The sequence below is a fragment of the Lissotriton vulgaris genome, chromosome 2_2, assembly GCF_964263255.1.
Source record: "Lissotriton vulgaris chromosome 2_2, aLisVul1.2, whole genome shotgun sequence".
NCBI classification, from domain to species: Eukaryota; Metazoa; Chordata; class Amphibia; order Caudata; family Salamandridae; genus Lissotriton; species Lissotriton vulgaris.
This window is the reverse complement of record NC_141688.1, coordinates 289,795,053-290,948,485: the sequence shown is the minus strand read 5'-3', so window position 1 is coordinate 290,948,485 and position 1,153,433 is coordinate 289,795,053. Positions and strand designations below refer to the sequence as shown.

At 47.0% G+C, this 1,153,433-nt stretch overlaps 2 protein-coding genes across 3 annotated transcripts; one reads left to right on the top strand and one right to left on the bottom strand.

The window, feature by feature from the left end:
- Positions 1-254,943: 254,943 nt before the first annotated feature.
- TP53I11 (tumor protein p53 inducible protein 11) lies at positions 254,944-743,082 on the top strand. Its single transcript, XM_086959614.1, has 8 exons — positions 254,944-255,080; positions 502,022-502,084; positions 587,248-587,415; positions 689,372-689,430; positions 695,406-695,454; positions 703,745-703,841; positions 707,347-707,448; positions 739,476-743,082. Exons 3-8 carry the CDS (start codon positions 587,287-587,289, stop codon positions 739,607-739,609), a joined length of 570 nt encoding a protein of 189 aa, XP_086815740.1. The 5' UTR covers positions 254,944-255,080; positions 502,022-502,084; positions 587,248-587,286; the 3' UTR covers positions 739,610-743,082.
- Positions 743,083-807,573: 64,491 nt separating this feature from the next.
- TSPAN18 (tetraspanin 18) lies at positions 807,574-1,153,182 on the bottom strand. Of its 2 annotated transcripts, XM_086959612.1 has the most exons (12): positions 1,152,853-1,153,182; positions 1,049,441-1,049,574; positions 993,858-993,953; positions 935,286-935,414; positions 865,713-865,803; positions 831,385-831,485; positions 830,218-830,412; positions 829,553-829,627; positions 828,029-828,127; positions 824,875-825,054; positions 822,705-822,788; positions 807,574-810,997 (listed from the first exon to the last, which is right to left on the bottom strand). In XM_086959612.1, the coding sequence occupies exons 6-12, from the start codon at positions 831,445-831,447 to the stop codon at positions 810,950-810,952; spliced, it is 744 nt and encodes a 247-aa protein (XP_086815738.1). In that variant the 5' UTR covers positions 831,448-831,485; positions 865,713-865,803; positions 935,286-935,414; positions 993,858-993,953; positions 1,049,441-1,049,574; positions 1,152,853-1,153,182; the 3' UTR covers positions 807,574-810,949. The 2 variants fall into 2 exon arrangements, with proteins under 2 accessions (XP_086815738.1, XP_086815739.1); XM_086959613.1 differs by lacking the exon at positions 993,858-993,953 and having other exon boundaries at positions 1,152,853-1,153,093.
- Between the last annotated feature and the right edge of the window lie 251 nt (positions 1,153,183-1,153,433).

Below are 1,153,433 nucleotides of genomic sequence, written 5' to 3'. Positions count from 1 at the left end.
TGAAGCCAGCCCAAATGGCATCCTGGCAAACTTGTAGCACCCGAAAGGCGTGATAAATGACGTGAGGTGACTGCATGATGGATGGAGCATCACCTGGTGGTAGGCTGACGACAGGTCTATAGTGGAGAACCCTACGTTTTGGCCAACATTTCATTGATGCGGGGAAGGGGAAACTTGTCGACCAGGATATTTTTGTTGAGTTCCCTGAGGTCGACACACAGCCTCACTTTTCCATTTGGGTTTTGGGCCACCACTAAGGGCGAAAGCCACTCCGCACTCTCGATGGCTTGTATCACTCCACTTCTCTCCAGTCTGTCAAGTTCCGCCTGTACCGCTTCCCTGCATCGAAACGGAATGTTCCTTACTTTGTGAATGACTGGCTTGGCTCCCTCCTTCAGCCTGATAAGGTGTTTGTACTTGGCCAACTCGCCTATCTGTCCATTAAATACCTTGGGGTATTCCCTGTGCCACACCACATCATCATCTCTTCTTTCCATGTCCATCAACAACTCCTTTTCTATGCCTCCCGGGTTCAGTTGTATTCCTAACGCTCCTTGGTCCTTCCAACTGAGTACTGAAGGCCCCTTTTCCGCTATGTAAAGTTTGCAATTAGCCTGCCGTCCTCTGAACTCAAAGAGCAATGGGCAGTAACCTAGCATTGGTATTTTCTGCCCCGTGTACGTGACAGGACGTAGATCCATGGGGCGCAGCCCCTCCCTCATTTTCGTCCTGAATTTCTCTTCTCACACTTGCCTCTGTATTATGGTGATGGGGGCTCCACTGTCTGCGATTATTTCAATGGGCACACCTCCAATGTGAATATTTAGCATTGGTTTGTCTGACACTCCATGCAGCCCACATCCAATACCTGGGCATCAATGTAGAGGACTTACTCCAGATCATCCTTCTCCGTCGGGTTCTCTTCCTCTTCTTGATGTTCTTGATCTATGAACCTGACCATGGCTCCTTTGGATTTTCGGCGGCATACCTTTTCGTAATGACCGAAGACTCTGCAATAAGCACATTTTGCCCTGAACGCCGGGCACACCTTGTCGTTTCCCAAGTCGGACGTGCTTCCGCATCTGTAGCAACTGGGTCGACCACCCCTGTCCATTTTATTTGCAGACGCACCTACTTGTGCGTTCTGTCTATTATCCTGGCTTCTTGGCGGTTCCTTCTGCTTGGCCTTCTCACTCTTGCCGCGCGTCATTATCCTGCAGACCGTCTGTGTCCCACCGGCATCCTTCCGAGCTGCCTGGGCGCACCGCTTGGACATCTCCGCTTTCTTTACTAGGGCCCAAACCTCCTTCAGGGGGGCTTCTCCATTCACCCACAGTTTTTCTTGTACATTGTGCTGGACGTGTGCATTATGATCTGGTCTCTTATCAGGTCATCATGCAGCGTGCCAAATTTGCATGAAATGGCCAACTTTTGCAGGGCCGCCACATACTCATTGATCGTCTCTCCGCCCTCCTGTTTCCTCTTGAAGAAGTTATGCCTGTCGATGGCTACGCACACCACCGGCCTGTAGTGTGCGTCAATGTCCTCAATAGCGTGGCTAAACACGTCCGTGTCTGTCGCCTCCCTCGCGCCTTTGACGATTGTGTCATACACCCTGAGCCCCTCCGGGCCTAGATTGTGCAGCAATATCTTCTTCCTTCTCGGGCTTGAGTACGCTGCACCATTCTCTTCCTCCAACGCGTCCAGATAATTCAAGAAATACTAATTGGGTTAGGGATGTGGACTGTGCCGCCATTTTGTCGTTTCCTCTAGGGCCTGCCTGTGATGGGATGGGCCGGCTGGATGGGCTGCCTGGCGCCTGTCTCTCGTCCCTGTCCTCCTCACTGTGCTCACTGCCAGCTGGACTACCTCCAGTAGCGCCTTCAGTATCTGGGAGCTCTTGTGTACTGTCTCCTATTGTTGCGCCGTCTGCTCTCGATCCACCCCCTCTTTCTTGTTGTGCCGCCAGGGTGCTTCGTGGGTGCCACTAGGTAGTGGGGGGGGGGGCTTCACGAGACGGGTGGAAGAGTCATTAAACTCCTAGTGCCTCCCCTCTGTGCACAGTGCTGCCTTCCGTCCCTTCACTCTCACCGTGATTCCTGGTGCCGGACGGTGGTTCTGTCACTTCTGGCTGCGTGATTGCGCCGATAGTGGTGGAAGCACCTTCTACTTTGTTCCCGGGGTTCTCCCCTCATCCGCTGCCGCGCTCCGGGATCGGTGTTTGCGCCGATTCTTTTCCTCCGTATTTTTTTTTCTTTCTTGCACTCGTGGAGATGAGTGTGTTAGATCCCGTGCCTCGTCGCCATTGTGAAGATGGGGGTTGTAATAAAGCGCTGAGGCAAAGTGTGTTTAACGTGAATTTATTCCCCGGAGCGCCGGAACAACTGCTTGCAACTCTTGCGGTTGGCGCCTCTACAAGATGGTCGCCTTCCGCTTCAACCCTTCCTGTTCCTGTGGCGGAACACTAGACCGCTACCACATTATGGTTCTAGATCAGCATCAGGCATGGTTGTAAACTGGAAGCTGCGGTCCATCTCTTCTTTAGTGACACTCCATTCCAAGATGTCCGCAAAACAGGCTTCTTATTTACTTAGCAACTTTACTTCATTGATTGGACTTTTAACTTCTCGTAGAACGGACGTGCTCTTCTATCTGTTTCTGAAATTGAACGTATAACTGTAAATCTTGTCTTTATTGTGGTCAGCAAGGACATATGATTTCTCTATGTGCTATAAGGCACCTCTAAACGTCCATAGAACATGTTGGGTGACACCATGTGAATGTTACTGGTGCTTCCACTCAACTTCTTCTGTGTGTCTGTTCAGGTGGATTCTGTGTGCTGACTGCAAGTGCCAGAGTTGTGCAGTCAGAAGCTACTGGAATTTATATCGACCAGACTTAGGTGAAACAGCAGCTTATCTCTACTATCAGAAAGGAACAAAATAGACTTTACACAGACAGTGGGTGGGAAAATATTGGCCTCGTGCCCGTCAAATGTCAGAACAAAGAGTCTAAGTGTATGCTGTGGAAACCACGAGGAATTATTTTGTTTGACGTAATTGTCAATCATTCCATCATTAAAAGTTTGATGTGGATTGCACGCCACAACCCGTACTAATAGGATGTCTGAGACCATAGTTTATAAGTTCCACCTTTTGCCCTGAGCATTGTAGGTTGTCGTCTGGTTATTGGACCCTACATGGATATACTGAAGAATAAGAAGGCAGTTTTTGTGTATAAAACATACTTACGGCTGTATTTATCCATATTTAGTTTTTGCAACTTTTATCTGTATTTATCCATATTTATTTGGGGGTTTGTGAAAAAATAAAGCTGAAATTAGTAGGTTTCCACATTTATTTAATGGATAAATATGCACTCATGCTTGGACTCCTGGCTGGTTTTAATTATATGAACACACATAGAAGATAAATCAATGCAATTATATTAAAACATGCAAATTTCAGTACCAACTTTGTTTATATCTACTGTTGTTTGAGCCTCTTTACTAAAATAATGTGTTTAACCCCCTTACATATCAATCCACACAACTATTTGCCTGACAGTCATGGCAGACAGTATTTAGAATCACTCAAAAAAGCAACCCAATTTCCGTTTTTATCCATATTAAAATAAATACAGACAAGAAAATAACTGTATTCTGTCTGTATTCATCTGTAAAAAATCTGTAAAAACGGAAAACAGGGAGCCTTATTTGTAACTCGCACACCACTGTCTCGCCAAGTGTTGGAAGTGGGCTTTTGCATAGGGGTCACTTCATTTCACTTTTATGCACGCTTTGGAAAGAGTAATGTGGTTAATGTTGTAACAAACTACTGTACTGGTCTAGAACCTATGAAATATTTTTATAGGTATCAAAACATTTACAGCAATTTTTCCTTTCCATTAAATTATTATAAGCATGAGTTCTGTGTGAACCCCTGTTCCTTAAATTATTATTACCCAGGTTCATGCGGACATTTGGACTTCTTTCTTGATATCAGCAATGAAGCGACAGTCCATTGCCCATTTATCTCTCCAGCATCTGACCAGGTCTGTGGACCGACAGGTTGGTAGAACAGAACCAATCCAGGTAGTCATCTGATCCAGTCTACTGGCAGACAGTCCCTGTAATCCCTGATTCTAATCATTAGCAGGAAACTTGGTGCTCCGAAGGGGAACATACTGCTATGGTTCTGGCATAGCCGGGGGCGTGGCTGTAAACGGGAAGCTACAGTCCAAGAGCCTGATTTAGATCTTGGCGAACGGTGACTCTGTGACAACGATGATGGATATCCCGTCCGCTGAAATATAGATTCCATTGTATCCTATGGGATTTATATTTTGGTAGACAAGATTTATGTCACCATTGTGATGAAGTAACCCGTCCTTCGAGGCCTAAGTCTCCTTTAGTGAGACTCCATTTAAAGATCAAATCCAAACATCAACACTATTCTAGTATGTCAATTACTAACCGCTTCCTGATAGAGGTTACCTGAGAGCCTCCAGGTGGTTCCTGTTCTACCCTTATTTAAAGAGCTTCTGATCAGTGTACCATTGCACCATAACTCCTCCAGTGTGTTTCTGCTTTGTGATTCTTCACTCCTGCACTGCTGTTGTCCAGATGAAGCTCTGTTACAGGCCTGCAAATGGCCCTTGTTTAGATCCTGCACAAGCTCCTGCACCAGATACTGCACCAGCTCCTACTCCAACATCTGCACAATCTCCTGCACCAGCCCCGCTCCAGCTCCTGCATCAGCTCTTGTACCAGCTCCTGCTCCAGCATCTGCTCCAGCTCCAGCTCCTGCACCAGCTCCTGCTCCAGCTCCTGCACCAGTACCTGCTCCATCTCCTGCACTAGCACCTGCACCAGCTCCTGCTCCAGATCCTGCACCAGTACCTGCTCCATCTCCTGCACTAGCACCTGCACCAGCTCCTGCTCCAGATCCTGCACCAGTCCTGCACCAGTCCTGCACCAGTACCTGCTCCAGTCCTGCCCCAGTACCTGCTCCAGTCCTGCACCATCTCCTTCTCCAGCTCAGGCACCAGAACCTGATCCAGGTCGTGATCCAGCTCCTGAACCAGCTGTTGCACCAGTACCTGCTCCAGCTCCTGCACCAGTACCTGCTCCTGCACCAGCTCCTACACCAGTAAATGTTCCAGCTCCTGCATCAGCTCCTGTTCCAGCTCCTGCACCAGTACCTACTTCAGCTCCTGTACCAGCTCCTGCACCAGTACCTGCTGCAGTCCTGCACCAGCTCCTTCTCCAACTCATGCACCAGCACCTGCTACAGTCCTGTACCAGCTCCTTCTCCAGCTCATGCACCAGCACCTGCTCCAGTACTGCACCAGATCCTGCTCCAGCTCCTGCACCAGCTCCTGCACCAGTACCTGCTCCATTCCTGCACCAGCTCCTTCTCCAGCCATGCACCAGCATCTGCTCCAGGTCTTGATCCAGCTCCAGCTCCTGCACCAGCTCGTACACCAGTACCTGCTCCAGCACCTGCTCCAGCTCCTCCAGCAGCTCCTGCTCCAGTCCTACACCAGCTCCTGCACCAGCTCTCGCTCCAGCTCCAGCTCTTGCACCAGTTTGCATTGAGAGAGTAGGAAGTGGTGGACAAACCCAATAGGAAAAACAACCCCTGAAATGGTGTAGGGAGACCTAAACCAAAGGGAAGAAGAACAAATCCTGCGCACACGCAAGTGTAGTATGTAGTCCTAGTGTAAGGACTAGAAATTCTCCTGAGAGAAAATTATTGCTTCACAGTTCAAAAGAACGTCGGATACAAAGGTTCATGTGAATAAAGTTTTTCTATAAGTCAAGTAATGGTCAGTACAGAAAAATAGTAGCCAGCCGACACGTGTTTCGTCACACCGTGAAGGAGATGTGACTCATCAGGGCTAGGGAAAGGCACAAAGGGAAGGACAATAGGGAGGAACAAATGTCAAAACGAAACGCAGACAGGTTAATAAGAGAGTCTGAGTATGGGATATATGGAAAAGGTGTATTCTACCGCTGTCCTAAAAGGGGAAGAAAATTAAAGAAAAAGAGAATACACCTTTTCCTTATATCCCATACTCAGACTCTCTTATTAACCTGTCCGCGTTCTCCTACCATAGTGCTGCAACTCCCAGCGCTTGTACATTTTGCGACGTTTGATTTTCTTTTTCGTCTTCTTTTAGACGACTCTGGAGTACACATCCAGGACGCTACACACAGACAGATCTGAGCACCCGTTCCTCAGATTTCCATGGCCTCGCCCGTGGTTTTGAATGCATCACTGTGCACTTCATTTTGGGTTCTCCGTTATCTGGTGTCATTTCACAACATGTGTTTTATATGCACCATAGGGTCTCCACGATCACCTAGTATTTTCTCTCCCACAACTTGCCACCATTCATTTGTTAAATGAATATTCATTTACCTGGATGGTTTTTATGCCCCTTTCTTTTCAAAAATAAGTCATTTCATTTTGTTTTCCTTTTTTTTCCTCCCTATTGTCCTTCCCTTTGTGCCTTTCCCTAGCCCTGATGAGTCACATCTCCTTCACGGTGTGACGAAACACGTGTCGGCTGGCTACTATTTTTCTGTACTGACCATTACTTTACTTATAATAAAAAAACTTTATTCACATGAACCTTTGTATCCGACGTTCTTTTGAACTGTGAAGCAATAATTTTCTCTCAGGAGAATTTCTAGTCCTCACACTAGGACTACATAATACACTTGCATGTGCACAGGATTTGTTCTTCTTCCCAGCTCCTGCACCAGTACCAGCTCCAGCTCCTGCACCAGCTCCTGCACCTGTACCTGCTACAGGTCCTGTCCCAGCTCCAGCTCATGCACCAGCTCCTTCTCCAGCTCCAGTACCAGCTATTTCACCAGTACCTGCTCCAGCTCCTGCACCAGTCCTGCACCAGTACCTGCTCCAGCTCCAGCTCCAGTTCCTGCTCTAGTCCTGCACAAGTACCTGCTCCAGCTCCTGCTCCAGCTCCTGCTCTAGTCCTGCACAAGTACCTGCTCCAGCTCCTGCTCCTGCTCCTGTACCAGCTCCTGTACCACCTCCTGCTCTAATCCTGCAGCAGCTCCTGCACCAGCTCCTGCTTCAGCTCCTACTCCCACTCCTGCACCAGCTCCTGCTCCTGCTCCAGCTCTAGCTCCTGCACCAGGACCTGCTACAGTTGCTGCACCAGCTGCTACTCCAGTTCCTACTCCTGCTCCAGCTCCTGCACCAGCTCCTGCACCAGTACCTGCTACAGTTCCTACTCCCATTTCTGCTCCAGCTCCTGCACCAGTCCTGCACCAGTACCTGCTCCAGCTCCTGCTCCAGCTCCTGCTCTAGTCCTGCACAAGTACCTGCTCCAGCTCCTGCTCCAGCTCCTGTACCAGCTCCTGTACCACCTCCTGCTCTAATCCTGCAGCAGCTCCTGCACCAGCTCCTGCTTCAGCTCATACTCCCACTCCTGCACCAGCTCCTGCTCCTGCTCCAGCTCCTGCACCAGGACCTGCTACAGTTGCTGCACCAGCTGCTACTCCAGTTCCTACTCCTGCTCCAGCTCCTGCACCAGCTCCTGCACCAGTACCTGCTACAGTTCCTACTCCCACTTCTGCTCCAGCTCCTACACCAGTCCTGCACCAGTACCTGCTCCAGCTCCTGCTCCAGCTCCTGCTCTAGTCCTGCACAAGTACCTGCTCCAGCTCCTGCTCCAGCTCCTGTACCAGCTCCTGTACCACCTCCTGCTCTAATCCTGCAGCAGCTCCTGCACCAGCTCCTGCTTCAGCTCCTACTCCCACTCCTGCACCAGCTCCTGCTCCTGCTCCAGCTCCTGCACCAGGACCTGCTACAGTTGCTGCACCAGCTGCTACTCCAGTTCCTACTCCTGCTCCAGCTCCTGCACCAGCTCCTGCACCAGTACCTGCTACAGTTCCTACTCCCACTTCTGCTCCAGCTCCTACACCAGTCCTGCACCAATACCTGCTCCAGCTCCTGCTCCAGCTCCTGCTCTAGTCCTGCACAAGTACCTGCTCCAGCTCCTGCTCCAGCTCCTGTACCACCTCCTGCTCCAATCCTGCAGCAGCTCCTGCAGCAGCTCCTCCTCCAGCTCCTACTCCCACTCCTGCACCAGCTTCTGCTCCAGCTCCTGCACCAGCTCCTGCACCAGGACCTGCTACGGTTGCTGCACCAGCTGCTGCTCCAGTTCCTACTCATGCTCCGGCTCCTGCACCAGAACCTGCTACAGTTCCTACTCCCACTCCTGCACCAGCTCCTGCACCAGTAACTGCTACAGTTCCTGCACCAGCTGCTGCTCCATCTCCTACTCCAGCTCCTGCATCCGCTCCAGCTTCTGCACCAGCACCAGCTCCTGCACCAGTACGTACTCCAGCTCCTGCACCCGCTCCTGCTCCAGCTTCTGCACCCGCTCCTGCTCCAGCTTCTGCACCCGCTCCTGCTCCAGCTCCTACTCCAGCTCCTACTTCAGGTGTAGAGGGACCACTTCACATCAGGCTTTAATTGTCATTGCCTCCGGTCCTACACTTTTCTATCTACAAATCCTTATTTGTGGGTGATTTGGACTCATTAGTACAATGGCAGTACGTTAACACTACAATACCCATGATGTCAATATGTGATTACACAAATGTTGATTGATAAGCTTTTATTCGATATGCAAGATATCTTGTAAGCGTACACAGAATACAGCCATTTACAAATCTACATAAAACATCATTTTAAAAAAAAGCAATATTAAATGCACATTTAAAAAGATAAAAGGACATGTGATGCCAAAGATAAATTAGCTAAAAGTGAATTAAACCGCTACTGACAGTCTCTTGCATCGAATCAACCAAAACTGTTTTAAAAATTTGGCTATACCACATACAATAGGGGGGGAAGTATCCGTCATTAGGATGCGCAGGGCTACTAGATAACTACGTGTGCCCATATTGCGGCAAAGGGGTTTAAGCCAAAAGCTCCTGGGCTTTTTATAGTCCGGACATTTGAATAGGATATGCGTAATGGTCTCTATCCTAGTGGGACAACATGCACAATAAGGGGACGTGTGAGCACCTGATTTCCACTTTGATACCAGAGCCCCAAGTGGAAGGGAGCCCACTCTAAATTTAAAATACAGTGCTCGGTCAACTGGAAGAGTAATTAGGTCCAGATAAGGCTCGAAAACTACTGCATCTTTTACTATTAAAAAGGCAGCTGTGGACTTGCAATGATCCGGGTTTATAACTAGCTGTTCCGCAACCCAATTCCAGTATTGTCTCTTCAACACCTCTTTTTTTTTGGTGGAGCCGATCTTGATAACCAACAGTCCCCCAGTCCGATTTCCTCCAGAAGTTTTTTAGTATCTCTCAGCCATCTAATTTTTGCCCAACCGCCCAGGCTCATTATCTCCGCCAACCCATCAGCATACGATTTTAACTCTTCACCCCTCTAGATACGTGTCCATGGAAGGAGTGGGCGAAGCCGGGCTTGGTTTTTAATGTTCTTACAGCCTGTGTCCAACAGCACAGGTACTGATGGGGTGCTCAGAGGGATGGCGATTATGGATTTTAGGAGCTTACTCTCTACTGTTGCCAAGGCGTCCAGACAGCAATGCCCCCACAGTTCGGCCCCATACAAGGCTGATGTTACTACCTTAGCCTTGTAAATGTCAATTACTGGGGTAAGCGACCTCCTCGGTGATGACCGGAATTCCCGCAGGAGGGCTCCTCCTACTCTCTTGTGGTCGAGGACCATCTTAGCAATGTGAGGTGACCAGTTCATGCTATCCGTAATCCGAATTCCAAGGTAGTCAAATTCGGATACTTTCTCCAAGGCAACAGAATTAAGAATAGGTGGGCGGCCCAGTTTCCTTGGAGGATTTAGGACTAAGAACTTAGTTTTGTCCACGTTGATTACTAGTCCCTTTGCAACACAGAAATTCTGGAAACGGGTTAACAGTTTCTGGAGGCCTTGCGGAGTCTTAGAGATCAAGAGCGTGTCGTCCGCAAAAAGCAGGGTGGGGATCCGCACTCCTCCGAGACAGGGGGCGTCGGCTGGTTCTTGCTGGAGATATTCCACCACCCCATTCACATATAATGAGAAAAGGGTGGGCGCCAGAACGCATCCCTGCCTCACACCCCTAGACACTGGTATTTTCTCTGTTAGCTCTCCATTTCTTCCCCAGCGGACCTGAGCAAAGGTATGGGAGTGGAGGCTAATGAGGAGGGACAAGATGTAAGGAGGCAATCCCAGCCCATAAAGCACCCTCCATAACTCCTCCCGGGGGACTAGGTCAAAGGCAGTCCTCAGGTCTATAAAGGCCAGATATAGACTGCCCTTGCCTAGCTCCACCACCTTCCACCCCAGAAGTGCCAACCTAAACACCTGCTCTATCGTCCCCATTCCTGCCCGAAAACCTGCCTGGAAGTCTGATAATATTTTATTTTCCTCCACCCAATGGAGAATCCTACCAAGTATAGCTTTTCCTGCTATCTTTTGGGTGGAGTCTATCAGGCTTATTGGGCGGTAGTTCCCCGGGGTTTCTCTGCATCCTTTTTTATAGATCAGGACCACCACCGCCCCCTTCCAGGAATCGGGCACTGGCCCTCCCATCATAATGTCATTAAGGAGAGCTGCAATAACCCTTCCCCACTCCACTGGGTGTGCCTGCATGAGATCGCCCGGTAGGCCATCTGGACCTGCTGCCTTGCGGGGGCTACCCACCCAATTACCTTTTCGATCTCTAAAGGTGTAAAGAGATTATAGGTATGGGGTTCGGATACTAGTGGGGAGGTCACCCTACCATTTAGTTCCCCATCTGCCGGGAGGTATAAAGCCCCAAAGTGTTTTACCCAGCTTTGTGGGGGATATTACAGGGTCTCGTGGTTTCCTCGGGCCTGTTCCGGGAGCCTACAAGGTTCCAGAAGGCCCTTGAGTCTTTACTTTTGCCACTGGTCCTCCCAAAATTTCTCTTCCCACTCCATCCTGGCAGTTTTAAGGGATCTATTGTAGGCCTTCCTGGCTTCCAGTATACCGCTATGGGATTTATGCTTCACTGCCTCAACAAGCCTTGTTTTATGTAACCTACATGTTTGAGTATACCAACCATCACCTAGCTTTTTACGTCGGTTATTTCCTGGCTTGCTAGAAGGGATGGTAAAGACATTTGTCAAAGCCTCTACTAGAGAGACAAAGAGCCCACTCACCCTACCCACCCCTTCCGAGAGAGACCCCAGAGTTGTCACTGCTTGGTTTAAGAGGGTTGAGATTTCTCCCACCCTTTCCTCAGAGAGGACCAATTTAGCCCATTTTAGGCGTCTTCCACAGAGAGAGACTACAGACTCATCGGGGGGGAGCTAATACGGGGTTAATAGGACCCTTTTTTGCAAGGCACCACCACTGGGCCATGGTTAAGGAAAGTGGGTTGTGGTCACTTTCAATCGTCGGGACCACAACCATGTCCCTCACATGGTTCCAGAGACATACATCTAGTAAGATATAGTCTATTCTAGAGGTGTGCCCTGGTCTATTATAAGTGTGGGCCCCCCCCCTGTCCGAAATTGTCCTTCCATTCACTGCCCTTACGTTTAGTTCAAGGCTCAGGGAGTATAGCTGTAACGCCACTTCTGACCATCTCCTAATGGGTGGAATCTCTAATACAGGGATCCCTATCCTAGTGTCCTCCTCGTCCTGGTCAAGAGCAACGTCCGAGCCCAATGGCTCGAACGTACAATTCATGTCACCCGCGACCAGGATACATGACTTGTGTGGAGTTTTATTCAAAAGGGTCTCTAGGAGAGATAATACAGAGGACTTCCTCCCGCCCTTAGTCCCTCTGGCGTAGACGTTATAGACATTTAATACTATTCTTCCCCTTTGGTCTCTTAAAATAATATTTTGGATATCCGGACAGCCTGTCTGTGGCTCCTCTATTCTGCAGTCTAGGGAGGCTGCTACCCATATGAGCAGGCCGCCCGAGGGGCGTCCTCTCCCTGTTTCCGAGGTTAGCGCAGGTACAGAGTAGGAGGAGAATCCCACCCTGTGTACCGACTCCAAGCTCCAGGTCTCTTGGAAGATGCATAAGGAGTGCTCATCAACCAAAGCATTCCAATCTGGGAGGGCCAACTTTTTTGCGATCCCTGCGACATTCCAGCTGAAAACCTTAAAAACTAGGTCCGTCACAGCTGATGTGTCACTGGTCGCGAGAACACTACTGTCTGTTGGCCTCACAGAAGGAACTTGCAAATAACCATCTAGGGGAATGGGCAGAGAGGCTACGAACCCACTAGCGCTTACAGTTGAGGGTGAGGTAGTTCGGGATGGTGATGCTACCATTGGGTCTATTCTGTTCACAATTGCTTTAACTGCAACTGCATCTGTAAATTCCCTTGAATCGCGCTCCTCCAGTCAGCCGCTCCCTGGCACCCACGGAGGGTGCAGCCCGTTGCCCCCAAGGCCCCCAGCCCAGCGTGTATCCCAGTTTTGGCAAAAACCAGGGGTACTGGGACCCTCCCATGGCGACATAACAATTTGCCTTGGGTAGAAATAGGATAGGTCCACTACTTTAACCCCTGCTGAATCCATGTTTTTTATAGGACTACAGATGGAGCTCACTACTCTGGGGTCTTGAAAGTTTATTATTATACAGTCCCCCTCCTGAGTTTTTTTCCCCTGTCCTACCCACCCTACTCTGCAAACACTTAGAATAAGCCCGTCCACACCAGTTGGAATTGGCTTGTTTGACTTTAGCCAGTGGATGCACTTATTCTTAAGAGATTGGTGGCTCTCCAACTGGCCTTCCTTCAGAGGGGGAACATTTACCAAAACAGCAACAAATGGTTGGCAGTCTGGCGGGAGGTTTACAGGGGGAATCCGGCGTGTGAAATTTCGAGGGGCCACTGTGGTAACAGCTGGGGCTATAGATTGGGGAGCAGTTTTGGTGACCTTCCCTGTCGCTGTTCCCTGAGCTTTATCTTGTAAGCCAGGTATTTGGCTAGCTTTTGCTTTACCTTTGCTTGCCTGGGGCTGCACTTGTGGAAGTGGCTTAGGTGTAGTTTTGGCAGCCTCTATGGGTGTTGGCATTCCCTTGGGGTGGGGCACTACTTTAGGTGGGGAAGGAATTCTAGATGCTAGAGCTTGCACTCTACTAGTTTCAACCTTTTTTGACCTTTTTGGGGGATTGGAATCTACCTGTGGTGGTAAGGAAGCTGCTGGGGGCGCACTCCCCTTTGGTACCATGTCCTGGTTATCACTCACTCTTTTTAGCTGTTTAAATGTAGTTTTAAGTGAGTAGAACCCGTCGAGGGTTGATTGCTCTAGTTTATCTATTCTAGCCCCCAGGTCCTTAACCTGAGTCAGTAAGGGCATCAAGAGACTATTTACCCTCTCCAAAATGGTATCAATAGGAACGGAATCGATAAACTTGGGGACATTATCAGTACTATTTCAAGTAGGTGGGCAGTTATTTAAACCCATATGAGAGACCACAGCATCCCCCTCTTCCTCGGCCTTATCCTCTGGGAGCAGGCCCTTTGCGTCTTTCCCGCTTTGGCCAAGGGGCTTTCTTGTTCTTTTGTAGAGTGCGGCCTGTCTCACCAACCTGCCCTTTTTAAGGTTACCTGCCTTTTTGCTTTTAGCCCTTTTATTCTGCCTACTTGCATCAATTACAGGTACAGAAGGCACCCCGTCTGAATTTACTGTAGTGGGGGTGGGCGGTATTGACAGTAGTGGCTGAGTTACACAAATGTAAAGGACGTGCGCTCCTCTGGGTTGATCCAAGATGTGATTGAAAGAACAGTTGAGGGAGGAGCAGACCCAAATAAGCCACTGGTTGAAGGCGGCTGAAGCAAAGCTAATCCTTTGTACAATGTAAACATTAGGTCTTTCAGGCAGACATGCTGCTCGGCTAGACATAAAAAGATACTTTCAGTAGTGTGTCAGTGAAGCTGTCAATTCATCATCGGAACTGGCAGGAAAGGATTGCTTGACCCACTGGGGCACCGGCAGCCATCTCTGCATCCGTGTGAAAACCTGCTGCCAGGCAAGGTCCTTTGGCTCCAGACAGACCTGCTCAGGCAGCCCCCCACCTCCTCCCCCCCCCCCCCCCCCCGATAAGACCCCAAGACACCTGCTGCAGGGTGCTTCATCTTGTACAAGCCCAATCATGTCTCTGAAGATAACATTGCGAAAATAATCAAAAGTCTTAAACCCTTTGCAGCTTCAGCGATTCCTGCAATGAGAAAACCATCAGACTGTGCCAGACAGCCATCACACTAATCATTTCGAGATTTGTCAATACAACCTTCACCTCCTGGTGGCTCCTCAAGAACGAAATCAGACTTTTTGCTGCAAAGAAGCAGAGGACCCAGAAATCCTGTCAAACTACCCTAGAGCTCTGATTTACTGTTGCTTTGAAAATATGTTTAAATCGGCAGGTAGTATGCAATTGTTTGAACACGCGTCTGAAAATGAATGAATGTAGAGTTATAAAGTGTGCAAGACTTATAACAGGAGACTTCATGGCGCTATCTTCTCAAGGTGACTCAGCAAAAGAGCTGGGACTTGAGTGCTTTACGAAATGATTCAATTTGACGCAGAGATAGAGGTGGAGCAGTACAAACTGAGAGCGTAGCCGCAGAGAAGGCGGAAAGTCCTCCTCTACTTCCTTTTGTAGTTTGGAACAACCAACAGTTAGTGAACCTGAGTGTAGGGGACAGTAAGGGGAGAAATGTATCTCACGGCACACATTTTGTAAAAAGAAAAGAGCCAGTTCCACAAGTGGCTCTATGTGTCAGGATCAGCGACTCGACTCGGATATGGTGGGAAATTGATAACCAAAGAGGGCTACAAAGGACCTGAGAGACCCTATTGAAGGTTCTGAAGGGGAGGATGTGCTGGACTGCCATAGGCTACGCACCTCCTGTGAACAGAGGAAGCCAGAGGGCTCCCGTAGCAGACATCGATATACTCAAGATAAGCTAGTCTTCCAGAGATAATGAGCCTTGTTCCACACAACTGATGTGATCTGGGCTGGGATGAAAGGGACGATGATCATTATGAAGGTAATAGGATGAGACTACTGAGTTGGGCTAAGGGGATAGATAAAGTTCTTTGTCCTGTCAGAAACCCAGGATTGTGATCAAATTGTCAGCTGGCGACGGCACATCCCCCACACAGGTAGGCTACATTTCCCAGGACCCAAGGGATTTCAGTCTAAGCGTCATCATTTCCATTTTGCTTGGATGAGGCTAAAGGATTATGAAATTCATCCAGTGATGGATGATGGCTAGACAAACATCCCTCCATTAGAGGAAAACATCCCCAGCTGGTTCATTGTATCTCAGAATGATCTGAGTATCTTTCAGTACAGGAAACTAGGGACCTAATGTCCAATGACCCCTCTCCAAAGCAGCATATGCAAATTTGCACCCAACTGGTTTGCGAGTGGGGTTGCAATTTATGATGTGACGTTGTACTGATCAATCACATCAACAAATGCACATTTGCTGCATAAATATTGGACAGGTCACAATTTGCAAAACCATGTGAAGGGCTGTGAATGCGAGGATAGTGGCCTAGAAAGGACAGCAGACGACCATCTTTGCATTTCCTTTCTAGAACAGGAAGCATTTTTTGGAGCTTGGAGCAACCCATGTCCATCAAAGTGACGTGGGCTGCCCTAAAAATGATTCTTATTTAAGAACACATTAGATAGGGCAGCAGGCAGTTTTTCTCCACACAACTGTCAGCTTCCCTGCTATCTTATGTTATGGTATGTTATGTTATTTTATATATGAGATGTATTTTTAAAGCGCACTGTCATCCTGGTGCTGAGCAGGTGTGTGTGCCTGGCCCTGCCTAGAGTAAGTTGAATACTTGAAAATCCAGGTCTTCAGCTTCTGACGTAAATCAAGAAGAGAGGAAGAGGCTCCGAGTGGGAGGTTGTTCCATGCTTTAGGAGTGATGCAAGAGAACGCTTGTCCCCCTGATCTGGCTCTGTTTAGGCGTGGGATAAAATTCCTCTGGAGCGGAGGTCTCTGGGTGGTCGATTGAAGAAGATGTGACTGTCTAGGTAGGTGGGGCCTAAGTTGTCTAGTGCCTTGAAAGTGTGAATTAGGAGTTTGAAATTAGTGCATTTGCGTATTGGGAGCCAGTGTAGCTCCCTGAGGTGTGTTGTGATGTGAGGTCTGTGTAGGAGATTGAGGATGAGTCTGGCTGCCGAGTTTTGGATGGATTGTAGTCTTCTAGTGAGATGCTTGGTAATCCCGGTGTAGAGGGTGTTTCCATCGTCCAACTTGCTGGTGACTAGGGCTTGAGTGAGCATTTTTGTTGTGCTACATGGGAGGCATTTGAAGGTCTTCCTCAGCAACTACAGGGCCTGGAAGCAGGATACAGTGGCGGCATTGACTTGTGCAGTCATGTCCAGTTTGCTGTTGATGATTATTCTGAGGTTCCTGTGCTGGGCAGTGCTGGATGTGGGTTACGGTCTGAGTTAGGCTGCCCACTACTTAAAGGCCCATGCTGAGGTGTTCTTGTCGAAGATCACTACTTCTGTCTTATCAGTGTTGAGCTCGGAACAGTTGGCTTTCATCCAGTTAGTGACTTCGATCATACAGGCGGTAAACTAATTTTTGGTGTTGTGAGTCATGTCCGAGTGGGAGAGTAGGACTTGAGTGTTCTCAACAAAGGAGCGTATGTTGATGTCATGTGCGTAGATTGCTTTGGCCAGATGGATCATGTATGCATTAGAGAGAGTGGGGCTGAGGGATGTACCTCGAGGCAGTCCGCAGATCATTTTGCAGATGCCCAAGGAGTACGGAGCCAGGCTGACAGCTTATGTTCTATACATTAAAAAGGAGCAGATCCAGTGGAGAGCGGTCCTTCGATGTTAATCTCATGCATGCACCTGATGAGGATCAGGTGTGAGACCTTTAGGCTGCCAGACGTGATTCGGGACAGTCTATCTAGAACAGCATCCCCTTTCACATCAGTTATCACCTCTTCGAGGTATTGATAACTTTCCAATCATTTGAAAACTCAGTTACTATTGCAAAGCATCAATACTTTATTTCAATCAGAATCTTATAAAGCGCGCCTACTTGCCCGTGAGAGTCTCAAGAGCTGCTGGGGCTGGGTCTGCGGTTCAGTCAAAAAGCCAGGCCCTGAGGTTCTTCCTGAATTGCGGTAGTGATGGTGAGTGTCTGAGGTACAGAGGCAGGAAGGTCCTGATCTTCGCAGCGAGGTATGCGAAGGAACTTGCTCCAGTCTGCATAAACAGGAGTGAATATAGGCAACACATCAGCTTAAGTCGGATATGTTAGGTATTTTATTTACCTTTGTTTTCAAAGCTTTTCATCAAAAAATCATAACTTCTCATGGCAGAGAAGGAACACTACACATATAACAAATAAATACATTAACAACAATACAGTATTTACAACGTGAACAAAATCACAAAGTGAATCATACAAAACAACTGTACCAATTTCAGGATGTTCAAAAAAAGGTGCAAGATAAATTTTTGAATATCCTGAAATTGGTACAGTTGTTTTGTATGATTCACTTTGTGATTTTGTTCACGTTGTAAATACTGTATTGTTGTTAATGTATTTATTTGTTATATGTGTAGTGTTCCTTCTCTGCCATGAGAAGTTATGATTTTTTGATGAAAAGATTTGAAAACAAAGGTAAATAAAATACCTAACATATCCGACTTAAGCTGATGTGTTGCCTATAATCAAGGGCTAATGGAATGAGTGGGGTGGCAATTTTTGTTGCATAAAACTATTCACAAGGTCCAGCCTTCCCCATTGTACAAGGACCTAACTCCTTCCTTCTTTAAAAATAAACAGGAGTTAAAGCATGAGTGGGAATGTTATGAGCAACTTGTAATCAGGACATAGTAGCTATACCACTGAATATATCACTACTTACGCACTGAAGGATTCCAAATTCAATTTTATTGGTGTATTAATTACTACTTAGTGTATTTAGGCAAATCTGATTCTTCTGTACTGATTTATTTCCCTACCACACTAGGTCTATCTCAAATAATTTAATAGACCACCCATAAATAAGGGTGAGTATTTAATTACTAATTTGCTTTTCATGAACTTGGATCCACCTTCAATTTTATGATGAACAGGTGATTTTGCAGTACAGTTTTTTTCCCTGTCTTTGACCAAATCTGCTTCTCTTTGAACCAACCTACTCCTAAAATCGTCTTTGGTCTATAATTTGGCAATCTAAACAAACTGTAAAAAGAACTCCAAAAAAGAATGAAAATGGTGTAATACACATCCTTTCAAAGTGAAAAATGTGTACAAAATGACTTCAAAATATAATCGTAGTACCAACCGATGTTCTCATAGAGAGCTTGTGAAAAAAAATACTGTGGCTCAGCATTCCGTTTGGTAAATATTTTAATATATGTATGTTTGTAATTGGTTTTGTATAGCGCATAAATCACCTATAGGTCTCATAGCGCTGCAGAGAGATCAGATAGAGAGGAAGAAGAGAGGTGTGAAACATCTTGGTCAGAATAGCCACGTTTTCAGGTTTTTCCTAAATGATTTATGATTCGGATCACATCTGATGGATAGAGAAAGTGTGTTCCAGGTGGCGGTGCCGATTTTAGAGAAACTTCTGTCTCCATTTCTGACTGTACGGACCGTAGGGATTTTTAAAAGATGTTTATTGGATGATCTAGGAGTTCTTCCTGGACAATAACCTCTGAGCTTTTGCATCAGGTACTCTGGACCTTGTCCATGCAGAGATTTGTGGACCAGGCAGCAGACTTTAAATTTAATACGTTTTCTGATTGGCAGCCAATGTAGTTTTGTCAGGCATGGGGCTGAATGGGTGCGGGGTGGAAGATCAAGGATCAGCCTGGCTGCGCATTCTGAAGAGTCTGAAGCTTGGTTAAGGAGCTTTCATTAACATCCGCCAATAATAAATTACCATAATCCAAGCGACTGATTATTAGCCCCTGTGCAAGGGGTTTGCGTGATGCCAGCGGTATCCATTTGAAGACCTTTCTAAGGCTGCGCATCAGTCCAATGCTTGTGTGCACGGTTTTATTTATGTGGCAGGCCTTGGACAGTTAATCGTCAATGGTTATACCTAGGTTTCTGATGGTGTTTTTTGGTGCCGGGCAAGAGCCTAGAGACGTGGGCCACCATTCATCTGTCCAGATTTTGTTTACCATACCAAATAAGATGATTTCAGTTTTTCCGGCATTTAGCATGAGGTAGTTATTTGTCATCCATTCTTTAACTGACATCATGCACTGTTGAAATCTGTGTTTAGTGTCTATGGGCCCGATTCACAGAATTAACTTAAGACTCAATCCTAAACTTACTACTATTTTGATATTCACAGAATGCACTTACTACTTTTGGCAGTCATAGAATGAACTTACTACTTTTGGTATTCACAGAAGTTAGGATTTTGTCTTAAGTTTGTTTTAAGACTAACTAAAGACAGACTTAAGACAAACTTAAGACAGACTTAAGACAGACTTAAGTTAGGATTTTGTCTTAAGTCTGTCTTAAGTCTGTCTTAAGTTTGTCTTAAGTCTGGCTTTAGTCTGTCTTAAGTCTGTCTTAAGTTTGTCTTAACACCTTAGCTGCTTTGGAACGTCCAGCTCCAGTGCTGAACGTTCCATTGCGCAGGTGCAGTTGGAACGTCCAATGGCCGACGGCAGCACTCCCGAGGTAGTGGTGCCGTCGGTCGCTGGGGTTAAGAGGGGTTAAGACAAACTTAAGACAAAATCCTAACTTCTGTGAGTACCAAAAGTAGTAAGTTCATTCTGTGAGTACCAAAAGTAGTAAGTTCATTCTGTGAATGGCAAAAGTAGTAAGTGCATTATGTGAATACCAAAATAGTAGTAAGTTTAGGATTGAGTCTTAAGTGCATTCTGTGAATCGGGCCCTATGGGATTAGGGCCGAGAGTGATTAGAATCTGGGTATGATACTGTGTCGAACCCATGATCTTTTATTATCTTGGTCAGTGGAGACAGGTAGATATTGAATAATGTTGGGATTAATATAGAGCCCTGCGGGACGCCTTTGTCGTTTTCGACATGGTCAGATGAAAAAGGACCTATTTTAACCCTAGATTTTCTTCCCGAGAGGTAGCTCTGGATACACCTGTGGGCTAGACCCTCGACACCAAACTCACCCAGCCGTTCCTAAAGAATGCTGTGTGAGATTGTGTCGAAGGCCGCCGACAGGTCCAGCAAGATCAAAATGGCTGATTGGTTTGCATCCAGTGCCATGCGGATGTTGTCTACTACCTCCAGGACGGCAGTTAAAGACTTTATGAACCCTAAAGCTATGATGTTAACATGTGCACCTACATAGGAGATTTCTATCAATCTATCTATTTTTTATAAGAATTTTGCCAAGAAATAGCCCCAGGAGAATTGTCTTGAAACCCTCATTCCATTTACTCAAGCGGATATTTTTTCCATATTGACCATCAATAAACCTAGATCTCCATAAGAATCCTGCCCACCCTGTTTCTTCTAAATGGCATTCCAGATCTTAGGGCCGATTTAGACTTTGGAGGAGAAGGTACTCCACTGCAATGGCAACGGAGTACCCTCTGTGCCAAAGCGAAGTTCCAGGGCCGGCTTTAGCGCTGGTGGGGCCCAGTGCGACAATCTTTGTATGCGCCCCCACCCCATGACCAGGGCCGGACTGTGAATAGAAACCAGCCCTGGCAAACTGCTCAGCCGCACCCCCTCCTCTCCTCTCCCCTCCCCTCCCCTCCCCTCCCCTCCCCTCCTGGGGTTAGGGGGAGTGCAGCCGAGCAGTTTGTGTGGGCCAGTTTTGGCCGATTTTGTTACAGGGGGGCGATACTGCCGACCTCTGGTAACAAAAAAATGGCCCCCCAGGGGCCCAAAACCGGCACCCACCCTAGCGACCTACCGGGGAAATGCCCAGCGCCCGCTATGGTCAGTCCGGCCCGGCCCATGACCTTCTCAGATTTTCGTACTACCACGGAGCAAAAGTGCCCCTCATCTCTGCAATCATAAGTTAATGCTAAACAGAGCACCCCCCCTGAGGTCGGCGCCCCCATCCGCAGGTCAGTACCCTGTGCGGCTGCACCTGTCGCACTGCCCTAAAGCTGGCCCTGGGAAGTAATGCCCACTTTATATGGAGTTGAGTGGCAATTCATTATGTAGACGGCAGAGACTGCTACCTCTTCTCCTCCTACACACACCTCTAACAACCCAACACAGTAAGGGCCGTCAGAGGTCCGGCCGTTTGTTTAGCTGTCCTACTAAGAGTGGGTGCACACATGGGCAGTTTTCACTGTCTGCCACCACCAGGTAAAAGAACAGAACGACCCATGGCCCTGCGCCCGAGTCACATGACAGGTGTATGCAGCTAACGAAAGAGAGGATGGCCAATGGGAGGCTGACTCCTGACAGCACCACTGGATCAACGAGGCCGCCGCCCCTCAGATGGTGGTCGCAGTGCATAGGGCGGCAAGGAGGGGCGAGTCTTTCTTCACTCTTCTTCCCTGAATCCCGAGTCCTTGGGCTCCGAGGCACCTGCAGACATTTTCTTTCCCTGCACTTCCCGAAGGCAAGACGCCGATCAGAGCGAGCCTGCAGTGAGGAGCGGAGGATGGAGATGACATCTCCGGCTGGCGGATAGAAGAAGATGCAGACCATCAAACATCAGCTGACCAATGGTAAGTGTATTGCTGTGGAGCTTAGAACCCGGCCGAACCCCAAGGGAGAGCCCTGAAGCCTGTGCTCTTTCTTTACACTCGGTTTACAAGTATGACATGGCTGCATTTAGGGCAATGAATTTAAAAGTGCAGTAGGAAGCATCTCTGCAAGCAGATTTACTATTTTAGCATTCTGGTACTTAGGTGATGGTTTAAAAGTGAGACATCCAGCAAAACAGCATATAGGTTTATGTTTGCGACCTTACTCCGCCTGCTCGCGGAATTCTGTAGAATTTGGCGGACGGAACCTCCGCGAGCTCCACCCAGGCTTACCTGTAACTACAGAGGCAACTTGGTTCCAACCTTCCCTCGTTAAGAAAGTGAAGCAGTTTCTTTATGGAAGATGATTTTAGAACAATTGTTCAAGCCGTAGTCCTCTTCCATCTGGACGGAGGCAGGTGTCTCCCAGTTCCCACTGCAGCATCCAAGGAAGGTATGCTGCACTCAGCAGCAGGGCTTAGCAAGGCTCAGATGATATCACCACATTAATCTCTACTGTGGTTCCCCTTCCTGCCAGATAATCTACATGATGCATAGCAGCCAAGTTTTTAGTCTGCTTATGCGTGACATGTCAATGCATTCAGTGTACTTCTGTGCAACATTTCAATGTCTCTTGTGTAGCACTTTATTGTGGGTTGTGCAAAGCAGTCAAGTTTGCATAATGAGACACTGTTCAGATATTACTGCCTCTTGTTCAATATTATGGTCTAAGTAAGACATTGAATCTGTGGCAAGGCTGCTGTAGTTCTTATGCAAGGTTACTAAACTATGGGCAGCACTTATATCATTTAGGTATACGGCAACACAGCAAGGCTCCTTGCTGTGCTGCCTTACGCCAAAGTGAAAGGGCAGGGATGCACTGTATTTAAGCAATAGTGTGCATTTATGTTTATTCTGCCTGCACTGGCCCATTTTTGCAGCCTAGTGCCAACTTGGGCACCCTCGCACTATGGTGCACGGTTGCCTCTGTTGCACGCAGGATTGTTTTTGTGCAGAAAGGGGTACCTTCCCGCCTAAAAACAATCCTGGGAGGTGTTTTCCTCTTTCTATGTGGGCTGCCAATGCAGCCCACATGGAAAGAGGAGAAATCGAGGAGAAATAAAGATATTTCTCCTCATTAGGCCTCACCTCGAATTTGACACTTCCCCCGGGTTGACATCACTTTGTATATCTGGGACAGCATCAAAGTCCATGGCTGCTGGGAACCCACTACAACGCCCATAGAGCGCACTCATAACGCAGAGTAAGGTGACTCAGCGATTTGCACTGCTTCCCCTGACTCATGATTCATGAGGCCACTCAAAGCTCCACACAGGGCGGCGCGTGTGGCTTCAGAAATCTGTATGACAGCCCCGGGTACCGAATTTACAACTTTACCTGATGCAAAAGTGACGCAGGCTCTCATAAATAAGCCCCTAGGTCTCTTTTTTTCTCATGAGCATCCCTTTTGCATTCTGGGAGTGTTGAACCCATTCTCTATCACATAATGGGAAAAGTTTGAGGTGGTTTGAGATGGCAGGAGCACCCAAAACACATATGGTTCTTAGCTAAAAGGCAGGGTGGGCCAAAGCTGTCAGATATCAAGCCACGCCCATATGGCAGCTATTTCATGGGCCTATCACACCAGTGCCTGGCTGCCAGCTCCTGCTTTTAATGATTTGTATAGATAAATACAGAGAGAACTAATGTATTCCCTGTCTGTATTCATTGTTAAAAGTTCACAAATACCGAAAATTGGGCTTTTGGGAGGGACTGCCCGTGCTCTCTTTCATGACTTCCAGGACAACAGCGAATAGCTGGGCAGATAGAGAGCATGAGGAATTAAAAACACAGGGTAAGATTTTCTTACGTACATACATATGTTAGCATACATGTGTAGTATAAAGCTAATATTGACCAGTGGGTGTATTGTTATGTTACATTTGTCTGCTTCATTTACTAAAATACAACAGGAATCAAAGTAGAAGTACATGTTTATCAGTTTACTAAATATAGAAATATACAACTTTACGACTTCATTTATTTTAAAAATTCTAAATAAATATGGATGCATACCAATAAGATGGCCCAAAAATAAGTATGGATATATACTTTAGGAAATGTTAAATTAATAAATAGAATAAACTGGAAGCCCTATTTACACTCAAATATTTTAAATGAAATGTGTTCCTCATCTGTACATCAAAGTGATAGTCTTTTTGTATTTACCTGATTTTTGACAATCATTTGGCCTTGCAAAGTGCAATGGACCATACAACTGTCAAAAAATGTTTTTCGTGTTAGCACGAGACCAACACGTCAGCACACATAGGATTCTCCTGTTCTGTAAGGAACAGAAATGGTCTCTGACATTTGCTGCAACCTGGCTGGCACCATTAAGTCATGACAAGTTACCAGTTGTCCTGCCCAGCTTCCAAAAGTAACCCAATCATATGTGACACCTCCAACTAGTCACAGCGTTTTAACCACAGCATGCTGCATTCCAAGACATGCAGTTTTCTCTTTGTGTAAGGGCAGTTAAAAAGCCTAAACTTGTTGAACATGTTATAGCCAACCCTTTAGGCTATGCTTCCTGAATTTTCAAGAACATTACTTTAAGGACAAGCTACAGAGGGTTCTGTTGAAGCAAAACATTTTATTGAGGTATATAAATTAGCTTGCATAACAATTTGAAATCTTAAAAGACTATTTCTAGCCTTTGTGGTGAAAGTTGCAAGCAGCTATGAAATGCAGAGCTGCTCGAGTCTCTCCCCAAGGCCATCACCAAGTTGGGGCAAGTTCATGGCTGCAACATAGCTTTTCGAATGCTACAAGAAACCCACAGGCCAGGTGGGCTGATACCAGAATCTTATGCCAGCAAAGGCCCAGCTCTAATATATTGCAAAATAATTGGGAAAATGTAATCCATGATGCACAGCTATGCAAATGAGTTAATATAGATTTATCCACTGCCATAGCAGGTTATACCAACAATTAAAGACCTGCTCCACCGTTAAAGGCCCAAGCCAAAGGCAAGGGCCTTTAACAAGGGAGTGGGCCTTTAATGGCCAGTATAGCCCAGCCACGACGGGCACAGCTACGAGGGTAGAATGTTCTATATGCACAACTAAATGGCCTTTTGGAACCCAACGGGGTTGAAATCCCCCTCAGGTACGAACCCTCTGTTTCACTGCATTTGCTGTTAATGTTCTACAGCTAACAGTGCATGCAGGGCCACAGCTGCTGGCTGTTGAACATTCACAGCAAGAGCTAGAGGGCGGAATGTTCTAATTTATGAAACAAAGGTCTCATGGAGCTCGAGGGGGTTAACATCCCCTCAAGCTCTGTGAGTCCTCTGGAATGTTGATGCTCCAGACTTTTACCGGCCTTTAGAAGCCCAGAGCACTCTATTGCTTTCAATGGAGCGCTCAACATTCCAATGCTCTAATATAGCCGTATAGCCCGCCGTAGCGGGCTATACCGGTTATTAAAGGCACGCTGAATCCTTAAAGGCCTGAGCCGAAGGCGAGGGACTTTAACTTGACAGCGGGACTTTAATTGCCGATATAGCCCTGCTAGGAAAGGCTATAAGGCTATTAGAACATTCTGCGACTAGAGGGCAGAATGTTCTAACAAATTAAACAAAGGGTTCTCGAAGCTCCCTCGAGCTTCGAGAAGCCTTTGTAAAACATTAGAATGTTGCTCTGCGGGCCTTTACCGGCCCGTAGAAGCAGGAAGCACTCCATTGTCTGCAATGGAGCACTCAACATTCCAATGCTCTAATATTTCATAATGCAATTGTCATTGTGAATTATAAAGAGAAAGCATGCAGCCTAATGTGGGGTGTCTGCAGATGTTGCATTGGGTGTGTCTCCCCTTACTCCCACAGCTCCTACACTGCCAGGATCAGGCTTCTAAGCCTCGTGGGCAGCTCCAATCAGTGCTTCTGTCTGCAGGCTGCACATTGTTACCTCTGAACAGACTGAGGTGTGACAAAGCATACCGCCTGCTGCCAAGCTGCGTTTCGCACTAACACGTGGGTACGATGGTACCTAATATGAGGATAGACTTAGAGCTCTTTTATCGCGTGCCTGCACCATGTGGAGGGGGGCTACTGTCAGCTCACAGATCACCTCTCTGGTTACTTCTGCAATTAGGTGCCTTGCCGCAGTTGTGGTTTATCATTTTCACCTAGCCACACACCCCCTTGCGACACTGACCACATGATTCGCTCAGAGAGACTGAGACCCATTTTTATTAATTCTCTACCTTTTTATCTTACTACTGCCTTTTTAACTTACTACTGTAAAAAGAAAAAAACAACACAGACGCCGGTGCTCATCCCTCCCAGCCCGGCTCAAGTACGTGAGTCATAAGCTCTGGCCAGTAAGTTTAAAGTGATGGAATGTTATGTTGTTAACTAATTTGACCTTTTTCCTTAACAGATAAAAGAGCAAAGGAAAAGTTTGTGCACTTGTTGTCACGTTTGTTACCTATGACTAACGAAGAAATAGGTAATTGCTGGAGATGACAAAGGTTTGTATCTGAACCAGACACAAATTCCTGAAAAGGGCTAGAAAAAAGAGAAAAAAACTCTGGACAGCAGTACCAGCCTGGGCCCAGCCGGAACAAACCTATTTAAGGAGCGTGCTGGCTTTTTTTGGTAATTGCAGCAGCTTCTGGGGTGACTCACACTTTGGTGGTCCAATGGCAGCTATTATTACATGACTAATGTGTTTTAGTTTGGTGATGTGGACACCAGCACTTTAGTGCATTAGTCTAACCCCTGATGTGTTGTACTTGGCTGGGCTAAAGGTGACCTTTTAAAGTCCTCAACAACAAGACAGCAGCTCACCTCAGAAACACATTAGCCATCTCCGGGGGCCAGAACCAGGCCAGGAGCTTTCATATTCCTAGATTGGAGACAAGGGGTCTCCTTTATGAACATTTTAGCACCGTCAGAACATCACTTTATTAGTGTTCCGGTGGTGAAATGTGCCCTGGCATATTTACCAGGCCACTTACAGCCACTTTAAGTGGCTTTTTACTGCCTTTTAAATGTGTGCCCCTTTCACACAGAACACTGCTTGAAATGGGCGTTCCATGGGTGTTGCTGTGGGAGTGCCCACACAACATCTGTAGAATCTGAAGCATTCCTAGATTTATAAGAAATTGTAAACCAGGGAATGCATCAGAATCTAACTCAACCCCAGAGGTGGCGTTAGGGAGGAGAAATGTTTTCATTTCTCCCAGTTTTCCCTTTTTAGGTTTTTCCTGGCGAAAACGCTGCGAAAGCAGCGTTTCGCTAGGCGAAAACCTATTGAGTATAGTATGGGAGGCATGGACGTCCCCAGTCTTCCATTGGCTAGCTCCATAAATGGAGGCTAGCCATTGGAAGACGGGCCTGCCCGTCAATGCCGGACCAGATTCGGGGGCGTTCACGAGAATTTTTGGCTTTTGGCTACGTCAGTCTCGGGAATGCCCCCGAATCTGGTCTGGCATTGAAGGCACCCGCCTTCCTGCTCGGGCCGCGCTTTGAACGGGTGCGCAACGTTTTGCTGTGTCCCTGAGGCTAGTACGACTCCTAGTGTGTTGGACAATGTGTGCATCGTAGTCCTTATTGGTAAGAAGCTGAAGCGAGTGCACTAAGAACTGTACGTTGGGATGAGGAGAACTGGGCGCTTCGTATTCTGCATCCGAGCACCTGGGACACAGCCACACCCCTCCTGCATCTAAAGCCAGCCGGACGCGTCACCAGGTACGCCTCGCCCCCTTTGCTCTGGCCAGCGAGACTGTGCGCACCTTACCAGCCAGTAAGAGGCATATGCTGCAACCGCGCACTGAGAACAGTGCGCTTCTGATACGGTTGCTGGTACGCCTCATACCTGCCTTCCACAGTGTTCGCGTCGTACGCCGGCTCACGCGAGAAGCGTGAGCTTTAGTAGGGCACCTCCGTTGAAGCCGTACGGGACGTACGAGAGCGCTGCTTAGTGCACCAAGACCAGAGTACTGCACAATGGAACGAAACCTTGCCTTTTTTAAGACCTACAAGTACCTGTTAAGACCTGAACAACGGGATCAGGGAGATTAGCTGGTGTGAATGCTTTGTCCGGGCCCATTGTCCAAGAGTTTCACAAAATGTGCACCGTGCATGTATTGCATTTAAGTGCGTGGCTAATGCATTTTTTTCACTTGGTCTCGGTCCTATAGTTTCACACAATGTGCACCGTGCATGTATTACATTTAAGCTCATGGCTAATGCATTTTTTTCACTTGGTCTCGGGTTCTCATGGGGATACGCATGAGCCTGAGGGTTCAAACCTGTCAGCTGGCTTGATTTACTCTTCTTGCAGGTCCTTTTTAAACAACTAATTCATCACTCTACATTTTAGAAGCACGATTTTCCAATTCTAGCTCAGTATTGTGGACACCATTGTTTTAGCCCAAAATGGATGCAGTTTTGCTCAAGGAACAGTTTAATTCCCCCGCCCCTCTTCAAAACCCCCCCCGTTGCTATGATGAGGATTATTTTGCTAGAGCATTCTGGGACTGCAGATGTAGACTGCGGCAAAAATGTTGGTATGCACCTGGAAAAATTATTTCCCGGTCTCCTGCCTAAAATAAGATATAGTATTGTAGCAAATCAGTTAAACACCTTAAAATATAACAAAAACAAAAGCCTTCTTGAATATAATGATCCTCTTTTTGGTCATTTTGTAAATAATGGGCATTTTAAAATAGCCTCGTACCCCAAGCAGGCATCACCATGAAATCGATGATTTTTGATCTTCTGGTTAGCAAGCAACCTGGTGAGCTATTGCGGCAGCAGCAGACATGTTCCTGTCAGCTGAAAACGTACACATTGTTTTTGAGTCTGTCAAGATCCTATAAGCAGGTCATCTGATTTGAACATCTGCTCTGTAGATATTTAGCAGTGTTTCCCTCCATTACAATCACCCCCCCCTTGTTTTTGTGTCCTTCTGCCCTCTGTCTGCCTCGTGTTTTCTGCCAATCTGCCCTCCGTTACAATCATCCCCCCCTCGTTTTTGTGTCCTTCTTCCCTCTGTCTGCCTGGTGTTTTGTGCCGTTCTGCCCTCCGTTACAATCATCCCCCCCTCGTTTTTGTGTCCTTCTGCCCTCTGTCTGCCTAGTGTTTTGTGCCGTTCTGCCCACCCTTAGAATCACCCCCCCTCATTTTTGTGTCCTTCTGCCCTCTGTCTGCCTCGTGATTTGTGCCGTTCTGCCCTCCGTTAGAAACATCCCCCTCTCGTTTTTGTGTCCTCCTTCCCTATGTCTGCCTGGTGTTTTATGCCGTTCTGCCCTCATTTACAATCATCCCCTCCTCGTTTTTGTGTCCTTCTGCCTTCTGTCTGCCTCGTGATTTGTGCCGTTCTGCCCTCCGTTAGAATCACCCCCTCGTTTTTGTGTCCTTCTTCCCTCTGTCTGCCTGGTGTTTTGTGCCGTTCTGCCCTCTGTTACAATCATCCCCTCCTCGTTTTTGTGTCCTTCTGCCCTCTGTCTGCCTCGTGATTTGTGCCGTTCTGCCCTCCGTTAGAATCACCCCCTTGTTTTTGTGTCCTTCTTCCCTCTATCTGCCTGTTTTTTTGTGCCAATCTGCCCTCAGTTATAATTGTTTCCCCTCATTTTTGTGTCCTTCTGCCCTCTGTCTGCCTGATGTTTTGTGACGTTCCTCCACCTGAACTGAGCCCTTTAAAATAAGGCCATGCTCCAAAAAGTACCGCAGCCCCCTGCCCTGAACCATAAAAAACTGCCCCCTACCTCCGTGAAGTACTCTGACTCTGCTCCCTACCCTCCCTTGGCTCCTAAAACTGTCCCCTGCCATGCACCCTACAAAGCCTCGACTTAGTAAACTGTCCCTTCTCTGTGTGCTTCGAGGCTGTAAAATGTAAGCCTAGGCACAAATGGATGGTTGTATTTGTGGGGTAAAGTTTTATTTAATGTGATTTTATGTAGCGCAAACTTTACCCGAAGGTGTCAGAGCGCTTTACATAAGAACCAGTTGCCAAACCTAAGGACTTTGATTTACATGCGTTAAGTAAAAGATACAAACAGGAAAACAATTGAAATGTACTAGATGTAGTCACACAAAGAAGAGACTGTTGATTCTCGTTATATTTCTATATACATATAGAAGGGATATGAATAGATGTACTGCAAGAGTCACATAGGAATGTTAGAGTAGAAAGGTCTACTGCATATACTAGTGAATACAGTCATCTCTATATACAGAAATAATTAGTTATATTTAGAGGGGTCGGAGTGGGACACAGTGGGTGGATGGATGCATGATTGATGTATGCATGATGCATGGATGTATGGGTGGATGCATGGATGGGTTGTTGGTTGGATGGGTTGGTCGATTGCATAAATTGTTGAGGGATTGGCTGTATATATGCATCTATCCATCCACCCATCCATGCATCTATCCATACACCCATCCATGCATGCACCCATCCATGCATCCACCAACTCATCCATGCAAGCATTACAACAAGAGCCCGCAGCTCTCCTTCGTCTCTCCTCGCCCCCCTTCCCTGAGCCCGCAGCTCTCCTTCGTCTCTCCTCGCCCCCCCCTTCCCTGAGCCCGCAGCTCTCCTTCGTCTCTCCTCGCCCCCCCCCTTCCCTGTGCCCTGCCCTGCTATTGTAAATGACAATGCCATTTATTTATGTTAAAAAAAACTAAATAAAAATAATGTCAAGAGCAATGCCAATAGCTCTAACTTTAACAAAGGCAAAACCATTGCATTGTAAATGCTTGTTTATGTGTGCTGCAGAGAAAGAGGTAATCACCAGAATTGATTGATTTTTTGCAGGAAGGTGTGCGTTCCTGAATACAATCAATCAGCCCTGCAATGCAGGTTCTCTGGCACCATGGTGCACAGATACCTGCATTGGCGAATGGCAGCCCATTGTGCCACAGCACAGGGAAAATGAGAGGAATGCACTGTGCCTATAGATACAGCGTATCGTTGCCTTTTTGTTTTGACGTATGGCAGCATGGCAAGATTCCTTGCAGCGCTGCCTTAAGTCAAAACCTCATAAATGAGGCCCAAAACAAGAAATAAAAAAGGCATGCTTTCTCTGTTCATGCTGCCAGGGTCTGAACCTACCAACAGATCAGCAGCAACTTTCCTACAATTCAGAAAATAAGCTGAAAACACTCTATGCTTAACCTACCCCAGTGACAGTATCTTCCCAGGGGCTATGCCCCCTTTTAAGTGCCCTGTTGCTCTTGAGCTCGGGTCGAGCTATACAAATACATATATATAACATACAGCTGCGAACACAGCATAATTCCCATATCAATGTTTTAATAGAAAATGAGTGTTCTCAAGGTTTGGTAATGGTACAGCTTTGGAGACATTGAAGCACATTCTGTAAATGTAAATATAAATGTAAAGGACACTTTTATAGCGCACCTATCACTCCAAGGAGTATCTTGGCGCTCAAACAACCAGATGACAAGGTTGAGGGAAAGAGATCAACTCGATGGAGAATGCTTTACACTTTACACCAACGCTCTGCAGGCCACATCTGTAAGAGAAAACACCCAGGTTTTTAAAGCTTTCCTAAACTGAGTTTCGTGGGACAATCACCTAAGGTAAGATGGAAGCTTATTCCAAGCCCTAGCTAATTCTGAACTTATCTTCTTTTCAATGAATCATGGGAACAGCTATAGGAGGAACCGTGGTCTGGTGACCAAGCTGCTGACGTTGTCATGTGGCGACCTGGGTGTGAATCGAGCCGCAGCACTTAACTGAAAAGCATGCAATTCCGGACTATCACTTACTGTTTGGTGACTAAACTTTTACTACGTGAGATGCAAGTGTAAATGTATGTAATTCAGAGATGTAAATTCCCCAGCAGATGTACACAATTTTGCATCTTCTCCCACAACTAGCTGCCACCGTAATGTACAGTGTACAGTTCCTCACCAACTAGGCTGGCCCTGGCGCTACAACTACCAATATATGGAGGTTTTTAAATTGTGGACACGTATTCTACCAATGCTCCAGGGGTGTCATTCTCCCTGTGCATTCTTGGCGAGCCATCTCGGTTTGCAACAGCCTCCTAGAAGCCCTGCTACCATTTTTTTATCCCAGTGCATGCTACACGCCTTTAGGGTTATATATAGGACCCAATTGGCATTGCTCTTGCACCACTTAACGAGGTTCAAGAGTGACGCATACATTAAGTCAGATTTTTGAAGCCATGCAAAGCCATTTAGCGTAGGTTTCAGTGGCTCTAAAAATATGTAGAGATGCAGCACAAATCGCTGTATTGCATTAGTCTACCCTGGGTAGGCGTTCCATGGGCTATGCACACCCCCCGAGTCCCGCCCCTACTTAGGAGAGCCGATTGGAATCTACCCTTGGCATTCGCAGGCTGACGACCCTGTGGCAGGGGGTCTCCGCCTGTAGCTAAGGAAGTAGCAGCAGCATTCACAATACGGAAAGTGACATTGCAGGATCATTTTATCAGCACTTCGCCGCATCAAGCGCAGAGGAGCGCTTTTTAAATTCAGGAACTATTTCATGATCCTAGTCTCTCCCCCGGACTCCAGGACACCTACCTGATCACTCCTCCTGAGTGCACCGGCGGTCGGCTGAGCGCTGATCGCTTCAGCGGGCTCTCAGCGGCCGGGGCCGCCATCTTGGGCCGGGTTGCTCGGGTGAGGTGGTAGGCGAGGCCAGTGACATCACCGCCACAACCCGAGTTCCGCCCCTACTTAAACGGTCCATATGTGTCAGCGCAGCGGACGAGCGCAGCGGGCGCGACGAAGGCGCGCCGGAGTTGCGCCTGAGTTAAGTCCGTCTGCGCCCATCCGCGGCCGACCGGGACCCGGGCCCACCCCCCCTGGCCATTTTCTGAGGTATTCCTCTTCTGATTTACTATCATTGCAAGCTAGCTTCCCCTCTGGAATAGCCCTCCCTACACTCACCTTGCACACCTGCTCACGTATCCAAAGACTGGGGCTCTCTCGCCTTCCCCTACCGGCCGATGATATTCAGTCTACTCCATCATTGACGACTGAACCTCGATCGGCTCCTTCATTAATACATAACCTGCGATGCTACTACCTCAACACAAGGTCCCTAATAAAGAACCAGGTCAATATCTTACTTTTCCTGATGGAGGAAAAACCAGATCTTCTGCTGTTGACTGAAACGTGGACCAATCCTCATTCCCTGCCGGACATTCTTGCATCACTTCCCTCAGACTACTATATTCTGACTGCCAACCGTGCACAAGGGAAGGCCGGAGGTGGGGTAGTAGCAATCATTTTGAAATCTTTTCATTTCCGGGAATTACCTTCTCTCACTCTCCCTAACACCGAAAACTTGGTAATCACATTAGACTCAGTGAGTGGGGCTCTTACTCTAATTCTGCTATACCGCCCTCCCCAATACATGGCCAATTATCCAGTACTTTTGGCAGAACAACTGGCCTCTCATGTAATTAAGTACTCTAAAACTGTCCTAGTGGGGGATTTAAATTATTGGTTCGACAGAACAGACACAGACATTCAAGCTGGAGAACTGAGGGATCTGCTTACAGATCTAAACTTGGTCCAACACATCCACTTACCCACTCACCAGAAGGGCCACAGCCTGGACCAAATTTGGACACATAATCTACCACCATTCTCTCCCATTATAAGTCCTTGTATTTGGTCAGACCATTATTTCATCCAGTTCCCGCTAGAAATTCAAGGGCAGCTTAAGGCCAAACCTTCTATGGGAAAAGAGTTCCGTAAATGGAAATCTATGGACCACTCTGGGTTCATGGACACGTTGAACAACACCCTTCCCCTATCAGGCGAAGACCTGGAGGTTGACGAGAGGGCACTGTCCTCCTGGCTCCTCCACGCAGCAGATCTGTTCGCCCCCTCTGTATACTTGTCTAACATTAGAGGTAATGATGCCCACAAATGGTTCACCCAGGAACTTAGAGCACTTAAATTAGGGGTACGACAGAAAGAAAGACAGTGGAGAGCCACTTATTCCTCACAGGATAGGGAAATTTTCTGCGTCACTAGGAAAAAATATCAAAAAATTTTAAGCCAATACAAACTTAACTACTTTTCCACAAAAATTTTATCTTCATCTAATAAGTCCAAAGACATTTTTAATATAGTCAATGAACTCTGTGACAACGACAGGACAGCCCCCTCAATAGCTCCCACGCAGAAGCTATGTGATTCCCTGAATAACTTTTTCAGAGAAAAAATTGTCACTATTAAATCGAGCATTGCTAGTTCCCCAACGTCACCTCCTCTGGATGACGCCTTTTATAATCCCTCTGTACTAGATGCCTTCCCGGCCATCGATGGTAAAACTTTTTCTTCACTTTTGGCGAGGGTAAAGTCTGGATCCCCAAACGATATCTGCCCCCTCCCACATCTTCTCTGAAATCGGTCAGACTATCCCTCAGGGTATCCTACCCCTACTAAACAAATCATTGGCCCAGGACAGGGTACCTACTGGTTTCAAACACGCCCTGCTAATCCCTCTGATAAAAAAACCAGGTCTGGACCCCCGGGACTCATCAAATTATCGTCCCATATCCCTGTTGCCGTTTTTATCCAAGATATTGGAGGCTCATGTCTCCAATTGTCTTTCCAACTTTGTAGAAACCACTGGGTTTCTGGAGCCCAATCAAGCTGGGTTCCGTCCAGGCCATTCGACCGAGACGGTAACCCTGGCAGTCCAGAACACACTTCGGTGTAACGCAGACAGGGACGTCCACCAGGCACTGGTACTCCTTGACCTGTCTGCTGCATTCGACACGGTCGCCCACACCATTTTGGTCGGCCGTGTCGGGCAGGCAGGCCTCAGAGGTGCTGCCCTGAGCTGGGTAGAATCATTTTTGTCTGACCGGACTCAAGCAGTGAGACTGGGCACCTTCACAGCCCCTAGAATTAAGAACGACTGCGGCGTCCCTCAGGGCTCTTCCCTGTCCCCCCTTTTATTTAATTTATATTTGCGTCCCCTCTTGTACTCCTTGAGGAAATTCAAAGTGTGGATCTTTAACTACGCAGATGATCTGCAATTGATTTTCCCCCTAGGCTCGCCTGACGCTGTTACTGAGTTTAGGGAGGTCATGGCTCACATCCAGAGGTGGATGGGCCTTAACCACCTAAAACTCAACCCAGGCAAGACTGAACTGATCTTGCCTGGGAAGAGTGAACTCAGCTGGGGACCTCAATTTTGGCCTCCGGAGATGGGAAATCCCCCTTCCAAATCCCGCACGGTCAAGAGGCTTGGAGTCACCTTTAGTGAAGACCTCTCTTTGAAAAGTCAGGTAGGGACAGTAGTCTCCGCATGCTTTTTTCAGCTGCGCAAGATTAGAAAGATTGCCCATCTCCTAACCCATTCTGCCCTGATACAGGTGACCATCGCCCTTGTGCTGTCTAGGCTGGACTACTCAAATAGTTCATATTTGGGTCTTCCAGCCGGGCAGCTCAAGAGGGTGCAGTTAGTTCAAAATCAGGCGTCCAGGCTGATCTGTGGGCTTCCTAAATGGCAGTCCATCAGGCCAGGCCTGGCAGATCTGCATTGGCTGCCGATAGCCCAGAGGGCGGCTTTTAAAACCGGCTGCATTATCTTCAGGGCACTACAAGGCAAGGGCCCCAAATTTATCATCAACTTGCTTGCCAGATATGTCCCCTCTCGCAACCTTCGTTCCAGTCACAAAAGCCTGCTCACGGTGCCTGTTGTTAGGAAACAACGTCAGGGCGGCAGCTCCTTTCACTTTCTTGCTGCCTCCCTCTGGAACTCCCTGCCAGCTTCTTTAAGGTCACACAAGGATATTCTGGCCTTTAGACAAGCCTTTAAGACCTGGCTCTTTAGGGAAGCCTATCCTTAGATGTTCCAAGCTGTCCTCCTGTTGTTGTGTTGTGTTTCTGAAAACTTCCTACAGCGCCATGAAGCCTACGGGCGTACGTGCGGTCTACAAGTCAAATTTAACATAACATAACATAACATAACATAACATGGGTGTTCCCATGACACTCCTGTGGTTTTTAATGCATTCCTAGATTTATAAGACCTTGTAAACATCGAAATGCGCCAAAAAGATTTCTATGTGTGCCATAAAGGAAAAAGCCTCTCAGGATTGTTTTTGCACAAGAAGGTGACCCTTCCTGCACAAAAACAATCCTGCGTACAACACTAGATAAATGCAGCGCATTCCGGCCCTATTCCTGTGACAGAGGGTGTCACGTGGCCCATAGGGACATTGTCGTCTTCACTAAGTCAGCATGAGCACGTTGCAGCCTGCCAGTGGCGTAACGAAACTTGAGGGGGCCCCCCTGCAAACTACATGGAGGAGGCCCCCCTCCCATCCTCCGTGCCAGTCTAGAGCTCTCAGGCCAGCGACCCGCCATCCTGCAGGGGATGCGGGCGATTGTTACGCCACTCACCCGTTATAAGTAACACTGAATGGTGGAGTTAACCCCTTCCACGTTGATGACGAGCTGGGCTCATCATGGCGTAGCCTCCTCGCACGCTGATGACGAGCCCAGCTCGTCACGTAACATGCATTTTGAAAAATCTCAGCGTGCGAGCGGCATTCCGCTAGCGCGCATGAGGTTAAAGGTTGGGCTTAGTCTGCCAGCAGGCTATCATAGGTGGTGGTTCATTCATTACAGGGTCCCTGCCATCAGTAGGCCGGGGAAGTTTGCCCAATTTTAGGTGGGTTTCCTGATGCAGACTCCTGTCATGATATACAACATCGGGCCCACTCATCGCTCAGTTTTGAAAAAAGTGCATCCACTGCTCCTTCTGATTTCTGTTTTAAATCATTAAACAAAGCGACAATGCAGTATTTTAAAAGTAGATGTAACTACAAAGAGCACATTTTGATAATACATTTTTATTAGTAGACAATAGCAATCTTAAGAGGCATTGCATAGCTTCATACACACTGTGACCCCAATTCCATCACAGTCTCTCTCTCTATCTCTCTCTCTCTCGCTCAGTCAGTCAGTCTCTCTCTTTCAGTTAGTCAGTCTCTCTCTCTCAGTCAGTCAGTGTATCTCTCTCTGTCATTCAGTCCCTCTCTGTCAGTCTGTCCGTCAGTCGGTCTCTCTCTCTCTCTGTCAGTCTCTCTATCTCTCTCTTTCTGTCAGTCTGTCAGTCAGTCAGTCTCTCTCTGTCAGTCAGTCAGTCTCTCTCTCTCTCAGTAAGTCACTCTATCTCTCTCTGTCATTCAGTCTCTCTCAGTCAGTCAGTCTCTGTCAGTCAGTCAGTATGTCAGTCAGTCCGTCTCTCTCTCTCTATCAGTCTGTCAGTCAGTCGGTCTCTCTCTCTCTCTCTCTCTCTCTCTCTCTCTCTCTCTCTCTCTCTCTCTCTCTCTCTCTGTCAGTCTCTCTCAGTCAGTCCCGCTCTCTGTCAGTCTTTCTCTAAGTCTCTCTCTCAGTCTCTCTCCCTGTCAGTCCCTCTGTCTGTCAGTCTCTCTGTCAGTCTCTCTCTCTCTCTGTCAGTCTCTCCATCTCTCTCTTTCTGTCAGTCCCTCTCAGTGAGTCAGTCTCTCTCTCAGTCAGTCTCTCTGTCTGTCAGTCTCTTTCTTAGTCTCTCTCTCTCAGTCAGCCATTCTTCCAGACAGTCTCTCTCTCCCTCTGTCAGTCTCTCTGAGTTGGGCATTCTCTCTCTCGCAGTCAGCCAGTCTCTCTAAGGCAGTCTATCTCTCCCTTAGTCAGTAACTCTCTCTGTCAGTCTCTCTCTGTGTCAGTCAGTCTCTCTGTCAGTCAGTCTCTCTCTGTGAGTTTCTCTCAGTCAGTCTCTCTCTGTCAGTCAGTCTCTCTCTCTGTCAGTCAGTCTCTCTTTCTCTGTCAGTCTCTGTCTCTCTCTCTGTCAGTCTCAGTCAGTCTATCTCTCTCTCAGTCAGTCTCTCTCTCTGTCAGTCTCTCTCTCTCTGCCAGTAAGTCTCACAGTCTCTCTCTCTCTCTTAGTCTCTCTCTCTGTCAGCCAGTCTCGCTCTCTCCTAGTAAGTCTCTCTCTCTCCCAGTCAGTCAGTCTCTCTCAGTCAGTCATTCTCTCTCTACCTCAGTCAGTCTCTTTCTCTCTCCCTGTCAGTCCCCCTCTCAGTCTGTCTCCCTCTCTCTCTCTGTCAGTCTCTCTCTCAGTCAGTCAGTCTCTCTCAGTCAGTCAGTCTCTCTCGCAGTCAATCAGTCTATCTCTCTCAGTCAGTCAGTCTCTGCGTCTCTCTCTGTCTCGCTCTCTCTCTGTCAGTCAGTATCTCTCTACCTCAGTCAGTCAGTATCTCTCTACCTCAGTCAGTCTCTCTCGCTGCCAGTCAGTCTCACTCTCAATCAGTCAGTCTCTGCGTCTCTGTCTCTCTCTCTGTCAGTCAGTATCTCTCTACCTCAGTCAGTCAGTATCTCTGTACCTCAGTCAGTTTCTCTCGCTGCCAGTCAGTCTCACTCTCAATCAGTCTCTCTCTCTCTGTTAGTCAGTCAGTCACTCTCTTAGTCAGCCAGTCTCGCTCTCTCTCTCTGTCAGTTTCTCAGCCAGTCAGTCTCTCGGTCAGTCAGTATTCAGTCTCTGAGTCAGTCAGTCAGTCTCTACTCTCTCTCCATTCTCTCTCTCAACTCTGTCCACTCCATCTCCACTGTCTCTCCACTCTCTCTCCACTGTCTCTCTCTCCATTTTCTCTCTCTCTACTCTCTCTCTCTCCACTCTCTCTCCACTGTCTCCCTCCACAGTCTCCCTCCACTCTCGCTACTCTCTCAACACTCTCTCTCCACTCTCTCTCCACTCTCTCCCCACTCTCTCTCCACTCTCTCCACCCTCTCTCCCTTCACACTCTCTCTCTACTTTCTCTCCACTGTCTCTCTCCACTCTCTCACTCTCTCTCTCCACTCTCTCACTCTACTCTCTCACTTTGTCTCACTCTCTCTCTCACTCTGTCTCATTCTCTCTCCACCCTCTCCACCCTCTTTCTACTCTCTCTCCACTCCCTCTCCACTCTCTCTCCACTCTCTCTCTGCACTGTCTCCTCCACTGTCTCCCTCCACTCTCTCCCTCCACTCTCCCTCCACGCTCTCTCCACTCTCTCTCCACTCTCTCTCCTCTCTCTCTCCTCTCTCTCTTTTCTCTCTCTCTACTCTCGCTCTCTCTCTCTCCACTCTCTCTCTTCTCTCTCTCTCTCCACTGTCTCCTCCACTGTCTCCTTCCACTCTCTCTCCACTCTCTCCATTCTCTCTCTCCTCTCGCTCTCTCTCCACTCTCTCTCTCTGTCTCCACTCTCTCTCTTCTCTCTCTCTCTTTCTCTCTCTCCACTCTCTCTCTCCACTCTCCACTCTCTCTCCACTGTCTCTCTCTCCACTTTCTCTCTCTCTCTCCACTGTCCAGCTCCACTCTCTCTCCGCTCTCTCTCTCTCTCTCTCCACTCTCTCTCCACTCTCTCTCTCCACTCTCTCTCTCCACTGTCTCTCTCACCACTTTCTCCCTCTCTCTCCACTCTCTATCCACTGTCTAGCTCCACTTTCTCTCTACTCTCTCTCTCTACTCTCTCTCCACTCTCTCTCTCTACTCTCTCTCCATTCTCTCTCTCCACTCTCTCTCCCTCCACTCTCTCTCCCTCCACTCTCTCTCTCCACTCTCCACTCTCTCTCTCCACTGTCTCTCTCTCCACTTTCTCTCTCTCTCTCTACTCTCTCTCCACTGTCCAGCTCCACTCTCTCTCCTCTCTCTCTCTCTCTCTCTCTCTCTCTTCATTCTCTCTCTCAACTCTGTCCACTCCATCTCCACTGTCTCTCCACTCTCTCTCCACTGTCTCTCTCTCCACTTTCTCTCTCTCTACTCTCTCTCCACTCTCTCTCCACTGTCTCCCTCCACTGTCTCCCTCCACTCTCTCTACTCTCTCAACACTCTCTTTCCACTCTCTCTCCACTCTCTCCACCCTGTCTCCCTTCACACTCTCTCTCTACTTTCTATCCACACTCTATTTCTCTCCACTGTCTCTCTCCACTCTCTCACTCTCTCACTCTCTCTCTCTACTCTCTCACTCTACTCTCTCACTCTCTCTCACTCTCTCTCTCACTCTGTCTCATTCTCTCTTCACCCTCTCTCCACCCTCTATCTACTCTCTCTCCACCCTCTTTCTACTCTCTCTCCACTCCCTCTCCACTCTCTCTCCACTCTCTCTCCACTCTCTCTCTGCACTGTCTCCTCCACTGTCTCCCTCCACTGTCTCCCTCCTCTCTCTCTCCACTCTCTCTCCCCTCTCTCTTCTCTCTCTCTCTACTCTCTCTCTCTCTCCACTTTCTCTCTCTTCTCTCTCTCTCTCTCTCTCTCCCCACTGTCTCCTCCACTGTCTCCCTCCACTCTCTCTCCACACTCTCTACACTCTCTCTCTCCTCTCTCTCTCTCTCCACTCTCTCTCTCTCTCCACTCTCTCTCTTCTCTCTCTCTCTCCACTCTCTCTCTCAACTCTCCACTCTCTCTCTCCATTGTCTCTCTCTCCACTTTCTCTCTCTCTCTCTCCACTCTCTCTCCACTCTCTCTCCACTGTCCAGCTCCACTCTCTCTCCACTCTCTCTCTCCACTCTCTCTCTCTCCACTCTCTCTCTCCACTCTCTCTCTCCACTGTCTCTCTCACCACTTCTCCCTCTCTTTCCACTCTCTATCTACTGTTTAGCTCCACTTTCTCTCCACTCTCTCTCTCTACTCTCTCTCCACTCTCTCTCTCTACTCTCTCTCCACTCTCTCTCTCTCTCCACTCTCTCTCCCTCCACTCTCTCTCCCTCCACTCTCTCTCTCTCCACTCTCCACTCTCTCTCTCCACTGACTCTCTCTCCACTATCTCTCTCTCTCTCCACTCTCTCTCTCTCTCTCTCTCTCTCTCTCTCTCCACTCTTTCTCTCCACTCTCACTCTCCACTCTCTCTCCCTCCACTCTCTCTCCCTCCACTCTCTTGCTCACTCTCTCCACTGTCTCTATGCTCTCTCCACTCTCTCTCTCTACTCTCTCTCCACTCTCTCTCTCTCTACTCTCTCTCCACGCTCTCCCTCCACTCTCTCCACCCTCTCTCCCTCCACTCTCTCTCTCCACTCTCTCTACTCCCCCTCCACTCTCTCTCTCCACTCTCTCTCTACTCTCTCTCCACTGTCTTTCTCTCCACTCTCTCTACTCTCACTCCACTCTCTCTCCACTGTCTCTCTCTCTCTACTCTCTCGCTACTCTCTCTCCACTGCCTCACTCCACTCTATCTCCACTCTCTCTCCACTCTCTCTCCACTCTCTCTCTCCACCCTCTCTCTCCACCCTCACTCTCTCTCCACTCTCTCTCTCCACTCTCTCTCTCTCTCCTCTCTCTCTCTCCACTCTCTCTCTCCACTCTCTCTCTCTCCTCTCTCTCTCCACTCTCTCTACTCTCTCCCACTCTCTCTCAAAAAGTAGTGTGCGTTCCATGGGCATCCACAGAAATGTTTCCGGGGGGGGCACATTTTTAACTTCATCTCCATCCCCCTTGCACCCTTCTCGCCTCTGCCTTGCACCCTTCTCGCCTCAGCCTTGCACCCTTCTCCCCTCTGCCTTGCTCCCTTCTCCACCTCTGCCTTGCACCCTTTTCTACCTTGCACCATTCTCCCCTCTGCCTTGCACCCTTCTCCCCTCTGCCTTGCATCCTTCTCCCCTCTGCCTTGCATCCCTTCTCCACCTCTGCCTTGCACCCTTTTCTACCTTGCACCATTCTCCCCTCTGCCTTGCACCCTTCTCCCCTCTGCCTTGCACCCTTCTCCACCTCTGCCTTGCACCCTTTTCTACCTTGCACCATTCTCCCCTCTGCCTTGCACCCTTCTCCCCTCTGGCTTGCACCGTTCTCCCCTCTGCCTTGCACCCTTCTCCCCCTCCGCCTTTGCACCCTTCTCCCCTCTGCCTTGCACCATTCTCCTCTCTGCCTTGCGCCCTTCTCTTCTCTGCCCTGCACCCTTCTCCTCTCTGCCTTGCAATCTTCTACCCTCTGCCTTGCAACCTTCTCTACCGTGCACCCTTCTCCTCTCTGCCTTGCACCCTCCTCCCCTCCCCATGGCACCCTTCTCCCCTCTGCCTTGCACCCTTCTCCACCCTTCTCCTCTCTGCCGTGCACCCTTTCCACCCTTCTCCTCTCTGCCTTGCACCCTTCTCCCCTCTGTCTCGCACCCTTCTCCCCTCCGCCTTGCACCCTTCTCTACAGTGCACCCTTCTCCTCTCTGCCTTGCGCCCTTCTCCACCCTTCTCCTCTCTGCCTTGCACCCTTCTCCCCTCTGCCTTGCACCCTTCTCCTCTCTGCCTTGCACCCTTCTCCTCTCTGCCTTGCACCCTTCTCCCCTCTGCCTTGCACCCCTCTCCTCTCTGCCTTGCACCCTTCTCCTCTCTGCCTTGCACCCTTCTCCCCTCTGCCTTGCACCCTTCTCCTCTCTGCCTTGCACCCTTCTCCCCCTCCGCCTGGATTCCAAAATGGAAGCTGATCCCTTTCTTCAAACAAAATCATTTTGACCTAATAGACAAGCTTTTTATTTTATTTTTAGTAAATGCATGGCAGGTGCTCTACTATCAGTTTGCAGTTTTCATCCAGTATCCACATGTACTCTGGCCATACAAGGAAAGTGCCACCATCCCAAGCCAAGGATACACACTAAATACTAAGAACTACCAACAATATATCACCCAAATAAGGGTGGGCAGAGAGCACATCACCCTCACATGCATTCATGTTTTAATGAGGATGCTTTTCTCTCACAATAAAATTAATGTTTGTACAAATGCCATTTTGACACCTCTGTGTGCTGTACATAACGATTGTCACTGTAACTCAGCTTACCGAACTCAGAGGGAAGGTTGACTTGGTACACCGAGAGAATAACAAATTACTTGGAGGACTTACACAGATGTCAGGGTGAGCGTGAAACTGACTACGATAAAGCAAGCAATTCAAATTGTATTTTGTTTAAAAGAACCAGGACTTGTCGGAAAACACAATTTCCATTATGTATAAAAGTTCTTAAAAATGTCACAGTGATTACCAACTATATTACACAGGCACGTATGTTGGAGAAAGGACCTACAGGCTGTCTGAACAGAGATCAGATAATCTTCCCTTACTTGCAGGCTCGTTATCCCATTCCACCGGGACCTCTGTTTCACCTTTCAACAATAAAAATAAACGTACTCACTGTCTCGTTCCTTGTCCCAAACTTGGTGGCTGAGGAAGTGCTTCTGCATCTGGAGCGTTCTTTCTAATAATTATAATTCACCATGGGCCAACCTGTGCACAAGCACATAGCAGAACACTGCGTCTTCGCCACATGCCAGCATGCCAGCTCTCCATATTTACCGAGGCCCACTCAAGAGGGGTGTGCAAATCGCTTTCACTTTCGCATGTTAGACATGCGCAGTCGAACCGGCTGTAATCATCCAGAAAAGGTGAGCATGCTTTTAAATTGCTGATGTGGAAACACAGAGCTTCAACGTTGTCATTGTGTCTTTAGATAACTTGTAGGGGGGAGGCAGGAAGCAGTTTTTTGAAGGGTGCCACAATCACATTAAGAGGTCCCCACCAGCCCATGTAGGCCCACAAACCCTGACAACCCCCGCCCTCCCCCACCCCTCACAGCCCTGTCCTCCTCCCTTCTCAAAGGAATAGTGCCCTGAGGAGAATGCACTATCTCAGGGCCCCCACCCCCTCCCCGTTCCGGGCCTGGCTCGTGGCTTTGACTGAAGAGAAACATGGAAGTTGATACTTTTGTTTCTCTTCAGTCAAAGGTCAGCAGGGCGAGGAGCGAGGAGCTCCTAGGAGCAGGCTGCAGGCAGCAGCAGATGCTTTAGAGAGAGACAGACACAGCTCTCTACCGGAGAGCTCAGCTGAGGGGCCCCCTTCAACCACTGGAGACTGGGGGCCCCCCCGCACTGCGGGGGCTGCAGGGGTGTTTTTTACGCCCCTGCAGCCTGCCTGCTGCTTTGCGCATGTTACTATATCTCTTTATTTTTTGTAAAAATTTCTATGGCTGTTTTCACATGAGAACTCATCGCTGTGTTCACTCTCTGCATGTTCTTGAAATTTTGAGTGAACATTATGTGAAAGGTCGAACAACAATGCCCCATGTAATTTGGTCTGGCCAGATATTAGCCCTTAGACAAAACATACGGATGCAGCTGTTGTTGGGACAATATACTTTGGTCTTATTAGAATACACAAATAGGTAGCACATATTTGGATAGGGACCTTTCCACGGAGAAGAGCAAGGCAGCACCTATGATGTAGGTCTACCATCTATAGGCTAAGGTATGGGGTCTGCTGAAAGAAGCCCAGAGATCTTCTAATATATAATAATACTGCTTCTTAGCAAGAGGAGAGAAGTTAGGCTCTAGGTCTTTCTATGATGACATCTCCCTTCATGATTTATGGACTAGCTGCTATGCTGACTCTATTTGTACTATGCATTTTCCTGCTTGTTGTGGCACGTATACTGCACATTAGGGCACGTTAGTTAAAATAAATATTTTAAACTGTTTTGTGTCTCTGTCAGATCTTACTGTGGACAAATACAAGAGTGCGAGCGAAAGGGTGTGTCTTGTTACCACGATTCTTAGGAGAACTGGGAGTGTTGTGTTCTGGGGTGTCCAATCATTTGTTTCTCTGTGAGTGAGTGGGAGAGAAAGTGAGACACTATTACTAGTCGATTCTGGGTTCGTGGGTACTAAGGTGGTAGGAAGACCCCGTCCCTATATACCAAGGTCCCATAATCCTGCGCACAGTCCTGTGTTTGTGCAGAATCCCTACAACATGGCGCCACCAACGTTTGGTCTGGTACTTATTCACAGGACCCCTGAGTAGCGAAAGTGCTTGTCCTCAATCCCCTCTCACTGGTTTTCGGAGATGTCCGTGGTGGGGACGTATTCTCCTATGTTTGTTTCTTTATTGGTTTTTCAAGCTTGAATTTTAAAAGGTTTTTCTTTGCCCTATTTTGTGCTACCATTTTTCCAGTTTCTTTGTCCCATTTCTAAAATGCTACTGGATTCAAGCTAGCCCGGTTGAAAAAGGCTAACATACCTTGAAACTGGTCCCAGGATGCTTGTTTCCGGTCCAGGGAGGACCTGGCCTGGCAGTTCGGTCAGGACTGTTCCCATGAGGCAGAGGGTCAAGTCTGATTTGCATATGGCTGGCTCCAAACTGGGGCAAAAGTGTAGTGGGCAAAAGAACGATGGATTTAACCCAGATCATCTGACTGGGGGAGAATGTTTACATTGTTAGCATTCCGTCCATCATTTGTTTGCTGTAACACTTTTTGCCCTCAGTGAGACAGGTATGCCCAGACGTGGGTCCCTTGCTCACTGTGCCACTGGATTCAAGCTAGCCTGGCTGAAGAAGGGTGACATACCCTGAAAACGGTCCCAGGATGCTTGTTTCCTGTCCAGGAAGGACCTGGCCTGGCAGTACGGTCTGTACTGTTCCCATGAGGCACGGCGGCAAGACTGATTTGCATAAGGCTGGGTCCAAACTGGGCTGGCGTAGTGGGCAAAAGAACGATGGATTTAACCCAGATCTTTTGACTGGGGGAGAATGTTTTCATTGTCATCATTCGTCTATCAATTGTTTGCTGTAACCATTTCTAATATGGCACAACCGGTCGCTATTGCGGCACATAACCGCGCAGAGGTAACATCTTTCTTGACTCAACATGGAGTCCCCATGGCAGGGGCTAATATTATTTTTGTTATTGAAGGGGACCCTGCTTTTCACTTCGAGGTCTTTTATTCTTGGGTTACATTCCCCGCGGTGGATCGGAATGATAATTTGTTTCATGAATACATTGGGGCTGCGGCTCCACTTGCTTATCATCCTTATGCATTACTTGAAGTTCCGTTGACAGCCCTTCCTTACCCTATTACTGCTGTTCGAATCGGCCCCTTTTCTATTGACGCTTCCACATGGCCAGTTTTGGCTGGGTATCCATCACATGCAAACTATCTAAATGTTACACTCGCATAGCTGCGTCAGTTACAAACATCTTTGGTTCTCATACACGGAATTGTCATACAGTCTATGTCACGTGCTTTTCATTTGGCTCCGGCTGGTGGTGGTGGTCTTTTCATTAGTCCTGTTATGATTAATCAGTTGATGGGAAAACGTCCACAAAATCATGATGACTTGCCATTTTGGCTTGCATTAAACTGTGAACAACTGGAAGCTGTTTTTCCACATATGACTCCTGCAGAAAAACAAAGGATCCTTACAATGAGTTTGCCGAGTGGTCTGATTCCCACTTTAGTTCACTGCACCACCTGGGGGACGGTGTTTAGTTCAGTGTATGCACTATGCTTTGGCACCCCCTCCATGAGCGTTCTGCCAAGCGTATTAAAGAATGCACAAGATGAACACAGGGCTGGTCCTGCCCTGGATTTGGAGATTGAATTAGTGGGGATGTTCCCTATTGTCTCTTATATGATTCTGGCCAATTTTAAAGGTGACACAGTTTGCTTACAAGTATGGCAATGCCTAGTGGCAGTGCCAAAGGTGGATGGGCAACGTCAGTTGGCGATTATCAATGCGGATGTGTATACATCTTAGGTGCACAATAGCTTGTGGATTCAGCCATTTTCCCAACCACAGTCTAAACTCCCTCCTGAACAGGAGGGTTGTCCGGTCTTTCCTAAAAAGACATGGAACAAGAATCAGAGGAAGCAACAACAAAAGCCTGGTTCACGTGCTGGTTCGCACCCCCTGACGCTTTTGAACATAGATATGATTTGAGTGACTGCTCTAAAATTAAGACACCTGAGAGGTTCCAGGTTCCTGATCCTCGTTCTCCTCATTCCTTTCAGGAATCATCAGATCAACAGTTCAAGCTAGACTTGACCCGCAGCACCAGTTTGATGTAAAAGTCAAGCAGGAGGAACCACCTCAATATTGACTGCAGTTTCAGAAGAAAAAGGTTACCGCTTTGACTGCAAAGTATGCTTCAGAAGGTAAGAACCCTGCTCCACGACGGGAGTTTGGTGGTAACCCTCCTCGACAGTGCCGCAGAGGTAACCATATTGCTGCAGACACTCTACCAGCGCCTGAAAGCAAAAGCAGCTGATACTTGCATTACTGTAGAAACAGCTGACACTCGAGTTGCCCCTCCTGATAGGCTTTATGAAGTAATTCTGTCCATCAACTGTTGTTTTTGCATTGGTCACCCCGAGTGGGACGGGTATGCTCAGACTTGAGTCCTGTGCTCTCCACACCACTGGAGTCAAGCTATCCTGGCTGAAGACGGGTGGCCAGAAACCGGTCCTAGGATGCTTGATTCCGGTCCAGGGAAGACATGGCTTGGCAGTTCGGGCTGGACTGTTCCCATGAGGCACAGGGTCAAGGCTGATTTGCATATGGCCATGTCTGAACTGGGGTGGTGTGGTGAGCAAAAAAACGATGGATTTAGGGCCAGATCTCTGTACTGGGTGATGCATGACATTGTTCTGCATTCTGTCCATCAACTGTTGTTTTTGCATTTGTCACCCCGAGTGGGACGGATATGCTCAGACGTGAGTCCCGTGCTCTCCACACCACTGGAGTCAAGCTATCCTGGCTGAAGACGGCTGATAGCCAGAAACCCTTCCTAGGATGCTTGATTCCGGTCCAGGGAAGACATGGCTTGGCAGTTCGGGCTGGACTGTTCCCATGAGGCACAGGGTCAAGGCTGATTTGTATGCCTGTATTTGAATACCTGTATTTGCATGCCTGTATTTGCATGACTGTAATTGCATGCTTGTATTTGCATGACCGTATTTGTATGTCCGTATTTGCATACCCGTATTGGCATGCCTGTATTTGCATGCCATATTTGCATGCCTGTATTTGCATGCCCCTATTTGCATACCCATATTAGCATGCTCCATTTGCTTTCCTGAATTTGAATGTCCGTATTTGCAAGCCAGTATTTGCATGCCATTATTTGCATGCCTGTATTTCCATACCTGTATTTGCAGGACCATATTTGAATGACCATATTTGCATACCCATATTTGCATGCCCATATTTGCATGTCTGTATTTGCATGCCCCTATTTCCATGCCTATATTTGCATGCCTATATTTGCATGTCTGTATTTGCATGCCCCTATTTCCATGCCTATATTTGTATGCCCATATTTTCATGTCTGTAATTGCATGCCCTTATTTCCATGCCTATATTTGCATGCCTATATTTGCATGTCTGTATTTGCATGCCCCTATTTCCATGCCTATATTTGTATGCCCATATTTGCATGTCTGTATTTGCATGCCCCTATTTCCATGCCTATATTTGCATGCTTTTATTTGCATGTCTGTATTTGCATGCCCCTATTTGCATGCCTGTTTTTGCATGCCTATATTTCCATGTCTATATTTGCATGCCTATATTTGCATGCCTCTATTTGCATGCCCGTATTTGCATGCCCGTATTTGCATGTCCGTATTTGCATGTCTATATTTGCATGCCTACATCTGCATGCCTCTATTTGCATGCCCCTATTTGCACGCCTGTTTTTGTATGCCCATATTTGCATGTCTATATTTGCATGCCTATATTTGCAATCCTATATTTGCATGCCCCTATTTGCATGCCTGTTTTTGCATGCCCCTATTTGCTTGCCTGTTTTTACATGCCCATATTTGCATGTCTGTATTTGCATGCCCCTATTTCCATGCCTATATTTGCATGTCTGTATTTGCATGCCCCTATTTCCATGCCTATATTTGCATGCCCATATTTGCATGTCTGTATTTACATGCCCCTATTTCCATGCCTATATTTGCATGCCTATATTTGCATGTCTGTATTTGCATGCCCCTATTTGCATGCCTGTTTATGCATACCCACATTGCATGTCTGTATTTGCATGCCTCTATTTGCATGCCTCTATGTGCATGCTTATATTTGCATGCCCCTATTTGCATGCCTGTTTTTGCATGCCCATATATGCATGTCTATATTTGCATGCCTATATTTGCATGCCTCTATTTGCATGCCCGTATTTGCATGGCTTTATTTGCATGCCACAATTTTAAAGTGAGGAGAATACTCATAGGAAATAACAGAAAGACAAAATGGCCAGCTCAGGCACCACCTCAAGCAACGTAAAGACCAAAGTGACATACATCAAAAGAGGAAATGAACACAAATGTCTGCAGAGAGAAAAATCAATGAAGCGTCATCCTCCCACCTGAGAGCTCTTGAAGAATCCGCATTGAGTCGCAGGAACGGCATGGGACCCGGATGGGCTCAGTGCCTGGATGATTTGATGGCTTCATCGAGGTCACTGGGGAAATAAATGAAACCCAGAAGGTGCTAATGCCGAGGAACATAGCTGGGTGAGAGATGCGCAGAATAATGAAAGCACAGCCAGGCTCCCAGGCAGACATTCATGAAAAGGTATCAGATGCTCCAAAGGCGCAATATCCACTGGAAGAGAGCACTGGCTGTCGGCGCTACATTCAAGGAACAGGCGCCACCAGGGGCCCCTTCATCTCACACCCCTGTGCCTGGACCACTGCTGCGAGTTTTACAAGTTCTTGGCAGTTCAACTTTGGATTCTTGAAGGATGCTACCCGAGTCTCCTCGCAGCCTGCTGAGGAAAGGCTGCGGGCTGGAAGGAACTGAAAACAGGGCACAGCTGCACCAGCAAGCAGAAGCCAAAGCAAATAGATTGAGCTGGAAAGACTGAACGTGTGAACAAACCCACAGGCAGCACAAACAGCCAGCAAAAAACACCAAAACAATGCTGGGCACTCACGGCGAACCCGCAAGCATGAAAAAACAAGAGGCTTTTACAGATGTGGATAAGGACACCCACATAAGGACACCTTGTCTATCACAGGACAAAGATGCAGGAAATGTGTCAAAGGAAACCAGGATGGGAAGATGAGCAAAGGTTCTGTCAAGTGAGATGCCTGGAATCCAGGAAAAGACAACATACGCACCACGCGTGCACCCCAGCAGCACACCCCACACTCAGCCAAGGAAGTACCTACAGTTAGTCCCCACAGCGGGGAGCCACCCGGGGTGATGCAGACGAGATGGCGACGAGTCATTGAACTGCATCTGTGTCACTCACGGATTACAAACGAATGAAGCCCACAGACACACTCCACGACGCAGCTGTCCAAGAACACACCTGGATGGCTCAAGAACCTAGAACCCGCAGGCAAAGTCAGATGCTTAGCATATGCTGTCATGCACAAAAACGGATGGACCCACAACAGCGCACTGTGCAGTTAAGCTCCACAGCTGAACAATTAACATGACATAGAACACTCTACCCTGCACACGATCGATGAAAAACCACAGAGAGCAAAACAACACCCGAAAATGATGTAGTGGGCCACGCAAGATGAAAGACTTGGAAGGGCAGAAGCATGCAATGGAGTACAGAAGCCTGTAGGACTGTTCCATTTCATCTGCGAGGGGCAGTAGAAGAGTAACAGACCTCATTTGGGGAGTAATCAGGCCCGTAATCAAGGCAGGTAATCAGGCCTGTAATTAAAGCAAGTAATCATGTTTGTAATCAAGGCGAGGTATCAGGCTTGTAATCCACACACTTAGCTACAGAGATGCTATTCTAGTATTCACAGCCTCAATGGAGGAGTGTGGCAGAGCTCTGCATAAAGTATGCCAAGAACTTCAAAATGCTAATTTGACAATAAACTCTGAAAAGTGTGAATTTCACAAAGACGTCTTAAAATTCTTTGGACTTATTTCTCCGGCTGGACGTCCGAGCCTGGATTCTGAAAAATTCCAAGCCATGAGCATATCTCTGGTGCTCACTGATGTCTGCAAGGCCTGCAATTGTTCCTGGACATGGTCAGCTGTTGTTCAAAATGCATCAGAGACAGTGTTCCCAGTCGCCGCGCCCTTCAAGAGGATGGCTAGTTTGAATAGTCCAATAAGTATGAACAGACATTGCAAACAATGGCAACCAGTCAGTACTGCTTGCAATATGGCCTATTTCTATCTGACCCTTTGCAGCAATGTCATTGTGGCTGCCTGGCCTGTGTGCTTAGGAGCCATCCTGGTGCAACGCCGGAAGGGAGATGACCAGCAACACAGCATCTCTTGCACCAGCCTGTATCAATCAGACACAGAGTGAGCGTACGCGCAACCAGAGAAAGAGAGCCTTGCAGTTATGCGTCAGAAGACTATCACGTTTTCATCTGCAACAAACACTACTACATAATAACCGTCCATGAGCTCTTTTTGGAATCTAATAATATACGTACATAAGAGGTGAGGTACTGGGTTTTCTCGGAACCGATACTATTAGAATAACCCAGCGGTGTCAGGGCAACACCCAAAGACCCCGGATTCCCCTGTCTTGGCAAACAGAGACACGGGATACTTCTTGATGACGTCAAAGACCAAAGTTTAATGGTTGCAACCAGGGACAAAGGTCTACGAAGTACACACGGTTAGTTCGAAAGAGACTGCACCATCTCAATGAACGAAACTCGGTCTTTTATGCCGAAAATTACGCTTCTGGCAACATCACAATTTACATTCGGTGCATACAAAACTAACCAATGAGCAAGTAGCATTTCAAAAAGTAGCGAATCACGACAGTCAAAGTTAATCCCACTTTCCGTTGTCCAGCCCACCAAAACGATCGCACATATGCTAGTTTCCTGTTCGATCAGGCCGGACAAACCCATCATAAAACCTTCAACCCAGATCGATGAACATGTCGTAAAGGAAAGGCAGAAACAGATGGAAAGGAGCTAGAGGAGTGGGAACGGTGGGCCATAAAATCGGACCACGTCCTGTTCTTTGATCTTTATCAGTGCAGCTGCTAACCAAGGAACTGGCTCAGCAGGATTCGCCCCAGGCGAGGAGTCAGTTCGGCCAGGTCAACCAGAAGTTAGCTAAGGCGTACGTGTCAAGGACTCGTTCGGCCACAATCATAGGGCCTATGTTAGGGCAACCATACAAGATGGCTGCCATTTTACAAAATGGAGCCCGAGGGTTCAAACTAAATCCTCAAAAGCAGAGTGTTCTCCTATATCGATTCATACAAAAACACTCAGACACGTTAGACTCGTCATTTGCGGTCTGCCAACACCAAGATCGTCCATTTCCCACAATCTTTATAAATCTTTATAAATCGGGTTTCCGAACTATCGAACCCAATTCGGGACCACGGAACCACAGAGGGCTTTCAGCCACCTCTCTTCACCTATTGGTCTTCCCATTTTGATTCTGCCTGCTGTAGCATACGGAATAGGACAACAGGTCAGCCTATGGCTAACACTCCATTCAGTGACTGCATTTTGCTCTTTTCCATGGTGGACATCCACACACAAGCTAGTGCCCTTTTCTGACAATACTGCCTGATCTGATACTAGGAAACATTTGGAGTAAGCGCAGGGCACATTCCAGCTATTTCATTTTCTGTCTCATACCAAGGCTTTTGAAAATTCCTTTTGAAGTGAACAGCTGCTATTTCACAATAAACAATGTAGTGTTCCTGGACACGGCTTCACCAATTGTACTTTAAGAAACTTTGCCCAGGAAGAAAACCCAACTTTATTGTGTTTATTTTGCAACACACTTGTAACAGCTTTATTTAAACATAGGTGGGATGTAATTTGGGTTTTAATATTCAATATTATATACTGTGAACCCTCTTTCCTTCCTTCCTTCCATCCATCTTCTTTCATTCTTTTGTTCTTTCTTTCTTTCCTGTATTCTTTCCGCCTTCTCTTTTTTCTTTCCTTCTTACTATCCTTTCCTATTACATTCTTTTTCCTCTTATCATTCTTTTTCTTTTTCTTTTTGCCTTCTTATATTGTTCCTTATTTCGTTCTTTCTTTCTTGCCTTTAATTTTTTCTTTCCTTCTTTTTTGCCTTTTTCAATTTTTCTTTCCTTCTTTCTTTCCTATTTACCTTATTTTCTTTCCTTTCTTTTTTGACCTCTAATCTACTTTCTTTCGTTTTTGTCTTCTTTCCTTTTTTCTTTCCTTCAATACGTTCTTCTTCTTTCCTTCTCTATCCTCCTTTCATTAGGTTTTCCGTCTTTCTCCCTTTTGCCTTCTTTCATTCTTTCTTTCCTTTTAGACTATTTACCGTCTTTCTTTCCATCTTTGTTTCTTCTTTCTCTCTTTCTTTTTAACCAACTTTCCTTCTTTCTTTCCTTCCTTCGGTCATTCCTTCTTTTTTTTTGCTTTTTTCTGTTTCTTCTTTCCTTTCTTTTCTTTTCTGTACTTCTCTTTTCTCTTCTTTCCTTTCCTTTCCTTCTTTACTACTTTCATTAATTTATTTTTGTTTTGTATCTTTATTTCTTGCCTTTTTTACTTTTTTCTTTCCTTTTTCTAACTTTCTTTCTTTTTTCTTCTTTTCTTCTTTTCTTCATACTTTCTTTCTTTTTGCCTTCTTTCTTTCTTTTTATATTATTTCCTTTTCCCTCCTTCTTTCTGTTTGCCTTCTTTCCTTTTTTCTTTGTTTTTTCTATGTTGCTTTCTATTCATTCTTCTCTCCTTTTTTCATTCCGTATTTCTGTCTGTTTTGACTTCTTTCCTACATTATTTACTTCTTGCTATCTTTCTTTTTTCCTTATTTCCTTTGTTTCTTTGTTATTTCCTTCATTCTTTTGCCTTCTTTCTTTTTTGTTTCTTTAATTTTTGCCTTTCCTTCTTTCTTTTTTGCTTTTTCCCTTTCTTTTTTTCTTCCACACACACACTCCAGCATGCATAAATGGGCAATGTTAGCCTACGTGTACCATTGACTGACTTCACTATAAGTTTGGGCATTCTTTCCTTTCATAAGAAGAACACCCACACACAAGACAGTTCCCTTCAGTGCCAGGTGTACTATGGTAATATGTACTTTTTTTGAAAGTAGTAAAATATTTTTGCCTTTAGTCCTTTTTGCTTTTGAATCACGGAGGGCCTGGCAGCTTTCCAATATGAGTGGGTGATTAATTCCGCTCCGTCAGCAGGGCTTGATGATTTTTGCCAACTCTGTGTTACGCTTATAACGCACTAGAGGACGCTTGGCTAATGCAATTTCAGAATCTAGGATACCACCTGGCTAGATTTTGTCAAAGGCAAGTAGTAGTGGGCAGTCGTGACTGTTTGCAGTGATAATGAAAATCTACTCAAGCAGCAGCAAAGAAGCAGCGCCCTCTGGCGAGTCGCGATGTGCTGTTCGTGCTGATTTTGAAGTGCAGAACAAGCTCCTGGTGCTAAATATCTGCGCAAGCAGCACAGCGTGCTGATTGCGCCCGCTCGCAGAACTCAGCAGAATCTTGTAAGTTTTCATGTAAATCTATGGAATTCCACGGAGCGAAACTCTGCGAGTTCTGCTCACCACTACTTCTTGAACAATAAAGTTTTGCAAAAATCCTTACAAAATAAAACAAGGATTACAAAAAGTCTGGTGCTAACGTTTGTTTTTTTATGGTAGCATATACCGCAAAAATGTAAGAAGTAGGGGAAAAAAAGATGCTTCCGCTTAACGTGGCAATCATATGTATGCAATAACATTTTTACAGTTAACTATGTTGCAAAACGCCAAGAATTAACAATCTTATGCATTTCATTGTACGGCACCCCACTCTGATTAAGTGTGCACTACTTATTTTTTTTTATTACATTATTTATTACTGTAAAACACCTTTCTGCAATTTTTATATCAAAAATATCACAAAAAACACAGCTCTCAAAATATTTGCATAATAGTGGTGATGTATCGCTGTGGGAGAGTGTTCACTGCAAGGTTAGCAATGTATAAATATATTAACAGTTGTCCATTTAAGGGGGGGCGTAATTGTACACCCCCCCTCCCCAGCACCCTGATAAAAGATTGTCCTACATGTGCACCTCTGACATCCAATCCTCTCCGGGGACACATTAGAGAATGTGGCGCGGATGAGAGGGGACACCAAACCTCTCTCTGAACGGGGTGAATGCTCAGAATATCAGAATAGGAGGTAGACAGTTCTGTCTACAGCAGTGACACTCAAAGTACGGCCCGGGGGGCGCTTGCGGCCATCTTGACTTTTACCTGTGGCCCTCAAGGTGAACAGCAGCATGATCTGCTGTTTAGTTGCTGAGAACTAAGATTCAGAAAAACATTTTAAACAAACAGGCAAGCATTTATAAACCTGCAAATAAATGCTTGCCCATTTATTTAGACCTCCTTACACAATTCTTGACCCACCCAGACTCCCTACGGCCAGCCTGCTGGCATCAGTGCGGCCCTCGGCCACACCACAGATCGTACCTTGTGGCCCCTGGGCAAATGTTTGCGAGTACCTAAGGTACCTATGGTCTACATAGTGGGCGAACAAGTAGAGAGTGTATTGAGAACGCCATTATGTGCGAGATTTTCACAGGTCACACGCGTGCTCATGAAGGGAAACTGATAAATAACTTCACCTTTCCAAGTACTGTGATCGACGTATTAATAGTGATTTACTTTAGTTTAAAATGCACAGTTTCAGTGCTGACGTATTTTTGAAGTACACTATTACTGATAGTGACAATAGTCACTATTACCTCGGGGTCTCCATTGACCATTAAACGCATAACTGTTTACAGACAGCATTTTTTACAGTGCTTAATTTGAGCCATGGTTACCGGTGGGGGGCACCCGCACTTATTTTTGGGGCCGGGGCAGGGAGTACCTGGCAGTGCATGTAAGAGGCCCTCAGTGGATTTAAGGCAACGCAGCCTTGGCACTCGGCGCGCTGACATTTAAAGGCACCGACCACGGGGTTCTGAGCAGCGCTTTGGGTACCGGCACTCGTTATTTTACAAATTAAGCACTGGCATCGGTGACACCTGTAAAAGATTTATTTGGTTTTTCTTTGAAACATTGAAACTTAACAGCTGAGAGCACGGAATGAACCATAACAAATTCAATTGTAGAGTCAGAAAATAAAGAAAAACAAACTATGACAGACATGTAAAGGATCTGAATTTTCAAAAGCCAGCTTTGGTTGCTTTTTGTTTTTTTAATATAACTGAACTTTCCATCTTTTAGCAGGAATCCAGCGCCGACGCTTTAACAAGGTTTTTATTGCTAGGCAGGTCTATGATGGCAAAACAGAGATGGAATGTAGCAGGAAACGTTGCTACAAAGGCCGTATATTGCATCACCTGAATAACAAGCAGTCATCTGAGGATTCTAGGGCTTGTGGGTGCCAGAAGTGTGTTTAGTAACACACTGCATTGATGCTGTGGTCATAAAAGTACAAATGACGGCTCCTAAACAAGGTATTATAAAAGGGTGCACAGAAAGGACTGACCATAACATTATAGAGCCTATGTTAATATGGTGACTGGGGTGATCTTTGAGTTGTACCTGAAGTGATCACTGTATTTTCCATCATCCATCTGCAGAGGAAGTGACATTATTGGATTCCCCATCATCCATCTGGACAGGAAGTGACATTACTGGAATTCCCATTTCCAAGGACCTATTTAATGGCAGCCGCAGTATGGAAACGCATGACGGGTGCTTTGCTATCATGACGAAGGCGCTCTAAAGGCAAGCTTGTCGGTGCCAGCACCAGGAACCCTAGGTCTCCCTCCTCCCACTGCGACCCTCCACACCCCCAGCCCTGGTCGCTGCTCTGTATGCTGCTGCCTCGCCTCACAGCACAACACCAAGGGAGGGTTCCCCTGCACTGCCTGCAAGTTTTCATGCGCTTACTCAAACCCTACACCATACTCTCTCACACTCACACAGTCCAGCAATCACCCATAAAACTCTTTGTACTAGCATGCATACTCCTCGGTACCTACTCACTCATCAAACACTTCACAGAGATCTGGGAGCTGCTGAATGACAATAACCCAAACCTACTTTTCCTCATATTAACATGGATGAAGCCCATGTCATCGCCGCTGCTATTGCCCCCACTCAGCTACAAGTTTATCAGGCTAGACAGATATCACAGCCAACTACACCCTAAGTGGCACTCTCATGTCCTGACCAATTGTACCCCACACCAACTTCACAGTCACCATCACGGAATTCGTCCCAGCACTCGCCCTTAGAGCTAGCAATTGCATTCTATTCGGAGACCAGAATGTCCCCAAGTAGAGAGTGCGTTGACCGACACGCCAAAAGAATCCAAATACGCACACTTCGATGGATCCGCTCCTTCCTAATTGGTAGAACAGCGCTCTCAGGATGCTGCGGGACTCAATCATTATTCTGCAGCACATGATACACATACCCAAATAGATTATTGGCTTATATCCAGGAGCCTTCTTTCATTTGTTGCTGCCTGTTACTCCCTCCCAAGGAAGAGTGTGTTACAGTCTTTCAGGTCCTACTGGAAATTAATCCAGTATCACTCTCCTGTCCTACTGGATATTAATCTCCATACTGGGAAAGCCACACCATTCCTCTGGAGGTTCCCAGCTTATTCTCTGATTGACCCAGTTTTTAGAGCAGACATGACTACGTCGATAGAAATGTACTTAAAAGAAATATTGGCTCTGTACATAGTTTTGCCACAGTCTGGGAGGCCTTCAAGGCCCATATCAGAGGTATGGTAATTTCAAAGCATGCAGTGGTACTTTGGGCATTTGGAGACAGGCTTACAAGTTAGAAAAAGAGATAGCTCAATTTGAAGAAGCTCATGAGCACTCTGAGAATACAAAGCAACGTGAAGATATTAAAGGGCTCTCGAGGAGTATCATGACACTGCTTATACGGAGGTTAAACATCTGGGTAAATATGTTACTGCTAGGGTATATGGTGAGAGGGAGCGCACTGGGGCTCTACACTAGCAGCTCTATTATGCCCTAAAGAGAGGCAGCGACGATTTTGGAAGTACATGATGAGCAATGTCATTTGCTTAATGATCCTAATGTGATCGCTGAAAGGATTCGTAAATATTACTCGAATTATATAATACTCAGATACCTCCAAATAATGAGCCAATCCAGCACTATTTGGAGAATATACACATGACGTGGCTTACCAACACACATAGGGAACACCTCATGGCTCCTCCTCCCAACACTAGCAAAATTTGGAGGGCCATTAAGACAATGCGGACCTGTAGCGCACCTGTAATAGATGGCCTCACAATCACATTTTACAAAGCTTTTCAGTAACTGCTTATCCTTCACCTAGTGTGTCTGTATGAGGAAATGGTCAAGATGGGAGAGATGCCTCCATCTGTGAGAGAAGCCCTAACAGTCATGCTCTGGAAACCAGGGATGCTCCCGGAGGTCTGCTCTTCCTTTAGACCCCTATTGATATTGAATTTAGATACCAGGATTTTTGCAAAGATTTTAGCCAATCGCCTAGCCCCACTGATACCTTTGGTTGTTCATCCAGAGCAAGCTGTATTTGTTCCCGGTTGGAGCATTACTTGTAATCTTAGAACTATATTTAGAACCTTTCAAAGGATTGACCCAGATGTCAGAGCTGCAGCAGTATTCTTGGACGCCGAAAAGGCGTTCAACTCTGTTGCATGGGCATTCATGAAGGGAGTACCTAGATGAATATGGATTGTTGAGATATTTCTCTGTTTAGCCACGGTGTTATATACTACATCACTGGCAAAGGTATGAGTGGGCAATATTGTAATGCGCCCAGTAGTTATCACTAGAGAGCCCACCAAGGGTGTTCACTATCCCCGCTTCTATATGCTTTAGTGGCAGAACCCCTCATCAGCGCCTTGAGGGAATATCTGGGCTCAGGGGATTCCGATGCCCTTTTTTTTTGTTCTTTTTTTGGGGGGGGGGGATTACGAATCCCTAAGTACCAATTAATAGTCATGGCCTCTTCAGACCCTGACAAGCATCTTAACACTATCCTCACCGAAGTAGTCCAATTCGGGCAGATGTCGGGTCTCAGGGTTAATTGGTCAAAATCTATAATTTTTCCGCTAACGCCATCCACGACTCAGATAAAGCTGGATTTCTCCATGCAGAGTTCTACTGATTCAATACGTTACCTAGGAATACAAATTCACACAGACACCTGGAGTAGTGCTGGCGGACAATTTTGGGAAGGCTATTTCTAAGCTTGAGGACGACATAGCCCAATTCTCCACAGTCACGCCGCGGAAATCTAGGACCTCTTAGTCAGCGCCACTCCTGATGTAGCCTTCCTCACCGATACCTGGAGAAATGCCAACTCAGGACCAAACATCACGATCACCATCCCTGAAGGATACAAAATTACCCGAAAGGACCGCCCCAACTTACTGCGAAGATGCATCATCATCGCCCACAAGGTCAACCTTCACCTGAGCTCCTACGCCGACTGGCCCACAGATCTGATGGAACCCCTCCTCTTCATGATACAGACCAACCACCACCCTCCCTGGTACCCATCTCTACAGACCCCCAGGACCCTGAGAACTTTCTCAGACTCCATCACCAACATCATCAACCCACATGCCTTCACCACAAATGACTACACCCTGCTAGAGACCTCAACTTCCACCTCAACAACTGCCAAGACCCCAACTCCACCTCGCTCCTGTACAACCTCCTCAACATCTGACTCAAAAAGATCATACCAGAAACAATGCACTCAGCAGGACACACCCTCGACCCCATCTTCACAGCAGGGAACTCCATCACCTACAGTCACACCTCCGAACTCCCATGGGCAATGAACAGTCTCCAGAACGCGAATCATCACATAATAAAACATTAGGGGATCGCTTCGGACTAATAAGACTCTGGTGAAAACACGTTCTTTTTTTTTCACATTCGAATTATATATTACAGTTTGGTCTAATCCCAGACGCAAGCTGTCTTGACATAGCCAGTACCGGCAAAACAAGTGACTTACTCTATTATTATGCTATGCTCAGCCTGAAAGAAGCATATATTTTTATATTAACTAACATATCTGTTTAATACAATGTCATTCTCATTTTATATATATATATCTTTTTTAACAGTATTTAACTAATGTATTATATGTCAAAATTTGCAATGGTTTTAACTAACTGAGCAATAAAGATTACTTACTACTTACTTACTTACCCATGGACCAACCACCACTGCGTACACTTCACATTCAAAATTAACATCTCCCACAGATGTCCACACCAGTCCCAATGCAGAAATTGTTCCAGGATCTCTGACAACTATATCACCGCCACAGATGATAGCCCTACCACCGCTGCCTACACCCTACACAACTGGATCACTGACTTCACCAACACCATCGCCCCCCTCAAGAAAGTATCCAACCCTCACGCCAACAAAGCCAGGTGGTTCTCCACCAAACTCGAGGAATCTAGATGCACCTGCAGATGCTTCGAAAAGCTATAGAGGAACACCAAATCCCCAGCCAACCTCGACAAGGGAAACAACCCTAAGAAAGCGGGCATCACATCCCAATGCCATTACAACAAGGTTGTTTCAAGAACCGCATTGTTACCACGCAATGCCATTACTACGCAAGTCGTAACATTGACTAGTAGTAGACGGCGTGCTTTCATTAGAAATAGTACATTTTACTATTGCAACACCTTCCCTACTGTGACCTAGACTGGAGTTGTAATATTAAATTATACATTTTTAATGCCACCACGCCATCTAGTGCAAGACGATGTAATGACTTGCGTAGTAATGGCTTTGCGTGGTAACAACGTGGTAGTTGTAATGACTGTGTTGTACAGGAACGCAGAGTAATGTCTCATGGTATAATGAGTCATCTTCCTCAACAACTTAAAAACAGCCACCTCAGCCAACCACAAACTCAAAAGACACTCAAGGAAAAAAGGACTCCAGGATGGTATCTCCACCCATGCACTCAACAGAAAAGAACTCAGTGGCATCATCAAACATTTTGCCCAACCCAACAGCAAGACTACAGACATCGCACCCTACCAGGACCTCTGCAACAGACTCAGCACCTTCTTCCACCTCAAAATCAAGACCATCTATGATAACTTCGACAACAACAATGTCCATGCGGAACCCTCTCCCACCATCCCCAACCACACGCAGCCGACACTAGATAGCTGAACCGCCCTTAGCGCTTTAGACACCATAAAGATTATCAAGCCCACCAACTTTGGAGGCCCCATGGACCCCTGCCCCACCACATCTACCACAAAGACATCATCGCCCCAAGCTTCAACAAATCATCAACCTCTTCTTCAAGACCACCCCTCCTTCCCCAATGACTGGAAAGACGCCAAAATTAACCATCTCCTGAAAAAACCCTCGGCGGACCCCACCAAACCTAAAACCTTCAGACCGATATCCTGACTCCCGTACCCAGTGAAAGTCTGGGAAAAGGCCATCACCTACCAACTCCCACCTTCATAGAAGATAGCAACATCCTCGACTCCTCCCAATCAGGCTTCAGTAAGAACCATAGCACCGAAACCACCCTTCTTGCTGAGACAGAAGATATCCGCTCCCTCCTCGCCAGAGGAGAGACTGTGGCCTTCATCCTCCGAGACCTCTCCGCGGCCTTCAATACAGTCTCTGTATGGATTAATTTTATGTTAATTACATTTTGCGTTTAGTTCTGTATCAGGTTGTGGGTTTATAGGGGTCTAGGGTGAGAAGTAATTTAATTATAATAAATTAATGGCATTTTATTACTTACTAGCTTACCCGGCGCGCGTTGCGGCGATCTCAGAAGAAAGGAAATTCAAGGAAACTTGTTATGATAACATTAAATTTACATTGTGTCATTGTTATTGAAACTTATTCATTTTATTTTTGAAAACATTTCTAAGTGTGGCTTGAGCAGTGCGTCCTCGATTGGCTTCCAATTTTGATTCTGGTTGCTCTCCTGTTTCATTTGAGCGGGCTTGAGCACTGCGTAATTGATCGTTTTCCAATCTTGATTCTCGTTTCTCTCCTATTTCATTCGAGCGGGCATGAGCAGTGCGTAATTGATCTGTTTCCAATCTTTATTCTCGTTGTTTGTTTGTTTGAGAAGAACGGGCTTGAGCAGTGCATACTCGATCGGCTTCCAATCTTGATTCTCTTTGCTCGTTCGTTTGAGAATTACGGGCTTGAGCAGTTTGTATTCGAACAGCTTCTAATCTTGCTTCCCGTTGCTCGTCTGTTTCTGAAGCTCGTAATGCCTTTTTCTTTCGTGCTTCTGCTGTAGATTGACCAACCGATTTCCGTTTGGGGGTCATAACTGTCGACGATGCTCGCAAATTCGCTGTCTATTTCAGTATTCGAAAGATTTTGAGGGCCCTGGGGGGGCCGATTTTAAAATAGAATTTTTGACAGAAACCTTCGTGTGAGTATACTCAACAACTTCCCAAGGTTTCATGGCGATCGGATGAATGGTGTAGTAATGCATAAAGGACAAACAGACAGACAGACATACTTTCGTTTTTATATATATAGATTAGTATTTATTTAATTTCGATTTTATGGTGTCAATTGTGGGAATGCATTTATTATTAATTAATTATTAATTGGTTGTTAATTTGTGTTAATTAATTAAATGGTAATTATGTTAATTATGTTATTTTTTTTAGGAGTGGGTTGTGGGTTTATTGGGGAATAGGGTGTAAAGTAATTAAATTATAATAAATTAATTGCATTTATTTACTTATTAGTATTTATTTAATTTAGATTTTATAGTATCAATTGTAAGAATTTATTTAATATTAATTCATTATTAATTGGTTGTTAATTTTTAGGGGGATAGGGCGGGAAGTAATTTAATTATAATAAATAATTTAATATTTTTTACACATTAGTATTTGTTTAATTTATATTGAATTCAATGGGTGCCTGTTTTCCGAACACAGGCTACCATTGAAGAAAGGAGTAGGTAGGAAACATCATGCACCCTGTTAGCAGGCACCCTACACTATGCATGGTTGTAAAGAGAGGTCCTATGGTTACCCCATTGGTCCCCATTCGGCAGGCTTCCGGTGAAGGGGGGCCTACTATGGGCCCTCAAAGTTGGATTTTTACATCCTCCGTGTCAGAACAACCAATTCAAAAAGGCTGTCTGAATATAAAATTGTGATACGTCGGTCAGAAACGCGTTCCATTGACCTGTACGAGTTGGCTCCGAACGACTAGATTACTCTGAATGCCGTTGGAACCAAGTCGGAAAGTCCGAGCACTTTCCGACCATCATAATCGGTCAGTCGGAAGGTTTCCCAAATCAGATTGGGATTGCCTGAATGCCATTCGGAGCCTTTCTGACTGACATTGTAATCTACCCCTTAGTGGGAAAGAAAACGCAGGAACCCGAAGGTGAAAATGTGAATGATTACATAAAAAGCAGTTTGTTAATATATGTATCCAGGGGTCTGGTGGTACTATTAATGTTGACACCAACATGCAGGGGTCCTCTTCCAGCTTATGACTGGGAATGCTAACCATGAGTGGGTAGCCTGATCAATTGTCTGAACCATCATTTTACGAGTACCATGATATGTATGAGCACCATGTTCTGTGCACAGTCGACATTGAACCAAGCGTATCCAGACAAAATGATAATATAACTGTACTGTATGTTGTGTTATTGATCATAACAGGAAAATCAATCCAAAAAATGTAGACTGATGTTAGGTCCCGGTTTTACAACAAAGGCATCAGAAGATTGTGAACCAGACTCCAACTAAGTCCAATTATTAAACTACATTGGTGGGATTGATATTACCCTAAAGCAGTGCTTAATTTGTAAACACTTAAGTGCCAGGCCCTTCTCAGAAGGCCACTGAAGCCTAAATCACCCATACCATGCCAGCGCGGCCAAAGGAAATACTAACATGACTCCAGAACTGTAACTAGTTTTGGTGATGACAATTAAGTGCCAGTGCTCAGCACCGTAAACCGCTGGCACAAATTAAGCACTGCCCTAAAGTTAGATCAGGCTAAACATCATAGTTAATTTATGAAAGGGCTGTTAGTCTCTTTCTCGGTAGTACTATGTAAGAATACCATCTGTTGGTGAGTTAAGAATTTTTAGAAGAAAATAATAGTTTTGTAAATCTGCAATTCCTTCACAATTTGTTTTCCATTTATTAATTTATTCCTTTGTTATTATCATTTACAATCACATTTGTAACTGTATTTCAACTCATGCCAATCAGTGATTTTCTGTTTGTACATCTATTTTCCTGCTTTTCCTTGAAAATTCAATACAAATTATCTGAAATAATAGACATAGACAGTGGAGCAAAAATACTGCCATCACCAAATAAAAATAAATAAATAGATCTGGTATTTGTAAAGTGCAAACTACTCATGCCTAATGATCTCAAGGCCCTGGTAGATTAAGTGAGCCACGTGGTAATGATCTGCCGTCAGGAATCGAACCAGGAGCCCTGTGCTCTGGAGTCAGCCACCCAGGCTGAAGTGCCACACATCTGCCGAGAGAAAAAGATGCTTACACCAGCTTGAGTTGGTCTTAATATACTATTTTTATAGACAATGTGCCAATTGTGCACAAGTAGAATGAGGCCACAGTCAGGGGTGCCAATGGCTGAAGAGGGCTTACTGCTTACTGCCCGCCCACGCTGTCTGCTCTGATTGGCGGAAGCAAAGAGTGAATGACGATTGAACAGACCAATGTATGAAAAGAGTTCACAAAAAGTCCCTGTATGGATGTATAATTGCTAATAAATATATATGTCTTAAATAGTAGACTTGTAAGACAGTGAAAGCTGTCTCAAAGGCCTGACAAGAAAACAGCCAGAAGGTGGGTTCCTTTTTACACAGCCTACAAGGGATAAGGCCTGCACTATGTCCAACATTGGCTCACGGCTCAAGGATTAGTAGTATCTTGACATGATTGGCTCTTGCACAGTCATAGGCCGGCACTCCAAACTCATCTGTTTCGGGCAGTATCAGTTGATGCACAGAAAGCATTTAACCTAGTGCCATAGGTTTATTCATCTGTGTCTCTCATCAATAATTAATAAATCAAAGATCCATTCAATATAATGAAAGGTACCAGACCAAGTGCCTGATTTAGATCTTGGCAGACAGGTTACGCTGTCTCAACGGTGACGGATATCCCATCCTCTGAAATATAAATCCGATTATATCCAATGGGATTTATCATTCGGTGGACAGGACATCTGTCACCATTGAGACGGCGTAACCCGTCCGCCAAGATCTAAATCAACCCCAAAGATATCCATTATGTTCTCATCTCCAGTAAATATTTCTAGAACCATTAGGTGAAAAGATGGAGATCTGAATTGAGGACCACGGGTTCCAATATGCTAATTATAAAGTCATAATCTAGGTAGATAATGTATCCATGTTGGCAGGCTCATTACCACAGTTAACTCAACGTATAACTTCATTTGGCAAGTTTACTGGTAAACAGCTGGACAAAGGTCTTGATCTTGGAGACATAGGGAAAACTGCTTTTAAGTAAATCTATACTTTCCTGTGTATACTTACCTTGTAGATACTTTGGCAGTTGATATGTTGTCCACGATGCTCTGCAATGGATATTAGGTTGGATTACCGGCTCTATAGCAACAGCCAAGACAGAGGTTTTGATGCCCAGGCCAGATATACTTGCTCCATTTGAATTATTAGGCTGCTTTAATCTGAGTTATTAGAAAATAGAGTCAGATGTTAAACCCTCACTGCATCATCATTAACATCTCACATGGCGCGTATTTGCAAAGCACACGCTCTCCTAGAAGGGTACGTTGGACACAAATAATATTTGTTTATTGTTACCAAACTCAATGGTACATTTTTTATTGGCCTGAGAAAGATGAAAGTCTGAGTTGACCTACTAGGATTTCAAATCTATGACCATGAAGTCAAATGCAGATTCCTCCACTGAATGCGTAAGTCCACGGAGACACCAAACCTTTCTATATCTTAAATTCTATCTCTTAAATTGGTAGTATCAGTTATATAAAGATGTCCAATTTCCCCACACTGCTTTTCATTTTCAGTGTGTTCCAGTCTATATTTCACATTTAGATTTTAGAAAATTAGAGAATGAGATAGATTGCCTCATCTGAAACCAAAAGAATTATCTTATTTTAAGAAAAAAGATATGCCAATTTACCAAACTCTGGTTTTGGCATATACTATTTGTAAGACATATTACATATCAAATCACTCGGGATCACTGTAATTTCATTTTTCTTTTAGAACGTATGGGCCACTTATCCCATTTTCATTTAATCAAAATATTTAAACATCAAATTAAAGGGGGGCACATAGTTTTGATTCTCTCAGCCATGAGGGAACCATTTCTGATGAGAATTGTATTTGCAAATTAACACGAATCAATTGCAATTGAAACAAAAGCATTGATATGTTCATAAATATATTTTTCTGGCCTAAGCTTAAGTAGGCCTCACCTAGGCCTCATCTCCATTTAGGTGAAGATAGCTGCTATTTCATAATAATCATCGCCTGTCTATATTTTTCTCATGTTGACACCACACACAGCACAATGTGCACTCTTGGTTTTGTAATGATATGCTGTTCTTGAAGAGCTCTAGAGGAAGCCTCTGCTGTATTCAAGCCTCTTCCTGCTTGCAAGCTCTAGACACAACATTTATGAGTCTTCCCATTGTTTGTTCTAACACATTAGCTCAGTAGCCTCTGTTGACAGTAGGTCAGCAAGAGTTTAATACGTCATATCAGTAGATAGTACTAACATGGTGTGTCTATAGCAGGGGTCTCCAACTCTCTCTATAACAAGAGCTATTTATGTTCAATGAAACTCATTGAGAGCTACTATCAGTGGCGGCCGCCACAAACAAATGGTGGTGGGGTGGGTGGAGGGAGCATGGTAGGAGGAGCGTGAGGTGCGGGGTAGCACGGGAGGGGTAGTGCAGAGTGGTTAATATAATAACTATTTTTTAAACAGCACTTACCTTAAGCTGCAGGCCGCCTCCCGCGGGACCCCTCATTGTTCTTCCTGGTCCCAGCAGACACTGGGACAGACTCCCTGTGCAATACCACGCTGCTCTCATGTTATGAGACCAGCACAGTGATTGCTCTGAGCGGGCTGAAAAGACGCTCGCTCAGGACAGGGAACAGGTTGTGTTTCTCCAGCCCGCCTGTTCAATAAAGCCGGGCTGGAGAAACGAAAGTGCGCAAGTGTGTTTCGCCCGCCTGAGACAGCCGGCCAAACAAACATGCACTCTTAGAAGTGGACATAGCTCTCCTCCTCACACCTCCAATGACCTGGCTGCCCCTTCCCCTCCCCCACACGCGCTGGTTCAAAGCCGGCAAATGAAAAATAAAACGATGATAGAATATCGTTTTATTTTTCACCGGCTGGCTCTGAGCCAGTGGGGCGACACTCCTCCGTCACTGTGGAGGAACCACCCCTGGCTACTATGTGCTTTAATGGTGACTACATCTGACAAAATTACATTAATGGTCACTATAGGCAAGATTACGGCCAGCAGTGATCACCTCAGTTTATCATGCGTGGCTGCCAAGCGTAATGTAAAAAAGGTTTGCCTGAGTATGGGTAATACATATCAGCCATAGTACCAATGCCCCTGGTACCAAGGTGCTAACATTTGTAGAAAGTCTCCTCAATGCCACATGATTGATCACTCAAATATCACACTTAAATACATTTTGGAAACTCAGCAATTTTTCTTCAAATACCAGGTTATGAGTTCTGTTAATAAGCATATTTTCGTCTCACATATACACTCGCAATTTTGCTACACGTATATTAATTCAACCAAGCAAAAGCTTCTATTTGAGTAGGCTTGCCTGCACAGAGGAGAGCGACTCACAGGTAGCAGGAGAGCGACAAGTAACACATGAGCTACTCATTGGAGAAACCTGGTCTATATGATGTTTGATAATGCTGAACTTTGATTTACTGTTAAACAAAATACCTTTACTCATTTGATGCTGACTGAGCAATTCTTGATGGATTTCTATGATAGAGCATGCTATAAAAATCCTTCAAATTTAGTGGTGATCCAGACCATTCTTGATTCATTTGTGTCTCTACTAAGGATGCTGTCCCATTTCTTGTCGATTTGCTGCTCTTCAGGTGTTTTTTTTATTTTGCTCAATATTGCTTCTATTTCAAATATTGATAGTTGTGGCAATTGTTTTTCTATGTTCTATGTTGATTTATTTATCAGAGCAACATTTTGCATTCTGCATGCTGCTTTAATAGTTTAATCAACCTTTATGGTTCTCTCTAAATTACTCATTCTGAACTCCCTTTTTATTTCTTCCCTTTCTTTTTGTATTAGCTTTTTTTTTGCTTTTGCAATGCTGTTTGAATCTTGCCTTTATGGACATATTGCCATATCTATTTTTTGGGGTAAACACCCACCCTGTATTCAGGCACCACTATCAAGCAGATTTTCTAAGCGATAAGTGCACCCAGACCATTGCATCTTTCACCAGTCTTCTGGGCCTTCTAGGCATGATCACAAGGGGACAGGAATGGCTCTTTGGATGGTGGTGGCAGTGGATGGGTGGCTGAAGGAGTCATGTAGCCTGCCTCACCTGGCTGCTCTGTCGGTAATATGGACAGAGCTCTCTCACCGACAGCACTGCATGGAAGCACTGCGCCCTCAACCCGTAGATGAGCCTGGTGACATAAAAAAATCAAATTTAAAATATTTCACAGTACTCCTCACATGTGGCAAAGCATTAGCAAGATTGTTCTACGAAGTAAACACAAGAGGGACACCAATGTATTTGGAAATTCTAATTTACTAGCATTAACCATCAAAAACATTCCAGGAGATACCAATCATTCTGAGAAGGCTGGTGGCTTCTTAATTACATCTGTTAATCACAAGGACTTTTCAGTCCCACACATGGAATATTATAGCCTTATAGCCCGCCATAGCGGGCTATACAGGCTATTATGTGGAGAAGTGTGGCCCACTGATTAGAGCGGCAGACTCTGAAGCAGAGATCAGGCCCAAGACCAGGTTTCAATTACTGACACGGCAGGGTCTTGGGCTCAATGTCCGCGGACTCGATAATTCTCGCCTCGGCACCTACTCTAATCATGGGTCCCACGCTGCAACTCTGGGCAATAGCTTGCTTAATCTCCACAACGGCCCCAACAACACTGGGATGCCTGGCTTCACCTTGGTGGTGACCAAGAGGGGCATCTCACAGGGAGAGCCAGAAAGGGTTCCACTGCGTTATACAGCGCCGGGACGCCCCGTTGCTGGGGCAGCTGTGCGCTTTACAAGTATACTACATTTACATTTACATTAAAGTCCCTCTTCAGCATACGGCTCGATCCTTAAACAAGGGAGAGGGACTTTAATAGCCAGTATAGCCCAACTACAAAGGGCTATAAGGCTATTAGAACATTCTGCCACTAGAGGGTAGCATGTTCTAATAAATAAGACAAAGCCTTAAGGGAGCGCAAGGGTATTGCAATCCCCTCAGGCTTCCTGTAGCCTTTGTTCACAGCCAATGTTTCTTTGCTGTGAACAAAGAAACATTGGAATGTTGGAGCTCCAGGCTTATACCAGCTATTATAAGTCTGGAGCTCCTGCATTGTTTTCAGTGGAGCTCCCAACATTCCAGTGTTATAATAGAACTTATCTTCTATTTTCAATTGAAGTCAGCATTCATAGAACATGCAATTTAGTGTAGTGAGAAACTTCATATTTTCTTTAACTTTTCTGAATTTAGATGCGCACACTGTTCAAATAATGTCATCATTTTGTACACAGTTGAACAAAAACCAGTGGACTTAGACCATATCATATTTGGTAAATGACGAAAAGATGGGAAAAAAGATTATAGAGGGATACCTTGAAAAGAAACAACCCTTGGCAAAGCTAATAGGTAGGATGATCTCATACTTACATTAGCAAAAGAAATGATAAGATGATGCAGTCCAAGATAATTTAGAACTGAATGTGTGATGACAGGTAACCCTCATGCACACACATGGAAGTGAAATGACACATCAAAACAATGGAAGAAGATGGGGCTAAAATGCTCCTGTGGCCTAATGCAAGAAATGACTAACAATGTCTTAAGATGAAGGCTTCTGAGCCAAAGAAGCAACTATTCAAGGAGGCTGAACCAAAGCCACTTTTAAGTATGTATAGTATGGTTGTAGTCCTGAATATTGACAAGAAATATTGATCTATCAATCAATCAATCAATCAAGGTATTTATAGAGAGCGCTACTCACCCGTAAGGGTCTAAAGGCGCTGAGGGAGAGGGGGTAGCTGCTACTGCTCGAACAGCCAAGTCTTGAGTAGCCTCCCGAAGGTCAGGAGGTCTTCAGTCTGCCTTAGGAGGATGGGGAGGTCGTTCCAGTACTTGGCGGCGAGGTCGGAGAACGATCTGCCGCCGGTGGTTGTTCTTAGGATGCGGGGGACAGAGGCAAGGGCAAGGTCGTCGGAGTGGAGCTGCCGGTTCGGGGTGTAGAAGATGAGTCATTTGTTGAGGTATGTTGGTCCGGTGTTGTGGAGTGCCTTGTGTGCGTGGGTGAGTAGTTTGAAGGTGAACCTCTTGTTGACGGGAAGCCAGTGCAGTTCTCTCAGGTGGGATATAATGCAGCTGTGGCGAGGGATGTCGAGGATCAGGCCTGCAGAGGTGTTTTGTATGCGTTGCAGTCTATTCAGCAGTTTGACCGGGGCTCCCGCGTAGAGGGCGTTTCCGTAGTTCTGCTGCTGATGAGGGCCTGGGTGACGGTTCTTCTTGTGTCTGTGGGGATCCACCTGAAGATCTTTCCGCTAATGCGGAGAGTGTTGAAGCAGGAGGTTGAGACGGCGTTGACTTGCTTGGAATTGGAGAGGGTTGAGTTGAGGATAACTCCCAGGTTGCATGCGTGGGCGGTGGGTGCTGGGGCTGCACCCAGGGCAGTTGGCCACCAGGAGTCATCCCATGCTGAAGGGGTGGAGCTGAGGATGAGGACCTCCATCTTCTCTGAGTTTAGTTTCAGACGGCTGTTCTTAATCCACTCGGTGACAGTTTTCATTCCTTCTTGGAGGTTGGTTTCGGCGGTGCGAGGGTCTTTGGTGAGGGAGAGGAACAGCTGTGTGTCGTCGGCGTAGTAGATGATGTTGAGGTTGTGCAGTCTTGCGACGCAGGCGAGAGGGGCCATGTAAATGTTGAACAGGGTTGTGCTGTGGAATGATCCTTGGGGTACACTGCAGATGATCTTGGAGGCTTCGGATCCGAAGGGGGGTAGTCGGATGCTCTGCGTTCTGTCGTAGAGGAAGGAGGAGGTCCATTCCAGTGCTTTGCCGTGGATTCCTGCGTCGTTGAGGTGGGTTCATAGGGTGTGATGGCATACCTTGACGAAAGCAGCTGAGAGGTCCAGGAGGATGAGGTCTGCGGTCTCGCCGTTGTCCAGCAGGGCCCTGATGTCATCAGTGGCGGCGATGAGGGCCGTTTCGGTGCTGTAGTTGCTGCGGAAGTCAGACTGGGACGGGTCCAGGACGTTATACTCTTCGTGGTAGTGGGTCAGCGGTTTGTTGACGGTCTTCCTAATGACCTTTGCCGGGAGCAGGTAGATGGGCTGGAAGTTCATGTGGTCCCTCGGCTCTGCCTTGGGTTTCTTGAGCAGTGCGTTGATTTCGGCATGCTTCCAGCTATCCGGGAAAGTCCGGTTTCGCAGGAGATGTTGATGGCCTTGCAGAGTATGTATGTATGTATGTGTGTTCTTATATAGCACTCGACTTACCCTAGGGCATCTCGACGCTTGCATTGGGAACCGTCTTGGCTTTTCCCTGTGAGATAACCTATACTGGGCATCCCCAAGGTGAAAGCCAGGCATCCCGCCGCGGGGGGGGGGCATTGTGGAGATTAAGAAAGCTATTGCCCGGAGTTGCAGAGTGTGAGCCCGTGATTCGAGCAGGCACCGAAGGGAGAATTATCGAGTCTGTGGACAATTGGGCTCAGGATACCTGCCATGTCGGGAATTGAACCCTGGTCCCGGGTCTGACCTCTGCTTCAGGGTATGCCTTCTCTAACCAGTGAGCCACACTTCTCCACAGAGGTGGGTGCAATGGAGGCACTGGCTTTGTTGAAGATGTGGTGGGGCATAGGCCCAACGGGGAGCCGGAGTGGATGGTGCTCATGATTTTGATGATGTCATCGTCGTTGATGTTAGTCCATGTGAGCAGTGGGTTGGTGTGGGTGGTGGCCGTGAGGTCCGGGGGGTGTTGGTTGCCGTGGTGGTCTGGTTGTTGAAGTTGTCGTGGATGTCTGCGATCTTGCGGAGGTAGAAGGAAGCAAGGACGTTACACAGGTCGTGCGAAGGCGTGATGTCATTGGTGTTGGTGTTGGAGCTGGGGTTGGAGAGTTCCTACACAATGTTGCAGAGCTCTTTGCTGTTGTGAGGGTTGTTGTCGAGGCGGTACTTGTACAAGGTATTTTTGGCGGTTCTGATGAGGTGATGATGTTTACGTAGGCCGTCCTAGTGGGCTGGTAGTTTCTCTGGTGTCTGTTCATGGCGCCACTTCTTCTCCAGTTTTCAGCAGTGTTGCTTGGAGGTCTGGAGGTCCTCGGTAAACCAGATGGTGTTCCTGTTGGTGCGTCTGTTGGAGGGATTTTTGACTGGTGCAAGGGTGTTGGAGCAGGCATTGATCCAGCGTCTGAGGTTGCTGGTGGCGGCGACAGGGTCTGTGGGGTCGGTGGGAGGGCTACGGACGAAGGTGGTGGTGAGCTGGTCTTCGATGACTTTGCTCCAGCAGTGGCGGGGGATCTGTTGGGTGCAGTGGTGCGTGGTGGGTTTCCGGAAGGTGAAGTGGATGTAGCGATGGTCGGTCCAGTGGAGTTCAGAGGTATGGCTGAAGGAGACGTGGGTGCTTGCAGAGAAGATAGGGTCCCGCGTGTGGCCGGCAGAGTGGGTTGATGTTGTTACGAGCTGTCTGAGTCCGAGGTTGGCGAGGTTGTCAATCAGGGTGGAGGAGTTGGTGTTGTTGTTGTTCTCGAGGTGGAAGTTGAGGTCTCCTGTGAGGATGTAGTCCATGGATGATAGGGCGTGGGTGCTTACGAAGTTGGCGATGGAGTCGCTGAACTGTGGTTGGAGTCTGGGGGGTCTGTAGTTCAGGGTTACTCTGAGGGTGGTGTTGGGGTCGGTGTAAATCTGGAAGTGCAGGTGTTCTGCAGTGTTGAGCGTGTCGCTGGAGTTGGTCGAGACTTTGAGGGTGGACTTGCGGACAATGGCGATTCCTCCTCCGATTCCAATGGCTCGGTCTCTGTGGGTGATCTTGTAGCCATCCGGCATGGCTTTGGCGATGTCTGGTGCCGAGGAGTCATTCAGCCAGGTCTCTGTCAGGAATGCGACGTCCAGGGAGGAAGTGTCGAGCAGGTCCCAGAGTTCGACGGCGTGTTTGCATGCAGAGCGAGTGTTTAGGAGAATGCATCTGAGGTGGTTGCGTTCTGTCCTGGTGGGTGGATTGGTGGATCGGATGGTGGTGAATCTGCAGCTCCGGCAGGAGAAGGGTCCTTGGGTGCGCCTTGGGGCCGCCTGGAAGCAGGTGTGTCCTCGTCCGTTGTTGAGTGCGTGGAGGGTGCTGGCGTCGTAGCTGATTCAGGCGTTGTGGCTTTCATGGGGGCCAGGGGTTCTGGTGCTGGGCGCGGTCCAGGCACAGACGGGCTTGCCTTAGGCGCGCAGAGGCCACCATAAGAAGGGGAGGTGGGAGGGAGGAGCAGGTGGGAGGTGGAATTAGATGAATGTGCGAGCGGGGGGCGGGCTGCAGGGGACGCAGCGGCGGGAAAACAGGAGGTGGAGACGGCGAAGGGAACAGAAGGCAAAAGGCACAGAAAGCAAAAGCAGATCACAGAAAAACAAATAAGCAATACGGTGCAGAGGCAAAAAACAACCACAGAAAAACAAATAAGCAATACAGTGGAGAGGCAAAACATTATCACAGTACAACATATAATCAATACAGTGCAGTGGTAAAAAAACGCTCACAGAACAGCAAATAAGCAATACAGGGCAGAAGCAGATACCAGTTAACAAAAAACAGTGCAGATACTGGATGCAAATAACAACGGCCTACCACTGGCCACCAGGGATGAGGCGCAGGTGTAGCCTGCGGGTGGAGGCGGGCCTCGAACTCCTTCAGCAGCAGTGGCAGCTGGGCAGAGACATGGGCAGGTGGAGCTGCATGGCGTTGGGAGCGACCTGACTGGAGACAGGGTCAGGGTCAAATTATTGAGGTCAAAATATTGACCAGCAAAATATTGTTATAATAAAATTGGCAAAATATCATGGAAAATTACTAGTTATAAAAATGTCTACCACAAAAATATAGATTCCAATAATGTTGACTTTTAAAATTAACATCAGCATTACAAAAAGTATAAAAAACAAAAATGCCATGTAAACAATCAACAATATACAAATTACAATTCATTTAAAAATTATTTTAAACAATGAAATAATTTTCAATAGTATATTTTACATATTTAAAATGATTGTGTTTTGTAATTATTCTATAAAGAATATTTTAAATCACAAAAATTAATATAACATTTTTGCATTACAATATTTGATTTAAAACAGATAGGTCAACTACAAAAATGTAAAAAATATTGCAAATATCTATTCATCTAAAAGTTTAAATGAGATTAAATATTTCACAAATTCTATTATTTTTCAATATTTAGAAATGTAGGAATGTATAAAACATTCGAATACATTTTAATTTGTAATGAATGTGCATGAACTCACAAACAGATACCTGAAAGAAACATGGATAAATAAATGGCTCTAAAATAACTAAAAACATTATTAATTAAAGAGAAAACCCAAATATAACTAAATATATCAAAAAACAACAAAAAGGTCAACAGTAAACAAAAAAAATACATAATACAAAATCATTCACTAAAATAAAAAAAATGTTAAAGTGTAAAACAAATCTACACAAGCTGAAATAAAATGTATTATTCTAACGCTATAGCACTGGAGAAACATGCAGATTTATTTTTCTAATTCCAGTCCACATAACAATGAGGAAAGTGTAAATAATTGGTGGATTGTAACTTTAGTTCAACAAAAAAGTGGGATTAGTGCTGGTGGGCAAATACGCATATTTGCTATTGTAGTTCAAGTCCAGCAAACATTGGGGTAGGCGCATATAACACAGGGTAAGAGCACAATTACTATTGTAATTTTAATTGAACATGGCTTATTTGTCTCACTCACTTCCCTCGGACTAACTACTATTTAGACCATCACTTGTGAAGTCCAGAATTGTGCAGTTATAGTCTCATAGGTTATGTGTGTTCTGCTCCAAGCAAGCTTTGTATTATTTTAATGTGATGTCCTTTGATACTCCCTCTGTCACTGTTCCTTGCATGCACTCTAAAATGACATTGGTTTGAATCCCTTTCTTATTTACGACACTCCAAATTCTAAAGCGCTGTGATACCCACCTGGGTCTTGTTCATGCTATACAAAATGTTATAAATAAATAAACAAATTAAATAAATTCCAGTCCAATCCAATTCAACAAATTTCGGGGTAAGTACATACAATCCGAGGTGTCATCATTACAAATAAAAATAAATTACCATGAACACCACTCATTTAAAACCTAATTCAAAAATGCTACTTTAAAAATTACAAATCTAACCCTAAACGCATTATTTTTTATGTTATTTTAAAAAATGGCAGCCACATATAAAAATATATTAAATACTACTCCTATTATATTTATGTTTGGTTAGACAACCATTCTACCAGCAGTGGGCTTTGTTGCCTTAGTAGCAGAGCCACTCACCAGACTTCAGTCAGAAAAATCTAAGTTTTCCCTCAATGCATTGAATTTTAGATCTGTAAATTTAGAAGATACAGAGTTCTTGGCAGGTGTTCCGAGACCGTGGAGAATTTCTCCAACCTTCTGCCACTACATTGTTAATATAGTTCTATGCAAGTGGACTATTTCCCCAGAAGACTTTTGGTTGCAATAAACTTCACATTACACTCAGACCCAGTTTTATCTACGACTTCATCTGTGTTTGCAGTGGAATATGCTGATCCTTCATCAGACCTTTGGTTGCTGAAGTTTGCTACCCTTAGAGGACATATTTTGAGTGATAGTTCATTCACCCACCAGTAGAGGTACCCCTGCGTGACTTGAAATTCAGTTGCCCCATACCTGGTTTCCCCTTAAACTGTAACCCAGTAAATATACCAAGTGGTGCACTGCTGGCAGCCCAGCTATGCACAGTCCTGACTCCTGAGCTGACCATTGCTATTCAAGAACTTCCCCATCAACTTGGGAAGCCAAGAACCCAGTCCAGATGGCCCGGGGTGTCGTTCTAGACAGCTGTGCAGCATGAGCTCCATAGTTGGGTTCGGGTGTCATATATGCTTATGTGCTGTAGTAAGGCCCATGTAGCAATGCTGCACATTTTCTTTCATTATCCTCTTTCTGTGCAATAACGTTTTATGATAACCTTTTGCAAATATTTGCGTGCATGACAATGTTGAATTAGTTTCTCTGAAACCGGCTTGTTTTATTTTCATCCATGGGGCAACAGAGCTCACTGTAAACCAATGACAATATTATGCTGGATAAAAACACATAAGAATACTCTATATAATAAACAACTAAGCATTTCCAGGGGTTATCCAGAAGAAACATTTCTGCTGACACCAAGAGGTCACGGCATGCTGATGCTTTGCCAAGCTGCTGCCTACCATCTCCATGAGGGGTGACCGGTTCATGACCATGAGGGCGTACTAGGTTCTGCCCCACCTGGTAATGGGATTGGGTTATCCCATGGGGTATCCTTGGCTATGCAGCCACATACACACTCTAGGCGCACATAGAGTAGGGATTGCATGGTGGGAGTGCACCTGCTACTTACCTCATTTTAAATGCATGCATATATACACTGTTCTTAGCACCATGGTTGACCTCTATCTGCTATTTACTATTTTGGTGCTTGTTGTCACCTTCATATGCTGCTGTCTATTGATCATCTCAGCACATGTGCTCTATAACAGAATAACGTTGGTTCAATACATATATTTATGAACGTACTTTTGTGTATTCTCTGTATATTTCTCTGAGAACCAGAGTGCACGAGTGGCTGAGCGAGAGGGTTCCAGATCCGTTACCACGATCCCTGAGGGGGCAGGAGTGTCATGATCAGTGGCTGCCAGAAACCGTTAGCTCCCTGTTTGGGTTAGGGGGGCTAATGGTGGCACTGTGAGCTGGCTGGCCTCTGGGCCAACATATACTATGGAGGTGCATGGAATCTGTGTAGGCACATCACAACACTCAGGCCCTATTGATTAGTGGGAACTAGGCAACAATATTAGTCCAAGAAAGTCATGACAGCTACAGTTTTTTTTGTGTGCATTATTAGTTTAGCCCCCATTACTTTCCTTTGGGTAAGCAAAGTCATGTTCTTCTTCAGCGTTTACCGTCCTGTCTGGACATGAACCCTCTTTAGCGTGAATGTGATGCGCAAGACTGATGGTACATATGAGGTATTACCTCCTGGAACAACCAAGGAGAGTGAAGTGTACTAATACTCGATGCTCTGAAACATCAGTGGTAACCATAGATACCGACCAATAACCACACACTGCCCCAAGGCAGCAGAAAAAGTCTGACAGCTGCTAGTAGACTAGTAAGCACCTGGATACCCTCACAGGTAATTAGTTGTGTTGTACAAACTCTGATTGATTTGATTGAGTAAATTCCTACCTCCACTGTACACAGCCACTTCTCAAACAGAGTGTGTACAATATAGGGGTTGCCTTTAATGCTAACATCTTTTAGACTTTTATTTAATGCAGTGGTAAGGCGGGTCGTTGCTGGTGATGGAACAACACACTCTTTCATCTGCCACCCATGATCTCACTAGCCCTTACAGCAAAAATGCCTCGCTGGAGGTACTGCAGTGGAATCTGACTGGGCATCCTGCCAACATAGTCAACACTCCACAGGCAACTTACAACCTTGCAATTCACATAACCTTTGTCTTTAGAGGCGCTGATTGGCTACGATGGATCTTTCATGGTCTCTTGAGAAACATCCTATCCACTCCACGCTTGTCTGCCTTGTCAGCCTCCTAACAGCAGAGCACCAATCACCAGCCACCTTAGAATAAAGCTGGGAGATCTCTGAATTTGACTCCTCCACTGATTGATTGATTGATTGATTGATTGACTCCTCCATTGTCCCAAACTCCATTCTCTGCAGGCAATGATGATGTCCCCCGTTGCCATGACCCTGTCGGCTTAGCTGTCAGCCAGTCTGACATCCATCTTCCGTCTCACTGATCCACCTGTCTTAGGAGTGGTGAGCTGGTGGCCTGGGTGCACACAGCACAACAGCCTATTTGTATGTAGAGGTAATTTGTATAGTGCAGATCAACATCCAAAGAAACAGATGCTGTACAAAAGAGAGAGTACTAAAGGGAAGTGCACAACAAGCCCCTTATCAGACAGCATTAGAGGGAAGAGGCAGGGCCGGCCTTAGGCATGTGCAAGCGATGCGCCTGCACAGGGCCGCCAAACCCCCGGGGCCTCCACGCCAATATATATCCTTAATATAATAATCCTTTGAGGATGGATACATATTTGTGTGGCGGCCCCTGGCAGGGATTTGGCAGCCTCCTTCTCTGTTCCACTACCAAAAACCCTGACCCCCCTCTTCACTGGCCTCCGCGCTCCGCCCGGACCCCCTCTTCTTGGGCCCCCTAGCTACGCTCCTTGCCCAGGGTCGCCATGACCGTGGAGCCGCCCCTGGAAGAGGGGAAGACAGAAGGGGCTTACAGCCTCTTAGAGGGGTATAGTCCTTCACCAGACGTAAATGCTGTAAGTCCAAAAAGACTCCAGGTGCCACACATACGACATACGAGTTGTCCACTTTAATAATGATCACATTAAGGCTGATAGGACTTGGCGGAAGGGCACAATATGTGTTCTCAGGGAGGAAGAATTATGTTGGAAGCGCTCCAAACTCTGGAGATTGGTCAATAACAGCCATTTGCACTTCTTAAAATCCTTACAGGTAATGGCCGTACCAGCCTCTAAGCAATTTTCAGATATTTAAGTAGCAGTTTGATGTCCAGGTGCTTACCGCCTATAAGCACGACTGCACAGGCTTGACTGCTGGGCTGACATTTCACAAATAGCCTGCTACGCTGGCGACTTCGTCAAAAGCGGCGTGCTGGCCAAAGCCAAATAATGGCCCGTGGCGTTCTATGACACATCATTTATATTTTGTAAAAGGCTCAAATGGTTCGGTCTGGACACAGTGTCCTTTGCGAGAATGTAATTGTAACCTTTGGGTCTAATTCACTAAGGTTAATGTGACATATACCTTTGTGTAAGTTTACATTTGCTATTCACAAACTGCAAGTTAATGATAATTTTATGACTGCGGAGACTGCACAGTCGGGACATTTTAATACGATAGGCCTATCCCAGCAATACCAGTGTTGGGGCTCACCTCAATGACAGTGGGGTCCCCTTCAATTACTCCTTCCTAAGTCTCCTCCATTTCCCCAACGTAAAAAAAGATGATACGGGCCAGCAGAGTTCCCATAAAGGTAGTGGGGTCAGTCTATGTAGAGATGTAGGGGCATATTCTCAGGTATGGCATTATAATTATCGCCGCTTTAGCGGCAGAAAACTGCAGCTAAAGCGTCGATAGTGGGCTTGATAATACGCTGTAGAGAATTCCAATAGAAGCCCAGGTTCCCACTAGAACATGGGCTTCTATGGGAATTCTCAAGGGCATATTATCAAGCCCATTATCACCGCTTTGCCGCTAACGCCGCAATAATTTTAACGCCGTTCCATGATAATATGCCCCCTAGTCTTCGAGTAGCTGTCCACTCCCACTTTTATTAGAGTCATTTCTACTGGTGCGCCTTCCCTCTTACCAAACCTTTCTGCAACACCACAAGGGCAGAAATATGTTCCAAGCAACACTATCTGAGAAGGGCCCCAATCACTCTCTTCTCTACAATATTAAGACTTTCTACACGTTGGTGTTCAGTCTGGCCCAGTTGTTTGCAAGTGTCACACATTTCTGCAGTATTTTATCAGTTTTCCTTCTAGGTGTTTGAATCTCGTGTTTTGATCCACCGAATTCAATGTTGCTAATTATATGTGGGATCCACATCTTGTTCGTTTGATGGGACGCCTGCATTTTAGAATCTCAGTGTGAATTGTTCTTCTTGGAGCTTGAAATCTCTCACTGACTCTGAGTTTGACGCCTTGCTCTACGATGTCACTAGCGGGCAGTGAGTCCAACACAGTGGGGCACAATCTCACTGAAATGGTGGGAATACCAGACTTTGGAGAGGTCTCACACACTGGGTGACTCTTGCTGCATAGAGCACGGTGTCCCTTCTGGACTTTCTCACTGGGCCCATTGACTTTGAGAGAATCTTGTCCACCAGTGATTTTTCTGCAAAATCCCTCCAGTCTTACTCCTAAGCAACCCACTGTGGAAATGAGAATCTGGATAGCCAGAACTATGAGGCACAGTGCTTCACCATGTACTCACTCAATAGTAATTCAAATATTGGGTATCAATTAGATTATTAGAAATGATTAATGTCAAACCAAAAGTAGAAAGCGATCCTCTATTTGTGCAAAATCATGTTTAATTATATATCATGCACTGTGACCTCACAATGACAGAACAGCATGACAGAAAATAGCGCCCAGTGTCCCCAGTGACCATACAAAGAGATACAATTGAAAATGTGAATACAAGGTTGTATGTATAATAAATATATGACGACGAAAGACAGTTGTACTGAACATAACAAATTATAACAAATCAGAGCTCATTCCATAAATTGAAGTGGGGAGATCCAGTCTGAATATTGTGATGACGACAATGTTTCAACCTCAAATGTTACTTAGCCAGCTCATCATCAGGACCCGAACAGAGTAGGGCACTGGCTGAGGGTGAAACAAATGAAAGGAGTCAAGAGAAGGGACTATGGGTGTAATTTGGGTAAAATGAATTTTAAAACACTTATGGTATGAGGTGGAAAAGTAGGCGCATGAACAGTTTTGCTTTCTACTGCCGGATATGGCGGTGGCCAGCGGCAGCACATGTTGACTTGGGTATGCAGGAAGAGGCAGGGACAGTCTGGGGGGGAACGATGCATGGGGTGAATTGTTACAGAAGAAGACGGGTAGTGACATGGGGCACATCTTGTAAACACAATATGCCCCCATGCCAATACCAAAAAAAGATTACTTGTAGAAAGGTATAGAGTGGGAAATAACCTCTGTGAAAAGAAGGAACCCCAAAGACTGCACCTAGTAAACAGAGGTCTGATGTAGCACCATGACTGCGGTTCCTCTACACACCTGTTGCCATGTCACTAGGGAGAGCGGGAAGTGGGGCTGTTACCGAACACAAGAAGCAGGGTAAGCACTGTAGGCTTCTAGTACAACTCTATATGAACACTTGCCAAAAAAAATGAATACAGACAACATACAGTGGCGGCTGGTGACATTTAAAAGTGGTGGGTGTAAAAATCGGGATGAGTGCCGTGTGGCTAGCTAAGTAGCGTTGAGCCCGACTGTCATAAGGTTTGTTCTGCGGGGGGGTTTTCCCCCCAGGAAAACTTTGAAAAAAGAGTGGTCAAATGGTGCACTTTGGAGCAAATTTCAGAAAGCAAGAAGGTCGATAAAGCAATTGTAGTTAGGACATCTTTAGGGCACAAACGCGTGGAAGCCTGTAATGCATGACACAGGCTGATGCACCTTTATCATGGAGCTTCTGGTTGTCTTTTCATAAAAACACTGAGGCATGTTGGCTTGAAATACCATTGGCTTTGCATACTTCAGTGGAAGGTATAAAGCACAACCCTGCCCTCATTTCTACCTCAGCTACAGCTCAGTTGTATTTGTACATAGAGCTCAGTGTGGACTGACTCATTTACTGCTCAGAGTATTCAGTACAGGAAATGGCACACTTTGGAGTGGCACTGTTCTTACCTGGGTGCAGCAGGGAGGTGTTAGGTTGCTCGATATTATGTTATGTTCTGTTGGATACGTTGGTATTGGTTTTATGCTGTGTGATTTGTCTGTTGTCTAATGTTTCCTTCTTTATATTACTGCTATTTCTAAAATGCCTAATTCGCCTCTAGTTTTGTTTTGTAACACGGGGTGACCTTGACTTGCCCAGTTTGAGGCAGTTTACATTATCGCTCACAATTTGGCAGACGTCTGTGTCATCCAGGGGGAGAGAGAACTTTACAAGCTGTTGAACATTCTGAGTCAGTTGTATCAATGGTTGTCCCTGTTTTTTATAGAATGACTATAACAAACCACTCAGCAGGCCAGAAACTACTCGGCGACTCGAAGTCTCACGTGCCTTACTAAGAGTTACATCCATAAGACGGACAAAGGCCAAACAAAAGGCCACTTTATTGCATTGTGTGGCTCACAAATTGCAGCATATGGTGAGCTGACGCTTACCTGCCCCAGTGGTGAAATTGACTACTAAATGAAAAGGTAAAAATACAGAAAATCTCAGGAAATAATGTTACACAACTGTGTCCTTTTACCTAATATGTTCATGGAATCACTTGCCACTCGCTTGGGGCTGGATTCCAGCCCCCTTGTCTGCATTTTGCCACTACACTGACCACCCTTATGATAATCAGCCCTGGTACTGGTTCAATAGGCAGAGTCCAGTCCAACCTGCTAGGCCAAGTCCATCCTAAAAGCAACGCGGGACTGGTTCTGGCCTTTATGGTCTTCGTCAGTGAGGTGCAGCTCAAACCCTGTGATACTGCGAGTGCAGGCAAACCTGTTGGACTCAGTGTGTCTGACTGACAAGAAGAAAAGAAAAGTGGTGGCCGTTCTGCTTCAGTGATCCCACCCACTAGCAGTCTCTTGGGGTGCATGGTTGTGTCTCATCATCAGATAGGCTGAGTGCAGAATCCCATCATATACGGTGGGTTTATCGAGGACCTTCAATTCTACAGCTGTGTCTGTTTACTTAGGGCAAGTCTTAGCCATAGCTGTCAAAGTACCAAAGCACCCTCATCACACTGCTATGGAGTCAATTAATACAAATGACACAGTAGATGGTGGTTTTTTTGGTAAGTGTAGTAAATCCATATTTATGTGGCCCTGAGCCCCCAGAAAAGTACAGTCTTCTTCAAGAAATATAGTTTAGTTGTAGCAAGATGCTCTTCAGTACAATGCACACACCTAAGTGTTTCTGGATAGTGCATAGATGAGCACAGCAATGTGGACATGTGAAGATCAGAGGTTTCAGTAGGGAAAGAAAGTGAAGCTTCAATGGTTCAGAAGAGTATTTGTGTAATGTATACAGCTTGAAAATGGTGATAGTGAAAACATAATCACTCTATAAAGCAGAGTTTTCAAAAAATGTAGAATTTGTATTTGTAGGGAATTGGGTTACTGGTCGAGGGGGTAAAATCCTATTACAACATCTACCACAATTCTTATTAGGGTGAAACACAAGCTAAAATTTCGCTCCACCCTCTGGAAGCTTAGCACAAAAGCAGTCTGGCCTAACTTAGAGGCTAAAAACATTTATGCGTTACAGCAAACAAATGATGGACGGAATGCTGACAATGTAAACATTCTCCCCCAGTCAAAAGATCTGGGTTAAATCCATCGTTCTTTTGCCCACTGCGCCACCCCAGCCATATGCAAATCAGTCTTGAACCTGTGCCCCATGGGAATTGTTCAGACCAAACAACAAGGCCAGGTCCTCCCTGGAACAGAAACAGGCATCCTGGGACCAGTTTCAGAGTAAATACCCCTTCTTTACCCAGGCTAGCTTGAATCCAGTGTGAGCAAAGGGCCCATGTCTGGGCATACCCATTCTAGTTAGGGCGAATCCATTGTTTGCTATAGAAGTATTCACCCTATGAAGTCAGAGATGGCCCATCCTGCCAATGCCTAATTTGCCCTTTGTCTCACTGCCTGGGAGTAAAACACAAAGACCACCTGCCAGCTACTCCTAGTTGTATGACCCAGCACACAGGCACCAAATAGTTGGGAAAGAAATGCCAACTTTCTCAAAGTAAAAAACACAAGATGATGGACGGAATGTTGCACTATGGCAAAACATTCACCCTCAGTCACAGATCTGAGTTTAATCCATCGTTATTTTGCTCACCAAGCCACCTCAGTTTCAGACATGGCTATATGCAAATCAGTCTTGACCCTGTGCCTCATGGGAACAGTCCAGCTCGTACTGCCAAGCCATGTTTTTCCTGGACCGAAATCAAGCATCCTAGGACCGATTTCTGGCTATCAGCCGTCTTCAGCCAGGATACCTTGACTCCAGTGGCTTAGTGAGCACGGGACCCACGTCTGGGCATACCCTTCCCACATAGGGTGAACAGTAAAACACACAAGATGGCCCATCCTGCCAATACCTAATTTGCCCTTTGTCTCACTGCCTGGGAGTAAAACACAAAGACCACCTGCCAGCTACTCCTAGTTGTATGACCCAGCACACAGGCACCAAATAGTTGGGAAAGAAATGCCAACTATCTCAAAGTAAAACACACAAGATGATGGACGGAATGTTGCACAATGGCAAAACATTCACCTCAGTCACAGATCTGGGTTTAATCCATCGTTATTTTGCTCACCAAGCCACGCCAGTTCAGACATGGCCATATGCAAATTAGTCTTGACCCTGTTCCTCATGGGAACAGTCCAGCCCGATCTGCCAAGCCATGTCTTTGCTGGACTGGAATCAAGCATCCTAGGACCGGTTTCTGGCTATCAGCCGTCTTCATCCAGGTTAGCAAGGGAGAGCAAGGCACCCATGCCTGGGCATACCCTTCCCACATAGAGTGAACAGCAAAACTCACAAGATGATGGACGGAATGTTGCACAATGGCAAAATATTTACCCCCAGTCACAGATCTGGGTTTTATCCATTATTATTTTGCTCACAAAACCACCCCATTCAGACATGGCCATATGCAAATCAGTCTTGACCCTGTGCCTCATGGGAACAGCCCAGCCCGATCTGCCAAGCCATGTCTCTCCTGGGCCGGAATCAAGCATCCTAGGACCAGTTTCTGGCTATCAGCCGTCTTCAGCCAGGATAGCTTGACTCCAGTGGCTTAGTGAGCAAGGGACCCACGTCTGGTCATACCCTTCCCACATAGGGTGTACGGCAAAACACACAAGATGATAGACGGAATGTTGCACAATGGCAAAACATTCACCCCAGTCACAGATCTGGATTTAATCCATTGTTATTTTGCTCTCCAAGCCACCCCAGTTCAGACATGGCCATATGCAAATCAGTCTTGACCCTGTGCCTCGTGGGAACAGTCCAGCCCAAACTGCCAAGCCATGCCTTTCCTGGACCGGAATAAAGTATCCTAGGACCGGTTTCTGGCTATCTGCCTTCTTCAGCCAGGATAGCTTGACTCCAGTGGCTTATTGAGCACGGGACCCAGGTCTAGGCATACCCTTCCCACATAGGGTTTTATGATATGATATGATAAGCATTTGTATAGCGCGCTATCACTCCAAGGAGCATCTTGGCGCTTGGATTCATATGCTAAGGATGGTAAGTATTTGTTGTTCTCAGTCATCAGATAGAAGATTTAAACAAGATTTTAACAAGTGTTTTACAGACTGAGTCCGCCAGGCTGTAAGTCCATGTTTTAAGGAGTTTCCTAAACTCTAGTTCGGAATTGGATGCGCGAAGTTGATGGGGTAGTTATTCCACGCCCTAGCCCCATAACTGCCAGGGATTTTCCTCCTTTTGTTGCCAATCTGAATTTTGGGACAATCATCAGATTGGCTGTTGCAGATCTGAGTGCTCGGGTGGGAAAGTATTGATTGAAGTTTTTATACAAATACTGTGGACCATGCTTATGAAAGGTTCTAAACGTGAGCGTTAGAACCTTAAATAGGATACTTTTCTGAATAGGGAGCCAGTGGAGGGCATCCAATGCAGCAGAGGCCGATGATTTTCCTGGCCATCTGAGAACCAGTTTCGCTGCCGCGTTCTGGACCATCTGCAGTCTATGCAGGGCAGATTTATTTGCCCCCGCGTATACGCTGTTACAATAGTCCAGTCTGGATGTAATCAACGCCACTGCAACAGTGCGTCTGGCTGATGAGGGCAGGAGATCAAAAAATTTCCTGAGGCCCTTAATGATGTTAAAGCATGAGCCAGCCACTTCTCTTGCCTGTCGTTTAAAAGAGAGGGACTCATCAAATTTAATTCCTAGATTTCTCGGTACCTCAATGGTATTTGGGGGGGCTTCTACCTCATTTGGCCAACATGTACCAGGAGAGAAGCGATTATTTTGACCAAACGGCAGGATTTCTGTTTTGGCAGTATTGCATTTAAGATGGTTGTTGTTCATCCAGGCAAAGGCCACCGTCAGACACTGATTTAGATTCTGTTCTGCTTTTCCAGGATCTTCATCCAGTACTAGAACTAGTTGAGTGTCGTCGGCGTACGCTATTGTACTTATGTTGAAGGAGAAGATAAGGTCAATCAGGGGGACCATATATAGGTTGAATAAAATAGGGCTCAAGCTGGAGCCCTGGGGTACCCCTGACCGCACTATCTTCTCTTCAGAACAGTACTGGCTCAGCATAGTAACAGCAAAACACACAAGATGATGGACGGAATGTTGCACAATGCCAAAACATTTAAACATTCACCCCCAGTTATAGATCTGGGTTTAATCCATCATTATTTTGCTCACCAAGCCACCCCAGTTCAGACATGGCCATATGCAAATTAGTCTTGACCCTGTGCCTCATGGGAACAGTCCAGCCCGAACTGTCAAGCCATGTCTTTCCTGGAATGGAATCAAGCATCCTAGGACCGGTTTCTGACTATCAGCCGTCATCAGCTAGGATGAAGGCTTATAGCCAGAAACCGGTCCTAAGATGCTTGATTCCAGTCCAGGAAGACATGGTTTGGCAGTTAGGGCTGGACTGTACCCATGAGACACAGGGTCAAGGCTGATTTACATATGGCCATGTCTGAACTGGGGTGGTGTGGAGTGCAAAGAGATAATGGATTTAGGCCCAGATCTCTGTACTGGGGTGAGTGTATGAAATTGTTCTGCATTCTGTCCATCAACAGTTGTTTTTGCATTTGTCACCCCGAGTGGGATGGGTATGCTCAGACGTGAGTCCCATGCTCTCCACACCACTGGAGTCAAGCTATCCTGGCTGATGATGGCTGATAGCCAGAAACCGGTCCTAGGATGCTTGATTCCGGTCCAGGAAAGACATGGTTTGGCAGTTCGGGCTGGACTGTACCCATGAGGCACAGGGTCAAGGCTGATTTGCATATGGCCATGTCTGAACTGGGGTGGTGTGGAGTGCATAAAACGATGCATTTAGGTTTAGATCTCTGTACTGGGGTGAATGTATGACATTGTTCTGCATTCTGTCCATCAACTGTTGCTTTTGCAATTCTTACACCGAGTGGTATGGGTATGCTCAGACGTGAGTCCCATGCTCTCCACACCACTGGAGTCAAGCTATCCTGGCTGTTGGGGGCTGATAGCCAGAAACCGGTCCTAGGATGCTTGATTCCGGTCCAGGAAAGACATGGTTTGGCAGTTCGGGCTGGACTGTACCCATGAGGCACAGGGGCAAGACTGATTTGCATATGGCGATTACTAAACTGGGGTTGCTTGGTGAACAAAATAACGATGGATTTAGGCCCAGATCTCTGTACTGGGGTGAATGTATGACATTGTTCTTCATTCTGTCCATCAACTGTTGTTTTTGGATTAGTCACCCAGAGTGGGATGGGTATGCTCAGACGTGAGTCCCATGCTCTCCACACCACTGGAGTCACGCTATCCTGGCTGATGACGGCTGATAGCCAGAAACCGGTCCTAGGATGCTTGATTTTGGTCCAGAAAAGACATGGTTTTTCAGTTCGGGCTGGACTGTACCCATGAGGCACAGGGTTTAGGCTGATTTGCATATGGCCATGTCTGAACTGGGGTGGTGTGGAGTGCAAAAAAACGATGGATTTAGGCCCAGATCTCTGTACTGAGGTGAATGTATGACATTGTTCTGCATTCTGTCCATCAACTGTTGTTTTTGCAACTTTCAAAAAGTGGCATTTCAGAATTGTGACTAAAAATCCAACTTTACTATTAAAGAGAGTTTTAAATTACAATTCTAACTTTCAATTAGGAGCAGGTAGGAATGTTGAGTTTGAACTCAACATTCCAACCTGCTCCTAATTGAAAGTTATCACTTATTAAATGTAATAAGATAACCAAATAGTATCCAATAGGGGGGCAGGCCTTGTATTAGTGAAAAACGAATGAAAGAGCTTTTCACTACCAGGACATGTAAAAGTTAAAAGTACATGTCCAACTTTTTATTTACAGGCTATTTTAGTGCCTAACCTAAATGTATTCGTTAGGAAGGATTAGGCCTGGCAAAAGGTATATAGTGCTGTGTCAAAATAGCAGTTTAAAACTGCACATATAGCCTGCAGTGCAGGCCTCAGCCTCGTGTAAGGGCTACTAAAGTGGGTGGTACAATCAGTGCTGAAGCCCCACTAATAGCATCTACTTTACAGGTCCTGGGTATATGTAGTGCCACTTTACTAGGTACGTAAATAAATTAAATGTGCCAATTAGTTGTAAGCAAATTGTAACATGTTTAAAGGAGACAGCACCAGCAGTTTAGCACTGGTTATCAGTTGTAAAGTACACACAGAGTCCTAAAGGATAACAAGAGCAGGTGCAGATACAAGGAAGGTGAAGGCAAAATAATTAGGGATGACTCGGCAGAGAGTCTAAGTCCAACAGGATTTCTAATACTTTATATAAATAAGGTGTTTTTAAATATTTTTAACTATGCATTGATAGCATTAAAATAGCATATTACAATGTAATTTTCGGAAAACAGCAAGGACAAAGTGTTTAGGAACAACAAAAACAGAATATGAGGCACTCATAAAGTTACTTCAGTATTTACGAATACATAGAAATAAATGCTATAAGGTTATAGATTAGAATAATAAAGCGTAGCCATTACCAATACTGAAAGCTAAAGCACATGTTGATTATTAAAATAGTTTATTAAGATGCCATCAATTCATAGCATGTTCTATTAGAAATTCTGAGAGCACAATAATATCCCACTGTCTTTTGTATCACCTGCCTAATGCCGTCATGCTGGTTTACAAAACGGTCTGAAAAACGTGTTACCATTGCCTCAGTGGAACTCAATTTAGTGCCTCAGCAGGATGAAGTGCTTAGTCTGCGAGGTGGAACTCTACCATCTTGAGGCAAGTCTCTGCAGCAGGTGCAACAACCCTCTGAGCTACCCAGTGAGATAGAAGATGCTTCTGCTATGCTGCCCAGAGTTCATCTTTTCACAGAAAAACTGGACACAGAAGGAGAAACATGGCTGCCAGAAATATTATTTTGAAGCCCTGGGTGTGCACCAGCAGTAGGGACATGTAAAGATGGAATGAGCGGCCGCAGGCACGCATAGAAGGGTCTTTCTAGAGTGCAGACATAGCTCCACAGTAGCAGCATGCTGAATAAGGCAGGAGCCCTGAGTTACAATTCAAAGTTTCTAATTATAAAGCAGGGTGATTAATCCCATTCATGGGTGATGAATCCTATTGTGTGGAGATGATGGGGCAGGTTTTCAGAGAAGTCGCGCCATGCAGCTCAGCCAAAAATGCTTCGCTGTGCTGCGTGACAAAGATGGAGGAGGAGAGCGCCATTTCGACCGCGATTTGCTTCTCTCCTCCCTGCTCCCTAGCGCTGGCGCTGATTTCAGCTGCCGCGCGTGCCAGAGTGCGTGCCTGAGCCTAGCATAGGTTTTGTACAGGAAGTCAAGTCAAGTCAAGTCAGGAAATTTATATAGCGCGCTACATACCCATAGGGTCTCAAGGCGCTAGAGGGAGGGTGGGGAATTATTTGTCGAATATCCAAGTTTTAAGTTGCTTTCTGAATGCTAGGTGGTTCTGAGTAAGGCGAAGGTGAGTGGGAAGTGAGTTCCAGGTTTTAGCTGCCAGGTAGGAGAAGGATCTACCTCCCATAGTGGTTTTGTTGATGCGAGGTACAGTGGCAAGGGCTTGGTTGGAGGATCGCAGCTGACGGGAGGGGGTGTAGAAGGACAATCGTGTGTTGAGGCATTCGGGCCCAAGTTCGTAAAGTGCTTTGTGTGCGTGGGTTAGGAGGCGGAAAGTAATCCTCTTATTTACGGGGAGCCAGTGGAGGTTTTTCAGGTGACCAGAGATGTGTTCTTTACGCGGGATGTCTAGTATGAGCCTGGCTGAAGCGTTCTGGATGCGTTGGAGTTTATTCTGGAGTTTTGCGGTAGTACCGGCGTATAGTGTGTTTCCGTAGTCCAGGCGGCTCGTGACCAGTGCGTGGGTGACCGTTCTTCTAGTTTCGGTGGAGATCCAGCGAAATGTTTTTTCGAGCATGCGAAGAATGTTGAAGCAAGATGATGAAACGGCGTTGACTTGTCTGGTCATCGAGAGTGAGGAGTCCAGGATGACGCCCAGGTTCCGTGCGTGGTCCGTCGGGATGGGGGCTTTTCCAAGGGCTTCTGGCCACCAAGAGTCATCCCAGGCGGAGGGGGAGGTGCCTAAGATGAGGACTTCTGTTTTGTCTGAGTTCAGTTTCAGACGGCTGTGCTTCATCCACTTGGCTACTTCTTTCATTCCTTCGTGTAAGTTGGTTTTGGCGGTGTTAGAGTCTTTGGTGAGTGAGAGGATCAGTTGAGTGTCATCCGCGTAGGAGATGATGTTGAGATTGTGTTGGCGAGCGATGGCCGCAAGGGGGCTCATGTATACGTTGAAGAGGGTGGGGCTGAGTGACGATCCTTGTGGCACGCCGCAGATGACTTCAGAGGACTTTGACTTGAATGGTGGGAGGCGGACTCTCTGTGTTCTTCCGGTGAGGAACGAGGTGATCCATTCCAGTGCTTTTCCTTGGAATCCTACGTCTCTGAGGCGCTGTAGAAGGGTGCTGTGACAGACTGTGTTGAAGGCAGCGGAGAGGTCGAGGAGGATGAGGGCGACTGTGTCTCCATTGTCCAGTAGATTTCGAATGTCATCTATTGCTGCGATGAGGGCGGTCTCAGTGCTGTGTTTGGCTCGGAAGCCGGACTGTGAGGAGTCAAGGGATTTGTTGGTTTCGAGGAAGGCGGCGAGCTGGTTGTTGACAGCTTTCTCAATGACTTTGGCCGGGAACGGAAGAAGCGAGATGGGGCAGTAGTTTTTGAGTTCGGTGGGGTCAGCTGTGGGTTTTTTCAGAAGGGCGCTGAGTTCTACGTGTTTCCAGCTTTCCGGGAAGGTGGCGGAGTTGAGGGAGCAGTTGATGACATCTCGGAGGTGTGGTGCTATGATGGAGTCTGCTTTGTTGAAGATGTGGTGAGGGCATGGGTCAGTTGGGGATCCTGAGTGGATGGAGTTCATCAGGCGGATGGTGTCCTCAGTGGAGATTGGGTTCCAGTCATTAAGGATGTTCAGGGGGGGTGAGGGTCCTGCAGAAGATTGGGTGGGTTGGTCTTCGGGTCGGTTGTCGAAGCTGTTGTGGATGTCTGTGATTTTGTTGTGGAAGAAGGAAGCTAGGGAGTCGCAGAGGGCTTGGGAGGGGGTGATGTCGTTGGAGTTGGCTGATGGGTTGGTAAATTCTTTGACGATGTTGAATAATTCCTTGCTGTTGTGGGCGTTGTTATCTAGACGGTCTTTGAATGCGGCTTTCTTGGCAGACCGGATTAGTTGGTGGTGTATGCGGGTGGCGTTTTTGAAGGCGTCCCTGGTGCTGGTGTTAGGATCTTTTTTCCAGGCCTTTTCGAGGGAGCGACAGTGTTTCTTCGATTTCTTAAGATCATCGTTGAACCAGGATGCGTTTTTGCTGCCTAGCTTGATTTGGTGTTTTTTCAACGGTGCTAGGATGTCGGCGCTGTTGGATAGCCATTGGGTGAGGTTGATGGCTGCTTGGTCGGGGTTTGAGGTGTGGGCGGGGGGGTTTAGTAGAAGCGATGATTAGATCTGGTCGCTGGTGATTTTGTTCCAGTTTCTTCGCAAGGTGGGTTGAGGATGGTTGTGGATTGTGGTCTTATTGTAGGTGAAGTGAACGCAGCTGTGGTCCGTCCAGTGATGAGCTGTGGTGTGGCTGAATGAGACATGTTTGCTGGAGGTAAAGATAGGGTCGAGAGTGTGCCCTGCAATGTGGGTGGGGGTAGTGACGAGTTGTTTGAGTCCGAGGTTGGCGAGATTTTCCAGAAGGGTGGTGGCGTTGCTGTCGTTGTTCTTTTCCAGGTGAAAGTTGAGATCTCCCAAAAGAATGTATTCCTTGGAGGGGAGGGCGTGTGGGGTGATAAAGTCAGTGATGTCGTCACTGAATTGTGTACGGGGTCCTGGAGGCCGGTAGAGGAGGGTGCCTCTGAGTGTGGTCTTGGGGTCGGTGTGGATCTGGAAGTGAAGGTGTTCGGCGCTAGCGAGGTTGACGTCTGAGCTGGTTGAGATGCGGATGGAGTTCTTATGGACGATAGCAATGCCTCCTCCTGTATGCTTGATGCGGTCCTTTCGGATGATCTTGTATCCTTCCGGATTGGCAATGGTGATGTCTGGGGCAGAAGAAGCATTCATCCATGTTTCTGTTAGGAAGGCTACGTCCGGTGAAAAGGTGTCTAGTAGATTCCAGAGGTCGATGGCGTGCCTGTGGACCGAGCGGGTGTTGAGCAGGATGATTTTAAGGTGGTTGGTGTCAGATATCTGGTTGGTGTTAGTGGATGAGGAGTTGTTCTTGGTGCCGTCGAACTTGCAGGAGTTGCAAGAGAAGGGGCCATGGGTGTGTCCAGGAGCGGCTTGGACGCAGTTGGGGGAGCGGCTGGGGTTAAGGGCTAGGAGGGTGGTGGCATCGTAAGTGATGCGAGTGGGCTGGGCATTACGGGGACCAGGGGGTCTGGCGCTGGGCGCGGTCCAGGCACGGACGGGCGTAGACGGGCTTACCTTTGGCGCACCTTCGGCGCAACTGGGGCGCGGCCGCTGCGCGTGAATGCTGTGCGCGGGGGCAATGGTCATAAATGGATGGTGGAGGGAGCGGAGCGTGGGAGGGGCAGCAGCTGGGAGGCGGTAGCGGGGAGGAGGGGCGGCCCAGGGAGCACAAACACAAACAAAATGGAGGGTCAAAGTGAAAGTGAGGCAGGGGCAGCAAATGGAATCAAAGCGCCTACCACAATGCGGAGCGGAGCGAGCAGCGCCAAAGGCCAATCCAGGTCAGTTAAAGTCTCTTTAAAACGAGCCACAATGTGATGCAAAACACTGCGCCACCACAGACAACACACAGCGCTACACAGAGCGAGTTAGGATTGAAATGCACACACAGCGCTATCACAGTAATACACAGCGCTATACAGAGCAAGCTAGGATGAAATGCACACACAGCGCTATCACAGTAATACACAGCGCTAGCAACGATACCCAAATGCGGTCAGTAGCAGTCTCAAAGCGTGGGACCAGGGAGTGGGAGAGGGAGCGACCGTTCTGGAGCAAGTCCGGGCGGTCACAGTTGGTCAGAAGAGGTGGAGAGCCCTCTATTCGTGTGTGGGAGGGGCAGCAGCTGGGAGGCGGTAGCGGGGAGGAGGGGCGGCCCAGGGAGCACAAACACAAACAAAATGGAGGGTCAAAGTGAAAGTGAGGCAGGGGCAGCAAATGGAATCAAAGCGCCTACCACAATGCGGAGCGGAGCGAGCAGCGCCAAAGGCCAATCCAGGTCAGTTAAAGTCTCTTTAAAACGAGCCACAATGTGATGCAAAACACTGCGCCACCACAGACAACACACAGCGCTACACAGAGCGAGTTAGGATTGAAATGCACACACAGCGCTACACAGAGCGAGTTAGGATTGAAATGCACAGATAGCGCTATCACAGTAATACACAGCGCTATACAGAGCAAGCTAGGATGAAATGCACACACAGCGCTATCACAGTAATACACAGCGCTAGCAACGATACCCAAATGCGGTCAGTAGCAGTCTCACAGCGTGGGACCAGGGAGTGGGAGAGGGAGCGACCGTTCTGGAGCAAGTCCGGGACAAGTTCAAACACTTTTCCCACTCTGTATCTGTGATGCACAGTGCAACACGCAAGGAAAATAGGAAAAGAAAGGAGAAATGAAAACATTTCTTCTCTTAACGCCTCCTTTCAGATAGCATTACCTTTTGGTGGCAAACCCTGTCTACAACTGTTTGTAGAGTAATTTCCAGTGCAAATCAAGTTTTGAGCTGGAAAGCAAATTGGTAATAAACATGTTTTTGTGGTTGGCGTCACTTTGTGATGCTAACCCACCACCAAATGTTTGAAAACCTACCGGAAATGTTCTCTGAAGGGGTCCTACTGATCTTTGGAGAAGGGTTGCACAGTTTTGAAGATGATGTAGGTGTTGACTCAGATCCTGGCAGGATCGGTGAGTAAGGCTTGATTTCTGGTATTCTCATGTTTGCACATTGATGCTTCTAGTCTGGTGATGTCTTGCTTGTGGTGTGGGGAAGTCCATCTGAAGTAGCTTATCTGTCTGCTGCATATGCAGGGCTAGAAGTTTAGGTGCCCTGTGGTGGTGCAGTTTATCTCGAAGAAGACGCAGGTCTGAGGTGGGGGGGCACTGCATTTCCACCCACACTGAAAATAAAAGCACCGCCAGTTTCCTAAAAGCAGTTCATTAAAAGCATGATTTACAATTAGGGTTTCCACCCTTTTTAGTAGCCCGGACTTAAAAATTTAAGCCAGGCTGTAGTGTATTGTATTCTTGGTTATTCTATTCTCGTGCTAATTATCCTTATCTCGTGTGCACATGCTTGAGCATGTGCACGGAATGTATACATGTATTCTTTTGAATGTGGAGACGCTTTCAGAAGCCAGGTGTCCGTTGTGCTTGTGCAGTTGCTGCTTGGACTCCTGGCTGATGAGGCGCTCCTCCTGTGATTGGAAACCTACCAATAAACTTCATTTGGATTATATTCCTCTTCTGGAATCTTTTTTAAGACTATTAGTCTTCTACATATTGGCGACGATCGGGATTGTTTCCATCACCGACCCACGCAAAAGGATTTTTGACGAATTGTTCATTTTTTTTTAATTCCGTCAAATTTGGATTTATTCAAGCGATTCTTTGATGACCTCTTCACGCCATACTGGTTTATTTGGTCAAGCGGATCGTTGGATTATTTGGTCCAGATTTACACTGCGGAGGAGCGAGTTTGAATTTGATTCGTCAACACTTCTGTTTGTCTAAGTGTCGTCGATGTTTTAACCAGAGGCGGAAGACTGCGAACAGAGTCTTAGGACTGTGATCGGAGACTTAAGACTGTCTTCGGGTTTGTCGAGGGGATTGAAAGTAAGCCCGTCTCTGTTTGCATTTTGAATTACGCGCTTACCGGTCTCCCTGGAACGCTGGCATCGCGTCTTCAGAACATCGCACAGTCTTCGCCTGGAACTCTGGAATACGCGTGGAATTCTGGGATTCACGCCTACGACGCTACGCACGGACGACGCTACGCACGTACGACTCTACGCACGTCGGCCATTTTTGTAAAGTTAGAAGCTTCATCTATTGGCGCTTCTGTTTTATCGACGATTCACACGTCTTATTTTGTTATCTGCGTGTGACCTCGGCGATTCACACGCCTCACGGACAAGACAAGCATTAACAACAACAGTCATTGAAGCAGTATTTCGAGCCATTAATGAAACCGTTTTCTTTCCAGCAGATTGTGTTATTCAGGTTTTATATTTTGCCTATGTAATAAGTTTTACACGTTTATTCTCTCGTTTTATTGCATTTTACTGGTGTGAGATAAGCCTTACTAATTTTATTATTGCACGTTTTAGCTTTTACTGTTTAATATTTGTAACATGGCTTCTGTTAGGGAGGTCACTCAACCCCCTCCTTTCCTTGAGAAACCTGGAAAGCCTACTTTGTTATGGTCTGAGTGGTTTGGCTTGTTTGAAAATCACATTTTGGCAATTGATGCATCTGACTATTCTCCTCCTAGGAAGTTTGCTCTTCTTTTTGGCAGTCTTGGGTTAGCGGCACAACGCATTTTTAAGAGCCTGGTACCCATTTCACCTCCAACTGCTGATTCAGGTGATAGTGAATGGAATATTTATATAGAGGCTATTGCCAGATTAAAGAAACAGTTTGAAGAATCTCCTAACATCATGCTGGAGAGGCACAATTTCTATAAAAGAAAACAAAAGGAGGATGAAAAAATTGATGAATATATTTCGGCATTAAGGGTGTTAGCTATTACCTGCGATTTTGGCCCTTTACTTGATAATTATATTCGTGACCAATTTGTATTCAATTGTTCATCTACCAAGGTGAAAGAAAGAATTCTTAGTTGTAAGAATCCATCATTGTCTGAAGTTATTGACCTTAGCCTTAGTATCGAAAGATCAATAACTTCTACCAAAGCCATGTCAGTTGATACCACCACTAAAGTTAATTTTATTTCAGATGATGCGTCTGAAGAAGGTCTATATGCTATCTCTAGTAAAGAAACTAAAGAAAAGTGGCAAAGTAAAACTAATGGCAATATGAATAAACAAAACTTTTGTTTTAGATGTGGATCCAAATTCCACATCGGGAATTTTAAAGGGTGTCCCGCCATGAACAAACGTTGTGTTTTGTGCAAAAAAGTGGGACATTTCCAAAAGGTTTGCAGATTCCAAAAGAAATCTGTCAAGGTCAACTATGTGGACATGGATGAATGTAATGACAATTTTGACAATCTGATGTTGATGGTGGAGTGTGATGATTCCGAACCTATTAAGAGACCTTTGTGTGAAGCCATAATTGACAATGTTAAGCTACAAGTAATGGCTGACTCTGGAGCTCCCATTACTATCCTCAGGGACTCTACATTTTTTGATAAATGGGGAAATGATATGAAACTAAACCAATCAGATGTTAATTCAAAAGCTTTCGGTGAGAAAGATATTGACATGTTAGGTTTTTTTCTTAGCTAGTGTTGAGGTCCTAGGTAGATCCATTATTACAAAGGTCTACGTGGCGATTAAGGGAAAAGATATTGTAGGTTGGAAGGACCTCGCTAAAATGGGTCTATATCTCGTACCGGGGGATGAAAATCCAATCAAAGTACGAGACTTTCCTATCTGTTTTGTAGAGGATGCAAAAATTGATAGAGCTGATCTTCTAAATGAGTTTAATAATGTGTTTAGCAACAAAATTGGCCTTGTGAGTGGGGCGGAACACAAGATTAGACTCATTCCGGGGGCATCTCCTGTTTTCCATAAGGTTCGCTCTGTTCCTCTTAGTGTCAGGGCGGAACTTAAAAAGATGCTTGAGGATTTGGTTAAAGACAGAATTATAGAACCTTCTGAATCCTCTCAATGGGTTGCGCCCATCGTCGTAGCACGTAAGAAAAATAATGAGATCAGGCTATGTGCGGACCTCAGGGGTCTCAATAAAAACATTAAAATTGACTGTCATCCCCTCCCTAAAATTCAAGAGCTGTTAGCAAATCTAGGCGGAGCTAGGTGGTTTTCTTTGTTGGTCTTAAAGTCCGCTTACCATCAGATTCCCTTGTCTAAAGATTCTCAAGAGTTAACAACCTTTGTGACCCCATTCGGAGCTTTTAAGTTTCTGAGACTTCCATTCGGGTTAGCTTCAGCAGCTAGCGTTTTTCAAAGGTTAATGGACTCTTTGTTTGGGGATCTGGTGGGGGTACAAGCATATTTGGATGACATTTTGATTTTCGCAAAGACAATGGAGGAACATAATGTTCTACTGAAAAAAGTTTTGTCCATTCTAGGAAGTAGGGGTATGACTGTCAGGGAAGACAAATGCAAGTTTGGGGTGTCTGAATTGGAGTACTTGGGTCATTCAATCTCGAAATCTGGCATCAGACCTAAGTTTTCTGTGGTTAGGGCTCTGATGGAAGCTAAACCTCCAAGCGATAAGTATGCGCTGCGTTCTTTTCTGGGCCTAGCCGAGTACTATGCCAGGTTCGTGGAAGGGTACGCTCAGGTGGTGGAGCCACTGAGGTTACTCCTTAAGAAAGGCCAAAAGTTTGTTTGGACAAAAGATTTAGATGAGACTTTTGCTAAAGTCAAGGATTTGATTGTCTCTGCGCGTTCCCTACAGGCGTTTAGGGATGATTCCATGTGCATTATTGCCGTAGACGCAAGCATGAAAGGGCTTGGAGCTGTGCTATGTCAACAGGTGGAGGGCAAGGAACACACTGTAGCCTTTGCCTCTAGATCTTTGAAGGATTTTGAAAAGCACTACAGCACAATTGAGAGGGAGGCGTTGGCCTGCGTGTGGGCGGCTCAAAAGTTTAAGATGTACATCTGGGGCCGCAAGTTTGTGATGCTATCTGACCACAAACCCCTTTCATTTATTTTTAGCAAGGTTTCTGGTACTAATAGTCTTTCTCCTAGGCTGACTAGATTGATCTCTAAACTTCAGGAATTCAATTTTGAGTTAAGGCACATTACTGGGGGCAAAAACTTCAGAGCAGATTGCTTGTCCAGGATGTTGATGGACAAGGATGATGAGGATGACTTGGTTGAGGAAGATGTGGAGTGTGTGTCAGTGGTGGACGCTGTTGAGGAGTGGAATTCGGTCATTTCTGAAAAGGATTGGAAGGAAGCTAGTGAAATGGATGGTATTTTGTCCCAGGCTTTGGAGTTTTCAGCTAAGATTTGGCCAGAGGTTAGAAACCTATCTGGGGACCTAAAGAATTTCGCTCAGGTGGCAGAGGAACTCTCGGTCAAGGATGGAGTTTTATTGAGAGGCGATAAGTTCGTTCCCCCCAGTGGTTTAAGAAACTCTATTATCAAGTTAGCCCACGAGGGTCACCTTGGTGTGACCAAGACTTGTATGAGAATCAAAGCTCATTATTGGTGGCCGGGTATTGACTCACAGGTAAGGACTACTGTAGACAATTGCGAAGAATGTTTATTGTCTGATAAACATTGGAAGACTCATCAGGCCCCGTTACAACCTTCTCAATTCCCGGGGATGGCTTGGGAGAAGGTTGCTTTAGATTTCTCCGGTCCATATAAAGTTCTTCCGGAAGGGAAGAGGTACCTTATCTTAGCAATCGATTATTTCTCAAAGTGGATGTATTATAGGTTTGTAGAGGCTCCGGATTCAGATAATACCATTGCTTTCCTTGAAAGATTGTTCCTGTTGGAAGGAGCCCCTCGAATCTTAGTAACTGACAATGGGACCCATTTTGTCTCTGACAAGATGTGTAAATTTTTGAAAACGCACGATGTGAAACAGTTGAAGGTGGCACTTTATTCGCCCTCATCTAATGGTCTAGTTGAACGTGGCAATAAAGTTTTGAAAGAAGGAATACAAACGGCCCTAGCATCTGGTGTGGATGTTTTTAAATTTTTGGAAAAGAAAATTTGGAATTATAATGTCTCGCCCCATTGTACGACTCAAGTGTCCCCTTTTCAATTGTTGCGGGGAAAGGAATTCCATTCTCCTTTATTTCCTGCTTGGTTAAGGAAAGTGGAGGGCAATCAATTTCCTTCTGTTAGGGATAACATTTACTTTTCAGTCAAACAGAAACAGGCAGTAATGAAAGAGAATTATGACAGATCAAAAAGCGTGAAAGACATTCAAATGTTGGTGGGGGATTGGGTTATGATCAAGAAACCCTATAAAGTTGCGAAAGGTTTGTCTATGTTTTCAAGTCCTGTCCAAATCCTTAAAGTCAGTAAAAATGCTGTTTTTCTGGGGGACAAAGGTTGGTGGAACGTGAGACAATTGGCAAAGTTGACTGCAGATCAAGCTGCCCTCATTTCTAGGAGGAAAAATGTATCCACTCAGGAGGGTTGTGATTGGTCACATTGGCTTCAACCAAAAATAATTCAATCTAGCAAAGGTTTGTCTCCTACGTCACCTACCCCATCTAAAGATTCCTCCCCTGCACAAGATACTGTAGTTTCCCTTGCAGTTCCGTCTTGCAGTCGCAGTGGTGTTATTAGAAGACCCCCTGCAAGATATAACGAGTTTATATCTTTCTAGTTGTTGTAATTATTCTATTGTTTCTCTTTTCTGTATATTTGCATAAGGGGGAAGGTGATGTAGTGTATTGTATTCTTGGCTATTCTATTCTCGTGCTAATTATCCTTATCTCGTGTGCACATGCTTGAGCATGTGCACGGAATGTATACATGTATTCTTTTGAATGTGGAGACGCTTTCAGAAGCCAGGTGTCCGTTGTGCTTGTGCAGTTGCTGCTTGGACTCCTGGCTGATGAGGCGCTCCTCCTGTGATTGGAAACCTACCAATAAACTTCATTTGGATTATATTCCTCTTCTGGAATCTTTTTTAAGACTATTAGTCTTCTACACAGGCTGGTATTAAAAGGCCCAGTAGGCAACCCTACTTACAATTTATAATTGTGTGTCAACACTGTTTCCCACACGTAATTAAAAGCATGGATACCATATGATTGCACAGTGTAGAGCTGTCAAAGTACAAGCAGCACAAAAAGATGATGGATGGAATGCTGAACATTGTTAAACATTCACCCCCAGTAACAGATCTGGGTTAAATCCATCGCTTTGTTGCTCGCAGTGCAACCCCATTTTGGACCCAGCCATATGCAACTCAGTCTTGTCCCTGTTTCCCATGGGAACAGTCCAGCCGAACTGCCAGGCCAGGTCCTCCCTGTTATGAAAAATAAACATCCTGGGAGTGGTTTCAGGGTATCACCCCTCATCACAGAGGCTAGCCAAGTCCTTACTATGCAAATAAAAAAGTTCCTAGACTCTAGTCAGAAGGCCACTGCAGCTTGCACCTCCCATTTCCCCTGCCAGCGCTACGAATGATAGTAACAACACAACTACTCACCATCGCACTCCTACAAGTGTGACAACTTGGACTATTTCAGGCTCCCAAAGGAATTTTTTGGGTGGCAGCTAATAGTCATTTCTAAATTTTATTGAATTAATATTTAATTGCTGTAGTCATCTGAATTAGCCAGACATCACCACCTTGTGGCAGACTGTCACAAGCGCCGGTGCTGACAATTAACTGGTGGTGCCGAGTACCAGAAACCACTGGCTTAAATTAACCACTGGCATAGCTTGAATCCAATGGCACAGCGAGCAAGGGAGCCACATCTGGGCACAGTACAAGCAGATCATACATTGCTTCACAAAAAGACTATGAAAAACATGAGTTACAATAATATGCAAGTCAAATCTTGTGCTTTGTCTGCACACAGGCAGAAGAGAGCTTTTTTAACTGAAATTAATTGGAAGCTCTGAACATAAGCGATAGCCGACATTCCCCACAGATGCAAGCAAACAAGAGCAGTGCTCTGGAGATCAAAGAAAAGAGGCCTTTGAATTGGAAGGAATGGGTGTGCATGTCTCTTTGAGATAATAAAACTCCATCAGAATTGACTTGCAGCGCATAAAAAAATAACGCAGCAAGACTGAAAAAAGGAGAGTTGTGCAAGTGAAAAATAACTCATTCCTACTTGAAAATGAAAGGTATGTGCATTCTGTTTACTATTTGTGAAATGTTACTGTGAAGTAAAATCATTGTTTATTTTGTATGCACCATTTTATGCATACAATAATGCCACATATTGTCCGTACTTATTTAAAATCTACTTGTAGTAAGCCTTTGGTTATAATATAGTCTCAGAGCCTGAGGTTGCTCTGCCATTAAAGGCCCACTCCAGCTTTAGATGCTCGAGCCGAAGGTGAGGGTCTTTAACCAGGGAGTGGGCCTTTTATGGCCGGCAGAGGCCCTCTACGATGGGCTCTAAGGCTATTAGTACATTCTGCTCCTTGAGGGCAGACATTTTTAATTTGTAAAACAAAGGCCTCACAAAGCGATTGTGGGTTGAAATCCCCTCGGGCTCCTTGAGGCCTATTGTTCACAGCAACAGCTGTGAAAGGAAAACATTGGAATGTTGCTCTCCGACCCTCTACTAGTAGCTCAGAGCACTCCATTGCCTCAACAGAGCCTCAACATTCCAATGCTCTAATTCAGGATATTTTAATTTTAGAGATGGTGGTCTAGTGTTAAAGATGGTGCTATATTCATTAAATAGTCCTGCATCATGCTGAACACAAGGCACCTCATGCATTGCACTGTAAACACCACCAGGGGACAGAAGAATATACACACCAATCAATGTCATTAAAATGAGAAAGGAATATTCATCTGGGTTGTTCTAAGATGTGACTGACACAGTCACAAAGCAATGGCTGATGGGGTCTGATGCAAAGCCCACCCTCTTTGTGCTGTACACAATCGGCCGGCTTCGCCAGACCCAAAGAGGCTCTGGCAGATGGTTTGCAAAAATTGTATGAGGGCGACTATCTATGCAATCAGAAGATACGTGTTTGCTCCCAAAAAGTTGCCTTTTTAATAAGTGAAGATAGAACTTCCATTCTCCAGTATTAGGGGTGTCTTTCATAGATTCACATGCCTGAATCATTCCCCGTCGTCGGAGTGGGAGTCCCACGGTACATAAAAAAGCAATAAAATGCTATAAATATATAGTAATACCAATAGAAAAGAACCAGGAAGTAACACAGCCAATGGTACAGTAGGCAAAAACTTCCCATCTATGACTATCATAGTCATTTTGTATGGTCCAAACTACAGCCAATCAGGCGCTAGCACCCACCAGAATGTTCTCCCCAGAGGCTCAGGCTCTCAGATTTTCTACCGCACGTCGTGTGAAGGGAGTCTCCCTGAGCTCTGCTCAGTTTTTTCAATTCCTACTTCATCTGTGTCTTCTCTTCAGGATGTCTTCAAAGAAATCTCTCTTCAGAACCTGTGACTGCTGTGGTAAGCCTCGGCTTTTTGAGAAGGATCCACACAATAAGTGTATTTATTGTCTCTACCCAGACCACCAGGCCTCTGATTGTAAAATCTGCAGAAAAATGCCTCAGAAGACTCTCAGAGATAGAGAGGGTCGTTTACTGCTGTGGTTGAAGAGGCTAAAGGATTCTCCAAATCCTGTTTCAGAAGTAGGCAGTGTCACATCTGCTTCCACTTCAGCCTCCAGGAAGAGATCCGCGCCTGAGGAAATGTCATCTCCCAGGGCTAAGCTGTCTAAAAAACAACCACCTGCTAAGGGACTGGATCAGCCTTCCACTTCTCAGGCTGTCCCCACCTCCAGGGGCATGGAAGGCGCTTCTGCTTCCTCAAAGGGGAAGAAACTCAAGCTTCCCTTATCTTCTGACAGGATTTTACCACAGAATCCATCTCCGTCTCCTGTGAAGTCTTCTTCAGCTTCCTCGTCGACGAGGACGACGACCTCAGTGACATCTACGGTAACATTTTCGTCTCCTAAACCTAGTATGGTTATGTCCTCGTCTACGGCATCTCCAACGATGGTTTTTGTTTCTGTGAGGCCTATCTCGTCGACGTCCGTCGTCGACGCCTCGTCGTCGACGTCTTTAAAGGCTTTACCGCCGACGAAAAAGACTCCGTCGACGAGCTCTTCATCAGGCTCTACGCCGTCGACGAAAATACCGCCGTCGACGAGGAGTGACTCGACCACGAAGACGGTCCCGTCGACGAAAGGTGTCCCGTCGACGAAGAGTGCCCCGTCGACGAAGAATGTTCCGTCGACGAAGAGTGTCCCGTCGACGAAGACTGTCCCGTCGACGAAGAGTATCCCGTCGGCGAGGAGTGTCCCGTCGACGAAGAGTGTCCCGTCGACGAAAGGTGTCCCGTCGACGAAGAGTGTCCCGTCGACGACGAGTGTTCCGTCGACGACGAGTGTTCCGTCGACGACGGGTATCCCGTCGACGACGACTATTTCGTTGCCGAAAAGTGTCCCGTCGACGAGAGGTGATCAGTCGGCGACAAATCCATCGACACCGCAGTTATCCTCATGCACGGCACTACAGGTGTGGTCTCCGTCGACGGTGTTCTTAACACCACGCCAAGCAGCAGAACAGCTGCGCAACACTGTAATGAGCCTTTCACCCCTGCGTGTTTCACCTCACAAGGTGTCCTCTGAAGTCCCAGACCAACTACTGGATTCTGACAGTGACAATGAGATGGCCCAGAATACTTTTGGACAGGCCACTAGTCCATCGGAGTTACATATTAAACTTCAAGATGATGAATATGAGGATCCTCACACTCCTGCTGAGGTATCGATGCCTGTCACTACCCCGGTTGGTCAAGTGCCTTTGGATTTAATATCCAATTTACAACTTATGCTGGACGATTACTATCGGAGGTTTCCACCTTCGGAATCGGCAGGTTCTGGACAAGCAACTCCAATTTCGGAAGCGCCTCCACCCGTGCTCCCATCGGTGGTCCCACCTTCACACCCACAACCTGCTCACGAAGAGGACCCGCAATCCTCGGAAGATGACGACCAACGGGAGGAAGGAGAAGTGGATGATTTATCGGAGTGGGAGGACTATCAGGTCCAATCTCCTTCTACATCTCCTCAGACTGCGTCGGCCTCCCCTCCTGTTGATGTAGCAAATTTCCACTTGCTGATGGAGCGTGCAACTGCACGTTTTCATATGAAGATGGAGCATACTCAACAAGAATGTTTCCTTTACGATTTTAAAGATCAACCCAGACGACAAATTAAAACAATACCCATTGTGGAATTCATCTGGAAGGAAGGCGTTAAGGTGATGTCAACACCGGCTTCCATTCCCCCAGTTTTGCCAAGAATTGATAAGAAATATAAAGCTCCAGACAAGACGCCTGCCTGTCTCATTGGACAAGCAAAACTTGACTCGGTAATTGTCCAGGCGGCTCAGAAAAGGGCCAGAAATCCGTCCTCTGCAGTTACGGCACCACCGGATAGAGATGGCAGACGCCTAGACTCAATAGGAAAACGAGTTTCCACCATGGCTGCAACAACTGTCCGTGCTGCTAACGCACTAGCCATCTTAGGTCGTTACGACTGTCAAATGTGGTCCGACATCTCACCATTTATCGACCTACTCCCTGAGCCATCCAAGGCAGAAGCACTCCAGATTCTCCATGAAGGTCAAAGGACCTCTGAAGAGATAATTGATTCAGCTGTTGATGTGGCATCTACAGGTTTTCGCCAATTAGCAGGGGCTGCGGTTCTCCGTAGACAAGGATGGTTACGTTCCACGGCCTTTAGACAGGAAGTGCAAAACCGAGTTCTAGACATGCCATTTGATGGCGAATATTTATTCGGCCCCGAGGTAGAAGAGGCCTTACAGACTATCAAAAAGGATACCGAAACGGCCAAATCCTTAGGCACTCTACAATTTCACAAACCGCCCTTTCGAGGAGCGAGAGGACGAGGAACGTCCTTCAATAGAGGTGGATACCAGCAACAACATCAACAATCCTCATACCGTCAGGGTAATCAGCGCTACCAAAATCAGCGCTACCAGTCTTATGGGCAGAAAAAATCTCAATACACCCCAAACAGGGGTAGGACAACATACCGCGGCAAGGACAAGCGACAATGATACTCTTCACCTGCCACCACCGTCCTTTCACCCTCTCAAAAGACTTGGCGGAAGAATCTCCAAATTTTACTCCAATTGGCAGTCGATAACAACGGACAAATGGGTCCTGGATATTGTCGCCAGGGGCCATGCCCTAGAATTCGAAAAATTTCCCCCAAATGTACCGCCAAAGGGCCCGCCTCCAGCTCACCTGAAGGAGCTGCTTACCCAAATCAAAATGATGATACAAAAAGGAGCTATCGAGAGCGTTCCTCAGAGGATGAGAGGACTAGGATTTTACTCCAGGTTCTTCCTGATCAGAAAGAAGAACGGGGAGTGGCGCCCGATCCTCGACCTTCGAGCATTAATCAAATACCTAAGGAAATTAACTTTCCGGATGCTCTCTCTTCAAGAAATTTTGCATCTTTTATCACCGGGAGATTGCATGGTCACCCTAGACCTCCAGGATGCATATTTCCACATCCCCATCCTACCTCGCCACAGGAAATTCCTTCGCTTCAGGGTGGCTGGCAGGGACTACCAATTCAAAGTCCTTCCTTTTGGACTACGGTCAGCTCCAAGAGTTTTTACGAAGGTTTTAGCTCTAGTAGCTGCGCACCTCCGGCTGGAGGGAATACAAATTTTCCCATATCTGGACGATTGCCTTATAAAGGCCAATTCTCATGGCACCGTTCAACGTCACCTTCACCAGTGTCTCTACCTGTTTCAGTCTCTAGGCCTGACGATAAATTTCTCCAAATCCCAAATGCAATCGTCTCAAAGAATAGCATTCTTAGGAGCAATGTTGGACACTCACAAATGCAAAGCCTTCGTCTCCAAGGAGAGACAAATGAAAATAATTCGGCTAGCACAAGATCTCATGCAAAGAAAGTCAGCTTCTGTCCGACTATACAAATCCTTTCTGGGGATGGCATCGGCTTGTATTCCATTGCTTCCAAATTGCAGACTTCAAATGAGGCCGCTCCAGGAGGAACTAGTACTGCAGTGGCAACAGGTTTCAGGCACTTTCGAGGACCTCATTCAAATCACAACACTCATGAAAGAGTCTCTCCTGTGGTGGACACAGAAATGTCATCTCAGTCAGGGTCATGCGTTCCTTCAAGAACCACCAAGTCTCACCATCACTACAGATGCATCCCTCGAGGGCTGGGGGGCTCATCTGCAAGGCTTCACGATCAGTGGCAAATGGACTGTACAACAGAAACGGTGGCACATCAATCGTTTGGAACTGAGAGCCATTTTCCTTGCCCTCAAGGCGTTCTGTGCCATCATTCAGAACACCAATGTGTTGATAAGAACAGACAACACAACAAGTATGCACTACGTCAACAAGCAGGGAGGAACTCGATCTCTTCTCCTGTCTCAAGAGGCGCAGGAATTATGGACATGGGCTCTTCACCACAATGTACAGTTACATGCGGTGCATGTTCCGGGAACGGAAAACGTCCTTGCGGATGCACTCAGCAGGACCACAATCACCAACCACGAATGGGAGCTCCACCAGAACACAGTGGACCACATCTTTCATCAGTGGGGTTGGCCAGACCTAGACCTATTTGCGACAAGTACCAACAGCAAATGCCTGAGCTTCGCCAGCTGGCACCCCCACAAGAGTTCTCTGGGGAATGCATTCTCCCTCGATTGGTCCCTGAGGTTTGCGTACGCTTTCCCACCGATTCCATTAGTCCCCAAGGTTCTGAGGAAGATGAGGAAGGAACCTTGCCGACTGATCCTGATCGCGCCCAGATGGCCGCGCCAGTATTGGTTTACAGAGCTCCTCCTACTATCAGAGAGCAAACCAATTCAGTTACATCCAATCCCGAACTTGCTCAGTATTCAGGAAGGTCAAGTCTTTCATCCGGACCCAGCATCGCTGAGATTAGCAGCTTGGCTCCTGAACACCATGAGTTTGCACACTTGAACATCCCAGCAGACTGTAAAGAGGTGTTGGCCAAAGCTAGAGCACCAGCAACCATCAAGACTTACAGTCTCAAATGGAAACGCTTCTGTATCTGGTGCCGTTCAGCAGGTGTTCACCCTTTTTTGGCAAAACCTGAGGAAATTCTTCCTTTTTTCTTGCAGTTGGCACGAACAGGTCTGTCCCATGCTACTTTGAAAGTATTTCTAGCTGCAATATCCAGATATCGACAGGATGGGTCCAATTCTCTGTATTCATCAAGAATTATTCAACAGTTTCTTTAAGGGTCTCTTTAGAATGTTCCCTCCAGTACGTCGTCCACCTCCTTTATGGCATCTGAATGTGGTTCTGGGTCAACTCATGCGTCACCCATTTGAGCCCATCCATCGAGCTGACTTGAAGTATCTTTCATGGAAAGTATCACTGCTTTTAGCCTTAACATCCGCCAAGAGAGTTAGTGATATCCAAGCTTTCACTGTTCATCATCCTTTCCTCCAATTCACTAGCGATTCTGTAATACTTCGCACCAATCCCAAATACATTCCGAAAGTGCCTTCGGATTTTCATTTGAACGAACCTATTGTTCTTAAATCATTTTTTCCAGACCCGCAAACTCCTGCGGAAAGAGCTTTACACTCGCTTGACATTAGAAGATGTCTCAAATTCTATCTACAAAGAACTTCTGCTGTACGCACCTCCGACCAGTTGTTCATTACCTACGGTGCGATTCGTAAAGGGCAGGCAGTATCTAAACAGACTATTGCAAGATGGATATCTGCTGCCATTGCCTTTTGCCATGCACAGGCTGGGAGACCGTTACCATCTGCGCCCAGAGCGCACTCTACAAGAGCAGTCTCCTCATCTACGGCCTTATTTGCTGGAGTCCCACTTCAGCAGATCTGCAAGGCGGCGACTTGGGCAAGCCGCCATACCTTTACCAGACATTACTGTCTAGAGTCCATCAGCGAGGCTGATACTTCTGTGGGTCGAGCTGTTCTACGGAACCTGTTTCATTAAGGTGAGCCTCTGTTTTCCCACCTCCTTATTTCTGCTGTCAGACGCTTCTTATGTTATGTTTTCACATATTTTCTTGATTGCATTATGTTATGCTTTATATGATATGTGTTTATTCACTTCGCATTGTTATTTACATTACTAGCGGACAAGCTAGGTGTTATGAGCGTCTGTTCAGCAAAGATATGTACTGCTAGCTACTCTGATTCAGGCATGTGAATCTATGAAAGACACCCCTAATACTGGAGAAGAACAATAGTTACTTACCTGTAATCTGTGGTTCTCCAGTATTGGTGTCTTTCATAGATTCACATGCAACCCGCCCACCTCCCCTCAGAGGCTTTTAGGCTATTATGGTTACCTTCACTCCTTGCGAGAAAATCTGAGAGCCTGAGCCTCTGGGGAGAACATTCTGGTGGGTGCTAGCGCCTGATTGGCTGTAGTTTGGACCATACAAAATGACTATGATAGTCATAGATGGGAAGTTTTTGCCTACTGTACCATTGGCTGTGTTACTTCCTGGTTCTTTTCTATTGGTATTACTATATATTTATAGCATTTTATTGCTTTTTTATGTACCGTGGGACTCCCACTCCGACGACGGGGAATGATTCAGGCATGTGAATCTATGAAAGACACCAATACTGGAGAACCACAGATTACAGGTAAGTAACTATTGTTCATCTCCAGAATTCAGATATGATATTGACAGTACATGCAGCTTGCACCACCAGGAGGAAGGCCCAGGCCAGCCCTGCAGAGCCATCAGCAGCTGGGACCCTAAAGGGTTTTATATCCTGGACAGGGACACCTGAGGAGCCATTTCTGGCTGGATTCCACAATCTATGGCAGAACATACAACAGCAGTTCAGCAGCTGGCTCTAAAAGAGACCAGATGTTGAACCCTTCCCTTTCTTTCCTCTGAGATTAAACCATTTCCTTGTGAATTTTGCTTTTTCAGGAACGGAATCCCTCGTGGTTGTGATATTCACTTAATTTTCAAGATGTGACCCTTTAGGCCCGCGGGCCGTACTATGAGTACCCCTGCTTTAGAGGAAAGGAACCTTCCTTAAGGGTCCATAAATCCCTCGCGGTGAGTCTACCCCAGCCCAGTTCTACGGAATATAGGTCAGACTAATCTGATTGGGCCTCAGCTCTCAATAAAAAAGGCTCGACCTGTTCTTTTTCTAATTAGGAGCTCTGGCCTTCAGTGAAGAAAGAGTAAAGAGCTAAAGTGCTTTTTGCATCCTCAGCTCTTCCGGTTATTGAATGAAGGACGCGTTCTTCTCAAGTAGTATTGTGTGAGCAGAGGCTCGAGAGAGTCGACTCGAAAAGCCTGAAAGCTGCTTTAGAGCGATGAACGGTGTCTCTTCCCTCGACACTCCTTCGCCTGTGTTCACACGAGTCCGCGCGCCTCCGCGGCTCCTGCTCTCGGCAACTTTAATTGAAGAAACTCTCTCTCGGATACTAAGCAAATAGATATTACTTTTCCCTACAGCTCCTGTGACTAATGCAAGCAGCGCGCGGATCTCTGCTGCCAGCCACATGCTACTGCATGGAATCCAATGTCCCAGAGTATGGCTGCGCTTGACAAAACAAGCACTGTCAAATCCAATCTATCTGTCTATCCATCCCTCCCTCCCCCATCGAAACATCCATCCATCCATCCATCCACCCATCCATCCATCCATCCATCCATCCATCCATCCATCTATCCATCCATCCATCTATCTATCCATCCATCCATCCATGCATCTCTCCCTCCCCCATCGAAATATCTATCTATCTACTAATCTATCTATCTGTCTATCTAGCAACCCAACCCTTCCTGGCTCCCTCCCTCCCCATCCACCCTTCCCTGCCTCCCTCATCCATCCATCCATCCCTCATCCAACCATCTATCTGTCTATCTATCTATCTGTCTATCTATCTATATATCTATCTACTAATCTATCTATCTGTCTATCTAGCCACCCATCCCTTCCTGGCTCCCTCCCTCCCCATCCATCCATACACCCTTCCCTGCCTCCCTCATCCATCCATCCATCCATCCATCCATCCATCCATTCCTCATCCAATCATCTATCTATCTATCTATCTATCTATCTATCTATCTATCTATCTATCTATCTATCTATCTATCTATCTATCTATCTATCTATCTATCTATCTATCTATCTATCTATCTATCTATCTCTCCATCCATCCATCAATCCATCTATCTTTCTATCCATCCATCCATCATCCATCCAACCATTCATCCATCTATCTATCTGTCTATCCATCCCTCCCTCCCCCATCGAAACATCCATCCATCCCTCCCACCACCATCCAACTATCTATCTATCTATCTATCTATCTATCTATCTATCTATCTATCTATCTATCTATCTATCTATCTATCTATCTATCTATCTATCTATCTATCTATCCATCTATCTGGGTATCTGTCTTACTATCTATCCATCCCTCCGTGCATCCCTTCCTCCCCATCTATCCATCATCCCTGCCTCCCTCCCTCTCCCATCCATCCACCCATCCCTCATCCAACCATCCGTCTATCTATCTATCTATCTATCTATCTATCTATCTATCTATCTATCTATCTATCTATCTATCTATCTATCTGTCTCTCTGTCCATCTATCTATCTATCCATCCATTCATCCCTCCCTGCCTTCCTCCCTTCCCCACCCATCCATCCATTCATCGCCATCCAACCATACATCCATCTATCTATCTCTCCGTCTGTCTGCCTGTCTATCTATTCATCCCTCCCTGCCTCCCTCCCTCTCCCATCCATCCATCCATCCATCCATCCATCATCCATCCCCATCCAACCATCCGACCATCTGTCTGTCTATCTATCTCTCTGTCTGCCTGTCTGTCTAGCTATCTATCATGGTTATGCTCGTGTTTGTATACATACATATATATCTATATATGCACAAAACGTGTGTATGTTGAGTAAAAAGTGTAATATGCTGTTTGTTGTTATAATTGCTATTTTTACTTTTGTTTAGTGTTAGGAAGAGTAATGAGTAGTGAGAAGAAATGTTTCAAGTTTTTTTTTACCACAAATATATATTTTTAATATAAGGAAGCAATAGAAGAAATGTGTTAGTATGTTTAAATCAGATTGAAGAGGCCTTATGACTATGAGGACAGTTGATTTTCCATGTGAACTAACTGCACGCACTGAAGCTAACCTTAATGTGGAAAGAATGTTACATTTTGAGTTGATTTGAACATGCCTATGTTGGGTGTGATTTTAATGGTGACAATACATAAAGGCGCAGTAGAAGACATTTAATATCACGAGGAGTCGGGGTGAGATGTGGTTTAGCATCTAGAGTTTGGCCGACTTTTGAACTGAGAAATCAGATCGAATCCCAGCCTCACCTCAATAGCATGTGATTCTGGGCAAATCACTTAATCTCCACACAGGACCAGACACACTTCGGGATTGTGTTGCCTTGCTTGTCCTTTATATATAGAGCAGTTTTTATTGCACTAAAAAGATCTGCCAAAATGCTCCAGAATTCTTGTGTAAGACATTCACCTCTTAAACCGTAGATTGTGCCTTTGTTTACCTTTAATCAGTAGACACATCACTCCATAAATGTGCAAGTCAACAACGTTTGCTCGTTACGTGGCACTATGTGATAAACAAATGATTACAGAAAATATTATTTGCGGGACCGGAGACCCTATTCCCTGGGTCACGGCCATAATTGAATGGGGGAGGACCGCTTCCCTGAGATTTTTTGGGCCCAGAGACCCAACCCCCCAGGGCCCAGCCACTATACTGTTGGGAGGGGGGCTGCAGATCCCCACTCACTTGGCTGCTTTAGGGGCCAGGGACCGCATCCACCAGGGCCTCAACCTTTTTTTTTTTTATTAAGGGAGGTGGGCCAGGCCACCCCTTCCCCAGGCCAATTGTAGCCCCAGGGACCCCATTCCCTAGAACTCGGCCTCTTTATTCTGGGTGCCACCTCCACTGGGGCTCACAGGGGGAGCCTCTAGGCCCTGTGGATGCCTGCCGGCTGCCTGCCTCCTGCAGGAGCCAACACTGCTCTGACAGAAAGGGGGCTATGGAAAGGTAGTACACTGTCAGTAGGGGCAATGTTTCCACCTGTGTCTTGCACACATATTTGTGTGCAGGGAAACAGATGAAAACTCTGCTTTCTGTAAACCGGAGCTGTTCGACAGCTCTGGCTTGCAGAAAGCAGAGTTGTGTCTGCTTTTGCTTGGTGAAAGTTGCAAACAGAGGTCACCAAAAATGAGTGCCGTGGGCCCTACTTAAAACCACCGGCTCAGTTAAGACTGACACCAACACAAGGAGTATAGTAAAAAGCATTTACCAGGGAAACAATACTGATGTCATTCTCAAGGGTCAAGAGGATCTAGAAAATATGTGTATACAAGTACAAGAACCAAATAAGTTAGTGAGTCTGGTGAGTGGGAAGCATTGCCCCTTCAACATAACTCTCAGAGGGAGACGAAGGTTGGAGGAACCTGTTGGACGAAGGTTGCTTACACATTGTAATAAACTACATTTCATTTTTTGACGTGGATGACACAAGATGGCCACAAATCTCAAATACATTCACCTGAAGTTTCAAGATCAGAATCTAAGGTTCTATCACTGAGAAATTTAAAAGGAGACTCATAATTTAATGACAGTTGAGGCCCTCAAGCTTGAAAACAGCCTGGCATTTTGAAAATGGGTTGGTAAACCCATTTCAGAAGGCAAGCATAAATCTCTCTGATTTCTTTTGTACTAATGCCATATCAGAATGTGAGACTGCTAAATAAGAGGTTGCATGTCACAAGACCCGATGGACTATTGCCTCAGCAAACACAACGGCTGGCTGAATGAGTTGGCCATGCCATGGGATTAGTGGTAACGCTGACTCCGTATGGGGTCTTTGGCAAGCAGCCAGATCAGATTTCTCCACAGTTGCTCCAAATAATAGAAAATTCAGTACCCCACATCATGAGGTTGCTGAACATGAGCTCGGGCACTATAGAGTGTGAGTCCAGCCGTAGAAATATACTGCAATATGCTACTGATACACAACAACCCATTCCCCCAACAGCCTTGTAGATGGTCAACAAGGCATTGAATTGTAACCTTGGGGTCAACCATCACCAATGGAACTAGGCTATTTCTAGGGAGACATGATTTCAAAGTTTTAACATGTATATCCCAATTGGTGCTTGTAGGAAGGTGGCTACCTGACTATGGTTACCCCAGATATTTTGCCTTGTGTTTAGCTGGTTTTCGACTTAGTTGACCTGGTTCCCTGCTAATCAGGGCCCCAGCTTTCTGCTCTCTCTGTAAAATGGATTCCATGTACTCTAGGTGCATAACTAAATTGGCTTGGGTCACCTTATCAGCCCCTGTACAGTGCACTATAGGTGCCCAGGGCATAGGTGCACCCAAGGCCTACCAGGGGCTGCAGCATATCTTTTGCCACCCCTGGCTGGCTATCCAAAATTGACACAACTGGCTGATCACTCAGCTGGGGCAAGGTGGTGTAATCACCCCTTGCTTAGATATAGTATGCCTATATCTAAACCTATCTGGACACATATATACCTATCAGTCACTCCTATGGCAGGCCTTAACAATCCTGGAGGCAGAGTGCTTGGTTTTATGTGAGATGGTGCTCTAGCATGAGCTGATTCAAAAAGGGGGTGGTGATGAACAGAGTGTCTGAATTAAGCAGACGACTCTTACCCAGTCAAGAGATCAGGGCTTGATCCATCACCGTTATTTAGCTCACTGCATCACCCCAGTTCAGAACCTGGCTATATGCAAATTAGTCTGACCCAGTGCCTCATGGGAACAGGGCAGACCAAACTACCAAGCCAATTCTTCACCGGAAAGGAGACAAGCTTCCGGGGACCGGTTTCTGGCATTTCAGCCACCTGTCTGCAGCTGTCGGGACCAATTCCCTAAGCTGTTCCGGGATAATGCCATACCATATACTCTTAAGTGCCTTATAATCCTCGCGGTTATATAGCAACTTTGGTTTGGCTTTATCAAAACATGTCGTGTAAGGTGTCATACGATTTGGAATACTACCCCCTTGCCAGTCCTGGCGACGGGGGTAGCATTCCATCCCTCTAGAGGGAGACGACATGTTACTTTGCTAAAACGCGGTTGATTTTAAAAGAACCTCATATCCACAAAATGGATGCTTCTGCCACAGACACAAGTCTGACCTCCTGCTGCCGACCGAAACTCAGCAGAGGAGGCCTGGACAAAGGCTTTCCTGTCGCAGGGAGGTGTTACACCACCCCAGACAGGAGATAGTGGATTGTAGCAGGGAGGTTTGAATGAAACCAGACACGGCCTGAGGAGCACAAGGCTTCCCCTTGCATAATCCGGCCAAACCGGTTCTGGGGCAGGGCAGACCAGCCCCAGTCCCAGCGCGGCCTGGATCAGGGGTGTATCGACCCCCTTCCTGGGTCCCACCCATAGGAGGGGACCTAGCAGGTAATACAGCCCCCGAGATTGGTATAAGAATGGGAGCAGTGCCAACGCACTCAGATTATCCTGATGAAACATAAGTAACAAAACTCTGGACCCTTCGACATCCTACTCAACGTAGAAGACTGAAGAATCTCCCTTGTGGTCAAGGAGTGACCACCCTGTGCAAACAGGCACCATCCAGCACCTCGATGTCTGCTTTGTTGCAGTTCCCGCCTGAACTCGAGCGACAGGAGCCCCTGCTCTGACCCTCCTGGTCCGAGTGAGAAGCAATCTTCCAGTCCTGCGGGGATTGCTCTTGCCAAGTGTTGTTAACTCCGATCTTGAAGCCGACAGCGCCCCCTGCTCTGACCCTCCTGGTCCGAGTGAGAAGCAATCTTCCAGTCCTGCGGGGATTGCTCTTGCCAAGTGTTGTTAACTCCGATCTTGAAGCCGACAGCGCCGACGGTGAGAGCCTGCGTGGGACAGCTCGTGACCCACTCTTGGACATCGCAGATGCCCCAGAGCCCACATGGCAGCGGAGAGAAGCTCCTCGACAACCACCTGATTGCGCCCGACATTGCCTGGTTCTGTCCTGGTTCCACCCTGGTCACTGCTGAGTGACCCAGACTCTGTCCCCTCTGCTTTCAGGTACTTTTCTACTCTGATCCACCCTTGGATCACACCGGACACTTCTCCTTCACATCGCCTGCAGCATCTTCAGCTTCAAGCACCAAGAACCTGCATGACGAAACCCGACGCCACTTTGACCCTATGCACCCGCTTCCTGTGGGTGAGGTAACATTGCAACGCCGGTGTTCCCACACTGGTACACACCTCTAGGGCCTGTGTCTAAAGTTTTGTCCTTCTAGGTTCAGCGGAAGTATCCTAAAACTCTATTTTTTTAAAACTTTTACGCACCATTGACTTTGCATTGGTACATGCGTGTACTTTCAGCACTGCACCCGAATCCGGCGGGCTTTTCCCGACTTCAGAATTGCTTGTCCCGACTGCTCCCAGCGATTCCCTAGGCCCTAGGCCTAACCACTGTTCGATTGGTATCTCTTATACCACTTTCTTAATATATGGTTTGAGTGGCCACCCGCCCTCATCTATAATTGTGCAACTTTGTATGTTATACTGTGCTTTTGATTTAACGCTTGTGCCCCTCTGCTCATAAAGAGTACTGGGGATTATTTTAGAAATAAACACATATATTTTTATAATATATACTTGTGTGGTGTCCTTTCATTTGATATTACAGGATTGTATGTGGTAAAACAGCTCGCTTAACACGACCTCTTGAGTTTAGCCTGTAAGGCTGCTTAGTCCATGCTACCCCTAGGATAGCTTGTCTATAAGGTTGACTTACAACCAGACACCATAAGGGAGTGTTTGGACTGATACAAGGTGGTTCCAGAATTGGAAACATCACATATCAGGCCAACTTTTCACAGTGCTCAATTTAGTTCTCATTGAATGGGGTTGTTAGTATATGCGCGATCTGCTGTATGTAAGGAACTACTCAAGCCCATCACAGTACAAGTACTAGCACGGTTTAAGACATTTCTGGCCTGGCCGATGGGAGATGGAGGTGGCATGTTTTCACTACTTAAGTAACATGCCTATCCAGAGACAGAATTGGGAAGGAAAGTGCTGCTCGGCCAAGGAGGTGGTCAACTGGAAGGGACTTTTCACCCACTACCAGCACCTCCATATCTGTCCTCTTCAGGTCAAAATACTTTGAAGCGTCCAAACACTGAGGACCTCCAAGGACCCAGTAATAGTTTATTCATTGCTGTCGCTACCTACACGACCAACCATGTATTGCCAACATACATTAGATTACAAACATACATACATGCATGCATGCATACATACAAACATACATACATACATACATACATACATACATACATACATACATACATACATACATACATACATTCATGCATACATACCTTTAATCCAGGCAGTGGCAACATGTAAATTATAGGTAGTAGCTGGGGGATGGTTGGTCCATGGGAGACCTTGGAAGGTTCTTCAATTGGGGTCGAGAATAAGTGAATAAGATACAGGGTTTAACAAACCTGGACGCAGGAATTGAGAGTAATTTTTTAATGGGCCATATGAAATGAGGAGCTTTCAGGACAGGATCCATTTTGAATTAGTCAAAATAGGGACACATGACAGAAGGGGGGGGGGGGCAATGCAACATAGTTTTTAATAGAGCTATATGAAGCTTGAGGTACACTCAAGGACCTTTCACTCACTGTTAATGGCAGCTGTCTAGCATCTCCAGATCTCTGCCCCATATCCAGCCACAAACAATATTTTTCCCTGTGACAGACAGCTGGGACTGGAGTGAGCGTTCTCCTCAATACTGACTGTAAGGGTCTAAAACCCCTGTACTGACTGAGACTTGCATGACACAGACATTACCTTCAGGTAAGTCCATGATAGAGTTGGACTAAAACCCATATTTCAGTACATGGGACCCCCTCCCAGATTTCAGCATACATATGTGGATGCAGATTGCAGGTACTACAACTTGTGACTAAAAAAGAGGCTATCCTCTGTAGGCAACAAGACTACAATGTCTGAAAATATGTGACTTCAACTTCTGGAGGCGTCAACTCTAGTCAGGTCTGCTCTTGTAGCCTTAATGCACTGGGACAGGAACAGACTAATTTGCATACAGCCAGGTTCTGAAACTGGGATGGTGCAGTGAGCTAAAAAACGGTGTTGGATCTAGCCCTGATCTCTTGACTGGGTGAGAGTATTCTGTTTAATTCAGAGACTCTGTCCCTCACCACCCCTTGTTGTAAATACTTGTAGCCTTAAGAGCAGCAGCTCTTACATTGAGCCACATGTTTAACAGGAGGCGCCTCTAGAAAACCCTACTGCTTAACAAGCATTGGCATAGCCAATAGGCCTCTCCTATGTGAAAGATATTGGCTTTGCCAATCGATGTCTTTTAGCCATATTGTAGAACAGCCTGGTGCTGTGCAGCATTGCTGCAAGTTAGGAAGTGATGGCTCATTATAGCTTTTTTACTTATGGCTGGTGGGATAGGTCAATGCAGACAATATGACGAAGGGTAGGAGGCTATGGAACAGTAAAGATAAAGCAATGGTGCGTCCAGCGATGGCTGCATGATAGCGTTAGTTTTTTCATTATGGGTTGGGGGACAACACAGACAAGAAGAGAGCGGGTGGGAGGGAAGAAACAATACGTACAACCGGAGGACTGGGGTTGCAAAATAAGAAGCAATACAGAGACCGCAAGGGTGGAAAGAAAGAAGCAACATAGAAAAGGGGGGATGGAAGGGGAAGAAGCAACACAGACAATGGGAGGGTGGGTGGGAGGCATGGGAAGAGTTAACAGAAGATAAAGCTATGATACGTCTAGAGATGGCTGCGGAATAATCATTTTTAGGTCTAGCTCGACCTGCATTCAATGCAAAGCATTGATTGCTATCTGCTCGGCAACTATTGTCAGCCGTTTCTGGGAATGAAGACACGAGTCAGACGCGCGCTTTTCCAGTCTCAGTTTTGACTGCGGGAGCGCGCCTCTGAAACGCGCTTGCGCAGACGCACACACAGCCCCTGCTTTCGCTTGGCTTGCATGCAAACACGGCGCACACACACACATAGCCAGCTCCCACCCCCTGCACGCACACACGCACAGGCACGTGCACACATACACACGCTGCCACCCCCCAACTCCCCCTGTACACACACACACACATACAGACAAGCACACACACAGACACGCACGCATACACCCGCCGCAGCCCCCTACCCCCCTGCACACACACACACAGACACACACAGACACACACCCCCGCCCCCCTTACAACTAAGCCCCACTCACCGCATCGCCGCCACTCCTGACTTCGGCAGCCACCGCGGGGCTCTCCCTCAGGCATGGGAGCCCCGCCCGCGTCACCAATGCTGCTCTCTGGCACTCCGTGGATGCGGGCTACATGCAGAAGGCGGAAGTCCCGCCCCACGACCGGCTTCAAGCTTCCGATCTTCCGGTTGCTAGGTTTTGTTTTTGGATTTCTTCTAACGGGGATTGGACTTGATGTCTCGTCTTCCAAATGCTACTTTTTCTGTGATGGTTTCACTCTGCTACTCAGGAAGTTGCTTTGTCGCACTCCAACACCTCCTCCTGCCAGGCTCTGGTGCCCTTCGTGGTCTGTGGGTTATCAGCCCGCAGTCGATTCGTCGGGGTGTGGCTCTATTTAAACAACCACAAGATAGAGCTACCCTGCAACCGTGCCTCTCCGCCAGTCTTCGGACTCATGCCTAATCAAGGTGCCTGTTTTCACTCAGCTGTCCGTGAGCCCCAGCTCTGCTCAACTCGCAGGAAAATAAATTACATGCATCCCCAGACACATGTAAATAAAAAAATAGATATTTCTAATTTGCAGCTGCTGCCTTCAAACTCTGTCGCTGAGCTTGAGAAGGGCCCGCAGCTGGGTCGTCACGTGTGGCTCTTTAATAAATCGCGAGAGAGTGACCGCAGCAGCCGCGCCTCCCCATGTGTCTTTGGACTCATGCCTAATGAAGATGCTTGTTTTCACTCCGCTGTCATTAAGCCCACAGCGCGGCTTGTTTCCTCTTGTAACGTATCGTTTGCTACCTCTTGTATTTTGTTTGCTCTTGATACATGCACATTTGCCACTATTGCCTTATGTAACGTAACGTTTGCTTTTGTAACATGCTGACTTGTAATTTTTCCTTATGTTTCACTACTATTGTGAAGCACTGTGACACCTTTGGGTAAAGTCCGCGCTATAAAAAATCTGCATAAAATAAATAAATAAATAAATTAAATAATACCCCTCCCATTGTTCCTTAACCGACTGGATGTCCCTACCGCGAGGGTGCCCACTGGTCGCCCCCTGCACGGGACAGGAGTACTGCCCCAAGGCCCCCCACTGCTACTGTCCCGGCGCAGGAGCTTGTGGTGGAGTCTGTCAGACCCTCCCCACTCCAGCGGTGGCTCCATCCAGATGTGCACGGCAGTAGTCCACAGCTGCAGGCCTGTCCCCTGCCTCTGGTGCCTCCTGGGGGGTGAGGCTCTGATGGGGCTGGGGCGCACTGGCGACTTCCTGGGGGCGATGCTGCAGCTGACGATTAGGCGCCCGGGTAAAGCAAAGCCGAAAGGGCGGAAGGGCACTCCTCTGCTTAGGTTTGTTTCAGATTACAGCCCATGTTTTGATGCTTCTGAGCCTCCCACGTACATTTCCAGTAAGGTGAGGAGAAACCTGGAAAGATAGACAGGAAGCTCGGTGTGCAAGTGCACCTACTGCTGAGAGCTGCGGGAGACTCATCCAGCGGCCCCTCATTCCAAGGTATAAAACAAGGAAAGAGGGCCGCGGAGCTGGGAAGCGCCTCTCTGAGAACACTATTTAATGCAGGCGTCTAAATCCAAAACAATGGGAAGCAAGCAGGCTGCCAACTGAAAATTTTACAAAGTATGCTGAGCTGCTTTAAGGCCACGAGGCTGAGCTCCCAGACAGTCCTTTCTCTCTAGCCTCTTAGAAAAATCACCCTACCTGATAAACATATACTTTCAAATTCCTTACCTCAAAATTCCCCAATGAAGTAAAGTCTCTCGTTTTAATTTTTTTTTTTCACAACACCAACTTTCCACTACCTTTCTTATAAAGTGGTCGTATTATAATAGCACACCATCTGACCAGACCCATTACAAATCGTATTAATTATTAATTTTATGACCATCATTTACAACAGACTGATAGACTGCCCCCTTAAATTAGATAGGTGGCATACTAAAGCACTGTCCTTGCTTGCTACCAACAAGCATTGCCATAGTTAGTAGGACTCGCATTAGGAAAGTGTAAGCTATTGGCTTTGTGAATAACAATGCTATTAATTTATATATTTTCAAAGCCAACACATATTTAAAAAATGTGTCATTTACAATACCAATAGCTCACACTTTCCTTATGCGAGACCTATTGCATTGCAAATGCTTGTTTCTTATTGTGGGTTGGGGACAACACAGACAAGAAGAGGGCGGGCTGGTAGGAAAGACACAAAACATGAAAGGGAAGGGGTGGGGTTGCGAAATCAGAAGCAACATGTAACGCAAGGGTGAAGGGGAAGAAGCACCACAAACAATGGCGGGCTGTGAGTAGGGGAAGCAACATGGACAAGGGTTGAGGTGAGCTAGGTAAGAACAGTGGAGTAGCTAGGCACTTTGGGTTCTGGTGATAATTTCTGCGTTTGCCGACCCCCGCAGCAAACTAATTCAAGAGCGGGGGCGGGGAGGGCAGCTGACCCCAAAACCGGTGCCCCCTGGGTCGGGGAAGTTCTGCAGCTACTGGGTCTCTTGGACCAAGCCAGAGTAACCAAGGCAAATAATCCAGATGAGAAGAAATTGAAAGCAGAGAGGACAGAGTCCAAACCACCTGGAGGTGACCAGGAGGCACAGGAGAACAATACCCGCCCTGGTTAAAGGTTCTTGCTGAGATGCGATGAGGGCAAAATAGTAGCTGTGGGGACCAGGCGACTTTGTAAAAAACAAGAAGCCGCTAACGAGCTGTTCCACAACGATTGACGAGTGGAGAAGGGTCAGTGGACGGCAAGACAACCAACAAGCCTTAGCAACCACAAACAACGGTTCATGGGTGAAGATGCAAGTATGCATACCAGCAAGGTTTTGAGGGGCCCTTAGCACGATGGAGAACCAGAAGGTATCAGTGAAGTACCTTTAAAGACCCTCTGGCAGCAGGCACAGGAAGTCACAAGTAAGCCCCAGCAGCACACAGAAGAAGCCCCACGAGGCAAGGGATGCAGGCAGGAAGACATGCTTGGAGCTGTGCAGTGCTCGAGGCAGGGGCTGCTTGGAGCTTGTAGATCTTCAGTGAAGAGAGCCAATAAGCCTTGGCAATGATGAACAGATGCGGGTTCACAGTGAGCCGGTCATTGTTGGCTGGAGAGGTATTACAGTCTCTCAAGTTGCAGGGAGAACTGGTCAGGCCTGTTGAGGGCCAACAAACCACCACCTGTGTTGCAGAGCCAAACGATGTCTATGGGACAGGAGAATCAGCAAATCCGTTGTCATCATCAAGGCACCTTCTGATGCAGGGAAATGACTCCTTCACTTCAAGGGAGTTACCTTCTGGCTGGGATGCAGCGATTAACAGGATGACACCATAGGTGCCCCCTCGGCCACCAACTAGAGGCCACAAGGGTAAGGGGCCATGTCGGAAAGGCCAACATGGAAACCCTGCCGGAAACCTTGCATCGAATACGGACGGCATAGACTGCCGTCCAATTGGACTACTTCCCAGTTCTGACTGAGCCCGTCGGAAGACAGCCGGAAAGACGAGCCGGTTTCAATTCCGACCGTCTGAATCAAAATCAGCCGGTCTAAATTGAAACCGACAATGTCGGTCGTAAGCCTCCTACCTGAGGTCGGAGGCCTTACGACCGACAATGTAATAGGCCCCATAATTTCTTTCCCTGTCCCTGCCAGGCCACAGTAACGTGAGGCCAGTATCTTGGGCACTCCCCTGCCATGCTGTAAACTGAGTCTGGGGTCCAGGTGTTGCTTTGGCCTTTGGGGCATTCTCACCTCAGCTCCCTGCCCAGTTTCGCGTTCCCTGCCAGAAACAACATTATCCCCCGCTGGGCCTTAGCCCTGGTGGGTGTGGCTAGGGTCAAAGTATGCAGGGGACTCGCTGGGGGAGGTATGTGAATTTGCACCATTAGGCCATTCTAACATAAGTCTCCCTCGAGTAGCACGAGCAGTGTGCTCTGCTTGACCCCTTCCCTGCCAGGTCATCGCCCTGGGGCTATAGTCAGCTGTGAAGGGGGCAAGTAAGAGAAGTAGCCTCTGTAGGGGCCAAGTGTTGTCACCTCAGCCCCAGTGTCTTTTAGGCCTTGTTGGGGAACGGAGAGGGAGGTTGCATAAAATTGGATGTGGCATTGTGGTTAGAGCTGCCAACGTTGTAACCAGGTTTGAGTCCCAGCGTCAATTCAACATCCTGTGATTTGTGTAGTGTAGGTGGTGCTCCGGTACAGTGCTCCAATGCCATATGGCCTAGTTCACACTACATAAAACTACAAAAAATGGATTAACAAAAAATAACCAGCCAGAGTCCAATGAGACTAAGGGATGGTGATCCATGAAAGGGACGATCTGCAAATGTGGGCCATTTTTTAGGGAGTGCTTGGGCCTGATTCTGATCCCAATCCGACCCTGCTCATCAGGGAGGATAGGTGTTAAACAAAAGACGCAACAGGGCTGTACACATCTTTGTGCTATTTTTTTCTGGTGGAGGGGTGGGGAAGGGGTTTGAAAATGGGAGGGACAGGGCAAGCAACAACGGTGGAGGGTTGGGAGAGATTTGAAGCGCATGAGAAAGGACAAGACAAACAACACAACACAGGGCTGTTTTTGTGGGTATGCCTTCTTCCTAAAGGATACCAATTAAATATTGAATGCATTACAAGAGCTAATTGTTGACTCACTGGACAAAAATAATAATTTATTTTGATGTAGCATCCCTCTACACTGGTATCCCCAAACAGCAACCCAACAGGTAACTGAATATCTCCTTCACTTTTGTTATGGAATCTTCCATCCTTGTACTCATTGGGAATCTGAAAAGGAATGTTTTATGCAGCTAGCCGGCACAGGTGTGGGTTGTTTCTGTGCTCCCCATATGACACATTTTTATATCTATGAAATTGAGAGACAAACAATATAAACCAATATCAATCCCTACAAAGACCACATAAAAATGTAGCTTTGCTACACTGACAAAGTTTTGATCATTTTGATTAACACCGAAAGGAAGCACAAAGGTTCCAGCAATGGCTAAATGACAGAGATCCACCGCTACATGATGAATAGAGAAAGAATCACCTTCTTGGATCTACTGTTAACCTTCAAAGAAGGCCCATTTCACACAGAAACTAATAGCTTATACACAACACTGGCTGCCTACGGCCAATCGCATAGAGTTTAAGGCTCTATGTATGGTGTTCAAGGCATGGAAACTAGCCTCACCCGAGATTTTGTCAGATCTGGTTCATCCCTATGTCCCTGGATGCCACCTTCGTTCCTGTGGTCAAAATCTATTGGTTGTCCGCGGGTGAAGAAAACTAGGGCAGGAGGAAGATCATTCAGAAATAAAGCCACAAGACTGTGGAACACTCTGCCAGTTAATATCCGTGGTATGACTGGCTACTTGGGGTTTAGGAAGAGGACTAAGACCTTTCTCTTTCCTATGGTCTAGTCTAGTCCTGTAGTGTGTCATCAGTAGCCAAATCTCCAGTCTCCACTCAGTAGCGCCGGGACGCTCCTTTGTTGGGGCGAAAATTGCAACAACACAGTTGATAGACAGAATGCAGAACAATGTCTTACATTCAACCCAGTACGAAGATCTGGGCCTAAATCCATTGTTTATTTGCACTCCACACCACCCTAGGTCAGACACTGGCTATATGCAAATCAGCCTTGACTCTGTGCCTCATGGGAACAGTCCAGCCCGAACTACCAAGCCATGTCTTTCCTAGACCGGAATCAAGCATCCAAGGACTGGTTTCTGGCTATCAGCTGGACTGTTCCCATGAGGCACAGGGTCAGACTGATTTGCATATAGCCATGTCTGAACTGGGGTGGCAGAGTGGGCTAAAGAACGGTGATGGATTAAACCCAGATCTTTTGACTGGGTGTGAGTGTTTGATTTATTCAGATGCTCCGTCCATCACCACCCCCTTTTGTACCCCTTTGTTGGGGCAGCTGTCTCGCTTTAGAAATGCCTTTAACATAACATAACATAACAACCAGATGGTGGAAATGCTCTATCAAACTTTGAGAGCCACCACCCAAGATCCTTGAGAGAGAACTTACCAGTAGGTCTTTACCTATGAGTACGAAGCATCAGCGTGGATCTTTACACCTAGAGTCACAAAGCAACGAATTTGCCCAAAGCTGTCATTAAGACATTATCCTGAAAGACTGATGCGAAAAGCGATCAAAGTGTCCTTAATAATAACAGTAACTGTCACTCGTGGATGATTATGATCAAAGTGGCAGATTAACATGTGTAACTACATATTCCACATTGTCAGAGTAAAAAAAGATCACGATGACCGGACTACCCTAAACATGAGTGCATTGTACCTGGAAGAAATTGAAAACATGGCACTTCCGTCTCCCTCGGGGAGGGATAAAGTGGTAAGGTGCCATCTTGTATGGATGCCTGCGTTCTCTGGTTAAGCAGCCTGGGAGGGTTGCAGGGGTCCAGCTACGTCCTAGCATTGGGACACTCCAGTTGGAGTAACCATTTCGCACCATAAGCTTACTAATAAGAATAATATTATAACAACCCATTGTTGCATTATGCAAGGACCAGTGGTGTAACAAAGACCCCCGAGGCCCCCACGGTGTGGAGGGGCCCCGATCTCCAGGGGGTGGGATGCCCACAGCACAGTACCCTGGCCTGAGAGTTCCTGAGTGAGTCCGGAGTAGGAGTCTCAATGTACCTGGCAGGGAGGCCCCTCAACTTTCTTTACACCACTGACGAGGCCGCAGTGTACGAGACAAATTGACCAATGGTCTCACTCATCAACAATTCCCAGCACACTCCAAGTGATGTGCTACCAGTCACTTGACATTTTCATTGTGGCACTTGCAGAGTGTGTAAATAAAACAAGCATTGGAAATGCAATAGGTCTCGCATTAGGAAAGTTTGAGCTATTGTTATTGTAAATGACACTTTTTTAATGTATGTGTTGGTTTTGAAAGTAGCAAAATTAATAGCTTTGTCAGTTACAATGTCAATAGTTTTAACTTTTGCAAATGTGACACCTATAGCATTTGTAATGCAATGTGTGTTGTATTTACGTGACTTAGATGTATTGATATTACAAATAACAATGGCTTTTAATTTTGTAAATAATTAATACTTAAATAAAAGTTATTGTAATTTATAATGGCAATAGCTTAAACGTTTGTAAATAACTTTTGTGAAGATTATGTTCAGTGTATGTTATTGTGACGAAAATCCAAGAACATTGCATTTGCACCTACAAACACACAGAGCCACACACATATAGATGTGGTGGTGGGGGATCTGGAGCATATGGTGGTGGTGGAGATGGTGGATGTGGTGGTGATGGTGGTGGATGTGGGGGTGGATGTGGTGGTGGATGTGTTGGTGGTGTTGGTGGTGGTGGAGGTGGTGGATGTGGTGGTGATGTGGTGGTGGTGGATGTGGCGGTTGTGGATGTGGTGGTGGTGGTGGATGTGGTGGTGGTGGTGAATGTGGTGTTGGTGGATGCTGTGGTGGTGCTGGATGTGGTGGTGGATGCGGTGGTGGTGGATGCGGTGGTGGTGGAAGTGGTGTTGGATGTGTTGGATGTGGTGGTGGATGTGGTGGTGGATGTGGTGGTGGGTGTGGATGTGGTGGTGGATGTGGTGGTGGTGGATGCGGTGGTGGATGCGGTGGTGGTGGAAGTGTTGGATGTGGTGGTGGATGTGGTGGTGGTGGTGGATGTGGTGGATGCGGTGGATGTGGATGTGGTGGATGTGGTGGTGGTGGATGCGGTGTATGTGGATGTAGTGGTGAATGTGGGGGTGGATGTCATGGTGGATGTGGAGGTGGTGGTGATGGTGGATGTGGTGGTGGATGCGGTGGATGTGGTGGTGGAGGATGTGGTGGTGGTGGATGCGGTGGTGGTGGATGCAGTGGATGTGGTGGATGTGGTGGTGGATGTGGCGGTGGATGTCATGGTGGATGTGCAGGTGATGGTGGATGTGGTGGTGGATGTGGTGGATGTGGTGGTGGTGGATGCGGTGGTGATGGTGGATGCAGTGGTGGTGGATGGGGTGGTGGATGTAGTGGTGGTGGGTGTGGTGGATGTGGTGGTGGTGGGTGTGGTTAAAGTGTTGGTGGATGTGGTGGTGGATGTGGTGGTGGATGTGGTGGTGGATGTGGTGGTGGTGGATGCGGTGGTGGATGTGGTGGTGGTGGTGGATGTGGTGTTGGTGGATGCGGTGGTGGTGGTGGATGTGGTGGTGGTGGAGCTAGAGGGAGTAAGATAGAGAGAGAGGGAGCTAGAGGGAGCAAGCGAGAGAGACTATTGGCATTGCAAATGTAGACCTCTAACCACTTATCAATAATGTAGGACAGTGGAACTACACAATTAAAGCCCACTAAGATCAGAAACCGCTAGGAAATATGCTAAAATTAACAGCGCGTGTTGAAATAATAGGAACATTGGAATATTTATCTTCACGAGTATCACTACAACTGATGGTATTCACGTTGCTAACACGTCATGGCCAGTATCAGAAGAACACTGATTAATAAATGCATCCTTATGCTGCAATAGATCAATAGGTTGTTTGCATACTGGAGTTATGTTGTCAGTCGAGTTATTAAGAAAGGTGAAGCTAGACACATTTGCACTTTTTTTTTTTAATTAAGTGCTTTTAGGAGGAATAAGACGAGTGGGATGGAGGTGTAAAGGCGCAACATTTATTTTGAACATTCTACACAGAAGTCATCAAAGTCCGTTTGTGAAGGGAACGTGTGCCAGCAGCGTGGTTTCTTTGCACTGACAAACTCATTTTAAACCGTCCTCAAGAGATCTTGTTTACAGTGACAAAATCCCGAGTGTTGGGAATAATGCTATGAGTATAGGACAATCATTTAACAAGTCAGACATAATGAGAAAGGGGCAAGGAGAGGAAAAGGATATACACGGCTGCAGCCTTCCTACCACAAGCTTCTCCCAGCGTGCGCTCTGTAGCAGGCCATGCAGTGAATAATTAGGGGAGGAGATGTGCCGGCCTGAGTCAGAGCGCACGCTGAGATGCGTGTAGAACCGGTTTGGTGAAAACAAGAGAAATCTGTGGGCAAGAAACTTGTGTGTGCCTATTTGTACGTTTAAATTTCAAGTCACTTCTGTGGTATTTTTAATAGATCTTGCCGTGTGTATTTGATAAACAACAGAGGACAGACGTACATAAAAAACCTTAGATGTTCTCTAGAAGTCTGACAAGTTGCTAATTTTGTGTTAATTGAACTTAGTTGATCGACTTGGCCCACTGTTATTCATGATTGTTTCTCCATTTGCTTAAAAACAGATCACAAGTCAGTAATGTACTTTTCAATTATTTCATCGGAAAATGTAAGTCCGCATGAATGTAGTATTAGAACGTTTAATGGTCTGTGTGCCAAAGGATTAACTAAAGAATTGTTAACGGAAAGAAGCCTGTTTTCAAAGTGCCAACTTTTTTCGTACTGAGTTATTTCAGATTTTTCCATTTAGAAGCACTAACATATTGTGGAACTGCTACACAATTGAATTGTTTCTCAATAGCTCAGAAGGTCGAAAGCTGAGTTGGCCTTTCCAGGTTTTGAATATGTGGTCCGCAGCATGCACACACGTCAGCAGTGAGCATGTTACTAAGCTAATTTCCCTGCATAAATCATCCATATGCATTTCTTAAGCAGATGTTACCCTGCAGCTTTATTCCTCATGTTAGGACCCTGTTTTTAAAAAGGTGAAGCAACAATTGCCTACATTGACAAAATCCTGAGTGTTGGGAATAATGCCATGAATGTGTGAGAGGTGTGGGAGGGAAGGCAGAGAAGGGGAGGGGGGAGGAGAAATGCGACACGGCAAGCAGGGGAGGGGGCGGAGCGGGGAGAGGGTGTGAAAGCAGCAGGGGCCTGGAGTGCGGCTGAGGGAACAGACGGCGATTTGGTGATGTGCACGCGCATTTTAGGTCAATGCGCTTGCGCATTGACCTAAAAGCCACGGGCACAGCACCAAATCGCCCAGTTAGTTAAAGTTTGTTTAAAGCCCTATATCCTCGCAAGCTCGATGCGTGCGCATCGAATAGCGAGACCTAAAAATTAAAGCACATTGCAGATGCAACACGGAAAATGTCAGGTGACTGGTGCCATATCCTATAGAGCGTACTGTGAATTGTTGTAAGAAACGGATGATCCTGTGATATTAGAGGGGCCCGATTCACAGAATGAACTTAAGACTCAATCCTAAACTTACTACTATTTTGGTATTCACAGAATGCAATTACTACTTTTGGCATTCACAGAATGCACTTACTACTTTTGGTATTCACAGAATGAACTTACTACTTTTGGTAGTCACAGAAGTTAGGATTTTGTCTTAAGTTTGTCTTAAGACAAACTTAAGACAGACTTAAGTTAGGATTTTGTCTTAAGTCTGTCTTAAGTTTGTCTTAAATTTATCTTAAGTCTGCCTTAAGTCTGTCTTAAGTTTGTCTTAAGACAAACTTAAGACAAAATCCTAACTTTGTAAACACCAAAAGTCGTAAGTTCATTCTGTGAATGCCAAAAGTAGTAAGTGCAATCTGTGAATACCAAAATAGTAGTAAGTTTAGGATTGAGTCTTAAGTTCATTCTGTGATGTTTATTTATTACTCCATAGATTTTAGAACATATTCATTAAGCTTTACTGGATTGGCAAAGGCGATAGATTTGCCATTGCGAATTTAAGTAAAGTGAATGAACAAGAGCGTAACAGAAGATAATCTGTTTCAGAGCGGATCTCTATGCTAGAAACTCTTTCGAGATACAATTGCTCTTGGTAGATCTTGGTAGTTGCATAAGTTGGCAGCAGACTGGGCAAGGATATTTTTCCTGTTTTGCCTTCTTAATTACCTGTGGAAAGGAAATGTATTTAAGGACAGTTCAATAATACTCTGGCTTTATCACACTTGGATGCCTTCAACAATATCATATAGTCCAGAGCATTTAAAAATCTGATATGATTCTCTCTAATGCTTTACAGAAAATCTCTGTTACCAAAAATGTGCTGTCTGGGGCTTCAGATCTAATTCTGGGTCTGCTTGATAACAGGATCTACTCCCGCCACAGATGTGTCATGTTCACCTCAGAACTACTAATAGAGTTAACCATAAATATGACTGCTCTGCACCCAGCTAGGGATCAGCTTTATGTTTCTCTATGATTTAATGAAGACACCGATAATTCTGAAGCCAAGTTAACTTTGTCTCAAGATAGACGCTTCACAGGGAGAGGAAAGTATTGCTGGATACTGAATGATATGCCATTTCTTTTCTTTCCCTCATCCCACACACAGTAATTGACCTGGATGCCTCTATCTTGAAGAATATAAGGATAGGCTGACATGTTATCAGTAGGATACTGGACTTGAACAGTAGAAAGAGTTGGCCTCATCGGAATGACCACCCTTTGGACTTCTCAGGTAACAACAGGCGTTTTGAATCTGGACTTTTACTTCCAACTGCTGGAGCGGTACTGAGTAAGAGTGGCATCAACCTACAGGGTAGGTCACATAATGCTTGCTCCATATACATCTCAGGAGGACAACAATAATAGCATGACCAATTAATTTGGAAAACTAATACGTATCATCAAATGGGGACCCTCAGTGATCCCTACTCAATCAACAGCAAGTGTATTGAAAACAGTTTTAAGACAATTCATCGAACAGAGATTGAATATCACATTAAACCAGTTCAAATATATTTCATGCATCCCTGATAATCAATCATCTTCACTACTTCTCATCTGAAGTATGGAGACCAGTAACCGAGAAGGAAAACAAGATGGCAGCAGTGGTTGAGAAAGACATTGGTGATGTATCCCTAATATGTCAAATCTATGACCTTGAACAATTGCTGAAGGTGATACAGAAACCTATAACGGATGGGACTGCAGGGCCAAATACCTTAACCCAGGCCTTTTTCAAAGTCAACTCTGAGTTTTGGGAAGTCAAACTTTGTCAGGTGTCCGAGGCAGTTGTGAGTGGGGGAGAAGTTTCAGACACCAAGAAAAGGTCAACCATACTCCCTATTTTCAAAGGAGGAGATCAAAGCAGGCTGGATAGTTATCATCTCATTGCCCTCCTGGATAATGAGGCCAAATATTGCGCAAGTTATACAAAAGTGGGTGAGTGACCATCAGAAGGTTTCTTGGAATCAAACAGGCTTTCTTTCAGATCCGGTACACTGTTAAAACTTGCAGCATCTCTCTGAGCATAGGAAAGACCTATATGACCAAAGCCTGTTTATAAGCATGGTTTGTTGATTTTAAAGTAGCCTGCGGCAGTGTCCCTAGAGAGATCCTTTGGTGGAAGTTAGCAAACTGGGGTGTTCTCAGGAAATTCCTGGGGCGATTCAAATTTTGTATGCCAGCACATGGATTCAGGTAGCACTCGGCAATAAATCTACGTTATCCTGGAAAATGCATACTTCATCTGGTCTGAAGCAAGGGTGCATCTTGATGCCCCTTCTTTTTAATGTATTTATTGCAGATCTTTCAAGGAGACTGGATCAGGTGATTGGACACCCACACAAAAAGGGCAGTAAAATTGTCTTGAACCATATTGTTAGATTTGGGGGTCTCTAATTGGCACAGGTAGGTACTTGTAACAATTAGGGACCCTTGCCTCAAGTCAGGGTAAGGGGGTACACTCCTAAAATAACCCCTGCTCACCCCCATGGTAGTTTGGCATGAGCAGACAGGCTTATCTCAGCGGCAGTGTGTAAAGCATTTGTGACCACATACAGTGATAACACTACAGATGGACACCACACAGGTGTTATATACAAAAATAAGTATGTTTTATAGTTTTACCACAAGACCATAAATGACAAAAATCCACAGTACTGTACTTAAAATGGTAGTTTTAGCTTAGTTCTGTTCAGTTCTTAAAATGCAACACTTTGAGTCATTGGACCTTATGATGGGTTACGCTTCTACAACAAAAGTGTTGCAGCGATGGAAAAGCGGCAAAGTTCCGGTGCAAATAAATAAAGACGCGAAGATCTTCCAGATGCCGCACGCTTCTCCGATGATGCGAGAAGTCTTGATTCGATGCTTCAGCTGCGACACCCTTGTTCCGCGATGCAACGACGACAGCTTCAGCTGAACACTCTTCTCCGACTTTGCGAGACGCTACCGCACAGTGAAGCAACTACAGCGGCGACATCCAAGACGCGAAGACGCGAAGACAGCAGCTCTGGCTGTGGTACGCTTCTCCGTGGATGAGAGGTGCTGTTCTTGATGCAGTACAATACGACAGCTACAGCAGCGACATCCAAGATGTACCGGCAGCAGCAGCGACGGCGACACGCTTCCTCTTCGTTTCGAGACGCTTCTCTTGATGCTGTGCAATATGACAGCTACAGCGGCGACATCTAGGATGCGATGGCAGCAGCAGCGATGGTGACACGCTTCTTCCTCTTCCAGCTTCTTACGACACCCAGTCCCAAGGCCCAAAACAGCAGCAGGCACTTCCCAAGGATCTCCGGGGAGCTGGGGGTTGAAGTCTGTTGTCCCTGAGACTTCAGCAGGAGGCAAGCACTGTTCCAAGCCCTTGGATATACTTATGAAAGTATACAATGTCCCTTTCTCCTCTCTTTGGCAGTCAGGCAACCACTGTAGGCAATTCCCCAAGTAGCACTTCAGTTTAGGGTAGTCTCTCCTCAGTTTCTTCTGGTTCCACTCCTCAGCAAAGGTTTTTTCTTGTTTGTCCAAAAGTGATCTAAATTCTCGGGATTAGGGTCCCAATATTTATACCTCAAAATCCTTTGTCCTCTAAGGGCAGAGGGTCCTTTGCCAAGTTCAAACCAGTTCTGGAGAACTCTGTTTACATGACTCCTTCTTTCCTTTCACAGTGCAGGGCAGAAACATCAGACGCCCCACAGGAGGTGGAGGCAGCATTGTGGAGGAAAGGCAGAGTCCTGGAGCACTCTGTTGACATGACTCCTCCTCTCCTTTCACAGCGCAGGGCAGAGCCATCAGATGCCCCACAGAAGGTGGAGCCAGCATTGTGGAGGGAAGGCACAGCCCTGGAGCACTCTGTTGACATGACTCCTTCTATCCTTTCACTGTGCAGTGCAGAGACATCAGACACACCACAGGGGGTAAAGCCGGCATTGTGGAAGGCAGGCACAGCCCTATTCAGGTCCCACGTGCAACTCCTCCCATCCATCTAGATGCAGATCTCTCTATTCACCACTGGGCGGCCTCACCCTGTGTTCTGGAATCCCCAATCCCGGTCACTCAAACTCCAGACAAGGAATACACAACCTAGCAGTGGCAGGCTTGGATAGTTAGACAAGAAAATACCTACTTTCTAAAAGTGGTATTTTCAAACACAGAATGTTAAAATCACCTCCACTTAAATATGTATTTTATCATTCTGAGTTTAGCCATACTAAACTCGAATTTCTACCATGTACCCTGAGTCAGTTAGGATTATAAAATGGAATAATCTAACTGCCCGTTCAGGCTTATGGAGAACAGGTAGCCTTGCAATAGTGAAAAAACGAAAATGGCTGTAATTCACTATTAGGACATGCCACACACATCAGGGCTTGTCCTACCTTATACTTACAATGCACCCTGCCCTTGGGTCTACCATAGAGGTGGCTGATAAGAAGAAAAGGGAAGGTTTAGGGACTGGCAAGTGGGTGCACCTCTCCAGTCAGCATGGCAGTACCAGACTGCACGCAGGTTCTGCAATGGCAGACCTGAGACACATTTTACAAGGCTGCCACTGTGGGTGGCACAACCAGTGCTGCAAACTCACTAGCAGAATTTGTATTTACAAGCCCTGGGCACACTCGGTGCACTGTAGTAGGGTCTGACAAGTAAACCAAATAAGCCAATCATGGAATCACTAATCCAAATATCCATTTACAATAGGGGGAGCATATGCACTGTAGCACTGATCAGCAGTGGTAAAGTGCCCAGAGTCATACAACCAACAAAAATAGATCAGACAAAAACAGGAGGAAGGCAAAAAGTTCAGGGATGATCCTGCAGAAAGGGCCAAGTCCAACGCATATGCTAATGACTTAGGCATAGATTCATCAAGCGAAATTGCGATCGCAATTGCTGCGAAACTGCGATTGCGATTTCCGTTCCCGCAATTCATCAAGTACAAAAGCAGCAAATAGCGAATTCGCAAAACAGAGAATCGCAAAACCATTTGGTAGCCCCATTACGATTCCTTAACCGCGATTACCCACATTTTCTGAGAAATAAATTGTGAATTTGCAAATAAAGTGCAAAATTGCTAATAAATCGCTATTCCTATTCATCATAAATTGCAAATAGCGAAAATACCACAAATCGGTAAAAACTAGTCGCAATTTAAGGAGAAGCAAAACCAGGTGGTAACCTTGAAGACCAATTGGTGAAAAAAAAATAATTTGGCAAACAGGAAACAGGTGTTGGGGAAATCAAACACACTTAAGGAGACTCAGTAGTAGCATGAGGAAAGACACAATGCCAGTTCTCTACATCGTGGCAAGGTGGCTGAGGCTCCAGGCTGCAGCCCAGAACCGACGCCGGATCCAGCAGCGCATCTTCCGGCTGCGGGTTACACTCCTGGGCCACACTGAAGAGGAGATATACTCCAAATACAGGCTCAATGGGGGTATGATAAAGAAGCTCATCAGAGACCTTGACGCCCTGATGCAGCACCCAACATGGAGGACCAATGCTGTGCCCAGCCATGTCCATGTCCTGTGCTGCCTGCCCCTCCTGGCCTCCAGCAGCTTCCAGGGGATGGTCGCAGTTCCAGGGGGAATATCACAGAGCACAATGTCACGCTGCCTACAGACTTTCCTGGACGCCATGCTGAGCCGGATATACCACTATATCACCTTCCCAACAACCCAACAGGACTTAATGCAAACAAAACAGGACTTTATTCACACTGCCCATTTCCCCCATGTAATTGGATGCATCGACTGCACCCACATTCACATCTGTCCACCTGCAGAGACCGAATACATGTGCCGGAACCGCAAGTCATACCACTCCCTTTCCTTCCAGATGGTCTGCAATGCGAAGACCATCATCACAGACAATGTGGCACCCGGGGAGTACGCATGATTCGTTCATCTTCCGGCACAGCGGCATACACACCCACTTGACCAGGGGTGAATTTGGCGAAGGACATATCCTAGGTAAGTACACATGCCCACATACAGTATGTCAAGATCATGTTGCTGCGCATAACAGGCACTGACCCACTGCTCCTACCTTCAGGTGACAGTGCCTATGGCCTCCGTGAATACCTCCTCACCCCATACCAAAACCCTGCTGCACCACAGGAACGGCGGCACAATGCTGCGCACATACACACCAGAAATGTTATAGAGCGGACATTTGATATGTTAAAGAGTCGGTTCCGCATCCTCCACAAGACTGGCGGGCCCTCAAATACCGGCCTGAGGTCTGCTGCTGCCTCGTGGCCGTGTGCGCCATACTCCACAATATTGCCACCAAGTGGAGGATACCTGTGGAGGTGTCTGGTAGTGAGGGGGACGACCTGCCACCTGCACATGTGCATCATGTGCAGCGGCGCCTTTCAGGTAACACCGGCACAGACAGGCTGCTCAGCCCCCCCCCCTTGCATGGCCATGCCCGGACCCCTGTTGGTTCTCCACAGCGGTGGTGACCTGCTACAGGGCCCTTGCAACATCTTGGCAGCATTGTACCATCTGAATCTGCATGGCCAGTGACCTGCGCGACAACTGGGAAGTGGCGTTACCAATGAGGTGGTTTGAGTGGGTGTAGGCAGACAGCCGTGTCAGCAGCTGGCGGTGGTGTCTGCTTGTGATGTCCTGATGCGCCACCATCAGTTGGTTGCTCTCTTTGATAGCTGCAGTTAGCTCCTGCACACTCTCAGTTAATTGGTTTATGTTGCGTGCATTTTTGTACAGCTGCAGCTGCATAGCTGCCATGTGCTGTGCCTGCTTGCGGTGCACAGCAAGCATCCAAGCTTCTATTCTAAGGCCTAGATTATGTGCCTGTTGCTCCATTTCTGCTGGTGTGGCCACAGAGCGCTGCTGCCTCGACCTGCTGCTTGACTGGGACCGCACCTTGGCTGTGCGGCTTGTCTGCCTCCTGGGTGGTGGTAGCGTCTGCTCCACTGCCATGCGTGAGGACTGGTGAGGTTGTTCTCCTCCTATGGCTGCAGGGGTGGCCCTGTGTGTTTGGGAAGGTGCTGGTCCAGGTGCAGTTGCAGGTTCTGGTTCGTGTGCTGATCCAGGTGCTGGTGCTGATTGGCTCTCTCCCTTCGTCTCATCAGGAGTCTCCACAATGTGGAGTGCCTCGCTATCACACGTCTCAGCATCTGCAGCACAGTGGCGTAACAATACTTGAGGGGGCCCCCCTGCAATGTACATGGAGGGGGCCCCCCACACTCCGGACCAAGACCCTCAGACCCCAGGCCTAGCCCCACCCTGACCCTCACTGGACTCAGACCCCTCATCCCTCAGACCCCAGGCCTAGCCCTGCCCTGACCCTCACTGGACTCAGACCCCTCATCCCTCAGACCCTAGGCCTAGCCCCGCCCTGACCCTCACTGGACTCAGACCCTCATCCCTCAGCTAGACCCCTGGCCTAGCCCCACCCTGACCCTCAATTGACTCAGACCTCTCATGCCTCAGACCGCAGGCCGAGCCCCACCCTGACCCTCACTGGACCCAGACCCTCATCCCTCAGCCAGACCCCTGGCCTAGCCCCACCCTGACCCTCACTGGACTCAGACCTCTCATCCCTCAGACCCCAGGCCTATCCCCGCCTTGACCCTCACTGGACTCAGACCCTCATCCCTCAGCCAGACCCCCGGCCTAGCCCCACCCTGACCCTCATGGACTCGGAATCTCTCATCCCTCAGACCCCAGGCCTAGCCCCGCCCTAACCCTCACTGGACTCAGACCCTCATCCCTCACCAGACCCCAAGCCCCGCCCTAACCCTCACTGGACTCAGACCCTCATCCCTCACCAGACCCCAAGCCCCGCCCTGACCCTCACTGGACTCCGACCCTCATCCCTCAGCCAGACCCCAGGCCTAGCCCTGCCCTGACCCTCACTGGACTCAGACCCCTCATCTCTAAGACCCCAGGCCTAGCCCCGCCCTGACCCTCACTGGACTCAGACCCTCATCCCTCAGCCAGACCCCCGGCCTAGCCCCACCCTGACCCTCACTGGACTCAGACCTCTCATCCCTCAGACCCCAGGCCTAGCCCCACCCTGACCCTCACTGGACTCAGACCCTCATCCCTCAGCAAGACCTTGCCCCACCCTGACCCTCACTGGACTCAGAGCCCTCATCCCTCAGCCAGACCCCAAGCCCCGCCCTGACCCTCACTGGACTCAGACCCTCATCCCTCAGCTAGACCCCAGGCCTAGCCCTGCCCTGACCCTCACTGCACTCAGACCCCTCATCCCTCAGACCCCAGGCCTAGCCCCGCCCTGACCCTCACTGGACTCAGACCCTCATCCCTCAGCTAGACCCCTGGCCTAGCCCCACCCTGACCCTCACTTGACTCAGACCTCTCATGCCTCAGACCGCAGGCCGAGCCCCACCCTGACCCTCACTGGACCCAGACCCTAATCCCTCAGCCAGACCCCTGGCCTAGCCCCACCCTGACCCTCACTGGACTCCGACCTCTCATCCCTCAGACCCCAGGCCTAGCCCCGCCTTGACCCTCACTGGACTCAGACCCTCATCCCTCAGCCAGACCCCTGGCCTAGCTCCACCCTGACCCTCACTGGACTCGGAACCTCTCATCCCTCAGACCCCAGGCCTAGCCCCGCCCTAACCCTCACTGGACTCAGACCCTCATCCCTCACCAGACCCCAAGCCCCGCCCTGACCCTCACTGGACTCCGACCCTCATCCCTCAGCCAGACCCCAGGCCTAGCCCTGCCCTGACCCTCACTGGACTCAGACCCCTCATCCCTAAGACCCCAGGCCTAGCCCCGCCCTGACCCTCACTGGACTCAGACCCTCATCCCTCAGCCAGACCCCCGGCCTAGCCCCATCCTGACCCTCACTGGACTCAGACCTCTCATCCCTCAGACCCCAGGCCTAGCCCTGCCCTGACCCTCACTGGACTCAGACCCTCATCCCTCAGCCTGACCCCCGGCCTAGCCCCGCCCTGACCCTCACTGGACTCTGACATCTCATCCTTCAGCCAGACCCCCGGCCTAGCCCCACCCTGACCCTCACTGGACTCAGACCTCTCATCCCTCAGACCCCAGACCTAGCCCCACCCTGACCCTCACTGGACTCAGAGCCCTCATCCCTCAGCCAGACCCCAAGCCCCGCCCTGACCCTCACTGGACTCAGACCCTCATCCCTCAGCTAGACCCCAGGCCTAGCCCTGTCCTGACCCTCACTGGACTCAGACCCCTCATCCCTCAGACCCCAGGCCTAGCCCCGCCCTGACCCTCACTGGACTCAGACCCTCATCCCTCAGCCTGACCCCGAGCCCCACCCTGACCCTCACTGGACTCAGACCCTCATCCCTCAGCCAGACCCCAGGCCAAGCCCCGCCCTGAACCTCACTGGACTCAGACCCTCATCCCTCAGCCAGACCCCCGGCCTAGCCCCACCCTGACCCTCACTGGACTCAGACCCCTCATCCTGACCCCAAGCCCCGCCCTGACCCTCTCTGGACACAGACCCCTCATCCAGACCCCAAGCCCCGCCCTGACCCTCACTGGACTCAGACCCTCATCCCACAGACCCCAGGCCCCGCCCAGACCCTCACTGGACTCAGACCCTCATCCCTCAGCCTGACCCCGAGCCCCACCCTGACCCTCACTGGACTCAGACCCTCATCCCTCAGCCAGACCCCAGGCCAAGCCCCGCCCTGACCCTCACTGGACTCAGACCCTCATCCCTCAGCCAGACCCCGGCCTAGCCCCACCCTGACCCTCTCTGGACTCAGACCCCTCATCCTGACCCCAAGCCCCGCCCTGACCCTCTCTGGACTCAGACCCCTCATCCAGACCCCAAGCCCCGCCCTGACCCTCACTGGACTCAGACCCTCATCCCTCAGACCCTGCCCTGACCCTCACTGGACTCAGACCCTCATCCCTCAGACCCCAGGCCCCGCCCAGACCCTCACTGGACTCAGACCCTCATCCCTCAGCCTGACCCCAAGCCCCACCCTGACCCTCACTGGACTCCGACCCCAGGCCTAGCCCCACCCTGACCCTCTCTGGACTCAGACCCCTCATCCAGACCCCAAGCCCCGCCCTGACCCTCACTGGACTCAGACCCTCATCCCTCAGACCCTGCCCTGACCCTCACTGGACTCAGACCCTCATCCCTCAGACCCCAGGCCCCGCCCAGACCCTCACTGGACTCAGACCCTCATCCCTCAGCCTGACCCCAAGCCCCACCCTGACCCTCACTGGACTCCGACCCCAGGCCTAGCCCCGCCCTGACCCTCTCTGGACTCAGACCCCTCATCCAGACCCCAAGCCCCGCCCTGACCCTCACTGGACTCAGACCCTCATCCCTCAGACCCCAGGCCCCGCCCAGACCCTCACCGGACTCAGACCCTCATCCCTCAGCCTCACCCCAAGCCCCACCCTGACCCTCACTGGACTCCGACCCCAGGCCTAGCCCCACCCTGACCTCACTGGGCTCAGACCCTCATCCCTCAGACCCCAGGCCCCGCCCTGACATGCTAAGAGACTGCAATTATCTGTTTAAACTATCTGTACAAACACGAAAACAAAACACAACAGAAATCTTTTTTTTTTTAAAACGGCTATAATTTGCCACGTTCTCTTGATTTAACTTCTCACCCATTCCCGGTATTCGGTGTAATGTACAAGGAGGGCAAGAGGTGTGTAACCTGATGTACTGGGCAATATATAAAAACAACTTACTTGTAACATCAGTCTGAAAGTCGACAAACTTCTTCGGAGAAGGCACCTGGGCAAGGCTAAATTATGCCCGCCGACCCACAGTGATCAGTACGGAGTCTCTGGCTGGTCGGGTCCTGGGATGCCTCGAAAGTCACGCTGCACAAGCAATTTTAATTGAGCTGCTCAATGCGCAGGCATTGGTCACAAGGCCCCCACCAGAATGCCCGGCCCACCCTGAAGAAAATGCAGACGTGCCTGCAGAGACAACTGCGCGCCACCGCTCACTATTTCATTATGAAGAGGCCCGGCTGGGGCCCGGTGGTGCGCATGCGCACCAAGCAGACTTGGAGAGTTTTGTGCAGACTTGGAGAGTTTTGTTTGCTGGCTCGCTGAGAGGCCCCCTGGAGGCCAGGGGCCCCCGCTTCAGGCTAGAGCGCGGCCCCCCCGCACCGTAGTGGCTGTGGGGGCCTGTGTTACGCCCCAGGTCGTGTGCAGTGCCAGTGTGCAGTGCACCAAATAATTTATTAAGAGGTGAGGCCGGGCGTGTTTTAAATCTTCTTCTTTATGAAGTGGGGGGCCCGAGGGGCCCCCTGGAGGACGAGGCCCCCCCGCAATGCGGGGTCTGCGGGGGCCTGCGTTACGCCCCTGCTGCAGCACCTGTGATGTGAATGAGGGCATGATTAATGATTTGATTCAGGCACCTTTCCCATCCCTCCATCCCCCAACCTCGAGCTCAAAGTGAGCTACCTCAACACCCGTTCTCTTGCGAAACACCAGACGAAAATCTATCATCTCCTTAAGACCGACCGTCCCGACATACTGTTTATAACCGAAACCTGGCTGCATGATGGTTCCTCTCCTGACATCTTGGCAGCCATCCCGCCTGGCTACTACATCTTTCAAGCCAACAGGGCCTCGGGCAAACCCGGAGGGGGAGTAGCAGCCATCATCAAGCTCCCAAACAGATTCTCCCTCCTTACCATACCCTCTATCCCTCTGGTCGACTGCTTAGCACTTAGACTGGAATCCTCAGTGTCACCGCTTATTTGCGTTTTAGTCTATCGCCCTCCTCAGTCCATGCCTGATTACCCGACTATGTTTGGAGACTTACTGTCCCAGATAGTTATCAACAAATCTAAAATCCTAGTCCTCGGTGACTTCAACTACTGGCCTCTGGACAAGAAGGAGAGTGCCTGCTCTGCGGCCTTCTCTGACCTGCTAAGCGGTCTAAACTGCTGTCAACATATCAGCACAGCCACGCACACGAAAGGCCACATATTGGATCAGGTGTGGACCTCCAACTTAGAGATCTCGGCCCCCGTTATACTGCCCTGTGCATGGTCTGACCATTCTCTCATCTCTTTTACCCTCACAACCTCTACCTGCCCCACTAGACCTATGGAGGCTAACTTCTTTGCCCGCAACTGGAATAGAGCTGATATCAGCCAATTCATTGACCTACTCAGCGCCTCCACGCCCCTTGAATCCGACTCAATCGAAACTCAAGCCTCTAATCTAACTCGCTGGCTTGAATCGGCCAGCAATATGGTCGCCCCCCTCAAACGGGTCAAACTCAGGCGCCCTCATGATGCCCAGAAATGGTTCACCGAGGACCTGAAAGCACTAAAACTTGGTCTTAGGCAAGCCGAGCGCCGTTGGCGCCAAAACTATGCCCCTGAAGCTAGGCTAGAGTTCTTAACCCTACTTAAAGGGTATAAGTCTTCCTTTGTGCGAGCTAAAACCCTACACTTTTCCAATAAAATTTTGGAGTCGGCCAATAAAGCAAAAGACATCTTCTCGATCGTGGAGGAGCTATCTCATCCCAACAGGGTCTCCATCAAACCCCTCCCTTCACAGGAACTTTGCGACTCTCTCAATCACTTCTTCATTGAGAAAATCGGAAAAATCAAAAACAGCATCCCGGTACCACCCTCATCTGACTCTTCTGAGTCCCCTATTAACCCCCTCGCTGACCCTTCTAACGCCTGCTCTCTCACTCAGATTCCTCTTATCCCTGAAGCGGACTTCTCTGTTCTTCTAAACAAAGGCACCTCAGGGTCTTCAACTGACTGTTGTCCCCCTAAGATTCTTCGCGAGGCCTTCACTGCCTGCCCAGCTCCCCCACTGGCACTCCTGAACAATTCCCTCACTCTTGGCCTATTCCCCAGTACCTTTAAGACAGCCGAGGTTGTACCCATCTTAAAGAAACCTACAGCTGATCCCACGATCATGAGCTACTTCCGTCTCATCTCCCTGCTCCCCTACCTCAGCAAGGTGCTCGAGTCCCACGTTACCAACATCTTGAGCTCGTTTGTTGAGCAGTCCCATTTTCTCGACTCCCAGCAGGCCGGGTTTAGGCCCGCCCACTCTACAGAGATGGTCATACTCTCTGTCATGGAAGAACTACGCAGGGGGGCCGACTCTAACATCAGTCAGGCCCTAGTGCTCCTGGATCTCTCTGCCGCCTTCGACACGGTCGACCATGCCATTCTGGTCGGCCGTGTCGGACAGGCTGGGATCGGGGGCACTGCCCTGGACTGGGTCCGCTCGTTTCTTACCAGCCGCCAACAAGCGGTCCGACTTTCCCAGTTTTCCGCTGACAAAGTGGGGCTGACCTGCGGCATGCCGCAGGGCTCTTCTTTGTCCCCGCAATTAACCTGTGCTCCCCCCCTGGTCCATCTTCTTTCTCTCTGTCCATGTTACGACTCTGTTCTTCCTGCACTGTCCAGGCAGTTGTCTTTAGTCCTTATGCTCCAGCGCCAAGAAACTGTATTGTGTACATCGCGCTTTATAAATGCCTTTCACTTCACTTCACTTCACTTCACCTGGGTTGTAGCAACATGCATGCAGGCTAGCATTCCCTGACTGGCTTTAGGGGTATGTTTCACTTGACAATTCTGGCTGTGTGTGGCTATCAGGGCACATTGTCACACTACAGTCCCACAATGCAATTGGGCGGTTGGGAGGGGCAGGGATTGCATTACTGGGGTTAGCAATATGGCTTGCTCTGGGGGCATGGGCATTGTTAGGGGACGGGGTCCCAGTGGAATGGCTCTTACCTTGTGATTGGTGTGTGGCACAGGAGGTGTCCAGCTGAGTGACCCCCACACAGGCTGCAGGGTTGATGGTGTCCTCCACTAAGTCCTCCAGTGGTGTGTTTGCAGGAACTGTGGAGTCTCCTCCTGACGTGGCCAGTTTCTTCTCCAGTCTCTCTGCAATGCCCTCCTAGGCAGGCCTCTGAGGTCGTACCACCTCTTTTTGAGGTCATCGATTGACTGGTGTGTCACTCCAACGGCGTTGACCTTGGCCCTGATGCTCAGCCAGATGCGCCTGTTGGTAGCCTCGGGCACCTTCCGGTACAGCATCCCAAACAGCTGGTCATGGTCCCTGCTGACTCCCTCTATCAAATAATCCAGCTCTTGTTCAGAGAACTTGATTTTGCGCTTCCTGGATGTTTCACTGGATCCTGAAGCTTCCTGGAACATTCTGTAATAAAGTGTGTCCTGTATAGGGACTGCAGGGCGTGTCTCTTGGAGCTCAGTGCTGTGCCTCCTCCTCTGTCCAGCTCTGTGATCCAAATGAAGCATGGAGCAGTCTACTTCCTGGTAGTGATGTCATCATTGTTGTCAAAATGCGACTTCCCATTTTTGCGATCTCGCAATGTGCGCAATCGCTCACTTGCGAATTCGGTAGTTGCAAATTCGCAATTTGGGGTAGGGAAACAGCCGATTCTGCTATTTTATAGCGATTTTGGGAAATTCGCATACCGCTATTGCGGCCGGTTACGAATCTCATTTATTTAGCGATTATGATGATGCATCGCATTCTGCGAATTCTGGATAGCGATTCAGTATTTTTCGCTATTTAGGATTCACAGAGTGGGTGCTTGATGCATCTGGGGGTTAGTGCTGTTGAGCAAGATGAGTGTTGGGCTGCAAAGATTGGTGAAAAAACTGGATGCCTACACAAACACCAATAAGTTGGCTACATTTGAACAAAAATAAGGTGTTAAAAATAGGTAGGAAGATTAACAAACCTGACATCTGGAGCATAAACTGGAAACCCCTACCTAATGACGCTGTGTATAAATATCTCGAGGTCACTGTCGACTCAAGGGGCGCCGATAAAATTCATAAGCTTCAAGTAAAGGCCAAATTCGGGTCCCTACCTTTCCATTTGGTCTTCTCTCCAAGTCAATGTAAGACCCAACCTATGGTCTTATAGTGAATACTCTTAATGCCAGACTGATCCCCACCATCAGGAACAGGAGTGTAATAATGAGAGGGAAGGATTGTGATCTTCTTTAGACAGGCTTGTAGTGTCGTTCCTATTTTCCCTATAGGCCCTGCGCATTGGAATAACATAAACAGCAGTGTAGACGTAGAAGTGCGGTCTTCCAGGTCTCTACTGACTATGTTAGACTTAATTGGGTTTGTACCAACTAGCTCAGAGGTCACTGGAAACTTTCTTGACAGAATAGGAAGTGATCAGCATCCCTGGCTCAGACAAGAAGGGATTCAGTTTTCCAACAACAGCATAAACATGACAACTTTGCTCCTTAGAATTAAGAGTCAATCTCTAGAGTCGTGTGAAACAATAGACAGCTATTTCACTCAGTCAGTTGTGCAAGAATGACTTTCACCAGGATGCAGAGAATAGAGAGCCGGGCGTTTTCAATAAAAGGTATTATTTATTGAACAGTCTTTCTTCTCATGCAAGAGAAATGAATTGCCACAATTGCAAGACTTGTTATTATAAAAAGTGCGTACAGTAAAAGGAGTATTGCGAAATAAAACTGTAAAAGCATTGATATGGTTTCTTAGCCATACGATAGTTAAAATGAATAAAATATATACATTCATATATACATTTGGCTAACGTCCTCAACTAGTGCTTCTAACTACGCCTACCCCGGTGTACCTGACCTAAGCCTAATACACGGGAGGTAGTAAATAAGTAGCAGTTTAAGTTCAGTTAAGTTTTGCCAAGGGTTTGCTTCAAGAATTCTCTCTAAGGGTTTAGTCAACACCATACCTCTGGAATAGAATGTTGGAGGTCTGGTATCTCCTCTCAGGACTCGATATTCCAGTCACCCGCAAGGGTAGGCTGGAAACGCCGAAGCTGAATTTTCTCGGCAGGATAAAAGACTGTGTCTTTCTCAGCGCGTCAAGGAGGAGGAGGGGCAGCGTCCGTGGGCTTCTCGCATCTGCTGGGCTCTGCAAGGGACAGCCGTTCTGCTCCTGTACTCACCACCACCATCGCGCTTGCTTAAGGCAATGTTGGTATTATTTATACCTGAAAGGTGCCATGTTTGACGTACGTTTTTGGACATAGGACATTAATAAAGATGTCACTAAGAACTGGTCGTACTAACAGTGCTCATTAGAGTTCTATTACTAATGAAAACAAAGCAAGCGGGGCTTTCCCAGGTTGCTGGGGGTTTTATCTGTCGAAAGAACTCGGTGTGTAATCTAGGAATCTAAGATAGTGGCTTCTGCTGTGTCATGTACTGTAATGAGCTGCAGAGACGAGTTTCTGAAATATGGCTCTGATCGTTTATGCCAAATAAAGGGGTATGAATTGAATATAGCCGTATAGGGGCATAAGGTCACAATATTGATCGCGGTCCTAGATAAAACACAACACCCACTCCACGAATCTATGTCCATCAAATTACTAAAAACTAAGAGCAATAAGATGCGCGTGTATTCCTACCCACCCCAAAATACATATTGCATTTGAAATGGCGTATTTGAAATACATCAGAGTTTAGGTACTGTACGTTTTTAAGCATAGGAATCATTAAAAATTATTGCATATGTAATCAGTTGAACGATTTAGCGAAAAATATACACATGAAATGTCTCTTAATACAGAAAAGAAGGGCAAGACTATTTCATCACATATAAAAGCAAATGCTGTAATTGCACTGGAGGCCGAGGTAAAGTTATTTTGTCTCTAGATGTACTAAAAATAGAAGTTCTGTTCTTTATGAATAGTTCTACTTTAAGCAAAAGTATTTGTGCCAATAAAAAGGTAAATATTTTGAAAAAATGTCCGATTCAAAAATATTTCATGGTGAACGGGGGAATAGAGTTCCAAACGCTTTGCAGTAGTTTTTGTTGATCAAAACTGAAGGCCGAATACAGAGTTCATGGGAACGCTGTGCGCTTTAATGCTTTTCAAAAAATCACTGTTTTTGTTCAAGGGAGAACATCATAACAGACAAGCTCTCAAAGAATAGGTCTACATATTCAGGTGACAGTTCGACCAAGTTCGATAACGCTGAAACTTGGCAGGTGTGAGAATGATTGCTATCATCGGTGACTGGATCAGCAATGCTCACAGAAGGCCGTACCTGGGTGATGTTGCTTTTATGCACCTCTTTACTGTCGCCACCTACTCATAGCGCAGGAGTTTCCACGAATGCCGTCATCAGGCTCGGTAGCCGCTGGGGACAACACGATGCATGAGCTGTTACAGGACTTAGCAAAGTATCGATATCCATTGGTACTGCTGATGGTAGTGCAAGACAGGTGTCTAACACGCATTCTTCTCCGCATAGCATACATCGTAGCACAGGTAAGATGCAGGTCTGCCATATAGGTCTGAGTGAAAGAACCCAGGTCATGTTCAGATCTCTCAGCCTGGCCAATCCAAGGACTCTAGTTATGTGGTCCCGGTAGCGTACTGCAAGTCCCAAAATCAAGGGTATGCCGCCAAAGACTGAATGGACAAAATTAGGAATAATTCCCAGGATTGCTTTGAATGGTGTTAACAGTCCCGAAAAAATGGTCTTTAATACGTTTGAGATACCTACGGCATCCGACATATTTAGAATTTGGCTAAGCATTTCTGTGAAATGCATGGGGCATTTTGTTGATAAAAGGTCATGTATCTCTGATGTTGTCCTTGCAACTTGGAGATCATACGTCTCTTTAGATGACGTGATGGGCACTGTTGTCTGTAAAAGCACAGACTTCATTCTGCTTAAAGTATTAATTCGTATAGAAGAGACATTCAAACGAGGCCAAATGGGAGTCTCGGAATCTCCAGGGCCGTTTGGAAACAATGCTTGCATACAGCAAGTGACCATGGAAGTTACGCTTACGAGATATGCTTTCCCTGGCACCAAGCCACAACAGCTGTGATCCATTATTAGAATGTAACTCCCGTTAGAAAGCTGCCTAAAGAAGGGCTCTATCTGTGTTGCAGGTGTGACATGTTGGTGGCATGAAAGGTTGTTTGTAGTCCCCTCACAGGCCCCATGTAAATTAATACCCTGGCACAAAAGTATACCGCTTAGTGAATGTTTACAATTTTCACCACTAAGAAATACATTTTTGTTGTTGTCACTCCAGCACGTGTGTGTATATGGTAATTTCCATGATGACTTAATGTACCCTTTACCCAATCGTTCATACTGGCCAGTAGGTATATACTCAAGGCAATTTCTAAATCGGAAAGTTGTTATCGGAATTGTGATAATCCCGTGTATTATCCATTCAATGACAGGTCTTTCTGACATTGTCAATGGTAATCTCTCAAGTTTTTCGTTGCTCAGGATTGTATAGTCTGCTCCTTTCTGTGCCAAGCTGATTTGTTTATCAGTTAGGTTAAAGATGGAAAACAATGACGTTGTGTTGATAAAACGCCATGGCACATAGCCTGCACGAAGATTTTGCAGCGTCCAGCCTAGCTGTGCAATAGAACGCAATTGCGACTGGCCATGTTGTAACATTAACAAGTCTTTATCTATTATATCGATGGATATAATACTGTCCAGTGAATATATTCTGGAGGACAGAGTCATTAACACATTGTCCACAACAGAGAGTGATTTTTCCAAATTAATACGATCAATTTCTCGTATTTTTTCAGCTGTTTCAATTTGCATTACTTTCCATGCCTCGTTGTATGCCGCATATACACTTGCCGCTATGAAACATTTTTAACGCTGTTTGCGTGGTCCCAAAATGAAATTGCGCAAATCAGCCCCATCTTTAAGTAAAGATAAGTATTGCTTAATTTGTGCCAGTGTGGATGTTTCTAGCCATTCAAGGCACAGTTTCCCTACACTGTATGTTGTTACTATCCATGGATGTTGTCTCTGGGAGTATCTAGGGTCTAGTCTGGTCATTTTTAACCCCTGTGTTTTGTTCAGGAATCTATCTTGACAGTTATTCGTGTCAGTAGGCCAGATTAACCACTTTTTCCAATCAGGATGCGTTCTGTTGAAATGTAAAATTTTTGATACGTCTATTTCAATATCTGTGGTTACATTATCAGGTATTGGCTTTGGAATAGACGGTTTGTTAAGGTCTTTAGTCTTAGCTAGGCCAAGACAGGATGTTTGGTGAATTGTGTCATTTTAGAACATTATTTGTTCTGGGATCATGCAGGCTCGAAATAATGCTTCTAGACCTTGTACCTGCCAATCTTTTGTACCCCAGATGGTTTTTGTTTCAATATTGTTTTTACAGAAATCAAAACCAAATGTCAACATTTTTTCATAAAATGCTTCTGAATATATCAATTTAGTATTTGTCAGCATTGTTTTCGTCCCTGTTTTATCCAACAGTTTAGAATAAAAAGTTTCTGCATCACTGATGTTAAACCCTGAGAAGTATTGGAATTTCTCATAGAATGTTTTCAAACTACTTTTAGGTGGAGTAGCACAATGTTCCCATTGGTTATATTTAAAAACATTTCTAGGTTGTGCAGATTTATGTAAGTAGTGGTCCGCGAAATGTGAAAAGCAATACATCTGTTCACAATTAGACGAACCTTGTAAATAATCATGTTCTGTAAATTTTGCTGACAACACTAAATCTGACATCATATTATTTATACTTTCAAAATCCCAATCATCAGAGAATGTACTTGGTTTTACAGAGTCACTTAACGAAACCTTGAACTGGTGAGGATATTTCAAGATCTCGACCGGGCCATATACTTCATAGTCAGTCTTGTCCCATACTACCCCGCCGGGTATTGAATGGCTGTGACGTTTACTGATGATAGTTCTCTTTTCTCGATGTGGGATGACTTGTATGGTTTCAGAACTAAGTTGATGTTCTGACTTGCTGTGTCCATTGAACTGTATTTCCCTTCAATTAATTTTCCCAAACAAAGTACCATGATTAGCCAAAGTAGGAGGAAAAATACCCCTAACCCAAACCAAGACTCTAACCATGGGGAAATAAGATAAGTATCCTTGAGTTGATGAAAGAGTTCTGTTGCCTTTTCTTTAAGAGTCTTTGTTTCTGGCTTTTCTTCTGGTTCGCTTGGACCTACAGAAAAGTTATCGAAATTGATGAAGTAGCCAGATGCAGTTGTGTCGATTGTTGGAATTGCTTTTTCGTTTGCACATTCTGATGCTACTTTGTCGTAGACTGGTGTTTCTTGATGAACTGTTTCAATCTGTGTTTCAAGAGGCACGAGTTCCATGGCATTATTGCATAGTCCTTCTCTGTGCACTGCAGGTTTATCAAATGTGATTAGTCTTTCAGTTTGAACCTCTTGGATTGTTGCAAATTTGGGTATTCTGTTATTTCTTGGGAGTCCACTTGGCCTGCTGTTGATTATAGGCCACATGATTGTGGTTTTACCAGGTCGATTTATACAACTCTGTTCTCCTTTTTACCAGCAAGGGGCGGTAGTACTACTGATCTTGTTCCGTTGATTGCAAAGACAGGTACTGCTTTTCTGTAAGAAGGCCCAAATTCCTTCTTCACCGCTATTTTCTCCCTGACCAGATCCCTAATCTTTGGAATCCAGACAGGTCTTGCTGGGGCTGGTGGTGTGTCTTCAGTGGTAGTTGGCTGTCGCTTTATTGTTATGTTGCTTAAGGATTTTCTTGTTTCATTCAAGTCCTGTAAAACAGCCAAACGATCTTTGATGTCAAAGTCTTTATTTTTATCTTTTTCCACTGAAGCCTGACTATCAAGATCCTGAATATGCATTCTAGTTCCGAACAATAGTTCGTACGGGCTGAAACCTTTTAGAGAATTTCTTGGCAAATTATTTAGACTACGTTGGACACTTATTAAATGTTTGACCCACCCATCACCCGAACCTAATACCTTCGCCGTTATAGATTGCTTTATGTCTCGGTTTTTTCTTTCCACTACACTGTTCCCCTCAGGGTGGAATGGACAAGAGAATCGCAACCCAACGCCCATACTGGCCATGGCCTCCTTATAAGCTCGAGAGCTGAAAGCAGGACCCTGGTCAGAATGGAACATGGCAATTGCGTATGTGCCGATAAAGACTCGCAGATCTTTTATAACAGTTTTGGCGTCAGCCGAGCGCTGGGGCCACATTTTTATAGTGAAAGTAGTCTTAAATGATTAATAGGACGCTGGATTTTACGTATAGGTAGCTTCATGCTAACTTATACGTTTGGCCATTGCATTACTCCGGAAGATTCATTGCTGCGATCTCTGTCGCAGTCCGGACAGTTTTTTACAAATTTGTAATGTTGTATGCTCATTCCTGGCCACCAGTACTCTGATTGTAATTCTTTCAGAGAATTTTTCATCTGGTTGTGCCTTGCACCTTCTCCAAAGTGTGCGTCTACTATTAATAGCTTTCTCCGGTTCGTGTTTGGAATTACCCTATCCCCCACGAGCAAAAGGAACGGAGTTTGCATCAATTATGTATGTATAATTGAGTGGATAGTTCACGGGCAGTGCTGCACAGTTGCCTTTTAAAGAAGTTTTTACTGCTAGCATGGTTTCCCCGTCTATGTATTTTTCTGAACGCTTTTTTGTGGCTACGGAAGCCGGTTTAGTTGCGTCCGCTATGGCTGTATTAGCCAATTGATTCCCTGCAATGTGAACGCCATCACGTTGATGACTCAGAGTGTGTTTCACGTGAGTCTTTTGTAGTTCTTTCTGTAAAAGAACTACTTGTTTCCAAAGCATTTTATGCTTGATTGTGGCACCTGTGTCATCTTTGTAATCATTTTGAACCCAGCTTTGCAACTCATTATTGTAAGAGTTGACTCAAAAATGCGAATCGGACACGATTAGTGTCGGGAATTCACGTTCTGCATTTTCAAGCGCCATCTTTAAAGATCTGATTTCAGCTCGCTGAGCCAAACATTTTCTCAGTGATTCAGTTTTTGTTATTTTTGGTCTGTATTTACCGCAGAGCCAGCGACCTTTAACAATCGCGCAGGCTGCATCGTAGGATTTATTTTCTACATTGTAGTGCTGTACAAATCTGTCTGTATATATTATACAGGAGTACTGTTGTTGAGGAAGAATTTCGATTGGCAGAGGATATTCTTTTTCATAAGTTAAATCATTCAGTTTTTTCATGAGCGGGCCGAAATAGTATTTCACGTCTTCCGCGGCAAGAGAATTTTCCCACTGTATCCATTTCGGATCCAGTGACACTGTAGGCAGGTTTACTGGGCTGAATAGTGCCTCGAAGGCGGATTCTGCTGTGACAACAATCATCCTTTTGCCTTGTGCTAGTTCTCGTATTTTCGCTATAGCAGTTTGCCCTGCTTTTACAGTATTTTCTGTGAGACTGAATGTTTTTTCTGCTTGTGTGTACAAATGAGATTTGTAAGCTAATGGTACCGTTTCTCCCTCATTAGAGGTCAGGTACGTGAATCCGCATCTTCCTGGGATGACTCGGATTACAAGGTTGCGTGTATTGTCACGTGTGTCTAATTTTGTTTTTGCTAACATGTCTGTTTGCAGTGATCTCAAAATTTCTGTGTGTTTTTGAGTCCAATTGATTGGTTTAAAATCAGGTTTAATTAATTCGTAGAGAGGTTTAACCCTCTCTGCACAGTTTAGAATGTAAGTTCTACTGAAATTCAGGAAGCCTAGAATCGATTGTAAGTTCTTCAGCGTTTTAGGTGCTTGGAGTACAGCGCACTTCTCTAAGAAGTTGTCCGCTAGGCTTTTCCCTTCACTTGATAATTTGTATCCTAAAAATAATACTGTCAGATGGGCAATTCTTGACTTTTTAAAGTTGAATTTGTAACCCTCTGCAGCGAACCCAAGTATTATGGTGTTCACCCTTTTCAAGTGAGTATCCAAGTCGTCGTCTGTTAGATAGATGTCATCGACATAAGATAATGCCTCATCATCATATATTTGTAGTAACTCTGTTACTCTGGCTGAGAATAGTCCTGGGCTGTTCTTGAATCCTTGTGGGAGCCTACAGAAATTTTTCTGTGACCCCATTATTGAGAAATCGGTCAAGTACCTACTTTCTGTGGCAATATTTTGGCAAAAGAACCCATTAGATATGTCTAATGTCGTTTTGTATTTTTTTCGAACTATGTTATTCATTAGTGCTATGCGAATTTTGTACTGCAAATGTTTTGCAACATGAGTTAAGGTGTCTGTAGTCCAAGACTAGACTATACGAATCGTCCGGTTTGGAGACAGGAAACAAAGGATTGTTCATTTGAGAGGTGCATGTTTCAATCACCCCCTGGTATTCAAGTTGATCTAAAATCTCCTTGACCTGTTTTTTAGCTTCTTGCTTAATTGGGTACTGCCTTTGTGCAGCCGGTTGACTTTTTAACTGGATCTTGTGAGGAGGAGAGTCCTCATCCCATCCTACAAGATTCTTGTATAATGCTGGTGCCTGGGCTACTGCCCATTTCCTCGCATATACATATTTAGTGTAAATTGGAATGTGATTTGAGAAGGCAGGCATAATCATTTCTTCGCCATGAGGGCACTCCCTGACAAACTCCGGGGGCCAATCTTTCTCCGCTAACAGGATGTCATAGCCTTTTGAGAGGTTATCCCAAAATAGACCCCTTATTTTCCTAGTATTATCTCCCTCCATATGCAGTGTTATTTCGTATATCTTATGAGGTTCGCTAACTCTGGTGTCGGCAGTTTCCACTTGAATGTATTCATTCGTGTCCACTGTCTCCAGATGATTTATCAGGATCTTGCGAGCTGATTTCGGCTGCACTGTCTAGCATTGTCTGTGCCCACTCCCCGTTTTTCAGCCGTGTCCTCATTATTCTCAGCATGGTTGATTACTCTAATACTGGCTACCTTCTTTTTTGGAAATTGTAATTTTTTACTTTGAGCAGGTTCCTTGTCTTTGGACTTGGTGTGCTCTCCTGGGTCTGACCGTCCTCTTGTCTCCGATTTCTGCGAAAAAGATCGAGAGGGACATGTATCAATACTTTGATATCTATCAGGCTTTTTCAAGCTATCCCTATTTCTAAGGTTATATCTTTTCTCAGAGGGCTCCATCTGGGGAGACTGGTGTTCTCGAGTCGGAGTATTTTCCCTCCGTCGAGGAGACCTGCCTCTGGACTGGAAAACTTTTTCTTTGGGAGTGGATTGTTTATTTCCATCCCAGCTCTTTTTAGGAGTGTTTGTATTATTTTTAATAAATAATTTTTCAGGATTTTCGAGTAGTTGGAGTTTTACTGGTTTCCCACCCAAACTGTCTCTACCTAATTCTTCATAGGATTTTTCTATAATTCTGGCAAGCTCAATATCTGTTTCCTTCAATTTCTGGCGGATCGCCACGGATGCTGCTTCTCCTTTTATATTGGCTAGTAATATAGCTGAGACCTGCTTGAAGTCTTTCAGTAATTTCATACCAAGATTAAAAGCAGATTCTGGACAGTATTCATTCTGAATCTGTTTTAGCACATCTGGTATTACCGCCAGAGACGGAACACCATGTGGTTTTGTGTAAATGGAAGCAAAAACTGTACCCCAAGTGTCACAGTCCTCCATATGTGGTGCAACCCCCATTGGAAGGCAGAAGGTCAGAATTCTGTGTTTTTATCAATAGGGGTAGTATTCGGAAACACTGCCTCTATTCGAGTAATTTTCTGCGCTAACCAGAAAGGAATTTGTTCCCGTTTTATGGGTGTTTTACCAAGACATGATTGTATATTCTGTGGTGTAATTTTATTTGTGTTCCCCTGTTGAGGGGTCAGCTGTGGAACATTAACAGCTGTTTGGACTGTTGCAGTCCACATTACATATTGGACTAGTTGTCTATATATTTTAATTAATGTTTTTAGCTGTGCTAAAAGTACTTCTTTTGACATTTTTGCAATGTTCGGATGTGGTGTATAGCTGGCTAGAACCGCCCACGTTGCTCCTGGTCTACCTAGTGGACCGAGCCTGGTGATATGATCATTGTGTTTTAGGGCGCCTTTAAACCAGAGCAGGTGCTCTTGGTATTTTAATGGGATTTCAATCTCCTCGGAAGGAGCGTACTCATCCGGTGTATCCTCTATTTTGTAATAGTGGAACTTGTTTGTTGCAGCGTTTGCTGCTGGAAATTTTATCCAAGAATAGAATACCTCTGTCTGACGATATTCGTGTGCCTCTATCATGAATACGACTGTGCCACCTTCTGTGGTCAGTCCATTTTCTATAAGTTTTAATGTTATAGTTTTTCTTATGTTGACCGGGATAATTATTGCACCCGGTTCATTAATTCCTGTAACATCGGGACCCTGCTGAGTCGCATTTACTGCGGCGTCAGCGGTTCCGTTGTCTTCTACTGACATTGTATAATGAAAGTTTATGCAGAGCAGATCTCCAAGGAAACAAAGATTAGGTGCACAATATTTTGGAACACTGTATCCTTCAACGTTGAATAAACCAGAAGCTTTACATAGGAATCTCTTCCTACTAAGTTCGGGCGGATTTTAACCTTTCACCCACTCCAGACGTCTATTGGAGTATTAACGGGAGAAAAGGGTCTGTGTGAAAAAGCACGACTGAGTTACTCTAACGTCTTGCGTTAGTTTTATCGCCTTACCAAACGTTGGGCGCCATGTAGTGTAGTTCCTATTTTCCCTATAGGCCCTGCGCATTGGAATAACATAAACAGCAGTGTAGACTTAGAAGTGCGGTCTTCCAGGTCTCTACTGACTATATTAGACTTAATTGGGTTTGTACCAACTAGCTCAGAGGTCACTGGAAACTTTCTTGACTGAATAGGAAGTGATCAGCTTCCCTGGCTCAGACAAGAAGGGATTCAGTTTTCCAGCAACCGCATAAACATGACAACTTTGCTCCTTAGAATTAAGAGTCAATCTCTAGAGTTGTGTGAAACAATAGACAGCTATTTCACTCAGTCAGTTGTGCAAGAATTACTTTCACCAGGATGCAGAGAATAGAGAGACGGGCGTTTTCAATAAAAGGTATTATTTATTGAACAGTCTTTCTTCTCATGCAAGAGAAATGAATTGCCACAATTGCAAGACTTGTTATTATAAAAAGTGCGTACAGTAAAAGGAGTATTGCGAAATAATACTGTAAAAGCATTGATATGGTTTCTTAGCCATACAATAGTTAAAATGAATAAAATATATACATTCATATATAAATGTGGCTAACGTCCTCAACTGGTGCTTCTAACTACGCCTACCCCGGTGTACCTGACCTAAGCCTAATACATGGGAGGGAGTAAATAAGTAGCAGTTTAAGTTAAGTTAAGTTTTGCCAAGGGTTTGCTTCAAGAACTCTCTCTAAGGGTTTAGTCAACACCATACCTCTGGAATAGAATGTTGGAGGTCTGGTATCTCCTCTCAGGACTCGATATTCCAGTCACCCGCAAGGACAGGCTGGAAACGCCGGAGCTGGATTTTCTCGGCAGGAGAAAAGACAGCGTCTTTCTCAGCGCGTCAAGGAGGAGGAGGGGCAGCGTCCGTGGGCTTCTCGCATCTGCTGGGCTCTGCAAAGGACAGCTGTTCTGCTCCTGTATTCACCACCACCATTGCGCTTGCTTAAGGCAACGTTGGTATTATTTATACCTGAAAGGTGCCTTGTTTGTGGACATAGGACGTCATTAAAGATGTCACTAAGAACTGGTCGTTCTTACTAATGAAAACAAAGCAAGCGGGGCTTTCCCAGGTTGCTGGGGGTTTTATCTGTCGAAAGAACTCGGTGTGTAATCTAGGAATCTAAGATAGTGGCTTCTGCTGTGTCATGTACTGTAATGAGCTGCAGAGACGAGTTTCTGAAATATGGCTCTGATCGTTTATGCCATTATAGGGGTATGAATTGATTATAGCCGTATAGGGGCATAAGGTCACAATATTGATCGGGGTCCTAGATAAAACACAACAGGCTGATGGCCAAAACGTATCGACTGACATTTTTTCTTCCAACATTTACTCTTCAGTCACAATTGCGTTTGGAGTGTGGCCTTGTAAACAATGCTTGGCCAGGCCTGGGGCATTCCTCAGAGTCTGCCACCTATTGAAAAAGATGGGCAGCTGGGACTCTGGATAATTCACTCTGGCAAGAGTAAAGCGCCTTTGTGGGTCCTTCTGCCTCTTGAGATCCCAAGGTATCCTCCCTCCTCCTGCTACAAGCTTCGTATTGGTTGGCTGCGCTGCGCACTGGAATTGTATTAAAGGGGTTCATAAACAAGGAAATCCGTGTATTATCGAGGATGAAAGGGACGATGCTAAGTGCACAAATTTTTCCCTGTTAGCCTTATTTCACTGAGTGCTAATCACAGTTTTTAAAGGAAAGTTTTTACAATATTGTTTCAGCGCTTTGCTAACTCTGGACAGACTGCTGCCATGGTACAAGACGCCTGACAAGTTGGTGTGCAGACTTTGTTGGAAGCCCCACAACACATCAATGCACATTGTATGTACCTGTCCGAACCTCCTGGTGGCACCAAGGTGGCACGAAGGTGGCATGTCAGGGGGCCCCTCATTGACCTTCGGGTACGTACCTGTAGGCCCGCAGTCACTGAGTGCTTCAAATCCCCTCCTATATGACTAAATGTCGGTTCATAGCAATTCTATCCCTGTTTTCAAAACAGGCCTAGGGTCGACAAGATAATAGATAAGTGGCAGATCCCACCTGGACATCTTGTCTTCCGGAAGTGACGCCTGTCGTAAGACTTGGTTGACTACTGTGTCCGCGAGACTCATTAATTAATACTTTATGCACTTTATAACCTTCACTCAGTGTAGCGTGGTACCAGCTCTACACTACGACTCATGTGTGATAACGTGATAAGCCTATGTACATTGGCACGAGTGGGAAGAGGAGGACGTTGCATGAGTTGTTAAAAAGGCAGTGCTTAATTTGTTATAAATTAAGTGCCGGGGCCCTACCCAGGAGTCCACTACCGGTGGCATCGCCCACTGGCGCTGTCTGCTCTAATAGTTACAGTAACACATAGCTAATGAGCATCACACTCCTTTGTGTGTGACAATACTGACTCCTCGATGTCCCTAAAGCTAAAAGAGTGGCTTTGGCACAGGAATTAGACATAGTTCCATTATCGGTGCAAGATGATCCCCACCCGCACCAAAGTAGAAAAGGCATGCATAAATAAATACACAACACACTTTTTGATCTGGAGAAAATATGGCTCCAGGTTTATTTCATATAACAGTATGTAAATTATTGTGGGGTTATTTTACGGGCAATCCAAGGGCAGGTGGCCGTACTAACCTAAGCCACCCTCCCTGCCTGATGAGCCAAGCACTGTGGAAATCCAATCAGCGCTACCCTTATAGGGGTGATCCCCTTACTGGATCTTGTGACACATTGGTCCCTTATTACTCACGCCCCTTTCAGGGCGGAGCGTAGCAAGGCAAGCCCCCGGTTGTTCAGGCCCACAACCGCCCTAAAGGACTAACGGGGCGCCGACGTCATTGTTCCAGGACCCTCGCCTGAGGCTCCTGAGATTTGGCTCTGGCACCCCTATTGTGCATTTGCAGAGGTATCCTTCTCTACCTAAGTGCCACTAAGGGATTTTAAATATATATTGCAGGTTTAAACAACTTTAGAGCCTGAATTGGCAGCAGAGTTATTAGCCCTTTGGGAGATGAGGAGCAGAGCGAATTTAATCGAAAACTGCTCCCCTGGTTCTCAAGTACCTGCTTTGATTGGTTTATATCTTTGTCCGGCTTAAGTTGACTGCATCTTACAGGCTGTTTGTTTGTTTATTTTTGCTTGTTTTTTTTAGTGAACATGTAATGGTTTCAATTAATTATGCATGGTAAATAAATATATTAAATATTAAACTCTGGATAATACTCATTTCATTCCTGAGATGAGTGACGCAGAACACAAAGGGTTCTAATGCTCAAGGGATCTTTACTGTAAGAATTGACGTCACGTGTGTCATGGAAGCCCGGCTGGCGTTAGAACTCGTGGCCTTTACAACTGCCACAAAGTAGTAAAGTACCTGTGGCTCCCCTCTAAATGATATGAAGTACTTTGTAAGTATTAATTAGAATATATGCCCATTGTAAAAAGCACCTAAACTGCACCTAACCTACATGGAATTGTGGTTGGGTCCATAAAAAGCAGGACAAAAAGCTGTGCCTCATGTACAATATGCAAAAAAATTGTGGGGCACATTAGTAAGGGCCATTTTGCCGCTTTGGCAGCACTGTTTGCTGCTAAAGCGGCGATATTTTTATCGCCCTATCAGCAAGCTGTCGCTAACAGCAGTTAGCGACAGCTTACAGGCGGTAGCGACCGGTTTGGGGCCCGCTTTGCATGTCAGCGATATCTAGTGACATGCAAAGTGTACGTACCAAAACTGTTAGAGAATGAAAGCAGTCGCTAACACAGCTATCGCCTATTAGCAAGGCAGACGAAGGGTATACACCTGTTACAACGCAACTTTTACAACTACCTACTATTATAACGCAACTTTTACAATGCATACCATTACAACGCATTGCGCTGGGGGGGCGCTCTAGGATAGGGAATAAGTTTAATTTACTATCCAACACCTTCCCTAGTGTCCACGGGGACTGGAGTTGGAATAGTAAATTATACTTACCACTACCCAGCACCTCTAAGCGCTATGCGTTGTAATGGTATGCGTTGTAATGGTAGCGTTGTAATAGTAGGTAGTTGTAATGGTATGCGTTGTAACATGGTACATCCCAGACAAAGCAATAAGAAAAATCTCGCTATAATCTAATGCATGCTAAAAACATGACTTACCTGTTTATCCAATGGGAGGTAGATTGTCAGGTTAAGTACCCATTGGCATTAATGTGTGAATATCGCTGGATTTCCAGCGATATTCACGCATTTCGCCGCTATCGCTGGAAATTTTAGCACAATAGAGAAAAATGTTGCTAATAGCATGTTTTCTCCGCTAACATATCCAGCGATAGGCAGCGATAAAAATAAACGAGTTAAGCGTGTTTTGCGATAAATATCGCTACTCCTTGCTAATATGCCCCAGTGTCTTTCCTGCTGTTCATTTAAAATTTCTATTTATTCTACACACGTCAATCAATAGCAAATAGTGACGGAATCACTATCAGAGTGTTTTCATCTTTCTATAGTTTTGTCTTTGTAAAGTTATCCACACAGCACGTTATGAGAGCACAGACAGCCTTTAAGTGACCGAATGTTTACATCAAGACACATCAGAAGACGAATCACACCAGATAGTCTTTGATGTTCCAAGTGTGACTGTATGACAACCATCACCAGTGAAAGCGTGGTGAGTGACAGATGCAAATTAAAAGGGATCATTTTTAAAGGGACCGGATATTGGGCTGTGCATGCTTGTAACAAATGATTGTTGCTCGGTCCTTGCAAACACTACACATATTTACAGCCCAGTGATCCGTGCAGTCCATTGAACAGTGAAGATATGTAATAACTTCAAGGACGGAGCAATAACTAGTCCAGAATTCATACCAGCCCAGTCGGATGGTAGACGGGATTGTTTTAGGTGTGGCACACCGGCCAGAGAGGCTGACTCCGAGGCGCAGGGCTCACGGTATGATCCCCGGCGGCACCACAGCTCAGCATGTGACTCTGAGAATTAACTTACTGAATCTCCCCTACGGCCCTCTGAAGAACCAGGTTTTAAACCCATCGGCACCAGGGGCACGCCCAAAGTCTTCCGATTCACCTGTCTTGGTATACAGAGACACAGAATACTTCTGGGTGGCGTCAAAGACCAAATTTATTAGCTGCAGCTAGTAACAGTAATCCCAGCAATACAACACTGTGTACAACTCAGGAAACTGTTCAATTTTTGTAAGGTGAAACATCCTTTTTTATACCCAATATTCACATTATAAATGGACACCTACTGCACAAAATTCTAGCCAATAAGGTACATTTTCAAACAAAGTATCACATGACAGAAAACTCAGTTTGCAGTATCCCAACCCAAAGTTAATTATTAGTAATGTCCCAAATCCAATCTCCACAAGCCGGACAAACCCTTAATTGACAGCACAATGCATGTAATGAAGAAACATAGAAAGGAAACAATGACAGACAATGAGCAAGATAAGGCATGTGTGAAGAAACTAAAAGTTAATGATGTGCTGAACATTGATTGGCAATCTCAGAGAACAATCAACCAAGGAAATTGGCTTAGCGAGGTCAGTTTCAGGTGAAGGAGTCAGTTCCTTAGAGTTCAAGAAGAACCTATTTAATGTATACCGATACAAGAAGGCCAGGTCGCTTTATTCGTTCGACCACATACATCGGCCTACGTGATGGCAAAACAAAATAGAGGCACAGACAAAATGGAACCTATATTCGAGACAAAGTCTCTGAATACTTAATGAACTCGCTAGTTAACGTGATGAATTCACTCCATATTAGCTGTACTTACTAAATACGGTACAACATCACCAAAATCGTGACGGAACCATAACCTCACAGGACAAAACAGAATTTACAGAACCTCACCTCCAGTGCCTGGATACCCTTAGGGGCCGGGCGTTAAGTGGGCTGGGTCCCACCGGGTCTGAGCACCAGCAGTTTTTTAAGTAGGCCTCGATACAGGTCTCTATCGGGCTCTGTTTTATGCCTTGACACAGGCAGTCAGTTTTTTTCCGAGCGTTATAGAGGAAAGAAAATCCTTTAAAGAGAGTCATTTTCTCTCTGGATTTCTCTTCTCTTTTCGGAACTCAGGAGTAGCAGCATTGTCGTGGTGTCACCAGGGCTATTTGTGGAAGCTTTTTCAATATTATATACAAGCCACAGTTGCTGCCTATTTATGTTTTGCAACTAACAACCATTGACAAAGCCAATAGTCTTGACTTGTTGTAGGTATAATGTGACTTGTTGTATCATATATCTGGATGCAATGACAGAAACAGCAAAATTCCAGTAGTGCCGCACACTATGCTGAGCACAAATTTTAAACTTACCTGTTTTAAGCCACGCCCTTAATTTCATTGGCCACGCCCCCTTGAGAAACCCCCTCAGTTTTTTCATCCCACTTATAGCCCTGCTAGTGGTGATTGGTTTGTGTTTTACAAATGTGGTATTTTTTAAGAGTGCTCATAGGTCCCACTATGAAACTCATCCCAAGGCCCTGGGCGTTATTGGCTTCAAGAACCTTTTGTACGATTTGCGTGAGTTCGATGTCCGCAGAGCTTCTTCTCCAGCTATTCTTAGTTGTCCTTTTCCCCCTTACAAATTACTGTTTTGAAAGTACACCTTTCCAAAGATAAAACCATATAAAGATTAAAGCAATTGATGTTTATTTTTTACTCTGTGCAGTAGTAGGATGATGTGTGTTTCATAAAAAGGATTTTGTAGGGAACAGCAGGAAAGGCAGTTTTTCTTTTGCATATTAAGCTGCACCTACAGCATGAGAAGTCAATCTATGTGAGCATCCATGTGTATTAACACCACCCACACGTATGATAACAATATATGTCTGCCGGAAGCACCACTGGGCTGCAGCTGGGCTGCAGTTTAAATACAATGCAGTAACACATGGCAGGGAAAATTCCTTTGTCATGTGTGAAAAGCCTATATTTAAATATTTATGTCACCCAATAAATCTGCTTTGTAAGCCCACAGGATATATAGAAATGGAGCACATTTTATATTCAACTAAGTGTGTGTTTACAGTGAGATAAAACCCAAAAACCATTTCTTTGTGTATGGCTTGATGGACCGTTCCCTAGCAGTATTACAATTTTAAATCCTTATTTCCATTTAGGAAAAGCTACAAAAGTGCTTCAAAGTTATCCTTTGCTTAGTTGTAAACATATTATTTAGAGGTGAAATGAGATTTTGGATCTCTTAAGCCGAAAAGTAACTGTATTAATGTATATGTTAGGCTGAGAAAGAACTGGCTCAAAACCAGTTTTGACATTTATCCCACCTACAGAGGTGGAATACATATCCTTGGCTTTGAAAATTAACAGCCCAGCCTCACGGGACAAATGTCTGCCTCTGAGCCCAAGAAAGGGCAATGGGTACTTACCATGATTGCGTAAAATGGATCAGCTATCTGGGAGAGGACAAGAATAGGTGACAGAACAAAGGACAGTTGTTCTGCTACCACTATGAACTTGGAGATGTCAAGGAAAACTTCAATTAATTGCCAGTACCGTCCCAGATGGTAAAGGTTTTACTGACACGGTGAGTGCACAGGATATATCTAGATAAATCTTGTAGCTTCATTAGCACCTCCTCAGAACATTCCTGGACTTGGGAACACTGAAATCTGAAGAAGAAGAAAAGCCTGCTGGAACTAGACTACTGATTCCTGCTGGAAGAAGTGGACTCTACCAAGGACGCCTGCTGGCGCCCACAGACTAGAACTGCGCACTGTGGATCCTACATGGATAAGTGATGGTACATGGTCCATAGGCAAATGGAATAGTAGGAGATTTCAGTTTTTTTGGCCCCATTTTCCTGGTCCTCGGATCCACACCTGCACACCGACACTGGGGCCTGTTATGGACGCTCCATCTCTCTCGGTACCCCGTATAGGAATCTCTTTACCATTTGAGCTTTCTATTAACAATGTAATACCACTCCTCTAGGTAAATGTACAGGTGTAGTTCTTCCCTATGTAGGCAAACTGTGCACAGCCTTAAAGGAAAAGAGCCATAGGGCCAGCCCACTACTTTTAATTCGTCCTGATGAGGATCCTGCAACCCATGTAGTGGTTGAAACGCCATGGAACTTGTTTCATACAGTGCATAAAGAGGTTAGTTGCCTTGATCACTATTTCCTCTCTATATGTTTAATTTATTTTAGCACTAGCACCATTGACCACCTTCACATTTGAGGACTCTTTTTTCATGATAGGTTAGCATGACTAGACCTAGGTGAAATTTATATTATGTGGTGTAATTCATGTAATTTTGGAATTTGCACCTTATGCATGTTACACATAAATCCTGAAATTATGCCATTACTGAAAAATGGATCGTGAGTGGCTGTTGTTTCTTGTGCTTTTATTTTCAGAATTTTTTTTAAAGTGTGAACTACGTTTGAGAGTAAAAAAAAGGAGTTATATTATGTTAAAATATAGCATGAAATGGTGGATTTACTTTTCACAACATTTGGGGTAAATTTGTCAGACGTTTGAATATTTATATGAAAATAAATTACCAGAATTTAGCACTCCCCTATATTATAGCCTGTATTATGCTCAATTCTGTATATAAAATAATATAATAATTTTCTACTGTACATATGGTCTAATTCCAATCATTTTTCTTCACAGTATATTTCTAGGATGGATTTACTCTACCTTTACCTTAAAATGAGAGTGCTTTGGTACATCTTACCTATTTGGACCTTGTAATTTCATATATTACACAACCCTGTCCAACTCCTGCTCTACCGTGTGCTCTTGTGGTTCTCATACATTTTGGCTAATCAGGCACCTGGCTCTTTGGCTACTTTCTACAACTACCTTGTTTTTGCTTGGTACATAAGGCCTTCTAGGAACCTATCGCTGCTTGTCACACGTACGCTCAGAAACACCCAGCAGCTCACTTGTTATCGAGGTCCCATGGATAGGACATTTAAGATGCTGTCGCGGGTCACTTAGGCTTTTGGGGCCATGGCTTTGGAACAGCCAACTCCTACAACATCATTCAATGTCTTCTGACTTCACTTTTAGAAATGTTTTTAACCCTTTCTTTCCAGCTGTGCTCTGGTGGAAACCGCTTTCTTATTTTCTGCTGGTAGTGTAGGGTTTTGATTCTAAACTCATAGTTAACTGTTAAACTTTATAAGATTCAACATCAAATCATTCCCACTGATTCTAATATGGGAGCATTTTGTTTTTAGAAGATATTGTCCATCTTTAGTGTCAGTGGAGACCTTGGCAGAGAGCATCTAAAACCCCATAAGAAAGGGAAGTCAGACATGTAGTGTCTGGCTTAGCAGAAATACACAGACACTGGGTTATGGGTCAGACCTCCTTTATTACGGTGCTTCCTCGTCGTGGGCTAACCGCTAACTGCCGTTCCTGGTCCCCGACTCCTCCCTTTCCGCCCTCCCTCGTCCCACTTCGGGCAGGTCCTAGTGACTGCCATGTGTGGGCATCACTACATCTCCCCCCTCTGTACACAAAAGAAAAGCAAAAGAACACGGCACTATATTCACACACAGTAACTGTTTACAGTTCTTCAATGAGGCGAGACGGTTTTGTGATGACCCGTCTTGGGCGTGATTCGGGTTCAGGATTGTTCACGTTCTGGTTCGTCAGGGGTCCCCCTGAGTGCCTGACTGTGACTGGTCAATGTCTCTGGTTCTCTTCTCTCTGCTTCATGTTCCGTCAATTGTTCTTTGACCTCAGGACTGCATCTTTTGAAGTACGTCGTTTTCCTGGTCATGCGTTTTCCATCGTTTTCCGCCGTGATCATTGTTCCTTTTTGTTGTATCACCTTCAGTGGCGTCTCGTGATATCTGCAGTCAGACTTTCGGCGTTGTTCTTGTCGCGCCAGTACCCAGTCACCTTCGCGGATTTGGGCGGGGATGGCATGTCGTCGTTCATCCGCATAGTCCTTCATTTTCCCTTTCTTTATTTTGTCCGTTATGTAAAATGTTATGTAAAAGCTTTTGTAAAGTGCAGCTAAAACCTGACGGTTTCTTGGCACTGTGAGCAAGGGGGAGCATATAGCAGCAGATCAGGGGGGGACTCAGTTTTGTGCTTTACGAAACAGATGAGTTTTAAGAAGAGACCTAAAGTGAGTGTAGGAAACAGTAAGCCTAAATTCTGGGGGGAGTGCATTCCAGAAGGACGGGGCAAGGAAGGAAAATCTGAGCCCTCCGTGTTTCCTGCGTTTAAAAATAGGAATTTTAAGTAGGGCTAAGTGGGAGGAACGAAGATTACGGGAGGGGGCATAATGGTGAAGTAAAGAAGAGATGAATAACGGCCAAGGCCAGCTAGGGCTTTAAGATGGTGCAGCCTAGTTTAAAATAGCAGCGTTCCGCTACAGGGAGCCAGTGGAGGGTCTTCAACAGGGGACGCACATGCTGGTGCCTGGGCTGGTGGAAAATTAACCATGCAGCCTGATTCTGGACTAACTGTAGTCGATTCAGATGATAGGAAGGAATACCAACATAAAGGGAGTTGGCGTAGTCTATTCTAGAAATGACCTAGGCCAATAGAGTCAAGGTAAGGGCATCTGTAGTAAGGAAACGGGCAATTTTACGGATTTTACGTAAATGAAAAAAACTGGAAGAAACTACAGCATTAATCTGGGGCTTCATCGAAAGGTCGTTACTGATGATCACCCCAAGGCTTTTAGCTGAATTAGTAGGGAGAGGGGGAAGACCCAAACTTGTCGGCCAAAAATTAGACCTCCACGGGTTAGTTGCACCCCCGATAAGAACCAGCTTGGTCTTATCGGGGTTAAGTTTGAGGTGGTTTGCCCCCATCCAGTCACTGATGTGACACAGGGTAGACTGCAAATTATAGATAGATTGGCCCGATGAGTCGATGTCAAATGACCAGCTGAATGTCATCCGCATAATTAAATGCGGTGACCTTCCTGCTTCGTAAAGACCGGATGAGGGGGGTAAGATACAAATTAAAAAGAAGAGGGGAAAGGGAAGAGCCCTGTGGGACACCACATGGCATCCCAACTTTCTCAGCAGAGAACTGGGAGAGACGGACAGCCTGGTGACGGTTGCTCAAAAAGGAGCAAACCCAATTAAGGGCAGATCCCTGGATGCCGGCCTCCCTAACACGGCCGACCAAAACATCATGGTCGACCTTGCCAAAGGCGGCCGACAAATCCAGGAGCACCTAGGCCTAACTGATGTTAAGGTCTGCTCCCCTCCGCAGCTCCTCCATCACTGAGAGGATGTCCGACTCAGTTGAATGGGCGGGTCTAAAACCGGCCTGTTGGGAGTCAAGAAACTATGAACGCTCGATAAAGGAGCTCAGACAGTTGGTGACGTGGGACTCAAGGACTTTACTAAGATAGGGAAGTAAGGAGATGGGGCGGAAATTACTCATAACAGACGGGTCAGCATTGGACTTTTTAAGGATAGGCACCACCACGGCGACTTTGAAAGAGTGGGGAACCAGACCCATTTTAAGTGAGTTATTCAGGAGTGTCAAAGGTGGCGAAGGGCAAGCGGCAAAGGCCTCACGCTGGATGTGGTGGGAGCAACAGTCAGTAGGGGAGCCAGAAGAAACCTTGTTCAGCAGAGCCAGGAACTCATCCTGTGAGATCGGGGGATCTGAGTGATCAGCTGAGGGTTGGGAGTAACCGGAGTAACAGCAAGAACGATAGGGTCGGGGATAGCACAAGAGCATATACTGTTTTTAATTTTTATTACTTTGTCGATAAAAAACTGATTAAGGGAATCACAGAGCTCCCGGGAGTGAAGGGGTTTAATAGTAACCCTATCTGGGTGTGACAGTTCCTCAACAATGAAGAAGATATCTTTGGCTTTAGAGGATGAGTCTACAATCTTCTTCTTGGAGAAATAAGAGGTTTTAGCTTGCAGAATGGCTAACTTATACACTTTGAGTTGAGTCGAAGTGGCCACTATCTCTTCATGGTCTGCGGTGATCATCATCGGTAGCTTTGTGTGCACTGGTCGCCTCAGCATGAGGGTGGCGGGGCATTTGCTTGTGGTTGAGTGGGGCGTGTTTCGGTAGGCCCTTAGCACTTCGTTTAGTGCTGTCTGGATGTCCTTTCGGATGAGCTCCGCTTGCTAAATGGCTTCCTTGATTGTGGTCATGAAACGTTCGATCATTCTGTTCTCCTGGGGCCAGAGTGGCGTGATCTTCCGGTGTTTGAAATTGAGGTGTCGAGCGAACTCGGTGAAGTCATGGCTGTTGAATGGGGGCCCGTTGTCGGACTTCACCACTTGAGGAATGCCACATGCGCCGAATACCTCCTCTAGGATCGGTATGGGGCTGGATGCTTTCTTGGATGTGCACAGATGTGCGATGGGGAATCTGGAGTATTCGTCCATGAGGACGAAGAAATATTGGCCTGATTTGACTGGCCCATAGAAGTCGAGGGCGATTTGTTGCCAGACGCCCTCCGGTAGTGGAGACATTTGTAGCGGAGCAGGTGGATCTGGGCGGCTTACCAGTTGGCATTGTGGGCAGTCTTTTAATGTCGTTTCGACCATCAGGTCCAGCGTTGGGAACCAGACTCTTTCGCGGAGTGCTCTTTTAGTGGCTACTATGCCCCAATGTCCTTCGTGTGCTAGGTTTATGACTCCTTGTCTGAGTTCTCGTGGTACAACAATTCTGGTGTTTCGTAGGATGAGTCCATTGGTCGCTATTGATAGTACGTCATGGACGTGCTTGAATGCTGTCAGGTCTTGGTCTTGTGGTCTACTGGCTTGTGGGTGTCGCCAACTGTTCGTTTGGATCCGACTTTTTACTTCTTGTAGTGTGACATCAGCTTTAATCGCTTTGCAGATGGCCTCCAACGGAACGGCTGGGGGTCTTGCTTGATCTAAGACAAAGTGAATGTATTCGTCTGTGATCGATTGCTCTGAGTGGCTGGATTTGGTGGGGTGTCTGGACATGTAGTCTGCAGGATTTGAGGCTTTTCCTGGCTTGTGTATGATGGTATAAGTATACTCTTGTAGCCTGAGACCCCATCGCTCTATCCTCGGTGGCATTTTCGCTTGAGGGTTTCCAAAGATCGTGGTTAGTGCTTGATGGTCGGTCACTAAGGTGAAGTGTTTTCCAAAGATAAATATGTGGAAGTGTTTGCACGCCCATACTATGGCCAGGCTTTCTTTTTCTGGCTGGGAGTGTGCTCTCTCTGTGTCTGTGAGACTCCTGCTGGCGTATGCCACTATGTGTCGTTGGTCTTCTTCTCTGTCGTATTGTGCCAGGATGGCTCCTAGTCCTACGGGGCTAGCATCCACTGTTATTTCCGTTTTCTTCTTCGGATTGAAATAAGCCAGATTTTTGACTGACTCTACCGATCTCTTGATCTCTCTGAATGCTTCTTCACAGTCAGGGGACCACTGAAAGGGCTGTCCTTGTTTGGGGAGTGTTCTCAGTGGGTGACTTATTGTGGCATAGTCAGGTATGTAGCGGGACCAGTAGCTGGCCATGCCTAGGAACGAGTGGACGTCACCAACATCATCTGGGCTCGGCGTGTCGTTCAGCGCTGCTACCTTTTCAGGGTCTGGTTTCATGCCATTTCCAGAGAATATGTGACCAAAAAATGTCAGCGTTGGCTTGTGAAACTCACATTTTGCCTGGTTGAGTGTGAGGTTGGCTTTCATCAGGGCATGACAGACCTGATCCAGTGCTCTTTCGTGTTCTTGAGTGGTTGCTCCATAGACTAGGATGTCGTCACTGTAGTTTAATACATGAGGGATGTGATGAATTGTTCTTCTGATGGCTTCTTGGAATTTTTCTGCTGCTGAGGACACCCCAAAGCTTAGTCTTTTATATCTAAATAGCCCCAGATGTGTCGAGAAAGTTGTGATGTATCTTGACCGTTCGTGAAGTTCAAGCTGCTGGTATCCTTTGTTGAGGTCTAGTTTTAAAAACATTTTCGCTCCATTGAGTGACGTGATCATGTCACTGATGTGAGGGCCTGGATGTCTCTCCCTCTCTATGGCTGTGTTGGGACCTCTCGTGTCCACACATAGACGGACTCGGCTAGTGTCTCCTTTCTTTGAGACTACCATCCGTCCTTTCTATGATGTCAGCTTCTAGAAGTGCGTGTAGCTCTTTTTCCACGGCTTCTTGCAGGTGAAAGGGGATCTTCCTGTGGTTCTGGGCCACCGGTGGGGTTCGTTCATTGATATGCAGTCTTATTTGGCAGTTCTTCATTTTTCCGAGGCCTTGGAAGAGCTTGGGGAACTGTTGGATGACGATTGGTTTGTTCTCCACTTGGAACAAGACGTCAACCAGTTTTAGTCGCTCGGCAGTGGCCAGACTTAGGAGGCAGTCTGCCTCGGGCCCTTCGATGACGTGGATGTAGGCCTGTATAGTGCGATCTTGGTACGACAGCTCAGTTGCAAACTTCCCCAGACACGGTAGTGGTTTTTTGAACATCCATGTATATACTCGTACGTGAGCGTCGACTAATTCGGGAGGTGGTCTCATGCGTTGGTACTTCAGTGACGCCCCACTGTCCAGCACGAACTTGGTAGGATGAGAACCTACTCTGATGTCTAGCCGCTGATATTCCTTCAGCCGGTCAGGGTCTGCCACACAGTAGACGTATTTGTTTCGGACTCTTGGGATGGGAGAGACAGATCTGGACTCCCTGGATGATGATCGTCATGACTGATATGTTCGGCAGGAGTGACCGCTGGATTGTGACGACCCAGTGGATGAGTCTCGTCTATCCTGGACTGCTCGAACGTGATGACGACTGCTTGAGAGATGGTGTTGTCGCGGTGGTCCTCGCGGGTCTCTTTTGTGCACTGTTCTGCACACACTTTCAAAGTGATCATCCCGGCCCCACGTCTGGCATCGTTGTCCTACTGCTGGGCAGGCGTCCGCATGCGGGAAGTCATAACCGCACCTATAGCATTTGAGTTGTTTGTCTGAGTGTCTTTTGTTGTGGCTCGTGCTGGTGTGTCTCTTGGATGATTGTGAGTAGTGTTTCTTCGATCTGTAAGACCGCCCTTGAGGCGGCGAACGTCCATGCGCTGGTCGAGATTGCGTCCTAAATGCTTGTTCTCGTTTCTCTGGTTCTCGTTTCTCCCCTCTCCCGGCTTCCATTTTCTTTGCATGTTCATCGGCTTGCTCTTCTATTCTCGTCATTTCTTCAATTTCCTCCAGCGAGTAGCTCTTCTTGAGCAGCTTGCGTCTCAGTGTCTCTGAAGTACAGCCTTCTATGATTCGCGCCAAGATTCCGCACACGTAACTTTTTGAGTCATAAGTCCCTTTGTGAATCGGACCCTCAGTGTTTCTTCGTTAAAAGGTTACCTTAATAAAACTTGTGTTTTATGTCTGGCCTAGAGTCAGGTTTAGTGGTCTCACCAGCCTAAAAAAATTATATGAGAAAAACGTACATTTTTACATACATACAACGGCTTATCAGTCAACCCTCTTTATACACTGATCTGTTTCTATGTCATTGCATTGTGCTTCCACCCACAACAGCACATAGCTCAATACAGTGGATCAGCCGCCTTCTACCACTGATTTTATTCTCCATGAGTGATGGTGCTTTGCCTGATTATCAGTGCACCGCTGCCTGAAAAGGAGTGCACTTTAGTGCCAAGGCCAATGTGTCTGGGCTGCTGGGCCTCTCATTTATATTTATATATTTTATTTGTTTGCCAAAAATTACAACAACAAAAAACATTGCAATCTTGCAAAGGCTAGACTTATTTGCTTTGCCAATATATGTTTCTTTGGGAAGATGCAGTACTACTGAAGTAACAGCCCTTCAGATACAATACTTGTTTAATGTTGCGCTCTTTAGGACTCGTTCAGGCTCTAGCCAAATGAGGACTGTGACATGTGTGGAAGACACCCTAATGAGGATTCCACACTCCAGCTGAGAACTTGGTGGCGAACCATCATGTTTGCGCCAAAATGCATGTAGTTAGTGCTAAAAGGCCAGTTTTTTGTAACATCGCATCAATTCAGGATGATTGAACACCCCCCAACTGAAAAAACTAAAACTCACTTCAAATTAAAAGAGCCTACTGCTTTTGAGGAATTCTGGACAGGGGCGGCTTCTCCCCCTAACCCCACCGCTAAAAGCAAGCAGAGACAACAACAAAAAATCAAAATGGTAATAAACATTGTTATTCTCATTTTACTTACTGTCCTAAGCTGAGGGAGGGGTGGGCTATTCATCCTGGTGCCGCAGCTCCAGCACCAGGGAGGATGGGGGATTGGTGGCACCCTCAAGCGGGCATGACGGTATGGCCGAGTTGGCATGACGGTTTGGAGCCGGTCAAACCATCATGCACACTTAGCCTTTCTCCACCTAGCTATGTTGTTCAGCTGGGTGGGGAAACCAAAGCACGCTCCAAGTCTATGTCTGAGCTCCAAACCAAGACGCTCAGACCAATCCCAGCGCTGCTCATATGCTGGGGTTAGCATTCCCAGCATGTATGCAGTGCTGGAATTGGGAGCTGGGAACCTGCGCAGTGTGCAGCAGTTCCTGGACGTCCGGGAGGCGAGGGTCAAGTGTAATTTTTATATATTTAAAATGATCTTTTCTTTAGTTTGAATTTCCCCTCCCCGCCCCACCATTTCACAATACCAGTGACCGCTATTGACTTCGAAGTTTAAATTCTTATGGATTATTGTCATACCTTCATTAGAGATTATGTGGAATTCAGGGGCTCTTAATTAAGTTCTGAAGAAAAGAGTAATGTAAAAAAATTGCATTACTAGTTGAGGGGTGGAAGGTAATTACCACTAAAGACACTAATTAAACCTAAGCTCAACCACCTGGTAACTAAGGAACAGAGCAGACAGGCTAAACATAGAGGCGGATCACTGACAAAATATCGACCTACAAAATATCGACCTACAGGAATATCGAGTCAAAAATATAGAGGGCAAGAATATGGACATCCTATCTACAACATGGTAAGTACAAAAATATCGAAAAATAATATAGATGTTAAAAATATCGATGTTAAAAATATCGTTTTTTTTCTTTTAAAATATTAATGTAAAATAAAGTAAAAAACACTAATAAATAAAATCTACATAGTTAAAAATATCTAATAATGTTTAAAATTAATAAATAATACATATATATTAATAATATATTAATTAAATATATACAGTAAATATATATTATATATGTACTGAACAATAAGTTGTAATAAATATTGTACTAATTTATAAATTAATAAAATATATTCTAAATTACTAATACATTTACAAACATAAAACAATAACATAGATAAAATGTAAAAAATAAAAAAATTAAATATACTTTTAATATTTTTAAAATTAATTATATAAAACGTTGGATAGCAGAAGGGTAAAAAATACTATTCCCACTCCAGAGAGTGCAACAGTAGGGAAAGCGTTGGATAGCGTAAGAGTGAAAATTACTATTCCGACTCCACAGAGTGCAACAGTAGGGAAAGCGTTGGATAGCGTAGGAGTAAAAATTACTATTCCCACTCCAGAGAGTGCAACAGTAGGGAAAGCTTTGGATAGCGTAGGGGTAAAAATTACTATTCCCACTCCAGAGAGTGCAACAGTAGGGAAAGCGTTGGATAGCGGAGGAGTATAAATTACTATTCCCACTCCAGAGAGTGCAACAGTAGGGAAAGCGTTGGCTAGCGTAGGAGTAAAAATTACTATTTCCACTCCAGAGAGTGCAACAGTAGAGAAAGCGTTGGATAGCGTAGGAGTAAAAATTACTATTCCCACTCCAGAGAGTGCAACAATAGGGAAAGAGTTGGATAGCGTAGGAGTAAAAATTACTATTCCCACTCCAGAGAGTGCAACAGTAGGTAAAGCTTTGGATAGCGTAGGGGTAAAAATTACTATTCCCACTCCAGAGAGTGCAACAGTAGGGAAAGCGTTGGATAGCGGAGGAGTATAAATTACTATTCCCACTCCAGAGAGTGCAACAGTAGGGAAAGCGTTGGCTAGCGTAGGAGTAAAAATTACTATTTCCACTCCAGAGAGTGCAACAGTAGAGAAAGCGTTGGATAGCGTAGGAGTAAAAATTTCTATTCCCACTCCAGAGAGTGCAACAGTAGGGAAAGAGTTGGATAGCGTAGGAGTAAAAATTACTATTCCCACTCCAGAGAGTGCAACAGTAGAGAAAGCGTTGGATAGCGCAGGAGAAAAAAAATTATTCCCACTCCAGAGAGTGCAACAGTAGGGAAAGCGTTTGATAGCGTAAGAGTAAAAATTACTATTCTCACTCCACAGAGTGCAACAATAGGGAAAGCGTTGGATAGCGTAGGATTAAAAATTACTATTCCCACTCCAGAGAGTGCAACAGTAGGGAAAGCGTTGGATTGCGTAGTCTTAAAAATTACTATTCCCACTCCAGAGAGTGCAACAGTAGGGAAAGCGTTGGATAGCGTAGGAGTAAAAATTACTATTCCCACTCCAGAGAGTGCAACAGTAGGGAAAGAGTTGGATAGCGTAGGGGTAAAAATTACTATTTCCACTCCAGAGAGTGCAACAGTAGGAAAAGCGTTGGAAAGCGTAGGAGTAAAAATTACTATTGCCACTCCAGAGAGTGCAACAGTAGAGAAAGCGTTGGATAGCGTAGGAGTAAAAATTACTATTCCCACTCCAGAGAGTGCAACAGTAGGGAAAGCGTTTGATAGCGTAAGAGTAAAAATTACTATTCTCACTCCACAGAGTGCAACAGTAGGGAAAGCGTTGGATAGCGTAGGATTAAAAATTACTATTCCCACTCCAGAGAGTGCAACAGTAGGGAAAGCGTTGGATAGCGTAGTCTTAAAAATTACTATTCCCACTCCAGAGAGTGCAACAGTAGGGAAAGCGTTGGATAGTGTAGGAGTAAAAATTACTATTCCCACTCAAGAGAGTGCAACAGTACGGAAAGCGTTGGATAGCGTAAGAGTAAAAATTACTATTCCGACTCCACAGAGTGCAACAGTAGGGAAAGCGTTGGATATCGTAGGAGTAAAAATTACTATTCCCACTCCAGAGAGTGCAACAGTAGGGAAAGAGTTGGATAGCGTAGGGGTAGAAATTACTATTTCCACTCCAGAGAGTGCAACAGTAGGGAAAGCGTTGGATAGCGTAGGAGTAAAAATTACTATTCCCACTCCAGAGAGTGCAACAGTAGAGAAAGCGTTGGACATCGTAGGAGTAAAAATTACTTTTCCCACTCCAGAGAGTGCAACAGTAGGGAAAGCGTTGGATAGCGCAGGGGTAAAAATTACTATTCCCACTCCAGAGAGTGCAACAGTAGGGAAAGCGTTGGATAGCGTACGAGTACAAATTACTATTCCCACTTCAGAGAGTGCAACAGTAGGTAAAGCGCTGGATAGCGTAGGGGTAAAAATTACTATTCCCACTCCAGAGAGTGCAACAGTAGGGAAAGCGTTGGATAGCGTAGGGGTAATAATTACTATTCCCACTTCAGAGAGTGCAACAGTAGGGAAAGTGTTGGATAGCGTAGAGGTAAAAATTACTATTCCCACTCCAGAGAGTGCAACAGTAGGGAAAGCGTTGGATAGCGTAGGGGTAATAATTACTATTCCCACTTCAGAGAGTGCAACAGTAGGGAAAGCGTTGGATAGCGTAGGGGTAAAAATTACTATTCCCACTCCAGAGAGTGCAACAGTAGGGAAAGCGTTGGATAGCGTAGGGGTAATAATTACTATTCCCACTTCAGAGAGTGCAACAGTAGGGAAAGTGTTGGATAGCGTAGAGGTAAAAATTACTATTCCCACTCCAGAGAGTGCAACAGTAGGGAAAGCGTTGGATAGCGTAGGGGTAATAATTACTATTCCCACTTCAGAGAGTGCAACAGTAGGGAAAGTGTTGGATAGCGTAGGGGTAAATATTACTATTCCCACTCCAGAGAGTGCAACAGTAGGGTAAGTGTTGGATAGCGTAGGGGTTAAAATAACATACTTATAAATAAAAGATTTTTTCAATAATAAAAATATAAACTATTAAATAAATATAAACCATATACAATACGTATACATAATTATAAAAAACATGATTAGCTAAATATATTTAACCAAAAATAAATATTAAAAAATACCATTTTAGAATATTTAATTACCAATTAATAATCAATTAACAATGATATTAATAACAAAACAATTAATTTAAAAACATTATTACTTAATTACATTTAAATTACTTCCCACCACATTCCCCCATAAACCCACTACCCGCAACAGAACACATTTATCTATTTATGAATTGATTAAAATTATTTACCAATTAATTAAAATTAATTACCAATTAATTAAAAATTAATTACCAATTAATTATAATTAATTTATAATTCCTACTAATTAATAATCAATTAAACATAATTAAATTACTTCCCACCCTATTCCCCTTTAAACCCACAACCTGCTACAGAACATATATATCAATTAATCAATTAATTAAAATGAAATACCAATTAATTACATTTCTTTACCAATTATTTAAAATTATTTAATAATAACTACTAATTAATAATTAATTTAACATAATTAAATTACTTCCCACCCTATTAACCCACAACTCGCTACAGAACATATTTATCAATTAATCAATTAATTAAAATGAATTCCCAATTAATTAAATTTAATTACCAATTATTTAAAATTAATTAAAAATAACTACTAATTATTAATTCATTTAACCTAATTATATTACTTCCCACCCTATTTCCCTATAAACCCATAACCTGCTACAGAACATATTTATCAATTAATCAATTAATTACAATTATTTTCCAATTAATAAAAAATAACTACCAATTAATTACAATTTATTAATAAATCCTACTAATTAATAATCAATTTAACATAATTAAATTACTTCCCACCCTATTCCCCTATAAACCCACAACTCGCTCCGGTACTAAAACATAAAATGTGCTTATAAATACATTTGTTAATATATAAAATTAATACACATATAATATTAATTATTTTAAATACTTAAGTAAAACATATAACACATACATAATGAAAAACAAAAAAATAATACAAATATCGATATTAGTGTCATCGAAATTAGTGACATCGTTATATATGCTATCGATATTACTAACTTTGATATTACTTACATCGATATAAAGAATTTCGATATTACTTGCCTTAGGGTCGATATTCTGTCCAACAATATTCTTGACATCGATATTCTGCACCTTCGAAATTTCAAACACGATATTTTGGTAGGTCAATATTTAATACTCAATATTTTGACTGTGTACCCATAGAGGCAATGTGTAAAGAATTTATGTTGGACCAAAACAGTTATGAAGTCAAATTTCAATACTAGATAAATCCCAAACCAATTTAGGAAACATAGAGCAAATCTCAATAAAGTATATGATCCCTAAACGTTAAAAAATCCAGTAAGGGGAACCAGGATTTAAAGTAAGAAAAATTAAATAGAAACAGTGCCAAAAAGTGGTATTTACCAACCGCGATTAAGTGGTTGCGGTAGACCTGAACCTATGTTCGACCTGGTCTAATGTTTTACATTAGGAATACTGATTAGGAAATCGATATTCCTAAGGTAGAAAACTCACTGCGTTTCACTTAGGAATTCCTTGCGGGTCGCAAAAGAACCTATTTCATGAATATTAATCAGGTAATTTGCAGTTTGTGACCCATTAGAAATAACAGTCATCACAGGGATGGTGGCCTGCTGAGGTCAGCAGACCACCATGTCTGTGACTGCTTTTTAATAAAGCAATCGTTTTTTTTTTATTGTTGCCTGTTTTCCTTAAAGGAAAACAGATACATTTAAAAAGAAAAAAAATGAAACCTTGAAGTTAAATTTTTTAAGAGTAGGTAGAGGTCTATGGGGACACTGCCTGCTCTTAAAAATATTATTATTTACATTCTCCAAGGGGAAGGAGTCTATTGGGGACCCCATTGCCTTTGCGAACGAGTTACTACCAATCTTAAACTGGTGGTAAAGTATTAGTGTGTTGCGAACGGAATTCAGTAGGAAAGCAATAATACACATCATACCAATTCAATAGTACCTTCGAAATACCTAATTACAAATGCAAAATGCAATTTTCCTTTGGTACATTTCAAAAGGCATGTTTCCATTGCTTTGTTCATCTGACCCTTAGTCTAAAAAATGGAAGGCAAAACCTTCACATGAGGTCCTGGTGAAGCCAAAGGTTTCTGAAGGGAAAGTACGAAGTGGGAGCCATTTTAATTTCATTCCCAAGGAAGGTCCCTTGCCATCCAGATATTCTTGACATCTTCATATGGTCAAGATTTCATTGCTCTCACCTAGTCACTTTTTGGAGCTTGAATCCCTCCATCGGAGAAAGGCTGCAGGCTGTGGCTGAAGAGGGCTTCATGAAAAGATCCTGTATAGTACAATTTGCTGCTCTTGGGAAGCTCAGAGTGGAAGAAACTTGAATCTCTCGCCCAGCGGTAATGCACCGTGCTGAGATCAGTTTGGCAGGTTTTTCCCAGTTACCTGGAGGTCTTCGGAGCCAAAACTATAGTCCCATCAGGACTACAGCACCCCCTGCCCCAACATACCCAACATCCCGCAAATAACACACAGACACCAGTGTTAGATTGGGAAAAGTTGCTGCAGGTTTATTTTATTACATACAACATTATGTAATCACGGTGGGTTATCTTACGGGCGATCCAAGGGCAGGCCGCATTCCTGCCACCTGCCCGCCTGATGAGCCAAGCAGCATAGTGGCGAACCACCCATCTGCTGCGTCATTATGGTAATAACTCTACTCACGCCCCTTGCGGGGCGTATCTAGGCAAACCCCCGGTTGCACAGGCACACAACCGCCCGAAGGACTACTGGGGCGCCGACACGGGTTCCCGGCCTCCCATGAGGTTCCAGGTAGGCTCTGGCACCCCTATGTGCCCGCTGAAGTACAGTGCTGCACCTCTCTGCTTCCGGATCGCCCCGTAACTCCGCCTGCAACGAAAAAGAACACATTAAAGTTCCCACAGGAACCCCCCCCCCTTAGCGGACACTCAGGGTAAGAGGTAGGGAGGGAAAAGAGTGTCCCGTGACCCGACGCTCGACGTCCGGAGCGACAAAGAGGCTGATAAAATGGCGAGGGGAAAATATAAACCCCTCGCCTGCCTGCCGCCACGGACGTGTGTCACTGGCCCGCCCACGGTCCAACCGAGCACCACCTGCCCGGGGAGGAGTGGCTTACCCAAGTATGGGGGGGGCGGGGGCAGTCCTCTGGGACTAAGGGCCCGCCCTCCTGATGGCCATAGGGTGGCCTCGGGCAGCCGCATTTCCCAGGTTTTAAGGAGTGGTAGGTGAAGTTCAACCAGATACAGCCAAGGGCTCCAGGAGCTCACGCACAGAACTTGGAATTCAGGACTCACTCCAGCAGAGGCCACTGCCAGATCCAGGGCAGGCCAAGTTGGTACTGGTCAGCAAGGCATTTTCAAGAATGCCCTCTTGCACCTTGCAGTGCCCCTACGGCTTGAACATGGGTTAAGCCTAAGTACCCTCGGAGTCCTGGGTGCAAGAAAGAGCAGGTCCAATCTTTAAGGACTCTTCTCAGGGCACCGACCGCAGGTTCAATCCTCTTTTGATTTTCCTCGTTTGAGGTAAGCAGCGGCGGCTCGCCTACATGAGAGTCGGGGCTCCGCTACCTTAATTTTCCTACACAATTAAAAAATATCTTCATGTTTAAAAAAAAGAACTTAAAAAATAATTACGCAAGTTCAAACATGCTGGCTGAAGGCTGCCCTCGCCCTTAGCCACGCTTGCTTTCATGTGAACATTGGGCTCTGTAATGCACAGAAGTGCATGTGTATTAACCCAGCTGCAATACATTTGCCGGGCTGTGGCTGCACCCAGCCCTTAGTCCTGTGATGTCATCAGCCAAGCAAAGCCATTGCCTCGTGGGCTGAACTCCCCTGAGCCGTATGCAATGCAGTCAGCCCCGGGCGCTTCGGCCAGACGCCCTGCAGAGCCAAGGGCTTTGCGTCAATCAGGCAATGGAATTTCTTCCATGCCACCCTTTCACAGCACGTTACAAGGTGGAGTGGAGTCACTCCACTGCCCCCACTCTGCCCTGTGGTGAGTTGTGTTGGTGTGGTGAAGGCAGGACGTTGAGCACTGGAGACTGTGCGTAGTGTGCACGCATAGGTTTCTAGGCACTCTGAACACACTCAGTGCCAGCTTCACACCAGGTGCCTCAAGTAAGCTGTCATTTCCTGGGGCGACCAATTTCCAAATTGGGCCAATCCATGCTATAGATGAGTGCCTACCGCGAAATTAAGCCAAGCAGGTGAGCAATCTGAGGCCAGGCACTCGAATATTCAATTTTCTGTTGTGTATAATTTGAGTGGTGCTCTCCAGAGTGGGCTCTGTTTGTTTTTGCACAGCTGCTGTCTTTCAGGCCTCACGTGCACTGGATTTCTTGCTGTGTCCTGAGAACGCCCCTATCTGGAACAGGCGCCACTTTAATAATAGAAACTTAGAAGAGGACAGAAATGGGCAAAGGAAAAAAAACACTCATATCGAACTAGCAACATGAATGTTCTAAAAGTTATTGATTAAAAGTACCTGCTTGAATAACCGTCCAGTTTCTGCAATTAAAAATCAATTCACATCACATGGTTACTATTGTTACCAACAGCAAGTGGTGTTTCACAAAAGAGAAATCACTTTCCATGTAGTCTTTATGGATGAAATTAGGAATGTTGATTTTCTTTATCCTGCTTTGAAAAAAAAGCAACAGGAATGAAAGAAAGAAAGAAGCTGAGCAAGTGGCACAGAGATGTTTTTTTTAACACTGTTTTCTTTTTGTGGCTTTGCTGTTTTTTAGGAGTAAAAAAATAATGTTTGAAAGGGCAGAATGCAAAGAATCATTTTGAGAGCCATAAACAGCACTGATCACCACGACCTCTCGAGAGCCCCCTCATTATTTTACTCACTTATCATTCAAAGGGCAGCCTGTATCCCTCGTCCAATAGAATTGTGTTTTTAGGAGTTGAATGCAAAGAAAAAAACCAGCCATCCTTCCACAACTCTGTTTATTTCCTGCTTTGCACATGTGGGGGCAGATTTAAAATCCCCACGTGCCGCCGCTGCATCACTTTGCGCAGCCTGCTAAGGGATATTTACAAGCACAGGTAAAGTCACCCTGCGTGACTTAACCTGTGCTTGTAAATAACGCCCCTGTTCACGCAGCACTTTGCGTGTTAGGGGCAGGACATGGGTGTTGCTGTGGGTGTTCCCACGCAACACCCATGTCCACTGATGCATTTCCAGATTTACGAGAAATCGTAAACCAGGAAATGCGTCAGAATGCTACGCCACCATAGGGGTGGCGTAGCCAAGCGAAACGAGGAGAAATGTTTTCATTTCTGCACGTTTTTTTCCTCTTTCAATGCGTGCTGCATTCTACAGCACGCATTGGAAGAGGAAAATGCCTGCAGTGATTGCTTTTGTGCAGGAAGGGGCCCCTTTCTTCATAAAAGCAATCTCCCCATGGCGCAGGCCTCCTTGCACCACGGTGCAATGGTGCCTGCGCCGTCGTATGGCAGCTGTTTCTGCGCCAGCACGGGGGCGAGCACAGAAATGCGACATATCATTGTAGATATGTCACATTCCTGTGCTCTGAAAGTGCTGCTGCGTGGCGCAGCCAAAGGGCTTGCACTGCCGCGCTGTGACACTTTCTTGTAGATCTGCCCTGTTATGTTTTTCTTTTAATTATGGTGGCACGCTTTCAATGACGGGTCACGATGCTTTTTCTGTTCGCCTGTAACTAAGCTCTTAATGCGTTTGTGGTGCTGCATCTCGACACCAAGGCTGGCAGCACTATGAGGCATGCAGTTCCTTTCAGTGAGCCCTGCACGACAAACACAGGACACCAACCCAACATACATTTTAAAGGGGACGCATATTCTATAAACAGAGTTTACGACATTTCACAGCAGTTTTGTCTGCTAAGAGCTGTAAATGAAATAGTTATCTTTGTTGTCATACTCCCTACATTGGGCCTCCTTCAAAGGGTGATGGCTCTGTAATAGAAAGGTTAAATAAGGTAATATTTGTATATGTACAACAAGCAATTCATGCACGAAAGTGATCAAATGCTTGCCTCCTTTGCTCATACTCAAGACCGCACTATGTTGATGCTTGCACTTTATGGAAAGGGCTTGCTGGCCACTGCAATGTATTCAACTGTCTCCTGAGATGTCGTATCTGAGCGCCCATTTCCTTTTTCAAAATATACTCATTATCATCAGTAGCTGGGATCTCTGCTTGAGAACCAACCTCATGTTATGAACGCATTATGAAACACATCAAGATGTTCTAATGCAGTGCTGATTCATAGCTTTGTAGTCTTTCAGACCACTAAAAGCATAAACATTGTGGCATGAATTTAAAACAAGTAATGTATCACTCACTATCTTCACTCTGTCAATATTTATGGTCTTAAAATAAATTCCCTTATCTCATCACAGCATTATAGTCTGCTACCAAGGGCTATATCGGTTACAGCCGGTCTACATGAGTTATATGCACGGCCAACAGGTTCTTGGTAATTTTATTAAGGAAGTTATGCTGGAAAATGTACCAGTTCAGCTCTTTATTTATTTTTTTAAATCATAGGGGGGAACAACTTTCCTTAACCTTCTGACACGATCTTCGCACAGTCATGTTCACTCCCTGCTCTCACACAGACACATACATGCCTTCACTTGACACCTCCTCACTTTCAAACTCTACTAGACACCACTGGAGGTAAGTGTTCTGAGAAGGTTACTAAAGATTTCGCATTTATGCCTGGCACCAGCCTGTGGTGAAGATAACTCCTGGCTCCTCCCCAGCCTATGTGGTAAATGTTCCCAGGGGTCCCAGTCCCCAGGCGGTATTTGGAGTCAAAACAGTTCTAAGTCCCAGGTTTTGCCCTTTCTAAGTCATAGGTTTACCAACTTTTGCAACATTTCCTGTGTGCCCTAATGCAAGCAATCCCACAGTGCCCCTCACTGTGAAACCCTTCTCTCCATTGCACAGAGCTTGTGTGCCCTCCCCAGAGGTGTGGGCAGGGCAATGAGCACCCCTCCTCTGTAGTTACTTTAAACCAGCCCGGAGGCAGTTGCCACCTCACTGGAAATTTGAGACTGGCCCACTGGGCGAGCAAAGGAAGTGGCCTGCCCAGTGTAATCTGACATCTGCTTTCAATAGGGAGGCCTCTTTGAAGTTAATAAAGTTCCTAGGCACTGTCCAAATGGTCATCATGCCAAAAGAACAGAAATATTTCCGCAAACCTAACCCCTTTGACTATGCTCTGAGAGCAGTTTTCATAACTCATTCAGGGCTACCACTAGAGGCTTATGCAAGTGGCTTTAGATAGGTAAAATGTAACTTTCTAAAAAATACCTTTTCCTCAATATTTAATAGAATTGTGGCTTTCACCAGTGAATAGGGCTTTTAACCCATCCCATGCACATGATAAACTTACCTCGTCATGAGCCACGGTGGCCGTGTGCTCATGACGAGCTGAGTCCGTCATAACGGCCGCAACGCTCGCACGTGAGGCTAATTTCCATGCTGTGCTGAACGTTCTAAGGAAACGGGTGTGGATGTGAGGAGTTCAGCTCATCATGAGCACAGCACCACCGTGCTGCGTGACGAGCTCGTCACGAGCACCGGGGTGCTGTGCACACCCCCGCCCCCATGACAGCGGGGAATTAGCTCCACAGGCAAGGGGTTAATAAATATTACAAAGATTACAAGAATAAATACATTTCTATATGTCCTATTTTAAAAAGCATGCACCCCGCCTTCTGTGCTCTAATGTCTTCTTAGGAGTGACTTCCTAATATTTAAAAGGAAGGTTTAGACCTATCAACAGGGATTATTTTGACAGGTTGAATTGCAGTTTTAAAACTGCTCCAGTGAGGCTACAATGTTAGACCTGAAGCAATGATTTACACTGATACTGTAGTGGATGGCTCAATAGGTGCTGCCGGCCATTAATGGTATTTAACTTACAGACACTGGGTACACTTTCTACCATATTTTGATAAATGTCAGACTTATAGGTATGTTAAATATGCCAATTAGAGTTATGACTTTTCAACCATGTTTAGATGGAGAGCATAGGAACTTTGCTAGTTGTTAGCAGGGATAAAGTGTACAGAGTTCTACAGCCAACAAAAACAGATAGAGTACAATCTGGGATGAACCACACAAAGGATTGTCAGTTCCTACAGTGGTGAGCAGAAGACTAGGCTTCAACCTAAAAAGGGCAAACAAACCAAGAAATTTGTCATGAAATGGTGAAGTGATGATCTCAAAATGAACATTGAGATCTCCAAGTACAATCACCTGTGAATTAAAACCAACTCCTTGGGCGATGGCTGAGGCTTGCCAGTCATATGATGGTGCGTCAACTGAAGGACAAAAATAAGCGATCAAAACAAATCAATGCAATCTTCGAATTTGATTGTAAAGGTCTCCAGGCAAGGTTACAACTAACTTTTTAAGCATTTCCAAGCGTTTTTAACAAGGAAGGTAAAATAAATATTGGAGGCAGGTAAGGAGTAAAGAGGAGTTTTATTAAGTATGATCATAATGGGAGAGAGTCTGCCAGGGTGAGACACAGGGGAGGACACTAGCTTTGGTGCAGCACCGCTTGCCTGGGCAGAGGTACGACAACACCCACGATCTTTTATGTCAACAGGCACGAAGAAGAATTGTGACTGGGTGTAGTGCATGGACGCCAATTAGTGGTTGCCAGGAGTCACAACTGCACCCCTAGGCCACCCATTACAACCCCTGCCACTTTGCTGGCAACCCCTTGGCCAACGTAATCACCACTGTCATCTCACTCTTATTTCCATCCTCCCGGGCACAGCCAGTGCTAACGTGGATTAAATGGTTATTATTAAAAACTGAAAAAAATTATAATACCACGTGGCCACCCCTTTGTGGTGTGTTTGCACACCACGGGACCACCCCAGTGGTGTGGTTGCTCATGATCTGTCAATCTGTAGGAGTGCCTAAAAGCATTACCAATAACAGCCCTTGTATAATATCACACCAATCAGATCACTTTGCCCTGCCCCGCACTCTCCGCCCACCCTCCCTCACCTCGTCACACACCCCAGCCTCTCCTCCTTCGGAGTCGTTAGAAGACCTCATAGTGATGCTCTCTCTCGGAGTCTGTGCAATGCAGGTGCATTGTGCCGTCGGCCCCCGCCCAGGGAAGCCATCGAGCCAAGCCTTGGCCCAGGGAGAATCCGAAAGCAACCAACAGCCAGTGGTAGGAAATGATGGCCCTAGCTGCCTGGCATAATTATTTGTTCTGCCTCGCCTGGCCCCACGCTTCTGTCACTCTACTCCTGCGGTAGTTACCTTCACTTTGGCAAACATCAAATGTCAGATGAACAGTGTTGAGTCATAGTACAGCACTAATTAATAATGTAGTTCGCAAAAAATACAAAACTACATTGGACATTTTAAATGGATTTTTCAGCCACAATTTGGCTCCTGAAAGCTGAGATTGCACCGCATTTAGCACCCTCGGTTTTCAAATGCGATATATTAGTTTACTAATGGGTTATAAGTGTAGCCCAGGTATATTTGCTGTCTTACGTAGACGATATCTGCTAAATAGATGATTAATTAAATCCCCACTTAGCCAGAGTAGATCGCATAATATTGGGATTTGCTGAACTTAAGGGCATCTTTATGAACTGAATTTTTAGTTGCAAACAGTGCGTATCGCAAAAAAGCAGCGTTTACGACTACAAATTCGGAAAATAGGATGTATTAGAAAAATCGCATCTCAAAATTAAGGAATCGCAAAATTTGCAATTCCTTAATTTTGAGTTTTCTCCTTAAGAAATTGCAAATTACCACCAACTTAAAGTTGGTAATAATTTGCGATTTCTTTCACAAATGCACTTTTTGGCATTTGTGAAGGTGCCATGTGGCGCACATACATGCCCCTAGGGCATGTATGTGCGCCATATGCGCACACATGTCATTTCAGGGTTGCAACAGGGTGTCCTTAGGACACCCTTGCACCCTTGAAATTATTCTCAATTTGTGATTCTCAAATTTCGAATCGCAAATTGAAAATGACTTTCCATTCATTCCAAGGGCCTCCTGGCCCATAGGAATGAATGGGAAGGTATTCCTTAATTGCGATTTCGCAATTTGCTAATCGCAATTAAGGAATATTAAGAATTCGCAAAAGAATTGTGATTTATTACATACATCCTGTTTTGCAATTCTCTAATAGCGTTTCTCAAAAAATCGCTATTTGAGAATCGCAAACAGGGATTTTCATACATATGCCCCTTGGTTACAAGTTCAACTTTAAAAAATATAATATAGCTTTCCAGAGTTTCCTTTTCTTAGGAGAAGAACTCACGCTTGAGGGAAAGAAAATGAAGCTCTCATAGCTATATGAACCAATACATACTGATTTTTCCACAGCATGCTGGACATCAGTACACACAGATACACTCAGGTCACTACAATCTAACTTGCTTGAAACACGCCACTCGCATACCACAAACCTGGTCATTTGTAATTTTGCCAGGTGCAATTAGATTTACATACATTACTTTTAATAAGAGTGAAACAATTCCAATTGCATACAAATCGCATTTATATTCCAATGCAGAAATACATTTTGCTTCCACTGAAAAAATACTGACTGCAGTGCAGATGGCTATCCTTAATAAACGGTCACTTGCACAAGGGAAAAGCATTATTGTTGTTACTCCTGGGCCAGCCTTAGAGGCTGTTACAAAGGCTAGCGTGCCAAACGTAAAGCCCTCCATCCTAGATGGATACTATGGCCACATCCTTAATTGCTGTAGACTTTGGCTTTGACCCTTCTTTACAGACCCAAGAAGTGTTCCTGTATGACCATGTTTATCCAATGCCCTCATTTATTTTGCCTCTCGATCAGTATAAATGTAAAATTTACACTGATGGTTCAGCTCAACCTGCTAAAGGTTCTAAACAATGATATGGCATTCACTATTGTAATTGGTGTTATGTTGGATGGCGATTTCCAACCTTATAAAAACTTGCATGCACCACCTCAAAGGGGCAAGATGGTGACTAAGCAGTCAGCTGTGTAAAGCTCTCCACCCGTTCGGCCATATTGTTGTTTATCTGCTTTGTCTTATCCTTGAATGACCCACTATATGACCTCAGAATGATCCAACATGGTTTGGACCACTCAAACTGTCATTTGTCGATGACATTGTTTTCATTTTGTCTACTCACCTGGTGCCTCCCCTGCAGTACTCCGTACACGTCTTATATGCCAGACAGTTTTCCCAGTAGCTCTCATGCCTCCAGAGACCGCGAGAGGAGCCAAGACTCGAGACTCAGCGTACCTCTCCATCACAATGAATATCGAAAGCATATTGCAGTGTGCTGGAGTAACCACTGTAAACAAAGATGAGCACACCTCTGAGAAAACACGTGGTACTGGTGACTGGGAAAAGTCTATCCCAGCGACCCTTTTTGCTGTCAAACCTTCAGCTAAACAGCTCACTGTAATGGAAAATGAAAGTGTCACACACATGCTAAGTGGAACCGGCCGGTAGAGGACTCTGCATTTCCGGTCTGAGCATTGAGGCGAATCAACCCACTGGGGCTATTTTAAGTAATGTGGTAGGGTATCCAGGGGCTATGGAGGAGGCTACGGAGGGGGCATTAACTGGTGCATTACAGAGCCAGTCTATCTCCTTGTAGCAACACATGAAACAGATGTGATTGATGAAGGGGAAAACTCAGACTCTGATAGAATTAATGCTGCACCTCTAAGCTCAATATGTGTATAAACGGGGCTCAGGGGTAGAATCACCAGGGAGTGGATGGAGCGAATCAGCAGTCTAAAGTTGGAGGAAGAAGACTCTGACAGTAAAAATGTTAAATCAGGCACTCTACAGAAAAAGGACCTGCCCGATACAGTGGAGCAAAGGGAAAATACAGTTGTTATTTTATGGGACTATTCATTCTCTCCTGTACTTAGTGCTGATTGGACGGGCCCCCTGAGACATTGCAGATTACTCTTGCTGTTCATGAGAGCTCAGTAGAAGTATAGCTTACTGTAATTTACCACAGCATCATGGCACATAGGGAAGAGACTAGGGCAAGGAGCCATAGAACTTAAACGGCGTGACGCAAAATGTAGAGTTCCATTCGTCGTGTTGCCAAGTCATGCTCGGCATTTGCAGAATGGGTCAGTGAAGCCAAGATCTGAATTTCAACTCAAGAAAATGAGCTAACAGCTCAGAAAACTCTAACAGATACATTAAGATCTCAGAAGGGTGACACTCAATGGGAATTGGCAGATTTGGAGAATTGTCTCTGATGAAACAACCTTAGGGTTCTCGGAATTACGGAGGGAGCTGAAGGCTCAGATGCCTGGAAGTTTACAGCCGTACTGTTCACAGTAGCTTTTCCTGAGCTAATACAATAGTCCTGGGACTCTGAAGAACAGAGAGCTCAACGGTTCCCATTTAAACAATATGACCGTCCAGGACAAGCAGCCCTCAAACACATGGCTATTTTAATTTGTTTGAATAGCTTTTTAGCATGACAAGCTTCGTCTGATCTGACGAGTACAGACAGGAAAAGTTCTGGGAAGGGAAATTATTTCTTTGTCAGCCCAGATTACTGCCAAATGACAGTCAAAAACAGTTGGCTGTTCAAGCAATTTATTCCAATATTTTAGAGTAAAGGTGCACAGGTTTTTCTTCTCAACCCCACAAAGCTTTAAGTTATATATAAAGAGAAAGCGCATCTTTTTACCTCAAACTACAAGCAAAGGAATATTTGCACACCACTGTAATGTCTAAATGCTGAGTTATTCAAGGTTAAGTAGGGGCAAAGAGATTGACATGGCTGTTTTGTGGGAGGGCAAGAATATCATTCTATCATGTTGCTTTCATGTTTTTGTATATTTCCAGCTCACCCTCCTCCCTTTCTTTTATTTTAATTTTGTAAGGTTTTATATAGCGCGAACCAGACCCCAGAGGGTATCAGAGCGCTTTACTTTTTTTATCGTTGCATTACAGTTACAACAGTTATGAGAACATATTATGGTACAGTAAACAAAGCAATGTTGCTGGCATTTGTAGGAGGGAGGGGAGGAAGGAGCCATAGCAAGGAGACGAGGAGGTACTTTGTCCAATGTCCGGCTGGGTAGGTGATGGTCGAGGGGAAAACCAGGGCTAATCTCCTCTATAGCTGTCTAGCATCTCCACCGGGCTTCAGCCATGTTGCTCAGATCTCAGCGATCATGGAAAGCAGTTTAGAATAGATACATGAGCTACAGTTGCATAGTCAGGTAGCAGAAGTACATGTTCCCACTAGGGGCAGAGGTAAAAACGAATGGGGGGAGTAATCCAGAGAGGGAGCTGGGGCTGCAACTTAGGTTGCCGAGGGAGCGAAGGCAGATGCGGCCACCATGTTAAAGTCAGGCACAACGTGTCCATGCCTCTGTAGAACCCTGTGTAGGCCATGGTGTGCCCAAGACATTCAAGGAGCACACTCCTTAAGGGGGGCAAAGTGAGAGATAGCGAGTGTGGTGCTTCATGTACCAGTCATTCAGGGAGCACACTTCTTAAGGGGGGCAACGTTAGATATGGGTAGAGGTTAAACAGGGCTTCCGGAGATCTCCGACGGCATACAAACAGCCTCCTGATGATAGAGATGGCTGAAGATGAGACGACCAGGTGTCGCCATTTTGTGGTGGCTAAACCAGAAAGGCAGCTAAGGGGACGAGGACAAGCAGCTGGTCCAGCTGGTACCAAGGAAAAGACAGTTTGAACCACACTTAAAACGGATTGGGGGGCAGAAACGGAAGAGTTTGCTACTCGAAGTTCAGCAGGGGAGTAAGTGGGCTTGACTCTCCAAGGCCCGTCAATTGGATCAGAGCTGGAAAAGCTGTTGCAGGGTGAGCCCACCCCAAGTAGAAACAGGCTTGCAGTTCTGAGGCCCACACAGCATTGGATAGTTCACACAGGGAGTTAGCGCACCCGCAGGTCTGGGAGCGAAGTCCAGGAGGCTCCGACCTGCAGGGGAGAAGCATATTCCTGGGGTTCAGACATGTATGGGTGCCATGAGTTACTAGGGCTCGGACCTGCAGGGGAGCAGCGGAGTTCCTGGGTGCTCGGACCTGCAGCGGAGCAGAGCAGTTCATGAGGGCTCGGACCTGCAGGGGCGTAGCACAGTTCCTGCGGGCTCATACCTGCAGGAGAGCAGCACGGTTCAGAGGCATCCATTGCCCGGGCGCTTCACCGTTTAGTAATCAGGAGGCTCCCGGAGTACATCTACACAGGTATACCCAGCATCTTGAGGATAGGGGTGGAGGGGATGTTGTACATACTGCAAAAGAAGGCGAGCGGCCCGCTGGCTTAAGCAGTCAGGCAAAAAGTCAGGCAAACTGCAGGCAGGTGCCAGCCTGGACAAGCCCACAACGGGCAGCCAGACTCTGGGCAAGAAGCAAAGGACTCCACAGCAGCGAAGGAAGCAGCAAGGAAAAAGAGAAGCGCTGGTGATCTGGAGGCACTTGCAGCCTCTGGGCAGGTCGGAGGGGCAGCCAGGCCAGAGGCTGCAAAATGGCACCAGAAACAAACGGTGTTGGCATACATACTTGCCCTGCTGTATAAGGCGAGATGACGCTCCTCCGAGGGCGGAGCAGGAGGACAAACCATCCAGGTCCCGGCCAACGGCTCTAGTGAGGATCTCAGGGACACAGATCAACGGCAGCAGGCAGGGACTCGTCACTGGCTCTTCTGGTACTCGGGAGAAAATGTCGGGTTCCTGCAAATGCGGCTGCCCGAGGCCACCCGGTGGCCATCAGGAGGGCGGCACCGTAGTTACAGAGGGCCTCCCCCCCGACCTTCGTCTTTGCTTGGCCACTCACTCCTCTTGGGGCAGGAGGAGTCCCGGCAGGAATGGGGCTGGGCCAGTGACGTGCGTCCGGGGCGTTAGGCAGGGCGAGGTGTATTTAAGTTCCCCTCGCCATCTTAGGTGCCTCTTTGCCACCCCGGGCGCCTCTAGACGATACCAGGACGCTCTTTTGAACATTTATTTTCGGTGAGTGAGGGCCTAGCTGGCCGGTACCCCCCCTCTGCCTAGTCCCTCTTTGTGGAGGTTGAGCGGGGCTAGGCGGCCTGCTTAGAAAGCAGGCCGCTGTGGAGGTGGGGTGCCAAACTTCACAGAGTCCGCACAAGGGGTCCTTGGAGGCAGTGGTTGCGGGCGGGGTAGGCTGGCCCCCCCCCCCTTTGTGCGCTTCACTGTCTGGCAGCAGGGGGCTCATCGGGGTGGGCACGCCTTTTCGCGGCCCGGTACCCCGGGAGTGGCCTGCGTCGTTGTGAGGTTTGCCTCCAGCAGGGGGTCGGGTGGTTGGTCCCCGGCACCCGCCTCCCCCAATAATGCACCCACGCCCCCGCTACTCAGCAGTACGGCCGTCGCAGTTCTACCTTGGTGCGTGCGTGACCCGATGTGTGGGGGTGCCAAACTTCACTGAGTCCGCACAAGGGGTCCTTTACCCCGGGCGTGGCCTGCACCTCGTGGGGTGCACATCTAGGCGTGCATTTCCCCCACCTCCCCTGGAGGAGGGAGAGAGGTCGCTCTCGGTTGCCCGACAGTTCAAGCCGCTGCCCTCCCCCATCATTCATAGGCCCATTACACCTTGTGGCCAGCACAGCTGAAGCTTCAAAATGGCGGATGCCAACATGGTGGCTGACATTGGTGCCTATGTCGCCACTGCTCCTTGTGTTGCCACTGCTCCTTGTGTCGAGGGGGGGGGTTGCAAGGCCGTGATGTTGTCCGCGGTGAATGGAGAACAGGTGGGGCGAGTCACTGTCGTCTTGATGCGCCGCAATTGCTGGCTGTTGGGGGACCGCGCATCTGCCACGGGCCTGGCATCCGCGAGGAGCGGTCGCCTAGCTTCTGGAGCGCTGGCGGGCTGCTGCGGGACTCGTGCCTTGGGCTGGCTTGTTGTGCGGTGCTCCCCCGCTTGCTCCCGCTTTCATGCTGCCACTCGCATTCTAGGGGAGGGGGTGTAGGTTTCAGCACTGGCCGCACCATACACGTCCCCCCCCCCCCAAAAAAAATGCAACAGTCACGGGTCCGGCTCCGTGCTGGGGGCGCCCAGGCGTCCGTGTTGCTGGCCCTTTGGGCGGCCATTGTGTGTGGGCGAGCATCCCAGGACCCGGATGCCTTGTCGCGGTGGAGAATGCTTTGCCCACAGACCTCTCCTCTTCAGCGGGCCGCACTTTGCTAGCCCCAGGGCCCCGGCTCTGCATCTCGTATAGGGGGGTGGCGGCCTCACATCCCATGCTCGCGGTGTTGCCTGGCACGGGTTGATGGTTGGGGTATAGGAGGCGAGGGGTGCCCCGGCGTCGGCCAGATGAGTCAGTTGTTAGCGGCAACATGCGGGCTACAGCGAGCTTTATGCATGCCCCCCCCTCTCCGTCGCCTCGGCAATCCTGTCGGTGCTATGTACACGGCACTCCCGGTAGTGCCTTAGAATGATACCGGGGCAACCGGGATCAAGGAAAGTTTCGAGTTGTGCGGACGATCGCCGCTTTTCCCCCATGTTACGGCAAACGACAAGTCATTGGAAGCAATCGGCAGTTGCAGGCAAATTCAATGAAGGGAGCGGGGCGCCAACCTACAGGGTGGAAAGGGCCAGTCTGTATGGGACATGCAATGTTAATTATAGCTTGGAAATTGGTTGTGTGTGCTCATGGTCTCCTCTGTTTCAGGTTTAGAAGGAGGCGACGTGCTGGGCGTGCAGGGACACACAGTGCTTAACAAGGTTCAGGTAATGCTGGGGAAGTTGAGCCAAGGTTGTTGTTTGCAAAGAGGCCCTCAGGTGGCACCCAGTTACCTACCCCGCGAAACTGTTTGTATAGGGTGCATCCAGCAGGCCATGGCCGATTGCACAGTGGCACACCAGGTCTCAAGGTTGTATTCATGGATCCTTTTTACTTTCAGACCCTCCTCGTACCGAATCATTTGCATATGCACCCGCACAGCATTTTCGTGAGATACATTTTCAGAGGTATGTATCATTGCTCACGGGGCTAGCTCAAGGCGGCAGGAGAAGGGAGGGGTAGGGGTGATACACATTGGGGGGGGGGGTAGGCCTGTGGCTTGTGCCAGCAGCGAGGGGTAGTCCTTGCCCCAGGCCACACATCGCTATCCCTGTATCACTCTCACAGAGCCTTTCTTTTTCAGGATCCGAACTTGAAGTGACGAAATGGATAGCCAGGGATCCCTCGTTTTTCTCCCAGATGTCCCAAGTTGACGATTCTCAACCAGGACCTTCCCACAATGCACAAATGAAGGCACTCATGGACCTGATAAAGGCCAAAGGGGTGGCTTGGGCCAGGGAGCGGTTGAGTGCCAATGGTCTCGGGGATTCCGGGGTTGTCATGTCGCCACCAGCGGCGGAACCTGAGATAACAGAGGACACGGGGACCACGAGGTCCAAGAGATTGAAGAGGCCCACATGCAAGGACTTTACTGCGGAACCGGCTCCTGCCAAAAGCCGCACAACAGAGCCAGCCAGGAATGTGATAGTCCATGCAGCCGCATCCCCTCCCACCGTGGTCAGGGCTTCCCCCCCCAGGGCAGCGGTGGCCCCACCTACGAACTTTGCTACACATGAGAAGTTGGGTAAGCTCACCAACACCCTCACAGACTTTATGGCTGAGATTAGAGCAGGACTAAAGACAGCTGGTCAGCCAGCAGGCGGCGAAAATATGATTGCTGGGGGCGGGATAGGGGCACCAGCACCTGCTCCTTTGACCTCAGCAGAGGCAACTTTTACACAAGTGTGGGGCAGCCAAAATTCACAGGAAGGAACCGGCAGAAGCAGCGCTGCGGTTTCCCAGCTAGCAGTCCTACCGGCCCCTCCGGCCCCTGGCGAGCAGCAAAGCGTAGCGCGAGCACCTCTCACCACAGCATTGCCCCTCTGCCCCCGCCGTCCAGGCACCCCCGCGCTGCCTGCAGCGTCCACCCCGGTTTCAAGCACATCATCACCCGCCGTGTCCTCAGCGCCACAAATGTCCATGGCTCCCATGCTTTCAGGGAAGTGCTCTTTAGCTTGGCAGGTGCCCCAGGTGGCAAAGGAAGGCATTTGGCATAGGGAGTTTATTAATATTTTCTCCCTTCTCATGCTCTGGGCCGAAGGGGTGGACATCAGGAAGATGGGGGCTAAGGATGAGGAGAAGAAGGTACATTATCAGGCCTGGCCTGAGAAATCCATCAACACCTGGAGGCAGGCATTCTCTATCTTAGCCGCAGTCATTACAGAGCGTTTTCCAGAGCAAGCGCAGGGCCTGTTTCAGTACGCAAGCGTCATCACTGAGGAGGCAGAGTCATGCGGGTGCATGGGTTGGTACAGGTACGACTGCGAATTTAGGAAAAAGATGGCTGTTTGTCCCGAATTAGACTGGGATCAAATGGAGGTTAGGCTCTGGATGCAGCACATGGGCAAGGGTAAGGCGGAAGTCACTGCTAAAGCCAGCTCCGGTGATAAGAAATTGGAGGCAGGGAAGGGCCAGAGCCAGGAGAAAACAGGTCAGTTCAAACAGTCCTTTCGGGGGGGGCGAGGAGGAGGTGGCTCTAACAGGGGGGGCAAAAGTGGCTTTTTTGGAACCTGCAGGTTGTTCAATGCTGGGAACTGTATGTGGGGCAAGGCATGTAGATTCTCTCACACATGCAGCAAGTGCAGCGGCACCCATCCTGCCTCGTCATGCGACAAGCGGGATTCAGCTGGGGGCCAGCAGAGATAAGAAAAGTAACAGTCCCGACATTTCCTTTTCAGCCAATTTTCCATTGCCACCCGACCCGTCTCCTGCACCTCCACATGACCCTTTGTTTCAACTTAACATGGCCGCTACTACATCTGTTTGTTCCCTCCAATCAAAAGACCCTTCCCCAATTGTTATTCCCAACCTCCTGCCTCTCCTGAGGGTATATCCCAATGTGAAAGACAGGCAACATTGGCTGAAGGTTTTTTAGAAGGTTTTAAAATCCCTTACCTGGGGCCAAGGGTCAGTAGGGACGCTGAGAATTTGAAATCAGCTAGGGACCTCCCCGAGGTAGTGTCTGAGAAGATCCGAAAGGAATTGACTTTGGGGAGGGTCGCAGGCCCGTTCCACCTCCCCCCCCTCCCGGATTTAGTGGTATCTCCCTTGTGAGTGGTCCCTAAAAAAGAGCAGGGTGCGTTCAGGCACATCCATCACCTATCCTTCCCAGAGGGGGACTCTGTCAACTCTTGGATGGCGGAAGGGGCATGCTCTACCAGTATTTCTTTGACAAGTGGATGCCCATGGGTCAGGGCGGTGACTCACTACCTTGATGATTTCTTATTCATTGGGAGGGAAGGTACTGAGGAAGGCAGCGATGGGCTTTCATGCTTCATGGATCTGGCGAGACACCTGGGGGTGCCTTTGGCTCCAGACAAGACCGAGGGCCCAGCACAGGTTCTCACGTTTCTGGCCATCGAGCTAGCCACGGTTAATGGGGTATCAAGACTCCCTGCAGGGAAGGTGCAGGACCTGCAACGGGACATCCGGGATCTGCTGGGGAGGGACAAGGCACCGCTAGGGGTCATCCAGAGCCTCCTTGGCAAACTCAATTTCGCGGCACATGTCATTCCTGCGGGCCGTGTTTTTGCTAGGCTATTAGCTAGGGCAACAGCCAAAGTAGTCAAACGCCACCACTTCGTGAAATTGTCAGCAGGCTTGAAGCAGGATTTGAAAATGTGGGAGGAGTTCTTGGATGACTTCAATGGCACGGTCATTTGGAGGGCGCCTTGGGCTGACAGTCCTGAACTCAGCATGTTTACTGATGCTTCAGGCAGGGAGGGCTTTGGGGCAATTATGGGTGAACAATGGTGTGCGCAGGAATGGCCCAACGCCTGGCGCAAGCGTGACATCACCGCCAACATCACAGTGTTAGAGCTCTTTCCAATTGTCATTGCTCTGCACCTCTGGCCCGGCCCCCTGTCTGACAGAAAGGCCCTCTTTTGGTCGGACAACATGGCGGTCGTCCAAGCTATCAACGGACAAACAGCCAATTGCCCGTTGGTCCTCTGCCTGCTGAGGGAGCTAGCCAGAAGGAGCCTGCGCTGCAACATTGAGTTCAGGGTGCGACACATTCCTGGGGTCATTAACGTTGCAGCTGATGCTCTTTCTCGGTTCCAGTGGGACCGTTTCCGGGCGGCCTGCCCGCGAGCGAGAAAGGAGATGACCCCCTTCCCACCGGCACTCTGGCGCATCTTGGAATGGAGCAGGAACTGAGAGCAATGGGGGAGAGAGCATTGGCGCCAGGTACTAGGAAGCGTTATGGGAGGCACCTGGCAAATTTCCACGAGGCAGTCATAGGCATGGGCTTGGCGGGAGTACCTCTTGAAGACAGAGTACAGGCTTTCATTGTCTGGGCAAAGAACCAGGGCAAATCTCACTCTTGGGTTTGTGGCCATTTAGCCGCTGTTAGCAATGATGCCAAGCTGAAGGGTATGAGGGATCCAGCCCAGTCCTTTATCATCAGAGCAGCCCTGAAGGGTGGGCAAGGGACGAACCGAGGACACCGGACAATAGAGCCCCCATTGATTGTTGCACTCTGCAGTCCATGCTGGTTGCGTTACAAGCCGTGGCACATTCTCATTTCGAATCCTCTTTGTTTGCGGCAGCTTTCTGCCTAGCCTTCTTCAGAGCTTTTCATAGTAGCGAGCTGGTGGCACGTTCCAAGAGTGACATTTCAGGGATGCTCTGGGCCTGGATGACATCAGTGTAGACACAAACCTGACTATCACGCTCAGGAAGTCAAAGACGGATCAGGCAAGGAAAGGGTTTGTAATTGTGCTGGCTCCACTAGGGGACCAGATAGGTTGTCCAGTCTCAGCAGTCCGTGCCTACCTCGCACTTCGACCAACAGTGGCGGGTTACCTCCTCATGCATGCGGATCTAAGCCCGCTCACCTGGTACCAAATGGACAAAATTATGTTGGCATGTCTCTCCAGAGCAGGTTTTGCGAATAAGGGAAAGAAGTTCTCCAGCCATTCTTTTCTAATAGGGGCGGCCACTGCGGCTTCCTGTGCTGGCATGCCAGCGGCAAGCATACGAAAGGTTGGGTGCTGGGAATCCCTTTGTTATAAGCGTTACATCCGCCCATGAGGTACGGGTCGATGACAAGTTTGCAGTGATGATCTAAGTGATATATTTGTGTGCAGTGTTTGCTGTGTTGTACCATATGTGTTAGTAAAAGAACAAAAAGTGAATTGTGTCCTTTGTTTTGACAGGTTCAAGAGTGTGTGTTTTGGGGCATTCAACCGTCGCAAGGTTAGGCCGATGGGCAGCGATCAGGAACTAGATGCGCGGTTTCTCCAACACGAAGTGCGTGTGGCTGGGTTTCCCGGGCATGCGCTGGAACGGCCTTTTGCCTAGGCTCAAGGACTCCCTAACTGCAAGGGGTGCACCTCCCCATCATCTGGTCATCCACCTGGGGGGCAATGACATCACCAACCTGGGAAGGTCAGCGCTGCCCTTGGATCGCCCGTCAGATAACCCATCATGATTACATAATGTTGTATGTAATAAACCTGCAGCAAGTTTTTCCCAACATAACACTGGTGACTTGTGTGTTATTTGCGGGTTGGTTGGTATGTTGTGGGGAGGGGTGGTCCTGTTGCCATGATGTAACTATGCGGCTGCCCGAGGCCACCCGGTGGCCATCAGGAGGGCGGCACCGTAGTTATAGAGGGCCTCCCCCCTTCCCGCCCTCCGTCTTTGCTTGGCCACTCACTCCTCTTGGGGCAGGAGGAGTCCCGGCAGGAATGGGGCTGTGTCTTGTGTGTTATTTGCAGGTTGGTTGGTATGCTGTGGGGCGGGGGGGTCCTGTTGCCATGATGTAACTATGGCGCCTGCAGACGGGTCACCCACTATCTACCGGCGACCTCAATCCTCCGGCAGGCACTATGTCGGAGGAGCCAACAGCATCAAAAACCAAGGGTCATTACAGAGGGTAGCTGACTACAGCAGCAGCCTGGTCATTCAGCAGGAGATCAGCCGATCAGTGCTGGAGTCCAGGCAGTGTAGGTGCAGATTGGAGCAGAAGCAGTCATCGATCCAGGGGGTAAGTTGGATGTCCCTTTCAGCTTCAGCGGTATGCTTCGGTATGGCTGTGCAGTCCGGTCCAGAGGCAGGTGGGGGGAAAGGCTGTTGAGGCAGTTTTAACAGGGATAACAACCAAGTAGGTAATCCTTAAACCGGGAGCTCCTTAGGAGGGTCCTGCTTTGCGGACTGCTATTTAACAGCTAGTCATTATGGTCTATACAGGACTAAGGCCTGACCGGGGGCGTTAGAGGGCTATCCATCATGGTCCTAATGACGCAAAGGCTGGGCTTAGGGTGGGTGGCCCCACAGAAGGGGAAAGGAAGTGGTGGGGTCAGGGGGGTGCAAGTTCGGTTGGGGGGTTCGTGGGGCTTGGGGAGTTGGTGTTCTCAGTGAGCAAAATAAGCAATGTTATTATAAGGATGAAGCAAGACAATCCTTTCTGAGCTCATATACTCATACATATAGAAAATCAGATAAACACCAGTTTGGATGGGTGTCTTTAATCTCATATCCTAAATGTATTTGAAGGGACAGTCCTTGTTTTGTTAAGCTGGTAACTAAATGATGTTGAATAGGCTCCGTATACGCTCCATTAATATCTGTGGTCTTAATAACAGGGACAAAAGACATCGAGTAGCTCAGGAGTTAAAAGTAATGCAGCCTGATGTGGTCTGTATTCAAGAGACTCACATCACATAGGGGAAGCACAGAGTACTCCCAGAATTAGGCTACACCTTGCTAGCTTTCACACAGTAAACTACATTAACTGGAGGTGTGGCTATCCTCACAAAGCATAGTATGTACCACTAGCAGGACACTCGTTGATAAGTATGGGTGTTGAGTCATCGCGGAACGTGCTGTTGACGCAACCAGATTTGCAGTGTGCTCAGTATACGGCTCCAATATTGATGAAGCACAGATTTTGGATTTCCTAAATGTAGAACTTGCATCTTGGCCAATGCCTCTGGTTCTATATGGGAACTTTAATATTCATTTAGATTGGTCACTTACACAAATGAAGGGGAGCAGGTACATAGAGAGGAAACCCAAGGTATTAAGAGTTTGGCAGCGACTCTTATTGGACCATGAACTAATAGATGTCTGGATAAAATCAAGCCATCCTGACCCCACTTTTATTAATTATTCCTTTCCATACAATAAACTTGTTAGATTAGATCATTTTTTATATCCATGACTCATGAAGCTGAGGCATCGATAGAGACTTATGCTGGAGTCTCCTCTGACTATATTCCATTGATGTTAGAAATTTCATTAAGTGGACTCACTCCGCTGCTCCGATCCCTTTCTTTTGATAGAAAACTACTGCTGGATGTTGCATTTATAAACCACCTTAGACAATGGATAGTACAGTTTTTGCAGATCAGTTGTAATTCAGCTGCTAATGAGATTGTATGGGATGCCTTAAAGGCAGGCATCGGGGGGAAGTCCTCAATTTCAGTCTATATACAAAGAAGCAGCATATCCACGTGATACAGGGAATATATGAGGAACTTGGGAAGACTGAGCAGAAACTCGCACACTGTCTTCAAAAGAATCAGGAAATAACTCTGATACAAACAGAGGCTGCTTGCTGCGAGGCCAGAATTAATTTGTATTGGTAATAACCAGAAAGTTGGTAGTGGTGCTTCCCAAAAGGGAAAACCGCACATACACTAGCTATATTCAAGTATTCAGTAATACTGGGTTTACAATGTAAGATAAAGCATCTAATAGAGACGGAGTGCTACATAGACCACTGACTCTCACTACCAAGGGTGACTCTTGCCAATCAAAGAGCGGCAAATCTATACATGCAAAAAAAGGGGTCAAGAAGAGCACAATCCTAAGAACAAGTAGAAATAAGTGACTTGTTAATCACTGCAATTTAAATAGCAAATAGTAGCATATGTCTAATTCCAAGTGCCATGGAGTCTTCATGCTTGGACAGGATAACAGAACAAAAAGTTCATATTGTCAGTTCATTTATTCACAATTCTGTCATGAAAATAATTAATTCTTTAGAAATGAAAACGAGAAATCGAAAAATTGAAAGGGCCCCAAGAGGGGGAGGGGGGTGTGCTCAAAGGCTGTGTGAAAGATTATAAAGATAGTACACAGACTTAAACATACTGTACATATACACAATCAACAAGGAAATGCAAGTTATTCCAAAAAACCAAAACGGCCTACATCAATTAAGGCAAGTGTTGGGCAAATGTTTCAAAAGCGGCGGGGCATTCCACGGTCACATGTACAAATCAATCAAGTACTGGGAATGTGCCGGATGCCCCAGAGTGAGGAGGTGTCGACGTTTCGACCCCTATTTGTAGGATCAATTTAGTCCTTTGCCGGGGTCTTCATCAGGACCGTTGTAGTTGGGGAAGGGACGAGGAGGGGCCGTCCTATCTGAAAAATGAAAACCCATGTCAGGGGATGGAATATAAATTATTAAAAATTCTTGAATCAACAATCCCCAAGGTTGGCAACCATTTACACCTTGCCAAAGGTCCACAAAAACCTTGACCGCCCCCCTGGGCGACCAATAGTATCCGGGTGCGGCTCAATATTAGAGCCGCTATGTAAATACATAGACTTTTTTCTGAAGCCACTTGCCTTGAATACAAGAACCTACTTACGTGACACAACCCAAGTCATCCAACTAATTGATGAGAGACCTTTTGATCCTAACACTATGCTTTTGGTCACATGTGATATTATATCACTTTACACTAGCATCCCTCAACAAGAGGCCCTAGACGTAATGGAGGTTGCACTAAATCACAGATCAGCTCCCTTCCAGGTCCCAACGGAATTTATCATCGATCTACTGAATATAGCTATGAAGAAAAACTTCTTCATTTTCCAAGAGAAATTCTACATACAATCCAAGGGCGTAGCCATGGGCGCAACATTTGCACCCAACTTGGCCATAATCTATATGGATCACTTTGAGCAGGAATACGTTTTCTCATTGAATAACCCCTTTTCATCCATGCTGACCCTCTGGGTCAGATACATCGATGATGTCCTGTGCATATGGCAAGGAAACAGCGAGCAATTGAAGGAGTACCATATTTGGTTGAACCAACGGAACACCAATATCCAATTCACGCTTGAGTCGAGCAATAAATCAATACCTTTCCTTGACATCTCCATCTATGCCGAAAATGGACAGCTTCTTACAACTCTGTACAGGAAACCCACTGAAAGAAACTCTCTATTACAATATGGTAGCCACCATCCTAGAGGCCTCAGAGACAATCTTCCTGTGGGACAATTCCTGAAAATTAGAAGAAACTGTTCCTCTCGTACTGACTATCTTAAGGAATCAGAGATCCTCAAGGATCGCCTTGTGTCACGGGGGTATCCAACACGCATGGTGAGACGCGCGAGAAAACGAGCCTGGTATAATCCGAGGGAGAATTTGTTGAATCCTGAGGGTCGCATAGATCCTGAGATGAACCGGATGATTTGCGTCACCACCTTTACCACAAGGAGCAATGATGTCAAAAAAGTGATTAATAAGAATTGGTCTTTGATAGCTCAGGAAATTGATCAACCACAGCTACCTCTCCACTCTTTTAAACGATCTAGAAACATTCGAGACATGGTGGTCCATTCATACCTGGAACCGGAGAGCCCTCCGACACTCACTAGCCTATGGAGCTTACCACCTGTAATAGGTCACTTTAGATGCGGGACCTGTATCGCCTGCGAGACGACTATCCAGACCAAGACCTTCATCCATGGACAACAGACTTTCAGACTAAAACATCACACTAATTGCAACACCGACGGTGTGATTTACATAATAACATGCCCATGTAGTAAAGTATATGTGGGGCAAACCCAGCAGAAAATCAAATCTCGGATTTCTGCGCATTGCAGCAGATTACGTTGCAAGGTTCCAGGCGCCCCCCTGGTAGACCACTGGCAGACTGCTGGGCACTCCGTGAAAGATCTACGGTGGCTGGTAATCGAGAAAGTATCCTTAGGGAGGAGAGGCGGAAATCTAGCTGTGGCACTTAACGTACGAGAATGCAAATGGATGTCCCTCCTGGACTCCATCAAAAATGGCTTAAATGAACAGGACGGCAGCTTGGCACAGCTGGCCGCTCTGAGATGACAGACTAACTCACTGCCATATATAGGCCATACTGACAATCTCCACACACCCTATGGGTTTTCCCCACTCATTTAACTATTTGATACATGCAGGTAACTCGCCTACACCATCCTGCGAGACAGGTGCACGAGTAATTTCCTAAAAGGGTACGCAGCATATCAAGTGTTGACATGGAGTGTTTATACAATGTGATCTCATTCATTTTTCTTCAAAATTCCTACTGAATTGACATCTTTTTAATAAGTAATGATCCTGGTGCCCGCTCGCCTTCACTCCCTTGCATGGGCTGTGCGCGAGTCTTATTCCTCTGATAACTTCCTATATCTAAATGTGTAATTTCACCTTTATCCGCCCACATGGGTTGCATGCGAGCGCAATTTCTCTGAAAGATTTCTGTAAATATACGTGTGAGCTAAATATGTTAACTCGTTGTGAAAGGGCTGTTTTCTAGATTCCACATGTAATCGCTATTGTAAGCCACTGAGGGTGCCCACCACATCTGAGTCTTTCCTCTATTGTTTCAGTTTCACGCTACACCGTTAGCCCCGCCCCCCAAACTCCGCGTAGTGACTTGCGGAGTTGGTCTCTTAACGCGAGAAGCCCAGCTGCTTCGCGTAGCGGTGAACAGTGCTCGGTGACACGAATGCAGCAAGACGCTCTGCTGCCTCGCGCCCTGATTTTTGAGTAAGTGGGGAACCCTTAGGTCCCGCTCCTCTTTGCTTTTTGAGGACTCAATACCCAGTTACTTACGATCCCTTATGACTATTTTAGGATCCGATTGTGACCATACGGAGCCGATCGGCCGACCCAGCACTCAGCTCTCCAGTCCGTTAGGCACTGTACGGACCCCTTTAAGGTATGGACATTCGCGAATGTGGAGTCTGCTGGTCAGACTTTCGCGTTGCGCCTATGTTTTAATCAATGTGTCTATATTTTATATACACAGTTAATTGAACACAGCACAGCGCTTACGCCCTCCTGCAACTTTGCAGCCTAATATACTGAGGTACCCTTTTTGAACCGTTTTTAACTTAAATTAACTAAAATCAGCTCCCTCTGAGGCAACTCTGACTAACGTGAACTCCGTGGTTTTATTTAGACTTGCCCAGCAGTATAATTGTTTGAAACTGGCAGGCCTCACAGTTGATTTTTTCAGAGTGTGTTTTATTCCACCTCAGGTAATCGCTCATAGTTTCCTTTATTTGTCTACCTGCCCTTGCACTAAATTAACACATTTAGACCCCCCTCTGGATTCAAGAGCTCTGAGCCCAATATCACTATACGTACTGCTAATGGGCCCCCCTTTCTGAGCGGACACCATTAATCCATGGCTAATGTGCCCCTGATGTATTGTACTAATTAATTTACAAGCATGTTTATGGATTAATTACATATTCTGCTTCTGGTCCCCTTGTCCAGAGGTCCTACGACCCGGACTCCATGGCTTCAGTCTGTCTTCAACTAAGCCACCCCCCTGGTGTACAGTACTAAGACTGTTTGAATTTTTAATAATTTATATTCCATCCCCTGACATGGGTTTTCATTTTTCAGATAGGACGGCCCCTCCTCGTCCCTTCCCCAACTACAACGGTCCTGATGAAGACCCCGGCAAAGGACTAAATTGATCCTACAAATAGGGGTCGAAACGTCGACACCTCCTCACTCTGGGGCATCCGGCACATTCCCAGTACTTGATTGATTTGTACATGTGACCGTGGAATGCCCAGCCGCTTTTGAAACATTTGCCCAACACTTGCCTTAATTGATGTAGGCCGTTTTGGTTTTTTGGAATAACTTGCATTTCCTTGTTGATTGTGTATATGTACAGTATGTTTAAGTCTGTGTACTATCTTTATAATCTTTCACACAGCCTTTGAGCACACCCCCCCTCCCCCCTCCCCCTCTTGGGGCCCTTTCAATTTTTCGATTTCTCGTTTTCATTTCTAAATAATTGCAAACATTGCTTGAAATTGTTATCCTGTGTTGTTGAATAAATGACAACATCTTTTTCATTTGAGTACCATCTTAGTTCCCCTTGAATTTTTTATTGTTTGTGCATAAATTATTTTCCCTCCCACGGGGACCCCTCTATACATTTACTACTTGACGCCCAGGTCCCCGCGATTGCATGGGTTCTACCCCCCCTTTTATAATGAAAATAATTAAAGCATCAAACAGAAACAGCCAACACGTGTTCCGTCGGTACCACCAATCAGTACCATGACTTTCTCAAGGCTAAGCAGATGATAGTGACCGTAATGAGTCGAGGCTTTACGTGCAGAATACAATTATGACATGTAGTGTCATAGACCAAATTGTATGTAGTAGAGATGAGCACCGGAACACTGTCTCCTAAGAGTAGTCAGACCTCGGACACAATTGTCTTGAAGATGAAAGTCCTACCCCGTCTGATGTACCCAACTAAATTGAACATGTGGACTGGTGATAATCCACGCAATAAAATATAATTGAAGTAGCAAAATTGATATGTGATGTTATGAACTTGAGAAATGATAAGACAAGAGCCCCGACAAGGAATAAGAAGGACAGCAGCCACAAATAAGGAGCTGATGTCAGTCTGAGAATTTGAAATAGACAAGCCACAGGGTATCTACGGACTGATGCAAAGCCACAGAATATCTATAAGCTATAAATAAGCAAGAGGGTTCGCATGATAACGCGACCAAGAAATCCATCGCTCCGATCCCTTTCTTTTGATAGAAAACTACTGCTGGATGTTGCATTTATAAACCACATTAGACAATAGTTAGTATCGCTTTTGTAGATCAATCATAATTCAGCTGCTAATGCGATTATATGGGATGCCTTAAAGGCAGGTATCGGCGGGAAGTCCTCAATTTCAGTCTATATACACAGAAGCAGCATATCCACGTGATACAGGGAATATATGAGAAATTTTAGGAAGACTGAGAGAAACTCGCCCACTGTCTTCAAAAGAATCAGGAAACAACTTTGATGCAACCAAAGGCTGCTTGCTGCGAGGCCAGAAATAATTTGTATTGGTCTAAGGACATCTCCCGAAAATATCATTTGTACAAAAAGGAATGTTATGAATATGGCAAGGCCACAGGCAAATGTCTGGCAAGACGGATTAGGTGTGAAGAGTTTGAACGGGGGGATAGCCGAAATTAAGGATCCTCAGTTGTTGGACCCGGCCCTTTGGGCAGGTTCACCCCGAGACTTATTGCTTTTTCCTAGCCTGTTTCTGGAACCTGGTGGTGGTGATTTTAGGTCTCTGCGCACTTTTTCACTGTGGTACAGTGTAAAGTGCTTGAGCTCTCTGTGTACGTGTGGTGAGTGACCTGCCCTCCCAAAGGAATGAATGGGGAATATGTATGCCCATGGTAGTTCCTGATGTGTGGGGAGTGCAGGGGCGAGTTTGGTATGAGAGAACTCGTGAGACTGAATGCTGCGAAATGGTATATGCGGCATGAGTGTGTCTAGTCTAGAAGTGCCACTTTTAGAGGCTGGTGTGAGAAGTTGGCCCGATATGCAACGTTCGCTATTCTAGCGACCGCTATGTATCGTTCCAACGACCCTTATGGTGTTTGGTTGTAAGTCAACCTATAGACCAGCTATCCTAGTAGCGTGGATACGAGCAGTCTAAGGCTAAAGACTCGAGAGGGCGCGTTAAGCCAGCTGTTTACCACACATGTACCCCTTGAACACCCAGTGAAAGGACACCACACAAGTGTTATGAAAATAAACAGGATATTTATTAAGATTCACAACAGCCCTGGACTCTTTATGAGGACAGGGTACTAAGCACAAACCAAATCTTTTAGGAAAATACTTCAAGTGCACAATTAAAACAAGTGTCCGAGGACACGGAAAGTTTAAGGTCTCGGGCGGACCCGATAAGGCAAGTCGGAAGCGAGGGACTCGGGACCCTAGAGTAAAGAGGCTATGCAGGCACCGAAATGCCGAGTTACCTAGCCACGAGGGCTGCGGCTGCACAAGTCTTACAGGCGTCGGGGTCTTCGCTGACGAGCCAGGAGCCGGAAGAACAGGAGTTGCTGGCCGGCGACCAGTGATGAATAGTTCGTAGAGATCCAAGCCTGGATCAGAGATTGTTGATACCTGAAAGCAGAGGGGACCAAGTTCGTACTACTAGCCAGTAGTCAGAGGGTACCAGGATGGCACCGGTTGGCCGTCACCTCGACCAGGTGAGTGGGCGACGCTAGGCTCTGCAGTCTCACGGACCAGGAGGCGTTGTCGGCGACCACGGCGGAGGTGCGAGCTGTCCCACGAAGGATGATGCTGTCGGCGTCGCTGGGCCCAGGATGGGGCAACAAGCCTTGGCAGATCTCAGGGCCACGTGGTGGGCCTAAGATGGCGTCTTGAGTGGACCAGGAGGGTCCGGGGTGCTTCTCGCAAGGATGGAAGCAAGGGCCAGTCTGGAGCAACCAGACCAGCAGTGTTGATTGTCGGATGTCGTCACAGAAGGGCACAAGCCAGCGGCGAGTGACCAGACAACGTGCTGAGCAGCGAGCAGAAGGGCCCCACGCAGATCGTGGAGATGCTGGGAGACTGCACTTCGGTGCTAGAGCGGCTCAGGGTCGGGGCTTCTCGGACCCCAGAGCACTCACCAGGGAATCGCTTCGATGGTCGTGCTGGTTTAAGAGCGTGCAGGTTCTGATGATGGCCGGTCCCTCGAGGTTTCGTCGCACCCACAGATCACAGCTGAGCTGATGACGTGGGTAGAGGTCAGAGGTGCCAGGGAAGCCGGTTCTCGTCGAGCTGGGCCGTCGGATCCTTGAGGAAGGACTTGCAGCAAACCGCAGAGTTCTTAGATGGTGCCCGCTGATGCAGGGTGACTACTCCTTAGTCACAAGGGAGAAATCTTGAGAAGAGTCTTGAGTGTCCTTTCGTAGAAAGTAGTTCTTGATTCAAAGATGATCTGATTTGGAAGGGTCCCCGCTCCGGCCTTTATTCTAAAGAAAGGGGTGGGTACATGACTATGTCCGGCCCTAAGGGTGGGACCAGGAAGGGGGGTAGTTACACCCCTCTCCCCTGCCGGACTTTCCCCAGGCCAGGGCTGGCGCCCCTGGAACTGGTTCTGACCGGCAGATGCGTAGTGAGCACCGGGGTGCCACTCCGCAGTCACCTTCTCGCAAAAGCCCTACCTACCCAGAATACACAAACCCTGTCTGGGACGGTGCGAACACCGCCCTTGACAGGAAACCCTTTGTCCAAGCTCCCCTCACTGGAAGGACTCCCAGCAGCAGGAGGTCAGACTCGTGTCTGTGGTGGCAGCATCCATTTTGTGGAGCTGAGGCTTTAGTTAACTTTAACCGGGGTTCACAGTTACGTACATGTCGTGTCCCTCTAGAAGGGCGGAATGCTAACCTCGCCGCCAGAATTGGTGAGGGGGCAGCATCCCGATTCGTATGACACCTTACTCGACATGTCTTGATAACGCGACACCGAAATTACCGATGTGGGACGCGTTATCATGGAACAGCCATTGGGTCTTTGTTCCGCAAGCTGCAACCGGGCTCGGCTCGGGCCAGAACCTAGTTCACACGAGCCCACGCACTCTGCCTTCAGGATTGTCAAGGCCTGCCATAGGAGTGACTGATAGGAACTCGGGTGTCCATTGTATGGTTAGATATAGGGCTACTATATCTAAAGCAAAGTGTGATTACACGACTTCGCCCCAGCTGTCATGCAGCCAGTTGTGTCAAATTTAGGAGGCCAGCCAGGGGTGGCATAATACATGCTGCAGCCCCTGGCGGCCCTGGGTACACCTATGCCCTGCGTTACGGGGTCTGATAAGGTGGCCCAGTACCAATTGGTAAATGCACCTAGGGTACATATCGTAATTTAGAAAGAGAACAGCCAGGCTGTGGGTCTGATTGGCAGGCCCACAGCCAGAGAAAGTCGTAAACCAGTGAAACAAAAGCAAAAAATCTGGGTGATCATAGGATTGCAGACCCTACTCTCCTACATGACCCCCCCCCAAACGTCGGAACAATAAGCTAACCTTGACCAGGTGAGTCTTCTTGTTCTAAGTGGAAATATCTGGAGAGCCCATCGGCATTGCCATGATCAGTACCAGGTCTATGTTCCACTGTAAAGTCCATCCCCTGTAGGGAAATGGACCACCTAAGCAGTTTGGGGTTTTCACCCTTCATCTGATTTAGCCACAAGAGGGGCTTATGGTCGGTCTGAATCTTGAAGTGAGTGCCAAACAAGTATGGCCTCAGCTTCTTCAGGGCCCAAACCACAGCAAAGGCCTCCCTCTCAATAGCTGACCAATTCTTCTCTCTAGGGGTCAGCCTTCTGCTTATAAAAGCAATGGGCTGGTCTTGACCATCGAAATTCAGTTGAGAAAGAACAGCTCCCACACCCAACTCAGAAGCATCTGTTTGGACAATGAATGGCTTGGAGTAGTCCGGACTCTTGAGGATAGGCGCCGTGCACATGGCCTGCTTTAGGTCATCGAATGCTTTTTGACAGCTCGCTGTCCACTGAACCTTTTTTGGCATTTTCTTGCTTGTCAGTTCGTTTAATGGTGTCACGATGGAACCATAGTTCCTGACAACTTCCGGTAGTATCCAGTCAGGCCCAAGAAAGCTCGAACCTGAGTCTGGGTGGTTGGAGGAGCCCAGTCCCTGATTGACTGTATTTTGCTCTCCAGTGGCTGAACCTGGCCTCCACCTACAAGGTGGCCCAGGTATACAACCTGTGTCTGCCCTATCTGGCACTTGGTGGCCTTGATAGTGAGGCCTGCTGCTTGCAGAGCCTCTAACGCTTTCCGCAGGTGGACCAGGTGATCCTCCCAGGTGGAGCTAAAGACAGCGATATCGTCAAGATACGCCGCACAGAAGTCATCCAGCCCAGTAAGGACTTGATTCACCAACCTTTGGAAGGTGGCAGGTGCATTTTTCAGACCAAAGGGCATTACCACGAACTGATAATGCCCACGAGGGGTTGAAAATGCGGTTTTAGGCTTGGCGTCCTCAGCTAACCTGATTTGCCAATACCCAGCTGTCAGGTCAAACGTACTTAAGTAGTTGGCCGAAGCCAATCTATCGATAAGCTCGTCTGCCCTTGGTATTGGGTGGGCGTCAGTCTTAGTGACTGCATTGAGACCCCTGTAGTCTACGCAAAACCTCATCTCTCTCTTACCACCCTGGGTGTGAGGTTTCGGCACTAGCACTACGGGACTAGCCCAAGGGCTATTGAGGGTTCAATGACTCCCAGCTCCAACATTTTCTGCACTTCACTCTTGATGCAGTCTCTAACGTGATCAGGCTGCCGGTAGATTTTACTCTTAACGGGCAAGCTGTCGCCAGTGTCAACCTCATGGGTGCACCAATCGGTCTGGCTGGGTGTTAGAGAAAACATATGTCTGAAAGACTGAAGAACCTGTTTACAGTCTCTCTGTTGATGTTCGGAGAGGCTGCCACAAAAGACAACACCATCTACCGATCCATCGTCAGGATTCTGAGTGAGCAGGTCGGGGAGAGGGTCACTCTCCTCCTCCTGTCCCTCATCTAGGGCCATGAGCAAACTCATGTCCTTCCTGTCGACATATGCCTTGAGCCTGTTGACATGAAGCACCCTGTGGGGGCTCCGGGGAGTTCCCAGGTCGACCAGGTAGGTGACCTCTCCCTTTTTCTCCAGGATGGTGTAGGGCCCGGACCATTTGTCCTTGAGTGCTGCTGGGGCCACTGGCTCCAACACCCACACCTTCTGTCCGGGCTGGTAAACAGTCAAGACAGCCTTTTGGTCATGCCAAGCTTTCTGGAGTTCTTGGCTGGCCTTAAGGTTTTCAGATGCCTTCTCCATGTATTCAGCCATCCGCGAGCGGAGGCCAAGCACATAGTCCACTATGTTGGCTGCAGGCTTTTTGAGAGGTCTCTCCCATCCTTCCTTCACCAAACACAGGGGTCCTCTTACAGGATGCCCGTACAAAAGTTCAAAAGGGCTGTAGCCAACCCCTTTCTGTGGGACTTCTCTGTAGGCGAACAAGAGGCAGGGGATCAGGACGTCCCATCTACGCCGAAGCTTTTCAGGTAGTCCATGAATCATCCCTTTAAGGGTCCTGTTGAATCTCTCAACAAGCCCATTGCATTGTGGATGATAGGGTGTAGTGAACTTGTAGTTGACACCACATTCCTTCCACATAGCAGTTAAGTAGCTCGACATAAAGTTTGCACCTCTGTCGGAGACGACCTCCTTAGGGAAGCCCACTCTGGAGAATACTCCAACTAGGGCTCTTGCCACAACAGGTGCTGTAGTGGTCCTAAGGGGAATAGCTTCAGGATACCTGGTGGCATGATCCACTACCACCAGTATAAACTTGTGCCCTGAGGCTGTTGGTGGTTCCATGGGACCGACGATGTCGATCCCCACCCGTTCAAAGGGCACCCCCACCACAGGCATTGGTATAAGGGGGGCCTTTGTCGTGCCACCTGACTTACCACTGGCTTGGCAAGTGACACAGGAGCGGCAAAACTCCTTGGTATCTTCGTTCATATGAGGCCAGTGAAAGTGTGAGACAAGCCTGCCCCACGTTTTCGTCTGGCCTAAGTGACCTGCTAAGGGAATCTCGTGGGCCAAGGTAAGTAGGAAACCACGCTGAGACAAGGGTACAACCAGCCTCCTGGTCATGCCAGGCTTGGGGTCTCTTGACTCAGTGTACAGGAGTCCGTCTTCCCAGTATACCTTGTGGGTACCTGTGGCGTTCCCAGCAGCCTCAGCAGCAGCCTGCTGTCTGAGGGGTTCAAGAGAAGGGCAGTCTAACTGGTCCTTCCCTAGGTCTTCCCTTGAGGGTCCCCCTGAACCCAAGAATTCAACTTGATCAAGTTCGAACTCCCTAGGCTCAGTTTCCCTCAATTCTTGTAGGTCAGCCTCCTCTGAGACTTGATCCACGACCTGGGGTAAGGGGGAAGGCGCAGCCTTAACCCTACTGCTCTTTTTCTTGGGAGGTGTCTGGTCCATTGTTCCAGGATCCAGCACCTGTTCAGTGGGGCATTTCCTGACCTGTGACCTGGTCACAGCGAACACATGTGCTGGCAAACCTAACATTTCCATGTGAGTCCGGTGCTCCACTTCTGACCATTGTGATGACTCCAAATCATTGCCCAACAAACAATCCACTGGGAGGTCTGGACTAACTACAACCTTCTTTTTGCCAGTTACCCCTCCCCAGGAGAAAGCTACAATTGCCATACTGTGATTGGTAGTGACATTGCTTGCATTGGTCACCAGGAATTCTGTACCTGGCATGATCTGTCCAGGGTCCACAAAGTTAGGCGTCACCATGGTGACGCTGGCACAAGTGTCCCTATAGGCCTGAGCCATCTTTCCATTTATGAAAGGCGTCTGTCTGTATTTGCCCAAGGTATTGGGACTTATGTCAGGGGACACGTCCGCGTCCCCTGTACTGACAAGGACAGCCTGAGTGAGTGTGCCAACTAAGTTGTCACGCCCCTCAGAACCCAGGGTTAACCCTACTAAACCCTTGGGAGGCGCACTACCACTGCTGACTGTACTAGGGGGCACAGGTGCCTTAGGGGCTGCAGTGGCAGGAGTCTGCCCTCCTCCTTTCTTGGTGCACTCACTAAACCAGTGAGATTTACTTTTACAGTACTGGCACCATCTTTTGGATTGGCCTTCTTTCTTCTTTTGGGGAGCCTGACCCCCCCCCTCTTTGGGTTGTTGGGGACCTGTCGAAGACTTCTGGTCATTTTGTTCCCCCTTAGAATCTTTACCCTTTTGGTCTGCTTTCTTCTGACCACCTTGATTCTGGCCCTGGTTCTGTTTAACTCTCGTGCGAACCCATCTGTCTGCCTTCTTTCCCAATTCTTGGGGAGAGGTCAGATCCGAGTCGACAAGATGCTGATGCAACAACTGGTTCTGACAATTGTTTAAAATTTGTTCTCTCATCATCAAATTATACAATCCTTTGTAATCAGTAACCTTACTGCCCAGCAACCAGCCCTCAAAAGCCTTAGTGGCACAATCGACAAAGTCAGACCAGTCTTGAGACTGCGTTTTCTGGGTATCCCTGAACAGCACCCTGTACTGCTCAGTGGTTAGGCCGAACCCTTCAACGAGTGTATTTTTCAAGACTTGGTAATCGTTCGCATCCTCCACCCTTGTGGTGAGGAGCTTGTCTCTTCCTTTACCTTCAAAGGAGAGCCACAAGATAGCTGCCCACTGACTCTGGGGAACACCTTGCACAGTGCAGGCCCTCTCCAAAGCAGTAATCCATTTGTGGATGTCGTCCCCTTGTTTAAAGGGGGGCACTATCTTACCAAGGTGTTTCGTATCGAAACTCTTTTCCCTATTGCTGGGTACATTGCTGCCACCAGTGGGGACTACCCCACTTAACTGTTGCTCTCTCGCAAAGGCAAGCCTTTCTTTGGCCAGGGCAAGTTCTTCCCTTTCGATCCTCAGATTAGCTGCCCTTTCCTTAGCTTTGTACACTCTCCGCTGAGGGGACGTCATCCCTCTCTGAGAAGAGTTGCGAGAGCCATTGGTTTGAAGGGATCTGCCCGAGTCTCTTGACAGAGATCGGGCTCGTCCATTCCCAATGTTAAGCTGACCTGATAGTGGCCCCAGGGGTCCCCCAGTACCGCTATCATGTTTGCTTAAGTTGGACCAGCTTAGTCTGACGACTTCTACCTGTCCCTTATCTGCCTCATCCCCAGAGGGATCCTCATCCTCATCCTCCTCCACATTCTCATTCTCGGTTGAGAGGAGGATTAGGTCAGGGTCACCTCTGGTTCCCTCGAGGGGAGGCATGTCTCCTTCTGGATTAGAATGGCTAAGAAGCTTCTCAGCCTTTCTGGCATCATAAGTCTCGAGGAGACCAATCAGAAAGGAGGTGGTGGGGTTAGCCCCTTGCTTAATCTTCCTAGAGGTACATACTTGTCGTAACTCATGGAAGTTAAGCGCAGTATATCTTGAAGGGATGACCTGTGGAGGGTCAACTGACACAAGGGGAGACTCAGAGTTTCCTCCTTTGTCCGACATACTGCTTCTAGTGTGGTGTAAGTGATGCACCTACCTACACTATGTGTTTACCTACTGTTCCCTTGCTAAGAGTTGCAGCCAAGGTGTGCTAGGCCTTGAGGAGCTGCAACAGCTGGTTCAGTAGAACTCAGAGTATTCTAAGCTTTAGTTATATGTACTAACAGTACTTATGCGATCTTTCAACAAGATATTCTTAGGATACGTGTGGTAAAACAACAGCAAGCTCAAATCCCACCGCTGCCACCAATGTGAGAAGTTGGCCCGATATGCAACGTTCGCTATTCTAGCGACCGCTATGTATCGTTCCAACGACCCTTATGGTGTTTGGTTGTAAGTCAACCTATAGACCAGCTATCCTAGTAGCGTGGATACGAGCAGTCTAAGGCTAAAGACTCGAGAGGGCGCGTTAAGCCAGCTGTTTACCACACATGTACCCCTTGAACACCCAGTGAAAGGACATCACACAAGTGTTATGAAAATAAACAGGATATTTATTAAGATTCACAACAGCCCTGGACTCTTTATGAGGACAGGGTACTAAGCACAAACCAAATCTTTTAGGAAAATACTTCAAGTGCACAATTAAAACAAGTGTCCGAGGACACGGAAAGTTTAAGGTCTCGGGCGGACCCGATAAGGCAAGTCGGAAGCGAGGGACTCGGGACCCTAGAGTAAAGAGGCTATGCAGGCACCGAAATGCCGAGTTACCTAGCCACGAGGGCTGCGGCTGCACAAGTCTTACAGGCGTCGGGGTCTTCGCTGACGAGCCAGGAGCCGGAAGAACAGGAGTTGCTGGCCGGCGACCAGTGATGAATAGTTCGTAGAGATCCAAGCCTGGATCAGAGATTGTTGATACCTGAAAGCAGAGGGGACCAAGTTCGTACTACTAGCCAGTAGTCAGAGGGTACCAGGATGGCACCGGTTGGCCGTCACCTCGACCAGGTGAGTGGGCGACGCTAGGCTCTGCAGTCTCACGGACCAGGAGGCGTTGTCGGCGACCACGGCGGAGGTGCGAGCTGTCCCACGAAGGATGATGCTGTCGGCGTCGCTGGGCCCAGGATGGGGCAACAAGCCTTGGCAGATCTCAGGGCCACGTGGTGGGCCTAAGATGGCGTCTTGAGTGGACCAGGAGGGTCCGGGGTGCTTCTCGCAAGGATGGAAGCAAGGGCCAGTCTGGAGCAACCAGACCAGCAGTGTTGATTGTCGGATGTCGTCACAGAAGGGCACAAGCCAGCGGCGAGTGACCAGACAACGTGCTGAGCAGCGAGCAGAAGGGCCCCACGCAGATCGTGGAGATGCTGGGAGACTGCACTTCGGTGCTAGAGCGGCTCAGGGTCGGGGCTTCTCGGACCCCAGAGCACTCACCAGGGAATCGCTTCGATGGTCGTGCTGGTTTAAGAGCGTGCAGGTTCTGATGATGGCCGGTCCCTCGAGGTCTCGTCACAGCTGAGCTGATGACGTGGGTAGAGGTCAGAGGTGCCAGGGAAGCCGGTTCTCGTCGAGCTGGGCCGTCGGTTCCTTGAGGAAGGACTTGCAGCAAACCGCAGAGTTCTTAGATGGTGCCCGCTGATGCAGGGTGACTACTCCTTAGTCACAAGGGAGAAATCTTGAGAAGAGTCTTGAGTGTCCTTTCGTAGAAAGTAGTTCTTGATTCAAAGATGATCTGATTTGGAAGGGTCCCCGCTCCGGCCTTTATTCTAAAGAAAGGGGTGGGTACATGACTAGGTCCGGCCCTAAGGGTGGGACCAGGAAGGGGGGTAGTAACACCCCTCTCCCCTGCCGGACTTTCCCCAGGCCAGGGCTGGCGCCCCTGGAACTGGTTCTGACCGGCAGATGCGTAGTGAGCACCGGGGTGCCACTTCGCAGTCACCTTCTCGCAAAAGCCCTACCTACCCAGAATACACAAACCCTGTCTGGGACGGTGCGAACACCGCCCTTGACAGGAAACCCTTTGTCCAAGCTCCCCTCACTGGAAGGACTCCCAGCAGCAGGAGGTCAGACTCGTGTCTGTGGTGGCAGCATCCATTTTGTGGAGCTGAGGCTTTAGTTAACTTTAACCGGGGTTCACAGTTACGTACATGTCGTGTCCCTCTAGAAGGGCGGAATGCTAACCTCGTCGCCAGAATTGGTGAGGGGGCAGCATCCCGATTCGTATGACACCTTACTCGACATGTCTTGATAACGCGACACCGAAATTACCGATGTGGGACGCGTTATCATGGAACAGCCATTGGGTCTTTGTTCCGCAAGCTGCAACCGGGCTCGGCTCGGGCCAGAACCTAGTTCACACGAGCCCACGCACTCTGCCTTCAGGATTGTCAAGGCCTGCCATAGGAGTGACTGATAGGAACTCGGGTGTCCATTGTATGGTTAGATATAGGGCTACTATATCTAAAGCAAAGTGTGATTACACGACTTCGCCCCAGCTGTCATGCAGCCAGTTGTGTCAAATTTAGGAGGCCAGCCAGGGGTGGCATAATACATGCTGCAGCCCCTGGCGGCCCTGGGTACACCTATGCCCTGCGTTACGGGGTCTGATAAGGTGGCCCAGTACCAATTGGTAAATGCACCTAGGGTACATATCGTAATTTAGAAAGAGAACAGCCAGGCTGTGGGTCTGATTGGCAGGCCCACAGCCAGAGAAAGTCGTAAACCAGTGAAACAAAAGCAAAAAATCTGGGTGATCATAGGATTGCAGACCCTACTCTCCTACAGCTGGCATATTTGTGTAATTGGTGTCTGGTCGTGTGATTGGCTGGTGAGCCTGGTCCAGGAGTGTCTGGGCCTGCTTGTGGATTGACTGTCTGGTTTGAGGATGACAGGGGCTGGGGAGCCCCAGGAGGTTGTCTGAGTCAGCCCGTGGATGAAAGGCAGCATCTGCTGCCAGGGAAGTGGGAGGAGATTGCACCTGATAGTGAAGGGCTGTTCCTGCCTGACCACAATGCTGGCTCCACCTCCCGCTGGGCGACTGTCACCTCTGTCCCTGATACTGACAGGACTTCCCTATAACCAGTTCTAGCTGGTTCTCACACTCCCTACACAAAGACTTCAAAGGTTTTTCTGTGTATAAGAAGGGGCTGTGTCCCCTTCCAAAATGTTCTTGTTTCTAACTTGAATCTGCCAGGGGCATACTGCTGCTGGGGCTCAGGGGAATCCCTGAGCCCTGCCCAGCCCCTGGACTCCTGATGGACTTTCCTTCTCTGGGAGCTGCTGTGCTCCACTTATGTCCTGGACTATTGAAGTCCTGGATCCCTGAAGGACTTGGCTGGATTCATGGGCCTAGCGCTGGGGAAGCACTTTATCCTGCTTGTAGCGCTGAGAGCGCTCTATTTTCACTTGTAGCGCTGGGAGCGCTTTCTGTCTGACCTAGTGCTGGGAGCGCTGGAATTCTGACCTAGCTCCTGGGAGCGCTGTTTGTTTACAGCCGGAGCCCACCCGGCATTGGCCCCCAGATCGCTGTTCGGGCGAGTGCCTACCTCGCTGCATATTTAAATTGGAGAGGGAGCCCTCCCCTCGTGTGCCCTCACCTCACCGCCGCTGCCCGGGGCCAGGAATATCCCTAAAAGTTGCCGAAAGCGGAGGCTGCAGAGCCGAAAATCGGAGCCGCCGCGCTCTCATTGGCTGAGAGAGCCGAGCCCCCTCACCAACGCCGCGACGGGATAGGCCCGTGCGGCGCAGCGTCATGGCCCTTGTTGTGCCGTGATTGGAGGAAGAGAGGAGGCTTGTCATCGGAGCCGCGACGGGATTGGCTGGTCGAGGCCGGCCCGGGGAAGGAGGAAGAGTGATGCGGCTGGTCTGCAGGGCTCCCGTGAGCGGAGGGAGCCCTGCAGCGAGAGGAGCGGCCTGCAGAGATGAGCGGAGGGGGCGCGAGGCACATTGCCGGTGCCTGCCCCCACATTGAGGCTCCCCGACTGGAGGGAGAGCCCCGAGGAGGAGAACCGGCGATCGTCTGACTGACCGGGGAGTGGGGCAGGAGAAAGGGAGGGGCGCCGGAACACATTGTCGGTGTCCGCCCCCCCCCCCCCCAGTAGCACGAGCTCGCGGTCCGTGTCAGAGGGAAGCCATGAGGGCTTCAAGGGCGGCCCCAGTTGGCAGTGGGTCGCCCCAACGTGAGTCAAGCCATGAGGGCTTCAAGGGTGGCCCCGGTTGGCAGTGGGTCGCCCCAACGTGTGTAGAGCCATGAGAGGCACAGGGCCCACATCGTTATTTAGAGCCCAGTGAGGCTCTTGAGGGCAGTGGTATTTACGAGCCCAGCGAGGCTCGAGGGGCCATGTTTTCAGAGCCTGTGTGGCTCCGTGTGGCGCAGTTGTTGTTCAAGGGCTACTGAGAGCCCATGCCACAGATTTGACTTCTCAGCTGCCCAGCAATTAGTGGGCAGCTGCACCGTTTAGGCGCAATTTCAGGAGAGAGTCCCTGTGTGGGACAGAGAAGGCACAGTGGTGCCAGGCCTTCACAGCTGCGCAGCACTTAGTGCCAGCTGCTACATTTAGGCTTTCTTTTCTTGAGACTGGCGCTGCATGGCATGGCTCCCCGACTGGAGGGAGAGCCCCGAGGAGGAGAACCGGCGATCGTCTGACCGACCGGTGAGTGGGGCAGGAGAAAGGGAGGGGCGCCGGAACACATTGTCGGTGTCCGCCCCTCCCCCCCAGTAGCACAAGCTCGCGGTCCGTGTCAGAGGGAAGCCATGAGGGCTTCAAGGGCGGCCCCAGTTGGCAGTGGGTCGCCCCAACGTGAGTCAAGCCATGAGGGCTTCAAGGGTGGCCCCGGTTGGCAGTGGGTCGCCCCAACGTGTGTAGAGCCATGAGAGGCTCAGGGCCCACATCGTTATTTAGAGCCCAGTGAGGCTCTTGAGGGCAGTGGTATTTACGAGCCCAGCGAGGCTCGAGGGGCCATGTTTTCAGAGCCTGTGTGGCTCCGTGTGGCGCAGTTGATGTTCAAGGGCTACTGAGAGCCCATGCCACAGATTTGACTTCTCAGCTGCCCAGCAATTAGTGGGCAGCTGCACCGTTTAGGCGCAATTTCAGGAGAGAGTCCCTGTGTGGGACAGAGAAGGCACAGTGGTGCCAGGCCTTCACACCTGCGCAGCACTTAGTACCAGCTGCTACATTTAGGCTTTCTTTTCTTGAGACTGGCGCTGCATGGCAGCGCACCCTGACATTGAGACCCAGGGCGTCTGAGCCCCAACAAGGCCAGTTGGCCTAGGGACTGACACATGTGGTGGCTTATGTAAGTTATGCGCAATGTGATTTCTATGTTTTTAATAGTAATTGCCTACTGTGTGTTTTTGCGCTATTGTGCTGTTCTGGCACCTCTGAATGTTTTTAGGCATCATGTGTCTTTCTTTCCATGCGCTGCACCTCTGAATGTTTTAGGCATCACGTGTCTTCTTGCGCTGCACCCCTGAATGTATTTTATTGCATCATGTGCTTTATTCTCAACACCTCTGAATGTTTTAGGCATTATGTGTTTCTCTTTATTACTCCTCTGAATGTGTTTCATGCATCATGGGTAATGTGTTCTGTTATACCCCTAAATGTATGTTATTCTTAGGTGGTTGTACTTTTTAGTACAGGTGGTCCTAGTAAGGTCCTGGTTCCTGTTACCAGTGGATACTGGTTGTGATCTTTTTGATTACCATTTTATGTTTATTATTCCTTATTCTAAAAGTGCTATATCTGATTCTGACAGTGGCCCATGTGGCCCTGTCTTGTAAATAATCCCTTATGAATGTTGCCCGTGCCAGTTGGCACAATGTACATGTGTGATTTTTATCTGATATGTGTTTTGACAATACAAACGTTATTTTATAATAACCTTGTGTGGAGTTCCTTTTGTAGTGTGCCTAGTATGTTGTTGCGTTTGTGCGCTGGCGCAAATGCTTTACACATCTCCTCCGAGTTTAGCCTTACTGCTTGTGCCAAGCTACCAAGGGGGTGAGCAGGGGTTATCTTGGCGTGTGACTACCTTGCCCTGACTAGAATGGTGGTTTCTGCCTGGCTTTGGCGTCAGCCTTAGCCTACCAGAAATAGCCAGTTCTAACATCAGTTAGATTAGTTGAGACACCTTCCGAGATCCTCAGTTTTCAGGCCATTCAATGCAGAATTGTATACAGAGGGATCAGTAAATGGTAACTCTGGCTATGATCTATTGTTACAAGACCTATATATAATGAGGCTTAGCAGCGAGGATCGCGTCCTCCTTGATGCTCCTTCTACCCAGGAGGAGCTTTTGGACTCTGTCAACTCACTATCAATGGGTAAGGCTGCCGGTCCTGACAAGCTCTCTGTAGAGTTTTATAAAACCTTATTCCAGGAATTAAGCAAAGATATGATGATAACTTTCCAGGAGGCACCAGAGGGCCAGGCTCCATTATCTTGGGATTTGGCTAATATTGTCATCTCTAGAAAGAGGAATAAACCATCTATATTACCGGGGTCACATAGACACATCTCCCTACTGAATTACAATGGTAAAATTCTATACAAAGATTCTGTCTATGCGCCTAAATAGGGTCATTACGCCTCTTGTTTCACACTGGCAGTATGGCATTATCACTGGAAGAGGCAAGGTCAATCATATAAGTAGGGTTGTTATGTTATTTGATTTGGCTAATGTACATCAAGCTCCAATGGGATCAATTTAACTTGATGCTGAAAAAGCATTTGACTGTGTCTCCTGGGAGTTTTTATGGGCAATCATGTGCTGACAAAGTTTTGTAACTGGTTTTATAACAACAATAAGGACTATGTATTAAGCATGGGCAGAAAATCTGTTCCGCTCGCGGATTTTGCGGATTTTCGTTAATTCTCAATCCGCGAGATTCGCGAATTTCCCGCAAAATCCGCGAGCGGAACGGATTGGGTCAAAAGTTCAAGCTGACTTTTGTAACTCTTTTAGAATGGCGCCGGGAAGCTGCCAGAGCCATTCTAAAATAGTTACAAAAGTCAGCTTCAACAGGAAGCTCTAATAGATAAAGTAAAGCAGGTGCTCGAGTTGAAGCTCAAATTCAGTTACACAATCATTAATCACCCCAAACTTGGGGTGATTAATGATTGTGTAACTTAATTTGACCTTCAAGCACCTGCTTTACTTTATCTATTAGTGCTTCCTGTTGAAGCTTTTTGTAGCTATTTTAAAATGGCGCTGGCAGCTTGCCGGCGCCATTCTAAGTGGGGCTGAGGGCAGAAGGGCACAAAAGTGGGACAGAGGGCAGAAGGGGACAAAAAATGAGTGGGTGGCAGTGATTAACCAGGCAAAAAAAAACCCTGCGAACACGCAAAGCGCCCCGCGAACACCCGCGAACACGCAAAGCGCCCCACGAACACCAGCGAACACGCAAAAATATAAAAATCCGCAAATTTGCACGAATTCGCAAATTTTGCGGATCGCGAATTTGCAAATCCACAAATTCGCGGATCGCAAATTCGCCCATGCATACTATGTATAGAACACCTTCTGCCATAATTTGTGCAATGGGCTTAGAATCAAATATAGTATCCATTCTCAGGGTGACAAGAAAGGTTGTCATGTTTGCTTTGCATATCTCAACCCATTTTTACCCATGCTGGAACGCAGTTCTACTATTAAATATGTTCGATGAGACATGAGGAATATCGTGTGCTAGTTTATGCTGATGATGTGGCCATTGTCACTCCAGAAGAGGCATTGGCAGTGTTGGAAATTGAGCGGTTCGATCATCAGTTTGGACAATTCTCCAGGTATAAATAAATATACCCAAAGCCCAGATTATTTGCATCAACCAAGCTCTTTTTGATGATCAAATGATTACTGAGGAAGCAGTAAATTTAGGGATTAAAGTCAGAGCTTGCTTGGAACAAATGGTAGCTTCTAATTGGTCTTCTCTCCTTGATAAAATAAAAAGCGAGCTTGATAGAATTGAAAGTTTGTATCTCTTGCTGGTCGGAAGATGCAATGTTTTAAAAATGATGGTCTTGCCTAAAGTACTCTATTTCTTTAGGTCAGTACCTTTGGAGCTCGGTACAGTCCAGCTGTAGGAATTACAATCGATTTGTGCTATTTTTATTTGGAGCCAGAAGAAACCTCAAAGAGCAATGAAATACATGCCTTTACCCAGAAAATAGGGGAATGTATAATTCCTAACTTCAAATTTTATTACTGGACCTGTGTCCTACAGCAAATACAGATTTTACTTGCAGAAGCTCCATCTATATACCAAATGCTAGAAATGGGGAGAAGATTATAATTTCAATTATTCTGAGGGCACAACATTAAGAAACTATCTTCAATCTGTATTATACCCCAGCAAAAACATTTAAATGGAGAGGGTCAACTGATGGCACATGTACTCATAGTGGGGCTGAACAAGTGGAAATCCTTCATATATTCTTCATGTGTCCTAAGTTAAGACAGCTAATTGGGGAATGGAAGCTTTCGTAGCCGATATAATTGGTACTATAATCACCATTACACCCTTAATGATGCTCTAGCTCTGCTTGATGAGTCACTGACTAACCGGGCAGTGAGGCAAGGCAGGTATCTGATCTTTAAGCAACTGCTGTGGCCCGGTTATGCATTGCCTCACTTACACTGCAGAGAGAGCCTCCGTCCTATGAAATACAGAGAGCTAGACTCTTTGCCATTTGTAACCTCAAGTGAAGCCCCTACTCCCTCAAGGGGCCCATGAAGCGCAAACTCAGAGAAAATGTCAGGGGACTTTGCGGTAATTGTCTCGGATCTTCTTCACCTCCATATGTTAGCACTCTTTTCTAGCCTGAGATTGGGATTAGATACATTGTTATACATTGCTTTTTTTTAGATTTGGTCACCGGCTCATCGGCTCTCTTTCTTCTCTAATAAAATCAGGTGGTATACTGCCACTTCCAACTAAGAGGGTTGAGATTTAAGAGCTTTTTAGCATTTTTACTGTATACTTTGTTAAGCCACTAACACTTTAATTCATTATTGTAAAATTGCCAAGGCCTATGCTGTTTGAATGGGATCTATATCTTTTTTTTTACTCCCCACTCTTCTTTCCGGATTTCCTACTGCATGAATGAGTAAGATTTGCTGTTCTAATTTAAATGTATATATTAGGTTATTTTAGTCTTACTTCATGTTGAAGTCTTTGTATAACTTTGTTGCTAATTAGCTCAAATACAAATTGTATTAAAAAAAACGTGCATGCAGTCTTTTGGTGACTGCACTGCGATATCGACTGAACTGAATGCTTTGCTTCTTGCACTAGAACATACGGAGTCTGAATTTCCCACACTTATCGCGTGTGATTCGAATTACTGAATACAGTATTTTAATGATAAATTTAAATTATTGGCAACAAAACGGATTCAAAGATTGTAAACGTAACACGATCAAGCATAAGGCGCTTTGAATAAAAGTGGCAGACCTCAAAGGCTGCTTTCAACAGACTCATGCAATACATAGGTTGAGTGACCAGCATGTGGGGGCCCATGCTTTATGTACTTCTTTGGTTGATGAAACAGCCAACTCTGCAGTCGCCACAGTTGCAGTAACAGCAATTACTCGTTCTAAAAATAGAAAAGATAGTGATATATTGGCTGCCTTTACTGCAAATAAAAATGACACACCTTTACGTAAGGGATTTCCTTCTAAATATTCTTATCACTTGAATGAACAGAACAACACTTTTGTTACACTTCCAGGGATTGGCGATCGTTTGATTCCCAACCAAGATTGAAGACTTGCTTTAGTTATAGCAGCACATGAGGGTGATTCTTTGACCCATGCTGGGGTGGTGGCCTCAATCTTGCTGCTACAACAGCATTTTTGGTGGCACAACTTATATCAACAGGCCAAGAAATAGTTCCAGTGTTGCTATCAACAAATTAAAGCTTCCACCATGGCTTGCCCACGGCAGAGGCATCTGTTGATCTACAATAACCTTTTCGGCCAAATATTTGGATCACTGTGGTGCATTAATTTCAGACACTGTGTTCAAATTTATTTTGGTTGCAGTGTAGTCTTGCTCTAGGTTCTTCTGGGTTTGGCCACAGTGCTCTGCTGACGCTCTAATTGTTATTTAAGGTCTGCAAGTTTTCGTCGGAACACATGAATACAGTACATTGCACTCAGACCGGGCCCAGCGTTCGTGTCAAAAGCGTACCAGGATTCTATGGTATCCCTAGCTATACAGGTGCAATATTCATCTACATATAGGCCAGAGGGCAATTCTGTAGTAGAAAGAAAGAACTGTGACTTAAAGAAGTCCTTAACAGCTAGAGTATTAGGCACTGGGCGTAGTTTGAGCCATAACCAATACGGGTTTCAAGGAGCAGTAAATAACCTATCAAAAAGATCTCCGGGTTGGTGGACCCCATATGAAGTACTTTTTGGCATCCGATCCCGGCCTTGATGGTCCATATATTGTGATGGCTGCCACAACCTTTGATGTAGATATTCGTTGTGCTAGTATTTATAGGTAAGATGGACCCCCCGAATATATGAATATAATAATTCCAAGGTCAGGGAAAAACACTTTATGAAAGATAACAACCTAGGCAATTCAAAGCTTAAGGCACATGGAACAGTGACAAAGGAGAAAAAATTACTAAATAAATCCAAAAGGAATCAGTGACTTAAATTTTATTAACAAGATAGATAAAAACTATTAAAAAGTTGGTTCTCAAATGTTATTAGCCAACTACAAATTAATTAAACCATCAATACATGAAATCACAATATAATTAAAAAATCACAATTAAAATTGAAAGAATGAAAAGAGAAAAGAAGAGGTTGAAAAGGAAAAGATAGAAGTGGCAAAAAGGATTTTCTTGACGCGCGTTTCGGCGACAAACGCCTTCTTCTGGAGTAGCCAGAGGTGATTGCCTTTGCAATATTCCAAAGGTAGCGATTATATTTGATGAATACAGAAATAAAGTGTATTAAAAGTTTAGATAATTTTAGCCAGATTATTTTAGATAGGCTTCAGTCTGACGAAAACAATGCTTCGTATCCGGGAACTTTTTTTCCCCTCTGGAGGATCCTTTCTTCAAGATAGAATCTTCTAGTGATATGGATAGTCGAAGAACTCCAGGTCGCAAAAGGTGTATAATAGGATAAAGTGTTCTGTTTTAAAATTGGTCAAGACGTCGTGAGGAAGGCTAGCCTCCGAATATGAGGTACAATTTTCGGCTTCACACGATTTTTAGAATATAGCCGAGCAGACCAGGAGTGATGCAACCGCGAGCTGACTCGTAGCCGTGATTGTAGAAAGCCAACCAATCACCGCTACGAGTCAGCATACTCGAAGGCTTGACCAATTTTAAGACAGAACACTTTATCCTATTATACCTTTTGCGACCAGGAGTTCTTCGACTATCCATATCACTAGAAGAATCTATCTTGAAGAAAGGATCCTCCAGAGGGGAAAAAAAAAGAAGGCGCTGGTCGCCGAAACTCGCGTCAAGAAAATCCTTTTTGCCACTTCTATCTTTTCCTTTTCACCCTCTTCTTTTCTCTTTTCATTCATTCAATTTTAATTGTGATTTTTTAATTATATTGTGATTTCATGTATTGATGGTTTGATTAATTTGTAGTTGGCTAATAACATTTGAGAACCAACTTTTTAATAGTTTTTTATCTATCTTGTTAATAAAATTTAAGTCACTGATTTCTTTTGGATTTATTTAGTAATTTTTTCTCCTTTGTCACTGTTCCATGAGCCTTAAGCATTGAATTGCCTAGGTTGTTATCTTTCATAAAAAGATATTCGTTGTGCTGTCTTACAGGATCTACAAAAATTCTATGACACTCAATCAAGTGAACACTTGAAAACATTTCCCTCTTTGAGTATGGCTGTGAAACCTGGACTTTCCGGCTAGATTCCAAAAATTGGTGATCTCGTTAGAGAAAATATGGCAATTTAAAAGGAATGTGGGCTATCATACTGAGCACCTGTGCCTGACCTTGGCATCCAAGGCTCAAGAACTGTGTTCCTGCCTCCCTTCAAGGTACTAAAGACAACACTTTGGGGCCCATTAGGATGGCGGGCAGATGGCCCCCCCAGGCTGGCGGTAGCCACCGCCAGCCTGGCGGGGTAAATCCGCCCGCCATCCTCACCTAATTGACCCTCCGCCATATTAGGATGGTGGGGGGACCGCGGTGGACGGAAAGACCGACCGCCGCTTTTCTGCCCCGGTCGGGTGTCTATTGGACACCGCCATCCATATTAACATGGGCCACTTTAGATGCCTTTCCGTGGCTGCATGCAGTCTTCACATTGGGGGCCGCCTGTGGGCCCCAAGAGTGAAGGAGGGGTGGGGGGTGCACACGGGGGGTACCTGTGGTACACCCCTGCATTTTCTAAAACAAAGCAGCAGGCACCATGCAGTGCCTGCCACTTTGTGTATGCAAAGCCTATTTGCAGTTTTAGCATTGTGGTGGGCAGTGCTGAGAGCACCGCCCACCACAATGCTAGAAATGCAGGATGCGCCCGCCATCCTAATGACCCCCTTTGTCTCCATTGAACATGTCAAACTATACCATACAGCATATTCTACATAGTAGGCCATGAGTGGTCTGTGCTATTACACAGACTTTCCTCCGAAGCTAGTAAATACCACCAAAGCTGTTCCTCCCCAGCTGGAGGGGAGCAGGGGGAGAATGAGTCCATTACCAGCAACATAACAGAAGTGAGTACTGTTCTTACTATTGGGTCTTCTGAAGCTGATGTGGTTTAAACGGATCTACCATCTGTGGATTTACCACTTTAGGATTTTTCAAATCCTGCTACAGAACAGAAACCTCCTGGTTTTCAACTTAGTGATTCTGGGTATTATGTTGATCAAGATGACTTTTCTTCAGACAGTTCTTCTCTTTGAACTACTCACAACTTGTGTTTTCATTTCATGGTTGAAATGCATTAATCTGGTACCACCTTGGATATATGTTTACATCACATTTCCATTCGTTTTTCTCTTTATGTGGATTGGATTTGTGACTTTTTTTCCAGTTGACTAATGGCCAATACCTCCCAGAACGTTCTACCCCAGAACGTTCTGCCCCAGAACTGATGATCGATGGGTTGTTGGCCCCACATTTTTCTTCCCATAAACTGAAAAGAGACTTGTCCCTTGTGAACATTTCAGTCATTCCAGTAACTTATGAAATTGTGTAGAATAAAGTTCACGACATATTTGGGACTGCGGAGATCTTGCAGATTCTATATGTGTTCAAAGTTTCTATGAGGAATGTAATTACACTTGGGTTACATCCAGATGATTGGGATGTTGAAACTGTAAATTCTATGCTCTTAGAGCTGGATTATTAAACTGTTTTCGAATCAGAAGATTGTAACTCAATTCTGCTAATTACCTGTTCTGTTATCACCATTACAGCCATCATTTCCTGGTTAGTGTTCAACGTACAACTTTTAATTATATACAGTTGGAATATCGTCTGACTCCCCCAAAACGGAGCTTCAAAACGTATAAAGATAAATTCAAATATTTTACAGGATATGACACTTCAGATCCTACTTCATACTTTTTTAAATAAGTTCCTACCCCACTAAAAAATATTTGCTTACACAAACTAAGCTAATATACCCAGCTTCATTTGTCAACCAGTGAGCCCTTAAAGGCTATGATTATTGCAAGGACACAAATGAACCAAAATCGATTTGGGGAACTAAACCATGGCAACTTCAGGGGACAGAAACCTTGCTTCGAGCATGTTTAATCCCAACACAAATGATGTTCCTCAATGACACCGTAGAGCAGACTACATGTCTGGGACTGGCAAAAATCAAAGACATTGCCTGTTTTGATAATTGTCAGAGTTTGACAAATTATGCTGAGGAACAACTTAATAGTATGGTACAGAATGGTACATTTAATTCCAGAGTTTCAGGGCCTCATGGGTGGTTAATGGGGCCCGAAGACATGAATGTTTGCCATGATTGCTTCTTGAATTCCTCAACTGGGTTTAAATCCAGCAGATTTAACCTCCAATATTGTAATTTACTACATTGAGGCCATGTCACCAGCTATTCAGTGAGAAAATTGTGTCAACAATGGCTGGTACATTCCACACTATCTGCAAAAACAACATCTTTCTCTCCCGTCCAAGGACATGGACTTTTACATTTTTTTATTAGGTTCTCAAACCCCAGGTTCTAAAAGATTTATTTATGCTACATATAATGAAATCTGGAAATTGTCCCAGATGGAAGCTGCCCCACATTGAAGAGTGCTTGTGGATAATAGTATTAATACGCTTCTTTATAATTTGAATTACATTGTGTAGTCTGTTATTGATATTATGCAAAGTTACATATCAGCATTATATCATGAGCAGAGTCATCCTAGATCTATCATGCAGTTTAGCTGGACACTTCAAACACTTAAAAATGGGCACGTACCATTGCATTATCTGAATTCCAGTACATTATTTTTGCCAACAACTGATGGCAATGAGAGATGCAACGCATACAATGCTGCACCCAGAGAAGTTAGAACAACTCCAATTTACCACAGCCGAAACATTTTCAGCAGTATAACAGAAAGACGGTGTAATATCTTTGCCTCTGTCGACATTTCTATTCAAAGCTTGCATCAAACATTTCCCTGTCCGTAGAACTGAACCTCTAGGAGGCAGCTTTATTCATTAATTATGGTCACTTCTGTTTGCCTATCATTGTGAATGCGCTGGCTAGGTAGTATTCCTTAATGAAAAGCAATGCAACTCCTCGGTCAGACACTCACTTTTATGCAAGTAAGTTATTGTGCATGGTGCCTATAACACTTCTTACCAAATTTGGCCTGTTTTTTAAAAGGAATGTCAGCCCCGGCAATTCAATGGTAGTTGTTTAATGCTTAACGATCAACACTGCTGTTGTAATGCCGTCAGGAATTACATATATTGTATGGGTTTCTCACCCAGCCGCATGTAATAATGTCCTGTTTCTCCCATGCATGGAGTTATTCAGAACCCACTATGTCCTTCTATTCCAACTTTACAGGCAGACTCTAATAAGCTAAGCAGACTCTGAGCACTATTGTTTCAAAAAGAAGTATCTCTCACATCTACCCATGAGACCTTCAAGTTGAGGGTGGTCAGTACATCCAGTGAGATACAGGCACTGTTAAACACGTACCTTCCACTATATTTTGGTGAATTAATTATTCAAATCTTAATCGCATCTAACACTGTCCATTTTACGCATTTCTTTTAGATTATGGGCTCTGACTTGGTCACATCATTCCAAACAATATCTGGAGTAATACTGGCTTTAATTCATTTTCTTTTTTCTAGTTGGTCAGGGGACTCCTGTTGCTGTTATTACTCATTTGTGGCATTTTGATCCTATTATTTTTTCTGCAATTGATGTCCCTTTTGCAAGCCCACTGGAACTACCAATGTTCCAGCAGTGTTGTGAGCGTATGCATCGATACTTCAAGTACTTGACCTTGGCTGGTCGCTACTATTTTGACCTACCTGTTTTACCTGCATGCAACCTCTTTTCCACTGCCTCTGGTGCCCCTTCAAATGGACACTAAATATTTGCCTGGCTTTGCAGATGCCTACTCCCATGGACATGGAACTGCTGCTGGATACTATATCGACTCATTACCAAAGTTGTCCTTTGGGTTTGCAGCTTCTCCATCAAGCGAGGTATGAGCCACTCCTTTTTGAGGAGATGCGTGCGACGGCACCTGGATCACTAAACACTGGCACTACTAACACAGATGCAGGTATATGTCTCAACATCTGCTGAGATGGAGAATCATGTCTGTTCTCTGGAACGTGCGACCTCTGTGGAGAATGACTAGATCCTGGAGTCCCTGGACTTTGAATTTGTGAGTGACATCACCAAGTCCTCTGGCTCGCTATAATTTGGATACCTTTTCCAAATTGAAATATTGGATTTTTTTATTTTTTGATTTCATAGTATGATCATGGTTAGTGCACATATTTAGAGTTTGCTTATTTTGTGTTTGCAATAATTCTTTTTTAGTCATTTATCATGCTATTGTACTTAAGAGAGGGAGGGTGTTGTGTGTTTCTTGCATGGTCATTGTTGTTTTCCCTATGTAAGCATAACTATGCACATTGTAGGCCACTTCTGCTTGTGCTTAAGCACACGCTTGCGTTTGTGTCACATTGCATTTCCACATATATTTAGCAAGCATTTTTGCCCTTTTCCTGGAATTTAGATTGTCAAGCCTAGGCAAGGTGAAACAAACCTGTATTTTGTTATTCTCTGTAGTCAGACACCTGCACATTGACATAATAGAGACATCCAGCTGCTGTTTTTGAAAACAAATGTTTTGCCATTTAACTCCGGACATGTCGTTCAAAAACACACACAGAGTGGAGACTAACAGACAGTGCCAAGGTCTTGAGATAAGAGAGCTGCGTCAGCTGGGATGTAGATCAATTATTTATGAATGCTAAGCTATGGGTTCCACTGCCAAGATCAGAGAGCTATATTCTATAATCATTTAGCTTTCCTATTGATGGTGGGTTTAGGCAAGTCTTTAGATAATATGAGAGGATTCTTTATTGTATACGGTCTTAAAGCTATGCTAATGGCTTTACTGACCTGTATTTTGTTTGCTAGTTGTGGCGCAACAAATGCACATTAGAGCACAATAGTTTAAATAAACATTATAAACTTTCCTCGTGTCTCTTTTCCATTTATTGTGGAGAAGTATGAGGGAAAGAACGAAAGGGGTTGACCTGCTACCGCGATCTTGAGAGGGTCGGGAGTGTGGTGTTCTGGGGTGCCAAATCATTTGTCTCTTTGGCAAGGTTCAGAGGGCAAGTGAGCCAATATTGCTAGTCGAGCTCAATCTCATAGTTACTGATCTGGTATGGTGACAGAGTGCCCTACATGCTGATGTACTGTGGTCTCAGGCATAGTTCTGTTACTGGGCAGAAACCCTGCAACACAAGCAGCACAGTATTTTCGAATGTCAGAAACAAACTCCAGGCCAGTAAAATCTCCTTTACAAATATTCCTCAGTCGTCTCACGGGCATAGTGACCTCCCACTATCTGGCAATCAGCAATATGTAGTACTTGTTTGTGAAAAGGGAGTGGGTCAAAGAGTTGCAGGTGTTTTTGCCATCCTCAAAAACTCTCCTATAAAGCAAACCTTTGTTTAAACAACAAAATATGGCCCTGCTTTCTCACCGTCATCTTCTGTCGCCAGCACTAAATTGGGATCCTCTTTTTGTGCTGCATGGAAGCTGCATTGATGGTCCTAATTATTATCTGGAAGGGAGTGCCTGAAACAGGGTGAGCAGAATAGACCAGCACATAGATTTGATTGTAGATGCACTTTTCGGATGTATACTGTTTTATTTTCTCCTTACCCGTGACTACTTCCTCACTAAAGGATGGTGCTTCCTGTAAGCCCTTAGTGCCCACCGGTTCATTCCTAGCTTCCATCACCATTTTTTGGAAATTCTTGTGATGTATCCCAATAATCATCTCTTCCTCTAGATGGGGTAACATAGCTGCCTCCATGTTAACCACACTATCCTTCCATTGTAAAAGCACCTTGGTCATTGGGTATGGCTTGCTGCCTCCATGAACACAAGTGATAGAGACTGCTCTTGGGGTGCTTCCCTCTTGCAGTACAACTAGACCTTGCTGAACTACTGAATACTAGCATCCAGAGTCCACCATAGCAATGTCAGTGCGCCCACTAAGGGTCACTTGCATCCGATAGGTCAGACAGGGTCTCACTTCTATGTAGAGGACTGGTCTCTAGGAACACCCAATTTTCTTAGGTGCGGTTGCTGGGGACTTTTGGGGACAGAGTCCTCCCTATACGGCCCCACTCCCCACATCAAAAACATTGATCCTCTTGTCCTATCTCTTTGCCTGCAATTTTCAATTAAGGTTTGCTATCAGGCAAGGGGTGGGTTATAGGTTTTATGTGGTTTTTCCAGGTAAGTGGGGTGAGGGAGATTCTGGAGTCTCGTGCTACAGCCCTTGAAGTCTGGGGATCAATGGAAGGCACAGGCTAAGTCAACAGCCAAAGGCGTTGTGACATTGGGTGTTGCCTTATCCAAGCTCTGGTAATAGAGGGAAGAGCCACTAAAAATTGTTCCAAGTACATTTTCTCAACTATCTCATCTTTGATGGAAGTGTTAGGCTTTAACCATCGTCTACCGATGTCTTGGATGTGGAAGAACACTACTCTTGGCTTGTCAATTGAAGACCACTTTTCTTTCTGAAACTTGCCCCTGTAATATTCTGCATCACAGCCAAGACGATCCAGGTAAACCCTTTTTATTTACTTCTTCATATGAGGTTGTGAAGAAGTGCTAGGGTCAGTAGATATATTTATAATCTTTTTGAATCCTTTTATTGAACCCAGTATATTTCGAGATCAAGACTCTTTCTTCTTCAAAAGGCATAGTACGAATAAAGAACAAGAGATTTATAACAGCCGCCAAAACATGTTTCACTGCCAAAAGCTGGCTTTTCAGCCTTTTCAAGGGGGTAGGTTAATCTTAAATTGCTAGTTTTAAAATGTTCAAGATGTGTCCCAAAAGGAGACGTTCTTTTTCATGCACAAATGGTGAAGATATTCTGTCGTCTTTTCCAAGGAAAGTTTTCTGCTGGCGCGGCCCTAACTTTAGTAGTTGTCAATTTTATTTTAATTTAATTTTTAAAGTTTTATTTCTGTAGCGCGTTGTGTGTTTATAGGGTAATAAGGCAGGAAGTAAATTTTATTATAATACATTATTGATTTTTTTATTTATTAATATTTATTTAATTGATATTTTAATGTGTTAACTATGGAGGGTAATTTATTTTTAATTATTACATTTTTGTTAATGGATATTAATTAATTGAAAATTATATATGGAAATTGTGTAATTAATTTTAGGTGCGGGTTGTGAGATATATCGGGGTAAAGGGTGGGAAGTAATTTATTTTTTACTGACTAATAATTCATTGTTATTCATTATTAATCAATTAATTGAAAATTAAATATCGAAATTGTGTAATTATTTTTAGGTGCAGCTTGTGTGAAATCAGACGAAACCGATGTACATAGACAGCATTCATTTCCCTTCCTCTCCCACTCCTCTCCCTGTGGGCTCCATAGATACTGTAAATTATTGATCGTATCACCCTGTCGGTAAGAACTTATGCATATGTACAGCCGTTCCAGGCACCATGGCCTTCCTACCCACTGGAATCCCCAGCTTCCCTCCTGCGCGTATCTTGCACTCTCTCTCTCTCATGTATAGACCACGAAACCCTTTCCCTTTGCACGATCCTGATGTGAAAAGGTAACCCTCCTGCTCGACCCAGGCCTTCCTCATTTCCCTCTCGAAGAAGCATCCTTCGCCTCAGCTGACATAGCCCCCCCACCCCCCAGTTGTATCTGACTGCCCCTGTTCTCTCATGTACAGGTCATAAGATCTCTCTCTCTCTCTCTCTGCGCGACTCTGGCCCTGCATGCACCCTGACCCCCCCCCTCCTTCTCCTCATATGAGCAAGTCATAAACCCTCTTCTTCCGCAAAGCCCTGTCCTTGAGAGTCTCGGCCGCGCCTGACCAGCACCCCCTTCCCTTCCATGAATGCCCCTCTATTGACGAGCCCTCCCTCCGCGCTCGATTGTCCACGTAGGCATGAATACCACTCCTTTGATGACCCCTTCCCCCGAGTTCGGCTGACCACACATGTCCGAGGCCATCGCCTAAGCCAGGAGATACCATTTACTGCCCTTATTGTATGCCTAGCCACCCCACCCCCTGGGCCATGATCAGGCGCACACATCCTACGACACACTCAGCTGCACGATCGCCCTCCCCTCTTATCAGCAGGTCAAGGGTCCCCATTGTGAACGTATATGGAGTAGGATCATCACGAGGATTATAGGAATGTTTTCCTTTTGCGACATACTGACCTGATTGTATCATCAAATGTTCTGCACTGTATAAAAGCAAGAGTCTCAAGCTCACTTGTTAGAGCACCTCCCGATGGCACCTTGTTTCGTGTCTGACATGACAGGCTCTTCTCATGAGAATTAAACTCTGTTCTTGATTCCTGCTTCCAGCGCCCGTCTCTTTTTTTGGTAATTATTCAACATGGGAAATAAGAGGCGGTTTGCGCCAGCGGCCTGGGCATCGATAGCAATGCGGGCTCATTTTCCACAATTGGCGTCCCAACGCGGGGTCCATCAGTGACATAAGGTTCGGTAAGAGAGATCCAGACGAAGAAGTGAACATCTAAATGATCGGGGTATGCCTGCCTTGAGAGGGCCCTCGCCCGGCTGCCGATCGACAGAACTTCACCAATTCTGAACGGACCTCTCTTGAGTGACCTATTGTCCTGACTGGAATCCCACAGGAATGCTACATGGAGTAAGAGAACGATCGGGCGCTGGAAGGAGGAAGGCGAAGAACTGCCCACACGGTCCGGTCCGGGTAAGGTCGCGTAAATGCGACAAATTGTGAAATGATTGTTTGTTGGATAATACTAGTATTACGCTTTGTTGAAACCCTCTGGAGATTCACCGTCTGCAAACGGAGAAAACAACAGGCTCTCTCTTTGCAAGCAGTGAAGGATAGGTAACGCAGACTTTTGTCCCCATTGTAATCCGTCGTGCCTATCTTCCTCCCCCACTGTTTCCCGAACTGTCGTTCGTGGATTATTGTCTGGAGATTCTTTGTCTGCAAACAGGGAAGAACAAGGTCTCGCTTTGCAGGTAGAGAAAGAGTGGGTAGCGATAACTTTTCGTGCCCACTTATTCTCCCCACTGAATTGTTTGATTGGCCGATTATTCGGTATTGGTTCGTTTGAGGTATTCACCGCCGCCAAACAACGGAGAATAGAAATATTCTGCCTAGTCTTTGCCCGCTGTGATAAGATAGGTAATGCAGACTTTTGTCCCCGTTGTAATCCGTCATGCCTATCTTCTCCCCACTGGTTGGTAGCCTGTTTAGCCCGGACCGCTTATTAGAGTTGAACTATCCAGCTCCACTGGAGGGCACACCTAATAAAGACCTGCTCATTAAGTGTGGACTAGTCGCTATGGCTTAAATAGGTTATGGCATAAAAATGCAAGAAAAGGAGTTGGGCGAAATCAGTAGGCCACTGATGAGTTATCAACTTCGCTAAAAATAAAATAAAAAACGTTAGAAATAACTAGCAATAAGAAACATAAAAAAAATGGCGAGGGAAGACAAGCCTGACACCAAGGCAGCCACGAGGTAGCTAGGTTCCGTTGCCTATTTCTGCCCTAAACATGTCTGCCTCATTGCCCACCACGCCCAAATAACGGTCACATGAAATAGAAACAATTCAATAGGTACCTACCCCCATTCCGGAAGCTCCCGAAGTGCAACAGGTTCGCGGTTACGCCCATCCGGAAGGCGAGGCCTCGAGGCACGAGGGGCTCGCCTGGCCACGGTCAGGAGGAGATGATGTTGGGCAGGCGGTCCAAAGAATGGCAGAGACCTCTCCTTCTCTCCTCTCCTGCTGCCCTGCAGGCCACGGGGGGGGCTGTCTTGCCTCAGCCACCGACCACCCCCCCCTTCTGTCTCTCGCCTGGTCCGACCCACGAAGAAGGCCGAAGCCGGGGGCGAGAACGGCGGCAAATCAAGTAGTCCCGCCACATGCCAAATTCGCCATCGCCTGCATAGTTACAGGTAGTTCTGCCACATTTCAAATCCCTGGAGAGTTGGAGGTAGTCCCGCCACATGTTAAAAAGGGAGGGGGGGGCTGTCTTGCCTCAGCCGCCGACCACCCCCCCCATCTTCAATGGCTGGCACGGCCAAATATCGAAGCGACGGAGCCGAGGAGCGGCGCGGGGTCGCTGGAAGGGGGAGGCGGCGCGAACGACCCTCCCCCACCTCCCTCCAGGTGGAGGCTTCCAGCGACACCCCAACACTCTTTGCTTAAAGAGGGTCAACATCAAAAAGAGGTCTTCTGCCCAGGACGGGCACTCGCTCCATATCGCCTCTCCTCGACCTTGAAGATTCTATAAGAGCCGGGGGGCCCCCGACCCCCTGCATGGGTGCCCCCGTCCCCTTCACTGGGAACCACGACAGCGGTGCTGCTCCTGCCGGCATCAGACTCGGATCGGAAATGGCTAAAATGCCGCCACGGCACAGGCTTGTTCAGTTCCGGAGGAACACCAGAATGACCCGGTAGGAAAATTGTTGCCGCCCTTCCCATTCTTTGACTCGTGGTCCATATTGTTAGACTGTTAACCTCATTGCACGAGACTTTCTGAACTGCCAATGGAAAGTTCTGGGCCAACCATGCGAGACTAGAGATACTCTGACTATGCTGGAACTTGCCTGACCCCACCCAAAATGGCGCCGACACAAAATGAGACGTTTTTAATGAACTTTGTTGTACCCTGATTGCGCAAGCTTTTTACCCCAAGATATATATAACGTTTGGATAATGAAAGTAGATATGAAGGATATTGAGTATGTGCTTGGACGATGAATTGACTTAAGGGTGGGTACCGATTATGAGTTGGAAAATGAATTTGTGTAATTTAAGGTAATGAATGAACATTGGATAAGGTATTTATGAATTTATTGAAGATGAATTACTGACATACTTCATGCTTGCTCTGTAGGGGAGTTTTCATACGATTTTATTGCACTGCCGCACTTTATGCAATGAACTGCCACCAGCTTCTGTTCTCCTTATGTACAGTTCCAATCTGCTCCGTGGCTAGTCCACTGGGTTGTAGGCCTGTATTTATGTGTCAACACTTTTTATTAAAAGTATTTTGAAAACGAAAGCATAGTTGTAGCGGTTGCAATTAATGAGTCTTGAATGTATTACTACTGTGAGCAACGAGAAAGTATGATGAAGGTAAAAGGTTAAAAGGGACCCGATATTTAGCAGCCACACTATGTTTCACAGGCAGCCGGAAAGGAGCTTTAGAAGCCCTAAAACGACACCACAGAAATGCCACCTGACCGCCACCCTTGTACCCGATCGAAAGGGGTTACGACCAAGTAACTCATGTAGATACACGGATCATCAATGACTATCTGTCTGACCTTCCTGGTCCATTAGGGCTTAAACGCCGTAATGGTAGGGAAATGCACTACGTGGAAATAGGTCGAGTATGTGGTAGGTAAAAACATTTCCGGATTACTGCATGCTGATGAGGTTTGAATATTGCCTCCCCCACCCCTTCTTTCTCCTCCCTTCTGCAGGTCACGTCAGGACACTGGCTGATGTCTAGATGGACGACGACCGAACCGCCGATGAGAAGGGGAAGAAAGGAATATGAGCATGGTCCTTATGACAAATAAAAGTTTTTAAAGACGTAGACTTAAACATGACTGTTCCTCCTTAGAACATAGCAACTGGGAGGATGGACTGACATAGAAACTGGACAGGTACTGAATGACGGGAAAAAGAAAAAAAAATTTGACTAGAAACGACGCGTTGAATAATATAACTGGACGTTTTTACTAGGTAGGGAGAGGACAAAGAAAAATATACGGGTAAGGGTTGCCACGGCACCACCCGCCTAGGGAGTTAGAAATGTTGCCGATGTTCAAAATGCACTGCCCCCTTTCTCACACTCTTGCAGATATAGCCAAGCTGTCCGACTGTTTTCCCGATCAATATTTGCCGTTGCCTCAGCCCGGAGAACTTCCCACCACTGGAGGGAACAGAAAAATGGTTTAAGATCCAACCATGGGTAACTAGCGCAACCAGGTTAATTTCTGATCGACCAACCGAGGTGTGAGTATTGGTAATTGGGAACGCTCGCAGGCATGACAAGCGAGAAGGGAAAGGGGGGAAGGGCAGAAAGAGCTAAGCACGTAGATAAATAGGATAGTAACAGGGGCGTAACGCAGGCCCCCGCAGACCCCGCATTGCGGGGGGGCCTCGTCCTCCAGGGGGCCCCTCGGGCCCCCCACTTCATAAAGAAGAAGATTTAAAACACGCCCGGCCTCACCTCTTAATAAATTATTTGGTGCACTGCACACTGGCACTGCACACGACCTGGGGCGTAACACAGGCCCCCACAGCCACTACGGTGCGGGGGGGCCGCGCTCTAGCCTGAAGCGGGGGCCCCTGGCCTCCAGGGGGCCTCTCAGCGAGCCAGCAAACAAAACTCTCCAAGTCTGCTTGGTGCGCATGCGCACCACCGGGCCCCAGCCGGGCCTCTTCATAATGAAATAGTGAGCGGTGGCGCGCAGTTGTCTCTGCAGGCACGTCTGCATTTTCTTCAGGGTGGGCCGGGCATTCTGGTGGGGGCCTTGTGACCAATGCCTGCGCATTGAGCAGCTCAATTAAAATTACTTGTGCAGCGTGACTTTCGAGGCATCCCAGGACCCGACCAGCCAGAGACTCCGTACTGATCACTGTGGGTTGGCGGGCATAATTTAGCCTTGCCCAGGTGCCTACTCCGAAGAAGTTTGTCGACTTTCAGACTGATGTTACAAGTAAGTTGTTTTTATATATTGCCCAGTACATCAGGTTACACACCTCTTGCCCTCCTTGTACATTACACCGAATACCGGGAATGGGTGAGAAGTTAAATCAAGAGAACTTGGCAAATTATAGCCGTTTAAAAAAAAAAAAGATTTCTGTTGTGTTTTGTTTTCGTGTTTGTACAGATAGTTTAAACAGATAATTGCAGTCTCTTAGCATGTCAGGGCGGGGCCTGGGGTCTGAGGGATGAGGGACTGAGCCCAGTGAGGTCAGGGTGGGGCTAGGCCTGGGGTCGGAGTCCAGTGAGGGTCAGGGTGGGGCTTGGGGTGAGGCTGAGGGATGAGGGTCTGAGTCCAGTGAGGGTCTGGGCGGGGCCTGGGGTCTGAGGGATGAGGGTCTGAGTCCAGTGAGGGTCAGGGCAGGGTCTGAGGGATGAGGGTCTGAGTCCAGTGAGGGTCAGGGCGGGGCTTGGGGTCTGGATGAGGGGTCTGAGTCCAGAGAGGGTCAGGGTGGGGCTAGGCCTGGGGTCGGAGTCCAGTGAGGGTCAGGGTGGGGCTTGGGGTCAGGCTGAGGGATAAGGGTCTGAGTCCAGTGAGGGTCTGGGCGGGGCCTGGGTTCTGAGGGATGAGGGTCTGAGTCCAGTGAGGGTCAGGGCAGGGTCTGAGGGATGAGGGTCTGAGTCCAGTGAGGGTCAGGGCGGGGTCTGAGGGATGAGGGTCTGAGTCCAGAGAGGGTCAGGGTGGGGCTAGGCCGGGGTCTGGCTGAGGGATGAGGGTCTGAGTCCAGTGAGGGTCAGGGCGGGGCTTGGCCTGGGGTCTGGCTGAGGGATGAGGGTCTGAGTCCAGTGAGGGTCAGGGTGGGGCTCGGGGTCAGGCTGAGGGATGAGGGTCTGAGTCCAGTGAGGGTCTGGGCGGGGCCTGGGGTCTGAGGGATGAGGGTCTGAGTCCAGTGAGGGTCAGGGCGGGGCTTGGGGTCTGGATGAGGGGTCTGTGTCCAGAGAGGGTCAGGGCGGGGCTTGGGGTCAGGATGAGGGGTCTGAGTCCAGTGAGGGTCAGGGTGGGGCTAGGCTGGGGGTCTGGCTGAGGGATGAGGGTCTGAGTCCAGTGAGGTTCAGGGCGGGGCTTGGCCTGGGGTCTGGCTGAGGGATGAGGGTCTGAGTCCAGTGAGGGTCAGGGTGGGGCTCGGGGTCAGGCTGAGGGATGAGGGTCTGAGTCCAGTGAGGGTCAGGGCGGGGCTAGGCCTGGGGTCTGAGGGATGAGGGGTCTGAGTCCAGTGAGGGTCAGGACAGGGCTAGGCCTGGGGTCTAGCTGAGGGATGAGGGTCTGAGTCCAGTGAGGGTCAGGGCGGGGCTTGGGGTCTGGCTGAGGGATGAGGGCTCTGAGTCCAGTGAGGGTCAGGGTGGGGCTAGGTCTTGCTGAGGGATGAGGGTCTGAGTCCAGTGAGGATCAGGGTGGGGCTAGGCCTGGGGTCTGAGGGATGAGAGGTCTGAGTCCAGTGAGGGTCAGGGTGGGGCTAGGCCGGGGGTCTGGCTGAAGGATGAGATGTCAGAGTCCAGTGAGGGTCAGGGCGGGGCTAGGCCGGGGGTCAGGCTGAGGGATGAGGGTCTGAGTCCAGTGAGGGTCAGGGCAGGGCTAGGCCTGGGGTCTGAGGGATGAGAGGTCTGAGTCCAGTGAGGGTCAGGATGGGGCTAGGCCGGGGGTCTGGCTGAGGGATGAGGGTCTGAGTCCAGTGAGGGTCAGGGCGGGGCTAGGCCTGGGGTCTTAGGGATGAGGGGTCTGAGTCCAGTGAGGGTCAGGGCAGGGCTAGGCCTGGGGTCTGGCTGAGGGATGAGGGTCGGAGTCCAGTGAGGGTCAGGGCGGGGCTTGGGGTCTGGTGAGGGATGAGGGTCTGAGTCCAGTGAGGGTTAGGGCGGGGCTAGGCCTGGGGTCTGAGGGATGAGAGGTTCCGAGTCCAGTGAGGGTCAGGGTGGAGCTAGGCCAGGGGTCTGGCTGAGGGATGAGGGTCTGAGTCCAGTGAGGGTCAAGGCGGGGCTAGGCCTGGGGTCTGAGGGATGAGAGGTCGGAGTCCAGTGAGGGTCAGGGTGGGGCTAGGCCAGGGGTCTGGCTGAGGGATGAGGGTCTGGGTCCAGTGAGGGTCAGGGTGGGGCTCGGCCTGCGGTCTGAGGCATGAGAGGTCTGAGTCAAGTGAGGGTCAGGTTGGGGCTAGGCCAGGGGTCTAGCTGAGGGATGAGGGTCTGAGTCCAGTGAGGGTCAGGGCGGGGCTAGGCCTGGGGTCTGAGGGATGAGGGGTCTGAGTCCAGTGAGGGTCAGGGCAGGGCTAGGCCTGGGGTCTAGCTGAGGGATGAGGGTCTGAGTCCAGTGAGGGTCAGGGCGGGGCTTGGGGTCTGGCTGAGGGATGAGGGCTCTGAGTCCAGTGAGGGTCAGGGTGGGGCAAGGTCTTGCTGAGGGATGAGGGTCTGAGTCCAGTGAGGGTCAGGGTGGGGCTAGGCCTGGGGTCTGAGGGATGAGAGGTCTGAGTCCAGTGAGGGTCAGGGTGGGGCTAGGCCGGGGGTCTGGCTGAAGGATGAGATGTCAGAGTCCAGTGAGGGTCAGGGCGGGGCTAGGCCGGGGGTCTGGCTGAGGGATGAGGGTCTGAGTCCAGTGAGGGTCAGGGCGGGGCTTGGGGTCTGGCTGAGGGATGAGGGCTCTGAGTCCAGTGAGGGTCAGGGCGGGGCTTGGGGTCTGGCTGAGGGATGAGGGCTCTGAGTCCAGTGAGGGTCAGGGTGGGGCAAGGTCTTGCTGAGGGATGAGGGTCTGAGTCCAGTGAGGGTCAGGGCGGGGCTAGGCCTGGGGTCTTAGAGATGAGGGGTCTGAGTCCAGTGAGGGTCAGGGCAGGGCTAGGCCTGGGGTCTGGCTGAGGGATGAGGGTCGGAGTCCAGTGAGGGTCAGGGCGGGGCTTGGGGTCTGGTGAGGGATGAGGGTCTGAGTCCAGTGAGGGTTAGGGCGGGGCTTGGGGTCTGGTGAGGGATGAGGGTTTGAGTCCAGTGAGGGTTAGGGCGGGGCTAGGCCTGGGGTCTGAGGGATGAGAGATTCCGAGTCCAGTGAGGGTCAGGGTGGGGCTAGGCCGGGGGTCTGGCTGAGGGATGAGGGTCTGAGTCCAGTGAGGGTCAAGGAGGGGATAGGCCTGGGGTCTGAGGGATGAGAGGTCTGAGTCCAGTGAGGGTCAGGGTGGGGCTAGGCCAGGGGTCTGGCTGAGGGATGAGGGTCTGGGTCCAGTGAGGGTCAGGGTGGGGCTCGGCCTGCGGTCTGAGGCATGAGAGGTCTGAGTCAAGTGAGGGTCAGGGTGGGGCTAGGCCAGGGGTCTAGCTGAGGGATGAGGGTCTGAGTCCAGTGAGGGTCAGGGCGGGGCTAGGCCTAGGGTCTGAGGGATGAGGGGTCTGAGTCCAGTGAGGGTCAGGGCAGGGCTAGGCCTGGGGCCTGAGGGATGAGGGGTCTGAGTCCAGTGAGGGTCAGGGCGGGGCTAGGCCTGGGGTCTGAGGGATGAGGGGTCTGAGTCCAGTGAGGGTCAGGGTGGGGCTAGGCCTGGGGTCTGAGGGTCTTGGTCCGGAGTGTGGGGGCCCCCTCCATGTACATTGCAGGGGGGCCCCCTCAAGTATTGTTACGCCACTGGATAGTAACGATATGTAGAAAACATAAAAACAGATCTTGTAGACTAACAATTGTTTCCTGTCTTGTCGTGAATGTCTCGTACATGCGTAATATATGTGCTGTCTTCCCTGTCTGAGTTTGTGTGCATGTAACGTACAAATTTATGTCTCCCCTCTGTCTGTATCCATAGGTCACCTGACCTTTGCCGTTCTGTGTTGTGAGCGCACTAAATGACCTATTTTCGTACACGTCTCTCTCTCTCTCTCCCTATCTCTCTCTCTCTCTCTCTCCGCTCCTTTTTCTCTCTTTTTCTATCTCTCTCTGTCTCTCCTTACATGTCATACGTGTACCAAATGGCTCGTTTAGATTGCGGACGACTCTCGCTCTCTATGAGAGTCTCCCTATTTGTTTATCCCTCTTTTGGTAAAATTGTGCCCCACCGGCACCAGTCTGATTTGATACATATTTGAACGCAAAGGTGTTCAGCGAAATTGACCGAAACTAAAATGAACATCTCTCGCCATGTTACTGCCTCTCCTTTCTGTAAAATGAATGAACTTGAATTGGCCGAGATAGAAAGGACAGGTAAGACGACTAAAGTCCCCCAAATCTGGCCATTTATAGGGGAACTGTATGTCAATGGCATCCTATGTCTGTTCTTCAGAAACGAGCGCCAACGTCTAGACTGACACCCAATACCCAGATTGTCCCACCCCCCCTTTGCACCCAAGCGCAAGCGCCCGAAGCATCCCTGCCCCATTTTTGATAGAACAACTTCTGCTGTCCCGGGTATAAACATAATGCCCATGAGTAGCTGTTGACCCTTGAGGAAATGTTGTTTTGCCCGACTCTCGATGATAGCACCCCCGCCCTGTCTGAACATATGATTGTTCCTGAAAGGAAATGCTCTGTAATATTGAATATGATGTGACGCACAGTTGATGGAAATGTCATTTATCCTCATGTGAGTTATAAATAGGACAATGAATAAACCTGCCATAAACTCAGTAGGAATGCTGATACATGCACTACTTGGTAATAGACCTCTGACTGTGACCGATGAGCATAAGAACTCAAATGCGGAGGATTGAGGGAGGAATTCATATGCGTAGATGTCTTCTTCTGCCATTTCTCTAAAACGTTGTCTTGTACCCATTCAAAGATTCACGATCACCGGAGGAGATGGGTCAGATGTGACGTTCAGCCTGACTGCAGACCTTGGGACACGTATGACATCGACCAGAAGTGGAGCTGCAGAGCGACAAGGCACGGGACGAGACCGCAATTTCAACGTGGAAAATGAAAAATGACGGGCCGCCTCGAAGCCCTCCGACTGCTAACCCACGTGTGCCTGGAGTCTCCGTCTGCCTTCTTTGGGCCCGATTGATGGGCCTGCCTGCTTGTTATCCTTTGCTCCCTTGGTCCCTTTTGTGTGTCCCAGGAACTCTGACCCAACTCCGCTCGCTCTTTCTCCTATTGACTATTTGAACCACATCCACCCACCTTCCCACGTGACTTTCTGCCAAAGGAAAAAGCTGCAATTATATGGGAAGAGGGTGTTGCCACAGAACTATAGGTGCCGAGCATAAGGAGCCGCCAACGGACTGTTTAGGGAACAGGACTGTGGTCTAACAGCAGAGGACTGACCGCACCCTGCAACACGTAAGGATCGAACCGAGCTGGACCTATAGCTCCACCGCCGGTGCTCAACAGTGCCAACGAAAGTACCCGGATTAGAGCCTACCAGTGATGGCTCGCTGATAAAAGACACTGTGACGAAGAGATCTTGTGTATTGAACTGAATTCCGCTCTCAACTATCTGGTCAAACCTGTTCATTGGTCACATTTCTTAAGTCAGAAAAGATTTATGCTATGTAGTGCGTTTAATTGCCCGGAATACATCGAAAAAGTAATTTCCTATGTACTGTATTCTTCCCATCACCTTGACTGTCTATGATTGTACGTCACATGTTAGTATCGACAAAGTGCTAATTCGTCAACGATGCTTGTCTACCTGTAATGCTATCAGCTGCGAAAATGATTGCTGCTATGTAAAAAGGGGCGACTGTGAAATCAGACGAAACCGATGTACATAGACAGCATTCATTTCCCTTCCTCTCCCACTCCTCTCCCTGTGGGCTCCATAGATACTGTAAATTATTGATCGTATCACCCTGTCAGTAAGAACCCGTACCCTTATGCATATGTACAGCCGTTCCAGGCACCATGGCCTTCCTACCCACTGGAATCCCCAGCTTCCCTCCTGCGCGTATCTTGCACTCTCTCTCTCTCATGTATAGACCACGAAACCCTTTCCCTTTGCACGATCCTGATGTGAAAAGGTAACCCTCCTGCTCGACCCAGGCCTTCCTCATTTCCCTCTCGAAGAAGCATCCTTCGCCTCAGCTGACATAGCCCCCCCCCCCCAGTTGTATCTGACTGCCCCTGTTCTCTCATGTACAGGTCATAAGATCTCTCTCTCTCTCTCTCTCTCTGCGCGACTCTGGCCCTGCATGCACCCTGACCCCCCCCCTCCTTCTCCTCATATGAGCAAGTCATAAACCCTCTTCTTCCGCAAAGCCCTGTCCTTGAGAGTCTCGGCCGCGCCTGACCAGCACCCCCTTCCCTTCCATGAATGCCCCTCTATTGACGAGCCCTCCCCTCCGCACTCGATTGTCCACGTAGGCATGAATACCACTCCTTTGATGACCCCTTCCCCCGAGTTCGGCTGACCACACATGTCCGAGGCCATCGCCTAAGCCAGGAGATACCATTTACTGCCCTTATTGTATGCCTAGCCACCCCACCCCCTGGGCCATGATCAGGCGCACACATCCTACGACACACTCAGCTGCACGATCGCCCTCCCCTCTTATCAGCAGGTCAAGGGTCCCCATTGTGAACGTATGTGGAGTAGGATCATCACGAGGATTATAGGAATGTTTTCCTTTTGCGACATACTGACCTGATTGTATCATCAAATGTTCTGCACTGTATAAAAGCAAGAGTCTCAAGCTCACTTGTTAGAGCACCTCCCGATGGCACCTTGTTTCGTGTCTGACATGACAGGCTCTCCTCATGAGAATTAAACTCTGTTCTTGATTCCTGCTTCCAGCGCCCGTCTCTTTTTTTGGTAATTATTCAACATGGGAACTAAGAGGCGGTTTGCGCCAGCGGCCTGGGCATCGATAGCAATGCGGGCTCATTTTCCACACTTGTGGAATTTATAGGGCTAAAGGGTGGGAAGTGATTTATGTTTTATTAATTAATAATTCTTTTTTAATAATATTTAATTTATTGAAAATTAAATGTGGGAATTTTTAAATTAATTTTAGGTGTGGGTTGTGAGGTTTATAGGGGTAAAGAATGAGAGGTTAATTAATGTGTATGTGTTTTGATTTGTTTTTATTATTAATATTTATTTTATTGATAATTAATTATGTTAATTGTGAAAGTAGATTTTATTTTTAATTTATATGTGGGTTGCAAATTGTGTGGTGTTATAGGGTAAGTTGTAAATAAAATGAATGTATGTAATGATGTTTTTGTTTATAAATAATTTGTAACAAAAAATATTTCTTTGTTTAAAAAATATTTTTATATGTTATTTAGCATAATATTTGTAGGTAATAGCGATATGTATTTAACATTATATGTTTTAATTTTTTTAATTTATAATATTACATTTATTTGTATTTTAATTTTTTACATATTTATATATTTTTCAATTTGTTTTGTTTTCAAATATCTTTTGGTGTTGATATTTTGTTTGTTTTTCATTTTGAATTGACAGTAGTGAAAATAGTCATTTTTCTCCCTCTGCAATCTATCACTTTCCCTAACCCCTCCTCTATCCAAAACTTTCCCTACTGCTGCACTTATTGGAGCTGGAATAGTAATTTTTACCCCTCCGCTATCCAACACTATCCCTACTGTTGTTATACTCCCTGGAATGGAAATAGTATATGTTATCCGTCTGAAATCCAACACTTTCTCTACTATTGAACTGACTGGAACGGGAATAGTAATTTTAACCCCTCTGCTATCCAACACTTTCCCTACTGTTGCACTGACTGGAGTGTTGATAGTAAATTGTACCCCTTCATCATCCAACACTTTCCCTACTGTTGCACTCACTGTAGTAGGAATAGCAATTTTACCCCTCCTCTAGCCAACACTTTCCCTACTGTTGCATTGATGAGAGTGGGAAATTTAAGTTTAAATATTTTTTTTAATAGTTTAATGCTTTAGTTAATAATCTTTTTAACATACATTTTATGTAACTTGTATATATATACATACATATATATATATATATATATATATATATATATATATATATATATTACCTACTGGCGGTCGCCAGTAGGTAGTTATAGTTAGGATTATTTTGTATAGGGAAATCGCAACATTCTATTGGGAATAACTTTGTCGCCGATTGAGGGATCGGCCTGTAATTTTCCTGAAATTTGCCTCACTGCGCTCCGCTCCTTCCCTGAAAGTTTGGGGGGGGGGATTCGTCACGCGGGGGCCGAGATAAAAGGGGGGTCCCAAAACGTGTTTTCCCCATGTTAATTTCCATAGGGCGGTTGGACTCACTTTTAGCCCGAACGGCTGAATGGATTTACGCCAAACTTGGCAAAATTGTAGGGACTGGTAGCCCGATGTGACTTTGCTATGTCTCATGATATGTACTCCAGTGGATTTTGAGTAATTTAGGTTCCAAAAAATATATATATCTATAAGCGCGCCCCGGTACGTGCACCGGGGCGCGCAACGCGAGTTCGGGAACGGAAAGCTGATTGGCTCTCAGGTGTCTGTCAACATTCCAAACAGTCCGGAGCGGCCGCCATCTTGTGTCTCGGTAGGATCGCGACACAAGAGGTGGCAAAAACAAAGGGGGAAATGACAAAAAGGGGGCAGGCTAGACCTCCCCTGACCCCCTAGGTTTGATGAGGGGGCCATAAAAGGGCCCCGCGGGGCAACATTTTTTTTTCCCGATTTGCGCGGGGGAGTGCCCGGTATGCGCACCGGGGAGCGTACCATGGGGACAAAAGAATGACAGATTTTTTTTAAAAAGAAGCATTTTTTTATAAATTGGAGGTAGTTCTAAAAAGAACTGTTTTTTTATTCTTTTTGTTGTTTTATTTTTTTTATTGTTTTTTGGAACATTTTTTACTTTTTTTGGCTTTTATGAACAATTTTATATTTTTTTGTTATTTTTATGGGGACAAACAGAAAGCAGTGAATTGTAAACGGCTCAACAGGAGCAAAAAAAACCAGAAAAAAATTAAGGTTTTTTTGGGCACTTGTGGTTGTCGCCAGCACGGTTGGTGAGTTTAATGCTTTGCTCACATTAGCTAATTGTCCCTCCACAAAATATGCAAACGATTTTAAATTCTCCAAACTTGGGTTGGATGTTTGGGATCATCTCCCTTGTCTCTGGACCCGATGGAGTGGGTTGTTTACTTTGGGAGGTGCTGGGAGAAGATTGGGGAGGGTTTCTGGCCAGTTCCCTGACCTCTGCCCTAGCATAGTTGTTAGGGTGCCGGGGTTGCATGTGGCGAATCATGGTGTTGTTGCCAAAAGAGTACTTTTTGTTAGGGTTCCCCCTTGAAAGTTCAATGCCACAGATTAGACAAGTCACCTTTGGCGCATTTACTTTCTTCTGGTCCTTTGGGATTGAAAAAAACTCCCAGATAATGTGCTCCTTTGGCTTATATGGGGTAGTATCTTCAGGCAGGAACCTCCTCCTCTCCTCCTCCTCCTCCTCTTCTTCATCTCCACCACTGTGGTGTTGTGGTGGTCCTTGTGGTGGTGGTGGTAGTGGTGGCTGAGATGCTCCTGCTGCTGCTGCTACTGTTGCCATTTTTAAGTCCAAATAGGTACAGAGAGGTCTTTCAACAGGTCTTCCTCACTCAAAGTACAAAGTGAGAATGAGGAAAATAGGTGGGGGCTTTCATCATTCGGAAAACAAAACTGTCCTGAACCAATGAAAAGTGTTATTTTCAGGTCACATGACTCGGGCCTTCATCATTTGGAAACCAAAACTTTCTGAACCAATGAAAAGTGTTATTTTCAGGTCACATGACCCGACGGGCTAACGCTACGCGACCCGGGGCGCTTACGTAGCGCGTTCGTATGCACGTGGCTGCTTCCGGGTGCGATTACGCCGTGTGTATCACGCGGACACGACTACGCGATACGTCACAATGATGTTTTCGTTCGCGGCAAAAGCGCTAATGGGACGCTCACCGGTACGCGCACCGGGGCGCGCCGCAAGACTGCGCTCACCGGTACGCGCACCGGGAGCACTCCAGGGCAAAAAAATTTTTTACAAAAATTAAGAATATACATATAAAAAATAGTATTACATAAATATACAATATAGGATTCATTAAAAAGATATTATATTTGATAGCAATAGAAATTTGCTATTAAAAAACCTATGAAATTCACTGAAAAAACCATAGGTTTCACAACAGTTATAGTTAGGAATTAGCATTTAAAAAACTTATGAAATTCACTGAAAAAACCATAGGTTTCACAACAGTTATAGTTAGGAATTAGCATTTAAAAAAACCTATGAAATTCACTGAAAAACCATAGGTTTGACACCAGTTATAGTTAGGAATTAGCATTTAAAAAACCTATGAAATTCACTGAAAAAACCATAGGTTTCACACCAGTTATAGTTAGGAATTATCATTTAAAAAATCTATTAAATTCACTGAAAAAACATAGGTTTGACACCAGTTAAAGTTAGCTGGAAATTTTACTGACATGGTTAGCTGGAAATTTTACTGACATAAAACCATTGAAATTCCCACGTTATAGTTAGTTGGACTCACTATAACTTGCGCGCCTGCAATGCACTGCTGATGACGTCACATATTACATCAGTCATGATACCCCCACTGCTTCTTTCTCACTTCGTGGCTCCCCGCTGTGACCTTCTGCCCCCCTCCTTCTTTCTCACTTCTTGGCTCCTTGCTGTGATCTTCTGCCCCACCCCCACCACTTCCTGGCTCCCTACTGTGAGCTCTATTCACCCCGTCTCTACTGCACTCCACCCCACCCCCCTGCAGTGAGCATCTCCCCCCTGCTTCCTTCTCACTTCCTGGCTCCCCGCTGTGACCTTCTGCCCCCCCTGCTTCCTACTCACTTCTTGGCGCCCTGCTATGACCTTCTGCCCCCCCCTGCTTCCTTCTCATTTCCTTGCTACCCGCTGAGACCTTCTGCCCCCCCTGCTTCTTTCTCACTTCTTGGCTGCTTGCTGTGACTTTCTGCCCCCCCACCACTTCCTTCTCACTTCCTGGCTCCTGGCTATGAGCTCATACTCAGATCAGCCCCGCTCTGTCTACATGAGGTCCTCTCCTCGTCAGCGCCACACAGGGCCCGATGTAGGTCATCCCAGATTACCGATTCTTAAATACTGAATCATACCGATTCGGTATTTAAGATCTGGCAATCGGGATGTAGGTAATTTTACCAATTTAATTACCGAATCGGTATGATTCGGAAAATTACCGAATCGGTATTTACCGATTCGGTAATTGCCATTCAAAGCTCAACCCTGGAAAGCCTGAGCTGCTCCTCCCTGGCTCGAGTGCTGCATACTGGGGCCCGCAGTTCTGGCCCCTCGATCTTGGTCCCCCCCCCACACCAGTCAAGGCAGTTAAGAGCTTGGGGGTGACGATCGACGCGGAGCTGTCACTTAAAGCTCAAGTGGGTGCCACGGTCTCTTCGTGCATGTTCCAGCTCCGAAAGATCCGGAAGATCAGGCACTTACTTCCACATGCGGCTCTGTGCCAGGTCGTCATGTCCCTTGTTCTCTCTCGCCTCGACTTTTCTAACTCTCTCTATCACGCACTCCCCGATGTCTTCTGTGTCGTCTCCAGGTCATGCAGAATCAGGCGGCCCGTCTTATCTTTTAGATCCCTAGGTGGCAATCTGCGAAGCCCTTGCTCCGCAAGCTCCACTGGCTTCCAGTTGAGGAGAGGGCAGCCTTTAAGACGGGCTGCATGGTTTTCAAATCTCTTAACTGCCCCTGCCCCGCTTTTCTTAACTCCCTGATCACTCTGTATCGACCTGCACGTTCCCTCCGTTCAGTTCATCATCACCTACTTGTCACTCCCAAATGCAAAACCAATAAATTTGGGGGCCGTAGTTTTTCTCTCCTTGCCCCTAAATTCTGGAACCCCCTTCCCCAGGCCATCAAGTCCAGTGGTTCCCTTTTTCAGTTCAGGAAACTTCTCATAACTTTTCTGTTCACTCTCTCTGCGTAATCTCTCCTTGTTACTCTACACATGCTCTGTCAGCAAGTGCCAGGAAACCTCCGGGTGTCATTGCGCTCACAAAGTGCCATTTAACATAACATAACATAACATAACATTCCTATGGGCCTTGAGGCCCATAGGAATGAATGTCAATTACTGAATCGGTAAATACCCGATTCGGTAATTGGGGGAAACATAGAAGGGTGGCAGGGTGTCACTTTGACACCCTGTTGCACCCCTCAATTGTGCATGGGTGCACATGTTGCAGACATACATGCCCTTAGGGCATGCATGTCTGCAACATGACACTGTTTTAAAAGCAAAAAAAATGCTTTTTAAAGGGTTTTCAATATTTACCACCAACTTCTAGTTGGTGGTAATTAACGAATTCTTAAACCCCTGTAGCACTGATTACAGTGCTACCTACATGTCAAAATACAGATTCTGTAAATGTACCGAATTGTTTTTTTAACGAATCGGTAAAATTACCGAATCTGTATTTTAACATGCCCCTACATCCCAAACTCCAAATACCGGTCGGTAACGGCCGAAATCGGCCGTTACCGACCGGTATTTGCCTCCCTACATCTGGCCTACAGTGAGCCAATGCCCGCCCCCACTGCTGCCTTTTCACTTCCTGGATCCCCGCAGTTAGCTCCTTTTCACCCCGTCTCCGACGTCCCCCGCCCCTCTTCGGTGAGCTCCCGCCCCTCTTCAGTGAGCTCCTGCCCCTCTTCAGTGAGCTCCCGCCCCTCTTCAGTGAGCTCCTGCCCCTCTTCAGTGAGCTCCCGCCCCTCTTCAGTGAGCTCCCGCCCCTCTTCAGTGAGCTCCCGCCCCTCTTCAGTGAGCTCCCGCCCCTCTTCAGTGAGCTCCCGCCCCTCTTCAGTGAGCTCCTGCCCCTCTTCTGTGAGCTCACGCCCCTCTTCAGTGAGCTCCTGCCCCTGTACAGTGAGCTCCCGCCCCTCTTCAGTGAGCTCCCGCCCCTCTTCAGTGACCTCCCGCCCCTCTTCAGTGACCTCCCGCCCCTCTTCAGTGAGCTCCTGCTCCGTTTGCGCTCTTCTCCCTAGTGCCAGCCACAGGGAGAAGCTTTCCCGCTCTCTGCTTCTTTCCCACTTCTTGGCTTCCCACTTCAGCTTCTGCTCTCCCCATTCTCACCACCTCATTTGTTATCCCTTCAAGCTACTGCCCTCCTGCTCAGCTCGCCTCCTCTCTGCCCCATTAAGTGAGTATTCGCTCGCCTCCCCCATGCCCCACTCAGCAGAATGCTTGTATACAGGCTAGAAGAAATGATCACATCACACCCATACTGTTGTCTCTTTGCTGGCTTCCTATCGAAGCAAGGTCAATTACCAAGACTGCCTGTATCACCCACAAATCCTTGCACACTTCTACCCCTCCCTCTCTGGAGAATAAACTCAAACTCTCAGGAGGCTCTAGACCTGCACACAATGCACAACACTTACTGCCTGAACCTACTACCTTCAAAAGGGAAATATTTACTGCTCAATCCTTCTCAGGTGATGCGGCCAGAATCTATCATTCATTTCCTCCAACCTTCCGAACTACCGCCTCTTTCCAGACTTTCAAAACAGATCCTAAAATGATTCTCCTCCAAAGGCAACTCCTGGAATAATTCAACCCATTCCTTGATCCTTATGGCCACCTGGCACTCACAGGAGGTCAACTTTGTAAATATGTATCATCCAGTGAGCTCCTCCTCAGCTCACCTCCTCTCTCTGCCCCTCATCTAGTGAGCTCCACCTCAGCTCACCTCCTCTCTGGTCCCCTCATCCAGTGAGCTCCTCCTCAGCACACCTCCTCTCTGGTCCCCTCATCCAGTGAGCTCCTCCTCAGCACACCTCCTCTCCCTGCCCCTCATCCAGTGAGCTCCTCCTCAGCTCACCTCCCCTCTCTGCCCCCTCATCCAGTGAGCTCCTCCTCAGCTCACCTCTTCTCTCTGCCCCTCATACAGTGAGCTCCTCCTCAGCACACCTCCTCTCTCTGCCCCTCATCCAGTGAGCTCCTCCTCAGCTCTCCTCCTCCTGCCCCCTCATCCAGTGAGCTCCTCCTCAGCTCACCTCCCCTCTCTGCCCCCTCATCCAGTGAGCTCCTCCTCAGCTCACCTCCTCTCTCTGCCCCCTCATCCAGTGAGCTCCTCCTCAGCACACCTCCTCTCTGCCCCTCATCCAGTGAGCTCCTCCTCAGCACACCTCCTCTCTCTGACCCTCATCCAGTGAGCTCCACCTCAGCTCACCTCCCCTCTCTGACCCTCATCCAGTGAGCTCCTCCTCAGCTCACCTCCTCTCTGGTCCCCTCATACAGTGAGCTCCTCCTCAGCTCACCTCTTCTCTCTGCCCCTCATCCAGTGAGCTCCTCCTCAGCTCACCTCCTCTCTGGTCCCCTCATCCAGTGAGCTCCTCCTCAGCTCACCTCTTCTCTCTGCCCCTCATCCAGTGAGCTCCTCCTCAGCTCACCTCCTCTCTCTGCCCCTCATCCAGTGAGCTCCTCCTCAGCTCACCTCTTCTCTGTCCCCTCATCCAGTGAGCTCTTCCTCAGCTCACCTCCTCTCTGGTCCCCTCATCCAGTGAGCTCCTCCTCAGCTCACCTCCTCTCTGGTCCCCTCATCCAGTGAGCTCCTCCTCAGCACACCTCCTCTCTCTGCCCCTCATCCAGTGAGCTCCTCCTCAGCTCACCTCCCCTCTGGTCCCCTCATCCAGTGAGCTCCTCCTCAGCACACCTCCTCTCTGGTCCCCTCATCCAGTGAGCTCCTCCTCAGCACACCTCCTCTCTGGTCCCCTCATCCAGTGTGCTCCTCCTCAGCTCACCTCCCCTCTGGTCCCCTCATCCAGTGAGCTCCTCCTCAGCACACCTCCTCTCTGGTCCCCTCATCCAGTGAGCTCCTCCTCAGCACACCTCCTCTCTCTGCCCCTCATCCAGTGAGCTCCTCCTCAGCTCACCTCCTCTCTGGTCCCCTCATCCAGTGAGCTCCTCCTCAGCTCACCTCCTCTCTGGTCCCCTCATCCAGTGAGCTCCTCCTCAGCACACCTCCTCTCTCTGCCCCTCATCCAGTGAGCTCCTCCTCAGCTCACCTCCTCTCTCTGCCCCTCATCCAGTGAGCTCCTCCTCAGCTCACCTCCTCTCTCTGCCCCTCATCCAGTGAGCTCCTCCTCAGCTCACCTCCTCTCTGGTCCCCTCATCCAGTGAGCTCCTCCTCAGCTCACCTCCTCTCTGGTCCCCTCATCCAGTGAGCTCCTCCTCAGCACACCTCCTCTCTCTGCCCCTCATCCAGTGAGCTCCTCCTCAGCTCACCTCCTCTCTCTGCCCCTCATCCAGTGAGCTCCTCCTCAGCTCACCTCCTCTCTCTGCCCCTCATCCAGTGAGCTCCTCCTCAGCTCACCTCCTCTCTGGTCCCCTCATCCAGTGAGCTCCTCCTCAGCTCACCTCCTCTCTGGTCCCCTCATCCAGTGAGCTCCTCCTCAGCTCACCTCCTCTCTGGTCCCCTCAACCAGTGAGCTCCTCCTCAGCTCACCTCCCCTCTGGTCCCCTCATCCAGTGAGCTCCTCATCTCACCTCCTCTCTGCCCCCTCATCCAGTGAGCTCCTCCTCAGCTCACCTCCTCTCTGGTCCCCTCATCCAGTGAGCGCCTCCTCAGCTCACCTCCTCTCTCTGCCCCCAGTGAGCTCTTCCTCAGCTCACCTCCTCTCTGGTCCCCTCATCCAGTGAGCTCCTCCTCAGCTCTCCTCCTCCCTGCCCCCTCATCCAGTGAGCTCCTCCTCAGCTCACCTCCCCTCTGGTCCCCTCATCCAGTGAGCTCCTCCTCAGCTCACCTCCTCCCTACCCCCTCATCCAGTGAGCTCCTCCTCAGCTCACCTCCCCTCTGGTCCCCTCATCCAGTGAGCTCCTCCTCAGCTCACCTCTTCTCTCTGCCCCTCATCCAGTGAGCTCCTCCTTAGCTCACCTCTTCTCTCTGCCCCTCATCCAGTGAGCTCCTCCTCAGCTCACCTCCTCTCTCTGCCCCCTCATCCAGTGAGCTCCTGCTCAGCTCACCTCTTCTCTCTGCCCCTCATCCAGTGAGCTCCTCCTCAGCTCACCTCCTCCCTGCCCCCTCATCCAGTGAGCTCCTCCTCAGCTCACCTCCCCTCTGGTCCCCTCATCCAGTGAGCTCCTCCTCAGCTCACCTCTTCTCTCTGCCCCTCATCCAGTGAGCTCCTCCTTAGCTCACCTCTTCTCTCTGCCCCTCATCCAGTGAGCTCCTCCTCAGCTCACCTCCCCTCTGGTCCCCTCATCCAGTGAGCTCCTCCTCAGCACACCTCCTCTCTCTGCCCCTCATCCAGTGAGCTCCTCCTCAGCTCTCCTCCTCCTGCCCCCTCATCCAGTGAGCTCCTCCTCAGCTCACCTCCCCTCTCTGCCCCCTCATCCAGTGAGCTCCTCCTCAGCTCACCTCCCCTCTCTGCCCCCTCATCCAGTGAGCTCCTCCTCAGCTCACCTCCTCTCTGACCCTCATCCAGTGAGCTCCACAGCTCACCTCCTCTCTGCCCCTCATCCAGTGAGCTCCTCTTCAGCTCACCTCCTCTCTCTGCCCCCTCATCCAGTGAGCTCCTCCTCAGCTCTCCTCCTGCCCCCTCATCCAGTGAGCTCCTCCTCAGCTCACCTCCTCTCTGCCCCTCATCCAGTGAGCTCCTCCTCAGCTCACCTCCTCTCTGTTCCTCATCCAGTGAGCTCCTCCTCAGCTCACCTCCTCTCTCTGCCCCCTCATCCAGTGAGCTCCTCCTCAGCTCACCTCCTCTCTGCCCCTCATCCAGTGAGCTCCTCCTCAGCTCACCTCCTCTCTCTGCCCCCTCATCCAGTGAGCTCCTCCTCAGCACACCTCCTCTCTGCCCCTCATCCAGTGAGCTCCTCCTCAGCACACCTCCTCTCTCTGGTCCCCTCATCCAGTGAGCTCCTCAGCTCACCTCCTCTCTCTGCCCCTCATCCAGTGAGCTCCTCCTCAGCTCTCCTCCTCTCTCTGCCCCCTCATCCAGTGCGCTCCTGCTCAGCTCACCTCCTCTCTGCCCCTCATACAGTGAGCTCCTCCTCAGCACACCTCCTCTCTCTGCCCCTCATCCAGTGAGCGCCTCAGCTCACCTCCTCTCTCTGCCCCTCATCCAGTGAGCTCCTCCTCGGCTCACCTCCTCTCTGCCCCTCATCCAGTGAGCTCCTCCTCGGCTCACCTCCTCTCTGCCCCTCATCCAGTGAGCTCCTCCTCAGATCACCTCCTCTCTCTGCCCCCTCATCCAGTGAGCTCCTCCTCAGCACACCTCCACTCTCTGCCCCTCATCCAGTGAGCTCCTCAGCTCACCTCCCCTCTCTGCCCCCTCATCCAGTGAGCTCCTCTTCAGCTCACCTCCCCTCTCTGCCCCCTCATCCAGTGAGCTCCTCCTCAGCTCTCCTCCTCCTGCCCCCTCATCCAGTGAGCTCCTCAGCTCACCTCCTCTCTCTCTGCCCCCTCTTCCTGTGAGCTCCTCAGCTCACCTCCTATCTGCCCCTCATCCAGTGAGCTCCTCCTCAGCTCTCCTCCTCCTGCCCCCTCTTCCTGTGAGCTCCTCAGCTCACCTCCTCTCTCTGCCCCTCATCCAGTGAGCTCCTCAGCTCACCTCCCCTCTCTGCCCCCTCATCCAGTGAGCTCCTCCTGAGCTCACCTCCCCTCTCTGCCCCTCACCCAGTGAGCTCCTCCTCAGCTCACGTCTTCTCGCCCCCCATCCAGTGAGCTCCTCCTCAGCTCACCTCCCCTCTCTGCCCCCTCACCCAGTGAGCTCCTCCTCAGCTCACCTCCCCTCTCTGCCCCTCACCCAGTGAGCTCCTCCTCAGCTCTCCTCCTCTCTGCCCCCTCATCCAGTGGGCTCCTCTTCAGCACACCTCCTCTCTCTGCCCCTCATCCAGTGAGCTCCTCCTCAGTTCACCTCCTCTCTGCCCCTCACCCAGTGAGCTCCTCCTCAGCTCTCCTCCTCTCTGCCCCCTCATCCAGTGAGCTCCTCCTCAGCTCACCTCCTCTCTCTGCCCCCTCATCCAGTGAGATCCTCCTCAGCTCACGTCTTCTCTGCCCCCCATCCAGTGAGCTCCTCCTCAGCTCACCTCCTCTCTCTGCCCCTCATCCAGTGAGCTCCTCCTCAGCTCACCTCTTCTCTCTGCCCCTCATCCAGTGAGCTCCTCAGCTCACCTCCCCTCTCTGCCCCCTCATCCAGTGAGCTCCTCCTCAGCTCACCTCCTCTCTCTGCCCCCCATCCAGTGAGCTCCTCCTCAGCTCACCTCCTCTCTCTGCCCCCCATCCAGTGAGCTCCTCCTCAGCTCACCTCCCCTCTCTGCCCCCTCATCCAGTGAGCTCCTCCTCAGCTCACCTCCCCTCTCTGCCCCTCACCCAGTGAGCTCCTCCTCAGCTCTCCTCCTCTCTCTGCCCCCTCATCCAGTGAGATCCTCCTCAGCTCACGTCTTCTCTGCCCCCCATCCAGTGAGCTCCTCCTCACCACACCTCCTCTCTCTGCCCCTCATCCAGTGAGCTCCTCGGCTCACCTCCTCTCTGTCCCCCTCATCCAGTGAGCTCCTCGGCTCACCTCCTCTCTGTCCCCTCATCCAGTGAGCTCCTCCTCAGCTCTCCTCTTCTCTCTGCCCCTCATCCAGTGAGCTCCTCAGCTCACCTCTGACCCCTCATCCAGTGAGCTCCTCAGCTCACCTTCTCCTGCCCCTCATCCAGTGAGCTCCTGGGCTCACCTCCTGCACCCTCATCCAGTGAGCTCCTCAGCTCTCCTCCTGCCCCCTCATCCAGTGAGCTCCTCCTCAGCTCTCCTCCTCCTGCCCCCTCACCCAGTGAGCTCCTCGGCTCTCCTCTTGCACCCTCATCCAGGGAGCTCCTCCTCAGCTCACCTCCTCTCTGCTCCTCATCCAGTGAGCTCCTCAGCTCACCTCCTCTCTGCCCATCGCCCAGTGAGCTCCTCCTCAGCTCACCTCCCCCTCCAAGCACGCCCCCCGCCTCCCAGCAGTGTGTTTTGTGTGTGTGGGAGGCGCCGCTGCCTCTCGGCTCCAGCTGAGGCGCTGCGTCGCTCCAGCATTACGGTAGAGGATCTGAGGGGCGCCCTGCAGTCGGTTCATTACGGTAATATAAGTCTGTGGTGAGAGCGGTGGATGCAGAGCTCCGGACGATTCTTGTGGAAGTGACCCGCAGGATGTGAGAGTCTCCAGCCCGGGACCGACGGCTGAGGCGGACCAGCGGTGCGGGAGAGAGGTCAGCTCGGCAGTGTGCGGGGAGAGAGGTCAGCACCTCAGTGCGGGAGAGAGGTCCGTCCAGTGCGGGAGAGAGGTCCGTCCAGTGCGGGAGAGAGGTCCATCCAGTGCGGGAGAGAGGTCCATCCAGTGCTGGAGAGAGTCAGCCCCGCAGCAGTGGCAGTGCGGGAGAGAGGTCAGCCCCGCAGCTCCATGCCAGCAGCGCGGTGAGTACCCTCCACCTTTCAATCACCTGTCAGTGTTTCTCTGGCCACAGGCACTGCGAGTCCCTCCTTTTCTCGCCTGTAAGTCTGGAGGGGGCGTTAGGAGCTGTTTCTTCCAGCCGGAGTGACTCCCTTCCTCCTTTCACCCCAAAGTCTGGAGTTTGGGAGGGGATGGGGTGGCTTCCTTGCACCTGTGAGTCTGGGGCGGGGTCCTCCTTTCAGCAGCACTGTGAGTACCTGCCACCTCTCACCTGTGAGTCTGGGACGGGGTACTCATTTCAGCAGCACTGTGAGTACCTTCCACCTGTGAGTCTGGGGCGGGGTCCTCCTTTCAGCAGCACTGCGAGTACCTTCCACCTCTCTCTCACCTGTGAGTCTGGGGCTCACACTGCTGGGAGGCAGGATGTGGGTGCGTGGGCAGCAGCGCGCTGCGGGGGAAGTGGGAGGTGAGCACTGTGAGTACCTTCCACCTCGCACCTGTGAGTCTTGGGTAGGGGGCTCTTCTCTATCCAGCATCACGTGGAGACGCTCCACCCCCCACCTGTAGGTGCAGCGCACCTGCCTCCTGATATAAGTCTGGGAGGTAAGTTCTCTGCCAGCTGCCCTGCTCTCCTCGGGCACTCCCCCTGCCACCCAGACCTCCACACCCCGTGCACCTTGTCAGCTGCGGGCATGGGCTGGCAAGGAGACCCCTGTCTGCACATCCGTGCTGAAGCTACACAGACAGGTGTGACATGCTATCCCGGGATAGGACAGGCTCGCTATCCCGGGATAGGACAGGCTCGCTATCCCGGGATAGGACAGGCTCGCTATCTGGGGTCGGGGCAGGTTCTGTAGCTCGGGATGGGACAGGGCAGGTTTATTAGCTCGGAACAGGACAGGTTCTGTCCTGTCAGCACGTCTGCAGTCCTGGGTTCTGTGTGTCGCTGCGAAGCGTTGTCATATTTGACTCAGTGCCTCGTTCTGCGCCAGTGTGCCTGGCTGCGCTCTCTTGCTGCGCTCTCTTGCTGTGCTCCGTTGTGACTGTCCACCTTGTAGTCTGCTGTGCTGTGATGCTGAGTCGTGTGTCCTGCAGTGCAGCCGCATGCTGTCCTCCGCTCACCCGTGTTCTGTTGACGTTTTTACTGTCTCATCTTGTGTTACGTTGTGTTGTCTTTTCACAGGGCCTGCCCAGCCTTGCAGTCGGCGGTTCGCCTTTTGTGCTGTTGTTAGTCCTTGCTTTTCCATTGCAAAGCTGGACCTGTCCGTGCGTCTCCAGCATTCAGTTATGTGCTCGGTTTACAAGATGCGATGTTTGTTTATAAACAACGGCACGTTGTGTTGAGCGACGGCTTCTTCCTCAGAGGACCTTTTTTTCCCTAGTGGCTTGTAAGACACCGGAAGTCGTTTTCTTTGGCACATGTGTGAGTTTCCCTTCTTTGTAGCTATTCATGTCTAAATGTAGCAGAGACAAGGTCTACACTGCAGCCAGAGTTCGGGCGAGACTTTGTATTCCAATCCTGGCTTCACCTCCACTCAACCTAGTGTGATCCTGAACAAGTCGTTCGATCTAACTATGTCCAGGCATTGCCGAGTCCCCGCCCCAAGCTGACATCCATTCTCAAACCACCCCACCCCATGGGTACCACCAGGGCTTTAAGTGGCTTTAAACAACGGGTGCTGCTCCCAGTTTCAAAAAGAGAAGGGAAATTCAGAGAGAAAATGACTCTTTAAAGGATTTCCCTTCCCCCACAACGCTCACCTGGCACGAGTTCACACCCTAACTACTCCACTAGTGAGAAGTGAGCACTCTCAGTGTGCACACATCGATGTGCCTGCTGTCACTGCAGTGTGAAAAAAAAACGACTGCCTGTGAAAATGGACTCCAAAACTACTGATTATACTTGTAAAAAAACAGCCAGGTGGCAACCTCAGCTGTGTCTGAGGCGAGCTGCAGTTGGGCAGTGTGTTGGGGGACTGGAGGGATTAGGGCTTTACCTTCCAATGATACAGCAGGTGCAGTGGCACCAGGGACCCTGGCTGTGTGTGGCCATCTGCACCCTCAGTTTTGTCTGTTTCTGTGTGGGGCTTTCTGTGTTTTAGCCTCTGTGCCTAGCTCACAGTCCTATACTGTCCTATACTGAACGGTGGTTATGCCAGTCAGATAGTGGCCGTGCATACCTCACTGAATGAGCGCCAACCAGGGAATCGAATGCCTGCCCACTACCTAATAATTAGGGCCTGATTTAGCATTCAGGGGACGGTTACTCCATCACAAATGTGACAGATATCCACCCGCCGTGCTACAAGTGCCATTGGATATACTGCACTTGTAATGTGACAGATATCCACCCGCCGTGCTACAAGTGCCATTGGATATACTGCACTTGTAATGTGACAGATATCCCACCCGCCGTGCTACAAGTGCCATTGGATATACTGCACTTGTAATGTGACTGATATCCCACCCGCCGTGCTACAAGTGCCATTGGATATACTGCACTTGTAATGCGACAGATATCCACCCGCCGTGATACAAGTGCCATTGGATATACTGCACTTGTAATGTGAAAGATATCCACCCGCCGTGCTACAAGTGCCATTGGATATACTGCACTTGTAATGCGACAGATATCCCACCCGCCGTGCTACAAGTGTCGTTGGATATACTGCACTTGTAATGCGACAGATATCCACCCGCCGTGCTACAAGTGCCATTGGATATACTGCACTTGTAATGTGACAGATATCCACCCCCCGTGATACAAGTGCCATTGGATATACTGCACTTGTAATGTGACAGATCCCACCCGCCGTGCTACAAGTGCCATTGGATATACTGCACTTGTAATGCGACAGATATCCACCCGCCGATCTACAAGTGCCATTGGATATACTGCACTTGTAATGTGACAGATATCCACCCGCCGAGCTACAAGTGCCATTGGATATAGTGCACTTGTAATGTGACAGAATTCCACCACTGTGATACAAGTGTCATTGGATATACTGCACTTGTAATGCGACAGATATCCACCCGCCGTGCTACAAGTGCCATTGGATATACTGCACTTGTAATGTGACAGATATCCACCCGCCGTGCTACAAGTGCCATTGGATATACTGCACTTGTAATGTGACAGATATCCACCCGCCGTGCTACAAGTGCCATTAGAAATACTGCACTTGTAATGTGATGGATATCCCACCCGCCGTGCTACAAGTGCCCTTGGATATAGTGCACTTGTAATATAACAGATATCCCACCCGCCGTGCTACAAGTGCCATTGGATATAGTGCACTTGTAATATGACAGATATCCCACCCGCCGTGATACAAGTGCCATTGGATATACTGCACTTGTAATGCGACAGATATCCACCCGCCGTGCTACAAGTGCCATTAGATATACTGCACTTGTAATGTGACAGATATCCACCCGCCGTGCTACAAGTGCAATTGGATATACTGCACTTGTAATGTGACTGATATCCACCCGCCGTGCTACAAGTGCCATTGGATATACTGCACTTGTAATGCGACAGATATCCACCCGCCGTGTTACAAGTGCCATTAGAAATACTGCACTTGTAATGTGACAGATATCCCACCCGCCGTGCTACAAGTGCCATTGGATATAAACGCACATGTAATGTGACAGATATCCACCCGCCGTGCTACATGTGCCATTGGATATAGTGCACTTGTAGTGTGACAGATATCCCAACCGCCGTGCTACAAGTGCCATTGGATATAAACGCACATGTAATGTGACAGATATCCACCCGCCGGGCTACATGTGCCATTGGATATAGTGCACTTGTAATGTGACAGATATCCACCCGCCGTGCTACATGTGCCATTGGATATAGTGCACTTGTAATGCGACAGATATCCACCCGCCGTGCTACAAGTGCCATTGGATATACTGCACTTGTAATGTGACTGATATCCACCCGCCGTGCTACAAGTGCCATTGGATATACTGCACTTGTAATGCGACAGATATCCACCCGCCGTGCTACAAGTGCCATTAGAAATACTGCACTTGTAATGTGACAGATATCCCACCCGCCGTGCTACAAGTGCCATTGGATATAAACGCACATGTAATGTGACAGATATCCACCCGCCGTGCTACATGTGCCATTGGATATACTGCACTTGTAATGTGACAGATATCCACCGCTGTGATACAAGTGCCATTGCATATACTGCACTTGTAATGCGACAGATATCCACCCGCCATGCTACAGGTGCCATTGGATATACTGCACTTGTAATGTAACAGATATCCACCCGCCGTGCTACAAGTGCCATTAGAAATACTGCACTTGTAATGTGACAGATATCCCACCCGCCGTACTATAAGTGCCATTGGATATACTGCACTTGTAATGTGACAGATATCCACCCGCCGAGCTACAAGTGCCATTGGATATAGTGCACTTGTAACGTGACAGATATCCACCCGCCGTGCTACAAGTGCCATTGGATATACTGCACTTGTAATGTGGCAGATATCCACCCGCCGTGCTACAAGTGCCATTGGATATACTGCACTTGTAATGTGGCAGATATCCACCCGCCGTGCTACAAGTGCCATTGGATATACTGCACTTGTAATGTGACAGATATCCCACCCGCCGTGCTACAAGTGCCATTGGATATACTGCACTTGTAATGTGACAGATATCCACCCCCTGTGATACAAGTGCCATTGGATATACTGCACTTGTAATGCGACAGATATCCACCCGCCGAGCTACAAGTGCCATTGGATATACTGCACTTGTAATGTGACAGATATCCACCCGCCGAGCTACAAGTGCCATTGGATATAGTGCACTTGTAATGTGACAGATATCCACCACTGTGATACAAGTGTCATTGGATATACTGCACTTGTAATGCGACAGATATCCACCCGCCGTGCTACAAGTGCCATTGGATATACTGCACTTGTAATGTGACAGATATCCACCCGCCGTGCTACAAGTGCCATTGGATATACTGCACTTGTAATGTGACAGATATCCACCCGCCGTGCTACAAGTGCCATTGGATATACTGCACTTGTAATGTGACAGATATCCACCTGCCGTGCTACAAGTGTCATTAGAAATACTGCACTTGTAATGTGATGGATATCCCACCCGCCGTGCTACAAGTGCCATTGGATATAGTGCACTTGTAATATGACAGATATCCCACCCGCCGTGCTACAAGTGCCATTGGATATACTGCACTTGTAATATGACAGATACCCCATCCTTCAGGTTTGTGGAGGAGTACCCGGCCATCTGAGCTCTAAATCTGCCCTTAATATGGAGTCGCGATGCCTCCTAGAGGGTGCGTCTGCCTGTAAATTACCACGTCATCTCGTGTCAGATTTTGAGCCGTAGGTCACGGTGACCAGTATGAGCCTTTCATAGCCTGATCTCTTGTTCCAGTACATTCCCAGGTTACGGTCAGGTCCACTGAAATTGTGCAATTTTGCGTCTCTGGTGTTTTCCATATATTTATGAATTTGCCGCAATTGGCCTAGAATAATCCATCATCTGATGCATAATCTGCAGTTTTAAAAATGTGTTTCTAGCTCAAACTGTTCAAAAGTTACTAAAAATACGACGACATGTGTTGAGGCACAGTAGAAGGCCCATCCCAAAGGCGGGCTGATCATATGGCAGTTGATTATTGCTCTCATGGGGTGCTAAGCTGGTACTAATGAGGTGTAGCCTATGCCCAGTGTTAAGTGTACAGTAGAAGGCAAAAAATGCAGAATTAATACTGTCACAACATCATGTGCCGTATTTTGCAGCATAAGTCATCTTTTGTTTCCTCATATTTAGTCCACCCTGCCGCCTAAATTTGTCTTCCCTTGCTGCATAATTTCTGTGGCCCTTGTTATGCTGATCTTACGCTGTCTAATTATATGTACTCACAATGGGACCAATCATAATTTGGTTCAATAAAGGGCTACCACGGGCTCTGCAGATGAATGTTGGATGGAGTCCAACTGCCTGAAACTGAGCATCGACAAGGCCGAAGTAATGTTCTTTGGGGAGACCTGCTCTCCATATGACTCTACCTGGTGGCCGACAGGGCCAACGGGAACCTCCGCTGAACCTCGGATGGTCATCGGCTGCACACCTGACAGTGCAGCCCAAGTCATCACGCCCTGACGCTTCCACACCCTGAAGATGCTGAGCAAGATTTTCAAATGGCTCCCTGTCAACACCCAGAAAACCATCACCCATACTCTCGCCCCAGCAACCTAGAGTACAAAAATACCCTCAATGCTGGGAGCAACAAGCATCATCAGGGGGCTGCAGAACACCCAGAAAGCGGTGGCCAGAATCACTCTCAACCTCGAGGAAATAACTGTTGTGTAAATTCCAAGGAATGAATGGCCATTCTTCCCAGTCTGAAGATGCCACGGCTGTGGTACCAGGGACCTGCTGATGCCTGCACTACTGTTGCATTGTGCTTGGTGTCCAGGTGCTTGAGTTGAAGCCTGGTCGCCTGGAGATGCCAAGGCTGTGGTACCAGGGACCTTCTGACGCCTGCACTACTGTTGCATTGTGCTTGGGGTCCAGGTGCTTGTGTTGAAGCCTGGTCGCCTGGAAATTATGAGGGTTGAGTATGGACATCAGCAATTATACTCAAATAACTATTTAATTGTTTGTATGCCTGTTAAAAAGATGTGATCTAAATGTAGGGCTTGTAAACTGCTTCCAGAATTGACCAACATTGGGCCCACATTGGCACACCCGAACATGCTTCGCCCATCCAGACAAAAACTCCTGGAACCGGGGCTGGGTACCGAGAGGCACATATACAGTTTTGTATACAAGTAAGAAAGTCACCTATGCATTCCGTGGGCATGAAGACTCGGCCTCCTGCGGTTTGATGCTCAGGCAGAGGTATGTCTGGCTGGCGACAGCTTGACTTCAATGACCTTAGGAATAGATCAACGGTCTCGCTGGCGGGGGGGGGGGGGGGGGGGGGAGGGAGATTGAGGTACTCCCTGGGTGTGCCCAGGAGACATGTATTCCTTTTATGTTTGTGATTGTATATAGCGCGGAAATGGCCCAGAAGCATAGGAGCGCTATACAAAAGAACAGTTACTAAAGTCAGCAGGGATACTGTGCAGTTATCATCCAGGAAGGATGAAAAGCCGGTCAGTGAGAGAAAGTGGGTGATAAGACGAACAGGAGTCCAGTTCACAAGCCGTCAGCGTAGGTGATACATGAGATATAGCATGGAAAGATGAAAGCAGACAACGGCGGTGGGTGGGAGGGAAAGGGATTGAACTCCAGCGTCTTTCAAAGAGGAGGGCTTGGGGAGGTGTTTTGGAGTTAGCTTGACGTGTGGTCTTACTGAGGGGGAGAGGGAGGGAGAGAGTTATAAACTCTTGTGTGCTTCTGTAGAATGACGGATTCAGAAATCTCTTGCTTGAAGGTGGGGTACTCCAGGACAAGGGGCTGAGTGTTTCTTGGACCAGGTTTTGCACCTCCATCTTCAGATTTCCTGTTTCCTGTGTGGGTGAAGTGCTGGCGAGTTTAAATGGGCTCGTGGCCTCCACAGACAGCCACTGGGAGGCGAGCAGAATGGAAGGGGTGAGGTCATGATTCTTGGAACCGATGGCAGAGAGGGTCGAGCAGGTAGAATTGTTCTGAGTGGAGCTGAGTAAACTTCGGGAGTGCCTGAGAGGCGTTAGACCCTGTAATCAAGTCCAGAAATAGTCAACCCCTGTCCAGGCTGATCTTAGCTCCTGTGCTAGGATGTGCTGTGTGATCCTCGGCGCTCCTGACCCTGGCTGTCCTATGACTCTGGAGGGTCAGTCCACTGTCCAGGGTAAAACCAAAAGCTCCTAGTGGGCTGAATGTGTGAGAGTTGCTTCTGATCAGAAAGCTTTAAACCTGCTGCAGAACGATGGGCGCCCTGTGGAGCCTCTGAATGGGCGGCAGGACACGAGGCCTGATTGCAGGACAAACTGGCAAAAGGTGTCGCCCTGCAAGTGGGCGAATAGAAGGCCCCCCTCCGCTAAGTCTAGCCTTACTATACCATAGTTGTGAAGGCCAGGGGAAGGGCCCTTCCCGTGGCACAATTGCAAAAAGCTACCTTTCTCTCAAATGAGTTGAGCAGGGGTCAGGAGAGGACACGTGTGCCGTGGCCTGGCTGCGACACACTGGTGTGGGGCCCTGTGTTCATGGCTGAGAGCGGGGCCCTGGGCAGCTGCCCACACTGCCCATGCCTAGCGCAGGCCCTGCCTAAGGGTCACGCAGAGAGGTTTAAGATAGAGATTCAGTGGGTTGGAGAGAGGATTGAGCTCCGTGAATGCCAACCTGGGGGTGGTAAGAAGGGGTCTCAGGAGTGTGCTACCTGCACCCTGAGCTGGAAGGCAGAGTGCAACCAGCTGCCAGGGCAGTGGGTGCTGGGGGCACCCTTTTTGTGGGGGCTGGGCACTATTAAGTGAAACCATAGATGCGCCTGGTTCACGGAGGGACACAACACAAAACCAGACCTGCCCTCTGCTGAGGGTCTGGGGTGGGTGAGACCGTCTGTCTGTGGGTGGGGGCGGCTAGAAGACAGCTGATATACTGAAGTCTGGTGGGGGGAGTTTCCGAGTGAGGCTGATTGTCCATGCGGAGTGAGTGGCACCCTCCCGGGCGGGGGCGCTCTGCTGACGTGGACTCTTTACTCTGGTGGTGTGCTGGCGTCTGTGCTGGAGGGCTACGCGGCTCTGCCGGCCTCGGCTCCACACACACAATAATATTGTTCTCTGAAGTTAATTGCTTTCCGTGGCGCGCGTCGCCTCCCGGTGGCACCGCTCAGCAGGGCAAGACGATTTAAAATGACAACATTCCTTCCCCGTGTGTAGCGCCGTAACCCCACGGGGGATATCCAAGCGCTGTAAATTACCAGCGTTATTATCGCGGCGGTTCGTGGTACGCATTTTATCAAGTCAAGAACGGTTTGCTTTTGGATAAATAACACAAACAAAGCTGTTGCAATTGTGTAGCAGATCTAAGCTAACATCTGGGACAAGTCTTACTGGAAGAAGAAAACTTTCAAATAGTTTGAAACTTTAGTTGTGGGGGTGGGGGGTTAGGGTAGGGAGGGCGCAAAGGCGCCAAGCCAACTGCACGTATGTGTCTGTGGCGTTGTATACAACTGCAAAGGACGTGCCATCATGGGTGCACACTTCTGCAGGAAGTATTAAAATCCGAGGAGGCATGCATGATTCAGACCTATAGAAAGTGGCTGAGACTTAAACCAAGAATATACAGGTATATAGGCTCATGCACCTACAGTTCTGAGTGTTAGCCTATGTGCACCATTAGCTAGTGAAATGGCACATTTATTTTCTGACTCGCGTCTCTCCTCTACGAGAATCGATTCGATTGTAGACGTTCTCTTGGTGCATTGACAGCGCACGGCTCCCGAAACCACAAGAGAAGGTGGTGTCTAATTCATTGACACTCTCAACTAGACTGACGTGTGTGCGGGGGTGTTTCTGGGGCGTATCTGTATGTGTAGCTGTATGCGCGGTGTCGCGGGTGTATCTTTGTGTATGGCGTATGTGTGGATTTCCCTCGAGTCCATCTGTGTGTATGGTTGTGTCTCTGTGGCGTATCTGTGTGTGTGGTTGTATCTGTGGATGTCTTTGGGGCGTATCTGTGTGTGTGGTTGTATCTGTGGATGTCTTTGGGGTGTATCTGTGTGTGTGGTTGTATCTGTGGATGTCATTGGGGTGTATCTGTGGATGTCATTGGGGTGTATCTGTGTATGTCATTGGGGTGTATCTGTGTGTGTGGTTGTATCTGTGGATGTCTTTGGGGTGTATCTGTGTGTGTGGTTGTATCTGTGGATGTCTTTGGGGTGTATCTGTGCCTTTGGGGTGTATCTGTGTGTGTGGTTGTATCTGTGGATGTCTTTGGGGTGTATCTGTGCGTGTGGATGTCTCTGGGGCGTATCTATGTGTGTGGATGTCTTTGGGGCATAGCTATGTGTGTGGATGTCCCCCTCGTGTATCTATGTGTGGATGTCCCCCTCGTGTATCTATGTATGTGGATGTCTCTGGGGATAATCTATGTGTGTGGATGTCTCTGGGGCTTATCTATGTGTGTTGATGTCTTTGGGGCATAGCTATGTGTGTGGATGTCCCCCTCGTGTATCTATGTATGTGGATGTCCCCCCTCGTGTATCTATGTGTGTGGATGTCTCTGGGCTGTATCTATGTGTGTGGATGTCTCTGGGGCGTATCTATGTGTGTGGATGTCTTTGGGGCATAGCTATGTGTGTGGATGTCCCCCTCGTGTATCTATGTATGTGGATGTCCCCCTCGTGTATCTATGTGTGTGGATGTCTCTGGGCTGTATCTATGTGTGTGGATGTCTCTGGGGCGTATCTATGTGTGTGGATGTCTTTGGGGCATAGCTATATGTGTGGATGTCCCCCTCGTGTATCTATATATGTGGATGTCCCCCTCGTGTATCTATGTATGTGGATGTCTCTGGGGAGTATCTATGTGTGTGGATGTCTCTGGGGCGTATCTATGTGTGTGGATGTCTTTGGGGCATAGCTATGTGTGTGGATGTCCCCCTCGTGTATCTATGTATGTGGATGTCTCCCTCGTGTATCTATGTGTGTGGATGTCTCTGGGCTGTATCTATGTGTGTGGATGTCTCTGGGCTGTATCTATGTGTGTGGATGTCTTTGGGGCATAGCTATGTGTGTGGATGTCCCCCTCGTGTATCTATGTATGTGGATGTCCCCCTCGTGTATCTATGTGTGTGGATGTCCCCCTCGTGTATCTATGTGTGTGGATGTCTCTGGGCTGTATCTATGTGTGTGGATGTCTCTGGGCTGTATCTATGTGTGTGGATGTCTCTGGGCTGTATCTATGTGTGTGGATGTCTCTATGTGTGTGGATGTCTCTGGGCTGTATCTATGTGTGTGGATGTCTCTGGGGCGTATCTATGTGTGTGGATGTGTTTGGGGCATAGCTATGTGTGTGGATGTCCCCCTCGTGTATCTATGTGTGTGGATGTCTCTGGGCTGTATCTATGTGTGTGGATGTCTCTGGGCTGTATCTATGTGTGTGGATGTCTCTGGGCTGTATCTATGTGTGTGGATGTCTCTGGGGCGTATCTATGTGTGTGGATGTCTCTGGGGCGTATCTATGTGTGTGGATGTCTTTGGGGCATAGCTATGTGTGTGGATGTCCCCCTCGTGTATCTATGTATGTGGATGTCCCCCTCGTGAATCTATGTATGTGGATGTCTCTGGGGATAATCTATGTGTGTGGATGTCTCTGGGGCGTATCTATGTGTGTTGATGTCTTTGGGGCATAGCTATGTGTGTGGATGTCCCCCTCGTGTATCTATGTATGTGGATGTCCCCCCTCGTGTATCTATGTGTGTGGATGTCTCTGGGCTGTATCTATGTGTGTGGATGTCTCTGGGGCGTATCTATGTGTGTGGATGTCTTTGGGGCATAGCTATGTGTGTGGATGTCCCCCTCGTGTATCTATGTATGTGGATGTCTCCCTCGTGTATCTATGTGTGTGGATGTCTCTGGGCTGTATCTATGTGTGTGGATGTCTCTGGGGCGTATCTATGTGTGTGGATGTCTTTGGGGCATAGCTATGTGTGTGGATGTCCCCCTCGTGTATCTATGTATGTGGATGTCCCCCTCGTGTATCTATGTGTGTGGATGTCCCCCTCGTGTATCTATGTGTGTGGATGTCTCTGGGCTGTATCTATGTGTGTGGATGTCTCTGGGCTGTATCTATGTGTGTGGATGTCTCTGGGCTGTATCTATGTGTGTGGATGTCTCTATGTGTGTGGATGTCTCTGGGCTGTATCTATGTGTGTGGATGTCTCTGGGGCGTATCTATGTGTGTGGATGTCTTTGGGGCATAGCTATGTGTGTGGATGTCCCCCTCGTGTATCTATGTATGTGGATGTCCCCCTCGTGTATCTATGTGTGTGGATGTCCCCCTCGTGTATCTATGTGTGTGGATGTCTCTGGGCTGTATCTATGTGTGTGGATGTCTCTGGGCTGTATCTGTGTGTGGATGTCTCTGGGCTGTATCTATGTGTGTGGATGTCTCTATGTGTGTGGATGTCTCTGGGCTGTATCTATGTGTGTGGATGTCTCTGGGGCGTATCTATGTGTGTGGATGTGTTTGGGGCATAGCTATGTGTGTGGATGTCCCCCTCGTGTATCTATGTGTGTGGATGTCTCTGGGCTGTATCTATGTGTGTGGATGTCTCTGGGCTGTATCTATGTGTGTGGATGTCTCTGGGCTGTATCTATGTGTGTGGATGTCTCTGGGGCGTATCTATGTGTGTGGATGTCTCTGGGGCGTATCTATGTGTGTGGATGTCTTTGTGGCATAGCTATGTGTGTGGATGTCCCCCTCGTGTATCTATGTATGTGGATGTCCCCCTCGTGAATCTATGTATGTGGATGTCTCTGGGGATAATCTATGTGTGTGGATGTCTCTGGGGCGTATCTATGTGTGTTGATGTCTTTGGGGCATAGCTATGTGTGTGGATGTCCCCCTCGTGTATCTATGTATGTGGATGTCCCCCCTCGTGTATCTATGTGTGTGGATGTCTCTGGGCTGTATCTATGTGTGTGGATGTCTCTGGGGCGTATCTATGTGTGTGGATGTCTTTGGGGCATAGCTATGTGTGTGGATGTCCCCCTCGTGTATCTATGTATGTGGATGTCCCCCTCGTGTATCTATGTGTGTGGATGTCTCTGGGGAGTATCTATGTGTGTGGATGTCTCTGGGGCGTATCTATGTGTGTGGATGTCTTTGGGGCATAGCTATGTGTGTGGATGTCCCCCTCGTGTATCTATGTATGTGGATGTCTCCCTCGTGTATCTATGTGTGTGGATGTCTCTGGGCTGTATCTATGTGTGTGGATGTCTCTGGGGCGTATCTATGTGTGTGGATGTCTTTGGGGCATAGCTATGTGTGTGGATGTCCCCCTCGTGTATCTATGTATGTGGATGTCCCCCTCGTGTATCTATGTGTGTGGATGTCCCCCTCGTGTATCTATGTGTGTGGATGTCTCTGGGCTGTATCTATGTGTGTGGATGTCTCTGGGCTGTATCTATGTGTGTGGATGTCTCTGGGCTGTATCTATGTGTGTGGATGTCTCTATGTGTGTGGATGTCTCTGGGCTGTATCTATGTGTGTGGATGTCTCTGGGGCGTATCTATGTGTGTGGATGTGTTTGGGGCATAGCTATGTGTGTGGATGTCCCCCTCGTGTATCTATGTGTGTGGATGTCTCTGGGCTGTATCTATGTGTGTGGATGTCTCTGGGCTGTATCTATGTGTGTGGATGTCTCTGGGGTGTATCTATGTGTGTGGATGTCTCTGGGGCGTATCTATGTGTGTGGATGTCTTTGGGGCATAGCTATGTGTGTGGATGTCCCCCTCGTGTATCTATGTATGTGGATGTCCCCCTCGTGTATCTATGTGTGTGGATGTCTCTGGGCTGTATCTATGTGTGTGGATGTCTCTGGGCTGTATCTATGTGTGTGGATGTCTCTGGGCGGTATCTATGTGTGTGGATGTCTCTGGGCTGTATCTATGTATGTGGTTGTCTCTGGGGAGTATCTATGTGTGTGGATGTCCCCCTCGTGTATCTATGTGTGTGGATGTCTCTGGGCTGTATCTATGTGTGTGGATGTCTTTGGGGCATAGCTATGTGTGTGGATGTCCCCCTCGTGTATCTATGTATGTGGATGTCCCCCTCGTGCATCTATGTGTGTGGATGTCTCTGGGGAGTATCTATGTGTGTTGATGTCCCCCTCGAGTATCTATGTGTGGATGTCCCCCTCGTGTATCTATGTTTGTGGATGTCTCTGGGGAGTATCTATGTGTGTGGATGTCTCTGGGGAGTATCTATGTGTGTGGATGTCCCCCTCGAGTATCTATGTGTAGATGTCCCCCTCGAGTATCTGTGTGTGGATGTCTCTGGGGAGTATCTTATGTGTGCATGGCTGTATGTGTGGTTGTCTCTGGGGTGTCTTTGTGTGTGGCTTTAAGTGTGGGTGTATCTGTGAGCGGTTGTATTGATGCCTCTGGTGGTGTGTATCAGTGCGGCTGTATGTGAGGTTGTCTCTGGGGCGCATCTGTGTGTGTGTGTGTGTGGATGTCTCTGGGGTCTGGTTGCATGTGCGTTTGTCTCTAGGGTGTATGTGTGTGTGTGGGGGGGGGGGGGTGTATGTGCTTGCCTCTCAGAGTGTCTCTCTCGCTCTGATTATCTTGCTTAAGTATCTGCAGGTTTGGTTGCGTGGGTGTGCGCCCGCGGGGGGCCGTGTATGCGAGTGTGTTGTGAATGCACGCGTGTGTGACAGAAGGAGGGGCGCGCGGACAGAGCTGTTGAGAGGAGACGAAGAGAAACAGAGAGAGCGAGAGAGACAGGAAGGGAGGGAAGGAAGGAAGAGAGACCTTGAGCGCTGGGGAGAGTGATGGACGGGGCTCGAGCGCCAGGAAGAGCTGGATGGAAAGGCGCCGGCGGTAGAGATGTGAAGAAACGGACAGATCGGAAAAGGAGACATGAGGGTGAAAGAGTGTTCGGAAGAGTGAGAGACACCGACTGAGGAGGAGAAGAGGGACAACGCGGGACAGGACGAGCGAGAGCGGAGAGGGGCATTAGAGACGGCCCCAGCGATGGGGTCGATCTGGGAGAAGTGACAGGGGACAGGAGAGAGCGGCAGACAGAGGGGTCCCTCCGTACCCAGCGTTTCTCAAGCCGCGGTTCCAGCCGCACACTGGCAGCGGTGCAGCAGGTGCAGTAGCACCGGAGCCAGAGGCACAATAGGTCCACTAAGACCCGATTAAAGCTGTGCTTTACTACCTTACCTACAGTACAGGGGCATAAGGGGGGGTGGGGTGGGGGGGGGGGGGGGGGGGGGCTAGCTGCACCACTGCAGAGACCCTGCATAAAAGGGAGCGCAGGGCTCCTGCCCTAGCTGGTAAGAGTGTTCCAGTTTTTCCTTTACTGTCTCAGAGGTTTCATTCTATGCCAGGGGGTCCCTTCCGCACAGTACCCTGGTCTGAGAACTCCCCATTGAGTCCGGAGGGGGCGTGGGGGCTCTATGTACCTTGCAGGATGTAGCGATGAGCTCATTAGCCAAGATGTAGTTTCATGCAGATTTATTAACTACAGTTACAAATAGATGAGTTGTAAAGGTACAAGCACCCCAGGAGCACTCTGCCTACTGCTCAGCCCTACTCCGTCACCCTCAAGCATCCAGGCACCCCAACCCTCCATTCAAGACCATCACCCCAACATTCCATGCATCGCACTCACACTGGCTGAAAATCAAGAGGAAAAAGTGCTGTGATGCATCGACACAACCTGGCTAAAAGACATTGACAAAGCCACTAGCTCTTGCATTGCCGCAACACATCGGCTTTGCCCATGGGTGCCATTATTGGCGGAAGTGACATCACACACCATTTAACCTTTACTTTTAGTCTCTCTCTCTCTCCCCTCTCTCTCTCACACACACACTTTAGCATACACACAATCAGATAAACACACTCGGATGTATGACATTACAACGCATGCTTTTACCACACATGCCGTTACAACGCAGTTTTTACAACGCATACCATTACAACGCATAGCGCTTTGGGGTGCTGGATAGTGAATAGTTTAATGTACTATTCCAACTCCAGTCCCCGTGGACACTAGGGAAGTTGTTGGATAGTAAATTAAATCTATTCCCTATCCTAGAGCACCCCCCAGCGCAATGCGTTGTAATGGTTTGCGTTGTAATGGTTGCGTCGTAATGGTAGTGCGTTGTAAAAGTTTCGTTGCAAAGGCTGTTTACCAACACACTCACCTACAAGCATGCATACAACATACATTTCAACGCGTTTCTTTCTTACCTTCCCTGTCAGATAGGATCACATTGCAGCTAATTATACTCCATTTTTATTACACTATTTGCGTAGTAAGAATTTGACAGAAAACCATGAAAATATAACCAGAGGTCGTAAAGGCAGTGCAGCTGGGAGTCCTGGGGACCCCTAAATGACGTCCATGACTTTGCCAATTCTTTTTTTTTTATTGCTGGCAGGAGAAAGGACTGGACTGGAGGAAACACAGGGGAAGGGTTGTGGGTGGGGTAAGTCAGACAACGGAGGGTTCTACTGCCCTGAGAAGCAGTGTTGTTGCTGTTGTACACCTGGCCCTTCAAGCCAGCTATGCCAGGAGGAGGCTGACTTTGCAGAGGTGCACTGCGCAAATACATTTAATCATTTGCTTGAGAGATATATTTATTCATGTATTTTTTAATGAAACAAGTAATTATTTCAAATATACTGGAAATATTTGTTCATCCACTGGGCTTTCAGTGGGATGAAAAAACTGGAGTCTTCCAAAGGGACATAATATTAAAGAAGCTACCACTTGGAGCCCTGGTGACACCAGGACAGTGTTGTTTCTGCCGAGTTTCAAAAGGAGAAGAGAAATCCAGAGAGAACATTACTCTCTTTGAATGATTTCCCTTTCCCTAGAACGCTCACCTAGCATGACGTCACGACGTAACTTCTTCACTAGTGAGAAGAGAGCAGTGTGAGCAGCGCACATCGATGTGCCGCTGTAACTGCAGTCCGGAAAAAAAATGGACCGCCTGTGCCAGTGCACAAAACAGAGCCCGATAGAGACCCGTTTCAAGGAACCCATTAAAAACTGCCAGTGCTCAGACCAGGTGAGACCTGGCCCACTTAAAGCCCTGTTTATCCATTCAAGCAGTAATCCATGAATGTATGTATTCATGCATTCAATCATGTGCATGCAAGTAGGTCAATTCATCCATCTATTTATGAAGTCAAGAATTCATTCGTCCTTCGAAGTATGCATTTATTCAAACGTGTGTATGTGCTCAATCATTCATTTAAGCACCCATGCATTTGTTTATCCATGCATTCAATATTTCCCTTGTTCAGTCATGAATTCAACCATTAATTCATGCATTCAATTATTCTTCCAAGCATTTTTTTGTGTGTTTACTCATTCATTCCAATACAGATGCATGCTTTCAATTATACATTTAGGCATGCACTTATTCACGAATTCAACCATTCATTCATGCACATATTCTCCAATGCACTTTTTTATTTATCCATTAAATCCTTCATTTATCAATCCAATTTTAATTTACGAGGCATTTGTTCGTTACTGCATTCCTAGGTACATGAATAGCGCTCTCTCCTGTTAGTGCTGTCACGTGGCAGGACTGTGTCCCTCTGTTTCCGGAATGCTCCCGCCCTCCTCCCCCTCCGCCCTCTTCAGATACCGCAGTTTACATCTGGGTAACACTGTTCTGTTTATAGAGCAAAGGGATGCACAACAGTGCTGATAACACACCTCCCCCAGGAGTGCTGTTTGAATGCATGGGGAAAGTGGGCCCTGGCCCAGGGCCCCAGCCTTTCACCCCCCTCCCCTTCTGCCGGAGCCAACTCTGTTCTGCAGAGTGTCTTGCCCTGACTACCTGGAATAATTCTTAAACAGATTATTTTAAATTCCGTTTTCCTTTAATTTATTTCGATGCGGGGGATGTGTCAGAGTCTATTACAGACATTTTGCACAGGAATGTTGTGTTTCTTTCATGCAACATCCATTAAAAAAAGGTTATTTTCGATATCTCATATATGAGAAATGGGAGGGGGTCACAGAGGTTATTGGGAGGGGGTCACAGAGGTTATTGGGAGGGGGTCACAGAGGTTATTGGGAGGGGGTCACAGAGGTTATTTGAAGTAATATTAGTGAGCTGCTGCTGTGTTACAATACTGAAAGCACGTCACAATCCCTGAATATTACATGTAAACACATTTAGATTTTGGACAAGTGTACCCGTGAACTACCACTAACCTGCCCAAAGAGGGCGTGAAAGAACTGAAACTGGATCATAAATTCAAAGCTGTTCCAAACAGGGGCACCCAAAAATGGATAGCCCAGGGCCCCAAATCCTAAAGATGCCCTTGCACCCAGCTGCCAATTGGAAAGCACAGCTGACCTGGGACCCTGTGCAATGACCAGCTAGGCGGTAACATCTGGGTTGTCACTCGCGCCAACAGCAGTTGGCATTACAGCATGCTTGTAAGGCAGCCGCACGCGCAGGACATATACTCCCTGGTAGCTCATGAGATTAATGCACCTACAGCCAACTGCAGATCAAAGGCTCTACTCTAAGTAAGACTGTTCATGTGGTTACACCTGGCATCTGACTGATTCTGCCTCAAGCACATTAACATGGGAGGCATATGCCTATATCTAAATGTATAGTTTTCTGGCTATGTACAGCACCTAACACAGCTTTGCTATGAGTGCTAAGAAACCCCACTTTTGAGAGATAGGAGGCCTGAGTCACGTGAGGTCTCGTAGCTTGCTCAGGATCACACCTTTGACAAGATTTGTGAATTCTGCATCATTTGCAACAAAGTAAGCTCAAATTTCAACATGTTTACAACTAAAAGAGTCCACTCACTGTAGTAGGAGGTGGGGGGGCAGAAGTAACGAAAGCGCAGTAGTAACGAAGGATGATTTGACTAAGGGTAGAGTGAGGAACAGACCAGTGCAGGCAAACAAATAAGGAATGTATGCCTATACCTGTGAACCGTACACAGGGGTTGGGGATATATGGAATAAACGATGGAGCGGACAACCACGAAAGAGCAGTTTGCTGCCATTCGAGAGGTGTGGGTGTTAGTATGGTTACGGGGAGATGTGCGGGTGGCACCACGGAAAAAAGAAGGGAAGGAGGGTTGGGTAGGCCAACACCACAGACAAATGAAAGGGAAGAAGGGGGCAAAACCATTGACAGTGGCAGGAGAGGCGGGTGGGTGGGTGATCGAGAACAACACTACAGGCAACCCTAAGGGAAGGGGGGAGAGTGCATGGGAGGGGGCGATCCAGGGACAACAGGAGATGGTGGGAGGAACAGGACGGTGAGAACGTACACGAGGAAACTGCTGAAAAAGACACCTGGTAGAGTGATTACACACTAAGAAATAAATAGTGCCGAAACATATTAGCAGTGGATGAACACAAATAATGTAATCATGTTTCTGGGGAGGGAAAAACACAGGAAGAGGTGTGAAGCCTACAGCTACCAACCAATAAAAAGCAAAGAATGAGTGAGAATGAGCCAATCAATGGACCAGTAAGGGGCGGGCTCTAAGCCCACTTTAAGATAATAATACGTCTCAAAGAAACCGCATGTGCGCTGTCTAGCCGAGACCTAAACATGGTTTGCTTTCCTACTTGGGGTACTGTAAAACCAAATGTTTGATATACACTTATTAGAATCTCCTAATACTGTTCCACGACCCTTCTACTTGCATTATTTTTCCAAAGACACCGCTCTTTTCAGTGCTGTGTCTCGTGCATCAGCGGCGAGGTCTGAGTGATTGTAACGTTTCCACCCCTTGTTACTCCGGCTGCATTCAGTTCTGCCCCTGATAGCAGCAGGCAGGTCATTGTGACTGTTTTTGTGGTGAGGACAGACTGTTCTATCATAAAATGCATTTATTTATTAAGCTCATTTTATCTACATTTTTCTGATTCTTTTCAAAGGAGTCATCTGCTTAAACAAGGGAAGGGAAGGGTGCTTGGAAAGCAGTCTTGAATTCAATCTGAAATTGAAATTAACATTTTAATATTGATGGCTCTACTCTGCGGAGTTTCAAATGAAGATGTGTCATTAGGAACAAGGGGGCTGATTGTCTGTGCAAGGACTTGCTTTGCGACGAATTCATATTCAGTTTTTTTTTGGAATGGTTGTGAAACATGAATATTGTTGAAGGGATTACATGGGCATCAGACGTGATTATTCTTTCATACATAATGTATGTATTTCTTCAATTCTTAAAACGTTCCTGCAACACACCAAGAGAGGCACTGTTGAAAACCCACCAGAAAGAGGAGCACGACAGTTATTTGCGTGACGACCTATAATGCTTCGTCCAATGGCATACAAAAAATCATAAATAAAAAATGGTCAGTCTTAACCTCAAACAAACTGAAATTTGCAAAACCGATGTTTTCTTTCAAACGTTACAGGAGCCTTAGAGATTCCCTCATACATTCAGATCTCCAGAAAACCAAAACCACCCCAGTTCAGACAGGCCAGCCCGAACTGCCAAACCATGTCTTGCCTGGACCGGAATCAAGCATCCTGGGACCAGATTCGGGTTCATAACCCTCAGCCAGGCTATCTTGAATCCAGTGGCAAAGTGAGCAAGGGACCCATGTCAACACTCCGTCCATCATCCCCTTTGGTTTTGCTTTATTCGCCCTAAGTTGACAGGGTATGCCCAGACGTGGGTCCTTTGCTCACTTTGCTAATGGATTCAAGGTAGCCTGGCTGATGACAGCTGAATAGCCAGAAACAGGTCCCAGGATGCTTGTTTCCGGTCCAGGGAAGACATGGCTTGGCATCTCGGGCTGGACTGTTCCCATAAGGATAAGGACAGACTGATTTGCATATGGTCATGTCTGAACTGGGGTCGTGGAGTGAGCTAAAGAATGATGATTGATTAAACCGTTGACTGGGGGTGAGTGCTTGCATTGTTCAACACTCCGTCCATCATCCCCTTTGGTTTTGTAAGACAAGAAATGCCTGTGTTAGCTGCACTATTCAATGCAGTCTTTTGGATACAGGCCTCTGATCACTCCCAAGCCTACCGGGAGAAGTTGTGTACATATGTTTCGGTGCAATCAGGATTGAGGCTGCCACCAAGGCCTTCTTCAGGCAATGTAAATTAAAACTTAATTCTGTACTATGCAACTAAATGTCTTTTTAGGGCTCTGCCTACGCCCCACACGAAGTGGGCGGAGCTTCTGAGCCGTTTTGTTAAGGGGCTCAGAAAATGCTCTGAGAATTTCCTTAGTGCGCGAGAACTTTTCGTGGTGTTGTGTGCCATCTCCATGGCAATTGGTCCTCTCACAGCTGTGTTTTTGTAAGGCTTCTCGCAATAGGCCCTAGGAATTTTGCTCTCTCCACTTCCTGCATATTCCGTGCTAACACGCGCATGAGAATGCCATACATTCCCAATTACCAGATGTCAGGGTCCGTTCGTGCATTCACGACGCTGTAGCTTTCTTGAGCTGTGTGTGCGCGCATGCTGTCTCCCCGTCCAGGAGAATGCCATACATTCTCAATTACCAGCTGTCAGAGGTGCCGGTACTTGAACGCATATGCTTGTAGCGTGTTCACTGCTGTGCTTTTATTTTTCTTCAGCTCTGTGTGCGCGCATGGTGGCTCCAGAGTTTTCATTCAGATTCACCAATTTGCACATGCTGATGGCATTTTTTTTTTTTGCTTTTTAAGAAGAATTCGTGGATGAATTATATCCCCTTACCACAAGGGAGCCATAGAAGGAAATTAAATAACATTTCAGTAGCTTTTGATCAAGTGGATATGGAGGAGGCAGGTGTATACAACAACCACAAATTCTAATTAGCATTGTCAAAACCAATAGGTCCCACTATTTAAAAGAAGCTGCAGCATTGACATTTGCATGAATTTCATGTGTGAGAGTCACTTCAATGACCACAGCACTTGTACTGGTGCATATTGGACAAACAGGAGACAACCAAGAAATACAAAGTAAAATATTTTATTTTGAAGTTTGTGGGGAGCAGTCCTAACGCACAAAAGTGTCCGGACAAACTAAAAATGGGAAGGAAAAAGAAACTAGCATTTGCAATGCAATAGGAATCGCATTTGCGAGAGTTTGCGCTATTGGCATTGTAAAGACAATGCCTATTATTTATGTGTTTTGAAAACCTGCAAGCGGTAGGTAAAGACGCACTTTGTACTTCTAGTCATTGCTTATGAGAAGCAAGGCTGGCAGTAAAAAGGGTGCAGTTACTGACAACCTTGCTTCTCGTAAGGAATGACTATATATCAGTGTATGGAGTTACCTCGAGGGTAGCAAAAGATCCTCTACCCAAGGTAGAGTTATTCACCGAACAACTAAAGTAAAACCTAAATCTGGAATAACATAAAAACTCCAGAACTATAGAACTGGCCTGAAAACGCCTGCATCTTGGTTATTGGGGCACTACACTGCCCCTTGCATATGTACCCCAGGAGTGTTGCACTCTTTTAAGGCAGTTTTTATTCTAATAACACTGCAGTAATTACTTTGTGAAATAGATATCATTAGAAGGACACTACGGTGTCCTTTTTTTGAAAGAAATCAAACCACACGGAATGTTACACATAAGCACACTGAACCAATGGAAGTGTCAGACACATAAGTAATCTCAAAACTTGGCAACTCTGCTTCATGAAGGTTAGATTGATGCCTGTTGGCCAGTCCTACATGGAAGCTATCCCTACAGTTGTCACTGTGTTTGGTGAAAGGGAATGGGTTTGGAGTGAGAGAGGGGTCATACTCTTTTCAGGCGCCTCAGCATATGAAGCAAGCGTTGAAGAAGTAATGCTACATATCAGTTATAAAATGTCTGCAAAGGTATAGCCTTCAGTTGTAATACAGGAACAGCCGCATACAGCACTAACATTTTCCACATCTGTGCGTGAGCAGCGCATGTAGTTCAGGCAAATGCTGTGCATTATGGGACATGTAGTCCTCTGTACCCAATTACAAAAGCAGGGGTAGAAGATACGAATGCAGAGCAAACCCCTGGATTGTACACGCTAGTACCGCTGGAACTGGGAAACGAGAGAGAACTGCACTGCGAAGATTATAGTTCAAAATAAAGAGTGAAGTTTGTATAATTTTTAAGATGTATATGTTCTTGTAAAAACAAAACCGATTACCGGTTTGTGCAGTATTATTAAGAACATGCAAGAACAAACAAGGGAGATACCCTATGTACCAATATGGGACAGGGTGAAGTAATCTTAAAAAGGAAAAACAGTCCCTAAGTTTAAGGATAGGCAGACAGACAGGCCCTAAGAAACTTGCTCTAAGCAAGGTTGTATGCGATTACATTATCCATACGGTGGTCATCCCTGGTACAGCGAACCTATTCATGTTATATATAAACACTTGGATCCAGGTGGAAATAATTTGTAATAACAAACTGTGCTAAAAATATGCAAGGAATAAAGGAATAAGAAATAGTTGGTATTAAAGATAGCTCGCTACTACCAGACTTGCTCATAATTTGAGTGATTTTAAAAACCGTCCTGAAGAAGGTGTACCTATCCTTTCAAGACACCGAAACGCCGCGTCGACCTTTTGGTTTTTAATGTAATTGTTTGTATGACTGTGCAATATTGAATTCTATGTACTGTAATAAAAAATTATTTTTAATAAACCATTGTTTTTATGACATATGCACATAGGATTGTTTTTGTAATGCTACAGGATTTATATATGATATTGAGTACCCAACAAAACTGTCGCTCAGCTAATGGTCAGCTGAGTCTTATTGCTGTCTTTTGACCATAGGGTTGTTCTTTGAGTCGGGTTGTGTCTCACTGGATTATTTAGGACAAGGGACGCCTCGACATAAGGGATATCCTTAAACTTAGGGACTGTTTTTCCTTATTAAGAACGTGCCCATTACAGGAATGTGAAGGATGCACTAAACTCCCAGACACGGTCAATGTGAACCTGGCGATTATCTTAAAAAATAATATGGTTTCAGTAGCAGAAAATGGCAAAACAAACACCTAACTTAATTTATTGAGAAGCTCTAAAGACGAGAAAATAGTCAAAATTCAGCTGAATTATGGATCTAGTGAGTGCCACAATTACAGACAGAATATATCTGCCTCCTGCTTTACTCGCAACATTACATAGGGCTATTAAAAGAACATTTTAGACTAGTAACTGAAAACTTTTTTTAGAGTAGGAAATCAAAGTTGATAGTTGTCGCCCTGCTTAGTGTATTTTAAGTGATATAAAGTTCCTTGTCTCTCGTCTTTTAGTAAAACCGAACCGGTGGAGCATAATAATGTACAGATCTTTAGTAAAAGAAGCTCACCTAGTTGTTCTTAATAAAACTTGTTGAGAAAAAGGTAGAGTAACCTTGTCAAGGAAATGGAAAAAATGCTGCAGTATTTTTGAGAGTGCTCAGAAACTGAACATACCTGTGCATTCTGAATGGTTTTGGGTGATCTGGAAGAGAGCTATGAAGGGTAGGAATTGTGTTGCTGTCTTTGTTGCAGCTGAGCCTCTCCTGGTGCAGACGGATGTATGACGTTAGCATGCATACTATTACCACGCATACCTTTACAACGCGGTATTTACAACGAATACCGTTACAACGCATAGCGCTTTGAGGTGCTGGATAGTGGTAAGTATAATTTTATATTCCAACTCCAGTCCCCGTGGACACTAGGGAAGGTGTTGGATATAAAATTATACTTATTCCCTATCCTAGAGCGCCCCCCAGCGCAATGAGTTGTAATGGTATGCGTGGTGATGCCTGCGTTGTAATGGTAGTGTGTTGTAAAAAATGCGTGCTAAACGTTGTATACCGGTGCAGACAGAGGAAGTAACATCACACAGCGATCACAGAGGTACACCTCCTTGTCATCAGACTTTACCTTCACGTGACCACCTAAGGCAGCTCACACTGCACTAAGTATTTAAAAGTGAAAGCAGGCCCGCGCAGAGCATTTAAAAGTGAAAGTGGTTGCCGCTATGAGTAATTAAAAGTTAAGGCGGGCGCTGTGCTTGGTATGTAAAAGTGAACGAGGGCGTAGAGTATGTAAACTTTAAAGCGTAGGTCCCATGCTGCCTGGAAAGGATCAATAGACTGTAGCGGCTGCATCCATTTACATTGCCCTAAAAGCTAAATATAGTTAAAAAAAACAAGCACTGAGGTGAAATGAAAGCGGGAGCTGTGCTGAATCGGGAAGAGCGGCGCCTGTGTAGGTAGAAGCGGTGAAACTTTACAATGAGAATTTTGCCACGAGCTGGCAACAGCGGATTCTGTCATCTTCCGGTGTTGGAGGAGACTGCATTAATCAGAAGAACGCGGAAAAAGATAGACGACAGACCCCAGACTTACCTCCCCTGTCAAAGGGGGTGTCAAGCAAGGGAGACTTGCAGTGAGTAGTGCACACAACCCAGGAAAAAGCTACTAAGCACTTCTTCCTCATGCTCCTCTTTCATAAAACAAAAGAAAATATGCGTTTGAGAGGTGGAAAACACACATAATTTTAGAAATTAACAATCCACCCCCAAGTAGGAAAATATATGAACCAGTCCGATATTTAAAAAAATAATCTGGTCCCAGATGTTGGCTTCTTAACAGGATTGTTCTTTATTGAGTTTTTTTTTTTTTTTAAATCAGAGGACCATAGCCGACTCGTTTCGTCTCACACTGAGACTTCTTCAGGGCTTATTTCCATATTGAGAAGACTTTTATACCTTTTTGCGTTCAATGTTGTTATAAGAATTTAATCCTAGGTGAGGAGCATAGAGGGGAGTGCTCCTTGCTTCTTTGCACTATCATGTTATACCTAGACACACTATATTTGTCAGGTGCGGACTTCTATAGCCTCTACCCTCAACCCATTTGTATTTAAAAAATAATCTTCCAACAGCATGCAATTGTGCAAAAGACTAATAGGAATATTGACTTAACTTTGCACAAATGTTCATGCTCTTAAAATGCATGAAACAAATATTCCCATCACCAAGCGGAACAGGCATCGTTAGCATTGTGAAAGGTGTGTCCTGGAAAGCAAAAGAAAGTACGCAGGAAGGAACATTAATTAATCAAGAGTACTCACATTGTGCTTTACTGGTGCTCCTCAGATTGGAAAGGAAGTGAGGTATCCTCTACAGGAACAAAACAGGAGGCTCTAAAGAAGAGCGACGCAGGAGTGCACCAATGGCAAGTAGGAGGCGGGAATACAGTCTTTTTATTGATTACACCAGGTCTTGCAGACAGCGTATGCGCGCTGTAGGCTCGACCTAAAAAACACAGTGATTAATGTAGAGATATGAAATGTGGAGAGTTTCTGACTCCGAACTCTGGCCGACTCCATGGCATGAGCACCCTTGAAGGATGACTAGAGAAGCGAGGATGAAAAATAACAACAATATCAAGACACTCAAAGGAAAAAGGATGTGAAAAATGATATTCCAATTTTAACAGTGCTGCACTACCCAAAACAGGGCACAGAAGAGGCTAGCTACCAACGTGGCCTGCCCCTCTCGCACAGGATGGGCAAAGCAGAAGGATTAATGTTGTACAGGCCCCTTTTATGAATACTTAACCTTTAATATCAACACAAAGCATATCAATAGATTTGTGGCAAGCAAACGATGCCAGAGGTCTCCCATTGGTCGAGCATTGAAGAAGTGCAGAGTGGCCGGAAGGAAATCTGGCGGGGTAGAGGTGCACAGCCACACTTTGGATCCAGAAATAGCTACTGCTGTCTACAGAATGCTGACTTTACTTCCTTTTTGACGTTCTATCGTACATTTTGTATAATGCAGTAAGGGGATGATAGTACACTGGAAGAATGGAGCTAAGAAGACAGTCCCTGGCTGTTGTCCTGGGGAGAATGAGAGGTGGTCTTTGAATAGAGATACAGGGGATACTGTAGAAAGCTGACCACTAATTCTGCAGTTTCTAACTTATCTTTGCCAGCTTCACAACAAGGTTGTGCCTACTCGAGCACAGAGCAAACACAATAAAATGATGGACGGAGCACTGAAACCTTTCAGACTCTCACCTCCAGTCTCTGAGATATGGGTTGAATCCATCGTCGTTCTCTAGCTCACTTCGCCACCGCAGCCATACGCAAACTTAGTCTTGACCCAGCTCCACATGGGAACAGTCCAGCCCGAACTGCCAAGCGAGTCATGCCTGGACCGGAAACAAGCATCCTGGGATCGGGATGACGCCCCTCAACAGCCAGGTTAGCATTTCCCCACAGGTTGGAGCCCTTAGAGGTCGGTCTTGTAAGCCGCGGGCCGCTCCTCGGCTCCTTGAGGCTAATTGTAGGAGGTAAGGGGAGGTTTGAAGAGAGAGAGCGGGAGGGCGGAGTTAGAGAGAAAGCTACCTGAGCGGGAAGAGAGGAAAGAGCAAGGATGGATGGATGGATGGAAGGAGAGTGGTTCATGACGAGATAAAGGAGGTGTGCTGGACCCACCAGGGCTGCCCCAGGCTCCCCAGTCCGCCCTGCTCTGGCAGGCAAGCTCAATGTGCTGTGTACAGCACAAAGAGACAACATGGCGGTTCATTTAAAATTAACTGTAAAGGGCAGCAAAGCAAAGGCCTCAGTAGTACCGTAAGGAGGTATGTAGATGATTTCACATAGACTTGACCTAAAATGTGTACTGTAAACACACGGCGCATGCTCAGGGGCGGATTGGCAAGGCGGGCATTCGGGAATGGGCCGAAGGGCCGGTGCCTCAGTGCCCTCTGTGGGCCGTTCTTTCTCCCCCGTCCCAGTCCACAGAGAGTGGATTAGGAAAGGGGAGAAAAAAAACGGCCCACGAGGGCACGACACAGACAGAGAAAATGAAAGCAGCCTCGCTGTGCGGCCGGACAGCGATTGTCAACTGTGGCCTCTCCTTCACCCCTGCCCTGCCAAGCAATCAAGCTGAGGCTGGGCTGGGGAGGGGTGATTGTTGGCAAGAATCGGCCCCCTGGGGGCCAGGTGTTTCTCAGGCCTTTGAGCCATTTTCACCTCGGCCCCCCTGGGGCCCATGCAGCCCAGAAACGGTGTTAGTCTTAGCACCTCGCCCACAGCCCTTCACATTCAGGGCATAGTGGACGAGGAAGAATGGGTCTTACTGTGGGGGCCAGGTGATGTTTGGAATTTTTTTATTTTATTTATTTATTTATGCAATTTTATATAGCGCGGACTTCACCCGAAGGTGTCAGAGTGCTTCACACAAGGAACAGCAATAATACATGAGGAGAAAAATTACAAGTGGACAAATGCCAAAAGCAAACGTTAAGTTAAATGAATCAAAAGTGACAATAGTGAGCCACCAAAATACATGCGGTAGCAATCGGTACATTACATGAGGAAAAAGTGATATGTGTGCAGGTTACAAAAGCGTACAAAGTACAAGTAGAGGTATAATACTGCAATAAATGGCAGACACTCCAGCACAAGAACAAACGTTACATAGGCAATGGTGGCACTTGTGCAAGTATCTAAAGCAAACAAAAGTGAGAGGTAGCAAACAGTGTGTTACAAGAGAAAAGTGACTTGTGCAAGTTACAAAAGGGTACCATACACAGGTACAAGGGTAATACTACAGTAAATGGTAAACACTCAAACTGCCAGAACACACTGGGAAGGCACTTCCCATGCACCAGCTTCACCTCAGCCTCCCCCCTGGCTACCTTGGATGACCCAGAAAGCTGTGTTTTGTGCTCCCCTGCCAGGACATTTTCCCAAGGCCTGGGGGCTGATTAATTTACTAATTGCGGGGGCCTTACCTCTGTTCATGTGCTCCTGAGCTGAAGGTCTGGGGGGGGCTAAGTATGTTAGGAATAGCAGGGGCTTTGCTGCTTTTCAGGTGCTCCTGCGCTGGAGGGCTGGAATAATTCTGTGACAGAAAGGGGCCTTGCTATTTTTTTTAGTTGCTCAGCATGTAGGCCATTGTCACCTTGGCCCTGTGTCGTGTGCAAGAACAGTATCCTCCCACTTTCATTCCTTGTCTGTGCAAATAGTGTTTCATGAAAGGGCCCGCCCCTTGAATGTGGGCCACGCCCCTTGAATGTGGGCCACTTTTTTCGTCAGTGCCCGGGCCGAATTGTGATCCCAATCCGACCCTGCGCATGCTCAGTCCTTTCTTTGGACGTGAGAGAAGCTATTCACTTCGCTTTAATAAATGACATTTAATCTGTTTTAAACGCACATCAACAGTAATCAAGAGCCATGCATATTTTAATGAACGAGACTGTCATCTAAAGCACTTACACAAAATAAAACTAGTTTGCTCCAGACCAGATAAGCATGTATGAAAAAGGTCACTGACTTTACTTCCAAATGACGTCATGTCCCATTTAACATGACCTTCTAGAGTTCAGCTTCCATCCTCGTGGCTCCTTGGCAAGGCAGGACATCAGAAGACCCCTTGTTCCCCATCCGCCGTGGGCGTACGAGCGATCAATGACTTACTGTTGTCAATGACAAGGCACATAATGTAATCAGGCCCCCGTGTTATGCGATGCCTCCCCTGCAGGTCCCAGGCCCCTCCCCTGCAGGTCCCAGGCCCCTCCCCCTCCCCTGAGCGCATGGGTCCCTCCCCTGGAACGCCCGGGCCCCTCCCCTACACCGCCTGGGCTCCCTTCACGGTTCGTCCAAGATGCACTACCATCTTATCTCGTGGTCTGTGCCTCAATGAGGGGGGCCTCTAGCTAGCACAGTTGACCGCCCTGCCCCATTGCTTCCAGGAAGTCTGGGATGGTAAATGTGATAGGCATATAGGCTTTTTCCTCCTCCAGAGTACTACAGAACATACACTTTCTGGTGCTTAATTTGAGCCGGTGGTTTCCTGTGCTAAACTTCCACCCTCTAGTTCAAAAGCTTGCGTAAACCAAAATGTGTGCAGTCACAGCGCAGGCAGCCTCTTTGCAGGAAAAGTGAAAGTATTTTCAGCCCTGCAGCCAGTCAGCACTGGCAAAGCCAATCAGCCTGGCTTTGATTTAAACACACTTTTACCAAAGGACAAGGGAACCCACTAGGTAAGCAAGGACCTGTGCTAAACTTCCACCCTCTAGTTCAAAAGCGATTGTGTTGGTCAGTGTTTGAGTAGAGTTCACCTTGCGTAATCCAAAATGTGTGCAGTCACAGCGCAGGCAGCCTCTTTGCAGGAAAAGTGAAAGCATTTTCAGCCCTGCAGCCAGTCAGCACTGGCAAAGCCAATCAGACTGGCTTTCATTTAAACACAGGCCTTCACAAACACTACTTCCAGGCCAGTAGTAGCACTGCAAGGTGGAATTATTCACCAGGCAGCCAGTAGCATGAGGTGAGAAGGCAGTACTGTCTTGGTGGAGAAAAAAACAACTGTGTATTTTCGAAAGCGGTGTTTTTTAACCTATGGTCCTAAGGCATCTGGAGTCCTCAACACCCCCTCAAGTGTCCGCATCTGCCAACATAATAAATAATAACAGCAGATTAATAAAGTGCACATAAATAATGGAGCAAAATATAAAATCGGAGATATTTGAAATGTTCTGTAAAGGATTTGGAAATTGGATGCTATCAATTATTTTTATATCCTTTGATCTATCAGCAGAGCAAATGCATCAAGAAGACAATAGTATGGGTGTTGGGTAGACTAAATTGAATTTGGGAAAGCTCCAACGTTCCCTTTAAAATTAAAATGTAGATTTTTTAAATTAGTTTGTGAATTTAATAAAATATTCAATCATTTCTGTATCTGTTAGATGAATGTGCGCTTCTGTAGTTTGTGTGCTTTGTTTTGTGGTTCAGATCATTGATCTTGCTTAGGGTGGGGGCCGTGAATTCTAATATTGACTCCAGGGCCGGCCCTAGGCATGTGCAAAGTGTGCACCTGCACAGGGCCGCCAAACCCCAGGGGCCGCCACGAGGATCGGATCGGAAGGGGCAGCCTTTATAATTTGGGAAATGGGAACGTCGACGATTTCAGTGTAAATTAATTACTAATAACAGCCGGTGGCGCAGCGCGCGCAGCTCGACACACACATAGGCTGGCCTGGGTAAGCCCACTACACATCATACAACACTGTTCTATTGTTGAAACAATCACTGCGTAGCCGCGCGCATTCCGCACTTTCCTGACGTCACAGTTACTGCCTCCAATAGATAGACACCGGGCGGCAGTTAATTCTGCACTGAGCCCCCTCGCTGTAAAATTAATTCTCCTGTAGTTTGGCAATTAAGCATGAGCCCGACCCCCGGCCCTGAGGACACCACGGGGGCCACCGTGGTCTTGACGCCGCCCGAGCAAACCGGCCCAGGACCCCTGATTGCAGCTCAGCTGACACTGAGCCGACCCAAGCGAGCTCGGGCTGCCAGGCTGCTCAGAAAAGTGGAGGCCGTAGGCGGCCGACAATGGAAATGCATGCAGCTGCACTCTCGGCAATCACTGCATAAAGTAAGTGTATGAGCGGAAGGCAAGTCCTAGATGCATAAAAGAATTCTTTGAAGTAACGTCAAAGTTCCAAATATTGTGGTTCCCATAATTTAGAGCCTCTGCCTGCCAACAGTGTCTATTATTTAGTGATAAATAATATTTACCAAATGTCCTGGATAGTGTTGGGCTGGGTAATCTTTGCAACTAAACATGCCTGGTACCATAGGAGCGAACACTTTCTGTGTAGAAACGCACAATCACATATTCTGACAGCACCGGCTTCAAGCTTTCAGCTCCTGCTTCCGATAAAGCTTTGAATTTTCTAGTCTCTGCTTTTTCCTCAAGGCACTCTGTACCTCTTTTCCGGTCTGTTGGCCTCTGGAAGATTCCTTTGGGTCGCCTTCAGAGCCATATCTACATCTAAATATCTATTTATGCATGTGACTTTTACTCTACACGGCTCCAGCAGCACTTTGTCAATGGAACACGATTACAATCCATTCGCAAAATATCTTAATGATAACTACAAGTAGAATTCACCTTGTAGTTATCATTAAGATATTTTGCGAATTTTTTTTGCAGTTTGTAAGTATTTAAGTTTAACAAGCACCTGTTGTTAACTTCCTTTCCTCCTGAAATGTTCGTACAACAATACAAATGTCACCATAACTGCGATTAATGTTCTTCTTGGAGTGCGATCATTTTCTATAGTGGACGTTTTGACTAATTATAAAGTAGCACAGCAGGTTAATATACCTGCTGCAAAATACGCGATCCATGCATACCAGGGAGTCCATATAATGAAAATAGGTCAGTGCTTTAGTTAGAGAGGTAATTTTTTTACTTGAAGTGTGTACGTTAAAATCCCAGTTTAGAACAGGGAGCTAATAACTGTCATAAAAGAAGGTAGAGATTAGAGCACTATGATCCTCCCTCCCCCACCCCAGTCTTTCATTATTATAATGTTGCAAAAAGGGGCCATTTCGATAAAATAAAATACAGTTATTGTTAAAGAGAGCCCCCAACCACGGTTTAACATTTTGAATTCAGAGTTTGTTGTTTCTTCAGACTAAGTAAGCACTCATAAACTATACTGTATCAGTATGGATGACAGGTCACTCCTACACCTTGCCCACAGGCTTTCTTTAACAGTAGTTATCCGAGAAGTATTGGTAATTTGTGCCAGTTTAATACTATGCTTGAGGTGGCCATTGAAATGTTCAACTTGACTTTTGCACTGTGGGTGATACAGAACAGTGTTGATGTTTTTTATCTGATATTGGATTAGAAATTCTTTCATTTATGTGGAGCTCAATTGCATACCATTGTCTGTAATGAGTGACTCAGGGAATACATCTTTCTTTTAAAACTAAAAGACGGTTCAAAATAGCTCTGGTGGTGGCTTTTTCAACAAATTGCTCTTCCAGTCACTTAAAGTGACAGTCAACTAACACAAGGGCAAATTCCTATGAGCCAGAAGAATTTCGAGGGCACCCACACATCTGAGGCTAGTTTTTCCCATTTAGCTTTTGACCAATGTGCGGGAGACATGGGTAGATATGAAGTAAAGGTATTTGTTTATGTCACTAGAAGTACACACATCAGTGTTGATTCCAAACCACCAGAAACGGGTTTGCAAGAAATTCTTGAGAGCAGATATTCCCAAGTGCCCATGATGTGCACTTTGAAGTAAGCACATTTTATGTCCTCTAGTAGATACATTTGTTTTCTCAAAACACCGGATTGCTTTTCAAACTAAATTCTTGCACTATGTGGCCAAAATGACTTAAAGGGACCCTGTAGGGATTCATGGATGGTGCACGTTCATTAACAAATTGTTTTACTTGGGTCAAGATGATATCAGTGGCATACCATGCAACTCCTGTAACTCCAAAGAAAGACTGATCAACTTTTTTGTGAATGACCAACTCCATGTATATCTCTTCAGATGGTTCAGAACTTTTGCTTGTCAACAGGTCAACCTGATAAAAAAAGTATGCTGTTCTCTTCTTCCTTCCTGGTACGAACATGTCCTCCAAGTTGTATTGGTAGAGCTTGGAATACAAGTGGATAATGAGAACAGTAGCTGAAAGACCACCTCCAGAAATTTGTGGGCATTATTTGAATTGCCAAACATAATGTCCAAAATGCTTGATAGCCCATACGCGTGCTAGTAAATCGTTTTCAAATACACCATATTTGCGTTTGGTAGTAGATAGCGACTTTGAAGCAAACAAAACATTCAATTCTTTTTTAACCTGCAACCTGGTCTAATACAGTGCCGAAACCATATGCACTAACCTCACATTTATGACACAGGTTTTGCCTGTGCAAGAGTATTTCAAAGTAGGAGCAGAAGCAATAGCAACTTTGACGTTGGTGAAAGCTGCCATTCAGTGCACACAAATTTTTGCTTTGTGCGCAATAATTTACAAAGATATTCCGTTTTGCTTGTAAAATCTTTCACACATTTGCTATGGTATTCACAAAGCAATTAAATGGTAATACTTTATTCTTAGAAAAGAAACAAGAGCATTCATAGATTGCTTGGACTAATTTACTTTGTCTTCTGTGCTAATCTAGAGCAAACCTCCTCCAAAACAGTCTTAATGTGATTCAGTGTCTTTGGAGAATAGCATCTTGAAATAATTTGATGCAGCAACCCATATCTTTTGACGTAGGGAACATATCCTTGCCTTCTACTACTGATCAATCATCTAACGACTTTTCTGGACGTATTATTAAAACACCTTCCTGAGCTCCGCCCCGTCCGGACCCCCTCTTCCGGGGCCCCCACCTACGCTCCCTGCACAGGGCCACCATGAGCCTAGAGCCGGCCCTGTTGACTCAGTGGGGGTCCCCGGATTCCAAGGATGACTCAGTGGGAGTCCCCAGATTCTAATAATGACTCAGTGGTAGGGTCCCTGATTCCCAAAAGACTCGGGAAGGGGTCCCAAGATTCCAATAATGACTCGCTGAGGGGTCACCAGATTCCAGTAATGACTGAGTGGGGGATCCCGGGTTCCAGCAATGATTATGCTGGGCCACAGAATTCAAAAGGTTGAGAACCATGGTTTTAAAGGTTTGGTAACCATACGTCTCCCAGAGATGCCCTCTAGAGCCAAACCTAATATGAATTAGGCCTCTTGGCGCTCGCCTTATTACCTGAAAAATGGGCCTCTGTTCCCCTTTCCGGTTCATTGGCTGCAGTGTTGGGTGGGGCCATAAGCAGCATGTCCTCTCCGGCCCTTTGGTCTGGTTGGAAGCACTACTTCAGAAATTAATACGACATCTGCTGCATCCCTGGGGCTTTAAACTAACTCTCCTGATAAGTCAGACAGGAATAGCAAAATGCTCCCTTTGGTTTACCTCCAGATGGTCACATAGAGCCATGGTTCAGATTGCCAGCACCAGTACCCTGTGGAAAGGAGAAACTACTACCAATAGAAGACTTCATTGCCTCATCCTCTACTAACAGGTCACTGTCAAAGAACATTCACAAATGCTGCCTCTTTAACCACAGCGCTTAGCCCTTCAATTTATGTCCAGTTTAACCACGTGGAGGAAGACAACACGGAGGGCTCGGCACCTCATTTAATGTGGCACCGGAAACATGAGAAACTGGACTTCTGGGCCCATATTACACAGAAGGCGCACTTTCCCCTCTTTGCGCCATGGCGCACCCTTTATACAGGTTCGCCGTGCACAAACTGGGAAACTGTGCCCTAACATAGATGAAGCGCTGACTTCTGGGAACCGCGAACTCGTGCTGCCCTGGGGAGCACAGTGAAGTCTGCTTCAGAGCCACTTCCTGCTTCACTGTGCAGCCGGCGACCCAACTATACCTTGAGGAGTTTCCTTTCAAGGTGGTGAAGTGAGTGACTGTCCTCTCCTGCGAGGGGATATCTGGAGGGGCAAAATCAGCGCTAAAATGGCTCCATGTGGCGCAGCTTCTTTGACACTCGAGTAGATTTTCTACTCGAGTAGCAGCTTTCTCAGTGAGGACGGTCGTGACAGCCACATTTAGAAATCTCGCCGGGTGTTCTCCTAGGCCTGAAAAACACAATAGGGGATGCCAAATCTCGCTCACCAACTTACTATGCGAGAAAAAACTTTCACCACGTGATGGCTGGCAGAGTTTGGCCAGAAATCTGCATTGCACGCGCAATGGCCAACGCTCAGCAAACTCGGCTAGCGAAGTTAAATTTATCACCCGCCGCTGTGGAGGATGACCCCTGTGACGGTGCTCCTAGAAGTGTCTGAGGTGATGAGCAAGTTAGCAGGATGAAGAAGAGGAGGTGGAGGTAACTGGTGTTGAGCAGGCTCCTCTGTTCCTTTCCAGCACTTTCCATCCACCCGCCTTCTAATCTACACCCTCTCCTCTACGCAGCTGAACCAGAATCGAACTGTTTTAAGGGTTGTCCAGGACATAATGCGCCGTGAACCCCAATGGGAAAGATTTTCCCTTATATTCCGAAACATATTTCAATGTATGGTATGGAATCAATACCTCTGCCCCAGCCAGGCCGCGCACGGCTGGACTTTGCTGGCGCGGGATGTTGAGAGGTAGGCTCGTCCCGAGAGAAGCCAGGCTATGCAGCTGAGCCTCCGGGATCCCGCTGACCAGGCGCTATCTTTTTTTGTTGTTTTTTGTTGTGATTTTATATACATACAACAAAAACAAAAAAATGTCATATGGGCTTCCCACTCCTGAGGTTTCAGGTTGGCAGATGTGGACTCACCTAGACGGAAACCCGCAGATTTCCTGTCATGTTGTCCGGACCTCGCTCCTATCTGAAAGGCCAGGGCGGCTGATACGTTTCTCACTTGACAGGCTATTGGAAAAATAGAGATTTTTTCGCTCTGACTCTGAAAAATCAATAATGCTAAGCAGAGTAAGTCACACGTTAAGACAAAATCAACAAGCATTGGCAAAGCCAATAGGTCTTGCCTATGCAAGATCTTTTGGCTTTGTCAAAGTTTTTTGACATGATCTATAGCAGCCGAAAGTAAAAAATAAAAGCGCTTTGACACGTTAAATACTGCCCATGCCATAATGTTCTTTCCCCTTACTTTCAAACATGTTATACGGCAGACACGTTGCTGTGCAACATGGCTAGAACAGATTGACAAAACCAATATTTCTCAAATAGCTGAGTACAAATGTATGTGCCAGTGCTTGTTTTCAGTCAACAACTCTCCCAACTCTACCATTTAAGCGATTTGTTTTCTGTGCTAAGAAAGTGGTGCCCATACGTCACCTTCAGCCACACATCCCATCGGACAATACTGATTGATGCACATGTACAACATTCATGCGCCTAGAAGCCACCATCGCACTTTCACTGTGTGCAGGCGAAAGCGCAATCACCCCGCAGTCCCATGCAAACACCTCTTGCATTCATTCCAGGGAACGCTGCTTGAACTGTCTGCTACGAAAAACCTACTCTACAGACAGAGCCATCCAAACCGAACGTATTCCACCAAGAGGCACTATTGTCCCGAAGCATGGCTCTCACACATTTAGCTTCCAGGGCCGGACTGGGAACCACAACCGGCCCAGGCAAAGTGCTCGGCCAGCCCCCCCTTTCCCACCAGGGCCGGACTGGGAACCACAACCGGCCCAGGCAAAGTGCTCGGCCAGCCCCCCCTTTCCCACCAGGGCCGGACTGGGAACCAAAACCGGCCCTGACAAAGTGCTCAACTGGCCCCCCACCCTTACCCCCGGGGTTTGGGGATACAGCCGAGCTCTGCCAGGGCCGGTTATTCGGCCGATTTTTGTTACAGGGCAGATTTATGGCCCTGTAACAAAAACGGCCCCAGGGGCCCAAAACAAGCCACCGCCCGTGCGGCGCACCGGGGGATTGCCAGGTGCCCGCTACGGCCAGTCCGGCCCTGTTCCCCACTCGGGGAGGGGAGGGGGGTGTTGGAGGTGCCGTTGAGCTCTTTGCCGAGGCCGGTTTTGGCCGATTTTAGTACAGGGCTGATTTGCTGCAAAAACGGCCCTGTAAAAAAAGCGCCCCCCACCAGTGCGGCACACCAGGGGATTGCCCGGTGCCCGCTATGGCCAGTCCGGCTGTCTCAAATCTGGCTTTCACAATTCCCAACATAGTCTTGATACACTGTACCTAACAAAAATTAAAATAAATGTATGAGATCGTCAAACGTTAACTATTACAAAAACGCAGGCTGCGCGAGAATAGCCTGCAAAACACAAGGGTGTGTGGTTATAACTCCGTAAATAGTAAAACCAGATGTCAAAATGTACAGTTTTAAAATATTGCAGATCCTACAATGCTTATTTGAGTTGGTATAGCAACAAAAAAAACTATCATTAAGGAGTCTTACCTATTAGTATATAGTAAGGCCAGTGGATAATTTGCTAAACAATAAGTGCCAGGGCCCTCGTCCGGAGGATACAGCAGCTTGCCCCATCCATTGCCCTTGTCAGCGCTGCCAATGTTCACAACAACACAACTACTAACATCACACTCCTACAAGTGTCACGGATCATACCATACAGGACCCACAGCGCTAAAAGAATGGCTTGGGTGGCACGTGTTAGTGACTGTTAATGTGTAATAAAAAAATAAAAATTTGTTGTGCTCATACCCAAATTTGGCAGACACTGCCACCATGTGGCAGACTGTCCCAAGTACCAGTGCTAAGAATTAAGTGGAGGTGCTGAGCGCTGGAAACCACCGGCTCAAATTAAGCACTGAGTAAGGCGCTATAAAGGTGCTGTTAGTGTTCGGACAGCCACAGTCTGGTGGCAAGCTGACCTCGGCTTGATCGACGCGACCCAGAAGTGAAGAAAGAGAATGTGCTGCTTTATTATCATGGTCGACTCCAGCAAACAGCAGCGGCCCAGGTGCAACCTCTGATTGACGGAGGCGGGACTTGTGCGTAGCAGCCAAATGACTCTCTTCTCGGCCGTAACCACGATCACCAACAGAGCTGTGATTAAAATGCAAATTAATGCAGCCCCAGAGCCAAACTCCATATATGACGCAACAATAACATCGATGGAGGACTCATGAGGGTCTCGTTTGCTGAAACGACTTCCACACCGCAGGTTTCTATCCTCTCTTCTGGAGGTGAAAAAGGAAGGCTAAGAGGACGGCTGGCAGGTGGGAAGTAGTTGGGGTCTGGGATAGGTTTTAATGTGCAGGGGGGACCCTGGGACTTAGATTTTAAAACTGCACGGAACTTTTAAATCAATTTAGCATGTGTGAAATAATAATATAAAATGAACACTTTGGAGGAGAACATACCTACACAGAGGAAATAAGTCAAATGACTGAAACATTAGCAGTTGATTAATATACTAATGTACCACTTATCTTTTGCTAAAATATACTGTAAAACAATTACAGAAAAGGAAAATGCAGCAGGAGCGCATCAAAGGTAGAAGGGGAGCTTGCCCAGTTGTCTCTACTGTAAGTATCGGATGCATGCCAGGAGAGCTGCCCGGCTACTATGCACCACCAGGCACACTGCTTGGGAACAGCCTAAATGGACACCAGTCTCCCATGCAGGCCTGGCTCCAAGATTTGGGATCTTGGAGGGCGGTGAAGAAGTAAGGGTGGGCCATAAACATCAGAGGGGTCGTTCATAGTCTCTCAATACCCTTTCTTTTTTGGAAGAACTTTGAAAGGGTGAAATAAACACAGCACAGAAATGAAACATTTATTTCTGGCCAGGTGCCACATTCTTCTCTTGCGTAAAGCGTAGAAGACCTGGCTTTTTAAACAGATTTCACTTTGAGCCCGCCATCTTGTCTGCACATTAGTCCAGCAATGCCGCCTTGACGCCCTTGGGCAAAGTTTAGCACTCTAGAAGTTCAATTTTCATTCATTCATTATTGGTGTGTGGGAGTGGGGTTAGAACCATTTAAAAACGTTTTAAATTATAACTTTTCAACATGCTGCTCTACAACACAGCTTAAAGACGTTGGCAAAGCAAATAGCTCTATATAAGCACTTATAAGTTCCCAAAGGCGAGACCTATTGGCTATGCCAATGCTTGTTTTTAGTCTGTGATGGGAAACGGATAGTCTTCCCCGCAACCTGCAAGTCCTGCAACTTTAAGAAAGGGCTCTGTGCACCCTCTTGAAGAAACGTCTGCTGTGCGTTGTCTTATAAAGGACTCTACGGAAGGCCAGGCATGTCGTGTTGTCGAGATGGAGCCGGGCTCTAGGACCCTGCACACACCGGTCTGCAGGACACAGGGTACTAATGTGGTCGATTATTGATTAGTGCACATGAATACTCTTTATTAGAGCTCGCTGACGTACTTTCCAAGAACATCAACGGGCTCTGATTGGTCCTTGAAATTTAAGTAGTGGAGTGAAGACCATTTTAGTGGTCACTTTGAGATCCACCCAGCAAAGGAAAACGCTCTGAAAAGTTCAAGATTTAAAGTTCAAGTCACTCTAAAGATGAGCCTTACCAGGCAGAGACTGACCTCTAAAGTGCAGAGGTTACCACAAGGACATCTTGAGGATTTTGGGGGCCCAGGGCCAATGTATGCTAGGGCTCCTGTTCAGAACAGCTTTGAATTATGATTCTGTTTTTCTTTGGTTCCCACGTAGGCACTGTGTTTACATCTAATATTCAGGGATAGTGACGTGTTTTCAATATTGCAACACAGCAGCAGCTCAGTTATATTACTGCAAATAATCTCCCTGACCCCCTCCCATTTCTCATATGTGACATCCTATGGTGATCTAAAAGAAACTTTCTTATAGATGTCACATGAAACATAAACACAACATTTCTCTGCAAAATGTCTGTAATGGATTCTCACCCATCACCCACATTAAACATAAATAAACAGAAAACTGTGTTTAAAGCAATCTATTTATATTATTTGGTGTCATCAGGGTAAGACTCTGCAGAACAGGCTGGCTCTATGGGTGCAGGTGGGGGTCTTAAAGCCTGGGACCCTAGGTCCCTAGGCCAGGACCCACTTTGCCCATGCCTATAAATGTCTCTCGGTTACCAAAAAAACGTTACGGGTTGTCCCTAAAGAAAGGGTTTGGGGGTTTTGCTTAGTAGTTGAGGGAAGAGCCTACATATGTTTTAAAAAGTAAACGTTTTTAATTAGAGAGTCCATAATTCACCTTTCTTGAATTCAGGGGTGCCCAGTGTGGGTCTAGGAAGACATTGCTGCTTTTCACAGTACACACATCTGACAAATGCACATACTATTTATGTCAATGACCCACATTTAAGTAGGTGAGGGAGCATTCCTACAGGTCTCAGACTCCTCCATCAATAACAACCCCTTCTGGGAGGCCTGTTAACGTAAATACATCTGCATTATATAGGATCTGTCCTGGGAGCAAAGAGGCCTGTTAGAGTGAACACATCTGCACTAAATAGAATCTGGGATGACTTCAAGTACACCGTGGGTCTAAGAGAAGGCTAGCACTCCAACTTCAGCTCTGTGATACCCACCACCCCCTGCTACTCCAAGGAGTACATAGCACAGGCCTGTAGGGTTCAGCTCTAAAATCGGTTCAGTCAAAGTCACAAATAGGATGCAAATTCGGTCTTAACTCCAAACCGGTCATTGCCGGTTTCACAGCAGGTAGGGGCCGCCAAGGCTCAATGCTTGCAGCTTTCTTATTCGGCGTATGCCTAGCACCTCTCCTTGAGCATATACATGTCTATAAGCTCATATGTGACATCTACACCGAGGAAGCCCAGATTACACTTCTGTTGAAAAGGCTGTCAGAGTTTGTCACATCTGAATTTATCAAATGCTCAAGGGCAGAGCACAATTGGATCATTTTAAACTCCGCTGTTGACAAATCCCTCTAAAATCGAGCCCTGAACTCTTTCCCCTGATAAAAGGAATCCTAGAGATATCTCTTGTGGGCCTTGAGTGGGTATTAATGTTGTGTACATACATTGCCAGCCAACGTGCAGTGTTGTTTGAAGGAGATCTGTTGTGTTTTAGGAGTGATGCAGGGGGTTAGGTGGAGAGCAACTGAAGGTGAATTTGATATCCCCTTTGCTGCCTATAACAGTACAAGGGGTGAAGGTGACATTTGTAAATGGAATATTGAAGTACTTAGAAGAGGCTTAGCTTTTCATCTGCTAATTGATGGGGTGTTTAATTCAACACATGAAAGAAGCAATTACTGCTCAGTCAGATCAAAATAATTAGCAAACGTATAGTCCCCAGTCCAACTGGTAAGCTGATAGAGTAAATATAATTATCATAGCAAGTCTTCAGGTTGAAAGCAACATGCATGAATACCACTGCAAAATATGAAAGAGTAGGGGTAGACTACCTGGAAGAGAAAGTGAAGTAGGAGCAGCAACCCACTTATTTACATCACCTCCCGGTGCTACAGACATTAATTGGGATTAGAGATCTTGAAATGAAATTACAGGCGTGTGGCAAGAAATGTACACTTCGCTATAGCTTGAAGTGAAGAAAGTTTCCAAAAGTACCACGGCATTACTCATTTAGTAACTGAAACATACCCTGAAACCGCTTGTTTCCGGTCCAGGGAGGACCTTGCTTGCCAGTTCGGTCTGGACTGTTCCCATGAGGTACAGGGTCAAGACTGGTTTGCATATGGCTGGGTCCAAACTGGGGTGGCGTAGTGGGCAAAAGAACGATGGATTTAACCCAGATCTCTTGACTGGGGAAGGATGTTTGAATCATTTTGCAATCCGTCCACCATTTGTTGCAGTATTCCTTAATCAGTACACCTTGCTGTGGTGTGGGGTAGCCCTGGTTATAAAGAAAAGACAAAACTGGCTCAATTGAGACTATGGGCAGAAGTCTTTCTGAGAGTGATGTGAGGAAGTTGGAATGAGATGGATGTGAGAGCCTATCAGTTGAGAGGGTGAGGGAGCATTGAGAGACTGGTATGGATGGTGATGGAGAATATTGAGGAGGCGAAGGAGTAGCATGGCTGTAGTTATGCAGATGAGAGACTAGATGCCTCGAAGACCTTCCCCACATCTTCAAAGAGCAATGTGTTCTGCAAACCACTGATATAGTTTCCATTTTCTGTAGACTGATTTGTTTTGTATTTACGCTGCCGACATTATGCAGCTCTGTAGGATCAAAGCAGGCGAGGAAGTTAACTAGATTATGGTGCCAAAAGAAATGTATTTATCTGATTACTGTGGATTGTTTTCCTGCACATTCTTTGTTATTGTCTCGCTATTCTGAATGACATTTGCATATGCAAGAAAGTGTATATATTGCAAAGGAAAGTAAGTGCGAAGCAGCTCTGAATAGCAGATCTGTACTTACCAAAAAATGATGGGGCTAATGCTATGTGTGCACCCTTTGGGCGGCTGCTTCTCTATTTAATATTGAAATTATAACTGTTATACTTGTGTATATATGTATTTTATACTTCGCAAGTTTTTATCTAGAGACATATTGTTTTTTTTACTCATTTATGTCGACACCCACTTAAAGTTTAATCTTGCACTTTTATATATTGTGCATTGGTGATAAACTGTGAATGTGGGAAACTTTTATGGCATGTATGCCGGAATAAAGTATTGGATTGATTGATTGTACTTACCAATGTATACTTAACTCGATTTTATAGTGGTGGTTGATACTCCTGCTGTGATAACATTACACGGTGACATAACACCTCTAGCACAGAGGCATTCTAAAGCGCCTCTTCTATTTTGCTAGACTGGTTCATGTTGTAGGAACACCTCCCAGATCTAGTGTTGGTCACACGTCAGCGCTTGAATTAACTGAGCATAAACCATTTGAAGCTTAGATGTACCAAGAGTTTAGGTGCTTTTGTGTTTCATTTTGTTGTGTGTTCCTCGCTTTGACTGGGTGGTCTTCAGGGTGGTGAGTTGGCTGAGAATTCTGAGGGTTATGTGAGGCAACACTAGAAAGAACTGAGAACGTCAGTAATGACTACGTTTTCATTGACCCTGAAGAAGGCCGGCAGGAGGTCCTCGCCAAGTTGTCGCATTCCTGGATGCTTTTGAGTCTACAGGTCTGTGAGTTTCTGGAATGTTTTGAGTATTTTCTTGGCCCTCACAACACCTAAAGTGTCTTGCATGGACTGTGATTATCAAATGGTAAAATGTGAGCAAGACTGTAGAATATTATTATTTTTTATAATGATGATTTTGATTAAAGTAATGGTCCACTGTAGTTCTTGTCTCTGGAAGGAGGATCTTTGGGTTTTTGTAGGCTGGTCTGTTTAAAATATGCACATTAAAAGTAGTGTATTTTGGTGGACTTTATCCCCACTACCTTGAGTAGCGACAGTTAGTTGGAGGGAGGTATTTGTGCCTCGTAGTAGGGGCGTGTGTGTTGCTTCTCTCCACGCTGTTTATAATTCTGGGATTTTATTACCCAACCCATGCATTGAGGACTTGTACTTTACATGTGTCCCTATCAGCCAATTTAACTATCCCTCCTGGTAGCCATGATTTGCAAGCCTGATGTGCTGGAAACATTGAGTGGGGCGACAACCCCACAGTCACATGCTTGCCACTCGTTTCCTCTGCAGCGTACATCATCCCACTGCCTTTAAAAGGCGCCTATCATGGATCGTTACTGTCGAGTGTGTATCATTGCTTTACCATTCCAGATGGCCAACATATAGGTTCCAAAAGTAGCAGCCATGGATATTTTTAATTAACAGTGCACTGTGTACAATACCATTGCAAGATGCTCACTTAGTGCAACGTTTAATTGTATTTGTTATTGGAAGCAAACTTCCAGCATCTTTACACAGAAGCATGTTTTTTGTTGCTATTTTAATCTTTTACCTTGCCTTGCATATATTATTTAGGGGTGGTCAATAAATTCCTCTCCGCCTGTGGAGTTCATGGAGTTTTGCCCACTCTGCGTTACGCTTGTAACGCTGAGTTCTGGCAAAACTTCGGCAACCGCGCTGTGACAATTTTTTTTTCTTGCTCGCAGTTCACCAACATTAAATGGGCAAGCGTGAGAGAGTTTTGGCATTACCTAGGATGAGATTTGGGTGCTAGGAGGACACACAGCGAGATTTTCCCAACACGGGCAGATGAGACCATCCGCTGTGAGAAAGCTGCCAGCCGAGTAGAAACTCTACTTGATTGTCAGCAAAGAAGCAGAAGCACGTTGCGCGTGGTGACGTTCACGCTAATTTTGCAGCAAGGAACAAGCTCCCAGCACTAAAAATCGGTGTGACGCGTTGATTCTACAGAGTTCTGCGTGCAGATAGAATCTTGCAGAGTTTTCATATAACTCTGCAAGTTTGGCCCACTCCCTATATTGTTGAGTTGGGGTGTGTTTTATTAGGGTTCTGTAGTGATGATTTAAGAATTTATCAGTGGGTGACCGGGTGGATATATGATTTATTGACGACCTAAATCTATCAATATCTGAAGAAGTACTTTCATCTTTAGGCCACACCTACTTTTACTGCAATCCTTGTTGAGAACCGGTGGGATGAACATCACACCAAGAGCCATGCAGACCTTGATGTTGGAGTGAGTGGTGGCTGCAGATGAGGGAGTTGCCCTGGCAGACTCCCTTTCTGCCCAGAATGACTCTTGCTATCACAAAGGATTCTCAGGGTACTTCTAACAGTCAAGTTGAAGGTAGGAGGTATCTTCTACGGTCACCAAAATACTTGCATCAAAAGAGATGTCTATCTGTTGTCGGTGTCTCCCTCCTAGGAGAAGGGACAGCAGTTCACTTAGCTAATATCCTGCTAGAATTCCCTCTATCTGTGGCTGTGTGTTATGGACAAAAGAGGTAAATATAAAAAGGCTATTCCCTGTGAGAGACACCCCCCCACACACCCCCAGGACTGGAGAGGGTGTGTTTACCTGCATCTTATCAGACGTGGATCAGATCAAAGAACACTCTAATTTTGTATTGTTTCATAAGTATTGGAAAGTGGATTATTGGTAGGGGAAAATGTAGGTCTGCCACTGGCAGTAAGGCCACTAACACAGCATAGTGCTCAAAATAGGTCTTGGAAAATTATTCCCATGCTCAACCCTTGGTAGCTTGGCTGCGAGCATGCAGGCTTAATTTCAAAGACAGGTATGTAAAGCATTTAAAAACACCAATTCAGTAAATAATTAAGACACAATGCACAATAAAAATCCCAAAACAATTTATAAAACTAGGAAATATTTTTATCTTTAAAATGACATGAAAACGACAAACATCCAATCTAGGGAACCGAAGATATGAATTTTCAAAGATTTAGCATTATATAGTACTTAGAAACTTAAAGCACTATACTGGGATATCTGGTCGCGATAGACTGGCTCAGTGCTACATCCCGACCCTGATGTAGCCCTGAGTGGCTACCCCTTGCGGTAGGTCACGGTCTCAGTTTTTACCTTTGGACTTAGAAACCTCTCTGGAGCTTTTTCTCGTGGGGTCCCTCGATGCTCTTCACCAGGCCGGATTCGGCGAGGGTTCACCAGCCTCAGATTTCTTCAACTTCCGGTCAAGCTCTGGAAATAGGACCTACGAAGCTTTCAGCGGGATGAGCCTGGATGGCTTGGCCGGCTCGCGGTTGAAGGCAGGCGGCTTGGCAAGCCAAGTTGAGTCGGTCCCCCTATCAAGTTGCACCAAAGTTCTACAAATTTCTGGAACTTCTTCCTGAAGTTCCCCCAAATTGTCACAAAGTGTCTCAAACTCTGTCCAAGGGTCTGGAAGGTCCAAGATGGTCTTTGAAAGTTGAGGTCTTCAGTTCCCACAATCCACTTGGACAAAACCATTACAAATCCACTGGTAGTTCTCCAGGTTGAGGATCCTTGGTGATGGTGTTCCAGGTGAGCCCTGTTAATCATGAGCACTGTAGGAGTTAATGTCCAGAACACGAAGATGCAAACGCCTCCCCTCGCTTTCATGTTTGCTCTAGTTAAACTGTTTTTATTATTTATTTTTAAATCTTGCTATTTTTTATTTTAATGTTTTATCAAAAACGAGTATTTATTCTAATAGCCGAATAATGTTATAGTTTGAGACCAGGTTGTCGATGTCGTAGTATTTTAAAAAAAAACAGATTGTCCTGTTTTACTCGTAACTTAAATATAGTGAATAATTAGTAGTGAAAGGACATTTTTAAATTAAAAGAGTAATGAAAAAATAAGAAAGTATACAACTCAGCTGAGTCGGGCATTATCCGTAGAATTGGCAACCCCTCCATCTTTGAAAGATTCAGTCTTCAAAACAACTTTTTCAAATCCAGCAATTCTAAATTGCAGTCTACAGTTATAGCGCTGGCACGAGGCTTCCAGGCACTCAGAATCCTTTTCTTTGACAGCCCTCTGGAGGGTTTGTTGTGCGCTTCACAGGACCGGATTGGCACTCGGGCATGGGCGAAGGGCCTGTGTTTCAGTGCACTCTGTAAGCCGTTTTTTTACCCCTTTACCAGTCCACAGAGAGCAGTGACAGGGAGAGGAAAGTAGCTTTGCTGTTTGGCTGGCTGTTCAGTGAGGATCATCTGTGGCCTCTCCTTGACCCTCTGCCCTGCCTAGCAATCATGGGGATGGTGGGCTGGGGAGGGGTGATTCTGTGCCAGAATCTGCCTCCCAGGGGGCCAGGTGTTGCTCAGGCCTATGAGCCAGTTCACCTCAGCCCCCGAAGGGCCCACGCAGCCTAGAAACAGTGCTTGCATTAGTCCTCGCCTACAGCCCTTCTCATTCAGGGTATAGTGGGCGAATTGCCCTGAGGCACTTAAGGGCGGGAGAGGGTTGAGTAATTTACAGATAGCTGGGGCCTCACTGTTTTTCAGTTGCTCCTGCGCTGGAGGGCTGGGAAATCATTTTGTAATAGAAAGGGGCCTTGCTGTTTTCAGGTGCTCCTGCGCTCGAGGGCTGGGGAATAATTTTGTAATAGAAAGGGGACTCGCTGTTTTCAGGTGCTCCTGCGCTCGAGGGCTGGGGAATAATTTTGTAATAGAAAGGGGACTCGCTGTTTTCAGGTGCTCTTGCGCTCGAGGGCTGGGGAATAATTTTGTATTAGAAAGGGGCCTCGCTATTTTTCAGGTGCTCCTGCGCTGGAGGGCTGGGAAATCATTTTGTAATAGAAAGGGGCCTTGCTGTTTTTCAGGTGCTCCTGCGCTCGAGGGCTGGGGAATAATTTTGTAATAGAAAGGGGACTCGCTGTTTTCAGGTGCTCTTGCGCTCGAGGGCTGGGGAATAATTTTGTAATAGAAAGGGGACTCGCTGTTTTCAGGTGCTCCTGCGCTTGATGGCTGGGAATAATTTTGTAATTGAAAGGGGACTCGCTGATTTTCAGGTGCTCCTGCGCTGGAGGGCTGGGGAATAATTTTGTAATAGAAAGGGGACTCGCTGTTTTCAGGTGCTCCTGCGCTCGAGGGCTGGGGAATAATTTTGTAATAGAAAGGGGACTCGCTGTTTTCAGGTGCTCCTGCGCTCGAGGGCTGGGGAATAATTTTGTAATAGAAAGGGGACTCGCTGTTTTCAGGTGCTCCTGCGCTCGAGGGCTGGGGAATAATTTTGTAATTGAAAGGGGACTCGCTGTTTTCAGGTGCTCTTGCGCTCGAGGGCTGGGGAATAATTTTGTATTAGAAAGGGGCCTCGCTATTTTCAGGTGCTCCTGCGCTGGAGGGCTGGGAAATCATTTTGTAATAGAAAGGGGCCTTGCTGTTTTTCAGGTGCTCCTGCGCTCGAGGGCTGGGGAATAATTTTGTAATAGAAAGGGGACTCGCTGTTTTCAGGTGCTCTTGCGCTCGAGGGCTGGGGAATAATTTTGTAATAGAAAGGGGCCTTGCTGTTTTTCAGGTGCTCCTGCGCTCGAGGGCTGGGGAATAATTTTGTAATAGAAAGGGGACTCGCTGTTTTCAGGTGCTCCTGCGCTTGATGGCTGGGGAATAATTTTGTAATAGAAAGGGGACTCGCTGATTTTCAGGTGCTCCTGCGCTGGAGGGCTGGGGAATAATTTTGTAATAGAAAGGGGACTCGCTGTTTTCAGGTGCTCCTGCGCTCGAGGGCTGGGGAATAATTTTGTAATAGAAAGGGGTCTCGCTGTTTTCAGATGCTCCTGCACTCGAGGGCTGGGGAACCATTTTTTAATAGAAAGGGGCCTCGCTGTTTTTCAGGTGCTCCTGCGCTCGAGGGCTGGGGAATAATTTTGTAATAGAAAGGGGCCTCGCTGTTTTCAGGTGCTCCTGCGCTGGAGGGCTGGGTAATCATTTTGTAATAGAAAGGGGCCTTGCTGTTTTCAGGTGCTCCTGCGCTCGAGGGCTGGGTAATCATTTTGTAATAGAAAGGGGCCTCGCTGTTTTCAGGTGCTCCTGCGCTGGAGGGCTGGGGAATAATTTTTTAAGAGAAAGGGCCCTCGCTGTTTTCAGGTGCTCCTGCGCTCGGGGGCTGGGGAATAATTTTGTAGTAGAAAGGGGCCTTGCTGTTTTCAGGTGCTCCTGCGCTCGAGGGCTGGGGAATAATGTTGTAATAGAAAGGGGACTCGCTGTTTTTCAGGTGCTCCTGCGCTCGAGGGCAGGGGAATAATTTTATAATACAAAGGGTCCTGGCTGTTTTTCAGGTGCTCAGCTTATAGGGCATTGTCACCTTGACCTTGTGTCATTCCCAAGAACAATATCCTCCCACTTACATTCCTTATGTGTTTCATGAAAGGGCACGCACGCAAATGTGGCCACACCTGAGAATGTGGGCCACACCCACGAATGTGGGCCACGCCCCGTGTATGTGGGCCCCGCCTCTCAAAAGTGGGCCACTTTTTTTCGTCAGTGCCCAGGTCAAATTGTGATCCCAATCCGACCCTGCTCAGCTTTACATGAATATTGCAGTCTCTTCCCCGAGAAACACAGGTTCCTTCTGATAAAAAAAAACTGGGTCTCTTGTGATGCAATAGAATACATTGTGTTGTAATAGATACTTGTGCCCTATAGCCATGTAATTGCAAACTTGTAGAAGGGATTGGTTGACTGAAATTTGTGGCTTACCATCTTCTGATATAGTACTATGATAACCGAATAATTCAGCAGACCTGTAATATTTTCAAATAATACACCCAACCTTTCATGTAAACTTATGGTTTTGCAATATTGACATTGTGCAAGAGCGCATCATATTCCAACCATTCAGAACAAGTTCTCCTGGACACACCCTGCCCGCAGGCGCACTGCGTCACAGCCTTGTCAGCAGCCAATCATCGCTTCCTTGGAACAGCGCCCATAGGCTGAGCAGTGGGCACGAGCGCCACTCTGGAATGAAGTTAGGGTGCACAAGACAAGTCCATGCACGTGATGCACCGGAGAACCCCCTGGCTGGACTTGACGCGTCCTAGGCAGCTGAAAACAGATTTATTACAGTTTTCGTCTATTTTCTAATATTATGACCCTAAGAGCTCTTTTTGAAGTGCAATAAGATGGTAACAGATGTTTAGTCCTCCAATGACGGCTGTAGCAGGCAGCCACAACTCATGTCACCAAACCCTGATCCTGTACAGAGTCTAGGTTTGAGCAATAGAAATACCACCTAAATGTATAGTGCCATACCTTAAAACAGGGCTCACATAGCGGGACAGTCAGTCAGCCCCCCTTTGGCACGTTTTCCGAGTGTCAATCACGTTTAGGGTTAAGTCCAGACAACAGCCATGCTGAATTGAACCTGTCAGAGATGACAAATTTAGTTTTTCCTCATTAGACCACTGCAGCAGGGTGTTTGAGCCGGACCACCCCCTCCCACCCTCATTCCTGGTGGCGTGCTCTTGCATTATCAAATGCCTGTGTTTGGTCAGACTGGCCACCTTCGTCGCCATAGTAACAAAAGAGCCTCAACCAGTCACCCCAATCCTTCTGAAAGTGGATGGAACCGGGGACACCCTTGTGTGTGAAGGATGATTGCACACAATGTTTCAATTTCGAGGAAGAAAGGGTGGGCTATAAGGCTGGCGGGGCGTGACACTGGGGCTACCGCTGAGCCACACCTGATTGGCTGTTGCTAGACAGGAGGAAGGGGCAGGAAGAGCTGACATTAAGGGTTGTCTGTGTTTACTATTGTAAACTGCACCTCTATGGGGTGATGTCTATGACTTTGCTGCCACCATACTTGGGTAGAAGGAGAGATACAGCCACTTCCCGTTGACTTTCGGCTAGTGGCCTTTCATCAGAGTCCCTGGGAGGGGCTTTGTGTCGTTGACATTGGTGATGTACGTGGTGGGATGGAAGACTGCCTCAGTGACCCCTTCCACCTCTTCCACACCACCTGTACCCATAGATTTGGCGTGGAGGCTTCACACCACACTTATTCCGAATAGTAATAGACTGACTGCATCAGCAGAGGAGATGCGCATCAAACGAAGAGCGAGTGATGCATCTTGACCTCTAGGTTTGAGGTTTCATGCTCACTTTGCCACTGGTTTCAAGCAAGCTTGGCTGAAGAAGGGTGTTACCCAGAAACCGTTTCCAGGATGCTCGTTTCCGGTTCAGGGAAGACCTGGCTTGGCATTTCGGGCTGGGCTGTTCCCATGAGGCACGGGGTCAAGACTGATTTGCATATAGCTGTGTGTCTGAACTGGGGTGGAAAAGTGAGCAGAAGAATGATGATGGATTCAACCCAGATCTGTGACTGGGTTGAAGTGTCTGAAAAGTTTCAGCACTCAGTCCACCATCTTCTTGTTTGCTTTGTTCGCCCTAAGTTGGCAGGGTGTACACAGACATGGGTCCCTTGCTCACTTTGTCACTGGATTCAAGCTAGCCTGGCTGATGAAGGGAGTTAACCAGATACCGGACCCAGGATGCTTGTTTCCGGTTCAAGGAAGACCTGGCCTAGCAGTTCCAGTTGGACTGTTCCCATGAGGCACAGGGTCAGACTGACTTGCATATAGCTGCGTCTGAACTGGGGAGGCGAAGTGAGCTAAAGAAGGATGATGGATTCAACCCAGATCTGGGACGGGGTGAGTGTCTGAAAACTTTCATTGCTCCGTCCATCATCTCCTTGTGTTTACTTTATTCGCCCTAAGAGCCCTAAATTGGTAGAGTATGCCCAGACGTGGGTCCCTTGCTCACTTTGCCACTGGATTCAAGCTAGCCTGGTGATGAAGGGAGTTAACCAGATACCGGATCCAGGATGCTTGTTTCCGGTTCAAGGAAGAAATAGCTTGACAGTTCGGGCTGGACTGTTCCCATGAGGCACAGAGTCCAGACTGATTTGCATATAGCTGTGTCTGAATTGGGGTGGCAAAGTGGGCTAAAGAACGGTGATGGATTAAACCCAGATCTCCGACTGGGGGTGAAAAGTTACAGTGCGCCGTCCATCATCTCCTTGTGTTTGAGATACTCTCTACCACATTGTGACATAGGCAGTGGTCAAAGTGGGCAGGATCTGATGGCACGACATTCCCATACTTTCTCCTTTTAAGAAAAGCAGTTCCCCCTCTACTTCATGTGAAAATATATCTGTCTGGGATGGTTAATTCCGAAGAGATGAACTGCTTCAGCTTCAGTGTAAGGCAGGGGGTCTGATGTGCAGTGAAAGTGAGGGAGGTGCAGGCAGCTAAACAAGCCATCTTGCCAGGGTGCCTGCTTGCCTAAAAGAAATGTAAATGTACCAACTGCTTAATTTGCAAATGCAAGGGGGGCTTGGAAGCCTGTATTAGCTAACATTTGTGGATTCACATGAAGTTTCCTGGTTATTTTTTTTGAGTGGTATCGCAAGGAAGCTAACTCCTGAGCTGTGAAATGCACACTTTTTAAAGACCGTTCAAAAAAATTGTGCTATTTACAGTCTGGGCATTACTAAAAATCTATATTTTGGAAGTAAGTTTAATCTTAATCCTTTTTGTGCATTTTGCAGCAGCCTATCTTATACTATGTGTAATGCGAGTTTAAAATAATGACTTGCATATTCAGAGTGCTTTCTGTCACAGACAGACCTGTTAGCACTAAACATACGCACCACACTATTCTCCACTGCACCGACCAGGGGACTGTTCTGTGCTCTCTGGTTGCAGACAGAAAACTCTGCAGTGCATTAGGTAACAGAGGTTTCATAATGTATCATTTGTAACTTAACTTGTATTTATTTTTCATTTAAGACATGTCACATTGTATCTGTAGTTACCTAAAGGTGAATGATTGAAAAAAGTTACAGAATATTTTGTCTTAATGCCATACCTTTGACCCCGCCCCCACACTCACTCGCCCACCCCTTTTGAGTACAGCATCACAGTTCCCATACTTTTTTTTTTTAAAGCACTTCGACCAGTGGACATAGCGCCGCTTGTCGACACGGTCAGCTGGAGTCCTATGTGTCATGCTTTACAACAAAAGCTTTCCTTACCCATAAACCTATACTCCTGAATCTAGATAAATGGCATCGAGGTTCGTCAATTGCTTAGGCAAGTGAAAGAAGGGTAATTCGATAGATAATCTATTGTAACCCGTCCACTAGCCTGACAGCCGTCGGGCTTTGTAGCCGACACCACTTTGCATTCTGGGATCTGTAGTTTCAGTTTCTATAGAGTAAGAGGCCAGAACTATGGGCCACTTGGCACCTGTGGATTCAAGTCTACAGCTCTATAGCATGAGTGATTTAAACTTTGTGCGGCAGAGTGAGTGCCTGCTCACTGGAAATCACATTGGCCACCGTAGGGTGCTTTGAAAAAAAGACACTGTTCCCATGTTTGCAGGCAATGGCCTAGGAAGGGGTGTGCGGTGGGTGCGGGCCGCCCCTTGTATCATCAGTGAGGGGGTGACAAAAGGGCAAAAATATGTGTTTTAAACACATATTTTTGCCATTTTGTCAAGCTGGGGGTGACCAGAAATTTTCAGCAGCGTATACCACCTGACCTTACTACGTCACTGTTTGTAGAAGTTAATATGGGTTGGGTTGGTAATGGAGTGGCTGCCTTTCGCTTTAATAATAAATGCTTTCCCTCCCAGCAAGAGACGTTTACGCGTCGAGGCGCTAACTCATATCTTTCCTTACTGATTGGCATATTGCCATGGTAATCTCATGCTCCATGTTTTAGGAAGAAGGACCCAAAAGGGTTTTAATTTGTAGTCATGATAACCAGTGCACAGAAACACCCCCACGAGGTCTCTAGTCAGATCGCATAGTTAATATACAATTCATTTTTGTTTTAAACTGAGGTTTGATTGGAAAGAGGATTGTTGTAAGACTTCTACAAATACTCAGAAGTACCAAATATGATAGACAAATGTATATTCTTCCATCCAACTCTACTTGAACCTGAAGACCACCCTGGTGCCTCCGCGAGTCTATGCGGGACAGAGCAGCGGAGCTGGCTTCAAAGACAGATGGCTAGCTACACCCACATATGACCACCTCTAACACAATTTAAACATCTCTAAGATGGCATCAGGCACTTTTTGAGTAGAAAATTTCCGAACTAAAAATTAAGTATGTTTGACTGAACTGGAATTTAAAATCTCAGCAATTTCAAGATATGCAACACACCAGAAAGGTACGTTTTCCCAATGAACGATGCCTCACATTTCACGCTCTTTACCTCCGCTTAGCTCTGAATTTTACTACATTGCTGTAGGGTTTCTGGCAACCAGCAGTGAGTGTGTAATATTAGCCCAGGATGAGGCGTGTAAAGCAACCAGTACCAGAGAAGAAGCCGGCTGTGCCCTGCAGCAGACTTTTGGGGGCTTCAGGGCCAAAACGTGTCTGCATCTCGCCAACCCTCAGCTGAGCACTTCATCCATAAAGGAACTGCAAAACTTTTCTTAAATGAGAAGTTAGAATCTGCAGGCTGCAGGACACAAATAGCAAAAAATTGCCCGGCCTCGTGGACCTAGAAAATGCTTAAGCGGCGCGCAGACAGTTGGCGTCATTATCTGACTACAAAGAGCACTCCTGGCACAAAGGCACCGGTAATGGCTGAGTAATAGTAATAGCGCCATTTATCTGCATGTAGTCAAGACAGGTACAGGAGCAATCAATAGCCATTTGATGCTCTTAAGCGGCATGTGTCTGGTGAGCGCGCAGGTGGATAAGTGGCGGCCCCTCCCACCAGCCCCTGCCCTTCTCCTACCGTATTGTATTCATTGTGAAATGGCCTCTTCTATTCACGGATCTATATGCTGTAAATTAGTCAACAATGGCCTGTTTCTACCTGACTTCTTTAGGTCTGGCCTTTGAAATAGCTCTAGCTGTCTCACCAGAACATTGTTTTCCAAACATTCAAACATATAGACCTACATAGAGGGGCTTTTGGTCAGCAGGCTTCATCCATTGGTCCATTACGTTGTCATTCATATTTTGATTCCTGCCCAACACAGCATACTACATGGTGCAATAGGTCAGCCCATTTTACCCATCAACCAGCCACGGCCGGTAGTGGGAGTACCTGCCGGGCGGTGACGTGGGGAGGGGCAGGCTGGGGGATAGTAATGTATAGATTACAGACCTTAACAGGTAAGTAAGCATATAAATAAATAAAACTAATTTCGTTGCGTGCACTGTATCACCAAATGCGACGCAGTGCGCGCAACGAAATTCACTTTATTTATTGATATGTTTACTTACCTGTTAAGGTCCGTAATCCATACATTACCACCTCCCTCCCTCCCCCTCCCCACGTCACCGCGCGGCAGGTACTCCCACTACCGGCCGCGGCTGCCATCAACTCCCTTAAAAGTGAGTAACTGCACAAAGCTTTTACACACTTCTTTAATCCACCTATAAATAGTTCCTTTCTTTTCATGAACCAGCTGGTTCAAAGTGCACTTTTTTCATATACATTTCTTTAATTAACTTTAAGCACCAGCAGTTTATTTTTCACTCTGTTCTGTTTCCCCGTTGGATAGGTGCTTATTTTCCATCTCCTTAGTATAGTGGCTCTTATAAAGTGTTTAAGTGACTATGTAGCTGCCTGTAATATGAGAGCTTGTTTAGATCGTGATTTTGTCTTGTCTCCTTCATCAACAATTATAAGGAAATCATGCCACAACAGAAAGGCTTTTTAGTTATAAAAAACTAACTAGTAAAATGGTCTGATTTTTAAATTACAATTTGTTTATTTTAGCCATTTTGCTGCCACGTTTACTTGGTGCATATTTTTTCTATTTTTTGGTGGGTATAGTTACAATAAAAAAGACTTAAATGACCATTCCACCAGCTTGTCAAGGCTAGACCTATTGGCTTTGCCAATGCTTGTTTTCATTCATGTGCTGGATGCGAATTTTTCTTCTGCAACTGGCTTCCTTGACCTTACGGCAATGGATGTGAAAAGTATCCCCCACCCCCCTGCTTCTTTTGTGCTATAGAATTTGATATGAATACATCCCCCGCCACCCTACACTGTAATTCTTTTGCCTCAGAATATTGGATCGAATATCTCACTCCATCTCGGGAAGGCGTCTGCGTCTTCATACCGACTGTGAGCGGCATTGTGCCATCTCTGGGCCTGGATCTTCCATCCTTTTCTGTACTGCTTACTATTAATTGTTCTTTTGCTGCTGCCTCTGTGCCTGGCCTCTCTTTCCTTTTTGAGCTGCGTCTGGTCGGTTCTGTGGAGCCTGCAGGATACAGGGGCATCAGGCAATCCTTGTACCAGGCACTGCTGAAGTCACTGGAAGCACAGCATTGGGTACCACTGTGAGATCTCTGTATGACCACACACCTCCACCTGAGGCTTTCAGGGCATAACCAGGTGGAACAGCCAAGGTTTACTCTCAGGGGGTAGGTTTGTGTGTGGGGGGGGGGGCAGGGGGGGCAGAATAACTAGTTTAAGCAGCAAATGTATCACTCACAATGAAAATACTGTCCAAGCACAGTATTCTTTACAAAACCTATGAAACATTTATTACCAGTATGTACTGATAGTTATACTTTTATGGAATTAAAATTCTCTTTAATCCCTAGCAGTACTACGGCTTTTCTGTACCGAGGAGGTGGGTGTGAACAGTAAAATACATGTAAATCCAGTATTTGTAAAGTGCACAGCTACCCGGATACAGCGCCGACGGGAAGTCACATGGTGCTGGGCTGACCTGCCGCCGGCGCAGGGGAGCCCAATCGTCCGGTGTCAGCCGCCCTGGCCGCAGCCCCACACCTCCAACAGTGGGATGGGACAATTTTCAGAGTGGGGATGCTGCCACCAATGATACATCATGGATCTGCTAGGGATGCTGAAAATCACAAATTAGCAACTCCCATTCAGTGAGACTTTGGTAAGGGTGTAGTATGTTGCTGGTGTTGCATTTTTGAGTACACCATCCCAAATATTACTAAAGTGTTGTGTGGCTACACACTGTTATTTACAGACAGCACATTTTTCATTGAACTGACCACTAAATTTGCACAGACCTACACTGTGACTGATACAACTATATTGTGCACAAATTACATTGTCTTAATTTGCTTTGACCTCTAAAAATATTTGTTTCTTTCCCTCTTCCAAACTATAGAAGTGCACTTCATTTGTGCTGTCGTCGTACCTGATTTGTTTAGAGGGAAATATTTGTAAAGTTCATTTCTAGGTATTTAAATGTAGTAAATCACTGTCTCCAGTTTGCTACCAGCATGATTGTCACATAGACCATTATACAAAATCCTCTCACTTCGCACTCAAAGACAGAAACGTAAACACCAATCTCCATATTAAAAGAAAAAGCAGCGATCTGTCTGAAGACCTATCCTGACGTGTGAAGGCACGGCAGATGTGACCATATAAAAGCAAATTGTAAAGGCATCTTTATTGCTTTCTCATACACAATCTGCACCCCAGCATAATTTCCTTGGGGGTTCTGTAGCACCCTTCCTTCCAGCACCTATGGGTGAGAGTAGGGATGTCATGGGTACAAGCACATATGTATTAAATCTCTAACTGGCAGGGCTGGACTGGCTTATGGGGCACCAGGTTTTTTCTCGTTGGGCCGGAAGGGTGGGGGCCGGTTTTGGACCGGTGGGGGCCACTTCTGGTACAGGGGCCGGTTTTGCAACAGTGCTGCAATATAGGCCCCCGGTACCAGAAGCAGCAGCAGAAGTGTTTCCCACCAGCACCCCTCCCCCCCACCCCACAGTGGTGCACAAGAGTGTGGGGCTGCAGTAGCTATAGTGTTCTCCCACAGTGGTGCACAAGAGTGTGGGGCTGCAGTAGCCATTGTGCTCTCCCACAGTGGTGCACAAGAGTGTGGGTCCGCAGTAGCTATAGTGTTCTCCCACAGTGGTGCACGAGAGTGTGGGGCTGCAGTAGCTATAGTGTTCTCCCACAGTGGTGCACAAGAGTGTGGGGCTGCAGTAGCCATTGTGCTCTCCCACAGTGGTGCACAAGAGTGTGGGTCCGCAGTAGCTATAGTGTTCTCCCACAGTGGTGCACGAGAGTGTGGGGCTGCAGTAGCCATTGTGCTCTCCCACAGTGGTGCACAAGAGTGTGGGTCCGCAGTAGCTATAGTGTTCTCCCACAGTGGTGCACAAGAGTGTGGGGCTGCAGGAGCCATTGCGCTCTCCCACAGTGGTGCACGAGAGTGTGGGGCTGCAGTAGCTATAGTGTTCTCCCACAGTGGTGCACAAGAGTGTGGGGCTGCAGTAGCCGTTGTGCTCTCCCACAGTGGTGCACAAGAGTGTGGGTCCGCAGTAGCTATAGTGTTCTCCCACAGTGGTGCACAAGAGTGTGGGGCTGCAGTAGCCATTGTGCTCTCCCACAGTGGTGCACAAGAGTGTGGGTCCGCAGTAGCTATAGTGTTCTCCCACAGTGGTGCACAAGAGTGTGGGGCTGCAGTAGCCGTTGTGCTCTCCCACAGTGGTGCACAAGAGTGTGGGTCCGCAGTAGCTATAGTGTTCTCCCACAGTGGTGCACAAGAGTGTGGGGCTGCAGTAGCTATAGTGTTCTCCCACAGTGGTGCACGAGAGTGTGGGGCTGCAGTAGCCATTGTGCTCTCCCACAGTGGTGCACAAGAGTGTGGGTCCGCAGTAGCTATAGTGTTCTCCCACAGTGGTGCACAAGAGTGTGGGGCTGCAGTAGCCATTGTGCTCTCCCACAGTGGTGCACAAGAGTGTGGGTCCGCAGTAGCTATAGTGTTCTCCCACAGTGGTGCACAAGAGTGTGGGGCTGCAGTAGCCGTTGTGCTCTCCCACGGTGGTGCACAAGAGTGTGGGTCCACAGTAGCTATAGTGTTCTCCCACAGTGGTGCACAAGAGTGTGGGGCTGCAGTAGCCATTGTGCTCTCCCACAGTGGTGCACAAGAGTGTGGGGCTGCAGTAGCCATTGTGCTCTCCCACGGTGGTGCACAAGAGTGTGGGTCCGCAGTAGCTATAGTGTTCTCCCACAGTGGTGCACAAGAGTGTGGGGCTGCAGTAGCCATTGTGCTCTCCCACAGTGGTGCACAAGAGTGTGGGTCCGCAGTAGCCATTGTGCTCTCCCACAGTGGTGCACAAGAGTGTGGGGCTGCAGTATCCATTGTGCTCTCCCACAGTGGTGCACAAGAGTGTGGGTCCGCAGTAGCAATAGTGTTCTCCCACAGTGGTGCATAAGAGTGTGGGGCTGCAGTAGCCATTGTGCTCTCCCACAGTGGTGCACAAGAGTGTGGGGCTGCAGTAGCCATTGTGCTCTCCCACAGTGGTGCACAAGAGTGTGGGGCTGCAGTAGCCATTGTGCTCTCCCACAGTGGTGCACAAGAGTGTGGGTCCGCAGTAGCTATAGTGTTCTCCCACAGTGGTGCACAAGAGTGTGGGGCTGCAGTAGCCATTGTGCTCTCCCACAGTGGTGCACAATAGTGTGGGGCTGCAGTAGCCATTGTGCTCTCCCACAGTGGTGCACAAGAGTGTGGGGCTGCAGTAGCTATTGTGCTCTCCCACAATGGTGCACAAGAGTGTGGGGCTGCAGTAGCTATAGTATTCTCCCACAGTGGTGCACAAGAGTGTGGGGCTGCAGTAGCCATTGTGCTCTCCCACAGTGGTGCATAATAGTGTGGGGCTGCAGTAGCCATTGTGCTCTCCCACAGTGGTGCACAAGAGTGTGGGGCTGCAGTAGCTATTGTGCTCTCCCACAGTGGTGCACAAGAGTGTGGGGCTGCAGTAGCTATAGTGCTCTCCCACAGTGATGCACCAGGACTCCGGTGGCTGTTACTGCCCATTGATGGTGCAAGCTCTTTCAATGCTTGTGCTAGTTGGTGCTGATTCAATGGAGTTGTGTTTACCTTGATCACTGTTGGGGTGGGGGTGCCACGCAATCGCACACCGCCTTCTGCACTGCTCATTGTCCTAAGGGATACCCGCCATCAGCCAGCTGCATGGGTTGTATTGCAAAGGCTCTCCTCACCCACAGGCTCCCACACCTTGTCCATGGCATGCATGTGGGAGATGTTTGCAGAAGCTTCACACTGCATGGGGGAGCCTCTACAATCCAGAGGGAAGGAGGCCACTGTGCTGAGGGAGCTTCTTCCAGCAAGCTGCTCAGGTAATTCAACTTCAGTTTGAGGTCAGCAGTGGAACGTCACATCCGATCTGGACCTTATGGACATTCTGGTAGACCGCCATGCAGCTGTGGTGCAAGCGGAGTCCAAGCCCTCAGGCCAGCCTGTATTCTGCCAGGTGGGGCTCAGGCTGTTTGAATCTTCCATGCAGTCCAAAGGAGATAGTCTTTATCTCTTAGAAGGAATACAACCGAGGTTTCTGTCGCTTATTCTGTCCCATCTCTCCAGCAGGGAGTAGAGCTACCACAAGCAGTGAGGCCTACCCTATGTCCTGTCCCAGGGACGACTGGCTCCGCCCAATTGTCCAAACCAGGTCAAAGTTGGCCCTAAGAGTTTGGGGAAACAAATCAAGGTCCATCAATGTCCCTCTGTACAGGGCGTGCCTTGGCCTGGCATTCCTGTGCCATTCTTCTCCTCTGCTCCAGGCTTCTTTCTCCTCCATCGTTCCCATCCCTCCTTACCTGGCTTCATTTGTCCTATTTTAGTGGGTGTAAAAATATAATTCCCTCTTCCGGCTTCCTCGTAAACTCTCTGAGCCAGGCACCTTTCACCGCCTGGCACCGGCTGTGAACGGTCTCCCCACTCTCCACTAATCTTGCGCCTGGCACCTTTTAGTTTGACCTCATTCTATTGGCTGCACACTTTCTTTGTTACCCTCCCCCACCCCTGTTTGAGCCTGACCCGTACACTATGCTACAGGCGACATGACCGGTAACATTATACATTTTAAAAAAACACATTTGCTATCAGAGCGGTGTGAGCACCTTGTTGCCACCTGTGCAGAGATCAGACATGCAAATATGGTAATGAGGCACGCAGACGTCATCGCGCCCGGTTCCTAAGGAGGCAGCCGCGCTTCTCTCCGGCGCAGCCATTAGTGTCTGCCTCGGCGGCCCTGTCCTCAAATGCAGACAGCTGTAGCCGGTGACATTTTGTCTCATTAGTGGGCTGTCAGCGAGTGTCGCTTTCACATTACCCGCTCCCCTGAGAGCGGGCAGCAGCTTAGCTGGGAACAGAGTCTGTGATCATCGTTCAGGCCTCTGCGGACGGAGGCGCAGAAACCAAAATGTCACCGTCTCCTCCTGGGAATAGGCACGAGCGGGCCCTGGCCAGAGCACGTGGGATGTCGCGTCTGTGTCACGCTCTTCACGTGAGGGCCTCCTGCTGCACCGGTTACTTTCAAGCGGTGTGTGCATCTGGATACACTGAGATGTGAGTACATGTGACGTGCAGACCTCTAAGGTATCAAGCTCCTCTGTGTCACACTCCCCATACCACCTGCTGCACCGGTTACCTTCAAAAGGTGAGTACCGCATAGATATGTGAGTACATGTGAGGTCACGCCTCTAATGTTGCAGGCTCCTCTGTGTCACACTCCCCATACCACCTGCTGCACCGGTTACCTTCAAGAGGTGAGTACCTCATGGATATGTGAGTACATGTGAGGTCACGCCTCTAATGTTACAGGCTCCTCTGTGTCACACTCCACGTGCCTCCTGCTACACCGGTTACCTTCAAAAGGTGAGTACCTCATAGATATGTGAGTACATGTGAGGTCACGCCTCTAATGTTACAGGCTCCTCTGTGTCACACTCCACGTGCCTCCTGCTGCACCGGTTACCTTCAAGAGGTGAGTACCTCATGGATATGTGAGTACATGTGAGGTCACGCCTCTAATGTTACAGGCTCCTCTGTCACACTCCACGTGCCTCCTGCTGCACCGGTTACCTTCAAGAGGGGAGTACCTCATGGATATGTGAGTACATGTGAGGTCACGCCTCTAATGTTACAGGCTCCTCTGTCACACTCCACGTGCCTCCTGCTGCACCGGTTACCTTCAAGAGGGGAGTACCGCATAGATATGTGAGTACATGTAAGGTCACGCCTCTAATGTTACAGGCTCCTCTGTCACACTCCACGTGCCTCCTGCTGCACCGGTTACCTTCAAGAGGGGAGTACCGCATAGATATGTGAGTACATGTGAGGTCACGCCTCTAATGTTACAGGCTCCTCTGTGTCACACTCCACGTTCCTCCTGCTGCACCGATTCCCTTCATGAGGTGAGTGCCTCATAGACAAGTGAGGTACATGCCTCTAATGTTACAAGCTCCTTTGTCACACTCCCCATGCCACCTGCTGAACTGGTTACCTTTAAGAGGTGAATACCTCATAGATATACTGAAATGTGTGAGTACATGTGAGGTGCGCAGCTGTAAGATCACAGGTTCCACTCGGTCACACTCTACAGGCCTCCTGCTGCACAGGTTATCTTCAAGAGGTGAGAGGTAGACTCCTCTAAAGTCACAGTTTCCAGCCCGTTCTGCTCAACCGGCTACCTGCTGCACCGTGGCACACAGAGCGGTACGTATACACTCGATCTCTCGGATCGAGGATCCACCAGGCGTCTGCCATGTCGCAGAGCTGATGTTTTTGCTCAATGGCCAGGCCGGCCCACTAGCTAGCACGGGGATTCTCTGCAGTACGTACAAGCAGTGGGGTATGGAGTGTTAAAATTAAGCATGGGCGTAAAATCTGTTCCGTTCGCGGAATTTGCAGATTTTCCGCAATTTCGCGGGCCGCAAATCTCGCGAAATTGCAGAAAAATCTGTGAAATCGCGTGCGGGACGGATTTTTAAAAACTGAAGTACATGAAGCACTTACAGGGTTACAGCAGGTGCCCAAGTTGAAGCTAATTTCTTTGTAACCATTTAAAAAATGGTTACAAAGAAATTAAGCTTCCCGAGCGAAGCCTCTAGAGTTGTTGCCTACTTGCAACTATTCTCTGACCCTGCTCTGACCCTCGTAGCAGGGTCAGAGATTAGTTACAAGTATGGCACAATGCTCCAGGCTGTCACAAAAATTAAACCACACCAGGAAGCACTTACAGATAAGGAAGCAGGTGCCAAACTTGATGCTCAAATTCAGTAACACATTAACCAGCCCCCGGTTGAGGCTGGGCAGGTGTGCTTTCTCCCCATAATCTACAGTGGTGAACCAGTAGGTGCTGTGATGAACCAGAGGGTGGAAGTGGTGAACCAGAGGGTGGCAGTGGTGAGCCAGAGGCTGCTGTGATGAACCAGAGGGCGGCAGTGATGAACCAGAGGGTGGCAGTGATGAACCAGAGGGTGGCAGTGGTGAACCAGAGGGTGGCAGTGGTGAACCAGAGGGTGGCAGTGGTGAACCTGAGGGTGACAGTGATGAACCAGATGGTGGCAGTGGCGAACCAGAGGGTGGCAGTGGCGAACCAGAGGGTGACAGTGGCGAACCAGAGGGTGACAGTGGCGAACCAGAGGGTGACGGTGGCGAACCAGAGGGTGACGGTGGCGAACCAGAGGGTGACAGTGAAGAACCAGAGGGTGGCAGTGGTGAACCAGGGGGTGGCAGTGGTGAACCAGAGGGTGGCAGTGATGAACCAGAGGGTGGCAGTGGTGAACCAGAGGGTGCTCTGATGAACCAGAGGGTGGCAGTGCTGAACCAGAGGGTGGCAGTGCTGAACTAGAGGGTGGCAGTGGTGAACTAGAGGGTGGCAGTGGTGAACTAGAGGGTGGCAGTGATGAACCAGAGGGTGGCAGTGATGAACCAGAGGGTGGCACTGCTAAATTGCCCAGGAGCCCTCTGGGTGTGAGCCCCTGCGCTGCTGAGATGCCCAGTGGGTGTGAGCCCCCGTGCTGCTGAACTGCCCCAGAGCCCTCTCAGTGTGAAAATCATTGGTGCTCAATTGCCTGGGAGCCCTCTGGGTGTGAACACACATTGTGCTAAGTGCCCCCCTGTCCCCAGTACATGTATACCCGTACCTCACAGCACCATTATGCGCTTGCACCATGAAGTCTGGTGCCTGGATGCTCCTGATCCGTGTAGGTGGTACCACTGTCTGGTGCAGTCAATATGTAAAGTGATTACTTGCTACACAGCACCAATAAACATGTGTCCCCACCTGTATGCGCATGTACCAGGCGTATAGCACCCCCATGCCACTGCACCCTACTGCCCAGCGCCAGCATATGCCTGTACGGGGCAGTTTAGTATGAGATGGGACATTGTCCAGCAGCAGCGCCTGAACCCACTGAGCAGGTTTAGAATGGCTTTGTACCAACACGTGCAGCAGAGCCATCTTGGACATCTGCAGGATTCTGTGGTCCTGTGCTACACGTATTTTTGCATCCATGAGTTTCCCGAGCGCCATCCCCGTGTAGCTCCTGTGACCAGGAGGCTGCTTTCTCCTCATCTGCCGCTCTGCTCGGTTTCTCACCCTTTATAAACAAGTTGCATGTGAACTCGCATAGAAGCCCCGCCCGTTTGGCCCCGTCCACCACACTAGCGGTATGTAAAGTCCTCTCGCCCGTCCCCATTATAATGGCCAGCTCACTCAAGGGACCTCGGCGCCTTTTGGCGCGCTGGCAAAGTTACAGGCACACGTGGTCACATATTTGTGCAAATGGCACAAAAATCCGCGAGTTCGTGGGAAAATTTGCGAACTCGCAGATTTTTTTTGCCATTTCGCACGAATTCGCCGACTGCGAATTCGCAAATTTCGCCCATACTTAGTAGCAACCCTCTGGTCTCCCACTATTACATAATGATGTCACAAGTCTCATTATAACAGCGGCTTACACAGCTGTGTGGCCCGTGTGGTCCCACTTCCTGAGTTCCTGTAGCAACCCTCTGCTTTTCCACTATTACACAATCTGATGTCACAAGTCTCATTGTTACAGCAGCATGCACAGCTCTCTGGCCCCTAAGGTCCCATGGCCTGAGGTACCGTAGCAACCCTCTGCTCTCCCACTATTACACAATCTGATGTCACAACTCTCATTATTACAGCGGCACAGCTGTCTGGCCCCTGTGGTCCCTCTGCCTGAGGTCCCGTAACAACCCTCTGCTCTCCCCTATTACACAATCTGATGTCACAAGTTTCATTATTACAGCCACCGGCACAGCTGTGTGGCCCCTGTGGGCCCAATGCCTGATGTCCGGTAGCAACCCCCTGCTCTCCCACTATTACATAATCTTTAGTCACAAGTCTCATTATTACAGCGGCCTGCACAGCTGCCTGGCCCCTCTGGTCCCACGGCCTGAGGTCCCGTAGCATCTCTCTTCTCTCCCATTACACAATCTGATGTCACAAGTCTCATTATTACAGCGACCAGCACAGCTGTCTGGCAGCTCTGGTCCCACGGCCTGAGGCCCCGTAGCAACCCTCTGTCTCCCACTATTACACAATCTGATGTCACAAGTGTCATTATTACAACAGCCTGCGCAGCTGTGTGGCCCCTGTGGTCCCACGGCCTGAGGTCCCGTAGCAACCCTCTGCTCTCCCACTATTACACAATCTGATGTCACTAGTCTCTTTATTACAGCGGCCTGCACAGCTCTCTGGCCCCTGTGGTCCCACTGCCTAAGGTCTCGAAGCAACCCTCTGCTCTCCCACTATTGCAAAATCTGATGTACAAAGTCTCATTATAACAGCGGCCTGCACAACTGCCTGCCCCCTCTCGTCCCACGGCCTGAGGTCCCGTAGCATCTCTCTGCTCTCCCATTACACAATCTGATGTCACAAGTCTCATTATTACAGTGACCGGCACAGCTGTCTGGTCCCTCTTGTCCCACAGCCTGAGGCCCCGTAGCAACCCTCTGCTCTCCCACTATTACACAATCTGATGTCACAAGTCTCATTATTACAGCGACCGGCACAGCTGTCTGGTCCCTCTTGTCCCACAGCCTGAGGCTCCGTACCAACTTTCTGCTCTCTCACTATTACACAATCTGATGTCACAAGTCTCATTATTACAGTGGCCTGCACAACTCTCTGGCTCCTGTGTTCCGACGGCCTGCACAGAAGTCTGGCCCATATGGTCCCATGGCCTGAGGCCCTGTAGCAATCCTCTGCTTTACCACTATAACACAATCTGATGTCGCAAGTCTCATTATTACAGCGTCCTGCACAGCTGTGTGGCCCCTGTGTCCCACGGCCTGAGGTCCCGTAGCAACCCTCTGTTCTCCCACTATTACACAATCTGATGTCACAAGTCTTGTTATTACAGCGGCCTGCACAGCTCTCTGGCCCCTCTGGTCCCACAGCCTGAGGCCCCGTAGCAACTAAGCATGGGCGTAAAATCCTTTACTTACATGGAATTTGCGGATTTTCTGCAATTTCGCTGTCTGCGAATCTCGCGAAATTGCAGAAAAATCCGCAAAATCGCGTGCGGGACGGATTTTCAAAAACTGAAGTACATGTAGCACTTACAGGGTTATAGCATGTGCCCAAGTTCTTCAACTTGGGCACCTGCTGTAACCCTGTAAGTGCTTCCTGAGCGGTGGCTCCAGAGTTGTTGCCTACTTGCAACTATTCTCTGACCCTGCTCTGACCCTCGAAGCAGGGTCAGAGAATAGTTACAAGTATGGCACAATGCTCCTGGCTGTCACAAAAATTAAACCACAACAGGAAGCACTTACAGATAAGGAAGCAGGTGCCAGACTTGAAGCTCAAATTCAGTAACACATTCACAAGCCCCCGGTTGAGGCTGGGCAGGTGTGTTTTCTCCCCATAATCTACAGTGGTGACCCAGAGGGTGCTGTGATGAACCAGAGGGTGGCATTGGTGAACCAGAGGGTGGCATTGGTGAACCAGAGGGTGGCATTGGTGAACCAGAGGGTGGGAGCGGTGAACCAGAGGGTGGGAGCGGTGAACCAGAGGGTGGCAGCGGTGAACCAGAGGGTGGCAGCGATGAACCAGAGGGTGGCAGCGATGAACCAGAGGGTGGCAGTGATGAACCAGAGGGTGGCAGTGATGAACCAGAGGGTGACAGTGGTGAACCAGAGGGTGTCAGTAACCAGAGGGTGGCAGTGGTGAACCAGAGGGTGGCAGTGATGAACCAGAGGGTGGCAGTGGTGAACCAAAGGGTGACAGTGATGAACCAGAGGGTGGCAGTGGTGAACCAGAGGGTGGCAGTGGTGAACCAGAGGGTGGCAGTGATGACCCAGAGGGTGGCAGTGATGACCCAGAGGGTGGCAGTGATGACCCAGAGGGTGGCAGGGATGAACCAGAGGGTGACAGTGGTGAACCAAGGGTGGCAGGGATGAACCAGAGGGTGCCAGTGATGAACCAGAGGGTGCCAGTGATGAACCAGAGGGTGACAGTGGTGAACCAGAGGGTGGCAGGGGTGAACCAGAGGGTGGCAGTGATGAACCAGAGGGTGGCAGTGATGAACCAGAGGGTGGCACTGCTAAACTGCCTGGGAGCCCTGCGGGTGTGAGCCCCTGCGCTGCTGAGCTGCCCGGGGCCCAGTGGGTGTGAGCCCCCGTGCTGCTGAACTGCCCCGCAGCCCTCTCAGTGTGAAAATCATTCATGCTCAATTGCCTGGGAGCCCTCTGGGTGTGAGCACACATTGTGCTTAGTGCCCCCCTTCCCCCATTACATTTACACCCGTACCGCACAGCACCATTATGCTCTTGCACCATGAAGTCTGGTGCCTTGATGCTCCTGATACGTGTAGGTGATACCACCGTCTGGTGCAGTCAAAATGTAAAGTCATAACTTGCTACACAGCACCAATAAACATGTGTCCCCCCTGGCACCTGCATGCGCATGTACCAGGCGTGGAGCACCCGCATGCCACTGCACCCTACTGCCCAGCGCCAGTATATGCCTGTACGGGGCAGTTTAGTATGAGATGGGACATTGTTTCAGCAGCAGCAGCTGCATGCTGCTGAACCCACTGAGCAGGACTAGAATGGCTTTGTACCAACACGCGTAGCAGAGCTATTTTGGACATCTGAAGGATTCTGGGGTCCTGTGCCAAACGTATTTTTGCATCCATGAGTTTCCCGAGCGTTATTCCCGTGTAGCTCCTGTGACCAGGAGGCTGCTTTCTCCTCATCTGCCGCTCTGCTCGGTCTCTGACCCTTTATTAACAAGATACTTGCAACTATTCTCTGACCCTGCTCTGACCCTCGAAGCAGGGTCAGAGAATAGTTACAAGTATGGCACCGACCACTGGCTAATTCCGTTTAATCTAACCACCAACAAGAAAATGTCAAATACTGCCAACCAAAAAATCGAAGTCCTAATGCAAAAAGACTGGAAAAAGCTTGCCAGCTCACCAAATTTCCTGCTCGCTGCAGAGAAATCTAAACCATCGGTATCTGGAGACACAGATTCCGACTATAAAATATTTTGTAATTGGATCTCTGAGTGCTGCGGTCCGGCCAACTCAGACAAAGTAAGAAAAAAACAGAACAGAAAATCCGCACCCTGGTTCTCCCCCGAGCTAAAAACCAAACGTACAGAGATCAGAACTCTCGAAAAGAAATGGCGCCAAAATTATGATCCAAAGGAAGCCCTTGCTTACAGAATCGCTAGGAAACTTTATCACTCTATGATAAAAAACGCCAAAAAAGACCATTTCCTCCAAAGAATTAATCGGTCAAACAATAATCAAAAACAGATCTTTAAAATTGTCGATGAGTTCATGAACCCCAGAATCCTCAGGCAAGAAATACCACCCTCACTGGCTCTCTGTAACGATATAGCTGACTATTTCGAACAGAAAATACTTAAACTTACCACAGACTTCCCGAACCTCCCTGAACCCCCTCCCTACGACGCAACACGACCATCCGACATCAAACCCCAGCTGAAAAATTTTACTCACATCAGCCTCGACGAATCCCAGCAAGCAATTCTCTCCAGCAAATCAGGCTCCCCGTTTGACCCATGCCCCCCTATGCTGCTCCACGCTCTGGTGGACACGGTAAATCCAGCCATAAATTCCATCATAAACTCCTCTTTGGCCACTGCAACCATTCCGGCTGAGTGGAAGCTCGCTGCAGTTAGACCTCTGCAGAAAAAACCCCTTCCTGACCCCAATACGCTCTCCAACCTTCGTCCCATCTCGTTGCTCCCTCTACTGTTTAAACTGACCGAAGCTGCAGTAAATAAACAGTTGACTAAACACCTAGAGGAAAACCACCTATTTCATCCAAACCAGGCTGGTTTTAGGGCCAAACACTCCACGGAGTCAGCCCTCCTACATACTGCAGAGACCCTCAAGATGGCACTGGACCAGGGAAAAAAGGCCGTCCTGATCCTGCTCGACCTGTCGGCGGCCTTCGACACGGTCTCACACCCCGTGTTGATAGGCCGCCTGACAGAGTCAGGACTAGCAGGAACTGCCCTCGAATGGCTTAAAAACTTCCTAAGCCATAGGAGACAAGTCACCATGCTAGGAAACTACTGCTCGGATGAAAAAATCATAAAGACAGGGGTACCACAAGGCTCAAGTCTAAGCCCGGTTCTGTTCAACCTCTATATGACCCCCCTGATTGAACTTATTTCATCCTTCAACATCAGCACGATATCTTACGCTGACGACACCCAGCTCATCCTAGTATTGGATAACAACTCTTCTAAAGCGGAGGAAAATGTAAGAAACTGCCTGACGGCAACCTTTGAATGGATGCGTACGCACCACCTTAAATGTAACTCAGGTAAAACTGAAATCCTCCCTTTTGGTCAAAACAACCTTTTCTCCCCCACCAACTGGTGGCCCCAAAACGCCGAAATCCCACCAAACACCATCACGTCGGCCCGCAACCTCGGGATAAGGTTTGATGAAGCCTTATCCTTTAAGCAACAAGCAGGTACAGTGGCAGGGTCCTGCTTCAATATTATCAAAGGCCTTAGAAGGTTCTTCGATCTCCTTCCCTTAACAGCTAGAAAGACTGTGGCTGTAGCCCTCATCACATCCCGCTTAGACTACTGCAACAGCATCTATGCAGGCACAAACAGAGCCGTCCTGCATAAGCTGCAGATGGTGCAAAACGCCGCCGCCCGCCTAGTCCTAAGACTACCTAGGAAATCATCTGCCTCAAAAGCGCTCAAAACCCTGCACTGGTTGCCCATCCACAAAAATCCTGCTCATCACGCTCAGAGCCTACCACCAGTCGAGACCGACATACCTGTCCCAAAGGTTTGGAAGATACACCCCCTCACGGTCACTTAGATCATCCAACCTTAACCTACTCTCAATCCCCAAATTTAGACTAACGACAAAAGGTGGAAAATCCATCGGAGTACTTGGAGCTAAAGCCTGGAACAAGCTCCCACCACAAATGCGCCTGATCCATTCCGAAAAACTGTTTCGCAAAACGCTCAAAACATGGATCTTCAAATCCGAAGACTCACTCTGTTTGGCGTTAATCTAACCCTACACTTTATTCATAGACCAGGACCAATGAATATGATCTACCTCAAAACAGTATCCCCCCTTTCTTCTTTTCGGGACAGTGATGTCTAGCACCAAGATGCTCCTTGGAGTGTAAGCGCGCTTTATAAAAACCTACTCATACTCCTGCATGTGAACTCGCATAGAATCCCCGCCCACCACACACTAGCGGTATGAAACGTCTTCTCGCCCATCCCCACTATAATGGCCAGCTCACTCAAGGGACCTCGGCGCCTTTTGGCGCGCTGGCAAAGTTACAGGCACAGGGTGTCACATATTTGTGCAAATGGCACAAAAATACACGAGTTCACGGGAAAATTGCGAACTCGCAGATTTTTTTTGCCATTTCGCATAAATTAGCAGACCGCGAATTCGCAAATTTCGCCCATACTTAGTTAAAATTCCCCTTCCCCTTCACCAAAACATTGGCCAGTCCTTATTAATAGATTATCGGGCTATGATCTCATCAAAGCACTCCGGGGATTCCACATTGGGGCCATATTGGTTCGCGAGTAGAAGGAGGTGACCGTCCAGTCTAGCCGCCACAACTATCGGCTCGCCGCCACATCGTTCAGGATGTCTATGAAGTTGAGGGACCTCACAACGAAAACAACCAAGTATAAGTAGAGTATGAGGAGTAGTACTGGTGCTTCCCCCAACCAGAGGCAAAAGTGGGGGAGTCGGTGGGTGAGCAGTGGGTCTACTGCAGCAACGCCTCATTGACCCAATGTCCTGCCTAGGTTGGATTGAATTTGTCATGCTTTAAAAGGACTGTTCAGACCCATTCAGTAGTGAAAGTCAGGATGTAGTAGGGCTAGGGAGAGACTGATGTATGATTAACTAGCTCTAGTACCCCCACCCCCCAGCATGGAACATCACAGAATGCAGAGAATGATTGTCCCATATTGCTGAGTAAAATTAGTCGACATAGATGCAAAGCAAACTTAGAAAATGTACCCTCAAAAAAAGACTTTCTTTTATCAGCTTCATTGGCCCCTTTGTACAATTGTTCTTTTCTGTGGTGAAGGATGATTTAAGTTGAACTTCATGGGCATGATACATTTCAGATTAATATGCATGCAGTTAACCGTGTTCTCATCAATAGTGCTAATTCAAATATCTACAAAATGCTGGTCTGCTACATGTAGTGAGAGACATACGAATTCTGCAGAAATAGCATTGATAATATCCGGAAATGTTTTTAAATCCAAAAACTACCTCCTGGTATCTGTAATTTGATTTTAACAACACACACAGTCCCATTGATAACACATTATTGTTTAGATGTTCCTGCTACATTCAAAATATTCTCTCTAGTTGGTAGAAGTTAGAGCCTGCTGCACACCGTCTGCTGCTGTGTCCTTTACTGGGACCATAGCCTCCCAATTTCTTTGGTGCCTCCCTCCATCCATCCCTGCTCTGTCTCCTGCTGCATATCCTGTCAGCAGGACAGGATATGTAGCAAATCCAGAGGAAGTAACAGAAAGGGAAGCCATTAATGCTTTTTACAGATTTCAGTTTAACAGGATTGGGGGAGTTTTGAAACTCGACCTTAGCCCGTCATTCACCTTTTCATATCTTCAGGAAATGGCTGCTTTTGGCTGGATCCATTCAGACTTCCTGTGGTGTTTGCTTCAGGAGCAAGGAAAACAGGACAGAAAAATAGGACTGGATGTGCAGCTCATGCCCCACATAGCAACAAACAACAAAATGATGGAAGGAATGTATGAATTTATCTCAGCCACTGACGATCACTCTGAGCTGCATATCAGACCATGGGCTTTACGTACAGTGCCACTCTAGATCGAGGCCAACCGTATGCAAATCGTTCTTGGTCCCGCTTTAGAACGAACAGTTAAGCTCAAAGATCTAGGCTGGGTCCCTTCAAAACAAGAACATAAGTAACCCCCATACTAGTTTGTGCATGCTTAGGCCTCATCAGTGAGGTACAGATGTACATTCTATGGCACAGTAAGTATGGGATCCCCATAAGAGAAAGCCCATTGTACTTGGCGTAGCTACTGCAATAATAAGCTGAATGATGGAACAGCAATGGGCAATCACTTGGCCCCCTTCCAGACCAATCTAATAGGAACAGTTTGGCCCAAATGACCAGGCCTGATCCCGGTCAAGAAGGGAAAGCACACCACGGTAGACTGGTTTGGCCTACTTAGGCCCCATCCTTTAAGTAGAGCTCGAGTCCTGTGGCCCAATAAGGAGTAACGCCTAATATATGGAGGAAGCTGGTGTTCGGTCAACTGGTAATGCCCGATACAGAGCATAAGAGAATAATGTTAGGAGTCATGTACCGGACTGGGTGCCGTGTACTGGAGACAGCAGTGTTTACTCAGTGTTGTACGCTGTCACATTATGCAAATACAAGTGTCACGCATGATGCCTACTTGCAACTTAGCAGAGATGTAGGAGGCGCTTGAACAGCTGTGCATGATGCACACAGACCCCTTGTTACCCCCAAGATACATCTTCAGTAGAGGAGGTGAGGCAGTGGCTGAGCTTCTTTAGAAGACATGGGGGATGTTGTTCTAAGTGTGATCCTAAAACACACAAAGAGCCCACAAAAGACAGACCACATGGGACTAATGAGGCCTTCTGCATCTGGTGAGGGTGGGGTGCCTACAGAAACGTTTGCAGCTCTACAAACCTATCCTAGAGTGATGGGTTCTGAACGACTGCCATTATGTGTGATAAATGGGGCGCATATCATTGCTTCATCACCGATGTCCACCTAACGAGATATATTAAGTCTAATGTAGTTAAATATATACAGTGGGTAGGTCTGGTACAATTCAGAGTTGTGAGCGATGCAGGTGAGATGTGTACCTGCCGGCTATTGTATTTAAATGGTGCTGTTGAGTTGTGGGGCCTGTTTCATTGCAGTTGTACACACGCCGGTCTGCATGGAACTTCAACGCCTTGCAGAGACGTACAGCACAGCGCTACAAGGACATAGCCATAACAGATGGACGCTATATAAATTCTATTAACAATACAGAACATCTCACATCTTAGCCACAAATCTCTTTATGGGACAAGAGACTCTATAATGTATTTATCTTTAGGATAGACTGTACACTGCAAAGCTGAGATGAACCACATGCAGCGCTCTGCACTCTTGCGGGGTGTTTTTCACGCTAGCATCGCCTTAGTGGATATTAAAGGCAGCGCTCTGGAGAGCCTGACCTCTCCTGGTCTCCTTCACAGCCGGAGGGCAGAGGCGCTCGCCTGACTGGAGAGATGTCCTCGTCGCCCTGGAGGGCCGGAGGGTGATCAGGGGTGAAGAACATCCGTGTTTCTGAGACAAGCGTGGTTCAAGTGACATCGACTAATAGTGCTGACCGGGGCAGACATCCTTGCACGTGGCTCCATCACCCCGCCCAGGGCTGCGAGTTCGAGTCTCCCTTACCATTTCATGTTCCCCATTTGTCACACCCCTTTCTCCTCACACATTTCGGAGGACACAATGTTATGGTGTAAAAAAAGTCTGCAGTTTTATTTCATAATACATAAAACATGGATCAACATTTCACAATATTCATGGTTGGTCATTCGCGACCCATGTTTTGTCATCATTTGCATTTCTTGGTGATAATGTCCGACTCATACTGTTTCTTTCTAGCCGACAGCACATGTCCTGACCAGTGGTCAGTTCTAGCCCACAGCCACAGCACATGTCCTGAGCAGTGGTCAGTTATAGCCGACAGCACATGTCCTGAGCAGTGGTCAGTTCTAGCCCACAGCCACAGCACATGTCCTGAGCAGTGGTCAGTTCTAGCCGACAGCACATGTCCTGAGCAGTGGTCAGTTCTAGCCGACAGCAGAAGTCCTGAGCAGTGGTCAGTTCTAGCCGACAGCACAAGTCATGAGCAATGGTCAGTTCTAACCCACAGCACAAGTCCTGAGCAGTGGTCAGTTCTAGCCAACAGCACAAGTCCAGAGCAGTGGTCAGTTCTAGCCGACAGCACATGTCCTGAGCAGTGGTCAGTTCTAGCCGAGAGCACAAGTCCTGAGCATTGGTCAGTTCTAGCCGACAGCACAAGTCCTGAGCAGTGGTCAGTTCTGCAGGTATTCCAGTGTTTCCAGATTCTAGGCTTCTCTTGCTACCAACCTCGTGGGCAGCCGTTAGACCTGGCCGGGGCTGCAAGGTGTACTTTTGCTGACCCCTCGCCTGCTCCTCGTGCCCCTGCTGTGTGGCATCCCAAGGGCACGTGCTGGGCAGCACTACAATTCTGGCCGTCTTTGTGCTGTCACCTGCCCATCCCAAGGGCACGGTTTGCGCACTTCTTCTATCTAACTTTCTCTTTTCATGGGTACCTTTCTGTGCTGCCTCTGCCCTTCCTCCCCTGACCTTACGTTTGTTACTACTGTACTCTGGTGTGGGTGGGTGTGAATTTATAATTAGGTCAGTGCACTCCCAAGTGTGATTTGGGAGGAACACCTGTCCCTACTTTTACCCTCTGTCCCTAGCCGCCGCCCTAGTTGCCCATTGGGCGGCCTTCCAATTTTAAGCGACACACCCAATCCTAGCGCTGCATGTTTAGCTGGCTTTTACCCCGCGATCCCGTTCCCGCTATGTCGCCGTGAGGGGATCCCTGTGGGCCCCAATTGTTCTGCTGCGCTTCCCGGCCCACGCTACAACTCGCCCTGTTGCATCAGTATGTAAGAACTGCTGTAGGCAGCTTCAAGCCTTTCTCAGGTCTATGGGGGAATGTGGTTCTGAAGAGGCCAACCACTACTACACACTGCCAAAGGCAGAGTATTGGTATCGATGTGGTCAAAAGAGGCCAACCTCTGCTTCACACGGCCAAAGGTGGAGTACTGGTCCTTTCGATGTGGTCAAAAGAGGCCCACCTCTGGTTCACACGGCCAAAGGCGGAGTACTGGTCCTCTAGATGTGGTCAAAAGAGGCAACCTCTGCTTCACACGGCCAAAGGCGGAGTACTGGTCCTTTCGATGTGGTCAAAAGAGACCCACCTCTGGTTCACACGGCCAAAGGCGGAGTACTGGTTCTTTTGATGTGGTCAAAAGAGGCCCACCTCTGGTTCACACGGCCAAAGGTGGAGTACTGGTCCTCTAGATGTCGTCAAAGATGCCAACCTCTGCTTCACACGGCCAAAGGCTGAGTACTGGCCTCTCGATGTGGTCAAAATCGGCAACCGTTGCTTCACATGGCCAAAGGCGGAGTACTGGTCCTCTCGATGTGGTCAAAATCGGCAACCGTTGATTCACATGGCAAAAGGCGGAGTACTGCTCCTCTTGATGTGGTCAAAATCGGCCACCGTTGCTTCAAATGGCCAAAGGCGGAGTACTGATCCTCTAGATGTGGTGAGTAATCAATCAGCATTTGTACAGCGCAGCACTGTCACCCCTAAGGGAATCCGGGCGCTGTGGGTGTAAAGTCTCAGTCGAAAAGCCTGGTCTGAGTGTCTTCCTGAAGTCAGCCAGAGAGGGTGCTGTTTGAAGATGGAGGGGTTGGTTGTTCCAGGTTGTATTGGTAATATAAAAGAAGGATTTTGATTTGTAACTATAACTGCACTTTAACTGTGTTTGTTTCAGTGCATTCCTTTTTCTATGTTTTTCACCGAAATTAAATTTTTTTATTCATAGACTATATCCAACGGTTGCTTGCATCTTACTTAATTAGATGCAATCTCAGCCAAAGGCCCTTTGCAGTAAAGAATGGACATCAGGACCCGGGCTTCGGCCAAGTCCGGCTACCAGCCCACTAGGGGTTCCCACGATTGCAGGCAGTTTTCATTTTTAGGATGCACAAACTGTCACCAGCTCTGAAGAAATCAAAATCTTCATTATCAGGAAATATGAAAAGACATTTTTATTAAATTTAATAAGTGAGGCCACGTCACACAGAAGCCGTAGCAACTGAATGAGGTAGTCTGATGAATACAGAGAACAGAGGCCTTATATATGCTTAGGGTTACAAAACTCAGATAAAAGAAAGGGGCAGTCCTTGCTTTTGCAAGCATGCAAAATGCCTAACATTCCTTCTTACACAAGCCGGACAAACCCATAATAAAAGACCACAACCCATATCGTAAACAGGCCATAAAAGAAGGAACAGAAACAGATGAGAAGTAAGATCAGGGGTGTGTATGTGCATACCAAACTTTACAATCTCCTGTGCTCTGATCCTTAATCTTGATCAGCTACTGTGCAAGGAACTGGTCTAACAAGGTCAGCTTCAGGCAACAGGGTCAGTTCACTCAGGTCATTCAGAAGTCAGCTAAAGTCATCGGCCTATGTGAGGGCAACCACAAAATGGCTGCCATGCACAAAATAGAACCCAAGGGTTCGGAATTCAAGGAACCTCAGACCCTCCTTTGGCCCTTACATAGGCAATAACCTAAACTCACGTCAATCTGAATCCAGGTCTATATTCTTCAGATCATCAAGTTGTTGCTGGAGCATAATCCTATTACTTAGCAACTCTCTCTGGAAGGTTTTAATTCAATGGACCGATCTTCAGATTTTAAACAGATAAAAGCTCCCCTATCAAATTTTTTTAGAGGTTGTTTTTTTTTCAATGAGAACGTTTATAAATTAATTCATACAATCCCCCACGAACCCTCCGTTCTTCTTCTCCGTCATATTTTTCTGTGCCCAGAATCAGACTCGCTAGAATGGGTGGCCGGTTTTTTGCCTACTTAGGCCCTACGCTTTGAAACTCTCTGTCTCCGAAAATACAGACTGAAACCCACTATGCCCATTTTCGGAAAGCCATTAAGACTTGGCACTTCGACCAATAAATTTCGACCTATAATGTTCCAGTAAATTTCTGAGTCGGGTGTCTTTCTAGCACCCTGCCTGTCCAGCGCCAAGAAACCCTTTTTGGGTAGCTGTCACGCTCAATAAGCTCAATTAATAAAATAAATATAAAATAAATTAACTGTCCAGGTATCTCTAAAATGTAACCTTTAAATGCCTAGATCGAGATTTGAAGTAAATGCTAATTACTTAAAAACTACTGAATGGACATTCACCAAACAAATCAAAGGCATATCCTTGTGTACACTTTTACCTTCGTGCCAACTCTGCCATAATTCAATGCAGACATTTTTATGGTCTTGCTTGACACTGCAGCTGTCGCCAGACAATTATGTGAGAATTATAAGAAGAAGTGCTTTGGCTTCACCCACAGTATTTGTTGTGATTTGGCAGAAGATGTGTTCTTTCACAAAACAGTGCTTGGCCTCCACACAGCTGTGATCATCCTGTTTATGTATGCAGCCGACTGAGCTTGACATTTCAGGGGTACACACACACACCAATAAAATATGTAACTAGATAATTTATGGCATTTTTCGCTGGCAACAGCACAGATGGGAGGTGAACAGTCATTAACATCCATGGTTTTTTAGGTCTGGCTTGATAATACATTCACAAGCCTGACCTATTGGCCTTGTCAACAATGCGTGTTTCGGTAAGAAGGCACAAAGAATCCCACTTTTGTACTCAGTCCCTTTTTAGGTCTCGCCTAGAATTGCAGCGCACAGGCGCTGCTCACTCTGCGAGGCTTCTTGTTATCGGGATATTTTGGAAGTGGTGTTTAAGCTCCGCTCATTATTCTATTTGACTTGCGGCACCGTTGACGATATACGCTGGCTTCTCATTGCAAATGATGCTTTTTTGTTACCGTACTGTCTCCTTCTCAGACTGCCGAACTGGAATTCATTGTTTACTTGTGGCTTTAAACGGTCTTTTAAAATTACTGTGTAAGCACTTTAAAAAAATGATTTACAAAGAGAAAGCTTGTTTAAAATTGCATTAGCCTCAGCTGTAAGTAGTGTATTTTTTTTCTTTTTGTGACTTGCTGTAGAGTTTTGTTTGCCTTTTGTAATTGCGATCGTGTTTTACTCTCTGAATTCCCTATGTTTTCATATTATATAGTTGCTTAACTTGCGATCGACTTTATTGCTGTTTAATTTCCGTTGTAACTTACAATTTATCTGTCTGATTTCACCACGTTTTCTTATTATTTTATCGTTTCACTTGCAATGGAGTGTATTGCAGTTTGATTTCCCTTGTAGCTTGAGATCGACTTTAATGACGTCTGATTTTTACACATTTGTTTTCTATGTTTTGTCATTGTTGCTTGTTCAACACATTGCAGTAGCCTCAGCTGTAATGGTAGTGTTTTTGTTTTGTTTTGTAACCTGCAAAAGTATTGTTTGCCTTTGTAACTTTCGATTGTGTTTATGGTGTTTGATTTCCCCACGCTTTCGTATTATTGTGTCGCTTAGCTTGCGATTGAGTTTATTGCTGTTTGCTTTCTCTTTGTGACTTTCGATCTAGTTTACTGGTGCCTTATTGCACCACGTATTTTTATTTATTAATTCGTCTTCATAAAAACAAAAGGTTTTTCTCCAAAGCACAAAGATCTACTTTCCGCCCACTAGCTTCTTATAATTAATACTTACTACGATCCATTAATCGCCATACACTTTTTTTAACACGACCATAACGCAAACTGTTCAACACATTTACACAAATTAAGCAGAAAAATAGCTGTTCATCTACAAAGCAGTATTTTAAGGTCCAACTACTGGCAACACGCATGCGCTCCTCACTCAACAAACTGTACTATATTATAGTTACTCTTTAAGCTCTACACACTCTCTGCCCATTTTAGTAATTTGTTTATGTAATTCCCCATCGTAAATAATAACTTCTAAATATTACATACGCGTGTTTGTGCATCCTTGGTGCAGCATTATATTACTTTTTAACATACCCATAAAATGCACCATTTACTTTAATTACTACACAGTACAAAATATAATATGAAGGTAGTATTTTAAAGAATGATAATCCCCTAATTCACCAACACCACCAAAGCACAGGCAGATATTATCAATGTAAATAATAATGCCATTCATTTATGTTTAAAAGGCTGCAAACACTGCGTAAACGGGACTTGAAAGGCTTTATAAACACATAAATAAGACAATATCGTTTACAATACCATCAGATCAAAGTCTCGCAAATGCGAGACCTATTGCACTGTAAGTGCTTGTTATAGCTCCCACCTGGAAAGGCAGATCTACATATAAACTGCCTGGAAAAAAGACTAGTGGATAAACTTAGTTTTGGAAAGTTTCTTGTAGATTTGAATGTCACTATAGTTAACAGCAAACCCAACAAGCATTTGCAATGCAATATATCTCGCCTTTATGCGAGACCTATTGCACTCCAAATGATGGGCATCACGGATAACGGGAGGGGAGGGAGGGGGGGCCGGCGGGGGGGGAAATGGCACAGAGAACAGGCGGGTAGGGGGGAGGAGAATGCACGTACAATGGGAGTGTGTGCAGAGAGGGGAAACGAAGACGCAACAACGGGAGGGAGGAGAGGCAAAGAAGGCACCAAAGCATTTCTTGTCTGCAGTAGGAGAACCTCATTAAAGAATAAAGATCTCACAGTTAAATTAACATGTAACGTGTAACAACCAAAGTAAAGGGGCCAGTCGCCATGGGAGGTGACAAATGAAGAGGAGGCGGTGCTAAGGAGAGACTAACAAGCCTATTGACACATCAGAAGCCAGCATTTAGGACAGACAATGACACAAGCCAATGGCAAATATGGACGGAGAGTGGGCGGGGCTTCAATTCCCTACTGCTCTACAATAAGTCTTGCAAAGCAGAACATGCGCGCTGGCTCAGGCTCGACCTAAAAATGCCTTTTCAATGGAAATTCTGATCTAACCATACATACAGTGGCACTATCACCTCAAGTGTATCTGAAACAATTTAAAACATAGTGGAGTACTAGAAAAGACACACTTTTTTCAGGAACGCGGTTAGGAGACACACATTTTTAGGGACCAGGCAGGCTGCAATGGGTAGGTACACTTCCCACCAACCCACAGCAGCATCTTTTCTGCTCCTCTGGCCTCCCCACACGGATCTGTGGATTCTCACAGTGCGACTCGAACAGCTTCCCACATGTGACGTCAGGATCTTGCACAGAGGGATGCTTGGCCTCGCCAGATCCTGACCTCTGAGAGAAAGGAAACAAACAAAACACTGGGAGAGTTGGTCTCAGTTCCAGCAAACATGGCGTCTCCCAGCGGGACACAGACCCCTGCCAGGCAGGCACTGGAGCAGTCCTGGGAGCGGCTTACAGGTACAGGCCGGGCAGTCATGGGTAATCTCACGCCCTTGACCCCCTGCTGACAGCTGAGGCCCTGTTGCTACAACAGCCACAATTAGAACCCGTGCGTGGAAGAAAGAAGAAAGAAGGAAATCAAAATGGCGAGGCAGGGGGACGCCAAGAGCTTGCAAACTGATGTACACAAGCCCTCATGGATAGAGCCACTATAGACCTGTGTGAGGAGATGAAACGGGCACATGGCGGCATGAAAAGTAGGGTTGTTGTGACTCCGTGTCACACCAAGCCTTATGACCCTTGACCTTCACCAGTTAATGTAGCGTTGTCCTCTTAACTCCCCCTCTCATGAATTGCTCATTCAGAAATGTCCGAAAATCTTTCTCATTTGACCTAAAACTCAACTGTCCATCAATCCATTGGTACAGCGCCAAGAAGCCCTTTATAACTGAATGTTGCACTTTATAGCCACCATTGCTATGGCCTCGGAGTTGACAGCGAACTCCAGCCTGCATTATTATGCATGAGGTAGAGTGTGGTGATGGGTTTCACTGCAAAGGACGCTTGAAATAGCATCTTGGCTGGTATATGAAATATACCTTCACCGTAAACAGTAGCAATGACGTCACGCCATATACCACTCTTGCTACTTACCCGAGACCACTCTGCTACGAACCACATACCACTCGCTGCTGACCCCAGACCATTCTGCTACGAAGCACATGCCAGTCTTACTACTAACCACAGACCACTCTGAAACGAACCACACACCGCTCTTACTGCTAACCCCAGACCACTCTTAATTCTGGATCACCCAGATGTTCCCAAGTGACTCTTTGGTGGTCAGCTAGAGCTCTCAAAAATCATGTTTGGTTTGAGGGGTAGGAGATCTAGTCTAAGCATCGAGCGCTGCACTCTCCCTGCATCGAGCCCTGCACTCTCCCTGCATCGAGCTCTACACTCTCCCTGCATCGAGCCCTGCACTCTCCCTGCATCGAGCCCTGCACTCTCCCTGCATCGAGCCCTGCACTCTCCCTGCATCGAGCCCTGCACTCTCGCTGCATCGAGCCCTGCACTCTCGCTGCATCGAGCCTTGCACTCTCGCTGCATCGAGCCTTGCACTCTCCCTGCATCGAGCCCTGCTCTCTCCCTGCATCGAGCCCTGGCCTGCACTCTCCCTGCATCGCGCACTGCACTCTACCTGCATCGCGCACTGCACTCTCCCTGCATCGCGCACTGCACTCTCCCTGCATCGAGCGCTGCACTCTCCCTGCATCGAGCGCTGCACTCTCCCTGCATCGCGCGCTGCACTCTCCCTGCATCGCGCGCTGCACTCTCCCTGCATCGTGCGCTGCACTCTCCCTGCATCGCGCGCTGCACTCTCCCTGCATCGCGCACTGCATTCTCCCTGCATCGCGCACTGCACTCTCCCTGCATCGCTCACTGTACTCTCCCTGCATCGAACCCTGCCGACATGTTATTCCGATAACTGAAAAGCAGCCACCCTCTCTAGGAGGAAAGCCTGCCCAAGAGGGCACTTGTGTTCCATCTTTTGGAGAGTCAAGCCTTCTTTCAAACTTTGCAGGTAAGTAATGGTGAATCTTGCTGCACCCTCTGAAGTAGCTGTGTAGGCCAGATCATTCCAAAGGGAAGACATTCTGGACCAGCACGTCCATGTCAAGAGTCGCCATCTTGTAATAGCATCAAGCATATGGGCAAATGCCCTGCTGCCACCTGCTGTCAGGATTAACTTTCAATAGGAACGTGTCCATTCAGTCTGGAAGGGAGAACCTCTTATTGGTGTTGCTACCAAGTGTTTGTGGCAGGTGCCTGATGTACTAGCCAATCAGCACACTCCTTCCTTGCATGTACTCACACCCGCTACACCTTTCCTGTGGGAATTTGCTTTAAGGGAGGATTCAGCATGTGTCCTTGGAGCATTTGTCAGCAATAAGCAAATGTTGTCCTTTTATATGATGTACCATATGTGTGTTGTACTGATCTACAGTGAGTGGCAGGGTGGTGTGTTGCAGTGTGTCTCCTTGTAGTTTAAGTTCAGCTGTGTTGGATAAGACACACTGGTACCAGTTCACTCGAGTAGCCTCGATGCTATGACGGTTGTGAGTCAATGTTTGTGCTGTTGTGTGATGACACTCTGCCATCTGCATGTTAATTGAAAGCTTGATTGTGTTTGGCGCTGAAACATTGGTGTAGTCGGTGCTTAATTTGAGCAGGCGGGGGCCAACAGCCCTTATTTTTGGGGACCTGCACTATTTTTCTACATCAGACACAGGTACATCTTAAGGATTTTGGGGGCCTTGGGCCAGATATACCTTGGGGGCCCCTTTTCGGAGCTGCTTTGGATTTATGTTCCAATTTCAGCTTTTTGTGCCCTGTTTGTCACCGACGCTGCATAGACACACTGGTCCAAACTCTAAATCTTTTTCCTTTTAGCATTTGGGGATCGTGACGTGTGTCTTCAATATTGTATATAAGAGCAGACCCACTGCCGTTCTCATGTGGGGGTTCCTCTTTTCCTCTAAAAGCAATGCTTTGCATGGTGTTGATCAACATAAACTCAACATTTCTCTGCAAAATGTCCGTGACAGTCTCCCACACATTACCTGTATAAAAAAATTAAAGAAACGGGTATTTAAACAATCTATGTATAAAACATCATTTAAGGTCATCAGGGCAGGGCAGTGTGGAGAACAGAGCCGGATATATCACCCCCCCCCTCCCTCCCTACCAGACTATCAGCCTTGTTGTTTGGCGCACTGACATATAGTAGTGTCGGCGGGCGCTGGCTCAAAGCAGAGCTTCAGGGCGCAGCTACTTCTTCTTTCCCACATTAAGCACTGTGATGAGTTGTGGGTGCAGACATTCTGTCTGTGTTTGGTTTCATTACCCTCACAACTCCCTCCTCGTGCCAATACTCGCTATATGAGGTGTTTTATCCTCCCTCTGGTATCTCACGATTCATCTAAAGCCAATCACAAAGATATCTCACAAAACAACACATCGCCATCTTTCTTGCACTCGGTGCTTGCCCAGCCTGCTATGAATAGCCTACAGAACGAGCAGATTCTTAGCCACCCTTTCATCCTCTCGCTGTCAATGCAGCCCACACCGCCTTGACTGATCGGTCTTAATATCTATGCCGGGTCTGGTGGCGCAGTGGACTAATGCATCCACTGTAGGGACCTATGTTCAACCTCATGGTCACAGGTTCAAATCATGGTGGGTCCACCCAGCCTTTCATCCTTCTGAGGTCGATGAAATGGGTACCATTGAGTTGGCCAGCAGCGACCCGTGCAGGTAGGAGTAGTAGGGAAGGGGGGGGGAGGGGAAGGGGGGGTTTGACAGAAGAGGATGAAGGAAAATGTATTATTTAGTTATTTTTCCCTTGTGGGCATCTGTCGAATCTCTCCCCCCCCCCCCCCCCCCCCCAACCGAGCCTCACCGCCCTTATCAGCACTGGCTGCTGCTGGAGCTGGGTAACAATAATCATATGATATTCAGCACCAAGATACCTTCTGGGTGAGCGTATGCTAAACAAATACAAAGACGACTCCTCTAAAAAGGAATTAAATACTATAAAACCTCCCACTTGGCCTATATTTCTTTGCCGCTAGCTGTGGTCAGTTTGATGGGTCATCTGTTTAAACTATGCATAGCGATGAAAAAATGCTGTCTCAGTTTTTTACTAAGTGGATAAAGAAAATAAATTACGTTTCAATTATAATTAATGTTTGGATTCATGTGTGTAACAGTTGATGGCCCATCAAGCTGACAAAAGCTAGCAGCAAAGAAAGATAGGTCCAGTCAGAGGTTTTCCAGTATTTGTTTATTTCCCCTCACTCCCAGACCTGCATATTTATCTTCTGAGGGGGCGCCTTTCTTAACTAGTCTCCTCTACAAAGGGCCATCACAGCTACCCACCGTTCCTAGTGATTCTCAGGCTCCCCTTGTGACCTCATAAAGTCTAGACGCAGGGTGGCACAGTTGTGGGTGACCAAGGTGTTCTGTGTAGTGATGCAAACAGGGAAGTTAGGAGCCTGGAATCTGTCAGCGGGTATCTCAGAACTGGTGTATTCTCCATTTGTGGGTTCGTTACAGGCCCGGCTCCAGGAATTTTTGTTTGGGTGGGCCAAGGGCGCATTTGGGTGGGCCACTGCGGGCTCAATGTGTCGCTTCTGGAGGTAGCCTACAAATAAAAAAACCTGTACTCCTGCGTGTGATAGAAGGGGATAACAGGAGATTCAGGGCCCTCCATTATTTTCCAAATCTCTTTCTAATTGTTAACACTCTCAAAAAGTGTTTTGATCCCATGTAAGGTCCTTTTGATGGGCAGAGGAGGTTTCTGAGGTGGGAGTATCAGGCAAGTAACACTACTCAGCCTGCCTCGTTGCCAGCCTTCAGAGAGAATCTCTCTTCATTATTACCTCCATCTGACCCCAGACTCTGCAGTACACTCCCTTCCAGGCCTGATCATCAATTTTCTACAATCTCTCTACCATGCACCTTAACTCACAGCTAACCTTGGTCCCCAGCCCCATATCAGGCACCACCTGGTTTCATTCTCCATAATCCCACTAAAAAGATTTGTAAAATCACCTTCAAACTGAAAACCCTGAATATAAGAGTAAATATAATTAGCACACACTTTAAACTATGTTACACAGTGGCCCTAATGACCCAACTGCTAATTAAATAAGCAAAAACATTACAGGGTCTATTATAGCGCCGGTGCAAAAGTATTTATTGGTGTCCCACCACTGACCTTTTACTCGATAGACAACTTTACTACCACCCTCCAACAGTGCACTTCATCTCTCCTTAGCCCCTTTCAGTCATGACCTCCTCATCAGACTCCCTCCCTACCTGCCCCCCACCAGTGTCCCTCATCACTCCAAAGCCCCTCCTCATGACCACCTCCTCAGACTCCCACACAAATACCCTCCACCAGTGCCCCTCATCGCTCCATAACCCCTCCCCCCATTGACCTCCTCCTGAGTCCCTCACTGCCACCCTCCACCAGTGTCCCTCATCGCTCCAAAGCACCTCCCCATGACCTCATCAGATTCCCTCATTGCCACCCTCCTCCCAGACTCCCCCACTACCACCCTCCACCAGTGCCCCTCATCACTCCGTAGCTCCTCCCCATGACCTCCCCCTCCTCGGATTCCCTCATTGCCATCCTCCAACACTGGCCTTCATCTCTCCGTAGCCTCTTCCCCTCATGACCTCCTCCTCAGACTCCCTCCCTACCACCCTCCACCAGTGCCCCTCAGCGCTCCATAGCCCCTCCCCATTACCTCCTCCTCAGACTCCCTCCCTACCACCCTTCACCAGTGCCCCTCATCACTCCAAAGCTCCTCTGCCTCATGACCTCCTCCTAAGACTCCCTCCCTACCACCCTCCACCAGTGCCCATCACTCCAAAGCAACCCCCCTCATGACCGCCTCCTCAGACTCCCCCACTACCAACCTCCACCAGTGCCCCTCATGACCTCCTCCCAGACTCCCCCACTACCACCCTCCACCAGTGCCCCTCATCTCTCCGTAGCTCCTCCCCATGACCTCCCCCTCCTCGGATTCCCTCATTGCCATCCTCCAACACTGGCCTTCATCTCTCCGTAGCCTCTTCCCCTCATGACCTCCTCCTCAGACTCCCTCCCTATTACCCTCCACCAGTGCCCCTCATCACTCCAAAGCCCCTCCCCCATGACCTCCTCTTCAGACTCCCTCACAAACAACCTCCACCAGTGCCTTCCATCTCTCTGTATCTCCACCCCTCATGATGCCCCCTCGGATTCCCTCATTGCCACCCTCCAACAGAGCCCATCATCACTCCATAGCCCCTCTCTCATATGCATTTTATTTCTTGTATAGCGCTACTCGTAGTGTAGGGTATCACAGTACTGTACATCACACACACATTATGCAGACACAATGATTCATAAAAGTATCCAAATCAGCCTATAGGGAATGTCACATAAGCTAATGAAGATTACCAGGTGTAGGAATCACATCTCATCCATGCTGCTGGTGGCAATATGTATTAAGAGGGTTGGGTCTGGAGAACCACAAACACAGGATTTAAAGCATACCCCAGTGGTTGGCTGTACTGATTAGAAATTATATCTGCCCAAACTCTGTATTTCAACATTAGAATAATGAAATACTGGGAAAATTCGAACTAACTAGCAATCAAAAAAAATATCTAATTATACCATTCTGGTTTGTATACACGTCTTTGATCACACTGTCCTGTGTATCAAAGGATCTCTGTGACAAAGGCAGTAACCCACTGAGCTATCCACGTTAACTACAGTTCTATTGCATTTAAATACTACAAACCAAAAAAAAGAACGCTCGCCAGCAAGATCAACAATCCCCAAGGTTATTTGGACATTTAGTTGTCGTGCATCCTTGCAGAAACACTCATGAATGATACCAACGATTTAAACACACGATGTAAATGAAAATGAAATAAACACGGCTTCTAAGTATGTCTTTCTCACAGATTTAAAAAACACAATAGCCACACATTCTCTTACCTGCTCCTTACGAACTCTGTCACAGCCGGATCGGGTAAACAAACAGCTCAAGGGGTCAGGAAGGTCAGGAAAACTAAACGGCAAAAAAAAACTCGTCTTTACCAGCAGAAAATAATTAATTATCCACAAATCCAGTTCCAACGAAAGGCTTTGTCCCCTTCGCAGTGCCCCTAATGTACCTGCACGAGTCGGCTGGGACACAGCCCACCTGCCTAATAGGAGATGCGTGATTGGGGGTGCGAGCCCAGGCCCAATCACGCAACTCCTAAAGAAAGATAACGTTCGAAGAACGTTTTAACTTGCAGTGGCCATATTCTGCTGGCCTTGCTGACGTCACTGCCAGGGCCAAGGGTTATGTTTGGGTGGGCCAGGCCAAAGTTTGGGTGGGCCCGGCCCACCCGGCCCACCCTCTAGAACCGGGCCTGGTTCGTTATCAGATAAACGTGTTGTAAATACAGCAGCAGTGGTGTAGCTAGACTTTAGGCCACCCGTGTCAGCCTCTGCGTTTGCCACCCCGCGGTAGGCGTATGAAAGAGTGGAAGTTGGGGGTGCTCATGATTCCTGCTTCCGCGATGTCCACAGGAAAGATTGGGGGTGGGGGCAGGCCGCCGGCCGCAAAACAGACGCTGAGGATAGACCACCCCCGACACTTCCTACGCCATTGTACAGCAGATTCGAATTTGAAGTACACAATGATAAGCAGTGAGTGAAAAGGTTATTATGAAACTGTTACATGTATTTAAACTCAGTGGCGGCTGGTAAGTTTTGGAGTGATGGGGCGGATGGGACACACACACATACACATAGCAGTGACACCCATGTATTCACACACGCGCACACACACAAACACATCCATTCACAACACTCTCTACCAGACATTCATACACACATAGACACATGCATGCACCAATCATAAATTTAAAAGAAAACAAAACACACACTTACCTGCAGCCAGTTCTGCCAGGAGGCTTGGGCTTGCTGCCTTCCCTCATTGGCTGACCTAAGGTCAGCCAATGAGGGAAGGCAGCAGTCCCAACGTCATCAGAGTGGGGTGGGGTCAGTGAGACTGCTGACCCCACCCCACTCTAGGATGAAGTGTCACTGATTGACACTCGACCCTGGGCGCAACAGGGCTTAAAACTGAAGCGACCAGGTGCGAGGCAATCAGTGACGCTACCCCTCATCACTGAGGGGAAGGCCTCAGGGAGCTGTGCTGAGCTATGGATGTCACGCCCACAGGAGCTGGGACTTCCTCCGCCCAGCATTGTTCAGCTCAGGCAGCCAGGAGCCTGAGCATTAAGCATGTGTCTGCCTCCAGCTGCCTGAACTGAAGGTGAGCAGTGTCTGTCAGGCTGACCACTGTTTGTGAGGGGCAAAAGGTGGAGGGGCGTGGTCCCTCAGCCCCAATGGACCGGCCGCGTCCACTTAAACTTGTATCTTCAAGGTACAAACAGTAGATACAGTGGAGTGGTGTGGCTCACTGGTTAGATGCGGCAGACCCGGAAGCAGAGGACGGCCCGGGACCAGGGTTCAATTCCCGACGCGGTAGGGTCGTGGACCAGGGTCAGCGGACTCGATAATTCTCGCAACGGTGCCTACTATAACCAGGGATCACACTCTGCAACTCTGGGCATTAGCTTGCCTTATTTCCACAACGGCCCCCCACATACGCCGGGGATGCTTGGTTTCACCATGGAGATACCCAGCAGGGACCATCTCACAGGGAAAGCCAGGACGGGTTCCCCAGCGGTCTACAGTGCTGAGATACCCCATGCGCTTTACAAGACACCATTACATTACATTACATCGGTTTTGAGCATTGATATAAAGCTATTAGTTGTGATAAAGCCAAGGCCCCACTGTTGGAGTTCATTTTGAAATGATCACGTGATGCAGCACTGCTAGAAAAGCGTTAGTTTGTACATGGAAAATGTACCAAGGGTGGCTTTCGCTACGGCATGCCGTGCACTTGCAAAATTTGGCACCTCATGGTTGACTTGTGCAGTGCTTTATGTTTATCCTGAAAGTTGGAAAGAGTGGAAGATACCCCGTTTTTGCTCTGAAGCAAAATGCAGCCCGATGCCTGCAGTAGTCCCACCCCTAAAACGTGGGGAGGGGTCAAGGGTCAGCTGTCAAATAAGGGATCACGTTTCTGCCCTAAGATGAACAAGTTAACTGATTTTAAATATTTCGTTTGCAAGGTATCTGGAGTGGATTTATGCAAAGGCACGCCGTACAGGGCAGTGTAGAATCTGGAAAAGAGATATTAATATCTGTGGCATGCGGGTGTCCAATATCCCAACAATTGTCCGATTTATATAAATGGTAATTCATGGCCTTTAAGTAGGAACATCTTTCTGAATTGTTACATATTAAGTTCCTGAGTTATCAAGATTTTGTATGGATCCGAAAGATCACAGTCAGCTGGTTAATGAAATCTGCTCTGAAATTGGCAAAAAATAAATTATAAATGATTATGAATTTTGTAAACCTTTTAAATTACTTTTTAAGGTTGATACAAGAGGTCAAATTACTTAGACAATGTCACACTTTCAAGTACAGTAGCCATACTGATGGGCGTGTCTCTTAGCAAGGGAGGAGTTTGTTACATTAACTGAGTTGTTTTCGCATTTTAAAATGTTTCCAGCACCAAAGGCAAAATCAGCAGCTATTCCTGGGCAGGGGGTATGTTTTCAGATGTCCATTCCATGAATAGCTTTCAATGCATAAATGGGTGTTATCCACAAAAAAAGTTGGCACCCCAGTTAGAGAAAGGTGCGAACATCCTCCAAACAGAGCATCACCACCACCTCAAAGCAGAAAACTTCAACATACCAGGCAAAGATAGAATCTTAATTTATGAGACTTTAAAATGATTAGATGTAAAATTAACATTTTTTTTACATTGAAAAGTCATTTTTTATACACCCCTTTTGAGGCAAGTACCTTTCAATTCAAAACGTCCACTTTCAAAACACTAATATTACATTTCCTGCTATCTTGGAACGTTTTCTCTTTTGAATATTTTGTTCAGTAAACTACTTTTCTGGATATTTGCAACTTGTTTTTTTGTTTTGACGGGTTCCATTTGACCACAGCAGCTGTTCCCTGGGAATTGTTGAGTGAAGAGAACTATTACCTTAGATTTCCTGTTATTATTAGCGAAAAGACCTGTTATGAGCAAGACATTTCAATCACCAAAGGCAAATGTTGCGTTACTCTTGCTAAGTCCATTTGTGGACACAACCTTTGTGAATTGATAAACTTCTTTCAAATGTTCGCTGATCATATTTTGAAATGAGTTTTTGACAACCTAATTAGATTCAAATGCCTCTTTTCTATCATCTATAAAATATTGTTACCAAACATAGGAAATCTTTTGGGGTGATAAAGCGAAGATTTGATTTTCTGTCTAATATTCATTATAGAAAATACTTTTATTCTAGTTATGAACCCCTAAACTCAGCTTCGATTATTGTTCTATAAAGGCAGAAATGTAGTTACTATTTACAATTTTAAACACAGAACAACTTTAGTTTGAAATTTTTAGTAATTACATTCCTGTTTTCACTCACAGATACACAGATTTGTTTTTGACAAAGTGTAGGAAGACTATAATGTAATGATTAGAAGTTAAGTTGATGCAAATGTTCAGAAAGTCTTTATTAAATCATATTGCACTCTGGTCTGCCAAAGTTCCCTTGGCTGACATTGTTTTAGATTGTTTTTTAGTCTGTTGAAATGCCTTAATTCACTTATGTCTAAGCCATTAGTTGTTTAATCCTGTAATTTAATTTTACATTTCCACTTGAGATTCACTCAAGACCAATATACACAGTAGACCTAGCCCTGCAACATTTTTTATGCATCATAATATCTTGTTTAACTCTTTATTTTTTATGTAAATCGTTATTGTTCACAAATGGCTCTTTTTATTAAATAAATGTCTACTTAATATCAATCTAAACTGCACTCCATTTCCAAATCAAATTAAATGTCATTATGCTTTAAATTAATGTGTTAATCGGAGGCTTCAAAACACGTGTCTATTATTTTGTAATGAGTATTCCATCAACATACTTTTATTAACAGTAATGCTTTATACTGACATTCTGAGTAGTTATGCGCAAACCAGGTAATTAACTGCTATTAATAAACCATTTATGTACTGACAGGAAAATCATAATGGAAAGAAATGAGTCATAAACGAATCTAGACAGTGATCCATATTAAATATTTGAAGCAATTCTCTAATAATTTAACATTGCGGATAAAGAAAAGCATTCCTTACAAAAAATGATGGTTACCTGTATCTCCGGTGGGTTTTTCTAGAAGGAGAATTAAACGGAATATTTTGTTCCATATTCTCCATAATTAATACTGTATAATAATAGGTCCTGTGCTACCTGATCACTTTAATTTTGCTTTTATTCAGAAACACACATCAAAGCACTCATCAGTCACACAGGAATGCCACAACTCAAGGTGAAAGTACAGCTCAATATACAAACTTTCTTGAAAATAGTTTCACTTTTAAATTAAGTCAAAAAGTTTTGCATTGAAAAGACATTCAGTGTTGTTATAAGGGTCTGTCTGAACAAATATATTATGTACCACGTAAAATTCAGGGAAGGTGCTACATTATACAAATTTGATGATTGAAAGATTAATTGTCGGCATTTTGAAACTCATTAGCAAAGTTAAGAAGAACATTTTTGCACTGCTAATTTAAAATTAGCTTTAATAAGGTTTTAATTAATGCTGCAATAGTCGAGCATCTGTTCAATTTTAGGCACTTAAAGAATAAATTAGTTCGAGTGCAAGCGTCTTAAAAGCACTAGCTGCAGGATTTAGATTGCCTCAGGAACTATTTCTGTCGTTTTCAGCTGAATAATAATAAGGATTCCAGTTTTTCATTCTTAGACAAAAATAGTCCGGAAACATTTGTCTCCATAACTGTATTTAGGTTTATAAGGAAAAAGACGGATTTGCTGATGATTTATTTAATAGTGTTATTAACAATGTAAAATATCTTTTGTATTCTGCTACTGTTGAGTATTTGTTCAGATTTAGGCGCTTCAATGGAATAAAAGTATAAATGTCCTCAGGCGGCGGTCTGAATCTTCACCTGTCATTTTGCGTTTGTTTTCCTGAACTGGGCGCAATAAGTTGTAGGTCTGACACTTATTAGAATATTCCCAGTTCTGTAAACTATTTGTTCACTCAAAACTAAGTCTATAACACACACTCCTGACCGCCGTTGAAAATTGATACCCATTCCTTGATCCTTTGATGGCTCCAGACCAAGGTAGAAAATGGCTCCAAATCCAAGAAAAGCATCCTAGGAATTTTTAATAACCTAGTGTAAATAACTGAACCCTACCTCCGGTGTTGTGGACATGTTGTGTGATTTGGTGTAAGATGTGGATGACTTACTGACCTGTAACAAAAACTTTCTGTTTTTTAAATGCACCAGGTATGGACCTTAAAAAGGTAGTTCCAAAGGGAAAGGAATGATCACACACAATCCAGGGTACAATGAGCCATGTGGGAGGGTCTGAGTTTATTAAGGCCTTCTGCTGGGTTTATGAAGCCTGAATTCTGCCTTCCCTGATTTAGGACAAACTTCCCATTGATGGATCGAGTTTAGGCCGACTTCACATAGATTTAAGCCAATCTGTAGACTGTTTAAGGCAGTTCTAATGTCTTCACGCTTTCACAGGTCTGTTGAGACGAGAATGTACCCTGCATGGTAAATTAGCACCTGTACTACCATGAGCTCCTGACTGCAGCTCAGTCGGGCCTCCTCTCTGTTACTTTGACCCTGGGGGTCACACTAATCTAGAATGTGTGCCAAGGCCTCAACATGTCTGTGACTGCAAGGCCCATGACCTTTCACCAAGCATGCACAATCGGGTCAATGGACTGCTGTCCATACCGTGATACATCGCATAAGGCGGTGGTGGTTGCGTACCATGTTTTATGGATCATAGTGTGACCAGACCTCTACGTGTCAATAAAAGTGCAATCTACTGACCGCTATTGTGCAAGGTTCCACTGTTACATTAAAATCAGAACCTTGTTCTGTTGTTCCTTGTGTGTTTGCCAAGTGTGTGTGCATGTGCAGTGTTTTTTTTCACGTGTATGACAGTAGGATGCTTGCGTTGTATGAGTCTGAATATTGGGGTCAATGTGACGTGTTTTGGGTGCTCCTGTTTTAGAACGGCTCAAGATGGAGGATGTGGAATAGCTCCCCCCGACAGTGATAGTGTATCGCCTGTATGCCTCTGCCTGGACTGTGGAGACCCAACAGGGGATGGAAACAGGGCTACCCTTAGAAAGGCCATGAGGTTCTTGTTAGCAAAGGACTTCTGATTGGTTTTCCTGGGCACTGTCATTTGGTGGTTGGTAGGTGAATAGGGCTCCGGGGTGAGACTGTGGGTTCTACTGCTGAAGTGAGGTGGTTTCTAGGTCGGGCCCCCTTTTGTCTGTCTCTCCCTCATACCTGCTGCATGAAGCTGATGGCAGCCAGGTGCAGAACACTCACACTTCATTGTGTCCGTGTTCTGGGTACCCCTTTCTGTAGCCATCCCCATTGCTGCATGCTGCCAGAAACACCACTTTACACAGAGAATACAAATGCCATTTGTTTAATTACACTTCAAAAAGAAGAACAACGTTCAAAAGAATGAACCAACCCAAAACAGTTCTAAAATCTTATACAGTGGGTCCACATTCCGCCTGTAAAATGTGTATAAAAGGGGGATCCAAACTAAAGCACTTTGTGCCAGTTCCAAGTTCTTCATGACCAAGGTAGAGAGCGCTCTACTGAGTACTTGAAGGACTTATGTGCCCGGCGCTGGCATCTGTATGGCAGCCGGTCTCCGAGGTGAGGGTACATCACGTGAAGTCTACAACCTCTGCTGTCACACTTGAGCATCTGCCTAGAAGCCTGACTGCCGTGAGAGGGTGGAGACTCTCTGGCCTGAGAGGATGTCCGGAGGGTGTATCCCAGCATGCTCCTAAAATTAGGAATCCCAGAAACAGTGGACAACTCTAGAAAATACATCTAGGAGTGGCCTGTGTGATGTGAGGGGCTCCCAGCCTCTCTGTGGCAACTCTGGAGATGTGTACTAAGACTTTAAAAGCAGAAGTACCATTGTGTCAGCTGGTAGCCACGTTCATCTATGCGCTAGTTCGATCGGTCCGGGAGGCTGATACTAAAACAGACATTGCAACCGACAGATTGGCCGGGAGGCCCCAACTGGCTTTTCTGAGTACCTCACTGCACGTGGCTGGAATAGCCACAGTTGTATTCTATTGTATTGTAATTGCATTTATATAGCGCGTACTACCCCTGACGAGGCGTCATAGCGCTTTTTCGGCGATTAGCACACTACGTTGCAGAAGACGCTACTCTGCTATGCAAGAAATAGTTGATCTCCACCATACATTTGCGGTTTTAAATAAAGCTCCTGCTGAGGTCCCAGTAGACAGCAGTGGCTGCTGAGAAGGGTGTGCACTTCGACTGCGCACGCCACCCCATGTAACCGTCAAAAAGCAATGACCAGTTAAAGCCGGGCTGAGCCTTCGAGGGACTAAGGGTTGGACATGCCGCTGTTGTGTCTTTTGGTTGATCGTTGAGTTCTGAGCTTGAGCGCCCCCACTCTACCTCCATCAGAAGCCCGAGACTGCTCACCGTCACTACCCTGGGAGTCCGGTGCAGAAGGAGTTGTACTGAACTCCGCTTCGCGAGCCATAGGAGGACGAACACCAGTGGCACATGGCCACGGCCACCATGGCTGGAGTCCAGTAGCCAATGTAAACTTGTGGCCCTCGAACGGGGATTGGCCGACTCACGTCACACTGTAACTGGTGATGCACATTCCGTTGTGTGCGTCAGGACATCCAGATGATCAACCATTTTCCAAAACAAAGAATTACAATGGACACTTCATGCACACAAGCCTAGGAGTTTTGTGTGTGTGTTTTAGTGTGTAGCGTTAAAGGCTCAGCTACACATGGAAAGCTGGTGATGTGCCATTATGTTAAAAACACACAAAGATGCTTTTAAGCTTACATTTGTGTCTGAACAAGACAACTCCTTTAGTGACCACAACTATCTACCTGCTAGGTATTAACAGGCGTACTCTCTTCACAAGGTCTGTAAGAGGGATCAGCCTGTTCACACTAGCAGCAAAGTCTGTGAGAGGGATCAGCCTTTTCATACTAGCAGCAAGGCTTGTAAGAGGGATAAGCCTGTTCACACTAGCAGCAAGGCCTGTAAGAGGCATCCCCCTGTTCACACTAGCAGCAAGGCCTGTAAGAGGCATCCCCCTGTTCACACTAGCAGCAAGGCCTATGGGAGGGATCAGCCTTTTCATACTAGCAGCAAGGCTTGAAAGAGGGATCAGCCTGCTCACACTAGTAGCAAGGCCTGTAAGAGGATCAGCCTGTTCACACTAGCAGCAAAGTCTGTGAGAGCGATCAGCCTTTTCACACTAGCAGCAAGGCCTATGGGAGGGATCAGCCTGTTCAAAATAGCATCAAGTTCTGTAAGTTTCATCTTTGGTTTTAGCGCTAGTTATAACACACAATTATAGGTCAGGGTTAGGAATAACCTTTTACGTCCTTAAGTCCTGATAAATGTGAGTCATGTAGGGTGCTAAAAGCTCTTGTAATGTGTTTAGGTGATCGATTGATTGGATGATTGATTGCTTTAATCTTTCAATAATGAGGTTAATGATTGGTTTAACCTTACAATAAGGAGACTGATTGGTGCAATCTTGAAATGGGGAGATTGATTGATTGATTGGTTTACCCTTGAAACGAGGAGATGTTAACAAAGAGGTCATGGCCTCCACTGTGCATGGGGTGAGGAGTCTGAGATACTAAGATACTCAGCTCTGGGTGAATGTCTAGGGAACTCACCCATTGGTAGGCCCCTCCAAGGAGCTCCTGGTGAGCCCAGCTGGGACCTTGCTGTCTGGTGCGGAGCGGTCTCTGTGACGTAGGGTGCCACCAGCGGCCTTTCAGCTTCTAACCAGTTTGTGCCGCTCCATCCATTCTATGGGCAGTACCTGGTCTTTGGACGAGGCAGAGTCCTGGTTCTCAGAAGAGGACCCCAGTGCCTGCCAGGTTCAAATGGCCCTGCAGAGTGCCAGAGGCAGGGAGGGCGCAGAATGGCTGCATCACTATGTTCGCCCCTTCAAGCACTGTGTATCCTGCCCTTCCTGTCCTCGTGAGGGGTCTGGCGGAGAGGGATTATACTGTCCCGGGGTAGGGCGCATTGATGTACCACTGCAGTGCTGGCTTGTGTTCCTGCATAACGCTGGCCCTGGTGTGATGGTGGTAATTTGTGTCACACTGTGGATAATCCTATTGTGATGGCTCCTCCCCAAAAAATGCCGGCTCAGTTGCAGTAATTGATGACGTAAAGTGTGCACCATTGGCATGTTGGTACCCAGCTCTACCACAATGCTCTCCTTGATGTAAAAGCGGTAATTGTTAGCGTTACGTCACATCAACGGCAAGATTGAAGCCGCCTCTGAATAAATGATGGACCCGGCTTAACAATGGTGGTGATTGTTGGCATCATGTGGGCATCGATGCGGTGATGGCATCTCTGGCACAAATGATGCCACTGGCATCACGGTAATACACGTTGGCATAACTCAGGGACCCCTGGCGCACTGATGTCTATTTCTATTGACCCCTGTGCTGTCCCAATGTATATGTCCAGACAGCCACTCCCCCTTGCCCCCTCGTGTATTGACACACTCACTCACTATTCACTCCGTGCACTTTCACTCATTCGTGTTAATCTTAAACCAGAGCGATCGGCTGTGTCAATGTCTGTTCATCTTCCATTCTTATCCGTCATGGCGTCTTTCATCTTTAATCCGTTCCTTTCTGTGTTCCTTGCTTCTTCCTCTTCCCTTCTCATTTCTTCATTATAATCCTTTCTTTCTTCCCTTCTACACTCTCCCTTTCCTTTCTCTATACCGCCCTATTATGTTCTCTCTTCGCAGCCCCTCTGTTTGCTTTGTCTTCTTTCCTCGTATTTTGCTTCATGGTTTCGCGTCTTCCCGTGCGGCTCGGTCTGTTTCCTGTCACGGTAACACATGCAGCTGTGGACGCATTCGCGAGATGCACTCGTTACATATCACGTCACCCAGGGTCGGACTGGGAACAGAAACCGGCCCTGGCAAACTGCTCAGCTGCCCCCCCCCTGGGGTGAGGGGTAGAGCAGCCGAGCAGTTTGCGAGGGCCGGTCTCGGCTGATTTTGTTACCGGGGGCCGACATTGCCGGCCCCCGGTAACAAAAACGGCCCCCCAGGGGCCCAAAACCGGCCCACACCCTAGCAGCCTATCGGGGAAACGCCCGGTGCCCGCTGTGGCCAGTCCGGCCCTGATGTCACCCCCCCCCCCCCCCCCCCCCCCTCCCCCCGACGCCGACGCCTTTCCGCGGCCTTGTTTCTTTACTACTGGCTTTGCAGCAGTCTCTCTCACGGGGTCCCTCTGTTTGTATTTACTCGGTCTCTTCCCACCCCTTCCGAAGTTCTGGCCTCAGTGTCACAACTAGAATTGTGGCCCCTTTCAATCCCTCTGGGTAGTTCACTTGACCTCTGACACACCAAGACGTCATGAGAACCATATGAATCCGTGAGCAGTTGGGCAGGAGGCGGCCTGACGTGGCTCTCTGTGATAGGGGGGCTCAGGAGTGACAGGCCTGGACTCTCCCCAGGCTGGGTCTGCCATGAGGGCCCTGCAAGGCCTAGAAACAGAAGCCTTCAGAGACCTAGTTATGTTATGGTGATGAGAACAGATTGGATGGGGCTCAACAAGTAGTTATTTGGATAAACTGTACTGAAAACTGAATCCGCACATTTATTACAATGTAGAAACGTCAGATTGCTTATTAATACCACTTTATAACTAAACTGAACTGAGAAAGGGCTTTTCTACTCCCCGGACTGCATTTTAGAACTCATTTACACAGGGACACAACCCTGCTCACAAGGCTTCTGAAAAGTCATTTTATATAATAGCACAAATTAAATCCCATGCATTCTGGTGTGGGCTAAATACACATGCAAAACACCATGCCATTCACCCAACATGCAGATGAGCAGAGTGTACTATGTTCTCATTGGTGAGGGATTGGAGTGACGTTACCACCACTTGATGCTGTGCCTCTGTGAGTCATACACCCCCTCTCCCCCCACACACACAGACGCACTCAAAAGGCATTAACTCGTTTATGTTATGCGCTATTCTCTTCATGTTTGCTATACATATGTAGAATGTGTTTGATAGAAAGAAAATAGGCTGATGCATGACTGACTTTACCCCGCCCTACTGGCCTGTGAGATCTGTGTTGGCAGCTCTCCCGGGGCCATTTGCTGATCAAGGTGTTTCTGCTCTATAGGGGGTGATACGCTCCATGTTACAAAACCCCTACAGACATGGGTTAGGGTAAACATTATTCAAACCTATTTCTCCTTCTGGGCCTTTCATGAGGCGATGGACCGTGACGAGGGCGCTGCCTTTCCCATCTTCCCCGGTGCCACTGCACCTGCTGCACCAACAGCATCTCACTAAAGAACGCAGCACTCCATTACAACACGTGACCGCAACGGACGTACTTACCAGTGTACTAAAGTCATTTACATGTACATGGAATGAAGGCACGTGTGTCACGCGCCAGTCTACACAACTGCAGATGAACGAATGTGTCTCAACTAAAGGGCGACGACTGGTTCTCAGAGTCAAACACAACAAGGTCAAGGTGTCAGGATGGGAGAGCATACTCCTAGGAGAAGGGGTAGGGGGCGTTTACCAAAAGGGTCTTGCGCCGAAACGAGCCCCAAGGGTTTGCCAGGGCAGTGTGCTCTCTTGTTACACCTGCTAGTAGTGTGTGTGAGGCTTTAGAAGTAAAGCTCCGTTTGTTTCGATCGAGATTTTACGCATGCCACGTTTGGCCAAAGCAAGGCGGACGCCGAAGGAAGCCAGCAGAGGGGGTGGCAGTTGTAAAGTAGTCCCTCCTGTATTTCAATGCAAGAGCTCGAGTGATGCCATCTGCTCCTCTCGGGGTACTGCCTGCTGTCCTTCCCCGTTCCACACTTCCCTCTGTGTTTCACTTACTACTCGCACCCTAATGCCCCTCTTCCATTACCCTCCAGTACCATCTGTCCGGTGAAGTACTGTCTTCCACAACAGATCTCACCCTGGTGCTCCTCTGCAAAAGTCCTCTTTCCTTTGCCTCCCCGATGTCCTTCTGCAAGACCCATCTTCCCTTTGCACCCTGGTGCGCCTCTGCAAGCCCTTGTAAAAAGAGTGGGGTTGTGTCCTGACTATGGCCGGTTAGGACAACGTCTCAATGTAACAAATAAGGAACCCGGTCACCGTTGAATTCTGCCGCTTTTTTATTTATTTTGAGCAGATTATCACCCTAAGGGTTTAGTCCTTGGGTGTTGTATATATTTTTATCCAGTACAAGTTACATCATTTTGTAGGTTTCTCAAACAGTCTGAGGTTCTATTCGTTGCCATACAAATACATAAATTTCCACATATACTATTAACACTTGGAATACATTTATACATTACACAATACACTTTCCAACAAACACTTTTAGCACTATTCTAGGTTGTACCCTAACAACTAATTATGACTCCAGACCTACGTTATCCTGATTTCATCTAATCTAGGACTGGTCACGCAAAGGCATGAGACTTAATAAGTGGTATTTCATGTGTTAAATCCAAAACATTCTAGTAGCCTTTTGCTGAATACACGTTCGTGATTTCAACGAACACAACTAAGCCCCAGCATCCATCTACCAATCCCCACTTCCTGTTGGTCCCCCTGTGCCCCTCTGGCTGTCCCAGCATTCATTTGCCACCTCTGTGCTCACCTGCCTTACCTAGTGTGGCTCTGCCAGCTCCAACTTCTGTTTGCTGCCCATGTGCCCCTCTGTCAGCCCTGGTCTCTCTCAGCCCTCCCTCTCAGCTTGTTTGTCGCCCCAGCTTGCCTCTGCCACAGGGGGTTCCTAAGGATGGTAAAGGCTCCAGTGAGCAGGTACTCACAAGGACTCTTGCAAAGCAATGTTCTGTAGACTCTGGACTGACTTAAAACTCTGTCACAACGGTGACGGATATCTCGTCCGCCGAAATAGAAATCCTATGGGATATAATGTGATTAATATTTCACTGTTGTGATGGAGTAACCCATCCCCCGAGATCTGCATCAGGCCCTCTGTGGCCAGACACACGAGCATGATGATGCCACCTTACATTCACCCAAGGCCTCTGTCTTTGAGTAAGAAGCGGGTCATGTTAAGGGACAGAGCTACACGAGTAAACCCAGTCGCGTGTCTTCATAAAACTGAGTTCAGTTCGTCCACTCCAGGTAGGAAAGTTACACGATGGAAGAAGCGCTTTGACACCAGCTGAGCTCAGGAACAAACAGGACAAGGTCACATGAACAAGCAGGAGCAAAGATCCGTAAACAAACTTGGAACCACACGTCTACACCGAGGAGCTGGCACCAGCAATGTCTTTCCTGCGAAAGAGTGAATGGAAGAACGAATGACGTAGATGAGAGTTGGGGAAGGTGAGTCCAAGGCCTCCTGTCCTGCCTTGCGGTGGGATCTGGGCTCTCTGCGGAAGGGAGTTTGCTGCCCTCCCAGGACATGGGAGGGCGAGTTGGTGTAGTTAAGAAGACAGTTATGGTCTAGTTCAGAAGAGAGTTAAAGGTAAAGAAGAGAGATTAAAGAACCCTTGTCTGTGTACAGGGGCTTATAGGGGGAATGCCCAGTACTAGATTGACTCAAGGCTCCTCCTGTGTGTTACAGAGGGAGTTTGGGCAAGATGAGGCGAACCAACAGTGGGATCCGTCTCCATCCCTCGTGTTTGATGGCGAAGCAAGTGAAACCACACCCTTCTATCACTGGAATGCTGTGAGTAGGAGTGATCCATTAATCCAGCTGACCAGTAGCTACTGGTCTGCTGGAGCATTGGTGAGCCTCCAGGATCCCACCCTGAACCCTGTGAATAGATGGAATAATCCTTAGAACTTTGGAGAGCCTACAGGTGGGACTTTCCTTATAGACAACCGGAAATCCTGTGAACCTCGTTGGTATCTTGAAAGAAGTTCCATGGTACTTTAAGTTAACTTTAGCACCCTCCTCCCCTCGGACAAAAAGTAAAGGGTACAGAATGCGCACTTGAGGAAGGCTCTTTAGGTACTCGTAGATTTTATTTTTGATATGGCCAGGGAAGGGTGTGAATAGATGAACACCTTCCAACATCATATCGTTGTTGGGTTTATGGCCCAACCCTTATAAGAACATTCTGCCCTGATCGGACGGAATGTTCTATTAAGGGTTGGGCCATTAACGCTGTGGCGGGCCTTTAATGGATTATAGCACTCTACAGTGGATTACAATGAATATTGACAGTTACGATGACTGTGTCAACAGGAATTTTTGGAATGCCAGCTTTTCTGTGGGGTGTTCGCTGGCTAAAACAGTCATACATCTGGAATTGAAGAGTACTGACAAATAACATTGTAATTGGATTCATTTGTGCCGTACACGTTGTTGCAAATCCACCAAGCTCACACATGGCGTTTGTAGTGTTGAAATTTACCTTAGTTATGAGGTATGAGTAAATGTACTACTCGCCAACAGATTTGTACACAGGTTAAGGGATCCTTTCCTGTAGCGAATCTGTTAATGACTATGTAAAAAAATAGAAACTTGGGTTTAAAAGAAGCGGAATGTTTTCTACCCAAGGGAATGAGTGGACAATTGTGCTTAAACGGTGCTATAACAAAGTACATTGACACAGGAAAAGGAAGTAATACTTTGTATTGCCTGCTATAGTGCCCAGTGGCTGAACTGAATTCAGAAACTTGTTGTGAGAGTCAGTAATTCGTGAATGATAACAAAGCATTATTGAGTACATATGAGCAGTGTAGGAGAGTAGGGTCTGAAATCCTATGATCACCCAGATTTTTTGCTTTTGTTTCACTGGTTTACGACTTTCTCTGGCTGTGGGCCCGCTAATCAGACCCACAGCCTGGCTGTTCTCTTTCTAAATTACGATATGTATCCTAGGTGCATTTACCAATTGGTACTGGGCCACCTTATCAGACCCCGTAACGCAGGGCATAGGTGTACCCAGGGCCGCCAGGGGCTGAAGCATGTATTATGCCACCCCTGGCTGGCCTCCTAAATTTGACACAACTGGCTGCACGACAGCTGGGGCGAAGACGTGTAACCACCCTTCGCTTTAGGTATAGTAGCTCTATATCTAACCATACAATGGACACCCGAGTTCCTATCAGTCACTCCTATGGCAGGCCTTAACAATCCTGAAGGCAGAGTGCGTGGGCTCGTGTGAGCTAGGTTCAGGCCCGAGCCGAGCCCGGTTGCAGCTTGCGGAATCAAGATCCAATAGCTGTTCCATGATAACGCGTACCATATCGGTAACTCCGGTGTCGCGTTATCAAGGCATGTCGAGTAAGGTGTCATACGAATCGGGGTGCTGCCCTCTCACCAATTCTGGCGATGAGGTTAGCATCCCACCCTTCTAGAGGGACACGACATGTACGTAACTGTGAACCCCGGTTAAAGTTAACTGAAGCCTCAGCTCCACAAAATGGATGCTGCCACCACAGACACGAGTCTGACCTCCTGCTGCTGGGAGTCCTTCCAGCGAGGAGCACTTGGACAAAGGGTTTCCTGTCGAGGGCGCTGTTCGCACCGTCCCAGACAGGGTTTGTGTATTCTGGGTAGGTAGGGCTTTGGCGAGAAGGTGACTGCGGAGTGGCACCCCGGTGCTCACTACGCATCTGCCGGTTAGAACCAGTTCCAGGGGCGACAGCCCTGGCCTGGGGAAAGTCCGGCAGGGGAGAGGGGCGTAACTACCCCCCTTCCTGGTCCCACCCTTAGGGCAGGACCTAGTCATGTACCCACCCCTTTCTTTAGGATAAAGACCGGAGCGGGGACCCTTCAAAATTAGATCATCTTTGAATCAAGAATACTTTCTACGAAAGGACTTCGAGACTCTTCTCAAGATTTCTCCCTTGTGACTAAGGAGTAGTCACCCTGCATCAGCGGGCACCATCTAAGAACTCTGCGGTTTGCTGCAAGTCCTTCCTCAAGGATCCGACGGCCCAGCTCGATGAGAACCGGCTTCACTGGCACCTCTGACCTCTACCCACGTCATCAGCTCAGCTGTGATCTGTGGGTGCGACGAGACCTCGAGGGACCGGCCATCATCAGAACCTGCACGCTCTTAAAAACCAGCACGACCATCGAGGTAACTCTCTGGTGAGTGCTCTGGGGTCCGAGAAGCCCCGACCCTGAGCCGCTCCAGCACCGAAGTGCAGCCTCCAAGCATCTCCACGATCTGCGTGGGGCCCTTCTGTTCGCTGCTCAGCACGTTGTCTGGTCACTAGCCGCTGGCTTGTGCCCTTCTGTGACGACATCCGAGAATCATCACTGCTGGTCTGGTTGCTCCAGACTGGCCCTTGCTTCCATCCTTGCGAGAAGCACCCCGGACCCTCCTGGTCCACTCAAGACGCCATCTTAGGCCCACCACGTGGCCCTGAGATCTGCCAAGGCTTGTTGCCCCATCCTGGGCCCAGCGACGCCGACAGCATCATCCTTCGTGGGACAGCTCGCACCTCCACCGTGGTCGCCGACAACGCCTCCTGGTCCGAGAGACTGCAGCGCCTAGCGTCGCCCACTCACCTGGTCGAGGTGACGGCCAACCGGTGCCTTCCTGGTACCCTCTGACTACTGGCTAGTAGTACGAACTTGGTCCCCTCTGCTTTCAGGTTTCATCAATCTCCGATCCAGGCTTGGATCTCTACGAACTATTCAGCACTGGTCGCCGGCCAGCAACTCCTTTTCCTTCCGGCTCCTGGCTCGTCAGCGAAGACCCCGACGCCTGTAAGACTTGTGCAGCCGCAGCCCTCGTGGCTAGGTAACTCGGCATTTCGGTGCCTGCATAGCCTCCTTACTCTAGGGTCCTGAGTCCCTCGCTTCCGACTTGCCTTATCGGGTCCGCCCGAGACCTTAACCTTTCCGTGTCCTCGGACACTTGTTTTAATTGTGCACTTGAAGTATTTGCTAAAGAGATTTGGTTTGTGCTTAGTACCCTGTCCTCATAAAGAGTACAGGGTTGTTGTGATTCTTAATAAATATACTGTTTATTTTCATAACACTTGTGTGGTGTCCTTTCACTGGGTGTTCAAGGGGTACATGTGTGGTAAACAGCTGGCTTAACGCGCCCTCTCGAGTCTTTAGCCTTAGACTGCTCGTATCCACGCTACTAGGATAGCTGGTCTATAGGTTGACTTACAACCAAACACCATAAGGGTCGTTGGAACGATACATAGCGGTCGCTAGAATAGCGAACGTTGCATATCGGAACAACTTCTCACATTGGTGAGCAGCGGTTGGGATTTGAGCTTGCTGTTGTTTTACCACACGTATCCTAAGAATATCTTGTTGAAAGATCGCACAAGTACTGTTAGTACATATAACTAAAGCTTAGAATACTCTGAGTTCTACTGAACCAGCTGTTGTAGCTCCTCAAGGCTTAGCACACCTTGGCTACAACTCTTAGCAAGGGTACAGTAGGTAAACACGTAGTGTAGGTAGGTGCATCACTTACACCACACTAGAAACAGTATGTCGGACAAAGGAGGAAACTCTGGGTCTCCCCTTGTGTCAGTTGACCCTCCACAGGTCATCCCTTCAGGATATACTGTGCTGAGCTTCAAGGAGTTAAGACGATTGTGTCACTCCAGGAAGATTCAGCAGGGGTCTAACCCCACAACATCCTTTCTGATCGGTCTCTTGGAGACTTATGATGCCAGAAGAGCTGAGAAACTTCGTAGCTCTTCTAATCCAGAAGGAGACATGCCTCCCCTCGAGGGAACCCGGGACGATCCTGACCTCATCCACCTCGCAACTGAGAACGAAGATGTGGAGGAGGATGAGGATGAGGATCTCTCTGGGGATGAGGCAGATAAGGGACAGGTAGAAGTCGTCAGACTAAGCAGGTCCAACTTAAGCAAACATGATAGCGGTACTGGGGGACCCCTGGGGCCACTATCAGGTCAGCTTAACATTGGGAATGGACGAGCCCGATCTCTGTCAAGAGACTCTGGCAGATCCCTTCAAACCAATGGCTCTCACAACTCGTCTCAGAGAGGGATGACGTCCCCTCAGAGGAGAGTGTACGAAGCTAAGGAAAGGGCAGCCAATCTAAGGATTGAAAGGGAAGAACTTGCCCTGGCCAAAGAAAGACTTGCCTTTGCTAGAGAGCAACAGTTAAGTGGGGCAGTCCCCACTGGTGGCAGCAATGTACCTAGTAATAGGGAAAAGAGTTTCGATACGAAACACCTTGGTAAGATAGTGCCCCCCTTTAAACAAGGGGACGACATCCACAAATGGATTACTGCTTTGGAGAGGGCCTGCACTGTGCAGGGTGTTCCCCAGAGTCAGTGGGCAGCTATCTTGTGGCTCTCCTTTGAAGGAAAAGGAAGAGACAAGCTCCTCACCACAAGGGTGGAGGATGCTAACAATTACCAAATCTTGAAAAATACACTCGTTGAAGGGTTCGGCCTAACCACTGAGCAGTACAGGGTGCTGTTCAGGGATACCCAGAAAACGCAGTCTCAAGATTGGTCTGATTTTGTCGATTGTGCCACTAAGGCTTTTGAGGGCTGGTTGCTGGGCAGTAAGGTTACTGATTATCAAGGATTGTATAATTTGATGATGAGAGAACAAATTTTAAACAATTGTCAGAACCAGTTGTTGCATCAGCATCTTGTCGACTCGGATCTGACCTCTCCCCAAGAATTGGGAAAGAAGGCAGACAGATGGGTTCGTACAAGAGTTAAACAGAACCAGGGCCAGAATCAAGGTGGTCAGAAGAAAGCAGACCAGAAGGGTAAAGATTCTAAAGGGGAACAAAGTGACCAGAAGTCTTCGACAGGTCCCCAACAACCCAAAGAGGGTGGGGGTCAGGCTCCCCAAAAGAAGAAAGAAGGCCAATCCAAAAGATGGTGCCAGTACTGTAAAAGTAAATCTCACTGGTTTAGTGAGTGCACCAAGAAAGGAGGAGGGCAGACTCCTGCCACTGCAGCCCCTAAGGCACCTGTGCCCCCTAGTACAGCCAGCAGTGGTAGTGCGCCTCCCAAGGGTTTAGTAGGGTTAACCCTGGGTTCTGAGGGGCGTGACAACTTAGTTGGCACACTCACTCAGGCTGTCCTTGTCAGTACAGGGGACGCGGACGTATCCCCTGACGTAAGCCCCAATACTTTGGGCAAATACCGACAGACGCCTTTCATAAATGGAAAGATGGCTCAGGCCTATAGGGACACTTGTGCCAGCGTCACCATGGTGACGCCTAACTTTGTGGACCCTGGACAGATCATGCCAGGTACAGAATTCCTGGTGACCAATGCAAGCAATGTCACTACCAATCACAGTATGGCAATTGTAGCTTTCTCCTGGGGAGGGGTAACTGGCCAAAAGAAGGTTGTAGTTAGTCCAGACCTCCCAGTGGATTGTTTGTTGGGCAATGATTTGGAGTCGTCACAATGGTCAGAAGTGGAGCACCAGACTCACATGGAAATGTTAGGATTGCCAGCACATGTGTTCGCTGTGACTAGGTCACAGGTCAGGAAATGCCTCACTGAGCAGGTGCTGGATCCTGGAACAACGGACCAGACACCTCCCAAGAAAAAGAGCAGTAGGGTTAAGGCTGCGCCTTCCCCCTTGCCCCAGGTCGAGGATCAAGTCTCAGAGGAGGCTGACCTACAGGAATTGCGGGAAACTGAGCCTAGGGAATTCGAACTTGATCAAGTTGAATTCTTGGGTTCGGGGGGACCCTCAAGGGAAGACCTGGGGAAGGACCAGTTAGACTGCCCTTCTCTTGAACCCCTCAGACAGCAGGCTGCTGCTGAGGCTGCTGGGAACGCCACAGGTACCCACAAGGTATACTGGGAAGATGGACTCCTGTACACTGAGTCAAGAGACCCCAAGCCTGGCATGACCAGGAGGCTGGTCGTACCCTTGTCTCAACGTGGTTTCCTACTTACCTTGGCCCACGAGATTCCCTTAGCAGGTCACTTAGGCCAGACGAAAACGTGGGACAGGCCTGTCTCACACTTTCACTGGCCTCACATGAACGAAGATACCAAGGAGTTTTGCCGCTCCTGTGTCACTTGCCAAGCCAGTGGTAAGTCAGGTGGCACGACAAAGGCCCCCCTTATACCAATGCCTGTGGTGGGGGTACCCTTTGAACGGGTGGGGATCGACATCGTCGGTCCCATGGAACCACCTACAGCGTCAGGGCACAAGTTTATACTGGTGGTAGTGGATCATGCCACCAGGTATCCTGAAGCTTTTCCCCTTAGGACCACTACAGCACCTGTTGTGGCAAGAGCCCTAGTTGGAGTGTTCTCCAGAGTGGGCTTCCCTAAGGAGGTCGTCTCCGACAGAGGTGCAAACTTTATGTCGAGCTACTTAACTGCTATGTGGAAGGAATGTGGTGTTAACTACAAGTTCACTACACCCTATCATCCACAATGCAATGGGCTTGTTGAGAGATTCAACAGGACCCTAAAAGGGATGATTCATGGACTACCGGAAAAGCTTCGGCGTAGATGGGACGTCCTGATCCCCTGCCTCTTGTTCGCCTACAGAGAAGTCCCACAGAAGGGGGTTGGCTACAGCCCTTTTGAACTTTTGTACGGGCATCCTGTAAGGGGACCCCTGTGTTTGGTGAAGGAAGGATGGGAGAGACCTCTCAAAAAGCCTGCAGCCAACATAGTGGACTATGTGCTTGGCCTCCGCTCGCGGATGGCTGAATACATGGAAAAGGCATCTGAAAACCTTAAGGCCAGCCAAGAACTCCAAAAAGCTTGGCATGACCAAAAGGCTGTCTTGACTGTTTACCAGCCCGGACAGAAGGTGTGGGTGTTGGAGCCAGTGGCCCCAGCAGCACTCAAGGACAAATGGTCCGGGCCCTACACCATCCTGGAGAAAAAGGGAGAGGTCACCTACCTGGTCGACCTGGGAACTCCCCGGAGCCCCCACAGGGTGCTTCATGTCAACAGGCTAAAAGCATATGTCGACAGGAAGGACATGAGTTTGCTCATGGCCCTAGATGAGGGACAGGAAGAGGAGAGTGACCCTCTCCCCGACCTGCTCACTCAGAATCCTGACGATGGCTCGGTAGATGGTGTTGTCTTTTGTGGCAGCCTCTCCGGACATCAACAGAGCGACTGTAAACAGGTTCTTCAGTCGTTCAGACATATGTTTTCTCTAACACCCAGCCAGACCGATTGGTGCACCCATGAGGTTGACACTGGTGACAGCCTGCCCGTGAAGAGTAAAATCTACAGGCAGCCTGATCACGTTAGAGACTGCATCAAGAGTGAAGTGCAGAAAATGTTGGAGCTGGGAGTCATTGAACCCTCGGATAGCCCTTGGGCTAGTCCCGTAGTTCTAGTGCCGAAACCTCACACCCAGGGTGGTAAGAGAGAGATGAGGTTTTGCGTAGACTACAGGGGTCTCACTGCAGTCACTAAGACTGACGCCCACCCAATACCAAGGGCAGACGAGCTTATCGATAGATTGGCTTCGGCCAACTACCTAAGTACGTTTGACCTGACAGCTGGGTATTGGCAAATCAGGTTAGCTGAGGACGCCAAGCCTAAAACCGCATTTTCAACCCCTGGTGGGCATTATCAGTTCGTGGTGATGCCCTTCGGTCTGAAAAATGCACCTGCCACCTTCCAACGGTTGGTGAATCAAGTCCTTACTGGGCTGGATGACTTCTGTGCGGCGTATCTTGACGATATCGCTGTCTTTAGCTCCACCTGGGAGGATCACCTGGTCCACCTGCGGAAGACGTTAGAGGCACTGCAAGCAGCAGGTCTCACTATCAAGGCCACCAAGTGCCAGATAGGGCAGACACAGGTTGTATACCTGGGCCACCTTGTAGGTGGAGGTCAGGTTCAGCCACTGGAGAGCAAGATACAGTCAATCAGGGACTGGGCTCCTCCAACCACCCAGACTCAGGTTCGAGCTTTCTTGGGCCTGACTGGTTACTATAGGAAGTTTGTCAGGAACTATGGTTCCATTGTGACACCATTAAACGAACTGACAAGTAAGAAAATGCCAAAAAAGGTTCAGTGGACAGCGAGCTGTCAAAAAGCATTCGATGACCTAAAGCAGGCCATGTGCACGGCGCCTATCCTCAAGAGTCCGGACTACTCCAAACCATTCATTGTCCAAACAGATGCTTCTGAGTTGGGTGTGGGAGCTGTTCTTTCTCAACTGAATTTTGATGGTCAAGACCAGCCCATTGCTTTTATAAGCAGAAGGCTGACCCCTAGAGAGAAGAATTGGTCAGCTATTGAGAGGGAGGCCTTTGCTGTGGTTTGGGCCCTGAAGAAGCTGAGGCCATACTTGTTTGGCACTCACTTCAAGATTCAGACCGACCATAAGCCCCTCTTGTGGCTAAATCAGATGAAGGGTGAAAACCCCAAACTGCTTAGGTGGTCCATTTCCCTACAGGGGATGGACTTTACAGTGGAACATAGACCTGGTACTGATCATGGCAATGCCGATGGGCTCTCCAGATATTTCCACTTAGAACAAGAAGACTCACCTGGTCAAGGTTAGCTTATTGTTCCGACGTTTGGGGGGGGGTCATGTAGGAGAGTAGGGTCTGCAATCCTATGATCACCCAGATTTTTTGCTTTTGTTTCACTGGTTTACGACTTTCTCTGGCTGTGGGCCCGCTAATCAGACCCACAGCCTGGCTGTTCTCTTTCTAAATTACGATATGTACCCTAGGTGCATTTACCAATTGGTACTGGGCCACCTTATCAGACCCCGTAACGCAGGGCATAGGTGTACCCAGGGCCGCCAGGGGCTGAAGCATGTATTATGCCACCCCTGGCTGGCCTCCTAAATTTGACACAACTGGCTGCACGACAGCTGGGGCGAAGACGTGTAACCACCCTTCGCTTTAGGTATAGTAGCTCTATATCTAACCATACAATGGACACCCGAGTTCCTATCAGTCACTCCTATGGCAGGCCTTAACAATCCTGAAGGCAGAGTGCGTGGGCTCGTGTGAGCTAGGTTCAGGCCCGAGCCGAGCCCGGTTGCAGCTTGCGGAATCAAGATCCAATAGCTGTTCCATGATAACGCGTACCATATCGGTAACTCCGGTGTCGCGTTATCAAGGCATGTCGAGTAAGGTGTCATACGAATCGGGGTGCTGCCCTCTCACCAATTCTGGCGATGAGGTTAGCATCCCACCCTTCTAGAGGGACACGACATGTACGTAACTGTGAACCCCGGTTAAAGTTAACTGAAGCCTCAGCTCCACAAAATGGATGCTGCCACCACAGACACGAGTCTGACCTCCTGCTGCTGGGAGTCCTTCCAGCGAGGAGCACTTGGACAAAGGGTTTCCTGTCGAGGGCGCTGTTCGCACCGTCCCAGACAGGGTTTGTGTATTCTGGGTAGGTAGGGCTTTGGCGAGAAGGTGACTGCGGAGTGGCACCCCGGTGCTCACTACGCATCTGCCGGTTAGAACCAGTTCCAGGGGCGACAGCCCTGGCCTGGGGAAAGTCCGGCAGGGGAGAGGGGCGTAACTACCCCCCTTCCTGGTCCCACCCTTAGGGCAGGACCTAGTCATGTACCCACCCCTTTCTTTAGGATAAAGACCGGAGCGGGGACCCTTCAAAATTAGATCATCTTTGAATCAAGAATACTTTCTACGAAAGGACTTCGAGACTCTTCTCAAGATTTCTCCCTTGTGACTAAGGAGTAGTCACCCTGCATCAGCGGGCACCATCTAAGAACTCTGCGGTTTGCTGCAAGTCCTTCCTCAAGGATCCGACGGCCCAGCTCGACGAGAACCGGCTTCCCTGGCACCTCTGACCTCTACCCACGTCATCAGCTCAGCTGTGATCTGTGGGTGCGACGAGACCTCGAGGGACCGGCCATCATCAGAACCTGCACGCTCTTAAAAACCAGCACGACCATCGAGGTAACTCTCTGGTGACTGCTCTAGGGTCCGAGAAGCCCCGACCCTGAGCCGCTCCAGCACCGAAGTGCAGCCTCCCAGCATCTCCACGATCTGCGTGGGGCCCTTCTGCTCGCTGCTCAGCACGTTGTCTGGTCACTAGCCGCTGGCTTGTGCCCTTCTGTGACGACATCCGAGAATCATCACTGCTGGTCTGGTTGCTCCAGACTGGCCCTTGCTTCCATCCTTGCGAGAAGCACCCCGGACCCTCCTGGTCCACTCAAGACGCCATCTTAGGCCCACCACGTGGCCCTGAGATCTGCCAAGGCTTGTTGCCCCATCCTGGGCCCAGCGACGCCGACAGCATCATCCTTCGTGGGACAGCTCGCACCTCCACCGTGGTCGCCGACAACGCCTCCTGGTCCGAGAGACTGCAGCGCCTAGCGTCGCCCACTCACCTGGTCGAGGTGACGGCCAACCGGTGCCTTCCTGGTACCCTCTGACTACTGGCTAGTAGTACGAACTTGGTCCCCTCTGCTTTCAGGTTTCATCAATCTCCGATCCAGGCTTGGATCTCTACGAACTATTCAGCACTGGTCGCCGGCCAGCAACTCCTTTTCCTTCCGGCTCCTGGCTCGTCAGCGAAGACCCCGACGCCTGTAAGACTTGTGCAGCCGCAGCCCTCGTGGCTAGGTAACTCGGCATTTCGGTGCCTGCATAGCCTCCTTACTCTAGGGTCCTGAGTCCCTCGCTTCCGACTTGCCTTATCGGGTCCGCCCGAGACCTTAACCTTTCCGTGTCCTCGGACACTTGTTTTAATTGTGCACTTGAAGTATTTGCTAAAGAGATTTGGTTTGTGCTTAGTACCCTGTCCTCATAAAGAGTACAGGGTTGTTGTGATTCTTAATAAATATACTGTTTATTTTCATAACACTTGTGTGGTGTCCTTTCACTGGGTGTTCAAGGGGTACATGTGTGGTAAACAGCTGGCTTAACGCGCCCTCTCGAGTCTTTAGCCTTAGACTGCTCGTATCCACGCTACTAGGATAGCTGGTCTATAGGTTGACTTACAACCAAACACCATAAGGGTCGTTGGAACGATACATAGCGGTCGCTAGAATAGCGAACGTTGCATATCGGGCCAACTTCTCACAAGCAGGACGACTTGAATTATGGGATGTGTGGCTTCTGCGATTTTTCCATTGTTATAGATTTGCATAATCTACCAGGTGCCACATAATCTGCAGATTTTAATAACAACAACAAAAGATTATAAATCAAACAGTTCAAAAGCTACTAAAAATTCAAGAACACGTATTGCCACGCAATGGAAGTCCCTTTACAAAGCTAGACTGGTCACCTTTCTGTTGCTTATTGCATTTAGGTGATGAAGTGCAACCAATGCACAGACAGGGTTACCAAGTTCAAAAATGACCAAATAATAAAGTATTAATACTATTAAAAAATGTGCAGCATTATACCACATCGTTATTTGTTCTATCCAAATAATTTACTCTACCGTGCCGCATAATTTGCCCCCCTCCTGCTGCATAATTCCAATGGCCCTGCATAGGAGTCTTATTATCATGAGTTTTTACTTAGCCTCTCCTCCTTTAATGTACAAGCTCAGGTGTACTTATGTTAGAAAGGTCATAAAGTGTGAGCCCCGCCCCTGTTATTTACTGCAACGCCAGATCAATCGAAGGGAGTGATGGATGAAGAATGTGTATGGAGATTCGCTCTTTGCGCAGTTGGCGCTACATTGAATATGTAGTGCCTCTAATTGGCTGCACGGTACAAAACAAAAAATGCTGCATCTACTTTTGGAGTAAAGGTGTGTGAGGGTCTTGTTTGATATTGACCAAGTTGACTCCCTCTTTAAGAGTCTGGTAGATAGGGTCCATGCATATGTTCTTTTTTAGTTTTGTGAGATATAATTTAGCTGGTGACAAACTATATGGTAGAATTTTTTATAATGGCGTGGGTGGGTTCATATATCTATGCATCCTTTTTACGGTGTGTTGTGAGGGAGAGTGATTTGGGGCCAGATACGACCTTCAAAAAAGCGCACCGCAAATTGCGAGTCATTGGGGATCCGCAATTTGCGATGCGCTATTTTGCATGTACAACAGATGTTTTACACTGTTTGTGATTCCCAATGGGGTCGCAAATTGTGAGGCTCATGTATATTTATGAGCCTCCTCGCAATTTGCGAGCCCATTGGGATTGGCAGGTCCTCCCAGGGATGGTGGCCTGCTGGGCTCAGCAGACCACCATGCTGGGACTGATTTTTTTAATAAAGCGAATGTTTTTTCTTCTAAATGCAGCCCATTTTCCTCAAAGGAAAACAGGATGCATTTAAAAAATAAAAATGACATTTTTCAGTTTAATTTTTTTAAGGGCAGGCAGTGATATCTGGTACAACTGCCTACTCTTAAAAAATATTTTCCAACATACTCACAAAGGGGAAGGTGTCCCCAGGGGACCACTTCCCCTTTGCAAGTGGTTTACGACCTACTTAAAGTAGATGGTAAACTGAGTGTTTTGCGGCTGCAAATGTAGTTGCACAACACTAGTGCATAGCATGTTGATTCGCTATTAGGAAGGAACATCCCTTCCTACTAGCGAGAGTCGCAAATGCTATTTTGTGAGCCAGTGACATGCAAAATAGCATTTGTACATGCTATTAACCTTTTTTGCGGCCGCAAACAGGAGGTTCTCCAGTTTGCGGACGTAAACAAGGGTCGTACATCTGACCCTTAATTGGTTAGATGTTGTAACCTAGTAGAAAAATGCAAACTGGCCAAACCTGGCCTTCTTCGGCTTCACAAAGTTTATTAAAAAAATTCATTTATTTATTTATATAGTGCAGCTAATGCCCTAAGGCGTCTAAACGCTTACGTTTATTAAAAAATGTCATAAGTTTGAAGATTTTCTACTCTTGTAAAAACTTAAAAGAAATTAGTTTGAAATTGGAATTTCTACACCTTTGATACTTTTTGTTCAGCAGAAATTGACAAGAGATCCTAAATGTTTCTTATGTGATGTATTATAGAGACAGGCCAAGCTCTGCCTTGTAGTCACCCTTGATTTTACTTTCTACCTTGAGCCTCACTGTGTCAGTGTTGTCCTACCCACTTCAGCTTGAGTTGTGAAGGAGCTATATGGCCTGGTATTGCTGAGTCCCCTCCCTGGGTAAGGGCAGAAAACACTGTCCCCTCTCCCAGAAAGCACCAAGAAACCTATTCATCCAAAACCCTTTCTTTGGATTAAGGGTCGATAACCCCACCCATATTTATTACATATTAACAAACAAATTATTAATAAATCATAATAAACACTGAGATTTCATATACACAGAAAACCCACAACATATCCAATTACTCTCAGTACAGAAATTGATACAATTTTGAAATGGCTAACCTTATCAAAAAGTCTAATACAAAGCCACGCCTGACCTAAAACTGGAATATGTACATTTATATTTTCTGCGTATCCTGGATGAGCCTACGTACAAGGTTATGACTGTTCCCAATTAGTTACCAGGTCCCCCTTTACCGGAGTGACCTTGCACAGGAGGCCCGTGTGCCCATCAGATTATGTGGGTGCCAGGGGCTGCTGTTGTGCCAGGCTGGTGAATAATGTGCCTGTTCCGGGGGTTGGCTCAAGCGGCCTACCAGAAGCGGGACTTCTACTTTGCGCCCTTCAGTTTACCGGCCATAATTGCCCCCTGGAGTGTGCGGAAGGACCACTGACCCCCCTCCCCTGGCATCCCCGTTAAATAATGGGATGCCTACTAAGAGAAGTAGATATTTTCTAGCAATCATGACCTTACAACCATGGGCCAGCATAGTTGACCGACTATCTGGCCCCTCCACCCCCTAATAGACAAGAGGTCATGCTCTGTGACCTGCCTCTACTAGCCAGGCTAGCATATTCTCTGAGAATATTTCATTATCTAGTTTAGAGAGGTGGACCCCGTCCTGTAAATAACAATGGTCTCCCCGGATACACTTCAGCTTGAGTTGTGAAGGAGCTAAACTGTGCCCGTTCAAACTGTAATTTACACAAGCACGATCTCGTGAAATCCACATCACACTCCGTATGGGAAGCCACAAGGCAGACACATACACTTGACTGCCAGATGAACGCACTTCACAACCCCAGGTACCTTGAGAGCCTCTCATATAAATCTTTTCAACCTCCCTCTATTTCTATTTATAGCCCGAGGCTGCAAATCCTTCTCGGTACTAGGGTCCAGTGCATGGTACCGCTCCCAAGTCCTTTGTGGTTCACAGAATTGGAAGCCCTTTTCAAAAAGCACTTAAAGACCGGGCTCTTCCTGGCCCTCAATGCATCCTGGTACTCCCTCAACTGGTCATCTGTACCCTCCCTCTCATGTGGGTGACTGTATTCAAGCAGTAGCACCAGTGAGCTCCATCGCAAGCGGTAATGCGCTTTATAAGTTTCAAATTCATTCATTTGCTACTGGGCCCCACCTGTGGTGGCAGAGGCCGCTTGCCATTGGGGTCCTGGGGTCTGGCCTACTATGGTTTTACAAACTTGAAAGTACAACCGCCTCCCCGGTGAACACTCATGGTAGTGATGGTGAGAGGCCACAGGCCTCTCGGGGAGAAGAACCCACATCACACGTTCACCCCAAGTAGCGACACTTGCTCCGGATCCAGAAGAGATGCCAGTTCCAGATGTTGACCCACGCGTACAAAGCCCTGCACAACAGAGGATCAGCATACATCAACAAAAACCTGAGCTTCCACCAACCGACCAGATACCTACAATCTGCTTCCCTTTTTCTCGCAGACATCCCCTGGATCTGCAGAACCAACAGCGGAGGACGCTCTTTCTCTCACCTGGAGGCCAAGGCTTGGAACAACCTCCCCCTGCACCTGAGGACCGCACCATCACTACAACAATTCGGGAAAGACCTCAAGAAAACAGTTGTTCAAAGAAACAACCACCACACAGCAGCCAGCATCCCCAGCCCCTTGAGACCCTCACGGGTAATTTGTCCTGTTTGATTGATCGATTAAGTGTGTGGGGCAAGAGCTCAGAACTCAATAGTCAACCAATAGATACAATAACGTGATGGCCAGCCCAGTGCTTGTCTTTTATGTAAAAAATAAATACCTTATTATCACAGTAGAGCTAAACACGGTTCAATATGAATTCAAATTACAGGATTGTGGCTATAGTTGCAATTGCCAGTGGACGTTGACCCACCCCCCCTGTCCAGTGCTCTCCCCACTCTGGCAGTCCGTCTGGTTATAGTACTGGTTTTGAGGGGGTAGAGGCATGTGATTAAATGTGGGGCGCAGTTTAGTGATACTCAACCAAGGTAATTAGCTCAGGCATAACGTCTCAGGCCCTCACATCAGATTTCTCAGCGTGCAATTAATCCGTCGGTCGATGCACAGGCTCAGCCCTCTTTTTACCTGATCAATTGTGTTGCAGATTGTGCTGTGGGGGGGATCCCCTCCCGGGGGGGTCCCCTCCCTTCGCACAGCTGCTCCTCTCTGCAGGGACCCCAGCGTTAGCTTTCCTTCGGAACAGAAATCGCAGGACTTCAATTGCAGCAAAATGACTGTGGTAGTTGCAGCCTTCTTGGCGGAGTGCAGACAGGAACCAGGGGCGGCTCTGGGCTCATGGTGGCCCTGGGCAGGCAACGTAGTTAGGGGGCCCCGGAAGAGGGGGTCCGGGCGGGGCGGAGCCACCACCCCGGAGCTCTGGTAGGTGTTTGGAAGTGGAATAGAGCCGGAGGCCGCCAAATCCCTGCAAGGGGCCGCCACGCAAATATGTATCCATCTTCAGAGGATTATTATATTAAGGATATATATTGGGGTGGTGGCCCCTGGGGTTTGGTGGCCCTGTGCAGGTGCACAGCTTGTATATGCCTAAGGCCGCCCCTGCAGGAACTCAGGCAGGGCAGTTGTTGTGTCCTGCCGGATCTGTCGGCTAGGATACATTACCATCTGTTACAGCCTCTCAGACTGCCCGGGCCTCTCTTCTCTGGTGTTTGCAGTCACAGGACCAGCTCACAGACCCACACTGGCTGCCAGCTGCATGAACAGACTTGTAAAGTCTTACGGCCTAATTTAGATCTCGGCGCGGCGGACGTAACTGCGATGACTGGTATCCCATCCGCCGAAATATAAATCCCGTGGGATATAATGGGATTTACATTTCAGAGGACAGGATATCCGTCACTGTTGTGACAGAGTAACTGTCTGGAGAGACTGGGAGAGCCACAGCATAGCATGTCTCACTACTGACTCTCCTCTCTAGGGCACATCCCTTTCACTGGGTGTTTTCATGCTAGGAACAAGCTTGACTTCTGCACCTGGATAGATTTCACTTCTGCAGGACCAGGTTTTTCTTTTTCTCTCTCGCTCTCTCTCACACTCTCGCACTCTCTCTCTCTCTCTCTTCCTCTTCCTCTCTCTCTCGCTCTCTCTTACTCTCTCTCTCTCTCTTCCTCTCTCTCTTCCTCTCTCTCTCTCTTCCTCTCTCCTCCTCTCTCCCTCTTCCCCTCTCTCTCTCTTACTCTCTCTCTCTCTCTTCCTCTCTCTCTTCCTCTCTCTCTCTCTTCCTCTCTCCTCCTCTCTCCCTCTTCCCCTCTCTCTCTCTTCCTCTTTCTTCCTCTCTCTCTCTCTCTCTCTCTCTCTCTCTCTCTCTTCCTCTCCCTCTTCCTCTCTCTCTATCTCTCTCTCTTCCTATCTCTCTCTCTCTTTCTTCCCCTCTCTCTCTCTCTCTCTCTTCCCCTCTCTCTCTCTCTCTCTCTCTCTCTCTCTCTCTTCCTCCCTCTCTCTCTCTCTCTCTCTCTCTTCCTCTTCCCCTCTCCCTTTCTCCCTCTCTCTCAGCAGGCAGGCACTCAGCTCCTCCAACAGAAAGTGCAGACTTCAGGTGACATCACCTCACATCTGGGAGACTGGCAGTCAGGCAGACACCTGCCCTGGTCACAGACCAGTCCCCACTTTCATACACCTGTTCAAGACAAGATTGTGGAGTCACGGTTTTAGGATTCACAACAAACATGGGTTGGTTCCTTTCTACATGTTATTATCAGACAGCTGTACTGACAGAGCCTTTATGCAAAGCAATGCCTCTTACAAAGGGGTAGAAATGGGGCTGGCCCAAGCAAGGGCATCAAATACAGGTGACGATGAAGTGTGAGATCTCTGCACCTGGCTTTCTTCAGAATGTCTGGTGGCGTTATCAGAGACAGAAAAAGGGCAGGCCTTGCCTAGAGCCTTCCCAAATGGCAACCCTAACGCCTACCAAATGGCAGGGCTCAATCAGAACGAATCAGCAACGCTTTACTAACCAGGACCTTCTACAATTCTAAGGGAAGCCACCACTCCCTCCTCCCTTCAGTGTCCAGCCACAGGGATGCAGGACCCTTCCTCTGTGACCCAGACTCACACAGCAGACTCAGTCCTACTATAGTTCTTGTGATCGACACTCCCTGCAAATAGACTCGCTCACATGCACATAGCAGCATAAAATAGCCTATGCAATCTCCGCTTAAGGTTCTCTTTTGTCAAATAAAGTGGAACTGTACGCGAGAGGGATCATGAACACAGAGAATAAGGTCTGACGCTCGTACAGATTCACGAAGCATGGTACGCTTCCACCACTGCTCTATATGATATGCCTAGGAAACAGACCGCACTGCATTGCCCACTATGAGGATGTGCCGCAGGAGGCCAGAACAGGCCCTTGACGGCGCATTACCAGAAGAAGCCTAGGTTTCTGCATAGGTTTGATGGGCCAAAATAAAATTCTAGATATCAGTTTTGCGTGCAGTCGGGAACCCAGGATTCTAAAAATTTTGCGTCATTTCAGTTTTGCCTATGCTTTTTGTGTATTTTTTGTTCACAGGAGGCTTGGTTCATTAACAATACCTTGTAGGATCTGTGAACCTAGATGCATGCCGCAGCTGCATGTGCTGCTCCCGTTTGGTCACTGCATGACTTTGAAACTGTGAGGGCAACCCACGAGCATGTAACTCTCATGCCCTGACGAGTACGAGGGCATGTGTTGTGTATAATTTTTTTGAACATGACCTGTTCTCTTTCGTAATTCACAGAAAATATGAACTCGTCATAAGGTTTTTGTGAATATCTGCCGGACCTAATCTTGCCCCCACTCCGATTGCATGTGCCCACCAAGCACATGATCAGTTGCAGGAGGTCGCTGAGCTGGGGTGAAATCACCTGGCATGCTAACCCTGGGGATCATGCTTCCATTGGTGCAGTGGCACCAGGGCCCAAAGGACTGAAGGGCCTACTGAACCTTGATTATTGTGTTAATTGTATTATTCAAACAGCCGCAAGGCATACTGGCTTGTCTACTGCTAACCCACTACTGTTGCTATTTATTTTATTTATTTGACAGATTTCTAGAGCGCATGGCTGCCCGTGAGCGTCCCAGCGCTAAGTGACAAGAACCTTCTGCGGAGGGGTCTCATGGGAATAGCCATGTTTTGAGTGCTCTGCGGAATGAGAGCAAGTTAGGTTGGGCTCTGATGTCAGGGGGAAGGGTGTTCCAGAGTTTGGATGAGTTGTATGAGAACAATCGACCGCCTGAACGAGCTTTCTTGATTCTAGGTATGGAGGCTAGGTTGCAGTTGGAGGAGCGGAGAGTTCTTGTAGTGGTATGGGGTGAAATGAAGTTTTGTAGTATTGGAGGGGCCTTGCCGTGAAGAATTTTGTAGGTGGTACAGAGAGCCTTGAACTTTATTCTTTCCTGGACGGGGAGCCAGTGTAGAGCAGTTAGGGCTGGTTTGGCTGAGCAGCGGCGGTTGGTTCCTGTGAGAATGCGTGCTGCATTGTTTTGTACTGTCTGAAGTTGGACAGTACTTTTTTGGGGGCCCCCAGGTACAGGGCATTACCGTAATCCAGGCGGGACAGCACCAGGCCATGGACTAGGAGTTTGCGGGAATGTGCAGGGAGAACGGGAAGGACCTTTCTTGCTGACCTTAGGAGGCCGTGGCATGTTCCTGCCGTTTTCCTTGCTTGGGCCGAGAAATTGAGGCCTTCGTCTAGCCATATGCCCAGGCTCTTAATTTCATGTTTCGGGGCAGGGGGGGGGGAGACCCATGATGGGTGTCCATAAGGAAGTGGGGTTATAGAGAGATTTATTGCCTAGGATCATTATCTCCATTTTGTCGTTGTTCAATTTGAGGTGGGAAAGGTTCATCCACTTAGTTATTTCGGTGAGGCAGGTTTGAAGGTTGGGAAGGGAGTGATCTTGCTGGCTGAGAGATACCACGAGTTGAGTGTTGTCGGCGTAGGTTAGAAGCTTGATCCCAAAAGGGGCTACGACTTTCTCAAGAGGGGACATGTAAACATTAAAAAGGGTCGGGCTCAGGGAGGAGCCCTGAGGGACCCCACAGCCGATGGCCGTAGGCTTGGACGTGAAGTTTCCATCTGCCACCTGGAAAGATCTGTTCTCTAGGAAGGATTTGAGCCAGGTCAGAACCGTTCCTGCAATTCCACGGTCCCTGAGCCTGTGGACCAGAGTAGAGTGGTTGACGGTGTCGAAGGCAGCGCTTAGGTCCAGGAGGATCACTGCCACTGATCCTCCTGTGTCCATGATTTTCCTCGCTTCCTCGACCATCGCCAAAATTGCAGTTTCAGTGCTCTGGCCTGGTCTAAATCCTGTTTGGAAAGGTTCAAGCAGACCTTTGGTTTCAAGGTGGAAGGATAGGCTGTGGTTGACGTACTTCTCCGCTATTTTACTAATGCCTGGGAGCAGAGAGATCGGTCTGTAGTTGCCCAGTTCTAGTGGATCCAGGTGCAGTTTTTTAATCAGTGCTTTCACCATTGCTTTTTTCCAGCTAGGGGGGACAGTGCCGCAGGCAAGTGAGCTGTTAATTAGTTTAATCAAGTGGGGGAGAATGGTGGGTGTGACTAATTTTAGGATGTTGAGTGGTGCCGGGTCTGTGGGGGAACCGCTTTTGATAGAGTTCAGTATGGGAAGGATGGTGTCTGTTGTCAGGGGGGTGAAATCTGACAGCTGGTCAGCTGTTGCTGCAGCAACAGAGGAGGTGGGGTGAGTGTCCGGAGTGGGCGGAGGAAGGGAGTTGATGATGATGTTGATTTTTTGATTAAAAAATTCTGCGAGTTCATTGCAGCGTGTAGTTGAGGGTTCGATCAGCGGAGGGGGCTCCGGCACTTTAAGAAGTTTCTTGGCTATTTGGAATGTCTCCCGCAATGAGTTGGTGGAGGATCTTATTTTCTCCTCAAAATAGTTAATTTGAGCAGTTTTAAGTGCTTTTTTGTATTTGAGGAGGGTTTTTTTATATTCAATTTTTTTCTCGTCGTCGAAGTTTCTCCTCCAGTCTCTTTCTGGTTTTTTACAGGCTTTTTTTAGAAGCCGCATTTCGCTAGTGAACCAGGGGGAGGAGGCTTTACCCCGAGGGTTACTGGAGATTTTTTTAGGGAGTACTTTGTCCAGAGTGTCTCCTATCCATTTGGCAAACTCTGCGTTGGCGAGAATTGGGTTTGTATCAAGTTCAGGAGGGGAACATTCAAGCTGGTGTTTCCAATTCTCTACATCTAGTTTGGACCAGGGTCGCGTGGGTTTGTTAGGTTTTGCAGTAGGGCGAGGAGTGGGAGGTAGCTGCCAATTTATTGGCACTAGGAAGTGGTCGGTCGAAGGCATCGGGATGGGGTCCATGACGGTGAGATCATTGATGTTGGAAAAAATAGGGTCTAGCAAGTGTCCCTGTGAGTGGGTAGGAAGACGGCTGGGTAATTTTAGCTGGAGAGATTCGAGATCTTCTATCAGGTCGGTGGCTAATTTGGCTTCCTTTTTAGGGCTCGCCTGCTGTGCGCATGCGCATAGCTGGCGAAGCTCTATAGGGGCTTAAATAAGCTTTACCTAGACTGGCGATTGACTGGCGATTTGATGCTGTGCCCGTGCGCTTTTAGGTCAATGCGCAAGCGCATTGACCTAAAATGCGCGTGCACATCATCAAATCGCCAGTCAATCGCCAGCAGCACTCCTCCCCTGCTGCTTCACACCCTCATGCCGCTCTCCCTGCTCCGCCCCCTACCCTGCCCGCCGTGTCACATTTCTCATCCCCCCTCCCCACAGCAATGCCCTCAGCCGGCCTTACTTTCACTTTGACGACCGTGTTTCTCCTTGTCTCTTGTGTCACCAGGCTGTGTGTGCTGCCTCCGCGGGCACCATGATGTAACCCCACTCTCTTAAATGCCTACATTATACCAGTCTTAAACATGATCAATAGCTTCAATCTGGGCTAACATATTTACGCTGATGATAATCATATTCACTTTAGGATATTCAGTTAACTATGTGCCCTTACTGTTGTGTCGGGCAGTTTTCAGCCACAACACTCTCGGTGTAATTATTGACGGGTTGGAACGCCGCATCGCTCTCCCTCCTCCCACACCCCCGCTCCGCACCCTCCCTTGCCCGCCATGTCGCATTTCTCCTCCCCACAGCAATGCCCTCCGTCACTTATGGAAAATGTTCACATTCCAACACTTAGCTTATCACTTACACTGAAATCTGTCTCCAGCACTTATTTTACTATTTTCAAAGCAACCGGTCAGACTCCAGTGCTTAGTTTACTAGTTACACTGGATTCTGCAAACCTCCAACCCTTTACAGCACTCCTCCCCTGCTGCTTCACACCCTCATGCCGCTCTCCCCGCTCCGCCCCCTGTCCTGCCCGCCGTGTCGCATTTCTCATCCCCCCTACCCACAGCAATGCCCTCAGCCGGCCGTACTTTCACTTTGCGGGCCGCAGGCCATCTCTCGTGTTTCTCCTGGTTTCTCGTGTCACCAGGCTGTGTGTGCTGCCTCCGCGGGCACCATGATGTAACCCCACTCTCTTAAATGCCTACATTATACCAGTCTTAAACATGATCAATAGCTTCAATCTGGGCTAACATATTTACGCTGATGATAATCATATTCACTTTAGGATATTCAGTTAACTATGTGCCCTTACTGTTGTGTCGGGCAGTTGGTCAGCCACGACACTCTCAGTGTATTTTATTGATAAGGTGTGCCAAACGTGCTCAACAATAATCACAGGAGCCTGCGCACTGCTTAACTATCGGCATTACACTTACCACAGTGAGAAGAGTCGGTGTCAGACAAGGTAATATTTTCATGTTGGAAATTGGCATTTGAAATAATCGAAGTTCATATGTCTGTTGTTCTAAACCACAAGTACTAGCTGTGTGACGGGTTGGAACGCCGCATCCACCACCACCACCGCATCCACCGCATCCACCACCACCGCATCCACCACCACCGCATCCACCATCACCACCACATCCACCACCACATCCACCACCACATACACCATCACATCCACCATCCCATCCACATCCACCATGACATCCACAGCCACATCCACCACCACATCCACCACCACCACATCCACCACCACCACATCCACCACCACCGCATCCACCACCACCGCATCCACCACCACCACCGCATCCACCACCACCACCGCATCCACCACCACCACCGCATCCACCATCACCACATCCACCGCATCCACCACCACCGCATCCACCACCACATCCACCATCAACACCACATCCACCATCAACACCACATCCACCACCACCACCACCACATCCACCACCACATCCACCAACACATCCACCAACACATCCACCATCACCTCCACATCCACCATCACATCCACCATCAAATCCACCACCACCACCACATCCACCACCACATCCACCATCACAACCACCACCACATCCACCACCACCACATCCACCACCACCACATCCACCACCACTTCACCACCACATCCACCACCACCACCACATCCACCGCATCCACCACCACATCCACCACCTCATCCACCACCTCATCCACCACCCCATCCACCACCTCATCCACCACCTCATCCACCACCTCATCCACCACCTCATCCACCACCTCATCCACCACCGCATCCACATCCACATCCACCACCACCACATCCACCACCACCGCATCCACCACCACCGCATCCACCACCTCCGCATCCACCACCACCACTGCATCCACCACCACCTCACCCACCACCACTACATCCACCACCACATCCACTTCAACCACCACCCCATCCACCACTACCACCACCACCGCATCCACCACCACCGCCGCATCCACCGCATCCACCACCACCACCACATCCACCGCATCCACCACCACATCCACCACCACATCCACCATCACCACCACATCCACCATCACATCCACCATCACATCCACCATCACATCCACCATCAAATCCACCACCACATCCACCACCACATCCACCATCACATTCACAATGACATCCACCGCCACATCCACCACCACATCCACCACATCCACCACCACTTCACCACCGCATCCACTACCACATCCTCCACCACCACCACATCCACCGCATCCACCACCACATCCACCATATCCACCACCACCACATCCACCACCACCACATTCACCACCACCACATCCACCACTGCATCCACCACCACCACATCCACCACCTCATCCACCACCTCATCCACCACCTCATCCACCACCTCATACACCACCTCATACACCACCTCATACACCACCGCATCCACCAACACATCCACCACCACCGCATCCACCACCACCGCATCCACCACCACCACCACCACCACACCCACCACCACTACAACCACCACCCCATCCACCACTACCACCACCACCGCATCCACCACCACCACCACCTCCACCACCACCACCACATCCACCACCACCACATCCACCAACACATCCACCATCACCTCCACATCCACCATGACATCCACCACCGCATCCACCACCACCGCATCCACCACCACCGCATCCACCACCACCACCACATCCACCACCACCACCACATCCACCACCACCACTACATCCACCACCACATCCACCACATCCACCATCAACACCATATCCACCATCACATCCACCACCACCAACACCACCACATCCACCAACACATCCACCATCACCTCCACATCCACCATGACATCCACCGCCACAGCCACCAACACATCCACCACCAACACATCCACCACCACCGCATCCACCACCACCGCATCCACCACCACCACCACACCCACCACCACCACACCCACCACCACACCCACCACCACCACACCCACCACCACATCCACTACAACCACCACCCCATCCACCACTACCACCACCACTGCATCCACCACCACCGCCACATCCACCACTACCACCACCACTGCATCCACCACCACCGCCACATCCACCACATCCACCACCACCACATCCACCATCACCACCACATCCACCATCACATCCACCATCAAATCCACCACCACCACATCCATCACCACATCCACCATCACATCCACCACCACATCCACCACCACCACATCCACCACCACCACATCCACCACCACTTCACCACCGCATCCACCACACCACCACATCCACCATCACCACCACATCCACCATCACATCCACCACCACATCCACCATCACATCCATCACCTTCACATCCACCATGACATCCACCACCACATACACCACTTCCACCGCATCCACCACCACCGCATCCACCACCACCACCACATCCACCACCACATCCACCATCACATCCACCACCACCACATCCACCACCACTTCACCACCGCATCCACCACCGCATCCACCACCACATCCACCACCACATCCACCACCACATCCACTGCATCCACCACCACATCCACCACCACATCCACGACCGCATCCACCACCACTGCATCCACCACCACCTCATCCACCACCTCATCCACCACCTCATCCACCACCTCATCCACCACCTCATCCACCACCTCATCCACCACCTCATCCACCACCTCATCCACCACCACATCCACCACCACCACATCCACCACCACCACCACATCCACCACCACCACCACATCCACCACCACCACCACATCTATCACCGCATCCACCAACACATCATCCACCACCTCATCCACCACAGCATCCACCACCACCACATCCACCACCGCATCCACCACCGCATCCACCACACCCACTACCATCACTTCCACCACCACATCCACAACCACCACATCCACCACCACCACATCCACCACATCAACACCACATCGACCACCACCACCACATCCACCACCACCCCCACATCCACCCCCACATCCACCACCATCACCACCACATCCACCACCATCACCACCACATCCATCACCACATCCACCACCACCACCACATCCACCACCACATCCACCACCACCACCACCACATACACCACCACATCCACCACCACCATATCCCCCAGATCCACCACCACCACATCTACATGTGTGTGGCACTGTGTGTGTAGGTGCAAATGCAATGTTCTTGGATTGTCGTCACAATAAAATACACTGAACATAATCTTCACAAAAGTTATTTACAAACGTTTAAGCTATTGCCATTATAAATTACAATAACTTTTATTTAAGTATTAATTATTTACAAAATTAAAAGCCAATGTTATTTGTAATATCAATACATCTAAGTCACGTAAATACAACACACATTGCATTACAAATGCTATAGGTGTCACATTTGCAAAAGTTAAAACTATTGACATTGTAACTGACAAAGCTATTAATTTTGCTACTTTCAAAACCAACACATAAATAAAAAAAGTGTCATTTACAATACCAATAGCTCAAACTTTCCTAATACGAGACCTATTGCATTTCCAATGCTTGTTGTCAAAGTGGATATTCAGGTCCCCTAGGATCAAACATTCGGGGTAGGTAGCGGCTAGAGTGAATGTATGTTCCGTGAGGGATTCACAGAATTGACCCAAGGGCCCCGGAGGGCGGTAGATGTGGAAGCCCGATAAGGCTTTACATGGTGAGATCTGGATAGAAAACATGGTGTTTTCGCAGTCTAGAAGAGGGCTGCCTAGTAGACGGCAAGAAAGGTGGTCTTTGTAAATGATGGCGATACCTCCGCCTTTTCCCTTAGGGCGATCAAGATGATGGATAAGGAAGCCCTGGGGTAGAGAGTTAACGATATCGGGGTCCGAGTTCGGTCCTAGCCAAGTTTCCGTAAGGAAGAGAATATCAAGATCATGGTCTTCCAATAGGTGATATATCTCCAGTGAGTGCTTAGGAAGGGATCTACAGTTAATTAGGGCCATGTGCATGTGCAAGTGGGAAGGGTTGTCGAGGCCGGTAAAGGTGAGTTTGTACGGGCAGTGAGAACATCTGTTGCGGGGGTGATGCCCAGGAACAGAGTGTCGGCATAGAGCATGTACCTCTTTGTTCAGGTGGAGCAGTGTGTCCCTTGCATATTTGCGCGTCTGGTCGATAGTGTCTGGCTCTGCGCTAGAAGAGTCAACAAGCAACTCACAACCCACCTCGAACTTCAGCATCTTCTAGACCATACTCAATCGGGATTCAGAAAGAACCACAGCAACAAAACATCACTCATCGTGGCCACTGACCACATTTGAATCATCCAGGACCGAGGAGAAACAGCGGCCCTCAATCTGCTTGACCTCTACAAAGCCTCCGAAACTGTCTCCCATAACACCCTCATCAGAAGACTCCAAGAGACTACCATACAAGGATCGCTATCAAATGGATCTGCTCCGACCTCACAGGAAGAAACCTAAGGTAAGGCTACCACGCTTAACATCAGAGACCAAGAAACTGATCTGCAGAGTCACACAGGGATCGTCCCTCTACCACAATCTTTACAACATATCTGTGACACCGCTTTCAAACGTCTTCCGATCACAAACCATCACTGTCTGCTCCTATGCTGATGACACCCAACTTATCTTCTTTGTGACGGACAAGCCGAGCACCACCAGAACTAACTTCACCAACTGCGCGCCCATGGTAGTAGACGTGGAAATGAACCAACAGCCTGTTCATTTGGAGGTACTAGTCTTTGGCAACAAGACCTCCTGCTGTAACTCTAACTGGTGACCGTCAGAGCTACGACCAACAACCTCATCCACAGACCAGGCAAGTAACCTCGGGATCATCCTGGACGACAAGCTCAACATGACGCCACAAGTCAACGCAGTGTCAACTTCCTGCTTCTACATCCTACAGATGCTGCGAAAGATCTTGGATCCGTCACACAAGTACTCATTACATCAGGCTGCTCTACGGCAACACTCTCTACCCTTGTATCGCGAAACAACTCCTACACAGACTCCAAACCATCTACAACACTGATGCAAGACTCGTACTGGACCTCTCACACCGTGTCCGCATCACAGCGCACCTCAAAAAGCCTCACTGGCTCTCCGGAGTTCACGAGCACAGCCAATTCAAACTTCTGACGCACACATACACAGCCCTACACAACGCAGGACTAGAATACCTGAACAGCCGCATACACTTTCAACAGCCCACTAGACACCTATGCTCTGCCGCGCTCTCGCACGTTCCCAAACCCACAAAAGCAGCACTCGAATTCGCTCATTCTCCGACATGACATGGAGCGGCCTCCCTCGGCACATCGGAGGCCCCGTCGTGATTTCCGCAGCCGACTCTTCGTATAAGCACCTTGGGGACCACACACCTACACCACACACCGTGCCCAGGTGCCTAGAAACTCTCCCTATACAACCTAGCATGGTATAACCCTCCCCTCCCCCGCTCAGAAATCTCTTGGAGTTGCCCTCATTCCGCCCCCGCCCGCCCCCACCCCCTCCTCTCAGTCGAGGTGTTGTAGCAGATAACACGCGCCACGCGTCGATTGGTTCATTAGCTGCTGTTACCACAGACATAAAACACTGTCAATATTCCGCCAACACTCCCAGCTAATCAATGAGCAATAAATATAGCAATTAGACGGCACAGATGGAAGTGAGCCGAGGGATGAGACCCCCGCGGGGGCCATTACTGACAGATGAACTCACCCACAGCCCATAAATCTCGGCAGATCGGCTCCGACAGCTGCGGGGGCTCAGCCCGCTCCTCCGCCAGAGCGCAGGGTTTTATTTTCACTTTCCAACATTCACTGCTTGCAGATCTTTCTTCGTTCCGTCTGCACTCTTCTAACTCTCTAACTTCTTTTAGTTGTTTCCTCCCTCTCTCTCGCTCCCTTCCTCCTGGTACTTCACTGGATTCCTTTATCGTTTCTCCCTCCCCTTCATCTTGGCCCCCTCCCTTTTCTTTTAATTCATCCACCCTTTCTTTATTTCCTACCGCCACGCTTCGTTTCTTTAGCCCAGCCTTACTTTTCCCATGCCTGGAGTCTTTCTGTTCATCCTTTCTGCATTCCCAGAGTCTCTTTCCTACTTACACCCCTCCCTCGCCTACTTCCTCTTGTCCTTCTTGCTGGCCTCTCTTCCTTCTTGCTGGCCTCTCTTCCTTCTTACTGGCTTCCTTTCCTCACCCTCCCCCCTCTCTCACTTCCATCCTTTCGCCTACCTTCTTCCTTTCGCCTTCCTACTTCCTTTCGTCTCTCTCTCCTTCCTCACTTCCGTCGTCCCCTTTTGTCCTCCCCCTCATCTGTAGCTATGGTGCTACAGTGGTCAACCGGAAGTGCAGTGGTCCGAATCAGGACATCTTATTGGAGTGACCCATGCCACCCAGACACTAACCAAGGCATTCTGATAAAGGATGCTACTTATTGAAAGAAAAAAAGCTGCCCTTTCTATATGCTCGGCCTTACAAACTATATAGGCAAGTCATAAGTTGTGATTGCTATGGGAAACGGCCTTTTCAACGAAGCCGTTTCCACGAAATCTTTAACCACGCATGCAGTACAACGCATGCGTGGTTACCACTAAAGCCTTTACCACGCATACCTTTACTACGATGTTTGTAGTAAAGGCATATGTGGTAAAGGTAAAGAGTAAAAAAAGGGGGGTTGGGGGGTCTCCCCCCAAATAAAAAAAACTCACCAGAAGTCACGACGGAATCTGCACATAATCAGCGTCGTTTAAGAGAAATCGGAAAAAAAATCTGTTTCCTCTTAACGACGTATGACGTCACCACGCAAATAGTCGAGGTAAAGGTTATGCGTGGTAAACGAATTCCGTTGTATCGCATGCGTGGTAAAGGCATGCGTTGCAACGGAGTTCGTTGTAACGTCATACATTCGATTGCTATATCTCCCAAGAACAACCCCACCCTCTCTTGTTGACCCCTAAGCCCCACTTACTTCCGGGTCACATTTCCAACCACGCAGTCCTGTACTTTTCCCCTGACCTCAGGGTGACAGACTGGCTTTGCAGTTCGGGCTGGACTGTTCCCATTGGGCGCAGGGTCAAGACTGATTTGCATATGGCAGGGTCCAAACTGGAATGGCATGGGGAGAAAAAAACACGACGGATTTAGGCCCAGATCTCTGTACTGAGGTGAATGTATGACATTCTTCTGCATTCTGGCCATCAACTGTTCTTTTTTTGGGTTGGCCTCGGAGTCCACGGCTCACACACTGATGTGAGTGCTCACAGGGTCACATTTATTATAAATATAATTTAAAAAAAACGGAATTGCATTAGCAAAGCATTTAGAAGGAATTCAGATATCAGGAAAACACAGGGGTCATCTGGCTGTTTCAACCACCTGCCTTCTTCACTCCCTCAATGTATATTTAAGGGTGATGTCTTTGCTTATATATTTTATGATTCCTCATGTCCTACGATGTAGTGCAACTTCTTCTTTTCTTGTGTATGTAAAGCGCTCTGATACCCCCGGGTCTAGCTAGCGCTATATAAAACTTTATATATAAAAAATAAAAAAGTGGGATTTAGGTAGCATGGGGAGAGCACTGTTTCAATGGATTAGTGGCGTCATCAATCCACATGTAACCTCCTACATGACCCAGGACAGCCTTCGGGCCTGGGGCCTTGCGGAGACAGCGGAGGATGTCCTCCCTGGCTCACCTGTGCTGGAGCAGGAGAGCCTGGCACCTACTCCTGTAACCACCTTCCAGATTCCTCAACCATCTCACAGGTGGGAAAGACCCTTCAATGGTGATGAGATGCTGCCGCAGACTAACTTCTCCTCGTGGGGGGAAAGTGCTGGGTCTCTGCAGGTTCGTTAGTAGGCCCTGCTACTTGGAAATGTCTAAAGGGGCCCAGCATCTGTCTTTCTCTCTCATTACCCCGTCAAAGCCCTTAGTTTGCTGAATTATTGAGAGTTCCTACTAGATTAGTGGAAAAGCTTAGGGTTGTTAAGTGCGCTCTTGCATATGAAACCTTTGGATCTATGCCCGCTGCTCCTCCTGGAACAGGGAAACCGATTCTAGGGAAAATATGTAATCCCTCCTCAGCAAGAAGGCCCTGTAGGCTTGAAAATCCTTTTCAAATTCCCTGAAAGTTTTTTTTGCTACTGAAGCCTCTACTGACTCGGGCACCTGGCTTTCACAGCTCCTCCAGGGAATCTATAATCCACTTGCTGCCTGGAGAGGATGTCTTCTGAATTCCTGCAACTTCCTTGCCTGAAACAAAATATTTCCCATCAGACATAACATCACCAGTCACGGGGGGCGTGGCTTGCGCGCCGCTGTGGTATGGCGTGTTGCGCTTGAGCTCCGGGGTGAGTTGATCCCGTCGAGCGTTTCTCTTTGTCTCTTCGTGCCCTCTTGACCGGAAAAACCACACACCTACGGCGGAACATGTGCTGAGCTCCACGACGCTGTTTTTCCGCGATTTAAATCATCGGAAGTATGTGTTCTGCTTCATGCCTCGCAGGCGCTCGCATTCCTGAGGAGCGGCCGCCATTTTGCCGCGTATGACGCTCCTGTCATCTGTCATCTGAGGCGCCGCCGCGGATACAATTTAACAGTCTTTCGTGTCTGTCTAAGGGTTTCTTCACACAACGGCTACAATGGTAACATTTATGCTTTTTTTCTAATGTTACTTCTTGCTGCTTGGCTGGGTTCGAAGCTGCTCACAGTTTTTGTTTCTCTCTTAACTGACTCATTGAGGTGCTCATGTCGCTATATTGAGGTGTATTCCTATTTATGCTCATATTTCAACCGCTAGATTAGAGTAGCGTGTTTTGAGCGTGAATTGCCTCTTTTTTCACTGTTTTTCTGACTATTTTGCGCAACTCTGGTGCTATACTCTATTTCAGGGGTATTTTTGTTAGTCTTCTGCTACAACACTGTCATTATGAGTCGCTCCTTGAACACCAAAGACTCTAAGGACCCGGGCACATCTTTGAAGCGACTTAAGTCAGTCTCTCCGACTCCTGAATCACCTCAGGCGGACAATACTTCCACATTGGACACCATATTGGCGCGCCTTAATGAGGTTCATGATATTGCGCAGTCAACCAAAACTAACACTGACTTACTACAAGTGGAAGTGTCTGCTATCAGAAATGATTTTAAAGCCCTTTCTCTACGTGTATCAGCGACAGAAACTCGGATAAGTTCCGCAGAGGATGGTATGCAAAAGCAATCCAGGTCCCTCTCTCAAATGGAGCGGTCTATGGCGGCGATGCGCAGAGACCTCACGGAGCAGGAGGACCGTAATAGGAGATCTAATCTGCGTATTTTTGGCCTTCCGGAGGACTCAGAGAAATCATCCTCCTCCATGATTGAGTTCTTATCTCATTGGATTCCTGATACACTTCAATTATCTTTCCACAGAGACTTTGAGATTGAAAGAGCACACCGTGTTCCAACGTTCCGTTCTAAGGCAGCCACCCAGCCAAGAGCAATCATTTTTAAGCCCTTACGACATCAACACACTGAGCTGATTTTGTCTCATATGCGCAAGATTAAACAACTCAACTGGGAGGGTCATCGCATATCCATTTCCCAAGACTTTGCCAGAGACACGGTCATAAGACGGAAAGGTTTCTTGAATCTTCGGAAACGTCTCACTGACTTGGGCATTCCTTTTTCCTTTTCTGGTCCATCCAAGTTTCGCATTACATATAAAGGGCGTTCCAGAATCTTCGATGAACCGGCAGACTTGACAACGTTCTTGGACAACCAGGAGGAGATAGAGATGGAGATTCAAAGAGCAACGACGCAGACTCCTGGGGCCTCAGGGACCTGATTTGTTGTTCTCTTTACTTCTGGTTATGTCTTTTTCTGGATGGTTACCTTCTCTTTTTTCTCCAGTCATGTTTTCATGTTGATCTACACCTCCGCTATTGTATGTCCTATCTCTGTTCTTCTTTCTATACTACTCTGATGGATCTCCTTCTTACTAGTTTCTGACCTCTCCTTCTTTTTTCTCTTCATTATCCTTCGAGGAACTTCTTGTAGATCCTTTCAATTTTCTCTTCTTCTTTCTTTTACCCGTCTTCTCTGATTTCGTGCGTATTTGTATCTCTTTTTCAACTCCCTCTTTCTTGCTCCTATCTATTTTTATTACGGTGTATTTCACCTATATTGTTGCTGTTTCTACTTACTAGTTACCTGCTCGTTTTATAGTTATTAGTTGCAGATTTAGTGTCTATAATTCAAGTATTATTACTTCTTTCAATAGCATCTTGTATTATATTTGCATTACACTATGTAGCATTGTAGTATCGTGTGTAGACTTCTCCTTTGTCTTTCTGCTCTTTTTTCATCTTCCCTCTCAGTTTCTTCCTCTTTTCTACATGCTGTTCTCATACACCTTTTTTTTCTTTCCTCTTATGTACCTCCATTTTATAGTATAGTTATAATTAGGTGTTTTGTATGATTCATATGCGATTTCAACACATATTTGTTCCTCTAGTCACAAAATGATATATGCTTTTGTTTTTTTAAGATGTTTCGTACATAATTAAGCTTTTCCTACGTTTTATAGTATTGTTATTTAAGTCATGCTCTTGCGCTTGCTGGGGTACTGTTAATATATTCTGAGTGGTATTTTTCTTCTATTAGCATTATAGTATCTCATTATGAAATGTATTTCTATGTGTATGGTTTATATATTGCTTTTTAGCTCACTGACAGTTGTTTTTTTTTTTTCATAATGGGCTATTCTTCTTTACCAATTTTTGCTCCTAGTACGGGTCTTCGACTCGCCTTTTCCACGTTCTCCCTTGCATGATATGGGTCTCTTTTAGACCTCCCCCTCTGCCTCGTTTCTCTCTCTTTTCTAATCTTTCTTCTCTCCTTCTGGCTTTTCTTTTTTCATGGTTCTCCCTCATGGTTGCTCCCGTAACATCTATTTTGTTTTGTGGTTGGTCTACTATATTTTTGTACTTCGTCCTTTCTCTGTTATCATTGTTGTCTTCGTGTGTATCCCCTTCAGTTATATGCCAGGTTTAAATGTATTATCCCTTAATGTTAAGGGTTTAAACCATCCGGTCAAACGGTCTAAAATCTTAGACTATTGTAAATCTCTCTCAGCGGACTTAGTATTATTTCAAGAATCTAAGATCACTAGTAGAGAAGCGGTATTCTTGAAGAAAGAATGGGTGTCGGATGTGTCTTGTTCGGATGCATCTGGTAAACGCAATGGTGTGGTTACGTTGGTTTCGAGAAATTCGGGTTTATCGATTCTCTCTTCTGAGCACGACTCTGATGGTCGATGGCTCTTATCTAAACTATCAGATGGACAACATGATCTGTTTGTTATGAATATCTATGCTCCGAATATTGATAGCCCTGCTTTTTGGAAATCCATTTCTAAAAAATTGCATGATACCCCACATGCGGGTAATCTTATTGTTGGTGGGGATTTTAACTTACCTATGGATCCTTTATTGGACAGAAATTCCGCATTTCAGTTTCGTCCGCCTAAAGCACACAAACAGATGCTTAACATGTGTTCCATTGCTCAATTGCATGATATTTGGCGTCTCCATAATCCCACTGGCAGTGACTTTTCTTTCTTTTCCTCCCCTCATTCCTCATTCTCGCGCATTGATTATCTTCTAGTCCACTCTTCTCTTGTCGCAGCTTCTACTTCCCCACTTATACATCCCATTGTCATCTCCGACCATGCTGCGGTCACTTTTACGCTATCGTCCTTTGCTCCGAAACCACGTGGTCGTTCCTGGAGACTTAATACGGAGGTGTTATATGACTCTACCCAAGTGGAAGAATTTTCCAAGGATATAAACACTTTTTTCCGTGAAAATGAGGCTTCTGTATCTTCTCCAATAATTCTTTGGGACTCTTTTAAATGTACTTTCCGAGGCCAAGTTATTGCATGCATGTCCAAACGCAATTTAGCGATTAAAAAAGAACTTACTGATTTATCATCTGAAATCAAGACTCTGGAGGCGTCCTTTAGACATACTAAAGATCCGACTTTCCTACAACAAATTAAGCTTCTAAAATACAAATATAATACAATTGTTACTAAAAGAGCTCATATTGGTTTCCAAGCACAAAAGTCCAAAAAATTACTCTTAAAGAATCGGGCTGGCAAACTTTTGGCTGCTACTTTAAAATTCCAAGACTCTTCCTCTAAATCCTCTCAGATCTCCTCTATTAAAGATCATAATGGCTCTAAAAAATTCCAAACTGAGGAAATTCTTGAAGTTTTTCGTGATTTTTATAACAAATTGTATACCCCCTCTAACCAAGCCTCTTTTGATAAATGCCAAGATTTTTTAAAATCAATTCCGATTCAATCAGTTTCTGAGGACGATCGCTCCACTCTAAATGAACCTATTTCACCTGAGGAAATAGTTTCTGCCATCAAGGCCACCCGTTCGGGGAAAGCTCCGGGCCCTGATGGTTATCCGATCTTATTTTATAAAACCTTTCTCCCGTTGCTTGTTCCTAAGTTGCAGGCTGTCTTTGACGCTTTTGTTCGTAATGGTTCTGTCTCTGGTACGGCTGCCGAAGCCACCATAGTGGTGATCCCAAAAGAGGGGAAGGACCATTCGGACCCTAAGAATTTCCGCCCTATTTCGCTTCTCAATATGGAAGCGAAGATTTTTGCTAAAATCTTGGCTAAACGTCTAGAATCCTTTATTCCCAACTTAGTCCATCCCTCCCAAACTGGTTTTGTTAAAGGTAGGCTAGCAAGAGACAATATTCGCACTTTCTGCCATATTATTGGGGCGGCCAAGCGATCCCAATTACCTGCCGCGGCCTTGGCCCTCGATGCGGAGAAGGCCTTCGATAAGGTTTCTTGGCCTTTTCTTCGAGCTGTCTTACATGCACATAACCTTGGGGAATCATTTATTAACATGGTAATGTCTTTGTATTCCCAACCTAAAGCTAATATTAGAGTTAATGGTTCTACATCCTCTCTTTTTAATCTTTGCCAGGGCACGAGACAAGGATGTCCCTTATCCCCTCTCTTGTTTTTGTTATCTATCGATCCTCTCCTTCGGCTGATTGATTTACACCCTGATATCAAAGGGTTCTCTTTTGGCCCTCATTGTCTTAAAACTGCAGCCTACGCTGACGATGTTCTCATTTTCTCGGACGATATCGCGTTAGCCATTCCTGCTATTTCTGACACCATTTCATTGTTTTCTAAAGTTTCGGGATATACCCTAAATAAAGACAAGACAGAAATGTTCCCTTTAAATGCCTATTGCTTTCCTGCGCATATGGGTTTGGCTGGCTTTAAATGGCAAGCTACCCATCTCAAATATCTAGGCATTTATTTCTGTTCGACACTACATACCACGGTTACGTATAATGAGTCTCAAACTCTGGCTAAAGTTCGTCGTCTTCTGGACACATGGTCTCCAAAACATATTTCATGGTGGGGGCGCCTACAAACCCTTAAAATGATGATCACGCCGATTATCAATTTTGTCTCTTCCATGATTCCGATTAAATTATCTGACTCTTTTTTTCGGGAAATCGATGGTATCACCTCCAAATTTTTATGGAGCGGAAAACGGGCTCGGTTAGCATACAAATATTTACGTAGACCCTGTGATATGGGAGGTTGCAACTTCCCGGATTGGGAAAAATACCAGACTGCTTTTTTGGCCTCTCAAGGTGCCCTATGGTTTTCTCCCCCAACCCGTCATATTCCTCTATGGCTACGCATAGAACAGGATTTAGCTGCTCCCTTACCACTTGCCTCTTTTTGTACTACTTCCACTCTACATATTCTGTTCTCCCGATCTATCATTATTGATACAATTGTCGCAATTAAGAAAGTGGACAGGAAGATGGCATTTCCTCTGCACAAAACTAGATGGTCTTCCATTTGGCGTAATTCCAAAATTAAAATCAATATCACTCCCACTCTCATGTCGTATTGGGCGATGAAAGGTGTCTCTCTTGTACAACATCTGTATAATGAGTCTGGTGAGCCCTTACCTTTCTCTACCTTAGCGCTCAAATACTCTCTAACAAATCTAGACTTCTATACTTTTCTTAAAATCAAGGTTGCGATCTCGAAAACTCGTCTTCACCCCTCCTCGTCCACCATCTCACTGTTTTCTATCTGGCTCAAAGCGGGTCATGTTGCTTCCCACATATATAGGTTTTTATCCTCTACTTCGCTTCCTGATCAGACGGTTGCACAGCAAAAATGGTCGCGTCATTTTGATCACAATATTACGGATCGTATCTCCTCCGAAGCTTGGCAATCCATTGGCAAACTAGCGTTACGTAACAAAATAGCTCCTTCCTTAATACAGTCCAAGTTTTTCTCGATCAACCTACTCCACTGGACTCCGGTACGTCTTCACTCTCTCAACCTTAAAGAGGATGACCTCTGTTGGAGTTGTGGCGTTGAGGCAGGTGATTTTCCACATATGTTCTATAACTGTTCCTTACTTAAATCTTTCTGGGACCTTATTCAGCAACATTTGTCTCTTATCTTTGACGTTGAGCTCCAGCTCTCTTTTCCTTTAGTTATTTTAGGCCCCTGGGCGGCTCCTACGCCTCTTCCCCTTGATCCATTACAATTACAACTGTTAGACCTTCTTTTATCTGTAGCGATCAAAGTTATCCTTATGGATTGGAAGTCTTTCTCGTCTGTCTCCTATCATACTTGGTGGGCATGGGTTTCCTTCTTACGCAGTGCTCACACCTCAGTAGATCTAGCACACCTGTCACCTTCCATCTCTAGTGGGGTTTGGGCAACTCTGGATGAATATATGGAACTTTCTGCGAATGGGGTAGTCCCTCAATTTCCTGCTGTTATGTCTACCTAATTTTCGTCTGGTAGTGGCGTTACATTGGGTTGTTCCTGTGGGAGTCCTTCTTTCTTTCTTCCTCTTTCCTGTCCTCTCATCCCGTTCCTTCTTTCTGCTGCTTTTTTCCTTGCTCTTCTTCCTTCTTCCTGTGGTTCCTATTACCTTCCCCTGCCCCTATTCTCATCTTAGGGACTGATACGTTCTACGTTCTGAAAATTGTATCCCTCTATTGGCTCAATTCATTACCTTCATTTTAGGTGCCTGTTATCCAATTTTACTTACATTGAGCTTCGTTCTTGATCAGATATTACCCATGGTTTCATGTTTTTTCTCATATTGGAATGTATCGCCTCTTTGTATTTTGTTGGATATTATTTGGATCATTATTTCTCTCAATAAAATCCTCTTGAAATGAAAAAAAAAATAACATCACCAGTCACAGGATGTGCTTCAAAGAAGCCGTTTGCCTGTTGCAAGCCTCCTCTGCTGCCATGTTGTCAGACCAGAATATTACACTCTTGTTGCAGAGGTCGACACTTCAAACTGAAGCCACAACTGCTGTGCGAGACGACTGCAGGGACGCGATGATCTTGACCAGCCAAGACTCCACCCCATCACTAGGCCTTCCTGATGCACCACTCTGCTCCCAGCATGGAACAAAAACCCACGCTAACGGCTCCTTCTGTGAAGAGGCCATACACTCAGTAGAAATAGTGGGAGAGGACCCCCTATTTCTTATGCAAGGCAAATAGAGCTACATAATGCTTTGTTGCACTTGTTTGAAGATCACGCCCTGAAGAATTGAAGATCGCCTATATAGTGCATTACATTGGTAGAACCTGACGCCTGCTCAAAATAAGCCCAGGGTATGACACAGTCTATAAGTATGATTATGTTTAGGAGTTTTTTTAGAGCATGTTGTTGCCCATGTTGTGGCACCCTGGCACCGACCTGTTGGATCTACACTGGTTACCGCATCGGAGGCCAAGCTACTGAGTGGAAAGCCAGGTTTTCAGTTTCTTTCTGAATATATTTTCTTACTCTGAGCTTTGTAAGTCCAGTGGAAGGATGCCCCAGAGAGGAGGAGCCAGAAACAGAAAGAACCGTCCAGCTTATTTAGCTTTCCTCATCAGAGAGATAATGGCACATTTGTCAGTTGCAGACAGAGATGGGAGGTGAGGCTAGGTTGCATAGATATGTGTGGTCTCTGTTGTTTAAGGCTCTGAACATCAGGCATAGGGTCTTGAATTGATTGTGTTTCACAATAGGCTACCAATGGAGCGCGGTCAGATGTCCTGACATGGAATGGTCAGTAGAATCCTGGCAGTGGCTCTCTGAGTCAGTTGTAGCCAAACAGGCGTAATTTGGGCAAGCCAAGATTCAGGGCATTCTTGTAGTCTAGGCTTGAGGTTACCAGACCCTGACCCACTGTCTTTCGGGCAAGTACAGGCAGAATCGGTGAGGCTTTCAGGGTGACCAGAGCAAAGCAAGTCGCGCCATTTTGGAAATGTGGCTGAAAAAGAAAAGCATGTTCTCAAACCAGAATCCTAAGTGTTTTACGGCTGAGAAGGATACTAGGTTTAGGATTTTCTCAAGCTCATCCGGCCACCTGCTTGATGGCCAGTTTGCGACATTAGTGCTAATGAGCAGTCTCTCTGTATTCCCCCATTCAACATAGGAACGCTGTTGGACTGCCAGGTAGCCACTGTCGTCCTGCATTAATCAAACCCTGCTTGCATGTCTGACACAGTATCGCACATAGAAACAATTGGTTAAGTTTCCTCTGCACAGGAGAAAAGTGTCAGTCCAAATGGACAGACAAGGTCAGCGGAGGCGGCATATTGATATTAAAGAGAGTCGGGCTGAGAGAGGAGCCCTTGGGAACACCGTGTTTTAGCAGGATCATGTGAAAGCGATATCGGATAAGGAACACGAACCGGCATTTGTTTGACAGAAAGGACACAATATGCTGCCATCTGCCATTTGCGTAGGTAGCATTGGCAGCTGACCTAGTCTAAGGCTGCTGAAGGGTCCAGGAGTATTAGAGCAGCGAAGCCCTGACTGTTCCAGAAGGTTCTGTGGTTATTGGGAACAGACGCCTGGGCAGTTTGTTTTGAATGAAGGCCTATATCCTGATGGGTTGAATCAAGAAGTTCACTGTGTGCCAGGTATTACAAAAGCCGGTTGTTGAATAATTTCTCCATGGTTTTGGCTTGAAAAGGGAGTCCATATTAGGCTGTTATATCTAGTTCAAGGAATAGTTTCTGAAGGTTGTGTGGCTCACTGGTTAGAGGCGGCAGACCCGAGAGCAGAGGACGGCCCGGGACCAGGGTTCGATTCCCGGCGCGGCAGGTTTCTGGACCAGGGTCAGCGGACTCGATAATTCTCTCGCCTCGGTGCCCACTCTGATCAGCGATCACACTCGGCAACTCTGGGCATTAGCTTGCCTCATCTTCACTAACGGCCCCACCAGACCGCCGGGGATGTCTGGTCTCACCCTGGAGATACCCATTAAGGGACCATCTCTCAGGGAAGCCAGGAAGGGTTTCGCAGCGGTCGAAGCGCCTTGGGACCCTACGGGTAAGTAGTGCGCTATATAAATGCCAATACATTTACATTTACATTTACAAGGTGAGGGATATGAGATTTTAGATTTTTTTCCTGATAGTGGGAACTGTAACGGTGCGTGGTCAAAGATTTGACTAATTCAGCAAACAAAGGGAGAGCCAATAGTAAAGGATGTAGCTGTTATAGTAGTAAGAGCCACTGAACTAAAATCCAAGAAGAAAATAATCACCCGGGTGTCACATAACATAACATAACAGGTGTATTCATAAAGCGCACGGTTACCCGTAGGTCTCTTGGCGCTGAATAGTAGATATTTATTGTTACCCAACTCAATGGTACTCATTTTATCGACCTCAGATGGATGAAAGGCTGAGTGGACCCGCCGGGATTTGAACCTGTGACCATGAGGTCGAACACAGGTCCCTGCAATGGACCCATTAGTCCACTGAGCCACCAGAACCGGCTTTATCCGGGTGTAGAGGTGGGAGCCTTAAGGCGACTCAATACTGCCTTTGCTTGGAATGCCCCTGGGCCTAACACCCTAAGCGCGGATAAAGCTGGATCTATTGAAGCCTGCTGAACCCGGCTGATCTGGTGATCGATAACATCACTGACAGACGCTTCTAATCGGGATAGGTATCCGGTGGAGCTGCTGGGTTCTGTTTTATCGGACAACAGCTAAAGGTGAGCAGACCTTTTTAAGGACCTGGAAGGTACTTAAAAAGGTCAGAGAGCTGCCCTAGTGTCAATTCTTGTGGGCTCTTTGTGGCTACTACCTCAGAATGGGTAACAGGCAACTGGTTTTTGCAGTACTGTTGGCAACCAAGATACACCTGCATTGCTGCTCTGCAATTAATATACCTGTTTCCATGGCAACAATTTTTCAACTATGGCCAGTATTGAGACATTAAGTTGCCTTTTTTAAGCTACTTTCACTTTTATTTGGAATTTGTTATATACTTCAGCTAGGGATGAAAGAGGAGGCCAAGAATGGGCACACAAGCTTGAATTTGTGCATGTCTGGGCAGCTGGTGCACGCTTTCTGATTAAAATACCAACAGACACTCTTCTTACTCCCCAAAACTATAAAACCAAACTGTTACCTCCATTTGATCACATCTTATGGCAGGATCGTCAACTTTTGCACATCTGAAATCACAAACGCTCTCTGTCCACCCCGTACCACCATAGTCCCAATCTACCTGTAGCATCTTCGAGTGGAGCCATGGCCACCATGATCAGGGGCCAAACGTTTGGTGAAAGAATTGAGAGTTTGAGAGGAGTAGGGTCCCACAGGCACCCGAGAGCCTCCGTTTGCTCTCCCATGATGGGAGGCTTGGTTTCAACCTCGTCAAGCCTGACCACACACCGTCCAGGTCCTCCTGTCCTCCTGGCCAATGCGATGTGGACAGGGCGCTGAGAGCCTGGCATCTGCTGCTCAATGGATTGACAAATCCCTGCTTCCAATTAGAATGAGTAAAAGATGCTGGGAAGTAAGAGACAGGTGTATGGCTGTGGTTGAAAGCAATCGCTCTTTACTATCTGGCCCCTAGAATTTAAGCATTGTTATTTTAAAAACAGCATTTTGCTTTATTCTTTGTAAAGTTCCCTTTTTAGGTCTCGTCTACAGACCGCTTTAGCAGTCTGTTTGCAAAGATAACTATTGTATCCAGTAGCAGGGTGCACCCCTTGCTGGTGTCTGAATGGCTTTTTTGTCTAGATAAGTTCCCTGCTCCTGATTGGATGGCTTTCCTTGATGTCACAGTGAACCAGAACGCCTCACTCTCAAAGACACACACAGTTAACCAGATTGCCTCACTCTCAAAGACACACATAGTAAACCAGAGCGCTTCACTCTCAAAGACCCACACAGTTAACCAGATTGCCTCACTCTCAAATGCACACACAGTGAACCAGAGCGCCTCACTTTTAAAGACGCACATAGTAAACCAGCTCACCTCTCTCTCAAAGACACTCCTAGTTAACCGCAGTGCCTCACTCTCAAAGACACACATAGTGAACCAGAGAGCCTCACTCTTAAAGACACACATAGTGAACCAGAGCGCTTCACTCTCAAAGACCCACACAGTTAACCAGATTGCCTCACTCTCAAATGCACACACAGTGAACCAGAGCGCCTCACTTTTAAAGACACACATAGTAAACCAGCTCACCTCTCTCTCAAAGACACTCCTAGTTAACCAGAGTGCCTCACTCTCAAAGACACACATAGTGAACCAGAGAGCCTCACTCTCAAAGACACACATAGTGAACCAGAGAGCCTCACTCTTAAAGACACACACAGTAATCCCGGAGCGCCTCACTCTCAAAGAGACACATAGTGAACCAGAGCGCCTCACTCTCAAAGACACACATAGTGAACCAGAGAGCCTCACTCTTAAAGACACACACAGTGAACCAGAGCGCTTCACTCTCAAAGACACACATAGTGAACCAGAGCGCTTCCCTCTCAAAGACCCACACCAGTTAACCAGATTGCCTCACTCTCAAATGCACACACAGTGAACCAGAGCGCCTCACTTTTAAAGACACACATAGTAAACCATCTCACCTCTCTCTCAAAGACACTCCTAGTTAACCGCAGTGCCTCACTCTCAAAGACACACATAGTGAACCAGAGAGCCTCACTCTTAAAGACACACATAGTGAACCAGAGCGCTTCCCTCTCAAAGACCCACACAGTTAACCAGATTGCCTCACTCTCAAATGCACACACAGTGAACCAGAGCGCCTCACTTTTAAAGACCCACATAGTAAACCAGCTCACCTCTCTCTCAAAGACACTCCTAGTTAACCGCAGTGCCTATCTCTCAAAGACACACACAGTGAACCAGCTCACCACTCTCTCAAAGACACTCGTAGTTAACATGAGTGCCTCACTCTCAAAGACGCATGTAGTGAACCAGAGCGAATCACTCTCAGACATAGTGAACTAGAGCCTCTCATTCTCACACACAGAGGGAACCAGGGTGCCTCATTCTCACAGACAAACACAGATCGAACCAGAGCGCCACACTCTCACATACATAGTGGCGGTAAGGTGACAGTGGCAGTGTCCCCGACTCGCTTGCTTCGACCAGGTTGCTGTAATAGCGCTATATGCTGTGTTTGCATATATCTTTTTACTCATTGTATTTTGTATTGGCCTGTTTTAAAATCGACATGTGCATTCTGTGCTGACAACTAGCACGCCAGCTTAAACTTTAATACAGAGCGCCATCGCGCCAATTCTCCCCACCTGATTTGATAGGAGGGGAAGTTGTTTCCTTTCTCCTGAGGGCAGCGAGAAGCCTCGGCGCAACTCTCCTTCCTGTCCGCCCCGTTCCGACAAGGTAACTAGCACCGTTGTGAGGAGGGCGGGCAGGTGAGAGCCAGGCATTTCCGGAAATCACTGGAGCGGGTTGCTCTCTAGTGGTTCTACTTCAGGGGCTATTTAGGCAGAACATCAGACATGGCGCAGCGGCGGTAAGGTGACGGTGGCAGTGTCCCAGACCCGCTTGCTTAGACCAGGTTGCTGAATTAGCGCTATACGCTGTGTATGCTGTGTTTGCATATATCTTTTTACTCATTGTATTTTGTTTTGGCCTGTTTTAAAATCGACATGTGCATTCTGTGCTGACAACTAGCACGCCAGCTTAAACTTTAATACAGAGCGCCATCGCGCCGATTCTCCCCACCTGATTTGATAGGAGGGGAAGTTGTTTCCTTTCTCCTGAGGGCAGCGAGAAGCCTCGGCACAACTCTCCTTCCTGTCCGCCCCGTTCCGACAGGGTAACTAGTACCGTTGTGCGGAGGGCGGGCAGGTGAGAGCCAGGCACTTCCGGAAATCACTGGAGCGGGTAGCTCTCTAGTGGTTCTACTACCGGGCGCGCAGCGATCGCGCGCAGCCGTAGACACGACGAAGAGCAACCAAAGAGCTGCCCATCTGCGCCCGTCCACGACAGGACGGGACTAAGGGCTATGGATTCAACTCTTTTGGATAAACCATCTGTAGGGACACAGTTTATCAGGTACTCTGCCCAAACTTTACTTGAATTAAGGACATTTCCACAGAAAGGGTGCAATAGAGACTCCTGGGCATGTACAGAAGGCGCCATCTGTTGCATCAACTGTCACTTTCAGGCGTCTCATGTTAGTCCGAATTTCAAGGCTATCAATGCGAAATCAGTACCACTAAAAGGGTTAAAGTATTTTCTTCTTAACTTCCGCCCCCTACCCAAACACCAGTTGGAAGTATGGGTTCTGGTACACACATTGCAACCAGATCTATGCTTCCTAATGGAAACCTAGCTAAAACCCCACACCGTTCCGGCCATAGCACTAGGGGTTCCCCATGGATATAAGTTTATGAATCTAGATCACCCAGAGAAAACAGGTGGTGGCTTAGCCATTATGTATAAAGCACACCTGAAGGTCACTATATTGGAACAAAAATACTGCCCACAATTAGAAATAATGATTTTTAAAATTAATACTGCCACACAAATTTTCTGGAAAGGAGCTTTAGTATATTGCCCACCGGGATCAGGTGTGGACTCTTAGAGCTTTTAGCCCCACATTTTAAAGCGAAAGAAGACTTCCTTCTTCTTGGTGATTTTAACATTCATGCTGACATTCCAGTATGTCCAGAAACTATATCTTTGATCACTGAAACTGATCTTTTGCCTGCCAAAATAGTTGCCCCCCTGAGTACCTTGCTTGGACCTTATATCCAAGGAATAATAAACCATTACCTCAGGGAAGGATGTGTGCCCACAGAGTGGAAAAAAGCGGTGGTGAACCCTATCCGAAAGAACGCGGCACTTCCCTGGACAGACCTTTCAAACCTCCGACCCATCTCCCTCCTGCCTTACCTCAGTAAAATGACCGAGAGACATGTGAACACCCATTTGTCTAAATACATTGAGGCAGCGGAGGGCCTGGACTTTTCTCAATCTGGGTTCAGGCCCAACCACAGCACCGAATCTGCCCTACTCTCAGTGACCGATAACATCAGGATGACACTAGATGGAGGAGGCTCTATGATTCTGGTGCTGTTGGATTTATCCGCTGCCTTCGACACGGTGTCACATGAAATACTTCTCGTTCGTTTGAGGGAGGTGGGTATAGGAGGTGTAGCTTTATCCAGGTTTGGAGAGCTTTCTTTCGGGCCGCTCGCAAGTAGTCAGATTGGGCCCATCATTCCATATTAAGGGAGCTCACCAAGGGAGTGCCACAGGGCTCATGCCTAAGCCCCATACTCTTTAATGTGTATGTGGCCCCCTTGGCAGACATTGCAAGAGCATATGGGTTCACCCCGGTGTCGTATGCTGACGACACTCAGCTTTTATTCCCCTTCCAGACACTCACGCCTGTAATACAGAGATCCTTTGCGGAAGAAATGAGGGTTATATCAGACTGGATGGCTTTAAACTGCCTCCAGTGCAATGTAGGCAAGACGGAGGTCATGTTGTTCGGGGAGGCCACGCTTCTGTGGTCCCCAGAATGGTGGCCCCCAGACTTGGGACCAGTGCCAACTCCCAAACAGACTGTTAAAAATCTTGGTGTGCGGCTGGATAAGGCACTCCTGTTCAAAGAACATACAAACCAAGTAGCAGGATCCTGTTTCCATGTCATCGGACAGCTACGACGTGTCTTTCCATTCCTACCTGATAACCATAGGAAAACACTTGTCCAGGCATTGGTAATCAGTAGACTGGACTAGTGTAACGGCCTGTTCATCTCGGCCAATGAGGAACAACTACAGAGATTGCAAGTAGTCCAGAATACTGCAGCGAGACTTGTTCTCAATGCTCAGCCAAGGACCGCATCACGCCCCCTCCTGGACAAACTCCATTGGCTGCCGGTCAGGCAACGCGTAAAATATCAAATCTGCTGCACAATACATAAAAATTCAACCCCTACCATTCCGGGCGCACTTTGCGCTCTAGTAGTCCGCAACGGATCCAGGTTCCAAGGACCAGGAAGGCTAGACAGGGAGGCCGAGCTCTCTCCTATAAAGGCCCTATTTTATGGAACTCACTTCCCCACACTCTGAAACAAACCACCAACCTTCTGTCCTTCAGGAAGACCTTAAAAACATTTCTTTTCTCGGCTTCATAAAATATAGCTACACTCACTCTCTTATAGCTTATGGTCACTATTAGGTTTCTCTGGAAAAGCGCAAGCGCGGAGATACCCCTTCGGGGGTCGAATCCTGCGCTATATAAGAAAAAAAAAAAATAAACCAGAGCGCATCACTCTGTTGGACACACATAGTGAACCAGAGCGCCTCACTCTCAAAGACACACATAGTGAACCAGAGCGCCTCACTCTCAAAGACACACATAGTGAACCAGAGCACCTCACTCTGAAAGACACACATAGTGAACCAGAGCGCCTCACTCTCAAAGACACACATAGTGAACCAGAGCACCTCACTCTCAAAGACACACATAGTGAACCAGAGCACCTCACTCTCAAAGACACACATAGTGAACCAGAGCACCTCACTCTCAAAGACACATGTAGTGAACCAGAGCGCCTCACTCTCAAAGACACACATAGTGAACCAGAGCGCCTCACTCTCAAAGACACACATAGTGAACCAGAGCACCTCACTCTCAAAGACACACATAGTGAACCAGAACGCCTCACTCTCAAAGACACACATAGTGAACCAGAGCGCCTCACTCTCAAAGACACACATAGTGAACCAGAGCACCTCACTCTCAAAGACACACATAGTGAACCAGAGAGCCTCACTCTCCAAGACACACAGTGAACCAGAGCACCTCACTCTCAAAGACACACATAGTGAACCAGAGCGCCTCACTCTCAAAGACACATGTAGTGAACCAGAGCGCCTCACTCTCAAAGACACACATAGTGAACCAGAGCACCTCACTCTCAAAGACACACATAGTGAACCAGAGCACCTCACTCTCAAAGACACACATAGTGAACCAGAGCACCTCACTCTCAAAGACACATGTAGTGAACCAGAGCGCCTCACTCTCAAAGACACACATAGTGAACCAGAGCACCTCACTCTCAAAGACACATGTAGTCAACCAGAGCGCCTCACTCTCAAAGACACATGTAGTCAACCAGAGCGCTTCAACGTCAAAGACATTCATAGTGAACCAGAGCACCTCACTCTCAAAGACACACATAGTGAACCAGAGCACCTCACTCTCAAAGACACACATAGTGAACCAGAGCACCTCACTCTCAAAGACACACATAGTGAACCAGAGCACCTCACTCTCAAAGACACACATAGTGAACCAGAGCACCTCACTCTCAAAGACACACATAGTGAACCAGAGCACCTCACTCTCAAAGACACATGTAGTGAACCAGAGCGCCTCACTCTCAAAGACACACATAGTGAACCAGAGCGCCTCACTCTCAAAGACACATGTAGTCAACCAGAGCGCCTCACTCTCAAAGACACATGTAGTCAACCAGAGCGCTTCAACGTCAAAGACATTCATAGTGAACCAGAGCACCTCACTCTCAAAGACACACATAGTGAACCAGAGCACCTCACTCTCAAAGACACACATAGTGAACCAGAGCACCTCACTCTCAAAGACACACATAGTGAACCAGAGCACCTCACTCTCAAAGACACACATAGTGAACCAGAGCACCTCACTCTCAAAGACACACATAGTGAACCAGAGCACCTCACTCTCAAAGACACATGTAGTCAACCAGAGCGCCTCACTCTCAAAGACACATGTAGTCAACCAGAGCGATTCAACGTCAAAGACATTCATAGTGAACCAGAGCACCTCACTCTCAAAGACACACATAGTGAACCAGAGCACCTCACTCTCAAAGACACACATAGTGAACCAGAGCACCTCACTCTCAAAGACACACATAGTGAACCAGAGCACCTCACTCTCAAAGACACATGTAGTGAACCAGAGCGCCTCACTCTCAAAGACACACATAGTGAACCAGAGCACCTCACTCTCAAAGACACATGTAGTCAACCAGAGCGCCTCACTCTCAAAGACACATGTAGTCAACCAGAGCGCTTCAACGTCAAAGACATTCATAGTGAACCAGAGCACCTCACTCTCAAAGACACACATAGTGAACCAGAGCACCTCACTCTCAAAGACACACATAGTGAACCAGAGCACCTCACTCTCAAAGACACACATAGTGAACCAGAGCACCTCACTCTCAAAGACACACATAGTGAACCAGAGCACCTCACTCTCAAAGACACATGTAGTGAACCAGAGCGCTTCAACGTCAAAGACATTCATAGTGAACCAGAGCGCCTCACTCTAAAAGACACACATAGTGTACCAGAACGCCACACTCTGATAGACACACATAGTGAACCAGAGCACCTTACTCTCAAAGACACACATAGTGTACCAGAACGCCACACTCTGATAGACACACATAGTGAACCAGAGCGCCTTACTCTCAAAGACACACATAGTGTACCAGAACGCCACACTCTGATAGACACACATAGTGAACCAGAGCGCCTTACTCTCAAATACACACATAGTGAACCAGAGCGCCTCACTCTCAAAGACACACATAGTGAACCAGAGCGCTTCACTCTGATAGACACACAAACTGAACCAGAGCGCATCACTCTCAAAGACACACAAACTGAACCAGAGCGCATCACTCTCAAAGACACACATAGTGAACCAGAGCGCCTCACTCTCAAAGACACACATAGTGTACCAGAACGCCACACTCTGACAGACACACATAGTGAACCAGAGCGCCTTACTCTCAAATACACACATAGTGAACCAGAGCGCCTCACTCTCAAAGACACACATAGTGAACCAGAGCGCCTCACTCTGATAGACACACAAACTGAACCAGAGCGCATCACTCTCAAAGACACACATAGTGAACCAGAGCGCCTCACTCTGAAAGACACACATAGTGAACCAGAGCGCCTCACTCTCAAAGACACACAAACTGAACCAGAGCGCATCACTCTCAAAGACACACAAACTGAACCAGAGCGCATCACTCTCAAAGACACACATAGTGTACCAGAGCACCTCACTCTCAAAGACACACATAGTGAACCAGAGCGCCTCACTCTCAAAGACACACATAGTGAACCAGAGCACCTCACTCTCAAAGACACACATAGTGAACCAGAGCACCTCACTCTCAAAGACACATGTAGTGAACCAGAGCGCTTCAACGTCAAAGACATTCATAGTGAACCAGAGCGCCTCACTCTAAAAGACACACATAGTGTACCAGAACGCCACACTCTGATAGACACACATAGTGAACCAGAGCACCTTACTCTCAAAGACACACATAGTGTACCAGAACGCCACACTCTGATAGACACACATAGTGAACCAGAGCGCCTTACTCTCAAAGACACACATAGTGTACCAGAACGCCACACTCTGATAGACACACATAGTGAACCAGAGCGCCTTACTCTCAAATACACACATAGTGAACCAGAGCGCCTCACTCTCAAAGACACACATAGTGAACCAGAGCGCTTCACTCTGATAGACACACAAACTGAACCAGAGCGCATCACTCTCAAAGACACACAAACTGAACCAGAGCGCATCACTCTCAAAGACACACATAGTGAACCAGAGCGCCTCACTCTCAAAGACACACATAGTGTACCAGAACGCCACACTCTGACAGACACACATAGTGAACCAGAGCGCCTTACTCTCAAATACACACATAGTGAACCAGAGCGCCTCACTCTCAAAGACACACATAGTGAACCAGAGCGCCTCACTCTGATAGACACACAAACTGAACCAGAGCGCATCACTCTCAAAGACACACATAGTGAACCAGAGCGCCTCACTCTCAAAGACACACATAGTGTACCAGAACGCCACACTCTGACAGACACACATAGTGAACCAGAGCGCCTTACTCTCAAATACACACATAGTGAACCAGAGCGCCTCACTCTCAAAGACACACATAGTGAACCAGAGCGCCTCACTCTGATAGACACACAAACTGAACCAGAGCGCATCACTCTCAAAGACACACATAGTGAACCAGAGCGCCTCACTCTGAAAGACACACATAGTGAACCAGAGCGCCTCACTCTCAAAGACACACATAGTGAACCAGAGCGCCTCACTCTCAAAGACACACATAGTGAACCAGAGTGCCTCACTCTCAAAGACACACATACTGAACCAGAGCGCCTCACTTTCAAAGACACACATAGTGAACCAGAGCACCTCACTCTCAAAGACACACATAGTGAACCAGAGCGCCTCACTCTCAAAGACACACATAGTGTACCAGAGCGCCTCACTCTCAAATACACACATAGTGAACCAGAACGCCTCACAGTGAAAGACACACATAGTGAACCAGAGCGCCTCACTCTCAAAGACACACATAGTGAACCAGAGCGCGTCACTCTCAAAGACACACATAGTGAACCAGAGCGCCTCACTCTCAAAGACACACATACTGAACCAGAGCGCCTCACTTTCAAAGACACACATAGTGAACCAGAGCGCCTCACTCTCAAAGACACACATAGTGTACCAGAGCGCCTCACTCTCAAATACACACATAGTGAACCAGAACGCCTCACTCTCAAAGGCACACATAGTGAACCAGAGCGCCTCACTCTGAAAGACACACATAGTGAACCAGAGTGCCTCACTCTCAAATACACACATAGTGAACCAGAACGCCTCACACACAAAGACACACACACTGAACCAGAACACTACACTCTCATAGATACACAGTGAACCAGCGCAACTCACAGAATAGATACTCAGAGGTACTCCGAGGGCCTGCGCGTACAAACACCCACAGTTAAGAAAGCCAGAGTACCTCATTCATTCAGTCACAGAAGAGGATGAGCTTGTTCTCGCGCCCTGAAGGCTCGTGGCCCAGAAGCAGAGCTCTACGCAGCAGGCGCCAGGACGTGCTGTGTGTGCTGGAGGAGCAGGGCCCTGGCAGAGATGCCCTGACAGATGGTACTCAGCAGGGCGGTGTGGCAGGGTGGCAGGATGCCAGGGTCCTTCTGCTCACAGAAGGGATTTCCTGGATTTGCGCGGTGTCTGGCACGCTCCGGGCGCCTCCCGTCCGGGCACCCTGCCACGTGCCCTCCTTTCGGCGACAGTGCGACACTCTCAGAGCTGTCCTTCCATGCAGAATGGTTTATTGTCGCTGTGTGTCCTATTGATAAATTGACGAGTTTGGGCAAGGGGGTAGATAATCCTCAGCGGGTTGTTTGGGGCCCCTGCTAAGGAGAATATTGTCAATATTAATAAACAAGGACCTATAAGACTTACGGGGACTTTATAAGTGGCACTGTGCCCTGTCTGTGACTGCCTGTTGGAATCCATGTGCAGAATCTGCATTTTTGTTGCTTTTTCTTTCCTACCTGAATGTTGTTGACTCCCAGTAGAGTCTGAAATGTCCCTTTCACGCGGCAGACATGTTCCGTGCCTTGAACGCCCAACTGCATGTGTATCTGGTGTCCAAGTGCTCATTCTGAACCTAGTGACATGATAATCTAAGCGTTTGCACAGAGGGTTATCGCATCGGCCTGGTCAGAGCTGTATCTCCCTCGCCCGGTCAGGTCTGCCTCCACAGGGGTTATCGCATCGACCTGATCGGAGCGTTATCTGCCTGGCCTGGTCAGGTCTGCATCCACAGGGGTTATCGCATCGACCTGATCGGAGCGGTATCTGCCTGGCCTGGTCAGGTCTGCATCCACAGGGATTATCGCATCGACCTGATTGGAGCTGTATCTCCCTGGCCTGGTCAGGTTTGAATCCACAGGGGTTATCGCATCGACCTGATCGGAGCTGTATCTGCCTGGCCCGGTCAGGTCTGCATCCACAGGGGTTATCGCATCGACCTGATCGGAGCTGTATCTGCCTGGCCTGGTCAGGTTTGCATCCACAGGGGTTATCGCATCGACCTGATCGGAGCGGTATCTGCCTGGCCTGGTCAGGTTTGCATCCACAGGGGTTATCGCATCGACCTGATCGGAGCGGTATCTGCCTGGCCTGGTCAGGTCTGCATCCACAGGGATTACCGCATCGACCTGATTGGAGCTGTATCTCCCTGGCCTGGTAAGGTTTGCATCCACAGGGGTTATCGCATCGACCTGATCGGAGCGGTATCTGCCTGGCCTGGTCAGGTTTGTATCCACAGGGGTTATCGCATCGACCTGATCGGAGTGGTATCTGCCTGGCCTGGTCAGGTCTGCATCCACAGGGATTATCGCATCGACCTGATTGGAGCTGTTTCTCCCTGGCCTGGTCAGGTTTGAATCCACAGGGGTTATCGCATCGACCTGATCGGAGCTGTATCTGCCTGGCCCGGTCAGGTCTGCATCCACAGGGGTTATCGCATCGACCTGATCGGAGCTGTATCTGCCTGGCCTGGTCAGGTTTGCATCCACAGGGGTTATCGCATCGACCTGATCAGAGCTGTATCTCCCTGGCCCGGTCATGTCTGCATCCACAGGGGTTATCGCATCGACCTGATCGGAGCTGTATCTGGCTGGCCTGGTCAGGTTTGCATCCACAGGGGTTATCGCATCGACTTGATCGGAGCTGTATCTGCCTGGCCTGGTCAGGTCTGCATCCACAGGGGTTATCGCATCAACCTGATCGGAGCTGTATCTGCCTGGCCTGGTCAGGTCTGCATCCACAGGGGTTATCGCATCGACCTGATCGGAGCTGTGTCTCCCTCGCCCGGTCAGGTCTGCATCCACAAGGGTTATTGCATCTTACTGATCGGAGCTGTATCTGCCTGGCCCGGTCAGGTCGCATCCACAGGGGTTATCGCATCAACCTGATCGGAGCTGTATCTGCCTGGCCTGGTCAGGTCTGCATCCACAGAGGTTAACGCATCGACCTGATCAAGGCTGTAACTGCCTGGCCTAGTCAAGTCTGCATCCACAGGGGTTTTCGCATCGACCTGATCGGAGCTGTGTCAGCCTGGCCCGGTCAAGTCTGCATCTACAGGAGTTATCGCATCGACCTGATCGGTGCTGCATCGGCCTGGCCTGGTCAGGTTTGCATCCACAGGGGTTATCACATCGACCTGATCGGAGCTGTATCTGCCTAGCCCGGTCAGGTCTGCATCCACAGGGGTTATCACATCGACCTGATCGGAGCTGTATCTGCCTGGCCTGGTCAGGTTTGCATCCACAGGGGTTATCGCATCGACCTGATCGGAGCGGTATCTCCCTGGCCTGGTCAGGTTTGTGTCCACAGGGGTTATCGCATCGACCTGATCGGAGCTGTATCTGCCTGGCCAGGTCAGGTCTGCATCCACAGGGGTTATCGCATCGACCTGATCGGAGCTGTGTCAGCCTGGCCCGGTCAGGTCTGCATCCACAGTTGTTATCTCATTGACCTGATCGGAGCTGTGTCTCCCTGGCGTGGTCAGGTCTGCGCCCACAGGGGTTATTGCATCGACCTGATCGGAGCTGTATCTGCCTGGCCTGGTCAGGTCTACATCCACAGGAGTTATCGCATCGACCTGATCGGAGCTGTGTCAGCCTGGCCTGGTCAGGTCTGCATCCACAGGGGTTATCGCAACGACCAGTTTGGAGCTGTGTCTCTCTGGCGTGGTCAGGTCTGCCTTCACAGGGGTTATCGCAGCATTCTGATTAGAGCTGTGTCTGCCTGCATCGGCCCGGACAGAATCAACAGCTAAACCCCATCAGACCTGCAGGAGCCTTGCCCAAAACCTTCCTTTTGGTACCAGTTTCACTGCAATGTTCGACTCAGCCGGGCAGTCGCATGTACATAGAGTTGCTGAAACCAGGCCTAACCTGGACTGTCTTTGTTCCCTTTAACACCTTCTAGCGGGAATGCGGCGGGGCCATCCGATCCACGTGCCCCTGCTATACCACCAGGGATAAGAACTGAAGAAAACGATGAACTGAGTGCCCATTTGACTTGTGGGAAACATTTAGACTACACAGGAGCCTGATCTATGATTTTACCTGGCTACTGGGGGGGCTAGCTGTCAAGGACCCCATGTGGCACTAGCACAAGTGAGCTCTGTGAGTGTGGCACCAGAAGGGAGAATCATACCTAGGTTTGAAACATGGCACACGCCTTGTATACTAATTGTGTATTTAGTACAGCTGTATGAATAGAAACGACTCCCACTGAGCTGGACACTGAAGTTATTGTGTCTGTTTGTTGATTGTTGAGTGTTGAATAGAGCAACCTCATGCTACCTCCGGAGAAGCCTGTGACTGATCGCCCTTGCTACCCTGAGAGTCAAGTGCCACATGGGTTTTTCTTGGCTCAGTGTGCAGAGCCCTAGTGTGACGGTCCAGGACACCAGTGGCAAATGACTGCCGCGTTGAGACCTTGTAGCTGCTGTCTGCCTTGGCACGCCCCAGACCACTGAACGGGGTCTAACACTCTCTACACCCAACAACCTATAACCATCCATGTTGGGACATCAGCATATGTTAAACTGATGCACGGTAGAGAAATGTTTAATGACCAGGACTCTACAGAGCGCTGGTGACTGGGAGGAATATGTGCAAGGCAAAAGCAAGAGGGATTCAAGGGCGTAGGTACATACATGTCAATAGAACCGATTCAGACCCAATGATCTTTCAGCAAACAAATGGCTTTGTTTTCGCTGCCTCCCACTGAAAATTGCCTCTGCTTCACTATAACTCGATGGTACAAATATATTCTATGTTTCTCCAAAATCTCCTCCTTTGCAGTGCATGTCATGGGATTTGTGCTTGGTGGTCGTACTTATCCCAGTGATGCTGTGTGAGGCTGACATGTGCTTATGAACGTTCATACACAGGAAGGCACAGAAGAGGGCATTGGCAGGAGGACCTACAGGTGGGTGTGGCATCCTGTGGTTATATTAATTAACTGGTGTTTGGCACTACATAATGGCACACATCAGGCCTAGGGAGCAGTCATTAGAGAATTTTCCCTCCCAGCTGCGGCCCGTGCAGTAATCACAATTTTCTCTCATCATCGTCTGTCGAAACCCCCCCCCCCCCACGGGTCCCACTGCTCTTACCTGCACGGTCCGCGGCAGTGCTCGCCTCTCCCTTTATTGTCCAAGTCCAGGAGAGGTAGGTGAAGAAGGTGAGCAGAAATCCTGGGAAGAGGCCACATGGACAAAGCCCCTTCCCATCAGTGCTGTGCCACCTCCAGGGTTATCCTCAACGTACATTGTTTCATGTGTGAGTGGTGTCGTATAAGTCAATGCAGATATTAGGATTCTAACTACGACAACTACCCTGCTGCTCTGTGTGAACCCTCTCCAGTGGAAGGGCTGCCTCTGCGGGACCCCCCACTGAGCAGAGGATACTCCTCTTCCTCAGCTGCCCAGGCAGACTCACAGCGACCAGTGCCATGAGCTGTATCCCCTGCCCCGCCCCATCTCCTTTCACTGTGCGGTACTTCAGATGTGGTGGCACAGAATTCCCCCTGACTGGTGGTGAGGATCATCGCGCTGGCTCCAGAGCTCCTGTGAATATGATTGGGATGAAATTCTGTGTAGATAATTCCAGGCTCTTATTGGGTGAATTCATCCCGTTGATCAATTAAATCCAATCCTGTAGATTTCACACAGGGGTGGACTGGTAACCCAGGGCAGTGCTGGTCATTTTGTAGATTCACCCCCCTCTGCCCCAGAGAGGGGAGTAGAGGGGGGTGCAAGTGTGAGGCCCTTCTGCTTTTGTTACTGGAGGCCGATATTGCAGCAGTGCTGAAAAACTGGCCTGCAGTGACAAAGAAACGGCCCCACAGCTTCAAGACGGGTTCACATCCTTCCTGCCTCCTGGCAAAGGTCCAAAGCCCACTACGGCCAGCCCGGCCCTGATTTTTTATCTGTCTGGCCTGAATTTTTAGAAGGTGAAAGGCCTAAATTCCTCACTCTAGTTGGCTCTATAACTGGATATGGTAAGGTAAAGCTCTATTTGATGGAGCGGTGTGATGTAACAAAACTTGAGGGGGCTGTCCTGAAAAATACTTGGCCAGGGTCCCCCATGCTCCAGACGAGTCAGGACCTCTCAGACCAGGGGCCCGCTGCTTGTGCACAGTGCCAAAAGGCCCACCCTGGAACTCCAGGCCCCAGCGCAGTGGGGGCTGCCGACGCGATTGTAACGCCACTGTGTCAACCTCCTAAGGGTTTTGTTGCGTCTCAGTTGGACCTGTGCAACAAATCACAACACAAATTACAATATAAACAGTAAAGCACATTAGACTTTACAGTGGACACGAGACAAGAATGTAGAATGCGACCATGAAGGGTTGTTTGTGGTTTGAATCCGTTCAGAAGGCAGACAGATGATTCGAATCAGTCAGTCATTCAGATGGAAGAGGAAAATGATGCTCAGACTAAAATGCAGTTAATAAAATACCAGAATAAGTTATAGTCCCACTCAAATCGTATGTCATAAATCAAAGGTCAGACAAACCAAATGTCGCCACCTGAAGGTCCGAAAGAGTGAGCCCACGACCCTCGGGAATGGGCTTCTTTTATAATGGAAAATATGATAACATCCATCCATGTATACTAGAATCACACGAACAGGACCAGTCGTGTTACAGGGAGACCGGACAGTGTCTGAAATCCCATTATTCGGCGCTATCCCACAGATCACAGACTGCAGCGCCCTCCCTGGAGCTCTCCAGGCGCCTCAAGGGTCAGTACAAACACTGCTACATTCATTCAAGGCCGAGCTCGGCTCCCCATGGGAATCACACCGCAGTCCCAGGAGCTGAGGCCTTGAAACACTTCATTATCAGTGGAAGAGTGAGGTGCAGAGCCCTAAAGAAAGGAAACACCCGTCGGTGCCTGGGAGACTGGCTTACACCTCAGAGCGGTGTTTATAAAGTTGCAAGTAAACGAGTCGTCTATGTGAGTGAAATAGAAAAGCAACCACGACAGCACTGAGAGATTCTTCCACTTGAAATCGAGGCCCACATTTACAAATGTAAACATGAATTAAATGTACTCAATGTGTCTGTTATCTATGGAGTTAATAGTATAAAACCCTACACGCTTCACCGTCAGGAATTCTAGTACAGTCTGGCACGTCTGTGGCTCGATAATGTAATTAACTTAATGTTAATTGGATTATGTTAACTCCACTATCTTGCCCTGACTGTGCATGAAAGCTAGGCCCTCTTGGGGGGGGGGGGGGGGGGGAGCAGGGGTGAGAGACTGGGCAGCGCCTGCCTGAGAGAGTGCTAGGAAGCCCCTCCATACATTCCTTTTAAGAGAATTGTCAGGGGTCCAAGCTATGAATGCGCCTTATTGCAATGATCATAAAACCAAATGCACTGCTCGGCCCCTCACAGTGCGCCTAGAAGCTGCAGTGCTAGGTTTTCTGTTTATCCCTCTGGTGCTCTGCACGTGGAAGAAGCAGGGGACACTTGCACGTTTCCAAATTCACTTGATCCATCCCACCCCCTACTTGTCACCGTGCCATTGAGGAAAGCCCCCTGACCTCACACTTGGAGGAGCTGAGCTGTGCGGTCCCTCAGTGAATGTATGTCACAAGGTGTAGGGGAAGGTAGGCCACGTGCCTGTGCATTGAGACAGACTCGCTCCGCAGTGTGCAAATGCTACTTTCATGCAACAGGGCTGTGCTTGCAAACTGCACACACCTCTCGGTGCACCCTAAGCTCAGGTACTCACTCACTGCTGCAGAACACACACCATCCCTCACTCGCCGTACGTTTGCACCCTCTTGAACCCACCGGCCGTCCCTTTTCAGAACTCCTGTGTAACACAGGCTGTCCTACTCTCAGACCACGACCAGTACCTGTCTGCCTTCCATTCTTCCATTCTTCTCTGGTTGTATGTGATCTCTTTGATTGCATATCAACTGGAGCTTACCAGGTCACCCACCACCCTCCCCTCAGCCCCCGATGCCCCATCCCATACTGGCATGTCTGCCAAGGAGTCCTGATTCAGGTGGAAACAAGGAAAGTACCGCCCATTCGCGTCTAGTATTCGAAGGCGTGGACCTTGGAGTGATAAAGTAATACCACACCTAAACACAGACTCCTTGATAGACAAGCAAAGACCCTCAGTGAGAATAATCCGTAAGACTGTATTTACCGCCAGGCTAGGAGGCCACAGAGGCATCAAAAACCACACATGGCCAAAAAGAATTCTGTTTCTATCTCTATCATGAATAACTCTCCATTCCCCATCACAACAGTAACTCAAGTCTTGTGGTCCTTAGCAATTATTATAAACAGTTCTGATTCATATATTTTGCACTACCCTTTTGACCTAAACTTGCTGTCTTTTACATCTGATTTTTAAGCTTTTTTCATTCAACCACTGGTTCCCTTAGGCTCAGAGCCAGGGGGCACCTCGATCTTAACTCCACTCAACAGCAAAAGGGATGACTCTCCATGCGGGAAAGTGACCACAGCGGTCACTAGTTTTTAAAATGTTTTATAAACCATCCCTTTGGCCACAGTAGACACGAGATCGTGGGGGACAGCGCTTTGGTAATCAATCAGGCTCCCCATCAAGAGGTATGAGCATCAACGTTCTAGGTAAATCTCTGCCTATGTGAACTGAGAGTCCTGACCTTTTATATCTCTCAACCTAGAACATCTCCCCTTTTACTCATCCAAGCCTCATTTTACTACTAAGATCTCCCAAACAACACGTTCTAGACTCTTCCCTCTTCCCTTCCTCCATTATGCTATTTGATCCAACTAACAGACTCACATCCACCGCTCAAATTAACTCATATTTCCCAATACGAATCCCCCACTAATCCTTTTTGGGCTCCAGAGTACCGTACTACTAGCCAAAAAGTGATGCAACACCTCAGGGGTTGTAAGTGCTTTATAAATATAATACCAATACAACATGTAATAAACGTAGCTTACCTTCCCGCCTGCCGTAACCTTCACAAGTCCGCTTATCTGTTGTGAGTGTCTTCAAAAGACACACTTCGATTTACCAGCACACGTCATGTTCTGTTTGCGGTGACAGCACTAGTGGTGTTGTGTATGTTGGCTGGTAATGCGGCCAGCACCAGGAGGAATTTCACTCGGACACAGTGAGATGAGTTGTGAAGGCAAGTGCAGACACGAGCAAAGTGTTTGGGTGAACATGACTGTTTGCACCTTTTGTTGGATACTATAGGAAGGTGGCCAAGGTTCAAGACGTTCCCGTAGACGGCTGCCATGTAGGTTTTCCTTCTTATTTCTTGAACACTACATCACACAAAGATGAAGGAATACGACCAGGGCAAGCAGAGGGGGTTTCTATGGTTTTGAAAAATGCTCCTTGACTGACAGGCCAGAACAGGAAGGGCAGAAACATCTTCACCAACACTTTAGTGAGAAGGGGGGGAAGGTTTCCAAAATAAAATATCTATCACTTCAAACTACGTTTTTAACCTGTATTAGCAGGATAACCAGTATTTTCCCACCTAATGATGTTACAAACTACACAGACCCTAAAAACAAACAAAGTTCAAATAGACTAGTGGCATGTGAGAAAGAACTCATACATAAATAACCACTAAAAATAAAAATAGAAAAAAGATTTCAAGGTGTGCCCACTTCACAGCAAGATTCATTTCAGGTGAGAAGAAACTCCGACGATGAAGCATAACACCTACTGTGGGTGACGCTTCAATGTCCCATTTTCTGTATTTACAGCCCAGAGGATTTGCTCAGTAATGTAACACCAACTGGTGCTGCACAAGTTACACGCCTTTATGTATTCTGCCTGATTCACAAAGCCATTTGCACCTGTAAAATTTGAATTTTCGTTCACAATATGTTATATTATGTAGTTATGTTACCCTGATTTGTAGAGTGCATGGCTACCCAAATACAGGCTTCCCAGCGCTAGCAGAGTTAGTAACGACGAGGTGTGTAGTGACTAACTGAACAGATGTGTCTTCAATTGCTTTCTAAAACTCACGAGATTGCAGTTTGCTCTCATATGTATGGGGAGGGAGTTCCAGAGCTTGGATGCCAAGTATGCAAGGGACACTACGCATGAATTATAATGTAAATTTGTTTATGAAATAAAAAAACTAGTAAAATTATTTATTCACACATGTTATTACTCCTGTCAAGTGTAATAATATGCTAGGTACATTCCTTTCGGTGGGTTTTAGTGCGCCTTCCAGAGCAGGGATGACATGGAATACTTGGGAACACCTGTAAATTCATGAGTTTATGGATAATCAGACACTTCAGGATCTGTGCTTAATTTGAGCTGGAGGTTTCTAGTGCTTGGCACCAGCGCATGATTGGCTACATATGCACTTATGACCGTCTGCCACATGGTGGCACTGTCCCTCTGATTTAGAGAAGAGAACGAGCACAGCAATAATTGTGTACTGATTCAATATATTTTTTAAATGACAAATGCCTGCGCCCCAAGCCATTCTTATAGTTTTGGGGGCCTGGAATAGTGTTAATGGTCACACTCGCAGGAGTGTGTTGGTTACTAGCTGTACTGTACTTTTTTTTTCTTTTCTCAAAGTAAGCACTGCCCCAATTCTTAGCACCCTGGGAAGAAACCAAGATTTATAGAACAGGAATGAGTCACGTTCCTGGCTGTTTCCTGGATGGGACTGGGAAGGAACCCGCTGTCACCACCAGAAGAGGCGGAGGCAGCGGATAGGAGGAGGGGTATCACCATGGTACTTACCCTGGGGGAAAAAACATAAGCCAACAACTGCACTAATGCAGATGCATTTTGGCATGCACAGTCGCACACTACATACGATTAAGAGTGCAGAACTGCCTCTATAAAGACAGAACTGAATCTTGGAAACAACTTTTTCCAGGATTGCTCCTTTAAACCCAAGAAAATCACCAGGAAGCCTGCCCCTGTCCGAGGTTTACCCGAGTAGCGCTAGAGTCCTTCGTGAATTCAAAAACTATGCAAATCTACGTCCACGCGTGGTGTTTAATCAGGATTTACATGTTTTCTGCAAGTCAGGTCTGTAGCTGTCTTCTTCTATTGGGAAGTCAGTTTATTGCTTCTTCCGTTCCAGTTACCATGAGTTACTGGAGTGGAAACGACGAACTGATTAAATATTCACCAGCTGTGTTAATTCCTCTTCCGGATTCTTTCGATGTGTTATTAATTTATGGCGTCTTAATTCCTGAAACGGAATGAACTTTTACCAGGAGTAGCTGGCAGCCTAGTCGACAGGGTGTGTCCAGGAGCTTACGTTTTGTTAGTGCAGCTGGTGCAGTGGCACCATGACCCACTGCCGAAAAATTTAGAGGCACTTTAATACTTAAAACAAAGTCATTGGGCCCCTTCGTTTCTTCTGTGAGAGCCCCCGCGGCTCTCGCCCGGCCGCCACTTTCAGTTGTATGATTATGCTAAAAAAGATCTCGTCCTCCCCCCCCCCCCCCTCTCTGCCTCCTCCCCCCCCCCCCCCCCCCCCCCCCGCACACACACACACACGCTCCCCTCCATTCCGCTGGGGCCTGAAGTCAGCCAGCGGCGCCCCCCCCCCCCCCCCCCTCCTGCTCCCTGGGCCTTTACCTTCTGCCTCGGTTGACCTTCACTTCTGACCACGAAGGCTTCTGAATCGATTGGGAACTTTATTAGCGTTCAGTGTTTTGGAGAAGCTCTGCGCTCCTTAAGACCTTAGCATTTCCGGTTTACAAAATAATAACGGTACATATTTGACAAAAGTACACATTTTATATAAGTACACATTTGATAAAAGAACACATCCTGTCTGTAACAGGTCAGTGTGTATGTACTATTAGGGCTCAGAGGCACTACCCTCTTCCTTTACTTTTGAATGTAAAAGTTTTGGCCCTGACTCTGCTTGTCTACTGGTGTGTTTTTCACCCCACCCCCGCCCCCCCCCGCATGTCGCCAGGCCCCAAGTACCGTTCTCTAACTTTGTTTTTTGTAGCCGTACCTCTATACTGAGGGTGTGGAATCGAAAACAGTTGAAAAGGACCCCCCACGCGTATGAAAAGTAAGGGGGGTTGTAATAAATCGTCAATCTGTTGACCATTGAGATTGAGGGCGGGTTGGGGGGGAAGGGGTCACAGTTTAAAGCAAGACCCCCAGATGTGCCAGTTTTCCACGTGCTCGTTTTATTAATGCACGTCGTAAAGATACCGTGACGTGGAGGAGGACAGGGCGGGGTGATGGGCTGGCATGCTCTTCAAAGTCAAGGGATCGCAGGTCCCTGTTCAGCCAATCAGGAGGCTTGACACTTGCCTGCAGGTGTGAACTCTACAGCAATTACAATGTACATGTCCATGTGCGTCACCACGTTTGCAGTGACTGGCAGCATGATAGGTGCTCTGAACCAGGGGAATTCAGGCGTGCAGGAGGTAGGTGAGGGCTGGGAGGTTGCTAGGCAACGGGATGCGGAGAAGCTTCAGTCTGGTCCCTAATATTAGCTTCAGAGAGAAAAGGAGGAGTGGGCTTCTAATGCAGCGCTGTGAAGCCTGCGGAGGAGTGAACCTGGAGCTATATATACATGAGCGACAGGAGACGAATCAGGGCACGCGTTGGTCACAGTAGGTTTGTACCGATAGGGTGTTGAGGACAGGAGGCAACCCAGGGCACGCGTTGGGTACAAGGCAGGGTCGGATTGGGACTGAAAATCGGCCCGGGCACACAAAAAAATCGGCCCCCATTTGCATAATGCTTTTTCCTCAAATCACTGCTTCAGCTTAATTGCATTAAAAAGAATGCCTCAGGTTTGAAGTTTTTTTTTCCCCAGCTTAAAACATGCCACAGGGCGTGTTGGCACACATCACGTCAGGCCCCGTCCCCTCCCTTCACCACTGTCTAAACACACCCTGTCATTGTTCTTAGTTGAGAGATTAAGTCCCCTTCCATCCTAAGGATCCCTAGGGTCAAACTAGCCCACTAGGTACCTCCAGTAACCACCACAGAGTTGCGTTGCAGAGAAGTGTATAAAGGGGCATGGCCTCTGAACACCTTTCTGCAACGCAGCTTGTAGGCGCATAAAGGAGATACCTGTTGGGCTATTTGGCCCTCAGGGACCCTTAGAATTGAAAGAGAATTAATTCCCCAACACGGTTAAGCACAGGAGGGCTGTATGGACAGACCACTGAGTATAAAAGGGCTGTATGGACAGAATGAGTACAGGAGGTCTGTAGTCCTAGACTGTTGAGGACAGGAGCTCTGCATTGAACTCCCCATCGCCTCATTGGTTTACCGATGCCCTGCGTCAGGAAAGATGCTGGACAGCGAATTACGACACAGCAGAAAAAGAGATGTATAAAACTGTCCTAATCCATTATAAAAACTTACTGAGGGCTGAAAAAAAGGATTTTCTTACTCAACAAATCGAGAAAGCTATAAACACTGCTACAGTTCAGGGTAGTAGACAAATTGGCATTGTTACTGGAGATCGAAGGAATTAAATGCGACCAAAATGTTAGCGATTCAGTCGCAGCAGCCTTTAAATCCAAAATGTTGGATATCTACGACGCTTTTGTAGCCACTTCCGATCACAGCCTCGCCAAATTTCTCATCTGCTCCGAATCTAAGAGGAACTATTTTTTTTAATTTCTCCCCAACCTCACCAGAGGTGGTAGAAACTGCACATAAAAGAAGCTAAATCTGGGTCGCCAGCTGACCCATGCCCACCGGCAGCTCTTAAGGAGATAGTGGAGGTGGTGAGCTCTGAACTTATAGAGATCGTCAACACCATGTCCAGCTCAGGCAAATTTCCATCTATATGGAAAGATTGCTTCATTCTCTCTCTGTTGAAGAAACCTAACCTAGATGTGTCCAATCAACTAATTATCGTCCTATATCCTGTCGCCTCTTCCGGCAAAAATAATTGAAAAAATTATTAATTAATAACTGTCCCACTTCATTCAGGATAATGATCTGCTTGACCACCCCAGTTCAGCTTTCGACAGGAGCACAGTACAGAACGGCACTGATCAACGCCACTGAGAAAATCGGGGCTGTGATGGACAGGGGGGCACTGCCGCCCTGGTCTCTTAGATTTACAAGCCGCATTCAATATTGTTGACCATAATCTTTTACAACAGCGGCTGGAATCGATGGAGGTCAAAGGAATGGCCTTGACCCTACTGTCCACCTTTCTCAAGGAAAGGAGAGTAACCGTTACAATGGACAGGTACCAATCCGAGCCATATGTTTTACCATGCGGAGTCCCTCAAGGATCCTCTTTGAGTCCAACTCTTTTTAACATATAAATCTCGAACTCGCCCCTTTGATCGGATAATTTGGCTTCTGCCTGACGTCCTGTGCTGACGACCCCCAGATAGTCGTGGCAGCAAACTGTCAACAAGGCTCACCCACCCAACAGTTTCAGAACTGTATGAGAGAAATACATTGATGACGGGGAACTCATTGCCTTAAGCTCAATGCTGAAAAGACTGAGGTTATAATCTTCGGTAACTTGCAACCTAGAAGGGACAATCTTTGGTGGCCGGCAGCAATGGGTGAAGCATCTAAATCAGTGCAAAAGGCAAAATATTTAGGAGTGTGGATTGACATCAAATTAGCACTATCACACCAGACAAATGCTATTGTCTCTGCCTCCCACTTTCTGATAAAGAAACTCAAGAAGATCTTGCCATACATCCCTGTGCATTCTAGAAAGATGGTGGTATCAGCACTAGTCCAGTCTAAACTGGATGAATGCAATGGGCTCTACCTAGGTATGCAGAAGCAATATAAAAAAAGCTTCAGACGGTTCAAAATACAGCTGCTCGGCTGTTGGGAAATATTCCTAAGTATGAATCAATATCAAAGGAGATTCGTAGACTCCACTGGCTCCCAGTGGCACAGCGAATCAAGTTTAAATCTCGTTGTTTGGCATACAAAGCTTTGAACAATACAGGACCTCTTTCTCTCAGAAATTTCTTTGCCCGGTACCAACTGTCCAGACAACTGCGCTCTACAGGTGTGAGTCTGATGAAAGTACCAAGAATACAATCCACAGGTTGGTGTGGCCGAAGTCTATCATACTGCACTGAAAAACTGTGGAACATGCTACCTGTTGAGCTTAGAGGAGCTACCTTCCTCACCCTTTTCAGGAAGAAGTTAAAAACATGGCTATTTCCGAATTAATCATCAGACTGGGTGTACTGCATTCATAGCGCTGAGATACCCTTGTGTATTTGCACTCTCAACAGGTTTCATTAACATAAACGTAGTGTAAAGTACAGTAGGTCTTTATGGACAGGCTGTTGAGCACAGGCAGTCTGACTGCAGACAGTCTGTACTCAACTACCTGACAATAGACGGGCTGCATTGACCCAGTGCTGAGTACAGGAGACTGTTATGGTCAGGCTGTTTGGTACAGATGGTCTGCACTGAGCGAGTGCTGAGTATAGGAGGTCTTTATGGTCAGGCTGTTGAGCACAGATGGTCAGCATTGAGCGAGTGCTGAGTATAGGAAGTCTTTATGGTCAGGCTGTGGAGCACAGACGGTCTGCACTGAGCGAGTGTTGAGTATAGTAGGTCTTTATGGACAGGCTGTGTATTGATCACGTGTTAACCCCAGAAGACCTTTGTGGTCGGCTGTTTGGTACAGATGGTCTGCATTGAGCGCGTGCTGAGTATAGGAGGTCTTTATGGTCCGGCTGCTGATCACAGACAGTCTGCACTGAGCGAGTGTTAAACACAGGAGACCTTTGTGGACAGGCTGTTGAGTACAGACGGTCTTCACTGAGTGAGTGCGGAGTATAGGAGGTCTTTATGGTCAGGCTGTTGAGTACAGACGGTCTGCACTGAGTAAGTGTTCAGTACAGGAGACCTTTATGGTCAGGCTGTTGAGTACAGACGGTCTGCACTGAGTAAGTGTTCAGTACAGGAGACCTTTATGGTCAGGCTGTTGAGTACAGACGGTCTGCACTGAGTAAGTGTTCAGTACAGGAGACCTTTATGGTGAGGCTGTTGAGTACAGACGGTCTGCATTGAGTTGAGTGCTGGGTATGGGTGGTCTTTATGGTCCGGCTGTGGAGTACAGATGGTCAGCATTGAGCGAGTGCTGAGTATAGGAGGTCTTTATGAACAGGCTGTTGAGCACGGCTGGTCTGCACTGAGTGAGTGAGTATAAGAGGCCTTTATTGTCAAACTGTTGCATACAAGAGGACTTTATGGCTAGAATGAGTACAATGAATCTGTACCGGACAGACCATTAAGTACATGATATGGTCTTGGACTACCAGTTGTGTACAGGTAGTGGGCCTGGACAAGCCATACGGTACATTAGAAGGTCAAGAATTGGCAGCAGTGTACAGGAGGTGGCACTGGTGAGACTGCGATGTTATGCTATTTTATGTCCGATTCATAACTCGCACGAATACTTGGAAGTGTCCTGACGTGAAAGCCAAGAAAGAAGAGATTAAGGGGCGTAGGCCAAAGCTGGGAAGTTACTTGAAAAGCAACGTTTTTAACTGGTTTTTAAACCGCCTGAGGTCGCCGATGTTCTGAAGCTCAAAGGGCAGGACATTCCAGGCCTTAACTGCTCTGACTGAGAGGGAGCTGCCTCCTGTTCTAACAAGACGGTTTCTAGGTATAACAGCGAGGCATTGCCCCATGGATCGCAGATGCCTAGGCAGTACATAAAAATCCAAACGTCTCCTCAAGTACAGGGGCCCGCTTTATAAAGAGCACCATGAGCAAGCGTAAGGGCCTTGAACAACACACGCTGATCTACCGGAAGCCAGTGAAACTCCCGTAGCATCTGTTTAGAGTTGGACCTACCAGGCATACCAAGTAGTGCTCTGGCAGTCGCGTTCTGAACGATCTGAAGCTTTTTTATCAGATAGGTAGGAAGTCCAATATAAAGGGCATAATCCAGACACGAAAGAATGAGAGAATGGGTCACCATTTCTTTAGCCGTTTTGGGTAGTAGCGGCAGAAATCTCTTGAAGAGTTTCAGTGTGCCAAATCACACTCCGGCAAATTTGTTAATCTGCGGTAAGAATCTGAGGTCCTCACTAAACCAGACCCCCAAATGTTTAACCGGACTCCCTATTGACTTAGGCAAGGGGTAGCCCACGGCCAAGGGTCTTCTCTAAAATGTGGAGGGAAGCACCCGTAGAGGAGCACCTCAGATTTACCCTTGTTGCATTCAAGTAGGGCCTGCGCTAACCACTTAAAAACTTCCGTAAGGCAGTTTTTGGCAGCATCCGGGGATAGATAGTTTTTCTTCCACTTGTAGAGGAGCTGGGTGTCATCAGCATAAGCTATGATCTTAGCACCCAGCTCCTCCGCCACATAGACAAGCGGCGTCATGTACACAATAAAAAGAAGGGGGGCTCATATTTGAGCCCTGGGAACACCTGTGGTCAAGCCTCTTGGTGTAGAGGAGAATGGAGGCAGCCAAACTTGCTGTGTTCTATTTGCCGTAAAGGATTCTATCCACTTCCACACCTGCCCAGAGATGCCGATGTTAGACAACTGAGCCAGAAGTTGGTGATGCAGTACCGTGTCAAATGCGGCAGAGAGGTCTAGTAACACCAGAGTCGCTCTGCCGTCCGAATCATGGCATTCTCTAATAGCCTCGGCCATCTCAACCAGGGCCGTTTCAGTTCTGTGTAGGGCCCTGAAGCCCGACTGGGCTTGGTGGAGGGTGCCAGAGGTATCAACAAACTCAGAAAGCTGCTTGTGGGCTGCCTTCTCATACACCTTCGCCACAGCTGGGAGAAGTAAGATTGGTCGGTAGCTAGCCAGGGTAGCAGGATTAAGTGAAAGTTTTTTTTAAGTTGGGGGAGGAGTTTTGCCTGTTTCCACTCTGAAGGAACCATAGCGGTTTGGAGTGACAGGTTGACAATGTTATTTACTTCAGGGCTTACTACCTCTGCCACTGCAGCCAACAACTGTAGGGTACGAGAGAAGTTCAGATACAGGCAGTAGTGTGAAGTAAGTGGCCCCAGACAGATGGCAAGGTACGATGGTAATCCTTGACAGACTGTAGAGTAGTGGTCAACAACAGAATTTTGGCCAGACTGTATTTGTTCTGGAATGATTGGGTGCAAGAGTTGCCCCTATAAGACCTATGGGGCCTCTGTACCACCTCCTTCCCCCACCCTCTCTCTGTCCTCCTGCCGTCTCATCCTCTGCACTGCAATCGAGCCCCACTGTATCACTCTCTACCTTCTGCACCGCCTTACCTCTCTGCATTTGCCGGGTGTGCCTTGCCACTTCTTGGGTGGATGCTCCCCACTGCAACACCCGGCCTGTCAGCCACACTGCCACAAGGATTCACTGGTGCCCACAACGCAAGCTGCAGCAACCTTCTCAGTTGTGTCCAAGTATTATTGTTGCTTTTCTTGCTGTTTAGTAAGTGTGCGCAGTGGAGTGTGGTGAAGTGAGGTAGGGTTCGGTGGTGTTGTGTGTCTGGCTGCATGTTGCTTATTCCGGATCTGTTCTAAAAGTTGCCTCATTGCTTCACATGAGCAACCTATTCTCTGTCTGGTACCTAAGCTTGTACATAAAGTCACTATCTGAAAGGAAATAGTTGTACTAGCCAGTGCTTGTTTGGTCACAAGGAGTGTGAGATTGCACTGTTTGTATGCACTACCACATCACGCTACTAGGTGCAGCATGCTTTGCCTCATGTAGCCACATACCCACAGCTGCCAAACACTGGATAATCTAGCCTCCTCTCTTTCCTGCCTTATCATTGGTTTCTGTGGATGCTACTTACCTTTCCTCCATTTCTATTGGCTGTAGCATATTTTACTGCATTTACCAATTCTAGTTCCACGTCTGCTTCTCTTATCAGTTTACCGCCACCAAAATACTATTTAGAAACTAGCAACAGGAGGGTACCCCTAAACCCAATTGAGACCTGAGTAAATAATATGTTTAACAAACAACACTGTCTCAACAGGTATTATTAGAGGGCAATTTTACTTTAAAGAAAGCATGCACAAAAGGGTTGCAAAGGGAGGGAGACAAAAATACTTACAACAATTACATGAAAGAATTAGTCTGTGTTGAACAGAAATAGCAAGATTAAGGATGGACAACATGGCAGCACTCGTTATAGTAAATGTACATGTAACCGGTACAGACTTGTGCACATTAGTGCTTGTGAAAAATAAAGTGAATGGCGCAAGAGACAAGTAAAAAAATATATACAGTGTTAAAATGGCGCAAGGAAAAGACATAAACACCATTGTCAATATGTACAGCGGACTCTTGGTGGTTCCCATACATTAGTACATATTTTAGGAATACAGTTAGTTTCATTGAACCACGAAGGTAGAGTCAAGAATTACGCTGAAGGGTCAACGGCGTTTCAACCTGTACATGAGGAACGGGGTAGTAGCTTGATACCAAAGGAGGGATTGGAGAGGGGTCAAGCAGAGTGCACAAGCTGAGACTGATAGACGCACATAATGCTCTTCAATGATTATAATCCCAGTGTTGTAAGACACGTGGGAACCCAAGGTGAGACAGAGGACTCACTGAATAAAGAGTGGTAACCAGGGGCAGATTAGTTTGAGTGAGGGCACGTCGGGTCAAATAAATCAAGTTAGCCATGGATAAGGCTTGGAGTAGAGGCGTCGTAAGCAGGCGTCGTGAGCAAGGCAAGCAATTCTGATAACTGTGGAAAAAAAGGGTGGGGGGGTATTTAATGGGAGAGGCCTGGGGAGTTATTGTGTCAATAGGCAGCACGAGGAGGATAGGGGAACTTACTTGTAGGTGCAGGAAGCGCTGGTGAAAGAGAAACGGAGGTCTGGTAAAATATTTTCAGATCCCTGAGGAGCCCAGGCAAACCGGCGTGTATCCGGAGTGGTGAAAGAGGAACGGAGGCTCGGAGAATCAAGCATTTGCAATGCAATAGGTCTCTCATTTGCAAGCGTTTGAGCTATTGGCCTTGTAAATGACAATGCCTTTCATTAATGTGTTTTGAAAACCTGCAAGCTGTGCATAAACACCTGGGTTGTACTTATAGTCATGGCTTAACACAAGTAAGGCATGCAGTTACCGATCCTTTTTTACCGCCAGCCTTGCTTCTCATAAGCACTGATTATAAGTACAACATGGGTGTTTATGCACCGCTTGCAGGTTTTCAAAACATAAGTAAAAGGCATTGTCGTTTACAATTCCAATAGCTCCCTCTCTCACAAATGTGAGACCTATTGCATTGCAAATGCTTGTTTGACTTGGAGAGAGGTGGCACCCAAAGACGTTTCCCTCAGTCTAGATGGGGTGCAGGAAGACAACATCCCGCCAGGATAGCATACCTTACCATACCATAGGACCAACCGGACGGCAGAGAATAAGCTATAATGTAGGTGAAATACCTTGACCCATTCTGAGATCATATCATCTTTTGGCAATAGTACAAGAGAAGTGCCTGAAAGGTTCATCTGACCCTCTGGACTCCAGAGTCCAAGTGGACATCAACGCTGGACCTCAACTCTAGCCAGAACCTGACGGCCTCTCCGACAGGTGGTGATACTAAGAGACAGGACCGGTCAACAGGAACTGGTCCAAGTGTAGCTCAAGGACCTCCATGTTTTGTTTAGAATGAAAGGAGATACCTGTAGAATTGTTCCAGCCACAGGCTTAGGTCCCCGATTGGGATCACATTATCCACTGGTTTACATAGTTTGCTCACTTAGTGTGCACACGCACATTAGTAAGTATAAATACATTGGTGTGGTATTTAGAGTCCACACTTTCGCAGTGCCACGCACCCACATGAAGACCGTGGAGAACGTGTCTGTTACATTCCCAGGGCGCTTGGATAATATGACCAACAGAGTTCCCAGGATCACACAGTGTGTACGCAGTGTAACCAGGAACCATCTAGAATAACAAGAAGCCACAAAGCCCTGACTGTTCTAAAGCACAATGGCTCTCTCGCTGGATACAATATGTCCTGGTCTGTAAACAACTGTGGCCCTACCTCTCACACTCCACGCTGAACTGGTGTTACAAGCCACTAAGGCGCGAGACACCTCCCAACCTCACACACAACACCAAACTCACTCTCTCTGCCTACGCCTCCCAACAGCACCGTCCCCGCCAAGCACCACAAACTGAGTAGCTGCTTGCACAAGCACTTGTGGGTGAGTAAAGCACTATACACCCCCTACAAGGCACTACAAGTTGTAACCCGTCCCCCATACCCAAACCTAGCCCTGTTATTCACCTGTAGGCAGAGTCAGATTTGGACTAAAAATAGGCCCAGGCAGCCCCAAAAAAGAGGCCCACATTTAAGGATCATGACTTTTCTCAAAACATTGCTTGGTTAGGCTGTAGGGCTTTAAAGCGTCCAGCGTCTGGCATACGCGCTACAAAAACTATTACCTAGAACTGGCACAGACTCAGAAAAACGCTGCTCGGTCAGAGGGATTGAGACACCCTAGAGGTCTGCCAGAAGAAGTGAGACTCCCCAGAGGACTGTCACAGGGAATCGAGATGCCCCAGGGGTCCGTTAGGAGGAGTGAGATGCCCCAGAGGTTTATTAAAGAGATTGCGACATCAGTGGGCTCTGTCAGGGGGAGCTACTCATCCCAGGGGCCTGTAAGTAGAACATGTTGTTAAAAACATAAAAATCTGCATCCCATGTCAAGCACTCTACTCCCCACAGGCAAAAAGTTGCGCTATATAAAACTGCAAACAATAAATAAGGAGCGCTAAGGTGTCCATTTTTTTTTTACAGAGTTTATATAGCACAAACTTTGCACGAATGAGGTATAAGAGCGCTTTACATAGTACCAGTTGCGTTACATGAGGGCACATTTATTAGGTCGAGCTATTTATAGCTCCGAACTATTGTTAGGGAAACAACACTCTTGAACAAGCGGATTCCTCCTAATGCATGTAATCCATTGAAACGTGACGCTTCGCCAGCGCGCGCTTGGCCTCTCTCACACCCCATATGCTCCTTCCCTCCCACTCGCTCCCCCTCCCCCCATGTCCAACACACAGCCTCGCACACCACCAGGCTCTTGAAGCGCGACGCTTCGCCAGCGCGCGCTTGACCTCACTCACACCCCATATGCTCACTCACCTGCTCCCCCGCCCCCCCACCCCCATCCAACCTGTTTATGTAATAAGATACATGGCACTGTTCACGGATGTTAAGTAAACATTCGCCAAGACCATGCTTCCTTCCAGCTCTGAATTGGCCGCATCTGCCGAGTGAAAGGCTACTTCAAATTCCTTGACCATTTAATCCTTGCTCTTAAGCCAAGACTGCTAGTGTGCGAATCAATGGACCTTTGCATCACACAAAGAAAGGTACACAGAGAAGAGCGCCGCCAACTTATTTTATATCAGCCTTGGAATTTTTATTTTACCATTGGAGCTGTGGCAATTTGCATGTCCAATTAAGAAGAATGCCTTTTCCTCCTTTTGCCCTTCCATGCCCCTTTCCATTTGTTTCTCAAAGTTTTTCTCATTCGCTTCCTCGACACAATCGTAATCTCCAAATTTGTATTTTCCCTCCTCTGTACATTATTTCTGCTCTGTTTCATTCATCACTTCCCCTCGTGTGAATGGTCATTGGCCTCGTTATTTTTTCCTGTGTTTGTTTATTTTTCTTTAGAAGATTAACGTCACGGGCCCCTTCAGCTCTATCTATCGCCCTCACTCTATCTATCTATCTATCTATCTATCTATCTATCTATCTATCTATCTATCTATCTATCTATCTATCTATCTATCTATCTATCTATCTATCACTCTATCTATCGCCCTCACTCAACCTATCTATCTATCGCATCACCGCAGCATCACTCAGTGGCACCACAGCATCACTCAGTGGCACCACAGCATCACTCAGTGGCACCACAGCATCACTCAGTGGCACCACAGCATCACTCAGTGGCACCACAGCATCACTCAGTGGTACCACAGCATCACTCAGTGGTACCACAGCATCACTCAGTGGTACCACAGCATCACTCAGTGGTACCACAGCATCACTCTAGAGCACCACAGCATCACTCAGGGGCACCACAGCATCACTATGTGCTACCACAGCATCAATCTATGCAACCATTCAATAACAACTGGTTCAAATGTGTTCTATCAATGTTTCAAGCTTTATTAAAAATGTCACAATAAGATGTTAATATTTCACTTCTGTTCTTGGTTTTTCATCACAATAAAATACACTGAACATAATCTTCACAAAATTTATTTTAAAAAGTTTAAGCTATTGCCATTATAAATTACAATAACTTTTATTTAAGTGTGAATTATTTGGAAAAATTAAAAGACAATGTTATTTGTAATATCAATATATCTAAGTCACGTAAATACAACACATAATGCATTATAAACGCTGTAGGTGTCATATTTGCGAAAGTTATAACTATTGGCATTATAAATGATAAAGCTATTTATTCCGCTATTTTCAAAACCAACACATAAATACAAAATTTGTCATTTTCAATACCAATAGCTCAAAGTTTCCTAATGGGAGACCTATTGCATTGCAAATGCTTATTTTTTTGTTAGGCACGGGGAGATTACGCGATTTACCCAGAATCACAGGATGTTGAGGGTCATTACCGAGACTCGAACCCAGTTCCTCGGATTGGAGGTCCATAGCGAGAGGCGTGCACAAAGAGGCAGTAGGGAGCAGATGGAGGGGCCTTGAACCGTGACGGAGGAGCGAAGGAACAGAGAAGGAAGGCTGGAGGGAGCCCTTGACTTCAAAGAGACATGTGTAGGGAGAGATGGGTGCACGGGTTGGAAGGGGGAGCAGAGCTCAGAGGTACAGTTAGGAGTGCAGATGCAAAGAAAGAATTCGGGGGCACAAGACACTTCAGCTAAGAGTGCGCAGGGGCATATAGATGGACCTGTAGAAGCCAAGAGATTGGGGTGGAGGGGCAGAGGGATCCGCATGCAGGGTAAAGAGGAGTGGATGGACAGATGGAGCGCTGCAGATGCCGAAAGAGGGCACGAGCAGGGGCAGCCTGCAGGGAACGCTCTGGGCGATACACAAAACAATACGAGAGAGAGTGCAGGAGCCGAAAGTAGGGTGCTGGGCAAGTATCAAGGTTCAGGGCCAATGTGCAGGTGCAGCAATAGAAGGGGATGCAATACAGGTAGTGATTTAAATGGGCAGGTGTCCAGAGGTACCGAATACCTGCACTTCTTTAACTGGAGAGGGAGAGTACTTGCACTTCTCGCCATGGGGGAAATACTTGTAGTGGGAGAGTCCCGGCACTTCTCAGCTTGGCGGCAGAACTTTTATTGGGAGAGTGTTAGTGTTTGGGGGCTGTATCAGAGGACAGACATGATAAAAGAGACGTGATCAAGGTTCTGCGAGAGAGGGGCCTGTGAGAGAGAGGGGTACGAAGAGACAGAGAGGGATGCCAAGCAAAGCTCATCCGGAGTAAAACTGAGGGAAAAAGAGACAGTCATAGGGAGAACCCCCCCCCCCCCCCCTCTGTAATAGTGAAGGAGAGGGGGTGAGGGGGACATTTTAATATAGCAGAAGGGCACATACATGTGTGCGAGGGATACAGAGACATGGGTAAACCGTTTGTACTGTGTAAATCATACTTGCACACCTCTATAAGAGTGAAACACGGTCCCGCAGATCTCTGTGGAGGGAGGAAAGAGGAACAGAGATCGCTAAGAGTTTTTGCCCAAGATCACTCTGCCGGTTTGAACGGCGCTGCAATTTCATGGCCCAATTAAAACAATACCTATGCCCTCGGTGCTCGTTCGTAACATCCAACCCCCTCTGCCCCCCGTGAGTACGCGCCTGTCTTTACTCATTGTACTGCTGCTCTGTTGACATCCTGAGCACTAGTGAAACTAGCCCCGCCCCCGGAGACCTCCCTTTGTCTGTACTCACTGTGCGCCTCCTGAGCGCCTATGACACTAGCCCTTGGTAGGCTGCAAAACCGAGCGCAGGGACCAAACCAGGTGCGGGGACACCACGCTCGGTATTAAATATAAAAAAAAATAATAATAATAAAGTGAGCATTGTGTCCTGAAGCGGGCGCTGCGCTGTGTATTAAAGTATGAGATTAAAAAAACAGAAAAGAAATGCAAATTAGGTTAGGAAGTGAGTAACCTAATTAGCATTTTGTTTTCTGCAGTCTCCATTACGGAAGCAGGCACCCCGTGCGTGCTGTGTCCCTTAATGAAATAAATAGTTCTGGGAACTGGTAATGAAAGCTTCCGAGTTGGGACACAGTAAAAGATCGAGTCCTCATGGGCAGTACCAAATGGTGACAGGGCGGTAAGAAGGAGGGACTAACAAGCCTCATGATGAATCGGAAGCCAGCATTTATCAAGGACAATGACACCAGCCGATGACAATTATAGGCAGGGCTTCCACTCCACTTCTAAAACATACCCTACTACAGCATGCCTCGCAGAGTGAGCAGTGAACGCGCTGCAACGCTACGCTCAACCTAAACAAGCATTTGCAATGCAATAGGTCTCGCAGTTGTTAGAGTTTGAGCCATTGGCATTGTAAATGGCACTGCCTTTTATTTAAGTTTTGGTTATTAAAACGTAAATAAAAGGGATTGTCAATTACAATGCCAATAGGTTAAACTCTCGCAAATGCGAGACATTGCAAATAACAATGCCTTTTAATTTATGTTTTCGTTTTTAAAACATAAATAAAAGGCAGTCATTTACAATGCCAATAGCTTAAACTCGCGTAAATGCGAGACCTATTGCATAGCAAATGCTTGTTTGTTGTTCTTTTTAAGTTATGTATGCTTGCAATAAAAATAAAAGATTTTTAAAAAAACACACCAGTTTCCAGGGCCAGACCGATTGGCGTTGCCAATGCTTGATTTAAAATGTAATTGATCTTCAAATCACCTTGAATTTTAAAAGCATTGTTTGAAATGTAAAAGGAGAAAATAATATTTAATTAAATATTGGAAACATAATACATAACATGAAGATATCAAGCGCTAACAGAATCAACTGCCTGATCTCCTAAGGAAAAAAAATGACAGCATGTATAATTTAATAATTATAATTTGCAAGCTGTTTCCTTCGTCTTCTTAAATTGTTTTGTGGCTTTATAAGTAAAATATCTGCATTAGACAGTGCTTATCAGTTTTCAATCCTTCCAAATTACACAGTATATAATTTAGACTACAAAGAATATGGCAATTGACCTTCAAAAGCAGGTTTATGGAGATAAAATGTACCACGCTAGTGATATGGCTATGTCTCTATAACGGATGAAAGAAGCATTGGCGGCCAAGCCACTAGATCTTGACTTTGGGACTTCTTGGATTGTGAATGTTTTTTGGCGATGCTGTGCAGCATGACAAAAAAAGAAATACAAAATAGCCTATGATGCAACTGCAACGTTGTTTTGTAGGCATGTGCATCACACACGCTTAGTCCTATAAATTATGCCGGCACCTTTTGTCTTATTTTGCGTTCCAAGTTGGATAGGTAAATAAAAAAAGCTGGTTTTAAACTTGTGAGAGATTCTTTAAGAGTTAGAGCTGAAGGCGAATCAAAGGTCTGGTGAACGTCTGACTGGGAGGGGCTACACTCCAGAGAAACCTCTTCGCATTAATATGGTCACACACTTCCCCTGGATGGACTACAGTAAGCAGCTCAGCTTTGTGAGAGGCCCTACCTCATTATTGTGTTGGTAAAGTGCACTGTTGGCCCCAAGGTTTATGATGGGCTTCTTTTAATGAGGAAATAACCCTCAACCGCGTTAGACGTATAGGTTACCCAACCACAATACCCAAAGGGGAAAATTTTTTGATTTTATTGCACATAATATATTTCCCTATATTTGGTCCCAAAAGCACACTGGCAAGTTCTGTAGAATGAATATTACACCGACAAAGCATGTATAACCGCAACACAGATGTACACACATCAGGTACACATCTCCTTGTAAAATCGGAACGTGTATATGGGCTATTAGATCTCCACAGATGGCTTCAGAACACCCAATCTATATTACACAGTAGGATCAGCACGCCACATAGACGCACAACGTAGAATTCCCTTGCAAAGCTAAGAATAGATAAAATATACGACTGTTCATTGGCATGAAACCTCTGCATATATCACACCAAGCGGTCACTACAATAATGTCTAAATTATAAAGTAGCATAAAAACACTGAAAACTCCTTATAAGGAAAGAAGGGATACCCTGTTACTAATGCATACAATAAAAGTGTCTCATTACACAACTGTCTGCTGCATACATTACATGGGTCTAGCTGGCCCCAATATGTTATTCTGTGACTGGCAGGTTCTGTATTACGCAACATAGTCTCTACGCGCCCCCGGGTATTTAAAACCATTCTGCCAAGTTAAGGCATAAGTCCCATATTACAACAGCTAATGCTGCATGTATTACATGACTCTATATCGAGTACCAACACGTTGTGTACGTTCTGCAAGCTGTATATTACACAACAGAACAGCAAATGCTCTCCAACAGACTAAATAGAGTATGATAATGTGATGCTACGTAGTCCAACTAAACTATATATGTATATACTCCTCTCCAGCTAGCTTTACATGCTGCCGAGCTTTGCATAGCGCTGTATTGTGCCAATTGGGCCTCGCAGCGCTGTTTAGGATCACACTGCAGCAGATGCCTCCTGTACACACAGCTTGAAATTAATGTGATGCAACAGGCATCTGGTGCATATATCAAACATGCGCGCATATCGTGAACTATAGAGACACTTCAGGTGTAAAATAAAATTTTAAAAATACCGTGCTCAGGCCCCAGTCGACCCTTTATAAATCAAAGCATCACAAATAATAACAAGGCAGCTGCAACTACAAACAAGCAATAATTCACTGTTGCGGCCCAGGGGCAAAAGCAGGAAGTCAGGCATCCTTGCCCATGACATGGGCGGGGCCTGTGATGCGACCAGAAAAGGTTGGTCGTGCTCGTTCACGCGGGGCTCCCATGAGGAAGGGAGAGCCCTGCGGTAGCGGTGAAAGTCTTCAGAAGTACAAGAGGTGGGGTGTGTTTCTGCAGGGCTCCCGTATGCTGAGGGAGCCCTTCAGAGCGTCGCATTGGAACCCTGAGCAGGCCGCCTAGAACAGTCTCTGCACAGCAGCCCGACATTAGAGGCGCGTGTAAGATGCGCCACCCTGGTTGAGTATGCACGTTTCCTCTGGGCGGGTGGGCGTGCCAGGGAGCCGGTTTTAGGAGGCGCGTGTATGGTGCGCGTTGACGGGGCACGTTTCCTCTGGGGGGGGGGGGCTTGGTCGTGCCAGGGAGCCAGTTTTAGGAGGCGCCACAGAGGCTTGCAAGGGAGACAGGAGATGGGCGCAGCACGTGAGTGTTCGTGGTGAACGCACGCGTTCACTGATCCGATCTGCAGTCTGCGCGTGCCCATCTCCTGTCCCCCTTGCAAGCCTTCGAAAGCAGACTCGACAACTATAGGTCTCGCATTGCGACACCGCTTCGCGCTGCGTCGCAGGTGCGAGACCTAAAAACCAGACAAGGCATTAACTGAATTGGCCGAAAAATTAATAGAAAGAGAATACTCTCAGGAAGCAATAGAGGGACCTGGCCAAGAAATCCTGTTCAAATAGCATAGCAGGGGGAGGCGTGGTGGGCCGTTTTAAGTGTGCATGTCTGTTTGGCCGGCTGTTTTAGGCCGGCCTAACAGACATGGGCACTTAAGTTTCTCCAACCTGGCTGTGTTGCACAGCCGGGTTGGAAAAACACCCTAGGCTCCAATGCACAGTCTGAGCGGCAAACGAAGCTGCTCAGACCAACCCCAGTGCTTCTCTCATGATGGAAATTGTATTCCCAGCATGAGAGAAGTGCTGGGATTTTGCATCTAGGAACCTGCGCAGTCGGAGTCGAGGATCCGAGGAGCGAAGCAAGCCGGCGGCTGTCGGAGCGGTAGGTAAGTGTAATTTTAATTATTTCTAAATGTCTGTTTAGTTTTGGTTGTATTTCCCCCACCTCCCCCCGCCCACCACTAAGCAATTATAGCAGCCACTACTGAGTACAATAGTCTTCTCCTAGAGTTTGCCAGAGGCAGTAACCAACATCAAAATCCTTCCCAACCAAGGTAATGTATAACACTTCATGTAACAAAATACATATCTGTAGGCTTTATGAGAAATAACAATATATCCTTGCATGTCTGGTGACTTTAACATATGCTTTTCACCATCAATATGTCAGGCCTACTGCATTTATCATAACTTTTCTTAAAAAATAGATCAGACCAATGACATCAGAAATATATGTTCTTAATGAACCAACCAACTGTTATCACAGGCTTGTAGCCGTAAAAAACTGAAGCCTCCCGTTCTGAGCACAGTCTTTCCCACAAGACAACTATCATGCATACAGTCATAATCTAACATAGCATATAAAATAACAGTGGGAGAACAAATGCTATCTTTCCTAACAGGGCTTACCAATGGCAGTGCAAATCTTCTATGCCATTGGTTTGTCTGTGAGGGTACCCAGCAGTAAAACCCTTGCCTGTTACGGTAATCTGTGACATTTGAAGACAAAATTGCCTATTGGTATGTTTTATTTCAGAGTAATAGCAATCCACCCTTACATGCCTATGTCATGTGTGCACTCCTGAAAGTTCAAGCTCAGGTAGCCATGCTGCTGCTATCTTAGGTGGTCGAATAAATAAACAAAATAATCACAGCGGCGTGGAGGGGAAGCACTTTTTTTCCTGTGGAAGCACAAAACTGAATCCCAATCACTACCAACATGTGGGTGCAGCCAAAGCCTCCTCCTGAAAGCTCTCTTGCAGGTTGATCACATTACATTTGGCGACTGCTGCGCTTTCAGGCCAGCCCGGAAAATGTATTGCAGTGAAATATAGGCTACTGCAAAACGGGGCTAAAGATAGTGTTTAAAGGCTAAAAGTGCTTTTAAAATATATACTTTTAGTAATATGCAATCAGCCTGTACCAACTGCACACCTTTTAAGGTGTCCACTAAAAGGCAGCATTTCCGAACTGGTAACACCTTTATAATACCTCTCAGAAAGAATAACTGTGTTTGTATTTCTTTTATGTAGGAGAGAGCCCTGTGGAGAAGGCTTGTTTGTTCCCTGCCTGTCTGACCCTTCTCTGGCTTCACAGTACAGGAGGCCAGCGCCATTAATGGGATTTTTAAACATACAAAAAGTATAGGACTGTTCTGACGAAATGAGGCTGTCGTTCCGTGAAGGTAAATCCTGCTCCGACCTGTGGTCTACAGACTCCTGCAGTTTCGGGACTCTGCGGGCTGCTATCACACCCATGCACGCTGTGCGTGTTGTTGTGGATCAAAGTTGGCGAGGGTTTATTAATAGCCCAGCCTGGTAGTGTGTGTGTGTTTAACGGATGGGGACGGGTTGGTAGCTGTTCCCTGGTGCTCGCCTATTAACTCTATTCAGTAAATCAAAGGCTAGAAGTGCAACCTGTCGACGCGTCTGACTTTACTGATAACAGGGCCCTCGGCGCCTGCTGGGATGATACACAACTATCTGCCACTCGAGAAGCACAGCATGAAAGTGAGGGGAATCTTCCCAAACACACCCTGTACCTCTGTAACACCGGGACATGGCGAAGCGGAAATGAACGAGTCACCCCTGACCCGCCCCATATCAACAATGCCCACAGGAGACCCGTTTACTTCCCGTTTACTAAACACTGTTAGTCGTACTGTGGTGAGATTAAATCAGTAGACATGGCGCAAGGCTACAACTCCCAGAATGTTTTAGGTTACTAGTTTATTAACTGAATGCCCAAGTCTAGACATGTAGCGTCTCCAGAACTGTGGGCCGTCAAGTCAGCATACCACTCGTTTTATGACCACAAAGTGCATTTATAATATAGCTGGCTGCATCCAGGCGCGCTCTCCTCGCAGCCCCCAGGATTGAGAGGGGCATGCGGGTGGGTGGGCATGTGTCCCTCGTCCTGGTGCTGCCAGCTCCCTGAACACGATCTGCAAGAACGTTAAATTGCTCCTTACTCAGATGGGCAGTGCCAGCCTCTGAACATGGGGCACAACAGCCAGATTATTATGTAACACATGTAATCCTTAGTACTAATGTTTTGCAACAGGTTCTTATGTAAAGCGCTCCGACACCTTCGGGTTCGCGCTATATAAAGTCGCATTAAATAAAAAATAAATTACACTGCGGACCACCAATGCCAGCTTCCCAGCCTGGCCTGGCCCACCAGATACGGATTTTCGGAGCACCGATCACATAATCGAGTCACACTGCACCCCACAACCCTCCTTAACTGCTTGCCAGGTACCACCGAGGCCACCGGGTGACACTACCCACCAGTGAGAGCTGCACATAAGGCCCTCGGTATCTGCGTCTCACGCTGCCAGCCATTGCCAACTTCTCAGGCCGCCACCGGTCCTCGAATCACATGGCTAACCATTGACCAGTGCCAGGTTCAGCCACCAGCCACTGCCAGCCTGTGACATTGCACTCTGAGGTGACCTACACATAATGCCCCTCTCACATGCGTCTCAGTGCCCGTGCCCGCTCCTAACACCAGTGCTAAACTCTCAAAGTGCCACCGGCTTCCTGCCTCTCAGACTGTTAGCATCTGATTACCCCTTACCCGCCCGCTCTCGCCGGTGAGAGGGGAGTGAAGCCTCAATACACCCCCAGCCCCTAGTCTCCGCAGCGCGTGTCGCTAGTACGGGCACGCTTCAAGGGAGCACTCAGTTTTGCAATAGCCCGCAGTGCAGTCACATGTTGCTCTCGTGTTGTTGAAACTTTGGAATGTGAACCCTCCTGCGCTTTGCACAAGGTGCATTCGAGGTACCAGCCAGCACATGGAGAACTTCTCGGGAGCACCATGAGCGACCACAAGCAACCAGGCGTCGGACAAGTTTTCTCCTTTTCTCACAAGAATGCTAGCCGTGCAAGCGTGGTACAGCCGCAGAGACGCCTAAAAGCACTTGTGTGCATCAGAGAACATGGATGAATACCAGTCCAGGACCTTAACCCGAACACAGCTGGGCGGCCAGTGGGCAGGGGTCCGGCTCTCACTGCCGGACAAGCAGAGTCTGCCACATATAATGCCGTGCCTCTGAAAGCCCGATGGGGATGGGACAAAGTTATATATATATATATATATATATATATATATATATACACACACACACACACACACACACACACTGGCCTCCGTCTCGCTTGCGGCTGACGACCCTGCCCTCTCCCCTCAGGTAACGGCCTCGTATGAAATCCCCGGGCCACACGTGTGTGACTGGTTTGGTCTCGACCCTGAAGGCATGTCAGGGGCATTGGTCTCTTGCAATCTGAATTTGAAGCCTGTCACGTGAGAGAGACCACCAGTATGCGTTAATCCCCCGAGGAATCTATGCATAACCCTCGCTGAGTGAGCCTGGCTCTGCTTGGGACGGAGAAAAACACCCACCAACCTGCACGTACTCCCGTACACCACCACTTAAGACAGCTACTGACCACCACCTTCTTGGCAATAGGTACTCACCGTCGCCGGGTTGTCTTCCTCCCTAGTTCCTATGTGCACTAGGATGAAGAAGATAAGCAGAGATGCAGCAAGCGCCACAGAGCCTTCAAGGAGCATCGCATGGCCATGGGCAGCGCCCCTTCCTTCGGGGATTGTCACCGGGTATGTTTCCTGTTCACAGCAATCCTAGGACGACAGATAAGAGCGCAACCACATGGTGAACAGGGCCCTGCCTGGCTCCTCTGTGGCGCAGCGAGTGGCACAACAGAACTTGGTCCGGCTGTTTCGCTTGAGCCGCTCCCTTCCCAGAGCGGGTGAGTGCACTACAAAAGAACGCCACACGGGGGCAGAGTTGCCCCATCACGAAGGAGCACGCCTATGGAAACTCGGCTACAGGGGCGATAACACCGCGGGGAGCATGGGATGTTTGAAGTCAGCCTACTGCCTCAGTGCCAGACTCGCCTCCTTCCCCAGGTGACCATCAACATTTAGAACATGTGCAGCACCGCGGCTAGGATTGCACAGCACCAGTTGCGCGTGCATTGAGAACCCATCAGCGCTGCTACTGCCTCATTTGTATGAGTCCTGGAGCTTGCACGGCTGCTGTCTACCTCCATCTGTCCTCTAAGTAAGGGAAGCTTGCACTGTTAGCCCAGGGTGTGCTTGTCTACGAGGAAGTGGGCGTTTACACGACTGGGAAAAGGTGTTTCCACTGCTCATGAAGACAAGCGAAGGATAACATTGTGAGCGTGCGAGCATGCACCTCAGTTGTATGGGCGCACACTCAAAGTTACGCTGAGCGCGTTCCCATGTGCCGTGAGCGTGCACATCGTACGTCTAGGGGAAACTCGTCATCGTGAAGCCAGCCGGAAGATTTGCGGTGTGTGAGTTAGCTCATGGAGAGCCCCGCCTGCTGCAGACCCTGAGCCGCTGACCCTACACACCTGAGGAGGAAAGCACCTGAGTAGAGCAGCGGGGGATTCCTGAATCACCCGGTGAGTAGGGGGGAGTGTAAACACTGTTTTTTGGTGCATCAGGCTAGCGAGACAGGAGATGGGCACTTCGAGTGTGAGGATGTGCGTGTGTAACTGTTTGTGTGTGCGCGTGAGTAGGTTGGGGGGGTGTGTGTGTATGCAGTGTGTGTGTATCTGCGTGTGTGTGTGTGCGCGCACAACAGAGAGGCATGGCTGACTTGGAGATGTGCACGGCTGGGGGGGGGGGTGCTGGCTGGCTTGCTATGCACGTTCACGATGTGCAATCGGCGCTCGTGCACCAGTCGAGCTCCCTTGAGGAGCATCTCCGCAACAATAGGTCGAGAGAGCTCGACCTAAAAAGCAGAGCCAAATCAGTGACGTCATGGTGGTGTGTAAATGCGATGATGTCGCCAAGATGGAAAAAATGGAAGTCAGAAAACGGCAGAAGGACAAGGAGGGCCGACTAAGCAGTGGAGCTTGGCTTTGGCAAAGGAGAGAGAGAGACAAGGAGGGGGCTGCAGCCTGTCATCTATGATATTAATAAAATAATTGATACAAGTAGTACAAAATATTTTAAGAAGAAAGGAAACATCATGAAGTAATTACATACATGATTTCAAGATAATTATTGTTAATTATACCATTGATCAGGCACGTAATATTGTACAGTTACATAGTGGTCAAGATAAATCAATTATATCAAACAGGCATTATGAATTGACATGTATTGTTGTAGTGTATTTCTAATAGAAGGTGTACAGTGCTCTGATACCCGTATGGGTCTTGTTCGCACTTTATAAAACTTTTCAAATAAATAAAATAAATAAATAAGAAGTCTGTGTGAAATATGGTGCAGTAGGTGAAAGACGTTTTTGAGAACACAGCAAAAACATTAATACATATCGTAGCAAATTAAAATACATGATTTAAAGTAACAATTCAAGAAATTATACTGTGAAAAGAGAAATCAAAATGGACACGTTTGTGTGTTGTTCAAATCGATGCTTTGGAATAATTTCCTCAGGACAATATGGTACATTTAATGAGAGGACGATCTAATTGGTTAGATAAGACAACCTAGACACAAAACGAATACTTTAGAGGGGAGTCATATGTACATTGAGGTCATTGCATACATGCGTTACAGGTTTGGTAGGAAAGCACAAGGTAGGGGCTGATCTTGATGTGTACCCGACACAGGGGACTGTAGGGACAAAGGGTAACTTTTACATGAACCCAAGTCTGAGAACATATCAGTGAGAAAGTCACAGATGTATTAAATGTTTATGGTATTATTCAATTCATCGAGGGTGTTGAGTCCCTGTTCCACTGAGTGCAGTGAGCAATCCAGCTGCATTCACATCTGTTCAGTAGTTGGTGAAGAATGCCAGCCCGAAGGGGTAGTGTCGGTTGGTCAATAACTTGCCATGTGAAACTTATTTTACTCTGGCCATTCTTAAGAAACTGTGTGTAACAAGGTAGGCGTTCTGTACTTTGCCCCGGATTCGTTTTTTGTGTTGTTGTGTTGGATGATTCGATCTTTGGTCATCTGTTTGGTTGGTACTATGTACATAAGATTGCAAGGGCATCGTATAGCATAGATCACGATGCTGGAACAGCAATAAGTGAACTTCTTGCGCTAATACAAATGTTCATTCACTTTAAAGTCTTTGGTGTTTGACGTCAAAGGACAGACTACACACCTCTGGCATTTATAATGTCCCAGAACAGGGGGCAGACCCCAATCAGATGATGTAATTAGGTTGGCATTGTCTTGTTTCTTGGGCCATGTAATGGCATGTACCAGATGCTCCGAAGTTTTGACCTCTTCTGTAAGAGAATAAGGATGGTTCTTTGAAAGTCTATAGGGTTTGTAAGGTGTTCCAATTTCTATTTATGATCTTGCTTACTTTGTTGCTGGATTGGCTGAAGGTAGCAACAAAGGGGATATGTTTATTCACTCGTTTCTCCTTAGGTATGAGTAAAGTTTCTCTGTGGGTGTACTAAGCACGTTTGCATGCTCTGGTAACCTAACCTCTGGGATAGCCTAACTACCGTTTAGAACTTAGGCGTCCTAATGGATAAGTCTCTGTCCTTCGAGCTTCATGCTAAGAAGGTCGCAGGTACCGGTTTCGGGCGCCAACGCTGTATTAAACCTATTCTGGGTTTTTTTAAGCCACCCACCCGCCCAGTCATAGTCTAGTCCCTGGTTCTTTCCCACCCTGACTACTGCAATGGTCTCCTGTTGGGGGACAATAAGTCAGTGGTTAATAGACTTCAGAGATCTCAGAACGCCGCAGCTCGAACCCTTTTTGCCCTCCCCAAACACTGTCATGTTTCTCATCTTCTTCACCGGCTTCACTGGCTTCCGGTGAAACAGCGAATTGAATTTAAAACTCTCTGCCTCACACATAAAATTCTACACGGCCAGGGACCCCATATACTACAAGATCTCTGCACACCCTATGTTCCCACCCGAACCCTACGCTCTGCTGATCTCCATCTTGCCCGCACCATCAGAGTGCGCAAAAGCAGAGCGGGTGGCCGCTCCTTCAGGTCCCTCGCCCCGGCCCTCTGGAATTCTATCCCCATTGAGGCATGCGCCACTCAAAACCACTGGCACTTCCGTAAATGCATCAAAACCTGGCTGTTTGCTTCTACTCTGGGGTCCAATTCTTAGGCCGCTTTGCTTTACTCTATCGCTATTTCTGTCTGGTTGTCTGAAAGCGCTGGGACGCCCCGTTGTTGGGGCAGCCATGTGCTATACAAGCTCACCTAACATAACATAACATAACTGTTAACACCCGTTTTGGTGGAACTATGCCTTCATAAAGGTGTGCCTTTTACTGTTGCAGCATTTGTATATTACAATTGAACACCCAGAGAGATTAAGTGATTTGCATAAAATCACAGGATGTTGCGCAGCGCCACTAAGACTCAAACTGGGATCTCCAGCTCTTGAGTCTGCAGCTCTGACCCCAGCGCCACATCCTCTCTACCCCTTGTTATCTGTTAGAGAGCTCTTTCCTTCTCCCAGATGATGACTGATGAAAACGGCTCTTTATTTGTTACATAGGTGAAATCAATGCATTACCGATGCTTCTTGGAAATGATTCTACTACTGAATATCGAGATGAGGATTATCGGGGTACAGGAATATCGAGGGGCAAACTATCGAACTCTAAGTGCATATAGGACAGTGTAGACTGCTATTTCCAGCTCCACATATACATACCTTGAAGATATATGCACCACGTAGGTAGATACGTGTGGAGTTAGGACTAGAAAATTGAAACTTACCTATCTGTTCTATTTCCATTTTGCCCTCAATATTCTGGCTTCATTATTTTGGGAACTCTCTATGATCCTTCTTGCCAGGGAAAAATGTAATAGCAAAAGGTTATTGAGGGACTTCTCAATTTAACCCCATCACCTTGTAATTATGCTGGGATACATTATATTCCATAGTTTACTCTCTATGCCACCACGGATGTTGACAACAATACACACATCAGCCATAGACCCATCCCTAAAACAGCCCAGCTCGAACATCTAGGCCATGTGACCTCTGAGGAGTCCCACAAACTACCCTGCTTTGCGTACCCCTGGTGGCTCTCTGTAGTGATTTGGTGAACAAAGAAACAATGGTGTGGATTGCCACCCAGACCTACCAGGGTGTTCGGTAGACTTCAAACCTTCCATGTATCACATTTGTTGTTTTCTCGGGGAGCATTCCTTGGTGACAGTCTAAGTGCCCCGGGGGTGCCCAGATGGCACCACTGCCGCTCACTGTACCACCAAGATTGAAGCTGCACCTCACTGAGGAGGCCCCATGAGATGAACTATTTGTTGTTGTTTATAGACTAATGCAATAAGTAAGTATTTCACAATTGGCTCTAAACCAGCCAATCTGAGTGCAGGTGCATTAGACTACATCGCGCAATCCTGGGCAAGGAAAGGGCATTTGCAGTCTGTTTGCGAGATGGCTATAACCGTTGAGCTGGTCAGCACAGCAGCAGCACTGCCACAATGTGTCCTCTCTGAGGTGGGACCCTGCTTGCAGACACATGTCCAATCAATACCTAGGTTCAAGTGGGCCCCCGGTCACTGATTGTCGAATTGCAACATACACATCAGTGGTGGCTGGTGACATTTGAAAGTACTGAGGTGTAAAGGCTTGGTATGACTTTCATGTAGTGAGCGACATGGCAAGCTTAATGGATAAACGTGGGGTCCAGGCTGGATCCTCCTCCAGAGAATTGTTTTTCAAAAAAGATTGGCAAAGGGTGCATTTTGAAGCACCTTAATGTCACTAAATCACTTTATAACTATAAAACAAGATCTACAAAGCAGTGGGAATATACGGTTTTGAAATATGAAACACTTGAAAAATAGCCCTATATCTTACTGTATCAATATGTTCAACAGTAACTGTAATGTGCAAATTATACCATACGACAACTTCAGCCTTTTAAAGTGCCTGCCCAGTGACTTGCCATGCATGCGGCATCAACTTTGGAAGAAAATGCTCTAACCAGGCTCTGAGAAGGGACCACAGCTGCTGATTGCAATCACTCCAAAGAAATATGTGAAGACTGATCTTCAAGGGATGAAAAATGTTTGACTCTCTAAAAGAGAACACTTAAGATACATTTCTGTGATTCCCATATTGTCCTACCCGACTGGTATTTTAGTTTCTCTCGGATATGTAATTGCACCAAGATATAAATCACAACATCTGACCTACACCTAAAACCTGTCGGTATAATTGACTTTGTCCTTTTTCTCTCCACATCTCATTATTCTTCAACCACATCTCTTTCCTTTTCAGCACCCTCTTTTCACTCTTCCTTTAATGCACTTACTTGCATCACCCTCACTTCCCCACTTCTAAACCTACGCTCCACTCACTCACATTTAAGCAATTTATTTACTTTTACTTTTGCCCTGTAAATATTTAGCCATCTGTGCATCCGTCCACACCCATTTTCACAAATATGCAACCACATCTGGAACACGTGACTATTGTTCAGTGTGCTCGGCAGGGAGGCCAACCCATTGGGTGGCACTTTGCTTTGGCTTCAGCGTCAGAGCTCTCAATCAAAGCCCCTCATAAACACCTGCAAGTATGCATGGAATAACAATACAGAAAGAAACACAAAATGATTAAATAGCTAACTCTTGAGAAAGGCAAGATTAAGTAGAACTTGAAATAAGAGCGATAGTAAAAAATCGCTGACATGCATTGCCTTAACGTTTTGCTCTTAAATCAAATCCATGTTTTTGGCATTAATCTTGTTAAGGGCACGAAGATAGTGGCAGTTTTATTGTCATATATCATATATCAGGTAACTGTCTGCTGTGAGCACATATCTTTCACTTTGCACTTGACTCAGATATTTTGATCAACTTTACAAGGGAACAAGAACCCTGGTCTGCTCGTCTTTTGTATCCATTTTTCAGGGGAACAAAAACAGCAGCTCCACTTCTAACGGGGTAAGCGACATGCAGCTAAGGGCCTGGGGTGTCACAGTGGGGGAGGTTAGTGCAGCGAGGGGTCTCAAAACAATATACATAACTGAATATTAGCATTCTAACACTTACCATCATGGAGAACAAGGCACCAAAACACATGTGCTAACATCCACTCGTAAGTGTGGTGAATCGTAAAGGGTGGTATCTATGCCTCTGAATGATGGATGGATTCTCTCACGCAGATACGGACACTCCCGAACCCCAAACTAGGACACTGGCAGCGTCACTGGCCTATAGTGGATACTGCCATAGACCACAATGGCAAAGGTTCATCATAAACGGCTCTAGAACAGTAAGTCTGGCGTCACAGTTCAGAAAGTTGATTTCTGCCTGGATTTAGTCTCCTGTTTCACAGGGAGGCGGGGAAGGCAGCCTGGGTCAGACAGCCTAGACTTAAATAAATCGATGTGTTTAGACATAAGTCAAGTCAAGTCAAGTCAAAAGATTTATATAGCGCGCTACATATCCAGAGGGTCTCAAGGCGCTTGTAGAAGGGTGGGGAGTTACTTGTCGAATATCCACGTTTTGAGTTGCTTTCTGAATGCTAGGTGGTTCTGAGTAAGGCGAAGATGAGTGGGAAGTGAGTTCCAAGTTTTAGCTGCTAGGTAGGAGAAGGATCTACCTCCCATGGTGGTTTTGTTGATGCGAGGTACAGTGGCAAGGGCTTGGTTGGATGATCGTAGCTGGCGGGAGGGGGTGTAGAAGGATAGTCGTGTGTTGAGGCATTCGGGTCCGATTTCGTAGAGTGCTTTGTGTGCGTGGGTTAGGAGCCGGAAAGTGATCCTCTTATTGACGAGGAGCCAGTGGAGGTTTTTCAGGTGATCAGAGATTTGTTCTTTACGCGGGATGTCTAATATGAGCCTGGCTGAGGCGTTCTGGATGCGTTGTAGTTTTTTCTGGAGTTTTGTGGTGGTGCCGGCGTAGAGGGTGTTTCCGTAGTCCAGTCGGCTCGTGACCAGAGCGTGGGTGACTGTTTTTCTAGTTTCGGTAGGGATCCAGCGAAATGTTTTTTTGAGCATGCGAAGAATGTTGAAGCAAGATGAAGAAACGGCGTTGACTTGTCTGGTCATCGAGAGTGAGGAATCCAGGATGACGCCCAGGTTCCGTGCGTGGTCCATCGGGATGGGTGCTTTTCCAAGGGCCTCTGGCCACCAAGAGTCATCCCATGCGAAGGGGGAGGTACCTAAGATGAGGACTTCTGTTTTGTCTGAGTTCAGTTTCAGACGGCTGTGCTTCATCCATTCAGCAACTTTTTTCATTCCTTCGTGTAGGTTGGTTTTGGCCGTGTTAGGGTCTCTGGTGAGTGATAGGATCAGTTGAGTGTCGTCGGCGTAGGAGATGATGTTGAGGTTATGTTGGCGTGCGATGGCCGCGAGGGGGCTCATGTAAACGTTGAAGAGGGTGGGACTGAGTGAGGACCCTTGAGGTACGCCGCAGATGACTTCAGTGGCCTCTGACTTGAATGGTGGAAGGCGGACTCTCTGTGTTCTTCTGGAGAGGAATGAGGTGATCCATTCCAGTGCTTTTCCTTGGATTCCGATGTTTTTGAGGCGCTGTAGAAGGGTGCTATGGCAGACTGTGTCGAAGGCTGCGGAGAGGTCAAGGAGGATGAGGGCGACTGTGTCTCCATTGTCCAGTAGAGTTCGAATGTCGTCTGTAGCTGCGATGAGGGCGGTTTCGGTGCTGTGCTTGGCTCGGAAGCCGGACTGTGAGGAGTCGAGGGATTTGTTGGTTTCGAGGAATGCGGCGAGCTGGTTGTTGACAGCTTTCTCGATGACTTTGGCCGGGAATGGAAGGAGTGAGATAGGGCGATAGTTTTTGTATCTCTATATAAATTGTTCTATTTGTATTTGTTCACATATGTGGCACAGCTCCAGAGCACTAATTGAGAATCGGCGCCTGATATGCATTGCCTTTGTTGGCCCTTGACATGTTCCTCAATTATGTTTGTGTGACCAATGAAACAGAAAGGGGACTGGATGTGTGCATCCAGGCCTTTTGTCTCTGATACACCACTCCCAGACAGCTTTTAAACCATATAGCTTACATGATGGACCACAAAATCTGTTTATGGACAGATTTTAAGCCAGAGAGCAAGCCCTACAAAACAAACCTAGTACAATACGGCTTTAAAGGAATTAATATCTTCTGCTGACGTCACCAACTGATATTGCTTTTCCAGCTGTTATGTTGCTCATTTTGCATTGCATACAGCAGTAGGCAGTGGTCTGACTTATAAAGATGGGTCTGGGTTATCTGGAGCCTATTAAAACTGTTTACTGTCAACACACACCCCTCTATAGAGCCCTTATGTCTAAGGGCCTGATTCACGGAACTAACTTAAGACAAAATCCTAAACTTACTATCATTTTGGTATTTACAGAAGGCACTTACTCATTTTGGTATTCACAGAAGGCACTTACTCATTTTGGTATTCACAGAAGGCACTTACTCGTTTCAGTATTCACAGAAATTAGGACTCCTAACTTTACTACTCCCAAAACTGAGAAAAATCCTAACTTTCAGACTTTCGGTATTCACAGAAGTCATTTAGGAGTCCTAAAGTTAGGAGTCCTAACTTCTGTGAATACCGAAATGAGTAAGTGCCTTCCGTGAATACTGAAATGAGTAAGTGCCTTCTGTGAATACCAAAATGGTAGTATGTTTAGGTTCTTGTCTTAAGTTAGTTCTGTGAATCAGCCCCTAGTTTTGCTCAACGTAGATGCTTCAAAATGAGAAATCCCAAATACTTCTAACTAGAGTGCCAGGCGGGGGTACAGGGCATCCATCTACTCTTTTCACAGTGCGGACGCAGTCTCCACTGCCAAGGAGTTGGGCCCCTCAGAAACATGCTGAACGTGTCCAGGTGTCCTTTTTTGACACCAGGACCCTTTCAGCAGCACCTACACATTGGCTGCCTTCCTTCTGAGAAGCAACTTGTAGGCAGCGAGGGGGGGGTTTATAATTTTGAATTCCAGTTGAACCTAAACAAATTATGTCCTTTTGTTCAAGTATACTAGCTGGGAGCTATCGAGAGCCTCACACCTGGATGCAAAGGAGGGGAAACAAAGGCACTCAGTTTGTTATTACTGATACCACTGAAATGATGCGATTGTGCGGCACCACATGTTTCGCAAAATTATAGATTTGCTGCATTTGCGACATAATCCATCATCTGCTTCATAATCTGCAGGTTTTACCCACCCAAATATTTTGTTTGTAGCTCAAATAGCTCAAACTTTACTAAAAACGCATTGACACATGGTTCTGCCCAGTAGAACGCCATTTGCAAAGGTTAACTATACACCCTTCTGTTGCTTGTTGCGATATTTGCGGTAAAAAACGGGTACTAATGAGGTTCGATCAATGCCCAGATAGTGTTAACAAGTGTAAAAATGACAAAAGAATGGAGTAATATAATCTTCAGTGCGAGTTGAATTATGCGATTGTGTGGGTGCATACTTTTCACATAATGATAGATTTTCTGCATATTCCAACATCTATTGCATAATCTGATGATTTTAATGATAAAAATTGTTTCTAGCTTAAATGGTTCAAAAGTTAGTAAAAATGCAGTTACACGTGTTGCCGTGCAGTGGAAGGCCGTTTGCAAAGGTAGACTGGTCACTTTTCTGTTGCTTATTGCTATACTTGGGTGTTAAATTGGTACTAATGGGGTGCAGCCAATGCCTAAACAGTGTTAACAAGTGTAAAAAAATAACAAAATAATGAGGTGATTCTATCACAAAATTTGCAGCGTTTCATCACTTAAATTTGCCATTTCCTGCCGCATAATTTACTCAATAATATTCACACCGGGGATCTAAAGGGATGGCCCTAATCAGAAACATACAAATCTCTCTATATCATACCATTTACAAAGAAATATGCCTGTTATTCCAACACAAACAGGACCGGCGACTAATTCAAAGTCGGATATTGCCCAGTGTGTTGGACAAATGCATTTATGACGGAACTGGTAGGAAAGCAATCCGTTTAGGACGAGAACCCTCACTCACCCGAGGGTGACATGCTTCATCATAGGGGTCCCTCTTCACATGTGGACTGCAAACTCGTTGGTTTGGGCTACAACTCCCCAAATGGGACATACACATTATACATTGACAATAAATCAGATGTGTGTAAATCAATGGGCAGGATGTGTTACACCAGGCAGGGAGGGTTACTGTGCTATATTAGAAGGGCTACAATTCATGAACTGCAAGTCACAAAAGGATCTCTGTGTTAAAAGCTGTAACCCATTTACCCATCTAGATACCTTAAAGTCTGTCATCTGCTTGTCAAATTATGTGCTTTGCAGGAGACATATTAACCCTCCATGCTACTTAGATTCAAAACTGGGACTTGACGAAACACAGATGCCTCCGGCAAAGGTGTTACCCTCTAGAGTTATTTTACCATTATTATTATTATTCCCTGAGATTTACTGGGCTTACAAAGATCTCTGCAGCAGGTGCCTTAACCCCTAAGATATTTTAAATGCAGACTTTGGAACCAGGATATATTTACTGCCATGTTTCTCATTGTTGACAATTTCTTTGTGACAGAGTTTTAAAAAGTAAATGTAGAAGTTGAGGCCCAGATTTTGCATAATGGTGCGTCACATTTTGGGTACATCTATGACCCAAAATCTTATTTGTTAAATATTGTTATGCACTCAAATGTACTCATGATAGACCTGCTAAACATATGTATGAGGTCTTGAGATCTGATGTAATTTCCTGGTAAGTCACTTCCTGTGAGGTCATGATTTGTGATGCTGCGTGCGAAGTCACACATTGTGATGTCAAGCAACATGATGTCACCCACATACTGCCTTACTTGGTTAGTCCCCCACTTCTTTTTTTAGGACCTGTGCCCTGCTTATAACATATGTATACAAACACACACATACACTCACACACAGACAACCCATATACACACAGACACACTTAGTCGCTCTAACTCACGGCTTCAGTGACTCTGACCCACATAACCTCTCTCCCTCTCTCACACACACACACATGCACACATGCACACATGTACACATGTGTGAATAGACAGAACATCCCACAAGCATCCAGCAAAGCTTCAATATGCGCGTTGCACTTCACTAGTACTTGCCCTATTATACATTATGCACAAAAACCTGAAAGAATACCTCACATAACGAAAATAAAAGACAGCAAAATAAATCCTAGATGATTATAATAACAATCAAAGGGCTCGTTAAAGTTCCCTCAGATGCGCAACCAATTAGTTGACCTGCTTTGGGTAATTGCTTCAGCATTCAACAAGCGGCTTTCAACCTACTTAGCTACGTAATTACTTATTTTTAGAGCTGCCACCTTTTCAGATCGGGCAGGACACCGATTGGTACTGATGGTGTTCCGGGCCTGACTGGCCACAGCGGGCACTGGGCGTTTCCCCGGGAGACTGGAAGGGTGGGGGACGGTTTTGAAGCTGCAATATCATCCCTCAGTCACAAAAGCAGCAGTGCACCCTCCTCCCTCCCAGCCCACCAGTGGGTGGCTGACATGACCAAATTGCCAGGGCGGTTTTGGGTTCACAGTCCAGCCCTGGTTGTGTTCATCTCTTAACCCGTTCCGTGCTCCCGTCGGCTGTTGGCCGACGGGAGCACCACAAGAGAATACCACTAAGCTAACCTATTTACTTTCAACATGAATAAATCTACACATTTAAAAGGATGCAACACTTATGAGAAATATTCAGGCAGACATGTTATTTGTCATCTTTTTTACCATGTATTTGCTTTTTCATAATTCAAAGTAGAAAGAACCCTTTTTTATAACATTTTTTTGCATTTTTGACAGTGCATTCTACTATTCCAAGACTAGAAATTCATTCAATCCAATGATAAGCTCTGTATGAACCCCACATATAAATAAATAATGCAAACGGTCTCATCATCATTCATTCCAAAACATTGTCACAAAAACATACATACTCATACTGGTGATGAAAAGTAGAATGCACTGTAAAAAATGCAAAAAATGTTACAACAAATGGTTCTTTCTACTATGAATTATGAAAAAGAAAATAAATGGTAAAAAAGATGACAAATAACATGTATGCCTCAATATTTCTCATAAGTGTTGCATCCTTTTAAATGTGTAGATGTATTCATGTTGAAAGTAAATAGGTCAGGTTAGAGGTATTCTCTTGTAGTTACTTTTTTTCTTTCTCCCTCCTCTAGAACTAAAATCAACTGCGGTAGTACCCTTGTTATAATTATTTGACCGATGGGAGCACCACCTGCCTGGTGCTGCGAACGACCGTTGGCCGTCGCAGGCCCACCCGTTTCTTCGAACGCTCCGCCTCGCGCGGAACGTTCGAAGCAGTTAACAAGTTAATGAATCTTTCTTCGGGTCACAGAGGACACGCATGTCCTTGGAGCAATGTACTATTCGAATCTGGACAAATCTTTGTTCGGATCTCAAACAACAGTTGTCCTGTGCAACAGATGTTGCGTACTAGTTTGGATATATCGGTGTCATCACAACAAACTTTTTCAAACAAAACTTCAATTCCCAGAATGCATTATTCTTGATGGTAGATATAATATTCTTTCAGGCTATTTATTCCCAATGCCTTTCGGCCTGTGGCCTTCATCAAGGGGATTGTCGTTTACTCTTAGTAGCTTTGTTCCAGTGTTGTGTGCGCCGCGTTCTGCTCCATTGAACTGTTGAAACCTTTCTGAAAGGACTAGCCCAGTGACCGGGGAACATCACCCACAATCGTGGGGGATGCACAAGGAGTCATAATAAATACACCCTGTTCAGATTGCGGTACCCTGGAACATGGAACAACCACACAAAAAATCAGCAGTGCACGAGCTGATCCAACATTAATAGATATTGTGAATGAGTCTGGATATATCTGTGTTTGGGTAAGGGGAGAACAGCTGTCCCACTGTGACAGATGTTGATATGAGTCTGGATATATATGTTTATGGGTAAGGGGAGAACAGCTGTCCCACTGTGACAGATGTTGATATGAGTCTGGATATATCTGTTTATGGGTAAGGGGAGAACAGCTGTCCCACTGTGACAGATGTTGCATATGAGTCTGGATATATCTGTTTGTGGGTAAGGAGAGAGCAGCTGTCCCACTGCAACATATGTTGCATTTGAGTCTGGATATATCTGTTTGTGGGTAAGGGGAGAACAGCTGTCCCACTGCAACATATGTTGCATTTGAGTCTGGATATATCTGTTTGTGGGTAAGGAGAGAGCAGCTGTCCCACTGTGACAGATGTTGCATATGAGTCTGGATATATCTGTTTGTGGGTAAGGGGAGAACAGCTGTCCCACTGCGACAGATGTTGCATACGAGTCTGGATATATCTGTGTTTGGGTAAGAGGGAGTCTAGTTGTCCCACTGCGACAGATGTTGCATATGAGTCTGGATATATCTGTTTGTGGGTAAGGGGAGAACAGCTGTCCCACTGCGACAGATGTTGCATATGAGTCTGGATATATCTGTTTGTGGGTAACGGGAGAGAACAGCTGTCCCACTGCGACAGATGTTGCATATGAGTCTGGATATATCGGTTTGTGGGTAACGGGAGAGAACAGCTGTCCCACTACGACAGATGTTGCTTATGAGTCTGGATATATCTGTATTTGGGTAAAATCCATCAAGACCAGAAGGGATTTATTAAAGGGCGTCAGCTCTCCGACCTAACATATGACCTAACATATGATCTAGTGGGGGCAATTGACATCGCCTCAGCTTTTTCTATCCCGCTGGCAACCCTCACCCTAGACGCGGCTAAAGCTTTCGACAGGGTAAACTGGCCCTATTTAAACGACGTTTTAAAGAAGGTCAACTTAGGGGAGAAATTCTGTCGAACAATAAAGCTTATATATAAATCGCCAACAGCACGGCTTCTAATAAATGGCAAACTGTCTGAATCACTCAGGATCTTTAGAGGTACAAGACAGGGCTGCCCGCTTTCCCCCCTCCTCTTCAATCTATACATAGAACCGTTTGCGGAAGTTCTCAGACGAGAAGATTCTATTCCATCTTTTAGGTTCGGGGAGTGGGAAAAGCGGGTAGCCTTGTACGCAGATGACATCTTGGTCTTTACCTCAGACCCGGAGACCGCACTCCCAGTAGTCATTGAGAAAGCTGAAGACTTTGGCCGTATCTCGGGCTATAAGATAAACGCCTCCAAAACAGACATTATGGCATGGAACATACCTGACCTACGGTTAAACACATCAAACTCAATGAGATATTTGGGAATCCGGATAGTGCAAGATATCGCCCAAATTGCCCAAGTTAACCTTGAGAGAATTCTTAAGGAAATTAAAAAATCTTTAAAATCTTGGGCTAATCTCCCACTGACTATCCTAGGCAGAGTAAGTCTGTTAAAGATGTCAATCCTTCCCAAGTTTACCTTCTTATTTAACACGATTCCCCTCGCCTTTGATAAAACAGCGCTAAAGAAATGCCAGAGAGAGATTAAGTCCTTCGTGTGGGGATATAAGTCAGCAAGAATATCTTGGAAAAAGCTGAGGAGGAGGAGGGAAAAGGGGGGGCTATCCCTACCCGATCTACAATACTATGCGTGGGCATTCCAACTATCCCATTCGAGAATGCTCTTAAAAGTGCCATCCAATACATCAATAGGTTTCATGTTCATGGCAATGCTGATTGGTGCTGGCTTACCAACTAATGGCTACATGTTTAAGTTTGGAGAACAGAAATATTTCAAGAAAGTTAAATTAAAAACTCTCATGTCCCAAGCGAAGCTATGGTCACATATAAGGAGGAACCTGGGTTTGTCATACTACTCTAACCTTACGCCAGTTTGGGAATCCCCAGGGCTCCCTCCTTGCTGGGATGACAAGCTTACTACTCCGTTGAGAGCAGGAGGGATACTAACATGGGGAGAAGTGTTGACAGGTGACTCTCTGAGGCCCTGGGAGGATTTGCGGGAGCAGCGGGGGATAGAGCTCTCGAGGTTTAAGTTTCTACAATTAGATAGTTGGGTTAAGGCAACAAACCGGTCTGGGGTACCATTAGGGAAGCATAGCATCACTGAAGAGAAATTGGTAGCGCAATCTGCAGGGGGTAAAGAGGTCTCGCAGTGGTACTGGTGCCTGCTAGAAGAGATAGACGGAGATTTCACCCTCCCGGAACAACTATGGGGCTCAAATCTGGGGGCCCAGAGCATCGAGACCTGGCAGAATTCCTGTACCCTACTATATAAATGCGTCAAACCCGCATGGCTAAGACGTAATCATTTTTTTACAATTCACCGTGCATACTTTACACCGCTAAAACTATCTAAATTCATCCCAGGGAAGAAATGTAATAAATGTGGCCATATCGCAGCCTCAGATATCCATATGTTCAAGGAATGCCCCAACATATTACAGTTTTGGAATGAAGTTAAAGTAACTCTGGACTCCATTCTTAATACTTCGATCTCCATCACACTTTCCTTGATTATATTTGGATGGGACAATAATATAAAGGGTCACGCAAGGACATTTCTGTTCTTTGCCATCTGCTAGCAAGAAGAGAGATATGCAAGGTCTGGATTGAAAATTCAGCACCAACTCACGCAAACTGGCTGTCGTCTCTCTACGCAACCTCTAAAATAGATTTGAGGAGATCAGGTGGCGAGCGTTGCCGTATTTTTTGGGACGTTTTGGTTCGTTGGAGACAATAACCGGGGTTTTTTTTTTTTTTCCCCGGTCCTATGATTATGCCTTGAAACTCCAGGAACTAGGCCCCCCCCAGTCGGCTCAGAAGGGCTAGTTCAATTGAATAAAACATCAAGTTTGGAGTCTTTTCCCACGATACTCTTCGGGCCATCTCTTGCCGAGTTCCACCAAATAGAGTATAAGATGCAGAGGAAACTCTGCACCTTGATTAAGTGGTTGGCAGTTGGAGGCTAAATAAGAGTGGGTCAGGCAAATGAGGATAACAAAAAAAAGAAACAAAAAAAAAAAAAAAACGGGCGAGAGCAGCTGTCCCACTGTGACATATGTTGTATACAAGTCTGGAAACATCTGTATTTGGGTAAGAGAGAAAACAGTTGTCCCACTGCGACAGATGTTGCCTACAAGTCTGGATAAATCGGTGTTTGGCTAACATTAAACACCTATCCCGCTGCCAGTGTACTATTGGTTGAGGCTGAAAACATTTTTGGGGAGGATACCATTAACCACATACCCCGCTGGCAGTGTTGTTATGAAGGAGTCTGGATACATCTTTGTTTCGGTCCGAGTACGACCGAGCCTGGATTAATCTTTGTTTGGGTAACTATAAATACCTAGTCCCCTGGCACAGTTATGATTGAACCTCGATGAACTATTCCACGGGCAGTGCTATTATGACTGAACCTGGGCAAATATTTGTTTGGATAACATGAAATGCATATTGCACTGGGAGTGTTGTTCTGATTGAGAATGGATAAGTCCTTCCTTGCGTCTCTAAGAACAGCTACTCCACTTGGATAGACGATGTAAACCAGTCTGTGTACATCTGTGTTTGGGTAACGGAGAAACAGGTGTTCAGCTAGAAAATATATTGTATACCAGTCTGGATACATCTATGTTTGGGCCACAGTCAAATCAAATCAAATCAATAAAAGCGTTTTCGAATTTTTGCAAGTTTCTTATTAAATTAGTTTTTCTGTATTTAATTACATTTTTTTTAAAGAATGTTATTGACCTCATAAAATGTTCATTGTCTAGAAATTGCAGATATAATAATGCAGGACGACATTGTCTCAGGCCCAATAACCTTAAAATATGTAACATCCACCTCCTTCTTTATGTTTCATCAAATATACAGAATAAAAATGTGGGTATTGTCAATTGTTGAGACATATTGTCGCATGGGCAGTTACTCAATGTTTTAGACCAATCATTTATAGTGGGAAAATGTATTAATGGATGGAGAATCCCAAGTCTAAAACGGGTCAGTACAAATGTATCATGACCACCTGGAGTAATTTTAAGGTACGGCCTGATACCGTAAGTAGTCAATATCATTTGGTTGGACTGTACCGATGATCTTAATATTTCTACAAAAAATCTATTGAACCAAATGCATCATGCAATATCTTTTAAAATCCCTTCTGTTAACGGAATTTATGGAGCCAGGGTCTTCATAATATTCAGGGTTTCGAAGATCATTCATAAAGTCTTTTCCGTATTTTAGCCATGGGATAATAAATGCCCGCTGTAGCTTGAAGCTGTCTTTTATATTCTTGTGATTAAAAGTAGATTTTGTAGAAGTCCAAATCCTGCGCCAGAGGTGGACTGCTTGGATTTTTATTAAGTCCAAAATGTACGGTATCCCCATTTCTGAATGACAAATATATGTAGATGTGCTGCCTGGAACAGCGAGCAAGAATCTGAACAAGCATTGGCATAGCCAATAGTTGTCGCCTATTGGACCTTATAAGTAGTAGTAGTTATGCACCACAATATCCTTGGTGCAACAACATAAACTGTTGCATAGCTAAACACGTATACGGTCCCAAAGGCGAGACCTATTGGCTATGCCAATGCTTGTTGACTTTGGCAAATATTTTTTCTTTTCTTTTACGGGTTGAATTATCTGCACAAGACAAACGTATTTACCATACCATGCAATTACCTTTTTGTGTGTAAATCAGCCGGGAGTGGTGTCTAATACATTGTAACTTTGTAGCTATATAGTTGTTCGCACAGGTTCACTCAGGAGCTCTTTACAAATCTACGCTCCTGTTTTTCTGCTTTAACGTCCGTTTTATTTTCGCCTGTTTTCAGATTTTGTTCCTCTGAAACAATGTTATTCTTCATTGATCTCTAAATGATGTTTCTTCTGCTCCAGTTACTTTTCATTCAGGGGCAAGTCTTTAAGAGGAATGGGCCTCACCTGGGAGAAAAAAAAGGCGACCTTCAAGTGCCACCAGCAGAAGGCCAGTGCCTGACGAGCATTAAATAGTACAGCAGACATGGCCTCCCGACACCTGAGAGCAGAAAAACCCTGCCTGCTGTTCTCTGGTATTTCAGCCACTCACTTCTCGTGCTAGGCTTACAAGCAGAGATTTGGGTGCAGAAATAGCGCCTGGAACTGGGGGTGACGGGATCTCAGAGGACAGAAAGTTAAGAATTAGCGAGACTAACGCCCAGCGAGAGAAGAGGATGTGCAGTAGCTCGGCTCCCCGCCAGCCCCAGAGCAGGAAAGGGAAGTGAAAACTGTATTACTTAGCCCCAGGAGAGATGCGCTCCAAGCGCCCGAGAAGGGCCATGGGCTAAAGAGCACGCATGAGGCCAGACACACTCCACAGGCATAAGCGATGCTAAAGGCACAGAGGCCTTACAAGCTCAGACAGCAAATATAGCTATCAGATTATACAGGTACCAGTGTAACAGAACCCTGGTTCCGCTCTATACATTGGCCAGCCAGAAGTGAGCCGACAGGAGCCTGTGTGGTGAAGCGTCTGTCCTCCTGTCTCTGGCTGGGCGAAGACACCAACCCGCTGTATTCACCAACATCAAGCAATGCTGCTTGCTTTTCATTAACAAGACAAGGCCACCAAGAATTTCACTGTCTTTGCTTTAATGCTATGAACTGGACAAATGCAAATCCTCCAATCCGCCATCGCCACCGCTATTCAGTGGCTTGAAATCTTCAATCGGCATTTACAGAGAAAACAAGCGCGCGCCTCGCGCTGAGGAGGAGGTAGAAGGGGGGGAGAAGAGAGGAGGGGGCCTGCGCCGGCTTCCCTTGCGGGAGCGAGCAGGAACCATATGTCAAAGCTCACTCCCGCAAGGGAATTGCCAAATGTGCACGCGTTGCCATTGAAGGCAATGCAATGTGTGCACGTTTTTGGCAACCAAACTGAATCAATGGCTCAAGGTCTTTTTCCTAAGCAGTGCATTTGCGCTGCGTAGGCGAGACCTAAAAATTGCATTCTCAATAAGCTGTATGGGGTTAGGATCACAATAGCCCCCCACACCTGCACCATATATGGCAGTGGTAACACATTTTGCCTGATATATATGTAACAACTCGACAGGGGGTCTTCTACCCAATTTCCTTGCAAAATTAGCAAGGGCAGCCATGGCTTTCTTGAATAATATCTTCCTAGTTTAACTTGATGAAAATATTTTCATTCAAGGAGGGTAACCTTCATAGCTATTGTCCGTAATAGGTCCAGGAGGGGCAACACTAATTCTGGAAGCAAAGGGGTACTAGCAAAGGCCTCAGGGCCTGAAATTATCACAGACCCATTCTTGTCAGGAAAAATGTACACAGTTGAGTCCGGAAATACTTCAAATAGGAAGATAACAGTTCAAAATCAAAAAAACATATGTTCTAGGCCACAACGTGCTTTCTTACAAGACCAACGAGTATCCAAATCAATCAGGTGTAATTTAAAGAGTTTGGAGGGGATTCAGTAAAGAATGTGGGCGGCGAAAGATTTGCTTGAGTTAGAGATGGTAGACAGGAAGGTTATTAAGACTGGTGGCCGCAAGGAGCCCAGTTTAAAAATGTTGGATTTTAAGTTTATAATTTACAGAAATCCAAGTCACAGAGATATAATTTGTGTTGAATAGATGCAAATGCAAATGAGAGAGGTTCAGAGTCTGTGTAAATGTCCCATATCAGGCTGATGTTTTTGGCCGCCCAATTATGATGCATCTCAGCCAAGAATGGCGAAGCAAGCTCTTTAGTATTCCATAAAGACATATGAGCAGAATTGTAAAAATCTCCCATCACACGTTTGTCGACCAGCTTTAGGGCATTCAGAGACTGGAGCATGATCTGACAAAAATGTGCCACACGGGTTTGGAGATTGTAAAAATCACCGCCAAGAAGGCTGCTTAAAAATATGACCAATTCGGCTACTTACAGCCACCTTCATTAAAGGCCAAACTCAACTTCTCATGGTACATTCTAGGTTTTTATTACTCCATAGTATTCTGATATGATTTTATCAAGGCAGAAGAGCTCGTGGAGTGGTATGAAAGGAGGCATATTAGATAGAAAATTCACCAGAGAGGTAACCATCAATTTTAAAGATTCCAGTCTGCCCCACCATGAAATAAATTTAGGGGGCCAGGCGGAAAATACATCTTTGATCTTATGGATTGTCTTTTTAATTTCAAGCCAGGGCATCTGATAGATTACTATTAAACCAAATACCCACCTAATTTTGGTAGTTCGACTGCCAGGAAAGTCCAGAATGCTACGCACAGGAAGAGACAGTGGAAATTTAGAGGGAGTATTTCAGTCTTATCTCTTTTAGGGAATAACAGGAGAAAGGCAAAAATTGAAATAATATCTAGAATAATCGGTATGGCCGAATCAAGATCTTCCGAAAAATCAAAATATTGTCTGCGTGTGCTTCTATTTCATAGCAGATATTGTAGTAGCAGAACCCTTTGATAGCAGTCCAGCCGTTCAGCATACAAATTTGTGGGTCTACGGCTGAAACAAAAGATGGGAGGGGGGGAGGGACAGCCCTGTTCACTACCCTGCTGTAAACTAAAGGGAGAAGATGTTTTTAAAAAAAATAAAAATCCTGGCAGTTGACAAGGCATTTTGGGCCATAAACGTGCAAGGGAAGCGGGATCCTATTTTGTATTGATTCAGAATCGCTTCCAGGTAAGATCAAGAGACCTTAGCAAAGGCCTTGTCGGCATCTAATGCTATTGACAGTGGGAGGTAAATTTAGAAGTGATGCTTTTTCATTAATGTGACAGCATGTGTGCACAGTATCAGCCGCTAATCTGCCGTTGATAAATCCAGATCCAATTTAGTAATGAGAGGTTCTAATCCTTTAGCCAACATTTTTGCATATATCTGGGCTTTCATATTAACTAACGAGATTGGTCTGAAATTTTAAGCAGATGTGAGATCTTTTCCATATTTTAGTAAAACCACAATTGTGGCTTCAGCTGCAGACCTGGAAATGGCACCAGTAGAAGCAAAGCGATTGTGCGGGGCCTCTAACCGGGAAATCAGTATATAGGTGATGTCCTATGTTGGGAAACTTTCGAAATAAGGATAATTGCCTCAGTGATCTCATCTATGCTGGGTTTTTTTGTTAAGCTGGACTTTATCTGCTTCTGGAAGTGTCAGGAGAGGGAGTGAATTTAGGAATTCCTCACAGGATTCCAAAGAAGGGGTGTGAAGGTGTGAACAGAGATGCTTAAAAATCCCCTAAACATTTCTAAGATGTCAGAGGTTTTGGGTTTGAGAGAGCCAGCGGATCTTTATTGAAGTTATAAGATTGACATTACTTTTAAAGAGTTGAGTTGGGCCTTACCCGCTTTGTTCTAGTAAAACAAGCTTTTTCCTCTTCCAGGCCTGGACCCAGAGATGGGCGTGTTTGCTGACAAACGAGTTATATTTCAACTTAAGATTCCTGAGCGAGGCCACAACCATTGGTACATTAGTTGGTCTAAATGACATTTCTTTATCTCTGATATCTTAAGTAAAGGAATGTAAGTAGGAGTTTATTATCTTGATTTTATTTGCGATAAGACTAATAATCTCCCCTCTAATCGTACACTTCCTTGCATCCCCAAGATACACTAGAGAGAGAACAGAGTGAGAATTGAATACTTTAAACTCATTCAGATCTTTGTTCAGACTTTGAACATCACCCGCCTGTTCCAAAATCTCAGAGTTCATCCCCCAAGACACATTCTTTGGTTGTATGGGTGGAATCTGTAAGTAAACAGTGATTTACGCATGGTCTGAAATGACAATTATTTCTATTGTTGGGTCAAACGAGGTTTGCAGCAGGGATGAATCGACCAAGATGCTTCAGAAGGTATTATGTGGAGGAAATGAATTATGCAGTCTCTAAACATCAGACAGGCCATGCGCTGAACACAAGTTGTGCATACGTTTGTGAGCACGAGGGTGTGGATAAACACATGCCGATTGTCGATCCAGGGTTCGATCCATTGGCAAGTTTAAATCACCACCCAATATAATATCTCAGTCAGAAGGTAGAAGAGCTTACCTGGCTGAGCGAGACAACCAAAATTGAGGGGTGTCAGAGGTGGGTGTGGATATATTTACAGCATGCACCTCTGTTGAGCCAGATTGTGAGTGGGGGTTTCAGCCATCTGCCTCATCATCATGTTCAGCAGGAATAGACGATCAATCTGAGGAACATGAGGTGAGTGTTATCAGAGCATTTGTTTTTGCCGAGACCGCACAGCCCATTAAAACATGAACCCAACCATGTTGCATGGAAAGGGCATCTTTATATTCTATTTTGGTTTCCTGTCATCCAATCGGATCATGCAGCAAAATCATGGGTTTTCTCCTGTTTTACTGGATGATTTAGCCCCTTGGTGTTAAGAGACATTGCTTTCAATGAGTTTGTAAGGGACGGGAACACAGTAGACAGTGCATGGAGAATATGTACTAAAAGAAAACCATACAGTGCAGTACGACCACCACATGACCCAGAAAGAGTGCTCTGGGCAAAGGACAGGGAAAGGCAGCAGGCAAGAGAAAGCACAACTGCCATCGCTGTGTGTAGCATGAAAAGGGAGAAGGAAGAAAATGAAGGAAAACACAACAATCTGAATATCACATGGCACAGACACATCACCGGCCACCTGAGAGACCTCCACTGGCTACAAAAGAATTACCGTAAAGTTCCTCACGCACGACTACAAAGCTTTCCACAACACTGGACCTGCATACCTCAACCATGACCTCTCCTTCTACACTCCCACCACATATCTCCGCTCCGCCCAACTGACTCTGGCCACCATTCCATGGATGTGCTACACCTCGGCTGGAGGAAGATCCTTCCCCTACCTTGTTGCAAAGACCTGGAACACCCTGCCTCTGCACCTCGGGCAATCATCGTCGCTGCCACGATACAGAAAGGACCTCAAGACCGAGCTCTACAACTGAACGTCAGATCCTGCCCCCCCCCCCCCACCCAGCCCCTTGAGGCCATCGCGTTGAGTAGTCGCGCTATACAAGAATCCTGATTGATTGATTGATTGAAACCCACCCCATGTAACGAGTGGGAAAGCCCCTTGGAGGCACTTGAGACGAAGCAAAAAACCAAGCACTAGGTGGCATAGCGATGAGGATAATCCAGAATCCTTCACATCGCCTACACCAGCAGCGATAGAATGGAAACCTGTTGACAGAAAATCTGAGTGAGCAGGAGGAACATCCTGAAAGTATGTGTGTGCCAAAGAAAAACAACACAAACACTTAATGCATGGCAGCAAAGCAGTTGTTAAAAGACAAGAGGTGGAATATTGAGAGTGACAATATAGCCACCCAGGCTGGTGACAGGAGAAGACAGGAAACCTCTGCACGGTGCACTAATATTGCTAAAAGTGCCAAGCTAAAAGGGGGACAACAAATTGAGACATAAAAGAGATAATGGCAACACAGATTTCAAGTAGAAAGACTAATAGCGTGAGGCAGATCAAAATAAAATAAAATAATGAAACATGGCAACTATGCACCTGTAAGAAAAACAGTATTACAGCCAGGAATACAGAAAGACAATTATATACTCAAGCGCAGTGGCGGCACCTTTGTTATGGCATAGCAGCGTAGCCCTACTGCAAAACAAAATGATCATAAACCCAGTTTATTATCATTGTATTTTTCTTCTTCTCCAATTTCCATCCTTAGGGCGGAGCCATCTTGACGGAGCATCCCTCAACTGCAGACATGAGGAGTGGTGGGGGTACTGTAAGTGCGCATGTCGTTTTAGGCGGCAGTCTTTGGGCGGCCAAACTGACGTGCAGACTTACATACATTTCTCCAACCCAGGTGTGTAGCACAGCAAGTTAGAGAAATTGCACAGGCTCCCTGTGCCTGAGCGAGCGTCAAGTCAGCCCACTCAGGTCAATAAAGGCTTTGCTTTTGTGCTGGTATTACCAGCTGCGTTGTGATTGGTCCCTGGGAGCCTGGGCAGTGTGCCTAGCAATTGAGAGAAGAGCACTGAGTCAGCGGCTGCCACAGCGGCAGGTAAGTGCTTTCATTTATTATTTCTCCCTCAACCCCCTACTGCACCTGGCGTTCACGTTGCCCCACCACTTTGACGTTAAAGCAGCCGCCACAGCTCAACCGCATATAAATGCTAACGAGAGACAGCAACAAGAGGCATGAAGGGCCATAATGTCGTAGTCAAGCGGGACCGCAGCCACTTCTATCAGCGATTCCAGTTTGTTCTTCAGAAATGATTGAAGATCTGCTGTCTCAGTAAAGACAATGGTTTCCCCCTGGTAGACCGTTTAAACTTACGGGGCCTGCAAAGGAAGATTGAATTTACTTCTCTCTGAGAGACTTTCGGAGGGCTAGAAAATCTTTCCGGCAATGCACTGTGTCTCCAGCGTAATCTTGGGAGATCAATATCCTTGACCCTTTCCAAGAAAAAAGTTTAGATCCTCCGCATATGAGAGGATTAGTTCAGTATGTTGAGGACGCAGTGGTTTTAACCCTTTTACCACGGCGGCAATACCACCGCGGTACAGCGGCTTTGATGAGTGGGCGGGGTCGTGTCGGCCAACGGATGTGCGCAGCATTAGGGAGGTAGTGCGCGCGACGGCCGTTGGCCGACAGAAGCACGCAATGGGTTAAAATCAGAGGTCTTGCGGAGGATTCATAAACAACTATGCTATGCTCATCTCTAAATTAGATGAACAGCGCCACCATGTGTCAGACTGTCCTAAGTGCACTGTTGACAATTAAGTGCAGGTGCTGAGCGCCGGAAACAACTGGCTCAAATTAAGCACTGAGTGGGAAGGAGGGGGAAGTGTTTCCAATCTGTCTAAGACATTCCCACCCACAAATGCCCACACCTTGCTCCTGTCAACTTATGCACAGTGGTCAAAGTGAGCAGTATCGGCAGGGCATGGCGTTCCCCTACATTTTCAATTTGATAGAATCCGTTCCCCTACTTTTTTATTCTAAAATATGCCCCAGGGCGGCAGAAATAGCTACGGCCTATAGGTACAGCGTGGCCGTTCGGGGACGGGCGGGGTGGTCAGAGAAGGAAAAGAACTCTCTCTCCCTTCTTGCTTAGAGAAGACAGGGACAGTGTCAACTTCTGCTGTCAGCTGCCTCCCTCTCTTTCTTCCTCTTCCTCCCTTTCTTTCTGTCTGTCTCTCTCCTCCTCACTTGCTGAATGAAAACTGTGACTACAAGAAACAGCTCTTACCCTCTCTTTTCTCTCCTTTCCTTCATTTCGACATCCCTTCTGTAGTTCTACGTGCCTGGACTCAGGGAGTGAGGCAACACATAGTACTCCTGCTTCACCCGGTACCTTATGCATGATACTTTTCTTGTAGTATCACATAGGTGTCCTCTTCAAATACAGCCATGATACAGTACAAGGGTGCATGACATGTCCTGTGCATTATATGTTCATGATGAAGGTGACCTGTCATGTGCATTATATGTTCATGATGAAGGTGACCTGTCCTGTGCATTATATGTTCATGATAAAGGTGACATGTCCAGTGCATTATATGTTCATGATGAAGGTGACCTGCCCTATGCATTATATGGTTATGATAAAGGTGACCTGTCCTATGCATTATATGTTCATAATAAAGGTGACCTGCCCTATGCATTATATGTTTATGATAAAGGTGACCTGTCCTATGCATTATATGTTCATAATAAAGGTGACCTTCCCTATGCATTATATGTTCATGATAAAGGTGACCTGCCCTATGCATTATATGTTCATAATAAAGGTGACCTGTACTGTGCATTATATGTTCATAATAAAGGGCAGAGGGGGAAAGAAGACGTGAGGCACTGAAATAAAAAGAGGATTAAGGAGAGAGAGCGCTATAGAAGTAGCGCCTAGAGAAAGAAGAAAGTAGGGTGTTAGAAAGCAACACCAAAAATCAACAGACTCTCAACATAATGTACTATTTATATATGCAAATGTGAGGGAGAGAATCCCTCCCCTCTGGCCTCTTTATGGCGCGTCATTAATGGGGTGAACCCTGGACCGGAATCAAGCATCCTAGGACCGGTTTCTGGCTATCAGCCTTCATCAGCCAGGATAGCTTGACTCCAGTGGCGTAGTGAGCACGGGACCCACGTCTGGGCATACCCTTCCCACATAGGGTGAACAGCAAAACACACAAGATGATGGACGGAATGTTGCATAATGGCAAAACATTCACCCCCAGTCGCAGATCTGGGTTTTGCTCACCAAGCCACCCCAGTTCAGACATGGCCATATGCGTCATTAATGGGGTTCAAGCCCCTCCTAAACATATACTTCTGGCCGGCTTGTGAAAAATGAATACAATCTTGGTGAACATTATCTGCGCCATCTTGCCCCTTTTCAAGCCCATTCGTGCGCGTAAGCGGCAGCCATTTTGAATGCCATGGCCTCCCTGCCCCTCGCTGATAGCCAGCGCGTCTCTCTCTCTCTCTTAACCTCACAAGCATTCCCCCGCACACTGACAACCCCCGCTCTCTCATGTCTTGGGTCATAAACCCCTCTCCAGCGCAGTTTCACCACTGAATCCCATCCTGTTCCCAGCGCGACACCTCCCCTCATTCCTTTCATGGCCTCAAACCCTTTTGATGCAAACCCCCTTTTCCTGTATCCCCGTTTGTCTTCCCTGTTCCCAGGCCGCCACCTGGCTCTACGGATACTGTTTATTACCCCGTACAGTAGGAAGCCTCCCCTCCCCATCAAAAGACCCCCGAACCGATCAAAGCCCCCACCCCATGAGATCCGATCAACCCCATGCATTCCGTGAATCGGCGGAATGCCCTGCTGTGTGACAACTATCACCTGTTGTGACCGGGGTGGGGAATCCGACTGTAAATGTATGTGGGAACGGGTCTGAAGGGGAGATTCCGAGGATGTTCTTTCTAGTACTAAAGTATTGCGAGAATGTGTTATGTGTAATAAAGGTCGTAAACTCCAGTATAAGAGGCCAGGCCTCAGAGATGTGGTTAGAGCACCTCGTGACGATACTTGCTGTCTGAATTGATGTGTTCTCCTCCGGAGAGAATAAAATCCTCGTTTCCCGCCTTCCAGTCTCCAGCGCCTGCTTCTTCATTGATTAATATTGGTGGGTCATAGAGGCGATACCGCCGGGCAACATAAAAGGGTCTTTGGTTACCAGTTGTCTTTGGAACCCTTTTTAACAATTGGCGTCCCAAACGTGGGGCCCATCAGCGACTCGTGGATCCAGTGGGAGAGGTCCCGACGACAGAGTGAACGACTGCAACGATCGGAAGGTACCCTGTCCGATAGACCCTCGTCTGACAGCCGATCATCCGAACTTCACTGGTTCCGAACAGACCTCTCTCGAGTGATCTGCGGTCCTGACTGGGAACCATCAGGAGTGCCACGAGAAGTACGAAGAGAAGAGGACGATCGGGCGCTGGATTCGGAAGACGAGAAACTGTCCATGCGGTCCGGGTAAGGTCGTGTAAACACGACGAATTGCGAAATTGATAGATAATTGAAAGTAATTGATAATTGTTGAGAAAATACTAGTATTACTCTTTGTTAATTTATTGGAGATTCACTGTCTACAAACGGAGAAACAACAGGCTCTCCCTTTATAAACAGCGAAGGATAGGTACGCACCCGTCGGACCTATTTTCCCCCTCCCCATTGAACAATTGCCCCCCCCCCCCCATTGATTAACTGTTATAGATCGTTTTCTGGAGATTCTCTGTCTACAAACAGGGAAGATTAGGTCCCCTCTTTGCAGATAGTGAAAGGGTAGGTGACGCGAACTTTTGCGAGCCTACTTATTCTCCCCATTGACCATATTGATTTTTTATTTTCGACCTAACATTGATTAACTGTTATAGATTGTTTTCTGGAGATTCTCTGTCTGAAAACAGGGAAGATTAGGTCCCCTCTTTACAGATAGTGAAAGGGTAGGTGACGCGAACCTTTGCGAGCCTACTTATTCTCCCCATTGACCATATTGATTTTTTATTTTTGACCTAACATTGATTGATTGCTCAGAATTGGTTCATGAGGTATTCACTACGTGCAAACAACGTAGAATAGAAATATTCTGTCTAGTCTTTGCGCGCAGTGATAAGATAGGTAGTGCTGACTATTATCCCATTGTGATCCGTCATGCCTGTCTTCTCCCCACTGGTTAGTAGCCTGTTTAACCCGGACCGCTTATTAGGGATGAACCATCCGGCTCCGCTGGAGGGCACCCCTAATAAGGACATGTTCATGAAGCATGGATTAATTGCTATAGTCTATAGTGAGCTCTGGCATAAATATACGAAAAGGGATCGAGAAAGACAGTGGCCACTGAAAGGATCCTTCGATCTCGACAAAATAGAAACAGTAGAAATAGCCCTTCGTAGGAATGAAACAACACCTATTATGCTCGATAGTCTCGGTATGTGGCGCAAAGAAGCCACACGACGAAGGGAAGGTGACGAATTAAGACAGGATGAAGGGACACGACGGACAACCCTCCAAACGTCTAGTAGGCAAAGGGAAGGGCCAGCGATGGCACAGTCCCGAGGAGTAAACATGAAAAGCGAATGGTGTAAAGGGATGTGCCGACAAGCCAACCCCGGAACACAACGATCTGAAGGTAATCCCCCGACATTACGCACAGGACGGACAGATTTAAAACAAAACCAATGTGCTTTCTGTAAATGTCTTGGACACTGGAAAGCCCAATGCCCGACTCTGCAAAGCATAGATAAGAATGGAGGGTTGACAGAAAGGACGGACCGACAGAAAGGAAAAAGACGTGAGATAAAAACCAATCAGACTAGTGCAGACAGAATAGACAGGACCACCCCGTTTGACTATGCCCGGTGGCACAGATTTCGTCAGGCCAATTTTAACGACATGTTAGAATTCTGGGACTGATTGCTCTCTGTTGCTCCCCCACTCTGAAAAACAAACACAACTGCAGGTCAGTGTAAACGACCCCCCGTTAAAGAAAAGACTCAAGGAAGCCAAGCGTCTATTATATAAACTTAGGATTTAATTACGGTAAAGAAAACACACAACCAACGGTAAATAGAATAACTAGTAGAACTCTCACTAAAACAAACTTTACTGATAGGAAAAATACAAAACGTGTTATGCTCACTCCGGAAGTCCTCCAATGTAACAGTTCGATGGTCCCGCCCATCCGGAACACCTAGCACGTGTGGGGCGGGGCCTGCCAGCAACCATGGGCCAAAAAGAAATTGCCGGCGAGGAGGTACCGGAGACTCCACAAAGCAGGCAATGAAATGGTCTTCCCATACTGCCTTTCCAGGGATGGCGTCCCCCGGGCCGCAGGTAGGGAGGGGGCGGCTGCAAATGACCCCCTCCCTCGTATCTTCTGGTCCGGCCATCACGAATTCCTCCGCCGAACGGATGCAGGGTGGGCAGGGAGAAAGAGGCGACGCGGACGAGCCTCTTCCACCTCCACAGGTAGGAGGCTTCCCTGCCCTGGTCCGGCGCCGATGTCCTCCAGCCGGACGACAGCCATATACCTGCGCTGCACAGGACATACAATGGCCGGCTGGTATATTTCCGTAACACAGGACATATAATGCCCGCCTGGTATATTTTCTCAGCACAGGACATACAAGACCCGGCTGGTATACTTGCATAGTACAGGACATACAATGTCCGACGGGCATATTTACGGAGCACCGGATGTACAGTGATCCCCCAAGATTCGGAATCAGGGGTGTAGGGTGGTCATCATGTGCGCCCCTGATTCCAAGGGACGGTGTAGGATGCGCCGGGAGAAGGAGACGGCACGAGTGAGCCTCCCTCACCTCCCCAGATGAAGGCTCCACTGCTGCACCCTGGCGCCCCGAACCAAAAATGTCCAGCTCCAGCAGCATGATGCTCTGTCCTCCGCCATCACAAGAAGTTCCTTCCACTCCTGATGGATACGGCAAAGGTGGCTGCCACAAGGATCTCAAAATGGCGTCTGGGCCCTCGAAAAGGCGGGTCTAGGCCGCTGGAATAACTTTTGTCCAAAGTTGCAACTCGGGCACTTGCCCACCTGGGCGCAAGCCCCCACCATCGACAAACATCCCCTCGACTTTGAAGATTCTACCAAAGTCCCAAGGGCCCTCGACCCCTTCAGGCTTCCGGTGAGGAACAGTTGCATTGATCTCAAATGAAATAACCACGGCACAGCAACAAGATGGCGGTGCTCTCGTGTCTGCATCAGCTTCCGTCTGAACCACCCAGGAACATTATGGGCTAACGAACTTGAGTAAGTTCCGGCTGAACATCAACATGACCCGGTAAGAAAGACTCCACTCCCTCCCTCTCTTGATTGACAGTCCACACCACCAGCCCCTCTGTTAGCACAGCTTTCTTTTGAACTGCCGAAAGGGACTCTGGTCCAACCGCCAATTGTCGGGGATATTTTGCCCCTGATGCTACTTCCGGACTAAACCGGCCTCGCCCAAAATGGCGCTGGTATCAATGGAAACTAACGAATGCCTCGTGGTGTTCCTTAGCTAATGAAACTTGATGTACTAAGATATATATATATATATATGTACGAACCATTGCGCACTCGATGTTAAAGGGAGGAGGGTTCACTTGGCGAACATTTAAGAAGGGTTCCGTAAAATGTTGATTTCAATGAACAATCTATTTTTGATATTTGTTGTAACTGATACATAACGTCGCTTATGATACATACCCACGGTATATATATCTAGGAAATGTGATTACGATGAGCTCAACTGTGTTTCCATTTATGAACTGAAATGCCCCTGATTCCCTCGTCACGCGATGAAATAATTTTTGGTTACTTGCAAATAATTAAATTAAGGTTTTTTACATGTTCTTGTGCTACAAAATAACCCCCTACTGTATGTGCTTCCATCGACGACATATCAGGCCAAAATATGAATTGCGCTCTCACATTTCACGTACTAAATAATTCTGCAAATAAAGGTTTTAACAACTATGAATAAGCATCGCATACTTTTGTAAATGTGGGTATCGGTGGGAGGGTTTTTCTGTGCGCCACCGTTCTGCTCCTCTTTTTAAGGTTGTCTGAAGAAATGGTTGTTCGGCCCTGGATTAATGATCGACTCAAAGGTGTGATACGTTGCCTCCAAAATATGCGACTAAGCCCAGGAACTAACGTATGAAGAAGGACCTCGACTTCTGAGAATGGGTAAAGTAAAGCGGGGTGATTGATAAATTGTTATAAAGATATGGTGATCGAAGGTACTAAGGTACAGGGTTGAACGACGAACTGATATGCCTTAGAACATCACAGCTTTGGGAATGATTTAGGGATCCCGAAGGCCGGATACATCTACAAACCCGGGTACCTCACGCTAGGCACCTCTGATTCTTTTTTAAACGTTTCCCTACACACGATCCTTAATGCCACCCTCGAACCTTCCCATGAACAACCTATCACATTGCCTGCCCCCAGGACCTTAGGAAACCAGAACCCTAAGGGATTATATCCCGAAGAGATAAGTACGAGTATGTGGTAAGTAAAGGACTTTCGTGCCCATACATTTGATGTGTTCGAATGTTGTCCCCCTACCTTCCCTTTTTCCCCCTTTTTTCCCTCTGCAGGTTACATTAGAATCCCGATTAGAGTACCATAAGGGATCTGGAACCACGTCACGCCCGATGCATGAAGACGGACTAGCGCTGCGAAATGGCGCAACAAGAACGCTTTCACGGCCTTTTTACCTGACCTAACTCTCTTCTGTCCCAAAACTGCATGCCTTCTACCTCCTAACACAGACCCGAAACGTCTAAACGTTAGGTAACGCACTGAATAGCCCAAACAATACACGGTCATCCCCCATGTCACCCGTGTACTGCTTGGCCTATTTGTCTCTCTCTCTCTCTCTCTCTCTCTCTCTCTCTCTCTCTCTCTCTCTCTCTCTCTCTCTCTCTCTCTCACTCACTCTTCCACCCCTCCACGCTTTCCCTCTTCCTAGCAACTGGCACCTAATTGGCGAACCTGGTGCACCTCCTAATTGGCCCCAAATACCACAAGTATTTGCACAAATTTGTCCTAAATAAAATTGTATCGGTACCACGTTACTACCTCTCCTTTTCTACTAAAATATGGATGAAATTTAAATTGGCCGATAGGAAAGGGACAGGTAAGACGACAAAGGTTCTCTAAATTTGACCCACTCTCAGGGACCTATTTGTCAGTGGTTTCTATGATAAAATGTGTCTGTAGTAATGCGACCATCCCCATTGCAAATTGTCCCCGTACCCCAAGCTATAAGAAATGACCGAGACACCCCCATCTACCCAAAATGCCCCCAGTTTGGTATCAGCCACCCTGAACGAGGACTTGAAGAATGCCCCTTGCTCCGATTCGCTGTGTTCCTCATCGTTTTCCATAAGATCCCTCCTTCCCGGAGGATAAGTTTAATAATTATTGTTTCAAACCACTCCTCCCGAGTTTTTTTGTAGTAACCAGGTTGCGAGGATTTATATAGAAAGTTAGAAGGATGTGTGCAAAGTTGAAAATTAGATTGAAAATCGAAAGAACTTGTTGCAGTAAGCCTGGTTGATAATAAAATGTTTTTTTGGAAATGCAGATTTGTTTAGCCTATGTTCACCCCCCAGAAGGGTGCCTATCAGACTACGGTGACTAGCACGTTACACTTTTTCGTAAAATACAAAGCCCTGAAGACCAGCCTAGCCTTGCAAGACTCGTACTAGGGAAATAGGTCTCTACCAGAAGAACTGACATCAACTATAATAGACTTATGCAATAAATGAGTACCAGACCTCGTACCTATTACAAATGAACGTAATAACCATCAAAGCGCCAAAGAATTAGCCACAAAAGGAAGTTGTAAGGAATCCAGCAAACCCATCATCAATTGCTTATACGCTAGCCGCAAGAATCTCCAATGTAGCGAGTGCTTACCCCAGTTGCTTGGTGTTGGGAGAGAAATAGACTTATGTAATTACCTTCTTCTGCAATATCTCTAAAGACTGTCTTTTCAAAACTCATTTAAGGGTATCACTGTCGGAGGAGAAAGAGACCGGATGTGGGAGCACGCGGCCTGACAGCGGATTGTGGAACATCAGCGACGGAGGCCGAGGCGAGACCACAGCAGTAAGGAGACGCCGGACGGGGCATGGTTTCAGACAAAGCTAAGGAAAGGGCTGACCTGAAGCCCCTGCTATATGATCAACGTGTGCCGAAAAGTCCCCGCTCTCTGAACATGGTTACGGACTCGCCTGTCGAAAACTCTCCGCCTCCCCCTGATCTGTTCCCGACTTGGCCTTGCTCCATCCCCTCCTCCTCCGACCTACCATAAGGACTGTTCACACCCGCACCTTTCCATCCGAACTCCCAAGTTCCTTCAAATCCTACTGAGCTACCCAGAGAAGAGTACTCCCTGCGTCAGAAGGGAGGGAGCTCCGACTAAATAGACCACGAACTATGTTAAACCCCAGAACGGTGACCTAGAACTCCACCAAGGGTCGCCCCCGAAGAAAAGATAAACAAAGTCTGTGGTTCTGCCCGCTACCAAACACCCTGAAGATGATGGAAGCAACAGGAAATGCCCATCACAGAGACTCAAGACACGAACAGATCTCACAATTCTGGAACAATCGCATTTTTATTGCAAATCAATGCTCTGCGCTACAAAAGAAAGTGCACCTGTTCCAAAACCGTAACGCATTGCTCCTATGGGGTCTGGCGAAACAAAACAAAAAGTACCCCTGCCCGCAGACCTCCAACGACTCAATCCACATGAACATTTCTGTTGATAGGTAATCCAGATGCTCAACAGTGCTGACAGAAGACGACAAAGGACAACGAGAACTCTGACATTTTTTTCTGTATCTCCTTTCTCTCCCAATCGCCATTGGGCTGACTATGCACCCGCCGTATACAAAGGACTTACTTATATGATAACTCACCAGTTCTTATTCTATGATCTGTACCCGACGCCCTCACTGTGTAATTCTAGTCTGATATTGCATTATGATGATTTTTCCTGCAACCAACTTAACAATGAACCCGCTTACTAGATGATGAGATTTTTCAATGTGATGTTTATAAAATGATGTATATGCGCAGTTCCTTTGCCTAAGTCCCCTCTCCCTTACTTGTGATTGCTGCATATAGGTGTAGATAGGAAATAGGCCAGCAAGATGTCTTGGAAATGTTAAAGGGAGGACTGTGAAAAATGAATACAATCTTGGTGAACATTATCTGCGCCATCTTGCCCCTTTTCAAGCCCATTCGTGCGCGTAAGCGGCAGCCATTTTGAATGCCATGGCCTCCCTGCCCCTCGCTGATAGCCAGCGCGTCTCTCTCTCTCTCTTAACCTCACAAGCATTCCCCCGCACACTGACAACCCCCGCTCTCTCATGTCTTGGGTCATAAACCCCTCTCCAGCGCAGTTTCACCACTGAATCCCATCCTGTTCCCAGCGCGACACCTCCCCTCATTCCTTTCATGGCCTCAAACCCTTTTGATGCAAACCCCCTTTTCCTGTATCCCCGTTTGTCTTCCCTGTTCCCAGGCCGCCACCTGGCTCTACGGATACTGTTTATTACCCCGTACAGTAGGAAGCCTCCCCTCCCCATCAAAAGACCCCCGAACCGATCAAAGCCCCCACCCCATGAGATCCGATCAACCCCATGCATTCCGTGAATCGGCGGAATGCCCTGCTGTGTGACAACTATCACCTGTTGTGACCGGGGTGGGGAATCCGACTGTAAATGTATGTGGGAACGGGTCTGAAGGGGAGATTCCGAGGATGTTCTTTCTAGTACTAAAGTATTGCGAGAATGTGTTATGTGTAATAAAGGTCGTAAACTCCAGTATAAGAGGCCAGGCCTCAGAGATGTGGTTAGAGCACCTCGTGACGATACTTGCTGTCTGAATTGATGTGTTCTCCTCCGGAGAGAATAAAATCCTCGTTTCCCGCCTTCCAGTCTCCAGCGCCTGCTTCTTCATTGATTAATATTGGTGGGTCATAGAGGCGATACCGCCGGGCAACATAAAAGGGTCTTTGGTTACCAGTTGTCTTTGGAACCCTTTTTAACAGGCTCACCACCCAGCCCACAAGCGGTATTGTGTATTAAAGAATAGTCATGTGACGAATAGCGGAGGCACTTAGACTGACCGACAACTGCCGTCTCCCGGGGCGGTGGTGCGGGGTCTTGACTTCACCCACTGTGTGCCCCCCCCCGCCCACCCCCGTGGATACCCAGCAGCAAAATATAAAATTCGGGCATGACGCGTCTCTTGGCTCTGTATTTTTTGAGGTAGGTCGAGTGCACTCTGCCAGAAGGGGAGGCATAGCACGCAAACCGCCCCCCACCCTCAGTGCTTAATTTGTAAAATATTAAGTGCTGGGGCTCAAAATGTTTCCCGGGAGCTGTTGCCATCACTGCAGAATGTTGTGGTGCCGAATACGAAGGCTGGGTAGCAGGGTCGGATTGGGATCACAATTCGGCCCGGGCACTGACGAAAAAAGTGGCCCACATTCAAGAGGCGTGGCCCATATTTAAGGGGCGTGGCCCACATTCAAGGGGCGTGCCCTTTCATGAAACACCATTTGCACAGACAAGGAATGAAAGTGGGAGGATACTGTTGTTGCACACGACACAGGGCCAAGGTGACAATGGCCTACATGCTGAGCAACTAAAAAAAATAGCAAGGCCCCTTTTTGTCACGAAATTATTCCAGCCCTCCAGCACAGGAGCACCTGAAAAGCAGCAAAGCCCCTGCTATTACTAACCTACTCAGCTCTCCCCAGACCTTCAGCTCAGGAGCACATGAACAGAGGTAAGGCCCCTGCAATTAGTAAATTAATCAACCCTCCAGGCCTTGGGAAAATATCCTGGCAGGGGAGCACAAAACACAGCTTTCTGGGTCATCCAAGGTAGCCAGGTAGCCGGGTAGCAAGGGGGAGGCTGAGGTGAAGCTGGTGCATGGGAAGTGCCTTCCCAGTGTGTTCTGGCAGTTTGAGTGTTTACCATTTACTGTAGTATTACCCTTGTACCTGTGTATGGTACCCTTTTGTAACTTGCACAAGTCACTTTTCTCTTGTAACACACTGTTTGCTACCTCTCACTTTTGTTTTCTTTAGATACTTGCACAAGTTCCACCATTGCCTACGTAACGTTTGTTCTTGTGCTGGAGTGTCTGCCATTAATTGCAGTATTATACCTCTACTTGTATTTTGTACGCTTTTGTAACCTGCACACATATCACGTTTTCCTCCTGTAATGTATCGTTTGCTCCTCTTGTATTTTGGTTGCTCACTATTGTCACTTTTGATTCATGTAACTTAACGTTTGCTTTTGTAATTTGTCCACTTATAATTTTCTCCTCATGTATTATTGCTGTTCCTAGTGTGAAGCGCTCTGACACCTTCGGTAAAGTCCGCGCTATATAAAATCGCATAAATAAATAAATAAAACAAAAAAATCCAAACATCACCAGGCCCCCACAGCAAGACCCATTCTTCCTCGCCCACTATGCCCTGAATGTGAAGGGCTGTGGGCGAGGTGTTGAGACTAACACCGTTTCTGGGCTGCATGGGCGCCAGGGGGTCGAGGTGCAAATGGCTCAAAGGCCTGAGAAACACCTGCCCCCCAGGGAGGCCGATTATTGCAAACAATCACCCCTCCCCAGCCCAGCCTCAGCTTGATTGCTTGGCAGGGCAGGGGTGAAGGAGAGCCCACAGCTGACAATCGCTGTCTGGCCGCACAGCGAGGCTGCTTTCATTTTCTCAGTCTCTGTCTCCGTGCACTCTGTGGGCCGGTTTTTTTCTCCCCTGTCCCAGTCCACCCTCTGTGGACTGGGACAGGGGAGAAAAAAACGGCCCACAGAGGGCACTGAGGCACCGGCCCTTCGGCCCATTCCCGAATGCCCGCCTTGCCAATCCGCCCCTGCTGGGTAGGCTTGAGCACCCTTTGTGCATCTTTAAGCCACCACCAGACACTCCCTGCCCCTCCATCTTTTCCTCGTTCTTTGTCGTCTCTGCTTCCCCCCCCCCCCCACCCCCCCCCTTGCCTCTGTTTTTATTGTTTTATCTTTTTCTACATCCTCCTATTTTGTATTTTTCTCTTTTTTTGTTCTGGGTTAAAGTCAGATGAGAAAATCCCACCCCCTCCTATCATTCGCCCCCCCCCCCCGCCCCCCCCCCCCCCCCCTCCGCCTTCACCTGCAGACCTATGGCCCTGAAGACTAAAGATGAAAAGTGTTCTTATCTCTGCTGTAAATGTTTAAAGTGCTGCGCGGCGGTGCGGGTGACGCGGGCTGCAATTACCCGGCTCCCGCGCCTCGATAATTGACGCGGCTTTGCAGCCGCCTCGGCTGGGATTCGAGGGCACTGTGATTTCTCTGAACTTGCATTTTCATCTCTGCAGATAATAACCATGTGCAGCCCCCCCCTCACCCTCCTCTCAGGCATCAGCTTTAAGTATAGGGAGGGTCCGGGGCCGCGCAGGGCCCAGCACTGCCTTCTACAGATGTCACCTGAACCCTACGGCGAGCGCGCAGGGACAGTTTAATGACCGTGTTCGTGAAATGTGACATCGCAATAGTTATGTAGCGCCTAATGGCAGTCAAAGGCACGGCACTTAATTCCAGGTTGTAGTAATCCCCGTGGATAATAACGCTCTATCAGAACCCAGTGAAATGGGGATTAACATTGACCCTGGTGTTAAATCTTTCTAGCACCCCGGCATTTACTCGGGACAGATCCTCGGGGTGTTACCGTGGAGATGTGTTCAGGGTCAAACGGCTCCACTGGTGAGTCCCGATGGGACCTGTAAGTGCGGCCTCTGAGCCCCGCAGGAATGAAGGGGGCATTAATGTAAGGGCCCCGTCTCCTAGCTTGGAGATGACCTTGGATACGTCCGCCTCATAGCGCGCGCGCTCTCACTGCCTGTAGCAGTACTATCACTGGTATTACCGCCTTTGGTGGAAAGCCCTAAATGTATATATCCAATCAAGCACCGTGATGGATAAGTCAGAGGTCAGATGTTAAGCAGATGGGCCTTACGTGCATCGTGCGAGTGACTGTAGGCCTTGCGTTGGGCCCGGGATGGCTGTAAACATGGGTCCTGCATGCAGTGCTGATGGCTGTGGACATGGGTCCTGCATGCAGTGCTGATGGCTGTAAACATGGGTCCTGCATGCAGTGCTGATGGCTGTACCCATGGGTCCTGCATGCAGTGCTGATGGCTGTGGACATGGGTCCTGCATGCAGTGCTGATGGCTGTAAACATGGGTCCTGCATGCAGTGCTGATGGCTGTAAACATGGGTCCTGCATGCAGTGCTGATGGCTGTGGACATGGGTCCTGCATGCAGTGCTGATGGCTGTAAACATGGGTCCTGCATGCAGTGCTGATGGCTGTAAACATGGGTCCTGCATGCAGTGCTGATGGCTGTGGACATGGGTCCTGCATGCAGTGCTGATGGCTGTGGACATGGGTCCTGCATGCAGTGCTGATGGCTGTAAACATGGGTCCTGCATGCAGTGCTGATGGCTGTGGACATGGGTCCTGCATGCAGTGCGGATGGCTGTGGACATGGGTCCTGCATGCAGTGCTGATGGCTGTAAACATGGGTCCTGCATGCAGTGCGGATGGCTGTAAACATGGGTGAGGTTCAAGTGTAGGTCTGGCCAGTGCACAAGGGGGCTTTCGCCAGACCCTGTGGGGCTGACTCAGCCTCGAGCAGGCCGTGAGCACTGAACAAAAGATGCCAGTTTCCCAACACAACAGTGGTGTGAAACTAGGACGACTCCAGTGCACATGGATCACTGTGCAGTGACTCTCGCAGTGTGCGACCTTGTGCCACTGTGCATAGGGTCTGCCAGGTTGAAATGCATTGTAGGAAGCCTTGATGATCACACACGCAGCGGAGACCCTGGGATCCATGGTAGAGGCTGTGATCACTTGATCCTTGAGAACAGGTTATTCAGAAACTGCCCTGAGAGCTGTGCTTGCGGGGGCCTGTGCTTTCTGCAGGATCTACAGTCACTTGACCCTGGACAGGTGTCTTTGGTCCTGAGCACACGCACTTCGAGGTAGCCATGGTCAGTGGATTTATCCTCTGCTCTTCAGATCCGAAGAGACACCCAACCGAAGGTTGTCCAAGATGAGAGCTGGAATGGGTGGAAGACGCCTTAGAGAAACCGGTCAGTTCCGCCAAGATTTCAATATTTGATGACGTCAGTGCGAGGTTCATTGGGTCTTACCTGGTGTCCACTCAATTCCTTAAGGAGCCCGAGGGGTATTGATATAGACCAGGTCAGCCCCCCACTCATTAGAACAAAACACAATAAGGGCCTGTCCTAAAACTAGAACCATTACACGTGAACCTAATGTCAGTCAATAGCTGCCACAGTTGTATGTGCTGCTAAAGTGGTATATGTTCCAATATCTGTCTTAATAGGTCCCAGGTTCTATGTGGAAATGATTAAAATATGTTCCCACGGTGTGCAACCCCACGTGAACTAACTGAAAAAATATTAAGTGGTTACAGTGAGTCCCAATAGTGCTGGAAAAAATCTGAGAAACGGTATGGAGTGCCTCACGGAAACAATACCATGGGAGTCTAACTGGTTGGTACTCACCAGTGGACTCAGGTTCTCATCATCAGCACATCCATACCGTGAAGGAAAGTAAGAACAAACAATATGTAATAGTGATGATAAAGTGCATGTGTGCAATAGTACCAATAGTGAGTGTACTAATTGCGTGTGCTAAAGTGATACTGTGAACACTGAAACTGACCCCATAAAGAAGATCCTGTCAAATGGGAACCCCTTTTTGTATCAAAAACGAGATACAACCACCACTAGCTATCTACCTTTATTCTCTGCTGTGGGTTTGCTCACATTAAAAGGACACTCTGTTGCCTCCTTGTAACATAGAGGGCCAACATGTTTCATTGCCGATAGATTTAGGGGCAATTTCTTCAGGGCATGGGTCAGTCCCACCACTCTATTGTTCCTGCACAATTGTGTATATACCGCTTGAGTGCTCATTATAAGCATACCGGTGACCTCCTTTTTAGGTCTCGTGGCGTTAACTGCGCGACAGCGCGGTCTCGCCAGAAACCTTTTGTCAGCGACACAGCTTTCCAGGAGACAGGAGCTGGCCACACGCATCTTGAAGAAGGCGGTCGGAGCGGGCCAAGCGTGCGCGAACGCGCTCACTGTGGCTATCTCCTGTCTCCTGGGAAGCGCAAACACACATGCATGCGCAGACACACAGACACACACACGAGCGCCCATACATGCACGCACACATACAGAGATACCCTCCCCCTACCGTCACACACAAACACACCACGAGCGCACATACACGCACGCACACATACAGAGACATCCCTCCCCACCGTCGCACACATACACACACGCGCGCACACATACACACACAAGCGCACTCAGACCCCCCCTGCCGCCCCACCTTACAAGAAAGAGGCCACTTACTGCCACTCCGGACATCTGCAGCCTCCGCGGGCATGGGAGCCCCGCGTCACCACTGCTCCTCGGGCCAGGCACTCCGTGGGCTCGGGCTTCGCGCACAAGACGGAAGTCCCGCCCCCACGATAGGTTTTGTTTTTAGGAGTGCGCGCGCACGTCTTACTGTGATTTCTACGTTGTTGAAAATCCACACGTTTTCATCGATTTGCGGTGCTTCGTGTTGTTTCGTGATGTTTCACTATCCCCTAGAAAAGGTTTGTGAGCGAAAATTCCACAATGTTTTTTCCTGATTCAAATTGTTTTATTAATGGGAGGATTTCACGTTTCTCAGAATGTTTCACTCCGTGCTGATCGTATCCCTAACCTGGACTAATCTGTGTCAGAATCCTCGCAATCAAGAAGTAGCTATACCATAAAGCGCTGTGAGGTCATACTAGCGGCAGAAGAATAAAGCGACATAATCATGTCTAATATATTATCGCATAGTATGGTAGCATGATAAAATATTAATATCACATATCCAAAGCCAGTTATCTTCACTCCCACCCCTCCATCATGACCCTCACAGACCCCCTCCTGCCTCAGCAGAGTGTCCGAGGGGGGGGGACACGGATCGTTGCAATCCCCTGTGTGCCGAGGCGGCGGTGAGACAGTCTGTTTTGTCAAGGCCACCCCCAGCAAAGACTGACCCCTCCCCCTCACGGCCATCAGCAGTCACAGTCCTGATGGAATGAGAACCCCAGGCAGCTCGTGATTTCTATTAAAGTCACTTTTGATCTAACTTCAGACCCCTGCTGTCCCCAAAGCATCACCCCAGTTACGGAATCAGGCCTCTTTACGTTTTGATGGCAACAAGAAATTATGCAGAGTGTAGCGCCTCTTGCTACCTACCCCCGCCTCTACCCTCGTTACCAGTCCGCAAATTGGAGTGAAAGCACCTTGCTAAGCAGTTCACGCGCTCTGTCTGTCAGGAGATGGATTGCGTGCTCAGTGTCACATGCGCTGGGGCCTTCCTGACATAGACATTGTCTAGGAAGGTCTGAGTACCTATAGAAGGGTTCATGCTCCATTAAATGTAGACACCCGTTAAGTGAAATGTCACGTCTCGGTGTATGCACCTGTGCGTACACAGAAACTTCATAATCACATTAAGGATAGGGAGACGTGCGCCGTATGTGTCAGTCGTTTTCAGATGGACACATACGGACATATGGACAGTGTGATGTGCATGTTCAATAACAGTCTATGGACAGTGTAATATGTGCATGTTCTGTGGCAGTCAGTGGGTAGTGTGATGTATGCATGTTCTGTGGCAGTCTATGGACAGTGTGATATAGGCATGTTCTGTGGCAGTCTATGGATAGTGTGATATGTGCATGTTCTGTGGCAGTCTATGGACAGTGTGATATGTGCATGTTCTGCGCCAGTCATATGCACAGTGTGATATGTGCATGTTCTGCACCAGTTGATGGCGAGTGTACGCACTCTGTCACTTTGTGCTAAGTGTGCACGTTCCTTGCTAGTTTATTGTCAAAGTATAAAGTGCTGGTTCTGTGTCAGTGTGTGCACAGTGTGAAACATGGGCCCTCCGTGTGAGTGTGCCCATTGCTTCGTGCTCTTTCCATGGCAGTGAAGGTGCCTATTAAATGCCAGCCTCGGCATTTACAAGTAAACAGACACGATTCGTGCCTGGTGAGGATTCTCACTTAAAATGCCGGGCCCTCCCCTTGAGGTGGCGGAATCACGGCAACCCTCGAAGACAAGCATGTGACGTCACCAGCCGTGTCCAGTGACCAGGGTTGTGTGAATTGTGACTCGTCCCGCTTAGTTCCCCTCTAACCGTGGAGTTCACTATTCAGTGTCTCACACAGGAAGGGGCACTTCCCATGGAGGAGGCCGCCATGTGGACCTCTTGAGACATGCGAGGCCTACAATCTACATACGCCCCACATTGTAAAGTGTAGCGGCAATCGGTCCGCAAATTGGAGTGAAAAGCACCTTGCTGAGCAGTTCACGCGCACTGTCTGTCAGGAGATGGATTTTTTGCACGCACACCCTAAGAGTGCACAGAAGGAGCCATTGCTGTGTGTAACAACCCCATTGCAGGGCTCTGCAGCTTTTCAGAACCACTAATGTGCGACGCATCTTTGATGTGGGTCCCCTAGATCCGACTTATACTGGTCTCTTTTGCTTTGGGTTGAAGCCTGGGGATGGGAAAGAAGTCCGAGTCCCCATAGAGGATGTAAGTCTGGTGCCCCACCGCGTGCACACATTGGATACTGGTTCATGTGTTAGTACTAGCGTTTGGAAAGAGTACAGCAGTAATGCAGAATCCCTGGGGGTAGGGCGTTCAGAAACGCTGCTGATAAACTGTCTATCACAAGTTATGGCCTCAGTTAGCATGTGTTTTTACTCCAGTGGCAGCCTGAAGCTGGGTTTTGAGAGTCCAACAGCTAACCTATAGATTCTGGGAATACAGGCAGAAATGTTGTGTTATAGTTTGAAATCTCTGGCCCCTGATATCCAGGATCTAGCCCACAATACAGCACAATAATGATGCAATTCCGGTCAACTGCATGCCTCTCAAACGTATCAGCTGCAGTCTAGACATTCACACATTGAAACAAATGACAAATGTCAATGATCAAACACATTCCCAGCAATCCCCAAAAATGAATGTTTGCATTTCACTTGGACCGTGCAAGGTCCCATGCAATACATTGTAGGAATGAGTATTTCAGCTGAACGGGCGTGGTACAGGTAGGCTTTTTTTTTGTTATTTATTCGTTTTCACTTTTATATAGCGCAATCTTTACCCGGAGGTATCAGAGCGCTTTAAATCAGCATGCTTATAAGAAGCAAGACTAGCACTCTATATTACTGCCAACTTTGCTTAGCATGAGCAACAACTAACCATTCACAAACAATGCTTATATACCAATTGCAAAAAAAAATGAATGCAAAGCATTGTCATTTACAATGCCAGTAACTCAAACTTTAATGCTGCGAGACCTATTGCAATGTAAATGCTTGTTCTTTGGTGTCACTATTGCGGGTCTCTCCCCTGCTACTGTAGTTAGCCCGGGGCGCACTGGTGATGCGCGCTCGCTCGTCCTGGTGTCCCCAGATGTGTGGTAGGCCTGCCAGTCTCGGCCACGAGTAGAGAAAAACAGTGTTATGAAGGTCCTCACGTTCTGACCACCGTTGTGTTGGACACTAGCCAGCGACACAGATTGTGCCAGTCCTCAACACATGAATGCCACTTAAACAATATTGTTAGACCTGGCTTCCTGGGCACCAGGGCACTCAGGGGTAACTGCGCTCCAACCGCATCAACTGGAGTGATCCCTCACTGGTGTCCTGGGGCCTAAGTACTAAGGGACCCAAAACTGGATAACCAAGTACTCCTCTCCAGCACTTGACTCTCTCAGGGTAGCGAGACAGAGCAGTCCAAGGCTTACTCAAGGAGGTGAGGTGGGGTTAGACATTCAGAATACAGTGTAAACCGTACCACCAGCTGATAAACTCAATGTCCAGTCAGTGCTTTACTTTTTATAAAAGAAAAGTACTTTAATACACATAAGATAATTATACTACACATAAAACTAGGATAAACAGTGAAAAGCAGAAGTCTCTACAACCCTCTGGGACAGAGTTCTGACCCCAAACAGTATTGTAGCGCCTAGACGCCAAGCACTATAAAAACACAGTTAACATGAAAACACACATGAAGCATTGCATATTACAGATCATGTTACACAGGGCTGCTCTCATTCACTAGAGCCGTGATACCAAACTTTGTATTGAAAGGATATAGTTTAAGCATGTGATGTGAAGTCAAATGTTCGTGATCAGCCCCATAACCCCCCACCCAAGCAACAGAAGTGCCCTCCCATTGTGAGTGAGGACACCGCTCTAGTGGTGTCACGGATCTAATCACAGGTGCCGGATGTCTTGGCACAGTTTACTGGAGTCCCACTAGTCCAGTAGCCACTGGCTAGCTGTAGGAGGGTAGTGGCTGGGCAGAGTGCCAGTTCACCCTGATACCCTCAGAGATCACAAAAAGAAAGGTGGGGGCCTGCTTCACTGGCTTCTATTCCCAGTTACTGCTTGTACAGGCTCCCACAGCGCAAGGGAGGAGCCTAGAGGGGATTTGATCTCACCTTCAAAGACTAGAATCAAGCTTCCTCCTCTCTGGCTCTCTTCATGTGCTGCAAGCTTCTTTCCACCAGCTTTTCTTGATGTGCCGCAAGCATCTTTCCACACCTTGGGTGATGTGCCGCGAGCTTCCTTTCCACACTTTGGGCAGCTGCCTGTAATTTCCTTGGTCCAAAGCCCAAGCCTCACAAAACAGCTGGTCCTTAATGTTGCTAATGCCTTCCTTCCAGACCGCAGTGAACAGAGTCTTATCTCCTGCCTTCACACCGTGAGGTCGCGGCTGGTTACCGTCAGAGGGCTCTGGTGTGGCCGCTCGTCAGTCATAAACCAGTCTTGAACAACAGCTGACCACTCAGGCCAGACTTTTATCACCTCTGATTGATAGGCTCATCCAATCAGAGGGCCTGCTACTTTTGCATCCTGAATACACCTCCAATCACAAACCATTCACCGCGTGTTCAATGCATGGGTCAAGCATGTACCAGGTCCCCTTTCTGTATCAGGCTGTGCAACTCCCTAGAGAGGAATTTTAATTAACTCCAGCCCAGGAGGTCCTGACCAGTGGGGGAGGGTCCTCTCCCCACAGTTAGTGCAGCTAACCCCAGATAAGAGCTGAGTGTCTCCCCCAGCCCACCAGGAAATAGGGAGGGGCACGGGGGAGCTGGGATGTCCAGCAGTACAGCTCGCATTCCTCACACTGGCTCAAATCCCCATTCTTCCCCAGTACACCCACGGGCTCTCAAACACACATCAGTCAGACAAAGGCAACAGGCCCACAGGCATGGCAAACTGCACAGACTTGGCCAGGAGGGTGCCTAGGGACCCACCCCTCCTGACTATAGATTTATTGCTGCCACCACTGTCCGTCTACCACAGCCTTAATAGAGAGGGCAGTAGCCACTCTCTGAAAAATAGGGGGGCACTAGGTATGCCCCCTCGACCTCAGAGCCAAGCTCTCGGGTCTCAATCCATGTAAACAGGGAGACCCTCAGTGGACATGAATGATTGTCGTGCTCACTGAGGTAGGGATCTAGAAACTATACAGTAGCCTTTGAGTGACTTGCCTGGAGATTAGCATAAGGCAGGGGAAGCACTCTCTCCAGAGACATGCAGGAGACTTCCCGTCCCAACAAATATGAACTTTGTTTGCAGGCCAGGTGCACACGCATGCACAGTGTAGGCTTCTCACCCACACATGCAGAGCACGACACAACAAAGCCTCAGTTTACCTCACAGCCGTGTACAGATCCACCAAACCTACAGCCACATCCACTCAGCGAAACTCTCCCTAGCACACGTCCCACCCACAAACAAAAGCAGGTCAGGAGGTCGGACCCTCTCATACATCACTGCTAAAGCACAGGACGAACTCCCACGTCACACCATAGCCTCCTCCTCTCTTTTTGAATTCCACAGGAAGCTGTAGACCTGGCTTTTCGAGGAGTCCCCTCGAGGCTACATCCGCGTAGCACCAGGATACCCTCATGGGTCAGAGCGCGCTTTAAAAATACACATAACCGAATCTGGTGATTTGCGGTGTCAAGCTGCTGTTAGGACGAGACCAGTGAGGGTCCATGTGTTCCGGACGGAAGTAATGTTTTGTGTAATGTCCCATATCCTGGAGACCAGCCCGACCTCTGCGACTCTCAATAATTGGGTTCTCAGTGTGGAGTAAACTGGTGACCCCCACATCAGTGACTCTCAATGATGGGAGTCTGGGGGTGGAGTGAACTGGCTGCAAACATGATGCTGTGGAGTGTAGTTGAAAGGGTGTTGAAGATTCGCCTGAGACAGCTTAGCGTGATGCATGACTGTCAGCCTTTAGTCATTACATAACATAACATGCATGTGTAAAGCACGTGTTCACCCAGAAGGGTATCTTGGCGCTGAATAACAGATGTTTATTGTTACCTAACTCAATGGCACCCATTTTATCGACCTCAGAAGGATGAGGGGCTGGAGTTTATATTCCTAGGGAGAGGTGGATTTTGATTCTTAGAGCTCTTATCATGAGTATTTTCTTCATTCTTCATACAAACAGAGCCTCAGCGGCGCCATCTTTACGCATGCAGAGCACGGGTGCGTGTGCAGGGCACGGGTGCGCATGCAAAGCACGGGTGCGTTAGCGCCTCGCTGGAGCCATTACTCACGCCATGCACAGACTGAACGAACACCATGTCAGCCAGACGACCGTGTTACTCATTAGCGTAATTAAATACACATCACAGATAAGGAGCTGTCAGTCGCAGACGCACGCGCAATTAATTAACTCACTCCAGCTATTATTTTCTCGCTGTAAATGGAAAACGTGTGACCTCAGCAGACTCTACCAGCAACATGCCACCTCCCTAGTCTATAGGAAAGCAATGTGATGTCACTTCAGTGAGCAGAGTAAAGTATTGTGGCTCTGTGTCCACAGTAAAGATGTAATGTCTCCAATCCATACTAAACTATTCTGTCTAATACAACTTCCAGTAAATAATAATTTGTTTATCCTTATATCGTTTCAGTGCTTAATTTGTAAATGAATAAGTGCCACAGTCCTTGTCAGGAGGCCCCTCCAGTATCATCACCAATTGCCCTAGCCAGAGCAGCCAATGTTAGTACCATCACAACTACTAACCATCATACACCCTCATATACCCCCCAAGTGTGCCAATTTTGTCTACTCCAAGCTGCCAAAGCTATAAGAATGGTATGGGCACCAGATATAAGTTATTTTCCATGTATATTTTTTATAAACTGTTTTTTCTGATCACTCAATTAGACAGACAGTGCCACCTTGTGGTAGAGTGTTATAAGTGCCTGTGTTGATAGTTAAGAGCCGGTACCAAGCTCCGGAAACCGCCAGCTCAAATTAAGCACTGGTTTTAGTTATTCGTGGTGCAGGATCATGCTTGCAATTGTACCAGGGTGCTGCTCGTTGGAGGTGGAATAAAGGCTCAAGTAAGAGTTCAGGCTGCGTTGTCTTTAAAGAAATGCTTTAATAAACTGCACAAAGATTAGAGTAAGTCCTCTGAGTACAAGTTAGCAGTTCGTACAGTTTCAGCTCTGTGCACTGATTGGCATTGCATCATACTTGCATAAAGTGTGAGGTGAATAAAAGATACTTGAAAGACTCAATGGGTCTAAAAGGTGGGGTGACAAGCACTGTTCAAAAACTATAGCTAGCTAGCATGGTGCCCTGTTTGATGTTGACTGACAGCATCGTTTTTGCCCTCCCCTAAACTTGTGGAGATTAGGGGTCACGGTCTAGTAGCCCAACTCCCGAACACCAGGGACCTGTTTTCGATTTGGGCGCGTGGGTTGCTCCGTCACAACGGTGATGGATATCCCGTCTGCCGAAATATAAATTCATTATATCCAATGGGATTTAAATCTCGGCAGACTGGATATCATTCACCTTTGTAGTGGAATAACCCATCCACCAAGTTCTTTGTAGTATGTCTTTTTGCAGTGCGCCAACTGAAACAAATTTGCTGCTGCGGAGAAGCTCTAAGCAGGAGAGACCTGTTTATTCAGCCCTGTGACGTCCAGCCTTGGTCAGATTACTGTGGTTGGTAAGTGCTGATCCTCCAGTGGTATGGAAGTCCAAAACTGTGCAGCGTTGTTAGAGAAGGTCCGGCTTGACACTGCCAAGGGCACCAGACCTCAGAAACAGCATTTCAGATGCAAGTCTCACTCCAGCAGAGGCCATCAGCAGGGTCCAGTCCAGGTCACGTTGCTACTGGTCAGCTCGGCCCTTCAGGAAACAGGCCTTTCGCATGTTTTTGTGTCCTAGAAATGGCACAGGAGTTTAGCCAACGGACCTATAGAACAAACGTATTATTCCTGGGCACACGAAGAAGAAAGTCCAGCCGTTTAGGTTGGTCTTGCCGTTCCCAAGCAGCTACAGACATATTTTCTTTGCCAGTGCTTGTTTTCTTTGGCATAGGGAAGTAAGCCAAAATTCTAGATGGCCACCAGTACGTGCATGTCCACTCATGGGAGGTCATATCTGGATGTTTTGGCGTAATGCATTCAATGATGGCCAGCCGAGCGTGTGCATGCATGTACCGGTGGCCATCTGTGAATAGTTATAATGAAAAATACAATTCAAAAATGGCCGCTACTAATGTTAGCTTTCCTAATGGAATAATACAAGCATTGGCAAAGCCAATATAGGTGGGTGGGTGGGTGGGTGGAGGTGTGAACTGGAAGGGAGTAGTAGCAGAGGTCGTCACTGAAGTGGAGGGTTGCACTCTATGAGTGGGAGCTGTGAAGTCGGGTGAAATAGCGTGGGAATAGGAGAGGGTTTGAAGTGGGGGAGAGAGCAAAGGGAGAGCAGAGAGAGCCGTGAAAAGCAGAAACACAGGGAAAACTACATGAGAAAGTATTCCCTCATACACTAGAATGCAAGGACCCCTCCCCCCCCCCAGAAGGTGGAAGGACACAGACACAGCCAATAGAATGAGGAGGCGGGGCCAAAAGCCTGTGCCCTGATCTGGTGTGGGATTGACAATATCTCAAGACAATGGCTGGAAGAGGAAGAACACAAACAGCCAATGGCTTGAAGTGGGCGGAACCAAACTCCACTATAAGTATATGTTAAGGTGTTAGTTACAGTAGGTCTGTCAAGGACAGGACTTAAAATTAGAAGAGCCGCGGTCACGCCTCACAATGATTAAAAATAAGAGCTGCGTGTTTTGGATCCTACGATTAGATTGTTTCTGGTTCCTCCACTTCTCTGAACATAGGTAGCTTGTTCTGAATTCGGACATCATTGAGCATCGCTCATCGCATCCTTCCTTCTTCTGAATGGTCTTATCTGGCGGCCATGTTGGATGTGTGCGGCAACAGCACAGGAAGTGTCTCCTCAGTCAACCCAGAGAGAGTCACAAGATGCGCAATGACGGTAAACAGTTAAAGATGAAGTGTTTGTAGGGATTTGACCCTGCTGTTCTTGCTCTACTATTCCAGAGCACATGGTCATCCAAAGGCCCTTTCTGGGACCAGCGAGCTACATATCTGTGACATTAAACATTGACCATGCCAGGGGTGTTCATAGTGCCACGCATGTCACATAGTAGCTAAGGTGAACAGAATACGGTGTACAATCCTAATTATTTCCTTTACACTGGTATAAAAACTTTGATTTTCAGACCTTTGCTGAGTTAAGTTGTCCTGTAATGGCGGTGTTGAAGACATTCCAGAATCTGGTTCCCCACGCCAAGAGGGTCCTCGCCCTCTTCTCTTTTGATGGGGTTATGGCAGAGGGTTTGTGTTTTGACTATTACCAGATTCTTCTATAGAATGCCTTGATGCAGGTTCTGCACAGAGCCAGGACTCTTTGGGACCGATTCACAGAACTAACAAGACAAAATCCTAAACTTACTACCATTTTGGTATTCACAGAAAGCACTTACTCATTTCGGTATTCACAGACGTTAGGAGTCCTAACTTTAGGACTCCTAAACTGAGAAAAATCCTAACTTTAAGAATTTCGGTATTCACAGAAGGCATTTAGGAGTCCTAAAGTTAGGACTCCTAACTTCTGTGAATACCAAAATGAGTAAGTGCCTTCTGTGAATACCAAAATGGTAGTAAGTTTAGGATTTAGTCTTAAGTTAGTTCTGTGAATCGGGCCCTTTAAATTTGACCAGGAACCATATTCACGTGTTTAAGGCAGGCCCGTGGTCTTTCTTCCATTCCAGTGCCAGTCTGGCCTACCCTGTTACTAGAAAACCCAGTGTAGTTAGACCATCAGTGGTCGCGTCACACCACGACCAGCGATTTGATTGGTTCAGCTCAGTGATTGGTTGGGAGCGGTGGCAGGGTGTGTGTAGTGTGGACAAATGAACCTCCACGCATCCAATCAAAAGGAGCTTGTAGCTCTGCACACTTTCGGTTTAGAGCCAATGACCAAATATCCTCTTTCACTGTCCTTACAGCTCTGGTTTCCCACTCCGGCATATTTAGGCCCACCCTATGACGTAAACCACGGAGGATTTACCACGACACAGCACAATACTGCACACAATGACATATTGTGAAAAAACACAACATGTAACGGAAGAGGCAGAGCTTTGGAGCGCGTCTGGAGGATGCTGAAGCGCTACGCTCTTCATCCTTCCAAAGTCGGTCCATAAACTGAGCTCAAAGGCTGTCAAAGTTAGACTCCTTAGAAGCCTCGCCAGGGTATGAAGCTGCACTCGAGTATCTGTAATAATAAACAGTAGTACATAGTGATAGTAAAGTGTTTTGAAAGGGCTCTCCTGGCAGGGGCTGGGTCTGTCAGGGTTGTGACGCACATGAGGTCCTCTGCCAGTGTCCCTGTGTCTGTCCAGCCTCTGAGCCAACCTTGGTTCTCACAGACCTTCTTCTCTGGGGTCTGGGAAAGGAGCAGGACGTCTCTGGGAGCCCCAGGGGCGGGTTGTGGGTTAGGCACAGAGCCCTGACACTGCTCACATGGGCTGCCCCCGCCCCAGTCCACTCTGCACTGCACAGCTCTGCCCTGTTTAGTCAGAACATTTTACTGGTGGAAAATACCCTATGTAAAGAATCGGCCATACTGGAAATAAAATCATAAAAGCTGAGTAAATATGCATTAAATATCAACACTGCTGAACATGAGGCGACGGGCCACATTTAGCATCAATGTATGGACACTCTGAAAAACACTGAACTCCGCATTCTAACCCACGCGAGAGGGAAGGCAGACACTCTATGCACTGCTGCACTCAGCGTCAGCCGAAAAAAATCCTGAGTACACACACATCTTAAAAGATGTGTCCGGATGCAACCACCCTCCATGTTGTCAAACCTTTAACCTGCAGCTCAGTCTGTGCGCACACTAGGAAACCTCTGAAAACACCCCTCTGCGACAAGAACAGGCTGTGTGTCACGGATGTGTGCACTCGTGGGGTGTCATATGACGGTCGAGTGCACTCACGCATTTTACGTCGTTAGGCAAAGGGAGATTTAGTCATTTGTCCAGAATCACACCAAGTGGAGACAGTGGCGTAACGAAACTTCAGGGGGCCCCCCTGCAAGGTAAGTGGAGGGGGCCCCACCGGACTCTATCAGGTGCTCTCGGCTGAAGTGCCGTGCTGAGAGGGCCCCTTGGGGGCTGCGGGGGCCTGTGTTAGGCCCCTGGTTGTAACTGCGATAGGGTTGCACTGTACATAAATCCCTGACTCTCCTTTTTCATTCCTAATGGAGTGTTACTACAAACTTCTGTTATAGATGGCCACACAAGTGAAGGCAAAAACCTGCTTTGAAGAAGACATATGGTGTAGTTTTAGACCCTGGCCAGGGTTCCTTTGAATAAACAATTAATTTGGTCTAAATAAAATGATCGAATCACATTTGTATCTCTCATTAGTTCTCACCTACTAGACAGCACATACGCTGTCTGTTGTTCAATGTATCGCTTGCTTCCAATGGGTTTAGAACCCACCTATTGCTTACCATTGGTTGATTTTATTGTCACTCACATTTGCTGTCTTCTTACTTGTAAACTTGAGTGGGCTGTCCTCATATTTGTCACTCCCCTGCACCATGGACGCATTCCTTGGCACATTCCACTGCTCACTTTTCAGGCACTACGTTTTTCTTTTTTTAACCATTCCTAAAGAGTGCATATGTTTTCCAGCTGTGTCTTCACCATCTGCGCTCTCCCTTGTGCCCATGTGTTCCTCCCTGACCCGCTCCAGTACTCGCTCACCCATTTACATTTCCTCCACCAGTGCTCCCTGCTGCTCAATCTCCCCATTAGTTTGCTTTCCACCCTGCGCTCCTCCGTACAGCTTCCAACATACTAGGGCCCATCGTGCTGCATCTGCCCTGCTCTCTGTCGCTTCCACATGCCGCCTTGCCGCTTCCTAAACCCATTCTCTTCCATGAATAGGATGCCCGCTCGTCGTATTCTGCCCCGCACCCCCGACGCTCCACGTTGCAACCTCTCACCTGTGTTCCTCCCTTTGCACTTGAATCCCGAAGAAGCTGAGGATAACCGGATCAGCTTTGTCAGAGAGTAAATAAACTGCACGACTTTTGGGGAACAAATACATCAGCACCATCTCTAAAGGGGCACAGTGGCCCTCAGGGAGGCCCCTAAGACCTACAATCACGGCCAGGGGTGTCACAGTGGAGGAGGTCAGGCCCCTTCCTTTCTATTACTGAAGTGAACTACTCACCCCAGCTGTGCTTCTGCCCTCTCATAGACACTGCCAAATAGTCGCTCCATTCTGCTCCGTAAGTTTTAGATGTGACTTCAAGGATTCAACAGTTTTACATTACAATTGTTTGGTCTCACCTTAGAGAGGAAAGAATGTTAGCAGTCCCTAGGCTACAGCCTAGTAAGGCCCACATTCCTTTAAGTAATGAAAAAAGGGTGGGATGGGGGAGAGGTCTTTAAAAGGGGTGTGGTCCAAGTATTTAAAAGTGCGGCTTAACAAACGTGTACTATAATCCTGTGCTTTCTTTACACGTCATGCTGCATTACCAGTATTAAGGCGCCTCTTGATGATTTTCTGCTATTGATTCCAGACATATCACATAACAATAAACATACACCTAAAACAAGGCTGACCTATTCGCACTGTGATTGCTTGTTAACTGTTAGACATAAAGATGCTACAACCATGATTGCTTGTAAATAATTTGAAATGGTAATTATAAATGGGACATATGTGACCATTACTATGTGCACAATATAGAGAGGCTAAGGATTGGGGGATCATGTAATATGAACAATGTGACGGCCCACTGACTCACACTGCCTTCAGCCTCAGCTCCTGAGCTCCAGTCATGCCCAAACATGAACACCCTCTCACAACCAGAACTCACCTGGAAACCTAAATGCGACTCCTCTCACATGTACCACACAAGCATTGGAAAACACAATTGCTCAGCATATTTTAGACCAGACATCTTTGTTTTGCTCATATTTAGTAAATTATAATTACAATTCAAAATTACACTAAAGAGAGTTTACAAATGTTATCAATATCAAAGTCTTTACTTATGTAAAATATACAGTGAATATACAGTATCATATTGCTAAAGCTATCGGCAAAACCAGAATGTCCCAAAGAGGAAACCTATCAGCTTTGTCAATGCTTTTTTCTACTTGTGTTGTGTGTGACCCATCCAGATCCTTGTATGCATTCTATTTTCAAAAGTCTTTGTTGAGTCCAAAGCAATCACCAGCTCATGTTTTGTCTCTTGGCACCAATCCAAATTTGATTTTACTATATTTCTGAGCTGTCTAGTGTGCACAATTATTTTCATCTGTAGCTGTAACAAATTGTTGCTATAAAGCCGGTTTTAGACCATTGACCTTTCATGATATTTCCAGTGGGCCCATGTCCCAATAGGCCACTAGGATAACTGCTTATTTACATTAACCAAAGAACTAAGCGCCAGATGTAATAAGACAGGATTCACAAAAAGTCGACGCAATTTGTGCAATGACTATTGGCAAATCCGGTAGAATTTGGTAACGGGAAGGGGTATGTTGAGGACCTGTAGGAAATTCACCTTTTCTACATGGTGACCTGGTATTTAACATCTTTTGCTGGACCCTATATTTTGCTGGCTCTAGAACTCTGTACACCTTACCCCACTTAACCAGTAGAAAGAGTCAGTACTCCCCCTCTAAACATGGTTGAATTGTCACATACCAAATTGGTATATTTAACTTACCTAAAAGTCCATAGTATATGGTTCAATGTCATTAGTGGACAGCAGCACCTATTGTGCCATCTACTACAGTGACAGTGTAAAACCTGGCGTCAGGCATACCAGCGTAGCCTTATTGTAGCAGTATAAAACCTTAAATTTGACATGTCAAAATAAAAGCTTTTTACAGTTTAAAACCTCCCTTTTAAATATGAATAAGACATGCCTATGCAGGCCTGATCACCCAAAAGGTTGGGTGCTGCTGTTTAAAATTAGGACGTGTAGATATTCAATGATAACATGTCTTTACATGTATTATCATACAAAAGCTATTTATCACTGTGGTAGTCATAGCTGTCCAACGTAGAAACAGATGAAAATCATAACACAGAGTACAGAATAAAATCCTAAAACTGTATTTCGAATAATGAGACTAACTATAATTAAAGGACAATTTTTCAGTCTGATTTTTAATAAATATTATGAAAAAGTAACCTTTAGAAAGTTACCTTTTCCCAGCCAGAAGTCTCTGAACGCTCATCTCCATTTGCTCTCCCACTTCTGCCAGTCACTAGTTAGCATTTGAATAGGTGTAAATGAGTGTGAAATGTATCCCATGAGAAATTGAAAGGCGGACCTGAATGGGAAGAGATGACCGATCAGAACTTGACAGAATATGCAGGGTGGAGCTGTGAGCATCCTTTTTGACATTCCAGCATCAAAGTGTGTTTGAATGTCAAATCCTGCTTGAAAGGTATGCTGGGGTTTTACTTATAACACTTAGGGAACAATTCAAAGAGGCTACCCCTGTCACAAGCAAATGTTAGCCGACACCTGGGCTGTGCTGTCCATTGTCCCCCCCAACCAAGTAGGCTCCAATCACAGTGGGTCTTTTTTATATTACAGTGTCAAATCCTGCTAGAGTGTAACACCCTGCATGACAGGTCTGCTGGGGTTTACAAATAACACAGGGGGTGCGTTAAAAAGGTCGAGTACAGGATGTCAAAGAAATTCTTGTGTATCTACTGTATGGTTGCTGGAAATCCACAGTTCGCTCTACCAGACATCTGTGTCCAGGTTTATTGAGGATACAGTGGTTGCCTCAAACTGGATTTTAGTGTTAAATGTGAAAGGTATTACCATAGTACGCTTTCCACGCACACCCTCAGTCGTCAAAGCCCAAGTTTAGTGTAACCGAAGACTTCCACCATCTTGGAAATGCCCAGATTGAGTATGGTTGGCCACTATCTTTAGTCAGACATGAATGTGGCACCTCCAGGCACCCACTTCAGAACACTTCTTGACATGTGCAAAATCAGAAGAGGACTGAACTTGATATCTGTTGCTCTCTGAGAAGTGAGAAAAGTCAAGAAGACTGGAATTGAACACCCCTCTTTTACTCAGGACAAAGAAGTGGACTCTAATGGCATATGGCTGACCTCCTGTAAAATTTAAAGGGATACAACAAGCTATGAGAGGCCTTTTCCTGCAACTGCTCAGCTGTCAAGTAGCAACAAGGGCTGTACTTGACTTTGTCTGTTTGGCCTCTGTCTGACACCCTGTGAGTCTTTAAGTGTCTCCCTAAGGTCCTGTGGGGCTTTAGAAGTGTCACCTTGTGGTGGATTGTGACTTAGAGGACTACAGTCAGAAGGTAAAATCTTCGACCACGACAAACCTGGTTGGAGTTTCTGACCACACTCCATCGTGTTCAGCCTCATTTTGCACCTAGGTCCCAGAATATTTCAGCCATTGACTTTTATTGGCACTGTATGCTTATTTGAGCTATACATAATTAAAACATTTAAATTCATATGTCCACTACCCCTTACTGTATTTTTGTCATCTATATGTTGTTTTATAAAATTTTACACTGTTCCTCTAATTTGGTTTGGTCTTCTTATTGTGTTGCAGTTCGACATTCTTACTGTTTTGATACTGCATAAATACCATACACATTGCCCTAATTTAAGCCTGTCTGCTCTGTGCCAATGCTACCAGGCGGTTGAACTTAGGTTAAGTAGCTGACTTTGAAGGTTTACCCTTATAAGAGTTGTGAATATTCCTTGAAGTACGTAGTCACCTTTGCCAATTAATAATCCAATTTCTTAAAGGACCTCATCCAATTTGAGATCGGGTTATCACTATCTTTCAGTAGTCTGTAAAATATTAATGTTTTGTTTATAGATTACTGTCCCAAACATTAATACATACCATAATAAATTGCTGTTTGGAAATGAAGCCCTATATTCGCCTGTTCCAAATAGTGATTCTAAACAGTTTCGTAAACCCATTTAGCGATTTGATAACATCTTACCGAATTGCTAAATGTGTTTAGTGCAGTAAAAAAAAACATTTTCGAATCACAGAGTTTGTGACCAGAAAAAGCATTTGTACACCTGGTACCAAGTTTTAAGCTGAACGTCTGGAATTTCATTGAGAAGTAAAGATTTCCTTCCTACACTCCACATACATATCTGAAATATGCCCTGTGATACCAATTTCATACCCTGCACCAATGAGCTCCACCAACCCTCCAAAAAGCACTTGAAAGCTAAAAGTCTAAGGTCACATCGGCCTACAGACTAGACTTGAGCATTGAGCATGACTTGAGTTTGCAATGGAGAATAACAAGTGGATGCAGATTAACCGAAACGTACAAGCTTTTCCAAATTTCGACCTATTTTCCCAGTGCAAATACATCCAGGTTATACTTTGCCATACAACAGGGCATAGTTAGTCTGAACAGATGCCTACAGGACCTGTGCTGAAGCTCACAGGTGAACTGCACAATGAGGTCAAAAAGGTGTAAATGCATTCGGCATAAAGGTTCAGTGCCACAGGAGTTAGTGAGCCACCAAAGTTACACATGGGGAAATTGCGATATTTTAATAGTCAAAAAGAGCTGTAGCTGAGCTGCACCATACGGGGAATTGATTTGCACAGCAACTGAACAGAGAGCTTCATTACAGCCCATAATTGAATGAAACCATAGGGCTATCAGAGCAGCAGCAGCTTCCGGTGGCATAACTGAGCAGCACCACAGCTGCCAGGAGCTTCTGAGCAGCATCAGAAATACACTGCCTGGCATATGATACTAGTAACTTCACATCTAATGCCAGCACAATGGCAAATGTTTTCAGCAATTGGGAAAGTATGTTATTTTCAGGCACAAAAAGTATCAGGTTCTCGACAGACATACACTGGCAAATATATATATATAATGTGCATTACATCTTGAAAAAATATTAAAAAACAATCTGATGTGTTTTTACCTGGTACAATGATTAGTTATCATGGTCATTTCCCTACAGGAAGTCAAATGCTAGGTAAGCTAAACTCTCACTGCTTACTTCTGCTGTGAATTCGAACAGTGACATGGCCATCCTACACAGATCGTTAAACAAAGTACCACCGAAATGGAAGACAGTAACACGTTATTTGTAACGCTTACAAAAGAAGAGGTGTGGTGTTAAGTGCTGCAAAACCAACGACAACCTTCATTCGCAGTTGCTATCCATCAGCCCTATTACAAGACACATACTTTCCTGACTGATACAAATGTATTTCCGGCTGCTTAAGATTAATGCTTTTGATAAATGTGTCTGGTCTTGAAAGATTGAATCATCTGATGCACTACCTGTCAGAAATGTGTGTAAAACAGCTGGCTTCTTTTTTTGCCAGAAATGCATTATTTGACAATTATTCAAAATATCTTTATATGGCGCACCGGATGCATCTTGAGAGTTTTACTCCCACCAATAAGCCTACGGCCGCCTGCTGCTGCTGCGAGTAGAGTTAGTTAACACTTACTAGTTGCAATAGTTAAACTAAAGAACAGCGAGTACAGCAAACCGAAACCATTTATGTAACACACACTTACTGTATATATGCAGCCTTTGCCATTTCATCCTTCAGCGGAGCTTCTCTTCCTACTGCATAGTGCATCTGTGAAGAGTTATGAGTTTTCCCTTCACGTGAGAGAAACACTTTCAAACAGGTTTCTTTCTGTTATATGACGCAGCTGGCAACCCAGCTAGCGCGGAGCCGCGCCAGTACTTCCTCGAAGCTTCCCTCTTTCTGGTGGCAGCCGGATGTGAGAGAGAACCCCCCACCCCCAGTAAACACCTGACTGGCTGGCGTTAACTACTTGGGGTCATGACGTCAGGCCATCAATCATCGGCGCTTGCAGCAGGAATCTGATGAAGTGACGTTTATCCATTATCCCACCCACACTGAGACACAGCCAGTAACGCATAGACTGCTGAAGGCAGGCCCGCCCGGGCGGGAATGGCTCTCAGAGGTTGCAGGCTGCACGGCGGCCGGGGGCCCCCTGGGGGCCCCTGGAGCGCAGAGGCCCCCCCGCACTGCAAGGGCTGCGGGGGCCTGTGTTACGCCCCTGAGTGGAGATTAATTCGTTTGCTCATAATCACATAATGTTCAATGAAGGTCGAGGCTGGGTTTCTAACCTGCGTCTCCAGGTTCCAAGTTGGGCAGCTCTTGGCGCTAGGCCACATCTCCTCTACAGTTCTGGTTTCGGTGCTCCACCACATCTGAACAGACTTTGGGGTCTTTCGATGTCCTGCCTGCCCTCTCGGGAAAACAGCTGCTTTTGAAAGACTGATTACCATTTCACCATGCTTAGAGCACTTCCGGTCAGTCCACCAGGAGATGGACTAGATCAGAGAAGTGAACCACACTCTAGGAATCACGCATTGATGTGATGGGATGTGATATGCAATGCCATATTGCGGTGATAAAATGTTCTATAAAGGGCGCCGCCCATGAAGCGTTATAGGCTGCCGCGTGCACTCCCTTAAAAAGTGCCCACACCAAACAACCAGTTCCAATCCCGGTAGAACCTCCTGGAAGGTGTTGGGTCCAGACAAAGTATATATAATCTATACATGAATATGATAATAGTTAAAAAACAACTCTCGCTGACCAGCCAGATTGGAACAACCACCTCCTCCTGCTTCCTCACCCTCAACCTCTTCAGAAACATCTTCCGGTGGCGCTCAACATCCGCAGAACTGTCCCACAGCCCTGGTCTCCAGAAAGCTGGACTACATGAAAAGTGGCCTGTCAGTATCACACACATGATGGGGCTGGGTTCCCTTCTCTGGATATACTCAGAAACAACTGGATGACTCACCGTTGGTACCTGCTTGGAAGTGTTGAGGGGAGGAAGAACTTATCAGATATCCGAGGCCCAATAAAATTACAGACTCCAGGTTCTAAATTGGTTAGTTTATTATAAGGCCAAAAATAACTGGACATACAGGTACCTCGAATGAGAGTGTAGAAATGCATCAGAACTAATGCAAAGCCAGACCTGCGGGCAAACTTCAGTCTCTGAAGCATACAAAGAATGACAAGTTCCAAGATCAGAACGCAGGCAATGACTGCCCCAAAGTCAAGATTAGTCCTCATTGGAGGTTTGTAAGTATAAAGCATTTGTCTGTCCCTACACTACCTCTATCGGGACATACCTACTTAGCGTTTCCCAGGCAAGTTCAGGAAAAAAGTGTCAGTGCATGATGTCTTCCTAAGAGGTGAACTCACGTTGAATGGGTCGGGTAGCATAAAAGCTACAGAGCTCGTTCTAAGATGCTACTCTGTCATCGAATCCCCTCTCCTACCTCAACCCCCAGGGCACTGTCCCTAATTCCAACACCAAACTCAAGGACACACCCATCTTTGCATCACAGGATCGCCCCATCCAGCTGGACACTCCTTGTAGGTAACTTTCCATGTGGTTGCGATGCTGCCAGGCATGGCTCGATGACCTGGAGTCCTAGGCCTTCTCCAGTGAGAAAGAACACCGTGCCACATTATCAGCAACACTTGTTCAATGTATCCTCTCCTCCCCAGGCCTAACTCCTGAAACAAAAGCGTTGTTCTAACCAACAAGGAAGAATTTCTCCACCTGCTACAGAAATGTGAGAAAGAAAAAGATGCAACATACACATGAACATTACAAACAGCTCATTTCTGAGAGCCAGGGAAAGGCGCAAAAGGCCTACTGAAAATCGGCTAACAAGAATCACCATGGTACTTCATTAAACTTGCAGATGCATGAACATCCATATTGTATACATTTAAATCAAAACATCATATAACATGAAACTAATTCTTATTACTCATTTATAAACGAGCAATAGAATGTTCTCTATTTAGAACACAATTTCCATGTTGTTTTCCCCACATTGCACGAAGCAGCTCTATCACTTCACTTTTACACATTATTATATTTCACATTCTAATAGCCAAATGTTAACACAACAAAAGAATAAATGCGGGTGCAACCTACTCGTGATTATAACGCACCCCTGCAAATGAAAGAGCGCAATCACGCTCTATCAGACGTCTCACCAAGACACTCCGGATCATTCACAACCTTGCAGCCAAGCTCACACTCAAACCCCCCCTTGCACCCACATCTCCACACACCTGGCAGATCTCCACTAGAACCCCTAGTTCACAACGGCCCACTCTTCAAACTCCTCACTCACACAAAGATATCCCTGGCCCCACTTACCTCCCCAGGCAACTCAAATTCACACCGTAACCTCTGCTATGTGGCCTGGAGTGTTCCACGTCCCCGGCATCCGAGGAAACAGACCCGGTGGGATGCCTTCCCGAATCTGGTTCCCAAATCCCATACCCTAGCCAGAAATCTCCACTCCACTGGCCTCATACACGCCCACACCCTGAAGATCCAGAGCTGGGGGCATGCCTTCTCGTGTCTGGCTCCTAAATTCTATTCCATAATCAGAAGCCACTGCCGCCTCATACTCGCCCACATTTGTGTACCCTTCATTCTCAGACCCCTCTTGGAAGTTCGCTCTTCATTGTAAATTTGTATTTTTTCCTGTACATTCCTCACCCCTGCGTGCTGTGTAAGTTTTTGTGTTTGTGTACCCTACATTTTTAGTATTTGTAATGTTCTATTTTGTACCACTTTTCTCTTGTAACGTAACTTGCTGTATTGTACAGCGCTCAGACACCTTCAGGTAATGTCCGCGCTTTATAAAAATGCACTAAATAAATAAAAATGAAAAAGAAAAATAATTCCCTGCATCTGAAGAACCAGAACTCCTTGTGTCTGGCTCCCAAACCTGGCTCTACCTTCCCCCACCCATCTGAGCCACCAGCTCACTTTTTGCATTCCACAAGAAACTGAAAATCTGGCTATTCCCGTAACTTCCTTTCAGGGCTGCATCACACTTCCTTAGGTGCCAGGACACCCTCTCGGGTGAGGCACGCTCCACACATGCAATCATAGCATAGCAAAACATAATGAAGAACGGGGTTTTAAACCCAGCGGCGCCAGGGGCACGCCCACAGTCTTCGGATTCACCTGTCTTGGTAAACAGAGACACGGAATACTTCTGGGTGGCGTCAGAGATCAAATTTATTAGCTGCAGCTAGTAACAGAAGTCCTAGAAATACAACACGGTGTACAACTCAGGAAACTGTTCAATTTTGTAAGGCAAGACATCCCTTTTTATGCCCAATATTCACATTACAAATGCACACCCACTGCGCAAAATTCTAGCCAAAAAGGTACATTCTCAAACAAAGTATCACATAGCAAAAAAAAACTCAATTTACATTGTCCCAACCCACAACTTAATTATTAGGAATGTCCCAAATCCAATCTCCACAAGCCGGACAACCCCATAATTGAAAGCACAATGCATGTAATGAAAAAGCATAGAAAAGAAACAATGACAGATAACGAGCAAGATAAGGCATGTGTAAAGAACCTAAAAGTGAACGATGTCCTGAACATTGATTGGCAATCTCAGACAACAATCAACCAAGGAAATTGGCTTAGCGAGGTCGGTTTCAAATGAAGGGATCAGTTTCTTACAGTTCACCTTAGAGTCAAGAAAAGGCCTCGTTAATTAGTGCATGAACAACGAAGCCCATGCAACTTCGTTCGTACGGTTACCTCCACGGGCCCACAGGCTACGTGATGGCAACACAAGATGGCTGCACGGACAAAATGGAACCCATATTCAAGACAAAGTCTCTGAATACGTAATGAACTCGGTAGTTAACACGACGAATTCACTCCACATTAGCCGCACTTACTAAATACGGTACAACATCACCAAATTCGTGACGGAACCATAACCTCACGAGACAAGACAGAATTTACAGTACCTCAATAACTAAACCTAACCAAAACTCTAGCTCAGCAGGTTGAGGACCTGCTGCTAAGTACTGTGTAACCTGTAAATAACTTGATTCAGCAGTGAAGAAGGGGGTACTGTGAATAGCAGTTCGACGTGTGTTACAGCTCTTCGTAGCGCTTCATCAGAATACAATTATATTTAATATCAGAATGTGTGTCTCCAGCTACGAGGGTGAGTGGAGGCAGGTGTTCAGAGTAACAAACAGGTAGACTAGGTGAGGGCTGTTGGGGAGGGCAGAGGAAGGGCATTTCTGCAGCTCTGCCACGTCCCTGCGTATGCGCTCTACAGTGTTATGGTCATGAAGACGGAATGACATGAGGCTGCTATGGGTGTAGGCAGGCTCGGTTATGTGCCTGGAGGCCGCGAGGTGGAGGAGAGCTCAAAAGGAGCTATAGAGAGAGTAGCTGGGAGCAGCATACGTCACTGTGCTCGAGTCGGACACTGATCCCCCCTCATCCCCCCACACAACTACCCCAACCAAGTGAGGGAGATGGTACTGGATGTGCCTTTTCCAGTAGGGGATGTCCCTCCAAGCCCGGGCACATGTCTCGGGTGGACGCGGGTGGACGGAGTCCCCCCACTGTTTTTAAAGAGGGGACTCCGTTCCCCTGACTGGCGGTGTGCCTTGTGCCTCAGCACAGTAGCTGCTTACATTAACAGAAAGTTAGACTATTAAAAAAATACGTCAACGCGTTTCGTTGAGTCTCTAAATTCAGTTTTATACGCAATGTCTAGTTCTATACCTTTGCATAAAAATAGTGTCCCTTTCTGGCCTCCACTACAGGTTGATATGTAGAAAACGTATCTATGATTTTAAAAAAAAGTAATACAAACCAAAAACATTTCTTTATATTTTGCATGGTTATGTTTACTTAATTTCGTAACATAGGCGCTTTGCATTGTAAATCAGGAACAGGATTACTTTTTGTGGCGTCCCTTCCTGTGAATTAGTCCCCACACTATTTTTCTGAGGGCTTGCGCCCTCCTCCAGCCTTCTCCTTCATCCAATGGGAAAACAATATTTCTGACCAGTTATATAGCGCCCCTGGCAATCTTCATTGCTCCTTGGCGCTACAGTGTTACCTGCTATTGTAAATTGTAACCCACGTCCATAGAGCTCCCCTTCCAGAAACGGGTGGGCGATGCCGAGAATAAAACAAGGAATTCCGGTCTGCTCGCAGGCCTTGTCCGCAGGCGCACTGACTCACCGAACTACCCGACTCCTTGAATAACCCTTTGCCATTGCAGCCTGGCCGAAACCTCTTTTCCCAAAGTTTTCTGTCCGCAGACTTTGCCGTTCTGCCCTCCAGGGAAACAGAGCCCCCGCTTCCTGTATTGGTCAGAAAGACTAATTTAATTATGAAGTGTGCAGAATAAAAAGCCATTTAATTCACTTAAAATCGCGTGGAGAATAATGATAGAGGCATGACGAGTGTTTCTCTTCTCTCTTTCCAGGCCCTCTCGACAGGCATGAGCGGTGGACACCCCGAGCTGAGCAGAGTGGATTCCGGACCGCAGGTCAGAGACGCCTCTTATGGTATTGAGTACATGGGGGAACGAGGGTGCAGGCTGAGCATGCCACTCACTCGGAGCAGGCAGCGAAGGGTGGGATCGGGTGTGCAGGCAGCGCAGTCCGGTCACTCGGAGCAGGCAGCGAAGGGTGGGGTCGGGTGTGCAGGCAGCGCAGTCCAGTCACTCGGATCAGGCAGTGAAGCAGACTTGGTAAGTGCTGGCAGCGCAGTGAAGTCACTCGGATCAGGCAGTGAAGGAGGCTCGGTCATTGCAGGCAGTGCCGTCCAGTCACTGGAGCAGGCAGTGAAGGAGGCTCGGTCATTGCAGGCAGTGCCGTCCAGTTACTCGGAGCAGGCAGTGAAGGGGGCTTAGGTGCCGGTAGAGCAGTCCAGTTACTCGCAGCAGGCAGCGAAGAAGACTCGGTCAGTGCAGGCAGCCAGTTTCAAGTCAGTCGGAGAAAGCATTATAGGGGTCTGTCTGCGCATGCAGCGCACACTAGTCACTCGGAGCAGGCAGTGAAAGGGGAGTCAGTTAGTGCAGGCAGCATAGTTCAGTCTCTCGGAGCAGGCAGTGCTGGGGGCTCGGTTAGTGCAGGCAGCATCGTTCAGTCACTCGGAGCAGGCAGTGTAGGGTTCAGTCAGTGCAGGCATTCTGCAGCACACTTAGAAAGAGGAAAACGCCTCATATAATTGTTTTTGTGCCGGAAGGTGCCCCCTCCTGCACACAAGCTATCCTGCATGCAACATAAAGTGCATGGGAGCCTACGTTGGAGGGAGGCTGCCAAAACCTATCTGTACAGGGAGAAAGGACACACATGCACTGTATTGTTTAAATGCGGTGCCTCTCTGCCCTTGCACATGGCGTTGGCAGCACAGCAGGGTGCCTTGTGCGCTGCATTTCACCGTTCAAGAGTTATACAGAGCAGCTGTTCTAAAGCTGCTCCGTGTTTCTCTGCGCAGGCTGCAGCCCCCCTGCACTGTTAAGGGCGCAGTGAGTAACAGCACCCACCTGCAAGGACATCTCTGAGGGGGTCCTCGGGTCCCCCTATTACACCTTTAGAGAGCTACATGTAGCCGACCCTCTGAAAGTGTCACCTTTTTTGTGGCGGACTTTCTGTGCGCCTTCTAAAGGCATTCTTGCCTCTGTGCCCATAATGTACAATTATACTAATTTACTGTGAAATATGAGGTTTGAAACCACTGGCAAGCAGTCATTAAGATTATAAAAACGTGATTCACAAAAGGTAAAATAACTTCAAAATATTATTTTCATGTTTCCATTTGGAATGTTATCTTGTTTATTGTGGCTTTTGAATAGCGCTCGCACATTTAGGAAGCCTCTTCAGAGCACTCATGAAAGCATAATATGATCCCAGACCGCTGAGATCCCAGTATGTTATATATCCTGTAACTCCTACGATTACATGCCTATATAATGTATATTGCAAAGTTGTTTCCTCTGCTTTACATGCAGAAGAGGATTCGATAGGCTGTAGTGACATACTTGCATGTGGCCTATGGGACTTGTGTCCTGATCTTAGGGGTCGGTTGTGGGCTGCTCCTCCATTGGAACGGAGGAGCATCGCCCCCCACCCCCCTCCCTCCCTCCTAAATTAACCCCAATGCCCCAGAGATAAAAAAATAAAATGGTAATTCATTATAATTTACCTTTTCATCTCCATCCTCGAACAGAGCTGAAGGATTGGGCGGGGCCTGCTGACTGACAGTAGCAGGGAGCAGGCTGGGGGTTGTAGGTGCACTGTTTAAAGGGCGCACGTCTTTTTGGCTGGCCGTCTTGTGATGGCAAGCCACGCATGCGTACTTTGAACATCTTTAACCCAGCTGATTTAAGACAACTGGGTTCGGGCAAGACTCTAGGCGCTGTGGAGCTCTGAGGGAGGCCCGAGGTCCCTGCAAGGGACCCCCCATGGGAGGGCAAACCCCGTAGTAGGGCGCAGGGAACCGAGGACAGCCCGTGGGCGGGAATGGGCGGGGGGAGGCGGGTCATGCCAGGTCTAGCCCACCCCCCCTTTCCTGGGAGGTCTTAAGGGAGCTCCTCCCGCCCGGCGCCCTCTTTGTTGCTGCCCCCTTGCCACTATCACGGTCACCAGGCTGCCCCCTCGCCAGCCTCAGGCCCGCTAGCCCCCCTAGGCCCGCTCCCTCCCCCCTCCCTCTCGACGTCGGACGCGAGGCCCGCGGTTTCCAGCTCCCCTCCCTACCGCTCACCCGCTGGAAGGGGGGAAGTGGTGAGGGGAACATATTAATGTTGTATTTATGTTTTCTAGGTTGCAGGAGGTGTTACAAGGGATCCCCCCACACATGCAGAACAGGCGCAGGAACAGGACCTGAAGCCCCAGTGCAAGGCACAACTGAGTCATATGTAAGCCGAGGGGCCCTTCTCGGGGACTTGGTTCAATGGCACCCCGTTAGTCCTTAGGGCGGTTGTAAGCCTGAACAACCGGGGGTTTGCTAATAAATGCCCCGCCTGGATGGGCAAGGTGTGAGTTGACTCTCCCTTGTCTGGAGGGCGGGGTAGGTGGACGGTAGGTCCACCGGGGGAGGCTGGTGCCTCCCGGAATCGACACCTGGCCAGGGCCAGGGTGTCCGCGGTATTGGCTCATCTTCAGGCGCCCTGCAACAAGGGGTTGCGGGGCCAGGGGGGGTCGCCTGTCAGTTAACCCACTCTGTTATTTGGACCGCAAATAAACCTGCAACTTCTTACTCCCAAACTTCGTGTCTGTGTATCATTTGGGTGGTGAGGGTTGTGGGATGAGGTGTACCGATGCAACTACTACGAGTGAGGCCGGTGAGGCCGCTGCCTCCAATCAGGGCTCCGATGCCTCATGAGAGTAGCGCCAGTGCTGGTCAAAGCCCTTTCCTGGTGGCCAGTCTGCATTGAAAAACGAAGAGGTCCGGTGCGGATACAAGTGTTTGATTTAATTTTTTTATTTGCGCTCGAGCGTGCCCACCCATCTTCCCCATAGAGGCCAGCCGCCACTGGTTGATGTGTTGTTGGTTGGCACACACACTCTGAATAATACATTGTTTGTTCAAGAGACGGGAGTAGTCGGAGCAGTTTTTTGCCATGAACAACCCAGCAAAGTCCGATCCTACGTCCCTCTCAGACGCCTAAGGTCACATCAGCAAGCGCTAGCTGAACTAAAAGAATAAAAAAGCCCAGGGCAGGGGGACGCACCTTCTCGTATCTCGCGGCACTGCTCTGGAACGGACTTCCAGTAGAACTTAGACTGATCAAAGACTACTCTATCTTCAGGAAAAACGTAAAACTCACCTTTTCCCCAAAACCTTATGCCATATCTGAAATCAGCGCCGCCCCCCATCACCACTTAACCTCAGCACCGTCATATCCCTATGGGATGAATGTCGTGCTTTACAAATATAAATATAATCTCTCTGCTATCCGTTTTCTCAAAAATCCTGGAGAAACATTTTAATATTCAGCTCAACTCATTTGTGGAATCTCAGAATTTTCTCCATCCACATGAGTCTGGTTTTAGGGCTTGACATTGTACTGAATCCACCCTTTCTGAATCCACCCATTTGGGTGTAACAAAAGGCCACATGCATCAAAGTACGGTTTTGCGATTCCTTATTTGCGATTTTTAGGGAATCGCAAATAAGGAACCGCAAAATGGGATGCATGATTTAAATCGCATAATATTTGCGATTTGGTAAAAATCGCAATTTTTTCCGAATCATAAATATTATGCGAATTCTAATTTGCGATTTCGCAATTCCCACTGATTCCTATGGGCCAAAAGGCCCTTAGGAATCAATGGGAAGGCATTGACATTTTGCAAATTTCAATTAGCGATTCGCAAAATGTTAATGCATTACATGGGTGTAAGGGGGGTCCAAAGGACCCCCTCCCCACCCCTGAAATGTATTTTGTAGTGCATGTTTCACACACACATGTCCTAAGGACATGTGTATCTGTAACATGACAGTGTTTTAAAATGCAATTTTGAGCATTTTAATACATTTTCGCAAATTACCACGAGGTTCACCCTCGTGGTAATTTGCACCCCCTAATTGCGAATTCACAATTTTAAAAGTAATCATGCATTGATTTTAAGGAATCGCAAATTTGCGATTCCTTAAAAGCAATCGCATTTTTGGAATTCGCTAAAAATAGCGATTTTGCCAAAAATGTTTGATGCATCCCAAAAACCTATTTAGGAATCGCAAACGGCCGAATTTACCGATTTGCACCGTTTGCACTTCCTAAATAGGTTGATGCATGTTGCCGTTAGCTCCTGAGGCAGCGCCTGAATGAAGGCGGAACACCCGCACTCATTTTGTTTAACATCAGTGTGGCCTTTGACACTGTCTCACTACATTTTGGTGGAAAGGTTGATGGCACTCGGCAGTGAAGGCGCCGCTTTGGATTGGCTTAAACTGTTTCTAAAAGACTGTTTCTTTCGAGTCATTTTTTCCCAGTGGCAGCTTCGACACACAGCTTTAACCTCTGGAGTCCCTCAGGTTTCTGTGCTGAACCCGATGCTGTTTAACATCTACGCCTGCCCCTGACAGATGCAGCGTAGAGTAGTGGCCTGACCCTTTTTTTCTTCTGTAGATGACACTCGGTTCATCTTTACATTGTCATCTGCTCAAAATCATGGACCTTCCCATCTTACCCTGGGCTCGAGCCACATCTCCCTATGGATGAATAAAAACGGACTCTAGCTCAATGTTAATAAAACTATGACAAGCTTTTGGAATTTGGTTAAAACTGCCAACTCCGAAGGCAACTCGGCTATAGAACCCAATTTGGGGGAAGATGTTTGGAGAGCATATTTTAAAGGTTTATATTCTACATCTACGGATGAAGTTGCAGCGCATGGGTCAGCATTTTGCGATGCAGAGCGCGCTACGAAATTCGTTTTATTTATTTGTTTACTTGCCTCCAATTATCCATATTCCGGTGTTTAGTAGCCTCCATCCTGCCCCTCCCCCGCCCGCCTTTCCGCCCCACGGAACTCCCTCCACCGTCCACGGCTGATGTGTTCTTGTACACTACAAATACTGTTGTATGTCGACAGTGTTCTTGTACACCACACATACTATTGGATGTCGATCCGTTCTTGTACACCACACATACTGTGTATGTCGACGGTGTTCTTGTACACCACACATACTGTTGGATGCCGACGGTGTTCTTGTACACCACACATACTGTTGGATGCCGACGGTGTTCTTGTACACCACACATACTGTTGTATGTCGACGGTGTTCTTGTTCACCACACATACTGTTGGATGCCAACGGTGTTCTTGTACACCACACATACTGTTGGATGCCGATGCGTTCTTGTACACCACACATACTGCTGTATGTCGACGGTGTTCTTGTACACCACACATACTGTTGGATGCCGACGGTGTTCTTGTACACCACACATACTGTTGGATGCTGACGGTGTTCTTGTACACCACACATACTGTTGTATGTCGACAGTGTTCTTGTACACCACACATACTATTGGATGTCGATCCGTTCTTGTACACCACACATACTGTTGTATGTCGACGGTGTTCTTGTACACCACACATACTGTTGGATGCCGACGGTGTTCTTGTACACCACACATACTGTTGGATGCCAACGGTTTTCTTGTACACCACACATACTGTTGTATGTCGACGGTGTTCTTGTACACCACACATACTGTTGGACGCCAACGGTGTTCTTGTACACCACACATACTGCTGTATGCCGATGCGTTCTTGTACACCACACATACTGCTGTATGCAAGTCTTGAGACCCTCCGGGTATGTAGCGCGCTATATAAATCTATTGACTTGACTTGACTTGACTTGACTTGACTAGTACACTACACCTACTGTTGTAATCCACGGGGTGGTTCTTTTGGATTTTTGCCCCAGTAGGCCTTGAGCATAACCTAATTCACAGAACCATTTTGCAACAAAACATTTTTATGTATCAATGATTTGAAAAGTAAGATTGTAGATTTTGGGGCAATATGAAAAAAAACTGTAGCTATAATTGGACCCTAGATTAAGACAAACTGGAAACAGATCATACCTACACTTGGTTAAATATGAATGCCCTTTTTAAGACATGGGGGTAAAGGAAAGGTTCATATGGGTGCATTTAAAATAAATTATACAATCAGTAGGGAGGAGACCTTTTAAGATTTCACTTGAAATCTATCAAATGGAAATGCCACCAACTTTAATCTACACCCTAGAATTTACACCCCTTACAAACAAATATACGCATGGTATCCTGAACAAAAGGATTTCCAATTCCAGTACAAGCACTGAGTCTTGAATTTGGATGACTTAGTACTTAAGTTTCGACACGTGCGGCGGGTACCCGAGGGGCTGTCGTGTAATCCATGTCTCAGAAGGATCTGAAAGAATTCCTGAATCAAGAGATTTTTAATGATACAAGCAAGCAAGACATTTTGTTCTACATTTACATTATGCACAGAATACGTTTGATTTCCCTATTGCCCCGTTACAGTCTTGGTCTTTTAGCCAATTACGCCTGGCCGTGGAGAGGCGAGTTCCGCAACTAAGCAACACGCTTGTCCGTGATCAACGTGTAATGTTAAAAATCAATATATAGTGAGTTGTTGAAGCAATCACATCCTTACCTCAATATTCTTTAGACCATGGACCCAGGAGTTTTATAATCCTGGTGAGGAGAATGAGTGGCCCCCATAGGGGCTTTGTGTACACGCTGGACTTTTAACAGAAAAAATTTGCAAATAGAGGGTTCTTGTTGGGGTGCTTAGGTGACGCTGCCGAGATACAAAGTTAAGATGTGAGCTGTAGAATTGTAGAATATTTAATAAACTAAGCTCAATATCATCAATTGTAATGGGACTAAGATTATGGGATAATCTTGAAAATTGGGGCACCGGTCATCAAGAAGAGTCTTGTGTCTTGATTTGGAACGTATTGGAGCAGGCAATTCGAATATGTGACTTTACAAAGCGTTCATTTACTTCGTGGTACTGGAGTTCTGGACTTTTTGGTTCCGTCCAGAGGTGTCAGGGATAACACCCGAAGACCCCGGAGTTCTACCTGTCTCGGTGCACAAATAAACAGAAACACGGGCTTCTCGATGGTGGCGTCAAAGACCAAAGGTTTATTACTGCAGGGACACAGAAGTCACAGAAACTACACATGGGCAGTATCTAGGAGCCTGTTCGATTTGTACAAGAAAGGTTGCTCCTTATATACAAAATATTGGCCTTCAGGCGAATTCTTCACATGGTGGTACATTCCCACACCTTTGTGTCCTAAACAATAAATATTTGGCGTTGCACAAGAATCGTCGATAATATCTGATGTCAAACATTACGAAGAGGGGTTCCCACTGTTCCATCACAATCCCATGTCAACATTTCATTCAAGAGCCGGACCGCCTCATCGTAAATTTCGTTACCTCCCCCTAATAAAGATTCAAAAAGAAAGGAACGGAGCCAGGTGCGGAAGATAGAAAAGCAGGATAAGAGATGTTTGTGGGTCGTAAATGGGCAAGGCTACCAACTTCGGCCGCCTAATCATGATCAGGCCAACGAACACAAGAACCAGTATAGCAGGACTGGCCTCGGGCAGAGGAGGCAGCCTTTGTCGAGTCATGCAGCCACAGCGTGTTCTGTTCTAAGGTGCACGTGTCACTAGAGAGGTGAATCTCCGGCTAAGTCTACGTGTCCTTAATCGAAATGAAGTAATCAGAGGTCATTGCATATGTGAGGGCAAGAAACACAAAATGGCTGCCATGATCTAAGATGGATGCCATGGGTAGATCGGAAATGTGTTTGTAACAGGAGTACTCTTGCTCGTAGCACAGCGAAAACACCAGGATATGCTAAATGGATCATTTGCGGTTCACTGATACCAAAATTATGTATTTACGACAATGTTGAAAACACGGGTTCAAATCGTCACGGAACCTCAGACCCTACTTTTGCCCTTACATAGGCAATTACTCAGTCTATGTCAGAATCTAGTTCTATGCTCATCAGGTCAATGACATGCTGTTGTATCATCATCCTTTCTCGCGCCTTTTCTCCAAACGTAGGTGGTTTTCTAAAGCAGGTTGCAGCACAAAGACTACACAGAGCGGGACCACACTGGATAATCAGGCAACACGAGAACAGGAACACTAGGATGACACCAATGACCATCAAAACCTTCCATCCCCACGCTGATATCAGAGTCCAAAACCACTCCATGAAGGACCAGTTTCCCTTGTCTACATGAATAGAGTCGGAAATCTTGTGTAGCTTAGAGATCGCCTCATAGACTGTTGGAGCGTTATTGGGAATAAAGACACAGCAGCTCGATTGGATCATTCTGCATACCCCACCTCGATCTGCAAGTATTACGTCTAGAACCATACGGTTCTGCAACGTCATGAGTCTATCCGCCTGAAGCTCAGCTGTCAGGTTGCTAAGAGCACCAGCAGTTTTGGTAATAGTAGATTCAACTACCCGTGTTAGTTGACGTATGTTTCTACTATTGGCCATAGGCCCCCAGAACGGAAGGAAACCTTTGAAGAAGTCTCCAGCTTCCTGACCAGCGGTATCTTCCTTACTGAAAACACCTCTTGCTACTCTGGTCTTGTGATAATCAGACGAAGCAGTGTATGTCGGAGGCAACAATCGAGCAATATAACATGAACCTGAAAAGTCAGCAGGCAACCATGTATACGCTCTGTCTTGACAGATGAAGTAGGTACCCCTAGCAGTAAGAAAAGCAGGGGAAGAGTTAGACGGAAACACGTAAGTCTCAACGCACTCACTCCTGCCTAGCTGAGCTCTCGGATTTCTCCCATTTCCTTGCAAACAGACCTGACCTCGGTGAGGCACGACCCAGATTGGAGTTGAGCTTTTACGCTTGCTTTCTCCCAAACTAAGGCGGTACTCTGAAGAGTTCCAACTCAAATATACTCGTAATTCATCTCTAGGGTAAGATGGAGTATTATTGACATCCTTGATCATGTCAATAATTCCCTGGACTAAAGCTTTGTTGACAGAGTTATATTTAGTGGAACGTGGTGGACGTGGAGGATAGGTTTCAAGGGCATAAGCAAAAATGGTCTTAAGGGCCTGAAATGATCCATTATAGCTAAAAGGCAACACCAGATAGGGAATGCCTTTATCCATAGTGTGGGGTATCAAGCCACACACCCAGCAGTCTGTAGTGTTAACTACCAGTTGGTGTTGGTGCAAGAGCTGTACAAAAGTGTTATTAATGAATTCTGAGCGTCAAGCTTGCTCATGTTCAGGAAACGAGTGAAAAGAGTGCATAGAAGAAACAGTAGAAGTAGCAGGATCAAGGGGAAGCACTGTAGTTACTGGCATAAAAATCAAATTCACACCAAAGACGATTCCACCCACCAACGTTATCAAAACAATAAAAAATGTAATAGCACATTGCATCAGAAAACATTTGCTGTGGAGAATTCTGTAAAGTCTGTTTCTGCGAACATAAATCACATTTTCTCGTTGCAGCGCAGGAAGCTCCATCTTCTACAATCCGCTCGCGACCACTGATGATGTGTACGTAGATGAAAATGCCTCTATCAGCCCTGGGAGTTCCCAGAACTAACAGAAAGATCGACCTTGTGTCTGACCCCCGCAGATTCAACTAGGCACACAGCCACGACCCTACGGCTACCCAGACGGCAAGGCAATTTTAAACAATAGAAACAATAGCAAACTTCCTGGCTGAAGGCAAAAGTGTCAAAATTCAAATATCACAATAGGCAGTTTCCTGCTTTATTTGTCCATATTGCGAGACCGTAAATTGTGTCTCAGTTTTGCAGGAGCTGTTTGATCTGGAAACAGCGTATTTTCAGCAGACGTTGCAATGTTCAAGTTCGCAGACGGCAGAGTTTCTTCTGATGCAGAGGACAAATGTTCAGAATTTAAAGGAGTAGTTTCAGGATGAGAGTCAGAGTTCGATGTGTCAGTTATCAGCTCGGCATCGCTGAAAGGGATAAACTTGGGTGTTCGCTCGAACTCAGAGGCACCAATTCCCTTCTTAACCCAGTTGTCATAAGGAAGTGGCAGGGGCACACGTTTGACATGTGTCGTGTGTATCCAATGTTTGCGGCCGGCCACACGAATAGCAGTTCTCGTCGCTAGCAGCACTTGATAGGGGCTGACAAATCTGGGCTGAAGGTTCTTCGTCCTGGCAAAGTTCCGTACCACGACATGGTCGCCAGGTTTCAGCTGATGGCCTGGACTCTCCGGTGGCTTTGGCAATGCATCGAAAACCTGTTGGTGAATAAGACTCAATTTAGCAGTCAAGTCGTAAAGGTAATCAATCAACATTGGATATTCCAGAGAACAAAATTCATTTGGCCTAGGCACTCCCCAAACGTTAGCGGAACGACCGAAAACTATCTCGTAGGGACTAAGCCCAACTCTAGAATGTACAGTCGCTCTCGTTGATAACAAAGCCAAGGGTAGTGCATCTGGCCAGGATAAACCCGTGGATGCCTGTATTTTAGCGAGTTTTAGTTTGAGGGTGCCATTGTAACCCTCAACTAAACCAGCAGACTGGGGATGATTTGCACTGTGGAATTTTTGCTTAATTCCTAAACCAGCACAAACACTCTGCATAACTTTCCCTACAAACTCACTTCCGTTATCTGACCATACAATCCGTGGCATTCCGTACCTAGAGAAGTATTCCTTAAGAAGGATTTTGGCAGTTGATAGGGCAGTGTTGTCCTTTAGTGGATATGCTTCGCTCCATCTGGAGAAAGCACAGACTACCACCAGGACGTATTTTAGGTTATTGCAACGATCCATGTGAATGAAATCTAACTGAATCACTTCAAAGGGACAAGAGGGAGGAGCGAAGTGACCAGCAGGAGTTGAGACTCCCTTGCCAGGATTATGCATCAGGCATACCATACAATTTTTTACCACTCTCTCTGCACACTTGCTAATCCCATCATTCTTCCAAACTGGAGCCAACATCTTGCAAATTCCTTTAGAACTAATGTGTGCTACTCCATGTGCCATTGTTACCACTGCAAGCACGTACGCATCAGGCAACATCCAACGCTGTTGCTCCGACAAATCAATCCAACATCCACTCGAGTCTAATTTACCCGTACTCTCTTTCCATGCAAGCTTTTCCTCCTCAGTCGCTTCTTTCTGAATTTCTTTCACACTTTCCACTGTGTCCGCACACATTCCAGACTCGGAAATCCATCTTGCAGATGTTGCAACATACATCCTACTCATCATATTTCTAGCTGTCTGTTTAGCGGTTTCATCAGCAAAAGCATTCCCACGACCAACATCGTCCGTGATTGCTTTATGAGCACTGCATTTCACAATCGCAACTTCAGTCGGCAAGGTTAGAGATTCCAACAAGTCGTTAACTAGCTGACCATGTTGAATCTTAGTCCCATGGGACGTAATGAAACCTCTTTCTTTCCACAAACGGCCAAAACTATGGGCCACGCCGAACGCGTACTGACTATCTGTGAACACATTCACTCTCTTTCCCTTTGCTAAAACACACGCTCTAGTTAGAGCGATTAATTCTGCAGCTTGGGCAGAATTCTGACTCACTCTTGCAGTCTCCACAATCGTACTCAAAGTCGTTACTGTGTAAGCAGCAGTCACATCACCATTCTCCAATTTAAAACATGACCCATCGACATACAACGTGCCATCTGGTTCTGACAACGGAGTGTCTTTTAGATCAATTCGTCCTTTAGTCTCTTCCTCGGTTCTGAAACAACAATCATGGGGTTCAGAATCACTCGACTCTTGATTAGTCGGCAACAATGTTGCTGGATTCAATACATTGCATCTTTTGATTTGAATATGACTAGCTAGCAATGTCAGCTCATAGCCTGATAATCTAGCGCTGGTAAGGTGTTGCGTCTTGGTTCGATTCATGAGTGCATCCACAGCATGAGGAACCATGACCACTAGCATGTTGTTCATCACCAAACCAGCAGATTGTCGAATGGAAGCTGCAGCTGCCGCTGTAGCTCTCAAACAACTAGGTAATGCTCTAGCTACCGGGTCTAACGTTGATGAAAAATACGCGCAGGGGCGTTGTTTATCACCAAATCTCTGTGTCAGAACACTCAACGCGCAACCTTCTCTCTCATGAGCGTAAATGGTTTACTGTAATCGGGTGTACCCAATACAGGAGCTGAACATAATGCATTTCGTAACTCAGAAAAACTCTCCTGACATTCAGCAGACCATGGCACCGGACTCGGAACACCTTTCCCAGTCAAAGCTACCAATGGTTTTGCTAAAAGAGAAAAATTTGGGATCCACTGCCTACAGTACGAGGTAATACCTAAAAAGGCACGTACTTCTCTCTGTGTGCGGGGAACACTCATCTGCGTAATTGCTTTTATTCTTTCTGGGGTCAACTTCCTTCCCTCCTTTGACAAGAGATGACCTAGGTAGGTCACTTCTTGGCAGCAGTATTGCATTTTTGAAGGTGACACCTTATGATTCAAATTAGACAAATGATGCAATAACGAAATTGTAGCTGCTTTGCAAGTTTCCTTGTCATCGGCAGCCACCAGAAGATCGTCTACATACTGCACTAGTGCAGAACCAGGGGGAAGTACAAAGGAATCTAACTGACTTTTTAATGCCTGACTGTAAATGGACGGACTCTCACAATAGCCTTGTGGAGCACGTTTAAACCTGAAGCTTCGACCTCCTAGAGAGAAGCCGAAAATATCTCTGCTTTCTTCGGCTATCGGAATGCTGAAAAAGGCATTCTTCAAGTCGATAACTGAAAACCATGTGGCTGTAGCAGGAATCAATGTTAACAATGCAGTAATGTCTGGAACCACAGGAAACTGTGGAACCACAATCTTATTAACCTCTCTGAGATCTATAACAAACCTATACACTGGAGGCTTCGAGGGATCAGTACGTTTCAAAATCGGTAATACAGGACTGTTACAGACATTTCCTCTAGTTTCTTCAACCACACCTTTCTTAATCAAATCTTGCACAATCAACAAAAGTGCACGTTCACCTTCACTAGAAATCTTGTATTGAGGAATTCGTGGAAATTTAACATTAGCTTTCAAAGTGACTACATATGGTGGTATTTCCAAAAGGCCTACATCGTTAGGACCAGTCGCCCAAAGAGTATCAGGGAGTGAACGCAGCTCTGGCGGGAGTGCATCCATTGACAAGTACATCGGAGAGGTGATTCTTTTACCCAATGTAAGCTGTACTCCTGACGGAGAACAGTACAATGTCGCATATAGGCGTTTTTATCAAGTCTAAACCAAGCAGATTTTCATTACAACCTGTCGTCAAAATCAAGGGTGCTTTCAATTGACACGGTCCAACAGAAATAGACAAAGGACCAGATACGGGATTGTAAACAGGGGCGCCTGAAAAACCTACAGAAACATTTGTTAAGCCGGACAAAGGTGCGCCAGGGAGTTTCGCATGAATGATAGAACTTTTTGCGGCACCAGTATCCAACAGAAACGGTTCGACTACACCTGATGTTGCTACTGCGACATAAGGCCCACTCTGATCCACTGGAACTGATACTACTCCCTCTCTCTGTCCATGGCTGTCCTAGTACTCAGTTTGCTGAAATCCCTCATCTACTTCACAATAGTCCTCAACATGATACTGTTGGGATCTATTTTGTTGGGCAGACTGTCCATTTCGTTGATCAAAGTGATTAGAAGGGCGATCATTCGTCTGTGGAGGCATAGCACCTCTTCCTCGACCTTTAGAATTTTGCATAGAACCACCACGACCTCTTTGAGCTGCTGCAGCATTATTTTGCGCTAAGATCGGACAGTCATTTTTGTAGTGACCCTCTTTCTTACAGTACGCACACTGGTTCCACTGATATTGGGGCCTCGGTGAACTATAATCTGTTCTCTGATATGACCCTTTTTTTTTTTTTTTTTTTGAAAACCTTTATTGGTCAATAACACATAGTACACTGCTTTAATGCCTACAACCCACGTCAGTAGGCCGGCAGCTATGACATGCCCTATGAAGATGTATATGCGTTTTCGGTGGGGGTATACCACTAACACAGCATGCCGCCTACAACCCAACCGGGCCGGCCGCGATGTATCTAGACGTGGGCCATAGAGAAAGCTTTCATCTGAACATCATGATCACAATGCAGTGTATAAGCAACAAAGTCTTGAGGTTCCTTTTTTTTTTTTTTTTTTTTTTTAAATCAACTTTATAACATATTATTCACTTTTCCTTCCCCTAATGAGGCCACCATACGAAGTATGTGGCGTGGTGGATCTTGTAGTGTGGAGTGCAAGTATGTTGTCCTGTAACAGTTTGTAGTGCCGGGCACTCGCAGTATTACAATCACGCACTCCGTAACCGTCACTCATTGTCAGGGAAGGTATAACTTTTTGGTACCATTCAAAGAATCCGATGTTGTTCCATGACATGAATGTGATGTAGTGAGTGTTTCCTGGTGTGAGACAAGCTGTACTAAGACAAGACAGAGGGGGGGGGGGCAGCCGCCTCGCAATCCGCTCCTCCTGTGCAGCTGGTGGCTTGTGTTCGAGGGTGTCTCGGGCAACGTGTCATGTGCCTATTCATGTGGGTTCTGGGGCACTCATTTCCTAGCAGGAGGAAGAGATTTAGGGGGCGTGTGTGGAGTCATATTGCCGCGTTGTGCGAGGGTGTGGGCCCTGGGGGAGGGGCGGTGGCGTGGCTATTGCCACTCACCCCTCCACTGTCCTCCTCTTCGGATTCGTCGTTATCTTGTGCCTGAAGCAGATATGTAGTGAGGGGACCCCACAGGTCTTTGGGGCGTGACTTATGAGGTAAAAGGACAGCGTAGTTGTGGAGTTGCTCCTGCCACGTAGACATAGTACTAAGCCAGTCCTTAAATTTGGGCGCCCTTCCCCTGCCCCATCTACACGCCACTTGTCGCTTAGCCAATAAGAGGCTTAGTGCAAAGAATTTTCGGTGTGTTTTTAATGCCGGGTTAGTGTGTCCGAGTAAGGCTATTTTTGGGCAAGGGTCCATGGGTATGCCGATCATTTCCGATATAGCCTCAAACACTTCTATCCAGTATGAGGCAACTGCTCGGCATTTCCATGCTAGGTGAATGAAGTCAGCTCCAGGCCCGCCGCACCTAAGACAACGATCATTGTCTCTGAGACCCAGTCGGTGCAATTTAGCAGGCGTGAAGTAGAGCCGGTGCAAGAATTTATAGTGTACCAATCTAAGGCGAGCATTGCCTGTCACTGCGTGTGTATGAGAGCAGCTCATCTCCCATTGCTCGTCCGTCATAGGATCGTCCAGGTCAGCGTCCCAATCTTGTCTAGCTCTGAGGGGGGCGGAGATGGAGCTATTTGGACGTGTTTGTACAACATAGAGACCACATTCTTTGGGGTGTCTGCCTGGAGTAGGGAATGCAGAGGTGCCATGATTTCCGGCTCATCCGGAAAGTTGGGTGTGATGGATTTAATGTTTTGCCGGAGTCGAACATAAAGGAAAGTATCCATCATCGTGGGGGAGCTGTCTCCAAAGAGCTGCGTTACCGTGCGGAAAGTACCTTGGAGGTAGAGATCTCCCCAAGTGTACATAGCGAGTTTTGCGAGGAACTTGCGTCCAATTTCTTCACGTGCAACACTCACTCTGGGATCGTGTGCCAGCACCATCAAAGGTGAGTAAAAGAATTGCACTTCCATATGCTCTGCGATACGTTTCCAAGCCCTGACAGTGCAGTCTACCGTAGTGGGGTCCTTATCCTTCACACTGACTGTTGTGTAAAGATATCCCGAAGGGTGCTCCGGTCTCATGTACCCATCTTCAACCGCCAGGTGGGCCATGAATGGAGGGGGATGGAACCAGTATGCAGCGAAATGCCCTTGGGCACAGTCATAGTATTTTCGGAAGTCTGGGACTTCAAACCCTCCTTGGTGGTAGGGAAGCATTAGCGTCTTCAGACTGAGTCTGGCCTGTTTGCCTCCCCAGATAAGGCGCGACATCTGAGAGTCGAGGGCGCGGAAGAAACATGAGCCGGGGTTATAGGGAATGTTAGTGAAAAGATACAACAGTTTGGGGAGGACCACCATTTTTACAAGGGAAATGCGACCTGCCATGGACAGTGGGAGGTGTATCCATTTGGTTACGTTGTCTGTCAGTTTGTCTAGTGCTGTTCCATAATTGGCTCTGATAAGGGTCTCCCGGTTTCTTGTGATTCTGATTCCTAAATATTTTATTTCCTCCGATTCCCATACTAGGGGGTAATCTAGAGGAAATTCCTCGGTCTTGTCAGTCAGGGGGAGCATGGCCGATTTTGCCCAGTTTATCTGTATCCCCGCTATTGCCCCAAATTTGGTTATCTCCCGTAGCAAGGGATTGAGATTTTCTTGTGGTTTGTCCACATAGAGGGTCATGTCATCTGCATATAACGCGATTAGAAGTTGCCGTTCCGGGTAAATGAGGGAGCGATGTTTGTGGTGCTGTCGGAGTTTAGCGGCTAGGGGTTCGATGGCGATCGCGAAAAGTATCGGGGACAATGGGCAGCCCTGCCGGGTGCCTCTCTGAATCTCAAATGGAGCAGAGCGGGCACCGTTTAGCAACACCGTAGCCTGGGGTTTACAATATAGCAGCCGAATCCAGTCTAAGAAGGTAAAGGGGACACCCATCCTTTCGAGCAGTGCAAGAAGGTAATCCCACTCCAGGGAGTCGAACGCTTTTGTGGCGTCCAGGAATACAGCAGCTGCTTTACAGGTAGGAGTAATATCCTGCAACACCGCTTGGAGGGTACGCAAGTTATGGGATGTAGCGCGGTTCAGGACAAACCCTGCCTGGTCTGGAAGAACGAGCCGCTCCATAAGGAGGTTAAGACGCGCAGCGAGAACTTTTGCTAAAATCTTACTGTCTGTATTTAGCAATGAGAGAGGCCTGTATGAATCGCAGTGCTCTGGTGGTTTACCAGGTTTCAGCAATGACGTTATTAGTGCTTCTCGCATTGTAGGTGGGAGTGAGCCTTCCTCTAACGCCTCGTAAAAGACTTGCTTCAGTACGGGTGCTAGCACGTGTATAAAGGTTTTATAAAAGTCAATCGGTAGGCCATCCGATCCGGGCGCCTTCCCGGACTTCATGGACATGATTGCATCCTTGATCTCATCCAGTTCAAGCTCATGATGAAGGAATTTTTGCTGGGACGGTCCTAACCAGGCAATTGCGGTGTCTTCCAGGTATTCCTGCAAGTTGATTTTGTCAGTTCTATGTGTGGTGTAAAGCGATGTGTAGTGTTCAGTTAGCACTCGGAGCTGCTCTTTGAGATCTCGTTGTGGTATGTCGTGTTTGTCTAGTAGAGTAGAGACATAATTTCGGTACCTAGGGGCTCTAACTGCAGAAGCAAGCGCTTTCCCTGGTCGGTCTCCCTCTCCATATGATCGAGCAGTGAAGGACTTCCCCAGGAATTTGCATTCTTTATCTGCCAAGTCAGAGTAGTCATTCAGTTTTTCCCGAAGCTGAGCCTGAGCTGCGCGGCCTCTGTCTCCCTGAGCTATCTCTCGCTCTAGCTGTCTGAGCTCGATTTCTAACTTGCGTAAGTCTTCTCGCAGTGCTTTTAGAACTCCCCCTCCTTTGGCTATACAACTCCCTCTTATCGTCACTTTGAAGGCCTCCCACACGGTAGTAAGACTAGAAACTGAATTAACATTTCGTTCGAAAAACTCTGTGATGTCTTGTTCTAATTCAGCAGCGAAGGCAGTATCCGTAAGATGTGCGGGGTTCAGTCGCCAACTCAGGTACGGGGCCATGAGGAGGGGAATCTGCAGGGAAATTAGGACCGGTGAGTGGTCAGAGAACGTACGCGCCAGGTGGTGTGCCTTGGTCAACCATGGGGACAGACCTGCTGACAAGAAAATATAGTCTAGGCGGGCCCATGTGGAGTGGAAAGTTGAGTGGTGAGTGCCTTGCTTGGTGGTGGGATGTTGGTGTCGCCACGCATCAACCAGGTGGTGTTCATTCACTATACCCAGTAGTGACCGTTGAGTATTTGTGTAGTGAGAGGCTTGCGGACATGACCTGTCCGTCCCAGGTATTAGAGCAGTGTTGAAATCCCCCCCTAGTACCACGTGAGCTATCCCCAGGGTCTGTATTTTCCCCCACAATGTGAAAAGGGCAGTCGGGTCATCAGTGTTAGGGCCATAATAACATGCAAACAATATTGTATGTGTGTGTAATTTCCCCCAGATCATACAATAACGTCCCTCGGAGTCTATCTCAGTTCCAGCCGGAGTAAAATTCGTCCCCCGTCTTACAAGAATTGCCACCCCTCTAGCGTAGTTAGAGTAAGATGAGAACACCTTGCACGTTGCCCATTTTGAAGCGAATGAGGGGGATCCATTTGGAGTTATGTGTGTCTCTTGCAGCATAGCAATGGATATCCCCTGTCTGTCTAGATATCCCAAAATCTGTCTCTTCTTCCTCGGGTTATTTAACCCACGTATATTCCAGGAGGCAATCTGGAACTGCGAGGCAGATTGCGGTCTAGCTACGTCCCCCATATGTCCATCAGAAAACATGTAAAACAAAGGTCTACAACATCCATGTTTTTATAGCATTTGGCATCAAATCTGTAACGTGATCCCCAACTTCCTTCTTGGCATGCCCAATAACAGGAATGAATGACAATTAGTACTTTCATGCATGCAACGTGTTGGAACACTTTCCCTCCCACTCCGGCAACCCCAACCCGCCGGGAATTTGGAACCCACCCATCCCCAGCCATCCCACCCTCTCCCCAACTTAGAAACAGAAATAATGATACAAATTCCCCTACTCTTCCTGCAGAAGGGGGGTATTGGGGCTCGCCCATCGGGGGTCAGTTCTAGGGGCACCCAACCTGCCATCCACCTCCCTACTTGCACCCACTAGGAGCCAGGTATGTACCCGGTCTCACTGCGTGGGACGGAGGTGGGCGATCGAGCACAAAGAGTTATATAATCCGGTTCATGCAAAAGTTTTAAAGTGTACCTCACCAGAGTTTTGGAGTCTTGCTCGTTAACACTCATCTTAGGCGTAGCAGACGTTATGGCCGCATGTTATTCTTGCTGGTTCATGGGCGAGGGGGATCTGGAACGATGTCTTTCAGCACTTACTCTGGTGTTGTCTTTTTTTCTGTGTTGTTTGAGGAAATCCTCCACCTGTTGTGGGTTTTGGAAGAAATGTTGCTTGCCTTGGAAGGAAACTTTCAATTTTGCCGGATATAGCATGGCGTAGGTCATCTCATGATCTTGAAGTTTCTTCTTCACTCCTGAGAATTTCCTCCTGGCCTCCTGTACCGCCGGGGTGAAGTCAGGGAAGAAGGAGAGCGTAGTATTGCAGTATCCCACCGTGCCGATCTCTCTTGCTCGTCTCAGCACTGCGTCCCGGTCCCTGTAATTTAGAAATCTCGCGATGATGGGGCGCGGCTGGGCCCCTGGTGGTGGGCGCGCGGCTAAGGATCTGTGGGCACGTTCTACTATTAAGTGCGAGGAGAATGATTCTTTACCAAAGAGTTCGATGACCAAATTTTCGATAAACACCTCCATTTTCCCCGTGTTGGTGGACTCCGCAAGGCCCAAAACGCGAATGTTGTTGCGCCGAGACCTCGCTTCTAAATCTTCGTTCTTTTCCGCAATGATTTTTAGGAGCCTGTCCATTTGGGTCACTTGTCTGCTATTGGAGGTGGCACCATCCTCCAATTCAGAGATCCGATCCTCCGCGTCCTTGATTCTGGTGTCCTGTTGTTCCAGCTTTGTGACTACGCTGTCCATGCGAGTGTTTATTGTGTCAATTTTGGAATCGATGTTAGATAAGCTCTGTTGCATGCTTATCAGCAAGGTTTTCCAGTCCTCGTCCGGGGGTCCTCGGGCGGTAGGGCTGCCCTCCGGCTCCAGTGCACCCTTGGGGTTTTTCTTAGTTTCAAACGGTATTTTAGTTTGTTTGGCATCGTTTCGGCCCATGTCGCGTCTTTGCGCTCGCGAGGCCGGCGTGGCAGCAGCAGCAGCCAGCGCGTAGCGAGGTGGCTCCCTGTCCAATTGTCCGGGAGGATCTGGGGCCGAACGGGTCCGCGGAGTACTCCTTCCGTAAGATGAGGTGAAGGCGACACCCGTGCGTGGCGCTCGGGGCGCAGTTCCGATCTGTGGTGTCTTCCTTGGCGCAGGTTATCTTCACGTGCTGCGATACATAGAGGGGGACAGCGGGCTTATCAATTCGTCCCCTATAGCCTCAATCTGGGCTGGAGATGGCTACGGGACAGAAGTTCTTCGTGTAGCGTCTCTGTGCACTATATCCAGACATCAGCAGGTGTGCGCAAGGGGAAGCAGTGTCACAGCTGGTGGGGGCCAGCTTAGATGAGGGAGGTGTCACTCCACAGTCTGATGGAGCCCTTCACAGATGCTCAAATTGCAGCTAGTATGTCTCTCTTTTAAGCCACCATGCGACTTTGGGTGGTGCAGGTATAGACTGATAACGGTCCCAGGGCTCCTCCCTTCACCCCACGTTCAGGCAGCAGCTTACTGACCTGATAGGGCGCTGAATGCCCTCCTAAGGAGGAAGCACGCCAGGGTATGAGGTTGGGGGGAGAGGCTTCTTCCCGTCGTGCTAGGCAGGTAACCCCCACAAGGCAAGCAGGGGATCCGTGAGCCGCAGTCAGTTTAATCAGGGGCCGGTGGAGTTATTGGGCCAGAGCATCGCCCGGGAGGGTAGTGCGAGGGGCAGGTTAGGCACCCTTATTTGTCTGGGAAGCAGTCCGCTATGTTTATTAATCCCCCCGTGTCCCAATCTCCTATCTGAGCCGCAGTTATGCCCGTGGGTCCGGGTGCTCTTCGGCCAATCCCACTGTCGATTGCAGGCGTCTAAGCCTTGGGGTAAATTTACATACAGCTGCCGGCCGTAAGTAGGCGGCAAGGAGGTCGCAGCCTGAGAGCGGTTAGGCCCCGTCGGCGGCTGAGGCAATGCGGCGTGCTCTTTAGCGCTTTGGCACTCACTGTGTTTCTGGCCTCGCTGGCTCCGTGTTTTTCCCCCAAGCCTCAGGGACAATTGCGGGTCGCTTCTGGCAGTTTGTAGGCCGCGGGGAGGCCGCAGCCGGTGGGCGGGCGGGTCCGTTCGTCTTCCGCTGCTGTGCAGAGTGCCGTGTAGCGCTTGGCATTAACTGTGTCCCAGTCTCCGCATGCACCGACCCAGCCGTTCCTTCAGCGTGTAGTGGAGCGCCGGCCGCAATACCTTACAGCAGTCGGGTCCGTGAAGCAAGCCGGCAGTTCCCGCCCATGGTCCTGAAATTCGCGCTCTCTGTTTCTCCCCCTCCTCAAGCAGGGCCCAACGTCCTCACCTTAAGGTCCTCACTCAGCAAAGTCGCCCGCGCAGGTATCTAGGCAATGTCGATATCCTCCCACATTAGTTGGCAGCGCAGTTCCGAGCAGGCCTCCGAGCCTCGGAGTTTCCCAGTAGGTTGATCCCTCCGATGGGCAGGACTCGGACCATTACCTCAGTCCGCTTCCCTGAAGTTTGGTGGATATCTCCGCCTATGGCTGGTCGATTTTGACGTTTCCAGCACCGTTGTGATCCGTGGAATGTCACAGACACGATGGCAAGGTGTCTGGGCAGTTTTTCCCGGTCAGGATGGTCAGAAGGATATTTCAGAGGCTCGATCTGGCAAGAGCCTCACTACTGTGCGGCCATCTTGGTTTAGCGCCACCTAGCGCCCCTCTCTGATATGACCCTTGCTGCGTATTAGTCTGATTCATGCGAGGCGGATATGCCTGTTGCAAAAGAACTTTAGTTTTTAAATCTTTCGTTTTCTTATCTGATTTCTCCTTCTCCTCTTTATCCCTATTTTCATAATACTGTGCAGTTGCAAGTATTTGCGCAGTTGTAGAGACAGCCCACGCACTCTCTGAATCTTTCAATTTATTGCAGAGCTCTGGTAGCAGATTGTGTACAAATTTATCGACAAATAATCTCTGTCCACCCTCCGTGCTCATATCCTGACCACTGTGATCCACAAAAGTCTCTTCGAACCTCATGAAGAAGTCGGAGACACTTTCGTCTTTCTTCTGCCTGCATGCGGACAACTTGTCCCAATTGACACGCAATGCTGGCATCAGAGTCTTCATTAAGTCAATTATCCTACCTGGAAGATTAGCAATTAGAGGTTCGGGTTTGGAACCACCTATTTGCTGACCATCCGCCGCTATGATAGCTGCCCAATCACCACCTAGGGCAACTGGATGATTTTCTTTACGAATTTTAGCCCAAATTGGTTGCGGAACTACATTCCCAAATAACATGTCAATGTCCGCTAAATTCATTACACAAGCCTCAACTGTCTGTGCTAATTCTTTATAGTATCCAGCAGGATTCTTACGCGGATCTGGCAAGGCCTGTTTCACTGCTAACACTTCAGCTCCATTCCACGGAATGTGTATCCACACTCTCTGGAATTGCGCCGGAGCGGCTGCAATACCATTCACTGCATCAGCTTGCACAGCTTCACGCCAAATTGGAGGAACCTCCCTCATTGGATATTGGCGATTCAGCTTCGTACTTTGTTTTTCCAAATCTCTCGGTGAACGAAGAGATGGATCATTCCTATAGCTTAAAATCAGTTCCATCGCTTCTTTTATATTTTGACCTACTATCATACCTGCAGCAAACTCTTTCTGAACATTAATTAATTCTTCTAAGTTCGATTCAGAATCATCTTCTTCCAACTCATCACGCAACAGGGAGCACATCTCGTCGAAAACATATCGTTGCGTTGGTTCATTCCACTGCCTAAAAGTATCTAGTACATCTCTCGTACTATATCTCCTACTCTTCGAAATCCATCTAAGAGCCGTGGAATCTAAGATTCCCCGTTCCTCAGGGCTTGGAAGCTGACTACGTCTCTGTACAGACTCAGAGGCAGGAGTTTTAATTAAAGTTTTATAGAAGGGAGATAGAATATTAGAGACAGAATCAGTGATTCTTCGACGAACAGAAAGCGGAGTCATAATACTAGCAGATGTAGAAAACACAGTAGCAGTAGGAACAGATAGACCAGGAACAGTAGGAGTATCAGATAAGGTAGCTTGTGAAGCAGTAGGTGTAAGCGATACAGGTATAGGCAAAGATGCCGGCAACCCAGGAAGAGGGGGTGCCGAAGGAACATTCACATTAACCACAGGTGGTACAGGAGCTTGATTCTGAGGGGCAGGAGCAGGAATACCAGGTTGTCCAGCAACCGGCAATTGAACATTGGGTACAGGCAGAGCCGTAGCACCCTGTGCATACGGTGGGGGTGACCGTAACAAGTAAGACAACAGAGGATCGCTCTCGGGGTCCTCTACTATCTTAGTTGTACTCGATGGCAAGGCAGGATAGCACTTGTCGATCGCTAAATTACGCTCTCTAATAGCCACCTCCATTGCCTTCTCAGACTCATTGACTTGCAGCTGCTTAGCAGCCTGTTCTAAAGTCAACTCTTGCTCTTTCTGTTCTTTCTTTAACCTTTTAATTTCTCTCTGTTTAGATTCTTTTCGCCAGTAACGGAAAGAATCAAACATTGCCGGCCGGGCTTTCTTCTTAAACAATTTCGCTTCTAAATTGTCAAGGATTTCGGGTTCAAAACTACCATGCAGTGGCCAACTAAGGACACCGTCTTTTTCTGTATAGCGGACCCACACCTCATTATAAGATATAGGACCCACACCAAACTTACAATAAAGATCATATAGAGGAGTCCCAATCGGAGGAACCAGACATGAGTCCTCCAGCCGGGAATCACTGTTGCAACCAAAACACGACAACATACAATTTTTCCGACTTACCAATTTGCAATCCGGAACACAGAACGAACAAAAACACAAACAGGAATGTGCACTCGAACCAAGAACTTAGGCCTACCAAAAGCGAACAAATGTATCGATACCCAAACTAAACCAATAGATTATCGTAACCAGAACAACCAGTGATTATCTTACGAAACCAAACCAAACCAAGAACCAAAAAGGATTTTAACAACCCTTACAAAGTAATCAACTAGCAATCACTAAATACTTAACTGAGGCACTGAAGACGTCACCAAGGAGAAACCCGTCTCGTCTCGCCGTACTAAGGACTGCACCTCGGGTCCAAGACAGGGCGACGGTCAAGGCAACGGACCACTGCAGCCGTCCTGAACGGGAACCTTGTGGAAGAGAACGTCGGGCCACTTTTGCGATATGCCGGGATCGATGAAGTGGGGCGCCTCCCTCAGGAATCTTCACACGAAGCTTCTCGAACTCTTCAGGCTTTTGGACCGGTACCGAATGACGTCGCCCCACGTTGGGCGCCAATTGGAGTTCTGGACTTTTTGGTTCCGTCCAGAGGTGTCAGGGATAACACCCGAAGACCCCGGAGTTCTACCTGTCTCGGTGCACAAATAAACAGAAACACGGGATTCTCGATGGTGGCGTCTAAGACCAAAGGTTTATTACTGCAGGGACACAGAAGTCACAGAAACTACACATGGGCAGTATCTAGGAGCCTGTTCGATTTGTACAAGAAAGGTTGCTCCTTATATACAAAATATTGGCCTTCAGGCGAATTCTTCACATGGTGGTACATTCCCACACCTTTGTGTCCTAAACAATAAATATTTGGCGTTGCACAAGAATTGTCGATAATATCTGATGTCAAACATTACGAAGAGGGGTTCCCACTGTTCCATCACAATCCCATGTCAACATTTCATTCAAGAGCCGGACCGCCTCATCGTAAATTTCGTTACCTCCCCCTAATAAAGATTCAGAAAGAAAGGAACGGAGCCAGGTGCGGAAGATAGAAAAGCAGGATAAGAGATGTTTGTGGGTCGTAAATGGGCAAGGCTACCAACTTCGGCCGCCTAATCATGATCAGGCCAACGAACACAAGAACCAGTATAGCAGGACTGGCCTCGGGCAGAGGAGGCAGCCTTTGTCGAGCAGCCACAGCGTGTTCTGTTCTAAGGTGCACGTGTCACTAGAGAGGTGAATCTCCGGCTAAGTCTACGTGTCCTTAATCGAAATGAAGTAATCAGAGGTCATTGCATATGTGAGGGCAAGAAACACAAAATGGCTGCCATGATCTAAGATGGATGCCATGGGTAGATCGGAAATGTGTTTGTAACAGGAGTACTCTTGCTCGTAGCACAGCGAAAACACCAGGATATGCTAAATGGATCATTTGCGGTTCACTGATACCAAAATTATGTATTTACGACAATGTTGAAAACACGGGTTCAAATCGTCACGGGAACCTCAGAACGTTACATCGCAGTTATTACAACACAAGTCGTTACAACGACTTGCGCTAAAGGCGCTGGATTTAGGAATAGTATGATTTACTTTTCCAACTCCAATTTGCGTAACAGTAGGGTAGGTGTTGGAATAGTTAATCATACTATTCCTTAGTGTAGAGCGCCATCCAGCGCAAGTCGATGTTACGACTTGCGTTGTAATGACTGCAATGTAAATGTATCGCAGTGCAACAACCGCTTTGTAAAGGTCATTCGCTGGTCATTCAGAGATTTACTAATGCCCTCATCCTGAGAATTAGAATAGTCTCATTTCAAACAAGCCTGAGCAGCCGCTGCCATCCATTGATCGTCTGCTGAGAGAAGCAGAATACGGTTCCTTAAAGCCCTCCATTGCATACTGCAGGTACTGATGATGCTCGTTAAGCCGTGATAATCTTATCGCCAGTCTTAACCCCAAGACGTTTTTACTTCAGAAGATGTGGCAGAGGGTGTACCAAGCGCTGCTGGTCAGATGACGCCTGTCCAAAATGGCAGCTGCTTTGTTAGAGTTTCATCTGTGGCAGCTGCTGATGCCTCCTCCGTTCCTTGTCCTCGATGAAAACCCAGTTCTGCATCGTCCAGGACAGGGCTGTTGTCTAAGTGGGCACCAAGTGGGCACCACGCCGCACATCATTTTGTTTATTGTTTTAGCAGCTGCAGCCATTGATGAGGGGCTAGCAGTTGATGGATCTGGATCTAGTTTCTTAAGGAGGGGGCTCAAGGGCCTTTTCTTGAGCTGTCCAAGCCTCCTTCAATCATGTCAAAAATATCTGTAATATCTGTTACATGTAACCTGTAAATACCAATAAAAACATATACAAAAAAAGAAAAAAACATTAAATAAGAGCTTTGCTGTCCATTAGAAGGTCCTTGATCCATTGTCCATCCCACACCGAAGCTAGCACAAAGGGAAGGGGCTCATGAGCTTGTAACCATCACCAAATACTTACTGTCATAAGTAGAGCACCTCGGGTCCCCCTTCCAATGAAGCTCCTTCGTTGGTCAACTCCTGTACTAATGGAGCATATCTGTAGTAAGTAATTCAACTGTGGCACAGAGCCTAGTTCCCACCTTCATGGCTCACCTGTATTAGAGGGGCCACCTGATGATAGCAGACCAGGCATTATTTATTGGGTGTTGGAGGCTCAAGCAAGATGGCAGGCTGCTGTTAAGTGTGCTTCTAGGCTGCTATATTTGGCCTGCAGAGGAGTGAGGCCCTGCCGGTGGCGGCTACTCCACTATGGTGGAGGAGCATTGCCCCACTGCTTTCAAGCAGTGCGAGAAGTAAAGATATAAGATGATAACTTTCAATTATCATAATTTTGGGTGTGTGCTGCTTTGCGGGCGGGCGGGGCTTCTCTGCTCTCAAAGCAGAGCAGAGCATGAGATTATTATGCGTTATTGCGACACCCTCCCACCGAGCGGCCCCCGCCCTCTCCCCTCCACAACTCCACTCACCCTCCCACCCACGAGCCATGCCAGCAACCACTAGGTCCTGCGGTCCTACCCGACTCTGAAATAAACATGCAGGGTATTCGCGGTATACCTAGCTTTCTTCCCTTGAGAGGCACCTGCAAGACAGCAGTGCCTCACTATGAAAATTACTACTTTTTAACCCTTTTCCTAGTGGGAAAAGCTCCTCCTGCCTTTGGTTCCCAAACAGTCCTTCCTACGTAGAGGATCTTACTCTGTCGCGTTGCATATTAAGGGCCCGATTCACAGAACTAACTTAAGACAAAATCCTAAACTTACTACCATTTTGGTATTCACAGAAGGCACTTACTCATTTCGGTTTTCACAGAAGTCTTAAAGTTAGGATTTTTATCAGTTTAGGAGTCCTAAAGTTAGGAGTCCTAACTTTACTACTCCTAAACTGAGAAAAATCCTAACTTTAAGACTTTCGGTGTTCACAGAAGACATTTAGGAGTCCTAAAGTTAAGACTCCTAACTTCTGTGAATACCGAAATGAGTAAGTGCCTTCTGTCAATACCAAAATGGTAGTAAGTTTAGGATTTTGTCTTAAGTTAGTTCTGTGAATCTGGCCCTAAGTGCTTTGTGAGACAGAGAGTCCACGCGTGACTAGTCTGCTGCTGTGCCCACCCTTGCCTCCGTTTGTTTAGTGGTGGATTCCCTCGCTTCATTATGGCACCAAAGCACTTTGACGCCTCGTCAGGGGTAGTTAGCGCTATATAAATACAATAGACTTACAATCACTAGTGCTTTAAGTTGGATGAAAAAAGTCGGGTCATCTCTGAAAGGGACGTGGCCAGAAAAGTGTACTCAAGAGCTAGTTTTTAAAGAGGCGTGGCCTAAGGAGTGTACCCAAGAGCTAGTTTTTAAAGAGGCGAGGCCTAAGGAGTGTACACAAGAGCTAGTTTTTAAAGAGGCGTGGCCTAACTCATTTAGACACAGACTGAATTGGACACACAGCGTGACACCTGGCCTGTATTTAGTACCTGTGCCTTTGTTTTCTGTCAGTGCATCAAAACACATCACACAGCAATGAACTCTTACATTTTACAGAAGGCAAACCGAATGACTTTACCAATGGCTTTTTACACTGATTTTTACTCATTGTCAGATTAGAGCAGCCACTCCTATTTCTTCATTCACATAATTTTCCTTTCTGAACTAGTCACTTAAGTCCTTTTCTCGACACCTTTCTCTTTCTAATCTGCATGCTTCACATTTTTTACATCCTGTCTTTTTACTCTCACCTTCTTCATGTCCTTCTCTCCGTCTTTTCAATTCCTCCATCGTCTCTACCACAAACTTTTTTTTTTACCTTTGGAACTGTCCATGTTTTGACAGCTGTGTTCCTACTCCACAGACTTGCCCACGGAATCATAACTATGAATAACATGTGTGTACCTATCACTCTGTGAGCTCTACAGAGGCCAAGAATTGGATGAGCATGTAGTCAGAACAGCTTTTATGACAATGAAGCAGCTGTCTTGAGCCTCAGTACAAGAACTGTCAGTCGTGGCCGCTATGGACAGACATCCACACCATTAACTCATTGAGAGGTGCCCCTGTGAACAGTATTTATGACACAAGACTCTATTGCATGAAAAACAAGCCCTCAGAAGCACATCTGTCCAGGGGAGGAGCTTGGACCTTAACATTGGTGGGAAGGGACCTTCAACTTCCCAACAATCACAATGTCCTATCATGGTAAAAGACATTATTGAAGAAGCTGAGCATGAGGGGGCTAATGGGGGAGTGAGATGGGAGAGCAGTATGGATTACCATGGTTACGTCAAAGACAATATGATGTCAAAATAAACAACAATTTTTAAAACTTCAAAACAGAGAGAGAGAGAGAGAGAGAGAGAGAGAGAGAAAGAGAGAGTGTGTCTGTCTGTCTGTCTGTCCATGTAAATCCTGGTGCAATTCGGCAACGACCGCACCATACCCCACTGAAAGCGTCTGTGCCCAACTATTCACTATTATTTATTATTTAGGCATTTGTTAAGCGCACTGTCACCATTGCAGGCATCCTGCCGCTGACTGGATCCGATGGGGGCAGGAAAGTGAAAACAGCAGGGGCGAGAGTTATCAGACAATTGTCTTGGGGAATAGCCAAGTTTAATCCTTCTCCTAAAGGGGAGAAGTTCAGAGATGTGCCTAATTTCGACTGGGAGCGTATTCCAGAGCTTGGCAGCTGCTACCTCGAAGGATCTACCTCCGGATCTGACCTTCTTGAATCTGGGAACCACTACCAGCTTGGCTTCAGAAGAACGAAGCTGCCTGGCTGGAGTGTACCAAGCAAATTTGGATTGGAGGGAGGTAGGACCAATTCCATGAAGCACCCTGAACGCTATACATAGGGCTTTGAATTGTACTCTCTGCCTCACCGGTAACCAGTGGAGTTTGCTCAGTGAGGACGATCCGTTTGCTCTTCTAGGAATAGAGAATACTAGAGAATCCATTTTGGGGGGGGGGGCAGGGGATGGGCGGGTGACACCCCAAACACCCCTATGAAACTACATGCCTGCCTCTGTCAATAGCACTGCTTTTGTGATTAGGGGAGATGTGTACCATAAAACAGGAAGAACAACATGTGAAACATTACTGACTGCTCCATTAATGTGTCTTCCTTAAAGGGTTCTTGCACACATAGTCGTAAAAGAGGCCGGTGTTTTACTTGTAAAGTTACAAAATGAATGCAAGCCTGCCTGGGACCTGTTTCAAGGTGTCTTTTGAGTGTCTGCTGTTGCTGAGCTGTGACAGAGTTGAGTCCCCCAGGTCTCCACCGCCAGCTGTTAGTACCCAGGGGTGTGGAGTGCTAAAGGCGGCTATGGAAGCTGTGTTAATAAAGAGCCCATTATTGTACTCAGTGAGTGTGAGGCTGACAGGCTCTACTCGATTGAGTGGAAGGGCGAATCATGAAGGTGTCTGAGGAGAACGGTGTGCGCCCTGAGGGCTGTGTGCCAGGCCGGACAGCTGAAGATCCTCTGTCCATCCACCTCCTGGAAGCAGCCCCCTGGTCCTCAGGCTGTCATGGGTGAGTCCTGCGTGAAGTATGTCATGCAGGGCTGGACTGGGTACCTAAAGCAGCCCTGGCAAAAATGCACAAACCAGCCGTGCTCCCTTCCTCTCCTTGTGCTATCGCTCTCTTTCCATCCACCCATTCTTTCTCTCTCTCTCTCTCTCCCTCTCCCTCTCCCTCTCCCCCTCTCTCTCTCTCTCTCTCTCTCTACCTCTCCCTCTCCCTCTCCCTCTATCTCTCTCTCTCCCTCCACCTCTCTCTCTCTCTCTCTCTCTCTCCCCCTCCCCCTCTCTTTGTCTCCCTCTCTCTCTCTCCCTCCCCCTCTCTCTCTCTCCCTCTCTCTCTCCCTCTCTAATCTCTTCCTCTCTACCTCTCCTCCTCCCTTCCTCTCTCTTGAAGCCTCCCTGTACCTGCTGCAACTAACCTCAGGTGCTGGGGAAAGTTCCAGAGGCAACAAAAGCGACTCTAGGCTTTCAAAACTGGCCTCCAGGGGCTTCAGCCCACCAGGGAAATGCCCAGTGGAATGAAAGACCTGTCCAACCCTGGCAGTACCTGTCATTCGATGCCGTCCCTTGAGCATTGAGACTGCAATGGGAGCACCGATGTCAGACAGCTATGCCATGTGCCTTTCTTAGGAATGTTACTCTGGTTTTACCCACACATGGTCTCTTTCTCTTGCTTTCTGTTTCTCTCCTCTCTCCTTATCTCTCACTTCCTCTTGTTTTTTTACTTTCTTCTCTTTATCCTCCACTGTTTTCACTTTGTTTTCACTATCTTTCTTCCTCAGTTTATGTTTATACCTATTCTTTCACTCTGCTTGATTCTATTTCTCACTTATTATCTCTCACTGTTTATGTCTTTTTCTGCCTCTGATTCACTCTTCTGACCTCTATCTACGCCTCTCCCCGCTTCTTTCTCTCTGTCTCCTGCTTCTCCTTCTGTATTGTCATCTATTGCTCTCGCTCTGTTATCTTCTTTTAGATTTTCTCACACTTTCTTCCTTTGTCTCTTGCTGGTTGTTCACTATGTTTGTTCTTCTTTCCCTTAGTCTCAGTTTATTTCTCTGTTCTTCCCTTTCTCTGAAGTCCTCTCTCTAGATCTTCTGTAAAGACACTGCTTTCCTGCTGAGAAGTGCTGTGTTGGAAATGGCCCTTGTTGCAGGGTTACCTCAAACTTTTTGCCTTCCTCCTCCTGTTTTGTGACCCTCTTTTTGTTGGCTTTAGGACGTTGGGTACTTTACCACAGCTGCTAAGTGCTAAAATGCATGAATTCTATCCTCTAAACATGCTATAATTAGTTTACAACTGTTTGGCATATTTACTTTACCTGTACGTCCTGTGTAAAGTGGTATCCCAAATACCCAGGGCCTGCAGCACTGGTTGTGCCACCCACAGAAGTAGCCTTTCACACTTGGCTCTGGCCTGCGATTGCAAGGCCTGTGTGTGCAGTTGACTGCCACTTGCCAAGCCTTAAAATCCCCTTCTATTATACAGAGGTCACCCAAAGTAGGCCCTAGGTAGCCTTATGTGTACGGTGCTGTGTAACTAAAAGGTAAGACATGTACTTTTAACTTTTACAAGTCCTGGCAGTGACAAACATCTACATTTATTGTTCACTGCTATGAACTTTACTCCTCTCATAGGTTAGCATTAGGAATTCCCTTACACACTTACAAGTGGTAATTCCTAATCAGAAAGAGTAGCTTCTTCATGTTTTATATCTTTGGAATGGTGAAGATAAATCCTTTCTAGTGGTAAAGTTGAATTTGATATTACTATTTCAGAAATGACTCTTTTAGAAAGCAGACATTTCTCTGTTCTTAATTTTGTTGTGTATGCCTGCAGCCTGTCTCCAATACACGTCTGGGCTGGGTGGCAGCTACACTTTGTGTATTTCCTCTAAACAGCCACAAAACACAGGAAGGGTGGGTGTGATAGAGTACACATCTTCATTCAGATAGGCTTCCTGGACTGGAATAGGGAGAGGGAGTTTACACTTACTTCTGAATAGGCTATATCCTGTCCCCACACCAAAGACTGATCACCCTCCACAGATAGCCTGCCAGACAGGGTTGGGATGGAAGGGATCCTTATGCACTTCAGAGGCAGGATTGAAGTCACCCCCTATATCAAAGGCACTTTTGGGTATAAGTACTAAGGCTCTGACCCTACCAAATCAGTACACTACTGGACCCAGGACGTACTCTGCTGGAGTTAAGACTGCTGTGCTGTAAGGATTGCCACTTTGCCTTGACTGACTGTTCTGAGGATCTGTGTCTCCGCTTTGCTGAGCTACCCTGCTGCCTGGTGATCTCTGGCATGCTGAGTGCAAGGACTGGAGCCATCTCACTTGAACCCAGAGTGACTCCAATGGCTTGCTGGCTTACCTCCTGTTTTCTGAAGTCTCAGGGACACAAAAGACTACCTACAAACCTGCTGGTGCTACTGGACTCTGCTATCTGTGAGTCCTGCCCTTGCTCGAGGTGCCACCTTCAGTCCTGGGCCTCAGAAGAGGGGGCTGCAGCTGATTTCTGCAAAAACCCATGCATCGACCCAACTTTGTGAGCAATTCTGCTGCATTGCACTTCGACCACAACACAGAGGCTGTTCGACAATAGCAGAGTCACACCCTATGCGGGTCGACGATGACACTTTGCATAGTTTGAGGACAATGCATTGCATTCACTACAATGAATCCCAATGATGATGCAGTGAAAAGGATCGCTGCATCGTGCCCTCGACTACGATGCTTTGCTCCAGACAAAGTACTTTTTCATCAGACCCTGCGTTGGTATTGTAGTCAGCCTGCCCTCTATCGCTGTTTGTCCGTACTTTGAATTTGCACCAGTCCCTCGCGACCTCACATAATCTTTCGACCACTAGTGACTTCTAAGTACTGTTTTCACATTTAATCTTTAAAAACTCATATCTGAACTTCCACTATTTGGATTTTTGTTGTTTTTGTCTTGTTTTACTAGATAAATATTTCCTATTTTTTAAAACTTGTTTGGAATATTTTTGTAATGTTTTAATTGTGTTACTGCGTGTGCGTTGCTCAAATACTTTAAACATTGGATCTTTTTAAGTGAAGTATTCCTTCTCTGTGCCAAGTTATCAGAGGGTGATCACAGGTTAATTTAAAGTGTGTATCTGGCTTACTCTGACTAGAGTGGCGGTTATTACTTGGACAGGGTGCAACCTCTGCCAACTAGAGACCTCGTTTCTAACATGCTGGTACTCGCCTTTCAAATTAAAGAAGCGCAAGTACTCCGTACCTGGCCGTAAAAGCCAATAAAAGCACTGGTGAAGTCTCATTATCTCTATCTATGTTTTGTCTCTGTCGCTTTCTCTCCTCTACGTTCTCTTTAGCGTCTTCTCTTTCTGCCTACTGTTTTTTTCTCTTTCCACTGGGTTATCTCTTGTCTTGCACTTTCTCGCTTTTATTTTTCTGTCACTCTCTCACCCTTTTGTCTGCTCTGTTCTCCATATATTCATATCTCTCTCTATATATTTTGTTGTGTTTGAGCCTTTTTGGCAGGTACACCCCTAAGACTTCTTGCCTTTAGCCTCTGGCTTGGTGGTAGTGATTTTAGGCCTCTGCGCACTTTAGCACTGTGGCCCAGTGTAAAGTGATTGCGCACTCTGAGTGCATGTGGTGAGATGGCCTGCCCTCCTATAATAATGCATGGGGAATATGTGTGTTCATGGTTGTTCCTGATATGTGGGGAGTGCAGGGTCGAGTTTGGTATGTGCGAACTCGTGAGGATAAATGCTGCGCAATAGTGTGCGCAGATTTATTGTGTCTAGTGGAGAAGAGCCACTTTTAGAAGTTGGCATTTGTGTGTGCTGAGAGATGTGAATTGCCTGTCTGGCTTGTGAGTGACAGGGGCTGGCTGGTGTGGTTGGCTCCAGGAGCCAGAAGGAGTCTGTCTGGTGGTGAATAGGGAGATCTGCATTTAGATGGGAGGGAGGAGTTGCACCTGGGACCTGAATAGGGCTGTGCCTTGCCTCCACAATGCTGGCTCCATCCCCTGTGTTGTGTCTGATGTTCCTGGCCTGTTTAGTGAATAGAGAGGGTAGGTGAGCAAAACAAAGTGCTCCTGAACCAGTTGTATCTGGTTCTCCACTTGCCTGCACCTTTGAGAGCACAAGATTTAGCTGTATAAAAGGAGGGGCTGTGACTCCATGAAGTTGTTCTTGTTTGTGGGCTTGAATCTACCAGGGGCGTGCTGCTGCTGGGGCTCAGGGGAAGGCTTGGCTTCCTGGGCCCTGCCCTGCCCCTGGATGCCTGGAGGACTACTCTTTGGACCCTTTTGCCTGGCCTGGGAGGGCTGGAAGACTTTCCCTGGCAAGGAGCTGTATGGGCTCCCTCTCTTTGTCTCTGGATGTTGATTATAGCGCTTTGGGGAGTGCTGGACTTTTATCCCTATGATCGCCTTCTATTTATCCCTTAGGAGCGCTGTGGCTATAACCTGCTGAGTTAGTGCTTTATTTTTATTGTAGAGGTCTTCCTCTATTGCCCCAAGAGGCTTTCTTTGCAGCCTGCCGCATGGCCGCCTATTTTTGATATCCTAATTGCAGATGCCCACCCTGCAATATGCCTGCTTAAGTTGATTGCCCAGTCGCAGGTGCCCACCCTGCATCTTCGTGTTAGTTTTATACTTACTGCGGGTGCCCACCCCGCTTACAAGAGACTACCGCGGGTGCCCATCCCGCTGCTACAGTTATTTTTACACTCGAGGGAGCCTACTTCTTGTTTTGCACACATAGAGGTCACTGCAGCAGCACCGAGGCCGAGAGCGAGCCGAGGAGTGGAGCTGCTGATGTCATCCTGGGGCCGCTCTGGGATTGGTCCCAGCCGGCAGGGACTCCCGCGGCATCACAGGTGTACAGCGCAGGGATTGGCCCATCCTTGAGGGCTTCCCCACGCTTTGAGTCGGAGCGGAAGCAGCCAGCGCCATGCGAGGACGATGCGGGGCTCCCAGGCTGAAGGGAGAGCTCCACTGTGATGACCAGGGATCCTGCCACACTCGAGCGGAGTTTCCAGAGTGCAGCCCGGTGAGGTGAAAAGGGCTGGGGGCTTCGTGTGGATGGTGGTGCCTGAGGAGAGCACGGTGCTAGTGCCTAGTTTTGAGTGGCCCCGTCGTGCAGCGGGTCGCTCCTCCTACATGGGGGCATTATTTCCTTTTCAGAGCCTATGTGGCTCCAACGTTGCTGAACGTTTTCGGGTACAGAGTGCTCCTTCATGTTTGGCCTCCTTATTTCCAGGGCCATCGCGTGGCTCCACCAGGTGGCTCTTTATTTACAGTGAGTTCTTACCAGAGTTTGCGCATAATTATTTCTGGAGCCAGAGTGCTCCCAGACACGTGTTCCTTTTTAGAGCCTAGAGGGCTCCCATGTCCTGCACATTTGTCCTGAGGGCCATTGAGAGCCCATGCCGCATTTCTACCTCACAGCTGCCCAGCAAGTGGTGGGCAGCTGCACCGTTTAGGTTGCTCTTTCTTTTAGGGGCATGCTCTTTTAACCCAGGAGTGAGACGCACTCCTTTGCCCCATCTATGCCTTCACAGCTGCGCAGCAGGTAGTGGGCAGCTGCCATGTTTAGGTTTGCGCCAAGTGCACCCCTGTGACTGTCACTACATTGGCAGCGCACCCTGACTTCGGACAGAGGGCATTTGAGCCCCTTAGGAATGGCCAGTGGGCCCTGGGGACTATTAGGTTGGTAGGGCGCAAGGCCTAGTGTACTTATTATAGGTGCTAGGAAATGTAATGTTTGTAGTATGATTTAGGCACCTTGATTCATACTTATAGATGTGCTTTTTATGCTTGTTAGGTTTTACCTACTATCTTAGATTTTATTGTGATTCTCTTCTGTGGTCTAGGTTTGATTTATTCCCTTTTTTCAGGTTATGTTATTAAGTTTATTTTCGAATGCAAGGTATGTCTAGGAGATTGTGGTCTACTACATTCAGATTTATGAGGTTGGCGCAGAATAGACGTCTCGCCTTATGTGATACGGTACCTGTTATAATTGATGTTACAGGTTGACGCTGAGAATAGTGTCTTGCCAGTGATTACTGGTTGGGCTCTAAGATTATGATGTGTTCTGACTTTTACTATTCTAAATCAAGTGATGCTTCTGAGAGTGGCCCACATGGCTCTGTCATGTGTAAATAATCCCCTGTAAATATTGCCCATGCCAGGTGGCACACTGTACATTGTGTGATTACCATCTAATGTGTTTTACGATAATACAAAGGCTATTTTTATATATAACCTTGTGTGGAGTTCCTTTTGTGGTGTGTCTAGTATGTTGTTACTGTGGGTGTTGTGCGAATGCTTTACACATCGCCACCGAGATAAGCCTGACTGCTCTTGCCAAGCTACCAAGGGGGTGAGCAGAGGTTATCTTTGGAGTGTAACCCCCTTTCCCTGACTAGGATTGTGGTCTCTGCCTGGATTTGGCGCAAGCCTTAGCCACCAGAGATCCCCATTTCTAACATATTTATATATATGTATAAATGTATGTATGTGTGTGTTCGTATATCTTCTCCCTCTGTATCTCTTTCTCTCTCTCCCTTCCGCTCTGCTACCTTCTCCTTCAACTCGCTGCCAGCTTTCCTTTCCTCACATCACCCAGCCTGTCTCCTGGTGTCATGTCAGTATTATGAGGCATGTTACAGCTCTGGCAGGCAGTGGGTGGAGGGGCTACCTTCCCTCCCTCAGACATGTCAGTGCTGCCAGACAAGCGTGTAGTTGACAAGCATCAATGTAGACGTGTGTTGCGCCTTTTTGCCTCTTTCATGGTGGGGGAGGGGGTGGAGCTCTGCACGTGCTGTCCCTGGAGAACGTCATGAAACCTTCAGGCCGGGTTCACAGAAACAGAATCCAAACCTGAACCTAATAGACGACTTATTCCAAGCCCTATTTCATACTTTTCCAGAAGTATATTGTACACTGCACCAACACTCCTGGGAAAATCATGTGGCTTTTTTTGTGTGTGTGTTGGCATTTACACAGTATGAAATTGTATACTAGCATTTGTGAAAAACAGCACGTCTGTACGATTAATCTTTATCATTTTTTATTTTCAAATGTGAAAATATAACATTTTTAAAAATAAGAGCTGTCTTTCTTTAACTCCTTTGTGGAGTTGTGTTCCCCTTAGCATCCTAAAAATTGATTTACTCCGGTCTTTGTCAGGAGTAAATCTCCGACTATCCGGGGAGGCGCCCACTACCAATCCTTTGTGTGGGAATGACGATTCTCGTAAAACTATGTCACAAACACAAGTGGCTTCATAAATCGGCCCTGTGTCTAGGCCAGAGCTCTTGGAATGATAGTTGTGTTAATCAAGCAACGCAACTTTCTTTTCCACCCCTTACCCTGGCGATAGGGTGGCATGTGTTGCCTGTAGGGGCAATCTTGCCCAGCTCTGCAGATCCTGGCAATAGGGTGACATTTGTTGCCTGTGAGGGCAATCTTGCCCAGCTCTGCAGCAGGCAGGCTGCGCCAGGGCTGGACTGGCCTTGCAGGCACTGGGTGTTTCCCCGGTAGGCCGCTAGGGTGGGGGCCGGTTTTGGGCCCCTGGGGGGGCAGTTTTTTTACGGGTGTTGGCAATATTGGCCCCCGGTAACAAAATCGGCCGAAACCGGCCCTCGCAAACTGCTCGGCTGCTCTCCCCCTCACCCCGGGGGGGGGGGGGGGGGGATTGCTGCTTAGCTTGCCAGGGCCAGTTTCTGTTCCCAGTCCGACCCTGGGCTGCACCTGCCAGGAAATGTGGTACCGTTGAACCCTTGAATGCTTAGCAAATGTTCATCTGCACGTTCTAACTTATTCTTCCCACACTGGGAGTTTTCTGTGCCTGCGGGTCACCCTCTTTCTTACTTCACCTTCCAATTTTAGTAAACTGGCTTTCAACAAGCACTGTAGTTGTCAGCCCCTACTCACAGCAGGCTGCCCTACTCATTCCAGATGTGCAGGAACAGTGACATCCGGCCTCTATATGTCATGAAGCCATGTCACACCCGCCCGGAGGGCCCGACACGCCCTGAAGGGACACATTAACAAGACGTGACCTGCTTGTGGCTGCTTCCAGATAGTAATTCACTGGTGGTCTTGTTTCATGGTATGTGTGATGCTTGGCCTATGATATGTCCCAATATATTTGTGGCTAGAGACCCTTCTATTTGAGGGGTAGGCGGTAAACTCCTCTCCTCAGGCGGAGTACGTGGAGTTTTGCTCAATCCATGCGCCGCTTGGAGCATGGAGTTTTGGAAAAACTCTCTGCCAACCACTGCATGTCAGTTTTTTCTTGCGCGCAACTCGTCAATGTTAAGTTAGCGAGAGAGAAAATCAAGCGCTAGACTGCCTCCTGGCAAGCAAGATTTCTCAATGTGGCTGGTCGATACCACTTGCATTGAGAAAGCTGTGCTCATGTTGAGAGAGGTGCTGCTTGAGTAGAAAATCTACTTGGGCAGAAAGAAACAGCGCCATCTTGCACGCTGTGTGATATCGTTCAAGATGATTTTGTAGCTCAGGACAAATTCCGGGTGCCAAAAATCCGCACCAGCATCTCAACATACTGAACTCCACCACTTGCAGAACTCTGCGAAATCTCATGCTTTTTAAGTAACTCCGTGGAATTCTGCAGAGCGAAACTCCACCAGTTCTACCCACCCGTGCTCAACTTCATGTTCCCAGTGTGCTGCTATCTAGAGTATAGTTATACAAAAGGGGATGATGGACGGAGCGTTTGAGCAAATCAAACACTCACCCCCAGTCAACTGCCCACTCAGCCACCCCAGTGCAAAAAAAAGATGGATTTAGGCCCAGATCTCTGTACTGGGGTGAATGTATGACATTGTTCTGCATTCTGTCCATCAACTGTTGTTTTGCATTTGTCTCCCAGAGTGGGCTGGGTATGCTCAGACGTGAGGCCCATGCTCTCCACATCACTGGAGTCAAGCTATCCTGGCTGAAGACGGCTGATAGCCAGAAACCAGTCCTAGGATGCTCGATTCCGGTCCAGGGAAGACATGGCTTGGCAGTTGGTGCTGGACTGGTCCCATGAGGCACAGGGTCAAGGCTGATTTGCATATGGCCATGTCTGAACTGGGGTGGTGTGGAGTGCAAAAAAACGATGGATTTAGGCCCAGATCTCTGTACTGGGGTGAATGTAAGACATTGGTCTGCATTCTGTCCATCAACTGTTGTTTTTGCAGCTATCTAGAGTATAATCAGAAAGAAGGACCACAGCACACAACTCTAATTTCGCCTGTAAGGCACACACACACACACACACACACACACACACACACACACTAAATCTATTTACTTTTATCAGATATCATATACTCCAAGCCACCACTTTCTATTATGACCACACAAGCGGGTTTCACAATATTTGTATTCATTAACATGTGCTGTGCATTTACTGTACCGAGGTACCAGGTTCTGCAACCCGGTACATAGGCAAATGATTTGATTGGAAGTTGCTATTGGGCAAATGCATTAATTACACTTACCTTTAGTGCGTGGCCTATATGGGATTAAAGGCCTCTCTTCCTTTACATAATATAGATATTGCAAGTCACTGAATAATTCTATACTCTTCTAGAGTCACAAGGATCAGTCAGTATCTTTTGATGTCATCATCATTCTTTTTCTGTACATTTGGAGTCTATTATCCCAGCTGTTATTATTCACACAGCTCTTATGAAGCACCTCGCGCACGGGGCTGACACAGTTATCATTCACACAGCTCTGATGATGCACCTTAGGCACGGACTCACAGCTGTTATTATTCACACCGCTCTGATGATTCACCTCATGCACGGGCCTGACGCAGTTATTATTTACACAGCTCTGATGCACCTTAGGCATGGGCTCACAGCTGTTATTATTCCCACAGCTCTGATGATGCACCTCCGGCACGGCCTCACAGCTGTTATTATTCCCACAGCTCTGATGATGCACCTCATGCACGGGGCTGACGCAGAATTTATTTACACAGCTCTGATGCACCTTAGGCACGGGCTCACAGCTGTTATTATTCACACAGCTCTGATGATGCACCTCACGCACCGGGCTGACGCAGTTATTATTTACACAGTTCTGATGCACCTTAGGCACGGGCTCACAGCTGTTATTATTCACACAGCTCTGATGATGCACCTCACGCACGGGCTCCCACTTGTTATTCACACAGCTCTGATGATGCACCTCACGCACGGGGCTGACACAGTTATTATTTACACAGCTCTGATGCACCTTAGGCACAGGCTCACAGCTGTTATTATTCACACAACTCTGATGATGCACCACACGCACGGGGCTGACGCAGTTATCATTCTCACAGCTCTGATGATGCACCTTAGGCATGGGCGCACAGCTGTTATTATTCACACAGCTCTGATGATGCACCTCACTCACGGGGCTGACGCAGTTATTGTGTGTGCGCGGCGGGGGGTGGTGGTGTGTGTCTCTGTATTTGTGCGCTTGTGTGTATGGGTGCATATGCGCTAGTGTTTGCGTGCGTGTATGTCTCTGCGTGTGTGCCTGTGTGTGTGTGTGTGTGTGTGTGTGTGTGTGTGTGAGTGTGCGTGCGTGCGTGCGTGCGCGCGCGTCTGTGTTGGTGTGACTAGCCTTTCAGTCACTCTAAAACAATTCCAGTTACTTTTTGGGATGTCACAGTTCTTACTAGCAATGTTCAATCTTCAAACAGTGTTAAATGCCCTTCAAAACCACTTTACTGGGCCTCAGGCACTGTTACTTCTTTTAGGGGGTAACAAGAGGCTCCAATCACGCCCTCCCTAGCTTGCAGGCAAGACCTAAGGCGGGGACGCGCTGTCCGTGAGGCCTGAACACCTCTGTGCGCCTTGTGCGCCGATCGGGGGACGAGCCTACAGAGTCTCACGCATCCCGCGTGAGACGCGTACTCGGGAGCGTACTTGGGAGATGGTACGATTCGAAGTGAGTGTACGAGTCGCACCAGGCAGGTGCGACTCGTAGGGCGGTGCGCTTACAGTGCATGCGCCGCCTGGCATACGCTCAGTGACCCAGGGTGCAGGCGAGGCAGACAGGCTGTGCGAGTCGCACACTTCAGGACTTCAGGGGGCACAAAGGGCGGTGCGAGCTGTATGCTTAGCGGCGACTCGCACCGTGGCGGCAAACGCGCTCTTATGTGTGTGCACGCGCTCTTGTGTGTGTGCGGTGGGAGGTGGTGGTGTGTGTCTCTATGTGTGCGCTCGTGTGTATGCGTGCGTGTATGTGCGCTAGTGTGTGTTTGCATGCATGTCTCTGCGTGTCTGCCTGTGTGTGTGTGTGTGTGCGCATGCGCGTCTCTGTGTTGGTGTGGGTGTGACTAGCCTTCCGGAATCGGAGCGCGTGGTTGTGCGCGCCACCCGCTCCGACCTGATTCTGGCAGATGCGCGTGGCCAGCTCCTGTCGCCCCTCGTTGTCGGCTGAGCCGACAGCTATAGTGCTCTCTGCGAGAGCGCGCTTTCGCGCGCTTTTCGCAGCGAGCCCTAAAAAGGGAAGATGAAAGGGAAATAAAGGAGCACAGGCTTGAAGACCAGAAATAGTGGGAGACAAGGTGAGATGAGAAAACGAAGACCAGTATTGAGTAGTTGAGCAGGTGGAATGAAGAGTGCAGGAATGGTGATGGACAGAAGGGGTAGAAAAAGGGGATGATATTTGGGGATTTGAAGTAATGAATGAAAAGGTCTGATAAAAGGTGGGAAGTTGGGCTAGGTAAATAACTATGGCTTTTACATTTTCCTCCTCAAATTAGGCCCCAGTGCTAACCAAGCCATGCTTCACAAAAGACACTTTTTGGGGGATTCTTGGCCTATTTTTGGTTTGGTTCCCTCCCACTCATGGACCCTCAGAGGAGATCTGAGGAGATCCGGTAGGGTGTCTTGTGCGACACAATACAACTCATTAATGTATAGTTGCATAATGTTTACAGGCCGCAGATTCTTTCTGTGTGTTTCATGCGTGCATCAAACATAGGTCTCTGCACATAAACAGGGGCTCTGGCCATCCAGCCCTTCCCTTGTCTGATGCAAAAGAAAATCCCACATTATACTTCATTCACAAGGCCAGGTGGAGAGAATGAATGAAACGCACCTTCATGTGAGTGAGGGTGGGTGAGAGTCATTCTGGTGTATATAAAGTAGTGTTGCTGTGGGACATTTTCACATACACGTACATGTCTTTAGAAAATAGCCCTAAAGTATCTAAAAAGAGAATATTCAAATACAGTTCTTAGAAATAGAAAGGACTGTGCCCTCTTTGCACTTTTACTAACAGAGTTGTACATTAAGGGGCTGAATCACAAAGATAGGCAGGGTACATTAAAGAATACTTCCTGTGGTACCACTCCAGTGCTCCTAGGTGCCCTTTTTAGCTCTCGCCTAGGCAGCGCGTGCACTGTCTCTTCGAAATGTGCTGTATTCAGGATATGGGCATTCAGCTCAACCCACTTTCCGCCCATCTTTTTAAATGGCTCCTGTCCCTGTCCTTTGTAAATGGTGGCTTTTCATTGGTCAATAGACTTAGTAGTCCCTCCTTAGTACTACCTTGTCTCTTCTTGTAACCTCCCATGAGGACACCCCTGTTACGGTAAATGGGCTAAATATCGATTCCAAAAAATAGGCAAACCAAAATATTGAGTCCAAAATATAAAATGGACAAAATATCGAATGGACAGAATATAGACATCAAAAATATCGTTTTGAAGGTAAGTAATGTAATATCGATTTTAAAAATATAGACAGTCAAAATATCAAAGTACATAATATAGTTTATTAAAAATATCGAATTTTTAATATCACATTTTTTGAAGTGTTTTTTAAGTGTTTTTATGTTAGTATATGTGTGAAAAGTGTATATATTTTTGTAATTTATTTTAAGTAATTAATTTTATGTTATTTAATTATTGTGTAATTTAATTCTGTAGCGGGTTGTGGGTTTATAGGGGAATAGGGTGGGAAGTAATTTAATTATAATTAATAAAATATGTTAATTAATTAATTGGTATTTATTTTGATTAAATTGTTAATTAATTTTTAACTGGTAATTAATTAATTCTTAAATGATTATTTTGTATTTGTTTAATTGATAATTATGTGAATAATAATTTATTTTCTGTAGCGGGTTTTGGGTTTATAGGGGAATAGGGTGGGAAGTAATTTAATTATAATTAATTAAATATGTTAATTCATTAATTGGTATTTATTTTGATTACATTGTTAATTTTTAATTGGTAATTAATTAATTCTTAAATGATTATTTTTTGTTAATTGATTAATTGATAATTAAGTGAATAATAATAATTTATTTTCTGTGGCGGCTTGTAGGTTTATAGGGGAATAGGGTGGGAAGGAATGTAATTATAATTAATTAAATATGTTGATTAATTTATTGGTATTTATTTAGAACAAATTGTTAATTACTTTTTAATAGATAATTAATTCTTAATTGATAATCTTTATTAATTGATTAATTGATAATTATGTGAATTATATTAATTTATTTTCACTAGAGTGGAAATAGTAAAATTTACCCCAATTCTATCCAACACTTTCCCTACTGTTGCACTCTCTGTAGTAGGAATGGTAATTTTTACCCCTACGCTATCCAACGCTTTCCCTACTGTTGCACTCTCTGGAGTGGGAATAGTAATTTTTACCCCTACGCTATCCAACGCTTTCCCTACTGTTGCACTCTTTGGAGTGGGAATACTAATTTTTACCCCTACGCTATCCAACGCTTTCCCTACTGTTGCACTTCCAGGAGTGGTAATAGTAATTTTTACACCTCTGCTATCCTACGGTAATAATATTGTGTATTTTTATTACTATTATATTAATATATATATATGTTTTAACGGATATGATTGTATTTTTTTATAAATTAAATTAGTTATTTAATAATTTTAATGTAATTTAAGTATTAAGTATATTTTAGCTATTTATTTTTAATATTTTTTTTAATTTTACATTAATTTTAAGAAATGCGATATTTTTATAATGTATATATATATAAACGATATTTTGGGGTTGCTATTTTGGTACTTACCTGTTTGTAAATAGGAATTCGATATTTTGTCTGTCGATATTTTGGAATCTATATTTTGGGTAGTCTATATGCTGTCCCTCGATATTTAGGCAGTGATCCCCCTGTTACATGTGTTGTTACTCCCTAGGTTTTAATTACAGCCGCAAGGCATTATTTTCTTAAAAGGCTCAAGGCAGGACACACACTTGGTTCTAAGCTAGGCTGGCAGTAGTTACTTCACTCACTAGAACATCTCACACTTATTTGAGACAGTCTATAAATTTCCCTTCATGAGCTCCACACAGAGTACAACCTAATCTGAATATAATGTAATAATTACTTTGGCGCATTCCAAAGCTACTAATTGTATATATGGACATAGTTATTTGAATGTACTCGTAGTACTGTCTTGCATGCTATGCATTATGGGTAGGGTGGATTTACCATATCTTTTGCAGGGTGCACTACCATATGTGACCAAAAGAGGTCCCCTTTTGGACACATGTTGTACTGAACCCTGCAACATGGCTATGTAAAAAAACATTGCCATTCGTAATGCCAATAACTCCAATTTTGTAGACATGCAGTGCCGTTGCCTTGCTCACTATGGACCTCTAGGAGCAGCTTGCGGTACTACACCTAGACGTTCAGTGCTGGTACCTTGCTCACTAAGGACCTCTAGGAGCAGCTTGCGGTACTGCACCTAGACGTTCAGTGCTGGTACCTTGCTCACTAGGGACCTCCACGAGCAGCTTGCAGTACTGCACTGAGACATACATTGCTCGTTCCTGGCTCACTACGCAAGCATTTGCAATGCACTAGGTTTTGCGTTACTGAAAGTACGATCTGATTCTCCCAAGAACTATACCTTTAATAGGATTGGCGATTCTTTTTTCCTAGATAACATCGTGGTGGAAACCAGGATATGGGGTAAGGTCATTGATTTCACGGTCTTGCCTCGGCATGACAGCAACCGCCATGTCTTGATCTTGGAGCTGCTGTTGCCTGCCACTGGGACTAACTTTTTTTTTTTTTTTTATATTTTTTTTATTGCAGACTTATATATTGTACAAGCATTCCGTGCAAGATTCCGGCTGCCAGCATTAGCAACACATAGGTTTCAAAAGAAAGCATCACACGGCCATTTAGCCCACACCCCGGAGGTCGAGCGGCATCAGTCAGACAAGTGCTAGATGCTTAAAAACAAAGAAAAAACAGTTGTAACCGCTCAGCAGGAAGTCCTTATAGCTGCTTTTCTGTTTCTCCCTTCCACCCACCCCCTACATAAAAAAGAAAACTGTTTAACATGTAACAGCAAAACAGGTCCCCCCCCACAATTGGCATTACTAATAAAATATGTGTATACAGTTCGTTCACCTCAGTACCGTCCACTCAGGTACAGACATCACAGTTGTAAGCAGACCTCTGGGAAGCAAAGCAAATCACATTAATAACAGGGAACATACGCGCGTTGCCGGCAGGGCAAACTCTAAGGCAATTCCTCCCTCCCCGCGTCCAGCATCGTCCCCCTCAGACCCCGACTCCTCAGGGGTAAAATAGTTCAGCACTGGTGGCATCCGAGTCCCCGTCACTTGACCAACTTTGACTCCAACATACCAGCAGAGGTTAGATTAACTCTTACCAATGACAGGAGTAAAATTAGATGGTCATGGATTGAAAAGTCACCCAAACGACTGGCTTCCCTATATAAATTAATCATACCTATTTTCCTGAAACTAGAAAAGTTTTCCTCTGTAGATGGTACTGCCACATTGGTAACAGATGTTGCCAAAATGCATGAGGCATTGACAGTCATCCTGGTAGACACGTTTTGGCCTGTGGGAGCACAGGGGGAGAGAAAAAGCAAAGCGCTCTTAGTTTGATAGCAGTTGCCGCGAAGCAAAGAGGGTCCTGATTGAAGCTCTTAATTCCAAGAACAGAACTCAAATTAAAAGAGCAAGAGCCCCCTACAAAGATAGTATTTTACTCGCGAAAAAAAATTGGGAAATCGATCAATAGCCATCCCAGAACAGGCCTTAGTTGCTATGGACAGAATCGCCTTCTGGGGCATTGACAGGTAGTAATCAAGGTAAGCAGGTCAGAGAGTATAACCTAGCAGCCGGCAGCTGGAAAGAGCACTTTCAGGCCCTTTATTCCCCGCTGGAGGCTGAGGCCAGTGTTCTGACCCTAGAAACTCGGCCACCACTAAACTCTTATGACATTAACCCGAGGTTATTAGTACCATAAGTCAAATAGCCCCTGGCAAAGCCCAGTACTGTATGAGATACCTGGGGATCTTTTATGTGCTGAGCCTAATATTTGGGGGCCCTACTTATGGGTGATTTTAATGCCATATTACATGGGATGGTACTCCCTGCAACCTGGGTTGGAGCTGAGATTTTTCCTGTGCATACAAAAGGGTCTCCTTTATTACCTGCTAACTATAGGCCAATCAGCCTGATTGATGTAACCCAAAAAATCTTTGCACGTATCCTGTTGAGTTGCTTACAGATTTGGTTGGATAAACACAACGTGATAAGCAAATTGCAGGCTGGTTTTAGAAAAAAACAACCACTATTGACCAAATATTTAGGCTCCAGTTCCTCAACAGAGGAGTTAGACAGGGATGTATCCTTGCCCCTGCCTTGTTCTGTATCTACAACAATGGTCTGGTTGGTGCTTTGAACACGCTGAAAGATGTTGATGCTCCCAAGTTAGCGCAGAAGATGTTGCTGACATTGATGTTTGCAGATGACACCCTGTTGCTCTACAAGACACCGATGGGTATCCAGAGAATCCTTGATGGTTTTGGAGAATTTTGTAGGAGCAGGGGGTTGGAGATCAACATACAGAAGACCAAATATATGGTCTTCAACCTCTCTAGCACAACCCATCCTAAACCATGCATGTATGGCATCCAATTAGAATGGGTGCCTATTTTTTATTATCTAGGACTCACCCTAACAGAAAAAAATGGACTAGGGGCCAGAAAAAGACAAAGCAAGCCTTAAGCTTGCCCAGACCACAGGTGGGCAGGCCAAACTTTATAGAAATTATTTTTGCAAGCGTGTAGGCCCTGCTCTAGAGATCTATATACCCCAACTCAGGGGTGCTGCTCTGCGTAGGGCAGAACTCTGGGGACATCGCTCTCCAAAGACTATTATCAAGATTGAGAACAACTTTTTTAGACAGCTTTTTGGCCTTCCAGTGAGTTCCCCACTCACTCCACTGCACTTGGATATAGGGGTAGGACCAATCGTAGAAGCATTTGGCTGTAGACCCCTAACATTTTGGCAGCGATTATGGGTTACACCTGAATTGTCTAAGTATAGGACGGAGTTAAAGGTGGTCCAGGGCTCCCTGGCATAGGGAAGTTGGCATGCTTTGCATATATTAAGGCAGGTCTTCACTATTTAGTTATGGAGAGTCTGTGCAGAAAACCGGAGGTAGCCTACTCAGGAATTTCGCGCAAACAACTAGTTAGCAAGGTGGGTAAAATTGTGCAACTCTTTAAAAACGTTGTCACTGGTCCGCTAACAGACAACTTCCTAAAAATTAAGGATACCTATAAATTGGAGCCTTGTCTAGATGAGATAAAACTGGCACTAGCAGCCACGGCCCGTGGAGGGAGTTTCGGTGGGGCGGAGAGGCAGGGCGGGGGAGGTGCAGAGTGGGGGGTGCTAAAAACTGGAGTATGGATAATTGCAGGCAAGTAAACACTTTAATTAATAAAACTAATTTCGTAGCGCGCCCTGCATCGAAAAATGCGATGCAGGGTGTGCTACGAATTTCATTTTATTAATTAAATTGTTTACTTACCTGCAATTATCCATACTTCAGTTTTTAGCAACCCCCAATTCGATGCAGGATGCGCTACGAAATTCTGCGATGCAGGGAGCGCTACGAAATTCATTTTATTAATTAAATTGTTTACTTACCTGCAATTATCCATACTCCAGTTTTTAGCACCCCCCACCCTACCCCTCCCCGCCTCTCTGCCCCACCGAAACTCCCTCCACGGGCCGTGGCTGGGCACTAGCCAGGAAACTCTATTTACAGTTCAGGCACGGCTCCCTTCCTCTTCGCACATGTACTAATAAATGGGCTGGTAGCTCTGGCCTGCGGTGCCCTGCACGCAGTAGCCTAGAGGAGACTGAAAATCATGTATTATTCTTTTGTTGTGGGTATAATAAAATAAGGCAACGATGGTTGATTACATTGTGCAAGAACCTAGGTAGAAGGTGCTGTGTTGAAGCATTTATACTTCTGAATTATAACACCCAGATGGCAATCGGATAAGCTGTATCATGTTTTTAATTTCTGTGGCGGGCTCGTAAGGGTTTTTTTTTTAAACTGAAAAGAAACTGCATGCTGGTTGATTTATTTTATACATGTATAGTATCAATTTTATCCAGTTTTATCTGTTTTTTAGTATCTTAAATCTGTTGTTTTACATATATTATGTTTTTTTATTCTTTTTTATGGTCCACTTACGGAAATAAAGATTTATAGGATGATGATGAAAGTATGAGCTATTGGAGTTTTATTTATTTATTTATGTGTTTTATAGAGGGCGTACTTGACCCATCAGGGTATCAGAGCCCTTTACAGAGTCATAGAGTTGTACAAGAGGCATGGGATCACAAGGGTATGTCATAAATCAGGGAGGGTGTGGGGGGGGGGGGGTGCTGAGTACAAGAGGGATGGAAGTATACAAAATACAGTTAATATTACAGTTGCTGAGGACCGGCCCCAGGGTTCTTGGTAGGGCGAACGGTCGACGGAGGGAGGCAATAGGCTCTGTGGTGGTTGGGGGAACAGGGTTTAGCCGAGGAATTTTCCCATGAGGAAGGATGTGGCCTCCTTCTTGAAACCTGCAAGAGAGGGGATTCTTCTGATGGCAGGTGGGAAGGAGTTCCATATTCTTGGTGCAACCCCAGCGAACGCCCGATTACAGGTGTTTTTTCTTCCAAAAGCGTGCAGGCTGGAGTAGGAGGTCACTGGCAGACCGTGAGTTTCTGATTCCACCGGATGCCACAAGTTTCTGTGCAAGATATGCAGGGAAGTTTGAGTGTAGGGCCTTGTGTGTGATGCATGCTAGCTTAAGTTATATTCTAGCCTCGATAGGAAGCCCGTTCAGCGCTTTCAGATGAGGAGAAATGTGATCAAATTTCCTTGTGCCGGTAAGTAGTCTGGGGCTGCATTGAGGCAGGCTTTTACAGGTGCTACATTATTACCTCATACTACCAGTAGTGCCAGACCTATTGCATTGCAAATGTTTGTTTCTTTAGGTAACAGACTGAGTGTGCTTGATAACTTCAAGTTGGTACACTATGAATATATCCTTTAGAATACCGTGTATATTTCCACGCAGATCAACCCTGCACTCAGAAGGGTACTCTGGAGTAGAACGTAGCATTTTTAGTGACTCCAAAGCTGCCTTCGACTTGAACAAGCATTGGCAAAGGATCACAATGCTTTACCAGCCACAACCCAGTTTCCTCTACTCTTACCATTGAATGTTTGCTTGTCTTTGACCAAGTGTAGTTCTAAAGAATAGCCCAAAGGCTTTACCTATGCTTGTTTTTACTACAGGTGTGCAGATTGGCAGATGGGTGATTGGTTATGGCTGTGATTTGATTGCTGCTTTAATCTACTATTAGTACTTGCCACTTTGTGTTTTGGTTGTCTCGTGTTTGAATGGGTGCAAAACATGTCTACAAGGAACAGGATGAGATGCAAACGTGTACACTATACAACACCACATCCTTTCCCAGCAGCAGTCCTTCGGTCCCACTGGAAACGACCGGGACGGGTGTAGTTTGACTAAGTGCCTCCTTTCCGTTCCGAACTCTTAACCCCTCCGATGCGTGTGACAAGGTCAACTCGTCATGGGCGTTACCTGCGCTGTGCGTGTGATGAGTTGACCTTGTCACGTAACGCGGGAAATCTCAGCACTCAGCGGGAAAACCGCTAGCGCGCATGCGGTTAAAGTGGGTGCAAAATTATATGCACATATTGAGCTTTAACGGTCTGTGAATGCACTTTTCACTGCAGTTGAGACTGAAATTGTGTTTCTCGTTTTCCTCCCTCTAAAATTCACTCCTGCAAATCTTATTGTAAATATATATGTATGTACACTCTTTGATTATTGTGCCAGGTCAAAATATGTATAAATGTTTGTAGATATTGTATATATGCATGTTATATCCCTAAGAAAATAGAATCCGATCCCTTGAAATAGGACTCTACATATAAAAAAGAGTATTTGTCCGTAATAAAATATTATATATATATTGTTCACCAGTTGCTTCCCTCTTGTCTGTTTGCACCTATATGTATGTTTGACTTTACTATTTGTCATGTTATGTTGTTCCCCAGCGGAGAGACCCAGCCCTGATTATTTAGAGACGCTGAGCGCTCCCACCTACCATAGGCAGGTGACACTGTGCTCCTTCCTTCTGGAAGGTAGTTGCTGTCTAACTGCATACCTGCCAACTTACAAAGTAACTTCACCATGTGAGCAGGTGGCCAAGGATGTGCGGAGTGTGATACCGAGAGATATCTAAGCGTCACTCTCTCATCAAGCACCTCACCCACTCCCCAAAAAACCAAAAGAAATCGTCATCAAGCTCTGGCCGATGTCTTCAGGTATTTTCACACATTTTAATGGAAATCAGCTTCTCACTGCCTTTGAAGACAAGCAGGATATCTACTGTTGACGGTGGTTTTAAGCTCCTTTTCCCAGCCACTGTGTGATTTTGGCTCCTCACCGTGTGACCGTGTGAAGGGAGCCAAAATAGTGTGACACAAGGTGGCACCGTGTGAGTTGGCAGGTATGCGACTGGAAATCTGAATACGTGGGCACTGATGTGTTGGGCGTTCCTGCTTCTAAAGTACCATCAGGGGCGGAGCTTCGGGGTGGGGGGCCTGGGGTCTTACACCCCCCTAATGAGTTGTTTTTCTGGTTAATAGTTGGGTACAGGTGTTTCGGTCGTATATGGTGATGTGTCTGTCGGATTTCACCAGAAATTTTGACATACACAGTGTTTGAAAATCTTTTAGCCTCCCTTAGTACTCCTACCATCATGCATTCCCCTCATTTTCAACTCCCCTTCAGCCCCTTTCATGCTCCCTGCTTGTCGTATAATGTATTTTAATATTAAATACCTGAGTGATTGTTGGAAAACCTGCAGCCCCCTCCAATCTTACTCACAAAGCTATTCCTGTGTGTGCTACGACTAGGGGTTTGCAACGTATGCACTTGTGACTGCCCAGGTCTTCATGCTTTTACTGCTCAGCCACTTACCTTTTATATTTCAGAATGTACAAGAGAGTAAAGGCAGATCCGAAGAGTAGGACTGTTGTAGGGCTTTTCCGCCAGCCTAGAGATGTGGTGATCAGCTGGGCCTGGTGACTATTGTCAGATATCAGTAATTATGTCTCCTGTGACACCATCCTTCACTGGGTATCCATGACAGAAACACAAGGGGCAGTACACAAAGGCATCCATGAGTACGCTAGTACCACTTTGCACACTCTGAAATGTGTTTGTAAATGGGCCTCAGTCATTCATCTCCCAACCTCTTTAGTACTAAGGCTGATCCAATCATATGCTAGGAGGGGTTTGACGTAGGACTGCCCCTGCCCCAGAGGCCTCTTAAGGGGGCAAACCCCCCATTGGATTTTACCCAGCTTTCATAACACCTATAGATGATGTTTCTCTGTCTTACACTGAGATCTCAAGCTGTCCTTGATAGATCTGGCTTTTGTTAGATCTCGCCTAGGCAGAGCATGCGCGCTGTCTCTTCAAAACATTCTGTATCTACAATATGGACTTTGAGCACCGCCCAACTTTTTAACTGGTAACTCTTTCTGGCTGTTTCCTACTCATTTTCTTCCCATTACAAGACTATGCTTCTCTATTGGTATTTATTTTTAACTTCAGGTTTTCCCACAAAAACGCGCTTAACTTCTTACACTGAGCCTCCTCTAAAAGGTTGGCTTTTGCTTTCAAGTATAAGCTCGGCCATGTTAAGTGCAGGCTAACCCTGTATGTCCAATTAAATGAAGGGGCAGGTTGCCACATTGAACTGCTGCCTCAGACACCAGTACTTCTAAAACAGAGGACTGCACGTTAGTCTGTTTATTGTTCTACTTATTTTAAAATAGTATTTACTTGCTTGGGTAATAAATGCAGTTTGATTTGTTAAAATGTTATTAAGCAGATGCGATTCCCGTGGGTGGTTCGCGGTGTGTGGATTTCTAGGGGGGGAGAGGGTGTTATGGGAGATTGTGGTGAAGACTGGACCAGTATGAAGAGTGCAAAGTTAAAAGTAAACAAACTAACAAACCATGGCATGAAGAATTAGACGCTGCCAGTATTAATGCGTGGCCATTATAAAAATGGGGTAACCCAAAGCTGTTCTTGGACCTGGGTAATCAGTACTATCAGAAAAAACATTGATCCAAACCGAAATTAATCATTTGATCAATAAATAATGCGCTCACAGTTGTTCATTTTTCATTATTCAATGAGTATTTGAATTAATCTACTCTATAGAATTAATCAGTAGAGATTGTTTAACAAAATAAAATAAAGCAACTACCTGAAAAAACTGGATTCATTCCAAAAAGGAGTTTTTAATAAATTACTCCATCACAGCAAAGTTAATTGTATACATTTATACATCTTCAATACTAACGGTAAAAAGGGGGAGCAACCTGCTTCTAAAGAGGGGAGTGCCAGAAAAAAGAGAAATGGTGATTTAACGAAAAGGGGTGTAAGCCTCAACGAAAAAGTGACATAAGATTTGGGGTAAGTTGAAAAGCAAAGCTGTAAAAAGTCCAGCTGGTTATGCAATAAGGCCACTGTTATTTGTTAATCTTTTACCATTTATACAGTCTCAGCTAGCATGTATAATGAAATTTCTCAATAGATAGTGGTCCTATTTGCTTATAAAAAGAAGAAGCGTCGACGTTTCGACCCGTCTTGGGGTACAGGGGTAGCTAGGAACCTCGACCTGCGGGTCATCCTCAGGACGTGTATGACACAACCTTCATACCGTAGATTTCCAAATTGTGAACCCAAGGATTTCTTTTTTAAGGGGTGCCCTCGGTCCTCCTACACCTGGATGGACGATATATATGCTTGACCGTTGTCCAACACCAACCGAATTGGTGGTCTTGGGCGTACCAGAAAGGTTAAAAGTAAAGGACCCAGAGGCGGCAGACACAGCTCACAACCGGACACCGTCAATTACTTTTCATGTCTCACGCGGCCATCACTCGCTGAGATATTTACTCGGGTGGTACACTGCTCACAATCAGACACCGACAATTACTTTTCGTATCTTATGCGGCCATCACTCGCTGGGATATTTACTCGGGGAGGACACTGTTCTAAACGGCACCAGTTAGCGCTTGCCGAGTTGTACGTCCGCTACTGGGGAGATTCCACAATGTCAGATACAACCACAAGGTTGTATCTGACATTTGCTTTTCAACTTACCCCAAATCTTATGTCACTTTTTCGTTGAGGCTTACACCCCTTTTCTTTAAATCACCATTTCTCTTTTTTCTGGCACTCCCCTCTTTAGAAGCAGGTTGCTCCCCCTTTTTACCGTTAGTATTGAAGATGTATAAATGTATATACTTAACTTTGCTGTGATGGAGTAATTTATTAAAAACTCCTTTTTGGAATAAATCCAGTTTTTTCAGGTAGTTGCTTTATTTTATTTTGTTAAACAATCTCTACTGATTAATTCTATAGAGTAGAATAATTCAAATACTCATTGAATAATGAAAAATGAACAACTGTGAGCGCATTATTTATTGATCTAATGATTAATTTCGGTTTGGACCATTGTTTTTTCTGATAGTATTAATGCGTGGGAACTAGGATGAGCAGGTGATTAGACCCAGAGAAACTCTGTATAAAAATGTAAATTAGCTCACCTGCCTAGCCTGTATTTTTATTACACTTTGCAGCATTTTTGTTTTAACCATTGCTGAATGGTTTTTCTTTTTTTCTTTTCACTGAGCCTCCTCTAAAAGGCTAGACCGCGCTTTTGCTTTCAAGTATAAGCTCGGCCACGTTAAGTGTAGGTGAACCCCTTCGTGCCCAATGAAATGAAGGAGTGGGTCGTCCCATTGAAATGCTGCCACAACCACCAGTACCAGAACAGAGTCTGGTTATTGGCATACTGTTTTTTCTTTCATCTATTTATTTGGCCAATAAGTGCAGTTCAATTTGTTACAATTTTATTTAGCAGCTTGCATTTTTGCCGATGGTATCAGGTATTCGCTTAGAGAAAACAAGTGACTTGGATGTTGGAGGTGAATATATTCAGGAATTAAGCTATAATTGATAATGTAGTGAATGCCTAGACGCTTATAAATCCTAGAGGTGAAACCTATTGGCTATGCCAATGCTTGTTTTTATTATCTCACATCACTTCACATTCGGTCACTCTTGGTTTTTTTTATTTTTCTCATTGTTAATATGGGCCGTTCAGTGGTGCAAAGTAATGCAAGTCGACTGTATTTGCATAGCACACGCTACCCTACGCTAACAGGGCCTCTAAGAGCTATAGCTGAAGACCTGTCTTTCCAGGAAGCAACATACGCTAGGCAGAGATAGGCACACACACCTGCTCAGCGCCTGGAGGCCCTGGCTGGTACAAGTGCGCTTTAAAGGGACAACATGAAAAGACGGTGCTAGTTGACGCCTCCTCAGGCGCTAGAAAGACGGCGCTGGTTCAGTGTCTCTCATAATGTTATGGTCGCTCGCCTGCAATGGGCTCATGTTGATTTTTTGACGAAGTTTCTCTCAGGGGCGCCCGTTCTTTGCCTACAATGGGGTTAGAAGTGCTCGGAGGGTTTTTGCCTGCACAGTCACTCGCACGAGTATATTGCAATAAATGTTGCTGTCGACCCCTGGGGCGGCGGGGGGAGCCCATCTGTCACAGCCCCCGCCCCATCACCACAGTTGTGTTGTGTCCTTGGTGTTCATTTATCTGGTTCCACGCCTCGATCTGCGCACGTGGCCTTTGACGTCATTGGCGCAGCTCATCCAGCAGACACCAGCCCATGAAACACATTCACAAGTCCCGAAGAGTGAGGGGGCGCTGCCCTGGGAGGAGTCTGCCTGGGGGCCCCCGTTCCCCGGCTAAGGGGGCGTGAACAACGAGGATGACGGAAAAGTGCTTTGAGGCGAGTGTAGCATCGTAGCACAGGCAGGGCCGGTCCGAGGATTTGTGGGGCCCCGGGCAGAATAGGAACATGCGAGGCCCCTATAATTTGCATAAGATTTAAGCTGACAGGAAGTGACCTCATAGGGTCAGGAAATAGGCCCAGCACAAAAATAAAAGTGGCCCCCATTAGTGAATTAGTTAGCTAGAAAAGTGTCAACATTAGGGCAGTTTTTAACTTGTAAAGACATGCTGTTTACGTTTTTTGTAAGGTATGAGAGATTGCATGATTTGATTTTGCTGCAGGCAATGTTTGTTTTAATATCATGAAAAACAACATTAAAAACATGTTCATCTGACCATAAAGCAGGCAAACAAACAGCCCAAAAAACAGGTCAAATAATAACCTGGCAGATTGGACCATTACACACTGCCTGATTGCCCTAATGTCCAACCCGGCCAATGTGTTATACAATTATTATGCTGATACAGGATCATTGTTTTTGTAGGTAAAGTAAAGGACATTAATATAGGGTCCGGTAGGGGCCTGTTTCAATGTCGATTTTAATTTACCACCAGGTAAAGACTCGAGGGACCTAGCACACTGAAAGCCCTAGTCCAGACAATTTTACATTCTGATTGTGCTCCTCTTCCTGCACCTCTTGTCTGGCTGCTATCACACCTATCTGCTCCCCCCGCCCCCTCTCACTTGATTCCGTATTTCGCACCCCTTTCATTTACTTTGTGCTCCCTTTCCCTAGTCCTGGGTGAGCTGAGCTGTTTTCAGTGTGAGGCGCCGTCATTCTATCTTTCCTTTAGCGCCCTGCAGGTTATCCTGCTTCTTATTCAACCAGGGGCAGGGCGCACGTGACGGCTCTTTAATTACCTGTCTAATCACTGCTATCCTCATGCAGATGCAGCGATTAGGCCAAGGCAGGCAGATATTGATTAAATCCCTTGGGCCTCCTGGGCCTCCTGGGCCCCCTGGGCCTTCAAACTCTGAAGCATTTGAAAGCGCGAGGCCCCCTGGCTGCAAGGCCCTGGGCCGCTGCCCACGCTGCCCATGCCTAGCGCCGGCCCTGAGCACAGGGTTAGGGAACACCTAGGCCACGGAGTGGGGCCTAAACTATACTGATGTAAAAATACACAATGGAGACACTGGCTATAGTTACGGGCCGAAGAACACGAGCGGTCTAGCGCCCATTTTTTTATACCCCTGGGGTAGCCCGCCCTCGGGGTGTAGGGATGCGTGCGTGCTTGTGTACGTGCGTGCGTGACTGCAGGTATGGACGGGCCGGGTGGCTCCGTCAGTACATCCCTCCAAACTCACAGATGCACAGTCCACCTCACGGGGTGCACTGCGCCCTGTGTCCAGGCATATTCCTTCAGCCGCTGGCTCGGAGTGGGGTTTGGTCAGAGATTGTACCTCCGACTCCGCTGACATTCTCCATCTCCTCCTGCACTCTCGGTCGTATCCCGGGGCGAGTTTGTCATGCTTCCGCTGTCCTCGGTGGCTTCTTGCTCTGATCTTGCGAGAGGGGTGTCCACACTCGGTTGGCTCGGCGGCGATCCAGGAGGTTCTGTCCTCCTGCCACGCTATCTTCACCCACCAATGCCTTCACCGTTTCTTGTAGCACGTTTGAACCAGGACACATTCCGCGTCACAGCTCTGTTGCCTCTGGTTGCTGACACCATGGTGCCCTGAACATTGACGACTTCCCACACTTCGGGTTCGTATGTGGTGAGATACTTCCAGTTGTGGTGTCGGAGTTTCAGGATCACTTTGTCCCCCACTTCCAGGGACCCGGATTTCGCTCTCCTGGCTTGGCTCGCTCTCTCATTGGTCCGTTGTCTGCGCAGCTGTGTGGCATTCTGATCCAAATTCGGCTGGCCCCAGGAGGGACTCGCTGGTACACAGTCTCTGGAGGCTTTCCTGAACAGTAGGTGTGCTGGTGCGCATTTTGTGGTGCAGTGTGGCGTTTGGCGGTATGCACTCAGAAATTACGACAGACATTCCTCCGCTGATTCTCCTCTTTCCACTCCAATTTTGAGGGCTCGGTTCAGCGTGCGCCTAAATCTCTCGACCGCGCCGTTTGGCTGCGGCCACTGAGGCGTGATCTTCCTGTGGCGGATGCCTCTTCTCTCCAGATATGTTTGGAACTCCTTCCCTTGAAAGGGTGGGCCGTTGTCCGACCGTATTTCGGAGGGTAGGCCCATCATGGCAAATGTCCGGTCTAACACTGCTTTGACGTGGATGAACGCCGTGGACGGCACTATTTCGACCACGGGAAAACAAGAGTGTGAGTCTATTAACACTAAGGTGTGCTTTCCGTCTGGGAAAGATCCAAAATCGATGCTCAGCTTCGTCCACGGTTCCGTGCATGGCTCCTCGGGGATGACTGGGTGAGGGGCGGGGTCTTGGCCTGTGATGTTGCATGAATGGCAATTGCGCACCTCCTCTTCGACAGCCAGATCCATGCCCGGGAACCACACTTAGTTGCGCAGACGTGCCTTCGTCTTGGAAACGCCTTGGTGTCCCTGGTGTGCGAGTCGTACTACTTCTTTCTGCAAACTCGAGGGTATTACGATGGCAGTGCCGTGCAAAATCACCCCATGGGGTCCTTCGCTGAGTTCGCTTTGCGCCTGCCAGATCTGCTGACGGAAGGTCTTTTCCCCGGCCGTGAGGGCGCTGGCCCCGTCTAGAAAGTTAGAAAAGTACTCAGCTGAGCAGAATATCATCAACATTCAATTCCGATATAGTCCCAAAAAAAAATATGTATATCACTGATGAGCTACGGAGTATCCTGCTTTGTGTCCAAAGCGATGTATTCTTCAAAGTAACACCACCAGGGTTTGCTGTCCAAAAAATCAGTGTCTTTTATTTTCGTTTTTCGTATTCCATCAAACAACTAACTGTTTAACCGAGGAGACCCTTGGTGTGTGTAGGGAAGTTGGTGACCTTCCTTATCTTGGCTTTGTAGCAGAACCCCTGTACTTAGAACAATTTTACAATAGCCATAACTGTTGATGAGCGCCTGATAATTACCTGGTCATCGTATCGTTTTGCATTTGTTCCGTCTAGAAAGTGTTTCCAGCTGCGGTCCGCTAGCGTCGTCTTCACTCGGCGCAGGCACTCGTCGTCCTCCGTGGCTTTCCCAATGTCGCTAAGTGTGGGCAGGCATCTTGCGTCAGCATGCGGAAAAATTCTTCCACCTCTTCGGTGTCCTCATGCTCCGTCGTGAGGGGAGTGGCCTTCGGGTGACGTGAAAGAAAGTCAGCAGGGTTGTCTGCCCCTGGCCAGAAGATAACTTCAAATCGATATGTTTGCAGTTGGACCGCCCACCGCTCTATCCTCGGGGGGGCGAGCCGGTTTGTTCCTGCGAATAGGGGCACCAATGGTTTGTGGTCCGTGACGACCTTGAACTCGTGGCCATACAGGTAGTGGTGAAAATGGCGGCAGGCCCATTTGATCGCCAGAGCCTCGCATTCAATCTGCGCGTAGCGCATTTTAGTGGCTGTGAGGGCACGGCTAGCATATGTGGTGGGAACCCACTCGTGTGCCTCTGTCTCTTGCATGAGTACGGCTCCCAGCCCAACGGGGCTGGCGTCGACCACGACTTCTGTGCGACAATGGGGGTGGAAGTAGGCCATGACCTTGTCGTCGATAAGGGCGTCCTTGACTGCGGAGAACGCACTGTCTTCCTTCACCGACCATGTCCATGGCTGGCCAGCTTTGGTTAGCGATATCAGAGGTTCCGCGAGAGAGGCGAGGTTGGGGATGAAGCGGCCGCAATACGTCGCCATTCCCAGGAAGCTCCTGACTCGAGTGGCCGACGTAGGTCTCGGTGCTGAGTGGGGGGCTTCCGCCTTCTTCGGGTCGACGCGCAGTCCGTCACGCGAGAATATGTATCCAAAGAATTTAACCGATTCTTGGTAGAAGGAGCACTTTGCTCGGTGTAGAGTAAGGCCGTGGTCTGTTAGGCGTTGCAGGGTGGCTCTGAGGTGTGCATGATGTTCTTCAAGCGTCTTTGAAAATATAAGGATATCATCGCTGAGATTGATGACTCCAGTCAGACCGGAGAGGGTCTCTTTGATCGCGTTCTGAAAAACCTCGGCCGCAGAGGAGACACCGAAGCTGAGCAGTTTGTATCGTCGTAATCCTACATGTGTGGAGAAGGTTTTTATGTTGCGGCTGTCCGGGTGGAGTTCAAGCTGGTGGTACCCTGCGTTCAGATCCAACTTCGAAAACCACCTAGCCCCGTTCAGGTCAGCGACGATGTCGTCCATCGTTGGAGTGAGATGCCTTTCCCGTTTGACGGCCTTGTTCGAGAGGCGTATGTCCGCACCTGGTTGTTTGGGCTTCGGTGCGACCACCAGAGGTGACACCCAGGGTGTCGGGCTGGACACCTTCTCAATCACGCCCAGTTATTCGAGTTTCCGCAGCTCTTGAATGGTACTCGCCGATGTCTCAGCGCTGTAGGCCGAATAGTCTTGTCTATATGTAACTTGAATGTTTTGTCTTTGAGGCAGCCTAGACCTCGGAAGAGGGCGGGAAGATCCTTGAGCATCATGTCTGCGTTCAATTGGTGTACCTGGTTGGCGAAGAACACCAATTGAATGTCTTCCGCTGTATGGCCGCTGAGAACCGTGCCCTGTTTCCCTCCAGTGACGTGGAACTTTGTTTTCACCTGGTGGCCATTGCTGGCGACTACGACGTCAATCACTCCACGCAGGGGCAGTGGCTCATCACTGTCATAGGTGTATATCTTGGCATTTGACGGAGAGAGTGATGGGCGAGGGGAAAGGCGGTCATATTGAATGCTGTCCATGACATTTACCGATTCCCCAGTGTCGATCAGGGCAAGTACCGTGGATCCAGCTATCTGCACGTCACACATTGGTGGCGGCCGTCGTTTGGCGCCATTTCTGCCGACAAAGGACACGAAGTATACTTCATCATCGTCTTCCAGGCTAAACGCTGTGCGAGATGGGTCGCTGCAGGGTCCAGGATCTAGAATCGATAGCTGATGTACTCCTCGAGCCATTCCCTTGGCGCCGTAATTGCTTGATCGACGATTGGCACTGCTCCGACACACCTTCGCGAAATGGTTCTGTTTGCCACAGTTCGAGCATGTCTTGCCGTTCGCGAAACATTTTCCACTGGCATGGCGTTCCATCCCACAATTCCCGCAGGAGGACTGGGGTGTGGGCCTCGCACTTCCTTTTCCTGCTTGTGGACGCCTGTGGATCATATCGAGGTGTTCCTCCTGGATCACCGGCATGCGAGGCGCCGCTCCGGGTTGGTGTAGAGCGGCTTCCATTTCGTCAGCACGTGCATTGGACAGTTCGTGAGAGCGGGCCAACACAAGTATCTCGTCCAGAGAAATCCGCGGTTGCCGGAGGATGAGACGTCGAAGTTGGACAGATCTGCACCCTTGAATGAGTTGCTCTCGAAGTTCCGCCCTTTGGTCCGGTAGTTCACAGGCCGTAGCCAGTTTGCGAAGACGCGCGTAGTAGGAGTCAATGGATTCTGTCTCTCCCTGGCGTGCTTGGCGTAATTTGAACCATTCATAGTCCGGGTTGACACGCAGGTCAAAGTATCGGTTCAGTGCAGTGACAGTGGCGTCGTAGTCGTGTGCTTCGCCCCTATCTGGTAAGGCCTCAAACCACTCGTAAAGCTCATCGCCGCCATTACACATGAGCAGGGACCGCTTGACTCTGCCGTCCGTCTCTCTTACGCCAACAAAATAGTGGTTGAGGCGACCAATCCACAGCCGCCAGCGTGCTGCCACGGTGAAAGGATCGGAAAGTTCACTAAATGGTGGCAGGGGGGCGGCCACGCCATGCCCGACGTGAACCGGTGGGGCACCCACGGCCGGTCCCTGGGCGCCGATATTAACTGGTGGCGCTATCACATCCTGGGGTGCAGCAACATGTGGGGCCTGAGCGGTGGGTGCCCCAGCACCATCGGTAGCGACTTGATTCATCGTTGGAGCCGCAGCGCATGTGGGGTCCACCTGTTGGCGTAGCACTTGTAGTGGTCGCCTTCTGGGTCCTGGGAAAGTGGCTGCGCACGGCGTGTAGGCCTACGTCCAGGCTGCAGGGCTGACTGCAGGGCTGACTGCAAAGAGCGTGTAGCTCCAGGGATTAGCTCCACGTGGTGGGCCTTCTTGACTCGTGAGCGTCGCACTAGCACCCTCACTGGGTGTCCTCCTCGATCCGGCCGGTGCAGGAGAGAGGGGTGGGGGGGGAGAGAGAAGTGCGGCGGTGCGCAGGGCAGGTCTCAGACAGTCTCTCCTTAGCAGCAGCAGGTGGCGGGCGGGCAACGCGGCTCCACGGCACACAGGGCAGGTCTCCGGTTGTCCCTCAGTTTCTGCGGCCGGGAGGCGCCGCCGAGAGCGCAGTCGTGCAGCAGGGCTCTCACAGGAGCACTTGGCAGGGGTTGACGCCTCCGGGCAGGGGAGGGCTCACCTGGGCGCCACACAGGGCGCGACGAAATGGACACGGCGGCACAGTCCTCGCCGGTCCGGTGGTGCAACGGCCGACCACAGCAGGCAGTGTCGGCAACTTCTAGGCACCGTGATCGCCGGGCTCGAACGCCAAGACGTGAGCACCACACGAGGGGAGCTTTGACGGGCGATCGCGGGCGAGGCGTGGGAAGACCCACTTCGTCGCCAATGTGGCGTCATAGCACAGGGGTAAGGAACACCTAGGCCACGGAGTGGGTCCTAAACATTACTGATGTAAAAATACACAATGGAGACACTGGCTATGGTTACGGGCCGAAGACCACGAGCGGTCTCGCGCCCATTTATTTATACCCCTGGGCTAGCCCGCCCTCGGGGTGTAGGGATGCGTGCGTGCGTGTGTACGTGCGTGCGTGACTGCAGGTATGGACGGGCCGGGTGGCTCCGTCAGTACAGCGAGTAGCATCGCTTCTGCCTGCAGTGCTGCCGGCTTTACTAACCTTTGACCCGAAGGATGCCCCAGACTTGTCCTCCCAGACCCACTTTAATCTCATGGCTCCAGCCTGTCTTTATCTGTTTATTTATTTATTTAATGCGTTTTTATATAGCGCGGACTTTACCCGAAGGCATCAGAGCGCTTCACAATAGGAACAGTAATGATACATGAGGAGAAAATTACAAGTGAACAAATTACAAAAGCAAAAGTTAGGTCACATGAGGCAAAAGTGACAATTGTGAGCAAATAAAATACATGAAGTAGCAAACGGTGCATTACAGGAGGAAAAAGTGACGTGTGCAGGTTACAATAGAAAACTAAGTACAATTAGAGGTATAATACTGCAATATATGATAGATACTCAGGCACAAGAACAAACGTTAGGTAGGCAATGGTGGCACTTGTGCAGGTATCGAAAACAAACAAAGTGTGAGAGGAGCAAACAGTGTGTTACAAGAGAAAAGTGGCGTGTGCATGTTACAAAAGAGTACAAAACACAGGTAGAAGGGTAGTACTGCAATAAATGTCAGACTCTCAAAGTACAAGAACACACTGGGAAGGCACTTCCATAGTCATGGAGAATAGAATTCTCAGTAATGGGAGGTCTTCCTTCAGATAATAGAGAGGACGTGAATTATTTTGGAGGTGTCTTTGGAGGAGGAGAATTTTGAGGTCAGTTTTGAAGGCCATCGGAGGAGGTGGTGGTCCGGAGCTGAGGCGGAAGTGATTTTCAGATTCTCACTGCGTTGCCTGAAAAGGATTGGCCCATCGTTCTTTCCTTCTTGAAGGTGGTAGGTTCAAGTAGTAAATTTTCCGTATTACCAGATGGTCTAGAGCCTCCAGAGAGTTTCAGTTTATTCGCCAGGTAGCAAGGAGAGGAGGAGTGCAATGCTTTGTGGGTGATACAGGCAGTCTTGTAGAGAGCTCTAGCCTCGATGGGAAGCCAGCGGAGGGTGGATAACATCGGTATGATGTGGTCGCTTCTTTTGGCCCCATAAATGAAACGAGCTGCTGAATGGAGAACAGTTTTAAGGGGGGGGCAAGTGGGATTTGGGGAGGCCAGTAAGAAGAGAATTGCAGTAGTCCAGTCTGGAGAGGACCAGCGATTGGGTCAGGGTTTTAAGGTCCTGCTCCGGGAAAAAGCGACAAATTCCCCAAAGAAGGCGCAGTTGGTATTGAGGAGATTTTGCAAGGAATTGAAGTGGGAGATTAGATTGAGTTTTTTGTCGAGTATGACACCAAGGGATTTTGCGCTGTCAGCAATGATGGGTTTATTGTTAAGTAGATTCATCTGTTCCATCCATGATTTCACCGGGGGAGGAGAGATTGAGGAGGAGAGGAGGATGAATTCAGTTTTGGAGGGATTCAGAATCAGTTGATGAGTTGACATCAAGTTTTGAATGGAGTCGAGAGTAGAGTTTAGGATGGCGAGATCGTGAGTGGAGGCAACCTTGAGGTAGATTCGTCTGCATAGAGATGATAGTGGATCCCGGATTTACTTAGATTTCCCAGTGGTTCTAAATAGAGATTGAACAATGTGGGTGCAAGTATAGAGCCTTGAGGAACACCTTGACCTACCGCCACAGGAGATGAAAGACTGTTCGCTATTTTGATCATTTGGGATCTATCAGAGAGGAAGGAAGCAATCCATTTAAGCACAGTGCCCTCATGCCCATTCTCTGTTGCAGAGTGTTGAGGAGAGTGTTGTGATTGACACTGTCAAAGGCTGCATAAAGGTCAAGGAGAATTAGAAGACAAGACCCCCCCCGAATCGAGTATCCGCAGCACGTCATCAATCACTTGCAGCAGGGCTGTTTCAGTGCTGCCGTTTTGGATGAAGCGAACTGAAAATTGTCAAGAAGATCATTGTCCTTGATATGACGAGAGAGTTGTTTCACTACACATCTTTCTGTGATCTTCACAAGAAAGGGTAGGTTAGTGTTGGGGCGGAAGTTGTTGAGGTCATTCGCATCAGCAGTGGGTTTTTTAAGCAGAGGGGAGACCTGCCCAGTTTTGAAGGAGACAGGAAGGGAGCCTTGACAGAGGGAGAGGTTGACCAGAGTGGTCCAATAGGAAAGGGAATGGGTATAGAAGTTAATGGTAATGGCACTGGGTATAGGGTCCAGAGAATGGTTGGAGGGCTTTGTTTCGAGGATGCACTTGAGAAGGGCATCTTCAGAGATGGGGGTCAAAATTCTGCCAAATGGCTGAGGATTTGCGCTCCTCTGGAGGGGTAGGATGAGCGACATGATCCCCAAGGGATTTCCTCTTTCATCGAAGAATATATTGAAATCCTCTGCTTTCTTTGTAGAATCCTCCAACTTGGAGGTTGGGGGAGAGCCGTTGGGAATCTTGATGAGATCGAATAGGTTTTGGGGGTGTTTTTGGCTGAGTCAAGGAGGGTTTTGAAGTGCAACGCTTTCCCAAGGAAGATGTGCTTGTGGTACTTGGATCTTGCTGAACGAAGCGTGGCCAAATTATCGGTGGAGGGCACTTGCCTTCATTGTTTCTCCAGGAATCTTAGGTGCTTCCTTCCTTCATAGAGGGATTTTTTGAACCAAGGTGCTGAGGGAGTGGGCCATATCTTTTTGCTTTTGAGTGGAGCGACGTTATTGATTTCGACTGCAAGGACTGTGAGGCATTGGGAGGTGAGTTCGTCAACATCTAGGTTCGGGTCTAGCCTTGGAAGTGATAACAACGCTGATTCACAGAGGGGACCAACATCAATATTGTTAGCATCACGGAACCAGGAGGTAGTCCTCTTAGGTTGGCCAATAGTTATAGAGTGTGATAGGTGAAGAGAGAATGGGATGAGGAGGTGGTCAGACCAGTATACATGAATAGGGGTAGTGATAGAAAGCATAAGATCGTTTGTAGAGAGGAAGGTTGCCCGCGAGTTCGCAGAAGAGTTTCGCGGTAAGCCCCAGTGGAGATTGAAGTCACTCACGAAGGTCTGATTGTCACTTTGCGAGTATTGGTCGCTGATGAAGTCAGTGAGTTCCTCCATAAACGAAGGGCCACTACAAGGCGGGAGGGTAAATGACATGGAATCTGAGGGGTGAGTGGTAGTGCAATTGAAGAGAGAGAAAGGCATTCAAAGGTGAGGAAGGAGCTGATAGGAGAAGTCTTAAGTTGAAGGGAATTTCTAAAGATGACTGCAACACCTCCCCCAACGTTGTCTGTTCTGTCATTCCTAAATATAGAATAGCCTGTGGGTAATAGGAGATCAAACATAGAGTAAAAGGTATCGTTGAACCTGGTCTCTGTGAGGAAGAGCATGTCAATATTGTGAAGAGTGATGTAATCGGAGATTTCAAGTTTGTGTTTTACTGCAGATCTGCAGTTGTGGAGAAGACAGCGCAGCTCTGTCAGGACTGTTTTGGTGACGGGGGCACTTGGGCTATGAAGGGTGATCGGGATATTTTACTTATGCGGAGGCGCTCGGGAGGGTTTAGGTGGATGACTGGTTCTGACAGAGGAGATGATCGGAATAGTGTAGATTGTAGGGTTACTAGGGGATGCTGGTTGAAGAAGGGTGGCATTCAAGGGCTTGCGTGAGTTAACGAAGTTTGCAGACGACAGGTTAAGCTTGGCTGTATTGGGGTGAGGGGGCGAGGTGCATCTCGTGGGAAGTTGAGGGTTTTCCAAAGGAGCAGAGGTGCATGAAAAGGTGGAAATCTTTGAGCTTAAAAGTGAAATGGCAGCTACAAGCTGGGAGATGGAGGTGGTAAGATAGCCTTGCTTATTTTCCAGAGAGAGTAAGGCAGAGCACAGCAGGTTGGTTGGCTCGATGGAAACAGGAGGGGGTGGAATTGGTGATGGAAGGCAGGGAGAGGTGGGGGGACAAGAGGTGAGTTGGGGTATAGTGTTCAAAAGTGGGGAAAGGTGGAGGTTGAGAGCAGGAGTTGGGAAATCGGAGGTGAAGGGAGAGTTGTCTTTGTTGCTGTTGCAAGAAAGAGAGGAATTAAGGGCATATTTAGGGGAAGATGGGTGCGGTACAAGGCGATAGGGTAGAAGGAGAGGGGAGGACTGTGTGGAGTCATGGGAATGTAGGAGGTTTCGGAGGAAAAGAGGCGAGGTGGTTGTAGATGTCCTGTCAGCTAGGAGAGGTGGCTGTGAGGGAATGGGCATCTGACAGAGTGAGGGGGGTTGAGAGAAAGGGAAGTTGAAGAAAGGAAGTGGTTCTGCTGGGCCCGAGGGAGGGAAATGGAAAGGGTTACCAAGGGGGGAAAGGGAGTAGTACAGCATTGCTGGTGGAGAGGGAGGGAGGAGAGAGATGCAGTGGGTTTGTGGAGAAATCAGGGTGAATAACGGGGGGAGGAGGGGTTAGAGAGGAGGGGGAGGGAGGAATAAGGGGAGCGTAGGGAAAGTTAACTGGGGGAGAAGGTTGGAGGAGAGGTGGACTAAAAAGGGGGGTGCAAAAGGGGGTGGTAATGGACGGAGCATCTGAACCAATCAAACACTCGCACCCAGTCAAAAGATCTGGGTTTAATCCATCACCGTTCTTTAGCCCACTCTGCCACCCCAGGGCAACTGGGGTGGTGTGGAGGGCAAAAAAACGATGGATTTAGGCCCAGATCTCTGTACTGGGGTGAATGTATGACATTGTTCTGCATTCTGTCCATCAACTGTGGTTTTTAAAAAGGGGGGTGGCAGGTAGGAATATGGGGGAGGAGAAGAGATTGGAGTACTGGGATGGTGCAGATTGGACGAGGAGCATATTAGCTAGAGGTAAGGCTGAAGTGATGCGGGGGGCAAACTGTGAGGGGGGAGGAATAGGAGAGGAGGTCACATGGGAGGGGTGGGAAGATGGCCGACCTATGCTTCTCGAGAGTGCAGCCAATTGGAGTGTAGGGGGGTCGGGGGAGGAGAAAGGGAGTAATGGGTGGAGCTAGAAGGAGAGTCAGGGGATAACCCGGTCACAGAGGAGGGGAGTAGGGAGGGGAAGAGGTGGTCAAAGACCGAGAGACAGGTGTCTTTGCCTTGGATCATGACAGTACCGTTGTTATAGAGTGAGATAGTGAGGTAGCCGTTGAAACACGCAGAGGGGGAAATTTTTAGTTGTTTCCCATGAGGGAGAGAGGAGGAGGAGGTGATGTTAATGGAATTGTATAAGCTTTTGGACCAAGAGGGGGTGTCGTGAGTGAAGAAAATGAGATCGTTTTTGAGCCTCCAAAAACGACCATTGTAAAATTGATCAACAAAAAGGGAATCTGGGAAACGTTCAATAGTGTAATGCTTCAATCGTTTTACTGCAGCTTTAGTCTGGTCGGGAGGATACATGATTTAGTAGAAATTAATTCCAGCCTTAACTCAAGTGGTGGCCATGTTGGGAATTGAGGCGGAGGAGGGTGGGGGGATTTGAGGAGGGTGTTACTGGGAAAGCGGTGGTGAGGAGAAGTAAAAGGGCTTAAAGGGGGCACATATTACAGACGTTGGGTGAAGATATCAGAACTAATGTGCCGTCCGGGAAGTGAGGTGGGTAAATGTTGGGCCCTACAGCTAGGTACACATGATGCCACCTGGCACTAGATAATATTTACAAGGGAATAGTTTACATATGATGGGATCAACTTGACCACTTTTAGAACCATCACAAAGCAAATATGGTCAAAGTAGAACAGAATATAAACGAACACCCAGTGACCACTGGTGAACACTGTATTTAACACCAGCTTGTTAACAGAACCACATTCGACACCAACCGCATTGTACGCCCATGATCTCAACAGACTACTATTGGACCCTAAAGTCCAGAGAATCACTAACATTAGGGGCAAAGAGCATAGGGTGTAGAAAAATCTGACTAGCAAAATCTAAATATGCACAACAACCTCGTCATCATAAGACCACCTGTAGAGGTAATCAGAACAGGGTGTGGAAATCATACTACGTGAAAAACACTTCCTAGCACCACATATACGTACAAGGGCCTGGCGCCCTACAAACCTCGCAGTCTCCCTGGCCAACTGGCCATCTCAGAGGGCGACTCAAATGCCCTGAATCCAGAGTGTCAATGGTGCTGCCAATGCAGCAGGAGTCCTAACTCAATGAGAACTGTCCCTACAGATAAAGTTGCCTAAACGGTGCAGCTGGCACTACTTGCTGTGCAGCTGTAAAAGGCCTAAATGGAGCAGCTGGCTCTGCTTGCTACGCAGCTGTAAAATGCCTAAACAATGCAGCTGACACTACTTGCTGCACAGCTGTTAGTGGCCTAAACAGTGCAGCTGGCACTACTTGCTGCGCCATTGTAAAAGGCCTAAACGGTGCAGCTGGCACTACTTGCTGCGCAGCTGTAGATGAGGCAAAGGCCGCCAGGGCACTCAATGTGCCCTTAAATAGATAGGTAGAGATGTTGCAGCTGCCCACGCTGTTGCTGCACTTGATCTATTGTCCGATGGTAACGTTTTATCAGTTGCACATGGATGATGTTTAGGGTCGACTCGCAGGAGGCACCCCACCCCCTAGGTCCTAGTAAACTGAGAGGAGGCGGTAAGTCATGAAGCTTGCACTATGGCTTGATGGGCACGATGTGAGGCAGTACCCAGGGGGCACTGTATCACCCAGCTTGTCCGTGGCTTGAAGGGCATGTTCAAGGGTCATGTTCAAGTGGCACTGGGCCATGTAGCTTGTCTCATTGCTTGTGGGCCAAAGAGGCAGGGTCATGGGTTGGTGGGCATCTCTAGCTCTCACTTGAGCCCTAGGCGCTGCGAGGGTCTGTCCACAGCTAGCCATGGGGGCACAGGGGCTGTACTGGACTCAGTCGGAGTGGTTATCCACTCCTGGTTGGAGTGATGAGGCCAGCCTGGCACTGGGGGTGACCCTAGGAAAGAGAGGAGTTTCACCAGAGGAGACAAACCCCACCCCTTTCGTCGCAACAGGTGGTCGGCGAATTGTGCCCAGATGCGTATCATAGGCTCCCTGAATGCCATGCGAAGCAGGGGGGCCCAAAAACTTTGTGCATGTGCCCTAACGGCTATAGCGGTCGACCTCGGAGCTGGGGAACCGGGTTCGCGTCTCGGCAGGAGCTCTCAACATCCCGAGATACTGGGAATATTACCTAATCTCCCCGTGCCTAACAATAACACAAAAAAAACAACAGAATATGTTGGCCTGTAACGCAACTGCTGCTCATGTAAAGCGCTCTGATATCTTCAGGTCTAGTTCGCGTTCAACCAATCTCTAAAAAAAAATTTTAAAAAAATAAAGACAAAGAATATCTGTGATATATGGGAGACCCAGAGGCCCCCCTTCACATTCTGACAGGCCATCGAGACAGGTGTGAGGGAGAGTCACCCCCAGGTGGGCGAGACGAGCCACCTTCAGCTGATAGACCATCGAGACAGGTGTGAGTGAGAGTCACCCAAGGGTGGGCGAGACTAGACATCTGCAGCTGACAGACCGCCGAGACAGGTGTGAGTGAGAGTCACCCATGGGTGAGCGATACAAGCCTTCTGCTGCTGACAGGCCATCCAGAAAGATGTGAGTGAGAGTCACACACATGGGGGCGAGAATAGACAACTGCAGCTGACAGACCATCCAGACAGGTGTGAGTGAGAGTCACCCACGGGTGGGCGAGACTAGACATCTACAGCTGACAGACCATCCAGACAGGTGTGAGTGAGAGTCACCCCCAGGTGGGCGAGACTAGACATCTACAGCTGACAGACCATCCAGACAGGTGTGAGTGAGAGTCACCCACGGGTGGGCGAGACCAGGCATCTGCAGCTGACAGATCATCCAGACAGGTGTGAGTGAGAGTCACACACAGGGGGGCGAGAATAGACAACTGCAGCTGACAGGCCATCCAGACAGGTGTGAGTGAGAGTCACCCACGGGTGGGCGAGACTAGACATCTGCAGCTGACAGACCATCCAGACAGGTGTGAGTGAGAGTCACGCACAGGTGAGCGAGACTAGACATCTGCAGCTGACAGACCATCCAGACAGGTGTGAGTGAGAGTCATGCACAGGTGGGCGAGACTAGACATGTAAAGTAACCAGGCGGTCCATCTGATGAAGGCAGGTGTGAGTGAGAGTCACCAACAGGCTGGGGGTGACTAGATATCTACAGGATACAATCAACCTGCTCGGCACTCGTGAGTAAGAGTCTCACAGAGGTGGGTAAGACTCCACCAGACAGCTGACGGTGAATCCACACAATGGAGACCGGTGTGGCTGAGATTTAACAACAGGTCGGGGGATTCTAGACTTTCACAGCCGACCGCGACACAATGAAGACAGGTGCGACTAACCGCCAGCCAGATCATCCTCAGTTGACAGTCCAACTTATTGAGACAGTTGTGTCTGAGAGTCACACAGAGATGGGCAAGACTGGCCATAGATACAGGTGGGACCCAGTGATCCGCAGCCGACAGGCAATGCCTGATGGATACAGACGTGACTTGGAGTCACCCGCATGGGTCATGAATTGAACTTCGGCCAGTGTGGACTGAAATGGTACAACAAGATCAGTTTATGGACCCTGGAGAATGAGCAGTCATGTTTAAATGCATTTGATTTGCATCTGGGGAGGGTGTACATCTGTGGGTGGGGAGGGAGACAGGGGGATCTGATAGATTTAGCTGCATGAAGAACTCTTGCATTCCATGGAAGTTCGGATGGGTTTAGGAAGTAGCTATCCAAACTGGGTGGGTTTTGATCCCCTTTCTGGATTTTGGGCTTTATAGTTTATAGAAGTGGCATGTTAGCAGGAGTGCAAAAAATATCGTCTCTGCATGAAGTTCAGGCATGGCTTAAATGCTTCCTATAAAAAATAAAATAAACAAATGAAAGCTCTGCAGAGAGGCCAGACTGCACTGTTCACAGTACCCTGCGCTCGTGCAGGCTGGAAAGACAGCAGCAGCATGCTACAACTATCCACGATAAAGACATGAAACTAGCCGTGCAAGGTTTTTAACTACTATTACTGTTTGACTCACCCACACTGATACCTGCGGAGTCTTCCCGCCCAACCTTTCCAAAATGGGCTGAACGTTTCTATCATGTTAAATTCCTTATTTTTCTTAGTTTGTAGTCATAGTTACTCTGTGTTTTCACTCTCAGCACATCATCCTAATTTGCTGTTGAGGCTCACAGTTCAATTCATACTACCAGTTTAAAGATGGCTTCTTGATACAGGGTTATTGCATTTCATTGGAGCCCTAGCACCGGTACTTAATTTATAAAAGAATATGTTCCGGGCCCTGACCAGGAGACCAGTGCAGCCAGCACCACCCATCGGCCCTGACATCGCTGCCAAAACAACTACTAAACCTCTCTCTCGCCTGCAAAAGCAACAGTTCAGATGATTCCGGGTACCCAAAGAAACAAGCATTTGCAATGCAATAGGTCTCGCATTAGGAAAGTTTGAGCTATTGGTATTGTAAATGACATTTTTTATTTATGCGTTGGTTTTAAAAATACCGAAATTAATAGCTTTGTCATTTACAATGCCAATAGTTTTAACTTTCACAAATGTGACACCTATAGCTTTTGTAATGCAATATGTGTTGTATTTTCACGAAAATCCAAGAACAGAATTGAAATATTAACATCTTTTTGTGACATTTATAAGACAGACGTCATCGTTGTTCGAGTACTTTACGCTGGTGTTTGGATTCCTGTAAATCCCCTGCGTTGCAGGGTGCTTACGAATTTTGTGATCACAGTTGTACTGTATTCCGTGCTGGGGGGGAGGGGAGGGGAGAGAGAGAGGGGGGGAGGAGAAAGAGAGAAAGAGAGAGAGAGAGAGAGAGAGAGGGAGGGAGGGAGGGGGGAGAGAGAGAGAGAGAGAGAGAGAGGGGGGGGAGGAGAAAGAGAGAGAGAAAGAGAGAGAGGGAGGGGAGGAGAGAGAGAGAGAGAGAGAGGGGGGGGAGGGGAAGAGAGAGAGAGAGAGAGAGAGAGGGAGGGAGGGGAAGAGAGAGAGAGAGAGAGAGAGAGGGGGGAAGAGAGAGAATTGGAGTTATGCTAATGCAACCAACACTTACCCTTGTCAATGGTCCATCTCTGTGCAGACTTCCAGATCCATCTACAAGGTTCATAAGACCTCCAGCACGTCCTGGTAACTGGCGTGTCACACTGGATTGGTTCCGGGTGCACTAACTTGTGTTAAATTCTATTGTAGCTAATACCGGTCCAGCGTTCGTCACAGAATATGTTTTTGACATTTTTCAAAAGTTTATGGTAGCAATAAATAATAACAAAGCCTCACTCATGAGTCGATTTCTTTCATTCACAGTACTTTGCCCAACCTGACTCCTCCTTATCAAAGGGAATATCACGTAATTTCGCAAACCTGTCATTCAAATGTAGGAGGCGCAGCTACTGCTAGGCAGTGCAGTTTGTGAGGCATAATACTTTTAACTCTGCTTCAAAGTCCGCTCAAGCAGGACAAAACTGCAACAACATTATTGCATTTGATTTATGTCCACTGAAACCCGCTGCCATAACAGTTTTCCAGTCGAATAAAATCCGGCGCTTGTACTTTATGTAAATGAGGAGCTCATAGGCTAGATTCTGTCGAATTAAAGAAAATGCAAGTACATCTTAATAAATCTAGTTTATTGGCCTTTAGCGCATCGGTTTGTTTGTGCGGATGGGAGAAAGGAGAGGGCAGAGATTTAGAAAGAGGGAATGGAGAAGAGCTAGCAAGAAAGAGAGGTTGTGAGTAATAGAAAGATCAAGAGAGAGAGTTAGATAAAATGGTGAGAAGGGGCAAGAGAGAGAGAAAGAAAGCGAGGGGACAGTGGAGGGGCTAAAGAGATAGAGAAACTATAGAGGGACAAAAAGAGAAACAAAAGTGGAGATAGAAAAGAAAAAGAGAGTGACAGTCAGAAAGAGAGAGAAACACAGAGAGAGAAAAGGAGAGCGATCGCAGACTTGAACTTAGTCTGCCACTGGGGCACACCCTTTCTTCACCAAGGCTTCGGCAATAACTGTTGGCATCTGCGTGGGGGTTCTGATACAAGGCACCAGGGATTCGCCTGACAAGTGTCTGACTCCGCCCCTGTCCTAATGGCCTTCCAGACACGGGCTGTCGGAGCATTTCTTCCTTTGCACAAGAGCACACCGTTCGAACTGCTTTCCACTTACACAGCTCCTCTGTAGAGTTCTAAGCAGTTGGTGGGGAGTGCCCCGTGAGCGAACAGCCTGTCCTTCGTGTTCACCTCGCTTGCCCAACGGAAATGTAACAAACATCACGACACAAGAGCCTGCCTATGGCCAAGAGGAGGCGCTGTGATACTCCAAGCAGGCAGGGGCCGTGCACTGTTCGTAGCACCAACACGCACATTCTGCACGCCATCACTATTCATGCACGGCTAAATCACAACAAACTAAAGTAGGCTCAAGTGCTTGCTAATAATGCATTACCATTTCAGGTACCTGTGAAGACTGGAAGTCTGAGCTGCTGAGCAGAGCCAGCTGGAAATCCAACAATCTCTGACTTGGATTACCCTGGCAGGCGCACAGCCCGCTGAGCTATCTTACGATCACTGTTAGAGCACAGTCGAGGGACTGGGAAGTAGGGGATTCTTTTCAAAGGCATGCGCTTTTGGCGACGTGTTCACCAAGGAAAAGTAGTAGCAAGTAGTAATACAAGTATCAGTTCTGTTCCTATTGTGAAGCATTCTGACGCCTTCGGGTAAAGTCCGCGCTATATAAAAACGCATTAAAGAAATAACTAAATAAAAAATGATACCCTTTGCAGTGAGGAGATTGTGAGTGTGGACTTGGCGCCGTCTCGGCACATGTCACTGTGTATGCGGCGGCTACTGCCATAGCACAGGGATGCAGGGCTGCTGAAAAAAATCAAAGTGCGCACTGAAAATAAAAATTGTAAGCAGTGCCCTGAGCTGCGGCGAAAAGACACCCGAGCTTGGGAGACGAGTGTCTGGGCACCCCCAAAGCAACGCCGAATATTGGGAATACTCACTGTTACCTTGCAGCGTAGACTGCCTCTGTGCTCACACAAAGCGATACACGAGCGAAGGCGGCCCCGCGGCCCTTGTCCTTCTTCTACTTCCATGGCCCTGGTCTGCTCGCTGTTCTCAGGCTGGGGTCGTGCGCAGCTGATATTAGATCCGGGTCCTTGTCCGTACTCTCTTTCTGCGGGCGGCGGGCATGCGCGCGCTCGCTCAGTTCGTAGGAGGAACGCACTGGTCCTTGTTATGTTACGCATCTGTATAGGAGGCCGAATGGGGGCACGCGCCGGCAGTTAGACAGATGCCATGGAGCCGCCGCTTCTGATCACCGCCTGCCTCCTGCTGCTCGGCGGGGCCCGCGCCGACCCCTCCGGTGAGTGCCAGCACATTTTCTTCAAGCCTTTTCCGCGTTCGCTTTGTATAGGAGGCTGAAAGGGGGCACGCGCCGGCAGTCAGACAGACGCCATGGAGCCGCCGCTACTGATCACCGCCTGCCTCCTGCTGCTCGGCGGGGCCCGAGCCGACCTCTCTGGTGAGTGGCAGCACGTTTCCTTCAAGCCTTTTCCGCGTTGTGGAATCCTCACATGCGGTGTGGCTTCGGGGGCTGTAGAGTGCGAGCACGTTTTCACATAAATGAAAGCGAAACTGACACGCGCATGTTAGACCTGAATGAAAGAGCAACAAGCAGCCAAGGCGCCAAAGCGCGCCCACGAGCAGAAATCTCCGGCAGGACACGCTCGTAACAGTCTGCTGTCCACATTCCCCTGAAAGTGGCGACATAAGTTGTCGACCTAGACAGCAAGCAAAGCTTCGCTTTGCTTCCGTCTAGGCTCGACCTAAAAAGGAATGGCAGGGAGACCGGTATTAGTAATTTTTAATTTGTATATTGTATTCATAAACAACCGCTGTTCTGATCATCTCTAAATTAGATGAGCAGTGCCACCATGTGGCAGACTGTCCTAAGTGCCGTGTTGACAATTAAGGGGCGGTGCCGAACACTGGAAGTCAATTAAGTGCCAGTGCTGAGCACCTGAAACCACTGGCTCAAATACAGCACTGCCTAGCACCTGCTTGCGAGCGACAGCCCAGAATATGTACCCGGTGTTGGCACAAATATTCTGCCAACGGCCTCTGTAGCCGCTGACGCAGGTGTTGTCTTGTCGCCTTCAGTGCTGATTTTATAAATATATTCTGGCTCAAAGCATCTCTGCACACCGCACCTGAAGCTGAGTCACAGACCTGTGTACTCTGGCTACTGCCTAGCTTCCCTGGTGTAATCTACGCAGCTGTGGCCCTCGCATCTGGACTGGGCATGAAGAATGGAATCTTAATAAGCCCAATCACGGAGAGTGTTCTTCAAAATACTCATTAAGTGTCGCTGGTCCAATTTTAGGCAGATACATCTGCCAGCTGGCTAAGGAAACACATAGATGGAGATATTTCTCACCATTTCAAAAGTAAGAAGTAAAATAAAAAAGAAATGCATACTAAGCACTGCTGCTTGATCCAAATGATATTGTAACTTTAATTGAAGCTCTTACCATAAAAAGCAGTGTAAATGTGTGGTCGCTGCTTGTGTTAGCACACTGCAGCATTTCTGCCAAATACATTTAGACAATTGTTCTTTGTGTGTTTCCAAAGATACATTTCAGAAATTATTTGTGATGTTTTTAGTTTATACATTTTAGATGTGCCTAATTCAGTATTTTTTCTTGGGTATTTTTCAATCTTGTATATTTCAGAGAGGGGACGCATAGAGAACAGGATCATTCGGCAAACCCTACAGGAGTTTTCTGCTTGAAGTAGCACTTTATATGGCACAAAAAATGTATTCTTCGGCAGCAGTTCTAGTTAAAAATTTGTGCTGACTTTTCAGTCTTAAAAAGTTGCAAGCTATCATATAAGAAATAGGGTTATTATTTATAGGAGGTTAGTCCCCATTTCAAATATCAAATACAATCCATGTCAAGGTGAACCACTTAAGTCACTGAATTAACCTGGTCTTAGCCACCTGGTAACTATGGCACAGAGTAGAGACTACACTTAGAAGCAACATGCAAAGTATTTATGTGGTACTAAAACAGTAATAATGTAAAAATGCAAAACAATAAAAATCCCAAAATGAATTAGAATAATAAAGTAAATTGTAGTAAACAAAATGACACAAAGGGCTGAAAATCCAACAAGGAGAACTACAGATGCGAATTGTTAATGTTTTCAGTAGTAATCCCACCAAAAAGCACAAAGCACCAATGGTAGTCGGAAGGAGGGCGGGGGTAAACGTCCTCACATACGAGCAGCCAATTTGCCCTAATGCATCATGGTAAATGAAGTGCATGATAGTACTTACTTCAGGAGTAGTCTTAAGTTTTTCACCCTTGTTGACGCAACCTGTGCTGTGTAGCCCTAGACATGATAGTCAGTGGTCACAGTAGAAGAGGACCTTGGCGTAATTTGATGTTGACCACGATGGAGTGTGGGTTAGATACACCAACCAGATCTATCCTGGTCAAAGATTTCAGCTTCTGGCTTTTGTCGTTTAAGTCCCAATCCACCACAGGAGCACTCTTTTAAAGTCCTTCCAGGACTCACAGGATGTCACGTAGAGGCCATTTTAGGACTATTTACCACAGATCAGCTGGGTAGCATGTACATCATTTAAGAGTTGTAGCTGCGACCTTAGTGCGTACTTTGCAGCCCCTGGCACTGCCTTTAAGTCCTCTAGCATCAGACCTCACAAAGGCTGTTTCAGGAACAGAAGAAAAACTAGCTTACATGTTCTGTTTACTTTACGTTGTTCCAGCAGAACTGTTAAGTTTAAATCAGTGTGAGCTTGTTTCCTTCTTCAGAAAGTTTTAATTTTGAAACATATAAATGTTCTGTAGTGCGTGCAATGCATCTTCAAATTAATTAACATGTTGCTTTACAAAAGACGCACTTAATTCCAGGGGTGCCGACAGCATCTGCTGAACTTTGCATGTACCTTTTTAGATCTTTTCCTTCCAGGTAAGACGAAATGCAAAAATCGGGCTGAACTGGCAGGATATCCTACATCACAATGACTGCTGGTCAGTCACTTGGCTCACTGCATCTGTTCTGTGGCTGGCCATGAGATACATTCTTAGCCTTAAATTAACAAATACTTTGCGCCGGGTTTGTATTACACTTGTAATGCAAACCAGGCTCTAAGTGTTATGCTGAGATTAAGTATACAACTCATTTCAGGATTTGTATTGAATATTTTCTCAAAGTAACGCAAAGTTGCGCGCTGTGTTGCTTTGCATCCCTTTACGTTTCATGGCCGGTAACCACTCATGGGGTTTGATGCTAATCTTTACCTACAAACATTGGTAGACATGAATTTGCGCCAGAGTTTTACGCCTCCTCAGGGCCGGCACAATGAAGAGAAATGTTTTGATTTCTCCTTGTTTTTCATACTTTGCATGTGTGCTGCACTTTACAGAACATCGACAAAGCAGGGAACTCTTTAACGGGTAGTTTTTTGGACTAGAAGGGCTCCTTGCCAGTATGTAAACTATCTCATACAGAACACGCCCACCCTTGCACTATAGAGTAAGGGGTGTGCCTTGGTGCATGTCAGTGTGAGTTGGGCCAGTGCATGGAGGGAGGAAAACAGTGCCATACCTTAGCAGTTGTGGCTATGCTCGGCTCCCTCTCTTTCACACTACGCAGCGCAGCGACAGTAGTTTCTGAGCAGTATTGTTTCAATCCTTTCTAAATCTTAGCCTTGTTTTGTGATGGTTGCTTCGTGTAATGGTTACATTTGAGGCTGTGTGGAAGATTAGAAGGCTGCTATTGACATGGGGTGATGTGCTGGGCCTGAACATATTGAGCTGTGTCTTGGTATGTGGGCCTCTGCAAATGCCTGTTTGGATGTGTCCATGGTGGCTGTATCTAGGTAGGTGACTGCTACAAACCTGACGTATCAAGGCAGCACTCCTAGCATATAACAGCTGCACTCGTAGAATATCATGACACGACATAAATATATATATATATATGCGTGATAAAAAAATAGATGTGCAGATCCGTTAGAAATCATTGGCATTATTTTATTAATCCTAGATTTAATGTTTACTTCTTCAATTATTGCGTGTACCTTAAGTTTGCAGTGCCACCACCTTAATGATACTTCCTAAGAAGCGTGTGCACCTGCATTATCTACTGACTGCACCTTGGTACAATGATGCGCTGAGGGCCACGATCAATAAAAGAAAAGAAATACTTGAAAAGCTTTGTCAAATCAATTGTCTTCCAGAGGCTAAAGCTGTACTTGACAGCACCCTGTGGATTTACAGAAACCTCCTTGCTACTTCTAAAGCAAATTTCTTAACTTCTAAAGCAAATTTATTTACCAACGAGACACTCGTCACCTTAAATTCACCTAGCAAAACATGTGCAACCACATGCTCACTAGCTGATCCGACCTGCATATTCAGCACTATGACACATTCGGAAGCACACTGCGACAACTCTGCTCTCCACCAGCATTATGAATGGTTTGCTGCCCCTGCCCACTGGTTCTGTAGGACTGGTCTAAGGGGCCTAGGCCAACAGACCTTGGCTTTGACTGAAGAGGAACTTTGCCCAGATATTGGTCGAAAGCTTCTCGGAGCTGGCATGTTCCATCTCCTCCAGCTCCCCAGCTGATGCCTTTATGTCGAGAATGTGGCAGCCTCTCGCCGGTACGCTGTCAGAAGTTTTGTGACCCATTTTAATGTTTCCTTGTCATTCCAGATTGAAAGAAAGCCTGGGCAGTGGCACTGAGAAAAAAAATGGCAGCCGACCCTATAATCCTTTGCAATTACTGTCGTATTTCAGTGCTCCCATTCCCAGTGAAAATTGTGGAAAGCATGTGAATTCAATTCTTTCAGTTTATCTTGAGTGCAATAATCTGCTGGATCCTGCCCAGTAAGGTTTTCATCAAAAGATGGAACCAAAACCATGTTGGTTTCAGTTCTGGATGACATAAGAAGGGCAGCCGGCAAGAGCAACTTTGCTATTCTAGTATCATTAGATCTGTCGGCTGCTTTTGATACTGTATCCCATAATATCCTGACCTCCAGGTTGGCCGAAGACGGCATTAAGGATACAGCCTTGAAGTGGTGCACATCATACCTTGACAACAAAGCTGATGAGTTTCATCTTCTGCCGTCCACTTTGGGTTCCACTGCTGTATCAATCAAGGGCTCCCCAGGGCTCGCCACTGAGCTCCAGTCTATGCAGTATTTCCCTGAGGCCACTAGCTCAACTAATCTGCACTCTTGATGAACTATTCAAGTGACACCCAGTTTGTCATCTCAGTGGACTCTACGACACCCTCTCCGTATGAGAATTTCCCTCAGTGTGTGTGCAAAATCACAAACTGGCTAACCTCTAATGGCCTCAATTTTAATGAGGAAAAGAAATTGCTTATCCACTGCGCTTTTGAACAAGTCTCCTCGCTCTCTGCCCACAAACTTTGGGCCCTCTCAGTTTTCCTCCCGCGGGATTGTCTGCTGTCAGGAACCTGGGGTTCCATTTTGATAGCAATTTTTCTCTGACGGCCCAGGTAAGTAAGGTGGCTACCGCTTTTTCTCACTCCTGAAAATTAACCAAAAGATACTATCTCTTCTAGCTGCTCACTGACCATTTATTGTTCAGACTGCGGATCTCAAATTGTGTTTTATTATGGAAATGCTCTATTCACAGGCTCTCCCGACTATTTAACAATAGAAGTAATGAGGCGACCCGGTGTCCCTCAGAACCTGGGTATTGGTACTATAATAAACAATTGGTTCTTTTGGGCTAAGCAAATTCTGTGATTACTGTACTTATTATATCGGTAGAAGTATCTCAAAAGTCCTTATTTCCATAGCATGGAAACTGATTTTAAATATTAGAACCCACCCAAAAGACATAGATTGAGTTGATTTACTCTTATATTCTCAAGAAATATTGAATTTTAAAAAGGCTGTCATCAACACAACTAAATTTGCAGGGATACAAAAGTGAATATTGTGAGAAAGTGACGTAAGGACTAGTGAAGTGAAATGATGTTATGTTATGTTATATTTCATTTGTACAGCGCACAGCTACTAAAAGTGCCCCGGCGCTATGCTACACTATATGCACAAGATAAATATGTGACATGAAATAAAGGAATATTTTCAAATTTTCTCCTGTCTCCTTATGTACATGTAATACAAGACACAATAATGATTAATGTGGTCAAGAAAACTGTATAGACATGTATGATACAAAAGTGTTGCAGTTTCAATCCTCGGAGCGAAAGTTGTAGCGCGTCTCTGCGGGTCTTCCTCAGGACTATGAAGGGGAGGACAGCCTATAAATTAATTATAGAAAGTGGTGATTAGGTGTGTTCTAACTATTCACTAAGGAGTAATTGTGCAGTAGCTGGATCATAGCTTACCTCACACGAAGAAAATCCCAATCAATGGACGAATAATTATTTTATGACCTTACCAAGGTGTCAAGACGGAGTAGAAGACCTATATTCCTGTATTATCCTCCAGTGTTTGAAAGTAGTAAATAACATAATCAATTGTGCAGTTTCTAAAATTACAGGGAAGGTACATCAGTGTCCCTTGTAAAAAAAAGTGGTACAAACAAGAATTGTAATTCTACATTGAAGAGAGAACATACCTTTAATTGTGAAAAACACCCACGCCGGTTAGGAGTCTGAAACATAAATTAAAGCAGGGTTTTGAAATGGAAGGGCTCTATTTAAAAAACATTCAGCGTGCTTTATTTAAAGGGGAGATAGGGCCAGATGTATGAAGCTCAAATGGGTTTGCAAATGCCGAAATTCTCAGAATTTCGGCGTTTGCGAACTCATTTGAGCAAAATGGTATGTATGTAGCAAATTTCAGTGCAAAATAAGGAATCGCAAATTTGTGATTCCTTATTTTGCGATTGCATGTAAGGAATCGCAAAATTTGCAATTCCTTAAATGCAATGTATGATGCAAAAAAAAATTCTAATTGTCCCTAAGGAATCGCAAATTACCACCAACTTCAAGTTGGTGGTAATTTGCAAATTTCTTGAAAAATGCCCATTTTTACTTTTTTAAAAGTGTCATGTGATGAACATACATGCACTTAGGACATGTATGTGCACCACATGTGCACCCATGCCTATTTCAGGGGTGCAACAGGGTGTCCTTTTGACACGCTTGAAATTATTCTCAATTTGCAATTAGCAAAATGCGAATCGCAAATTGAGAATAATTTCACTTTCATTCCTATGGGACTCCTGGCCCATAGAAATAAATGGGAAATTATTCTTTAATTGCGATTAGCAATTTGCTAATCGCAATTAAGGAATATTAAGAAATCACTCAAAAATAGCGAATTTCTACATACATAACATTTTGCAATTCTCAAATAGCGATTCCTTAAAAATCGCTATTTGAGAATCGCCAAAGTGTATCTTGATACATCTGGCCCTTAGTGTTAAAGAGGCGCCTACCTTAAACGAGCACAACAGATACAACTGACACCCACCAGCCGGTTGGAGTCCTGTGTTTCAGGCCTTCACTTTGCCTTCACTTAGAAATACTGCAGAATAAAAGGACTCTATTTAAAAGAGCCTATTAAAAGATTGGAGATCAGAAGGGGTCTAGCCAAAAGTAATAATAAAAGTTGTGTCATAATGATAGAGAAAGCTCACATATTTACCAATGGTGCCACGAAAAAACTTCACATATTTACAGATGTTATCAATGATGAATCGCGGGGAACACTTACTTCAATTGGGATTTTTACAAACATTATTATTATTATTATTATTTTAATTTATTTTATAAAGGTTTATATAGCGCGCACTTGATCCCGAAGGATATCAGAGCGCTTTACAATGTTAGGGAAAGGAGGTAAAGTTGCAGTACAGGCATCAAAAGGAATGCCAACCCAAACAAATCAAATATGCATACCAAACAAAAAGGTAAGAATCGAAAAGGGACAACAAGGGCAAGATAGTAACTGGTACATAGCGAACTGGGAGGGGAGCAAGTGGTTAGTAAAGACGAACACCCAACGCAGGACTTAGGGTGTAAGTCCAAAGCATTAGAGCAGACGAACCGAGACCCTTTTAAGGTAGGAAATTGTTCGTACACGTTAGGAATCAGTGTGTTAACCAACATATAGTTCAAATGGGATTATTACAAATATTAATTACGTACAGTTTCAGAGGCAGAACACCATGTGGCCATAGGGAGCTTAAAGCATCGCCGTCCGTTTATATGTCTCCTCCTGCTTGTTGAGGCCCCTGTTTACTGAGTCTAAAGTATATATCTATTTACTCCTTACGGCTCAGGGCAGAAAGTATGTTGCCACCCGGGGGTGTGACGTGATCTTCTCCAGTACCCACCATTTTAGATCCTCAGGTGTGCGACCACTAAGAGTAGTGATCCACTAAGGGAGCCCCTTGTGCCATGCAGCGGATCCGACTGCAGCGCGCAGTATCCTTGTTTTCACTTTTTGTGTGGTTTGTCCTACGTAACTCCTACCACAAGAACATCTTATGGCCTAAACTACGTTGCAGCTGTTACTGTGATGTGTCAGGGAGCATGTTTGGCCATGTGTTCGGAGGATGAGCCTGTCTTGGAAAGCTTGCAGGCTTTGCATTTCCTGCATTTGTAATGCCCGATCGGTGGCGGCAGGTTCGGTTGTTGTCTGATATCTGGCGGTCTAGCGGTCTCCGAATAGGAACTTACAACATAGTCTTTGATATGCTGATCGAACTCTAATGCAGCTCTCTCTAATGTAGGCAGTTACATTACTAGCTATTTGTTTTTAATCCTGTCACAAGGTAGCTGAATAAAGCTTGTCATAAGCTAACCTTGTAGCCAGTTTTAACCACATTCACTCTAGCACTGCACCTCCCTCACAACACACCACGCTTGCATAGGGTTTTGAATAACCCTCCTTACCAATATAAAAATCCCTGTGCTCCTCCCTCACAGCGAGGGGGTTGTAGCCCGCATCAAGAGTAGGTTCTCAACACGAGGAGGCACCCCTATGATGGAGCATGACACCTCTGGTGTGTGAGGGGAACCATCCCTAAAAGGAATCCCCCCGAACACGGTTGACACAGTCCACATGCCCCTCAGACTCTTGCCCTGGACCCGTGGGCTCTGTTTGTGATAGGTATTACGATAAAAAGTGTCCTTAAATCTCCTTCTCGCCCCCTTTGGTGTATTCCAGAAGAACTGTTGGCCATGATGTGTGTTAAGTGGTCATCACGATAAAAATGCACAAAGCTGTTTTGGTTGTGGAAGAGATATCTAGAGGTTTAATGGTTAATCCTGTGACACTAGGAGCACCCCCAGTGCTTGGTCCTTCAGAAACACTGCGCACAAATCCAGAGGATTGTATCGGCAAAGGCTCTGCAGGATTCTAGAGGGTAGACCCCCGCGCAGTATGACAAGGGATGTATCCAGGTATTGGGGGTACAAGTGGTCAATTACACCACTATGGAAGTTGTAAGAAGCATGTTAGTATAGCTTCTCGCTCGTACTTAGGTTGTAAACATTGTATTCGCTGGGAGTAAAGATTCACATACTTCAACTACGTTGCGGTTCCATTGTTCAATCACTATGAGTTGAAGTTAATCCCTCCACTTGTCGACCATGTCAGGGACCCCAGCATATAGCAATTTTGTGGTCCAGAAATGTGTTGCACAAAGTAACTGATAAACATGACGCTGCATATGGGCAGGGTAGGAAAGGCATTGGTGTATGGTGTAAAGATGTTAGTCGCATCATCTCAGTGATGTCTCATGTTGTAATGATTGTGATTCTCATAGCCAAATGCTTCCACGGTTGGCTCGGTTAAATGTTGATCCTCCGCTTCGTAGTTTCATCTCATGACAAATTTACAGCCACCCGTGATTACAAGCAGTGCTTGTTTGTGACTGTAGCCAAGAGGGGCTGCAAATGAATGTTTCCAGGCAAAGATTGTTCTTGGAAACATAAACGCAGAGGCAGCCTGCCAAAAGCGTGTTTAGGGAGGGTACACATCAGCCCTGGACAAGAAAGAGGAGATTGGAAGAGTGGTTTGCTGCCCTCCCACTGCTGACAGTAGAAGACACCCACAAGACATGCAAGGGTGAAACCTCCACCTGTGTCCCAGTATCTCATGGCCAGTGTGGGACCTTTAAGTAGCCTCCTGTCCCCATCCCCGCCTCTCATTGGTCAAGACTTCAGATCATCCCGTGATAAAAGGAGGAGGTGGGAGACAGTATTATCTTTTGTGGCCAGAGCCCTGCTAACCATAGCTTCCGGCGTGGTGGGATGGGTCAGGGACCATGGGTCCTGAAAGGTGGGAATGGCTTGCATGAAGTACAGGGTGGTGTGCATCTGGATCTATTTATCCATATGCTTGAATGTGCCGCTCAGTACTTTGGCTGTTGAGCCCCTGAGTGTCCCTCTCTATTCTTGCACCCAAGGAGAACAGAATTCTACTAGGGTATAAAGACTAACATTATTGTGCTCCCGCTAGAGGTGTAATTGCTATTCACGCTGGTTGGTTTGGTTTAGGTGATACTCGTCCGGTGCCTGGGCCATGCCATCAAAAATAATTTTAACATTTAAAATCAAAAAATGATGACCGAGAGATACCCTTGTATCGCCACCTGTTGAATCTGTGTTGGAGACAGAATGAGTCTAAAGTGGGTTTTAGAGGGGACTGAATATGTATGAAACACCCACTGAGCTACATTTTGTGTGAGGAGCACGTACATTCTTTTCTCCTTTGTTTGCTTTTACCCTTCTGCCTCATCTTCTCACCCCTTGTTGTTTCCACCTGAACATTCATTTATCCTTTCAATTACATATACCTTTTACGCATCAGATCTGTTATTGTACCACGCATGGTGTCTTCAAAGGCATCCCAAAGTGCATACTCAGCAGCTAAAGGCAATAAACTTTGAAAAATGTTTAATAAACGAGCTGACACTCACCAGATGAATCCCCGCACTCTCTCCCTTCCAAGTTGGCCTTGTCCTGACAGGCCAGCAACCTCATACATTCCATACCACACAGCTTCACTTAGTAAAGTTGCCCAGCATCCGCATACATTACATACCACACAGCTCTAGTAAAGAAAGTAGATAAGTCACTTATATAAAGTTTTTTGTTACATTTTAGCCCCTTGAAGGCCACACTATAATCCAAACCATTTTCTTGTTCTAGTTTCAACCTATGTAGAAAGCTGCGAGCGAACCTGCAACCATGGCGACAAAGCAGCCCCCGCCTCTGATGAAGAAACACAGCCAGACCGATCTGGTCAGCCGGTTAAAGACCCGGAAGATTCTTGGCGTCGGAGGGGAGGACGATGATGGAGAGGTTCATAGGTCAAAGGTAAGGAGACTGTTTTGCTTGAATGCTAGTGATATGTGGAAGCTTATATCTTCTTGTGAAAGTCTTAGCGAGAGCTCTGTCTGTCTCTTTGCCTCATACGCCTGCCCTGATGGCATTGAATCTAGAGAGACTGCCTGTCATCTAGGTCTCTGTAGATCTCTATAACCTGATACCCAGGTCTGTGAGCAGCATGTATGGCCAGCTAAGGTTCCTAAGTAGACACCTCAAGGAGCAGAAATGAAGCTCTATATGAGACATGCTCCAGCTGGCCTGTGGCTGTGTCACAAAAGATATTTAATTGACACTCAGTGAAAAAGAATTTTCACTACAGAGGCTTAGGCTTTGACCAGGCTGCGGCAGGAAAGTTGTGGCATCGCTCGAAAGGTTTATCAAGAGGAACCATCAGCATCTGATAGAGCGCGCAGTCCACCCGGGTCACCAAGGTTACCAATTCTTTACACGCACTGGGCCCTGGCGTGCGAAATTTAACACCACACTAATAATTTGGGTGAACCGGGTGATGATTATTCTGTTTCTCCTCCTGCACGCTACTATGAGCAATTAAGGTTTGTTTTCACCTCTGCTTACCATGTACCTGACTTACCACAGGCACAATTCCTACGACGGATCTGGAGCTATAAGGGAAATAGCAGACAGGCCTAAGATCAAATACTCTTTATGATCAGTACAATACTTATCCACAATTTCTGTAAAATGACCACAGACACCTGAGGGCAGTTCAAAACTTTATATAGAGTTCAAAAAGGAATATGACAAGGTAATAAGTGATAGGCAAAATAATGCATCTAACATCAAAATCAAACCATAAAATAGCTATAGATTAATGCTAAGACCTTTTGAGTATATGGGAAGACTAACAGGTAGGAATTTTAGAACAAACTAGTCACCGCAACTTTATACTAGGAACAATAGGACGTGGATGGGACCTAGAACATGTACTTAACCTAAGTGCACTAAACTATTCTTGCTAAGATCACTGCAACCAGCTAAAGGAAAGGGAAAAATTGGAACACACTAATACAATATAACAGTTTGGCAATTGTCTAAGGGAGGGGAGAGAAATGGAACAATTCTACAACAATTGCATATAACTTGTTCTCAAGGTGATAGAGCAATATCACAGGCAAGAGTGCTTTATTAAGAAAAATAGAGAGAGAGAGAGAGAGAGAGACGCAAACCCACAGGTTAATATTTACCTAGGTCTGAGAGAAGACTAACCCTGGCCACGGGTCAGTTGGAAGGACGGGGACAAGGACCCTCAGGAAGGAATGCCAGAATGTGAGCAGGTACAGCTCACGGACAGTAAGGACAGGATACCCCTCAGGATTTGAATCAGGACTGGGCTCACCAAGGTACGACCAACACCCACAGCCTTTGAAGCAACGCCAGCGTTACCCCTCTCTGCAAGTAATCCGCCAGTAACCCCGCTTGGGCTTTCGAATTTTCCCAGCAAAGTGCTTCGCCAGCACTTAGGATTATTTCCACCCCTTAGGAGTTTGTGGAAAGTATGGACAGAGTGCTCCGCAGCACTTCGGATTGAGCACCTATAGAGTTCGTAGGGTCAGTGACAGGTCTGCTACTCGGACAAGTCGGACAATTTTCCTAAGCTAAACTGGGGCAATTATACCATTCTGGGGTCCCTCAGACCACCCACTAATGTTGCAAGTGACAGTTTCCCACATTTTGATTGGTCAGGAGAGGTGGTGCGGTCATTACCACCTCCTAAAATTCAACGTTCCCACCATGAAATTTATATTTTTCTATCCGCCCATTAGGTTCACGTTCCCATCCATAGAATACAATAGAAAATCTGAGTGCACAAGACATCGCAACAAAGTCAGTTATTCTCAAGGTGAGTGTCCTCATCTTGTGCTGGTTTTCTCAGGCGCATTTGGCTTCAGGAGCCAGCTGGCTGGTTTCAGCTTCTGCGCAGTGGGGTTTTCTCTCCCATCATGTGACAGGTCCCAACAGAGCCTCAAGTATGGCTCCGCTCCCGATTTCCCAGCCCCAGAGACGCGGTACATGAAAAGTAAGCGAGAACAAATTAAAATCACATCTAAAATGATCACACTGTATACCATGATAAAATCTAACCAACCCTTATTTTATAAGGACTATTGCATTATTGTTTAGTGCGAAAAGACAGATAGGCTGAAGCAGCAGTAGCAAGCGGAGAGCGTGGTGAGAGTCAAGCGACCATTTTCGCAACAGTGCGCATGAGCACAAACTCCCTCCAGAATGCGAGTGCGTCACATCACATGGGTATGACCGACGCATGCGCAGACTGAATTTCAGCGAAGCAGCCGATTCTTTAGTGCAAGCTTCGTTAATATGGAAAAGACATACGAGCAAGCATCTTGGGGACACCCGCGTGTATGGGAAAACACTTAATAAATGACGAACAACAGTGTTAATATGATTATACAGTTTAGGCAAGGGTTTTGTTTACGAGCAGGGCGCTTTACATGCGAATCCCTGCTCCATCAATCCCCTCTTTGATGATATTTACTATCATCACCACATAGAAGGAAACAGATGCCAACTTTTCTCATTCATCCACATCACTCATCTGAATTTCAACGAATTTATTGTTGAGTTTTCTTTCAGCTTCTCTATGAGAGTGGTGATTTTTCGCCTTTTTGTAAATTGCACTCTTTACCTCTTCTAATTCTAGTTCATCAATGTTTCTTTTCACCCCCCTCTGATTCACTGTATATTTCTTTTTGCACTTCTGGCATTTGCAGCAGATGAAAATGATCAATACAATTATACCTATTACAACTATTGGCATCAGTATTTTCCACAGAAGATTTCTACCTAGGTTAGTAAACCAACTACCTATAGAGGAGAGACCTCCAGTCAGTCTCGTCCAGGCACTGTCAACCTCCAATGGTTTGAGTTCTTTTTCCAAATTGGTTATATTTTTCACATATTGTTTTAGTTCGATACTTTTATCGGGAATGTAAGTGCAACAATGTTGCGCTTTCAGCATTCTACAGACTCCGCCCTCTTTTGCTAATAGGGTGTCAAGGGCAAGACGGTTTTGTAAAACCATTGATCTGATCGCAACCATTTCGGAATTGACCATCAGGAATCCAGCAGCAGTGTCCGTTGATAGCCGGTCCACTACTGTAGACAATTTGCAGATTCTATGGGTGTTCAGAACTACCCCCATTCCAGGTATCAGTGCACTAAAAATATCACCTATAATTTCACCTACACTTTCACGTCTACTACGCACTAAGCCATTAGTTTCTTCATCGCTTCCAGCTGCATTATTCACATGGTATATTTTCGGGAAAACAATGCCAAAGTAGCAGCTTCCATACCAGTGATCCGGCAATTTGAAATAAGCCTTGTTCCCACATATATGATATATTCCGGGAAACACAGGTTCTGACCCATTTTTGAAACCCCAACCTCCAATTACCTTGTAATTATGTTCACACTCGCTGGAACCGATGAATACATTGGTATAGTACTCTGTCTTTTCCCTATGGATACAAAGTTTCCCCTTTCGTTCAAAATCCAGCAACAAGGCAGGACTAGCTTCGCTTTGCGAGGTGTTATCCATGTGCTCAGCCCACCTAGGGACTCTATCCTTTTCGTCATTTGCCTTTTTCTGAAACTTTTCTCTCCTTCTGTCTGCCATCTTTATAAACATCTTTTCCTGCTCTTGCAGAGAACAGGTCAGATTAGATTGTCTAGCTTCATCTAAATCTATGTTCCCTATAGTCAGAAAATATTCTCCCATATAACGGGTCACGTCACTGGTAGTATGTACGCGGTTCAAATGTCCTCTAATAGGAAGTTCAGAAAATACTACGTCATCATTTGAATAATAGTACTGCAAAGTGCTTCTATAGAACAAGCTAGCTAATATACTACAGGAGATTCCATAGGTTAAAGGTAGATGGTGGTATGTCACGCCTTCAGCCACTGAGGTAGGTAGCTTCATGCAGACATAACAGTCTTCTATTTCCATAGCTTCTACGTAATGCACCAACAAGTTAGCAAAAACATTCAAATGTGTCCTGTTTCTCATTTTGTGAAAGTGTAGTCCATCCTCATCTGATGCTTCTACATTAGGTCGTGTGTGTGTCAAGCCTACTTGTTTGTCGCGTCTTTCTAAATTTCGTGGTGTTTCTACAGTCTGTACAACCCCTACTTCTACTGCTTCTGGTTCAGTAGGGGACAAATTTGGATTTTTGCTTATCATAAAAGGTAGGAAAACTGTTAGTGCTATCCACATTACTATTAGCATGGCTATACTACACAAGCATATTTTACAGCAGGTTTTAAGACACCCACATCTGGACCTTCCAGAGACATTCGGATCAGACATTATTAGCTTACAGGTGGCTTTTGCTATCCCTCTTCGTTTCTTGGCACCAAAGGCTCACTTCGGGATTCTCTCAAGGAGGGTCTTCGTCAGAACTCCGATCCGCGATGGACTCTTCGTCACTGTTGCCACTGTGGTGTGGTTCGTCTATTTCCTCCAACACAAAGTAAGTCCACTCAGGGCTCCGATACAGTCGGTTCTGTTTCTTTAGTCTGTTGCTTTTTCTCAGCGATTTTCCTTGGGCTGCCTTTCTTTCACTTTCAGCCCTTTTTCGGTCTTTCAGTTTTTCTTCGACTGTCTTTAGTCTGAGCCTTAGTCTCTTGACGTATCAGGGTGCACTTCTACCTCCGTGCCTCCCAGTAGTTGAGGAGACTTGGCCTTCTTCGTGCACTCTCTTTACTTTTTGTTGTGGCACCTCTGTTTTCCTGCCTGTCTGACTAGTTCCAGGTCTTTCATCTACTTCTTCTGCCTGGTCCCTATTCTGACCCTGCTCAGATTCAAATCGCACTTGCTTTTTATTTCTGGTTACTGTTGTTTCCGTTGTCTGAGCACTTTGATCTAGTTCTATCGGTTCCTGTTCATGCTCTTCGATCTCTTCGCTTTCTTCTGCATGAACGTCCGCTCTAGTTTCTAACTGTCCCTCTCCACTTTCTGGAGTCTCAGGAGGAGTTCCGGTGTCTTTATCTGACTCTACTTGGCCTACTTCCTGATCAGGTATGATGTGATTCTCGTTGACCTGATCTTCTTCGTCTATTTCTAGCTCACCTTGACTATCCCACTCACTGTCTAAGTAGGAATATTTCCTGGTTCGTATTGGATCATGAACCTGGTCGTCGGCAGGGAACCACTCAACGTCTCGACTTGTGCTCGGCAGTTCGATGTCAGCTAGCTCCGGACTCTCCTCCTCGGGAGCTTCCTCAGCTGCGCTGCCTTCAGCTTCAGTCGCGTTTTCTCCAGTTACCCGCTTGGTGTGGCTGGCGTGGATCCACTTCGGTACGCCCGCACACTTTACAGCAGTTGTAGTGACGAGGATCACTTGTCGCGGCTTTCCCCACCTTGGTTTCAGGCAACTGCTCCTGGTGTGTTTCTTTAACGCCACCCAATCTCCTGGTTGCAGTTTGTGTGCTGGAGTCTTTGGCCACTCGTCTTCTGTCTCTCCAATCTGCTGAGAGAGAGAACGCACTTGGTCACCCAGCTGCTTGCAGTATTCTAGTACCATATCATCAGAAATGCTTAGCAGTTTGTGTCCGGGTACCCATGCCTGTCGCATCACTCTTCCCATCAACACTTCATGGGGGCTCAGGCCAGTTTTTCTGTTCGGGATACTTCTCAAACTCATCAGCACAAGGGGTAAAGCCTCTATCCAGTTCATTTTTGTGGAATCACACATTTTGGCCAATCTGGATTTCAGGGTGCCATTTATTTGTTCCACTACCCCAGAAGCCTCTGGACGGTAGGCGCAATGCAGTCTTTGTTTCATTTGGAATGCTTTACAGAGCTCTTCTAGGACATCATTGGCAAAATGCCCACCTTGGTCCGTTTGGATTGTCTCTGGGATTCCATACCTAGGTATCAACTCCCTGAGCAACAATTTTGCAGTAGTTATGGCATCATTTTTCTTAGCGGGATAAGCTTCCACCCACCGGGAAAATAGGCAAACTATGACTAAAATGTATCTATACCCCTTGCACCTAGGCATGGTTACAAAGTCTGCCTGCATTCTGACAAAGGGACCTACTGCCTTTCCAACCGTACTTTGTTCTACCACCGTCTTTTTCCCTGCATTGAACTGCTGACACACCCGGCACCTCTGGCAAAGCCTTTCCGCCTGGTTCCTGAACTTTGAATTACAGAACACCTTGTCAAACACTCGACACATCGCGTCTCTTCCCATATGTGTTGGTTCATGTATCATTCTGATCATGGGGTCGATCAAGCTATCAGGCAGTACAGGCACCCCAGTCGAATTTACCACCACACCATCATCTCTCAACTTGCATCCATTTGCGGCCCACCTTCCTTTTTCTTGTCTGTCTGTTGCCTGTTGCAAATCTTTTAATTCTTCCCACGTTGACACATTCTCAAACAACATAAGTTGGCAGCTGGTTCCACCCCACAACGCAATTTGGAGTGACATGTGGTATCGGGCACAGAACTGGGCAATTTGGTCAGCGTACCTATTACCGGCAGTCACATCATCATTTCCAGATCTGTGAGCCGCGCATTTGACCACAGCCAATTCTTTGGGCAATTGGATAGCTTCCAGTAAGTTATGCACCACCTTTCCGTTTCTGATAGGTGTGCCTGAGGAAGTCATGAATTCTCTTTGCAGCCATAATTGGCCGAAGTCATGAACAACCCCGAAACAATACTGGCTGTCTGTATAAACAGTTATTCTCTTGTTCTTACCCCTCTTACATGCTCTAGTTAACGCGATGAGTTCTGCCACTTGTGCAGATTTCACCTCGCTCAGGTAAGATGCTTCTATGGTTTCTGTCAACGTAACCACAGCATAGGCAGCACTCAGGCTCCCACTCTCATGTCTCAAACACGAGCCATCCACGAACATTGTCTTATCCCCATCAAGTAACGCTATTTCACGGATGTCTGGACGGGGCTTCGTACTGAACTCGGTTAAATCGATGCAATTATGTTCCCCTTCCCCTTCTAGTTCTACATCCAGAGGGACAGGTAACAGTGTCGCTGGGTTTAAGACATTGCACCGGGAAATGGTTACGTTTTCAGCACCAATCAAAATTCTTTCATACTTAGTCAGCCGACTAGGTGTGAGGTACTGGGTCTTAGTTCTAGTCAGCAGGATTACAACAGAATGAGGAACATATACAGTGACGTGATGTCCCATGACAATGTTCTCACTCTGTTCCAGACTGACGCAAGTAGCAGCAACTGCTTTCAGACACCCCGGTAATCCAGCAGCCACCGGATCTAGGGTGGCTGAAAAATAGGCCACCGGTCTCCTAATTAATCCGTGCTCCTGGGTCAGGACTGAAAGAGCACAATTCTCTCTTGTGTCACAGAAAAGCTCAAAAGACTTTGAGTAGTCAGGCATACCCAATGCAGGAGCAGTACATAGACAGTTTCTCAATGTTACCCAAGCATTCATGCTTTCACTGTCCCAGCTGACGGGGTCTTCTACTCCTTTCTTGGTCATTTTTATCAGGGGTCTTGCTAGCGCGGCAAATCCTACAATCCATTGTCTGCAGTAGCCCACAACCCCTAAGAACATTCTCACTTCTTTCTGAGTTCTGGGCAGTTCCATGGCTTTAATTATTTTGATCCTTTCGGTAGTGACTTTCCTGATTCCTTTTTCTATCTGGTGCCCCAGATACTTCACTGAATTTTTGCAAAATTGTAATTTGTCAGGTGACACTTTATGTCCTCCCTTTCCTAGGTGATTCAGCAAGGCAATGGTGTCGGTGACACAGTCTGTCTGGGTTTTAGATGCCACCAATAGGTCATCTATGTACTGCACCAGGACAGATTCTCTCGGCAGCACCAGAGTTTCAAGGCACTTCTTTAGTATCTGGTTGAAAATCGATGGACTTTCGGTGTACCCCTGGGGGACACGATTCCAGACATAGATATGGCTGTCAAATTCAAAACTGAAAAGGAACTTGCTTTCGGGATGCAACGGGATGGAAAAGAATGCATGGCACAGATCGATGACAGTGAACCATTCTGCATTCCAGGGAATCTGATATAGTATCACTGCAGGGTTGGGCACAATAGGACAGCAAGGCACGACAATCTGGTTTACCTTGCGCAAATCTTGCACTACCCGGTACTTTCCACTAGGCTTTTTGATCCCAATGATAGGCGAATTACAGGGGCTGCTCATTACTTCCTCTATTATTTCTGCTTCGAGCAGCCTGGTAATTTCAGTCGCTACTCCTACTTTCACTTCTGCACTCATTTTGTACTGTCTGGTTTTGGGGTATACAGCATTCGTTTTTATCGTTATTTTAACTGGGTCTACATTCGCCATCAAGCCTACATCTTTTCCTGTGAAATCCCACACTTCTGGAACTACCCTTAACTGGAGTTCTTCAGGTAAATCCTCAACTGTTAACGGTTTGATATCTGCATCTTGTCTGACCAACATCAATTTATACAGGCCATCTTCATCGGGGGTCTGAATTTCGACGCCCTTTGGTGTGCAATAGATGGTACAATGCATCTTGCACAACAAATCACGTCCTAGCAGGTTCACAGGACTAGAATCACAGACCACAAATCTGTGCATTTCCTTGAAATTACCTATGGAGATTTCCATTGGTTCAGTTACTGGGGTACTTATTATTTGATTTGAGACGCCCACTACTTGGATCGCTTCTCCCGAGAGGGGTAGGTTAGGAACATCCACTGTTCTTACAGTAGATCTGGTAGCACCAGTGTCCAACAGAAAGGTGACGTCTTTTCCCTCCACCTTTCCTTCAATGTATGGTCCAGTCTGGTCTACCGGTAAGGAGGCGCCAAGTACGCACCCCTCATCCTCCCCTCTCAGGCCCCGTCAATCTTGATCTTCACAGAGGAAGGTATCATTTAACAAATACTGTGGAATGACTGCGTTTCGTTCACTCTCGACTTCCCATACTTCCGCCCTCTCATTCTGCTGACCCTTACTCTTAAAATTCTGTCTTGGAGCGCGAGGCACTGGAGGTAATTTTACCTGTTGCTGGTTCTTTCTCGTCCCCTCTTTCGGCACCTGTGGATTTAAACCATTTACAGGGGCATTACCGGCCTGCAGGTGTGGACACTCGTCTCTCCAATGCCCTATCTGGCCGCACCCGGGCCAAGGGAATTTTTTCATAGCCTCTTCTCTACTCATTTTAGTTCGGGGCTTTCCTCCTCCCCCACCAGTGGTATTCTGTGAGTTCTTATTAGAATTCAAGTTACTTAACTGCTGTTCTTGTTGTTCAGCCAACTTCACCTGTGCCCACATTACTTTTTCCTTGAGAGCCTTCCGTTTATTTTCGATTTCATCTTCGCAGTATTTTGCGTATTTCAAGACATCATCTATTGGTTTTCCCTGCCAACTGATTTTATTGTCTCTAATCCATTGGGAGATTTCGGGCCTTAATCCTAGCACAAATCTGTAACTGAAATGTGTCATGTCTTTCATGTCCACATTATCGATACCGCTGTACGTTTTAAACACTTGCAGTAACCTTTCATAATAGGAGTGAACAGTTTCATCACGTTCTTGGGTGGTTCTATCTATTCGGGTCCAATCTGTTTCTTTTGCGGGAACCTTTTTCTTGAGATATTGTATGACTTGCTCATACTTCCTCATTACTTCAGGTGCAGGCGCTCCTGTTTTCTCATCTCTGGGAAATTCCTCACTGGGCCAATCAATTTCAATTTTACAGTCGGTCCACAGATCTACAGGGACCACAATATCGAAAAACCCATCCAGGTCTTTCAGCAGACATTTCTGAACTTTTATGAAGCGTTCTACCTGCCTGTACCAATCAACAGGCTTCTCCCGTAATTTCGGGAAGTCATTTGTAAATGACACAATATCCTGTCGGGACCAAGGGACATGGACATATTTCCCTCCCGGGACCTCTCTCATGGGACACAATTTTTCTGCGGGATTTATTTCTTTCAGCATATATTCTGACGTTTGTGATTTCGCTCTACTGTCTTCCCTTTTCTTTGCCCACCGGGTTCTCCATTTTCCCACCTCTCCCCACTTTTGCAGGAGCTTCAACAACTCCTTTACTTGGATCTGTTTTCCCATCACATTCAGATTTTCTAAATCTTTGTCTGAAAAGTCTACTCTGTAGGGTTTCTGAAGAATTTTGGAACGACTAACATCAATTCCCATTTCTGTGGCTGTATCCATTATCCTTTCATGGAGCGACCTAGCACTCCGGGTAAGATTTTTGCTGATAAATAATAATTCCTCTTCATTGTATGAGCTTAGGCGCTCAACTCCTACATTTCCAGCCATCATTTCTTCTATTTCTATTCTCAATTTATATATCTCTAATGCTTTGGGTTGGGGAGTGGTCTCTTTTTCCAGCTCCTTAGTCCATCAGTCTAATTCTTCTGGGGATACTACAGTGGCACTCCTAACCCCAGATGCACCTTCAATCAACACCTCTTTGGGTCTAGTCTGACTTTTTGCCCCCGTTGTACTAGCCCTAGGCTCTCTAATGGGCAAATCCATCAACACCACAGACTCACATTCACTTTCTTGATCCTCATCTATGAATACTTCTTTCCTCGGGGAAGGGACGCTAGGAGTAGGCAGCACTGGGGTGATAACAGGAGGACGGGGACTAGTCAGGTCATTTCTATACAGTGGAATAGCTGGGCCAATAGTTACTGGAATAGTCAGAGAATCAGGATGGGGATGTATCTGGGCAATAGTTCGAACCAAATCCTCTCGCTGTCTAGCCAGGGCTTCCTTTTCCTTTTCTCGTAGAGCCTTTTCTGCAGAATTGTCGTGCAATACCTGAGGTACCAAGGGAGGATAAATACTTGGAGCAGTCGGAGTGACCAATCGGGGTGGTCCTTCCCCGAACGGCTGATAATTTGGGACCGTAGATTTAGGTCTGCAAAACCCATCCCCGTCACTGACTTTACTGTCTGTACCTGTTCCATCTGTATCACTATCCCTCCTACATCTGGGATATTTTGAAAAAGGGTTTGGAGAATGCACAGGTTCTGACTCTGCAACATAGGGAGGGGGATTTTTCATTAACAGATCTTCCAGGTGCTCATCTTCTGAGTCCCCTACGGGCATTATGTGATGGGTCTTTTCTTTACATTTTCCTTTCTTTTCTTCTAATACCCCCATCATGGGAAATAATCCTTCAGTCAACATAGATTGCCTCCACTGTTTCATTTTCTGCTCTTTGGTCTGCGCTTGAACCCTCGGATACCATTTACTCACTCCCTTATCCATCCGGGGTTTATCGCGCTCTGCAGCCTCAATCTCCCATTCCTCCAGAGCTTCGTACTGGGTCAGCCTAGGTCTAGGGTGTAATTCAGTCATGCGGGTCCTTAAGTTAAACAAAATCCGACCATTAAATGTACCTTCAACAGGGAATGCTAGGACTCCGTCCTCGGCAGTATACTTTGCCCAATTTTCTAACCAGACACAAGTGTGATACCCTTTATCAAACATGAAAGAAGCAGGGGTATTTGGCGGGGGAATGAGAACGCCTTCCCTCGTTCTAATGGGCTTGTCAGTTTAAAAAAAATTCTTTATTTTATCAGAGAATGACATTTTCCTCTTTACTCCATAAATCATGTGCGGTCTACCTCGTATAAGCTGATCCTTATGAAATCCCAGGTACTTTGGATTCGGTATGAAATCTGGATACCACATGCAACTCTCCAGACTCGCTTCTAACTCGGCTTGATTAATTTTGTTTACCTTTGTGCTTCCAATGCTAGCGCGACTTATATTTCGCACTGCCCAATCAGGTCAGATATTACAAACACCCTTGTCCAATGGGTGCGCGGCCTTTTCGCGAGACAGAGTCTCACGCTTCGGCACTCACCCCTCCTTTACAAATTCAGCTCCGCTACACACCCGCTGTCTTGACCAATACCAGCGCGGCACGGAGTGACGTCAGAGCAGCTCTCCGACTGACTCCCTCCTTCACAAGGTAACGGAAACTTTTTACTCTCTCTAAAGTGCGAATGTAAAACTTAGTTACTAACACACAACGTCTGCCACTATGTCTGAGTGTTCTAAAGAGATAGAAAAACTTCCTTTCACTGCAAGTAAACCACTTCTGTCTACTTCTCATTCACTCTGGATAGACTTCTTTGCCTAACCTCACACGCGAGTAATATAGAACCCGTTAATCTTCCGACTCATCCACTTTCGTCAGGGATATGTACTGAGCCGGGATTTCACCAGTGAACTATTTTACTTACCAGTCAAGCCTCGGAGACCCTACTACTCCTCCCGTATGCGACCCTTACTAGGTGATGATCGCAATGAAAGTTTTATAAAGGACTCGTAGCTATCATTCACTCCAGAAAACAAAAAGGTCCTAACTAGTGCTTCCAGTTATCCTCAACCCTGCACTAATGACTCAAACCTAGTGACTTCGACAGCTAACCGGATTCTGCTCACCGTTAGCTATATACTTCCCCGGGGATTCGGACTACACTGAACACTTACAAACAATTCTGGGTTAATTCAACATGTAATATCTATAGCAGCAAATGCAAAATCATATACATTTACATATAAAATCCTTAAAACATTTCATAATATTTGAACCAATACAGTAGAAAATCAGCAGCACATTTTGTTTTCACGGTTTGTTTATCAAATATCCTGTCTACCTAATCTAACTAGTCCAAACCATCCTCTGCTTGCCAGAAGATTACTGATAGAGCGCGCAGTCCACCCGGGTCACCAAGGTTACCAATTCTTTACACGCACTGGGCCCTGGCGTGCGAAATTTAACACCACACTAATAATTTGGGTGAACCGGGTGATGATTATTCTGTTTCTCCTCCTGCACGCTACTATGAGCAATTAAGGTTTGGTTTCACCTCTGCTTACCATGTACCTGACTTACCACAGGCACAATTCCTACGACGGATCTGGAGCTATAAGGGAAATAGCAGACAGGCCTAAGATCAAATACTCTTTATGATCAGTACAATACTTATCCACAATTTCTGTAAAATGACCACAGACACCTGAGGGAAGTTCAAAACTTTATATAGAGTTCAAAAAGGAATATGACAAGGTAATAAGTGATAGGCAAAATAATGCATCTAACATCAAAATCAAACCATAAAATAGCTATAGATTAATGCTAAGACCTTTTGAGTATATGGGAAGACTAACAGGTAGGAATTTTAGAACAAACTAGTCACCGCAACTTTATACTAGGAACAATAGGACGTGGATGGGACCTAGAACATGTACTTAACCTAAGTGCACTAAACTATTCTTGCTAAGATCACTGCAACCAGCTAAAGGAAAGGGAAAAATTGGAACACACTAATACAATATAACAGTTTGGCAATTGTCTAAGGGAGGGGAGAGAAATGGAACAATTCTACAACAATTGCATATAACTTGTTCTCAAGGTGATAGAGCAATATCACAGGCAAGAGTGCTTTATTAAGAAAAATAGAGAGAGAGAGAGAGAGAGACGCAAACCCACAGGTTAATATTTACCTAGGTCTGAGAGAAGACTAACCCTGGCCACGGGTCAGTTGGAAGGACGGGGACAAGGACCCTCAGGAAGGAATGCCAGAATGTGAGCAGGTACAGCTCACGGACAGTAAGGACAGGATACCCCTCAGGATTTGAATCAGGACTGGGCTCACCAAGGTACGACCAACACCCACAGCCTTTGAAGCAACGCCAGCGTTACCCCTCTCTGCAAGTAATCCGCCAGTAACCCCGCTTGGGCTTTCGAATTTTCCCAGCAAAGTGCTTCGCCAGCACTTAGGATTATTTCCACCCCTTAGGAGTTTGTGGAAAGTATGGACAGAGTGCTCCGCAGCACTTCGGATTGAGCACCTATAGAGTTTGTAGGGTCAGTGACAGGTCTGCTACTCGGACAAGTCGGACAATTTTCCTAAGCTAAACTGGGGCAATTATACCATTCTGGGGTCCCTCAGACCACCCACTAATGTTGCGAGTGACAGTTTCCCACATTTTGATTGGTCAGGAGAGGTGGTGCGGTCATTACCACCTCCTAAAATTCAACGTTCCCACCATGAAATTTAAATTTTTCTATCCGCCCATTAGGTTCACGTTCCCATCCATAGAATACAATAGAAAATCTGAGTGCACAAGACATCGCAACAAAGTCAGTTATTCTCAAGGTGAGTGTCCTCATCTTGTGCTGGTTTTCTCAGGCGCATTTGGCTTCAGGAGCCAGCTGGCTGGTTTCAGCTTCTGCGCAGTGGGGTTTTCTCTCCCATCATGTGACAGGTCCCAACAGAGCCTCAAGTATGGCTCCGCTCCCGATTTCCCAGCCCCAGAGACGCGGTACATGAAAAGTAAGCGAGAACAAATTAAAATCACATCTAAAATGATCACACTGTATACCATGATAAAATCTAACCAACCCTTATTTTATAATGACTATAGCATTATTGTTTAGTGCGAAAAGACAGATAGGCTGAAGCAGCAGTAGCAAGCGGAGAGCGTGGTGAGAGTCAAGCGGCCATTTTCGCAACAGTGCGCATGAGCACAAACTCCCTCCAGAATGCGAGTGCGTCACATCACATGGGTATGACCGACGCATGCGCAGACTGAATTTCAGCGAAGCAGCCGATTCTTTAGTGCAAGCTTCGTTAATATGGAAAAGACATACGAGCAAGCATCTTGGGGACACCCGCGTGTATGGGAAAACACTTAATAAATGACGAACAACAGTGTTAATATGATTATACAGTTTAGGCAAGGGTTTTGTTTACGAGTAGGGCGCTTTACATGCGAATCCCTGCTCCATCACATCTGCCTTAGTCTTTATAGGAATGCAGTCTTGGTCTAAGTAGGTATAAGATGGTATGTCTCTACCTGTTTCCGATGCAGGGTGGGATCCACCATACACTCCCTAAATAGAACATCTACCTGATCCGAGGCGGTGTGGGATCCACCATATACTCCCTAGATAGAACATCTACCTGATCTGTGGCGGAGTGGGATCCAACATATACTCCCTAGATAGAACATCTACCTGATCCGAGGCAGGGTGGGATCCAACATATACTCCCTAGATAAGACCTCTACCTGATCCGAGGCGGTGTGGGATCCACCATATAATCTCTAGATAGGACCTATACCTGATCTGAGGCTGAGTAGACTCCAACATACACTCCCTAGTAGGACCTCTACCTGATCCGAGGTGGGATGGGATCCAACATACACTCCCTAGTAGGACCTCTACCTGATCTGAGGCATCCACTTCCATACAAAGTACCTTCATTGGGTTACCTCATGTTAATATGAACACCATTGCATACATACCCTCACACTCTGTAAGAAGATGCTTTTGGATATGACCTCTACATATTCTCCCTACTCCGTCAAAGTATTTGTAGCACTTATGTTCCAGGAAGAGCATCAGTTGTTTTCTATAAGCTTTACAAAGTTCACTTTAGCATTTCATGTCAATCTCCAAAAGAAGGTGCTTCAGCAGCAGATATTTAGCGCAGTAAAGATAATCTTAAGCAAAGTTAGTCTGGTGTTTAGTGTCTATCCATAACCTGCTCTAGAAAGCACTTTAGTAGGAGGCATTCAGCTCTGTGTAAAGGACCTTCAGCGGTCACCTCCAGCTCCATGAGCAGGACGTTTTGTTGGCAGCTAAGGCTCAGGTGATCAGCCCTTCAGAGCTGGGCACCAGGTCATATGAGGACCCTGCCATGAGCTGCCTTAGGCCCATCTGATGAACTTCTCCATGTGCTTACCATTCAAAAGGTGAATCTAGGCCTGTGTGACCACCCTTCTGTAACCTTAGGCTCATGGGATGAACCTTCAGTAGGTGGTCTAAGGCTCATGTGATGCACTGCCATTAGGTGGTCCCAGCTCAGCAGGGGCGGCTGGTGACATTTTAAAGTGGTGGGCCGCAAACTGATTTGCGAGTGCGAGCCCCAGGCCACTCAGGCCGGCTGCGACCCCCCCCCCCCCACGTACACAACACTCAAGGAAATGTATTCACACACGCATACACACAAACACATCCATTCGCAACACTCTCCACCAAACATTCATGCATACACGCACGCTCGCACCAAACACTTTCAAATAAAAGAAAAACACACACTCTTACCTTGCTGCCAGTCCCGGTCCGCGCCACCTCTGGGCTCTGCTCCCCACACGTCTCAGGCTCCCAGCACCCCTAGCCACTCCTGGCGCCAGGGGCACAGGTACCTTCTCGTCCACAGCACGACCATTAGGGCTCCTAATGGGCATGCGCAACGTCGCAAAAACACAAGTGCGCATGAGTGGCACTGGTAAAAATTCACCCTCCATCCCCACTCATGGGCACTTGTGTTGCCGCCTGTACAATCATGTCAATCACTCAACATGACGCCAGACCGCCAGGCAGGGCGGTCTGACGTCATGTTGATTCATTGACATGATTGTCACAAACACCAAGGGAGAAGCGTGCGTCTTCGGGCAGGGGGGGGCTACGCCCCCACACCCCAATGGACGAACCTCGCCTGCAGCTCAGTGTTCTTACCATTCCATGGGTGAATTCAGTCCTGTGATACCACCCTTCTGTGACCTTAGGCACATGTGATGAACCTTCAGTAGGTGGTCTCAGGCTCATGTAATGTACTTTCCATAGGTGGCTTCAGGTTGATGTCATGGACCTTCTGTAGGTGGTCTCAGGCTCATGTAATGAACTTTCCATAGGTGGCTTCAGGTTGATGTCATGGACCTTCTGTAGGTGGTCTCAGGCTCATGTAATGAACTTTCCATAGGTGGCTTCAGGTTGATGTCATGGACCTTCTTTAGGTGGTCTCAGGCTCATGTAATGAACTTTCCATAGGTGGCTTCAGGTTGATGTCATGGACCTTCTGTAGGTGGTCTCAGGCTCATGTAATGAACTTTCCATAGGTGGCTTCAGGTTGATGTCATGGACCTTCTGTAGGTGGTCTCAGGCTCATGTAATGAACTTTCCATAGGTGGCTTCAGGTTGATGTCAGGGACCTTCTGTAGGTGGTCTCAGGCTCATGTAATGTACTTTCCATAGGTGGCTTCAGGTTGATGTCAGGGACCTTCTGTAGGTGGTCTCAGGCTCATGTAATGAACTTTCCATAGGTGGCTTCAGGTTGATGTCATGGACCTTCTGTAGGTGGTCTCAGGCTCATGTAATGAACTTTCCATAGGTGGCTTCAGGTTGATGTCATGGACCTTCTGTAGGTGGTCTCAGGCTCATGTAATGAACTTTCCATAGGTGGCTTCAGGTTGATGTCATGGACCTTCTGTAGGTGGTCTCAGGCTCATGTAATGAACTTTCCATAGGTGGCTTCAGGTTGATGTCATGGACCTTCTGTAGGTGGTCTCAGGCTCATGTAATGAACTTTCCATAGGTGGCTTCAGGTTGATGTCAGGGACCTTCTGTAGGTGGTCTCAGGCTCATGTAATGAACTTTCCATAGGTGGCTTCAGGTTGATGTCATGGACCTTCTGTAGGTGGTCTCAGGCTCATGTAATGAACTTTCCATAGGTGGCTTCAGGTTGATGTCATGGACCTTCTTTAGGTGGTCTCAGGCTCATGTAATGAACTTTCCATAGGTGGCTTCAGGTTGATGTCATGGACCTTCTGTAGGTGGTCTCAGGCTCATGTAATGAACTTTCCATAGTTGGATTCAGGTTGGTGTCAGGGACCTTCTGTAGGTGGTCTCAGGCTCATGTAATGTACATTCCATAGGTGGCTGCAGGTTGATGTCATGGACCTTCTGTAGATGGCCTCAGGCTCATGTAATGAACTTTCCATAGGTGGCTTCAGGTTGATGTTATGGACCTTCTGTAGGTGGTCTCAGGCTCATGTAATGAACTTTCCATAGGTGGCTTCAGGTTGATGTCATGGACCTTCTGTAGGTGGTCTCAGGCTCATGTAATGAACTTTCCATAGGTGGCTTCAGGTTGATGTCATGGACCTTCTGTAGGTGGTCTCAGGCTCATGTAATGAACTTTCCATAGGTGGCTTCAGGTTGATGTCATGGACCTTCTGTAGGTGGTCTCAGGCTCATGTAATGAACTTTCCATAGGTGGCTTCAGGTTGATGTCAGGGACCTTCTGTAGGTGGTCTTAGGCCCACTTGGCCACCATTACATTGGTAGCCTTAGGCTTTTCTCAGGACCCTTCAGTAGATGACCTCGGGCTTATATTATGAATCTTCCATACGTGGCCTCAGGCGGCATCCGGACAATGTACTGAACCTTCAGAAAAGGCTGCAAAGACTGGTTTGGAAGGGATGTCCACATCTGGCCACAGCCTGAGGACACAGACCTTTCAAGGGTGTCCTACAGCTTTGTAAGAAGGACATGGAGTTGGAAGCTTGCGGCTCATAAGATGAACATTTTGCTAATGAGAGGAACCTTCATGTCTTCCTTTGGTGGCCACAGTTGGTGACTTCCTATTGGTGCAGAGGTGAGGATACCCTGTGTATTGGGAAAGTGCATAGGGGTCTCAGGTGTTTTCCTGCAATGTACGTGCATCTGAAAGCCCGTAGGGCCAGAATGGATTACAGCAGATAATAGCTGGAACAGAGAGTCAGCCTCCACTAGGGAGGTTTGAGCCTCGACAGCTTACCTTTCTCCTGCAAGTGCTAGATAGTGTCAAAGAACACATCTCGTAAATTGTGTGCGAGCTCTGCTGCTCAAGAGGTGCAGAAACGTCCCCAGAGCGAGTTTATAAATTATATATTGCAGTAGCCAAACACCAGACTGACAAGACCGTCAATTAAGTGTACCAGCCTGATTGCAGGTAATTATCTAGATAATGCATGAGAAGAAAACAGATAATGAGTATTATTGATGGGCCTAAAATGCAGTGACAAGAAATGCACAGGGTCGGGCTGGAAAAGAAAATGGGCCCGCGCACCAAATCAAAATTGACCTCCATTATAGAATAATTAGCAAATGAGGCACTTTTGAAGTTGTAAAGACACACTGCATAGGTGTTTTGCTTTGTTTAGCAGACTGCATGCATTGCTGCAAGCTATGTTTATGGTACCATTGGGGAAATCAACAGTAAAAACCTGACCACAGGCTATAAAACAGGACCACAAACAACCAAAACACTGGACCATGTACTGACATGTCAGACCAGCCCCTTTGGCACCGCCTGATTGCCCTGAGGGTCAGCCCAACCCTGGAAATGCATCAGGAGTTTGAACTCAACATAGAGTGCAGATGTTGTAGTCTCTCTCTGGGGTGAGTACAGTGTCATCCTTCCAGCAGTGTGTGGGACTCTGCTCATTTTAGGGAGTTATTATCAGCTAGATTTTCTTTCTTCCATCACCCTTGTCTTCTTGTGCAGTTCCTCCAACGTGTTAAGTTTGTTGTCATGCTCACTGCTGGGAAGAGTCCTAAAACTTACTATGGCTTGAAGTGCAGTGGCTGGTCCTTGGAGATTTCCCATGGTGTAGGTTGGCCGCAAGCCTCCATCTCCTCCAGTTCGAAGCAGGGCCTGGGAGCTGCAGGAGGGTGAGGCATTCATGTGTGAGAGGCAGCCTTGTTTCAGAAGGAAGTACAGCAGGGTGGGTAGCCTTTCTAAGTTAAACCTAATACTGATATTTCTTTTGCTGCCAGGATCTAGGGTGTGGATTCTAAAATGTCTTTGGGGGTCGGCTTCCTACTTTACTCATCTTTACAATGCATATTATTGCCCCGGAACCCTCCAGTGCAGTGGTGAGACATTAGGAACAGTTTCCATTATTTGAACCCAACATGGTTTCCTCGCCGAATATTGCTAATATTGAGTGACGTCATATGCCAGGACCAAAGCTCAGTGCATTGAGTGAGTGTCTGTATGAGTGTCTGCATACCAGGAGCAGAGCGGTCATTGAGGCTGGGTCTTTCCAGGAGTCGAGCTCTACGTGACTGGGTCTAATCAAGAGCCGAGCTGTGCGTCATTAGCCAGGACCAAAGCTCAGTGCTTTGAGTGAGTGTCTGTATGAGTGTCTGCATGCCAAGAGCAGAGTGGTCACTGAGACTGGGTATTTCCAGGAGCCAAGCTCTACGTGACTGGGTCTAATCAAGAGCAGAGCTGTGACGTCATAGGCCAGGACCAAAGCTCAGTGCTTTGAGTGAGTGTCTGTAAGAGTGTCTGTATGAGTGTCTGCATGCCAAGAGCAGAGCGGTCATTGAGACTGAGTATTTCCAGGAGCCAAGCTCTACGTGACTGGGTCTAAACAAGAGCAGCGCTGTGACGTCATAGGCCAGGACCAAAGCTCAGTGCTTTGAGTGAGTGTCTGTAAGAGTGTCTGTATGAGTGTCTGCATGCCAAGAGCAGAGCGGCCACTGAGACTGGGTATTTCCAGGAGCCGAGCTCTACGTGACTGAGTCTAATCAAGAGCAGAGCTGTGACGTCATAGGCCAGGACCAAAGCTCAGTGCTTTGAGTGAGTGTCTGTAAGAGTGTCTGTATGAGTGTCGGCATGCCAAGAGCAGAGCGGCCACTGAGACTGGGTATTTCCAGGAGCCGATCTCTACGTGGCTGGGTCTAAACAAAAGAGCAGAGCTATGACGTCATAGGCCAGGACCAAAGCTCAGTGCATTGAGTGAGTGTCTGTATGAGTGTCTGTATGAGTGTCTGCATGCCAGGAGCAGAGCGGTCATTGAGACTGGGTCTTTCCAGGAGGCGAGCTCTACGTGACTGGGTCTAATCAAGAGCCGAGCTGTGACGTCATTAGCCAGGACCAAAGCTCAGTGCTTTGAGTGAGTGTCTGTAAGAGTGTCTGTATGAGTGTCTGCATGCCAAGAGCAGAGCGGCCACTGAGACTGGGTATTTCCAGGAGCCGAGCTCTACGTGGCTGGGTCTAAACAAAAGAGCAGAGCTATGACGTCATAGGCCAGGACCAAAGCTCAGCGCATTGAGTGAGTGTCTGTATGAGTGTCTGCATGCCAGGAGCAGAGCGGTCACTGAGACTGGGTCTTTCCAGGAGTCGAGCTCTACGAGACTGGGTCTAATCAAGAGCCGAGCTGTGACGTCATTAGCCAGGACCAAAGCTCAGTGCATTGAGTGAGTGTCTGTATGAGTGTCTGCATGAGTGTCTGCATGCCAGGAGCAGAGTGGTCACTGAGACTGGGTCTTTCCAGGAGTCGAGCTCTACGTGACTGGGTCTAATCAAGAGCAGAGCTGTGACGTCATAGGTCAGGACCAAAGCTCAGTGCATTGAGTGAGTGTCTGTATGAGTGGCTGTATGAGTATCTGCATGCCAGGTCATTGAGACTGGGTCTTTCCAGGAGTCGAGCTCTACGTGACTGGGTCTGTTCAAGAGCCGAGCTGTGACGTCATTAGCCAGGACCATAGCTCAGTGCTTTGAGTGAGTGTCTGTAAGACTGTCTGTATGAGTGTCTGCATGCCAAGAGCAGAGCGGCCACTGAGACTGGGTATTTCCAGGAGCCGAGCTCTACGTGGCTGGGTCTAAACAAAAGAGCAGAGCTATGATGTCATAGGCCAGGACCAAAGCTCAGTGCATTGAGTGAGTGTCTGCATGAGTGTCTGTGTGAGTATCTGTGTGAGTGTCTGCATGCCAAGAGCAGATCGGTCACTGAGACTGGGTATTTCCAGGAGCCGGGCTCTACCTGACTGGGTCTGATCAAGAACAGAGCTATGACGTCATAGGCCAGGACCAAAGCTCAGTGCATTGAGTGAGTATCTGTGTGAGTGTCTGTATGCCAGGAGCAGAGCGGTCACTGAGACTGGGTCTTTCCAGGAGTCGAGCTGTACGTGACTGGGTCTATTCAAGAACAGAGCTATGATGTCATAGGCCAAGATCAAAGCCCAATATCTTGAGTAGGTGCCTGTATTATCAGAAGCAGCAGTGTTGTGTTTGGATCTTTTTGGAAGCCGAGCTGCGGCTGTGTCTGGGCAAAAAAGAAAACAAACAGCAGTTTACAGGGACTGTTTTAGGTACATAGGTCACTATTTTTCAAAAATACATAGTGAATTCATGGTACCCATACTATCAATAACAAAAATATAAGTATTAGTTAGGTAACGTCATCTCACTGGTATATTGCCAAACAGACCAAGACTCCCAAATTAATTGGAATAGTTCAAATATATTCTCAGATTCAACATACGTCTGAATATTGAAAACCACGTTATGTAATCTAAATTAATTCACAGAAATATTTAAATAAAGATAAACTTCACCCTAAAACAAATCAATCTGTCTTTAGGCCCTTGTGCCTCTACCATATATATCACTGAGCATTAGCAGAATTCATCGATCGTAATTGAATGTCCAGTGTAGGCAGATTGTAACACAATTACTTGTCGACGTGTTTCTGTGGGATGAGGGAATAATTACCACTTTCTTCAGAAGACAGGCAGAAACATTTTGTTCTCTTCCAATAAGACCTGAAATTGTTTTATTTATAAAAGCATCTCTGTTTTGATCCAATAATGATCTCAGATATTGTTTGCAAAAAAAGGCACGTTTGGGGCGAAATAGAGCACTCGTGAGTTAAAAACAAAGTGACAACTTAATTTCCTGACTCCAAAACGCGCTCCGGTTTCTGTGTCATATGACATTGGCCTACCTGGCCAAAAATGTGCCCCGTGTGAGAGGCTGCCAAGCAGCAAATTATTCATCGCAGCGAAACTACACGTACAACAAGTATTTTAATTGTAACACCTGTGAAAAAAAAGAAACAGCTGAATACAAAGGCGAGGAAGAGACCACATATCCCGGTGTAGCTCACCTACAAATGAGATGAAAGAAGCAGTTTGGGTACATAAGTAGGTCACAGAGTCTGCATGAGATCGCCCAGGCGAGACAGAGGGTGGCGTGGCTCGCGGATTGATACATGGACGTGCTACATCCTAAAATGAGACCAAGCTAGAACGCTGACTTTTAACGACTAAGGCGCCATATTGGGGGAGAAATGTAATGTCACCAGTAAATAGTGGTCGGTGTGCCACGTATGACAAAAATGAAAATTCTAATTTAGCTAACTGTCAAAAACCTGCTTGATTCAAACTTGACATGGATAATATAACTTGATGCAATAATAAATTGTACAACCTAAGGTGGTAGCTACTTTCTTTACAGTGCACCCTGCATGCCACTTTTGGTGTTGTGTGATGCATAGTGACATTACAAGTTTACAATACTGCGTAATTCAGTCATCTCTTTGAGTCCATCCCTGGCGGTTTTAGAGGATCAATCCAGCGCCATTCTCAAAGGAAGCCAATTGTGTCAACAATCTGGTTTGAGGACCTCAGTCACTAGCCATAGCAGGACTTCCCCCATGTGATGGTGTGTTAGACAGGGACTGCTTTACAGCTTGTCCTACCTGTATCCTGTTTTTAACCATCTGTGATGGTTCACCAACATAAAGATGGGGGCATGGACACTGTATTGAGTAAATCTAGTTTTCAATATTGGAGTTAGAGAATGGATTGAGAGTGGAAAGATATTCTTTGAATTCAAATGTCTAGAATTTGTAGTAAATGTACATGTAAATCAACAGCCACATTTGAAATGTCCTACAGTAGGTTTCAGACTCCACTGGTCAGCAATTCTGTGTGTGATTTTAGGTTCATAGCAGGGCCGCACTATGTGATCGCTGACACTATTATTACATTTGAAAGAGAACAATGGATGTTCAGCAGTGACGTCTTACAAGATGTGACCGTTTTCTTGAAACAGTTGCATTCCGCATAAAACATACTAACACACTTCAAACATTTCAAGGCATTATTATGTATTTTTGGTTGCAAGAGGAACTCATGTAGAATGTATCAAACTCTACACGTTGCACGTGTGACCATGAGATCACCTCTGGATATAACTTAGTTGAAATAATATTTGTATCTATGAAAAAGTCTCATCTGATTTTACTGTTGAGTCTTAGGGCCTGATTTAACATTTAGCGCACAGGGTACACTGCCATTAACGTACCAAGTTCACAAAACTGACGGTCCACTCACTCCCTTGAGTCAGGGAGACCGTCATGTTTCTGCCATCAGAAACCCTACACTAAAAGTACGACAGAGTTGTGAATTTTGGTGTAGGTGCATCAGACCATCAGTCCTATTTAGAGTGACAATATAATGTACTTTATTTTTTTCAATTCTGGGCTGTCAGGAAAAACCCTAGGGGTCCCAAAGTGGAAAAGTAGGAAAATTACCCACCACACCATTGACAAATCTTGCATAGTGTCATGGTTATTTATTTTTTATAATTCAAAAACAAACATTGGAAGTTTGTTTTTAGAAAAAAACAAAACCGTTTACTCAGTAGCTGGCCGAAACGTGGCGGCAGCTCACCATACTTTCAGTGCCTTCAGAGGAGCCACCATGGTTGTGGCCCCTCTGAAGCGTATCATCTCAAACCGAGCACTAAGAAAAAAAAGTTTGTACCAATATTCACTGCGCCACTATGAGTCTTGAAATAGTTTTTCATAAACTCCTTTGAATAAATGTTATTCACCATTTGGTTCTTTGCCTCAGAAGTATTGTTACTAAGGACCAGTGTGTTTTTCGTTTTGGTTATTGCAACAGGTTTCCGGTGATCTTTTGGTCTCCCTTGTCGAAATACTATTACCGATGTAAGAATATGAGTATTCTCAAAATCAGCTACTTAAAGGTTAGCTATTCTGGAGGTTCCCATTGCCAGACCTTTCTTCTGCAGATGCTACTCCCACTTTAACAAACAGCAGTTGTTTAGTTAACAGTGAACTCGCGGGGACATTCATGTGTGTAGCCCTGGACTCTCTGTGGTGCATTTGTTGCTGATTGTTGGGAGATCCTGGCATATAATGCTTCTAATTCAAATGCTGAGTTCCATGTCAAAGGTGAAACCCTCTATGCCATCAATGAAGCCAATTCTGTCATGGACAAATGAGGAAATTAATTCTATCAAAGGTTTTATGAAGAAATCTACATACAGGCAAAGGGGTGCTAATTCCGATACGACCCGAAACAATTGTACATCTGCGGGGGTGGGGAGTCAGGGTGGGTGTTTGGGCGATGAGGCAGCTGGGTCTTTGGGGGTGCTGATCAGTGTAGAGATAATAGGTGTTTTCTGGAATGGTCTGTTGCGGAACGTATGTTCTTTAAACCCAATCCATGCATGGGTCATGGCCATGTTCGTTCAAGTGCATAACGTCTTCTGCAGATCTTGAATTGGAATAATGGCCAGGAGTTTTAATCTGTCTCAAGATGTTTTGTATTTATGGGTTCCTGTTTCTACCTCAAACCAAAATAAACATAGAGAATCCAACTCAAGAGAAGGAAGGGGGGAAGAAAAGAGTGATCAACATGGGCACATAGTTAAAAACCGGAACACCCCTATATGGTCATTTAGACGCCTCCGCCTAGTGGTCCCTTCGGGTATAAATAGTGTTAACTAGTCCACCTCCTCATAGCAGTGGAGCATCGCCAGGGGTAAGACGGTGATCAAAGCGTCCCGATCATGTGAGTATCATGCAGAATAACAACTGAGAAACCAACATCAGTTTTCTCCCGCCTAAGTAAGTGAGAATGATTGATTAAAACCTGCATCATTCCTCACTACAAATTGTATATCAAGCAACACCCCTGACGTCCTTTTTCTGCTCATGAAGCCCTCAAGCAAGCTTCACAAGTATGACTACAACCAAGTATAACTCCTAGTAACCTTTGTGTTTTATGTTGTTTGTGTTGTGAGTACTTTTCCTTTTTAACAGGCTTAATACAAGCATATGGTGAGGTTCCAGGTGACTGCACCTGCTTGAACTACCCGCTACATGGGTAACCATTAGTTGTTCTTTTTTGTCTTTCTGCAGGTCATTGTACTTGCAGCAGACCGCTGTAGGCACACTTACCCTAAATATTGTCACTTTTTTGTAAATACACAATTTTTTATTAAAACAAGACGTGAGTAAGGTGGGGAGGTTGTGCCCCCGTCCTGAAGAAGGAGCCTGTCTCCGAAACATGTCGACAACGCACACCAGAGGTCCTGTTCCCTAACTCAACAGGTTCGACCTCACACTGCACTTCTTTTAATAGTACCAGCCAGAGTTCAGAATAACATTTTTTTTCTTAAACACTCATGTGCCAGGTACTTTATAATCTTTCAGAAAAACAACTATTAAAGGAGGGTCAAGGGGAATATATTTATAGACCGTCCAAACTCAAAGAACCCCTATTGGAACTATAAAGAACAAGAAGAGCTGGAAGGTCTGTAAAGGAAAGATGCTAAGTCCACATGGTCCTCAGTGAAAGCTACACACTTGGATTGCACTGAACCAGACCCGAGCGATCAATAGACACTAGGTGTACAATAGAAATCCTATCAGCCCACCCACTTGGCGGAGCCTCGTCATGTAGGACGTCTAGAACCAAGTTGGTGTATCCATGCCTAGATGAATTGGCTAGATATCACGCAATTATGGTTCACAAGATGGAAGTGTCCACGCCACTGGCGGTGCTGGTACAGTGCAGTGCAATGAAAAAAGTGAGTGAGTGATGCTAAAATGACGGTCGAGGCAAAAAAAGTCCCTTTATTGTTATTCACCTGGACGTCAGATTAAAAAGAGGTGCATGACAGTGTGACAAAATCACTGTCTACTTTGCTGTGTGGTTAATTAGGCCAACATGTTTCTGCCATCGGGTGAAACTACACCGGCATTCTTCAGGGCCACCTGTATGAAAATTGCTACTGCAAAGATACACTCTGGTAATAGTGCAAAAAAAGTGGAATGACAGACAAAAATAAGACTGTCAGACGAATAATGTGGTCAACTAGACCATCCTACCGTATCCTCTTGAACCGTTTGATGATAGAGGATGCAGTCCTGCAAATGAAAACAACAAAGAGAAAAATACTATTTTGTGTTCTCTAAACATGACAGACTCTCAGGAGCAATTAACCCCAAGAGGGGCTATCATATCATGACATGAAGACCAAACGAGACTAAGCTGGGCCAGTCCAAATTAAAATGGCCACTTGACTAGTTACTGGTTGAACATAGGATAAACCACAGAAATTTCTGAATACAATTTAGAAAGATAAAGAGACTTACCCAGCAATGTGTGGGAGCAATGTGTGGGAGTCAAGCCTCACCTCACCCGGCAACGGCTCGGAGATTGAGGCCCCGCTCTATGCACAAACAAATATGTGTAAACATATGAAATAGAACGACTGTAAAGATCTGATAAGTATCCTCAGTCAATACTATGTATCAAAAAATTGTGCATACGAACAACTGGTTAAGAATTGCCCACAAGGATCACAGTTCTTCTCCATGGGACTGTGATCATTGTGGATCAATCTCCGAGCCGTTGCCGGGTGAGGTGAGGCTTGACTCCCACACATTGCTCCCACACATTGCTGGGTAAGTCTCTTTATCTTTCTAAATTGTATTCAGAAATTTCTGTGGTTTATCCTATGTGCAACCAGTAACTAGTCAAGTGACCGTTTTAATTTGGACTGGCCCAGCTTAGTCTCGTTTGGTCTTCATGTCATGATATGATAGCCCCTCTTGGGGTTAATTGCTCCTGAGAGTCTGTCATGTTTAGAGAACACAAAATAGTATTTTTCTCTTTGTTGTTTTCATTTGCAGGACTGCATCCTCTATCATCAAACGGTTCAAGAGGATACGGTAGGATGGTCTAATTGACCACATTATTCGTCTGACAGTCTTATTTTTGTCTGTCATTCCACTTTTTTTGCACTATTACCAGAGTGTATCTTTGCAGTAGCAATTTTCATACAGGTGGCCCTGAAGAATGCCGGTGTAGTTTCACCCGATGGCAGAAACATGTTGGCCTAATTAACCACACAGCAAAGTAGACAGTGATTTTGTCACACTGTCATGCACCTCTTTTTAATCTGACGTCCAGGTGAATAACAATAAAGGGACTTTTTTTGCCTCGACCGTCATTTTAGCATCACTCACTCACTTTTTTCATTGCACTGCACTGTACCAGCACCACCAGTGGCGTGGACACTTCCATCTTGTGAACCATAATTGCGTGATATCTAGCCAATTCATCTAGGCATGGATACACCAACTTGGTTCTAGACGTCCTACATGACGAGGCTCCGCCAAGTGGGTGGGCTGATAGGATTTCTATTGTACACCTAGTGTCTATTGATCGCTCGGGTCTGGTTCAGTGCAATCCAAGTGTGTAGCTTTCACTGAGGACCATGTGGACTTTACTTTTTAATCTTTCACCACATCCCACCACTCACTTATGACAACATACCCCACACACCGCACACCACACATAGTCATTCCTATAAGTGCTCCCGCGTAGTCGCAGGTCATAGCACGCCGCATCCCGATAGAGGGGTGCGAGGACCCCGATGATGAAGCATGACACCAAGGGGCCTTTTGGTGTGTGAGGGGTATTCTACAGAACACTGAGTGCTTCACCATTTGCTGATCACTCTTTTCTTCCCCCCTTCCTTCTCTTGAGTTGGATTCTCTATGTTTATTTAAGTATCATTGTGGAGCAAGAATCCTACCCTTTGCTCTACCTCCCTCTTGTGTTTTTTGACATCCACCTCAAACCAACCATAACTAAAATAACACCTTAGGGAATGTTTGCATTTCAGTAGAAACCTGAAAAAAACCTGATTTTGTTACTTTGTCTACTTTGAAGCCCTGCAATGCTAAAGAAATAGTAGCGCAGTGTGTACCTCATAGCACTTGTCTGTGATGGTTGTTCCTGCTATGATACTCTTGGGCAATGATATGCCGCCACAAGATTCCTGGTCCCCTAAAACCTACTTCCACAGCCTTTTTGGGAGCCCGGCTCACCTCATAGGCCTCCTGCTCACTCTTCCCGATATGTTGCTGTGTAGTACGCAGTAGGGTCACAGCTGGAAACTCTGGTATCAGGCTTGTGGGAATTAATATCCCTGTGCATGCGGATACCTTCAGAATCAATACCCTTCCATAAAGCACAGTTCCCAATAATAATGTTCTTAGTTTTATCTTGTGATGGTCTGAAACTTATGCATAGATGAGCTACAGGCAATCATACAAACAGAGCGGAGACCATATGATGAACATCCTTAGCACCCATCACTGATTTGGCTGAAACAGCCTAGGCTCCAGTGCATACATTAGCTCAGACAATCTATAAGATAGTGTATGAGCTGTTGATAATACAGCTCCAACCCATGAAGAAGCGGCCATTAATCAGTATGCGCTAGCACCCGCTGCAGACAGCCCAGTGTGACAAAAAGTGCCTGGATCCATTCTGAGCTTGGGTGCCTCTGCAGAATGCGTTCGTGATACAGAGTTTTGCAATTCAACTTTCATTCTTGCTCGTCCACGTCAATAGGAAGCTTGGACCAAGGCTAGGCGCTTGGCGACATCACCTGTACAATCCATTGTAACCACGAACAATGGCAGCACATTGAGCTGTGCACTTTATGTCTTGCAAGGCAGAAATGGCACTAGAACAGAGCAAGCTGCACAGAACACAGAGGCAGAGTGCCAATTGCATCTCTGGCACGTGGCCTGTGCCGCTCTCAAATAAACAAAGGCCCACCTGCTTGACAACAACCCGTGCTTAGCAGTCCCCCCTCTGGCTGTCACAGAAACACAAAATCCCGCAGGCAATGCCAAACAATGTCTAGTGAATTTCAGCCAGCATGAAACTGCAGAGCCAAATTAGCAATGGCCTCTGAAGTGACGATTGATTAGTATCCCCGCGGCCTCTCAAAGAGCAGCACAGCTTGCTGCCCCATAGCTAACCGTATTTATATAAATTCTTTTATTGGCTCCTCCCTTAGGACGACATATGAAGGAATAAGTCCAGATCAGACAGCGATGGTGCATTTGCTAGCCTAGTCTTTACTTGGTACCTTAAGACAAAGAACCTAGAGGTTTGCCACTTGGTTATTTACAATTACAAAGCATAAACTACCCAATATATATATATCTCTTGTTCTAAAATATTTTTTCAGCCAATCGCTGCCATTGGCCTGAAGATTAGAGCAACGCGACAGTGTTAAATGCCCAACGTTCTCTTTTGCGAGCTCCAATCAGATCTGAAGGAGGAGCAAACCTATCCGCATCGAAGCATCTCTGTGAGGTGGGGCGGAGTCTGACTGTGGAAAAGAGGAGTTTGAGTGCTGAGGAATGAGACAGGCATCACTTTGATGCTTCCTTTGTGTTTAGAGTGTTATGTGACAGCAGGACGTTATACCAGATGCGAGCACAGGCCACATTCCATGTTTGAAAAACAACACAACTGCCTATGCTGAGCAGTTTTTTGGAAATAATTCTTTGTTGATTGTGCATGAACAATAAACATGAACAATGGCTTTTGAAATTGCAACGTTTCTTTTAATTTTTTCGCAGACTATTTTGTTTTTTAGTCTTTTGCTTGTTTTTTGGCATGAGAATACAAAAAAGGGTGTAAGAAAATACTATACATTTACATTAACACAGGAAAAAACACACTTGGGTATGTACAAAATTCATTCAAACTGACATTCAACACATTCTTGGCCATCCAGACATACAAAACACATTCATACAGGTCCCATCATCATAATACAGTTTGTAATAACGCAAGAATAGTAACAGTTGTAAATTTCAAACACAAATGAAACTTTTTCCGTTTTTTAGAAGGAACACTAATCCATCATTTGAATGACACAACCGTAGCAAAAATGATGATATGGGACTGGGTCGGGTCGACGCGTTTCGAACCTTATCCTTAACAGGTTCTCATCAGGACCACAATGTAACTAAACGGGGAAGAGGAAAGCAACAATCACTATACTGAACCTTTAGAGGTCACCATCTCAACCTGAATACCCCTGCGCTCAGCCTACCTTAATGCGTGGGTCAGAGCGCCTTAAATCATGTAGAAAGCCGATGTATTCCCATCAAAGGGGAGCGAAGAGGTGCTGTGAGAAAAAGATAGATACATTCAGTCATGCCGGCTCACAACGTGCTGTCTGTGTCTGGATGGGAGCGGGGCTAAGGGAGGCGGCGTGTGCTCACCTAGCAGCGCGTGTGCGCTCGCCAATGCTTGTATAATGGTGCTCGGTCCGCAATTTCTGGATCCGGCGCCTATGGAGAATAAAAAAGTAATAGTGACCGTTTGGAATCGGGCAGGCGGAGGAGGGCGATGAGGGCCGATTATAGATCGTGCTAGCGCGTATCATAGTCCGCTTACCTGAAAACCAAAATAGAACTCTTTTAGCCAGTCTTTCAAACGTCCTCGCTCCTCCTGCAGTCAGCGCTTGCAGGTTACTGAAGCCGTGTAGTCAATGGACTAAGGTGGAGGGAGCCTCCCAAAGCATGAAGGGAGTTGTAGTTTAGACGAAGGGAGTAGTAGTTCGATGTCAGTAGGGAGAATTCTGGGAGATGAAGTCCTGTGGGCTGAATCATGGAACGGTTTTATAGATTTCCGAGATTTCATTGAGTCCACTGACTGCTGTGTCATATTTCATAATCAAAAGTGCCTCTCTTTGATTTAATCTTAATTCTAAGTTCCCCCCTCTGGGATCTTTTTCGATTTTGGACAGGACAGTCCATTTGAGGTCATCTTTCTCATGCTTGTTCATCAACCAGTGGTGTACCAATGGGGCATTCTCCACTTCTCTGCGAATTCTCGATTTATGCTGCGTCATACGTTGTCTGACTTCCTGGGATGTTTTTCCGATGTATAGTTTAGGGCAGGGGCAGACAATCGCGTAAACTACATTCCTGGTTTTGCAGTTGGTAAATGTTTCATGCTTCCAGTGGATGTTATTAAAGGAGAATACTGTTTCTTCCATGGTATCCTGACAACAGGTGCAAGTGCCACATTTGTGGTGCCCTTTTGTCTGGGGGAAGCCAAAAAGGCTTGTGAGAGTTGGTGTTTGTTTACTGGGTAAGGCTGCCCTTACAATGTGGTTCGCCAAGCTCGCTTAAGTGATTGCTGGTGAACAGCAAGGCCTTGTTCCTATCGGTAGTTTTCCTAAATATCACCCTCGGAGTTTAAGAGAGAATCTACCTTTTGGACAATTCCTGAGGATTCGCAGGAATTGTTCAGACAAAGAAGAATATTTCCACCATGCAAATGCACTCATGGAGAGGCTTCTCCAGAGAGGGTACCCGAGAAAACTCCTTAAGCAATCACTTAAGCGAGCTTGGTGGACGCCCCGCGAGACACTTATGGTTAAGAAAACCAGGATTGAGCAAAATCGTATGGTGTGTGTATCAACCTTTTGCCCTGCGGCTAATCAACTTAAAAGGCTGATAAACCTCAACTGGCATTTAGTGCAAGACCTACATGAGGACATGAGAAATTCACCATTATTTGCATTCAAGAAGGAGAAAAGTGTGGCGAACCACATTGTCCCATATCATCATTTTTGCTACGGTTGTGTCATTCAAATGATGGATTAGTGTTCCTTCTAAAAAACGGAAAAAGTTTCATTTGTGTTTGAAATTTACAACTGTTACTATTCTTGCGTTATTACAAACTGTATTATGATGATGGGACCTGTATGAATGTGTTTTGTATGTCTGGATGGCCAAGAATGTGTTGAATGTCAGTTTGAATGAATTTTGTACATACCCAAGTGTGTTTTTTCCTGTGTTAATGTAAATGTATAGTATTTTCTTACACCCTTTTTTGTATTCTCATGCCAAAAAACAAGCAAAAGACTAAAAAACAAAATAGTCTGCGAAAAAATTAAAAGAAACGTTGCAATTTCAAAAGCCATTGTTCATGTTTATTGTTCATGCACAATCAACAAAGAATTATTTCCAAAAAACTGCTCAGCATAGGCAGTTGTGTTGTTTTTCGAGTTATTATTGGCTCAGCCTTGCTGAGTTTTTGAGTCAAACCCTTAGTGTTTTTCATACATTCCATGTTTGATCAGTTTCTATATCCTGCCAATGCTTTTGTAAATTCCTTTTGGAGTGTCTTTTCTTTACTGGAGTGTCTTTTGTTTACTGTTTGACTTCAGGTATTCCACAGCATAACACATTGCATCCATTTGAAACCGTTCTACATGAAGTTATTAGAAGCTTCAGTATTATGCTAGTAAATTCGTGAGTGGACAGTTCTTCAACACACATTTATTCTGAACTCAATTTAACCAATGGTTCTTTAATAAACTTTGTCCAGGAAGAGAACCAGCCTTTTGTTGTGTCTAATTTACAGCACTCGTAACACTTTTTATTGCACTCTTTGTTTTTTTCTATCTTTCTTTCATACTTTTTTGTTTCTTTACTTCTTTTGTGCTATGTTTTTTCATTCCTTCTCTCTGCTTTTTTATTTCATTCTTTCTTTCCTTTCATTCCTTCATTCATTCCTTCTTTACTTTTTTCTTTCATTCCTTCTTTACTTTTTCTTTGATTCCTTCTGGATTTTTTTTCTTTCTTTGTAGTCTTTCTCCTATTCTTTCTCTCCTTCTTTCTCAAATACTGTCATCCAATGGCAGAAGTATTGGCTTTTTGAGGTCTGTGTTAGTGAAGACATTTTGATTTTACTAAAATTATATGTTTAACATAGTTACTTATAGGGAGTTTCAGCCCACTGTATCCATTTGTCTGTAAAGACTGGCAGACGACATCAGACCTATTGGCTTTGCCAATGCTTGTTTGGGAGGGGGCGTTACAGTGGGTCACAGACAGTGGCCTGTACAAAGCTCAACCCCCTCAAGGGTCAAGCGCCCTTGGAAGCACTTTCATGGCTGTGGAGGTAATGAGCTCAAGATGCCTCTCCAGCACCAGGCTCTGTCCCCCATACATTTATCCCACACAGTGAGATTGTATGAAAGATTGGCAGGTTTGCTCTCCACAAACCCTCTCCCGCCCTCTCCACACACCCTTTCTGCACACCCTCTCAAGCCCTCTCCGCACCTATACACACCCACTTTCCCAACCTTTCAACACCCCCTCTCCAGCCCTCTTTACACCTCCTCTCCACACTCCCCATTTCCACACACGCTCTGCACACACCCTGTCGAACCCTGTACAAACCTCCTCTACACACCCTCTCTCCCAACCTCTCAACACACCCTCTCCAGCTCTCTCCACACCCCCTCTCCTGCCCTCTCCGCTCATCCTTTCTCGCCCTCTCCGGAGACCCTCTCTCCACACTCCCTGTCCTGCCACACTCACATCCCGCTTACACCCAATGGCACAGACCGGACACATTTAGTTCCATCTCGGTGGGAGGAGAGCAGCCCCCTTTTCCAAGCAGTTTGGCTCTAAAGGAGAATGGTACAGTCCTGGTCTGGACACAGGTTCCACACATGGTACAGTCCTGCTCTGCACACAGTTTCCACACATGGTACAGTCCTGGTCTGCACACAGGTTCCACACATGGTACAGTCCTGATCTGCACACAGGTTCCACACATGGTACAGTCCTGGTCTGCACACAGGTTGCACACATGGTACAGTCCTGCTCTGCACACAGTTTCCAAACATGGTACAGTCCTGGTCTGCACACAGTTTCCACACATGGTACAGTCCTGGTCTGCACACAGGTTCCACACATGGTACAGTCCTGGTCTGCACACAGGTTCCACACATGGTACAGTCCTGGTCTGCACACAGGTTCCACACATGGTACAGTCCTGATCTGCACACAGGTTCCACACATGGTACAGTCCTGGTCTGCACACAGGTTGCACACATGGTACAGTCCTGCTCTGCACACAGTTTCCACACATGGTACAGTCCTGGTCTGCACACAGTTTCCACACATGGTACAGTCCTGGTCTCCACACAGTTTCCACGCCGCGTGTTGATGCTTCGTGCTACATTATCTATTCAGAGGTTTCTGTGTAGCGCTAATAAGCCCACGCAGAGCTCCTAATTGGGCCTTTGCTCTGAGCTGCTGCTGCCACGGCTGATTTCCAGGATGTGCCTGTTTTCAGTTCTCAGATTGCCTGGCACTGTGCCAGTCCGGCCAAGGCTTGGGCCATCCGCGACCACAGACTGCACAGACTCTCCAGTGCAGGCAGGCTGAGAGGGGTGAGGGGGGGGAGGGGCGAGGGCTGAGAGGGGTGAGGGGTGAGAGGGGTGAGGGCTGAGAGGGGTGAGGGCTGAGAGGGGTGAGGGCTGAGAGGGGTGGGGGTGAGGGCTGAGAGGGGTGAGGGCTGAGAGGGGTGAGGGGTGAGAGGGGTGAGGGCTGAGAGGGGTGAGGGGGGGAGGGGCGAGGGCTGAGAGGGGTGAGGGGTGAGAGGGGTGAGGGCTGAGAGGGGTGAGAGGGGTGAGGGCTGAGAGGGGTGAGGGCTGAGAGGGGTGAGGGGTGAGAGGGGTGAGGGCTGAGAGGGCTGAGGGCTGAGGGCTGAGAGGGGTGAGGGCTGAGAGGGGTGAGGGCTGAGAGGGGTGAGGGCTGAGAGGGGTGAGGGCTGAGAGGGGTGAGGGGTGAGACGGGTGAGGGGTGAGACGGGTGAGGGCTGAGAGGGGTGAGGGCTGAGAGGGGTGAGGGGTGAGAGGGGTGAAGGGTGAGACAGGTGAGGGCTGAGAGGGGTGAGGGCTGAGAGGGGTGAGGGGTGAGACGGATGAGGGGTGAGGGCTGAGAGGGGTGAGGGCTGAGAGGGGTGAGGGCTGAGAGGGGTGAGGGCTGAGAGGGGTGAGAGCTGAGAGGGGTGAGGGCTGAGAGGTGTGAGGGCTGAGAGGGGTGAGAGGGGTGAGGGGTGAGGGCTGAGAAGGGTGAGGGCTGAGAGGGGTGAGGGCTGAGAGAGGGGTGAGGGCTGAGAGAGGGGTGAGGGGTGAGAGGGGTGAGGGGTGAGGGCTGAGAGGGTGAGAGGGGTGAGGGGTGAGAGGGTGAGGGGTGAGGGCTGAGAGGGGTGAGGGCTCAGAGGGGTGAGAGGGGTGAGGGCTGAGAGGGGTGAGGGCTGAGAGGGGTGAGGGCTGAGAGGGGTGAGGGCTGAGAGGGGTGAAGGCTGAGAGGGGTGAGGGCTGAGAGGGGTGAGGGCTGAGAGGGGTGAGGGCTGAGAGGGGTGAGGGCTGAGAGGGGTAAGGGCTGAGAGGAGTGAGGGCTGAGAGGGGTGAGGGCTGAGAGGGGTGTGGGCTGAGAGGGGTGAGGGCGCAGGGTTTATGAAGAGCACCTTAACAACACTCTTGAAATGATGTCCATGTGGTCAGCACTGAACAAAAGCGCATTGTGTACTCACAAAACACCACTCTCTCCAGCATTCAAGTGGTTGAAGGTCATCTACATTTAGCAAAGGGTGAAAGAGCCACGAAAAAGAGGTGGGGAGTGTTGAATGGTTCAGAAAAGGGTCACTGGGGTGGCGGTGCTGGCAAGTACCACACGATTAGAAGATCCAGTGGTGGCCGCTATTTACTGGGAGTGGCGGGGTGGGGGGATGGCGAGAGTTCTAAATGAAAAAAAAACTTACCTTCAGACTGCCGAACCGGCAGGGCGCAGCCTGTAGGTCCGCTCACCACCAAATCTTGTTCCTGGAAGCAGTAACAGGAAGCCCTCAGGCTCCTGACTCCCCTAGCCAATCACTGCGCTGAAATGCAGCACTGTTATTGGTCTGACCGCCGTCGATCGGTGCTCAGGCAGGGAATGGGAACCTGGGCCATGTTATCCACCGAGGCTGTAATGCAGACTGGATGAAGTACATGCAAAGTACGCATGACGTTTTGGCCGGCTCAAAGAGGGCCGGTCAAAGCCTTACTATGCACTTTGAAGTGGGCAAACCACTCCTCCTCTCAGGGGCGGCTTTAGGCTCATGGTGGCCCTGGGCAGGGAACGCAGGTAGGGGGCCCCGGAAGAGGGGGTCCCGGCAGGGCGGAGCCCCCCAACCCGGAGCTCAGGAAGGTGTTTGGAAGTGGAACAGAGCCGGAGGTCGCCATGTAAATATGTATCCATCCTCAGAGGATTATTATATTAAGGATATATATTAGTGTGGTAGCCCATGGGGTTTGGTGGCCCTGTGCAGGTGCACAGCTTGCATATGCCTAAGGCTGCCCCTGCTCCTCTGTCCTGCTCTGGCTGCCCAGCCCCGCCCGGCACCAGAAAACGAAAACTGAACTGAAAAATAATGCTAGTTAAAATCGTTTCAGTTTTCTTTAAGTACTGCTCACAGAGCAGTGGGGCAACGCTCCTACGCCTTAGCGGAGGTGCCACCACTGGATGATCATAGGAGAGACACTTGAATGTGTGAGCTGAGTGGAAGTGTGAGGTGTGGAGGTGGCAGTGCTAAATCAGTGGCGGCTCTCACAGGTAAAGGCGGTGTGGCGGGCGCGGTGGATAGGTAGTGGATACCGACATTAGATATTGTAAGACCTAAATAAATAAATAAACATAACCACTGACCTTGTGCTCTCTGCATTGCCGACTCAGCCTTTCTGAAGCTCACCCATTCCCACCAGCGTTAGCGGCCTCTGACTCACCGTTTGAGCTTGCAACGGCACTGTAGCAGAGATAGCTACTGCTCACCCCTTTCGGCCCACTATGCGCTCTGTGCGAAGTAGTATAATCATGATGCTGCGAACTAGTGGTCAACCAACTCAGGGCGAGCTGCTGCCTGCAGCTGTAAGAGCATATAGCAGCCCGGGTGGGTGGGGGCAGGGGCGAGTCTACGCTCGTCGCCTACCTCAAATCGAAGTAAGTGCAAGATTAAACATCACTTAACCTCTGAACTCATAAAACTATCGATGCTCCTAATAAAAGGGATGTCCCTTTGCCTACTTCATTGGCCAGATTTGTAGCTGCCGAGTCAAGAAAATGATTAGATAAAGGTTTTTATTTTACGTTTGTCAGAGCAGAAGAAATAAAGAGAAACACCTGCTCAACACTACAGTAGTGGAGTCTACGCTTGGCTACAGTCAGCACCGCAGCGAACAATGATGTGTGCTTTCTAGTGATGAGACCTGATCTGGAAAACCGCCCGCATCGCCTCTTTCTCCCCCCATTATAGCAGTCATTGTGTTATTCTCTGGACTTGAGGTGAGCAAGCGCCACGCACACTGCACTGGTTTGTAACACAGAATCGGACCCAACTACAATAATTGACTTTGCTGAAATGTGCAGAAACGTTCTTCTGTTTGCAGTGGTGCGATGCGCAGTGTCAATGAGAGCGGTGCAGATGTGAGCCCTCGCTGGGTTTAAAGTAGTGTTGGCATCTCTCATGTGCTCGAGCCGTCTCGCGGTGTTATGATGAAGGCTCGAGTACATGCGTGATTTGATGGTGGGATGGAGTGGTGTTAGAGTGTTGGGGGAGTCGATGAGAGAGGAGACTGAAACCGTACTCTTGTGCTGTCTGAAGGGGTTTAAATTGATAATAAAAAAGTTTACAAGTCCTGCTGCCTGGCGTGTGTTTGGAACTCAACATTGAACAATCAGGTTACGAGGGCACTCGGTGCTTCAGTTTCTGGTGCTTTCCAGCAGTTTTAAGATCTTCTTAAAGTGCCTTGTTGCTCAAATGGGTGTATTTGCTGATATTTATATGTTTCTCTGGTCTTCATTGCTGGATTTTGCTTGCAAGAATGTGTCAGTCATAGTCATTAAAATGCCACTCATAATTACACTTAAGCCATGAATATGTCACACATTGCAATCTGAAACCTTGGCAGCTATGCACGGTGGCAGGAAGTGTTGAGGAAAGGGTAGGAGATGGTTCAGTGTAAGAAGGAGAAGTGTGAGAAAAGGTGGTGGTAGGAACTGTGGAGGAAAGGGTTGGAGACGGTTCACAGTGTAGTTAGTTGAAGTGTGAGGAAAGGTGGTGGCAGGAAGTGTGGAGGACTGTTCGAGACAAATCAGTGTAGGAATGCTAATGAACTACACGAGTTGTTACCTATAGAGTTAGGTTAATACCTATAGTGATGGATAGCAACTCGTGGAGGTCAGTGACAACGAGTGTGCAGTGTTAGATATGGTAGTGCGAGAAGGGGCTGTGATAGGCAGTGTGGAAGACACGGTTGGAATCGGTACGGAGTAGGTAGTAGCAGTGTGAGAAAAGGCAGTGGCAGGACTTGTGGAGGACAGGGTTGGAGACGGTACAGTGTAGGTAGTAGCAGTGTGAGATTGGGAGTTAGCAGGAAGTGAAGAGGACAAGGTTGGCAAGTGTCTGGTGTGCTGTTGCATTAATTTGAGAAGGGGTGTAGTGGAAGGAATTGTGGAGTTCATTATTAACAAATGTGCAGTGTGCGAAAATAGAAAGGCATGATTTGGATTTTGCTCGATGCTATGGAGTGAAGTTTCAAAGTATATAATGAGGAAGTAGAAGGTGCTTCGTGGCATGGAGTGTGGAGTAAGGGAAAGGAGTAGGACTGATTTGAGCACAGTTATGTGTATTGAAGGAGAGCGGGGTTTGAGGGCATGTAAACTCTGTAGCAGAGTGCAAGGAGAGCATGGTAGTAAAGATGAGTTTAATGCGGGAGGCATCCAAGGGTTAAGATGTGTTCAAAACTGAGAATAACATGGAGTTAAGTGGAAGGGACTCTCAATGTTGAAGGAAGTGTAATGCGTGAAAGTGACGTATGATCTATAGTATCCACGTGATTACTTCCTTACTCCTCATTCCTTCTTTTTTATTCCTCACTTTATTCTGCATTCATCCTTCACTTCTCATTCCTGATCCCTCACTTCTTTCTCCATTCATCCCTCCAGTGCTTAATTTGTAAAAAATAAATAAAATATCTAAAAGCCTGAGTTACAAAGGTAAATTTATATCAAAAGTCTATCTTTACCACTTTTCGGTATTCGCAAATATAAGTTACTACAAGTAAAGTTAGACTTTTGATCTAAGATAAACTTTTGGCCTAACTTCTCCTTTGTGAATAAAGCGTAGTAGTACAGTTAAACTTTTGATTTTAGTTAGACTTTTGGTCTAAATTTACATTTGTGCATACCTGAGTAGCAGTAAAGTTAGTCTTTTGGTCGAACTTTATTTTTGTGCATGGCCGTAAGTTGTAGGCCCTCATCAGGAGGCCACTATGGCTTGCACCCCTCATTGCTCCTGCCAGCGCTGTCAATGACAGTACCAGCACAGATACTAACCATCACACTCCTACAAATGTGATAATTCAGTCTATTCAAGCCCCCCAAAGTTAAAAGAATGTCTTGGGAAGCAAGTAGTTGTAATTTTGAATGTATATTGCCTTAACAAAACAACTGTGCTTATGGTCATCTCTAAATTAAACCAACAGTGCCACTGTGTGGCAGATTGTCGTAAGTGCTGGCATTGACAATCAAGTGACGATGCTGAGCCCCAGAAACACCAGCTCAAATTAAGTACTGCAACCCTGACTTCTCATCCTTTATTGCATATCCCTCACTTCATTCCTCATTCATCCCTCACTCTATTTCTCATTCATCCTTTACTCTCATCCCTCAACCATCACTGCACATCCATCACTCCTTGTCCATCATTCATCATCACTCATCCTTCTTTCATTCCTCATCCACCATCCCTCTTCCTCAACCACCTTTTTCTATTCATTGAAACTGGATATTTAATCCTGGATTTAATAATTTTGCAAATTACATCAGAGATAAATAATGCATTCATCTTGGCTGTGCGCCCAACATAGTTCAGTTGCCGTCTCTGGGTTCGCCACCAGAATGCCATCCCCTCTTATGGTGTTGTGGGCAGTTTGGACACTGAAACCAGGAGACATAGTTTTTGGTCACATCTTTCCCAGGCTACCAAACTGTTCGCGTTTGGGCAATTACCTGTTGACCATATTGATATGCCAGTTTATTGCAAAGACCGAAGTTACATCAAACCAGAGTAAATGCTGGCAGATAAGTTTCTGATAAGAAAAGGAGCCTAAGACACATTGGGCATAACATTCAAATAAAAGGGGGGAGGTAGAGGGACGACAGCTAAGTTCGCCCTCCACAGCTACGGTATATGTCAACCAAAATCCGAAATCTCGGATAAAGAACCTAACCGTAATGATGAGACACTGTCTACATTGCATGTGGCTCATAAAGAAAAAGGAAAGAAAAGGGGAGAATACCCTTTTTCTTGAGTCCCCTCAGTCACCGGAGTTTCCTCACGGTGACATGCTTCATCATAGGGGCCATCCCAACCCGCTGCGGGTTGAGGCGTGCTGCGACTTGCGAACTACGTAGGAGCACTGTAAGTGAGGACTATGTGTGGTGTAGTGTGAAAAGGGAAGTGGGTGGGACGCCGAGTAGGTTTACAAGCTAGGAAGAGCTCCGTAACAAATGGATCCAGCGGACTTCCTTAATCCCTTGTAGGACCCAGAGGCTTATTAAAGCCTTAAAAAAACATACACCACTGAATTACAGAAGAGTCGTATGTATACATAGATTTATATGTACATGCTCATTGTTAGGCATACTATTCTTTTTTTGGAGTGGAACTCACAGGGCTGGACCCTGTGATGTCCTGAAGAAGAGCTGAGGAGTACAGCTGGAAACTAGTTGGCTTTCTACTAGGGTCCCGGTTTCATCACACAACCGTTTCAACTATAGAACCACCCCACTTTTAATATATCTACTAGGAGCACGAATAAACTTATTTCCGCCCACTAGTAAGATATTTTTAACTCCCACCACTCCACCCACTTCCCTTTTCACCCTGCACCACACATAGTCCTCACTTACAGTGCTCCTACGTAGTTCGCAAGTCGCAGCACGCCTCAACCCGCAGCGGGTTGGGATGGCCCCTATGATGAAGCATGTCACCATGAGGGAACTCCGGTGAGTGAGGGGACTCAAGAAAAAGGGTATTTTACCCATTTCTTTCCTTTTCTTTATGAGTCACATCCAATGTAGACAGTGTCTTGTCATTACGGCTTGGTTCTTTATCCGAGATTTCGGATTTTGGTAGACACATTGAGCATAACCCCAGGGAGAATGCTCCCTGTCTCAAGGTTTATTCATTAAAACAGGGTATACTGAGGAAGTTATGGGTTTATGGCCTTATGATAAGCAGCCTCATTTCAGTTGATAGGATAATTAATACAGCATTAGCAAAGCTTGCTCATTAACTTTACTGTATGGTGTTTAAAGTGGGCAGCATAGCATATTTGTTGTAAGTACTATTTAAGTGCCGTATTTTATGACATATGTTATGTCCTTTCACACCAAATAAAATAAATGAAAAATCAGTGTTGTATTGCAGCCTTGGTTCTCCCACTTGACCAAATAGTTGATCTAGAGCTTGTCATGTTCTCCTTGTGCCATTGACCCTTGTCTACCATCTTGTGAGAACTTTGAAATGGGATCAGTACTGGAAATGAGCACTGAGGACAAACTACCATGAGAGGCCCCAGGGCTGTTTTTAGGTTGAGCCTGTGTCAGCATGCGCTAGTGTATGCTCACTCGCTTGCAAGACTTTTGTGTTCAAATATGGGCTTGGAACCCTCCCACTGCTTTCCATTCGTTGGCATCATTGTCACTCTTCTTTGCTGCCTTTTAATTGAGTAGCACTTGCCATGTGTCACTTCCTTTTGTTTCTGTGGTGTATGGGCCGAGCACAGATTATTTTAGTATGATTAGTATCCCTCCGCTCTCCATCCACTGCTTGCTCTGGTAATCGGGTTCTATTTCTTCTCATCCACTGGGCTACTTTAAACATGAACCACACATATGCAAACCAGCCTCGGTCTTGCTCCCATAGTTATTGTTCACCCTGACATGGCAGGCCAGATCTCCTCCAGACAGGAAAACTGACAAATGCCAGCCCAGGTTTGGCCTAATAGACCTCATCAGCGAGCAACAGCTTGAGAACACTAAGCATTGTCCAACGTCAAGGCACACCTCTCACAATGGATGTCTGCTGAAGTAAAGAGTAAGGTGATCGAAGGAATGCTTGACTTAATCTGGCCTGTTGGCCAGCGCTCAATCTGTCTGCTACACCCACCCTGTCACTCTGGACAGATACCACCCATATGTAAATAAGCCATTGTCATGCCTCAGTAAGAACAGTCAAGATCTAGCGGCTTGGCCAGGAACCCTCCAGACATGAAGACAAGCACGTGTGCCTCTTTAGGTCTCACCTGGCTTGAGTCCTGTACACTGCATGGAACCTACATCTGGCCATGCACTTTACATTTAGGCCATCTACTGCAACAAACAACAAAGTGATGGAAGGAAATTTTGTATGACCCCAAGAAATAACTGGATTCTAAGATTAAATCCAGCATTTATCCTCTATCCTTTTTGTTTTTCCTCAAGCATGTGCAGTTTTGGTTTCACTAAAGCCCTGTGTCAACTTCCGAGAGTGAGTTATCAGGCAGGTTGAGAGAGCCATGTCCATTACTCATCGCACACAACCATGCTTATGCCATGAGCTTCGGTACGCGACTGGTACTAGTAGTTTGATTGGGTCAGATCTTCAGTGTTAGGGTAGGCAATAAATTCTGCTCCGCCGGTGGCGTTGGTTGAATTTTTTGCCACTAACACGGGAGTTCCGGCCAAATTCCGCTAACTGCTGCACGTTGGAGTTTTTTCTTGCACGCGGCTCACCAACAGTACGTTGGCGAGTGTCACCCTCTGAGATTTTCCCAATGCGGGTGATCACTACCATTTGCAGGGAAAAAGCTGCCGTTGAGTAGAAAATCTACTCGAGCGGCAGTAAAACCAACTCGAGGTGCCGCACCCTCCGACGAGAAACATGGTGCCATTCGTGCTGATTTTTCACTGCAGAACAAACTCCCTATGCGAAAAATCAGTGCTAAGAGCATAATGTGCTGATTTCCTCCCATTAGGGGAACTCCACGGAATCTCACAGACATTTCCGCGATGTGAAACTCTGCAAATTCTGCTCACACCTACTTAAATGTGGCGTACAGATTTGAGAACCCGAAACCCTCAGAGGCCTTTCTCTGTTTCATCCATTGGTCGTTTTTTCTTACTAAAATGAGCATGGCCCATTCTGTGACACATGTTGGGCTAATACAGGGCTTGCTTGTGATGGGTTCAGCATTCCAACCTGTGCACCTTTTGGAAGACACTGAGTTCCTGATTGTTTAAGCTGGTATTGAGGGAGGGAAGCTGCATGCTTGGTGCTCCCCTGTGGGAGTTCGAAATGGCCTCCTCATCCTGCCCAAACATATGGGAACACTGTTAATGCTGAGTTTCATCCCAGCACCATGCGTTTCCAAATCATTCTTTTCAGTCTGAACAGAGGTCCAGGCTGGCTGCTGCTCGGCGTCTGGCAGACTCCAGGCGATGGGCTCTGCAGGCTGGTGAATGCCCGGCTCTGCTCATACATTCATCTCACCCAGACCACAGTGGCACCGCTGTCATCTCTGGAGACTGGGTGAGGAGGGCTGAAAGGAGAAGAGATAGAAGGAGGTGGGAGTGTGGGAAGGGAGGGCCTGGAGAACAGAACAGAGAGGCAGAAGAGGGGCCAGGCAGAAGCCAAAGAGATGGGAGATAGGACAAGCATCAGAGGAGAAGCAGAAGCATAAAAAGACACAGGCCCCAGGAGAGAAAAAGATCTCACTGACAGGAAATTACTGACAGAGGAAAAGAATGTAGTGGGGCAGTGGAGCAAAAGAAAGAAGGCCAGTGAATGGAGAGAGCGAACAGTAGAGCAAAAGAGGCCAGAAAGAGAGGAGAAAGGGAGACCACCGAAGAGCAATGGAGGAGAGAGGCGATAAGGGGCAAGAAAGCGACCTGAAAGAGAGGAGAAAGGGAGACCACCGAAGAGCAATGGAGGAGAGAGGCGATAAGGGGCAAGAAAGCGACCTGAGAGAGAGGAGAAAGGGAGACCACCGAAGAGCAATGGAGGAGAGAGGCGATAAGGGGCAAGAAAGCGACCTGAGAGAGAGGAGAAAGGGAGACCACCGTAGAGCAATGGAGGAGAGAGGCGATAAGGGGCAAGAAAGCGACCTGAAAGAGAGGAGAAAGGGAGACCACCGAAGAGCAATGGAGGAGAGAGGCGATAAGGGGCAAGAAAGCGACCTGAAAGAGAGGAGAAAGGGAGACCACCGAAGAGCAATGGAGGAGAGAGGCGATAAGGGGCAAGAAAGCGACCTGAGAGAGAGGAGAAAGGGAGACCACCGAAGAGCAATGGAGGAGAGAGGCGATAAGGGGCAAGAAAGCGACCTGAGAGAGAGGAGAAAGGGAGACCACCGAAGAGCGATGGAGGAGAGAGGCGATAAGGGGCAAGAAAGCGACCTGAAAGAGAGGCGAAAGGGAGACCACCGAAGAGCGATGGAGGAGAGAGGCGATGAGGGGCAAGAAAGCGACCTGAGAGAGAGGAGAAAGGGAGACCACCGAAGAGCAATGGAGGAGAGAGGCGATAAGGGGCAAGAAAGCGACCTGAAAGAGAGGCGAAAGGGAGACCACCGAAGAGCGATGGAGGAGAGAGGCGATAAGGGGCAAGAAAGCGACCTGAAAGAGAGGAGAAAGGGAGACCACCGAAGAGCAATGGAGGAGAGAGGCGATAAGGGGCAAGAAAGCGACCTGAGAGAGAGGAGAAAGGGAGACCACCGAAGAGCAATGGAGGAGAGAGGCGATAAGGGGCAAGAAAGCGACCTGAAAGAGAGGAGAAAGGGAGACCACCGAAGAGCAATGGAGGAGAGAGGCGATGAGGGGCAAGAAAGCGAACTGAGAGAGAGGAGAAAGGGAGACCACCGAAGAGCAATGGAGGAGAGAGGCGATGAGGGGCAAGAAAGCGACCTGAGAGAGAGGAGAAAGGGAGACCACCGAAGAGCAATGGAGGAGAGAGGCGATGAGGGGCAAGAAAGCGACCTGAAAGAGAGGCGAAAGGGAGACCACCGAAGAGCGATGGAGGAGAGAGGCGATAAGGGGCAAGAAAGCGACCTGAGAGAGAGGAGAAAGGGAGACCACCGAAGAGCGATGGAGGAGAGAGGCGATGAGGGGCAAGAAAGCGACCTGAGAGAGAGGAGAAAGGGAGACCACCGAAGAGCAATGGAGGAGAGAGGCGATAAGGGGCAAGAAAGCGACCTGAAAGAGAGGCGAAAGGGAGACCACCGAAGAGCGATGGAGGAGAGAGGCGATAAGGGGCAAGAAAGCGACCTGAGAGAGAGGAGAAAGGGAGACCACCGAAGAGCAATGGAGGAGAGAGGCGATGAGGGGCAAGAAAGCGACCTGAGAGAGAGGAGCGACGCGGCCGAGCAGCGACTGTAACACAGCAGCATATAGTTCCCAAAGCCAAATGCTCTTGAGCCCTTTCATTGAAGCCACCTCGGATGCGGTGGTTGTGGCAGAGAAGATGTTGACGCAGCTCAGGATGGAGCAGATGCAGCTCAACTGGTCTCAGAGTCAATGCTCAAATAGCTTAAGCTACTGGTGCTGGAAGGGAGTTAGCGCCCAGAGTTGGTTACCAAGAGCGCCATGCTTTGTGCACAAATGTCTGCTTGTGCATAATAATTTGGGTTGCAAACCCACCGATGGGAACTGTTGTGGCCACTGAACCCAACTTGTTATTCCTGAAGCTAAACTTAGAAGACATGAGTATCTTACAAAATGTGTTCATCTACACTTCTCTCTCAAGTAGGATAATTGCCTCACGTTTCCTCACAATGGGCTTTTTGTGGAAGATAAGTTTGTTTGTCCTTAATACATGTGCCACTGCACAGTAATTAGAGTATATTAATACTCTGTGATTACTAACTTGACACCTCTTCTAAACATTATTGAAACCCTATTTCATTATCATAAACATATAGCATGTGCGATATAATTCTGACTAAGGAGTCTTTCCAGTTCGATAATCATAAATCTCAATGATAATCCGAGTCTTTGCAAAAGTTCAAGTTAAATGTTCAAAATAGTTCAAAGTTAATTTTCCCAACACAACTCTGCTTCAGAATGCTTTGCTGAGTTCCTAATGTCCTTCAAAAAACAACTACAAAGGGAAGCAGCAACTCTTTACAATGAATTCCCAGACCTATGTAGCAAGGTCCTTTCTCCGCAGCATAGCACCTCTTTCACCCAGTAAAGACGATGTGGGTCATGAAGGAGGTTATGACTCAGAAATCCAAGTAGCTACTGCAACTGCAAATTACAATGGAGCTCAGGGCCTGCTGGGAAATGTAGTTTGTTATCAGGGCACTGCCGCAGAATGCATTCTCCAAGCACACAGAGGTTCTCTCCAGACACTGCTCACTCAGGGCCAGATGTAGGTCGCCAATTACCGGCTGGTAACGGCCGATTTCGGCCGTTACCGACCGGTATTTAGGATTTGGCATGTAGGGGGCATTTTATTTACAGAATCTGTATATTTACCGATTCGGTAAATGTATAGAATCGGTAAAATACCGAATCGGTAAATTTACCGATTCTGTAAATCAAGATATAGGTGGCACTGTAATCAGTGCCACAGGCCCTTACCGAATCGTTATTTACCATGGAATACTATTCCATGGTAAATAACGAATTCCAGTGTACATGCACATCTGTGCATGTACACCTGTGCCATGTGCGGTACAAAAGGGGGTGGTAATGGACGGAGCATCTGAACCAATCAATCACTCACACCCAGTCAAAAGATCTGGGTTTAATCCATCACCGTTCTTTAGCCCACTCTGCCACCCCAGTTCAGACATGGCTATATGCAAATCAGCCTGACCCTGTGCCTCATGGGAACAGTCCAGCCCGAACTGCCAAGCCATGTCTTCCCTGGACCGGAAACAAGCTTCCGAGGACCGGTTTCTGGCATTCCAGCCGTCTTCAGCCCGGCTTGCTTGAATCCAGTGGCAAAGTGAGCAAGGGACTCACGTCTGAGCATACCCTGCCACACTTATGGCGGCCAAAAGCGGTACAAAAGGGGGTGGTAATTGACGGAGCATCTGTACCAATCAAACACTCACACCCAGTCAAAAGATCTGGGTTTATTCCATCACCGTTCTTTAGCCCACTCTGCCACCCCAGTTCAGACATGGCTATATGCAAATCAGTCTGACCCTGTGCCTCATGGGAACAGTCCACCCCCTTTTGTACCGCTTTTGGTTGGAGGAGCGAAGAACGCGAGAGGGACAGGTGAACTACTTTTCTAAGATAAAGTGGAGCCCTGCTAGTGTTGATTTTGTACATAAAGCATAAGGCCTTAAACTCTGTACGGCACTCAATGCAAAGCCAGTGAAGGTTCTTCAGGGACAGGGATGTGGGGAATTTATTAGGGAGTTTGCAGAGAAGCCTGACCTCCATGTTGTGCACCATCTGCAATTTACGAGTTACTTCCTTACATGCGCCCAGGTAAAGGACATTACCATTGTCCAGTCTGATTGTAATTAAGGCCTGAACTACACTACCTCTTTATCTGCTTGCAAAATGTATTTCACTTTTGCTTTTTTTCTCTTTGTCGTAGTTTTCCGTCTCTCTAGTTCTCTTTCTTGTTCTGGGTCAAAGTCTGATGGAAAAATAAGTCCTGAATCCCACCTGCAACCACTGACTCATATTTAGCATTGTATCAGGGGTCTCTGCCTTGCCCAAAGCTCAAGCTTTCTAAAGATATTTTAGCGATTGTTTAGCTTCCCTACAAAATGTATTTGTGCTCAGAGACAAATCATTGTATCTGTGAACAGTAGTCTTTGTTCAATTCTGTGGAGCCAGCAGCAGTAGTCCAGATAACACATCTGAAAACACCGATATCTGCTACCCGCCTCCAAGCGCAGAACTGACCAGGTTGTCCTCTGGCGACGTAGGGAAAGAGTAACCTTACTGCATCTTTGGGGCACTGCCAGAAACAGCTGAGATGGCTGCAATATGTCTGTGCTGGTCATGACGTGGGCTATATGGAGGGAGTGGGTTCCACAAGTATATTGTACCAGATGGGACTAGGAAGTGGACTCTGCCATACACTCTTATCATAGAGGAAAATTATAAACTGGCGGCGTGAGTGTGCAGCGGACATGTGCAGCAGACAGGATGTCCGTTTTTACCATGTAAAATGTAATGTAATGTAAATTGATACTTGTATAGCACACTACTCACCCGCAAGGGTCTCAAGGCGCTTGCACGAATACCACTGTGGAACCCATCCTGGCTGTCCCTGTGAGGCGTCCACTCCTGGGCACCCCCAAGGTGGAGGCCAGGCATCCTTAGCGTTGTGGGGGCCGTTGTGGAGATAAAGCAAGCTGTTGCCCAGAGTTGCAGAGTGGGACTCCATGATTGGAATAGGCACCGAGGCGAGAATTATCAGGTCCGTGGAATTTTGAGCCCAAGACCCGCCGAGGCGGGGAATTGAACCCTGGTCCCGGGCTAGACCTCTGCATCATGGTCTGCCGCTCTAATCATTGAGCCACACTTCTACCATGTCTAAACTCTCTTGTTTACAATCCTTCCACCTACACACCACCATTTGTAAATTTAATAAACACTCACACACAATACTTCTGCTTTGGCTGAGGTGTGTCCTTTATGTCTTATACTAGGGTTGGTTTCGGCTTAGCCCCTTTCTTGGACATCATGTGCCACAAATATTTACATTTTCTCACATAAAAACATTATAGGCTTTGTGCTTAACAGGGCAACCCCAGGTTTCAAAATTATGTCATTTTTATATCTTATAGAGTTAACCAAGCCATCCCGGAGTGCATTGCTGCTCTTGGCCATTTTGCTCCTTTACCATAACCTGCAGACCAGCACAGCGGTCCTGTATCACTTAAGCTCTATGTGCTATTTCCATCTTAGAACGTACAACTTCTTGGCTGCGCATGAAGTATGTCTGGGTACAAACCAAACACAACAAGTTTCTGGAAGGAGCGCTGAAACTTTTCAACTACTCACTCCCAGTCACAGATCTAGCTTTAATCCATCGTTCTGTTGCTCACTTTGCCACAGAGTTTAGACCCAGCCTCGTGGAAATCCGTCTTGACCCTGTTCCTCATGGGAACGGTTCAGCCCAAACTACCAAGCCAGGTCTTCCCTCGACCGGAAACAAGCATCCTGGGACTGGTTTCAGGGTAACACCCCTCATCAGCCAGGCTAGCTTCAATCCAGTGCCATGAGGAGCAAGTGACCCGCCGCTGGGCAAACCCTGCCAATGTAGGGCGAACAAAGCAAACACAAGGAGATAATGGACAGAGTGCTGAAACTTTTCAACCATTCACTCCTAGTCACTAATCTGGGTTTAATCCATTGTTCTTTTGCTCACTATGCTACCCCAGGCTGGGTACCACTTCCCCTAGACCCCAGGCGTCCTATAAAATACCCACCCACACAGACATGTTATCCTGGTAGATACGGGCACAGGTGGCCCAGGCCACAATTTTATGCAACTCATATCTCTTTCAAAATACTTTTTGGATTTGATATGAACAAGACCCTGACGTTTCTAAACACTTATATTGACACATTTCTTTATCATTCTGACAGTTTTGAATAATCCTGTCATGTAGCGTTACACCGCTGTTTGCCTCATGGGCTACCACCGCATCTATAAAATCAAGATCTCTTCTATCGCACGCGTCTCTACCTTCCTCATGGCTTTTATGTCGCTTTTCGTGCAATTGTTGTACTCAGCGTAAACAGTACTTTCTGCAGCAAATCTAGTTCCTAAAATCTTTCTTGGTTGGCTGAGGTTGGGAGACTGGCTGTCGTTGCCACATCCTACTTTCATCTAGCGTTTTGGCTCACCGCTAATCTACACTCAGCTGGCAAAATCGTACCATAAAATGGATGCAAACCAAACTGAGGCTTGTAGCACTTTTCTGGGTATTTGCCTTTTCGTCCAAAATGGAGGTCAATCAGAGAATTTGGTTTTACGTGTCCTCTATGGCTCTTCCAGTTTTGAGATGATTATTCCTCCCAGAAAGTAAGGATTCGGCCAGCTCTACTCCGTGCACCCTACATTTTGTCATCTGCGCTTCAGGAGTACTCCTCCTGCACCAGCCTGGTACTTTGGCTTTGCCAGCCTCCAACAAAGCGGCCCGTCACGGAGTTGCATTGGCAGCATCTACAAGATGCCACACTGTACCTTGATGACATTGGTAGAATTACTTGAAATGTGCAAGAAAAGTAGTCTATGAAACGGGCTCTGCTTGGACACCTGCTCACGATGACCTGGCCTCCACTAACCAAGCTCCAACCTTTACCTTTCAGCCTGATGGGTTCCAAAGAAACCTGTGTGAACCCAGAAACAGGTACCACCAGTCTCCCAAACGAGCATCTGTTCTCCCCATGGCAGTTGCAGGCAGCCCTATTTCTTTCTTTCTATTGGCTTTGTCAGTTGTCATTCTGATGCTGTCACGCCTCTTCTCGACTCTAACAAGTTGTTCATGTTCTTACAACAACTGTAACAAGTTGTCCATTCCCTCACAACCTGTGAGAATTGATGTAACAAGTAGGCTGTAATTAGGAAAGCGTGAAGTGTTTTGGCATTGCACAGCCCATGAATCGCCCCTGAGCTGCATCCTCACCAGCTGTTAGTCCTTTTTTCACAAAAGTGAACTTTTTGCTGTTCTCGTCCTTCTGCTCCAGTAGGTTCATGACCTCTGCTCAAACGTGGCCTGCGTGCTGACAAATGCACCATCACACCGCATTGGAAGTTTCCCAACTTCCTGTCTCCGTAGATGCAGCCATCCACTTCCTGCCCTGAAAGCAGCATCCGATAGTTGTTGTATGTCGTCTTTCAACAGGAAAACTACAGTGTCCCTGCACAGACAAATTTCCTCTTCAAAGGCTTACATGGGAGGGGAGATGAAAAACGCTGCAATATTCCGGGCTGTATTGAGCATCAGAAACTATATAGCTTGACAAACTGCCAATATTGTAAGACCAAAAAGAAGTGGGAATTTTCAGGTATTAACAATAGGCCTGAGAGGTAAATTCTGTTCCGCTTGTGGAATTTGAGAAATTTTGAGTTCCGTGGAGAACGCAGAATTGCCAAAAATTCCACAATCCGCGGCTTAGTGGTTGTTCACGCTTTGAAAATGCGAGTTCATGAGATATTTCTCCCCGAACACTCATGCAGTGTTCACGAACAGGAAAAAAGCATCGGGAACAGGCAGAACAAGCAATTCCACGTGTTTGCAGAACTTTTGCATGCTCGCAGAGATTTTTTACCGTTTCGCTGAGCTTTGCGTAAGACAACTACGCAAATTCCACCCACCCCTAATTAACACTACAAGTGACTTACCAATACTTGCTGAGGGTAATGGGGCCATAGTAAGTGGCCCACGTGAGTGATGTGCCTTTCTTAAGGTTGACACTGCAATGTCTGTCCCCACCGGGCTATTTTTCATAAACTGGGTACATTTATTTATTTTACAGCACAAAGTCTTAAGCTAAAAAGTCATAGGCTCTGAAAACTTGCCAGTATTTTCGTGGAGTGCCACCTAGCTGGGACGCCATTTAAGGTTGTACAGCATCTGCTATAGAAGGGGGCTCAGCAGACTGTCCTTGGCACCAACAGGAGGATGAGGAGATGTTGTCTACGGCCAGAGCTGTTGACATTGGGGCAAACGCAGGTTCGAGTCCCAGCAGTGACTCAACATCCTGGGATGAATCTGGGCAAATCCATCTATTTTCCCATACCTAAAAAACTCTGAACTTGTGTAATGTAATTTGGTGCTCATGTAAAGTGGTCTAAAGCCCTGGGGCCAAGTGTGTGCTCTATAAAACTGCAACAAAGATATATAAATAGACCAAGGATTTATAGACAATATCGAGCAAGGAGTTTGCACCATCATACCATAGATGCCCTTTTTATGCCAAGCATTACACTCTTATGCCAGGGCCTGCAGTAGTAAGTGAATGCATCCTCATGTCAACAATAGAGGAAGAGTCCCCATGAATGTGCCAGTGCTGACATGCAGCATTGGTGTGCACCGTCATCCCATGGACACCCCCAATCTGCCAGGAATGACCACTGGTATACCCGGGCTAGCATTTTTCTAAGGCAGGCCATTATCTGGACAGATATGCCCCTAACATGCCAAGAGTTATTCTCAGTATACCAGGGTCAGCATTTAGACCCCCATGGGCACCCTCAGTGCCCGGGATGCTCCCAACATGACAAGAGTTACCAGAAATAAAGCCAGGGCCACCATTTTTCCAAAAGTGGGCACCATCATGTCATAGATGACTCCACTATACCAATAATGGTCACAATTATGACTATGGCCCAGCTGAAATGTAATGAGGACAAATCTGAGGTCCTCTTCTATGGTACTTTTCCTTCCAGTTTTAAAAACTCACTGTGGCCCCCGAACATTCCTAGCCCCAAGGTGATGGGTGGCCCTGCAAAAAATCTGGGTGTTTGGTTTGGGGAGGACCTAAGATTTGAGGACCACTTAAAGAAATTATCAGGGACATGCTTTGCTACTCTGAGAACACTACAAAGATTTTTCCCATTACTCCCTAGAGAAGCAAAAGAGACTGTTGCCCGAGCTCTCATCTTAGCAAGACTGGACTATGCGAACGCTCTGTTTAGCGGTATCCCTGCTTATCTGATCAAACGCTTGCAGGTTATCCAGAACGCCGCTGTCCGCCTCCTGTTCAGTGTTCCAAGATGGAATAGCGTTCGCTCTCACATGCGCAGCCTTCATTGGCTGCCAGTGTCTCAGCGCATCTTGTTTAAATCCCTAGTGCTCTCGTTTAGAGCAATTCACGTTCAAGGGCCAGATTATCTGAAGAAACGGTTTACCCTCTATGCCCCTGCACGAGCTCTTAGTTCATCCTCCTTGTTCAAGATGACTCTTCCTCGCTTCAAGCGATCCAGACTAGGGGGTCAGTCCATAGCCGTGGTTGCTGCCCGGGCCTGGAACGCCCTTCCCCTCCACCTGCGCTCCATTCAGTGCGTAGGCCAGTTTAAGAAATGTTAAAGTCTAGGTGTGAGCGGGAAATCCGTTACGCTCACGGATTTTTCTGATTTTTGGGAAATCCGCAATCCGCGAATTTTGCGGATTTCCCGCAAAATCCGCAAAAAAAAAATCCGCAAACGTAACGGGTTCAAAAGTTGAACCCCCACTCATGCAACTATTTTACAATGGCGCCAGCAAGCTGCCAGCGCCGTTGTAAAATAGTTACAAAGTTGGCTTGCACAGGAACCACTAGATAAAACGAAGCAGGTGCTGCTTTATTTTATCTAAGTGCTTCCTGTGCAAGCTAACTTTGTAACTATTTTACAACGGCGCTGGCAGCTTGCTGGCGCCATTGTAAAATAGTTGCATGGCTGGGCACAGGTCTGCAACTCACTCAAGGGACCCCTGCGCCCTTCGGGGCGATTGCATAGTAACACACACATGGTCGCTCGAACTAGTTGATGCTCAAATTCAGTGACTCATTCATTAGCCCAAAAACAATCGTGAGCGTCGTCGAGGCTGGACAGGTGTGCCTTCTTCCAAAATCTACCGTGGAAAATCAGCTGTGATGCTGGATAGGCTTTGCATCCTTGACTTTCACGAGCGCAATACCCGTGCTGTTCCTGTGACCAGGAGCTTCTTTCTCTTCATCTGCTGAACTGATCTTTCTCTGACCTTTTATTCACACAAGAGGCACATACCCTACTGGGCACATTAGTGTTCGCACGGGTTTCTGCAAGTTCGCACGCGTTTTGTACAATTTCGCAATTTGCGAAATTGTACAAAACCCTCGCGAACTTGCAGAAACCCGTGCGAACATAAAAATTAAAAAAACGCGCGGATTCGTGGATTTTGCGGATTTTCGCAGTCCGCAAATTCGCAAATCCGCGGATTGCCAATCCGCAAAATCCGCTCATGCCTATTGAAAACCCACTTATTCACCAGTGCGGCATAGGCTGATCTCTGCTTTGTCTTCTCTGCCTTTCTTCATCGCGCCAGGATACTCCCAAGTAATAGAGCACGCTATAAAATGGTTTCTACATACATACATATACATACAAATATGCCATGCTAGGCATGACACCATCAGGTCATGGTAGCTGCACCAGGCTAACCTCGCTGGGAGCGTGTTTTACAAACACACTAAAAATGCCACGAATCGCTGCAAAATGTCATGGTCCGTGTCATGCCATTGATGCCTCAAACGCCTGGTGTTACTATCCGTAGCCAATGGCCAGCATTTTCGCAGGGATGGGCTTCATTGTGTTACACATGCTTCCAGTGTGTCTGTAACTATCACAAATATCCTGTTGCTCTGAATGTCCCTAGGAGTCTACGAATCCTACACACATATTATGGCTAGTGCACCCATGCCATGGATACCTCCAATATGCCTCCAATATGCAGGAATTACCAGCAATATGCTTGGACCAATATTTTACTAAGATGGGCACTGCATGGTATGAAGAGGTGAGGACCATCAGGGTCTTTTTGCCCTTAATTTGTCATACATTTTCCCAAAGAGGCCAAGGCTAGCCTAGAGACTTGTGCAAGCCCATTCATTCCATGGACCACTTCAGTATGTCATGTATCGGCACCAATGTGCCAGGGCCAGACACCAGGTGGTTCATATGCATCACTTGTGCGCACACACTCTCATGCCCATGCAAATGTCTTCTTAAGCACATGCAAGTATCCTCACAAAGAGCAGGCCTTATTTATACATTTGTACTTGCCTTTCACTGGTGGGCTGCATGAGTCTCGTTCTGGGAGCATCTCCCATCTCTACTCAAACCCCCAGTCATGTTTGTCATAGTGAGGAATACTCAGCATGCATGGTGTGATTGACAGAACAGGGTCTTGATGTGCTCTTGTTACATAACTCAAGGAAAACACGCCCTTATGTAAACAGGAGAGCTGTTACATAACTCAAGGAAAACACTCCCTTATGTAAACAGGAGAGCTGTTACATAACTCAAGGAAAACACGCCCTATAAAGGGAGGAACCGGGAGGTACAACGCTGTCGGATATTGTGTTTACACCGACGTACCTGCTTCGTGAAGAGCAGCGTTCCGGAGTGGTGCTCCAGTAAGGCAAGAACGGAGGTAGGTCGAGTCGTTACTCCTTGGGCCGTGTCTTGCCCCATCGGCACCTGTGAAGGACCCGGAAGCTCTACCGGTCAACCATTGAGCTTCGCTTTTTGACTCGGCTGAGTCAAAGCGCAGTGGCGCTTATGCTGGTTGGAGTCGTAACTCCCAGCCCGACCAGAGATACAGGGACTGCCAGCTGTAACGCACACCAGGAGGTGTTTGCCGCGTTACAGACTCGGAAGTCCACAGGATCGATCGAGCGGCTGCTCTCGGTTCAGTCTTCTTGCTTTTGATTGGGGTATCGGTGACGCATCACCAGGAGGTGACTCCGCGTCCCGGTGCAGTCTGAGGAAGAGGTTGAGCGGCTGCTCCCTTCAGGTAGAGACCCCGGCTGGGTGTTTCCCTGACTCCTCGATTCTCCCCAACACTCTTCGTGCCCCTCACAGCCTACCGATTGGCATTGTCGGCCATTTCATTTCTGCCCTCTGTTGGCATACGCCGGGATCGGCATATATGCAGAGGACGGTTAGGACCATCCGTGCTGTGGGCTGGTAACGTACTTAGCCTGGAGGATTCCAGTGACTATAACTTTTGTTTACTCTTTGTATTATTTGTGCCTTCATTAAAATAACTAACCCTTCACAAGTGGTTGCGTCCTCATTATCGTGTCTGTTAAACGATCCTGAGACGTTCAGGGCGTTACAGCTCTCCTCCCAAACGGAGCATTGCTCGTCAGCCCTCCAAATTCGCAAAATGCACATGTTGGCTTTGCCAAGTGAGGTTTGCTGACCAAACAGACATGCACAGCTGTTGTGCTTCCCTGGCGGTCTGGAGCAACACATGGCACATCTTCCAACACTCTGAGCAATGGGGGGGGGGGTGCAAAAGGGGGAGAAAAGAAGGCCAGCACCGAAACACCCTTGTGGATGAACTGCCACTGAATATCACCAATTAGCATATTGATGACATCACATAATATTAGACTTGATGATAAGTCAGGAAATCACATTGCACAACTTTGGAGCCAAACAAAAGGAAATTTTGCTGTGGCTTTTTTCACATATGACACCATAAGAAACACAGAGCATGATGTAAATATGTGTGTTTTTTAACACTGTGCCCTGCCTTTATCTCGCTAGCACACTTTAACTGGGCCTGGGCGGTAAATTCCGTTCCCCTCGCAGAATTTGCGGAATTTGAGTAATGTTGCGTTCTGCGGAGAACACATAATTGCCCAAAATTTTGTGATCTGCGGCTTTGCATAATTTTTTGCTTGTTTGTGCTTTCAAAATGCGTGTTTGCAAGATATTTCTCCCCGATCACGCAAACAGCGTTCACGAACCGGAAAAAAGCATTGCGAACGGGCTGAACAAGCAATTCCGCATGTTTGCTGAACTGTGGCGTGCTTGCGGAGATTTTTTACTGTTTCGCGGCGGTTTGGTAGTGCGACTATGCAAATTACGCCCACCCCTAACTTAAACCTGTTAGCATGCTAATACAGAGCTGCACTATCAGAAGGTAACTTGAGTAGATGCTGCAAGACACACATTTCACAGCGCTGCAGGATTTTCAGAGGTTTGTTGGTAACTCTTACTGCTAAGGGAGCTAGGTATCACCCCTTTACTGGACAAATCTGCAGCTTCCACAGAAGCAGACTGTGGGTCAACTAAATCTATAGGCTGCACGTATAGCATTGCTGACCTCCATAAATCAGCAGGGCTGGCAAGTGTGGCTTGAGACTCACTCATACACTGAGCTCCAGTGCACCCAACTATGGTGCAGTCTTAAAACCCCACTGACCTCAGCAGAGCCCCACATCCAGTGCTGGAACTGGAAAACATTTACTCTGTGAACTTATAAATTGGTGGCAAAGAAAAGGGATGGAATCTTGAAAGGTGGGGCTTGAAAAGCTGTGCCTGACAGTCAAATGATACCTTTATTTTATAAATAAATTGCTGCAAAGAAATTGGCAACGAGGTCATTTGTGACAGTAAATCTCTTCTAGATTACTTAATCGGTCAGAAGGAGGCTACATTTTAAAACATCTTATAGGGTTAATACACCTGCTGCAGAGATCTGTGTGCTCATCAATTCAGAAGGGATTGTAATAGCGGCACAATAGTTCTGGGAGAGTTTTGTGTTTTGTCCAGTCGCAGTTTTGACTCATAAAGTAGCATTGAGGGTTAATGTGCTTGTATTATACAGATCACAGTTTTTTTATTTTATTTAAAGAGGTGGTGGGTTTAAGCTTTCAACACAAATCATTGTGTTACTTTCAGTTCATAAATTGCAAGCCTTTTAGTGTAGCACAATGATCTATTTATTAGCATCATGGTGTTGCATGCAAACCGTAAGTCATGGGTTTGTTTTTTAAATTTATTAAACTAGACGATGGTATAGGGTTTTAGTGCGCCTTACATGAGTGCCAGTTATGTTATATAAGGGCCCATTCATTTTTGTTAGTCATAGGGAGATTAAGTGATTTGCCCAGAATCACAGGATGTTGCGCATCTTGAACCCGGTTCCCCAGATTTTGTAGTCGACCGCCCTAGCCTTTGGGCCAACCACTCTCCCTTATTGCTTAAAGCTTATTGTTCTTTTTCTTAATTTGCTGTTATTCTAAGATTGAATAGAAGGATTACTTTGGGAAGCAATAAAGTCCTGTTCGTACAGACAACCACAATTACTCCATTACATTTTAGATCCTGACTTTGTGTTTTTTTCCAACCATTTACTCTTAACATATAGGGGTTTACTCCGATGACAATCGGAATGCGCTTTCCGACTGCCATCGTCAGTTTTAATTCCGACCGGCTGATTATGAATCAGCCAGTCAGAATTGAAACTGGATGGTCATTCCAGCTGGCTACCGACGAGCTCAAGGAGCCCGTCAGCCAATCAGAGGCCAGCCTGTAATCCCAAAGGGGGCCTTTCCGCCCTTGGGATTATGATTCACGGGTTCCGCCACGGTTTCCATGCTGGCCTTTCCAACACGGAAACCCTGTTGCAAAGCGTGTTTGGGCGCCCCTGACAGGGCCCCTGTGTGTGCACGGCTTCTGGTTGGGGACTAAGTGCGCAACTATGGTGCTCCCCTGCTAGCCGGGCTGATGAGAGGTGTTACCTCGAAACCGGTCCGGTCCTCGGATGCTTGATTCCGTTTTGGGAAGGACATGGCTTTTGTAGTTCGGACTGGACTGTTCCCATGGGGCACAGGGTCAGAGCTGATTTGCATATCGCCATTGTCCAACCCGGGGTGGTGTGGAGTGCAAAAAAACGATGGATTTGGGCCCAGTTCTTTGGACTGGGGTGAATGTGTGACATTGATCCACATTCTGTCCATCACCTGTTTTGTTTGCAATTGCCGCCATAAGTGCGCTGGGGATGCTCAGACGTGGGTCCCAGGCACTCCACACCACTGGAGTCAAGCTAGCCGGGCTGATGAGAGGTGTTACCTCGAAACCGGTCCGGTCCTCGGATGCTTGATTCCGTTCTGGGAAGGACATGGCTTTTGTAGTTCGGACTGGACTGTTCCCATGGGGCACAGGGTCAGAGCTGATTTGCATATCGCCATTGTCCAACCCGGGGTGGTGTGGAGTGCAAAAAAACGATGGATTTGGCCCCAGTTCTTTGGACTGGGGTGAATGTGTGACATTGATCCACATTCTGTCCATCACCTGTTTTGTTTGCCCCTGTTAATCCCTGCACCGCGTGAACGGCACCTTTAGGTGCCAGCCACGGGGTGCAGCGATTAACACCACCTCCCATTTCCCTACGGGTTGCACAATACTATAATAATAATAATAATACAGCATTTTGTAAAGCGCGAACAGCTACCTCGCTAGGAGGTGTCCCGGCGCTAGGAGAACACAGTTGACCTAGGGGTAAGAAGTGAGAGAGTTAGCGAGGTTGAGTGAAGAGCCAAGTCTTTAGCAACTTCTTGTAGCAAAGTTCGGAGGGGGCTTGCTGGATTGCTGGGAGTAGGGCGTTCCATAATGTTGTAACATTTGCCGAAAAAGTTCGACCTCCTAATCGAGCTCTTCTAGTTCGTGGGACAGCCAATTGAATGCGGCAGTTGGAGCGCAGCGCGCAGGCTTGGGAGTATCTCGGGAGCCGGCTTTTCAGGTACTCTGGGCAGGTACCATACAGAGATCTGAAGGCCAGAGTGAGTGCCTTAAATTTGATTCTGCTGGCAACTGGAAGCCAATGCAGTGATCGCAGATGTGGAGAGACTGACTGCTTGAAAGGGATTCGCAGCAGCAGTCTCGCAGCCGCATTTTGGACCCCCTGAAGTTTTTGCGTCGGGTATTTTGGTAGGCCCAGATAATTGGCGTAATCCAGCCTAGATGTAACAGTGATTCAGAAAAGGGGGTGGTGATGAACAGAGTGTCTGAATTAAGCAGACCACTCTTACCCAGTCCAAAGATCAGGGCTTGATCCATCACCGTTTTTTAGCTCACTGCACCATCCCAGCTCAGAACTTGGCTATATGCAAATTAGTCTAACCCTGGCCCAGTGCATCATGGGAACAGGGCAGACCAAACTACCAAGCCAATTCTTATACTGGGAAGGAAACAAGCTACCGGGGACCGGTTTCTGGCATTTCAGCCGTCTTCGGCCCGGCTTGTTTGAATCCTGATGGTGCAATGAGCTAGGGACTCACATCTGAGTATACCCTTCCACGCTTATGGTGGACAAAAATGATTCAGAAAAGGGGGTGGTGATGAACAGAGTGTCTGAATTAAGCAGACCACTCTTACCCAGTCCAAAGATCAGGGCTTGATCCATCACCGTTTTTTAGCTCACTGCACCATCCCAGCTCAGAACTTGGCTATATGCAAATTAGTCTAACCCTGGCCCAGTGCATCATGGGAACAGGGCAGACCAAACTACCAAGCCAATTCTTATACTGGGAAGGAAACAAGCTACCGGGGACCGGTTTCTGGCATTTCAGCCGTCTTCGGCCCGGCTTGCTTGAATCCTGATGGTGCAATGAGCTAGGGACTCACATCTGAGTATACCCTTCCACGCTTATGGTGGACAAAAATGATTCAGAAAAGGGGGTGGTGATGAACAGAGTGTCTGAATTAAGCAGACCACTCTTACCCAGTCCAAAGATCAGGGCTTGATCCATCACCGTTTTTTAGCTCACTGCACCATCCCAGCTCAGAACTTGGCTATATGCAAATTAGTCTAACCCTGGCCCAGTGCATCATGGGAACAGGGCAGACCAAACTACCAAGCCAATTCTAATACTGGGAAGGAAACAAGCTACCGGGGACCCTTTCTCACTTCTCCATCAGGATTCAAGCAAGCCGGGCCGAAGACGGCTGAAATGCCAGAAACCGGTCCCCGGTAGCTTGTCTCCTTTCTGGTGAAGAATTGGCTTGGTAGTTTAGTTTTCCCTGTTCCCATGATGCACTGGGCCAGGGACGGACTGATTTGCATATAGCCAGGTTCTGAGCTGGGATGGTGCAGTGAGATAAATAACGGTGATGGATCAAGCCCTGATCTTTGGACTGGGTAAGAGTGGTCTGCTTAATTCAGACACTCTGTTCATCACCACCCCCTTTTCTGAATCGTAGATGTAACAGTGGCATGGATTACAGTTTTCCGGCAACTCTCCGGGAGGAGTCTCAGGATCTTACGGAGGTTCTCCGTAACATAAAATAATTATATAAAATAATTTTTCAAAAAGTAGGTGCTAGTTAAACCAATATTTGTCTATTTACTCATACAGAGTGCTAAATCTTGCATGTTTACAGTGCAAGCACATCTCTTACATCGCAGCTTCAAGATAGTTAAAAACCTCCCTTAAATAGTTTCTTAAATAGATGTGAAATAGTGACAAGATGTGCAGCTTTGTTTCCTTCCAACCCATTGGCGTCTAGGTGGAAGGCTTCCTGGGCCAAATGTACAATCGTTTTTAACGGTCACAAACGGAGAATCTGGCCATTTGCGCCCGCTGAAAATGGTTGTAGCATGTAGAAACCCTATTTTGTAAGTTGGTAACCTATTACCAACTCGCAAAATAGTGTGTGCGAGTCACTATTAGGAAGTGGCGTGCCAAGGTCGTCTCTTCCTGATAGCGAGTCACAGGGGGATGTACGATTGTTTTGCGACCAGAAAACAATCTCATTTACCACCAATTTCAAATTGGTGGTAAGCCAGTTGATAACGGGAAGCTGTTTCCAGGGGACCTGTTTCCCTTTGTGTTTGGCAGATAAAATATTTTTTTAAGAGCCGGCAGTGGTCCCGTGGACCACTGCCTGCCATTAAAAAATGGAAAGAAATCTTTTCATTTTTTTTCTTCTAAATGCATCCTGCTTTCCTTTAATGAAAACGGGCTGTATTTGAAGAAAAAAAATTGTTTTATTTAAAAAGCAAACACAGACATGGTGGTCTGCTGTCCCCAGCAAGCCACCATCCCTGTTTTCGTCACCCATTCCCAATGGGTGGCAAATTACGACCTGTCTCAGGAATATTGATGAGGCAGGTTATTTGCAACCCCTTGGAAATCCCTAATGTGTCTGAGACACGTTAGTACATTCCGTTTTGCGAGTCGCAAATTGCGAGTGGCAAAAATCGCAAAACGAGCCACAAAACGGAGTGGTCGTATATCTGGCCCCCTATAGCTCCCAGCCTTGTTGATCCTTCAACAAGTGGGCAGCTGGCCCTCTAAAGCAGACCTTTATTTTGGGCCCTGCTTATCGTTAAAGTCCCCTCATGCCTGCACGTTTGTGCTAGCAGTGGAATGTAAACAACGTGCAGGCGCTGCTGAAGTATGTCGTCCTGTCGTCGGAAAATGACACTATGAAAATTCTGCATGTTTCCCTGGGCCTAAGATCCAGTCCTGAAATAGCTGCTGTTACTGGGATTTTTTGTGGGATCCGTCTACTTTCTATCAACTGTCCTTCACCGCCCACAACTCCGAATCACTAGATTTCAGACGGTGTAACATAAAAAATGATGGCCCCTCTCTTGCAGAATGTGAAGTCGGGCCCCAGAGTCTCCTGTACCTCACAGGCATTCATTGTCCTTGGGCAGATGAAGTTCCTTCTAAAGTATTTGTGGCAGTGGTTTGAATGGGCCGGTACCGGCACTTTTTCAATTTTGAGAGGAAGAGTACCTGCACTTTTAAAGTGTGACGTAATAATTTTAATTGAAGAGTACTGACACTTCTCAGAAACACGCAGGTTCTCTGATACAGGGTAGCTGCATTTCTATTTTTACATTTCAAGCACTGGTTTGGGGGCCACCCTGAGTCAAGGGGGCTGAAGGGTCCTGTCTTGTGCTCCCAATTTCAATGTTGATTATTCATTTTTTTTTTTATTTATGTAATTTTTTATTGTGTAAAAAAACATATATTTAAATGGAGCATGGGATATACATGAGTGGAAGAGCAGAGAAGGAAGAAAGAAGAAAGAAAAGAAAAAAGCGCCGGGGGGGGGGGGGGGGGGGGTAATAGTTCGATTGTCCAAAGTTCTGTTGGTCGTTGTCTTATGCCTCCTCCTTTGCGATTCATTTTTATTCCAAAGCTCACAAAAGTCATACAGCTGGTTTCTAGCCAGCATTGGGATTTAATTGTAGCCATGGCTCTTGAGCAGAGGGTTCAGTTGTAGAGTAACATCCCTGTTTGCGTGTCCGCTCCGGGACCTTTGTTACACTGCTCCTCTTGGACGTAAAATGGGAAACAAAGGCCGGATGTTCGAGGGAGATGTTGGTGCTTCCTGGCCGGAAGTTCTTTTAGGGGCCAGGCTTGCGACAAGCATCCCCTGTCATTGAAATGCGGGGCGTGGGTGTCCTTGTCACTGGAATGCTTTGGGCTAATGGAATCCCTTGGAGGTTTGTGGAAGAAACATTTATTTAATTGTAGAAAACATTAGGCAAAAAAAGCGAGTCAGAAATTGAAGTTTTGTGTCAGCTGAAGTTTTATTTTGTTCTGCTGCATGAGTTGCAGAGAGATTGTAGCAGAGATGCACTGAAGTAGTAAAGAGAAAGGGCAGAAAAAAATAAAGGTATGAAAAGAGAGAGGGAAGAAAGAAAGGTTTGGAAAGAGGAGAAAAGGCAAGAGGAAAGTGGGAGAAAGAGAAGAGGAGGTGGTGAAAGGAAACAGTTGAGAAAAGGAAAGGCAAGAGAAAGCGGACGTTTTGACCCTAAAAAGACCAGATGTAAAACTTATTAAGGAGAGAAGAGGGGATTAGAATAAAAAAAGATGTAACTGATGGAGAGAAAGAGAGGAAAGAGGCCAGGATGGGACGTGGATTGATGGAAGCCAGTGTTTTATTCCAGTTTCGATCTATCATGCCAGCTCTGCAGAAACTACCAGCAGTGTTTTAATTGGGCCGGCACTCACTGGTACTGAGCACAGGTACTTTTTCATTTTCTTCCCCTGAGTACCGGCACTTTTTCATTTTCTCCCCCTGAGTACCAGCACTTTTTAATTTTCTCCCCTGAGTACCGGCACTTTTTCATTTTCTTCCCTGAGTACCAGCACTTTTCCTAAAACGAAGAGAGTATCGGTACTCATGGGATCTGACTTCAACCCAGCGAGTGCTCCCTTCATCACTCAACTAATTACACAGAAGCACCTTTACCAAGCTCTGCAAGGAAATAATTGTAGGAGCTCTTGACACGAGGACAGAGCGTGAGCTACTGTGGAAGTCATCAGAGCAGGGGTGTGGCTGCAGAGTGATTAGCTTATCTATTGATCTTTCACAGCGGGACTGAGAGGGGGCTGTAAAATCAAATGAGTGGTGGCGGGACACACTGTTCAGGATAGAATATTTAGTGGACAGACAAAAGAAGGTTTGCTAATTCTTTCATCATCGCCACACATCTGAATTGCCCACTAGCTTGCTACTACTTTCTATAATGCAATGCAAAGCCAAGCCCTCAAATGCTTGAACAATATCCCCTCTTGTATCTGTCCCTGTTAGACTTGGCATCTTTTGGCGTGTTTTCCCTGAGTTTTTTGCTTTCTGACCTACCGGTTCTGACTCTGTGCTGGCTTAGTGTTTCTGCAAACTTTTCTCACTGCTAATCAGTGGTAAAGTGTACTTGCTCCTGTGGTAAAATGTGTTAAGGATTGGTAATTCCATGATTGGCCTGTTTGGTTTGTGTCAGTTCCTGGTAAAGTGCACTGCGTGTGCCAGGGCCTGTGAATCAAATGCCGTTGGTGGGCTGTAGCACGGGATGGTGCCACCCACACAAACAGCCCGTAAAAGGTACCTCAGACCCGCCATTGCCGACTCTGCGCGTAGTTTGTGACTGCCTTGTCGACTTGGCCAGTGCACACACTTGCCAGTCCCTCACCTTCCCTTTTCTTACATGTCAGCCGCCCCTAAGGTCGGCCCAAGGTACCCCTGTGGGACGGGTGCAGGAAGGACATGTTTGTGGCATGTCCTGATAGTGAACTACAGCCAATAATGTTTTTCGCAATTGCTAGGCTACCTGTTCCCCATAGGAAAGAATGGGGAGTTTGTTTATAACAACTTATAAACATAACTGGCCCGGGGAATTAGGTAGGAAAATAAAGTTTAGTATGCCTGCACTCAGAATCTAAAGATGCATCTTTTAGTGAAGGTGATTTTTACATTCTATGTTTGAAAATACCACTTTTAGAAAGAAGGTATCTATTCTCTTGCTCAGTCATCTCGTGTGCCTCTGCTGGAATGGGGATTGTCCGTCTGGGTTTTGGATGACAGGAGGCACGGGGAGCAGGAGTGGCTCCGGATAGTCTAGGTAGGTCAGGAAATGACTGAATAGACCTGGGCTGCAATTGGGGAATGTGGAGAAGATTTCCTTGCACCTCAAAGGGCCTGGTTTGCCTCTGACCATGCCTTCACGACAATCTCCACCTCCTGCCATGAAGTCACACCAGAGAAGGCAGAACTGGTTCTTGCTGGGCACAGACACTCTCTGCCAAAGAGATCAAAGGATTTTGGGATATAAGTATTGGGGACAAGACCCCTGACTTTTAGAACTCTTTTGGATCAAGAAGACTGCTAAGAAGAAGAACTGGAGAAACTGTTAGGAAGAACAACCACTTTGCTGTGTGCTTTCCTGTCTTGGCTGCCGTTGCTGCTTCTGTCTTGGGCAGTGAAAGTACTGGACTGAACTTTCTGCAATCTACTTTTGTGAGTTTCTCCAAGGGCTTGAGGTAGAACTTGCCCCCGGGAACAACAAAGACTTCAAGCTGGGGCTGTGTGTTTTGTGCTGCAACAGAGGAAAACGCATCCCAACGCTGTCTATGATGCCGCTACTGACTTCGTGTCCTGAAGATACTGCAGAGGGCACTGCCGCAACACCGCACCGTGACACAGGTCTCACCTACGCCACCTGCTGACACTGCCACAGAGTCGCTGCTCGCACCACAACCTGTGGGCACCACACTCTACACCGCCTCGCGACGATGACACTCCACACTGAAGTCTACGCTTCTGCTTGCACCATGGTACAAGGGCACCTCTATTACAGTTACACGACACACTGCCCTCATCCTGCACCGCAGCCTTGGCCTACCGACGCCGGCACCATCGACTCCAGTTCATCAGCCGACGACAGCGCTTCAGCCACAACGACGCCACTGCTTTTACCATGACATACCCGCACCACCACAAGCACTGCTTTCACCTCGCACCATGCCTGCGAACGCCATGCTTTCAGAAGCTCAACGAGAGGTCGCCGACGCCCTTCTTTCCTAAAAGATACTGTTTGCTGGTATTTCCGACACTGTAGCTAGCCCACGACGCCGCGGTCAGCCAGAACTGTTTGGATTTGTTTGCTTACGACGCCGTGATAGCCCCGGATGTAGCTATCAACATCAAGGAACTATTTTTCAAGCATATTTTGATAATTGAAGATTTGAAGAATTGAAGAAGTACTGTATTGGGGATTTTTATCATTTTTGGTCTTGTCTTAAATATATAAAAATATTGGATATTTTTCGAAACAGGTGTGGTGCTAACACTGTATTACTGTTGGTTATGTGCAAATGCTTTACACACTGCCTTAAAGATAAGCCTGACTGCTCATGCCAAGCTACCAAGGGGGTGAGTAGGGGTTATTTTAGGAGTGTAACTCCCTTATTATGACTAGAATAGTGGTTTTTACCCAACTTTGGCACATGCCCTACCGAACCAAAAATCCCATTTCGAACAGTCCCTCACAAAGCTCCTGTCCTACGCACAGTGACATAAAAAAAAATGGTGTAATCCCTTTTCAGAGGTAAAATGTGAAAGACAATGCCACAGACTGACCCACTAATCACTTTAATCGTATCAATCAAAAGAATTTGTTTTAGTTGTCCCATGGTTTTGTAATTTGGCCCTCGATTGCAGCAGTAATTCCAGCGGCTTGCCCCCAAAGGCAATTTGTAGGGCATTTTAAAAGCCTAGAGTCAAGCTGCGGTGAACCCAGTCTGTTGGCTTTGTTTGACCAGTGGCCCTTGATCAGCCATTTCTGATGGCACGGCGGCTGTTTCTCCTCTCTCACCACAATCACAGTGTGACAATAAAATAGTGCCTGAGCCTCACACCCCAGAAATGCACTAAGGTGGGCCACATCCCCCTGTTCACACTAGACGTAACAACCACACTTGAAAGGGGGACTTTATTTAATGCATCTTTAATCTACATATATTGACTTCCATTATGCATCTATGCACTTTCCATGTACTTGCAGCTATATATCTGACTTTTCTGCTAATTCAGCCTATCCAATGCACTATCCTATTTCTCACCCTATACTTCTCTCACTATATCTTCTACCTCTACTCTGACTCATCTCAAACCTCTTTCTACTACTTTTTCCAATGCACTACTAAATATCTCACCCTATACCTCTATCAATATATCCTCTACATCCACTCTCTCATTCGTCTCCAACCCCATACCACTACTAAGATCCCCAAAATGTCCCTTTCTAGGCTATTCCCTCCACTACCCCTCCTTGCATCAACTTATACCTCATTTACTATACCGATCCCCCAATGCAAGCCTTTCTAAACCCCTCCCTCTGACTCTTCCTCTCCACATTCATTTTACTCATCCCAAGCCTCCTCCTACTGCTATGACCTCCAAAAAAGTTTAAACCCCTACCTCTTCTATCCCTCCACTATATTTTTTGACCCAAATAATAGACTAACATGTCCACTCGTATTTCCCTATATTAATCCTTTAAAGCTTCCTATGTAGCGTGCTACTTGCAGAAAAAGCTCTTCAACACCTCATCAGGGGTAGCAAGTGCTATATAAATGCCAACCTTTTATCCTTCCTCTGTCCATCCTTCTCAATCTAAATAATTGCTTATACCCACCGCTCAAATTACTTTTGTATTTCACTATACTAATTCACCACCAGTCCTTTGTGTTCCGGAGTAGCGTGCTACTCTCCAAAAAAGCGCTTCAACACCCCATCAGGGGTAACCAGCGCTATAAAAATGCAAACCATTTTCCCTCTTTTATCCATCCGCAATCCTTCTCGAACCAAATAACTGATTAACATTTCCACCACTCAAATTACTTTCGTATTTCAATATACTAATTCAACACTGTTAGAATTGGGGGTCTCTGGTAGGCACAGATAAGTACTTGTGATAAGCAGTGACCCTCTCCTCTAGTCAGGATAAGGGGATTACCCTCTAAAATAACCCCTGCTCACCCTCTAGATAGTGTGGCGCGAGCAGACAAGGCTTATTTCAGAGCGTTATAGGTTAAGCATTTGTGAACACATACAGTAACTCAGTGACAACACCACATATGGACACCACACCAGGATTTGTATAAAAATAAGTATCTTTATGTAAGCCGGGTCTGGTGGCTCAGTGGACTAATGCGTCTACTGCAGGGGCCTGTGTTCGACCTCATGGTCACAGGTTCAAATCCCGGCGGGTCCACTCAGCCTTTCATCCATTTGGGGTCGATAAAATGAGTACCATTGAGTTGGGTAACAACAAACATCTGTTATTTCAGCGCCAAGATGCCCGTAGTGGTGAACGTGCGCTTTACAAATACTCATGTTATGTTATGTTAAGGTTTAGCACAAGACCAAATAATGTTAGAAATAGGCCACAATACTGTTAGCAATTAAGAGTTCTTTTTAAAAAATGCGTACCTTCTTGTACTGTGCGCTTCGCGCTGTCTGTCTGGCTCTCTCGGGGATGATCGTACTTTGCAAGAGTTAAAAAAGAAGCGTTGCGGACTATCTGGTACGGTGCACACACAGTCACAGCTCGGTTCGTACAGTTTACCTTAGGTCGATGCGGACGATGCTTAGGGAAGTGGAGGCGAACCACGAGCTTTGTCGGCCCTGCTGCGGTGCCTGTAGGTGCCTCGTGGGAGGCGTAGATTGAGGGCCACGGGGAGCGAGGCGGACAGTCTTGGTTTTACGGCGTCCACGTCTGATGCGTTGTGGATAGACTGATCACTCACAGCATTGTGGTGGCAGAGCACAGCCATATTCAGAGTCTAGGTGCACTCCTCCCACCCATCTGGATGTAATCTTCCTATTCACCACCTGGCTGCCCCAGCCAGTCTCCTGGAATTCCCCAGCACTGTCACTCACAGAAACCAGACAGCAGACAAACATCAGAGCAGAGGCGGGCTGAAAAGGTTAGGCAAGCAAATACCAACTTTCTAAAAGTGGTATTTGCAAACACAGAACATTAAAATAAACTTTACTAAAAGATGTATTTTATTATTTTGAGTTCAGGCATACTAAACTCGAATTTCTACCATGTTCCCTGAGTCTGTTAGGATCATAGGATGTAACAAATCTAACAACCCATTCTGGCCTATGAGAACAGGTAGTCTTGCAATAGTGAAGAACGTAAATGGCTGTAATTTACTATTAGGACATGCCACACACATCAGGGCTTGTCCTACATTATGCTTACAATGCACCCTGCCCTTGGGCCTACCATAGGGGTGACTAATATGAAGTTACGGGAAGGTTTAGGGACTGACAAGTGGGTGCACTTGCCAAGTCAGCATGACAGTACCAGACTGCACGCAGTTTCTGCAATGGCAGAATTTAGACACATTTTACCAGGCTGCTTCTGTGGGTGGCACAACCAGTGCTGCAAGCCCACTAGCAGCATTTGAATTTACAAGCCCTGGGCACTCCTGGTGCTCGTTACTAGGGTTTGATATTAATCCAAATAAGCCAATCATGGAACCAATCAGCATATACCTTTTACACAGGGAGCACTTCCACTGTGGCTGATTGGCTTTGACACAGTGCTCTGAGCAGCTAACACCAGCAAAAACACATGAGGCAACAGCAACAAAAATGTAAGGGAGACCCACGCCAAGGGTGCTAGGTCTAACAAAAACTGATCCTTTATGGGTACGGGAGTAGTGTGCTCCTCGCAAAAAAAGCGCCTTGATGCCCCGTCAGGGTTAGTAAGCACTATATAAATGCATTTAAAATACAGTACAATACAACCAGAAAGCTGAGGTCATTCCCATATGTAAGTGAGCTCGGGGCATCATAAGTAACAATAAAGTGGATAACTCTGGAGGTTAATGCACTTGATCTGTGTACACTCTAACCAAAGGTTCAACTTACCATAAAAGTGTATAGAAGATCAATGTTCTTCTGGAAAGCACAGCAGGCAACATGCAAGTCACAGATTTTTTTTTTTTTTAAATGTAGATAGCTTAGTTGATTACTGTTTTTGTTGCATGGAGCCTTGTGTTACCTGCAGGTCAAACGTTAACATCCTTGTAATGTAGCTCAGTGAGTTATGACCCTGCTACAAGGACCTGCCTGCGAACAAGAAGGCATATATTTAGAAAGACGCTATTTTTTTCTCAATCTTTTTTTATTTTTAGGTTGATAAAAAAAGGCTACTTTAGGTAGTAATACAAACTTATAGTCAGTGCCATATATATATTTATTAGTGACATAACTAATGGACAGATACATCCCACATTCTAACAATGCATGATGGTTTCGTGCACACACCTTTGGCAAGATCAAAAAGCTAACCCCGCCCCTAGTTCTACCTTCTCAACTCCTCAAACTCTGCCCACTGCTTCTTTTGGTGCGTACCTGCTCATATTTTTTTGCATTTAAAGCACTGCCTACCAGTGATAAAGGAAGTGAGAATGGAACCTCATTCCTTTCACTATGAAAGAGTTACTTATTCAACCCCAGTGCACAGGGAGGAGTTGGGGTGTGTGTTCACAGTCCATGCACACGCACCAAGAGCTGGCTGGCGAGAAAGATTGTGATGTGTGGGGGTTTTCACACTGCTTAGACCACCGTATAATGTCTTTAAGGACAGAGCACGTATAATAAAACCCTTAGACAGAGAAACAGAGCACAGTAAGCAGTACTTAATTTGTAAAAAAAAAAAAAAAACATAATTGCAGGAACCCGTATTTTTTCTGTAGACTGTCTCCGGCGCGGTGACTGCCACAGTAGCTTGAAAAGTAATAGGGTTAAGGGCCATATGTATCATAGTTCCGTTTTGCGGTTCCTAAATAGCGATTTTTAAGGAATTGCTATTTAGGAATCGCAAGATGGTATGTATGAAGAAATTCGCTTTTTTTTAGCGATTCCTTAGTCTTCCTTAATTGCAAACTCGCATTTTTGCGAATTCGCAATTAAGGAATAATTTCCAATGGCCAGGAGGCCCATAGGAATGATTGCAAAATAATTCTCAAATTGCGAATTCGCAATTTGCCAATCGCAATTTGAGAATTATTGCAAGGGTGCCGGGGTGTCTCAAGGACACCCTGCTGCACCCCTGTAAATTACATGTGTGTGCATATGGCGCACATACATGCCCATATGCCACCCTCAAAAATGCACAATTGTGCATATTTACAAGAAATCGCAAATTACCACCAACTAGAAGTTGGTGGTAATTTACGATTTCTAAACCTGAAATCACAAGTCTAAAAAGCTTCATACATAGCATTTAAGGAATCGCAAAATTGCGATTCCTTAAATGCTTAAGCAAAATAAGGAATCGCTATTTTTTGTGACTCCTTATTTTGCTAATGTTTCTTACATTTCAAAATCGGTAAAAAGGCCGTTTGCGATTCACTAAGGCCGAAATTCTGCGAATTTCGGCCTTAACGAATCGCAAAAGGCTTGAAACATATGCCCCCACATGCATCAAGCACTTTTTCATTCGCAAACGGTGCGATTCCTTAAAATCGGCCGTTTGCGAATGCAAAAGTGCTTTTTGGGATGCATGAAGCAATTTTAGAAATTGCAACATTGTTGCGAGTTCTAAAATTGCGGGTGCTTTTAAGAAGTCGCAGATGTGCGACTTCTTAAAAGCAATGCATCATCACTTTTGACAAGTGAAAATTCGCACTTAGGGTTCCAAATTTACCGAGTGGTTGAAGCACTCGGTAAATTTGGAAAAAGTGTTTAAAATGCTTTAAATGGTTTTTTTTCAACATTCATGTTACGGACACACATGTCCTTAGTACATGTGTGTGTGCAACATGATGCGAAAAATACATTTCAGGGGTGCATGGGGGGGTCCTTTGGACCCCCCCCTGCACCCATGAAATTTTCTAAGTGCCACTCGCAATTTGCATTGACTCCTATGGGCCTTTTGGCCCATAGGAATCAATGGAAATTGCGAAAATTAACTTAAGAATTCGGTATTTCTTTGGGATTCGGTAAAAAATGCGATTTTTACCGAATCACAAAGAAATACCGAAAAAAATGATGCATAGCATTTTGCATTTCCTAAATAGCGATTCCTTAATTTTCGCTATTTGAGAAATGCAAAATCCTAGATTGATGCATGTGGGGGATGGCCCTTAGTCCTGATCTCACCTCATACCTCTTTTTATATCACCTTACAGTTCGTCTCTTTATCTATTATTTGTTAATTTACAGCACTTCTTTCTCTGTCACTGTTTTCATGCTTTTCTCTTTATTGTTTCAAACTGATGATGATAAACTACTTCCCAGACACCAATAATCCACGCCGATGCCAACCGTCTGCAGCCACCCGCTTGTTGCATCCAAGCACCTTTGAATTGTTGCGCAATCCCATAGCACAAAAAACTTCAAAAAAATCACTGCACATACATGTTCGGCATTGCTCCAGCACCACTGTCAATGGGAGCGCCGCCTTTGCAAATCCAGAACTAATGAGAAATATTATTCATGGGGAAATAACCTATTTTTAGGGATTGTAATAGTAGTATGCCGAAGGCATTTATTTTTTACATAAAGTAGGGAAGCCTTCCTCCTGGAAGACCCCCAATGATCCCTAAGTGAGACATGACTTGATTTAAAACAAGTTCAATATGTCACAAGTATTCGTAGCACATTCTCCAGGCTCCCCTCAGCTTCGCTGATGCGCTCATATAACTTGATAATCATTCAAATAAACTCGACGCAACTGTCAAAACAAGACCATCTGTGCAGCCAGATAAAAGGCAAGGACATTAACTAATGCCGCCTAATGCTTTCTCGGAGCTGCTGCCTGGCTGGGATATGTTCCCTCTTAAAGGGGCCGCGTCTGAAGAGGGAGGAACGCAGGCCTCTCCTGCGCCGCTAGCAGGCGCCACCAGCAACATTCCAGCATCCTCTTCCTTTGATGACGTCTGCTCGGGTGTTGATCCCTATTGTGACATCACTACAGGGCCCCTTTCATGAATGGACTTTGGGAGAAAACACAGTAAAGCAAAATATATCCCATAAAAATGAAGAAACGGAGGCTCAGGGAACACAGTGAATGTGTTGAGTTTGGTGAAGTGAGGAGGCCGGGGAGCTAAAGCCTGGGTCTCGATGCAAGTGTGGAAATTACCAAATTCATGTTGCAACGAACAGCCATACACGAGAAGTATCCTTCGTAGGTCTATTCTTTACTTACACCCTCTGCAGACAGCAAGGAGCAGTAGACACAACCATCAGCAGGCAGCTTTTCCTGTGCAATGCCCCCACATTCTTAACATTCCCATGACATCAACTAGACCCCAGAGAGTGTCTCAAGCAGCGCTCGAGACTAATACACAACACTTCCCCCTTTCTTCCAAAAAGGAAAAAATAAAAAAAAACAGGAAAAGCAAATGCAAAAAATAAAAAAATAACCAAAACATTTTGTAATAAACTGTGATGAAACAATAACGATACACAATTCAAAGTAGCAATTACAACACTATAAACAAACATAGTTTAGTTGTAGATGTGTGTAATATAATCTTCAAACTTTCAAGACTTAGTACACACACGTTTAGCACGAGACACTTCCCCCCCCCCACCCCCACCAACATTTTTGTAAACATTCTGATTAGAACTTCCAGGACTCAATTCACCACTGTGCCCTTTATATAAAGCAATTTTGTGCATTCCAAACTTTACCACCACTCAAAAGAGCAGAGTTGCAAAGTATTTTAATTACTTTAAGGGGAACGGAATATTTGCTTTCTCCCTTACGCACAAGTCTTCCTTTCTTTACTTTTACAAAATCCCCTACCTGTAACTTAATTTTGCTTCTTTTACTTGAGTCAGTACGTTTTTCTACTAATATATTTTGTTAAATCTCTAAGGATTGTATTACATCATTTACTGACCATGAAATAATTTCTCTGCACTTCAACCAAACCATGTTGTCTTTTGTGCGAGCAGATCTTCCCCCCATAAGTTCAAAAGGAGAGTGATTAGTCAATGCACACTTAGTGATTCTATAGGCACTCAACATTCACCTTGACTCATCTTCCCAATCATAAACATTGCTGAGAGCTAACTCTATGATGTTTTTAATCACTCTGTTGAAGCGCTCAACGCTTCCATTCCCTTCGGGATGATACAGAGTAGTGGTACTATGTACAATACCAGTCTGTTTGATAAATGTATTAAATTGTTCACCTACAAATTGTCCAACATTGTCAGAAATTAGATCCTTGGGAAGGCCCTCTCTTGCAAAAACTTCCACAAAAAATTATAATAAGATCTCAGAATCTGCTCTCTCAAAAATTTTATACTCAGGCCATTTTGAAAAATGGTCTATTATAACAAAAATGTATTTGGGTATACCATCTAAAGTTCTGACAGGACCACCAATATGACTGTTTGACTCTACATTTAGTTTTAACTATTCCCAGGTGGCCCTCATGACATAAATTGATGACACACTCACGAAAGGTTCTCGGGGGACTTAGTTTACAACCTCTAAGTAAAAGTCCATCTTCAAATGAGAGTTCATTTCTAACCTCCCAGAATGGTAGCAACTTACCAGATAAGCTTGTCTTATCAGACGAGCCCTTCAGGGTGTAGTCCCTCACCGTAAGTAAAATGTCATCCTTGGCTACACTGCTAATCCAGTCATCATGATTAATGCAGGATAATTCATCGCTAAAGATACCTGCCACCAACCAATCATCCCATTCACACATTAGATTCTCACAAATGGGTAAAGGGCACCTACTCAGAAAATCTGCAATTCTATTCCTGATCCCTGGTACGAATACTATGCCATACAGAAAGTCTAGTAACTGTACTGAAAAACGAGAAATCCTAGGTGACACATTATTCAAACCATGAGACGTGAGTACTTTGGTAAGTGGTTTATGATCCGTCCTCAAGGTGACTCGTGCCCCACACTAATTGTCTACAGTGTTTTAGACCCCAAACACATCCAAGGGCCTCTCTTTCAATCACAGAGTATTTCTCCTCTGTGGGTGTAAGGGCTCTTGAGGCAAATGCAATTACACACTCGGTACCCTTACATTGCAATTGGGACAACACAGCCCCTAACCCTCTCCCACTAGCATCTATAGTTATGAAACTCTTTAATTTAGGGTCAAATCCTTGAAGTGCAGGAGCGGAACAAATGTCTCTCCTAATCCCGTCAATGAATAGCTGACACTCAGTGGATCAATTGAAAACAGAACCCTTTTTTTAGTAACTGCCTGATACAAAACATTTTGCTTGCAAAATTGTGCACAAATTTTGAATAGAATTCCGACATACCTAAAAAGGACCCAACTTTTTCTTTATTTTGTGGTGCAGGAGTGTTTCTGATAGCATCCACCAGGTCCGATTTAGGGCGAATACCACGGGTACTAATTTCATGACCTAAATAAGTAACGCTTCTTTTAGCAATTTTACATTTATATTTTTCAGCTGTTAAACCTTTGCTATCTAACATTTGCATGACTTTAAACAATACTTTATCATGTGCCTCTCTATTCTTCCCCATGACAAGGATGTCATCCTGTAAAAATAACACGTTCTTAACGTCCTTAAAATTTAAGTACATAATGCGTTGGAACATCGCAGCTGCCGATGCTAACCCAAAAGGAACTTGTCTGAATTGGAATGTGCCATTGGGAGTAACGAAAGCAGTGAGGTGTTTACTCTTTTTATGGAGGGAAACTTGGTGGTATGCGGACGTTAAGTCTATAATGGAGAACCACTCCATGTCCTTGGTTGCAGATAATAATTCTGATATTTTTGGGAGGGGAAAAATATCAATACAAATATTTTTGTTAAGTTTTCTTAAGTCTACACATAGACGGACCCGGCCGTTGGCCTTACGGGCCAGGTCAAGGGGGCAACCCAGTCCGACGATTTCATTCGTTCAATAATTCCATTAGCCACTAGTTTTTGAATTTCAATTATGTCCTCCTCTTTTATACCAAGTGGAATATTTCTAACCTTGTAGATGCAAGGAACTGCATTTCTTTTTAAATTATCTCATGCGAAAAACCCTTGATTTCACCAACACTGCCAGAAAAAACCTTAGGAAATGTGGACGTTAAATCTTCCATCATTTCCCCATCATCCAACTTCACACTCAAAACAGGGTCACCACAATTGGGATCTAAACGTATTCCAGTTCCCCTTGATCCCACCATCCTAAAACGCAAGGACCAGAGAGGGAGACTATAGTTTGCATACTGCTTGTCTACCCTTGAATTCAAACATAAGTTTGCGAAAGCCTAACCGTTCAATAGGTTCACCCGTATAGCTTACTGGGTGTATATCAGGGCTTTCCAATTCAGAGCCTATTGCAGAGCAGAGTAAGTTTTCCCATCTGTCTCTGTTAACTATAGAATAAGGGGAACCAGAGACCGCCATTAGGGAGACTTGACCACCTCCGACCATGACCTCGCAAACTGTTTTTTCCTATGCTTAACACCAGTCGCATTTTCCTCCCTTTCATGGAGACAACATATAATATTATCATCATTATTAGGGACACAATTCTGTTCTTCTTGTTCACATTACTCTACAACGCATTTCACAGACTTCGACTTATGGCACATGCGTACAAAGTGAACAGACATTTTACAATATGCACATTTCTGTTCTAAGGCTGGACATTTCCTACCATTCGCTAGATGAGAAGAACACTTTCCTTTGACAGAAATTGTATCAGTGGATTTTTCCGTAGTCTTTTCTATACCAACAGGTCTATCATTTTTTTTTTAATTTGTCGCTGGAACGTGAAACATTAGTTTTGATGACTTTTACACTGTCTTCACTGCTAACAAGCTTGCTTTTAGCAATGACAGTTTTGGCACACCTAGATGTTAGTACTGCTTTGCTGATGATGGCACTGATTTCTCGTAAGGTAGCATCTCCATTAATCCATAGTTTATCTTGAAGATTTTGATTATTACAGTGCATAACCAACTGATTGTGAATTAATTCCTCCTCAATTATACCAAATTTGCACGACAATGCAAGTCTTCTAAGAGAAGCAATATAATCTTCAACTTTTTCATACGGCTCTTGTTTCCTGTGGTAAAAATTAAATCTATGCACAGTTTTGCAAACGATGGGTGCAAAGTATACATTTGAATCTGCGATTGCTTGGGTGTAAACATTAACCTCGCTTCCTGCTGAGGATTTCTTTTCAATGCGGTTGTAACTCTTAAACCTCCAGGTCCCAAACAATGTAGAAGAATTTTTTTTTTCCCTTTGACTCGAAACTTCACAATCCTGGACCATAAATGGTTGAGGAGAAGGTAAGTTCTTAGTAGCCGTAGCCATACTGACTGATTCAGTTGAATAATAAAGTGCAATTTAAATTTAAATGCAGAATGCACCATGATTTAAAACAAGACAAAATGAATATCCTCTGAACCAAAATATACGAATAGCCATACACAAGAAGTATTCTTCCTAGGTTTATTCTTTACTTAAACCCTCTTCAGACAGCAAGAAGAAGTAGACACCACCATCAGCAGGAAGCGCTTCCTCTGCAATGCCCCCACATTCTGAACATTCCCATGACATCAAATAGAACACAGAGAGCGTCTCAATCAGCGCCCGAGACTAATACACAACACTTAATAATAATAATAATAAAACATTTATTAAGCGCATGGCTGCACAGCTGTGTATCCCCGCGCTGATTGCTGAAAAAAACTCACAGAGACTCAAGTCAAGGGAAATGATTGGTAGATTTATTGAGGGAAGAGGTGGGTTTTCAAGTTAGCTCTGAAAAGGGTTTCAGAGGGTTCCATTCTTAAATGAATCGGGAGAGCATTCCAGTGTTTCACTCCTAGATAACAAAAGGAGCGGCCACCAATTTTTGCTCTGTGGACGCGGGGGAGTTTGAACAGGGACATTCCTGAGGACCTAAGGTCACGGGTAGGGCGGTGAATGGTCATGAGGCTTCTTAAGTAGGTGGGACCCTTGTTGTGGGCTATCCTGTGGGCATAGCAGAGGCTCTTGAATTTTATTCTCTCCTTTACGGGGAGCCAATGCAGTTTGGACAATGCTGTCTTGGCAGAAGTTCTTTTGGGAAGGCCTAATACCAAACGGGCTGCCGCATTTTGTACACATTGCAGCTGGTGAAGATGTTTTTGGTTGATGCCTAGAAGGAGGGCGTTCCCATAGTCCAGGTGAGGTGTAATAAGTGCATGCACGATGGTTTTTCTGGCTTTGATAGGAATCAGGTCAATGATTTTTCTAAGAATTCTTAATGTGCCGATGCATTTACCAATGATCTTGTTAACTTGGGATTTTCCTGATAGATCCGAGTCGATCATAATCCCACGGTTCTTGACTTTCTCGACAGGTCGAGGGCATTCGCCAAGAGATGTGGGCCACCACGCTTGGGACCATAGAGAGGTTTTGTTCCCTATCACTAACACCTCTGTTTTGTCTCCGTTAAGCCGGGGGCAATTACTGTCCATCCACACGGCAACAGCAGCCATGCACTCCGAGAAGTTGGAGGCATGCTTCTCGGTATCAGGAGTAAGCTTAAACATAAGCTGAGTGTCATCGGCGTAGCTGACGATACCAACCCCAAAGTTCTCTATGATCTGAGCCAGGGGTTCCATATAGATGTTGAATAATGTAGGGCTCAAGCTAGAGCCCTGTGGAACCCCATAGCTCACGGCCCGAGAAGATGATTTAAAGGGCGGGCAATGAAGCTGGAAAGTTCTATTGGTGAGGAAAGATTTAATCCACGCCAATGCACAGTCTTTAACTCCGATATCTGAAAGACGGGACAGCAGCGTGGCATGTAGCACCGTATCGAAAGCAGCACTTAAGTCAAGCATGACCAACGCTGCTGTTTCACCCTCGTCCACCATCTTGCGGATATATTCCGTGGAATACAAGACAGCTGTCTCCGTGGAGTAATTTGGTCTGAAACCGGATTGAGTGGGGTGAAGAATGTTTTCTTCCTCTAAAAACGCCATTAGTTGGGTGTTAACTATTTTTTCTATTATTTTGGCGCATTGAGGCAATAGAGATATTGGTCTGAGATTTTGGAATTGGGTGATCGGAACGTTAGGTTTTTTTTTCAGGGGAATGACCTGGGCGTTTTTCCAAGCCTCCGGGACATGGCATTCTTTGAAAGAGAGGGTAATGAGTTGGCTTATTTGATCCATAAGGGTATTGTTCATGATGTCTTTGCAATTATCTAACGGACACACATCATTAGGGGAGCCAGAGTGGATGCTGTTAATTATGCTGGACAGTTTTTCTTTGTCGGGAGTATGAAAATGGGTAAGAGTGGTTTTATGAAGAGGGGGTATTGTCTTACCAGATGTGGGGGGAGTGGAGAAAGTGGCATGAATTTTCTCTACTTTATTGACAAAGAAGTCTGCAATTTTTTCGCATAACTCATTAGAATACTTCACAATATTATTTACGCATTGTACTCTCGCTGTTGTAGTGTATTGCATTCTTGGAAATGTTTTGTGTTTGGCTCGAGCTGAGCGCCCTGGCTCAGCTTCATTATGTGTAATAATGTTTTTGTTATTGTTTGAACCTGTTCTTCCACAAGAACGGTTAGGGTTGCGAGCAGGGATCCCGTTAGAGCGACAGGATGATGTAAGGATCCCGGCTGGCAGGGCGCGTTGTGTCGTTGGCTTCACTATGAGAAAATAAGCATTACCTTCTACTTCCATCCTGCTGTGTCAGCACCGAAGTGGAGTCCGCCACGGCGAAGGCGTTAACACGTAAAGGGTCTTTCAGAGACCTGTGATGTACTCGGGTGCGGCTGAGTGTGTGCCCGGGACACTGTCTAGTGTGTGTGTGTCTTCTGGGCTTCGTCTGTCCTTTTGTTCTTGCTTGTACTGCCCTAGCCCTTGGCAGAGCTCATGTGATCACTAAAAAGATCGTTCTGAAGCGGTACTGAGAGAGGGGCTACGGCTCCAGCCAGATGTTCGTCTTTTTCAGGGCCATCTGATTGGTCAGTGTGTGTGTGAGCTCATGAAGTAGTTCCATTCTTCCTAATTGATAGAGACATTGATCACGCAAACTCTGTGTCTGAAACTGGAGGAAGGTGCTTTACATTATACAACCCATGACAAATACAGCGGGAAGAGGCTTTGCGTGGTAGAACACCACGACAAATACAGCAGGACGGGGCTTTGCGAGGTATAAACCATGGCAAATACAGCTGGAAGGGACTTTGTGTGGTAGAAGACCACGACAAATACAGCTGGAAGGGACTTTGCGTGGTAGAAGACCACGACAAATACAGCTGGAAGGGACTTTGCGTGGTAGAAGACCACGACAAATACAGCTGGAAGGGACTTTGCGTAGTAGAAGACCACGACAAATACAGCTGGAAGGGACTATGCGTGGTATAAACCATGGCAAATACAGCTGGAAGGGACTTTGCGTGGTAGAAGACCACGACAAATACAGCTGGAAGGGACTTTGCGTGGTAGAAGACCACGACAAATACAGCTGGAAGGGACTTTGCGTGGTATAAACCATGGCAAATACAGCTGGAAGGGACTTTGCGTGGTAGAAGACCACGACAAATACAGCTGGAAGGGACTTTGCGTGGTAGAAGACCACGACAAATACAGCTGGAAGGGACTTTGCGTAGTAGAAGACCACGACAAAAATAGCAGGACGGGGCTTTGCGTGGTATAAACCATGACAAATACAGCTGGAAGGGACTTTGCGTAGTAGAAGACCACAACAAATACAGCAGGACGGGGCTTTGCGAGTATAAACCACAACAAATACAGCTGGAAGGGACTTTGCGTGGTAGAAGACCACGACAAATACAGCTGGAAGGGACTTTGCGTGGTATAAACCATGGCAAATACAGCTGGAAGGGACTTTGCGTGGTAGAAGACCACGACAAATACAGCTGGAAGGGACTTTGCGTGGTAGAAGACCACGACAAATACAGCTGGAAGGGACTTTGCGTGGTAGAAGACCACGACAAATACAGCTGGAAGGGACTTTGCGTGGTAGAAGACCACGACAAAAATAGCAGGACGGGGCTTTGCGTGGTATAAACCATGACAAATACAGCTGGAAGGGACTTTGCGTAGTAGAAGACCACAACAAATACAGCAGGACGGGGCTTTGCGAGTATAAACCACAACAAATACAGCAGGACGGGGCTTTGCAAGGTATAAACCACAACAAATACAGCAGGAAGGGGCTTTGCGAGTATAAACCACAACAAATACAGCAGGACGGGGCTTTGCGAGGTATAAACCACAACAAATACAGCAGGAAGGGGCTTTGCGAGTATAAACCACAACAAATACAGCAGGATGGGGCTTTGCGAGGTATAAACCACAACAAATACAGCAGGAAGGGGCTTTGCGAGTATAAACCACCACAAATACAGCAGGACGGGGCTTTGCGAGGTATAAACCACAACAAATACAGCAGGAAGGGGCTTTGCGAGTATAAACCACAACAAATACAGCAGGACGGGGCTTTGCGAGGTATAAACCATGGCAAATACAGCTGGAAGGGACTTTGCGTGGTAGAAGACCACGACAAATACAGCTGGAAGGGACTTTGCATGGTAGAAGACCACGACAAATACAGCTGGAAGGGACTTTGCGTGGTAGAAGACCACGACAAATACAGCTGGAAGGGACTTTGCGTAGTAGAAGACCACGACAAATACAGCTGGAAGGGACTTTGCGTGGTATAAACCATGGCAAATACAGCTGGAAGGGACTTTGCGTGGTAGAAGACCACGACAAATACAGCTGGAAGGGACTTTGCGTGGTAGAAGACCACGACAAATACAGCTGGAAGGGACTTTGCGTGGCATAAACCATGGCAAATACAGCTGGAAGGGACTTTGCGTGGTAGAAGACCACGACAAATACAGCTGGAAGGGACTTTGCGTGGTAGAAGACCACGACAAATACAGCTGGAAGGGACTTTGCGTAGTAGAAGACCACGACAAATACAGCTGGAAGGGACTTTGCGTGGTAGAAGACCACGACAAATACAGCTGGAAGGGACTTTACGTGGTAGAAGACCACGACAAATATAGCAGGACGGGGCTTTGCGTGGTATAAACCATGACAAATACAGCTGGAAGGGACTTTGCGTAGTAGAAGACCACAACAAATACAGCAGGACGGGGCTTTGCGAGTATAAACCACAACAAATACAGCAGGACGGGGCTTTGCGAGGTATAAACCACAACAAATACAGCAGGAAGGGGCTTTGCGAGTATAAACCACAACAAATACAGCAGGACGGGGCTTTGCGAGGTATAAACCACAACAAATACAGCAGGAAGGGGCTTTGCGAGTATAAACCACAACAAATACAGCAGGACGGGGCTTTGCGAGGTATAAACCACAACAAATACAGCAGGAAGGGGCTTTGCGAGTATAAACCACAACAAATACAGCAGGACGGGGCTTTGCGAGGTATAAACCACAACAAATACAGCAGGAAGGGGCTTTGCGAGTATAAACCACAACAAATACAGCAGGACGGGGCTTTGCGAGTATAAACCACAACAAATACAGCAGGACGGGGCTTTGCGTGTATAAACCACAACAAATACAGCAGGACGGGGCATTGCGAGTATAAACCACAACAAATACAGCAGGACGGGGCTTTGCGTGTATAAACCACGACAAATACAGCAGGACGGGGCTTTGCGAGTATAAACCACAACAAATACAGCAGGACGGGGCTTTGCGAGTATAAACCACAACAAATACAGCAGGACGGGGCTTTGCGAGGTATAAACCACGACAAATACAGCAGGACGGGGCTTTGCGTGTATAAACCACAACAAATACAGCAGGACGGGGCTTTGCGAGTATAAACCACAACAAATACAGCAGGACGGGGCTTTGCGAGTATAAACCACAACAAATACAGCAGGACGGGGCTTTACGAGGTATAAACCACAATAAATATAGCAGGAAGGGGCTTTGCGAGTATAAACCACAACAAATACAGCAGGACGGGGCTTTGCGAGTATAAACCACAACAAATACAGCAGGACGGGGATTTGCGAGTATAAACCACAACAAATACAGCAGGACGGGGCTTTGCGTGTATAAACCACGACAAATACAGCAGGACGGGGCTTTGCGTGTATAAACCACGACAAATACAGCAGGACTGATGCTGCTGTACATTATTTAACACAGAGAGACAGTCTCAAACAGTAGGACCAGGGAGATCACCGTGTGCCTTTGAATTTTATGTTTATGATTTAGGTGAATATCAATAAATGTATTTTTTCTGGTTGGCTAGAGACTGCTTTAGCAGGTGCCTGACCTCATGGTCAGCCATTGTGTTTTTCTGCTTCTTAAATATTTTCTTTGCAGTGCATGGACAGTGACCTGTCTGATCTGGACTAGACCTGTATTGATTTAACAGAGTTATATTCACCTAACGCTATTAAAAGAAACATCTTTGTTAATTATTACAAATTGTTGCTGATGTCTCAGAGGGAACAGTGTTTAGGCTACTAGCAAAACGACTTATTGAACTGGCAGTGAGTCTACTGCTGCTGGTGCTAGTAAGTCCATTATTACCACTTTCAGTGTCCGACAAACACTAGTTTTACTGTTTGTTGTGCGCATGAGTTTAAGGGCCATTGCTAGACGGAACCCCATAAGCTTGAGCTGTTCTTTTGGGTGGAATTCATTATTTGAGGAGGTATGTTGAGGGTGTAATTCTAGAGCCATCAACCAATCAAACAATCAATCATATCATCTGTAAAGCGCACTACTCACCCATGAGGGTCTCAAGGCACTGGAGTGGGGAATGCTGCTACTGCTCGAAAAGCCAGCTCTTGAGGAGTTTCTGAAGGTCAGCAGGTTTGGGTCTGCCGTAGGTGGATGGGGAGGGTGTTCCAGGTCTTGGCGACGAGGTGGGAGAACGATCTGCCGCCGAGGTCGCTCTTCGGAAGTGGGGGACTGTAGCGAGGGCGAGGTCGGAGGAGCGGAGCTGGCGGGTGGGGGTGTAGAAGCTGAGTCATCTGTTGAGGTACGTTGGTCCGGTGATGTATAGTGCTTTGTGTGAGGAGCCATACAGGGAATTGTTGCTTGTGCTCCTAAGAGACAAACCAGGTGCCATAACTCTTCCATGGTAGTGGCATAGATGATGGTGGTGGTGGCGGTAGCGAAGTTTAAGGAGGCGCTGCATTGGCGCCCAGTGACGTGAAAAGATTCTTCACACAATCCCAAACTAATCAGATAGTTGTAGTTGAAGTTAAAAACATTTATAGAGCGCACTAACACCTAGTTGTAGCTAATCACACCACCTCACTGCCAACCCCACACATGACCTCATCTTTCAATCCTTCAACGAGCGCCCCGATGTGTGTCTGGTTGTGAATCACTAAAGTTTTCTGATGTAACTGCAAGGTGGCATGCTTGGAGTAAAGACAACACACACATACAAAAAGTAATTAAAGTAATCTTTCAATATGGGGTGAGTTTAAAAGCAGTAACACCAGCAATACATTCTGTCTAAAAGCTGTAATTTTGCTTTAATAGAGGGAGTGTGCAGCAGTTGGGGACAGGTTGTCCAGGGTTTCTTGGGGTCACCGCGAAGTGCTCTGTTTTTGCATCCATGTCCTCACAGACCCTGTCCAGCAAATGCTAGCACCTCTTCAGTGGACCTTTAAATGTAATTATGTCTTCTGTCTATCCATTAGCACAGGAACATCTGATTGGTTTTATGTGATGATAAATGTCAAGCTCACACCAGGGTGGTCTTTAATGAGCTGATGGACTTTTCGGATGCCTCAGGCTGGCCTTTGTAGCCTGGCATGGGCAGGTTGATGTGAGGAGAGCAGTGTTCCACTCTTAGCTGCAAGAAAAGAAACTCTTATAAGACACAGAAAGAAACCATGGGTTCATCTGTGCTGAGGAGCGAGGGCATGGTCTTCATGGAGAATTAGACCCGTCTGGAAGAAGATCTGGAGATTGTTGGGCAAGCTTTGTTGATGCCTATGAAGAATATCCCTAAGACCAGGACAGGACCAATCCTGGTTTGTGGCTGTATGGCATGGCATGGAGGGTGGCATATGAAACAGCAGCAAAGCCTTGGCAGGGCGAGGGAAAGGCTAGCCAGGATAGTGGTCACGTTGCTTCAGACAAGTCCAGCTCCTTCTATAGAGCGGTGCGGGGACACCTGTAAGGGGCAGAAGCTAAAGATGATCTTCACAGTGTGCACAGAACCTCCATTGTGCATCTCATCCAATGTGTGCTTCTAGAAGACACCCCGAATACTCAATGATTCTCCATGTACACAACAAGTAATGAGCACAATCGCACAACACACATGAGGAAGGGAAGAGTCCCAGTTATGGAAGATTGTACAAATGTCAACAGCACCCTCAGTGGACATCTCTATCCCAGGAGCACAAAGCGTCATTGTTGTTGTCTCTTCGCAGAGGAGGCTAGAATGCAGAGAACAGAAGCCATGCGCGATTGTCAACTTTCCAAGGTGGACTTTGGTCAAAGAATAGAGGCTCCAGGCGGGTTCTAAGAGAGAGGAAGAGGTGTGGTTCACTTGCATTGTCAGTCGAGTGGCTCAATGGAAGACAGCCTTGAATGGTGCAAGGGGCGATCGTTGAAGGTGAGTCTTGGTCGGGTTAACTAAGGTAGACCCTGTACATCCAGGATTCACTGGTATATTGAATGGTATATGAGAGCTTAGGTGCCTCTCTCTTCTGAGGGACTAAGGTGTAGAGTGGACAGGGCCTCCTTCAAAGAGTTGAGGGCAGTTCTTGCTTATAGAATCACTAAAAAGCTGCATGATGATTTATGGTCGAATTTGGGGAATTTATAGTGGAGGATGACAGGGGGTGCTGCCTGGTGATAGTTTCAATCATTTTGGTTGAGTGAGAGTGCTGGGGGATACATAGGAAACGGCCCTCGATATTGCTGAATTGTGAGGAATTGCAGTAGAAGAGGAAAGAGGAAAGAGGAGAGAACCATAGGAGTTTGTTATGGCTTAGTCTTCAATAAAGCCTGCAGTGGTTGTGTCATCTATATGAATTAGACTCTTAGAGGTGAAGATATTCTGCCAGGCTGGAAAAATGGCCCTCTACATGACTCTGGAAAGCAAGCCACCCTGTCCAGCGTGCAATGTTTTGAACCGCCCACCTCAATACATATGACAATCAGGCCTGTGGTCTATGGTCTATCTTGACGAGGAATGTCCCCCAGAGCGGACTCTGAGGTTGGAGGGTGCACCGCGTGCACTATCCTTGCAAAAGGTTGCAGACTGTCCCCTTCCTGGGCTGTAGAGGACAGACAGTGATGCAGATTTTAGTAAGTCAGGCAGGCCTTTTTACTCACCGCTTGCTAGGGGGAGGGTCTACCTGCATCTCCCACATTTTACAATTCTCTGGCAATCCCTAAAACCTGGTCCTCCGCCCATCCATGTGCAAGATAAGTAGTGCCTATGCGTACCCTTAACAGGTGCACATGAAGTATGCGTGGTACACACTGGCTTCCATTTTTAATGTGTACAAATCCTATGGTACCTAAGGTAGAGGAAGAGGGAGAGAGACAAATAGCTCATGTAATTTGGAGCGAGCCTTCAGAAATCTCAAGCATCTTTGTAGTTGGCCAGACTGAAGAGTGTTAGGCGAGTAGATGATGAGCTCCTTTGATGGCAGTCCCTTTGCTCTTTCCTTGTCTTCTTTTACCTGAGAGAGTGACTTATGATGGTAACAGGTAGCTGAGATGGGCAGCCACCCTTATAGCCAAGCTTTAGGTTTCCTCTGAGTGGAACCTCTCAGCTCTACCCCATCTCCCTGCTCCATCGTTTGATTGACTGTGACTTGGTCAGTCTGCGTGGAAATGATATTACATAACCTTCCTGAACTGGTAACAGAACTAAACAGCAGGATTGCACAGAGCAAGGCTGCAACTGGGGTGAGACCAAATCTTCCAATCAGTGTGTGTCAGGGTGTCCTTACTAGAGGCCTGGAGTCTCACACCAGCAGCAAGAGTGAGAATCAAGGACTGGGATACTGACCACCAAGTCCCGTTGACTGGTTCAGCAGCAGAAGCTGGGGACAATCTGAGTAGCCTCAGACTGCCTGGAGTTGGGCCTGCACCCACCTCATAGGAAGAGAGCAGACCGACTGCTCAGAAGGGGCATTGGAGGAGGCTCTGCTGAATGAAGATGCTGCTCAGAAGAAGCAATGACCGCAAGGGTTCAGCTGTTGCACGCCTGCAGCACTGCTACAACATGACACTGCACCCAAGCATGTCTATCTTCTTTGTAATTTTTATTGAATATTGTGTATTCTATATGTGTATTTAGGTCATATTGTGTTCACAAGATATTATGTGCAGTCTTTATATTTTTTTTGTTTGTATTGCTAACCTTTTTTCTCCTTTGTCGATGTGTATAATGTAATTCATTGTTCCTCATCTACACTTTTGTGGGGCTCTTTTCATGTTGAAATATTTATCATATTTTTATATCTGAAAATGAAGGGATTTACATGAAATCTTTGATAATACATTTTGACAATTAATTGGTCTGTGGGATGTGTATATTTTTGGATGTATTACCCTGTGTAAACAGCAAAATTAGGGAGAAGTTTTTGTTGTTTCTCACTGTACTCAAGCAAGGCAGAGACTGTCTGGTATGGGGCTTGGACATGTCTCCACAGCAGTGTTCACAGTGACAAGCTGAGATCAAGTTTGACCAGAAACTCAACCGGAAGTGAGTTCTATAGAAGGAGTATCACCAAGAAATGCTGCTATTACAAGCCTGACACGGGTGGACTCTCCAGAATCTAAAAGTGCCAGGAGAAAGTTAAGACCATCCTGAAGAAGGCCACTGCGGCAACAAGAGGTGGGCGAATGTTTGTTTGGGTCGAGTCGTGTGAAGGTGGCCCAGAGTCAGACTCAAGAAGCAACCCCATGGCCTTGCGCTCCACCTCCGGCACTGCTGTTACCTATGAGAAGGTTGGAGGTGCTGGGACTCATCGCATGCTTCATCAGCTGGGCCAGGGTTGGAGCCTCACCCTGCAGTGAGCTGCGGGCCTCAATGACCTGGATCCCGGTCGCTGCTACCGACAGCGATGCAGCAAGCACAGCCTGCCAAGGTGACGGCACAAACCTATCCAGACAGCAGCCACTGTGCCCTTCACCCCTGAAGAAGTGGATAGTGCTTGGAAGGGAACAATCAGTGACTGCCTGTGAGCTACAAGAAGGATCAGTCCCTGAACCTGATACCACTGAGATCCCACCCTCACAAGGCTACCGGCCAGGAAATGCTTCTTTCAGACACTGTCCCTGTAATCCCAGTGGAAACCTTTCCCATTAGCACCCAGGACTTTGGCATTTACCTGCAGTAATTCAAGTTGTAATTGGATATTTGCAATTAAGCATTTGTCTTTTCTTGAACCAGAGTGCCGTCTGAAAAACTATTTATGGAGTGTTATTTACTGTTTGTTGAGTTCTGAGTCTCTTACCCTACACCACGTCCCTGAATAAGTTAGGGGCCTGCTTTATATTGGATATCTCGTCCGCTGAAGTATAAATCCCATAGGATATAATTTAATTTATATTCCGGCGGACAGGCTATCTGTCACCATTGTGATGGAGTAACCCGTCCGCTGAGATCTCAAACAGGCCCTTAAGGCTTCCTGCCACACACCCCAGAGAGTCAAGTGCTGAAGGGGTGTCCTTGATGCTCAGTGTTGGGTCATAGTGCGGTTAAACACCGGGACACCAGGGATATTTTTGCCCTGAATCTCACGACCTGAGTCCAGTCACCCTTAACTGCCCTTGGACTGCTGAACAAGTGATCACTCGTGGAAATCATGTTCTCCGCGGGACACTGTACCTTATTTTTATATTTACCTTTTTTATTTGATTTTTGTTCCAGTCCAACTTGGGAGTGTGCAAGTAATGCGGGGTAAGGTTTGTCATTTCATCCTTCTTGTGTGGACTTAGGGGTTTGTATCCTAGATATGAACCTGCTGTTTGATGTTCTGCCATCAGGACTCGCAGTTGTGGCATAAAGTGACATAAGGCTTGTGGCATTAGGATTATTGCAGTAAAATCCTGCGTGCTCTATGTTAATCCCTGCTGTCCCTGACATATTGAGGCAGAGCTAAATTAGGCTTTAATATTCACATGCCCTGCATGATATTGCAGAAGGTACAGAAGGTTGTGGACACCAGCCAAAGGTCTTTGCATCTGTGCATTATTAATCTGATCACTGAACATGAAGCCCACGTCCTGGAGCTCACAGAAGCCTGGTTTGCAGACAACTTGGTTGCCATTCACAACAAGGCTCCCACTGGGCCGAAACATATCCATGAAAAGAGAATTAGAGCAGATAAGGAGGACCGATGCTATCACGCCCCAGTGGATACACCCTCACATGGATCCGAGACACATCCTATATTCAAGGGGGTCGCCAGGCTCTCCATAGGCGTGGATAACACCAAGGGCCACATTTATGGCATTTTGGGATAGGGCTTGCTAAGCTGCCTGACACAAAGTGAAATGGCAGGACGGCACCGTATTTAAGCAATACAGTGCCTTCCTGTCCTTCCCCCATGCGCTTGCACCGTTTCTGTAGCCTAGCACCAACGTAGTGACCCTTGCACCACGGTGCAAGGCTGCCTCCGTTGCATGTGATGATGCACCTTCCTGCACAAAAACAATCCTATGAGGCTCTTTCCTCTTCGTATTTGTGCTGAAGTATGCAGCACACATGGAAAGAGGAAAAAACTAGGAGAAACTAACATTTTTCTCCTCATTACCCCTTTCCTCAGGAGGCATAGAGATAGGGCGCTTCCCCAGGTTCACATCACTTTGTAAATCTGGGGCAGCATCTAAATCCATGGGTGTCGCGTTGGAAAGCCCACCGCTACGCCCATAGAACGCCTCCCTTGCGCAGAGTGAAGTGGCATAGGGATTTGTGCTGTGTCACCCTACTCATGATTAATGAGGCCTCTTAAAACCACCCCAGGTGGCTTTATGTGGCTATATAAATCTTTGAGAGCTGTGCGTGATGCATGTACCACTTAACGTGGTGCAACAGTGACACAGGGCTCTCATAAATAAGCCCCCCAAGTCTTACTGCAGTGCAGTGCTCGATTGCACTTTAATATGCAAAACTCACTCGTACAACACTGTTTAGCGAGCCTTACATCCACAAAAAGTGCCATAAAAAGTGTACGAAATAAGATAATGCACCTTATTCATTAACGTCCAGAGAACAGAAGACTCTTCCCAACTAATAGACAACCTGGACTTAGTTCTTGTTCTTTCTCAACTTTAATGCAAAATGCATAGAAAGATCACGCCCACCTGTAGAGGACCCCCTTTTCACATTTAAGACCTACTGACTGGTATACAGGAGAACGCTTGCTCCTTGGCATGGAAATTGAAGCAAGGACAGCAAACACGACTGCCCTACTACAGATAGGGCGTACAGACCTTGTTTGCACCATGGAGCAACTTTAAAGAGGTGTGCCAGGCACAAACTGGGACATTTATGCCCTGTTGCATTGCCACCTGTTGCAAATAAAGGTGCAGTACAACTTCCACGCCAGACCTCTCCTGGTGGCAACACATTCAGTGAAATATGAAGCAGCTGTTAACAAGCCACTCTGTGTTTCACAGTGCTGGGGCAGAGGCAAAATGATTCCCTCATTTGCATGGGGCCACAACCCCATGCAAATTAGGGAAAACCCCCTTAAGATTGTGCTTGCTCTATATTACTCCAGTGCTATCAGTTTTACTGAAGTGTCTGCACAAACTGCAGTCCCTTCTGTAAGACCATAGCGCCTTGGGTATGCTTAGCGGGCACACATGTCCGTTGAGCCACAGAGGCAATCTGTGTAATACAGGCCTAGTTGCAGTTATGCTGTTCATGGGATTTGGAACGCATCCTTCATGCCCATCCCTTCTTCAGCACCTCCACAGGGTTTAAGCTTTGGACTGCCAGCTTGCCATGAAGAATCCCTACTCGCACCCCTTCACACACCGTCTCTTCCCCCGCTCCCTTGGCTGCCGAAACCTCCCAGTGATCCTCACCTCATCACCCTTCCTACTCCAGAGTAAGTCTGGAGCGCTCCTATGGGGAGGTAAACCACTCTGTTAGAAGAGTATCCGTCCTCGCTCCACCCACCGCTCCTCCCCTAAAACTTTACTATCAAAACTCAGCATTAAACCACTAATACTTAGAATATGAACAAAGGACACAAAGTGTGCACAATGTTAATCAAATCATTGAACCAACAAGACCTACTTAAGTTATATCCAACTACACCAGTTCATGATCTACACCGACCACTAACGATTCCTCCTGATGTATGATCTGCTAGACCTCGACTACACCAGTTCATGATCTACTCCTACCACAAAGGTTCCCTTCTGATGTATGATCTGCTAGACCTCAACTACAACAGTTCATGATCTACTCCTACCACCAAGGTTCCCTTCTGATGTATGATCTGCTAGACCTCAACTACACCAGTTCATGATCTACTCCTACCACCAAGGTTCCCTTCTGATGTATGATCTGTTTGACCTCAACTACAACAGTTCTTGATCTACTCCTACCACCAAGGTTTCCTTCTGATGTATGATCTGCTAGACCTCAACTACACCAGTTCATGATCTACTCCTACCACTAAGGATCCCTTCTGATGTATGATCTGCTAGACCTCAACTACACCCGTTCTTGATCTACTCCTACCACTAATGATCCCTTCTGATGTATGATCTGCTAGACCTCAACTACACCAGTTCTTGATCTACTCCTACCACTAATGATCACTTCTGATGTATGATCTGCTAGACCTCAACTACACCAGTTCATGATCTACTCCTACCACTAAGGATCCCACCTGATGTATGATCTCAACTACACCAATTCATGATCTATTCAGACCGCTAAGGATCCCTCCTGATGTATGACCTCAACTACACCAGTTCATGATCTACTCCTACCACCAAGGTTCCCTTCTGATGTATGATCTGCTAGACCTCAACTACAACAGTTCTTGATCTACTCCTACCACCAAGGTTTCCTTCTGATGTATGATCTGCTAGACCTCAACTACACAAGTTCTTGATCTACTCCTACCACTAATGATCACTTCTGATGTATGATCTGCTAGACCTCAACTACACCAGTTCTTGATCTACTCCTACCACTAATGATCCCTAATGATGTCTGATCTGCTAGACCTCAACTATACCAGTTCTTTATCTACTCCTACCACTAAGTAGCCTCCTGATGTATGATCTGCTAGACCTCAACTACACCAGTTCATGACCTACTCCTACCACTATGGATCCCTCCTGATGTATGATCTGCTAGACCTCAACTACACCAGTTCTTTATCTACTCCTACCACTAAGATGCCTTCTGATGTATGATCTGCTAGACCTCAACTACACCAGTTCATGACCTACTCCTACCACTATGGATCCCTCCTGATGTATGATCTGCTAGACCTCAACTACACCAGTTCTTGATCTACTCCTACCACTATGAATCCCTCCTGATGTATGATCTGCTAGACCTCAACTACACCAGTTTATGATCTACTCCTACCACTAATGATCCCTTCTGATGTATGATCTGCTAGACCTCAACTACACCAGTTCTTGATCTACTCCTACCACTATGAATCCCTCCTGATGTATGATCTGCTAGACCTCAACTACACCAGTTCATGATCTACTCCTACCACTAAGGATCCCTTCTGATGTATGATCTGCTAGACCTCAACTACACCAGTTCTTGATCTACTCCTACCACTAATGATCCCTTCTGATGTATGATCTGCTAGACCTCAACTACACCAGTTCTTTATCTACTCCTACCACTAAGATGCCTTCTGATGTATGATCTGCTAGACCTCAACTACACCAGTTCATGACCTACTCCTACCACTATGGATCCCTCCTGATGTATGATCTGCTAGACCTCAACTACACCAGTTCTTGATCTACTCCTACCACTATGAATCCCTCCTGATGTATGATCTGCTAGACCTCAACTACACCAGTTCATGATCTACTCCTACCACTAATGATCCCTTCTGATGTATGATCTGCTAGACCTCAACTACACCAGTTCTTGATCTACTCCTACCACTATGAATCCCTCCTGATGTATGATCTGCTAGACCTCAACTACACCAGTTCATGATCTACTCCTACCACTAATGATCCCTCCTGATGTATTATCTGCTAGACCTCAACTACACCAGTTCATGATCTACTCCTACCACTAATGATCCCTTCTGATGTATGATCTGCTAGACCTCAACTACACCAGTTCATGATCTACTCCTACCACCAAGGTTCCCTTCTGATGTATGATCTGCTAGACCTCAACTACAACAGTTCTTGATCTACTCCTACCACCAAGGTTTCCTTCTGATGTATGACCTGCTAGACCTCAACTACACCAGTTCTTGATCTACTCCTACCACTAATGATCCCTACTGATGTCTGATCTGCTAGACCTCAACTATACCAGTTCTTTATCTACTCCTACCACTAAGTAGCCTCCTGATGTATGATCTGCTAGACCTCAACTACACCGGTTCATGACCTACTCCTACCACTAAGGATCCCTCCTGATGTATGATCTGCTAGACCTAAACTACACCAGTGCTTGATCTACTCCTACCACTAATGATCCCTTCTAATGTATGATCTGCTAGACCTAAACTACACCAGTGCTTGCTCTACTCCTACCACTAATGATCCCTTCTGATGTATGATCTGCTAGACCTAAACTACACCAGTGCTTGATCTACTCCTACCACTAATGATCCCTACTGATGTATGATCTGCTAGACCTCAACTACACCAGTTCTTTATCTACTCCTACCACTAAGATGCCTTCTGATGTATGATCTGCTAGACCTCAACTACACCAGTTCATGACCTACTCCTACCACTATGGATCCCTCCTGATGTATGATCTGCTAGACCTCAACTACACCAGTTCTTGATCTACTCCTACCACTATGAATCCCTCCTGATGTATGATCTGCTAGACCTCAACTACACCAGTTCATGATCTACTCCTACCACTAATGATCCCTTCTGATGTATGATCTGCTAGACCTCAACTACACCAGTTCTTGATCTACTCCTACCACTATGAATCCCTCCTGATGTATGATCTGCTAGACCTCAACTACACCAGTTCATGATCTACTCCTACCACTAAGGATCCCTTCTGATGTATGATCTGCTAGACCTCAACTACACCAGTTCTTGATCTACTCCTACCACTAATGATCCCTTCTGATGTATGATCTGCTAGACCTCAACTACACCAGTTCTTTATCTACTCCTACCAGTAAGATGCCTTCTGATGTATGATCTGCTAGACCTCAACTACACCAGTTCATGACCTACTCCTACCACTATGGATCCCTCCTGATGTATGATCTGCTAGACCTCAACTACACCAGTTCTTGATCTACTCCTACCACTATGAATCCCTCCTGATGTATGATCTGCTAGACCTCAACTACACCAGTTCATGATCTACTCCTACCACTAATGATCCCTTCTGATGTATGATCTGCTAGACCTCAACTACACCAGTTCTTGATCTACTCCTACCACTATGAATCCCTCCTGATGTATGATCTGCTAGACCTCAACTACACCAGTTCATGATCTACTCCTACCACTAATGATCCCTCCTGATGTATTATCTGCTAGACCTCAACTACACCAGTTCATGATCTACTCCTACCACTAATGATCCCTTCTGATGTATGATCTGCTAGACCTCAACTACACCAGTTCTTGATCTACTCCTACCACTAATGATCACTTCTGATGTATGATCTGCTAGACCTCAACTACACCAGTTCTTGATCTACTCCTACCACTAATGATCCCTTCTGATGTATGATCTGCTAGACATCAACTACACCACTACATGATCTACTCCTACCACTAAGGATCCCTTCTGATGTATGATCTCAACTACACCAGTTCATGATCTACTCCTACCACTAAGGATCCCTTCTGATGTATGATCTCAACTACACCACTTCATGATCTACTCCTACCAATATGGATCCCTACTGATGTATGATCTGCTAGACCTCGACTACACCAGTTCATGATCTACTCCTACCACAAAGGTTCCCTTCTGATGTATGATCTGCTAGACCTCAACTACAACAGTTCATGATCTACTCCTACCACCAAGGTTCCCTTCTGATGTATGATCTGCTAGACCTCAACTACACCAGTTCATGATCTACTCCTACCACCAAGGTTCCCTTCTGATGTATGATCTGTTTGACCTCAACTACAACAGTTCTTGATCTACTCCTACCACCAAGGTTTCCTTCTGATGTATGATCTGCTAGACCTCAACTACACCAGTTCATGATCTACTCCTACCACTAAGGATCCCTTCTGATGTATGATCTGCTAGACCTCAACTACACCCGTTCTTGATCTACTCCTACCACTAATGATCCCTTCTGATGTATGATCTGCTAGACCTCAACTACACCAGTTCTTGATCTACTCCTACCACTAATGATCACTTCTGATGTATGATCTGCTAGACCTCAACTACACCAGTTCATGATCTACTCCTACCACTAAGGATCCCACCTGATGTATGATCTCAACTACACCAATTCATGATCTATTCAGACCGCTAAGGATCCCTCCTGATGTATGACCTCAACTACACCAGTTCATGATCTACTCCTACCACCAAGGTTCCCTTCTGATGTATGATCTGCTAGACCTCAACTACAACAGTTCTTGATCTACTCCTACCACCAAGGTTTCCTTCTGATGTATGATCTGCTAGACCTCAACTACACCAGTTCTTGATCTACTCCTACCACTAATGATCCCTACTGATGTCTGATCTGCTAGACCTCAACTATACCAGTTCTTTATCTACTCCTACCACTAAGTAGCCTCCTGATGTATGATCTGCTAGACCTCAACTACACCGGTTCATGACCTACTCCTACCACTAAGGATCCCTCCTGATGTATGATCTGCTAGACCTAAACTACACCAGTGCTTGATCTACTCCTACCACTAATGATCCCTTCTAATGTATGATCTGCTAGACCTAAACTACACCAGTGCTTGATCTACTCCTACCACTAATGATCCCTTCTGATGTATGATCTGCTAGACCTAAACTACACCAGTGCTTGATCTACTCCTACCACTAATGATCCCTACTGATGTATGATCTGCTAGACCTCAACTACACCAGTTCTTTATCTACTCCTACCACTAAGATGCCTTCTGATGTATGATCTGCTAGACCTCAACTACACCAGTTCATGACCTACTCCTACCACTATGGATCCCTCCTGATGTATGATCTGCTAGACCTCAACTACACCAGTTCTTGATCTACTCCTACCACTATGAATCCCTCCTGATGTATGATCTGCTAGACCTCAACTACACCAGTTCATGATCTACTCCTACCACTAATGATCCCTTCTGATGTATGATCTGCTAGACCTCAACTACACCAGTTCTTGATCTACTCCTACCACTATGAATCCCTCCTGATGTATGATCTGCTAGACCTCAACTACACCAGTTCATGATCTACTCCTACCACTAATGATCCCTCCTGATGTATGATCTGCTAGACCTCAACTACACCAGTTCATGATCTACTCCTACCACTAATGATCCCTTCTGATGTATGATCTGCTAGACCTCAACTACACCAGTTCTTGATCTACTCCTACCACTAATGATCACTTCTGATGTATGATCTGCTAGACCTCAACTACACCAGTTCTTGATCTACTCCTACCACTAATGATCCCTTCTGATGTATGATCTGCTAGACATCAACTACACCACTACATGATCTACTCCTACCACTAAGGATCCCTTCTGATGTATGATCTCAACTACACCAGTTCATGATCTACTCCTACCACTAAGGATCCCTTCTGATGTATGATCTCAACTACACCACTTCATGATCTACTCCTACCACTATGGATCCCTCCTGATGTATGATCTGCTAGACCTCAACTACACCCATTCTTGATCTACTCCGACCACTAAGGATCCCTTCTGATGTATGATCTGCTAGAACTCAACTACACCAGTTCATGATCTACTCCTACCACCAAGGATCCCTTCTGATGTATGACCTGCTAGAACCAACTACACCAGTTCTTAATCTACTCCTACCACTAAGGATCCCTTCTGATGTTTTATCTCAACTACACCAGTACATGATCTACTCCAACCACTAGGGATCCCTGGTTCAGTATTCAGGCTCGACCTTCAGTGCACCAGGCCATGGTATACTGTGACTACTAAGGCTTCCTGTTGCAGCATTATATGCTGGCCCTCTCATGAGGTGTATAGATGCCCTGGTACTACTCCCCCTGATAATGAAATAGGTAATAAAATGATCTGATTAGTCACTAGGTGGCACGGTTAGGTTCCTCACTCCCAGTACCTCAGTCCACACCACTGTTTCTACGTGTCACTGGTGCAGCAGGGGCTTCTAGGGCCATGCTATGGTTCTGTGACATAATGTTTTTATATTTACAGAGATGGTGAAAGTGGCATCTCATGCCACTTATCCCCCATTGCATCATAGGAAGTAACAACACATGGACAGAATCAATATGCTCAGCCCTTCTCTGTGAGCGGAGGTTCAGAGCCCATCTCTTTCTACGAAGATATATTTTACTATGTAATAAAAGTGGTGTGTAGAATTAATTAAAAGTCATTTAATTTCATGAAAATGTAATCTTACATTAATTTTTAAATTAAAAAGGCTGGTTAAAGAATTTTACAATCAAATATATATTTGATATTTCGTTTTTTAATAAATTATTTCATATATTTAAATTTGTAGATTCTTAAAATATTTTAATTCAATTTAGCATTATTCCTTTGGGATTTTATTTTAAGTGTTAACTTCTATTACTCTCTATGAGGGAGTGCTGTAGTATTATTGATTGGCCAAGTGCAGTTCTGGCCTTACAACTGTTTATTTTTGTCAGTAGTAACTTACACTTCTAAAGTTGTCTCTACCCACTTTTTGTTTTTAGGGGTGGAGTCATGTCAATCTGAACTTTTGATTGCCTTTACATTCCTATTTCGTGAATCGCCAATGCAGTAAAGTTACTAAAAAGTGCAAGAGTAAACTCACGTGTAAATCATTCATGTGCAAGTTACCTCTGAGAATAACCCTGAACCCTACTAACATAGAAACACGTATTCTTTCACATCTCTGCACAACTGAGTTTATTACAGTGTTGTTCAGCTGCACGTATTTAGCACCTCTGCAGGTAGGCGCTAGAGGTAGTAGTGTTGGCAGTAATATTTCACAGGTGTTGGCTTGATTGCCACGTTTCACTGTATTGTGAGATCTATGTAGTAAATTCTGTGTAAATGTAATCAATCAATCAATTAATCAGGGGCTTATAAAGCGCGCTACTCACCCGTTAGGGTCCCAAGGCGCTGGAGGGGGGGGAGATGGGCCTGCTAAGGTTCAGTTGAAGACCAAGTCTTGAGGTACTTTCTGAAGGTGTGCAGTCTCGGGGAGCGTCTGATGTTTGCTGGGAGACCCTTTCCAGGTCTTGGCTGCGATGTAGGAGAAGGCTCGTCGGCCAGCTCTGTTCCTGCGGATGCAGGGGGTCTCTACCAGGGCGAGGTAGTCAGAGCAGAGGCTCCTTTTGGGAACATGGAAGGAGACTCTCTCGTTGAGGTATTTGGGTCCGATGTTGTGGAGGGCTTTGTAGGCATGGGTGAGAAGTTTGTAAGTCACTCTTCTCGACGGGGAGCCAGTGGAAATCTCGTAGGTGTTGGGTTATGTGTTCATGTCATGGTGTCCCTAGGACGAGTCTTGCAGCGGCGTTCTGGATGGTTTGGAGCTTGTGCAGCAGGGTTCTGTTGAGTCCGGCGTAGAGTACGTTGCCGTAGTCCAGTCTGCTGGTTATGAGTGCGTGGGAACGGTCTTTCGGCATTCGGGGGGGTTCCATTTGAAGGTCTTTCGGAGGATGCAAAGGCAGTTGAAGCTGGTGGACGTGACGGAGTTGATCTGGCCGAGGTTCTTTGCATGGTCTGTAGGGGTGGGTGGACTCCCGAGGGCAGCGGGCCACCAGGGTTTGTCCCAGGCCAAGTTGGAGGGTCCTAGGAGGAGGACTTCGCTCTTCTCCGAGTTGAGAATCAGGCAGCTGTCCTTCCAGCGCGTGACGTCCTTCATTCCTTTCTGGAAGCCGAGTCTGGTGTCATCAGGGTTCTTTGAGAGGGAGAGGTTGACCTGGGTGTCGTCGGCATGAGACTATGCTGAGCCCGCGCTGTCAGACAATGGCAGTGATTGGGGCCATGTAGATGTTGAAGAGTGTGGGGCTGAGCGATGATCCTTGAGGTACACCGCAGTTGATCTCTGTTGGTTCAGAGAGGAAGGGAGGGAGTCTGATCATCTGGGTTCTGCCGGCGAGAAAGGATCGAATCCAGCTGAGGGCGGTTCCTCGTACTCCTGTGTCGTGAAGTCTGGCTGTGAGCGTGCAGTGTGAGGCTAGGTCGAAGGCTGCGGAGAGGTCTAGTAGAATGAGGGCGGGATGTGTCCCAGATCGAGTAGCATGTGGATGTCATCCTTGGCGGCGAGGAGGGTGGTCTCAGTGCTGTGGTTGCTAAGGAATCCGGACTGTGAGGAGTCTAGGATGGAGTTCTCTTCGATGAAGGTGGTCAGCTGGGCATTTACGAGTCTTTCTGTGACTTTGGCAGCGAAGGGGAGCAGGGAGTGCGTCGGTAGTTTTTCAGATCTGTCGAGTCATTCCAGAGCTTCTTGAAGAGGGGCTTGACTTCCACCCATTTCCAGTCATCTGGGAAGATGCCGGACTTGAAAGAGACCTCGATGGTCCGTCCTAGTTTGGGTGCAATGGCCGCGGCAGCCCTATGGTAGATGTGAGGAGGGCAGGGGCCATGGGGGTGCCAAAGTGGGTGTTGTTCATGCTACACAGTGACGGGATTCCAGGTCATGATGGTCGGCTGGTTGTCGAAGGTGTGGAGGCGGGTAGTGTCCCGTGTTTCTACGTTGAAGTTGTCGTAGAGGACCTTGATCTTGAGATGGCAGTAGGAGCTGAGCTTGTTGCAGAGTTCCTGGGATGGTGTGACGTCCATGGCTTCACTGGGGGTTAGGAGAATTGCTGTATGACGTTGAAACGTTCTTTGGCATTGGTTGCGTTGGTGTGGATCGTGTTCTTGATGAAGGTACGCTTGGTGTCCCTTATTTGCCGGTGGTATTCCTTCTGGGATTTCTTGTGGTTGTTCAGGTCTTCTGTGGTCTTACAGTTATGCCAAGTTTTCTCGAGGCGTCTGCCGGTGCGTCTGGCTTCTTGGAGTTCGGTGGTGAACCAGGCGGCCTTCGGAAGGCGTTGTTTAGCGGGGTGGTGAAGGGGGGGTGAGCATGTCGGCGCAGCTTGAGATCCAGCGGTCGAGTTCTTTGACTGCAGAGTTGGCGTCAGTCGTGTTGCTGGTGGGGTCTAGGCGAATGGTGGTGTTCCTCTGTGATCTTGCTCAAGTTCCGCCGTGGCGGGCGCGGGGGGGGGGGGGTTTCAGTGTGGTGGTGGTATTGAAGGTGTAGTGTACGCAGTAGTGTCTGTCCAGAGGGGCTGCGCGGTGTGGGTGAAGCGGATGTTAGTTCCTCCTGCAAAGATGTGGTCGAGGGCGTGTCCTGCTCTGTGCGTGGGGGTGGTGAATTGTGTCACTTGACACACTAAATAGCGAGTCTGCTGATCAATAAAAACTTTTCTTTTTCGCCTTGTTTTGCAAACGCTTCTAGTTTTCACAATTAACCATTTACCCCAGACGCTCAAGATTTCTCGTTCTCATTGAAGTGAAAGAGAGGCATGTTTGAGTAATCAACCTGATGAAAGTGTGAGTCACAATCCTTCTATTTTGAGCCACTGGAGGACTCTTTAATTACTCTTTAATTACGGTGAACTGCTACAGAATGACTCCCTTCTTGCAAAACGATGTTTTTATAGACTGTCTTTGAAATCTGTCCTCCCTACCGTCTTCTGTGTCTATTTCTTTAATCTCATTCACACAGTCGAATTTATTAGAATAAGGGTGGGAATATGACACACTCCAACAGTCTGCATGTAATAATTATCGTTACAGGGCTGTGCAACCCCCGGCGCTGCAGTGAGTACCGTTTTCGCATTACTGCCAGGGCCCCAGTGCTGTCACTAATCTAGAGGTGTCTGTCTATTCCCCTCCTGTGAGGGCTTCTTTCACACTCCTCTGATGCACCTGTGCTGAGTGATAACGCTACATGTTCCTGAGAGGTCGATGGAGCCTCTGTACAGGTGTTTGCCTTTCAATGTGTAGTCTCTCGTGCTATTGGCTTTGACTGGTGCGTTTCTCTATGCACTGTGTATCAGTTGTATCTGACATGACCCTTTCGTCGATGACCTCTAACCCCTGCTCCTTCTCTTCTCATTCTTCCATTTTAGATCAGCCAGGTGCTGGGCAACGAAATCAAGTTTGCTATGCGAGAACCCCTGGGACTCAGGTACGGCCTCTGGAGCGGTTTCTCAGGGTGTGATTGCTTCTGTCTACCTGAGTTTGCTCAGGGTGGGATTGCTTCTGTCTGCCTGAGTTTGCTCAGGGTGTGATTGCTTCTGCCTGCCTGAGTATGTTCGGCTCTGCACCAGTTGTGCTACCAACATAGCACCATCTCCTGCCGGAAGATCAGCAGCCAGATTCATCAAGATATGATGCACCGCAACGCAGCGCAACGCAGCGCAACGCAACGCAACGCAACGCAACGCAGCAAGACAATCTGTCAAATGCAGAGGGCAGGAATGGGCCATATTAACCAAGATATGGCGCACTCTCGCTCTCTCGGTGTCCGGGCGCACTAGTGGCTACTAGGCACCCGTTTAGGCACCCTTGCACCATGATGAGCTGGTGCTTGCATTACAAGCAGGATTGTGTTTGTGCAAGGGTGCCTTCACTAGTGTTCAGAGTTACTGCTCAAACAGGCTGGAGCTATCACTAGTGTTCGAATCTACTGCTAGGACAGAGTTTCACTAGTGTTCAGAGTTTCTGCTCGAACAGGCTGGATCTATCACTCGTGTTCGAATCTACTGCTAGGACAGGCCGGAGCTATCACTAGTGTTCGAATCTACTGCTAGGACAGGCTGGAGCTATCACTAGTGTTCAGAGTGACTGCTCGAACAGGCTGGAGCTATCACTATTGTTCAGAGTTACTGCTCAAACAGGCTGGAGCTATCACTAGTGTTCGAATCTACTGCTAGGACAGGCCGGAGCTATCACTAGTGTTCGAATCTACTGCTAGGACAGGCCGGAGCTATCACTAGTGTTCAGAGTTACTGCTCAAACAGGCTGGAGCTATCGCTAGTGTTCGAATCTACTGCTAGGACAGGCCGGAGCTATCACTAGTGTTCAGAGTTTCTGCTCGAACAGGCTGGATCTATCACTCGTGTTCGAATCTACTGCTAGGACAGGCCGGAGCTATCACTAGTGTTTGAATCTACTGCTAGGACAGGCTGGAGCTATCACTAGTGTTCAGAGTGACTGCTCGAACAGGCTGGTGCTATCACTCATGTTCTAATCTACTGCTAGGACAGGCTGGAGATATCACTAAAATTGTTTAAACATTTTTTATACTTGTATAGGGCACTACTCACCCGCAAGGATCTCAAGGCGCTTGTACGAATACCGCTGTGGAACCCATCCTGGCTTTCCCTGTGAGGCGTCCACTCCTGGGCACCCCCAGGGTGAAAGCCAGGCATACTTAGCGTTGTGGGAACCGTTGTGGAGATTAAGCAAGCTATTGCCAGAGTTGCAGAGTGGGACTCTATGATTAGAATAGGCACCGAGGCAAGAATTATCAGGTCCGTGGAAATTTGAGCCCGAGACCCGCCGAGGCGAGGAATTGAAACCTGGTCCCGGGCTAGACCTCTGCATCAGGGTCTGCCGCTCCAACCATAGTGTTCAGGTGAACTGCTCGAATAGGCTGGAGCTATCACTAGTGTTCAGCGTTATTGCTCGAACAGGCTGGAGCTATCACTAGTGTTCAAATCTACTGCTCGAACAGGCTGGAGCTATCACTAGCGTTCAGAGCTGCTGCTTGGACAGGCAGGAGTTTTCACTAGTGTTCAGGTGAACTGCTCGAACAGGCTAGAGCTATCACTAGTGTTCAAAGTTACTGCTCGAACAGGCTGGAGCTATCACTAGTGTTCAGAGTGACTGCTCGAACAGGCTGAAGCTATCGCTAGTGTTCAGCTCTAAAGGTCGAACAGGTTGTAGCTATCACTAGCATTCAAAGCTGTTGCTGGACAGGCAGGCGCTATCACAAGCGTTCAAATCTACTGCTCGAACAGGCTAGAGCTATCGCTAGTGTTCGAATCTACTGCTAGGACAGGCCGGAGCTATCACTAGTGTTCAGCTCTACTGCTAGGACAGGCAGGAGCTATCACTAGTGTTCAGAGTTACTGCTCGAACAGGCTGGAGCTATCGCTAGTGTTCAGCTCTAAAGCTCGAACAGGCTGGAGCTATCACTAGCGTTCAGAGCTGCTGCTTGGACAGGCTGGAGCTATCACTAGTGTTCAAATCTACTGCTCGAACAGGCTGGAGCTATCACTAGCGTTCAGAGCTGCTGCTTGGACAGGCTGGAGCTATCACTAGTGTTCAAATCTACTGCTCGAACAGGCTGGAGCTATCACTAGCGTTCAGAGCTGCTGCTTGGACAGGCAGGAGTTTTCACAAGTGTTCAGGTGAACTGCTCGAACAGGCTGGAGCTATCACTAGTGTTCAGGTGTACTGCTCGAACAGGCTGAAGCTATCGCTAGTGTTCAGCTCTACTGCTCGAACAAGCTGGAGCTATCACTAGTGTTCAGGTGAACTGCTCGAACAGGCTGGAGCTATCACTCGTGTTCAGGTCTACCTCTAGGACAGACTGGAGCTATCACTAGTGTTCAGAGTTACTGCTCAAACAGGCTGGAGCTATCACTAGTGTTCAGATTTACTGCTCAAACAGGCTGTAGCTATCACTAGTGTTCGAATCTACTGCTAGGACAGGCTGGAGCTATCACTAGTGTTCAGAGTTACTGCTCGAACAGGCTGTAGCTATCACTAGTGTTCGAATCTACTGCTAGGACAGGCTGCAGCTATCACCCGTGTTCAGGTGTAATTCTAGGACAGGCTGGAGCTATCACTAGTGTTCAGAGTTACTGCTCGAACAGGCTGTAGATATCACTAGTGTTCAAATCTACTGCTAGGACAGGCTGGAGCTATCATTAGTGTTCAAAGTTACTGCTCGAACAGGCTGGAGCTATCACTAGTGTTCAAATCTACTGCTAGGACAGGCTGGAGCTATCACTAGTGTTCAGAGTTACTGCTCGAACAGGCTGTATATATCACTCGTGTTCAGAGTTACTGCTCGAACAGGCTGGAGCTATCACTAGTGTTCGAATCTACTGCTAGGACAGGCTGGAGCTATCACTAGTGTTCAGAGTGACTGCTTGAACAGGCTGGAGCTATCACTCGTGTTCGAATCTACTGCTAGGACAGGCCGGAGCTATCACTATTGTTCGAATCTACTGCTAGGACAGTCTGGAGCTATCACTAGTGTTCAGGGTGACTGCTTGAACAGGCTGGTGCAATCACTCATGTTCTAATCTACTGCTAGGACAGGCCGGAGCTATCACTAGTGTTCAGCTCTACTGCTAGGACAGGCTGGAGCTATCACTAGTGTTCAGCTCTAAAGCTCGAACAGGCTGGAGCTATCACTAGCGTTCAGAGCTGTTGCTTGGACAGGCAGGCGTTATCACAAGCGTACAAATCTACTGCTCGAACAGGCTGGAGCTATCGCTAGTGTTCGAATCTACTGCTAGGACAGGCTGTAGCTATCACTAGTGTTCAGAGTGACTGCTGGAACAGGCTGGAGCTATCACTCGTGTTCAAATCTACTGCTAGGACAGGCCGGAGCTATCACTAGTGTTCGAATCTACTGCTTGGACAGGCTGGAGCTATCACTAGTGTTCAGGGTGACTGCTTGAACAGGCTGGTGCAATCACTCATGTTCAGCTCTACTGCTAGGACAGGCCGGAGCTATCACTAGTGTTCAGCTCTACTGCTAGGACAGGCTGGAGCTATCACTAGTGTTCAGCTCTAAAGCTCGAACAGGCTGGAGCTATCACTAGCGTTCAGAGCTGTTGCTTGGACAGGCAGGCGTTATCACAAGCGTACAAATCTACTGCTCGAACAGGCTGGAGCTATCGCTAGTGTTCGAATCTACTGCTAGGACAGGCTGTAGCTATCACTAGTGTTCAGAGTGACTGCTGGAACAGGCTGGAACTATCATTAGTGTTCAGCTCTACTGCTAGGACAGGCAGGAGCTATCACTAGTGTTCAGAGTTACTGCTCGAACAGGCTGGAGCTATCGCTAATGTTCAGCTCTAAAGCTCGAACAGGCTGGAGCTATCACTAGCGTTCAGAGCTGTTGCTTGGACAGGCAGGCGCGATCAAAGTGTTCAAATCTACTGCTCAAACAGGCTGGAGCTATCACTAGCTTTCAGAGCTGTTGCTTGGACAGGCAGGCGCTATCACTAGCGTTCAGAGCTGCTGCTTGGACAGGCAGAAGCTATCACTAGTGTTCAGATCTACTGCTCGAGCAGGCTGGAGCTGTCACCAGTGTTCAAATCTACTGCTCGAACAGGCTGGAGCTATCACTAGCGTTCAGAGCTGCTGCTCGGAGAGGCAGGAGCTATCACTAGTGTTCAGGTGAACTGCTCGAATAGGCTGGAGCTATCAATAGTGTTCAGGTGAACTGCTCGAACAGGCTGGAGCTGTCACCAGTGTTCAAATCTACTGCTCGAACAGGCTGGAGCTATCACTAGCGTTCAGAGCTGCTGCTCGGAGAGGCAGGAGCTATCACTAGTGTTCAGGTGACCTGCTCGAACAGGCTGTACCTATCACTAGTGTTCAGAGTTACTGCTTGAACAGGCTGGAGCTATCACTAGTGTTCGAATCTACTGTTAGGACAGGCTGGAGCTATCACTAGTGTTCAGAGTTACTGCTTGAACAGGCTGGAGCTATCACTAGCGTTCAGAGCTGCTGCTTGGACAGGCAGGAGCTATCACTAGTGTTCAGGTGAACTGCTCGAACAGGCTGTACCTATCACTAGTGTTCAGAGTTACTGCTTGAACAGGCTGGAGCTATCACTAGTGTTCAGAGTTACTGCTTGAACAGGCTGGACACTCTGAACACTAGTGATAGCTATCACTAGTGTTCGAATCTACTGCTAGGACAGGCTGGAGCGATCACTAGTGTTCAGAGCTGCTGCTTGGACAGGGTGGAGTTATCACTACTGTTCAGATCTACTGCTGGAACAGGCTGGAGCTATCATTAGTGTTCAGCTCTACTGCTAGGACAGGCTGGAGCTATCACTAGTATTCAGAGTTACTGCTCAAACAGGCTGGATCTATCACTCGTGTTCGAATCTACTGCTAGGACAGGCCGGAGCTATCACTAGTGTTCAGAGTTACTGCTCGAAAGGGCTGGAGCTATCACTAGTGTTCAGAGTTACTGCTCAAACAGGCCGGAGCTATCACTAGTGTTCAGAGTTACTGCTCGAAAAGGCTGGAGCTATCACTAGTGTTCAGAGTTACTGCTCGAACAGGCTGGAGCAATCACTAGTGTTCAAATCTACTGCTCGAACAGGCTGGATTTATCACTAGCGTTCAGAGCTGCTGCTTGGAGAGGCAGGAGCTATCGCTAGTGTTCAGTTCTACTGCTCGAACAGGCTGGAGCTATTACTAGTGTTCAGGTGAACTGCTCGAAAAGGCTGGAGCTATCACTAGTGTTCAGATCTACTGCTAGGACAGGCCAGAGCTAGCACTAGTGTGCAGATCTACTGCTCATACAGTCTGGAGCTATCACTAGTTTTCAAATCTACCACTAGGACAGGGTGGAGCTATCACTACTGTTCAGCTCTACTTCTCGAACAGCTGGAGCTATCACTAGTGTTCAGCTCTACTGCTGGGACAGGCTGGAGCTATCACTAGTGTTCAGCTCTACTGCTGGGACAGGCTGGAGCTATCACTAGTGTTCAGCTCTACTGCTGGGACAGGCTGGAGCTATCACTAGTGTTCAGCTCTACTGCTGGGACAGGCTGGAGCTATCACTAGTGTTCAGCTCTACTGCTGGGACAGGCTGGAGCTATCACTAGTGTTCAGCTCTACTGCTAGCACAGACTGTAGATGTGCCTTGCACTGATATCTAAGAGTGCCTCTGTACTGATGCTGTCATGATTCTCACAGTGACCTCTTGTTCTCTCTGTTTGAATGTGTCCCAAATGTTTCACATTCCCTCCTTCTCAAGTCTCTCTGTTGTTGCTTAGTGCATGTGTTTCCACCTGATCTTGTGTTTTGCCACTGTGGGTTTCTACTGCATGCCTAATGATACTTTTTTATTCTTCTATCTTAATGTCTCTCACTCTCATCCTGGTCTCATCCATAGGTTATGGCAGTTCGTCTCTGCGGTCATGTTTACAGGCGTTGCACTCATGGTAAGCGATCCTTGCCCGTCATTTGATATCTGCAGTTTGCCTTTGACTTTCTACTCCATGCATGTTGGAAGGGCTGGGGGAAGAGAGACCAGGTACCTCACGTCCCCGCCCGCCCCTGTAATGCGGCTCCTTTGGGTCTTTCACCGCTGCTCTGAAGTCCCCAAAGCTCTCCAAGTAGGCCATAGTGGCCTCCAAACATGGCTATCAATGATGTACCACAGAAGCCCTCTGGCTACCCAGGAGGACTCTCAGGTTCTGTTTCTACTTGTTTTCTAAAGCGTCCTCTTCCTTCACCAGGATGCAGGGGATACCTGGGTTTATTAAAAGAACATAAGAGACAACCGTCTGTCCCACCCCCAATCAACATAAACCGCTGCTGCTACAAGCATCTCACTGCCTCTTCATCCCAGTTTCCATTTCTAACACTAAACTTTTGGAACATGTCATTCTAAACACAAGACACCCCTCTTTCCCACAACAATGCAATGAATGAAAATTCCCACTTTTCTATATGTATCAGTAGGTGCCACCATAGGGCATACAAATAAACATAAATCACATTGGAACAGACTTGAGCACTCTCCTACACAGTGGCTTCTTTAGGATGACCCTCAGCCTCATTTCTGGATTTGCGCACACCCCCGCCTTTCAAAACAATAGTGTTGCCTCTCACTTAAATGATATTCTCAGGTTGTGACCAGTCAGGCCCTACCCTCCCCTCCCCTTCCTAAATAGCTTCCTTACCTGGCGCGTGCCCATATGTTTGCCTTGACGTTGCATCACCAACCTGCGGCCTTCTCCCAGTGCCTGGAGTGGCATCCCTCCTAATGGAATCTCACCCTTACACGCACTTCGTCTCACTTCTGCTCATTCTTCCCATCCTTAATAATCCATCCAGGACTAACCTTAGGAGAAAGCAGTTACCCCTGCACTAGGATGAGCGGCGGCGCTCCTGTGATAGTGCAGGGAAACGTACTGTAGTTCCATAACAATTTGTATAGTTCCTCCTTCCAGTTCAAGCCACTCCTCACATTCAATTGCACTCTCTCACCCAACGTCGGACTGGCTCATTCTACCTGCCCAATTTCATGCAGGTGATACAAGGCCGTTCTATGGTGGCCATTGGCAACCAAAAACTCCTTCATTTGGCGCGATGTGAAGTGTGGACCGTAGTCGCTCACAATTTCCTCTGAACCCCATCTCTTGAACAACATCAGGGGCCAGTCACAGCAGCCTCCAGGGCAAGGGATGGGTGAGGGGGCATCACAGGCCACTGCACAACCACCTACTACTCTGAGCTGAGTTCCTGTCTAGTATAGACTCTGTTAGGAGGGAACTCTACAGGAGTGACACACCATGCAGTCATTCAGTGCTTTCCAATGACTCCTATTTTTGCTCCAGTTTCGATTTTATACCATTTTCACTTTGAACAGTGACCATCTCCTTACTAAATGGTATTGCAGTCAACCCAGTTATTTTAATGGAATAATTAAGTTGGACCAGAATTCCTTTCATCACTGAACTCTAGGAAATTTGACACGCTGAGAGCTGCCAGTAGCTTAGAAAGGTGGCCCTGGACCCTAAAGCTGAACACTTCCAGCTTCTTAATGCAAACACCCACCGGCACTTGGTTTGGCAGTAAAAGCATTCCTCGCAATTCTGAGCCCCGGTGCTACTGCACCTGTCGCGCTACTGAAAGTTACTGTCTCTTATTATCCATTTCTTCCACTCGCTCTATCACATTTACGCCTTTTTTAAGATCATCCCCTCCCCAGTAAATCACTTGCCCTCAGTTCTCCCAACCCTTACATTCCTACTCTTCATACCCATTTTCTCCTGCCATCTTTCTAAATATTTTCTGCTCACAACTTCACACTATTCGTGCCCACCTACACGACTCTTATGCTCTTCTTTCGCGTTCTTACCTTTTACTCTCTTGGTCTGGCACTACTGAGTCCACCCGAAGAACTATTTTATTTCTTTGTTGCTAGTTCAGTCTTATTATCACTGGGCTTACTCTTTCCTTAACTGATTCTAACTCTAAATCCTTTTCTTGCTATTTCCCCTTTTGTCAAATTAATTCCTCTCCTTGTAGTGACTTCCCTTTTTCCATATATGTCTTCCTCATTGTCTTGAGAATGACTCAACGTATACCATGTTCATGCCACCAGCCCCTTTCCCACCTCTATCATCTTTATGCCAGCCCATACCTTTAGAGAAGGTCTTATTTGAATGTATTTTGTGCCATGAACATTCAAGATCAAATGTTCTCCGCTCATCTGGAACCAGTAAAACAAAAACATTTAAATGATACAACTTATGAAGGTAACTTATTTCCATTTACAAATACCTCACCAACGAGTATTGATGCTACTGTATACAGCGAAGCATTGCCAGTATTTTTAGTTATTTTTGATATAATGCGTAAATCTGCTGTCCTTGTAGGTCAGTTTAGCAACAGTAGTAATGTGTTTGTGACTGCGTCATAGGATACCAACATGTTTCGGTACAACAGTAGGATATCCCACTCCAGTATCAGGAAGCTGCTTCACTCAACAGTAGGATTTCAGTATCTTCCGAAAAACCTGTGACTAGTTGATAAATCCATCACAACCAGCACCCTGCTTCCCTTGTAGACAAGTTCACCAGCACTGGTGGTACCCAGCATACCTGCTGCCAGGACCTCATCGGACCGTACCCTAAGCAGTGTAGAAAAGAAAAAATCAAGGCAAAGAGCCTTTTCCATTTAGACACCCAGGATCTGATACAGCATCTCCATATATATCAGGATCGCCCCAACACTGTTCTAGTTTAGTTGAAGACTCACCTCATTAAAGAACACTACATCACAATGCAGATCGTCCACAATTCGCAACTCCTATTACTTGCAGACTTCAAGCTTGCATTTGACCATGTACAGCACTCTGCTGTCTTTTGGCTCAGTTTACGCACTAGAAATATCATATAGATCCATCGGTACAATAGGATGGCAACAAGATTCAACGCAACAGCAAGTTTTCCATATGTTCCAGTCCAGCATTAGGATAACATGTTGTTGTCCAGTAAAATAGACAGCAACACGTTTCAATCCAACTCCGAGTTGCCTAGATGTTCCTGTGACGCTGTAACTAAAGAATATTTTAATGGTCGGCTATCACTGTTTCCATCAAGCAACACAAGCACCATCGTCCAATATAAAAGCAAAAATCATCATTTTCCCACCAGGGAACATCATGCTTGTATCCAGCGGTGTGGTATCAACGTGTTATCGTCCAGCAAAGTTATTAGCCAAAAGTTTCTGATCCAGCTGTAGGACGTAAACAAGTTCCCATCAAGCTCTAGGATACAAACTCGGTTGCCATCCGTCCAGTAGCAGGAAACTTGCTGGTATTAATTTTCCTGGTCCCACCCAGCAGCAAGGAATACCATATTTCAATCCAATAATATAATGCCAATGTCTTTCCATAAAGCAACAGCAACAATATGTTTCCATCCATTAGTCTGAAACATAATGTTACCCCATTACCAGATGGGAAGATATTGAAATCCTACTAACAGTCAGAATGTTTTACTGATAAGTCGGCCAGGACTGGCAGGTTTTGACCGAAAAGTATGATTACAAAAATACAACCATCATAGAGCAACATGGATGGATGCAACAGCAGGATTACAGCACATTCCCAGCTGTCATGATGAATAATTACATGAATTATATCAATTTGTACCCATCCAGATGTAGGATAACGACATGTTTCGAGGCAGCGGTCAGATATAAATATGTCCTGATGCACTTATAGGATAAGTACCTGTTTTAATCTATCGTAACGGTATGTTCCCTCCCCATCTACTAACATATTATCAACTTGTCTGTAAGAGCCTCTCTTTCTTGATAACTATCCCCTTCCTGTTACTCTTTCAATCCTAATAGTGTCGCATGTTAGCTGTGTGGAACGACCTATGTGGATATAATCCCTGGTGCATTTTCCTGAAGTTTAGTCTGCTGACCTTCGGTTGCATCACAGAATTATACAGCTTGTGTAGTGATCTTGTAATTATTTGTTTTTTAATACCAAATATTATCCTCTTTACTCCTTTTAGTAAATGAGTAGGTTTTTAATAGGATATCAGATTTAGGGCTTCAGATCATCCGTTTCTAATGCTTTGACCTCATTAAATTGATTTTCAGGATCTTTACAAAGGCTGCTGCTGCCTCTACTAATCCATGGATTATCCATGCATATCATGCTTTAGTTCATGTGGTTTTTGCTGCTTTTCCGTAGCGAGCTGGCAGATTAACATGGGCCGTGGGGACGCTGATCCGCCGTGCTAGCGAATGCCTACACAAGGTCACATGCTGCCACCTTGTTCTTTGAGAGACAGTAAAGGCGGTTCATGAAGAGTTGTGTCTGAGAACTACTTCTGAGCCAATTCTTCTCCCTTCTGTCCTTAAGTAGTGTTTTGTAGGGTGTAAATAACTTGTTCGTGGAATGGTCTCAACAAACATTCCAGCAGTTGGTCCTGCTCCAATAGTTGACAAATAGTTGGATCAAATACTCCTCTCAAGATCTCTGATCCAATACAGAGACACAACTACCAGCAGTGAAGGGGATAATTGATGAGCCCAAGTACTACCTCCAATATAGTAATCATATGTACAAAGCGGTTGCCTATCAAACGCTAGAACTAACCAACTCGAACAAATGCTGATCTAGTAGCTGAACTTTACCTTGTTTGCCTCCCACAACACGAGTGTTTTGTAGAGTGTCAGTAACTTGTTTCTTATCAATAATTCTGAAAGCCTCTCTCCAAACACTGTAGCCATTGGGCATGGTCCTGTACATAATCAATAGTTCGACTAATCTACATTATCGCTAAAATCCACTGCTGTCGAGGATCTCCCAGCACCCAGGAAGAGGGTTATAAATCCATCTAAGAGCTGACTTTAACATATCCAGCAATTCTATGACGTGGCTTTCTGTCACAAGTCAATTTTCTACAAAAACATGAAATAAATCATAAATAAATACATGCATACCTAAACGTTGCCTGATCTTTATATTTAATACTAAATTCTACTATTTGAGACACCTCTCCACCAAAAGCCCTGGTATATAATAAAAGTAGTGAGCTCAACCCCTTCTTGTCATTAGGGTGAGTAGAGCTCCATTTTTATTAAACAACCAAAGTTAAGAGCAAGCCTTTGGGGCTTCGAGAATCTGCAATGCATCAGTGTAGACCCCAGATGTCCACAGCTTGGCCCCACTCTTCCATTTTCTCCAGACGTGCTCACACACACTGAGGTACGTCTAGGACCATGGATAGTTTTGGTCGCCCTGGTTTATCCATGCAACTAAATACGATGATTGTTGTGTGAGTGTCTACGGATGGCTACTCTAGGACTTTAAGCCTTAGTATGACCCATCTGTCCATAGGGAAGTCGAGAAGCACATAAGTTATGTTATGTTATTAAACATTTATATTGCGCACGGATACTCAAGAGTGTCCCGGCGCGGAGGTGAACCATAACAACAAGCAGCATATTTAGATGGATTGATTAAAAAGGAAGGTCTTCAGCTGTTTCTTAAATAGCATAGTGTCCTGGATGTTGCGCAGCTCCAGGGGAAGGGAATTCCAGGCCACTGCAGCCTTAACAGAGAGAGAGCTACCCCCTAACCGAACCCTGCGGAAGCGGGGAACAGTGGTCAGGCGCAGAGTGGTAGAGCGAAGGTTTCTAGAAGGCGTGTAGAAGGAAAAGCGCCTCTGGAGATAGACCGGGCCAAGACCATGCAAGGCTCTATGAGCCAGCGTAAGGGCCTTGAACTGAATGCGGCGGACAACAGGCAGCCAATGCAAGTCGCGTAAATGCTGCTTCATGCTTGCACGCCCAGGGATTTGCAGCAGAACCCTGGCCGCCGCATTCTGAATCACTTGCATTTTCTTTGACTGGTATCCCGGGAGTCCGACGTATAAGCCATTGGCATAGTCAATACAGGATAAGATCAATGCCCGAGTGACCATTTCCTTAGCAGAACGAGGTAGCAAAGGGAAGAACTGCTTAAGAGATTTTAGGATACCAAAGCATACCCCTGCCAATTGCTTTATTTGAGTGGAAAAACGGAGATCCTCCTCAAACCAGATCCCTAGGTTTTTTGCAGGATTGCCAGATGACAAGGGCTGGGTATACTCAGGGGGCCACGAGTCTCCTTAAAGAATGATCGAAAAGGGCCATAGAGGAAAACCTCTGATTTACCCTCATTACATTTCAGCTGAGCACGGGCCAGCCAACCAAAAACCGCTGCAAGGCAGCGCTGGGCAGCTGAAGGAGATGTATCCCCCTCCTTCCAGATAAAGAGGAGCTGAGTGTCATCCGCTTATGCGATGACTTTTGCACCCAGCTCCTCTGCTAGAAAGATCAGGGGGTAACGTAAACGTTAAAAAGCAGGGGGCTCAAAATCGAGCCCTGAGGGATTCCGGTGGCCACTGTGCGGTGGGTGGATGAGAAAGGGTCATCCAGACCTGCTGGGTGCGATCTGCAAGAAAAGATTCAAGCCACTTCCAGGCCTGCCCAGACACGCCAATGTTGGAGAGCCAAGAGAGGAGTGGTTGGTGGAGGACCGTATCGAAGGCGGCAGAGAGGTCCAATAAAATCAGCGCCGCTCTGCTGCCCCCGTCTAAACACTCCCTTATGGCTTCTGATATTTTCACAAGAGCGGTCTCGGTGCTATAGGAGGCTCTGAATTCGGATTGAGCAGGATGAAGGGCACCTGATGACTCAACGAAAGTGGATAGTTGCCTAAAAACTGCTTTCTCACAAATCTTAGCCACCGCCGGAAGTAAAGAAATAGGGCGATAGCTGGCAGGGATGTTAGGATCTAAGGAGGGCTTTTTCAAGAGTGGTATAAGTTTGGCCTCCTTCCATACCTTGGGAACAACGCCGGTCTGAAGTGATAGGTTTATGATTGAATTCACCTCTGAATTAACTACCTCAGCCACCTCAGCAAGCAGTCTAGCAAAACACGGATCAGAGGGAGATCCGGATTTGAGAGATGAAAGAATAGATAGAGAGTCTTTCGGAGTAATCGGCTGAAAAGCAGTTAGTGAGGGGACAGGCAGAGAGGGAACTGGTGAACTTGAGGAATGGGCGTCAGTCTGCTCAATGCAGGCTGACCCTAGAGAATCCTGTATGGCCTAGATTTTGTCAATAAAAAAGTCAGACAGTTCCTCACTCCATTCTGCCGAAATAGGTAGATCAATCCGCTCTGCAACAGGATTGAGACAGCTCTGTACAATGGAAAATATTTCCTTTGAGTTATTTCTAGAGCCGGCAATGCGCTCAGTAAAGAAAAGGCTGATGGGCAGATGTTGTGGCCAAGGTGGGCTGGTTCCTTAATATTATAGAATGCCTTATGTTAGAGCTGAAGCAGAGCAGCTGCTGGTTCCGCTGTGCCAGGGAAACCAGTGTTTACTCCGATGGCTGGAGGGAAGTACAGTCACCAGCGAAACGTAATACATATAAGAGATCGTCAATGCCCAGGTGTAAAGCGCACCATCACACAAACACACACCCTCCTATAAGGGTGCCTGAGCATCCTGTCCAGTTTTGCACAATATTACTGGCACACTTTGTTTTAATATGCACCACTTGCTACAAATTTTACCTGAATGGTCACTCACCCGGTACGACTCAGATTCATGATCCTGTTACATTTTAGCGGCCTCCTGAGCCAGTAAGATAGGTGGCTGCCAACTGGAGTTTTTGATTTGGCCAATACTTTTTGATGGAATTTGGATAAGCTTGGGTAAGGTAAGTGATTCTGTAGAGAACACAAAAAGACTTGAAGCTAGGGATTGTGTGGGGACTGAAGTAATAAGGATGGGTCTTGCAGCATTGATCCATCTTCACTTTTTAGGGCATGCTGTCTGCATCCTTCCTAGTTACTATACTGTAGTTTGCTAAATCTGTGTTGAGCTCTACTAGGGGAATGGGATTGTCCAGCAACACCACATCTGTCAGTGTGTGCTTCTTTTGCATCCCTGTTTGGGTTGTGATGTTAAGCTCCCCAGGCTTCTAGGTGCCATGGTGTCTAGATTTTCCCGGCAAGACATTTAATTCAACTTTGCAAATGCTGCAAACACCGATTGATGACAATAATGCCAGGGTGCGGTAAATTCCTCGTTGACGTTGAGAGGTCAAGAAACGCTTCAGAGGAGCAAAAAGGTCTAGAGTGAACTAGGATATAGAGGGGATATTTCTGTATTAACACCGGTCCTCTTGTTTTACTACCTACAGGCCCTCACCTTCCCAGATCAGCTGTATGATGCTGTCTTTGATGAGGGTTCGGTCAGCAACAAGACTTCCATTCGGCTCTACGGAGGCGCTCTTCTCAGTGAGTATTGGATCTGTTGGCCAAAAGCCGCAAGGAGCTTGGCTTGTGTGACCGATTGCCAATGTCTCATTGAATGCTGTAGAAGGATGGTAAATATTGCCCTGATCTCATGTCATTTTGTAGCTGTTGGCTGGTGGTGCTTATGGACAGGTTGTGACTGATGACAGAAGTGCATGGGTGCAGGTGTGGAGATCAAATTCATCCCTTGAAATACCAAGAATGAACATCTGGCTCTGGGCAGACTAAGCACACCTAAGGAGAGCAGTGATGCACCATTTTAAGTGTGTGGTTATCTTCTTTCAAGTCTACCTTGGACATGTTGGTCAATGCCGCACATGGCTTGCAGGACACTATCAGGAGTTTCACAACTCCGGCTGGGAGTGAACCCTTACCGAACACCTGTTATGGCTGAAATTGACAAAAGTGAAGATAGAGGTCATCAATTACAGCTTCTTTATAAGTAATAGAGGAAGCTCTCTTGTGTAGTGAGGAGATCCATCAGAAGGCAACACATTTTCATCACTACCTTTGCTACACTGGCCCTAAAGAAGGAAAAAAAAACAATCCTTAAGAAACTAGAAAATTAATAACTCAGTCACTACTATCCAGTTACCTGTGGATGTCTCCAACCACTGACATTTATATGCCTATGTTTTTGGGACATTGTGAGCTAAGACTTTGTCATATAATATCTGAGTAAAGAAACTGAAACGAAATATACCCATTGTGGAAATGTTCTCGCTAGATTCTTCTGTAAATGAAAAATACATATTTTAATTCAATTTTAACATGCAAACTACGACGGTGCCCCACCAATACCCATCTGTTCTATCCCCAGTCCTTATTTGGTTATAATGCCACTTCAGTAAGTCTTTCTTTTAGTTCCACTGAAGTTTGTATACAGGATAAAAGGTCATTTAGAGCAACATAAAAGTAATGATAGAAATTAAAAATGCTAGTGTACTGTCACGGAACCGTTTGTATGGACGTGTGTGTGTGTGTGTGGGTGTGTGTGTGTGTGTGTGTGTGTGTGTGTGTATTTGTGTGTTTGCCTCGCCTGCTACAAGGACTGGGATAGAATAGAGGAGAGGCATTTAGAGTGTGCATAACACACACCTCCATCTCTGCTGTGATACCCACCACCACCGCGACAACATGTGGAAGGTTGTTGTGCCTTTGTGTGGCTGCTGATGGACTACCCTCACTGTGGTGTGAGTCTGGGGTTTACAATGAGCCTGAAACTGTGTGTGATAAATGTGTATCAACCTTTCTTGTGGCCATCAACGTCACTGCACAGCAGGATGTCCTATTTTGTACCAATGATGTTTGTATGTCTGAACCACGCAGGCATGTACCACGCCTGCTTTAACAACGCGGTCCCATACACAAATACGTCTTTACAACATATTCCTGTACAACACAAGTTCTTACAACGACTTGCCATAGGGGAGAGCGCTGGAATTTGGAATAGTATAAACTACTATTCTGACTCAAGTCTGCGCAACAGTCGGGTAAGTGTTGAACTTAAAGTACAACATCAGTCCATCGCTGATTTCCTTAAGGAAAGTCCTTGTAATGACTTGCGTGATAAAGGAATGTGTTGTAAAGACGTATTTGTGTTTCGGACCGCGTTGTGAAAGCATTGATGTAAAGGCTTTTTCCCCACATAGATTGATGTAATGTTCTATACAGAACGTTCAGCCATGCTTAGCGAGCGCTGGGCATAGGGGACTCGCCTGTGGGCTATGGTTAGCAAGCGCTGGGCATAGGAGCTCGCCTATGGGCAATGGTTAGGGAGTGCTAGGCATAGGAGCTCACCTATGGGTAAAGGGTTAGCCAGCACTGGGTATACAGACTCACCTATGGGCCATGCTTAGTGAGCGTTGGGCACTGGGGCTCGCTTATGGGCTATGGTTAGTGAGCATTAGACATAGGAGCTCACCTTTGGGCAAAGGGTTAGTGAGCGCTGGGCAGAGGGACTCGCCTATGGGCCATGCTTAGCAAGCAATGGGCACATGAGCTCTGCTATGGGGCATGCTTAGCGAGCAATGGGCATATGGGCTTGCCGATGGGCCATCCTTAGCAAGCAATGGGCACATGGGCTTGCCTATGGGCCAAGCTTAGCGAGCAATGGTCAAAGGGGCTAACCTTTGGGGCATGATTAGCAAGCAATGGGCACAGGGACTTGCCTATGGAGCATGCTTAGCGAGTGATGGGCACAGGGGCTTGTCTATGGAGCATGCTTAGCGTGCGATGGGCACAGGGGCTCACCTATGGGCTATGGTTAGTGAGCATTAGGCATAGGCGCTCGCCTACGGACCATGGTTAGCGAGTGCTAGGCATAGGAGCTCACCTATGGGCCATCCTTAGCGAACAATGGGCACATGGGCATGCCATTGGGTCATGCTTAGCGAGCAATGGGCCCATAGGCTCGCCTATGGGCCATGCTTAGAAAGCAATAGGCACATGGGCTCGCCTATGGGCCATGCTTAGCGAGCAATGGTCACAAGGGCTCGCCTATGAGGCATGCTTAGCAAGCAATGGGCACTCGCCTATGGAGCATGCTTAGCGAATGATGGGCACAGGGGCTCGTTTATGGAGCATGCTTAGCGAGCGATAGGCACAGGGGCTCCCCTATGGGCCATGCTTAGCGAGTGATGGCAACAGGGGCTCACTTATAGTGCATGCTTAGCGAGCGATGGGCATAGGGGCTTGCCTTTGGGCATGCTTAGCGAGCGATGGGCACAGGGGCTCCCCTATGGGCCATGCTTAGCGAGTGATGGGCACAGGGGATCACCTATAGAGCATGCTTAGCGAGCGATGGGCATAGGGGCTTGCCTATTGGGCTTGCTTAGCGAGCGATAGGCACAGGGGCTCCTCTATGGGCCATGCTTAGCGAGCGATGGGCACAGGGGCTCGCTTATAGAACTTGCTTAGCGAGCGATGGGCACATGGGCTCGCCTATGGGACATGCTTAGCGAGTGATGGGCACATGCGCCATCCTTAGCGAGTGATGGGCACATGGGCATGCCTATGGGCCATGTTTAGCGAGCAATGGGCACAGGCGCTCGCCTATGGAGCATGCTTAGCGAGCGATGGGCACAGGGTCTCGCCTTTGGAGCATGCTTAGCAAGCGATAGGCACAGGTGCTTCCAAATAGGGCATGCTTAGTGAGTGATGGGCACAGAGGCTTGCCTATGGGGCATGCTTAGCGAGTGATGGGCACAGGGGCTCGCCTATGGAGCTTTCTTAGCGAGTGATGGGCACAGGGGGTCGCCTATGGGGCATGCATAGCAGGCCCCGGGCACAGGTCTCGCCAATTGTCCATACCTAGCCAGAGGCTTGGCACTGTGGTATTTACCACACCACTGTGCCCACAGAGCATGACCTCTGGCCGTGCACATCGGGTTGTTCTATTTTATAACACTGGTGACCGAAACCCCAATATTACCTGCATTGTGGTGCGCGGTGCAGTGACTTGTGGCTTCGTCTCTCCGTTGGGCAGGTATCTCCCTCATCATGTGGAACTCGATGTACACATCAGAGAAGGTGATCATCCGCTGGTCCTTGCTGACGGAAGCATGCTACTTCGGGGTGCAGTTTTTAGGTGAGTTACTCCTCCCACTTATGCGTCTTCCTTTTGGGCAATTTCAGTCACAAAATCGAGAAAACTTGGAAACCCAACACAGTGTTGGTTCACAAACACGTTGAGTTGAGGCTAAGCATGTATGTATGGAGAGCGGCATGTTCCAATGATCTTTTCCCTTACCTTTTCCGTAAACACTGCAGGTTGAAAGCGATGGTGGTCTCGTCACCCTCCTCTCTACAACATGTACAGCAAAAAAGAGACTTGAGATAGTGCCAAGGGATGAATGAATCCTGCACTCAGATGCAGCGTGCCTGTTGAATGATTTACAAAAAGGGTCTAGGATATAGAACCACACTTATTTATATTGTGGGAAATTTTATAACCATGTGGTGTGTTGACCAAAGGAATCAGGATCCTTTTAGTTTCCTATGTTGTGAAAAACTTTATTCTTTGAGTCAATTTTTCTTCTTCACAGTAGCCAACGTGCTTACATATTTACATTTGTGTTCTAAGAGCAAAACAGATCATGGCCTCACAATTAATTAAATGTCTTGCTCATAGAACAAAAAGGTACACATGTAAATAGAGAAGCTATGGATATGTATATGTATTTTATAAATACATTTTTACATTTGTGTATATTGTCTAAGTCTTTTAGCCCTGAAGAAGTCCTTTAATAGACCAAAACGCGTTGGCTACTGTGAAGAAGAAAAAAAAACCTCAAAGAATTGTGTGAACTATTTCACCCTGTGGAGCTGATTTCATGTGTGTAGTGTGTGCGGATCAAATCATTTTTGGCAGGGTTCGTGTTGGTTCCACACTTCCAGAAGACCAGCAGTGAACACTGGGGGATCTGCATGTTGGGGCATTTTTAGGAACCTTACTCGCCTAACCCTTCTCCTGGGTCAGGCCAAGTTTCTCCGCAATTTAAGGGAGAGCACCTCTTGGAACACTCACTAGACACCAGTCACCCCTGCTCTCTGCTCTCATTGGAGCACCAGCTCTCCAGTGCCCTGGGGCCTCCACACTGGTGACATAGGAGTGAGTGTTTTAGGAAATTCCACAGCAAAGTGTATCTGCACTACTATGCAAACCTGCTTCCCTTTTAAGGAATGTATGGACTTTTGAACATGGATGCTGTTCTTTAATATGACGTGTATGTATAATGTATATGTATGTATGTATAAACCATTTTATATCGCGCTCTATTACTTGGGAGTATCCTGGCGCGAAATGTAGGAACGCGTGCAAGTGTGCAAGTGTGAAGCGCTGCTGCTTTTGAAACTGGGATCGAGATTGCAACACCGCGGAATAGCCGGATTCCAGTAACAAATCTGGTCCCCACCACTGCAAAACCAGCCACAACCCTTCCACCTTCCGGGGGAAATGCCCGATGCGATGCACGCTACGGCCAGTTGGCCCGGGGTGTAGAGCGGAGTGGAAGTGTGAGCTGCTGCAGTCAACCCGTGAATGATGCCTCACTGCATGTCTGCTTGTAGGCCTGGCCCTGTGTACAGATGTGTATGTTTTTTTTTCCAGCTCCAGAAGTGCATGTTTTGAGTTTTTAGTTGAGCTTTGGTGTTGTTTTCAGTCTTTTCCTCTATTGCCGGCTCTTTCTGGGACTGTTGCTAGCTGCTTTGGGCAGGGGGTATTTTGGGGGATTCTTTTCTCCTAGTTTTCAATGACCTCTCATACTTGCACTTGCGTATTATTTACAGAATACAGTAAATATCGCATGTGACAAGTAACTGCTGCCTTAAGTAACTCACACAACCATGGACATACATTAAATATCGCATTCATTAAATGCATTTTTGAACACGTAATCTGGTGAGCCAGTATATTCATGCACTGTTTACCTGCCCGCGCTATAATTACCACCACACGTTCCAAAGTAGTGTGTTATTTGACTAGAAGGAGCACAGAAAAGGAAGTACTTTCTAAATTACAAACCATAAATTCATGAAGCTTTGTTGTCTTTGCTAAAATCACAACTAAAAACAAGAAGTGACAGATTATTTGCACAGACTGGCTCTTTCAGAGATATTCACAGAGTAAAATTGTATCAAAATGCTCAGTACTAGGACGTGGTGGATATCTCTAAATGAGTCATGACGTGTCACCTCGTGGCAGACCATCACAAGCAACGGTGTTGACAATTAAGAACCCCGGAAACCACCTGCTCAAATTAAGCACAGGTACTAGGGTGGTTATCACCCGAACCTTTGTGTTATTTTATCATTGGAAACTTACACCTGTGCCAGGATTTTTTTTTAATGAATTGATGAATGGTTTGAAAACGTGGCTTCACACTCTCTGACCTTTCTTGGTTTGTTGTTACATGGTAGATTAACCGTATAACCACTTCTTGCATTTATTTATTTTTATTTATTTATAATGTTTTGTAAAGCGCGTACATGACCCTTGGGTGAGAGGGATACAGTATTGGAAAGCAAAAACATTTGTTTGTTACATAATTATACAAGACGCGTGCAAGACGCCTGTAAGTGTCGGAACTCTTCACATAAGGTTAGGGCTGATACAGCAAGGGGTGAGGAACATTCGAACATACGTATGTACCATGCATGCTAAAGAATGGTATTCCCGGGTGTATACTCATGTCCAGAGTCAATCAAGATGAGCGAATAGAAGGCAGTAATGTAGTCTAATGGTCAAGCCCTATTCAGGCAGGAACTTGAGCAATAGCATTTTTTTTACTTCTTTTTTGAAGGAAGCGGTCGAGGAGATTGTACGGATTTCTGGAGGAAGAGAGTTTCAAATCTTTTGGGCAATGCCATAGAAGGCGCTGTCACTCGATCTATGTTTTGGGAAAAGCTGTGGTTTTAATAGCATTGTAGTTGCACTTCGTGGTGCTCTGCAGCCCCCTGATAGTACTAGTTTTTGAGCCAGGTAGATGGGGGTCTTGAAGTGGAGGGCTTTGTGCATCATGCTGGCAATTTTAGGTGAGTTCTGGCCTCGTATAGTAACCAGTTTAGGGACTTTAGGGCAGGGAAAATGTGTTCTTTTCTTTTTGTCCCAGTATTCAGTCTAGCTGCGGCATTACAGACCCCCCAGGATATAGCGGCTTGGATAAGCAAATTTAGCGGCACAAATATGGAAATTTAGCGGCACAAATATGGAAGTTTAGCGGCATTTTTACGGCACTTTATTTTACTCATAATCATTCATTCTCAGCCTTAAATCAATGGAAAATGTTTTAGGGGGTGGAGGGTGTCCTTTCCAGGAGCCCCAACCCTTCAGGGAGGCATCTAGTATAAGGACAATGAGTATTTGTGAGATAAGTTAAACAACGTCACATTCTGGGGGAGGGGTTATGTTGCGTTACACCACTGCCCCATTTGCTTGTAGTTCAGTTTGTCGAGATAGCACTTTCAGGTTTAGGTCTGTATTATCATTTAAGGGAAACAGTATTGTACTTTTGTGCAAAAATATTGCTAGTTCTCTTGAGCAGGGTTGAGACCGGCCCAATAATGTATGCTAATTGAGCACGGGCGGGGGGGGGGGGGGGGGGGCTGAGCAGAGGTGATCTCACTTGCATACATGTGTGGCTCAGCAGTGTGAACTAATCTGTGCATCTAAGTGAAGTTAATAAAACATGCCCGACCCCCTTTCTTTCATAAAACTTCGCTGAAGCAGTGTTTTGCGGAAGGCAATACACAATTGAGGGCCACTTTTTTTGGTGTTCCTGGGTCGATTTTTTATCGTAATCCGACCCTGCTATCCATCCATCCATTCACCCGTCCATCCCCCCACACCCACCCACTTTCCCACCCACCCTTCCTTCTGCCGAGGCATGCAAAGGAGCCGTCACTCACCTGACATCGGGGGCACCCAGGATGCGGCCCAGCGCCTCCAGGTATTGCTGGCAATTTCCCAGCAGGGTCCGCCACAGCCGGCCCCTCTCCTCCTACAGAGCGCACAGCAGGCCCTCCACCTCTTGGAGGCCATCGCCAGGGTCCATAGACAGCAGCAGGGGCAGGAGGGCGCCCACCTCCACTGATGGGGGTCTTCTGCACTATCCTCCGCTCTCCCATGCCCCCTATTCCTGCCCAAGCCTTCATGGCCTCAGCCTGGCACCTGCCACCCGTCCCCCCAGCCTCGCGCTACCTGCGAAGGGTCTCTTCATGCTGGGGGGTCGTGTTCAGAAGGTGCTGTCCTCAGTCACTACTTTTACACCGGATGGACCAGGAAGGGGTGACTAAAAACACGCCACTGCTTGGACTAGTTTCAGTGCGGTCTTTTAAGGCCAACACTCGCAGATAATTGGGGTCTTGTCCTGTACGAAACACAACGAGCCGCGAAAATGTTTGCTTCGAATCAGTAAACTCATGAAGGCGCGTGTGAAACATTGAAGTGTGTCTACAGTGGAAAAGAGTGCCCGTGGTCTGCATCGAGCACCAGCAATGCCTGGGGCGTGGGCGCTAAGGCGCCTAGAAGCTCTTCCTGCCTGCCCTCTCCCCAAGTGCTCTCAGGACATCTTACGCTCCTTCTGCGCCCTCGTGCCCCCGGGGTATCTGTCTTGAAGGCAGCAGAGGTAGGTGACAGGAAACTCTGCGAAGTGTGTGGCTGCACCGCCCTTCTCCACCTACTCCCTCCACCTTGCAGATTTAGCCCCCTTCTCCCCCAACCGTGCTCCCTTCTTCCAAACTCAGTGGATCCTCTTGCTCAACTAGGTCACCCTGTGGCTTCATTCAACCACCCACCCTCTTCACCACCACCCCGCTCCGCACCTTGCAGAAGCTGCCCTTTAAACGCTGCCTTTGCACCCCCTCCTCTTTAACTTTAAGGTGAGTAAACCCACGCCTTCCCCCCCTCTCGCCATCTCTCCTCTCTCATCCTCCTCTATGATTTGTTTGGAAGTGAACTCACATGAACGCTACTCTGCCTCGCCTCTCGGACGGGCAAGCAGGCCCCTCTCTCCGGGGGCTGTCCCGGCTCCCGCTCACATAAGATTAATGCCCTCCGTGCCATCCAATCAGAGTAGCGCTGCCCTTGGATATCTGGGAGCGAGCCAGTTCAATTAGCAACAGCGCTGTGTGGCCCGTGCTGTGGCCGTAGAGTTTTCTTTTAATCAGAACAGTCTACAACTTGTAAAAGTAAACGACTCTCACGGGTGTACTTACTACTTCCACATAACAGGAGCTGCCAGAAAAGTTCTTTGCACCAGGCCAAGTACATTTTCTTTAAAGGACGCGCTCATCAAACCATGCTGGAGGATGGAGAACAAGCTTCTTCAACACTGATAGATGCAGCTTTGGATGCCTCAATATGTGCATTCCATCAGATAGGAAATGGCACAGTGATGCGACACTATGGGTGATTGATGAGTATTCCGTTCAGACCTTGATCCAGTTGAATATTATGGACACGCCTTTTGATGGACAGAATGTTTTTGGAACAAAGGTAGATCAAGCTCTCCAGTCCATAAAAACTGACACTGGAAAGCCAGGCAACCTAAAAGAACTTGGGTCCATTTCGCAGGCAATTTTGTAAAAATCGCGGCATTTTTTCAAAAGTGCCGATTTCGCGGCAAACCGTGAAATTGCAAAATCCAGGAGGGTCTGATTAAGGGAAGCCCTTAACAGGGCCAGACTCACTTCTGGGGTGGTGATTTTCAGATAGAGTTGAGTGTTGTCCGCGTACATATGAAAAAGGATGTTCGCGCAGTTCAAGGCATTTGCTAGCGATTCGGAGAATAAAGTGACCAGTATGGGTGATAGGGCGGATCCCTGTGGAACCCCCATAGTTACTATACGGGTTTGGGAAAGAGAGTGACTCATCTTTATTCTTTGGGATCTGTTTTGGAGGAAGGAAGTACAATTTGTACAATCAAGTTTCTGAAAAAGGTTTTTCCTTTTATTCTCACTGACCTGCAAAGATGGTTAGAGTTGCTCTTACCCTTTTGAGAAACGAACACTGTAATGTCCTCTATATCGTGATAAATAAACGTTCTCAATCCAAGCTGCAATCTTTGCAAAATGGAGTAACTTGTCTTCTTCTAAAGTTTCCAAAATGCTGCTCTGTTTCGTAGAAATTTCATGAAGTGCATTGGCTGCCAGTGACCGAAAAGGTCACGTTCAAGGTGCTTTGCAGCATATACAAAGCCTTGCATGGCGCTGGCCACCTTCATCTTCAGAAAATCTCTAATTGGTACTCTCCACGGTGAGTATTAAGATCCTCTCTTTCTTATCTGGTGACGCCTCCCAAGATAAAAAATAAAGTCCAGGTTGGGATAGAGGATAGGAGCTTCTATCTCTGCAGCAAATTGTGGAACGCACTGCATTTTCTATTTATGATCCCAACCGAGCCTCATCCTTTTTAGGAAATCTTTAAAAACTTGGAGGCATATCATCAAGGGGCCACGATAAAATTATCACTGCTTTAGTGTCCGTTTTTGGGCGAAAAGCGGCAATAGTTATATCATCAAGGTCACCTAGAATGTGAATTCATGCCTCAGCGCCCATTTTCTGAACACCCAGCATCGCAATGCCAATGAGATGGAAAGTGGGCGTATCTCAATGAATTTACATTAGAAATGTCACTAACAAGATTTTCTCCTATTATCAATGTAGCCGCAAACCCGCTTAGCGTGACAAAAGCACCACTCATTTCTTTACGCCTGCTTTCAATTCGACATAGCCGTGATATCCTATGTGAGGTGGATTGTCAGGATGAATCCACCCTGCCCTATCATCAACGATTCGCCTATCGCTGTGCCATTATCGCCGGATTTCCAGCAATAATCGCACATTTTGCAGCTATCGCTGGATCATATATCGCATTGGAGATAAGCGTTGCTGATAGTGCACTATCTCGGCGATATAATCCAGCGATAGCCGGCGATAATTACCCTCGTGCTAAGCGCGCTTAGCGATAATTATCGCTGGCTGTTGCTGATATGCCCCTTGGCTCTTCACTCTCACTGTCCAGTATGTTAGTGCATTTCTCTAGCCATTTCAGAGGTTTGTTAGCGCTAGGACACTCCGGCATTCGCGCCCTCTATACATTTCTTACTTGCAAGGTAATTTGGTTAGATTGTCAGACCCCACAAAAATAACACAAAAACAATAAAAGAATATGATAAAAAATATAAATTTACTTTATGGGAGTAGCACAAAGAGTTTGTGGCAGTCACAATAAAACGAATAAAGAAACGCATCTACGCATGTTACCACGACTACAACTAAACGTAGTTTTGTGCAGCATGAATGAGCTCCTGGAAGCCCTCTGCTCTCCCCAGTCAGTAAGGGTGCTCTATTCATGCCAGGCAGCTGTTTTATGTTGCAACCATGAATTGCCACAAGAGGGCGCCAGATTGCAAAAATGAAATCCAAAAGTCTTTGTTGTTGAGGAAAGTTCGCCCTCTAACGGTGCGATTCAGTACTCACTCCTTGTACCAGGGCTGCCATTCGACCAAGGAAATGCATTCGGTTCTGTTTTGCTACATGCGTCATTTGGAGTGGAGCAAAGTTTGCCTTAGTCGGTTTTAAAAAAGGGTTTTTGCACTAGGGCAAAATTGTATAAATGGATTATGTAGCCACTGTTAAACATAGGAAACATATTTCTTTGGTTTTAAATACTTTTGCACGAGTAATAGAGATTTTTAACAAGCAAACATCCTTTCAAAGATATAAAGCAAAGCGAGTTCACTTTATTTGAGCTACTTAATCATTGAAACTGAAATAATCACATTTTTATGAAACCTAGTCTAATTTTCACATATACAAAATGGAAAACCGTTTCCTACCATTTCTTTTAGAAACCGAGCAAACTAGTGTGAAACCTGTTTCCCCTGATGTAATATGCACTCTTATTTTACCTAGACTGGTGCAAAGTTTCTGTAATATGGCCTCTGCTGTCTGGGGTCTCACAGCCTCATATCCTCGGGGTCAGCACTGATACCTGGGCATCAGATGAGGCCTCAGATTGAACAGTTTGGCTCTGTAAAGAGGTGAAACTGGTCTGGTGCCTCCATTTCCAGGAGCTGGGCACTGTATGGGGTGGCACTGCTGTCTGATGCCCCCTCTTCCAAAGCTGGCACCTGTAAAGGGTGGCACTCTTGCATGGGAACTCTTCCGGCAGCAGCCGGGTACTCTCGCGGGTGGCACTGGAGACGTATCCCTCCGCTGCCAACAGCTGTGACCTGAAAAGGGTGCCAAATGTCCATGGTGTCTCCGCTGCCAACATCTGGGTAATGCCAAGGATGGCACTGCTGTCTGATGCCTCCTCTTCCAAAGCTGGCACCTGTAAAGGGTGGCACTCTTGCATGGGAACTCTTCTGGCAGCAGCCGGGTACTCTCGCGGGTGGCACTGGAGACGTATCCCTCCGCTGCCAACAGCTGTGACCTGAAAAGGGTGCCAAATATCCATGATGTCTCCACTGCCAACAGCTGGGTAATGCCAAGGATGGCACTGCTGCCTGAGGCCTCTTCCAATGGCATCTAGGCGCTGCAGGCGGTGACACGGGTGGCTGATGCCTGGCTGCCAAGTGCCGAGCACTGTAAATGACAGCAATGCTGCCCGAGGACTCTGCCGCAGACATCTAGGCGCTGCAAAGGGTGGATGGAGCTAGTTAGAAGCTCATGGACCCACCAACAATGACTGTGGCTTGGCCAATAGAATTTGCATTTTGGAAACCATTCATCGTTCGTTATCTGTGCGTCAATTCCTCCACAATCTATTATCGATAGTCACTGTCCATACATTCACCAGCCACGTTCTACTACAGGCCTGGCTCGAGTCTCTTGACTCGGGAAACGTCATGAACCTTTTGTCCCCTCTGTTACTTGACCAATGCGGCTGTGGTGACCCCCATCAGATGACAAAGTACAACCGAGGTGGCATCAGGAACTAAGTGGTACTCAAATACTGAAATTCATTTTTATTTACTCAGCACTACTCAAGAATGCCCATAGGGTGGCGCTCATGGACCATGTTATATTTCATTCAACGAATTTGTGTATTTGAAAGACGTCGAGTTTTTTTTTGTGAGTTTTCTAAACTTTTTTTCTGTTCCAAATATTGTATTCGTTTTTTTTATAACGAAATCACAAAAGATAAACAAAGATAAACAATGAATGTATAACATGCACATATATATCTAAGACCAACATAAAATAAAAAAGAATATCAAGCATATCTAGTGATTTAAAGGGAAAAAAAAATCAAATGAGCAGGAGGAAAATCAGCCTAATGATAATAGAAGACCAAGAACATAAAAAATATATATGTATAGAAAGGCGTCTTTTACATATAATCACAGAGATTGAGAGTTAATATATTGGCCTGGGTAAACATGAGAGTCAAATAACAGCAAAACATTTTTGTCACCGGCTAGGAAACCTAAGAACGAATTCAGAAAAACAAAGGACGAATATGAAGACGGCTGCATTATAATACTAAGGAATAGCAGAAGAGAAACAGAAGAAGAAAAGTGAATAATGAAGTAGCCTAATGACGTAGAAGCAAGAGAAAAAGCGAAGAGAAAGAAAGAAGGGAACAAGAAAGAGGGGAGAAGAAAGGGGAGAGACGTCACTGGGAGACTACAGAAGAAAAATAAATTGTCACTTTGCGCGCATTTGATACAAAGATGGAGGGAGAGGTTATCATGTCTTTGATATAAAACTGTCAAGGGTGCGCCAGTGACTGTCAAGGTACAGATATGCCGGGAGAAAAGGACAGACACTAGTATTCACTCTGGAGGTAAGTAACCCAGGCCTAGCATGTATGAAAGGAAACAGGTCCTCGCATTCCCCTACCCTCCACTGCCCTCTGCTGCTCATCTACCTGCTGCCCTCTGCTTTGCCTTTCCCGTTTTTCCTTTTCTGCTTGTTTGTCTGCTCTCCGTTTTTGCCTTTTTGGCTAAATTCTGCACTTTATATTGCATTTTTCTGCTTGCTTCTTCCTTCTTCCTGCCGTTTTCCTCCTCCCGGGTCCCAGCACCGCACTCTTACCCCAGGACCAACCTAATAGAGGCTGCAGGGGGACCCCAGTGAGCAGGTCCTTGTACAAGCTCCCCCTGTGACAGTCTCCTGTCCAGCTTACCCGCAGTCTAGTACCCCCTGCTGCCTGTCTACCGGCTACCCTCTGTTTTACATTTTCTTCTAGTTATTGTATGCTCTGTTTTGCCTTCTCAGCTCGTTTTTTTCTTCCCTTCATTTTGCCTTTTCTGCTTGTTTTTCTGCCCTCTGTTTTGACTTCTGCTTGTTTCTTTCCTCGGTTTCCTTCTATCCGTGATATGCCTGCGTCCACCACTCAGCTCACCGCCCACTCCCAGGACTGCCAATAGCACCACCACCAATACCACCACCTCAGCGCCTCTTGCTCACAGGTGATAGCAGGGGCACTCTACGAGACCGGAGCTGCAGCCGAGACCATCCTTCCCTCCCTCCCTCCCTCCCTCCCTCCCTCCATAAAGCACAGCCTTCCCTGCACCAGGAGGTGAAGCCAGGGCCACTCTACAGCTGTAGTGTTTTTTATTAGGCCAAAGATAGCAATGACATTATGCATTGTCACACTGCACACTCAAAACACGGAGAGGTCAGGAAGTAGCCCCTCACCCCGCTCTTCCTACTGAGCCGCGCCAGTGTAATCACAGAGCTAAAGGTGTTAGTGTGCTTTGTTAGTGTTTATAGCTCGGATCACTTCACACTTTGTGTCTGTAAATTTACAACAATTTCACATCTCCTTCACTTTACTATTTAACACTACTTTGAATACGCCGCAGGCCGGTCTCTTCTTCTGATATTTACAATCCAACAAGTGGCCAAGAAAGCATTTAATGGAATGCAATAGGTCTCGCAATTGCAAGAGTTTAAGCTATTAGTACTGTAAATGATAATGCCTTTTACTTATTTTTTAAAACCCAAAACATAAATGAAGGCTTTATCATATACAATCCCATTGGCTCAAACTCGCGTGTATGCGAGATCTATTGCATTGAAAATGCTTGTTTTTTTTGCAAGTGCATGCTTCGGCACCACCAGTGTTATTGCTGCATGCCGTCTTAACCGCAATTTGTTGGGAATATAAATATGTATATATGTGTGTATATGTGTGTGTAGATGTATGTATGTGTGTAGATGTATGTATGTGTGACATATATATATGTGTATATATGTATGTGTTTATGTATGTGTAAATGTATGTGTGTATGTATGTGTGTATGTGTATATGTATCTGTGTATGTATGTGTGTATGTGTAGATATATGTGTATGTGTATATATGTGTGTATGTGTATATTTGTGTGTATGTGTATATATGTGTGTATGTGTATACATGTGTTTATGTGTGTACATGTGTGTATGTAAATGCATGTATATATGTGTGTATGTGTACATATGTGTGTATGTGTATATGTATATATATATCTCCAATTACCGCACTGGCGCTTGAAACCACCAAACGGAGAAAGACACAGACTCCAAAATCTGCTTGCACTGCTGGCTGCAGTGACTTTATTTATTTATAAATAGTGCGAGATGTCGGGTAGGATGACGCGTTTCGGCTAACGTGTAGCCTTGCTCACATATATGTATATATGTATATGTATGTGTATGTGTGTGTGTGTGTGTGTGTGTGTGTGTGTGTGTATATATATATATATATATATTATTTTTTTATGTTATCTGGACCTAGAGGTCTTTGTGGAGAATGACCAGCTCCACACTAGACTTTATAGAAAGCCGACGGCTGGCAATGCAGTACTACACGCTGCCAGCCATCATCCTAGAAGTCTAATAAGGAATGTACCTTATGGTGAGTACCTTAGACTAAAACGAAACTGCACTGGAACTCAGGATTTTAAGAAAGCTCAGAAAGACGCGAGTTACAGATTCCAAGCAAGAGGGTATTCTAGAAACATCTTAGAACAAGCCCACATAAAAGCAGACACTATTGACAGAAGGGATCTTCTGATAGTGAAAGAGTTAAGGAAAGAGAGTGAGCAGGTCAGAATGATCACAACATATAGCAATCAATCTGGAGAATTGGTCCAAGCATTCAAAAGAAACTGGCACATTTTAAGAACTGATACCATCTTGAAGAAAACATTACCAGACAGACCTATGATAACATATAGGAGGTGCCAGTCCTTGTCGGACCATCTGGTTCATAGCCATTACTCCCCTACCAAGGCCAATCCGATGACGAACAAGATAGTTGGCTTTTTTCCTTGCTTACATTGCAAGGCTTGTAAATTCAGCAAAAAAGTCAAGGAGTACCCATGCAGAACAGGTGAAGAAAGACCGAGCAGAAAGATTACAAAACATCTAAACTGTAACTCAGACTTCACAGTCTACTGCTTGGTCTGTCCTTGTAACAAACGTTACATAGGAAGCACCATAAAACCGGCAAAAATGAGGATTTTAGAGCATATGAGGGCTATCGTGAACAAGGACAAGACATATCCGATAGCCCGTCATTTTGCTGAACGCCACAACAGCAATAGGGATTTACTAGCATACTATTGCATAGACCAGGTCCCAAAGACAGAACGAGGGGGGGATAGAGAAAGATCCCTACGTATACTGGAATCTCGGTATATCCTAGACCTTAAAACAATGACACCATGGGGTCTCAACAACGATGCTGAAATGTGGGTGCACCTATAAAACAATCTGGGACTTGCAAGGAGATAATTGGTCTGCAATTAGAACATGGGATACTCCTTGCACATGTGTAAATAATAACTGTTGCTTGGCTTGTAAATAGAGTTTCCCTTCATATGTACAGATGAGAGAAGAGAGAACAGTGTAACATAGATACCAGTAAATCATGTTAGGTTAACTGTGACATAATCATAAGTCAATATGGTACCAAATAATAACCCATAAGTTCAGCTGAAGAATATATATTTTTTTAGAAATGTAAATACTTTACAAAAATATACATTTAGTTGACATGGGGTTACTGAATCGGTAATTTGTATATTTGTATATATGATATGCACACAGTGTAACAATGTATCAATTAGGGGATCCACCCCTGCACAACTGCAGAAATGTTTAAGATCTAGGCGCAGTGGGTCTAATAACGTACCACATGCAAGCATATAATCTGCACAATGCGCCCGGAACACATTAGGGGATACACCCCTATATAAACATCTGTGACAAACTTGATTTGCTAAAACACTGCTCTCGATATCAAAACTATAATTAATGTAAATACGTGACAGTCTCATAACATATATTTTTTTGTCAATTGTCAAACTTCACTTCATTTTATTTGCACTGAGCACTTTTTATAAATCGCCAAGTTTAAACCATGGAAACAACTATGTGTATATATATATACTATAAGATGGCCGCCATCAATGTGTGTTAGATACCATCGTTGATTTCTATGACTTCCAAAAGGGCGGATGGTTTAAATATGGCGAGTATGTTTGAACACTGACGACACTGACGAAGGCCTGTGCGAAACGCGTCTGTCGAGGGTGCTGGGGGGTTTGGAAATAAAATAACCTAAAGAACACTGACACTGGAGTGCTGGCCGTTTTTTCTTGGAACTGATTTCTAGGAACGTGCAACGATATATATATATATATATATATATATATATATATATATATGTATATATATCTCAAAGCAATCCCGGCCGCTGTCAACGCGGGCTAAAACAGGCGCAGACCTCTTCTCCTTGTAGTAAATTAATGCTTTTTAAATAAAGTGCCATCACACCGTCAGTCGTGTTAGCAGTGGTGATTTTAATATAAGCAATCACAGAGCGGGTGTGCTCTCCTCGACGCGTTTCGCTCCGCAGGCGGAGCTTGGTCACATGACGCGCCAAAAGTGGGTGTTGTAATATAAAGTGTTTTAAAAGCTCTATCACCCATAAAAAAGGGATGAAAGGCAAACATTAGCAAAGTGGCATAGTAGCAACGATCATAACGGGTTGTATAAAATACAAACATGAAAAGTGCAAAACAGCAATGAGAGCAAAGTGCTCCTGTCTCAATTTTATGATGTGGCCGAAAAAGAATTCTCACATATTGGCAAGTGCTTGATCTCCGAGATTAACAAAAGCAACATTACCAGTAGCAAGTTGATAGCAGTACATACAAATTATAGCAAGAATAAAATGCAAATGCAATATTCAATGAAAATGTAAACAGGGTACGCTAAAAACAGAGTACATCAAAAGGTAAAGTGCAGATGCATTCACTGTGGCCACAAAACATCATGTATGTATTGCAAATAGAGAGCGATGCACAAAAGGTGTCAATCACAGTCTGTTGCATGCCAGTTTAACTAAAGTGCTAGTGCTTAATGGGTGAAAAAAATAACTAGCTATAAAAAAAGTGACAATGACGGCTGAGACACAATCTTATACAACCTACTCATTCATAACAGTTTGTGTGGGCCTAAATATCATCGAATTCAAAAAACTTTCATTTTCAAAAATGACCAGCAAAAGACAGTTACACTATAGAAACAGAATAGTAAAAACTGAGATGCCCTATTTACAAAAAAATGTGCAATTCATCTATTATATTCAATCCATTTGGTGCCTTTGAATCTAGCAGCAAAATGAAGTAAGTCTCTTTTTAACTAAGAAGTTTTTCTCGGTCACCTCCCTGTCCGGGGTTAGGGACCAAACCCAAAAGTGTATAATGCAGGTCTTTTAGTTTGTTGTCATGGACAGCTTTAAAGTGGGGAGCCACTGGATAGTTGCTGTCCGAGTTGACTATGGCTCGCATATGTTGCAGGATACGTTGGTTAGCCGGCAACTTAGTGCTGCCAATGTAAGATAGATTACAAGTACCTGTTAATTGATAGATGACAAACTCGCTGCGATAGGTAAGATATTCATTAACGGCGATAGGTTTGTCACTAAACGCTGATTTGTAATGCGTGCCATTTTTCACAAAAGTACATGCGCGGCATGACTTGCACTTGAAAAAACCTGTTTTGGACAGCCAAGTGCGTGTGGGTGTTAACTCAGGCTGGGTCTTATCCAGTGCATCCTTCATGGAGGAAGCCCTCCTGAAGGTGATAGCAGGTAACTTAAGCAAGATGGGACCTAAAATAACATCTGTTAAAATGATAGGCCATTCAGAATTAATGATCAGTTTCAGTTTGCGTTCCTGTGAACAGTAGGTGAAAATAAGACGGACAGAACCAACAGAGGTTGAATCAGATATGGCCACGTTTTTAGGAGTCAGTAATTTGTCTCTCGAGCGAGATGAAGCTCTCAAGAGTGCACGGTTCAAAAGATCTAACTTGTAGCCGCGCTGAAGAAACCTTTGAACTGACTCCGCTAAGCACTGGTTAGATGTAGTTGGATCGCTGCAGATTCTCTTAATGCGAATAAATTCGCCAAAGGGTATACTGTTTATGGTGTGGGATGGGTGGGCAATCCGGGCATGAAGAATGGAGTTCCCCGTTGTTGCATTGCTGTGAAGCTTTGTATAAAACTTGCCCTGCTCAATGTAAATGTGTACATCTAAAAACTCAGCCGAGCTTGATGTGATCGTAGCTGTGAATCTTAAATTACGAGTGTTGATGTTGATCTCATTCACAAAAGCTTGGGCCTGTACCTGCGAACCCTTCCATATGACACATATGTCATCTATAAAACGCCAATAGTAGGCTAGATGTGGGAGCCACTGGCGATGGGCTCCATGGAGCACGTGCTCCTCCCACCAGCCAACATGTAAACATGAATAGCTGGGGGAGAAGCACGAGCCCATAGCAACCCCTCGTTCTTGATGGTATATGTCATTTTCAAATTGGAAATGGTTGTTGGTTAAACAAATCTTAGTCATCTCCAACAGCATGAAATTGTGGTCTCGCAGGACTGCATTGCGTGTGTCTAAATAATATTTAGTGGCCTCAAGACCCTGAGAGTGGTGAATACTCATGTATAACAATTGAATGTCCATCCCCAAAAAACAGAAATCAGAACACCAATTTACATCTTTGATTTTAACTAAAAAGTCTATAGTGTCCTTAAGATAAGAAGGAAGTGAGGTCATGTGGGGTTGGAGGAAAAAATCAACATATTTGGATACATTTTCATTAATACTACCACATGCTAAAATAATAGGACGTCCAGGGACAAAGGTGACAAGTTTGTGAATTTTGGGAAGAAGGTAAAAAGCTGGGGTGATAGGATATGTAACGCTTAGAAACCTTGCCTCATCCTTAGTGAGGAGTCCCTTTCTTTGCCATTGGTAGATGGTTTTCCTGGTGGAATCGTTGCTCTTCAGCATGGCAAATTTGGTGGTTTTAGTGTAACACGTGGTATCCCCCAATTGTCTTGTGGCTTCCTTAGTTAGGCTAGTCAATTTTGGCCCACAGAACCGTGTTACCGCCTTTATCAGCGTTTTTTACAATCACAGATGGATTATCTTGTATTTTCCTTATTAATGACAAATATTATTTATTGTTGTAATCTTGTCGTTTCTTTTTTCCCAAAGTCACCCTGTTCAGATTCTTCAGTTCAGTGACAACTCTGTCACTGAAAACATCTACTGCATCCTTTGGCATTTAGGGTAGAAAGGTTGATTTACTCCGAAAAGGGCTAGTCGTTGGCTTGTTAACTGTGACTACTTGACTGCCCGAGGGAGATCCTTGCGAGCTATCTTCATGAGATAATGATAGAAGAGATTGCAAGTCTTCTAGATTCCTTACTTGCAGAGGAGCTGCGCTGAATCTGCTCCTACGTTGGCACTTTCTTTGTTCTCTTGCATAGGATGAAGTTGGAAATATTTCATCAGTTTAATTTTTCTAATGAACTTAAAAACGTCTATGCGTGCCTGAGTGTACGAGAAATCATTAGATGGGCAATATGACAGGCCCAATGACAGAAGCTACTCCTCCGCCTTTGATAGAACAAGGTCTGTCTATATATATATATACACACACAATAGGCTGCCACTGATTCTCCCCTCTCACAGCTCTGCTCTTCTCCGCTCTACTTGCTTTCTACTGCTAACACCACTAACTGTGGATTCCCAGAGTATTTGTATTTATTTCCCCCATAATATTTGAAAGTAAATGCACACCTAGCTTTAGGGAGATATAATGACTTAATCTTCCATCATCTGGGGACCTGGCACAGATCTACAAGCTACTTCAAAGCATCCACCTATTAGTAAATACCATTACAGATAGATGACGATTCTTTCTCATCTGTTGTCATACAGCTGGCAGCCCAGAGACCCTTGGAATCCAGGGGAATTTGCTGTTTTCAGTGTCCAGGTTTCAGAGTTGAATCGGCAAATGGCGGCTGTCTGATCACAGCCGCTGGGAGCCCACAGTGTTTTTCAGTTCTCCGTTTGTGCAGTATGCTGTGGAAGATAGAAAATGTTACCACCGGACAAGGCAGAAGGCTGCGTGAGGATTTTAGGCCCGTTTTTGATCCGGGTGGTACAGGTTTGCCACGTTTGGAGCCTCCTTGCCTGGTGGCTAGTGCCCTTTTTGAGCGGTGTTGCTGTTGTCAGAGTGCTCTCGGCTGACATCTTGGCAATGCCTGTAGCTAAGGTGGTAAAGAGCCGCTCAGAGACTGGCTCAGCTGTTAACCCCTTCGCCTCAGTGCCGGGGTGCTCATGACGGCTCCTGGCAGTCATAAATCAAGGTGGGCGTTTGCTCATGACGGCTGGGATCCATCAGAATTCCGCCCACTGATTAATTTGCCTGGACAGGCGGGGTATTAATCGCGTGTGGGCGGAGCGGCAACGTTCTGATGACTCCCGGCCATCATGAGCACACGCCTAGTATGACTCATGACGGCTGGGAGCCGTCATTAGCACGGAAGGAGTTAAGAAGCCCTCAGGCCTGGGCTCTTCAAAAGGAGCTGCTGCACCAGAATTGGAAGGCACCTGGTCGCATCTTTGTAAGACGCCCGCACCGCTATGAGGGAGTCAGAGAAGAACCCTAATAGGAAAGCATCTTTGGTGCCAAATGAGCCCTCCCCACGACCCTTTGCCCCATAAGACCAGAGTACTAGCTCCAGCAATCCACACCAGGCAGAAGGTTCGCTCTCTAGGACACACCCCCAGCCGACTTCCATGGACTCGAAGGTGAGCCAGAGTTTTCATTTTGAAAATACAGAGGGGCAAGGGGCAGCACAGGCTCCAGGAGGATCTAGTGGCATGATCTCCAACAGAAAGAAGATGAGCTACCCATTGCAAGAGGCTACGAGATATGCCAGATGGCCGATCTTACTGCTAAGGTGGATAATCTAAGTGGAGAACATGCTGTCAATTGGGAGCCTGAAACAGAAGGCGGAGATATATCTTTTTCCTGTAAGACATTTCAACTGGTCTGACTCAGACAGTCAGGGCCATGCATTGGACTCTAGCAATTCAAATGGAGGGCAAGATAAAACTCCGGTCGATGCTGCCACAGTGAGGAAGGAGAGGAACACTTGTGATAGAGGTAGTAAAAAGGAAGAAAAATAACTGAGGTCTTCTCTGGGACTACTCCATCTCTCCGGTATTAGAAGGAAACATGGCTGCAGCTGGCAACACTGCAGGAGCAGCTGAGCCCGTATCTTTGGAGTCTATATACCAAAGTCTCATGGCCGACAGAGAAGAAACACACATGGAAAGTCAGTGAGTCCAGACAGCTTGTAGGTAGATGCAGGGAGCCATTCATAAGAGTAACAACCACTACCTACTTCTGGCGTCGGAACTCGATTGATGGCCCACTCGGCCAAGAGGGACGGATCTTCCTGCTGGAGAAGTGCCAAGTGATCCCCCGACATGCGTTGATATTGAGATGGCATGGATCGGGGTGTAGTCTCGAAGGGGGCTTCGGACAATCTGCAGAACACACCTGTCCGATGTGATGGTGCGCCAGTGGTAGAGGTGATGACGAATCCTGCCACCCCCTGGCGTCTGGTGGGCCTGAAACACCGGACTAGGAAGGTTTGGAGGCAGTGGCAGCAGGGGGGTAGACTGACCTGCACGCTGGCCGCGTGACCCGCCTTTGCGGGTCCCACATCCACTGCTGTGCTGAGACTGTTGTTGCGCAGGCTTCTGGCTTTGAAATGACCGTGCTTGGGTGACCCTTCCTTGGCCACGAAAAGAGCGAAAAGCAGAAGCGGAAGGAGTGCATGTGACCGAAAGGCCTAAGGACTTGGCCGTAGCCCGTAAGTCCTTAAAGCGTTCCAACGCGCAATCTGCCTTATCACCGAACAGGCGAGTGCCATCAAAGGGCATGTCCCTTAACGTGTTCTGGACATCCCCAGGAGACAGTCGTCCTCAGCCAGGCATGGTGACATAGCACCACTGTCATTGAAATCGCCCTGCTCAGCGAGTCAGCAGTGTAAACACCACAACGGATGGTGAACTTGGCTGCGTCTCTCCCTTCAGCAATAGCTTGGGAGAGTATTGTCCGAGCCTCCACCAGACACTGAGGCAGCACTTGTGCAACCGTATCCCAAATAGAATGGGAATAACGGCCCAAGAGACATGCGGAGTTCAGACCGCAGTCCTGAGCTGGCGGAAGGAAACATCTTCTTCCCAAACGGTTCCGTAGAAGCAGACGCTGGACGAAGCACCTCTGTCAGGAGGTTAGTCCTGATGGCCACAGTAGGGGGGAGCTGGAGGTGGAGAGCCTTGGACGCCCTTCACGACACTATAGAGTATGAACCACTCTCCTCCGTAGCCACTGTAGAAGGAGACAGTGCGCCAGGTTCTAGAGCATAATCCTGGTCACCTGCATCCCCCAGATCCTAATCCCAGTCTACTCGCATTGAGCTACAAGAGGGTCCTTAGACTCCTCCCAGGTCTCCCCATCCTCCAAAGCCTACTGAACAGGTGGAACATACGGATGTCAGTGGATAAAGGGATAGAAATTCGCAAACGCCAGAAGTAGGTTGTGGTTGTTACTCCCACTACTTCTTGGTTTCAAAGAAGGACAAAGCCCTGAGTCCTATCTTATACTTTCAGAACATCAATCGCTTCCTCCGGAAGGAGAAGTTCAAGATGCTCACGCTTGTTTAGGTCTTGTCCGCCCTCGACCCTCAAGACTGGTTGGTAGCGTTGGACCTGCAGGACGCATATTTTCATATCCCCGTCCTGCTGGCCCACTGGTGTTACCTGCGATTCATGGTAGGGCAGGAGCATTGTCAGTTCACCGTGCTCCCCTTTGGCCAAACAAGCGCCCCTCAGGTGTTCACGAAAGTGATGGCGGTGGTCGCAGCTCATCTGCGTAGATCAGGGGTTTCAGTCTTCCCCTATCTCGATGACTGGTTGTTGAAGGTGGGCTCACCCCAAACAGTTGTCTCCCACCTCCAAACTACGGTCAACCTCCTGAAGTTGCTGGAGTTCTCCATCAACGTGCTGAAGTCGCACCTGATTCCCTCTCAGAAGCTCCTCTTTATTGGAGCGGTTCTGGACATGGTGCAATTTCGGGTTTATCTTCCCGAACAGCGAGTCCGGGACATTCGGGCTAATATATCTTTTCCCTATAAGACATTTCAACTGGTCTGACTCAGACAGTCAGGGCCATGCATCGGACTCTAGCAATTCAAATGGAGGGCAAGATAAAACTCCGGTCGATGCTGCCACAGTGAGGAAGGAGAGGAACACTTGACAAAGGCTGAAAGATGGGCATCCATCTTTCAGCCTTTGTTGTGGGTTTCGGTGAGGACAATCCTGAGGCTGCTGTGCCTCATGGCCTCCTGCATCATGCTCACCAACCATGCTAGATGGCATATGCGGGCTCTGCAGTGGGACCTGAAGTTCCAGTGGGCGCAGCATAAGGGGAACCTGTCCGACTACGTCCAGATCTCGGAGGGCACTGCGCAACAATTGCAGTGGTGACTCATGAATCAATATTGGGGTAGTGGCAAATCCCTCTTCCTTCCCCAACCGTAGCATACAGTGGTGACGGACGTGTCCCTCCTGGGATGGGGCAGTCACATGGGAGAGGCAGAGATCAGAGACCTCTGGTCTCCGGCAGAGTTCCAGCTCCATAGTCAAGTCAAGTCAAGTCATAAAATTTGTATAGCGCACTACATACCCAGAGGGTTTCAAGGCGCTTAGGAAGGGGAGGAGGATTATTTGTCAAATATCCACGTTTTAAGCTGCTTTCTGAACGCTAGGTGGTTCTGGGTGAGGCGAAGGTAAGCGGGGAGTGAGTTCCATGTTTTAGCAGCCAGGTATGAAAAGGATCTGCCTCCCATGGTGGTCTTGTTGATGCGAGGTACAGTGGCTTGGCTTGGCTGGAAGAGCGAAGTTGGCGGGAGGGGGTGTAGAAGGACAGTCGAGAGTTGAGGCAATCTGGTCCGATGTCGTAGAGTGATTTGTGTGCGTGGGTAAGCAGTCGGAAAGTGATCCTCTTATTGACGGGTAGCCAGTGGAGGTCTTTAAGGTGACCAGAGATGTGTTTGTTGCGTGGGATGTCTAATATCAACCTGGCTGAGGCGTTTTGGATTCGTTGTAGTTTCTTCTGGAGTTTAGCGGTGGTACCTGCGTAGAGGGTGTTTCCGTAGTCCAGTCGGCTCGTGACTAGAGCGTGGGTGACTGTTTTCCTTGTTTCGGAGGGGATCCAGCGAAATGTTTTTCTGAGCATGCGAAGAATGTTAAAGCAGGAAGAGGATACGGCGTTGACTTGTCTGTTCATTGAGAGTGAAGAATCCAGGATGACGCCAAGGTTCCGTGCGTGGTCTGTCGAGATGGGTGGCTTCCGGCCACCAGGAGTCATCCCATGCAGAGGGGGATGTACCTAAGATGAGGACTTCTGTTTTGTCTGAGTTCAGTTTCAGACGGCTTTGTTTCATCCATTCGGCGACTTCTTTCATTCCTTCGTGTAGGTTAGTTTTGGCGGTGCTGGGGTCCTTGGTGAGAGAAAGGATCAGTTGAGTGTCATCCGCGTAAGAGATGATGTTGAGGTTGTGTTGGCGGGCGATGGCCGCGAGGGGGCTCATGTATACGTTGAAGAGGGTGGGACTGAGTGAGGATCCTTGAGGTACGCCGCAGATGACTTCAGAGGCCTCGGACTTGAATGGTGGGAGGCGGACTCTCTGGGTTCTTCCGGTGAGGAACGAGGTGATCCAATCAAGTGCTTTTCCTTGGATTCCGATGTTATTGAGGCGTTGTAGAAGGGTGCTGTGGCAGACTGTGTCGAATGCTGCAGAGAGGTCGAGGAGGATGAGGGCGACTGTGTCACCATTGTCCAGTAGAGTTCAAATGTCAATATCAACCTTCTGGAGCATCGGGCGATCCTTCTTGCACTGAAGGCATTCCTTCCCTCTGTCAAGTGAAGGGTGGTGCAGGTGTTCACAGACAACACCACCGCCATGAGGTATTGCAACAAACAAGGTAGGGTGGGGTCGTTGGCCCTATGTTAGGAGGCTCTGCGCCTCTGGACATGGCTGGGACATCAAGGCATTTCGTTGATGGTTCAACACCGGGCAGGTTCCTTGAACGCCAGGGCAGACAAACTCAGCTGCTGTTGCCTAATGGATCACGTATGGAGTCTTCACTCAGAGGTGGTGCAAGGTCTCTTTCAACAGTGGGGAGAGCCTTGGTTAGATCTATTTGCCACCGAAGAGAACACGTAATGTCAGCTGTTCTGCGCATTGGAATTTCCAAGGTGGCACTCGCTCGGCAACGCTTTACCTCGCGAGTGGAGCTGAGGTCTTTTGTACGCCTTTCCGCCTATACCACTTCTACCGAGAGTGCTGAAGATCAGGCGTGACCGGGCCCAAGTCATTCTTGTGGCCCCGGACTGGGCTCGAAGAGTTTGGTATCAAGAGCTACTCAGTATGAGTATAGATCCCCCTATCCGACTACCTCTTCGGGAGGAACTTCTGTCGCAGCAGCAAGGGATGGTCCTCCACCCGAACCTGTCCAGCCTCCACCTACATGCATGGAGATTGAGCGGCAACAGTTGATTCTGTTTGACTTGCCTCCTGAAGTCTGTGATTTAATTCTGGCAGCCAGGTGTACATCCACTAAATCGGTATACGCCTGCATGTGGAATACATTTGTGGCATGGTGCACAGCAAAGGCTGTGGATCCCCTATCTGCCCCTCTTTCAGACATCCTTTTTTTCCTTCTTTCTCTGGCCCGGCAGGGCTCTGCTCTGGGCACTATTAAGGGCTACCTTTCTGCAATCTCTGCCCTTCTAAGGCTCCCTGATTAACCCTCTCTTTTCAAGTCCCCCATTGTTAATAGATTTCTCAAAGGCTTTACTCACGTTTTCCCTCCTATTCCATTTGTGATGCTGCAGTGGGCCTTGAATTTAGTTCTTACTTCTTTAATGTGTGCTCCCTTTGAGCTGCTTCTTAACTGTCCTCTTCGTTTATTAACTTTGAAGACTGCTTTCCTGTTTGCCAACACCTCCGTTAGGCGTGTGAGTGATCTCCAGGCTCTTTCCTGTAAGCCTCCTTTTCTGTTGGTTCATCCGGACAAGGTTGTGCTTCGCACTCGTCCCTCCTCCTTGCCAAAGGTTGTCACTGCTTTTCACATTGGGCAAACTATCACCTTGCCCACTTTCTTTCCACCTCTGCACCCTTCCAGAGAAGAAAAGAGGCTCCACTGTCTGGACCCAAAACGTACACTCTCATTCTACCTGAACCGCACACAACAGTTCTGGGTGGCTGACCAGCTCTTTGTTGGCTATGTAGGCGCCAAGAAAGTCCGGGAGCACGTACGACGATGCCTACCAACGCGCAGGGGCACTGCTGACGAAAACTTTCCGCATCTAGTCTGACTCCTGGGGATATATTCTAAGGTAAGGAATCTATCACTAACTAATGTCTAAGTTACTAGTGCATTGACCCCTTTTAAAAAAAGCTAGAGCTGGACATTAATGTCAAGGCTGTGAGGGTCAGTGATATCGACTATAGAGCACTGGCGTATGCGGACGACATCACGGTGCTTACCGCTGGCTGATGTTGTCTCGGCACTTCCAGAGGTGAAGATTCGAGCTGAACAATGTGGTATCCCCTCAGGATATAAATTAAACTTGGAGAAAGCCCAGATTCTTTGTTCAGGGAATAATCGTTCTACAGGCCTTTCGGTTGTTCAAGAGACAACCTATCTAGAGGTCAAAATCATAGCTGTTGTAGATACATTTCCTGATACGAATATCCCCCCAATGATAGATAATGTCAGTCAAAAATTGGAAACGCTAGACCATCTGCACCTTTCTTTATTCGGTCGTAGCGATGTTATTAAAATGTCGGTCCTCCCAAAACTTTTATGTTCCTTAAGAATTTTTCTCATCTTCCATAGCAAGGATAGAGAGAATTTGTCATAGATTTCTATATGAGTATTGTAGACCAAGGAGGGTGGCCAAATGGATGACGCTTCCAAGACAGTCGGGGGTTGGGCTATCCCCAGCTCTCTTTTTTACAGTGGCCATCTATTTTACAAAACCTGGGTATTCTATTAGTCGGTGATGAGGCTGAAATTTCAGTGGAGATTACACTGTCTATATATAAACTTGAGTTGGGTTGGATAACATAGCCAAGGGTTGCTTAGTCAGGATACCCAGCTATTACAAAAAGACTACATTTGAAATACTGAAAGCTGCTTGTAGAGTACTATCAGCCCATCCCAACGTTGTCCGGGTATGAATTGCTGCCGGCCAGTAGTATATTGTTTTGTAGGATTTCGTTTTGATAGCATTTGTTATCTGTGATAGGCCTGTGAAACACTTCGATTCACAGTGCACTGCTGATGCACTTAAGAGTGCGCGTTCAGTAGTGTGTGAACTCGAGTTTCCCTATTTTATTTTTTCTTGCAATATTATATAGCGCGCACTCGACAACATGGCATGAGCACAATTTTCATTACAGAAGAACACATTCATTTGTAGTAGGCACGGGGAGACAAAGCGATTTGCCTGGAATCACAGGATGTTGAGCTGATGCTGAGATTCGAACGTAGCTCCCCAGCTCTAAAGTTCACAATTCTAGAACGTGTGGCGGGAGGTGTGTCTAAAGTGTATATCGGTGCTGGCCATCAATGAGAGAGACCTGTGTATTTTTCAAATCGGTGGTAAAAAATGAGAATGTTGCTGGAGATGTGGGCCGCCGTGCCACCAATGTACCTACCGGGGGAGGGTAAACACCCGTTATTCTGCAACTTTCTTTCCGCATACCATCACTCCGCATACTTTCATTACGAAAGTACCATGACTCCGCAATGCCATTATAATGCATGGCATTACATTTTATAAGCTTTTACCACGCATACATTAACAACGAAATTCGTTGTAAATGCATGAATGGCATGTTTTTTTTTATGTTTGGATAAGGTAAGTATGGGTATAGGGGTATATGTTTTGGGGTACTGAGGTATATGTTTTGGGGTGTTTGGGTATTTTAAGGGTTCAGATATAGTTTTGGGTTATGGGGTACAGGGGTAGTTTTAGGGATAGGTATGGGTTTTGGGGTACAGGGGTATTTTTAGGGTTCAGGGCAAGGTTTGGGTTTTGGGGTATAGGGGTATTTTTAAGGTTATGGGGTAGGTTTGGGTTTTGGGGTACAGAGGTATTTTTAGGGTTCAGGGGTAGGTTTGGGTTTTGGGGTACAGGAGTATTTTTAGGGTTCAGGGATAGGTTTGGGTTTTGGGGTACAGGGTATATTTATAGGGTTAAGATGGGTTAGTGTTTAAGGGTGTTGGGGTATTTTAAGTAGTACGGGTGGGTTATGATTATGGGGTGTAGGGGTATTTAAAGGGAGCAGGGTGGGATTAGCACACAATATGAGACATGGCATGAAGGGCGGAACGTACCACACGCCCCCAGCGTTTGTCACTCCCCCAGCACACGCCCACAGCACAATGCAGACACGCCCACAAGGGACTACTTTGCTGGCATGGTTCTTTTACCTTTTAAATGTATATGGAGAGCGTCTGCATAGCCTATGTCCTTCTGCTGCAACTGCCCTTTCCAACGCTGTATTGGGTGTTGTGATTGGTGCTGTGGTTCCTGAGATTACCCGCCTCAAAGGTTTGTGCTCTCTCTTTATCATATTAGTATAGATAGAAGATGGAGACAGCTACCACGGAAACTGAAGATTCCAAATCTGAATGTATATACTCCCCTCACCCCTCTCCCCTCTGGGTATTCTCCTACCACTTTTTCAGGACCAAGTTACCTTTAGATGGGAGAGAAATGGGATTCGATTTTTGGGCGACCTGTATAGGGAAGGCCATCTCTTGTCATTTATGAACCTACAGGAAGAGTTTGGGGTGGATAAAATAGATTTTTTTATATATCTGCAGATACAGAGTTTTCTTGGGGGAAATAGGAATAGTATAGCTACAATATCAGAAAAGATACCCTTGGTGGTGACAGTAAGGAGTAAGTCCAAGATGGGAAAATTTACCAAATTTTGATTAAAGCTTCCCCAGATGACATTGATGCTCAGAATGCAAAATGGGAGAGTAGACCTGGAAGGGAAGCAATTTCTATTGTGGACTCCTTGGTATTGGTGAACCAGGCGTGTTAACTGAGAGCCTTAGGAGCCAACATTTTATGTCTGTTTTCGATCTCTATTACACCCCAGCAAAGATAGCTAAAAGGGGTCCTTCCACTTCTCACATTTAGGGAACTATTGTTTCTTTTTCATTCAGCATTCCAAGAGAGTGTGTGTGTTTTCTAGCTCCCTCTCATGTGCTGCTGCATTACATATTTTTCATGAACGACCCCTTTCCCCATTGCTCTTTGCCCTGATGTTGGAGCCGTAAGCAATGTGGATAAGAAAAGTGTTGTGACCTAATTCTTACCAGTGCATCCTCTCCTCAGCTGCTCAGCCAGAATGAATGTGATGTCTGCGTGGAATGTTGGAATGCCTGACGACAGTGAGATTGGAATGTGAGTGTGCTTGTTGGTGTGGAAGAATGACAGTTGGAGAGAGTAGGCTGAGCAGCAACCATGCAGCTCCTGGTGGGATTCTCCAAATAGATCTTCTATGAGACTTAAAACTTATCTCTACTGAAGCAACTAATGCAAAGAAGGAGGTCGATAATTAATAAAACAGCCGAGTGAGGGAATTCGGCATCGGCCAGACTTGGGAAGACTGAAGTGACGTTTATAAAAAACTCCGTTTTACCGTTGGTGCTCTGAGAGAGATCCTTCCCTGCGCTGTCATCTCCTCACACTGATGACGTTGTAGAACCTCCGTGGGTTCTGGTGGAGAAGCAGAGTCTTCAATGCGTCATCCAGCGTTTTCGCATAATCCTCCATACAACCTGTGACCCCTTAAGGACGTTGAGTTTGTCACTGTCCTATGGGACGCAACATGGGCGGCCATTTTATTTGGTTCCCAAGGTTACGGATCTTAACACATCGGAGCTTTAATATAAGTGTTAGCAGTATTAAGTTAAAGAAGAGAACATTCACGCGCAGACTGACCGGTGTTCAGACGGTGACAGATATGAAAGGAGTGGTGCGTATGGTTTTTTTTAGGTTGTTTTTAAGAAAGATGTGTGCCGGAAATCTTTTCACATGGTAGTACGCTACACTTTCATTAAGCTTAAAGCTTAAGTTTTGCCTGAAGTCTCGCTTTTCATTAAAACGCGAAGAAACTATTCAGAATTACAAAAGCACAATCTAGTCAGTTACTCAATAAATCTTTAACAATACTGCCACCTTGTGGATTTTTGAGGTAATTTGCATGGCTCATTTTTATAAATGAACAATTCGACTTTATATTATAACTAGCAGCCCGTCCTGACGTTGTCCGGGTATGAATTGCTGCCAGCCAATAGTATATTGTTTTGTAGGATTTCGTTTTGATAGCATTTCTTATCTGTGACAGGCCTGTGAAGCGCTCCGATTCACAGTGCACTGCTGATGCACTTAAGAGTGCGCGTTCAGTAGTGTGTGAGCTTGAGTTTCCCTACTTTATTTTTCCTTGCAATATTATATAGCGCAAACTCAACAACATGGCATGAGCACAATTTACATTACAGAAGAACACATTCATTTGTGGTAGTCACGGGGAGACGAAGCGATTTTCCTGGAATCACAGGATGTTGAGCTGATGCCGAGATCCGAACGTAGCTCCCCAGCTCTAAAGTTCGCAATTCTAGAACTTGTGGCGGGAGTTGTGTCTAAAAGTGTATGTCAGTGCTGGCCATCAATGAGAGAGACCTGTGCATTTTTCAAATCGGTGGTGAAAAAATATGAGTATGTTGTTGGAGATGTGGGTCGCCGTGCCGCCAATGTACTTACCGGGGAGGGTAAATACCTATTTTGGATAAGGTAAGTATAGGTATAGGGGTATATGTTTTGGGGTACTGAGGTATATGTTTTGGGGTGTTTGGGTATTTTAAGGGTTCAGATATAGTTTTGGGGTTCAGTGGTAGTTTTAGGGTTTAGGGATAGGTATGGGTTTTGGGGTCCAGGGGTATTTTTAGGGTGCAGGGTTAGGTTTGGGGTTTGGGGTTTGGGGTTTGGGGTATAGGGATATTTTTAGGGGTCGGGGTAGTTTTGGGGTACAGGGGTTTTTAAGGGTTCAGGGCTAGGTTTGGGTTTTGGGGTACAGGGGTATTTTTAGGGTTCAGAGCTAGGTTTGGGTTTTGGGGTACATGGGTATTTTTAGGGTTTACGGGTAGGTTTTGGGTACAGGGGTATTTTAGGGTTCAGGGGTAGGTTTGGGGGACAGGGTTATTTTTAGGGTTCAGGGGTAGGTTTGGGTTTTGGGGCACAGGGGTATTTTTAGGGTTTAGGGGTAGGTTTGGGTTTGGGGAACAGGGGTATTTTAGGGTTCAGGGGTAGGTTTGGGTTTTGGGGTACAGGGGTATTTTTAGGGTTCAGGGCTAGGTTTGGGTTTTGGGGTACAGGGTAGATTTATAGGGTTAAGATGGGTTAGTGTGTAAGGGTGTTGGGGTATTTTGAGGAGACAGGGTGGGTTATGATTATGGGGTGCAGGAGTATTTTAAGGGGAGCAGGGTGGACACCCGGAGCTGGAATGTACAGAACCTGGGAAGAAAAAACAATGAAATATTGGGCACAACGGTCGCTTTTTTTTCCGTAATCCCATGCCCCGCACACGCCCACACCCCCAGCACACGCCCAAAGCACACGATATGAGACATGGCATGTACGGCGGAACGTACCACACGCCCCAAGCATTTGTCACGCCCCCAGCACACGCCCACAGCACAACGCAGACACGCCCACAAGGGACTACTTTGCTGGCACGGTTCTTTTACCTTTTAAATGTATATGGTGGGCGTCTGCATAGCCTATGTCCTTCTGCTGCAACTGCCCTTTCCAACGCTGTATTGGTTGTTGTGATTGGTGCTGTGGTCCTGAGATTACCCGCCTCAAAGGTTTGGGCTCTCTCTTTATTATATTAGTATAGATTTTCATTTGGAATTCTCAATTAAATTAAATGATTGGGTGCAAAAGTCAGAAGGGTCAATGGAAAAGCATGTTTTTCAGCTTCAGCTCAGTGTCCTCGAGCAACTTTTCACATTTGTTTTGAGACTATTTTTGGCAATCTGCAAGTTGAAACTCACTGAGGATCGGTTGAATGAACTTGTGCTGCTGGAACTGTGATATCCTCGTAGCACTTTCTCTTTGATTACTGATCAGCGTGGAAAGTATTCAACATCTCGGGTGAGAGAGTTTGCTCACCGGCGTTGTTTTTAAAGTTCCTTTTAAACGATTCTCTTATGCTGTTTTAGTTGTTATTTATGTGTTATCGCTCAGTATTCTTGCAATGGCTTATTTTGTCGGTACATTTTTGGCAATTGGAATGTTTTAGGTAGTGCACCACAGTTTTTTTTCCAAGTGTAATGTTATAATTTTCCCTGCCTCTATAAGTCTGCTCATGCAGTGGTCAGGTGCTGTGTCTTGTACTTTGTCTTACGTGTTGGAACACAAATTTCATCTTTGTTTCTAGGGTGGTGGTGTGTAGGAGCTGGTCTCCTTACCCTTGTTCATTTTCTCAGTGTGGGTGGTGCGCACACCCTTTCACTGTTTCCTCCCTACAAGTTTGTGTGGTGCCTGAATTTAATGCTACGTTTATAATACATCTAGCAGTGTGAGTTTTTTTTTGTTGCTGTATTTTAAAGTTGGTTTATGGTGTTCTTTGGCTGTGTACCCATACTGTGGTTTACTCTGTGGGCGGTGTACCCCATGTTGTACTTTATACAATGGGTGGTGTACCCATATTGTTGTTTATTCTGTGGGCGGTGGACTCCATTCTTTTGGCGTGGCCTGTGCTTGGGTAGTGTTTCTTATACACTTTGTTTTTTTGCGCAATGGCACTTCACCTTGTATTTATTGGTTTGCATGCATTTTTCTGGAGTACACCTTTGGTTCCGAGATGTATATTACGTTATTATGGCAAGTTGGACAGTGACAGTTGTGTGGAATTTACACTTCGCGGGTGTCCTCTTCTTTCTATGTCCTACACTTTGCTGTATATTGCACAACTTGGCACTTTGTTTTTTTTTTAGGTGTGTTGTGGGGGGTTTGTTCACTTCTTGGTTGGCTTTGCGCCTTTGGCGCTGTATTATTGTTATTTTGATTTCTGCCTTAGATGCACTTTGGGCTTTGTACCCATCTGTGGATTATATTTTATAACAATTCATACTGTGTTTGAGGTGTGTGGCATAGATTGAGTGTCTGGATATCTTTCTCTCACTATTTTGTCCTCCACTCTCTCAAATCCACACCAGACCTCTATGGTGCGGCGTGTAGAAACATGGTTGGGTGTGGTACTTTTTAGTATCTATTTCACTCAGCCTCCAGCTACGCTTCTGACCTGCACCTTTTACTGTTGTCTGTTTTCTGCCTTGATTCTGATTCTCTTCTTTCTTCATTTATAGTACAGGACGCTTGGATGTTTAATTAGTGCACCTTTTCTATTGTTTTCCCTAGGAAGGGGAAAGTGCTGTCTTGCATCCGGAGCTCTAATCTTTTTCTAATTCTTCCTTTGTACTTTTGACATCTAATTTTTCTTCTGTACTTTTTGTATGCATTATGCGCAATGCTACTTGCACATGCATTTTCTTGTTTATGCTGCATTGTTGCAAATTTTATGTGAGATTGACTACAATATAAAGTTGTGCCTCCTGAATATATGGGGCCCCACTGACCTAAACACCAAAGAAAGAATATGGGTGACTCTTGGTATGATAATTGCAAAATCCAACGTTGCAAGATTGTGGAGGGCACAAGAGTCACCGTCCCTAACAGCGTGGGATAGAGATATAGATTGGTGCATGCTGACAGAGAGCACATTGTATGAATCTAGAGGGTTTCCCAACAAGTGCTCGCAGATTTGGGAAAAGTGGAATAATTACAGGGGAGGAATATGCGAGCCCCCGCAGCAGAGACATGGGCAAGACCCAGTGTAGACCAACAGGACAACTTGTTGAATGGATTACCTTCATGATATTGACAGGCTAAGAAACCTGTGTGGGAAAGTTAATCGAATTGATGCACTCTTGATCGCTAATGTTTGTAAAGTGTCTGCTCTGTGTAAGCTTGTCATCAATAAAAAGAAATATAAAAAAAAATGTTTTTTTCATGAAAGCATAAGCTTTGGCATACAAAGGCTTTTATCGTGCTTGGGAACAGTCTGCCTCCTGCACTCACTCAGATGGTGTGTGAAACAAGAGATGCACTCAGAATGAGGCATCTCTTGGAGGCCCATAAATAGGCCGCCTCTCCACAGCTGCTGCAGAGGACCAAATGGCTGTATCCTGTGGAAAGTCAATTAGCCTTTGCAAGCATTTCCAGTTGCTTTGTGATACTTTCTTATTTTAAAAGTCTTTTCAAAGTTCCCTGAGTGAAAAATAAAGATAGGACTCATTGAATTTAATGTACAGGTTTGAGACATCATAACACGTGTTCGCTTTTATTCCAGCTTTTTGAAATATTGGTTTTGTTTACGGTAGTTAAATTACATTTTTTGTTTTCTGATTTCAATTACATTTTAATTAAAATGTGTATATGTCTTGCTAGTACAGTTTGACACACAGTTGAGCTGATATGGACTCTTGCTTTACTGCTGTTCTGTTCTCCATTGGTTCTGTCTGTATCGCGGTTTCTCACCCTCTGCCGCCATTTTGTCTCTCTCTCTGCAGTTACCGCCATCACGCTCATCGAGAACGGCATCATTTCCAACGGGGCGGCTGTCCTCCTGCTGAGTCGCGCGCTCTTCCTCCTCATCAGCTTCTATTACTACTACCAAGTGGGCCGCAGACCCAAGAAGCTCTAATGCGCCTCTCTTTTGATATTTTATGTTCCCGTTTTTGGTTGTCTGTGTTGTTTCCCGGACTCTTGTGTGAACACTGTTGATAGGTTGAAGCCCATCTGGTCCACTGAAGGTCGGCCCTGTCTCCCTCCTGACGTACCACGTGATTAATGGATGTCTGTTGCACGTCACCGTTCACGTACAGTAGTGAGGGTCTCTCTTCAGACATACTCTGTCGCAACAGGGGTGTCTCTTGCCTCACAGACCCTTGTACGAAGGCAGCGCCTCTCCCAGCTGACCCAGTGACAGTAGGATCGCTCTTGTGACACATCAAGTGACAGCAGGGGAGTCTCTAGTGATCAATTGTGTGACAGACGCGGGACTCTCCTTACATCACTCCCACCTCATAGACCCTGGTTAGAAAGAAGCTTCTCACGGTCTCACCTAGCTGACTCAGTGACAGCAGGAGAGCTCTCTTGCAGGGCTCGAGTCGGGGTACCACGTGGGTGGACAGTGTTCCCCCACTTATTTTACCGGGTAAACGCGGTCCCCCCTGCCAGACAGCTGGACTTCACTCTTAGGCCTCTGTGGGATGAGATCGGAACTCACAGCACGCTGCTCACGCGCTGGCAGATCGGAGCTCACTCTGCACGCTGCTCAGGCGCTGGCTTCTCAGATGCAATCGCAGCTAAGGGGTGGGTGAGGGGAGGCAATGAGCCTGATGTTGCAAGCCACCTTTCGTGGCATTACTTCCTGTCGTGACGTCACTTCCGGTGACAGCGTCCCCCCACTTATTTTTTTAGGGCTTGTGCCCTGGTCTCTTGACACATCATGTGACAGTACGGGCCTCTCACACGAGAGACCGTTTGACAGAAGGGGTATCTCTTCGTACATTGTGCGAAGCAGGGACTCTAATTCCTTCTGACAGTGTTGACTCCACTTACATTTAACAGTCCTTGGTGCAGCAAAGAAGTACCTCATACATCTGACAGACTGTGTGACAGCAGGGGCCTCTCTCATGACTGACCGTGGGATGCCCCTCGCATGACTGACCCTGTGACAGCAGGGACTCCACTTACATCTGACAGGGTGACAGCAGGGGCCTCTCGCATGCCAAACCCTGTGAGTGGGGTTATCTCTACCTACATAGTGTGAAGCGGGGATTACACTTGCATTTAACAGGCCTTGCTATAGCAGGGGGACCCTCATACATCTGACAGACCGTGTGACAGCAGGGCGCTTCTCCTACCCATGATGGATGGTCCAGGTGTCAGCAGTTGGCTCTCATGATACCAGGGGCCCCTCCTACATGTGACAGACCCTGTGATTTCAGGCGCTTCTCTCCGACGGATGAACTGAAGGCAGGGGCCTCTCTTACATGTGATAGAACATGTGCTAACACAGGTGCCTCTCTTACATCTATGTGCCAGAAGAGGTCTCTCACCTGAGGGACCTGGTACAAATGGTTCCTCTTGAGACTGCCACAGGTGCTCTCGCCAGGCAGTAAATGAGCAGAGGGGTCTCTCCTGGCGGACCCTGTGACAGCGAGAGGCTCCTCTCACATCTGCAGACATTGACAGTAGGGTGATGTCTCCTCACTCTTCAAGTGACAGCTGTGCTCCTCTAGGATGCATTATTTTTCTGGTGATTGCAAGGTTGGTATTGGTACCTCTGACTCAGGATAGGCAGAGAGACAGCAGGGTACCTCTATCAGACTGACCAGTCCCTGTGACATCAGGTGGTATCTCTGACACTGCACAAACTCCGGTGTAGAAGGGGGTCTCCCTTACACCCCCCAGCTCCTGTAAAAGCAAGAGGCCTCTCTCTGTCACCTCATGTACTCTCTTGCAGCAGACGGGCCTCTCTCTAGTCGGCAAACTTTAAAACAGGGGGTCTCTTTTCAGCAGCAGGGATTCTTGCATGCAGGAAATCTCTCAAGCATCGGGGAGGCGCTCTCAAATCTGAGACATTTGCATGCACTGATGTCGCTGTCAGAGGGGAGCCCCCCCCCCCTGAGGACTGATAGGAGGATGATTCATTTACCCACAAGACCCAGTGACCGCAGACAGGGCAGTCTCATACACCTAGCCGACCCAGTGACAGCAGACAGGGAAGTCTCATGCACCTAGTAGACCCAGTGACAGCATAAACTGCAGTCTCAGGCACCTAGAAGCCTCTGTGACAGCCTACAGGGCAGTCTCAGGCACCTAGAAGACCCAGTGACAGCAGACAGGGAAGTCTCAGGCACCTAGATGACCCAGAAACAGCAGATGGGGCAGTCTCAGGCACCTAGAAGGACCCAGTGACAGCAGATGGGGCAGTCTCAGGCACCTAGAAGGACCCAGTGACAGCAGACGGGGCAATCTCAAGCACCTAGAAGACCCAGTGACAGCAGATGGGGCAGTCTCAGGCACCTAGAAGACCCAGTGACAGCAGATGGGGCAGTCTCAGACACCTAGAAGACCCAGTGACCGCATACTGCCAGCAGGTGAAATTATCTACATTTTCTCCTCTAGAATAACCTTGCCGACTGTCAGCGGGTGAAGTCATCAACGTGTCGTCCCTTGATTAGCCTTGCAGGATATCAGTGGGTGAAATTGTCAACTTGTCCTCCAGTCAACAAGATACTTCCTTAAGTTATCCTAGTGCATTCTCACCCGGACAAATTACCAACAAATACTCCCCAGGACTTACGTGGGAATCTCAAAGGGTCGAGTAATTGACATACTGCCTTCAACTAACCTGCTGGACTTTCACTGGGTCAAACAATTGACATGTATTCCCTTCAACTAACCTGGGAATCTCAAAGGGTCAAGTCATTGACATCTGCTCCCTAGGACTCACTTTTTGGAATTTCATATGGTCAAGTCGTTGACATCTGATCAATTTGACTAACCGAGAATCTCAAAGGATCAAATCATTGACATCTGATCCCTTTGACTAACATGAGAAGGTAAAGTCATTGACAAGTGGTCACTTTGATAAATGTGCTGGAATCTCAGATGGTCAAATCGTTGACATGTACTCCCTTAGAATAAGCTGGTTGAATCTCAGGGACCATGGCTCTACTTTAACCCACTTACCCTTGTAACCCATCCCAAACTTTAGCACAAACCAATAGAATACCTAGTCCCACCTCCTTGCCCCAATCCTTTGTTTATCTCTGTTAATGTTTTTATGTATACAATAGCTAGTTGATTGAACTGCAAATAAAAAATGGAAAATGTACCCCATAATGTACGTGATTGCTAGGTCCCCCTGTGCATGACAGACAGGTGTCCTTCAACGGATCAGACGCATCACTGATGTAGCAGTTGAAAGCATCAAGTTCTGGGACTCGCCCCATCATGGTTCGATCAATCACAAACACTGCAACAAATGTAGCTTGGAATTTATTTTTATGGTCACTTTGTTACAGAAATATTCTGCTGAGATTAGCTTCATTTCCAATCCATGACCTTGTACAGTTTAGAATAGTAAAACTTTACTTAATGGAACTTGTCTCCAGTTATTTTCTTGAGTCACTGCCTGTGCGTACAAGTGTCTTACAATGAGTGTCTGTACTTTGAGTGTCCGCATGTCGAGTGTCCGCATGTCAAGCGTCCCTACTTCGAGTATCTGTACTTCGATTGTCTGTACTTCGAGTGTCTGTATTTCGAGTGTACATCATTGGTTCAGGTGAGGAAGTTTTAGTAGTATGTTGTGTCGGACCACACTGCAGTTTTTCTGGGAAAACCCTAAATCTATTATTAATATCAGTGTGTACTGCTCGGAAATATGAAATAGTGTTAGTGTGTGATTGAGTTAGAAATATCATGTTCATGGCATATGAGCTGTAGATCGCATACTTTTGCATAGATCGCCATCTGGTGTTGGGCTCGGATGTTTGCACTTTGTTACTGTAGAAGTCTTTGTAATCACAGGATAGTTGACTCCTTCTTTGGTTAGTAGTGCGTATGGGCATCAACTCCATCCTTAGATTTTTTTTTTCTGCCATCGGTTTCAGATGTAATTTGCTGTGCTCCAAGTCGACTTTGTTTTGATTTCACCTCAACGCGCAAAACTCTCACCGATGGACAGTATTGTTTCGCTCGCGATCTCTCTCGATGCGTATCCAGCCGCAAATGATCTCATACAAGAGGAAAAGTTAATCACGAACACCTCAATAAAGTGTGCACTGGATGCTGCAGATACAGCATCCCGAGCAATTAATACAAGTGTGTTACTGCGTAGGCATGAGTGGTTGCGCATATCAGGTTTTAAGCAAGAGGTACAGTCTACCATCCTCAATGAACCCTATGGCCAAGAACACTAGATTGGACCCACTGTGGACACATCTGTAGAAAAGATGAAAAAGGACACAGAGATAGCCAAATTCATGGGTGCTCTACAAGCAACAACGAGTAGAGGTACTTTTTGTCGCTCCTCTTATAGGGGCGCTTCCAAGACCACTAATACAGTCACCTCCTCCACTTATAAAGCCCCACTCAAACTTCCCCTAACAGAGGTTACTTTAGAGGGAATTACAGAGGCAACAATGCTAGAGGGTGTGGTTCTAATCCCTGCACCTCCCCACCACAAAACAGTTACTCCCCCCAGACCATTCCACTCCGGTCGGGGGAAGACTATCACAGTTCCTACCTGTATGGAATTCCATGACCACAGACACCTGATAACATAAATTATCCAGTATGGTTACTGCCTGGAACTCAATTCTACTCCACACCATATTCCTCCCAGACAACGTCTAATTTCTACGGAACATCTCACGCTTCTAAAGCAGGAGGTTCTCTCTCTGTTGCAAAAACATGCAATAGAAACGGTTCCCAGACATCATCAAAACACAGAGATTTACTCAATTTATTTACTCATTCCGAAAAAGTACACCATCCTCAGGTCAATATTTGACCTCCGACCGCTAAACCTGTACATACAAACCGACCACTTCCACATGGTCACTCTACAACAAGTCCTCCCCCCTGCTTCAACAAGGCGATTTCCTTGTCACCTTAGATCTCAAGGACGCCTTTTTCCACAACCCAATTCACCCTGCTCACCGGAAATACGTTTTGTTGTAGACGGACAACATTACCAGTTCAAGGTCCTACTATTCGGAGTCACAACAGCACCCAGAGTCTTTACAAAATGCCTTGCAATGGTAGCAGCCCACTTAAGAAGGATACACATTCATGTGTTTCCATTACCTAGACAACTGGCTAATAAAAGCCAAGTCACTCAACCTGTGTGTACATGACACACAACACAATACAGTTGGTACACAACTTGGGATTCACAATAAATCTCGGAAAGTTGCATCTACACCCGTCCCACACTCAACAGTATCTAGGCGCGAAAATAGATACTGCCAAAGCCCTGGCATACCCCAACCCAACCATGATAGCCAGTATGCAAGCACTCATAACAACATTTCAGCCACAACACTCACTACCAGCTCGAGTGTTCATGCAGCTGATAGGGATGATGGCCTCTTGCATCTTAATCATTGATTACGCAAGACTCCAGATGCGTCCATTACCCAGCACAACAATGGAATCAGGCTCAGGGTCAACTTTCAGATCTGGTGTTGGGGCACCGTCACATATATCGCTCTCTGCAATTGTGGAACACTCCAAATCTTTCGAAAGGGCAGCCTTTCTTAGATCCGGTACTACAAATAGTGCTGACAGCGAATGCATCACTCACCGGCTGGGAAGCTCATCTCTAAAAACACACCATCCAGTGTATGTGAACCCCTCAACAAAAACTCCTCCACATCAATCACCTGGAGATATGGGCCATATTTCTCACCCTAAAGTCATTCCAGAAACATCTCATAGGCAAAGCTGTCCTTCTGCGAACAAACATGACAGCAATGTACTATATACAAAAACAGGACAGAAGACACTCTCTGCAGCTGTCACGCCTAACACAAAGCATTTGGAGATGGGCCATTCCTCAAAAGATATACCTCTTAGCAGAGCTTTTCCCAGTATTCACAATCAAATTGTGGATTTGCTCAGTCATCAACAACAACAGATTCACAAAGGGGAACTTCATCCGCAAGTTCTTCATCCATTTATTCAAATGTGCGGCCACCCAAATATAGATCTCTTTGCCACACATCTAAATACAAAATTCACAAACTTCACCTCCATGTATCCACACGCATTGTCCAATGGCAATGCAATATGGATGAATTAGTCAGGCAGATTTGCGTATGCTTTTCTGCCCCTCCCACTCATTCCATTACTGGTGCACAAACTAAAACAACAGTCTCTAACAGCGATCCTAGTTGAGCCAACATGGGCCCGACAACCATGGCTCACAACACTACTGGAACTCTCAGTAGTCCCACACCAAAAGTCAAACATTTCCCCAAAGCTTCCCACGCAGAACCATGGAAACATAAGACATCCAGAACCCGCGCAACTGAACCTAGCAATCTGGCTCCTGAAATCTTACAGTCTCCCACCAGACTGCATGAAGGTTATTAGAGAAGCTAGACGTCCTACCACTAGAGCATGCTATGCATCTAAATGGAGAAGATTTGTTGTTTACTGCAATAACAACACAATCAATCCACTAGATGCTTCAACTCCGAATATTATCTGTTATCTCCTGCATCCACAAAGATGTAATCTGGCATACACATCCACACGATTACATCTTGCTGCTACAGCAGCTTACTTGTAGAATAGACAACACTTGTCGTTGTCTAGGGTACCTCCCATAAAAGCTTTCATGGAAGGCCTTAAAAGGATAATCCCTCCCAGAATTCCACCCTCTCCGGTATGGAATCTAAACATTGTCCTTAATAGGCTTGTGGGTCCCCCATTCGAATCTTTACATAAATGTGAGTTACAGTTCCTTACATGGAAAGTAGCTTTCCTTGTGGCCATCACATCTCTCAGAGGAGTGGGTGAACTCCAGGCATTAACTATACAAGAAGCATTTTTGCAAATACATCACAACAAAGGGCTTCTTAGGACAAAACCTAAATTCTTACCTAAAGTAATTTCGGCATTTCACCGTAAACAATCTGTTGAGCTCCCATTTTTTTCCTCAAACAGACTCCGTAGCAGAACGAGCTCTTGACGTCAAAAGAGCTATCCCTCCCTTATTACATTGAAAGAACAAAAAATTTCAGGAAAACAATACAACTATTTGTAGCTTTCTCACCACCACATAAGGGCAATCCAGTATCAAAAGTTGGAATTTCCAGGTGGATCGTTAAATGCTACCAAAAAGCAAAACGTACATTATCCATTACCCTAGATCGCATTCCACACGTAAACTATGGGCATCCATGGCATTTTTAGGAAACATACCCATGAATGACCGTTGCAAAGCTACAACATGGTCTACACCACACATTTTCACAAACCACTGATGTGTAGATGTGCAAGCAAAACAACAAGCTAGTGTGGGCCAGGCTGTACTAAGAACAATTTTTCAAACTGCTGCAACACATACAGGTAGCCACTGCTAACAGGGGAACTGTTATATAGTCTATGCAGAGGTATGCGATCTACACCTCATATGCCTCGAACAGAAAATGCTACTTACCAGTATGCATCTGTTCTTGGTATGTAGAGCTGTAGATCTGAATATGCCCACATGCCTCCCTGGACACCTGTATGTGTTGCAGTACTAACTTATATAGATACATTACACATGGACATCATTCTATTTATAACTAACTCCATCACCACCCTTCATGGCAAAACAATCTAAAGATGGAGTCGATGCCCATGTGCACTACTAACCAAAGACGGAGTCACTTATCTCGTCACTACAAAGGCTTCTACAATAACAAAGTGCAAAAATCCGATCCCAACACCAGATGGCGATCTATGCAAAAGTATGCGGCTCTACAGCTCTACATGCCAAGAACAGATGCGTACTGGTAAGTAGCATGTTTCTTAAAAACATGGCTCACATGTATCTTTAGCCAGGCCGTATTGCATTGTGCGTTTGAACAGCCTCTGCAATGCAACGTGGCTGCTAGATGCATCAATCAAGCACAGCACAGAGGGTTTGCAGAATCCTCAATGTTCTTCAGGGAGGATTCTTTCTCCAAACCCTTGTATCATAACTACTGCCCTTTAAAGAGACAAGGGCCACAAGGCTAGAATATTTGTCACAATGTAAAGAAACATCAGGGAGATCATGTAGATACCTTGAGAACACCGTCTGCTCTACTCAAAGTCCAACAGTTGCCATTTGTGCAGTGGAAGCTGTCCTTCAATGCTTCCACAACGCAAATGGTTACATTCGGCCTCATGAGTGGAAGAGAAACATTATTACATATCCTTGTTATAGGAAAGTGCTTCTTTTAACACAGTTAGCCCTCACTTTTTGCCTGGAACATGATCTGATAGTGCACTGTGTCCCTGCTAACCATGTTCCCCGTGTCAAAGCTCTTTCCCATAACTGTACTACAATTGAAACCACTTCAGACACCCCTAAAAGTCCCTAGTAAATGTTACCCCTGGTACCCAGGGCATTCAGCCTGAAGAGGGTCCACTAGGGCTGCAGCACAAATTGTGCCACCCTAGGGACCCCTCACCAAGACCATGCAAATGGCCACTGCAGGTTACGTGCCTTGGTGCAGAGAAAACTGTAAAGTTGACAAGGCATACATACCTGTGTGCAATGCCCATAGACACTGCATGAGGTATAGGTAAGTCATCTCTACAGCAGGCCTTCTAGCCCTAGGTCAGGGTGCCCTATATCACATATGTAGATCTAACTATATGAGGAGATATGACTCTACAATATCCAGGTCTGTTCTTGTGTATTGTAAGTGCACCGGGAAGCCATAGAGAGTACATGCGTTGGACACCTGTCAATCCTAGTTTTCCAGCACAATGATGCACAATGATGCTCGGGGTTGTGTCCACTCCCCAAAGGAAGTTGTCACATAGAGTGTGTTGACACACTAAGGATAGGTAGCCCACTGGCTAATACCTATATCCCATGCAACACCTTTAAATGTTGTATTTAGGTGGCACCCCTGGACCCCAACCTTTAGATTCAACGGACCTAAGAAGACAATGAGCAAAGAAGAGCTGCTGACCCGAGAACGGAGTACCTGATTCAGAATTTTTCACACAAAACCCACCTGATGCCTCAAGGACTTGATCATCATAGTGTGCTGTCTCATTCTGCTGTTGTGAGGACTCCAAGAACCCTGGAGTGCCTTCATCCCATCGCCAATCGCCCGGGAAATCCCTTGGAGTTGAGAAACTACTCCTGCGAAGTCTGCATGCACCAAACCCACAGAGTGCGGTTTACCAACTTGCTGCTCCACAGCTACTCTGACGCAGCACCCAGGCAAGAAGACGTACACGAGCTCTGGAGGGTCAGATCTGTCCCCCCATCAAGTGATAGGACACTAGGACTTTTTGGAGCCATGCTGGGCTTCAGAATGCCCAGAAAGCTAGCACCCATCGATGGATGTTGAGACCCCTGAGACCCACTTTGAGAGTTGCCCAGGTATCCAGAAATTGTCCCTGCAACCTGCCTGCCCCTGACTGCGTAGAACATCTTGACACACAGAGCCCTGCTGACACATCTGCTGTGTACCCAGCCCACCTGGCCTGGATACCGATTTACCAGCTGTGCTCCTGTGGTCCCGAAGCCCTTGCAATCCAGTCTTTCATTTGGGGTCCCCTGGATGTACCTGTAAGTCCCCTTGTGCAGCCTATTTTGAGGTGGCCCCCTTCTACATAGGTCACTAGCTACCAATGACCTACGAACCCTGCTCCCTCCCGAATCAGGAACGCTTCAGACGATCTGTTGGTGGAACAGTGGACATTGGCCTGCTGCTACCCTAAACCCCATAGGTGAAACCCTAGACTGACTGTTCGATTTTATATGCATTTTTGTATTTTTCTCCACTAACTTTCATTGTGCGTAATCGCGCACAACAGTGAGTTAGTTACAGAACTTTGAAAATTCCTAACTAAAAAAGAACTCTGCACAGTGTACTTCATTTTAGTACACTAGATAGAGAGACCGTTTCCTACACTTGGAATCGTAGGAAAAGGGACATGGCCGCTATGCCACCCCTTTTCCTTGGAAATCTCAAGGAAGTGCAATGTTGATGTTGTGAGTTACAGAGGTGGTTGTGATTTGCACTGTGAGTTACAGAGGTGGTTGTGATTTGCAATGTTGACGTGAGTTACAAAAGTGGTCGTGAATTGCAGTCTTGACACTGAGTCAAAAAGGTGGTTGTGAATTGCGCTTACTTTGCTACACTGTCTCTTTTTTCGTTCCTTGAAAAGCTTAGCCATTTGGTCCTACACAGGGAAGAAAAGGCCAGTAATGAAACCTTAAGTTTGGAGTCGAGATGTAACTGCTACAGTATGTATGCACAAATGTGACTTGCACAATGCACATCTAGCTACAAAGCAATGTAGTGCTGTATATAGGGGGTTTGTTTACTGTTGGTAATGAGGACAAACGGGTGGGGTAGAAATTCACCAGTATGGGGTTGAAGTGAAGCTAGCAGGGGTGGACGGGTGGGCGTACAGGTATGGCTGGGGCAGCCAGTGGATTGACAGACCTAGTTGTGCAAGAGGAGGTGCAGTGGGAAGGGGTGGTGCAGCACCTGGATGCTTCCCCTGTAGTGAGGGTTTACATGTAGGGATGGTCTTTCAGCTTCTGTGGGAGTGGACAAGGAGTGCAGTTTGCCAGACATGCACTGGGGGATGCTGCAGATGCCTCAACCTACTTCTACTTTCTGCTCTTCCAGACTTCGAGGATGGTAATTCTGTCACATGCTGTGCTCCACTGCAGGTCTTCGTCTACAGCGCAAGCAAATCACAATACAAAACTAAAGGCATTTATTGCAGAAAAGAAAAAAGTAAAGTAGAAATGTGGGGGCATATTAACAAGCTGAAGTATCGCTGCTTTCTCGGCACAATTCGCTGAGAAAGCGGCGATACTTCCAGCGTCCTATTAACAAGGGCAGTGCAACGCCTGCCACAAGCCCACTTTGCATGTCAGCGAGAAACATCGCTAATGGCATGCAAAGTGGGCGTTCCCACGTCCAACCACATGTAAAATGTGGTTGGAAGTGGGAACACCCTATCACCAAGGCAGGTGTTGGGTGGAAAAGACCTGCGATAAACTTGTTTATCGCAGGTCTCCCAACGCCTGCTCTGACCAGGCGTTAGGCGTTGTTAACATGGGGGTGTGGATCATAAAGCTGAATCCTCCCCCCCATATTATCAAGGTACACATTAGCGCGTGAAAACTATGCTTGTTTTCACGCGCTAATGTTCACTATCATCGGCTATCGCAGGATTTTCTATCGTCTACGTGTTGCGCGTTGATAATATTGCGCTAACACGGTGAAAAAAATCCGGCGATAGTGAAATGTGCGATGTGCGTTTTTTAACACACATCTTGTTAATATGCCCCGTGGTTTCCATACAAACTCACACAAGCTCCAAAATGCAAAAGGTAACATATCTGAAGCCTGTTAATGATTCATGAAATTCATGATGATACTAATGACTTCAGAGATGAGATTCATGACTATAATAATGCCTTCAGTATAGAAAATCATGATGATGCTAATGACCAGTAATGAAATTCATGATGATACAAACGACTTCAGTGATAAGATTCAAGATGATACTAATGACTTTAGTGAAGAAACGAATGATGGTACTCTGACCAATGATGAAATTCATGATGATACAAATGATGTCAGTAATGAGATTCATGACGACTCTAATGACTTTCGTGACTAGATTCATGATGCTACGTCTGACTTCCGAGATAAGAATGATGATGATACTAATAACTTCAGTGATGAGATTCGGGATGATTCTAATGACTACAATTATGTAATTCATGATCATACTAATGACTTCATTGATGAAATTCATGATAGAAATGACTTTAGTGCTATGATGATACTAATGACTTCAATGATGAAATTGATGATGATACAAATGAATTTATTGATGAAATTCATGATACAAACGACTTAAGTGATATGATGATTCTAATGACTTCAATGATGAAATTCATGATGATTAAAATGACTTTATTGTTGAACTTCATGATGTTACTAATGACTTCAGTGATAAGATTCATGATGATACTAAAGACTTTAATGATGAAATTCATGATGATACTAATCACTTCAATGATGAAATTTATGACAATACTAATGACTACAGTGATGAGATGCATAATGATACTAAGACTTCTGTTAAGGAAATTCATGATGATACTAATGACTTCAATGATGAAATTCATGATGACACAAACAACATCAATAATGAGAATCAGGACGATTCTAATGACTTCAGTGAACACATTCATGATGATACTAATGACTTCAATGATGAAATTCATGATGACACAAACAACGTCAATAATGAGAATCAGGACGATTCTAATGACTTCAGTGAACACATTCATGATGATACTAATGACTTCAATGATGAAATTCATGATGATACTAATGAAATCAGTTAAGGAAATTCATAATCATTCCAATGACTTAATGATAGAAATGACTTTAGTGATGAAATTCATGATGTTACTAATGACTTCAGTGATAAGAATCATGATGATAATAATGACTTTAGTGATGAGACTCCTGATGATACGAATGACTTCAATGATGAAATTCATTATTATTATTATTACATAAATGTATAGAGCGCTCAGCTGCCCCAGCAAAGGGGCGTCCCGGCATTGAAACCAGATTAGAGAGGAGTGTCGAAAGACAGCCAAGCAGGAACAAAAAGGATTACCTAAGCGGAAAAAGGTAGGTCTTAATAAGTTTCCTGAATTCTAGCAGCCCTTCCACTTCATGGATACGGGCTGGAAGGGAATTCCAAAGTTTAGCAGCTTAAAGGCAAAAGGAACGCCCGCCTGCACGGCTGCGTTTGATCCTGGGCACTTTAACTAAATTTTGATCACCCGACGTAAAGTCCGAGTAGGCACATACATGTTCAACAAAGAGCCAAGCATTTTGGGGGTAGAAAGTCTAAGAATTTTAAATGAAATACATAGGGTCTTAAAATTGTATACGCTGGGTCACCGGGAGCCAGTGAAGCCTCCGGATGGTAGCCGAAACAGAGCTGAACCGAGGAAGGCCAACTAAGGCTCTGGCCGCCGCATTTTGGATGCGTTGCAATCAATCAATTTCTGCTTGATTAGCACCTAACAGTATAGAGCAGGTGTAGTCCAGTCTAGACAAAACCATATACTGGACATTTAGCTGCCTAGTAACCAGGTCAAAGAATTTTAAAACAGGTTTCAAGCTGCGCAAAATGCCAAAGCATGTGGCGGCAACCTTTTTGGTGTGAGTACAGAAGCTAAGGGACGACTCTAACCAGACTCCCAGATTTTTAACTTCTGTCTTAGGCGTAGGAGCTTTACCCAATGTAGTTGGCCACCAATGATGACCCCAAAGGTGAGTGTTCTTACCAACCAGTAGCACCTCGGTCTTAGAAGCATTCAATTGTAGACAGCTAGCAGTCATCCATACAGACACATCGGCCAAACCGGCTTTGAATCTTGCATAGTCCGAGTCAATACCTTCCGTAAGGGCAACCACCAGCTGCATATCGTCCGCGTATGAGACGTTGGTAAGGTCCCATTTTTTGGCGACTGCAGCTAGTGGCTGAACGTAAAGGTAGAACAAGGTGGGGCTCAGTGCTGAGCCCTGAGGAACACCTTGTTCAACAGCGTGCGCCCGTGAAAGAAAGGGGGGATAGAGACCCGGAATGATATCTCTATCAAAAAAGATCTGAACCAAGCCAGAGCCCTATCCATAATCCCTTGCACCTCAAGCCGTTGAAGCAGAATCTGATGGGAGACTGTATCAAAGGCGGCACTAAGATCCAATAGGATCAGTGCCGCCGTTTGACCATGGTCAAGAGTAGACCGAAGGTGTTTCGTCATGGCCAAGAGAGCTGTCTCCGTACTATGACCTTCGCGAAACCCGTGTTGAGTTTCGTCCAGAATCTTATTGGCTCTCAATACGTTGGTAAGGATTGAATTAACATGGGACTCCGCGATCTTTGCGGCCCAGGGAAGGAGGGAGATGGGTCTAACATTTTCTGACTTCAAGGGTCTAAGCTAGGTTTTTTTAGTATAGGAGAGACCCATGCCTGCTTCCATTTAACTAGAACAGTAGCTGTAGAAAAAGAGGCATTAATGAGATTATGTAGCGGGGGCAGGCAGCACACAGATAAATCTCTAAACTGAGCAGGCTTGAGAGGATTAGCCGGAGAGCAGGACTTGATGCGCAAAGTTAACTTGTAAAAGTCCTCCCTAGACATTTCAGGGATAACAGACAATTGGAAAGCAGGGCTAGGCCTCGTGGGGGGCTGTGTTCAGACAAATTCAGAGGAGTGAAGGATTGATAAATACTTCAGATTTTCTCCACGAAAAAGGAGGCTAATTCCTCACATTGGGCTGCAGATGTTGAAATTATTTTTGGAGATTTTTTAGTGCTCAGCTCCTTAAGAATCTTGAAAATGACTTTCGCTGGAAAAGAACTCAGTTTTATCTCGGTGGCATAGTACTCGGCCCGAGTCCTACATATAGCCCTATGGTAGGCTTTAAGCTCCGTTAGATAAAGAGCTTTTTTCGCAGAGGAGTATTCTTTCCTCCACTCTCGTTCATGCCTTTTACAGGTTTTTTTCCAGGGCTGCGAAGGTGTCATCATACCAGGGATTGGCATCCTGCGTACGTCCTTTAACCCAGGTCGCTGGTATAAGTATATCCAGTGCCCGCGTGTGCCATGCACAAAAGGAATCATATCCTGTCTCGACGTTATCAACTGGACCTAAAGGGTCGGATCCTAACAGTGCGTGAAAGTTTTCTAATCGAAGCTTACGCCATGGTCTTTTAAGGACAGAGCATTGGATAGTACAGGATGTAGATGTAGAAATAGAGAAAGTCATGTCAACCAGAAAGTGATCCGACCATGCTACAGGAATGGGCATAGTAGTGTTGGACATCTCGATGTTAGTAAAAATCGGGTCCAGCATGTGACCTCCTGTATGTGTAGGGTTCCTAACTATTTGAAGAAGCTGAAAAGCAGCTAGGTCAGCAGTCAGGGCACGAATGGTCGGGTCATGTTCTAACTCGAAATGAAGATTAAGGTCACCAAAGACACTGAAGCCTACTATCTCTAGGAGGGTGTCTTTAAACTCGGAAGCGGGTCCGGGGGTCCTATATATTAACAGCCCAGAGAAGGTAAAGTGAGTATTAACAGCAATGCTAAAATGTGCACATTCCCACCATCCATGTTAACCTTCTCAAAGAGGCAAGGATAGACTGACCTCGTAATCACGGCAATGCCGCCCCCTCTGGTAGCTCTATTTACCAGAAAGATCGAATAATCAGGGGGTAAGGCCAGATTCGGAACAGCCGTCATGTCATCACTCATCCAAGTTTCCGTAAGGATAAAGATATCTGGAGATTCATCAGTTATGAGGTCGAGTATCTCCGCATGATGCTTGGCTAGCGACCGTACATTCAACTTTAATATCTTTAGCTGTTGTTGAACAGGTAGTTTAGAGGAAGCCCCTATCTTAGTGGGTATGGGAAGAGAGAACACGCCACATGAACAAGTTCGAGGACCACTCAAGGGATATATAGGGGCCATACAATCATGAGACTTTAGAGGGCGCAAACTGACCAAGTCCTCTCTCGAATAAAAACCACAGTTCGGCACACTTTTTACAGAATTTCTGGCGAGAGGCGATAGACTGGCGCGGATGGGCGTGGACGGGCACAGACGGGCTTGCCTTTGGCGCGCTTTTGGCGTGCTGCCGGCGCGCCCGCTGCGCCCGCCCGCAGCGTGGACGAATGTCCGAGGACATTTATAAGGCACGATGAGGGTGGGAGAATGACAGCAACTAGTCCGCCACCCTCACAATCCCCCCAAAATGGCGGCTTATCCCCTAGTAGTCCCACTGCAGCGCCTAATCGGCTGCAAGGGAGTCAGGGGTAAGGATGCGGCGGAGATGGGTAAGTGAACAGTGCAAGAAAGGTCTTAGTGCAAATTACAAATTTAAAAAACGAACAGTATCAACAGATTTGAAAAAGTGTCACAAAGCCTGACTTCACCCGCCTTCCGTCTCAGGCAAGTCTCTTCAATCTAGTGTGCGCGCGATGCTCCAGGCGCGGTTAAATCCTCGAGAGGGCGGGAGAATGACAGCAATTATTCCGCCACCCTCACAATCCCCCCAAAATGGTGGCTTATCCCCTAGTAGTCCTGCTGCAGCGCATAATCGGCTGCGATGGAGTCTGGGGTAAGGATGCGGCGGAGATGGGTAAGTGAACAGTGCAAGAAAGGTCTTAGTGCAAATTACAAATTTAAAAAACGAACAGTATCAACATATTTTAATAAGTGTCACAAAGCCCGACTCCACCCGGCTTCCGCCTCAGGCAAGTCTCTTCAATCTAGTGTGCGCGCGATGCTCCCGGCGCGGTTTAATCCTTGAGAGGGCGGGAGAATGACAGCAACTAGTCCGCCACTCTCACAATCCCCCAAAAATGGCGGCTTATCCCCTAGTAGTCCCACTGCAGCGCCTAATCGGCTGCGAGGGAGTCAGGGGTAAGGATGCGGCAGAGATGGGTAAGTGAACAGTGCAAGAAAGGTCTTAGTGCAAATTACAAATTTAAAAAACGAACAGTATCAACAGATTTTAAAAAGTGTCACAAAGCCTGACTTCACCCGGCTTCCGCCTCTGGTATGTCTCTTCAATCTAATGTGCGCGAAATGCTCCAGGCGCGGTTAAATCATCGAGAGGGCGAGAGAATGACAGCAACTAGTCCGCCACTGAAGAACCGGGTTTTAGAACCCAGCGGCGCCAGGGAGAACGCCCGATGTCTTCGAGTTCCCCTGCCTCGGCAAAGAGAGACACGGGACACTTCTTGATGACGTCAAACACCAAATTTATTGGCTGCAACCAGAAACAGAGGTCTACGAAGCACAACACGGGTGGTTTGCTAGAGACTGCACAAATTCAAGGAGCGGAGCATCGTCTTTTATGTCAAAAATCACATTCCTGGCTAGCATCAATTACATACAAACTGACCAATGAAAGAACGATATTTCAAACATATCGCATGACGACAATCCCACTTTCCGTTGTCCAGCCCACCTGAGATGGCAAGGCAAAAACCAACATTCTTGTTCGAACGGGCCGGACAAACCGATCATAAAGACCTCAACCCAAATCAATGATTAAGCCATAAAGGAAAGAACAGAAGCAGATGAGAAGCAAGATAGAAGGGTGTGTGCATGTACCATAAACTCAGCAATGTCCTGCTCTTTGATCTCTATCTGACCAGCTGCTTAACAAGGAACTGGCTCAACGAGGTCAGCCTCTGGCAAGGGAGTCAGTTCGGCCAGGTCACACAAAAGTCAGCTAAGGTGTATGTGTCCCAAAGACTCGTTCGGCCATAGTCATCGGCCTATGTGAGGGCAACCACACAAAATGGCTGCCGCACACAAAATGGAACCCGAGGGTTCAAACGAAATCCCTGAATACGTAGTGTTCTCATTGATCGGTTATGACGAAAACACTCGTACATACTGCACTCGTCATTTGCGGTCCGCTGATACCAAAATCGTCTATATCCGATGACCTTCATTGAACGGGTTCAGAATCTACAGAACCACAGACCCTCAGAGTCACAGAACCACAGAACCACACCACCCTCACAATCTCCCCAAAATGGCGGCTTATCCCCTAGTAGTCCCGCTGTAGCGCCTTATCGGCTGCGAGGGAGTCAGGTGTAAGGATGCGGCAGAGATGGGTAGGTGAACAGTGCAAGAAAGGTCTTAGTGTAAAATACAAATTAAAAAAACGAACAGTATCAACAGATTTTAAAAAGTATCACAAAGCCTGACTTCACCCGGCTTCCGCCTCAGGCAAGTCTCTTCAATCTAGTGTCATGACAATACTAATGACTTAAAGGATGAAATTCATCATGATACTAATGACTTTAGTGATAAAATTCATGATGCTACCAATGACTTCAGTGATGAGATTCATGACGATACTATTGACTTCAATGATGAAATTCATGATGATACTAATGACTCAAGTCTATGTTTGACATTACTATTCCAGAAGTGGGAAAGAACTTTAGCAGCCCCTGAAACATATGATGACCACATCTCCCTGGGATATCCTGCCTTCATGAATTTGAGAGGTCCCTTAGATGGCACAGTCCCTCAGGCTCTGGATTTAGACTGCATGACTAAAAATCATGTACAATAGAAGTCCTAGATTCATACTGAGCCTTAACACCAGTTTCATTAATTCCTTAGGAATATCTTGTATTCCTTATCCCTTCCTTTTCCATTCTTCCATGTTATTAGCCTTGTACCCAGACAGTAAAAAATGGAATTTATGCTGGATGTTGCTACATCCACTAGCATAAGCTGCATTTTTTAAATTGTATTTATTTGAAGTATTTCTAGAGTTACCCATGGGTGATCTGTGCTGAAAGAGAGATACTTTCAAAAGGTTATGATTAATCTGTAAATATTCTTGTTGAGTTTTCTTAATCTAGATAGATTAGCCTGTTGCTGTACATTTAACAGACAAGAGTTTCAAGAATTGGCTGCTTGAAAAGCAAAGGCATTCCCTCCTTGGTGGACTTTCCTGATTTTGGGGATTGACAGCAAATAGTCCAATTAACAGTGTAGAGTTCTGGAGGAATTGGACCAAGAAAGCATAGGTTTTGTAGGAGAGTAGGGTCTGCTATCCTATGGTCACCCCAATTTTTGCTTTTTGCTTCACTGGTTTTCGACTTACTGAGGCTGTGGGCCTGCTAATCAGACCCCCAGCCTGCTGTTCTCTCTCTAAATTTATAATACATGTGCCATAGGTACATACCACAATTGGAAATGGACTCCTTGTCAGCCCCTGTACCATGCACTATAGGTGCTCAGGGCATAGGTGCCACCAAGGCCTACCAGGGGCTGAAGCATAGCTTTTGCCACCCCTGGCTGGTTCTTAAATTGACACAACTGGCTGATCACTCAGCTGGGGCAAGTGGGGGTAACCACCCCTTGCTTAGATATAGTATACCTATATCTAAACCTATATCTGGACACATATATAACCTGTGAGCCACTCCTATGGAAGGCCTCATCAATCCTGGAGGCAGAGTGCGTGGTTTTATGTGAGATGGAGCTCTGGCATGAGCTGAGCCTGTCTGCAGCTGTCGGGAACAACTCCCTAAGCTGATCCGGGATAATGCCATACCATATACTCTTAAGCGCCTTATAATCCTCGCGGTTATATAGCAACTTTGGTTTGGCTTTATCAAAACATGTCGTGTAAGGTGTCATACGAATTGGAATACTACCCCCTCGCCAGTTCTGGCGACGGGGGTAGCATTCCACCCTTCTAGAGGGAGAAGACATGTTACTTTACTGAAACGCGGTTGATTTAAAATGAGCCTCAGATCCACAAAATGGATGCCCCTGCCACAGACACGGGTCTGGCCTCCTGCTGCTGACCGAAACCCGGCAGAGGAGGCCTGGACAAAGAGTTTCCTGTCACAGGGCGGTGTCAAACCACCCCAGACAGGAGATAGTGGATTGGAGTAGGGAGGTTTCAAAGAAACCAGACACTGCCTGGGGAGCACAAGGCTGCCCCTTGCAGGATCCGGCCAAACCGGTTCTGGGGCCTCCCAGCCCCTGTCCCAGCGCGGCCAGGATCACAGGAGAGGGGTGTAACCACCCCCTTCCTGGGTCCCACCCATAGGAGGGGACCTAGCAGGATGTCCAACCCCCTAGATTCGAATAAGAGGGGGAGCAGTCCCAACGGACTGCAGATCATCCTGAAGAAACATAAGAAACGAAATCTGGACCCTTCGACTTTCTACACGACGTGAGAAGACTGAAGAATCTCCCTTGTGGTCAAGGAGTGACCACCCTGTGCAAACAGGCACCATCCAGCCCTCGACCCTTGCTTTGTTGCAGTTCCCGCCGGAACTCGAGCGACAGAGATCGACGAGATCAAGCTTGCCTGCCTTCTACCTGCCCGATCCACAGTCCCTGCAGAGCTGAGACCCGTGGAGGCGACCGGAAGCGTGGGGCACGCCATCTTGAAAAGGCCACGAGACGCTGACCGTGCAGCCCACGAGTGACCCTCGAAGCTGTACACCGGGGTTTGAGAAGCCCCAGCCCCGAGCTCCACTTGCACCAAAGCTCACCCCTCCACACTCGACGAGTGCTGCGTGGGGCCCTTCTGCCTGTGTGTGCTCGACGCGTTGGCCCGGTCACTTGCCAGCTGGCTTGTGGCCCCTGTGCCGACGAAACTTGAAATCCGACCTGCTTTTCTGGTTGCTCCAGATCTGCACCAGCTCCCGTGAAAAGGAGCACCCACTCTGACCCTCCTGGTTCGAGTGATAAGCAATCTCCCGGTTCCGCGTGGATTGCTTTTGCCAAGTGCTGTTTGCTACAATCTTCAAGCCGACGGTGCTGACGGCGAGAGCCTACGTGGGACAGATCGTGACCTGCTCCTGGACGTCGCAGATGCCCCAGAGCCCACGTGACAGCGGAGAGAAGCCTATCGACAACCGCCTGATTGCGCCCGACATTGCCTGGTTCCGTCCTGGTTCCACCCTGGTCACTGCTGAGTGACCCAGACTCTGTCCCCTCTGCTTTCAGGTACTTTTCTACTTCGATCCACCCTTGGATCGCACCGGACACTTCTGCTTCACAGCGCCTGCAGCTGCAACAGCTCCAAGCACCAAGAACCTGCGTGACAGAACCCGACGCCACTTCGACCCTGTGCACCCACGGCCTGTGGGTGAGGTAACTTTGCAACGCCGGTGTCCTTACACTAGCACACACCTCTAGGGTCTGTGTCTGAAGTTTTGTGTTTCTAGGTTCAGCGGAAGTATCATTTAATTCACTTTAACTAACTTTTACGCACCATTGACTTTACATTGGTGCGCGCCGCACTTTCCGTGCTGCACCCGTATCCTGTGGGCTACTCCCGACTTCTTCATTGCTTGTCCTGACTGCTCCCAGCGAATCTCTAGGCCCTAGGCCTAACCAATATTCGATAAGTGTTACTTATACCATTTTTTTAGTATATGGTCTGAGTGGCCCCCCGCCCTCAGCCATAATTGTGCCAACTTTATATGTTTAACAGTGCTTTTGATTTAACGCTTGTGCCCCTTTCCTCATAAAGAGTACTGGGGAGTAATTTAGAAATAAATACATATATTTTTACAATATATACTTGTGTGGTGTCCTTTCATTTGATTACAGGATTGTATGTGGTAAAACAAGCTCGCTTAACACGACCTCTTAAGTTAAGCCTTTAAGGCTGCTTAGTCCATGCTACCATTAGGATAGCTTGTCTACAAGGTTGACTTACAACCTGACATCTTTGGGGTTTGTTTGGACTGATACCCAGTGGTTCCAGAATTGGAAACACTACATATCAGGCCAACTTCTCACATTGGTGGCAGCGGTGGGATTTGAGCTTGCTGTTTGTTTTACCATTGCAATCTTTATCAAATTGAAAGATCACATCAAGTACCTCTAGGTACATATAAATCAAAAGCTTAGCATATTAAGTTCTACTGAACTTAGTAGTTGTAGATTAAAGGGATTAGCACACCCTGACTACAACTCACTAGCAAGGTACAGTAGGAAACCACTTAGTGTAGGTAAGTGCACCACTTACACCTCACTAGCAGTCATGTCTGATACAGGTAGACCCTCAGGTTCTGCTCCTGTAGAAGTTGATCCTATAGGGACAACATCCAGATATGACAACCTTAGCCACAAAGACCTGAGTGCCTTGTGCACAGCCAGGGGGCTAAAAAAGGGCAGAGGCCCTACCATTCCTTCCCTAATAGCTCTCCTAGAAAAGGATGACCTAGATAAGGTGAGTCAGGCTCCCTTAGAATCAGGTGAAGGGATAAACTCCCCTGAGAATGAGGATCTTCCAGAAGATGATGTAGTAGAGGAGGAAGAGGAAGAGGAAGGCTCTGATTTAGAAGAGCCTGAAGATCAGGATCAGAGGGGAAACCAGGTACAGGTTGCCAGCCTTAACCAGGCCAACTTGGACCTACATGGGAATGGGGGGGGCCAGCACCACCCCAGATCTCATAACCTAATTCTCCCAGGCAACAGAAGGGAGAGATCTCTATCAAGGGACTCTCACCTTTCTAGTGCCTCAAGAGAATCTCAAAGAGGAATGACTTCCTCCCAGAGAAAAGAGCATAGGGCCAGGATGAGGGCTGTCCAACTCCAAATAGAAAGGGAAGAGGTAGCCTTGGCTCAAGCTAAACTTGCTTTAGCAAGAGAGAGAAAATTGTGTGGCTTAGATGCCACTGGTGGCAGCAAAGTTCCTAAAGAAAAAGACAGGGCCTATGACAATAGAAACCTGACAAAAATTGTGCCCCCCTACAAGGAAGGGGATGATATCCACAAATGGATGACTGCTCTTGAGAGGGCCTGCATGGTACAGCAGGTCCCTGAGGATCAGTGGGCAGCAATTTTATGGTACTCCTTTTCTGAGAAAGGGAGGGACAGGCTCCTCACTGTTAGACCTGAGGATGCCAAAAACTACTCTGTTCTGAAGAGTGCTCTTATTGAAGGGTTTGGCCTAACCACTGAGCAATACAGGTTGTTGTTCAGAGACACCCAAAAAGCACAGACTCAGGACTGGACTGATTTTGTAGATTGTGCCACTAAGGCTCTGGAGGGTTGGCTGCAGGGAAGTAAAGTTTCAGACTATACAGGATTGTACAATCTTATGATGAGAGAGCAGATCCTTAATAACTGTCAGAACCAGCTGTTGCATCAATACCTTGTTGACTCTGATTTGACCTCTCCCCAAGAATTGGGAAAGAAGGCAGACAAATGGGTCAGAACAAGGATTAAGCAGAAAAACCAGAACCAAGGTGACCAGAAGAAAACAGACCAGAAGGGTGGGAATCAGAAAGATAAAGAAAAGGACCAGAAGTCTTCAGGCCCCCAAACTAGCAATAAGGAGGGGGGTTCCCAAAATGGAAACAAGAAAAAGAAGAATGATGGCCCAAAGAAACCTTGGTGTAATACCTGCAAATCAGTTTCACACTGGGGCAGTGAATGCACTAAGAAAAATCCAGTCCCCACCACTGCAGCTCCTAAAGCAACTGCACCCCCTAGTACAGTCAGCAGTGGTGGTACACAGCCAAAGGGTTTAGTAGGGTTGACCCTGGGTACTGAGGTGGAATCTGGCCTAGTCAGAATCCCCACACAGGCAGTTCTCCTATATGATGTGGACTTATCTTTGCCCACTGCAGTAAGCCCCAGTAATCTGGGCAAATATAGGCAGACTCCCTTAATTAATGAGAAACTGGCTCAGGCCTACAGGGACACTTGTGCCAGTGTCACAATGGTGACACCTGGCTTTGTGGACCCTGGACAGATTGTACTAGGTGAAAGTTACCTAGTGACCAATGCAAGCAACTCCACTACTTCCCATAGTGTGGCTGTTGTGAACTTCTCCTGGGGAGGGGTAGATGGCCTAAAGAAAGTTGTTGTGAGTGCAGACCTCCCAGTAGACTGTCTGTTAGGCAATGATCTTGAAAGCTCAGTTTGGTCAGAAGTGGAGTACAGGACTCATGCAGAAATGCTAGGGATTTCAGCTCATGTCCTTGCAGTGACAAGGTCTCAGGCTAAGAAGTGCCTTCCTGAACCAGTGGTGGATCTTGAAACAATAGACCAACCACAACCCAAGAGGAGGAGCAAGAGGGTTAAGGCTGTGCCTTCCCACTTGCCCCAGGTTGAGGATCAAGTTTCACAGGAAACTGATTCTGCAGTCCAAGAGGAGACTGTCTCAGATGAGCTTGAACCTGAACAGGTTGAGTTTCTGGGGACAGGGGGACCCTCAAGGGCAGACCTGGGGCAGGCCCAATTAGATTGCCCTTCACTTGAACCCCTCAGACAGCAAGCTGCTGCTGAGGCTGCAGGGAATGCTCAAGGTACCCATAAGGTGTATTGGGATGAAGGGCTCCTTTATTCAGAGGCTAGAGACCCCAAGCCTGGCACCACCAGGAGGTTGGTTATACCTTTGAAGTTTAGGGGCTTCCTTCTTACCTTGGCCCATGATATTCCCCTTGCAGGACACTTAGGCCAGAATAAGACTTGGGACAGGCTTGTTCCACACTTTCACTGGCCTCACATGTCAGAAAATGTCAAGGAGTTTTGTCGCTCCTGTGTCACTTGCCAAGCCAGTGGTAAGTCAGGTGGCACCACAAAGGCCCCCCTGATACCACTACCTGTGGTGGGGGTACCCTTTGAAAGAGTTGGAATAGACATTGTGGGTCCCATGGATCCTCAAACAGCATCTGGGCACAGATTTATACTGGTGGTAGTGGATCATGCCACCAGGTACCCAGAGGCAATTCCCCTGAGGACCACCACAGCTCCTGTGGTGGCAAAAGCCCTCATTGCAGTTTTCTCAAGAGTGGGCTTTCCAAAGGAGGTTCTTTCAGACAGAGGTACTAACTTTATGTCTGGATACTTAAAAGCAATGTGGAAAGAGTGTGGAGTAAACTATAAGTTTACCACACCCTACCATCCACAGTGCAATGGGCTTGTGGAAAGGTTCAACAAGACCCTAAAGGGAATGATAAAAGGTTTACCAGAGAAGCTTAGGCGGAAATGGGACATCCTTTTACCCTGCTTGCTCTTTGCTTACAGAGAGGTCCCACAGAAGGGGGTTGGCTACAGCCCTTTTGAACTTTTGTTTGGCCACCCTGTAAGAGGTCCATTGAGTTTGGTGAAGGAAGGATGGGAGTTACCTCTCAAAAAGCCTAAACTAGACATTGTGGACTATGTACTTGGTCTCCGCTCCAGGATGGCTGAATACATGGAGAGAGCATCCAAAAACCTTGAGGCAAGTCAGGAATTACAGAAAGCCTGGCATGACCAAAAGGCTGTTATGGTTGAGTTCCAGCCAGGACAGAAGGTGTGGGTGTTGGACCCAGTGGGGCCAGCAGCTCTCCAGGACAAATGGACTGGACCCTACCCTATCATTGAAAAGAAGGGAGAAGTCACCTACTTGGTTGACTTTGGTACCCCTAGGAGCCCCCACAGGGTGCTCCATGTGAACAGATTGAAAGCATTTGTTGACAGGGAGGACATGAGTCTCCTCATGGCCACAGATGGGGAACAGGAGGAAGAGAGTGACCCTCTCCCAGACCTGCTTTCCCAGAACCCTGATGATGGTTCAGTTGAAGGAGTAGCCTTGGCAGGCAGCCTCACTGAGCAGCAACAGGTGGACTGCAGACAGGTGTTGCAGGCCCACAGACAATTGTTTTCACTCACACCCAGTCAGACTAACTGGTGCACCCATGAGGTGGACACTGGTGACAATCTGCCTGTGAAGAATAAGATCTACAGGCAACCTGACCATGTCAGGGATTGTATAAAGGCTGAGGTACAAAAGATGTTGGAGCTTGGAGTGATTGAGCCATCAGAGAGCCCATGGGCTAGCCCAGTGGTCCTTGTGCCAAAACCTCATACCAAAGATGGGAAGAGAGAAATGAGGTTTTGTGTGGACTACAGAGGTCTCAATGCTGTCACTAGGACAGATGCTCATCCCATTCCAAGAGCAGATGAGCTCATTGATAAATTGGCTTCTGCCAAGTTTCTGAGCACATTTGATTTGACAGCTGGCTACTGGCAAATCAGACTAGCTGAGGAGTCAAAAGCCAAAACAGCATTTTCGACCCCTAGTGGACATTATCAATTTGTGGTAATGCCCTTTGGCTTGAAGAATGCACCTGCCACTTTCCAAAGGTTGGTGAACCAAGTCCTTGCTGGGCTGGATGACTTTTGTGCAGCATATCTAGATGATATTGCTGTCTTTAGCTCCACCTGGGAGGATCACCTGATCCACCTGAAGAAGGTTCTGGAGGCCCTGCAAAAGGCAGGCCTGACTATCAAGGCTACTAAGTGCCAGATAGGGCAGAGCAAGGTTGTGTACTTGGGCCACCTAGTAGGTGGGGGTCAAGTTCAACCACTGGAGAGCAAGATCCAGACCATACAGGACTGGGCTCCTCCAACTACCCAGACACAAGTCAGAGCCTTCTTGGGCCTGACTGGGTATTACAGAAAATTTGTAAAGAACTATGGGTCCATTGTGACACCATTGAATGACTTGACATCCAAGAAGATGCCCAAAAAGGTTCAGTGGACAGTTAGCTGTCAAAAGGCATTTGATGACCTGAAGAAGGCCATGTGCTCTGCACCTATCCTGAAGAGTCCTGACTACTCCAAACAGTTCATTGTACAGACAGATGCTTCTGAGTTGGGGGTGGGAGCTGTGCTTTCACAACTTAATCAAGATGGTCAAGACCAGCCCATTGCTTTTATTAGCAGAAGGCTGACCCCCAGGGAGAAACGTTGGTCAGCTATTGAGAGGGAGGCCTTTGCTGTGGTTTGGGCCCTGAAGAAGTTGAGGCCATACTTGTTTGGTACTCACTTCCTAATTCAGACAGACCATAAGCCCCTCTTGTGGCTAAATCAGATGAAGGGTGAAAATCCCAAACTGCTCAGGTGGTCCATTTCCCTACAGGGGATGGACTTTACAGTGGAGCACCGCCCAGGGACTGACCATGGTAATGCAGATGGTCTCTCCAGGTACTTCCACTTAGAACATGAAGACTTATCTGGTCAAGGTTAAGTTTAATGTCCCTGCGTTTGGGGGGGGGTTATGTAGGAGAGTAGGGTCTGCTATCCTATGGTCACCCCAATTTTTGCTTTTTGCTTCACTGGTTTTCGACTTACTGAGGCTGTGGGCCTGCTAATCAGACCCCCAGCCTGCTGTTCTCTCTCTAAATTTATAATACATGTGCCATAGGTACATACCACAATTGGAAATGGACTCCTTGTCAGCCCCTGTACCATGCACTATAGGTGCTCAGGGCATAGGTGCCACCAAGGCCTACCAGGGGCTGAAGCATAGCTTTTGCCACCCCTGGCTGGTTCTTAAATTGACACAACTGGCTGATCACTCAGCTGGGGCAAGTGGGGGTAACCACCCCTTGCTTAGATATAGTATACCTATATCTAAACCTATATCTGGACACATATATAACCTGTGAGCCACTCCTATGGAAGGCCTCATCAATCCTGGAGGCAGAGTGCGTGGTTTTATGTGAGATGGAGCTCTGGCATGAGCTGAGCCTGTCTGCAGCTGTCGGGAACAACTCCCTAAGCTGATCCGGGATAATGCCATACCATATACTCTTAAGCGCCTTATAATCCTCGCGGTTATATAGCAACTTTGGTTTGGCTTTATCAAAACATGTCGTGTAAGGTGTCATACGAATTGGAATACTACCCCCTCGCCAGTTCTGGCGACGGGGGTAGCATTCCACCCTTCTAGAGGGAGAAGACATGTTACTTTACTGAAACGCGGTTGATTTAAAATGAGCCTCAGATCCACAAAATGGATGCCCCTGCCACAGACACGGGTCTGGCCTCCTGCTGCTGACCGAAACCCGGCAGAGGAGGCCTGGACAAAGAGTTTCCTGTCACAGGGCGGTGTCAAACCACCCCAGACAGGAGATAGTGGATTGGAGTAGGGAGGTTTCAAAGAAACCAGACACTGCCTGGGGAGCACAAGGCTGCCCCTTGCAGGATCCGGCCAAACCGGTTCTGGGGCCTCCCAGCCCCTGTCCCAGCGCGGCCAGGATCACAGGAGAGGGGTGTAACCACCCCCTTCCTGGGTCCCACCCATAGGAGGGGACCTAGCAGGATGTCCAACCCCCTAGATTCGAATAAGAGGGGGAGCAGTCCCAACGGACTGCAGATCATCCTGAAGAAACATAAGAAACGAAATCTGGACCCTTCGACTTTCTACACGACGTGAGAAGACTGAAGAATCTCCCTTGTGGTCAAGGAGTGACCACCCTGTGCAAACAGGCACCATCCAGCCCTCGACCCTTGCTTTGTTGCAGTTCCCGCCGGAACTCGAGCGACAGAGATCGACGAGATCAAGCTTGCCTGCCTTCTACCTGCCCGATCCACAGTCCCTGCAGAGCTGAGACCCGTGGAGGCGACCGGAAGCGTGGGGCACGCCATCTTGAAAAGGCCACGAGACGCTGACCGTGCAGCCCACGAGTGACCCTCGAAGCTGTACACCGGGGTTTGAGAAGCCCCAGCCCCGAGCTCCACTTGCACCAAAGCTCACCCCTCCACACTCGACGAGTGCTGCGTGGGGCCCTTCTGCCTGTGTGTGCTCGACGCGTTGGCCCGGTCACTTGCCAGCTGGCTTGTGGCCCCTGTGCCGACGAAACTTGAAATCCGACCTGCTTTTCTGGTTGCTCCAGATCTGCACCAGCTCCCGTGAAAAGGAGCACCCACTCTGACCCTCCTGGTTCGAGTGATAAGCAATCTCCCGGTTCCGCGTGGATTGCTTTTGCCAAGTGCTGTTTGCTACAATCTTCAAGCCGACGGTGCTGACGGCGAGAGCCTACGTGGGACAGATCGTGACCTGCTCCTGGACGTCGCAGATGCCCCAGAGCCCACGTGACAGCGGAGAGAAGCCTATCGACAACCGCCTGATTGCGCCCGACATTGCCTGGTTCCGTCCTGGTTCCACCCTGGTCACTGCTGAGTGACCCAGACTCTGTCCCCTCTGCTTTCAGGTACTTTTCTACTTCGATCCACCCTTGGATCGCACCGGACACTTCTGCTTCACAGCGCCTGCAGCTGCAACAGCTCCAAGCACCAAGAACCTGCGTGACAGAACCCGACGCCACTTCGACCCTGTGCACCCACGGCCTGTGGGTGAGGTAACTTTGCAACGCCGGTGTCCTTACACTAGCACACACCTCTAGGGTCTGTGTCTGAAGTTTTGTGTTTCTAGGTTCAGCGGAAGTATCATTTAATTCACTTTAACTAACTTTTACGCACCATTGACTTTACATTGGTGCGCGCCGCACTTTCCGTGCTGCACCCGTATCCTGTGGGCTACTCCCGACTTCTTCATTGCTTGTCCTGACTGCTCCCAGCGAATCTCTAGGCCCTAGGCCTAACCAATATTCGATAAGTGTTACTTATACCATTTTTTTAGTATATGGTCTGAGTGGCCCCCCGCCCTCAGCCATAATTGTGCCAACTTTATATGTTTAACAGTGCTTTTGATTTAACGCTTGTGCCCCTTTCCTCATAAAGAGTACTGGGGAGTAATTTAGAAATAAATACATATATTTTTACAATATATACTTGTGTGGTGTCCTTTCATTTGATTACAGGATTGTATGTGGTAAAACAAGCTCGCTTAACACGACCTCTTAAGTTAAGCCTTTAAGGCTGCTTAGTCCATGCTACCATTAGGATAGCTTGTCTACAAGGTTGACTTACAACCTGACATCTTTGGGGTTTGTTTGGACTGATACCCAGTGGTTCCAGAATTGGAAACACTACATATCAGGCCAACTTCTCACAGGTTTGCAGAGAGTAAAGACCTCAAGTGGCCACAGATCTGTCCAAGCAGCGGTAATCAAATAAGTGGGCGAGCAGCACAGTCCTGAATAAGTTAGAGTTTAAGGAGCAATTGGCTGACAAGCCTAAAACGAAGGGCATTGATCTCCTATTGTGTCTGTGTCCCTATTGATAAGGCCCTTTGTCTTCTCTGTTCACTCTGGTTCTCTCTTCTTTCACACACAGTGGTCTGTTTCTCCCTTGCCTCTTTACAACCAGTCTCTCTAACCTTTGGAATTGCCACACACAAGCGCACACAGCTCTATCCATCTTCCCTTTATAACCTCTTTCTCTAAAAGGAGCCTATTCTCCTGCCCTTTCTGGTCCCCTCTCCACTCCTTTCCCCACTTATAAGCGCTCTTTCACGGAGAGACACTGGACTGATTTCCACCAAGCCCTCTCTACACCAGAAACAACATTATCCAATTAGCACATTTGGTGGCATATTATCAAAGAAACAGAGTTAAAACTGCCTCTAAAACAGCGATAATGGGCTTGATAATATGTGCTTGATAATATACCCTTGAGAATTCCAATAGAAACCCATGTTCTGGTGTGAACATGGGCTTCTATGGGAATTCTATACAGCATATTATCAAGTTCATTATCGCCGCTTTAGTGTCAGTTTTCTGCCGCTAAAGCGGCAATAATTTTAACTCTGTGCTTCATAATATACCCCCTGAATCTTTCTGCTGGAGAACTTCAATACACTTCAGCACTTCTCAAACAGCAGGAGGTAGCTAGGCAGCAACCGCTGTTCAGTATTACCCCCTTCACAAGAAACACATTCACTACCTGCATGACTGAAGTCTCTCACTGGATGAAAGTCAACTGTCTGAAGCTCAACATCGACTAGACATAAGTAGTGATCTTTTGCAAGAACATAACACCACAGGACTCCAACTGGTGAACAACTGAGCTCGGATCCACAATCACACCCTGAGATCGTGCCAAGTACCATGGATTGAAAGCAAACTCGACTTGACTGTAAAAGATCTTCAAATGGCTCTCACGCAACACTAGAAAAGCTGTCACTCACCTACTAGTCACCAGCAAGTCAGAGTATGGGAACTCTCTCTACACTGGTTTCACCAAGCAACTCCCAAGAAGACTGCAACCTAGCCAGAACTTGGCTGCCAGAGTCATCCTCAGTCTCCCACATAGAACTCACATCACACCACAGTGAACTCCACTGGCTCCCGATACTCAAATGCACACTTTTCATGCTCCTCCCACACACATTCAAGACACAGCACAACTTAGGCTCAACGTACCTAAGCAGTCGCATCTCCTTCCACCAATCACCCAGACACCTCTGCTCTGCAGAACTCCTACGTACGTACATCACACAAATTCAAGAGGACGAGGGTTCACTTACATCACTGCTAAAGCATGAAACAGCCTCACACTCTACAAGAAAGCCTCCTCCTCCTCCCTTACTGAATACCACAAGAAGCTGCAGACATGGCTTTTCAATTAAGAATCCTATCATAGGCAGGACTAGGCACACACACACTTACCCTGCGCCAGGATACCCTGGCGGGTGGTAGTGCGCTTTACAAATACACATAACATAACATAACATAACATTTGGACCTGCTTTGACATTCTTGACGTGGGACTCCACCTCCCACCAGAGCGGCCCTCTCTAGTGTTGGGTATCCTGCCCTCCACTACTGACATCCTTAGATTGGCTCCCCCTATAGATGGGCCCGAGCCTATTAGTGCCTCAGTCTTTTTGTTTCTCTGGATTTATAACATAACAGAGAAGAAGAAGACTGAGCTGACCAAACCCAGGAGCTATCTATTAAGCGAGGTGGTATAGCGTGGAAGGGTATGCTCAGACATGAGTCCCCTGCTCACTGCACCATCAGGATTCAAGCAAGCCGGGCCGAAGACGGCTGAAATGCCAGAAACCGGTCCCCGGAAGCTTGTTTCCTTTCCAGTAAAAGAATTGGCTTGGTAGTTTGGTCTGCCCTGTTCCCTTGATGCACTGGGCCAGGGACAGACTAATTTGCATGTAGCCAGGTTCTGAGCTGTGATGGTGCAGTAAGCTAAAAAACGGTGATGGATCAAGCCCTGATCTGTTGACTGGGTATGAGTGTTCTGCTTAATTCAGATACTCTGTCCATCACCACCCCCTTTTCTGAATCTTAGCTGCAGTGGCATTGTAAAGACCACAAGGAATCCACTATATGTTAATATTTGCAGACAACTAACCTTCACATAACAATGGTGAGTTATTAACATAGCGACAAACACTGATTGTTTCCTTTTCTAAGGGCTAAATAACATTTGTTACTATTGGCTCCAATTTAAAGGAACTGGATTTACCTACCTGAACGCATGTATCTGGGTTGATGCTTTGCCGGAATTTTTTTTGTCCACGACTACTTCATCCGGCTGGGCTGTGCGTAAAATAGCAGAGCCTTGGTGTCAGCAGCCATGGCTCATTTGATTGACCTGAAATATGTCAGATCTGCAGGCACATAAGAGTTGGGAGACGGCATCTGTGAGCATTTTCATCCATTTTCAAAAGGAGACGTTTTTGCGGCTAGTGGCTAATTTGGACAAAGCACACAGATAATGTTTTCTAATAGGGACCAGACACACACAGCGTTTCCTTGCGGGAGGAAGCAGCAGCACCATCTGTTTTGAAGATAATTCAAAACAGATGACGCCGCTGCTAGCTCCGGCAAGGGAAACGCCAAGTGTGCATGAGTTGCAATAGAAACCAATGGAAAACATGCACGCTTTTAGGCAAAAGTCCTGAGCGATGGCTAAAGGTCCCCTCTTAAGCAGCGGTTGACTGCATAGGCGAGACCTAAAAACTAAATTGGCAGTAATTCACTATCAAGACATGTCACACACACCAGTGCATGTCCTACCTTTTACATATACTGTACCCCGCCCATGAGGGTACACCTTGGGCCTACCTTAGTGGCGTCTTACATGTAAGAAAAGGGAAGGTTAGAGCATTTCAATTGGGTGCACTTACCAGGTCAAAATAACAGTTTAAAAAAGCGCACAGACACTAGCGGAAGGTCTGAGATACCTTTTCAGGGCTACTCATGTGGGTGGCAAAATCAGTGTAGGCCCACTAGTAGCATTTGATTTACAGGCCCTGTCACACTCTGTTCATTTTACTAGGGACTTACCAATAAATCAAATGTGCCAATCAGGGAGAACCAATTGCAATAGCAATTTACACATGGAGCACTTGCACTTCGACACTGATTAGCAGTGACAAAGTGTCCAAAGCATCTAAGCCAGCAAAAACTAAATCTAGCACAGCATCAGAAATACAGGAGGTATACACAAATAGTCAGGTTGAAACCACGCCAAGGAAGCCAATTCTAACACGTGACCCCTGCAGCTGAAAAGTGGGGAGAACTACCCATGCTCTTGGCAGTTCTCAACACTAAGGTGGAAGAATCTGGACAGACCATCAGCACTGGCGTGTTCTGTGCCAGGGCGGTGTTCTACCATAATTTCCAATTCCTGGAGGAAGAAGGGCTACCTCAACAGTTTTGAATTCTCACCCCTCATTTGCATTAGCCATCCGAGGGGCCTGTGGTCTGTCTGAACCCTGAAGTGAGTCCCAAACAGGTAGGGTCTTTGCTTCTTCAGCACCCAGACCACAGCAAAAGCTTCTCTTTCAATTGCTCTCCCCCTCTGTTCCCTGGGAAGTAGCCGTCTACTAATGAAGGCTATGGGTTACTCCATTCCCTCGCCGTTTAAATGTGAGACTACTGCTCCCACACCATGCTCTGAAGCATCTGTCTGCACAACAAATTCTTGGGAGACATTGGGTGCCCTGAGCACGTGTGCTGTGCACATGGCAGATTTCAGGGCATCAAAAGCGGTTTGACAGGCATTAGTCCAGATCACTTTCCTTGGCTGTTCCCCTGAAGGCAGCTCTGTCAGGGAGCAACAATTGTGCCATACCCCTTAACAAACCGTCTGCAGTACCAGGCGAGTCCTAGTCTGGGTCTTGGGGAGGGTTCCCAAGCCACATTGGAATCGATCTTGGGTTGTAGGGACACACCTGGCAACTTCCTACCTGGTGCTCTAAGTGCACCACAGATCCCAGCCCTATCTGGCACTTACTAGACTAGATAGTGAGGCCTGCCTTCTGCAGAGCTTTCAACACTTTTCTATAACTGCAGAGCACCCCTGAGTCATATGACAAGCCCCCTCACATCCCTGCAGAGTACATTGGGATTCCCACCACTTGCCTCAAGGTTCAAGCAACCAGGCCATCCATAGTTTCAGACACCCACAGGGGCACTGTGAACAACACAGGTGCAAGCTTGCACAAGAGGCTCACACTACATTGTGTCCCCCACACCTATGCAGAACCTGACACACACCTCATGATGGGTACATTCCTGTGTGTTTCAGTTGAAGCCCTGTACAAAGGGCTATTGTGCATGGCATAGGTTCACATCTACACAGTGTAGTTGTACAGAAAGTCACATGCCTGTGCATCGCAGGCACACACCTCTAGTCATACACTGGCAATCACACTACTGAAAAAATAGTGACACACACGATCGGGTTGCATCACTTGCCTGCGTAGCCAGGTCAAAAAACAGCACGTTGCAGTCAGACAACTGGAATCACTCACACTTACACGAAATCAGTAAGTGTTTTTGCCTGAAAAGTTAAGGACATGACTACAGGGCCTGGAAGGGACCCATTTCAAGGTCCATTTCTTATACTCTTACAAAACCTTAAGCAGTATAGTTTGAAGAGACCACATTCATTTTGTTTTCCAACCCACCCATCAATCAGGCATTGCAGTAACGCCAGGATTGGAGAACTTCCCCACCCGGGGAAACAATCCTGTTCAAAGAAAAGAAAACAAAAGTAGCACTTCACTGGCAAACTCTGTAAAGTGATGCTATTGTGTTTGTGTGTGAATAAAATCAAGCTGGCCACTTTACGATCACTCTGTCTTGCTTTATTTAGTTGTTAATTTATTTTTTCATATTTTAACCTTTTTTTCCAGAGGCTACACTTTGGAAATTAAAAATGTCCGAAAAAGATATTTTCAGTAAAAAGTGATTTCCTTTTTTGGATCCATATCACAGTGGAACAAATAAACTGAAGGAGGAAAGAGAGTGTCAGCACTGGCTTTCAGTAAGTGAGGAGGAGCTAGACAGAATGAGAGGGAATAAGAGGTAGAAAGAGATGAGAGGGCAGCTATCAGCGGCAGAGAAGGATTGGACAATGTCCTTGTTTTCTCTGGACTAGAAGGAAAAGACAGTCCTTTACCTTCTCTGCCCACCTGCCCCTCCTTGAACAGCTATGAACGCCAAGGCTTATCAATGGGCCTTGGCTATTTCTGCCATCCTGGGATGCATTTATAAAAAACAATTAGGGCAACGGAATCTTTGAAATTAAAGAAGTAGGGGCATGCCGTGCCCTGCCGATCCTGCCCACTTCGACCACTGCTTGTGACCATTGGATTTGCAGCCATTCTTAAATTGGCCTCATATGTATATGGAAGCAACAGGATGCATGAAGCCATTTTCCCTAACAGTTTGTCCACCATACTCACGGTCAGTGCTTGCCCCTTCTGGTAAAGGTGAGATTCCAGTACTAATGACTGTATTCTTTTTCGCTAGGATATACATTTCCCTTTATAGAGTTGGTCCTGGCTCGTAGAAATATGTATGTTGTCCTGATGCTGGGGATGACTTCTCAATGCTTACTGAGAATCCTTGAACAGAATTCTCATTAGCTGCTGTATATGCTCTTTGCACTTATTGTCTAAGTTTGCTCTTACTGATCTTTTGTTCAGGTAGGGGTAGACATGCATGCCTAGTCTTCTTAAGTGAGCTGCCACTGGCACTAGACACTTTGTAAAGACTCATGGTGCTGATTTTATCTCAAAAGCCAGTACTCTGAACAGATAGTGAGTTTTGTCTACCACAAATCTGAAGTATTTTTGTGTTTTGTATTTATTGGGATGTGCAAGTAGACATCCTTTAGGTCTATAGTTGCCATTTAATCCCATTTTTGCAATTGTAAGATGACTACTTGGAAGGTTGTCAGGTTGTCTTTATAAATCTGTTTCTGAATCTGAGGTCTAAAATTGGCCTTCGAGAACGGTCTACCTTTGATATCAGAAAATATGCTGAGTGATTTCCTTTGTTGATCTATTCTCTTAGTAATCTTTCTATTGCTCTCTTTTCCAGCAATTCTTGAGTAGGTGAGATGCTTTTTCCTTTGGATAGACTTTAATTTTTTAATCCCCTTCTAGAGACATGTTGTCCAATTCTATGCAATATCCATACTGAATTATGTTTAGGCTCCATTTGTGAGATGGTATCCTCCTCCACTCCTGGTGGAAGTTTGTTATTCTGCCTCCCACAGTTGTTCTGTACGAGAGGCTGTGATCTCTTATTTTTCCTCTCACTGGTGTTGTATGTTAAAGGCTGTGATTTTGGGGAAGTCATTCATTGGGGGGATTGTGCCTCCCCTGTGAGACTGTCTCCTTCCCCATGTTCTTCCTCGAAAGAACTGTCGTCCTTGTTGCTGGTATTGCCCATGCTGTTGGTGTGCTATCGTTTGACTGCTTCCCTGGAGAGCCTGTTGTTCAGTTCATTCTTGGAAGCTGCCTCGTCCTACAGGTTAGAGTGATGTCACTGCCCCTCTTTGCATACCTCTCCTAAACGGTAAAACCTCCATGGACTTTGCTGTTTTGTTGTCCTCCTTAAGCTGGTTCAATGTGTATTCAACTATGCTCCCAAACAACAGTTCCCCATTGAATAGGGTATTCAGAATGCTAGTCTGAACATCTTGCTTGAACCCCAATATTTGCAGGCCATAAACAATGGCGTAGGTTGATCCCCATCATCATCTGGCAGCTACAGGTGTCCACCACATCAAATGCTGATTTTAGACATATGTGGGTGATAGTTTTGCCAGGTGTTAAGCTGTCTTTTTGTATTGATCTGGCAGGTGCTTCAAAGGTTCAGGCATTCCTGTGGTGTTGTGCTGTCATTTCTGGAATCAAGAACACTCCTGTGTTCGGGATTCCAGAGATGACAGTTTAGACCCAGGCTTCAGATGCAGACGTACCTTTCTACTGCTGTTGCTATAAACCAGCAATTTAACGATTACATACCTGTGCCATCTCAATTATTTCACTGGCGACGATTGGAGAAGAGTCGTGAAGCCTGGAGTCCTGCTAGCTGCAGATCAAGTAGCTGTCCAGTGCAAGTTGCTACCAGTGTATCGAGCAGCATTTCCAATTACGCGTTGTCGTTCAAGATGATGGTTCTTGAAGACCGCGTTTTTCTTTGACACTCGGTGAGTGTTAGCCACAATTTTTTGCCTGCTTTTCTCTATTTGACTGTGCGAGCTGTGTGGTGTTACGCTGTGTTACGCTGACGTACGAGCGTCCCAGCGACAGCCGCCATACTTTGGGGACAAGCATCTAAGTCTCTACTTTCGCGTGACGTCAGTGCGCATCACGCACGCGTCTACACGTACAGCGGCCATATTTTGGGACCAAGAATAACTTTGACCAACCAATTCATTACGGCTTATGTGCAAAACAATGCTGGGCACATTGTTTATTGCGATAAACACATCAAAGGAAAGCGTATTTAGGCAAATTTGTGTGGCAGTGCTTTCAGACTGTGCTTAATCAGTAATTATTACTGGAAACAAATATAACTTTAATACATTTTTGTTTTGGAGCAATATTTAACTGCAAGTTAAAAAATAATAATATTTAAATGAGACACTAAAGAACATATTTTCAATTTATTTGTGATGATAACATAAATCACAATCGTTCTTATTTTAAACCTGATTATTGTGATTTAACCGATTTTCAATGGAGAGCTTTTCTGCTCCGGCACCTTTCTTGGCATCACCTGGAGAACACATTCTTGAATGGAAGAGATGGAAAGGAGGTTTTTATGCCTATATTGAAGCAATTGGAGGCGATGACTTTACAGACGAACACAAATTAGCAATTTTGAAACATTGTCTTGGTGCGGAGTGAAGGTATGTTCTAAGCCATCTGCCTCTCAGTAGCAATAGAGTATCGTCATCTGAAGATGAGGTGGATGTTTATGACAAAGCCGATAAACAATACATAAAAAAAATTAATGAAGTAGTTTCTCGTCACAAATTCCTTAGTAGAGGTCAATTGCCTAATGAATCTATAGATTCCTTTATGAATGACTTAAGAATTTTAGCGTCAAAGTGTAACTATTCAACTTTTCATGATCAGATATTACGCGATCAAATGGTGCACATAGTTGCAGATGTCAAGCTTCAAGGGAAGCTGCTGGATACAGAGTATCTAACCTTAGACAAAGCCTTGGACATAGCTCATCGTTTTGAGGATATGAAAGTTGGTCTAAAAGAGCTTGCTGAACAAAAGATTTCTGAAGTTAATTCTGTAAAGAAAATTAACTTTGAAGAAAATGCTTCCAGCAGAGTGAAAAGTAAAAGTCAACAGTATCAGGACAAAAAGGAATATATATGTTTCAAGTGTGGTAGCCCGGGTCATTTAGCAAATGACAGAACGTGCCCTGCTATTGGGCAAGTATGTACATATTGTAAGTTAAAAGGTCACTTTACAAAAATGTGCCAGAACAAGAACAAATTTAAAAATAAAAGATTTGATTGCAATGTTCGATGTGAGGAAGATGTAAAAGAGGTTAAAAGTGACATTGATGAAGATAAATTTATTTTAGCAGTTTATGAAGTCAACAATTGTGTCAAAAATGCTCCTTATTGTACAGTGGTAATTGGTGGTAAAGGTGTAAATGTTATGGCTGATTCTGGTGCAAGACACACTCTCATTGGTGAAGAATGGGTGAAAGAATTTCCAAATTTGAGTTTATCACCTCCGGATATAAGGTTAGTTGGGTATGGTAAAAAAAACCATTGATGTTCTGGATTTTTCACTACCACCATAAGTTTCAAAGGTAAAACCATTACATCCAAAGTCTATGTAGCGAAAGATGGGTCTTGTCTTTTGGGTTGGCCACAACAGAGAGATTTATTGATAACTTCAGACCCTAATCACCCGGAACAGGTACTTTTAAATATTGAATCTGATCCTGCTTCCAAATGGGAAAGGAGATTTCCTAATGTTTTCTCTGCTTCAAAATTAGGTCTTTTAAAGAAGTTTTTTCACAAGATCATTCTGAAACAAAATGCCATACCCAAAGTTCATTAAGTAAGAAATGTCCCATTACATCTAAGACAAGCAGTTAAAAGTGAACTCCAAAGACTGTATGATTTGGATGTTATAGAGGAGATAGAATCCTCGGAGTGGTTATCTCCGGTCGTTGTGGCTCACAAACCCAATGGCAAGGTGAGATTATGTGTTGATTTAAGAGATCTCAACAGCAGCGTATGGGTTGACAGGCATCCTTTGCCAAATATTAATGAGATGTGCACAAAAATGAAAGGGGCATCCATATTTTCTACATTAGATTTATCTAACGCATACCACCAGATAGCACTACACGAGGATAGTAAACATCTCACTTCCTTCATCACTTCAGAAGGTGCGTTCAGATACAAAAGAATGCCATTTGGTCTGATATCAGCATCTTCTGTTTTACAGAGAGTGATGCAAAATTTGTTTAAGAACATTGAAAATGTCCTATATTCTCAGGATGATATTTTGATTTTTGCATCCAGTCCATCGGAACATACTGACATATTACATAAGGTGTTATGCATTTTGCAGGTTAATGGGCTGACTCTTACCAAAGAAAAGTGCAAGTTTGGAGTGTCATCAGTGGATTATTATTATAAGTATGCACAGCATTTATCCAAAACCAAATCTGATCAGAGCCATTGAATTAGCTCCTGATCCAGAGAATAAGGTTCAACTTAGATCTTTTTGGGGGCTTGCCGGATATTATGCTAAGTTTATTCCTTTGTTCTCTGATAAAACCTTGAACATGAGATTTTTAATGAAAAAAATGTATTATTTCTGTGGGATAAAAATTGTGCAAAGGAATTTAAAGAGTTAAAGAAAAATATTGCATCTGCACCTGCTTTGGCAACCTTTGACACGTCATAGGATTCAATAATCATCACTGATGCAAGTAATGTTGGTATTGGAGCAGTTTTGATGCAGAACCAAAAAGGTCAATTAGTTACTATCGGTTTTGCATCCAGACATTTAAGGAGTGCTGAGTGTAAATACTCTACTTTGGAAAAAGAAACCCTCGCTTGTTGGTGGGGAATTGAATATTTTCGTAAATATATTTATGGTACTGTTTTCAAGGTCAGGTCTGATCATCGACCCTTGGGTGATTTATTCACCACAAAAGGGTGCGGAAAAGCAACTTAAGGATTGCAAGATGGTAATATAAGTTGCAAGATTTTCATTTTAAGGTGGAGTATATTCCAGATGTAAGAAATATTCTAGCTGATTGCCTATCGAGACTACCTGCACCTGATGACAATATGGTAGAAGAAGATAACGACTTAGAAAATGTTGTCTCTATTTGTGAAATATCAAAGCGTTGTATTCAAGAGGATGAGTGGGGATTAGCTTGTGAAAAGGACCCAACACTAAGGGATGTCATTACGTACATTAAGTCACATTGGCCTCGAAAAATCTGTTTTGTCTGAAAACGTACTTCCTTTCTTTCAGATTGCCCATGAGTTATCACTGAATGATGGTGTGTTATTTAGAGGCTTACAATTGGTTGTGCCTTGTGAGTTACAACAAAGCATTTTAGACATGGCACATGAAGGGCATCCCGGTATGACAAGCATGTAGAGAAGGGTTAGTAGCGAGTTTTGGCGGCCGGCTATGGATAAGGCCATTGAACGAAAAGTCAGGGATTGCTTGGAATGTTGTCTTAGTGACAAATCTCAGAAACACATTTCTTATGATCATTTACCGATATCCAGACCTACTTGTGTTTGGGAGAGTTTGTCATTGGATATTGCTGGGCCTTTCTCTTACAATAAGAATGCTGTGTTTGCTATTATTTTAATAGACCAAGTGTCTCAAAGTACAGAGGTGAAAATTGTTTCAAGTGTGACCTCAAGTGTGGTGATAAAGTACTTAAATTACATTTTTGAAAGAGAAAGCTTTCCTGAATCTATTACTACTGATAACGGGGCACAATTTGTATCTATTTTAAATGAAAAATTTTATGGAGCGTCATGACATTAGGCACAAACGAGTCTCTGTCTATTATCCCCAGAGCAATGGAATCGTTGAAAGGTGGATAAAAGTGTTTAAAGAAGGCCTCCAATTAGCTCTACTAAATGGAAAGCATTGTAAACAAACAATAAGTGTAGTTTTGTGGTGTTCTAGGAATTCTCCTAGGAGCATGTGTGATTTATCTCCTTTTGAAAAAATGAGAGGAAGGAAGTGTGTTTCTAATATGAGCCAATCTTGATTGAGAAGTTTGGGTATGCATAAGGACAATACTAAAGATGTTCAGCAAAATATTTCTACTCAAGTAAGTGCCAATGATTGGGTACGAGTCAAAAAATGCAGATTAGTTAAATCAGGAGAGTCAAGGTATTCTGGTCCTTTAAAGGTGTTACGTGTGGGGAGACAGGTAGTAGAGTTATCTGACGGCAATGTGTGGAGTTTATCTAAGGTAATTAAGATTCCCCAGTGGTTGTGGCAAAAGAAAGTGTCACATCAAATTCTAATTCTGCCAATGGTGCTAGGAATTGGAGAAAGTTCACCTCATCATCTAATGACAATTCTCATAACCAACGAGTTCGAAGGAATCGTCGTGATCCAGTGTGGTATAAGGATTACAAGATTGACATGTAATATGTTTTGTATAATATTGTGAATTTATTTTGTTTCCTTTGTATTACCCATTTGGTTTTATGGTATTTATGTTTAGGATGCTTTCTTGCTAAATTGTGTAATCCTTTATTATTCGTATTATCTGCATTTTATTGTTATATGTGTTTTTGCTTATTTTTACGATGGGAAATGTGTGGTGTTGTGCTGTCATTTCTGGAATCAAGAACACTCCTGTGTTCGGGATTCCAGAGATGACAGTTTAGACCCAGGCTTCAGATGAGGACGTACCTTTCTACTGCTGTGGCAATAAACCAGCAATTTAACAATTACATACCTGTGCCATCTCAATTATTTCAATTCCCTCATAGTGCTGGAAGGCGTGTCTAATCAGGAGGGCATTCAAATTTGCGATGCACCACTGGTTTGCTGCTCTGCGCTCAAACTTTTGACCCATGAGGTTCATCCTCTTGCTCTCCTTGTCAGGAGGCGTTCCTGATGTTGAGGAACTGTTGTCCCTCTTCCATGCTGTTGAGGTGATGACCGAATCTGCCGGTACTGTACCTTGAAGGATGCTGGGTCCTTAGATTAATTAATTTATTTATTTATTTTGAGAGTTTTATATAGCGCGGACAAGATCTTTACAGATATCAGAGCGCTTTACATAGAGGGGTACATGAGGGAGCAAAGTCAGACAGATAAATCAATAAATCAAACAGTACAAATAGGTGGCTGCAAAGCCAATCATGTGAATAATAAGACACTCATACAAATAAGCAGAGGGGTCAAACATGTAGTACCGATTGGTGCAGAGTATTAAGAGAGTTCGAGATAATAGTTCAAGTGTATTTAGCCATGAGGATAGCTTTTACTTCATTTTTAAAGAGTGTAGTGGAGGAGATGAGCCTGGTTTCGGGAGGGAGTGAGTTCCAAATCCTAGGCGCCATTCCTGAGAAGGAGCGCTTATATGTTTTTTCCTTCCGGAATCTTCGAGGTTTCAGCAGAAGATTGTTTGTGCCTCTAGTGTTTCTAGCTCCGCCAGAGATTGTCAGTTTCTGAGCGAGGTAGCAGGGTGAGTTTAGGTGTACCGCCTTGTGTGTCATGCAGGCAATTTTCAGATGTATTCTGGCTTCAAAAGGCAGCCAGTTCAGGGATTTCAAGTCAGGAGTAATATGGGAGTGCTTTTTTGACCCAGTGATGTGTCTCGCTGCAGCGTTTAGAGAAGCTCTTAGTGGTGCGGTTGTAGTTAGGGGGAGTCCGCAGAGGGCGGTGCTGCCGTATTCAATTTGAGGGATGACTAGAGCTTGTACTGCAGTTTGGAAGTCTTTGTCTGGGAGGAAGGGTTTAAGTTTCCTCAGAGTATTGATCTGGAAGTTCGCTCCCTTTGTTGCCTTGCTGATATGTTGCTGCATGTTGAGATTGGTGTCGAGTGTTATGCCTAAAGATTTTGCTGAGTCCACGATGGTGGGTTGTACATTGAGTGCAGTTAGGTGTTTAAGCCAAATTTGCGTAGTGGAGATCTTCGCTGGTGGTGAGATCAGAAAGAACTCTGTTTTCAGGGCATTGAGTTTGAGATGATTATCGGCAAGCCAGGATTGGGTGCCTCTGATCGTTGAGTTCAGGAGCAAGATGTCTTTGGGCGATTGTAATTTGAGATAAAGTTGAGTGTCATCGGCGTACATGTGAAAGTGTACATTGGATGCTTGTAGCAGGGTGGTGAGAGGTACCATGACTAGGTTGAACAAAGTTGGGGATAGAGATGATCCTTGGGGGACGCCTAGCGTTACAGGTATTGGCGAGGACATCAGGTTGTTGCTCTTGAATTTCTGCGACCTGTTGTGAAGAAAGGAAATGAACCACTTGAGAACAGTTCCAGATAAACCCATTCTTGTGTTTAGTAGATCTAGTAAATTCTCATGTTTAACGGTGTCGAATGCTGAAGAGAGATCAAGAAGGATGAGGAGGCAGGTGTCGTTTTGGTCCAGCATTTGAAGTGCGTCATCAATTATGTGAGTCATAGCAGTTTCTGTACTGTGTCCTGCTCGGAAGCCTGACTGGTGAGGGTTGAGGAGATCAAATTGTTCAATGTGTTTAGTCAATTGTAGTTGTGCGCATTTTTCCAGCAGTTTGGCGAGAGTGGGAATATTGGTAATGGGACGGTAATTGTTGAGATCAGAGGGGTCGTCTGTAGGTTTCTTTAGTAGAGGTGTGACTTGACCAATTTTGAGGGAGTCAGGTATGCTTCCTTGTTGGAGAAAGCTGTTGATAATTTTAGTCCAGAGAGGGAGAAGCAAAGGGGTAAAGTCTTTTACTGCGGTAGCAGGAAGGGGGTCTGTGAGGTGATTGGATGGTTTCAGGGTGCTGAGCAGTTTGCCAATTTCTTCTTCCGAGTATGTGCCAAAAGTTGACCATGTAGCATTGTTTTTTGGTTCAATGGGTGCTAGGCACTGGGGTTTGGAGTAGAGGCTTGCGTCAATGAGGAGATCGCTCTTTATGTTGTCAGTTTTTTGGATGAAGAAAGCAGCGAAGTCTTCACAGGAGGGAGCCTCACGCACCGTGTTGAGTGGTTGGGGTTGATCCTTGGATTGTGATCTGATTAGCTCAAACAGTTTTCTCGGGCGGTTTTTCGCTTGGTCGAGCTGGAGGCTGAAGAAGTCTGATTTTGTGCGTTTTATTTTCCTGAAGTACGCGTTTCTCTTTTTCTTCAGATCTTCTAGGTGCGTTGCAGAGGGAGCTGATCTCCAGGTGCGCTCTGCCATTCGCATGTCTCGTCTATCCTCATTGAGACACCCATCGTACCATGGATTGGAGCTTTTTGTAGAGACTCTTTTTAGCTGCATAGGTGCAGCCTCATTAATTATCACGGTCATAGCATTGAGATAGTGGTCAGTCAAGGTTTGAACGTCCGTATCGCCTGTCGGTGGAAGTAGGAGATTGCAACTGTTAGGGGGTATGGAGTTTGGGTTGAGTTTCTTCATGTCTCTTTTCCAGACTTTGGGCTTGGAGAATTGAGCCGGGTTAACTTTAACTTTTTCATTGATGAAGAATGTGATAATATGATGATCTGACCAGTCACAGGGTTGGATGGACTCGAGTTGGATAGATTCCTCTTTGGAGATGATCAGGTCGAGGATAGAACCTTTCTCGTGGGTCGGGCTGTTGCATATTTGGGTAAGGTTAAGGGCATCGAGGAAATTTTTAAGACTATTTACTACCGCGTCATTGCGGTCGTTCCAGTGGAGGTTGAAGTCACCAAGGTATATTTGGGTGAGCTGCCGTCCGGAATTGGTTGAGATCATATCCATGATTTGTTGGGAAAAGGTGAAGTTGTCCCTGGGTGGGTGGTAGATGCTGTGAAGAGAGCAAATCGGTTTGCCCTCACTGATAATGTCAATGCAGATATATTCCCAGGATGTTGGGGATGGTAGGGAGGTGGAATTGACTTGCAGAACAGAGAGGTTGTTCCTGTAGATGCATGCAATTCCACCACCAATTTTGCCTGATCTGTCGAGCCTGATAATGTGGTAGTTGGGAGGAACCAGAATGTCCATTATAGGTGTCGAGGATTCAGTTAGCCAGGTTTCAGTCAGGATGATTAGGTCAAGGTCCAGCGACAAGAGAAGATCAGCAATGGCGGCGGAATGTTTCGAGGCTGATCTGCAGTTCAGGAGAGTGCATTTGAGACGGGGTGTGTTGAGGGTGGTAGGTGGTTTTAGAGAGAGAGGGATTTTTCTAAGGTTATTGGGGATGAAGGATCTGCTGTTTAGTGTGGGGGGTCTAAGGAGATTTGAGTGTATCGTGGGAATGGTGAGGTGTGGGGTGGATGTGTGATTTTGGGGGGCTGGGTCATAGGAGCGGAGAATGATGAGTGTGTCGAGGTCAGAAGTAGGGTTGTGGGAGCGACGAGGGCGGTTGTTGCGATTGCGAGCTGGGATTGAGGTCTGGTTGGGGGAGAGTTGAGTGAGAGAGTTAATCGGAAGGGCGGAGGACAAGTTGGGCGGGGAGGTGTAGTTGTGTGAGGGGTTGCAGGGGCGACGAGGGGGACGAGGGCAGTTGCTGCGACTGTGAGCAGTGATTGGCGCCCGGTGTAGGGCGTGTTGAGTGAGGGAGTCAGCCGGAGGGGTAGGGGACAATTTGGGAGGGGAGGTGGAGGTGGGTTTGGGGTGTTTGGGTTGTGTGGAGAGTAGTTCTTTGATGATGTGCATGTCTTCTTTGATCTGAAGGAGGGTGGCCATGATGTTGTCCATCGAGGGGTAGGTGGGGGTGGCAGTCAGAGGTGAATGACTGATCAGGGAGTTCGCATGCAGGTGGGAGAGTGGGCTGGTGTTCGGGCCTGTTGGACAGGCCACACAACAGACTTGCTCCCTCCCCGCACGACCAGGCCCGAGCCTGGCTCTCCAGGTGTTACATGCGACAACCACCCGTTTCCCGTCTCATATGGGACCCCTACCCCATGGCATCTCCACATCATGGGCCCGAATCACTACCGGCCCCCGAGCCCGGCCTGGGCGCCATCTTGGACACAGCACCACGAGGCCGCGTGGCCTCCGATCGACCCTAACCCTGGGCCTGGCCAGGCTCGACATCCCGGCACCACCATCCACCCAGGAGGTGAGCGGACTACTTGGCAGGTCAATGGGAGAAAGAGGTGTCGATGGCTCTCCCCCGCCAGGTGCCGATCGCTCCCAGCTCCCCCAGGCGCTGGCTCCACCCCCTGCTGGGTGTCTGGACTCCCTCATCCCGGACCTCCCGACCTCCAAGTGCGAGGGCCCGGACATCAAAGGGCGCCAGACCTATAACTGGGGCAGCTCCAGAGCAGGAAGGCAGTTGTATCCTGGAGTCGAGAGACGCAGTGAAGAACTCATCCTTGACGGACTACTGGCGCTGCCGTAGCCCTGCCTTGTGAACTATCGTCCTACCTGCTGGCGCTGCCGCAAACCTTCTGAAACCTTCATCGTCGTCGGGACCTGCTGGCGTGGCCGCGGACCGTTTGTAACTACCACCTTCATCGGGACCTGCTGGCTCCGCCGCGGACCGTCGCTACCTTCAATCATCTCGGGACCTGCTGGCTCCGCCGCGGCCCGATCATATAGAACGCCGAGCTCGAGGATTGTGAGCTATCCACCTATCACCATATCTACCAGAGTGGTAACAAGACTGTCCCGCTACCCCCTTTCCCAACCAAGAGACTAGAACCGAGGGGACCCCTGAGTCCAGACCTCCTTGTACCATTCCACCGTACTTAGAAAATTGCTTATAAAGAACGTTAAACCTTATCCTTGTGTGGTGTACATCTGTAGGGGGGGAAGTTACTTGTCTGTACGATCGCTGGAGACGGCTCTCCCCGGAGACCTCTCCCCTTATTCTCGGCCGACCCTCCCGGTCCGTTTAACATTGGTGGCCAGCGGCGCGATCCGAATCAACGCGTAATCGTACAGAGAGTAGCTCACCCCACGACGAAACCACAATGACAACCAAAGAGAGCGGATCCACCGAGAAATTCCAGATGGAGAAATTGGAAGAATACAGCCATCGTGAGTTGAAACAATTCTGCATTGAACTAGGTATCGCTACCACCGGTCTGAGTACTAAAGATGATTTCAAGCACGCCCTTGAGTCATGGGCGGAAACCGGGGCCGTCAGACCCCCGGACCAAAATGTCACAGCAGCAGAGAAAAACACCACGGCTCCCGAGGAGCGAAGAACGGGTCTCTCGCAAGATGAGATCCAAGAGCGAGAAAGAAGCAGACTACATGAACTAGAAATGGCCCGGCTCAAAATGGATGGCGAACTCAAACTAGCCGAACAAAAACTGAACCTAGAACATCTGCGGCTCCGAGAAGAGCGGGAAGAGAAACAGAGACAAAGAGAGCTCGAAGAAAAGAGACTGGCGTATGAACACGAGCGCAAACTAGCAGAGATAGACTTACGTAAGCAGAGCAAAGAATTAGGGGTGCCCGAGCAACCACGCACCCCGGGAGCAACAGAAAAGAAAATACACATCCCCAAGGATGTCGTTCGGGAATATTTCCGAGATGACGACATACAGCAATGGTTCAAAGCCTACGAAATAGCTATGACCTCCCACCGGATCGATCGAAGCGATTGGGGAGCCGGCCTATGGGGGAGGTTCGTCAATGAGGGCCGCGATGCCCTGTTACAGGTCATAGGAGGTCATCAGATGACCTCCTATGACCACATGAAAGCTACCCTCCTCACCCGCTATGGGCTGACACCTGAGATGTACCGCCAGAGGTTCCGAGACTGCACCCGGATCCCGGGTACAACTTGGGTGGAGTACGTGAACTATTTCAGCCGAGCCTTCGAGGGTTGGATCAAGGGAAGCAATGTAACGGCCTACGAGCAACTCTTCAATCTTATGGTATGGGAGCATCTATCTAACAACTGCTTCGTCGAGCTCAGACAGCACCTCCTCGACAGTAAACTAACGGATCCACGGCAGCTCGCCGCCGAGGCTGACCGGTGGGAAATTACCCGAGTGGGCCGAAATGGGTCACATGAACAGAACCGGAACCACCAAGGTCAGCACCGTCCCCGAGGAGGAGGAGGGGGTCAGGGACGAGGAAGAGACAACGCCCCGGCCGCTCCCGCTGCCGGCACCCCACCCCCGGCCAACCGGGGCCACACCCCGGCGCGCCCGGGGTACAGAGCCAACGTCACGTGTCACCGATGCCAGCGAGTCGGCCACTACGCAAGTGACCCGAATTGTCCACAGAGCCAGACTCCGAGACCCCGCCAGATGGCTGCCGTCGCCCTGGGGGAAGAACAGATCTCCGAAGAACACGAGGAATGTGAGCAAGAACACCAAGAATGGGAACCAGCCGCCATGGTTCTAGCGTGCCTAGGGGGAAAAGACATGGTCCCGCGGGCCCCCCTACCCGCCAACACCCGGAAGTACAGTCAGTGGGTGAACATTAATGGACGCAGGGCCGAAGCCCTATGTGACACCGGGGCCAGTGTAACAGCCGTCCGCTGTCACCTGGTGACCCCAGAACAGATCCTGCTGAACGTTCTCTGCCCTGTACGTTCAGCCGACAATTCGGAGAGTCTATATCGGATGGCCTGCGTCCCCTTCGAGTGGGGAGGAGTCTCCGGCATGTTGAAGGTGACGGTCCGAGATGATGCCCCCGTAGACTGTCTCCTGGGAAATGATCTGGAGAGTTCCCCGTGGGCCGCCGTAGAGAGAAGAGAGCACCTGGGGATGTTGGGCCTCCCGGACTGGGCGTGCGTAACTTTCCGGTCCATGGCTGCCCGCACCATCCCCCGACCTACAGAACCGGAATGGCCGGCACCTCCTCCCCCGGTCGCTCCAGTTGAAGACACCGACCGTGCCGTCCCCCAAGAGCAAACTCCTGAGGGGCTCGCTCAGCCTCAGGATCTTTCTGACCTGGCTCAGTGGCGGCTGGAGGGGGGGCCTACCCAGGAACAGTTTCGCCACGAACAGGAGACCTGTCCCTCCCTCGAGGGACTCCGCCAACAAGCCCTCGCCCAGAGCGCAGGGGATACCTCCGGAACCCATTGGGTCTATTGGGACAATGACCTGTTGTACAGCGAACAGAGAATCGCAGAGTTAGGGGCCAGTCGAGTGCTAGTGGTGCCCCTCCGCTTTAGAGACTTCTTGCTAAACCTGGCCCACGATGTCCCCCTGGCTGGTCACCTGGGTCAGGACAAAACCTACAGTCGCCTAGTGACCCACTTTTTCTGGCCCAAGATGAGGAACGACGTACTCCAGCACTGCCGGTCTTGCCCCACGTGCCAGGCCAGTGGGAAGAGCGGCCGCAAGCTTAAAGCCCCTCTGCAACCTTTCCCAGTGGTCACCACCCCGTTCGAGAGGGTGGGGATAGACATTGTGGGGCCCCTGGACCCCCGTACAGCCCAAGGACATCGGTTCATCCTGGTACTGGTGGACCACGCCACCCGCTACCCCGAGGCTGTTCCCTTGCGAACTGTGACAGCCCCAGTAGTCGGCCGGGCCTTGATGGGGATCTTCTCCCGGGTGGGCTTCCCCCGAGAAGTCGTCAGCGACCGAGGCACAAACTTTATTTCAAAATACATGAAGTCCCTCTGGCAACAGTGTGGGGTCACCTACCGATTCACGACCCCCTATCAACCTCAAGGAAACGGACTAGTTGAGCGGTTCAACCGCACGCTCAAAGGGATGATTGGGGGGTTGGAAGAGCCCCTCCGTCGCCAGTGAGATGTGCTACTGCCGTGCCTCCTCTTTGCCTATCGAGAAGTCCCCCAGAAGTCCCTCGGCTTCAGCCCGTTCGAACTCTTATATGGACACCCTGTGCGAGGGCCGCTCAGCCTAGTCAAAGAAGGTTGGGAAATGCCCCCCCCTGAAGAACCCTCCAGATGTTTTCAAGTACCTCCTGACCCTACGCAACCTGACCAGACGGTTCAGAGAACTGGCAAAAGCAAACTTGGAGGCCAGTCAGGAAGACATGAAAAGGTGGTACGATCAAAATGCCTCCTCCATCGAATTTGAACCCGGCCAACAAGTATGGGTGATGTCTCCCACCGAACCATGCGCCTTGCAGGACAAGTGGACAGGGCCCTTCAAAGTGGTCGAGCGCAAGAGCCCTGTCACCTATCTCATCGATATGGAATCTTCACGGAACCCCCTCCGGGTCCTCCACGCCAATAGACTAAAACCCCACTTTGTGCGCTCGGAGCTCAGCCTCCTAATGGCAACAGACAACGGAGCCGAGGAGGACTCCGAACCACTACCTGACCTCCTACGGACTCGGGAGAAGGACGGCTCCGTGGACGGGGTCCGACTCTCGGAGGCCCTCACCCGGGAACAGCGCCAAGGCTGCCGAGACCTCCTACTGCAGTTCGCCACCCTGTTCTCCCTCACCCCAGGGGTCACCCCCTGGTGCTTACACGATGTGGACACTGGAGACAGTCCCCCTATCCGACATCGGCCCTACCGCGTACCAGATCGGGTACGGGCCTGCATCCAAGAGGAGGTGTCCAAGATGCTCACGCTCGGGGTCATCGAGCCCTCAGACAGCCCCTGGGCCAGCCCAGTGGTCCTGGTCCCCAAAGCGGCCGCCCCCGGCACCACTCCTGAGCTCCGGTTCTGCGTCGACTACCGGGGCTTGAATGCGGTCACCAGAACCGACGCACATCCCATCCCCCGAGCAGATGAACTGATCGACCGCATGGGAGCTGCCCGCTACCTCAGCATCTTCGACCTGACAGCGGGCTACTGGCAGATCGGTCTCACACCCCGGGCCCAAGAACGATCTGCCTTCTCCACCCCTGATGGCCACTACCACTTCAAGGTCATGCCCTTCGGCATGAAGAATGCTCCAGCAACCTTTCAGCGGCTAGTAAACCAGGTCCTGGCGGGACTCGAAGAATTCAGCGCCGCCTACTTGGACGATATCGCTGTGTACAGCCACCACTGGTCCGACCACCTCAACCACCTCCGAGAGGTTCTGCAGGCCCTCCAACGAGCCGGCCTCACGATCAAGGCCAGCAAATGCCAAATTGGCCAGGGGTCCGTGACCTATCTCGGGCACCAGGTGGGAAGCGGCCTGGTGGCCCCGCTGCAACTCAAGATCGCTGCCATCCAGTCTTGGCAGCCCCCCATCACCCAGACCGAGGTCCGCGCCTTCTTGGGACTCACAGGCTACTACCGGCGGTTCGTGAGGGACTATGGCAGCATTGTGGGGCCCCTCACCGAATTAACATCCAAAAACCAACCGAAGAAGGTCAACTGGACCCCAGACTGTCAAGCGGCCTTCGTGAAGCTGAAGGACGCCATGTGCTCCGCCCCTGTGCTCCAGGCCCCCGACTACAGTCGGGAATCTATCGTCCAAACGGATGCCTCCGACCATGGCATTGGGGCAGTCCTTTCCCAGCTGAACCCCGAAGGACTTGACCAACCAGTGGCTTTTATCAGCAGACATCTCCTGGCCCGAGAGCAACGCTGGAGCACTATCGAGAGGGAGGCCTTCGCAGTAGTGTGGGCCCTCAAAAAGCTCCGGCCTTATCTCTTCGGTACCCACTTCCGGGTACAGACCGATCATCGGCCCCTGCAGTGGCTAATGCAGATGCGGGGGGAAAACCCGAAACTATTGCGTTGGTCCATCTCCCTGCAGGGGATGGACTTCACTGTGGAACATCGACCTGGGCAAGACCACGCCAACGCAGACGGCCTGTCCCGATTCTTCCACCTCGACGAGGAGAGTCCCCAAGAGGATGGGTGACTCTCCCCGCCTTCAGCTGGGGGGGACGCATGTTGGACAGGCCACACAACAGACTTGCTCCCTCCCCGCACGACCAGGCCCGAGCCTGGCTCTCCAGGTGTTACATGCGACAACCACCCGTTTCCCGTCTCATATGGGACCCCTACCCCATGGCATCTCCACATCATGGGCCCGAATCACTACCGGCCCCCGCGCCCGGCCTGGGTGCCATCTTGGACACAGCACCACGAGGCCGCGTGGCCTCCGATCGACCCTAACCCTGGGCCTGGCCAGGCTCTGACATCCCGGCACCACCATCCACCCAGGAGGTGAGCGGACTACTTGGCAGGTCAATGGGAGAAAGAGGTGTCGATGGCTCTCCCCCGCCAGGTGCCGATCGCTCCCAGCTCCCCCAGGCGCTGGCTCCACCCCCCTGCTGGGTGTCTGGACTCCCTCATCCCGGACCTCCCGACCTCCAAGTGCGAGGGCCCGGACATCAAAGGGCGCCAGACCTATAACTGGGGCAGCCCCAGAGCAGGAAGGCAGTTGTATCCTGGAGTCGAGAGACGCAGTGAAGAACTCATCCTTGACGGACTACTGGCGCTGCCGTAGCCCTGCCTTGTGAACTATCGTCCTACCTGCTGGCGCTGCCGCAAACCTTCTGAAACCTTCATCGTCGTCGGGACCTGCTGGCGTGGCCGCGGACCGTTTGTAACTACCACCTTCATCGGGACCTGCTGGCTCCGCCGCGGACCGTCGCTACCTTCAATCATCTCGGGACCTGCTGGCTCCGCCGCGGCCCGATCATCTAGAACGCCGAGCTCGAGGATTGTGAGCTATCCACCTATTACCATATCTACCAGAGTGGTAACAAGACTGTCCCGCTACCCCCTTTCCCAACCAAGAGACTAGAACCGAGGGGACCCCTGAGTCCAGACCTCCTTGTACCATTCCACCGTACTTAGAGAATTGCTTATAAAGAACGTTAAACCTTATCCTTGTGTGGTGTACATCTGTGGGGGGGGGGAAGTTACTTGTCTGTACGATCGCTGGAGACGGCTCTCCCCGGAGACCTCTCCCCTTATTCTCGGCCGACCTTCCCGGTCCGTCTAACAGGGCCGGGCTGCGTTGTGTTAGTGTAAGGGATGGTGTCAGGGAGGAGAGAAGTTTTGGGCGGGAGGGGTGTGGATGAGGTAGGGAGGAGGTTGGTGGTATGAGTGAGGGCATTGATGGTATGCAGGGGGGTCGAGGTGTAGAATGGGAGACTGATAGTAGTGGTGGGGGTGCAGGAAGGGTAGTGGGGGCTGAGAGTAGGAGGGGAAATGGGATTGGAGATGGTCCTGTTGTGGGTAGAGGGAGTTAAATTAAGAGAGGAGGTGTGTTCTGCATTGGTGGTTAGAGGGTAATGGGGACTGAGAATGGGGGGGATAAAGGGGGGGATTTGTCCATATGCGTGTTGTTCTGGTGCTTGACTAGGTTAGGTGTGTTGTGGATGGGAGCTGTGCTGTCAGGGGTGAGCGGAATGTGAATGTCAGCTGTAGGTGTGAGAGGAGTGTTGATGATATGTGTGGAGGTCCGAGGGTTGGTAGAAGGGGTGGGGGTGTGCGTGGTGTGTGAGGGGGAGCGATCTGTGTCTGTGGTTGAGGCGTGTGTGGCAGCTGCCTGGTGCTGAACTGGGTAAGAGGGGTTGTGGGTGGGAGATGGGAGGTCAGGGGTGGTACGTTTGTCCCTGATTGAGGAGTATGTAGTAGTTAACTGGCGCTGAAGTAAGTTAGAAGGGTTGTGGGTGGTGGGAGCTGTGAGGTCATGGTTGGTGGGACTGGAGGAGATATGAGTGTTGGTCCGCGAATTGGAGAGGTGCTCTTTGAAAGTGGGGAACATGTTGTCTAGCAGTTCCAGGTTCCTGTCTGTGGATTGAGATAGGATAATCCCGTTATTGTAAATAGTGATGGTGGCTCTGCCTGGAAAGAGTTGGGATGGTGTGATGGAGAGAGTTAGGCTGTGAACGGATTTCCTGGTGGAGGAGACAGTGAGTAAGGCGAGGAACGCTTTTCTCCATTGAGCTCTGCGTGTGATGTGGAAGATGAAATCAATGTTCAAGGGACCATTGACCGGTGAGAAGTAGGTGTCTGCAAAGGGGGTTTCAGGGTGGGATCTTAGGAAGTTGTGTTTAAAGCGTTTAGCGGCTTTTTTGGTGAGTGAGGGTGGGTAATTGATTCTATATGTGTGCTTGCCGATGGGCTCTATGTTGGGATGACGGTATAGGTAGGTGCAGGAGGGTGCGCAATAATAACAGGTTGCATGGAACAGAGTGCCCCTAGTGAGCAGCCAAAGTATATGAGGTAGCAATCGGAGTATACAGGAATAGGGATTGAATTGGGTGCAGGTTACAAAAGTGTAGGGAACACAATAATGATATACAGGAGCAGCATACAAATGCAGACCACAATTAAATGGAACAAGAGTGACACTAATGAGCAACCAAAATATATGAGGTAGTAATCAGTGCAAGATATATGAGGTAGTAATCAGTGCATATGGGAGTGAAAAGTGAATTGTCGCTGTGATGTGGGAGGTACTGCCCAGATGATCTGGACTGTGTTCCAGTTGTATTCTAGGACATCTGGTGGCCAAGGTTGATGGTGGTGAGAGCAGAAGGATTCGGAGAGGCTGGGCGGATTCTTAGCATTGTGTCCCTCTCGTAGGGAGGACACTGGTGATGTGTGTGTGTGTGTCTGTGTAGGTGATTCATGCAAAGTTCAACAATGCACCTCAATCATGGCACAGAGAGTAGAAGTTTGGGGCAGCCACGTTAGAGAAGCTCACAATGTGATACGATAAAATCCTGTGTCGTTTTAGGAAAATTAAAACATTGATAAACTTTTTTTCCTTAACATACAGAACATGTGCATACAGAACATGTGCATACATTTCAGTGATGTGGTACAATGTTAGCTGCTTGGACGTTTCCCTAAAACGTTTTCAAAAACTCATTAAGATCAGCGAAGGAATCACCCTTTTCCCCCTCAAATCCGGTTCGTTGCTTCAGTGTCGAGTCTCTGAGGGTAACGACGCACAGGATAGCAGTTCTACATTCATAAAATAAGTATGTATAACAGTGTATATATATATATATATATATATATATATATATATATATATATATATATCTCTTTATAAATACAACGGTATTGAAATGTTCAGTTCTATATTCCCCCAGGTATTAATTTGGACTCTACAACTTTTTCATCCTAGCTTTCCCATGTTTTCATTTACAGTAAGGTCCTCAGAGACTTAGCTATCCCACCAGTACAGCTCTCCGAGAATATATACATAGCAATGGACTGGGCAGGCCACTGACAATACTCGCTTGACAATCAGTTCATGTTACTGCATGCTTTGCAGATACACACTATTATGGCAGCCAAACCCGGAATCAGTCTCATATTAACAGTGTCAATGTTCCCGTGAGGTCCTTGCAAATACTCAACCCGTGCAGGGTTTCTGTCATCAAAAATGAAAGCATTCTGGAAATAACATAATAAAAAGGGAATTATGCAAATGCATGCGGACTAGTTACTGTACAAGAGATTTAAGCCGTTTAAAATTGCATTGTTAAAAATATTTCCATTTCTTTTCTGCCCTTAGAGTCACAGCTCTAGCATGCTTGGTAGCGCTACCAGGAATTGGTTCCTCGCTAGTGATGGCAAGAGGGTCTCCACTAGGAAACTACTGTGGTTTTCCTCCAGCTGCAGTCTATACTTATCTACAGACTTTTTGATAACTTGGTTATACATGCCAATGCCATCTGGAGGCGATTGCCTCTATGGATAGGAGTCTACCCTTTCCACGAGGAGTCTATCTACAGGTCTTGCTACTGAGACTCAGTGTATTCAGATTCCCCCGAGCCCTAATACTAATAGTCTTTGAAGACTGCAAAATCCAAGTGCAAACGTCTGGAACGCCTCTGGAGGAAAGATTATTCCCCTTCAGCCGGCTCGATTTACAGAAGTGAACTTAAGCTCTACCACAAAGCCTGCACTACAGCTAGAGCCAAATATGTGGCGAAGACAATTTCTGAGGCCACTAATACATCTAAAACCTTGTTCAATCTAGTAAAAGAGTTAGCGGGCTCCAACACCACACCCAAACCCCCTCCTTTGAATAATGTTCAATGTGAAGAATGGGTACAGTTTTTCTACTAATAAGATTGAGTCCATTTATCAGGACATCGTCAAACAGCACCAGGCACAAGCCGCGAGGAATCCTGAGCTTGGCCCGAGGGAGGAGGGTTTCTCCCTTTTGCCGGATCTGTCCTATGAGCCACTAACATCCTGTCCTGGGATTAATGTTCAGGGCCTTCAAGATTTCTTAGGGAAAGCGAAATCTGGCTCTCCAACCGACCCTCTCCAATTTCTGTACTCAGACTCTTGAACACTCCACAACTTTCCGTAATCTGCCAGACTTTGCACTTATCCCTCTCCACGGCAAAGGTCCCGTCAATGTGGAAACATGCCCTGGTTGTACCTCTGCTAAAGAAACCTTCGGCAGATCATAAAATCCTGGCCAATTTTCGTCCTATATCCCTCCTACCTGCTTTCTCCAAAGTCTTGGAGAAACATGTCCATGGTCACCTTGCTCGGTACACGGCGGTGAATGACATACTCCATCCCTCCCAATCGTGTTTTCGCCCTGGCTTTTCGATAGATACGACACTACTTGGGGTGATGGAAAATCTTCGCCTTCTGGTAGACAGAGGTGATTCCGCTGCGCTGATTCTACTTGACGTCAGTGCAGCGTTTGATACTATCTCCCACAACATTCTCTAAAAATCGCTCTCTGCCATGGGCATCAGGGGCAAAGCATTGGACTGGATAGCATCATTTCTGGCACTAAGGACATTTCAGATCACTTCTGACACCTCGACCTCAAATGTTCATCTATCCCCCTATGGAGTCTCTCAGGGCTCGGTGTTGAGTCCTTTGCTTTTCAACCTATACATAACCCCTCTCGCCCAGATAGCTGAAGCGGCAGGTCTAAACATGTTCACTTATGCGGACGATTTGCAGATTGGTTTTTCACTCTCTAACGGAGATCAGGACTCTTCCTCTCTCCTGCAGTTAGGCCTTAGGAAAATTGCAACTTGGATGAGTGACAATCTGCTCAAATTTAATGGTAGCAAAACGGAGGTTCTAATACTGGGTTCAAATCAGAATCTCTGGAACCCAAGACACTGGCCCTCTGAAATGGGTTCCTTACCCACTCTGTCGCACCAAGTTTGCAATTTGGCCATTATCATCGATAATGGCCTAACCATGGAGCCCCAAGTCACTAACTTAACATCCACCTGTTTCATCATTCTAAGGTGGCTCAGGAAAATCATCTGGATGTTGCCTGACGACACACAAAAGTCTGTGGTCAACGCTCTAATCACCTCCCGTTTAGACTACGGAAATGTCCTCTACTTGGGGTCTTCACAGGCAGTCATGAGACGCCTTCAACTTGTGCAAAATACCGCTGCAAGACTACTGTGCAAGTGTCACAGAAGAGAACGCATGTCCGGTCATCTTAAGGCACTTCATTGGCTAAGAATTGAAAACAGAATCAAATTTAAGACACTGAGCCTTATGCACAAAATCAAATGGGGTAATGCCCCCAGATACTTACAAGCCCTCGTGCACTCCTGCACGCCGGCTCGATGCCTGAGAATTTCATCGCAAGGCCTTTTCTGTGTACCCAAAGTGCGCCGAGCTAGGATCGGAGGAAGATCGTTCTCCCTGTTGGGCCATAAACTTTGGAATTCTCTCCCTCTGAATTTACGCCTGGAATCTCGTTACATCCATTTCCGTAGAGCCTTAAAAACATGGCTTTTTAATCAGTAATTTGATCCTGCCTCTCCTCTGAGTTTTATGATCTGCTCATTGGTTTAGTATCTTTCAGCGCCGGGAAACCCTTATTGGGTAGCTGTCGCGCTTTATAAGCACAATAAATAAATAATAAATCAATAAAATGCCATGTAGTTGTTGCTTTTCTTCTTTGTAGAAGAGTTATGCTTCATCCTACTGAGGCTCTAGAATCAAAGGAGGGTCGCTCTTTTTGACAATCTTATCTCCCTAATCTTTTGGCATCACAGTCTATGGTGGTATCCGAAATTCCTTTAAGGATTTGCCAAGATTTATTCTTTTTTAAGCAAGGCAGCCATTTTGGCCTCGAGATACCTTTTCTTCCTCTAAATTTTGCCGACTTTTCTTTGGCGTTGAGGCTTGACATCGATTTTATTCTCAACATCGAAGGATCCTTTGACGACGTATTGGTCATCGAGCTTCAGTGTTCTTCTAGAACTCTCCTTTTTTGAAGCGTCTTTCCCATGACCATCTTTCAATGACTGTGTTTTTTCTGGAGATCATACACCTACGGTGTCCCTTTCAAGGGATCCATGGGGTACTCTGATTCGGGCCCTGCATTCGGTCAGCGAGTGTTTTAATGAAGAGGCTCTCTTCAATGACCTTGAGTCTGGTTTTCAGGACTCTGGCCCTTTTTTCAAAGCTATTCCTTGTCTCTGCATGGTATGATGCACTCATCTCTGCCTCTCTCTCACCCTCAGCGTCTTTGATGGGAACACTGCAAAGGAGTTGCAATCTCTGCTTCAATGTTTCTAGGCCAGGCAGAAGTTGCATACCCAGAGTTAGTCCTTCTGCGAGAATTTGTGTTGGCAATTAGGGCAGAACTGGAATGAAGTCTTCTCCATTAGGCCATAGAGGGATATCCCCCTGTCCAGGCATTTTTCATAAACCATTGAGGAAAAACTGATCCCTACCCTTTCGACTTCTACTCTTGTACTTCTTTGTGGGTGTTCTTCTCAGCTTTTGATGCAACATTCTGCGATCTTCTAACAAACTTCTAGTAACTTTTTCTTCCTTGTGTTGGAGAGCATTCATCCAGGCATCTAGACCCAATGGCAGAAAAAAGAATCTGAAGGTGGCGACCAGAGGTGGGAGCTTCTAGAGGGAGTACAATGTCACAGGATGCACCAAATGGGGTGTCTGTTGACGCTCAAATACAACAAAAAAACGAAATAGAAGGACTACAAACTATTGGAGAATTCTGGACCCAGCCACTAGATGGCGTAATAATGCACAGCATGTGCATACAAAAAAGATTTTTGCTGCAAAACAAAATTTACTTGATACTATATAAGCATTGAGGGCCAAAATGTATTTGATCATTTCCCAGAACACACTTGTCTTGTTGATGAAGAGCTGCATGAATTTCAAGTTGCTGTGAAACAGATACACATATTTTGTAGGAAAGATGAACCAAGTAGTACACACATTTTTTACTCACATCCAAACACCTGATGAGCCCATTGATTCTTATGACTGCAATTAAAATATTGGTATCATATTGTGAAGTTGAAGGGTTCACATCTCAACTGATTTATAACCAAACTGTATGCAGATACTAATCAAAGAAAATTCATCAGAGGCTGTTTAACTGCAAAACCCCATCACTTGATGAGCCAAGAGACATAGCAAAAAGATAGACAGTTTCCCAAACAGATGCAAAACAATTAGAACCAGAAGCGTCACATAAGACAGTGGCAAAAATCAACAAAGTAAAATCCCTACGCCTGACAACTATGGTAAGTGTAGAAATGCAAATCGGGAACCAACTGAAAAAATATGTTACAGGTGTGGTTCTAGTACTCGTGTCAAGTTTTAGAAATTGTCTAGCAGTCACACAAGAATGTTGAAAATGTTTTAAAAAAAAGAGTCATTTTAGCAAAGTCTGCAGGGATAGTAAATGCAAAGAAGGTTATCCAATAATGAATATGACTTGGACAGAAAAGTGGAAGAACTGGTATTATCAGAGGAGAGTATAGAAATTAATAGTGTTTCCAACAAAGATAAATATGGTGATCCTCTATGTACAGAAAACAATGATGGAATTAACATGCCTTTACTTATAGATTCAGGTGAAAGAATCACTATTATTCCCGTTGAAAAATCTGATTTCAGTAAAGGATAATTCCCCTCAGATGTTATAAATCACTACTGCTTTTGAAGGAAGCCGAATCGTTGTAGTGGGATATTTCTGGGCAGACATTTCCTTTGAGAGAAAAACTATAAAAGAAAAGGCATATGTGGCAGATAAGGGTATTAATGTAGTGGGATGGTGGCATTAAGCAGATTTTAGCATGATCATTAGGCCTGGTCAGAAATATGCAGTTTCTCTTGTTTGGTCTGTTTCCAATCTTCCATGGAAAGAAAAGGTTGCAGATAACAAGGTGGGCAAATTCAAAGATGTTGTGCATACCATTAAGGTTAAGGGACGTGTTTTTCTGTAAAGCATAATCTCCGTAGTGTGACACAAAGTGCATCGCATATATTTACAGAACTTCTCAAAGAAATGCGCGATTATGGGGTCACTGGACTAACTTGTTCATTTATTTATTTTTTAATTAATACAACGCTTAGCTGCCCCAGTCACGAGGCGTCCAAGCGAGACCCAAATAAATGACACTGGACCACTCCAACCCAAGGGGGTAGCCTACGTAGGGTAAAGCCAGGTTTTTATGGCCTTTCGAAATGCTAAATCGTTCTGAAGACTTCTAATTGAGATCGGAAGGGATTTCCAGAGGTGAGCTGCCTGTACCTTGAAAGAACAGCCACCAGCTCTGGCTCTTTGGAAGGGAGGAATACAAACTGAGCCAGAGTTGGCAGAGCGCAGGGTGCAATTAGGCACATATCGGACCAGGAGATCCGCTAAGATCGGCGGTCCTTAATGTGTCAGAATTTTGTGGGCTACACACAGTCTTAAAGTGAATTCTTTTAGCTATCGGCAGCCAATGAAGTTTAGGCAGAAGGTTCGTAACTGAACAAGATTTAGGGAGTGCTAACAAAGCACGTGCTTCCGCATTCTGAATTCTTTGGAGACGAGAGATACCAGATTTGTTGGCACCTAGGTAAAGCGAATTCCCATAATCTAGCCTCGATAGAATTGTGGCTTGAAGAATAGTTGGGCGGACCTTAGGGGAAAGATAACCAGGTAACGGTTTCAACTAAGCATGGCGAAATTTGCGAATTCGTGCGAATTTGCAGATTTTTTATTTTTACGTGTTCGCGGGTGTTCACGGGAACTTTGCGTATTCGCGGGGCGCTTTGCGTGTTTGCGTTTTTTTTTTGCCTGGTTCATCACTGCCACCCTCTCGTTTTTTATGCCCTTCTGCCCTCTGTACCACTTGTTTTTGTGCCTTTCTGCCCTCTGCCCCACTCTTGTTTATGCCCTTTTGCCCTCTGCCCCACTGGTTTCTGTGCCCTTCTGCCCTCTGCCTAACTCATGCCCTCTGTCCCACTTTGTGCCCTTCTGCCCTCAGCCATAAGTCAGCTTCAACAGGAAGCACTAAAAGATAAAGTAAAGCAGGTGCTTGAGTTGAAGGTCAAATTCAGTTACACAGTCATTAATCACCCCAATGATTGTGTAACTGAATTTGAGATTCATTCTAGCACCTGCTTTACTTTATCTATTAGTGCTTCCTGTTGAAGCTGACGTTTGGAACTATTTTAGAGGCTCTGGCAGCTTGCCGGCGCCATTCTAAAATAGTTACAAAATGTCAGCTAGAACTTTTGACCCAATCCGTTCCGCTTGCGGATTTTGCGGGAAATTAGCGAATCTCGCGGATTGCGAATTTACCGAAAATCCGTATAATCCGCGAGCGGAACGGATTGTCCAACCATGCTTAGTTTCAACCCTCTCAGGAGACCGAAACGTGATCCCGCTCAGGCTTTTGATGGTGCGTAACATGAGAGCTCACTATCTATCCAAAAGCCTAAGTTCTTTACTGCCTCCTTTAACAAAGGTGCGGGTTTTCATTTGTCAGGCCACCACTTTTCAGACCAGAGTACCCTGTCTCTACCCATCACAAGAAATTCAGACTTGGCAGCATTAAGCGGTAAACAGATTGCAGTCATCCAGTCAGAAATAGTTAAAAGGTCCTCTTTAAATTTAAGAAGATTGTCTTAACACTCTTTTGAGAAGACGATAACTAGCTGGGTGTCATCGGCATAGGAGACCAATGACAACCCTCTGCTTTTTGCTAACAAAGCTAGGGGTTGAACATAGATGTTGAAAAGTGCAGGGCTCAATATCGAGCCCTGTGGAACTCCATGTTTGATAGCATGCACCAGTGAGTGAAAAGGTGGTACCACCACTTGAAAAGTACTGCCTTCCAGGCTTCTATAGACGTTCACCGATTATTTTGGTGTAAAAAGAATCAGGGGGTCTGTGCTTATGTGTAGACCTTATGTCCCTTTACAATGACACATGGATTGAAAATTATACTCTATCATGAATTGAAAATCTTATCACAGCCGTAGGTCAGTCCAAATGGTTCACGAAATTGCATCTTCAGACAGCTCACCATCAAGTAGTATTAGATGAACAGTCACACCAGCTTATTGCTTTCGTAATGCCTGATGGAGCATTTCAGTTCTGACACATACCATTTGTACTTGCCTCTGCCACTTCTGTGTATCAAAAGGTTATATCGAGGATGTTTACCAGCATGAATCACATGGCTGTTGTTCAGGAAGACATTCATTCATTCTGACACATGTGAAACACATGATAGAGCTGTGGAAAATGTTTTATCTGTCGAGCAAACCATTAGTGTCACTCTTAGAGAGGACACATGCACATTTTGTGTGAATGAGATTAAATATCTTGGTTATGTATTGTCAAGCGAGGGTGGAAAACCCAAGCCCAGTACTGTAGATGGCATAGTCAAACTGCCTCATCCCACTGACAAAGGTCAGTTGTATTCTTTTATTGGTTTAACACCATCGCTGCTGCAGCAATTCCTCTCCTGTGCTGCAGATGCTTCATTCCCATTGTTCATGACGAGCTCAGCTCGTCATCAGCACAGCTCAACCGTGCCTCATGGCGAGCTGAGCTCGTCATGAGCATCGAAGGGGTTAAGTGAGTTTTACTCAAAATGCATTAGGAATGTCTCAGTACTTATTAAATGCTTCAGGGTATTTAAAAAACTGTTTGTCTGGACATCGACTTGCCAGGACAATTTTGAACTCCTTAAGAAATGTGTAGTGGAAGCAAGAGCACTACAAGCATAATGTAAAGGTTGTGAAACTTTTTCTGATGGTGTATGCCAGCGCCTATGGTATAGGTGTTGTGTTATCGCAAGTAGATGGAGGAAAAGAAATCACCATTTGTTTTGCCTCAAGAATGATGAAAGATGTGAGACAAGATATTTAATAACGGAGAAAGAAATGCTGGTTTGTGTATGGGCCATACAAAGGTTCAATCCATACTTAAGAGGAAGAAAACACCCAAGAGAACTATTTTGCCACCAAATAACCTCATGAGGCACGCCCATGTATAAGACTCCCTCTATGCCTAAACCTACCAACGACCATTCGCTCCCATCTGCTGTATGCTACCTTTTTTCTTATAACGCACCCCTCTTACTTTCAATAGCTATCACAGCTGTTCATATCCCCTTGAGTCTATACTAAATCCTGGCTCAACTTACCCATATTAAAATAGAGCTTCCAGACACCAAACTGTTGCCTTACTCTGTAGTGTACTAGACTATACATCAACCCAATATTTGCATGATATTGTTTTCATACCATTGTTCCCCCAGATAGATTTCAGCAGCAACCTTGTACTGCCTACCTCCAAGCATTCGTCTTGATCTTACCGATAACTCGACTGCAGCTGTAATGGTTCGAGCCAGTTAGTCTACTATACTGAAATGTAACTGTATAGTCAAGTCCCCCTCCCTTTTTGCTTTACCCCATTATTTGACTTTATTTTACTTTGTGGGTGGCTTTGTTCTCTGTATATAAAAGGAGTATATGTTTTATGTAGACCCTTAAGTATGCTTTGATCCTTATGTGTGCAGAGACCTAATTAATTCCTGGAGTATATCCCACCCCGATACCTTAGAATTCTCCTTTTTTTCCCCCGTACCTGCATCACACTCCCGTATAGATTACATTTTTCTCACTCAGCACATTTCAAAATGTATGACTAACTCTGAAATTGGCTCTATCCTCATTTCAGACCATGCCCCTGTTGTCCTTGATATTGACCTCCCCCCACCTATCCCCAGGTCTCGGCGTTGGCCCTTCAACAATTCCCTTCTTCTAAATCCCCAATTCAATGAACAATTCACTCTTTTCATGGAGGAATATTTTCAAAATAACCTCAATTTGGCCTCCCAATTTCACTTCATTTGGGATGCTTTCAAAACAGCGGCTAGAGGTTATATTATCGATTTTGTCTCTCGTAAGAAGAAAAAAGCCATTGCTCAATCTTCCCTTATCCTCAAACAAATAAAGGATTTAGAGCATCTTTTTTTCACCTCCAATTCTGCAGCTACGCTTTCTTCCCTCATCAAGGCTAAAATTCAATATAATAAACATTCTTGGGACACGGCCTGTAATAATCTTCTTAAATTCAATTCAAAAATGTACGGTGGGCGTAACAAAGCCAGTAAATCTCTTGCAAATTATGTCAAAATTAAGAAACAAACGTCCAAAATAGCTGTCATTACTGATGTTCATGGGAATCGTCAATCCACGGATGATAAGATCCTTGAATGCTTTGTTCAATATTATTCCTCCTTATATACACCTGAATTAACACCATCCTCTGCTCAAATTGATTCCTTTTTCCAAAATATTCCCAAATCTCTCCTCCTTTGATGCACCCATTTCTGAAAAAGAGATTCTTGATGCCATTACTCTCTTACCTAAAGATAAATCTCCTGACCCTGATACATTTACTGTTTGTTTCTATTTTCACTTCAAGGATATCTTATTACCACATCTATTTCATTGATCACTAATTTTCTTTCCATGGGGGAATCCAAAGGTACTTTTACACAAGCAATGGTATGCTTACCCCCAAAGAAAGATAAAGATCTGTCTCTTTGTAAAAATTACCGGCCCATTTCATTAATTAATACGGATTGTAAAATATACGCAAAAATGTAAGCTTCTCGATTAAACGTTGTTATTCCTGACCTCATCAATATTGATCAGTCTGGTTTTGTCAAGGGCAGATCCATTACAGATAATTCTAGAACTCTCCTTAACATTATTCACCTTGCTTCAAAAATGAATTCTCCTCTTCCTGCTATTACCCTTGATGCTGAAAAAGCATTTGACAGGGTCATCTGGGACTTTATGTTCGGCGCTCTTCAGTGGCATGGTTTTAGTCCTCACATTATTAAATGTATTCATTTATTATATTCGGCACCCTCTACCTCTATTTGGGCTAATGGTCTTCAATCTTCTTATTTTCCTTTGCATAGAGGCACTAGACAAGGTTGTCCCCTATCCCCTCTTCTTTTTATTTTACCTTTAGAACCCTGTCTTGAAAAAATACAACGCTCCACATCCTATTCTGGTTTTGTACATAAGAATATTGATATTAAATTCACTGCATACGCAGACAATATCTTACTCTATATCTCTAACCCTGATACTTCTCTACCTGCTCTCTTCTCCTTATTACATGAATACTCCTCAGTTTCCGGATATAAGTTGAATATTGATAAATCTGAGGTGTTACCCCTCAATACATTTTGTCTCCCTCATATGTGTCAAGGTTCTGGTTTTGAATGGAACCCTAAGAATATTAAATGTTTGGGCATTCTTTATGTTAATAATATCAAAGAAACTATCAAACTTAATCACAAAAATATTCTCTTTAAGCTTTCATCACTTAAAGACCGTTGGTCCCCGTTTATTCTTATCTTGGTGGGGAAGATTAGCAACTATTAAAATGATGCTTCTCCCCATTGTTAATTTCTATCTCTCAATGTTTCCCATTTCTCTTCCAATTACTTTTTTACACTCATCCATCGCATTCTCATTCGGTTCTTATGGAATAATCGCAAATCTAGGATCTCTCTCTATCTCGCCTTCAGCAACGAAAGAATTTAGGTGGGGTAAACTTTCCCAACCTCATCCGTTTTCACTATTCCTTTACTTTAAAACAAATATGGCCCTTTTTAGCAGATTCATCCCCCACTCCTGTTACAGCTTGGAGTGCAATAGAACTGGCTAAACTTTCTCCGTTCTCTTTTCTTACTGCCATCCGTTTGTCTCAACCTGCTAAAAGATTCCTCACACCCATTTTTAAGCATTCCAGGGCGCTCGCCCTATCAATATTTTGCTCTTTTTTCTCTCAAGCAAGTCTCCATTCTCTCACCCCGTTATGGTATAAACAATCCCTAAAGATCAACAACAAAGCACTTTTTTGGAAGGAATGGATTGACAAAGGCATTATCTTTTATGATATGCTTCTCACTGATGATTCATTGATGGATTTTTCTGATATTCGTACATCCTATAATTTATCTAACACATACTCTTCCCAATGCCCTGCGCTTAAACTAGCTCTAACCACTTTCATATCTCAATGCAACTCCCTACCTGATACTGGTCCGTCAGACTCCCCTCCAACAGATTTCAATATTCCTCTTAAAGCTGCTGTCATTTACAAGATTCTTTCCCGTTCTCCCCCAGACCGTCCCAAATCTAAACCTGAGCTTGCATGGGAAAGAGACTTGTCGCAGGAATTTTCCTTCCTTGTCTGGGATTCCATCTGGTCTAAAATTCACACTGTATCTTGTTCTGCTAGTACCACACAGACTTTATATTTCTTTTATAATCGTCTTTTCCTTACCCCTTCAGATTTATTTAAATTTAACTCCTCAGAATCTAGTCATTGTTGGTCAGGTTCTCACGCTAAGTGATTTTTTCCACATGTTTTTTCACTGTACATTGGTCAAATCCATCTGGTGTCAAATATGGTCTAAGTTAAATGATATTCAAGGCTCAAATCACACTTTCGATATTGTTCATATTTTTCTAGGTGGTTCCTCACCCATTTAGAATGTTTCATACAATGTACGTAAATTTATAGATTTGTTTATAGCTATTTCTTTGCAGGTAATTACCACAAACTGGAAGGATACTTCAAAAATTTCTTACAATTCATGGTGGAATTTGATATATCAACATCATAGACTTGATATGCTCCTACTACCCCCCTTTTGATCAGAAAGGATTTGTTATGGTTACCTTTAACTGATTTCCTTTCCAGACATGTGCCTTAATTTGTATTCACTGTTTATGAATTGTTTGCCTTATTTTCTTTCCCCTCTCTTTCTCTCTCCCCCCTTCCTTCCTTTTCTACCCCCTCTTCTCACCTTTTACAAAAATGTCAACAACAAAAAACATCTTCTCTTAGTATAATTTCTTATTACTCCCTTTTTGAGATTTCTCTTGATTTCACCTTTACATTGTGTATCCTCATTGACCTATTTTTCCTGCTCGTGATATTGTATTGATGTTTTACATGGTATATTTGATTTAATAAAGATTTCTAAACTTTTAAAAAATGCTATTAAATCCAGAGTTGATTGTGAAACTGGTATTAGGGGAATGGTTGTCGGCATAAAGAACTACTCCACATTCAGTGACGGGCAAAGTACCATTTGAACTAATGGGAGGTAGCAGAGTTATGTCTTCATTGAGTCAGTTATAGAAAGTCAAGGCTCCAGTTCCCACATGTGATATGGAAAAGTATTCACAAGAGGCTAAACATGCAAATTATAAACAAAATGTTGTGAGGTTTGAAAGAGAAATGCAGTCAAGAGGTGACAAAAGTGGTGCCAATATCAAATTTAGTGTGGGTGATTTGTTGCGCAATAGGGATCCTGTGTTATTGTAAAAAGGAGCACCGCAGTTCAGCGATGCCATTTGCATAATTGAGGTAAAAGGCCAAGCAGTATAGATATCTAATGGTCAATGGTGGAACATGTCTTGTTCTGCAAAAATTAATGAAATAGTGTTGTTAAATCACATGCCTAATAAGTATAATCAAAATAAACCAGAGAGAAAAAAATCTTGACGGTGATGTGTTAGATGGTCAAGAGTTAACAATCAGTAAAAGTACCAGAATGAAGAGAAATCCCTCTGGGTTCAAAGAATAGCTGTCAGCCAGTTTATTAAACATTTATTTGTATATGTTCTTGCACTGGCTCTGTGATTTGTTATTGTCTTGCTATCATTATCCCCTTTTGAAGTAATGAGGGAGATGAGCGTTGACTTGGTTTACAATGTCTTTATAGGCTACCTACGTCAGAGTGATGTAACAGCGCGGGAATGGTATCCATTCGTCCTCTATGTGTTCTCGATCAGAAAGTATAATGTTTGACTTTGAACAATGGGACAGTTGGAGTTCGTCTTCTTTATATATATATCCGGCTCTACTGCTTATCACAATAAAGCTCTGGATGGTAAAAATCACAAATTAACATTCATCCTTTACAGTTCCCCTAGAGTGAATTAAAGCTTTGGGAAATGTTGTTTGTATACAGATCTAAAAATGAGACACATTGCTTTCTGTGCAAACCAAATAAACTATAAAGCCATTTCTATTTCACATTGTGGTTTTTATTTTTTAAAAATCGATAAAGAAAATCGAGTGCAGAAGTCATCTTTCCCTGCTCTGTGCTGCTATATATTACAAGAACAGTATTTCAATATTACTATAAAAAGCATTAGGGCAGGGAGCTCTCTATCTAACAAAAAGCACCATGTACACTTACAAAATAGAATATTTTTCAAAAAGTTTTTCACAAGCTGCCAGCATCACAGAGACCTTAGGGGTGCAACACACACCGTAGAACAGTTTGCGATGGCGAGCTGAACACATTGTTCACAGAAAGAATACCACAGTTATATTCAAATAGGCTTTCCCCAACCCCACACTCCATTGATGTAAAATTACTCACCAGCATTCCTACTAACCATATTCCCTCTTCTTCTAATAATGTTCTAGTTTAGTGGTCATTGTGCAGGTACCGGCCAGAAGTGCAGAGACCCACACACCATCATGGGTAGACATCTGAGTATTGGTATCCCCGAAAGCAGGCGGGGCTGGGCCAAAACACTCACACAAGAGGTGCTATGTGCGACTCTGCACTAACCCCACCTACTTCCGGAGGCACCAGCCAATAGGCAACATTGATTATCCTGTCTCGCTTAGCAGCAATCGGACATGTATGTGCTATCAAAAACGAATCCATTAGACAAACAAACATGTCCCATGTACTATGTTCTGACTGACTGCATGGGGAGCATGTTCAAAGCGTGCAAAGCTATGCACTTGCACGGTACGACAGAGGAAGCAGGCCAGGTGGTCACACAGTGGTGACCCTTGTGAATTCTTGTGCAAAAAAGAGATTAACGTGCTTACTTTCAGTGTGCGTTGAATATTTAGTGCTGCTATTGATGTACAGCAAAACGTGGTATTGACAGAGAGAGCGTGTCATTTTTTAATTGGGTGCACTCAATAGGTATACTGGTACGTTAATCATATTCAATAACCTCTCTGCCACAACTCTATGCTACCAGTTGTGTGTAAATGGCATACAATAGGGTAGATTGGACCATTTCACAATCCTCACACTTTTGTCAGGTAGGGAAAAGGAGGAACAATGATCAACAGATTTGTCCAGGATCACACAATGTAGGCAAATCATGATTAAAATATATGTCTGCTGGTTTTCACATCCTGTTTTGGTGGTGATAGTTACAACCTTCACCCACCTGCCGGATGAGCACGGGTCACATTTAGAGAGCTCTGCATGCCTGAAAGAGACCTCCGTGCTCTGAAAGAAGCTGCCGCCACTGTAGATCCTCTGAAGCCTACATCATACTGTGCAGCGTCCACCATATCACAAAGTGGGAGTCTTTTTTTTTAAGAACAAAAAACTAATGGCCCTGACACTTTGAGGCTTTTCCTGGTGTACCTGAACAGGTAAAAATATGTCAGAAAATCCGCCCCACTCGATTGTAGAAGAGTATCCTGTCCACAAAATGACAATAAACCTCCTAAATCTGCCTTCAGTGGCAGCCACTGAGGGTCCCACTTGTTTGCAAATGAAAGTATGCCATTTACAAGAGGCCATACACCTATTTCATAAAATGACGTATAAAGATTTGTAGTTACAAAGGCTTGTAGCACCATCAGGGTTCAGGCACCCTCTCACTCTACTCTTGAGGATTCTGTCTCGGATCAGTCTGTTTTTAATTTGGAGAGTCAGTACACAGGGAATATGAGTGCAGATCACCTGCTGTCTTCACATGTGCTTGATTTTAAACGTGTCGTCATTGTCCCTAGTGTCTGAGGTGTGTAACCGAAGGTCTTTACCAGTTTGGGTGTGCGACACTTGGGAGGCTGACGTATGCATCGTCCGGCCTGACGTGTGCGTCAGAGACGATGGAGAGGTTGGTGTCTTGTAAGCGAGAGTGTCCCTTTAACTCTGGCTAGCTGTGGTGTGTTGCTACAGTGAGCCGATTGATTTATTTGGTGGTAACTGTTTATCAAGAGCGGACTGATGTTGTGGGAAATTACACAGCTATACTCAATCAATCACAGGGTTTATAAAGCACACTACTCACCCGTGAGTGACATACTATACTGACAACGAAAGAAGGAAAAGACTGCAGGCACAGGTAGGGGGACAAGTCCCTTCCAAGTTTTAAGCTTTACACAGTCATTATGTCTCGGAATACAGAAAACCGGAAATGGAGCACACTTATTGAACAACTGGAACTCTATAGCACTGTGGAAATTCTAAATTAAAATCAAACACAACACAAAAGGCATCTCAGAAACACAGCGCTGGTTGTGAGCGGGCGGGTGCAGTGGGGTTGTACAGAATAAAGGCAGCAGAAGCTAACATGAAGCTCAGACAAACATGAACTGCTAAAAATATCTTTCTTCTGTGACAAAAATAGTATTCAGTACAAAGATTTACACAGAGCCCAGACAATAACAAGGTGGTTTTGAGTGAAATCATTAGTACAAGCAAAATACAGTGGGGGGAAGGTATACAGGCTTGAAATACCCTCCCCTCGACATTCTATACCTTATAAACTAAATAAAAACACTGATGGAGAGTAGATGGGAGTCTGCCAGAGAACCTTTCATTAGACCCTAGATGCCTCACAGCTATACATTAGGGGCAAGAATCTGCGTCTTTCAACCGGGCGTATTGAACGCATATGGGGAGACCCCATGGTCAGGACAAGGTTCCATCTGCTTTTCTATGTAGCTCCCCTGGACGTTGGTTTCATATGTTCCAGACCAAACCCCGGGGAGCATCTCTCTGTGATGACAAAGAATCAACTGGTCTGTCCTGTGATTGGAAATGGCTAGAGATGCAACCAAAACATTTTTTTTAATGCAGGAACAGAACATCTAATGCTCAGCAGACCTCCAACTATTCTCCAGTGGCCTGCTATCAAGTTCTTCTATAAAATAGGCTGTCTGCTCCTTTTGGTTCTCTTTGATAAAAAACTTAAAATACCCCTTAAGACTCTGCCAGTGGGGCGAGGGCAGCACAGAATGGCACTCCTGGTCTTTGCATTGTAGCAGCAGCACCTCATTCATCAGCAGAGAGCGTGGAACTTTCCAAACACCTTTGCAGCTTTTGCCACCCCCTCATTCAGTGGGCACTCTGTTTGTGTTCTCCAGCAAAAACATTTCATCCTCTAGAACAGTTTTTTTTTCGTTCTCCTTTTTGGAGAGTGTTGACCTTCTAGCCTAAACGTCCATTGCCTCAAAGTGCCAGCCCCTGAAGCATTATCCAATAGGCTGTTGATAACTTACAATCCCTTTCTTCAAGTTTTTCCTACTTTTTCAGGATTTTTTTCCATTTTGTTTTTGTTAAATAAAAATAAAGTTATTTTCTGTTTCTTTCTCTCTTCATCCTGGCATGGATTCTGCTACGACGTCTGCTACTGGATCCCCCGGAAAAGACACATGGCGGAGACCATTGCGAAGAGCTACAGAAGGAGAGAGGCAAAGAGGAGAGACAAAGTAAACAGAAGGAAAAACAACACTGTGGTGTTTGGAGACAAGCTTAGCAAGGAATTTATAGCTGGGCAATAAAGCAAATTAAACATGTATAAACCTATATAATTACATTAACTACAGAGGATAAAATCCAAAGGATTGAGAACTTGGATTCACTAGAATTTCATGGTAGCCAAGAAGGTCATTGTGTAAGATTCGAAGACCAAACAGAAAATTGGTGGTTTTCTTTTGTTGTGGTTTTTACTAGTGGAAAGAGCTGAGAAACAACTTCAAGATTTTTAAAGTAATCATGTCTTCAACAAATTCACTTTAAAGGATTGTCGTCTAGATATCTCTGCAGCTATTTTTTTTACATTAGTCTCTCTCTTTCAGATACTTACTTTCCCAGTAGCAATGTTTTGCACGGCTTATTTAGAATTTCTAAATTCAAAATATCCAACAGGTTTGGGCATTTGAGATGGGCACTCATTTTTAGCCCCAAATATGTAAAGAAAAACAGTCCTCTACTAAGGATATTGCTACATGAAGCGTGTTTTCAACTTCGACTATTTTGAAAAAGATAGCTAAGAGAGTAACTTTTGATTTATTTGATGCCAACTGTGTTGGGTCGAACACCATGTGAATGCCAAGTAACATCTTTTTTAAAAGTCTTTAAAAACAAAGAAAAGTTGTGATTTAACCCGGCCACAGTTTATTCTTGTTAAATTTGTATTCAGCTACTCTAGATCCTGGATTTAAAATACTAACATTTACTTTGGGTTCAAAATTGTTTATATTGCACATATGGATGTGTGCACACTGATATGGTTGCCTACATATTCTGTGGCTAGGACGAAGATAGAAATTTACAATAATAACAATAACAGGCTGCAAAGCCAGCATTAGGCCCACGTTTGTACTTTTCAAATACTATATTGCTAATGGGAGGACACTAGCCTGTGTGTGACCCCTTATCCTGGTAGTAATGCACTGGTAAAAAACAAAGTGGGCCTTGAAAAGTATGTGAGGAGTATTTTTTGTATACTCCAGCTTTCATCAGGATGGGTCATTTTATTTGTGTATCTATGAAAGATAAAGGCAAACAAACAAACAACGGAGATACAAGGGTATTAAATATGGACATTCAAATGCGACAAGAATGGCGTGATTCCACACCAGCCTAGGTTCATGCATGACTGTAGATTTACGGCACTTGCCACCTAATCCAACAATTGCTTTGTAACTTACGGATTTCAACCATAACTGTAGCCAAAACAAATCGAATGAATTAAAAATGTGAATTATAAAATGTAAAGCAGCTTCCGGCATATTGCAATTGTTAATTTTTCACCTTTCACCTATTCATTGCTAAGTTCACGATTAAAGAGGTAACATTTTGCCCATATGTTCTCAATATCCGCATTTGATCGAATGGGAAAAAGACTGGGAGCAGGAAATTTAAATGTAATTCGAATATGGAGGAAAGTATGGTTTCCTTTTTGCCATCAAATGTTCTATTTAACTATGTCTGGAAATTAAATATGTTTATGTCAAGGTGTTATCCGCGAAACAGTTACTTCAGAAGCACAATCAGAGGTTAGTGGAACTCAACGCCTTTACTTATGGTATGAACTCTTGAATTTACTCGAGACACGCTGATAATAAACTTGTAGTCTTATATTCTGCACTAAAGAAAATATTTTATTTAGAATAAAAATGCTTCCAGTTGCTCTCTGATATGAATATGAAGGAGTCCCAAAACTAAAGACTCGTTTTAAAACATGTTTGGATCGTACAGAATGAAAGAGCTTCACTTTTTATTAAATAAAGTACCCGAAGAATCATTTTCTGTGGAGTCGTTGAAAAAACAGCATAATAGGCTACACAATTTACATTTCTTTGCCAAAGAATTTGTTCTGTGCCATATATTTCTGTCGCGCAAGGAAGGCCTTCACATACTTTTTAATGCTAGAAACATTAGGCAGGGAATTTCAAGAGCGTTACTATAAATGACCGCTAGGTGGCACTAATGTATAAGGAGAGTTTAACAGATCCACTGGCTATAATCTAAAATTATAGAGATCGTTTAAGAAACCTAATTGTTTATCATATAACAAGCATTTACAATGCAATGGTTTCGGCATTATTAAAGGTAGAACTATTGGCATTGCTCATGACTTTTTTTTTTAAAATCATAAATAAATTGAATTATCATTTACATTGCCAATAGCTTAATCGCTCGCATATGCGAGACCTATTGCATTTGCACCCACACACAGAGTAAGTAGTAGAATAGTAGAGTGAGTAGTTGATCGTGAATAGGAGAGAGTGATTAGTAAAGAGAGTATTAGAGAGCGAGTAGTAAAAAGTGAAAGAGTGAGAGTGAGTAGTAAAGAGTCCTAGAGCTACACACATTTACATGCACAGCCACACCCTTACATATACAAAGTGTATTTTTAGTTTCAGTAGTAGAGAGTGACTAATTATGAGTGAGTAATGTTGAGTAGTAGAGAGTGTAACAGTCTGTAGTACAGTATTACAGTAAGTAATAAACATCAGATGTTATTTAGTACAGTGAGTAGTAGATAGTGAGTATTACAGTTAGTAGACAGTGGTAAGGAGTTGTAGAGTAAGTAGTTAAACGAGTAGTGATAATATTTGAGAGTGAGTAGTAAAGAGTGAGTATTTGTGAGTAGTAGAGAGTGTAGTAAATGGTGTGTAGTAGAGTGTGTAATAAAGTGTTATTGTGAGTACTGTAGAGTAGTGTTTTTGTGTACTAAAGTGAGTAGTACTCCACGTCTTAAACAAAACTCGGGCAACATGTCACCTTTCGGGCTGTTGCGCACCTTGACTGTCAAATCGACATGCAGGTAATATAAAAAGTTGACCAGTGGGGCCTCTATCCCAAGTCCAGCACGTCACCAGCCATGGACAGGTCCATGAACCCTTGATACAAGGGGCAGTGCTTGGCCACGGTGTATTCATTTATGATTAAGCTCAAATGTAAGCACTGCTCAGTTGTTCCTACTCCACTGCGGAACCCATACTGGAAGGGTGAGAGAATGTTATGGACTTTGACCCACTCAACAAGATGATTATATAACACTCTTCCAATAACTTTAGCTGTGCGATCTATGGGAGAGATTGGTCTATAACATTTGGGAGCCATTCGATCTCCTTTTTTAAAAATGGGCACAATGGTGGATGAGGACCAAGATAGGGGGATGTGCATGTTCAGTGAGCTATTGAAAGTGTTATTAATCAAAGGGCCCCATAAGTTTATGTACAATTTAGGAGCTCAATGGGGATCCAATCCGCCCCGGTCGCTTTCCCATGTGTGCACTGAAGTATGGCCAACTCCACCTCAGTCAGTAATAGATTAGGTGGCAAAGAACATGATAGCTTTGTTCATAAGGAGAAATCAAGTTCTGCATTCTCTTCTAGATAGTAGATGGCAGAAAGAAGTGTAACCCAGTCTGCCCCCAAGATATTACACTGGAGCAGGGAACTAGCGCATACATTTCTTGTCCTAATACTGTTTACTGTGTTCCAGAAAATGCTGCTATTGCCCCCCACTATGGCTATCTCTAGTACCTCAAAATTGCTTTTATGCAGAGCTTCCGTCCCCCTTTTCTCGAGGGCACATGTTTAAGCCAACCAGGCCACCACTACATCAGCTTGCACTCTAGGGGTAGTAGATAAAACCCATCTTAAATCACTATAAGACAGTAAACATGACTTATCGAAACACATTGGCGAACGAAGATTTTAAAAGAAACTGTCGTATAGCCAAAGTTAGGTATTGTGCAATAGCAACACAGGATTCGCCACAAGTTTCTGCTAAACAGTCGAGAAATAAACCTTGATGCAGAATCAAAAGAGATGCAAGCGCATCAGATGGATTGCTAAGTCTCCAGATCAGCCTAAGGCCATCACCGGGTGATGTACTGGCAAAAGTGCAGGTATGGGTTACGGCCTATTTATCGGGAACAAAATCCTAAAGCAGAGAGTGTGCGCTTTGGTCACCCCAATCCGTTTTCACAACTTCCCTACTACTGAGGAATTGAGAGGATTCTGGTCACAAAGATGTCATCAATAGTAGATGGTCGACTATGACCTCTTTATGTGGGTAATCGGAGCTCAGCCTCATAAAATGCTTTTATTAGATTGACTATGTCATGAATTGATAAATATCTGGCCAGTTCTCCCCCCTCTTATCTCAAATTACTAACTGAGCATCTCCATCCAAGGGACAGACTCTCAATGTAGAGTCGCCCACTTTGGCATTAAAATCTCTAGTACATACGGCGGTTGCGCTATCGGACTACTCTTAGGAGGTAACAAATTAAAAAGAAAATCAAACAAATGTGGAAAAAGTGTACACTTCAGGTTAACAAAATCATTATTGTAAAAATTAACCACGTAAAAATACAAAACGGGTAAGTCTGTCCTGTAACTGCAAAACTTGAAAAGAAGCAGAAACAGTGTCAATGAGTTTGACGTCCACACATAAGTTTAAACAAACCCAAACTGTAAGACCACCCACTGTTCTCCCCCACAGGGAAGCGATCGCTTGAATTGGTTAGCAGGCCATACCATTTACTGTACGTGAGGAAGTGGCCCTAGTCTTCTGTGTGACTCCAATAACATATTTATTAATGAATGTCCGCCACTCAGGGTTATTAACCTTGTCTCTAAGTCCTGTGACGTTCCAACTCAAGAAAGAGAGTCTACAGCCGGTTGATGGATTTGGGTTCCAATTTGTGTGGCGAAGACATCCGTGGTACAAGGCCGAAGGAAGCATTTGTATTACCAAAGCTGGCAAGTCAAATGATGGAAGAGAGAACGTTAATAATGCCCCTCAATGTAGTGATAGAGTCGAATGTACTAAGATGAAGCCTCTGCACCTAAAATAAATACACTTTTTGGATTTAGAATAGGCTACCACATTTTACTTGATGCTTCATGCACGATTTACATGCCAAATGTTTTGAAGGCTCGGCTTGTGCTGGACACTGAGTCCTAGCTCGGGCTTGGCTCGGCTCGCTCACCTCTAAAAGATAAACTCAGCCCCCGACCATGCACACAGCCGCCCTTACTCCACACGTTGTGCCCTTGGCAATGCGTGTGAACCTCGGCAGAGCACATCCTGGGGGGTGCAGGGAGCAGCGGACTGTGAGCGGGGGCATGGAGTGTGCTTAATACACATACCACTAGAGTGCCACCAAGCAGGAGGCCTGGGAGGGAAGGGGGGCATGGCCAGAGCTCTTCAGATGGGGCTGAAGCCAGCGAGTTTGTTCATTGGCACCTGCGTGTCGCCCTCTGAGGGCCCTTCACACATCCGTACTAGTGACCAGGATGCTCTGGCAGCTGGCCAGCCACCAGGGCCCTGCACCAGCCATCCGTCCTGTGGGAATCTGCTACACATGTGCGAAGGTCAGGGGCTGCGGCAGGGTCGGTGGCCCCCCTGAGCACCTGAGTAAACCTAAGCTCGATAAGAGCTGCAGCTGGGCCAACACCCTGTGAGCTTCAGCTGATCCGATACCCTGTGAGCTGCAGGGGAGGCCCGCGAGGGGAGCGGCCTCTTGGATCCTTGAGACTCCCAGGACACGGGCTGTTTTCAGCCATTTCTATGGCGCCGTCCTGAGTCTGTTCAATGAAGGAGCAGTCGAGCGATTTGCAAGTGAAGCGGACATTTCATATGTTCTTGGCGTAGGGGATTAACTGATTTGCCCAGCATCACAGGATGTTGAGTAGGAGCCGGGAATCGATCCTGCTTCCCCCGATTGGTTGTCGGAGGCTCCCCTTCTGTAGTCCACATCACCACCCAGGCAGCAACATACGTTTTAATGTTATTTACATTGTTTTTTCTCTTATAAAGTGTCAAATCCACCCAACCAGGCTTCTGAGCGCTGTAACAAGACCCAGCAAGAAGTCAGCCATGTATAGACTGAGGTGGGTACCTTTTCAGGAGTCCCAGAGCAGGAACGGATTACTGGGCTCAGACTGACAATAAAGGCCTTTCACTGCTGGTGTCCCTGGACTTCACCTCCTGAGGGCGAATCTGAACACAAAGACGCACAACAAGTGGGGGGGGGGCAAAAAGCACGAGGGAACAGACGCACAACAAGGGAACAGACGGCAAAAAACTTACCTGCACAGTGAAGTTGACTCCACCATCTTTCTCCAAGGCGAGGCAGAAATGCCTCGGAGAACGAATCGTCTTTTTCAGATTCGGGGGCGTGGTTTTCTTCCTCTCCTCTTCCCATTGGCTGGAAGGTAAAATTCCAGCCAATGGGAAGTGGAGAGAGAAAAAAACAAGAAAGAAGGTATAAAAGACGCCCCCGAATCTGGAAAAGACTGGGCTTAAAGGGAGTGACGCCCCTCTCCTCCTATGCCTGGCCAGCATTTACGAGGCCAGCCAATGGAGAAGAGGGGCGGGTTAATGCCCCGTACTAAGAAACATTAAATCTTCGGACTGAACTGCGCAAGCACAGCATACGGTTCTCGACCTAAAAAGGACACTGGTTAGTCGTTATAAACTAAGTCGACCATCAACTGCAGGTTACAGTTTGCAAGGTGTCTTTAGTAACCACAAACCAAGAGCCTGTATGTCTGAGTCCCGCTAATAATCTTTCTTTACATTGTCCATCCCAGTCAAGCTAGGTTAACAAAGGGAGTGATTTCTATATTTAAGCAAGGTCTTTTGATCTGTTACTAATCTCTTGGATATGTTCTTATGCATCTTTGTGTCATGTTACAGAGAAAATGGAGCCCAGAATTTATCTCAGATCACAGACATTGAGGATGCTGTGATCCTATTGGCTCAGGTGGTAACCTGTGATGGTACACTGGCCACCATCTCAGCTTTTGGGTGTGTTTTTGCAGTGGATTCGCTGATGAATAGTGGGATGTATCTGAGCTTAAACTGGGGCAGGTCCCTCCAGGTCTCAGAGCTGGCTGTAATTAAAAACTCACTTTGAAACGCGGCCCTATTTTGATGCTCTTAACAATGATACCCCAAAAATGCCAGACTGTCGGCTTCTACATGGTCTTTTCCTTGTAGATGTTTCTTTATTTGCTTGTCTCTGGATGGCCCAGCTCCAGATCTCTTGTGTTAGTCTCAAAAGGGCAAAAGATTTAGTGCCTCCTTGTTTGTTGAGATAGAACATCGTCGTTGAGTTGTCCATTTGAATCTGTATTGAATTTTCCACAGATGCCTCCGATAGACTTTTAAGGCTAGGGACACTGTTTCTATCTTCTGGTCTCTAGATCCTCTGTTCTTGAGGTCCCTCATATGAGCTCCCCATCCCATATAAGAGGCATCTGTAGTGATGATCACAGTTGGAGTTGGCAGTATGAAGGGTCTTCCTGTTGCTATATTGGTCTTGTTCCGCCATGCCATTTCCTCCTGCACTCTTTGTGTGACAACAACTAGATCTTCCCATCTCCCCGTGGCTTGGAACCACTGGCTCTGGAACTATTCCTGAATTGCGCTCGTGTCACGTTGCATATGGTATTAGAGGCATGCATGAAGTCATCAATCTCAGCATATTCCCTACAGGCCTTACTGTCAGAGACCGACCATTTTGGTATTGGTGAGTTTCTTGTGTCATCAACCGTATTCTCTTCTCGTAAAGGATTACTTTTGCCTCAGCTGTGTTGATTCTTGCTTCCAGGAGGAGCTTCTCTCGTTTTGCTATGGGCAACCATTTTTCCATGTTTATGGCACACCCCTGTCTGTGCAGTATTCTCATCACTGTTTTTATGCTGCTCCTACACTTGTGGAGGGAGTTCTCCTTTACCAGTCAGGTGTCCAGGTAAGGGTACATGTGTGTTCCTTCCCTTCCCAGATGTGCCACAACTACTGATCTGATAAGCATTTCATAAACACTCTGGGTGCTGATTTTATTCCGAATGGCAGTACGCTGAATTGGTAGGGTGTTCTATCAAAACAAAGTGCAAGTATTTTCTTTGCTGGTGGTTCAATGGGACATGTAGATATGCATCCTGTAGATCTTTGGTCATCATATAATCTCCCTTCTGAAGCTAAGGAATGATCGCTTGTCATGTTGTGATTTTGAACTTTTGTGTCTTTAACAACTTGTTTAAGAAATGGAGGTCTTGTATAGGGCGTAATGACCCATCTGCTTTTGGTATCAGAAAGTGTGTTGAGTAGTTACCCTGGTTGATCTCCTTCCTGTGTACTCTCTTTATTGACTCTTTCTGCAACAGTTCTTTCACCTCTCGTCATAGACAGGTCTTTTCTTTTCTTGCATGCATGCTGCTCTTCGGTACTCGCCCTGGTGGGTGTTTGACCAATTATTTGCAGTGGCCGTGTTGGATTATGTTGTGTATCCACTTGCCTGAAGTGACCCTCCTCCACTCCTGAAAGAAGAATCCTATCACCACACACACAAGTGTTGTGTGTAGTTGGTGGTTTTAGGTTCTTTAAGTCTCTTGATCGGTGGTGCAGCCACCACTCTCTGTGGCTGTGCTCTGCCTCTCGGCCAGCTATGTAGTGTTGCCTCTGTGGTGCTGGAAACTGCCACTGATGTTTTGGTGTCTGCACCGAGCTTGCACTCTGGAAGCTCGAGTGTGTAGTAGCACTATGAAAGCCCCCTCTTCCCAATGGTCTTCTAGCTGGTGTGCTACTTCTTTGCCTTTGCTGCTCCCTGAAATGTAGGACTCTCATCGATTTTGATGCATAATTATCTTCCTTCATCTGCAGGCAGTTGGCATTATTTCCCTTTTCCTGGCAGTGGCTACGATGATGCAATCTGCAGGAATGTTCCCTCTAGTGTATACGTGTATACAAGGTCCTTAGAGTAGTATTTGTACATCTTTTTGGCCCTGGATGTTACTGACCTGCAGCTCCTTGAAGGCTTCCCTTCCCCGGTCCAGTCGGCTCTGGACCATGGGCAAATATTGACTCTTGCTATGCGAGGGTAGCAATGTCTTTAAAAAAAAACATGTTTGAGACTTCTCCTCCTCCAACTGTACACCATACTTGTGTGCAGACCTCTGTGTTAGTTGATTGCACATAACAATATCGTCCAGAGGTAAAGGCCTCTATGGGTCTGTGTCTATTCCCTCCTCCAGGGAATCAGCGTCAATGTCCTGCCATTGTGTTTCCAGGCCTTCTGACCCCTCAGTATCTTGAAAGAGGCCTTTGCACACTGGGTCCTCTTCCTCATAGAAAAACTCCTGATACCATTTTTCCTGTGTGTAGAGAATTACTTATTTTCAAGTGCAACCTTGGAACCAACCACAAAGAGACTCTGCACTCCAGCTGACAAGAATAGAGCTCCAGCTATGTGATAAGCTCTCCTGGGGTCATGGTTTAATTTATTTTTATTTTGATGTTGCTTGGGGGCTGAGGCACTCCCTGCAGCCCCGCAACATTTAAAAATACTTGGTAGTGCACCTGCCCCTGCTACAAATGCCACAAGACTCCAAACAATATAACAAGCACAGGCAGGGCATGATGGGGCACTCCTGGCAGGGAGAAGTGAATAATAACTGAGCGGCTCCTGCTGCTCATTTAATATTTTTTTTTATTCTTATTTATTTTTTGTCTGTCCCAAAAGGTCTGGGGCACCAAACACCATTACTTTTGTTGGGGGCTGTGTAGAAGCCCCAGGTATATGCAGCCCCATGTAACTGCAGTAACTGGCATTTCTATTTTATTTAATTGTGCATCAGCGGTCCGTGCAGGTAACAGCAGTGGGGCCGGTTGGGGGTGGAGGAGGGAAATTCGAGGGACGATGCAGAGGGAAAATTATATAATTATTTTTCCCTCCATTTCATCCGTCGGAATCCCTTCCACCGCTGTCACCTGCACAGACTGCGGCTGTAAGTGTAGTACCCGTGTTGGGGGCTGCATGGGGCACCAAGGCCCCTGCAGACCTGCCGGCTCCCCAGCCAAGAGCCATCCTTGGTGTGGTAGAAGCCGGCATTACAATGCCCATTTGGTTGGGGTCCCTGGAGCCACACTATAGGTATGGGAGATGGAGCCGCACATCCCTTCTCTTTTTGGGGATTCCAGGCCAGTGGAATGGGGTCCCTGGGCCTCATTGAATCTGGGATGGGGGGCTGTGGACCCACTTCTAAAAATTGAGCCTTGAGGAATGGGATCCCAGGGCCGAAAAGGGGCTCGGAGAAGGGGGCTGCATGCCCACCTACCTTTTCTTTTGGAACTGCTCTGGCTTAGATGGTCCCTTAGGCCCAACAGTGCCTCGGGAAGGGGCCTGCAGCCTCTGCAATTTGACAGAGGAGATGGGATCTCCCGGGCCACCCCATTTATATTAGATACCGGTCTTAAGGATGGAATACACAGGGCCTTTCTGAGACTTGAGGAAGGGGTTGTAAGACCTCCTTTTTAACATTTAGTTTTTTAATTTAAAGGCAGGAAACTGCTATTATTTTTAAATCATGCTGATAAAAACAATTGCTATTTGAGGTCTCACTAAGCCTTGGTGGAGATGTGGGGGCATAAGAGTATCTCTACCCTCTCCCCTATATCTTTTAAGCCTTAGTTTCCATAGGAAATACTTAAAAAAAATGTTTTATATCCTTTGAGCTATTTGACAATTTTGCATTAAACCTTTCACAAAAAACACTACATCTACTACCTTCTGGTACCTTCATAAAACGTTTTGCACTGATCTGTCAAGTGGGGGCCAAGAAAAATGGGAAGGTCCCACAAGTGATATCTCCCATTTTAATTCCCATAGAAAAGCTTACTCTCCAAGACAGAAAAGACGCCTAAACTGATTCACACCATATTTGTAAAACAGTAAGAACTTGAATCAAATAACTTTGTTTATGTGATGTATAAATCCAATCGGCCGTTTTCAAAAATAAGCATTTAGAAAGGGGCTAAGGTTGAGAATTAAGGGGTTAACCCTCAGAAAAAGTTTGCAATATTGGACGGTTGGCCCGCTGTACCGGACTTCAAAACAGTCCTCAAATCTAATTGATTGAGAGAGCTTTTTCTCCCATCAGTCATTTTGCTACTGCAGTATTAAAAAAACCTGATTGGCTGGATGCTCGCTCCCAGAGTCATGAAAAAGATAACAAAAGGGCACATAAGGAAGTAGGGCGAGCATACCCTGAACCTCAAGCCTATGTGGAGTGCCCTTAAGGGATCCCCCCAAGTGTTCAATTAAATTCAATGCCGCTTTTGTCACTGGTACCTTGGTAGTATTGTGGCATTTAATAGCTCTATGCAGCGGATGCAGTCAACCCCCACTGCGCACCTTAGTGAAGCAATCACAGATATGATGGCCTACTGACCTCAGCGGGTCTTCATACCTAAATTCACAGCAGTTACTGCTTCATGAGATGGCCTTCCACAGACTCAATTCAGGCAGACTCGTGTGGGGGCAACTGTCAGACAGACAGGCGCTGGGACATGGGGGCAGTGACAGAATTGGGAAAGAGTTAAAAAGAACTGAATAAGCCACAAGAAGTACAGGGACAGTGTGGATTGCTAAACGGACTGAAGATGGATAATTTACAACAGGGTCCTCTAAACTGACCTAAGAAGATCCCCAGTGAGCCCTCATCCAAAACTAGTGAGACGGACTCCCCCTTCGCCCTTAGAGAGAGAACCATGAAATAGTACATCAGGCTTTAAGGCATAACAGCAGACAAACCCAGACACAGCGAGGTGTGCAGTGCAATGTGACATACCTCAATCGCCAACACTCCAATTGCCAGAGCTCCGGCGAGGTAGACGTAGGTCTCCAAGGAGTTCAGGATCACCGTGTAGCAGCCCTGGAGGAAGAGAACCACACTGTCATGCTTGCTGTGTCCAGCAGGTGACCATCTAGCTTTCGAACCCGGAAGAACACCTGCTATTCTACTTAATAGAAAAAAGAGCAACTCCCTCTTCTGAAATAGCACTCAGTACGTACGCTTGATCACTCGGAGAATGCATGCCCAAGGGGTGGGTAGAGTTTTACGTTTAAATATTATTGGATGGATCTTGCACTACAGACAACACTTTTTGGCGGTGCAGGAGCGAGCGGGTGACACGTCACTGAAACGCTCCTGCACTGCCAAAACTCACTGACTGCGTATCTCCCGGTCTACAGGTTTCAAATCATGTAGCCCAGGAGTTACACATGCATTACTCTGTGCACCTCCGTGGGAAAAAACAGTTTTTTATTTTTTCCCTATCTCTCTGACCCTTCCACTGCTACTTTACTGATATAGCCCACACCTTCCACAAAGTGCTCCCACGTCTCCGTCAGTTGTAGAACGCCCGTCCCGCAGCGGGCGGGAAGAACCCGATGCTGAAGCATGCTACTACGGGACCTTTTGGTGAGTGAGGGTTATTTTAAGAAAATTATAATTTCCCTTAGGGATCACCAACAAACCTTCAGGAGTGAAAGCCCTCAAACTGTAACAGACCCAAAGCAGCAAAACTAGTGTCAAAAATAAGGAATTTATTATTTTGCCTTTTTTTGCTGCATACTTTTTACCAAGGCGCTATTCTGTAGGAGGACGGTAAAAACAAAAAACAAAAAAAGCTATTTGTTTTAATGATGGTGTCTTTCACAAGAGGTGAAGGTCACTTTTCGATGCCTTGTTTTGGTAAATCTTAAAAGAGCTGCTCTCAACTGCCTGTGAGGAACCGCGAAATCCTCAATAATATTACACATTCTCATGCACCTTAAAATAATGTCAACCACGGAACATTGTTTTAAAGCGTGTAGCAGGCTCTCCCAACTCTGTTCTGTTCGTTCAGCAGCTGAATGACAGAGCAGAAATAACAACAGAGGTGAACTTCTCTCACCAACCACTAGATGACAGGACATGACCGATAAATGGATTTTTAGCACTTTCAAGCAGCGCAAAGATCCCTGCGCCTATGGGAGATCAGCAACAATGTGTAGTTAGTTCCCATGATACAGATAGACAGGATGAGGTGTTTGGAGCAAAGAAAAATTCTATCAGCAGAGGGTGGATCGCAGAAAAGTACTTTTAGGGGCAGATTTACAAGCCCCTTACTCCCTTTTTAAGCCGCCGTTGCGTCACTTTGAGACGCAGTGGCGGTGCAAAAGATGCGCCATGGTGCGGGGTACTGACAACGTGACGTCATGTTGTAAAGTCCTGCGCCAGAAGGAGGCGTTCCTGCGCAGGGGGGGGGGGGGGGTACCGGCGCAAGAACGCCTCCTAAAAGTGGCTGAGTGAAATCTACAAGATTTCACTTTTGGGCCCATGCTGCGTCGAAACCTTGCGCCTGCTTGAAGCAGGCGTACTGATTGACGCAGCATTGTAAGAATAGGGCCCCCCGGAGCATTGCTGGAGCGACGCAACTCCAGCAATGCGCCGCTTTTACGGCACAGTTGCGTCACGCATCTGTGCCGTTTTGCCCCATGTTGCGGCGCAATGTAAATGCGGCGCATCCATGGTGGTGGAGGCATGGCACACAATATCTGGCGCAACTCCAGCAATGCGCCGCTCTTACGGCACAGTTGCGTCACGCATCTGTGCCGTTTTGCCCCATGTTGCGGCGCAATGTAAATGCGGCGCATCCATGGTGGTGGAGGCATGGCGCACAATATCTGGCGCATCCCTGCTGATATGCAGGGATGCGCCAGTTATTCTAAATCTGCCCCTTAGTTTTCAAATGTCATCGTAAGAAAAACACCACTAGGGACATGTAGTAAACTGCCCTCTGCTTTTCTCTAGTCCCACATCAGTGCTAGTGTGCGCAGGGCAACACGAGGCACAACTACCAATGCAAGTAGAGTAATTAACCCCCATTACTGACCCCACGAATCTGACCTCCAGGGATGTGGCAGTTGCAGACCCCACCTAGGCAGCCCCTGGCCACCGCCCCCAGGTGACTTACCTCTGTATTCTGGTAGCTTTCGCTCCCCATCAGACAGTCCTCCTTGCTAAGGAACTCCGCGTTCCGCGACGGGGACGTCCGGCGGCAGCAGTCCTCCGGCACATTGTCACTTGGATAAAGAGTGTTAAAGTACAGCGCGTCCTCAAAGTCCTGCGGCCCGTTCACTCCGCAGCACTCGAACTAGGGAGGAGAAAAACAGGAGAGATGCTACTTATGACGCTTCACTACCTCCTACTAATTCACCATTTACACATCTTAATATAGCGCATCAAAACCCTGAGCAGTCATTCAATCAATCAATCAGCATTTGTAGAGCGTGGAGGTATCTGGGTGCTGGGGCGTGAGGTCTCCAACGACAAGCCAGGTCTTGAGGAAACGGCGGGAAGAGTGAAGAAACAAACAGAAAAGGGCAAAAGGGAGGGCAGGAAAACAAGCGAGCAGAAAAGTCAAATAGTGGTCAGAAAAGGTAAGACAGATGGGAGAGAAAGGAACAGGAAAGGTAAAACAGAGGGCAGAAAAACGAGCAGAAAAGGCCAGAGGGCAGAAAAACTAGCAGAAATGGTAAAACAGAGGGCATAAAAGGCAATACTGAGGGCAGAAAAACTAGCAAAAAAGGCAAAAAAGAGCAGCAAGGGGCAATACAGAGGACAGAAACAGCAAAACAGAGCAGAAGAGCGCGAAACAGACGGCAGAAAAATTAGTAGAAAATGCCAGAGAACAGAAAAACTAGCAGGAATGGCAAAACAAAGGGTAGAAAAACAGGCAGAAAAGGCAAAACATAGCAAGAAACAAGCAGGGGAGGCACAGTGGGCAGCAGGTAGACAGGCTGCAGAGGGTACCGGACTGCGGGTAAGCTGGACAGAAGAACTGTCACAGGAGAGAGCTGGCACGAAGACATACTCCCAGAAGGTGAAGTGATACAAAGTACATTTTGCAAATCAGACGATTTACGTAGTGAGCACCATTAACAATACAGCAATACAGGCGGGAGACTTCTACAATGGGAGACACTTCGCACCGCCCAGAATCGGGTAACTGAAGCAGGTTACATACGTTTATTTTAAGAGGTTGTAGGTTGTAGTCCCTCTGGAAGGTGAGGTTGGAGGTGGCTGTCTGACGTGTCCCGGAGGAGCACGCCATAGTTTCTGGAGAAAGATTGGTTGAGAGTGCAGGTCTATCTAAAGGAGTGTGCATGGCTCGAGAAGAGACAGCGCAGAGACGAGTGCCTGGCCCAAGACTGAAACGTGCTATTTAAAATACCCTACACAACTGTACATGGTTCATCAACACAGCAGGTCCATACACCCCTCCTTTGAAATGTGCAGGTAGTTTATGACCAGCCCTGCTGCTTTTTTCCAAGTTCCAATACTTAATATTTACTGCGAAAGAGCGGTTTATCATAATTTATTTGAACAATACCGGATTAATCCAGTAGGTGGCGCTTGTACACAACGCATGAGTCTTTTTAAATGACCCCGCCCAGAATTGGACCTGCTGATGCAGAACTCATTGTCACAAGCTATCGAGAGAGGTGGTTCTTAATATTTTACCTTCCCTATACACTCACTCACCGGGAACATGCTGGACTTCAAAATCTAAAGAAGGGTGCAAGTGGAGTTCAAAATCTAAAGAAGGGTGCTGCACATTCGCACTCACTCGGCGTGGTCATGGTGGAGCTCAATATCGAGGGAATGGTGCTGCACATGCGCACTCCCTCAGCGTGGTCATAGTGGAGCTCAATATCGAGGGAAGGTGCTGCATATGTGCACTCCCTCAGCGTGGTCATGGTGGCTTTTAATATCTAGAGAAGGGTGCTGCGAGTGCACTCACTCATCGTGATCATGACGGAGTTCGATTTCTAGACAAGGGTGTTGCACATGCTCTTTCACTCACTGTTATCAGGATGGAGATCAATATCGAGAGAAGGTTGATGCACATAATCACGCACTCACGGTGATCATTACAAAGGTCAATATCTAGAGAAGGGTGCCTCGAGTGCACTCACTCGTGATCATAGTGGCTTTTAATATCTAGAGAAGGGTGCTGCGAGTGCACTCACTCATAGTGATCATGGTGGCTTTCAATATCTAGAGAAGGGTGCTGCGAGTGCACTCACTCATCGTGATTATGGTGGCTTTCAATATCTAGAGAAGGGTGCTGCGAGTGCACTCACTCATCGTGATCATGGTGGCTTTCAATATCTAGAGAAGGGTGCTGCGAGTGCACTCACTCATTGTGATCATGGTGGCTTTTAATATCTGGAGAAGGGTGCTGCGAGTGCAGTCACTCATTGTGATCATGGTGGCTTTCAATATCTAGAGAAGGGTGCTGCGAGTGCACTCACTCATTGTGATCATGGTGGCTTTTAATATCTAGAGAAGGGAGCTGCGACTGCACTCACTCATCGTGATCATGGTGGCTTTCAATATCTAGAGAAGGGTGCTACACATGATCAGGATGGAGTTCAATATCTAGAGAAGGGTGCTGCGAGTGCACTCACTCATTGTGATCATGGTGGCTTTTAATATCTAGAGAAGGGTGCTGAGGGTGCTGCGAGTGCAATCACTCATTGTGATCATGGTGGCTTTTAATATCTAGAGAAGGGTGCTGCGAGTGCACTCACTCATTGTGATCATGGTGGCTTTTAATATCTAGAGAAGGGTGCTGAGGGTGCTGCGAGTGCACTCACTCATTGTGATCATGGTGGCTTTTAATATCTAGAGAAGGGTGCTGCGAGTGCACTCACTCATTGTGATCATGGTGGCTTTCAATATCTAGAGAAGGGTGCTGCGAGTGCACTCACTCATTGTGATCATGGTGGCTTTCAATATCTAGAGAAGGGTGCTGCGAGTGCACTCACTCATTGTGATCATGGTGGCTTTCAATATCTAGAGAAGGGTGCTGCGAGTGCAATCACTCATCGTGATCATGGTGGCTTTCAATATCTAGAGAAGGGTGCTACACATGCATACTCACTGTGATCAGGATGGAGTTCAATATCTAGAGAAGGCTGATGCACATTCGCACTCACTCACCGTCATCATGACAGAGTTCATTATCTAGATAAGGGTGCTGCGCATGCGCACTCACTCACTGTGGTTATGACAAAGGTTAATATCTAGGGAAGGATGGGTTAATGTGTGCACTCACTCACCGTGGTCATGACAGAGTTCCACGTGGAGGAGAAGATCTGGCTGCTGTTGCTCCCCTGGTAGTGCTTCTTCACTTCTTTGATGAAGAAATCCCTGGACAGCTGGAAACATGAGACATTAGACTCTTGAGTGATGACGCCAGAGGAACATGGACTCACACAAGCTATTGGGGTATGAGGACCTCCTGCTACCGATGTATCCCCCCAACCCCCAGGCACTGGTATTTAACTCATGGCCCGAGTGGTAGTACAGGCGGTGCCAGTGATAAAATGTAAACAGGCATCAGTCTGTAACTCCCACCGTTTTCAACAAGCACTGGTAAAACAATAGGTCTAATTTTTGACAATGTTAATTTGCCCTAAGTATTTTCTTTGTCAGATTTTCGATGCAAACTTTGGAAAAGCAAAAACCGGCATCCAGTCATCTTCCACCGTTTCTTTTGCATACAGGATGATGGGCACATTGTGTAAAGAGGGGACACGGCGGCCAACTTGGAGTGTTACATGTTTTTTTCAATACTTCCATGTTGGCCATCACATTGTGAGAACATATCAGGCCAATCCCTGAGCACCCCCTCTTGTGCGTCACCCCCTCCCCCGCCCCACTATCTTTTGGAAATGAGGGAGACTATGCCATCTGTTTGGTTGATGTCCAGTTTAGGAGACAAAGCCAAAAATCCACAGAGTAGATTCAGACACCCATCGGCCAATCAAAACCGCCAGCCTGGTAGAGAGACCGCTTCACAGAAGGCATGTGCAGTACCCACGTCCCTAAAATTTTCCCAACATCAACCAAACAGACGACAGATCCCTCCCTCACGTCCCATCCAGCCTGCTTTAGAGCACTGACTCAAAGTCACAGCAGTGGCGGCCGGCACATTCAAAAGGTAGTGAGGCGGGAAGAGGGGGTAGAAAACAAGGGAGAGCACGGGGTAGAATTAAAAAAAAAAATCCCACATCATGCTGGGTGCTTCTTCTTCCGTGTCCCAGCAGGCACTGGGGCTTCACCAGAGTCCCTGTCAATCCTTCTGCTGTAAAGCAGCGCAGGGTTTGGCCTGAGCAGCCTAGAAAGATGCCCTGCTCAGACCAGGGACTTTGTGAGGCTTCTAACATGTGTGTTTTGGTCGTCCGGCCAAACACACATGTGCACTTAGAGGGTGCACATAGCACTCCTCCTACCCCCGCCCATGCCCCGCCTCCTCCCCTCCCTACACACACACTGGTTTAGCCAGCTGCTAAAAAAAAAACAATTGTCTTATATCGTTTTCTTTTTTTAGCTGCTGGCTCTGCCAGTGGGGCGACGTTGCTCTGCCATTACGGAGGAGCAGCCCTTAAGTTACAGGTCACATCAGATGTTCATGGCTGTGTTGTCCATATATCAAAAATCACAGAGTTGTTAATTAACAGAGGCTGCACCACTCAGAGTCCCTCTGAAAGGCTTTCTGTGGTTTTAAGGCAAGTAAACCTAGGTTTTCGGAAGGAAGAAATAACATTGCCAACACAACAGAAGAGAAGAAATCAACTCACATTGTCTCTGAAGACGAAAGCCAGGATGGCGGCGGAGAGCTCGGCCAGGAAAATCAGGAGAATGAACAAGAAGAACTGAAAAAGAGAAGGTGGGGGAGGAGTAACGTGTTAGAAACGGGGACATAATTCCTCAAGGAGCGGCGTAGCAAGGGTGTTATGGGACATAATGCAAAAATGGAAAATAGTCCCCCTGTTATTGGGGTGCAGAGAGCCCCTCACAGCTCTGGACCACTCTCCCACTGCACGTGATGCACCATTTATAGCTATAACGCTGTCAAAGGGCGATAAACGTGGGAGTTGAGAGTGATGCTCTGTGTGTGTCTGTTGGTACCCTCTATTAGTCCCCTCTGTGGGTCACCTATGATCTCCCCATCGATGCCACCAATCAGTGTGCAGCTTTGAGTGACATCAGTTACGCTATTTTAAAACTTGTGTCTTTCAGGTCTGGGTTTAAAACTCCAGGAGGGATCAACAGTTGATGGGAGGGATGAGCCGGACATGTTTGGGGGAGTCATCGATCTTAGAAATTTAACAATGGAGACCAAATGACATAAGATCGGCTGCAGGGAGCTGAAGTGATGCTAAACTGTGGAGCAGTCAGGAAATAAATGACACATAATGCTTGGGCCATCATCAGCCAGCATTAATGAGGAGGGGATACTTACAAACAGCAGCAGGCACTTGTTCTCCCGGATGGCTCCGCAGCAACCCAGGAACCCTAGGAGAAACAGCAGTGCCCCCGTGCCCACTACGATGTAGGCTCCCATGACCAGGAGGGGGTTCACAGCAACAATCTCCCGAAAACCTGTGGGATCCAAAATCACCCAGATTCCAACTCCCAACAGGCTGGCACCACAGAGCTGGAACAGGAGAGGAAAAAAGCAGTGTTCAGACGTAGCATTGCAGCACTGAACATTCAAGCAGACTGCGCACAGGGCGCAGGATCACACTAAATTATTTGTACATATAAACATAAAAATGATCTGTAAATACATCACTTTCTTCAGGCTCATACAGTGAGGTCCAAACTGGGAGTCACAAGACCTTTTATAGAAGAACCTGGTACTTTCTGGTAGTAGGTGAATGGAAGTTCAGGGTGGGGAACATGACTATTGGGTTATAAGGACTTCTGGAGCTGGAGCAGGGCAATAAAATGGCATGAGTTATGTCCTATATGGAGGGAAGTAACAACCAGCTAGATGCAGTGTACAGGGATTTGTAAATATCAAAGAATGTGTGCCAGTGACAAAAAAGTAGCTCAGTTTTAATGAAAATGAACAACAGAACTTAATCCCAAATCCTCTATGCATCGGATTAAGTCACCCAATGCAGCTTTCTCCAAATGCCTATATCCATGTATGGTTTATAGAAAATAGCGCTCTGCACAAGTACCAATCTCAAGATTTGATTTCAAGGTCTTATTTGGCAAGGCAGGAACTTATGGAGGATTAGTGTAGGAGCATTCAGGTGGCTTACGGCAGCTATGGGCGATAACTCTGCTTTGTCTTACAGATGGCAGTCAGAGGCGGGTGAAGCTAGATCCTACATAGAGTCTTCATGTGCCTACTCGAGTAGGAGGTAAGCGACTCGATAGGCCTGGCGGTGTTAGATGCGGTGTAGGTCTGTGACTCTACGGGCAGGCATCTTATCCAGCACCCACCCGAAATAAAATATAGATTCTGGTGTTGGCAGATTTAACCAGCCAATGCTTGTCATCCCGACTCACACGGGATCCCAGAGGCGATTGTTTCTTACACTCTAACCCAGACATACATGGAGCTGCATGGAAGACACGCCAGACTGACATACGAGAGGTGGACAGAAATACTTACAAATATGAAGAAATTGAAGATGAACATAAGGTACTTGATGCAGCTCAGGCAGTCGCCCTCCATGGTGCACAGACTCGCACGGGGGCCTCGTCCCGACGCTCCTGCAAGGAAGAGGTTTAGAGTAAGACGATGGCACCAACAGAGATCATATTCAACCTAAATGGATGGACTGGGGAGCCATCATGGTTACCAAGGAAGGGCCCAAGTGCAGCCTCCTGGAGCAGTCTCCCCACAGAACACCCCAGAGTTAAAAGGCAGGTTTTCGAGCTCCCATGATCCAGACCCTTCTTGCAAGACCTGGAAAACACATCCATGCTCCCTGGCACACTAACATATATTTTACGCAGGATCCGGAGTATGTCTTGTTTATGATTAGGTCTCTGTTTAATGAGTGTAAAGTTAAAGGAATATATATTGGTTGGGTATAAAAGTCTAAGCAAATCGTATGTATGAATAAATGTCATGCATATTTGTGGCAATGAACACACCGCCCACAGTGCGTGCAGTGTGTCAGCGAAGTAAACAGATTTGTGCATTTTAAAATAATTTGTAAACCTAATTATAGAAGTCAACAAATAACTAAATAAATAAACAGCTAAATAACAATGCAACTGAGATACACAACATATAAATATTGTACTAAAACAATTTAGTAAGCAACGAGTTTGGGTTTCTTATAATTGATTGCTGGCTGGCCAGACTGGAAGGACCTGATTCTATAGCAGTTTTTAGGTTTCGCCTGGGGCACGGAGCGTAAGCTCCGCCCCCAGAGAAATCTCTAGTTTTCAGTTAGGGGGACTTGAATACGCCCCTCTGTTCCATTGGCTAGCTCCATAAATGGAGGCTAGCCATTGGAACAGAGATCTGTCCGTCAAGGCCGGACCAGATTCGGGGGCGTTCCCGAGATTTTTTCCATGGGCGGAGTTTCGTTTTTTCCCGTTCCCTCCCCTTTCACTGGAAGTGATTTCAGATGCGCTGTCCATTCCCATCCCCCTCCGTGTGCCTCCCCGCCCCCGCCCCCCTTGGACCCGTTTGTGCCGATCTGAAAGTCCCCTAGCAGGTGCCCACCCTGCAGGGGACATTGCCGCCCTAATATCGAGTGGCCACCTCGATTTATTGTGATTTTAAATAAGCCGGTGCCCACCCGGCATTGCCCCTCGAAAATCACCGCCGCAGCCCAGGGGCATTGAATTCGTTGCTGGGCCGCTGCCTAGTGCGAACCGGACGTGCCGCCTCGCCGTCCTCAGGGCCGCGCTGCTACTGGCTGCCCTCAGCAGCGCGACCCGGAAGTGCCCGCGGCTCGCCTGGTCGAAGGCGGGTCCTCGGGACCGGAGTGCGAGGGAGCCTTGTTGAAAGTCTGTTTCCTGGTCACACAGAACTATTCCTCGTAACATTTACAGTTCCGTCTTGTTCTGTGTTTCTTTGGCACACTAGACGTGTTTTGTGGTAAAGTTAATTTGATTATGTAACCAGCGTTTTCTCCGAAGAGACGGGTGATGCATCCACCTGTACTGGCTGTGTTGCGCGTGTTTCTTCCTGTGCCTTTGACTTCCCACGAGGCGATTAGGTAAGGAGCATTTTGTTTAGAAATGTGCGTGCCCCCGTGATCCTTCCCCCCCTCCTGCTGTCCGTGCGCCGTTCCCGCCCCCCCCCTTGCTGTCCTGTGCACGTTTCCCGCCTCCCTCCCGCCGTCCGTGTCCTCTCCCGCCGTTCGTATCCTCTCCCGCCTCCCTCCCGCCGTCCGTGTCCTCTCCCGCCCCCCTCCCGCCGTCCGTGTCCTCTCCCGCCCCCCTCCCGCCGTCCGTGTCCTCTCCCGCCGTTCGTGTCCTCTCCCGCCCCCTCCCGCCGTCCGTGTCCTCTCCCGCCCCCCTCCCGCCGTCCGTGTCCTCTCCCGCCCCCCTCCCGCCGTCCGTGTCCTCTCCCGCCCCCGTGTCCTCGTAGGTGCTTGTTCTTTAATGTTCTTGTTTCACCTCTTGAGAGTCCTGGCCCCTCTCCACACCAAGCAGCGGTATTTGCATATTTCACCATGTGTAGCTGGATATTTAAAACACGTTAAATGCTAAGCAGTGAAAATAACTATTGCATAAGAACTTCATAATCTTTACTCTAATTCAAATGCTAATGATTTGCAGACAAATGGTGTGTAGTGACTAACCATACACAGTTTTGAATACCAAATACTATGTGTGTGAACCGGGAATCTACGTACCACCTGCAGATGGGATTATCAGACTGCTGTTTTCTGACATGGGTACATATCAAACCTTTGTTAGCATGTTTGCTAACGTGCACAGTGTAATCAGTAATTTATTACCAATGAGGAGTGTTTGGCAGTGATTCATGAATGTGAAACTTTGAGCGGTTTATGATGCATAATCTATCCTCTCTCTCAAGAATGGTAATGCATAAAACACTCCTTATACTATGTGACTAAGTTTATTAATACAATTGCTCTAAATAACATTTTCGAGCCACATTCATTTTCACTCCCATGGCATTAATAGTATATGTGCAGAGTGTAGCATCTTGTTTATTATGTGGAGTTTTTTTCATGTGTATTTGTTTAAGCAAAAGTGAATTAACCAGGATGCAAGGGGGTAGTTTTGGACAGCAAGTTAAAATCTCATTAAAGAGATCTTATGGCTATCAGGATAGTTGTTTCTCTATGTAAAGTAACTAAACATTCCCTAGCTATCGTAACAAAGTTTAAATTCTATTAAGGTCAATGAGCAGAGGATTACATTGTACTTTTTTCACTTTATTAAACAGCAGCCATTTAAAGAATACACAGAAAGACTTCATTTCAGTTCCCACAATCCTTAGGGTAAGAAGTCAACATTTCAACAATATGCTGTAGTAGCTTGTTCATGTTAATATCCTGCCATTATCTCCCTACCTGCTCAGCCAGTGTAGCTCTGGGTGTGTGTAGCTCTGGGTGTGTGTGTGTGTAGCTCTGGGTGTGTGTGTGTGTGTAGCTCTGGGTGTGTGTGTGTGTGTGTGTGTAGCTCTGGGTGTGTGTGTGTGTGTGTGTGTAGCTCTGGGTGTATGTGTGTGTGTAGCTCTGGGTGTGTGTGTGTGTGTGTGTGGCTCTGGGTGGGTGTGTGTGTAGCTCTGGGTGTGTGTGTGTGTGTGTGTGTAGCTCTGGGTGTGTGTGTGTGTGTGTAGCTCTGGGTGTGTGTGTGTGTGTGTGTGTGTAGCACTGGGTGTGTGTGTGTGTGTAGCTCTGGGTGTGTGTGTGTGTGTGTGTAGCTCTGGGTGTGTGTGTGTGTGTGGCTCTGGGTGTGTGTGTGGTAGTAATTGCTGTCTGCTGAGCTCGTCCGTAGGGTACAATAGGTCTCACATTTGCGAGAGATTAAGCTAATGGCAATGTAAATGACAATGCCATTTATTTATCTGTTTTCAAAACCAACACATAAATACAAATTTTGTCATTTACAATGGCAATAGCTCTAACTTTTCCAAAGGCGAAACCATTGCATTGTAAATGCTTGTTTACCAAGCTAGGAAGTGAGGCGCTATAAATAATTAGCTCGACCTGGACTGGTATTTCCATCATTTCTGACCAAAATAGCTTTCCTTTATTACACAAAAATACCACAGTTTCTGTTGTAAAAGAAAAACTGCTTGTTTGGATGCAAAAGCAATAAAGTGACATTTTAATGAGACCCTTTAGGGTTTGCAGATAGGAATCAACATGAACAGTATTCGGGGTCCATAGGATCTCTGGGGGTTCAGTAGCAATGGGACAAAGGTTACGTCGCCAGAGAAGCAGAGGGCCGGTGGGTGTGTGGCAGATATTCCTCAAAGCAGCCCCTCAAAGACAGGCCCCGCCCACCAACATCAGCACAGACACCTGGCGCTGTCACTATCTGCCTCCAGCGTGCTTTGATTAATACCTTCCAATCCCATAATACAGTAATACTAGGACATCACAAGCTGGCACCACCATCAGCCTATGGGATCCCCCATCCATGAAGGACTGAGGTATAGGGTTTCACAAAACATGTAATGCACACTCCATATCCACAAGTGTGCCACGTCACTCCCATAGAGTCATTCCTACACCCAATCACAAGAGTCTCATTCATAGTCACAAACAGTCAGGGCTCGGGAGCAAACGAAACCAGAAGCACACCAAATCTGTCCTAAGTTTTACTTTTCCAAGTAACGTCAGAACAGAAAGAAGCATTGGCAAAGCCTATAGGTAGCGTCTATTCAAGACCTATTGGATTTGCCAGTATGTTTTACCAGAGTGGCTGTGGCTGCTGTTCAGCATGGGTTAAAGTCCGTAAGGTGAAGAAGAGTAGAGTTGAGTGTCGTACAGTGGAGTAGAGTGGAATGTTATGGAGACGGGTGTGGAGTGGCTTATAGTAGACTTGAGAGGAGTGAAGTTGAGTGTAATGGAATAGCATACAGAGTTATGGAGAGAGTAGAAGGGCGTAGAGTTGAGTGGCGTAGCGTGGAGCACAGTGTCAGAGTTGAGCAGAGTGGAGTGGCTTTGAGTGTTGTGGAGTGGTGTAGAGTGGAGTGGAGTAGCATAGAGGGAGTTGTGTAGACTGGAGTAAAGTGTTGCAGAATGGCATATAGCGGAGTAGATTCTCAGAGTGGGGTGAAGTAGTGCGTCATAGAACAGAGTGGAGTAGAGAGGCATGGAGTGGCATAGAGGGATTTGCACAGAGCATTGCAGAGTGGAATAGTGTCATAGAATGTCACAGAGTGGAGTAGAGTGCTGTAGAGTGGGATGGCACAGAGTGGAGTAGAGTGCTGTAGAGTGGGATGGCACAGAGTGGAGTAGAGTGCTGTAGAGTGAGATGGCATAGAGTGGAGTAGAGTGCTGTAGAGTGGGATGGCATAGAGTGGAGTAGAGTGCTGTAGAGTGGGATGGCATAGAGTGGAGTAGAGTGCTGTAGAGAGGGATGGCATAGAGTGGAGTAGAGTGCTGTAGAGTGGGATGGCACAGAGTGGAGTAGAGTGCTGTAGAGTGGAATGTCATAGAGTGGAGTAGAGTGCTGTAGAGTGGGATGGCATAGAGTGGAGTAGAGTGCTGTAGAGTGGGATGGCGTGGAGTAGAGTACTGCAGAGTGGGATGGCATAGAGTGGAGTAGAGTGCTGTAGAGTGGGATGGCACAGAGTGGAGTAGAGTGCTGTAGAGTGGAATGTCACAGAGTGGAGTAGAATGCTGTAGAGTGGGATGGCATAGAGTGGAGTAGAGTGCTGTAGAGTGGGATGGCATAGAGTGGAGTAGAGTGCTGTAGAGTGGGATGGCATAGAGTGGAGTAGAGTGCTGTAGAGTGGGATGGCATAGAGTGGAGTAGAGTGCTGTAGAGTGAGATGGCATAGAGTGGAGCAGAGTGCTGTAGAGTGGGATGGCATAGAGTGGAGCAGAGTGCTGTAGAGTGGGATGGCATAGAGTGGAGTAGAGTGCTGTAGAGTGGGATGGCATAGAGTGGAGTAGAGTGCTGTAGAGTGGGATGGCGCAGAGTGGAGTAGAGTGCTGTAGAGTGGGATGGCATAGAGTGGAGTAGAGTGCTGTAGAGTGGGATGGCATAGAGTGGAGTAGAGTGCTGTAGAGTGGGATGGCATAGAGTGGAGTAGAATGCTGTAGAGTGGAATGTCACAGAGTGGAGTAGAATGCTGTAGTAGAGTGCTGTAAAGTGGAATGTCACAGAGTGGAGTAGAATGCTGTAGAGTGGAATGTCACAGAATGGAGTAGAGTGCTGTAGAGTGGAATGTCACAGAGTGGAGTAGAATGCTGTAGAGTGGAATGTCATAGAGTGGAGTAGAGTGCTGTAGAGTGGGATGGCATAGAGTGGAGTAGAGTGCTGTGGAGTGGGATGGCGTGGAGTAGAGTGCTGTAGAGTTGGATGGCATAGAGTGGAGTAGAGTGCTGTAGAGTGGGATGGCATAGAGTGGAGTAGAGTGCTGTAGAGTGGGATTTATTTTATTTATTTATTTAGAAAGTTTTATATAGCGCGGACAAGATCCTTGCGGATATCAGAGCGCTTTACAGAGAAGTACCTGGGGGAGCATAGACAGACAGGTGGAACTATAGATCACATAGTATGAGACAGCATTCGATGTCCAGCGCCCTCCTCCGCCGTGTAGCGGGGGACCTCTTCCAGCCCTCCGAAGTCGTCGAGCTGTCGGGACTAGGCTCCTGGAATTTCAGCTGCCCCTGTAATGTGCAATTAATAACAGTACTGAAAGGTTGAGTGAGAAAGTTCGGGCGGGGAGGTGTAGTGGAACAATAGGTCACATAGTATGAGACAGCATTCGATGTCCAGTGCCCTCCTCCGCCGTGTAGCGGGGGACCTCTTCCAGCCCTCCGAAGTCGTCGAGCTGCTGGGACTAGGCTCCTGGAATTTCAGCTGCCCCTGTTCATTACGAATGTTCAGAGTAAAGCTAGTAGGGATTTGCTCATTGTTAAAGATGTTATGGCCCTGGATAACGTAAAACAAATTCCATGGCTAGAGTAAGTTAGAAAAACGTTAAATGATCTGCAAAGGCCAGATTTATATGATAACCCGGAATCGAATATTAGGATGTCTAGAAAAAAACTAAAAAGCCTATGTATGAATCATTTTGAGATGTTAAGATGTTCGGGGGAACTTATCAAAAAAACAGTAATTCAACATCAAATGTCGTTGGCTTGTTATGTGATCCAGCCATATATACCCCTTTGTCCAGTGGGTTTTGATTGCTTTATCCTGACTAGGTTCAGATTGGCATTGAGTGGAGTAGAATGCTGTAGAGTGGAATGTAACAGAGTGGAGTAGAATGCTGTAGTAGAGTGCTGTAGAGTGGAATGTCACAGAGTGGAGTAGAGTGCTGTAGAGTGGAATGTCATTGAGTGGAGTAGAGTGCTGTAGAGTGGAATGTCACAGTGTGGAGTAGAGTGCTGTAGAGTGGAATGTAATAGAGTGGAGTAGAGTGCTGTAGAGTGGAATGTCACAGAGTGGAGTAGAGTGCTGTAGAGTGGAATGTCAGAGTGGAGTAGAGTGCTGTAGAGTGGAATGTCACAGTGTGGAGTAGAGTGCTGTAGAGTGGAATGTCATAGAGTGGAGTAGAGTGCTGTAGAGTGGAATGTCACAGAGTGGAGTAGAATGCTGTAGAGTGGGATGGCACAGAGTGGAGTAGAGTGCTGTAGAGTGGGATGACAGAGTGGAGTAGAGTGCTGTAGAGTGGGATGGCATAGAGTGGAGTAGAGTGCTGTAGAGTGGGATGGCACAGAGTGGAGTAGAGTGCTGTAGAGTGGGATGGCATAGAGTGGAGTAGAGTGCTGTAGAGTGGGATGGCACAGAGTGGAGTAGAGTGCTGTAGAGTGGGATGGCACAGAGTGGAGTAGAGTGCTGTAGAGTGGGATGGCATAGAGTGGAGTAGAGTGCTGTAGAGTGGGATGGCACAGAGTGGAGTAGAGTGCTGTAGAGTGGGATGGCACAGAGTGGAGTAGAATGCTGTAGAGTGGGATGGCATAGAGTGGAGTAGAGTGCTGTAGAGTGGGATGGCATAGAGTGGAGTAGAGTGCTGTAGAGTGGGATGGCACAGAGTGGAGTAGAGTGCTGTAGAGTGGGATGGCAGAGTGGAGTAGAGTGCTGTAGAGTGGGATGGCATAGAGTGGAGTAGAGTGCTGTAGAGTGGGATGGTATAGAGTGGAGTAGAGTGCTGTAGAGTGGGATGGCACAGGGTGGAGTAGAGCGCTGTAGAGTGGGATGGCATAGAGTGGAGTAGAGTGCCGTAGAGTGGGATGGCACAGAGTGGAGTAGAGTGCCGTAGAGTGGGATGGCACAGAGTGGAGTAGAGTGCCGTAGAGTGGGATGGCATAGAGTGGAGTAGAGTGCTGTAGAGTGGGATGGCATAGAGTGGAGTAGAGTGCTGTAGAGTGGGATGGCATAGAGTGGAGTAGAGTGCTGTAGAGTGGGATGGCATAGAGTGGAGTAGAGTGCTGTAGAGTTGGATGGCATAGAGTGGAGTAGAGTGCTGTAGAGTGGGATGGCACAGAGTGGAGTAGAGTGCTGTAGAGTGGAATGTCATAGAGTGGAGTAGAGTGCTGTAGAGTGGGATGGCATAGAGTGGAGTAGAGTGCTGTAGAGTGGGATGGCGTAGAGTGGAGTAGAGTACTGCAGAGTGGGATGGCATAGAGTGGAGTAGAGTGCTGTAGAGTGGGATGGCACAGAGTGGAGTAGAGTGCTGTAGAGTGGAATGTCACAGAGTGGAGTAGAATGCTGTAGAGTGGGATGGCATAGAGTGGAGTAGAGTGCTGTAGAGTGGGATGGCATAGAGTGGAGTAGAGTGCTGTAGAGTGGGATGGCATAGAGTGGAGTAGAGTGCTGTAGAGTGGGATGGCATAGAGTGGAGTAGAGTGAGATGGCATAGAGTGGAGCAGAGTGCTGTAGAGTGGGATGGCATAGAGTGGAGTAGAGTGCTGTAGAGTGGGATGGCATAGAGTGGAGTAGAGTGCTGTAGAGTGGGATGGCATAGAGTGGAGTAGAGTGCTGTAGAGTGGGATGGCGCAGAGTGGAGTAGAGTGCTGTAGAGTGGGATGGCATAGAGTGGAGTAGAGTGCTGTAGAGTGGGATGGCATAGAGTGGAGTAGAGTGCTGTAGAGTGGGGTGGCATAGAGTGGAGTAGAATGCTGTAGAGTGGAATGTCACAGAGTGGAGTAGAATGCTGTAGTAGAGTGCTGTAAAGTGGAATGTCACAGAGTGGAGTAGAATGCTGTAGAGTGGAATGTCACAGAATGGAGTAGAGTGCTGTAGAGTGGAATGTCACAGAGTGGAGTAGAATGCTGTAGAGTGGAATGTCATAGAGTGGAGTAGAGTGCTGTAGAGTGGGCTGGCATAAAGTGGAGTAGAGTGCTGTGGAGTGGGATGGCACAGAGTGGAGTAGAGTGCTGTAGAGTTGGATGGCATAGAGTGGAGTAGAGTGCTGTAGAGTGGGATGGCATAGAGTGGAGTAGAGTGCTGTAGAGTGGGATTTATTTTATTTATTTATTTAGAAAGTTTTATATAGCGCGGACAAGATCCTTGGGGATATCAGAGCGCTTTACAGAGATGTACCTGGGGGAGCATAGACAGACAGGTGGAACTATAGATCACATAGTATGAGACAGCATTCGATGTCCAGCGCCCTCCTCCGCCGTGTAGCGGGGGACCTCTTCCAGCCCTCCGAAGTCGTCGAGCTGTCGGGACTAGGCTCCTGGAATTTCAGCTGCCCCTGTAATGTGCAATTAATAACAGTACTGAAAGGTTGAGTGAGAAAGTTCGGGCGGGGAGGTGTAGTGGAACAATAGGTCACATAGTATGAGACAGCATTCGATGTCCAGTGCCCTCCTCCGCCGTGTAGCGGGGGACCTCTTCCAGCCCTCCGAAGTCGTCGAGCTGCTGGGACTAGGCTCCTGGAATTTCAGCTGCCCCTGTTCATTACGAATGTTCAGAGTAAAGCTAGTAGGGATTTGCTCATTGTTAAAGATGTTATGGCCCTGGATAACGTAAAACAAATTCCATGGCTAGAGTAAGTTAGAAAAACGTTAAATGATCTGCAAAGGCCGGATTTATATGATAACCCGGAATCGAATATTAGGATGTCTAGAAAACACTAAAAAGCCTATGTATGAATCATTTTGAGATGTTAAGATGTTCGGGGGAACTTATCAAAAAAACAGTAATTCAACATCAAATGTCGTTGGCTTGTTATGTGATCCAGCCATATATACCCCTTTGTCCAGTGGGTTTTGATTGCTTTATCCTGACTAGGTTCAGATTGGCATTGAGTGGAGTAGAATGCTGTAGAGTGGAATGTCACAGAGTGGAGTAGAATGCTGTAGTAGAGTGCTGTAGAGTGGAATGTCACAGAGTGGAGTAGAGTGCTGTAGAGTGGAATGTCACAGTGTGGAGTAGAGTGATGTAGAGTGGAATGTAATAGAGTGGAGTAGAGTGCTGTAGAGTGGAATGTCACAGTGTGGAGTAGAGTGCTGTAGAGTGGAATGTCATAGAGTGGAGTAGAGTGCTGTAGAGTGGAATGTCACAGAGTGGAGTAGAATGCTGTAGAGTGGGATGGCACAGAGTGGAGTAGAGTGCTGTAGAGTGGGATGACATAGAGTGGAGTAGAGTGCTGTAGAGTGGGATGGCATAGAGTGGAGTAGAGTGCTGTAGAGTGGGATGGCACAGAGTGGAGTAGAGTGCTGTAGAGTGGGATGGCATAGAGTGGAGTAGAGTGCTGTAGAGTGGGATGGCACAGAGTGGAGTAGAGTGCTGTAGAGTGGGATGGCACAGAGTGGAGTAGAGTGCTGTAGAGTGGGATGGCATAGAGTGGAGTAGAGTGCTGTAGAATGGGATGGCACAGAGTGGAGTAGAGTGCTGTAGAGTGGGATGGCACAGAGTGGAGTAGAATGCTGTAGAGTGGGATGGCATAGAGTGGAGTAGAGTGCTGTAGAGTGGGATGGCATAGAGTGGAGTAGAGTGCTGTAGAGTGGGATGGCAGAGTGGAGTAGAGTGCTGTAGAGTGGGATGGCAGAGTGGAGTAGAGTGCTGTAGAGTGGGATGGCATAGAGTGGAGTAGAGTGCTGTAGAGTGGGATGGCACAGAGTGGAGTAGAGTGCTGTAGAGTGGGATGGCAGAGTGGAGTAGAGTGCTGTAGAGTGGGATGGCATAGAGTGGAGTAGAGTGCTGTAGAGTGGGATGGTATAGAGTGGAGTAGAGTGCTGTAGAGTGGGATGGCACAGGGTGGAGTAGAGCGCTGTAGAGTGGGATGGCATAGAGTGGAGTAGAGTGCCGTAGAGTGGGATGGCACAGAGTGGAGTAGAGTGCCGTAGAGTGGGATGGCACAGAGTGGAGTAGAGTGCCGTAGAGTGGGATGGCATAGAGTGGAGTAGAGTGCTGTAGAGTGGGATGGCATAGAGTGTAGTAGAGTGCTGTAGAGTGGGATGGCATAGAGTGGAGTAGAGTGCTGTAGAGTGGGATGGCATAGAGTGGAGTAGAGTGCTGTAGAGTGGGATGGCATAGAGTGGAGTAGAGTGCTGTAGAGTGGGATGGCATAGAGTAGAGTGCTGTAGAGTGGGATGGCATAGAGTGGAGTAGAGTGCTGTAGAGTGGAATGTCACAGAGTGGAGTAGAATGCTGTAGAGTGGAATGTCACAGAGTGGAGTAGAATGCTGTAGTAGAGTGCTGTAGAGTGGAATGTCACGGAGTGGAGTAGAATGCTGTAGTAGAGTGCTGTAGAGTGGAATGTCACAGAGTGGAGTAGAATGCTGTAGAGTGGGATGGCACAGAGTGGAGTAGAGTGCTGTAGAGTGGGATGGCATAGAGTGGAGTAGAGTGCTGTAGAGTGGGATGGCATAGAGTGGAGTAGAGTGCTGTAGAGTGGGATGTCAGAGTGGAGTAGAGTGGGATGGCATAGAGTGGAGTAGAGTGCTGTAGAGTGGGATGGCATAGAGTGGAGTAGAGTGCTGTACAGTGGGATGGCATAGAGTGGAGTAGAGTGCTGTACAGTGGGATGGCATAGAGTGGAGTAGAGTGCTGTAGAGTGGGATGGCATAGAGTGGAGTAGAGTGCTGTAGAGTGGGATGGTATAGAGTGGAGTAGAGTGCTGTAGAGTGGGATGGCACAGGGTGGAGTAGAGTGCTGTAGAGTGGGATGGCACAGGGTGGAGTAGAGCGCCGTAGAGTGGGATGGCATAGAGTGGAGTAGAGTGCCGTAGAGTGGGATGGCACAGAGTGGAGTAGAGTGCTGTAGAGTGGGATGGCACAGAGTGGAGTAGAGTGCTGTAGAGTGGGATGGCATAGAGTGGAGTAGAGTGCTGTAGAGTGGGATGGCATAGAGTGGAGTAGAGCGCTGTAGAGTGGGATGGCATAGAGTGGAGTAGAGTGCTGTAGAGTGGGATGGCATAGAGTGGAGTAGAGTGTTGTAGAGTGGGATGGCATAGAGTGGAGTAGAGTGCTGTAGAGTGGAATGGCACAGAGTGGAGTAGAGTGCTGTAGAGTGGGATGGCACAGAGTGGAGTAGAGTGCTGTAGAGTGGGATGGCATAGAGTGGAGTAGAGTGCTGTAGAGTGGGATGGCATAGAGTGGAGTAGAGTGCTGTAGAGTGGGGTGGCATAGAGTGGAGTAGAGTGCTGTAGAGTGGGATGGCATAGAATGGAGTAGAGTGGTGTAGAGTGGGATGGCATAGAGTGGAGTAGAGTGCTGTAGAGTAGAGTTCAGTGGAGTATAGCTCAATGGCATAACGTAGAGTGCAAGAGAGTGCAGTGTTGGAGACTATACTGTGGAGTGGCATGGAGTGGTGTGGAGTGCACTGGCATAGAGTGGAGTGGGGTAGAGTAGAGTGGCGGAGAGGGCAAGGGTGTTGAGTGCAGTGACACAGAGTAGAACAGAGTGGTGTACATTGTAGTGCCATAGTGTATAGAGGAATAGCGTGATTTGTTGCAGAGTAGATTGGTGTCGAGTGCATAGGTTTTGAGTAAAGTGGAGTAGAGGGCATTTGGCATTGAATGCAGTGTTGCAGAGTCAGGTGGCATAGAGTGGAGTGGCCAGAGTGGTGTAGAGTGTAGTGGTGTAGATTCCTGTGGTGTATAGTAGAGCAGTGTGAGGTAGAGTGCATTGGCGTAGAGTTAGAGTGGAGTGCTGAGTACAGTGGGGTAACGTGGAGTATGCACACTGTGGTAACATACTGCCGTTACATACAACACACCTTCGATTTAAATGACTCTTACACTTGCACTCACGTACCATTTTACTGATAAAAGTACACCGCACATGAACTGTAACGTGTGGAAATGTCTTCACCCACTGTATTTATTTCATGGTCAGCACAGTTCGTTTGCAGACAATTCCATGTTGCTGTGTGCTAGGAAAAGGACTAACATCTGTACAGCCTTCCTACAGCAGCCCCCACGAGCCAGCATGTTCGTCACATTAATCATCTCACATTGAAGTCAGAAATGTAAAAATAAACATCAGACTCCCTGGAAGACACAGCCTCACGTGATCTCGAGCTGGACTGCCTGAAGCAAATAAAGCCATCAAATAGCCAGAAATGATGAGTTATGAACCACAAAGCCAATGGTAAGCAACAGACAGAAAGCATTCCTAGGTCAGCTTTCTGAATTTCCCAGAGACATCTTTAACAAACCAGGCAGCTGCGCTGTCTTTAGGCAGTGACCTAATGACGGAGGCTGCTCTCATGTTCTTCATGGGAAAGCCCCCGCTATTTGCACACAGCGGTGGTGGGCAAACCACTCACTCATACGGAATTACACTCCAGATTTCTAAATACAGATTGTTTTTTCTAGTCGCATATGAATTAACTTATTTTGTACTATTGTTTAAATTGTCAAACCAGAAATTAAACTCATTGCACTAAACATGACACATTAACTTCTTAAAATATATGTATTTGTGCTCTTCTGTTTAACGCAAAATTCTACCATAAAGGGTGTGGCCCCCTTGATTACAGACTGCTTTATTTTCTACAGAACCCGGTCAAAATCCTGGAATGAAATGTCAGCAAGACACTAGCGCAGAGTCTGAAAAACAATGGCTTCCTGGAGGAAGAGCACTTTGCGTTCAGGCCAAACCCCTGACCACGGCGATGGATGGGTGAAGGGGGCGAGATGAGGCGGGTACTCAGCGGTGCTGATTCTTCTTGACCTCTCGGCCGCATTCGATACATTCTGTCATACCACACTTCCAGCTCGGCTGGAGTCCATTGGGATGGGTGGATGGTCCTGCATTAGTTCCGTTCATATCTTATAGACGGATATCAAGCGGTCGCTCTCTCTCTGTTTCGCTGCCAGGTCAGAGCTATCTAATATGGAGTGCCACAGGGCTCCGCCATGACCCCGATTTTGTTTATTGTCTATATGGCTCTCCTGATTAGACTCATTACCTCATATAAGCTGATGTTGGCCAACTATGAGAGCGATACACAAGGTATTCTTTCTTTGATAAGCGATCAGCACCTCAACATTTTTCATGACTGTATGAAGGATATCATACAGTGGCTCAGTCTGAACACCTCCAAATTTACTGGTGATAAGACTGAGCCACTTTGCTGCGCAGTCCAAAAGGTTTCAGTTGTACCTGCCGGTGCCTCGTTAGTCCTTTATAGCTTTCGTAGTCCGTAGTGTCATTCTTAGTCACGTGGACTATTGTAACGTCCTTCTGTTGGATGCATCAGAGTACCTATTGCATCTCCTGTCAAGGGTTCAGGGCATTGCAACTAAACTATCCCTCAGCTGATCTGGGTGAGCGTGCAGCACCCTGGGTCTTTAAGGACCTACATTGGCCACCACTCAAGCAAAGAATCTGGTTTAAATCTCTCTGCATTGCGTTCAAAGCTTGTCAGGGGCTGGTCCAGCCTTTTTTGCACAGGAGGCTCAAACGATATGGTCCTTACAGAGCTCTCTGTTCTGCATCAGCCCATCTGCTATGCACCACCAGGTTTAGGAAATCCAGGGAAGGTGGCCGGACCTTTATGGTCATCGCAGCCAAGCATTGGATCTCACTTCCTCTTTCATTGAGATCTGTGACCGACTTGTTACAATTTGGGAGGGCGTTCAAGACCGGCTTCTTACCCAAGTAATCGGTGGAGTCTTGGTTCCCAATTTTTCTTAGGTGAATCCCTCTGTTTTTCTTTTAGTGCCTTCGATCCTACTGTCCCTCTCTTTTCTCTGTTATTTGGCCAGCACCGGGCTACCCTTTGGGTGGCAGAGCACTTTATAAACTTTATAAATGAATAATTAATAATAAAATAAGTAAATGGCTGGAGCCAAGCTAGAGCGGTGATGGCCTCCTACAGGCAGGGCTGAGGTGTGAGTTTGAATACCTCTCTCCTGTGGCAGGTGATGGCTTCATTGGTCATAATAACGATCTGTTGTGTTTTCTGCCCACACGTGAATGGTAAAGTGCTCATCTGCTCGTAGTGACCCAGTTGTTTCCTCAGTTAAGAGCTGAAACGTGTCCTTCATGTGAACAATGTAAATCACCTTAATGAACCGAGCGCTGCTAGAACGTTTGATGTCTGTGCTCAGAAATGTAAAGTCCCCTTGCTGCTGAAACCTGGAAGGGGTTCATCATTCTGAGAGGTATGATTTCCTCATGAAAGTGGGACCGCCATATGGATGTCTTATTTGGTGAGCTGGGATGTCCTCAAGAAGGAGGGGCTTGAAAGGGCTGCATCATCCTGGGATCTGTGATGTACTCATAAAGGGGGATCTCAAAGGGATGTCTCATTTGGACAGAAGTGATGTCCTGAAGAAGGAAGGGCCTAAAAGGGGTTCATCATTCTGAGAGCTGGGATGTCCTCATGAAGGTGTGCCTGATAAGAATGCATCATTCCTAGAGATATGATATCCTCATGAAGAGGTGGCATGAAAGGAATGCGTGGATTTGGTGGAGAGGATTTAATGTCTTATCGAAGGAGGGTCCTGGAAGGGGATGCAGCATTCAGAGAGATGTGCTGTGCTGATGAAGGGGGCATCATTCAGAGATATGTGCTATGAAGGAAATGACCCGATTAGGGCCACCCGGGTCACTTGCGACCACCTCTCAGCCTTCCATACAAATGAAGAGTCAGTCAGACAGTAGAGAACACAAACCAAAGTTATTTATCAGTATACACTCAAGTGGAGTCCGGTCTGACCAGCCTCCTCAGAGGGACTGACTTTAGACAACATGGTGAAGTATAAAGTACATTTCCAATATCCCTGAAGACACGCCCAGACAGGAATTTATCAGTCTGGGAGCTGGTGAACAAAGGAGGTACAGAAGGATGAGCTTCGATCCTGGGACCGGGCACACGTTATCTTGCATTCAAGGTTACTCTGTCTGCCCACGCCAGTCTGAGCTGTGGGAGCAGCCCTATCTAGACAGAAAGGTATGCAGTGATATAGGCACTTTATTTATTAGCACAGCAAACTCAACCTTGAAGAAGTACACGTACAGAGGCACATCGACAGCTGCTTTTCGATGAGGCAGACACCAGATGAGACAGACGATAATTTCGATCATTACCCAAAATGGCGGCTAATACAAAATAGTGCCGCAAATGCAAACTTAAATTGTACAATGCTAGAAATGGTCGACCAAATGCATTTTCATTCCAACATGCTGTCCTGATGGCGGGGGGCATCAGTCCGAGAGATGTGCTGTCATGATGACGGGGGGCATCAGTCCGAGAGATGTGCTGTCCTGTTGAAGGGGGCGTCATTCAGTGAGATGTGTTGCCCTGATGAAGGGGGCGTCATTCAGAAACATTTAAAGTCCTTATGTCTGTGGGACCTGAAAGATGTTTTCCAAACGCCTGTCAGCCTGTGTACACTGCAGGCGCGCTTTATTCTGAGTGACGGGATGTCCTTGTAAACACGAAGCCTGAAGAAAGTTTTTTTTGACAAACAGTATATCCCTTTCAGGCGTACAGGTTTGTTTTATTCTGAATTACAGAAAAATATCTCACAGCTGAAGCAGTTTCTTCCTTCTGGAGAGGTTTTGATCTGACTGGTATTTTTGTCTCTGCCACGTGAGCTCTGAAGGGTTATTTAATTCTGTCAATATAAGGTCACTCTGCAGGGAGACCTTGCATTGATTGTTTTCTTTTCAGTGAAATTAAGTTCTCCAGCGGGTGAAACCCTAAGTGGTCGCCTTACTTGCGCAGTAAGGTTTTGATATTTGGCACGGTGTGGAGTAATATTGTCTGTGAGACCGGAGGGATTCCTTTATTCCCTATAATTATATGTCCTGATGACACCTGAATAGCTGGTGTTTTATTTTCACCTCTAAGATGAGTAAGATGCACTGTCATAGGTCAGACCTCGAGAGGGCGTCTTTTCAGGGCTGCACAATTTTCTCCTCCGTGTGAGGGTGGGTTCAGGCTGCTTGAAATTATAGTATGTTTTTGTGTGCGATAAATACCTAAAAAATAGATGCCCTTTACAGAAGAGAAATTCGTTTTTCGCTCCCAGTGCGAGAATTCACAGTAATATCTTGCAGAAACGTGTTGATGGAACGCAACAGCTGTGTATATGTGTGTGCAGTGGAGGAAAGCACATTTCGTGAGATTAGAAGAGATGAAATGCGAGAGTCTGCTTTCTCCCGATATGAAAAAGAAAACTCCCCAGCCCTCACACGTATAACACACTACAATGATAGGAAAAGACTAGTCTAGCGTTAGCATGTTTTGGGCAGTGGCGTAGCGTGGCGGGGAACACAGGGGCAGTTGCCCCGGAGCAAAATTCTTAGGGGCATTCTTAGGTGCTTAAACTTTTAATAAAAAAGTGGAAGGATAAGTAACATTGATGCACCAAAATTGAACGGCAGCAGGGTCCCCGCAATCATGTTTGCGGATGACACCCTGCTGCTGTCCAAATCACCTATGAGGCTACAGAGGGTGCTGGGCGGATTTCTAGGTTTTTGCAATGAAAGGGGGCTTGAAATCAACCCTGCAAAGACCAAATTTATGATTCTTAACCCAAAGGCCAATAATCGCCCAAATCCCCGCCTGGGCACAGCATATCTGATAAGTAACATTGATGCACCAAAATTGAACGGCAGCAGGGTCCCCGCAATCATGTTTGCGGATGACACCCTGCTGCGGTCAAAATCACCTATGAGGCTACAGAGGGTGCTGGACGGATTTCTAGGTTTTTGCAATGAAAGGGGGCTTGAAATCAACCCTGCAAAGACCAAATTCATGATTCTTAACCCAAAGGCCAATAATCGCCCAAATCCCCGCCTGGGCACAGCATATCTGGAAAGGGTACATACAATAGAATATCTTGGGATAACCCTAAACCAGAATTTAACATGGTCGGCCCACATAACAAAAGCTAGTATGAAACTATCGCAGAGGGCGGGAGGTATCACGAGAATCGCTAGGAAATCCCCACTTCGCCCGCTGGCACCTGCCATTCAGATTTATAAAGCCCAGGCTCGGGGGGGAATCATCTATGGAGGTGAGCTGTGGGGCCACACCTCGACAAACACCATTAAACCATAGAAAATAAATTTATCATACAGCTGGTTGCCCTCCCCCCAAGTACTCCACTTCTCCCATTGAGACTGGACTTGGCTTTGAGACCCATTACAGAAGAACTGGGCCTCAAACCTTTGATCTACTGGCGTCGCCTCTGGAGCAGCCAGGATCTTGCCAACTACAGAGCGGAGCTGCAGGAATTTCTCATGTTACCCAATGCCACCAAAATTCCTTGGCTAAAGTATATAAGGAGAATGTGTGTGACTCTTGGAGTGCCTGACTTATGGTAGGATCCGAAAAGTGCATGCACGAGGATGTCCAGAAAAGCATTGTCAACCTTGTTCTACAACCACATGCTTCAAAAAACATTGGATACCACTCGGGAGGGGTCCTTAACAGATCTCTTCATTAAAATCAAAGACTCGTACAGCTATGAATGTGTGTTGGATGGCATGACACCGGTGTTTACAAGGAAGATCTTCCTGCAATGGAGATATGGGTCCCTCCCCCTAAGATCCTTTACAAAGGCTTGGGTAGGTGGATCGGAGACAGGGGCGTGCCCGGCATGTGCTCACAAATCGGAGAATGACTTGCATGTAGTCCTGTTCTGTGGAGCCTATACTAGAATTAGGAGATATTGGCTGGTTCCTCACCTAAAAAACTTGGGCTTCAGAACATATGCTCCGGCCTATAGAGTACTAAAGTCGGATCTATCTCCGCCAACAGTGTTTGCTATGGCAACATTTCTGACTGCAATGTGGCGGGCACGCGCTCGAATAATTAAGGACACCACAACACTGTGAACACCTCTTCTACTTCCCTTGTACTTGGGTCAACCCATTTTTCAGAACTGCACTGTAATAAGTATATTCGTATACTGTTTCCATTGGGTTTTATATGCATTTTAATGATTATTTTATCTTGTGTATATCTTTTATGATCTTTTATGATCGAAATAAAGATTTGAAATTGAAATTGGAAGGATAATTGCCTTGCCCCCGACGTTGGCAACCACGTAGTGCCACAGGTGGACACTATATTAAACACAATCACTGCAGCTCTTGCAGTAGCAGGCCTTCCCATGGCTAGAAGAGGCCAGCAGCTGCAGCAACAGCCTCTAAGAGCAGACCACATCACAACAGAGAGATCACCCCTCCAGACTTCGCTAATAGAAAGAGAAAACGTGTTTATCTACAAGGCCGATTCAAGAATCTCGGCTAAGCCTTTTTTGCAGTTGCAAAACCTGTGATCTAGAAAGTCACAGAATTTGTGACTTGAAAAAGGGAGGTCACGAACTACAAGAGACACCTGGGGCAGAAATTGGTTTCCGAATCACACAATAGTCTTTGCAATTGTTTGTGAACTGGACACAGGAGAGGGAGTGGACAGAGGTACCCCTCCCCCTTCCGAGTTGCAATGGGACCCATGGTTTTTGGCCACATTCCTGGTCAAAGCAAGTGGGAGCCATTACCAAAGTGGAAGAGTCCATTTTGTAAATGCCAGCTGCAGTCCAGCATGCTCCCCCAGGGTCATACTGACTGCAGCCCTGGGAGATTTAACAGATCTCAGCAGTATGTGATCACAAACCTAAGGTCGGGGTCTGCTGGCCCTCGCAGGCGGGCCATCCATGAACCCAGAGCCATTCGCAGGAAGTCACAAAATGGATCCTCCCTCATATGTATCACTATGGGAAGAGTTTTTGCCACTGTCTGCCTGCGAATGGCAGTTTTACAAATATGACTACTCGGTACGTCAGTCGCAGAGCGCAGCTGCGTTGGCTTCACCAAGTAGCCGGCGTGTAAAAAATCATCAACTGCTTTGTGGTGAAACCGTAGTATATCATGCCCCAAATCACTTGGGTTGGTCTATATCACGCAAGAACCTCACAAGCAGCAGGACCAGGGATATGAGTCATACGTTGAAAAGATACGAACATGCAAGGGTTCTTCTGGGTGCTTTGCCCTTTTCCATCCTAATAGATTGTTAAATTGATGGCTTTATTCGAGACAGTCTAATGATGATGCTCTAAGAGCAGCGGATGCATTTATTGGCACTGAGAATAGTGATAGACCTTTGCACGGTTCTACAGAAGTTCTCACTTCAGCCTGCACTGATGCGCCTCTCTAAAGTGACTATAGAAACCCCGTTCAGCCCACAAACACCAGCAATCGCTCAGGGTATCATTCCAACTCATCCTTTTTTACCCATCATGCCACTTCACCACCTAGGGCTTGCATCAAAGAACCTTTGCTTTCCCTCGCAACTCACCTAAGTAAGTCCTTTACCTGGGTAGAAATGGGTGATGGTGATTTACCTACCTGAGAGCAGATATGTTAAATGAGATTATACATCTGCACATACTTAGGTTGATCAATTTGAAAAGACGAATACTATGTATTGTTTGAATTGCAATGTTACACCATTAGGGTGTTTTACACACGGTTTTCTTTAGTTTAAAATATGTTTAGATGATTTGAAATGGATTAACATGTGTAGAATGGACTGGTAATGTTTTTATATTGTATCTACACAGGGGGTTTCCTCTGCATTCTTTTTTTGTCCTGATGATGGTCTTATTGACTTCTGCAACAAAGACCGAAACGTCGACCCTTCACATCGTCTCCTAAGGACATTTGTGTTTTCAAGAGCTTATTTTCACCAGTAGTTGGTTTCAGTTGCTCTTCCCTCAATGATTGGAGACTATATTTTGTTATTAATTAATTTGTTGATTCTACCATATATCTGTTCATGGCATTTCTGTGAGTGATCATATCACATGTCAGTTCCCCTTTAATTGATTCTTGAAATATAAAATAATCTATATTTTCATATATACTAGGATTTCCGTGTGTTCTTTTCTCTTTGCTCAGTTGAATGTCAAATCTTTACAGATGTCTTGTTGACACGCCTGAGTAAGATTGATTACAACATACTCCAAGACTAATGCTTATGAATAAATGAAACTACTGAATCAACTTAATCCCTTGTAGACATCCTCTACCTTACATACTCCAGATAGAGGCCCGCCCTCTGCAAATCAGTAGCTAACCTTCTACTCATGGGAAGAGTCCACCGTGAACTGACAGGCGAGTCTTCCTCCATAAGGGACCACACACAACGGCAGAACGGCTTCAACCTCATGTCATCAGTGAGATAAAGCTTGGATTTTGTGGCACAGTGAGAGGGGACCCTTCTTCCCTTCACTTGGCCACTAACAACATTACATCAAACACACAAAAAGCGATGGGAGATATATTCGAAATTTCTAGCACCGGAACGGCTCGTAGTAGTCTTCCACCCCACATTTTCTTGAACTTTGCAGCCTGATGATTTGTGGCATAGCGTTCCAGCATCGAAAGCTACTACAAAAGATGTACAGTGCTGAAAGCAGTAACGCAGAAGTGTTATGCGGCAAAATAAGTTTAACACCTTGGATGCTGATGACGGAACCGCTCCGTCATCAGATGCGGGTGCGCTGTGCTGATGACGGAGCGGTTCCGTCATGGCCCGCTCGGAACGCCTGTGCGGCGCGAATTCCGCATCTGCGCTGGACGTTCCATTGAGTGGGGCGGGCCATGACGGAACCGCTCCGTCATGATCAGCTCAACCGAGGCTGGTGACGGAGCGATTCCGTCACCAGCATGCGGCCGCCGTGCGGCCGCCCCGCCCCCTTAGCACTGCGGCGGAATAGCCGCCTCAGTGAAGGGGTTAATAGTTTGTGCAAAAACAAAGACAGTGAGAACTAAATGACACTGAAGAAAACATTGATTTGATGCTTGATGCTTTGAAAAAACAGGAATCTGGAGAGCACCTCACCTGCAGCTGCCGCCGTAACACACACAAACCTTTTTAGCTCCACTGCAGTCATTAGTTACCCATAAGAGGGTCTATGCTCCATGTACAGACCCAACATCCAAGATTGAGGCGGGAGACTCGCAATTTTTAAAGCCGACCATGCGTTAATTAGGCTTTTTCCTTACTGAAATTGTCCCCACTTCAGTGCATGAGACAGACTAAGCACCTAGCTATAGGTGTCTTGTCGCCCGCGGTACGAGCGCGCGGCACAACAGTCAGTTTATATCTGGCAGTGGGCACCGCACATTGTTCTGCCGGACCCCGCGACCCTTATGTGACTATGGCCTCCAGCGACTCGACCCAGACTGCGCCTGCCGCGGAGTGGTGCTACTTCAAGTTTCGCAGACAGCCTGCAGGAGACATCGCGTCCTGAACTGTGGCCACTGCCTGCAGCCTGGCCCGTGCAAGGGGAGTCATCTCGGCGGGCTGCTGGCATCTACAAAAGTCACAGGTGAATCACCAGGGTGCAACTAGCCTTGAGTCGGGTATGTTGATAGTAAACCCAGCCCACCCATATGCATAGCAGACATGGTGTTAAAACGGCCTAAGAACGGCGGCCATAACGCAGGCTGTGCTCACCGAGGGCCTGCTAAAACTATTCCCGCAAAGTGGCATTTAAATAAACAAAGCGCACTTATGAATGCTTTTTCCTGTGCAGCCATGCCCATCACTGGCAGGCCCTGGATAGACTGCGCTGGAAACTGAGAAAGTGTGGCGCAGCGAGTGGTCGAAGTGGGGAAAAAAAATCAGGGGAACTGTGAGTGGAGAATCAGGGGGCGGGAATAACCGAACAGTGGATCAGTGGGCAGAGTCAGGGGTGTGGCTAGAAATAGCAAAACATTCCAATTTTTTGTACGTTTAGCATTTCACTGACCAGTTACAGCTTATAACGTTATTTAATTCAAACAATGGATAAACATGTTTATTTTAGGTTTAATTCAGGAAAAAGCAAACACTCATAGAGAATGCAGGTTTATGTAAAGCGTGCAACATATGCAAATCAGTCTTGATCCTGCACCCAATGGGAGCAGTCCAGCCCAAACTGCCAGGCCAGGTCCTCCCTGTACTGGAAACAAGCATCTTAGGAATGGCTTCGGGCTTTCAGCCCTCATCAGCCAGGATAGCTTTATTCCAGTGGCATAAAGAGCGCGAGACCCACGCCTGGGCATACCCGTACCACTTGGGGTGACAAAATCAAAAAGAACAACTGATGGACAGAATGCAGAACAATGTCATACATTCACCCCAGTACAGAGATCTGGGCCTAAATCCATTGTTTTTTGCTCACCATGCCATTCCAGTTTCGACCCAGCCATATGCAAATCAGTCTTGATCCTGCACCCAATGGGACTAGTCCAGCCCAAACTGCCAGGTCATATGTATTCAAGTGTTCTTTCATTCGAGAAGTGAACACAAAGCAGTACCCACTGAACTATGCACATAAAATATTGCTCTTTGATATGCATGGTACACGTTCTTTGCAGCAGGCATATTACCCCTCGGCGCTACCTTAGATTAGTAAAACAGCCACTAGACAAAACACACTCCCATCTCTCTCCAGCAGGTACATTGATTACCAAAGTTATCTTGGCACTTGTACTGTTGACCAAAACCTGCTGAATATACAAAGAACTTTGCTGTGTTTTTAAAATTCCTGCACTTGTACAAAACCGGTCCCCCCAAACTAAACTGGCCCCTAACCTTCCAGTAGCCCTAGGAAACGTCTGATGCCTGGAGCGGCCAGTCCGGCATAGTTACCTTTTTCAATGCAATACTGCAGATATGTATACTTATTAGATATAAACGTCATGGATCACTGTTAGTGTAAGATACAGATTCTTCCTGAATATCCTTTGAATTGGGTTCCTGCCTGAATGACACACATGAGCATGTTTGGTACACAAAAGAAGGTATCTGGGCAAACCTCTGACGTAAGCATATTAATGTTATTCATAAGGACCCTCACACAGGACCACTTACCCTTTTGATCTTCCTGTACAATTCCTGCCTGTGCTTAACTATGCATAATCTTTTGGCAGATGTTTTAAAGTTTGCACCTTTAACATAATCTTTCTAACAAGCAATATAATGTTTTTTAACTTCTAGCCAATTTTGTAAATGTTATAGGGCCATGCCGAACAGAACAGAAGTAAAGGCAGAATGCATTCATGGCATCTGCAGTCCTGTGACTTTGAGTTGAAGAGAAGTTGTATTGTGCAGAGATGGGTTTGGGTTCAGACCGGGGAAACTCCCAGCCGAACCCTTACTGAGGCAGAGGTTCCTGTGTTGTGCCAGAGGCTAAGCTCTCCTCTTGCTGGTTCAGAGACATGCTTTCCATAAGTGGATTGGAAGCAGCGTGACCCAGGCGGTGCTTTGTCAAGGCAGAGGATCACACAGCTCTTTAGAATAGGAGCCATGTGTTCTGCCTCTTCATGGCCTTTCTACTAGTCCCAGATTTGGCGGCGCTGTCTAATGCCAAGTCTCTTGTGTTATTCAATGTGTTTCCAGTTTAGGGCGCACAGGTACTCAGTTCAGTGTAGTCAGTTTGTTAAAATAAACTAGTTTGTGTGCCTGTAGATAGAAGGGAAGGGGAAGGAGGTTGTGGGCACTCCAGACTAGGGTGGCCAACTGGCATGAGTGCAAATTCAGGATGGTGAGTGTAAGAGTTCAGGACAAGGGGTCAAAATTCAGGACAAAAATTTGGGGCAACAGGTATGCTTTGCAGACATATCAGTAGATGTCATACAATAGTATATAAATTAATAGGCAAGGAACATAAGTACAAGTCACTTCTCCTGCCCTGTCACTTTCTCCTGCTCGGTCACTTCTCCCACCCTGTCACCGCCGCTGTTCCCTGGTGGTGGTGCGGCAGTCAGGGGCTCTCCAATATGCTGGTGGTGCTGCTGTGGCAGTGACATGCATATTACGAATTTCAGGACCGCCAGCGGTGTCATAGAGGTCTTTACTCCAAGAAAACGCTGGTGCCCTGAACCAAAGGGGGACCTACCTTATTGCCCATGTGCATGAGAATGCATGCAGGGAGACACAGCATGTGCCCCCCTGTGTGCATGCACCCCAGTTCTTGCATGGCATGGACTTTAAATTCCATGCGGTACTAGAACTGTTTTTGGCATGCCCATTAAAAAAATATATTGAAGTGGGAAGAATCCCCAGGGGTTTAAGGATCATGATAACCCCCAGCTATGAGCATCCACACCCAAATTTAATTAAAGAATTGGTGGAACCCAACAACCAAAGCTCTCACAACATGATGAAGATACTTATTTAGTATGCTGGAATTGAAAGGAAAATGCTACTTGAACAGATAAAGGGATTCAATCAATGAAGAAAGAAGATAATGAAGAAAAAATAAACAAATTTAAAGAGGACATGAAAGTGCGGGTGAAAAAACATGAAGGAGGAGTTAAACAAAGGAAGTCGCATTAATTAGTGAGAGACAAGCTAGATTACCAAAGAGGACAGATCTTCAAATTTGCAAGACGGTTTGAGACAGTGCGAAGACAACGGTGCAATGAAATAAATCAGATAAGGAAGGAAGCCTCACAAAGCGATTTAATTTCAGATACAGGGTCAGAATGGGAATCAGACAGGCTGGGTATCGGAGGAAATGAAAAGACAGGTACATCCCTGCAAGAGGAGTTTCGATTTTTATGCAGGGATCGGAGGACAAATGACAAACCCCAGAAACAAGAATACCAACAAAAAAAGAAGCAGGAAACTCAGATGAGGGGGCCAATGGAAATGGAATGGAAAACAAAGGAAGATCAACAGGCAGCACAAAAATAATTCAACGACAGAAAACTGTAATTAATCTTAATAATGTTTCACTTACTAAGACAGATGAATACATCCTAGTTGTTGGACTTTCTTTTTGTCCAGTCTCGGGTTATGACTATGCCCAAGCAGGATAGTCTTGTTTACATTTATACGTAAATTAAGACTAAAAAAGTTTTTCTATAATAGATCATACCTGAGATTGACAAGAACAAATGAGACTGGCAATCATGAAATATAACAAGTTGCCAATGTGGATTGTCTAACAGAGTTGGTGACTCTTGAAGGAATAGAGACTGATCCTGCATTGGGTAACACCCAAATACTTAATCTGGCTGGCATTTTAACATAAACAAAGGGTGAATACGAAATTTAAGGCAAAATCGAAATTCATCCCACCTAGTATACATGATAGTGTTGAAGTGTTCTCGTTCTTAGTGGCAGTACAGTTATAACAAATGCAATATGTTAATGAAAACAAAATAAGCAAAATGTTTAAGCGCAATGAAAAATTCAGACAAATGCTGAAAAAGTGGAGTGAGAATGCGAGTTGTGTGGTTTGAGGATCAGATGAAGGGGGCAATGTTGTCATATGGGATTACAAATGTACATAGATGAAGCCTCTCGCAGTTAAATGACACTGAATGCTATGCCAGAATCGCCCTTGTTTTGGTTGCAATCACAGTTGAGTGTACATTGGTATATTTGTTGCACACCGAGCCATGGCCTGCACCCAGATACCAGAGACACCTCATGCAGATCTCACTGGCATATGCTAACGGCAGGCATCGGGCGGGCGCATTGTAATTCCAAAGGGGATAATCAGCCTCAATCGGAATGACAACGGGCCCGCCCTCGGTCTGTGCGAGCTCAGGGAGGGGCTGCTGCAGCCTCTGGAGTTAACAGAGAATGCGAGCAGCCCCTAGAAGCTGGAAAAAACGTTACTGTTTTAAGTAGGACTATTCTTGCCGTCCCGGGATGCTTTTTTAAAAGAAAGAAGTAGGGGAACGGACTGAAAACATTTTTAGAAGTAGTGGCACGCCGTGCCCTTCCGTCCCCGCCCACTTCTACCGCTGGGCGCAGCCCAGGATGGAGATATGAAATAATTTAATTGAAATATTACCTACTCATTTCCTCAGTCAACGCCAGCCCCCAGACAGGTTGATTTTGATAAATGTTGTCCAGTTGTTGACTGAACAGGGGCATGTGGTGAACGGGTGTTCAATCATGTGACACAGTTAAAGTGCACCGTCACCAGGGTCACCGTCATTGCCCGGGCGAGAGTGAGCTGAGACTTAGCGCTACCCAGTGGAACTTACGTTAGGCCTCAGTGCAGCGCCTAGGAGACACAGGCAGCAGCCCCTCTCTGCTGACACAGACCAAAGCCTACATGCAACATCCATGACGGAGCACCGTACCATCTGAGGCCAGTGCTGAAAGGCCAGGCCCGACCTCTCTCCTGCAATAACCAGCAAAGCAACGCTGATGGACGCTAGCCCCACCTCAACCTGCCCGAGTCCTGCTTGGCACAGGTGAGCTGAACACTGCGGCTGTGAATGGGGTTAAGGTGGACTGGGAGGGGACAGGTTGGCGTTGGTGGATATGAATGGAGTTAGTTCTAATGAATGCACTGGGTGGGGCAGTGGTTCATATTTAGAAGGGGTAGTGCCAGGCTGATTTTACTCTCAAGAAAGTGTCACTCATAGTCATTGAAATGTCACTCACACTTGCACTGACATTTTGAAAATGTCACACAAATAGGGATCCGAAACGTTGGCAGCTATATGCTTCACAAGCACAGGTGAAGTGGAGCTTCTAAAGTTGTTTACCAACCTCCCCCCCTCCTCCCCCCAACCCTTTGCTCCCCCGCCCTACTACCCCGTTCTCCTCTGGGCTCTGATGGCGCAGCCGCAAAGGCGCCAATACGCGCACAGCGTGCGCCACTTGCTCGGCCAGGCCCGCCCCGACGCAGCGGCCGCCTTTCCATCTCTGCTGAAGGCGCTTTCACAGCGGCCCGGAGTAATCCCGTCATTATTTGGATTTTCTGTGCCCAGAAGCTGCCGCCTCCTTGAGACGTCGCCCTCCCTCCTGGGCGTCTTTGTCCAAGGGCACAACCGCCTCTCCGGCTAAAACGGCCCCAGCGGGAGAGCTTTGCGCGCAAATGCGCCAGAGAGGCCGCGCTCGCCTAAGTGCCCTTTTCAAGAGGCGCCCCCGCGGACTGCATTCACTGCCCCCTCAGGCCGAGAGAAGCAAGGTTAACACAGAAGGTTTGTCCTTAAGCCAGGCGGGGAATGGTTTCTGAAAAGAAGGCCTGGCGCGTTTGGCTTTAGGCGCCATTATCCTTTCACATACTGCCAGGGGGAGTATACACATGGCGCCTTGAAGAAAGAAAGACAAATGCACACAGTGATAGACATCACACCATCCTGGTTCAGTATACAACCAGCTCCTTTAGCAAGACACGTGCACGGTGACAGACCTGACACTGCACACTGATACTGACGTCAGACAGGGAGTAGGTTAACCAATCCTTGCAACCAAACAAACATACGGGTGTGCTTCTTAACCTTGGACTATGTTTCCAAGTGCACCCCTTACTTTAAATGTGAAATGTAATCATCGGCTCGCTCTGGCTGGTTCCTAATAATTATAACGGTTTTAACCAGTTTTAACACAAAGCACAGATGGGGTAGCGTGGTGGGTGAATGCATTGGCTGCAGTGAGGTCGATGGAAAGAGCGGCACGCAGTCACTAATTACAATGGGGTATTGATCCTGTATCGAGAGCCGGCTCCGTCGGGTGCTCCACATGGGCTTACGGATCGGGCGCAAACTCTGGCCAATGCAAGAGGAAGCCCTCTCAATGCGCGCCCGGTGAAATGTGGCGCAAATGAGAAGTGTGCGCAATTCTACCTTGCACCCCTCCCCCCTCACCTTCCAGGGCCCTTGCGAAGGGGTGTAACGCAGCACAGAAGGTGCCCGGTAAATACTGCTTCCTGGAGCTATGATAATTAGCAGGTGCGCGATTTGCATCAGTTATTTGCATTTGAATTGTAATCAGGGCCCCGTGATGGGCATTTGTGAGGCTTCAGTGAAGGCCTGTCTTCTAGAGCAGGGGTGAAGTTCAGGTCATGACTGCTGACTCAACTATCCTGATGGTATCTCAAAGACCATTACACAGTGCTTTAAGTGTGCCGGGTCTCGCCGGTGCTCAGACCCGGAAGTATTTATAAACAGAAATCGAAGCGAGTTCTTGTCTGCCCTATATGGATGTCCAGAGCATAAACTGCGAAAACATTGATCGATTTCTGAACGAATGTAAATGTCATCCGTCAATTGGTTCCTGTATATTTTCACGTCCTAAGTATTCACGTGGGTGCAACTCAGTTTCAAGTGTGCACGATACAGAAATAGTATACTACACACACATGCACACACAAAATACAGAACACAACTTCCTGGAAATAGCTACCACTTTGTTCATCCCACGTATAGCCGTGCCACAAAAATTAATAATTGCACCTCCTGCCAGTTACTGTTAGAAATGTCAGAAGCGTCGTATGAAGCATATGTACAACTATTTCTTATTTTTACCTGTTGGTACAGCCTTACAAACAGTGCCCAGTGTGTCTGCCAGTTTTTGCAGTATTATCCTTCTACCTGTGTTTGGTACTCGTTTGTAACATGCACATGCCACTTTTCTCTTGTATCACACTGTTTGCTACCTCTTACATTTTGTTTGCTTTAGATACTAGCACAAGTGCCACCATTGCCTACGTAACGTTTGTTCTTGTGTTTGAGTGTCATACCTCTACGTGTACTTTGTACGCTTTTGTAACCTGCACACATGTCACTTTTTCCTCCTGTAATGCACCGTTTGCCACCTCTTGCATTTTGTTTGCTCACAATTATCACTTTCGCCTCCTGTAGCTTAATGTTTGCTTTTGTAATTTGTTCACTTGTAATGTTCTCCTCGTGTATCAGTTTAGTACCTATTGTGAAGCGCTCTGACACCTTCGGGTAAAGTCTGCGCTATATAAAAATACATAAATAAATAAAAAACATGTCATGTAGAAAGTCCTCTTGTTGAGGCTTTGAGCAGATCGCGGCTGCAGCGCCATGTATACCGGTGAGTGACTTTGGAGTCCACAGACATTATTTTGCGTTTCCAGATCCAGACGGTTGTCTGTGGGGATATTACCAAGGCGAGTAATTTGCAGCTAGTAGTATCCTTTAAAAAACTGGATCGTGCCTTAAATGTCAGTGTTTGCTCGCACATGCATATTACAAGGTGCACTGATATATTACATAATCAAATCTTGATATTGTTTTTGCATTGACCTGAAGTGTTCCTCAGCCTGAACATGTATCTATGTTTCATGAATCTTGTAGATCTAGAAGCCATTTTATTTGGGGTAGTGCATCTGGGCATTTCTGCCTCTCACTGAGCGTTTTAGAAGGAGTGAGCGACCCGGAATACCCTTGAGGGCTTGGGTAATACAATGGAAAGGGTAAATTTGCCTTCAAGGGATTTATTCACAATATATTTTGTTTGATTAAGGTTATTTCTGAAAAGGATCAATCACTTATCCTTATAATGAATCCATCAACAATTTTGTAATTCAACACGAGCAATATATCAACATATAACATGTAAACATGAAGACAAAGACACAAGGTGTATACGAAAAATATGATTTTATCAAATAGCTTAATCAAAGAAATCAGCTACATGTACAGATCAGTAAGTGAATAAAATTAGGGCTGTAGGTACACATATAAGTAAATTATCAAGTGACACAACAGAACCTAAATAAGACACCTATCCCAAAACATATTGAACCAAACAAAAGAAAGGGATAAACTACCCTTTCTTTTGTTTGGTTCAATATGTTTTGGGATAGGTGTCTTATTTAGGTTCTGTTGTGTCACTTGATAATTTACTTATATGTGTACCTACAGCCCTAATTTTATTCACTTACTGATCTGTACATGTAGCTGATTTCTTTGATTAAGCTATTTGATAAAATCATATTTTTCGTATACACCTTGTGTCTTTGTCTTCATGTTTACATGTTATATGTTGATATATTGCTCGTGTTGAATTACAAAATTGTTGATGGATTCATTATAAGGATAAGTGATTGATCCTTTTCAGAAATAACCTTAATCAAACAAAATATATTGTGAATAAATCCCTTGAAGGCAAATTTACCCTTTCCATTCTCACTGAGCGTGGCCTCACTTTCCATGTTGGGAAACAAAAGTGCGATTTGATAAAAAATAATAAATTCAGCAGTATGTTTATCTGTCTTTAGCTTAATTTCAAGGACTTTTCACATTCCCCCTCCCCCCCCATAGGATCGAGCCTCCTGCTTATTACCTGGTTGTGTTTAAGTGATAGTTTCTGTCACTGTTTTGCTCCAAGAACTTATATTGAGATAATAAGTATATGAACTGTCCAGAGTTGCATGTATTTTTGCATCATAAGCTCCAACTGGCTTTTTGAGTGAGAACTCTGGTTGGTTGAAATGACAATTGCGGCCTTATTATTGGCTGTGCCGCTTGCTGTTTTTGCGATGTTTGACTTTTGGGCCTCCTGACATGTGTTGTTTTATTTTAACAGTAGTTTGCATTGGACAACTGAAATGGATACTGGCGTTTCCCAACGTCCCATAAACAACCCCATGAGCGCTAGGTCTGCACATTTTTGGTGTACGCAGATCTTTGGATGAATTGGCATTTTTTTGTTAAAAAATGTCTACCTTTTGACCCATGACTGGCCACCAGTTGGGTATCTTGAACCTTTCCTAGCGCCAGTGATCCTAACATGTCCCTCGTAGCACAAATCGATGACGTAACAGCTTAGCTCAATAGGTGGTTTCAGCAAGTCACCTCTAATTTACCGTTCCCCTTCCAAGGATAATCTGTCACTGTTTCTACTGTGCTGCTGCACAATGTTCTTCCTCTTGGTCACCCCCTATACAATAATTTACGGATCCTCATTCAACCTTTCATCCTCCCTCGCGGCCTGAAGCCACTCCTTTCCCATGATTAGAGCATTCGATGAGCTCTACATCCAACCATGCCTCAGCCACTACTGACTCGTCTCCCATAATCGTCACCGCGTGGTCTTTGTCTGAGCAAGCTTGTCACAAAAAGCACAATAAATTGATTGTATTTTTTTTAAATATAAGTATTTTTACTGAACAGTTGTTGATCATAAAGAATGCGTGTTGGTAACTGTTAGAAATGGTGATTTCTGGTTGGCTAAGGCTTGCGCCAAAGCAAGGCAGAGACCACCATTCTACGTCAAGGCACAAGCACTTTACACTGGGACACAGCGAAAGTGCGCAGAAGCCAAAAACAACCAACACTAAGTCACAATTAAAAGCAAAAAGTTCAGGGGTGACCCTGCCAGAAGGGCCACGTCCAACAATAACAAGGAAACCTGCTCATAAATTCCTGCAACAGCAAATTACAAGTCTTGTGCAAGTGGCACAATCCAGTTAACAAATGATATCAAGAAAAAGACTTTAAAAAATCTTAGGTGCAGCATCCCGGTTGAATATAGGCTATAGCAGTGTCCATCTCAGCTATGAGTAACATATCGACACTACCACGGTCCTCAAATCATCTCTTCCACTGTGGTTACCACCATCACAAGAAAAATAATCACACATCCGGTGTGCAACAATCAGGAAAAGGTAGGGGGCAGAGAGGCAGGCTTCAGAATGATTGTGTCTTGACTGTGCTTAACATTGAACGCATATTTGTTGAGTTAACAAGCTAACTGTACTACACTTTTGATTCCACCACCCATGTGGATGATAACAAGATGCTTGTGATCTGTGCTAATCTTGAACTGTATGCCCCATAGACAGGTATGAAACGTCTGCACTGCCCAGACTATTTCAGTGACGGGGCATTTGATCGCGTGTCCCCTCAGCCAAACCATTCGTAACCCGACTTGACTCACATCGGTAGTCACTGTGGGTTCTAGCACCTCATCTACATCCTAAAATGCTGGTGCAACTTGTGAAACCATTCACCTCCTTCAGATGTTGGCCCCACACAAGCTCTACACCTTTCTCCATCAGCCTTCGCTGAGGCTAAACCTTCTCGGAATGGACTGAATTTCAATTACAATTCGCTTACTTCTCAGGAACAAAATCAATTCTTCCCTGTAGTAGGAGACGGTGTTACTATAAAGGCAATGGATGCGAGCCTCGTGCTCTCACTTCAATAACCCTGTCCAATCAACCTACTTAATTTCTCCCTTCATAAACATACATTTATCTTGATTGAGCATCAAAACACAAGAATCAATTCCTTGTAGCATATAATATTGTGTTACACTCTTGTGCATTAAATGCAAAAATAAGATCAACCTAGCGGATACGTACAGCACTCCATCCTTTGAACAACATTCAGTAGTACTGCTGAAGCTACACTTAGCCTGAAGGACATGTGACACAAATGGACTGCCTTTTCATGTGAAACAAAAGCATGGAGTGGGTTGAAAACATTTGTGCAGTATGCAGTAAACACCTTTGCTCTACTCTGGGTCATAACCAACTCTTGAATTTGGTATCAATTTGGCAATATATCCACTCACATTCCAAAACAACGTACCAGCAATCCTGAGGCCAAGGAAAAGCAGCACAGCGAGGCACCAATGTGGTTGTAAGTCTTTTTTTATTTATATAATTCCACCAGCAGTGCAGACAAGAGGCCAACGCGTTTCGGCCGTAGGCTTCAGCAGGCCATTGCAGTTCAGTGGCATAAGTCTACACATAATTTATGGTTCCACCCTCTTTCTAACTTTCACAATAGGGGATAACTATTGCAGAACATTCACTGGTTCTATAACACGTCTAGAACATCATTCCGTCAGCAGTTCATGGACATCTAGTTAGATACCCTTAAGCATCCCTATTTCCAATCCGAAAACACTTCTGTACTAGGGTAGAATTGCAATAAGTTCAACATTGGCTTGTAGGGGATGGGTTTTAACATGGGGCAATGGAGAAAAAGATTCAAGTGCAAATGCATGTAACTTCACATATGTGTGAATGTATACAGATGAGTGAATGTATACAGTTGTTAGTACCCCTCGAAAGATTGGACTCCAACAATTGTTTTGAGGACGTAAAAACAATACTGCAAGCATAGGTCTCAGTCTTTGGTAGTATTTCTTTGTGTGGCTCGTGGGATCAAAGGTTATACAACGGAGTAATGAAAGTAGAAAATGAGGTACAGAAGGGTGAGGTGGAGACCCTATCAGCAAGGGTGGGGTGGAGACCCTACCAGCAAGGGTGAGGTGGAGACCCATCAGCAAGGGAGAGGTGGAGACCCATCAGCAAGGGAGAGGTGGAGACCCTATCAGCAAGGGAGAGGCTTCGGCTTTAGGGGTTCTTTGAAAGCTGGAGAGAGGTGTGGGGCATCTGTCTGTGCACTAGATGTCCAGCTACCCTTTTGCACAGGAAGTATTGTGCATTATACAAGCACAGGAAGTATGTTACCTCTATACGAGCACAGAAAAGCATGCACTTATAGAAACTGTGAATATGGTGCACTATACAGACACGTGGAGTACCGCATGCCACATAAACACAGGGATCATTGTGCCCTACACAACCACAGGGCTTCTGTATGGTACAATTTAAATACAGGAATTTCCACATATTATAAGGCTTGTATATACTGTGCTTACCTGTTTAAAAGTGGTCTCTGGTGCCAGCTCACCGTGCAATGACTTCACCCTCTGTGCACCCCCTCAGAGGCTGTGCCAGCACCTCCTGAGCCTAGAAGAACAGAGTGATGATACACTTCAGAACAGCTAAGTACCACACAATCACACATTAACAGAAGCAAGCTTTCGGCAGCGATACCTTGCACCCCTCGGCTGGTGTACATTACTGCCAATTAACCTGTGGTGGGAGAAGGGGTGACAAGATGTGGGGAAGAGATGTGGGTATGAAGAATCTGGTTGTGGCATGTGCACTCCCCTCAGGGATTGCTGGGTTAAATTCGGCTGTTTTGGTGTCAGTGTGCTTGTGAGCAACTGGTTGTGACAGTTGTGTCTGCCATTGTTTGTTAGTTTAAATTCGGGTGCTCTGGCTGTCAGAGTGGATGTGAGGCATCTGTTTGGGACATGTGACCCCCCCAGAGATTGACTGGCTAAGTCCAGCTGGTCTTGTGCAATGTTTGTGTGTCCACTGCTCCCGCTCAGTGCTGTCAATCACTCCTGTAGCCATGCGCTCAGTTGCAGAGCGTTACTTGCACAGTAGAGGGGTGCTGCGTGTGGCAGTGGGCTGCAGTGTTTGAGCAGTGGCACACACTGCATGGCACAGGCACATATTACTAAACATATTATTATTCATAACAATTCGAGCACCACCACTAGCACGTCTGAATTATCTCCAGGTCCACATCCCACATAAAATAAAAGTTTTACATTCAAACACTGATACGCGCCTGGCTTTTTCCATTTTACTATTTGCCATTTAGTTGGGAGTACACAGATGCTGCTCGCGAAGTGATGATAAATTGGCACCAATCAAATTACAATAAAACATGTCACTCCTCATAAAACATTCCAAAAAGTGTCATTAAAATTAAATCTCTGTCAATTGTTTGATCTATCTTTCAGACTGTTGTACATCCCGGCCTTGGTTTTGAGTATATAACGTGGCCTTTGGTTCCACCCCTTTCAACCATTGGCTGTCTTAGAGAAACCTCTTTCAGCCATTGCTGGAGTCTGTGTCAGTCATTTCTTGGCTCCGCCCTTTAGAGGAGCACTCGGCTGTCATTGGGGAGGTCGCTACACCTCGGAATCTCAGCCCAACTGATTCCTGTTTTCCCTCTGCGAGCAGGGGTGTCCAACTGGTGGCCAAGAGGGGTGCCTGCACACCTGTGCCACAGGTAATGGGGAATTAGATCTCCAGTAAGTGGATTTGGCAGATCACCCACCCTAGGCTACTAAGTTAGGTAGAGCATGATAGGTGTACGACATGCACAGTACATATACGCCAGCACATATACACTGCTTTAGGAAGATGCTGGAATTGCATATTATTTTCACTGTGTAGTATTGCTAATTCTGTATGCTTCTGCCTATTAGTCTTTGCAGCGCATATATTTATAACAATAATCACAATGCTTCAATAAACATTGAAAAACCAGCTTGTGCATTCTTGTATATCTCTCTGAGTATGCACGAGTGACTGAGCGAAAGGGTTCTAGATCTGTTACCACGACCCCTGGGGAGTCGGGGTTGTCATGTTCTGAGGTTGCTTAGTCCATTTGCTACCTATCTAGGTCTAGGGGTAGGGGTACTTATGTTCAGCAAGACTATACTATACGAGGTGACAATATCATAGGTCCTTCTGCCAGGGCTTTAAATGGGCCGGTCCTGCCGGTGCAGAGCACCAGCAGTTCTAAAAAGCAGGTGCCAAGAAGGATGCCTATCGGGCTCCCCATTTTGCCCTCACCCTCAGGATGGGAAAAACTCTTAACTCAGTAGCTGGACTATCCTTAACTGCCTTTGATGTAACTTCAAAGAGACTTGTTATAGTTCTTTCAGTCTCATAATTTCAGAACTGAAGCATTTTCAATATTATATAACAGGAAGCCACAGTTGTTGCTTATTTATTTAATGCAACTAACAACCATTGACAACACCAATAGCCCTGGCTTGTTGTAGGTGTAATGTTGCTAGTTGTATTTTATATCCGGATGACAGGAACAGTGAAGTACCAGTCGGGTGACACACTCTGCTAAGCAGAGATATTTAGCTTATATGTCTTTAAGCCACGCCCTTGATTACATCGGCTACGCCCCTTTGAGAGACCTCCTAGTTTTTTCATTCCATTAAAGTCCTGCCTACTGCTGCCAAAGCGTCCTACAGTAACCCCTTATTTGTCAGTGCCTGGACTCATCACTACCAGGTTGGGTATGACTTGTTATGAGCGACATGGCTGTGCCAAGGTGGTTCAACACTGCCTTCCGATCACCCCCACCCCAATCTGTCCAACACTCCAAGCACTTGAATGACGCAACAAAGAGTACTGATTATCACTGATCGATGAGCAGGTTAGGATTACATCCCAAGGCGCGTACCAGACTGGGGCAATCTCAAGCGGGGGCTGAGTCTATGATTGATAAGAACTTATATGTATGAAAGATGTCGACAATGCCACATCACCTGGAAACATTCAGTTTACACCAACAACTGGTTTCATTGCATCTAACCCTAAGCCAGACTACTTGATCCCCCTCACCCTCGTGGCAGCTTGGCTTCTAACCTAAACTAGTTTCTTTTTTGCAGGCCCAATTTTCTTCTAAGAATCTGCGTTATGATTAACCGTTTTATCGAATCATTTCATTCGTATTTAATGTAATTCGAACCGAATGACTGCAGTCATCACTGTTTACCACGTGGCCGATGGAGAGTCAAGGTACCTCTTGGACTTTGTCCAGTTTACTTTGGCATTGATCTTGAGGACACAATATGAATTATAATAAATACCTGACCACTGCCTTCCTAAAGTGTTTCTATATCTCCTAAATTCTGCAGATGCCACAAAATGAGAAAGAAGAAAAAAGGGGGAAGGTAGGGACAGAGGGATTCATAAGAGTTAGAGAGTGTCTAGGAGAAGGTAAAGTAGGAGGAAAGGAAGAAGGGATAGAAATAAAAATGGAAAATTGAGTGAGGACCCAAAATAAGAAGAGTAGAAAGGAGAAGGGATGAAGGAATGAGGAAGCAAAATAAAGAGATGAAAGGAATTAAGTAATATGCTCTGGCAGAATTATAGCTCAAGAAGGAAAGCATAGTTAGGAAAGGTGAGAGAAAAAAGGGTTTATGGGGAGAGGGGGTAACAATGAAATAGATCAGAAGAATCAAGAAAGCGCAGAGATAATGAAAGGAAGGAATAGGTAGCGCAGTCAGAGGGTAGGACAGTAGATAAAAATGGAAGGTATGATGACAGCAAGAATACAAAAAGAAAGATTGTGGAGAAAGGAAAATAAAATGGAAGATATGATCATAGAATGTAGGTTGGAATATGGAGCTAGACAAAAGAAAATAGGAGAAAATTGGATACAAGACAGGAAAGAAAGATGGACAGATCTGGAGAAGGGAAAAACAAGATGGATGTTAGGGTGTGAGAAAGAAAAACAAAATTCAAAGAGTGGACATGAGAAAGGATATCAAAATGGCAGGTGGGATAAGATATCTTAAAAGGATAAAAGAGAATTAGAGCGAGCATGCACCACAATACCTGCACGACAGGGACTGCACTAGTCCATGCCATCCAGGTACTGTCTTTGACAGTCCCACTGTGGGACCACCATAGAACCGTCCGCCAGTGACAAAAAAGTTAGAATCTGGTGGGGGGGGGGGTTGCACATGGGTTTGATGGTGCGGAAGTGGGCAGCTGGCGTGGCGGTCCCACTCCCGCACCACCAAACTCGTAATCCGGTCCTTCGAGTAGGATACCTCTCAACTCGATCTCAAACCAAAAGGGTAACTTTTCAGTATTGGATTTCATTCACCTTCTCCACTGTGTTCATTCCTCCACTCATACATGGTCAGTCAATCGTATCAAGTAGCGAGGTCAATGCACAGAATCACTTGATTAAAAATGTAAGAGCCAAAAAGGATTCCAAAATTATATTTTACCCCTACCTTCTCCAAGCAATCATCCATTTCATCGCTGCACCATAGGAACACACAAAACATACTGCCTAGGACTGAAATCTTCCGACTCTTCTAAAGTAACTCACAACCTGGTCCAGCTTCACATATCCCTACTCTAGAAATGATCCAGCGAGCGTGCCTCAGCTAGACTGGAAGCCTTGAGTACTCAATCTCGCAGATTTTGGAAGCCTCTTTGTCATATCCTTGTAGCACCCAAACTGTCCTCAAGTGAACTATTAGGAGCTCCGAAAATAGTTCCGCAACAAAGAATAAGTTACTTTCTTCCCGCTACAATCTTGATGGCGGAGGCTCTAAATGCAGATTCCTCATCTTGACTTGTGCATATATCCCGGGCCTCGGACTATATCCAGCAAATTTAAAGCAGTACTCCTTCGTACGGGTAGGTGTCGTCCGGCAGCTCCACACCAATGTTATCCGCTCTGGAATGGACAAGGGAAGTCGCGCAAAGGGGCCACCAATAAACGCGGACGTCGGTCGACTTGTTAGGCTGTCCGCACCCTTAAACAGAGAACCCATTAGCACATTAGCATGAACAGTGTGCAGGTCTCTAGATTGGGACTTTTTAAGATGGAAAAGAGTTCAGTTCACAAAACGGGGAGGCGGGCAGTCAATGAGGAATACGGAGATAGCGAATCCACCGGAAAGGTTGATACCACCAGGTAAGTAACTTGTTCTTCTGATGGATACTTCTAACCGCAGGTTCCTTGCTTGCGAGAATAGACACCAGAGCAGCACTGCCCCCTGTGACCAGTCACAAACAGCCTGGGGAAGTGAGCAGACTGTGTTCTCACTTATGACCTCATAAACAGGCAAGTGAAAGTGAGCATCTTGTGTGCTCGTTTGATCACAAATGGCGCAATGTTAACAGTGCTCCATTACATCATAATCAACTAGGGAAATCTGAACAGACTGGGTTCTTATTTATGACATCAGAAACAGGCAATAAACTGTAAACGTGGTATCTCTTTATGTAATTTCACAAAACAGTTGCAACGTAAACACGTTGTGCTCTCGTTCTAGGACGTCATAGGCTAAGAAATGTAAACGTGTGCTCTTTCCACCGCAAACAGTGGAATGTAAACGGCACTCTGTATTACATCACTAACCAGATAGAGGCATGTGAGCAGAGTATGTTCTCATTTATGACGTCATAAACAGTCAATGAAACGCAAACATGACATGTACACTTGCTATTACACAGTGCTTTAAATGGGCCGGTACTCACCGGTACTGAGTACCGGCACTTCTCAGATTTATCACTCTGAGTACCGGCACTTTTTCTTCTGCTGAGTAGAGTACCGGTACTCACGAAAAGTAATGCTCATTGCCTGTGCTGGTGAGCCGGAGTGGAAGGTGTGTCTGGCAGCCGAGGCGCCGCTTCTGCAGCCCCGATCTGAGCCCCAGCTGAGCTATTCAGCCGGGCCCATTAGAATGATTTCCGAGTGCTCAACATCACGCTGTGTTTGACAGAGCAGGGTCCGTTCAGGCCCTCTGCTGTCAGTCACAGCCACTCTATCCTGCGCATTTGTGCCAACAAGTGTCAGATGACGGAGATTTCCGAGCGAGTGGTCAAAAAGAGACTGATACGAGTCACAACTTTCATGGAGATCCTGATGAGGCAATAAACGTTGTATCAATAGTGTAAATGTTAAACAAGAGCCAGAGGTGCCTCACAGAGAAACGGTTCTTATGCAGAACAATTTTGATTGCATTAAATATTGAGACAATTCCTGAACGTTTGCGAAGATTCTAAATATGACACAGACATTCGTGTAAGCTGCAAAAAGGTTTTACACACACATAGAAATAATGAGACATTAGCCCAATGTTATGAATGACTCATAAGTGAAAGTCACTGATCAATGCACAGGTTATGTAGCTGAAAGGTTTTCAATTCTTAACGCCTTCACTTCTGCAGCAAGCACTTTCGAAAACTCCCAAGAATGGCAGACAGCAGAACGGAAATGAAATGTTAAAAAATACAACAGGATTGGTATTTTTGACTCTGAGTGGAGAACCTGTGCCTGTAGAAGCTAGTTTACTGCACTCCTGTGCGGCATCACTTGCAAGCATTGACATGGGCTGTGATCTGGAGGCCCTGGACGGGGTGCAAACACACCGCATTGCAGACCCCACTTCCTCCGTCACTCACAGGGGTCCATCTCTTGCATGATAGATGGATGAGTGAAAGCAAGGATTGCTGGGTGAAAGAGGGTGGATGATTGGATAAAAGGGCGGATAAGTAAAATATTGGATGGATGAATGAAAGGAAGGGTAGATGAATGAAAGGGAGGGAGGTTGGATGAGTGAAAGGAGGGATTGAGTGAAAGGGTGGATGGAATGAAAGGGCAGATGCAATAAAGGAGTGAAAGGGTTGATGGACAGATAAGTGAAAGTATTGATGAATGAGCGAAAGGGTGATAAAGAGATGGATGAGTGAAAGGATGAATGGATAGGTTTTGAGTTGGATGGATGGATAGGTTTGGATATGAAGGGTGGACAGACGGAATGGTGAAAAACTGAATGATGGATGAAAGACAGAATAGACGACAGAATGTAAAGGGTAAATGGTTGACATCAGCAGGTACATGGAGGGATGAAAGGATGAATGGATAGATCTATGGAAGAGACAAGAGATATCTTCTGAGGAGGGTCATGATGACTTGCTTCATTTGCTTGGAGCCATAAGAGCTTTGGTGCGACGTGGGAGTATTTTCAGTTTCTTCCTACTCATGTGCTGAAAAATATATGGTTTTGTGCCAAATAACAGCAATTAACAGTATGGCATTAAGAAGGTGCAACTATTGCGAAAAAAGGAAATGTTAACATATCGCATTTCTCTTTCATTTTGTGTAATGAGTTAACTTGCTTTGTTTATATACACACATTTTTCATGTGTTTTGGTGTGTGCTGCAACTAATATGGAAGTCATGAAGTATCATCGTGTTTTGCCTTTAGCCCCGCCCCTCACTACACCCCTAGCTCATTTTAATGAGTACCTGCACTTATTTTTACCCATTTAAAGCACTGCTATTACATCACAAGCAGTTCTATGTAAACAGATAACGCTCCTTATCTATTGTACAAAAGACAGTTGAACGTAACTCGACAATGTCCCAAATCCGTGACATCACAAACAGCCGCAGAAATGGAAATAACCACTTTTAAACGCCAGAATGCAGTTTGAGTTAGCAAAATATTAGTAGTTTCAAGACTGGCTGAACCCGTCTTTCCTTTTAACGCATTTCGGGGGGAAATGCTCCCATATCTAGAGATCGGTTGGCCTTGGCATGGGAATTTAACGAGGCAGGGTCCGGAAGTGATGTCACAGTCTGGGATCTCTCGCCAGACCCGTCTGTGACGTCACTCCAGGAATCGAAATAAAACAAGCACGGAATTCAATATTTCTCCAGGATGGGACGTTACCTAAATAATACATCGAAAATTCATAATATCATGAAATAATACAAAAGTAATCTGAACAACCAAAAACGAGGCCCTTTAAAAGCACCCTTCAGTGCCACCTAAAGGCATGGCCATTCTGACCTGAAACCGAGATCAGCGATGCGCCCGCGCCGCTGCCAGTCACTCCGCCTGGAGGGGGCATGAAAGGGGTGCCCTCCGTACCCAGAGAAACTTCTTCCCCGCCGCGGCGTCCCCGGCTCGTCTGGCGCCTCCTGCCTCCGGCGCGCGCGCGGGGTCTGCGCGGGCAGAGCGGGCTCACGGCGGGTCTAATGATGCTGTCATCCATTCCAAAATATGCCGCTCCGTCGCCCTGGCAACACGGCCGGCCGCGAGCCCAAGAATTTGAAACGCTATCATGCATCCGAGGATGGAGCGCCGTGGCATAGGGGCTGGAGGGGCCGGGGGTGCCAGGTGTCTGGGAGAGCGGCGGGCATCCTTGGGTGCCCTCACCTGTCCTCGCCACCTGAGCCCCGTCACCATCCTGCAGGCAGACTCCAGCCAAGGACGGGGGCCGGGCACAGCCGAGCGGACTCTGCACAGCCAGTGGGAAGCGCTGGAGACCCCAGCTGAGTACCAGCAGCTCGAAGCACCTGCCAGGTCTGGCAATAATGAGGCAACGACGACGTTTGGTTACACAAAGGAACGAAGTGCGTAACTACAAAACATCTCCATCTGTAGGTAAAAGGCAAACAAACTAAAGAAGAAGAGAAATAAAAAGTAAACAAAAAAGAAAATAGAAATAATTAGTTTTATATTTATTTAACTTAGACAAACTTCTATGGAGTGCACCTCATTCCATTACACTTGTAGGACCAACTCTGGTGTCCGTTCCAGGAAGCGCGTAAGGGATGCTGGCTTCAAAATTCTGCATTGAAACTTTCTTAGTAAGTCACTGCGTCAAATTCGCCAGTTCTCAAGTTCACCACATCACGTGTGTCCATTGTGATTTTAAACGGTTTAGAAATTGCAGCTGTCCTTTCACCCATCCTCACAAGTGTTTTGACTTGTAGTAATTCACCAACCCGCCAACGTACTTCAGTTTGCCCCATAGATAGGGTGACAATGATTCTTCAAAAGCAATCCAGACGGAACCACCGAGAGCTTAGTCTGGGGCAACGACCTGGGCCAGGCCACACCCGCCTATATATCCTAATCACCCAAGGAGCAGATCTACTGACCATCCCTCAACGCGTCAGTAGCTCAAAGTGCTCTTGACGCTATCGGACTCGGCACCATTTAAGTTGGGTTTAGATAGAGCTTGAAGGACACCTCGTCAACAGCAGGCAGCCGGCCAGCGCACCCACCACGGCTCAGATCCGCACCCTCCAGCCTCGACTGGGACCCTTCTTCTCCCAACCAAACAATCTACGCTTCTATGCGCCAACGTTGCGGCTCTACCTAGACTAAACAAATTAGGCCTGCAAAAATATACCACATGAGTTATACACAATGGCAAACGTCTCAAAGTCATTGCCCGACTACACGGATCAAACTATTCCCTTTTTTCCTTTTCCCCTTAATGTTGGACAGTCAATTTTACTCAGACAAGTAATACAATGTCCTGATGATGATCCCACAATTGTTCAAAAGAGATGGAAACATTGTCAACTCTGTGTACACCGTAAACACTATTGTATCTGTCATTATTCATGTGTAACGAAGTCTCCATACATTGATGCTCGTCTTTTTTTTTGTGTACAATATAAAAGCATTCGTTCTGCCTGAGCCTTTGTTTATGTTTATGTTTTTTGTTTCATGTTAGTGGATGCAGGCCTGTGTCCCACTGTATTCTGTGTAAACACTTTAAATATTAAATCAATCCTGTCTGGCTGGACAGCTTGAAATATAGTACTGATTCGGAGTCTTTATTCATCTTTCCGTGTTCACAGGCACTGCATGAGGTGTAGGTACTCCATCCCTACTGGAGGCCTTATTGCCCTTTGGCAGGGTTCACTGTATCACATGTGATCGTATCTGCCTGAGCAAATATGATCCTACAATATCTAAGTCCATTCTTGGATATTTTAAGTGCACAGGGAAGCCATAGGGAGTACATAGGCTGGACATCCGTTATTACGAGTTCTACAGCACCACGATGGCCTCACTGTGCCCGGGGATGTTTAGTACCAAGCATCTCATCTTAATAAATCCACACCGATGCCAGTGTTGAATTTAGTAATAAATGCGCACAGAGGGCACCTTAAAGTGCCCCCTGAAATCCTACCAAACACTGGTGTGGTCTCCGACTAGTTTTACGTAGCCTGCCTCCACCAGGCATGTTTCTAACCTCATGAGGTGATAGCCAGCCCTCTCAGAGGCCAGGAAGGAACAATGTCTGGTCTGGGTGGAGCTGCCAGACACCTGCCCCAGAGCGGAATGGCTTTCCAAGGTGGAATGTATCAAAGATGATGCCACCTATGAAATGCAACACAGGCATCTCCAGTTAGTGGAAGATGCCAACCCTTCATCCTACTCCACTTTTGACGGAAGAACAGGCAGGGAAATTAGTTTGATTAGGAGGTATGCCCACATTCAGCCAGGAACTCTCATAAGGTGTGGCAGGTGATGTGGACCACACTTTTCCAATTCCTCTATCTTGGAAATAAGGTAGGTGGGTGTGCGCAAGCTAATACAAATAAGAGCAGGCAGTTTCTTTTAGCGGAACCTGCAGCATGTCTGCTATTCCAACAGCCTCAACAAACCCTTCCCTGTCAGCCCCTGGCCTCCACTCTGCATCCCCTCACTGTGCCATCAGACTAGGCTCAGCAGCTTGGCAGCAGCTTGGCCGCTGTGCTGAGTCAGATACCTGCAGGTTCATCCCATGCACTGCCTTCTGTACAACCAGCACAACAAGCATAGATTCAGTACTGTCGTCAGTACCAGCAGAACCAGAACATTGGATATGCACTGACCACCATTCAACCAGCACTTGGACCTTAGGTCCAGCACTATATATAATTCAACCAGCACTTGGACCTTAGGTCGGGTACTATATGTCATTCAACCAGCACTTGGACCTTAGGTCCAGCACTATGTGTCATTCAAGCAGCACTTGGACCTTAGGTTCAGCACTATATGTCATTCAAACAGCACTTGGACCTTAGGTCCAGCACTATATGTCATTCAAACAGCACTTGGACCTTAAGTCCAGCACTATATGTCATTCAAACAGCACTTGGACCTTAGGTCCAGCACTATGTGTCATTCAAACAGCACTTGGACCTTAGGTCCAGCACTAAATGTCATTCAAACAGCACTTGGACCTTAGGTCCAGCACTATGTGTCATTCAAAAAGCACTTGGACCTTAGGTCCAGCACTATATGTCATTCAACCAGCACTTGGACCTTAGGTCCAGCACTATATATAATTCAACCAGCACCTGAACCCTAGGTACGGCTCTAAATGTCATTCAACCTGCTACTGGCTTCTACACTGCCATTTAATCAACATCTAAACGTGGCTCCTGTGCCGATTGTTACACGTGAACCCAAAAGCACGGTTTCTACCCGGATTACCATACTACAGCATCTGAACCTTGGTGCCTACCCTGACTGTCAACCCATTGACACAAGATCCAAGGCACATGTTGTGACTGCCATCGCACTGGCATCAGAAGCATGGCTCCTAGACAGTCTCTGCCATGCCACCAGTGCCACAGCCTTGGAACTAGTGTGGTCTGCCATGGCACCTGCACCAGAGCCTTGGCCACAGTCTGACAGTCTTCTGGCCATGTATGGTATACTGGCTAGGACTGAGCTACCAAACAGTATATAGACACTCAGTGAGGTGTGGAGGATAGCAACAAAGTACGTGCATAAGAAACACTGGCATATGATTTTTTGTGACTTATATCTATACATTTGTGGTCATTCTAAAACTGAACTGGACTTTCCTGTTTGTTAGAGTTGAACAAGCACGGTCTACGGCATGACTCCCGAGCTCACTACCATATTCTGCCGACTGCAGGACCTCAACGTTCAGGGTTGTGGCCATCACTTGAAAATAGATCCAAGTTAGAGCAATTAACAGCTCACGACTCGGTTTCAAAACAGACGCAGCCAAAGCTACTAACAGCTCCAGACATGGTTTCAAAATAGACGGCAGACAAATCTAAAAGCCGCTCCAGGACACGGTTTCAAAATGGACACCTGACAAATCTAAAAGCCGCTCCAGGACACGGTTTCAACATGGAGGCCAAGCAGCACTAATAGTAGTTCACAAATACTGTTTTAACATGGATGTCTACTAAAAATAAAAAACAGTTCTGTGAAATGGAAGGAGGCGCAGGGAGGAGGGTCTAACTCTCACCGCATGGACACACAAGGGATAAGAGTTGTTTAAAGGAGTAGGTTCTTGTGCCAGCTCCCCTTGTGACAGTCTCCTATCCGTCTTGCACGCAGCCTACTACCCTCTGCTGCCTGTCTACCTGCTGCCCTCTGTGCCTCCTCTGCTCATTTTTCTGCATGCTATTTTGTCTTTACTGTTCATTTTACTGCTTTCTATTCTGTCTTTTCTGCTCATTTTACTGTCCTCTATATTGACTTTCTGCTTGTTTTCTGCCCTTTACTTTGCCTTTTTCTGCCTTTTAATTCTTGCCACCTAGTCCCTGGCCTCTCCCAAGACCTACTTAACGGAGTCGTTCCCGCTCTCCCCTCTGATGGTTCTTCTGTCCAGCTTGCCCACAGTCTGCTACCCTCTGCTGCCCGTCTATCTTCTGCCCTGTGTTTGTGCCTTCTCTGCTTGTTTATTGCTCTTTTTGTTCCTCCTCTGCTCGTTTCTTGCTCTATTTCTGCCTCCTCTGCTTGTTTATTGCTCTTTTTGTTCCTCCTCTGCTCGTTTCTTGCTCTATTTCTGCCTCCTCTGCTTGTTTATTGCTCTTTTTGTTCCTCCTCTGCTCGTTTCTTGCTCTGTTTGTGCCCCCTCTGCTCATTTTTCTGCCAAATCTTCTGCCTTTTTCTGCCATTTTGCCTTTGCTGATCATTTTACTTCCCTCTGTTTTGTCCTTTCTGCTCGTTTTCTGCCCTTTACTTTGCCTTTTCTGTTTGTTTCTTCCCTGTTCCCACGTTTTCCCTCTCCCACCACCCATCGCCCCACCCTGCCTGGGGGTGCGACCTCCACCCATTGAACAGGTCCTTGTGCCAGTCCCCCCTGCAACAGTTTCCTCCCCAGTTTACCCACATCTGCCACCCTCTGCTGTCTGTCTACTTGATGCCCTCAATGTGTGCCACCTCTGCTCTCTCTTCTGCCCGTTTCTCTGCCCTCTACCCTCATTTCCGTGATGGAGACGTCGCATCCACAGTGCCCAGATACCCTAGGGGTGACAGTGATGCGCTATACAAATGCTGATTGATTGAACATAGAGGGAAGGGTCGATATTTGGATGATTTCCTAGGAGACTGAACAGATGTTTGGAGGGAGTTCAAAACTGCACCTTTGTAGACGTCGTAATTCAGAATAAGAGTCACTCTATTTTACTTCCTATGATTTTATTTTGAAATACTTAATCAGAGTGAATCTGGCCACAAGGGGCCCAGTAGCGCTGTAGAGTAAGAACAATTGATTCATTAAGATGATGGAGAAATAAAGAGGAAGTGCAGAGGCAGCAATACAAGAGCACGTTAGCCAGAGAGCAGTCTAAATATGAAACAAAGTTTTACATTCCTTACAAAATTTCAGCAAAAAAGGTGCTGATCTAATCGAGGAAGGCACAGCACCTCAAGCTCTTGCAGCATCATGGGGACAAGCTTGAGTTCGAACCATGGATTATTTTCTTTTTGAATCTCAATGCTGCAATGTCTCTGAGAACTTGAGGCCTCCAGACAGGGGAGGCTGTATTTCAGATCACTGCATTGTTCAATACACAGCTGAAATGTAGGGTTATGGGCAAGCCCAGAGGCAGCCCGCAGAGTGGACATGATTAACTTTCTGTCATCGGACAGAAAGCTGTGGCAGAAGAAGGCTTCCGAGGGGGACATTTCTCAGGTAGGTATCTAGGTACAGACCACAGGTCCTGGCTGTGGAGCTAGGAGGTAAAAGGCTTTAGGACACTCTACGTAGAAAACGTTGACTACAGCGCTAAAAGGCTTTAGGACACTCTACGTAGAAAACGTTGACTACAGCGCTAAAAGGCTTTAGGACACTCTACGTAGAAAACGTTGACTACAGCGCTAAAAGGCTATAGGACACTCTACGTAGAAAACGTTGACTACAGCGCTAAAAGGCTTTAGGACACTCTACGTAGAAAACGTTGACTACAGCGCTAAAAGGCTTTAGGACACTCTACGTAGAAAACGTTGACTACAGCGCTAAAAGGCTATAGGACACTCTACGTAGAAAACGTTGACTACAGCGCTAAAAGGCTTTAGGACACTCTACGTAGAAAACGTTGACTACAGCGCTAAAAGGCTATAGGACACTCTACGTAGAAAACGTTGACTACAGCGCTAAAAGGCTTTAGGACACTCTACGTAGAAAACGTTGACTACAGCGCTAAAAGGCTATAGGACACTCTACGTAGAAAACGTTGACTAAAGCGCTAAAAGGCTTTAGGACACTCTACGTAGAAAACGTTGACTACAGCGCTAAAAGGCTTTAGGACACTCTACGTAGAAAACGTTGACTACAGCGCTAAAAGGCTATAGGACACTCTACGTAGAAAACGTTGACTACAGCGCTAAAAGGCTTTAGGACACTCTACGTAGAAAACGTTGACTACAGCGCTAAAAGGCTATAGGACACTCTACGTAGAAAACGTTGACTACAGCGCTAAAAGGCTTTAGGACACTCTACGTAGAAAACGTTGACTACAGCGCTAAAAGGCTTTAGGACACTCTACGTAGAAAACGTTGACTACAGCGCTAAAAGGCTTTAGGACACTCTACGTAGAAAATGTTGACTACAGCGCTAAAAGACTTTAGGACACTCTACGTAGAAAACGTTGACTGCAGCGCTGTACTTGTCCACAAGTAATGGTTCTGCTGTGATGTTTGGTTTACAACGAAACATTTGGGTAGCATAGATTGTCCTGTGGACGAACCTTCCAGAATACTAAATTAGATTAGTTGAGACACAGCCGACACATGTTTCGCTCTTGCAAGTCACTACATGAAGCTTTTCCTGTTAAGGAAAAAACCCACAATGATCCCCTTGCTAAAGCTACTTCAGGTGTTATTAAAAAGCTAAGAAACTTGATAACACCCTCCCCTAAAGACCCCTGAATCTCCTTAAATTGAAGACAAGTATTGCCTCTTAAGACAGCATTCACCACTTTTAGCACTATTATTGCACCAATTTGTTCACTTCCAGAAAAAATATGTACTTGCTGACAACGCCTCTTTGAGAATAAGCGTTTGTCTTATTCGGGGTAAACCACTCACTGAAGACACCACCACCTTGAACCAAGCCTCTCTTATTTCCTCTCAAGGTTCTGGAACCCGGCGCCTGACCAAACTCCTGCTCTTCAACCCTCAACTTCTGGAAAGAACTGAAGACTGATGTCATCAAACCTACTTGTGACGCCTTCTTCATGGGATGTATTCTCCCTTTCCATGTGATACGATACCCAACGCTTGAGGCATGGAGCCCCTCTACAAATCTCTATGTAAAGATTTGATTGGGATACCCATACTTGCCTTCTGTTTTATGCCCCATCGCCATCTTTAACTGGTCCCCAAAATAATCCACAGCAGCCATGCATGCTCTCGCTCCACAACCGTGTACCGAGTAACTGGTTCTCCATCTCGAACAGCGTTGCTCAAATCAAGCAGATGTTGGCCATGTATTTCTATCCCGGTACAAATAATTACCAGCCAAATGGATTTTTATAGTAAAGCTACCATCTCTGTACAAGCATCTGTTCTGTAGAAATAGGTTTTTCTCTTAGTAAGTTGGAACCCTTTAAAAGTAGCCAAGTACAGCTGCCCTGGAGAGTGGCTATAATTACTGCGCTCTGTGTATAAAACCTTCCTTTGACGCGCGCGGTTGTGGTACAATACCACTCAGGGCCTGCTGAGAGTGCATCTACTCTGGAATTGGTTTCTCACTGTTATCTGTCCCTGTGCACCATGGCAACAAATTCACTTCTATTTTTTAAACAGCCTAATTCATGAAGCTCCTTGCAAACAGCCAAGGCCAAAGAACGACACTCCGCCGTATCACGTATCGGCCTCGTGAGGTGCGGGCACAGGTGATGGGGATGATTCACAAAATTTTGAGAACGCCTTGCCCTTGTTAACAGACCAAGACACATGGAGCATATAAGCTTCGCTATCTGCTGCTCCCCTTGGTAGGGAAGGAATCTTTGTGGCAATAATGTAATATATAGCGTGGAGAAGCCAGCGGCAGATGTGTTTTTGTGGCACGTCAATACCTCATGGGTGTATCTTGTAAAAGGCCAAGTGGATCTAGTGGATAATTATGTGGTCTAGTGGATGGGTTGCTGTCTAGTGAGAGAGAGAGGTATGGTCTGCTGAAGGTCTAGAGGAAGGGATGTGGTCTAGTGTAACTAAGTGTCGAAGGGGCATTGTCTTGTCTAGCCCCTTCCCTGCGGGGCTAATTCCCCTGCTGTGCTGGGGGGTGATGGGTGCGCGCAGCGCCCCGGTGCTCATGACGAGCTCAGCTCGTCATGAGCCACGGTGGTCGTGTGCTCATGATGAGCTGAGCTCGTCATGACCACACCCGTTTCTTTAGAATGCTCGCACAGCAGGGGAATTTTCCTAGCGTGCGAGTGTTCAAACGGTCATGACGAGCTCAGCTCGTCATGACCACACGAGCACCGTGGCTCATGACGAGCTCAGCTCGACATGAGCCTGGAAGGTGTTAAGGGTTGTGGTCTGGTAGAAGGGGGTAAGTATAACACTAAGTAAACTGGATTGGTAACAGCTGTAAGGTCTAATGGAAATGCAGAGGTCTAGGTGGAAGGGTGTTGTCTAGTGGAAGAGGCATGCCTTCATGAAAGTGAACTGGTCTAATGGAAGTGATGTGGCTGCGGTGGTGGCAGAGTGGTCTAATGCATGAGGTGTAGTCTAATGACTGGGGGTGTGGCCTAGGGGAAGGGGTGTGTCCTACTAGACTGTGAATTGGTCTTATGGAAAGGGTGTGGCCTATTGGAAGGAGTGTGATGTGGCAGGAGAGGTTTGGCCAAATGGAACAAATGTGGTTTAGTCGATGTGTCGTGTCCTAACGAAATGTGAAGTGGTCAAAGAGAAAGAGTGCGATCTAGTGGTGGGGTGGGCCAGTGGAAGGAATGTTGTCTAATCACTGGCCTGTAGTCTAGTCGACAGAGTGTGGTTAATTGGATGGAGTGTTTACTAGTTTGAAGAGGTGTGGTCCAGTCAAACGAATGTGACCTGTTCTAAATGCATCGCTTTGCTTTTGGGGTGCTGCTGCCTGGAATCCCTATTACAACACATGTGAAATCACAATATGGCACAATTCTGCCTGTTTCAAGCCAAGATACACTGAAAATCTATATTTATTTCAAGGACTACAGTTCCCAAAGTGCACTACTGCATATTCGCAAAGACCAGGCATTCACAGTAGAATGCTTTCACTGGGACTAATCCTTCTGTTTCTCAGCACTAGATTCTCTCTTCCAGGACTTGTGAGAGAAGGGCCTAGGCAGACCTGTGACTAGTTATGTGTAGCCCAATAATGCGACTCCGCCCTTGTTTGCTGCTGCCTGGCACTGCTCATACGTTCCTTGTTCTTGTAGCGATGCTTGAGCCTCTGTGTACAGTAACTGGTGTTGCCTGTTCACCGGAGCAGCTCCTGCCTTGATTCATCCTGAGCCTATGTCCTGTTCCAGGGCAGCTTGCTGCTGATTGTCTCCCGGCCCAGACTTGCATTTTACTAACTCCCATCCCAGCCTTTTGTCTACAGTCATCTGCGGCACCTGGGCAGCTCCCTTTCTCTGGGCCGTTTCTAGGTGTTTTGCAACCCTAAGCGAGAATTGAAAAATGCCGCCCCCTCCCTATTACTACCATCACTCTCTCCCCCGTCATCCAGGCTAGAAGAATTAATGCATTAGATATAAAAGAACTTATATTTAAAATTGAACAATAAAACACATCAAACATTAAGTATCTAAATAAGCACTGTTCATGATATTTTATTTTGTTTTGAAATTTCTCTCTTCTAACTTCAATGGTGTTTTGGTTTCTTTCTCTTAATCCAATGGTACCTTCCATGCCTTTATTTTAGCAAAGTCTTTAAGAAGATCTCTAATGTCAAGGTGGTAGGCCATGTCTTTTTCTACTGTAATTGTGGCTAGTCCCAAGAGTCTCTCTTGGCTCATGGAACTGCGCAGATTGGTTTTTATTAGTTCGAGTTTTGAGAAACTCCTCTCTACACTTGCCATTGATATCGGTAAAGTCAATAGGATACGAAGAGCTATGAACAAATTAGGAAAACCAATTTAAATTAAATCATGAATAAATATAATTCCTATTAAAACTTTTTAATCGGAGCAAGGAGTGGAGCTAGAGCAGGTATTTTGTTGTGAAGCGGAGCAAGTAAAAAAAATGTTGCTCCGAACCTCTGCTAAATATGCTTACATGGTACACTGTACAGACACAGACACCGTCATACATGTGAATGAACACAATGCGCTTTTTAAAGTCGGGGATTTGCCGTTTTACATCTTGTTGCACAGAATTTTTCAAATTGGGTTACTGTTTACAAATTAATTATTTTTTGCCATTTGTTTTCTCCCGGCCATCACAAAATCTAAATGATTAAGCTGGTGCCATTTTGTTTCTCACAGCCCTAACACTTATTCACAATTATATAGGTAGGTTGGTAGGAAATAATATAACATAATAGTAGTTATCTCTTTTATATGAAACATGAATTGCACTTACCTTTTAGATCTGTTGATAGAGAAGTACAAAACCTAGCTCTAGCACAACAACTGTGTCTCAGGCATGGTCGCTGTGAGGCTCGATCCCTGAACTTCTGTCAGAGTCTCTTGCGGCGGCTCTCGACCCGTCGATGCTTCGTCCTAGAGGTTCTTCCTGTGTGATGATCCAGTGGAAGGCGTCGATTCAGCGAGCGTTGAATGATGTCTTCACAGAGGTCTGATCGGGTCGAGAGCGAAATCGGAAGTCGGTACCCAAAGTCGAAGGTGCATTTCAGAAGACCTTTTTGCCCGAAGTCCTCCCTTTCGAAGACACTCGCATATTTATGGCGGTGCACATGGCTCCCATCAGTGGCGTTGAACGTGACATCGAATTGTAGAAGGCGATACCCAATGCGCTTTCGAGGTCAAAGGCCGTTCAATTCGGGGTTTCTCATACTCATGTTTGTTTACGTTTCGTACTCAGTATCAGCTTTTTACTTTTTTACTTTTGAGGCAGGTAGAGACAATGTTTACATTAGTCAAAGTAAACACTTATTAAGTAATTGTACCGTATGCTTCTGAAAACAATTTGATATTTACATTTTTCCTCTATTTCATTTGTTTCTCCTAATTTGCTCAATTTTTTAGCGGTCTGATTTCAAATTAAAAAAAGTTGCCGCCCTACCGTTTTGCCGCCCTAGGCAGCTGCCTAGTCTTGCCCAATGGTAGAAATTGCCCTGCCCTTTCTATTGTGTCCCTAGTTTGGTCCTTCAATTTCCGTTCTTTTCTATGAGGTTCAAAGGGTGACTACCTGTAGGAGTAAGATGCTCAGTGACGTTTACTTTCTATACTTCTGCAGAAAGTTCTGAACCTCACCTGGGTAGAATGGCGTCAGACCTTTGCCGCCTATGGCGGCTCCTGCTTTTGCCACCTTGTGATGGCCGCAGGTAAGAGCGGGTGGGGGTACGGACGATTGCATGCAATTTTGCCGAAGGGGTGGGTGCTGGTAAACCCTACGTTTGCCACAACGGCCATAGGTAAGGGGGGACACAACCCCCAAAACTCGTGCCGCCTGGAGCAGACTGCTCCCCATTCCTATGCCACTGCTTGGGTACAAACCTAGTGGTGACCCGGCGTGTTTGTCCATTATTAGTTGTGCATATTAGAGTGGCCTTTCCTTCTCTGTCCTTTTCATTATTTAGTTGTCCTCGCTTTTCCATGGTGTATATCTTGCCTGTCATTCTGCATCTGTACACCACCTCTGTATAGTCAGAAACTCCCTTGACCCAAAGCGGTGCCGCCCCTACACCATAACACTAAAGGAATGTGAAAATGTCTAGTGATGGGGTGGACCAGTGGAATGACTATGGGTCAGTAGAAGAGGCGTTGGCTAGTGTCAATAGTGTAGTCTAATGGGTTGAAGGGGTGTTGTCAAATCGAAGGAATGTGGTTTAATGGAGGGAAAGTTGACTAGTGGAAGGGGTGTGGTCTAATCGAAGGAATGTAGTTTAATGGAGGGAATGTTAACTAGTTGAAGGGGTGTGGTCTAATCGAAGGAATGTAGTTTAATGGAGGGAAAGTTGACTAGTGGAAGGGGTGTGGTCTAATCGAAGGAATGTAGTTTAATAGAGGGAAAGTTGACTAGTGGAAAGGGTGTGGTCTAATCGAAGGAATGTAGTTTAATGGAGGGAATGTTGACTAGTTGAAGGGGTGTGGTCTAACCGAAGGAATGTAGTTTAATGGAGGGAAAGTTGACTAGTGGAAGGGGTGTGGTCTAATCGAAGGAATGTAGTTTAATGGAGGGAATGTTGACTAGTTGAAGGGGTGTGGTCTAACCGAAGGAATGTAGTTTAACAGAGGCAATGTTGACTAGTTGAAGGGGTGTTGTCTAATCAAAGGAATGTGGTCTAATGGAGGCAGTGTCAACTAGTTGAAGGGATGTGGTCTAATCCATGGAAAGTGGTCTAATGGAGGCAGTGTCGACTAGTTGAAGGGGTGTGGTCTAATCGAAGGAATGTGGTCTAATGGGAGTTGAGGGCTCTGCTCTGGCTTGGATAACCTCTTTTTTAAGTGGCCGTACTTTTCAAGTCTTCTCAGCTAAAGCATCCTCTAAAATTTGCTCATCAGCGTACGGTGTTCCCCAGGGGTCTATCCTTAGTCCATTACTATTTAACATCTATGTTAAACCCCTGGCCACTATTATGGAGTACAGGGTCCCCTGTTCTGTACAATAGATTACTGCCCAAGGACCCTAGTGCTAATCCTTTTGGGTTTCCCTTGTCCCTCTAAAACACTATTGTGGAGTAAGCCGATCTTACTTTATTTTCTTATGCCGATGCTACGCAAATTATTTTCTCCCTTTCCAATACAGAAGGTAATAACATCTCGGCTCTCAAGCAGAGTTTGACCGAGTTTCGGAGTGGATGCAAGGTAATTTCCTCAAGCTAAATGGGGATAAGACCGAGGATGTGATCCTGGGCAAGGGTAAAGATCTATGGGGTCCTCAACATTGTCCCGAGAGTATGGGTCCTACCCCTCAACCCTTTGCTCAGGTTCGCAATCTTGGATTCCTCATTGATGAAAAGCTTACAATGCGGCAACAGGCTGTTAGGGTGGCCTCCATCTGTTTTGCCACCTTAAGATGGCTTCAAAAAATCTTGTGGATGCTCCCCGCCTCTACACAGAGGACCGTGGTTCAGGCATTGGTAGTCTCTTTCCTAGACTACGGTAATGTTCTCTACCTCAGTGCTGATTCAACAGCAGTGAACAAACTCCAGGTCGTCCAAAATGCGGCCGCACGGCTTCTATGTAATGATCCCCGGAGAACATTTGCTCTTCAAGCCCTTCTTGACCTGCATTGGCTGAGAATAACGAATAGAATCAAATTCAAAGCCTTATGCCACATTTTTAAGATTAAACAGGGCTCAGCCCGAGATATCTCATTCAGGCTTCTATGCCTAGCCACTGTTTGAGATCCTCAGGAAAAGGCGATTTCATTGTTTCTAGATTTAGGTTGGTGAAGATGGACAGCCGCTCTTTCTCGGATCTAGGCACTAAGTCTTGGAATGCCATGCCCGTGACTCTGAAAGTGGAGACGGATCTTCTTCGCTTCCGTAGGGGTATAAAAACCTGGCTTTTTCAGCAGGGATCAGAGCAGTCTCCTTTAGTAGTCTTCGTTGATAGTTTGCTTGGTAGTTCATTCTTTCTTCAGTCTGTCCCTTGGCGCCGGGAAACCTATTGCGGGTAGCTGCGCGCCTTATACGTTTAAATAAATAAATAATGGAGGCAGTGTCGACTAGTTGAAGGGGTGTGCTCTTATCGAAGGAATGTGGTCTAATGGAGGCAGTGTCGACTAGTTGAAGGGTTGTGGTCTAATCGAAGGAATGTGGTCTAATGGAGGGAATGTCGACTAGTTGAAGGGGTGTGGTCTAATCGAAGGAATGTGGTCTAATGGAGGGAATGTCGACTAGTTGAAGGGGTGTGGTCTAATCCATGGAAAGTGGTCTAATGGAGGGAATGTCGACTAGTTGAAGGGGTGTGGTCTAATCCATGGAAAGTGGTCTAATGGAGGGAATGTCGACTAGTTGAAGGGGTGTGGTCTAATCGAAGGAATGTGGTCTAATGGAGGCAGTGTCGACTAGTTGAAGGTGTGTGGTCTAATCGAAGGAATGTGGTCTAATGGAGGCAGTGCCGACTAGTTGAAGGGGTGTGGTCTAATCGAAGGAATGTGGTCTAATGGAGGCAGTGTCCACTAGTTGAAGGGGTGTGGTCTAATTGAAGGAATGTGGTCTAATGGAGGCAGTGTCGACTAGTTGAAGGGGTGTGGTCTAATCGAAGGAATGTGGTCTAATGGAGGCAGTGTCGACTAGTAGAAGGGGTGTGGTGTAATCGAAGGAATGTGGTCTAATGGAGGCAGTGTCGACTAGTTGAAGGGGTGTGCTCTTATCGAAGGAATGTGGTCTAATGGAGGCAGTGTCGACTAGTTGAAGGAGTGACCAGACTCTTACAGGCATGCTTCCTTCTGGACTTCCAGTTTCTTGCCACTGAGTAGCAAGAGGCTGCAGAACAGTCAAGTTGGCCCCAAATATTCACAGAGAAAAGCGCTAGCACTAGTCCTGCTAGAAACCTCTCCTGGGAGTACAAGCGAAGCCACAGTGGAGCACCACAAAACCTGCAGATGGGCAAGTATAGGACAGTTAGGTGAGTACCAAGGCCCCACCAACAACTCATGCACATAAGGCACACCTGTATGAGAAACCACCTGAGCATCTATCAGAGTCCGGCAGGGAACAGGGTCTGGCTCTTGACTCAGCCGCTCATTCTTCTGATGTCGATATGAAGAACAACAAAAACTAAAGCTATACTTGGTAAAGTGCTTAGAGGCGTTTCAGTTTCTGCTGTGCTGTATCTACCCTTTATGTATTGCTTTATCAAAGATGCTCGCGGGTGCCCGAGGAGTGCTTAGAGATATGTCAGCTTGTGGTGGGCGCTATATGAATAAGGTTGGTTGTGCTTTGTATTTTTAAAGATGCCAGTGGGCACCTTTGCAGGGCTGCCACAGCACGCCCCCACTGCTGGCACCCTTTAGCTTCTCTATATATACGGAGCTTGTTTTGCCTGCGCCCCCTGGGGGTAGCATTGTGCTAAGGTGGTGCCCATGGCCCTACAGGTGAGCAGCTGCCCCCATTACCCCTATGGAACCTCCCTATGTGCGCCAGGTATCCTGGCACCACCCAGAGCCAGGGGCTGCTGTTAACCAATCCGACGAGGGGCCCGGCCGCCGCAGGCCCTAGGCACAGACGGCTCATCTGATGGACTCCTCTCTGACTGCGCCCGGGCAGGGGCGCCGCCCCCTGCGGGCAGCGCTGTCAAAGAGCAGCTTAATCCGCACCAATTAGGCGCTAATTCAAGAGCTAAAGCGCTGCCCTGGGACAAGCCGCGTCCAGACCATGTGCTCCGCGCTTCTTGGAAAAGAACTGTGAAATGGAGGGCTGGGAAGGGCGGAAAGCTGCATCCTGCAAGTCAGGTTCGTTTTCTGGCAGGGCAATACCAGGCCTTAATCCTTCCCAGTCCGTCATACGTGTACAGGTGAGCCGGGTCACGATAACGGATATAATTAAAGCACCAAGACACAGCCTAGCTTGTGTTGAGCCAGCGAGCCAGCTCAGTGGGTTAATGGTCTCCTGCTGAAATCTGCATAGGGCGATAAATCACAGGTTCGAATGATGGCAGGGCCGACTTAGCTCATCATCCTTGATACGAGTACTCATTACGATGAGTAATCATTTTTTATTAAAATCTGTTTATCAGTATAAAAGGTACACTGATATGTGGCACTTTACATTCAAGAAAACTGTACAGTGATATATATATCTGTTTATAGTGCTCTGCTGACGTATTAAACATTTCAATTTTCGTTTCATAGTTATTTAAACAACATCCCAGAAAAAACATCCCCCCTCCCAGCCCTCCCGCCCCTGGCACTCCTAATCTGTTACGTTCCAAAGTCTTGGTACTTGGCGTTGCCCATTGCAGTCTACATCAGTGTTAAATACATCACAGTCATATAGGGCCATACAAACAATAATTGTGCATGGTTTGCAGGTGTTACACCTGAAACCGTGTGTCGCCATGGTGGTGTGGGGTAACGACAGTTATACAATCCTTATCTCAATTGGCATTTGATGAGTGGTCGGACCCGCCGGTCCCCTCTGCTTCGAATGTCCACAGGATAGCATACCACTCTAAGGAAATCGTGTTTTCCTGAGACCCTGACGCTCTTCGCACCGCAGCGCCTCGCCCTCTGCCTTACACCAGCGTAACAACTCCGCCCTCCATAGTTCTGGGTCGGGTGGTTTGGCCGACTTCCACCTCATTGTGATTGTGCGTTTTGCAAGCAACAAGGCCATATCTGTGAAACGGGCCTCCACACTTCTCTTGCGTTCCACTGGCCCTAGTCCTCGTATGGCATATTCTATAGTGTCTGTCGGCCTGGAGGTAGCTGCGCCAGTGAGTGCCTCGTGTATCGTATGCCAGTAATAGCCTAGTTTCGGGCAATCCCATTGCATATGCAGCAGCCGTGCGTCATCCGCTCCGCAACGGGGGCAAGTGTCAGCTGTGTTTGGGAACATAGCATGTATGCGGTGTGGTGTAAGGTATGCCCTATGTAATATCATCAATTGTATGAACTTGAACTTCGGGCTCCTAGCCACTTTCTTTGGAAATTTAAGGATGCGTTCCCACTCCTTATCCCGAAGTGGTCTGCCAATATCACCCTCCCATTTCGCTCGTAGAGGTTGTAGCGCTGTCGCCTTTCCTGTTCTAATACCAGCAGTAATCCATTTAGTTAGGTGGCTGCCCGTTCCCATAAGGTACTGCATTGTTAGCAGTGGGTTTGTGGGTGGTTCATCCCCGTTCCGTGTCCACGTCTTTAATATGTATTGCCGTATACCAGCATGAAGGAGGAACGACCCTCCCGGAATACGATGTGTGTTGCGAAAGTCCTCAAAGGACATCATTTGACCATCTGCAAACAGGTCCCCGGTTTGCGTGACTCCTGCATCGTGCCACACCATGAGTGTTTGGTTAGACAATAGTCCCGTCCCCAAAGGGATACCCAGTAGCGGGACCGTAGGGGCATATGAGGACGTCGGTGTTGTGTATTTCACCGCTTTCCTCCAATAGGTTATGGCTAGTCAGAGTAGTGGGGGCGACGTCAGCGGGAGCTCCGAACGAGGCAATAGCAGCATATGGAGTTTCCCTCTCGACCAATCCTCTTCCGACATGCCAATTTCAAGCAGATTCCGACCCGCTAGCCAGTAGGCGAGCCATTGTAGTTGGCAAGCGAAGTCGTATGCTCGGAAGTCCGGTACTCCCATACCCCCAGCCGTCGAGGTGAGCTGTAATTTAGCTAGGCTTATACGCCTCCGCTCGAGCCCCATATGAGTTCTGTGAGGGTCGTGTCCAGTGCCCGAAACAACGCAGCAGGGATCAGACATGGTAGGCTGGTAAAGTAGTAGATTAGACGGGGGAGCACTACCATCTTGGAGATAGCCACTCTTCCGGCTATAGATAGTGGTAGTGTGGTCCAGAACTGTACCTGCGACTTTAGTGCCAATAGTGATCTACCCAGGTTGCCGTCTATCATGTCCCCGGCTCCTCTATATATCTGTATCCCCAGATAGCGGAAGGTCGTTTCCGCCACTTGAAAGTTGTGTGGCGCAAAGTGCAATGGGGTGGATGCACCAGCGGCGTCAAAACAGTATCCGTACGACTTAGGCTCACATATGGTGAGACCCGAGAGAGTGCGGAATTCTTCAAATATTTCGGGTATGGGGTCTAAGGCACCTCTCAGATCTCGTAGATACAGAATAATGATGTCGGCATATGCGGACACCACGTGTATTGTACCGCCTCTCGGTTTGCCCCTGTGGGATGCTAATGTCCGGAGTTTACAGAGCAGTGGCTTAAGTGCTAAGATAAATAAGAGCGGGGACAGTGGGCAACCCTGTCTTGTACCCCTCTCAACATTCAGGGTCTCTGATATGCATCTGGATGTACGTACGTTGGGCGGGTGTATAGTAATGTGACCCAGGCAATATATTCGGGCGGTATCCCGAATTTTGCAAACGTCGCAAACAAAGTCCCACCTGAGGGAGTCAAAAGCTTGTTTTAGGTCCAAGGAGATACAGCCCTCTGGTCCTTCTTCTGCTTGGTCGTACAGCATGAGTTGGGCCAACCTCCGTAGGTTCATAGCTGTGCTCCTGCCGGGCACGAACCCACACTGGTCGGGGTGTATTAGTTGTGGGATGTATTGGGCTAATCTTGTCATTAGTACCTTGCTCAGAATCTTATAATCTGTGTTTAATAAAGATAAAGGCCTGTAGTTGGCCTGGCATATTCCATTCCTACCTGGTTTCAGGAGGGAAACTATCAGGGCCTGAAGGGACGACTGCAGTAACAAGTGAGTTCGCAGTGCCTCCTGATAGAGTACGATGAGTAATCATTATGGCTAATATTCATGGTAATACGAAAGCGTACAACTCTGGGAGCGAGTGACACATACGTGATAAGTTATTAATATTGCTATACTTATTAAAGGTAAACACTAAACTGCCTTAAATTCACATTTCTTTACTTTAAAAGGACCAGTGCGACAATGGATCTGAGACCGAGTAGGATAACCTTGATCACAAACAAGGAATGCAGCCCCCTAATGATGGGTGTTCCTCGTTTAAGTCCAGCAACAGGGATTTTCTACATCAGAGGGTGCTTCTGTGAGCTGTTGAAACTGTATTTACTGGGGCCTGTGCACTCCGTTTTTTGGCCAGCAGGGGGAGTAAAGCTTTATTCAAACAGTATTGTTAGATTTCGAGTTAGTGAAGCCTTTACCTGCTGAAGTCCAAAGTTTTGGATTGAGCCCGTCTGTCTCCTAGGAGATTCTGAACAGGAGCAAGCAGCTTCCAACTCCCTGGCCAGCAAACCTTGTCTGAGGTTGCTGGGACCTTATATGGTGTGCTGATGGTTGGCACATGTGTACACTGATTGGTGGTTGTATCTGGTGTTTTGTTTTGGGTTAGGGTTAATGTCCTCATTAGCTGGGTATTTGAGGGTTCTGATTGGTTACTCGGTCTGTGATACAATCATTGCAGGGTTGGTACTAGGGCTAGGGTTCGGATTTCTATAGGAAGTAGGGACTAGGGCTTCCTATGTTATTGGTTGTTGGGAGTAGGGTGGGACTAGGGCTACGGTTAGACCTTTAATTGGAAGTAGCAATTTAGTGCTTCTGGTGTGATTGGTTGTTGAACCAGTTGTGGGACTAAGAGTAGGGTTAGGCTTTCTATTGGAAGTAGGGACTAGGGCTACTTGTACCATTGGCTGCTTGGACTTGGGTTGGGACTAGTGGTAGGACTAAGGCCTTTATTGGATGTCAAGATCAGGGTTTTTGAACTGATTGGGTGCTTGGACTAGGGTTAAGATTGGCTGCAAGGTCCTGGTCTCCTATTGGTTCAAGATGTTAGGGCTAGTGTTGTGATTGGATAGTGTTAGGGCTAGGGTTCCCATTGGCTGAAGGGGTCACCTGATTACTAGGGCTACAAAAAGGGCCAGGCTTAGGGCGTCTCAGCCCGGGCGTCGAGGCTAAGGGTGGAGAGGACAAGGGTAGTTGCCTGTTTGGGCCTGTTAAGGGTGGAGGGGACAAGGGTAGTTGCCTGTTTGGGCCTGTTAAGGGTGGAGAGGACAAGGGTAGTTGCCTGTTTGGGCCTGTTCGAGACTAGTCGGGACTAGGGCCTGAAATGCTGCCCTTTTTCTCTTTTAAAAAAAAAAATCCTTCACTCTTTTATCCCTCCACTATCCTTTTTCTATCAAAATTAACAGACTAACATGTTCACTTCTCAAATTCCATGTTCCATATTCAACTATACTAATATACTGCCCAAATAACTGAATAACATATCTACTACTCAAATTACTTCATATTTATACTATACTAATTTTCAACACTAATCCTTTATGGGTTCCGGAGTGGTGTGCTACTCGCCAAAAAAGCGCTTCAATACCCATCAGGGGTAACAAGTGCTATATGAATGCAAATCTTTCTTCCCCTTTTATCCCTCCGCTATCCTTCTCATGCCAAGTAACAGACTAATATCCACCACTGAAATTACCTCATATTTCACCATATTAATTCACCACTAATCCTTTATAGGCTCCCTGAATAGCATGCATCAACAAGCGAACGATAAATAAATACTAACCTTTGTCCTACTCTATCGTTCTGCTATCATTCCAGATCCAAATAACTGACTAACCTATCCACCACTTAAAATGTACTTGCATGTTTCACTATAAATTCAAAACTAATCCTCTGTGGGTCCCGGAGTAGCGTGCTACCCGCCGAAAAAGCGCTTCGACGCCTCGTCAGGGGTAGTAAGCGCTATATAAATGCAATTACAATACAATACAATACAATACAATACTGGGGTTTGAACCCAGGACAGCATGTGTTCAGATCTGTGTTCACTAGCGCAAGCCGGGCACTTGTGTTTGCAAACTTAGCGAAACGGGGGTTTCTTGTGAAGCAGTTGCACAAACCGCACACAACAGCATCTCAAGGCTCTAAGACTCAGGCACAGACGAGGGGGCCTTGAATGTGTTAACATAGGTCTCCTGATGGAGAGGTTATCAACATTCCCACATGTGAAGCCATATTTATTTTGATCATCTTATCAGTATTAATCAAAGACGTCTGTAGACCTACATTTTAGTAGTGGGGTGGCGCACATTGAGCCACATATAAAACTCCAAAATATATATATATATATATATATTCACTTAAAAAACCATAGGTTTCAGGCCGTATATAGTTAGGAATTAGAATTAAAAAAAAACATTGAAAGTGCTCCTATATAGTTAGTTGTACTAACTATATTTCGCGCACCCGCAATCCACTGCTGATGATGTCACATATTACATCATTCATGTGTAGATCCAAATAGAATGGTAACTAGGTCCTAACTATATATACCTACTGGCGACCGCCAGTAGGTAATATATATATATATATATATATATATATATATATATATATATATGATTAAAATGTTCACATCTTTATTTTCGAGTATGTGTGCATATATATCTATTGCATGAAAATTGATTATTTGGGGTGAGTGACAAGCAACCTCAAGAGCCTGGTGTAGGGTCCTAGCTGCACTGACTGAGTCTGGCATAGTGTTCTAGATACACCAACAGACCCTGGCAAAGTGTTCTACATACACCATCAGAGCCTGACATTGTGTTCTAGATACAGCAACAGAGCCTGGCACAGTGTACTAGATGCACAGACAGGGCCTGGCATAGCGTACTAGATGCACTGATTGAGCCTGGTATATTGTTCTAGATACACCGACACAGCCTGGCATAGTGTTCTAAATACATCTACAGCGGCTCGCACAGTGTTCTAGTTACACCAACAGAGCCTGATGTAGTATTCTAGATACGCGAGAGAGCCGGGCCTAGTGTTCTAGATACGCAGACAGAGCCAGGCATAGGTTCTAGATATGCAGAGCCGGGCATAGTGTTCTAGATACATGGACAGAGCCGGGCATAGTGTTCTAGACACACAGATAGAGCCTCGTGCAGTGTTCTAAATAGACCAACAGAGACTGGTGCAGTGTTCTATAAACACTGACAAAGCCTGACATAGTGTACTAGATTCACAAGAGAGCCTGGCATACTGTTCTAGATACTTAGTGCCAGGCATAGTGTTCTAGATACACGGACAGAGCCGGAGACAGTGTTCTAGATACACAGAGCAAAGCAGTGTTCTAGATACACAGATACACGGACAGAGCAGGGCTTAGTGTTCTAGATACACAGATACAGCCTAGTGCAGTGTTCTAAATAGACTAAATAGACCAAAAGAGACTGGTGTAGTGTTCTATAAACACTGACAAAGCCGGACATAGTCACTAGATGGACCGACAGAGCCTGGCATTGTGTGCTAGATACACTGAGGAGCATGGCATAGTGTTCTAGATACACCTACAGAGGCTTGCACAGTGTTGTCGATAAACCAACATAACCTGGTTTAGTATTCTACATACACAGACAGTACCTGGCACAGTGTTCTAAATAAAATTATACAGCATGGCATAGTGTACTAGATGCCCGACAGAGCCTGTCATTGTGTTCAAGCTACACTGGCAGAGCACGGCATAGTGTTCTAGATACACATACAAAGCCTGGCACATTGTTCTACGTACATCCATAGAGCCTGGCATAGTGTTCTTGATACATCTACAGAACCTTGTGCAGTGTTCTAAATAGATCAACAAAGACTGGTGTAGTTTTCTAGAAACACTGACAAAGCCTGGCATAGTGTACTAGATACACCTAAAGAGCCTGAGGTAGTGTTCTAGATACACAAGAGAACCTGGTATAGTGTTCTAGATTTATGGACAGATCTAAATACACCAACAGAGACTTGTGTAGTGTTCTATAAACAAAGTGTACTAGATGCACCGACAGAGACAGGCACTCTGTTCTAGATACACTGAGGAGCATGGCATAGTGTTCTAGATACACTTACAGAGGCATGCACAGTGTTGTAGATAAACCAACATAGCCTGGTTTAGTGTTTTAGAAACACTGACAGAGCCTGACATAGTGTCCTAGATGCCCTGATAGAGCCTGGCATAGTGCTCTAGATGCCACGATAGAGCCTGGCATAGTGTCCTAGATGCCACGATAGAGCCTGGCTTAGTGTTCTAGATGCCCCATTAGAGCCTGGCATAGTGTCCTAGATCAGTGTTTCCCAAACTGTGGTCCGCGGACCCCCAGGGGTCCCTGACACTTTCAAAGGTGGTCCGCAGGCAGCAGTTTAAAAAGCACTGCACTTGTATGATTAGCAGTTTTTGAGCAACAATAAAAGTGTCAAGATAACCCCAGTGATTAATGTACCTGCTGAAGAGAGGTGAGAGTTTTGTCCTGTAGCAGCTTTGAGTTATCTAATGTGGCACAGAGGGTAAATATGCCTATTGCAAAGAACGTGCACGAGGCATTTTAAATAAGAGTATTTTATGTGCATCGGCGAGTGGGTGACTGCTTTTGTCACAAAGATTATTTTGTTACTGTGCAGTACATAAGTGACTACCATAATCTAGCACAGTGACCTATAAACTGTCCTCAAAGACCTGCTTGCAAACTGCATGGTACAAGTTAGTAACGTATTTCTTTTTCCCTGTCTTTCATTATCCAGATGCTGCTAAAAAGGTTTCTTAGGGTGGAAATACGTTTTTATTGTTAAAGTCAATGCAAACCACTGTCTTGTGTTCTGAATCCCGAGTTTTTTGTGCTTCTCCAGACCAAACACTCTTTAAAAATGCCTACCAGTATAAATGACATGTGAATCCTACACCTTGTGGTCCCCTTTGCCATATGTAACATTTTCTATACACTGATTTACACTTATGATTAATTGTCTCTATAGGTTTGTGAAGTAAAGTGCTCTGGCGCCCTTCAATGGTATGAGAGATGCTATGAAACAAATTAAATACATGTGACAGAGCGGCTATGGAGAGATGAGAGGCACTGTTGGAGGGTAATAATAAGGGAATCATTGAAGAACCCCAACAAAGATTATCCTATCCTGGTGCATAGTAAGGTCTTCATTTACAATTCGTTAAAAGCTAATGCAACTCAATATATAATGATAACTGTGTTGTAGACTGCACCATTGTTTCCTAAATTTCTTGGGGGGAGAGCCTTCCAAATCCCCCTTTGTAGTGGTCAGGCACACTCACTGTACTTGGGGTGCACCATATGGAGACTGGTCTGAAACCATTTGCCAGGGCTGATTTGGGATTCCAGTCTGGCACTGGCTGGAGTAGGAGCCTCGTACTATGAAATAAAACTAACCATTTAAAAGTTATTCACAGAGATGCAGCACCAACCTTACCATTAAAAATATGTTTTTTTGCAAATTCTTTCAATATAGAATGCTAAGGGGGATATTTACAAAAGAAGTGACGGAGAGTGTGTTTAGCCTCCGTGGCTTACTGACACGCTCCGCCACTTCAGAAAAGCAGGGCCGGACCATATTTACAAGAATATGGTGCAGCCTTACATTTCAGCCTGTGCTGGTGCAGCTGTTAGCAGTGTGCGCCAACACAGGCACCTTTGCACCACAGTGCAAGGGTGTCTGCATGCAGGGGAAGATAGTTTATGTTTAAGGACGGTGCCCCTTCCTGCACATAAACAATCTTGAAATGCGTTTTTTTCTCACTTGTATGTGTGCTGCTTAATGCAGCGCACATGAAAGTTACAAAATGCAATTTTTTTAAAAGATTGTTTAAGTGCAGGAAGGGTCACCTTCCTTAACATAAACAATCCAAGGTGTTTTGCATTTTCCATGTGTGCTGCACAAGGCAACACACATGGAAAAAGCAAAAAACTAGGAGAAATAAAGCATTTCTCCTCGTCTTGCTAAGTTAAGCCCTGGTTTTCCCTGGTCTTAATTTTGGCGCTGCCTCCTATTTACGCTGCCCTTGTAAATAGGAGGCAGCATCAAAATCACTGGGCTTTGCGATGGAACGCCCACCGCAAAATCCACTACCCACGCCTTTCACGTTAAGCATTGCGCAAAAGGGAGCCGTATTTACAAGGCAGCGTTAAGCCATGTTGAGTGGCTTACCTCTGCCTTGTAAATAAGGCAAAGCCCCTTTCGACACACGAGCATCGCAGAAAGTGAAGTTTCCATGGTGATAGGGACTTGTAAATATGCCCCTTAAATCCTTAGTAATTTGGGTATTTGTTTTCTGTGCACACTTGTGTTTATTTTTTACGAATTACTGTTTTAAAGTTTGAAATTTAAATTGCTTGGGGGTCCCCGGCTCCCAGTGGGGACTCAGTGGGGTCCTCAGGAGTGGAAAGTTTGGGAACCACTGTACTAGATGATCCGATAGAGCCTGACATAGTGTTCTAGATGCCCCAATAGAGCATTGCCTAGTGTTCTAGATGCCCCCTTAGAGCCTTGCATAGTGTTCTAGATGCCCCTTTAGAGCCTTGCATAGTGTTCTAGATGCCCCAATAGAGCCAGGCATAGTGTCTAGATGCCCCGATAGAGCCTGGCTTAGTGTCCTAGATGATCCGATAGTCTGGTGTAGTGTACCAGATGCATAACAGAGCCACGCCACAGAGGTCTGCACCCATCTTCAGGACCCCAATACATGGAACTTCAGGTAGTTTGCCCAACCTATTGCTGGAATGTACTGGGATCCAGAACCCTCATCCTGTAATCGGCTGCCGCCCACCAGTGCTACCCTGAAAATGAAGGTTTTATGTGAGATGCAAACAGATCCCCCGGGTGACCCCACAGAACAAATCGGTGGCACATGGTCCGGACTTCAGCGTAACTCGACATCTGCCTCGAATCTTCCTGTATTTGAACTACACAGAAATGGTGTGTTTGGCCTCAGAGATTCCCCCGGGGAGAGCTTTTCCCAGCTTATGTTGGAGCAGACACCACATTTCTTATCTGCACTGTGTGTGATAGACAGGGCCAAAGAAACCGCCTCACGGGGCGTTCTTCAGTCCGGCTGAAAGTAGGCACATGTGACACTACTGTGGTCACTTCTCTGAGCAGGGCAAGTCCTAAAAGTGCGGGGACCCAGGCGCGCCAAGTGCTTCAAGGCACTGGATCGGACTTCAACACAGAACTAGGTTCAAAGTAATACAGCACTGTAGAAGGCAATGGAATGGAATGGTAACAGGGGAGTTGTGGCTTAGGGGCCAGAGCTGCTGAGCTTGAAACTTGGGGAACCAACTCGAATCCCGGCCTCGGCTCATCATCCTGTGATTCTGGGCAAATCATGTATTCTCCCTGTGCCTAAACATAGAGGAAACACATGTGTAACTCTTAAACATGCCGGGGTAAGAGTTGGCAATTCACTGTATGCAGATGACCTTGTCCTGCTCCGCCACACCAGCGTCGGCTTGCAGAGACCAATCGATCGGCTGTCTCCCTACACCATCGAGAATGAGCTGCAACTGAACCTATCAGAGACAACGGCAATCACCTTCGGGTTAAGGAAACACCAAGGTGGCGGCTGGCAGTTCAAGGGTAAAAGTATAGACAGGGCCGCTTTATGTAAATATCTGGGGGTCCACATGGATGGAAGGGGTTCATTCTCCAAACATAGAGACAAAGTAGAAGCCAAAGGTTTGGCAATCCAGGTGGCATTTAAGAACCTCGCAGGGCAGTTGTGCGGCCCAAGTCTGACCCCTCTCATAAGTGTCATGAAGGCAAAAACCCTCAACTTCATCACTTACAGCCAGGAGATCACACAAGGGAAAGAAAACAGCCTCGTGAACAAAATAATAACAAGAATCTGCAAACAAATGCTGAGCCTTCCAAAAACGTAATCCTCCGCTCAAATACGACTTGAGTTGATCACCGAGCGGTAGGGGCTGGAGGATTCATCGGGCTGTGTAACAAGTTACGTTCCTCCGATCATTAGAAAAAGTCCGAACACGCAACATTTAAGAGGGAAGCAAAGATCTTTTTCATGAGCAAGTTCCTTCCATAGACAAACAGGTCATCATCTAAGCCCGAATTAGAGAGGGCTACTCTACAACCATACGGGAAGAAACTAGGAAATCGCATTCTATATCGATAGGAGCGGTCGACATGATACTAATTCTGGGTCTGATAAACACTATTAAAACTTTATTATACAGGAAAACATAATTATTACCGATCCTACCTCAGATCTTTTTACATTCGTGTTGTTCTTGTATTGTACATTACTTATTTTACCTCTTTGTTATATTCCTTTCATCTAGCATGAGAGGAAGCACACCTATCGAACTTCTCTATCGTAATTTCATATACTATTGTCAAGTTAAGCGCTCTGATACCCAAGGGTCTTGTTCGCGCTATAGAAAACTTTAAATAAATAAATAAATAAATAAATAAGCTTGGAGGACTTTTGTGGACGGAAATCTCAGCCGGTCAGCTTGGGAGATCGTACCGGTGTTATTTACAAGACTCTCTAAAACTCCTTGATGCATAAGAAATCTGGAGCACCAATCCATCGCAGCAGGCACTTAAAATCCACATCAAAAGAAACACCAGCTTCTGGTCTTTCCATTCGGACAGATCCCAACTGGTACAACGTAAGCACGCCGGGTCAATCGCATCAGGGTTTAAGCCAGGGCTGTGGCGCCCCATATGTCATGCACCTATTCAGTGATGTGGAAAAAAAGATTTTTGGCCCTCAGAATGGGTGAATGGCCATTCCTGTATCACTTGCCAAGTTGGCACCGCACAAATACCAACATAACGTGCAGGGGGTGTGGAAGCAGCAAGGAAACAATTGAGCACATGGTATGTCTTTGTCCTGCACTCCTTGACGATCAAGAGATTTTCCTAAAGAGCGAATGGAATAGACTTGTCATCCGCATTTGTACAACGGGGAGTGGCAGGAATAGGCGAGTGTTCAGCTCTTCTCTAGATGAACATGCCTGACGGACCTCAGTGGGATGGCAGTGGCAGACGCCCCAGCCATACCTGATGTCTCGACATTGCCATTTTGCAGTTTCTTGACATGATTTCAACCGGTGGGTGCACAATGGCTGGCAAGCCTCCACATATGCATTGTGGGAGATGTAGTGCAGAATTCACCTCACCTTAACCTTCTTGTATATCACTTTCTCTCAGTCACCTGCCCCCTCCCCCCAAACATTGAACATCCCTTTGGCTGTCACCAGGGCCTTGTCATACTGTTTACACACTTTGAGGTAAGACACAAATAGCCATTGGCAAGTGAAACATGCACTGTTGGTGCCTTTGCTGCACCTGTTCTGTGAGAGAGAAGCTTGCACTGCTGTGGCCACCTATGCTGTGGATGTGAGAGAAGCCTGCAGTGTTGGTGCCTTTGCCGCGCCTGCTCTGTGAGAGAGAAGCTTGCACTGGTGATACCACCTGTGCTGTGCCTGTTCTGTGGATGTGAGGGAAGCCTGCAGTGTTGGTGCCTTTGCCGCGCCTGCTCTGTGAGAGAGAAGCTTGCACTGGTGATACCACCTGTGCTGTGCCTGTTCTGTGGATGTGAGGGAAGCCTGCAGTGTTGGTGCCTTTGCCGCGCCTGCTCTGTGAGAGAGAAGCTTGCACTGGTGATACCACCTGTGCTGTGCCTGTTCTGTGGATGTGAGGGAAGCCTGCAGTGTTGGTGCCTTTGCCGCGCCTGCTCTGTGAGAGAGAAGCTTGCACTGGTGATACCACCTGTGCTGTGCCTGTTCTGTGGATGTGAGGGAAGCCTGCAGTGTTGGTGCCTTTGCCGCGCCTGCTCTGTGAGAGAGAAGCTTGCACTGCTCTGGTCACCTATGCAATGAGTGTAAGGCAAGCCTTCACTGTTGGTGCCTTCGCTGCACCTGCTCTGTGGGAGTGCAGCTTATGCTAGTGTTACCACCTGTGCTGTGCCTGTGCTGTGGATGTGAGGGAAGCCTGCACTATTGGTGCCGGTGCTGCGCCTGCTCTGCGGGATTGCAGCTTACACTAGTGTTACCACCTGTGCTGTGCCTGTGCTGTGGATGTGAGGGTAGCCTGCACTATTGGTGCCGGTGCTGCGCCTGCTCTGCGGGATTGCAGCTTACACTAGTGATACCACCTGTGCTGTGGAGGTGAGGGAAGCCTGCACTATTGGTGTCTTTGCTGCATCTGTTCTGTGAGAGAGATTCCACCTATGCTTTCCTGTTCTGTAGCATGTACTGCTATCACACACTGCTACCCCTGTGTTTGTATGTAGGGGAAGCTTACACTGCAGCTTCAACCTGTGCGGTACCTGTGTGTGTGTGTGTGTGTGTGTGTGTGTGTGTGTATGTGAATGAAGCTTGCACTGTTCCCACCGGTGTTAACAGGTACACCGCTATGTGTTCGTGGTTACAGATGTAGCAGATGTTCTTTCCAACTACCTTTCGTGCCCTCAGCATCTATTGGATATTTGTTACTGATAGCATTCGTGGACCCAGGCCTTCACATCCGATTATTTACCCAAAACAATCAGATTTCCGATCCTTTCCATCAACAGGCTACTGCTAAAAATGAGGTTCCTCAACCTCTATATCCCATTGGTTTCTGCTACTAACCTTGGTATCCAGGCTCTACACGCCATTGGTTGATGCCAACAATCAGGGTCCTCAGCCTTTATATCCCATTGGTTTCTGCTACCAACCTTGGTATCCAGGCTCTGAACGTCATTGGTTGATGCTAACAATCAGGGTCCTCAGCCTTCATATCCCATTGGTTTCTGCTACTAACCTTGATATCCAGCCTTTGCATGCCATTGGTTCATAATAACAATCAAGAACCTTGACTTCTATAACCCATTGGTTTCTGCTACAAATATTGGTATCCAGCCTCTGCATGCCATTAGTTGGCTGATACTAACAATCAGTGTCCTTACCCTCTGTATCCCATTGGTTTCTACAAACCTTGGTACCTAGCCTCTGCACGTCATTGGATTAATAATAGCAATCCAGGACCTAACCTATATATCCCACTGGTTTCTGCTTCAGCACTTGGTATCCAGCCTCTGCATGACATTGGTTAAAGTTAAGAATCAGGGTCCTCATCCTCTATATTTCATTGGATTCTGATACAACCCTTGGAATCCAGCCTTTGCATGCTATTGGTTGATGCTAACAATCAGGGTCCACAGCCTCTATATTTCATTGGTTTCTGCTACAAACCTTGGTATCCAGGCTCTGCGAGCCATTGGTTGATGCTAACAATCAGGGTCCTCAGCCTCTATATCCCATTGGTTTCTGCTACAAACCTTGGTATTACGGCTCTGCATGCCATTGGTTGATGCTAACTTCAGGGTGTTTAGCCTCTATAACCCATTGATCTCTGCTACAAACCTTGGTGTCCATCCTCTGCATGACATTGGTTTTAACAATAACAATCGGGGGGCGGGGGGTGGGGGGGGGGGGGGTCCTCAGCCGCTATGTCCCATTGGTTTATGCAACAAATTATTGGCATCCAGCCTCAACATGCCATTCGTTAATGCTACTAATTGTGTTCCTCGGACTCTATTTCCATTGGGTTGATGCGGACAATCAGGGTCCTCTGCCTCTATATCCCATTGGTTTCTGCTACAAACCTTGGTATTACGGCTGTGCGAGCCATTGGTTGATGCTAACAATCAGGGTCCTCAGCCTCTATATCCCATTGGTTTCTGCTACAAACCTTGGTATTACGGCTGTGCGAGCCATTGGTTGATGCTAACAATCAGGGTCCTCAGCCTCTATTTCCCATTGGTTTCTGCTACAAACCTTGGTATTACGGCCCTGCATGCCATTGGTTGATGCTAACTTCAGGACGTTCAGCCTCTATATACCATTGGTCTCTGCTACAAACCTTGGTGTCCATCCTCTGCATGACATTGGTTTTAACAATAACAATCGGGGGGAAGGGGGTGGGTCCTCAGCCGCTATGTCCCATTGGTTTATGCAACAAATTATTGGCATCCAGCCTCAACATGCCATTCGTTAATGCTACTAATCGTGTTCCTCAGACTCTATTTCCATTGGGTTGATGCTAACAATCAAGGTTCTCAGCCTCTATATCTCATTGGTTTCTGCGACAAACAAAGGTACCCAGGCTCTGCGTGCCATTGGTTGATGCCAACAATCAGGGTCCTCGGCCTCTATATCTCATTGGTTTCTGCTACAAACCTTTGTATCTAGCCTCTGCGTGCCATAGGTTAATGCTAACAATCAAGGCCTACATTGCCCACGACATTGGTCAATAATAACATACTTGTCCCAAAGCCACTAGATGCCATTGGTTACTGATATAGTCGCTTCTGATCTGTGCATGTCCTTGGCCATGATTGGTGCAGAAGGACATCACCCCCGGATACTAACGATGGGTAGGTGGATGAAGACTGAAATGTGACTAAAGATCGGTGCTCCATGTTTTATTAAATATTCTTCAGATATAGTTCGAAGCAGGATTCTGAGACGCTTCCTGCCTTCCTGAGAATTATCACGAGACTCTTCCCAGCTCACGCAGTCAGCACAGGTTTTTTTTGTTTAAACCCTCAAAGCATTCCTTCAACGGATCCCAGAGCAGCATTTTGGAGAAAAAAAGTAATCCCAAAAGACGTTGCTCGGATTTTAATAACCGCTGAAAGACAGGGAAAGCCTCTGTAGCCTTGTTTATCCTCATGGGTAGAAGGGCGTGCTGGGAACGGGTGGGAAAGAGGGCTGAAAACTACTCTTACAAGCACTACATAGCACTTAATACCACACGGCTGCTGTTTCTAAGAGCTGTGCACAACAAGTAATAGTTTGACACATTTTATTGTGCTATATTTACAGGTCTAGAAAAGATGAAAAGCAAAGTTTGACTTGTCGCATTTGCACCCATGACCTGCAGATCAGCACGTCTCTGGAGGAAGCATTCAACTCGCTGAGCCATCTTGAAGGGCACTCCGTCTGATCCAGCACCCTATCTGCCAATGCCCTACATTTTGTGGTGGGCATGCAAAAACAGTTCACACATGCACACTGACATGCTGGTATTTTTAACCTCCCTGTTAGCCCAACCTGTTTTGCCTCACAGAACAGCGCTTTCCTCAAATACTCAAGGACTGGAGTTAGAATAGTAAAGCACCCTCTCTGTGCATACTTGGGGTAATTTCTTTGCCTCCCCTCTGAGTCTAAGGGGCAACATAGAGATACACATGCTTCCATGATGGCCAGACATAGAAGTCTGGGTGGGTAGAACCAGGGCCTTTTAGTGGAGGCCAATCTATACACATCCTTACTATTTTTTTAGAAAAAGATACTTTTATTGTTAAGCCTTCTGTGAGCAGATGTGGCCTAGTGGTTAGACCTGCCAATCTTGGAACCTGAGGATCCAGGTTCGAATCACGGTCTCTGAGCAAGGCACCGCATCATGCAGTGCTTAATTTGAGCAGGTGGTTTGTGGTGCTCAGCACTGGCATTATCATAGTCTGCCACATGGTGGGGCTGTATGAACACTTCAGTTTATTAATTCAATATACATAATAAATGACTAATACCTTCTGTCCAAGCGATTCTTATGGCTTTGGAGCTTGAAATAGTCAAAATTATCACACTCACAGGAGACAGTTAGTAGTTTTGTTGTTACCATCATTGGCAGCGCTGGCAGGGGCTATCGGTGATGCACGCTGCAGTTATCTGCGGAGGGCCGTGGCACTTATTTTTATTAAAAATTAAACACTGTCCGCTGGGCAAAATCAATAAATCTCCCTTTGTTTATAAATGTTGGTGTGTGAAATGTATTTGTGTAATCCCCACGTGTGCACAGTCTCAGATTGTTTCCCACCGCCCCCGGATGCCCGGTCACAATCATGACCTTCGGCTCTCCTGACAACTACCGCCTGCTCTGCTCCCTGGAGGGCCGGAGGACTTTGCTGCAGCCCACTTCGAGGATTCCGAGAAGTAAAGTTATTTTATTAAAATTAATCTCTGCAAACCTGCCATTATCAGAGACTTTTTCATCGAAAACAGAATTGCTCCACGTAATCGAGGTAAAATAAATCATGGCGACAATTTAATTAGTGTTAATTATAAATGTTGCCTGAGTTGAGCCTGAGGACAAAGGTCCTGAAGCGCAAAACATATCAAACATGTGTACCCGCTGTGCTGCTGTACAACTCCTCATGGGTACCGTACGTTTACGACTATCGATAGTTCACAACCCTTTCTCGTGCCAAGCGGATCCTAGTCAGCTTTCTAGGAGTACTTGGCTATCTGTGCACGGGCATTCGCGTACAATTGCGCCTCCTGAAATTCCAGCCGTGGAGCTGACAATTTTTAGGTTTTGCCTAGCGAAAGCTGCGCTCTGCGCAGCTTTTTCGCGCAGGCGAAAACCTAATAAGAACTGTAGTGTGGGTTTGGGTCGGCCCTCGTCATTCATTGGCTGGCTCTATAAATGGAGCCTAGCCATTGGACGAGGGGCCTGTCCGTCAATGCCGGACCAGACACGGGGGCGTTCCCGAGATTCTTTGGCTTTTGCCGACGTCACGCGACGTCAGCCGAAAGCCGGGAACACCCCCGAATCTGTTCCGGCATTGCCGGCACTTCTGCGTCTCTCCTCCCCCATTTCCCGCCCCCTCCCGCTTGTTTCCCGATGCTGGCCTCGCAATGGCGCTGCGTCTCTCCTCCCCCTTTCCCGCCCCCTCCCGCTTGTTTCCTGATGCCTGCCTTCTTGCTCCGCCCTCTCCTCCCCCTTTCCCGCCCCCTCCCGCTTGTTTCCTGGTGCCCGCCTTCGTGCTCCGGCCGGCCGTCGTCAGCGTCTCTCCTCCCCCTTTCCCGCCCCCTCGTTTCCTGGTGCCCGTCTTCTGCTCCGGCCGGCCGTCGTCAGCTCTCTCCTCCCCTTTTCCCGCCCCCTCCCGCTTCTCTCTGATGCCCGCCTTCCTGCTCCGGCCTCTCCTTTCCCACCCCCTCCCGCTTGTTTCCTGGTGCCCGCCTTCTGCTCCGGCCGGCCGTCGTCAGCTCTCTCCTCCCCTTTTCCCGCCCCCTCCCGCTTCTCTCTGATGCCCGCCTTCCTGCTCCGGCCTCTCCTTTCCTGCCCCCTCCCTCTTGTTTCCTGGTGCCCGCCTTCTGCTCCGGCCGGCCGTCGTCAGCTCTCTCCTCCCCCTTTCCCGCCCCCTCCCGCTTCTTTCCTGATGCCCGCCTTCCTGCTCCGGCCTCTCCTTTCCCGCCCCCTCCCGCTTGTTTCCTGGTGTCCGCCTTCTGCTCCGGCCGGCCGTCGTCAGCTCTCTCCTCCCCCTTTCCCGCCCGCTCCCGCTTCTTTCCTGGAGGCTGAGCCTGGACACAGCTCCATGGAGGCGGCCGGGACACAGCGGCTCCGCCTGGACCTCTCCCGGGCCGCTCCAGGCCCCTCAGGGCCCGCTCGTGCCCCCCGGCCGAGGAGCGAGGTGTGGGCCTACCTGATGACCCTGGCGGACGGGGCCTGCAGAGGAAGAAGGCGGAGGAGGAGGCCAAGCACGGAGTGAGTGTCCGACACCGGGGGCCGCGGAGTGAGTGTATGGGATGGCATCTGTGGAGGTGATGAGAGGCCGCGTTTGGGGGCTGGGAGGGGAAAGTTTGAAAGGATGGGGGATGCTTTGAAATGCCACCCCGATGCTACAATAAACAAGTAAGTCAGACCATCTGTGGATGTGTATGGACAGTGAAGTCCCTCGCGCAAGAATTGTTTGAAAAACCTAGGCCATTATCTTGCTCCCTACTACCATTGTCAAAAGCCAATCCCTGAAATTCCAATCTATGTTAATTATAAATACATCCATAATACGCCTGTGATGGTTGTGCCATCTGAGCCAGTGATGTATGTAGTGAGGGTGTGTAACGTAATGGATTGTCACAGTCAGAGCAGCGTTGAACTCCCCTTGTCTCCCCATTGTTAAATGCAGTTTTGTGATGTCATCCACGTCTTTCTCACCTCCTCATTCACGATTTGGCTGAGCAATTTTTGAGAGTATGTTATATCTCTCAGTATGTCCTGTGTACAGGTCTCAATGTATTGCGCCTCTAATACCCGGATCCTCGATTACAGCTCCGTTTCTTCTTGGTGCTGTTTACACTTGTGAGCTGATTGATATCTAATGATATCTCCCCATATGGTGTCCTTTATGGGTTCCCGTGGTATCCCCGGGGACTGTTTGCAGTTAAAGTATATGTAGCCTTTCCTATGTGGGGCTTTCAGCCTTTCTCCCTAGGCGACCAGGTGCTTATCTCCTTCTCAGCTCAGGGTGGTCACGTCCCACGTAAGGCACAGTTCTACTAGGGAATGGTCTGAGAGGCCCCAGTCCAAATTTCGCACTCCGATTACCTCTGTGTCTCTGTTTTAGGTATCAGGAAGTAGTCCAGGCGCAAAAACGATCTGTGAGCACCTGAGTAAAAAGTAAATCCCCGCTCTCACGAATATCTGACAGGCCCAAAGCCTCCCAAAAACCAATGGTCCCACCAGAAGTGTTCTTAATACCTGCGTAAGGGTCTCCAGAAAGGCGCTTATCAGAGCTGGCGGGCATAGACATTGACTAACGTCACAGAGTTATCGCCCAGAAGGCCTGTAACAGGCACACATCTCCAATATTTGTCTACCCATTCTTGTCCGACTTTAGAGGACACATGATGCATAATAAGCATTGCCATAGCTCTGGTGCCCTACAACAAGCTGGAATGGTAAACCTGAGTAAAGCCCATTCTAGCCTGGAAATGGACCTTATATCCAGCGAGGTAGGTCTCTTGTACGAACAGTACATCACCTTGAAGCCTCATTGCTGATTTCAGCACCGCCCTACTCTCTACTTTATCTAAAAGGCTGTTTACATTCCACTTAAAGAGTTGTAACTGGTCCCTCTTTATTACCTGTGAGTTACTAGCCATTGGAGCCTGGGGCAAATGCAATGAGATTTCGAGTAACCATGGGTACAGCAAAAAGATCAAGCCTTTGGAGTAACCGAGTAGGATGAGGAGCCTGAAAACCATGAAACCAATCTCCCCCATACTTTGTGAACTCGAAGGATCTGTTGTGGGATAGAACAAGGTCTGATGCCAACTCGGCATCCAGACTACGTCACTTCGGCAGTTCATATCTCAACTGCCGTCCTCAAAGAAAGGGGGAAAAAAGATATAAATGCCTTCCTTCACCGTGCAAGAGGGAGTGTTTAGGATGGGGTATCTCGGGCTCTCGGATCCCCTCCATACAAGCCCATCAAAGATATGATCCCCTCCAACTGTAGTGGAATGCAGTTGGTAAGCTACTTTAAGGTTTAAATATCTGATCACAAATATGTTCTTGTTTTTTATTTATGATGTTAATGCTAATCACATTTATAGTACAACATTTCTCATATATACTAAATATGTTGAAAATGTCATATTAACATCAAATATATTGCATGCATTTTACTAATTGCAATACGATTATAAAAGACTAACGACACAATCAACATTCTTATCACAGACAAGAGAACACTCTATGTGGAATCAAAGAATGCCAAAATCCGTATATACATTACCTAGTAACAGTAATAGCTAGGTCAGCATTTCCATGGGAATTTGTTTGGGGGGCTCTGTGTGGGGGTGTGTGTGGGGGGGCTCTGTGTGTGTTTCTGTGTCATTTGCGATAGATACAGCTAGTGGCATTGTAAATGACAATGCCATTTATTTATGTTAAAAAAACATAAATAAAAATAATGTCAAGAGCAATGCCTATAGCTCTAACTTTAACAAAGGCAAAACCATTGCATTGTAAATGCTTGTCTTTTCTTCCCAGTGGACAAAGCTTTCCCGACTCCAGTCTTTATTGTGGGCATTTCCCTATCTCGCCCAAATCAGGAAGGACATTTATTTCGTTGCGGGAGTATATATCTAACCATCTGAGGGGTCGGCGAGGAGTTTGTGAATACCCACACATTCCTGTGTGTTTTTACACTTTTCACAATCTTTCTAAGCAAACCCCATCCTGCCACACCGACTTCCAGCGCCGCGAGGAGGGGGATTCACTCCTGGGCACTATTATATGAACGAGGGGTAATATTGGGCTTACAGCTGCAAGCCCACCTAGAGAACTCCTTGCACTCGTGAATGGCACATTATCTGCTAGAAATGGACGCATTTCACTCCAGGAGCTCACACGCTGGGGGTCAGGGAGCAGCAGTCGAAATGAGGGGCAGAGTTATGAAAAGGTCGCATGACTGTCGCTAACACAAACCTTTCAAGAACATTCACCCAAAGATATAGACACAAGGGGTACACGAGACAGTGGAGCGGTCATGGGTTACTTGATTGGTCACAGGGTGCATTTTAGGATATTTTACAAGGTTAAGGCACATGTTGCCGAAATCTTTCTTAGTCCTACAAATTTCAGGGTATAATATTGCTAAGATAATTCTGGTGGTTAATGCACTTGCTAGACATATGGGTGTGTAATTTGGTGTAAAGTAATATTTGTCGTAGAGCGTACTTGGTTGCAGTCCATGTCTTGTAACATGCCGTTGCTGGCCAATTTTTACTTTAATATAGATAACCCAATGAGCTACTACTTCCGGTGCAGCGATCTGCGTCACCTGCAGGTCCAGGGTCACATTCCTGGCAGTATAGCTCAGCGAGCTATAAACCTGTATCAACAGAATGTATCTAGCAAGACATATGCCGAAATCTTGCGTTTTTTTCAATTCATTTGTATTCAAGAGTTGTTAAAATCGATTCTTCGGAGCAGTAATAAACCTGTACTGTACAAGTAATAAACATTTTTCTTACTTGTACTGACCTTCAGAAGAATCCTCAAGACCTGGCTCTTCAAACAGTAGCAGCATCCCCCGCGCCTTGAGACCCTAACGGGTATGTAGTGCGCTTTACAAATGCATTGATTGATTGATTGATTGACTGAGTGTCATTGAGAACCAGGTGTGAATGACTGATCATCAATAAGCACCATAGATGAATGACTCATTGAGAACCAGGTCTGAATGACTGATCATCAAATAAGCACCATAGATGAATGACAGAATGTCGTTGAGAACCAGGTGTGCATGACTTTTCATCAATAAGCACCATAGCTGAATGACTGATTGTTATTGAGTACCAGGTGTGAATGATTGATCATCAATAAGCACCATAGCTGAATGACTTGTTGTCATTGTGAACCAGGTGTGAGTGACTGATCATCAAAAAGCACCATAGCTGAATGAATAACTTGGTGTCATTGAGAACCAGGTGTGAGTGACTGATGATCAATAAGCACCATAGATGAATGACTCATTGAGAACCAGGTGTGAATGACTGATCATCAAATAGCACCACAGCCGAATGACTGAGTGTCATTGAGAACCAGGTGTGAGTGACTGATCATCAATAAGCACCATAGCTGAATGACTGAGTGTCATTGAGAACCAGGTGTGAGTGACTGAACATCAATAAGCAACATAGATGAATGACTCATTGAAAACCAGGTGTGAATGACTGATCATCAATAAGCACCATAGGTGAATGACAGTGTTATTGAGAACCAGGTCTGAATGACTGATCATCAATAAGCACCATAGCTGAATGACTGAGTGTCGTTGAGAACCAGGTGTGAGTGACTGAACATCAATAAGCAACATAGATGAATGACTCATTGAAAACCAGGTGTGAATGACTGATCATCAATAAGCACCATAGGTGAATGACAGTGTTATTGAGAACCAGGTCTGAATGACTGATCATCAAATAAGCACCATAGATGAATGACAGAATGTCGTTGAGAACCAGGTGTGAATGACTTTTCATCAATAAGCACCATAGCTGAATGACTGATTGTTATTGAGTACCAGGTGTGAATGATTGATCATCAATAAGCACCATAGCTGAATGACTGAGTGTCATTGAGAACCAGGTCTGAATGACTGATCATCAATAAGCACCATAGCTGAATGACTTGTTGTCATTGTGAACCAGGTCTGAATGACTGATTATCAATAAGCACCATAGCTGAATGACTAAGTGTCATTGAGAACCAGGTGTGAATGACTGATCATCAATAAGCACCATAGCTGAATGATTGAGTGTCATTAAGAACCAGGTGTGAATGACTGATCATCAAAAAGCACCATAGCTGAATGACTGAGTGTCATTGAGAACCAGGTGTGAGTGACTGATCATCAATAAGCACCATAGCCGAATGACTGAGTGTCATTGAGAACCAGGTGTGAGTGACTGATTATCAATAAGCACCATAGCTGAATGACTGAGTGTCATTGAGAACCAGGTCTGAATAACTGAGCATCAATAAGCACTAAAGCTAAATGACTGAGTGTCATTGAGAACCAGGTCTGAATAACTGAGCATCAATAAGCACCATAGATGAATGACTCATTGAGAACCAGGTGTGAATGACTGATCATCAATAAGCACCATAGCTGAATGAGTGAGTGTAATTGAGAACCAGGTCTGAATGACTGATCATCAATAAGCACCATAGCTGAATGACAGTGTTATTGAGAACCAGGTCTGAATGACTGATTATCAATAAGCACCATAGCTGAATGACTAAGTGTCATTGAGAACCAGGTGTGAATGACTGATCATCAATAAGCACCATAGCTGAATGACTGAGTGTCGTTGAGAACCAGGTCTGAATGACTGATCATCAATAAGCACCATAGATGAATGACTCATTGAGAACCGGGTGTTAATGACGGATCATCAATAAGCACCACAGCTGAATGAATGAGTGTCATTGAGAACCAGGTGTGAGTGGCTGATCATCAATCAGCACCACAGCTGAATGACTGAGTGTCATTGAGAACCAGGTCTGAATGACTGATCATCAATAAGCACCATAACTGAATGACTTGTTGTCATTGTGAACCAGGTGTGAGTGACTGATCATCAAAAAGCACCATAGCTGAATAACTTGGTGTCATTGAGAACCAGGTGTGAGTGACTGATCATCAATAAGCACCATAGATGAATGACTCATTGAGAACCAGGTGTGAATGACTGATCATCAAATAGCACCACAGCTGAATGACTGAGTGTCATTGAGAACCAGGTGTGAGTGACTGATCATCAATAAGCACCATAGATGAATGACTCATTGAAAACCAGGTGTGAATGACTGATCATCAATAAGCACCATAGCTGAATGACTGAGTGTCGTTGAGTACCAGGTCTGAATGACTGATCATCAATAAGCACCATAGGTGAATGACAGTGTTATTGAGAACCAGGTCTGAATGACTGATCATCATTAAGCACCATAGCTGAATGACTAGGTGTCATTGAGAACCAGGTGTGAGTGACTGATCATCAATAAGCACCATAGTTGTATGACTGAGTGTCATTGAGAACCAGGTCTGAATAATTGAGCATCAATAAGCAGCATAGATGAATGACTCATTGAGAACCAGGTGTGAATGACCGATCATCAATAAGCACCATAGCTGAATGACTGATCGTCGTTGAGAACCAGGTGTGAATGATTGATCATCAATAAGCACCATAGCTGAATGACAGTGTTATTGAGAACCAGGTCTGAATGACTGATCAGCAATAAGCACCGTAGCTGAATGACTGAGTGTCGTTGAGAACCAGGTCTGAATGACTGATCATCAATTAGCACCATAGATGAATGACTCATTGAGAACCGGGTGTTAATGACAGATTATCAATAAGCACCACAGCTGAATGAATGAGTGTCATTGAGAACCAGGTGTGAGTGGCTGATCATCAATAAGCACCACAGCTGAATGACTGAGTGTCATTGAGAACCAGGTCTGAATGACTGATCATCAATAAGTACCATAGCTGAATGACTTGTCATTGTGAACCAGGTGTGAGTGACTGATCATCAAAAAGCACAATAGCTGAATAACTTGGTGTCATTGAGAACCAGGTGTGAGTGACTGATCATCAATAAGCACCATAGATGAATGACTCATTGAAAACCAGGTGTGAATGACTGATCATCAATAAGCACCATAGCTGAATTACTGAATGTCATTGAGAACCAGGTCTGAATGACTGATCATCAATAAGCACCAAAGCTAAATGACTGAGTGTCATTGAGAACCAGGTCTGAATAACTGAGCATCAATAAGCACCATAGATGAATGACTCATTGAGAACCAGGTGTGGATGACTGATCATCAATAAGCACCATAGCTGAATGAGAGAGTGTCATTGAGAACCAGGTGTAAATGAGTGATCATCAATAAGCATCATAGCTGAATGACTGAGTGTCATTGAGAACCAGGTGTGAATGACTGATCATCAATAAGCACCATAGCTGAATGACTGAGTGTCATTGAGAACCAGGTCTGAATAATTGAGCATCAATAAGCAGCATAGATGAATGACTCATTGAAAACCAGGTGTGAATGACTGATCATCAATAAGCATCATAGGTGAATGACAGTGTTATTGAGAACCAGGTCTGAATGACTGATCATCAATAAGCACCAGAGCTGAATGACTTGTTGTCATTGTGAACCAGGTGTGAGTGACTGATCATCAAAAAGCACCATAGCTGAATAACTTGGTGTCATTGAGAACCAGGTGTGAGTGACTGATCATCAATAAGCACCATAGATGAATGACTCATTGAGAACCAGGTGTGAATGACTGATCATCAAATAGCACCACAGCTGAATGACTGAGTGTCATTGAGAACCAGGTGTGAGTGACTGATCATCAATAAACACCATAGATGAATGACTCATTGAGAACCAGGTGTGAATGACTGGTCATCAATAAGCACCATAGCTGAATGAGTGAGTGTCATTGAGAACCAGGTGTAAATGACTGATCATCAATAAGCATCATAGCTGAATGACTGAGTGTCATTGAGAGCCAGGTCTGAATGACTGATCATCAATAAGCACCATAGCTGAATGACTGAGTGTCATTAAGAACCAGGTGTGAGTGACTGATCATCAATAAGCACCATAGATGAAAGACTCATTGAGAACCAGGTGTGAATGACTGATCATCAAAAAGCACCACAGCTGAATGACTGAGTGTCATTGAGAACCAGGTGTGAGTGACTGATCATCAATAAGCACTATAGATGAATGACTCATTGAAAACCAGGTGTGAATGACTGATCATCAATAAGCACCATAGCTGAATGACTGAGTGTCGTTGAGAACCAGGAGTGAATGACTGATCATCAATAAGCACCATAGCTGAATGACTGAGTGTCGTTGAGAACCAGGTGTGAATGATTGATCATCAATAAGCACCATAGCTGAATGACAATGTCATTGAGAACAAAGGTATGAATGACTGATCATCAATAAGCACCATAGCTGAATGACTGAATGTCTTCAGAACCAGGTGTCAGTGACTGATCATCAATAAGCACCATAGATGAATGACTCATTGAAAACCAGGTGTGAATGACTGATCATCAATAAGCACCATAGCTGAATGACGGAGTGTCGTTGAGAACCAAGTGTGAATGACTGATCATCAATAAGCATCATAGCTGAATGACTGAATGTCATTGAGAACCAGGTGTGAGTGACTGATCATCAATAAGCACCATAGCTGAATGACTGAGTGTCACTGAGAACCAGGTCTGAATAACTGAGCATCAATAAGGACCATAGATGAATGACTCATTGAGAACCAGGTGTGAATGACTGATCATCCATAAGCACCATAGCTGAATGAGTGAGTGTCATTGAGAACCAGGTGTAAATGACTGATCATCAATAAGCATCATAGCTGAATGACTGATCAATAATAAGCACCATAGCTGAATGATTGAGTGTCGTTGAGAACCAGGTGTGAGTGACTGATCATCAATGAGCACCATAGTTGAATGAGTGAGTGTCATCGAGAACCAGGTCTGAATAACTGAGCATCAATAAGCAGCATAGATGAATGACTCATTGAGAACCAGGTGTGAATGACTGATCATCAAATAGCACCACAGCTGAATGACTGAGTGTCATTGAGAACCAGGTGTGAGTGACTGATCATAAATAAGCATCATAGATGAATGACTCATTGAAAACCAGGTGTGAATGACTGATCATCAATAAGCACCATAGCTGAATGACTGAATGTCATTGAGAACCAGGTGTGAATGGCTAATCATCAATAAGCACCAAAGCTAAATGACTGAGTGTCATTGAGAACCAGGTCTGAATAACTGAGCATCAATAAGCACCATATATGAATGACTCATTGAGAACCAGGTGTGAATGACTGATCATCAATAAGCACCATAGCTGAATGAGTGAGTGTCATTGAGAATCAGGTGTGAATGACTGATCATCAATAAGCACCATAGCTGAATGACTGAGTGTCGTTGAGAACCAGGTGTGAATGATTGATCATCAATAAGCACCATAGCTGAATGACAATGTCATTGAGAACAAAGGTATGAATGACTGATCATCAATAAGCACCATAGCTGAATGACTGAATGTCTTCAGAACCAGGTGTCAGTGACTGATCATCAATAAGCACCATAGATGAATGACTCATTGAAAACCAGGTGTGAATGACTGATCATCAATAAGCACCATAGCTGAATGACGGAGTGTCGTTGAGAACCAAGTGTGAATGACTGATCATCAATAAGCATCATAGCTGAATGACTGAATGTCATTGAGAACCAGGTGTGAGTGACTGATCATCAATAAGCACCATAGCTGAATGACTGAGTGTCACTGAGAACCAGGTCTGAATAACTGAGCATCAATAAGGACCATAGATGAATGACTCATTGAGAACCAGGTGTGAATGACTGATCATCCATAAGCACCATAGCTGAATGAGTGAGTGTCATTGAGAACCAGGTGTAAATGACTGATCATCAATAAGCATCATAGCTGAATGACTGATCAATAATAAGCACCATAGCTGAATGATTGAGTGTCGTTGAGAACCAGGTGTGAGTGACTGATCATCAATGAGCACCATAGTTGAATGAGTGAGTGTCATCGAGAACCAGGTCTGAATAACTGAGCATCAATAAGCAGCATAGATGAATGACTCATTGAGAACCAGGTGTGAATGACTGATCATCAAATAGCACCACAGCTGAATGACTGAGTGTCATTGAGAACCAGGTGTGAGTGACTGATCATAAATAAGCATCATAGATGAATGACTCATTGAAAACCAGGTGTGAATGACTGATCATCAATAAGCACCATAGCTGAATGACTGAATGTCATTGAGAACCAGGTGTGAATGGCTAATCATCAATAAGCACCAAAGCTAAATGACTGAGTGTCATTGAGAACCAGGTCTGAATAACTGAGCATCAATAAGCACCATATATGAATGACTCATTGAGAACCAGGTGTGAATGACTGATCATCAATAAGCACCATAGCTGAATGAGTGAGTGTCATTGAGAATCAGGTGTAAATGACTGATCATCAATAAGCACCATAGCTGAATGACTGAGTGTCGTTGAGAACCAGGTGTGAATGATTGATCATCAATAAGCACCATAGCTGAATGACTAAGTGTCATTGAGAACCAGGTGTGAATGACTGATCATCAATAAGCACCACAGCTGAATGACTGAGTGTCATTGAGAACCAGGTGTGAGTGACTGATCATCAATAAGCACCATAGATGAATGACTCATTGAAAACCAGGTGTGAATGACTGATCATCAATAAGCACCATAGCTGAATGACTGAGTGTCGTTGAGAACCAGGTGTGAATGACTGATCATCAATAAGCACCATAGCTGAATGACTGAGTGTCGTTGAGAACCAGGTGTGAATGATTGATCATCAATAAGCACCATAGCTGAATGACTGAATGTCATTGAGAACAAAGGTTTGAATGACTGATCATCAATAAGCACCATAGCTGAATGACTGAATGTCATTGAGAACCAGGTGTGAGTGACTGGTCATCAATAAGCACCATAGATGAATGACTCATTGAAAACCAGGTGTGAATGACTGACCATCAATAAGCACCATAGCTGAATGACTGAGTGTCGTTGAGAACCAGGTGTGAATGACTGATCATCAATAAGCACCATAGCTGAATGACTGAATGTCATTGAGAACCAGGTGTGAGTGACTGATCATCAATAAGCACCATAGCTGAATGACTGAGTGTCATTGAGAACCAGGGGTGAGTGACTGATCATCAATTAGCACCATAGCTGAATGATTGAGTGTCGTTGAGAACCAGGTGTGAGTGACTGATCATCAATGAGCACCATAGTTGAATGAGTGAGTGTCATTGAGAACCAGGTCTGAATAACTGAGCATCAATAAGCAGCATAGATGAATGACTCATTGAGAACCAGGTGTGAGTGACTGATCATCAATAAGAACCATAGCTGAATGACTGAGTGTCATTGAGAACCAGGTTCGAATGACTGATCATCAATAAGCACCATAGCTGAATGACTGAGTGTCATTGAGAACCAGGTGTGAATGACTGATCATCAATAAGCACCATAGATGAATGACTGAGTGTGATTGTGAACCAGGTGTGAGTGACTGATCATCAATAAGCACCATAGACAATTGAATGAGTGTCATTGAGAACCAGGCCTAAATGACTGATGATCAATAAGCACCATAGATGAACCACTTAGTGTCATAGAGAACCAGGTTTGAGTGACTAACAATTAGTGAGCGCTAGGTCAGAATCACTGACTGTCAGATGAGAACCAGGCTTGAAGGACTGACTTTGAGAGAATGCCAGGTCTGAATGACTGGCCGCCCGCAAGTGCCAGGTCTGAATGACAGAGACTGATCGTCAGAGAGAACTAAGTTTGAACGAATGACGGTCAGAGAGTACCAGGTCTGGAAAAAAGTTAAAAAAAAATAACAAAACGGCTAATGCTGCCAGAGCTGTCTGTGGCAGCTGGGCTCCCCTGACGTATTACTGGCTCCTCTCCAGCTCTACCGGCCTGTGGGTAAATAGCTGATATCTGTGCATTGCAGTTACTCCAATGGCCCCTGGCTGGATTTGAAATATTGAGTAGTAGTAGAAAATGCTTTATTATATTAATCATTTGATTACAATAAAAGAGAAAATGCAAACGTTGAGTTAAATTAAATTCCATGGTTAAACATCACATAAAAGAACATACATAATTCATAATACCATATATATATATATATATATATATATATATATATATATATATCCATATATTAAAAAAATCTAAGCAGTTAATGCTTTATAGGCATGTTCAATATTGAAGGTGTCGCGATAGCAGCGCTACAAAACGTATTTTGAAACAGAGGCGCGGCCCAGAGCTGCTCAGACTTCCAGCAGCATGGAAGAAACTGAGCAAGGAACCCCTGGGGGAAGAGGAGGCGGGGGCTACTGTAGGACAAGGGGTCCCCGGCAGGCCCCAGACTGGTGATAACTCAGGGCCGAGGAGAGCAGCGAGTTACGAAGCCCCACCCCCGTGCGTGGGAAAGGGCTGCTTTCCAGTCCGCCAGTCCCCACCCTCCAACTGGACGCGCATTCTGGTATTTAAATCACTGGAGAATAACTCACTCAACACACAACATCATATGCCCAGCTCACGCTTACCCGCAGGAGCTATGCGTCCAGCGCTACACATAGCGGTCACGGTCACCCTGCCTTCTACTGCAAACTGAAGGAATGCACGGATCCAAGTGGGATTGTAGCGTCTCGGCACAATATACACACAACACACTACTCCTAATGCAAGCTAATGAATTGAGTGGACACATGTGTACACAGTAGTAGCATGCTAACTAACCACTCCTGCAAGCTGTGGCCTGCATGCATGCCGGCTGTGTAGCGTCTTAGCACTATATAGCAGGAGCAGACCACTACTGCACGCTGCTAACCAGCATGCGTCATGCGAACAGGCGTTGCAGCATATTGGCGCTTTGTAAAAGTGACAACGGCACCCTCTATTGCAAGAAGAGCCCCCTGACGCCCCCACAGTTCCTCTGCGAGGGAAGAACTATACATAACTGGTTGACAGGGTGTGACGGGGCATAGGCCCTGCAAGATCTGCATTAACTACCCTGTAAAGGGGTCTCCATCGTCCGGTGTATTTTGATGGTCAAAAAGTGGGTTTTTATAAACATTAGTAATCTCTACGGGCCAGAGTGCAGTAACTGACCAATCAAAAGACAGCTAGCTTGCTTCCGATAGGCTGAACGAGAGCAGCAGAGATATGAACTACACCCTGGCATATCACCGTGAAAGTGGAGTTGTCCATTCTGTCTTTGAAGCGCTACAGTGGCACGTTCCCTGATCGTAGAGGCGTCCCCATGTTATGGGATGAAAACTTAGGCGCTATTCGAGTTGCACAAGCATCCAACACAGTGTAATGTCATCCTTCCCTCATATTGAGGATATGTCAGTGTATAAATACCTAGGAGTAACAAGCATTAGAAATGCAATAGGTCTCGCAGCATTAGAGTTAGTGCTTTTAGAATTGTTTATAGGTTTTTTGTTGTAAATCTTTTGCATTTTATTTTTTTGTAGGCAATGCAAAAGAATTACAAATCAAAAAAGCAATAAGCAAATGTAAAAGCTTTAACTAAAAATCCTGCGAGACCTATTGCACTGTGTGAGGGTGAGTGAGGGTGAGTGAGGGTGAGTGAGGGTGAGTGAGGGTGAGTGAGGGTGAGTGAAATGGAGTTAAACAAGCCCAACGTTTAAAAAAATCACGAAATCAAACCGGATACCCTTAGCCTTGTAAGCATGTAGGATTTTACAACTATGAAAAATACACAATTAAACCCTCCATACAAAGCTTGATGTTGAATTAAACAAACAGTGCCAACTCTGAAACGCTAGGAAATGCAGCTACATGTGCACAGCGGGCTTGTGTGAAACTTATTCCCCGAGTTCGTTGGATCGACGAGGTTCCGGCTCACAGAGAACTCTTGTCTTCTGACTGAAAATGTTAAAGAAAAAAATGGCCAAGTTTGGCACTGGCCCAGAATCAAAGTTGGTAGGAGGCGGGGTGTACTCCTTCGAGAGCTGGAGTAGATGGAGAGGAGGGGCGTCTAGGCGCTCCCTGTACCTCCGTGGCCTGGGGTAGAGGAGGAGCGGGGACATGTAGGCGGGCCCTGTACCTCCCAGAGCTGGTGCAGAATGGAGTCAGTCGCAGCTGAGTGCACACCTCACCGGGCCTGTAGAGAGGGAGGGGACAGGCAGTCGAGGAAGGGGGACTGCCTGCGCCTCACTGGGCAGGAGAAGAGTCCGCATGCAGGCAGTGCGGTGGAGAGGTAGAGCTGGCCTGGCATGGTTCCAAAATGGCTCCATACCATGTGTGGCAATTTCAATCGGTCTTGGATTTGTTCCAGCAGCGCTTTGCGTTCTGTTTCTGAGGCGCCGTTTACCATATTAAAAGAAAATCTCCCACTTCAAGTTGCAATGTTAAGTTGCATAAAAAGCCAATGCTGGTTAAAGGTGTAAGGCGTGGCATCGAGGCACTTGTCAGCTATGCGGGGCATTGGAGGCCCGGTGTGCAGTACAGAGGTCTGATGGAGAGAGAGAGAAGCCGAGACAGAGTATGCACCTAGGGCTGTTGGCGAGGGGCCCGAGAGTACGTAGCACGGACCCTGCAGCTCGCATGCATTGACTGAGGTGGGCCAAGTACCAGATGGAGGCGCAGCCATGGCGGGGCGCCACCTCGCAGGGCTGGGCGTGAAGGGTAGGGGGCTGGAGAGAGGTGGGGCACGGAGGCATGCTACGGAGCCAGGGTCTTAAGTCAGGGTGGGGTCTCCTCTCCCACTCAGACTGTGGTGAGAGACATTCTTTTCCAATGAGAAGAAAAATAAACATTGAGAGGTTGAGTGAAAAGGAGGGAGGGCCCCGGTTTAGAAGGGAAGGGAGTGTACACCGTGTGCTCATTCCTCAGCTTAGAAACTCCGAATTCAAGCGAAGAATACATTACAATTACCTACAAACCACGAGTTTGCATTACAAAGCACAAACACCGACACACGCAACCACGGGGTTTATAGATGCCGCCGCTGAGGAGGGGTGAGGCAGGCGAAACTCGTTGACTGGGCTGATGTGTGTTTGCATCTACAAAAGACTTGAAATATATCAGTTCAGGGGACTTAGTCAGGCAGGCATGGGAGGGGAGGCAGGCAGGCATGGGAGGGGAGGAGGAGGGGGGAGGAGAGCGAAAGGATCGGAGACACGGCGGGTAAAATAAACAAAGCAAAAAAAAAAGCCGGAGGGAAGAGAGGGGAGGGGGGAGGAGAAATGCGACACGGCGGGAAGGGGAGGGGGCGGAACGGGGGCGGAGAGGGGAGAGAGAGAGTAGGCAAGGGTAAACAAACACGGACGTGCACGCGCCCGTGACTTTTAAGGTCAATGCGCATGCGCATAAGCTTAATGCGCATGCGCATTGACCTTAAAAGTCACGGGCACTGCAAGGAATCGCCACGATTCCTTGCAGTTAGATAAAGTGTGGATGAGCCCCTATAGTCTCGCTTGCTCGATGCGCATGCGCATCGACAGGCGAGACCTAAAAATTGATAAAGGCGTCTCTTCACTGTACAGAGAAGTAGTGTTAGAGGCAAAGGTCTTTCCTAAGCAATCTCTCTGAAAACACTGAACAGTAACTAACTGGTCCGTCGCTCCTGCCTCAGGCTCCAGTGATACGAGCCAAACTTCTGCCACAATTGTTTATGGTAGTGAAGTACAGAGAGGAAGAGATGCGAACACTCTTGACAACACAGTCATAGCTGCCTACAGGATTATTCTTGGTCTGCCCAAACAAACTTCACCGGCACAAACCAGGCTAGAGTTTGGTGTTCAGAAACAGTTCTTGGCAAGACAGGGCGTGTACATAACTACCTGGGACAAAGTCCGGAAATCCCAAAAAGGAACTCTAAACAAATATCTATGGAAGGAGTTACAGCAACACTCAGCCTCACCAGCTGCTAAATACCTCAAAAGCAGTCTGGCAAATACCAGCCTAAATCAACTCTGGGATACAAACCTCTCAACGCTTAAAAAACTGGTAAGGAAACAATTAAACACCTTTCATGGGTCGGGGGCAAGGCATCCCTCTCGAAAAGGTCACATGGCGGGATGACCCTGAACACGTACTCCACACCAGCACCACAGATTTATCTTGACTTGGGCTATGCTAAAACTACTAAAATGAAGTTTTTGAAGTACAGATTGGGCTTGTTACCCTGTATTCAGCATTTTCCACATTGGCTGAAGGATAAGACCGGCTCCTCCTGCCGTCTATGCGGTTCAGCGCCAGAGGATCTGCTGCATCTGTTATGTTCTTGTAATGAACTATGGGAAGAACGACAGCGTTTGTGAAAACGCCATTTTAATCAGAGTGAGTAACGCTCACGTAGACAAGCAGTTCTTGCCTGCTTTGCACTTAATGACCCACAGCTGAACTGTAGCCTGGTGAAGTTCATGAGGGCGGTGGAAAAGAAATTGTCAGCACCAGATTCATAATTTATTATAGGATAGCATCCTAACACTACAGCATTTCTATTTATGGACGTTTAAAATTATACATTTTTAGAAATGATTTTAAAAAGATAAAAGATGCACACTATGATTTTTTTTTACATTGTACGCAGAATTGCTTTTAAACCTTGATGTTTTTGTATTGCAATGGTTTTTATTAACTATGCAAATAAACTTAGTTACTCATCCTTCCCTCACTACTCTGTTCTACTTTGTCTCCGACTCTCTTCTAATAATCCCTGCAGCGCTTTGAAGCGTTCTGATGGCGATGCGGTGCTACACAAGTTCACCACATGGGCAAGGACATGTGTATCACTGATGCTGTGAAAGCAGCGTGCTATTTAATTGAGATGTCATTCCAACGAATGGGCTACAGGGGCCGACGGGAGGGGGGGTAGCTGCACGCCTGCCAGTGGAGAAGTGTGGCTCAGGGGTTAGAGGCGGCAGACCCGGAAGCTGAGATCGGCCCTGGACCAGGGTTCAATTCCCCGCCTCGGCGGGTCTTGGGCTCAAAAATTCCACGGACTCGATAATTCTCGCTCCGGTGCCTTCTCGGCTCACGGGTTCACACTCTGCGACTCTGGGCAATAGCTTGCTTAATCTCCACAACGGGCCCCTCGCGGCGGGATGCCTGGCTTTCACCTTGTGGATACCCTGCCGGGGTTATCTCACAGGGGAATACCAGGACGGGTTCCCTAAGCAAGCGCTTAGATACCGACCTCGGTTGGTGATTTGCGCTATATAAATACATGTACATTTACATTTACATGTTCAACGTGACCTTTCCTTGGTGAAGAGTCTGGAAACTCAGGGTGTGGGCTCCAATGAAATCCTTATGGCACTTTTGAGTAACTGGGATGACTCTGTACGCTTTGGCAGCCCCCCAACCCCCTTCTGCTCTTAAAGGGCCAGGCACATGGCTGCCGCCCAATGCTCGGTACATGATGCAAGTGAGGAGGCAGGGCCCTATTTCTGATCTGAACTATGAGCGGGGTCATCACGAACACTTTTCTGGGCGTGTCCCGGCGCCTGGCCCGCTGGCCGGGTTTAGTGGAACATTTTTAGTGTGCGAAAAGGCACTGTAAAATTCTAGCTGTAGATGTGAATTCAGTGCTTAATTTGTCAAACATTAGTGCCAGGGCCCTTGTCAGGAGGCCGCTGCTGCAAATTGCACAACCCATTGCCCCTGCCAGCGCTGCCAAGGACAGTACCACATCTACTAGTAGTAACCTCATTCACCCCCCAGTGAGTCATTTCAAACTATTCCAGGCCCCCAAATCTATGAGAATGGCTTGGGGGCAGGTATAGGTCTTCTAATGTATATTGAATGAATACATAACGGTTAGTCTGTTCATCTCGAAATTCAGCAGACAGCGCCACCATGTGGAAGGCTGTCATAAGTACTAGGGTCGACAATTTAGTGCTGGTGCCAAGCACCGGGAGCCACTGGCTCAAATTAAGCACTGTGTACTCACAAAGTATTTTACTACAATCTTTGAGCAGGGATAGGAAAGGCGCAGACCATAGAGGGCAGAGTGAAGAGGCAGGAGGCCTATCACAGTCATCACATTGTATGTGTTTGCCATGGTAAGAGGGTGGAGCGGGTCGGTGCCTTCAAGGAGATATTCTAGGCCACCCACACCTTTGAGACTACCCACCCACTGGTGTGGTGCATTGGTGAACCCATCAAAACACGCCCAGCTTCAGCACCAGGGTCACTCACAAGCTCAAGGTCAAAGGCAGAATCACCAATCAAATGAAAAATGCGCCATGACGCCCTTTCGGACAAGCGAGTGCTTTACAAAAATACCTAACATAACATAACATTTACAGCTCACCGGGAAACTGGAGCCACCCCCAAAAGAACACATTCAGACCGTGAACAAAAATAGTCCCTCTCTCCAGACCCGCCTGTACCCCGTCCCCACAGTCCCTTCTTTCCCATAAAGCATAGAAGGCAGAGCACTTAAGGCAACCCCATGGGCCGTGTGAATATAGAATATTCCCATGAAATACAAGCCGTGCCTTTACAACAATAAAGAAAAGAATTCGACAGGGGTATGCAGTAAAAAAGCAACAGTAAATACAGAAAAAAGTTCATTTTTACAAACAAAGGAAGACTTATTATCTGTAAAAATGTCACCATTTTTCCCTGGTGTGAATACCAGAATAAGCAAGTAGAGCCATCCATCCTGATGGAACACCACTGGTACACTGTGTCCCCAGGCAACACCTTTAAACCAGCAGCATTATTTACAAAATGATTAAAACCAGCCGCATAATTCACAGAGCCTTTACCACCAGCCACATACTGTTCAAGACAATTACAGCCAGCCGCATAATTCACAGAGCCATTACCACCAGCCACATACTGTACAAGACGATTAAAGCCAGCCACATAATTCACAAAGCCATTACAACCAGCACCCCCATGTTCCTTGCAGACAGGCTCACCTTCCCGGGCGGCTCTCGGCACACCAGCAGCCAGGGACCACAGACTGAACTTGCTCCGGAACGGTCGCTCCCTCCCTCCCTCCCTCCCTCGCTGGTCTCACGCACTGTGGACGCCGCAGATCGAATTTGGGTGACTAGCGCTGTACTTTGTGGTGACGCTGTATTAAGATTGTGCTCTGTGATTTGCGCTGTGCCTGTAGCCCTTAAGCGCCCGTTTTAACTAGCGCTGTGCTTGTGTGCTTAAGCGCCCGTTTTTAACTAACGCTGTGCTTGTGTGCTTAGACGCCCGATTTTTATTATTAGCGCTGTACCTTGCTGACGCTGTGTTTGCTACACGACCTGCTGGTCCATTTGCTGCCCCTGCCTCACTTTCACTATCACCCTCCATTTTGCTTGTTGTAGTTTCCTGGACCGCCCCTCCTCCCCGCTACCGCCTCCCAGCTGCTGCCCCTCTCACGCTCCGCCCCCTCCAACATCCATTTATGGATAATGCCTCCACGCGCAGCGTCCACGCGCTTCGGACACGCCGAAGGTGCGCCAAAGGTAAGCCCGTCTACGCCCGTCCGCGCCTGGACCGCGCCCAGCGCCAGACCCCCTGCCCCTCACGCTGCCCAGCCCCCCCGCGTTACCTATGACGCTGCCACCCTCCTAGCCCTTAACCCCGGCCGCTCCCCCAACTGCGTCCAAGCCGCTCCCATGGACCGTTCTCCTGCCTATCCTGCAAATTCAGCGGCACCGACAACATCTCCGCTGCGACCACAACACAAATTCCCGACCCCAACCACCTAGAATGCATCCTTCTCAACACCCGCTCGGTCCACAGGCACGCCATTGACCTTTGGAACCTACTAGACACCATCTCTCCTGACGTCGCCTTCCTAACGGAAACATGGATGAACGCTTCCTCCGCCCCTGACATCGCCATCGCTATCCCTGAAGAATATAAGATCACTCGCAAGGACCGCACCGACCATACAGGAGGAGGAATCGCTATCGTCCATAAGAAATCCATCCGCATCTCTACCAGCTCCGACGCCAACCTCGATAACTCCGAACACCTTCACTTCCAGATCCACATCGACCCCACGACCACACTCAGAGGCACCCTCCTCTACAGACCACCAGGACCACGCGCAAAATTCAGTGAAGACATCACGGACTTCATCACCCCACACGCACTCCCCTCCAAAGACTACATCCTTCTGGGAGACCTCAACTTCCACCTTGAAAAGAACAACGACCGCAACACCGCCACCCTCTTAGACAACCTCGCCAACCTCGGACTTAAACAACTGGTCTCTTCCCCCACACACATCGCAGGTCACACTCTCGACCCCATCTTCACCTCCAGCAACCATGTCTCCTTCAGCCACACCACAGATCTCCTCTGGACCGACCACAGCTGCGTTCACTTCACCTACAACAAGTCGAAACCCATCATCCACCTCCAACCAACTCTACAAAGAAACTGGAACAAAATCACCACAGAGCAGATCTCCACATCACTCCTTCAAACCTCCCCAGCCCTCTCTTCTAATGCCAACGAAGCCGCCTCCAACCTCACCCTTTGGTTATCCAACACCGCCGACACCTTAGCACCACTGAAAAAACGTCAACACAAACTTGGCATCAAGAAGGCCTCTTGGTTCAACGACGACCTCAAGAAATCCAAGAAACTGTGCCGCTCCCTTGAAAAGGCCTGGAAAAAAGACCCATCCTCCAGCAACAAGGACGCCTTCAAAAGCGCCATCCGTACTCACCACCAACTGATCCGAAAAGCCAAGAAAACAGCATTCAAAGATCGACTTGACAACAACGCCCACAACAGCAAGGAACTTTTCAACATCGTCAAGGAATTTTCCAACCCCTCGGCCAACTCCAACGACATCACCCCCTCTCAAGCCCTCTGCGACTCCCTAGCCTCATTCTTCCACAACAAGATTGCAGACATCCACAACAGCTTCGACAACCAACCCGGAAGCCAACCCACCCCACCATCAACTGACCATCTTCCCCCCGTTAACACCCTTAACGCCTGGAACCCAATCTCCACTGAGGACACCATCCGCCTGATGAACTCCATCCACTCAGGATCCCCCACAGACCCTTGCCCCCACCACATCTTCAACAAAGCAGACTCCGTCATAGCTCCGCACCTCCGAGACGTCATCAACTGCTCCTTCAATTCCGCTACCTTCCCAGAAGATTGGAAACACGCTGAACTCACCGCCCTTCTGAAAAAACCAACAGCAGACCCCACCGAACACAAAAACTACCGCCCCATCTCGCTTCTTCCATTCCCGGCCAAAGTCATCGAGAAAGCTGTCAACAACCAGCTCGCCGCCTTCCTCGAAGACAACAAATCACTCGACCCCTCACAATCTGGCTTCCGAGCCAAACACAGCACTGAGACCGCCCTCATCGCAGCTACAGACGACATTCGAACTCTACTGGACAATGGAGACACAGTCGCCCTCATCCTCCTCGACCTCTCTGCAGCCTTCGACACAGTCTGCCACAGCACCCTTTTACAACGCCTCAGAAACATCGGAATCCAAGGTAAGGCACTGGAATGGATCACCTCGTTCCTCACCGGAAGAACCCAGAGAGTCCGCCTCCCACCATTCAAGTCCGAGGCCTCCGAAATCACCTGCGGCGTACCACAAGGATCCTCACTCAGTCCCACCCTCTTCAACGTATACATGAGCCCCCTCGCGGCCATCGCCCGCCAACACAACCTCAACATCATCTCTTACGCGGATGACACTCAACTGATCCTATCTCTCACCAAGGACCCCAGCACCGCTAAAACTAACCTACACGAAGGAATGAAAGAAGTCGCCGAATGGATGAAACAAAGCCGTCTGAAACTGAACTCAGACAAAACAGAAGTCCTCATCTTAGGTAAATCCCCCTCTGCATGGGACGACTCCTGGTGGCCGGAAGCCCTCGGAAATGCACCCATCCCGACAGACCACGCACGAAACCTGGGCGTCATCCTGGACTCTTCACTCTCAATGAACAGACAAGTCAACGCCGTATCCTCTTCCTGCTTTAACATTCTTCGCATGCTCAGAAAAACATTTCGCTGGATCCCCCCCGAAACAAGGAAAACAGTCACCCACGCTCTAGTCACGAGCCGACTGGACTACGGAAACACCCTCTACGCAGGTACCACCGCGAAACTCCAGAAGAAACTTCAACGAATCCAAAACGCCTCAGCCAGGCTCATATTAGACATCCCACGCAACGAACACATCTCCGATCACCTTAAAGACCTCCACTGGCTACCCGTCAATAAGAGGATCACTTTCCGACTGCTTACCCACGCACACAAATCACTCTACGACATCGGACCAGATTGCCTCAACTCTCGACTGTCCTTCTACACCCCCTCCCGCCATCTCCGCTCTTCCAGCCAAGCCTTCGCCACTGTACCTCGCATCAACAAGACCACCATGGGAGGCAGATCCTTCTCATACCTGGCTGCCAAAACATGGAACTCACTCCCCGCTCACCTTCGCCTCACCCAGAATCACCTAGCGTTCAGAAAGCAGCTTAAAACGTGGATATTTGACAAATAATCCACCTCCCCTTCCTAAGCGCCTTGAAACCCTCTGGGTATGTAGTGCGCTATATAAATGTTCTGACTTGACTTGACTTGACTAAAAAAGAAAGAAACAACAAGACGACAGGCCCTGTCCATCTATGCACCCAAGAACAACTACCCTGTATCCATCAGCACCGCCCCTACCCGAGGCACAACTAGAGTCAAATTTCAGGGCGGGATACTAAAAATTTCAGGGGGGTCTGATTCTTCCAGCAATATGCAGAGTGGAGATGCAGAGGCTGTAAGAAGGGGTGAAAACACAACAAAGCCTGGTTAGCAAGTAAATAGTCTTTTAAAGACCAGTGAAGTACTCCGGTGCGGCTGTGTGTGTGCCCGGGAAGCTGTCTGAGCCCGAGCGGAAGCCCTTTGAGCCCAATGGGTGTTGCGCGCTGGGGCCCAACGCTGCTCCAATGTAGGGAAGAGTTGAAGGCGCCCCCCCCCTTCAAAGAACACTACATCACAATACATTACCCGTCCACCGCCCGGCTTCCTCTCCTGTTACTCGTCACAGTGATGCCTGTCGTTGACCCTGTACAGTGCTTTTGATTAGGTTCACGCTACCTGTCACATGAGGGAGGCAGTGCTTAATTTGTATCCAAATAAGTGTCAGGGTCCTAATCAGGAGGCCACTGCAGCTCACGCCACCCATAGCCCCCGCCAGCGCTGCTAATGACAGTACAAACACAACTACCAACCACCACACTCCAACAAGCGCCACAATTCACACTACTTCAGGCCCTGGAAGCTATAAAGATGGCTTGGGCAGCAGATAGTAGTCACTGTTAATGTGTATTGAATTAATAAACAATGGGTGAAGTTCTGATCTCTAAATAATACAAAGAGCGCCACCGTGGGGCAGAGTGTAATGGTGCTGGTATTGAGAATTAAGTGGTGAGCACTGGAAACCACCGGCTCAAATCAAGCCCTGGAGTGAGGCTTGTAGTTTTTACTTTACATGACTGACAAGAAAACAGCAGCAGCCGATTGGCCATCACCAAACAGTCCTACAGAGGGAACTGCGCAGATTTCAAAACACAAGAACTCACGTAAACTCTCACTTCTTTACTCACCAATGTTTAGCAACAACAAGTGGAAGAAGGCTCAACTCTGGTCTCCAACTATGACATCTAAATACTTCCCACGTAGGCCACATGACAGCCACGCCCTCTCCCACCACGTACACTGACAGACTAGTGTGCTACTCATTCGTAAATGCACTTCAGCACTGCGTCAGTGTGATACGCGCTGTGTAAATGCATTGCCAATGCAACAAGCTCTTTGTCGGCATCTAGCCACGATCTCAAGTTGCTGTGAGTACCCCTTGCGTCACTGCCAGGGGTGCCCACTCTCACTGCGTACATGCCACTACAGCCTACTGGCTTGTTCTGGGTCCCTTGACCTGCTTGGTTTTCCTCTCTCTGTGAGGACATGATTGGTGTCAGCCTCTGCATCTGCACGATAGTGCTTAGAAAGGAACTTGTAGCTGTTTATCAGGAGCTTTATCACTCCATAGCATGAGTGCTGCCCTCCTCTCCTCTGACACCTTCGATTGGTACGCTTCTCTCGCTCTCTGCGCCATCTAGCAGGTGATTTCACTGGGATGACGGGCACCACTTGGTCCTATAACGACAGCTGAGCACCTTGAAGCTTCATTAATGCCCTGTGCTCCCAGTGCTGGAGCCAATATTGCTGGCCCTGGACTGTGTTTGATGTCAGATTAATGGTTGAAGGGCGAAGGTTTGAGTCCTGAATTAGGTGACTTCAGATTGTCACTGGTGCCAAAACCGTATAGTGGCAGGATTTTGCCCGTCACCTGTTGAGGGCATTAGTACTGGCACAATAAGTTTTGGGGCAATGGTGCCTGGCATAAGGTGTATTGTCGAATGATTAAACACACACGGATTTGAGGCATCGCTAAGGGCTCTTTGGGGCACCGCTGCAGGTTTTTGGGGCATTGCTGCTGGCACTTGGACACCCTGTAGCACCCCTGACTTGGGGCGTTGCCACTGGCAATGATACTTGAGACATTATAACTGAACTGTCACTCGGGTCGTTGCAACTGCACTGGAACTTAGAACATTTCGACCGCACCTGCACTTGGGGCATTGCTGGTGGCATTAGGGGGTTGTGATTGGCGCCAATCCTTGTGGTATACAACTGCACTGGTACTTGGGGCATTGCCACTGACTGGCACCTGCCCTTGGGGCACTGGCACTTGGGGTATTGTAAATGTAAATTTAAATGTGTATGTCTTGTAAAGCGCACTGCTACCCGGAGGCGTCCTGGCGCTGTAGACCGCTGGGAAACGAGTCCTGGCTTTCACTGTGAGATGCTCCCTCGTGGGTATCTCCAAGGTGAAACCAGGCATCCCCGGCGTATGTGGGGGGCCGTTGTGGAGATGAGGCAAGCTATTGCCCAGAGATGCCGAGTGTGATCCCTGGTTAGAGTAGGCACCGAGGCGAGAATTATCGAGTCCGCTGACCCCTGGTTCACGACCCTGCCGCGTCGGGAATTGAACCCTGGCCCCGGCCCATTCTCTGCTTCCGGGTCTGCCGCCTCTAACCAGTGAGCCACACCACTCCACTATTGCCAATGTCACCTGCCCTTGGGGCACTTGCACTTGGGGCATTGCTACTGGCACAGCCCCTTGGCACATGAGTCTCTGCTGCTAGCACAATAACTTCAATGGCTCATTTGATTTTTATTGGCCGCACAGTTATAGATGAAATATGTGCCCTCAAGGGGGTCCGGATTACTCGTAACAAACTCTGTGCATGCTGAATGAGACCCTGACGGTGGCAGGGACACCTGTCCAGGCTCTGCTGGGACATGGGCACCAGGCCTACACATGGTCAGGGACACCTCATCCTGCCCGGACTCTCCTCCAGCAGCACTGGGCACCATTGGCAGACGCTGCCCCTTACAAACATCACCTAATGATAACGGTAAGAAGTCTGCTGGGTTCAGGCTCCGTGACGGAGGTCTTTTACAACTTCAAATGGCATGTGAGCTCAAAGGGCTGGAGATCACGTGCTCCTAGGTACATGCACCCCGCGGATTGCACAGAGTGACCTTCTACCCCACATTACGTTTGGCAAAGCCGTTTCTCACACTCCAGCTCTCTGGTGCATTCATGATTCACAGACATGAACCCATAGGGTGGGCCAGAGTGCCACCCCCTCAAGGGGCTGGGCTCAAAGTTACACACTTGTTCATCTTCTGGAATTTGATCAAGATGGAACCACGACTTGGGGAGTCGGGTGAGGGGTGCGGGTGATGAAAGCTGGAGCCACGACTCTCCTGCCTAAGCTCCTCTACTTGTTTCAAGCCTTCCCTTTTGAGCTGGAGGGTGTTTTTTTCCGAAAGGTGAAGACCATGATTCTACACTTTATTCGGCATGGAGGACGTGCAAGCTTCTCTTACTCTTTACTACGCCGCTCCCGCAAACAAGGAGGAGTTGGGCTTCCAGATATTCAACTACGCTATCAAGCTGCACAATTAAGAGTCTTAGTTGAGTGGTCGCAACAGGAATCTGAGAAGCATTGGTTGCACATGGACCGCGGTGTGGCGGGTAGGACGATCTGGGATTCGGTCTGGCGCCCTAGACAAGATAGGCCTGAAAACACATACATTGGCACGCCCACACGCACTACCCTCAAAGTATTTGACTCTGTCTCGGGCGACGATAGGTGGACTTCGTTCCCCTCCCCCTTCACAGCGATTCACTCCAGCCCTGCATTCCCCCGGCTCTACATGAGGGGCCCTCTGATGCTTGGCGGGAGGGAGGGTGCTTGGGGCTGACACACCTATTCCAGAACTTTGATCCTCTTACTTTAGACAATTGTAAACGTGACTATGACGTAGGACACACAGAAAGATATCGCTATACCCTATTGATGCACTGGGCCCGTGATCCTTCTGTACGAGATACTGCCACCCGATCCCTCACAAAGTTTGAAGCCTTTCTTACCAAGACCACCTTTATGAAGGAGGTGATTTCATTTCTATATGGTTTCCTGTTTAAAACTGTTCTGGCTCCGCGCCAGCGATGTATGTCTATGTGGGAAGATATGATACATTGTCCTACAGAGCTTAGTGAAGCACATTTGAAGACCATGATGAATTGGTACCCTACACCCGCCAAGTTACGACAAATCTTTCTCGCCATCCCTGACAGGTGTTGGAGGAGATCTGGGTTATTAGAAGACTTTCAACACATATGGTGGGACTGCCCGACCATCCGCCCCTTTTGGGAGGAGATTCTAGCACACATAAAAGCCAAACTGGGATATCCCATCCCCACTACCATGGCAGGCGTCCTTCTGGGACTACGCGACCCCTCCCTAGAACACCAGACCCGAGCAGATAAAACGATCATGTGGCTCAGTATTGGGGCAGCTAAAATGACTTTGGCGGCTGCCTGGAAGAGAAAGGAGGCCCCGGCCATTTCTCTCTGGCGCTCTTGCCTGTGGAAATTGCTGAGCCTCGAACGTATGTCCGACATCTACAGAAACAACTATAAGAATTTTGAAATTAAGTGGGGACCTCTGGTCACCTAGCTATCGCGAGGCCTTCCATCTGCTGTATATCCTGCCTCCGTAAGAGCTCTTCACCTCTGTCAATTCTGAATAGAGTTCTAATGTCATGTGATTTCTTCACTCTATGATTGCTGCTGCCACCACGGGGGGGTCTAAGGGGCAGTTATTTTGTCTTTTTTTAAAGATTTTATTACATCCGAGATACATTGTCATATGAATAATGCATCTTCCATGTCATATGCGTCAAGTTTGAGCCATGAAGAGATTGTTGTTGTAGAGGGAAGTTGCCAACCGGTGAAAACGCTCGCCCTCACCTTGAATCAGAAAGGACTTATTGCAGGCTCCATATTGTTACGAAACTGTATCCTCTATTCGGATCACTCTATAAGGGTGGAGCTCGATTGATGCGGGTACTGCACCCCTTATGGCTTTTATACTATTGCTGCAATACTGTGCTCCCCTGTGCGGGAAGCTACACTGCTACTATCTCAGATGTATGTTGCAAAACTTTAATTAAAATATCTTTGAAAAATCTGGAGCCACTAAATGACATCTCTCTCAACCCGCGAGATTTTCGGTTGCAGACGATATCCACGCTAATTCATTAATTTATTCATTGGCTCAGGTCATGAAGCGGTAACTGGCGGAATCCTGCTGGCTTCATCTCCTACATTCGTGGAGTACTTTACCTTGGCCCACCTGCTAGTTGAATCTCATACATAACCAGTGTGGTCTGGTTTACCTTGGCCCACTTGCTAGTTGAATCTCATACATAACCAGTGTGGTCTGGTTTACCTTGGCCCACTTGCTAGTTGAATCTCATACATAACCAGTGTGGCCTGGTTTACCTTGGCCCACTTGCTAGTTGAATCTCATACATAACCAGTGTGGTCTGGTTTACCTTGGCCCACTTGCTAGTTGAATCTCATACATAACCAGTGTGGCCTGGTTTACCTTGGCCCACTTGCTAGTTGAATCTCATACATAACCAGTGTGGTCTGGTTTACCTTGGCCCACTTGCTAGTTGAATCTCATACATAACCAGTGTGGTCTGGTTTACCTTGGCCCACTTGCTAGTTGAATCTCATACATAACCAGTGTGGTCTGGTTTACCTTGGCCCACCGGCTAGTTTAATCTCATTTGTTTCTGGTGAGACTAGCTTACCTGGTGTCTCTTGCACTGATTATTCCAAGAGATTGCCTTCTTTAGCAGATCGAGGTGCTGTTAGATGGACACCAGGCCGCACCACTAGGCATCCGCCAGAGCGCCGGATGGACACAAACGAGCCGACACCTGAAAAACAATACAAGGGATATTTGTTACATAATAACAATGGTTTATTAAATATAATTCACAGGCGTATTTTTTTTTTAAACGTAAACTATTTTGTAAACGTAATTGATGGTTTAATTTAATAATCTACTACCTGGATAGGGAGACACCCCAAATAACGAAGCTACTTACACCAGGATGATGATAGCTATTCAGAATACGTTTTTACTGATTCAAAAGAAAAGAAAACGTGCAACAACCTCCATTCCAATGGTGAATTGGTGCAGACAGTGAGGCACAGCGGAGGATGACAAACAGTTTCCAAGCTATGTGTAGATTCAGACAAGTGGTGAGGATGGAATAAAGAAAATAACAGCAGATTCCAAAATTCAGATTACTGGCAAAATGTGTCAGTTTCTTTAATCCACTTTGGGTTGTTGGTAGTGTTTCAACCCGTGTGGCTCACATATTGTTGGGTCATCATCAGGACATCTAATATGACGCTGTGCTAAATGAAAACTAATCAGAGTTGTCAGGCTGAATAAAAATAAAAAATAAAAATTAATTGGATCAGTAAGAAAGAATGCAATCCTCTAGAAAGTCAAACATTTAGAATTACCCTATGTAATTTCTCTTATGCTTAAACGAATAAGGTGTAAAATATACATATGAAGTTCTTACTAATCTGTCAAATATATGAACACCTGCCTATAAGCCGAGCTAGCTGGTTCAGAAAGCAATTTAATGTAATTAAAGGATTTTTCATCACCGTTTAGAACACTATTGAACAGTTCAAGACAAGTATGTGCATGGGGTGAATTATTTTCTGTTGTTCATGACTGTAGTCTAGTTGATTTAGCAATAGAATTTCACAAACCTACGTGCACATGGAGAGATCAAAGCAGGTAAAGAGGCGGACACTGGAAGAAGAAAGATACGGAAGAAAGTATGCAAATGTAAAGATGGAAGAATATAGGCAAATGGAGGAAGTTACAGACACAGAACAAATGGAAAAATATAAAAATGGTTAGATATTAGAAATGAAGGAAGTCTGGCGAGAGGAGGCAAAAGACATGGAATAACAACAATACAACTGAAAACAAGCGATCAAAGAAAGCAATGATATAGCTAGAAGCAAAACACATAGAACAATATGAAAAGGGGAAAGATATGGAGCTAATAAAAGATAAGGAAAACATGAAAGATATTGATAGGTGTGAACGGAAGTAAAGATATGAAACAAATTAAATACTTATTAAACATGTAGGATATTTAATGAAAGGAAAGGTATTAAACAAAGGTAAGATATGGAATGAAATGAAAGTAACGAATGAAGGAAATATATCGAACAAACAAATGATAGTGAAAGAATATTAGACATTGAGATGGGGGTTTAAAAAAAGATAGGAAAGAAATGAAACATATTTAATAGATGTTAAATAGTGAATGAAAAAGAGGCACAGAGGAAAGAAAATAAAAATATGGAAATATAAAAAAAATGAATAATATTTAAATGTACGAATGGAAGATAGATGATAGAAATATATATATATATATATTTAAAAAACTTCAGATGTAGGTAAAAAATCCCCTAAAGACAGCTATAGATTGAAGAAAACGTACAGAAAGATATGAAAGGCAGGAGCTGTTTTACAAGAAAAAACAAAAGGAAAGCATCAAGAACTAAAGAAGAAAAGAAAGCTATGTACGGAAAAAAACTAAAGCTAGTAAATGAATGACCTAAAACTTTGGAACGAATGAAGGAAAGAAATAAAAGTGAAAACAAATAGATTAATCGGAGAAAAGATATGGAACTTAAAAAAAGTTATAGAACAATGCAAAAATATAAAAAGAAGGAGATAATAGAAGCAAAAATATGGAACTCTGGAAGAAAGCAAAGGCCAAAAAAAAGACATGAAAAAAGAAAGCACAATAGAAAAAGACAGAAAGTTAGAGAGTTAAAACATATAGCATCTGAAAAAAAGAAGAAAGTGAAAGGGGAACCAGCCACAGCTGTTTCCCCTTAAAACACTGGCAACAAACCCAGAAGGGTGATGATGTCTGAAGAACATTCTACCTCCTCAGCAGGAAACTATAAACTGAAAGTACTGGCAGGCCTTGTAGAGACCCTCCCTGTCCACTGACCACAAGGAGGGTGTTGGCCTCTACATGGTGAGAAGGCTTCCCTAGCAGACCCAAGCAGGCACTGCTGCTCAGACAGCCCTGTGGCGGCGTGTCCAGGCCCATATCAGCCGAAGGCGCTATACGGATCTTGAAGCCTTTGGCATCATACAATAAAACAACTAACAGCTACATATATGTCTAACGGTAATAACAAATGAGAGAGACGTATACATGATTACGGTTGCGCAGGCAAATAGACGCGTTAATTCATTCATATTACGCACTGCCTTCGTTATACGATACAGTGGCTGGCCAATATGTGATTCAGAATGTAGTTGCCAATTGGATATAACATTACAGCCTTATAGCCCGCTACCGTGGGCTATACCGGATTTTAAAGGCCTGGCATCGAGTTATAGTCCCAAGCCACCGGCGAGGGCCTATAACCAGGGAGAAAGCCTTTAACAACCAGTAAAACCTGAGGCAGAAGGGCTATAAGGCTATTAGAACATTCCACACACTGTGGGTAAAATGTTCTAAAATAAAACAAAGACAAACATTGCAATGTTGGAGCTGAAGGCTTCTACCAGCCATTAGAAGCCCAGAGCCACTTCACTGTCTTCAATTGAGCTCTCAACCTTCCAATGTTCTAAAATATAATACAGAACTACTATCTTATTACAATAAGGGAGAATCCGTACATTTTGATACATTCATTCTAGGCTCTGATGTAGTGGTGAAACTTTGACTACCTTCGGACCATGAACTTGCTTAACCAAAAGAAAAAAGTAGGTGGAAAGTATTTTGCTGGGGAAAAAACACACAAGACTTTTTAAAATTCGGATTTTCCCACAAAAAGTTTTTTGAGAAAATAGTGCATAAAATATTTTTTGCGTGGATAAATTTGCTTCACAGGCATAGTTGTAAGAAGTACACATATTTTGTCAACTGCCACTTTGCCTATGCCCTTATCATTTCTCAAACTAGTCCTTCAAACCATATGATGCTAAAACCTAACAAGACCTTAAAAATATTAATAGCAAACTTATTTGTCAAGTTGACTGATTTATGAAAACACTAATTGATTCTTGAAATAGATCACTTATTAACAAAAACATTTATTCATTACAAAAAATAATCAACTGCAATAAAAAATCTATGTATAATTGGCAAATCTAATATTGTAGTAAAAAACTGCTGTCAATTTTACTTATGAATTTCAATCTGATCACCATAAAAATTAATAAAAAATAGCTATGGTATAATACAATAGTATGCACAGTTTTTATTCATTTGAGTAACAGTATTTTCTGAACTTTTGGTATGTAAATTTTACTTTAGTTAAAGTTCAGAAGTCTGCTAAAACAGTACAGAGTACTGTCCAACGTCCTGGTTTGAGGCATATTTTAGACTTGGAGTCCCCTTTAGATCTCGGCGGATGGGTTGCTCTGTCACAACGGTCATGGATATCCCATCAGCCGAAATACAAATCCCATAGAATTTTTTCCATCTAAAGTTGTTACTACTGGCGGTATTAAGAACCAGCAGTATTATGCCATGATGCTGGCAGTAATCAGTAAGTATCATTCAGTAGATGGGTAAATTTACCACTTTGCTCCTTCTGCAAAGAGGGTCCTTTGCCTAGTAAGAGCGGCTACAGTGTATTCCCTAGCTCCCGACACCACTGAGTTGAAAAGGAACTCAGTGGCAAAGACCGCTTCTACCCGCTAGCAAAGCACTGCACAACACAATATGTCCCCAGCACTGTGCAAGTCTCATAACATACCTTAGAACTTCTTATGTGAGGGAGGTTCTTTTCATAGCCTCTGACGAGCACCAAAAACAGGAGGCTGGCGACTTGCAGACAACTAGTTCAAAGAGACACATTTATGAGGGTTGGCAGCTGTGCTAGAGGTATCAGACTGTCTAGTAAGTAAGTTTGGGACATGCAGGCCAGGGCCATGAGACAGCAGGCGACGCCTGTGCCCTGCCACCCTGCTTCAGCTGATGTGGTGCCATCTCAAGAGACCTGTTGATGGGACAGCAGTGCTCCCGCCCTCGTTCTTTTAGGATCGAAAGACCATACTAAAAGAGGGTTTCCAAGGCTAGAGGTAGATGACAGACTCCCTTGAGACGGAACAGGCATTTGTAAGCAAGGAAGAAGGCTTGAAACCTCCTGGAATCTCTATTCATCCGGGAAAAACCACAAACTTAAACAGTCTTCAACCAAAGGGAACCTATTCACAGCAGGCCCCTTGGTGTGCAACAAAGGGTCAAACACTGACAGAACTGAGACACATACTACTCACATACCACATAACTCGTTCACGGTACAGGTCGTACAACTATGGAACTCAGATCCAGCGAGAACAAAGTACAGGTAGAACCTTGGAATGTTGGGCGCTCCATTGAAGACGAATGACTAGCGCCGGGCCTTTAATGGCCGGTAGAAGCCCGGAGCGTCAACATTCAATGTTTGTCTTTCTGTTTCTCCCTTTTTTAATTTAGAATTTTCTACCCTCAGTGGATGGAACGCTCTAATAGCCTTATGGCGCTTCTGCCTTGGGCTATCCTGGTTGTTAAAGGCCCTCTCTCTCATTATGGGCCCTCGCCTGCAGCTCTGGCCTGTAATTTGGGTTCAGGGCCTTAAACAGCTGATATAGCCCTCGTCAGCGAGCTATAAGGCTACATTGAGAACTACCTGGCAGTCAGTGCTTTAAATGGGCCTGTACTATCTGGAACTTAGTACCAACACTTTTTTATTTTGAGAGTAAGAATACCAGCACTTCTCAGGGGAACTGTAATACTTTTAATTGGAGTGTCCCAGCACTTCTCAGAAACAAGCAGATACACTGTTACAGAGTGCATGCACTTCCATTTTTCCATTTTAAGCAATGCCTGGAATCCAGGCTTTCCCACACCTGAAACCACAGGACACAGACAGACCTGACTTGCTCAAGTAATACAGGAATGGTAATGTTCTAAATACACGACAGAGCGAGGAAGATGCAGCGCCACGACACAGAAGATGAAAGAGGCCGCAGGGAGTCCAAAAACGAAGTTCCCTGTGTGTCAATCATGGCTGAAAGAGCTGGAACTGGCCCAACTGCAAGCAGCAGAAACAAGTAGATTACTAGATGTAATATCGTGATGCAGTCTAGTGGTTGGGGTGGAGCTAGGGGGAGGAACAGGAACAGGAGGAGCTAAGGGGACGAGCTTCAGGCAGTTAAAGTAGGGACAAGGCAGTGATTGGAAGGACTAAATAAAACTCTGTGTAATCAAAGTAGTGTCTGCGTGTTATTATACAGAGGACACTACACTAGTAAGGGCCTCTTAGGAGTCGAAGTCTTTTATTATTGAAATGCCTAATTCTCAGAATGTCATAAAATCATGAAGGCTTATGCATCATGATGCATTAGCTGCAACTCATGCATACGTATGTGTGCACACAGCAGCCATTTTGAAATGGTCTGCAAGATGACCACTGTGGCTGTGTGTCTTGCTCCATGGGCATGTATGTGTTAGAACATATGCACACGTATGTAGTCTGATGTACCAGTTTCTTTAAAACAACCACTGGTAAACCAAGTAGTTTGGCACTCACACATAAAGGCGAGGCCTCTTGGGTTTGCCAACTCCTGCTTGATATATGGCCACTTACCTCTGATCAGTTTTCAGGGAGACCCTTAAATGTTCACCCATATATTCTTTTACCTGTCAAGCTGGGCCTGCATAATCAAGGAATGAACTACCATATATAATTTAGCTTACTTTCATCGCTTTTATTTGTAATTTTGTATATCTCGTGTTTGCATACAATGCTGGCACATATGCTCATTCACAGCTGTTTTCACTGTGTGTGTCTGTACACGCCCTATAACAAATCCAGACCTATGGGCTTTGTCAGTGTTTCCTAATCAGTGAAATGAGATGGCAGGTGTCTGAGGGGAATGTCTAAGATGGGATTTGCCTTCCCCCAAAAATAGAAAACTGATGCGAGGTCTCTTGGACTCCACCTCAGATGCGTGAAATATTTGTTCACTCTCCTGCCCCCCTCATACCCAGAGGCGCTCGCTCGAGACTGCTGCACTCCTTTAGAGAGGACATCATCCTCTCACAACACACCAGGGTCACCAGCCTCAGATGCAAGTAGGAGGGGGGACATCCTTTACATTGCATGCGATTACAACTCGGTTGTTACAACAACTGCATTGTTACATCGCAGACCACTACAACGCAAGTCATTACAATGACTTGATGTAGGGGGCAGAAGTTGAACGGTCAGAGTCACATAATGCTGGGCTAACCTGCCGCCGGGGATCGAACCGTGATCCCCAGCATCAGTCACCCTGGCCACAGCGCCACACCTCTTCCCTGTCTTCGGCAACTTATGCTTTTCAGTGTGTAGAAGTCTCCGTTCCAGCTTGTTCTGTAACATCCATATGCAACGAACGCCACAACAAACAGTCTCATATTCTATTTTGAGAAGAGCATGACATCTGGGTGACAGACAGCATTACAGGCTGTCATTTCCTTATGAATGACGAGCTGTGCAGCAAGTCATATAATCGAAAGCTGCATGACAGATTGTGACATCCACATATAGAACAGACTGGACAACCCCACTTCATGCCAGCCTGCTATAAAGGGAACCACAACAGCAGGACGAACTGCAACTCATACATGGCACAGTCATTCGTGCTGTGGGCACCCATGGGCAGCGTGCTGGCTGCCCACATACACATATGCGCCTTGTAGAGGAGAGTCATCACCAATACTGGGGCGGGATACACAAAGCCAGGAGTAGTTTCATGATAAGATAGAGTGGGTCTAATTGAAGGTCATTAGGGGCTCTCATCGGGGGTGAGATGGTAGTAACTAGTGGGCAGAGGAGGTGGGAAATGGAGGAAGACGTTTGTTTGTGATGGAGAAGAATGCTTAATTTGAGACGGTGGTTCCCGGTGCTCGGCACATGCACTTAATTGTCAACACTGGTACTTATGACAATCTGCCACAAGGTGGCTTAGAGATAACCACATCAACAGTTGATCATTAACCCGTTCTGTGCTTATGACGGAACCACTCCGTAAAGAGCTACGGGCACGCTGTGCTAATGACCGAGTGGTTCCATTACGCCGCGGCCGCTCCACCCACGCTTCATCAATTCCGCGCCTGCGCGGCTGAATTAATGAGCGGGCGGGGCTGTGACGGAACCACTCTGTCATGAGCACAGCGCGCCCGTGGCTCGCGACAGAGTGGTTCCGTCACGAGCATGGCGGCGCTGCGCAGCCACCCCTCCCCTTCAGCGCCGCGGCGGAATTGCCGCCGCGGCCAAGGGGTTTATGAATTCAATATATATTAAAAATGACTATTACCTGCTGGCCAAGCCATTCCTACAGCATTGGGGGCCTGAAATAGTCAGACTTGTCACACTGGTGAGATTGTAATGGTGAGTAGTTGTGTTGTTACTATGATTGGCAGCATGGCAGAGGCAATGTGTGGTGCAAGCTGCAGTGGTCTCCTAGGGAGAGCCCTTACACTTTTTTTAAATGTATTATTTTTTTTACAAATTACACACTGGTGGAGACGTTGGGGGTGCAGAGGCGAGTCCTATCATGTGGAAGACATGGAGCGAAAACTTCTACTGTGTTCAAATTCTGCACCCAGTGGAAGGTGCACATTCGTAGAAGCTGTCGCTAGTAGCATATATCGAGGGAGACCCAATTTGGGGGAACAGTCTTACATGCAGTGGTGAATTAACCAGTAACAGAGGTGCTATGTACATTTTAGAGAGTTTACTGGTAATCAATATGGTATTTAGGGTGGAGGGATAATCGGTGTTCAGACATGGCACGTACAGAGTTAAATGATGGTGGTGGAGAGAGTTGATAGTTTGTGGTGTACGTGGAATATACACAGGACTGTTATTTGGTGAGAGACAAGGAATACACGGTGGACACAGCTGTACAGTCTTTTAAAAAAATAGTAATCTGGGCTCCTAGCTGAAGAGAATTACAGTAATCGGTTCTGCGTAATACTGTACTCTGCACTAACAGTTTTCCAGCTGGTTGTGGAAGAAGGGGGAGGATTTTTCTCAGATTTCTCATGAGATCATGGCAAATGGCTACAGTTTTATTGACATGAGCTACCATAGGCAGTTTCGCATCCTAGATTTCAGACTGACCGGGCTGTAATTAGATGTGTGTCACTTGTCCAAGGAGAGAAATTGGTCGGAAGTTGGTGTGGTACTCTGCAATGCCTTCTTTCTTCCTTTGCATTCGAATGGGTACCTGCTGAGCCATCTCGGTTAGGCAGCCGTGTAATTCATCTAGCTGGACGGCATTGTTGTTGTTTAAGGACTGTATTAATTGGGTGTCATCTGCAAAATTTATGAATGACATCCCAAATGACTTATTCGGAGTCAGCAATGGACGGAGATAGACATTAACCCCTTCCGTGCTCATAACGGAGCTCAGCTCAGCTCGTCATGAGGCACGGTGCTCGTGTGCTCGAGCACGGTGCTCGTGTGCTCATGACGAGCTGAGCTCGTTATGACCACACCCATTTCCATTATGGTCCAGCACAGCAGAAGATTATCTCAAGCAGCCAAGGTGTTAAAAAGGATGGAGCTTAAATCTGACCCTTGTGGTACCCCATGTAAGATTTCTTTTAGTTCTGGCTTAAATGGAGGGAGGGAAACAGCTTGACATCTGCCTGAAAGTTAATGATCAGTTAAGGAAGGGACCCTCAACCACTATCCCCATTTATCTATAGAGTAAATTTTGATGGATGACTGTGACAAAAGCAGCCGATAGATCTAGTAAGAACAAAACTGCATTCTAACCACGGTCAACCCTCAACCTTAGTTCGTCCATCGCCATAACTCGCGTGCCATTGGCTGCTCTGAAGCCCATTTGCTCTGGTTCTAGTAAATCATTATGGTCTGGGAAGTTGGCCAGTATTTTACTGGTATACTTTTCTAAAAATCTTCACTGGTTACCATCTTAACCCCTACTTTCTATTCGCTCATTTAATTGGCGCCACAGTAAAGCAACACTTCCGTCTTCCATCCTATCCCCTTCCTCCCGCCCCTTCCGGCTCCCTCCTGCCAACACTGCTTTGTATCTACAAATCTATATGTAGTGTTTAGGGGAAAGTGCCGAAAACCCTAGAGAAATAATGACTTAAGAACGTGAGGAAGATTAGAGTCGACGAAATCACTCTAACACACGTTGGGTGTTTCAGAATATGCAATAAAATCCAGAGTGTGTGTGAGACGCAATAGTGACTCGCAGCACAGTTACATCAACAGGTACGTCAGTGGTAGTACCTACAGGCAGACACGAACTCTTACTGGCAGCGCCTACAGATATGCGCTGTTTGAACCATTGACAGCGTCCCCACTTGGCACTCCTTGGAGCCTTAGAGTTGACAACCCTTAATTTAAAGTTTGGAATTTCATTCAATATTTCCCAAAAACTTTTGAGAAGTTTTTTTTAATAAAAAGTCTTCTTTTTATTACTTTCCACAATGTTGCCTTACACGTGTGAACTGGTATAATCATGAAATTTCTTCATACACGACATTTTTCGTAAAAATTCATTGTGAGCCATTCTCAATTCTTTTCATTTGAAATATTCCCATACTCTCGATGCATTTGGAGTCAAAGCCCTTCTTGAGGAGCATCATTTTGTTTAAAAAAACAGTGATTTAAGAGGCTGATAATACATACTACTTGACATTAAAGACTGATAATTGCTTAGTAACCGATTTTTTCTGGTCAGAGGGTGATACCCACATGCACCCGAATTTGAGTACATTTTTTGAAAACACTTTGTTCATATTATTGAATACTATTGTATAATTAAATGTGCAACATGATTTTTGATTTGTTGTTAGCGCCTACAGATAGACAAACAGGTACTCCCGGTGCCAGCACTCACCCTGACATAAGCAGGTACCCCCTGTGAGTGGCAGTGTTGTTACATAGGTACTCCCTGCGACAATGCGCACAGTTTCATACATAGGCAGGAACCACCTGTGGCATGCGGACAGTTTCATAGGCAGGGACTGTTTTCTCCATGATGCTGTTGTGTAACATCTGTACCGAGTACACCGAGACCCGAGCAGGGGGAGGGGAGAGGGTGAGAGGGGAGGAGAGCCGAAATTGGTGTGGGATGTACTAACCAGTAGTGATGTTACATGTGGCTCGAGATTCCTGTATGTTGTTTATGCTATGAAAAAACAATAAATATTATATAAAAAAAGGTTTCTGTGGTAACTTCAAGTACGTTGGTTTGTAGGATCTGAGCGTCCTGACAACCAGGCGCCTGGTGCAGTGGAGAGAGCCCTGCTCTGCCGCACAACACCGTATAATATGAGATACTTTCTTCGGCCTGGCAAGTCAAACAAGTTTTACCAAGAATGAACTTGAGTAAGTCCCACATAAGTCCATACGTCAGGCAAACACAGTGTGTGTAGAAGCACCAATCAACACATTGTGGGAGTGGCAAGGAGCCGCTGCTTGGCTCATGACCACGAGGAAGCTAAGCTGGGGCCTCAGCGGAGTGTGCTGCGAAAAGGAGTTAGAAGAGAACACTGATTAGTACGTGGCAGGCTTAAAAGTCTCGGGGCCTGATTTATATGTTAGCGGTGTGTATATTCCGTCGCACCGAGAACATAATGGTCTGCCAACCGATTTAATGGCAGTCAATCTATAGGTTTGACTACGGTGGTCACTACTCCATCAACTCCATAGCCAAACCTCTCCAACTGCCCGACGGAGTAAGGGCCGTCAGAGAAATGGCTACCTGTCTACCCTCCCAATTTAGATGGACAGACACGTCACCCTGGCGGTGAGTAATTGTGATATATAAATAATGCTCCACTCACCCCCTAGCATGGGAGATTACTTTTTTGGGATTTGCTTTTCAAAATTAAATAAAAGTAGCTGTTTGGTGCAGGGTTGCGTCATGCTGACGCAACTCTACGCCAAACAGTGATATGCACTGACAGGAACCATGTTGAGGGCTAGCCAGCTTGGCAAACATTTATAAATTCAGAAGGTGCTTCCTCCACCCAGGGGATAAAGTAGATTATTCGGTCAACAACGGGCTGTCTGCATAAGCAAAGGGCCATCTGCCGAAACAACGGGGCATCCACCGAAACACCGGGCCATCCGCCGAAGCAACGGGGCAATCCGCCGAAGCAACAGGGCAATACGCCGAAGCAACGAGGCAATCTGCCAAAGCAACGGGCCAACCGCTGAAGCAACTGGCCATCTGCTGTAGCAACGGGCCATCTGCTGTAGCAACGGGCCATCTGCCGTAGCAACGGGCCATCTGCCGTAGCAACGGGCCATCTGCCGTAGCAACGGGCCATCTGCCGTAGCAACGGGCCATCTGCCGTAGCAACGGGCCACCTGCCGTAGCAATGGGTTATCCGCCGAAGGAATGGGTCATCACCCGATATCTAAATCAGTGGTTTAAATAGCAAACTATTGCATAGTAAAGTAAATATATTTGTTGCATTCCTAAGAAAACCTATGTAGGTGCATATCTTTCTTTTTTTCAACAAAAATATACATAAATCCAATTAATGTGCAAGGTGAATAGTGAATAGCACTGTCGCTTTCGGCAAGGATAGGCAAACAGCAAGCCCTTCATATACAAAAGTGCCATACATCAGCAATTCAAACGTCTTCATGTTTGTAAAGTAAATACACTGAAGGACACAGACACTCTCAATTAGAAGCTACGCCTTTCTAAGCTGCAGACTCCCAGCTACCTTTCTTGTTGAGCCCTCACAGCGCCGGGACGCCTCCTAGTTGAGGCAGCTGTTCGCGCTTTATAAATACTAGTATTATTATTATTATTATGCGACAAATTCCAACTGAAGTCCAACAAAAGGTCTCCCTGTCGCCCCATCACCAAAACTATGGAATACAAATGGGGCAATATACCGTCCCCTCAATAGCAGGGGTTTGATGGACAGTCCATCCGAGCAAGAGCAAAGCATGAAAAACACAAAAAAAGCTGATGGGTGATGAGAATTCCCAAACAGTACGCTCTCTCTCTCTACTACTGCAAATTGTACTACTTGAAAATTGATATGAGTGATTACATACACTGAAAGCTGCCGGCAGCCAGACCTAAAAAGGTACAAGAAGAATATATATTATTTATGTTTATTTCTTTAATGTGTTTATGCACCACTCACCACAAATTGAATTACTGCTATTAGCACAATGGCCCTTACGCACTTTAGTTGCCACAAGCGTTTGCTGATTCTGCAGACACAAACGGCTGGATGTGTTCCTCAGGTACAGTAGTAACCTTTTTCATGGTATTCTGTTTTTACGTCTTTCCTATCGAACAACACAAGCTCTCTGTTCATGAAAAGACCTATCACCAGCACACAGTGGGCTATGTACCCACCCATTGCTTACCAATGGTTGACTTTATTGTCACTCTCAATTGCTTCCTTTGTATATTTATAACCTTGAGTGGGCTTTTCTTCCTCTTCTTGTGTTTGTCCCTTCCTTGGAGCATTGTCCTATTACTTGTGTCCTAGGCATACATTTTTCAATTTGGTTAAGCACTCAATGAGAGTGCATGTGTTTTCCAGCTGTCTCCCTCATGTACTTCTCTTCCCCCCTTCGCATTCTGTATTGCTCTCTCTCGCCAGTGTGCTTCTCCCTGCCTCTCCTTCTTATTGCACTCACCCTTGTGTGCTCCTGCCCCATCCCTACGCTACTTTCTCACTCCTGCGCTTCTCCTCCAGCTCCGCGTCGCTCTCTCGCACGGGTGTGCTGCTCTCCCTCATGCGCTCTGCGTAGCTCTCTCCCACCCTCCCTATTGCTAATACTCCCGCCCACTGTGTTTCTTTCCCCTACCCACAGCCTCCTTGTTGCTGTCACTCTCTTACCCTCTTTTATGAAGTGTGCCATTGACTTTAAAAAAAACAAGTTAACAGATACCAAAGGCGTGAAACATTAGCTTTTCCAATGCTTTTTTATATTAATACTGGGTTCATAAAGCGCTTATTTTGTGCCAGAAGTCAGAGCACTTGGCATAATTGAAAGAAAAGGTCCTACACTCACCCAATTACAAACTTAAAGATGCTGCAAATGTAGTGCCGCAAGTCCTAGCGCTGCATGGTTCGCGGTTGTTGACTACAGGCTGGTTTAGTAATGGACAACAGCACGCAACGAGGTGTCCATCTTGTAGAATGCCGTGTAGCTTCAGGTGGGGTGTGTGGACTGTGACAACCGCAAAAGAAATGCATTCTTGACTTTGTAGTTGGGTCTGGGGGCCCGAGCCGGGTCTTCTATGCATGTCTCAATTTCTCTTATGGCCAAGAATAAAAGAAACACAGTGACCTCTGCTGTGAAACAGGAGACAGAGAGAGACAGAGACACATATCTGGTAGCTCCATTTTAAAATATGGTACCAGATTACGTAGAATCAATACTGGCTTCCCAGCTTCTCCAAACTGTGTGATCCTCATCCTAGGCCATCCTTTTGTTTCACACAGCCTCTTTTTTCTCTATTAGCACAAGACCACATTAAAATGATTGAGTTCATTCAGGGTGTACGACGTAAAAGCACCTCTTACGTTTTATTTCACAGACTACATTGTTGCTCCATCTGTATTAAGAATCTAGGCCAGGTTTAGGGTGTACAAGACTGCTGATCCATGTCTAAAAACTGTCTTTTCATAAAAGTCTGTCTAATCAGTGAAATAATTTGACGAATTCAGGTGTTCTAAAAATACTTTCTTGAATTCTGAGGAGATTGTATCATATTTTTACATTCTGTTGTCGTACGGTAAACACGCCCAACATATTCATGGCTTGGTTCGCGCATGGACTCTTAGAGCCGAGCCAAACCCATTGTATGGGATGAGCTATTCATCTGTTGATGCGCCCACCTCGATTTGCAACTTGGGCTTATTATAAGAAGCAGATAGTCACTTGATAAAACATTATTTATAAAAGCAGAGGACTGAAAGCTTGGTGCCCCGCCCACATGCAAGGAAGTGACAACGTCATTAACCCCTTCGCTGCGGGGGTAATTCCCCCGCTGTGCTGGGGGGAGGGGGGCGCGCACTGCGCCCGCATGCTCGTGACGAGCTGAGCTCATTATGAGCTAGGGCGCTCCTGTGCTCATGACGAGCTCAGTTCGTCACAAGCGCATTGGCTCCCATGGAACGCTCAGCACAACAGGGGAATTCTCCCCGCACCCGAGCGTTCCACGGCCGATGACGAGCTGAGCTCATCATGAGCACCGGAGCTATGTATGACACTATTTACATTTTTAACAGTCTAAAGTGTTGATTGTGTTTCCACATCTGCTGACACCGGTAAATACAGACGGAAATGTCAAATAATAAATACCATAAAACCGGAAGCCCTAATTATGATGTATATATAATGACCGGTTAACCAAAAAAGTAGAGAATCTACACCCATAGAAGTACTCCTGGAATAAATGAAAATGTACGCCTTTTTTTAGAATTCCCAAACATTGGCAGCAGTAGACTTGGAAAGCTGCAAAGTCTCAGGTGCCCAGCCGTAAAGCTGGTGAGCAATCACCCAAAAGTAATGTGATGAGGGCTTGCGAATAGTCTAACCATGGCCAGTGCCGGTTGCTCAGGGTAGCATTCCCATCCATACTTTTTTGCACTGTGCCGCTCCAGACAGAGGCCTACCTGCTGCAAATCAGTACTCACCCTGCACCTCATGGAATCAGTCCATCCAGCACCTAAGTCACCTCGCTCCTCTACTGTGCAGCCCACTGCTTCTTTTTGAGAGTCCCACCCCCTTACATCTCACTGACCTAGCCACGCCCCCTGCTTGTAGGCAGTGCCACGCACTGGTTTCAATTCCCTTCTCTAAGAGAGAGCCCTGCATTGTTGTGCAGTTTGTTATTTGTGTGATGGTGCTGAAAAGTGCAGTGTTTTGTCTGTATGTGAAACACTTCTATGTAGAACACTATTTACATTTTTAACAGTCTAAAGTGTAGATTGCGTTTCCACATCTGCTGACACCTGTAACCTTTTCCATGCAGTACCAACAGGGACATTGTCCAGGACTGTACAACACGGATTTATAGCATACGCAGTCATTGCACAAAGAACTGCCCACAGTATAGTGTTTGTGTGTACAGCATCGTTATGTGTAATATCTTATAAACAGATAATTGAAACAAGCAGGTCATAGATACCACTATACCGAACTTTATTTACATTTTCTTCATTCTTCTTTCCAGGAGCAACTCTTTCAGAGGCATATAATATTAGCACATATCACATGAGCTTCTAGAGACTCATCTAGAGTTTAAACGTAGCACCAAGAAATCGACTTCGGTCACCAACTCAGCATGATCATGGCTGCTTCCCTGTGAATGTGGAGTTAACTTCCCTATAACTGTGGTGAACCTATAGATAAATGTAGAGACCGGTGTCTCCTGGACTCTCTGCTCTGAATCCTGCGCCAACTCCTTCAGAAAACATGTCCATTCGTTAAATTTGTTGTAACTAAACTGAGGAATGACGCCCCTACCTCAGCGCAGCACAGTGCTTTGAAGCCATTCAGTTCACATGTAGCACTACTTGCATCTCAAGCTACCTCTCATCTCCACTGATACTAGTGGGGAAAGGGAAGTTGCTTCACTCAAGCACACCTTGGGGTGTTGGGAGTTGGGGTCCTTGCTCAGAACAGGCCAAACATGGGCAGGGTAACTCGAGATGTCAGTTACTGCAAGGGATATCTGTATGATGGATGCTCTCATGGTCAGTTGCAGTTTGAAACTTTACGCTTCCTACTATTCTCTGTGTCTCGCTCTTGGCTTTTGTGCCTTCAGTATATGGTTCCCAACTACCTCATGTAAACATGTCTTACCCATGGCTCTCCCCATGCAATAAAAACAAGCTGGCTCCATGGAGCCGATGAGGGGAGGGAAACTGAAAGCCTGCGATGCACGCTGCCAGCCTCCTGGGGATGTGCACGCGTATGGAGTGTCATCTCCTGTCCGCGTGTGCCATCTCCTGTCTCCCTTCGGCACAGAAAGCGGCAACAATAGAGGCTCGCAAGGCGAAGCAGCGCATGCGCTGTGTTTTCGCAAGCGAGACCTAAAAACTAGATAAGTATTTGGAGTGACTGACTATCCACCTCTAGAAATAAGAACAGCCCTTGCCAGGGTGAACGTTCAAAGTGACAACTTTAACCTGAGCTCAACCCTCGGTAGCTGTGGCACAGAGCAGACAGGCTTAACTTACGGCAATGTGTAAAGTACTTATACAGTACCAAAACACAAATAAAGTTAAAAATCTAAACTATAAAGGTCCAAAACTGAATTACAAAAATAGAGTAAATTTAGCAAATAAAATTATGGTAAAATGTCAAAAATCCAACAAGTTAACTGGAGGTATGAATGTTAATGTTTTTAAGTAGTAATAACACCAAGTAGCCATTAGACAGTCCCTCCAGCTTTTTGCAATATCGCGATTCACGATAAAATCGCGAAATCAGCTAACTAGCGAGATGGTCGCGATATTTGCAATATTTGCAGTGATAATAACAATAAGTGTCTACCGGGAGACACCAAAACAAATCATGCCCTTTTATTGGCTATGTGCACGCACGCCATTACGTGCAACCGTCCAATACCTGATTCCTCCTGGCCAAGCTGTGAGAGGCAGACAAGAAGAAACATTTCTGCACAGCTCTGCGCTTAGCAAAAGGCGTGATTTAGTTGCCCACACCTGTCAAGTATCGGTTATAAACCCGGCATCACCATGACCCTGCGGAGCGTCTTTCAGTAATGTCTGTTAATTACTGTTAATTGGAGCGGTTTTAGTTTTCCTGTGGCCCGAACATCTGGCACGTGAGCGGACCCTGCTCTCAGCCTTGCCTCCTGATAGTGACTGACAGCAGCAGGTGCGAGAAAGTCAGGAGGGAAGTCTAGATTACAGTGTCAAACAGGCATTGTATTTCTCTGCTTTAATGTTAGCCATGTTTGATCATTTTCTTCACCTACCCTGAAGCTTCGAGAAGGTTTTTACTGAACTCGTGGCATTCTCTTGGTTAATGTCTCCAAGTTGGACATCTCTTTAACCCCTTCCATGCGGCCGTGATTCCCCTGGTGTGCTGTAAACAACACGAACAGGGGCGGGCCGTGACGAACCCCAGCCGTCATCAGCACACGAGCACCGTAGTGCATGACGGCTGGGGTTCGTCATCAGCATGGAAGGGGTCAATATGTACTGCCGGATATATTTGTAATTGACGGGTTCTAACAAGGTGGAATAATCGTCTGTTCCCTTAGGGGCAGATTGTTGATGCTCTATTATTTCTGTCCAGTGTTTGTTTTATGTATTTTTATTTATTTATTTTATGCAGTGAAAGCAACCTGCCCTAAGGCGCATGCATCTTCCCAGGTGTCCCTCTGCTAAACCTTGGAGTTTTTTCTCTGTAATTGCCATGGGATGATCAACTCGGTCTACAATAAAAACACACTGTTCCAGGGAGGGCATTGATTTACTGTTTGGTGCTTGTGACTTTGCAGTCTTCAGAATATACGCACTCTATGAACATGGCCTACTTGAATGGTGTGCTTCTTATTTTAAATTTGTAACCAAGCATTGCGAAAGCTAATTGGTCTGACCTTGGCCTGTGTCCAAATCAAGAACAGCCATGGGACCAAGTCAATGTGAGGGTATCCTGGTGCCAGAGAAGAACTGCCAGTGCTCCAGAAGATGTGTACGAGTCAGCAGGAAATGCATGCGATGTAAACCCCCTACACCACAGGACACTCTGGTCATCTGACAAGTTACTGGGAATGGGGCAGAGTTTCCTACAACCAGAGAGCAGAGGTATGTGGAGGGTCTGCAGCAGCACAACTGGTGCAAGCCACAGGAGGTCTGGGTTCTCAGGGGAGAAGCATTCAATTCAATTCAATTCAATTCATTAATTTATATAGCGCGCTACATACCCAGAGGGTCTCAAGGCGCTTGGAGAAGGGTGGGGAATTACTTGTCGAATATCCAAGTTTTAAGTTGCTTTCTGAATGCTAGGTGGTTCTGAGTGAGGCGAAGGTGAATGGGGAGTGAGTTCCAGGTTTTAGCCGCCAGGTAGGAGAAGGATCTTCCTCCCATGGTGGTTTTGTTGATGCGAGGTATAGCAGCTAGGGCTTGGTGGGAGGAGCGTAGCTGGCGGGAGGGGGTGTAGAAGGAAAGTCGTGTGTTGAGGCATTCGGGTCCAAGTTCGTAAAGTGCTTTGTGGGCGTGGGTTAGAAGGCGGAATGTTATCCTCTTATTGATGGGGAGCCAGTGGAGGTTTTTCAGGTGACCCGAAATGTGATCTTTACGCGGAATGTCTAGAATGAGTCTGGCTGATGTGTTCTGGATGCGTTGGAGTTTTATCTGAAGTTTTGCGGTGGTACCGGCGTATAGGGTGTTTCCGTAGTCCAGGTGGCTTGTAACCAGTGCGTGGGTGACCGTTTTTCTAGTTTCAGTGGGGATCCATCGAAAAAATTTTTGAGCATGCGAAGAATGTTGAAGCAAGATGAAGAAACAGCGTTGACCTGTCTGGTCATCGAGAGTGAGGAGTCCAGAATGACGCCCAGGTTTCGTGCGTGGTCTGTTGGGATGGGTGCTTGTCCAAGGGGCTCTGGCCACCACGAGTCGTCCCAGGCGGAGGGGGAGGTACCTAAGATAAGGACTTCTGTTTTGTCGGAATTCAGTTTCAGGCGGCTGTGCTTCATCCACTCGGCTACTTCTCTCATTCCTTTATGTAGGTTGGTTTTGGCGGTGTTAGGGTCTTTGGTGAGTGAGAGGATCAGTTGAGTGTCGTCAGCGTAGGAGATGATGTTGAGGTTGTGTTGACGTGCGATGGCCACGAGGGGGCTCATGTATACGTTGAAGAGGGTGGGGCTGAGTGAAAATCCTTGTGGCACGCCGCAAATGACTTCAGTGGCCTCTGATTTGAATGGTGGGAGGCGGACTCTCTGAGCTCTTCCGGCAAGGAACGAGGTGATCCACTCCAGTGCTTTTCCTTGAATTCAGATGTTTCTGAGGCGTTGCAATAGGGTGATATGACAGACTGTGTCGAAGGCTGCGGAGAGGTCGAGGAGGATGAGGGCGACTGTGTCACCATTGTCCAGTAGAGTTCGAATGTCGTCTGTTGCTGCGATGAGTGCGGTTTCAGTGCTGTGTTTGGCTCGGAAGCCGGACTGTGAGGAGTCGAGGGATTTGTTGGTTTCGAGGAAGGCGGCGAGCTGGTTGTTGACAGCTTTCTCAATGATTTTGGCCGGGAATGGAAGGAGTGATATGGGCGGTAGTTTTTGAGTTCGGTGGTGTCAGCTGTGGGTTTTTCAGAAGGGCGCTGAGTTCGGCGTGTTTCCAGCTATCTGGGAAGGTGGCGGAGTTGAGGGAGCAGTTGATGACATCTCTGAGGTGGGGTGCGATGATGGAATCTGCTTTGTTGAAGATGTGGTGAGGGCATGGGTCTGTGGGGGATCCTGAGTGGACCGAGGGTAAGGCTGTACATTGCTGAAAACATTCACTGCCTTCCCTAGCGCCTATTGACAAATCATACCCTCCAGCATTTTGCAATTCCAGGACTTTAAGTGGGCCGGGTCTGGCCGGTGCTCAGCACCAGTAGTTCTTAAAAGCAGATGCAGGGACGGTTTCCTATCGTGCTCTCCATTTTCACCCTCGGGTGGAAAAAAAAAATCTGCAGATGTCACTGCTTTAGATGTAAAATTTAAAGAAATTTGTTTTTCAGTTTTATGCAGTGCACCTTGGAGCTCTTTACAGGAGCATGTTTTGAATCATACATAGGATGTTGACCTGACATAAGGCTCGAACCAGGCCGCAACCTCGCAAACAAGAACTGAAACTTTTTCAAAGTGATATACAATGAAGTCATAGTTGTTGCTTATTTCTCTTATGCCTATTTCACAGTGGAGTACTCTGCTAAATCAGTTTAAGACTGAAAAGGAAAGATTACGAGTACAATAAACTGCCGCAATAATGCCGCTGAATTTCCATTTTTGTGCCGCTAAATTTCCATTTTTGTGCCACTAAATTTGCAAATCAATGCCGCAATATCCTGAGGGGTCTGATTAGAAACCAATTTTGATCTCCTATATGTTTTATAATATTATATTGTAGAATTAATAGGTTTAGATTAAGATAGTTTTACAATATTGTTTGCCTCGTGTGATGGGATTGCTCTGATTTGATAAATGCTGTGGGAAGCTTTGTGGGACTCCTAAAGGAAATATGCAACAAAAACAAGCATTTGCAATGCAATAGGTCTCGCAGTTGTTAGAGTTTGAGCCATTGCCATTGTAAATGGCAATTCCTTTTATTTATGTGTTGGTTTATAAAACGTAAAATAAAAGGCATTGCCAATTACAATGCCAATGGCTCAAACTCTAACAACTGCGAGACCTATTGCATTGCAAATGCTTGTTAAAGTGTTTTGTTATCACAATACTCCTGCTCGAAGTTCGTATCATTTTTGCAGCCATGATAATTGTGTGGAACGGTACTTACAGTAGCCACACACTGCCTATCTAGGACGAGGCCTCTACTGATCACCATGTCTACTCGGAAAGACATGGAGGCTTATCTCCTGCAGGACTTATGATTGGAGCACTTCTTGCTAGGGACCACAGGGACTCCCTTTTGGAGCTCTTAGTGGTCCCTATACCTTCTTCCCCAGGAGGCTGCTCATGAAAACTGGGATAATGGTGAGGTACGGAATCCATGATGTGAAGAGCGGGAGGTGGACAAAGCTTGAGAGTACAAGTACATATTTATTTACTTCCACTGTATTTGGTACCGCCCAGCGTGTTGTATTTCTGGGAATAAAGAGAGCCTTGACCTACCAAACATAAAACTAAGTGCCTAATCCAGTAGAATTCTGGATTTGTAATACAGCAAACAGTGGCCATTTTGCATCAAGCACACAGGCAGGGCAGTGAAGCAGGAGTGTAACACAGGCCCTGTGGCGTGTGGAGGGGGGGTGGGGAGGCGACCTCGTATGGGGTCCACAACCCGATGGAGCTCCCATTAAGCCCAAGGCCAAACAATATCTACGAGAAATTCGAACCTCTGGGTTCCATCTTTTTGCGTTATGCCACTGAAACAATGAAGAGATTTGAATTATGCTCTATTTTAATGAACTCCTAATTTGAATAGCGTTTCGCTCTCAAACGTAGGGCCTGGATTACATAAACTGCTGAAGTGCTGCTAATTTTCAGGGGTCCTACTAAACACATGTTAAAATTTGTGAGTGCTACTTTGCACCTTTTCATTGCAGCAAAACTAAATGTTTACAAAACTTGATTTTGTCAAATTACTCCAAGCAATATTTTTTTACATCCCAAGGAATTTCTTTAAAAAAAATCTTAAGATAGAACTAATATATTTACCTAAAAATATATTCTGTTCAGCCCATCGAAGCAGGTTTATTAGCAGGTAACTCCTGTACAATGTGACTTGATTTAGCAAGGAAGGTAGAAGAATGTCACCTTACACTCCATCAATGCATTTTAAGTTGTGGTTCCTTTAGAAGGGCATTATTTTAGCACTGGAAGATATGTACTTTAATGCCAGAACAGGTACATCATTGGCACCGCATTGGAGCTTCGTAGTTGGAACCATCGAGCCTTAGGTCCAATCCACGTTAAGACATCTGGTCACGTTAAGAGATCTGGCCACATTATACACTTTATCTATCTGTTGGGCTTTCTACCAAAAGGGAAAAAACAAAGCTAATTCAGATCTCTTCTGCTAAAGTAGGAGCATAAAAAACTGCCCAGCCCACTAACCCATTTAGGTCATTGTGAAGCTGTCTGACAAGAAATCAGAACTCATCTAATTAACTTCAGATTAACATAGAAATCGTAGCTAAGCACCCTGGTCACAAAGTTTTTATATTATTTTCTTGAAAAGGTATTACAAGGGAGCGCTTCCTATGGGCAAGGGAGTGCCTTGGGGCACCCCTGGTGCTCGCGCACTTATTCACAAAAACGCATCTTTGTAAACAGAGTTCTCTCCAGCGATTACAATATATATTATATTTTTGTTGCTGTTTTATATAGCGCGAACTCGACCCGCGGGTATGAGAGCGCTTTACATAAACACCAGGTGCATTACATACTGACACATTCATTTTTAGGCTCGTGGAAATTAAGTGATTTGCCCAGAATCACGGGATGCATGTTTGAGCCGACGCCGAGACTCGAACCTGGTTCCCCATCGTCAAAGTTGGTCGTTAAGACTTGGAATACTGATGTGTGAACTGCTTATGGGTGTGACTTGCTTCTGGTCGTACCTACTCACATACACATATTTGTGACTCATTCGTAACGTGAATAAGATTTTTTTTTTTATTGATGTTTTTGAACCCTCTCTTTTCCCCACCATACTCAGAACTGGGTATTATAGTGACCATATAATTGTGTCTAATCAACCATGCAGGCGATCCTTGGTGGCGGTATAACCAGTGGACGGCACTTGAATGCGTGCTTCATTTGGGGAATTAACTTGCATATTGAGGGACACATGTTGCTCCCCAAGCGTGGTCAGACACTGGCCACAAGCCCCCCACCCCCTTCTCACTTCTCTGTGGTGTTGTACAGAGTTCTCCAGAAATTACGGTTTTCTTTCTCTTCATGGATTATTTATGTTTGTTGCCGATGAATAATACACACTTGTTCTTTGCATAGATTACCTTTTTGTTGTGGATTCTGCAAGTGTACAGCTGGCTGCCAGCGAGATGTAATTTTCATAATTATTGTTAATGTTTGGCCTGCGGTGATTTACGTGACCGTGACAGTTTCTCTGTTCTTCACTTGTCTGTGCGGTTTATACTGATACCTATAAAAACAAGCTGCAAGGAGATGTACCGGAAGTTCGGGAACGTCACGCCTGTTGTGGGGCGGGACATCCGTCTTCTGAAGCCCGTACCCACAGAGTGGTTGGCCCAGAGGAGCAGTGGTGACGCGGGCCTCCCATGCCAGAGGGGGGAGAGCCCAGCGGAGGATGCAGAATTCCGGAGTGGCGCCGATGCGGTGAGTGGGGCTTAGTTGTACTGGGGGGGGGGCGGCAGGGGGGGTGTGTGGTGTGTGTCCCTGTATGTGTGCGCTTGTGTGTGTGTATATGTGCGCTCGTATGTGTGCGTATGTGTGTCTCTCTGTGTGTGCGCTCGTGTGTGTGCGTGCGTATGCGAAGCGAAAGCAGGGAGGGTGTGGCTGTGTGTGTTGGAGGCTTTCAAGGGAGACAGGAGATGGTGAACGCGCGCGCGACCTGATCCGATTCCGGCTTGCTGCGCGTGCCTATCTCCTGTCTCCTTGAAAGCAGACTCGCCGTCTATAGGTCTCGCTGCGACATCGCTTCGCGGTGCGTCTCAGGTGCGAGACCTAAAAAACGTTGAAAAGGGTTTTGTGTTAAAACAGTTAGGAAAACAATTTATCAAAAGGTTACATTATACACACACACACACCTGCACCAGGTTTTATTAATGTTTCACTAAATCGTGTAAGATGAACACCATGGGGTGGAGGTATCTGACGGAACCCGGAGAAAGACAGACACACACACACACACGCACACACCGCCAACAAGTTTTACATATGTGTTGCTCGGCGAGGCTAGCAACATGGAGTAGGAGTAGCTGACCAAACCTGTAGACAGGCACGCGGACAGACAAACAGACAGGCACACACACCTAAAACAGGTTTCATAATGATAGTGTTGAGTTGGGTGAGGTTAGCAACATGGAGTAAGAGTAGTTGACCAAACCTGTAGACAGGCACCCTGACAGACAGGCACACTAACCTGTAACAAGTTTCATAATGATGGTGATGAGTTGGGTGAGGGTAGCACCATAGGGTAGAAGTAGCTGAGAAAACTTATAGACAGGCATCCTTACAGACAGACAGGCACACACACCTGAAACAGGTTTGATAATAATGGTGTTGAGTTAGGTGAGGGTAGCACAATGGGGTAGAAGTAGCTGAGCAAACTTATTGAAAGGCACTCTTACAGATAGACAGACAGGCACACACACCTGTGACAGGTTTCATAATGATGGTGTTGAGTTGGGTGAGGGTAGCACAATGGAGTAGAAGTAACTGACCAATCCTGGAGCCTGGAAAACCCTCAGAAAAGCATTTCTGACAGAGCCTCATCGGCGGCCTTCCTGCTCTTCTCCCAACATTACACAGACTTCACCTGTAGTCCTTCTGTCGGAAGCAAAAACAGCGACCACTCTGTCCCATTCTGCCTGCTAGAGATAAACTTGTCACCTACCAATGACCTACCAATGACAAGTGCATCAACTGTGACGAGAAAGTCTTTCAAAATAGACACATGCGCCATCTGAGGACTTTCGGGTCTCTTACCAACTCTGCACAGGCTGAACCAAGACATCTGCTATAGAGAACTCAATCTCAAACAATCGACCACCTCCTACAAATGGGACATCTTGGACAGTGGTCACCCGGCCTGCCGCTTCCTACCAAGACAGACTCTCCATCTTAGAATCGCCACCCTCCAAGGACATCTTGTTGTCTGTCCAACTCTGCACCGTCTTTTGGGAGTACGCAATCACACAAAATAGTAACGCTAAAACAACCGACCAACAATACAACTATCCCACAACAAACCTGATAGCCGACATTGCCCTAGAAGAATTTCAAAGAACCAAAGACAGGCTCATTTTAGCTCTTGGCAAGTGCTCGCCCTCTCTGTGATCAACACACTCATCTTCCAATTAAATAGACTTTTCAAGTATGATGTGACGAGTGCAGCACACATTGCTTCAAAAGTGTGTGCCACACTCAGCCATCTCCGCCAATCACTTTGAGGCTTGCATTTGGAATCCACCTGTATTCACTGGTCCTGGCAGCCTCGCTTACGGGTACCGGGTTCACCACTAAATGTAGAAATTAGGATTCTATTAGTCTGTATCGAACAGGGCACAGTTTTAGGGTGAAGTAAAAAAAATCCAACGGATCCCCCAAAGTTTTAAAGGGTGACAAGGTACGAGAGGGGTGTCCGCACTGACTGAGGTGTCCTATTGTCCGGTTTGAACTTCAAGGGTCCTGCTTTCAAAACTGGACCAGCGAACCTCCACAGACGACTCACCTTCTACTCCCCAACCGCCAGCTCCGCTGCGCCGACCTCGCCACCATCCCCCGCATCCGAATAGCGACCTCCGGTGGAAGATCATTCTCCCACCTCACCGCCAAGACCAGGCACACTCTCCCCATCCACCTACGGCAGACCCAGGACCTGATAAGCTTCAGAAGACTCCTCAAGACCTGGCTTTTCGAGTAGTAGTAGTAGCATCCCCCTCCCCTTCCCCCCCACACCCCCAGCACCTTGAGACCCTCACGGGTGAGTGGTGCGCTTTACAAATGTTCTGATTGATTGATTGATTCATTCATTATTCTAGAGAGCCGGGCGCATGGTTCACAGGTCTTCCAAGCGCTTTCTCCCTGGGAAGCCTCTCAGCAGCCTGCCAGACAGCTTGGGTCAGGCAGCGTTCCCTCTTTGTCAGGGTTCTGCTTACTGTCCAGGAGAGCATGTACACCCAGGAGGTCACAGCGGCAGGCTTGTTCCCAGACTCTGGAGCACGTCAGTGGTCCTTGGGAACAGCAGAAAACCGACCCATGTGCTTAGAAAAGTGATTTGTGCTGGTGCCAGCTGACCCCCACTCTCTAAATCCAGATGCACGTGGACCAGGTAACCAATATCAACCATGCACTGTGGGCATTGGGTGGGAAAGAGCCACGCAAAAGGGCAGCCGATGTCAAAATGTGACAAGCTTCTCCTATTAGGAAGTAGTAAACCCTAGGACTCTTACCTCTGCTTACTAGAGGCTTCTAGGGCAGGCTGTAGGGTCTGACTGGTCGCATCGGTTCAGAGTGGTTTGTAGATCTGAGACAGATGTGTGAACTACATTTCCCAGAATGCTAGGCAACAATGTGCTAGAAAGGGTACCTTTCAGCAGAGTGGAGGAAAGCTTGTTTACAAGGACACGGATGGCGGTCCAGGGTGTAGCCATAGTCTCCGGGCAGGGACAAGGTGACCAAGGGCACACGGGTGGTCACGTCCACCAGGGCTGAAGCCTACGCGTCTGGAAACGACCACCTTGTGCGAACCCACATGAGATGCCCTCAGTGGAAACCACCCATGATCCTGCACGTGGTCTCCAGGGCCGCACATGTGAAGTCCATGCAACTGTACTGACTACACGCCACACACACACACTCTTGAAGGCAGGGACCCCACACATACTTTACAGGGGAGAAAGGGATGAGGGGGGTCATCTCTCCAGTGCTTAATTTGTCAAACAATAAGTGCCAGGGCTCTTGTTGCAGCACACATTGCCCCTGTCATGCTCTCAGTGATACCATTGACTAACCATCACACTCCTACAAGTGTGAGTACTTTCGGACTGTTTCGGGCCTCAAAAGCTATGCGAATTTATTTTTTGACATTTCTAAAGCGCGACAAATACCCTCAGGCTTGTGCGGCAGGGAATAGCCATTTTTTAAAAAGTATATTAACTTAATAATTACCTGTTGTTATGGTCATCTCCAAATAGGCCAGTCAGCGCCACCTTGTGGCAGACAGTCACAAGCATCGGTGCCGAGCACCGGAAAACACCGGCTCAAATTAAGCACTGCATTCCTTCAGGGGTGCAGTTGAGGTGTCTGTGCCCTTTACTCTAGGATCACCAGCCGCCACAGCCAACAGGACTGCCCCCACAGGGTGGTAGAAGTGGGCAGGAGTCTGGGGTACACTCTGGCTGTTGAAACCTAGCGCAGTTCAGACAGTAAACTAAGAGAGACACGGCAGGCTGGGACTGGCTACCCACACGGGTCACTGGAGACCCACACGGGTCACTGGAGACCCACACGGGTCACTGGTGGGTTTTGTACCAACACCCTACAAGTAAATATCGTTTCATTCGGTGCAGCGTCAGCCCCCCTCCCTTCCATACACACACACAAACCCGAGATTCAAAGAAGACATGAGAGTGCCGCGTGTGTGTTCTCCCATTACAGCGCACATCCTGTAATCGACGCCAATAACCCCCCCAGGTCCTATTAGACAGAATATTAAAGTGGCCTGGCGCTTTCATTGGTGACTCAGAGCACGCTCTCCCAGCCGGCTCTTAAACATCAAAGCATCTCTCCTGGAGAGGCGCATCCCTCCAGGACCAATGAGAGCGCCGCAGTCTGCGCACCAGGATCACACGTGGTGCAGCAGCCAGCGCCGACCGCGCGCTGCGCACTCAACGCGCCCGGGTGGGGCCACTGCCCCCCTTTCATCCACCTTCATCCCAGTATCTGCCATGAACACGGCGCGCGTCCACAAAGGGGTTTTTACATAATCTGACCCCATTAGCATAATCATGCAAACTTCAAAGGGGTGGAACGTGTCAATGCAAACTGCAGGGAGGGCATCTGCGTCTCTTGGTGTTTCAAAAGGGATGGAATATTAGGAATATGTCACCGGTCAATGGGCCCATTCCTCTTCAAAAGGGCCTCTCTGGGGCCGTTTAAAGAAGGGCTCTCAGGTACATTATTCATGAGTTTTTAATAAATTTAGATATACACATCTACATCATATGTTTTAAATACGTTTTCACAACCCCATCTTTTCTTCCATATACAATTCGCCATGGTTGGTATCTTCAGTAGCTCTTGAAAGTTCTGCAGTGCTTTCAAAACCATGGGAATGTAAAACAAGAAAATGTCTGTCCAAAGGCCCCCTTCTAAAATCTGCTCACTTCTGTTTATAGCACCGCGTCTAAAATCAGCTAACTTCCATCTATAGGCCCACTTCTAAAATCAGCTAACTTCTGTTTACAGCACCGCGTCTAAAACCAGCTCACTTCTGTTTACAGCACCACGTCTAAAATCAGCTAACTTCAATCGATAGGCCCACTTCTAAAATCTGCCAACTTCTGTTTACAGCACCGCGTCTAAAATCAGCTCACTTCTGTTTACAGCACCGCGTCTAAAATCAGCTAACTTCCATCTATAGGCCCACTTCTAAAATCAGCTAACTTCTGTTTACAGCACCGCGTCTAAAATCAGCTCACTTCTGTTTACAGCACCACGTCTAAAATCAGCTAACTTCAATCTATAGGCCCACTTCTAAAATCTGCCAACTTCTGTTTACAGCACCGCGTCTAAAATCAGCTCACTTCTGTTTACAGCACCGCGTCTAAAATCAGCTAACTTCCATCTATAGGCCCACTTCTAAAATCTGCCAACTTCTGTTTACAGCACCGCGTCTAAAATCAGCTAACTTCCATCTATAGGCCACAACTAAAATCAGCTAACTTCTGTTTACAGCACCGCTTCTAAAATCAGCTCACTTCTGTTTACAGCACCACGTCTAAAATCAGCTAACTTCCATCTATAGGCCCACTTCTAAAATCAGCTAACTTCTGTTTACAGCACCGCGTCTAAAATCAGCTAACTTCCATCTATAGACCCACTTATAAAACCAACTTACTTCTGTTTACAGCACCGCGTCTAAAATCAGCTAACTTCAATCTATAGGCCCACTTCTAAAATCAGCTAACTTCTGTTTACAGCACCGCGTCTAAAATCAGCTCACTTCTGTTTACAGCACCGCGTCTAAAATCAGCTAACTTCAATCTATAGGCCCACTTCTAAAATCAGATCACTTCTGCTTACAGCACCGCGTCTAAAATCAGCTAACTTCCATCTATAGGCCCACTACTAAAATCAGCTAACTTCTGTTTACAGCACCGCGTCTAAAATAAGATAACTTCCATCTATAGGCCCACTACTAAAATCAGCTCACTTCTGTTTACAGCACCGCGTCTAAAATCAGCTCACTTCTGTTTACAGTACCGCGCCTAAAATAAGATAACTTTCATCTATAGACCCACTTTTAAAATCAGCTAACTTCTGTTTACAGCACTGCGTCTAAAATAAGATAACTTCCATCTATAGGCCCACTACTAAAATCAGCTCACTTCTGTTTACAGCACCGCGTCTAAAATCAGCTAACTTCCATCTATAGGCCCACTTCTAAAATCAGCTCACTTCTGTTTATAGCACCGCGTCTAAAATAAGATAACTTTCATCTATAGACCCACTTTTAAAATCAGCTAACTTCTGTTTACAGCACTGCGTCTAAAATAAGATAACTTCCATCTATAGGCCCACTACTAAAATCAGCTCACTTCTGTTTACAGCACCGCATCTAAAATCAGCTAACTTCCATCTATAGGCCCACTTTTAAAATCAGCTAACTTCTGTTTACAGCACCGCGTCTAAAATCAGCTAACTTCCATCTATAGGCCCACTTCTAAAATCAGCTCACTTCTGTTTATAGCACCGCGTCTAAAATCAGCTAACTTCAATCTATAGGCCCACTTCTAAAATCAGCTAACTTCTGTTTACAGCACCGCGTCTAAAATCAGCTCACTTCTGTTTATAGCACCGCGTCTAAAATCAGCTAACTTCCATCTATAGGCCCACTTCTAAAATCAGCCAACTTCTGTTTACAGCACCGCATCTAAAATCAAGTAACATCCATCTACAGGCCCAAGTCTAAAATATCCTAACACTGACAAAGGAGAATCGTAAACTGCTACTTCAGGTGGCGGTGATCTCCAGACTTCAATACTTCTGCCAAAAAAGTCTTACACGTGATCAGGCCGGATGAAACAGGCCATTCGTATTAGATTTATCCTGAGCGAAGGTGGCCATGTGTCGGCCATGAGAACGCACTTGTGTTGGGCGACCATTGAACAATCAAAGGTAAACTCCAAAATAGCTGCCAGGTGGAGCATTCAGAGTGGCCAGAAGCTGCTGAACAACGTGTCTAAAGACCAAGGGTAGAAAAAAAAAACCTGTACGTTTTGAGCGGAAGTTAAAGCAGCACTTAAGGTACAAGTACAACTGTGAGCTCTGTAGCAGAACTGCCAAACTCTCCCTGCATTGCGCTCTTCTCTGTGGATTTACCCTTTTGCTTGATGCACTGCCTATGTGTTTCTATTTATAATTCAATTTTCTTTTTTAGCCAACCCTTGTTAGATTTGTTTAGCCGTAAACATCCTGGTCTTTGTGTTTTTTTTTATTTCATCTCATTCTGCTTTGCACCTGTTATTGTTCGCTGCGCCTTGAAGCTAGACCTCAGGCATTGTTATCACGTTACAAATAACAAGCTATCAAAGTGGAGTTCTGGACTTTTTGGTTCCGTCCAGAGGTGTCAGGGTACAACACCCGAAGACCCCGGAGTTCCACCTGCCTTGGTGCACAAATGAACAGAAACACGGGCTTCTCGATGGTGGCGTCAAAGACCAAAGGTTTATTACTGCAGGGACACAGAAGTCACAGAATCTACACACGGGCAGAGACTAGGAGCCTGTTCGATTTGTACAAAGAGGGCTGCTCCTTATATACGGTTTTTTATGCTAGGGGCAAATTCTTTACATGTAATACATTCCCAAAACCCTTGTGTCTAAAACAATAAATATTTGGTGTTACACAGGAACCGTCGATAATATCTGAGGCCAAACATTGCGAAAAGAGGGGTTCCCACTAGTTTGTCACAATTCCCTGTCAATATTGCATTCAGGACCCGGACCGCCTCATCGTAAAGTTCGTTACCTCCCCCTAATAAAGGCCCAGAAGGAAAGGAGTAGAGCCAGGTGCAGGAGATAGAAAAGCGGGATAAGAGATGTTTGTGGGTTGTAAATGGGCAAGGCTACCAGCTTCGGTCGCCTAATCGTGATCAGGACAATGGACACGAAGACCAGTTTAGCAGGACTGGCCTCGGGCATAGGAGGCAGCCTTTGTCGAGTCATGCAGCTACAGCGTGATCTGGTTTAAGGTGCACGTGTCATGTAAGAGGTGAATCTCCGGCTACGGCTACGTGTCCTTAATCAAAGTGGAGTGAATGAAGTGATCAGAGGCTATTGCATATGTGAGGGCAAGGAAACACAAAATGGCGGCCATGATCTAAGATGGATGCCGTGGGTATATCAGAAATATGTCAATGGAAGGAGTGCTCTTGCTCGTAGCGTAGCGGAAACACTAGGATATACTAAATGGATCATTTGCGGTTCACTGATACCAATATTATGTATTTCCGACAAACTTGAAAACACGGGTTCAAGTCGTCACGGAACCGTCACGGAACCTCAGACCCTCCTTTTGCCCTTACATAGGCAATTACTCAGTCTATGTCAGAATCTAGTTCTATGCTCATCAGGTCAGTGACATGTTGTTGTATCATCATCCTTTCTCGTGTCTTTTCTCCAAACGCAGGTGGTTTTCTGAGACAAGTCGCAGCACAAAGACTACACAGAGCAGGACCACACTGGATAATCAGACAACATGAGAAGAGGAATACTAAGATGACACCAATGACCATTAGAACCTTCCATCCCCACGCTGAGATCAGAGTCCAAAACCACTCCATGAAGGACCAGTTTCCCTTGTCTACATGAATAGAGTCGGAAATCTTGTGTAGCTTAGAGATCGCCTCGTAGACTGTTGGAGCATTATTAGGAATAAAGACACAGCAGCTCGATTGGATCATTCTGCATACCCCACCTCGATCTGCAAGTATAACGTCTAGAACCATACGGTTCTGCAACGTCATGAGTCTATCCGCCTGAAGCTCAGCTGTCAAATTGCTAAGGGCACCAGCAGTTTTGGTAATAGTAGATTCAACTACCCGTGTTAGCTGACGTATGTTTCTACTATTGGCCATAGGTCCCCAGAACGGAAGGAAGCCTTTGAAGAAGTCTCCGGCTTCCTGACCAGCGGTATCTTCCTTGCTGAAGACACCTCTCGCTACTCTTGTTCTGTGGTAATCAGGTGAAGCAGTGTATGTCGGAGGCAATAATCGAGCAATATAACATGATCCTGAGAAGTCGGCAGGCAACCATGTATAAGCTCTGTCTCGACAAATGAAATAGGTACCCCTAGCAGTAAGAAAGGCAGGGGAAGAGTTAGCCGGAAACACATAAGTCTCTACGCACTCACTCCTCCCTAGCTGAGCTCTCGGATTTCTCCCATTACCTTGCAAACAGACCTGACCTCGGTGAGGTACGACCCAGATTGGAGTTGAGCTTTTACGCTTGCTTTCTCCTAAACTAAGGCGATACTCTGAAGTATTCCAACTTAAATATACTCGCAATTCGTCTCTAGGGTAAGATGGAGTATTATTGACGTCCTTGATCATGTCAATAATTCCCTGGACTAAAGCTTTGTTAGCAGAGTTATATTTAGTGGAACGTGGTGGACGTGGAGGATAAGTTTCAAGGGCATAAGCAAAGATGGTTTGGAAGGCCTGAAATGATCCATTATAGCTGTAAGGCAAAACCAAATAGGGAATACCTTTATCCATAGTGTGAGGTATCAAGCCACACACCCAGCAGTCTGTAGTGTTAACTACCAGTTGGTGTTGGTGCAAGAGCTGTACAAAAGTATTATTAATGAATTCTGAGCGTCGAGCTTGCTCATGTTCTGGAAACGAGTGAGAAAAGAGTGTATAGAAGAAACAGTAGAAATAGCAGGATCAAGGGGAGGTACTGTAGAAACTGGCACAAAAATCAAACTTATGCTAAAGACGATTCCACCCACCAATGTTGCTAAAACAATCAAAAATGTAATGGCACATTGCATCAAGAAACATTTGCTGTGAAGAATTCTATTTAGTCTGTTTCTGCGAACGTAAATCACATTCTTTCGTTGCAGCGCAGGAAGCTCCATCTTCTACAATCCGCTCGCGACCACTGATGATGTGTACGTAGATGAAAATGCCTCTATCAGCCCTGGGAGTTCCCAGAACCAACAGAAAGATCGACCTTGTGTCAGACCCCTGCAAATTCAAACTAGGCACACAGCCACGACCCTACGGCTACCCAGACGGCAAGGCAATTTTAAAAACAATAAACAATAGCAAACTTCCTGGCTGAAGGCAAAAGGTTCAATATATCAAAATCACAATATGCAGTTGCCTGCTTTATTTGTCCTTTTTATGGCTTCTAAGGTTGTATTTCTGCTTCGCTGGTACTGTCTGATCGGAAAATAGTGTATCACTAGCAGCTGTTGCAGAGTTTAAGTTCGCAGATAGCAAAGTTTCTTTTGATGCTGGAGACAAATGTTCAATGTTCAAAGCAGTCTTTTCAGGAGGAGAGTCACGTTTCAAAGTGTCAATAATCAAATCGGCATCGCTGAAAGGGACAAATTTCGGAGTTATTTCAGATTCGGAGGCACCAATTCCCTTCTTCACCCAGTCGTCGTAAGGCAGCGGCAGTGGAACACGCTTTACGTGAGAAGCGTGAATCCAGTGTTTTCGGCCAGCGACACGTACGGCTGTCCTCGTTGCCAGCAGGACCTGGAAGGGGCCGATGTAGCGAGGCTGAAGATTCTTTGTCCTCGCGAAGTTTCTGACCACCACGTGGTCGCCGGGTTTCAGCTGATGCCCTGGACTCTCCGGAGGTTTTGGCAAAGCATCAAAGACCTGTTGATGAATAAGACTTAATTTAGCAGTCAAGTCGTAAAGGTAGTCTATCAACATAGGATATTCAATGGAGCAAAATTGTTTAGGCCTTGGCACACCCCAGACATTTGCCGGGCGGCCAAATACAATCTCATATGGAGAAAGTCCTATTCTAGAATGCACTGTTGCTCTCGTTGATAACAAGGCCAAAGGAAGTGCGTCTGGCCAGGCTAAACCTGTGGATGCTTGTATTTTGGCTATCTTAAGCTTCAGAGTGCCATTGTAACCCTCGACTAAACCAGCAGATTGGGGATGGTTTGCACTATGGAATTTTTGTTTCAATCCTAGACCAGCACACACACTCTGCATAACTTTCCCTATAAACTCACTTCCGTTATCTGACCATACAATCCGTGGCATTCCATACCTAGGGAAAAATTCCTTGAGAAGAATTTTGGCAGTTGATAGGGCAGTGTTGTCTTTTAGTGGGTATGCTTCTATCCACCTGGAAAAAGCACAAACTACCACCAGGACGTATTTTAAATTGTTGCAGCGTTCCATGTGAATGAAGTCTAACTGAATCACTTCAAAGGGGCAGGAAGGAGGAGCGAAATGACCAGCTGGAGTTGGAATTCCCTTGCCAGGATTATGCATCAAGCACACCATACAATTTTTCACCACTTTCTCTGCACACTTACTGATTCCCTCATTCTTCCAGACCGGAGCTAACATCTTACATATCCCTTTAGAACTTATATGCGCTACTCCATGCGCCATCGTCACTACTGCAAGCACATATGCATCAGGCAACATCCAACGCTGCTGTTCTGTCAAATCAATCCAACATCCATTCGAGTCCAACTTGCCCGTACTTTCTCTCCATACACGTTTCTCTTCCTCAGTCGCTTCTTTCTGAATCTCTTTCACACTTTCCATAGTGTCCTCACACATCCCAGACTCAGCAATCCATCTTGCAGACGTAGCAACATACATTCTACTCATCATGTCTCTAGCTGTCTGTTTAGCAGTTTCATCAGCAAAGGCATTCCCACGACCAACATCATCCGTGATTGCTTTATGAGCACTGCACTTCACAATCGCAACTTCAGTCGGCAAGGTTAGAGATTCCAACAAGTCGTTAACTAGCTGACCATGTTGAATCTTAGTCCCATGGGACGTAATGAAACCTCTTTCTCTCCACAACCGGCCAAAACTATGGGCCACGCCAAATGCGTACTGACTATCTGTGAACACATTCACTCTCTTTCCCTCAGCTAAAACACACGCTCTCGTTAGAGCTATTAATTCTGCAGCTTGGGCAGAATTCTGACTCACTCTTGCAGTCTCCACAATCGTCTTCAAAGTCGTTACCGCGTAGGCAGCAGTCACATCACCATTCTCCAATTTAAAACATGACCCGTCCACATATAGCGTACCATCTGGGTCGGACAGGGGAGTATCCCTCAAGTCGATGCGACCTTTTGTCTCTTCCTCCGTTTTGAAATAACAGTCATGTGGCTCAGAATCACTCGACTCTTGATCAGTCGGCAACAATGTTGCTGGATTCAATACATTGCATCTTTTGATCTGAATATGACTCGCTAATAACGTCAGCTCGTAACCAGATAATCTCGCACTAGTAAGGTGTTGTGTCTTCGTTCGGTTCATGAGTGTATCCACTGCATGAGGAACCATGACCACTAGCATATTGTTCATCACCAAACCAGCAGATTGTCGAATGGAAGCCGCAGCTGCCGCTGTAGCCCTCAAACAACTAGGTAATGCTCTAGCTACCGGATCTAATGTTGATGAGAAATACGCACAAGGGCGTTGTTTATCACCAAACTTCTGTGTCAGAACACTCAACGCGCAACCTTCTCTTTCGTGAACGTAGAGCGTGAATGGCTTGCTATAATCAGGTGTACCCAATACAGGAGCTGAACACAGTGCTTTTCGTAACTCAATAAAACTCTCTTGACATTCATCAGACCATGGCACCGGACTCGGAACATTTTTCCCAGTCAAAGCTACCAATGGCTTCGCTAAAAGTGAAAAATTTGGAATCCACTGCCTACAGTAGGAGGTAATACCTAGAAAGGCACGTACTTCCCTCTGTGTGCATGGAACACTCATCTGCGTAATGGCTTTTATTCTTTCTGGGGTCAACTTCCTTCCCTCCTTTGATAAGAGGTGACCTAGGTAGGTCACTTCTTGGCAGCAGTATTGCATTTTGGAAGGTGACACCTTATGATTCAAATTAGACAAATGATGCAATAGTGAAATTGTAGCTGCTTTGCAAGTTTCCTTGTCATCGGCAGCCACTAAAAGATCGTCTACGTACTGTACTAGGGCAGAGCCTGGAGGAAGGACAAAAGAATCTAACTGACTTTTTAAAGCTTGACTATAAATGGATGGACTTTCACAATAGCCTTGTGGAGCGCGTTTAAATCTGAAACTTCGACCTCCTAAACAGAAGCCGAAAATATCCCTACTTTCTTCAGCTATCGGAATGCTAAAGAAGGCATTCTTTAGGTCAATAACTGAGAACCATGTAGCTGTAGCAGGAATCAATGTTAACAAGGCAGTAATGTCTGGTACTACAGGAAACTGCGGAATTACAATCTTATTAACTTCTCTAAGGTCTATAACAAACCTATAAACTGGAGGTTTTGTAGGGTCAGTTCGCTTCAGAATCGGTAATACAGGACTGTTACAGACATTTCCTCTAGTTTCCTCAACTACACCCTTCTTAATCAAGTCTTGCACAATCAATAAAAGTGCACGCTCACCTTCACTCGATATTTTATACTGGGGAATTCTTGGAAATTTCACATTTGCTTTCAAAGTTACTACATACGGTGGAATTTCTAGGAGACCTACATCATTAGGACCAGTCGCCCAAAGAGAATCAGGGAGTGAACGTAGCTCCGGCGGGAGTGCGTCCATTGACAAGTACATCGGAGAGGTGATATTTTTACCCAATGTAAGCTGTACTCCTTCCGGAGAACAGTACAATGTCGCATATAGTCGTTTTAACAAATCTAAACCAAGCAGATTTTCATTACAACCTGTAGTCAAAATCAGGGGTGCTTTCAAGTGACACGGTCCAACAGAAATAGACAAAGGACCAGATATCGGGTTGTACACAGGGGCGCCTGAAAAACCTACGGAAACATTTGTTGAGCCAGACAAAGGTGCGCCAGGGAGTTTCGCATGCATGATAGAACTTTTCGCGGCACCAGTATCCAACAGAAACGGTTCGACTACACCTGATGTTGCTACTGCGACATAAGGCCCACTCTGATCCACTGGAACTGATACTACTCCCTCTCTCTGTCCATGGCTGTCCTAGTACCCATTTTGTTGAAAACCCTCTTCTACTTCACAATAATCTTCAACAAGATATTGCTGAGATCTATTTTGCTGAACAGATTGTCCATTTCTCTGATCAAAGTGATTGGAGGGACGATCATTCGTTTGTGGAGGCATAGCACCTCGTCCTCGTCCTCTAGAATTCTGCACAAAACCACCACGACCTCTCTGAGCTGCTGCCGCATTATTTTGCGCTAAAATCGGACATTCATTTTTATAGTGACCCTCTTTCTTGCAGTACGCGCACTGATTCCATTGATATTGAGGTCTTGATGTACTATAATCTGTCCTTTGGTATGAGTTTTGCTGCGTATTAGTCTGATTCGCGCGAGGCGGATACGCCTGCTGCAAAAGAACTTTAGTTTTTAAATCTTTCGTTTTCTTTTCTGATTTTTCCTTTTCCTCTTTATCTCTATTTTCGTAGTACTGTGCTGTCGCAAGTATTTGCGCTGTCGTAGATACAGCCCACGCACTTTCTGAGTCTTTCAATTTATTGCATAATTCAGGTAACAAATTATGCACAAATTTATCTACAAACAGTCTTTGTCCTCCTTCAGTGCTCATGTCCTGACCACTATGATCCACAAAAGTCTCTTCGAACCTCGTGAAGAAGTCCGAGACACTTTCGTCTTTCTTCTGCTTGCATGCGGATAATTTATCCCAATTAACACGCAATGCTGGCATCAGAGTCTTCATTAGATCAATTATTCTACCTGGCAGATTAGCGATCAAAGGTTCAGGTTTCGCACCACCTATTTGTTGATTATCTGCTGCAGTGATAGCTGCCCAATCACCACCTAAAGCAGCCTGATGATCCTCTCTACGAATTTTAGCCCACACTGGTTGCGGAACTACATTACCAAACAACATATCAATGTCGGCTAAGTTCATTATACAAGCCTCAACTGTCTGTGTTAATTCCTTGTAATATCCGGCTGGATTCTTACGCGGATCTGGCAAGGCCTGTTTCACTGCTAACACTTCTGCTCGCTTCCATGGAATATGTATCCATACTCTTTGGAACTGTGCTGGAGCAGCTACAACACCATTCGGTGCGTCAGCTTGCACAGCTTCGCGCCAAATTGGAGGAACCTCCCTCATAGGATATTGGCGACTTAGCTTCATTTTACCTTTCTCTAAATCTCTCGGTGAACGAAGAGATGGATCATTCCTAAAACTCAAAATAAGTTCCATCGCTTGCTTTATATTCTCACCCACTATCATTCCAGCAGCAAACTCCTTTTGAACCCTAATTAAATCTTCCAAATCTGATTCGACATCGTCTTCTTCTATTTCCTCACGTAACAACGAGCACATCTCATCAAAGACGTATCGTTGCGTTGGTTCTCCCCACTGCATAAATGTGTCTAGCACATCTCTTGTACTATATCTTCTACCCTTCGAAATCCATCTGAGAGCCGTGGAATCTAAAACTCCCCGTTCCTCAGTACTTGGAAGCTGACTCCGTCTCTGAACAGAGTCAGGAGTAGGAGTCTTAATCAAAGTTTTATATATAGGAGACAGCATATTAGTAACCGAATCAGTGATTCTTCGACGAACAGAAAGTGGAGTTAGTACACTCGCAGACATAGAGAATGCAGTGGAGGTAGGAATAGATGAGGAAGCAGTAGGAGTATCGAGGAAAATAGTTTCTGGAGCAGTAGGTACAGGGGTAGGTATAGGGGTTGGCAGTGTAGGAAGAGGAGGAGCTGTAGGAACATTTACATTCACCACTGGAAGTACAGGAACTTGATTCTGAGGGATAGGAGCAGGAGCACCAGGTTGTCCAGCAACCGGCAATTGAACATTCGGGACGAGTGGAGTCGTAGCACCTTGTGCATACGGTGGAGGTGACCGTAACAGATAAGATAGCAGAGGATCGTTTTCGGAGTCCTCCAGTATCTTAGCCATTTTTGATGGCAAGGCAGGATAGCACTTGTCAATCGCTAAGTTATGCTCTCTAATGGCTACATCTATGACCTTCTCACACTCGTTAGCCTGCAACTGTTTAGTCGCTTGTTCTAGAGTTAACTCTTCTTGTTCTTTCTGCTCTTTCTTCAACCTTCTCATTTCTCTCTGTTTGGATTCTTTCCGCCAATAACGGAAGGAATCAAACATTGCCGGCCGGGCTTTCTTTTTGAACAATTTCTCTTCTAAATTGTCGAGAATCTCTTGTTCAAAACTACCATGCAGTGGCCAACTAAGGACACCATCCTTCTTACAATAGCGGACCCATATCTCATTATAAGTTATAGGACCCACGCCATATTTGCAATATAAATCATATAGGGGAGTCCCAATCGGAGGAACCAGACAAGAGTCCTCCAATCGTGAGTCACTGTTGCAACTAAAACAAGACAACATTTTCCGACTTACCATTTTCAGTCCGGAACACAAAACAAACAAAACACGGAACAAATATGTGCACTCGAACCAAGAACTTAGGCCTACCAAAACGAACTGATGTATCGATACCCAAACTGAACCAAATAGATTATCGTAACTAGAACAACCAAAGATAATCTTACAAAACCAAACCAAACCAAGAACCGATCAAGGATTTTTAACAATCCTCACAAAAATAACCAGCTAGCTATCACTAAATACTTAACTGAGTCACTGAAGACGTCACCAAGGAGAAACCCGTCACGTTTCGCCGTACTAAGGACTGCACCACTTCGGGTCCAAGACAGGGCGACGGTCAAGGCAACGGCCCACTGCAGCCGTCCTGAACGGGAAACCCTCGTGGAAGAGAACTTCAGGGCCACTTTTGCGATATGCCGGGATCGATGAAGTGGGGCGCCTCCCTCAGGAATCTTCACACGAAGCTTCTCGAACTCTTCAGGCTTTTGGACCGGTACCGAATGACGTCGCCCCACGTTGGGCGCCAATTGGAGTTCTGGACTTTTTGGTTCCGTCCAGAGGTGTCAGGGTACAACACCCGAAGACCCCGGAGTTCCACCTGCCTTGGTGCACAAATGAACAGAAACACGGGCTTCTCGATGGTGGCGTCAAAGACCAAAGGTTTATTACTGCAGGGACACAGAAGTCACAGAATCTACACACGGGCAGAGACTAGGAGCCTGTTCGATTTGTACAAAGAGGGCTGCTCCTTATATACGGTTTTTTATGCTAGGGGCAAATTCTTTACATGTAATACATTCCCAAAACCCTTGTGTCTAAAACAATAAATATTTGGTGTTACACAGGAACCGTCGATAATATCTGAGGCCAAACATTGCGAAAAGAGGGGTTCCCACTAGTTTGTCACAATTCCCTGTCAATATTGCATTCAGGACCCGGACCGCCTCATCGTAAAGTTCGTTACCTCCCCCTAATAAAGGCCCAGAAGGAAAGGAGTAGAGCCAGGTGCAGGAGATAGAAAAGCGGGATAAGAGATGTTTGTGGGTTGTAAATGGGCAAGGCTACCAGCTTCGGTCGCCTAATCGTGATCAGGACAATGGACACGAAGACCAGTTTAGCAGGACTGGCCTCGGGCATAGGAGGCAGCCTTTGTCGAGTCATGCAGCTACAGCGTGATCTGGTTTAAGGTGCACGTGTCATGTAAGAGGTGAATCTCCGGCTACGGCTACGTGTCCTTAATCAAAGTGGAGTGAATGAAGTGATCAGAGGCTATTGCATATGTGAGGGCAAGGAAACACAAAATGGCGGCCATGATCTAAGATGGATGCCGTGGGTATATCAGAAATATGTCAATGGAAGGAGTGCTCTTGCTCGTAGCGTAGCGAAAACACTAGGATATACTAAATGGATCATTTGCGGTTCACTGATACCAATATTATGTATTTCCGACAAACTTGAAAACACGGGTTCAAGTCGTCACGGAACCGTCACGGAACCTCAAAAGGCGCCTTGAAGCCATGGTTCTTTAGAGGTGCTTGTGACGTTTCAGTCTGAGCCCTTCGAGTGCAAAGCTCTGCTCTTGAGACCGCTTTGTGACTGCAGGTTCCTGCTGGAAACCCCAAAAGGGAGACTGCCCCAGTGTCCACTCCGGGGACGTTATTTGCATATAGCGGCCCTGTTATCACACCACTTATTTAGCTGCAGTGGCCCTGTACTGCTGAAAGATTTAAGAGAAGAAAGGGGCCTATGTTATATTAGCGCCTTAGGTGGCAGCCAGCTGTACTGGATGGGCGGTACAGCCCTTCCAACTGTTAGCAGGTTTTTGGGCTGGGCTTAGTAGGCAGGGGCGGGGTCTAATAGGCAGGGGCGGGGTCTAATAGGCAGGGGCGGGGTCTAATAGGCAGGGGCGGGGTCTAGTAGACGGGCAGGGGAATTTGGGCTACCAGCTACCAATCTGTTGTGAGCAGCACAGTGGCTGGGAGCGAGTCAGGGATAAGGAAAGCTTTTGTCCCGCCCTTCCATCCCCTTTATTGATAAGAGGGTGGACGGCTTCCTGTGTGGTGGGGGTTTGCTTTCTTGGGCCAGCTGTGCAAGGGGAAGGTGGTGATGTAGTTGACGCTAATGAACAGGTGCAATTAGTTGGTTTCCAGAGAGGTTTCTCAGGTTTGGAGGTGGTTTTATTGCTGTTAAGGAGGGTGAAGCCGTTTCAAAGGGGGGTTGGGAAGACGCTTTCACCTTCAGAAAGAAGGCAGCAAAAATGTGCCAGTTACAGGAAGTTCATTTAGGTTTGACGGCTCTAGATACAGCGACAGGCAGTTGAGTTGGGGGGGTTTTTAGGGGGGGAATTAGGGGTGAGAGTAGGTCCACTGGTAGTGATTCACTCATGTACAGTGAGGAGGTTAGATTTGCGAAGGTGCTGGCCTAGGATTATAATAATGTGATGTGCACCCGCCCCTTAAAGCGGCCTTTTCCACACACAAAGTTGTCGCTTGTTTGTGCCGTGCCCTCTCGCTCTATCGACGTGGACACTGGACCTTGCGAGGCCCATACGGTTCAGGACTGTGTGCATGAGTGAGTGAGTATTGGCTCACCAGTGCAGACGGATGGCATTTGGAAGAAGCACGAGATAATTAAGTGTAAAACTCTAAATTCAGAGTGTGTAATGTGCAAGTTATAGTGATCTTGTGATGTGTGCTCTATTGTCAATTTGCATAATTATTTTAGAAAGTAATATACCCGGACTTATTAAACCACAGGATTCCTGCTGCTTGGCGCCTTTCGGTATACACAACATTGAGAAATATAATACTATCACGAACACTCCTAGCCTGCTGAAAAAATATTTTTCCCCAACAGCATCAGCAACAAAAGCTGCTGGGAGGGGCTCTGGCAGCGAACACCCCCACACCTCATTCCTCACTCTCTGATATTCGACATTATAATGTAAAACTTGCTCAGACTACCCCAAGAGTGTCACTGGAGGGGAGATTGGGTATGGGGGATTAGATGAAAGCGAAGTGGGCCAGGAAATCCTAAATTATGCAAAAAAGATGCAAAATTATGCAAAAGATAATAGGACCCCTGATTGTGGCTGACAGTCGCTCGCTGCACGTTTCGGTGTACCCACCGGAGGGGAGGGAGGCAGAATTTAAGAGGATGAATAGCGTAAAAGACTAAAAATAAACCTAAAAATGGGGCAAGGTACTCTAGGAAATCAAATTATGAAAATCTAGGGCATGAATTTTAAAAAGATATCCGCCTGCGGGCCTCGTGAGCTCCCACCGGGACCAAGGGCAGTCACCGGCCCTCATTCATACTAGTTCTGTTTTTAAACAGATTACCGATGGTTGATACCCCTGATGTGTTCTCAAAACTCTCGCGAGAGTTACTCCTGAACAGTGCCTCTGCTGGAGACAGACTGTCGGTGATGACCCCAGGCATTGATACACTCAATGGTGGAAGTGGGCAGGATCGACTGGCAAAATGTTCTTAATCCTTTTTTTTTTTTTTTTACCTAGATAGCTATTTGTTAAAAAAAAAAAAAGTTCTTGAAGGGTTAATGCTGACCCGGAGGTGCAAGGGCAGGGAGGAGACATCCGGTACTTTGAGGCCCAGACAGAGGCAGCCTCTAAACAACAAAAGCCTCTAAATCACTTTCTTTGTTTTGAAGGTTTGTGGTAAGATTCATTCTATTTTAGGGGTAGGATAAGGGGGAAGGGGAGTGGGAGGGTGAATGTAAAGGGGAGGGGGGAGGGAGAATGGAGGGTGTAGAGAGAGAGTTAGAGAGAGAGAGAGAGAGAGAGAGAGAGAGAGAGAGAGAAGGAGAGAGAGAGAGTTTATTTTTGGTGGTGTGTCGTTGGGCCTTGTTGTTAGTATGTCAGGAGGCCTGTTTGATGTTTTCTGTTGGATGGTGCAGCCAACTTGTCACATCGGTGATGTGTGAGGTGCTGTGTTTAATTCACTCTGTTAGTTGTGTTCTTGGTTTCTTGGTGGGATGCTTGGCTTTGCTCGGTGTGTGACATGTTGTGTTGGAGGTTTGCATGTGTTGTTTCTTCGCAGTCAGTGCTGCTGACATCAGCACAGGAGCTGACTGTAGGCTACCTGTGACAGTGTTGTGTATACGTGGTATGTTCATACATAGTGTGTCGAGTATGGTTTCGGACTGTGCTGAGTGAGCAACGCTGACAGTACAAGAACAACCAGTCACGAACCAGTGCTCTTTTTATTAAGTGTAAAGAGCTTTATTGAAGCAAATAAAACATATGTACGACGTTATAACAAGAATTATATAGAAAATAGCAAAGAAGTAACGAGCAAAGTATACATTGTAAAGGAATGAACATCAAGATATCTACCAATGATGGACACATAAACCCAAAAGATGAAAGGAATAATGAAAGTTGTACCTTAAAACACAGTAGCGTTTTACAGTTTTTAGAAAAGGGGGAAAGCAAGGAAGAGAGGAGGGAAAAGAAGAAGGAAGAAAGAGAAAATCAGGTGCTATCCTTAGCTAATGTCATATTGAAGTACGAACCAGGGCTCTGGGTGGGTAGAGTGTAGGCCCAAAAACCAATGAGTGTGTACCTCGATATAAAGAAATGGGCGGTTTGGTTAGTGTCTTCACCAGGCACTCTCCCTTATACACCCTCCTTGGCCGTCGGTGTAACTCTCTTGCCATGTCGCAGACTGCATCTACGAAGGGTGTGGGCATTCTCCACTTTGACACCCAAGATGGGGAACTGTCTATCTCTCTCTCCAAGACTCTTCTGATAATCTCCTTTTTCACGAGAAAACCAGGACTTGGCTGTTCACTCATTAAATTCCTCCCTTCGGTCATTTTTTCCTCATCTGTAGGTATTTGGCCTTCTGGCAGTGGCGTAGCAAGGGGTTGGGGGGCAATCCTGATTTTGGGTGTGGTGGAGGTGAGCAAGTTGTGTCTGTCGACTACCACCACCCGAGAACCAGTCGTCCATCAGCCCCTCCCCCTTCTAGAAACAAGTTGTCCATCGGCTGTCACCCGTCCCCAGCTCTTACGTGCACCGGGCAGCAAACTTAGGGTGCGCCCGATGGCAGTAGGTCTAGCTAAACCACTGTTGAATCTGGTTCGGACAAGTGCGAGCTAGGAGTGGAATCCCCTCTGCTGAAGCAAAATCCATTTAATGAATCTCATGGGTACCTCCTGACTTCTGTAGCCTGATGAAACCTCCCAGTGCACCTTGTTAACTGGATTATACATCGCTTCCCCTGGATGGATGGGACCAGTTCGAGATAGGCGTGGTAGGCCCCACTCCTACCTGCAACGGACGACAAACTTAGGGCCCGCCCCGGGTGGCAGTAAGTGTAACTACTCCACTGCCTCTGAGCAGACTTGATTCCTTCCTGAAGACAGGCCACTATCCGGTAGTTGCATCATTCAGTAAAGTGAGTGATTGAGCGAGCATCAGCCATTGAGCCAAGCATTTACCAAATATCCCCTTCGCGCTAAGACTACATCAGACAGAGGTGCTCCACACAAGACTTCACTCCGGATAGTGAACGAGATGTGTTTTAAGGGCTCCTCGAAAGGACTCAGGATTGCGGAGCTCATTTTTGATCTACGGCATTGCCAAATGAAGCTTATTCCAAACTGGGATTACCAGCTCGAAGGTTTTGCGACCGCATCATGAGTGCTTAAAGCGAGGAATTGATAACAGGACCACATTATTAGAATTAGGCCTTCATGGGCAGAGTGCTGTAGACTTGATCTGAGGGCTGCAGGAAGCCAGGGCATATTCATAAAGACCTCAGATACCCTTTCTACAGGTTACACACCAGCCTGATTGTCATACTTTGGGTACAGTGGCATTTCCAAGTAGACCTAGCGGGGAGATCGATAAAACACAAATGAGCCATTCTAGATTGGCTCCTGCGACCCTAGTCCTAGGATGCTGCAGACCCGTAGACAGCATTCATCTCACCTGGAAGATGGTTGAGGACATCACTGGCGCAACCTGCTCCCTTAGGCCCCAGTACTTATCCAAGTAAAAAACAAGGCTTTACTTGTGGTGACCAGCAGGACATAGGCTCCAAACCCTGAAAGCTTAAAGAAGTGTCCCACATATCATTCTAGACCAAATCCAGTCCCTTCCACCCTGCACTTATCCAGTCCTGGGCAGAACCCACACCTGGTTGATAGGAACCCTAGAGCTGGGTCTGGGGTCTTGCAAAGACAGACTGGGTTTCACCAGCACACAAGACCTCGTCAACTCAGGACCACAAAATGATCGCATGAAGCTAGCCAAGGTATTCTTGGGACAGTAAATAAAATAGACGAGGGGCGGAATCGACTGATATCTCCTCGATTAGGTCCTTTATTCCAATTACAATCGGGAAACCCATCGCAGTGACCCTGTGAAGGGGCACGGCTGTTGGAGCATCTTGGATTGGTCAGTCCTGTATTCCAAGTATAATCGGAAGCCCATCACCCTGTGATGGGGTATCTGTGTGATGGAGTACCCTAGATTGGAAGGGTCCTTTATTCCAAGTATAATCGGGAAGCCCATCACATTGAGCTGTGAAGGGGGAACTGCTGACCGAGCATCCTGAATGGTTTAAGCTGAAGCACCTAAAGAAGCCCCAAGGAACGTCATTTCTGGACTAACTTGCTGTATTTGCTGTTTATTGTATACAAGTCGGGGGTCACCCGAGTACTAATGAAGCTAATTGTGCTCGCCACTGGCTTATCTGTATTCAGAGTGGCATTGAAGGAGCGATTAGGGGACACTCCCTGCTCAGCTAAAGAACTTGATGAAAAGTCTGCATGTACCTGAAGAACAGGACAGCTGGTGCGGATTGCTATTTCTGGCAGAGTTCTGTCTAGCCGCAGATTCCTCACCCATTGAATATTCTCCAGGAGTAAGACTGGAATTGGAAACTTTGCGGCTGTGCCTATACACCCCGGAAGCTGGCCCCTACAGCTCCAGAGTGACGCCATTCTGCTCTGGAAATGATGTTTGGGGCCAATGTCGGCGTCACTCCCCTTACCTGGCGTCCGTGGCTTTACAGAGACTGTCCAAGCCCCCAGATGCAGAGCCCCAAAAGAAAATTGGAAGACAGTGTACAGATTCCTAGATTTGGGTTCTTAATAATTGAGAGAGTCCATTCACAGAATGGAGATGATGGGAGGGTCAGTGAGGAATCTGTGGCTAAAGTCTCTACCATAGAGAGCATTACCAAGGTAAGTAACATGTTTCTGCAAATTCTTCACCTTTTGAATAGATACCAAAGCGAGCCTACCTGAAAGTGGAACTGTGAAGAGACTCAAACCAGAAAGTCCTACAGGACTGAGCGGGAACAATACCCCTCTCTGCGCACTTGAATGTGCAGACAATAGTGCTTCTTGAACATATAGAAGGACGCCCACGTAACTGCCTGGCATATGTCTAGGATAGTGACTCAACATGCTAATGCAGTGGTAGCAGATACGTCCCTGGTAGAATGAGCACTCAGTCCATCTGATGGCTGATTTTTAGCCAATGAATAAGCACATCTTTACGCCGGGCACGGTCCACTGGGAGATGGTTCTCTACTGCACCGCCTTGCATTTTTTGCTCCAGAGTACGTTACAAAGAGCTGGCCATCCACTTAGTGTTCTTTGCTACAATCCATTTGATAACTGAGTACTCTCTTAGGGTCCAAGGGATGGAATCTCTTCTCTTCCTTAGAGGTGTGAGGCGGAGCATAGAACACCGGCAGGGTTTTGGTCTGACCAGCGAGTAACAGCGTCTTACCTTTTGACAGGTAGGATGATTGCGTCTACAAAACTGTTTTGTCTGGGTAGAAGGTAATGTATGGTGGGTTGACACAAAGAGCTTAAAGGTCAACTGCTGTGCTAAGGTGGAGGTGACAAGGAACACAGTCTAAATGGTAATGAGGCATGAGGGGCAGCTGTGAAGCTGCTCGAACAGAGTGCACATCAGATAAGTCAGGACCAGAATAAGGTCCCATTTGGACATGACAAAGGAAAAGGGGGAAACATATTGTGGGTTAAACAATGAGGGCTAATCTGGCAACCGCAAGTAGGCCGTAAGGGCCCTTAACCGCGCCCAAAGCGAAACTTTCCAGCGCAAACAGAATGTCCACAAATCTGCCCCAACAACAGGCACATACAGTTTTCATTGAGGGATGCCTGGCTGTCCAGATGACATCAACTATCTATGGGGGAACTTCGAAGGTATAAACCTGTTGCCACTCACTGTCCAAGAATGAAGGTGGAAATTGCGAAGGCCTGGGTGCAGTACCCTACCCCATTGATGCAAAAGCATGTCCTCTAGGAGGGGAAGCCTGATCGAAGGACATATGCTCAAGCTCAGGAGAACTGGATACCATACTCTACATGCCCAATCAAGAGCTACGAGGATGAATTGGGCCTAGTCTGTCCTGATCTTCATGAAAACTCGGGGAAGGAGTGGAATCCGTAGGAAGATATACAGGAGTCCAGCGTTCCACTGGCAGCGGAACGCATCTCTGAGCAAGAGACATCTTGGAAACTACAATGTGTAGAAGTGCTGACATTGCATGTTCTTAGCGGTGGCAAACAAATTGAGCCAAGGTTCCCCCCAAATGCGGAAGAGACTTTGCATCAACTCTGGGTGTAATTGCTTGTGATCTGATAGGCGCCGACGGCTAAGCTCATCTGCCTTGGCATTCGAAGTACCTGTCACTACCAGGAAAATCCCTTGGTGGTAAAGCAATTTCCAGACACACAAGGCCCCCTGGCACGTGGCCCACAACCCTACTGTTCCCAGTTTGCTGCAGTACCAGATGGCAGTGTTGTTGTCTGTGAGCAGCTGCACCAGCTTCCCACTTAAGGACTCACTAAAGCCTACAGTGCCAAGGCTCTCGACTCCATAAGATTGATGTGGAGTTGTGACTACACTGGTGACCAAAGGCCTCTGATCTCCACCTATCTAAGATGGCTGCCTAAGGCAGAAGGAATACATGAGTCACCATTTTCAGCTTTAACTGGGAAAGGGAGAGGGGTCTGCCGCTGAAACAATGGCGGTCCAGCAACTACCACTACAAATCTTTTGCAGTCTTCTATGAATCTGAACGTGTTTGTAGAGGTCCTCTTGATGTTGGGTCCACTGGGACTTCAGATGTTATGTTATGTTAAATAGGTATTATGGGTATGCGTAATATGGGTATCACGCATTGTGGTGACATGGCCATGTGCTGTTGAAACCAGGTTGAAATATTATTGCTGGAATAACCAGGTTTTCAGTGACTTCCTAAAAACAAGGTGATCTCACTGCATAGCCCACATATGCCACCTAGCATGCTCCACCAGCCGGATGCAGGACGCTATCAGTCCCAGAAGCCTCGGAGTCGACCTCACTGAAATAGTAAACTGTGGCTGAATGATCTGGATCATAGTCTGAATATTCTGTATTTTCTTTCCTGGGGAAACGGAACAAAACCAACCATGTACAGAATAGCTCAGATGAAGGGGACATCTGAGAAGGAGTCATGTGTGAATTTTGCACATTGATAGTGAACCTGTTTGATGAGAGGAGGTTGGCTGTAGTCTTGAAGTGGCCGACGACTGCCTTGGGTAAGCCCACATGCAACAGCCAGTCGTCGACATAGGGGAAGAACTGTCTCCAGACCTCCAAAGATGAACATTACCGCCATCATTTTTGTGAGCATGGTGAGACCATAGGGTCGCACTGGTGTGACCAAAAGGGAGCACAACGAACTGGAAATGCTCCTGTCCTAACTTGACCCGTAGGCAGCATCAATGAGACGTCAAGACAGGAATATGAAATTAGGAATCCTGCAGGTTCAACTGTACCATTCAGCCTCCAGGGTCGAAGGTAGATAAGACCTGGGCCTCAGTGAGAATCCGGAGGGAATAGTACAGGTCTAATATACGTCAACGGCCTTCATCCTTCTTCGGCACCAGAAAGTAGTGGGAATAACCACCACACCCTATGTCTGCCATCAGCACCCTCTCTAGAGCCACTTTGTCCAAAAGTCCATGCACTACCTGCTACAAAATGGAGAGATGATCCTCTGTCAGTCATTAGGGAGTGGTGGAAAGTATGGCAAAGTAGACATTTTTTGGGAAGACTATACATACTTTGTTTTCCTTAATCGTTTTTACCAAATTGTACCTACCTGTTGTGATGGTGTGTTGCGTGGTCTCTGCACCTCCCCGGTCCACCACAGCCCTTAGCCAGCTGATTGTTGTGGAAGGAGTACTGCTTTGGCCCGGCCGGCGTGGTTACACTTCCACTTCCAGTAGCGGTCTCACAGCTGCCACCTTGTTAGGGGAGGCGGTCTAGTCTTCCCTTCCCCTTGCTCCAGGACACAATATTTAGGCTTCCCATGGCGCGGGAGCACCAAAGGCGTGCTAAAGGCAAGCCCGTCTGCACCCGTAAGCGCCTGGACGTCGCCAGACGCCAGACATGCTGGCAGTTTAAAATCAGGGGTGTCATTTTACACAAGGTAGCTTCTGATGTCCATCGGCCAGTAGGTTAGCTCATGCGGACAGTGTCTGGGGGACGCAGTGGAAGGACCTTTCTGTTGTATCAAGTGTGGCTACAACTCCTGCCCCTCACTGCCCCCTGCCTCATCCAGACCCACTATGAAAATCTTACACCTCAATGTCCATTCTTTGGTTAAGCACTACATGGAAATCTATGACCTTATAGAGGATGAATCCCCTGATGCGTTTTTCATAACCGAGTCCTGGCTGATTGATGCTACAGTCGCTGAACCAGGCTTTGCACTCCCCGCGGGGGTTCAGTATTCTGACTCCTATCAGGGAGACTAGAGGTGGGGGCATAGCTCTTATCTTTAAATCCTGTTATCGCTGCTCACTCGTCAAGGAGGATGTGGCCGGGTGCGAATGCTCGTTTATGAATTTCCTTTAGTGCCCATTCTTCTATCACAGGTTTACTAGTCTACCGCCCCCCAGGACCGATCTCGGAATTTCAAATTAACTGGATACGACATGCCTTAGATACTCTCATCCCTGCTGAATGGTCCAAGGGTCGCTGCTCGAGTTCCAATCCCTGGTACAACGACTCTCTGGCCGCCTTGCGTAGCACATGTAAGAAGCTATAATGGGCCTGGAGAAGGTAATACGACCCTGGGGCTAAAAAGTTGTACCAGGACGCAATTAAACAATACCACAAGGCTATACATCTGGCACAAGCGGCCTACCTTACTAATGAGACCAAGTCCAGTAAAAACCCTGTAAAAAGCATTTTTAAAATTCTTGACTTTAAAAACAGGAAAGAACCGTCTACTCCGATGATCACATCTGGGCAGCAATGTGAGGATTTGGCCACCTTCTTTGTTCAGAAAGTAGAAGCCATCTATAAATCCTTCCCTATAGGCCCTATGGATCCCGTGGTTCCATCAGATCCTCTTCCCACTGTTACCCTGGCAGTAATTCCCCTATCTCCCAAGACGAGTTTCTTACTCTGAGCAAGAAGGTCAATCAGATTCCCCTATAGATCCCATGAGGCCTTCCCAATTTAGAGACTCCATACCTGTACTAATCACGCCCTTGTGTCAGATTGTCAATTCCTCTTTTACTACGGCGGTGGTGCCTTTGTCATGGAAGCATGCAAGGGTGGTCCCCCTGCTGAAAAAACCCTCACTGGACCCGACTTAGCCGGAAACTTTTCGACCCATATCTCTCCTGCCTTGGGTCGCTAAAATTGCTGAGGCCCACACTAATAACATCCTTGCGGGCTTTCTAAGCAACACCGGTGCCTTGGATCGCTCGCAGAATGGTTTCTGTCCGGGTCACATCACTGAGACTGCACTACTAGCGGCGAGTGAACATTTACGGACCATTTGGTACGAGGGACAAACTGCTCGATCTCAGCGCTGAGTTTGACACGGTCTCCCATCAGATCCTCCTGCATCGCCTAGAGGAGGCGGGGGTAGTAGGTCTTGCCCTGGAGTGGTTTCAATCTTTCCTGTCTGACAAAGCATTCCAGGTTTCTGCCCCCCCCTTCCTCTCACATGCCCATTCCATCAAGCAGGGGGTTCCCCAGGGCTTGGCATTAAGCCCTGTTCTGTTTGACCTTTACGTTCAACTCCTGGCTGCGGTGGCGAGGGACCATGGCTTCATCATGGTATCGTATGCTGATGACACCCAGCTGGTGGTGGCCCTCTCTGATGACCATACTCGGGGCGCTGCGCAATTTCGATCTGGCCTAGTGGCAGTCGCACATTGGATGACCACCAACTGCCTTCAACTTAACGCCAACAAGTCAGAAGTGCTGTTGGGGGGGAGAGATAAGGGGCTCTGGAGCAAGCAATGGTGGCCGGCGTCCTTGGGCAGCGCTCCCACACCCAAGCCGGCAGTGAAAAATCTAGGGATCTGTTTCGACTCCACCCTTGGGTTCCAGGAGCATACCAAGAAGATTTCTGGCACCTGCTTTTGACATCTACGGGGTCTGAGACCAATGCTGGGTTTCTTCGACCCACCTACCCGCCAGTTGATAGTCCAGGCAACTATTTTGCCCAGTGCTAACTCACTCATGTTAGGCACCAATAAGGAGGAAGTGAATCGCCTACAGCGAGTCCAGAATGCAGCTGCCCAAGCCCTGCTGAGGCTCCCCAGAACCTTCTCTACGACGGGTGCATTGCAGCGCCTACATTGGCTACCCATGACTAAAAGGATCCATTTCAAAGCACTACACCTTCAAAATACTAAAGCTTTCATCCCCTGAGATTTTGTCTAATTTTTTGGTCCCCTATTTATCCACACGCCAGCTATCCTCTTCTGAGCGGTTTCTGGCAATGGTCCCTCGGGTGAAACGCCTCAGAGCGGGGGCCGGTCATTTCGGTATCTTGCCTCCAAACTGTGGAACTCGCTCTCTGTCCAGATTCGCCGGCTGGATTGCCTGTTACCCTTCCGTAAGGCCATCAAAACCTACTTATTCCCCTCGGTCTAGACCCTAGCTCTCTACTCACATTGCTGCAAGCGCCGGTACACTTCTTCGCTGAGGCAGCTGCGCGCTATACAAAATTACCTAATAATAATAATACACCCCTGAGAACTACTTGCACAACACACCTGTCTGAAATGATCACCTCAAAACCCAGAAAGAATCGCTAAATGTTGTCTGCCAAAGGGAGGCTGGGCTCCATCAAGGGCACGCTAAAGAGGTTTGAATGGTGGGCCTGAGAGGAGAGGGCAATGATGCACTGGGTCACGTGGGTGGTTGGTACCTAAGCCGCGATATTGCTAGGTCCCCTGATGGGTTTGGACAGCTGGTGATAAGTGGCGTTTCATCCAATACCATTAAATGAGCTTTGGAACTAATGGGGTTGGTGAGGAGGGGCGGAGAGGCTCAGGGAGCGAGCAGTAGCCCGACTCTCTTTAAATTGCTAGAGAGTAGAATCAGCCTCGTCCCCATGCAGGCACATCCCGCCAAGGGTATGTGTCCATCAGTGAGGGCTGGATATTGCCAGAGAACCCAGTTGTTAGCAGTCACCCATGGTGGCATAGAGGGCAACACTGGTGCCAATATTTCACCCGACGGAATTGGGGGTGTCCAAGCTATAACAAATCGTAAACTTGGTCACATCGCAATCATTCTGAATTGCTTGAGCGAGGATAGGGCGAAGGTCATCAGGTACCCTAGGAAGGACCTGCACCTCTGAATAACAAAGAGCATGCGAGTAGCACCCCAAAAATCAGCTGGCATTGGCAGAGCGGAGGGCCAGGACGGTGAAGCAAAACACCCACGTCCTAAATGGTACCACTTGCTTAGATTCTGTATTAGGGGGAGTGGTGTTCAGATTAAAGTAACTCTGGAGTCCTGAATCACAAGGCTGTCATGTGATGGGCGCTGCGACAGGAAAAGCAGGGTTGCTCAATGGCATTTGGCAATCTGCCAGCGGTCAGTGGGCCCAGAGCATGGTCTGGCCCTGTATTAAAGTATCAGTTGATGCCTCATTAAATGACAGAAGATGTTCAGTATGAGTCTGAACTGGTTGTCGGACTTCAGTAAGAACACTGGTTTTTACCTCCATGGTGGAGTACTGGAGGTAAAGACCCTCAGCTGCCCTACACATAACCATAGTGTAGGAAACAGATTCCTCAGTAGCAGGTCTGGGAGAAGAAAAAGAAAAAAAAGTTGGTTCTGGGGAGCGATCGAGGTCCCTCGCCTCCTGCAAGGGCTTGTACTAATTGGCATCATTGTAGGGCTGAACGAACTCTTCACTCTGGTCATAGTCATTAGAACTGGTGCCAAAGAGGGAGTGCAAAGCGGGCTTCCTCCCATCAGGGATGATATATTCGATGGAGAAAGAGGCAACTTGGGTGGATTCGCGCATGAATAATGTCGAGGTCAGATTGCTGACGTCAGAGCGAACGAGTAGGGTCCTCCTCCTCCAGCATCAATAGAGTCTGCAAAGGTGGGCCGGCACAGGTTATCGGGGCTAGACGCGGGGTCAACAGTGAAGCTTGAGCCAACAAAGGCTCAGAATGTTCTACTGGTGCTGAGGGCGAACCCGCCAGTGGTACTACAGACGAAGGGCCTCGCTGCCCCTTGGGTCCCCAGAGGGGTGTCAGAGGCAGGCAATAGGCATCCGAAGAGCTAGAGCACGGCTCATGGAACTCCTTGCTCTGAAAAGATGTGGTGGGTAGCCCCGGAAACTCAGATTGTGCCACTACAAGTTATGGGATCGCCACTGAAGTTAACCAACATTGGGAGCGAGATTGAGAAGAATGGCGCTGCCCCCGTGCCTGCTCAGGTGATTGCGAGTGAAATGAGGGAGCAGAATTCCCATGGAACTTCTTGTATTTGTTTTTAGTTTTACCTGGAGTGTGATGAAGACAGCCCTCTCGAGCAGTGACAACCACTCTGGGAACAAGCCTAGGATGTGGACCATGTCTTTGAACCACATCGTCGAGGGGTTGTTTTATGCTTGGTGCTGTAGAGTTCCGCCTTGTGTTCCCTGATGGCCTTCGAGTAGATAATCACACAAAGGATGCAGGACTTGTCGGCACCACAAGCATACCTGGTGGGATACTGGCATAGTCATTTGTTTGCAACAGTCCCTATAGGGATTGAAACCTGTAGCCTTTGGGGGTGACATCCTTTGCACACTAGAGAAATCTGAGGTACAATGTCTGGTAGGATGGAAAGAAAGGAACTGACGTCAGTGCATGGGAGTGGCGCCAATATACGCCTCACACAAAATTTCCAGATCGTAATGATGTCAGTGCAGAGCCACAAGGCACCACCCTCTAGCGTGCAGCGGTACTGCTGAAAAAATCCCAGATCCAGTCTGGGGAGTATTCACAGGGTGAGAAATCTGCAGCTAAAATTCTCCATCAGAAAGAGAGAGCCACAACTGTCCAAACAAGGCCTTCACCTTTACCACATCCACATTACTCCAGGACCTGGAAGAGTCAGAGTTGCTACACAAGTTATTTTTACAGGAGAAATAAGTCAAACAAAACTAGGAAGTGGTCCTTCCTACCATGGGTAGTACCACTGATCTCACTATGTAGGCGATGCAAATATCAGATCAATGGTATGTCCTGCCATGTGAATAGTCCGGTATACATCACAAGACAGCCAGAAACAAAAGGAGATAAGACAAGGACCTGGATAGACCTATCAGGGGCATGGAGAGTGGGAGGGGGCCAGGGTTTCTAGCCACCGGTTAAGGTCTCCCCAGGAAGCATGCCCAAGAATGACTTAGGAGCTCAGGTTGTATGGGTGTGAGATCCATCAGTGGCAAGAGTCCACCTCTGTCGGACGACAGAACAGAGGCAGATGTCGGGAGGCGAGCGATCCAGAAGATATGTATGGAACCCACCTAAGGCTTTGGGTATCAGCCACCTTACCATAGAGAGCGCGTCGTGAGGTGGTGAGAGAGCACAGAACATACGTCTTCACTCGGACTGAGGCGCCAGCACCTTGCTAGAAAATATAAAAGTGAAATCCAGCCTCAGTTTGAGCGGGTCAGTTAACAGGGTGTTACCGACAGCAGTACTCTTGTAGGAAACTAAGGGGCGCTCAGCAAAACACTTTAATTAGATTTTGTACTTGCTTAATGCCCTTCACTGGCAAGTTCTGCTTTTGCCTCTTGGGCACTTTACATCCATTACTTCTGCTCTGACTACCGCACGTGCCACTTACCTGCCTTAATGGAGAGACACACTTCTTTGCATAATGGGAGCAGTGGTTTGTACACATCTTGGAGGTTCATTCGGTGTGGACGCAGGCCGGTTGATGCAACACTCCAAAGGGGCGTCTTTCATGGACCTTACTGTGGATGCCCTTCATTAAGCTAAGCTTGTCTTGTCTGGTGAATAATTTAACTAAAAAGAATGTAAAACTAATCAATTAAATAATGGATATTACCGAGCCGCTCACAACTTCAGAGCATACAGTGATTCAAACATGCACCGCATTATACCACTGCGCAGTGTACGGAAATGTCAACCAGAGCGCGTCATTGTAGAAATTAAGATCTAAGAATGCAAGTTAAAAAAGGTTTTTAAGGGAATTAGCCTAATGGACCAAGTACGTTGCACACCATCCGTTTTCTCTTTCAATGGCAATGCTTCCTGCAAACCAGACAGCGCTGATGGAGGGAAGTGATCTGTGCTCTCTAACCAGCGCCATTTCGGAAGCGCTGCCTACTGCTGGGTGTTACCTGCAGCAGAACAGCAATGGAGCACAACAGTCAAGATGACACACAAGTGGCAAAGCCGCTGTGACTGGTCAAATGAGACCCTCCCTTCCTCCTGTGCGTCCATCCCCTTAACCCGGTCCACCCCAGAGGACGTGGTGGGTGACCGCCTGATAGTCGTAGTTGAATTGAATTTGAATTTGAAAGGATTTGTAAAGCGCTCTGCTACCAAGCGGTTTCCTGGTGCTGAGAGAATGATAGACGGGGGAAGGGGGAAACACCAGGAAGTTACTATAGGGGGAAGGCTTGGACAAACAGGTGGGTTTTGAGTGCTTTACGGAAATGCAGGTATACTGTCATGGACCTGATAGTCAGGGCAAGGCTGTTCCAGAAGCGGGGGGCAAGAATAGAGAACCTAGTGCCACCCAGCGAGGGACACTGAGGAGAGCCTGAGGTTACGGCAAGGAAGATAGGGGGTGACCAAGGAGTTGATGTAAACTGGGGCCGTACCGGCGCGAGCCATGAAGACCATGCAGCCCACCTTGAAGAGAGTTCTGTGCAGGATGGGGAACCAATGTAGAGACTTAAGTAGGGGGGTAGTGTGATGATACTTGGGGATCCGGTAAATGAGACGAGCGGCCTGATTCTGGATGGACTGGAGGCGCCGCAGTTCGTAAGCAGGGATGCCAGCGTACAAACAGTTCCCGTAGTCCAAACGGGAGAGAACCATGGCCAAAACAATAATTTTGAGGGCTTCAAAGGAAAAGAAACGTGAGATCTTGCGGATAATTCTAAGGGACAGAAAGCAGGACGAAACGACAGAACTAATCTGAGGGCGCATGGAGAGGTCCTGGCTGATTTTGATTCCCAAGGTTTTAACTGAAGCAGAGGGTACCGGGGAGGGGCCAAGAGAGGAGGGCCAAAAGGCAGAGGTCCTGGGACTGGTAGGGCCACCAGTCAGGATCAACTCAGTTTTTTCCGGATTAAGTTTTAGATGATTTTGATTCATCCAATCAGAAATAAAGATGAGTGTGGGCTGAAATTTGAGAATAGAGTCCGGGAGGAGGAAAGATCCAGAACAAGCTGGAGATCATCCGCGTAATTAAATACGGAGATCTCCATGTTGAGTAGGGAAACAATAAGGTGATGGATATAAAGATTGAAAAGAAGAGGGGAAAGGGAAGAGCCTTGGGGAACCTTGGGGAGTTGTAGGGGGGATCTTGTGCCATGGTAACAGCACAAGGACGAGTGACCCAAACGTGACCCAGGCCTTTGAAAATGTAGTAACATGTAGGAGGAGTCAGGACAGGATGGCGAGGCGGAATATCACTGCATGTTCATTCTGCCCTCCACCATTTAGAGTCCACCTGAACACAGGGCCACCCACAGTGCACGTGTTGCTGACAGGCTACTCCACTCCAGGAGAGGTTTTCCTGCACCTAGGAAACAGAATTCTCCCTTCATCGGCCGTGAATTTTCGATTTCCCATTTTCACAAACATGTGACCCTGCTGTAAATGTTAGATTTCACATTTTCCTAAAAGTGTAATCCTGACCACGTACCTTTATCGCCTGTGTCTCAGTCAACGGTCTAACTACAAGCACTAAGTGCTTTAAAAATGACTGCGCTGACATTCTGGCAAGTTGACATTTACGTGCAGACAAAGAGTTCAAAGGCACAGACCACTTCTTTATGGAACGCTATCTGAAAGGACCTGAAAGGCGAGCCTTGTCAGCAGCTGCAAACACAGAATTTCAAATCAGCTTTAGAGCAAAGTTTATTGGAGCCCAGGTAGAAATGCATGTTGCCATTTGGCCCCTCCCCTCCCACCGAGGAGCAGAGCCTTAATTCACTTCCTACAGTTACCATCTGGTGCTCCTGCCTTCGGATGGTGTCTAACCTTACCAGCCATATTTGCAAACCCTATGATGCCATCGGTAGATGCATAAAATCTGGAGGCATGACTTGATATCACCAGCCTCCTCTAACTGTGCTTCATGGAGTACGAGCACTGAGAATTATTCTGGATTGAAGCTAGAGCTGTCACAAGCAGCTCTAAAGGCATATTCATGTACTATTTCATTACATGAAGGTATAGCACAGTTACGAGCAGGAGCCTTCTTTCTCCGTAGCAATAAATGACGTATAAGCGTAGAAGATTCATTGGCTCTCGCTGGGGGCTGCATCTGATGAGCTGAGGGTCCCTCTGTGTTATAGCAAACAAATAATGGATGGAATATTCTCATAAAGTAGTCCTCTGGTCAACTGCCGAGTGGAGGTTTTCCAGCATCTCATGAGGTCAGCCTGGCCCAGGGGGCCTTCGACACCTCCTGCCTCAATCATGCAATTGTACGTAGTCAATACAGCGCAAGCGCCTTATAAGGAGATGGGTGAAACCACCACTGCACTTACATTAACCAGAGGAGCAAGTCAAGCCTGAGTCATTACGCCAAAGCCCTTCGGGTTCAACGTGGGCGGTGAAGCAACAGGAAGGTGGGATGACTCCGCCTGCAAGACAAGGAAAGTTCATGAACTTCATGCTCGGGGTCAAATAAAGCTTTCTTCTAGCAAACATGCAAAGCAGCCAACTGGCCACCACAAGTTAACCTAACTTGTTCCCTAATCATAATCACCCAGTCACGTGATCCCTACAACAAAATACAGACATTCACTACACACCAATCCGCCAACATCAGCTCAAACACATCACAGGCTCCTGTATCTCCTGTGAGCACTCCCAAGGTTGTGGGAGACCCCGAAAACCATCACTGAAGGACCAGGCGGTTAACAAGCCCTTGGAAATGTACATAAAAGTATCATCAACCTTCTTTGCTGCATGATCATTGCCCCTCTTCCCGTCCTGAAGACGGGCTTTAGTGCATCGCCTGGAGATGTGTCACCTGGGGGATGTTCTCAAAAAGGCAGTACAAGCAGAACTAATTCATAAAAACATGAAACGGATCAATCAGTGATCAGTTATCGGCTCATCTCTAATGGACCGCCCAATGGACAAGGTCATCGAGAGGAGTAAAACCACCAACTGCAAGATCTTGAGGAAGAAGAGTGTGTCGATTACGACAACCTCGGGTACCGATTGTTGCCACGCAGAGCACACAGCTTAATGTCCTTTCAGAGTCAGCCAGCCAGGTCTCTGCATCTAGCCCTAAAAACTGCACTGCACATCACGTTAACTACAAGGTTGTTGTGACTTTTATCTAATGTTGGTCGTCACCTGAGCATAGCAAAGCTGCAGGTCGATCCAGGCCCTTAACCATAAAATCACTATATTAATCGAACCCCACCATTGTGCTTACACAGCAGCAAAACCCATCTAGAATCAAACCACAGAGACCACAATTCACCAGCTCTGGAAGGTCTTGCAAGAAGCATTGCGGTATCAGGACTGAGAAGCAGCCCAAGTCCTGCTCTCCAGAAAGACTTGTTGCAGTACTGAGGCACGGCACAACGTCCTGCTCACTCCAGTCTGATCGATGGAGGTCACTCCTATGGAGCCTATGTGGCCAAGAGCTAGAAGGTGTAACAAAACTACAAGAAGTGAAGAGCCTGAAAAAGAAACTATTACATACAAATGTTCAGTACATTTTTGCTGGGGCTTTTCTTTACTTTGATCTGGATTGATCTGCACCATTGTTTCTTCTGCCAAGCAGACAACACTCTTAGCCATGGAGAAGGAAGGAGGAAGAGGAAGAGGAAAAGGAGGAAGAGGAGGAGAATGTAAATTACATGATGAGTGTCACATTATTACATCATTCAATTCTTTAGCATCAGTGATTAAGGACACTCAACTGCCCACTCGCTTGATGACTGAGCATCTGCTCAGCGACTTGCAGTCCGGCTTTTGACTGTGACCTGGGACAGAAGCCTCAATGCAGAATAAAAGAGCACCTCTGTACTCCTGGACAAGCCCCGGCCTGCGCGGTCCATCTACTGGACCTATCAGCATCTTTTGACTCTATAGACCCTAGAATCCTTCACCTGAATTTTAAGGCGGCCATTCCCGTGGCTCACATCCTTCCCCGTCAACCATACAGAAGAAACCAGCGGTGAGTCCATATGAACCACAATAATCTACATTAATTGCATAGGTGCTGAAAGTCAGCCGTCTTACTCATCTTGTTCACCTCCTACATAGCCGTGTTGACAGGCAACAGCACCCGTTAAAACCCATGCAATATCCAAAGACAAATGGACAGCACCCACCTCAATCGCAAACTCGGAGTAGTGTGTTGGCAATGTCACCAACTGGTGAACTGGCTGATGGACAGAGGCACAGAAGGTGCAAAACTTGGGCGCAGAGTACAACCAAAAAAAATACTACAACAACCAACTTATTCACTCTTCACATGTCGACGTCATAGCGCACTTCCTTCGCTTGCTGACGCCCCACGCAAACGCACCCTGATATTATCGCTGCTTGGAGCCAGACTTGGCAGCTGCAAGACCATCAGCAGTGATCTTCCAATCAGGGGGCTTGCCAATCTCCAGGGTCCAGCCCATGCTGCCCCGGTCTTATATATTGATATATAGGTAGGTCTGTGCTGACAGCTTCGAGGTCTCTTCACTAATGGGTGTGGTCCTTTTGAGTAACAGTGAACACTTTGTATCCAGCAAGGAACATGACTGAGCATAGTACCACCTGCTTGGGGGTGTCCCCCAGGGGTCAGCTCTGTCGTCAATATCACTGGTTCAGGCTTAGTCAGTTCTTTATCTGTCTTCACAACTGCGCATAATTAGGTCCACGTGTGGGCGCTATGTACACATAGAGAATGGTATAAAGAGGGTCTACAGGCAAGGAAGAGATAGATACATATAGTGGGAGAAACAGAGTATAAAGCAAAAGGTAGCAAAAAGATGCCCTTTATGAGGCATCTCAACATCTTGCTGTACAGCCAGCTAATCTGTCAGTATGAGGAGTAGAGCTAGGCAAGTCTGCAGTAGGGTGGTATAATCCCTCTTAGTGCCTGGGACAAGGGTTAGACATCTACCTGGTAGGTGAGTGGGTGAATCTATTTCCAACTTGAGGCACAAATGACACATGTGGGACACAGAGCCAGTGCCTGTACTCCGGAGTCTCCCTGGCTGGTGGACAGCCCCCCAGCTGTGCCTGTCTCCATCTCAGAGTCAGGGGGACCAGTCTGTGGGGGTGGCAGGATACATGCTTACGTGTGTGTGTGCATACCTACCGGAGTATGTACTTGTGATTTAGCGTGTGTTCTATTTTTTGGTTTCCGGTTCCGGTCATCACTCCAGGGTCCTGTATCCACAGGGGCTGAAGGAAAAACTGTGGCCAGAGCGGTGAGACGGGTGACTAGACTGCTTCCTGTGCCCATTTCCTGTGAGAGGGCCAAGACATCAACCGTCACACACTAAGAGGTCTGCATGTTGCCTCCTCAAACTTTTCCAGGTATCTTTTGACTTCCTGGACACCTGGACCTAGGGCCACCATAACTTGGTCGCCTTCTCTTGGGGGTGCCGTAATTTGGTTGCCTTCTCTTCCGTGTGCCCTGGAGGAGACACCCCCTGGGTACACCTCCCTGAGACGGCAGACCCTCTGTTGCTAGGTCTCATGGAAGGTGGAGTAGGAGAGGAAACACACAATCCAGCAAACCCACTGCTTACTGAGAGCTTGGGCAGGCGCTCGCTGGCTCTTGGAGGGGGGCTGTTTTGGGCAGTGTTGATTTACTGCATCAGAAGTGCCTGCCCACATGTGTGATCTAACGCTGAACCCTATTTGAGGTCGTTCCATCCATCTATGTGTGTATAATTATTGCCCATCTTTGAAACACAGACTCTATTTTTATACCACTCATGAGTTTTGCCCAATTTTGGCAGCTGATTAAAGCTTCTAAAAGTAACTTCGAAGCTAAAACTACAGAGAATGGTTGTGGCTCCGCAGAGGACCCGTCTCTACTCTGCACCACATGGGTGAACCACAGAAAGAAAAATCTGTACAGCATGGGGATGAAGGAGAGTCTGGGCAGGCAGTGAAAAGTACCCCCAGGGGATGAAGGAGAGTCTGAGCAGTCAGTGAAAAGTACCCCCGGGGGATGGAGGAGAGTCTGGTCAGGCAGTGAAAAGTACCCCCGGGGGATGGAGGAGAGTCTGGGCAGGCAGTTAAAAGTACCCCCGGGGGATGAAGGAGAGTCTGGACAGTCAATGAAAAGTACCCCCGGGGGATGGAGGAGAGTCTGGGCAGGCAGTGAAGAGTACCCCCAGGGGATGGAGGAGAGTCTGGGCAGGCAGTTAAAAGTACCCCCGGGGGATGGAGGAGAGTCTGGGCAGACGGTAAAAGTGTTGGGGGGGCGGAGGATGAAGAAGACAGGCAGTAAAAGTGTCCCCGGGGGAGTGGGGGGAGAAGGAGAGTCTGAGCAGGTGGTTAAAGTGCCCCCCCCCCCCCCCCGGTCCTGGCACAATCCGGCTCTCATGATTCCCACTAGCAGTCAAAGGCGCATTTGAACAGCTCGGTTTTATTTCAGTTTTCAGAAGTTCCCTAAAGAGCAGCTAGCTTGGCCATCAAGGATGGACAGATATGTAGCAGTGCTCGGGCCCTGCAATTCAAGGGATCTTCGCATCTCATCAGGGGGTCCGTGACCGCTTAGAAAATTAAATCATATTAAAAGATTAATAAAATTGTATATACATAAAGAAGTTAAATGTTCAATTGAAAATGTTAAAACGTACTGTAAATATGAAGGAATTTGAAATTGGAAACTCAAACTAAAATGAATGTAGTGAGATTGGTTTGTGGGAGCAGTGCAGGTTCATCACACAGAATATGGTACGAGACAAAAGGTTGAGTACCACTGCTCTAGAGCATCACTTGGAGGGTCATAGGAGTGTAAGTACATGCATTCACGAGTAGTTAATAAAAACCATAGCAGTTACATTACCATTAATGAGATATTATTATAATTTAATTACAAATGTTGACTTTCATACAAAACATAAATTCTTATCTATGCGCATCATCACGTCTAGTATTTTCGCAGAGTTAACAAGACTTTATATTAAAACAATGTAATATATTTATAAAATATAAACTACTATTCCAAGTTTAAAATAGAAGACCCTTGCAAACGGTCTTAGGACGCTACTGTCCTGTACCTTTTCTGAAGTGTGTGCATGTTGTGTTGTACTTTTCCGTAAAGTGCATCAAAGCTTGCCGTAAGGTGTACAAATAGGCAGTTTTTTCAAACAAAGTGTATACAGGGTTATTTCCACGAGCTAAAACGTTTTTGTCGGTAGTGATATAGAATAGTTAACACTTTTTTCCCTGCACTAATTTGAAAGTTTGTGTATGAACAGCTCATCATAGGATCAGGGATCTAAAACTTGCAATGGCTGCCTGCCTACAGGACCGTATTCCCTGCTCGTTACATGGAGCTTGCAGCAAACGTCTTCTTTCTCAAAATAGGCCCAGGCATATGGGTATGATCAGCCTTATTCCCATTTTCCTTGATTTCTCCTGGGGTTCAGCCGAAACGGAAATGCATGAAATCATTGTTCAAGTTTCTTGAGTATCCGGTTTCTAGACATGGTTGACCCTTGATGAGTGATGCGCGATATGATGTGCATAGGCAGTGCCAGGTATAGGGGCAACTTTCTGCAGGTATCATGGGTCCAGCCCTAGAAGATGTGGTGCATGGGGGTGCAGAGTGTTGCATTCCATCCTGTTCTCCATCAGGGAGCCAATGAAAGCATTTGAACCATGGTCTCCGGTGACGTTGCCTTCTCGTGTTGAAGAACAGTCGGTTTGCCTGGTACTGAACATATAACCCTTGGAGCAAGGAATCGGAAACCGGTAGAGCACCGGATCACTTCCCTGTGGATGGCTCCCAGCTCTTTAGGGAGACAGCGGTCTCCCCCAAATCTTTGGAGGTAACTGGATAAATCACGACTGGCTACTGATTCACTCTTCCAACAAAGGGGGAATTGAGATACCATCAAAACAGATGTCCTCAAAAGAAATCATTTAAAATCCACTCTTAAGGAGGTCAATAACACACAAGCCCCAGTAATTCGGGAATTTGGCTTTGAATTTACCTCGTACGCTGACGACACCCAGATTGTGGTGTCACTGTTGCCAGGGAAGGAGGAAGGAGTAGCCAGACAATTTCAGGACTGCATGCTGGCGGTGGGAAACTGGATGGCTGTAAACTGCCTTAAACTGAATTCGGCCAAAACGGAAGTTAAAGTGTTTGGCTCAAATGTTAACTTCTGGAGTCCAAACTGGTGGCCTGAGCAGATGGGGAATGCCCCCACTCCTATGCCTGAAGTTAAGAACCTAGGGGTGCTGATCGATGATCAGCTTACCTTTCGACCTCAGGTCAATGAGCTGTCTTCCTCCATTTCCTTTCTGCTCAAATCAATTCGAAAGATTCTGCCATTCATCCCAGGAAGTGGTTATAAAAACAGTAGTTACCACTCTGATATTATCTCGCGTGGATTATTGTAATAGCCTGTTTCTTAATGCCCAACAGGGCATACTAAACAAATTGCAGGTTCTACAAAACGCTGCAGCTCGGCTTATTACGGGCCTCCCAAAGTATGCCCCCATTTCCCAGGAGCTAGCCAAACTTCACTGGATCCCGGTGCGAAAGCGGATCTTGTTTAAAGCGCTTTGCTTGGTGTTTAAGGCCTTGAGAGGCCTAGGGCCATCATTCCTCCGGCAGTATTTCTTTTGGTATCTCCCGACAAGGCACCTTAGATCTGCTAACGCAGGGCTGATTGTAGTACTGCGCATTAGGAAAGCGCACTGGGGAGGCAGAAGCTTTGTGCTGGGAGCAGCCAGGGCCTGGAATGCCCTGCCCCCGGCTCTTAGAAAGATGACGGACCTCATGGCCTTTAGGAGAGCTCTTAAGACCTGGCTGTACACTAATTAATCTTTAATCGACCGTGCCTATGGAGTTTTACAGAGCGCCAGGACACCCATAGGTAACAGAGCGCTGTACAAATGTCAAAAATAAATAAATAAACAGGCCTTGACAGCTGCGTCTCTTCCAGGCATCATTCAAATATGAACTATGGTCAGATATTCCAGCACTAAATCAAAGTCATTTGCAAAGTTTCAGATTCTACTGAGACAAATTCGTAAAACGGCAATGGAGGCATTGAGGTGGGTGTGAGATGCATTCAAGTTTAACATATTTAAAGAGGAAATAAAGATATTCAAGGTGTAGCCCATCACCCACCCTATATAACTTCAAATCCAGATGCCATACAACTTTTCAACAATATCTTGCAAACAATGCAGGCAGCAGACGCTGATGTAATACGGTGCATAGACACGGCTAGCAATATACACAGAAGCAAGAAATATGGTCCGCTAAATCAGGAAGCATTTTACAACAGGTGCATTCACACAACCTCCCCAAGGGGAAATAAGATAGGAAGATGTTTGGGGATAACATTACTACTTGCAGGAAGGAATACAAAAGATGCTTATATTAATTGAACCACCATACATCTCCTGGGCCAGAGCTCTTAGAAACAAGAAGTGTCAGATGAAGCAAATGTGGAGAGATCTAAAAACGAAGGGAGGAACGGACAAGACGACGACTCTGGGAGGCCAGCCACCCTTACATCGCTGCTTTATGATTGGACATGACTTTATGCACCCACCGACTGATCTTCAGAGAGATGGCTTACTTTTGTCTAAGATGTTTCATTAAATCGTAAGATATACTTTCTGAGATAGTTACACTTTTTCATATATTATATGTTTATAGTTATTTTAAGGCTAGTTAGTTTATTTTAAAGACTATAATGGATTTACAGTACTTTTCATTAGAAAAAAAGCAGGTTGGTAGAGGAGGTACTGGCAGACAAGGTAACCTGGCTTCATATTTGCAAACAATAAGATACAGCCTCCCTACCCCCCCCCCCCACCTACCTAACCCCCTCAGCATGTGAATACAAAGATGCAGCCATCAGGGTGAGTGCTAGTCTGAGACATCGAGGGGACTGTACAAAATCAAGAGTGGATTGAAGGATGGCAAGGGGGGAGTGGGGGTGAATATACCTCACGTAGAGGAGTACATTGAACACTATATTCTATGGTCCTGTTCCATCAGAAAAGGGCTCAGGATAGCCTGAGGGAAGAGTGTAGCGGTACAGTGTGGGGATCAAAGGTAGTGGCTTCCACTGCCTATCTAGGGAGGTCAGACGGGGAACAGGGGACGGTGGAGGTGGGATGGGTATTAATATTTCAATAAAATAAGGCTTACCTGCCGCTCCGCTATCGCCGCCTCGCTGCTTCGCTCATCCTGCCTGGATGTAGATGGGCCCAGGACACATGCTCCACCCCCAATCCCGACGCTGCTCTCATAGCATGAGAAAAGTACCAGGATTGGTCTGAGCAGACTCTTTTGCCGCTCAGACAGTGCCTTGGAGTCTGTGGCTTTTCTCCAACTCTGCTCTTGGAACACAGCTGGGTTAGAGAAACATAGGTGCACATGTCTGTTTGGCCGGCCTAGGACGCCTGGCCAAACAGACGTGCACTTATAAGTGCACACTAATCCTCCTCTCTTCCATGTCCAGCCCAGCCCTATACCTATTGAGCGGCTCAGACAGCAATAAATAAAATACCAACATTGTGTTATTGTCATTTTTTAATGATTATTTTTGGCTCTGGGCAGTGGGGCAACGCTCCTCCGCCATTACGGGTCATTAGAACCGGGAAAATTACTGGAGTAAACCCAGAATCGAAGCAAGCTAGCACCGCCAGCCGTTTGAAACATACAGATCGAGCATGGACCGCGTTGGACGGTGCACGGGAGTGCTGAGGGGGGAGCGGCTGAAGCACCAGTGTTGGTATTCTACAACAAGGCTTGTAGGAGGCAGCACATGCTACCTAATATAAAGAAGAAAAAACAAGCATTGGAAATGCAATAGGTCTCGCAGCATTAGAGTTAGTGCTTTTAGAATTGTTTATGGGGTTTTTTGAAAATCTTTAGCATTTTTGTTTCCTGTAGCCAATGCTAAAGAATTACAAATAAAAAAAGCCATAAACAATTCTAAAAGCTCTAACTCAAATGCTCCGAGACCTATTGCACTGTGTGAGGGTGAGGGAGGGTGAGGGTGGGTGAGGGTGAGTGAGGGTGAGTGAGGGTGAGTGAGGGTGAGTGAGGGTGAGTGAGGGTGAGTGAGGGGTTGAGGGTGAGTGAGGGGTTGAGGGTGAGTGAGGGTGAGGGTGAGTGAGGGTGAGTGTGAGTTAGGGTGAGGGGTTGAGGGTGGGTGAGGGTGAGGGTGAGGGTGAGTGAGGATGAGTGAGGGTGAGTGAGGGGTTGAGGGTGAGTGAGGGTGAGTGAGGGTGAGTGAGGGTGAGTGAGGGTGAGTGAGGGTGAGTGAGGGTGAGTGAGGGTGAGGGGTTGAGGGTGAGTGAGGGTGAGTGAGGGTGAGGGTGAGTGAGGGTGAGGGGTTGAGGGTGGGTGGGTGGGTGAGGGGTTGAGGGTGAGTGAGGGTGAGGGGTTGAGGGTGAGTGAGGGTGGGTGGGTGGGTGAGGGGTTGAGGGTGAGTGAGGGTGGGTGGGTGGGTGAGGGGTTGAGGGTGAGTGAGGGTGAGGGGTTGAGGGTGAGTGAGGGTGAGGGTGGGTGAGGGTGAGTGAGGGTGAGTGAGGGTGAGTGAGGGTGAGTGAGGGTGAGTGAGGGTGAGTGAGGGGTTGAGGGTGAGTGAGGGGTTGAGGGTGGGTGAGGGTGAGGGTGAGGGTGAGTGAGGATGAGTGAGGGTGAGTGAGGGGTTGAGGGTGAGTGAGGGTGAGTGAGGGTGAGTGAGGGTGAGTGAGGGTGAGTGAGGGTGAGTGAGGGTGAGTGAGGGTGAGTGAGGGTGAGGGGTTGAGGGTGAGTGAGGGTGAGTGAGGGTGAGGGTGAGTGGAGGTGAGGGGTTGAGGGTGGGTGGGTGGGTGAGGGGTTGAGGGTGAGTGAGGGTGAGGGGTTGAGGGTGAGTGAGGGTGGGTGGGTGGGTGAGGGGTTGAGGGTGAGTGAGGGTGGGTGGGTGGGTGAGGGGTTGAGGGTGAGTGAGGGTGAGGGGTTGAGGGTGAGTGAGGGTGAGTGAGGGTGAGTGAGGGTGAGTGAGGGTGAGTGGTTGAGGGTGAGTGAGGGTGAGTGAGGGTGGAGGGGTTGAGGGTGAGTGAGGGTGAGTGAGGGTGAGTGAGGGTGAGGGGTTGAGGGTGGGTGAGGATGAGTGAGGGTGAGGGTGGGTGAGGGGTTGAGGGTGAGTGAGGGTGAGGGGTTGAGGGTGAGTGAGGGTGAGTGAGGGTGAGTGAGGGTGAGTGAGGGTGAGTGAGGGTGAGTGAGGGTGAGTGAGGGTGAGTGAGGGGTTGAGGGTGAGGGGTTGAGGGTGAGTGAGGGTGAGGGAGAGTGAGGGGTTGAGGGTGAGTGAGGGTGAGGGGGTGAGTGAGGGTGGTGGGTTGAGGGTGGGTGAGGGTGAGTGAGGGTGAGGGGTTGAGGGTGGGTGAGGGTGAGTGAGGATGAGTGAGGGTGAGGATGAGTGAGGGTGAGTGAGGGTGAGGGTGAGTGAGGGTGAGGGTTGAGGGGTTGAGGGTGAGTGAGGGTGAGGGTTGAGGGTGAGTGAGGGGTTGAGGGTGAGTGAGGGTGAGGGGTTTAGGGTGAGGGGTTGAGGGTGAGGGGTTGAGGGTGAGGGGTTGAGGGTGAGGGGTTGAGGGTGAGGGGGTGAGGGTGAGTGAGGGTGAGTGAGTGAGGGTGAGGGGTTGAGGGTGAGTGAGTGAGGGTGAGGGTTGAGGGTGAGTGAGTGAGGGTGAGGGTTGAGGGTGAGTGAGGGTGAGGGGGTGAGGGTGAGGGGGTGAGGGGTTGAGGGTGAGGGGTTGAGGGTGAGGGGTTGAGGGTGAGGGGTTGAGGGTGAGGGCGAGTGAGGGTGAGGGGGTGAGGGGTTGAGGGGGTGAGGGTGAGGGTTGAGGGTGAGTGAGTGAGGGTGAGTGAGGGTGAGTGAGGGTGAGTGAGGGTGAGGGGTTGAGGGTGAGGGGTTGAGGGTGAGTGAGGGTGAGGGGTTGAGGGTGAGTGAGGGTGAGGGGTTGAGGGTGAGTGAGGGTGAGGGTGAGTGGGTGAGTGAGGGTAAGTGAGGGTGAGGGGTTGAGGGTGAGTGAGGGTGAGGGGTTGAGGGTGAGTGAGGGTGAGTGAGGGTGAGGGTGAGTGAGGGTGAGGGGTTGAGGGTGAGGGTGAGTGAGGGTGAGAGTGAGGGGTTGAGGGTGAGTGAGGGTGAGGGGTTGAGGGTGAGTGAGGGTGAGGGGTTGAGGGTGAGTGAGGGTGAGTGAGGGTGAGGGGTTGAGAGTGAGGGGTTGAGGGTGAGTGAGGGTGGGTGAGGGTGAGGGGTTGAGGTTGGGTGAGGGGTTGAGGGTGAGTGAGGGTGAGTGAGGGTGAGTGAGGGTGAGGGGTTGAGGGTGAGTGAGGGTGAGAGAGTGAGGGTGAGGCTGAGGGGTTGAGGGTGAGTGAGGGTGAGTGAGGGTGAGTGAGGGGTTGAGGGTGAGGGGTTGAGGGTGGGTGAGGGGTTGAGGGTGAGTGAGGGTGAGTGAGGGTGAGGGGTTGAGTGAGGGTGAGGGGTTGAGGGTGAGTGAGGGTGAGTGAGGGTGAGAGAGTGAGGGTGAGGCTGAGGGGTTGAGGGTGAGTGAGGGTGAGTGAGGGTGAGTGAGGGTGAGTGAGGGTGAGTGAGGGGTTGAGGGTGAGGGGTTGAGTGAGGGTGAGGGGTTGAGGGTGAGTGAGGGTGAGTGAGGGTGAGGGGTTGAGGGTGAGTGAGGGTGAGGGGTTGAGGGTGAGTGAGGGTGAGTGAGGGTGAGGGTTGAGGGTGAGGGTGAGTGAGGGTGAGTGAGGGTGAGGGTGAGGCTGAGGGGTTGAGGGTGAGTGAGGGTGAGTGAGGGTGAGTGAGGGGTTGAGGGTGAGGGGTTGAGGGTGAGTGAGGGTGAGTGAGGGTGAGGGTGAGGGGTTGAGGGAGACTAGAGCAAAGAAGTGGGGTGGGGCTACAGGCAGCATAGTTAAGGACTACAGCGCCCGGCAAGCCGTTCGTATCTGTGACGTGGTTACGTCATCCAGACTGTAACTGCGTAGTCAATAAGAGACGGCAATGGGAAGTAAACTAACGGAATGTCCCTCACTCGAAAAAAACGGATACGCTACTGTAGTATGGCGGAAGAAGCTGTACATAATGGCCATATTGAAATGTTTACGTGTTTTGCTATTTTAAAAAAGCGATACACTCAGAAAACTAAAAGTTAAGGCAGCAGAGGCTGTTGCTGGAGACGGGTCTAGATCGAAAGCAAAACAAGACGAAGAGAGCGAGAGTGAGCTGGCCTTGGAAATGCCTCCCCTCCCTGCTGTTTGTTTCAACAGAAAGAGGAGAGGAAGCAGCGTTGCTTGCCAGCACAGCCGCCCATAGGCAACAAGACGGAGGGAAGAGAGGGGAGGGGGGAGGAGAAATGCGACACGGCGGGAAGGGGAGGGGGTGGAGCGGGTAAAATAAACAAGACGGAGGTAAGAGAGGGGAGGGGGGAGGAGAAATGCGACACGGCGGGAAGGGGAGGGGGCGGAGCGGGTTAAATTAAACAAACAGAGGGGAGGGGGGAGGAGAAATGTGACACGGCGGGAAGGGGAGGGGGCAGAGTGCGGCTGAGGGAACTGATGTGCACGCGCTTTTAAGCTCAATGCGCATGCGCATTGAGCTTAAAAGTCACGGGCACTGCAAGGAATCGCCACGATTCCTTGCAAGTTGGGGAAAGAGTGGATAAGTCCCAATACTCTCGCTTGCTCGATGCGCATGCGCATCGACAGGCGAGACCTAAAAAGAAACCACGGTATCAGTTGTGGTAGCTAGTCAACCTGAGAGACTCGTTCCTTTTATCACTCCAGGACGTAGGTGTTTGAAAGGGGAAGTTGCATTGCAACAATCGAAGAGTCCATCGTCAAGAAAGAGTTCCCCAAGTCCTTGCACGCGACCTGCCACAGTGAACAGTCAAACTGTTTTGTGCGGATTCATGTAGTTCGAGTAGTCTTTTTGAATCTCGCCTACAGATCGCTTTAGCTGTTTGCTGTCAAAGAGCAATTGTCATTACTACCTTAAAATGTATATATGTATAATATATATATATATGTATATATATATATATATATATATATATATATATATAGACACACACACATAAACACATATACATACACATAGTGGACTTTAGACCTGTCCCTTGCTCTTGATTGGGTGGCTTTCTTGTTTATCATCTTTCCTAGCTTCTTACTCAATGGTTTTCAAACCCTATTCTTTGTTTACATCACCTCTGGAGCATGGCTGCTTTACCATGATCTGATTGGATGACTAGTATCCTTCCACTACTTGCATTCAGGGAGCTGCTGTTTCCTTTCAGCATCCCATAGAAGGCGTATGTCTTCTCGCTTTCTCCCTCAAGTGCAGCTTACTCCTACAGTACTTGCCAGACAATGAGCTTTTTGTTGCTCCCTATTGTGTATTCAATTACCACCACGCCCCTGACCCCCTCAGCCTAAAGGTACTGCATTGCTTCACTGGGCCCTGCCACACTCTCCATGCTCCCCTCGAGTTGCTTCCGCCTTCCACCACTCCTCCAGTTCTCCCTTAACTTTAGCACCAAGATCTTTGCTTTCTAATAAAACAATATTTTATTATTTTGAGGACGGCCGTGCGCCTGCATTTGCTGTCGGGCCACTCTTTCTTGCACTGTTAATCTCTTCTTTTTAATTTAGCACACTCCAAGATTACGGTCAGCTACCTTGCAACGGTAGATAAAAAAAAAATACCTGCTTCATCACCCGCATGTGTGGTGATGTATTCATCATATCTATGTCATCAGGCTGGGCCGCTGTAGCATCAGGACGTATTCACGTGCATGCATGATGACATGCACGTGCCCAATCAAATCATGTTTATTATTGGTTTCACACAGCATGAGCAAAAAAAAGTATTTTTATTGACTGCCAATTCCGACCAGCATTGGCACATAGCACTTGCAAAGGCAAGATTATTGCTTTGCCAATGCTTGGTTCAGGGCAGTCTCTCCTCCGGGCACTAAACTGCAATACAATGAGCATTGAGGAAGAGGAGGAACAGCCTTCAGAAACATTTGGTAATTCGCTTTTGGTATCTCAGAGTACGAGAGATAACCCCCCCCTCCCCCACCCCCATCCGCCCATTAACTAAGTATAGGAACCTCCTGGAAAGACAAAGTCCGAGCAGAAGCCCAGAAGTGCAGAGCAAAGTGCTCCTTTTAAAGTGCTCATATTCACAGAATACCTGCTAACACCAGAGTTCGAATTTAACAAATCTAAGCACTGCACGCTTTATTTGCAACGGATAGCATTTTATGGACACATTGTACCGTACTGAGGAGATATTCCTGTAACACTTGATCATGCTCGTGAGGAGGGGCGGAAGTGCATTAGCAGAGCGGTGTGACGCACAGCGTCCGGGAGACCTCGTATGAAAGAGCCCTGAAGTACAGCGTGGGCGGTTTGAAAGCATTTTGGTGAGTGACCCGAGTGGTGCTCATAACAGACACAATCCATCCTAAAAGGGGGAGGGGCCACACCCACCCAGCTTTCCCCAAAAGAAAGAGTGTCTGTCAGGCTGAGCAAAGGTCAGGGTCAGGTCATTTTCAGGTCAGGCTGCCAGGAGCTGGTTGTGTGCAGGGTCCTGGCCGCCTGAGCTGAACTTGGACAGGCTGAATATGCCACAGCCTCTATGGGCATGACCTCTTCAGCCTGGCAAAGCACCTCGAGGCAGTGCTTCTCCTCCTGACAAGGGGCAGCCCCACTGACTGCCTTCAACGTGGACACTTCCGTTTCAAGCCATGAAGTGCCCATGGCTGAGTGTCATTCACTGACATCTCGTCACTGAGTGGGGTCAGCAAGTCTCACTGACACCATCCCACTCTGTGACAAGGTAGAGACTGCTGCCTCCCCTCATTGACTGACCTCAGGTCAGCCAATGGGAGAAGGCAGTAGTCCCAGCCCTCCTGGCATCTTTGAGGCAAAGCTGCACAGGTGTGATTTTTAAATGTAATAATCTTTGGCGCAATCATGCATGTATGTATAAATATTTGAGAGTGAGTGTTGTGAATGGATGTGTGTGCGCGTGCCTTTTTTTGAATGCATTGATGTGAGTGAGTGTGGGTGTCCCCTCCCTTCTAAACTTACCTGTCGCCATTGGCTCATACCAATCTTACGTCACTGCACCTAGGCTAGACCTGGCAGAAAGAGGGCGTTCACTCACTGTTGTGCCTGACTGTGGGGTCTCTGTGGAACCTACCCAGGAGCGTGAGAGGCACAGCCTATGGCATGCACTGGCTTGGTAGTTGAGTCTGGACTGTTCCCATTAGGCGCAGGGTCGACTGATCTGCATATAGCTGGGTACAAACTGGAATGGCAGGGGCCCATATCTCTGTACTGGGGTGAATGTATGACATTGTTCTGCATTCTGTCCATCAACTGTTGTTTTTGCACTGGATACAGGCAGGCGTGGCCAACAGCTGAGGTCACTGCAGGTAAGAGCGGTAGAGCAGTGGGGTCGGCTGGGGGGGATTACGGGAAACGACCACAAGGGAAAATTAAATAAATAATTCATTTTCCAACGTGGACCGTCTCTCGCTCCCCCCCCCTCCTGCCCCCTCCCCCCCTTTCCCCCCCCCCCCCCTCAGCTGGTCCCACTGCTCTTACCTTCAGCAGCCGCGGCTGGTGGACGAACCTCTAAATATAATGCCCCAGGAGTGGGAGGAGAGTGACTGGCGTGGGTGGTGGATGTACGTTGTTACAACGCATGCTTTTACCATGCATGCCTCACAGATAATGAACTGCGGGAGGGGATGGAGAAGCAAACCGACAAAGAAGGGCGGGCGGGGATGGAGAAGCAAACATACAATGAAGGGCAGGCGGGGATGGAGAAGCAAACATACAATGAAGGGCAGGCGGGGATGGAGAAGCAAACAGACAAAGAAGGGCAGGCGGGGATGGAGAAGCAAATATACAATGAAGGGCAGGCGGGATGGAGAAGCAAACATACAATGAAGGGCAGGCGGGATGGAGAAGCAAACATACAATGAAGGGCAGGCGGGGATGGAGAAGCAAACATACAATGAAGGGCAGGCGGGGATGGAGAAGCAAACAGACAATGAAGGGCAGGCGGGGATGGAGAAGCAAACATACAATGAAGGGCAGGCGGGGATGGAGAAGCAAACATACAATGAAGGGCAGGCGGGGATGGAGAAGCAAATATACAATGAAGGGCAGGCGGGGATGGAGAAGCAAACATACAATGAAGGGCAGGCGGGGATGGAGAAGCAAATATACAATGAAGGGCAGGCGGGATGGAGAAGCAAACATACAATGAAGGGCAGGCGGGATGGAGAAGCAAACAGACAATGAAGAGCGGGCGGGAATACGGAAGCAAACCGTCAATGAAGGGCGGGCGCGGATGGGGAAGCAAACAGACAATGAAGGGCAGGCGGGGATGGAGAAGCAAACATACAATGAAGGGCAGGCGGGGATGGAGAAGCAAACAGACAAAGAAGGGCAGGCGGGGATGGAGAAGCAAACAGACAATGAAGGGCAGGCGGGGATGGAGAAGCAAACATACAATGAAGGGCAGGCGGGGATGGAGAAGCAAACACACAATGAAGGGCAGGCGTGATGGAGAAGCAAACAGACAATGAAGGGCAGGCGGGGATGGAGAAGCAAACATACAATGAAGGGCAGGCGGGGATGGAGAAGCAAACATACAATGAAGGGCAGGCGGGGATGGAGAAGCAAACAGACAAAGAAGGGCAGGCGGGGATGGAGAAGCAAACAGACAATGAAGGGCAGGCGGGGATGGAGAAGCAAACATACAATGAAGGGCAGGCGGGGATGGAGAAGCAAACACACAATGAAGGGCAGGCGTGATGGAGAAGCAAACAGACAATGAAGGGCAGGCGGGGATGGAGAAGCAAACATACAATGAAGGGCAGGCGGGGATGGAGAAGCAAACATACAATGAAGGGCAGGCGGGGATGGAGAAGCAAATATACAATGAAGGGCAGGCGGGATGGAGAAGCAAACATACAATGAAGGGCAGGCGGGATGGAGAAGCAAACAGACAATGAAGAGCGGGCGGGAATACGGAAGCAAACCGTCAATGAAGGGCGGGCGCGGATGGGGAAGCAAACAGACAATGAAGGGCAGGCGGGGATGGAGAAGCAAACAGACAATGAAGGGCAGGCGGGGATGGAGAAGCAAACATACAATGAAGGGCAGGCGGGGATGGAGAAGCAAACAGACAAAGAAGGGCAGGCGGGGATGGAGAAGCAAACATACAATGAAGGGCAGGCGGGGATGGAGAAGCAAATATACAATGAAGGGCAGGCGGGATGGAGAAGCAAACATACAATAAAGGGCAGGCGGGGATGGAGAAGCAAATATACAATGAAGGGCAGGCGGGATGGAGAAGCAAACATACAATGAAGGGCAGGCGGGATGGAGAAGCAAACAGACAATGAAGAGCGGGCGGGAATACGGAAGCAAACCGTCAATGAAGGGCGGGCGCGGATGGGGAAGCAAACAGACAATGAAGGGCAGGCGGGGATGGAGAAGCAAACAGACAATGAAGGGCAGGCGGGGATGGAGAAGCAAACATACAATGAAGGGCAGGCGGGGATGGAGAAGCAAACAGACAAAGAAGGGCAGGCGGGGATGGAGAAGCAAACATACAATGAAGGGCAGGCGGGGATGGAGAAGCAAATATACAATGAAGGGCAGGCGGGGATGGAGAAGCAAACATACAATGAAGGGCAGGCGGGGATGGAGAAGCAAATATACAATGAAGGGCAGGCGGGATGGAGAAGCAAACATACAATGAAGGGCAGGCGGGATGGAGAAGCAAACATACAATGAAGGGCAGGCGGGATGGAGAAGCAAACAGACAATGAAGAGCGGGCGGGAATACGGAAGCAAACCGTCAATGAAGGGCGGGCGCGGATGGGGAAGCAAACAGACAATGAAGGGCAGGCGGGGATGGAGAAGCAAACAGACAATGAAGGGCAGGCGGGGATGGAGAAGCAAACATACAATGAAGGGCAGGCGGGGATGGAGAAGCAAACAGACAAAGAAGGGCAGGCGGGGATGGAGAAGCAAATATACAATGAAGGGCAGGCGGGATGGAGAAGCAAACAGACAATGAAGGGCAGGCGGGGATGGAGAAGCAAACATACAATGAAGGGCAGGCGGGGATGGAGAAGCAAACATACAATGAAGGGCAGGCGGGGATGGAGAAGCAAACATACAATGAAGGGCAGGCGGGGATGGAGAAGCAAATATACAATGAAGGGCAGGCGGGATGGAGAAGCAAACAGACAATGAAGGGCAGGCGGGGATGGAGAAGGAAACAGACAATGAAGAGCGGGCGGGAATACGGAAGCAAACCGTCAATGAAGGGCGGGCGCGGATGGGGAAGCAAACAGACAATGAAGGGCAGGCGGGGATGGAGAAGCAAACAGACAATGAAGGGCAGGCGGGGATGGAGAAGCAAACATACAATGAAGGGCAGGCGGGGATGGAGAAGCAAACAGACAAAGAAGGGCAGGCGGGGATGGAGAAGCAAACATACAATGAAGGGCAGGCGGGAATGGGGAAGCAAACCGACAATGAAGGTCAGGCGGGGATGGAGAAGCAAACATACAATGAAGGGCAGGCGGGAATGGGGAAGCAAACCGACAATGAAGGTCAGGCGGGGATGGAGAAGCAAACAGACAATGAAGGGCAGGCGGGGATGGGGAAGCATACAGACAAAGAAGGGCGGGCGGGAATGGGGAAGCAAACCGACAATGAAGGGCGGGCGGGAATGGGTAAGCAAACCGACAATGAAGGGCGGGCGGAGATGGAGAAGCAAACTGACAATGAAGGGCAGGCGGGATGGGGTAGCAAATGGACAATGGAGGGCGGGCGGAGTAGGGAAGCAAACAGACAATTGAGGGATGTGGAAGCAAGAAAGGCAACGGAAGGTGGACAGGTGAGGAGGAAGCAAATACAGAAACTGAGGGAGGGAGGATGGGGGTAGAAACACATGGGTGATGAAAAAGGAACACAAAGTACACGAGGGAGACAGCTAGAAAACACATGCACTCTCACATAGGGCTTAACCAAAAAGAAAATGTAGCACCTGCAGAGGGAACAGCGAAAGAACACTAGTAATGTGTCAATGCTGCATGGAAGGGACAAACGCCAGAAGACTAAGGAAAGCCCACAGAGCTGACGAATAAAAAGCAAGCAGAAGGATGAGGAGAGGATGTGGCCTAACAGCTAGAGCGGTCAACCTCAAAGCTGGGGAACCGGGTTTGAGTCTTGGCAACGACGCTCAACATCGTGTGATTCTGGGCTAATCACTTACTCTCCTTGTGCCTAAGAAAAAAGAATGTGTTCATCGGTATTGAAACTGGTGCTATGTAAAGCGCTCTGATGCCTCGGGTCTAGTTTGCTCTATATAAAACTCTACAAAACAAAAAATAAAAAGCAAATGAGTGACAGTAAGGCCAACCAATGGTAAGCAATAAACAGGCTCTAAGCCCACTGTAAGCTAAAAATATGTCTCGGAATGAGTGAATGATGGACTTGAATATCAATAGTCACTTTCACTTATATACATAACTTCCCGACTTGAAACCACTTTCACCTGTAGAAGACCTCGCTCACTCGATTGTAAGCGAGCGACATTTGCAGACAGACAGTTGACTAGTTTTAATTTCAACTAAAAGCAAGTCCTGTGCATAGCTCTTTGCTCTTTGTAAATACCAAATGCAATTTCCATATATGGTGATCTACAGAAGCAATATATGGGCGCAGTGCAGCATTAGCAAAAGAGATAGTAACTCCCATGCCTAGATGATAGGCTAGCATAAATATTAGAAGGGCACCACTTTCATACAGAGATCAGCGACCATCATGAATTTCAAGAGATACTACCAGTCATGGAAAGAGAAAAGACCACCATTAATATCAAGATATATTACATTTTGCTTTTCGTACCTGAATTATAGGAGGAAAACACTCATATGTGGACGTTTCCCTGATATAGTGAAGTCGAAAAAGAAGGCGGCTGGTAGTCGGATGAAAGATCCAAATGTACCGCATTACAGATCGACTCTCACATATTAGATCCACCGTCTGTCTACAGAGTGATGGTCACTTGCGTAGGCCTTGTGGTCTAGTTTATAAATACAAACTCATCTCTGCTAAAAGTAACCCCTGTGGCTCCCGACGCCCTGATTTTACCTCAACGGTACCTACGTTCGAAAGCCACCACAAGCCTGTCCAGTACCCTACGGTGAGGCTGCTATCCAAATTTAGGAGGCAGGAACTAGACATCCAGAAGACAGCTCCACTGGTCACCCTCAACCTTTACTTTTCTTTACAAAAGGGAAAAAAAATCTATAAAATGCGCTCTTTGAGAGAGGTCACTTCCACACTCAATGACGTGTCTTCTTAGCCCGGGCTCAAGCAAAGTGTAATGTCCTTCTGACTAAAATTTGTTTTATGATAAATGATTTATACATTCAGAAACTACAAAAGTCTCTTCTAGCCCACCCTCTCATACAATTGCCCCTCCCTCAAAAGTAGATATAGAAAGCATCATCTGTTAGAAAACCAGCTTTTTTTTTTTAGTTTAGAAAGCTTTATTGAATCAAATATACAATGTAAAACATCATTACAATACAACGAGCAATGAAAATGAGTCAATGAGGGTACACAATATAAAAGGTGGAATCAAGAAAAATAAATAAAAGAAAAAATCCCAAAAAGGGAGTAGTAAAACATTATACTAAGGGAATATGCTTTTTAACATTTTTAGATTTTTTAAAAGGAGGAAATGGGGGGAAAGAGAGAAAGAGACAGGTTTTGTTTTTTGATGGGTTTCCCCTCCTTTGTGCAGACTTGTAAAAGTCACACTCTGGTGCCTCGTGCACTTGTAAGCTGTGTAAACAACCACTCAAATACACTGAGCTAAGCAATCATCCCCAGGTGATCTGTTTGGAGAGCACGGATCAGCAGAGTGTGTGCAGAGAGGCCACCCACACACCCATCCATGTGCACTGAGGGAGACAGAAACGCGTCCATCTGTGGCACCTGCGGGACACGGGCAATGTCTGAGTGAGCTCCACTTCAAATAAAATCAACATTTCTGATTAGAAGCGAGAATCTAATTATTAAGACTTCAGCTCCTCATTTGTATTTGCCTGACCTCGTTTGTATCTGTTAGCTTGCATAGGCAGCAACACAAACACTGCCTTCCCAAGCGCTACGAAGCTAAAGCGCTACTGTGAACCCAAAGCGCTATGGTGTCAAAGCGCTACCAGCCAAAGCACAGCCTAGTGACACAACAAACTCAAGATGAAACCAACTCAAAAGGCAATGTATTTATGGTGGTCCTAATTCAGGATCGAAAGCCCTGTGGGGCGAGGCTGGTGGCCGGTGCCTGGACATTCGCCGCTCAGGGAGCATCAGCCCCAGTTGCTTTTAAAAGGTGGACACAGAATTGCCTTGTTTGGTTTTGTGTCCACCGTTCACCATCGTGTGCAGAATTGGTCTCTTCTCGATCACAGTGAAAAAGGGCACCCGTGTGAGCCATCGCGTATCCTGCAGCCTACACTTGCTGTCTGCCCTGGAGTTCAAAGGGGCTCCCCTCTTGCTTGAGCAGATTTTGAGGCTAGTGCTGAATTTTGCAACATTCCACAAAAATCGGCAATAAAAGGCTTTGAACTGTTCTAAAAGGAAATACAACTTCTCACAGTGGGACTACAGTGAATTGGATGAGAGGTTGTCACCCCTCCGCCATTTCCGAAGACCCTGGACCAGGGGTTCTGGGCCGGCACCAGAGGACACCTTCAGATTAGCAGCTGGAGCTCTTGAATTTGGCTGGAGTCAATAAACTGACTCCTGTCCCTGGTGGCGCAGGCTGCGCGCCAAGATTCATTGGGGGTGCTCTGATAGCGCCTCTCTTGAGAGCCGGATGAGCGCGGTGCAGCAGGACGGTACCCCTGAGCCAAACCTCGACGGATCAAGGTTTCAATACTTGAGATGATGTGGGTGTGAAGCCTCGCTTTCAATCACATGTTGCTTCCATGACCAGACTACAAATCCAAGAAGGTGGTTGAATTGCCCATGAGTGGGCACCACGCCACGCGGTACTCGTGGACCAAACCTCGATGGATCAATGTTTCAATATTTGAGGTCATGTGGGGGTAAAGTCTCGTTTTCAATCACATGTTGCTTCCGTGGCCAGACTAGGAGTCACCGAAGGTGGATTATCCATGAGTGGGTACCACGCTACGCGGTACTCGTGGACCAAACCTCGATGGATCAATGTTTCAATATTTGAGGTCATGTGGGGGTAAAGTCTCGCTTTCAATCACATGTTGCTTCCGTGGCCAGACTAGGAGTCACGGAAGGTGGATTGTCCATGAGTGGGTACCACGCTACGCGGTACTCCTGAACCAAACCTCGATGGATCAATGTTTGAATATTTGAGATCATGTGGGCGTAAAGTTTTGCTTTCAATCACATGTTGCTTTCATGACCAGACTTGGCGTCACAGAACGTGGATGAATTGTGCATGAGTGGGCACCACGCTACATGGTACTCGTGAACCAAACCTCGATTGAACAATGTTTGAAAATTTGAGATCATGTGGGCGTAACGTTTTGCTTTCAATCACATGTTGCTTCCATGACCAGACTACAAATCCAAGAAGGTGGATGAATTGTCCATGAGTGGGCACCACGCCACGCGGTACTCGTGGACCAAACCTCGATGGATCAATGTTTCAATATTTGAGGTCATGTGGGGGTAAAGTCTCGCTTTCAATCACATGTTGCTTCCATGACCAGAATACAAATCCAAGAAGGTGGATGAATTGTCCATGAGTGGGCACCACGCCACGCGGTACTCGTGGACCAAACTACGACGGATCAATGTTTCAATATTTGAGATCATGTGGGGGTAAAGTCTCGCTTTTAATCACATGTTGCTTCCATGACCAGACTACAAATCCAAGAATGTGGATGAATTGTCCATGAGTGGGCACCACGCCACGCGGTACTCGTGGACCAAACCTCAATGGATCAATGTTTCAATATTTGAGGTCATGTGGGGGTAAAGTCTCGCTTTCAATCACATGTTGCTTCCATGACCAGACTACAAATCCAAGAAGGTGGATGAATTGTCCATGAGTGGGCACCACGCCACGCGGTACTCGTGGACCAAACCTCGATGGATCAATGTTTCAATATTTGAGGTCATGTGGGGGTAAAGTCTCGTTTTCAATCACATGTGGCTTCCGTGGCCAGACTAGGAGTCACCGAAGGTGGATTGTCCATGAGTGGGTACCACGCTACGCGGTAATCGTGGACCAAACCTCGATGGATCAATGTTTCAATATTTGAGGTCATGTGGGGGTAAAGTCTCGCTTTCAATCACATGTTGCTTCCGTGGCCAGACTAGGAGTCACCGAAGGTGGATTGTCCATGAGTGGGTACCACGCTACGCGGTACTCCTGAACCAATCCTCGATGGATCAATGTTTGAATATTTGAGATCATGTGGGCGTAAAGTTTTGCTTTCAATCACTTGTTGCTTTCATGACCAGACTAGGCGTCACAGAACGTGGATGAATTGTGCATGAGTGGGCACCACGCTACATGGTGCTCGTGAACCAAACCTCGATTGAACAATGTTTGAAAATTTGAGATCTTTTGGGCGTAAAGTTTTGCTTTCAATCACATGTTGCTTCCATGACCAGACTACGAATCCAAGAAGGTGGATGAATTGTCCATGAGTGGGCACCACGCCACGCGGTACTCGTGGACCAAACCTCGATGGATCAATGTTTCAATATTTGAGATCATGTGGGCGTAAAGTCTCGCTTTCAATCACATGTTGCTGCCATGACCAGACTACAAATCCAAGAAGGTGGATGAATTGTCCATGAGTGGGCACCACACCACGCGGTACTCGTGGACCAAACCTCGATGGATCAATGTTTCAATATTTGAGGTCATGTGGGGGTAAAGTCTTGCTTTCAATCACATGTTGCTTCAGTGGCCGGACTAGGAGTCACAGAAGGTGGATGAATGGTCCATGGTTGGGCACTGCGCTACATGGTATTCGTGAACCAAACCTCAATGGATCAATGTTTCAATATTTGAGATCATATGGGCGTAAAGTCTTGCTTTCAATCACATGTTGCTTCCATGACCAGACTACAAAACACAGAAGGTGGGTGAATGGTCCATGGTTGGGCACCACGCCACAGGGTACTCCTGAACCAAACCACGACGGATAAATGTTTCAATATTTGAGATCATGTGGGCGTAAAGTCTCGCTTTCAATCACATGTTCATTCCATGACCAGACTACAAATCCAAGAAGGTAGATAAATTGTCCATGAGTGGGCACCACGCCACGCGGTACTCGTGGACCAAACCTCGATGGATCAATGTTTCAATATTTGAGGTCATGTGGGGGTAAAGTCTCGCTTTCAATCACATGTTGCTTCCGTGGCCAGACTAGAAGTCACCGAAGGTAGATTGTCCATGAGTGGGTACCATGCCACGCGGTACTCCTAAACCAAACCTCGATGGATCAATGTTTGAATATTTGAGATCATGTGGGCGTAAAGTTTTGCTTTCAATCACATGTTGCTTTCATGACCAGACTAGGCGTCACAGAACGTGGATGAATTGTGCATTAGTGGGCACCACGCTACATGGTACTCGTGAACCAAACCTCGATTGAACAATGTTTGAAAATTTGAGATCATGTGGGCGTAAAGTTTTGCTTTCAATCACATGTTGCTTCCAGGACCAGACTAGGAGTCACAAAAGGTGGATTGTCCATGAGAGGGTACCACGCCACGCGGTACTCGTGAAACAAACCACGATGGATCAATGTTTCAATATTTGAGGTCATGTGGGCGTGAAGCCTCTCTTTCAATCAGATGTTGCTTCGATCACCACACTAGGAATCACAGAAAGCAGATGAACTGTCCGTGAAATGAGTACTATTGCAAGCGGTATTGTTACACAACGACCAAATACACAATGTAACTGAAGGTAACTAGAGGTCCTGTCTCTCCAAAGAGCGCAGACGCGCCTGCTGTTTGTTGCTCCTGAAGTGGTGCAAACACTGGAGACCGCAGAAGTGTTCTTTCTACTTATAAAGAGGCAATGTGGTTGCGAGTGACCCTCTGCGGCGTTGCCGATTGGTCAGTCCTCTATAAGCTGATCCTGATTGGTTTCAGCGTTAGGTAGGAAGGTATATCTGATGACACCTACCACCATTGCAGGGGTGGGAGGGTGGTCGGTGGTTATCCACCAATAAGCTTTTCTTTAACCCCCTGGGACACTGGAAGTAGGAGCAAACACCATCCAACACGTTCGCATTGATCCCTTAATGCGGACTGACTGCCCCGTGGTCCATTCCACCACAAGGCGAAAGGACCGTGGACACCAGTCGCTCAACGCTCGCTTCCTTCACTCGCAGTCGGTGCAGATGACTGAGTGAAGCTGAGTGACTGCCCCATGGACACCAGTCGCTCAACGCTCGCTTCCTTCACTCACAGTCGGTACAGATGACTGAGTGAAGCTGAGTAACTGTCCCATGAACACCAGCCGCTATATGCTCGCTTCCCTCAGTCACAGTCGGTACAGATGACTGAGTGAAGCTGAGTGACTGTCCCATGGACACCAGTCGCTCAACGCTCGCTTCCTTCACTCGCAGTCGGTGCAGATGACTGTGAGAAGCTGAGTGACTGTCCCATGAACACCAGTCGCTCAACGCTCGCTTCCTTCACTCACAGTCGGTACAGATGACTGAGTGAAGCTGAGTGACTGTCCGATGGACACCAGCCGCTCAATGCTCACTTCCCTCAGTCACAGTCGGTACAGATGATTGAGTGAAGCTGAGTGAGTGAGCCATGGTCCATCAGCCGCTCAACGCTCGCTTCCCTAAGTCAAAGTCGGTACAGATGACTGTGAGAAGCTGAGTGACTGTCCCATGGACACCAGTCGCTCAACGCTCGCTTCCTTCACTCTCAGTCGGTACAGATGACTGTGAGAAGCTGAGTGACTGTCCCATGGACACCAGCCGCTCTATGCTCGCTTCCCTCAGTCACAGTCAGTACAGATGACTGTGAGAAGCTGAGTGACTGTCCCATGGACACCAGTCGCTCAACGCACGCTTCCCTCAGTCACAGTCGGTACAGATGACTGTGAGAAGCTGAGTGACTGTCCCATGGACACCAGTCGCTCAACGCTCGCTTCCTTCACTCACAGTCGGTACAGATGACTGAGTGAAGCTGAGTGACTGTCCGATGGACACCAGCTGCTCAATGCTCACTTCCCTCAGTCACAGTCAGTACAGATGACTGAGTGAAGCTGAGTGAGTGAGCCATGGTCCATCAGCCGCTCAACGCTCGCTTCCCTAAGTCAAAGTCGGTACAGATGTCTGAGTGAAGCTGAGTGACTTCCCCATGGAAACCAGCCGCTCAACGGTCGCTTCCCTCAGTCACAGTCGGTACAGATGACTGAGTGAAGCTGAGTGACTGTCCCATGGACACCAGTCGCTCAACGCTCACTTCCTTCACTCGCAGTCGGTGCAGATGACTGAGTGAAGCTGAGTGACTGTCCGATGGACACCAGCCGCTCAATGCTCACTTCCCTCAGTCACAGTCGGTACAGATGACTGAGTGAAGCTGAGTGAGCGAGCCATGGTCCATCAGCCGCTCAACGCTCGCTTCCCTAAGTCAAAGTCAGTACAGATGACTAAGTGAAGCTGAGCGACTGCCCCATGGACACCAGTCGCTCAACGCTCGCTTCCTTCACTCACAGTCGGTGCAGATGTCGGAGTGAAGCTCAGTGACTTCCACATGGAAACCAGCCGCTCAATGGTCTCTTCCCTCAGTTACAGTCGGTACAGATGACTAGGTGAGACTGAGTGAGTGAGCCATGGTCCATCAGCCGCGCAACGCTCGCTTCCCTCAGTTACAGTTGGTACAGATGACTGAGTGAAGCTGACTGACTGCCCCGTGGTTTATTCCACCACAAGGCAAAAGGACCGTGGACACCACCCGATCAACGCCTGCTTCCCTCAGTCACAGTCGGTACAGATGACTGTGAGAAGCTGAGTGACTGTCCCATGGACACCAGTCGCTCAACGCTCGCTTCCTTCACTCACAGGCAGTACAGATGACTGAGTGAAGCTGAGTGAGTGAGCCATGGTCCATCAGCCGCTCAATGGTCGCTTCCCTAAGTCAAAGTCGGTACAGATGTCTGAGTGAAGCTGAGTGACTTCCCCATGGAAACCAGCCGCTCAATGGTCGCTTCCCTCAGTCACAGTCGGTACAGATGACTGAGTGAAGCTGTGTGACTGTCCGATGGACACCAGCTGCTCAACGCTCACTTCCCTCAGTCACAGTCGGTACAGATGACTGAGTGAAGCTGAGTGAGTGAGCCATGGTCCATCAGCCGCTCAACGCTCGCTTCCCTCAGTCAAAGTCGGTACAGATGACTGAGTGAAGCTGAGTAACTGTCCCATGAACACCAGCCGCTGAATGCTCGCTTCCCTCAGTCACAGTCGGTACAGATGACTGAGTGAAGCTGAGTGACTGTCCCATGGACACCAGTCGCTCAACGCTCGCTTCCCTCAGTCACAGTCGGTACAGATGACTGTGAGAAGCTGAGTGACTGTCCCAGGGACACCAGTCGCTCAACGCTCGCTTCCCTCAGTCACAGTCGGTACAGATGACTGTGAGAAGCTGAGTGACTGTCCCATGGAAACCAGTCGCTCAACCCTCGCTTCCTTCACTCACAGTCGGTACAGATGACTGAGTAGAAGCTGAGTGACTGTCCGATAGACACCAGCCGCTCAATGCTCACTTCCCTCAGTCACAGTCGGTACAGATGACTGAGTGAAGCTGAGTGACTGCCCCATGGACACCAGTCGCTCAACGCTCGCTTCCTTCACTCACAGTCAGTGCAGATGTCTGAGTGAAGCTCAGTGACTTCCCCATGGAAACCAGCCGCTCAATGGTCGCTTCCCTCAGTCACAGTCAGTACAGATGACTGAGTGAAGCTGTGTGACTGTCCGATGGACACCAGCCGCTCAACGCTCACTCTCTCAGTCACAGTCGGTACAGATGACTGAGTGAAGCTGAGTGAGTGAGCCATGGTCCATCAGCCGCGCAACGCTCGCTTCCCTCAGTTACAGTCGGTACAGATGACTGAGTGAAGCTGACTGACTGCCCCGTGGTTCATTCCACCACAAGGCGAAAGGACCGTGGACACCACCTGCTCAACGCACGCTTCCCTCACTCACAGTTGGTGCAGATGACTGAATAAAGCTGAGTGACTGTCCCACGGACACCAGCCGCTCACCGCTCGCTTCCTTCACTCACAGTTGGTGCAGATGACTAAGTGAAGCTGAGTGACCTCCCCATGGACACCTGTCGCTCAACGCTCTTTTTCCTCAGTCACAGTCGGTACAGATGACTGAGTGAAGCTGACTGACTGCCCCGTGGTTCATTCCACCACAAGGAAAAAGGATCGTGGACACCACCTGCTCAACGCACGCTTCCCTCACTCAAAGTCGGTGCAGATGACTGAGTGAAGCTGAGGGACTGCCCCATGGATACCAGTCGCTCAACGCTCGCTTCCCTCAGCCACAGTCGGTACAGATGAATGAGTGAAGCTGACTGACTGCCCCGTGGTTCATTCCACCACAAGGCGAAAGGACCGTGGACACCACCTGCTCAACGCACGCTTCCCTCACTCACAGTCGGTGCAGATGACTGAGTGAAGCTGAGTGACTGCCCCATGGACACCAGCCGTTCAACCCTCGCTTCACTCTGTACCAGTCGGTACAGATGACTGTGAGAAGCTGAGTGACTGTCCCATGGACACCAGTCGCTCAACGCTCGCTTCCTTCACTCACAGTCGGTACAGATGACTGAGTGAAGCTGCGTAACTGTCCCATGAACACCAGCCGCTGAATGCTCGCTTCCCTCAGTCACAGTCGGTACAGATGACTGGGTGAAGCTGAGTGACTGTCTCATGGACACCAGTCGCTCAACGCTCGCTTCCTTCACTCGCAGTCGGTGCAGATGACTGTGAGAAGCTGAGTGACTGTCCCATGGACACCAGTCGCTCAACGCTCGCTTCCTTCACTCACAGTCGGTACAGATGACTGAGTGAAGCTGAGTGACTGTCCGATGGACACCAGCCGCTCAATGCTCACTTCCCTCAGTCACAGTCGGTACAGATGATTGAGTGAAGCTGAGTGAGTGAGCCATGGTCCATCAGCCGCTCAACGCTCACTTCCCTAAGTCAAAGTCGGTACAGATGACTGTGAGAAGCTGAGTGACTGTCCCATGGACACCAGTCGCTCAACGCTCGCTTCCTTCACTCGCAGTCGGTGCAGATGACTCAGTGAAGCTGAGTGACTGCCCCATGGACACCAGTCGCTCAACGCTCGCTTCCCTCAGTCACAGTCGGTACAGATGACTGTGAGAAGCTGAGTGACTGTCCCATGGACACCAGCCGCTCTACGCTCGCTTCCCTCAGTCACAGTCGGTACAGATGACTGTGAGAAGCTGAGTGACTGTCCCATGGACACCAGTCGCTCAACGCTCGCTTCCCTCAGTCACAGTCGGTACAGATGACTGTGAGAAGCTGAGTGACTGTCCCAGGGACACCAGTCGCTCAACGCTCGCTTCCCTCAGTCACAGTCGGTACAGATGACTGTGAGAAGCTGAGTGACTGTCCCATGGACACCAGCCGCTCTACGCTCGCTTCCCTCAGTCACAGTCGGTACAGATGACTGAGTGAAGCTGAGTAACTGCCCCATGGACACCAGTCGCTCAACGCTCTCTTCCTTCACTCACAGTCGGTGCAGATGTCTGAGTGAAGCTCAGTGACTTCCCCATGGAAACCAGCCGCTCAATGGTCGCTTCCCTCAGTCACAGTCAGTACAGATGACTGAGTGAAGCTGTGTGACTGTCCGATGGACACCAGCCGCTCAACGCTCACTTCCCTCAGTCACAGTCGGTACAGATGACTGAGTGAAGCTGAGTGAGTGAGCCATGGTCCATCAGCCGCGCAACGCTCGCTTCCCTCAGTCAAAGTCGGTACAGATGACTGAGTGAAGCTGAGTAACTGTCCCATGAACACCAGCTGCTGAATGCTCGCTTCCCTCAGTCACAGTCGGTACAGATGACCGTCTGAGATGGATCTGGGAGATCTTTCTGATCCAGAGGTTCATTCTTGACCTTGTCTGTCCTGTGGTCCTGGGAGGGAGGACGCTGCCTGCCTCCCTGGCAGGGTCTTCTGGATGAATGGAGCTCTGATAATTTGTTATGGTCGTTTGGAAAAGTGCCCGGAGCATCCTGCAGAATCCTTTAGCAGACACCACTTATTTATGGGGCACTTGAGACCCCACACACTTCAGCCAGAAGCATAAAAGTGCAACCTTTTACGAGTCTGGTTCCAGGAATGCCTACAAGTGAAGCTGCAGCGGCGAGCTGTCCCTCAAGGGTCCACCCCCATCCCCTCCTGGAGATCAGTGAAAGGACAGGAGAAAGTGGAGGCATCCATGGGGAGAGCTCCCTCCAGACCCTACAGCAGGGAGAAGACTGAGGGGGGCACAGCCAGGGGTGAGGCACCCCGCACTCAGCACTTACCTGCAATCTAAGAAACTCTTGGGAGCAAATTCTCCAAAGTCGTCGACACCTCCGGGAGCGAGTGAGGGACGAAGAATCAAAGCCTCCCAGCACAGCCGACCAGATTCTACCCACTCCCACCCACGTATGCTCTTTTGCTTTTATTGCCTGCTTGCTTCATGGCGCTCCAATTCCAAAGTGAGTAACGTGACATGTCGGCGCTACACACTGCATAACAACAATGACTTTCGAATCTACGCCCTTTCCTCACTGCGCAGGCTAACACTGAACCCAAGAAGCTCAAACAGATTTTAGCCATGAAATTTAAATAACATCTCTCGACCCTACCATTGGCTAGGGCTCAGAAATTCCATACCTACCACTGACTAGGGCCTGGAAATACCATACCTACCTACCACTGACTAGGGCCTGGAAGTACCATACTTACCATTGGCTAGGACCTGAACATGCATAAGGACTCACATCAATCAACAACAGCCCCACACGCATCAATCTCACTCACATGCTTGGTTTACACCGCCTGAAAGCCACCAGATACCTCTCAGTGGATGAGGGCGCTATACAAATCAAAATAACGTAACCAGAAACAGGCGTAAAATGACAAAGTGGGCGTGATCTTTACTGCTGTGGGCGTGGCCTATAGCGAGATTCCTATGCCTGACTGGCACAGAGTGCCACCTGACCTCCCATGTTTTCTCTTAGTGCATCCAAACAGGAAACACCAAAAACTCACCAGACACGTCATCTTTACCAATGCTTGTTATCATGGATTTTGATTCAATATCAGTTAACTCTTATTCCTTCCATCTGCTTGCCCCCGACTTCATGCCCATTCTCTCAATGTGTCTTTTTACTCACTCCTTCTGCGTGTACTTTGTTTCGCCTCCTCGACTGCGCCATCCCAACCAACACCTGCACACACACGTAAACGCTGCAGTTTTCTTCTCTTTTGGTGCTGTCAATATTTTCACCAGCAAGGTACCTCCTGGACACACGTTATTATTAACTCCCAATTACAATTGGCACATGTACGATTTTATTATGTGTGCTCTGCAAAGAGGCCACGAATTGGATGGGCATGTAGTCAAACATCTTCATGTGATACTGACGAGAACTATGAGAAACTCGCACATCCTTCAGCTTCGACTCCATATCTGTCAATCATACCCCACCAGGGGCAGCCGCCCTAATTGGGGCACGCCCAAGGGCCTAAGGGCCATCAGTTCACAGTAGGCGCCTCACAAGAGCCACATGAGGCCAGAAAAAGAACTACAGAAAGATCCGGGAAAAGAAAATGATCTCGGGAAATAGGAACACAAACACCGTGCAGCACGAAGTAATCCCTGTGGAATCTGCCTGGGAATACATGATAGGTTTACATTCAAAAGGAATTCTACACACATTGTAGAGAAAGAGTCACTGTTTCAGTTATAGATATAAATATAGGGCCCAATCGGGGCCCCTTTCAATGTCCCTGTCTAGTTTTTGTCGGTGCTGAGCACTGGCAGGACCCGCCCAAATTTAAGCCCTGGGCCATACCTTCCTATTCTGGGAAGGAGCCGTGAATATGCTGAAGGGGGATTAACCCTCCGTGAACACTACGTTTTCAGTCGTTTCATGAAATATATACCGCAGGAAGCCATAAACGCACTCTCACTAACTCTCTACCAGAGAACTGAAAAATAACATTTTGGGCATGCAGGTTTTCTCTCTCTGTGAGTGAGGTACGCAGATTTTTTTTTTACATCCATCACCACTGACTGACCCTTAAAGGGCGCAGGTCTTCCGCGATTGCTGTAAAATGTGTGTGTGTGTGGGGGGGGGGGGGGGGGGGGGGGGGGGAGTATTCAGTTTTCGACCGACAAAGACATAAAAAAAAAAGACACTGCCTTTATTTTGGGCTTTTCGAGGCACTATCTATCTCTAGGTCCTCGACGACGAATCGCGTCTCTCACTGGCTAGAACACTGAGAGCGCACGTGTCCACCCCCCTCCACTCCCCCCCCCCCATTACTGCCCCACAGGACGGTCCGTGTCTGGACACAACGGCCCCATTGAGCTCCGAGCCCAGACCTTTAGATTTGCAGAAGGGGGGACGTGCCCTGTGGCCGCTGAAAACCCGGACACTGAACTCTGCAACATCAATGTACAAAGACTCGGATTCCCGCACCCCACCTCCCACCTCTCTCTGATGACCCGACATTAAAAGTGTGACGCAGTCACCGGCCCTTTCCTGCTCCAAGAGATTCTACCCCAGGGCCGGCGTTGTACACAACAGCACAGACCTGCAAATCACTCGCGTTTCACATCTCTGGCTGCATGTGGGGGGGGGGGGGGGGGGGGGGGGCGTGTTGGGCAGGGGGGAGTTTGGTTTTCCAACAATCGCACTGGCATATGATATTAAAAGACGTAATACGACAAACAGGGCGCATCAGAAGGGCAACAGGGGAGTGAAAAGGGAGGCGAATGCGGATTGGTAGGGGAATTTAGCGGGGGGAAAAGTAAAACACAATATTTAACAAGATAAACAACATTTTTGCAAGACTTTTAAAACAGAGAGGGCCAGAGCGTGTGCGCGTGTTTGTCGGCATGTTTGGAACTCTGAAGACCACGTCTACAGTACTCGCTAGCGCTGCTGACCATATCTGCAGTACTCTGTACTTCTGAAAGCTACATCTGCAGTACTCTCCAGCTCTGAAGACCACATCTGCAGTCCTCTCTAGCTCCTATGGCTAAATCTGCAGTACTCACTAGCTCTGATGGCCACATCTGCAGTGCTTTCTACTTCTGAAAGCCAAATTTACAGTACGTTCAAGCTCTGAAGACCACATCTACAGTACTTTACAGCTCTGAGGCCACATCTGCTAGAGAGTATTTATTTATTTATTTATTTATTTATGCATTTTTACATAGCGCGGACTTTACCCGAAGGTGTCAGAGCGCTTCACATAAGGAACAGAAATGAAACATAATGAGAAACATTACAAAAGAACAGATTTCAAACGCATACGTTACAGTACATAAGGTAATAGTGACATGTGTGAGCAAACAAAATACATGAGGTAGTAAAAATTGTGAGCAGTCAAAAATACATGAGGTAGTAAAGGTAATAGTGACAATTGTGAGCAAACAAAATACATGAGGTAGTAAAAATTGTGAGCAGTCAAAAATACATGAGGTAGTAAAGGTAATAGTGACAATTGTGAGCAAACAAAATACATGAGGTAGTAAAAATTGTGCGCATCCAAAAATACATGAGGTAGTAAGTAGTGCACAGGAGGAAAAAGTGACAAGTGTGCAGTTACAAGAGAAGACAAAGTATCATTTGGGGTATAATACTGCAAAAGGTGCTAGACACTCCGGCACAAGAACAAGTGTTATGTAGGCAGAGGTGGCACTTGTGCCAGTATCAAAGGTAAAAACATGTGAAAGGTCGCAAATCGTGTGTTACAAGGGCAAAGTGGTGTGTGCATGTTACAAAAGGGCACAAAACACAGGTACATGGAAAATACTCCAAAGAGGCAGACACTCCAACCCCAGGGATACACTGGGAAGGCACTTCCATGGTCGTGGAAATTATCAGTAGTGGGAAGCCTTCCTCTAAATAACAAGAGGACGTGAATTACTTTTGGAGGTGTCTCTGGAGGAGGAGAACTTTGAGGTCCCTTTTGAAGGCTTGGGAGGAGGCGGTGGTCCGGAGCGGAGGTGGAAGGGAGTTCCAGATTCTCACTGCGTTGCCTGAAAAGGATTGGGCCATTGTTCTCTCCTTCTTGAAAGTGGGAGGTTCAAGTAGTAGATTCTCCGCATTGCGTGAAGGTCTAGAGCCTCCAGAGAGTTTCAGTTTATTCGCCAGGTAGCGAGGAGAGGAGGAGTGCAAGGCTTTGTGGGTGATACAAGCGGTCTTGTAGATAGCTCTAGCCTCGAAGGGAAGCCAGCGGAGGGTGGATAACATTGGTGTGATGTGATCGCTTCTTTTGGCCCCATAAATGAAGCGAGCTGCAGAATGGAAAACAGACTTAAGTGGGGACAGGTGAGATTTGGGGAGGCCAGTAAGAAGAGAATTGCAGTAGTCAAGTCTGGAGAGGACCAGCGATTGCACCAGGGTGATGAGGTCCTGCTCCGGGAAGAAGCGTCGGATTCCCCAAAGAAGGCGCAGTTGGTAACGAGCAGATTTAGCAATAGAATTGATGTGGGGAGTTAGGTTGAGTTTTTTGTCTAAAATGACTCCAAGGGATTTGGCGCTGTCGACAATGCTGGGTTTATTGTTTAGTAGATTCATCTGATCCATCCATGATTGGACCGGGGAGGAGAGAGTGAGGTGGAGAAGAGGAGGAATTCAGTTTTGGAGGGATTCAGAATCAGTTGATGAGTCGACATCCAGTTTTGGATGGAGTCCAGAGTAGAGCTTAGGAAGGAGAGATCATGAGTGGAGGCAACCTTGAGGTAGAGTTGAGTATCGTCTGCATAGAGATGATAGTGAATCCCGGATTTGCTTAGGAGGTTTCCCAGTGGTTCTAAGTAGAGATTGAACAATGTGGGTGCAAGTATAGAACCTTGAGGAACACCCTGACCTACCGCCACAGGAGAAGAAAGACTGTTCGCTATTTTGATCATTTGGGATCTGTCAGAGAGGAAGGATGCAAACCATTTAAGCACAGTGCCCTCCATGCCCATTCTCTGTTGAAGGATATTGAGGAGGGTTTTGTGATTGACAGTGTCAAAGGCTGCGGAGAGGTCAAGGAGAATTAGAAGACAGGACCCCGCCGAATCGAGTATCCTCAGTGCGTCATCAACCACTTGCAGTAGGGCTGTTTCAGTGCTGCAGTTTTGGATGAAGCCAGACTGGCAATTGTCAAGAAGATCATTGTCCTTGATATGACGAGAGAGTTGTTTTGCTACACATCTTTCTGTGATCTTCGCAAGGAAGGGAAGGTTAGTGATTGGGCGGAAGTTGTTGAGGTCCTTCGCATCAGCAGTGGGCTTTTTAAGCAGAGGGGTGACCTGCCCAGTTTTGAAGGAGACAGGAAAGGAGCCTTGCCAGAGGGAGAGGTTGATCAGAGTGGTCCAATAGGAAAGGGAATGGGTATAGAAGTCCAAGGCAATGGCACTGGGGATAGGGTCAAGAGAAAGGTTGGAGGGCTTTGTTTCGCGTATGCACTTGAGAAGGGCATCTTCAGAGATGGGTCAAAGCTCTGCCAAATGGCTAAGGATTTGTGCTCCTCTGGAGGTGTAGGATGAGCGACCTGATCCACAAGTGATTTCACTTTTTCATCGAAGAAAATAGCGAAGTCCGCTGCTCTTTTAGTAGAATCCTCCACCTCGGAGAATGGGGGAGAGCAGCTCGGAATCATGATGAGATCGAATAGTTTTTTGGGTCTATTTTTGGCGGAGTCAAGGAGGGTTTTGAAGTGCGCCGCTTTCTCAAGGAAGATATGCTTGTGGTACTTGGATCTTGCTGTGCGAAGTATGGCTAAATTGTCTGTGGAGGGCACTTGTCTCCATTGCTTCTCCAGAAATCTTAGCTGCTTCCTTTCCTCATAAAGGGAATTGTTGAACCAAGGTGCTGAGGGAGTGGGCCTTATCCTTTTGCTTTTGAGTGGAGCGGCGTCATTAATTTCAGCTGCAAGCACTGTGAGGCATTGGGAGGTGAGATCGTCAACAGCTATGTTTGGGTCTAGCCTTGGAAGTGAAAGCAAAGCTGATTCACAGAGGGGGCCGACATCAATATTTTTGGCATCATGGAACCAGGAGATGGCCCTCTTGGGTTGGCCAAGAGTTATCGAGTGTGAGAGTTGAAGAGAGAATGGGATGAGGTGATGGTCAGACCAATCTACATGGATTGGGGTAGAGGTAGAAAGCATGCCTGCTTTAGAAATAACAAGAGTACTGCAGATGTGGTCGACAGACCTAGTGAGTACTGCAGACTTGCTCTTCAGAGCTAGACAGTACTTCAGACATGCTCTTCAGAGCTAGAAATTACTGCAGATGTGGTTGTCAGAGCTAGAGAGTACTGCAGACATGCTCTTCAGTGCTAGGCAGTTCTGCAGATGCAGAAATAGAAAGTACTGTAGATGTGGCCTTCAGAAGTCGAAAGTACTGGAGAAGTGGTCATCAGAGCTAGAGAGTACTGCAGATATGATGTTCAGAGCTAGTGAGTCCCGCAGATGTGGCCTCAGGGCTAGTGAGTACTGCAGATGTGGCCTCAGAGCTTATGAGTACCGCAGATGTGGCCTCACAGCTAGCAAGGACTGCAGATGTGGCCTCATTTGTGGGAGAGTAATATTATGTTGCATGTACTGTACTTCTCATCATTCAAACTTCTGTCTGCTGTCTTGTTGTTATTATGCGGTTTTGTAAAACTGAAAACAGTTCAGGTATGACCGTAAAAAATGAACAAAGAACTTCAGGTGGGGCCTTGAGAAATCAATTTACTATTTGAGGTGCGGCCACCAGCTTTCTTCTTACAGCCGGTGAGGCCTCCAGAAGTAAGCACTAGTGCGGGCGGCACCGGATTCTAAACACAGCCTCCAGAAGTGGGCAGAACACTGGTCTTCAGGTGTAGACAACGGAGTAGATATGCACTTCAGTTAGACACAAAACTTTAGAGGGGGCCTTTAAAATGATTCCAAGAGCCCTGGTGTGGTCACCAGAACTCTAGTTCTCGACTGCTCAAAGTAATTCATATTTCTCGATCAGTGCTTGGAATGGAAAAATAGAAGTGCAGGTACTCAGTCCGAGAGAACTTGCTTGCTTCTGAGAAGTGCCGGTTCTCTCCAATTAAAGGTATTACATTTCTGGTGAGAAGTGCCGGTACTCTCCCTCTCAAAATAAAAAAGTACTGGTACTCAGTACCGGACAGTACCAGGCCGTTAAAGCACTGTTCCCAATACTAATTCACCACTAATATGTTTTGTGTTTCAGAGTAGCGTGCTACTCACTTAAAAGCACCTCAACGCCTCATCAGGGGTAGTAAGCACTATATAAATACAATTACCTTACTTCTGCTCTTTCAGGGCCTTCTTTTGTGACCACAGCCGCACAATTGTGGAGTCAATTCTTCGGAGCAGTAGACAATCCCTTGAGTCAACTCTGCAATATTTCAATATTACCCACCGTGGCGGCGCAGCGGAGCCCTGGGTGCTCAGAGGTAGTTACTCCAGCAGCTCACAGCCCTGCAGGGGATGGAGTTATTAAATGTCATGGCCTCCCACTATAAATAGAACATATCTTCAGGACTCTGGACTCTGTACAGTGAAGAGAAATGACCCCCGAGGGGAGGGATTTCCTGGTCCCTTAGTGCCCTGGTGAGTGAGTTATTACTGCGCCTTGTACTCGAACAAACAGGAAATTCCTGAGCGCGAGCTGTCACCGCCGTGATGCTGCGCACGGAAAAATGAAAGAACAAGTCCGGGCAGACAGATAAGAGGGCCGGGGCTGCCCCAAAATCCTGTTTCTGGCACCTTCGCTCCCACCTGCTGCGCAGCAAATCGCAATTGGAGGCGTCATTTTTTAATAATTGTCGTCGTTTCCCTCCAGGCCATGAATGCGCCGCACCCCCTGTGCATATCATGTAACACTGAGCTCTGACTGCGAATAGATGCAGAATTTATCGTCTCACGACTTTGAGGTGGTGGCATAGAGCCATAATGACACTAATCGAAACCTGATCAATAAACACTTTATTGTGGGAACACACTGTGGTGATAGTTAATGAGGTGTGGCGTGTTCCCAGTAGGACCGCTCCAGAGCTGCTTTCACTGTGAACCTCCCCCCCCTTAAGAAATGGTTGCATCCAGTAAAATATACAGCCACCCTCTGCAGCTTGCTCCGCCCCACCCCCCCCAGCCACGCTTCCCAGGCATGAAACAAAACGTGGAGGGAGGGAGGGGTGTAAAAACAAGCACTTTAGTTCCTAGACTTCCCATGGGCTTGTAGTTTGAGATGGTGAATGTGCACATAGTTCAGAGCTGTACAAGGCGGCCAGCTGTCTGTGAGCTTTTTCTGCAGCAGTCTGCCCCTTAATATAAACTTAGAAACTACCATTAAACCTCCATAAAATGAAATTGTCCTGTTCTCTATTTTCAGGTGCCTCCTCCTTTCACAGTTGGCAGAATCAAGCTGGGTTTTCTAAGTCCCATATGTTGTGGAATGTTCACGGCTCCCATATGCACGTGTCTTAGGCCTGGCATCTGTTGGCGTGGTTTGGTTTCCCCTGTCTTTTTGCCCCTGACCTCCTGGTTTTAACTGTGTGCTGCTTTACATTTTTGCTGGTGTTAGGTCTCTGGGCCCTTTACCAGTGCTGGCCAGTGTTAAGGTGTATGTGCTCTATGTCTAAAATGTAATGGTATTTGGTTTCTCCATGACTGGCCTATTTGAGTTTATAGTAAGTTCCTAGTCTAGTGCACCGGGGGTGCCCAGCGCCTGCCAATCAATTGCTACTAGTGCCACTTGCCAGGCTCAAACCTTCCCTTTTAATACAGATACTTATATGTACCCCTACGGGACGCCCATGGCAGCCCCATGGACAGGGTGCAGTGTATTCAAAATGTTAGGCATGCACAGTTGTGTTTCACACGTCATGGTAGTGAAAAACTGCTAAATCAATGTTTCACTACAGCAAAGCCTATCTCTCCAATAGGATAGCATTGAAGCTGGCTGGTAACATCTTACAAGCGTGTCTTCCAATTGGGAGCTGATAGAATATTGCAGATTGGTGTCTCTGGACTCACAATTTAAAAATACATCTTTTTAGTAAAGATGATTTTTGAATGCAGGTCCAAAAATGACACTTTTAGAAAATGGGCATTCTCTTACTTTGACCATTCTGTGCCTCTGCGGGTCTCTGAATACACGTCTGGGTCAGGGTGGCAGTTGGGCTCTTGTGCATTGACACTAGATTGTCAAACAAAGGGCGCTGAAGTCTGACCTGCATATCCTGATACCCATCACCAGGGTGATGGGGCTTCCTGAGCTAGAGTGCTGAGAGTTGACACTTATCTCACGCTAAGAAGTCTCCACTTCCAGTAGTGTGTCTGGAGTCAGCGCAAGGAAGGGCAGGGTCTTTTGCACTACTAAGACTTTTGTTTTAAGTTTGTCTACTTTAAATGTGGAAATGGGTATAAGTACTGGACCTGTGGCACCATAATATTCAGAACACTTCTGGATTGAGGACATTGCACCATGAAGAAGAGCTGTGTTGTTGCCAGGAGGGGCTGACACTTTGCTCCTTGCTTTGCCGTGTTGGCCTGCTGCTTGCGGCTGCTGTCCTGGGAGTGAAAGAACTAGACTTTGCCTCCTACATCTTGCTTTCTAAGGTTCTCCAAGGGCGTGAGTTGAGCTTACCTTTTGTGGAAAGTCTCGGGGCCATCAAAGACGTCATCTATCAGCACCTGTGTTCCTCTGCTGAGAGCCCTACTTTGCCCTACTTTGCCAAAATGGTGCCAATTCCAGACCATAGGCCCTTGGAAGCGAGTACTGGTGTAATGAGAAATAAAATCACCGCATCAACCTCAAGCGTCGTTCGGACCAGCGCAACATTGCCAAAACTTGACGCAATGACTGTGGATTACAGTTGCGGCCGGCATGACTCATCGTTGACCGGGCGGGTACAGGGGGCCAGGGGGGTGCGAAATGCAAAAACAATATATAGGCACTTACTTTGCTGCCGGGTCTTTGAAAAGTCTCTCACTCTCTCTCTCTCGGACTCTCCTCCCTCTTCTCCTCCTTCTCTCTCACTCTCTCTTCTCTCTCACTCACTCTCCTCTGTCTCTCTCTCTCCCTCTCTCTCTCTCTCTCTCTCTCTCTCTCTCTCCCTCTCCCTCTCCCTCTCCCTCTCTCGCTTTGCCTGGTGCTTTGCAGGGTAAGATAGGTTTTGCTGGAAAGCGGAGTATCTCAGCTTTCTAGAGTTACCTCCCTTTTAGCAGAATTCTCTGTAAACACATAGAACGGGGTTGTTTTTAGTCTCTCTGTGCTCACAGAGAAACCAGGTAGCTGTTTCCTGGTTGCCAGTCCAGCAACTGACTTGTGTCAGCCAGGGGAGTGATTCAGTTAGGGGGCTTTGGAGGCTGGAATCAATACTTAATTTATCAACAGGAAATGCCTCCTAGACCATCAATCAAAACATCATTCAGAGGAAGAAACCCAAGTACTGTTTCTTCCAATGTCTGCGGTTTGACCTATAATTAGTTGATGCTTTCACCGGATATGTACACCTGAATAGATCACACTAAAATGAATATATTCATGGGATTCTGTATGGAATGAATCAACAGTCCTCTTAACTTGAGTTAGAGCTTTTTTATTGCCTTTGTTAAAAAATTGTCAAAGAAACATTTTACATATATTACTTACAATTATGAACAAATCAAAAAACGACAAACAATACATGACATTACTAGTTTACAAAATTGTGTCCTACATTGTCCAATTGTTGGGACATTTGCCACTTTAGTACACTAATCTGTAGTGCTAGACAGTACCAACTGGCCCTATGATGGTGGGGGGCGGAGCATTCGTTTGTGGCACGAGATGGTCCTGAAGTCCATCTCCTGTGATGCACTGCTTTATGTGCAGATACAACAATTAATGATAGCTCTTGGACCCATTGTAATAGCGCCGGCGCATTTCGCCCTTTGTGGTGGGCCTGTGATGTGCTTCAAGGAAGGTCTTCTTCAGGGCTGTAAGCTTTAGGGACACTTTGGATCAGCTTGTTCCTGTGTTCTTTTGAGGAATATATATGGTTTCACAAGGGCTTCTGTTTAATTGGGCGGTCCTTGGCGTTAGTTTTTGTGGAGGCCATCCAACTGTTCAACTCTGGGGTCCGGCTTGTTTGGTGCCTTCGACCTCCTCTGCAGGGAGTGTTCATTCGAGAGCGGGTCATTTCAGTGCGAATCCTCCATCTCGGCCTCTCTCTCCTTCGTTATCCTACTGCGTACTCCCCGGGTCAAATGACGTCACTGTGTTACTCTCATAATTGCATCAGTTGAAGGATGTCAACAACCCCCCCTTCACCGCCCATAGGGAAGAGCGTGGGAGTCTCATGCCTTACCCAGGGAGCTAGGGGGGCGCTAGGGAGAGGGGAGTGGGCACTGGGGCAGCACCCACTGTAGGTTGCTCAAGCACCGGGTGCTTAGGCGTGACCTTCACGTCCATAGTGCCTAGAAGTGAGGGCTTTAAACGTAGAGGTTCTTTCAACCTTTAGCTGTGCGGTAACGGCCCTGAAAATGAAGGGGTGCGAGATAGAGACTGTGCCATGTGCTTGAGCTAAAGAGCCACTCTACAACTACATGACACGCCTCACTTTCAAGGGACTGGCCATGCTTTGCACGCTCCTGTGACGTACAGATGACAAACTGCACCCCGTACCGCCTGAACTCCTCTCTGCATAAAAGCTGCCGGGTCCTTCGTAAAAGTGGGCGGATCTCACACCATCATCACATGTCGGCGCCAGGGAGTTCTCGCTTACCCCTGGAAATAGTCTCTGCCTCTGATTTGGGCCTTAAACCTTCATTTCAACTACAAGCGGTGATTAATATGCGTTTAGGGCGGAGGCTGCAACAAGGCGCGCTGTGGAACAGTCCAGTCTAGGCATGGGCGGATTTTGCGGATTCGCAATCCGCGAATTTGCGGATTTGCGGATTGCGAAAATCCGCAAAATCCGCGAATCCTCGCGGATTTTGCGGATTTTTTTTTGGGGTGTTCGCACGGGTTTCTGCAAGTTCGCGAGGGTTTTGTGCAATTTCGCAAATTGCGAACTTACTTGTCAGGTCGCCAGTTTTGCGAACTAGTTGTTTCTACGTGCCCAGCCTGTTTGCAAGCCTTTCTTCATCACTGCCACCCTCTGTCACCACTGGCACTCTCAACTTATCAACTTACTTGTGAAATCAAATTTCGAATACACACGTGCACACCACAATATGGAAATATCCAAAATAAGAATTGCTACATTTTTGGGAAACAGGAATTCAACATTGATCCAAGAGAGCCCACAGAGAGGCTTGTAGTTTCATGTACCACTGACTCAACCTGGGCACAAGGGGTGAAAGCAAGGAAAAATGGGTGCAGGCCTATGGCACAAAGCTCACTGCCTGCCTTCAAAATGGCCGCTTGACCCCCATCCACATGGCCAGGAGGACCATGCCTCAAAATGGCCCCACCCAACATAGCCAGCCCCCAACCCCTACACCAAAAAGTCAAAAAAGACAACACAAATCACCACAATCCAATGCCATCCATCAAGTTTCAGAAGGTTTATGCTGCCTGCTGGTGGTTTTCTGGTGCAGAATTGCACTTTTTGCAATTTAGCGAGTGCGAGATTGTTGCTTCACGACGCGAACGCGGCAAAATACCCGCTAAATCACCAAAACCACCCCAAAAGTCGGAAAACACACACAAAAATCACCACAAAGAAAATCAACTTATCAACTTATTTGTGAAATCAAATTTCGAATCCAAAAGTTATTACAAATGGCCCACCACCAACATAGCCAGCCCCCAACACCACCCCAAAAGTCGATTAACACACACAAAAATCACCACAAACAACATCAACTTATCAACTTACTTGTGAAATCAAATTTTGAATCCAAAAGGCCTCAAATCCAAATATCCAGCAGCATCCACAAAAAGTAATCCTTCCCAGTCAAGATCGAATTGAAAATGGCCAGGAAAGGAAACAGGAACAGGAAGTTGGAGACTGGGGCACTTCCTTCACCCCTCCCCAATGGGAGGAACTTGCTGGACAGGAACAGGAAGTTGGAGACTGGGCCACTTCCTTCCTTCACTCCTCCGCCATTTTTATTTTTTTTGTAATTTCGCAAGTGCGAGATTGTTGCTGCCCGCGCCGCGGGCCGCGAGCAGTGCGAACACAAGCAAAAAATCTGCAGCGCGCGGATTTTGCGGGAAATCCGCGAATCTCGCGGATTGCGGATTTACCGAAAATCCGCAAAATCCGCGAGCGGAACGGATTTTACGCCCATGCCTAGTCCAGTCTTGGGGATTGCTCAACCACCTTCCCAGAGTGAAACTCGGCTCTCAACAGTAGGTCCAAGGCGAGCCGTAACATACAGATCCCTTCTCTACGGCATCTACCAGTGCCCAAGGGCGTAGCTTTGGGAAGGGGGGGGCGGGGTCTTTGGAGTGATACACCCTCCTTATAATGTCTTTTCTGAGAGATAGTTGGTTATAGGTGCTTTCAGTCAGGCATGGTAAGGTGTCTGTTGGATTTCACAAGGAATTTTTTACACAAATACAGACAAAAAAACACACATTCTCTCCCTCTCGACTTTGAAAGTCTGCAAAAATGTTTTTACACTATATTGTGTTTTACCTTACTTAGTACCCCTACCAACCAGCATTTGTCTCCCTTTCATATGCCCCGCTAGGGTCGCTCCTGTGCAATGCTTGTTGTATAATGTATTTTAACTTTATATGCCAGCATAATTGTTGGAAAATCCAAAGCTCCCCCCTCCCCTTCTCCTCCCCTTTCTTACCACCAAGCTCTGCCCCTGTAAGTGCCATTAATAACACAGGCTCCCACGCATGCCAGAAGTTTTAGCAGGGCTCAAGGCAAACATTTCATGCAGGCCCAACACAGCAGGGGCACCTGTTCCTAAGTTAACTAAATAAATCCTTCAGCGTAGGAGAAAGCATGGAAGGCCCCGCATCAGGATACAACATCTAGAGGCTTAGCTGTTTCAGCTGGCTCGTCCGTAATAAGGAGGGAAGGCTTGCCACAAAACCTATACATATATTTTGTAACAGGAGTTTGACGACCTGTTCCAGTCCCCTTCAACCAGAAGCGAAAGTGGGCGTGGTTTGAGGGGCACGACAAGCCCATATTATTTTTTTATTTAATTAAAAACGTAACTTCAAAACCTCTGTTGTCCAATGGAAGCGCCGGTCGTTCACATCCCCCCGGTCTCCCACATCGCCTGGTGCTTTGCAGGGTAAGAGAGGTATTGCTGGAAAGCGGAGTTTCTCAGTTTCAGCGATACCTCCTCTTTTCCATAATTCCTCGCCAGCACAGATAAGGGGGCAGTTATTATTCTCTCTGCGCTCACAGGGAAACCAGGAAGCTGTTTCCTGGGTGCCAGTCCAGCAACTGACGTCACTGTGTTACATAATTGTATCAGTCGAAGGACTTCGCAACCCCTACCCCCCAGGGCAGAGTGGGAGAGCCTCCCGCTCAGACCCAGGGGGGTTGGGCCGGGGATGGGTAATGGTCAACGGAGCAGCACACACCACAAGTTGCTCCCGTGCCAGGTGCTTGGACGTCACCTTCACGTCCATAGCACCCGGCAGTGAGGGCTATGAAAGTAGAGGTTCTATCAACCTCTAGCTGTGCTTAAGCCACCCTGAAAATGAAGAGGAGCGATAAAGAGACTGTGCTATGTGCTTGGGCTGTAGAGCCGACTCTACAACTACATGACACGCCTCAGTTTCAAGAGAAGGGCCCTGGTTTGCATGCTACTCTGATGTACAGCTACGAACTGTAATGGAATGGGTGAATACGAGGTCAATGAATACCATGATATGTGAAGGCCCAACAACGGCAATACCAATAACTGCAATTTTAACATATGTCAGAATCTGTGCCCGCACAACAATCTCGAAACCGGCAATAACGTGGTCAATGTATGCCATAATGCATGCAAGCATAACAATGGTGTTACCAGTAGAAACAATGTCGATGTGCAACATGATCTAGGCATGCAGAACTATATCAATATCAGTAAAGAAAATGTCTATGTACGCCATGACAACTGTATGCAGGATGCTGAGAATGTCAATGAAAAGGTAATCAATAAATGCCATATTATTTTTAGAAGTTCTAATGAACTAGTATCATTGCTGTCGGATTCACCCAAGGTGACTTCCCTATCAACCCTGAGTCAAAGATACATGTTTAGACATGTCGTGCATCCCAAACCCAAGCCTAAGGAGTGACTGGGCACAAGAAGGGTCTCACTTAGCCCAAAGACAAATGCGCACCCTGGGAAAACCCTGACCGATCCCACAGATAGAAAGTTGCACCACAAAGAGGACAGACAAAATTAGCCCCAATGAAACACATTTGGCCAAACGGTACGCGCTCCACATAAATACCACTAGCTAGATGGCACATGTAGATAGGAACAATGGGCAATCAGGACACGACATACACACCACACGTAGTGATCGCGTGCTCCCCACACCAGTTATCTGGACACACACACCCTGGCCCACACTAGGTCTCTCCAATGTCGAGAGTCATCATCTGTGTCCTTAGCAGATGCCCAAACTTGTTAATTTTTGACTAAGATGCTTTTTCAAGAATGCAGAATTATACCTCACAAGATCTGTATATTATCAGCTGAAACTTTGTACGAGACACTTTCTGCAGACACTCTCTGTCGAGACTCTACTGGCAACTGCGTTGAATTAAACTTACTTGTTCCTGTTTTGCCAAAAGGGTATTGTCTTTTCATTTCTTGAAGGTAAATTCATATCTGAGCATCAACAGCACCCAATACTGCCCTGAGCTCTTGTCTGCTTAAAAGCTGCAGGATACTTGGTAAGAGTTTGCAGATCCCACACTCTCATAACATGTCGGCGCCAGACAGTTCTCTCTTACTGTTGTGAATATGGCTCTGCCTTTATCATGGTTTGGGCCTTATGTCTTCATTTCAACTACACGCGGTGATTAATATGTGTTTATGGGGGAGGCATCAGCAAGACATGTTGCAATAAGGAACCATTGACTCTTGGAGATTGCTCAACCACCTTCCCAGAGTGGAGTGTGGAGCCAGGGCTTGACCCTCAACAGTAGGTCTAAGTGAGCCGTAATAGCTTCCTTCTGTGCGGGTAGCTCCAGTGCTTAGGGGCGCAACTTCAGGGGGGTGCTTGGTAAAGCACCCCCCTGGTAAATAGTTGGGTATAGGTGCTTTCAGTTGGACATGGTGAGGTGTCTGACAGATTTCACCAGGAAGGTTTATATAAACACAGACAAAATAGCATACACACTTTCTCCCTCTCTGCTTTGAAAGTCTTCAAAAATGTTGGTTATTTTACAAAATATTGTGTTTTCTCTCACTTAGTAACCCTATCAATCCGCATTCGTCTACCTTTCTGCTGTCCCTTTAGGGCCTCTCATGTGTAATGCTTGTTGCATAATGTATTTTAACTTTATATGCCAGCGCGATTGTTGGAAAATCTAAAGCTCCAACCCAGTCTTCCTCCCGCAATCTTACTGACCAAGCTACGCCCCAGCCTGTGTCATTTAATAACACAGGCTCCCATGCATGCCAGAAGTTTTAGCAGGGATCAAGGCAAACATTTCATGCAGGCCCAACACAGCAGGGGCACCTGTTTCTAAGTTAAATAAATAAACCCTACAGCGGAGGAGAAAGCATGGAAACTCCCGCATCAGGATCCATCTAGAGGCCTGGCTGTTTTACCTGGCTCGTCCATAATGAACAGGGAAGGCTAGCTTCAAAACCTATACATTTTGTAACGAGCTCGAGGACCTGCTCCGGTCCAAACAAAAGCAAAGGTGCAGCACCAAACACAGACAAGGAAAAAAGATTTTTAAATCTGTGTCCACAAGTATAGTCTTCAAAGTTCTACTTTTTATTTTGATACATATTTAAAACATGATCAGGACGATCAAATAACAATACAGCTAATGCGTTTCGACCTTATAAAGGACTTCTTCAGGGCACAGTAAGTTTGTATATTTGAGCCATGTGATAGGCAGACCAATGAGTAAGAATAGTCAAAGTGTGTAGTGTACCTCTGTCAGCTTGTCTAATTTATAGGACAAGCAAGGAATTCATCGTAAATGTAGTCCAATGCGCTAAGCGGACCAAGGAATATAAATAGCCAAAATGTGTGGGTTACTTCTATCAGCTTGTCTATTTTATATAACAAGCAAGGATCTCCTCAGATGTAGAGCAAGAACAGTGCTCCAAGCAGCCGAAAAAATTAATGCCAACAATCATATCAAATTTACCCAAATGTTCAAATAAATTTGACTTAGCGTTAAGTAATTGCACTGTATCAAGATGAGACAAGAATATATATGGTCACTCCATAGTGGAATAGTCCATGGTCCAAAACCGAATTCAAAAGGAGCCCATGTGGTAGGCATAAGTGTCGTAATCAGCCAGATTCAGGTGATATCCTGATTCATAGCGTCCGCTCACCGTGGATAACAAAACTCGAGGACCTGCTCCAGTTTCCTTCAACCAGAAGTGAAAGTGGGTCTGGTTTGAGAGGAACAACATTCCTCTGCTCAGGGCAGATTTCAGGGCAGTGCGACTGGTGCAGCCGCACTGGGCGCCAATCTATGGAGGAGGGCGCTGTGACCTACAGGGGTACTGTGTTTAGCAATAGCTTATGATAAGAGAGATGAGGGGCACTTTTGCAGGTGGTAGGGAAGAGAATTAGAGGAGGTGGCCATTGGACCGGGGTGCCAAAAGTGATTGATGCACCAAGCACCACCAGCGCTAAAGCCGGCTCTTCCTCTGCTTTAACCCAAAAGAGAACTGATCTGGGACATTATTTGAGAATCCTCAGCTGCAGTGGAAGGCATGGGAAGTCTCCTGTGCTGGTATGCTGTGGGAGAAACAGACAGCTCAACAAGAAACAAGGCGTCCTGACAGGCTGCCTGCTGCTAACAGAAATGTAAATGTGCACAGCTGGTTAATCTGGAAATGTAAAGGCTGCTTGGAAGGCGGTGTTGGCTTTAATTAACAAAGTTCACTTGAACTTTCCTGATTGGCATGGATTCTTTTTGAGAGGTGATGCAAGGGTGTAATCTACTGACCTGTGAAGTGCATGCTTTTAATGAACAGTTATAAAAAAATATTTCTACTAGGTACACTCGAACTCTACTACTATGGAGTAGTATATTTTGGAATATAATCTATATTTTGCAAGTAGTTTTTCATATTAAAGCTAAATAATGCTCAGCATTTTGTGGCAGCTTTTCTCAAACTGTGTGTAAACGCAAGATTAAAATGGCTTACATACTCACAGTGCTGTCTGTAACAGGCTGAGACCTCACTGCTATAAAAATATACAAGTCATTATTCTCCAATGCACCAACGAGGATTACATTCTACGGCTATCTGGTTGCAGACATGTACACATGTGCAGTACCTTCATTAACCGATAAAGGTACCAATAGTGCATTTCCTACTGACTAGCGTAACTTTAATTTATTTTTCATTTAACCCCTCGCCTGCGGTCGGAATTCCGCTCCTGTGCGGCACATTCCGATCGTTGGCATGGTCGTGACGGCTCCCGGCCGTCATCTGCACATGAGCACTGTGTGCCATGACGGACGGGAGCAGTCACCAGCATGCAAGGGGTTCAAGTGTACGTTATTTAATACGCAGTTACCTGAAAGTGAAAGACCAAAAAATGAGTTGAAGAATATTTTGGTTTTAGCCACTCCTTTGACCCCGCCCCCATGCACACTTGCCCCTCCCCATTGAACTGGAGTCACAGTCCCCTTTCCTTTTTTTAATGACATCGCCTGCTGCCTTCAACAAACCTGCTACAGTCACTATCTTTAAATGTGCTCCAGTCCCTTTCATAAGACAAACTGTGATCCCCTTTCAACACACTCGCTCGATCCATCTCGATCAGACCCCCTGAGTCCACCAGGATAATAATAATAATAATAATAATAATAACAATAATACGGCATTTTATATAGCGCGAACAGCTACCTCAAGAGGAGGTGTCCCGGCGCTAGGAAGAACACCGTTAACCAAGAGGACTGAAGTGATGATGCCTAGCGCGGTTGGGTAAAGAGCCAGGTCTTTAGCAACCGCTTGAAGCAGATTTCAGAGGGGGCTTGCTGAATTGCTGGGGGCAGGGTGTTACACAGTGTCGCAATATTTGCCCTACAGACTCCCCAGCCGAGCCTTTTTCACTCGTGGGACGGCAAGCCGAACGCGGCAGTTAGAACGTAGCACACGGGCCTGGGAGTATCTCGGGAGCCGAGTTTTCAAGTACTTAGGGCAGGTGCCAAACAGAGATCTAAAGGCCAACGTGAGTGCCTTGAATTTGATTCTGCTGGCAACTGGTAACCAGTGAAGTGATCGAAGATACGGAGAGACTGAGTGCTTAAAAGGAATCCGCATTAACAGTCTCGCAGCCGCATTTTGGACCAGCTGAAGTTTTTGGATTAGGTATTTTGGTAAGCCCAGATAGAGGCCGTTGGCGTAATCCAGCCTAGATGTCACTGTATTGTGAAGAAGGTTGCCAGCAAGGGATTTATTTGGCGCTAAGAATTCAACAGTGTAGTACAGTCTATATTAATTAGACTTGGCAGCTGAATGAAACAGCAACTGTTCAACTTGTTATGAATCTGTTAACCCAAATCTATGGAAACTACCACACTAGCCCCATAGAACTACAATAATTAAAACAGATTCTGTGAAAATCTTGTGGTTTCAAACAGTAAATGAAATATTGAACACAAGAATGAAGGTGAAGCAACACGAGGAAAGTTTGTTCTTAGAAAAAATTATTTATATTCATCCAGAAATAAATCATCAAAGAAAATCAAGGGTGTACAGTTATTGACAAATGCATATGTTTCTTATGTAAATGGAGCTGATGAAACAATCCATAAATACAGAAGAAAACAATCCAGTCTAAGAAAAAATTAAATAAAATTGACTTCTTTAAAAGATGATGAATAGAAAGCCAAAAGTTGGAGAGGAGACTTGGATTGAATTGTCGACGTTTCGGTCTCAGTGGTGTAATCCAGAGACCATCATCAGGACAAGGAGATAATGCAATAAGGATGACCCCTTAGGGAAGCTTCAAGTCTGCCCTTTGATTATATCCAAAAATCCAGGTCAGCAAAAGATTTGACTCTTTATGTTGAAGGAACCTGTGGTGTGAGGCTCAGGATCCAAGATAGTTCGAGAGCGAGTAAATCACATGAAGCATCCACTCTGTATCCGCTCACTCCTCATTGGATACAGAGTGGATGCTCCGTGTGATTTACTCGCTCTCGAACTATCTTGGATCCTGAGACTCACACCACAGGTTCCTTCAACATAAAGAGTTAAATCTTTTGCTGACCTGGATTTTTGGATATAATCAAAGGGCAGACTTGAAGCTTCCCTAAGGGGTCATCCTTATTGCATTATCTCCTTGTCCTGATGATGGTCTCTGGATTACACCACTGAGACCGAAACGTCGACAATTCAATCCAAGTCTCCTCTCCAACTTTTGGCTTTCTATTCATCATCTTTTAAAGAAGTCAATTTTATTTAATTTTTTCTTAGACTGGATTGTTTTCTTCTGTATTTATGGATTGTTTCATCAGCTCCATTTACATAAGAAACACATGCATTTGTCAATAACTGTACACCCTTGATTTTCTTTGATGATTTATTTCTGGATGAATATAAATAATAATAATTTTTTCTAAGAACAAACTTTCCTCGTGTTGCTTCACCTTCATTCTTGTGTTCAATATTTCATTTACTGTTTGAAACCACAAGATTTTCACAGAATCTGTTTTAATTATTGTAGTTCTATGGGGCTAGTGTGGTAGTTTCCATAGATTTGGGTTAACAGATTCATAACAAGTTGAACAGTTGCTGTTTCATTCAGCTGCCAAGTCTAATAATTATAGACTGTACTACACTGTTGAATTCTTAGCGCCAAATAAATCCCTTGCTGGCAACCTTCTTCACAATACTTTGACTGCCCAAGCCCGCAAGGGTATATTGGGTTACCCACCGCTATTACTAGATGTCACTGTGGCATGGATTACTGTTTTTCGGCAACTCTCTGGTAGAAGTCTCAGAATCTTGCGGAGATTCCTCAGCTTACTCAAGCAGCAGCCGACTACTTGTTGGATGTGCGAGGTAAAGGTCATCCCACCGCACTCCCAGATTTTTTGCCGTTAGGCTGGGTGAGGGGGCTTGTCCCATCTGTGCTGGCCACCATAGCTCTGAGGGTGGAGGGAGGCCTATACTAAAAAAAGATCACTTCCGTTTTATTAGCGTTGAGCTTTGATTTATTCATATTCATCCAACAGGCCACATCTTGGAGACAGCCCTTGAAACTCGAGAAGGACTCCTCCGACTCCTCTGAATACGGAAATACCAATTGGGTGTCATCGGCGTATGAAATTGCCTTAACACCCCAATTGGCAATCAGCGTAAAGAGTGGAGCGAGGTAGATGTATAACAAGAGGAGCATTTCTTTATATACCACTTATGCAAATGCCTTCTAACACAAATATTACCAAACCACATAATTTCATCAGCACCAATCAAATAATGGTGAAAATTAACATGTTTATTAAGGACTAAGATTTTTGTACAAGTTTAGAGCCTTGAGGGACGCCACAACTGAGGTCTTTGGGTGTTGAAGATACAGTCCCCAACGGCACCTTCTCTGTTCTCTGGGACAGATGCGAATGTATCCACCCCAGTGCCTGGTCACGGATGCCTATCTCAGCCAGTCGCATCAAGAGTCTAGCATGATCAACCGTGTCGAAGGCGGCCGACAGGATAAGACCCACTCCAGTGTCTCTCCATCAGACTCGCTCCAGACCAATTCAGAAAACCCATTCCAGCGCCCCTCAACAGACCTGCTACAGTCCACATTGGTCAGACACGCTCATGTACACTACGATCAGACTTGCTCACGTCCCCTTCAACAGACGCGCTCCAGTCTCCTTCAACAAATACACTCTAGACCCATTCAACAGACCCCCTCCAGTCATTAGGCAACATATTCCATGTCGTGTTTACAACATGGGATGTTACAGGGCTGGTCACTACAGTGTGGTTACGTAGCAGGTAGGCTATTTTGACCTTTTTATAATAGGTAGTTTACCACACAGGTAAGTACTTTTTAACCTACATTATTTTAATCTTATTAAAAAAAGGTATTTAAAGGTTAAAAGATGGATGTGGGCTGCATCTTGGTACTTGTTGTCTTCCTCACAACAGGGGATGTTACAGGGCTGGTCACTACAGTGTGGTTACGTAGCAGGTAGGCTATTTTGACCTTTTTATAATAGGTAGTTTACCACACAGGTAAGTACTTTTTAACTTACATTATTTTAATCTTATTAAAAAAAGGTATTTGAAGGTTAAAAGATGGATGTGGGCTGCAACTTGGTACTTGTTGTCTTCCTCACAGATGATCATTAGTGGGTTCTGTAATGTCTGTAATAGCAAATCTTATTCCCAAGTGGGTTGAATAAAAGAAGGGAAACTGCACCAAAGCCATTACGTAGCTCCACAATACTGGGCTCTCACTTCTCTCAGCGCTCGTGCTTCAAGCGCTGCAGAACCGCGTTCTTGCTAATGTAGCTGTAAGGAGCCAGTGAACAAGGACTGAATTGTCTGAAATGCGCTTGGCTGTAAATAATGGATTTCAGTGGGGAGCTGTGGCCGCTGCCATCTGCAATAAATAAGGATTTCCCTCTCAACTTGTGGGGTCTTCACTAAAGGATATATTATATATATATATATATATATATATATATATATATATATATATATATATATATATATATATTCGGGATAGGATTCCAGTTATCTCAGTCTCACACTGAAAGCATCCAGGCACTCACGAGCAGAGTTTTTTTTCAAAGCTTATTTATTCAGCAATTCCATCTATATATATATATATCCCGACGTGTCCGCTCCTGCCCAGACAGGGTTGGTGCGAGTACCGGGTGCCGGAAACCCGGAAGTAGATCAGAGAAGTGTCTCCCGGTATTATTCGCCGAGAGGACAGAGGACAAAAAGACTCGCACTCCAGGATCCGTGTTCAGAATGTGTTTATTGGCGACACGTTGGCCATTTTACAGCTCAGCGTGGATAGCATTGTGCTATTCCTATGCTTTAAGACTTTGCTATAGAAACGGCAAAAGACTTTGCCCCTTTTTATTTCGGCGTGGATGGCACTGTGCTAATCCTACGCTTAAAGACTTTGATAGAAGAGCAGATATTTGAGGTGAGCTGATTTAGAGTGTCGCTGGTGTTGAGCGTGTTGTATACAGAAGCTGCCTTCCACCTAAACTTGAGCACTACTGTGTTCTGCTTCTTTTTTGGCATATATATATATATATATATATATCAAACAGTGCCAATGTTATTATCGACACAAAAGCACTATATATCTATATATATATCTATATATATCTATATATATATATCTATATATATATATATATAGATATAGATATATATAGATATATATATAGATATATTTAGATATATATAGATATATATATATAGTGCTTTTGTGTCGATAATAACATTGGCACTGTTTGACGTATCCCAAGGGAGCCTTTCTAAAAAGGTGCTACTTTAAGGGGGCGCTTTGTTCAGCAATAACTTAATATTTAAAAGCACCTGCCTCAGAGTTCCTTGTGGGTTTAGCTTTCAGGCAGCAATAAAAATGTCAAAATAACTCTTGTAATTAATGTTGCAGCTAGAGTGAGAAATCACAGTTATGTCTAGTGTCAGTTTTGACTCACCATAAAGTAGCAGAGAGGGTTGCTATGCCTGCTGCAAATATTTTCTGTGGATAGCTGAGTGGATTAGTAAAGCCTGCCTTTAGCAGCGCTTTAAAAAAAAATGGAATGTATTGGGGAGAGGGGCTATAGAGAGATGAGGGGCACTTTTGCCGGGTGATAGTGAGGGAATGCGAGGAGGAGGTCATGGGGGTGGGTGAGCATCAAAAAAAGATTGCTTCACCAGGCGGCACCAGCACTGAAGCTGGCCCTGGCATAGAGTACAGTGTTGCAGAGTGACATAGAGAAGAGTTGCATAATGTGGAGCTTTGCAGAGTAGATAGGAGGGGCCTAGACTGGAGTGGTGTAGAGTGACTAAAGTAGAGAGGCCCAGAGTAGAGTGCAGTGGGGTGGTGCAGAGGGCAGTGGAGAAGTGTAAAGTATGCGTGGTTAGTGCGCTGACATTGCAGGCCGCACATTTTCAATGGAAATGACCCTTGGATCTGCGCACCATGAGGCAGGCACCTAGAAACCATGAGGCAGGCACCTAGAAACCACGAGGCAGGCACCTAGAAACCTGGGAGGCAGGCGCCTAGAAACCATGAGACAGTTTTAATCATGTAACTCTCCGACTCACAAACAATAATGTGTGGCAGTGACATCACCTAGTGTATTGATTTTTTTTTATCACATTAAATTCTTTATTTCCAGCACACTTCAGAGTTAACAAAAATGTGCTTGTGCTCCTAATTATTATATATGGTGAAATAATTACCAAATTCATGTAAATTTTGTTCTGTGACTCGAAAGAAAACACTTTTCGCCCCTCAGGATTCAGCAAGATTTTCACAGAAATCTTTTTACTCTGAATAGGACGGAAGATAAGTGAACACCAAGCTTCCTGGAAAACAGGGCCTGACATTTGACCTCTCTCTGCGAATGCACAGTAAATGTGGCAAGATAGGAACTAGATTTACAGTAATGTTACAGAAAGGAGCACTCAGGGAAAAAACAAGGGGGGTTGGTGTGAAAAGACTTTGCTGCTTGGGAGGGATGAACTTACCCTGGACAGCCTCAAGCAAATGTAGCCAGCAAATAGAAAGCTAAAAAAACCACAAAGCCAGTGGTAAGCACCCGGCGGAGCGCATTCCCAGGGAGTCTTTCCGAATGTACCCAAGAGGTCTCTAGCAAACCAGACAGCTGAGCTGTCTGCTGGGCTTTGTCCTAAACATGTGTGTTCCAAGCACACATCTGTAATGTTTAAGAATGCAGAGGATGAAACATAAACCCGAGTTGCCTGCGGGGGATGAATCTTGGAACCAGCGGGCGAGCCAAGGGCTTCTCCCAGTGACTCACTCACCGGTGATGTAGCTGCCTTTTGGGAGCTGAGCTGGAGATGACCCACCCGACTCTGCCCGCGTCCAGCAACAGCCCTGGAACCGATGGACCCTCTTTTATTGGCTGTCGGACAAAGGGTTTGGGACCAAGGGTCGGTAAGGAAGGGGTCACATCCTCGCAAGCCAATAGGCGTATGTAGCGCTATATAAAATAATGAAATCAGACTAGCAGGCGCTTTAGCAAGGTATGGAAAGCGCTATACAAGAACTATAGAGTGTCCCATTGGCCTCAAAGCATTATACACGAGCGCCTGGCAGCCTTGCAAGGGACAGGAGGAGCTACAGCTCTCACAGATGTCTTCACTAAGACCCTGGGCGTCGGGCCACAACAGTGTGTTACTAGCTGAAAATAACACGAATCACAAACCTGCGCTGTGTCCACGCCTAGGACCAGGGAAGGGAGAGCCCCACACGCCAGCTGGCACGACCCCCGGAATCTGACGGGCATCAGCCGCCCGGAGGGAGCGGTCACCCCTCAGCCGGCTCCAACCGGGACTGCAACTGTTGAGAAAACATATAAAATCCCCTTTTAGTGGAAATATGTTTCTTTCTCTTTTAAAATCGGTATCAGCAGTAATGACCTCATTCCCAGTCGCGTTCCTCCCGGTATGCACACACCCAATCTTGGCAAAAAGGGATCTGCGTTAAACTCAGCTACCCAAGGTCACACGGGCGGCCACAGGGGGAAGCCGGGATCCAGGCAGACGAAGGATCTTTTTGATTACTTTGGCCGAAATGCTTTCTAACCCCTGTGATGAATCCACGCAAGCAAACGCTCTGCTAACCTCAAACATGTTTTAGTTTCCGTGGGGTTCGCAGCCGGTTGCTTTCGCTAATTATCTAGAAGTGTTAATTGAAATGCCCCAGGCTCTTTTTTTTCATTGAGTTTCTTGTTTTTTATTTAAAGAAAAGACGCAATGGCTGTGAATAGGGTAAAAAAATACATGTATGTATACATTGCAAAAGTAAAACGAAAGCACTCAATAACACATTTACTGTTATATTATTCTTTCAACAAATAGCACACCCGTCAGCAGAGTAGCGGCCACCCCTGACCAGTCCAGGCCACGCCCACCCACTCAGTAACTAATGACAAAGACTGAAGTCCAAACAGGAGGTCAGGCCTCACTCACCACCCCGGTTTAAACTTCGTTCTACTCAAATATAGGGAGGGAAAAGGGTGACAACCGAGTGTGTGTGTCCAGTACCCTCATCCTTGGAGGTCACTGACACCCCATGGCCATCTCAGTATCTGTGACTCACTGACACCCTATGCCATAGGGTGTCAGCGAGTCACAGATACTGAGATGTCCATAGGGTGTCAGTGAGTCACAGACAGTGAGATGTCCATAGGGCACTGCCCTATGGACATCTCACTGTCTGTGACTCACTGACACCCTATGGACATCTCAGTATCTGTGACTCACTGACACCCTATGGATATCTCAGTATCTATGACTCACTGACACCCCAGGGACATTTCAGTATCTGGGACTCACCTACACCCCATGGACATCTCAATATATGTGACTCACTAACGCCCCATGGACATCTGTGACTCACTGACACCACAGGGACATCTCATTATCTGTGACTCATTGACATCCCATGAACATCTCATTATCTGTGACTCACCGACACCCCATGTGGAAAATAAACTCGGTGAACATTATCGGCGCCATCTTGCCCCTTTCCAAGCCCATTCGTGCGCGTAAGCGGCAGCCATTTTGAGCACCATGGCCTCCCTGCCCCTCGCTGATAGCCAGCGCGTCTCTCTCTCTCTCTTAACCTCGCAAGCATTCCCCCGCACGCTGACAACCCCCGCTCTCTCATGCCTTGGGTCATAAACCCCTCTTCAGCGCAGCTTCACCACGGAATCCCATCCTGTTCCCAGCGCGACACCTCCCCTCATTCCTTTCATGGCCTCAAACCCTTTTGATGCAAACCCCCTTTTCCTGTGTCCCAGTTTGTCTTCCTTGTTCCCAGGCCGCCACCTGGCCCTGCGGATACTGTTTATTACCCCGTACAGTAGGAAGTTTCCCCTCCCCATCAAAAGACCCCCGAACCGATCAAAGCCCCCACCCCATGAGATCCGATCAACCCCATGCATTCCGTGAATCGGCGGAATGCCCTGCTGTGCGACAACCATCACCTGTTGTGACCGGGGTGGGGAATCCAACTGTAAATGTATGTGGGAACGGGTCTGAAGGGGAGATTCCGAGGATGTTCTTTCAAGTACTAAAGTATTGCGAGAATGTGTTATGTGCAATAAAGGTCATAAACCCTAGTATAAGAGGCCAGGCCTCAGAGATGTGGTTAGAGCACCTCGTGACGATACTTGCTGTCTGAATTGAAGTGTTCTCCTCCGGAGAGAATAAACTCCTCGTTTCCTGCCTTCCAGTCTCCAGCGCCTGCTTCTTCATTGATTAATATTGGTGGGTCATAGAGGCGATACCGCCGGGCAACATAAAAGGGTCTTTGGTTACCGGTTGTCTTTGGAAACCCTTTTTAACAATTGGCGTCCCAAACGTGGGGCCCATCAGCGACTCGTGGATCCAGTGGGAGAGGTCCTGACGACAGAGTGAACGACTGCAACGATCGGAAGGTACCCTGTCCGATAGACCCTCGTCTGACAGCCGATCATCCGAACTTCACTGGTTCCGAAGAGACCTCTCTCGAGTGATCTGCGGTCCTGACTGGGAACCATCAGGAGTGCCACGAGAAGTACGAAGAGAAGAGGACGATCGGGCGCTGGATTCGGAAGACGAGAAACTGTCCATGCGGTCCGGGTAAGGTCGTGTAAACACGACGAATTGCGAAAGTGATAGATAGTTGAAAGTTATTGATAATTGTTGAGAAAATACTAGTATTACTTTGTGTTAATTTATTGGAGATTCACTGTCTACAAACGGAGAAACAACAGGCTCTCCCTTTATAAACAGCGAAGGATAGGTACGCACCCGTCGGACCTATCTTTCTCCCCCACTGAACAATTGCCCCTTCTCCCCATTGATTAACTGTTATAGATTGTTTTCTGGAGATTCTCTGTCTGCAAACAGGGAAAATTAGGTCCCCTCTTTGCAGATAGTGAAAGGGTAGGTGACGCGAACTTTTGCGAGCCTACTTATTCTCCCCATTGACCATATTGATTTTTTATTTTTGACCTAACATTGATTGCTCAGAATTGGTTCATGAGGTATTCACTACGTGCAAACAACGTAGAATAGAAATATTCTGTCTAGTCTTTGCGCGCAGTGATAAGATAGGTAGTGCTGACTATTATCCCATTGTGATCCGTCATGCCTGTCTTCTCCCCACTGGTTAGTAGCCTGTTTTACCCGGACCGCTTATTAGAGATGAACCATCCGGCTCCGCTGGAAGGCACCCCTAATAAGGACATGTTCATGAAGCATGGATTAATCGCTATAGCCTACAGTGAACTATGGCATAAATATACGAAAAAGGATCGAGAAAGTCAGTGGCCACTGAGAGGATCCTTTGATCTTGACAAAATAGAAACGGTAGAAATAGCCCTTCGTAGGAATGAAACAACACCTATTATGCTCGATAGTCTCGGCATGTGGCGCAAAGAAGCCACACGACGAAGGGAAAGCGACGAATTTAGAAAAGATGAGGGGACACGACGGATAACCCTCCAAACGTCTAGTAGGCAAAGGGAAGGGCCAGCGATGGCACAGTCCCGAGGAGTAGACATGAAAAGCGAACGGTGTAAAGGGATGTGCCGACAAGCCAACCCCGGAACACAACGACCCGAAGGTAATCCCCCGACACTATGCACAGGACGAACAGATGTAAAACAAAACCAATGTGCTTTCTGTAAATGTCTTGGACACTGGAAAGCCCAATGTCCGACTTTGCAGAGCATAGGTAAGAATGGAGGGTCGACAGAAAGGACAGGCCGACAGAAAGGAAAAAGGCGTGAGATAAAAACCAATCAGACTAGTGCAGACAGGACCACCCCGTTTGATTATGCTCGGTGGCACAGATTTCGTCAGACCAATTTTAACGACATGTTAGAGTTCTGGGACTGATTGCTCTCTGTTGCTCCCCCACTCTGAAAAACAAACACAACTGCAGGTCAGTGTAAACAACCCCCCGTTAGAGAAAAGACTCAAGGAAGCCAAGCGTCTATTATATAACTTAGGATTTAATTACGGTAAAACACACAACCAACAGTAAATAGAATAACTAGTAGAACTCTCTAAAAAACAAACTTTACTAATAGGAAAAATACAAAACATATTATGCTCACTCCGGAAGTCTTCCAATGTAACAGTTTGATGGTCCCGCCCATCCGAAACACATAGCACGTGTGGGGCGGGGCCTGCCAGCAACCAGGGGCCAAAAAGAGATCGCTGGCGAGAAGGTACTGGAGACTCCACACAGCAGGCAATGAAATGGTCTTCCCATACTGCCCTTCCAGGGATGGCGTCCCCCGGACCGCGAGTAGGGAGGGGGCGGATGAAAATGACCCCCTCCCTTGTATCTCCTGGTCCGGCCATCACGAATTCCTCCATCGAACGGATGCAGGGTGGGCAGGGAGGAAGGGGCGACGCGGACGAGCCTCTTCCACCTCCACAGGTAGGAGGCTTCCCTGCCCTGGCCCGACGCCGATGTCCTCCAGCCGGGCGACGGCCATATTTCCGCAACACAGGACACACAATGCCCGACTCGTATATTTTCTCAGTACAGGACATACAAGACCCGGCTGGTATACTTGCATAGTACAGGACATACAATGTCCGACGGGCATATTTACGGAGCACCGGATGTACAGTGGTCCCCCAAGAGTCGGAATCAGGGGTGTAGGGTGGTCATCATGTGCGCCCCTGATTCCAAGGGACGGTGTAGGATGCGCCGGGAGAGGGAGACAGCACGGGTGAGCCTCCCTCACCTCCCCAGACGAAGGCTCCACTGCTGCACCCTGGCGCCCCGAACCAAAATGTCCTGCTCCAGCAGCATGATGCTCTATCTTTCGCCATCACAAGAAGTTTCTTCCACTCCTGATGGAGACGGCAAAGGTGGCTGCCACAGGGTCTCAAAATGGCGTCTGGGCCCTCGAAAGGCGGGTCTAGGCCGCTGGAGTAACTTTGTCCGAAATTGCAACTCGGGCACTTGCCCACCTGGGCGCAAGCCCCCACCATCGACAAACATCCCCTCGACTTTGAAGATTCTACCAAAGTCCCAAGAGCCCTCGGCCCCTTCAGGCTTCCGGTGAGGAACAGTTGCATTGATCTCAAATGAAATAACCACGGCACAGCAACAAGATGGCGGTGCTCTCGTGTCTGCATCAGCTTCCGTCTGAACCACCCAGGAACATTATGGGCTAACGAACTCGAGCAAGTTCCGGCTGAACATCAACATGACCCGGTAAGAGAGACTCTACCCCCTCCCTCTCTTGATTGACGGTCCACACCACCAGCCCCTTTGTTAGCACAGTTTTCTTTTGGACTGCCGAAAGGGACTCTGGTCCAACCGCCAATTGTCGGGGATATTTTGCCCCTGATGCTACTTCCGGACCAAACCGGCCTTGCCCAAAATGGCGCTGGTATCAATGGAAACTAACGGATGCCTCGTGGTGTTCCTTAGCTAATGAAACTTGATGTACTAAGATATATATATATATATGAACCATTGCGCACTCGATGTTAAAGGGAGGAGGGTTCACTTGGCGAACATTTAAGAAGGGTTCCGTAAAATGTTGATTTCAATGAACAATTTATTTTTGATATTTGTTGTAACTGATACATAACGTCGCTCATGATGCACACCCGCGGTTTACATCTAGGAAATGTGATTACGATGAGCTTGACTGTGTTTCCATTTATGAACTGAAATGCCCCTGATTCCTTCGTCACGCAATGAAATGTTTTTGGTTACTTGCAAATAATTAATTAGACCTTTTTTACATGTTCTTGTGCTACAAAATAACCCCCTACTGTATGTGCTTCCATCGACGACATGTCAGACCAAAATATGAGTTGCGCTCTCACATTTTACGTACTGAATAATTCTACAAATAAAGGTCTTAAAAAGCTATGGATAGGCATCGCATACTTTTGTAAATGCGGGTATCGGTGGGAGGGTTTTTCTGTGCGCAACTGTTCTGCTCTTTTTTTAAGGTTATCCGAGAAATGGTTGTTCGGCCCTGGGTTGATGGTCGAATCAAAGGTATGATACGCTGCCTCCAAGATATGCGACTAAGCTCAGGAACTGACGTATGAAGAAGGACCTCGACTTCTGAGAATGGGTAAAGTAAAACGGTGTGATTGATAAAATGTTATAAAGATATGGTGATCGAAGGTACTAAGGTACAGGGTTGAACGAAGAACTGATATGCCTTAGAACATCACAGCTTTGGGAATGATTTAGGGATCCCGATGGCCGGATACATCTACAAAACCGGGTACCTCACGCTAGGCACCTCTGATTCCTCTTTTTAGCGTTTTCACTACACACGATCCTTAATACCATCCTCGAACCTCCCCATGAACCACCTATCACATTGCCGGCCCCCATGACTTTAGGAAACCAGAACCCTAAGGGATTATATCCCGAAGAGATAAGAACGAGTATGTGGTAAGTAAAGAACTTTCGTGCCCATACATTTGATGTGTTCGAATGTTGTCCCCCTACCTCCCCCTTTTTCCCCCCCCTTTTTTCCTCTGCAGGTCACATTAGAATCCCGATTAGAGTATCATAAGGGATCTGGAACCACGTCACGCCCGATGCATGAAAACGGACTACCGCTGCAAGACGACACAAAAAGGACGCCCTACCCAATGCACGACCTTTTTGTACTAGATCTAATGCTTTTCTGTCCCAAAACTGCATGCTTTTTTACATCCTAACACAGACCCGAAACGTCTAACGTTGGGTAACGCACTGAATAGCCCAAACAATACACGGTCATTCTCTATGTCCCATGTGTACTGTTTTGCCTATTGTCTCTCTCTCTCTCTCTTTCTCTCTTTCTCTCTCTCTCTCTCTCTCTCTCTCTCTCTCTCACTCTTTCACCCCTCCACACTTTCCCTCTTCCTAGCGACTGGCACCTAATTGGCGAACCTGGTGCACCTCCTGATTGGCCCCAAATACCACAAGTATTTGCACAAATTTGTCCTAAATAAAATTGTATCGGTACCACGTTACTACCTCTCCTTTTCTAATAAAATATGGATGAAATTTAAATTGGCCGATAGGAAAGGGACAGGTAAGACGACTAAGGTTCCCTAAATTTGACCCACTCTCAGGGAACTATTTGTCAGTGGCTTCTATGATAAAATGTGTCTGTGGTAATGCGGCCATCCCCATTGAAAATTGTCTCCGTACCCCAAGCTGTAAGAAATGATCAAGACACCCCCATCTACCCAAAATGCCCCCAGTTTGGTATCAGCTGCCCTGAACGAGAACTTGAAAAACGCCCCTTGCTCTCCTAATCGTTTTCCATAAGATCCCACCTTCCCCGAGGATAAGTTTAATAATTATCGCAAACCACCCCCCCCGAGTTTTTGTAGTAACCAGGTTGCGAGGATTTATATAGAAAGTTAGAAAGATGTATGCAAAGTTAAAAATTAGATCGAAAATCGAAAGACCTTGTTACTGTAAGCCTTGCTGAAAATAAGATGTTTTGATGTAATGAAGACTTGTTTAGCCTATGTTCTTCCCTCAGAAGGATGCCTATCAGACTATGGTGAATAGCACATTGCACTTTTTGTAAAATACAAGGCCCTGAAGACCAGCCTAGCCTTGCAAGACTCGTACTAGGGAAATGGGTCTCTGCCAGAAGAACTGACATCTACTATAATAGACATATGACAAATGAACATAATAATCATCAAAGCGTCAAAGAATTAGCCAACAAAAGGAAGTTGTAAGGAATCCAGCAAATCCATCATCAATTGTTTATACGTAAGCCGCAAAAATCTCGAATGTAGCGAGTGCTTACCCCTGTTGCTTGGTGTTGGGAGAGAAAATAGATTTATGTAATTACCTTTTTCTGCAAAATCTCTAAAGACTGTCTTTTCAACACTCATTTAAGGGTATCACTGTCGGAGGGGAAAGAGACCGGATGTGGGAGCACGCGGCCTGACTGCGGATTGTGGAACATCAGCGACGGAGGCCGAGGCGAGACCACAGCAGTAAGGAGTCGCAGGACGGGGCACTGTTTCAAACAAAGCTAAGGAAAGGGCTGACCTGAAGCCCCTGCTCCATGATCAACGTGTGCCAAAAAGTCCCCGCTCTCTGAACATGGTTACGGACCCGCCTGTCGCAAACCCTCCGTCCCCCTGATCTGCTCCCGACTTGGCCTTGCTCCATCCCCTCCTCCTCCGACCTACCATAAGGACTGTTCACACCCGCACCTTTCCACCCGAACTCCCAAGTTCCTCCAAATCCTACTGAACTACCCAGAGAAGAGTACTCCCTGCGTCAGAAGGGAGGGAGCTCCGACTAAGTAGACCACGAACTATGTTAACTCCCAGAACGGTGACCTACAACTCCACCAAGGGTCGCCCCCAAAGAAAAGATAAACAAAGTCTGTGGTTCTGCCCGCTACCAAGCACCTTGAAGATGATGGAAGCAACAGGAAATGCCCACCACAGAGACTCAAGAAACGAACAGATCTCACAATTCTGGAACAATTGCACTTTCCATTGCAAAATCTATGCTCTGCATTACGGAAGAAGATGCACCTGCTCCAAAACCGTAACGCATTCCTCCTACGAGGTCTGACGAAAACCAAACAGAATGCACCCCTACCCGCAGACCCCCAACGACTCAATCCACATGAACATTTCTGTTGATAGGTAATCCAGGTGCTCAACAGTGCCGACAGAAGACGACAAAGGACAACGAGAACTCTGATATATTTTTTACTGTATCTCATTTCTCTCCCAACCACCATTGGACTGACTATGCACCCGTCGTATACAAAAAGGACTTACTTATATGATAACTTACCAGTTCTTATTCTATGATCTGTACCCAACGCCCTCGCTACATAATTCTAGTCTGATATTGCATTACGATGACTTTTTCTGCAACCAACTTAATGACGAACCCGCCTACTAAATGATGAGATTTTTCAATATGATGTTTTTAATGTGATGTTTATGTACAGTTCTTTCGCCTAAGTCTCCTCTCCCTTACTTATGATCGCTGCATATAGGTGTAGATAGGAAATAGGCCAGCAAGATGTCTTGGAAATGTTAAAGGGAGGACTGTGGAAAATAAACTCGGTGAACATTATCGGCGCCATCTTGCCCCTTTCCAAGCCCATTCGTGCGCGTAAGCGGCAGCCATTTTGAGCACCATGGCCTCCCTGCCCCTCGCTGATAGCCAGCGCGTCTCTCTCTCTCTCTTAACCTCGCAAGCATTCCCCCGCACGCTGACAACCCCCGCTCTCTCATGCCTTGGGTCATAAACCCCTCTTCAGCGCAGCTTCACCACGGAATCCCATCCTGTTCCCAGCGCGACACCTCCCCTCATTCCTTTCATGGCCTCAAACCCTTTTGATGCAAACCCCCTTTTCCTGTGTCCCCGTTTGTCTTCCTTGTTCCCAGGCCGCCACCTGGCCCTGCGGATACTGTTTATTACCCCGTACAGTAGGAAGTTTCCCCTCCCCATCAAAAGACCCCCGAACCGATCAAAGCCCCCACCCCATGAGATCCGATCAACCCCATGCATTCCGTGAATCGGCGGAATGCCCTGCTGTGCGACAACCATCACCTGTTGTGACCGGGGTGGGGAATCCAACTGTAAATGTATGTGGGAACGGGTCTGAAGGGGAGATTCCGAGGATGTTCTTTCAAGTACTAAAGTATTGCGAGAATGTGTTATGTGCAATAAAGGTCATAAACCCTAGTATAAGAGGCCAGGCCTCAGAGATGTGGTTAGAGCACCTCGTGACGATACTTGCTGTCTGAATTGAAGTGTTCTCCTCCGGAGAGAATAAAATCCTCGTTTCCTGCCTTCCAGTCTCCAGCGCCTGCTTCTTCATTGATTAATATTGGTGGGTCATAGAGGCGATACCGCCGGGCAACATAAAAGGGTCTTTGGTTACCGGTTGTCTTTGGAAACCCTTTTTAACACCCAGGGACATCTCATCATCTGTGACTCATTGACATCCCATAAACATCTCATTATCTGTGACTCACTGACACCCCTGGGACATCTCATTATCTGTGACTCATTGACATCCCATGAACATCTCATTATCTGTGACTCACCGACACCCCAGGGACATCTCATTATCTGTGACTCATTGACATCCCATAAACATCTCATTATCTGTGACTCACTGACACCCCTGGGACATCTCATTATCTGTGACTCACTGACACTCCATGGACATCTCATTATCTGTGACTCACTGGCACCCTATGGACATCTCATTATCTGTGACTCACTGACATCCCATGTACATCTCATTATCTGTGACTCACTGACACCCTATGGACATCTCATTATCTGTGACTCACTGACACCCCATGGACATCTCATTATCTGTGACTCGTTGACACCCCGTGGACATCTCATTATCTGTGACTCACTGGCACCCTATGGACATCTCATTATCTGTGACTCACTGATATCCCATGTACATCTCATTATCTGTGACTGGTTGACACCCCGTGGACATCTCATTATCTGTGACTCACTGGCACCCTATGGACATCTCATTATCTGTGACTCACTGACACCCCATGGACATCTCACTCTCCGCAGTGCCTTTGTAGTGGCTTAAAGCGATACACAAATGCTATCCGTTCGATTTTGCATACAATGAATCTGAAGGAACCTCATTTACATGTAGGCTGAAATCTGGCACGGGTAAAGCCATGCTCGACCTGTGCGGACCCTCGAGGAGTTGGAAGGGTGACACAGATCCCAGCGTGGGACAGAAGCAGGTTAGACATTACATTGCGGGGTTCCCCAGGGCTCGTCGCTGAGCCCAACCCTTTTTAATGTTTACATGTCCCCCCCCTGAAGAGGATCGTCACCGCGTCAGGGATTAAACTACTTACCTACGCAGATGACACCCAGATGGTAGTATCTCTCAGTCAGCAAAACCATCCCTCCCCTGACCTCTACACCCGTCTTGGAGAAATAACTAAATGGATGGATAGATCCCATCTGAAGCTAAACAGTGGAAAGACGGAGATTATGATCCTGGGCAATCAATCCCACTACCGCCCGGAGTCCCTTTGGCCCCCATGTATGGGACCTCCTCCAACTCCTAAGAGTGAAATTAAGAGCTTGGGGATCTGGTTGGATGAAGGTCTTACCTTCTCCTCCCAAGCCCGGAAAACAGCGGGTACCTGCTACGGTCTCCTACGGACCTCTAGAAAAATATTACCACTGCTGCCTCCACAATCCCAAAAACTCCTGATCCAAGGTCTAATATTGTCTCGCTTGGACTATGGAAACGCCTTGTACCTCGGAGTCGCTAAAAACTCCAGGTCGTGCAAAACACGGCGACCCGCCTCCTTACGGGCACGCACAGCCATTGCTCAGCCAAACCCTCCCTTAAAGCCCTCTATTGGCTCCTATTCAACAAAGAGTGCATTTTAAGGCCTTATGTACCACACACAAAATTTGGCACAAAAAAGTCCCTCCTATCTTGAAGGATCTTATCACTCCCCACACATCCAACAGAGTCCTCCGATCATCTCACCTTCACCTCACTTCAGTACCCAGGATCAAGAGAGCCCGCTCCGGTGGCCGTCTTTTTTCCTATAATGCCTTCAAATTGTGGAACTCTCTTCCACTGGATATTCGGGCTCAACCGAACCTGCTTTCTTTTCGTAAACTTCTTAAGACATGGCTGTTTCCCTAACTCACTTCCCCTCACTCACTTCTTTCACTAGCGCTGGGACGCTTTACGGGCAGCCATGCGCTTTACAAATCAGTAAACATTAAACATTAGAAAGGGACCGGTCCACCCTCGACCAAGGTTGACGCATCTCCGTGGCCACGCCCCTTCTCCCCACCTCCCTGCCTACAGGCTTGTCCCGCCTCAAACGCGCAAGACTTACTTTGGCCTGGTGATTTCAGTGTCCTAAGCTCAGGAACATTACTGCCGGCAGCTCAGACTCACGCGTGACGATCCAGGCCTAGGAGTGACACGTCGGCCAGTCTGCGCTATTGCACTAACAGAGCCCAGCATTCTGGAAACACGGTTCCGCCCTCCTAAGCCCAAGCATGTAAACTGCAGTGGGATGAAACAAAGGGCTGTATAAATGTGTCATACAGGTCAGCTAAGGATGTAAACTGCAGTGGGATGGGACAGGGGACTGACTAAAGGTTTCACACACGGCAGCTTAGCATGCAAACTGCAGTGGGATTAAACAGAGAATCGCAAAAGGCGTAATGTATGGCCTCTAAGCATGTAAACTGCGGTGGGTTGAAACTAAAGGTGTCACGCAAGGCAGCTAAACAAGTAAACTGCAGTGTCGTGATACAGAGGACTGGCTAAAGGCATCACGCAGCTCAGCTAGGCATGTAAACTGCGGTAGGATGAAACAGAGGGATGGCTAAATATGTGACACATGGCAGCAGAGCATGTAAATTGCGGTGGAATGAAACTGAAGGTGTCCTGCACGGCCGCTAAGCATGTAAACTAAGGTGGGATGAAACAGAGGGATGGCTAAATGTGTCACGCAGGGAAGCAGAGCATGTAAATTTCGGCGGAATAAAACTGAAGGTGTCACGCACGGCAGCTAAGCATGTAAACCGCGGAGAGATGAAACAGTGGACTGGCTAAAGGTGTCCTACACGGCCGCTAAACATGTAAACCGCGGTGAGAATAGAAATGAAAAAGTGGACTGGCTAAAGGTGTCCTACACGGCCGCTAAACATGTAAACCGCGGTGAGAATAGAGATGAAAAAGTGGACTGGCTAAAGGTGTCCTACACGGCCGCTAAACATGTAAACCGCGGTGAGAATAGAGATGAAAAAGTGGACTGGCTAAAGGTGTCCTGCACGACCGCTAGGCATGTAAACCGCGTAGAGATGAAACAGAGGAATGGCTAAAGGTGTCCTACACGGCCACTAAACATGTAAACCGCGGTGAGAATAGAGATGAAAAAGTGGACTGGCTAAAGGTGTCCTGCACGGCCGCTAGGCATGTAAACCGCGTAGAGATGAAACAGTGGACTGGCTAAAGGTGTCCTACACGGCCGCTAAACATGTAAACCGCGGTGAGAATAGAGATGAAAAAGTGGACTGGCTAAAGGTGTCCTGCACGGCCGCTAGGCATGTAAACCGCGTAGAGATGAAACAGAGGAATGGCTAAAGGTGTCCTACATGGCCGCTAGGCATGTAAACCGCGGAGAGAATAGAGATGAAACAGAATGCTGGCTAAAGGTGTCCTACATGGCTGCTAAGCATGTAAACCGTGGAGGAATGAAACAGAGGAATGGCTAAAGGTGTCCTACATGGCCGCTAGGCACGTAAACCGCGGAGAGAATAGAGATGAAACAGAAGGCTGGCTAAAGGTGTCCTACATGGCTGCTAAGCATGTAAACCGTGGAGGAATGAAACAGAGGAATGGCTAAAGGTGTCCTACATGGCCGCTAGGCATGTAAACCGCGGAGAGAATAGAGATGAAACAGAAGGCTGGCTAAAGGTGTCCTACATGGCTGCTAAGCATGTAAACCGCGTAGAGATGAAACAGAGGGCTGGCTAAAGGTGTCCTACATGGCTGCTAAGCATGTAAACCGCGGAGAGAATAGAGATGAAACAGAAGGCTGGCTAAAGGGGTCATGCATGGCTGCTAAGCAAGTAAACCGTGGAGGAATGAAACAGAGGGCTGGCTAAAGGTGTCCTACATGGCCGCTAGGCATGTAAACCGCGGAGAGAATAGAGATGAAACAGAAGGCTGGCTAAAGGTGTCCTACATGGCTGCTAAGCATGTAAACCGCGGAGAGAATAGAGATGAAACAGAAGGCTGGCTAAAGGTGTCCTACATGGCTGCTAAGCATGTAAACCGCGGAGAGAATAGAGATGAAACAGAAGGCTGGCTAAAGGTGTCATGCATAGCTGCTAAGCATGTAAACCGTGGAGGAATGAAACAGAGGGCTGGCTAAAGGTGTCCTACATGGCCGCTAGGCATGTAAACCACGGAGAGAATAGAGATGAAACAGAAGGCTGGCTAAAGGTGTCCTACATGGCTGCTAAGCATGTAAACCGTGGAGGAATGAAACAGAGGGCTGGCTAAAGGTGTCCTACATGGCTGCTAAGCATGTAAACCGCGGAGAGAATAGAGATTAAACAGAAGGCTGGCTAAAGGTGTCATGCATGGCTGCTAAGCATGTAAACCGTGGAGGAATGAAACAGAGGACTGGCTAAAGGTGTCCTGCATGGCTGCTAAGCATGTAAACCGCGGAGAGAATAGAGATGAAACAAAAGGCTGGCTAAAGGTGTCCTACATGGCTGCTAAGCATGTAAACCGCGGAGAGAATAGAGATGAAACAGAAGGCTGGCTAAAGGTGTCCTACATGGCTGCTAGGCATGTAAACCGCGGAGAGAATAGAGATGAAACAGAAGGCTGGCTAAAGGTGTCCTACATGGCTGCTAAGCATGTAAACCGTGGAGGAATGAAACAGAGGAATGGCTAAAGGTGTCCTACATGGCTGCTAAGCATGTAAACCGTGGAGGAATGAAACAGAGGAATGGCTAAAGGTGTCCTACATGGCTGCTAAGCATGTAAACCGTGGAGGAATGAAACAGAGGAATGGCTAAAGGTGTCCTACATGGCTGCTAAGCATGTAAACCGTGGAGGAATGAAACAGAGGAATGGCTAAAGGTGTCATGCATGGCTGCTAAGCATGTAAACCGTGGAGGAATGAAACAGAGGAATGGCTAAAGGTCTCCTACATGGCCGCTAGGCATGTAAACCGCGGAGAGAATAGAGATGAAACAGAAGGCTGGCTAAAGGTGTCCTACATGGCTGCTAAGCATGTAAACCGTGGAGGAATGAAACAGAGGGCTGGCTAAAGGTGTCCTACATGGCTGCTAAGCATGTAAACCGCGGAGAGAATAGAGATGAAACAGAAGGCTGGCTAAAGGTGTCATGCATGGCTGCTAAGCATGTAAACCGTGGAGGAATGAAACAGAGGGCTGGCTAAAGGTGTCCTACATGGCTGCTAAGCATGTAAACCGCGGAGAGAATAGAGATGAAACAGAAGGCTGGCTAAAGGTGTCATGCATGGCTGCTAAGCATGTAAACCGTGGAGGAATGAAACAGAGGGCTGGCTAAAGGTGTCCTACATGGCTGCTAAGCATGTAAACCGCGGAGAGAATAGAGATGAAACAGAAGGCTGGCTAAAGGTGTCCTACATGGCTGCTAAGCATGTAAACCGCGGAGAGATGAAACAGAAGGCTGGCTAAAGGTGTCCTACATGGCTGCTAAGCATGTAAACCGTGGAGGAATGAAACAGAGGAATGGCTAAAGGTGTCCTACATGGCTGCTAAGCATGTAAACCGTGGAGGAATGAAACAGAGGAATGGCTAAAGGTGTCATGCATGGCTGCTAAGCATGTAAACCGTGGAGGAATGAAACAGAGGAATGGCTAAAGGTGTCCTACATGGCCGCTAGGCATGTAAACCGCGGAGAGAATAGAGATGAAACAGAAGGCTGGCTAAAGGTGTCCTACATGGCTGCTAAGCATGTAAACCGTGGAGGAATGAAACAGAGGGCTGGCTAAAGGTGTCCTACATGGCTGCTAAGCATGTAAACCGCGGAGAGAATAGAGATGAAACAGAAGGCTGGCTAAAGGTGTCCTACATGGCTGCTAAGCATGTAAACCGCGGAGAGAATAGAGATGAAACAGCAGGCTGGCTAAAGGTGTCCTACATGGCTGCTAAGCATGTAAACCGTGGAGGAATGAAACAGAGGGCTGGCTAAAGGTGTCCTACATGGCTGCTAAGCATGTAAACCGTGGAGGAATGAAACAGAGGGCTGGCTAAAGGTGTCCTACATGGCTGCTAAGCATGTAAACCGCGGAGAGAATAGAGATGAAACAGAAGGCTGGCTAAAGGTGTCCTACATGGCTGCTAAGCATGTAAACCGTGGAGAGAATAGAGATGAAACAGAAGGCTGGCTAAAGGTGTCCTACATGGCTGCTAAGCATGTAAACCGTGGAGGAATGAAACAGAGGGCTGGCTAAAGGTGTCCTACATGGCTGCCAAGCATGTAAACCGCGGAGAGAATAGAGATGAAACAGAAGGCTGGCTAAAGGTGTCCTACATGGCTGCTAAGCATGTAAACCGCGGAGAGAATAGAGATGAAACAGAAGGCTGGCTAAAGGTGTCATGCATGGCTGCTAAGCATGTAAACCGTGGAGGAATGAAACAGAAGGCTGGCTAAAGGTGTCATGCAAGGCTGCTAAGCTTCTAAATCGCAGAGAGATGAAACAAAGGACTGGCTAAAGGTATCATGCACAGCCGCTAAGCATGTAAACCGCAGACAGATGAAACAGAGGGCTGGATCAAGGTGTCATGCATGGCTGCTGAGCATGTAAACCGCAGAGAGATGGAACAGAGGACTGGCTAAAGGCGTCCTGCATGGCTGCTAAGCATGTAAACCGCAGAGAGACAGAACAGAGGGCTGGCTAAAGGTGTCATGCACAGCCGCTAAGCATGTAAACCATAGACAGATGAAACAGAGGGCTGGATCAAGGTGCCATGCATGGCTGCTAAGCATGTAAACCGCAGAGAGATGGAACAGAGGACTAGCTAAAGGCGTCCTGCATGGCCGCTAAGCATGTAAACCGCAGAGAGACGGAACAGAGGACTGGCTAAAGGCGTCCTGCATGGCTGCTAAGCATGTAAACCATGGAGAGATGAAACCGAGGACTGGCAAAAGATGTCCTGCATGGCCGCTAAGCATGTGGGACGAACCGGAGGACTGGCTAACAGTGTTACGGACAACAGCTAAGCATGTAATCCACGCACGGCAGCTAAGCATGTAAACTGCAGTGGGTTGTAAGAGAAGACTGGCTAATGGTGTCACGCAGGGCAACTGAGCATGTAGACTGCAGTGGGATGAAACAAAGGGTTGGTTAACATCGTCACACATGGCCGTGAAGCATTTAAACTGCGGTAGGATGTTACAGAGGACTTGTTTAAGTTGTCACACACGGCAGCTAAGCATGTAAACTTCGGTAGAATGAAACAGAGGACTGGCTAATGGTGTCATGCACTGCAACTAAGCATGTAATCTATGCACGTAGCTAAACATGTAAACTGTGGCGGGATGAAACAGTGAGCAGGCTAACGGTGTTACGCACGGCAGCTAAGCATGTAATCTACACACACCAGCTAAGCATGTAAACTGGGATGAAACAGAGGACTGGCTAATGGTGTCACGCAGGGTAGCTAAGCATGTAGACTGCAGTGGGATGAAACAAAGGGTTGGTTAACAACATCATGCATCGCTGCTAAGCATGTAAACTGCAGAGAGATGAAACAGTGGACTGGCTAACGGTGTTACGCACAGCAGCTAAGCATGTATTATATGCACAGCAGCTAAGCATGTAAACTGTGGTGAGATTAAACAGAGGACTGGGTAATGGTGTCACGCACAGCAGCTAAGCATGTAAGAAACAGAGGACTGGATAACGGTGTTACACACAGCAGCTAAACATGTAATCTACGTACGGCAGCTAAGCATGTAAACTGCGGTGGGTTGAAACGGAGGACTGGGTAATGGTGTCACGCAGGGCAGCTACGCATGTAAACTGCGGTGGGATGAAACAAAGGGTTGGTTAACAGCGTTACGCATGGCCGTGTATGATGTAAAGTGCGTTCGGATGAAACAGAGGACTGGATAAAGATGTAATGCACAGCAGCTATGCATGTACACTGCAGTGGGATGAAACTGAAGGTGTCACGCACAGCAGCTAAGCATGTAAACTGCGGTGGGATGAAACAGAGGGCTGTCTATAGGTGTCACGCATGGGTGCAGAGCATGTAAACTGCGGATGGATGAAACCGAGGGCTGGCTAATGGTGTCACGCAGGGCAGCTAAGGATGAAAGTATATAAATATAAGTGAATATAACTATTTTCATGAAACAGAAGTGGCTCTGCCCTGCTTCCACAGGCGAACTGCAAGGGCGTGTACCCGAAACAGCGGCAGAACATCAACAGAGTTCTCGACTTCTGCGTGTTCGACCGACGCAATGCTCTCTGCTATCAGTGTATTCGCGTATTGTATTTTATTGTTCAATTAATTAAAATCATTACAATATACTATCAGTACATTATGCTATAGAGAAGGAGACAGAAGGATAAGTAAAACAACTCACTGGGTTTGCTTAAAGCTAAAAAAAACGTAAGCGCCAAGAAACCGTCTGGTGAATGTGCGCCCTTATAAATCATCTTTAACATAACATAACATTAAAAACAATTGTCCGAGCTGGAACTTAAGTGCTGCTGCGTAGAGGATACTCCTGCATCTGGTGGCCCAGGTTGCACGTCTTTTTATTTACTTATTTATTTTGATTTCAAAAGTATTTTATTGAAGATTATATAGATATATACAGTACAGTACAGTAGGAGTGGTGCGTGAGGGTGCGTACAGTCACTTTTGGGGTTACATTAGGCATAGTGGCTCGTATGGGTTAGATAAATCGACATTACTCGAGTTGCTGGCTGGCGTAAATAGTTCTCGGTTACCATGTTATACCCCCACTAAAAAGAAAGAAGAAAGAGAGGAGGTGCCCTGTGCCCGGTAAAATTAGTGTTTATTTTGGTGACAACTTAATTTTCCTTGTTTCGGTGCCAGGTACCTGGATTATCTTGCTCAGTCCTCCGGTCTAGATCTTTTTGTTCCCTTATGGACCTGGGATTTGTGATGAATGTAAACGCGGCCGGACTCGGAGTAGATTGTAGACACAGGACTGATCTTTAGTTTTGAGTAATGTTTAATCGTAGTCACTCTTGCTTGGTGGCCGACTCTTTACATCTTGTATCTTAATGGTTTGTATTAGTGCAGCCCGGATTCCATCTATGAGTTTCACTAGCTATCAGTTTCAGAAGGCTGAATGGTCGAGTCAGTCCTGATTGGAATTTACGATTTAAAGGTCACACACGCATCTCCGCTCCAGGAGCCTTCACCCACTGAGCCACAACATGCACACAACAATGCAACGCTTCAGCACTCAAAGGTCAAGAAAGTCTCTCAACCACTCACCTGAAAAAAAGAAAAACACCATTCAAAGGTGCTTTGAGGACCAGCTGCTCTGCAAGTCAGGGGTTGCCATGGAAACTGTTTTTCTTTTGAGGCTCCCTGTCATAACACGTCAACACCAAACCGGAGGGCAAGAGGCAGACAATCTTCTCGAAAGGCGCCTCGAAGCAGCGTCACGGAGCACGGCACCGAAACACAAGTAATTGTCACCGCCTGCCGGAGCCTGCCAAGGAGAATCAGATGCCCCCGCGGGGCACTACTGGTAATTACATAGACCTGCAGGTTCAGTACCTGCTGCTGAAGCCTCACATCTTACAACAAGCATCGAAAGTTTACTCAGACTCTGAATTTAGACGGAGGAAATATCAGGCAACAGAGAAGTTTGTGCTCAGGCCTCTCAGAAGAGCAGCAACATAAAATCTGTATTTGTAAAGCGCATATTCACCCATAGGTATTTTGGCGCTGAATGACAGAAGTTTATAGTGCCCCAACTCAATGGTAATCATTTTATCGACCTCAGACGGATGAAAGGCTGAGTGGACCGGCCGGGATTCGAGCCTGTGACCATGAGGTCAAACACAGCCCCTGCAGTGGACGCATCAGTCCACTGAGCCATCAGACCTGCCTTCAGGTAGGGGAGGGGTGGGGGCGGGGAGGGGGAGCTTTACCTTTAGATAACGTGGCTCACCTTACAAGAGGTACTTATAGCCTAGAGTCTAGACAGAAGAGAGTGTTACACACAGTGCACTTTAAGTATCAGAGCTACCTATGTGCAGGTAACAAGACAACCTGCACAGAGCGGCTCTGGTATCGCACTGAAACGCCATGGCCCAGACTGCCTAAGGTTTGCATTCTGCAAAGTGACAAAACGACGCAGAGGTACTCACTTTCAAGCACTAATCATATTTTGTGCTGGAAAGGTGCCGTTTTGGAGTTCAAATAGAGCTTTGTGCTGCTTCTTGTCAAAGGGGTTATTACCAGGGCCACTGGAATTATGTGTCAGGAGAAGGCGACATTATCTGTCACAAATGAGTAAATTATGCGGCAAGAAAATGCAAACTATGCAGCATAATGAGACACATTTGGTAATAGTATTACTTCATTCTTTCCTCATTTCGAAGCTTGTTGACACTATCTGGACATTAGTTGCACCTCTTTAGCACCAGCTTAATACCCAAACAGCAATAAGCAACAGAAAGCTTTGCATAGGGCCTAACACTGCATAGCAACATGGCTCACTGCATTTTTAGTAACTTTTGAACTGTTTGAGCCCGAAACAACATTATTGGGGGGTTAAAATCTGTAGATTATGCAGCAGATGGTGGATTATGTGGCAAATCCGACAAATCTATAATTATGCGAAAATCGCCACAGCCGCACAATCGCATAATTCCAGTGGCGCTGGTTAGGACTTGGCAGGTCAGTGCAAATTGTAGCTTTTAATACAAAACTCGATCTGCTAAAATGCCAGGCTTTGCATCGAAAAGCACCGCCCCCTTGAAGGAGGCGTTCATTGCATTGCTGAAGTGCGCACCCACCCAATGAGTGGAGGCCTTTTGAATCAGTCTAGTAATAGGATTTTGGTACTGGAAAGCAGTGCTTAATTTGAGCTGGTGGTTTGCAGTGCTCTGCCACAAGAACAAAAAGTACCTGTCGGTCGGATAACGCCGAGGTGCTAAGAAATAGTGCTGGAGAAAGGAATGCACAGAAGAAACAATACAACAACCAGATAAATCAAAAACTCATTTGACCATCAACATTTGCTGATTAAAGTCCTATCAGACCAACCAAACAAGGCGGGGCCTCATCATGTAGGACACTCAGGCCATGGTCAGTCTACAGATGCCCAGATGTAAATTGGCGATGTATGACTGAGTCACGGTCTGGACACCGCAAAAGTTAATATAGAAATGGTACTGATAGGTGCAGTGCAAACAAAGAATACATAAGTATAGTGCAGTGGCTAAAATGGCTGTCGAGGCAAACAAAGACCTTTATTAGTGCCTGCCTGGACGTCAGATTAAAAATAGTGTAATGACAGCGTAAAATAATCACTGTCCTGCTCGCTTGGTGGAAAACAAAAATAAGGCCAACATGTTTCTGCCGTATTGTGTCAGTACACCGGCATTCGTCAGGGCCAAGCTATCAAATGCTACTGCAGATCACACTACCTAATGTGTAGAGAAAATAAAAACGTGAATAAACTAAGAGTGGTCGGACACGACCATCCTACCGCATCTTCTAAGTCTTGGCAGTGGATGCGAATAGACTTCCCTATGGTGAAAGAGTGAGAAAAAAACGTCAATTGTATGAACACGTGGATTAATCACATAGGCTCTAAATACCACGTATCATTACAGTGCATCTCCAGCAATCATTCCAGCAACCTACGGCCGATCAAGCATAAACATATGATGATCATTCTAGTGGCACGCGAAAAACATCACCACAAGCTACTACTGTGTAGAATTACATAATAAGTGAAGAAATTATTTAACACTTACCCATTAACTGTGGGAAGTACGCCTCACCTCACCCGGCAACTGCTCGGAAAGACAAGGCCCCGCTCTAGACGTGTAAACAAAGACAGTTCCTTGGTCAGATCACTGTCAATGTTATAGTACACTGTACTGTCTACCTAACCCAATAATTTTCTGAATTGTCCAAACAAAGGATCCCGCCACGAGAGAGAAAGATGGTCACATTAAGATGAATCATTTAGGCAAAAATCCCAATGAGTCAAGCCACAAATCTAGTGACTACAGACACAATCCCTAGTGAGACCCATCTACTTGCAGAGTGTATAAACTCTATGAATATAGATAAAGGTTTAGCTGTAGATATACTAATAACAATCAGGTATACCTCCACTAAGGGATGTGCAACCCATGAGGATATATAAGTTGTTTCAGTTGTAAAAAAACGAAAACCAGGGAAAAATGAGCAGTATAGCTCCTCAACCCTATCAGTGTCTCTCAAGTCAAACCATACTCAAGCACACATAGCCCAAGTCAGCGGAGTGCGCTAGAAATACCTGTTAGGTCACACGCAATCACTCACTACTAACCTGTCCGTCGGTACCTCACGGCGGGTTCACGAGCCGAAGGGGAGGCACCGACGGACAGTTCAGGGCCCGTATATATACCGGCGCTAGCCGGTGTAATGCAGGGCAGCTGGACCACGTCCCGCTGTAGACGCGCCTGTGTGTAAACAAGACACTATCCTGCGCATGCGCGTCTGTGAGGCCGGTGATGGCGCGCATGCGTGGAAGCTTCAGTAATGATCGCCTCCCGCGCCACTATCCCTGCCGCACTCCGTCTCAGGACACGCGCATGCGCACACCACAGAGACTCAGAAAGCTGTATCTGCCCCGAATTCACCGCGCATCAAAGGCTCACGAGAGCCAGTCAAGCAAGCGCGACCTGGCTGTTACAGTTCAGATCACAGTTTGGAAGGCCAAAGCTAAAGTGAGTCACTAAGTATACACAATCTACCTGTGTATAGATCAATGTACCTCATCTTTAATGGATACACCCCGATCAGTAAGTGTGAACCTATGTTAAGCAAGGTCACACCGGGCAGACCTCCTCCCCAGTAGACTCAAAGGGTAGCGAACGAGTCAAGAAGAGCCTACCTGGGAAAAATCTGATGGCCAGACTCAACAAGGAAGGGGAGGGGTGAGAGAAGGAGTCTATATGTATCTATTTGACCCTAGGGAAGTGCAATACGCTATACAACCCTATAGGTGCTGACAACTCAAACATGAGTGCACAGCACTAACGGGGACAGTCGTCAATTAGCAGGTTTACCATAGACACTTAGATCCTTAGATCCCGATGTTGGAGAATACCCGCTCAGTTCCCACTGCAATTCGGACAAACTCATCTATTTAATCTCGTGTCCATGCAAGAAACAGTATGTGGGCCACACAACAAGACCCATCAAGGCGCGAATCAGCGAGCACAAAAGCACGATCCGCTGTAAGAAACAGTCTACCGGCCTCACTAACCATTTCTTAGAGGCTCAACACAAGGCCGAGGAGTTGTTTTGGGTAGTTCTCGAACAGCCGTATATTCCACCACATATCACCGATGTCTCGCACTTTTTATTTGTTAAAGAGCAGCGCTGGATTTTCAAGTTGAAAACGGACGTGAGTGGCTTGAATGACAATATCCCGTGGATTTCCATCTGACAGCACTCACCTGTGCACCCACGACCTGGTTTTGCACTATTTGCCATTGCGATACTCCTTACTACCCCCCTTGGGAACTGAGCGGGTATTCTCCAACATCGGGATCTAAGGATCTAAGTGTCTATGGTAAACCTGCTAATTGGCGACTGTCCCCGTTAGTGCTGTGCACTCATGTTTGAGTTGTCAGCACCTATAGGGTTGTATAGCGTATTGCACTTCCCTAGGGTCAAATAGATACATATAGACTCCTTCTCTCACCCCTCCCCTTCCTTGTTGAGTCTGGCCATCAGATTTTTCCCAGGTAGGCTCTTCTTGACTCGTTCGCTACCCTTTGAGTCTACTGGGGAGGAGGTCTGCCCGGTGTGACCTTGCTTAACATAGGTTCACACTTACTGATCGGGGTGTATCCATTAAAGATGAGGTACATTGATCTATACACAGGTAGATTGTGTATACTTAGTGACTCACTTTAGCTTTGGCCTTCCAAACTGTGATCTGAACTGTAACAGCCAGGTCGCGCTTGCTTGACTGGCTCTCGTGAGCCTTTGATGCGCGGTGAATTCGGGGCAGATACAGCTTTCTGAGTCTCTGTGGTGTGCGCATGCGCGTGTCCTGAGACGGAGTGCGGCAGGGATAGTGGCGCGGGAGGCGATCATTACTGAAGCTTCCACGCATGCGCGCCATCACCGGCCTCACAGACGCGCATGCGCAGGATAGTGTCTTGTTTACACACAGGCGCGTCTACAGCGGGACGTGGTCCAGCTGCCCTGCATTACACCGGCTAGCGCCGGTATATATACGGGCCCTGAACTGTCCGTCGGTGCCTCCCCTTCGGCTCGTGAACCCGCCGTGAGGTACCGACGGACAGGTTAGTAGTGAGTGATTGCGTGTGACCTAACAGGTATTTCTAGCGCACTCCGCTGACTTGGGCTATGTGTGCTTGAGTATGGTTTGGCTTGAGAGACACTGATAGGGTTGAGGAGCTATACTGCTCATTTTTCCCTGGTTTTCGTTTTTTTACAACTGAAACAACTTATATATCCTCATGGGTTGCACATCCCTTAGTGGAGGTATACCTGATTGTTATTAGTATATCTACAGCTAAACCTTTATCTATATTCATAGAGTTTATACACTCTGCAAGTAGATGGGTCTCACTAGGGATTGTGTCTGTAGTCACTAGATTTGTGGCTTGACTCATTGGGATTTTTGCCTAAATGATTCATCTTAATGTGACCATCTTTCTCTCTCGTGGCGGGATCCTTTGTTTGGACAATTCAGAAAATTATTGGGTTAGGTAGACAGTACAGTGTACTATAACATTGACAGTGATCTGACCAAGGAACTGTCTTTGTTTACACGTCTAGAGCGGGGCCTTGTCTTTCCGAGCAGTTGCCGGGTGAGGTGAGGCGTACTTCCCACAGTTAATGGGTAAGTGTTAAATAATTTCTTCACTTATTATGTAATTCTACACAGTAGTAGCTTGTGGTGATGTTTTTCGCGTGCCACTAGAATGATCATCATATGTTTATGCTTGATCGGCCGTAGGTTGCTGGAATGATTGCTGGAGATGCACTGTAATGATACGTGGTATTTAGAGCCTATGTGATTAATCCACGTGTTCATACAATTGACGTTTTTTTCTCACTCTTTCACCATAGGGAAGTCTATTCGCATCCACTGCCAAGACTTAGAAGATGCGGTAGGATGGTCTTGTCCGACCACTCTTAGTTTATTCACGTTTTTATTTTCTCTACACATTAGGTAGTGTGATCTGCAGTAGCATTTGATAGCTTGGCCCTGACGAATGCCGGTGTACTGACACAATACGGCAGAAACATGTTGGCCTTATTTTTGTTTTCCACCAAGCGAGCAGGACTGTGATTATTTTACGCTGTCATTACACTATTTTTAATCTGACGTCCAGGCAGGCACTAATAAAGGTCTTTGTTTGCCTCGACAGCCATTTTAGCCACTGCACTATACTTATGTATTCTTTGTTTGCACTGCACCTATCAGTACCATTTCTATATTAACTTTTGCGGTGTCCAGACCGTGACTCAGTCATACATCGCCAATTTACATCTGGGCATCTGTAGACTGACCATGGCCTGAGTGTCCTACATGATGAGGCCCCGCCTTGTTTGGTTGGTCTGATAGGACTTTAATCAGCAAATGTTGATGGTCAAATGAGTTTTTGATTTATCTGGTTGTTGTATTGTTTCTTCTGTGCATTCCTTTCTCCAGCACTATTTCTTAGCACCTCGGCGTTATCCGACCGACAGGTACTTTTTGTTCTTGTGGCTGTTGTACTGGGGGTAACTACCTGTGAGGTCGTTAAACTTTCCCTCGGACCCTCCTATACCTTCTTGTTGTATTGCAGTGCTCTGCACCAGCACTTAATCATCAAAAACAGTGCTTTTTATGAGCACCAGTTAAGGACACATTCATGTATGGTAGGCAGGGGGAGATTAAGGGATTTACTCAGAATCACAGGATGTAGAGCCCTTGCGGAGACTCAAACTTGGTTGGTTCCCCAACTCTGAGGTCGGCAGCTTGGGCATTACGCCACACCCTAACCCCACTTTCATGGTTAGTAGTTGGCTCTGTTTTAGGCGGCACTAACAGAAGATGCAGGAGGGCTGGTGCAAGCTGCCCCCTGACCAGAGTCCCGGCACTTATGTTTGTTATGAATTGACCACTGCTGGAAAGGTACAATTATCACAGTTTATAGAGCGCACGCGCGACCTAAAAAGGTGTCCTGCCGCTGAGTATCGCAGAAGAGGGGACTACAATGGATGAAACAAGTGAGCAGGCTCGAAGGGTCTTCCTCAACACCAGGAGACCACCAATTAGGCATAGAGAGGCGGTGGATGGTTCCAAGGCTGTGCTACCTGAACAGAGGATGTCTGATCTCCCCCGGGGTCTTTTTAAACCTGGATACCACCCTCAAGCTCCCATTGGCCGAACCAGAGTTCCCCGGAGAGTGATAGCGCGTGCATTTGTCCTGCCAGAACTATGGGTCCCTTTGGTGGAGGCTCTCTGGGCCAGGCAGAGCGGCTTGAACATAGTTCTTTTGGGCAAACAAGCCAACGAGGCGAGTCCAGAGCAGTTGAAACGTGTCGAGGCAGTAAAAGGGCGGGCGAGCTTGGCCGCAGCAACTGGAATGGGATAAAGGCCTTTCAACAGGTGGCCTCCGGCTCTAAAAACAGCAAAATGCAACCTACGGAGAGCAGTCTGCCCATCTAAGGCACAGAACTGGCCATAGAGAGAAGGCCAAACCGTAGCATTATATGCAGGGAAGTGACAGAGGGAGGGCAGAGCGTATGCACGAGATCTGTGAGAGAGGGGGGTGCCTATGCACCTGAACGCCGGGATTGAAAACATTGTCATAGGAGAACGAGGGCCGGGGTTCTCCTATAAAGGTTTGCTGGTAATGCCAAGGAAGGGTCGCCTACAGAACAGCATATTTTAGTTTTATCGTTATTACATTTTAGCAAATTGGCACAAGCCAGGTGGAGAAACCACAAATAACGCTGTGAAGGCGTTCAATTGAGGACGGCACAGAGTGATCGAATATTAAAACAAGGCGAGAATCTTCAGTCTCATCCACAAAAGTGGAGTCATGTGATCCAATCAGGCAAGGCAGAGGACTCGGAGAGGCCTGGAACAATGTCAGACTCAAAGAAGCTCGCAAGACCCACCATCGACTGCCCTAAACTGGGAGTGAGAGGGCAGGAGATGGACAGCCCGCTGCCCTAAACTTGGAGTGAAGGCAGGTGCTGGACAGCCCCACTGCCCTAAACTGGGAGTGAAAGCAGGGGATGGACAGCCCCACTGCCCTAAACTTGGAGTGCGAAGGCAGGAGATAGACAGCCCCGCTGCCCTAAACTGGGAGTGAGAGGGCAAGAGATGGACAGCCCGCTGCCCTAAACTTGGAGTGCGAAGGCAGGAGATAGACAGCCCCGCTGCCCTAAACTGGGAGTGAGAGGGCAAGAGATGGACAGCCCGCTGCCCTAAACTTGGAGTGCGAAGGCAGGAGATAGACAGCCCCGCTGCCCTAAACTGGGAGTGAGAGGGCAAGAGATGGACAGCCCGCTGCCCTAAACTTGGAGTGCGAAAGCAGGGGATGGAAAGCCCCACTGCCCTAAACCTGAAGTGAAGGCAGGAGCTGGACAGCTCCACTGCCCTAAACTCGGAGTGAAGGCAGGAGCTGGACAGCCCCACTGCCCTAAACTTGGAGTGAGAAGGCAGGGGATAGACAGCCCGCTGCCCTAAACTTGGAGTGCGAAGGCAGGAGATGGACAGCCCCACTGCCCTAAACTGGGAGTGAGAGGGCAGGAGATGGACAGCCCGCTGCCCTAAACTTGGAGTGCGAAGGCATGGGATGGACAGCCCCACTGCCCTAAACCTGGAGTGAAGGCAGGAGCTGGACAGCCCCACTGCCCTAAACCTGGAGTGCGAAGGCAGGAGATAGACAGCCCCGCTGCCCTACACTTGGAGTGCGAAGGACAGCCCCGCTGCCCTAAACTTGGAGTGAGAGGGCAGGAGATGGACAGCCCCGCTGCCCTAAACTGGGAGTGAGAGGGTAGGAGATGGACAGCCCGCTGCCCTAAACTTGGAGTGCGAAGGCAGGGGATGGACAGCCCCACTGCCCTAAACCTGGAGTGAAGGCAGGAGCTGGACAGCCCCACTGCCCTAAACTTGGAGTGCGAAGGCAGGAGATAGACAGCCCCCTGCCCTAAACTTGGAGTGCGAAGGTCAGACCCGCTGCCCTAAATTTGGAGTGAGAGGGCAGGAGATGGACAGGCCCACTGCCCTAAACTGGGAGAGAGAAGGGAGGAGTTTGGCCAGCCCCACTGCCCTAAACTTGGAGTGAAGGCAGGATCTGGACAGCCCCACTGCCCTAAACTTGCAGTGAGAAGGGAGGAGTTTGGCCAGCTTGAGTTCTACCCCGAAGGTATGATGGGCACCAAGTGAGCGCAAAGTGCTCCACGGACTCCTGGTGCGAGTTTCTAATCACCTGAGGACCCTTGGCAGTCACTGGGGCATTAAGCACAACAGTGCACACACTGTCCACACACTGTGCACACATCAGGGCATGACTCAGAAAGGCCCCAGGACAGCAGCGCATGAGGGTTGGTCAGTTATGGGAGACGAACAGAAAGTTGCTTCATCCTGCCATCACCCATCTGAGCACTTTCTCTCCTCAGCACCCACTGCTGGCAAGATCGGTGGCAGCCTCCTGGGCAGGGGCTGGCACAGCAGAGTGCAAGAGCATCCCGCAGCTTCTGGGCACCGAGGGGTCTGGGCCCCAAAAGTCAAACCCCCTCACTGGCACAGCAGAGTGGACTGAACGGCCAGAGTTAACAACCAAACCATCACTGCCACAGCAGAGTGAATAACCATCCCCTCACTGCTACAGCAGAGTGAATAACCACCCCCTCACTGCCACAGCAGAGTGAATAACCACCCCCTCACTGCTACAGCAGAGTGAATAACCACCCCCTCACTGCCACAGCAGAGTGAATAACCACCCCCTCACTGCTACAGCAGAGTGAATAACCACCCCCTCACTGCTACAGCAGAGTGAATAACCACCCCCTCACTGCTACAGCAGAGTGAATAACCACCCCCTCACTGCTACAGCAGAGTGAATAACCATCCGCTCACTGCTACAGCAGAGTGAATAACCATCCGCTCACTGCTACAGCAGAGTGAATAACCACCCCCTCACTGCCACAACAGAGTAATTACCCACCCCTCACTGCTACAGCAGAGTGAATAACCATCCCCTCACTGCTACAGCAGAGTGAATAACCATCCGCTCACTGCTACAGCAGAGTGAATAACCATCCGCTCACTGCTACAGCAGAGTGAATAACCATCCGCTCACTGCCACAGCAGAGTGAATAACCATCCGCTCACTGCCACAACAGAGTAAACCACCAGAGAGAACAACCAAACCATCACTGCCACAGCAGAGTGAATAACCACCCCCTCACTGCCACAGCAGAGTCAGCAACCTTCCCCTCAGTGCCACAGCAGAGTGAATAACCATCCGCTCACTGCCACAGCAGAGTGAATAACCACCCCCTCACTGCTACAGCAGAGTGAATAACCATCCGCTCACTGCTACAGCAGAGTGAATAACCACCCCCTCACTGCCACAGCAGAGTGAATAACCATCCGCTCACTGCTACAGCAGAGTGAATAACCATCCGCTCACTGCCACAGCAGAGTGAATAACCATCCGCTCACTGCCACAGCAGAGTGAATAACCACCCCCTCACTGCCACAGCAGAGTGAATAACCACCCCTCACTGCCACAACAGAGAGAATAACAACCCCCTCACTGCCACAGCAGAGTCAGCAACCTTCCCCTCAGTGCCACAGCAGAGTGAATAACCACCCCCTCACTGCCACAGCAGAGTCAGCAACCTTCCCCTCAGTGCCACAGCAGAGTGAATAACCACCCCCTCACTGCCACAGCAGAGTGAATAACCATCCGCTCACTGCTACAGCAGAGTGAATAACCACCCCCTCACTGCCACAGCAGAGTGAATAACCATCCGCTCACTGCTACAGCAGAGTGAATAACCATCCGCTCACTGCCACAGCAGAGTGAATAACCATCCGCTCACTGCCACAGCAGAGTGAATAACCACCCCCTCACTGCCACAGCAGAGTGAATAACCACCCCTCACTGCCACAACAGAGAGAATAACAACCCCCTCACTGCCACAGCAGAGTCAGCAACCTTCCCCTCAGTGCCACAGCAGAGTGAATAACCACCCCCTCACTGCCACAGCAGAGTCAGCAACCTTCCCCTCAGTGCCACAGCAGAGTGAATAACCACCCCCTCACTGCCACAGCAGAGTGAATAACCATCCGCTCACTGCCACAACAGAGTAAACCACCAGAGAGAACAACCAAACCATCACTGCTACAGCAGAGTGAATAACCATCCGCTCACTGCTACAGCAGAGTGAATAACCACCCCCTCACTGCTACAGCAGAGTGAATAACCATCCGCTCACTGCTACAGCAGAGTGAATAACCACCCCCTCACTGCCACAGCAGAGTGAATAACCATCCGCTCACTGCTACAGCAGAGTGAATAACCATCCGCTCACTGCCACAGCAGAGTGAATAACCACCCCCTCACTGCCACAGCAGAGTGAATAACCACCCCTCACTGCCACAACAGAGAGAATAACAACCCCCTCACTGCCACAGCAGAGTGAATAACCATCCCCTCACTGCCACAGCAGAGTGAATAACCATCCGCTCACTGCCACAGCAGAGTGAATAACCATCCCCTCACTGCTACAGCAGAGTGAATAACCACCCCCTCACTGCTACAGCAGAGTGAATAACCATCCGCTCACTGCTACAGCAGAGTGAATAACCATCCGCTCACTGCTACAGCAGAGTGAATAACCACCCCCTCACTGCTACAGCAGAGTGAATAACCATCCCCTCACTGCTACAGCAGAGTGAATAACCACCCCTCACTGCCACAACAGAGTAAACCACCAGTGAGAACAACCAAACCATCACTGCCACAGCAGAGTGAATGAATAACCACCCCCTCACTGCTACAGCAGAGTGAATAACCATCCCCTCACTGCTACAGCAGAGTGAATAACCATCCCCTCACTGCCACAGCAGAGTGAATAACCATCCGCTCACTGCTACAGCAGAGTGAATAACCACCCCTCACTGCCACAACAGAGTAAACCACCAGAGAGAACAACCAAACCATCACTGCCACAGCAGAGTGAATAACCTCCCCCTCACTGCCACAGTAGAGTGAAAAACCACCCCTCACTGCCACAGTAGAGTGAATAACCTCCCCCTCACTGCTACAGCAGAGTGAATAACCACCCCCTCACTGCTACAGCAGAGTGAATAACCATCCCCTCACTGCTACAGCAGAGTGAATAACCATCCCCTCACTGCCACAACAGAGGGAATAACCATCCGCTCACTGCTACAGCAGAGTGAATAACCACCCCTCACTGCCACAACAGAGTAAACCACCAGAGAGAACAACCAAACCATCACTGCCACAGCAGAGTGAATTGCCACCCCTCAGTGCCAGAGCCGACTGAATGACCACCCTCTCACTGTTCATTCTTCTTGCTTGACTCTTCTAGTTTCTCTCTACAGTGAAGCCTCCTGGATGAAGCCTCAAGCACAGTGTATTGTTTGCATTTAGTCCACTGGAGTGGGGCAGTGAATGGCTGAGGCCTGCTCTGGCCATAAGGAAATATGTGGGACCACAGGCTTAAACTCAGCAGTAGCCAACCACCTCAAATAGAAGGGCTGGGAAGTGTGTGCTCTTGAGCCCTTTGGAGGCTGCACTGCCCTCGAACCAAACTTGAACCCACATGGCCCTCCGACACCTCTTTACTCTGTGATGCTGCCTGACCCTACTTTTACACAGACGTGTGTCTTGTGCACACTGTGTCACTGGAACCTAGCTACACCCAAGCGATGGGCCCTAATCATGGTGAAACCGGGCCTGGGTGGCTTCTGTTCCGGGTCAGAGAAGGCATGGCACTTCAGGCTGGGCTGCTCTCATTGGAGAAGGGTCAAGACTGATTTGCATATTGCTGAGTGCATACTAAGGTGGTATGTTGGGCACAATAACTATGAACTGTGATGTGGCCCAAGTAAATAACAGTGGGTGAGATTAGGTCAAGCATACCACCCATCACTTGTACACTTCAGGGTATTAACTCCACGGGTAGGGGAAACTGGAGAGCTTTGGAAAACCTCTGCCTTCATAGCATAATCCTCTGCGGCCAATCACAAGACAGATCTGCAATAGATTAAGAACAGTGGACGTGGGCAAAAGTGTGGCTCACTGGGTAGAGCAGGCAGACCCTGAAGCAGAGGTCAGACCCGGGACCAGGGTTCAATTCCGACGCGGCAGGGTGTTGAGCTCAAATGTCCACGGACTCGATAATTCTCGCTTCGGTGCCTGACCTAATCATGGGTTCACACTCTGCAACTCTGGGCATTAAGCTTGCTTAATCTCCACAACGCCCCCCCCCCCCCCCCGCGGCGGGATGCCTGGCTTTCACCTTGGGGATGCCCTGTAGGGGCTATCTCACAGGGAAAAACCAGGATGGGTTCCCAAGGCAAGCGCGGAGATACCCCTTCGGGGGTCGATTCTGGCGCTATATAAGAATGTAATAATAATAATAACAAGGGTTGGGACTTTAAACCAAACTGCCCGGCCATCCTTTGCAAGAATAGGGAACTGGCAAAAAATCGGACCTGGTCTTCCCGATTTCACTCACCCCTTGAGTCATCATCATCATCAATATATGCTTTATTAGACTAGTATAGCCATAAAAGGGGCCACAATACAACGTATAATTAAGAATAAGAATAGTACAAATGTTGCAGCAATAAAAACTATATAAAACACAATAAAATCTACTAAAACATACAGTGGAAGCAATGCTACACTGTAGTAAATAGCTCTTAATTCATGACCAAATGAGGAAAGAATCACATATACAAAACAATATACATTTCTGCATGCATACAAGCTACTAGAGTTCCAAAACGCCCTCAAAGAGTGGATAAAGTCACAATTCTGCCGCATAGCCCATTTTAGATTATATTACCAGTTCTCTCAAGTACTCCTGTATTGCAGTTAAAAATCTTCCTATTGCACAAACAACATTTAAGAATCTCAGATTTATTAAGACTAAGAGCTTGATCCCTATTATCAATTTTATAAGTAAAAAAAGAAGTTTTAAAAATTCCTTCCGTACTTCTAGAAACCATAAACCGTCCAGAAAAATATGTGGGCCACTGCATTTTACCTGTAGTCCATATGTACATAGACCCTCAGTCAATGATCTACGAAGCACATGGCGATCCAGAGGTGCATTACGGAGGTAACCTCCCCCCCCCCCCCCCCTTCCACATCAGTGAGGCTCCCTCTGTGCCTCCCTTGCTCACACTAGAGCCCAGATGGAAGGCCCCCTCCCCCATCATCAGAGGAACACAACGTGCCAGTTATTAATTAAACATTTCAGGCAATTAGCTTGAGAACATCACATTCCAGCCCTGCAGGGCACAGCCTGCAGGGGTCCTGGCGCAGCTGCTAGGGAGATGCTGCGCGCTGGCACCGCGTGGGCAGGAGGTGGGGTGCACTGGGCAGCAGCGGGACGGCAGGGTGGGTATGAAGTAGCACTGCCCATGTACCAGGTAGCAGAGTGTCCTTGTGTGGAGCGGGCAGTGTGAGAGGAAAGGCTGTGCCGCTAGGTCGCCCCCACGCACTGCTGCCTGCCTGCGGCCTTCCAGTTAGCCTCCACGCTTCCTGTTTTTTGCCGCTTCGGACAACCCAGCCGCCGCTGAGCTGTCCGCGCCAGACTTCTCCCGCCGCTGCTTCCCTGTGGCCCCGTCGCCCCGTCGCCCCGCTACCGCCACCCAGCTGTTCGTCCCTCCTGGCTCCTTACTTATGACGACCTCAGAGCGACCGTGCGCGCAGCGGTCGCGCCGATTGTGCGCCGAAGGCAAACCCGTCTGCGCCCGTCCGCGCCTGGACCGCGCCCAGCGTTAGGAACCCTGGATCCCGACGAAGCCAACGTACCCGACGAACCTACGACGCCGCCACCCTCCAAGCACTCAACACCGGCCGGAACCCCACCTGCTACCTCGCCACCCCGAAACGCACCCATGGACCCTTCACTTGCCAGGAGTGCAAATTCACCTGCGTCCGCCCAGGACCAGCACCCGCCAAACCTACCACTAGCAAGAATCACCTCAAGTGCATCCTGCTCAACACCCGCTCCATCCACAAGCACGCACGTCGCCTTCCTCACGGAAACCTGGATGAACGCCTCCCCAGCCCCCGACATCGCCATAGCCATCCCGGAGGGCTACAAGATCACACGGAGGGACCGCATCAACCAAACCGGAGGAGGCATTGCCATCGTCCACAGAAACACCATCCGCATCACAACCAACTCAGACGACACCCTCACCACCGCCAAACACCCGCACTTCCAGATTCACACCGACCCCAGGACTACCCTCAGAGGCACCCTAATCTACAGACCCCCAGGCCCATGCACTCAATTCAGCAAAGCCATCGCAGACTTCGCAGAAGCTGGAGCAAGATCACCGCCGACCAGCTCACCACCTCCCTCAGCCAGTACTCTCCCACCATCACGACGGACCCCACCGAAGCAGCCCGAAACCTCGCACAATGGATCACCGACTAACTCGAACCACTGAAGAAACGACCCAGCAGGCCCCACAGCAAGAAAGCCTCATGGTTCACGGACGACCTCATAAACTTCAAGAAAACATGCCGCTCCCTGGAGAAAACCTGGCGCCAGAACCAGACAACAGAGAACATGACAGCTCTCAAGAACGCCACCCGCAAGCACCACCCACTGATCCGGACCGCTATAAGAACCACCTACAAACAGCGCCTGTACAACAACACCCACAACAGCAAGGAACTCTTCAGCATCGTCAAAGAGCTCTCCAACCCCAGCGCCAGCAACAACGACATTACACCCTCGCAAGACCTCTGCGACTCACTCGCCTCGTTCTTTCACCGCAAGATTGCCAACATACACGACAGCTACGGCGCACAGACCAAAGACCCAACCACCGAACCAGTGCACCCAACCGCCACCCTCTGCACCTGGAACCCGATGAGCACCGAAGACAACGCCCGCACTATGAGCACCATCCACTCCGGCTCCCCTACCGACCCATGCCCACACCACATCTCCCACAAAGCCAACTCCATCATCGCACCCCAACTCTGCGACGTCATCAACAGCTCCTTCGCATCAGCCACCTTCCCAGAGAGCTGGAAGCATGCCGAACTCAGCGCCCTCCTGAAAAAACCCACCGCGGACCCCACGGACCTCAAGAACTCCCGACCCATCTCACTCCTCCCGTTTCCTGCCAAAGTCATCGAGAAGACGGTCAACAAACAACTCTCCACCTTCCTCGAGACAAACGGATCCCTCGACCCGTCACAGTCCGGTTTTAGAGCCAACCACAGCACCGAGACTGCCCTCATCGCAGCCTCCGACGACATCAGGTCTATGCTCGACAACGGGGAAACCACCGCACTCTCAGCAGCCTTCGACACGTTCTGTCACCGCACCCTGATACAACACCTCAGCGACACCGGAATCCAAGGCGCGGCCTTAGAATGGATCATCTCCTTCCTCGCCGGCAGAACCCAGAGAGTCCGCCTCCCCCCGTTCCGGTCAGCAGCTACCGAAGTCATCTGTGGCGTCCCACAAGGATCCTCGCTCAGCCCCACCCTCTTCAACGTCTACATGAGCCCCCTCGCAGCAATTGCACACAAACACAACCTCAACATCATCTCCTACGCCGAAGACACACAGTTGATACTCTCCCTCACCAACGACCCCGCCACCGCCAGAGCCAGCCTCCAGGAAGGAATGAAGGACGTCGCGGAATGGATGAAGCTCAGCCGTCTGAAGCTGAACTCTGACAAAACGGAAGTCCTCATCCTCGGACCCTCGTCCTCCGCCTGGGACGACTCCTAGTGGCCACCTGCCCTGGGCACCGCATCCAAGCCAACGGTCCACGCACGCAACCTGGGCTTGATCCTGGACTCCTCCCTCACGATGACCAAGCAAGTCAACACCCTGCGCATGCTCCGAAAAATCTTCCGATGGATCCCCACCGCAACCAGGAAGCTGGCACTGCCCCTGTGTGGTGTGGGTGGCGTGAGGGGAATGGTAACCTGGAACTGCCCACGTACTCCGGGAGCAGTATAATGAGAGGTTTGAGCTGGCACTGCCAATGCATGGAGTGGGCGCTGTGTACCTCATGTGCCTGCCTCATTCATCTGACTCTCCCCTGCACAGTGCATGCCTCCGCTGTGTACCACCTATGTCTGCCTGCCTCATTCATCTGCCTCTCCCCTGCACAGTGCATGCCTCAGCTGTGTAGCACCTGTGTCTGCCTGCCTCATTCATCGGTCTCCCCGGCACAGTGCATGCCTCAGCTGTGTAGCACCTGTTTCTGTCTGACTCATTCATCGGTCTCAGCCTGCACTGTGCATGCCTCAGCTGTGCAGCTGTCTGCCTGCCTCGTTCACCTGCCTCTCCCCTGCACAGTGCATGCCTCCGCTGTGTAGCACCTGTGTCTGCCTGCCTCATTCATCGGTCTCCCCCGCATAGTGCATGCCTCAGCTGTGTAGCACCTGTGTCTGTCTGCCTCATTCATCGGTCTCAGCCTGCACTGTGCATGCCTCAGCTGTGCAGCTGTCTGCCTGCCTCATTCACCTGCCTCTCCCCTGCACAGTGCATGCCTCCGCTGTGTACCACCTCTGTCTGCCTGCCTCATTCATTGGTCTCCCCCTGCACTGTGCATGCCTCAGCTGTGCTCCTGTCTGCCTGCCCCATTCACCGTCCTCTCCCCTGCACCGTGCATGCCTCAGCTGTGTACCTCCTGTGCCTTCCTCATTCATCTCTCTCCCCAGCACAGTGCATGCCTCGGCTGAGTACCTTCTGTCCGCCTGTATTGTTCAGTTGTTCATCTGCCGGTACTCTGCCTAGTGATAGGTTCTGCTGTATACCTCCACCTGCTGTTTACCTACCTACATACAACAGCGATGGGGCCTCGCTCTATTAGGTTGCACCTGAGATAGAACCTGCACTGTCTCTTGCAAGACATGATGTTTATTTACAGGGGGGGCTCAGAGCCCGCCTATTGCTTCCCATTGGTTGGCTTCAGTGTCACTCATTTCCTGGCTTCTCTTTGGTCAGTTTAAGCAGTCTTCACTTCCTTTGTGTGCTTTTGCCCCTTCCCTGGAGCATCACCCAAGTACTGCTTCCTTGCCAACTGTCCTTCCACTACTTATTATGTTCTTATAGTGGCAGAACTTCAAAAGAGTGAATGTGTTTTCAGGCCAATTCCACCGCTACCCTTAGCCCTGCATTGCAGTTTGTAATGTTTTTAATATAGTACGACATAATTCCAAGGGCTTTCCATTGCTTTACAGCAGCAGATTACGTTACGCAAAGTAAGTCTCGTTTGTATGTTGCTTCGTTTCCCCTACACCGGTTTGTTTTTTGCTTGCACGCTGTATTACTTGCCCCTGTTGTAGCTTTCCTCCTCGCAACCCGAATTGTTGCTTGGGAACGTTGTGTTGCTTACCTCTCCACCGACGCACGTTGAAGTGCTTGTCCCCTCTCACCCTCCCATCTTTGGCTGTACCCCTCCTGCCCTCCTGGGCCACCAAGAAGAAAAAGAGCATTGGCAACGCCAATAGATCTCACCTACGCCATCTATTGGCTTTGGGAATGTTTGTAGCCATGTTGCACAGCAGCTGAGCAGCATGGCAGAAAGTTTATATAAAAAAGCATTACGACACAGCTGGCTGATTCAAGGGCTTCTTCTAAAATTGCTAACTTCAGGGCGGGTGGGAGGAATCTACTTCCTCGAGTTGCATGTCATCCTTCCCTCCAACATACCTCCAGTCAGCAATTTTTATAAACGTGCTATGACGAGTCAGCACTGGTCGCGCCATAAATATATTGTTATAATCCCAAGAGTATTCGGTTTATATTTTATGTAACAGGGTTAGCATGTGAAGAATGTACACGGGGTAGCACCATATGTGTATTGTTAGGTGCTCCTTTATTATTGTTATCCTCCACTTGGTACCTTCCTCCTACCCCTCCCTTGTATTCCCTATTGGAACGGTCCTCTGTCCAAGAAGGCTGCCTTAGAATGGTGACCATGGGCAAACTGAACGTGAAGAGAGAATGTGAAGACGGTCCCTGTCACCCTGGTGGCCTAGTGGAGGCCGTGAATAAAATAAGACTTTTCCAGCCACTGTATCTGGCATGCTTTTCAACATATATATATATATATTTTTTAACTTTTAGCCAGGCTGCACAACAGACACACTCATATGCAGCATGGCTAAAACACTGACAAACACGTGCCCTTGCTTGTTTATACCACAGTGCCTTGTTGCAAAAGGATAATCCTTGCCTTTGGGGTAGTATCTCCGTTCCTGAAGGTTGTGGGGCTCACAGTTTCTTCTGTGCTTCTGTCCTTGCAGACCTGTAAACATGAGCCTGGACCTTTACAAACCTATAGCTCTGACCGGATATGGCGTTTATTGAGTAGAATGACTTGTGTCCGACAGTGTCTGGCTTCCAAACCCTACATTGTCTCCTGGAAGGCGCGTGGCGACCTGCACGTGCAACCCCTGGTGAATCGGGTGTACACAGGGAGGAACATGGGTGCAACTACTGGACTGCAGTAATCCAGTGCTTAATTTGTAAAAAAAAAAAAAAAATTCAAGTGCTAGGGCCCTTGCCAGGGGGCCACCGCAGTTTGATTCATCCATTCCCTGCATGCACAGCCAATTACTGTACCTTCACAATCACTAACCATCACACTGGTACAGTTGTGACAATTCAGACCATTTCAAGCCCCCAAAGCAATAAGAATGGCTTGGGTGGCAGATATTAGTCGTTTTTAATGTATATTAAATTAATAAACAACTGTTGTTCTGCTCATCTCTAAATTGCACATGCAGCGCCACCATGTGGCAGCTGCCATATGTGCTGGTGTTCACAATTAGGTGCCGGTGCCGAGCACCGGAAACCACAGGCTCAAATTAAGCAGTGGTGGTACCTAAGGTATTAACATACCAGGGGCTACCGAATGTACCCACACAATAAACTGGCCAGTAGCTACAGACTGCCTTGCGGCCCAGAAAATGGCCCATCTGAGCCCTTCTCATAACCCCTCCCCTCTGAGGGGGAAGAGACACCTGGAGTATTAGCTGTATTAAAAGGAGATTAGTCCTCCAGCTTTGGGATTAGCCAATGTGACGGGGGAGGGGGAGGTGGCACTAAACACACACTGACAGCCGCGGCGCCCACTAGGAACAGGACATGCCTTTCAAAGCCAGCTTTGGCAGAGTGCCCAATGAGATAAGGCGCTCCGAGCTGCCCGACATGACAGCCCAGACTCGTTACCATCAGGGATTAAGGCCGTCTCGTAGCCAAAGGGATCACCCAGCTGTGACAGCAGAGGCATTTCACCCAATGGGGAGGCGGCGGAGGCCACAAGGCGAAGACAAAAGGGCAGATTTATTAATTTTTCACACAATGAAGCACGGCAGTCAAATGTTCTGTGTTGCGTCGCACAATGGTGAAGAGACAGCGCAAAGCCATATTTACTAAGCCTGTCCGAGCATTGTCGTCATCTCCTGCCCTTGCACTCTAAAAGGCTGCATTGACTAACCAGTGGTGGACTGGAACTGCGGGCAGTCTGGCACTGCCAGGAGGGCCAGCTTGAAAGGGCCAATGTGCCAGTCACTTTTTAGCCGCTTAACCGTTTCGGCAATTCTGCCGCGGTGCGTCGTTTAGCGGAGTGGGCAGGGCCACGTCGGCCAACGGACGAGCGCAGCACTATGAAGGTAGTGCGCACGACGGCCATTGGCCGACAGAAGCACGCAAAGGGATTGTCCAGTCAGCTGTGACGGGACCAAAAAAAATAGCCTACGAATGTATCCTTTCAAGCTGGCCCACTTGGCAGCACACGGCTGCCCAAAAAGACTACCCAGTACAGTGCATGACACACTGTTTCGGACCATGGTGCACAGGTGAGCGTGCGCGGTCTAGCATAGGGTTAGCACTAAAAACATCCTTCCAATACAGATTCCTTTGTCTAGACAAGCATAGAAGGATCCCTCACACTGGGAGTGTTGCAGATGTGTGTGGGTTGCACAAGTGCAATAGGTGGACCTTTTCAGTAATGAAACCATTTCTCCCCACAAGAGCCAATCTTTGTACATAGCGCTTTGAGTCGAACCTACGAGTGTTTGCAATGATCTGCTCGTGTTCAACCCCTTTGTTGCAAAGCAACCCAACGAGTGCCAAGTTGTTTTTGTACTGATAAAAGTGCACCTTTGCAACGCAAAATGCATTTTCGCCGGAAACTAGATAGCATGTGTCAATTTGGGTCGATTTGCAGCGCTGCTGGCCCCTGCCAGGGTCTTACAGGCCAGCACCGCCCAGCAGAGGGGCAAAAGTGGGAGAAAGAAGTTTTGGAGCACTTGAGGGACAAGTGCTGAAAACATGAACTTATATACATATATGCAGTTCTAAATTTGAGCCGGTGGGTTATGGTGTTCAGCACCGCCACTTAATTGTCGGCACTGGGACTTGTACCAGTGTGCCACATGGCGGCGCTGTTAAAGAAGACTATTGACTGCCAACCGAGCCTTTCTTACTGCTTTGGGGGCCTAGAGTAGGCTGAATGGTCACACTTAAGAGTGTGATGATTAGTAATTGTGTTGGTACTGCCACTGGCAGGACGGCAGGGGCCATGAGTGGTGAGAGCTGCAGTGATCGCCTAACAAATTAAGCACTGCACATATATCCCACAATGATTACATTCATACTATGAGAAATTAAGTTCACATGCATGCCTTAACATGTGCTGATATATTCTATGAATGAATTCAGATTTGTTTTGTATCTACTTGAAGCCTTAGCATAATTGCACACTTGCACGCGTGTATCTACTCAAGGCCATCTCAAACTCTTCATACCAGACAAGCCCGGATCCTGTTCTTAAGTGGTCACCTATAACTATGCCCTCCTTTATGCTATCTCCCAAAATTTTTAAACACGCTTAAGCAAGTATATGCTCCTTATTTTTGTATTTTATATTATTGGCACAACTGTTTGACTATGCACCTTGTACCGACACTACCTCACCTGTGACCTACCTCATGTTTTTTTGACCTACCTATGTAACTATGTAACTACTATGTAACTACCTAACTACCTCAACTATTACATTGTATTACTCTATCACCCCCGTTTCTTGTAAAGCGCTCTGATATCTGCAAAGATCTTGTTCGCGCTATATAAAACTTTCAAAATAAATAAATAAAATAAATGTAGCACCAAAATGTATGGATTAGCATCCTGTGTTCCACCTGATTAGAGGCCTAGCGCTGCTCTGCTGGTTTTGAAACTGCTATGAATATTTTGAATACTTGCTAGCTATTTTTGCATTACTCAACTTTAGTGAATATTGAATTAATAAACAACTATTACTGTGTTCTACTCTAAATAAGACAAACAGCGCCACCTTGAGGCTGACGGTCATAAGTGCAGGTGTTGATAATTAGGTGCCAGTGCCGAGTACCCAAAACCACTGGCTCAAATCAAGCACTGCTCACATCTGGTAAACACAGAGACTCTCCAGCAGCATTGTTTCTATGACAAGTTTGTGATGTTACTCAACATAATATGGTGGCACTCGGTTGAGTCCGACTGCCCATGGGCTTTGGCAGCTTCTGCCTTAGAACAATGGGGCATGTGTCAGTGCAAGGGTGGCATGGCCGCTGTTCTGTATCCTTCCACCAGCCCGACTGCAGCCTCCCTGGCCACTAGGAAGAGGAGGTGGGTGGTGCTTTACATGAAGAGGTTGCGGGTAGTGTGCGGGGCAGGAGTCGGCATGAGGGTCAGTCTCTGCCACTGAGAGGCTGTCGAAAGGGAATGAGCAGGCACTGGCATGCTTGACTTGTTAGCTACACCGAGAGGATAAGGTTACTCGCACTTATGTCTTCTGACGTCATACGTCCGTTTACTGTGAGGTTGCACACATCTTCTAATGATAATATTCAGTTTTTTATAGCACCAACACCACAGACTTGGCCGTTCTAAAAGCTACATAGACCAGGTGTTTCCTTTAACCAATTAAACAGTACTAACTTTCTATGGAGACATGAAAATCTGAGCTAACCTCCAAGGAATCTATTGTGTCACTGCAGATCACAGCAGAAGTCAGCGGTGAGCGCTTAACACACATGTTATTATGACCACAGGAAGGGGCAACTTTTAGTTTGTTGAAACAGTTTTGGATCTGGGGCTGCAGTTCGCCTCCTCTGACGAGAAATGGTTTCTGAGTGAGTAATGTGTAAAGAGAACAGTACAAACGTTGATTTCCATGAAATGTAATAATTAATACAAACCATGTCAAGCATGGGCGGCCTCAAGGCAGTGCTGACCGCGTGCCTGAGCAGTGGGTTAAAAATACAGCTGCGCTCCCTTGGGGACGGCCAGGTCAAACGAGCCATCACCCTCCTGGCAAACACCCTTGGTTTGTTTTTACTGAAAGTAATTAAGTGGTTTCTAAGAATTATATTTTTTGATTTTTTGATTATTAACTTTCCCAATAAACTAATTTTAAAATAACACAAATTTCTATGATAGCTCTCAGTTATTATCAGGCTCAGAGAGCGTGTGATGTCACTTCCTGTATTGTCATCATTGGTCAAAGGCTATGTGCCATCCCTTCCTCGTGATTTAATTGAAATGATGCTACTTGCAGCAGTATTTCCAGCCTGGCTAATGACCTGGAGAAACAAACCGGTCTCAGAAAGTAATGGCGACTATTGAAAAAGAAGCAAAAGTGTCTCCTGGGCGTCCAGCTATCCCCAGACTGCACTAATTACTCCGCTCAAAAGACCGAGTGGGAAAAATCCCACTCCCTTTCAAGTTTTCTTTACTCCTGAGCAATTCAAGAAGCAGTTTCGCTCAATGCATGTTTTTAAATGGAGGGCTCTGGATTTGATAAATACAACACGATGCAACAATGTGTTCCCGAGGCTCGGAACCCAGCACGGTTTTCACAGTGGCCGATTTGTGAATTCGGGGCCCACCTGTCCAAACCCAGTCCCAGCTTTAGGGAGGAGGTTGGCGAGGGTTTGAAAAGGTGTGCACGTGTGCGTCCCTCTAGCATCGACCCTTTCCAGAGGCCCCTGGAGCGTGGCTGCACCACAGGTACATCCAGCTGGGCGTGGGGGACATTGTAATGACACCAGGGAATCTCACAACCCCCTCTTATCTCACATTGCATAACATTCATGAACTTACTGGAAAATAAACATTACACAATTTGCTACTTTTTTGTATGTGCGCGCTGTGAGAAGTCCTGCAACATACCAGTGTTCGCACACAAAATGTGTCGCTGAGAGACATACGTTATGCAAACTAATCTTGCCAGGACCTCCCAAGACTTTCTAGTTTTAATGCGAGGTTAGTGCTCAGTTAACATAAAGAAGTGTTGCAATGTACTGGCAAATGACTTTTGCTACAAAAGCTTCATTTCGCTGGAAAAAAAAAATGCAATTTCACCCAGCCTACATCCAACCTGGATGGCACCTTATGAGGTCTGTGGCTATCGCCCGTTTAGTAGGTAAAAAGCCACTGAAGGTTCGAGCCACAAGCTACTCCGCCTGCTAGCCACACAACTGATAAAACTGTAGTTTCAAAAAGGAGCCAACGAAGTAGCCATTTAGGGGCATATGTATCAAGCAAAATTGCGATCTCAGAATTTCGGCGTTTGCGATCGCAATTTTACCAAATGGTATGTACGAGGCAAATCTGCGTGCAAAATAAGGAATAGTAAAATTTGCAATTCATTATTTTGCGATTGCATTTAAAAAAAATCGCAAATTTTGCGATTCCTTAAATATAATGTAATATGCACCCAAATAGTGCAATTAGAACATAAGGAATTGCAGATTACTACCAACTTCAAGTTGGTGGTAATCTGCGATTACCTTGAAAATTGCACTTTTACGCATTTTTCAAAGTGCCAGGTGACTCATATACAAGGGCATGTCTGTGCGCCACATCTGCACCCATACCCATTCCAAGGGTTCTCCAGGGTGTCTTTTTGATACCCTGGCACCCTTGAAATTGCATTTGCAATTCTCTAATTGGGAATCGCAAATTAAGAATGTCTTTCCATTCATTCCTATGGGCCTCTAGGCCCATAGGAATGCCTCTAGGCCCCTAGACCCATAGGAATGAATGGGGAGATATTCCTTAATTGTGAATCGCAATTTGCGATTCGCAATTAAGGAATATGTAGGATTGGCAAAATTATTTGCTAATCCAACATACATAGGGTTTTGCGATTATCAAACAGCGATTCGCAATTTGAGAATCATAAATGGGCATTTTCATACATATGGCCCATATGATGTCAAACCAGGCGACCTGGGGCCAGTCCCGGCTTCCCCACTTGACCGAATTGTGTGATCCTAGGCAAACATGATATATTACAAACCCTCTTTTATTCTTTGTTATCCCTTATGACAGCGCTTCCAATACCTGAGTTCAAGGTGTACGTTGTACAAAACAGTCTTATGTGCTAAAGTCAAATGCTTCTGCATGTTATAGAAATGTTTGGGTTTTTTAAATTATTTTAAAGACGATCCTTTTCATATGATGTTTGTTGCATGGTTTAGATGAATACTATTTTCAGGGCTCAGTTCGTGCACCGGCTCTTCGAGCCCAGCCAGACCCTTGGCTCGGCTCGGGCCTGGCTCGCCCACCTCGTGTCCTTTGTAAAGTTATAAATGTGTCCTAGTTTATCCTCCCCCGTACCAACTCTTTCTCGCAAAGCAAGGGGATTTTCACCACATCGAACCCACCCCAGCGGCAATCTGTGGGCATACTTTTTCTCAAATAGTTTACATTTTGCGAAACGTATCTATGCACAACAGCGTACTTACATATATACTCCTCTAGGCCAGAGTTTTTAGCAGGGTGGGCGTGGCCTTGCAGAGAGGCACAGGGTTATGTCCTGTCATTAAGATCTTGAATAGAAATTAATTTTCAGAACGCTCCCTTGTTCTTTCCAAAGTTTGCTGCAAACAATTCTTCGCAGCTTCGCACATTCGCCGCAGGGCCTGCCGCCTAGCTGTGTGCGCACTGCTTCTGGGCGCTGCTCCAGGACAAGCCGGACTCTGGTTTACAGAACTAGCCCCACCCTGCTGCCGAGTCTCCCTGCCCTCTCGGCCCCAGTGCCTAAATATAGCGCCTCGCAAAACGAAGGCATTCCAGGAATGAACAGTAAAACCCGCCGGGTCCCACCGCCCCTCAGCCCCGGGTCTGGTTTCAGGCAGCCGTCTGGAACATGTGCTCTTGCCACCGTGAAAGCGCCCCCTAATTTTCATCTTTTCGGGAATTATATCATGTTGCAGATTCTGTTTGGAGGATTTTAAGGGTTGGGGGAGGGTCTGAACATAAAACCAAAATGTCAAGGAACGATGTACTCTCGATGAACCACCCTGGAAGGTTTAAGGCCCTGACTGATCAAATTAATAATCAGATAGTCGCATAGCGCTCTACAAATTCAACTTCTAAGCGCTGTAATCGACTGCATTTTTAGCAGAATCAATCGCATCGCTTCCATCGGCCTCAGACACATAAAAGGCGGCGTCTGTTCAAGTTCCTCACATATCTCGGACGCAAGTGCACAAGCTCGCTGAGCTACCTCCCGCCATCCATAGCGTCGAGCCAGCCAATGAGAGTGGATCTGGCATCCCTGATGTTTAAAACAGGGCCCGGCAGACACCGGAAAGGGACACACACGGTCGTGACTGACCGCTTCCATTTCCTGACAGGCGCGTCCCCCTCTGCTTTCATAAATAGACATTTTCCTTTCGATCTGGCCCCAAATTCCTAGACACCCAACACATCTTCAGCGAGCCACAAAATACCAGACTAGCGAGCTTTGGAAAAGCCGATAGGCTTGGCTTCCATTTTGATCCCTGTGTAAAACATTGGAAACGTTGAGAAACTGTAAAAAAAAAAAAAAAAACACAATTCTCTGTATACAATGCAAATGTGAGATTAACTCTACCAACAGGGTTTATTAAACCTATTACTAAATTACCAAAAAGTACTCCTCTTCAAGCAATACCTTAAGCTTAGCATGAATTCTGACGCACCTTTAGTTTGGAGAGGGTTTTCAGTACTAATATGTACTAGACTTACACACTTGTGTTTAGTTTAAAAATATGATCTCATTTATTGAAAACGTTTCCCAAACTTTACTTTGTTCTGGCATTAATCTCGATATTTAACATGATCAAACATCGCAGCATGGGAATTCTCACAACAGTTTGTATTTCTAGAAAACCCCCAAATCACACTTCATGAAAAGATCACACCAATAATGCACAATATGAGAAACAAGTCCCACAGCACTCCCTACAACAATCGACTTGAAGTGTTTCTACCTCTCTTGATAGTTCACAGATCCAACGGTTAAACGACAAGAGCCAAGTATTTTTACATTGAAGCTTGTATTTATATTCAGGAAAAACAGTCGACACGCGTTTTGTCACAGAGGTGACTTTTTCAAGGCTAAAAAGGCCGTTCAGTAATGCTGGTCCTGTACGAAAGCCAATGATAGGCCACGATATATCATAGGACAACGTCGTACATTTCAATACGCCCTCCTGTGTGGATAGCGGTCCAGAATAAACGTCCTGAGTGTAGGGGATCACCTTCAGACAAGAAGGTGATCTAGTAGGGAATCCAATTTCGTCCCACTGTTGTCAATCGTATCATATTAGGGGGGAGTAGAAAAGGGCCATAATCAACCCCCTGTGTTCGCTACAACGTCCATGCGGAGCAGAGACAACGGGGGAAGAAGCAATAGAGACAATAGGGGAAGGGGACGGATGGGAAGAAGCAACACAGAGGAAGGGTCAGATGGGAAGAAGCAACAAAGACAAAAGGGAAGGGGTCAGATGGGAAGAAACAATAGAGACAACAGGGGAATGGGTCGGATGGGGAAAAAGCAACAGAGACAACGGGGAAGGAGTTACATAGGAAGAAGCAATAGAGACAACGGGAGAAGGGGTCGGATGGGAAGTAGCAACAAAGACAACAGGGAAGGGGTTGAATTGCAACGAGCAACAAGAGACAATAGGGAAGGGGTCAGAAGGGAAGAAGCATCCCAAACAACGGGGAAGGGGTCAGATGAGAAGAAGCAACACAGATAGGGGGAAGGGGTCGGATGGGAAGAAGCAACACAGACAAAGAGGGTGGGAGGGAAATGGAGCAATAAGGACCTATGGGTGGGGGGAAACGAAGCAACAAGGGGGTTGAGAGGAAGAAACAACTTAAGGATTGGGAGGGAAAGAAACAACACAAGGCTGTGGGAGGGTAAGACACAACTGAGGGTGGGAGGGCAAAAAGCAACACAGACAAGGATGGTAGTGGAAAAAGAAAAAAATAGTACCTCAATCACAGTGTGATCAGTGGAAAGACAGCAATCACGCTGAAACAATCAGTACTTGGTCCATGCTCCAGCCGAAATAAGAGGAAAAGAATGTGGCACACACTGGCCAATTAGAAGGAAGCAAATAAGAGTGACAATAAAGTCAACAAATGGTAAGCAAAAGGCAGTCTGCAAGCCCCTTGTATACAAAATCCCGAGCGAGCGAGAGCACAGGTGGCGCATGCGGTGTCGCAGGGGAGACCTGAAAATGGCGTACGCGTATGTTTGTGCCTCATTGCTAAGCGGTCTGGTGTATCAGCGTTAGGCAGCACTGTGCAAGAACTCTGGTTGATGGTATCCTTCGCTCACCGCTGACAAGCCTAGCCCATTGGTCTCTGTACCTCTGATGTAATCACTAGAGCCACTCTCAGTGGACACTGAGCACGTGACGTATCAAGGACGGCCATGACAGTGAGGCCAAGGCGGCTCTTTTGAGAAGTGTCCATTAACTGAGGATGTGAGATGTTCAAACCATTCCACCTGTTGGCATCCATGAGGTTACTCTACTTTCACTGTGCCAGACCCTTTGGCAAACAGAACGAGTCAGGGAAAGATCCCGCCATTAAAGTTATTCTTGGGTAAGTGCGGGGTGGGGCAATTTATTGTAAGATGACGAGAATGATGCAGTTTTGTCTGACGCGTTTATGAGATCAGTGTCATGTAGGCAAATTGTGATCTGTCACAGCTGTTGTATTTGGATCCCTCGTGTAGTTGTGCGTTTGTCACTGGGACACTGTTGTTGTTTCTCAAGTGTGTTATTACGCAGCTGAACTTGCTTCCTTGCTGAAGTCGATGCTGTGAAAATAAGATACATAAAATCCATTCACTGTAGGGTGAGAGTTGAGTGTAGGCCGGCATGGCTCTACTGTGGTAGGGTCAGCTGTAGCAAGGGCCATAGCCGCTCCAGGGCCTACAAAACTGACCAGTGTTCAGGACACGCGAGACAACTTCCGCCAGCCCTGCCTACCAGCAGCAAATTAAATTTGGCGACTTGTAGTATAGCCACTATTGACTTTGTAACCATTGTTTTTTTTTTTGGGGGGGTGGGGAGCTTGCAAACTTGCTTGATTTTTTTTTTAAAGCCACATTTTATACAGTGAGCATACCAGAGGGCAAGTATTTTTGGGGCCATGCTGTGTACAGTATTGCCAAATGTCAATACGTCCCAAAGGCAAGATCTATTGGCTTTGCAATGTTTTTTTTCTTCTTTAAGGTTGATAGGGGTTTCTGACAGAAAACCTTGAAATCATTGCAGCATGTCTGCAAGCAGCAGCGGCTCACAGACCTGTCTCCTGTGAGAGCGCCTCCTCTGGGGGACACGTCATCGGCCCCAGGACTCCCCGAGCTCTGCTCAGCCCCTGTGACACTCTCACGGGGGAGGGGGGGGGGCTTGTGATGGAGGAGGGGGAGAGGGAAAGGTTTGTCACTCACCGATTGCCTACTGTTGCCACTGCCGGCCCCAGGGGCGGCTCCGAAGGAGAGCTCGGTAATTGGGCCCCCGGGGGCACAGTAGGGGGCTCTGGGGGAGCGCGGCTCGTGCACGTCGGAGGTCATTAATTACTTCCCACTGTTTTTTAATAGTTCATCAGAAGAGCTAACGTGGTGAGTTGGCCTTCAGTGGGGTAGCCGCGAGTCACTGGGCTAGGAGGCTAATTTGGGATCGTGCAAAGTTGTCAATCACACAGTGCCCGTCTTTCTAGTAAAGACAGTATTTCTGCCACTGGTTCGCACGTGTTTGCGTTAACATTGTAGCTTTTGTTCCCCTCCTAATTTGAGGCGAGTAAATAAACGATTGCAGTTCCTATTTTTGGTACCAATTAGCGCAGTCTGAAATATAGACACTCAGGGGAAAAACTATGATATAATGTGAAAGATGGAAAAGTGTGAGACGCACGAATACACTGGGCGCTCTGCGGAACGGCTCTCAAGTAATAGAACTCGGCGCACTGTGGCACAGTCTACAAGGTCCGTTGGCGAGCATGGAAGAACAGCACTTCTGGGACTTGTAGTTTTGGTTAGTAATGTGCTAAAAAGACTCAAAGTCCCATAATGCATAGGTATCAACCTGGACTCGGAGATGTACTCATGCATGGGCCATGGCAGCTACAATCCTACACCAGAAACAAATGACCGTGTAGCTTCTGACTCAGAAAACACCAAGAGACATCAGGTTCTCTAGCCAGCCTTGCACACACAGGAGTTTGCAACATTTCCTGTAAAAACAGCTACTTTGTTAGATGAAACTCTCCCTGAGCATCTCTCATTATTAGTGACACCATCACACAAGATAACATTAGAGGCCTCACTATGCAAGATGACGTAAGTGTCCGTCCTATGCAAGATTACCAGAACTGCTGCCGGCAGTAGTGTAATAAAAGCCTTTATAATGGAGCCGGGTGGATTGAAGTAGAATGGAGTGGAGTGGAGTGGGTTAGATTGGAGTGGGGGAGAACGGAGTGGAGCGGGTTAGATTGGAGTAGAGCAGAGTAGAGTGGAGTGGGGTGGGGTAGAGTGAGTCAAGTAGGTCAGAATGGAGTGGGGTAGAATTGAGTGGAGTGGGTTAGGTTGAAGTGGGTTAGATTGGAGTGGGGTTGAATGGAGTGGAGTGGATTGGGTTAGATTGGAGTTGGGTAGATTGGAGTGGGGTAGATTGGAGTAGAGTGGAGTGAAGTAGGTTAGAATGGAGTGGGGTAGAATGGAGTGGAGTGGGGTAGAGTGGAGTGAAGTAGGTTAGAATGGAGTGGAGTAGAATGGAGTGGAGTGGGTTAGATTGGAGTGGAGTAGAATGGAGTGGAGTGGGTTAGATTGGAGTGGAGTAGAATGGAGTGGAGTGGGTTAGATTGGAGTGGAGTAGAATGGAGTGGAGTGGGTTAGATTGGAGTGGAGTAGAATGGAGTGGAGTGGGTTAGATTGGAGTGGGGTTGAATGGAGTGGAGTGGGTTAGATTGGAGTGGGGTTGAGTGGAGTGGGTTAGATTGGAGTAGAGTAGAATGGAGTGGAGTGGGGTAGAATGGAGTGGAGTGGGTTAGAGTGGAGTAGAATGGAGTGGAGTGGGTTAGAATGGAGTGGAGTGGGTTAGATTGGAGTGGAGTAGAATGGAGTGGAGTGGGTTACATTGGAGTGGAGTAGAATGGAGTGGAGTGGGTTAGATTGGAGTGGGGTTGAATGGAGTGGAGTGGGTTAGATTGGAGTAGAGTAGAATGGAGTGGAGTGGGGTAGAATGGAGTGGAGTGGGGTAGAATGGAGTGGAGTGGGTTAGAGTGGAGTAGAATGGAGTGGAGTGGGTTAGAATGGAGTGGAGTGGGTTAGATTGGAGTAGAGTAGAATGGAGTGGAGTGGGGTAGAATGGAGTGGAGTGGGTTAGAGTGGAGTAGAATGGAGTGGAGTGGGTTAGATTGGAGTGGGGTTGAATGGAGTGGAGTGGGTTAGATTGGAGTAGAGTAGAATGGAGTGGAGTGGGGTAGAATGGAGTGGAGTGGGTTAGAGTGGAGTAGAATGGAGTGGAGTGGGTTAGAATGGAGTGGAGTGGGTTAGATTGGAGTGGAGTTGGAGTGGGTTAGAATGGAGTGGAGTGGGTTAGATTGGAGTGGAGTAGAATGGAGTGGAGTGGGTTAGATTGGAGTGGGGTTGAATGGAGTGGAGTGGGTTAGATTGGAGTAGAGTAGAATGGAGTGGAGTGGGGTAGAATGGAGTGGAGTGGGTTAGAGTGGAGTAGAATGGAGTGGAGTGGGTTAGAATGGAGTGGAGTGGGTTAGATTGGAGTGGAGTAGAATGGAGTGGAGTGGGTTAGATTGGAGTGGAGTAGAATGGAGTGGGTGGGTTAGATTGGAGTGGAGTAGAATGGAGTGGAGTGGGTTAGATTGGAGTGGAGTAGAATGGAGTGGGTGGGTTAGATTGGAGTGGAGTAGAATGGAGTGGAGTGGGTTAGAATGGAGTGGAGTGGGTTAGATTGGAGTGGAGTAGAATGGAGTGGAGTGGGTTAGATTGGAGTGGAGTAGAATGGAGTGGAGTGGGTTAGATTGGAGTGGAGTAGAATGGAGTGGAGTGGGTTAGATTGGAGTGGAGTAGAATGGAGTGGGTGGGTTAGATTGGAGTAGAGTAGAGTGGAGTGGGTTAGATTGGAAGAGTAGAATGGAGTGGAGTGGGTGGGTTGGATTAGAGTGGAACAGAATGGAGTGGGGTAAGTGTTGTGGAAAGGGGTATAGAGTTAAGTAGCTTGTTGTACTGTAGAAGGCGTAGTGTGAAATGGAGTGGCGTGGAGTCAAGTGTTCTGTTGTAGAGTGTGTTAGAGTAGAGGGGAGTAGAGTCGAATGGCATGTTGTAGAGTGGAGTGGCATAGAATGGAGTGTAGTGGCATATTGGGAAGAATGCACGGTGTGGTAGCGCACTACCATTACAGGCAACATATTTTCAATTGATATTACCTTTACTTTTGCAAGGAAATACGGTTTTACTGCACACAAAGGATAATGTGTGCAAATGTAAACACCAGTGTACTGATGCGTTTTCATCATATTCAAACATTTGTTTCCACCTCACTTCAGAATTATAAAAAAAAAATACTTCATTTTTACTATTTATGAATTATTCTGAAATATCCGCTCAATTATTTTTTTTGTTCTATGCTACACCCTCTCTTCTCACAAGGGTACTTGCAGGTTTGTCACATAAATTCTCCCACTTTGAAGTCAGAGAATGAAAAGTAAACACCAGGCTCCCTCTGAAGGCAGCTTCCCATTTGACCTCTGTCTTTGAATGCACAGCAAATGAGGCAAGAAAAGCACAAGATTTATAGGACTGTTTAAAGAAAGCGAATTTATGAAAGAATACAGTATGAAGCTTTGGGAAGGGGAGGGACGAAATCAAGTTGGATGGCCTATAACAAATAAAGGCAACAAATAGAAAGCCAAAAAATGTGAGCTACAAATCCAACGGACAGAATGAATTAGTAGGTCAGCTTTCTGCAAGTTGCCAAGATGCCTTTAGCAGACCAGACAGCTGGGCTGCCTGGAAGGCTTCGAACTTAAAAAAAAAACACTGTCAATTTTGAATGCACAGCGCTTAAATAGTAGACTCAGTGACCCAAGTTTTTCTCAGCAGCCCACAGCTAGCACTGCCCTCCTGTTGCGTTTTCTCTCTCTGGGTCAAATTCTGGTGAGGATAAGCAAGCGCTGGGAATCCCCATCTGCAACTACTGGCACAAATTAAGCACTGGCAAGGCCTCTGCATAGGTAATACATGGTACCCTAGCCTATGTTCTTCTTGCACCAATGATGGTTCCAGAGGGCACAGTAGAGAGCGGACGATGTAAATGTAAATGTAAATGTAGTTGAGCTTATATAGCTCACAGCTACCCGCAGTGGGTGTCCCGGCGCTTGCTTAGGGAACCCGTCCTGATATTCCCCTGTGTGATAGCCCCAGCGGGTATCCACAAGGTGAAAGTCAGGCATCCCGCCGCGAGGGGCCGTTGTGGAGATTAAGCAAGCTATTGCCCAGAGTCGCAGAGTGTGAACCCGTGAGTCGAGAAGGCACCGGAGCGAGAATTATCGAGTCCGTGGAATTTTTAGCCCAAGACCCGCCGAGGCGGGGAATTGAACCCTGGTCCAGGACCGATCTCAGCTTCCGGGTCTGCCGCCTCTAACCCCTGAGCCACACTTCTCCACAATGGACCCCAAACCCCACAGGACCAGCCCAAACCCATTTCCAGAAAATGGGTCTGAGGCCGAATATGCACAAATAGACAGCGGCTGGCCAATTTGAGTAAATAGGATAGCAGGGTCAAATAATGCATTATTTGGAATATTCCTGCACTGAACTATATATAACCAGGTTTGTACAGTAGGAAAAGCATCTCAGACTGGTGCAATACCAGGTGCTAGAACCAAAGTGTATATCAAGAGACAATAGTTTGCAGAGGACTTATTTAAACTACCCTCAACTGTAACTAATAAGGAGTGCAAAAGTAACTAACAGTAATGTAGTACATCTATAATTTCTATTACCTCAATTATGCAATTGATCAGCAATAAAAGTTCAGTACTCAAAGGTGATCAAAAGAGAAAGTGGAAACATTTGAGACTGTGTATATAAAACAGTGAGAATTCACAAGTCACAAAGTGAAAGGGAGGACAAACAAATTTGCAGTTCCAATGAAGTAACTCATAAAGCAGGTAGTGGTAAGTTGCTCACTTATACCAGCGCGGTTATCTGATGCTGTTGACACATAGCTGTTTTTTTCTATAGATAACAATCCCACCATTATTTAAACAAATATTTTAAAGCGTGACTGTCTTATTGATGAAAACAAGCTGCCTGAAACCGAGCTCAGATAAAGCTCAGCTAAAACCCGAGATTCTGATTTTTGGGGGCTTCCTTTAAATGGTGGAAGAAATTGGGAACCTCACCCAGCGAGAATCTGGGAGTTAACTTAGAAGCAGATCTTTCTTTATGGTGCCAGATGTTGGCACACAAGCCACTGGCTTCTCTTTGCTACTTTCCCTAAATATAACTGCCAGCCTCCTGCCTGTGCAAGGCAGGATTTCGTGCTCTCTGTGATTTACTTAGGGGAATGACAGACACTCATGTGATGCTCTACACGAGGGGTTGAGCGGGAAACGCACGAGCCACGTGTGCAGAAGACCCCAAGGGGTTCTTCTTTTAAATCAGAACTGAAAACCATTACAAAGTCAAGAATGGAATTGATATGATGAGGGGAATCGAGGGGAGGACGGATCGATCCCTTCCCCATCGATCAGGAGCGATGAAGGACGGCCGGGTTCAACCGTCACCAAGGTTATCTGTGTACACAGTGGCGAAGTGGGTCCGTCTGTCTTTCCTGAAAGAGAAACGGACCCACTTTGCTTCTGTACACACAGATAACCTTGGTGACGGTTGAACCTTCCCCTCGATTCCCCGTATCACATCACGCCGCAACTGGCGCCTCATTTATCTAGACCTGCTCGGGCCGGGTTGGAAATATCACTGGTCCTACGATCCTGTTTTATTTTGATGTCCACTTGACTCAGTCCTGAAGAGTCATGGCTAACTACCCGATTGACGAAACACATGTCGGCTGGTTTTTCTTTGATGTTACCCTTTTGAAGAAAGTCCATAATATATATTAACCCCTTCGCGGCTGGGTATCGTCATCAGCATACAAGGGGTTAAAAAAAACATCCACTGGTGTCAACCCTGTCATCATTCTAGACATTTTAAAGACTAACCTAACGTGTGCACAGGACTTGTTCTAATGATCATTTCATTAGTTACGGTCTATCTAGCCAATGAGCGGGTCAGTGTCAGCGGAAGTGATGTCACGACGTTGCCCCGGAAGTTATTCCTGCTGCAGTCACGCCCGTCCATCGATGAGGACCACAAAGGGGGCGTGACCGAGTTGGGGGGGGGCGCATCGTAATGGCGCGCTTCACTATATTTCGCGCTTTTCCATTGGCTGTCCACTGTGAGATCCTGCTAACCCAATCAATCGCATGGGAAAACAGGGGAATGAATGCATGCATTTGCAGTAAGTTCCCCGGCCGCCCCTTGTCAAGCGGACTCGACATCAGGCAGAGGCCTCAAAATACTTGACTTTGTGGGTTTGACTGAAACCTGGTATGATGGGCTTCTCGAGTCAGTGACCGGTGCACTCTTTACAATATCCGTTCATTTTACATTTGTTTTACGGTGCACTGCCTGCACTCAGACTCACTGGTGAAGGCAGGTTGCACTGGTGCACCACAGACTAAGTACAAGGACAAGTGAAGGGCAGACATGGTCGAGCTGCTCAGCTACCAGAGTTGTAATCCGTCCAATTCCACATCTGCAAATTGTGTGACCGTGGGCACCGTGGAGGAGTGTGGCTCAATGGTTAGAGCTAAAGGATGTGTTCTGAGCACACCTATTTTTTCAAGGTTGTAGAAGTTAATTTTGATAAGTTTTTTTGATCTGCGTGCTACAATTAATGGAGTATACCCAATACTCTAAATTTACAAACAACAAGTGGCTGGACTTGTCAATGGTTAGAGCGGCAGACCCTGATGCAGAGCTCTGGCCCAGGACCATGGTTCAATTTCCGCCTCGGCGGGTCTTGGGCTTAATTTCCACAGACCTGACAATTCTCGCCTCGATGCCTATTCTAGTAAATGTATAGAGGGGTCCCCGTGGAAGGGAAATTATTTCTGCACAGACAATACAAAATTCAAAAAGAACTAAGATAGTACTCAGAGGACAAGGATGTTGTCATTTATTCAACAACAACACATTAAACAATTTAAAGCAATGTTTGTGATCATTTATAGATGAAAACGAGAAATCGAAAGTTTGAAAGGGCCCCAAGGGGGGAAGGGGAAGGGGGGTGCTCAAAGGTTGTGTGAAAAGTTATAAAGATAGTACACAGATTTAAACAAACTGTACATATACACAATCAACAAGGAATTGCAAATTATTCCAAAAGACAAAACAGCCTACATCAATTAAGGCAAGTATTGGACAATTTTATCAAAAAGAGTGGGGCATTCCACGGTCACGTGTACAAATCAATCAAGTACTGGAAAAGTGCCGGATGTCCCAAGATAAAGAGGTGTCGACGTTTCGACCCCTATTTCTAGGATCAGTTTAGTCCTTTGCCGGGGTCTTCATCAGGACCACTGTAGGAGGGAAAGGGACGAGGAGGGGCCGTCCTATCTGAAAAAATGAAAACCCGTGTCAGGGGATGGAGTATCAATTAATAAGAAACCAAACAGTCTTAGTACTGTGCACCAAGGAGGTGACTTAGTTAAAAACAAAATGAAACCATGGTGTCCGGGTCGTGGGACCTCTAGACAAGGGGACCAGAAGCTGTATAGGCAATTAATCCATAAACACGCTTGTGAAATTAATTTGTCTAGTACAATACATCAGGGGCACATTAGCCAGGGAAAAACGGTGTCCGCTCACATAGGTTGAACCTATTGGCAGTACTTGTAGTGCTCAGATGAGCCCTAAATCACATGTGGGCAATTAAATCAAATGGGGTTCTGATTGCGTTTATTTTAGTACTAGGGCACGGCAATAAAGAAAACTATAAGCAATTACCTGTGGTAGAAAAACCACACTTTGGAAATTTCAAATGTGTGGGCTGCCTGTTTCAAATAATTTTGCTGCTGGGCACGTCTAAATAAAACCATGAAGTTCGCATTAGGCAGAGTAACCACAAGGAGAACTTATTTGGTTAAACCGGTTCGTAAAAAGGGGTTACCTCAGTATATTGTGCTGCACTGTAGCAGAAAGGCTTAGGCGCTGTGCTATATTCAATCAACTGTGAATGAAAAAATGAAAATATATATACACGTTAATGGAGACCTAGGCACAACGCGGAAGTCTGACAAGCGGACTCCACAGTCGCGTATGTCCATACCTTAATCTGATCCGTGCAGTGCCTAACGGATTGGGGAGCTGAATGATGGTTTTTTCCGATCGGCTCCGTGTAATCACCCTCGGAACCTGAAATAATCAGTAACGCTCGTCAGTTACTCGGTATTGCGTCAGCCAAGAAAAGCGGGACCGAAGGGTTCTCCACTTACTTTGAAGTCAGGGCGCGGGTCAGCAGAGCGTCTTGCTGCAATCCTATCGCCGTATACTGTACACCACTACGCGAGGCAACTAGGCTTCTCGTGGTGAAACACCAACTTTGCAAACCACTACGCGGAGTTAGGGGGCGGGGCTGGCGGTGTGACGTTTAAAAAATTCATTCAGAGACAGTACGCTTTCAAACAAGCCATTACTGTCTTTGAAAGCGTACTGTCTCTGAATGAATTTTTTTAATGGATTTTTAAATACACGTGTGAACCACAATATGTTAATACCTTTGCGAAAAGGCTGTTTTCCACTCCTTAGCCTCTGAGTGTTCCGATCACACCCGAGTCTTTCCTTTATTACTTCTATCGACCCACGTCACACCGCCAGCCCCGCCCCCTAACTCCGCGTAGTGGTTTGCAAAGTTGGTGTTTCACCACGAGAAGCCTAGTTGCCTCGCGTAGTGGTGTACAGTATACGGCGATAGGATTGCAGCAAGACGCTCTGCTGACCCGCGCCCTGACTTCAAAGTAAGTGGAGAACCCTTCGGTCCCGCTTTTCTTGGCTGACGCAATACCGAGTAACTGACGAGCGTTACTGATTATTTCAGGTTCCGAGGGTAATTACACGGAGCCGATCGGAAAAAACCATCATTCAGCTCCCCAATCCGTTAGGCACTGCACGGATCAGATTAAGGTATGGACATACGCGACTGTGGAGTCCGCTTGTCAGACTTCCGCGTTGTGCCTAGGTCTCCATTAACGTGTATATATATTTTCATTTTTTCATTCACAGTTGATTGAATATAGCACAGCGCCTAAGCCTTTCTGCTACAGTGCAGCACAATATACTGAGGTAACCCCTTTTTACGAACCGGTTTAACCAAATAAGTTCTCCTTGTGGTTACTCTGCCTAATGCGAACTTCATGGTTTTATTTAGACGTGCCCAGCAGCAAAATTATTTGAAACAGGCAGCCCACACATTTGAAATTTCCAAAGTGTGGTTTTTCTACCACAGGTAATTGCTTATAGTTTTCTTTATTGCCGTGCCCTAGTACTAAAATAAACGCAATCAGAACCCCATTTGATTTAATTGCCCACATGTGATTTAGGGCTCATCTGAGCACTACAAGTACTGCCAATAGGTTCAACCTATGTGAGCGGACACCGTTTTTCCCTGGCTAATGTGCCCCTGATGTATTGTACTAGACAAATTAATTTCACAAGCGTGTTTATGGATTAATTGCGTATACAGCTTCTGGTCCCCTTGTCTAGAGGTCCCACGACCCGGACACCATGGTTTCATTTTGTTTTTAACTAAGTCACCTCCTTGGTGCACAGTACTAAGACTGTTTGGTTTCTTATTAATTGATACTCCATCCCCGGACACGGGTTTTCATTTTTTCAGATAGGACGGCCCCTCCTCGTCCCTTTCCCTCCTACAGTGGTCCTGATGAAGACCCCGGCAAAGGACTAAACTGATCCTAGAAATAGGGGTCGAAACGTCGACACCTCTTTATCTTGGGACATCCGGCACTTTTCCAGTACTTGATTGATTTGTACACGTGACCGTGGAATGCCCCACTCTTTTTGATAAAATTGTCCAATACTTGCCTTAATTGATGTAGGCTGTTTTGTCTTTTGCAATAATTTGCAATTCCTTGTTGATTATGTATATGTACAGTTTGTTTAAATCTGTGTACTATCTTTATAACTTTTCACACAACCTTTGAGCACCCCCCTTCCCCTTCCCCCCTTGGGGCCCTTTCAAACTTTCGATTTCTCGTTTTCATCTATAAATGATCACAAACATTGCTTTAAATTGTTTAATGTGTTGTTGTTGAATAAATGACAACATCCTTGTCCTCTGAGTACTATCTTAGTTCTTTTTGAATTTTTTATTGTCTGTGCAGAAATAATTTCCCTTCCACGGGGACCCCTCTATACATTTACTACTTGACGCCCAGGTCCCCGTGACTGCTTGGGTTTTACCCCCCTTCATAATGTCGATGCCTATTCTAATCATGGGCCCCACGCTGCAACTCTGGGCAATAGCTTGCTTAACCTCCACACCAGCCCCAACAGCGCTAGGATGCCTGGCTTCACCCTGGGGGTGCCCAGGAGTGGACACTTCACAGGGAAAGCCAGGATGGGTTCCTCAGCGGCAGGCGCGGTGCGTCCATTGGGGCGTAGGGGCGTAGCCCCACTAAGCCCCATGGACCCACCGCGTCGTCACAAAAATACAAATACATAATTTAAATAATCGTGCGTACCTTCCGGCCGGGAATCCGGGAGACACCCGACTTTTTCGAAGGAGGGGGGGGGGGGGGAGGGCCTGCTGCAGCTGCGCAAATTCATTTTGGGGCACAAACAATCCCGCGCATGCGCACATTGTTTGCCCTGTACAGTACCCCCTTAGAGAGAGGACGGGGGCGGGCCGCAGCCCCCGGGGTTTAACAGGGCGACTGGGCGAGCAGTCATGGTGCCCCCCCAGCCCCCAGCGTCATGGTGCCCCCCCAGCCAATCCTGGCGCTGCATACAGCGGCGCCAGGATTGGCTGGTCAATACATAGCCAGGGACCCCAGGGTACATAACCCCCTGTCTGGGGGTGCAGAGCCCTCTCCCTCCCTTGTACTGCGGCCTGTGTTTGTTTAGGGGGTTTGATTGAAGACCTGACCGGACCCAGGAAGGAATACTGCGACACCGACAGTCAAGTCCCAAAGGAACCGCTCGGCCAGGGAGACCCGGCCTTCACACTCAGCAGGTAAGATCAGAGTGCTAGGAACACTGCCGCAGTAGCAATCGCCAGTTAGGCAGCATAGGTTTGCTCATAAAATGCGGAGAAAATGTAAATACGTGATTTTTTTTAGAAACTGTAGCAGAACGTTATGCAAGCGCTTGAAATGGTGATTTTTGGTGCGCTTTGTCGGCCATCTGGTGGTTTTTGGCGCGCTTTGTCGACCATCCAACTGCTAATGACTCGTTTGGTGCCCTTATTTCAGGGACGTAACTCAAATTAATCTTTTTACAAGGAGCAATACCGAGATAAGAAGGCTGACAACTTAAAATGTTATATTATAAGCGTATTAATGATTTGTTTGTTATAAGCAGTGAGAGTGTTAGGGAGTTTCAGTATTACTTTGCCACTTCACCAAGAGAGCTGTTGAATTTCTGTGAAAGTAAACATTTGTACGTTTGTATTATCCATTGGTTATCATTTATAAATTGTTCCTAAAACTTTCCGCGATTTGAATCCACTAACGCACTACTTGCTATTGATAATATGTTTGTTTAGTTCCAGGATCAACCTGCATTCTGTTTGCTTATACGTTTGCTTCTTGCAGGGCAGAGGCCAGAGGCCCATGTTGTGTAATATGTATTTGTAAACGGTTGCAGCCAGAGCTGGGCCCGCTTCCATTTGTTTTACTTGTTCTCTGTTTCAGTGAGAAATAATCAGGGAATCGGCTCTTTTAATTACGACAATAGGGGGGACCACCTCACCCCTCAAGTGCTATGTTTCACAAATAAACAAACACCTTCTGATAAACTTGTGTCCAGGAGTTTTCTGGCAACAAATAAAATCATGCCAGTGTAACTTATGAATAATGTTCCTGCTGAAGCACGATCAGCCTTTTGTCTAGTGGCGGTTTTCACCCATCCTGAAGTAGCACAGAATGCTAATTTGCCTGCTGCAAAGAACGTGTACATGCAGATCACAAAGTGTATTTTAAGTTGGTAGGTAGCTCAGTGAGTTACTGCTTTTATCGCAGAGATTCTTTAGTTACTTACAGTTATGAATGACTCCTACTATAACCAATTACTTCTGAACTGCAGTGAAGAGTTTGTTTTCAAACTGCTTAGTAAGTTTAGAAACGTTATTCCCCCCTCCCCAGACTTTCATTATCCTACTGTTGTATATGCAAATTAGCTTACGCCCCACCACTGTCAAATGTCACCAGCCGCCCCTGCTCAGCGGTATGAGTAATAGCGCCAGGAAACCGCTTGGTGACAGTGCGCTCTACAAATACCTTGACATTTACATTTACATTTTACATTCACCCCCGTTGAACTCTTTTTGCTTCTCCACGAACATCTTCCTTATCGGGAGCGCTTACAAACAGGCCTAGTCCAGCATTAACCGCGGTGTGAAGCTAAGATGAACATAAAATCGTGAACGGAAGTCCTGTAAACACAACAGATGGTCCTTCGTGTCCTGGGAAGTGTGTCCTCACACCTGCCCAGTGTGAGCCCGAGTCTCTCGAGTGAGGCCACGCGCAGCGGCAGGACATAAATCCTCGCACGCAGACGGCCACAAGTGCGACCAGTTTATTGCGGCGAGAAGTGAGTGCGAACAGGACCAGCGACAGCATCACTTCACCCCTGGGCCTGCGCCGGGACTCGTGGACGCGCACCCACGGCGCCTGGAGCGCGCCTCAGCTGCAGCGCCGGCCCGTCTGGTAATACAGAGCTCTGAGCGGGGTCTCCAGTGAATTCCTGGAGGGTCCCAGAGTCTGGGGTAGCGTCTAGAATAAGCTTGAGCGTGCTGGGCGCTAGGCTGAGGTGCGAGAATCAGTGCCAGAATAACACCCCAAGCTTGGCATTAAAAGTCTGTCAGTCCTCGTAAGGAGTGCTAAGCCACTCCACAGCTGCCGAGGTGCAGCTGGACGATGGGGATTGAGGGGGGCGGGTTGGAAAGTTGGGAGGGCAGACATCCCATATGAGGCAGGTAAAGTGACAGACGTGCTAGCACCTACAACTGTGAAGCCACGCCCCTGCGCTGGCTGGTCATGAATACTGCGTTCCGTCCATCTTTTAAATCTGGGGTGAACGGGGTGCAGCAGCTCCAGGCCCTGCCGAAACCCCCTTTAGTGAGACTTAGCGCATTTTCTTCATTCTCCTATAGGTTTGGTATCCCGTCTGTTTACAGCGCCTCGAGGGCTCGGAAGCAGAGCTATACAAGCACAGGATCTAACCAAAAGAAGCCGTCTATAGGTCAACAGCAAATACCAAAATACAAACCAAGGATCTATGAGTGTAGACTTCGCATTCGCCAGCAGGGGGCAGTGAATGCTTTACACCGTACACAAACACTGTTCGTATGTACAGCGCACACGACCTCTCTCAAAGCACATTACCAAGATTACACCCACAAGGGTAAACACATCAATATATTGAATAACATCAAAACAATATGCGAACTCTGACCTGTTTTGAGGACTGAAGAGGAGGTAAGCAGTAGCTGTCAAACACAAGAGGGTCGGAGCACCCCGGACTCTTCCACACACACCCCCTCCCCAGGAAGGTAGCAAGGTGCGTCTTCGGAGGAAGTGGCCACCGACTTCCTACAAGGTGCGCCGGGCCACCTAGGGAATAATTGTGGGACTCTGTCAGCCGCAGCTGACTTCCTCCACAATCCTAGCTTCTTGGTCTGAGTAAAATTGATTGGGGCAAAATAAGTCCAAATGTAGAACAAGTGGGCTGCAGTGTTTCAACACATGTTGAACAATGACCAACATAAATATATTCAAATTATGAACCACACATCTCAACTTACATCTGATATTTCAAAAGTGGACCCGTAGTTTATAAAATAAAACTATGCCTTTAAATGTCTTCAGTTTTCAGGCCTCCGCGCCACTCCCTGTGGTCCTGCCTGGAGACTGGCTGCCGTCCAGCGCCACGAGGCGGGCATGGAATCTTTCTGGGCTCGTCATGAATCCCCGAGGGGAAAGCTCCCTCCAAGTACTGTATCTCTGTCGTCAAATGTGCAAACATTTCTACAGCTCGCTTCTTCCTCCTCGTCCCTTTGCAAAGGGTTTTGAGATTCTTATAACATTTATTTCTACTTTTACAGCGCTGTTCTGCCTGTAAGGCATCAGGGCGCTTTAAAAAACCACAACAGAAGGTTACAATGCAAAGTAAAGTTGGGACTGGAGACGATGAACAAAACTCTGAGCAGGTACAGGAGAGATGCTCGGATGCAGGCCTTGTAAACCAGGCAGCAGAGTGTAAACTCATCTGCTCCATGTGTAAACCAGTGTAATGCCCTCAGCACCGGTGAGATGTCATTGCATGTTCAGACCACAGCCAGGAAGGCGACCTTGACTGGGGCTAGAAAGAATTGGGGGCTTTAGTAAAATGGCGTCATTTGCCAAAAACGAATCGATGGCTGCATGAGTGGCAAGTTTTAGCAGGCTGGACGCCCAGGTGGGTACTTTTCTTCTGTAAGTGTAAGTTAGACTCTGAAGTTTGACACGAGAGTGATACAGGAGTTCACACCAGGGGTCACGAGGGCGGACATCTTTAGATTTGAGCTCTTACAAGGGGGCCACCAGCTGATGTTGTTGCGTTTGGGGGTGATGAAAAGGAATTAGCTTTTTTAATTTTGCAGGAGGAAGTTATATGTACACCACGGCTGGACTTTGAGCTACGATCCAAGAGTGATGACGTCATAGATGTATGGTACCTCTAGAGATGTATCTATATATAAATGACCCGTCAGTGTTGGTGTCTGGGGGTTCCATATTTTTGAGAGAAATGATAGGCAGAGATTGAATAATGTGGGTGCTAGAGGAAAGCCACGGGGGCGCCGCAGTTCTTTTTATCAACGGGTACAACACACCATGCCTCTGGTAGTTGGCACTATATATTGAATGGCAAGTAATATAGCGCCTAGAGCTCTCCGACCTCATAATGCATGCTTTAAATTCAACAGTGTCTGTAGAATACAAGTTTTTTATTAATGTTAGATGATAAACTCCTCTCCGCCGGCAGACTTGGCAGAGTTTTAGCCACTACATAACGGGGAGTTCCAGCCAAATTCTGCCAACCGCCGTGGGCAGGGTTTTTTCTCACCCACTTCTCGCCAACGTAAGTTGGTGAGTGAGACCTGGTGTCCCCTAGTACAATATTCATGCGTGGACGGTCGCGACAGTTCACGATGAGGACGCTGCTGCTCGAGTAGAAATTCTACCCGAACGGCAGCTAAACCTACTCCAGGATGAGCGCCCTCTAACACGATCCGTGGTATTGTTTACAACGATTTTTCCACAAGAAACTAGCTTCCAGAGCTAAAAAAAATCAACACGTGCAGCGCAACAGTCTGATTTCTGCCCAATTCAAGGACCTCTGTGGATTCTCGCAAAGTTTTCATGCAACTCCGTGGAATTCTAGGATTGAAACTCCACAAGTTCCGTCCTAGTCTTTATTTATCACACAGTGCTAGAAGTAAGTAAGTAATGTTTATTTGTACACGATTAATTAAAATCTTTACACAATTATAAAAACACCAATAAGAACATTTAAAAAAACATTTGTACATAAACTTATCAAATTAGATTAGATAAAACAATACGAGATTTTTTGAGATCAGTTCATGGTTATTCTCAGAGCCTTATAATGTTCGTCAAACGCTATTAAGTCTTTTTCTTGTTAAGTCGAAGAACTTCACGACCTGGCAATTCAATTTGCTGTTACTGGTGGTAAATGACAATTTGACTGCCTGCCTGCAGGTCCGAACGGCATGTAGTTTAAAGGATGGTCGCAGAAGGTTGTACCTCAGGTCCTTAGTCTAGGACAGATGCAAATCACATGGACAATGTCCTCCTTGCCGATTTTGCACAGGCGACACTGTTGTGAAGGGTTATTTCTCTCCCAGGGAGGAAGGTGTGACAGTATAGGAATTACACAGAGGCATAGTTTTAGGAAGTGCCAGGAAGCATCTCATGGTCTCTATAAGTTCTTATACAGGTGTGTGCATGCATTAGAAACTGCCAGCAAACAGCATAGGACCTAAAAGCATGCAACCATACATCACAGCCTCTTCAAACCCGACACTGCTTCAGAATGACTCACACTGGATGGAACAAGGGCGAGAGAGAAAGAGTGAGAGGCAGAGATGCTGCCTGTCCATGCCAGGGTGCTTAAGCCAGTATTACTGTAAGATGTTTGACAGCTCTGGGAAAGGAACTGTGTTTTCTTTCCCAAAAATAAATACATAAATAATTGAGGATGTAGAGTATTTTTCATGGCTTCTAGATGGGTATGCTGGATTGTTCACCACAAGTGTCACCATCGCCCGCTTGTGAACGTGCAGGGATGGTGCCCACCGCAGCCACTAGAATGGATCAGTGCAAGCATGGAGGCAGTCACAACCCCAAAACTGAAGCCCTGAGCAGGTAAGGGGGGAATTGCAGCTCAGAGAGCATATGGTGGTTGTTGTGCCACATGAATGGAGGAGCAGGCGCTTAGAGGCCAGGATACAAGTGCCAGATGAGTAGAGGGCAAGGGCCTGGAGACAGGCGCCACGTGCATGGAGGAAGATGAGCCAAGGAGGCAGGTGCCACATGGGTGGGCGAACCGGACCCTAGAAGGCAGGGCAACGTTCGAGCACTAGACCACAAGCAGGTTGGTAAACGAAAGACCTACAACTCACCAGATACCGCTGCAAACAGCTGGAGCACCGTTGGAGACTCACCCACAACAGCGACAAACAGACCAACAAATCAGCCCCCCAAACAATACCACCAGCACCTCAGAGATTGAACAGATCAACAACAACGCCGATAACTCAAGGGAAATCATCTCCATAGTGAAGGAGTTCACCTTCCCCTACTGCGCACGCCACAAGCAATGGCCCCGTCTGAGAGGCTCCTCTCCCAGCTCGCTCCTTACTTCCACAACAAGCTTAGCACAATGCAAGACAACTTTGCACCTCAACTGGACCCCTTCAGTCTAGGAAGAGAACACACCAGACACTACCCTGACTTGTAGGCCACCATCACTCCCAAGGAACCACCGCCACCATGCACCCCATCCACTCGGGAGCTCCCAGAAATCCCTTCCCCGCACTTCGCCTTCTCTGAAGGATCTAGGAAAATCTGCGTCACTATCACCCTGATCCTCCGTCACTCCCTCACCACAACTACCTTCCCAGACACTTGGACACACACCACAATCCGGCCACTACCGAACAATCCTACAGCTGATCCAACCACACTGGAAAACTACAGACTCCTCTCCCTGCTCCGCTACAAAGCAAACGTCCTGGGGAAACTCATCAAGCAAAGACAAGCCAACCACCTCAACAACAACCTCATTGTACCCATCCCAATCATGATTCGAACCTACCCACAGCACCAAGACTGCCCTCATCGCCACCACAGACATCCGTCTCATCATGGACCAGGGCACCACATGCCAGGCTTTATGGGCACCAAGATACAACCTGCTGTGCATCTCTTAAGTATCGGCAGTGTCCAGCCGTCAAGTTGCACATCTGTATCCCACAAGGAAGAGGAGAAGCGCCCGGGGACTGGGGTGGGTTCCGCGGTGCTCATCACGAAACACCTTTAGTTCACCTAGCCTCGAGGACTAAAAAGAGAGCCCGCTAGGAAGGACACGAGCGGCCCTCGAAGGCCTGTCCGTGGACAGGACCGCACTGTGGGAGTGCGTCCCCTGGCCCAGGCTCGGCTGGAGGCGGCCAGTCTGTGTAAACACTGCTGACTCTGCAGTGTAACTCTGTGCTCGGTGTAGTTTTCATCTCAAACGAATGTTGCAATTATTGTTTTTATGTAAAATGTATTTTATTGGTCTAATGCTCACCGATTTTTTTATTTTAAAAAACTATATGTTTTAATTAATCAAACAATAAAGTACTCATTCATGTATTCATTTACTGCAAGGCGTGTTATTCACGGTCCTGCGCCACTCTTTTCACCATGCCACCCAGACCCAGCACCCCCTTCACTATGCCATCCTCAGAGCACCCCACCCCCTTCCTGGCAGCGCCCTGCTGCACACACGTTGTTTTCCCCTCTGCTAATCTCCGCAGCGCCTGCTGGACATGTGTTCGGATCAGCTTTCTGATGAAGTGAAAATTCCTAAGTGTGAAGTAATCCTCCTTAACGGTCTGCTGCCCGCTGTCCAATTAGATTCGAGCCCTCAGATGGGTCCTTTGTGATGCCCCAACACACAGCCCAGGGATGCGGTGTCTGCTGGAAGGTGCGGCTTTAAACTGCAGTCTCTTCCTCAACCCATCAATGTTCCTCTGGGTAGAAATCAGGCGATGACTTTTAGGAAATGTATGGCACGAAAAACCGAAACTGTGCATTGTGCCCTGCAGTTCATCAACTGTCCTGAAGCAGGCGGGAGGCCCCGTGTGAAGTCTGCAGGGCGGACTGTCTTCAGGGGTCGGGAGAGTTCATGTCTGGCCGCAGCTGAGCGCCTGCAGGTGTACGACTAAAGTCTGGGCGCTTTACCCAGAAAACGGAGGCACTTTGGTTTGGAAGCCGGAATGAAATCGATCTACCTAAGGGTCAGACCCTGTCTGGAGGGACCCAGGGAGGGCGTTCACCGCAAATGCTCCGGTTATATATGTATTTAAAGGCCTTTCAAAAATCTGTAACATTGAGCGACATAGGAACTTAAATAAAGTTTACGGTTTCCAAGTTGCTTTTGCTAACAAAACCTCCGGAGTTAGTGCCAACGAACTCTCGCGAGAAGAAACTAATGTCGAGGCCATAGGGAGGCAGGAGACTCGAAACTGCATGCACGCCAGGAGTCACACACTGCCACTGCGTGACATTCTCAGGCACTGCGTGACATTCTCTGGCACTGCGTGACATTCTAACGCACCGACTCCGTTACCCACAGTGCACGTCTGAGTATTAAAGGGAACAGCTCACAATGTTAAAACAATATCAGTCTGGTCACGTGATGCCTCGCCAGTTCCAGCTGTTCACGCCTGCAGAGGGGTCCGAGTGGCCCAGTGCAGTTCACCTCATGCGTATGTTTTGGTTGTGCATAACTAGAGAGTCCAGACAGCTTTCTGCAGCAGGTTGGTACCTGTGTATCTTATTTGCTGCAAAACGAAATCCATACGCGGGACATGGGGGGAGGGGGGTGGGGGTAGGGGGGTAGGGTTTAGGGCTCTTAATCCGGGGGTGTCACGCAATGCGGATAAGAGGAGCAGGTTCTGCAGAAGGGGAAGCCTCAGTGCACCTCCTGCAGGAGGCAAAGACCCGCCAGGGTTTCCCCCAGGGGCAGAATCCCAATATTATGACAAGAGGCAGGTGCTGATGGATAGAACATCACAAGTGTGACAAGAAGCGGAGGGTAGACCAGGGGGGAATAAAAAGTGCATTAAAAATACTAAAGAGCTTACAAAAATATAAATCAAAATATGCCAAAACTCCGAGACACACCACGTGGCGACCTAAGATGCAGGCCGAGGCCGGTTTTAGGGGAAACTGCCACGAAATAACGCTAATGTATGACAAAACTCGTATTCGACTGCACCTAGGGGGATCTTCGATACACAAACATGCTCAAGCTCCTGACACAAATTCAAGGCACTACACAACATAGGACCCACCGACCCGAAACGCTGCCTCTCTTCTCACCGACCCACCAGACACCTTTGCTCAGCGGGACTCCTACTCACACACACTCCACTGTATCTGATCCAGAGGTCGAACCTTCTCTTACGTCGCTCCTAAAGTGGGGTACGACTCCCACACCACTGCCTCTCCTTCCACCAACCCACCAGACACTGTCGCTCAGCGGGACTCCTATGCACACACACTCCACAGAATCTGATCCGGAGGTCGAACCTTCTCTTACGTCGCTCCTAAAGTGGGGTACGACTCCCACACCTCTGCCTCTGCCTCTCCTTCCACCAACCCACCAGACACCTTTGCTCAGCGGGACTCCTACTCACACACACTCCACTGTATCTGATCCAGAGGTCGAACCTTCTCTTACGTCGCTCCTAAAGTGGGGTACGACTCCCACACCACTGCCTCTCCTTCCACCAACCCACCAGACACTGTCGCTCAGCGGGACTCCTATGCACACACACTCCACAGAATCTGATCCGGAGGTCGAACCTTCTCTTACGTCGCCTAAAGTGGGGTACGACTCCCACACCTCTGCCTCTGCCTCTCCTTCCACCAACCCACCAGACACCTTTGCTCAGCGGGACTCCTACTCACACACACTCCACTGTATCTGATCCAGAGGTCGAACCTTCTCTTACGTCGCTCCTAAAGTGGGGTACGACTCCCACACCACTGCCTCTCCTTCCACCAACCCACCAGACACTGTCGCTCAGCGGGACTCCTATGCACACACACTCCACAGAATCTGATCCGGAGGTCGAACCTTCTCTTACGTCGCTCCTAAAGTGGGGTACGACTCCCACACCTCTGCCTCTCCTTCCACCAACCAACCAGACACCGTCGCTCAGTGGGATTCCACAGTATCTGACTCGGTAGTCGGACATTCTCTTGCGTCGCTTAACGGACTACCTGTCCCCCCCCCTCTCTCTCTTATAGCACTACTCTGATCCTGTCTATTACCTTAACCTCTACATCTGATAGCTACACTCATCATGGCCCAACACACTTATCATTTCCCTGACTTACTAGCTCCAACAGGATTGAACTCTTTTATCTACCCTCCCAACTTGTCAAAAAATGCGAAGAAGACATTCAAACACAATCCCCTCAAGCAATGGTCTGAAACACTTATTTCGGACACGTATATTTCCAGTAAGGGTAGTGTAGTGACAGACCTCATCTCTTACACTAACAGAAGAACGCTGTGGAGAAAGTCCCTAACTTCTGAACTTTGCTCGAAACAAATTACGAAAACTCTGCACGGGATCCGCTCTACCACACTACCTTCCCCGGCCCTTAAGGCTGAGCTGACCGTCTCCTTATACAATAATGGGAACGTCCTTATTCAAGGACCTGAACCTCAAGCGCTTTATGTCTTTTTGAGGATTAAGAACACTCTAATTAACTCTAACTACACTGGAGGGTCCGACCACCCTCCATCAGACCTGTCCACCCACTATATCTGCTTCCGCGGTGATAGGCGCCTCTTCCTCTCCCTATACTCTGTCCCAATCTGTAACCACTCACTGCACTGACCTATCCACCAAAACCGAGGATGTTTTTATTAACCTCTTCCCTTATCCCAGACAACCCTGCTTTAACTTTTGTGAGATATGGTTTATCTGACCAGAGTATTGAACCCACCCCCGCTGTGGACCCCAGAACGACCCTTCCTTTACCACGTCCTCCTTCTTATCTTGCGCCCCCTTCGTCACCCATTGCACACTCCTACAACCGGGTTGTTGGGCACGACTCCACCATTAACAACCTTGATAGTACTGGCGCTCGACCCTTAGACTCAGGATCTTCCATTTCTAGGGCTCGGGATCCAGTTGTTTTCTCCAGTCCGCTGACCTGTAACCTGCACTCACCCTCTTCCGCCTTACATGCTACACCTACTGCCCCGCCTAAATCCATTCTGCCTGCCTTCATTCCCACTCCGGACTCCGATTCCAGTCTCGAGCTTGATTTTATCCCCCCCCGTGACTGTGGTAAGGGTCCTACTCAAGCTTCTTTTACCCCTCTCGCTGCTAGGTCAGTCCAAGCATCTCATTCTAGTTCTGCGGAAAAGGACATTAACAGCCCTTGGAGTAGAAGATTGCTTATCTCAAGCAGGATCGCTTAGCTGTTAAAGAGATCATGCAGAGCTTACTTCAGTTTCCCCTGAAGATTGAGAAGCTCTGGAGCACGCCCACCGCCCAGAGGCAAGATAACTACAACACTCAGTATATGATCTATGCTCCTAACGACTTTTCCTCTGTCCACTCCCCTCTTAGGTGGAGCTCTAGGCCTTTACCTAACCATCACTCTAGGCCCCATAGACTCCTGCCCAGCCATCTGAGGAGGAGATTCTCTCCCTCCTATTATCTTACACAGACTCAAGGCGGTCTCCTCCTCCTACCCCACTCTCAATATCCCCTCTATCATCTTGGACCCTGACAGGGAACCTAGTCTTAAGCACAGATCAGTGAACAAAGAAAATCTACTCCTCATAACCACCTCTCATAAAGAAGTGATCACTTCCAACCTGCACTTCAAATCGTTGCTACTCAACTGTAGATTAGCAGTGGAACATGAAGCGGACTCATCAGAACTCCTCATTGCACAAAACCTGGACCTACTGATTCTCACTGAAACTAGGCTCAACGATTCCTCCTCCCAGTTCTCAACATCTTAATCCACTCTGACTACGCCATTATCAGAAGCGATCAACCTGTTAAAAACAGGGAGGCAGTGCATGCATTCATCGCTCCAACCTCACTGTAAAACAATCTCTATGTTCTGTGTTATCCTCCTGTTAACAGCTGGTCACCGAAATCTGGAAAAAAGGCAAGAAGGTTTGTGTACTGCACTCCATCTATCACCCACCGGAGAACAATCTGGTCTCCATAGAGCAAATCATGGAGGTCATTAGCTCGAGCTCGGATCAACTCTGCCACATCTTCCTCGGAGACTCTAACCTACACTGGAATGACGCCAATGATCCTATAGCCTGCTCTTTCAGTCTTTCCTCTCTGACCTGAACCTCACAGCTCCGCAAAGGCCCTACACACAATAGGGGCGCTACTCTCAACCTGATCATTGCTAAAGACAATAGCATACAAATAGGTGACAACTTATCCAGTGACTGGTCGGATTATGATCAAATTCCCTTTCTCATCTTGGAAAAGGGTTTGGGTAGACAGGGCCAACTCCTCAAAGCTGAACAACTGACACGCAATATGAGAGACCTCAACATCAATACGCTAACCTCAATCATCAAAAATAGATTACAGCACCCCCCCACATCACCAACCATGACGAGCTCTGCGATCGCTACATTAACACAGTGTCCAACATTCTTGATACTATTGCACCGAAGCAACTCAAAAGGATTCCCTTCAAACAATCCAAACCCTGGGGTAATGGTGCCCTAAATGATGAGCGGCACAATCTTAGACTCTCAGAGGCGCTCTGGAGAAACACGCCCTCCACCACAAGTCCCACTCAACTGAGGAAAGTGAGACGCACTTAAAACAAACACATCCGCTTGGCTAAAATAGACCACTTCAGGACTCAGTTGGATGGAGCTAAAAATATACCCAAGAAACTCTTTGAAATCATCAAAGAACAAGCTAACCATTCTTCCTACCCTATCACTACTCCGGTTTCCTTGCTTCCTAGCGGTGATGATTTCACTGTTCACTTCTCTGGAAAATCGAGCCGGAGCTACTACTTGTCACTCCAAATCTGAAGCCTCCGAAACTATCTGTATTTCCAGCTGACCTGGCAGAATCCTCCACAATATCCTCGCCCATAGGAAGTTCTATCAAGAATAGCGCCTCTTGGAATTCCTTTCTCCTCCCAGATGTCAAGGAGCTTCTACACAACATGGCGTCCCTTGAACCCGCCAACCATTTCAGCGATCCTTTACCTGCTACGCTTTTTAAAGCGCTCAATTCAGCCATTCTCCCTCTTTGGTCCAAGATCATTCATGAATACCTCTGACAGGGAAAGATACCAGACTGTCTCAAGGATGGGCAACTTACTCCCATTCCTAAGAAGCCCAACATGGACCTGTCGTATCCTAACAACTACAGACCTATCACCTGCATTATGACACTAGCTTAGCGGCTGGAAAAATGCGTCCACTCGCAGCTTTGCAACCACACTGAGAAATATCAACTCCTTGAGCCCTATCAGTCAGGTTTCAGACCGGGGCACGGTACTGAAACGGCACTAACTCACATTGTTAATGACACCTTGCGATCCCTTGACCAAAATGTCCCTGTCTCCTGGTCCTTCTGGGCCTGTCCTCAGCCTTTGATACCATCAATCACGAGTACCTGATTGATCTTCTTCAACATAGGATGGGTCTCTCGGGGCTGGTCCTAAAGTGGTTTGCCTCTTTCCTACATAACCGCACACAAAGGAGCATAGTTACCCAGTACCTCTGTCATGATCGGAGTGCCTCAAGGAGCCATGCTCTCGCCCACTCTTCAACCTTTTTATGGAACCACTTACGATCATTGTGAACCTTGATAACATACAGTATCACATGTATGCGGATGACACGCAACTGTACCAGAAGATCTCCTCTCAAGAGGACATAAAAACGCTAAATGCTGCACTTGCGCAAACGCAACAATGGTTAGCTCAGAACCTTCTTCTGTTAAATACTCTCAACATTTAATTTCTTTTGATTTCCCCCTAATCACTCGGCTCCTACCTTGGAATGGCTTAAACAACTCACTGCTCTGAACTGCACCCCTCATGTCGTAGACTCTGCCAAATCTCTAGGCATCACCTTGGATAAACACTTAAACATGCTAGCACACATCAGTGCAGCTATTAGGAGAACCAACTTTCAACCCTTAAGAAAATCAAACCTTTCCTCGTAAGAAAATCAAACCTTTCCTACCCCCCCCCCCCCCCCCCCCACTGAACTTCCCATAGCGTGCTTGGCCCCACACAGAGCTACCCTAAACACATCGGCTAGACTCATCACGGGCTCCAGAAAGCATGACCACATCTCCCCTGACTTTTTGCTACTAAATTGGTAATCTATTGAAGAGAATATCCGATTCAAGATAGCTTGCCTGACCCATAAAGCCATACATTGCAACACTCTGATCTACCTGCAAACAAGCTAGAACCTTCGGGCTTTGGCCAGAACATTAGAAGTACATCCACCCTACACTTGAAACCACCACGATTAAAAAAGAAAAGATCTTACAATCATTCTTTAAGCCTTTCCAACCTTTCTTTTCACCTGACTCTGCAGCTCTGCTGCCAACTCACTCATCAATAATCAGCTCTAAGTCGAAGTATAAAAATTGCTTTAGCGCCACGAATGGGCTTTTAGACACTGCTTAACAGCTGTTCAACCAACCATGAAACAACTAGTTTTAACACAGACAAGAAGGCAAAGCGTCTAATCTCGGGATCAGTTTGGTAAAGCCAATAGGTCTGTGCAGAATGGCTGGAGATTTATTTTTAAATGCCTTTAAAGTGAGGTGAAAACAACAGTAAAAATGAGAAATACCAAATGCATAGACCACTTTCACCACGGTGAACAAGAACCCCATTACCAGGAAGAGCCCCCGGACTGTCATAGCACATCACAACCGTATGAAGGGTACACAAGTGCATAGCACACTCAACAAGAACAGTCCCAGCTCCGACATTCGTTAGACTGTGTGACTCGGAGCTTCCATGTGCACCCTTTACCAGCATGTAAAGCAGGGGTGCCTTGGAGCTGCGTGTGGGTTTACTGGGCACAGTTACTCCATTAGTCAGACGCCGAGGAGTCCTATGGGTGGGGTGGGGTGGGCTGGTGGTGATGGTGTGGGGGGTATGTTGGGTGTGTGTTGCAGCAGGTGGCTCGAGCCCAGAGTCCAGCCTGGGCCCTTCCCTTGTGGTGCACACAGCTCTCCCCCCTCGCATCTGTCGACGCGTTATCAGCTGTGACTCATAATCTGCGCATATGGTCAAAAATCTGTACTCGGGGTAAAAAAAAACATGAACTGGGCACCATTCATGGACAGACACTGTTTCTCCCTCCCTTGAGCCAGAAATTAGAAATCTTATTTGTTTCAGTAAAGCCGCCGAGCTGGGACTCGCGCCAGACACCAGGCACCGCCAAACTGATACCAAAATATTGTAATTATGGAAGAACCGCAGAGATGAAAACACCTTCAGAGAAAGAGAGGTTCAAAGACCGAAAAGGGGCCGGCGGCCAGGCCTGGTTTACAAGAACATTCCGAAGACTTAGGGGGAGACAGGGAGAAAGTGGGAGGAAGAGGGAAAGGCGAAAAGAAGGGCGAGAAAGAAGGGCGAGAGAAGACGAATAAACAGAGAAAGGAGGAGAGAGAGAGGGGAGGAACAGAGCAAAATAAAAAGAGTTGAAGGAAAAAGGGGAGGGAAGAAAGCCGGAGGAGGCCAGACCATCATATTACAGTGAGACAAAACGAGCTACGCTGCACTTCACAGTACCAGGCTTGTATATACAGCATATAAACAAGCATTGGCAAAGCCAATCAGTCTCCCCTATGCAAGAGCCATCTGCTTGGCCAATATGTTTCAGCCATGTTGTAAACCAGCGTGACTGCGGTTCAGCGTGGCTAAAAGTTAGTGGGTAAAGGAGAGAGGAGTGGTTAGAGTGGTGTTTAGTGCAGTGTTATGGAGTGGCGCAGAGTGCTGTAGAGCGGAGTGGAGTGTCGTAGAGTGGAGTAGGTTGGAGAAGGGTGTTGCAGAGTGGAGCGCCTCAGTGGCATACAGTGCAGTGGTGCAGAGTAGAGTGGCATTGAGTGTAGTGGCAGAGAGGGTGGTCTTTCAGAGTAGAGTGCAGTTGCATAGAGTACAGCTGAGTAGAGCGGTGCAGAGAGCAGTGGCGTAAAGTACAGTGGTGCAGATTAGAATAGAGTTTCGTAGAATGCAGTGACAGACGCAAATTGGAGTAGAGTGGTGTAGCATGCAGTGATGCAGAGAAGAATGTCGTAGAGTGCAGTGACCTGGAGTGCAGTGGAATACAATAAAGTAGTACAGAGTAGAAAGGCGTACAGTACAGTGTTACAGAGTAGAATAGAGTGGCGCAGAGTGCAGTAACAGAGCACAAAGGTGTCGAGTGGCGCAACATGCAGTTGCGTAGCATTCAGTGCCTTAGAGAGCAGTGGGGCAGAGTGAATTTTGTAGAGTGCAGTGGCGTGGAGTAGAGTGGAACAGAGTATACCGGCGCACAGTAGATTGGCGTAGAGTAGAGTGGTGCAGAGTAGAGGCGTGTAGAGTACAATGGTGCACAGTAGAATAGTGTGGCTTAGCATGCAGTGGCATAGCATGCTGTGGCGTAGAGTGGCACAGCAAGATGTGAAGTGGCGTAGAGTTCATTGGCGTGGAGTCGAATGGAGTAGAGTGCACTGGTTTTCAGTGAAGTAGTGTTTAGTTCATCGGCGTATAGTGCAGTGGTTTAGAGTAGAGTGACATAGAGGACAGTGGGGTAGAGTAGAGTGGTGCACTGCAGAGTAGAGTGGCATAGAGTGGTGTGAAGTGGAGTAGAGTTTAGTGGCGTAGAGTGCAGTGTTGCAGAGTAGAACATGGTAGACTGCAATGGTGTAGAGTAGCGTAGAGTGCATTGGTGTGGAGTACAGTGGAATAGAGTGGCGTAGAGAGCAGCTCCATACAGTACAGTGGTGCAGAGTAGAATAGAGGGGTGTAGAGTGGTGCAGCGAGATGTGAAGGGAAGTAGAGTTCAGTGGCGTAGAGTTCAGTCGTGTACAGTTCAGTGGCAGTGTTGCAGAGTAGACCATGGTAGAGTGCAATAGTGTAGAGTAGCGTAGAGTGCATTGGTGTGGAGTAGAGTGGCGTAGAGAGCAGCTACTTACAGTACAGTGGTGCAGAGTAGAATAGAGGGGTGTAGAGTGCAGTGACCTAGAGTACAATGCGTAAAGTCCAGTGGCATAAAGTGTTGCAGAGTAGAGTATAGTGGCATAGAGTACAATGGTTCAGAGTAGACTGGCGTAGAGTGCTTTGGTTTTGAGTAAAGTGGTGTACAGTGCATTGGCGTGGAGCAGAGGTCTTCAAACTTTTGTAGGTTGAGCCGCCCCCCCATCTGAATTTATTTAGATGTCGGGCCCCCACACCACTTGACAAAAAATTCTGGAACCTGGTATTCTACATAATCGACTGTCATCCGCATTTCCCAGTCCATATCAGGCTAATAATGTTAAACACAGTAAGAGTGTTTAGAAAACTGCAGGTTTGCGAGTTAGTGCGGTGAAATGACAGAGGCTTACTACACAGTCCAAAACAACATTTTTCAAGATAAAATGTGTGCAAATTGAAACGGGTTCTCCACTTAATTCTTGCAAAGCCTCCTCAAAGAAACTTCTGTGGTCAATAAAATAAGTACCATTCAAAGACTATGCTCTCCACTGAGAAGCACTGTAGAGTTACATTTATGTCACCTCATTTATTCAGGTCGTACTTGCATGTTTCCAAAGCCTAGTGCTTGTGTTTGGCATCGCAGGAACCTCAGGAACAAAGCCTCGTGCTTATGTTTAGTTTTTCATGCCGTACTTGCATGCATTCAAAGCCTCGTTCTTGTGTTTGGCATTAGAGCATCCATGCATCCATCCATCCAACCACCCATCCATCCATCCTGCACCCACCCATTCACCCATACATACATACATCCATCCATCATTCATCCATCCATCCATCCATCCATCATTCATGCATCCATCCATCCCCCCATACATCCACCACCCACACATCATGCATCCATGCACCCATCCTTCCACCCATCCATCATCCATCCATGCATCCATCATGCACCCATCCATCCATCCATCCATCATGCATCCATCCATCATTCATCCATCCACACATCATGCACCCATCCATCCATCCCCCCATACATCCACCAGCCACACATCATGCATCCATCCATCATTCATGCATCCATCCATCATTCACCCATCCACCCATCATGCACCCACCTATCCATCCATCCCCCATACATCCACCAGCCACACATCATGCATCCATGCACCCATACATCCACCCATCCACCCATCCATCATCCATCCATCCATGCATCCATCCATGCATCCATCATGCACCCACCAATCCATCCATCCATCCACCCATCATGCATTCATCCATCATGCATCCATCCATATATTTCATACATCCATCCATCCCCCCATACACCATCCACCCATCCATCATCCATCCATGCATCCATCATGCACCCATCCATCCATCCATCCATCCATCCATCATGCATCTATCCATCATTCATCCATCCACCCATCATGCATTCATCCATCATGCATTCATCCATCATGCATCCATCCATCCATCCATATATATATTCCATCATTCATCCATCCATCCATCCTCCCCCATACACCATCCACCCATCCATCATCCATCCATGCATCCATCATGCACCCATCCATCCATCCATCAGGCATCCATCCATCCCATCACCCATACATCCACCACCAACCTCTTGGCACACAATAATGTAATGCAGAATTATACTTATTTCATGCATAATTAGTTATTTCACAAAGCCTCGTGCTTGTGTTTTGTTTTTCATGCCGTACTTGCATGTTTCCAAAGCCTCGACCAGAGCAGGAACCTCTTGTGCATTACAATAAGTTGACACTGCAGGAACCTAGCCTCGTGCTTGTGTTTGGCATTTGACACCGTCGTTGTCGCATGCATAGTAAATGCATGCGATTCAAACTATACTGCGATGTCAAAGTCGTGGTGTGATGGCACCGCGATCTTTTGACATCGATGTAATGGGTGTTTCCGTCTTTTAAAGACCTTTTGACATGTTAATGAGGTGTTGATAGTCTTCACCCCTTCTTAGGGCCCCTGCAGATCCACTCTGCCGCCGTGGGAAACAATGAAAGGTGAAATTTTATGGTGCTGGTGGAGTGCGCGCCCCCCCTGAGATGGCGACGCCCCCCCCCGCCCCCACAGGGGGGCGCGCCCCACAGTTTGAATAACTCTGGCGTAGAGTATAGTGTTGCAGAGTAGATTGCAGTGGTGGGGAGCAGATTGGTGCTGAGTGCAATGGCTCTGAGTGAGGTGGTGTAGAGTGGTGCAGAGTAGATTGCAGTGGTGGGGAGCAGATTGGTGCTGAGTGCAATGGCTCTGAATGAGGTGGTGTAGAGTGGTGCAGAGTAGAGTGGCGTAGAGTACAGTGGTGCAGAGTAAAATAAAGTGGATAGAATGTAGTTGCAGAGTACAAAGGTGTAGAGTGCAGTGGCATAAAGTGTTGCAGAGTAGAGTAGAGTGCAGTGGTGCAGAGTAGATTGGCGTTGAGTGCATTGGTTTAGAGTACGGTGGCATAGAGAGCAGAGGAGCAGAGTACAGTGAAGGATCACGTAGCGCAATGGTGCTGACTGCAGTTGTTTTAGAGTACAGTGGAGTGGTGCACAGTAGAGTACAGTGGTGTAGAGTAGAGTGCAAAGTAGATTAGAGTGGTGTAGAATGGACTGCCATAGAGTGCACAGGAGTAGAGTGGAGGGGTACAGAGTAGAGTGCAGTGGTGTAGAGTGCAGTGACTTAGAGTGCAGTGCTGCAAAGAAAAGTGGCGTGGAGTGGTGTAGAGTGGAGTGGTGTAGAGTGCAGCTGTTGGGAAGAGTACAGTGTTGAATAGTAGAAAAGTGTGGGGGTAGAGTGCACTGGAAGAGTAGAGTGGTGTAGAATAGAGAGGCGTAGAGTGAAATGGCATAGAGTTGAGTGGTGTAGATGCGAAGAGTGCAGCTGTTGGGAAGAGTACAGTGTTGAATAGTAGAAAAGTGTGGGGGTAGAGTGCACTGGCAGAGTATAGTGGTGTAGAATAGAGAGGCGTAGAGTGAAATGGCATAGAGTTGAGTGGTGTAGATGCGAAGAGTGCAGCTGTTGGGAAGAGTACAGTGTTGAATAGTAGAAAAGTGTGGGGGTAGAGTGCACTGGCAGAGTATAGTGGTGTAGAATAGAGAGGCGTAGAGTGAAATGGCATAGAGTGGAGTAGTGCAGAGAAGAGTGCAGTGATCGAATGTGGCGTACAGTGGGGCAGAAAAGAGTGTAGTGATGCAATGTGGCGTGGAGTGGCGCAGTGTGGAGTGGTGCAGAGTAGAGTGAGGTCATAGAGGGGAATATGCACGCTGTGGTACCACACTGACATTACAGACAACACATATTCATTTGAAATCACATTTACATTTGCACTGACAAACAGTTTAACAGATAAGAGTATACAGAGCACAAACAATAATGCGTGGAAATATCATCCTCTAGTGTATTCATAAGTTTTGATCGTATTAAAATATCTGTTTCCACCACACTCCAGAATTATAAAACAAATTGCTTAATTTGAGCTTTTCTAATTCTGATATATCCTGCAATATCTTCATGTTCATTTAAAGACATGTAAGTTTTGTTGCCTAACTAGAACAAAAATAACATTGTACAGGCTTCCTTAAGTACTTCCCCAGTACCCAGCATGATTGTCACATAAATCCCCTCATTTTGAAGTCAGAGAAAGAAAGGTAAACACCAGGCTCCCTGGAAGACACACCCTGACATTTGTCCTCTGTCTTTGAATGCACAGCAAATGTGGCAAGATAAGAACAACATTTAAAGGTCTGTTTACAGAAATCTAGTACTGGTGGAAGAACGCAGTAAATAGGATTTGGGCAAGGGAAGGGATGGACTCGAGCTGGACAGCCTAAAACAAATAGAGCCAGCAAATAGAAAGCCAGAAAATGTGAGTTACAAACCGCAAAGCCAATGGACAGTAACAGGCAGAATGCATTCACATGGAAGATTTCCGAAAGTCCCCAAGATGTCTTTGTCAAACCAGACAGCTTCGCTGTCTGCTAGGTTTCTTTTAAAAAACACCCGTTCTTACACACAAAATAAGAAGCACATGAATCCTTTTAAAGTTCCAGAGTTGAAGGACCTCCTCTCCAGACAGAAGATTCATTCTAATAAGCATAATAATTCCGATGCTGATGAATTAATTCACTTATCATTTGAGAGGTCATGCTGTAATAGACATTGTACAACGAATTACCACATTTGACAATGTGCTTATAGTAAAGAGTACATAGTGAAGGCGCGGTGCTTGTGAGATAGTAAACTGAAACAAAGAAAAAAAAAGAGCTCCGGTACACTTGAGATGTAAGATGACTGCCTACATTTATTTTTCAAATCTCAGTTCAAGTTCAAGTTCAGGAATTTGTATAGCGCACTACTCACCCAGAGGGTCTCAAGGCGCTTGGGGGAGGGAGGGTGCATTACTTATCAAAAAGCCAGGTTTTTAGTTGCTTTCTGGAGAGTTGGTTCTGTGTAAGGCGGAGGTGAGAGGGGAGAGAATTCCAGGTTTTGCCGCTAAGTAGGAGAAGGATCTTCCCCCCCATGGTGGACCTATGGATGCGCGGGATTGCGGCGAGGACTAGATTGGATGATCGTAGTTGGCGGGTGGGTGTGTAGAAGGACAGTCGTGTGTTGAGGCATTCGGGTCCTAGGTCGTAGAGGGCCTTGTGTGCGTGGGTGAGGAGGCGGAATGTTATTCTCTTGTTAACAGGAAGCCAGTGGAGGTCTTTCAGGTGACCGGAAATGTGAGCTTGACGGGGGATTCACGCAATTGTTTAGGGTTTAACAAATGGCAGTCCAAAATATTTTCAGTGTTTCAAACCCTTATTGTTGAATGGTCCCAATGGGTCTTCATCAGGACGCTGCCATGTGTGCACATCAAGGTGCAAAAAAGCACCTAGAGGCAGAGACTAAAGGGCCAACCTTGCCTCCAGACCAACAACCACTCCCAACTGGGGTCAGAAATGCAAATTCTACTAAAGCAAAGTCAGACAGTTCCAACCACGGCTTCAGTCCACAACAGACAAAACACAACAAACAAAAGCTCTTCACTCGCGCCACAAAGAGCTTTCTACTGAAGCTGATCCCTCCCAAAACACTGGTGGAGCGGGTGGTAGGGACAGGAGGCTGAGGAGGATAAGGTGTGGGGGGGGGGGGGCAACAAGGCGGTTAGAGCTCCTCCCAAATCCAGAGAGAGGAAGGCAGAAAGAGAGACAGAAGAGAATGATATGAAAATCATGAACAAGGGAGACAAGCAGGGGTGAAAAACGAACCTGTAAGTGTGAGCTAAAGAGACAGGAAGTGTCAGGGATGGAAGAAAGAGGCGTCAGGTGTAGTAATCAAGGCAGGACAGCCTTTAGTGTTCACCACATAAAGAGACAGGAGGTGTAGGGGGTGGAAGAAAGAGACGTGAGGTGGAATCAAGAGATGCTACCCTGGTATTCATGAGATAAGGAGACCGGAAGTGAAGGTGGAGGATGAAAGGAGCATTGGGTGGTATCAGGACAGGGGGGCACCCTGGTATTTACGAGATTAGGAGCATGGAAGTGGCGGGTGGGTGAAGTCCGAGACATGAGGTGGGGCAACACAAGGCAGGCAGCCCTCGCATCAAGCGCGGAGTCCACCGGCTTCCAAGAAAAACCTCGGGCCCTGCACTTGTGTTTTATATTATTATTGGCAATTAGAGCGCTCACCCTGCACCCCCTAGGCATGGTGAGAAAAAAACTATGGCTTTAGGCCCAGACCTCTGTACTGGGGTGAATGTACGACACGGTTCTGCATTCTGTCCATCAATTGTTCTTTTTTTTCCAGAAAGCAGGGCACATCTGTACTTATCCTGGAGCCCCCCCAACCCTGTGAAGATCTCCCAAAGGGGGCGATACGCTGGGGAGCAGGGGGATCGGGGTCATCCATCTAAGGCCCGTGCCACCATCTTCATGGCGGCGTGGGCACAGCTCGACTTCCACGGGGTTGATGCAGCTACTTCTGTACTCTGGGTACAGCAGACAGAAGTTGAAAGGCGGAGCAGGCACGGAGCTCGTGGTGCTCGGCATCTCATCCAACATTTCACGCTACAGCTCTGCGCGGGGGGGGGGGGGGGGGGGGGGGGCGAAGGGGATAATGCGCCCCCACCACTCCTAGCCAGAGCAGCCCCTGATGGGCGAAGGCAGGACCATCTGTCTGGTAAACATCTCCGGGGCCAATTATCGGAGGATGCTGCGGGGTCGCGCGAGGACGGAGCCGCGGGAAGTTTGAAGCGACGAAATAAAATCCTCATCACGAGTCCGCGTCAGCAAGTGAAAGGTCGCAGTGAAAAGAGTGCTCTCCGGTGGAAGAGAGTGCACCCCGGGTGGAAGAGAGTGCACCCCGGGTGGAAGAGAGTGCTCTCCGGTTGAAGAGAGTGCGCCCCGCTGCAAGAGAGTACGCCCCGGTGCAAGAGAGTGCGGCCCACTACAAGAGAGTACGCCCCGCTGCAAGAGAGGGCGCCCCGGTGCAAGAGAGGGCACCCCGGTGCAAGAGAGGGCACCCGGTGCAAGAGAGGGCACCCCGGTGCAAGAGAGGGCACCCCGGTGCAAGAGAGGGCACCCCGGGTGGAAGAGAGTGCTCTCCGGTTGAAGAGAGTGCGCCCCGCTGCAAGAGAGTGCGCCCCGCTGCAAGAGAGTGCGCCCCGGTGCAAGAGAGTGCGGCCCACTACAAGAGAGTACGCCCCGCTGCAAGAGAGGGCGCCCCGGCGCAAGAGAGGGCACCCCGGTGCAAGAGAGGGCACCCCGGTGCAAGAGAGGGCACCCGGTGCAAGAGAGGGCACCCCGGTGCAAGAGAGGGCACCCCGGTGCAAGAGAGGGCACCCCGGTGCAAGAGAGGGCGCCCCGGCGCAAGAGAGGGCGCCCCGGTGCAAGAGAGGGCGCCCCGGTGCAAGAGAGGGCGCCCTGGTGCAAGAGAGGGCGCCCTGGTGAAAGAGAGGGCGTCCCGGTGCAAGAGAATACACACTGCTGGAAGAGAGTGCGCAACGTGGAAGAGAGTGCGCAGCGCTGGAAGAGAGTGCGCAGCGCTGGAAGAGTGCGCAGCGCTGGGAGAGAGTGCGCAGCGCTGGAAGAGAGTGCGCAGCGCTGGAAGAGAGTGCGCAGCGCTGGAAGAGAGTGCGCAGCGCTGGAAGAGAGTGCACAGCGCTGGAAGAGAGTGCACAGTTGGAAAAGAGTGTGCCCGATGGAAGAGAGTGTGCCCCGATAGTAGGGAGTGTGCCCCGATGGGAGAGAGTGCGCCCAATTGGAAGAGAATGTGCCCCAATGGAAGAGAATGCGCCCGATGGAAGAGAGTGCACTGCATGAATAGAGCGCATGCAGCTTAGAAAAGAGTGTGCACTGCTGGAAGAGAGTGCTTCCAGCTGGAAGATAGTGCGTCCAGCTGGAAGATAGTGCGTCCAGCTGGAAGAGTGTGCACCCTGCTGGAAGAGAGTCCATCCTATTGCCAGAGAGTGCGCACCGCTGGTAGTGAGTGCGCCCCGCTGGAAGAGTGAGTGCGCCCCGCTGGAAGAGTGAGTGCGCCCCGCTGGAAGAGTGAGTGCACCCCACTGCAAGAGAGTGCGCCCCGCTGCAAGAGAGTGCGCCCCGCTGCAAGAGAGTGCGCCCCGCTGCAAGAGAGTGCGCCCAGCTTCAAGAGAGTGCGCCCGCTTCAAGAGAGTGCGCCCCGCTGCAAGAGAGTGCGCCCCGCTGCAAGAGAGTGCGCCCCGCTGCAAGAGAGTGCGCCCCGCTGCAAGAGAGTGCGCCCCGCTGCAAGAGAGTGCGGCCCACTACAAGAGAGCTTATGCAGCTCGAAAAGACTGCGCACCGCTGGAAGAGAGTGCGCCCCGGTGGTAGAGAGTGTGCTCCGGGGGAAGAGTGTGCTCCGGGGGAAGAGAGTGCACCCCGGTGGAAGAGAGTGCACCCCGGTGGAAGAGTGCTCTGCGGTGGAAGAGTGCTCTCCGGTGGAAGAGTGTTCTCTGGTGGAAGACAGTGCACCCCGCTGGATGTGCACCCCGCTGGAACAGAGAGTGCACCCCGCTAGAAGAGAGAGTGCACCCCGCTAGAAGAGAGAGTGCAACCCGCTGGAAGAGAGCGCACGCAGGTGGAAGAGTGCACACTGCTGATAGAAAGTTCTCCCCGGTGGAAGAGAGGGTGCCCGGTGAAAGAGAATGCACACTGCTGGAAGAGAGTGCACAGCGCTGGAAGAGTGTGCACTGCTGGAAAAGAGTGTGCCTCGATGGAAGAGAGTGTGCCTCGATGGAAGAGAGTGCGCCCCACTGCAAGAGAGTGCGCCCCGCTGCAAGAGAGTGCGCTCCGCTGCAAGAGAGTGCGCTCCGCTGCAAGAGAGTGTGCCCTCGATGCAAGAGAGTGCGCCCCGCTGCAAGAGAGTGCGCTCACTGCAAGAGAGCTTATGCAGCTCGAAAAGAGTGCGCTCCGCTGCAAGAGAGTGCGCTCCGCTGCAAGAGAGTGTGCCCTCGATGGAAGAGAGTGCGCCCCACTGCAACAGAGTGCGCCCCACTGCAAAAGAGTGCGCCCCACTGCAAAAGAGTGCGCCCCACTGCAAAAGAGAGTGTGCTCCGCTGCAAAAGAGTGCGCTCCGCTGCAAGAGAGTGCGCCCTGCTGCAAGAGAGTGCGCCCTGCTGCAAGAGAGTGCGCTCACTGCAAGAGAGCTTATGCAGCTCGAAAAGAGTGCGCTCCGCTGCAAGAGAGTGTGCTCCGCTGCAAGAGAGTGTGCCCTTGATGGAAGAGAGTGCGCCCCACTGCAACAGAGTGCGCCCCACTGCAAAAGAGTGCGCCCCACTGCAAAAGAGAGTGCGCTCCGCTGCAAAAGAGTGCACTCCGCTGCAAGAGAGTGCGCCCTGCTGCAAGAGAGTGCGCTCACTGCAAGAGAGCTTATGCAGCTCAAAAAGAGTGCGCTCCGCTGCAAGAAAGTGCGCTCCGCTGCAAGAGAGTGTGCCCTCGATGGAAGAGAGTGCGCCCCACTGCAACAGAGTGCGCCCCACTGCAAAAGAGTGCGCCCCACTGCAAAAGAGTGCGCCCCACTGCAAAAGAGTGCGCCCCACTGCAAAAGAGAGTGTGCTCCGCTGCAAAAGAGTGCGCTCCGCTGCAAAAGAGTGCGCTCCGCTGCAAAAGAGTGCGCTCACTGCAAGAGAGCTTATGCAGCTCGAAAAGAGTGTGCACTGCTGGAAGACAGTGCGCCATGCGGGAATTGAGTGTGCACCGCTGGAATAGTGTGTGCCCAACTGGAAGAGAGTGTGCACCAATGGAAGAGAGTATGTCTAGCTGGAAGAGAGTGCACCTAGCTGGAAGAGTGTATGCCCCGCTGGAAGAGTGAGTGCGGGTCAAAGTGTTAGTACACCAGGGCCTCAGTGCTGAAAAGGAGTAATAATGCGATGGAAGAGAGTGCACACGCCTGGAAGATTGCGCTCACTGATAGCAGACAAGGTACGCCGTGGAAGAGTCCCAAAATGCACAAAGAAGGCATCGAATGGTAAGCGTGCACTCAAATATGGAAGGGAGTACACTTTTTTGGGAGGTTTTAGAGTGCACCCAAGCCTAAGGGTACAGAGGGCTTTACAACAGAGCAAACACAACAAGGTAAAGGACAGAGTGTTCAACCACTCACCTCCAGTCACAGATCTCGGCTTAATCCATCCTTTTGCCAGAGAGTGTGCACCACTGGCAAAGAGTTTGCACCGCTGGGAGGGAGTGTGCTGCCCTAGAAGAGAGTATTCCCTTCTGATAGAGAGTGCGCTCGCTGAAAGAGAGACTGCGCATCGCTGGAAGAGAGAGTGCGCTCCGGTGGAAGAGAGTGTGCCCCGGTGTAAGAGAGTGCGCCCCGGTGGAAGAGAGTGCGCCCCGGTGGAAGAGAGTGCGCCCCGGTGGAAGAGAGTGCGCCCCGGTGGAAGAGAGTGCGCCCCAGTGGAAGAGAGTGCACCCCGGTGGAAAAGAGTGCACCCCGGTGGAAAAGAGTGTACCCCGGTGGAAGAGAGTGCACCCCGGTGGATGGGCGCCTCGCTGGAAGAGAGAGTGCCCTCGCTGGTAGAGAGAGTGCACCTCGCTGGAAGAGAGAGTGCACCCCGCTGGAAGAGAACGCACGTAGGTGGAAGTTGGTAGAAAGTTCTCCCCAGTGGAAGAGAGGGTGCCCGGTGGAAGAGAATGCACACTGCTGGATGAGAGTGCGCAGCGCTGGAAGAGTGTGCACTGCTGGAAAAGAGTGTGCCCCGATGGAAGAGAATGTGCCTCGATGGAAGAGAGTGTTCCCCGATAGTAGGGAGTGTGCCCCGATGGAAGAAAGCTTGCCCCGATGGAAGAGATTGTGCCCCGATGGAAGAGAATGCACTGCTGGAATGCAGCTTAGAAAAGATTGTTACCCACAGACAAGGCTCACATACTTTTACCAACAAGCATTTGCATTTGCAATGCAATAGGTCTCGTATTTTCAAGAGTTTGAGCTATTGGCATTGTAAATGACAATGCATTTCATGTATGTGTTATTTTTAAAACGCATAAATAAAAGGCATTGTCATTTACAATGCCAATAGCTTAAACTCGCAAATGCGAGACCTATTGAATTGAAAATGCTGCGCCCGTGATATAAAAATTTGTGAAAAACTTTAGGAGACAGCATGTCCTGCCAATAGCAGGCAGGACAAAGCTTTTTGAGAAAATAGTGCTCGGAGGCTTTAAATAAAGCCTTCCGAGTAACAACACACGTAACAGAGGGTGTCGCCATGGGAGGTTACTGCATGAGACAATGCGGTACTAAGGAGGGACTACTAAGCCTACTGACCAATGAACAGCTACAGTTTACATTGGAAAATGACACAAGTCAATGAAAAATATGGGCGGAGCTTTAAGTCCCTAACCGAATACAGCATGCATCGCAGAGCAGTTCATGCACTGCCCAGGCTCGACCTAAAAATGGATTGTCCGAAATACTTTGTGATACCTAAAAAAAAATTATAAAACCCTGCTAAGACTGATTGTACTTTGAAACAGTCCTCAGACCCGCTTCTGTAACTGTGCTTTTGCCCAAAGTGTTTCACTCTTGTTTTGATTGTTACCTTTCCCTATAACTGTAAAGCGCTCTGATATCCTTCGGGATCAAGTTCGTGCTATATAAAACTATATAATTAAATAAAATTAAACGACCTGTTCCTGTTTTGCCAAATGCCTCTTATTTTTCAAGGTAAAATCATATTTGCGTAACAGTACGCTGCCTTGACACAATTGAGCGCATTATTACTATTGTGCATTACGTCCAGCTAATTTCAAATGCTAAGTCATTCCAAGCACAACAATGTGTGCAAGACTTGGACCACTTTTGAGAGGTAAACTCGGTTCAAAGTGTTAGTACACCCGGGCCTCAGTGTTGAAAAGGAGTACTAATGCGATGGACGAGAGTGCACACGACTGGAAGAGAGCGCTCACTGATCGCAGACAAGGTACGCCGTGGAAGAGTCCTAAAATGCACAAAGAAGGCATCGAATGGTAAGCGTGCACTCAAATATGGAAGGGAGTACACTTCTTTGGGAGGTTTTAGAGTGCACCCAGGCCTAAGGGTACAGAGGGCTTTACAACAGAGCAAACACAACAAGGTGATGGACAGAGTGTTCAACCACTCACCTCCAGTCACAGATCTGGGCTTAATCCATCGTTCTGTTGCGCAGTTCGCCACCCCAGTTCAGACCCAGCCATATGCAAATCAGTCTTGACCCTGTTCTTCATGGGAACAGTCCAGCCCAAACTGCCAGGCCAGATCAGTTCCTACCTGGACATAAACAAGCATCCCAGATTAAATCCAGATCTAATAGTGACTGGGGGTGAGTGTCTGAAAAGTTTCAGCACTTCATCTATTATCTTATTGTGTTGGCTTTACAACAGAAGCAAACAATTTAACACTTTTTTTCTTTCTAAACACAGAGAGATTAAGTGATTTACCCAAAAGCACAGGATTTTGAGAAAAGGTCCATTTTGAGCCTGTACTATTTACCTTTGTCAATGTTTTTCTAAGCCATGTCGTAAAGATGCAGCACATCTTCCGTGCACCATCAGGCAGCCAACATTGTCATTGCATGTGCTTGTTTTTTTCTTTTCTTTCAGCCATGCTGCGCAGAGGTCGTACCGCTGCACAGCATGGCTAAAAAAAGCCAAGAAATCTTGCATTGCCAATGCTTCTTGTGTCCGCTGCCAGGCCACATTAGCCACAATAACAAAGTGTAACAGTGATGAAGTGCCTATCCAGTGTGTGTATATATATATATATATATATATATATATATATATATATATATATATATATATATATATATCTATACTACTATTATAAAGAGAGAACAGAAACCTATTGGCAAGGTAAACTCGGGAACCACAGTGCCAATCCACACACCCGATACATTGTAGAAATTGTCAGGGTGTGCAGATGGACATAGGCTATAAAAAATAAAAATAAAACGTGCATTTAAAAATATAACTTTTTTAAAAAAGTAGTGCCCTGAAAGTAGCGCCGGCCGCGACGCTGCTCTGGCCGTGACGCAGCGCTGGCAACGTGCGTGATGACGAGGAGGAGAGACATGGAGCTGCGGTGAAGTGAGCATGGAGCTGTGGTGAAGTGAGGAGTGCGGGCGCGTCATGGCGAAGAGGAGCGGCGGTGAAGTGAAGATCGCGGGAAGGCAGCCCAGGTAAAGTAAATGCTCATTGAAATCAGGGCGGGAGGGAGTCGGGCCGGGAGGGGAGCGGGTGTGCACAGAGGGACAGGCGGGAGGAGTGGGGGCGGGAGGAGTGGGAGCGGGAGGGCGTGGGGGCGGGTCAAGGCGGGAGTGGGTGTACTGCCCCCAGCCCCTTTCTGCCCCAGGCAACGCTGGGGCGGGCTGCTAGTATATATATATATATATATATATATATCCAAATACAGCTTCAGAACAAAAATGAAAACCGGACCCAGATGGAAAGTTGCAAAATTATTTTATTCTCATCCTCGTGCAGAAAAACACGCCGCCATGACGCGTTTCGGAACCTCAGCCCCTTGATCACATGACATAGTCTGGCATTCCACCAATCAATTTAAAGTGCAAGTGCGTCATCAGCTGACCCCTCAGCCTGTGGACATAAAAAACAGACTTCAGCCTGGTCCAGGATCGAGTGCACAACATATTACATGTAAAATTCCAGTGCATCAATTAATCAGTCATGGTCCATATTTACTATTATACAACATGTACAGGTAAGAGATCAAACATTTAAAGAAAATTGTTACTATTTCAACAAGGTAGGCTCTTTATCCTCATGTCACCCTCACGCATATTCCCATTGATTGAATTGATTTGAATATAAAATCAATTAAAAGAATAAAATGACACTGTATATTGCATGTTAAAATCATGACTAAAAAATATACATTTCATAAATTCTGTGCAAATTTGCTCTATTTTGTGCAAATTTCGCAAATAGAAAAGTAGCATAATTATACTGCTGAGGAAATCATGTTGAGGACCATTTCTCAAAATTGAGCCCAATATATACACACACACCAGTCCCAACAAGGCGCTGATCTTGCACCACAGAGACACGGACACCAAATATCAGTGCTTAATGCTTAATCCGTTTTTATTTCTCTTGACATGGTGGTATGACACGTTTCAGCCATCAAGGGTGGAAATATATATAAACATCCAAGGACAACAGGTACAGATCACTCTTTGCGCAGATTAACCTCATAACGGCTATGGAACGTCCAGCTCCAGTGCTGGACGTTCCATTGCAGCTATGAGGTTCGTACGTTCAATGGCCGACGGCAGCACTCCTGAGGTAGTGGTGTTGTCGGCCGCCGAACGTTCGAAGCACTTAAGAGGTTAAAGTGAAAAGTGCTTTATTCCTCCTCTGGCAGCATGACGCGTTTCGACCGGGGCAACCCAGTCTTGATCACATGATGCACAAAGAAACCAACGAGTTTAAATGCAAAACTTATATATACATGCTCCTCCCAACTAAGCATAAATATAGAAGACATACTGGCAGTAGTGTTACTTAAAGATCTTCAGTCGCGTTATATTCCATCAATCATACATCATGGATAAAACGTTAATAAAAGGGCTATTTACAAATACATATAATATATATATATATATATATATATATATATATATATATATATATATATATATATGAGTAATAGTAAATGCCATAATTAAAGAACAAAAAAAAGTGCAAGTGCCCATATTTCTTTTACATTCGACAGATCTACAGTATACGTTACATATAGATACTACATGCTAGGTAGAGCAAAATGTGCAAACAGTCGCATTAAATACGTGCAAAAGTGCTATTAAAATTAAATAATGAATCCGAGATACATTTACTCAAATATCTCAATAGCTGATGCCTATGCCATCATTAAAGTGCAGGTGCAATTTCAAAAAACTAAAAAACAATCAGTAATCCATATTGAACCTCAGATAATACATAAGGTACACAACTGTTGTGGTTGAAAAAACATTGGAAAAGACAAAGAATACATGTCTAAATACATGTGATAATAGATATCATACCCAATATTGTTTTCCTCATCAAGGAAGGTTTATATCATCATATAAGTTTTTAAAAGTGCCACTAATCAAACAAATATCCAATAAATGTCCACCAAAACCCCAAACCACATCTCCACCAGAAAAAAAACAGTAAAACTAGCAGCACTAAAAGAACTAGTTAAAAATCCGATAAAAACATGATAAAAGGATCCTGATAAAATTAATTTAAACATAATTAGAGCTTAAGAAATTCATATACCAAATAGCAGCAATGGAGGTCGGAAATTAAAGTAGTTACTATTAAGGGAACAAGTCTGCCCCTTAACAAGAAAGAATGTCAATTCAGAAATGCAAATACTCAATATAAATATTATAAAAAGTATTCATAAAAAGTTGTACTAATCATCCCGTTTTAAGACCATTCGGAATCTTAGTATCAAGAAGAAGAATGTAGTGGCTCCCAATGGTGTAATTACCCTAGGGAAATGAACATACAATTAGGTTTAATGAATTCATACATACACAACACAGTATATTACTTAGCCAATGGCAACTGATACGTGACACAAATTATACTGATCCCAATATCTAGACACAAAATTTAAGGTGTCTTGATAAAGGTGGACAAAACTTGGGAAAACCACCGAAACGCGTCGACGCTTCACTCAGTATAATTTAGGATCTCCACCTCTTTTGCTGATATACCATATTACAAGTGCACATAGCTTAGATGTGACCAATAGAGTCCGAATATACAAAAAGTACTGTACTAATTTTATGTCTTACTGTCTTTTCTGTCTCTGTGACTCAATCTTGCTGGCAAAATTGAAAGTCAAAAAAGTAAAAAAATCTCTTTTAATGTTTTATTTGTGTTAAGTGGGTTCCACTGGGACCACTTTTCTTTTAACATTTGTAACTTTAATAAACTGTAAGAATTCTTTATATTTACTTGTATTTTGTTATGATTTTTAACTGACATACCGGTTCTTCCGGTTAACATTTCTCAAGGGTAAATTTTGCTTTACTAGTCTTAAGGATAGGCCAGTTTGATTTGAGGATATTACAAATCTTTCTCTCCTGACTACTAAAAGTAGTAATTAATCTAACCGTCATATCCTCTTTCATAGGTACCACCTCACCCATGAAGGGTGTATTTTCAATATTGTTCAATTGTGGCGAGGCCTTAGAGGTTAAAAACATGTTCTTCAATGCATTCCTAAGATCAATTTCTCTGTAACCACGATTCATAAATCTTTGAAATGAGAGTTGAATTGCCAGCTGTGCTCCTCCTATGAAGTTTAGTGTGGATGTTGTTATCACAAATATATACTTCCACATCCAGAAATTCAACCCTCTCTTTGCTAATGGTAGCTGTGAATTCTAGCTTGAGCATATTGTTATTAATATTCTTCACAAATGGCTCCGCAGTTTCTTTAGATCCTTGCCAAATCAAAAACACATCATCGATAAAACGCCAAAATTGGATGATTCCAGTGCCTTGGTTTCCTGCAGCACCGAGGCGCGACCCAGGACACGCTCCTCCCACCAACCTAAGTGTAAACAAGCATAGCTGGGGGAGAAGCATGCCCCCATGTACACGCCGCGTAGCTGCTGGTAAACCTCGTTGTTAAAAAGGATAAAATTATTCTAAAGGCATAACTCAACCATCTTTACAAGCATTTTACTGTGTTCGTAAAATTTGATGTCTCTGCTTGACAAAAAAAGTTGAATAGCATGTAAGCCGTCCAGATGATTGATGGAAGTACAAAGTGAACAGATATCCATTACAATAAAATGGTAATCTGGACTCCAAGTGACCTCTTTAAGTTTGGATACAAAGTATATCTAATACACGATGGTAAAGATTCCATATAACTGTGAAGGAAGAAATCGACATATTTAGAGATTGGTTGAAGTAGACAATTCTGGGAAGAAATAATAGGACGCTCCGGTATAGGAGACAACCCCTTATGGACTTTGGGCAAAAGATAAAGTATTGGAGTTTAGGGTGGTCTTTTTTCAAATACAAAAATTCATTCTCAGTGATAAGACCCTCCCTTCTCCATTGAGCCAACTGAGTGTATATTAAGTCCTAAACTCGATTGAGTTCATTAAAGGAAGCCTTCCTATAACAACAGGGGTCGTTCAACTGTATATATGTATATATATACACACACAAATATATATACACACAAATACGAGAACAAGAGCAGTTAAAAAACGCACAAAGACGTTTTTAAGAGTCATATCAACCAAAGTGGACGATAAAAAATATATTTCCACCGCTCCCTTGAACGCATATAGCTGTGCAGATCGCTTTACTGGAGATGAAAGTTAAATGTAACTGTTGTATTTAGACCTATTGATTTCCAGCGCATTTTGACTCTGAATGGCCTCCTCAAGTATGAGCTGAAGCCTCCTTTTAGCAAAATTAAATCAATGCAAAAGTAACTGCCAAAAAATAGGACCGCTGGCTGCGCTGTGTTCCCTCGTGGACGCTCTTACCACGTCACACTTCTTCGATGTCAAAGGTTTGTTCACTTAAAGTACTACAGTTGCAAACAGTTTATAGAAAAATCCATCTACACGGCTTTTAAATTTCAAAACTTCAGGAGCCGTTTTAAGTAAACAGTTTAGCATCTGCAGTATCTTTATTTATCAGCAGCACTAAATGAAAAGATTTTTTAAAGTAGGGTAAAAGCTAAGAGCCACCTGGAGCCCGTCATGAGTGTGTCCGCGGACAATTACATTATCTCACCCTGAAAAATGTGTTACTAAATTCTAGCACAGGAGGGGGGGGGGGGGGGACATTAATAAAGCAGTTAACCAGTACTTGGCCCATGCGCCATAAAAGTAACAAAACACATGAAGAGAAAGTGAATCCAGCATTCTCTGACCAATGAGAAGCAAGGAAATGAGACTGATGATGAAGTCAGCCAATGGTAAGTAATGGGCGGGCTCTAAGCCCCTATTAAGTTAACAAAAGTCTTGCATGCAATGAGTTAAGTGAGACGTAGAAAGAAGGTACATCATAGGCAGTGAAGTAAGCTTCATACACACACACCAGACTGGTATGGGCCAGGCACAGCAAGATAGACTGACACACGGAATATGGACAGCACAGACAGCAGGGCAGGCCTCACCAACACACACAAGACTGGTACAGCCAAGGCACAACAAGCCTCACTAACACACAGGATGGATGCGGCATAGGCAGCGGAGAAGGCTACCCTCACACAAATGCATAGCAGAAGAACACAACACACATGGCACAGAGAGCAGCAGAGCCACTACACTAACGTACACACGATAGGTACAGAACAGGCGGCAGAGCAGGCTTCCCTCACACATACAAGTCGAACTGGAGCCACACAACAGAAGACACAAGGCACAGAGAACAGTCGAAGAAGCTTCACAAAGACACATACAAGCAGAAGAGAGGACACACACCTACAGAGCACATACATCAGAGACGGCAGCAAATCAGGCTTCACTCACACACACACACAACATATCCAATATATATATATATATTTCTGTTGTGGCTCACCGAGCACCCCTGCACTGCCTGCTTCTCTAGCTCAGAAGCATTTATTTACTTTCGATCAAGCCCCGATTTTACCATTTGCTTTCTTGAACTTTTAGTGTTTTTTTACCTTTAGGAATAGAAAAGTTGAAATCCCAGAATAGACTGACTGAGCTAGTCGTGGGCACCTTCAGATCTCTGGAACACCTTCTTCCGCACAGCTCCTTGAAGGGGAGCGCACGGCGCAGTCCTTGTACTTCTTTCTAACAGTCGTCGGTACCCTCGGTTGGTGGGGGTCGACAGTGTAATTCTCCAGGAGTGGTGAGTGCAGTCATTATATTTAGGGTGATCGGGTGTCCCGCTCTTATAGAATAAATTAGCATTATAAAATAGATAAATTTAGCAGATACCCTGGTTTAAAGAGAGTCAATTGAGGCAAGCTCTCGTCTGTTTGGGGGAAAAATTAGCAAGCGGCCTTATTGGAATCCGAATTGTTTACAGAGATAAAACTGTGTGTTAAGTTACTTTACATTGCCCCTTAATATTACATGTTCTGTTTTTCAGATGCTGGCCCGCGCTGACAGGTCCTTCTGAGCCGCTTGGTCAATGGATAGCTGGAGTCCTACTTCTATGTTTGTGGAAAGTCCCACTTCTTGGTTCTCACAATCTTGTCGCCCTAGTACCACCCCAATTCAAACACCAACCCAGGGCAGGACACACAGCGACAACAGCCTGCCTGCACAAGCTTTTCAGTGCGTTTCTAAAATCCGCTAGACAACCTCCATAGTTAGGTTTGCATTCATACCCATTCACTCTTTGGCCTCTCTAGGGGCACTCTAGCCAAGGCCATGAACTTGTCCCGAGCCCTAGAAGATTTGTAGTAAATTGCACCAGTGTCCCTGGGATACCCACAAGGCACTGCGCGTGAGCTGACCACAGTGCACGCTTGGCAGTATAACTAAACAAACACACGCTAATGCAACTCAACAAGCAGAGGAGATAACGTGTTATTTCGCAGCAGTCGGAGCCAGGAGATAAGGCCGAGCAGACAGCAGCCGGCGCAGGCTGAGTGCGAGAGGAGGCCTCGTCTCCAAAGAGGCCCCGCCGCCAAAGAGGCCCCGCCGCCAAAGAGGCCCCGCCGCCAGAGAGGCCCCACTTATCTTCAAGGGCGGTCCCAATGGTGGGAATCATCGGTGCCGCAGACACACAATCACTCCCCGCCAAGAGCCGCTGCTGGAGCACTGCTCCTGTTACTGGCATAGCGCTCACACCTACAACCGCTGTGTTCTCGAAGCACTTTCTCTTGTTCGAGTGGTTGCACGGGGGAGCATGCAAACACTGGCGCAGGGTGTGCGGCTGGAGCAGGGGTCTTCAAACTGGGCATGTGCCCCCACCCCCTAAGGGGCGTCAAGTGACCCCATGCGAGCCACCAGGCTGTGGCCAAAAGAAACATTTTGCTCATAACAGAGCTTTGTTTTAAGGGGGGTGGCGGGGGGGGGGGGGGAGGGGTGACCTGCAGTAAGCCTCTCACTAACATCCTTTGTCTTTTATACCCTGGCTGGGACTATGTGTCAAAAGGGAAAGGATTCCTAGAAATCCGCACACACATTTCTAATAATCCCCCAGTAGATACTTTTACATGTTAGTAAGGCCTGCCTAACCAAAACAGTGAGTTTGGCAATAATGTATTTGCATTTTTAAAACAATAACAGAAGTTAACTGCAATGAAGAAGTGGCTGGTTTCGGGTGAAAGTGGTGGGGTAATACGGGATTGGGGCGTGGGGGGAATAAAAACAAAAATAGAATTTACCTGCCGCTCGCTGATGGGCAGTTTTCTGATTTCTGCGGACTGTGACACACAGGCTGAGGCTCCCAGACTCCCCTATAGCCAATCCCAGCGCTTCCCTCATGCTGGTACCAGCACAAGAGAAGCGCTGGGATTGGCCTGAGCGGGCTGGTTTTCTGCCCCAAAGAGCACTGGGAGCCGGAGCCTGTGCCAGCTGTTCTCTCCACCTGCCAATGCAGCTTGGGTTGGACAGATGTCAGTGCGCATGTCAGTTTGGCCGTCTAAGACCAAACCCACATGCGCACTGACACCAGTGCCAACCACTCCCTCTTTGTGCCTGTCATCAATTAGGCCCCACCCCTAAGACTAAGCCATGAAAAAAAATTTATGATAATAAATCTCACGTATTATAATTTTATTTCTCAATTTCTGCAGCCGCTGGCGGGGGATACCGCTCCCCCGCCACGACGGCAGAGCCACCGCTGCTGGTGACATTTGCCAAGACATATTTAAACATTGCCACTTTAACAGAAATAATTAGAACGATTCTGAGGGGGTCCAGTGGGGGGGGGGGGCCGACATAAAAAAGTTTAAAGACTACAGGACTGCGGAGTGCCATAGTAGGTGTGTGTTTGTTGCCACGTGTAAGGCAGCAATTTACATGTTACTTCTTACATCTACTGGGAAAAGCAAACTTCAACTCCCAGAATGCAAATGGTCATGGGTACAAAGCTGGACTGGTGGGATGTGTCACTCGACACATGGGTCGGATATACCCTGCACACAGAGTCCCCCCCCTTACCACCCCCTGCACTTCACAGACTGCCCCATCCACATCCAGACAGGGGTGTAGCTTCAATAAATATATAAATATAATTTCTGGAAAAGAGTTGGGTACAGGTGCTTTTAGTTGGGTTTGGTGAGGTGTCTGTCGGATATCACAAGGAATTTTTACATACACACAGACAAAAGAGCACACGTATATGGTGTAATTTAACATGATCTGCCAGCACGGCTGTTGGAAAATCTGACGCTTACACCCCCAATCTTACTGACCAAGCAAAGCCCCTGCCTCCGGGCACCTAACCCACCCACTGCATCGAGTGTCCGGCTACATTAGCCCTCCGCCCCCCCTGGGAGAGGCCCTCCCTCTCCCCGGATTCCAGCACCCCCCACCCCCTAGGTGAAATGTCGACCACAACCCACTGTCCAGACCCCCTGCCCGTCACCCCTGCATACTTCGCTCTGTCTCTACACCTCTATAGGACAGCTGCCGGCTTTTGCAGCCGAAAACACGCCGCTTCTCTGAAACTGCGGCGATCTGTACTACGTTATCGTAATTTACTTTTTATAGCACCTAGGCTGGCGTTCAGCGCGCTTCCTGGCGCTCCATAACTTACCAGGAACCTACCCAGCTGTAAGATTAAAAGAAAAAAAACAATTAGCCCAGAATTACGCCACTTGGTCAACAAATTAGCTACCACCCCCTACTCCTCCAAAAACAGCAAAGTTAACTCGTCATAAATTAACACTGCTGGGCTCTCCCTGGGAAGCGGCTTCCACATTCTTTGGTGGGCTGGCGCGGCCCGCATGCGAAGAGTTTCTTCGTGGGGTGGGGGCCCTCACACCCCCTCTGTTTACACTTGTCAGCTTGCGGCTACATGTATTTATATCATGTTTACACTTCGCATGTCTGCCTGGTGTGAAACCGCACCGCGTCCTGTCCGATAGCGTCGTTTCTGGCGTAGCGCCCACTGAGAGCAGCCCTGCTACGAGGCGCTCGCCCCTCGGCGAGGAGAACCCGCGGATAAAGGGCGTTCGCACAAGGATTAGTGCAGGGTGGCACAGAGGGCCCTAAACAGGTAGCCAGCACCCAGCTGCCCCATTAGAGATTGATAGGGTCGAGTTCAGGCTGGGTCTCCTGGCCACAGGGGTCCGTCTCTGGCCAGGCACAGGCTGGTCCATAGTCCAGCACTGCCCGCCCCCTGGAGCAGAATGGCAGCGCCCGCCTAATGCCCTGGTGCCTCAAGGTGGGCACTAAATAAACTACGCATTCAGAGCTGCGGGGTAGAACACCCCAGAGGCTGCCGAGGGCGGAATAAACGGGTGACGAGCCAACAAATTAGCAGGGAGAGCCGAGCCAAGGGTCTGGCTTGGCTCTTAGAGCCGGACCCTTAAACTATGTGGCAAGTAAATCATACAACAAGCGCGTAAACATATGATATTATTAAGCAGTAGCGTTTAAATAGTTCCTCTCAGTGGTGCGTAGGTATAACCCCCTCCTCTTGAGAGCTGAGTGCGTACACTAGGGAGGGAGGAGGAGAGAGAGAGCAACAGAAGTGAAAGAGATATAGAGAGTGAGAGATATAGAGTCTGTGTGTGTGAGAGACAGATGCAGCGAGAGAGAGAGAGAAAAAGAAAGTGAGAGAGAGAGTATGAGAAAGAGAGAGAGTGGGGGAAAGAGAGAGACAAAGAGAGTGTGGGAGAGTGTAAGAAAGAGAGGATGTGAGAAAGAGAGAGAGGAGGTGAGAAAGAGTGGGAGGGTGTGACAAAGAGAGACAGAGTGTGTGTGAGAGAGTGTGAGAAAGAAAGAGAGAGAGAGTGTGTGTGTGTGGGTGAAGGGGGGAGAAGAGTCAAAATACTGAACAAAGTGACCCAAAGTCTTACACTGCCTGAGGCTGAAAGATCAAGTAGCCAGTTCTGCCAAAGCGACCCGAGAATGTAGCCAGGACCCCTAAAAAGACAGATATAGAAGTGGGGTACACCTGGGGGCATGAGAACAAGCTAGAACAGTACAGATCACTTCACCTGACACAGCGCCGCACCGTGGTGAGAAGCGCAAAGCACAGCTGTTCACCAAGAGAGTGAACGACCAAGGGCCAGGCAGGGACTGACTGACAGACACCAACCAGAAACCAGGAGAGAAGCGAGTCTGACTGAAGCAGCGCCAGGCTGTCTCCTGCCGCCCCGCCCCCTGAGACACACACAGAACTCACTCCCATTAGACGGCACTTCAGACACGCAGTCGTTTCCATCGTTTACTTTGTCAACACTTCTCGTGCCAATAAACTTCTGTGTTGCGTTGGATGGCGGTCGGTGGCCTATAAACGAACAAAGCATCCCCCCACCCCCCAGATGTGCCTAGTGGTACCTCTATAGCGCCAGGAGGCGGGGGTACAGATCACGTGAAGGGTCTGTAAATATATATGCACGCGGCCCTACGTCAACGCAGTAAATAACTCACATACGGAACCTTTCACTGGGGGAAACGTAAACACGCCAAAGAACTAACGAGACACAGACAGTGACTAGAAACAGAGTCTGTCCACAGACCGACTCACAGACACAGGAGAGGGCAGAGCCGGTCCACAGACCGACCCACAGGTCCAGAGAGGACATGGTATGCCCACAGACCAACCCACAGACCCAGAGAGGACAGAGCCTGCCCACAGACCAACCCACAGACCCAGAGAGGACAGAGTCTGCCCACAGACCAACCCACAGACCCAGAGAGGACAGAGTCTGCCCACAGAACAACCCACAGACCCAGAGAGGACAGAGTCTGCCACAGACCCAGAGAGGACAGAGTCTGCCACAGACCCAGAGAGGACAGAGTCTGCATACAGACCAACCCACAGAGGACAGAGTCTGCCCACAGACCAACCCACAGACCCAGAGAGGACAGAGTCTGCACACAGACCAACACACAGACCCAGATAGGACAGAGTCTGCCACAGACCCAGAGTGGACAGAGTCTGCATACAGACCAACCCACAGAGGACAGAGTCTGCCCACAGACCAACCCACAGACCCAGAGAGGACAGAGTCTGCACACAGACCAACACACAGACCCAGAGAGGACAGAGTCTGCATACAGACCAACACACAGACCCAGAGAGGACAGAGTCTGCATACAGACCAACCCACAGACCCAGAGAGGACAGAGTCTGCCACAGACCAACCCACAGACCCAGAGAGGACAGGGTCTGCCCACAGACGAACCCGCAAACCAGGAGAGGACAGAGTCTGACCACAAACCAACCCACTGACCCAGCGAGGACAGAGTCTGCCGACAGACCAACCCACAGACCCAGAGAGGACAGAGTCTGCCCAAAGAAAAAAACCCAGAGCCAGAGAGGACAGAGTATATCCACAAACCAACCCACTGACCCAGAGAGGACAGAGTCTGCCCACAGACCAATCTACAGAGGACAGAGTAGGTACACAGACCAACCCACAGAGAACAGAGTCTGCCCACAGACCAACCCGCAAACCAGGAGAGGACAGAGTCTGCCCACAGACCAATCCACAGACCCAAAGAGGACAGAGTCTGCCCACAGTCCAACCCGAAAACCAGGAGAGGACAGAGTCTGCACACAGACCAACCCACTAATTCCAGAGAGGACAGAGTCTGCCTACAGACCAATCCACAAACCGTGAGAGGTCAGAGTCAGCCCACCAGAGTGTCCGGGGGAGACTGAGTGCTATTCTGCCCAACTACAGGAACACACCCTCCAACAGAACCGGCCATACACAACAGCGAGGGCACGAAAAAAAAGAGTGAAAAATACAAACACGTCGTAAGAGGCACAAACAAATCTATTGGGGAGATTGTACCTTCCAATAAATGTTCAATGTTTAAGTTAGTAGCACCTGCATGACTCGTCATAAAGACCCATGTGGTGTAGTGGTAACAAGCACTCCCCACTGAGAGCTGCCTTCCTACACTCTTATAACACTTGGTCACTGGACCAATATATCTTAGGGTTTGGATGAAAATCGGTCCCCACCCCCAAGGAAAGGAATGGGACCACACCAGAGAGAGCCCCACAAATAGAACTTGCACACATCACCAGCCAAAACCAACCCCCGCCCTTAGAACTACTGCCGCATCCACAGCTGTCAAACACTAGCATGACTATCGACCCCAAAGCTGCCACCGGCCAGCACCACTGTGACTAGAAACATGGTCATCCACCACACCCATCACTGTCCCTACCTTCAATAACACCCAGCTTTACTCGCACCTCTGCCAATACCAGTACTGCCAATCACGCCACTCTCAACCACTACCAACAACCAGCACCACTACGCGTGGCTAGAACCACTGCCCATGACCCTTGCTATCCAGTAACACAAGTATTAAAGTCGCTAATAACTGTCCCAACTTTTAGCACCACAGCCAACCACCAATGTCCTTACCACCACGGTGCCTGCCAGTACTGCCAACCAGCACCACTGTGGTTTGAACCACTGCCAATCACCAGCACCACTGCCAACCAAGAACGCAAGCACTGGCGAACCATCACAACTGCGTTTCACTACCACAAACATCACATCCCCCATTAACAGAACCAACCATTAGCACCACAGCCAACCACCACAATCATCACTGTCCCTTCCACTAATACCACCCACGGCTAATAACAGCATTACCAATCGCACACTCCCAATCACTACCAGCAACCAGCAATACTATGTATGGCTAGAATCACTGCCCATCACCCTTCCTATCCACTACCACAAGTATAAGTGTCCTCAAAATATTGTCAACTATTAGCACCACAGCCAACCACCACTGCCATCCACCACTACCAGCACCACTATGCCTGCCACTACTGCCAACCACCAGCAAAACTGTGACTAGAATCATGGCCCACTGCCACACGCATCACTGTCCCCAACTCTAATACCACCCTCCGCTAATAGCACCACTGCCAATACCAGTACTGCCAATTACACCACTCCCAACCACTACCAACAACCTAGAACCACTGCCCATCACCATTGCTATCCAGTAACACAAGTATTAAAGTCTCTACTAACTGTGTCAACTTTTAGTACCACAGCCAACCACCAATGTCCTTACCACCACTGTGCCTTCCAGTACTGTCAACCAGCACCACTCTGGCTAGATTCAAGGCCAACTACCACATGCATCACTGTCCCAACCACTAATACCACCTACCACTACTAGCACCACTGCCAATAACAGCGCTGCCAATCACACCACTCTCAACCACTATGTGCACCAATATGTATGGCTAGAACCACTGCACATCACCATTGCTATCCACTAGCATAAGTACGAGTCCCTACTAACCGTGTCAACGTTCAGTACCACAGCTAACCGCCAATGTCCTCATCACTACTGCCACCCACCACTGTGCCTGCCACTACTGCCAACCACCAGCCCTACTCTGGCTAGAACCACTGCCAACCAAGGCCACCAGCATTAGTGCCCCATGCCCACTGTCATTCACTACCACAAACATCACTGTCCCTAATAATAGGACAAACAGCCAAAAAACACAAGTATCACTGTCACTACCACCACTGGCAGCACAACTGCCAACCACAACTAGAAACATCACTTTCCTTACAATGGCTGCACACCACCACAAGCTTCACTTCCACAACTGCCAACTACAACCACAAGGTTACTTTATTTACCAGGCAGCCAAAAAACCACTTGCAAACACCGCCACAAGCAACGCTTCCACAACAGCCAACTAGCACCACAATATTACTTTGTCTACCAGGCAGCCAATAAAACCACTTGCAAACACCGCCACAAGCACCACTTCCACAACTGCCAACTACCACCACAATGTTACTTTCTCTACCTGGCAGCAAATAAAACCACTTGCAAACACCACTTCTCCGACCACAGCCACTACACGCCCCTCCTCCAGCCGCTTCCAATCTCTGCAATAAACACCCGTTACCGAAATGTAGATCGGTGCCCAGTGCCCCCCCATCAGCAGGCAGCGCCCACCATACAATCCACCGCCCACAACGCCTCACGTGTCCCTACGGCTTCGGCTTCACATGTTGCTCTATCCTGGGAGGGCAGTTGTTGGTGCAGTAATGTGGGGTACTGTCGGGGGTGTGTGTGGTTGGTGGGTGGGTGGGTGGGTGGGGGGGGGGGGGGGGGGGGGGGGGGACAGCTATGGAGTTTTAAGCTCTTGGTTTTCTATTCCCCGAGTTGAAGTTTTAAAAGTTGTCGAGTGAGGCTGCTGTCCTGACGTTCATCCCTTACATGGGGTGTCTGTCTTTGGGGTTCTGGGTCACACATTCCTTGGGGTTCCGGGGAAGCCTTTAAGGGGTGCATCTTTCTGAGGCACTGTCTCCCCTGGCAGTCTGACGGCCTTTGGGTCGCCGACCTCCCCAAGCCTTGTGTGTGGGCGGGGGGTCTCCACGGCGGTGTCTCTCTGAGGTCTGTGGATCTGTGCGTGGGGCGAGCGTTGGGGTGATTTTATGCACCGAGTCCGGGGCCCTGTGTGTCTGACACCCAGGAATAAGTGGATGCAAGACCCTCCGTGGCTCTGTGAGGGGGGGTGGGGGTGTCTGGACTGTGGGGCCCCTGGGTTCTCCATGGGGTCGGGCGTTCAAAGGCACAGATTTCAGGTGGAGTGGGCAGGGGTCCCCATGACCCTGCGGGGCGCTGGGGCACCCGCACCCCAACTCCACGCACTGGAACAGTTGCATGCCCTTTACCACGAGCCCTCCCAGGAGGTCACATTAGGCGGGGGGTCGTAGGGGCTAGTAGTTGTCCCTTACCTTCTAGTTCCAGGGGCAGCGCTCAGTCCGCAGCTGGGGGGCTCGTCCTGCTGGAAGTGTCCAGTCGTGGGGGGTTGAAGTGCTTCTCCAGTGGGTGAATCACAGCCTCTCGTGGGGGAGGGTATGGGGTGTCCTTTCAGTCCAGGGTGGCGGGATGTTCGGCTCCTCCAGGGGTCTCCCTACCCCCCGTACCCCAGAATCCGCCGTCTAAGCTCGTCAGCCTGCCTATGCCTCTCCCCCCGCTCACAAGCGCCTCCTCCCGGTAACTCGGCCCGCCCACAACCCTGGCCCCACCCCTCACATCAGCTCTTCGAGACCCTCCCTCTCCCCCCCGGCCCCTTCCCTCAGCTCCTATTGGCTCCTCCCCTCTTCTCGGCCCCTCCCCTCTTCTCCCCCGGCCCCGCCCCTCACATCAGCTCCTCGAGACCCTCCCTCTCCCCCCTCCCTGGACCCTTCCCTCAGCTCCTATGTCCCCTTCCCTCTTCCCGGCCCCTCCCCTCTACTCCCCTGGCCCCTCCCCTCTCCCCACGGCCCCTCCTCCTATCCCCCTTGTCCCCCCCCCGGACCCTCCTCCCTGGCTC

What these genes read in the sequence shown, in the direction of transcription:
- TSPAN18 (XM_086959612.1), bottom strand. Translation starts at nt 831,447, where the DNA reads ATGGAGGGCGACTGCCTGAGCTGCATCAAGTACCTTATGTTCATCTTC. An exon ending in TCTTCAATTTCTTCATATTT is followed by an intron (nt 830,413 to 831,384) that starts GTAAGTATTTCT and finishes CTCCTGTTCCAG; the next exon opens with CTCTGTGGTGCCAGCCTGTT. An exon ending in AAAGCTACCAGAATACAGAG is followed by an intron (nt 822,789 to 824,874) that starts GTAAGTCACCTG and finishes CTCTTCCTCCAG; the next exon opens with GGCTGCTACACGGTGATCCT.
- TP53I11 (XM_086959614.1), top strand. Translation starts at nt 587,287, where the DNA reads ATGGCGACAAAGCAGCCCCCGCCTCTGATGAAGAAACACAGCCAGACC. An exon ending in CGAGAACCCCTGGGACTCAG is followed by an intron (nt 689,431 to 695,405) that starts GTACGGCCTCTG and finishes TCTCATCCATAG; the next exon opens with GTTATGGCAGTTCGTCTCTG. An exon ending in CTACGGAGGCGCTCTTCTCA is followed by an intron (nt 703,842 to 707,346) that starts GTGAGTATTGGA and finishes TCCGTTGGGCAG; the next exon opens with GTATCTCCCTCATCATGTGG.